We start from the raw sequence: 1,141,627 nt of genomic DNA, 5'->3' as shown, positions 1-1,141,627 counted from the left end.
CTTGGTGTAATTGTGTGTCTGTGTTACTGGGTATCAGAGTATGTCTTTGTTACTTGGTGTAATTGTGTGTCTGTGTTACTTGGTGTCAGTGTATATCAAAATACTTGGTGTAAGTGTATGTCTTTGTTACTTTGTGTAATTGTCTGTCTTTGTTACCTGGTGTAAGTGTATGTCTTTGTTACTTGGTGTCAGTGTATGTCTTTGTTACTTGGTGTCAGTGTATGTCTGTGTTACTTGGTGTTCGTATGTGTCTTTGTTATTTGGTGTAAGTATATGTCTTTGTTACTTGGTGTCAGTGTGTGGCTATGTTACTGGGTATCAGTGTATGTCTTTGTGACTTGGTATCAGTGTATGTCTTTGTTACTGGGTGTCAGTGTGTGTCTGTGTTACTGGGTATCAGTGTATGTCTTTGTGACTTGGTATCAGTGTATGTCTTTGTTACTGGGTGTCAGTGTGTGTCTGTGTTCCTGGGTATCAGTGTATGTCTTTGTGACTTGGTGTCAGTGTATGTCTTTGTTACTGGGTTTCAGTGTATGTCTTTGTGACTTGGTGTCAGTGTATGTCTGTGTTACTGTTTATTAGTGTTTCTCTGTGTTACTGGGTGTCAGTGTGTGTTTGTTTGTGTTACTGGGTGTCAGTGTATGTCTTTGTTACTTGTTGTAAGTGTGTGTCTGTGTTACTGGGTATCAGTGTCTGTCTTTGTTACTTGGTGTAAGTGTGTGTCTTTGTAACTTGGTGTAATTGTATGTCTTTGTTACTTGGTGTCAGCGTATGTCTGTGTTACTTGGTGGAAGTGTATGTATTTGTTACTTGGTGTAAGTGTGTGTCTGTGTTACTTGGTGTAATTGTGTGTCTGTGTTCCTGGGTATCAGTGTATGTCTTTGTTACTTGGTGTCAGTGCATGTCTGTGTTACTTGGTGTAAGTGTGTGTCTGTGTTACTGGGTATCAGTGTATGTCTTAGTTACTTGGTGTCAGTGCATGTCTGTGTTACTTGGTGTCAGTGTATATCTGTGTTACTTGGTGTAAGTGTGTGTCTTTGTTACTTGGTGTAATTGTATGTCTTTGTTACTTTGTGTCAGTGTATGTCTGTGTTACTTGGTGTCAGTGTATGTCTTTGTTACTTGGTTTAAGTGTGTGTCTGTATTACTTGGTCTAAGTGTGTGTCTGTGTTCCTGGGTATCAGTGTATGTCTTTGTGACTTGGTGTCAGTGTATGTCTGTGTTACTTGGTGTAAGTGTGTGTCTGTGTTACTGGGTATCAGTGTATGTCTGTGTTGCTTGGTGTAAGTATGTGTCTGTGTTACTGGGTGTCAGTGTCTGTTTGTGTTACTTGGTGTAAGTGTGTGTCTTTGTTACTTGGTGTCCGTGTGTGTCTGTGTTACTGTGTGTCAGTGGATGTCTTTGTTACTGGGTATCAGTGTATGTCTTTGTGACTTGGTATCAGTGTATGTCTTTGTTACTGGGTGTCAGTGTGTGTCTGTGTTCCTGGGTATCAGTGTATGTCTTTGTGACTTGGTGTCAGTGTATGTCTTTGTTACTGGGTTTCAGTGTATGTCTTTGTGACTTGGTGTCAGTGTATGTCTGTGTTACTGTTTATTAGTGTTTCTCTGTGTTACTGTGTGTCAGTGTGTGTTTGTTTGTGTTACTGGGTGTCAGTGTATGTCTTTGTTACTTGGTGTAAGTGTGTGTCTGTGTTACTTGGTGTAGGTGTGTGTCTGTGTTACTGGGTGTCATTGCATGTCTTTGTTACTTGGTGTCAGTGTATATCTGTGTTACGTGGTGTAAGTGTGTGTCTTTGTTACTTGGTGTAATTGTATGTCTTGGTTACTTGGTGGTCAGTGTATGTCTGTGTTACTTGGTGTCAGTGTATGTCTTTGTTACTTGGTGTAAGTGTGTGTCTGTGTTACTTGGTGTAAGTGTGTGTCTGTGTTCCTGGGTATCAGTGTATGTCTTTGTTACTTGTTGTCAATGTATGTCTGTGTTACTTGGTGTAAGTGTGTGTCTGTGTTACTGGGTATCAGTGTCTGTCTTTGTTACTTGGTGTCAGTGTATGTCTGTGTTGCTTGGTGTCAGTTTGTGTCTGTGTTACTGGGTGTCAGTGTGTGTCTGTGTTACTTGGTGTAAGTGTGTGTCTTTGTTACTTGGTGTCCGTGTGTGTCTGTGTTACTGGGTGTCAGTGTATGTCTTTGTTACTTGGTGCAAGTGTGTGTCTGTGTTACTGGCAATCAGAGTCTGTCTTTGTTATTTGGTGTAAGTGTGTGTCTGTGTTACTGGGTATCAGTGTATGTCTTTGTTACTTGGTGACAGTGTATGTCTGTGTTACTTGGTGTAATTGTGTGTCTGTGTTACTGGGTATCAGAGTATGTCTTTGTTACTTGGTGTAATTGTGTGTCTGTGTTACTTGGTGTCAGTGTATATCAAAATACTTGGTGTAAGTGTATGTCTTTGTTACTTTGTGTAATTGTCTGTCTTTGTTACTTGGTGTAAGTGTATGTCTTTGTTACTTGGTGTCAGTGTATGTCTTTGTTACTTGGTGTCAGTGTATGTCTGTGTTACTTGGTGTTCGTATGTGTCTTTGTTATTTGGTGTAAGTATATGTCTTTGTTACTTGGTGTAAGTGTGTGGCTATGTTACTGGGTATCAGTGTATGTCTTTGTGACTTGGTATCAGTGTATGTCTTTGTTACTTGGTGTCAGTGTGTGTCTGTGTTACTGGGTATCAGTGTATGTCTTTGTGACTTGGTATCAGTGTATGTCTTTGTTACTGGGTGTCAGTGTGTGTCTGTGTTCCTGGGTATCAGTGTATGTCTTTGTGACTTGGTGTCAGTGTATGTCTTTTTTACTGGGTTTCAGTGTATGTCTTTGTGACTTGGTGTCAGTGTATGTCTGTGTTACTGTTTATTAGTGTTTCTCTGTGTTACTGGGTGTCAGTGTGTGTTTGTTTGTGTTACTGGGTGTCAGTGTATGTCTTTGTTACTTGGTGTAAGTGTGTGTCTGTGTTACTGGGTAACAGTGTCTGTCTTTGTTACTTGGTGTAAGTGTGTGTCTTTGTAACTTGGTGTAATTGTATGTCTTTGTTAATTGGTGTCAGCGTATGTCTGTGTTACTTGGTGTAAGTGTATGTATTTGTTACTTGGTGTAAGTGTGTGTCTGTGTTACTTGGTGTCTGTGTGTGTTTGTGTTACTTGGTGTAAGTGTGTGTCTTTGTTACTTGGTGTCCGTGTGTGTCTGTGTTACTGTGTGTCAGTGGATGTCTTTGTTACTGGGTGTCAGTGTATGTCTTTGTTACTTGGTGTAAGTGTGTGTCTGTGTTACTGGGTGTCAGTGTAAGTCTTTGTTACTTGGTGTAAGTGTGTGTCTGTGTTACTGGGTGTCAGTGTCTGTATTTGTTACTTGGTGCAAGTGTGTGTCTGTGTTACTGGGTATCAGTGTATGTCTGTGTTACTTCGTGTAAGTGTATTTCTTTGTTACTTGGTGTCCGTGTATGTCTGTGTAAGTTGGTGTAAGTCTGTGTCTGTGTTACTGGGTATCAGTGGATGTCTTTGCTACTTGGTGTCAGTGTATGTCTGTGTTACTTGGTGTAAGTGTGTGTCTGTGTTTCTGGATGTCGGTGCATGTCTTTGTTACTTGGTGTCAGTGTATGTCTGTGTTACTTGGTGTCAGTGTGTGTCTTTGTGACTTGGCTTCAGTGTATGTCTGTGTTACTTGGTGTAAGTGTGTGTCTGTGTTACTGGGTGTCAGTGTATGTCTGTGTTACTTGGTGTAAGTGTATGTCTTTGTTACTTGGTGTAAGTGTGTGTCTGTGTTACACGGTGTAAGTGTGTGTCTGTGTTCCTGGGTATCAGTGTCTGTCTTTGTGACTTGGTATCAGTGTATGTCTTTGTTACTGGGTGTCAGTGTGTGTCTGTGTTACTGGGTATCAGTGTATGTCTTTGTGACTTGGTATCAGTGTATGTCTTTGTTACTGGGTGTCAGAGTGTGTCTGTGTTCCTGGGTATCAGTGTATGTCTTTGTGACTTGGTATCAGTGTATGTCTTTGTTACTTGGTGTAAGTGTGTGTCTGTGTTACTGGGTATCAGTGTCTGTCTTTGTTACTTGGTGTAAGTGTGTGTCTTTGTAACTTGGTGTAATTGTATGTCTTTGTTACTTGGTGTCAGTGTATGTCTGTGTTACTTGGTGTAAGTGTGTGTCTGTGTTACTGGGTATCAGTGTATGTCTGTGTTACTTGGTGTAAGTGTATGTCTTTGTTACTTGGTGTAAGTGTGTGTCTGTGTTAATTGCTGTAAGTGTGTGTCTGTGTTCCTGGGTATCAGTGTATGTCTTTGTTACTTGGTGTCTGTGTGTGTCTGTGTTACTGGGTGTCAGTGTATGTCTTTGATACTGGGTGTCAGTGTATGTCTTTGTGACTTGGTGTCAGTGTATGTCTGTGTTACTTGGTGTAAGTGTGTGTCTGTGTTACTGGGTATCAGTGTATGTCTGTGTTACTTGGTGTAAGTGTATGTCTTTGTTACTTGGTGTAAGTGTGTGTCTGTGTTACTTGCTGTAAGTGTGTGTCTGTGTTCCTGGGTATCAGTGTATGTCTTTGTTACTTGGTGTCTGTGTGTGTCTGTGTTACTGGGTGTCAGTGTATGTCTTTGATACTGGGTGTCAGTGCATGTCTTTGTTACTTGGTGTAAGTGTGTGTCTGTGATACTGGGTGTCAGGGTATGTCTGTGTTACGTGGTGTAAGTGTGTGTCTGTGTTACTGGGTATCAGTGTATGTCTTTGTGACTTGGTGTCAGTGTATGTCTTTGTTACTGGGTGTCAGTGTGTGTCTTTGTGACTTGGTGTCAGTGTATGTCTTTGTTACTTGGTTTAAGTGTGCGTCTGTGTTACTGGGTATCAGTGTATGTCTTTGTTACTTGGTGTCATTGTATGTCTGTGTTACTTGGTGTAAGTGTGTGTCTGTGTTACTGGGTATCAGTGTATGTCTTTGTGAATTGGTATCAGTGTATGTCTTTGTTACTGTGTGTCAGAGTGTGTCTGTGTTACTGGGTATCAGTGTATGTCTTTGTGACTTGGTATCAGTGTATGTCTGTGTTACTGGGTGTCAGTGTGTGTCTGTGTTACTGGGTATCAGTGTATGTCTTTGTGACTTGGTATCAGTGTATGTCTTTGTTACTGGGTGTCAGAGTGTGTCTGAGTTCCTGGGTATCAGTGTATGTCTTTGTGACTTGGTGTCAGTGTATGTCTTTGTTACTGGGTTTCAGTGTATGTCTTTGTGACTTGGTGTCAGTATATGTCTGTGTTACTGTTTATTAGTGTTTTTCTGTGATACTGGGTGTCAGTGTGTGTTTGTTTGTGTTACTGGCTGACAGTGTATGTCTTTGTTACTTGGTGTAAGTGTGTGTCTGTGTTACTGGGTATCAGTGTCTGTCTTTGTTACTTGGTGTAAGTGTGTGTCTTTGTAACTTGGTGTAATTGTATGTCTTTGTTACTTGGTGTCAGTGTATGTCTGTGTTACTTGGTGTAAGTGTATGTCTTTGTTACTTGGTGTAAGTGTGTGTCTGTGTTACTTGGTGTCAGTGTGTGTCTGTGTTCCTGGGTATCAGTGTATGTCTTTGTTACTTGGTGTCAGTGCATGTCTGTGTTAGTTGGTGTAAGTGTGTGTCTGTGTTACTGGGTATCAGTGTATGTCTTCGTTACTTGGTGTCAGTGCATGTCTGTGTTACTTGGTGTCCGTCTGTGTCTGTGTTACTGGGTGTCAGTGCATGTCTTTGTTGCTTGGTGTCAGTGTATATCTGTGTTCCTGGGTATCAGTGTATGTCTTTGTTACTTGGTGTCAGTGTATGTCTGTGTTACATGGTGTAAGTGTGTGTCTGTGTTACTGGATATAAGTGTATGTCTTTGTTACTTGGTGTCAGTGTCTGTCTGTGTTGCTTGGTGTAAGTGTTTGTCTGTGTTACTGGGTGTCAGTGTGTGTTTGTGTTACTTGGTATAAGTGTGTGTCTTTGTTACTTGGTGTCCGTGTGTGTCTGTGTTACTGGGTGTCAGTGTATGTCTTTGTTACTGGGTGTCCGTGTATGTCTTTGTTACTTGGTGTAAGTGTGTGTCTGTGTTACTGGGTTTCAGTGTATGTCTTTGTTACTTGGTGTAAGTGTGTGTCTGTGTTACTGGGTGTCAGTGTCTGTCTTTGTTACTTGGTGCAAGTGTGTGCCTGTGTTACTGGGTATCAGTGTATTCCTTTGTTACTTGGTGTCAGTGTATGTCTGTGTTACTTGGTGTAAGTGTGTGTCTGTGTTACTGGGTGTCAGTGTATGTCTGTGTTACTTGGTGTAAGTGTATGTCTTTGTTACTTGGTGTAAGTGTGTGTCTGTGTTGCTTGGTGTAAGTGTGTGTCTGTGTTCCTGGGTACCAGTGTCTGTCTTTGTGACTTGGTATCAGTGTATGTCTTTGTTACTGGGTGTCAGTGTGTGTCTGTGTTACTGGGTATCAGTGTATGTCTTTGTTACTTGGTGTCAGTGTATGTCTGTGTTGCTTGGTGTAAGTGTGTGTCTGTGTTACTGGATGTCAGTGTGTGTTTGTGTTACTTGGTGTAAGTGTGTGTCTTTGTTACTTGGTGTCCGTGTGTGTCTGTGTTACTGGGTGTCAGTGTATGTCTTTGTTACTGGGTGTCAGTGTATGTCTTTGTTACTTGGTGTAAGTGTGTGTCTGTGTTACTGGGTGTCAGTGTATGTCTGTGTTACTTTTTGTAAGTGTATGTCTTTGTTACTTGGTGTAAGTGTGTGTCTTTGTTACTTGGTGTAAGTGTGTGTCTGTGTTCCTGGGTATCAGTGTATGTCTGTGTTACTTGGTGTAAGTGTATTTCTTTGTTACTTGGTGTCCGTGCATGTCTGTGTTAGTTGGTGTAAGTCTGTGTCTGTGTTACTGGGTATCAGTGTATGTCTTTGTTACTTGGTGTCAGTGTATGTCTGTGTTACTTGGTGTAAGTGTGTGTCTGTGTTACTGGGTGTCAGTGCATGTCTTTGTTACTTGGTGTCAGTGTATATCTGTGTTACATGGTGTAAGTGTGTGTCTTTGTTACTTGGTGTAATTGTATGTCTTTGTTACTTGGTGTCAGTGTATGTCTGTGTTACTTGGTGTCAGTGTGTGTCTTTGTGACTTGTTGTCAGTGTATGTCTGTGTTACTTGGTGTAAGTGTGTGTCTGTGTTACTGGGCGTCAGTGTATGTCTGTGTTAGTTGGTGTAAGTGTATGTCTTTGTTACTTGGTGTAAGTGTGTGTCTGTGTTACTTGGTGTAAGTGTGTGTCTGTGTTCCTGGGTATCAGTGTCTGTCTTTGTGACTTGGTATCAGTGTATGTCTTTGTTACTGGGTGTCAGTGTGTGTCTGTGTTACTGGGTATCAGTGTATGGCTTTGTGACTTGGTATCAGTGTATGTCTTTGTTACTGGGTGTCAGTGTGTGTCTGTGTTCCTGGGTATCAGTGTATGTCTTTGTGACTTGGTGTAATTGTATGTCTTTGTTACTTGGTGTCAGTGTATGTCTGTGTTACTTGGTGTAAGTGTATGTCTTTGTTACTTGGTGTAAGTATGTGTTTGTGTTACTTGGTGTAAGTGTGTGTCTGTGTTCCTGGGTATCAGTGTATGACTTAGTTACTTGGTGTCAGTGTGTGTCTGTGTTACTGGGTATCAGTGTATGTCTTTGTGACTTGGTATCAGTGTATGTCTTTGTTACTTGGTGTCAGTGTGTGTCTGTGTTCCTGGGTATCAGTGTCTGTCTTTGTTACTTGGTGTAAGTGTGTGTCTTTGTAACTTAGTGTAATTGTATGTCTTAGTTACTTGGTGTCAGTGTATGTCTGTGTTACTTGGTGTAAGTGTATGTCTTTGTTACTTGGTGTCAGTGTGTGTCTGTGTTACTTGGTGTAAGTGTGCGTCTGTGTTCCTGGGTATCAGTGTATGTCTTTGTTACTTGGTGTCAGTGCATGTCTGTGTTAGTTGGTGTAAGTGTGTGTCTGTGTTACTGGGTATCAATGTATGTCTTAGATACTTGGTGTCAGTGCATGTCTATGTTACTTGGTGTCCGTCTGTGTCTGTGTTACTGGGTGTCAGTGCATGTCTTTGTTACTTGGTGTCAGTGTATATCTGTGTTACTTGGTGTAAGTGTGTGTCTTTGTTACTTGGTGTAATTGTATGTCTTTGTTACTTGGTGTCAGTGTATGTCTGTGTTACTTGGTGTCAGTGTATGTCTTTGTTACTTGGTTTAAGTGTGTGTCTGTGTTACTTGGTGTAAGTGTGTGCCTGTGTTCCTGGGTATCAGTGTATGTCTTTGAGACTTGGTGTCAGTGTATTTCTGTGTTACTTGGTGTAAGTGTGTGTCTGTGTTACTGGGTATCAGTGTATGTCTTTGTTACTTGGTGTCAGTGTATGTCTGTGTTGCTTGGTGAAAGTGTGTGTCTGTGTTACTGGGTGTCAGTGTGTGTTTGTGTTACTTGGTGTAAGTGTGTGTCTTTGTTACTTGGTGTCCGTGTGTGTCTGTGTTACTTGGTGTCAGTGTATGTCTTTGTTCCTGGGTGTCAGTGTATGTCTTTGTTACTTGGTGTAAGTGTGTGTCTGTGTTACTGGGTGTCAGTGTGTGTCTTTGTTACTTGGTGTAAGTGTGTGTCTGTGTTACTGGGTGTCAGTGTCTGTCTTTGTTACTTGGTGCAAGTGTGTGTCTGTGTTACTGGGTATCAGTGTATGTCTGTGTTACTTGGTGTAAGTGTATTTCTTTGTTACTTGGTGTCCGTGTATGTCTGTGTTAGTTGGTGTAAGACTGTGTCTGTGTTACTGGGTATCAGTGTATGCCTTTGTTACTTGGTGTCAGTGTATGTCTTTGTTACTTGGTGCAAGTGTGTGTCTGTGTTACTTGGTGTAAGTGTGTGTCTGTGTTCCTGGGTATCACTGTCTGTCTTTGTGACTTGGTATCAGTGTATGTCTTTGTTACTGGGTGTCAGTGTGTGTCTGTGTTACTGGGTATCAGTGTTTGTCTTTGTGACTTGGTATCAGTGTATGTCTTTGTTACTGGGTGTCAGTGTGTGTCTGTGTTCCTGGGTATCAGTGTATGTCTTTGTGACTTGGTGTCAGTGTATGTCTTTGTTACTGGGTGTCAGTGTATGTCTTGTTGACCTGCTGTCAGTGTATGTCTGTGCTACTGTTTATTAGTGTTTCTCTGTGTTACTGGGTGTCAGTGTGTGTTTGTTTGTGTTACTGGGTGTCAGTGTACGTCTTTGTTACTTGGTGTAAGTGTGTGTCTGTGTTACTGGTTATCAGTGTCTGTCTTTGTTACTTGGTGTAAGTGTGTGTCTTTGTAACTTGGTGTAATTGTATGTCTTTGTTACTTGGTGTCAGTGTATGTCTGTGGTACTTGGTGTAAGTGTATGTCTTTGTTACTTGGTGTCAGTGTGTGTCTGTGTTACTTGGTGTAAGTGTGTGTCTGTGTTACTGGGTATCAGTGTATGTCTTTGTTACTTGGTGTCAGTGTATGTCTGTGTTGCTTGGTGTAAGTGTGTGTCTGTGTTACTGGATGTCAGTGTGTGTTTGTGTTACTTGGTGTAAGTGTGTGTCTTTTGTTACTTGGTGTCCGTGTGTGTCTGTGTTACTGGGTGTCAGTGTATGTCTTTGTTTCTGGGTGTCAGTGTATGTCTTTGTTACTTGGTGTAAGTGTGTGTCTGTGTTACTGGGTGTCAGTGTATGTCTGTGTTACTTTTTGTAAGTGTATGTCTTTGTTACTTGGTGTTAGTGTGTGTCTTTGTTACTTGGTGTAAGTGTGTGTCTGTGTTCCTGGGTATCAGTGTATGTCTGTGTTACTTGGTGTAAGTGTATTTCTTTGTTACTTGGTGTCCGTGCATTTCTGTGTTAGTTGGTGTAAGTCTGTGTCTGTGTTACTGGCTGTCAGTGCATGTCTTTGTTACTTGGTGTCTGTGTATATCTGTGTTACATGGTGTAAGTGTGTGTCTTTGTTACTTGGTGTAATTGTATGTCTTTGTTACTTGGTGTCAGTGTATGTCTGTGTTACTTGGTGTCAGTGTGTGTCTTTGTGACTTGGTGTCAGTGTATGTCTGTGTTACTTGGTGTAAGTGTGTGTCTGTGTTACTGGGTGTCAGTGTATGTCTGTGTTAGTTGGTGTAAGTGTATGTCTTTGTTACTTGGTGTAAGTGTGTGTCTGTGTTACTTGGTGTAAGTGTGTGTCTGTGTTCCTGGGTATCAGTGTCTGTCTTTGTGACTTGGTATCAGTGTATGTCTTTGTTACTGGGTGTCAGTGTGTGTCTGTGTTACTGGGTATCAGTGTATGTCTTTGTGACTTGGTATCAGTGTATGTCTTTGTTACTGGGTGTCAGTGTGTGTCTGTGTTCCTGGGTATCAGTGTATGTCTTTGTGACTTGGTGTAATTGTATGTCTTTGTTACTTGGTGTCAGTGTATGTCTGTGTTACTTGGTGTAAGTGTATGTCTTTGTTACTTGGTGTAAGTATGTGTTTGTGTTACTTGGTGTAAGTGTGTGTCTGTGTTCCTGGGTATCAGTGTATGTCTTTGTGACTTGGTATCAGTGTATGTCTTTGTTACTTGGTGTCAGTGTGTGTCTGTGTTCCTGGGTATCAGTATCTGTCTTTGTTACTTGGTGTAAGTGTGTGTCTTTGTAACTTAGTGTAATTGTATGTCTTAGTTACTTGGTGTCAGTGTATGTCTGTGTTACTTGGTGTAAGTGTATGTCTTTGTTACTTGGTGTCAGTGTGTGTCTGTGTTACTTGGTGTAAGTGTGCGTCTGTGTTCCTGGGTATCAGTGTATGTCTTTGTTACTTGGTGTCAGTGCATGTCTGTGTTAGTTGGTGTTAGTGTCTGTCTGTGTTACTGGGTATCAGTGTATGTCTTAGATACTTGGTGTCAGTGCATGTCTATGTTACTTGGTGTCCGTCTGTGTCTGTGTTACTGGGTGTCAGTGCATGTCTTTGTTTCTTGGTGTCAGTGTATATCTGTGTTACTTGGTGTAAGTGTGTGTCTTTGTTACTTTGTGTAATTGTATGTCTTTGTTACTTGGTGTCAGTGTATGTCTGTGTTACTTGGTGTCAGTGTATGTCTTTGTTACTTGGTTTAAGTGTGTGTCTGTGTTACTTGGTGTAAGTGTGTGCCTGTGTTCCTGGGTATCAGTGTATGTCTTTGAGACTTGGTGTCAGTGTATGTCTGTGTTACTTGGTGTAAGTGTGTGTCTGTGTTACTGGGTATCAGTGTATGTCTTTGTTACTTGGTGTCAGTGTATGTCTGTGTTGCTTGGTGCAAGTGTGTGTCTGTGTTACTGGGTGTCAGTGTGTGTTTGTGTTACTTGGTGTAAGTGTCTGTCTTTGTTACTTGGTGTCCTTGTGTGTCTGTGTTACTTGGTGTCAGTGTATGTCTTTGTTCCTGGGTGTAAGTGTATGTCTTTGTTACTTGGTGTAAGTGTGTGTCTGTGTTACTGGGTGTCAGTGTGTGTCTTTGTTACTTGGTGTAAGTGTGTGTCTGTGTTACTGGGTGTCAGTGTCTGTCTTTGTTACTTGGTGCAAGTGTGTGTCTGTGTTACTGGGTATCAGTGTATGTCTGTGTTACTTGGTGTAAGTGTATTTCTTTGTGACTTGGTATCAGTGTATGTCTTTGTTACTGGGTGTCAGAGTGTGTCTGAGTTCCTGGGTATCAGTGTATGTCTTTGTGACTTGGTGTCAGTGTATGTCTTTGTTACTGGGTTTCAGTGTATGTCTTTGTGACTTGGTGTCAGTATATGTCTGTGTTACTGTTTATTAGTGTTTTTCTGTGATACTGGGTGTCAGTGTGTGTTTGTTTGTGTTACTGGCTGACAGTGTATGTCTTTGTTACTTGGTGTAAGTGTGTGTCTGTGTTACTGGGTATCAGTGTCTGTCTTTGTTACTTGGTGTAAGTGTGTGTCTTTGTAACTTGGTGTAATTGTATGTCTTTGTTACTTGGTGTCAGTGTATGTCTGTGTTACTTGGTGTAAGTGTATGTCTTTGTTACTTGGTGTAAGTGTGTGTCTGTGTTACTTGGTGTCAGTGTGTGTCTGTGTTCCTGGGTATCAGTGTATGTCTTTGTTACTTGGTGTCAGTGCATGTCTGTGTTAGTTGGTGTAAGTGTGTGTCTGTGTTACTGGGTATCAGTGTATGTCTTCGTTACTTGGTGTCAGTGCATGTCTGTGTTACTTGGTGTCCGTCTGTGTCTGTGTTACTGGGTGTCAGTGCATGTCTTTGTTGCTTGGTGTCAGTGTATATCTGTGTTCCTGGGTATCAGTGTATGTCTTTGTTACTTGGTGTCAGTGTATGTCTGTGTTACATGGTGTAAGTGTGTGTCTGTGTTACTGGATATAAGTGTATGTCTTTGTTACTTGGTGTCAGTGTCTGTCTGTGTTGCTTGGTGTAAGTGTTTGTCTGTGTTACTGGGTGTCAGTGTGTGTTTGTGTTACTTGGTATAAGTGTGTGTCTTTGTTACTTGGTGTCCGTGTGTGTCTGTGTTACTGGGTGTCAGTGTATGTCTTTGTTACTGGGTGTCCGTGTATGTCTTTGTTACTTGGTGTAAGTGTGTGTCTGTGTTACTGGGTTTCAGTGTATGTCTTTGTTACTTGGTGTAAGTGTGTGTCTGTGTTACTGGGTGTCAGTGTCTGTCTTTGTTACTTGGTGCAAGTGTGTGCCTGTGTTACTGGGTATCAGTGTATTCCTTTGTTACTTGGTGTCAGTGTATGTCTGTGTTACTTGGTGTAAGTGTGTGTCTGTGTTACTGGGTGTCAGTGTATGTCTGTGTTACTTGGTGTAAGTGTATGTCTTTGTTACTTGGTGTAAGTGTGTGTCTGTGTTGCTTGGTGTAAGTGTGTGTCTGTGTTCCTGGGTACCAGTGTCTGTCTTTGTGACTTGGTATCAGTGTATGTCTTTGTTACTGGGTGTCAGTGTGTGTCTGTGTTACTGGGTATCAGTGTATGTCTTTGTTACTTGGTGTCAGTGTATGTCTGTGTTGCTTGGTGTAAGTGTGTGTCTGTGTTACTGGATGTCAGTGTGTGTTTGTGTTACTTGGTGTAAGTGTGTGTCTTTGTTACTTGGTGTCCGTGTGTGTCTGTGTTACTGGGTGTCAGTGTATGTCTTTGTTACTGGGTGTCAGTGTATGTCTTTGTTACTTGGTGTAAGTGTGTGTCTGTGTTACTGGGTGTCAGTGTATGTCTGTGTTACTTTTTGTAAGTGTATGTCTTTGTTACTTGGTGTAAGTGTGTGTCTTTGTTACTTGGTGTAAGTGTGTGTCTGTGTTCCTGGGTATCAGTGTATGTCTGTGTTACTTGGTGTAAGTGTATTTCTTTGTTACTTGGTGTCCGTGCATGTCTGTGTTAGTTGGTGTAAGTCTGTGTCTGTGTTACTGGGTATCAGTGTATGTCTTTGTTACTTGGTGTCAGTGTATGTCTGTGTTACTTGGTGTAAGTGTGTGTCTGTGTTACTGGGTGTCAGTGCATGTCTTTGTTACTTGGTGTCAGTGTATATCTGTGTTACATGGTGTAAGTGTGTGTCTTTGTTACTTGGTGTAATTGTATGTCTTTGTTACTTGGTGTCAGTGTATGTCTGTGTTACTTGGTGTCAGTGTGTGTCTTTGTGACTTGTTGTCAGTGTATGTCTGTGTTACTTGGTGTAAGTGTGTGTCTGTGTTACTGGGCGTCAGTGTATGTCTGTGTTAGTTGGTGTAAGTGTATGTCTTTGTTACTTGGTGTAAGTGTGTGTCTGTGTTACTTGGTGTAAGTGTGTGTCTGTGTTCCTGGGTATCAGTGTCTGTCTTTGTGACTTGGTATCAGTGTATGTCTTTGTTACTGGGTGTCAGTGTGTGTCTGTGTTACTGGGTATCAGTGTATGGCTTTGTGACTTGGTATCAGTGTATGTCTTTGTTACTGGGTGTCAGTGTGTGTCTGTGTTCCTGGGTATCAGTGTATGTCTTTGTGACTTGGTGTAATTGTATGTCTTTGTTACTTGGTGTCAGTGTATGTCTGTGTTACTTGGTGTAAGTGTATGTCTTTGTTACTTGGTGTAAGTATGTGTTTGTGTTACTTGGTGTAAGTGTGTGTCTGTGTTCCTGGGTATCAGTGTATGACTTAGTTACTTGGTGTCAGTGTGTGTCTGTGTTACTGGGTATCAGTGTATGTCTTTGTGACTTGGTATCAGTGTATGTCTTTGTTACTTGGTGTCAGTGTGTGTCTGTGTTCCTGGGTATCAGTGTCTGTCTTTGTTACTTGGTGTAAGTGTGTGTCTTTGTAACTTAGTGTAATTGTATGTCTTAGTTACTTGGTGTCAGTGTATGTCTGTGTTACTTGGTGTAAGTGTATGTCTTTGTTACTTGGTGTCAGTGTGTGTCTGTGTTACTTGGTGTAAGTGTGCGTCTGTGTTCCTGGGTATCAGTGTATGTCTTTGTTACTTGGTGTCAGTGCATGTCTGTGTTAGTTGGTGTAAGTGTGTGTCTGTGTTACTGGGTATCAATGTATGTCTTAGATACTTGGTGTCAGTGCATGTCTATGTTACTTGGTGTCCGTCTGTGTCTGTGTTACTGGGTGTCAGTGCATGTCTTTGTTACTTGGTGTCAGTGTATATCTGTGTTACTTGGTGTAAGTGTGTGTCTTTGTTACTTGGTGTAATTGTATGTCTTTGTTACTTGGTGTCAGTGTATGTCTGTGTTACTTGGTGTCAGTGTATGTCTTTGTTACTTGGTTTAAGTGTGTGTCTGTGTTACTTGGTGTAAGTGTGTGCCTGTGTTCCTGGGTATCAGTGTATGTCTTTGAGACTTGGTGTCAGTGTATTTCTGTGTTACTTGGTGTAAGTGTGTGTCTGTGTTACTGGGTATCAGTGTATGTCTTTGTTACTTGGTGTCAGTGTATGTCTGTGTTGCTTGGTGAAAGTGTGTGTCTGTGTTACTGGGTGTCAGTGTGTGTTTGTGTTACTTGGTGTAAGTGTGTGTCTTTGTTACTTGGTGTCCGTGTGTGTCTGTGTTACTTGGTGTCAGTGTATGTCTTTGTTCCTGGGTGTCAGTGTATGTCTTTGTTACTTGGTGTAAGTGTGTGTCTGTGTTACTGGGTGTCAGTGTGTGTCTTTGTTACTTGGTGTAAGTGTGTGTCTGTGTTACTGGGTGTCAGTGTCTGTCTTTGTTACTTGGTGCAAGTGTGTGTCTGTGTTACTGGGTATCAGTGTATGTCTGTGTTACTTGGTGTAAGTGTATTTCTTTGTTACTTGGTGTCCGTGTATGTCTGTGTTAGTTGGTGTAAGACTGTGTCTGTGTTACTGGGTATCAGTGTATGCCTTTGTTACTTGGTGTCAGTGTATGTCTGTGTTACTTGGTGTAAGTGTGTGTCTGTGTTACTGGGTGTCAGTGCATGTCTTTGTTACTTGGTGTAAGTGTATGTCTTTGTTACTTGGTGCAAGTGTGTGTCTGTGTTACTTGGTGTAAGTGTGTGTCTGTGTTCCTGGGTATCACTGTCTGTCTTTGTGACTTGGTATCAGTGTATGTCTTTGTTACTGGGTGTCAGTGTGTGTCTGTGTTACTGGGTATCAGTGTTTGTCTTTGTGACTTGGTATCAGTGTATGTCTTTGTTACTGGGTGTCAGTGTGTGTCTGTGTTCCTGGGTATCAGTGTATGTCTTTGTGACTTGGTGTCAGTGTATGTCTTTGTTACTGGGTGTCAGTGTATGTCTTGTTGACCTGCTGTCAGTGTATGTCTGTGCTACTGTTTATTAGTGTTTCTCTGTGTTACTGGGTGTCAGTGTGTGTTTGTTTGTGTTACTGGGTGTCAGTGTACGTCTTTGTTACTTGGTGTAAGTGTGTGTCTGTGTTACTGGTTATCAGTGTCTGTCTTTGTTACTTGGTGTAAGTGTGTGTCTTTGTAACTTGGTGTAATTGTATGTCTTTGTTACTTGGTGTCAGTGTATGTCTGTGGTACTTGGTGTAAGTGTATGTCTTTGTTACTTGGTGTCAGTGTGTGTCTGTGTTACTTGGTGTAAGTGTATGTCTGTGTTACTTGCTGTAAGTGTATGTCTTTGTTACTTGGTGTAAGTGTGTGTCTGTGTTACTTGGTGTAAGTGTGTGTCTGTGTTCCTGGGTACCAGTGTCCGTCTTTGTGACTTGGTATCAGTGTATGTCTTTGTTACTGGGTGTCAGTGTGTGTCTGTGTTACTGGGTATCAGTGTATGTCTTTGTTACTTGGTGTCAGTGTATGTCTGTGTTGCTTGGTGTAAGTGTGTGTCTGTGTTACTGGATGTCAGTGTGTGTTTGTGTTACTTGGTGTAAGTGTGTGTCTTTTGTTACTTGGTGTCCGTGTGTGTCTGTGTTACTGGGTGTCAGTGTATGTCTTTGTTTCTGGGTGTCAGTGTATGTCTTTGTTACTTGGTGTAAGTGTGTGTCTGTGTTACTGGTTATCAGTGTCTGTCTTTGTTACTTGGTGTAAGTGTGTGTCTTTGTAACTTGGTGTAATTGTATGTCTTTGTTACTTGGTGTCAGTGTATGTCTGTGGTACTTGGTGTAAGTGTATGTCTTTGTTACTTGGTGTCAGTGTGTGTCTGTGTTACTTGGTGTAAGTGTATGTCTGTGTTACCTGCTGTAAGTGTATGTCTTTGTTACTTGGTGTAAGTGTGTGTCTGTGTTACTTGGTGTAAGTGTGTGTCTGTGTTCCTGGGTACCAGTGTCCGTCTTTGTGACTTGGTATCAGTGTATGTCTTTGTTACTGGGTGTCAGTGTGTGTCTGTGTTACTGGGTATCAGTGTATGTCTTTGTTACTTGGTGTCAGTGTATGTCTGTGTTGCTTGGTGTAAGTGTGTGTCTGTGTTACTGGATGTCAGTGTGTGTTTGTGTTACTTGGTGTAAGTGTGTGTCTTTTGTTACTTGGTGTCCGTGTGTGTCTGTGTTACTGGGTGTCAGTGTATGTCTTTGTTTCTGGGTGTCAGTGTATGTCTTTGTTACTTGGTGTAAGTGTGTGTCTGTGTTACTGGGTGTCAGTGTATGTCTGTGTTACTTTTTGTAAGTGTATGTCTTTGTTACTTGGTGTTAGTGTGTGTCTTTGTTACTTGGTGTAAGTGTGTGTCTGTGTTCCTGGGTATCAGTGTATGTCTGTGTTACTTGGTGTAAGTGTATTTCTTTGTTACTTGGTGTCCGTGCATTTCTGTGTTAGTTGGTGTAAGTCTGTGTCTGTGTTACTGGCTGTCAGTGCATGTCTTTGTTACTTGGTGTCTGTGTATATCTGTGTTACATGGTGTAAGTGTGTGTCTTTGTTACTTGGTGTAATTGTATGTCTGTGTTACTTGGTGTCAGTGTGTGTCTTTGTGACTTGGTGTCAGTGTATGTCTGTGTTACTTGGTGTAAGTGTGTGTCTGTGTTACTGGGTGTCAGTGTATGTCTGTGTTAGTTGGTGTAAGTGTATGTCTTTGTTACTTGGTGTAAGTGTGTGTCTGTGTTACTTGGTGTAAGTGTGTGTCTGTGTTCCTGGGTATCAGTGTCTGTCTTTGTGACTTGGTATCAGTGTATGTCTTTGTTACTGGGTGTCAGTGTGTGTCTGTGTTACTGGGTATCAGTGTATGTCTTTGTGACTTGGTATCAGTGTATGTCTTTGTTACTGGGTGTCAGTGTGTGTCTGTGTTCCTGGGTATCAGTGTATGTCTTTGTGACTTGGTGTAATTGTATGTCTTTGTTACTTGGTGTCAGTGTATGTCTGTGTTACTTGGTGTAAGTGTATGTCTTTGTTACTTGGTGTAAGTATGTGTTTGTGTTACTTGGTGTAAGTGTGTGTCTGTGTTCCTGGGTATCAGTGTATGTCTTTGTGACTTGGTATCAGTGTATGTCTTTGTTACTTGGTGTCAGTGTGTGTCTGTGTTCCTGGGTATCAGTATCTGTCTTTGTTACTTGGTGTAAGTGTGTGTCTTTGTAACTTAGTGTAATTGTATGTCTTAGTTACTTGGTGTCAGTGTATGTCTGTGTTACTTGGTGTAAGTGTATGTCTTTGTTACTTGGTGTCAGTGTGTGTCTGTGTTACTTGGTGTAAGTGTGCGTCTGTGTTCCTGGGTATCAGTGTATGTCTTTGTTACTTGGTGTCAGTGCATGTCTGTGTTAGTTGGTGTTAGTGTCTGTCTGTGTTACTGGGTATCAGTGTATGTCTTAGATACTTGGTGTCAGTGCATGTCTATGTTACTTGGTGTCCGTCTGTGTCTGTGTTACTGGGTGTCAGTGCATGTCTTTGTTTCTTGGTGTCAGTGTATATCTGTGTTACTTGGTGTAAGTGTGTGTCTTTGTTACTTTGTGTAATTGTATGTCTTTGTTACTTGGTGTCAGTGTATGTCTGTGTTACTTGGTGTCAGTGTATGTCTTTGTTACTTGGTTTAAGTGTGTGTCTGTGTTACTTGGTGTAAGTGTGTGCCTGTGTTCCTGGGTATCAGTGTATGTCTTTGAGACTTGGTGTCAGTGTATGTCTGTGTTACTTGGTGTAAGTGTGTGTCTGTGTTACTGGGTATCAGTGTATGCCTTTGTTACTTGGTGTCAGTGTATGTCTGTGTTGCTTGGTGCAAGTGTGTGTCTGTGTTACTGGGTGTCAGTGTGTGTTTGTGTTACTTGGTGTAAGTGTCTGTCTTTGTTACTTGGTGTCCTTGTGTGTCTGTGTTACTTGGTGTCAGTGTATGTCTTTGTTCCTGGGTGTAAGTGTATGTCTTTGTTACTTGGTGTAAGTGTGTGTCTGTGTTACTGGGTGTCAGTGTGTGTCTTTGTTACTTGGTGTAAGTGTGTGTCTGTGTTACTGGGTGTCAGTGTCTGTCTTTGTTACTTGGTGCAAGTGTGTGTCTGTGTTACTGGGTATCAGTGTATGTCTGTGTTACTTGGTGTAAGTGTATTTCTTTGTTACTTGGTGTCCGTGTATGTCTGTGTTAGTTGGTGTAAGATGTGTCTGTGTTACTGGGTATCACTGTATGCCTTTGTTACTTGGTGTCAGTGTATGTCTGTGTTACTTGGTGTAAGTGTATGTCTTTGTTACTTGGTGTAAGTGTGTGTCTGTGTTACTTGGTGTAAGTGTGTGTCTGTGTTCCTGGGTATCACTGTCTGTCTTTGTGACTTGGTATCAGTGTATGTCTTTGTTACTGGGTGTCAGTGTGTGTCTGTGTTACTATGTATCAGTGTTTGTCTTTGTGACTTGGTATCAGTGTATGTCTTTGTTACTGGGTGTCAGTGTGTGTCTGTGTTCCTGGGTATCAGTGTATGTCTTTGTGACTTGGTGTCAGTGTATGTCTTTGTTACTGGGTGTCAGTGTATGTCCTGTTGACCTGCAGTAAGTGTATGTCTGTGCTACTGTTTATTAGTGTTTCTCTGTGTTACTGGGAGTCAGTGTGTGTTTGTTTGTGTTACTGGGTGTCAGTGTACGTCTTTGTTACTTGGTGTAAGTGTGTGTCTGTGTTACTGGGTATCAGTGTCTGTCTTTGTTACTTGGTGTAAGTGTGTGTCTTTGTAACTTGGTGTAATTGTATGTCTTTGTTACTTGGTGTCAGTGTATGTCTGTGGTACTTGGTGTAAGTGTATGTCTTTGTTACTTGGTGTCAGTGTGTGTCTGTGTTAATTGGTGTAAGTGTGTGTCTTTGTTACTTGGTGTAATTGTATGTCTTTGGTACTTGGTGTAAGTGTGTGTCTGTGTTCCTGGGTATCAGTGTATGTCTTTGTTACTTGGTGTCAGTGTATGTCTGTGTTACATGGTGTAAGTGTGTGTCTGTGTTACTGGATATCAGTGTATGTCTTTGTTACTTGGTGTCAGTGTCTGTCTGTGTTGCTTGGTGTAAGTGTTTGTCTGTGTTACTGGGTGTCAGTGTGTGTTTGTGTTACTTGGTGTAAGTGTGTGTCTTTGTTACTTGGTGTCCGTGTGTGTCTGTGTTACTGGGTGTCATTGTAAGTCTTTGTTACTGGGTGTCCGTGTATGTCTTTGTTACTTGGTGTAAGTGTGTGTCTGTGTTACTGGGTTTCAGTGTATGTCTTTGTTACTTGGTGTAAGTGTGTGTCTGTGTTACTGGGTGTCAGTGTCTGTCTTTGTTACTTGGTGCAAGTGTTTGTCTGTGTTACTGGGTATCAGTTTATTTCTGTGTTACTTGGTGTAAGTGTATTTCTTTGTTCCTTGGTGTCCGTGTATGTCTGTGTTAGTTGGTGTAAGTCTGTGTCTGTGTTACTGGGTATCAGTGTATGCCTTTGTTACTTGGTGTCAGTGTATGTCTGTGTTACTTGGTGTAAGTGTGTGTCTGTGTTACTGGGTGTCAGTGTATGTCTGTGTTACTTGGTGTAAGTGTATGTCTTTGTTACTTGGTGTAAGTGTGTGTCTGTGTTACTTGGTGTAAGTGTGTGTCTGTGTTCCTGGGTATCAGTGTCTGTCTTTGTGACTTGGTATCAGTGTATGTCTTTGTTACTGGGTGTCAGTGTGTGTCTGTGTTACTGGGTATCAGTGTATGTCTTTGTTACTTGGTGTCAGTGTATGTCTGTGTTGCTTGGTGTAAGTGTGTGTCTGTGTTACTGGATGTCAGTGTGTGTTTGTGTTACTTGGTGTAAGTGTGTGTCTTTGTTACTTGGTGTCCGTGTGTGTCTGTGTTACTGGGTGTCAGTGTATGTCTTTGTTACTGGGTGTCAGTGTATGTCTTTGTTACTTGGTGTAAGTGTGTGTCTGTGTTACTGGGTGTCAGTGTATGTCTGTGTTACTTTTTGTAAGTGTATGTCTTTGTTACTTGGTGTAAGTGTGTGTCTTTGTTACTTGGTGTAAGTGTGTGTCTGTGTTCCTGGGTATCAGTGTATGTCTGTGTTACTTGGTGTAAGTGTATTTCTTTGTTACTTGGTGTCCGTGCATGTCTGTGTTAGTTGGTGTAAGTCTGTGTCTGTGTTACTGGGTATCAGTGTATGTCTTTGTTACTTGGTGTCAGTGTATGTCTGTGTTACTTGGTGTAAGTGTGTGTCTGTGTTACTGGGTGTCAGTGCATGTCTTTGTTACTTGGTGTCAGTGTATATCTGTGTTACATGGTGTAAGTGTGTGTCTTTGTTACTTGGTGTAATTGTATGTCTTTGTTACTTGGTGTCAGTGTATGTCTGTGTTACTTGGTGTCAGTGTGTATCTTTGTGACTTGGTGTCAGTGTCTGTCTGTGTTACTTGGTGTAAGTGTGTGTCTGTGTTACTGGGTGTCAGTGTATGTCTGTGTTAGTTGGTGTAAGTGTATGTCTTTGTTACTTGGTGTAAGTGTGTGTCTGTGTTACTTGGTGTAAGTGTGTGTCTGTGTTCCTGGGTATCAGTGTCTGTCTTTGTGACTTGGTATCAGTGTATGTCTTTGTTACTGGGTGTCAGTGTGTGTCTGTGTTACTGGGTATCAGTGTATGTCTTTGTGACTTGGTATCAGTGTATGTCTTTGTTACTGGGTGTCAGTGTGTGTCTGTGTTCCTGGGTATCAGTGTATGTCTTTGTGACTTGGTGTAATTGTATGACTTTGTTACTTGGTGTCAGTGTATGTCTGTGTTCCTTGGTGTAAGTGTATGTCTTTGTTACTTGGTGTAAGTATGTGTTTGTGTTACTTGGTGTAAGTGTGTGTCTGTGTTCCTGGGTATCAGTGTATGTCTTAGTTACTTGGTGTCAGTGTGTGTCTGTGTTACTGGGTATCAGTGTATGTCTTTGTGACTTGGTATCAGTGTATGTCTTTGTTACTTGGTGTCAGTGTATGTCTGTGTTACTTGGTGTAAGTGTGTGTCTGTGTTACTGGGTGTCAGTGCATGTCTTTGTTACTTGGTGTCAGTGTATATCTGTGTTACATGGTGTAAGTGTGTGTCTTTGTTACTTGGTGTAATTGTATGTCTTTGTTACTTGGTGTCAGTGTATGTCTGTGTTACTTGGTGTCAGTGTGTATCTTTGTGACTTGGTGTCAGTGTCTGTCTGTGTTACTTGGTGTAAGTGTGTGTCTGTGTTACTGGGTGTCAGTGTATGTCTGTGTTAGTTGGTGTAAGTGTATGTCTTTGTTACTTGGTGTAAGTGTGTGTCTGTGTTACTTGGTGTAAGTGTGTGTCTGTGTTCCTGGGTATCAGTGTCTGTCTTTGTGACTTGGTATCAGTGTATGTCTTTGTTACTGGGTGTCAGTGTGTGTCTGTGTTACTGGGTATCAGTGTATGTCTTTGTGACTTGGTATCAGTGTATGTCTTTGTTACTGGGTGTCAGTGTGTGTCTGTGTTCCTGGGTATCAGTGTATGTCTTTGTGACTTGGTGTAATTGTATGACTTTGTTACTTGGTGTCAGTGTATGTCTGTGTTCCTTGGTGTAAGTGTATGTCTTTGTTACTTGGTGTAAGTATGTGTTTGTGTTACTTGGTGTAAGTGTGTGTCTGTGTTCCTGGGTATCAGTGTATGTCTTAGTTACTTGGTGTCAGTGTGTGTCTGTGTTACTGGGTATCAGTGTATGTCTTTGTGACTTGGTATCAGTGTATGTCTTTGTTACTTGGTGTCAGTGTGTGTCTGTGTTCCTGGGTATCAGTGTATGTCTTTGTGACTTGGTGTAATTGTATGTCTGTGTTACTGGGTATCAGTGTCTGTCTTTGTTACTTGGTGTAAGTGTGTGTCTTTGTAACTTAGTGTAACTGTATGTCTTAGTTACTTGGTGTCAGTGTATGTCTGTGTTACTTGGTGTAAGTGTATGTCTTTGTTACTTGGTGTCAGTGTGTGTCTGTGTTACTTGGTGTAAGTGTGCGTCTGTGTTCCTGGGTATCAGTGTATGTCTTTGTTACTTGGTGTCAGTGCATGTCTGTGTTAGTTGGTGTAAGTGTGTGTCTGTGTTACTGGGTATCAGTGTATGTCTTAGTTACTTGGTGTCAGTGCATGTCTATGTTACTTGGTGTCCGTCTGTGTCTGTGTTACTGGGTGTCAGTGCATGTCTTTGTTACTTGGTGTCAGTGTATATCTGTGTTACTTGGTGTAAGTGTGTGTCTTTGTTACTTGGTGTAATTGTATGTCTTTGTTACTTGGTGTCAGTGTATGTCTGTGTTACTTGGTGTCAGTGTATGTCTTTGTTACTTGGTTTAAGTGTGTGTCTGTGTTACTTGGTGTAAGTGTGTGCCTGTGTTCCTGGGTATCAGTGTATGTCTTTGAGACTTGGTGTCAGTGTATGTCTGTGTTACTTGGTGTAAGTGTGTGTCTGTGTTACTGGGTATCAGTGTATGTCTTTGTTACTTGGTGTCAGTGTATGTCAGTGTTGCTTGGTGCAAGTGTGTGTCTGTGTTACTGGGTGTCAGTGTGTGTTTGTGTTACTTGGTGTAAGTGTGTGTCTTTGTTACTTGGTGTCCGTGTGTGTCTGCGTTACTGGGTGTCAGTGTATGTCTTTGTTCCTGGATGTCAGTGTATGTCTTTGTTACTTGGTGTAAGTGTGTGTCTGTGTTACTGGGTGTCAGTGTGTGTCTTTGTTACTTGGTGTAAGTGTGTGTCTGTGTTACCGAGTGTCAGTGTCTGTCTTTGTTACTTGGTGCAAGTGTGTGTCTGTGTTACTGGGTATCAGTGTATGTCTGTGTTACTTGGTGTAAGTGTATTTCTTTGTTACTTGGTGTCCGTGTATGTCTGTGTTAGTTGGTGTAAGTCTGTGTCTGTGTTACTGGGTATCAGTGTATGCCTTTGTTACTTGGTGTCAGTGTATGTCTGTGTTACTTGGTGTAAGTGTGTGTCTGTGTTACTGGGTGTCAGTGTATGTCTGTGTTACTTGGTGTAAGTGTATGTCTTTGTTACTTGGTGTAAGTGTGTGTCTGTGTTACTTGGTGTAAGTGTGTGTCTGTGTTCCTGGGTATCACTGTCTGTCTTTGTGACTTGGTATCAGTGTAAGTCTTTGTTCCTGGGTGTCAGTGTGTGTCTGTGTTACTGGGTATCAGTGTATGTCTTTGTGACTTGGTATCAGTGTATGTCTTTGTTACTGGGTGTCAGTGTGTGTCTGTGTTCCTGGGTATCAGTGTATGTCTTTGTAACTTGGTGTCAGTGTATGTCTTTGTTACTGGGTGTCAGTGTATGTCTTTGTGACCTGCTGTTAGTGTATGTCTGTGCTACTGTTTATTAGTGTTTCTCTGTGTTACTGGGTGTCAGTGTGTGTTTGTTTGTGTTACTGGGTGTCAGTGTACGTCTTTGTTACTTGGTGTAAGTGTGTGTCTGTGTTACTGGGTATCAGTGTCTGTCTTTGTTACTTGGTGTAAGTGTGTGTCTTTGTAACTTGGTGTAATTGTATGTCTTTGTTACTTGGTGTCAGTGTATGTCTGTGGTACTTGGTGTAAGTGTATGTCTTTGTTACTTGGTGTCAGTGTGTGTCTGTGTTACTTGGTGTAAGTGTGTGTCTGTGTTCCTGGGTATCAGTGTATGTCTTTGTTACTTGGTGTCACTGCACGTCTGTGTTACTTGGTGTAAGAGTGTGTCTGTGTTACTGGGTATCAGTGTATGTCTTAGTTACTTGGTGTCAGTGCATGTCTGTGTTACTTGGTGTAAGTGTGTGTCTTTGTTACTTGGTGTAATTGTATGTCTTTGTTACTTGGTGTCAGTGTATGTCTGTGTTACTTGGTGTCAGTGTATGTCTTTGTTACTTGGTTTAAGTGTGTGTCTGTTTTACTAGGTGTAAGTGTGTGTCTGTGTTACTGGATATCAGTGTATGTCTTTGTTACTTGGTGTCAGTGTCTGTCTGTGCTGCTTGGTGTAAGTGTGTGTCTGTGTTACTGGGTGTCAGTGTGTGTTTGTGTTACTTGGTGTAAGTGTGTGTCTTTTTTACTTGGTGTCCGTGTGTGTCTGTGTTACTGGGTGTCCGTGTATGTCTTTGTTACTGGGTGTCCGTGTATGTCTTTGTTACTTGGTGTAAGTGTGTGTCTGTGTTACTGGGTGTCAGTGTATGTCTTTGTTACTTGGTGTAAGTGTGTGTCTGTGTTACTGGGTGTCTGTGTCTGTCTTTGATACTTGGTGCAAGTGTGTGTCTGTGTTACTGGGTATCAGTGTATGTCTGTGTTACTTGGTGTAAGTGTATTTCTTTGTTCCTTGGTGTCCGTGTATGTCTGTGTTAGTTGGTGTAAGTCTGTGTCTGTGTTACTGGGTATCAGTGTATGCCTTTGTTACTTGGTGTCAGTGTATGTCTGTGTTACTTGGTGTAAGTGTGTGTCTGTGTTACTGGGTGTCAGTGTATGTCTGTGTTACTTGGTGTAAGTGTATGTCTTTGTTACTTGGTGTAAGTGTGTTTCTGTGTTACTTGGTGTAAGTGTGTGTCTGTGTTCCTGGGTATCAGTGTCTGTCTTTGTGACTTGGTATCAGTGTATGTCTTTGTTACTGGGTGTCAGTGTGTGTCTGTGTTACTGGGTATCAGTGTATGTCTTTGTGACTTAGTATCAGTGTATGTCTTTGTTACTGGGTGTCAGTGTGTGTCTGTGTTCCTGGGTATCAGTGTATGTCTTTGTGACTTGGTGTCAGTGTATGTCTTTGTTACTGGGTTTCATTGTATGTCTTTGTGACTTGGTGTCAGTGTATGTCTGTGCTACTGTTTATTAGTGTTTCTCTGTGTTACTGGGTGTCAGTGTGTGTTTGTTTGTGTTACTGGGTGTCAGTGTACGTCTTTGTTACTTGGTGGAAGTGTGTGTCTGTGTTACTGGGTATCAGTGTCTGTCTTTGTTACTTGGTGTAAGTGTGTGTCTTTGTAACTTGGTGTAATTGTATGTCTGTGTTACTTGGTGTAAGTGTATGTCTTTGTTACTTGGTGTCAGTGTGTGTCTGTGTTACTTGGTGTAAGTGTGTGTCTGTGTTACTGGGTATCAGTGTATGTCTTAGTTACTTGGTGTCAGTGCATGTCTGTGTTACTTGGTGTCCGTCTGCATCTGTGTTACTGGGTGTCAGTGCATGTCTCTGTTACTTGGTGTCAGTGTATATCAGTGTTACTTGGTGTAAGTGTGTGTCTTTGTTACTTGGTGTAATTGTATGTCTTTGTTACTTGGTGTCAGTGTATGTCTGTGTTACTTGGTGTCAGTGTATGTCTTTGTTACTTGGTTTAAGTGTGTGTCTTTGTTACTTGGTGTAAGTGTGTGTCTGTGTTCCTGGATATCAGTGTATGTCTTTGTTACTTGGTGTCAGTGTATGTCTGTGTTACTTGGTGTAAGTGTGTGTCTGTGTTACTGGATATCAGTGTACGTCTTTGTTACTTGGTGTCAGTGTATGTCTGTGTTGCTTGGTGTAAGTGTGTGTCTGTGTTACTGGGTGTCAGTGTGTGTTTGTGTTACTTGGTGTAAGTGTGTGTCTTTGTTACTTGGTGTCCGTGTGTGTCTGTGTTACTGGGTGTCAGTGTATGTCTTTGTTACTTGGTGTCAGTGTATGTCTGTGTTACTTGGTGTAAGTGTGTGTCTGTGTTACTGGATATCAGTGTATGTCTTTGTTACTTGGTGTCAGTGTATGTCTGTGTTGCTTGGTGTAAGTGTGTGTCTGTGTTACTGGGTGTCAGTGTGTGTTTGTGTTACTTGGTGTAAGTGTGTGTCTGTGTTACTGGGTATCAGTGTATGTCTTTGTTACTTGGTGTAAGTGTGCGTCTGTGTTACTGGGTGTCAGTGTCTGGCTTTGTTACTTGGTGCAAGTGTGTGTCTGTGTTACTGGGTATCAGTGTATGTCTGTGTTACTTGGTGTAAGTGTATTTCTTTGTTACTTGGTGTCCGTCTTTGTCTGTGTTAGCTGGTGTAAGTCTGTGTCTGTGTTACTGGGTATCAGTGTATGTCTTTGTTACTTGGTATCAGTGTATGTCTGTGTTACTTGGTGTAAGTGTGTGTCTGTGTTACTGGGTGTCAGTGCATGTCTTTGTTACTTGGTGTCAGTGTATATCTGTGTTACATGGTGTAAGTGTGTGTCTTTTTTACTTGGTGTAATTGTATGTCTTTGTTACTTGGTGTCAGTGTATGTCTGTGTTACTTGGTGTCAGTGTGTGTCTTTGTGACTTGGTGTCCGTGTGTGTCTGTGTTACTGGGTGTAAGTGTGTGTCTGTGTTAATGGGTGTCAGTGTATGTCTGTGTTACTTGGTGCAAGTGTATGTCTTTGTTACTTGGTGTAAGTGTGTGTCTGTGTTACTTGCTGTAAGTGTGTGTCTGTGTTCCTGGGTATCAGTGTATGTCTTTGTTACTTGGTATCTGTGTGTGTCTGTGTTACTGGGTGTCAGTGTATGTCTTTGATACTGGGTGTCAGTGTATGTCTTTGTTACTTGGTGTAAGTGTGTGTCTGTGATACTGGGTGTCAGTGTATGTCTGTGTTACTTGGTGTAAGTGTGTGTCTGTGTTACTGGGTATCAGTGTATGTCTTTGTGACTTGGTGTCAGTGTATGTCTTTGTTACTGGGTGTCATTGTGTCTCTTTGTGACTTGGTGTCAGTGTATGTCTTTGTTACTTGGTTTAAGTGTGCGTCTGTGTTACTGGGTATCAGTGTATGTCTTTGTTACTTGGTGTCATTGTATGTCTGTGTTACTTGGTGTAAGTGTGTGTCTGTGTTACTGGGTATCAGTGTATGTCTTTGTGACTTGGTATCAGTGTATGTCTTTGTTACTGTGTGTCAGAGTGTGTCTGTGTTACTGGGTATCAGTGTATGTCTTGGTGACTTGGTATCAGTGTATGTCTTTGTTACTGGGTGTCAGAGTGTGTCTGTGTTACTGGGTATCAGTGTATGTCTTTGTGACTTGGTATCAGTGTATGTCTGTGTTACTTGATGTAAGTGTGTGTCTGTGTACCTGGGTATCAGTGTCTGTCTTTGTGACTTGGTATCAGTGTATGTCTTTGTTACTGGGTGTCAGTGTGTGTCTGTGTTACTGGGTATCAGTGTATGTCTTTGTGACTTGGTATCAGTGTATGTCTTTGTTACTGGGTGTCAGAGTGTGTCTAATTTCCTGGGTATCAGTGTATGTCTTTGTGACTTGGTGTCAGTGTATGTCTTTGTTACTGGGTTTCAGTGTATGTCTTTGTGACTTGGTGTCAGTGTATGTCTGTGTTACTGTTTATTAGTGTTTCTCTGTGATACTGGGTGTCAGTGTGTGTGTGTCTGTGTTCCTGGGTATCAGTGTATGTCTGTGTTACTTGGTGTAAGTTTATTTCTTTGTTACTTGGTGTCCGTGCATGTCTGTGTTAGTTGGTGTAAGTCTGTGTCTGTTTTACTGGGTATCAGTGTATGTCTTTGTTACTTGGTGTCAGTGTATGTCTGTGTTACTTGGTGTAAGTGTGTGTCTGTGTTACTGGGTGTCAGTGCATGTCTTTGTTACTTGGTGTCAGTGTATATCTGTGTTACATGGTGTAAGTGTGTGTCTTTGTTACTTGGTGTAATTGTATGTCTTTCTTACTTGGTGTCAGTGTATGTCTGTGTTACTTGGTGTCAGTGTGTGTCTTTGTGACTTGGTGTCAGTGTATGTCTGTGTTACTTGGTGTAAGTATGTGTCTGTGTAACTGGGTGTCAGTGTATGTCTGTGTTAGTTGGTGTAAGTGTATGTCTTTGTTACTTGGTGTAAGTGTGTTTCTATGTTACTTGGTGTAAGTGTGTGTCTTTGTTACTTGGTGTAATTGAATGTCTTTGTTACTTGGTTTAAGTGTGTGAATGTGTTACTTGGGGTAAGTGCGTGCCTGTGTTCCTGGGTATCAGTGTATATCTCTGTGACTTGGTGTGAGTGTATGTCTGTGTTTCTTGGTGTAAGTGTGTGTCTGTGTTACTGGGTATCAGTGTATGTCTTTGTTACTTGGTGTCAGTGTATGTCTGTGTTGCTTGGTGCAAGTGTGTGTCTGTGTTACTGGGTGTCAGTGTGTGTTTGTGTTACTTGGTGTAAGTGTGTGTCTTTGTTACTTGGTGTCCGTGTCTGTCTGTGTTACTGGGTGTCAGTGTATGTCTTTGTTACTGGGTGTCAGTGTATGTCTTTGTTACTTGGTGTAAGTGTGTGTCTGTGTTACTGGGTGTCAGTGTATGTCTTTGTTACTTGGTGTAAGTGTGTGTCTGTGTTACTGGGTGTCATTGTCTGTCTTTGTTACTTGGTGCAAGTGTGTGTCTGTGTTACTGGGTATCAGTGTATGTCTGTGTTACTTGGTGTAAGTGTATTTCTTTGTTTCTTGGTGTCCGTGTATGTCTGTGTTAGTTGGTGTAAGTCTGTGTCTGTGTTACTGGGTATCAGTGTATGTCTTTGTTACTTGGTGTCAGTGTATGTCTGTGTTACTTGGTGTAAGTGTGTGTCTGTGTTCTTGGGTATCAGTGTCTTTCTTTGTTACTTGGTGTAAGTGTGTGTCTTTGTAACTTGGTGTAATTGTATGTCTTTGTTACTTGGTGTCAGTGTATGTCTGTGTTACTTGGTGTAAGTGTATGTCTTTGTTACTTGGTCTAAGTGTGTGTCTGTGTTACTGGGTATCAGTGTCTGTCTTTGTTACTTGGTGTAAGTGTGTGTCTTTGTAACTTGGTGTAATTGTATGTCTTTGTTACTTGGTGTAAGTGTGTTTCTGTGTTACTTGGTGTAAGTGTGTGTCTGTGTTCCTGGGTATCAGTGTCTGTCTTTGTGACTTGGTATCAGTGTATGTCTTTGTTACTGGGTGTCAGTGTGTGTCTGTGTTACTGGGTATCAGTGTATGTCTTTGTGACTTGGTATCAGTGTATGTCTTTGTTACTGGGTGTCAGTGTGTGTCTGTGTTCCTGGGTATCAGTGTATGTCTTTGTGACTTGGTGTAATTGTATGTCTGTGTTACTTGGTGTAAGTGTATGTCTTTGTTACTTGGTGTAAGTATGTGTTTGTGTTACTTGGTGTAAGTGTGTGTCTGTGTTCCTGGGTCTCAGTGTCTGTCTTTGTTACTTGGTGTCAGTGCATGTTTGTGTTAGTTGGTGTAAGTGTGTGTCTGTGTTACTGGGTATCAGTGTATGTCTTAGTTACTTGGTGTCAGTGCATGTCTGTGTTACTTGGTGTAAGTGTGTGTCTTGGTTACTTGGTGTAATTGAATGTCTTTGTTACTTGGTTTAAGTGTGTGACTGTGTTACTTGGGGTAAGTGTGTGCCTGTGTTCCTGGGTATCAGTGTATGTCTCTGTGACTTGGTGTGAGTGTATGTCTCTGTTACTTGGTGTAAGTGTGTGTCTGTGTTACTGGGTATCAGTGTATCTCTTTGTTACTTGGTGTCAGTGTATGTCTGTGTTGCTTGGTGCAAGTGTGTGTCTGTGTTACTGGGTGTCAGTGTGTGTTTGTGTTACTTGGTGTAAGTGTGTGTCTTTGTTACTTGGTGTCCGTGTGTGTCTGTGTTACTGGGTGTCAGTGTATGTCTTTGTTACTGGGTGTCAGTGTATGTCTTTGTTACTTGGTGTAAGTGTGTGTCTGTGTTACTGGGTGTCATTGTATGTCTTTGTTACTTGGTGTAAGTGTGTGTCTGTGTTACTGGGTGTCAGTGTCTGTCTTTGTTACTTGGTGCAAGTGTGTGTCTGTGTTACTGGGTATCAGTGTATGTCTGTGTTACTTGGTGTAAGTGTATTTCTTTGTTTCTTGGTGTCCGTGTATGTCTGTGTTAGTTGGAGTAAGTCTGTGTCTGTGTTACTGGGTATCAGTGTATGTCTTTGTTACTTGGTGTCAGTGTATGTCTGTGTTACTTGGTGTAAGTGTGTGTCTGTGTTCTTGGGTATCAGTGTCTGTCTTTGTTACTTGGTGTAAGTGTGTGTCTTTGTAACTTGGTGTAATTGTATGTCTTTGTTACTTGGTGTCAGTGTATGTCTGTGTTACTTGGTGTAAGTTTATGTCTTTGTTACTTGGTGTAAGTGTGTGTCTGTGTTACTGGGTATCAGTGTCTGTCTTTGTTACTTGGTGTAAGTGTGTGTCTTTGTAACTTGGTGTAATTGTATGTCTTTGTTACTTGGTGTCAGTGTATGTCTGTGTTACTTGGTGTAAGTGTATGTCTTTGTTACTTGGTGTAAGTGTGTGTCTGTGTTACTTGGTGTCCGTCTGTGTCTGTGTTACTGGGTGTCAGTGCATGTCTTTGTTACTTGGTGTCAGTGTTTTTCTGTGTTACTTGGTGTAAGTGTGTGCCTGTGTTACTTGGTGTAAGTGTGTGTCTGTGTTCCTGGGTATCAGTGTATGTCTTTGTGACTTGGTGTCAGTGTATGTCTGTGTTACTTGGTGTAAGTGTGTGTCTGTGTTACTGGGTATCAGTGTATGTCTTTGTTACTTGGTGTCAGTGTATGTCTGTGTTGCTTGGTGTAAGTGTGTGTCTTTGTTACTGGATGTCAGTGTGTGTTTGTGTTACTTGGTGTAAGTGTGTGTCTTTGTTACTTGGTGTCCGTGTGTGTCTGTGTTACTGGGTGTCAGTGTATGTCTTTGTTACTGGGTGTCAGTGTATGTCTTTGTTACTTGGTGTAAGTGTGTGTCTGTGTTACTGGGTGTCAGTGTATGTCTGTGTTACTTGGTGTAAGTGTATGTCTTTGTTACTTGGTGTAAGTGTGTGTCTTTGTTACTTGGTGTAAGTGTGTGTCTGTTTTCCTGGGTATCAGTGTATGTCTGTGTTACTTGGTGTAAGTGTATTTCTTTGTTACTTGGTGTCCGTGCATGTCTGTGTTACTTGGTGTAAGTGTATGTCTTTGTTGCTTGGTGTAAGTGTGTGTCTGTGTTACTGGGTATCAGTGTCTGTCTTTATTACTTGGTGTAAGTGTGTGTCTTTGTAACTTGGTGTAATTGTATGTCTTTGTTACTTGGTGTAAGTGTGTTTCTGTGTTACTTGGTGTAAGTGTGTGTCTGTGTTCCTGGGTATCAGTGTCTGTCTTTGTGACTTGGTATCAGTGTATGTCTTTGTTACTGGGTGTCAGTGTGTGTCTGTGTTCCTGGGTATCAGTGTATGTCTTTGTGACTTGGTGTAATTGTATGTCTTTGTTACTTGGTGTCAGTGTATGTCTGTGTTACTTGGTGTAAGTGTATGTCTTTGTTACTTGGTGTAAGTATGTGTTTGTGTTACTTGGTGTAAGTGTGTGTCTGTGTTCCTGGGTATCAGTGTCTGTCTTTGTTACTGGGTGTCAGTGCATGTTTGTGTTAGTTGGTGTAAGTGTGTGTCTGTGTTACTGGGTATCTGTGTATGTCTTAGTTACTTGGTGTCAGTGCATGTCTGTGTTACTTGGTGTCCGTCTGTGTCTGTGTTACTGGGTGTCAGTGCATGTCTTTGTTACTTGGTGTCAGTGTATATCTGTGTTACTTGGTGTAAGTGTGTGTCTTTGTTACTTGGTGTAATTGAATGTCTTTGTTACTTGGTTTAAGTGTGTGACTGTGTTACTTGGGGTAAGTGTGTGCCTGTGTTCCTGGGTATCAGTGTATGTCTCTGTGACTTGGTGTGAGTGTATGTCTGTGTTACTTGGTGTAAGTGTGTGTCTGTGTTACTGGGTATCAGTGTATGTCTTTGTTACTTGGTGTCAGTGTATGTCTGTGTTGCTTGGTGCAAGTGTGTGTCTGTGTTACTGGGTGTCAGTGTGTGTTTGTGTTACTTGGTGTAAGTGTGTGTCTTTGTTACGTGGTGTCCGTGTGTGTCTGTGTTACTGGGTGTCAGTGTATGTCTTTGTTACTGGGTGTCAGTGTATGTCTTTGTTACTTGGTGTAAGTGTGTGTCTGTGTTACTGGGTGTCAGTGTATGTCTTTGTTACTTGGTGTAAGTGTGTGTCTGTGTTACTGGGTGTCAGTGTCTGTCTTTGTTACTTGGTGCAAGTGTGTGTCTGTGTTACTGGGTATCAGTGTATGTCTGTGTTACTTGGTGTCAGTGTATTTCTTTGTTTCTAGGTGTCCGTGTAGGTCTGTGTTAGTTGGTGTAAGTCTGTGTCTGTGTTACTGGGTATCAGTGTATGTCTTTGTTACTTGGTGTCAGTGTATGTCTGTGTTACTTGGTGTAAGTGTGTGTCTGTGTTCTTGGGTATCAGTGTCTGTCTTTGTTACTTGGTGTAAGTGTGTGTCTTTGTAACTTGGTGTAATTGTATGTCTTTGTTACTTGGTGTCAGTGTATGTCTGTGTTACTTGGTGTAAGTGTATGTCTTTGTTACTTGGTGTAAGTGTGTGTCTGTGTTACTGGGTATCAGTGTCTGTCTTTGTTACTTGGTGTAAGTGTGTGTCTTTGTAACTTGATGTAATTGTATGTCTTTGTTACTTGGTGTCAGTGTATGTCTGTGTTACTTGGTGTAAGTGTATGTCTTTGTTACTTGGTGTAAGTGTGTGTCTGTGTTACTTGGTGTCCGTCTGTGTCTGTGTTACTGGGTGTCAGTGCATGTCTTTGTTACTTGGTGTCAGTGTATATCTGTGTTACTTGGTGTAAGTGTGTGTCTTTGTTACTTGGTGTAATTGTTTGTCTTTGTTACTTGGTGTAAGTGTATGTATGTGTTACTTGGTGTCAGTGTATGTCTTTGTTACTTGGTTTAAGTGTGTGCCTGTGTTACTTGGTGTAAGTGTGTGTCTGTGTTCCTGGGTATCAGTGTATGTCTTTGTGACTTGGTGTCAGTGTATGTCTGTGTTACTTGGTGTAAGTGTGTGTCTGTGTTACTGGGTATCAGTGTATGTCTTTGTTACTTGGTGTCAGTGTATGTCTGTGTTGCTTGGTGCAAGTGTGTGCCTGTGTTACTGGATGTCTGTGTGTGTTTGTGTTACTTGGTGTCCGTGTGTGTCTTTGTTACTTGGTGTCCGTGTGTGTCTGTGTTACTGGGTGTCAGTGTATGTCTTTGTTACTGGGTGTCAGTGTATGTCTTTGTTACTTGGTGTAAGTGTGTGTCTGTGTTACTGGGTGTCAGTGTATGTCTGTGTTACTTTTTGTAAGTGTATGTCTTTGTTACTTGGTGTAAGTGTGTGTCTTTGTTACTTGGTGTAAGTGTGTGTCTGTTTTCCTGGGTATCAGTGTATGTCTGTGTTACTTGGTGTCAGTGTATTTCTTTGTTAATTGGTGTCCGTGCATGTCTGTGTTAGTTGGTGTAAGTCTGTGTCTGTTTTACTGGGTATCAGTGTATGTCTTTGTTACTTGGTGTAAGTGTATGTCTGTGTTACTTGGTGTAAGTGTGTATCTTTGTTACTGGGTGTCAGTGCATGACTTTGTTACTTGGTGTCAGTGTATATCTGTATTACATGGTGTAAGTGTGTGTCTTTGTTACTTGGTGTAATTGTATGTCTTTGTTACTTGGTGTCAGTGTATGTCTGTGTTACTTGGTGTCAGTGTGTTTCTTTGTGACTTGGTGTCAGTGTATGTCTGTGTTACTTGGTGTAAGTGTGTGTCTTTGTTACTGGGTGTCAGTGTATGTCTGTGTTAGTTGGTGTAAGTGTATGTCTTTGTTACTTGGTGTAAGTGTGTTTCTGTGTTACTTGGTGTAAGTGTGTGTCTGTGTTACTGGGTGTCAGTGTGTGTTTGTGTTACTTGGTGTAAGTGTGTGTCTTTGTTACTTGGTATCAGTGTATGTCTGTGTTACTTGGTGTAAGTGTGTGTCTGTGTTACTGGGTGTCAGTGCATGTCTTTGTTACTTGGTGTCAGTGTATATCTGTGTTACATGGTTAAGTGTGTGTCATTGTTACTTGGTGTAATTGTATGTCTTTGTTACTTGGTGTCAGTGTATGTCTGTTTTACTTGGTGTCAGTGTGTGTCTTTGTGACTTGGTTTAAGTGTGTGTCTGTGTTACTTGGTGTAAGTGTGTGTCTGTGTTCCTGGGTATCAGTGTATGTCTGTGTAACTTCGTGTAAGTGTGTGTCTGTGTTACTGGGTGTCAGTGTATGTCTGTGTTACTTGGTGTCAGTGTATATCTGTGTTACTTGGTGTAAGTGTGTGTCTTTGTTACTTGGTGTAATTGTATGTCTTTGTTACTTGGTGTCAGTGTATGTCTGTGTTAGTTGGTGTAAGTCTGTGTCTGTGTTACTGGGTATCAGTGTATGTCTTTGTTACTTGGAGTCAGTGTATGTCTGTGTTACTTGGTGTAAGTGTGTGTCTATGTTCTTGGGTATCAGTGTCTGTATTTGTGACTAGGTATCAGTGTATGTCTTTGTTACTGGGTGTCAGTGTGTGTCTGTGTTCCTGGGTATCAGTGTATGTCTTTGTGACTTGGTGTAATTGTATGTCTTTGTTACTTGGTGTCAGTGTATGTCTGTGTTACTTGGTGTAAGTGTATGTCTTTGTTACTTGGTGTAAGTATGTGTCTGTGTTACTGGTGTCAGTGTGTGTCTGTGTTCCTGGGTATCAGTGTCTGTCTTTGTTACTTGGTGTCAGTGCATGTCTGTGTTAGTTGGTGTAAGTGTGTGTCTGTGTTACTGGGTATCAGTGTATGTCTTTGTTGCTTGGTGTCAGTGTATATCTGTGTTACTTGGTGTAAGTGTGTGTCTTTGTTACGTGGTGTAATTGTATGTCTTTGTTACTTGGTGTCAGTGTATGTCTGTGTTACTTGGTGTCAGTGTATGTCTTTGTTACTTGGTTTAAGTGTGTGACTGTGTTACTTGGGGTAAGTGTGTGCCTGTGTTCCTGGGTATCAGTGTATGTCTTTGTGACTTGGTGTCAGTGTATGTCTGTGTTACTTGGTGTAAGTGTGTGTCTGTGTTACTGGGTATCAGTGTATGTCTTTGTTACTTGGTGTCAGTGTATGTCTGTGTTGCTTGGTGCAAGTGTGTGTCTGTGTTACTGGGTGTCAGTGTGTGTTTGTGTTACTTGGTGCAAGTGTGTGTCTTTGTTACTTGTTGTCCGTGTGTGTCTGTGTTACTGGGTGTCAGTGTATGTCTTTGTTACTGGGTGTCAGTGTATGTCTTTGTTACTTGGTGTAAGTGTGTGTCTGTGTTACTGGGTGTCAGTGTATGTCTTTGTTACTTGGTGTAAGTGTGTGTCTGTGTTACTGGCTTTCAGTGTCTGTCTTTGTTACTTGGTGCACGTGTGTGTCTGTGTTACTGGGCATCAGTGTATGTCTGTGTTACTTGGTGTAAGTGTATTTCTTTGTTACTTGGTGTCAGTGCATGTCTGTGTTAGTTGGTGTCAGTCTGTGTCTGTGTTACTGGGTATCAGTGTATGTCTGTGTTACTTGGTGTAAGTGTGTGTCTGTGTTAATGGGTGTCAGTGTATGTCTGTGTTACTTGGTGTAAGTGTATGTCTTTGTTACTTGGTGTAAGTGTGTGTCTGTGTTACTTGGTGTAAGTGTATGTCTGTGTTACTGGGTGTCAGTGTATGTCTGTGTTACTTGGTGTAAGTGTATGTCTTTGTTACTTGGTGTAAGTGTGTGTCTGTGTTACTTGGTGTAAGTGTGTGTCTGTGTTCCTGGGTATCAGTGTCTGTCTTTGTGACTTGGTATCAGTGTATGTCTTTGTTACTGGGTGTCAGTGTGTGTCTGTGTTACTGGGTATCAGTGTATGTCTTTGCGACTTGGTATCAGTGTATGTCTTTGTTACTGGGTGTCAGTGTGTGTCTGTGTTCCTGGGTATCAGTGTATGTCTTTGTGACTTGGTGTCAGTGTATGTCTTTGTTACTGGGTTTCAGTGTATGTCTTTGTGACTTGGTGTCAGTGTATGTCTGTGCTACTGTTTATTAGTGTTTCTCTGTGTTACTGGGTGTCAGTGTGTGTTTGTTTGTGTTACTGGGTGTCAGTGTACGTCTTTGTTACTTGGTGAAAGTGTCTGTCTGTGTTACTGGGTATCAGTGTCTGTCTTTGTTACTTGGTGTAAGTGTGTGTCTTTGTAACTTGGTGCAATTGTATGTCTTTGTTACTTGGTGTCAGTGTGTGTCTGTGTTACTTGGTGTAAGTGTGTGTCTGTGTTCCTGGGTATCAGTGTATGTCTTTGTTACTTGGTGTCAGTGCATGTCTGTGTTAGTTGGTGTAAGTGTGTGGCTGTGTTACTGGGTATCAGTGCATGTCTTAGTTACTTGGTGTCAGTGCATGTCTGTGTTACTTGGTGTCCGTCTGTGTCTGTGTTACTGGGTGTCAGTGCATGTCTTTGTTACTTGGTGTCAGTGTATATCTGTGTTACTTGGTGTAAGTGTGTGTCTTTGTTACTTGGTGTAATTGTATGTCTTTGTTACTTGGTGTCAGTGTATGTCTGTGTTACTTGGTGTCAGTGTATGTCTTTGTTACTTGGTTTAAGTGTGTGTCTGTGTTACTTGGTGTAAGTGTGTGTCTGTGTTCCTGGGTATCAGTGTATGTCTTTGTTACTTGGTGCCAGTTTATCTCTGTGTTACTTGGTGTAAGTGTGTGTCTGTGTTACTGGGTATCAGTGTATGTCTTTGTTACTTGGTGTCAGTGTATGTCTGTGTTGCTTGGTGTAAGTGTGTGTCTGTGTTACTGGGTGTCAGTGTGTGTTTGTGTTACTTGGTGTAAGTGTGTGTCTTTGTTACTTGGTATCAGTGTATGTCTGTGTTACTTGGTGTAAGTGTGTGTCTGTGTTACTGGGTGTCAGTGCATGTCTTTGTTACTTGGTGTCAGTGTATATCTGTGTTACATGGTTAAGTGTGTGTCATTGTTACTTGGTGTAATTGTATGTCTTTGTTATTTGGTGTCAGTGTATGTCTGTTTTACTTGGTGTCAGTGTGTGTCTTTGTGACTTGGTTTAAGTGTGTGTCTGTGTTACTTCGTGTAAGTGTGTGTCTGTGTTCCTGGGTATCAGTGTATGTCTGTGTAACTTCGTGTAAGTGTGTGTCTGTGTTACTGGGTGTCAGTGTATGTCTGTGTTACTTGGTGTCAGTGTATATCTGTGTTACTTGGTGTAAGTGTGTGTCTTTGTTACTTGGTGTAATTGTATGTCTTTGTTACTTGGTGTCAGTGTATGTCTGTGTTAGTTGGTGTAAGTCTGTGTCTGTGTTACTGGGTATCAGTGTATGTCTTTGTTACTTGGAGTCAGTGTATGTCTGTGTTACTTGGTGTAAGTGTGTGTCTATGTTCTTGGGTATCAGTGTCTGTATTTGTGACTAGGTATCAGTGTATGTCTTTGTTACTGGGTGTCAGTGTGTGTCTGTGTTCCTGGGTATCAGTGTATGTCTTTGTGACTTGGTGTAATTGTATGTCTTTGTTACTTGGTGTCAGTGTATGTCTGTGTTACTTGGTGTAAGTGTATGTCTTTGTTACTTGGTGTAAGTATGTGTCTGTGTTACTTGGTGTCAGTGCGTGTCTGTGTTCCTGGGTATCAGTGTCTGTCTTTGTTACTTGGTGTCAGTGCATGTCTGTGTTAGTTGGTGTAAGTGTGTGTCTGTGTTACTGGGTATCAGTGTATGTCTTTGTTGCTTGGTGTCAGTGTATATCTGTGTTACTTGGTGTAAGTGTGTGTCTTTGTTACGTGGTGTAATTGTATGTCTTTGTTACTTGGTGTCAGTGTATGTCTGTGTTACTTGGTGTCAGTGTATGTCTTTGTTACTTGGTTTAAGTGTGTGACTGTGTTACTTGGGGTAAGTGTGTGCCTGTGTTCCTGGGTATCAGTGTATGTCTTTGTGACTTGGTGTCAGTGTATGTCTGTGTTACTTGGTGTAAGTGTGTGTCTGTGTTACTGGGTATCAGTGTATGTCTTTGTTACTTGGTGTCAGTGTATGTCTGTGTTGCTTGGTGCAAGTGTGTGTCTGTGTTACTGGGTGTCAGTGTGTGTTTGTGTTACTTGGTGCAAGTGTGTGTCTTTGTTACTTGTTGTCCGTGTGTGTCTGTGTTACTGGGTGTCAGTGTATGTCTTTGTTACTGGGTGTCAGTGTATGTCTTTGTTACTTGGTGTAAGTGTGTGTCTGTGTTACTGGGTGTCAGTGTATGTCTTTGTTACTTGGTGTAAGTGTGTGTCTGTGTTACTGGCTTTCAGTGTCTGTCTTTGTTACTTGGTGCACGTGTGTGTCTGTGTTACTGGGTATCAGTGTATGTCTGTGTTACTTGGTGTAAGTGTATTTCTTTGTTACTTGGTGTCAGTGCATGTCTGTGTTAGTTGGTGTCAGTCTGTGTCTGTGTTACTGGGTATCAGTGTATGTCTGTGTTACTTGGTGTAAGTGTGTGTCTGTGTTAATGGGTGTCAGTGTATGTCTGTGTTACTTGATGTAAGTGTATGTCTTTGTTACTTGGTGTAAGTGTATGTCTGTGTTACTTGGTGTAAGTGTGTGTCTGTGTTACTGGGTGTCAGTGTCTGTCTGTGTTACTTGGTGTAAGTGTATGTCTTTGTTACTTGGTGTAAGTGTGTGTCTGTGTTACTTGGTGTAAGTGTGTGTCTGTGTTCCTGGGTATCAGTGTCTGTCTTTGTGACTTGGTATCAGTGTATGTCTTTGTTACTGGGTGTCAGTGTGTGTCTGTGTTACTGGGTATCAGTGTATGTCTTTGCGACTTGGTATCAGTGTATGTCTTTGTTACTGGGTGTCAGTGTGTGTCTGTGTTCCTGGGTATCAGTGTATGTCTTTGTGACTTGGTGTCAGTGTATGTCTTTGTTACTGGGTTTCAGTGTATGTCTTTGTGACTTGGTGTCAGTGTATGTCTGTGCTACTGTTTATTAGTGTTTCTCTGTGTTACTGGGTGTCAGTGTGTGTTTGTTTGTGTTACTGGGTGTCAGTGTACGTCTTTGTTACTTGGTGTAAGTGTGTGTCTGTGTTACTGGGTATCAGTGTCTGTCTTTGTTACTTGGTGTAAGTGTGTGTCTTTGTAACGTGGTGCAATTGTATGTCTTTGTTACTTGGTGTCAGTGTGTGTCTGTGTTACTTGGTGTAAGTGTGTGTCTGTGTTCCTGGGTATCAGTGTATGTCTTTGTTACTTGGTGTCAGTGCATGTCTGTGTTAGTTGGTGTAAGTGTGTGTCTGTGTTACTGGGTATCAGTGCATGTCTTAGTTACTTGGTGTCAGTGCATGTCTGTGTTACTTGGTGTCCGTCTGTGTCTGTGTTACTGGGTGTCAGTGCATGTCTTTGTTACTTGGTGTCAGTGTATATCTGTGTTACTTGGTGTAAGTGTGTGTCTTTGTTACTTGGTGTAATTGTATGTCTTTGTTACTTGGTGTCAGTGTATGTCTGTGTTACTTGGTGTCAGTGTATGCCTTTGTTACTTGGTTTAAGTGTGTGTCTGTGTTACTTGGTGTAAGTGTGTGTCTGTGTTCCTGGGTATCAGTGTATGTCTTTGTTACTTGGTGTCAGTTTATCTCTGTGTTACTTGGTGTAAGTGTGTGTCTGTGTTACTGGGTATCAGTGTATGTCTTTGTTACTTGGTGTCAGTGTATGTCTGTGTTGCTTGGTGTAAGTGTGTGTCTGTGTTCCTGGGTATCAGTGTATGTCTTTGTTACTTGGTGTCAGTGCATGTCTGTGTTAGTTGGTGTAAGTGTGTGTCTGTGTTACTGGGTATCAATGCATGTCTTAGTTACTTGGTGTCAGTTCATGTCTGTGTTACTTGGTGTCCGTCTGTGTCTGTGTTACTGGGTGTCAGTGCATGTCTTTGTTACTTGGTGTCAGTGTATATCTGTGTTACTTGGTGTAAGTGTGTGTCTTTGTTACTTGGTGTAATTGTATGTCTTTGTTACTTGGTGTCAGTGTATGTCTGTGTTACTTGGTGTCAGTGTATGTCATTGTTACTTGGTTTAAGTGTGTGTCTGTGTTACTTGGTGTAAGTGTGTGTCTGTGTTCCTGGGTATCAGTGTATGTCTTTGTTACTTGGTGTCAGTGTATGTCTGTGTTACTTGGTGTAAGTGTGTGTCTGTGTTACTGGGTATCAGTGTATGTCTTTGTTACTTGGTGTCAGTGTATGTCTGTGTTGCTTGGTGTAAGTGTGTGTCTGTGTTACTGGGTGTCAGTGTGTGTTTGTGTTACTTGGTGTAAGTGTGTGTCTTTGTTACTTGGTGTCCGTGTGTGTCTGTGTTACTGGGTGTCAGTGCATGTCTTTGTAACTGGGTGTCCGTGTATGTCTTTGTTACTTGGTGTAAGTTTGTGTCTGTGTTCCTGGGGGTCAGTGTATGTATTTGTTACTTGGTGTAAGTGTGTGTCTGTGTTACTGGGTGTCAGTGTCTGTCTTTGTGACTTGGTGCAAGTGTGTGTCTGTGTTACTGTGTATCAGTGTATGTCTGTGTTACTTGGTGTAAGTGTATTTCTTTGTTACTTGGTGTCCGTGTATGTCTGTGTTAGCTGGTGTAAGTCTGTGTCTGTGTTACTGGGTATCAGTGTATGTCTTTGTTACTTGGTATCAGTGTATGTCTGTGTTACTTGGTGTAAGTGTGTGTCTGTGTTACTGGGTGTCAGTGCATGTCTTTGTTACTTGGTGTCAGTGTATATCTGTGTTACATGGTTAAGTGTGTGTCTTTGTTACTTGGTGTAATTGTATGTCTTTGTTACTTGGTGTCAGTGTATGTCTGTGTTACTTGGTGTCAGTGTGTGTCTTTGTGACTTGGTGTCAGTGTATGTCTGTGTAACGTGGTGTAAGTGTGTGTCTGAGTTACTGGGTGTCAGTGTATGTCTGTGTTACTTGGTGTCAGTGTATATCTTTGTTACTTGGTGTAAGTGTGTGTCTTTGTTACTTGGTGTAATTGTATGTCTTTGTTACTTGGTGTCAGTGTATGTCTGTGTTACTTGGTGTCAGTGTATGTCTTTGTTACTTGGTTTAAGTGTGTGTCTGTGTTACTTGGTGTAAGTGTGTGTCTGTGTTCCTGGGTATCAGTGTATGTCTTTGTTACTTGGTGTCAGTGTATGTCTGTGTTACTTGGTGTAAGTGTGTGTCTGTGTTACTGGGTATCAGTGTATGTCTTTGTTACTTGGTGTCAGTGTATGTCTGTGTTGCTTGGTGTAAGTGTGTGTCTGTGTTACTGGGTGTCAGTGTGTGTTTGTGTTACTTGGTGTAAGTGTGTGTCTTTGTTACTTGGTGTCCGTGTGTGTCTGTGTTACTGGGTGTCAGTGCATGGCTTTGTAACTGGGTGTCCGTGTATGTCTTTGTTACTTGGTGTAAGTTTGTGTCTGTGTTACTGGGGGTCAGTGTATGTCTTTGTTAGTGGTGTAAGTGTGTGTCTGTGTTACTGGGTGTCAGTGTCTGTCTTTGTTACTTGGTGCAAGTGTGTGTCTGTGTTACTGTGTATCAGTGTATGTCTGTGTTACTTGGTGTAAGTATATTTCTTTGTTACTTGGTGTCCGTGTATGTCTGTGTTAGCTGGTGTAAGTCTGTGTCTGTGTTACTGGGTATCAGTGTATGTCTTTGTTACTTGGTATCAGTGTATTTCTGTGTTACTTGGTGTAAGTGTGTGTCTGTGTTCCTGGGTGTCAGTGCATGTCTTTGTTACTTGGTGTCAGTGTATATCTGTGTTACATGGTTAAGTGTGTGTCTTTGTTACTTGGTGTAATTGTATGTCTTTGTTACTTGGTGTCAGTGTATGTCTGTGTTACTTGGTGTCAGTGTGTGTCTTTGTGACTTGGTGTCAGTGTATGTCTGTGTAACTTGGTGTAAGTGTGTGTCTGTGTTCCTGGGTATCAGTGTCTGTCTTTGTTACTTGGTGTCTGTGTTACTGGGTGTCAGTGTATGTCTTTGTTACTGGGTGTCAGTGCATGTCTTTGTTACTTGGTGTAAGTGTGTGTCTGTGATACTGGGTGTCAGTGTATGTCTGTGTTACTTGGTGTAAGTGTGTGTCTGTGTTACTGGGTATCAGTGTATGTCTTTGTGACTAGGTGTCAGTGTATGTCTTTGTTACTGGGTGTCAGTGTGTGTCTTTGTGACTTGGTGTCAGTGTATGTCTTTGTTACTTGGTTTAAGTGTGCGTCTGTGTTACTTGGTATCAGTGTATGTCTCTGTTACTTGGTGTCATTGTATGTCTGTGTTACTTGGTGTAAGTGTGTGTCTGTGTTACTGGGTATCAGTGTATGTCTGTGTTACTTGGTGTAAGTGTATTTCTTTGTTACTTGGTGTCCGTGCATGTCTGTGTTAGTTGGTGTAAGTCTGTGTCTGTGTTACTGGGTATCAGTGTATGTCTTTGTTACTTGGTGTCAGTGTATGTCTGTGTTACTTGGTGTAAGTGTGTGTCTGTGTTACTGGGTGTCAGTGCATGTCTTTGTTACTTGGTGTCAGTGTATATCTGTGTTACATGGTGTAAGTGTGTGTCTTTGTTACTTGGTGTAATTGTATGTCTTTGTTACTTGGTGTCAGTGTATGTCTGTGTTACTTGGTGTCAGTGTGTGTCTTTGTGACTTGGTGTCTGTGTATGTCTGTGTTACTTGGTGTACATGTGTGTCTGTGTTACTGGGTGTCAGTGTATGTCTGTGTTACTTGGTGTAAGTGTATGTCTTTGTTACTTGGTGTAAGTGTGTGCCTGTGTTACTTGGTGTAAGTGTGTGTCTGTGTTCCTGGGTATCAGTGTCTGTCTTTGTGACGTGGTATCAGTGTATGTCTTCGTTACTGGGTGTCAGTGTGTGTCTGTGTTACTGGGTATCAGTGTATGTCTTTGTGACTTGGTATCAGTGTATGTCTTTGTTACTGGGTGTCAGTGTGTGTCTGTGTTCCTGGGTATCAGTGTATGTCTTTGTGACTTGGTGTAATTGTATGTCTTTGTTACTTGGTGTCAGTGTATGTCTGTGTTACTTGGTGCAAGTGTATGTCTTTGTTACTTGATGTAAGTATGTGTTTGTGTTACTTGATGTAAGTGTGTGTCTGTGTTCCTGGGTATCAGTATCTGTCTTTGTTACTTGGTGTCAGTGCATGTCTTTGTTAGTTGGTGTAAGTGTGTGTCTGTGTTACTGGGTATCAGTGTCTGTCTTAGTTACTTGGTGTCAGTGCATGTCTGTGTTACTTGGTGTCCGTCTGTGTCTGTTACTGGGTGTCAGTGCATGTCTTTGTTACTTGGTGTCAGTGTATATCTGTGTTACTTGGTGTAAGTGTGTGTCTTTGTTACTTGGTGTAATTGAATGTCTTTGTTACTTGGTGTCAGTGTATGTCTGTGTTACTTGGTGTCAGTGTATGTCTTTGTTACTTGGTTTAAGTGTGTGACTGTGTTACTTGGGGTAAGTGTGTGCCTGTGTTCCTGGGTATCAGTGTCTGTCTTTGTTTCTTGGTGTCTGTGTTACTGGGTGTCAGTGTATGTCTTTGTTACTGGGTGTCAGTGTATGTCTTTGTTACTTGGTGTAAGTGTGTGTCTGTGATACTGGGTGTCAGTGTATGTCTGTGTTACTTGGTGTAAGTGTGTGTCTGTGTTACTGGGTATCAGTGTATGTCTTTGTGACTAGGTGTCAGTGTATGTCTTTGTTACTAGGTGTCAGTGTGTGTCTTTGTGACTTGGTGTCAGTGTATGTCTTTGTTATTTGGTTTAAGTGTGCGTCTGTGTTACTTGGTATCAGTGTATGTCTCTGTTACTTGGTGTCATTGTATGTCTGTGTTACTTGGTGTAAGTGTGTGTCTGTGTTACTGGGTATCAGTGTATGTCTGTGTTACTTGGTGTAAGTGTATTTCTTTGTTACTTGGTGTCCGTGCATGTCTGTGTTAGTTGGTGTAAGTCTGTGTCTGTGTTACTGGGTATCAGTGGATGTCTTTGTTACTTGGTGTCAGTGTATGTCTGTGTTACTTGGTGTAAGTGTGTGTCTGTGTTACTGGGTGTCAGTGCATGTCTTTGTTACTTGGTGTCAGTGTATATCTGTGTTACATGGTGTAAGTGTGTGTCTTTGTTACTTGGTGTAATTGTATGTCTTTGTTACTTGGTGTCATTGTATGTCTGTGTTACTTGGTGTCAGTGTGTGTCTTTGTGACTTGGTGTCAGTGTATGTCTGCGTTACTTGGTGTAAGTGTGTGTCTGTGTTACTGGGTGTCAGTGTATGTCTGTGTTACTTGGTGTAAGTAGATGTCTTTGTTACTTGGTGTAAGTGTGTGTCTGTGTTCCTGGGTATCAGTGTCTGTCTTTGTGACTTGGTATCATTGTATGTCTTTGTTACTGGGTGTCAGTGTGTGTCTGTGTTCCTGGGTTTCAGTGTATGTCTTTGTGACTTGGTATCAGTGTATGTCTTTGTTACTGGGTGTCAGTTTGTGTCTGTGTTCCTGGGTATCAGTGTATGTCTTTGTGACTTGGTGTAATTGTATGTCTTTGTTACTTGGTGTCAGTGTATGTCTGTGTTACTTGGTGCAAGTGTATGTCTTTGTTTCTTGGTGTAAGTATGTGTTTGTGTTACTTGGTGTAAGTGTGTGTCTGTGTTCATGGGTATCAGTATCTGGCTTTGTTACTTGGTGTCAGTGCATGTCTGTGTTAGTTGGTGGAAGTGTGTGTCTGTGTTACTGGGTATCAGTGTCTGTCTTAGTTACTTGGTGTCAGTGCATGTCTGTGTTACTTGGTGTCCGTCTGTGTCTGTTACTGGGTGTCAGTGCATGTCTTTGTTACTTGGTGTTAGTGTATATCTGTGTTACTTGGTGTAAGTGTGTGTCTTTGTTACTTAGTGTAATTGAATGTCTTTGTTACTGGGTGTCAGTGTGTGTCTGTGTTCCTGGGTATCAGTGTATGTCTTTGTGACTTGGTGTAATTGTATGTCTTTGTTACTTGGTGTCAGTGTATGTCTGTGTTACTTGGTGTAAGTGTATGTCTTTGTTACTTGGTGTAAGTATGTGTTTGTGTTACTTGGTGTAAGTGTGTGTCTGTGTTCATGGGTATCAGTATCTGGCTTTGTTACTTGGTGTCAGTGCATGTCTGTGTTAGTTGGTGTAAGTGTGTGTCTGTGTTACTGGGTATCAGTGTCTGTCTTAGTTACTTGGTGTCAGTGCATGTCTGTGTTACTTGGTGTCCGTCTGTGTCTGTTACTGGGTGTCAGTGCATGTCTTTGTTACTTTGTGTCAGTGTATATCTGTGTTACTTGGTGTAAGTGTGTGTCTTTGTTACTTGGTGTAATTGAATGTCTTTGTTACTTGGTGTCAGTGTATGTCTGTGTTACTTGGTGTCAGTGTATGTCTTTGTTACTTGGTTTAAGTGCGTGACTGTGTTACTTGGGGTAAGTTTGTGCCTGTGTTCCTGGGTATCAGTGTATGTCTTTGTGACTTGGTGTCAGTGTATGTCTGTGTTACTTGGTGTAAGTGTGTGTCTGTGTTACTGGGTATCAGTGTATGTCTTTGTTACTTGCTGTCAGTGTATGTCTGTGTTGCTTGGTGCAAGTGTGTGTATGTGTTACTGGGTGTCAGTGTGTGTTTGTGTTTCTTGGTGTAAGTGTGTGTCTTTGTTACTTGGTGTCCGTGTGTGTCTGTGTTACTGGGTGTCAGTGTATGTCTTTGTTACTGGGTGTCAGTGTATGTCTTTGTTACTTGGTGTAAGTGTGTGTCTGTGTTACTGGGTGTCAGTGTATGTCTTTGTTACTTGGTGTAAGTGTGTGTCTGTGTTACTGGGTGTCAGTGTCTGTCTTTGTTACTTGGTGCAAGTGTGTGTCTGTGTTACTGGGTATCAGTGTATGTCTGTATTACTTGGTGTAAGTGTATTTCTTTGTTACTTGGTGTCCGTGTATGTCTGTGTTAGTTGGTGTAAGTCTGTGTCTGTGTTACTGGGTATCAGTGTATGTCTTTGTTACTTGGTGTCAGTGTATGTCTGTGTTACTTGGTGTAAGTGTGTGTCTGTGTTCCTGGGTATCAGTGTCTGTCTTTGTGACTTGGTATCAGTGTATGTCTTTGTTACTTGGTGTCAGTGTGTGTCTGTGTTACTGGGTATCAGTGTATGTCTTTGTGACTTGGTATCAGTGTATGCCTTTGTTACTGGGTGTCAGTGTGAGTCTGTGTTCATGGGTATCAGTGTATGTCTTTGTGACTTGGTGTAATTGTATGTCTTTGTTACTTGGTGTCAGTGAATGTCTGTGTTACTTGGTGTAAGTGTATGTCTTTGTTACTTGGTGTAAGTATGTGTCTGTGTTACTTGGTGTAAGTGTGTGTCTGTGTTCCTGGGTATCAGTGTCTGTCTTTGTTACTTGGTGTCAGTGCATGTCTGTGTTAGTTGGTGTAAGTGTGTGTCTGCGTTACTGGGTATCAGTGTATGTCTTTGTTGCTTGGTGTCAGTGTATATCTGTATACTTGGTGTAAGTGTGTGTCTTTGTTACTTGTTTTAATTGTATGTCTTTGTTACTTGGTGTCAGTGTATGTCAGTGTTACTTGGTGTCAGTGTATGTCTTTGTTACTTGGTTTAAGTGTGTGACTGTGTTACTTGGGGTAAGTGTGTGCCTGTGTTCCTGGGTATCAGTGTATGTCTTTGTGACTTGGTGTCAGTGTATGTCTGTGTTACTTGGTGTAAGTGTGTGTCTGTGCTACTGGGTATCAGTGTATGTCTTTGTTACTTGGTGTCAGTGTATGTCTGTGTTGCTTGGTGCAAGTGTGTGTCTGTGTTACTGGGTGTCAGTGTGTGTTTGTGTTACTTGGTGTAAGTGTGTGTCTTTGTTACTTGGTGTCCGTGTGTGTCTGTGTTACTGGGTGTCAGTGTATGTCTTTGCTACTGGGTGTCAGTGTATGTCTTTGTTACTTGGTGTAAGTGTGTGTCTGTGTTACTGGGTGTCAGTGTATGTCTTTGTTACTTGGTGTCAGTGTGTGTCTGTGTTACTGGGTGTCAGTGTCTGTCTTTGTTACTTGGTGCAAGTGTGTGTCTGTGTTACTGGGTATCAGTGCATGTCTGTGTTATTTGGTGTAAGTGTATTTCTTTGTTACTTGGTGTCCGTGTATGTCTGTGTTAGTTGGTGTAAGTCTGTGTCTGTGTTACTGGGTATCAGTGTATGTCTTTGTTACTTGGTGTCAGTGTATGTCTGTGTTACTTGGTGTAAGTGTGTGTCTGTGTTACTGGGTGTCAGTGTATGTCTGTGTTACTTGGTGTAAGTGTATGTCTTTGTTACTTGGTGTAAGTGTGTGTCTGTGTTACTTGGTGTAAGTGTGCGTCTGTGTTCCTGGGTATCAGTGTCTGTCTTTGTGACTTGGTATCAGTGTATGTCTTTGTTACTGGGTGTCAGTGTCTGTCTGTGTTACTGGGTATCTGTGTATGTCTTTGTGACTTGGTATCAGTGTATGTCTGTGTTACTTGGTGTAAGTGTATGTCTTTGTTACTTGGTGTAAGTGTGTGTCTGTGTTACTTGGTGTACGTGTGTGTCTGTGTTCCTGGGTATCAGTGTCTGTCTTTGTGACTTGGTATCAGTGTATGTCTTTGTTACTTCGTGTCAGTGTTTGTGTGTGTTCCTGGGTATCAGTGTATGTCTTTGTGACTTGGTATCAGTGTATGTCTTTGTTACTGGGTTTCAGTGTATGTCTTTGTGACTTGGTGTCAGTCCATGTCTGTGCGACTGTTTATTAGTGTTTCTCTGTGTTACTGGGTGTCAGTGTGTGTTTGTTTGTGTTACTGGGTGTCAGTGTACGTCTTTGTTACTTGGTGTAAGTGTGTGTCTGTGTTACTGGGTATCAGTGTCTGTCTTTGTTACTTGGTGTAAGTGTGTGTCTTTGTAACTTGGTGTAATTGTATGTCTTTGTTACTTGGTGTCAGTGTATGTCTGTGTTACTTGGTGTAAGTGTATGTCTTTGTTTCTTGGTGTCAGTGTGTGTCTGTGTTACTTGGTGTAAGTGTGTGTCTGTGTTCCTGGGTATCAGTGTATGTCTTTGTTACTTGGTGTCAGTGCATGTCTGTGTTAGTTGGTGTAAGTGTGTGTCTGTGTTACTGGGTATCAGTGTATGTCTTAGTTACTTGGTGTCAGTGCATGTCTGTGTTACTTGGTGTCCGTCTGTGTCTGTGTTACTGGGTATCAGTGCATGTCTTTGTTACTTGGTGTCAGTGTATATCTGTGTTACTTGGTGTAAGTGTGTGTCTTTGTTACTTGGTGTAATTGTATGTCTTTGTTACTTGGTGTCAGTGTATGTCTGTGTTACTTGGTGTCAGTGTATGTCTTTGTTACTTGGTTTAAGTATGTGTCTGTGTTACTTGGTGTAAGTGTGTGTCTGTGTTCCTGGGTATCAGTGTATGTCTTTGTTACTTGGTGTCAGTGTATGTCTGTGTTACTTGGTGTAAGTGTGTGTCTGTGTTACTGGGTATCAGTGTATGTCTTTGTTACTTGGTGTCAGTGTATGTCTGTGTTGCTTGGTGTAAGTGTGTGTCTGTGTTACTGGGTGTCAGTGTGTGTTTGTGTTACCTGGTGTAAGTGTGTGTCTTTGTTACTTGGTGTCCGTGTGTGTCTGTGTTACTGGGTGTCAGTGCATGTCTTTGTTACTGGGTGTCCGTGTATGTCTTTGTTAATAGGTGTAAGTTTGTGTCTGTGTTACTGGGTGTCAGTGTATGTCTTTGTTACTTGGTGTAAGTGTGTGTCTGTGTTACTGGGTGTCAGTGTATGTCTTTGTGAATTGGTATCAGTGTATGTCTTTGTTACTCGGTGTCAGTGTGTGTCTGTGTTACTGGGTATCAGTGTATGTCTTTGTGACTTGGTATCAGAGTATGTCTTTGTTACTGGGTGTCAGTGTCTGTCTGTGTTCCTGGGTATCCGTGTATGTCTTTGCGACTTGGTGTCAGTGTATGTCTTTGTTACTGGGTGTCACTGTGTGTCTTTGTGACTTGGTGTCAGTGTATATCTGTGTTACGTGGTGTCAGTGTATGTCTGTGTTACGTGGTGTCAGTGTATGTGTTTGTTACTTGGTTTAAGTGTGTGTCTGTGTTACTTGGTGTAAGTGTGTGTCTGTCTTCCTGGGTATCATTGTATGTCTTCGTTACTTGGTGTCAGTGTATGTCTGTGTTACTTGGTGCCAGTGCATGTCTTTGTTACTTGGTTTAAGTGTGTGTCTATGTTACTTGGTGTAAGTGTGTGTCTGTGTTCCTGGGTATAAGTGTATGTCTTTGTTACTTTGTGTCAGTGTATGTCTGTGTTACTTGGTGTAAGTGTGTGTCTGTGTTACTGGGTATCAGTGCATGTCTTTGTTACTTGGTGTCAGTGTATGTCTGTGTTGCTTGGTGTAAGTGTGTGTCTGTGTGACTGGGTGTCAGTGTGTGTCTGTGTTACTGGGTGTCAGTGTCTGTCTTTGTTACTGGGTGTCCGTGTATGTCTTTGTTACTTGGTGTCAGTGTGTGTCTGTGTTACTGGGTGTCAGTGTATGTCTTTGTTACTTGGTGTAAGTGTGTGTCTGTGTTACTGGGTGTCAGTGTCTGTCTTTGTTACTTGGTGGAAGTGTGTGTCTGTGTTACTGGGTATCAGTGTATGTCTTTGTTACTTGGTGTCAGTGTATGTCTGTGTTACTTGGTGTAAGTGTGTGTCTGTGTTACTGGGTGTCAGTGCATGTCTTTGTTACTTGGTGTCAGTGTATATCTGTGTTACATGGTGTAAGTGTGTGTCTTTGTTACTTGGTGTAATTGTATGTCTTTGTTACTTGGTGTCAGTGTATGTCTGTGTTACTTGGTGTCAGTGTGTTTCTTTGTGACTTGGTGTCAGTGTATGTCTGTGTTACTTGGTGTAAGTGTGTGTCTGCGTTACTGGGTGTCAGTGTATGTCTGTGTTACTTGGTGTAAGTGTATGTCTTTGTTAGTTGGTGTAAGTGTGTGTCTGTGTTACTTGGTGCAAGTGTGTGTCTGTGTTCCTGGGTATCAGTGTATGTCTTTGTTACTTGGTGTCTGTGTGTGTCTGTGTTACTGGGTGTCAGCGTATGTCTTTGTTACTGGGTGTCAGTGTATGTCTTTGTTACTTTGTGTCAGTGTATGTCTGTGTTACTTGGTGTAAGTGTGTGTCTGTGTTACTGGGTATCAGTGCATGTCTTTGTTACTTGGTGTCAGTGTATGTCTGTGTTGCTTGGTGTAAGTGTGTGTCTGTGTGACTGGGTGTCAGTGTGTGTTTGTGTTACTTGTTGTAAGTGTGTGTCTTTGTTATTTGGTGTCCGTGTGTGTCTGTGTTACTGGGTGTCAGTGTCTGTCTTTGTTACTGGGTGTCCGTGTATGTCTTTGTTACTTGGTGTAAGTGTGTGTCTGTGTTACTGGGTGTCAGTGTATGTCTTTGTTACTTGGTGTAAGTGTGTGTCTGTGTTACTGGGTGTCAGTGTCTGTCTTTGTTACTTGGTGGAAGTGAGTGTCTGTGTTACTGGGTATCAGTGTATGTCTTTGTTACTTGGTGTCAGTGTATGTCTGTGTTACTTGGTGTAAGTGTGTGTCTGTGTTACTGGGTGTCAGTGCATGTCTTTGTTACTTGGTGTCAGTGTATATCTGTGTTACATGGTGTAAGTGTGTGTCTTTGTTACTTGGTGTAATTGTAAGTCTTTGTTACTTGGTGTCAGTGTATGTCTGTGTTACTTGGTGTCAGTGTGTGTCTTTGTGACTTGGTGTCAGTGTATGTCTGTGTTACTTGGTGTAAATGTGTGTCTGCGTTACTGGGTGTCAGTGTATGTCTGTGTTACTTGGTGTAAGTGTATGTCTTTGTTACTTGGTGTAAGTGTGTGTCTGTGTTACTTGGTGTAAGTGTGTGTCTGTGTTCCTGGGTATCAGTGTATGTCTTTGTTACTTGGTGTCTGTGTGTGTCTGTGTTACTGGGTGTCAGCGTATGTCTTTGTTACTGGGTGTCAGTGTATGTCTTTGTTACTTGGTGTAAGTGTGTGTCTGTGTTACTGGGTGTCAGTGTCTGTCTTTGTTACTTGGTGCAAGTGTGTGTCTGTGTTACTGGGTATCAGTGTATGTCTGTATTACTTGGTGTAAGTGTATTTCTTTGTTACTTGGTGTCCGTGTATGTCTGTGTTAGTTGGTGTAAGTCTGTGTCTGTGTTACTGGGTATCAGTGTATGTCTTTGTTACTTGGTGTCAGTGTATGTCTGTGTTACTTGGTGTAAGTGTGTGTCTGTGTTCCTGGGTATCAGTGTCTGTCTTTGTGACTTGGTATCAGTGTATGTCTTTGTTACTTGGTGTCAGTGTGTGTCTGTGTTACTGGGTATCAGTGTATGTCTTTGTGACTTGGTATCAGTGTATGCCTTTGTTACTGGGTGTCAGTGTGAGTCTGTGTTCATGGGTATCAGTGTATGTCTTTGTGACTTGGTGTAATTGTATGTCTTTGTTACTTGGTGTCAGTGTATGTCTGTGTTACTTGGTGTAAGTGTATGTCTTTGTTACTTGGTGTAAGTATGTGTCTGTGTTACTTGGTGTAAGTGTGTGTCTGTGTTCCTGGGTATCAGTGTCTGTCTTTGTTACTTGGTGTCAGTGCATGTCTGTGTTAGTTGGTGTAAGTGTGTGTCTGCGTTACTGGGTATCAGTGTATGTCTTTGTTGCTTGGTGTCAGTGTATATCTGTATACTTGGTGTAAGTGTGTGTCTTTGTTACTTGTTTTAATTGTATGTCTTTGTTACTTGGTGTCAGTGTATGTCAGTGTTACTTGGTGTCAGTGTATGTCTTTGTTACTTGGTTTAAGTGTGTGACTGTGTTACTTGGGGTAAGTGTGTGCCTGTGTTCCTGGGTATCAGTGTATGTCTTTGTGACTTGGTGTCAGTGTATGTCTGTGTTACTTGGTGTAAGTGTGTGTCTGTGCTACTGGGTATCAGTGTATGTCTTTGTTACTTGGTGTCAGTGTATGTCTGTGTTGCTTGGTGCAAGTGTGTGTCTGTGTTACTGGGTGTCAGTGTGTGTTTGTGTTACTTGGTGTAAGTGTGTGTCTTTGTTACTTGGTGTCCGTGTGTGTCTGTGTTACTGGGTGTCAGTGTATGTCTTTGCTACTGGGTGTCAGTATATGTCTTTGTTACTTGGTGTAAGTGTGTGTCTGTGTTACTGGGTGTCAGTGTATGTCTTTGTTACTTGGTGTCAGTGTGTGTCTGTGTTACTGGGTGTCAGTGTCTGTCTTTGTTACTTGGTGCAAGTGTGTGTCTGTGTTACTGGGTATCAGTGCATGTCTGTGTTATTTGGTGTAAGTGTATTTCTTTGTTACTTGGTGTCCGTGTATGTCTGTGTTAGTTGGTGTAAGTCTGTGTCTGTGTTACTGGGTATCAGTGTATGTCTTTGTTACTTGGTGTCAGTGTATGTCTGTGTTACTTGGTGTAAGTGTGTGTCTGTGTTACTGGGTGTCAGTGTATGTCTGTGTTACTTGGTGTAAGTGTATGTCTTTGTTACTTGGTGTAAGTGTGTGTCTGTGTTACTTGGTGTAAGTGTGCGTCTGTGTTCCTGGGTATCAGTGTCTGTCTTTGTGACTTGGTATCAGTGTATGTCTTTGTTACTGGGTGTCAGTGTCTGTCTGTGTTACTGGGTATCTGTGTATGTCTTTGTGACTTGGTATCAGTGTATGTCTGTGTTACTTGGTGTAAGTGTATGTCTTTGTTACTTGGTGTAAGTGTGTGTCTGTGTTACTTGGTGTACGTGTGTGTCTGTGTTCCTGGGTATCAGTGTCTGTCTTTGTGACTTGGTATCAGTGTATGTCTTTGTTACTTCGTGTCAGTGTTTGTCTGTGTTCCTGGGTATCAGTGTATGTCTTTGTGACTTGGTATCAGTGTATGTCTTTGTTACTGGGTTTCAGTGTATGTCTTTGTGACTTGGTGTCAGTCCATGTCTGTGCGACTGTTTATTAGTGTTTCTCTGTGTTACTGGGTGTCAGTGTGTGTTTGTTTGTGTTACTGGGTGTCAGTGTACGTCTTTGTTACTTGGTGTAAGTGTGTGTCTGTGTTACTGGGTATCAGTGTCTGTCTTTGTTACTTGGTGTAAGTGTGTGTCTTTGTAACTTGGTGTAATTGTATGTCTTTGTTACTTGGTGTCAGTGTATGTCTGTGTTACTTGGTGTAAGTGTATGTCTTTGTTTCTTGGTGTCAGTGTGTGTCTGTGTTACTTGGTGTAAGTGTGTGTCTGTGTTCCTGGGTATCAGTGTATGTCTTTGTTACTTGGTGTCAGTGCATGTCTGTGTTAGTTGGTGTAAGTGTGTGTCTGTGTTACTGGGTATCAGTGTATGTCTTAGTTACTTGGTGTCAGTGCATGTCTGTGTTACTTGGTGTCCGTCTGTGTCTGTGTTACTGGGTATCAGTGCATGTCTTTGTTACTTGGTGTCAGTGTATATCTGTGTTACTTGGTGTAAGTGTGTGTCTTTGTTACTTGGTGTAATTGTATGTCTTTGTTACTTGGTGTCAGTGTATGTCTGTGTTACTTGGTGTCAGTGTATGTCTTTGTTACTTGGTTTAAGTATGTGTCTGTGTTACTTGGTGTAAGTGTGTGTCTGTGTTCCTGGGTATCAGTGTATGTCTTTGTTACTTGGTGTCAGTGTATGTCTGTGTTACTTGGTGTAAGTGTGTGTCTGTGTTACTGGGTATCAGTGTATGTCTTTGTTACTTGGTGTCAGTGTATGTCTGTGTTGCTTGGTGTAAGTGTGTGTCTGTGTTACTGGGTGTCAGTGTGTGTTTGTGTTACCTGGTGTAAGTGTGTGTCTTTGTTACTTGGTGTCCGTGTGTGTCTGTGTTACTGGGTGTCAGTGCATGTCTTTGTTACTGGGTGTCCGTGTATGTCTTTGTTAATAGGTGTAAGTTTGTGTCTGTGTTACTGGGTGTCAGTGTATGTCTTTGTTACTTGGTGTAAGTGTGTGTCTGTGTTACTGGGTGTCAGTGTATGTCTTTGTGAATTGGTATCAGTGTATGTCTTTGTTACTCGGTGTCAGTGTGTGTCTGTGTTACTGGGTATCAGTGTATGTCTTTGTGACTTGGTATCAGAGTATGTCTTTGTTACTGGGTGTCAGTGTCTGTCTGTGTTCCTGGGTATCCGTGTATGTCTTTGCGACTTGGTGTCAGTGTATGTCTTTGTTAATGGGTGTCACTGTGTGTCTTTGTGACTTGGTGTCAGTGTATATCTGTGTTACGTGGTGTCAGTGTATGTCTGTGTTACGTGGTGTCAGTGTATGTGTTTGTTACTTGGTTTAAGTGTGTGTCTGTGTTACTTGGTGTAAGTGAGTGTCTGTCTTCCTGGGTATCATTGTATGTCTTCGTTACTTGGTGTCAGTGTATGTCTGTGTTACTTGGTGCCAGTGTATGTCTTTGTTACTTGGTTTAAGTGTGTGTCTATGTTACTTGGTGTAAGTGTGTGTCTGTGTTCCTGGGTATAAGTGTATGTCTTTGTTACTTTGTGTCAGTGTATGTCTGTGTTACTTGGTGTAAGTGTGTGTCTGTGTTACTGGGTATCAGTGCATGTCTTTGTTACTTGGTGTCAGTGTATGTCTGTGTTGCTTGGTGTAAGTGTGTGTCTGTGTGACTGGGTGTCAGTGTGTGTCTGTGTTACTGGGTGTCAGTGTCTGTCTTTGTTACTGGGTGTCCGTGTATGTCTTTGTTACTTGGTGTCAGTGTGTGTCTGTGTTACTGGGTGTCAGTGTATGTCTTTGTTACTTGGTGTAAGTGTGTGTCTGTGTTACTGGGTGTCAGTGTCTGTCTTTGTTACTTGGTGGAAGTGTGTGTCTGTGTTACTGGGTATCAGTGTATGTCTTTGTTACTTGGTGTCAGTGTATGTCTGTGTTACTTGGTGTAAGTGTGTGTCTGTGTTACTGGGTGTCAGTGCATGTCTTTGTTACTTGGTGTCAGTGTATATCTGTGTTACATGGTGTAAGTGTGTGTCTTTGTTACTTGGTGTAATTGTATGTCTTTGTTACTTGGTGTCAGTGTATGTCTGTGTTACTTGGTGTCAGTGTGTTTCTTTGTGACTTGGTGTCAGTGTATGTCTGTGTTACTTGGTGTAAGTGTGTGTCTGCGTTACTGGGTGTCAGTGTATGTCTGTGTTACTTGGTGTAAGTGTATGTCTTTGTTACTTGGTGTAAGTGTGTGTCTGTGTTACTTGGTGCAAGTGTGTGTCTGTGTTCCTGGGTATCAGTGTATGTCTTTGTTACTTGGTGTCTGTGTGTGTCTGTGTTACTGGGTGTCAGCGTATGTCTTTGTTACTGGGTGTCAGTGTATGTCTTTGTTACTTTGTGTCAGTGTATGTCTGTGTTACTTGGTGTAAGTGTGTGTCTGTGTTACTGGGTATCAGTGCATGTCTTTGTTACTTGGTGTCAGTGTATGTCTGTGTTGCTTGGTGTAAGTGTGTGTCTGTGTGACTGGGTGTCAGTGTGTGTTTGTGTTACTTGGTGTAAGTGTGTGTCTTTGTTATTTGGTGTCCGTGTGTGTCTGTGTTACTGGGTGTCAGTGTCTGTCTTTTTTACTGGGTGTCCGTGTATGTCTTTGTTACTTGGTGTAAGTGTGTGTCTGTGTTACTGGGTGTCAGTGTATGTCTTTGTTACTTGGTGTAAGTGTGTGTCTGTGTTACTGGGTGTCAGTGTCTGTCTTTGTTACTTGGTGGAAGTGAGTGTCTGTGTTACTGGGTATCAGTGTATGTCTTTGTTACTTGGTGTCAGTGTATGTCTGTGTTACTTGGTGTAAGTGTGTGTCTGTGTTACTGGGTGTCAGTGCATGTCTTTGTTACTTGGTGTCAGTGTATATCTGTGTTACATGGTGTAAGTGTGTGTCTTTGTTACTTGGTGTAATTGTAAGTCTTTGTTACTTGGTGTCAGTGTATGTCTGTGTTACTTGGTGTCAGTGTGTGTCTTTGTGACTTGGTGTCAGTGTATGTCTGTGTTACTTGGTGTAAATGTGTGTCTGCGTTACTGGGTGTCAGTGTATGTCTGTGTTACTTGGTGTAAGTGTATGTCTTTGTTACTTGGTGTAAGTGTGTGTCTGTGTTACTTGGTGTAAGTGTGTGTCTGTGTTCCTGGGTATCAGTGTATGTCTTTGTTACTTGGTGTCTGTGTGTGTCTGTGTTACTGGGTGTCAGCGTATGTCTTTGTTACTGGGTGTCAGTGTATGTCTTTGTTACTTGGTGTAAGTGTGTGTCTGTGTTACTGGGTGTCAGTGTATGTCTGTGTTACTTGGTGTAAGTGTGTGTCTGTGTTACTGGGTATCAGTGTATGTCTTTGTGACTTGGTGTCAGTGTATGCCTTTGTTACTGGGTGTCAGTGTGTCTCTTTGTGACTTGGTGTCAGTGTATGCCTTTGTTACTTGGTTTAAGTGTGTGTCTGTGTTGCTGGGTATCAGTGCATGTCTTTGTTACTTGGTGTCAGTGTATGTCTGTGTTACTTGGTGTAAGTGTGTGTCTGTGTTACTGGGTATCAGTGTATGTCTTTGTGACTTGGTATCAGTTTATGTCTTTGTTACTGTGTGTCAGTGTGTGTCTTTGTGACTTGGTGTCAACGTATGTCTTTGTTACTTGGTGTAAGTGTGTGTCTGTGTTACTGGGTATCAGTGTATGTCTTCGTTACTTGGTGTCAGTGTATGTCAAAATAATTGGTGTAAGTGTATGTCTTTGTTACTTGGTGTAATTGTCTGTCTTTGTTACTTGGTGTAAGTGTATGTCTTTGTAAATTTGTGTCAGTGTATGTCTTTGTTACTTGGTGTCAGTGTATGTCTGTGTTACTTGGTGTAAGTGTGTGTCTTTGTTACTTGGTGTAAGTGTGTGTCTGTGTTACTTGGTATCAGTGTTTGTCTTTGTGACTTGGTATCAGTGTATGTCTTTGTTACTGGGTGTTAGTGTGTGTCTATGTTACTGGGTATCAGTGTATGTCGTTGTGTATTGGTATCAGTGTATGTCTTTGTTACTGGGTGTCAGTGTCTGTCTGTGTTCCTGGGTATCAGTGTATGTCTTTGCGACTTGGTGTCAGTGTATGTCTTTGTTACTGGGTGTCACTGTGTGTCTTTGTCACTTGGTGTCAGTGTAAATCTGTGTTACGCGGTGTCAGTGTATGTCTGTGTTACGTGGTGCAAGTGTATGTCTTTGTTACTTGGTGTAACTGTGTGTCTGTGTTACTTGGTGTAAGTGTATGTCTGTTTTCCTGGGTATCATTGTATGTCTTCGTTACTTGGTGTCAGTGTATGTCTGTGTTACTTGGTTCAAGTGTGTGTCTGTGTTACTGGGTATCAGTGTATGTCTTTGTTACTTGTTGTCAGTGTATGTCTGTGTTACTTGGTGTAAGTGTGTGACAGTGTTACTGGGTGTCAGTGTCTGTCTGTGTTACTTGGTGTAAGTGTGTGTCTTTGTTACCTGGTGTCCGTGTGTGTCTGTGTTACTGGGTGTCAGTGCATGTCTTTGTTACTTGGTGTCAGTGTATATCTGTGTTACGTTGTGTAAGTGTATGTCTGTGTTACTTGGTGTAACAGTATGTCTTTGTTACTTGGTGTAAGTGTGTGTCAGTGTTACTTGGTGTAAGTGTGTGTCTGTGTTCCTGGGTATCAGTGTGTGTCTTTGTTACTTGGTGTCAGTGTATGTCTGTGTTACTTGGTGTAAGTGTGTGTCTGTGTTACTGGGTGTCAGTGTGTGTCTGTGTTACTTGGTGTAAGTGTGTGTCTTTGTTACTTGGTGTCCGTGTCTGTCTGTGTTGCTTGGAGTAAGTGTGTGTCTGTGTATCAGTGAATGTCTTTGTGACTTGGTGTCAGTGTATGTCTTTGTTACTGGGTGTCAGTGTGTGTCTTTGTGACTTGGTGTCAGTGTATGTCTGTGTTACTGTGGGTCAGTATGTTTCTGTGTTACTGGGGGTCAGTGTGTGTTTCTAACTGTGTGTCAGTGTGTGTCTGTGTTACTGGGTATCAGTGTATGTCTTTGTTACTTGGTGTAAGCGTATGTCTTTGTGACTTGGTGTCAGTGTATGTCTTTGCTACTGGGTGTCAGTGTGTGTCTGTGTTTTTGGGTATCAGTGTATGTCTTTGTTACTGTTTATCAGTGTTTCTCTGTGTTACTGGGTGTCAGTGTGTGTTTGTTTGCGTTACTGGGTGTCAGTGTGTATCTGTGACTCTCGGTGTCATTATTTAGTTTTGTTTAGAGATACAGCACTTTAACAGGTCCTTCGGCCCACCGAAACTGTGCCGACCATCAACAACCCATTTATACTAATCCGACACTAAATCCGTATTCCGATCTCATCCCCACCTGTCCCTATATATTTCCCTACCACCTACCTATACTCGGGGCAATTTATGATGGCCAATTAACCTATCAACCTGCAAGTCTTTGGCATGTGGGAGGAAACCGGAGCACCCGGAGGAAACCCACGCAGACACAGGGAGAACTTGCAAAGTCCGCACAGGCAGTATCCAGAATCGTTCCCGGGTCCCTGGAGCTGTGATGCTGCGGTGCTAAACACTGCGCCAATGTGCCGCCCCCCGCCCCCACAGTGTGTGCCTGTGTTACTGGGTATCAGTGTATGTCTTTGTTACTTGGTGTCAGTCGATGTCTGTGTTACTTGGTTTCAGTGTGTTTGTTTGTGTTACTGGGTGTCAGTGTGTGTCTGTGTTACTTGGTGTAAGTCTGTGTCTGTGTTACTGGGTATCAGTATATGTCTTTGTGACTTGGTGTCAGTGTAAGTCTTTGTTACTGGGTGTCAGTGTGTGTCTTTGTGACTTGGTGTCAGTGCATGTCTTTGTTAATTGGTGTCCGTGTGTGTCAGCGTTACTGGGTGTCAGTGTCTGTCTTTGTTACTGGGTGTCAGTGTATGTCTTTGTTACTTGGTGCAAGTGTGTGTCTGTCTGACTGGGTATCAGTATATGTCTTTGTGACTTGGTGTCAGTGTAAGTCTTTGTTACTGGGTGTCAGTGTGTGTCTTTGTGACTTGGTGTCAGTGCATGTCTTTGTTACTTGGTGTAAGTGTGCGTCTGTGTTACTGGGCATTAGTGTATGTCTTTGTTACTTGGTGTAAGTGTGTGTCTGTGTCACTGGGTATCAGTGTATGTCTTTGTGACTTGGTATCAGCGTATGTCTTTGTGACTTGGTGTCAGTGTATGTCTTTTTTCCTGGGTGTCAGTGTGTTTCTGTGTTACTTGGTGTCAGTGTTTGTCATTGTTATTGTGTATCAGTATTTCTCTGTGTTACTGGGTGTCAGTATGTGTTTCTTTGTGTTACTGTGTATCAGTGTATGGCTTCGTGACTTGGTATCAGTGTATGTCTTTGTTACTGGGTGTCAGTGTGTGTTTGTGTTACTTGGTGTAAGTGTGTGTCAGTGTTTCTCAATGTGACTGGGTGTCAGTGTGTGTTTGTTTGTGTTACTGTGTGTCAGTGACACTAGGTGTCAGTATTTAGTTCAGTTTAGAGATACAGCACTTAAACAGGCCCTTCGGCCCACCGAGTCTGTGCCGACCATCAATCAACCATTTATACTAATCCGACACTAATCCCGTATTCCTCACACATCCCCACCTATCCCTATATATTTCCCTGCCACCTAACTATACTCGGGGCAATTTATGATGGCCAATTTACCTATCGACCTGCAAGTCTTTCGCATGTGGGAGGAAACCGGAGCACCCGGAGGAAACCCACGCAGACACAGGGAGAACTTGCAAACTCCGCACAGGCAGGACCCAGTATGGAACCCGGGTCCCTGGTGCTGTGAGGCTGCGGTGCTAACCACTGCGCCAATGTGCCCCCCCCCCCACAGTGTGTGCATGTGTTACTGGGAATCAGTGTATGTCTTTGTTACTTGCTGTCAGTGTATTTCTGTGTTACTTGGTGTCAGTGTGTTTGTTTGTGTTACTGGGTGTCAGTGAGTGTCTGTGTTACTTGCTGTAAGTGTGTGTCTTTGTCACTTGGTGTCCGTGTGTGTCTGTGTTAATGGGTGTCAGTGTATGTCTTTGTTACTGGGTGTCAGTGTATGTCTTTGTTACTTGGTGGAAGTGTGTGTCTGTGTTACTGCGTATCAGTGAATGTCTTTGTTACTTGGTGTCAGTGCATGTCTTTGTTACTGGGTGTCAGTGTATGTCTTTGTTACTGGGTGTCAGTGTATGTCTTTGTTACTTGGTGGAAGTGTGTGTCTGTGTTACTGCGTATCAGTGAATGTCTTTGTTACTTGGTGTCAGTGCATGTCTTTGTTACTGGGTGTCAGTGTGTGTCTTTGTGACTTGGTGTCATTGTATGTCTTTGTGAATTGGCGTCAGTTTATGTATTTTTTCTGGTTGTCAGTGTATGTCAAAATACTTGGTGCAAGTGTATGTCTTTGTTACATGGTGTAATTGTCTGTCTTTGTTACTTGGTGTCAGAGTATGTCTTTGTTACTTGGTGTCAGTGTGTGTCTGTGTTACTGGGCATCAGTGTATGTCTTTGTGACTTGGTGTCAGTGTATGTCTTTGTGACTTGGTGTCAGTTTCTGTCTTTTTTCCGGTTGTCAGTGTGTGTCTGTGTTACTTGGTGTCAGTGTATGTCTTTGTTACTGTGTATCATTGTTTCTCTGTGTGACTTGGTGTCAGTGTGTGTTTGTTTGTCTTACTGGGTCTCAGTGACACTAGGTGTCAGTATTTAGTTTAGTTTAGAGATACAGCACTTAAACTGCCCCTTCGGCCCACCGAGTCTGTGCCGACCATCAACCACCCATTTATACTAATCCTACAGTAATCCCGTATTCCTATCACATCCCCACTTATCCATATATATTTCCCGACCACCTACCTATACTAGGGGTAATTTATGATGGCCAATTAACCTATCAACCTGCAAGTCTTTGGCATGTGGGAGGAAACCGGAGCACCCGGAGGTAACCCACGCAGACACAGGGAGAACTTGCAAACTCCGCACAGGCAGTAACCAGAATAGAACCCGGGTCCCTGGAGCTGTGAGGCTGCGGTGCTAACCACTGCGCCAATGTTCCTCCCCCCCCCACCCCCACCAGTGTGTGCCTGTGTTACTGGGTATCAGTGTGTGTCTTTGTTACTTGGTGTCCGTGTGTGTCTGTGTTACTGGGTGTCAGTGTATGTCTTTGTTACTGGGTGTCAGTGTATGTCTGTGTTACTTGGTGTAAGTGTGTGTCTGTGTTACTGCGTATCAGTGTATGTCTTTGTGACTAGGTGTCAGTGTATGTCTTTGTTACTGGGTGTCAGTGTGTGTCTTTGTGACTTGGTGTAAGTGTGTGTCTGTGTTATTGGGTATCAGTGAATGTCTTTGTTACTTGGTGTCAGTGTATGTCTGTGTTACTTGGTGTAAGTGTGTGTCTGTGTTACTGCGTATCAGTATATGTCTTTGTGACTTGGTGTCAGTGTATGTCTTTGTTACTTGGTGTCAGTGTATGTCAAAATACTTGGTGTAAGTGTATGTCTTTGTTACTTGGTGTAATTGTCTGTCTTTGTTACTTGGTGTAAGTGTGTGTCTTTGTTACTTGGTGTCATTGTATGTCTTTGTTACTTGGTGTCAGTGTGTGTCTGTGTTACTGGGTATCAGTGTATGTCTTTGTTGCTGGGTGTCAGTGTATGTCTGTGTTACTTGGTCTAAGTGTGTGTCTGTGTTACTGCGTATCAGTGAATGTCTTTGTTACTTGGTGTCAGTGTATGTCTGTGTTACTTGGTGTAAGTGTGTGTCTGTGTTACTGAGTATCAGTGTATGTCGTTGTCACTTGGTGTAAGTGTGTGTCTGTGTTACTGGGTATCAGTGTATGTCTTTGTTACTTGGTGTCAGTGTATGTCCGTGTTACTTGGTGTAAGTGTGTGTCTGTGTTACTGGGTATCAGTGTATGTTTTTGTGACTTGGTGTCAGTGTATGTCTTTGTTACTGTGTGTCAGTGTGTTTCTTTGTGACTTGGTGTCAGTGTATGTCTTTGTTACTTGGTGTATGTGTGTGTCTGTGTGACTGGGTATCAGAGTATGTCTTTGTTACTTGGTGTCAGTGTATGTCTTTGTTACTTGGTGTAAGTGCATGTCTTTGTTACTTGGTGTCAGTGTGTGTCATTGTTACTTGGTGTAAGTGTGTGTCTGGGTTACTGGGTGTCAGTGTGTGTCTGTGTTACTTGTTGTAAGTGTGTGTCTTTGTTACTTGGTGTCCGTGTATGTCTTTGTTACTGGGTGTCAGTGTATTCTTTGCTACTTGGTGTAAGTGTGTGTCTGTGTTAATGAGTATCAGTGTCTGTCTTTGTTACTTGGTGTAAGTGTGTGTCTGTGTTACTGGGTATCAGTGTATGTCTTTGATACTTGGTGTCAGTGTATGTCTGTGTTACTGGGTGTCAGTGTGAGTCTGTGTTCCTTGGTGTAAGTGTGTGTCTTTGTTACTTGGTGTCCGTGTGTGTCTGTGTTACTGGGTGTCAGTGTATGTCTTTGTTACTGGGTCTCAGTGTATGTCTTTGTTAATTGGTGTAAGTGTGTGTCTGTGTTACTGGTTATCAGTGTCTGTCTTTGTTACTTGGTGTAAGTGTGTGTCTGTGTTACTGGGTATCAGTGTATGTCTTTGTTACTTGGTGTCAGTGTATGCCTGTGTTACTTGGTGTAAGTGTGTGTCTGTGTTACTGGGTGTCAGTGTGAGTCTGTGTTCCTTGGTGTAAGTGTGTGTCTTTGTTACTTGGTGTCCGTGTGTGTCTGTGTTACTGGGTGTCAGTGTATGTCTTTGTTACTGGGTCTCAGTGTATGTCTTTGTTACTTGGTGTCAGTGTATGTCAAAATACTAGGTCTAAGTGTATGTCTTTGTTACTTGGTGTCAGTGTCTGTCTGTGTTACTTGGTGTAAGTGGATGTCTTTGTGACTTGGTATCAGTGTATGTCTTCGTGACTTGGTGTCAGTGTATGTCTTTGTTACTGGGTGTCAGTGTATGTCTTTGTAACTGTTTATCAGTGTCTCTCTGTGTTACTGGGTGTCATTGTGTGTTTGTTTGTGTTGCTGGGTGTCAGTGTGTGTCTGTGTTACTGGGTATCAGTGTATGTCTTTGTAACTTGGTGTCAGTGTATTTCTTTGTTACTGGGTGTCAGTGTGTGTCTTTGTGACTTGGTGTCAGTGTATGTCTTTGTTACTTGGTGTAAGGGTGTGTCTGTGTTACTGGGTATCAGTGTATGTCTTTGTTACTTGGTGTCAGTGTATGTCAAAATACTTCGTGTAAGTGTATGTCTTTGTTACTTGGTGTAATTGTCTGTCTTTGTTACTTTGTGTCAGTGTATCTCTGTGTTACTTGGTGTAAGTGTGTTTCTGTGTTACTGGGTATCAGTGTATGTCTTTGTGACTTGGTGTCAGTGTATGTCTTTGTTACTGTGTGTCAGTGTGTTTCTTTGTGACTTGGTGTCAGTGTATGTCTTTGTTACTTGGTGTATGTGTGTGTCTGTGTGACTGGGTATCAGAGTATGTCTTTGTTACTTGGTGTCAGTGTATGTCTTTGTTACTTGGTGTAAGTGCATGTCTTTGTTACTTGGTGTCAGTGTGTGTCATTGTTACTTGGTGTAAGTGTGTGTCTGGGTTACTGGGTGTCAGTGTGTGTCTGTGTTACTTGTTGTAAGTGTGTGTCTTTGTTACTTGGTGTCCTTGTATGTCTTTGTTACTGGGTGTCAGTGTATTCTTTGCTACTTGGTGTAAGTGTGTGTCTGTGTTAATGAGTATCAGTGTCTGTCTTTGTTACTTGGTGTAAGTGTGTGTCTGTGTTACTGGGTATCAGTGTATGTCTTTGATACTTGGTGTCAGTGTATGTCTGTCTTACTTGGTGTAAGTGTGTGTCTGTGTTAATGGGTATCAGTGTATGTCTTTGTTACTTGGTGTAATTGTCTGTCTTTGTTACTTGTTGTCAGTGCATGTCTGTGTTACTTGGTGTAAGTGTGTGCCTGTGTTACTGGGTATCAGTGTATGTCTTTGTTACTTGGTGTCAGTGTATGTCTTTGTTAATTGGTGTAAGTGTGTGTCTGTGTTACTGGGTATCAGTGTATGTCTTTGATACTTGGTGTCAGTGTATGTCTGTCTTACTTGGTGTAAGTGTGTGTCTGTGTTAATGGGTATCAGTGTAAGTCTTTGTGACTTGGTGACAGTGTATGTCTTTGTTACTGGGTGTCAGTGCGTGTCTTTGTGACTTGGTGTCAGTGTATGTCTTTGTTACTTGGTGTAAGTGTGTATCTGTGTTCCTGGGAATCAGTGTATGTCTTTGTTACTTGGTGTCAGTGTATGTCAAAATAATTGGTGTAAGTGTATGTCTTTGTTACTTGGTGTAATTGTCTGTCTTTGTTCCTTGGTGTCAGTGCATGTCTGTGTTACTTGGTGTAAGTGTGTGTCTTTGTTCCTTGGTGTAAGTGTATGTCTTTGTTACTTGGTGTCAGTGTATGTCTTTGCAACTTGGTGTCAGTGTATGTCTGTGTTACTTGGTGTAAGTGTGTGCCTGTGTTAATGGGTATCAGTGTATGTCTTTGTTACTTGGTGACAGTGTATGTCTGTGTTACTTGGTGTAAGTGTGTGTCTGTGTTACTGGGTGTCAGTGTGAGTCTGTGTTACTTGGTGAAAGTGTGTGTCTTTGTTACTTGGTGTCAGTGTATGTCTGTGTTACTTGGTGTAAGTGTGTGTCTGTGTTACTGGGTGTCAGTGTATGTCTTTGTTATTGGGTCTCAGTGTATGTCTTTGTTAATTGGTGTAAGTGTGTGTCTGTGTTACTGGTTATCAGTGTCTGTCTTTGTTACTTGGTATAAGTGTGTGTCTATGTTACTGGGTATCAGTGTATGTCATTGTTAATTGTTGTCAGTGTATGTCTGTGTTACTTGGTGTAAGTGTGTGTCTGTGTTACTGGGTGTCAGTGTGAGTCTGTGTTCCTTGGTGTAAGTGTGTGTCTTTGTTACTTGGTGTCCGTGTGTGTCTGTGTTACTGGGTGTCAGTGTATGTTTTTGTTACTGGGTCTCAGTGTATGTCAAAATACTTGGTGTAAGTGTATGTCTTTGTTACTTGGTGTAATTGTCTGTCTTTGTTTCTTGGTGTCAGTGTAGGTCTTTGTTACTTGGTGTAAGTGTATGCCTTCGTTACTTGGTGTCAGTGTGTGTCTGTGTTACTGGGTATCAGTGTATGTCCTTGTGACTTGGTATCAATGTATGTCTTTGTGACTTGGTGTCAGTGTATGTCTTTGTTACTGGGTGTCAGTGTGTGTCTGTGTTACTTGGTGTAAGTGTATGTCTTTGTTACTGTGTATCAGTGGTTCTCTGTGTTACTGGGTGTCAGTGTGTGTTTGTTTGTGTTACTGGGTGTTAGTGTGTGTCTGTGACACTAGGTGTCAGTATTTCGTTTAGTTTCGAGATACAGCACTGAAACAGGCCCTTCGGCCCACCGAGTCTGTGCCGAACATCAACCACCCATTTATACTAATCCTACAATAATCCCGTATTTCTATCACATCCCCACCTGTCCCTGTATATTTCCCTACCACCTACCTATACTAGGGGCAATTTATGATGGCCAATTAACCTATCAACCTGCAAATCTTTGGCATGTGGGAGGAAACCGGAGCACCCGGAGGAAACTCACGCAGACACAGGGAGAACTGGCAAACTCCGCACAGGCAGTACCCAGAATCGAACCCGGGTCCCTGGAGCTGCGACGCTGCGGTGCTAACCATTGCGCCAATGTGCCCCCCCTCCCAGTGTGTGCCTGTGTTACTGGGTATCAATGTATGTCTTTGTTACTTGGTGGCAGTGTATATCTGTGTTACTTGGTGTCAGTGTGTTTGTTTGTGTTACTGGGTGTCAGTCCATGTCTGTGTTACTTGGTGTAAGTGTGTGTCTTTGTTACTTGGTGTCAGTGTATGTCCTTGTTACTTGGCGTAAGTGTGTGTTTGTGTTACTTGGTGTAAGTGTGTGTTTGTGTTACTTGGTGTAAGTGTGTGTCTGTGTTACTTGGTGTCATTGTATGTCTTTGTGACTTGGTGTAAGTGTGTGTCTGTGTTAATGGTTATCAGTGTATGTCTTTGTGACTTGGTGTCAGTGTATGTCTTTGTTACTGGGTGTCAATGTGTGTCTTTGTGACTTGGTGTCAGTGTATGTCTTTGTTACTTTTTGTAAGTGTGTGTCTGTGTTACTGGGTATCAGTGTATGTCTTTGTTACTTGGTGTCAGTGTATGTCAAAATACTTGGTGTAAGTGTATGTCTTTGTTACTTGGTGTAATTGTCTGTCTTTGTTACTTGGTGTCAGTGCATGTCAGTGTTACTTGGTGTAAGTGTGTGTCTTTGTTCCTTGGTGTAAGTGTATGTCTTTGTTACTTGGTGTCAGTGTATGTCTTTGCAAATTGGTGTCAGTGTATGTCTGTGTTACTTGGTGTAAGTGTGTGCCTGTGTTACTGGGTATCAGTGTATGTCTTTGTTACTTGGTGTCAGTGTATGTCTGTGTTACTTGGTGTAAGTGTGTGTCTGTGTTACTGGGTGTAAGTGTGAGTCTGTGTTACTTGGTGTAAGTGTGTGTCTTTGTTACTTGGTGTCCGTGTGTGTCTGTGTTACTGGGTGTCAGTGTATGTCTTTGTTACTGGGTCTCAGTGTATGTCTTTGTTAATTGGTGTAAGTGTGTGTCTGTGTTACTGGTTATCAGTGTCTGTCTTTGTTACTTGGTGTAAGTGTGTGTCTGTGTTACTGGGTATCAGTGAATGTCTTTGTTACTTGGTGTCAGTGTATGTCTGTGTTACTTGGTGTAAGTGTGTGTCTGTGTTACTGGGTGTCAGTGTGAGTCTGTGTTCCTTGGTGTAAGTGTGTGTCTTTGTGACTTGGTGTCCGTGTGTGTCTGTGTTACTGGGTGTCAGTGTATGTCTTTGTTACTGGGTTTCAGTGTATGTCAAAATACTTGGTGTAAGTGTATGTCTTTGTTACTTGGTGTAATTGTCTGTCTTTGTTTCTTGGTGTCAGTGTATGTCTTTGTGACTTGGTGTCAGTGTATGTCTTTGTTACTGGGTGTCAATGTGTGTCTTTGTGACTTGGTGTCAGTGTATGTCTTTGTTACTTGGTGTAAGTGTGTGTCTGTGTTCCTGGGAATCAGTGTATGTCTTTGTTACTTGGTGTCAGTGTATGTCAAAATACTTGGTGTAAGTGTATGTCTTTGTTACTTGGTGTAGTTGTCTGTCTTTGTTACTTGGTGTCAGTGCATGTCTGTGTTACTTGGTGTGAGTGTGTGTCTTTGTTCCTTGGTGTAAGTGTATGTCTTTGTTACTTGGTGTCAGTCTATGTCTTTGCAATATGGTGTCAGTGTATGTCTGTGTTACTTGGTGTAAGTGTGTGCCTGTGTTACTGGGTATCAGTGTATGTCTTTGTTACTTGGTGTCAGGGTATGTCTGTGTTACTTGGTGTAAGTGTGTGTCTGTGTTACTGGGTGTCAGTGTGAGTCTGTGTTACTTGGTGTAAGTGTGTGTCTTTGTTACTTGGTGTCCGTGTGTGTCTGTGTTACTGGGTGTCAGTGTATGTCTTTGTTACTGGGTCTCAGTGTATGTCTTTGTTAATTGGTGTAAGTGTGTGTCTGTGTTACTGGTTATCAGTGTCTGTCTTTGTTACTTGGTGTAAGTGTGTGTCTGTGTTACTGGGTATCAGTGTATGTCTTTGTTACTTGGTGTCAGTGTATGCCTGTGTTACTTGGTGTAAGTGTGTGCATGTGTTACTGGGTGTCAGTGTGAGTCTGTGTTCCTTGCTGTAAGTGTGTGTCTTTGTTACTTGGTGTCCGTGTGTGTCTGTGTTACTGGCTGTCACTGTATGTCTTTGTTACTGGGTCTCAGTGTATGTCAAAATACTTGGTGTCAGTGTGTGTCTTTGTTACTTGGTGTCAGTGTATGACTGTGTTACTTGGTGTAAGTGTGTGCCTGTGTTACTGGGTATCAGTGTATGTCTTTGTTACTTGGTGTCAGTGTATGTCTGTGTTATTTGGTGTAAGTGTGTGTCTATGTTACTGGGTGTCAGTGTGTGTCTGTGTTACTTGGTGTAAGTGTGTGTCATATTTACTTGGTGTCCGTGTGTGTCTTTGTTACTTGGTGTCCGTGTGTGTCTGTGTTACTGGGTGTCAGTGTATGTCTTTGTTACTTGGTGTCAGTGTATGTCTTTGTTACTTGGTGTAAGTTTGTGTCTGTGTTACTGGGTATCAGTGTCTGTCGTTGTTACTTGGTGTAAGTGTGTGTCTGTGTTACTGGGTATCAGTGTATGTCGTTGTTACTTGGTGTCAGTGTATGTCCGTGTTACTTGGTGTAAGTGTGTGTCTGTGTTACTGGGTATCAGTGTATGTCTTTGTGACTTGGTGTCAGTGTATGTCTTTGTTACTGTGTGTCAGTGTGTTTCTTTGTGACTTGGTGTCAGTGTATGTCTTTGTTACTTGGTGTATGTGTGTGTCTGTGTGACTGGGTATCAGAGTATGTCTTTGTTACTTGGTGTCAGTGTATGTCTTTGTTACTTGGTGTAAGTGCATGTCTTTGTTACTTGGTGTCAGTGTGTGTCATTGTTACTTGGTGTAAGTGTGTGTCTGGGTTACTGGGTGTCAGTGTGTGTCTGTGTTACTTGTTGTAAGTGTGTGTCTTTGCTACTTGGTGTCCGTGTATGTCTTTGTTACTGGGTGTCAGTGTATTCTTTGCTACTTGGTGTAAGTGTGTGTCTGTGTTAATGAGTGTCAGTGTCTGTCTTTGTTACTTGGTGTAAGTGTGTGTCTGTGTTACTGGGTATCAGTGTATGTCTTTGATACTTGGTGTCAGTGTATGTCTGTCTTACTTGGTGTAAGTGTGTGTCTGTGTTAATGGGTATCAGTGTAAGTCTTTGTGACTTGGTGACAGTGTATGTCTTTGTTACAGGGTGTCAGTGCGTGTCTTTGTGACTTGGTGTCAGTGTTTGTCTTTGTTACTTGGTGTAAGTGTGTATCTGTGTTCCTGGGAATCAGTGTATGTCTTTGTTACTTGGTGTCAGTGTATGTCAAAATACTTGGTGTAAGTGTATGTCTTTGTTACTTGGTGTAATTGTCTGTCTTTGTTACTTGGTGTCAGTGCATGTCTGTGTTACTTGGTGTAAGTGTGTGTATTTGTTCCTTGGTGTAAGTGTATGTCTTTGTTACTTGGTGTCAGTGTATGTCTTTGCAACTTGGTGTCAGTGTATGTCTGTGTTACTTGGTGTAAGTGTGTGCCTGTGTTAATGGGTATCAGTGTATGTCTTTGTTACTTAGTGTCAGTGTATGTCTGTGTTACTTGGTGTAAGTGTGTGTCTGTGTTACTGGGTGTCAGTGTGAGTCTGTGTTACTTGGTGTATGTGTGTGTCTTTGTTACTTGGTGTCCGTGTGTGTCTGTGTTACTTGGTGTAAGTGTGTGTCTGTGTTACTGGGTCTCAGTGTATGTCTTTGTTAATTGGTGTAAGTGTGTGTCTGTGTTACTGGTTATCAGTGTCTGTCTTTGTTACTTGGTGTAAGTGTGTGTCTATGTTACTGGGTATCAGTGTATGTCATTGTTACTTGTTGTCAGTGTATGTCTGTGTTACTTGGTGTAAGTGTGTGTCTGTGTTACTGGGTGTCAGTGTGAGTCTGTGTTCCTTGGTGTAAGTGTGTGTCTTTGTTACTTGGTGTCCGTGTGTGTCTGTGTTACTGGGTGTCAGTGTATGTTTTTGTTACTGGGTCTCAGTGTATGTCAAAATACTTGGTGTAAGTATATGTCTTTGTTACTTGGTGTAATTGTCTGTCTTTGTTTCTTGGTGTCAGTGTAGGTCTTTGTTACTTGGTGTAAGTGTATGCCTTCGTTACTTGGTGTCAGTGTGTGTCTGTGTTACTGGGTATCAGTGCATGTCCTTGTGACTTGGTATCAATGTATGTCTTTGTGACTTGGTGTCAGTGTATGTCTTTGTTACTGGGTGTCAGTGTGTGTCTGTGTTACTTGGTGTCAGTGTATGTCTTTGTTACTGTGTATCAGTGGTTCTCTGTGTTACTGGGTGTCAGTGTGTGTTTGTTTGTGTTACTGGGTGTTAGTGTGTGTCTGTGACACTAGGTGTCAGTATTTCGTTTAGTTTCGAGATACAGCACTGAAACAGGCCCTTCGGCCCACCGAGTCTGTGCCGAACATCAACCACCCATTTATACTAATCCTACAATAATCCCGTATTTCTATCATATCCCCACCTGTCCCTGTATATTTCCCTACCACCTACCTATACTAGGGGCAATTTATGATGGCCAATTAACCTATAAACCTGCAACTCTTTGGCATGTGGGAGGAAACCGGAGCACCCGAAAGAAACTCACGCAGACACAGGGAGAACTGGCAAACTCCGCACAGGCAGTACCCAGAATCGAACCCGGGTCCCTGGAGCTGCGACGCTGCGGTGCTAACCATTGCGCCAATGTGCCCCCCCTCCCAGTGTGTGCCTGTGTTACTGGGTATCAATGTATGTCTTTGTTACTTGGTGGCAGTGTATATCTGTGTTACTTGGTGTCAGTGTGTTTGTTTGTGTTACTGGGTGTCAGTCCATGTCTGTGTTACTTGGTGTAAGTGTGTGTCTTTGTTACTTGGTGTCAGTGTATGTCCTTGTTACTTGGTGTAAGTGTGTGTTTGTGTTACTTGGTGTAAGTGTGTTTTTGTGTTACTTGGTGTAAGTGTGTGTCTGTGTTACTTGGTGTCATTGTATGTCTTTGTTACTTGGTGTAAGTGTGTGTCTGTGTTACTTGGTGTCAGTGTATGTCTGTGTTACTGGGTGTCAGTGTGTGTCTTTGTGACTTGGTGTAAGTGTGTGTCTGTGTTAATGGTTATCAGTGTATGTCTTTGTGACTTGGTGTCAGTGTATGTCTTTGTTACTGGGTGTCAATGTGTGTCTTTGTGACTTGGTGTCAGTGTATGTCTTTGTTACTTGGTGTAAGTGTGTGTCTGTGTTACTGGGTATCAGTGTATGTCTTTGTTACTTGGTGTCAGTGTATGTCAAAATACTTGGTGTAAGTGTATGTCTTTGTTACTTGGTGTAATTGTCTGTCTTTGTTACTTGGTGTCAGTGCATGTCAGTGTTACTTGTTGTAAGTGTGTGTCTTTGTTCCTTGGTGTAAGTGTATGTCTTTGTTACTTGGTGTCAGTGTATGTCTTTGCAAATTGGTGTCAGTGTATGTCTGTGTTACTTGGTGTAAGTGTGTGCCTGTGTTACTGGGTATCAGTGTATGTCTTTGTTACTTGGTGTCAGTGTATGTCTGTGTTACTTGGTGTAAGTGTGTGTCTGTGTTACTGGGTGTAAGTGTGAGTCTGTGTTACTTGGTGTAAGTGTGTGTCTTTGTTACTTGGTGTCCGTGTGTGTCTGTGTTACTGGGTGTCAGTGTATGTCTTTGTTACTGGGTCTCAGTGTATGTCTTTGTTAATTGGTGTAAGTGTGTGTCTGTGTTACTGGTTATCAGTGTCTGTCTTTGTTACTTGGTGTAAGTGTGTGTCTGTGTTACTGGGTATCAGTGAATGTCTTTGTTACTTGGTGTCAGTGTATGTCTGTGTTACTTGGTGTAAGTGTGTGTCTGTGTTACTGGGTGTCAGTGTGAGTCTGTGTTCCTTGGTGTAAGTGTGTGTCTTTGTGACTTGGTGTCCGTGTGTGTCTGTGTTACTGGGTGTCAGTGTATGTCTTTGTTACTGGGTTTCAGTGTATGTCAAAATACTTGGTGTAAGTGTATGTCTTTGTTACTTGGTGTAATTGTCTGTCTTTGTTTCTTGGTGTCAGTGTATGTCTTTGTGACTTGGTGTCAGTGTATGTCTTTGTTACTGGGTGTCAATGTGTGTCTTTGTGACTTGGTGTCAGTGTATGTCTTTGTTACTTGGTGTAAGTGTGTGTCTGTGTTCCTGGGAATCAGTGTATGTCTTTGTTAATTGGTGTCAGTGTATGTCAAAATACTTGGTGTAAGTGTATGTCTTTGTTACTTGGTGTAGTTGTCTGTCTTTGTTACTTGGTGTCAGTGCATGTCTGTGTTACTTGGTGTAAGTGTGTGTCTTTGTTCCTTGGTGTAAGTGTATGTCTTTGTTACTTGGTGTCAGTCTATGTCTTTGCAATATGGTGTCAGTGTATGTCTGTGTTACTTGGTGTAAGTGTGTGCCTGTGTTACTGGGTATCAGTGTATGTCTTTGTTACTTGGTGTCAGGGTATGTCTGTGTTACTTGGTGTAAGTGTGTGTCTGTGTTACTGGGTGTCAGTGTGAGTCTGTGTTACTTGGTGTAAGTGTGTGTCTTTGTTACTTGGTGTCCGTGTGTGTCTGTGTTACTGGGTGTCAGTGTATGTCTTTGTTACTGGGTCTCAGTGTATGTCTTTGTTAATTGGTGTAAGTGTGTGTCTGTCTTACTGGTTATCAGTGTCTGTCTTTGTTACTTGGTGTAAGTGTGTGTCTGTGTTACTGGGTATCAGTGTATGTCTTTGTTACTTGGTGTCAGTGTATGCCTGTGTTACTTGGTGTAAATGTGTGCATGTGTTACTGGGTGTCAGTGTGAGTCTGTGTTCCTTGCTGTAAGTGTGTGTCTTTGTTACTTGGTGTCCGTGTGTGTCTGTGTTACTGGGTGTCACTGTATGTCTTTGTTACTGGGTCTCAGTGTATGTCAAAATACTTGGTGTCAGTGTGTGTCTTTGTTACTTGGTGTCAGTGTATGACTGTGTTACTTGGTGTAAGTGTGTGCCTGTGTTACTGGGTATCAGTGTATGTCTTTGTTACTTGGTGTCAGTGTATGTCTGTGTTATTTGGTGTAAGTGTGTGTCTATGTTACTGGGTGTCAGTGTGTGTCTGTGTTACTTGGTGTAAGTGTGTGTCATATTTACTTGGTGTCCGTGTGTGTCTTTGTTACTTGGTGTCCGTGTGTGTCTGTGTTACTGGGTGTCAGTGTATGTCTTTGTTACTGGGTGTCAGTGTATGTCTTTGTTACTTGGTGTAAGTTTGTGTCTGTGTTACTGGGTATCAGTGTCTGTCGTTGTTACTTGGTGTAAGTGTGTGTCTGTGTTACTGGGTATCAGTGTATGTCTTTGTTACTTGGTGTCAGTGTATGTCCGTGTTACTTGGTGTAAGTGTGTGTCTGTGTTACTGGGTATCAGTGTATGTCTTTGTGACTTGGTGTCAGTGTATGTCTTTGTTACTGTGTGTCAGTGTGTTTCTTTGTGACTTGGTGTCAGTGTATGTCTTTGTTACTTGGTGTATGTGTGTGTCTGTGTGACTGGGTATCAGAGTATGTCTTTGTTACTTGGTGTCAGTGTATGTCTTTGTTACTTGGTGTAAGTGCATGTCTTTGTTACTTGGTGTCAGTGTGTGTCATTGTTACTTGGTGTAAGTGTGTGTCTGGGTTACTGGGTGTCAGTGTGTGTCTGTGTTACTTGTTGTAAGTGTGTGTCTTTGCTACTTGGTGTCCGTGTATGTCTTTGTTACTGGGTGTCAGTGTATTCTTTGCTACATGGTGTAAGTGTGTGTCTGTGTTAATGAGTGTCAGTGTCTGTCTTTGTTACTTGGTGTAAGTGTGTGTCTGTGTTACTGGGTATCAGTGTATGTCTTTGATACTTGGTGTCAGTGTATGTCTGTCTTACTTGGTGTAAGTGTGTGTCTGTGTTAATGGGTATCAGTGTAAGTCTTTGTGACTTGGTGACAGTGTATGTCTTTGTTACAGGGTGTCAGTGCGTGTCTTTGTGACTTGGTGTCAGTGTTTGTCTTTGTTACTTTTTGTAAGTGTGTATCTGTGTTCCTGGGAATCAGTGTATGTCTTTGTTACTTGGTGTCAGTGTATGTCAAAATACTTGGTGTAAGTGTATGTCTTTGTTACTTGGTGTAATTGTCTGTCTTTGTTACTTGGTGTCAGTGCATGTCTGTGTTACTTGGTGTAAGTGTGTGTCTTTGTTCCTTGGTGTAAGTGTATGTCTTTGTTACTTGGTGTCAGTGTATGTCTTTGCAACTTGGTGTCACTGTATGTCTGTGTTACTTGGTGTAAGTGTGTGCCTGTGTTAATGGGTATCAGTGTATGTCTTTGTTACTTAGTGTCAGTGTATGTCTGTGTTACTTGGTGTAAGTGTGTGTCTGTGTTACTGGGTGTCAGTGTGAGTCTGTGTTACTTGGTGTATGTATGTGTCTTTGTTACTTGGTGTCCGTGTGTGTCTGTGTTACTTGGTGTAAGTGTGTGTCTGTGTTACTGGGTGTCAGTGTATGTCTTTGTTACTGGGTCTCAGTGTATGTCTTTGTTAATTGGTGTAAGTGTGTGTCTGTGTTACTGGTTATCAGTGTCTGTCTTTGTTACTTGGTGTAAGTGTGTGTCTTTGTTACTTGGTGTCAGTGCATGTCTGTGTTACTTGGTGTAAGTGTGTGTATTTGTTCCTTGGTGTAAGTGTATGTCTTTGTTACTTGGTGTCAGTGTATGTCTTTGCAACTTGGTGTCAGTGTATGTCTGTGTTACTTGGTGTAAGTGTGTGCCTGTGTTAATGGGTATCAGTGTATGTCTTTGTTACTTAGTGTCAGTGTATGTCTGTGTTACTTGGTGTAAGTGTGTGTCTGTGTTACTGGGTGTCAGTGTGAGTCTGTGTTACTTGGTGTATGTGTGTGTCTTTGTTACTTGGTGTCCGTGTGTGTCTGTGTTACTTGGTGTAAGTGTGTGTCTGTGTTACTGGGTCTCAGTGTATGTCTTTGTTAATTGGTGTAAGTGTGTGTCTGTGTTACTGGTTATCAGTGTCTGTCTTTGTTACTTGGTGTAAGTGTGTGTCTGTGTTCCTGGGAATCAGTGTATGTCTTTGTTAATTGGTGTCAGTGTATGTCAAAATACTTGGTGTAAGTGTATGTCTTTGTTACTTGGTGTAGTTGTCTGTCTTTGTTACTTGGTGTCAGTGCATGTCTGTGTTACTTGGTGTAAGTGTGTGTCTTTGTTCCTTGGTGTAAGTGTATGTCTTTGTTACTTGGTGTCAGTCTATGTCTTTGCAATATGGTGTCAGTGTATGTCTGTGTTACTTGGTGTAAGTGTGTGCCTGTGTTACTGGGTATCAGTGTATGTCTTTGTTACTTGGTGTCAGGGTATGTCTGTGTTACTTGGTGTAAGTGTGTGTCTGTGTTACTGGGTGTCAGTGTGAGTCTGTGTTACTTGGTGTAAGTGTGTGTCTTTGTTACTTGGTGTCCGTGTGTGTCTGTGTTACTGGGTGTCAGTGTATGTCTTTGTTAATTGGTGTAAGTGTGTGTCTGTCTTACTGGTTATCAGTGTCTGTCTTTGTTACTTGGTGTAAGTGTGTGTCTGTGTTACTGGGTATCAGTGTATGTCTTTGTTACTTGGTGTCAGTGTATGCCTGTGTTACTTGGTGTAAATGTGTGCATGTGTTACTGGGTGTCAGTGTGAGTCTGTGTTCCTTGCTGTAAGTGTGTGTCTTTGTTACTTGGTGTCCGTGTGTGTCTGTGTTACTGGGTGTCACTGTATGTCTTTGTTACTGGGTCTCAGTGTATGTCAAAATACTTGGTGTCAGTGTGTGTCTTTGTTACTTGGTGTCAGTGTATGACTGTGTTACTTGGTGTAAGTGTGTGCCTGTGTTACTGGGTATCAGTGTATGTCTTTGTTACTTGGTGTCAGTGTATGTCTGTGTTATTTGGTGTAAGTGTGTGTCTATGTTACTGGGTGTCAGTGTGTGTCTGTGTTACTTGGTGTAAGTGTGTGTCATATTTACTTGGTGTCCGTGTGTGTCTTTGTTACTTGGTGTCCGTGTGTGTCTGTGTTACTGGGTGTCAGTGTATGTCTTTGTTACTGGGTGTCAGTGTATGTCTTTGTTACTTGGTGTAAGTTTGTGTCTGTGTTACTGGGTATCAGTGTCTGTCGTTGTTACTTGGTGTAAGTGTGTGTCTGTGTTACTGGGTATCAGTGTATGTCTTTGTTACTTGGTGTCAGTGTATGTCCGTGTTACTTGGTGTAAGTGTGTGTCTGTGTTACTGGGTATCAGTGTATGTCTTTGTGACTTGGTGTCAGTGTATGTCTTTGTTACTGTGTGTCAGTGTGTTTCTTTGTGACTTGGTGTCAGTGTATGTCTTTGTTACTTGGTGTATGTGTGTGTCTGTGTGACTGGGTATCAGAGTATGTCTTTGTTACTTGGTGTCAGTGTATGTCTTTGTTACTTGGTGTAAGTGCATGTCTTTGTTACTTGGTGTCAGTGTGTGTCATTGTTACTTGGTGTAAGTGTGTGTCTGGGTTACTGGGTGTCAGTGTGTGTCTGTGTTACTTGTTGTAAGTGTGTGTCTTTGCTACTTGGTGTCCGTGTATGTCTTTGTTACTGGGTGTCAGTGTATTCTTTGCTACATGGTGTAAGTGTGTGTCTGTGTTAATGAGTGTCAGTGTCTGTCTTTGTTACTTGGTGTAAGTGTGTGTCTGTGTTACTGGGTATCAGTGTATGTCTTTGATACTTGGTGTCAGTGTATGTCTGTCTTACTTGGTGTAAGTGTGTGTCTGTGTTAATGGGTATCAGTGTAAGTCTTTGTGACTTGGTGACAGTGTATGTCTTTGTTACAGGGTGTCAGTGCGTGTCTTTGTGACTTGGTGTCAGTGTTTGTCTTTGTTACTTTTTGTAAGTGTGTATCTGTGTTCCTGGGAATCAGTGTATGTCTTTGTTACTTGGTGTCAGTGTATGTCAAAATACTTGGTGTAAGTGTATGTCTTTGTTACTTGGTGTAATTGTCTGTCTTTGTTACTTGGTGTCAGTGCATGTCTGTGTTACTTGGTGTAAGTGTGTGTCTTTGTTCCTTGGTGTAAGTGTATGTCTTTGTTACTTGGTGTCAGTGTATGTCTTTGCAACTTGGTGTCACTGTATGTCTGTGTTACTTGGTGTAAGTGTGTGCCTGTGTTAATGGGTATCAGTGTATGTCTTTGTTACTTAGTGTCAGTGTATGTCTGTGTTACTTGGTGTAAGTGTGTGTCTGTGTTACTGGGTGTCAGTGTGAGTCTGTGTTACTTGGTGTATGTATGTGTCTTTGTTACTTGGTGTCCGTGTGTGTCTGTGTTACTTGGTGTAAGTGTGTGTCTGTGTTACTGGGTGTCAGTGTATGTCTTTGTTACTGGGTCTCAGTGTATGTCTTTGTTAATTGGTGTAAGTGTGTGTCTGTGTTACTGGTTATCAGTGTCTGTCTTTGTTACTTGGTGTAAGTGTGTGTCTATGTTACTGGGTATCAGTGTATGTCATTGTTACTTGTTGTCAGTGTATGTCTGTGTTACTTGGTGTAAGTGTGTGTCTGTGTTACTGGGTGTCAGTGTGAGTCTGTGTTCCTTGGTGTAAGTGTGTGTCTTTGTTACTTGGTGTCCGTGTGTGTCTGTGTTACTGGGTGTCAGTGTTTGTTTTTGTTACTGGGTCTCAGTGTATGTCAAAATACTTGGTGTAAGTGTATGTCTTTGTTACTTGGTGTAATTGTCTGTCTTTGTTTCTTGGTGTCAGTGTAGGTCTTTGTTACTTGGTGTAAGTGTATGCCTTCGTTACTTGGTGTCAGTGTGTGTCTGTGTTACTGGGTATCAGTGTATGTCCTTGTGACTTGGTATCAATGTATGTCTTTGTGACTTGGTGTCAGTGTATGTCTTTGTTACTGGGTGTCAGTGTGTGTCTGTGTTACTTGGTGTCAGTGTATGTCTTTGTTACTGTGTATCAGTGGTTCTCTGTGTTACTGGGTGTCAGTGTGTGTTTGTTTGTGTTACTGGGTGTTAGTGTGTGTCTGTGACACTAGGTGTCAGTATTTCGTTTAGTTTCGAGATACAGCACTGAAACAGGCCCTTCGGCCCACCGAGTCTGTGCCGAACATCAACCACCCATTTATACTAATCCTACAATAATCCCGTATTTCTATCATATCCCCACCTGTCCCTGTATATTTCCCTACCACCTACCTATACTAGGGGCAATTTATGATGGCCAATTAACCTATAAACCTGCAACTCTTTGGCATGTGGGAGGAAACCGGAGCACCCGAAAGAAACTCACGCAGACACAGGGAGAACTGGCAAACTCCGCACAGGCAGTACCCAGAATCGAACCCGGGTCCCTGGAGCTGCGACGCTGCGGTGCTAACCATTGCGCCAATGTGCCCCCCCTCCCAGTGTGTGCCTGTGTTACTGGGTATCAATGTATGTCTTTGTTACTTGGTGGCAGTGTATATCTGTGATACTTGGTGTCAGTGTGTTTGTTTGTGTTACTGGGTGTCAGTCCATGTCTGTGTTACTTGGTGTAAGTGTGTGTCTTTGTTACTTGGTGTCAGTGTATGTCCTTGTTACTTGGTGTAAGTGTGTGTTTGTGTTACTTGGTGTAAGTGTGTTTTTGTGTTACTTGGTGTAAGTGTGTGTCTGTGTTACTTGGTGTCATTGTATGTCTTTGTTACTTGGTGTAAGTGTGTGTCTGTGTTACTTGGTGTCAGTGTATGTCTGTGTTACTGGGTGTCAGTGTGTGTCTTTGTGACTTGGTGTAAGTGTGTGTCTGTGTTAATGGTTATCAGTGTATGTCTTTGTGACTTGGTGTCAGTGTATGTCTTTGTTACTGGGTGTCAATGTGTGTCTTTGTGACTTGGTGTCAGTGTATGTCTTTGTTACTTGGTGTAAGTGTGTGTCTGTGTTACTGGGTATCAGTGTATGTCTTTGTTACTTGGTGTCAGTGTATGTCAAAATACTTGGTGTAAGTGTATGTCTTTGTTACTTGGTGTAATTGTCTGTCTTTGTTACTTGGTGTCAGTGCATGTCAGTGTTACTTGGTGTAAGTGTGTGTCTTTGTTCCTTGGTGTAAGTGTATGTCTTTGTTACTTGGTGTCAGTGTATGTCTTTGCAAATTGGTGTCAGTGTATGTCTGTGTTACTTGGTGTAAGTGTGTGCCTGTGTTACTGGGTATCAGTGTATGTCTTTGTTACTTGGTGTCAGTGTATGTCTGTGTTACTTGGTGTAAGTGTGTGTCTGTGTTACTGGGTGTAAGTGTGAGTCTGTGTTACTTGGTGTAAGTGTGTGTCTTTGTTACTTGGTGTCCGTGTGTGTCTGTGTTACTGGGTGTCAGTGTATGTCTTTGTTACTGGGTCTCAGTGTATGTCTTTGTTAATTGGTGTAAGTGTGTGTCTGTGTTACTGGTTATCAGTGTCTGTCTTTGTTACTTGGTGTAAGTGTGTGTCTGTGTTACTGGGTATCAGTGAATGTCTTTGTTACTTGGTGTCAGTGTATGTCTGTGTTACTTGGTGTAAGTGTGTGTCTGTGTTACTGGGTGTCAGTGTGAGTCTGTGTTCCTTGGTGTAAGTGTGTGTCTTTGTGACTTGGTGTCCGTGTGTGTCTGTGTTACTGGGTGTCAGTGTATGTCTTTGTTACTGGGTTTCAGTGTATGTCAAAATACTTGGTGTAAGTGTATGTCTTTGTTACTTGGTGTAATTGTCTGTCTTTGTTTCTTGGTGTCAGTGTATGTCTTTGTGACTTGGTGTCAGTGTATGTCTTTGTTACTGGGTGTCAATGTGTGTCTTTGTGACTTGGTGTCAGTGTATGTCTTTGTTACTTGGTGTAAGTGTGTGTCTGTGTTCCTGGGAATCAGTGTATGTCTTTGTTACTTGGTGTCAGTGTATGTCAAAATACTTGGTGTAAGTGTATGTCTTTGTTACTTGGTGTAGTTGTCTGTATTTGTTACTTGGTGTCAGTGCATGTCTGTGTTACTTGGTGTAAGTGTGTGTCTTTGTTCCTTGGTGTAAGTGTATGTCTTTGTTACTTGGTGTCAGTCTATGTCTTTGCAATATGGTGTCAGTGTATGTCTGTGTTACTTGGTGTAAGTGTGTGCCTGTGTTACTGGGTATCAGTGTATGTCTTTGTTACTTGGTGTCAGGGTATGTCTGTGTTACTTGGTGTAAGTGTGTGTCTGTGTTACTGGGTGTCAGTGTGAGTCTGTGTTACTTGGTGTAAGTGTGTGTCTTTGTTACTTGGTGTCCGTGTGTGTCTGTGTTACTGGGTGTCAGTGTATGTCTTTGTTACTGGGTCTCAGTGTATGTCTTTGTTAATTGGTGTAAGTGTGTGTCTGTGTTACTGGTTATCAGTGTCTGTCTTTGTTACTTGGTGTAAGTGTGTGTCTGTGTTACTGGGTATCAGTGTATGTCTTTGTTACTTGGTGTCAGTGTATGCCTGTGTTACTTGGTGTAAGTGTGTGCATGTGTTACTGGGTGTCAGTGTGAGTCTGTGTTCCTTGCTGTAAGTGTGTGTCTTTGTTACTTGGTGTCCGTGTGTGTCTGTGTTACTGGGTGTCACTGTATGTCTTTGTTACTGGGTCTCAGTGTATGTCAAAATACTTGGTGTCAGTGTGTGTCTTTGTTACTTGGTGTCAGTGTATGACTGTGTTACTTGGTGTAAGTGTGTGCCTGTGTTACTGGGTATCAGTGTATGTCTTTATTACTTGGTGTCAGTGTATGTCTTTGTTACTTGGTGTAAGTGCATGTCTTTGTTACTTGGTGTCAGTGTGTGTCATTGTTACTTGGTGTAAGTGTGTGTCTGGGTTACTGGGTGTCAGTGTGTGTCTGTGTTACTTGTTGTTGAGTGTGTGTCTTTGTTACTTGGTGTCCGTGTATGTCTTTGTTACTGGGTGTCAGTGTATTCTTTGCTACTTGGTGTAAGTGTGTGTCTGTGTTAATGAGTGTCAGTGTCTGTCTTTGTTACTTGGTGTAAGTGTGTGTCTGTGTTACTGGGTATCAGTGTATGTCTTTGATACTTGGTGTCAGTGTATGTCTGTCTTACTTGGTGTAAGTGTGTGTCTGTGTTCATGGGTATCAGTGTAAGTCTTTGTGACTTGGTGACAGTGTATGTCTTTGTTACAGGGTGTCAGTGCGTGTCTTTGTGACTTGGTGTCAGTGTTTGTCTTTGTTACTTGGTGTAAGTGTGTATCTGTGTTCCTGGGAATCAGTGTATGTCTTTGTTACTTGGTGTCAGTGTATGTCAAAATACTTGGTGTAAGTGTATGTCTTTGTTACTTGGTGTAATTGTCTGTCTTTGTTACTTGGTGTCAGTGCATGTCTGTGTTACTTGGTGTAAGTGTGTGTCTTTGTTCCTTGGTGTAAGTGTATGTCTTTGTTACTTGGTGTCAGTGTATGTCTTTGCAACTTGGTGTCAGTGTATGTCTGTGTTACTTGGTGTAAGTGTGTGCCTGTGTTAATGGGTATCAGTGTATGTCTTTGTTACTTAGTGTCAGTGTATGTCTGTGTTACTTGGTGTAAGTGTGTGTCTGTGTTACTGGGTGTCAGTGTGAGTCTGTGTTACTTGGTGTATGTGTGTGTCTTTGTTACTTGGTGTCCGTGTGTGTCTGTGTTACTGGGTGTCAGTGTATGTCGTTGTTACTGGGTCTCAGTGTATGTCTTTGTTAATTGGTGTAAGTGTGTGTCTGTGTTACTGGTTATCAGTGTCTGTCTTTGTTACTTGGTGTAAGTGTGTGTCTATGTTACTGGGCATCAGTGTATGTCATTGTTACTTGGTGTCAGTGTATGTCTGTGTTACTTGGTGTAAGTGTGTGTCTGTGTTACTGGGTGTCAGTGTGAGTCTGTGTTCCTTGGTGTAAGTCTGTGTCTTTGTTACTTGGTGTCCGTGTGTGTCTGTGTTACTGGGTGTCAGTATTTAGTTTAGTGATACAGCACTGAAACAGGCCCTTCGGCCCACCGAGTCTGTGCCGAACATCAACCACCCATTTATACTAATCCTACAATAATCCCGTATTTCTATCACATCCCCACCTGTCCCTGTATATTTCCCTACCACCTACCTATACTAGGGGCAATTTATGATGGCCAATTAACCTATAAACCTGCAAATCATTGGCATGTGGGAGGAAACCGGAGCACCCGGAAGAAACTCACGCAGACACAGGGAGAACTGGCAAACTCCGCACAGGCAGTACCCAGAATCGAACCCGGGTCCCTGGAGCTGCGACGCTGCGGTGCTAACCATTGCGCCAATGTGCCCCCCCTCCCAGTGTGTGCCTGTGTTACTGGGAATCAATGTATGTCTTTGTTACTTGGTGGCTGTGTATATCTGTGTTTCTTGGTGTCAGTGTGTTTGTTTGTGTTACTGGGTGTCAGTCCATGTCTGTGTTACTTGGTGTAAGTGTGTGTCTTTGTTACTTGGTGTCAGTGTCTGTCCTTGTTACTTGGTGTAAGTGTGTGTTTGTGTTACTTGGTGTAAGTGTGTGTTTGTGTTACTTGGTGTAAGTGTGTGTCTGTGTTACTTGGTGTCATTGTATGTCTTTGTTACTTGGTGTAAGTGTGTGCCTGTGTTACTTGGTGTCAGTGTATGTCTGTGTTACTGGGTGTCAGTGTGTGTCTTTGTGACTTGGTGCAAGTGTGTGTCTGTGTTAATGGTTATCAGTGTATGTCTTTGTGACTTGGTGTCAGTGTATGTCTTTGTTACTGGGTGTCAATGTGTGTTTTTGTGACTTGGTGTCAGTGTATGTCTTTGTTACTTGGTGTAAGTGTGTGTCTGTGTTACTGGTTATCAGTGTCTGTCTTTGTTACTTGGTGTAAGTGTGTGTCTGTGTTACTGGGTATCAGTGAATGTCTTTGTTACTTGGTGTCAGTGTATGTCTGTGTTACTTGGTGTAAGTGTGTGTCTGTGTTACTGGGTGTCAGTGTGAGTCTGTGTTCCTTGGTGTAAGTGTGTGTCTTTGTGACTTGGTGTCCGTGTGTGTCTGTGTTACTGGGTGTCAGTGTATGTCTTTGTTACTGGGTTTCAGTGTATGTCAAAATACTTGGTGTAAGTGTATGTCTTTGTTACTTGGTGTAATTGTCTGTCTTTGTTTCTTGGTGTCAGTGTATGTCTTTGTGACTTGGTGTCAGTGTATGTCTTTGTTACTGGGTGTCAGTGTGTGTCTTTGTGACTTGGTGTCAGTGTATGTCTTTGTTACTTGGTGTAAGTGTGTGTCTGTGTTCCTGGGAATCAGTGTATGTCTTTGTTACTTGGTGTCAGTGTATGTCAAAATACTTGGTGTAAGTGTATGTCTTTGTTACTTGGTGTAATTGTCTGTCTTTGTTACTTGGTGTCAGTGCATGTCTGTGTTACTTGGTGTAAGTGTGTCTCTTTGTTCCTTGGTGTAAGTGTATGTCTTTGTTACTTGGTGTCAGTGTATGTCTTTGCAATTTGGTGTCAGTGTATGTCTCTGTTACTTGGTGCAAGTGTGTGCCTGTGTTACTGGGTATCAGTGTATGTCTTTGTTACTTGGTGTCAGGGTATGTCTGTGTTACTTGGTGTAAGTGTGTGTCTGTGTTACTGGGTGTCATTGTGAGTCTGTGTTACTTGGTGTATGTGTGTGTCTTTGTTACTTGGTGTCCGTGTGTGTCTGTGTTACTGGGTGTCAGTGTATGTCTTTGTTACTGGGTCTCAGTGTATGTCTTTGTTAATTGGTGTAAGTGTGTGTCTGTGTTACTGGTTATCAGTGTCTGTCTTTGTTACTTGGTGTAAGTGTGTGTCTGTGTTACTGGGTATCAGTGTATGTCTTTGTTACTTGGTGTCAGTGTATGCCTGTGTTACTTGGTGTAAGTGTGTGCATGTGTTACTGGGTGTCAGTGTGAGTCTGTGTTCCTTGCTGTAAGTGTGTGTCTTTGTTACTTGGTGTCCGTGTGTGTCTGTGTTACTGGGTGTCACTGTATGTCTTTGTTACTGGGTCTCAGTGTATGTCAAAATACTTGGTGTAAGTGTATGTCTTTGTTACTTGGTGTAATTGTCGGTCTTTGTTTCTTGGTGTCAGTGTAGGTCTTTGTTACTTGGTGTAAGTGTATGCCTTCGTTACTTGGTGTCAGTGTGTGTCTGTGTTACTGTGTATCAGTGTATGTCCTTGTGACTTGGTATCAATGTATGTCTTTGTGACTTCATGTCAGTGTATTTCTTTGTTACTGGGTGTCAGTGTGTGTCTGTGTTACTTGGTGTCAGTGTATGTCTTTGTTACTGTGTATCAGTGGTTCTCTGTGTTACTGGGTGTCAGTGTGTGTTTGTTTGTGTTACTGGGTGTTAGTGTGTGTCTGTGACACTAGGTGTCAGTATTTCGTTTAGTTTCGAGATACAGCACTTAAACAGGCCCTTCGGCCCACCGAGTCTGTGCCGAACATCAACCACCCATTTATACTAATCCGACAATAATCCCGTATTTCTATCACATCCCCACCTGTCCCTGTATATTTCCCTACCACCTACCTATACTAGGGGCAATTTATGATGGCCAATTAACCTATCAACCTGCAAGTCTCTGGCATGTGGGAGGAAACGGGAGCATCCGGGGGAAACTCACGCAGACACAGGGAGAACTTGCAAACTCCGCACAGGCAGTACCCAGAATCGAATACGGGTCCCTGGAGCTGTGAGGCTGCGGTGCTAACCACTGCGACAATGTGCCCCCCCCCCCCCCCCCACCCCCTAAGTGTGTGCCTGTGTTACTGGGTATCAGTGTATGTCTTTGTTACTTGGTGTCAGTGTATGTCTGTGTTTCTTGGTGTAAGTGTGTGTCTGTGTTACTGGGTATCAGTGTATGTCTTTGTTAATTGGTGTAAGTGTGTGTCTGTGTTACTGGGTATCAGTGTATGTCTTTGTTACTGGGTGTCAGTGCATTTCTTTGTTACTTGGTGTAAGTGTATGTCTTTGTTAATTGGTGTCAGTGTATGTCTTTGTTACTTGGTGTAAGTGTGTGTCTGTGTTACTGGGTGTCAGTGTGTGGCTGTGTTACTTGGTGTAATTTTGTGTCTTTGTTACTTGGTGTCCGTGTGTGTCTGTGTTACTGGGTGTCAGTTCATGTCTTTGTTACTTGGTGTCAGTGTATGACTTTGTTACTTGGTGTAAGTGTGTGTCTGTGTTACTGGGTATCAGTTTCTGTCTTTGTTACTTGGTGTAAGTGTGTGTCTGTGTTACTGGGTATCAGTGTATGTCTTTGTTACTTGGTGTCAGTGGATGTCTGTTTTACTTGGTGTAAGTGTGTGTCTGTGTTACTGGGTATCAGTGCATGTCTTTGTTACTTGGTGTAAGTGTGTGTCTGTGTTACTGGGTATCCGTGTATGTCTTTGTTACTTGGTGTCAGTGTATGTCTTTGTTACTTGGTGTAAGTGTATGTCTTTGTTACTTGGTGTCAGTGCATGTCTTGGTTACTTGGTGTATGTGTGTGTCTGTGTTACTGGGTGTCAGTGTGTGTCTGTGTTACTTGGTGTAAGTGTGTGTCTGTGTTACTTGGTGTCCGTGTATGTCTGTGTTACTGGGTGTCAGTTTCTGTCTTTGTTACTTGGTGTCAGTGCATGCCTTTGTTACTTAGTGTAAGTGTGTGTCTGTGTTACTTGTTATCAGTGTCTGTCTTTGTTACTTGGTGTAAGTGTGTGTCTGTGTTACTGGGTATCAGTGTTAGTCTTTGTTACTTGGTGTCAGTGTATGTCTGTGTAACGTGGTGTAAGTGTGTGTCTGTGTCACTGGGTATCAGTGTATGTCTGGGTTACTGGGGGTCAGTGTGTGTCTGTGTTATTTGGTGTAAGTGTGTGTCTGTGTTACTGGGTGTCAGTGTGTGTCTTTGTGACTTGGTGTCAGTGTATGTCTTTGTTACTTGGTGTCAGTGTATGTCGAAATACATGGTGTAAGTGTATGTCTTTGTTACTTGGTGTAATTGTCTGTCTTTGTTACTTGGTGTCAGTGCATTTCTGTGTTACTTGGTGTAAGTGTGTGTGTTTGTTCCTTGGTGTAAGTGTATGTCTTTGTTACTTGGTGTCAGTGTATGTCTTTGCAACTTGGTGTCAGTGTATGTCTGTGTTACTTGGTGTAAGTGTGTGCCTGTGTTACTGGGTATCAGTGTATGTCTTTGTTACTTGGTGTCAGCGTATGTCTGTGTTACTTGGTGTAAGTGTGTGTCTGTGTTACTGGGTGTCAGTGTGAGTCTGTGTTACTTGGTGTAAGTCTATGTCTTTGTTACTTGGTGTCCGTGTGTGTCTGTGTTACTGGGTGTCAGTGTATGTCTTTGTTACTGGGTCTCAGTGTATGTCTTTGTTAATTGGTGTAAGTGTGTGTCTGTGTTACTGGTTATCAGTGTATGTCTTTGTTACTTGGTGTCAGTGTATGCCTGTGTTACTTGGTGTAAGTGTGTGTCTGTGTTACTGGGTGTCAGTGTGAGTCTGTGTTCCTTGGTGTAAGTGTGTGTCTTTGTTACTTGGTGTCCGTGTGTGTCTGTGCTACTGGGTGTCAGTGTATGTCTTTGTTACTGGGTAACAGTGTATGTCTTTGTTAATTGGTGTAAGTGTGTGTCTGTGTTACTGGTTATCAGTGTCTGACTTTGTTACTTGGTGTACGTGTGTGTCTGTGTTACTGGGTATCAGTGTATGTCTTTGTTACTTGGTGTCAGTGTATGTCTGTGTTACTTGGTGTAAGTGTGTGTCTGTGTTACTGGGTGTCAGTGTGAGTCTGTGTTCCTTGGTGTAAGTGTGTGTCTTTGTGACTTGGTGTCCGTGTGTGTTTGTGTTACTGGGTGTCAGTGTATGTCTTTGTTACTTGGTCTCAGTGTATGTCAAAATACTTGGTGTAAGTGTATGTCTTTGTTACTTGGTGTAATTGTCTGTCTTTGTTTCTTGGTGTCAGTGTATGTCTATGTGACTTGGTGTCAGTGTATGTCTTTGTTACTTGGTGTCAGTGTGTGTCTGTGTTCCTGGGAATCAGTGTATGTCTTTGTTACTTGGTGTCAGTGTATGTCAAAATACTTGGTGTAAGTGTATGTCTTTGTTACTTGGTGTAATTGTCTGTCTTTGTTACTTGGTGTCAGTGCATGTCTGTGTTACTTGGTGTAAGTGTGTGTCTTTGTTCCTTGGGGTAAGTGTATGTCTTTGTTACTTGGTGTCAGTGTATGTCTTTGCAACTTGGTGTCAGTGTATGTCTGTGTTACTTGGTGTAAGTGTGTGCCTGTGTTACTGGGTATCAGTGTATGTCTTTGTTGCTTGGTGTCAGTGTATGTCTGTGTTACTTGGTGTAAGTGTGTGTCTGTGTTACTGGGTGTCAGTGTGAGTCTGTGTTACTTGGTGTAAGTGTGTGTCTTTGTTACTTGGTGTCCGTGTGTGTCTGTGTTACTGGGTGTCAGTGTATGTCTTTGTTACTGGGTCTCAGTGTATGTCTTTGTTAATTGGTGTAAGTGTGTGTCTGTGTTACTGGTTATCAGTGTCTGTCTTTGTTACTTGGTGTAAGTGTGTGTCTGTGTTCCTGGGTATCAGTGTATGTCTTTGTTACTTGGTGTCAGTGTATGTCTGTGTTACTTGGTGTAAGTGTGTGTCCTTGTTACTTGGTGTCCGTGTGTGTCTGTGTTACTGGGTGTCACTGTATGTCTTTGTTACTGGGTCTCAGTGTATGTCAAAATACTTGGTGTAAGTGTATGTCTTTGTTACTTGGTGTAATTGTCGGTCTTTGTTTCTTGGTGTCAGTGTAGGTCTTTGTTACTTGGTGTAAGTGTATGCCTTCGTTACTTGGTGTCAGTGTGTGTCTGTGTTACTGTGTATCAGTGTATGTCCTTGTGACTTGGTATCAATGTATGTCTTTGTGACTTCATGTCAGTGTATGTCTTTGTTACTGGGTGTCAGTGTGTGTCTGTATTACTTGGTGTCAGTGTATGTCTTTGTTACTGTGTATCAGTGGTTCTCTGTGTTACTGGGTGTCAGTGTGTGTTTGTTTGTGTTACTGGGTGTTAGTGTGTGTCTGTGACACTAGGTGTCAGTATTTCGTTTAGTTTAGAGATACAGCACTTAAACAGGCCCTTCGGCCCACCGAGTCTGTGCCGAACATCAACCACCCATTTATACTAATCCTACAATAATCCCGTATTTCTATCACATCCCCACCTGTCCCTGTATATTTCCCTACCACCTACCTATACTAGGGGCAATTTATGATGGCCAATTAACCTATCAACCTGCAAGTCTCTGGCATGTGGGAGGAAACGGGAGCATCCGGAGGAAACTCACGCAGACACAGGGAGAACTTGCAAAATCCGCACAGGCAGTACCCAGAATCGAACCCGGGTCCCTGGAGCTGTGAGGCTGCGGTGCTAACCACTGCACCAATGAGCCCCCCCCACCCCCTAAGTGTGTGCCTGTGTTACTGGGTATCAGTGTATGTCTTTGTTACTTGGTGTCAGTGTATGTCTGTGTTTCTTGGTGTAAGTGTGTGTCTGTGTTACTGGGTATCAGTGTATGTCTTTGTTAATTGGTGTAGGTGTGTGTCAAGATTCTTGGTGTAAGTGTATGTCTTTGTTACTTGGTGTAATTGTCTGTCTTTGTTACTTGGTGTCAGTGCATGTCTGTGTTACTTGGTGTAAGTGTGTGTCTTTGTTCCTTGGTGTAAGTGTATGTCTTTGTTACTTGTTGTCAGTGTATGTCTTTGCAATTTGGTGTCAGTGTATGTCTGTGTTACTTGGTGTAAGTGTGTGCCTGTGTTACTGGGTATCAGTGTATGTCTTTGTTACTTGGTGTCAGTGTATGTCTGTGTTACTTGGTGTAAGTGTGTGTCTGTGTTACTGGGTGTCAGTGTGAGTCTGTGTTACTTGGTGTAAGTGTGTGTCTTTGTTACTTGGTGTCCGTGTGTGTCTGTGTTACAGGGTGTCAGTGTATGTCTTTGTTACTGGGTCTCAGTGTATGTCTTTGTTAATTGGTGTAAGTGTGTGTCTGTGTTACTGGTTATCAGTGTCTGTCTTTGTGACTTGGTGTAAGTGTGTGTCTGTGTTACTGGGTATCAGTGTATGTCTTTGTTACTTGGTGTCAGTGTATGCCTGTGTTACTTGGTGTAAATGTTTGCCTGTGTTGCTGGGTGTCAGTGTGAGTCTGTGTTCCTTGGTGTAAGTGTGTGTCTTTGTTACTTGGTGTCCGTGTGTGTCTGTGTTACTGGGTGTCACTGTATGTCTTTGTTACTGGGTCTCAGTGTATGTCAAAATACTTGGTGTAAGTGTATGTCTTTGTTACTTGGTGTAATTGTCGGTCTTTGTTTCTTGGTGTCAGTGTAGGTCTTTGTTACTTGGTGTAAGTGTATGCCTTCGTTACTTGGTGTCAGTGTGTTTCAGTGTTACTGTGTATCAGTGTATGTCCTTGTGACTTGGTATCAATGTATGTCTTTGTGACTTCATGTCACTGTATGTCTTTGTTACTGGGTGTCAGTGTGTGTCTGTGTTACTTGGTGTCAGTGTATGTCTTTGTTACTGTGTATCAGTGGTTCTCTGTGTTACTGGGTGTCAGTGTGTGTTTGTTTGTGTTACTGGGTGTTAGTGTGTGTCTGTGACACTAGGTGTCAGTATTTCGTTTAGTTTAGAGATACAGCACTTAAACAGGCCCTTCGGCCCACCGAGTCTGTGCCGAACATCAACCACCCATTTATACTAATCCTACAATAATCCCGTATTTCTATCACATCCCCACCTGTCCCTGTATATTTCCCTACCACCTACCTATACTAGGGGCAATTTATGATGGCCAATTAACCTATCAACCTGCAAGTCTCTGGCATGTGGGAGGAAACGGGAGCATCCGGAGGAAACTCACGCAGACACAGGGAGAACTTGCAAACTCCGCACAGGCAGTACCCAGAATCGAACCCGGGTCCCTGGAGCTGTGAGGCTGCGGTGCTAACTACTGCGCCAATGTGCCCCCCCCCCCACCCCCTAAGTGTGTGCCTGTGTTACTGGCTATCAGTGTATGTCTTTGTTACTTGGTGTCAGTGTATGTCTGTGTTTCTTGGTGTAAGTGTGTGTCTGTGTTACTGGGTATCAGTGTATGTCTTTGTTAATTGGTGTAAGTGTGTGTCTGTGTTACTGGGTATCAGTGTATGTCTTTGTTACTTGGTGTCAGTGCATTTCTTTGTTACTTGGTGTAAGTGTATGTCTTTGTTAATTGGTGTCAGTGTATGTCTTTGTTACTTGGTGTAAGTGTGTGTCTGTGTTACTGGGTGTCAGTGTGTGGCTGTGTTACTTGGTGTAAGTTTGTGTCTTTGTTACTTGGTGTCCGTGTGTGTCTGTGTTACTGGGTGTCAGTTCATGTCTTTGTTACTTGGTGTCAGTGTATGACTTTGTTACTTGGTGTAAGTGTGTGTCTGTGTTACTGGGTATCAGTTTCTGTCTTTGTTACTTGGTGTAAGTGTGTGTCTGTGTTATTGGGTATCAGTGTATGTCTTTGTTACTTGGTGTCAGTGGATGTCTGTTTTACTTGGTGTAAGTGTGTGTCTGTGTTACTGGGTATCAGTGCATGTCTTTGTTACTTTGTGTAAGTGTGTGTCTGTGTTACTGGGTATCCGTGTATGTCTTTGTTACTTGGTGTCAGTGTATGTCTTTGTTACTTGGTGTAAGTGTATGTCTTTGTTACTTGGTGTCAGTGCATGTCTTGGTTACTTGGTGTATGTGTGTGTCTGTGTTACTGGGTGTCAGTGTGTGTCTGTGTTACTTGGTGTAAGTGTGTGTCTGTGTTACTTGGTGTCCGTGTATGTCTGTGTTACTGGGTGTCAGTTTCTGTCTTTGTTACTTGGTGTCAGTGCATGTCTTTGTTACTTAGTGTAAGTGTGTGTCTGTGTTACTTGTTATCAGTGTCTGTCTTTGTTACTTGGTGTAAGTGTGTGTCTGTGTTACTGGGTATCAGTGTTTGTCTTTGTTACTTGGTGTCAGTGTATGTATGTGTAACTTGGTGTAAGTGTGTGTCTGTGTCACTGGGTATCAGTGTATGTCTGTGTTACTGGGGGTCAGTGTGTGTCTGTGTTACTTGGTGTCAGTGTGTGTCTGTGTTACTGGGTGTCAGTGTGTGTCTTTGTGACTTGGTGTCAGAGTATGTCTTTGTTACTTGGTGTCAGTGTATGTCAAAATACATGGTGTGAGTGTATGTCTTTGTTACTTGGTGTAATTGTCTGTCTTTGTTACTTGGTGTCAGTGCATGTCTGTGTTACTTGGTGTAAGTGTTAGTCTTTGTTACTTGGTGTCAGTGTATGTCTTTGCAACTTGGTGTCAGTGTATGTCTGTGTTACTTGGTGTAAGTGTGTGTCTGTGTTACTGGTTATCAGTGTCTGTCTTTGTTACTTGGTGTAAGTGTGTGTCTGTGTTACTGGGTATCAGTGCATGTCTTTGTTACTTGGTGTCAGTGTATGCCTGTGTTACTTGGTGTAAGTGTGTGTCTGTGTTACTGGGTGTCAGTGTGAGTCTGTGTTCCTTGGTGTAAGTGTGTGTCTTTGTTACTTGGTGTCCGTGTGTGTCTGTGTTACTGGGTGTCAGTGTATGTCTTTGTTACTGGGTAACAGTGTATGTCTTTGTTAATTGGTGTAATTGTCTGTCTTTGTTACTTGGTGTCAGTGCATGTCTGTGTTACTTGGTGTAAGTGTGTGTCTTTGTTCCTTGGTGTAAGTGTATGTCTTTGTTAATTGGTGTAAGTGTGTGTCTGTGTTACTGGTTATCAGTGTCTGTCTTTGTTACTTGGTGTAAGTGTGTGTCTGTGTTACTGGGTATCAGTGTATGTCTTTGTTACTTGGTGTCAGTGTATGTCTGTGTTACTTGGTGTAAGTGTGTGTCTGTGTTACTGGGTGTCAGTGTGAGTCTGTGTTCCTTGGTGTAAGTGTGTGTCTTTGTTACTTGATGTCCGTGTGTGTCTGTGTTACTGGGTGTCACTGTATGTCTTTGTTACTGGGTCTCAGTGTATGTCAAAATACTTGGTGTAAGTGTATGTCTTTGTTACTTGGTGTAATTGTCGGTCTTTATTTCTTGGTGTCAGTGTAGGTCTTTGTTACTTGGTGTAAGTGTATGCCTTCGTTACTTGGTGTCAGTGTGTGTCTGTGTTACTGTGTATCAGTGTTTGTCCTTGTGACTTGGTATCAATGTATGTCTTTGTGACTTCATGTCAGTGTATGTCTTTGTTACTGGGTGTCAGTGTGTGTCTGTGTTACTTGGTGTCAGTGTATGTCTTTGTTACTGTGTATCAGTGGTTCTCTGTGTTACTGGGTGTCAGTGTGTGTTTGTTTGTGTTACTGGGTGTTAGTGTGTGTCTGTGACACTAGGTGTCAGTATTTCGTTTAGTTTCGAGATACAGCACTTAAACAGGCAATTCGGCCCACCGAGTCTGTGCCGAACATCAACCACCCATTTATACTAATCCTACAATAATCCCGTATTTCTATCACATCCCCACCTGTCCCTGTATATTTCCCTACCACCTACCTATACTAGGGGCAATTTATGATGGCCAATTAACCTATCAACCTGCAAGTCTCTGGCATGTGGGAGGAAACGGGAGCATCCGGAGGAAACTCACGCAGACACAGGGAGAACTTGCAAAATCCGCACAGGCAGTACCCAGAATCGAACCCGGGTCCCTGGAGCTGTGAGGCTGCGGTGCTAACCACTGCGCCAATGTGCCCCCCCCCCACCCCCTAAGTGTGTGCCTGTGTTACTGGGTATCAGTGTATGTCTTTGTTACTTGGTGTCAGTGTATGTCTGTGTTTCTTGGTGTAAGTGTGTGTCTGTGTTACTGGGTATCAGTGTATGTCTTTGTTACTTGGTGTAAGTGTGTGTCTGTGTTACTGGGTGTCAGTGTGTGTCTGTGTTACTTGGTGTAAGTTTGTGTCTTTGTTACTTGGTGTCCGTGTGTGTCTGTGTTACTGGGTGTCAGTTCATGTCTTTGTTACTTGGTGTCAGTGTATGACTTTGTTACTTGGTGTAAGTGTGTGTCTGTGTTACTGGGTATCAGTTTCTGTCTTTGTTACTTGGTGTAAGTGTGTGTCTGTGTTATTGGGTATCAGTGTATGTCTTTGTTACTTGGTGTCAGTGGATGTCTGTTTTACTTGGTGTAAGTGTGTGTCTGTGTTACTGGGTATCAGTGCATGTCTTTGTTACTTGGTGTAAGTGTGTGTCTGTGTTACTGGGTATCCGTGTATGTCTTTGTTACTTGGTGTCAGTGTATGTCTTTGTTACTTGGTGTAAGTGTATGTCTTTGTTACTTGGTGTCAGTGCATGTCTTGGTTACTTGGTGTATGTGTGTGTCTGTGTTACTGGGTGTCAGTGTGTGTCTGTGTTACTTGGTGTAAGTGTGTGTCTGTGTTACTTGGTATCCGTGTATGTCTGTGTTACTGGGTGTCAGTTTCTGTCTTTGTTACTTGATGTCAGTGCATGTCTTTGTTACTTAGTGTAAGTGTGTCTGTGTTACTTGTTATCAGTGTCTGTCTTTGTTACTTGGTGTAAGTGTGTGTCTGTGTTACTGGGTATCAGTGTTTGTCTTTGTTACTTGGTGTCAGTGTATGTCTGTGTTACTTGGTGTAAGTGTGTGTCTGTGTCACTGGGTATCAGTGTATGTCTGTGTTACTGGGGGTCAGTGTGTGTCTGTGTTATTTGGTGTAAGTGTGTGTCTGTGTTACTGGGTGTCAGTGTGTGTCTGTGTTACCTGGTGTAAGTGTGTGTCTTTGTTACTTGGTGTCCGTGTGTGTCTGTGTTACTGGGTGTCAGTGTCTGTCTTTGTTACTGGGTGTCAGAGTATGTCTTTGTTACTTGATGTAAGTGTGTGTCTGTGTTACTGGGTATCAGTGTCTGTCTTTGTTACTTGCTGTCAGTGTATGCCTGTGTTACTTGGTGTAAGTGTGTGTCTGTGTTACTGGGTGGAAGTGTGTGTCTGTGTAACTGTGTATCAGTGTATGTCTTTGTGACTTGGTGTCAGTGTATGTCTTTGTTACTGGGTGTCAGTGTTTGTCTTTGTGACTTGGTGTCAGTGTATGTCTTTATTACTTGTTGTAAGTGTGTGTCTGTGTTAGTGAGTATCAGTGTATGTCCTTGTTACTTGGTGTGAGTGTGTGTCTGTGTAACTGGGTATCAGTGCATGTCTTTGTTACTTGGTGTCAGTGCATGTTTTTGTTACTTGGTGTAAGTGTATGTCTTTGTTAATTGGTGTCAGTGTATGTCTTTGTTACTTGGTGTAAGTGTGTGTCTGTGTTACTGGGTGTCAGTGTGTGTCTGTGTTACTTGGTGTAAGTTTGTGTCTTTGTTACTTGGTGTCCGTGTGTGTCTGTGTTACTGGGTGTCAGTTTATGTCTTTGTTACTTGGTGTCAGTGTATTGCTTTGTTACTTGGTGTAAGTGTGTGTCTGTGTTACTGGGTATCAGTTTCTGTCTTTGTTACTTGGTGTAAGTGTGTGTCTGTGTTATTGGGTATCAGTGTATGTCTTTGTTACTTGGTGTCAGTGTATGTCTGTTTTACTTGGTGTAAGTGTGTGTCTGTGTTACTGGGTATCAGTGTATGTCTTTGTTACTTGGTGTCAGTGTATGTCTTTGTTACTTGGTGTAAGTGTATGTCTTTGTTACTTGGTGTCAGTGTATGTCTTGGTAACCTTGGTGTAAGTGTGTGTCTGTGTTACTGGGTGTCAGTGTGTGTCTGTGTTACTTGGTGTAAGTGTGTGTCTTTGTTACTTGGTGTCCGTGTGTGTCTGTGTTACTTGGTGTCAGTTTCTGTCTTTGTTACTTGGTGTCAGTGCATGTCTTTGTTACTTGGTGTAAGTGTGTGTCTGTGTTACTGGGTGTCAGTGTATGTCTTTGTTACATGGTGTAAGTGTGTGTCTGTGTTACTGGGTATCAGTGTATGTCTTTGTTACTTGGTGTCAGTGTATGTCTGTGTTACTTGGTGTAAGTGTGTGTCTGTGTTACTGGGTATCAGTGTATGTCTTTGTGACTTGGTGTCAGTGTAAGTCTTTGTTACTGGGTGTCAGTGTGTGTCTTTGTGACTTGGTGTCAGTGTATGTCTTTGTTACTTGGTGTCAGTGTATGTCTGTGTCACTTGGTGTCAGTGTGTTTGTTTGTGTTTCTGGGTGTCAGTGTTTGCCTTTGTTACTTGGTGTAAGTGCGTGTCTTTGTTACTTGGTGTCCTGTGTGTCTGTGTTACTGGGTGTCAGTGTATGTCTTTGTTACTGTGTGTCAGTGTTTCTCTATGTTACTGGGTGTCAGTGTGTGTTGGTTTGTGTTACTTGGTGTCAGTATTTAGTTTAGTGATGCTGCACTGAAACAGGCCCTTCGCCAACCGTGTCTGTGCCGACCATCAACCACCCATTTATACTAATCCTACACTAATCCCGTATTCCTATCACATCCCCACATGTCCCTATATATTTCCCTACCACCTACCTATACTAGGGGCAATTTATGATGGCCAATTAACCTTTCAACCTGCAAATCTTTGGCATGTGGGAGGAAACCGGAGCACCCGGAAGAAACTCAAGCAGACACAGGGAGAACTTGCAAACTCCGCACAGGCATTACCCAGAATCTAACCCGGGTCCCTGGAGCTGTGACGCTGCGGTGCTAACGATTGCGCCAATGTGCCCCCCCACCCACCCCCTAAGTGTGAGCCTGTGTTACTGGGTATCAGTGGATGTCTTTGTTACTTGGTGTCAGTGTATGTCTGTGTTTCTTGGTGTAAGTGTGTGTCCGTGTTACTGGGTATCAGTGTCTGTCTTTTTTACTTTGTGTAAGTGTGTGGCTGTGTTACTGGGTATCAGTGTATGTCTTTGTTATTTGGTGTCAGTGTATGTCTGTGTTAATTGGTGTAAATGTGTGTCTGTGTTACTGGGTATCAGTGTATGTCTTTGTGACCTGGTGTCAGTGTATGTCTTTGTTACTGGGTGCCAGTGTGTGTCTTTGTTACTTGGTGTAAGTGTGTGTCTGTGTTACTTGGTGTCAGTGTATGTCTTTGTTACTTGGTGTCAGTGTATGTCTGTGTCACTTGGTGTCAGTGTGTTTGTTTGTGTTACTGGGTGTCAGTGTGTGCCTGTGTTACTTGGTGTAAGTGTGTGTCTTTGTTACTTGGTGTCCTGTGTGTCTGTGTTACTGGGTGTCAGCGTATGTCTTTGTTACTTGGTGTCAGTGTATGTCTGTGTTTCTTGGTGTAAGTGTGTGTCTGTGTTACTGGGTATCAGTGTATGTCTTTGTGTTACTTGGTGTAAGTGTGTGTCTGTGTTACTGGATATCAGTGTCTGTCTTTTTTACTTTGTGTAAGTGTGTGTCTGTGTTACTGGGTATCAGTGTATGTCTTTGTTACTTGGTGTCAGTGTATGTCTGTGTTACTTGGTGTAAGTGTGTGTCTGTGTTACTGGGTATCAGTGTATGTCTTTGTGACTTGGTGTCAGTGTATGTCTTTGTTACTGGGTGTCAGTGTGTGTCTTTGTGACTTGGTGTCAGTGTATGTCTGTGTTACTTGGTGTAAGTGTATGTCTTTGTTACTTGGTATCAGTCTATGTCTGGGTTACTTGGTGTAAGTGTGTGTCTTTGTTACTTGGTGTCAGTTTATGTCTTTGTTACTTGGTGTAAGTGTGTGTTTGTGTTACCTGGGGTCAGTGTGTGTTTGTGTTACTTGGTGTAAGTGTGTGTCTGTGTTACTTGGTGTCAGTGTATTTCTTTGTTACTTGGTGTCAGTGTATGTCTGTGTCACTTGGTGTCAGTGTGTTTGTTTGTGTTACTGGGTGTCAATGTGTGCCTGTGTTACTGGGTGTAAGTGTGTGCCTTTGTTACTTGGTGTCCTGTGTGCCTGTGTTACTGGGTGTCAGTGTATGTCTTTGTAACTGGGTGTCAGTATATGTCTTTGTTACTAGGTGTAAGTGTATGTCTTTGTTACTTGGTGTAAGTGTGTGTCTGTGGTACTGGGTATCAATGTATGTCTTTGTTACTTGGTGTCAGTGTATGTCTTTGTTACCTGGTGTAAGTGTATGCCTTTGTTACTTGGTGTCATTGTATGTCTTTGTTACTTGGTGTAAGTGTGTGTCTGTGTTACTGGGTGTCAGTGTGTGTCTGTGTTACTTGGTGTAAGTGTGTGTCTGTGTTACTGGGTATCAGTATATGTCTTTGTTACTTGGTGTCAGTGTATGTCTTTGTTACCTGGTGTAAGTGTATGTCTTTGTTACTTGGTGTCATTGTATGTCTTTGTTACTTGGTGTAAGTGTGTGTCTGTGTTACTGGGTGTCAGTGTGTGTCTGTGTTACTTGGTGTAAGTGTTTGTCTTTGTGACTTGGTGTCCGTGTGTGTCTGTGTTACTGGGTGTCAGTTTATGTCTTTGTTACTTGGTGTCAGTGTATGCCTTTGTTACTTGGTGTCATTGTATGTCTTTGTTACTTGGTGTAAGTGTGTGTCTGTGTTACTGGGTGTCAGTGTGTGTCTGTGTTACTTGGTGTAAGTTTGTGTCTGTGTTACTGGGTATCAGTGTGTGTCTTTGTTACTTGGTGTAAGTGTGTGTCTGTGTTACTGGCTATCAGTGTCTGTCTTTGTTACTTGGTGTAAGTGTGTGCCTGTGTTACTGGGTATCAGTGTATGTCTTTGTTACTTGGTGTCAGTGTATGTCTGTGTTACTTGGTGTAAGTGTGTGTCTGTGTTACTGGGTATCAGTGAATGTCTTTGTTACTTGGTGTCAGTGTATGTCTTTGTTACCTGGTGTAAGTGTATGTCTTTGTTACTTGGTGTCATTGTATGTCTTTGTTACTTGGTGTAAGTGTGTGTCTGTGTTGCTGGGTGTCAGTGTGTGTCTGTGTTACTTGGTGTAAGTCTGTGTCTTTGTTACATGGTGTCCGTGTGTGTCTGAGTTACGGGGTGTCAGTTTATGTCTTTGATACTTGGTGTCAGTGCATGTCTTTGTTACTTGGTGTAAGTGTGTGTCTGTGTTACTGGGTGTCAGTGTGTGTCTGTGTTACTTGGTGTAAGTGTGTGTCTGTGTTACTGGGTATCAGTATATGTCTTTGTTACTTGGTGTCAGTGTATGTCTTTGTTACCTGGTGTAAGTGTATGTCTTTGTTACTTGGTGTCATTGTATGTCTTTGTTACTTGGTGTAAGTGTGTGTCTGTGTTACTGGGTGTCAGTGTGTGTCTGTGTTACTTGGTGTAAGTGTTTGTCTTTGTGACTTGGTGTCCGTGTGTGTCTGTGTTACTGGGTGTCAGTTTATGTCATTGTTACTTGGTGTCAGTGTATGCCTTTGTTACTTGGTGTTATTGTATGTCTTTGTTACTTGGTGTAAGTGTGTGTCTGTGTTACTGGGTGTCAGTGTGTGTCTGTGTTACTTGGTGTAAGTTTGTGTCTGTGTTACTGGGTATCAGTGTGTGTCTTTGTTACTTGGTGTAAGTGTGTGTCTGTGTTACTGGCTATCAGTGTCTGTCTTTGTTACTTGGTGTAAGTGTGTGCCTGTGTTATAGGGTATCAGTGTATGTCTTTGTTACTTGGTGTCAGTGTATGTCTGTGTTACTTGGTGTAAGTGTGTGTCTGTGTTACTGGGTATCAGTGAATGTCTTTGTTACTTGGTGTCAGTGTATGTCTTTGTTACCTGGTGTAAGTGTATGTCTTTGTTACTTGGTGTCATTGTATGTCTTTGTTACTTGGTGTAAGTGTGTGTCTGTGTTGCTGGGTGTCAGTGTGTGTCTGTGTTACTTGGTGTAAGTCTGTGTCTTTGTTACATGGTGTCCGTGTGTGTCTGAGTTACGGGGTGTCAGTTTATGTCTTTGATACTTGGTGTCAGTGCATGTCTTTGTTACTTGTTGTAAGTGTGTGTCTGTGATACTGGGTATCATTGTCTGTCTTTGTCACTTGGTGTAAGTGTGCGTCTGTGTTACTGGGTATCAGTGTATGTCTTTGTTACTTGGTGTCAGTGTATGTCTGTGCTACTTGGTATAAGTATGTGTCTGTGTTACTGGGTATCAGTGTATGTCTTTGTTACTTGGTGTAAGTGTGTGTCTGTGTTACTGGGTATCAGTGTATGTCTTTGTTACTTGGTGTAAGTGTATGTCTTTTTTACTTGGTGTCAGTGTATGTCTTTGTTACTTGGTGTAAGTGTGTGTCTGTGTTACTGGGTATCAGTGTATGTCTTTGTTACTTGGTGTCAGTGTATGTCTGTGTTACTTGGTGTAAGTGTGTGTCTGTGTTACTGGGTATCAGTGAATGTCTTTGTTACTTGGTGTCAGTGTATGTCTTTGTTACCTGGTGTAAGTGTATGTCTTTGTTACTTGGTGTCATTGTATGTCTTTGTTACTTGGTGTAAGTGTGTGTCTGTGTTGCTGGGTGTCAGTGTGTGTCTGTGTTACTTGGTGTAAGTCTGTGTCTTTGTTACATGGTGTCCGTGTGTGTCTGAGTTACGGGGTGTCAGTTTATGTCTTTGATGCTTGGTGTCAGTGCATGTCTTTGTTACTTGGTGTAAGTGTGTGTCTGTGTTACTGGGTGTCAGTGTGTGTCTGTGTTACTTGGTGTAAGTGTGTGTCTGTGTTACTGGGTATCAGTATATGTCTTTGTTACTTGGTGTCAGTGTATGTCTTTGTTACCTGGTGTAAGTGTATGTCTTTGTTACTTGGTGTCATTGTATGTCTTTGTTACTTGGTGTAAGTGTGTGTCTGTGTTACTGGGTGTCAGTGTGTGTCTGTGTTACTTGGTGTAAGTGTTTGTCTTTGTGACTTGGTGTCCGTGTGTGTCTGTGTTACTGGGTGTCAGTTTATGTCTTTGTTACTTGGTGTCAGTGTATGCCTTTGTTACTTGGTGTCATTGTATGTCTTTGTTACTTGGTGTAAGTGTGTGTCTGTGTTACTGGGTGTCAGTGTGTGTCTGTGTTACTTGGTGTAAGTTTGTGTCTGTGTTACTGGGTATCAGTGTGTGTCTTTGTTACTTGGTGTAAGTGTGTGTCTGTGTTACTGGCTATCAGTGTCTGTCTTTGTTACTTGGTGTAAGTGTGTGCATGTGTTACTGGGTATCAGTGTATGTCTTTGTTACTTGGTGTCAGTGTATGTCTGTGTTACTTGGTGTAAGTGTGTGTCTGTGTTACTGGGTATCAGTGAATGTCTTTGTTACTTGGTGTCAGTGTATGTCTTTGTTACCTGGTGTAAGTGTATGTCTTTGTTACTTGGTGTCATTGTATGTCTTTGTTACTTGGTGTAAGTGTGTGTCTGTGTTGCTGGGTGTCAGTGTGTGTCTGTGTTACTTGGTGTAAGTCTGTGTCTTTGTTACATGGTGTCCGTGTGTGTCTGAGTTACGGGGTGTCAGTTTATGTCTTTGATACTTGGTGTCAGTGCATGTCTTTGTTACTTGTTGTAAGTGTGTGTCTGTGATACTGGGTATCATTGTCTGTCTTTGTCACTTGGTGTAAGTGTGCGTCTGTGTTACTGGGTATCAGTGTATGTCTTTGTTACTTGGTGTCAGTGTATGTCTGTGCTACTTGGTATAAGTATGTGTCTGTGTTACTGGGTATCAGTGTATGTCTTTGTTACTTGGTGTAAGTGTGTGTCTGTGTTACTGGGTATCAGTGTATGTCTTTGTTACTTGGTGTAAGTGTATGTCTTTTTTACTTGGTGTCAGTGTATGTCTTTGTTACTTGGTGTAAGTGTGTGTCTGTGTTACTGGGTATCAGTGTATGTCTTTGTTACTTGGTGTCAGTGTATGTCTTTGTTACCTGGTGTAAGTGAATGTCTTTGTTACTTGGTGTCATTGCATGTCTTTGTTACTTGGTGTAAGTGTGTGTCTGTGTTACTGGGTGTCAGTGTGTGTCTGTGTTACTTGGTGTAAGTGTTTGTCTTTGTGACCTTGTGGCCGTGTGTGTCTGTGTTACTGGGTGTCAGTTTATGTCTTTGTTACTTGGTGTCTGTGTATGCCTTTGTTACTTGGTGTCATTGTATGTCTTTGTTACTTGGTGTAAGTGTGTGTCTGTGTTACTGGGTGTCAGTGTGTGTCTGTGTTACTTGGTGTAAGTTTGTGTCTGTGTTACTGGGTATCAGTCTGTGTCTTTGTTACTCGGTGTAAGTGTGTGTCTGTGTTACTGGCTATCAGTGTCTGTCTTTGTTACTTGGTGTAAGTGTGTGCCTGTGTTACTGGGTATCAGTGTATGTCTTTGTTACTTGGTGTCAGTGTATGTCTGTGTTACTTGGTGTAAGTGTGTGTCTGTGTTACTGGGTATCAGTGAATGTCTTTGTTACTTGGTGTCAGTGTATGTCTTTGTTACCTGGTGTAAGTGTATGTCTTTGTTACTTGGTGTCATTGTATGTCTTTGTTACTTGGTGTAAGTGTGTGTCTGTGTTGCTGGGTGTCAGTGTGTGTCTGTGTTACTTGGTGTAAGTCTGTGTCTTTGTTACATGGTGTCCGTGTGTGTCTGTGTTACGGGGTGTCAGTTTATGTCTTTGATACTTGGTGTCAGTGCATGTCTTTGTTACTTGTTGTAAGTGTGTGTCTGTGATACTGGGTATCATTGTCTGTCTTTGTCATTTGGTGTAAGTGTGCGTCTGTGTTACTGGGTATCAGTGTATGTCTTTGTTACTGGGTGTCAGTGTATGTCTGCGCTACTTGGTATAAGTGTGTGTCTGTGTTACTGGGTATCAGTGTATGTCTTTGTTACTTGGTGTAAGTGTGTGTCTGTGTTACTTGGTATCAGTGTATGTCTTTGTTACTTGGTGTAAGTGTATGACCTTTTTACTTGGTGTCAGTGTATGTCTTTGTTACTTGGTGTAAGTGTGTGTCTGTGTTACTGGGTATCAGTGTATGTCTTTGTTACTTGGTGTCAGTGTATGTCTTTGTTACCTGGTGTAAGTGTATGTCTTTGTTACTTGGTGTCATTGTAAGTCTTTGTTACTTGGTATAAGTGTGTGTCTGTGTTACTGGGTATCAGTGTATGTCTTTGTTACTTGGTGTAAGTGTGTGTCTGTGTTACTGGGTATCAGAGTATGTCTTTGTTACTTGGTTTCAGTGTATGTCTGTGCTACTTGGTATAAGTGTGTGTCTCTGTTACTGGGTATCACTGTATGTCTTTGTTACTTGGTATAAGTGTGTGTCTGTGTTACTGGGTATCAGTGTATGTCTTTGTTACTTGGTGTAAGTGTATGTCTTTTTTACTTGGTGTCAGTGTATGTCTTTGTTACCTGGTGTAAGTGTGTGTCTGTGTTACTGGGTATCAGTGTATGTCTTTGTGACTTGGTGTCAGTGTATGTCTTTGTTGCTGGGAGTCAGAGTGTGTCTTTGTGACTTGGTGTCAGTGAAAGTCTTTGTTGCTTGGTGTAAGTGTGTGTCTGTGTTACTGGGTATCAGTGTCTGTCTTTGTTACTTGGTGTCAGTGTATGTCAAAATACTTGGTGTAAGTGTATGCCTTTCTTACTTGGTGTCAGTGTATGACTGTGTTACTTGGTGTAAGTGTGTGTCTTTGTTACTTGGTGTAAGTGTATGTCTTTGTTACTTTGTGTCAGTGTATGTCTTTGTTACTGGGTGTCAGTGTTACTTGGTGTCAGTGTATGTCTTTGTTATTGTGTGTCAGTTGTTCTCTGTGTTACTGGGTGTCAGTGTGTGTTTGTTTGTGTTACTGGGTGTCAGTGTGTGTCTGTGATACTAGGTGTCAGTATTCAGTTTAGTTTAGAGATAAAGCACTTAAACAGGCCCTTCGGCCAACCGAGTCTGTGCCGACCATCAACCACCCATTTAAACTAATCCTACACTAATCACGTATTTCGATCACATCCCCACCTGTCCCTATATATTTCCCTGCCACCTACCTATACTAGGGGCAATTAACCTATCAACCTGCAAGTCTTTGGCATGTGGGAGGAAACCGGAGCACCCGGAGGAAACCCACGCAGACACAGGGAGAACTTGCAAACTCCGCAATGGCAGTACCCAGAATCGAACCCGGGTCCCTGGAGCTGTGAGGCTGCGGTGCTAACCACTGCGCCAATGTGGCCACCGCCCCCCATTCCCCCCCAGTGTGTGCCTCTGTTATTGGGTATCAGTGTATGTCTTTGTTCCTTGGTGTCAGTGTGTGTCTGTGTTACTGGGTATCAGTGTATGTCTTTGTTACTTGGTGTCAGTGTACATCTTTGTTACTTGGTGTAAGTGTATGTCTTTGTTACTTGGTGTCAGTGTATGTCTTTGTTACTTGATGTAAGTGTGTGTCTGTGTTACCGGATGTCAGTGTGTGTCTGTGTTACTTGGTGTAAGTGTTTGTCTTTGTGACTTGGTGTCCGTGTGTGTCTGTGTTACTGGGTGTCAGTGTATGTCTTTGTTACTTGGTGTCAAAGTATGTCTTTGTTACTTGGTGTAAGTGTGTCTCTGTGTTACTGGGTGTCAGTGCGTGTCTGTGTTACTTGGTGTTAGTCTGTGTCTGTGTTACTGGGTATCAGTGTGTGTCTTTGATACTTGGTGGAAGTGTGTGTCTGAGTTACTGTGTATCAGTGTCTGTTTTTGTTACTTGGTGCAAGTGTGTGTCTGTGTTACTGGGTATCAGAGTATGTCTTTGTTACTTGGTGTAAGTGTATGTCTTTTTTACTTGGTGTCAGTGTATGTCTTTGTTACTTGGTGTAAGTGTGTGTCTGTGTTACTGGGTATCAGTGTATGTCTTTGTTACTTGGTGTCAGTGTATGTCTGTGTTACTTGGTGTAAGTGTGTGTCTGTGTTACTGGGTATCAGTGAATGTCTTTGTTACTTGGTGTCAGTGTATGTCTTTGTTACCTGGTGTAAGTGTATGTCTTTGTTACTTGGTGTCATTGTATGTCTTTGTTACTTGGTGTAAGTGTGTGTCTGTGTTGCTGGGTGTCAGTGTGTGTTTGTGTTACTTGGTGTAAGTCTGTGTCTTTGTTACATGGTGTCCGTGTGTGTCTGAGTTACGGGGTGTCAGTTTATGTCTTTGATACTTGGTGTCAGTGCATGTCTTTGTTACTTGGTGTAAGTGTGTGTCTGTGTTACTGGGTGTCAGTGTGTGTCTGTGTTACTTGGTGTAAGTGTGTGTCTGTGTTACTGGGTATCAGTATATGTCTTTGTTACTTGGTGTCAGTGTATGTCTTTGTTACCTGGTGTAAGTGTATGTCTTTGTTACTTGGTGTCATTGTATGTCTTTGTTACTTGGTGTAAGTGTGTGTCTGTGTTACTGGGTGTCAGTGTGTGTCTGTGTTACTTGGTGTAAGTGTTTGTCTTTGTGACTTGGTGTCCGTGTGTGTCTGTGTTACTGGGTGTCAGTTTATGTCTTTGTTACTTGGTGTCAGTGTATGCCTTTGTTACTTGGTGTCATTGTATGTCTTTGTTACTTGGTGTAAGTGTGTGTCTGTGTTACTGGGTGTCAGTGTGTGTCTGTGTTACTTGGTGTAAGTTTGTGTCTGTGTTACTGGGTATCAGTGTGTGTCTTTGTTACTTGGTGTAAGTGTGTGTCTGTGTTACTGGCTATCAGTGTCTGTCTTTGTTTCTTGGTGTAAGTGTGTGCCTGTGTTACTGGGTATCAGTGTATGTCTTTGTTACTTGGTGTCAGTGTATGTCTGTGTTACTTGGTGTAAGTGTGTGTCTGTGTTACTGGGTATCAGTGAATGTCTTTGTTACTTGGTGTCAGTGTATGTCTTTGTTACCTGGTGTAAGTGTATGTCTTTGTTACTTGGTGTCATTGTATGTCTTTGTTACTTGGTGTAAGTGTGTGTCTGTGTTGCTGGGTGTCAGTGTGTGTCTGTGTTACTTGGTGTAAGTCTGTGTCTTTGTTACATGGTGTCCGTGTGTGTCTGAGTTACGGGGTGTCAGTTTATGTCTTTGATACTTGGTGTCAGTGCATGTCTTTGTTACTTGTTGTAAGTGTGTGTCTGTGATACTGGGTATCATTGTCTGTCTTTGTCACTTGGTGTAAGTGTGCGTCTGTGTTACTGGGTATCAGTGTATGTCTTTGTTACTTGGTGTCAGTGTATGTCTGTGCTACTTGGTATAAGTATGTGTCTGTGTTACTGGGTATCAGTGTATGTCTTTGTTACTTGGTGTAAGTGTGTGTCTGTGTTACTGGGTATCAGTGTATGTCTTTGTTACTTGGTGTAAGTGTATGTCTTTTTTACTTGGTGTCAGTGTATGTCTTTGTTACTTGGTGTAAGTGTGTGTCTGTGTTACTGGGTATCAGTGTATGTCTTTGTTACTTGGTGTCAGTGTATGTCTTTGTTACCTGGTGTAAGTGAATGTCTTTGTTACTTGGTGTCATTGCATGTCTTTGTTACTTGGTGTAAGTGTGTGTCTGTGTTACTGGGTGTCAGTGTGTGTCTGTGTTACTTGGTGTAAGTGTTTGTCTTTGTGACCTTGTGGCCGTGTGTGTCTGTGTTACTGGGTGTCAGTTTATGTCTTTGTTACTTGGTGTCTGTGTATGCCTTTGTTACTTGGTGTCATTGTATGTCTTTGTTACTTGGTGTAAGTGTGTGTCTGTGTTACTGGGTGTCAGTGTGTGTCTGTGTTACTTGGTGTAAGTTTGTGTCTGTGTTACTGGGTATCAGTCTGTGTCTTTGTTACTCGGTGTAAGTGTGTGTCTGTGTTACTGGCTATCAGTGTCTGTCTTTGTTACTTGGTGTAAGTGTGTGCCTGTGTTACTGGGTATCAGTGTATGTCTTTGTTACTTGGTGTCAGTGTATGTCTGTGTTACTTGGTGTAAGTGTGTGTCTGTGTTACTGGGTATCAGTGAATGTCTTAGTTACTTGGTGTCAGTGTATGTCTTTGTTACCTGGTGTAAGTGTATGTCTTTGTTACTTGGTGTCATTGTATGTCTTTGTTACTTGGTGTAAGTGTGTGTCTGTGTTGCTGGGTGTCAGTGTGTGTCTGTGTTACTTGGTGTAAGTCTGTGTCTTTGTTACATGGTGTCCGTGTGTGTCTGTGTTACGGGGTGTCAGTTTATGTCTTTGATACTTGGTGTCAGTGCATGTCTTTGTTACTTGTTGTAAGTGTGTGTCTGTGATACTGGGTATCATTGTCTGTCTTTGTCATTTGGTGTAAGTGTGCGTCTGTGTTACTGGGTATCAGTGTATGTCTTTGTTACTTGGTGTCAGTGTATGTCTGCGCTACTTGGTATAAGTGTGTGTCTGTGTTACTGGGTATCAGTGTATGTCTTTGTTACTTGGTGTAAGTGTGTGTCTGTGTTACTTGGTATCAGTGTATGTCTTTGTTACTTGGTGTAAGTGTATGACCTTTTTACTTGGTGTCAGTGTATGTCTTTGTTACTTGGTGTAAGTGTGTGTCTGTGTTACTGGGTATCAGTGTATGTCTTTGTTACTTGGTGTCAGTGTATGTCTTTGTTACCTGGTGTAAGTGTATGTCTTTGTTACTTGGTGTCATTGTATGTCTTTGTTACTTGGTATAAGTGTGTGTCTGTGTTACTGGGTATCAGTGTATGTCTTTGTTACTTGGTGTAAGTGTGTGTCTGTGTTACTGGGTATCAGAGTATGTCTTTGTTACTTGGTTTCAGTGTATGTCTGTGCTACTTGGTATAAGTGTGTGTCTCTGTTACTGGGTATCACTGTATGTCTTTGTTACTTGGTATAAGTGTGTGTCTGTGTTACTGGGTATCAGTGTATGTCTTTGTTACTTGGTGTAAGTGTATGTCTTTTTTACTTGGTGTCAGTGTATGTCTTTGTTACCTGGTGTAAGTGTGTGTCTGTGTTACTGGGTATCAGTGTATGTCTTTGTGACTTGGTGTCAGTGTATGTCTTTGTTGCTGGGAGTCAGAGTGTGTCTGTGTTACTGGGTATCAGTGTCTGTCTTTGTTACTTGGTGTCAGTGTATGTCAAAATACTTGGTGTAAGTGTATGCCTTTCTTACTTGGTGTCAGTGTATGACTGTGTTACTTGGTGTAAGTGTGTGTCTTTGTTACTTGGTGTAAGTGTATGTCTTTGTTACTTTGTGTCAGTGTATGTCTTTGTTACTGGGTGTCAGTGTTACTTGGTGTCAGTGTATGTCTTTGTTATTGTGTGTCAGTTGTTCTCTGTGTTACTGGGTGTCAGTGTGTGTTTGTTTGTGTTACTGGGTGTCAGTGTGTGTCTGTGATACTAGGTGTCAGTATTCAGTTTAGTTTAGAGATAAAGCACTTAAACAGGCCCTTCGGCCAACCGAGTCTGTGCCGACCATCAACCACCCATTTAAACTAATCCTACACTAATCACGTATTTCGATCACATCCCCACCTGTCCCTATATATTTCCCTGCCACCTACCTATACTAGGGGCAATTAACCTATCAACCTGCAAGTCTTTGGCATGTGGGAGGAAACCGGAGCACCCGGAGGAAACCCACGCAGACACAGGGAGAACTTGCAAACTCCGCAATGGCAGTACCCAGAATCGAACCCGGGTCCCTGGAGCTGTGAGGCTGCGGTGCTAACCACTGCGCCAATGTGGCCACCGCCCCCCATTCCCCCCCAGTGTGTGCCTCTGTTATTGGGTATCAGTGTATGTCTTTGTTCCTTGGTGTCAGTGTGTGTCTGTGTTACTGGGTATCAGTGTATGTCTTTGTTACTTGGTGTAAGTGTGTGTTTGTGTTACTTGTTGTAATTGTGTGTCTGTGTTACTTGCTATCAGTGTGTGTCTTTGTTACTTGGTGTAAGTGTGTGTCTGTGTTACTGGGAAACAGTGTATGTCTTTGTTACTTGGTGTCAGTGTATGTCTGTGTTACTTGGTGTAAGTGTGTGTCTGTGTTACTTGTTATCAGTGTATGTCCTTGTTACTTGGTGTCAGTGTATGTCTTTGTTACTTGGTGTAAGTGTGTGTCTGTGTTACTGGGTGTCAGTGTGCGTCTGTGTTACTTGGTGCATGTGTGTGTCTTTGTTACTTGGTGTCCGTGTTTTTCTGTGTTACTGGGTGTCAGTTTATGTCTTTGTTACTTGGTGTCAGTGTATGTCTTTGTTACTTGGTGTACGTGTGTGTCTGTGTTACTGGGTATCAGTGTCTGTCTTTGTTACTTGGTGTAAGTGTGTGTCTGTGTTACTGGGTATCAGTGTATGTCTTTGTTACTTGGTGTCATTGTATGTCTGTGTTACTTGGTGTAAGTGTGTGTTTGTGTTACTTGGTATCATTGTCTGTCTTTGTTACTTGGTGTAAGTGTGTGTCTGTGTTACTTGGTAACAGTGTATGTCTTTGTTACTTGGTGCAATTGTATGTCTTTGTTACTTGGTTTCAATGTATGTCTTTGTTACTTGATGTAAGTGTATGTCTGTGTTACTTGTTGTAATTGTGTGTCTGTGTTACTTGCTATCAGCGTGTGTCTTTGTTACTTGGTGTAAGTGTGTGTCTGTGTTACTGGGTAACATTGTATGCCTTTGTTACTTGGTGTCAGTGTATGTCTGTGTTACTTGGTGTAAGTGTGTGTCTTTGTTACTTGGTCTAATTGTATGTCTTTGTTACTTGGTGTCAGTGTATGTCTTCGTTACTTGGTGTATGTGTGTGTCTTTGTGACTTGGTGTCAATGTATGTCTTTTTTACTGGGTGTCAGTGTTTGTCTTTGTGACTTGGTGTCAGTGTATGTCTATGTTACTTGTTGTAAGTGTGTGTCTGTGTTACTGGGTATCAGTGTATGTCTTTGTTACTTGGTGTAAGTGTGTGTCTGTGTTACTTGGTATCATTGTATGTCTTTGTTACTTGGTGTAAGCGTGTGTCTGTGTTACTGGGTAACAGTGTATGTATTTGTTACTTGGTGTCAGTGTAAGTCTGTGTTACTTGGTGTAAGTGTGTGTCTTTGTTACTTGGTGTAATTGGATGTCTTTGTTACTTGGTGTCAGTGTATGCCTTTCTTACTTGGTGTAAGTGTGCGTTTGTGTTACGTGTTGTAATTGTGTGTCTCTGTTACTTGCTATCAGTGTATGTCTTTGTTACTTTGTGTCAGTGTATGTCTGTATTACTTGCTGTAAGTGTGTGTCTGTGTTACTTGGTGTATGTGTGTGTCTTTGTTACTTGGTGTCCGTGTGTGTCTGTGTTACTGGGTGTCAGTTTATGTCTTTGTTACTTGGTGTCAGTGTATGACTTTGTTACTTGGTGTAAGTGTGTGTCTGTGTTATTGGGTATCAGTGTTTGTCTTTGTTACTTGGTGTCAGTGTATGTCTTTGTTACTTGGTGTAAGTGTATGTCTTTGTTACTTGGTGTAAGCGTGTGTCTGTGTTACTGGGTAACAGTGTATGTATTTGTTACTTGGTGTCAGTGTAAGTCTGTGTTACTTGGTGTAAGTGTGTGTCTTTGTTACTTGGTGTAATTGGATGTCTTTGTTACTTGGTGTCAGTGTATGCCTTTCTTACTTGGTGTAAGTGTGCGTTTGTGTTACGTGTTGTAATTGTGTGTCTGTGTTACTTGCTATCAGTGTATGTCTTTGTTACTTTGTGTCAGTGTATGTCTGTATTACTTGCTGTAAGTGTGTGTCTGTGTTACTTGGTGTATGTGTGTGTCTTTGTTACTTGGTGTCCGTGTGTGTCTGTGTTACTGGGTGTCAGTTTATGTCTTTGTTCCTTGGTGTAAGTGCATGTCTGTGTTACTTGGTGTAAGTGTGTGTCTGTTTTAATGGGTATCAGTGTATGTCATTGTTACTTGGTGTATGTTTGTGTCTTTGTTACTTGGTGTAAGTGTATGTCTTTGTTACTTGGTGTCAGTGCATGTCTTTGTTACTTGGTGTAAGTGTGTGTCTGTGTTACTGGGTGTCAGTGTGTGTCTGTGTTACGTGGTGTAAGTGTGTGTCTTTGTTACTTGGTGTCCGTGTGTGTCTGTGATACTGGGTGTCAGTTTATGTCTTTGTTACTTGGTGTCAGTGTATGTCTTTGTTACTTAGTGTACTTGTGTGTCTGTGTTACTGGGTATCAGTGTCTGTCTTTGTTACTTGGTGTAAGTGTGCGTCTGTGTTACTGGGTATCAGTGTTTGTCTTCGTTACTTGTTGTCAGTGTATGTCTGTGCTGCTTGGCATAAGTGTGTGTCTGTGTTACTGGGTATCTGTGTATGACTTTGTTACTTGGTGTAAGTGTGTGTCTGTGTTACTGGGTATCAGTGTATGTCTTTGTTACTTGGTGTAAGTGTATGTCTTTTTTACTTGGTGTCAGTGTATGTCTTTGTTTCTTGGTGTAAGTGTGTGTCTGTGTTACTTGGTGAAAGTGTGTGTCTGCGTTACTGGGTAACAGTGTATGTCTTTGTTACTTGGTGTCAGTGTATGTCTGTGTTACTTGGTGTAAGTGTGTGTCTTTGTTACTTCGTGTAATTGTATGTCTTTGTTACTTGGTATCAGTGTTTGTCTTTGTGACTTGGTGTCAGTGTATTTCTTTGTTACTGGGTGTAAGTTTGTGTCTGTGTTACTTGGTGTAAGTGTGTGTCTGTGTTACTTGGTATCATTGTCTGTCTTTGTTACTTGGTGTATGTGAGTGTCTGTGTTACTGGGTAACAGTGTATGTCTTTGTTACTTGGTGTAATTGTATGTCTTTGTTACTTGGTGTCAGTGTATGTCTTTGTTACTTGGTGTAAGTGTGTGTTTGTGTTACTTGTTGCAATTGTGTGTCTGTGTTACTTGCTATCAGTGTGTGTCTTTGTTACTTGGTGTAAGTGTGTGTCTGTGTTACTGGGTAACAGTGTATGTCTTTGTTACTTGGTGTCAGTGTATGTCTGTGTGACTTGGTGTAAGTGTGTGTCTTTGTTACTTGGTCTAATTGTATGTCTTTGTTACTTGGTGTCAGTGTATGTCTTCGTTACTTGGTGTATGTGTGTGTCTGTGCTACTGGGTATCAGTGTATGTCTTTGTTACTTGGTGTAAGTGTGTGTCTGTGTTACTTGGTATCATTGTCTGTCTTTGTTACTTGGTGTATGTGAGTGTCTGTGTTACTGGGTAACAGTGTATGTCTTTGTTACTTGGTGTAATTGTATGTCTTTGTTACTTGGTGTCAGTGTATGTCTTCGTTACTTGGTGTATGTGTGTGTCTGTGCTACTGGGTATCAGTGTATGTCTTTGTTACTTGGTGTCAGTGTATGTCTTTGTGACTTGGTGTCAATGCATGTCTTTTTTACTGGGTGTCAGTGTTTGTCTTTGTGACTTGGTGTCAGTGTATGTCTATGTTACTTGTTGTAAGTGTGTGTCTGTGTTACTGGGTATCAGTGTATGTCTTTGTTACTTGGTGTAAGTGTGTGTCTGTGTTACTGGGTAACAGTGTATGTCTTTGTTACTTGGTGTCAGTGTATGTCTTTGTTACTTGGTGTAAGTGTGTGTTTGTGTTACGTGTTGTAATTGTGTGTCTGTGTGACTTGCTATCAGTGTATGTCTTTGTTACTTTGTGTCAGTGTATGTCTGTATTAGTTGCTGTCAGTGTGTGTCTGTGTTACTTGGTGTCCGTGTGTGTCTGTGTTACTGGGTGTCAGTTTATGTCTTTGTTACTTGGTGTCAGTGTATGACTTTGTTACTTGGTGTAAGTGTGTGTCTGTGTTACTGGGTATCAGTGTATGTCTTTGTTACTTGGTGTCAGTGTATGTCTGTGTTACTTGGTGTAAGTGTGTGTCTGTGTTATTGGGTATCAGTGTATGTCTTTGTTACTTGGTGTCAGTGTATGTCTTTGTTACTTGGTGTAAGTGTATGTCTTTGTTACTTGGTGTCAGTGTATGTCTTTGTTACTTGGTGTAAGTGTGTGTCTGTGTTACTGGGTGTCAGTGTGTGTCTGTGTTACTTGGTGTAAGTGTGTGTCTTTGTTACTTGGAGTCCGTGTGTGTCTGTGATACTGGATGTCAGTTTATGTCTTTGTTACTTGGTGTCGCTGTATGTCTTTATTACTTGGTGTACTTGTGTGTCTGTGATACTGGGTATCAGTGTCTGTCTTTGTTGCTTGGTGTAATTGTGCGTCTGTGTTACTGGGTATCAGTGTATGTCTTTGTTACTTGTTGTCAGTGTATGTTTGTGCTACTTGGTATAAGTGTGTGTCTGTGTCACTAGGTATCAGTGTATGTCTTTGTTACTTGGTGTAAGTGTGTGTCTGTGCTACTGGGTATCAGTGTATGTCTTTTTTACTTGGTGTCAGTGTATGTCTTTGTTCCTTGGTGCAAGTGTATGTCTTTGTTACTTGGTGTCAGTGTATGTCTGTGTTACTTGGTGTAAGTGTGTGTCTTTGTTACTTCGTGTAATTGTATTTCTTTGTTACTTGTTATCAGTGTTTGTCTTTGTGACTTGGTGTCAGTGTATGTTTTTGTTACTTGGTGAATGTGTGTGTCTGTGTTACTGGCTGTCAGTGTGCATCTGTGTTACTTGGTGTATGTGTGTGTCTTTGTTACTTGGTGTCCGTGTGTGTCTGTGTTACTGGGTGTCAGTTTATGTCTTTGTTACTTGGTGTCAGTGTATGTCTTTGTTACTTGGTGTACGTGTCTGTCTGTGTTACTGGGTGTCAGTGTCTGTCTTTGTTACTTGGTGTAAGTGTGTGTCTGTGTTACTGGGTATCAGTGTATGTCTTTGTTACTTGATGTCAGTGTATGTCTTTGTTACTGGGTGTAAGTTTGTGTCTGTTTTACTTGGTGTAAGTGTGTGTCTGTGTCACTTGGTATCAGTGTATGTCTTTGTTACTTGGTTTCAGTGTATGTCTGTGTTACTTGGTGTAAGTGTGTGTCTTTGTTACTTGGTGTAATTGTATGTCTTTGTTACTTGGTGTCAGTGTATGTCTTTGTTACTTGGTGTAAGTGTGTGTTTGTGTTACTTGTTGTAATTGTGTGTCTGTGTTACTTGGTATCAGTGTATGTCTTTGTTACTTGGTGTAAGTGTGTGTCTGTGTTACTGGGTAACAGTGTATGTCTTTGTTACTTGGTGTCAGTGTATGTCTGTGTTACTTGGTGTAAGTGTGTGTCTTTGTTACTTGGTGTAATTGTATGTCTTTGTGACTTGGTGTCAGTGTAAGTCTTTGTTACTGTGTGTCAGTTTATGTCTTTGTTACTTGGTGTCAGTGTATGTCTTTGTTATTTTGTGTCAGTGTATGTCTGTATTACTTGGTGTAAGTTTGTGTCTTTGTTACTTGGTGTAAGTGTCTGTCTGTTTTACTGGGTATCAGTGTATCTCTTTGTTACTTGGTGTCAGTGTATGTCTGTGTTACTTCGTGTAAGTGTATGTCTTTGTTACTTGGTGGAAGTGTGTGTCTGTGTTACTGGGTATCAGTGTCTGTCTTTGTTTCTTGGTGTAAGTGTGTGTCTGTGTTACTGGGTATCAGTGTATGTCTTTGTTACTTCTTCTTCTTTTTTCTTTTGGGCCTCCTTATCTCGAGAGACAATGGATACGCGCCTGGAGGTGGTCAGTTACTTGGTGGCTGTGTTACTGGGTATCAGTGTATGTCTTTGTTACTTGGTGTCAGTGTTTGTCTGTTTTACTTGGTGTAAGTGTGTATCTGTGTATCAGTGTATGTCTTTGTGACTTGGTGTCAGTGTATGTCTTTGTTACTGGGTGTCAGTGTGTGTCTTTGTGACTTGGTGTCAGTGTATGTCTGTGTTACTGTGGGTCAGTGTGTCTCTGTGTTACTGGGGGTCAGTGTGTGTTTCTAACTGGGTGTCAGTGTGTGTCTGTGTTGCTGGGTATCAGTGTATGTCTTTGTTACTTGGTGTAAGTGTATTTCTTTGTTACTTGGAGTCAGTGTCTGTGTTTGTGACTTGGTGTCAGTGTATGTCTTTGTTACTTGGTGTCAGCGTATGTCTTTGTTACTTGGTGTAAGTGTAAGTCAAAATACTTGGTGCAAGAGTATGTCTGTGTTACTTGGTGTAAGTGTATGTCTTTGTTACTTGGTGTAAATGTGTGTCTGTGTTCCTGGGTATCAGTGTATGTCTTTGTTACTTGGTGTCAGTGTATGTGTTTGTTACTTGGTGTAAGTGTATGTCTATGTTACTTGGTGCAAGTGTCTGTCTTTGTTACTTGTTGTAAGTGTGTGGCTGTGTTACTTCGTATCAGTGTATGTCTTTGTTACTTGGTTTCAGTGTATGTCTTTGTGACTTGGTGTCAGTGTATGTCTTTGTTACTGGGTGTCAGTGTGTGTCTGTGTTACTTGGTGTCAGTGTATGTCTTTGTCACCATGTATCAGTGGTTCTCTGTGTTACTGGGTGTCAGTGTGTGTTTGTTTTTGTTACTGGGTGTCAGTGTGTGTCTGTGACACTAGGTGTCAGTATTTCGTTTAGTTTAGATTGACAGCACTCAAACAGGCCCGTCGGCCCAACGATTCTGTGCCGTCCATCAACCACCCATTTATACTAATCCTACACTAATCCGGTATTCCTATCACATCCCCACCTGTCCCTATATATTTCCCTACCACCTACCTATACTAGTGGCAATTTACGATGGCCAATTAAACTATCAACCTGCAAGTCTTTGGCATGTGGGAGGAAACTGGAGCATCCGGAGGAAACTCACGCAGACACAGGGAGAACTTGCAAACTCCGCACAGGCAGTACCCAGAATCGAACCCGTGTCCCTGGAGCTGTGAGGCTGCGGTGCGAACCACTGCGCCAATGTGCCACCCCCCCTCCGGCCCCCCACAGTGTGTGCCTGTGTTGCTGGGTATCAGTGTATGTCTTTGCTATTTGCTGTCAGTGTATGTCAAAATACTTGGTGTAAGTGTATGTCTTTGTTACTTGGTGTAATTGTCTGTCTTTGTGACTTGGTGTAAGGTTATGTCTTTGTTACTTGGTGTCAGTGTATGTCTGTGTTACTTGGTGTAAGTGCATGTATATTTGTTCCTTGGTGTCAGTGTATGTCTTTGTTACTTGGTGTCAGTGTGTGTCTGTGTTACTGGGTATCAGTGTATGTCTTTGTGACTTGGTATCAGTGAATGTCTTTGTTACTTGGTGTAAGTGTAAGTCAAAATACCTGGTGTATGTGTATGTCTGTGTTACTTGGTGTAAGTGTATGTCTTTGTTACTTGGTGTAAGTTTGTGTCTGTGTTACTGGGTATCAGTGTCTGTCTTTGTTACTTGGTGTAAGTGTGTGTCTGTGTTACTGGGTATCAGTGTATGTCTTTGTTACTTGGTGTAAGTGTAAGTCAAAATACTTGGTGTAAGAGTATGCCTGTGTTACTTGGTGTAAGTGTATGTCTTTGTTACTTGGTGTAAGTGTGTGTCTGTGTTACTGGGTATCAGTGTCTGTCTTTGTTACTTGGTGGAAGTGTGTGTCTGTGTTACTGGGTATCAGTGTATGTCTTTGTTACTTGGTGTCAGTGTATGTCTGTGTTACTTGGTGTAAGTGTGTGTCTGTGTATCAGTGTATGTCTTTGTGACTTGGTGTCAGTGTATGTCTTTGTTACTGGGTGTCAGTGTGTGTCTTTGTGACTTGGTGTCAGTGTATGTCTGTGTTACTGTGGGTCAGTGTGTGTCTGTGTTACTGGGGGTCAGTGTGTGTCTGTGTTACTGGGTATCAGTGTATGTCTTTGTTACTTGGTGTAAGTGTATGTCTTTGTTACTTGGTGTCAGTGCATGTGTTTGTGACTTGGTGTCAGTGTATGTCTTTGTTACTGGGTGTCAGTGTATGTCTTTGTTACTTGGTGTAAGTGTAAGTCAAAATACTTGGTGTAAGAGTATGTCTGTGTTACTTGGTGTAAGAGTATGTCTTTGTTACTTGGTGTAAGTTTGTGTCTGTGTTACTGGGTATCAGTGTCTGTCTTTGATACTTGGTGTAAGTGTGTGTCTGTGTTACTGGGTATCAGTGTATGTCTTTGTGACTTGGTATCAGTGTATGTCATTGTTACTCGGGGTCAGTGTGTGTCTGTGTTACTGGGTATCAGTGTATGTCTTTGTGACTTGGTATCAGTGTATGTCTTTGTTACTGGGTGTCAGTGTGTGTCTGTGATACTGGGTATCAGTGTATGTCTTTGTGACTTGGTATCAGAGTATGTCTTTGTTAGTGGGTGTAAGTGTGTGTCTGTGTTCCTGGGTATCAGTGTATGTCTTTGTGACTTGGTGTCAGTGCAGGTCTTTGTTACTGGGTGTCAGTGTGTGTCTTTGCGACTTGGTGTCAGTGTACGTCTTTGTTACTTGGTGTAAGTGTGTGTCTGTGATACTGGGTATCAGTGTCTGTCTTTGTTACTTGGTGTCAGTGTATATCTGTTTTACTTGGTGTAAGTGTGTGTCTGTGTATCAGTCTATGTCTTTGTGACTCGGTGTCAGTGTATGTCTTTGTTACTGGGTGTCAGTGTGTGTATTTGTGACTTGGTGTCATATATGTCGGTGTTACTTGGGGTCAGTGTGTGTCTGTGTTACTGGGGGTCAGTGTGTGTTTCTAACTGGGTGTCAGTGTGTGTCTGTGTTACTGTGTATCAGTGTATGTCTTTGTTACTTGGTGTAAGTGTATGTCGTTGTTAGTTGGTGTCAGTGTATGTGTTTGTAACTTGGTGTCAGTGTATGTCTTTGTTACTGGGTGTTAGTGTACGTCTTTGTTACTTGGTGTAAGTGTAAGTCAAAATACCTGGTGTATGTGTATGTCTGTGTTACTTGGTGTAAGTGTATGTCTTTGTTACTTGGTGTAAGTTTGTGTCTGTGTTACTGGGTATCAGTGTCTGTCTTTGTTACTTGGTGTAAGTGTGTGTCTGTGTTACTGGGTATCAGTGTATGTCTTTGTTACTTGGTGTAAGTGTAAGTCAAATTACTTGGTGTAAGAGTATGTCTGTGTTACTTGGTGTAAGTGTATGTCTTTGTTACTTGGTGTAAGTGTGTGTCTGTGTTACTGGGTATCAGTGTCTGTCTTTGTTACTTGGTGGAAGTGTGTGTCTGTGTTACTGGGTATCAGTGTATGTCTTTGTTACTTGGTGTCAGTGTATGTCTGTGTTACTTGGTGTAAGTGTGTGTCTGTGTATCAGTGTATGTCTTTGTGACTTGGTGTCAGTGTATGTCTTTGTTACTGGGTGTCAGTGTGTGTCTTTGTGACTTGGTGTCAGTGTATGTCTGTGTTAGTGTGGGTCAGTGTGTGTCTGTGTTACTGGGGGTCAGTGTGTGTTTCTAACTGGGTGTCAGTGCGTGTCTGTGTTACTGGGTATCAGTGTATGTCTTTGTTACTTGGTGTAAGTGTATGTCTTTGTTACTTGGTGTCAGTGCATGTGTTTGTGACTTGGTGTCAGTGTATGTCTTTGTTACTGGGTGTCAGTGTATGTCTTTGTTACTTGGTGTAAGTGTAAGTCAAAATACTTGGTGTAAGAGTATGTCTGTGTTACTTGGTGTAAGAGTATGTCTTTGTTACTTGGTGTAAGTTTGTGTCTGTGTTACTGGGTATCAGTGTCTGTCTTTGATACTTGGTGTAAGTGTGTGTCTGTGTTACTGGGTATCAGTGTATGTCTTTGTGACTTGGTATCAGTGTATGTCTTTGTTACTCGGTGTCAGTGTGTGTCTGTGTTACTGGGTATCAGTGTATGTCTTTGTGATTTGGTATCAGTGTATGTCTTTGTTACTGGGTGTCTGTGTGTCTGTGATACTGGGTATCAGTGTATGTCTTTGTGACTTGGTATCAGTGTATGTCTTTGTTACTGGGTGTCAGTGTATGTCTGTGTTCCTGGGTATCTGTGTATGTCTTTGTGTCTTGGTGTCAGTGTATGTCTTTGTTACTGGGTGTCAGTGTGTGTCTTTGTGACTTGGTGTCTGTGCATGTCCTTCTTACTTGGTGTAAGTGTGTGTCTGTGATACTGGGTATCAGTGTATGTCTTTGTTACTTGGTGTCAGTGTATGTCTGTGTTACTTTGTGTAAGTGTGTGTCTGTGTCTCAGTGTATGTCTTTGTGACTTGGTGTCAGTGTATGTCTTTGTTACTGGGTATCAGTGTCTGTCTTTGTTACTTGGTGTAAGTGTGTGTCTGTGTTACTGGGTATCAGTGTCTGTCTTTGTTCCTTGGTGTAAGTGTGTGTCTGTGTTACTGGGTATCAGTGTATGTCTTTGTTACTTGGTGTAAGTGTAAGTCAAAATACTTGGTGTAAGAGTATGTCTGTGTTACTGAGTGTAAGTGTATGTCTTTGTTACTTGGTGTAAGTGTGTGTCTGTGTTACTGGGTATCAGTGTCTGTCTTTGTTACTTGGTGTAAGTGTGCTTCTGTGATACTGGGTATCTGTGTATGTCTTTGTTACTTGGTGTCAGTGTATGTCTTTGTTACTCGGTGTCAGTGTGTGTCTGTGTTACTGGGTATCAGTGTATGTCTTTGTGACTTGGTGTCAGTGTATGTCTTTGTTACTGGGTGTCAGTGTGTGTCTTTGTGACTTGGTGTCAGTGTATGTCTGTGTTACTGTGGGTCAGTGTGTGTCTGTGTTACTGGGGGTCAGTGTGTGTCTGTGTTACTGGGTATCAGTGTATGTCTTTGTTACTTGGTGTAAGTGTATGTCTTTGTTACTTGGTGTCAGTGCATGTGTTTGTGACTTGGTGTCAGTGTATGTCTTTGTTACTGGGTGTCAGTGTATGTCTTTGTTACTTGGTGTAAGTGTAAGTCAAAATACTTGGTGTAAGAGTATGTCTGTGTTACTTGGTGTAAGAGTATGTCTTTGTTACTTGGTGTAAGTTTGTGTCTGTGTTACTGGGTATCAGTGTCTGTCTTTGATACTTGGTGTAAGTGTGTGTCTGTGTTACTGGGTATCAGTGTATGTCTTTGTGACTTGGTATCAGTGTATGTCATTGTTACTCGGGGTCAGTGTGTGTCTGTGTTACTGGGTATCAGTGTATGTCTTTGTGACTTGGTATCAGTGTATGTCTTTGTTACTGGGTGTCAGTGTGTGTCTGTGATACTGGGTATCAGTGTATGTCTTTGTGACTTGGTATCAGAGTATGTCTTTGTTAGTGGGTGTAAGTGTGTGTCTGTGTTCCTGGGTATCAGTGTATGTCTTTGTGACTTGGTGTCAGTGCAGGTCTTTGTTACTGGGTGTCAGTGTGTGTCTTTGCGACTTGGTGTCAGTGTATGTCTTTGTTACTTGGTGTAAGTGTGTGTCTGTGATACTGGGTATCAGTGTATGTCTTTGTTACTTGGTGTCAGTGTATATCTGTTTTACTTGGTGTAAGTGTGTGTCTGTGTATCAGTCTATGTCTTTGTGACTCGGTGTCAGTGTATGTCTTTGTTACTGGGTGTCAGTGTGTGTATTTGTGACTTGGTGTCATATATGTCGGTGTTACTTGGGGTCAGTGTGTGTCTGTGTTACTGGGGGTCAGTGTGTGTTTCTAACTGGGTGTCAGTGTGTGTCTGTGTTACTGTGTATCAGTGTATGTCTTTGTTACTTGGTGTAAGTGTATGTCGTTGTTAGTTGGTGTCAGTGTATGTGTTTGTAACTTGGTGTCAGTGTATGTCTTTGTTACTGGGTGTTAGTGTACGTCTTTGTTACTTGGTGTAAGTGTAAGTCAAAATACCTGGTGTATGTGTATGTCTGTGTTACTTGGTGTAAGTGTATGTCTTTGTTACTTGGTGTAAGTTTGTGTCTGTGTTACTGGGTATCAGTGTCTGTCTTTGTTACTTGGTGTAAGTGTGTGTCTGTGTTACTGGGTATCAGTGTATGTCTTTGTTACTTGGTGTAAGTGTAAGTCAAATTACTTGGTGTAAGAGTATGTCTGTGTTACTTGGTGTAAGTGTATGTCTTTGTTACTTGGTGTAAGTGTGTGTCTGTGTTACTGGGTATCAGTGTCTGTCTTTGTTACTTGGTGGAAGTGTGTGTCTGTGTTACTGGGTATCAGTGTATGTCTTTGTTACTTGGTGTCAGTGTATGTCTGTGTTACTTGGTGTAAGTGTGTGTCTGTGTATCAGTGTATGTCTTTGTGACTTGGTGTCAGTGTATGTCTTTGTTACTGGGTGTCAGTGTGTGTCTTTGTGACTTGGTGTCAGTGTATGTCTGTGTTAGTGTGGGTCAGTGTGTGTCTGTGTTACTGGGGGTCAGTGTGTGTTTCTAACTGGGTGTCAGTGCGTGTCTGTGTTACTGGGTATCAGTGTATGTCTTTGTTACTTGGTGTAAGTGTATGTCTTTGTTACTTGGTGTCAGTGCATGTGTTTGTGACTTGGTGTCAGTGTATGTCTTTGTTACTGGGTGTCAGTGTATGTCTTTGTTACTTGGTGTAAGTGTAAGTCAAAATACTTGGTGTAAGAGTATGTCTGTGTTACTTGGTGTAAGAGTATGTCTTTGTTACTTGGTGTAAGTTTGTGTCTGTGTTACTGGGTATCAGTGTCTGTCTTTGATACTTGGTGTAAGTGTGTGTCTGTGTTACTGGGTATCAGTGTATGTCTTTGTGACTTGGTATCAGTGTATGTCTTTGTTACTCGGTGTCAGTGTGTGTCTGTGTTACTGGGTATCAGTGTATGTCTTTGTGATTTGGTATCAGTGTATGTCTTTGTTACTGGGTGTCTGTGTGTCTGTGATACTGGGTATCAGTGTATGTCTTTGTGACTTGGTATCAGTGTATGTCTTTGTTACTGGGTGTCAGTGTATGTCTGTGTTCCTGGGTATCTGTGTATGTCTTTGTGTCTTGGTGTCAGTGTATGTCTTTGTTACTGGGTGTCAGTGTGTGTCTTTGTGACTTGGTGTCTGTGCATGTCCTTCTTACTTGGTGTAAGTGTGTGTCTGTGATACTGGGTATCAGTGTATGTCTTTGTTACTTGGTGTCAGTGTATGTCTGTGTTACTTTGTGTAAGTGTGTGTCTGTGTCTCAGTGTATGTCTTTGTGACTTGGTGTCAGTGTATGTCTTTGTTACTGGGTATCAGTGTCTGTCTTTGTTACTTGGTGTAAGTGTGTGTCTGTGTTACTGGGTATCAGTGTCTGTCTTTGTTCCTTGGTGTAAGTGTGTGTCTGTGTTACTGGGTATCAGTGTATGTCTTTGTTACTTGGTGTAAGTGTAAGTCAAAATACTTGGTGTAAGAGTATGTCTGTGTTACTGAGTGTAAGTGTATGTCTTTGTTACTTGGTGTAAGTGTGTGTCTGTGTTACTGGGTATCAGTGTCTGTCTTTGTTACTTGGTGTAAGTGTGCTTCTGTGATACTGGGTATCTGTGTATGTCTTTGTTACTTGGTGTCAGTGTATGTCTTTGTTACTCGGTGTCAGTGTGTGTCTGTGTTACTGGGTATCAGTGTATGTCTTTGTGACTTGGTGTAATTGTATGTCTTTGTTACTGGGTGTCAGTGTGTGTCTGTGATACTGGGTATCAGTGTATGTCTTTGTGACTTGGTATCAGTGTCTGTCTTTGTTAGTGGGTGTCAGTGTGTGTCTGTGTTCCTGGGTATCAGTGTATGTCTTTGTGACTTGGTGTCAGTGCAGGTCTTTGTTACTGGGTGTCAGTGTGTGTCTTTGCGACTTGGTGTCAGTGTATGTCTTTGTTACTTGGTGTAAGTGTGTGTCTGTGATACTGGGTATCAGTGTATGTCTTTGTTACTTGGTGTCAGTGTATGTCTGTTTTACTTGGTGTAAGTGTGTGTCTGTGTATCAGTCTATGTCTTTGTGACTCGGTGTCAGTGTATGTCTTTGTTACTGGGTGTCAGTGTGTGTCTTTGTGACTTGATGTCATATATGTCGGTGTTACTTGGGGTCAGTGTGTGTCTGTGTTACTGGGGGTCAGTGTGTGTTTCTAACTGGGTGTCAGTGTGTGTCTGTGTTACTGTGTATCAGTGTATGTCTTTGTTACTTGGTGTAAGTGTATGTCGTTGTTAGTTGGTGTCAGTGTATGTGTTTGTGACTTGGTGTCAGTGTATGTCTTTGTTACTGGGTGTTAGTGTACGTCTTTGTTACTTGGTGTAAGTGTAAGTCAAAATACCTGGTGGATGTGTATGTCTGTGTTACTTGGTGTAAGTGTATGTCTTTGTTACTTGGTGTAAGTTTGTGTCTGTGTTACTGGGTATCAGTGTCTGTCTTTGTTACTTGGTGTAAGTGTGTGTCTGTGTTACTGGGTATCAGTGTATGTCTTTGTTACTTGGTGTAAGTGTAAGTCAAAATACTTGGTGTAAGAGTATGTCTGTGTTACTTGGTGTAAGTGTATGTCTTTGTTACTTGGTGTAAGTGTGTGTCTGTGTTACTGGGTATCAGTGTCTGTCTTTGTTACTTGGTGGAAGTGTGTGTCTGTGTTACTGGGTATCAGTGTATGTCTTTGTTACTTGGTGTCAGTGTATGTCTGTGTTACTTGGTGTAAGTGTGTGTCTGTGTATCAGTGTATGTCTTTGTGACTTGTTGTCAGTGTATGTCTTTGTTACTGGGTGTCAGTGTGTGTCTTTGTGACTTGGTGTCAGTGTATGTCTGTGTTACTGTGGGTCAGTGTGTGTCTGTGTTACTGGGGGTCAGTGTGTGTTACTAACTGGGTGTCAGTGCGTGTCTGTGTTACTGGGTATCAGTGTATGTCTTTGTTACTTGGTGTAAGTGTATGTCTTTGTTACTTGGTGTCAATGCATGTGTTTGTGACTTGGTGTCAGTGTATGTCTTTGTTACTGGGTGTCAGTGTATGTCTTTGTTACTTGGTGTAAGTGTAAGTCAAAATACTTGGTGTAAGAGTATGTCTGTGTTACTTGGTGTAAGAGTATGTCTTTGTTACTTGGTGTAAGTTTGTGTCTGTGTTACTGGGTATCAGTGTCTGTCTTTGATACTTGGTGTAAGTGTGTGTCTGTGTTACTGGGTATCAGTGTATGTCTTTGTGACTTGGTATCAGTGTATGTCTTTGTTACTGGGTTTCAGTGTGTGTCTGTGATACTGGGTATCAGTGTATGTCTTTGTGACTTGGTATCAGTGTATGTCTTTGTTACTGGGTGTCAGTGTATGTCTGTGTTCCTGGGTATCTGTGTATGTCTTTGTGTCTTGGTGTCAGTGTATGTCTTTGTTACTGGGTGTCAGTGTGTGTCTTTGTGACTTGGTGTCTGTGTATGTCCTTCTTACTTGGTGTAAGTGTGTGTCTGTGATACTGGGTATCAGTGTATGTCTTTGTTACTTGGTGTCAGTGTATGTCTGTATTACTTGGTGTAAGTGTGTGTCTGTGTCTCAGTGTATGTCTTTGTGACTTGGTGTCAGTGCATGTCTTTGTTACTGGGTGTCAGTGTGTGTCTTTGTGACTTGGTGTCAGTGTATGTCTGTGTTAATGGGGGTCAGTGTGTGTCTGTGATACTGGGGGTCAGTGTGTGTTTTTAACTGGGTGTCAGTGTGTGTCTGTGATACTGTGTATCATTCTGTGTCTTTGTTACTTGGTGTAAGTGTATGTCGTTGTTTGTTGTTGTCAGTGTATTTGTTTGTGACTTGCTGTCAGTGTATGTCTTTGTTATTGGGTGTTATTGTATGTCTTTGTTACTTGGTGTAAGTGTAAGTAAAAATACTTGGTGCATGTGTATGTCTGTGTTACTTGGTGTAAGTGCATGTCTTTGTTACTTGGTGTAAGTTTGTGTCTGTGTTACTGGGTATCAGTGTCTGTCTTTGTTCCTTGGTGTAAGTGTGTGTCTGTGTTACTGGGTATCAGTGTATGTCTTTGTTACTTGGTGTAAGTGTAAGTCAAAATACTTGGTGTAAGAGTATGTCTGTGTTACTTGGTGTAAGTGTATGTCTTTGTTACTTGGTGTAAGTGTGTGTCTGTGTTACTGGGTATCAGAGTCTGTCTTTGTTACTTGGTGTAAGTGTGTGTCTGTGTTACTGGGTATCAGTGTATGTCTTTGATACTTGGTGTCAGTGTATGTCTGTGTTACTTGGTGTAAGTGTGCGTCTGTGTTTCAGTGTATGTCTTTGTGACTTGGTGTCAGTGCATGTCTTGGTTACTGGGTGTCAGTGTGTGTCTTTGTGACTTGGTGTCAGTGTATGTCTGTGTTACTGTGGGTCAGTGTGTGTCTGTGTTACTGGGGGTCAGTGTGTGTTTCTAACTGGGTGTCAGTGCGTGTCTGTGTTCCTGGGTATCAGTGTATGTCTTTGTCACTTGGTGTAAGTGTATGTCTTTGTTACTTGGTGTCAGTGTATGTGTTTGTGACTTGGTGTCAGTGTATGTCTTTGTTACTGGGTGTCAGTGTATGTCTTTGTTACTTGGTGTAAGTGTCAGTCAAAATACTTGGTGTAAGAGTATGTCTGTGTTACTTGGTGTAAGTGTATGTCTTTGTTACTTGGTGTAAGTTTGTATCTGTGTTACTGGGTATCAGTGTCTGTCTTTGTTACTTGGTGTAAGTGTGTGTCTGTGTTACTGGTATCAGTGTATGTCTTTGTTACTTGGTGTCAGTGTATGTGTTTGTTACTTGGTGTAATTGTCTGTCTTTGTTACTTGGTGTAAGTGTATGTCTTTGTTACTTGGTGTCAGTGTATATCTTTGTTACTTGGTGTCAGTGTATGTCTTTGTGACTTGGTGTCAGTGTATGTCTTTGTTACTGGGTGTCAGTGTGTGTTTGTTTTTGTTTCTGGGTGTCAGTGTGTGTCTGTGACACTAGGTGTCAGTATTTAGTTTAGTTTAGAGATACAGCACTTTTACAGGCCCGTCGGCCCACCGAGTCTGTGCCGACCGTCAACCACCCATTAATACTAATCCTACACTAATCCCGTATTCCTATCACATCCCCACCTGTCCCTATATATTTCCCTACCACCTACCTATTCGAGGGGCAATTTATGATGTCCAATTAACCTCCCAACATGCAAGACTTTGGCATGTGGGTGGAAACCGGAGCACCCGGAGGAAACTCACGCAGACACAGGTAGAACATGCAAACTCCGCACAGGCAGTACCCAGAATCGAACCCGGGTCCCTGGAGCTGTGAGGCTGCGGTGCTAACCACTGCTAAAATGTGCCCCCCCCCCACCCCCAGTATGTGCCTGTGTTACTGGGTATCAGTGGATGTCTTTCTAACATGGTGTAATTTTGTTTCTGTGTCACTGGGTATCAGTGTATGTCTTTGTTACTTGGTTTCAGTGCACGTCAAAATACTTGGTGTAAGTGTATGTCTTTGTTACTTGGTGTAATTGTCTGTCTTTGTTACTTGGTGTAAGTGTATGTCTTTGTTACTTGGTGTCAGTGTATGTCTGTGTTCCTTGGTGTAAGTGTGTGTCTTTGTTACTTGGTGTAAGTGTATGTCTTTGTTACTTGGTGTCAGTGTGTGTCTTTGTTACTTGGTGTCAGTGTGTGTCTGTGTTACAGTGCATCAGTGTATGTCTTTGTGACTTGTTGTCAGTGTATGTCTTTGTTACCGGGTGTCAGTGTGTGTCTGTGTTACTGGGTATCAGTGTATGTCTTTGTGAATTGGTATCAGTGTATGTCTTTGTTACTGGGTGTCAGTGTGAGTCTGTGTTACTGGGTATCAGTGTCTGTCTTTGTGAATTGGTATCAGTGTATGTCTTTGTTACTGGGTGTCAGTGTGTGTCTGTGTTCCTGGGTATCAGTGTATGTCTTTGTGACTTGGTATCAGTGTATGTCTTTGTTACTGGGTGTCAGTGTGTGTCTTTGTGACTTGGTGTCAGTGTATGTCTTTGATACTTGGTGCACGTGTGTGTCTGTGATACTGGGTATCAGTGTATGTCTTTGTTACTTGGTGTCAGTGTATGTCTGTGTTACTTGGTGTAAGTGTGTGTCTGTGTATCCGTGTATGTCTTTGTGACTTGGTGTCAGTGTATGTCTTTGTTACTGGGTGTCAGTGTGTGTCTTTGTGACTTGGTGTCAGTGGATGTCTGTGTTACTGGGGGCCAGTGTGTGTCTGTGTTACTGGGAGTCAGTGTGTGTTTCTAACTGGGTGTCAGAGTGTGTCTGTGTGACTGGGTATCAGTGTATGTCTTCGTTACTTGGCGTAAGTGTATGTCTTTGAACGTGGTGTCACTGTATGTGTTTGTGACATGTTTTCAGTGTATGTCTTTGTTACTGGGTGTCAGTGTATGTCTTTGTTACTTGGTGTAAGTGTAAGCCAAAATACTTGGTGTCAGAATATGTCTGTGTTAATTGGTGTAAGTGTATGTCTTTGTAACTTGGTGTAAGTGTGTGTCTGTGTTACTGGGTATCAGTGTCTGTCTTTGTTACTTGGTGTAAGTGTGTGTCTGTGTTACTGGGTATCAGTGTATGTCTGTGTTACTTGGGGTCAGTGTATGTGTTTGTTACTTGGTGTAATTGTCTGTCTTTGTTACTTGGTGTAAGTGTATGTCTTTGTAACTTGGTGTAAGTGTGTGTCTGTGATACTGGGTATCAGTGTATGTCTTTGTGACTTGGTGTCTGTGTATGTCTTTGTTACTGGGTGTCAGTGTATGTCTTTGTTACTTGGTGTAAGTGTGTGTCTGTGTTACTGGGTGTCAGTGTATGTCTTTGTTACTTGGTGTCAATGTATATCTGTGTTGCTGGGTATCAGTGCATGTCTTTGTGACATGGTGTCAGTGTATGTCTGTGTTACTTGGTGTAAGTGTGTGTCTTTGTTACTTGGTGTAATTGTATGTCTTTGTTACTTGGTGTCAGTGTATGTCTGTGTTACGTGGTGTAAGTGTATGTCTTTGTTACTTTGTGTCAGTGTATGTCTTTGTTACTTGGTGTAAGTGTGTGTCTGTGTTACTTGGTGTAAGTGTGTGTCTGTGTTACTTGGCATCAGTGTATGTCTTTGTTACTTGGTGTAAGTGTGTGTCTGTGTTGCTGGGTAACAGTGAATGTCTTTGTTACATGGTGTCAGTGCATGTCTGTGTTACTAGGTGTAAGTGTGTGTCTTTGTTACTTGGTGTAATTGTATGTCTTTGTTACTTTGGTATCAGTGTTTGTCTTTGTGACTTGGTGTCAGTGCATGTCTTTGTTACTGGGTGTCAGTGTGTGTCTTTGTGACTTGGTGTCAGTGTATGTCTGTGTTACTGGGGGTCAGTGTGTGTCTGTGATACTGGGGGTCAGTGTGTGTTTCTAACTGGGTGTCAGTGTGTGTCTGTGATACTGTGTATCAGTCTATGTCTTTGTTACTTGGTGTAAGTGTATGTCGTTGTTTGTTGTTGTCAGTGTATGTGTTTGTGACTTGCTGTCAGTGTATGTCTTTGTTATTGGGTGTTATTGTATGTCTTTGATACTTGGTGTAAGTGTAAGTAAAAATACTTGGTGCATGTCTATGTCTGTGTTACTTGGTGTAAGTGCATGTCTTTGTTACTTGGTGTAAGTTTGTGAATGTGTTACTGGGTATCAGTGTCTGTCTTTGTTCCTTGGTGTAAGTGTTTGTCTGTGTTACTGGGTATCAGTGTATGTCTTTGTTACTTGGTGTAAGTGTAAGTCAAAATACTTGGTGTAAAAGTATATCTGTGTTACTTGGTGTAAGTGTATGTCTTTGTTACTTGGTGTAAGTGTGTGTCTGTGTTACTGGGTATCAGTGTCTGTCTTTGTTACTTGGTGTAAGTGTGTGTCTGTGTTACTGGGTATCAGTGTATGTCTTTGATACTTGGTGTCAGTGTATGTCTGTGTTACTTGGTGTAAGTGTGTGTCTATGTATCAGTGTATGTCTTTGCGACTTGGTGTCAGTGTATGTCTTGGTTACTGGGTGTCAGTGTGTGTCTTTGTGACTTGGTGTCAGTGTATGTCTGTGTTACTGTGGGTCAGTGTGTGTCTGTGTTACTGGGGGTCAGTGTGTGTTTCTAACTGGGTGTCAGTGCGTGTCTGTGTTACTGGGTATCAGTGTATGTCTTTGTCACTTGGTGTAAGTGTATGTCTTTGTTACTGGGTGTCAGTGTATGTCTTTGTTACTTGGTGTAAGTGAAAGTCAAAATACTTGGTGTAAGAGTATGTCTGTGTTACTTGGTGGAAGTGTATGTCTTTGTTACTTGGTGTAAGTTTGTATCTGTGTTACTGGGTATCAGTGTCTGTCTTTGTTACTTGGTGTAAGTGTGTGTCTGTGTTACTGGGTATCAGTGTATGTGTTTGTTACTTGGTGTCAGTGTATGTGTTTGTTACTTGGTGTAATTGTCTGTCTTTGTTACTTGGTGTAAGTGTATGTCTTTGTTACTTGGTGTCAGTGTATATCTTTGTTACTTGGTGTCAGTGTATGTCTTTGTGACTTGGTGTCAGTGTATGTCTTTGTTACTGGGTGTCAGTGTGTGTCTGTGTTACTTGGTGTCAGTGTATGTCTTTGTTACTGTGTGCCTGTGGTTCTCTGTGTTACTGGGTGTCAGTGTGTGTTTGTTTTTGTTACTGGGTGTCACTGAGTGTCTGTGACAGTAGGTGTCAGTATCTTATTTAGTTTAGAGATCCAGCACTTAAACATGCCCGTCGGCCCACCGAGACTGTGCCGACCGTCAACCACCCATTAATACAAATCCTACACTAATCCCGTATTCCGATCACATCCCCACCTGTCCCTATATATTTCCCTACCACCTACCTATTCGAGGGGCAATTTATGATGTCCAATTAGCCTACCAACCTGCAAGACTTTGGCATGTGGGTGGAAACCGGAGCACCCGGAGGAAACTCACGCAGACACAGGTAGAACTTGCAAACTCCGCACAGGCAGTACCCAGAATCGAACCCGGGTCCCTGGAGCTGTGAGGCTGCGGTGCTAACCACTGCTAAAATGTGCCAACCCCACCCCCAGTGTGTGCCTGTGTTACTGGGTATCAGTGGATGTCTTTCTAACATGGTGTAATTTTGTTTCTGTGTCACTGGGTATCAGTGTATGTCTTTGTTACTCGGTTTCAGTGCATGTCAAAATACTTGGTGTAAGTGTATGTCTTTGTTACTTGGTGTAATTGTCTGTCTTTGTTACTTGGTGTAAGTGTATGTCTTTGTTACTTGGTGTCAGTGTATGTCTGTGTTCCTTGGTGTAAGTGTGTGTCTTTGTTACTTGGTGCAAGTTTATGTCTTTGTTACTTGGTGTCAGTGTGTGTCTTTGTTACTTGGTGTCAGTGTGTGTCTGTGTTACAGTGCATCAGTGTATGTCTTTGTGACTTGGTGTCAGTGTATGTCTTGGTTACCGGGTGTCAGTGTGTGTCTGTGTTACTGGGTATCAGTGTATGTCTTTGTGAATTGGTATCAGTGTATGTCTTTGTTACTGGGTGTCAGTGTGTGTCTGTGTTACTGGGTATCAGTGTCTGTCTTTGTGAATTGGTATCAGTATATGTCTTTGTTACTGGGTGTCAGTGTGTGTCTGTGTTCCTGGGTATCAGTGTATGTCTTTGTGACTTGGTATCAGTGTATGTCTTTGTTACTGGGTGTCAGTGTGTGTCTTTGTGACTTGGTGTCAGTGTATGTCTTTGATACTTGGTGCACGTGTGTGTCTGTGATACTGGGTATCAGTGTATGTCTTTGTTACTTGGTGTCAGTGTATGTCTGTGTTACTTGGTGTAAGTGTGTGTCTGTGTATCAGTGTGTGTCTTTGTGACTTGGTGTCACTGTATGTCTTTGTTACTGGGGGCCAGTGTGTGTCTGTGTTACTGGGAGTCAGTGTGTGTTTCTAACTGGGTGTCAGTGTGTGTCTGTGTGACTTGGTATCAGTGTATGTCTTTGTTACTTGGTGTAAGTGTATGTCTTTGTTACGTGGTGTCACTGTATGTGTTTGTGACTTGGTGTCAGTGTATGTCTTTGTTACTGGGTGTCAGTGTATGTCTTTGTTACTTGGTGTAAGTGTAAGTCAAAATACTTGGTGTCAGAATATGTCTGTGTTAATTGGTGTAAGTGTATGTCTTTGTAACTTAGTGTAAGTGTGTGTCTGTGTTACTGGGTATCAGTGTCTGTCTTTGTGACTTGGTGTAAGTGTGTGTCTGTGTTACTGGGTATCAGTGTATGTCTGTGTTACTTGGGGTCAGGGTATGTGTTTGTTACTTGGTGTAATTGTCTTTCTTTGTTACTTGGTGTAAGTGTATGTCTTCGTCACTTGGTGTCAGAATATGTCTGTGTTAATTGGGGTAAGTGTATGTCTTTGTAACTTGGTGTAAGTGTGTGTCTGTGATACTGGGTATCAGTGTATGTCTTTGTGACTTGGTGTCTGTGTATGTCTTTGTTACTGGGTGTCAGTGTATGTCTTTGTTATTTGGTGTAAGTGTGTGTCTGTGTTACTGGGTGTCAGTGTATGTCTTTGTTACTTGGTGTCAATGTATGTCTGTGTTACTGCGTATCAGTGCATGTCTTTGTGACATGGTGTCAGTGTATGTCTGTGTTACTTGGTGTAAGTGTGTGTCTTTGTTACTTGGTGTAATTGTATGTCTTTGTTACTTGGTGTCAGTGTATGTCTGTGTTACGTGGTGTAAGTGTATGTCTTTGTTACTTGGTGTCAGTGTATGTCTTTGTTACTTGGTGTAAGTGTGTGTCTGTGTTACTTGGTGTAAGTGTGTGTCTGTGTTACTTGGCATCAGTGTATGTCTTTGTTACTTGGTGTAAGTGTGTGTCTGTGTTACTGGGTAACAGTGAATGTCTTTGTTACATTGTGTCAGTGCATGTTGTGTTACTTGGTGTAAGTGTGTGTCTTTGTTACTTGGTGTAATTGTATGTCTTTGTTACTTGGTATCAGTGTTTGTCTTTGTGACTTGGTGTCAGTGCATGTCTTTGTTACTGGGTGTCAGTGTGTGTCTTTGTGACTTGGTGTCAGTGTATGTCTGTGTTACTGGGGGTCAGTGTGTGTCTGTGATACTGGGGGTCAGTGTGTGTTTCTAACTGGGTGTCAGTGTGTGTCTGTGATACTGTGTATCAGTCTATGTCTTTGTTACTTGGTGTAAGTGTATGTCGTTGTTTGTTGTTGTCAGTGTATGTGTTTGTGACTTGCTGTCAGTGTATGTCTTTGTTATTGGGTGTTATTGTATGTCTTTGACACTTGGTGTCAGTGTAAGTAAAAATACTTGGTGCATGTGTATGTCTGTGTTACTTGGTGTAAGTGCATGTCTTTGTTACTTGGTGTAAGTTTGTGTCTGTGTTACTGGGTATCAGTGTCTGTCTTTGTTCCTTGGTGTAAGTGTGTGACTGTGTTACTGGGTATTAGTGTATGTCTTTGTTACTTGGTGTAAGTGTAAGTCAAAATACTTGGTGTAAGAGTATGTCTGTGTTACTTAGTGTAAGTGTATGTCTTTGTTACTTGGTGTAAGTGTGTGTCTGTGTTACTGGGTATCAGTGTCTGTCTTTGTTACTTGGTGTAAGTGTGTGTCTGTGTTACTGGGTATCAGTGTATGTATTTGATACTTGGTGTCAGTGTATGTCTGTGTAACTTGGTGTAAGTGTGTGTCTAGGTATCAGTGTATGTCTTTGTGACTTGGTGTCAGTGTATGTCTTGGTTACTGGGTGTCAGTGTGTGTCTTTGTGACTTGGTGTCAGTGTATGTCTGTGTTCCTGTGGGTCAGTGTGTGTCTGTGTTACTGGGGGTCAGTGTGTGTTTCTAACTGGGTGTCAGTGCGTGTCTGTGATACTGGGTATCAGTGTATGTCTTTGTCACTTGGTGTAAGTGTATGTCTTTGTTACTGGGTGTCAGTGTATGTCTTTGTTACTGGGTGTCAGTGTATGTCTTTGTTACCTGGTGTAAGTGTAAGTCAAAATACTTGGTGTAAGAGTATGTCTGTGTTACTTGGTGTAAGTGTATGTCTTTGTTACTTGGTGTAAGTTTGTATCTGTGTTACTGGGTATCAGTGTCTGTCTTTGTTACTTGGTGTAAGTGTGCGTCTGTGTTACTGAGTATCAGTGTATGTGTTTGTTACTTGGTGTCAGTGTATGTGTTTGTTACTTGGTGTAATTGTCTGTCTTTGTTACTTGGTGTAAGTGTATGTCTTTGTTACTTGGTGTCAGTGTATATCTTTGTTACTTGGTGTCAGTGTATGTCTTTGTGACTTGGTGTCAGTGTATGTCTTTGTTACTGGGTGTCAGTGTGTGTCTGTGTTACTTGGTGTCAGTGTATGTCTTTGTTACTGTGTGCCTGTGGTTCTCTGTGTTACTGGGTGTCAGTGTGTGTTTGTTTTTGTTACTGGGTGTCAGTGTGTGTCTGTGATACTAGGTGTCAGTATTTAGTTTAGTTTAAAGATCCAGCACTTAAACAGGCCCGTCGGCCCACCGAGTCTGTGCCGACCGTCAACCACCCATTAATACTAATCCTACACTAATCCCGTATTCCTATCTCATCCCCACCTGTCCCTATATATTTCCCTACCACCTACCTATTCGAGGGGCAATTTATGATGTCCAATTAGCCTACCAACCTGCAAGACTTTGGCATGTGGGTGGAAACCGGAGCACCCGGAGGAAACTCACGCTGACACAGGTAGAACTTGCAAATTCCGCACAGGCAGTACCCAGAATCGAACCCGGGTCCTGGAGCTGTGAGGCTGCGGTGCTAACCACTGCTAAAATGTGCCCCCCCACCCCCAGTGTGTGCCTGTGTTACTTGGTATCAGTGGATGTCTTTCTAACATGGTGTAATTTTGTTTCTGTGTCACTGGGTATCAGTGTATGTCTTTGTTACTCGGTTTCAGTGCATGTCAAAATACTTGGTGTAATTGTCTGTCTTTGTTACTTGGTGTAAGTGTATGTCTTTGTTACTTGGTGTCAGTGTATGTCTGTGTTCCTTGGTGTAAGTGTGTGTCTTTGTTACTTGGTGTAAGTGTATGTCTTTGTTACTTGGTGTCAGTGTGTGTCTTTGATACTTGGTGTCAGTGTGTGTCTGTGTTACAGTGCATCAGTGTATGTCTTTGTGACTTGGTGTCAGTGTATGTCTTTGTTACCGGGTGTCAGTGTGTGTCTGTGTTACTGGGTATCAGTGTATGTCTTTGTGAATTGGTATCAGTGTATGTCTTTGTTACTGGGTGTCAGTGTGTGTCTGTGTTACTGGGTATCAGTGTCTGTCTTTGTGAATTGGTATCAGTGTATGTCTTTGTTACTGGGTGTCAGTGTGTGTCTGTGTTCCTGGGTATCAGTGTATGTCTTTGTGACTTGGTATCAGTGTATGTCTTTGTTACTGGGTGTCAGTGTGTGTCTTTGTGACTTGGTGTCAGTGTATGTCTTTGATACTTGGTGCACCTGTGTGTCTGTGATACTGGGTATCAGTGTATGTCTTTGTTACTTGGTGTCAGTGTATGTCTGTGTTACTTGGTGTAAGTGTGTGTCTGTGTATCAGTGTATGTCTTTGTGACTTGGTGTCAGTGTATGTCTTTGTTACTGGGTGTCAGTGTGTGTCTTTGTAACTTGGTGTCAGTGGATGTCTGTGTTACTGGGGGCCAGTGTGTGTCTGTGTTACTGGGAGTCAGTGTGTGTTTCTAACTGGGTGTCAGTGTGTGTCTGTGTGACTGGGTATCAGTGTATGTCTTTGTTACTTGGTGTAAGTGTATGTCTTTGTTACGTGGTGTCACTGTATGTGTTTGTGACTTGGTGTCAGTGCATGTCTTTGTTACTGGGTGTCAGTGTATGTCTTTGTTACTTGGTGTAAGTGTAAGTCAAAATACTTGGTGTCAGAATATGTCTGTGTTAATTGGTGTAAGTGTATGTCTTTGTAACTTGGTGAAAGTGTGTGTCTGTGTTACTGGGTATCAGTGTCTGTCTTTGTTACTTGGTGTAAGTGTGTGTCTGTGTTACTGGGTATCAGTGTATGTCTGTGTTACTTGGGGTCAGTGTATGTGTTTGTTACTTGGTGTAATTGTCTGTCTTTGTTACTTGGTGTAAGTGTATGTCTTCGTCACTTGGTGTCAGAATATGTCTGTGTTAATTGGTGTAAGTGTATGTCTTTGTAACTTGGTGTAAGTGTGTGTCTGTGATACTGGGTATCAGTGTATGTCTTTGTGACTTGGTGTCTGTGTATGTCTTTGTTACTGGGTGTCAGTGTATGTCTTTGTTACTTGGTGTAAGTGTGTGTCTGTGTTACTGGGTGTCAGTGTATGTCTTTGTTACTTCGTGTCAATGTATGTCTGTGTTACTGGGTATCAGTGCATGTCTTTGTGACATGTTGTCAGTGTATGTCTGTGTTACTTGGTGTAAGTGTGTGTCTTTGTTACTTGGTGTAATTGTATGTCTTTGTTACTTGGTGTCAGTGTATGTCTGTGTTACGTGGTGTAAGTGTATGAGTTTGTTACTTGGTGTCAGTTTATGTCTTTGTTACTTGGTGTAAGTGTGTGTCTGTGTTACTTGGTGTAAGTGTGTGTCTGTGTTACTTGGCATCAGTGTATGTCTTTGTTACTTGGTGTAAGTGTGTGTCTGTGTTACTGGGTAACAGTGAATGTCTTTGTTACATGGTGTCAGTGCATGTCTGTGTTACTTGGTGTAAGTGTGTGTCTTTGTTACTTGGTGTAATTGTATGTCTTTGTTACTTGGTATCAGTGTTTGTCTTTGTGACTTGGTGTCAGTGCATGTCTTTGCTACTGGGTGTCAGTGTGTGTCTTTGTGACTTGGTGTCAGTGTATGTCTGTGTTACTGGGAGTCAGTGTGTGTCTGTGATACTGGGGGTCAGTGTGTGTTTCTAACTGGGTGTCAGTGTGTGTCTGTGATACTGTGTATCAGTCTATGTCTTTGTTACTTGGTGTAAGTGTATGTCGTTGTTTGTTGTTGTCAGTGTATGTGTTTGTGACTTGCTGTCAGTGTATGTCTTTGTTATTGGGTGTTATTGTATGTCTTTGATACTTGGTGTAAGTGTAAGTAAAAATACTTGGTGCATGTGTATGTCTGTGTTACTTGGTGTAAGTGCATGTCTTTATTACTTGGTGTAAGTTTGTGTCTGTGTTACTGGGTATCAGTGTCTGTCTTTGTTCCTTCGTGTAAGTGTGTGTCTGTGTTACTGGGTATCAGTGTATGTCTTTGTTACTTGGTGTAAGTGTAAGTAAAAATACTTGGTGCATGTGTATGTCTGTGTTACTTGGTGTAAGTGCATGTCTTTATTACTTGGTGTAAGTTTGTGTCTGTGTTACTGGGTATCAGTGTATGTCTTTGTTACTTGGTGTAAGTGTAAGTCAAAATACTTGGTGTAAGAGTATGTCTGTGTTACTTAGTGTAAGTGTATGTCTTTGTTACTTGGTGTAAGTGTGTGTCTGTGTTACTGGGTATCAGTGTCTGTCTTTGTTACTTGGTGTAAGTGTGTGTCTGTGTTACTGGGTATCAGTGTATGTCTTTGATACTTGGTGTCAGTGTATGTCTGTGTTACTTGGTGTATGTGTGTGTCTATGTATCAGTGTAGGTCTTTGTGACTTGGTGTCACTGTATGTCTTGGTTACTGGGTGTCAGTGTGTGTCTTTGTGACTTGGTGTCAGTGTATGTCTGTGTTACTGTGGGTCAGTGTGTGTCTGTGTTACTGGGGGTCAGTGTGTGTTTCTAACTGGGTGTCAGTGCGTGTCTGTGTTACTGGGTATCAGTGTATGTCTTTGTCACTTGGTGTAAGTGTATGTCTTTGTTACTGGGTGTCAGTGTATGTCTTTGTTACTTGGTGTAAGTGTAAGTCAAAATACTTGGTGTAAGAGTATGTCTGTGTTACTTGGTGTAAGTGTATGTCTTTGTTACTTGGTGTAAGTTTGTATCTGTGTTACTGGGTATCAGTGTCTGTCTTTGTTACTTGGTGTAAGTGTGTGTCTGTGTTACTGGGTATCAGTGTATGTGTTTGTTACTTGGTGTCAGTGTATGTGTTTGTTACTTGGTGTAATTGTCTGTCTTTGTTACTTGGTGTAAGTGTATGTCTTTGTTACTTGGTGTCAGTGTATATCTTTGATACTTGGTGTCAGTGTGTGTCTGTGTTACTTGGTGTCAGTGTATGTCTTTGTTACTGTGTGCCTGTGGTTCTCTGTTACTGGGTGTCAGTGTGTGTTTGTTTTTGTTACTGGGTGTCACTGTGTGTCTGTGACACGAGGTGTCAGTATTTAGTTTAGTTTAGAGATCCAGCACTTGAACAGGCCCGTCGGCCCACCGAGTCTGTGCCGACCGTCAACCACCCATTAATACTAATCCCACACTAATCCCGTATTCCTATCACATCCCCACCTGTCCCTATATATTTCCCTACCACCTACCTATTCGAGGGGCAATTTATGATGTCCAATTAGCCTACCAACCTGCAAGACTTTGGCATGTGGGTGGAAACCGGAGCACCCGGAGGAAACTCACGCAGACACAGGTAGAACTTGCAAACTCCGCACAGGCAGTACCCAGAATCGAACCCGGGTCCCTGGAGCTGTGAGGCTGCGGTGCTAACCACTGCTAAAATGTGCCCCCCCCCCCACCCCCAGTGTGTGCCTGTGTTACTGGGTATCAGTGTATGTCTTTGTTACATGGTGTAATTTTGTTTCTGTGTCACTGGGTATCAGTGTATGTCTTTGTTACTTGGTTTCAGTGCATGTCAAAATACTTGGTGTAAGTGTATGTCTTTGTTACTTGGTGTAATTGTCTGTCTTTGTTACTTGGTGTAAGTGTATGTATTTGTTACTTGGTGTCAGTGTATGTCTGTGTTCCTTGGTGTAAGTGTGTGTCTTTGTTACTTGGTGTAAGTGTATGTCTTTGTTACTTGGTGTCAGTATGTGTCTTTGTTACTTGGTGTCAGTGTGTGTCTGTGTTACAGTGCATCAGTGTATGTCTTTGTGACTTGGTGTCAGTGTATGTCTTTGTTACTGGGTGTCTTTGTGTGTCTGTGTTACTGGGTATCAGTGTATGTCTTTGTGACTTGGTATAAGTGTATGTCTTTGTTACTGGGTGTCAGTCTGTGTCTGTGTTACTGGGTATCAGTGTCTGTCTTTGTGAATTGTTATCAGTGTATGTCTTTGTTACTGGGTGTCAGTGTGTGTCTGTGTTCCTGGGTATCAGTGTATGTCTTTGTGACTTGGTATCAGTGTATGTCTTTGTTACTGGGTGTCAGTGTGTGTCTTTGTGACTTGGTGTCAGTGTATGTCTTTGATACTTGGTGCACGTGTGTGTCTGTGATAATGAGTATCAGTGTATGTCTTTGTTACTTGGTGTCAGTGTATGTCTGTGTTACTTGGTGTAAGTGTGTGTCTGTGTATCAGTGTATGTCTTTGTGACTTGGTGTCAGTGTATGTCTTTGTTACTGGGTGTCAGTGTGTGTCTTTGTGACTTGGTGTCAGTGGATGTCTGTGTTACTGGGGGCCAGTGTGCGTCTGTGTTACTGGGAGTCAGTGGGTGTTTCTAACTGGGGGTCAGTGTGTGTCTGTGTGACTGGGTATCAGTGTATGTCTTTGTTACTTGGTGTAAGTGTATGTCTTTGTTACTTGGTGTCACTGTATGTGTTTGTGACTTGGTGTCAGTGTATGTCTTTGTTACTGGGTGTCAGTGTATGTCTTTGTTACTTGGTGTAAGTGTAAGTCAAAATACTTGGTGTCAGAATATGTCTGTGTTAATTGGTGTAAGTGTATGTCTTTGTAACATGGTGTAAGTGTGTGTCTGTGTTACTGGGTATCAGTGTCTGTCTTTGTTACTTGGTGTAAGTGTGTGTCTGTGTTACTGGGTATCAGTGTATGTCTGTGTTACTTGGGGTCAGTGTATGTGTTTGTTACTTGGTGTAATTGTCTGTCTTTGTTACTTGGTGTAAGTGTATGTCTTCGTCACTTGGTGTCAGAATATGTCTGTGTCAATTGGTGTAAGTGTATGTCTTTGTAACTTGGTGTAAGTGTGTGTCTGTGTTACTGGGTATCAGTGTATGTCTTTGTGACTTGGTGTCTGTGTAAGTCTTTGTTACTGGGTGTCAGTGTATGTCTTTGTTACTTGGTGTAAGTGTGTGTCTGTGTTACTGGGTGTCTGTGTATGTCTTTGTTACTTTGTGTCATTGTATGTCTTTGTTACTGGGTATCAGTGCATGTCTTTGTCACATGGTGTCAGTGTATGTCTGTGTTACTTGGTGTAAGTGTGTGTCTTTGTTACATGGTGTAATTGTATGTCTTTGTTACCTGGTTTCAGTGTATGTCTGTGTCACGTGGTGTAAGTGTCTGTCTTTGTTACTTGGTGTCAGTGTATGTCTTTGTTACTTGGTGTAAGTGTGTGTCTGTGTTACTTGGTGTAAGTGTGTGTCTGTGTTACTTGGCATCAGTGTAGGTCTTTGTTACTTGGTGTAAGTGTGTGTCTGTGTTACTGGGTAACAGTGAATGTCTTTGTTACTTGTTGTCAATGCATGTCTGTGTTACTTGGTGTATGTGTGTCTTTGTTACTTGGTGTAATTGTATGTCTTTGTTACTTGGTATCAGTGTTTGTCTTTGTGACTTGGTGTCAGTGTATGTCTTTGTTACTGGGTGTCAGTGTATGTCTTTGTTACTTGGTGTCAGTGTATGTCTGTGTTACTTGGTGTAAGTGTGTGTCTGTTACTGGGTATCAGTGTATGTCTTTGTGACTTGGTGTCAGTGTATGTCTTTGTTACTGGGTGTCAGTGTATGTCTTTGTTACTTGGTGTAATTGTGTGTCTGTGTTACTGGGTGTAAGTGTAAGTCTGTGTTACTTGGTGTAAGTGTGTGTCTGTGTTACTGGGTAGAATTTTTATGACTTTGTGACTTTGTGTCAGTGTATGTCTTTGTTACTGGGTGTCAGTGTGTGTCTTTGTGACTTGGTGTCAGTGTCTGTCTTTGTTACTTGTTGTAAGTGTGTGTCTGTTTTACTGGGTATCAGTGTCTGTCTTTGTTACTTGGTGTCAGTGTATGTCAAAATACTTGGTGTAATTGTATGTCTTTGTTACTTGTTGTAATTGCCTGTCTTTGTTACTTGGTGTAAGTGTATCACTGTGTTACTGGGTATCAGTGTATGTCTTTGTGACTTGGTGTCAGTGTGTGGTTGTGTTACTGGGTATCAGTGTATGTCTTTGTGACTTGGTATCAGTGAATGTCTTTCTGACTTGGTGTCAGTGTATGTCTTTGTTACTGGGTGTCAGTGTGTGTCTGTGTTACTTGGTGTCAGTGTATGTCTTTGTTCCTGTTTATCAGTGTTTCTCTATGTTACTGGGTGTCAGTGTGTGTTTGTTTGTGTTACTGGGTGTCAGTGTGTGTCTGTGACACTAGGTGTCAGCACTTAGTTTAGTTTGGAGATACAGCACTTTGACAGGCCCTTCGGCCCACCGAGTCTGTGCCGACCATCAACCACCCATTTATAATAATCCTACACTAATCCCGTATTCCAATCACATCCCCAACTGTCCCTATATATTTCCCTACCACCTGCCTATACTAGGGGCAATTTATGATGGCCAATTAACCTGTCAACCTGCAAGTCTTTGGCATGTGGGAGGAAACCGGAGCACCCGGAGGAAACCCACGCAGACAAGGGGAGAACATGCAAACTCCGCACAGTCAGTACCCAGAATCGTTCCCGGGTCCCTGGAGCTGTGAGGCTGCGGTGCTAACCGCTGCGCCAATGTGCCCCCCGCCGCCCCCCCCCCCCCCCCCCAGTGTGTGCCTGTGTTACTGGGTATCAGTCTATGTCTTTGTTACTTGGTGTCAGTGTATGTCTGTGTTACTTGGTGTCAGTGTGTTTGTTTGTGTTACTGGGTGTCAGTGTGTGTCTGTGTTACTTGGTGTAAGTCTGTGTCTTTGTTACTTGGTGCCAGTGTATGTCTGTGTTACTTGGTGTAAGTGTGTGTCTGTGTTACTGGGTATCAGTGTATGTCTTTGTTACTTGGTGTCAGTGTATGTCAAAATACTTGGTGTAAGTGTATGTCTTTGTTACTTGGTGTAATTGTATGTCTTTGTGACTTGGTGTCAGTGTATGTCTTTGTTACTGGGTGTAAGTGTGTGTCTGTGTTGCTGGGTATCAGTGTATGTCTTTGTTACTTGGTGTCAGTGTATGTCAAAATACTTGGTGTAAGTGTATGTCTTTGTTACTTGGTGTAATTGTCTGTCTTTGTTACTTGGTGTCAGTGTATGTCTGTATTACTTGGTGTAAGTGTGTGTCTTTGTTACTTGGTGTAAGTGTGTGTCTGTGTTACTGGGTATCAGTGTATGTCTTTGTTACTTCGTGTCAGTGTATGTCAAAATACTTGTTGTAAGTGTATGTCTTTGTTCCTGTTTATCATTGTTTCTCTGTATTACTGGGTGTCAGTGTGTGTTTGTTTGTGTTACTGGGTGCAAGTGTGTGTCTTTGTTACTTGGTGTCCGTGTGTGTCTGTGTTACTGGGTGTCAGTGTATGTCTTTGTTACTTGATGTAAGTGTGTGTCTTTGTTACTTGGTGGAAGTGTGTGTCTGTGTTACTGGGTATCAGTGTATGTCTTTGTTACTTGGTGTAAGTGTGTGTCTGTGTTACTGGGTATCAGTGCATGCCTTTGTTACTTGGTGTCAGTGTATGTCTGTGTTACTTGGTTTAAATGTGTGTCTGTGTTACTGGGTATCAGTGTATGTCTTTGTGACATGGTGTCAGTGTATGTCTTTGTTACTGGGTGTCAGTGTGCGTCTTTGTGACTTGGTGTCAGTTTATGTCATTGTTACATGGTGTAAGTGTGTGTCTGTGTTACTGGGTGTAAGTGTGTGTCTGTGTTACTTGGTGCAAGTCTGTGTCTTTGTTACTTGGTGTCCGTGTGTGTCTGTGTTACTGGGTGTCAGTGTATGCCTTTTTACTTGGTGTAAGTGTGTGTCTGTGTTACTGGGTGTCAGTGTATGTCTGTGTTACTTGGTGTCAGTGTGTGTTTGTGTTACTGGGTATCAGTGTATGAATTTGTGACTTGGTGTCAGTGTATGTCTTTGTTACTGGGTGTCAGTGTGCGTCTTTGTGACTTGGTGTCAGTGTATGACTTTGTTACTTGGTGTAAATGTGTGTCTGTGTTACTGGGTATCAATGTATGTCTTTGTTACTTGGTGTCAGTGGATGTCAAAATACTTGTTGTATCTGTATGTATTTGTTACTTGGTGTAATTGTCCGTCTTTGTTACTTGGTGTAAGTGTATGTCTTTGTTACTTGGTGTCAGTGTATGTCTTTGTTACTTGTTGTCAGTGTGTGTCTGTGTTACTGGGTATCAGTGTATGTATTTGTGACTTGGTATCAGTGTACGTCTTTGTGACTTGGTGTCAGTGTATGTCTTTGTTACTGGGTGTCAGTGTATGTCTTTGTTACTGTTTATTAGTGTTTCTCTGTGTTACTGGGTGCCAGTGTGTGTTTGTTTGTGTCACTGGGTGTCAGTGTATGTCTTTGTTACTTGGTGTAATTGTATGTTTTTGTTACTTGGTGTCAGTGTATGTCTGTGTTACTTGGTGTAATTGTATGTTTTTGTTACTTGGTGTCAGTGTATGTCTGTGTTTCTTGGTGTCAGTGTATGTCTTTGTTACTTGGTGTAATTGTATGTTTTTGTTACTTGGTGTCAGTGTATGTCTTTGTTACTTGGTGTAAGTGTGTGTCTGTGTTACTTGGTGTAAGTGTGTGTCTGTGTTCCTGGGTATAAGTGTATGTCTTTGTTACTGGGTGTCAGTGCATGTCTGTGTTACTTGGTGTAATTGTATGTCTTTGTGACTTGGTGTCAGTGTATGTCTTTGTTACTGGGTGTCAGTGTGTGTCTTTGTTACTTGGTGTATTTGTCTGTCTTTGTTACTTGGTGTAAGTGTATGTCTTTGTTACTTGGTGTCAGTGTATGTCTTTGTTACTTGGTGTCAGTGTGTGTCTGTGTTACTGGGTATCAGTGTATGTCTTTGTGACTTGGTATCAGTGTATGTCTTTGTTACTTGGTGTCAGTGTATGTCTTTGTTACTGGGTGTCAGTGTGTGTCTGTGCTACTTGGTGTCAGTGTATGTCTTTGTTACTGTTTATCAGTGTTTCTCTGTATTACTGGGTGTCAGTGTGTGTTTGTTTGTGTTACTGGGTGTAAGTGTGTGTCTTTGTTACTTGGTGTCCGTGTGTGTCTGTGTTACTGGGTGTCAGTGTATGTCTTTGTTACTTGATGTAAGTGTATGTGTTTGTGACTTGGAGTAAGTGTGTGTCTGTGTTACTGGGTATCAGTTTCAGTCTTTGTTACTTGGTGTAAGTCTGTATCTGTGTTACTGGGTATCAGTGCATGTCTTTGTTACTTGGTGTCAGTGTATGTCTGTGTTACTTGGTGTAAATGTGTGTCTGTGTTACGGGGTATCAGTGTATGTCTTTGTGACATGGTGTCAGAGTATGTCTTTGTTACTGAGTGTCAGTGTGTGTCTTTGTGACTTGGTGTCAGTTTATGTCATTGTTACTTGGTGTAAGTGTGTGCCTGTGTTACTGGGTATCAGTGATTGTCTTTGTTACTTGGTGTCAGTGTATGTCTGTGTTACTTGGTGTAAGTGTGTGTCTGTGTTACTGGGTGTAAGTGTGTGCCTGTGTTACTTGGTGTAAGTCTGTGTATTTGTTACTTGGTGTCCGTGTGTGTCTGTGTTACTGGGTGTCAGTGTATGGCTTTGTTACTTGGTGTAAGTGTGTGTCAGTGTTACTGGGTGTCAGTGTATGTCTGTGTTACTTGGTGTAAGTGTGTGTTTGTGTTACTGGGTATCAGTGTATGTCTTTGTTACTTGGTGTCAGTGTATGTCAAAATACTTGTTGTATATGTATGTCTTTGTTACTTGGTGTAATTGTCCGTCTTTGTTACTTGGTGTAAGTGTATGTCTTTGTTACTTGGTGTCAGTGTATGTCTTTGTTACTTGGTGTCAGTGTGTATCTGTGTTACTGGGTATCAGTGTATGTCTTTGTGACTTGGTATCAGTGTATGTCTTTGTGACTTGGTGTCAGTGTGTGTCTTTGTGACTTGGTGTCAGTGTATGTCTTTGATACTTGGTGTCAGTGCATGTCTTTGTTACTGTTTATCAGTGTTTCTCTGCATTACTGGGTGTCACTGTGTGTTTGTTTGTGTTACTGGGTGTCAGTGTATTTCTGTGTTACTTGGTGTAAGTGTGTGTCTGTGTTACTGGGTATCAGTGCATGTCCTTGTTACTAGGTGTCAGTGTGTGTCTTTGTTACTTTGTGTCAGTGTATGTCTTTGTTACTGTTTATTAGTGTTTCTCTGTGTTACTGGGTGTCAGTGTGTGTTTGTTTGTGTTACTGGGTGTTAGTGCATGTCTTTGTTACTTGGTGTAAGTGTGTGTCTGTGTTACTGGGTATCAGTGTCTGTCTTTGTTACTTGGTGTAAGTGTGTCTCTTTGTTACTTGGTGAAATTGTATGACTTTGTTACTTGGTGTCAGTGTATGTCTGTGTTACTTGGTGTAAGTGTATGTCTTTGTTACTTGGTGTAAGTGTGTGTCTGTGTTACTTGGTGTAAGTGTGTGTCTGTGTTCCAGGGTATCAGTGTATGTCTGTGTTACTGGGTGTCAGTGTATCTCTGTGTTACTTGGTGTAAGTGTGTGTCTGTGTTACTGGGTATCAGTGTATGTCTTTGTTACTTGGTGTCAGTGTCTGTCTTTGTTACTTGGTGTAAGTGTGTGTCTGTGTTACTGGGTATCAGTGTCTGTCTTTGTTTCTTGGTGTAAGTGTGTGTCTCTGTTCCTGGGTACCAGTGTATGTCTTTGTTACTTGGTGTAAGTGTGTGTCTGTGTTACTGGGTGTCAGTGTGTGTCTGTGTTACTTGGTGTAAGTCTATGTCTTTGTTACTTGGTGTCCGTGTGTGTCTGTGTTACTGGGTGTCAGTGTATGTCTTTGTGACTGGGTGTCAGTGTATTTCTTTGTTACTTGGTGTAAGTGTGTGTCTGTGTTACTGGGTGTCAGTGTCTGTCTGTGTTACTTGGTGTAAGTGTCTGTCTGTGTTACTGGGTATCAGTGTATGTCTTCGTGACTTGGTGTCAGTGTATGTCTTTGTTACTGGGTGTCATTGAGTATCTTTGTGACTTGGTGTCAGTGTATGTCTTTGTTACTTGGTTTAAGTGTGTGTCTGTGTTACTGGGTATCAGTGTATGTCTTTGTTACCTTGTGTCAGTGTATGTCAAAATACTTGGTGTAAGTGTATGTGTTTGTTACTTGGTGTAATTGTCTGTCTTTGTTACTTGGTGGAAGTGTATGTCTTTGTTACTTGGTGTCAGTGTATGCCTTTGTTACTTGGTGTCAGTGTGTGTCTGTGTTACTGGTTATCAGTGTATGTCTGTGTTACTGGGTGTCAGTGTATTTCTGTGTTACCTGGTGTAAGTGTGTGTCTGTGTTACTGGGTATCAGTGTATGTCTTTGTTACTTGGTGTAAGTGTATGTCTTTGTTACTTGGTGTAAGTGCGTGTCTGTGTTACTTGGTGTAAGTGTGTGTCTGTGTTCCAGGGTATCAGTGTATGTCTGTGTTACTGGGTGTCAGTGTATTTCTGTGTTACTTGGTGTAAGTGTGTGTCTGTGTTACTGGGTATCAGTGTATGTCTTTGTTACTTGGTGTCAGTGTCTGTCTTTGTTACTTGGTGTAAGTGTGTGTCTGTGTAACTGGGTATCAGTGTCTGTCTTTGTTACTTGGTGTAATTGTGTGTCTCTGTTCCTGGGTACCAGTGTATGTCTTTGTTACTTGGTGTAAGTGTGTGTCTGTGTTACTGGGTATCAGTGTGTGTCTGTGTTACTTGGTGTAAGTCTATGTCTTTGTTACTTGGTGTCCGTGTGTGTCTGTGTTACTGGGTGTCAGTGTATGTCTTTGTGACTGGGTGTCAGTGTATTTCTTTGTTACTTGGTGTAAGTGTGTGTCTGTGTAACTGGGTGTCAGTGTCTGTCTGTGTTACTTGGTGTAAGTGTCTGTCTGTGTTACTGGGTATCAGTGTATGTCTTTGTGACTTGGTGTCAGTGTATGTCTTTGTTACTGGGTGTCAGTGTGTGTCTTTGTGACTTGGTGTCAGTGTATGTCTTTGTTACTTGGTTTAAGTGTGTGTCTGTGTTACTGGGTATCAGTGTATGTCTTTGTTACTTTGTGTCAGTGTATGTCAAAATACTTGGTGTAAGTGTATGTGTTTGTTACTTGGTGTAATTGTCTGTCTTTGTTACTTGGTGGAAGTGTATGTCTTTGTTACTTGGTGTCAGTGTATGCCTTTGTTACTTGGTGTCAGTGTGTGTCTGTGTTACTGGTTATCAGTGTCTGTCCTTGTGACTTGGTATCAGTGCATGTCTTTGTTACTTGGTGTCAGTGTATGTCTTTGTTACTGGGTGTCAGTGTGTGTCTGTGTTACTTGGTGTCAGTGCATGTCTTTGTTACTGTTTATCAGTGTTTCTCTGTATTACTGGGTGTCACTGTGTGTTTATTTGTGTTACTGGGTGTAAGTGTGTGTCTTTGTTACTTGGTGTCCGTGTGTGTCTGTGTTACTGGGTGTCAGTGTATGTCTTTGTTACTTGATGTAAGCGTATGTCTTTGTTATTTGGCGTAAGTGTGTGTCTGTGTTACTGGGTATCAGTGTCTGTCTTTGTTACTTGGTGTAAGTGTGTGTCTGTGTTACTGGGTGTCAGTGCATGTCTTTGTTACTTGGTGCCAGTGTATGTCTGTGTTACTTGGTGTAAATGTGTGTCTGTATTACTGGGTATCAGTGTATGTCTTTGTGACTTGGTGTCAGTTTATGTCATTGTTCCTTGGTGTAAGTGTGTGCCTGTGTTACTGGGTATCAGTGTATGTCTTTGTTACTTGGTGTCAGTGTCTGTCTTTGTTATTTGGCGTAAGTGTGTGTCTGTGTTACTGGGTATCAGTGTCTGTCTTTGTTACTTGGTGTAAGTGTGTGTCTGTGTTACTGGGTGTCAGTGCATGTCTTTGTTACTTGGTGTCAGTGTATGTCTGTGTTACTTGGTGTAAATGTGTGTCTGTGTTACTGGGTATCAGTGTATGTCTTTGTGACTTGGTGTCAGTTTATGTCATTGTTCCTTGGTGTAAGTGTGTGTCTGTGTTACTGGGTGTAAGTGTGTGTCTGTGTTACTTGGTGTAAGTCTGTGTCTTAGTTACTTGGTGTCCGTGTCTGTCTGTGTTACTGGGTGTCAGTGTATGTCTTTGTTACTTGGTGTAAGTGTGTGTCTGTGTTACTGGGTATCAGTGTATGTCTTTGTTACTTGGTGTCAGTGTGTGTCTGTGTTACTGGGTGTAAGTGTGTGTCTGTGTTACTTGGTGTAAGTCTGTGTCTTAGTTACTTGGTGTCCGTGTGTGTCTGTGTTACTGGGTGTCAGTGTATGTCTGTGTTACTTGGTGTAAGTGTGTGTTTTTGTTACTGGGCATCAGTGTATGTCTTTGTGACATGGTGTCAGTGTGTGTCTTTGTTACTATGTGTCAGTGTGTGTCTTTGTGACTTGGTGTCAGTGTATGTCTTTGTTACTTGGTGCAAGTGTGTGTTTGTGTTACTGGGTATCAGTGTATGTCTTTGTGACTTGGTGTCAGTGTATGTCTTTGTTACTTGGTGTCAGTGTGTGTCACAATACTTGGTGTATATGTATGTCTTTTTACTTGGTGTAATTGTCCGTCTTTGTTACTTGGTATAAGTGTATGTCTTTGTTACTTGGTGTCAGTGTGTGTCTGTGTTGCTGGGTATCAGTGTATGTCTTTGTGACTTGGTATCAGTGTATGTCTTTGTGACTTGGTGTCAGTGTATGTCTTTGTTACTGGGTGTCAGTGTGTGTCTTTGTTACTTGGTGTCAGTTTATGTCTTTGTTACTGTTTATTAGTGTTTCTCAGTGTTACTGGGTGTCAGTGGGTGTTTGTTTGTGTTACTGGGTGTCAGTGTATGTCTGTGTTTCTTGGTGTAAGTGCGTGTCTGTGTTACTGGTTATCAGTATCTTTCTTAGGTACTTGGTGTAAGTGTGTGTCTTTGTTACATGCTGTAATTGTATGACTTTGTTACTTGGTGTCAGTGTATGTCTGTGTTACTTGTTGTAAGTTTATGTCTTTGTTACTTGGTGCAAATGTGTGTCTGTGTTACTGGGTATCAGTGTATGTCTTTGTGACATGGTGTCAGTGAATGTCTTTGTTACTGGGTGTCAGTGTGTGTCTTTGTGACTTTGTGTCAGTTTATGTCATTGTTTCTTGGTGTAAGTGTGTGCCTGTGTTACTGGGTGTCAGTGTATGTCTATGTTACTTGGTGTCAGTGTGTGTCTGTGTTCCTTGGTGTAAATGTGTGTCTGTGTTACTGGGTGTAAGTGTGTGTCTGTGTTACTTGGTGTAAGTCTGTGTCTTTGTTACTTGGTGTCCGTGTGTGTCTGTGTTACTGGGTGTCAGTGTATGTCTTTGTTACTTGGTGTAAGTGTATGTCTTTGTTACTGGGTGTCAGTGTATGTCTTTGTTGCTTGGTGTAAATGTGTGTCTCTGTTAAGGGTATCAGTGTAAGACTTTGTTACTTGGTGTCAGTGGATGTCAAAATACTTGTTGTATATGTATGTCTTTGTTACTTGGTGTAATTGTCGGTCTTTGTTACTTGGTGTAAGTGTATGTCTTTGTTACTTGGTGTCAGTGTATGTCTTTGTTACTTGGTGTCAGTGTGTGTCTGTGTTACTGGGTATCAGTGTATGTATTTGTGACTTGGTATCAGTGTCCGTCTTTGTGACTTGGTGTCAGTGTATGTCTTTGTTACTGGGTGTCAGTGTGTGTCTTTGTTACTTGGTGTCAGTGTATGTCTTTGTTACTTGGTGTCAGTGTGTGTCTGTGTTACTGGGTATCAGTGTATGTCTTTGTGACTTGGTATCAGTGTATGTCTTTGTTACTTGGTGTCAGTGTATGTCTTTGTTACTAGGTGTCAGTGTGTGTCTGTGCTACGTGGTGTCAGTGTATGTCTTTGTTACTGTTTATCTGTGTTTCTCTGTATTACTGGGTGTCAGTGTGTGTTTGTATGTGTTACTGGGTGTAAGTGTGTGTCTTTGTTATTTGGTGTCCATGTGTGACTGTGTTCCTGGGTGTCAGTTTATGTCTTTGTAACTTGATGTAAGTGTATGTCTTTGTGACTTGGTGTAAGTGTGTTTCTGTGTTACTGGGTATCATTGTCTGTCTTTGTTACTTGGTGTAAGTCTGTATCTCTGTTACTGGGTATCAGTGCATGTCTTTGTTACTTGGTGTCAGTGTATGTCTGTGTTACTGGGTATCAGTGTATGTCTTTGTGACATGGTGTCAGAGTATGTCTTTGTTACTGGGTGTCAGTGTGTGTCTTTGTGACTTGGTGTCTGTTTATGTCATTGTTACTTGGTGTAAGTGTGTGCCTGTGTTACTGGGTATCAGTGATTGTCTTTGTTACTTGGTGTCAGTGCATGTCTGTGTTAATTGGTGTAAGTGTGTGTCTGTATTACTGGGTGTAAGTGTGTGCCTGTGTTACTTGGTGTAAGTCTGTGTCTTTGTTACTTGGTGTCCGTTTGTGTCTGTGTTACTGGGTGACAGTGTATGGCTTTGTTACTTGGTGTAAGTGTGTGTCTGTGTTACTGGGTGTCAGTGTATGTCTGTGTTACTTGGTGTAAGTGGTGTTTGTGTTACTGGGTATCAGTGTATGTCTTTGTTACTGGGTGTCAGTGTGTGTCTTTATGACTTGGTGTCAGTGTATGTCTTTGTTACCTGGTGTAAATGTGTGTCTGTGTTACTGGGTATCAGTGTATGTCTTTGTTACTTGGTGTCAGTGTATGTCAAAATACTTGTTGTATATGTATGTCTTTGTTACTTGGTGTAATTGTCCATCTTTGTTACTTGGTGTAAGTGTATGTCTTTGTTACTTGGTGTCAGTGTATGTTTTTGTTACTTGGTGTCATTGTGTGTCTGTGTTACTGGGTATCAGTGTTTGTCTTTGTGACTTGGTATCAGTGTATGTCTTTGTGACTTGGTGTCAGTGTATGTCCTTGTTACTGAGTGTCAGTGTGTGTCTTTGTTACTTGGTGTCAGTGTATGTCTTTGTTACTGTTTATTAGTGTTTCTCTGTGTTACTTGGTGTCAGTGTGTGTTTGTTTGTGTTACTGGGTGTTAGTGTATGTCCTCGTTACTTGGTGTAAGTGTGTGTCTGTGTTCCTGGGTATCAGTGTCTGTCTTTGTTACTTGGTGTAAGTGTGTCTCTTTGTTACTTGGTGTAATTGTACGTCTTTGCTACTTGGTGTCAGTGTATGTCTGTGTTACTTGGTGTAAGTGTATGTCTTTGTTACTTGGTGTAAGTGTGTGTCTGTATTACTTGGTGTAAGTGTGTGTCTGTGTTCCTGGGTATCAGAGTATGTCTGTGTTACTGGGTGTCAGTGTATTTCTGTGTTACTTGGTGTAAGTGTGTGTCTGTGTTACTGGGTATCAGTGTATTTCTTTGTTACTTGGTGTCAGTGTCTGTCTTTGTTACTTGGTGTAAGTGTGTGTCTGTGTTACTGGGTATCAGTGTCTGTCTTTGTTACTTGGTGTAAGTGTGTGTCTCTGTTCCTGGGTACCAGTGTATGTCTTTGTTACTTGGTGTCAGTGTATGTCTGTGTTACTTGGTGTAAGTGTGTGTCTGTGTTACTGGGTATCAGTGTATGTCTTTGTTACTTGGTGTCAGTGTATGTCTGTGTTACTTGGTGTAAGTGTGTGTCTGTGTTACTGGGTGTCAGTGTGTGTCTGTGTTACTTGGTGTAAGCCTATGTCTTTGTTACTTGGTGTCCGTGTGTGTCTGTGTTACTGGGTGTCAGTGTATGTCTTTGTTACTGGGTGTCAGTGTATTTCTTTGTTACTTGGTGTAAGTGTGTGTCTGTGTTACTGGGTGTCAGTGTCTGCCTGTGTTACTTGGTGTAGGATGTCTGTCTGTGTTACTGGGTATCAGTGTATGTTTTGTGACTTGGTGTCAGTGTATGTCTTTGTTACTTGGTGTAAGTGTGTGTCTGTGTTACTGGGTATCAGTGTATGTCTTTGTTACTTGGTGTCAGTGTATGCCTTTGTTACTTGGTGTCAGTGTGTGTCTGTGTTACTGGGTATCAGTGTATGTCTTTGTGACTTGGTATTAGTGCATGTCTTTGTTACTTGGTGTCAGTGCATGTCTTTGTTACTGGGTGTCAGTGTGTGTCTGTGTTACTTGGTGTCAGTGCATGTCTTTGTTACTGTTTATCAGTGTTTCTCTGTATTACTGGGTGTCACTGTGTGTTTGTTTGTGTTACTGTGTGTCAGTGTGTGTCTTTGTTACTTGGTGTCCGTGTGTGTCTGTGTTACTGGGTGTCAGTGTATGTCTTTGTTACTTGATATAAGTGTATGTCTTTGTTATTTGGCGTAAGTGTGTGTCTGTGTTACTCGGTATCAGTGTCTGTCTTTGTTACTTGGTGTAAGTGTGTGTCTGTGTTACGGGGTATCAGTGCATGTCTTTGTTACTTGGTGTCAGTGTATGTCTGTGTTACTTGGTGTAAATGTGTGTCTGTGTTTCTGGGTATCAGTGTATGTCTTTGTGACATGGTGTCAGTGTATGTCTTTGTTACTGGGTGTCAGTGTGTGTCTTTGTGACTTGGTGTCAGTTTATGTCATTGTTACTTGGTGTAAGTGTGTGCCTGTGTTACTGGGTATCAGTGTATGTCTTTGTTACTTGGTGTCAGTGTCTGTCTGTGTTACTTGGTGTAAGTGTGTGTCTGTGTTACTGGGTGTAAGTGTGTGACTGTGCTACTTGGTGTAAGTCTGTGTCTTAGTTACTTGGTGTCCGTGTGTGTCTGTGTTACTGGGTGTCAGTGTATGTCTTTGTTACTTGGTGTAAGTGTGTGTCTGTGTTACTGGGTATCAGTGTATGTATTTGTTACTTGGTGTAAATGTGTGTCTGTGTTACTGGGTGTAAGTGTGTGTCTGTGTTACTTGGTGTAAGTCTGTGTCTTAGTTACTTGGTGTCCGTGTGTGTCTGTGTTACTGGGTGTCAGTGTATGTCTGTGTTACTTGGTGTAAGTGTGTGTTTGTGTTACTGGGCATCAGTGTATGTCTTTGTGAAGTGGTGTCAGTGTGTGTCTTTGTTACTGGGTGTCAGTGTGTGTCTTTGTGACTTGGTGTCAGTGTATGTCTTTGTTACTTGGTGTAAGTGTGTGTTTGTGTTACTGGGTATCAGTGTATGTCTTTGTGACTTGGTGTCAGTGTATGTCTTTGTTGCTTGGTGTCAGTGTGTGTCACAATACTTGGTGTATATGTATGTCCTTTTACTTGGTGTAATTGTCCGTCTTTGTTACTTGGTATAATTGTATGTCTTTGTTACTTGGTGTCAGTGTATGTCTTTGTTACTTGGTGTCAGTGTGTGTCTGTGTTGCTGGGTATCAGTATATGTCTTTGTGACTTGGTATCAGTGTATGTCTTTGTGACTTGGTGTCAGTGTATGTCTTTGTTACTGGGTGTCAGTGTGTGTGTTTGTTACTTCGTGTCAGTTTATGTCTTTGTTACTGTTTATTAGTGTTTCTCTGTGTTACTGGGTGTCAGTGTGTGTTTGTTTGTGTTACTGGGTGTCAGTGTATGTCTGTGTTACTTGGTGTAAGTGTGTGTCTGTGTTACTGGGTATCAGTATCTTTCTTAGTTACTTGGTGTAAGTGTGTGTCTTTGTTACATGCTGTAATTGTATGACTTTGTTACTTGGTGTCAGTGTAGGTCTGTGTTACTTGATGTAAGTGTATGTCTTTGCTACTTGGTAAAAGTGTGTGTCTGTGTTACTTGGTGTAAGTGTGTGTCTGTGTTCCTGGGTATCAGTGTATGTCTTTGTTATTTGGTGTCAGTGTATGTCTGTGTTACTTGGGGTAAGTGTGTGTCTGTGTTACTGGGTATCAGTGTATGTCTTTGTTACTTGGTATCAGTGTATCTCTTTGTTACTTGGTGTAAGTGTGTGTCTGTGTTACTGGGTATCAGTGTCTGTCTTTGTTACTTGGTGTAAGTGTGTGTCTATGTTCCTGGGTATTAGTGTATATCTTTGTTACTTGGTGTCAGTGTCTGTCTGTGTTACTTGGTGTAAGTGTGTGTCTGTGTTACTGGGTATCAGTGTGTGTCTTTGTTACTTGGTGTCAGTGTATGTCTGTGTTACTTGGTGTAAGTGTGTGCCTGTGTTACTGGGTGTCAGTGTGTGTCTGTGTTACTTGGTGTAAGTCTATGTCTTTGTTACTTGGTGTCCGTGTGTGTCTGCGTTACTGGGTGTCAGTGTATGTCTTTGTTACTGGTGTCAGTGTATTTCTTTGTTACTTGGTGTAAGTGTGTGTCTGTGTTACTGGGTGTCAGTGTGTGTCTGAGTTACTTGGTGTAAGTGTGTGCCTGTGTTACTGGGTGTCAGTGTGTGTCTGTGTTACTTGGTGTAAGTCTATGTCTTTGTTACTTGGTGTCCGTGTGTGTCTGCGTTACTGGGTGTCAGTGTATGTCTGTGTTACTGGGTATCAGTGTATGTCTTTGTTACTTGGTGTAAGTGTGTGTCTGTGTTACTGGGTGTCAATGTATGTCTGTGTTACTTGGTGTCAGTGTATGTCTTTGTTACCGGGTGTCATTGTGTGTCTTTGTGACTTGGTGTCAGTGTATGTCAAAATACTTGGTGTAAGTGTATGTCTTTGTTACTTGGTGTCAGTGTATGTCTTTGTTACTTGGTGTCAGTGTGTGTCTGTGTTACTGGGTATCAGTGTATGTCTTTGTGACATGGTATCAGTGTATGTCTTTGTTACTTGGTGTCAGTGTATGTCTTTGTTACTGGGTGTCAGTGTGTGTCTGTGTTACTTGGTGTCAGTGCATGTCTTTGTTACTGTTTATCAGTGTTTCTATGTAGTACTGGGTGACAGTGTGTGTTTGTTTGTGTTACTGGGTGTAAGTGTGTGTCTTTGTTACTTGGTGTCCGTGTGTGTCTGTGTTACTGGGTGTCAGTGTATGTCTTTGTTACTTGGTGTAAGTGTGTGTCTTTGTTACTGGGTGTCAGTGTGTGTCTTTGTGACTTGGTGTCAGTTTATGTCATTGTTACTTGGTGTAAGTGTGTGCCTGTGTTACTGGGTATCAGTGTATGTCTTTGTTACTTGGTGTCAGTGTATGTCTGTGTTACTTGGGGTAAGTGTATGTCTGTGTTACTTGGGGTAAGTGTGTGTCTGTGTTACTGGGTGCAAGTGTGTGTCTGTGTTACTTGGTGTAAGTCTGTGTCTTTGTTACTTGGTGTCCGTGTGTGTCTGTGTTACTGGGTGTCAGTGTATGTCTGTGTTACTTGGTTTAAGTGTGTGTTTGTGTTACTGGTATCAGTGTATGTCTTTGTGACTTGGTGTCAGTGTATGTCTTTGTTACTGGGTGTCAGTGTGTGTCTTTGTGACTTGGTGTAAGTGTGTGTTTGTGTTACTGGGTATCAGTGTATGTCTTTGTGACTTGGTGTCAGTGTATGTCTTTGTTGCTTGGTGTCAGTGTGTGTCACAATACTTGGTGTATATGTATGTCCTTTTACTTGGTGTAATTGTCCGTCTTTGTTACTTGGTATAATTGTATGTCTTTGTTACTTGGTGTCAGTGTATGTCTTTGTTACTTGGTGTCAGTGTGTGTCTGTGTTGCTGGGTATCAGTATATGTCTTTGTGACTTGGTATCAGTGTATGTCTTTGTGACTTGGTGTCAGTGTATGTCTTTGTTAATGGGTGTCAGTGTGTGTGTTTGTTACTTCGTGTCAGTTTATGTCTTTGTTACTGTTTATTAGTGTTTCTCTGTGTTACTGGGTGTCAGTGTGTGTTTGTTTGTGTTACTGGTTGTCAGTGTATGTCTGTGTTACTTGGTGTAAGTGTGTGTCTGTATTACTGGGTATCAGTATCTTTCTTAGTTACTTGGTGTAAGTGTGTGTCTTTGTTACATGCTGTAATTGTATGACTTTGTTACTTGGTGTCAGTGTAGGTCTGTGTTACTTGATGTAAGTGTATGTCTTTGCTACTTGGTAAAAGTGTGTGTCTGTGTTACTTGGTGTAAGTGTGTGTCTGTGTTCCTGGGTATCAGTGTATGTCTTTGTTATTTGGTGTCAGTGTATGTCTGTGTTACTTGGGGTAAGTGTGTGTCTGTGTTACTGGGTATCAGTGTATGTCTTTGTTACTTGGTATCAGTGTATCTCTTTGTTACTTGGTGTAAGTGTGTGTCTGTGTTACTGGGTATCAGTGTCTGTCTTTGTTACTTGGTGTAAGTGTGTGTCTATGTTCCTGGGTATTAGTGTATATCTTTGTTACTTGATGTCAGTGTCTGTCTGTGTTACTTGGTGTAAGTGTGTGTCTGTGTTACTGGGTATCAGTGTGTGTCTTTGTTACTTGGTGTCAGTGTATGTCTGTGTTACTTGGTGTAAGTGTGTGCCTGTGTTACTGGGTGTCAGTGTGTGTCTGTGTTACTTGGTGTAAGTCTATGTCTTTGTTACTTGGTGTCCGTGTGTGTCTGCGTTACTGGGTGTCAGTGTATGTCTTTGTTACTGGTGTCAGTGTATTTCTTTGCTACTTGGTGTAAGTGTGTGTCTGTTTTACTGGGTGTCAGTGTGTGTCTGTGTTACGTGGTGTAAGTGTGTGTCTGTGTTACTGGGTATCAGTGTATGTCTTTGTTACTTGGTGTAAGTGTGTGTCTGTGTTACTGGGTGTCAATGTATGTCTGTGTTACTTGGTGTCAGTGTATGTCTTTGTTACCGGGTGTCATTGTGTGTCTTTGTGACTTGGTGTCAGTGTATGTCAAAATACTTGGTGTAAGTGTATGTCTTTGTTACTTGGTGTCAGTGTATGTCTTTGTTACTTGGTGTCAGTGTGTGTCTGTGTTACTGGGTATCAGTGTATGTCTTTGTGACATGGTATCAGTGTATGTCTTTGTTACTTGGTGTCAGTGTATGTCTTTGTTACTGGGTGTCAGTGTGTGCCTGTGTTACTTGGTGTCAGTGCATGTCTTTGTTACTGTTTATCAGTGTTTCTATGTAGTACTGGGTGACAGTGTGTGTTTGTTTGTGTTACTGGGTGTAAGTGTGTGTCTTTGTTTCTTGGTGTCCGTGTGTGTCTGTGTTACTGGGTGTCAGTGTATGTCTTTGTTACTTGGTGTAAGTGTGTGTCTGTGTTACTGGGTATCAGTGTCTGTCTTTCTTACTTGGTGTAAGTGTGTGTCTTTGTTACTGGGTGTCAGTGTGTGTCTTTGTGACTTGGTGTCAGTTTATGTCATTGTTACTTGGTGTAAGTGTGTGCCTGTGTTACTGGGTATCAGTGTATGTCTTTGTTACTTGGTGTCAGTGTATGTCTGTGTTACTTGGGGTAAGTGTATGTCTGTGTTACTTGGGGTAAGTGTGTGTCTGTGTTACTGGGTGCAAGTGTGTGTCTGTGTTACTTGGTGTAAGTCTGTGTCTTTGTTACTTGGTGTCCGTGTGTGTCTGTGTTACTGGGTGTCAGTGTATGTCTGTGTTACTTGGTTTAAGTGTGTGTTTGTGTTACTGGGTATCAGTGTATGTCTTTGTGACTTGGTGTCAGTGTATGTCTTTGTTACTGGGTGTCAGTGTGTGTCTTTGTGACTTGGTGTCAGTGTATGTCTTTGTTACTTGGTGTAAATGTGTGTCTGTGTTACTGGGTATCAGTGTATGTCTTTGTTACTTGGTGTCAGTGTATGTCAAAATACTTGGTGTATATGTATGTCTGTGTTACTTGGTGTAATTGTCCGTCTTTGGTACTTGGTGTAAGTGTATGTCTTTGTTACTTGGTGTCAGTGTATGTCTTTGTTACTTGCTGTCAGTGTGTGTCTGTGTTACTGGGTATCCGTGTATGTCTTTGTGACCTGGTATCAGTGTATGTCTTTGTGACTTGGTGTCAGAGTATGTCTTTGTTACTGGGTGTCAGTGTGTGTCATTGTTACTTTGTGTCAGTGTATGTCTTTGTTACTGTTTATTAGTGTTTCTCTGTGTTGCTGGGTGTCAGTGTGTGTTTGTTTGTGTTACTGGGTGTCCGTGTATGTCTTTGTTACTTGGTGTAAGTGTGTCTCTGTGTTACTGGGTATCAGTGTCTGTCTTTGATACTTGGTGTAAGTGTGTGTCTTTGTTACTTGGCGTAATTGCATGTCTTTGTTACTTGGTGTCAGTGTATGTCTGTGTTACTTGGTGTAAGTGTATGTCTTTGTTACTTGGTGTAAGTGTGTGTCTGTGTTACTTGGTGTAAGTGTATGTCTGCGTTCCTGGGTATCAGTGTATGTCTTTGTTACTTGGTGTCAGTGTATGTCTGTGTTACTTGGTGTAAGTGTGTGTCTGTGTTACTGGGTATCAGTGTATGTCTTTGTAACTTGGTGTAAGTGTGTGTCTTTGTTACTTGGTGTAATTGCATGTCTTTGTTACTTGGTTTCAGTGTATGTCTGTGTTACTTGCTGTAATTGCATGTCTTTGTTACTTGGTGTCAGTGTATGTCTGTGTTACTTGGTGTAAGTGTGTGCCTGAGTTACTTGGTGTCAGTGTGTGTCTTTGTTACTTGGTGTCAGTGTATATCTGTGTTACTTGGTGTCAGTGTATATCTGTGTTACTTGATGTAAGTGTGTGACTTTGTTACTTGGTGTAATTGTATGTCTTTGTTAATTGGTGTCAGTGTATGTCTGTGTTACTTGGTGTAAGTGTATGTCTTTGTTACTTGGTGTAAGTGTGTGTCTGTGTTACTTGGTGTAAGTGTGTGTCTATGTTCCTGGGTATCAGTGTCTGTCTTTGTTACTTGGTGTCTGTGTTACTGGGTATCAGTGTATGTCTTTGTTACTAAGTGTCAGTGTATGTCTGTGTTACTTGGTGTAAGTGTGTGTCTGTGTTACTGGGTGCCAGTGTGTGTCTATGTTACTTGGTGTAAGTGTGTGTCTGTGTTACTGGGTATCAGTGTATGTCTTTGTGACTTGGTGATACTGTATGTCTTTGTTACTTGGTGTCAGTGTGTGTCTTTGTGACTTGGTGTCAGTGTATGTCTTTGTTAATTGGTGTAAGTGTGTGTCTGTGTTACTGGGTATCAGTGTGTGTCTTTGTTACTTGGTGTCAGTGTATGTCAAAATACTTGGTGTAAGTGTATGTCTTTGTTACTTGGTGTAATTGTCTGTCTTTGTTACTTGGTGTAAGTGTATGCCTTTGTTACATGGTGTCAGTGTATATCTTTGTTACTTGGTGTCAGTGTGTGTCTCTGTTACTGGGTATCAGTGTATGTCTTTGTGACTTGGTATCAGTGGATGTCTTTGTTACTTGGTGTCAGTGTATCTCTTTGTTACTGGGTGTCAGTGTGTGACTGAGTTACTTGGTGTCAGTGTATGTCTTTGTTACTGTTATTAGTGTTTCTCTTTGTTACTGGGTGTCAGTTTGTGTTTGTTTGTGTTATTGGGTGTCAGTGTATGTCTTTGTTAATTGGTGTAAGTGTGTGTCTGTGTTACTGGGTATCAGTGTCCGTCTTTGTTACTTCGTGTAAGTGTGTGTCTTTGTTACTTGGTGTAATTGTATGTCTTTGTTACTTGATGTCAGTGTATGTCAGTGTTACTTGGTGTTAGTGTATGTCTTTGTTACTTGGTGTAAGTGTATGTCTGTGTAACCTGGTGTACGTTTGTGTCTGTGTTCCTGCGTATCAGTGTATGTCTTTGTTACTTGGTGTCAGTGTATGTCTGTGTTACTTGGTGTTAGTGTGCGTCTGTGTTACTGGGTGTCAGTGTGTGTCTGTGTTACATGGTATAAGTAAGTGTCTTTGTTACTTGGTGTCCGTGTTTGTCTGTGTTACTGGGTGCCAGTGCATGTCTTGGTTCCTTGGTGTCAGTGTATGTGTTACTTGGTGTAAGTGTATGTCTTTGTTACTTGGTGTAAGTGTGTGTCTGTGTTACTTGGTGCATGTGTGTGTCTGTGTTCCTGGGTATCAGTGTATGTCTTTGTTACTTGGTGTCAGTGTATGTCTGTGTTACTTGGTGTAAGTTTGTGTCTGTGTTACTGGGTATCAGTGTATGGCTTTGTTGCATGGTGTCAGTGTATGTCCGTGTTGCTTGGTGTAAGTGTTTGTCTGTGTTACTGGGTGTCAGTGTATGTCTTTGTTACTTGGTGTAATTGTCTGTCTTTGTTACTTGGTGTATGTGTATGTATTGTTACTTGGTGCCAGTGTATGTCTTTGTTACTTGGTGTAAGTGTGTGTCTGTGTTACTGGGTATCAGTGTCTGTCTTTGTTACTTGGTGTTAGTGTGTGTCTGTGTTACTGGGTATCAGTGTATGTCTTTGTTACTTGGTGACAGTGTATGTCTGTGTTACTTGGTGTAAGAGTGTGTCTGTGTTACTGGGTATCAGTGTATGTCTTTGTGACTTGGGATCAGTGTATGTCTTTGTTACTGTGCGTCCGTGTGTGGCTTTGTGACTTGGTTTCAGTGTATGTCTGTGTTACTTGGTGTAAGTGTGTGTCTGTGTTACTGGGTATCATTGTATGTCTTTGTTACTTGGTGTCAGTGTGTGTCTTTGTTACTTGGTGTCAGTGTGTGTCTGTGTTACTGGGTATCAGTGTATGTCTTTGTGACTTGGTATCAGTGTATGTCTTTGTTACCGGGTGTCAGTGTGTGTCTGTGTTACTGGGTATCAGCGTATGTCTTTGTTACTTGGTGTCAGTGTACGTCTGTGTTACTTGGTGTAAGTGTGTGTCTTTGTTACTTGGTGTAAGTGTATGTCTTTGTTACTTGGTGTCAGTGTATGTCTTTGTTACTTGGTGTAAGTGTGTGTCTGTGCTACTGGGTATCAGTGGATGTCTTTGTGACTTTCTATCAGTGTATGTCTTTGTTACAGGGTGTCAGTGTGTGTCTGTGTTACTGGGTATCAGTGTATGTCTTTGTGACTTGGTGTCAGTGTATGTCTTTGTAACTGGGTGTCCGTGTGTGTCTGTGTTACTGGGTGTCAGTGCATGTCTTTGTTACTTGGTGTCAGTGTATATCTGTGTTACTTGGTGTAAGTGTGTGTCTTTGTTACTTGGTGTAATTGTATGTCTTTGTTACTTGGTGTAAGTGTGTGTCTGTGTTCCTGGGTATCAGTGTACGTCTTTGTTACTTGGTGTCAGTGTATGTCTGTGTTACTTGGTGTAAGTGTGTGTCTGTGTTACTGGGTATCAGTGTATGTCTTTGTTGCTTGGTGTCACTGTATGTCTGTGTTACTTGGTGTAAGTGTGTGTCTGTGTTACTGGGTGTCAGTGTGTGTCTATGTTACTTGGTGTAAGTGTGTGTCTTTGTTACTTGGTGTCAGTGTATATCTGTGTTACTTGATGTAAGTGTGTGTCTTTGTTACTTGGTCTAATTGTATGTCTTTGTTAATTGGTGTCAGTGTATGTCTGTGTTACTTGGTGTAAGTGTGTGTCTGTGTTACTGGGTATCAGTGTATGTCTTTGTACCTTGGTGTCAGTGTATGTCTGTGTCACTTGGTGTAAGTGTGTGTCTGTGTTACTGGGTATCAGTGTATGTCTTTGTTACTTGGTGTCAGTGTATGTCTGTGTTACTTGGTGTAAGTGTGTGTTTGTGTTACTGGGTATCAGTGTATGTCTTTGTGACTTGGTGTAAGTGTATGTCTTTGTTACTTGGTGTCAGTGTATGTCTTTGTTACTTGCTGTCAGTGTGTGTCTGTGTTACTGGGTATCAGTGTATGTCTTTGTGACCTGGTATCAGTGTATGTCTTTGTGACTTGGTGTCAGAGTATGTCTTTGTTACTGGGTGTCAGTGTGTGTCTTTGTTACTTGGTGTCAGTGTATGTCTTTGTTACTGTTTATTCGTGTTTCGCTGTGTTACTGGGTGACAGTGTGTGTTTGTTTGTGTTACTGGGTGTCAGTGTATGTCTTTGTTACTTGGTGTAAGTGTGTGTCTGTGTTACTGGGTATCAGTGTCTGTCTTTGATACTTGGTGTAAGTGTGTGTCTTTGTTACTTGGTGTAATTGCATGTCTTTGTTACTTGGTGTCAGTGTATGTCTGTGTTACTTGGTGTAAGTGTGTGTCTGTGTTACTGGGATTCAGTGTATGTCTTTATTACTTGGTGTAAGTGTGTGTCTTTGTTACTTGGTGCAATTGCATGTCCTTGTTACTTGGTGTCATAGTATGTCTTTGTTACTTGATGTAAGTGTGTGTCTTTGTTACATGGTGTAATTGTAAGTCTTTGTTAATTGGTGTCAGTGTTTGTCTGTGTTACTTGGTGTAAGTGTATGTCTTTGTTACTTGGTGTAAGTGTGTGTCTGTGTTACTTCGTGTAAGTTTGTGTCTATGTTCCTGGGTATCAGTGTATGTCTTTTTTACTTGGTGTCTGTGTATGTCTGTGTCACTTGGTGTAAGTGTGTGTCTGTGTTACTGGGTATCAGTGTATGTCTTTGTTACTTAGTGTCAGTGTATGTCAGTGTTACTTGGTGTAAGTGTGTGTCTGTGTTACTGGGTGCCAGTGTGTGTCTGAGTTACTTCGTGTAAGTGTGTGTCTATTTTCCTGGGTATCAGTGTATTTCTTTGTTACTTGGTGTCTGTGTATGTCTGTGTCACTTGGTGTAAGTGTGTGTCTGTGTTACTGGGTATCAGTGTATGTCTTTGTTACTTAGTGTCAGTGTATGTCAGTGTTACTTGGTGTAAGTGTGTGTCTTTGTTACTTGGTGTCAGTGTGTGTCTTTGTGACTTGGTGTCAGTGTATTTCTTTGTTAATTGGTGTAAGTTTGTGTCTGTGTTACTGGGTATCAGTCTGTGTCTTTGTTACTTGGTGTCAGTGTATGTCAAAATACTTGGTGTAAGTGTATGTCTTTGTTACTTGGTGTAATTGTCTGTCTTTGTTACTTGGTGTAAGTGTATGTCTTTGTTACTTGGTGTCAGTGTATATCTTTGTTACTTGGTCTCAGTGTGTGTCTGTGTTACTGGGTATCAGTGGATGTCTTTGTGACTTGGTATCAGTGTATGTCTTTGTTACTTGGTGTCAGTGTATCTCTTTGTTACTGGGTGTCAGTGTGTGACTGTGTTACTTGGTGTCAGTGTATGTCTTTGTTACTGTTTATTAGTGTTTCTCTGTGTTACTGGGTGTCAGTTTGTGTTTGTTTGTTTTATTGGGTGTCAGTGTATGTCTGTTTTAATTGGTGTAAGTGTGTGTCTGTGTTACTGGGTATCAGTGTCCGTCTTTGTTATTTGGTGTAAGTGTGTGTCTTTGTTACTTGGTGTAATTGTATGTCTTTGTTACTTGATGTCAGTGTATGTCAGTGTTACTTGGTGTTAGTGTATGTCTTTGTTACTTGGTGGAAGTGTATGTCTGTGTTACTTGGTGTACGTTTGTGTCTGTGTTACTGGGTATCAGTGTTTGTCTTTGTGACTTGGTGTCAGTGCATGTCTGTGTTACTTGGTGTACGTGTGTGTCTGTGTTACTGGGTATCAGTGTATGTCTTTGTTACTTGGTGTCAGTGTATGTCTGTGTTACTTGGTGTAAGTGTGCGTCTGTGTTACTGGGTGTCAGTGTGTGTCTGTGTTACATGGTATAAGGGAGTGTCTTTGTTCCTTGGTGTCAGTGTATATCTGTGTTACTTGGTGCAAGTGTGAGTCTTTGTTACTTGGAGTAATTGTATCTCTTTGTTTCTTGGTGTCAGTGAATGTCTGTGTTACTTGGTGTAAGTGTATGTCTTTGTTATTTGGTCTAAGTGTGTGTCGGTGTTACTTGTTGTATGTGTGTGTCTGTGTTCTTGGGTATCAGTGTATGTCTTTGTTACTTGGTGTCAGTGTATGTCTGTGTTACTTGGTGTAAGTTTGTGTCTGTGTTACTGGGTATCAGTGTATGTCTTTGTTACTTGGTGTCAGTGTATGTCCGTGTTGCTTGGTGTAAGTGTTTGTCTGTGTTACTGGGTGTCAGTGTATGTCTTTGTTACTTGGTGTAATTGTCTGTCTTTGTTACTTGGTGTATGTGTATGTCTTTGTTACTTGGTGCCAGTGTATGTCTTTGTTACTTGGTGTCAGTGTATGTCTGTGTTGCTTGGTGTAAGTGTGTGTCTGTGTTACATGGTGTCAGTGTGTGTCTGTGTTACTGGGTGTCAGTGTATGTCTTTGTTACTGGGTGTCAGAGTATGTCTTTGTTACTTGGTGTAAGTGTGCGTCTGTGTTACTGGGCATCAGTGTCTGTCTTTGTTACTTGGTGTTAGTGTGTGTCTGTGTTACTGGGTATCAGTGTATGTCTTTGTTACTTGGTGACAGTGTATGTCTGTGTTACTTGGTGTAAGAGTGTGTCTGTGTTACTGGGTATCAGTGTATGTCTTTGTGACTTGGTATCAGTGTATGTCTTTGTTACTGTGCGTCCGTGTGTGGTTTTGTGACTTGGTGTCAGTGTATGTCTTTGTTACTTGGTGTAAGTGTGTGTCTGTGTTACTGGGTATCAGTGTATGTCTTTGTTACTTGGTGTCAGTGTGTGTCTTTGTTACTTGGTGTCAGTGTGTGTCTGTGTTACTGGGTATCAGAGTATGTCTTTGTGACTTGGTATCAGTGTATGTCTTTGTTACCGGGTGTCAGTGTGTGTCTGTGTTACTGGGTATCAGCGGATGTCTTTGTTACTTGGTGTCAGTGTATGTCTGTGTTACTTGGTGTAAGTGTGTGTCTTTGTTACTTGGTGTAAGTGTATGTCTTTGTTACTTGATGTCAGTGTATGTCTTTGTTACTTGCTGTCAGTGTGTGTCTGTGTTACTGGGTATCAGTGGATGTCTTTGTGACTTTCTATCAGTGTATGTCTTTGTTACCGTGTGTCAGTGTGTGTCTGTGTTACTGGGTATCAGTGTATGTCTTTGTGACTTGGTGTCAGTGTATGTCTTTGTGACTGGGTGTCCGTGTGTGTCTGTGTTACTGGGTGTCAGTGCATGTCTTTGTTACTTGGTGTCAGTGTATATCTGTGCTACTTGGTGTAAGTGTGGGTCTTTGTTACTTGGTGTAATTGTATGTCTTTGTTACTTGTTGTAAGTGTGTGTCTGTGTTCCTGGGTATCAGTGTATGTCTTTGTTACTAGGTGTCAGTGTATGTCTGTGTTACTTGGTGTAAGTGTGTGTCTGTGTTACTGGGTATCAGTGTATGTCTTTGTTACTTGGTGTCAGTGTATGTCTTTGTTACTGTTTATTCGTGTTTCGCTGTGTTACTGGGTGACAGTGTGTGTTCGTTTGTGTTACTGGGTGTCAGTGTATGTCTTTGTTACTTGGTGTAAGTGTGTGTCTGTGTTACTGGGTATCAGTGTCTGTCTTTGATACTTGGTGTAAGTGTGTGTCTTTGTTACTTGGTGTAATTGCATGTCTTTGTTACTTGGTGTCAGTGTATGTCTGTGTTACTTGGTGTAAGTGTGTGTCTGTGTTACTGGGATTCAGTGTATGTCTTTATTACTTGGTGTAAGTGTGTGTCTTTGTTACTTGGTGCAATTGCATGTCTTTGTTACTTGGTGTCATAGTATGTCTTTGTTACTTGATGTAAGTGTGTGTCTTTGTTACATGGTGTAATTGTATGTCTTTGTTAATTGGTGTCAGTGTTTGTCTGTGTTACTTGGTGTAAGTGTATGTCTTTGTTACTTGGTGTAAGTGTGTGTCTGTGTTACTTCGTGTAAGTGTGTGTCTATGTTCCTGGGTATCAGTGTATGTCTTTTTTACTTGGTGTCTGTGTATGTCTGTGTCACTTGGTGTAAGTGTGTGTCTGTGTTACTGGGTATCAGTGTATGTCTTTGTTACTTAGTGTCAGTGTATGTCAGTGTTACTTGGTGTAAGTGTGTGTCTGTGTTACTGGGTGCCAGTGTGTGTCTGAGTTACTTCGTGTAAGTGTGTGTCTATGTTCCTGGGTATCAGTGTATGTCTTTGTTACTTGGTGTCTGTGTATGTCTGTGTCACTTGGTGTAAGTGTGTGTCTGTGTTACTGGGTATCAGTGTATGTCTTTGTTACTTAGTGTCAGTGTATGTCAGTGTTACTTGGTGTAAGTGTGTGTCTTTGTTACTTGGTGTCAGTGTGTGTCTTTGTGACTTGGTGTCAGTGTATTTCTTTGTTAATTGGTGTAAGTTTGTGTCTGTGTTACTGGGTATCAGTCTGTGTCTTTGTTACTTGGTGTCAGTGTATGTCAAAATACTTGGTGTAAGTGTATGTCTTTGTTACTTGGTGTAATTGTCTGTCTTTGTTACTTGGTGTAAGTGTATGTCTTTGTTACTTGGTGTCAGTGTATATCTTTGTTACTTGGTCTCAGTGTGTGTCTGTGTTACTGGGTATCAGTGGATGTCTTTGTGACTTGGTATCAGTGTATGTCTTTGTTACTTGGTGTCAGTGTATCTCTTTGTTACTGGGTGTCAGTGTGTGACTGTGTTACTTGGTGTCAGTGTATGTCTTTGTTACTGTTTATTAGTGTTTCTCTGTGTTACTGGGTGTCAGTTTGTGTTTGTTTGTTTTATTGGGTGTCAGTGTATGTCTGTGTTAATTGGTGTAAGTGTGTGTCTGTGTTACTGGGTATCAGTGTCCGTCTTTGTTATTTGGTGTAAGTGTGTGTCTTTGTTACTTGGTGTAATTGTATGTCTTTGTTACTTGATGTCAGTGTATGTCAGTGTTACTTGGTGTTAGTGTATGTCTTTGTTACTTGGTGGAAGTGTATGTCTGTGTTACTTGGTGTACGTTTGTGTCTGTGTTCCTGGGTATCAGTGTTTGTCTTTGTGACTTGGTGTCAGTGCATGTCTGTGTTACTTGGTGTACGTGTGTGTCTGTGTTACTGGGTATCAGTGTATGTCTTTGTTACTTGGTGTCAGTGTATGTCTGTGTTACTTGGTGTAAGTGTGCGTCTGTGTTACTGGGTGTCAGTGTGTGTCTGTGTTACATGGTATAAGGGAGTGTCTTTGTTCCTTGGTGTCAGTGTATATCTGTGTTACTTGGTGCAAGTGTGAGTCTTTGTTACTTGGAGTAATTGTATCTCTTTGTTTCTTGGTGTCAGTGTATGTCTGTGTTACTTGGTGTAAGTGTATGTCTTTGTTATTTGGTGTAAGTGTGTGTCTGTGTTACTTGGTGTATGTGTGTGTCTGTGTTCTTGGGTATCAGTGTATGTCTTTGTTACTTGGTGTCAGTGTATGTCTGTGTTACTTGGTGTAAGTTTGTGTCTGTGTTACTGGGTATCAGTGTATGTCTTTGTTACTTGGTGTCAGTGTATGTCCGTGTTGCTTGGTGTAAGTGTTTGTCTGTGTTACTGGGTGTCAGTGTATGTCTTTGTTACTTGGTGTAATTGTCTGTCTTTGTTACTTGGTGTATGTGTATGTCTTTGTTACTTGGTGCCAGTGTATGTCTTTGTTACTTGGTGTCAGTGTATGTCTGTGTTGCTTGGTGTAAGTGTGTGTCTGTGTTACATGGTGTCAGTGTGTGTCTGTGTTACTGGGTGTCAGTGTATGTCTTTGTTACTGGGTGTCAGAGTATGTCTTTGTTACTTGGTGTAAGTGTGCGTCTGTGTTACTGGGCATCAGTGTCTGTCTTTGTTACTTGGTGTTAGTGTGTGTCTGTGTTACTGGGTATCAGTGTATGTCTTTGTTACTTGGTGACAGTGTATGTCTGTGTTACTTGGTGTAAGAGTGTGTCTGTGTTACTGGGTATCAGTGTATGTCTTTGTGACTTGGTATCAGTGTATGTCTTTGTTACTGTGCGTCCGTGTGTGGCTTTGTGACTTGGTGTCAGTGTATGTCTTTGTTACTTGGTGTAAGTGTGTGTCTGTGTTACTGGGTATCAGTGTATGTCTTTGTTACTTGGTGTCAGTGTGTGTCTTTGTTACTTGGTGTCAGTGTGTGTCTGTGTTACTGGGTATCAGAGTATGTCTTTGTGACTTGGTATCAGTGTATGTCTTTGTTACCGGGTGTCAGTGTGTGTCTGTGTTACTGGGTATCAGCGTATGTCTGTGTTACTTGGTGTAAGTGTGTGTCTTTGTTACTTGGTGTAAGTGTATGTCTTTGTTACTTGATGTCAGTGTATGTCTTTGTTACTTGCTGTCAGTGTGTGTCTGTGTTACTGGGTATCAGTGGATGTCTTTGTGACTTTCTATCAGTGTATGTCTTTGTTACCGGGTGTCAGTGTGTGTCTGTGTTACTTGGTATCAGTGTATGTCTTTGTGACTTGGTGTCAGTGTATGTCTTTGTGACTGGGTGTCCGTGTGTGTCTGTGTTACTGGGTGTCAGTGCATGTCTTTGTTACTTGGTGTCAGTGTATATCTGTGCTACTTGGTGTAAGTGTGTGTCTTTGTTACTTGGTGTAATTGTATGTCTTTGTTACTTGGTGTAAGTGTGTGTCTGTGTTCCTGGGTATCAGTGTATGTCTTTGTTACTAGGTGTCAGTGTATGTCTGTGTTACTTGGTGTAAGTGTGTGTCTGTGTTACTGGGTATCAGTGTATGTCTTTGTTACTTGGTGTCAGTGTATGTCTGTGTTACTTGGTGTAAGTGTGTGTCTGTGTTACTGGGTGTCAGTGTGTGTCTGTGTTACTTGGTGTAAGTGTGTGTCTTTGTTACTTGGTGTCAGTGTATATCTGTGTTACTTGATGTAAGTGTGTGTCTTTGTTACTTGGTGTAATTGTATGTCTTTGTTAACTGGTGTCAGTGTATGTCTGTGTTACTTGGTGTAAGTGTATGTCTTTGTTACTTGGTGTAAGTGTGTGTCTTTGTTACTTGGTGTATGTGTGTGTCTGTGTTCTTGGGTATCAGTGTATGTCTTTGTTACTTGGTGTCAGTGTATGTCTTTGTTACTTGGTGTAAGTTTGTGTCTGTGTTCCTGGGTATCAGTGTATGTCTTTGTTACTTGGTGTCAGTGTATGTCTGTGTTACTTGGTGTAAGTGTGTGTCTGTGTTACTGGGTATCAGTGTATGTCTTTGTTACTTGGTGTCAGTGTATGTCTGTGTTACTTGGTGTAAGTGTGTGTCTGTGTTACTGGGTGTCAGTGTGTGTCTGTGTTACTTGGTGTAAGTGTGTGTCTTTGTTACTTGGTGTCAGTGTATATCTGTGTTACTTGATGTAAGTGTGTGTCTTTGTTACTTGGTGTAATTGTATGTCTTTGTTAATTGGTGTCAGTGTATGTCTGTGTTACTTGGTGTAAGTGTATGTCTTTGTTACTTGGTGTAAGTGTGTGTCTGTGTTACTTGGTGTAAGTGTGTGTCTATGTTCCTGGGTATCAGTGTATGTCTTTGTTACTTGGTGTCAGTGTATGTCTGTGTCACTTGGTGTAAGTGTGTGTCTGTGTTACTGGGTGCCAGTGTGTGTCTGTGTTACTTGGTGTAAGTCTGTGTCTTTGTTACTTGGTGTCCGTGTGTGTCTGTGTTACTGGGTGTCAGTGTATGTCTTTGTTACTTGGTGTAAGTCTGTGTCTTTGTTACTTGGTGTCCGTGTGTGTCTGTGTTACTGGTTGTCAGTGTATTTCTTTGTTACTTGGTGTAAGTGTGTGTCTGTGTTACTTGGTGTTAGTGTATGTCTGTGTTACTTGTTGTAAGTGTGTGTCTGTGTTACTGGGTATCAGTGTATGTCTTTGTGACTTGGTGACAGTGTATGTCTTTGTTACTTGTTGTCAGTGTGTGTCTTTGTGACTTGGTGTCAGTGTATGTCTTTGTTAATTGGTGTAAGTGTGTGTCTGTGTTACTGGGTATCAGTGTATGTCTTTGTTACTTGGTGTCAGTGTGTGTCTGTGTTACTGGGTATCAGTGTATTTCTTTGTGACTTGGTATCAGTGTATGTCTTTGTTACTTGGTGTCAGTGTATCTCTTTGTTACTGGGTGTCAGTGTGTGACTGTGTTACTTGGTGTCAGTGTATGTCTTTGTTACTGTTTATTAGTGTTTCTCTGTGTTACTGGGTGTCTGTTTGTGTTTGTTTGTGTTACTGGGTGTCAGTGTATGTCTTTGTTAATTGGTGTAAGTGAGTGTCTGTGTTACTGTGTATCAGTGTCCGTCTTTGTTACTTGGTGTAAGTGTGTGTCTTTGTTACTTGGTGTAATTGTATGTCTTTGTTACTTGATGTCAGTGTATTTCAGTGTTACTTGGTGTTAGTGTCTGTCTTTGTTACTTGGTGTAAGTGTATGTCTGTGTTACTTGGTGTACGTTTGTGTCTGTGTTCCTGGGTATCAGTGTATGTCTTTGTGACTTTGTGTCAGTGCATGTCTGTGTTACTTGGTGTAAGTGTGTGTCTGTGTTACTGGGTATCAGTGAATGTCTTTGTTACTTGGTGTCAGTGTATGTCTGTGTTACTTGGTGTAAGTGTGCGTCTGTGTTACAGGGTGTCAGCGTGTGTCTGTGTTACATGGTATAAGTGAGTGTCTTTGTTACTTGGTGTCCGTGTTTGTCTGCGTTACTGGGTGTCAGTGCATGTCTTTGTTCCTTGGTGTCAGTGTATATCTGTGTTACTTGGTGCAAGAGTGTGTCTTTGTTACTTGGAGTAATTGTATCTCTTTGTTTCTTGGTGTAGTGTATGTCTGTTTTACTTGGTGTAAGTTTATGTCTTTGTTACTTGGTGTAAGTGTGTGTCTGTGTTACTTGTTGTAAGTGTGTGTCTGTGTTCCTGGGTATCAGTGCATGTCTTTGTTACTTGGTGTCAGTGTATGTCTGTGTTACTTGGTGTAAGTTTGTGTCTGTGTTACTGGGTATCAGTGGATGTCTTTGTTACTTGGTGTCAGTGTATGTCCGTGTTGCTTGGTGTAAGTGTTTGTCTGTGATACTGGGTGTCTGTGTATGTCTTTGTTACTTGGTGTCAGTGTATGTCTGTGTTGCTTGGTGTAAGTGTGTGTCTGTGTTACTGGGTGTCAGTGTGTGTCTGTGTTACTGGGTGTCAGTGTCTGTCTTTGTTACTGGGTGTCAGAGCATGTCTTTGTTACTTGGTGTAAGTGTGTGTCTGTGTTACTGGGTATCAGTGTCTGTCTTTGTTAATTGGTGTTAGTGTGTGTCTGCGTTACTTGGTGTAAGTTTGTGTCTGTGTTACTGGGTATCAGTGTATGTCTTTGTTACTTGGTGTCAGTGTATGTCCGTGTTGCTTAGTGTAAGTGTTTGTCTGTGTTACTGGGTGACAGTGTATGTCTTTGTTACTTGGTGTCAGTGTATGTCTGTGTTGCTTGGTGTAAGTGTGTGTCTGTGTTACTGGGTGTCAGTGTGTGTCTGTGTTACTGGGTGTCAGTGGATGTCTTTGTTACTGGGTGTCAGAGTATTTCTTTGTTACTTGGTGTAAGTGTGTGTCTGTGTTACTGGGTATCAGTGTCTGTCTTTGTTACTTGGTGCTAGTGTGTGTCTGTGTTACTGGGTATCAGTGTATGTGTTTGTTACTTGGTGACAGTGTATGTCTGTGTTTCTTGGTGTAAGAGTGTGTCTGTGTTACTGGGTATCAGTGTATGTCTTTGTGACTTGGTATCAGTGTATGTCTTTTTTACTGTGCGACCGTGTGTGGCTGTGTGACTTGGTGTCAGTGTATGTCTGTGTTACTTGGTGTAAGTGTGTGTCTGCGTTACTGGGTATCAGTGTATGTCTTTGTTACTTGGTGTCAGTGTGTGTCTTTGTTACTTGGTGTCAGTGTGTGTCTGTGTTACTGGGTATCAGTGTATGTCTTTGTGACTTGGTATCAGTGTATGCCTTTGTTACCGGGTGTCAGTGTGTGTCTGTGTTACTGGGTATCAGTGTATGTCTTTGTTACTTGGTGTCAGTGTATGTCTGTGTTACTTGGTGTCAGTGTGTGTCTTTGTTACTTGGTGTAAGTGTATGTCTTTGTTACTTGGTGTCAGTGTATGTCTTTGTTACTTGGTGTCAGTGTATGTCTTTGTTACTTGGTGTCAGTGTGTGTCTGTGTTACTGGGTATCAGTGTATGTCTTTGTGACTTTCTATCAGTGTATGTCTTTGTTACCGGGTGTCAGTGTGTGTCTGTGTTACTGGGTATCAGTGTATGTCTTTGTGACTTGGTATCAGTGTATGTCTTTGTTACTGTGTGTCCGAGTGTGTCTGTGTTACTGGGTGTCAGTGCATGTCTTTGTTACTTTGTGTCAGTGTATATCTGTGTTACTTGGTGAAAGTGTGTGTCTTTGTTACTTGGTGTAATTGTATGTCTTTGTTACTTGGTGTCAGTGTATGTCTGTGTTACTTGGTGTAAGCGTATGTCCTTGTTACTTGGTGTAAGTGTGTGTCTGTGTTCCTGGGTATCAGTGCACGTCTTTGTTACTTGGTGTAAATGTGTGTCTGCGTTACTGGGTATCAGCGTATGTCTTTGTTACTTGTTGTCAGTGCATGTCCGTGCTGCTTGTTGTAAGTGTGTGTCTGTGTTACTGGGTGTCAGTGTGTGTCTGTGTTACTTGGTGTAAGTGTGTGTCTTTGTTACTGGGTGTCAGTGTATGTCTTTGTTACTTGGTGTAAGTGTGTGTCTGTGTTACTGTGTTTCAGTGTATGTCTTTGTGACTTGGTATCAGTGTATGTCTTTGTTACTGGGTGTCAGTGTGTGTCTTTGTGACTTGGTGTCAGTGTATGTCTTTGTTACTTGGTGTAAGTGTCTGTCTGTGTTACTGGGTATCAGTGTATGTCTTTGTTACTTGGTGTCAGTGTATGGCAAAATACTTGGTGTAAGTGTATGTCTTTGTTACTTTGTGTCAGTGTATGTCTTTGTTACTTGGTGTCAGTGTATGTCTGTGTTGCTTGGTGTAAGTGTGTGTCTGTCTTACTGGGTGTCAGTGTGTGTCAGTGTTGCTGGGTGTCAGAGTATGTCTTTGTTATTTGGTCTAATTGTGTGGCTGTGTTACTGGGTATCAGTGTATGTCTGTGTAACTTGGTGTAAGTGTGCGTCTGTGTTACTGGTTGTCAGCGTGTGTCTGTGTTACATGGTATAAGTGAGTGTCTTTCTTACTTGGTGTCCGTGTTTGTCTGTGTTACTGGGTGTCAGTGCATGTCTTTGTTCCTTGGTGTCAGTGTATATCTGTGTTACTTGGTGCAAGTGTGTGTCTTTGTTACTTGGAGAAATTGTATCTCTTTGTTTCTTGGTGTCAGTGTCTGTCTTTGTTACCTGGTGTAAGTGTATGACTTTGTTACTTGGTGTCAGTGTATGTATGTGTTGCTTGGTGTAAGTGTGTGTCTGTGTTACTGGGTGTCAGTGTGTGTCTGTGTTACTGGGTGTCAGTGTATGTCTTTGTTACTGGGTGTCAGAGTATGTCTTTGTTACTTGGTGTAAGTGTGTGTCTGTGTTACTGGGTATCAGTGTCTGTCTTTGTTACTTGGTGTTAGTGTGTGTCTGTGTTACTGGGTATCAGTGTATGTCTTTGTTAATTGGTGACAGTGTGTGTCTTTGTTACTTGGTGTAAGAGTGTGTCTGTGTTACTGGGTATCAGTGTATGTCTTTGTGACTTGGTATCAGTGTATGTCTTTGTTACCGGGTGTCAGTTTGTGTCTGTGTTACTGGGTATCAGCGTATGTCTTTGTTACTTGGTGTCAGTGTATGTCTGTGTTACTTGGTGTAAGTGTGTGTCTTTGTTACTTCGTGTAAGTGTATGTCTTTGTTACTTGGTGTCAGTGTCTGTCTTTGTTACTTGGTGTCAGTGTGTCTCTGTGTTACTGGGTATCAGTGTATGTCTTTGTGACTTTCAATCAGTGTATGTCTTTGTTACCGGGTGTCAGTGTGTGTCTGTGTTACTGGGTATCAGTGTATGTCTTTGTGACTTGGTACCAGTGTATGTCTTTGTTACTGGGTGTCCGTGTGTGTCTGTGTTACTGGGTGTCAGTGCATGTCTTTGTTACTTGGTGTAATTGTATGTCTTTGTTACTTGGTGTCAGTGTATGTCTGTGTTACTTGGTGTAAGTGTGTGTCTTTGTTACTTGGTGTAAGTGTATGTCTTTGTTACTTGGTGTCAGTGTATGTCTTTGTTACCGGGTGTCAGTGTGTGTCTGTGTTACTGGGTATCAGTGTATGTCTTTGTCTCTTGGTATCAGTGTATGTCCTTGTTTCTTGGTGTAAGTGTGTGTCTGTGTTACTTGGTGTAAGTGTGTGTCTGTGTTCCTGGGTATCAGTGTACGTTTTTGTTACTTGTTGTCAGTGCATGTCTGTGTTACTTGGTGTAAATGTGTGTCTGTGTTACTGGGTATCAGTGTATGTCTTTGTTACTTGTTGTCAGTGCATGTCCGTGCTGCTTGGTGTAAGTGTGTGTCTGTGTTACTGGGTGTCAGTGTGTGTCTGTGTTACTTGGTGTAAGTTTGTGTCTTTGTTACTGGGTGTCAGTGTATGTCTTTGTTACTTGGTGTAAGTGTGTGTCCGTGTTACTGGGTTTCAGTGTATGTCTTTGTGACTTGGTATCAGTGTATGTCTTTGTTACTGGGTGTCAGTGTGTGTCTTTGTGACTTGGTGTCAGTGTATGTCTTTGTTACTTGGTGTAAGTGTCTGTCTGTGTTACTGGGTATCATTGTATGTCTTTGTTACTTTGTGTCAGTGTATGGCAAAATACTTGGTGTAAGTGTATGTCTTTGTTACTTGGTGTAATTGTCTGTCTTTGTTACCTGGTGTAATTGTATGTCTGTCTTACTGGGTGTCAGTGTGTGTCTTTGTTACTGGGTGTCAGTGTACGTCTGTGTTACTTGGTCTAATAGTGTGGCTTTGTTACTGGGTATCAGTGTATGTCTTTGTTACTTGGTGTCAGTGTATGTCAAAATACTTGGTGTAAGTGTTTGTCTTTGTTACTTGGTGTAATTGTCTGTCTTTGTTAATTGGTGTAATTGTATGTCTTTGTTACTTCGTGTCAGTGGATGTCTGTGTTACTTGTTGTAAGTGTATGTCTTTGTTACTTGGTGTAAGTGTGTGTCTTTGTTACTAGGTGTAAGTGTGTGTCTGTGTTCCTGGGTATCAGTGTATGTCTTTGTTACTTGGTGTCAGTGTTTGTCTGTGATACTTGCTGTAAGTGTGTGTCTGTGTTACTGGGTATCAGTGTATGTCTTTGTTACTTGGTATCAGTGTAAGTCTTTGTTACTTCGTGTCAGTGTATGTCTGTGTTACTTGGTGTAAGTGTATGTCCTTGTTACTTGGTGTAAGTGTGTGTCTGTGTTACTTGTTGTAAGTGTGTGTCTGTGTTCCTGGGTATCAGTGTACGTCTTTGTTACTTGGTGTCACTGTATGTCTGTGTTACTTGGTGTAAGTGTTTGTCTGTGTTACTGGGTATCAGTGTATGTCTTTGTTACTTGTTGTCAGTGCATGTCCGTGCTGCTTGGTGTAAATGTGTGTCTGTGTTACTGGGAATCAGTGTATGTCTTTGTTACTTGGTGTCAGTGTGTGTCTTTGTTACTGGGTGTCAGTGTGTGTCTGTGTTACTGGGTTTCAGTGTATGTCTTTGTGACTTGGTATCAGTGTATGTCTTTGCTACTGGGTGTCAGTGTGTGTCTTTGTGACTTGGTGTCAATGTATGTCTTTGTTACTTGATGTAAGTGTCTGTCTGTGTTACTGGGTATCAGTGTATGTCTTTGTTACTTGGTGTCAGTGTATGGCAAAATATTTGGTGTAAGTGTATGTCTTTGTTACTTGGTGTAATTGTCTGTCTTTGTTACTTGGTGTAAGTGTATGTCTTTGTTACTTGGTGTCAGAGTATGTCTTTGTTACTTGGTGTCAGTGTATGTCTGTGTTGCTTGGTGTAAGTGTGTGTCTGTCTTACTGGGTGTCAGTGTGTGTCTGTCTTACTGGGTGTCAGAGTATGTCTTTGCTACTGGGTGTCAGTGTATGTCTGTGTTACTTGGTCTAATTGTGTGGCTGTGTTACTGGGTATCAGTGTATGTCTTTGTTACTTGGTGTCAGTGTATGTCAAAATACTTGGTGTAAGTGTTTGTCTTTGTTACTTGGTGTAATTATCTGTCTTTGTTACTTGGTGCAATTGTATGTCTTTGTTACTTCGTGTCAGTGTATGTCTGTGTTACTTGGTGTAAGTGTATGTATTTGTTACTTGGTGTAAGTGTGTGTCTTTGTTACTAGGTGTAAGTGTGTGTATGTGTTACTGGGTATCAGTGTATGTCTTTGTTACCGGGTGTCAGTGTGTGTCTTTGTGACTTGGTGTCAGTGTATGTCTTTGTTATTTGGTGTAAGTGTGTGTATGTGTTACTGGGTATCAGTGTATGTCTTTGTTACTTGGTGTCAGTGCATGTCAAAATAATTGGTGTCAGTGGATGTCTTTGTTACTTGGTGTAAATGTCTGTCTTTGTTACTTGGTGTAAGTGTATGTCTTTGTTACTTGGTGTCAGTGTATGTCTTTGTTACTTGGTGTCAGTGCATGTCTGTGTTGCTTGGTGTCAGTGTGTGTCTGTGTTACTGGTTGTCAGTGTATGTCTTTGTTACTGGGTGTCAGTGTATGTCGGTGTTACTTGGTGTAAGTGTGTGTCTGTGTTACTGGGTGTCAATGTGTGTCTGTGTTACTTGGTGTAATTGTGTATCTTTGCTACTGGGCGTCAGTGTATGTCTTTGTTACTTGGTGTAAGTGTTTGTATGTGTTACTGGGTATCAGTGTCAGTCTTTGTTACTTGGTGTACGTATGTGTCTGTGTTACTGGGTATCAGTGTATGTCTTTGTTACTTGGTGTCAGTGTATGTCTTTGTTACTTGGTGTCAGTGTATGTCTGTGTTGCTTGGTGTAAGTGTGTGTCTGTGTTACTGGGTGTCAGGGTGTGTCTGTGTTACTGGGTGCAAGTGTATGTCTTTGTTACTGGGTGTCAGAGTATGTCTTTGTTACTTGGTGTAAGTGTGTGTCTGTGTTACTGGGTATCAGTGCCTGTCTTTGTTACTTGGTGTAAGTGTGTGTCTGTGTTTCTGGGTATCAGTGTATGTCTTTGTTACTTGGTGACAGTGTTTGTCTGTGTTACTTGGTGTAAGAGTGTGTCTGTGTAACTGGGTATCAGTGTATGTCTTTCTGACTTGTTATCAGTGTATGTCTTTGATACTGGGTGTCAGTGTGTGTCTTTGTGACTTGGTGTAATTGTCTGTCTTTGTTACTTGGTGTAAGTGCATGTCTTTGTCATTTGGTGTCAGTGTATGTCTTTGTTACTTGGTGTCAGTGTATGTCTGTGTCACTTGGTGTAAGTGTGTGTCTTTGTTACTTGGTGTAAGTGTATGTCTTTGTTACTTGGTGTCAGTGTGTGTCTGTGTTACTGGGTATCAGTGTATGTATTTGTGACTTGGTATCAGAGTATGTCTTTGTTACTGGGTGTCCGTGTGTGTCTGTGTTACTTGGTGACAGTGTTTGTCTGTGTTACTTGGTGTAAGAGTCTGTCTGTGTTACTGGGTATCAGTGTGTGTCTTTGTGACTTGGTGTCAGTGTGTGTCTTTGTCACTTGGTGTCAGTGTATGTCTTTGTTAATTGGTGTCCGTGTATGTCTGTGTTACATGGTGTACGTGTGTGTCTTTGTTACTTGGTGTAAGTGTATGTCTTTGTTACTTGGTGTCAGAGTATGTCTTTGTTACCGGGTGTCAGTGGGTGTCTGTGTTACTGGGTATCAGTGTATGTCTTTGTGACTTGGCATCAGTGTATGTCTTTGTTACTGGTTGTCAGTGTGTGTCTGTGTTACTGGGTATCAGTGTATGTCTTTGTGACTTGTTATCAGTGTATGTCTTTGTTACTGGGTGTCTGTGTGTGTCTGTGTTACTGGGTATCAGTGTATGTCTTTGTGACTTGGTGTCAGTGTATGTCTTTGTTACTGGGTGTCAGTGTGTGTCTTTGTGACTTGTTGTCAGTGCATGCCTGTGTTACTCTTTATTTTTGTTTCTCTGTGTTACTGGGTGTCAGTGTTTGTTTGTTTGTGTTTCTGGGTGTCAGTGTCTGTCTTTGTTACTTGGTGTAAGTGTGTGTCTGTGTTACTGGGTATCAGTGTCTGTCTTTGTTACTTGGTGTAAGTGTGTGTCTTTGTTGCTTGGTGTAAGTGTGTGTTTGTGTTCCTGGGTGTCAGTGTATGTCTTTGTAACTTGGTGTAAGTGTGTGTCTGTGTTATTAGGTATCAGTGTCTGTCTTTGTTACTTGGTGTCAGTGTATGTCTTTGTTACTTGGTGTCAGTGTATGTCTTTGCTACTTGGTGTAAGTGTGTGTCTGTGTTACTTGGTGTAAGTGTGTGTCTGTGTTCCTGGGTATAAGTGTATGTCTTTGTTACTTGGTGTCAGTGTTTGTCTGTGTTCGTTGGTGTCAGAGCGTGTCTGTGTTACTGGGTATCAGTGTATGTCTTTTTTACTTGGTGTCAGTGTATGTCTGCGTTACTTGGTGCAAGTGTGTGTCTGTGTTACTCGGTGTCAGTGTGTGTCTGTGTTACTTGGTGTAAGTGTGTGTCTTTGTTACTCGGTGTCCGTGTGTGTCTGTGTTACTGGGTGTCAGTGCATGTCTTTGTTACTTGGTGTCAGTGTATATCTGTGTTACTTGGTGTAAGTGTGTGTCTTTGTTACTTGGTGTAATTGTATGTCTTTGTTACTTGGTGTCAGTGTATGTCTGTGTTACTTGGTGTCAGTGTGTGTTTTTGTTTCTTGGTGTCAGAGTGTGTCTGTGTTACTTGGTGTAAGTGTGTGTCTGTGTTCCTGGGTATCAGTGTATGTCTTTGTTACTTGGTGTCAGTGTATGTCTGTGTTACTTGGTGTCAGTGTGTGTCTGTGTTACTGGGTATCAGTGTATGTCTTTGTTACTTGGTGTCAGTGTATGTCTGTGTTGCTTGGTGTAAGTGTGTGTCTGTGTTACTGGGTGTCAGTGTGTGTCTGTGTTACTTGGTGTAAGTGTGTGTCTTTGTTACTAGGTGTCCGTGTGTGTCTGTGTTACTGGGTGTCAGTGTATGTCTTTGTTACTGGGTGTCAGTGTATGTCTTTGTTACTTGGTGTAAGTGTGTGTCTGTGTTCCTGGGTATCAGTGTATGTCTTTGTTTCCTGGTGGCAGTGTTTGTCTGTGTTACTTGGTGTAAGTGTGTGTCTGTGTTACTGGGTATCAGTGTATGTCTTTGTGACTTGGTATCAGTGTATGACTTTGTTCCTGGGTGTCAGTGTGTGTCTTTGTGACTTGGTGTCAATGTATGTCTTTGTTACTTGGTGCAAGTGTGTGTCTGTGTTACTGGGTATCAGTGTCTGTCTTTGTTACTTGGAGTAAGTGCGTGTCTTTGTTACTTGGTGTAAGTGTGATTCTGTGTTACTTGGTGTAAGTGTGTGTCTGCGTTCCTGGGTATCAGTGTATGTCTGTGTTACTGGGTATCAGTGTATGTCTTTGTTACTTGGTGTCAGTGTATGTCTGTGTTACTTGGTGTAAGTGTGTGTCTGTGTTTCTGGGTGTCAGTGTGTGTCTGTGTTACTTGGTGTAAGTGTGTGTCCTTGTTACTCGGTGTCCGTGTGTGTCTGTGTTACTGTGTGTCAGTGAATGTCTTTGTTACTTGGTGTAAGTGTATATCTGTGTTACTTGGTGTAAGTGTGTGTCTTTGTTACTTGGTGTAATTGTATGTCTTTGTTGCTTGGTGTCAGTGTATGTCTGTGTTAATTGGTGTCAGTGTATGTTTTTGTTACTTGGTGTAAGAGTGTTTCTGTGTTACTTGGTGTAAGTGTGTGTCTGTGTTCCTGGGTATCAGTGTATGTCTTTGTTACTTGGTGTCAGTGTCTGTCTGTGTTACTTGGTGTAAGTGTGTGTCTGTGTTACTGGGTATCAGTGTATGTCTTTGTTACTTGGTGTCAGTGTATGTCTGTGTTGCTTGGTGTAAGTGTGTGTCTGAGTTAATGGGTGTCAGTGTGTGTCTGCGTTACTTGGTGTAAGTGTGTGTCTTTGTTACTTGGTGTCCGTGTGTGTCTTTGTTACTGGGTGTCAGTGTATGTCTTTGTTACTGGGTGTCAGTGTATGTCTTTGTTACTTGGTGAAAGTGTGTGTCTGTGTTACTGGGTATCAGTGTCAGTGTTTGTTACTTGGTGTAAGTGTGTGTCTGTGTTACTGGGTATCAGGGTATGTCTTTGTTGCCTGGTGTCAGTGTATATCTGTGTTACTTGGTGTAAGTGTGTGTCTGTGTTACTGGGTATCAGTGTATGTCTTTGTGACTTGGTATCATTGTATGTCTTTGTTCCTGGGTGTCAGTGTGTGTCTTTGTGACTTGGTGTCAGTGTATGTCTTTTTTACTTGGTGTAAGTGTGTGTCTGTGTTACTTTGTGTAATTGTCTGTCTTTGTTACTTGGTGTAAGTGTATGTCTTTGTTACTTGGTGTCTGTGTATGTCTTTTTACTTGGTGTCAGTGAGTGTCTGTGTTCCTGGGTGTCAGTGTATGTCTTTGTTGCTTGGTGTAAGTGTGTGTCTTTGTTACCTGGTGTCCGTGTGTGTCTGTGTTACTGGGTGTCAGTGCATGTCTTTGTTACTTGGTGTCAGTGTATATCTGTGTTACTTGGTGTAAGTGTGTGTCTGTGTTACTTGGTGTAAGTTTGTGTCTCTGTTACTGGGTGTCAGTGTGTGTCTGTGCTACTGGGTTTCAGTGTATGTCTTTGTGACTTGGTATCAGTGTAAGTCTTTGTTACTGGGTGTCAGTGTGTGTCTTTGTGACTTGTTGTAAGAGTCTGTCTGTGTTACTGGGTATCAGTGTATGTCTTTGTTACTTGGTGTCAGTGTATGGCAAAATGCTTGGTGTAAGTGTATGTCTTTGTTACTTGGTGTAATTGTCTGTCTTTGTTACTTGGTGTAAGTGTATGTCTTTGTTACTTGGTGTCAGTGTATGTCTGTGTTGCTTGGTGTAAGTGTGTGTCTGTCTTACTGGGTGTCAGAGTGTGTCTGTCTTACTGGGTGACAGAGTATCTCTTTGTTACTGGGTGTCAGTGTATGTCTGTGTTACTTGGTCTAATTGTGTGGCTGTGTTACTGGGTATCAGTGTCTGTCTTTGTTACTTGGTGTAATTGTGTGTTTGTGTTACTGGATGTCAGTGTATGTCTTTGTTGCTTGGTGTAAGTGTGTGCCTTTGTTACCTGGTGTCCGTGTGTGTCTGTGTTACTGGGTGTCAGTGCATGTCTTTGTTACTTGGTGTCAGTGTATATCTGTGTTACTTGGTGTAAGTGTGTGTCTTTGTTACTTGGTGTAATTGCATGTCTTTGTTACTTGGTGTCAGTGTATGTCTGTGATACTTGGTGTCAGTGTAAGTTTTTTTTTACTTGGTGTAAGTGTGTGTCTGTGTTACTTGGTGTAAGTGTGTGTCTGTGTTCCTGGGTATCAGTGTATGTCTTTGTTACTTGTTGTCAGTGTATGTCTGTGTTACTTGGTGTAAGTGTGTGTCTGTGTTACTGGGTATCAGTGTCTGTCTTTGTTACTTGGTGTAAGTGTGTGTCTGTGTTACTTGGTGTAAGTGTGTGTCTGTGTTCCAGGGTATCAGTGTATGTCTGTGTTACTGGGTGTCAGTGTATCTCTGTGTTACTTGGTGTAAGTGTGTGTCTGTGTTACTGGGTATCAGTGTATGTCTTTGTTACTTGGTGTCAGTGTCTGTCTTTGTTACTTGGTGTAAGTGTGTGTCTCTGTTCCTGGGTACCAGTGTATGTCTTTGTTACTTGGTGTAAGTGTGTGTCTGTGTTACTGGGTGTCAGTGTGTGTCTGTGTTACTTGGTGTAAGTCTATGTCTTTGTTACTTGGTGTCAGTGTATGTCTTTGTGACTGGGTGTCAGTGTATTTCTTTGTTACTTGGTGTAAGTGTGTGTCTGTGTTACTGGGTGTCAGTGTCTGTCTGTGTTACTTGGTGTAAGTGTCTGTCTGTGTTACTGGGTATCAGTGTATGTCTTTGTGACTTGGTGTCAGTGTATGTCTTTGTTACTGGGTGTCATTGAGTATCTTTGTGACTTGGTGTCAGTGTATGTCTTTGTTACTTGGTTTAAGTGTGTGTCTGTGTTACTGGGTATCAGTGTATGTCTTTGTTACTTTGTGTCAGTGTATGTCAAAATACTTGGTGTAAGTGTATGTGTTTGTTACTTGGTGTAATTGTCTGTCTTTGTTACTTGGTGGAAGTGTATGTCTTTGTTACTTGGTGTCAGTGTATGCCTTTGTTACTTGGTGTCAGTGTGTGTCTGTGTTACTGGTTATCAGTGTATGTCTGTGTTACTGGGTGTCAGTGTATTTCTGTGTTACCTGGTGTAAGTGTGTGTCTGTGTTACTGGGTATCAGTGTATGTCTTTGTTACTTGGTGTAAGTGTATGTCTTTGTTACTTGGTGTAAGTGTGTGTCTGTGTTACTTGGTGTAAGTGTGTGTCTGTGTTCCAGGGTATCAGTGTATGTCTGTGTTACTGGGTGTCAGTGTATTTCTGTGTTACTTGGTGTAAGTGTGTGTCTGTGTTACTGGGTATCAGTGTATGTCTTTGTTACTTGGTGTCAGTGTCTGTCTTTGTTACTTGGTGTAAGTGTGTGTCTGTGTAACTGGGTATCAGTGTCTGTCTTTGTTACTTGGTGTAAGTGTGTGTCTCTGTTCCTGGGTACCAGTGTATGTCTTTGTTACTTGGTGTAAGTGTGTGTCTGTGTTACTGGGTGTCAGTGTGTGTCTGTGTTACTTGGTGTAAGTCTATGTCTTTGTTACTTGCTGTCCGTGTGTGTCTGTGTTACTGGGTGTCAGTGTATGTCTTTGTGACTGGGTGTCAGTGTATTTCTTTGTTACTTGGTGTAAGTGTGTGTCTGTGTAACTGGGTGTCAGTGTCTGTCTGTGTTACTTGGTGTAAGTGTCTGTCTGTGTTACTGGGTATCAGTGTATGTCTTTGTGACTTGGTGTCAGTGTATGTCTTTGTTACTGGGTGTCAGTGTGTGTCTTTGTGACTTGGTGTCAGTGTATGTCTTTGTTACTTGGTTTAAGTGTGTGTCTGTGTTACTGGGTATCAGTGTATGTCTTTGTTACTTTGTGTCAGTGTATGTCAAAATACTTGGTGTAAGTGTATGTGTTTGTTACTTGGTGTAATTGTCTGTCTTTGTTACTTGGTGGAAGTGTATGTCTTTGTTACTTGGTGTCAGTGTATGCCTTTGTTACTTGGTGTCAGTGTGTGTCTGTGTTACTGGTTATCAGTGTATGTCCTTGTGACTTGGTATCAGTGCATGTCTTTGTTACTTGGTGTCAGTGTATGTCTTTGTTACTGGGTGTCAGTGTGTGTCTGTGTTACTTGGTGTCAGTGCATGTCTTTCTTACTGTTTATCAGTGTTTCTCTGTATTACTGGGTGTCACTGTGTGTTTATTTGTGTTACTGGGTGTAAGTGTGTGTCTTTGTTACTTGGTGTCCGTGTGTGTCTGTGTTACTGGGTGTCAGTGTATGTCTTTGTTACTTGATGTAAGCGTATGTCTTTGTTATTTGGCGTAAGTGTGTGTCTGTGTTACTGGGTATCAGTGTCTGTCTTTGTTAGTTGGTGTAAGTGTGTGTCTGTGTTACTGGGTGTCAGTGCATGTCTTTGTTACTTGGTGTCAGTGTATGTCTGTGTTACTTGGTGTAAATGTGTGTCTGTGTTACTGGGTATCAGTGTATGTCTTTGTGACTTGGTGTCAGTTTATGTCATTGTTCCTTGGTGTAAGTGTGTGCCTGTGTTACTGGGTATCAGTGTATGTCTTTGTTACTTGGTGTCAGTGTCTGTCTTTGTTATTTGGCGTAAGTGTGTGTCTGTGTTACTGGGTATCAGTGTCTGTCTTTGTTACTTGGTGTAAGTGTGTGTCTGTGTTACTGGGTGTCAGTGCATGTCTTTGTTACTTGGTGTCAGTGTATGTCTGTGTTACTTGGTGTAAATGTGTGTCTGTGTTACTGGGTATCAGTGTATGTCTTTGTGACTTGGTGTCAGTTTATGTCCTTGTTCCTTGGTGTAAGTGTGTGTCTGTGTTACTGGGTGTAAGTGTGTGTCTGTGTTACTTGGTGTAAGTCTGTGTCTTAGTTACTTGGTGTCCGTGTGTGTCTGTGTTACTGGGTGTCAGTGTATGTCTTTGTTACTTGGTGTAAGTGTGTGTCTGTGTTACTGGGTATCAGTGTATGTCTTTGTTACTTGGTGTCAGTGTGTGTCTGTGTTACTGGGTGTAAGTGTGTGTCTGTGTTACTTGGTGTAAGTCTGTGTCTTAGTTACTTGGTGTCCGTGTGTGCCTGTGTTACTGGGTGTCAGTGTATGTCTGTGTTACTTGGTGTAAGTGTGTGTTTGTGTTACTGGGCATCAGTGTATGTCTTTGTGACATGGTGTCAGTGTGTGTCTTTGTTACTATGTGTCAGTGTGTGTCTTTGTGACTTGGTGTCAGTGTATGTCTTTGTTACTTGGTGCAAGTGTGTGTTTGTGTTACTGGGTATCAGTGTATGTCTTTGTGACTTGGTGTCAGTGTATGTCTTTGTTACTTGGTGTCAGTGTGTGTCACAATACTTGGTGTATATGTATGTCTTTTTACTTGGTGTAATTGTCCGTCTTTGTTACTTGGTATAAGTGTATGTCTTTGTTACTTGGTATCAGTGTATGTCTTTGTTACTTGGTGTCAGTGTGTGTCTGTGTTGCTGGGTATCAGTGTATGTCTTTGTGACTTGGTATCAGTGTATGTCTTTGTGACTTGGTGTCAGTGTATGTCTTTGTTACTGGGTGTCAGTGTGTGTCTTTGTTACTTGGTGTCAGTTTATGTCTTTGTTACTGTTTATTAGTGTTTCTCAGTGTTACTGGGTGTCAGTGGGTGTTTGTTTGTGTTACTGGGTGTCAGTGTATGTCTGTGTTTCTTGGTGTAAGTGCGTGTCTGTGTTACTGGTTATCAGTATCTTTCTTAGGTACTTGGTGTAAGTGTGTGTCTTTGTTACATGCTGTAATTGTATGACTTTGTTACTTGGTGTCAGTGTATGTCTGTGTTACTTGTTGTAAGTTTATGTCTTTGTTACTTGGTGCAAATGTGTGTCTGTGTTACTGGGTATCAGTGTATGTCTTTGTGACATGGTGTCAGTGAATGTCTTTGTTACTGGGTGTCAGTGTGTGTCTTTGTGACTTTGTGTCAGTTTATGTCATTGTTTCTTGGTGTAAGTGTGTGCCTGTGTTACTGGGTGTCAGTGTATGTCTATGTTACTTGGTGTCAGTGTGTGTCTGTGTTCCTTGGTGTAAGTGTGTGTCTGTATTACTGGGTGTAAGTGTGTGTCTGTGTTACTTGGTGTAAGTCTGTGTCTTTGTTACTTGGTGTCCGTGTGTGTCTGTGTTACTGGGTGTCAGTGTATGTCTTTGTTACTTGGTGTAAGTGTATGTCTTTGTTACTGGGTGTCAGTGTATGTCTTTGTTACTTGGTGTAAATGTGTGTCTCTGTTACTGGGTATCAGTGTAAGACTTTGTTACTTGGTGTTAGTGGATGTCAAAATACTTGTTGTATATGTATGTCTTTGTTACTTGGTGTAATTGTCCGTCTTTGTTACTTGGTGTAAGTGTATGTCTTTGTTACTTGGTGTCACTGTATGTCTGTGTTACTGGGTATCAGTGTATGTATTTGTGACTTGGTATCAGTGAATGTCTTTGTTACTGGGTGTGAGTGTGTGTCTTTGTGACTTTGTGTCAGTTTATGTCATTGTTACTTGGTGTCAGTGTGTGTCTGTGTTACTGGGTATCAGTGTATGTATTTGTGACTTGGTATCAGTGTCCGTCTTTGTGACTTGGTGTCAGTGTATGTATTTGTTACTGGGTGTCAGTGTGTGTCTTTGTTACTTGGTGTCAGTGTATGTCTTTATTACTGTTTATTAGTGTTTCTCTGTGTTACTGGGTGTCAGTGTGTGTTTGTTTGTGTTACTGGGTGTCAGTGTATGTCTTTGTTACTTGGTGTAATTGTATGTCTTTGTTACTTGGTGTCAGTGTATGTCTGTGTTACTTGGTGTAAGTGTATGTCTTTGTTACTTGGTGTAAGTGTGTGTCTGTGTTACTTGGTGTAAGTCTGTGTCTGTGTTCCTGGGTATCAGTGTATGTCTTTGTTACTGGGTGTCAGTGCATGTCTGCGTTACTTGGTGTAAGTGTGTGTCTGTGTTACTGGGTATCAGTGTCTGTCTTTGTTACTTGGTGTAAGTGTGTGTCTCTGTTCCTGTGTATCAGTGTATGTCTTTGTTACTTGGTGTCAGTGTATGTCTGCGTTACTTGGTGTCAGTGTGTGTCTGTGTTGCTGGGTATCAGTATATGTCTTTGTGACTTTGTATCAGTGTATGTCTTTGTGACTTGGTGTCAGTGTATGTCTTTGTTACTGGGTGTCAGTGTGTGTGTTTGTTACTTCGTGTCAGTTTATGTCTTTGTTACTGTTTATTAGTGTTTCTCTGTGTTACTGGGTGTCAGTGTGTGTTTGTTTGTGTTACTGGGTGTCAGTGTATGTCTGTGTTACTTGGTGTAAGTGTGTGTCTGTGTTACTGGGTATCAGTATCTTTCTTAGTTACTTGGTGTAAGTGTGTGTCTTTGTTTCATGCTGTAATTGTATGACTTTGTTACTTGGTGTCAGTGTAGGTCTGTGTTACTTGATGTAAGTGTATGTCTTTGCTACTTGGTAAAAGTGTGTGTCTGTGTTACTTGGTGTAAGTGTGTGTCTGTGTTCCTGGGTATCAGTGTATGTCTTTGTTATTTGGTGTCAGTGTATGTCTGTGTTACTTGGGGTAAGTGTGTGTCTGTGTTACTGGGTATCAGTGTATGTCTTTGTTACTTGGTATCAGTGTATCTCTTTGTTACTTGGTGTAAGTGTGTGTCTGTGTTACTGGGTATCAGTGTCTGTCTTTGTTACTTGGTGTAAGTGTGTGTCTATGTTCCTGGGTATTCGTGTATATCTTTGTTACTTGGTGTCAGTGTCTGTCTGTGCTACTTGGTGTAAGTGTGTGTCTGTGTTACTGGGTATCAGTGTGTGTCTTTGTTACTTGGTGTCAGTGTATGTCTGTGTTACTTGGTGTAAGTGTGTGCCTGTGTTACTGGGTGTCAGTGTGTGTCTGTGTTACTTGGTGTAAGTCTATGTCTTTGTTACTTGGTGTCCGTGTGTGTCTGCGTTACTGGGTGTCAGTGTATGTCTTTGTTACTGGTGTCAGTGTATTTCTTTGTTACTTGGTGTAAGTGTGTGTCTGTGTTACTGGGTGTCAGTGTGTGTCTGTGTTACGTGGTGTAAGTGTGTGTCTGTGTTACTGGGTATCAGTGTATGTCTTTGTTACTTGGTGTAAGTGTGTGTCTGTGTTACTGGGTGTCAATGTATGTCTGTGTTACTTGGTGTCAGTGTATGTCTTTGTTACCGGGTGTCATTGTGTGTCTTTGTGACTTGGTGTCAGTGTATTTCAAAATACTTGGTGTAAGTGTATGTCTTTGTTACTTGGTGTAAGTGTATGTCTTTGTTACTTGGTGTCAGTGTATGTCTTTGTTACTTGGTGTCAGTGCGTGTCTGTGTTACTGGGTATCAGTGTATGTCTTTGTGACATGGTATCAGTGTATGTCTTTGTTACTTGGTGTCAGTGTATGTCTTTGTTACTGGGTGTCAGTGTGTGTCTGTGTTACTTGGTGTCAGTGCATGTCTTTGTTACTGTTTATCAGTGTTTCTATGTAGTACTGGGTGTCAGTGTGTGTTTGTTTGTGTTACTGGGTGTAAGTGTGTGTTTTTGTTACTTGGTGTCCGTGTGTGTCTGTGTTACTGGGTGTCAGTGTATGTCTTTGTTACTTGGTGTAAGTGTGTGTCTGTGTTACTGGTTATCAGTGTCTGTCTTTCTTACTTGGTGTAAGTGTGTGTCTTTGTTACTGGGTGCCAGTGTGTGTCTTTGTGACTTGGTGTCAGTTTATGTCATTGTTACTTGGTGTAAGTGTGTGCCTGTGTTACTGGGTATCAGTGTATGTCTTTGTTACTTGGTGTCAGTGTATGTCTGTGTTACTTGGGGTAAGTGTATGTCTGTGTTACTTGGGGTAAGTGTGTGTCTGTGTTACTGGGTGCAAGTGTGTGTCTGTGTTACTTGGTGTAAGTCTGTGTCTTTGTTACTTGGTGTCCGTGTGTGTCTGTGTTACTGGGTGTCAGTGTATGTCTGTGTTACTTGGTTTAAGTGTGTGTTTGTGTTACTGGGTATCAGTGTATGTCTTTGTGACTTGGTGTCAGTGTATGTCTTTGTTACTGGGTGTCAGTGTGTGTCTTTGTGACTTGGTGTCAGTGTATGTCTTTGTTACTTGGTGTAAATGTGTGTCTGTGTTACTGGGTATCAGTGTATGTCTTTGTTACTTGGTGTCAGTGTATGTCAAAATACTTGGTGTATATGTATATCTGTGTTACTTGGTGTAATTGTCCGTCTTATTACTTGGTGTAAGTGTATGTCTTTGTTACTTGGTGTCAGTGTATGTCTTTGTTACTTGCTGTCAGTGTGTGTCTGTGTTACTGGGTATCAGTGTATGTCTTTGTGACCTGGTATCAGTGTATGTCTTTGTGACTTGGTGTCAGAGTATGTCTTTGTTACTGGGTGTCAGTGTGTGTCATTGTTACTTTGTGTCAGTGTATGTCTTTGTTACTGTTTATTAGTGTTTCTCTGTGTTACTGGGTGTCAGTGTGTGTTTGTTTGTGTTACTGGGTGTCAGTGTATGTCTTTGTTACTTGGTGTAAGTGTGCCTCTGTGTTACTGGGTATCAGTGTCTGTCTTTGATACTTGGTGTAAGTGTGTGTCTTTGTTACTTCGTGTAATTGCATGTCTTTGTTACTTGGTGTCAGTGTATGTCTGTGTTACTTGGTGTAAGTGTATGTCTTTGTTACTTGGTGTAAGTGTGTGTCTGTGTTACTTGGTGTAAGTGTATGTCTGCGTTCCTGGGTATCAGTGTATGTCTTTGTTACTTGGTGTAAGTGTGTGTCTGTGTTACTGGGTATCAGTGTATGTCTTTGTAACATGGTGTAAGTGTGTGTCTTTGTTACTTGGTGTAATTGCATGTCTTTGTTACTTGGTTTCAGTGTATGTCTGTGTTAAGTGCTGTAATTGCATGTCTTTGTTACTTGGTGTCAGTGTATGTCTGTGTTACTTGGTGTAAGTGTGTGCCAGAGTTACTGGGTGTCAGTGTGTGTCTGTGTTACTTGGTGTCAGTGTGTGTCTTTGTTACTTGGTGTCAGTGTATATCTGTGTTACTTGATGTAAGTGTGTGACTTTGTTACTTGGTGTAATTGTATGTCTTTGTTAATTGGTGTCAGTGTATGTCTGTGTTACTTGGTGTAAGTGTATGTCTTTGTTACTTGGTGTAAGTGTGTGTCTGTGTTACTTGGTGTAAGTGTGTGTCTATGTTCCTGGGTATCAGTGTCTGTCTTTGTTACTTGGTGTCTGTGTATGTCTGTGTCACTTGGTGTAAGTGTGTGTCTGTGTTACTGGGTATCAGTGTATGTCTTTGTTACTAAGTGTCAGTGTATGTCTGTGTTACTTGGTGTAAGTGTGTGTCTGTGTTACTGGGTGCCAGTGTGTGTCTATGTTACTTGGTGTAAGTGTGTGTCTGTGTTACTGGGTATCAGTGTATGTCTTTGTGACTTGGTGATAGTGTATGTCTTTGTTACTTGGTGTCAGTGTATGTCTTTGTTAATTGGTGTAAGTGTGTGTCTGTGTTACTGGGTATCAGTGTGTGTCTTTGTTACTTGGTGTCAGTGTATGTCAAAATACTTGGTGTAAGTGTATGTCTTTGTTACTTGGTGTAATTGTCTGTCTTTGTTACTTGGTGTAAGTGTATGTCTTTGTTACTTGGTGTCAGTGTATATCTTTGTTACTTGGTGTCAGTGTGTGTCTGTGTTACTGGGTATCAGTGTATGTCTTTGTGACTTGGTATCAGTGTGTGTCTTTGTTACTTGGTGTCAGTGTATCTCTTTGTTACTGGGTGTCAGTGTGTGACTGAGTTACTTGGTGTCAGTGTATGTCTTTGTTACTGTTTATTAGTGTTTCTCTGTGTTACTGGGTGTCAGTTTGTGTTTGTTTGTGTTATTGGGTGTCAGTGTATGTCTTTGTTAATTGGTGTAAGTGTGTGTCTGTGTTACTGGGTATCAGTGTCCGTCTTTGTTATTTCGTGTAAGTGTGTGTCTTTGTTACTTGGTGTAATTGTATGTCTTTGTTACTTGATGTCAGTGTATGTCAGTATTACTTGGTGTTAGTGTATGTCTTTGTTACGTGGTGTAAGTGTATGTCTGTGTTACTTGGTGTACGTTTGTGTCTGTGTTCCTGGGTATCAGTGTATGTCTTTGTTACTTGGTGTCAGTGTATGTCTGTGTTACTTGGTGTTAGTGTGCGTCTGTGTTACTGGGTGTCAGTGTGTGTCTGTGTTACATGGTATAAGTGAGTGTCTGTGTTACTTGGTGTCCGTGTTTGTCTGTGTTACTGGGTGCCAGTGCATGTCTTGGTTCCTTGGTGTCAGTGTATGTGTTACTTGGTGTAAGTGTATGTCTTTGTTACTTGGTGTAAGTGTGTGTCTGTGTTACTTGGTGCATGTGTGTGTCTGTGTTCCTGGGTATCAGTGTATGTCTTTGTTACTTGGTGTCAGTGTATGTCTGTGTTACTTGGTGTAAGTTTGTGTCTGTGTTACTGGGTATCAGTGTATGGCTTTGTTGCATGGTGTCAGTGTATGTCCGTGTTGCTTGGTGTAAGTGTTTGTCTGTGTTACTGGGTGTCAGTGTATGTCTTTGTTACTTGGTGTAATTGTCTGTCTTTGTTACTTGGTGTATGTGTATGTATTGTTACTTGGTGCCAGTGTATGTCTTTGTTACTTGGTGTAAGTGTGTGTCTGTGTTACTGGGTATCAGTGTCTGTCTTTGTTACTTGGTGTTAGTGTGTGTCTGTGTTACTGGGTATCAGTGTATGTCTTTGTTACTTGGTGACAGTGTATGTCTGTGTTACTTGGTGTAAGAGTGTGTCTGTGTTACTGGGTATCAGTGTATGTCTCTGTGACTTGGGATCAGTGTATGTCTTTGTTACTGTGCGTCCGTGTGTGGCTTTGTCACTTGGTTTCAGTGTATGTCTGTGTTACTTGGTGTAAGTGTTTGTCTGTGTTACTGGGTATCATTGTATGTCTTTGTTACTTGGTGTCAGTGTGTGTCTTTGTTACTTGGTGTCAGTGTGTGTCTGTGTTACTGGGTATCAGTGTATGTCTTTGTGACTTGGTATCAGTGTATGTCTTTGTTACCGGGTGTCAGTGTGTGTCTGTGTTACTGGGTATCAGCGTATGTCTTTGTTACTTGGAGTCAGTGTACGTCTGTGTTACTTGGTGTAAGTGTGTGTCTTTGTTACTTGGTGTAAGTGTATGTCTTTGTTACTTGGTGTCAGTGTATGTCTTTGTTACTTGGTGTAAGTGTGTGTCTGTGCTACTGGGTATCAGTGGATGTCTTTGTGACTTTCTATCAGTGTATGTCTTTGTTACAGGGTGTCAGTGTGTGTCTGTGTTACTGGGTATCAGTGTATGTCTTTGTGACTTGGTGTCAGTGTATGTCTTTGTAACTGGGTGTCCGTGTGTGTCTGTGTTACCGGGTGTCAGTGCATGTCTTTGTTACTTGGTGTCAGTGTATATCTGTGTTACTTGGTGTAAGTGTGTGTCTTTGTTACTTGGTGTAATTGTATGTCTTTGTTACTTGGTGTAAGTGTGTGTCTGTGTTCCTGGGTATCAGTGTACGTCTTTGTTACTTGGTGTCAGTGTATGTCTGTGTTACTTGGTGTAAGTGTGTGTCTGTGTTACTGGGTATCAGTGTATGTCTTTGTTGCTTGGTGTCATTGTATGTCTGTGTTACTTGGTGTGAGTGTGTGTCTGTGTTACTGGGTGTCAGTGTGTGTCTATGTTACTTGGTGTAAGTGTGTGTCTTTGTTACTTGGTGTCAGTGTATATCTGTGTTACTTGATGTAAGTGTGTGTCTTTGTGACTTGGTCTAATTGTATGTCTTTGTTAATTGGTGTCAGTGTATGTATGTGTTACTTGGTGTAAGTGTATGTCTTTGTTACTTGGTGTAAGTGTGTGTCTGTGTTACTTGGTGTAAGTGTGTGTCTGTGTTACTGGGTATCAGTGTATGTCTTTGTTACTTGGTGTCAGTGTATGTCTGTGTTACTTGGTGTAAGTGTGTGTTTGTGTTACTGGGTATCAGTGTATGTCTTTGTGACTTGGTGTAAGTGTATGTCTTTGTTACTTGGTGTCAGTGTATGTCTTTGTTACTTGCTGTCAGTGTGTGTCTGTGTTACTGGGTATCAGTGTATGTCTTTGTGACCTGGTATCAGTGTATGTCTTTGTGACTTGGTGTCAGAGTATGTCTTTGTTACTGGGTGTCAGTGTGTGTCTTTGTTACTTGGTGTCAGTGTATGTCTTTGTTACTGTTTATTCGTGTTTCGCTGTGTTACTGGGTGTCAGTGTGTGTTTGTTTGTGTTACTGGGTGTCAGTGTATTTCTTTGTTACTTGGTGTAAGTGTGTGTCTGTGTTACTGGGTATCAGTGTCTGTCTTTGATACTTGGTGTAAGTGTGTGTCTTTGTTACTTGGTGTAATTGCATGTCTTTGTTACTTGGTGTCAGTGTATGTCTGTGTTACTTGGTGTAAGTGTGTGTCTGTGTTACTGGGTATCAGTGTATGTCTTTATTACTTGGAGTAAGTGTGTGTCTTTGTTACTTGGTGCAATTGCATGTCTTTGTTACTTGGTGTCATAGTATGTCTTTGTTACTTGCTGTAATTGCATGTCTTTGTTACTTGGTGTCAGTGTATGTCTGTGTTACTTGGTGTAAGTGTGTGTCTGTGTTACTGGGTGTCAGTGTGTGTCTGTGTTACTTGGTGTTAGTGTGTGTCTTTGTTACTTGGTGTCAGTGTATATCTGTGTTACTTGATGTAAGTGTGTGTCTTTGTTACATGGTGTAATTGTATGTCTTTGTTAATTGGTGTCAGTGTTTGTCTGTGTTACTTGGTGTAAGTGTATGTCTTTGTTACTTGGTGTAAGTGTGTGTCTGTGTTACATCGTTTAAGTGTGTGTCTATGTTCCTGGTTATCAGTGTATGTCTTTGTTACTTGGTGTCTGTGTATGTCTGTGTCACTTGGTGTAAGTGTGTGTCTGTGTTACTGGGTATCAGTCTATGTCTTTGTTACTTAGTGTCAGTGTATGTCAGTGTTACTTGGTGTAAGTGTGTGTCTGTGTTACTGGGTGCCAGTGTGTGTCTGAGTTACTTGGTGTAAGTGTGTGTCTGTGTTACTGGGTATCAATGTATGTCTTTGTGACTTGGTGATAGTGTATGTCTTTGTTACTTGGTGTCAGTGTGTGTCTTTGTGACTTGGTGTCAGTGTATTTCTTTGTTAATTGGTGTAAGTTTGTGTCTGTGTTACTGGGTATCAGTCTGTGTCTTTGTTACTTGGTGTCAGTGTATGTCAAAATACTTGGTGTAAGTGTATGTCTTTGTTACTTGGTGTAATTGTCTGTCTTTGTTACTTGGTGTAAGTGTATGTCTTTGTTACTTGGTGTCAGTGTATATCTTTGTTACTTGGTCTCAGTGTGTGTCTGTGTTACTGGGTATCAGTGGATGCTTTGTGACTTGGTATCAGTGTATGTCTTTGTTACTTGGTGTCAGTGTATCTCTTTGTTACTGGGTGTCAGTGTGTGACTGTGTTACTTGGTGTCAATGTATGTCTTTGTTACTGTTTATTAGTGTTTCTCTGTGTTACTGGGTGTCAGTTTGTGTTTGTTTGTTTCATTGGGTGTCAGTGTATGTCTGTGTTAATTGGTGTAAGTGTGTGTCTGTGTTACTGGGTATCAGTGTCCGTCTTTGTTATTTGGTGTAAGTGTGTGTCTTTGTTACTTGGTGTAATTGTATGTCTTTGTTACTTGATGTCATTGTATGTCAGTGTTACTTGGTGTTAGTGTATGTCTGTGTTACTTGGTGTACGTTTGTGTCTGTGTTCCTGGGTATCAGTGTTTGTCTTTGTGACTTGGTGTCAGTGCATGTCTGTGTTACTTGGTGTACGTGTGTGTCTGTGTTACTGGGTATCAGTGTATGTCTTTGTTACTTGGTGTCAGTGCATGTCTGTGTTACTTGGTGTAAGTGTGCGTCTGTTTTACTGGGTGTCAGTGTGTGTCTGTGTTACATGGTATAAGTGAGTGTCTTTGTTCCTTGGTGTCAGTGTATATCTGTGTTACTTGGTGTAAGTGTGAGTCTTTGTTACTTGGAGTAATTGTATCTCTTTATTCTTGGTGTCAGTGTATGTCTGTGTTACTTGGTGTAAGTGTATGTCTTTGTTATTTGGTGTAAGTGTGTGTCTGTGTTACTTGGTGTATGTGTGTGTCTGTGTTCTTGGGTATCAGTGTATGTCTTTGTTACTTGGTGTCAGTGTATGTCTGTGTTACTTGGTGTAAGTTTGTGTCTGTGTTACTGGGTATCAGTGTATGTCTTTGTTACTTGGTGTCAGTGTATGTCCGTGTTGCTTGGTGTAAGTGTTTGTCTGTGTTACTGGGTGTCAGTGTATGTCTTTGTTACTTGGTGTAATTGTCTGTCTTTGTTACTTGGTGTATGTGTATGTCTTTGTTACTTGGTGCCAGTGTATGTCTTTGTTACTTGGTGTCAGTGTATGTCTGTGTTGCTTGGTGTAAGTGTGTGTCTGTGTTACATGGTGTCAGTGTGTGTCTGTGTTACTGGGTGTCAGTGTATGTCTTTGTTACTGGGTGTCAGAGTATGTCTTTGTTACTTGGTGTAAGAGTGTGTCTGTGTTACTGGGTATCAGTGTATGTCTTTGTGACTTGGTATCAGTGTATGTCTTTGTTACTGTGCGTCCGTGTGTGGCTTTGTGACTTGGTGTCAGTGTATGTCTTTGTTACTTGGAGTAAGTGTGTGTCTGTGTTACTGGGTATCAGTGTATGTCTTTGTTACTTGGTGTCTGTGTATGTCTGTGTCACTTGGTGTAAGTGTGTGTCTGTGTTACTGGGTATCAGTCTATGTCTTTGTTACTTAGTGTCAGTGTATGTCAGTGTTACTTGGTGTAAGTGTGTGTCTGTGTTACTGGGTGCCAGTGTGTGTCTGAGTTACTTGGTGTAAGTGTGTGTCTGTGTTACTGGGTATCAATGTATGTCTTTGTGACTTGGTGATAGTGTATGTCTTTGTTACTTGGTGTCAGTGTGTGTCTTTGTGACTTGGTGTCAGTGTATTTCTTTGTTAATTGGTGTAAGTTTGTGTCTGTGTTACTGGGTATCAGTCTGTGTCTTTGTTACTTGGTGTCAGTGTATGTCAAAATACTTGGTGTAAGTGTATGTCTTTGTTACTTGGTGTAATTGTCTGTCTTTGTTACTTGGTGTAAGTGTATGTCTTTGTTACTTGGTGTCAGTGTATATCTTTGTTACTTGGTCTCAGTGTGTGTCTGTGTTACTGGGTATCAGTGGATGCTTTGTGACTTGGTATCAGTGTATGTCTTTGTTACTTGGTGTCAGTGTATCTCTTTGTTACTGGGTGTCAGTGTGTGACTGTGTTACTTGGTGTCAATGTATGTCTTTGTTACTGTTTATTAGTGTTTCTCTGTGTTACTGGGTGTCAGTTTGTGTTTGTTTGTTTCATTGGGTGTCAGTGTATGTCTGTGTTAATTGGTGTAAGTGTGTGTCTGTGTTACTGGGTATCAGTGTCCGTCTTTGTTATTTGGTGTAAGTGTGTGTCTTTGTTACTTGGTGTAATTGTATGTCTTTGTTACTTGATGTCATTGTATGTCAGTGTTACTTGGTGTTAGTGTATGTCTGTGTTACTTGGTGTACGTTTGTGTCTGTGTTCCTGGGTATCAGTGTTTGTCTTTGTGACTTGGTGTCAGTGCATGTCTGTGTTACTTGGTGTACGTGTGTGTCTGTGTTACTGGGTATCAGTGTATGTCTTTGTTACTTGGTGTCAGTGCATGTCTGTGTTACTTGGTGTAAGTGTGCGTCTGTTTTACTGGGTGTCAGTGTGTGTCTGTGTTACATGGTATAAGTGAGTGTCTTTGTTCCTTGGTGTCAGTGTATATCTGTGTTACTTGGTGTAAGTGTGAGTCTTTGTTACTTGGAGTAATTGTATCTCTTTGTTTCTTGGTGTCAGTGTATGTCTGTGTTACTTGGTGTAAGTGTATGTCTTTGTTATTTGGTGTAAGTGTGTGTCTGTGTTACTTGGTGTATGTGTGTGTCTGTGTTCTTGGGTATCAGTGTATGTCTTTGTTACTTGGTGTCAGTGTATGTCTGTGTTACTTGGTGTAAGTTTGTGTCTGTGTTACTGGGTATCAGTGTATGTCTTTGTTACTTGGTGTCAGTGTATGTCCGTGTTGCTTGGTGTAAGTGTTTGTCTGTGTTACTGGGTGTCAGTGTATGTCTTTGTTACTTGGTGTAATTGTCTGTCTTTGTTACTTGGTGTATGTGTATGTATTGTTACTTGGTGCCAGTGTATGTCTTTGTTACTTGGTGTAAGTGTGTGTCTGTGTTACTGGGTATCAGTGTCTGTCTTTGTTACTTGGTGTTAGTGTGTGTCTGTGTTACTGGGTATCAGTGTATGTCTTTGTTACTTGGTGACAGTGTATGTCTGTGTTACTTGGTGTAAGAGTGTGTCTGTGTTACTGGGTATCAGTGTATGTCTCTGTGACTTGGGATCAGTGTATGTCTTTGTTACTGTGCGTCCGTGTGTGGCTTTGTGACTTGGTTTCAGTGTATGTCTGTGTTACTTGGTGTAAGTGTTTGTCTGTGTTACTGGGTATCATTGTATGTCTTTGTTACTTGGTGTCAGTGTGTGTCTTTGTTACTTGGTGTCAGTGTGTGTCTGTGTTACTGGGTATCAGTGTATGTCTTTGTGACTTGGCATCAGTGTATGTCTTTGTTACCGGGTGTCAGTGTGTGTCTGTGTTACTGGGTATCAGCGTATGTCTTTGTTACTTGGAGTCAGTGTACGTCTGTGTTACTTGGTGTAAGTGTGTGTCTTTGTTACTTGGTGTAAGTGTATGTCTTTGTTACTTGGTGTCAGTGTATGTCTTTGTTACTTGGTGTAAGTGTGTGTCTGTGCTACTGGGTATCAGTGGATGTCTTTGTGACTTTCTATCAGTGTATGTCTTTGTTACAGGGTGTCAGTGTGTGTCTGTGTTACTGGGTATCAGTGTATGTCTTTGTGACTTGGTGTCAGTGTATGTCTTTGTAACTGGGTGTCCGTGTGTGTCTGTGTTACCGGGTGTCAGTGCATGTCTTTGTTACTTGGTGTCAGTGTATATCTGTGTTACTTGGTGTAAGTGTGTGTCTTTGTTACTTGGTGTAATTGTATGTCTTTGTTACTTGGTGTAAGTGTGTGTCTGTGTTCCTGGGTATCAGTGTACGTCTTTGTTACTTGGTGTCAGTGTATGTCTGTGTTACTTGGTGTAAGTGTGTGTCTGTGTTACTGGGTATCAGTGTATGTCTTTGTTGCTTGGTGTCATTGTATGTCTGTGTTACTTGGTGTGAGTGTGTGTCTGTGTTACTGGGTGTCAGTGTGTGTCTATGTTACTTGGTGTAAGTGTGTGTCTTTGTTACTTGGTGTCAGTGTATATCTGTGTTACTTGATGTAAGTGTGTGTCTTTGTGACTTGGTCTAATTGTATGTCTTTGTTAATTGGTGTCAGTGTATGTATGTGTTACTTGGTGTAAGTGTATGTCTTTGTTACTTGGTGTAAGTGTGTGTCTGTGTTACTTGGTGTAAGTGTGTGTCTGTGTTACTGGGTATCAGTGTATGTCTTTGTTCCTTGGTGTCAGTGTATGTCTGTGTCACTTGGTGTAAGTGTGTGTCTGTGTTACTGGGTATCAGTGTATGTCTTTGTTACTTGGTGTCAGTGTATGTCTGTGTCACTTGGTGTAAGTGTGTGTCTGTGTTACTGGGTATCAGTCTATGTCTTTGTTACTTAGTGTCAGTGTATGTCAGTGTTACTTGGTGTAAGTGTGTGTCTGTGTTACTGGGTGCCAGTGTGTGTCTGAGTTACTTGGTGTAAGTGTGTGTCTGTGTTACTGGGTATCAATGTATGTCTTTGTGACTTGGTGATAGTGTATGTCTTTGTTACTTGGTGTCAGTGTGTGTCTTTGTGACTTGGTGTCAGTGTATTTCTTTGTTAATTGGTGTAAGTTTGTGTCTGTGTTACTGGGTATCAGTCTGTGTCTTTGTTACTTGGTGTCAGTGTATGTCAAAATACTTGGTGTAAGTGTATGTCTTTGTTACTTGGTGTAATTGTCTGTCTTTGTTACTTGGTGTAAGTGTATGTCTTTGTTACTTGGTGTCAGTGTATATCTTTGTTACTTGGTCTCAGTGTGTGTCTGTGTTACTGGGTATCAGTGGATGCTTTGTGACTTGGTATCAGTGTATGTCTTTGTTACTTGGTGTCAGTGTATCTCTTTGTTACTGGGTGTCAGTGTGTGACTGTGTTACTTGGTGTCAATGTATGTCTTTGTTACTGTTTATTAGTGTTTCTCTGTGTTACTGGGTGTCAGTTTGTGTTTGTTTGTTTCATTGGGTGTCAGTGTATGTCTGTGTTAATTGGTGTAAGTGTGTGTCTGTGTTACTGGGTATCAGTGTCCGTCTTTGTTATTTGGTGTAAGTGTGTGTCTTTGTTACTTGGTGTAATTGTATGTCTTTGTTACTTGATGTCATTGTATGTCAGTGTTACTTGGTGTTAGTGTATGTCTGTGTTACTTGGTGTACGTTTGTGTCTGTGTTCCTGGGTATCAGTGTTTGTCTTTGTGACTTGGTGTCAGTGCATGTCTGTGTTACTTGGTGTACGTGTGTGTCTGTGTTACTGGGTATCAGTGTATGTCTTTGTTACTTGGTGTCAGTGCATGTCTGTGTTACTTGGTGTAAGTGTGCGTCTGTTTTACTGGGTGTCAGTGTGTGTCTGTGTTACATGGTATAAGTGAGTGTCTTTGTTCCTTGGTGTCAGTGTATATCTGTGTTACTTGGTGTAAGTGTGAGTCTTTGTTACTTGGAGTAATTGTATCTCTTTATTCTTGGTGTCAGTGTATGTCTGTGTTACTTGGTGTAAGTGTATGTCTTTGTTATTTGGTGTAAGTGTGTGTCTGTGTTACTTGGTGTATGTGTGTGTCTGTGTTCTTGGGTATCAGTGTATGTCTTTGTTACTTGGTGTCAGTGTATGTCTGTGTTACTTGGTGTAAGTTTGTGTCTGTGTTACTGGGTATCAGTGTATGTCTTTGTTACTTGGTGTCAGTGTATGTCCGTGTTGCTTGGTGTAAGTGTTTGTCTGTGTTACTGGGTGTCAGTGTATGTCTTTGTTACTTGGTGTAATTGTCTGTCTTTGTTACTTGGTGTATGTGTATGTCTTTGTTACTTGGTGCCAGTGTATGTCTTTGTTACTTGGTGTCAGTGTATGTCTGTGTTGCTTGGTGTAAGTGTGTGTCTGTGTTACATGGTGTCAGTGTGTGTCTGTGTTACTGGGTGTCAGTGTATGTCTTTGTTACTGGGTGTCAGAGTATGTCTTTGTTACTTGGTGTAAGAGTGTGTCTGTGTTACTGGGTATCAGTGTATGTCTTTGTGACTTGGTATCAGTGTATGTCTTTGTTACTGTGCGTCCGTGTGTGGCTTTGTGACTTGGTGTCAGTGTATGTCTTTGTTACTTGGAGTAAGTGTGTGTCTGTGTTACTGGGTATCAGTGTATGTCTTTGTTACTTGGTGTCTGTGTATGTCTGTGTCACTTGGTGTAAGTGTGTGTCTGTGTTACTGGGTATCAGTCTATGTCTTTGTTACTTAGTGTCAGTGTATGTCAGTGTTACTTGGTGTAAGTGTGTGTCTGTGTTACTGGGTGCCAGTGTGTGTCTGAGTTACTTGGTGTAAGTGTGTGTCTGTGTTACTGGGTATCAATGTATGTCTTTGTGACTTGGTGATAGTGTATGTCTTTGTTACTTGGTGTCAGTGTGTGTCTTTGTGACTTGGTGTCAGTGTATTTCTTTGTTAATTGGTGTAAGTTTGTGTCTGTGTTACTGGGTATCAGTCTGTGTCTTTGTTACTTGGTGTCAGTGTATGTCAAAATACTTGGTGTAAGTGTATGTCTTTGTTACTTGGTGTAATTGTCTGTCTTTGTTACTTGGTGTAAGTGTATGTCTTTGTTACTTGGTGTCAGTGTATATCTTTGTTACTTGGTCTCAGTGTGTGTCTGTGTTACTGGGTATCAGTGGATGCTTTGTGACTTGGTATCAGTGTATGTCTTTGTTACTTGGTGTCAGTGTATCTCTTTGTTACTGGGTGTCAGTGTGTGACTGTGTTACTTGGTGTCAATGTATGTCTTTGTTACTGTTTATTAGTGTTTCTCTGTGTTACTGGGTGTCAGTTTGTGTTTGTTTGTTTCATTGGGTGTCAGTGTATGTCTGTGTTAATTGGTGTAAGTGTGTGTCTGTGTTACTGGGTATCAGTGTCCGTCTTTGTTATTTGGTGTAAGTGTGTGTCTTTGTTACTTGGTGTAATTGTATGTCTTTGTTACTTGATGTCATTGTATGTCAGTGTTACTTGGTGTTAGTGTATGTCTGTGTTACTTGGTGTACGTTTGTGTCTGTGTTCCTGGGTATCAGTGTTTGTCTTTGTGACTTGGTGTCAGTGCATGTCTGTGTTACTTGGTGTACGTGTGTGTCTGTGTTACTGGGTATCAGTGTATGTCTTTGTTACTTGGTGTCAGTGCATGTCTGTGTTACTTGGTGTAAGTGTGCGTCTGTTTTACTGGGTGTCAGTGTGTGTCTGTGTTACATGGTATAAGTGAGTGTCTTTGTTCCTTGGTGTCAGTGTATATCTGTGTTACTTGGTGTAAGTGTGAGTCTTTGTTACTTGGAGTAATTGTATCTCTTTGTTTCTTGGTGTCAGTGTATGTCTGTGTTACTTGGTGTAAGTGTATGTCTTTGTTATTTGGTGTAAGTGTGTGTCTGTGTTACTTGGTGTATGTGTGTGTCTGTGTTCTTGGGTATCAGTGTATGTCTTTGTTACTTGGTGTCAGTGTATGTCTGTGTTACTTGGTGTAAGTTTGTGTCTGTGTTACTGGGTATCAGTGTATGTCTTTGTTACTTGGTGTCAGTGTATGTCCGTGTTGCTTGGTGTAAGTGTTTGTCTGTGTTACTGGGTGTCAGTGTATGTCTTTGTTACTTGGTGTAATTGTCTGTCTTTGTTACTTGGTGTATGTGTATGTATTGTTACTTGGTGCCAGTGTATGTCTTTGTTACTTGGTGTAAGTGTGTGTCTGTGTTACTGGGTATCAGTGTCTGTCTTTGTTACTTGGTGTTAGTGTGTGTCTGTGTTACTGGGTATCAGTGTATGTCTTTGTTACTTGGTGACAGTGTATGTCTGTGTTACTTGGTGTAAGAGTGTGTCTGTGTTACTGGGTATCAGTGTATGTCTCTGTGACTTGGGATCAGTGTATGTCTTTGTTACTGTGCGTCCGTGTGTGGCTTTGTGACTTGGTTTCAGTGTATGTCTGTGTTACTTGGTGTAAGTGTTTGTCTGTGTTACTGGGTATCATTGTATGTCTTTGTTACTTGGTGTCAGTGTGTGTCTTTGTTACTTGGTGTCAGTGTGTGTCTGTGTTACTGGGTATCAGTGTATGTCTTTGTGACTTGGCATCAGTGTATGTCTTTGTTACCGGGTGTCAGTGTGTGTCTGTGTTACTGGGTATCAGCGTATGTCTTTGTTACTTGGAGTCAGTGTACGTCTGTGTTACTTGGTGTAAGTGTGTGTCTTTGTTACTTGGTGTAAGTGTATGTCTTTGTTACTTGGTGTCAGTGTATGTCTTTGTTACTTGGTGTAAGTGTGTGTCTGTGCTACTGGGTATCAGTGGATGTCTTTGTGACTTTCTATCAGTGTATGTCTTTGTTACAGGGTGTCAGTGTGTGTCTGTGTTACTGGGTATCAGTGTATGTCTTTGTGACTTGGTGTCAGTGTATGTCTTTGTAACTGGGTGTCCGTGTGTGTCTGTGTTACCGGGTGTCAGTGCATGTCTTTGTTACTTGGTGTCAGTGTATATCTGTGTTACTTGGTGTAAGTGTGTGTCTTTGTTACTTGGTGTAATTGTATGTCTTTGTTACTTGGTGTAAGTGTGTGTCTGTGTTCCTGGGTATCAGTGTACGTCTTTGTTACTTGGTGTCAGTGTATGTCTGTGTTACTTGGTGTAAGTGTGTGTCTGTGTTACTGGGTATCAGTGTATGTCTTTGTTGCTTGGTGTCATTGTATGTCTGTGTTACTTGGTGTGAGTGTGTGTCTGTGTTACTGGGTGTCAGTGTGTGTCTATGTTACTTGGTGTAAGTGTGTGTCTTTGTTACTTGGTGTCAGTGTATATCTGTGTTACTTGATGTAAGTGTGTGTCTTTGTGACTTGGTCTAATTGTATGTCTTTGTTAATTGGTGTCAGTGTATGTATGTGTTACTTGGTGTAAGTGTATGTCTTTGTTACTTGGTGTAAGTGTGTGTCTGTGTTACTTGGTGTAAGTGTGTGTCTGTGTTACTGGGTATCAGTGTATGTCTTTGTTCCTTGGTGTCAGTGTATGTCTGTGTCACTTGGTGTAAGTGTGTGTCTGTGTTACTGGGTATCAGTGTATGTCTTTGTTACTTGGTGTCAGTGTATGTCTGTGTTACTTGGTGTAAGTGTGTGTTTGTGTTACTGGGTATCAGTGTATGTCTTTGTGACTTGGTGTAAGTGTATGTCTTTGTTACTTGGTGTCAGTGTATGTCTTTGTTACTTGCTGTCAGTGTGTGTCTGTGTTACTGGGTATCAGTGTATGTCTTTGTGACCTGGTATCAGTGTATGTCTTTGTGACTTGGTGTCAGAGTATGTCTTTGTTACTGGGTGTCAGTGTGTGTCTTTGTTACTTGGTGTCAGTGTATGTCTTTGTTACTGTTTATTCGTGTTTCGCTGTGTTACTGGGTGTCAGTGTGTGTTTGTTTGTGTTACTGGGTGTCAGTGTATTTCTTTGTTACTTGGTGTAAGTGTGTGTCTGTGTTACTGGGTATCAGTGTCTGTCTTTGATACTTGGTGTAAGTGTGTGTCTTTGTTACTTGGTGTAATTGCATGTCTTTGTTACTTGGTGTCAGTGTATGTCTGTGTTACTTGGTGTAAGTGTGTGTCTGTGTTACTGGGTATCAGTGTATGTCTTTATTACTTGGAGTAAGTGTGTGTCTTTGTTACTTGGTGCAATTGCATGTCTTTGTTACTTGGTGTCATAGTATGTCTTTGTTACTTGCTGTAATTGCATGTCTTTGTTACTTGGTGTCAGTGTATGTCTGTGTTACTTGGTGTAAGTGTGTGTCTGTGTTACTGGGTGTCAGTGTGTGTCTGTGTTACTTGGTGTTAGTGTGTGTCTTTGTTACTTGGTGTCAGTGTATATCTGTGTTACTTGATGTAAGTGTGTGTCTTTGTTACATGGTGTAATTGTATGTCTTTGTTAATTGGTGTCAGTGTTTGTCTGTGTTACTTGGTGTAAGTGTATGTCTTTGTTACTTGGTGTAAGTGTGTGTCTGTGTTACATCGTTTAAGTGTGTGTCTATGTTCCTGGTTATCAGTGTATGTCTTTGTTACTTGGTGTCTGTGTATGTCTGTGTCACTTGGTGTAAGTGTGTGTCTGTGTTACTGGGTATCAGTCTATGTCTTTGTTACTTAGTGTCAGTGTATGTCAGTGTTACTTGGTGTAAGTGTGTGTCTGTGTTACTGGGTGCCAGTGTGTGTCTGAGTTACTTGGTGTAAGTGTGTGTCTGTGTTACTGGGTATCAATGTATGTCTTTGTGACTTGGTGATAGTGTATGTCTTTGTTACTTGGTGTCAGTGTGTGTCTTTGTGACTTGGTGTCAGTGTATTTCTTTGTTAATTGGTGTAAGTTTGTGTCTGTGTTACTGGGTATCAGTCTGTGTCTTTGTTACTTGGTGTCAGTGTATGTCAAAATACTTGGTGTAAGTGTATGTCTTTGTTACTTGGTGTAATTGTCTGTCTTTGTTACTTGGTGTAAGTGTATGTCTTTGTTACTTGGTGTCAGTGTATATCTTTGTTACTTGGTCTCAGTGTGTGTCTGTGTTACTGGGTATCAGTGGATGCTTTGTGACTTGGTATCAGTGTATGTCTTTGTTACTTGGTGTCAGTGTATCTCTTTGTTACTGGGTGTCAGTGTGTGACTGTGTTACTTGGTGTCAATGTATGTCTTTGTTACTGTTTATTAGTGTTTCTCTGTGTTACTGGGTGTCAGTTTGTGTTTGTTTGTTTCATTGGGTGTCAGTGTATGTCTGTGTTAATTGGTGTAAGTGTGTGTCTGTGTTACTGGGTATCAGTGTCCGTCTTTGTTATTTGGTGTAAGTGTGTGTCTTTGTTACTTGGTGTAATTGTATGTCTTTGTTACTTGATGTCATTGTATGTCAGTGTTACTTGGTGTTAGTGTATGTCTGTGTTACTTGGTGTACGTTTGTGTCTGTGTTCCTGGGTATCAGTGTTTGTCTTTGTGACTTGGTGTCAGTGCATGTCTGTGTTACTTGGTGTACGTGTGTGTCTGTGTTACTGGGTATCAGTGTATGTCTTTGTTACTTGGTGTCAGTGCATGTCTGTGTTACTTGGTGTAAGTGTGCGTCTGTTTTACTGGGTGTCAGTGTGTGTCTGTGTTACATGGTATAAGTGAGTGTCTTTGTTCCTTGGTGTCAGTGTATATCTGTGTTACTTGGTGTAAGTGTGAGTCTTTGTTACTTGGAGTAATTGTATCTCTTTGTTTCTTGGTGTCAGTGTATGTCTGTGTTACTTGGTGTAAGTGTATGTCTTTGTTATTTGGTGTAAGTGTGTGTCTGTGTTACTTGGTGTATGTGTGTGTCTGTGTTCTTGGGTATCAGTGTATGTCTTTGTTACTTGGTGTCAGTGTATGTCTGTGTTACTTGGTGTAAGTTTGTGTCTGTGTTACTGGGTATCAGTGTATGTCTTTGTTACTTGGTGTCAGTGTATGTCCGTGTTGCTTGGTGTAAGTGTTTGTCTGTGTTACTGGGTGTCAGTGTATGTCTTTGTTACTTGGTGTAATTGTCTGTCTTTGTTACTTGGTGTATGTGTATGTCTTTGTTACTTGGTGCCAGTGTATGTCTTTGTTACTTGGTGTCAGTGTATGTCTGTGTTGCTTGGTGTAAGTGTGTGTCTGTGTTACATGGTGTCAGTGTGTGTCTGTGTTACTGGGTGTCAGTGTATGTCTTTGTTACTGGGTGTCAGAGTATGTCTTTGTTACTTGGTGTAAGAGTGTGTCTGTGTTACTGGGTATCAGTGTATGTCTTTGTGACTTGGTATCAGTGTATGTCTTTGTTACTGTGCGTCCGTGTGTGGCTTTGTGACTTGGTGTCAGTGTATGTCTTTGTTACTTGGAGTAAGTGTGTGTCTGTGTTACTGGGTATCAGTGTATGTCTTTGTTACTTGGTGTCTGTGTATGTCTGTGTCACTTGGTGTAAGTGTGTGTCTGTGTTACTGGGTATCAGTCTATGTCTTTGTTACTTAGTGTCAGTGTATGTCAGTGTTACTTGGTGTAAGTGTGTGTCTGTGTTACTGGGTGCCAGTGTGTGTCTGAGTTACTTGGTGTAAGTGTGTGTCTGTGTTACTGGGTATCAATGTATGTCTTTGTGACTTGGTGATAGTGTATGTCTTTGTTACTTGGTGTCAGTGTGTGTCTTTGTGACTTGGTGTCAGTGTATTTCTTTGTTAATTGGTGTAAGTTTGTGTCTGTGTTACTGGGTATCAGTCTGTGTCTTTGTTACTTGGTGTCAGTGTATGTCAAAATACTTGGTGTAAGTGTATGTCTTTGTTACTTGGTGTAATTGTCTGTCTTTGTTACTTGGTGTAAGTGTATGTCTTTGTTACTTGGTGTCAGTGTATATCTTTGTTACTTGGTCTCAGTGTGTGTCTGTGTTACTGGGTATCAGTGGATGCTTTGTGACTTGGTATCAGTGTATGTCTTTGTTACTTGGTGTCAGTGTATCTCTTTGTTACTGGGTGTCAGTGTGTGACTGTGTTACTTGGTGTCAATGTATGTCTTTGTTACTGTTTATTAGTGTTTCTCTGTGTTACTGGGTGTCAGTTTGTGTTTGTTTGTTTCATTGGGTGTCAGTGTATGTCTGTGTTAATTGGTGTAAGTGTGTGTCTGTGTTACTGGGTATCAGTGTCCGTCTTTGTTATTTGGTGTAAGTGTGTGTCTTTGTTACTTGGTGTAATTGTATGTCTTTGTTACTTGATGTCATTGTATGTCAGTGTTACTTGGTGTTAGTGTATGTCTGTGTTACTTGGTGTACGTTTGTGTCTGTGTTCCTGGGTATCAGTGTTTGTCTTTGTGACTTGGTGTCAGTGCATGTCTGTGTTACTTGGTGTACGTGTGTGTCTGTGTTACTGGGTATCAGTGTATGTCTTTGTTACTTGGTGTCAGTGCATGTCTGTGTTACTTGGTGTAAGTGTGCGTCTGTTTTACTGGGTGTCAGTGTGTGTCTGTGTTACATGGTATAAGTGAGTGTCTTTGTTCCTTGGTGTCAGTGTATATCTGTGTTACTTGGTGTAAGTGTGAGTCTTTGTTACTTGGAGTAATTGTATCTCTTTGTTTCTTGGTGTCAGTGTATGTCTGTGTTACTTGGTGTAAGTGTATGTCTTTGTTATTTGGTGTAAGTGTGTGTCTGTGTTACTTGGTGTATGTGTGTGTCTGTGTTCTTGGGTATCAGTGTATGTCTTTGTTACTTGGTGTCAGTGTATGTCTGTGTTACTTGGTGTAAGTTTGTGTCTGTGTTCCTGGGTATCAGTGTATGTCTTTGTTACTTGGTGTCAGTGTATGTCCGTGTTGCTTGGTGTAAGTGTTTGTCTGTGTTACTGGGTGTCAGTGTATGTCTTTGTTACTTGGTGTAATTGTCTGTCTTTGTTACTTGGTGTATGTGTATGTCTTTGTTACTTGGTGCCAGTGTATGTCTTTGTTACTTGGTGTCAGTGTATGTCTGTGTTGCTTGGTGTAAGTGTGTGTCTGTGTTACATGGTGTCAGTGTGTGTCTGTGTTACTGGGTGTCAGTGTATGTCTTTGTTACTGGGTGTCAGAGTATGTCTTTGTTATTTGGTGTAAGAGTGTGTCTGTGTTACTGGGTATCAGTGTATGTCTTTGTGACTTGGTATCAGTGTATGTCTTTGTTACTGTGCGTCCGTGTGTGGCTTTGTGACTTGGTGTCAGTGTATGTCTTTGTTACTTGGAGTAAGTGTGTGTCTGTGTTACTGCGTATCAGTGTATGTCTTTGTTACTTGGTGTCAGTGTGTGTCTTTGTTACTTGGTGTCAGTGTGTGTCTGTGTTACTGGGTATCAGAGTATGTCTTTGTGACTTGGTATCAGTGTATGTCTTTGTTACCGGGTGTCAGTGTGTGTCTGTGTTACTGGGTATCAGCGTATGTCTTTGTTACTTGGTGTCAATGTATGTCTGTGTTACTTGGTGTAAGTGTGTGTCTTTGTTACTTGGTGTAAGTGTATGTCTTTGTTACTTGATGTCAGTGTATGTCTTTGTTACTTGCTGTCAGTGTGTGTCTGTGTTACTGGGTATCAGTGGATGTCTTTGTGACTTTCTATCAGTGTATGTCTTTGTTACCGGGTGTCAGTGTGTGTCTGTGTTACTGGGTATCAGTGTATGTCTTTGTGACTTGGTGTCAGTGTATGTCTTTGTGACTGGGTGTCCGTGTGTGTCTGTGTTACTGGGTGTCAGTGCATGTCTTTGTTACTTGGTGTCAGTGTATATCTGTGTTACTTGGTGTAAGTGTGTGTCTTTGTTAATTGGTGTAATTGTATGTCTTTGTTACTTGGTGTAAGTGTGTGTTTGTGTTCCTGGGTATCAGTGTATGTCTTTGTTACTTGGTGTCAGTGTATGTCTGTGTTACTTGGTGTAAGTGTGTGTCTGTGTTACTGGGTATCAGTGTATGTCTTTGTTACTTGGTGTCAGTGTATGTCTGTGTTACTTGGTGTAAGTGTGTGTCTGTGTTACTGGGTGTCAGTGTGTGTCTGTGTTACTTGGTGTAAGTGTGTGTCTTTGTTACTTGGTGTCAGTGTATATCTGTGTTACTTGATGTAAGTGTGTGTCTTTGTTACTTGGTGTAATTGTATGTCTTTGTTAATTGGTGTCAGTGTATGTCTGTGTTACTTGGTGTAAGTGTATGTCTTTGTTACTTGGTGTAAGTGTGTGTCTGTGTTACTTGGTGTATGTGTGTGTCTGTGTTCTTGGGTATCAGTGTATGTCTTTGTTACTTGGTGTCAGTGTATGTCTGTGTTACTTGGTGTAAGTTTGTGTCTGTGTTCCTGGGTATCAGTGTATGTCTTTGTTACTTGGTGTCAGTGTATGTCTGTGTTACTTGGTGTAAGTGTGTGTCTGTGTTACTGGGTATCAGTGTATGTCTTTGTTACTTGGTGTCAGTGTATGTCTGTGTTACTTGGTGTCAGTGTGTGTCTGTGTTACTGGGTGTCAGTGTGTGTCTGTGTTACTTGGTGTAAGTGTGTGTCTTTGTTACTTGGTGTCAGTGTATATCTGTGTTACTTGATGTAAGTGTGTGTCTTTGTTACTTGGTGTAATTGTATGTCTTTGTTAATTGGTGTCAGTGTATGTCTGTGTTACTTGGTGTAAGTGTATGTCTTTGTTACTTGGTGTAAGTGTGTGTCTGTGTTACTTGGTGTAAGTGTGTGTCTATGTTCCTGGGTATCAGTGTATGTCTTTGTTACTTGGTGTCAGTGTATGTCTGTGTCACTTGGTGTAAGTGTGTGTCTGTGTTACTGGGTGCCAGTGTATGTCTTTGTTACTTGGTGTAAGTCTGTGTCTTTGTTACTTGGTGTCCGTGTGTGTCTGTGTTACTGGTTGTCAGTGTATTTCTTTGTTACTTGGTGTAAGTGTGTGTCTGTGTTACTGGGTGTTAGTGTATGTCTGTGTTACTTGGTGTAAGTGTGTGTCTGTGTTACTGGGTATCAGTGTATGTCTTTGTGACTTGGTGACAGTGTATGTCTTTGTTACTTGTTGTCAGTGTGTGTCTTTGTGACTTGGTGTCAGTGTATGTTTTTGTTAATTGGTGTAAGTGTGTGTCTGTGTTACTGGGTATCAGTGTATGTCTTTGTTACTTGGTGTCAGTGTGTGTCTGTGTTACTGGGTATCAGTGTATTTCTTTGTGACTTGGTATCAGTGTATGTCTTTGTTACTTGGTGTCAGTGTATCTCTTTGTTACTGGGTGTCAGTGTGTGACTGTGTTACTTGGTGTCAGTGTATGTCTTTGTTACTGTTTATTAGTGTTTCTCTGTGTTACTGGGTGTCTGTTTGTGTTTGTTTGTGTTACTGGGTGTCAGTGTATGTCTTTGTTAATTGGTGTAAGTGTGTGTCTGTGTTACTGTGTATCAGTGTCCGTCTTTGTTACTTGGTGTAAGTGTGTGTCTTTGTTACTTGGTGTAATTGTATGTCTTTGTTACTTGATGTCAGTGTATTTCAGTGTTACTTGGTGTTAGTGTCTGTCTTTGTTACTTGGTGTAAGTGTATGTCTGTGTTACTTGGTGTACGTTTGTGTCTGTGTTCCTGGGTATCAGTGTATGTCTTTGTGACTTGGTGTCAGTGCATGTCTGTGTTACTTGGTGTAAGTGTGTGTCTGTGTTACTGGGTATCAGTGAATGTCTTTGTTACTTGGTGTCAGTGTATGTCTGTGTTACTTGGTGTAAGTGTGCGTCTGTGTTACAGGATGTCAGCGTGTGTCTGTGTTACATGGTATAAGTGAGTGTCTTTGTTACTTGGTGTCCGTGTTTGTCTGCGTTACTGGGTGTCAGTGCATGTCTTTGTTCCTTGGTGTCAGTGTATATCTGTGTTACTTGGTGCAAGAGTGTGTCTTTGTTACTTGGAGTAATTGTATCTCTTTGTTTCTTGGTGTAGTGTATGTCTGTTTTACTTGGTGTAAGTTTATGTCTTTGTTACTTGTTGTAAGTGTGTGTCTGTGTTCCTGGGTATCAGTGTATGTCTTTGTTACTTGGTGTCAGTGTATGTCTGTGTTACTTGGTGTAAGTTTGTGTCTGTGTTACTGGGTATCAGTGGATGTCTTTGTTACTTGGTGTCAGTGTATGTCCGTGTTGCTTGGTGTCAGTGTTTGTCTGTGTTACTGGGTGTCTGTGTATGTCTTTGTTACTTGGTGTCAGTGTATGTCTGTGTTGCTTGGTGTAAGTGTGTGTCTGTGTTACTGGGTGTCAGTGTGTGTCTGTGTTACTGGGTGTCAGTGTCTGTCTTTGTTACTGGGTGTCAGAGCATGTCTTTGTTACTTGGTGTAAGTGTGTGTCTGTGTTACTGGGTATCAGTGTCTGTCTTTGTTAATTGGTGTTAGTGTGTGTCTGCGTTACTTGGTGTAAGTTTGTTTCTGTGTTACTGGGTATCAGTGGATGTCTTTGTTACTTGGTGTCAGTGTATGTCCGTGTTGCTTAGTGTAAGTGTTTGTCTGTGTTACTGGGTGTCAGTGTATGTCTTTGTTACTTGGTGTCAGTGTATGTCTGTGTTGCTTGGTGTAAGTGTGTGTCTGTGTTACTGGGTGTCAGTGTGTGTCTGTGTTACTGGGTGTCAGTGTATGTCTTTGTTACTGGGTGTCAGAGTATTTCTTTGTTACTTGGTGTAAGTGTGTGTCTGTGTTACTGGGTATCAGTGTCTGTCTTTGTTACTTGGTGCTGGTGTGTGTCTGTGTTACTGGGTATCAGTGTATGTGTTTGTTACTTGGTGACAGTGTATGTCTGTGTTTCTTGGTGTAAGAGTGTGGCTGTGTTACTGGGTATCAGTGTATGTCTTTGTGACTTGGTATCAGTGTATGACTTTTTTACTGTGCGACCGTGTGTGGCTGTGTGACTTGGTGTCAATGTATGTCTGTGTTACTTGGTGTAAGTGTGTGTCTGCGTTACTGGGTATCAGTGTATGTCTTTGTTACTTGGTGTCAGTGTGTGTCTGTGTTACTGGGTATCAGTGTATGTCTTTGTGACTTGGTATCAGTGTATGCCTTTGTTACCGGGTGTCAGTGTGTGTCTGTGTTACTGGGTATCAGTGTATGTCTTTGTTACTTGGTGTCAGTGTATGTCTGTGTTACTTGGTGTAAGTGTGTGTCTTTGTTACTTGGTGTAAGTGTATGTCTTTGTTACTTGGTGTCAGTGTGTGTCTTTGTTACTTGGTGTCAGTGTGTGTCTGTGTTACTGGGTATCAGTGTATGTCTTTGTGACTTTCTATCAGTGTATGTCTTTGTTACCGGGTGTCAGTGTGTGTCTGTGTTACTGGGTATCAGTGTATGTCTTTGTGACTTGGTATCAGTGTATGTCTTTGTTACTGGGTGTCCGTGTGTGTCTGTGTTACTGGGTGTCAGTGCATGCCTTTGTTACTTTGTGTCAGTGTATATCTGTGTTACTTGGTGAAAGTGTGTGTCTTTGTTACTTGGTGTAATTGTATGTCTTTGTTACTTGGTGTCAGTGTATGTCTGTGTTACTTGGTGTAAGCGTATGTCCTTGTTACTTGGTGTAAGTGTGTGTCTGTGTTACTTGGTGTAAGTGTGTGGCTGTGTTCCTGGGTATCAGTGCACGTCTTTGTTACTTGGTGTAAGTGTGTGTCTGCGTTACTGGGTATCAGCGTATGTCTTTGTTACTTGTTGTCAGTGCATGTCCGTGCTGCTTGTTGTAAGTGTGTGTCTGTGTTACTGGGTGTCAGTGTGTGTCTGTGTTACTTGGTGTAAGTTTGTGTCTTTGTTACTGGGTGTCAGTGTATGTCTTTGTTACTTGGTGTAAGTGTGTGTCTGTGTTACTGTGTTTCAGTGTATGTCTTTGTGACTTGGTATCAGTGTATGTCTTTGTTACTGGGTGTCAGTGTGTGTCTTTGTGACTTGGTGTCAGTGTATGTCTTTGTTACTTGGTGCAAGTGTCTGTCTGTCTAACTGGGTATCAGTGTATGTCTTTGTTACTTGGTGTCAGTGTATGGCAAAATACTTGGTGTAAGTGTATGTCTTTGTTACTTTGTGTCAGTGTATGTCTTTGTTACTTGGTGTCAGTGTATGTCTGTGTTGCTTGGTGTAAGTGTGTGTCTGTCTTACTGGGTGTCAGTGTGTGTCAGTGTTGCTGGGTGTCAGAGTATGTCTTTGTTACTTGGTCTAATTGTGTGGCTGTGTTACTGGGTATCAGTGTATGTCTGTGTAACTTGGTGTAAGTGTGCGTCTGTGTTACTGGTTGTCAGCGTGTGTCTGTGTTACATGGTATAAGTGAGTGTCTTTCTTACTTGGTGTCCGTGTTTGTCTGTGTTACTGGGTGTCAGTGCATGTCTTTGTTCCTTGGTATCAGTGTATATCTGTGTTACTTGGTGCAAGTGTGTGTCTTTGTTACTTGGAGTAATTGTATCTCTTTGTTTCTTGGTGTCAGTGTATGTCTTTGTTACCTGGTGTAAGTGTATGACTTTGTTACTTGGTGTCAGTGTATGTCTGTGTTGCTTGGTGTAAGTGTGTGTCTGTGTTACTGGGTGTCAGTGTGTGTCTGTGTTACAGGGTGTCAGTGTATGTCTTTGTTACTGGGTGTCAGAGTATGTCTTTGTTACTTGGTGTAAGTCTGTGTCTGTGTTACTGGGTATCAGTGTCTGTCTTTGTCACTTGGTGTTAGTGTGTGTCTGTGTTACTGGGTATCAGTGTATGTCTTTGTTAATTGGTGACAGTGTATGTCTGTGTTACTTGGTGTAAGAGTGTGTCTGTGTTACTGGGTATCAGTGTATGTCTTTGTGACTTGGTATCAGTGTATGTCTTTGTTACTGTGCGTCCGTGTGTGGCTTTGTGACTTGGTGTCAGTGTATGTCTGTGTTACTTGGTGTAAGTGTGTGTCTGTGTTCCTGGGAATCAGTGTATGTCTTTGTTACTTGGTGTCAGTGTGTGTCCTTGTTACTTGGTGTCAGTGTGTGTCTGTGTTACTGGGTATCAGTGTATGTCCTTGTGACTTGGTATCAGTGTATGTCTTTGTTACCGGGTGTCAGTTTGTGTCTGTGTTACTGGGTATCAGCGTATGTCTTTGTTACTTGGTGTCAGTGTATGTCTGTGTTACTTGGTGTAAGTGTGTGTCTTTGTTACTTCGTGTAAGTGTATGTCTTTGTTACTTGGTGTCAGTGTCTGTCTTTGTTACTTGGTGTCAGTGTGTCTCTGTGTTACTGGGTATCAGTGTATGTATTTGTGACTTTCAATCAGTGTATGTCTTTGTTACCGGGTGTCAGTGTGTGTCTGTGTTACTGTGTATCAGTGTATGTCTTTGTGACTTGGTACCAGTGTATGTCTTTGTTTCTGGGTGTCCGTGTGTGTCTGTGTTACTGGGTGTCAGTGCATGTCTTTGTTACTTGGTGTAATTGTATGTCTTTGTTACTTGGTGTCAGTGTATGTCTGTGTTACTTGGTGTAAGTGTGTGTCTTTGTTACTTGGTGTCAGTGTATGTCTTTGTTACCGGGTGTCAGTGTGTGTCTGTGTTACTGGGTATCAGTGTATGTCTTTGTCTCTTGGTATCAGTGTATGTACTTGTTTCTTGGTGTAAGTGTGTGTCTGTGTTACTTGGTGTAAGTGTGTGTCTGTGTTCCTGGGTATCAGTGTACGTCTTTGTTACTTGGTGTCAGTGCATGTCTGTGTTACTTGGTGTAAATGTGTGTCTGTGTTACTGGGTATCAGTGTATGTCTTTGTTACTTGTTGTCAGTGCATGTCCGTGCTGCTTGGTGTAAGTGTGTGTCTGTGTTACTGGGTGTCAGTGTGTGTCTGTGTTACTTGGTGTAAGTTTGTGTCTTTGTTACTGGGTGTCAGTGTATGTCTTTGTTACTTGGTGTAAGTGTGTGTCCGTGTTACTGGGTTTCAGTGTATGTCTTTGTGACTTGGTATCAGTGTATGTCTTTGTTACTGGGTGTCAGTGTGTGTCTTTGTGACTTGGTGTCAGTGTATGTCTTTGTTACTTGGTGTAAGTGTCTGTCTGTGTTACTGGGTATCATTGTATGTCTTTGTTACTTGGTGTCAGTGTATGGCAAAATACTTGGTGTAAGTGTATGTCTTTGTTACTTGGTGTAATTGTCTGTCTTTGTTACCTGGTGTAATTGTATGTCTTTGTTACTTGGTGTCAGTGTATGTCTTTGTTACTTGGTGTCAGTGTATGTCTGGGTTGCTTGGTGTAAGTGTGTGTCTGTCTTACTGGGTGTCAGTGTGTGTCTTTGTTACTGGGTGTCAGTGTACGTCTGTGTTACTTGGTCTAATAGTGTGGCTTTGTTACTGGGTATCAGTGTATGTCTTTGTTACTTGGTGTCAGTGTATGTCAAAATACTTGGTGTAAGTGTTTGTCTTTGTTACTTGGTGTAATTGTCTGTCTTTGTTAATTGGGGTAATTGTATGTCTTTGTTACTTCGTGTCAGTGGATGTCTGTGTTACTTGATGTAAGTGTATGTCTTTGTTACTTGGTGTAAGTGTGTGTCTTTGTTACTAGGTGTAAGTGTGTGTCTGTGTTCCTGGGTATCAGTGTATGTCTTTGTTACTTGGTGTCAGTGCATGTCTGTGATACTTGGTGTAAGTGTGTGTCTGTGTTACTGGGTATCAGTGTATGTCTTTGTTACTTGGTATCAGTGTATGTCTTTGTTACTTCGTGTCAGTGTATGTCTGTGTTACTTGGTGTAAGTGTATGTCCTTGTTACTTGGTGTAAGTGTGTGTCTGTGTTACTTGTTGTAAGTGTGTGTCTGTGTCCTGGGTATCAGTGTACGTCTTTGTTACTTGGTGTCACTGTATGTCTGTGTTACTTGGTGTAAGTGTGTGTCTGTGTTACTGGGTATCAGTGTATGTCTTTGTTACTTGTTGTCAGTGCATGTCCGTGCTGCTTGGTGTAAATGTGTGTCTGTGTTACTGGGAATCAGTGTATGTCTTTGTTACTTGGTGTCAGTGTGTGTCTTTGTTACTGGGTGTCAGTGTGTGTCTGTGTTACTGGGTTTCAGTGTATGTCTTTGTGACTTGGTATCAGTGTATGTCTTTGTTACTGTGTGTCAGTGTGTGTCTTTGTGACTTGGTGTCAGTGTATGTCTTTGTTACTTGATGTAAGTGTCTGTCAGTGTTACTGGGTATCAGTGTATGTCTTTGTTACTTGGTGTCAGTGTATGGCAAAATATTTGGTGTAAGTGTATGTCTTTGTTACTTGGTGTAATTGTCTGTCTTTGTTACTTGGTGTAAGTGTATGTCTTTGTTACTTGGTGTCAGAGTATGTCTTTGTTACTTGGTGTCAGTGTATGTCTGTGTTGCTTGGTGTAAGTGTGTGTCTGTCTTACTGGGTGTCAGTGTGTGTCTGTCTTACTGGGTGTCAGAGTATGTCTTTGTTACTGGGTGTCAGTGTATGTCTGTGTTACTTGGTCTAATTGTGTGGCTGTGTTACTGGGTATCAGTGTATGTCTTTGTTACTTGGTGTCAGTGTATGTCAAAATACTTGGTGTAAGTGTTTGTCTTTGTTACTTGGTGTAATTATCTGTCTTTGTTACTTGGTGTAATTGTATGTCTTTGTTACTTCGTGTCAGTGTATGTCTGTGTTACTTGGTGTAAGTGTATGTATATGTTACTTGGTGTAAGTGTGTGTCTTTGTTACTAGGTGTAAGTGTGTGTCTGTGTTCCTGGGTATCAGTGTATGTCTTTGTTACTTGGTGTCCGTGTATGTCTGTGTTACTTGGTGTAAGTGTGTGTCTGTGTTACTGGGTATCAGTGTATGTCTTTGTTACTTGGTGTCAGTGTATGTCCGTGTTGCTTGGTGTAAGTGTGTGTCTGTGTTACTGGATGTCAGTGTGTGCCTGTGTTACTTGGTGTAAGTGTCTGTCTTTGTTACTGGGTGTCAGTGTCTGTCTTTGTTACTTGGTGTAAGTGTGTGTCTGTGTTACTGGGTATCAGTGTCTGTCTTTGTTACTTGGTGTTAGTGTGTGTCTGTGTTACTGGGTATCAGTGTATGTCTTTGTTAATTGGTGACAGTGTATGTCTGTGTTACTTGGTGTAAGAGTGTGTCTGTGTTACTGGGTATCAGTGTATGTCTTTGTGACTTGGTATCAGTGTATGTCTTTGTTACTGTGAGTCCGTGTGTGGCCTTGTGACTTGGTGTCAGTGTATGTCTGTGTTACTTGGTGTAAGTGTGTGTCCGTGTTACTGGGAATCAGTGTATGTCTTTGTTACTTGGTGTCAGTGTGTGTCTTTGTTACTTGGTGTCAGTGTGTCTCTGTGTTACTGGGTATCAGTGTATGTCTTTGTGACTTGGTATCAGTGTATGTCTTTGTTACCGGGTGTCAGTTTGTGTCTGTGTTACTGCGTATCAGCGTATGTCTTTGTTACTTGGTGTCAGTGTATGTCTGTGTTACTTGGTGTAAGTGTGTGTCTTTGTTACTTGGTGTAAGTGTGTGTCTTTGTTACTTGGTGTCAGTGTCTGTCTTTGTTACTTGGTGTCAGTGTATGTTTTTTTTTACTTGGTGTAAGTGTGTGTCTGTGTTACTTGGTGTAAGTGTGTGTCTGTGTTCCTGGCTATCAGTGTATGTCTTTGTTACTTGTTGTCAGTGTATGTCTGTGTTACTTGGTGTAAGTGTGTGTCTGTGTTACTGGGTATCAGTGTCTGTCTTTGTTACTTGGTGTCAGTGTATGTCTTTGTTGCTTGGTGTCAGTGTGTGTCTGTGTTACTTGGTGTAAGTGTGTGTCTTTGTTACTTGGTGTCCGTGTGTGTCTGTGTTACTGGGTGTCAGTGTATGTCTTTGTTACTGGGTGTCAGTGTCTGTCTTTGTTACTTGGTGTAAGTGTGTGTCTGTGTTACTGGGTATCAGTGTCTGTCTTTGTTAAATAGTGGAAGTGTGTGTCTGTGTTACTTGGTGTAAGTGTGTGTCTGTGTTACTGGGTATCAGTGCATGTCTTTGTTACTTGGTGTCAGTGTGTGTCAAAAAAACATGGTGTAAGTGTATGACTTTGTTACTTGGTGTAAGTGTATGTCTTTGTCACTTGGTGTCAGTGTATGTCTTGGTTACTTTGTGTCCGTGTATGTCTGTGTTACTTGGTGTAAGTGTGTGTCTTTGTTACTTTGTGTAAGTGTATGTCTTTGTTACTTGGTGTCAGTGTACGTCTTTGTTACCGGGTGTCAGTGTGTGTCTGTGTTACTGGGTATCAGTGTATGTCTTTGTGACTTGGTATCAGTGTATGTCTTTGTTACTGGGTGTCAGTGTGTGCCTGTGTTACTGGGTATCAGTGTATGACTTTGTGACTTGTTATCAGTGTATGTCTTTGTTACTGGGTGTCTGTGTGTGTCTGTGTTACTGGGTATCAGTGTATGTCTTTGTGACTTGGTGTCAGTGCATGTCTTTGTTTCTGGGTGTCAGTGTGTGTCTTTGTGACTTGTTGTCAGTGTATGCCTGTGTTACTGTTTATTAGTGTTTCTCTGTGTTACTGGGTGTCAGTGTTTGTTTGTTTGTGTTACTTGGTGTCAGTGTATGTCTTTGTTACTTGGTGTAACTGTGTGTCTGTGTTACTGGGTATCAGTGTCTGTCTTTGTTACTTGGTGTAAGTGTGTGTCTTTGTTACTTGGTGTAAGTGTGTGTCTGTGTTACTGGGTATCAGTGTCTGTCTTTGCTACTTGGTGTAAGTGTGTGTTTGCGTTACAGGGTGTCAGTGTATGTCTTTGTTACTTGGTGTAAGTGTATGTCTTTGTTACTTGGTGTCAGTGTATGTCTTTGTTACCGGGTGTCAGTGTGTGTCTGTGTTACTTGGTATCAGTGTATGTCTTTGTGACTTGGTATCAGTGTATGTCTTTGTTACTGGGTGTCAGTGTGTGTCTGTGTTACTGGGTATCAGTGTATGTCTTTGTGACTTGTTATCAGTGTATGTCTTTGTTACTGGGTGTCTGTGTGTGTCTGTGTTACTGGGTATCAGTGTATGTCTTTGTGACTTGGTGTCAGTGTATGTCTTTGTTACTGGGTGTCAGTGTGTGTCTTTGTGACTTGTTGTCAGTGTATGCCTGTGTTACTGTTTATTAGTGTTTCTCTGTGTTACTGGGTGTCACTGTTTGTTTGTTTGTGTTACTTGGTGTCAGTGTATGTCTTTGTTACTTGGTGTAAGTGTGTGCCTGTGTTATGGGTATCAGTGTCTGTCTTTGTTACTTGGTGTAAGTGTGTGTCTTTGTTACTTGGTGTAAGTGTGTGTCTGTGTTACTGGGTATCAGTGTCTGTCTTTGCTACTTGGTGTAAGTGTGTGTTTGTGTTACAGGGTGTCAGTGTATCTCTTTGTTACTTGGTGTAAATGTGTGTCTGTGTTACTGGGTATCAGTGTCTGTCTTTGTTACTTGGTGTCAGTGTATGTCTTTGTTACTTGGTGTCAGTGTATGTCTGTGTTCGTTGGTGTAAGAGCCTTTCTGTGTTACTGGGTATCAGTGTATGTCTTTTTTTCTTGGTGTCAGTGTATGTCTGCGTTACTTGGTGTAAGTGTGTGTCTGTGTTACTGTGTGTCAGTGTGTGTCTGTGTTACTTGGTGTAAGTGTGTGTCTTTGTTACTCGGTGTCCGTGTGTGTCTGTGTTACTGGGTGTAAGTGTGTGTCTTTGTTACTTGGTGTAAGTGTATGTCTTTGTTACTTGGTGTCAGTGTACGTCTTTGTTACCGGGTGTCAGTGTGTGTCTGTGTTACTGGGTATCAGTGTATGTCTTTGTGACTTGGTATCAGTGTATGTCTTTGTTACTGGGTGTCAGTGTGTGTCTGTGTTACTGGGTATCAGTGTATCTCTTTGTGACTTGTTATCAGTGTATGTCTTTGTTACTGGGTGTCTGTGTGTGTCTGTGTTACTGGGTATCAGTGTATGTCTTTGTGACTTGGTGTCAGTGCATGTCTTTGTTTCTGGGTGTCAGTGTCGTTCTTTGTGACTTGTTGTCAGTGTATGCCTGTGTTACTGTTTATTAGTGTTTCTCTGTGTTACTGGGTGTCAGTGTTTGTTTGTTTGTGTTACTTGGTGTCAGTGTATGTCTTTGTTACTTGGTGTAACTGTGTGTCTGTGTTACTGGGTATCAGTGTCTGTCTTTGTTACTTGGTGTAAGTGTGTGTCTTTGTTACTTGGTGTAAGTGTGTGTCTGTGTTACTGGGTATCAGTGTCTGTCTTTGCTACTTGGTGTAAGTGTGTGTTTGTGTTACAGGGTGTCAGTGTATGTCTTTGTTACTTGGTGTAAGTGTATGTCTTTTTTACTTGGTGTCAGTGTATGTCTTTGTTACCGGGTGTCAGTGTGTTTCTGTGTTACTTGGTATCAGTGTATGTCTTTGTGACTTGGTATCAGTGTATGTCTTTGTTACTGGGTCTCAGTGTGTGTCTGTGTTACTGGGTATCAGTGTATGTCTTTGTGACTTGTTATCAGTGTATGTCTTTGTTACTGGGTGTCTGTGTGTGTCTGTGTTACTGGGTATCAGTGTATGTCTTTGTGACTTGGTGTCAGTGTATGTCTTTGTTACTGGGTGTCAGTGTGTGTTTGTTTGTGACTTGTTGTCAGTGTATGCCTGTGTTACTGTTTATTAGTGTTTCTCTGTGTTACTGGGTGTCAGTGTTTGTTTGTTTGTGTTACTGGGTGTCAGTGTATGTCTTTGTTACTTGGTGTATGTGTGTGTCTGTGTTACTGGGTATCAGCGTCTGTCTTTGTTACTTGGTGTAAGTGTGTGTCTTTGTTACTTGGTGTAAGTGTGTGTCTGTGTTACTGGGTATCAGTGTCTGTCTTTGTTACTTGGTGTAAGTGTGTGTTTGTGTTACTGGGTGTCAGTGTATGTCTTTGTTACTTGGTGTAAGTATGTGTCTGTGTTACTGGGTATCAGAGTCTGTCTTTGTTACTTGGTGTCCGTGTATGTCTTTGTTACTTGGTGTCAGTGTATGTCTTTGTTACTTGGTGTAAATGTGTGTCTGTGTTACTTGGTGTAAGTGTGTGTCTGTGTTCCTGGGTATAAGTGTATGTCTTTGTTACTTGGTGTCAGTGTATGTCTGTGTTCGTTGGTGGAAGAGCGTGTCTGTGTTACTGGGTATCAGTGCATGTCTTTTTTACTTGGTGTCAGTGTATGTCTGCGTTACTTGGTGTAAGTGTGTGTCTGTGTTACTGGGTGTCAGTGTGTGTCTGTGTTACTTGGTGCAAGTGTGTGTCTTTGTTACTCGGTGTCCGTGTGTGTCTGTGTTACTGGGTGTCAGTGCATGTCTTTGTTACTGGGTGTCAGTGTATATCTGTGTTACTTGGTGTAAGTGTGTGTCTTTGTTACTTGGTGTAATTGTATGTCTTTGTTACTTGGTGTCAGTGTAGGTCTGTGTTACTTGGTGTCAGTGTATGTTTTTGTTACTTGGTGTCAGTGTATGTCTGTGTTACTTGGTGTCAGTGTGTGTCTGTGTTACTGGGTATCAGTGTATGTCTTCGTTACTTGGTGTCAGTGTATGTCTGTGTTGCTTGGTGTAAGTGTGTGTCTGTGTTACTGGGTATCAGTGTATGTCTTTGTTTCCTGGTGGCAGTGTTTGTCTGTGTTACTTGGTGTAAGTGTGTGTCTGTGTTACTGGGTATCAGTGTATGTCTTTGTGATTTGGTATCAGTGTATGTCTTTGTTCCTGGGTGTCAGTGTGTGTCTTTGTGACTTGGTGTCAATGTATTTCTTTGTTATTTGGTGTAAGTGTGTGTCTGTGTTACTGGGTATCAGTGTCTGTCTTTGTTACTTGGTGTAAGTGCGTGTCTTTGTTACTTGGTGTAATTGTATGTCTTTGTTACTTGGTGTCAGTGTATGTCTGTGTTACTTGGTGTAAGTGTATGTCTTTGTTACTTGGTGTAAGTGTGATTCTGTGTTACTTGGTGTAAGTGTGTGTCTGTGTTCCTGGGTATCAATGTATGTCTTTGTTACTTTTTGTCAGTGTATGTCTGTGTTAGTTGGTGTAAGAGTTTGTCTGTGTTACTGGGTATCAGTGTATGTCTTTGATACTTGGTGTCAATGTATGTCTGTGTTACTTGGTGTAAGTGTGTGTCTGTGTGACTGGGTGTCAGTGTGTGTCTGTGTTACTTGGTGTATGTGTGTGTCCTTGTTACTCGGTGTCCGTGTGTGTCTGTGTTACTGGGTGTCATTGAATGTCTTTGTTACTTGGTGTAAGTGTCTATCTGTGTTACTTGGTGTAAGTGTGTGTCTTTGTTACTTGGTGTAATTGAATGACTTTGTTGCTTGGTGTCAGTGTATGTCTGTGTTAATTGGTGTCAGTGTATGTTTCTGTTACTTGGTGTAAGAGTGTGTCTGTGTTACTTGGTGTAAGTCTGTGTCTGTGTTCCTGGGTATCAGTGTATGTCTTTGTTACTTGGTGTCAGTGTATGTCTGTGTTACTTGGTGTAAGTGTGTGTCAGTGTTACTGGGTATCAGTGTATGTCTTTGTTACTTGGTGTCAGTGTATGTCTGTGTTGCTTGGTGTAAGTGTGTGTCTCTGTTAATGGGTGTCAGTGTGTGTCTGTGTTACTTGGTGTAAGTGTGTGTCTTTGTTACTTGGTGTCCGTGTGTGTCTGTGTTACTGGGTGTCAGTGTATGTCTTTGTTACTGGGTGTCAGTGTATGTCTTTGTTAATTGTTGTAAGTGTGTGTCTGTGTTACTGGGTATCAGTGTCAGTGTTTGTTACTTGGTGTAAGTGTGTGTCTGTGTTACTGGGTATCAGGGTATGTCTTTGTTGCCTGGTGTCAGTGTATGTCTGTGTTACTTGGTGTAAGTGTGTGTCTGTGTTACTGGGTATCAGTGTATGTCTTTGTGACTTGGTATCAGTGTATGTCTTTGTTCCTGGGTGTCAGTGTGTGTCTTTGTTAATTGGTGTACGTGTGTGTCTGTGTTACTTTGTGTAATTGTCTGTCTTTGTTACTTGGAGTAAGTGTATGTCTTTGTAACTTGGTGTCAGTGCATGACTTTGTTACTTGGTGTCAGTGCATGACTTTGTTACTTGGTGTAATTGTCTGTCTTTGTTACTTGGTGTAAGTGTGCGTCTTTGTTAATTGGTGTAAGTGTATGTCTTTGTTACTTAGTGTCTATGTATGTCTTTTTACTTGGTGTCAGTGAGTGTCTGTGTTCCTGGGTATCAGTGTATGTCTTTGTGACTTTCTATCAGTGTATGTGTTTGTTACTGGGTGTCAGTGTGTGTCTTTGTTACTGGGTATCAGTGTATGTCTTTGTGACTTGGTAACAGTGTATGTCTTTGTTACTGGGTGACAGTGTGTGTCTGTGTTACTGGGTGTCTGTGTGTGTCTTTGTGACCTGGTATCAGTGTCTGTCTTTGTGACTTGGTGTAAGTGTTTGTCTTTGTTACTTGGTGTAATTGTATGTCTTTGTTACTTGGTGTCAGTGTATGTCTGTGTTACTTGGTGTAAGTGTATGTCTTTGTTACTTGGTGTAAGAGTGTGTCTGTGTTACCTGGTGTAAGTGTGTGTCTAAAATCCTGGGTATCATTGTATGTCTTTGTTACTTGGTGTCAGTGTATGTCTGTGTTACTTGGTGTAAGTGTGTGTCTGTGTTACTGGGTATCAGTGTATGTCTTTGTTACATGGTGTCAGTCTATGTCTGTGTTACTTGCTGTAATTGTGTGTCTGTGCTACTGGGTGTCAGTGTGTGTCTGTGCTAATTGGTGTAAGTGTGTGTCTTTGTTACCTGGTGTCCGTGTGTGTCTGTGTTACTGGGTGTCAGTGCATGTCTTTGTTACTTGGTGTCAGTGTATATCTGTGTTAGTTGGTGTAAGTGTGTGTCTTTGTTACTTGGTGTAATTGCATGTCTTTGTTACTTGGTGTCAGTGTATGTCTGTGTTACTTGGTGACAGTGTATGCTTTTTTTTACTTGTTTTAAGTGTGTGTCTGTGTTACTTGGTGTAAGTGTGTGTCTGTGTTCCTGGGTATCAGTGTATGTCTTTGTTACTTGTTGTCAGTGTATGTCTGTGTTACTTGGAGTAAGTGTGTGTCTGTGTTACTGGGTATCAGTGTCTGTCTTTGTTACTTGGTGTCAGTGTATGTCTTTGTTGCTTGGTGTCAGTGTGTGTCTGTGTTACTTGGTGTAAGTGTGTGTCTTTGTTACTTGGTGTCCGTGTGTGTCTGTGTTACTGGGTGTCAGTGTATGTCTTTGTTACTGGGTGTCAGTGTATGTCTTTGTTACTTGGTGTAAGTGTGTGTCTGTGTTACTGGGTATCAGTGTCTGTCTTTGTTACTTAGTGTACGTGTGTGTCTGTGTTACTTGGTGTAAGTGTGTGTCTGTGTTACTGGGTATCAGTGTATGTCTTTGTGACTTGGTATCAGTGTATGTCTTTGTTCCTGGGTGTCAGTGTGTGTCTTTGTGACTTGGTGTCAGTGTCTGTCTTTGTTGCTTGGTGTAAGTGTGTGTCTGTGTTACTTTGTGTAATTGTCTGTCTTTGTTACTTGGTGTATGTGTATGTCTTTGTAACTTGGTGTCAGTGTATGTCTTTGTTACTTGGTGTCAGTGTATGTCTTTGTTACTTGGTGTAAGTGTGTGTCTTTGTTACTAGGTGTACGTGTATGTCTTTGTTACTTGGTGTCTGTGTATTTCTTTGTTACTTGGTGTCAGTGTGTGTCTGTGTTACTGGGTATCAGTGTATGTCTTTGTGACTTGGTATCAGTGTATGTCTGTGTGACTTGGTATCAGTGTATGTCTTTGTTACTGGGTGTCAGTGTGTGTCTGTGTTACTGGGTGTCAGTGTGTGTCTTTGTGACTTGGCATCAGTGTCTGTCTTTGTTACTTGGTGTAAGTGTGTGTCTTTGTTACTTGGTGTCAGTCTATGTCTGTGTTACTTGCTGTAATTGTGTGTCTGTGCTACTGGGTGTCAGTGTGTGTCTGTGTTAATTGGTGCAAGTGTGTGTCTTTGTTACCTGGTGTCCGTGTGTGTCTGTGTTACTGGGTGTCAGTGCATGTCTTTGTTACTTGGTGTCAGTGTATATCTGTGTTAGTTGGTGTAAGTGTGTGTCTTTGTTACTTGGTGTAATTGCATGTCTTTGTTACTTGGTGTCAGTGTATGTCTGTGTTACTTGGTGTCAGTGTATGCTTTTTTTACTTGTTGTAAGTGTGTGTCTGTGTTACTTGGTGTAAGTGTGTGTCTGTGTTCCTGGGTATCAGTGTATGTCTTTGTTACTTGTTGTCAGTGTATGTCTGTGTTACTTGGTGTAAGTGTGTGTCTGTGTTACTGGGTATCAGTGTCTGTCTTTGTTACTTCGTGTCAGTGTATGTCTTTGTTGCTTGGTGTCAGTATGTGTCTGTGTTACTTGGTGTAAGTGTGTGTCTTTGTTACTTGGTGTCCGTGTGTGTCTGTGTTACTGGGTGTCAGTGTATGTCTTTGTTACTGGGTGTCAGTGTATGTCTTTGTTACTTGGTGTAAGTGTGTGTCTGTGTTACTGGGTATCAGTGTCTGTCTTTGTTACTTAGTGTACGTGTGTGTCTGTGTTACTTGGTGTAAGTGTGTGTCTGTGTTACTGGGTATCAGTGTATGTCTTTGTGACTTGGTATCAGTGTATGTCTTTGTTCCTGGGTGTCAGTGTGTGTCCTTGTGACTTGGTGTCAGTGTCTGTCTTTGTTGCTTGGTGTAAGTGTGTGTCTGTGTTACTTTGTGTAATTGTCTGTCTTTGTTACTTGGTGTATGTGTATGTCTTTGTAACTTGGTGTCAGTGTATGTCTTTGTTACTTGGTGTCAGTGTATGTCTTTGTTACTTGGTGTAAGTGTGTGTCTTTGTTACTTGGTGTACGTGTATGTCTTTGTTACTTGGTGTCTGTGTATTTCTTTGTTACTTGGTGTCAGTGTGTGTCTGTGTTACTGGGTATCAGTGTATGTCTTTGTGACTTGGTATCAGTGTATGCCTTTGTTACTGGGTGTCAGTGTGTGTCTGTGTTACTGGATGTCAGTGTGTGTCTTTGTGACTTGGCATCAGTGTCTGTCTTTGTTACTTGGTGTAAGTGTGTGTCTTTGTTACTTGGTGTAATTGTATGTCTTTGATACTTGGTGTCAGAGTATGTCTGTGTTACTTGGTGTCAGTGTGTGTCTGTGTTACTGGGTATCAGTGTATGTCTTTGTTACTTGGTGTAAGTGTGTGTCTTTGTTACCTGGTGTAAGTGTGTGTCTGTGTTCCTGGGTATCATTGTATGTCTTTGTTACTAGGTGTCAGTGTATGTCTGTGTTACTTGGTGTCAGTGTGTGTCTGTGTTACTGGGTATCAGTGTATGTCTTTGTTACTTGGTGTAAGTGTGTGTCTTTGTTACTTGGTGTAATTGTATGCCTTTGTTTCTTGGTGTCAGTGTATGTCTGTGTTGCTTGGTGTAAGTGTGTGTCTGTGTTACCTGGTGTAAGTGTGTGTCTGTGTTCCTGGGTATCAGTGTATGTCTTTGTTACTTGGTGTCAGTGTATGTCTGTGTTACTTGGTGTCTGTGTGTGTCTGTGTTACAGGGTATCAGTGTCTGTCTTTGTGACTTGGTGTAAGTGTTTGTCTTTGTTACTTGGTGTAATTGTATGTCTTTGTTACTTGGTGTCAGTGTATGTCTGTGTTACTTGGTGTAAGTGTATGTCTTTGTTACTTGGTGTAAGTGTGTGTCTGTGTTACCTGGTGTAAGTGTGTGTCTAAAATCCTGGGTATCATTGTATGTCTTTGTTACTTGGTGTCAGTGTATGTCTGTGTTACTTGGTGTAAGTGTGTGTCTGTGTTACTGGGTATCAGTGTATGTCTTTGTTACTTGGTGTCAGTCTATGTCTGTGTTACTTGCTGTAATTGTATGTCTGTGCTACTGGGTGTCAGTGTGTGTCTGTGCTAATTGGTGTAAGTGTGTGTCTTTGTTACCTGGTGTCCGTGTGTGTATGTGTTACTGGGTGTCAGTGCATGTCTTTGTTACTTGGTGTCAGTGTATATCTGTGTTAGTTGGTGTAAGTGTGTGTCTTTGTTACTTGGTGTAATTGCATGTCTTTGTTACTTGGTGTCAGTGTATGTCTGTGTTACTTGGTGACAGTGTATGCTTTTTTTTACTTGTTTTAAGTGTGTGTCTGTGTTACTTGGTGTAAGTGTGTGTCTGTGTTCCTGGGTATCAGTGTATGTCTTTGTTACTTGTTGTCAGTGTATGTCTGTGTTACTTGGTGTAAGTGTGTGTCTGTGTTACTGGGTATCAGTGTCTGTCTTTGTTACTTAGTGTACGTGTGTGTCTTTGTTGCTTGGTGTCAGTGTGTGTCTGTGTTACTTGGTGTAAGTGTGTGTCTTTGTTACTTGGTGTCCGTGTGTGTCTGTGTTACTGGGTGTCAGTGTATGTCTTTGTTACTGGGTGTCAGTGTATGTCTTTGTTACTTGGTGTAAGTGTGTGTCTGTGTTACTGGGTATCAGTGTCTGTCTTTGTTACTTAGTGTACGTGTGTGTCTGTGTTACTTGGTGTAAGTGTGTGTCTGTGTTACTGGGTATCAGTGTATGTCTTTGTGACTTGGTATCAGTGTATGTCTTTGTTCCTGGGTGTAAGTGTGTGTCTTTGTGACTTGGTGTCAGTGTCTGTCTTTGTTGCTTGGTGTAAGTGTGTGTCTGTGTTACTTTGTGTAATTGTCTGTCTTTGTTACTTGGTGTATGTGTATGTCTTTGTAACTTGGTGTCAGTGTATGTCTTTGTTACTTGGTGTCAGTGTATGTCTTTGTTACTTGGTGTAAGTGTGTGTCTTTGTTACTAGGTGTACGTGTATGTCTTTGTTACTTGGTGTCTGTGTATTTCTTTGTTACTTGGTGTCAGTGTGTGTCTGTGTTACTGGGTATCAGTGTATGTCTTTGTGACTTGGTATCAGTGTATGTCTGTGTGACTTGGTATCAGTGTATGTCTTTGTTACTGGGTGTCAGTGTGTGTCTGTGTTACTGGGTGTCAGTGTGTGTCTTTGTGACTTGGCATCAGTGTCTGTCTTTGTTACTTGGTGTAAGTGTGTGTCTTTGTTACTTGGTGTCAGTCTATGTCTGTGTTACTTGCTGTAATTGTGTGTCTGTGCTACTGGGTGTCAGTGTGTGTCTGTGTTAATTGGTGTAAGTGTGTGTCTTTGTTACCTGGTGTCCGTGTGTGTCTGTGTTACTGGGTGTCAGTGCATGTCTTTGTTACTTGGTGTCAGTGTATATCTGTGTTAGTTGGTGTAAGTGTGTATCTTTGTTACTTGGTGTAATTGCATGTCTTTGTTACTTGGTGTCAGTGTATGTCTGTGTTACTTGGTGTCAGTGTATGCTTTTTTTACTTGTTGTAAGTGTGTGTCTATGTTACTTGGTGTAAGTGTTTGTCTGTGTTCCTGGGTATCAGTGTATGTCTTTGTTACTTGTTGTCAGTGTATGTCTGTGTTACTTGGTGTAAGTGTGTGTCTGTGTTACTGGGTATCAGTGTCTGTCTTTGTTACTTGGTGTCAGTGTATGTCTTTGTTGCTTGGTGTCAGTGTGTGTCTGTGTTACTTGGTGTAAGTGTGTGTCTTTGTTACTTGGTGTCCGTGTGTGTCTGTGTTACTGGGTGTCAGTGTATGTCTTTGTTACTGGGTGTCAGTGTATGTCTTTGTTACTTGGTGTAAGTGTGTGTCTGTGTTACTGGGTATCAGTGTCTGTCTTTGTTACTTAGTGTACGTGTGTGTCTGTGTTACTTGGTGTAAGTGTGTGTCTGTGTTACTGGGTATCAGTGTATGTCTTTGTGACTTGGTATCAGTGTATGTCTTTGTTCCTGGGTGTCATTGTGTGTCTTTGTGACTTGGTGTCAGTGTCTGTCTTTGTTGCTTGGTGTAAGTGTGTGTCTGTGTTACTTTGTGTAATTGTCTGTCTTTGTTACTTGGTGTATGTGTATGTCTTTGTAACTTGGTGTCAGTGTATGTCTTTGTTACTTGGTGTCAGTGTATGTCTTTGTTACTTGGTGTAAGTGTGTGTCTTTGTTACTTGGTGTACGTGTATGTCTTTGTTACTTGGTGTCTGTGTATTTCTTTGTTACTTGGTGTCAGTGTGTGTCTGTGTTACTGGGTATCAGTGTATGTCTTTGTGACTTGGTATCAGTGTATGTCTTTGTTACTGGGTGTCAGTGTGTGTCTGTGTTACTGGATGTCAGTGTGTGTCTTTGTGACTTGGCATCAGTGTCTGTCTTTGTTACTTGGTGTAAGTGTGTGTCTTTGTTACTTGGTGTAATTGTATGTCTTTGATACTTGGTGTCAGAGTATGTCTGTGTTACTTGGTGTCAGTGTGTGTCTGTGTTACTGGGTATCAGTGTATGTCTTTGTTACTTGGTGTAAGTGTGTGTCTTTGTTACCTGGTGTAAGTGTGTGTCTGTGTTCCTGGGTATCATTGTATGTCTTTGTTACTAGGTGTCAGTGTATGTCTGTGTTACTTGGTGTCAGTGTGTGTCTGTGTTACTGGGTATCAGTGTAGGTCTTTGTTACTTGGTGTAAGTGTGTGTCTTTGTTACTTGGTGTAATTGTATGCCTTTGTTTCTTGGTGTCAGTGTATGTCTGTGTTGCTTGGTGTAAGTGTGTGTCTGCGTTACCTGGTGTAAGTGTGTGTCTGTGTTCCTGGGTATCAGTGTATGTCTTTGTTACTTGGTGTCAGTGTATGTCTGTGTTACTTGGTGTAAGTGTGTGTCTGTGTTACAGGGTATCAGTGTCTGTCTTTGTTCCTGGGTGTCAGTGTATGTCTGTGTTACTTGGTGTAAGCGTTTGTCTTTGTAACTTGGTGTCAGTGCATGTCTTCGTTACTTGGTGTCAGTGTATGTCTTTGTTACTTGGTGTAAGTGTGTGTCTTTGTTACTTGGTGTCTGTGTATGTCTTTGTTACTTGGTGTCAGTGTGTGTCTTTGTTACCTGGTGTCCGTGTGTGTCTGTGTTACTGGGTGTCAGTGCATGTCTTTGTTACTTGGTGTCAGTGTATATCTGTGTTAGTTGGTGTAAGTGTGTGTCTTTGTTACTTGGTGTAATTGCATGTCTTTGTTACTTGGTGTCAGTGTATGTCTGTGTTACTTGGTGTCAGTGTATGCTTTTTTTTACTTGTTGTAAGTGTGTGTCTGTGTTACTTGGTGTAAGTGTGTGTCTCAGTTCCTGGGTATCAGTGTATGTCTTTGTTACTTGTTGTCAGTGTATGTCTGTGTTACTTGGTGTAAGTGTGTGTCTGTGTTACTGGGTATCAGTGTCTGTCTTTGTTACTTGGTGTCAGTGTATGTCTTTGTTGCTTGGTGTCAGTGTGTGTCTGTGTTACTTGGTGAAAGTGTGTTTCTTTGTTACTTGGTGTCCGTGTGTGTCTGTGTTACTGGGTGTCAGTGTATGTCTTTGTTACTGGGTGTCAGTGTATGTCTTTGTTACTTGGTGTAAGTGTGTGTCTGTGTTACTGGGTATCAGTGTCTGTCTTTGTTACATAGTGTACGTGTGTGTCTGTGTTACTTGGTGTAAGTGTGTGTCTGTGTTACTGGGTATCAGTGTATGTCTTTGTGACTTGGTATTTGTATGTCTTTGTTCCTGGGTGTCAGTGTGTGTCTTTGTGACTTGGTGTCAGTGTCTGTCTTTGTTGCTTGGTGTAAGTGTGTGTCTGTGTTACTTTGTGTAATTGTCTGTCTTTGTTACTTGGTGTATGTGTATGTCTTTGTAACTTGGTGTCAGTGTATGTCTTTGTTACTTGGTGTCAGTGTATGTCTTTCTTACTTGGTGTAAGTGTGTGTCTTTGTTACTTGGTGTACGTGTATGTCTTTGTCACTTGGTGTCTGTGTATTTCTTTGTTACTTGGTGTCAGTGTGTGTCTGTGTTACTGGGTATCAGTGTATGTCTTTGTGACTTGGTATCAGTGTATGTCTGTGTGACTTGGTATCAGTGTATGTCTTTGTTACTGGGTGTCAGTGTGTGTCTGTGTTACTGGGTGTCAGTGTGTGTCTTTGTGACTTGGCATCAGTGTCTGTCTTTGTTACTTGGTGTAAGTGTGTGTCTTTGTTACTTGGTGTAATTGTATGTCTTTGTTACTTGGTGTCAGAGTATGTCTGTGTTCCTTGGTGTAAGTGTATGTCTTTGTTACTTGGTGTAAGTGTGTGTCTTTGTTACCTGGTGTAAGTGTGTGTCTGTGTTCCTGGGTATCATTGTATGTCTTTGTTACTAGGTGTCAGTGTATGTCTGTGTTACTTGGTGTCAGTGTGTGTCTGTGTTACTGCGTATCATTGTATGTCTTTGTTACTTGGTGTAAGTGTGTGTCTTTGTTACTTGGAGTAATTGTATGCCTTTGCTTCTTGGTGTCAGTGTATGTCTGTGTTGCTTGGTGTAAGTGTGTGTCTGTGTTACCTGGTGTAAGTGTGTGTCTGTGTTCCTGGGTATCAGTGTATGTCTTTGTTACTTGGTGTCAGTGTATGTCTGTGTTACTTGGTGTAAGTGTGTGTCTGTGTTACAGGGTATCAGTGTCTGTCTTTGTTCCAGGGTGTCAGTGTATGTCTGTGTTACTTGGTGTAAGCGTTTGTCTTTGTAACTTGGTGTCAGTGCAAGTCTTCGTTACTTGGTGTCAGTGCATGTCTTTGTTACTTGGTGTAAGTGTGTGTCTTTGTTACTTGGTGTCTGTGTATGTCTTTGTTACTTGGTGTCAGTGTGTGTCTGTGTTACTGGGTATCAGTGTATGTCTTTGTGACTTGGTATCAGTGTATGTCTTTGTTACTGGGTGTCAGTCTGTGTCTGTGTTACTGGGTATCAGTGTATGTCTTTGTGACTTGGTATCAGTGTATGTCTTTGTGACTTGGTATCAGTGTATGTCTTTGTTACTGGGTGTCAATGTGTGTCTGTGTTACTGGGTGTCATTGTGTGTCTTTGTGACTTGTTAGCAGTGTATGTCTGTGTTACTTGGTGCAAGTGTATGTCTGTGTTACCTGGTGTAAGTGTGTGTCTGTGTTCCTGGGTATCATTGTATGTCTTTGTTACTTGGTGTCAGTGTATGTCTGTGTTCCTTGGTGTCAGTGTGTGTCTGTGTTACTGGGTATCAGTGTATGTCTTTGTTACTTGGTGTCAGTGTATGTCTGTGTTACTTGGTGTAAGTGTGTGTCTGTGTTACTGGGTATCAGTGTATGTCTTTGTTACTTGGTGTAAGTGTGTGTCTTTGTTACTTGGTGTAATTGTATGCCTTTGTTTCTTGGTGTCAGTGTATGTCTGTGTTGCTTGGTGTAAGTGTGTGTCTGTGTTACCTGGTGTAAGTGTGTGTCTGTGTTACTTGTTGTAAGTGTTTGTCTTTGTAACTTGGTGTCAGTGTATGTCTTCGTTACTTGGTGTCAGTGTATGTCTTTGTTACTTGGTGTCAGTGTGTGTCTGTGTTAGTGGGTATCAGTGTATGTCTTTGTGACTTGGTATCAGTGTATGTCTTTGTTACTGGGTGTCAGTCTGTGTCTGTGTTACTGGGTATCAGTGTATGTCTTTGTGACTTGGTATCAGTGTATGTCTTTGTGACTTGGTATCAGTGTATGTCTTTGTTACTGGGTGTCAATGTGTGTCTGTGTTACTGGGTGCCATTGTGTGTCTTTGTGACTTGTTATCAGTGTATGTCTGTGTTACTTGGTGCAAGTGTATGTCTTTGTTACTTGGTGTAAGTGTGTGTCTGTGTTACCTGGTGAAAGTGTGTGTCTGTGTTGCTGGGTATCATTGTATGTCTTTGTTACTTGGTGTCAGTGTATGTCTGTGTTCCTTGGTGTCAGTGTGTGTCTGTGTTACTGGGTATCAGTGTATGTCTTTGTTACTTGGTGTCAGTGTATGTCTGTGTTACTTGGTGTAAGTGTGTGTCTGTGTTACTGGGTATCAGTGTATGTCTTTGTTACTTGGTGTCAGTGTATGTCTGTGTTGCTTGGTGTAAGTGTGTGTCTGTGTTACTTGGTGTAAGTGTGTGTCTTTGTTACCTGGTGTCCGTGTGTGTCTGTGTTACTGGGTGTCAGTGTATATCTGTGTTACTTGGTGTAAGTGTGTGTCTTTGTTACTTGGTTTAATTGTATGTCTTTGTTACTTGGTGTCAGTGTATGTCTGTGTTACTTGGTGTAAGGGTGTGTCTGTGTTACCTGGTGTTAGTGTGTGTCTGTTTTCCTGGGTATCAGTGTATGTCTTTGTTACTTGGTGTCAGTGTATGTCTGTGTTACATGGTGTAAGTGTGTGTCTGTGTTACTGGGTATCAGTGTATGTCTTTGTTACTTGGTGTCACTGTATGTCTGTGTTACTTGGTGTAAGTGTGTGTCTGTGTTACTGGGTGTCAGAGTGTGTCTGTGTTACTTGGTGTCAGTGTGTGTCTGTGTTACTGGGTATCACTGTATGTCTTTGTTACTTGGTGTCAGTGTATGTCTGTGTTGCTTGGTGTAAATGTGTGTCTATGTTACTTGGTGTCAGTGTGTGTCTGTGTTACTTGGTGTAAGTGTGTGTCTTTGTTACTTGGTGTCCGTGTCTGTCTGTGTTACTGGGTGTCAGTGTATGTCTTTGTTACTGTGTGTCAGTGTAAGTCTTTGTTACTTGGTGTAAGTGTGTGTCTGTGTTACTGGGTATCAGTGACTGTCTTTGTTACTTGGTGTAAGTGTGTGTCTGTGTTACTGGGTATCAGTGTATGTCTTTGTTTCCTGGTGGCAGTGTTAGTCTGTGTTATTTGGTGTAAGTGTGTGTCTGTGTTACTGGGTATCAGTGTATGTCTTTGTGACTTGGTATCAGTGTATGTCTTTGTTCCTGGGTGTCAGTGTGTGTCTTTGTGACTTGGTGTCAATGTATTTCTTTGTTACTTAGTGTAAGTGTGTGTCAGTGTTACTGTGTATCAGTGTCTGTCTTTGTTACTTGGTGTAATTGCGTGTCTTTCTTACTTGGTGTAATTGTATGTCTTTGTTTCTTGGTGTCAGTGTATGTCTGTGTTACTTGGTGTAAGTGTATGTCTTTGTTAATTGGTGTAAGTGTGATTCTTTGTTACTTGGTGTAAATGAGTGTCTGTGTTCCTGGGTATCAATGTATGTCTTTGTTACTTTTTGTCAGTGTATGTCTGTGTTAGTTGGTGTAAGAGTTTGTCTGTGTTACTGGGTATCAGTGTATGTCTTTGTTACTTGGTGTCAGTGTATGTCTGTGTTACTTGGTGTAAGTGTGTGTCTGTGTTACTGGGTGTCAGTGTGTGTCTGTGTTACTTGGTGTAATTGTATGTCTTTGTTGCTTGGTGTCAGTGTATGTCTGTGTTAATTGGTGTCAGTGTATGTTTTTGTTACTTGGTGTAAGAGTGTGTCTGTGTTACTTGGTGTAAGTGTGTGTCTGTGTTACTGGGTATCAGTGTATGTCTTTGTTACTGAGTGTCAGTGTATGTCTGTGTTGCTTGGTGTAAGTGTGTGTCTGTGTTAATGGGTGTCAGTGTGTGTCTGTGTTACTTGGTGTAAGTGTGTGTCTTTGTTACTTGGTGTCCGTGTGTGTCTGTGTTACTGGGTGTCAGTGTATGCCTTTGTTACTGGGTGTCAGTGTAAGTCTTTGTTAATTGTTGTAAGTGTGTGTCTGTGTTACTGGGTATCAGTGTCAGTGTTTGTTACTTGGTGTAAGTGTGTGTCTGTGTTACTGGGTATCAGGGTATGTCTTTGTTGCCTGGTGTCAGTGTATGTCTGTGTTACTTGGTGTAAGTGTGTGTCTGTGTTACTGGGTATCAGTGTATGTCTTTGTGACTTGGAGTCATTGTATGTCTTTGTTCCTGGGTGTCAGTGTGTGTCTTTGTGACTTGGTGTCAGTGTATGTCTTTGATACTTGGTGTAAGTGTGTGTCTGTGTTACTTTGTGTAATTGTCTGTCTTTGTTACTTGGTGTAAGTGTATGTCTTTGTAACTTGGTGTCAGTGCATGTCTTTGTTACTTGGTGTCAGTGTATGTCTTTGTTACTTGGTGTCAGTGGGCGTTTTTGTTACTTTGTGTAAGTGCATGTCTTTGTAACTTGGTGTCTATGTATGACTTTTTACTGGGTGTCAGTGTGTGTCTTTGTTACTGGGTATCAGTGTATGTCTTTGTGACTTGGTAACAGTGTATGTCTTTGTTACTGGGTGTCAGTGTGTGTCTGTGTTACTGGGTGTCTGTGTGTGTCTTTGTGACCTGGTATCAGTGACTGTCTTTGTGACTTGGTGTAAGTGTTTGTCTTTGTTACTTGGTGTAATTGTATGTCTTTGTTACTTGGTGTCAGTGTATGTCTGTGTTACTTGGTGTAAGTGTATGTCTTTGTTACTTGGTGTAAGTGTGTGTCTGTGTTACCTGGTGTAAGTGTGTGTCTGTGTTCCTGGGTATCATTGTATGTCTTTGTTACTTGGTGTCAGTGGATGTCTGTGTTACTTGGTGTAAGTGTGTGTCTGTGTTACTGGGTATCAGTGTATGTCTTTGTTACTTGGTGTCAGTGTATGTCTGTGTTACTTGCTGTAAGTGTGTGTCTGTGTTACTGGGTGTCAGTGTGTGTCTGTGTTATTTGGTGTAAGTGTGTGTCTTTGTTACCTGGTGTCCGTGTGTGTCTGTGTTACTGGGTGTCAGTGCATGTCTTTGTTACTTGGTGTCAGTGTATATCTGTGTTACTTGGTGTAAGTGTGTGTCTTTGTTAATTGGTGTAATTGCATGTCTTTGTTACTTGGTGTCAGTGTATGTCCGTGCTACTTGGTGTCAGTGTATGTTTTTTTTTACTTGGTGTAAGTGTGTGTCTGTGTTACTTGGTGTAAGTGTGTGTCTGTGTTACTTGGTGTAAGTGTGTGTCTGTGTTCCTGGGTATCAGTGTATGTCTTTGTTAATTGTTGTCAGTGTATGTCTGTGTTACTTGGTGTAAGTGTGTGTCTGTGTTACTGGGTATCAGTGTCTGTCTTTGTTACTTGGTGTCAGTGTATGTCTTTGTTGCTTGGTGTAAGTGTGTGTCTGTGTTACTGGGTGTCAGTGTGTGTCAGTATTACTTGGTGTAAGTGTGTGTCTTTGTTACTTGGTGTCCGTGTGTGTCTGTGTTACTGGGTGTCAGTGTATGTCTTTGTGACTTGGTATCAGTGTATGTCTTTGTTCCTAGGTGTCAGTGTGTGTCTTTGTGACATGGTGTCAGTGTCTGTCCTTGTTACTTGGTGTAAGTGTGTGTCTGTGTTACTTTGTGTAATTGTCTGTCTTTGTTACTTGGTGTAAGTGTATGTCTTTGTAACTTGGTGTCAGTGTATGTCTTTGTTACTTGGTGTCAGTGTATGTCTTTGTTACTTGGTGTAAGTGTTTGTCTTTGTTACTTGGTGTAAGTGTATGTCTTTGTGACTTGGTATCGGTGTATGTCTTTGTTACTGGGTGTCAGTGTGTGTCTGTGTTACTGGGTATCAGTGTATGTCTTTGTGACTTGGTATCAGTGTATGTCTGTGTGACTTGTTATCAGTGTATTTCTTTGTTACTGGGTGTCAGTGTATGTCTGTGTTACTGGGTGTCAGTGTGTGTCTTTGTGACTTGGCATCAGTGTCTGTCTTTGTTACTTGGTGTAAGTGTGCGTCTTTGTTACTTGGTGTAATTGTATGTCTTTGTTACTTGGTGTCAGAGTATGTCTGTGTTGCTTGGTGTAAGTGTATGTCTTTGTTACTTGGTGTAAGTGTGTGTCTTTGTTACCTGGTGTAAGTGTGTGTCTGTGTTCCTGGGTATCATTGTATGTCTTTGTTACTTGGTGTCAGTGTATGTCTGTGTTACTTGGTGTCAGTGTGTGTCTGTGTTACTGGGTATCAGTGTATGTCTTTGTTACTTGGTGTAAGTGTGTGTCTTTGTTACTTGGTGTAATTGTATGTCTTTGTTACTTGGTGTCAGAGTATGTCTGTGTTGCTTGGTGTAAGTGTATGTCTTTGTTACTTGGTGTAAGTGTGTGTCTTTGTTACCTGGTGTAAGTGTGTGTCTGTGTTCCTGGGTATCAGTGTATGTCTTTGTTACTTGGTGTCAGTGTATGTCTGTGTTACTTGGTGTAAGTGTGTGTCTGTGTTACAGGGTATCAGTTTATGTCTTTGTTACTTGGTGTCAGTGTATGTCTGTGTTACTTGGTGTAAGTGTATGTCTTTGTAACTTGGTGTCAGTGTATGTCTTTGTTACTTGGTGTCAGTGTATGTCTTTGTTACTTGGTGTAAGTGTGTGTCTTTGTTACTTGGTGTCTGTGTATGTCTTTGTTACTTGGTGTCAGTGTGTGTCTGTGTTACTGGGTATCAGTGTTTGTCTTTGTGACTTGGTATCAGTGTATGTCTTTGTTACTGGGTGTCAGTCTGTGTCTGTGTTACTGGGTATCAGTGTATGTCTTTGTGACTTGGTATCAGTGTATGTCTTTGTGACTTGGTATCAGTGCATGTCTTTGTTACTTGGTGTAAGTGTGTGTCTTTGTTACTTGGTGTAATTGTATGTCTTTGTTACTTGGTGTCAGTGTCTGTCTGTGTTACTTGGTGTAAGTGTATGTCTTTGTTACTTGGTGTAAGTGTGTGTCTGTGTTACCTGGTGTAAGTGTGTGTCTGTGTTCCTGGCTATCATTGTATGTCTTTGTTACTTGGTGTCAGTGTATGTCTGTGTTCCTTGGTGTCAGTGTGTGTCTGTGTTACTGGGTATCAGTGTATGTCTTTGTTACTTGGTGTCAGTGTATGTCTGTGTTACTTGGTGTAAGTGTGTGTCTGTGTTACTGGGTGTCAGTGTGTGTCTGTATTACTTGGTGTAAGTGTGTGTCTTTGTTACCTGGTGTCTGTGTGTGTCTGTGTTACTGGGTGTCAGTGTATATCTGTGTTACTTGGTGTGTGTGTATCTGTGTTACTTGGTTTAATTGTATGTCTTTTTTACTTGGTGTCAGTGTATGTCTGTGTTACTTGCTGTAAGTGTGTGTGTGTGTTACCTGGTGTTAGTGTGTGTCTGTGTTCCTGGGTATCAGTGTATGTCTTTGTTACTTGGTGTCAGTGTATGTCTGTGTTACTTGGTGTAAGTGTGTGTCTGTGTGACTGGGTATCAGTGTATGTCTTTGTTACTTGGTGTCAGTGTATGTCTGTGTTACTTGGTGTAACTGTGTGTCTGTGTTACTGGGTGTCAGAGTGTGTCTGTGTTACTTGGTTGAAAATGTGTGTCTTTGTTACTTGGTGTCCGTGTGTGTCTGTGTTACTGGGTGTCAGTGTATGTCTTTGTTACTGGGTGTCAGTGTATGTCTTTGTTACTTGGTGCAAGTGTGTGTCTGTGTTCCTGGGTATCAGTGTCTGTCTTTGTTGCTTGGTGTAAGTGTGTGTCTGTGTTACTGGGCATCAGTGCATGTCTTTGTTACTTGGTGTCAGTGTATGTCTTTGTGACTTGGTGTAAGTGTGTGTCTGTGTTACTGGGTGTCAGTGTATGTCTTTGTTACATGGTGTAAGTGTGTGTCTGTGTTACTGGGTATCAGTGTATGTCTTTCTTACTTGGTGTCAGTGTATGTCAAAATACTTGATGTAAGTGTATGTCTTTGTTACTTGGTGTAAGTGTATGTCTATGTTTCTTGGTGTAAGTGTGTGTCTTTGTTACTTGGTGTAAGTGTATGTCTTTGTGACTTGGAATCAGTGTATGTCTTTGTTACTGGGTGTCCATGTGTGTCTGTGTTACTGGGTGTCAGTGTGTGTCTTTGTGACTTGGTATCAGTGTATGTCTTTGTTACTTGTTGTAAGTGTGTGTCTTTGTTACTTGGTGTAATTGTATGTCTTTGATACTTGGTGTCAGTGTATGTCTGTGTTACTTGGTGTAAGTGTCTGTCTTTGTTACTTGGTGTAAGTGTGTGTCTGTGTTACCTGGTGTAAGTGTGTGTCTGTGTTCCTGGGTATCATTGTATGTCTTTGTTACTTGGTGTCAGTGTATGTCTGTGTTACTTGGTGTCAGTGTGTGTCTGTGTTACTGGGTATCAGTGGTTGTCTGTGTTACTTGGTGTAAGTGTGTTTCTTTGTTACCTGGTGTCCGTGTGTGTCTGTGTTACTGGGTGTCAGTGTATATCTGTGTTACTTGGTGTAAGTGTGTGTCTTTGTTACTTGGTGTAATTGTATGTCTTTCTTACTTGGTGTCATTGTATGTCTGTGTTTCTTGGTGTAAGTGTGTGTCTGTGTCACCTGGTGTTAGTGTGTGTCTGTGTTCCTGGGTATCAGTGTATGTCTTTGTTACTTGGTGTCAGTGTATGTCTGTGTTACTTGGTGTAAGTGTGTGTCTGTGTTCCTGGGTATCAGTGTATGTCTTTGTTACTTGGTGTCAGTCTATGTCTGTGTTACTTGGTGTAAGTGTGTGTCTGTGTTACTGGGTGTCAGAGTGTGTCTGTGTTACTTGGTGTAAGTGTGTGTCTTTGTTACTTGGTGTCCGTGTGTGTCTGTGTTACTGGGTGTCAGTGTACGTCTTTGTTACTGGGTGTCAGTGTATGTCTTTGTTACTTGGTGCAAGTGTGTGTCTGTGTTCCTGGGTATCAGTGTCTGTCTTTGTTGCTTGGTGTAAGTGTGTGTCTGTGTTACTGGGTATCAGTGTATGTCTTTGTCACTTGGTGTCAGTGTATGTCTTTGTTACTGGGTGTCAGTGTGTGTCTTTGTTACTTGGTGTAATGGTATGTCTTTGTTACTTGGTGTAAGTGTGTGTCTTTGTTACCTGGTTTAAGTGCGTGTCTTTGTTACTTGGTGTAAGTGTGTGTTTGTGTTACTTGGTGTAAGTGTGTGTCTGTGTTCCTGGGTATCAGTGTATGTCCTTGTTACTTGGTGTCAGTTTATGTCTGTGTTACATGGTGTAAGTGTGTGTCTGTGTTACTGGGCATCAGTGTATGTCTTTGCTACTTGGTGTCAGTGTATATCTGTGTTACTTGGTGTAAGTGTGTGTCTTTGTTACTTGATGTAAGTGTGTGTTTGTGTTACTTGGTGTAAGTGTGTGTCTGTGTTCCTGGGTATCAGTGTATGTCTTTGTTACTTGGTGTCAGTTTATGTTTGTGTTACATGGTGAAAGTGTGTGTCTGTGTTACTGGGTATCAGTGTATGTCTTTGTTACTTGGTGTCAGTGTCTGTCTGTGTTACTTGGTGTAAGTGTGTGTCTGTGTTACTGGGTATCAGTGTATGTCTTTGTTACTTGGTGTCAGTCTATGTCTTTGTTACTTGGTGTAAGTGTGTGTCTGTGTTACTGGGTGTCAGAGTGTGTCTGTGTTACTTGGTGTAAGTGTGTGTCTTTGTTACTTGGTGTCCGTGTGTGTCTGTGTTACTGGGTGTCAGTGTATGTCTTTGTTACTGGGTGTCAGTGTATGTCTTTGTTACTTGGTGCAAGTGTGTGTCTGTGTTCCTGGGTATCAGTGTCTGTCTTTGTTGCTTGGTGTAAGTGTGTGTCTGTGTTACTGGGTATCAGTGTATGTCTTTGTCACTTGGTGTCAGTGTATGTCTTTGTTACTGGGTGTCAGTGTGTGTCTTTGTTACTTGGTGTAATGGTATGTCTTTGTTACTTGGTGTAAGTGTGTGTCTTTGTTACCTGGTTTAAGTGTGTGTCTTTGTTACTTGGTGTAAGTGTGTGTTTGTGTTACTTGGTGTAAGTGTGTGTCTGTGTTCCTGGGTATCAGTGTATGTCTTTGTTACTTGGTGTCAGTTTATGTTTGTGTTACATGGTGAAAGTGTGTGTCTGTGTTACTGGGTCACATTGTATGTCTTTGTTACTTGGTATCAGTGTCTGTCTGTGTTACTTGGTGTAAGAGTGTGTCTGTGTTACTGGGTTTCAGTGTGTGTCTGTTTTACTTGGTGTAAGTGTGTGTTTTTGTTACTTGGTGTCCGTGTGTGTAAGTGTTACTGGGTGTCAGTGTATGTCTTTGTTACTGGGTGTCAGTGTATGCCTTTGTTACTTGGTGCAAGTGTATGTCTGTGTTACTGGGTATCAGTGTATGTCTTTGTTACTTGGTGTCACTGTATGTCTATGTTACTTGGTGTAGGTGTGTGTCTGTGTTACTGGGTATCAGTGTATGTCTTTGTTACTTGGTGTTAGTGTATTTCTGTGTTACTTGGTGTAAGTGTGTGTCTGTTTTACTGGGTGTCAGTGTGTGTCTGTGATACTTGGTGTAAGTGTGTGTCTTTGTTACTTGGTGTCAGTGTATGTCTGTGTTACTTGGTGTAAGTGTGTGTCTGTGTGACTGGGTATCAGTGTATGTCTTTGTGACTTGGTGTTAGTGTATGTCTTTGTTACTGGGTGTCAGTGTGTGCCTTTGTGACTTGGTGTCAGTGTATGTCTTTGTTTCATGGTGTAAGTGTGTGTCTGTGTTACTGGGTATCAGTGTATGTCTTTGTTACTTGGTGTCAGTGTATGTCAAAATACTTGGTGTAAGTGTAAGTCTTTGTTACTTGGTGTAAGTGTCTGTCTATGTTACTTGGTGTCAGTGTATGTCTTTGTTACTTTGTGTCAGTGTATGTCTGTGTTACTTGGTGTAAGTGTGCGTCTTTGTTACTTGGTGTCAGTGTATGTCTTTGTTACTGGGTATCAGTGTTTGTCTTTGTGACTTGGTATCAGTGTATGTCTTTGTTACTGGGTGTCAGTCTGTGTCTGTGTTACTGGGTATCAGTGTATGTCTTTGTGACTTGGTATCAGTGTATGTCTTTGTGACTTGGTATCAGTGCATGTCTTTGTTACTTGGTGTAAGTGTGTGTCTTTGTTACTTGGTGTAATTGTATGTCTTTGTTACTTGGTGTCAGTGTCTGTCTGTGTTACTTGGTGTAAGTGTATGTCTTTGTTACTTGGTGTAAGTGTGTGTCTGTGTTACCTGGTGTAAGTGTGTGTCTGTGTTCCTGGGTATCATTGTATGTCTTTGTTACTTGGTGTCAGTGTATGTCTGTGTTCCTTGGTGTCAGTGTGTGTCTGTGTTACTGGGTATCAGTGTATGTCTTTGTTACTTGGTGTCAGTGTATGTCTGTGTTACTTGGTGTAAGTGTGTGTCTGTGTTACTGGGTGTCAGTGTGTGTCTGTATTACTTGGTGTAAGTGTGTGTCTTTGTTACCTGGTGTCTGTGTGTGTCTGTGTTACTGGGTGTCAGTGTATATCTGTGTTACTTGGTGTGTGTGTATCTGTGTTACTTGGTTTAATTGTATGTCTTTGTTACTTGGTGTCAGTGTATGTCTGTGTTACTTGCTGTAAGTGTGTGTCTGTGTTACCTGGTGTTAGTGTGTGTCTGTGTTCCTTGGTATCAGTGTATGTCTTTTTTACTTGGTGTCAGTGTATGTCTGTGTTACTTGGTGTAAGTGTGTGTCTGTGTTACTGGGTATCAGTGTATGTCTTTGTTACTTGGTGTCAGTGTATGTCTGTGTTACTTGGTGTAACTGTGTGTCTGTGTTACTGGGTGTCAGAGTGTGTCTGTGTTACTTGGTGTAAATGTGTGTCTTTGTTACTTGGTGTCCGTGTGTGTCTGTGTTACTGGGTGTCAGTGTATGTCTTTGTTACTGGGTGTCAGTGTATGTCTTTGTTACTTGGTGCAAGTGTGTGTCTGTGTTCCTGGGTATCAGTGTCTGTCTTTGTTGCTTGGTGTAAGTGTGTGTCTGTGTTACTGGGCATCAGTGCATGTCTTTGTTACTTGGTGTCAGTGTATGTCTTTGTTACTTGGTGTAAGTGTGTGTCTGTGTTACTGGGTATCAGTGTATGTCTTTGTGACTTGGTGTTAGTGTATGTCTTTGTTACTGGGTGTCAGTGTTTGTCTTTGTTACATGGTGTAAGTGTGTGTCTGTGTTACTGGGTATCAGTGTATGTCTTTCTTACTTGGTGTCAGTGTATGTCAAAATACTTGATGTAAGTGTATGTCTTTGTTACTTGGTGTAAGTGTATGTCTATGTTACTTGGTGTAAGTGTGTGTCTTTGTTACTTGGTGTAAGTGTATGTCTTTGTGACTTGGAATCAGTGTATGTCTTTGTTACTGGGTGTCAATGTGTGTCTGTGTTACTGGGTGTCAGTGTGTGTCTTTGTGACTTGGTATCAGTGTATGTCTTTGTTACTTGTTGTAAGTGTGTGTCTTTGTTACTTGGTGTAATTGTATGTCTTTGATACTTGGTGTCAGTGTATGTCTGTGTTACTTGGTGTAAGTGTCTGTCTTTGTTACTTGGTGTAAGTGTGTGTCTGTGTTACCTGGTGTAAGTGTGTGTCTGTGTTCCTGGGTATCATTGTATGTCTTTGTTACTTGGTGTCAGTGTATGTCTGTGTTACTTGGTGTCAGTGTGTGTCTGTGTTACTGGGTATCAGTGTGTGTCTGTGTTACTTGGTGTAAGTGTGTGTCTTTGTTACCTGGTGTCCGTGTGTGTCTGTGTTACTGGGTGTCAGTGTATATCTGTGTTACTTGGTGTAAGTGTGTGTCTTTGTTACTTGGTGTAATTGTATGTCTTTCTTACTTGGTGTCATTGTACGTCTGTGTTTCTTGGTGTAAGTGTGTGTCTGTGTCACCTGGTGTTAGTGTGTGTCTGTGTTCCTGGGTATCAGTGTATGTCTTTGTTACTTGGTGTCAGTGTATGTCTGTGTTACTTGGTGTAAGTGTGTGTCTGTGTTCCTGGGTATCAGTGTATGTCTTTGTTACTTGGTGTCAGTCTATGTCTGTGTTACTTGGTGTAAGTGTGTGTCTGTGTTACTGGGTGTCAGAGTGTGTCTGTGTTACTTGGTGTAAGTGTGTGTCTTTGTTACTTGGTGTCCGTGTGTGTCTGTGTTACTGGGTGTCAGTGTACGTCTTTGTTACTGGGTGTCAGTGTATGTCTTTGTTACTTGGTGCAAGTGTGTGTCTGTGTTCCTGGGTATCAGTGTCTGTCTTTGTTGCTTGGTGTAAGTGTGTGTCTGTGTTACTGGGTATCAGTGTATGTCTTTGTCACTTGGTGTCAGTGTATGTCTTTGTTACTGGGTGTCAGTGTGTGTCTTTGTTACTTGGTGTAATGGTATGTCTTTGTTACTTGGTGTAAGTGTGTGTCTTTGTTACCTGGTTTAAGTGTGTGTCTTTGTTACTTGGTGTAAGTGTGTGTTTGTGTTACTTGGTGTAAGTGTGTGTCTGTGTTCCTGGGTATCAGTGTATGTCCTTGTTACTTGGTGTCAGTTTATGTCTGTGTTACATGGTGTAAGTGTGTGTCTGTGTTACTGGGCATCAGTGTATGTCTTTGCTACTTGGTGTCAGTGTATATCTGTGTTACTTGGTGTAAGTGTGTGTCTTTGTTACTTGATGTAAGTGTGTGTTTGTGTTACTTGGTGTAAGTGTGTGTCTGTGTTCCTGGGTATCAGTGTATGTCTTTGTTACTTGGTGTCAGTTTATGTTTGTGTTACATGGTGAAAGTGTGCGTCTGTGTTACTGGGTATCAGTGTATGTCTTTGTTACTTGGTGTCAGTGTCTGTCTGTGTTACTTGGTGTAAGTGTGTGTCTGTGTTACTGGGTATCAGTGTATGTCTTTGTTACTTGGTGTCAGTCTATGTCTTTGTTACTTGGTGTAAGTGTGTGTCTGTGTTACTGGGTGTCAGAGTGTGTCTGTGTTACTTGGTGTAAGTGTGTGTCTTTGTTACTTGGTGTCCGTGTGTGTCTGTGTTACTGGGTGTCAGTGTATGTCTTTGTTACTGGGTGTCAGTGTATGTCTTTGTTACTTGGTGCAAGTGTGTGTCTGTGTTCCTGGGTATCAGTGTCTGTCTTTGTTGCTTGGTGTAAGTGTGTGTCTGTGTTACTGGGTATCAGTGTATGTCTTTGTCACTTGGTGTCAGTGTATGTCTTTGTTACTGGGTGTCAGTGTGTGTCTTTGTTACTTGGTGTAATGGTATGTCTTTGTTACTTGGTGTAAGTGTGTGTCTTTGTTACCTGGTTTAAGTGTGTGTCTTTGTTACTTGGTGTAAGTGTGTGTTTGTGTTACTTGGTGTAAGTGTGTGTCTGTGTTCCTGGGTATCAGTGTATGTCTTTGTTACTTGGTGTCAGTTTATGTTTGTGTTACATGGTGAAAGTGTGTGTCTGTGTTACTGGGTCACAGTGTATGTCTTTGTTACTTGGTATCAGTGTCTGTCTGTGTTACTTGGTGTAAGAGTGTGTCTGTGTTACTGGGTTTCAGTGTGTGACTGTGTTACTTGGTGTAAGTGTGTGTCTTTGTTACTTGGTGTCCGTGTGTGTAAGTGTTACTGGGTGTCAGTGTATGTCTTTGTTACTGGGTGTCAGTGTATGCCTTTGTTACTTGGTGCAAGTGTATGTCTGTGTTACTGGGTATCAGTGTCTGTCTTTGTTACTTGGTGTAAGTGTGTGTCTGTGTTACTGGGTATCAGTGTATGTCTTTGTTACTTGGTGTCACTGTATGTCTATGTTACTTGGTGTAGGTGTGTGTCTGTGTTACTGGGTATCAGTGTATGTCTTTGTTACTTGGTGTTAGTGTATTTCTGTGTTACTTGGTGTAAGTGTGTGTCTGTTTTACTGGGTGTCAGTGTGTGTCTGTGATACTTGGTGTAAGTGTGTGTCTTTGTTACTTGGTGTCAGTGTATGTCTGTGTTACTTGGTGTAAGTGTGTGTCTGTGTTACTGGGTATCAGTGTATGTCTTTGTGACTTGGTGTTAGTGTATGTCTTTGTTACTGGGTGTCAGTGTGTGCCTTTGTGACTTGGTGTCAGTGTATGTCTTTGTTTCATGGTGTAAGTGTGTGTCTGTGTTACTGGGTATCAGTGTATGTCTTTGTTGCTTGGTGTCAGTGTATGTCAAAATACTTGGTGTAAGTGTATGTCTTTGTTACTTGGTGTAAGTGTCTGTCTATGTTACTTGGTGTCAGTGTATGTCTTTGTTACTTTGTGTCAGTGTATGTCTGTGTTACTTGGTGTAAGTGTGCGTCTTTGTTACTTGGTGTAAGTGTATGTCTTTGTTAGTTGGTGTCAGTGCATGTCTTTGTTACTTGGTGTCAGTGTGTGTCTGTGTTACTGGGTATCAGTGTATGTCTTTGTGACTTGGTATCAGTGTATGTCTTTGTTACTGGGTGTCAGTGTGTGTCTGTGTTACTGGGTATCAGTATATGTCTTTGTGACTTGGTATCAGTGTATGTCTTTGTTACTGGGTGTCAGTGTGTGTCTGTGTTACTGGGTATCACTGGATGTCTTTGTGACTTGGTATCAGTGTATGTCTTTGTCACTGGGTGTCAGTGTGTGTCTGTGTTCCTGGGTATCAGTGTATGTCTTTGTGACTGGGTGTCAGTGTATGTCTGTGATACTTGGTGTCAGTGTGTGTCTGTGTATCAGTGTATGTCTTTGTGACTTGGTGTCAATGTATGTCTGTGTTACTGGGGGTCAGTGTGTGTCTGTGTTACTGGGGGTCAGTGTGTGTTTCTAACTGTGTGTCAGTGTGTGTCTGTGTTACTGGGTATCAGTGTATGTCTTTGTTACTTGGTGTAAGCGTATGTCTTTGTTACTTGGTGTCAGTGTATGTGTTTGTGACTTGGTGTCAGTGTCTGTCTTTGTTACTGGGTGTCAGTGTGTGTCTGTGTTACTGGGTATCAGTGTCTGTCTTTGTTACTGTTTATTAGTGTTTCTCTTTGTTGCTGGGTGTCAGTGTGTTTTTGTTTGTGTTACTGGGTGTCAGTGTGTATCTGTGACACTAGGTGTCAGTATTTAGTTTTGTTTCGAGATACAGCACTTTGACAGGACCTTCGGTCCACGGAGTCTGTGCCGACCATCATCCACCCATATATACTAATCCTACACTAATCCCGTATTCCTATCACATCCCCACCTGTCCCTATATATTTCCCTACCAACTACCAATACTAGTGGCAATTTATGATGGCCAATTAACCTATCAACCTGCAAGTCTTTGGCATGTAGAGGAAACCAGAGCACCCGGAGGAAACCCACGCAGACATCGGGAGAACTTGCAAACTCCGCACAGGCAGTACCCAGAATCGAACCTGGGTCACTCGAGCTGTGAGGCGGCGGTGCTAACCACTGCGCCAATGTGCCACCCCCCCCCCCCCCACCGCCCCCAGTGTGTGCCTGTGTTACTCGCTGTCAGTGTCTGTACTTGTTACTTGGTGTCAGTGTATGTCTTTGTTACTGGGTGTCAGTGTGTGTCTTTGTTACCTGGTGGAATGGTATGTCTTTCTTACTTGGTGTCAGTGTATGTCTTTGTTACTTGGTGTCAGTATATGTCTTTGTTACTGGGTGTCAGTGTGTGTCTTTGTTACTTGGTGTAATGGTATGTCTTTGTTACTTGGTGTAAGCGTATGTCTTTGTTACTTGGTGTCAGTGTATGTGTTTGTGACTTGGTGTCAGTGTCTGTCTTTGTTACTGGGTGTCAGTGTGTGTCTGTGTTACTGGGTATCAGTGTCTGTCTTTGTTACTGTTTATTAGTGTTTCTCTTTGTTGCTGGGTGTCAGTGTGTTTTTGTTTGTGTTACTGGGTGTCAGTGTGTATCTGTGACACTAGGTGTCAGTATTTAGTTTTGTTTCGAGATACAGCACTTTGACAGGACCTTCGGTCCACGGAGTCTGTGCCGACCATCATCCACCCATATATACTAATCCTACACTAATCCCGTATTCCTATCACATCCCCACCTGTCCCTATATATTTCCCTACCAACTACCAATACTAGTGGCAATTTATGATGGCCAATTAACCTATCAACCTGCAAGTCTTTGGCATGTAGAGGAAACCAGAGCACCCGGAGGAAACCCACGCAGACATCGGGAGAACTTGCAAACTCCGCACAGGCAGTACCCAGAATCGAACCTGGGTCACTCGAGCTGTGAGGCGGCGGTGCTAACCACTGCGCCAATGTGCCACCCCCCCCCCCCCCCCCCACCGCCCCCAGTGTGTGCCTGTGTTACTCGCTGTCAGTGTATGTACTTGTCACTTGGTGTCAGTGTATGTCTTTGTTACTGGGTGTCAGTGTGTGTCTTTGTTACCTGGTGGAATGGTATGTCTTTGTTACTTGGTGTCAGTGTATGTCTTTGTTACTTGGTGTCAGTATATGTCTTTGTTACTGGGTGTCAGTGTGTGTCTTTGTTACTTGGTGTAATGGTATGTCTTTGTTACTTGGTGTCAGTGTATATCTGTGTTACTTGGCGTAAGTGTGTGTCTTTGTTACTTGGAGTAATTGTATGTCTTTGTTACTTGGTGTCAGTGTATGTCTGTGTTACTTGGTGTAAGTGTATGTCTTTGTTACTTGGTGTAAGTGTGTGTTTGTGTTACTTGGTGTAAGAGTGTGTCTTTGTTACCTGGTGTCCGTGTGTGTCTGTGTTACTGGGTGTCAGTGCATGTCTTAGTTACTTGGTGTCAGTGTATATCTGTGTTACTTGGTGCAAGTGTGTGTCTTTGTAACTTGGTGTAATTGTATGTCTTTGTTACTTGGTGTCAGTGTATGTCTGTGTTACTTGGTGTATGTGGATGTCTTTGTTACTTGGTGTAAGTGTGTGTTTGTGTTACTTGGTGTAAGTGTGTGTCTGTGTTCCGGGGTATCAGTGTATGTCTTTGTTACTTGGTGTCAGTTTATTTCTGTGTTACATGGTGTAAGTGTGTGTCTGTGTTACTGGGTATCAGTGCATGTCTTTGTTACTTGGTGTCAGTGTCTGTCTGTGTTACTTGGTGTAAGTGTCTGTCTGTGTTACTGGGTGTCAGTGTGTGTCTGTGTTACTTGGTGTAAGTGTGTGTCTTTGTAACTTGGTGTCAGTGTGTGTCTGTGTTACTGGATGTCATTGTATGTCTTTGTTACTGGGTGTCAGTGTATGCCTTTGTTACTTGGTGTAAGTGTATGTCTGTGTTACTGGGTATCAGTGTCTGTCTTTGTTCCTTGGTGTCAGTGTATGTCTATGTTACTTGGTGTCAGTGTGTGTCTGTGTTAATGGGTATCAGTGTATGTCTGTGTTACTTGGTGTCAGTGTATGTCTTTGTTACTTGGTGTCAGTGTATGTCTTTGTTACTGGGTGTCAGTGTGTGTCTTTGTTACTTGGTGTAATGGTATGTCTTTGTTACTTGGTGTCAGTGTATAACTGTGTTACTTGGTGTAAGTGTGTGTCTTTGTTACTTGGTGTAATTGTATGTCTTTGTTACTTGGTGCGGTGTATGTCTGTGTTACTTGGTGTAAGTGTATGTCTTTGTTACTTGGTGTAAGTGTGTGTTTGTGTTACTTGGTGTAAGAGTGTGTCTTTGTTACCTGGTGTCCGTGTGTGTCTGTGTTACTGGGTGTCAGTGCATGTCTTAGTTACTTGGTGTCAGTGTATATCTCTGTTACTTGGTGTAAGTGTGTGTCTTTGTAACTTGGTGTAATTGTATGTCTTTGTTACTTGCTGTCAGTGTATGTCTGTGTTACTTGGTGTATGTGGATGTCTTTGTTACTTGGTGTAAGTGTGTGTTTGTGTTACTTGGTGTAAGTGTGTGTCTGTGTTCCTGGGTATCAGTGTATGTCTTTGTTACTTGGTGTCAGTTTATTTCTGTGTTACATGGTGTAAGTGTGTGTCTGTGTTACTGGGTATCAGTGCATGTCTTTGTTACTTGGTGTCAGTGTCTGTCTGTGTTACTTGGTGTAAGTGTGTGTCTGTGTTACTGGGTGTCAGTGTGTGTCTGTGTTACTTGGTGTAAGTGTGTGTCTTTGTAACTTGGTGTCAGTGTGTGTCTGTGTTACTGGATGTCATTGTATGTCTTTGTTACTGGGTGTCAGTGTATGCCTTTGTTACTTGGTGTAAGTGTATGTCTGTGTTACTGGGTATCAGTGTCTGTCTTTGTTCCTTGGTGTAAGTGTGTGTCTGTGTTAATGGGTATCAGTGTATGTCTTTGTTACTTGGTGTCAGTGTATGTCTATGTTACTTGGTGTAAGTGTGTGTCTGTGTTACTGGGTATCAGTGTATGTCTGTGTTACTTGGTGTTAGTGTGTGTCTGTTTTACTGGGTGTCAGTGTGTGTCTGTGATACTTGGTGTAAGTGTGCGTCTTTGTTACTTGGTGTCCGTGTGTGTCTGTGTTACTGGGTGTCAGTGCATGTCTTTGTTACTTGGTGTCAGTGTATATCTGTGTTACTTGGTGTAAGTGTGTGTCTTTGTTACTTGGTGTAATTCTATGTCTTTGTTACTTGGTGTCAGTGTATGTCTGTGTTACTTGGTGTAAGTTTATGTCTTTGTTACTTGGTGTAACTGTGTGTCTGTGTTACTGGGTATCAGTGTATGTCTTTGTTACTTGGTGTCAGTGTATGTCTGTGTTGCTTGGTGTAAGTGTGTGTCTGTGTCACTTGGTGTAAGTGTGTGTCTTTGTTACCTGGTGTCCGTGTGTGTCTGTGTTACTGGGTGTCAGTGTATATCTGTGTTACTTGGTGTAAGTGTGTGTCTTTGTTACTTGGTTTAATTGTATGTCTTTGTTACTTGGTGTCAGTGTATGTCTGTGTTACTTGGTGTAAGGGTGTGTCTGTGTTACCTGGTGTTAGTGTGTGTCTGTGTTCCTGGGTATCAGTGTATGTCTTTGTTACTTGGTGTCAGTGTATGTCTGTGTTACTTGGTGTAAGTGTGTGTCTGTGTTACTGGGTATCAGTGTATGTCTTTGTTACTTGGTGTCACTGTATGTCTGTGTTACTTGGTGTAAGTGTGTGTCTGTGTTACTGGGTGTCAGAGTGTGTCTGTGTTACTTGGTGTCAGTGTGTGTCTGTGTTACTGGGTATCAGTGTATGTCTTTGTTACTTGGTGTCAGTGTATGTCTGTGTTGCTTGGTGTAAGTGTGTGTCTATGTTACTTGGTGTCAGTGTGTGTCTGTGTTACTTGGTGTAAGTGTGTGTCTTTGTTACTGGGTATCAGTGTATGTCTTTGTTTCCTGGTGGCAGTGTTAGTCTGTGTTACTTGGTGTAAGTGTGTGTCTGTGTTACTGGGTATCAGTGTATGTCTTTGTGACTTGGTATCAGTGTATGTCTTTGTTCCTGGGTGTCAGTGTGTGTCTTTGTGACTTGGTGTCAATGTATTTCTTTGTTACTTGATGTAAGTGTGTGTCTGTGTTACTGGGTATCAGTGTCTGTCTTTGTTACTTTGTGTAAGTGCGTGTCTTTCTTACTTGGTGTAATTGTATGTCTTTGTTTCTTGGTGTCAGTGTATGTCTGTGTTACTTGGTGTAAGTGTATGTCTTTGTTACTTGGTGTAAGTGTGATTCTATGTTACTTGGTGTAAATGTGTGTCTGTGTTCCTGGGTATCAATGTATGTCTTTGTTACTTTTTGTCAGTGTATGTCTGTGTTAGTTGGTGTAAGAGTTTGTCTGTGTTACTGGGTATCAGTGTATGTCTTTGTTACTTGGTGTCAGTGTATGTCTGTGTTACTTGGTGTAAGTGTTTGTCTGTGTTACTGGGTGTCAGTGTGTGTCTGTGTTACTTGGTGTAAGTGTGTGTCCTTGTTACTCGGTGTCCGTGTGTGTCTGTGTTACTGGGTGTCAGTGAATGTCTTTGTTACTTGGTGTAAGTGTATATCTGTGTTACTTGGTGTAAGTGTGTGTCGTTGTTACTTGGTGTAATTGTATGTCTTTGTTGCTTGGTGTCAGTGTATGTCTGTGTTAATTGGTGTCAGTGTATGTTTTTGTTACTTGGTGTAAGAGTGTGTCTGTGTTACTTGGTGTAAGTGTGTGTCTGTGTTCCTGGGTATCAGTGTATGTCTTTGTTACTTGGTGTCAGTGTATGTCTGTGTTACTTGGTGTAAGTGTGTGTCTGTGTTACTGGGTATCAGTGTATGTCTTTGTTACTGAGTGTCAGTGTATGTCTGTGTTGCTTGGTGTAAGTGTGTGTCTGTGTTAATGGGTGTCAGTGTGTGTCTGTGTTACTTGGTGTAAGTGTGTGTCTTTGTTACTTGGTGTCCGTGTGTGTCTGTGTTACTGGGTGTCAGTGTATGCCTTTGTTACTGGGTGTCAGTGTAAGTCTTTGTTAATTGTTGTAAGTGTGTGTCTGTGTTACTGGGTATCAGTGTCAGTGTTTGTTACTTGGTGTAAGTGTGTGTCTGTGTTACTGGGTATCAGGGTATGTCTTTGTTGCCTGGTGTCAGTGTATGTCTGTGTTACTTGGTGTAAGTGTGTGTCTGTGTTACTGGGTATCAGTGTATGTCTTTGTGACTTGGAGTCAGTGTATGTCTTTGTTCCTGGGTGTCAGTGTGTGTCTTTGTGACTTGGTGTCAGTGTATGTCTTTGATACTTGGTGTAAGTGTGTGTCTGTGTTACTTTGTGTAATTGTCTGTCTTTGTTACTTGGTGTAAGTGTATGTCTTTGTAACTTGGTGTCAGTGCATGTCTTTGTTACTTGGTGTCAGTGTATGTCTTTGTTACTTGGTGTCAGTGGGCGTTTTTGTTACTTTGTGTAAGTGCATGTCTTTGTTACTTGGTGTCTATGTATGACTTTTTACTGGGTGTCAGTGTGTGTCTTTGTTACTGGGTATCAGTGTATGTCTTTGTGACTTGGTAACAGTGTATGTCTTTGTTACTGGGTGTCAGTGTGTGTCTGTGTTACTGGGTGTCTGTGTGTGTCTTTGTGACCTGGTATCAGTGACTGTCTTTGTGACTTGGTGTAAGTGTTTGTCTTTGTTACTTTGTGTAATTGTATGTCTTTGTTACTTGGTGTCAGTGTATGTCTGTGTTACTTGGTGTAAGTGTGTGTCTGCGTTACCTGGTGTAAGTGTGTGTCTGTGTTCCTGGGTATCATTGTATGTCTTTGTTACTTGGTGACAGTGGATGTCTGTGTTACTTGGTGTAAGTGTGTGTCTGTGTTACTGGGTATCAGTGTATGTCTTTGTTACTTGGTGTCAGTCTATGTCTGTGTTACTTGCTGTAAGTGTGTGTCTGTGTTACTGGGTGTCAGTGTGTGTCTGTGTTATTTGGTGTAAGTGTGTGTCTTTGTTACCTGGTGTCCGTGTGTGTCTGTGTTACTGGGTGTCAGTGCATGTCTTTGTTACTTGGTGTCAGTGTATATCTGTGTTACTTGGTGTAAGTGTGTGTCTTTGTTACTTGGTGTAATTGCATGTCTTTGTTACTTGGTGTCAGTGTATGTCTGTGCTACTTGGTGTCAGTGTATGTTTTTTTTTACTTGGTGTAAGTGTGTGTCTGTGTTACTTGGTGTAAGTGTGTGTCTGTGTTCCTGGGTATCAGTGTATGTCTTTGTTAATTGTTGTCAGTGTATGTCTGTGTTACTTGGTGTAAGTGTGTGTCTGTGTTGCTGGATATCAGTGTCTGTCTTTGTTACTTGGTGTCAGTGTATGTCTTTGTTGCTTGGTGTAAGTGTGTGTCTGTGTTACTGTGTGTCAGTGTGTGTCAGTATTACTTGGTGTAAGTGTGTGTCTTTGTGACTTGGTGTCAGTGTCTGTCTTTGTTACTTGGTGTAAGTGTGTGTCTGTGTTACTTTGTGTAATTGTCTGTCTTTGTTACTTGGTGTAAGTGTATGTCTTTGTAACTTGGTGTCAGTGTATGTCTTTGTTACTTGGTGTCAGTGTATGTCTTTGTTACTTGGTGTAAGTGTATGTCTTTGTTACTTGGTGTCTGTGTATTTCTTTGTTACTTGGTGTCAGTGTGTGTCTGTGTTACTGGGTATCAGTGTATGTCTTTGTGACTTGGTATCGGTGTATGTCTTTGTTACTGGGTGTCAGTGTGTGTCTGTGTTACTGGGTATCAGTGTATGTCTTTGTGACTTGGTATCAGTGTATGTCTGTGTGACTTGTTATCAGTGTATGTCTTTGTTACTGGGTGTCAGTGTATGTCTGTGTTACTGGGTGTCAGTGTGTGTCTTTGTGACTTGGCATCAGTGTCTGTCTTTGTTACTTGGTGTAAGTGTGTGTCTTTGTTACTTGGTGTAATTGTATGTCTTTGTTACTTGGTGTCAGAGTATGTCTGTGTTGCTTGGTGTAAGTGTATGTCTTTGTTACTTGGTGTAAGTGTGTGTCTTTGTTACCTGGTGTAAGTGTGTGCCTGTGTTCCTGGGTATCATTGTATGTCTTTGTTACTTGGTGTCAGTGTATGTCTGTGTAACTTGGTGTCAGTGTGTGTCTGTGTTATTTGGTGTAAGTGTGTGTGTTTGTTACCTGGTGTCCGTGTGTGTCTGTGTTACTGGGTGTCAGTGCATGTCTTTGTTACTTGGTGTCAGTGTATATCTGTGTTACTTGGTGTAAGTGTGTGTCTTTGTTACTTGGTGTAATTGCATGTCTTTGTTACTTGGTGTCAGTGTATGTCTGTGCTACTTGGTGTCAGTGTATGTTTTTTTTTACTTGGTGTAAGTGTGTGTCTGTGTTACTTGGTGTTAGTGTGTGTCTGTGTTCCTGGGTATCAGTGTATGTCTTTGTTAATTGTTGTCAGTGTATGTCTGTGTTACTTGGTGTAAGTGTGTGTCTGTGTTACTGGGTATCAGTGTCTGTCTTTGTTACTTGGTGTCAGTGTATGTCTTTGTTGCTTGGTGTAAGTGTGTGTCTGTGTTACTGGGTGTCAGTGTGTGTCAGTATTACTTGATGTAAGTGTGTGTCTTTGTTACTTGGTGTCCGTGTGTGTCTGTGTTACTGGGTGTCAGTGTATGTCTTTGTGACTTGGTATCAGTGTATGTCTTTGTTCCTGGGTGTCAGTGTGTGTCTTTGTGACTTGGTGTCAGTGTCTGTCTTTGTTACTTGGTGTAAGTGTGTGTCTGTGTTACTTTGTGTAATTGTCTGTCTTTGTTACTTGGTGTAAGTGTATGTCTTTGTAACTTGGTGTCAGTGTATGTCTTTGTTACTTGGTGTCAGTGTATGTCTTTGTTACTTGGTGTAAGTGTGTGTCTTTGTTACTTGGTGTAAGTGTATGTCTTTGTTACTTGTTGTCTGTGTATTTCTTTGTTACTTGGTGTCAGTGTGTGTCTGTGTTACTGGGTATCAGTGTATGTCTTTGTGGCTTGGTATCGGTGTATGTCTTTGTTACTGGGTGTCAGTGTGTGTCTGTGTTACTGGGTATCAGTGTATGTCTTTGTGACTTGGTATCAGTGTATGTCTGTGTGACTTGTTATCAGTGTATGTCTTTGTTACTGGGTGTCAGTGTATGTCTGTGTTACTGGGTGTCAGTGTGTGTCTTTGTGACTTGGCATCAGTGTCTGTCTTTGTTACTTGGTGTAAGTGTGTGTCTTTGTTACTTGGTGTAATTGTATGTCTTTGTTACTTGGTGTCAGAGTATGTCTGTGTTGCTTGGTGTAAGTGTATGTCTTTGTTACTTGGTGTAAGTGTGTGTCTTTGTTACCTGGTGTAAGTGTGTGTCTGTGTTCCTGGGTATCATTGTATGTATTTGTTACTTGGTGTCAGTGTATGTCTGTGTTACTGGGTGTCAGTGTGTGTCTGTGTTACTGGGTATCAGTGTATGTCTTTGTTACTTGGTGTAAGTGTGTGTCTTTGTTACTTGGTGTAATTGTATGTCTTTGTTACTTGGTGTCAGAGTATGTCTGTGTTGCTTGGTGTAAGTGTATGTCTTTGTTACTTGGTGTAAGTATGTGTCTTTGTTACCTGGTGTAAGTGTGTGTCTGTGTTCCTGGGTATCAGTGTATGTCTTTGTTACTTGGTGTCAGTGTATGTCTGTGTTACTTGGTGTAAGTGTGTGTCTGTGTTACTGGGTATCAGTTTATGTCTTTGTTACTTGGTGTCAGTGTATGTCTGTGTTACTTGGTGTAAGTGTATGTCTTTGTAACTTGGTGTCAGTGTATGTCTTTGTTACTTGGTGTCAGTGTATGTCTTTGTTACTTGGTGTAAGTGTGTGTCTTTGATACTTGGTGTCTGTGTATGTCTTTGTTACTTGGTGTCAGTGTGTGTCTGTGTTACTGGGTATCAGTGTATGTCTTTGTGACTTGGTATCAGTGTATGTCTTTGTTACTGGGTGTCAGTCTGTGTCTGTGTTACTGGGTATCAGTGTATGTCTTTGTGACTTGGTATCAGTGTATGTCTTTGTGACTTGGTATCAGTGTATGTCTTTGTTACTTGGTGTAAGTGTGTGTCTTTGTTACTTGGTGTAATTGCATGTCTTTGTTACTTGGTGTCAGTGTCTGTCTGTGTTACTTGGTGTAAGTGTATGTCTTTGTTACTTGGTGTAAGTGTGTGTCTGTGTTACCTGGTGTAAGTGTATGTCTGTGTTCCTTGGTGTCAGTGTGTGTCTGTGTTACTGGGTGTCAGTGTATGTCTTTGTTACTTGGTGTCAGTGTATGTCTGTGTTACTTGGTGTAAGTGTGTGTCTGTGTTACTGGGTGTCAGTGTGTGTCTGTGTTACTTGGTGTAAGTGTGTGTCTTTGTTACCTGGTGTCTGTGTGTGTCTGTGTTACTGGGTGTCAGTGTATATCTGTGTTACTTGGTGTGTGTGTATCTGTGTTACTTGGTTTAATTGTATGTCTTTGTTACTTGGTGTCAGTGTATGTCTGTGTTACTTGGTGTAAGTGTGTGTCTGTGTTACCTGGTGTTAGTGTGTGTCTGTGTTCCTGGGTATCAGTGTATGTCTTTGTTACTTGGTGTCAGTGTATGTCTGTGTTACTTGGTGTAAGTGTGTGTCTGTGTTACTGGGTATCAGTGTATGTCTTTGTTACTTGGTGTCAGTGAATGTCTGTGTTACTTGGTGTAAGTGTGTGTCTGTGTTACTGGGTGTCAGAGTGTGTCTGTGTTACTTGGTGTAAATGTGTGTCTTTGTTACTTGGTGTCCGTGTGTGTCTGTGTTACTGGGTGTCAGTGTATGTCTTTGTTACTGGGTGTCAGTGTATGTCTTTGTTACTTGGTGCAAGTGTGTGTCTGTGTTCCTGGGTATCAGTGTCTGTCTTTGTTGCTTGGTGTAAGTGTGTGTCTGTGTTACTGGGCATCAGTGCATGTCTTTGTTACTTGGTGTCAGTGTATGTCTTTGTTACTTGGTGTAAGTGTGTGTCTGTGTTACTGGGTATCAGTGTATGTCTTTGTGACTTGGTGTTAGTGTATGTCTTTGTTACTGGGTGTCAGTGTATGTCTTTGTTACATGGAGTAAGTGTGTGTCTGTGTTACTGGGTATCAGTGTATGTCTTTGTTACTTGGTGTCAGTGTATGTCAAAATACTTGATGTAAGTGTATGTCTTTGTTACTTGGTGTAAGTGTATGTCTATGTTACTTGGTGTAAGTGTGTGTCTTTGTTACTTGGTGTAAGTGTATGTCTTTGTGACTTGGTATCAGTGTATGTCTTTGTTACTGGGTGTCAATGTGTGTCTGTGTTACTGGGTGTCAGTGTGTTTCTTTGTGACTTGGTATCAGTGTATGTCTTTGTTACTTTTTGTAAGTGTGTGTCTTTGTTACTTGGTGTAATTCTATGTCTTTGATACTTGGTGTCAGTGTATGTCTGTGTTACTTGGTGTAAGTGTCTGTCTTTGTTACTTGGTGTAAGTGTGTGTCTGTGTTACCTGGTGTAAGTGTGTGTCTGTGTTCCTGGGTATCATTGTATGTCTTTGTTACTTGGTGTCAGTGTATGTCTGTATTACTTGGTGTCAGTGTGTGTCTGTGTTACTGGGTATCAGTGTATGTCTTTGTTACTTGGTGTCAGTGTATGTCTGTGTTACTTGGTGTAAGTGTGTGTCTGTGTTATTGGGTGTCAGTGTGTGTCTGTGTTACTTGGTGTAAGTGTGTTTCTTTGTTACCTGGTGTCCGTGTGTGTCTGTGTTACTGGGTGTCAGTGTATATCTGTGTTACTTGGTGTAAGTGTGTGTCTTTGTTACTTGGTGTAATTGTATGTCTTTCTTACTTGGTGTCAGTGTATGTCTGTGTTTCTTGGTGTAAGTGTGTGTCTGTGTTACCTGGTGTTAGTGTGTGTCTGTGTTCCTGGGTATCAGTGTATGTCTTTGTTACTTGGTGTCAGTGTATGTCTGTGTTACTTGGTGTAAGTGTGTGTCTGTGTTCCTGGGTATCAGTGTATGTCTTTGTTACTTGGTGTCAGTCTATGTCTGTGTTACTTGGTGTAAGTGTGTGTCTGTGTTACTGGGTGTCAGAGTGTGTCTGTGTTACTTGGTGTAAGTGTGTGTCTTTGTTACTTGGTGTCCGTGTGTGTCTGTGTTACTGGGTGTCAGTGTACGTCTTTGTTACTGGGTGTCAGTGTATGTCTTTGTTACTTGGTGCAAGTGTGTGTCTGTGTTCCTGGGTATCAGTGTCTGTCTTTGTTGCTTGGTGTAAGTGTGTGTCTGTGTTACTGGGTATCAGTGTTTGTCTTTGTCACTTGGTGTCAGTGTATGTCTTTGTTACTGGGTGTCAGTCTGTGTCTTTGTTACTTGGTGTAATGGTATGTCTTTGTTACTTGGTGTAAGTGTGTGTCTTTGTTACCTGGTTTAAGTGTGTGTCTTTGTTACTTGGTGTAAGTGTGTGTTTGTGTTACTTGGTGTAAGTGTGTGTCTGTGTTCCCGGGTATCAGTGTATGTCCTTGTTACTTGGTGTCAGTTTATGTCTGTGTTACATGGTGTAAGTGTGTGTCTGTGTTACTGGGCATCAGTGTATGTCTTTGCTACTTGGTGTCAGTGTATATCTGTGTTACTTGGTGTAAGTGTGTGTCTTTGTTACTTGGTGTAATTGTATGTCTTTGTTACTTGTTGTAAGTGTGTGTTTGTGTTACTTGGTGTAAGTGTGTGTCTGTGTTCCTGGGTATCAGTGTATGTCTTTGTTACTTGGTGTCAGTTTATGTTTGTGTTACATGGTGAAAGTGTGTGTCTGTGTTACTGGGTATCAGTGTATGTCTTTGTTACTTGGTGTCATTGTCTGTCTGTGTTACTTGGTGTAAGTGTGTGTCTGTGTTACTGGGTATCAGTGTATGTCTTTGTTACTTGGTGTCAGTCTATGTCTGTGTTACTTGGTGTAAGTGTGTGTCTGTGTTACTGGGTGTCAGAGTGTGTCTGTGTTACTTGGTGTAAGTGTGTGTCTTTGTTACTTGGTGTCCGTGTGTGTCTGTGTTACTGGGTGTCAGTGTATGTCTTTGTTACTGGGTGTCAGTGTATGTCTTTGTAACTTGGTGCAAGTGTGTGTCTGTGTTCCTGGGTATCAGTGTCTGTCTTTGTTGCTTGGTGTAAGTGTGTGTCTGTGTTACTGGGTATCAGTGTATGTCTTTGTCACTTGGTGTCAGTGTATGTCTTTGTTACTGGGTGTCAGTGTGTGTCTTTGTTACTTGGTGTAATGGTATGTCTTTGTTACTTGGTGTAAGTGTGTGTTTGTGTTACTTGGTGTAAGTGTGTGTCTGTGTTCCTGGGTATCAGTGTATGTCTTTGTTACTTGGTGTCAGTTTATGTTTGTGTTAAATGGTGAAAGTGTGTGTCTGTGTTACTGGGTATCAGTGTATGTCTTTGTTACTTGGTGTCAGTGTCTGTCTGTGTTACTTGGTGTAAGAGTGTGTCTGTGTTACTGGGTTTCAGTGTGTGTCTGTTTTACTTGGTGTAAGTGTGTGTCTTTGTTACTTGGTGTCCGTGTGTGTAAGTGTTACTGGGTGTCAGTGTATGTCTTTGTTACTGGGTGTCAGTGTATGCCTTTGTTACTTGGTGCAAGTGTATGTCTGTGTTACTGGGTATCAGTGTCTGTCTTTGTTACTTGGTGTAAGTGTGTGTCTGTGTTACTGGGTATCAGTGTATTTCTTTGTTACTTGGTGTCAGTGTATGTCTATGTTACTTGGTGTAGGTGTGTGTCTGTGTTACTGGGTATCAGTGTGTGTCTGTGATACTTGGTGTAAGTGTGTGTCTTTGTTACTTGGTGTCAGTGTATGTCTGTGTTACTTGGTGTAAGTGTGTGTCTGTGTTACTGGGTATCAGTGTATGTCTTTGTGACTTGGTGTTAGTGTATGTCTTTGTTACTGGGTGTCAGTGTGTGCCTTTGTGACTTGGTGTCAGTGTATGTCTTTGTTTCATGGTGTAAGTGTGTGTCTGTGTTACTGGGTATCAGTATATGTCTTTGTGACTTGGTATCAGTGTATGTCTTTGTTACTGGGTGTCAGTGTGTGTCTGTGTTACTGGGTATCAGTGGATGTCTTTGTGACTTGGTATCAGTGTATGTCTTTGTCACTGGGTGTCAGTGTGTGTCTGTGTTCCTGGGTATCAGTGTATGTCTTTGTGACTGGGTGTCAGTGTATGTCTGTGATACTTGGTGTCAGTGTGTGTCTGTGTATCAGTGTATGTCTTTGTGACTTGGTGTCAATGTATGTCTGTGTTACTGGGGGTCAGTGTGTGTCTGTGTTACTGGGGGTCAGTGTGTGTTTCTAACTGTGTGTCAGTGTGTGTCTGTGTTACTGGGTATCAGTGTATGTCTTTGTTACTTGGTGTAAGCGTATGTCTTTGTTACTTGGTGTCAGTGTATGTGTTTGTGACTTGGTGTCAGTGTGTGTCTGTGTTACTGGGTATCAGTGTCTGTCTTTGTTACTGTTTATTAGTGTTTCTCTTTGTTGCTGGGTGTCAGTGTGTTTTTGTTTGTGTTACTGGGTGTCAGTGTGTATCTGTGACACTAGGTGTCAGTATTTAGTTTTGTTTCGAGATACAGCACTTTGACAGGACCTTCGGTCCACGGAGTCTGTGCCGACCATCATCCACCCATTTATACTAATCCTACACTAATCCCGTATTCCTATCACATCCCCACCTGTCCCTATATATTTCCCTACCAACTACCTATACTAGTGGCAATTTATGATGGCCAATTAACCTATCAACCTGCAAGTCTTTGGCATGTAGAGGAAACCAGAGCACCCGGAGGAAACCCACGCAGACATCGGGAGAACTTGCAAACTCCGCACAGGCAGTACCCAGAATCGAACCCGGGTCACTCGAGCTGTGAGGTGGCGGTGCTAACCACTGCGCCAATGTGCCCCCCCCCCACCGCCCCCCAGTGTGTGCCTGTGTTACTCGCTGTCAGTGTATGTATTTGTTACTTGGTGTCAGTGTATGTCTTTGTTACTGGGTGTCAGTGTGTGTCTTTGTTACCTGGTGGAATGGTATGTCTTTGTTACTTGGTGTCAGTGTATGTCTTTGTTACTTGGTGTCAGTGTATGTCTTTGTTACTGGGTGTCAGTGTGTGTCTTTGTTACTTGGTGTAATGGTATGTCTTTGTTACTTGGTGTCAGTGTATATCTGTGTTACTTGGTGTAAGTGTGTGTCTTTGTTACTTGGTGTAATTGTATGTCTTTGTTACTTGGTGTCAGTGTATGTCTGTGTTACTTGGTGTAAGTGTATGTCTTTGTTACTTGGTGTAAGTGTGTGTTTGTGTTACTTGGTGTAAGAGTGTGTCTTTGTTACCTGGTGTCCGTGTATGTCTGTGTTACTGGGTGTCAGTGCATGTCTTAGTTACTTGGTGTCAGTGTATATCTGTGTTACTTGGTGCAAGTGTGTGTCTTTGTAACTTGGTGTAATTGTATGTCTTTGTTACTTGGTGTCAGTGTATGTCTGTGTTACTTGGTGTATGTGGATGTCTTTGTTACTGGGTGTCAGTGTGTGTCTGTGTTACTTGGTGTAAGTGTGTGTCTTTGTAACTTAGTGTCAGTGTGTGTCTGTGTTACCTGGTGTAAGTGTGTGTCTTTGTAACTTGGTGTAATTGTATGTCTTTGTTACTTGGTGTCAGTGTATGTCTGTGTTACTTGGTGTATGTGGATGTCTTTGTTACTGGGTGTCAGTGTGTGTCTGTGTTACTTGGTGTAAGTGTGTGTCTTTGTAACTTAGTGTCAGTGTGTGTCTGTGTTACTGGATGTCATTGTATGTCTTTGTTACTGGGTGTCAGTGTATGCCTTTGTTACTTGGTGTAAGTGTATGTCTGTGTTATTGGGTATCAGTGTCTGTCTTTGTTCCTTGGTGTAAGTGTGTGTCTGTGTTAATGGGTATCAGTGTATGCCTTTGTTACTTGGTGTCAGTGTATGTCTATGTTACTTGGTGTAAGTGTGTGTCTGTGTTACTGGGTATCAGTGTATGTCTGTGTTACTTGGTGTTAGTGTGTGTCTGTTTTACTGGGTGTCAGTGTGTGTCTGTGATACTTGGTGTAAGTGTGCGTCTTTGTTACTTGGTGTCCGTGTGTGTCTGTGTTACTGGGTGTCAGTGCATGTCTTTGTTACTTGGTGTCAGTGTATATCTGTGTTACTTGGTGTAAGTGTGTGTCTTTATTACTTGGTGTAATTCTATGTCTTTGTTACTTGGTGTCAGTGTATGTCTGTGTTACTTGGTGTAAGTGTATGTCTTTGTTACTTGGTGTAACTGTGTGTCTGTGTTACTTGGTGTAAGTGTGTGTCTGAGTTCCTGGGTATCAGTGTATGTCTTTGTTACTTGGTGTCAGTGTATGTCTGTGTTACTTGGTGTAAGTGTGTGTCTGTGTTACTGGGTTTCAATGTGTGTCTGTGTTACTTGGTGTAAGTGTGTGTCTTTGTTACTTGGTGTCCTTGTGTGTCTGTGTTACTGGATGTCAGTGTATGTCATTGTTACTGGGTTTCAGTGTATGTCTTTGTTACTTGGTGTAAGTGTGTGTCTGTGTTACTGGGTATCAGTGTATGTCTTTGTTACTTGGTGTCAGTGTATGTCTGTGTAACTTGGTGTAAGTGTGAGTCTGTGTTACTGGGTATCAGTGTATGGCTTTGTGACTTGGTGTCAGTGTATGTCTTTGTTACTGGGTATCAGTGAATTTCTTTGTGATTGGTGTCAGTGTATGTCAAAATACTTGGTGTAAGTGTATGTCTTTGTTATTTGGTGTAATTGTCTGTCTCTGTTACTTGGTGTAAGTGTATGTCTTTGTTACTTGGTGTCAGTGTATGTCTTTGTTACTTGGTGTCAGTGCATGTCTGTGTTACTTGATGTAAGTGTGTGTCTTTGCTACGTGGTGTCAGTGTGTGTCTGTGTTACTGGGTATCAGTGAATGTCTTTCTGATTTGTATCAGTGTATGTCTTTGTTACTGGGTGTCAGTGTTTGTCTGTGTTACTGGGTATCAGTGTATGTCTTTGTGACTTGGTATCACTGTATGTCTTTGTTACTGGGTGTCTGTGTGTGTCTATGTTACTGGGTATCAGTGTATGTCTTTGTGACTTGGTATCAGTGTATGTCTTTGTTACTGGGTGTCAGTGTGTGTCTTTGTGACTTTGTGTCATTTTATGTCTGTGTTACTTGGTGTAAGTGTGTGTCTGTGTTACTGGGTATCAGTGTATGTCTTTGTTACTTGGTGTCAGTGTATGTCTGTATTACTTGGTGTAAGTTTGAGTCTGTGTTACTGGCTGTCAGTGTGTGTCTGTGTTACTTGGTGTAAGTCTGTGTCTTTGTTACTTGGTGTCCGTGTGTGTCTGTGTTACTGGGTGTCAGTGTATGTCTTTGTTACTGGGTGTCAGTGTATGTCTTTGTTACCTGGTGTATGTGTGTGTCTGTGTTACTGGGTGTCAGAGTATGTCAGTGTTACTTGGTGTAAGTGTGTGTCTGTGTTACTGGGTATCAGTGTATGTCTTTGTGACTTGGAGTCAGTGTATGTCTTTGTTACTGGGTGTCAGTGTGTGTCTTTGTGACTTGGTGTCAGTGTATGTCTTTGTTAATTGGTGTCAGTTTATTTCTGTGTTACATGGTGTAAGTATGTGTCTGAGTTACTGGGTATCAAAGCATGTCTTTGTTACTTGGTGTCAGTTTATTTCTGTGTTACATGGTGTAAGTGTGTGTCTGTGTTACTGGGTATCAGTGCATGTCTTTGTTACTTGGTGTCAGTGTCTGTCTGTGTTACTTGGTGTAAGTGTCTGTCTGTATTACTGGGTGTCAGTGTGTGTCTGTGTTACTTGGTGTAAGTGTGTGTCTTTGTAACTTGGTGTCAGTGTGTGTCTGTGTTACTGGATGTCATTGTATGTCTTTGTTACTGGGTGTCAGTGTATGCCTTTGTTACTTGGTGTAAGTGTATGTCTGTGTTACTGGGTATCAGTGTCTGTCTTTGTTCCTTGGTGTAAGTGTGTGTCTGTGTTAATGGGTATCAGTGTATGTCTTTGTTACTTGGTGTCAGTGTATGTCTATGTTACTTGGTGTAAGTGTGTGTCTGTGTTACTGGGTATCAGTGTATGTCTGTGTTACTTGGTGTCAGTGTATGTCTTTGTTACTTGGTGTCAGTGTATGTCTTTGTTACTGGGTATCAGTGTGTGTCTTTGTTACTTGGTGTAATGGTATGTCTTTGTTACTTGGTGTCAGTGTATATCTGTGTTACTTGGTGTAAGTGTGTGTCTTTGTTACTTGGTGTAATTGTATGTCTTTGTTACTTGGTGTCAGTGTATGTCTGTGTTACTTGGTGTAAGTGTATGTCTTTGTTACTTGGTGTAAGTGTGTGTTTGTGTTTCTTGGTGTAAGAGTGTGTCTTTGTTACCTGGTGTCCGTGTGTGTCTGTGTTACTGGGTGTCAGTGCATGTCTTAGTTACTTGGTGTCAGTGTATATCTCTGTTACCTGGTGTAAGTGTGTGTCTTTGTAACTTGGTGTAATTGTATGTCTTTGTTACTTGGTGTCAGTGTATGTCTGTGTTACTTGGTGTATGTGGATGTCTTTGTTACTGGGTGTCAGTGTGTGTCTGTGTTACTTGGTGTAAGTGTGTGTCTTTGTAACTTAGTGTCAGTGTGTGTCTGTGTTACTGGATGTCATTGTATGTCTTTGTTACTGGGTGTCAGTGTATGCCTTTGTTACTTGGTGTAAGTGTATGTCTGTGTTATTGGGTATCAGTGTCTGTCTTTGTTCCTTGGTGTAAGTGTGTGTCTGTGTTAATGGGTATCAGTGTATGCCTTTGTTACTTGGTGTCAGTGTATGTCTATGTTACTTGGTGTAAGTGTGTGTCTGTGTTACTGGGTATCAGTGTATGTCTGTGTTACTTGGTGTTAGTGTGTGTCTGTTTTACTGGGTGTCAGTGTGTGTCTGTGATACTTGGTGTAAGTGTGCGTCTTTGTTACTTGGTGTCCGTGTGTGTCTGTGTTACTGGGTGTCAGTGCATGTCTTTGTTACTTGGTGTCAGTGTATATCTGTGTTACTTGGTGTAAGTGTGTGTCTTTATTACTTGGTGTAATTCTATGTCTTTGTTACTTGGTGTCAGTGTATGTCTGTGTTACTTGGTGTAAGTGTATGTCTTTGTTACTTGGTGTAACTGTGTGTCTGTGTTACTTGGTGTAAGTGTGTGTCTGAGTTCCTGGGTATCAGTGTATGTCTTTGTTACTTGGTGTCAGTGTATGTCTGTGTTACTTGGTGTAAGTGTGTGTCTGTGTTACTGGGTTTCAATGTGTGTCTGTGTTACTTGGTGTAAGTGTGTGTCTTTGTTACTTGGTGTCCTTGTGTGTCTGTGTTACTGGATGTCAGTGTATGTCTTTGTTACTGGGTGTCAGTGTATGTCTTTGTTAATTGGTGTAAGTGTGTGTCTGTGTTACTGGGTATCAGTGTCTGGCTTTGTTACTTGGTGTAAGTGTGTGTCTGTGTTACTGGGTATCAGTGTATGTCTTTGTTACTTGGTGTCAGTGTATGTCTGTGTAACTTGGTGTAAGTGTGAGTCTGTGTTACTGGGTATCAGTGTATGGCTTTGTGACTTGGTGTCAGTGTATGTCTTTGTTACTGGGTATCAGTGAATTTCTTTGTGATTGGTGTCAGTGTATGTCAAAATACTTGGTGTAAGTGTATGTCTTTGTTATTTGGTGTAATTGTCTGTCTTTGTTACTTGGTGTAAGTGTGTGTCTTTGCTACGTGGTGTCAGTGTGTGTCTGTGTTACTGGGTATCAGTGAATGTCTTTCTGATTTGTATCAGTGTATGTCTTTGTTACTGGGTGTCAGTGTTTGTCTGTGTTACTGGGTATCAGTGTATGTCTTTGTGACTTGGTATCACTGTATGTCTTTGTTACTGGGTGTCTGTGTGTGTCTATGTTACTGGGTATCAGTGTATGTCTTTGTGACTTGGTATCAGTGTATGTCTTTGTTACTGGGTGTCAGTGTGTGTCTTTGTGACTTTGTGTCATTTTATGTCTGTATAACTTGGTGTAAGTGTGTGTCTGTGTTACTGGGTATCAGTGTATGTCTTTGTTACTTGGTGTCAGTGTATGTCTGTATTACTTGGTGTAAGTTTGAGTCTGTGTTACTGGCTGTCAGTGTGTGTCTGTGTTACTTGGTGTAAGTCTGTGTCTTTGTTACTTGGTGTCCGTGTGTGTCTGTGTTACTGGGTGTCAGTGTATGTCTTTGTTACTGGGTGTCAGTGTATGTCTTTGTTACCTGGTGTATGTGTGTGTCTGTGTTACTGGGTGTCAGTGTATGTCAGTGTTACTTGGTGTAAGTGTGTGTCTGTGTTACTGGGTATCAGTGTATGTCTTTGTGACTTGGAGTCAGTGTATGTCTTTGTTACTGGGTGTCAGTGTGTGTCTTTGTGACTTGGTGTCAGTGTATGTCTTTGTTAATTGGTGTAAGTGTGTGTCTGTGTTACTGGGTATCAGTGTATGTCTTTGTGACTTGGAGTCAGTGTATGTCTTTGTTACTGGGTGTCAGTGTGTGTCTTTGTGACTTGGTGGCAGTGTATGTCTTTGTTACTGGGTGTCAGTGTGTGTCTGTGTTACTTGGTGTCAGTGCAGGTCTTTGTTACTGCTCATTAGTGTTTCTCTGTGTTACTGGGTGTCAGTGTTTGTTTGTGTTACTGGGTGTCAGTGTATGTCTTTGTTACTTGGTGTAATTGTCTGTCTTTGCTACTTGGTGTAAGTGTATGTCTTTGTCACTCGGTGTCAGTGTATGTCTTTGTTACTTGGTATCAGTGTATGTCTTTGTGACTTGGTGTCAGTGTATGTCTTTGTTACTGGGTGTCAGTGTGTGTCTGTGTTACTTGGTGTCAGTGCAGGTCTTTGTTACTGCTCATTAGTGTTTCTCTGTGTTACTGGGTGTCAGTGTTTGTTTGTGTTACTGGGTGTCAGTGTATGTCTTTGTTACTTGGTGTACGTGTGTGTCTTTGTTACTGTGTATCAGTGTCTGTCTTTGTTACTTGGTGTAAGTGTGTGTCTTTGTTACTTGGTGTAATTGTACGTCTTTGTTACTTGGTGTCAGTATACATCTGTGTTACTTGGTGTACGTGCATGTCTTTGTTACATTGTGTAAGTGTGTGTCTGTGTTACCTGGTGTAAGTGTGTGTCAGTGTTCCTGGGTATCATTGTATGTCTTTGTTACTTGGTGTCAGTGTATGTCTGTGTTACTTGGTGTAAGTGTGTGTCAACGTTACTGGGTATCAGTGTATGTCTTTGTTACTTGGTGTCAGTGTCTGTCTGTGTTACTTGGTGTAAGTGTGTGTCTGTTTTACTGGGTGTCAGTGTGTGTCTATGTTACTTGGTGTAAGTGTGTGTCTTTGTTACTTGGTGTCCGTGTGTGTCTGTGTTACTGGGTGTCAGTGCATGTCTTTGTTACTTGGTGTCAGTGTATATCTGTGTTACTTGGTGTAAGTGTGTGTCTTTGTTACTTGGTGTAATTGTATGTCTTTGTTACTTGGTGTCAGTGTATGTCTGTGTTACTTGGTGTAAGTGTATGTCTTTGTTACTTGGTGTAATTGTGTGTCTGTGTCACTTGGTGTAAGTGTGTGTCTGTGTTCCTGGGTATCAGTGTATGTCTTTGTTACTTGGTGTCAGTGTGTGTCTGTGTTACTTGGTGTAAGTGTGTGTCTTTGTTACTTGGTGTCCGTGTGTGTCTGTGTTACTGGGTGTCAGTGCATGTCTTTGTTACTTGGTGTCAGTGTGTGTCTGTGTTACTTGGTGTAAGTGTGTGTCTTTGTTACTTGGTGTCCGTGTGTGTCTGTGTTACTGGGTGTCAGTGCATGTCTTTGTTACTTGGTGTCAGTGTATATCTGTGTTACTTGGTGTAAGTGTGTGTCGCTGTTATTTGGTGTAATTGTATGTCTTTGTTACTTGGTGTCAGTGTATGTCTTTGTTACTTGGTGTAAGTGTATGTCTTTGTTACTTGGTGCAACTGTCTGTCTTCGTTACTTGGTGTAAGTCTATGTCTTTGTAACTTGGTGTCAGTGTATGTCTTTGTTACTTGGTGTCAGTGTATGTCTGTGTTACTTGGTGTAAGTGTGTGTCTTTGTTACTTGGTGTAAGTGTATGTCTTTGTTACATGGTGTCTGTGTATGTCTTTGTTACTTGGTTCAGTGTGTGTCTGTGTTACTGGGTATCAGTGGATGTCTTTGTGACTTGGTATCAGTGTATGTCTTTGTTACTGGGTGTCAGTGTGTGTCTGTGTTCCTGGGTATCTGTGTATGTCTTTGTGACTTGGTGTCAGTGTAGTTCTTTGCTACTGGGTGTCAGTGTGTGTCTTTGTGACTTGGTGTCATTGTATGTCTGTGTTACATGGTGTAAGTGTGTGTCTGTGTCACTGGGTATCAGTGTATATCTTTGTTACTTGGTGTAATGCATGTCTGTGTTACTTGGTGTAAGTGTGTGTCTGTGTTACTGGGTGTCAGTGTCTGTCTGTGTTACTTGGTGTAAGTCTATGTCTTTGTTACTTGGTGTAAGTGTGTGTCTGTGTTACTGGGTGTCTGTGTATGTCTGTGTTACTTGGCGTAAGTTTGTGTCTGTGTTACTGGGTATCAGTGTATGTCTTTGTGACTTGGTGTCAGTGTATGTCTTTGTTACTGGGTGTCAGTGTGTGTCTTTGTGACTTGGTGTCAGTGTATGTCTTTGTTACTTGGTGTAAGTGTATGTCTTTGTTACTTGGTGTCAGTGTATGTCTTTGTTACTTGGTGTCAGTGTGTGTCTGTGTTAGTGGGTATCAGTGCATGTCTTTCTGACTTGGTATCAGTGTATGTCTTTGTCACTTTGTGTCAGTGTATGTCTTTGTTACTGGGTATCAGTGTGTGTCTGTGTTAATTGGTGTCAGTGTATGTCTTTGTTACTGTTTATTAGTGTTTCTCTGTCTTACTGGGTGTCAGTGTGTGTTTGTATGTGTTACTGAGTGTCAGTGCATGTCTTTGTTACTTGGTGTAAGTTTGTGTATGTGTTACTGGGTATCAGTGTCTGTCTTTGTTACTTGGTGTAAGTGTGTGTCTGTGTTACTTGGTGTAATTGTATGTCTTTGTTCCTTAGTGTCAGTGTATGTCTGTGTTACTTGCTGTAAGTGTATGTCTTTGTTACTTGGTGTTAGTGTGTGTCTGTGTTACTTGGTGCAAGTGTGTGTCTGTGTTCCTGGGTATCGTTGTATGTCTTTGTTGCTTGGTGTCAGTGCATGTCTTTGTTACTTGGTGTAAGTTTGTGTATGTGTTACTGGGTATCAGTGTCTGTCTTTGTTACTTGGTGTAAGTGTGTGTCTTTGTTACTTGGTGTAAGTGTATGTCTTTGTTACTTTGTGTTAGTGTGTGTCTGTGTTACTTGGTGCAAGTGTGTGTCTGTGTTCCTGCGTATCATTGTATGTCTTTGTTACTTGGTGTCAGTGTATGTCTGTGTTACTTTGTGTAAGTGTGTGTCTGTGTTACTGGGTATCAGTGTATGTCTTTGTTACTTGGTGTCAGTGTATGTCTGTGTTACTTGGTGTAAGTGTGTGTCTTTGTTACTTGGAGTCCGTGTGTGTCTGTGTTACTGGGTATCAGTGAATGTCTTTGTGATTGGTATCAGTGTATGTCTTTGTTCCTGGGTGTCAGTGTGTGTCTGTGTTACTGGGTATCAGTGTATGTCTTTGTGACTTGGTATCAGTGTATGTCTTTGTTACTGGGTGTCAGTGTGTGTCTGTGTTACTGGGTATCAGTGTATGTCTTTGTGACTTGGTATCAGTGTATGTCTTTGTTACTGGGTGTCAGTGTGTTTCTTTGTGACTTGGTGTCAGTGTAGTTCTTTGCTACTGGGTGTCAGTGTGTGTCTTTGTGACTTGGTGTCAGTGTATGTCTGTGTTACATGGTGTAAGTGTGTGTCTGTGTTACTGGGTATCAGTGTATGTCTTTGTGACTTGGTATCAGTGTATGTCTTTGTTACTGGGTGTCAGTGTGTGTCTGTGTTACTGGGTATCAGTGTATGTCTTTGTGACTTGGTATCAGTGTATGTCTTTGTTACTGGTTGTCAGTGTGTTACTTTGTGACTTGGTGTCAGTGTAGTTCTTTGCTACTGGGTGTCAGTGTGTGTCTTTGTGACTTGGTGTCAGTGTATGTTTGTGTTACATGGTGTAAGTGTGTGTCTGTGTTACTGGATATCAGTGTATGTCTTTGTTACTTGGTGTAATGCATGTCTGTGTTACTTGGCGTAAGTGTGTGTCTGTGTTACTGGGTGTCAGTGTCTGTCTGTGTGACTTGGTGTAAGTCTGTGTCTTTGTTACTTGGTGTAAGTGTGTGTCTGTGTTACTGGGTATCAGTGTATGTCTTTGTGACTTGGTGTCAGTGTATGTCTTTGTTACTGGGTGTCAGTGTGTGTCTTTGTGACTTGGTGTAAGTGTATGTCTTTGTTACTTGGTGTCAGTGTATGTCTTTGTTCCTTGGTGTCAGTGTGGGTCTGTGTTAGTGGGTATCAGTGCATGTCTTTCTGCCTTGGTATCAGTGTATGTCTTTGTCACTTTGTGTCAGTGTATGTCTTTGTTACTGGGTGTCAGTGTGTGTCTGTGTTAATTGGTGTCAGTGTATGTCTTTGTTACTGTTTATTAGTGTTTCTCTGTCTTACTGGGTGTCAGTGTGTGTTTGTATGTGTTACTGAGTGTCAGTGCATGTCTTTGTTACTTGGTGTAAGTTTGTGTATGTGTTACTGGGTATCAGTGTCTGTCTTTGTTACTTGGTGTAAGTGTGTGTCTGTGTTACTTGGTGTAATTGTATGTCTTTGTTCCTTGGTGTCAGTGTATGTCTGTGTTACTTGGTGTAAGTGTATGTCTTTGTTACTTGGTGTTAGTGTGTGTCTGTGTTACTTGGTGCAAGTGTGTGTCTCTGTTCCTGGGTATCGTTGTATGTCTTTGTTACTTGGTGTCAGTGTATGTCTGTGTTACTTTGTGTAAGTGTGTGTCTGTGTTACGGGTATCAGTGTATGTCTTTGTTACTTGGTGTCAGTGTATGTCTGTGTTACTTGGTGTAAGTGTGTGTCTTTGTTACTGGGTGTCAGTGTGTGTCTGTGTTACTGGGTATCAGTGTATGTCTTTGTGACTTGGTATCAGTGTATGTCTTTGTTACTGGGTGTCAGTGTGTTTCTTTGTGACTTGGTGTCAGTGTAGTTCTTTGCTACTGGGTGTCAGTGTGTGTCTTTGTGACTTGGTGTCAGTGTATGTCTGTGTTACATGGTGTAAGTGTGTGTCTGTGTTACTGGGTATCAGTGTATGTCTTTGTTACTTGGTGTAATGCATGTCTGTGTTACCTGGTGCAAGTGTGTGTCTGTGTTACTGGGTGTCAGTGTATGTCTGTGTTACTTGGTGTAAGTCTGTGTCTTTGTTACTTGGTGTAAGTGTATGTCTTTGTTACTTTGTGTTAGTGTGTGTCTGTGTTACTTGGTGCAAGTGTGTGTCTGTGTTCCTGCGTATCATTGTATGTCTTTGTTACTTGGTGTCAGTGTATGTCTGTGTTACTCTGTGTAAGTGTGTGTCTGTGTTACTGGGTATCAGTGTATGTCTTTGTTACTTGGTGTCAGTGTATGTCTGTGTTACTTGGTGTAAGTGTGTGTCTTTGTTACTTGGAGTCCGTGTGTGTCTGTGTTACTGGGTATCAGTGAATGTCTTTGTGATTGGTATCAGTGTATGTCTTTGTTCCTGGGTGTCAGTGTGTGTCTGTGTTACTGGGTATCAGTGTATGTCTTTGTGACTTGGTATCAGTGTATGTCTTTGTTACTGGGTGTCAGTGTGTGTCTGTGTTACTGGGTATCAGTGTATGTCTTTGTGACTTGGTATCAGTGTATGTCTTTGTTACTGGGTGTCAGTGTGTTTCTTTGTGACTTGGTGTCAGTGTAGTTCTTTGCTACTGGGTGTCAGTGTGTGTCTTTGTGACTTGGTGTCAGTGTATGTCTGTGTTACATGGTGTAAGTGTGTGTCTGTGTTACTGGGTATCAGTGTATGTCTTTGTTACTTGGTGTAATGCATGTCTGTGTTACCTGGTGTAAGTGTGTGTCTGTGTTACTGGGTGTCAGTGTATGTCTGTGTTACTTGGTGTAAGTCTGTGTCTTTGTTACTTGGTGTAAGTGTGTGTCTGTGTTACTGGGTGTCTGTGTATGTCTGTGTTACTTGGTGTAAGTGTGTGTCTGTGTTACTGGGTATCAGTGTATGTCTTTGTGACTTGGTGTCAGTGTATGTCTTTGTTACTGGGTGTCAGTGTGTGTCTTTGTGACTTGGTGTCAGTGTATGTCTTTGTTACCTGGTGTAAGTGCATGTCTTTCTGACTTGGTATCAGTGTATGTCTTTGTCACTTTGTGTCAGTGTATGTCTTTGTTACTGGGTGTCAGTGTGTGTCTGTGTTAATTGGTGTCAGTGTATGTCTTTGATACTGTTTATTAGTGTTTCTCTGTCTTACTGGGTGTCAGTGTGTGTTTGTGTGTGTTACTGAGTGTCAGTGTCTGTCTTTGTTCATTGGTGTAAGTGTGTGTCTGTGTTACTTGGTGTAATTGTATGTCTTTGTTCCTTGGTGTCAGTGTATGGCTGTGTTACTTGGTGTAAGTGTATGTCTTTGTTACTTGGTGTTAGTGTGTGTCTGTGTTACTTGGTGCAAGTGTGTGTCTGTGTTCCTGGGTATCGTTGTATGTCTTTGTTACTTGGTGTCAGTGTATGTCTGTGTTACTTTGTGTAAGTGTGTGTCTGTGTTACGGGTATCAGTGTATGTCTTTGTTACTTGGTGTCAGTGTATGTCTGTGTTACTTGGTGTAAGTGTGTGTCTTTGTTACTTGGTGTCCGTGTGTGTCTGTGTTACTGGGTATCAGTGAATGTCTTTGTGATTGGTATCAGTGTATGTCTTTGTTACTGGGTGTCTGTGTGTCTGTGTTACTGGGTATCAGTGTATGTCTTTGTGACTTGGTATCAGTGTATGTCTTTGTTACTGGGTGTCAGTGTGTTTCTTTGTGACTTGGTGTCAGTGTAGTTCTTTACTACTGGGTGTCAGTGTGTGTCTTTGTGACTTGGTGTCAGTGTATGTCTGTGTTACATGGTGTAAGTGTGTGTCTGTGTTACTGGGTATCAGGGTATGTCTTTGTGACTTGGTATCAGTGTATGTCTTTGTTACTGGGTGTCAGTTGTGTGTCTGTGTTACTGGGTATCAGTGTATGTCTTTGTGACTTGGTATCAGTGTATGTCTTTGTTACTGGTTGTCAGTGTGTTTCTTTGTGACTTGGTGTCAGTGTAGTTCTTTGCTACTGGGTGTCAGTGTGTGTCTTTGTGACTTGGTGTCAGTGTATGTCTGTGTTACGTGGTGTAAGTGTGTGTCTGTGTTACTGGGTATCAGTGTATTTCTTTGTTACTTGGTGCAATGCATGTCTGTGTTACTTGGTGTAAGTGTGTGTCTGTGTTACTGGGTGTCAGTGTCTGTCTGTGTTACTTGGTGTAAGTCTGTGTCTTTGTTACTTGGTGTAAGTGTGTGTCTGTGTTACTGAGTATCAGTGTATGTCTTTGTGACTTGGTGTCAGTGTATGTCTTTGTTACTGGGTGGCAGTGTGTGTCTTTGTGACTTGGTTTCAGTGTATGTCTTTGTTACTTGGTGTAAGTGTATGTCTTTGTTACTTGGTGTCAGTGTATGTCTTTGTTACTTGGTGTAAGTGTATGTCTTTGTTACTTGGTGTCAGTGTATGTCTTTGTTACTTGGTGTCAGTGTGGGCCTGTGTTAGTGGGTATCAGTGCATGTCTTTCTGACTTGGTATCAGTGTCTGTCTTTGTCACTTTGTGTCAGCGTATGTCTTTGTTACTGGGTGTCAGTGTGTGTCTGTGTTAATTGGTGTCAGTGTATGTCTTTGTTACTGTTTATTAGTGTTTCTCTGTCTTACTGGGTGTCAGTGTGTGTTTGTATGTGTTACTGAGTGTCAGTGCATGTCTTTGTTACTTGGTGTAAGTGTGTGTATGTGTTACTGGGTATCAGTGTCTGTCTTTGTTACTTGGTGTAAGTGTGTGTCTGTGTTACTTGGTGTAATTGTATGTCTTTGTTCCTTGGTGTCAGTGTATGTCTGTGTTACTTGGTGTAAGTGTATGTCTTTGTTATTTGGTGTTAGTGTGTGTCTTTGTTACTTGGTGCAAGTGTGTGTCTGTGTTCCTGGGTATCGTTGTATGTCTTTGTTACTTGGTGTCAGTGTATGTCTGTGTTACTTTGTGTAAGTGTGTGTCTGTGTTACGGGAATCAGTGTATGTCTTTGTTACTTGGTGTCAGTGTATGTCTGTGTTACTTGCTGTAAGTGTGTGTCTTTGTTACTTGGTGTCCGTGTGTGTCTGTGTTACTGGGTATCAGTGAATGTCTTTGTGATTGGTATCAGTGTATGTCTTTGTTACTGGGTGTCAGTGTGTGTCTGTGTTACTGGGTATCAGTGTATGTCTTTGTGACTTGGTATCAGTGTATGTCTTTGTTACTGGGTGTCAGTGTGTGTATGTGTTGCTGGGTATCAGTGTATGTCTTTGGGACTTGGTATCAGTGTATGTCTTTGTTACTGGGTGTCAGTGTGTTTCTTTGTGACTTGGTGAGAGTTTAGTTCTTTGCTACTGGGTGTCAGTGTGTGTCTTTGTGACTTGGTGTCAGTGTATGTCTGTGTTTCATGGTGTAAGTGTGTGTCTGTGTTACTGGGTATCAGGGTATGTCTTTGTGACTTGGTATCAGTGTATGTCTTTGTTACTGGGTGTCAGTGTGTGTCTGTGTTACTGGGTATCAGTGTATGTCTTTGTGACTTGGTATCAGTGTATGTCTTTGTTACTGGGTGTCAGTGTGTTTCTTTGTGACTTGGTGTCAGTGTAGTTCTTTGCTACTGGGTGTCAGTGTGCGTCTTTGTGACTTGGTGTCAGTGTATGTCTATGTTACGTGGTGTAAGTGTGTGTCTGTGTTACTGGGTGTCAGTGTCTGTCTGTGTTACTTGGTGTAAGTCTGTGTCTTTGTTACTTGGTGTAAGTGTGTGTCTGTGTTACTGGGTATCAGTGTATGTCTCTGTGACTTGGTGTCAGTGTATGTCTTTGTTACTGGGTGTCAGTGTGTGTCTTTGTGACTTGGTTTCAGTGTATGTCTTTGTTACTTGGTGTAAGTGTATGTCTTTGTTACTTGGTGTCAGTGTATGTCTTTGTTACTTGGTCTCAGTGTGTGTCTGTGTTAGTGGGTATCAGTGCATGTCTTTCTGACTTGGTATCAGTGTATGTCTTTGTCACTTTGTGTCAGTGTATGTCTTTGTTACTGGGTGTCATTGTGTGTCTGTGTTACTTGGTGTCAGTGTATGTCTTTGTTACTGTTTATTAGAGTTTCTCTGTCTTACTGGGTGTCAGTGTGTGTTTGTATGTGTTACTGAGTGTCAGTGCATGTCTTTGTTACTTGGTGTAAGTTTGTGTATGTGTTACTGGGTATCAGTGTCTGTCTTTGTTACTTGGTTTAAGTGTGTGTCTTTGTTACTTGGTGTAATTGTATGTCTTTGTTCCTTGGTGTCAGTGCATGTCTGTATTACTTGGTGTAAGTGTATGTCTTTGTTACTTGGTGTCAGTGTGTGTGTCTGTGTTACTTGGTGCAAGTGTGTGACTGTGTTCCTGGGTGTCATTTTATGTCTTTGTTACTTGGTGTCAGTGTATGTCTGTGTTAATTTGTGTAAGTGTGTGTCTGTGTTACTGGGTATCAGTGTATGTCTTCGTTACTTGGTGTCAGTGTATGTCTGTGTTACTTGGTGTAAGTGTGTGTCTTTGTTACCTGGTGTCCGTGTGTGTCTGTGTTACTGTGTATCAGTGAATGTCTTTGTGATTGGTATCAGTGTATGTCTTTGTTACTGTGTGTCAGTGTGTGTCTGTGTTACTGGGTATCAGTGTATGTCTTTGTGACTTGGTATCAGTGTATGTCTTTGTTACTGGGTGTCAGTGTGTGTCTGTGTTACTGGGTATCAGTGTATGTCTTTGTGACTTGGTATCAGTGTATGTCTTTGTTACTGGGTGTCAGTGTGTTTCTTTGTGACTTGGTATCAGTGTATGTCTTTGTTACTTGGTGTCAGTGTATGTCAAAATACTTGGTGGAAGTGTATGTCTTTGTTACTTGGTGCAATTGTCTGTCTTTGTTACTTGGTGTAAGTGTATGTCTTTGCAACTTGGTGTCAGTGTATGTCTTTGTTACTTGCTGTCAGTGTATGTCTGTGTTACTTGGTGTAAGTGTGTGTCTTTGTTACTTGGTGTAAGTGTATGTCTTTGTTACTTGGTGTCTGTGTATGTCTTTGTTACTTGGTGTCAGTGTGTGTCTGTGTTACTGGGTATCAGTGTATGTCTTTGTGACTTGGTATCAGTGTATGTCTTTGTTACTGGGTGTCAGTGTGTGTCTGTGTTACTGGGTATCAGTGTATGTCTTTGTGACTTGGTATCAGTGTATGTCTTTGTTACTGGGTGTCAGTGTGTGTCTGTGTTCCTGGGTATCTGTGTATGTCTTTGTGACTTGGTGTCAGTGTAGTTCTTTGCTACTGGGTGTAAGTGTATGTCTTTGTAACTTGGTGTCAGTGTATGTCTTTGTTACTTGGTGTAATGCATGTCTGTGTTACTTGGTGTAAGTGTGTGTCTGTGTTACTGGGTGTCAGTGTCTGTCTCGTGTTACTTGGTGTAAGTCTGTGTCTTTGTTACTTGGTGTCAGTGTATGTCTGTGTTACTTGGTGTAAGTGTATGTCTTTGTTACTTGCTGCAAGTGTATGTCTGTCTAACTTGGTGTCAGTGTGTGTCTGTGTTACTGGGTATCAGTGTATGTCTTTGTGACTTGGTGTCAGTGTATGTCTTTGTTACTGGGTGTCAGTGTGTGTCTTTGTGACTTGGTGTCAGTGTATGTCTTTGTTACTTGGTGTAAGTGTATGTCTTTGTTACTTGTTGTCAGTGTATGTCTTTGTTACTTGGTGTCAGTGTGTGTCTGTGTTAGTGGGTATCAGTGCATGTCTTTCTGACTTGGTATCAGTGTATGTCTTTGTCACTTGGTGTCAGTGTATGTCTTTGTTACTGGGTGTCAGTGTGTGTCTGTGTTACTTAGTGTCAGTGTATGTCTTTGTTACTGTTTATTAGAGTTTCTCTGTCTTACTGGGTGTCAGTGTGTGTTTGTATGTGTTACTGAGTGTCAGTGCATGTCTTTGTTACTTGGTGTAAGTTTGTGTATGTGTTACTGGGTATCAGTGTCTGTCTTTGTTACTTGGTGTAACTGTTTGTCTTTGTTACTTGGTGTAATTGTATGTCTTTGTTCCTTGGTGTCAGTGTATGTCTGTGTTACTTGGTGTAAGTGTATGTCTTTGTTACTTGGTGTTAGTGTGTGTCTGTGTTACTTGGTGCAAGTGTGTGTCTGTGTTCCTGGGTATCATTGTATGTCTTTGTTACTTGGTGTTAGTGTATGTCTGTGTTACTTTGTGTAAGTGTGTGTCTGTGTTACTGGGTATCAGTGTATGTCTTTGTTACTTGGTGTCAGTGTATGTCAAAATAATTGGTGGAAGTGTATGTCTTTGTTACTTGGTGTAATTGTCTGTCTTTGTTACTTGGTGTCAGTGTATGTCTGTGTTACTGGGTATCAGTGTATGTCTTTGTGACTTGGTATCAGTGTATGTCTTTGTTACTGGGTGTCAGTGTGTTTCTTTGTGACTTGGTGTCAGTGTAGTTCTTTGCTACTGGGTGTCAGTGTGTGTCTTTGTGACTTGGTGTCAGTGTATGTCTGTGTTACATGGTGTAAGTGTGTGTCTGTGTTACTGGGTATCAGGGTATGTCTTTGTGACTTGGTATCAGTGTATGTCTTTGTTACTGGGTGTCAGTTGTGTGTCTGTGTTACTGGGTATCAGTGTATGTCTTTGTGACTTGGTATCAGTGTATGTCTTTGTTACTGGTTGTCAGTGTGTTTCTTTGTGACTTGGTGTCAGTGTAGGTCTTTGCTACTGGGTGTCAGTGTGTGTCTTTGTGACTTGGTGTCAGTGTATGTCTGTGTTACGTGGTGTAAGTGTGTGTCTGTGTTACTGGGTATCAGTGTATTTCTTTGTTACTTGGTGCAATGCATGTCTGTGTTACTTGGTGTAAGTGTGTGTCTGTGTTACTGGGTCTCAGTGTCTGTCTGTGTTACTTGGTGTAAGTCTGTGTCTTTGTTACTTGGTGTAAGTGTGTGTCTGTGTTACTGGGTATCAGTGTATGTCTTTGTGACTTGGTGTCAGTGTATGTCTTTGTTACTGGGTGTCAGTGTGTGTCTTTGTGACTTGGTTTCAGTGTATGTCTTTGTTACTTGGTGTAAGTGTATGTCTTTGTTACTTGGTGTCAGTGTATGTCTTTGTTACTTGGTGTAAGTGTATGTCTTTGTTACTTGGTGTCAGTGTATGTCTTTGTTACTTGGTGTCAGTGTGGGTCTGTGTTAGTGGGTATCAGTGCATGTCTTTCTGACTTGGTATCAGTGTATGTCTTTGTCACTTTGTGTCAGCGTATGTCTTTGTTACTGGGTGTCAGTGTGTGTCTGTGTTAATTGGTGTCAGTGTATGTCTTTGTTACTGTTTATTAGTGTTTCTCTGTCTTACTGGGTGTCAGTGTGTGTTTGTATGTGTTACTGAGTGTCAGTGCATGTCTTTGTTACTTGGTGTAAGTGTGTGTATGTGTTACTGGGTATCAGTGTCTGTCTTTGTTACTTGGTGTAAGTGTGTGTCTGTGTTACTTGGTGTAATTGTATGTCTTTGTTCCTTGGTGTCAGTGTATGTCTGTGTTACTTGGTGTAAGTGTATGTCTTTGTTACTTGGTGTTAGTGTGTGTCTTTGTTACTTGGTGCAAGTGTGTGTCTGTGTTCCTGGGTATCGTTGTATGTCTTTGTTACTTGGTGTCAGTGTATGTCTGTGTTACTTTGTGTAAGTGTGTGTCTGTGTTACGGGAATCAGTGTATGTCTTTGTTACTTGGTGTAGGTGTATGTCTGTGTTACTTGCTGTAAGTGTGTGTCTTTGTTACTTGGTGTCCGTGTGTGTCTGTGTTACTGGGTATCAGTGAATGTCTTTGTGATTGGTATCAGTGTATGTCTTTGTTACTGGGTGTCAGTGTGTGTCTGTGTTACTGGGTATCAGTGTATGTCTTTGTGACTTGGTATCAGTGTATGTCTTTGTTACTGGGTGTCAGTGTGTGTATGTGTTGCTGGGTATCAGTGTATGTCTTTGGGACTTGGTATCAGTGTATGTCTTTGTTACTGGGTGTCAGTGTGTTTCTTTGTGACTTGGTGAGAGTGTAGTTCTTTGCTACTGGGTGTCAGTGTGTGTCTTTGTGACTTGGTGTCAGTGTATGTCTGTGTTACATGGTGTAAGTGTGTGTCTGTGTTACTGGGTATCAGGGTATGTCTTTGTGACTTGGTATCAGTGTATGTCTTTGTTCCTGGGTGTCAGTGTGTGTCTGTGTTACTGGGTATCAGTGTATGTCTTTGTGACTTGGTATCAGTGTATGTCTTTGTTACTGGGTGTCAGTGTGTTTCTTTGTGACTTGGTGTCAGTGTAGTTCTTTGCTACTGGGTGTCAGTGTGCGTCTTTGTGACTTGGTGTCAGTGTATTTCTTTGTTACTTGGTGCAATGCATGTCTGTGTTACTTGGTGTAAGTGTGTGTCTGTGTTACTGGGTGTCAGTGTCTGTCTGTGTTACTTGGTGTAAGTCTGTGTCTTTGTTACTTGGTGTAAGTGTGTGTCTGTGTTACTGGGTATCAGTGTATGTCTCTGTGACTTGGTGTCAGTGTATGTCTTTGTTACTGGGTGTCAGTGTGTGTCTTTGTGACTTGGTTTCAGTGTATGTCTTTGTTACTTGGTGTAAGTGTATGTCTTTGTTACTTGGTGTCAGTGTATGTCTTTGTTACTTGGTCTCAGTGTGTGTCTGTGTTAGTGGGTATCAGTGCATGTCTTTCTGACTTGGTATCAGTGTATGTCTTTGTCACTTTGTGTCAGTGTATGTCTTTGTTACTGGGTGTCAGTGTGTGTCTGTGTTACTTGGTGTCAGTGTATGTCTTTGTTACTGTTTATTAGTGTTTCTCTGTCTTACTGGGTGTCAGTGTGTGTTTGTATGTGTTACTGAGTGTCAGTGCATGTCTTTGTTACTTGGTGTAAGTTTGTGTATGTGTTACTGGGTATCAGTGTCTGTCTTTGTTACTTGGTTTAAGTGTGAGTCTTTGTTACTTGGTGTAATTGTATGTCTTTGTTCCTTGGTGTCAGTGTATGTCTGTGTTACTTGGTGTAAGTGTATGTCTTTGTTACTTGGTGTCAGTGTGTGTGTCTGTGTTACTTGGTGCAAGTGTGTGTCTGTGTTCCTGGGTGTCATTTTATGTCTTTGTTACTTGGTGTCAGTGGATGTCTGTGTTACTTTGTGTAAGTGTTTGTCTGTGTTACTGGGTATCAGTGTATGTCTTTGTTACTTGGTGTCAGTGTATGTCTGTGTTACTTGGTGTAAGTGTGTGTCTTTGTTACCTGGTGTCCGTGTGTGTCTGTGTTACTGTGTATCAGTGCATGTCTTTGTGATTGGTATCAGTGTATGTCTTTGTTACTGTGTGTCAGTGTGTGTCTGTGTTACTGGGTATCAGTGTATGTCTTTGTGACTTGGTATCAGTGTATGTCTTTGTTACTGGGTGTCAGTGTGTGTCTGTGTTACTGGGTATCAGTGTATGTCTTTGTGACTTGGTATCAGTGTATGTGTTTGTTACTGGGTGTCAGTGTGTTCCTTTGTGACTTGGTGTCAGTGTATGTCTTTGTTACTTGGTGTTACTGTGTGTCTGTGTTACTGGGTATCAGTGTATGTCTTTGTTACTTGGTGTCAGTGTATGTCAAAATACTTGGTGGAAGTGTATGTCTTTGTTACTTGGTGCAATTGTCTGTCTTTGTTACTTGGTGTAAGTGTATGTCTTTGTAACTTGGTGTCAGTGTATGTCTTTGTTACTTGCTGTCAGTGTATGTCTGTGTTACTTGGTGTAAGTGTGTGTCTTTGTTACTTGGTGTAAGTGTATGTCTTTGTTACTTGGTGTCTGTGTATGTCTTTGTTACTTGGTGTCAGTGTGTGTCTGTGTTACTGGGTATCAGTGTATGTCTTTGTGACTTGGTATCAGTGTATGTCTTTGTTACTGGGTGTCAGTGTGTGTCTGTGTTACTGGGTATCAGTGTATGTCTTTGTGACTTGGTATCAGTGTATGTCTTTGTTACTGGGTGTCAGTGTGTGTCTGTGTTCCTGGGTATCTGTGTATGTCTTTGTGACTTGGTGTCAGTGTAGTTCTTTGCTACTGGGTGTAAGTGTATGTCTTTGTAACTTGGTGTCAGTGTATGTCTTTGTTACTTGGTGTAATGCATGTCTGTGTTACTTGGTGTAAGTGTGTGTCTGTGTTACTGGGTGTCAGTGTCTGTCTGTGTTACTTGGTGTAAGTCTGTGTCTTTGTTACTTGGTGTCAGTGTATGTCTGTGTTACTTGGTGTAAGTGTATGTCTTTGTTACTTGCTGCAAGTGTATGTCTGTCTAACCTGGTGTCAGTGTGTGTCTGTTATACTGGGTATCAGTGTATGTCTTTGTGACTTGGTGTCAGTGTATGTCTTTGTTACTGGGTGTCAGTGTGTGTCTTTGTGACTTGGTGTCAGTGTATGTCTTTGTTACTTGGTGTAAGTGTATGTCTTGGTTAATTGGTGTCAGTGTATGTCTTTGTTACTTGGTGTCAGTATGTGTCTGTGTTAGTGGGTATCAGTGCATGTCTTTCTGACTTGGTATCAGTGTATGTCTTTGTCACTTGGTGTCAGTGTATGTCTTTGTTACTGGGTGTCAGTGTGTGTCTGTGTTACTTAGTGTCAGTGTATGTCTTTGTTACTGTTTATTAGAGTTTCTCTGTCTTACTGGGTGTCAGTGCGTGTTTGTATGTGTTACTGAGTGTCAGTGCATGTCTTTGTTACTTGGTGTAAGTTTGTGTATGTGTTACTGGGTATCAGTGTCTGTCTTTGTTACTTGGTGTAAGTGTTTGTCTTTGTTACTTGGTGTAATTGTATGTCTTTGTTCCTTGGTGTCAGTGTATGTCTGTGTTACTTGGTGTAAGTGTATGTCTTTGTTACTTGGTGTTAGTGTGTGTCTGTGTTACTTGGTGCAAGTGTGTGTCTGTGTTCCTGGGTATCATTGTATGTCTTTGTTACTTGGTGTCAGTGTATGTCTGTGTTACTTTGTGTAAGTGTGTGTCTGTGTTACTGGGTATCAGTGTATGTCTTTGTTACTTGGTGCCAGTGTATGTCAAAATAATTGGTGGAAGTGTATGTCTTTGTTACTTGGTGTCAGTGTGTGTCTGTGTTACTTGGTGTAAGTGTGTGTCTGTGTATCAGTGCATGTCTTTGTGACTTGGTGTCAGTGTATATCTTTGTTACTGGGTGTCTTTGTGTCTTTGTGACTTGGTGTCCGTGTGTGTCTGTGTTACTGGGTGTAAGTGCATGTCTTTGTTACTTGTTGCCAGTGTATATCTGTGTTACTTGGTGTAAGTGTGTGTCTTTGTTACTTGGTGTAATTGTATGTCTTTGTTACTTGGTGTCAGTGTATGTCTGTGTTACTTGGTGTAAGTGTATGTCTTTGTTACTTGGTGCAAGTGTATGTCTGTCTAACTTGGTGTAAGTGTGTGTCTGTGTTCCTGGGTATCAGTATATGTCTTTGTTACTTGGTGTCAGTGTATGTCTGTGTTACTTGGAGCAGTGTGTGTCTGTGTTACTGGGTGTCAGTGTGTGTCTGTGTTACTTGGTGTAAGTGTGTGTCTTTGTTACTTGGTGTCCGTGTGTGTCTGTGTTACTGGGTGTCAGTGTATGTCTTTGTTACTCGGTGTCATTGTTTGTCTTTGTCACTTGGTGTAAGTGTGTGTCTGTGTTACTGGGTATCAGTGTCTTTCTTTGTTACTTGGTGTAAGAATGTGTCTTTGTTACTGGGTATCAGTGTATGTCTTTATTACTTGGTTTCAGTGTATGTCTTTGTTACTGTGTGTCAGTGTGTTTCTGTGATACTGGGTATCAGTGTATGTCTTTGTGACTTGGTGTCAGTGTATGTCTTTGTTACTGGGTGACAGTGTGTGTCTTTGTGACTTGGTGTCAGTGTATGTCTTTGTTACTTGGTGTAAGTGTGTGTCTGTGAAACTGGGTATCAGTGTATGTCTTTGTTCCTTGGTGTCAGTGTATGTCTGTGTTACTTGGTGTAAGTGTGTGTATGTGTATCAGTGTATGTCTTTGTGACTTGGTGTCAGTGTATGTCTTTGTTACTGGGTGTCAGTGTGTGTCTTTGTGACTTGGTGTCCGTGTGTGTCTGTGTTACTGGGTGTAATTGCATGTCTTTGTTACTTGGTGCCAGTGTATATCTGTGTTACTTGGTGTAAGCGTGTGTCTTTGTTACTTGGTGTAATTGTATGTCTTTGTTACTTGGTGTCAGTGTATGTCTGTGTTACTTGGTGTAAGAGTATGTCTTTGTTACTTGGTGCAAGTGTATGTCTGTCTAACATGGTGTAAGTGTGTGTCTGTGTTACTGGGTATCAGTATATGTCATTGTTACTTGATGTCAGTGTATGTCTGTCTTACTTGGTGTAAGTGTGTGTCTGTGTTACTGGGTGTCAGTGTGTGTCTGTGTTACTTGGTGTAAGTGTGTGTCTTTGTTACTTGGTGTCCGTGTGTGTCTGTATTACTGGGTGTCAGTGTATGTCTTTGTTACTCGGTGTCAGTGGATGTCTTTGTTACTTGGTGTAAGTGTGTGTCTGTGTTACTGGGTATCAGTGTCTTTCTTTGTTACGTGGTGTAAGAGTGTGTCTTTGTTACTGGGTATCAGTGTTTGTCTTTGTTACTTGGTGTCAGTGTATGTCTGTGTTGCTTGGTGTAAGTGTGTGTCTGTGTTACTGGGTATCAGTGTATGTCTTTGTGACTTGGTGTCAGTGTATGTCTTTGTTACTGGGCGTCAGTGTGTGTCTTTGTGACTTAGTGTAAGTGTATGTCTTTGTTACTTGGTATCAGTGTAAGTCTTTGTGACTTGGTATCAGTGTATGTCTTTGTTACTTGGTGTAAGTGTGTGTCTGTGTTACTGGGTATCAGTGTATGTCTTTGTTACTTGGTGTCAGTGAATGTCAAAATACTTGGTGAAAGTGTATATCTTTGTTACTTGGTGTAATTGTCTGTCTTTGTTACTTGGTGTAAGTGTATGTCTTTGTTACTTGGTGTCAGTATATGTCTTTGTTACTTGGTGTCAGTGTATGTCTGTGTTACTTGTTGTAAGTGTGTGTCTTTGTTACTTGGTGTAAGTGTATGTCTTTTTTACTTGGTGTCAGAGCATGTCTTTGTTACTTGGTGTCAGTGTGTGTCTGTGTTACTGGGTATCAGTGTATGTCTTTGTGACTTGCTATCAGTGTATGTCTTTGTTACTGGGTGTCAGTGTGTGTCTGTGTTACTGGGTATCAGTGTATGTCTTTGTGACTTGGTTTCAGTGTATGTCTTTGTTACTGGGTTTTAGTGTGTTTCTGTGTTACTGGGTATCAGTGAATGTCTTTGTGACTTGGTATCAGTGTATGTCTTTGTTACTGGGTGTCAGTGTGTGTCTGCGTTCCTGGGTATCAGTGCATGTCTTTGTGACTTGGTGTCAGTGTATGTCTTTGTTACTGGGTGTCAGTGTGTGTCTTTGTAACTTGGTTTCAGTGTATGTCTTTGTTACTTGGTGTAAGTGTGTGTCTGTGATACTGGGTATCAGTGTATGTCTTTGTTCCTTGGTGTCAGTGTATGTCTGCGTTACTTGGTGTAAGTGTGTGTCTGTGTATCAGTGTATGTCTTTGTGACTTGGTGTCAGTGTATGTCTTTGTTACTTGGGTTCAGTGTGTGTCTGTGTTACTGGGTATCAGTGTATGTCTTTGTGACTTGGTATCAGTGTATGTCTTTGTTACTGGGTGTCAGTGTGTGTCTGTGTTCCTGGGTATCTTTGTATGTCTTTGTGACTTGGTGTCAGTGCAGTTCTTTGCTACTGGGTGTAAGTGTATGTCTTTGTAACTTGGTGTCAGTGTATGTCTTTGTTACTTGGTGTAATGCATGTCTGTGTTACTTGGTGTAAGTGTGTGTCTGTGTTACTGGGTGTCAGTGTCTGTCTGTGTTACTTGGTGTAAGTCTGTGTCTTTGTTACTTGGTGTCAGTGTATGTCTGTGTTACTAGGTGTAAGTGTATGTCTTTGTTACTTGCTGCAAGTGTATGTCTGTCTAACTTGGTGTAAGTGTGTGTCTGTGTTACTGGATATCAGTGTATGTCTTTGTGACTTGATGTCAGTGTATGTCTTTGTTACTGGGTGTCAGTGTGTGTCTTTGTGACTTGGTGTCAGTGTATGTCTTTGTTACTTGGTGTAAGTGTATGTCTTTGTTACTTGGTGTCAGTGTATGTCTTTGTTACTTGGTGTCAGTGTGTGTCTGTGTTAGTGGGTATCAGTGCATGTCTTTCTGACTTGGTATCAGTGTATGTCTTTGTCACTTGGTGTCAGTGTATGTCTTTGTTACTGGGTGTCAGTGTGTGTCTGTGTAACTTGGTGTCAGTGTATGTCTTTGTTACTGTTTATTAGTGTTTCTCTGTCTTACTGGGTGTCAGTGTGTGTTTGTATGTGTTACTGAGTGTCAGTGCATGTCTTTGTTACTTGGTGTAAGTTTGTGTATGTGTTACTGGGTATCAGTGTCTGTCTTTGTTACTTGGTGTAAGTGTTTGTCTTTGTTACTTGGTGTAATTGTATGTCTTTGTTCCTTGGTGTCAGTGTATGTCTGTGTTACTTGGTGTAAGTGTATGTCTTTGTTACTTGGTGTTAGTGTGTTTCTGTGTTACTTGGTGCAAGTGTGTGTCTGTGTTCCTGGGTATCATTGTATGTCTTTGTTACTTGGTGTCAGTGTATGTCTGTGTTACTTTGTGTAAGTGTGTGTCTGTGTTACTGGGTATCAGTGTATGTCTTTGTTACTTGCTGTCAGTGTATGTCAAAATAATTGGTGGAAGTGTATGTCTTTGTTACTTGGTGTAATTGTCTGTCTTTGTTACTTGGTGTCAGTGTATGTCTTTGTAACTTGGTGTCAGTGTATGTCTTTGTTACTTGGTGTCAGTGTATGTCTGTGTTACTTGGTGTAAGTGTGTGTCTGTGTATCAGTGCATGTCTTTGTGACTTGGTGTCAGTGTATATCTTTGTTACTGGGTGTCTATGTGTCTTTGTGACTTGGTGTCCGTGTGTGTCTGTGTTACTGGTTGTAAGTGCATGTCTTTGTTACTCGGTGCCAGTGTATATCTGTGTTACTTGGTGTAAGTGTGTGTCTTTGTTACTTGGTGTAATTGTATGTCTTTGTTACTTGGTGTCAGTGTATGTCTGTGTTACTTGGTGTAAGTGTATGTCTTTGTTACTTGGTGCAAGTGTATGTCTGTCTAACTTGGTGTAAGTGTGTGTCTGTGTTACTGGGTATCAGTATATGTCTTTGTTACTTGGTGTCAGTGTATGTCTGTGTTACTTGGAGTCAGTGTATGTCTTTGTTACTCGGTGTCATTGTTTGTCTTTGTTACTTGGTGTAAGTGTGTGTCTGTGTTACTGGGTATCAGTGTCTTTCTTTGTTACTTGGTGTAAGAGTGTGTCTTTGTTACTGGGTATCAGTGTATGTCTTTGTTACTTGGTGTCAGTGTATGTCTTTGTTACTGTGTGTCAGTGTGTTTCTGTGATACTGGGTATCAGTGTATGTCTTTGTGACTTGGTGTCAGTGTATGTCTTTGTTACTGGGTGACAGTGTGTGTCTTTGTGACTTGGTGTCAGTGTATGTCTTTGTTACTTGGTGTAAGTGTGTGTCTGTGAAACTGGGTATCAGTGTATGTCTTTGTTCCTTGGTGTCAGTGTATGTCTGTGTTACTTGGTGTAAGTGTGTGTATGTGTATCAGTGTATGTCTTTGTGACTTGGTGTCAGTGTATGTCTTTGTTACTGGGTGTCAGTGTGTGTCTTTGTGACTTGGTGTCCGTGTGTGTCTGTGTTACTGGGTGTAATTGCATGTCTTTGTTACTTGGTGCCAGTGTATATCTGTGTTACGTGGTGTAAGCGTGTGTCTTTGTTACTTGGTGTAATTGTATGTCTTTGTTACTTGGTGTCAGTGTATGTCTGTGTTACTTGGTGTAAGTGTATGTCTTTGTTACTTGGTGCAAGTGTATGTCTGTCTAACATGGTGTAAGTGTGTTTCTGTGTTACTGGGTATCAGTATATGTCATTGTTACTTGATGTCAGTGTATGTCTGTGTTACTTGGTGTAAGTGTGTGTCTGTGTTACTGGGTGTCAGTGTGTGTCTGTGTTACTTGGTGTAAGTGTGTGTCTTTGTTACTTGGTGTCCGTGTGTGTCTGTATTACTGGGTGTCATTGTATGTCTTTGTTACTCGGTGTCAGTGTATGTCTTTGTTACTTGGTGTAAGTGTGTGTCTGTGTTACTGGGTATCAGTGTCTTTCTTTGTTACTTGGTGTAAGAGTGTGTCTTTGTTACTGGGTATCAGTGTTTGTCTTTGTTACTTGGTGTCAGTTTATGTCTGTGTTGCTTGGTGTAAGTGTGTGTCTGTGTTACTGGGTGTCAGTGTATGTCTTTGTGACTTGGTGTCAGTGTATGTCTTTGTTACTGGGTGTCAGTGTGTGTCTTTGTGACTTAGTGTAAGTGTATGTCTTTGTTACTTGGTATCAGTGTAAGTCTTTGTGACTTGGAATCAGTGTATGTCTTTGTTACTTGGTGTAAGTGTGTGTCTGTGTTACTGGGTATCAGTGTCTTTCTTTGTTACTTGGTGTAAGTGTGTGTCTGTGTTACTGGGTATCAGTGCATGTCTTTGTTACTTGGTGTCAGTGTATGTCTTTGTTACTTGGTGTAAGTGTGTGTCTGTGATACTGGGTATCAGTGTATGTCTTTGTTACTTGGTGTCAGTGTATGTCAAAATACTTGGTGAAAGAGTATTTCTTTGTTACTTGGTGTAATTGTCTGTCTTTGTTACTTGGTGTAAGTGTATGTCTTTGTTACTTGGTGTCAGTATATGTCTTTGTTACTTGGTGTCAGTGTATGTCTGTGTTACTTGTTGTAAGTGTGTGTCTTTGTTACTTGGTGTAAGTGTATGTCTTTTTTACTTGGTGTCAGAGCATGTCTTTGTTACTTGGTGTCAGTGTGTGTCTGTGTTACTGGGTATCAGTGTATGTCTTTGTGACTTGGTATCAGTGTATGTCTTTGTTACTGGGTGTCAGTGTGTGTCTGTGTTACTGGGTATCAGTGTATGTCTTTGTGACTTGGTATCAGTGTATGTCTTTGTTACTGGGTGTCAGTGTGTGTCTGCGTTCCTGGGTGTCAGTGCATGTCTTTGTGACTTGGTGTCAGTGTATGTCGTTGTTACATGGTGTCAGCATGTGTCTTTGTGACTTGGTTTCAGTGTATGTCTTTGTTACTTGGTGTAAGTGTGTGTCTGTGATACTGGGTATCAGTGTATGACTTTGTTCCTTGGTGTCAGTGTATGTCTGTGTTACTAGGTGTAAGTGTGTGTCTGTGTATCAGTGTATGTCTTTGTGACTTGGTGTCAGTGTATGTCCTTGTTACTGGGGGTCAGTGTGAGTCTTTGTGACTTGGTGTCAGTGTATGTCTGTGTTACTTGGGTTCAGTGTGTGTCTGTGTTACTGGGGATCAGTGTGCGTTTCTAACTGGGTGTCAGTGTGTGTCTGTGTTACTGGGTATCAGTGAATGTCTTTGTTACTTGGTGTCAGTGTATGTCTGTGTTACTTGGTGTAAGTGTGTGTCTGTGTTACTTGGTGTAAGTGTGTGTCTTTGTTACTGGGTATCAGTGTTTGTCTTTGTTACTTGGTGTCAGTGTATGTCTGTGTTGCTTGGTGTAAGTGTGTGTCTGTGTTACTGGGTATCAGTGTATGTCTTTGTGACTTGGTGTCAGTGTATGTCTTTGTTACTGGGCGTCAGTGTGTGTCTTTGTGACTTAGTGTAAGTGTATGTCTTTGTTACTTGGTATCAGTGTAAGTCTTTGTGACTTGGTATCAGTGTATGTCTTTGTTACTTGGTGTAAGTGTGTGTCTGTGTTACTGGGTATCAGTGTATGTCTTTGTTACTTGGTGTCAGTGAATGTCAAAATACTTGGTGAAAGTGTATATCTTTGTTACTTGGTGTAATTGTCTGTCTTTGTTACTTGGTGTAAGTGTATGTCTTTGTTACTTGGTGTCAGTATATGTCTTTGTTACTTGGTGTCAGTGTATGTCTGTGTTACTTGTTGTAAGTGTGTGTCTTTGTTACTTGGTGTAAGTGTATGTCTTTTTTACTTGGTGTCAGAGCATGTCTTTGTTACTTGGTGTCAGTGTGTGTCTGTGTTACTGGGTATCAGTGTATGTCTTTGTGACTTGCTATCAGTGTATGTCTTTGTTACTGGGTGTCAGTGTGTGTCTGTGTTACTGGGTATCAGTGTATGTCTTTGTGACTTGGTTTCAGTGTATGTCTTTGTTACTGGGTTTTAGTGTGTTTCTGTGTTACTGGGTATCAGTGAATATCTTTGTGACTTGGTATCAGTGTATGTCTTTGTTACTGGGTGTCAGTGTGTGTCTGCGTTCCTGGGTATCAGTGCATGTCTTTGTGACTTGGTGTCAGTGTATGTCTTTGTTACTGGGTGTCAGTGTGTGTCTTTGTAACTTGGTTTCAGTGTATGTCTTTGTTACTTGGTGTAAGTGTGTGTCTGTGATACTGGGTATCAGTGTATGTCTTTGTTCCTTGGTGTCAGTGTATGTCTGCGTTACTTGGTGTAAGTGTGTGTCTGTGTATCAGTGTATGTCTTTGTGACTTGGTGTCAGTGTATGTCTTTGTTACTTGGGTTCAGTGTGTGTCTGTGTTACTGGGTATCAGTGTATGTCTTTGTGACTTGGTATCAGTGTATGTCTTTGTTACTGGGTGTCAGTGTGTGTCTGTGTTCCTGGGTATCTTTGTATGTCTTTGTGACTTGGTGTCAGTGCAGTTCTTTGCTACTGGGTGTAAGTGTATGTCTTTGTAACTTGGTGTCAGTGTATGTCTTTGTTACTTGGTGTAATGCATGTCTGTGTTACTTGGTGTAAGTGTGTGTCTGTGTTACTGGGTGTCAGTGTCTGTCTGTGTTACTTGGTGTAAGTCTGTGTCTTTGTTACTTGGTGTCAGTGTATGTCTGTGTTACTAGGTGTAAGTGTATGTCTTTGTTACTTGCTGCAAGTGTATGTCTGTCTAACTTGGTGTAAGTGTGTGTCTGTGTTACTGGATATCAGTGTATGTCTTTGTGACTTGATGTCAGTGTATGTCTTTGTTACTGGGTGTCAGTGTGTGTCTTTGTGACTTGGTGTCAGTGTATGTCTTTGTTACTTGGTGTAAGTGTATGTCTTTGTTACTTGGTGTCAGTGTATGTCTTTGTTACTTGGTGTCAGTGTGTGTCTGTGTTAGTGGGTATCAGTGCATGTCTTTCTGACTTGGTATCAGTGTATGTCTTTGTCACTTGGTGTCAGTGTATGTCTTTGTTACTGGGTGTCAGTGTGTGTCTGTGTAACTTGGTGTCAGTGTATGTCTTTGTTACTGTTTATTAGTGTTTCTCTGTCTTACTGGGTGTCAGTGTGTGTTTGTATGTGTTACTGAGTGTCAGTGCATGTCTTTGTTACTTGGTGTAAGTTTGTGTATGTGTTACTGGGTATCAGTGTCTGTCTTTGTTACTTGGTGTAAGTGTTTGTCTTTGTTACTTGGTGTAATTGTATGTCTTTGTTCCTTGGTGTCAGTGTATGTCTGTGTTACTTGGTGTAAGTGTATGTCTTTGTTACTTGGTGTTAGTGTGTTTCTGTGTTACTTGGTGCAAGTGTGTGTCTGTGTTCCTGGGTATCATTGTATGTCTTTGTTACTTGGTGTCAGTGTATGTCTGTGTTACTTTGTGTAAGTGTGTGTCTGTGTTACTGGGTATCAGTGTATGTCTTTGTTACTTGCTGTCAGTGTATGTCAAAATAATTGGTGGAAGTGTATGTCTTTGTTACTTGGTGTAATTGTCTGTCTTTGTTACTTGGTGTCAGTGTATGTCTTTGTAACTTGGTGTCAGTGTATGTCTTTGTTACTTGGTGTCAGTGTATGTCTGTGTTACTTGGTGTAAGTGTGTGTCTGTGTATCAGTGCATGTCTTTGTGACTTGGTGTCAGTGTATATCTTTGTTACTGGGTGTCTATGTGTCTTTGTGACTTGGTGTCCGTGTGTGTCTGTGTTACTGGTTGTAAGTGCATGTCTTTGTTACTTGGTGCCAGTGTATATCTGTGTTACTTGGTGTAAGTGTGTGTCTTTGTTACTTGGTGTAATTGTATGTCTTTGTTACTTGGTGTCAGTGTATGTCTGTGTTACTTGGTGTAAGTGTATGTCTTTGTTACTTGGTGCAAGTGTATGTCTGTCTAACTTGGTGTAAGTGTGTGTCTGTGTTACTGGGTATCAGTATATGTCTTTGTTACTTGGTGTCAGTGTATGTCTGTGTTACTTGGAGTCAGTGTATGTCTTTGTTACTCGGTGTCATTGTTTGTCTTTGTTACTTGGTGTAAGTGTGTGTCTGTGTTACTGGGTATCAGTGTCTTTCTTTGTTACTTGGTGTAAGAGTGTGTCTTTGTTACTGGGTATCAGTGTATGTCTTTGTTACTTGGTGTCAGTGTATGTCTTTGTTACTGTGTGTCTGTGTGTTTCTGTGATACTGGGTATCAGTGTATGTCTTTGTGACTTGGTGTCAGTGTATGTCTTTGTTACTGGGTGACAGTGTGTGTCTTTGTGACTTGGTGTCAGTGTATGTCTTTGTTACTTGGTGTAAGTGTGTGTCTGTGAAACTGGGTATCAGTGTATGTCTTTGTTCCTTGGTGTCAGTGTATGTCTGTTACTTGGTGTAAGTGTGTGTATGTGTATCAGTGTATGTCTTTGTGACTTGGTGTCAGTGTATGTCTTTGTTACTGGGTGTCAGTGTGTGTCTTTGTGACTTGGTGTCCGTGTGTGTCTGTGTTACTGGGTGTAATTGCATGTCTTTGTTACTTGGTGCCAGTGTATATCTGTGTTACGTGGTGTAAGCGTGTGTCTTTGTTACTTGGTGTAATTGTATGTCTTTGTTACTTGGTGTCAGTGTATGTCTGTGTTACTTGGTGTAAGTGTATGTCTTTGTTACTTGGTGCAAGTGTATGTCTGTCTAACATGGTGTAAGTGTGTTTCTGTGTTACTGGGTATCAGTATATGTCATTGTTACTTGATGTCAGTGTATGTCTGTGTTACTTGGTGTAAGTGTGTGTCTGTGTTACTGGGTGTCAGTGTGTGTCTGTGTTACTTGGTGTAAGTGTGTGTCTTTGTTACTTGGTGTCCGTGTGTGTCTGTATTACTGGGTGTCATTGTATGTCTTTGTTACTCGGTGTCAGTGTATGTCTTTGTTACTTGGTGTAAGTGTGTGTCTGTGTTACTGGGTATCAGTGTCTTTCTTTGTTACTTGGTGTAAGAGTGTGTCTTTGTTACTGGGTATCAGTGTTTGTCTTTGTTACTTGGTTTCAGTTTATGTCTGTGTTGCTTGGTGTAAGTGTGTGTCTGTGTTACTGGGTGTCAGTGTATGTCTTTGTGACTTGGTGTCAGTGTATGTCTTTGTTACTGGGTGTCAGTGTGTGTCTTTGTGACTTAGTGTAAGTGTATGTCTTTGTTACTTGGTATCAGTGTAAGTCTTTGTGACTTGGAATCAGTGTATGTCTTTGTTACTTGGTGTAAGTGTGTGTCTGTGTTACTGGGTATCAGTGTCTTTCTTTGTTACTTGGTGTAAGTGTGTGTCTGTGTTACTGGGTATCAGTGCATGTCTTTGTTACTTGGTGTCAGTGTATGTCTTTGTTACTTGGTGTAAGTGTGTGTCTGTGATACTGGGTATCAGTGTATGTCTTTGTTACTTGGTGTCAGTGTATGTCAAAATACTTGGTGAAAGTGTATTTCTTTGTTACTTGGTGTAATTGTCTGTCTTTGTTACTTGGTGTAAGTGTATGTCTTTGTTACTTGGTGTCAGTATATGTCTTTGTTACTTGGTGTCAGTGTATGTCTGTGTTACTTGTTGTAAGTGTGTGTCTTTGTTACTTGGTGTAAGTGTATGTCTTTTTTACTTGGTGTCAGAGCATGTCTTTGTTACTTGGTGTCAGTGTGTGTCTGTGTTACTGGGTATCAGTGTATGTCTTTGTGACTTGGTATCAGTGTATGTCTTTGTTACTGGGTGTCAGTGTGTGTCTGCGTTCCTGGGTATCAGTGCATGTCTTTGTGACTTGGTGTCAGTGTATGTCTTTGTTACTGGGTGTCAGTGTGTGTCTTTGTAACTTGGTTTCAGTGTATGTCTTTGTTACTTGGTGTAAGTGTGTGTCTGTGATACTGGGTATCAGTGTATGTCTTTGTTCCTTGGTGTCAGTGTATGTCTGCGTTACTTGGTGTAAGTGTGTGTCTGTGTATCAGTGTATGTCTTTGTGACTTGGTGTCAGTGTATGTCTTTGTTACTTGGGTTCAGTGTGTGTCTGTGTTACTGGGTATCAGTGTATGTCTTTGTGACTTGGTATCAGTGTATGTCTTTGTTACTGGGTGTCAGTGTGTGTCTGTGTTCCTGGGTATCTTTGTATGTCTTTGTGACTTGGTGTCAGTGCAGTTCTTTGCTACTGGGTGTAAGTGTATGTCTTTGTAACTTGGTGTCAGTGTATGTCTTTGTTACTTGGTGTAATGCATGTCTGTGTTACTTGGTGTAAGTGTGTGTCTGTGTTACTGGGTGTCAGTGTCTGTCTGTGTTACTTGGTGTAAGTCTGTGTCTTTGTTACTTGGTGTCAGTGTATGTCTGTGTTACTAGGTGTAAGTGTATGTCTTTGTTACTTGCTGCAAGTGTATGTCTGTCTAACTTGGTGTAAGTGTGTGTCTGTGTTACTGGATATCAGTGTATGTCTTTGTGACTTGATGTCAGTGTATGTCTTTGTTACTGGGTGTCAGTGTGTGTCTTTGTGACTTGGTGTCAGTGTATGTCTTTGTTACTTGGTGTAAGTGTATGTCTTTGTTACTTGGTGTCAGTGTATGTCTTTGTTACTTGGTGTCAGTGTGTGTCTGTGTTAGTGGGTATCAGTGCATGTCTTTCTGACTTGGTATCAGTGTATGTCTTTGTCACTTGGTGTCAGTGTATGTCTTTGTTACTGGGTGTCAGTGTGTGTCTGTGTAACTTGGTGTCAGTGTATGTCTTTGTTACTGTTTATTAGTGTTTCTCTGTCTTACTGGGTGTCAGTGTGTGTTTGTATGTGTTACTGAGTGTCAGTGCATGTCTTTGTTACTTGGTGTAAGTTTGTGTATGTGTTACTGGGTATCAGTGTCTGTCTTTGTTACTTGGTGTAAGTGTTTGTCTTTGTTACTTGGTGTAATTGTATGTCTTTGTTCCTTGGTGTCAGTGTATGTCTGTGTTACTTGGTGTAAGTGTATGTCTTTGTTACTTGGTGTTAGTGTGTTTCTGTGTTACTTGGTGCAAGTGTGTGTCTGTGTTCCTGGGTATCATTGTATGTCTTTGTTACTTGGTGTCAGTGTATGTCTGTGTTACTTTGTGTAAGTGTGTGTCTGTGTTACTGGGTATCAGTGTATGTCTTTGTTACTTGCTGTCAGTGTATGTCAAAATAATTGGTGGAAGTGTATGTCTTTGTTACTTGGTGTAATTGTCTGTCTTTGTTACTTGGTGTCAGTGTATGTCTTTGTAACTTGGTGTCAGTGTATGTCTTTGTTACTTGGTGTCAGTGTATGTCTGTGTTACTTGGTGTAAGTGTGTGTCTGTGTATCAGTGCATGTCTTTGTGACTTGGTGTCAGTGTATATCTTTGTTACTGGGTGTCTATGTGTCTTTGTGACTTGGTGTCCGTGTGTGTCTGTGTTACTGGTTGTAAGTGCATGTCTTTGTTACTTGGTGCCAGTGTATATCTGTGTTACTTGGTGTAAGTGTGTGTCTTTGTTACTTGGTGTAATTGTATGTCTTTGTTACTTGGTGTCAGTGTATGTCTGTGTTACTTGGTGTAAGTGTATGTCTTTGTTACTTGGTGCAAGTGTATGTCTGTCTAACTTGGTGTAAGTGTGTGTCTGTGTTACTGGGTATCAGTATATGTCTTTGTTACTTGGTGTCAGTGTATGTCTGTGTTACTTGGAGTCAGTGTATGTCTTTGTTACTCGGTGTCATTGTTTGTCTTTGTTACTTGGTGTAAGTGTGTGTCTGTGTTACTGGGTATCAGTGTCTTTCTTTGTTACTTGGTGTAAGAGTGTGTCTTTGTTACTGGGTATCAGTGCATGTCTTTGTTACTTGGTGTCAGTGTATGTCTTTGTTACTGTGTGTCTGTGTGTTTCTGTGATACTGGGTATCAGTGTATGTCTTTGTGACTTGGTGTCAGTGTATGTCTTTGTTACTGGGTGACAGTGTGTGTCTTTGTGACTTGGTGTCAGTGTATGTCTTTGTTACTTGGTGTAAGTGTGTGTCTGTGAAACTGGGTATCAGTGTATGTCTTTGTTCCTTGGTGTCAGTGTATGTCTGTTACTTGGTGTAAGTGTGTGTATGTGTATCAGTGTATGTCTTTGTGACTTGGTGTCAGTGTATGTCTTTGTTACTGGGTGTCAGTGTGTGTCTTTGTGACTTGGTGTCCGTGTGTGTCTGTGTTACTGGGTGTAATTGCATGTCTTTGTTACTTGGTGCCAGTGTATATCTGTGTTACGTGGTGTAAGCGTGTGTCTTTGTTACTTGGTGTAATTGTATGTCTTTGTTACTTGGTGTCAGTGTATGTCTGTGTTACTTGGTGTAAGTGTATGTCTTTGTTACTTGGTGCAAGTGTATGTCTGTCTAACATGGTGTAAGTGTGTTTCTGTGTTACTGGGTATCAGTATATGTCATTGTTACTTGATGTCAGTGTATGTCTGTGTTACTTGGTGTAAGTGTGTGTCTGTGTTACTGGGTGTCAGTGTGTGTCTGTGTTACTTGGTGTAAGTGTGTGTCTTTGTTACTTGGTGTCCGTGTGTGTCTGTATTACTGGGTGTCATTGTATGTCTTTGTTACTCGGTGTCAGTGTATGTCTTTGTTACTTGGTGTAAGTGTGTGTCTGTGTTACTGGGTATCAGTGTCTTTCTTTGTTACTTGGTGTAAGAGTGTGTCTTTGTTACTGGGTATCAGTGTTTGTCTTTGTTACTTGGTTTCAGTTTATGTCTGTGTTGCTTGGTGTAAGTGTGTGTCTGTGTTACTGGGTGTCAGTGTATGTCTTTGTGACTTGGTGTCAGTGTATGTCTTTGTTACTGGGTGTCAGTGTGTGTCTTTGTGACTTAGTGTAAGTGTATGTCTTTGTTACTTGGTATCAGTGTAAGTCTTTGTGACTTGGAATCAGTGTATGTCTTTGTTACTTGGTGTAAGTGTGTGTCTGTGTTACTGGGTATCAGTGTCTTTCTTTGTTACTTGGTGTAAGTGTGTGTCTGTGTTACTGGGTATCAGTGCATGTCTTTGTTACTTGGTGTCAGTGTATGTCTTTGTTACTTGGTGTAAGTGTGTGTCTGTGATACTGGGTATCAGTGTATGTCTTTGTTACTTGGTGTCAGTGTATGTCAAAATACTTGGTGAAAGTGTATTTCTTTGTTACTTGGTGTAATTGTCTGTCTTTGTTACTTGGTGTAAGTGTATGTCTTTGTTACTTGGTGTCAGTATATGTCTTTGTTACTTGGTGTCAGTGTATGTCTGTGTTACTTGTTGTAAGTGTGTGTCTTTGTTACTTGGTGTAAGTGTATGTCTTTTTTACTTGGTGTCAGAGCATGTCTTTGTTACTTGGTGTCAGTGTGTGTCTGTGTTACTGGGTATCAGTGTATGTCTTTGTGACTTGGTATCAGTGTATGTCTTTGTTACTGGGTGTCAGTGTGTGTCTGTGTTACTGGGTATCAGTGTATGTCTTTGTGACTTGGTATCAGTGTATGTCTTTGTTACTGGGTGTCAGTGTGTGTCTGCGTTCCTGGGTGTCAGTGCATGTCTTTGTGACTTGGTGTCAGTGTATGTCGTTGTTACATGGTGTCAGCATGTGTCTTTGTGACTTGGTTTCAGTGTATGTCTTTGTTACTTGGTGTAAGTGAGTGTCTGTGATACTGGGTATCAGTGTATGACTTTGTTCCTTGGTGTCAGTGTATGTCTGTGTTACTAGGTGTAAGTGTGTGTCTGTGTATCAGTGTATGTCTTTGTGACTTGGTGTCAGTGTATGTCCTTGTTACTGGGGGTCAGTGTGAGTCTTTGTGACTTGGTGTCAGTGTATGTCTGTGTTACTTGGGTTCAGTGTGTGTCTGTGTTACTGGGGATCAGTGTGCGTTTCTAACTGGGTGTCAGTGTGTGTCTGTGTTACTGGGTATCAGTGAATGTCTTTGTTACTTGGTGTCAGTGTATGTCTGTGTTACTTGGTGTAAGTGTGTGTCTGTGTTACTTGGTGTAAGTGTGTGTCTGTGTTCCTGGGTATCATTGTATGTCTTTGTTACTTGGTGTCAGTGTATGTCTGTGTTACTTGGTGTAAGTGTGTGTCTGTGTTACTGGGTATCAGTGTATATCTTTGTTACTTGGTGTCAGTGTATGTCTGTGTTACTTTGTGTATGTGTGTGTCTGTGTTACTGTTTGTCACTTTGTGTCTGTGTTACTTGGTGTAAGTGTGTGTCTTTGTTACTTGGTGTCCGTGTGTGTCTGTGTTACTGGGTGTCAGTGCATGGCTTTGTTACTTGGTGCCAGTGTATATCTGTGTTACTTGGTGTAAGTGTGTGTCTTTGTTACTTGGTGTAATTGTATATCTTTGTTACTTGGTGTCAGTGTATGTCTGTGTTACTTCGTGTAAGTGTATGTCTTTGTTACTTGGTGTTAGTGTGTGTCTGTGTTACTTGGTGCAAGTGTGTGTCTGTGTTCCTGGGTATCATTGTATGTCTTTGTTACTTGGTGTCAGTGTATGTCTGTGTTACTGGGTATCAGTGTATGTGTTTGTTACTTGGTGTCCGTGTATGTCTGTGTTACTTGGTGTAAGTGTGTGGCTGTGTTACTGGGTGTCAGAGTGTGTCTGTGTTACTTGGTGTAAGTGTGTGTCTTTGTTACTTGGTGTCCATGTGTGTCTGTGTTACTGGGTGTCAGTGTATGTCTTTCTTACTGGGTGTCAGTGTATGTCTTTGTTACTTGGTGTAAGTGTGGGTCTGTGTTACTGGGTATCAGTGTCTGCCTTTGTTACTTGGTGTAAGTGTGTGTCTGTGTTCCAGGGTATCAGTGTATGTCTTTGTTACTTGGTGTCAGTGTTACTCTGTGTTACTTGGAGTAAGTGTCTGTCTGTGTTACTGTTTATCAGTGTATGTCTTTGTGACTTGGTGTCAGTGTATGTCTTTGTTACTGGGTGTCAGTGTGTGTCTTTGTGACTTGGTGTCAACGTATGTCTTTGTTACTTGGTGTAAGTGTGTGTCTGTGTTACTGGGTATCACTGTATGTCTTTGTTACTTTGTGTCAGTGTATGTCTAAATACTTGGTGTAAGTGTATGTCTTTGTTACTTGGTGTAATTGTCTTTCTTTGTTACTTGGTGTAAGTGTATGTCTTTGTTACTTGGTGTCAGTGTATGTCTTTGTTACTTGGTGTCAGTGTGTGTCTGTGTTACTGGGTATCAGTGTCTGTCTTTGTGACTTGGTATCAGTGTATGTCTTTGTGACTTGGTGTCAGTGTATGTCTTTGTTTCAGGGTGTCAGTGTGTGTCTGTGTTACTTGGTGTCAGTGTATGTCTTTGTTACTGATTATTAGTGTTTCTCTGTGTTACTGGGTGTCAGTGTGTGTTTGTTTGTGTTACTGGGTGTCAGTGTATGTCTTTGTTACTTGGTGTAAGTTTGTGTCTGTGTTACTGGGTATCAATGTCTGTCTTTGTTACTTGGTGTAAGTGTGTGTCTTTGTTACTTGGTGTAAGTGTGTGTCTTTGTTACTTGGTGTCAGTGTATGTCTGTGTTACTTGGTGTAAGTGTATGTCTTTGTTTCTTGGTGTAAGTGTGTGTCTGTGTTACTTTGTGTAAGTGTGTGTCTGTGTTCCTGGGTATCATTGTTTGTCTTTGTTACTTGGTGTCAGTGTATGTCTGTGTAACTTGGTGTAAGTGTAAGTCTTTGTGACTTTGTATCAGTGTATGTCTTTGTTACTTGGTGTAAGTGTGTGTCTGTGTTACTGGGTGTCAGTGTATGTCTTTGTTACTCGGTGTCAGTGTATGTCTTTGTTACTTGGTGTAAGTGTGTGTCTGTGTTACTGGGTATCAGTGTCTTTCATTGTTACTTGGTGTAAGACTGTGTCTTTGTTACTGGGTATCAGTGTTTGTCTTTGTTACTTGGTGTCAGTGTATGTCTGTGTTGCTTGGTGTAAGTGTGTGTCTGTGTTACTGGGTATCAGTGTATGTCTTTGTGACTTGGTGTCAGTGTATGTCTTTGTTACTGGGTGTCAGTGTGTGTCTTTGTGACTTAGTGTAAGTGTATGTCTTTGTTACTTGGTATCAGTGTAAGTCTTTGTGACTTGGTATCAGTGTATGTCTTTGTTACTTGGTGTAAGTGTATGTCTTTGTTACTTGGTGTTAGTGTGTTTCTGTGTTACTTGGTGCAAGTGTGTGTCTGTGTTCCTGGGTATCATTGTATGTCTTTGTTACTTGGTGTCAGTGTATGTCTGTGTTACTTTGTGTAAGTGTGTGTCTGTGTTACTGGGTATCAGTGTATGTCTTTGTTACTTGTTGTCAGTGTATGTCAAAATAATTGGTGGAAGTGTATGTCTTTGTTACTTGGTGTAATTGTCTGTCTTTGTTACTTGGTGTCAGTGTATGTCTTTGTAACTTGGTGTCAGTGTATGTCTTTGTTACTTGGTGTCAGTGTATGTCTGTGTTACTTGGTGTAAGTGTGTGTCTGTGTATCAGTGCATGTCTTTGTGACTTGGTGTCAGTGTATATCTTTGTTACTGGGTGTCTATGTGTCTTTGTGACTTGGTGTCCGTGTGTGTCTGTGTTACTGGTTGTAAGTGCATGTCTTTGTTACTTGGTGCCAGTGTATATCTGTGTTACTTGGTGTAAGTGTGTGTCTTTGTTACTTGGTGTAATTGTATGTCTTTGTTACTTGGTGTCAGTGTATGTCTGTGTTACTTGGTGTAAGTGTATGTCTTTGTTACTTGGTGCAAGTGTATGTCTGTCTAACTTGGTGTAAGTGTGTGTCTGTGTTACTGAGTATCAGTATATGTCTTTGTTACTTGGTGTCAGTGTATGTCTGTGTTACTTGGAGTCAGTGTATGTCTTTGTTACTCGGTGTCATTGTTTGTCTTTGTTACTTGGTGTAAGTGTGTGTCTGTGTTACTGGGTATCAGTGTCTTTCTTTGTTACTTGGTGTAAGAGTGTGTCTTTGTTACTGGGTATCAGTGTATGTCTTTGTTACTTGGTGTCAGTGTATGTCTTTGTTACTGTGTGTCAGTGTGTTTCTGTGATACTGGGTATCAGTGTATGTCTTTGTGACTTGGTGTCAGTGTATGTCTTTGTTACTGGGTGACAGTGTGTGTCTTTGTAACTTGGTGTCAGTGTATGTCTTTGTTACTTGATGTAAGTGTGTGTCTGTGAAACTGGGTATCAGTGTATGTCTTTGTTCCTTGGTGTCAGTGTATGTCTGTGTTACTTGGTGTAAGTGTGTGTATGTGTATCAGTGTATGTCTTTGTGACTTGGTGTCAGTGTATGTCTTTGTTACTGGGTGTCAGTGTGTGTCTTTGTGACTTGGTGTCCGTGTGTGTCTGTGTTACTGGGTGTAATTGCATGTCTTTGTTACTTGGTGCCAGTGTATATCTGTGTTACGTGGTGTAAGCGTGTGTCTTTGTTACTTGGTGTAATTGTATGTCTTTGTTACTTGGTGTCAGTGTATGTCTGTGTTACTTGGTGTAAGTGTATGTCTTTGTTACTTGGTGCAAGTGTATGTCTGTCTAACATGGTGTAAGTGTGTGTCTGTGTTACTGGGTATCAGTATATGTCATTGTTACTTGATGTCAGTGTATGTCTGTGTTACTTGGTGTAAGTGTGTGTCTGTGTTACTGGGTGTCAGTGTGTGTCTGTGTTACTTGGTGTAAGTGTGTGTCTTTGTTACTTGGTGTCCGTGTGTGTCTGTATTACTGGGTGTCATTGTATGTCTTTGTTACTCGGTGTCAGTGTATGTCTTTGTTACTTGGTGTAAGTGTGTGTCTGTGTTACTGGGTATCAGTGTCTTTCTTTGTTACTTGGTGTAAGAGTGTGTCTTTGTTACTGGGTATCAGTGTTTGTCTTTGTTACTTGGTGTCAGTTTATGTCTGTGTTGCTTGGTGTAAGTGTGTGTCTGTGTTACTGGGTGTCAGTGTATGTCTTTGTGACTTGGTGTCAGTGTATGTCTTTGTTACTGGGTGTCAGTGTGTGTCTTTGTGACTTAGTGTAAGTGTATGTCTTTGTTACTTGGTATCAGTGTAAGTCTTTGTGACTTGGAATCAGTGTATGTCTTTGTTACTTGGTGTAAGTGTGTGTCTGTGTTACTGGGTATCACTGTCTTTCTTTGTTACTTGGTGTAAGTGTGTGTCTGTGTTACTGGGTATCAGTGCATGTCTTTGTTACTTGGTGTCAGTGTATGTCAAAATACTTGGTGAAAGTGTATATCTTTGTTACTTGGTGTAATTGTCTGTCTTTGTTACTTGGTGTAAGTGTATGTCTTTGTTACTTGGTGTCAGTATATGTCTTTGTTACTTGGTGTCAGTGTATGTCTGTGTTACTTGTTGTAAGTGTGTGTCTTTGTTACTTGGTGTAAGTGTATGTCTTTTTTACTTGGTGTCAGAGCATGTCTTTGTTACTTGGTGTCAGTGTGTGTCTGTGTTACTGGGTATCAGTGTATGTCTTTGTGACTTGGTATCAGTGTATGTGTTTGTTACTGGGTGTCAGTGTGTGTCTGTGTTACTGGGTATCAGTGTATGTCTTTGTGACTTGGTATCAGTGTATGTCTTTGTTACTGGGTGTCAGTGTGTGTCTGCGTTCCTGGGTGTCAGTGCATGTCTTTGTGACTTGGTGTCAGTGTATGTCGTTGTTACATGGTGTCAGCATGTGTCTTTGTGACTTGGTTTCAGTGTATGTCTTTGTTACTTGGTGTAAGTGTGTGTCTGTGATACTGGGTATCAGTGTATGTCTTTGTTACTTGGTGTCAGTGTATGTCAAAATACTTGGTGAAAGTGTATATCTTTGTTACTTGGTGTAATTGTCTGTCTTTGTTACTTGGTGTAAGTGTATGTCTTTGTTACTTGGTGTCAGTATATGTCTTTGTTACTTGGTGTCAGTGTATGTCTGTGTTACTTGTTGTAAGTGTGTGTCTTTGTTACTTGGTGTAAGTGTATGTCTTTTTTACTTGGTGTCAGAGCATGTCTTTGTTACTTGGTGTCAGTGTGTGTCTGTGTTACTGGGTATCAGTGTATGTCTTTGTGACTTGGTATCAGTGTATGTCTTTGTTACTGGGTGTCAGTGTGTGTCTGTGTTACTGGGTATCAGTGTATGTCTTTGTGACTTGGTATCAGTGTATGTCTTTGTTACTGGGTGTCAGTGTGTGTCTGCGTTCCTGGGTGTCAGTGCATGTCTTTGTGACTTGGTGTCAGTGTATGTCGTTGTTACATGGTGTCAGCATGTGTCTTTGTGACTTGGTTTCAGTGTATGTCTTTGTTACTTGGTGTAAGTGTGTGTCTGTGATACTGGGTATCAGTGTATGACTTTGTTCCTTGGTGTCAGTGTATGTCTGTGTTACTAGGTGTAAGTGTGTGTCTGTGTATCAGTGTATGTCTTTGTGACTTGGTGTCAGTGTATGTCCTTGTTACTGGGGGTCAGTGTGTGTCTTTGTGACTTGGTGTCAGTGTATGTCTGTGTTACTTGGGTTCAGTGTGTGTCTGTGTTACTGGGGATCAGTGTGCGTTTCTAACTGGGTGTCAGTGTGTGTCTGTGTTACTTGGTATCAGTGCATGTCTTTGTTACTTGGTGTCAGTGTATGTCTGTGTTACTTGGTGTAAGTGTGTGTCTGTGTTACTTGGTGTAAGTGTGTGTCTGTGTTCCTGGGTATCATTGTATGTCTTTGTTACTTGGTGTCAGTGTATGTCTGTGTTACTTGGTGTAAGTGTGTGTCTGTGTTACTGGGTATCAGTGTATATCTTTGTTACTTGGTGTCAGTGTATGTCTGTGTTACTTTGTGTATGTGTGTGTCTGTGTTACTGTTTGTCACTTTGTGTCTGTGTTACTTGGTGTAAGTGTGTGTCTTTGTTACTTGGTGTCCGTGTGTGTCTTTGTTACTTGGTGTCCGTGTGTGTCTGTGTTACTGGGTGTCAGTGCATGGCTTTGTTACTTGGTGCCAGTGTATATCTGTGTTACTTGGTGTAAGTGTGTGTCTTTGTTACTTGGTGTAATTGTATATCTTTGTTACTTGGTGTCAGTGTATGTCTGTGTTACTTCGTGTAAGTGTATGTCTTTGTTACTTGGTGTTAGTGTGTGTCTGTGTTACTTGGTGCAAGTGTGTGTCTGTGTTCCTGGGTATCATTGTATGTCTTTGTTACTTGGTGTCAGTGTATGTCTGTGTTACTGGGTATCAGTGTATGTGTTTGTTACTTGGTGTCCGTGTATGTCTGTGTTACTTGGTGTAAGTGTGTGGCTGTGTTACTGGGTGTCAGAGTGTGTCTGTGTTACTTGGTGTAAGTGTGTGTCTTTGTTACTTGGTGTCCATGTGTGTCTGTGTTACTGGGTGTCAGTGTATGTCTTTCTTACTGGGTGTCAGTGTATGTCTTTGTTACTTGGTGTAAGTGTCGGTCTGTGTTACTGGGTATCAGTGTCTGCCTTTGTTACTTGGTGTAAGTGTGTGTCTGTGTTCCAGGGTATCAGTGTATGTCTTTGTTACTTGGTGTCAGTGTTACTCTGTGTTACTTGGAGTAAGTGTCTGTCTGTGTTACTGTTTATCAGTGTATGTCTTTGTGACTTGGTGTCAGTGTATGTCTTTGTTACTGGGTGTCAGTGTGTGTCTTTGTGACTTGGTGTCAACGTATGTCTTTGTTACTTGGTGTAAGTGTGTGTCTGTGTTACTGGGTATCACTGTATGTCTTTGTTACTTTGTGTCAGTGTATGTCTAAATACTTGGTGTAAGTGTATGTCTTTGTTACTTGGTGTAATTGTCTTTCTTTGTTACTTGGTGTAAGTGTATGTCTTTGTTACTTGGTGTCAGTGTATGTCTTTGTTACTTGGTGTCAGTGTGTGTCTGTGTTACTGGGTATCAGTGTCTGTCTTTGTGACTTGGTATCAGTGTATGTCTTTGTGACTTGGTGTCAGTGTATGTCTTTGTTTCAGGGTGTCAGTGTGTGTCTGTGTTACTTGGTGTCAGTGTATGTCTTTGTTACTGATTATTAGTGTTTCTCTGTGTTACTGGGTGTCAGTGTGTGTTTGTTTGTGTTACTGGGTGTCAGTGTATGTCTTTGTTACTTGGTGTAAGTTTGTGTCTGTGTTACTGGGTATCAATGTCTGTCTTTGTTACTTGGTGTAAGTGTGTGTCTTTGTTACTTGGTGTAAGTGTGTGTCTTTGTTACTTGGTGTCAGTGTATGTCTGTGTTACTTGGTGTAAGTGTATGTCTTTGTTTCTTGGTGTAAGTGTGTGTCTGTGTTACTTTGTGTAAGTGTGTGTCTGTGTTCCTGGGTATCATTGTTTGTCTTTGTTACTTGGTGTCAGTGTATGTCTGTGTAACTTGGTGAAAGTGTAAGTCTTTGTGACTTTGTATCAGTGTATGTCTTTGTTACTTGGTGTAAGTGTGTGTCTGTGTTACTGGGTGTCAGTGTATGTCTTTGTTACTCGGTGTCAGTGTATGTCTTTGTTACTTGGTGTAAGTGTGTGTCTGTGTTACTGGGTATCAGTGTCTTTCATTGTTACTTGGTGTAAGACTGTGTCTTTGTTACTGGGTATCAGTGTTTGTCTTTGTTACTTGGTGTCAGTGTATGTCTGTGTTGCCTGGTGTAAGTGTGTGTCTGTGTTACTGGGTATCAGTGTATGTCTTTGTGACTTGGTGTCAGTGTATGTCTTTGTTACTGGGTGTCAGTGTGTGTCTTTGTGACTTAGTGTAAGTGTATGTCTTTGTTACTTGGTATCAGTGTAAGTCTTTGTGACTTGGTATCAGTGTATGTCTTTGTTACTTGGTGTAAGTGTGTGTCTGTGTTACTGGGTATCAGTGTCTTTGTTTGTTACTTGGTGTAAGTGTGTGTCTGTGTTACTGGGTATCAGTGTATGTCTTTGTTACTTGGTGTCAGTGTATGTCAAAATACTTGGTGAAAGTGTATATCTTTGTTACTTGGTGTAATTGTCTGTCTTTGTTACTTGTTGTAAGTGTATGTCTTTGTTACTTGGTGTCAGTATATGTCTTTGTTACTTGGTGTCAGTGTATGTCTGTGTTACTTGTTGTAAGTGTGTGTCTTTGTTACTTGGTGTAAGTGTATGTCTTTTTTACTTGGTGTCAGAGCATGTCTTTGTTACTTGGTGTCAGTGTGTGTCTGTGTTACTGGGTATCAGTGTATGTCTTTGTGACTTGGTATCAGTGTATGTCTTTGTTACTGGGTGTCAGTGTGTGTCTGTGTTACTGGGTATCAGTGTATGTCTTTGTGACTTGGTTTCAGTGTATGTCTTTGTTACTGGGTTTTAGTGTGTTTCTGTGTTACTGGGTATCAGTGCATGTCTTTGTGACTTGGTATCAGTGTATGTATTTGTTACTGGGTGTCAGTGTGTGTCTGCGTTCCTGGGTATCAGTGCATGTCTTTGTGACTTGGTGTCAGTGTATGTCGTTGTTACATGGTGTCAGCATGTGTCTTTGTGACTTGGTTTCAGTGTATGTCTTTGTTACTTGGTGTAAGTGTGTGTCTGTGATACTGGGTATCAGTGTATGTCTTTGTTCCTTGGTGTCAGTGTATGTCTGTGTTACTTGGTGTAAGTGTGTGTCTGTGTATCAGTGTATGTCTTTGTGTCTTGGTGTCAGTGTATGTCCTTGTTACTGGGGGTCAGTGTGTGTCTTTGTGACTTGGTGTCAGTGTATGTCTGTGTTACTTGGGTTCAGTGTGTGTCTGTGTTACTGGGGATCAGTGTGCGTTTCTAACTGGGTGTCAGTGTGTGTCTGTGTTACTGGGTATCAGTGCATGTCTTTGTTACTTGGTGTCAGTGTATGTCTGTGTTACTTGGTGTAAGTGTGTGTCTGTGTTACTTGGTGTAAGTGTGTGTCTGTGTTCCTGGGTATCATTGTATGTCTTTGTTACTTGGTGTCAGTGTATGTCTGTGTTACTTGGTGTAAGTTTGTGTCTGTGTTACAGGGTATCAGTGTATATCTTTGTTACTTGGTGTCAGTGTATGTCTGTGTTACTTTGTGTATGTGTGTGTCTGTGTTACTGTTTGTCACTTTGTGTCTGTGTTACTTGGTGTAAGTGTGTGTCTTTGTTACTTGGTGTCCGTGTGTGTCTGTGTTACTGGGTGTCAGTGCATGGCTTTGTTACTTGGTGCCAGTGATTATCTGTGTTACTTGGTGTAAGTGTGTGTCTTTGTTACTTGGTGTAATTGTATATCTTTGTTACTTGGTGTCAGTGTATGACTGTGTTACTTCGTGTAAGTGTATGTCTTTGTTACTTGGTGCAAGTGTGTGTCTGTGTTACTTGGTGTAAGTTTGTGTCTGTGTTCCTGGGTATCAGTGTATGTCTGCGTTACTTGGTGTAAGTGTATGTCTGTGTTACTGGGTGTCAGTGTGTGTCTGTGTAACTTGGTGTAAGTGTGTGTCTTTGTTACTTGGTGTCCATGTGTGTCTGTGTTACTGGGTGTCAGTGTATGTCTTTCTTACTGGGTGTCAGTGTATGTCTTTGTTACTTGGTGTAAGTGTGGGTCTGTGTTACTGGGTATCAGTGTCTGCCTTTGTTACTTGGTGTAAGTGTGTGTCTGTGTTCCAGGGTATCAGTGTAGGTCTTTGTTACTGGGTATCAGTGTATGTTTTTGTTAATTGGTGTCAGTGTATGTCTTCGTTCTTGGGTGTCAGTGTATGTCTTTGTTACTTGGTGCAAGTGTGTGTCTGTGTTACTGGGTATCAGTGTATGTCTTTGTAACTTGGTGTCAGTGTATGTCAAAATACTTGGTGTAAGTGTATGTCTTTGTTAAGTGGTGTCAGTGTATGTCTTTGTTACTTGGTGTCAGTGTATGTCTGTGTTACTTGGTGTAAGTGTGTGTCTTTGTTGCTTGGTGTAAGTGTATGTCTTTGTTACTTGGTGTCAGAGCATGTCTTTGTTACTTGGTGTCAGTGTGTGTCTGTGTTACTGGGTATCAGTGTATGTCTTTGTGACTTGGTATCAGTGTATGTCTTTGTTACTGGGTGTCAGTGTGTGTCTGTGTTACTGGGTATCAGTGTATGTCTTTGTGACTTGGTATCAGTGTATGTCTTTGTTACTGGGTGTTAGTGTGTTTCTGTGTTACTGGGTATCAGTGTATGTCTTTGTGACTTGGTATCTGTGTATGTCTTTGTTACTGGGTGTCAGTGTGTGTCTGCGTTCCTGGGTATCAGTGCATGTCTTTGTGACTTGGTGTCAGTGTATGTCTTTGTTACTGGGTGTCAGCGTGTGTCTTTGTGACTTGGTGTCAGTGTATGTCTTTGTTACTTGGTGTAAGTGTGTGTCTGTGATACTGGGTATCAGTGCATGTCTTTGTTCCTTGGTGTCAGTGTATGTCTGTGTTACTTGGTGTAAGTGTGTGTCTGTGTATCAGTGTATGTGTTTGTGACTTGGTGTCAGTGTATGTCTTTGTTACTGGGAGTCAGTGTGTGTCTTTGTGACTTTGTGTCAGTGTATTTCTGTGTTACTGGGGGTCAGTGTGTGCCTGTGTTACTGGGGATCAGTGTGTGTTTCTAACTTGGTGTCAGTGTGTGTCTGTGTTACTGGGTATCAGTGCATGTCTTTGTTACTTGGTGTCAGTGTATGTCTGTGTTACTTGGTGTAAGTGTATGTCTTTGTTACTTGGTGTAAGTGTGTGTCTGTGTTACTTGGTGTAAGTGTGTGTCTGTGTTCCTGGGTATCATTGTATGTCTTTGTTACTTGGTGTCAGTGTATGTCTGTGTTACTTGGTGTAAGTGTGTGTCTGTGTTACTGGGTATCAGTGTATGTCTTTGTTACTTGGTGTCAGTGTATGTCTGTGTTACTTGGTTTAAGTGTGTGTCTGTGTTATTGGGTGTCAGTGTGTGTCTGTGTTACTTGGTGTAAGTGTGTGTCTTTGTTACTTGGTGTCCGTGTGTGTCTGCGTTACTGGGTGTCAGTGCATGTCTTTGTTACTTGGTGCCAGTGTATATCTGTGTTACTTGGTGTAAGTGTGTGTCTTTGTTACTTGGTGTAATTGTATGTCTTTGTTACTTGGTGTAAGTATATGTCTGTGTTACTTGATGTAAGTGTATGTATTTGTTACTTGGTGTAAGTGTGTGTCTGTGTTACTTGGTGTAAGTGTGTGTCTGTGTTCCTGGGTATCAGTGTATGTCTATGTTACTTGGTGTAAGTGTGTGTCTGTGTTACTGGGTATCAGTGTATGTATTTGTTACTTGGTGTCAGTGTATGTCTGTGTTACTTGGTGTAAGTGTGTGTCTGTGTTACTGGGTGTCAGTATCTTTCTTTGTTACTTGGTGTAAGTGTGTGTCTTTGTTACTTGGTGTCCATGTGTGTCTGTGTTACTATGTGTCAGTGTATGTCTTTGTTACTGGGTGTCAGTGTATGTCTTTGTTACTTGGTGTAAGTGTGTGTCTATGTTACTGGGTATCAGTATCTTTCTTTGTTACTTGGTGTACGTGTGTGTCTGTGTCACAGGGTATCAGCGTATGTCTTTGTTACTTGGTGTCAGTGTATGTCTGTGTTACTTGGAGTAAGTGTCTGTCTGTGTTACTGGTTATCAGAGTATGTCTTTGTGACTTGGTGTCAATGTATGTCTTTGTTACTTGGTGTAAGTGTGTGTCTGTGTTACTGGGTATCAGTGTATGTCTTTGTTACTTGGTGTCAGTGTATGTCTTTGTTACTTGGTGTAAGTGTGTGTCTGTGTTACTGGGTATCAGTGTCTGTCTTTGTTACTTGGTGTAAATGTGTGCCTGTGTTACAGGGTATCAGTGCATGTCTTTGTTACTTTGTGTCAGTGTGTGTCGGTGTTACTTGGTGTAAGTGTGTGTCTGTGTTAATGGGTATCATGTATGCCTTTGTTACTTGGTGTCAGTGTATGTCAAAATACTTGGTGTAAGTGGGTGTCTTTGTTACTTGGTGTAATTGTCTGTCTTTATTACTTGGTGTCAGTGTATGTCTTTGTTACTTGGTGTCAGTGTGTGTCTATGTTACTGGGTATCAGTATATATCTTTGTGACTTGGAATCAGTGTATGTCTTTGTGACTTGGTGTCAGTGTATGTCTTACTTACTGGGTGTCAGTGTGTGACTTGTTAGTTGGTGTCAGTGTATGTATTTGTTACTTGGTGTCAGTGTGTGTCTGTGTTACTGGGTATCAGTGTCTGTCTTTGTTACTTGCTGTAAGTGTGTGTCTTTGTTACTTGCTGTAATTGTATGTCTTTGTTACTTGGTGTCAGTGTATGTCTGCGTTAATTGGTGTTAGTGTATGTCTTTGTTACTTGGTGTAAGTGTGTGTCTGTGTTACTTGGTGTAAGTGTGTGTCTGTGTTCCTGGGTATCAGTGTATGTCTTTGTTACTTGGTGTCAGTATATGTCTGTGTTACTTGGTGTAAGTGCGTGTCTGTGTTACTGGGTATCAGTGTATGTCTTTGTTACTTGGTGTCAGTGTATGTCTGTGTTACTTGGTGTAAGTGTGTGTCTGTGTTACTGGGTGTCAGTGTGTGTCTGTGTTACTTGGTGTAAGTGTGTGTCTTTGTTACTTGGTTTCCGTGTTTGTCTGTGTGACTTGGTGTAAGTGTGTCTGTGTTACTTGGTGTAATTGTGTGTCTTTGTTACTTGGTGTAATTGTCTGTCTTTGTTACTTGGTGTCAGTGTATGTCTTTGTTACTTGGTGTCAGTGTATGTCTGTCTTACTTGGTGTAGTGTGTGTCTGTGTTACTGGGTGTCAGTGTGTGTCTGTGTTACTTGGAGTAATTGTGTGTCTTTGTTACTTGGTGTCCGTGTGTGTCTGTGTTACTGGGTGTCAGTGCATGTCTTTGTTACTTGTTGCCAGTGTATATCTGTGTTACTTGGTTTAAGTGTGTGTCTTTGTTACTTGGTGTAATTGTATGCCTTTGTTACTTGGTGTCAGTGTATGTCTGTGTTACTTGGTGTAAGTGTCTGTCTTTGTTACTTGGTGTAAGTGTGTGTCTGTGTTACTTGGTGTAAGTGTGTGTCTGTATTCCTGGGTATCAGTGTATGTCTTTGTTACTTGGTGTCAGTGTATGTCTGCGTTACTTGCTGTAAGTGTGTGTCTGTGTCACTGGGTATCAGTGTATGTCTTTGTTACTTGGTGTCAGTGTATGTCAAAATACTTGGTGCAAGTGTATGTCTTTGTTACTTGGTGTAATTGTCTGTCTTTGTTACTTCGCGTAAGTGTATGTCTTTGTTACTTGGTGTCAGTGTATGTCTTTGTTACTTGGTGTCAGTGTATGTCTGTGTTACTTGGTGTAAGTGTGTGTCTTTGTTACTTGGTGTAAGTGTATGTAATTGTTACTTGGTGTCAGTGTATGTCTGTGTTACTTGGTGTAAGTGTGTGTCTTTGTTACTTGGTGTCAGTGTATGTCTGTGTTACTTGGAGTAAGTGTGTGTCTGTGTTACTGGTTATCAATGTATGTCTTTGTGACTTGGTGTAATTGTATGTCTTTGTTACTTGGTGTCATTGTATGTCTGTGTTACTTGGTGTAAGTGTATGTCTTTGTTACTTGGTGTACGTGTGTGTCTCTGTTACTTGGTGTAAGTGTGTGTCTGTGTTCCTGGGTATCAGTGTATGTCTTTGTTACTTGGTGTCAGTTTATGTCTGTGTTACTTTGTGTAAGTGTGTGTCTGTGTTACTGGGTATCAGTGTATGTCTTTGTTGCTTGGTGTCAGTGTATGTCTGTGTTACTTGGTGTAAGTGTGTGTCTTTGTTACTTGGTGTCCATGTGTGTCTGTGTTACTGGTTGTCAGTGTATGTCTTTGTTACTGGGTGTCAGTGTATGTCTTTGTTACTTGGTGTAAGTGTGTGTCTGTGTTACTGGGTATCAGTGTCTTTCTTTGTTACTTGGTGTAAGAGAGTGTCTGTGTTACTGGGTATCACTGTATGTCTTTTTTACTTGGTGTCAGTGTATGTCTGTGTTACTTGGTGTAAGTGTGTGTCTGTATTACTGGGTTTCAGTGTCTGTCTTTGTTACTTGGTGTCAGTGTATGTCTTTGTTACTGGGTGTCAGTGTGTTTCTGTGCTGCTGGGTATCAGTGTATGTCTTTGTGACTTGGTATCAGTGTATGTCTTTGTTACTGGTTGTCAGTGTGTGTCTGTGTTCCTGGGTATCAGTGTATGTCTTTGTGACATGGTGTCAGTGTATGTCTTTGTTACTGGGTGTCAGTGTGTGTCTTTGTGACTTGGTGTCAGTGTCTGACTTTGTTACTTGGTGTAAGTGTGTGTCTGTGATACTGGGTATCAGTGTATGTCTTAGTTACTTGGTGTCAGTGTATGTCTGTGTTACTTGGTGTAAGTGTGTGTCTGTCTTACTGGGTATCAGTGTATGTCTTTGTGACTTGGTGTCAGTGTATGTCTGTGTTACTTTGTGTAAGTGTGTGTCTGTGTTACTGGGTATCAGTGTATGTCTTTGTTACTTGGTGTCTGTGTGTGTCTTTGTTACTTGGTGTAAGTGTGTGTCTGTGTTACTGGGTATCAGTGTCTGTCTTTGTTACTTGTTGTCAGTGTATGTCTGTGTTACTTGGTGTAAGTGTCTGTCTGTGTTACTGGGTGTCAGTGTGTGTCTGTGTCACTTGGTGTATGTGTGTGTCTTTGTTACTTGGTGTCAGTGTGTGTCTGTGTGACTTGGTGTAAGTGTGTGTCTGTGTTACTTGGTGTAATTGTGTGTCTGTGTTACTGGGTATCAGTGGATGTCTTTGTGACTTGGTATCAGTGTATGTCTTTGCTGCTGGGTGTCAGTGTGTGTCTTTGTTACTTGTTGTCAGTGTATGTCTGTGTTACTTGGTGTAAGTGTGTGTCTGTGTTACTGGGTGTCAGTGTGTGTCTGTGTTACTTGGTGGAAGTGTGTGTCTTTGTTACTTGGTGTCAGTGTGTGTCTGTGTGACTTGGTGTAAGTGTGTGTCTGTGTTACTTGGTGTAATTGTATGTCTTTGTTACTTGGTGTAAGTGTGTGTCTGTGTTCCTGCGTATCAGTGTATGTCTTTGCTACTTGGTGTCAGTGCATGTCTGTGTTACTTGGTGTAATTGTGTGCCTGTGTTACTGGGTATCAGTGTATGTCTTTGTTACTTGGTGTCAGTGTATGTCTGTGTTGCTTGGTGTAAGTTTGTGTCTATGTTACTGGGTATCAGTGTCTGTCTTTGTTACTGGGTGTCAGTGTGTGTCTGTTTTACTTGGTGTAAGTCTATGTCTTTGTTACTTGTTGTCCGAGTGTGTCTGTGTTACTGGGTGTCAGTGTATGTCTTTGTTACTTGGTGTCAGTGTATGTCTTTGTTACTTGGTGTAAGTGTGTGTCTGTGTTACTGGGTATTAGTGTCTGTCTTTGTTACTTGGTGTAAATGTGTGCCTGTGTTACAGGGTATCAGTGCATGTCTTTGTTACTTAGTGTCAGTGTGTGTCTGTGTTACTTGGTGTAAGTGTGTGTCTGTGTTAATGGGTATCATGTATGCCTTTGTTACTTGGTGTCAGTGTATGTCAAAATACTTGGTGTAATTGTCTGTCTTTATTACTTGGTGTCAGTGTATGTCTTTGTTACTTGGTGTCAGTGTGTGTCTGTGTTACTGGGTATCAGTATATATCTTTGTGACTTGGAATCAGTGTATGTCTTTGTGACTTGGTGTCAGTGTATGTCTTAGTTACTGGGTGTCAGTGTGTAACTTGTTATATGGTGTCAGTGTATGTCTTTGTTACTTGGTGTCAGTGTGTGTCTGTGTTACTGGGTATCAGTGTCCGTCTTTGTTACTTGCTGTAAGTGTGTGTCTTTGTTACTTGCTGTAATTGTATGTCTTTGTTACTTGGTGTCAGTGTATGTCTGCGTTGATTGGTGTTAGTGTATGTCTTTGTTACTTGGTGTAAGTGTGTGTCTGTGTTACTTGGTGTAAGTGTGTGTCTGTGTTCCTGGGTATCAGTGTATGTCTTTGTTACTTGGTGTCAGTATATGTCTGTGTTACTTGGTGTAAGTGTGTGTCTGTGTTACTGGGTACCAGTGTATGTCTTTGTTACTTGGTGTCAGTGTATGTCTGTGTTACGTGGTGTAAGTGTGTGTCTGTGTTACTGGGTGTCAGTGTGTGTCTGTGTTACTTGGTGTAAGTGTGTGTCTTTGTTACTTGGTTTCCGTGTTTGTCTGTGTGACTTGGTGTAACTGTGTGTCTGTGTTACTTGGTGTAATTGTGTGTCTTTGTTACTTGGTGTAATTGTATGTCTTTGTTACTTGGTCTCAGTGTATGTCTTTGTTACTTGGTGTAAGTGAATGTCTTTGTTACTTGGTGTCAGTGTTTGTCTGTGTTGCTTGGTGTAAGTGTGTGTCTGTGTTACTGGGTATCAGTGTCTGTCTTTGTTACTTGGTGTAAGTGTGTGTCTGTGTTACTGGGTATCAGTGTATGTCTTTGTTTCTTGGTGTCAGTGTATGTCAGTGTTACTTGGTGTAAGTGTGTGTCTTAGTTAGTTGGTGTCAGTGTGTGTCTGTGTGACTTGGTGTCAGTGTGTGTCTGTGTTACTTGGTGTAATTGTACGTCTTTGTTACTTGGTGTAAGTGTGTGTCTGTGTTATTTGGTGTAAGTGTGTGTCTGTGTTCCTGGGTATTAGAGTATGTATTTGTTACTTGGTGTCAGTGTATGTCTGTGTTACTTGGTGGAAGTGTGTTTCTGTGTTACTGGGTATCAGTGCATGTCTTTGTTAATTGGTGTCAGTGTATTTCTGTGTTGCTTGGTGTAAGTGTGTGTCTGTGTTAATGGGTATCAGTGTATGTCTTTGTTACTTGGTGTCAGTGTATGTCTGTGTTACTTGGTGTAGGTGTATGTCTTTGCTACTTGGTGTCAGTGTATGTCTGTGTTACTTGGTGTAAGTGTGTGTCTGTGTTACTGGGTATCAGTGTATGTCTTTGTTACTTGGTGTCAGTGTATGTCTTACTTACTGGGTGTCAGTGTGTGACTTGTTAGTTGGTGTCAGTGTATGTCTTTGTTACTTGGTGTCAGTGTGTGTCTGTGTTACTGGGTATCAGTGTCTGTCTTTGTTACTTGCTGTAAGTGTGTGTCTTTGTTACTTGCTGTAATTGTATGTCTTTGTTACTTGGTGTCAGTGTATGTCTGCGTTAATTGGTGTTAGTGTATGTCTTTGTTACTTGGTGTAAGTGTGTGTCTGTGTTACTTGGTGTAAGTGTGTGTCTGTGTTCCTGGGTATCAGTGTATGTCTTTGTTACTTGGTGTCAGTATATGTCTGTGTTACTTGGTGTAAGTGCGTGTCTGTGTTACTGGGTATCAGTGTATGTCTTTGTTACTTGGTGTCAGTGTATGTCTGTGTTACTTGGTGTAAGTGTGTGTCTGTGTTACTGGGTGTCAGTGTGTGTCTGTGTTACTTGGTGTAAGTGTGTGTCTTTGTTACTTGGTTTCCGTGTTTGTCTGTGTGACTTGGTGTAAGTGTGTGTCTGTGTTACTTGGTGTAATTGTGTGTCTTTGTTACTTGGTGTAATTGTCTGTCTTTGTTACTTGGTGTCAGTGTATGTCTTTGTTACTTGGTGTCAGTGTATGTCTGTCTTACTTGGTGTAGTGTGTGTCTGTGTTACTGGGTGTCAGTGTGTGTCTGTGTTACTTGGAGTAATTGTGTGTCTTTGTTACTTGGTGTCCGTGTGTGTCTGTGTTACTGGGTGTCAGTGCATGTCTTTGTTACTTGTTGCCAGTGTATATCTGTGTTACTTGGTTTAAGTGTGTGTCTTTGTTACTTGGTGTAATTGTATGCCTTTGTTACTTGGTGTCAGTGTATGTCTGTGTTACTTGGTGTAAGTGTCTGTCTTTGTTACTTGGTGTAAGTGTGTGTCTGTGTTACTTGGTGTAAGTGTGTGTCTGTATTCCTGGGTATCAGTGTATGTCTTTGTTACTTGGTGTCAGTGTATGTCTGCGTTACTTGCTGTAAGTGTGTGTCTGTGTCACTGGGTATCAGTGTATGTCTTTGTTACTTGGTGTCAGTGTATGTCAAAATACTTGGTGCAAGTGTATGTCTTTGTTACTTGGTGTAATTGTCTGTCTTTGTTACTTCGCGTAAGTGTATGTCTTTGTTACTTGGTGTCAGTGTATGTCTTTGTTACTTGGTGTCAGTGTATGTCTGTGTTACTTGGTGTAAGTGTGTGTCTTTGTTACTTGGTGTAAGTGTATGTAATTGTTACTTGGTGTCAGTGTATGTCTGTGTTACTTGGTGTAAGTGTGTGTCTTTGTTACTTGGTGTCAGTGTATGTCTGTGTTACTTGGAGTAAGTGTGTGTCTGTGTTACTGGTTATCAGTGTATGTCTTTGTGACTTGGTGTAATTGTATGTCTTTGTTACTTGGTGTCATTGTATGTCTGTGTTACTTGGTGTAAGTGTATGTCTTTGTTACTTGGTGTACGTGTGTGTCTCTGTTACTTGGTGTAAGTGTGTGTCTGTGTTCCTGGGTATCAGTGTATGTCTTTGTTACTTGGTGTCAGTTTATGTCTGTGTTACTTTGTGTAAGTGTGTGTCTGTGTTACTGGGTATCAGTGTATGTCTTTGTTGCTTGGTGTCAGTGTATGTCTGTGTTACTTGGTGTAAGTGTGTGTCTTTGTTACTTGGTGTCCATGTGTGTCTGTGTTACTGGTTGTCAGTGTATGTCTTTGTTACTGGGTGTCAGTGTATGTCTTTGTTACTTGGTGTAAGTGTGTGTCTGTGTTACTGGGTATCAGTGTCTTTCTTTGTTACTTGGTGTAAGAGAGTGTCTGTGTTACTGGGTATCACTGTATGTCTTTTTTACTTGGTGTCAGTGTATGTCTGTGTTACTTGGTGTAAGTGTGTGTCTGTATTACTGGGTTTCAGTGTCTGTCTTTGTTACTTGGTGTCAGTGTATGTCTTTGTTACTGGGTGTCAGTGTGTTTCTGTGCTGCTGGGTATCAGTGTATGTCTTTGTGACTTGGTATCAGTGTATGTCTTTGTTACTGGTTGTCAGTGTGTGTCTGTGTTCCTGGGTATCAGTGTATGTCTTTGTGACATGGTGTCAGTGTATGTCTTTGTTACTGGGTGTCAGTGTGTGTCTTTGTGACTTGGTGTCAGTGTCTGACTTTGTTACTTGGTGTAAGTGTGTGTCTGTGATACTGGGTATCAGTGTATGTCTTAGTTACTTGGTGTCAGTGTATGTCTGTGTTACTTGGTGTAAGTGTGTGTCTGTCTTACTGGGTATCAGTGTATGTCTTTGTGACTTGGTGTCAGTGTATGTCTGTGTTACTTTGTGTAAGTGTGTGTCTGTGTTACTGGGTATCAGTGTATGTCTTTGTTACTTGGTGTCTGTGTGTGTCTTTGTTACTTGGTGTAAGTGTGTGTCTGTGTTACTGGGTATCAGTGTCTGTCTTTGTTACTTGTTGTCAGTGTATGTCTGTGTTACTTGGTGTAAGTGTGTGTCTGTGTTACTGGGTGTCAGTGTGTGTCTGTGTCACTTGGTGTATGTGTGTGTCTTTGTTACTTGGTGTCAGTGTGTGTCTGTGTGACTTGGTGTAAGTGTGTGTCTGTGTTACTTGGTGTAATTGTGTGTCTGTGTTACTGGGTATCAGTGGATGTCTTTGTGACTTGGTATCAGTGTATGTCTTTGCTGCTGGGTGTCAGTGTGTGTCTTTGTTACTTGTTGTCAGTGTATGTCTGTGTTACTTGGTGTAAGTGTGTGTCTGTGTTACTGGGTGTCAGTGTGTGTCTGTGTTACTTGGTGGAAGTGTGTGTCTTTGTTACTTGGTGTCAGTGTGTGTCTGTGTGACTTGGTGTAAGTGTGTGTCTGTGTTACTTGGTGTAATTGTATGTCTTTGTTACTTGGTGTAAGTGTGTGTCTGTGTTCCTGGGTATCAGTGTATGTCTTTGCTACTTGGTGTCAGTGCATGTCTGTGTTACTTGGTGTAATTGTGTGCCTGTGTTACTGGGTATCAGTGTATGTCTTTGTTACTTGGTGTCAGTGTATGTCTGTGTTGCTTGGTGTAAGTTTGTGTCTATGTTACTGGGTATCAGTGTCTGTCTTTGTTACTGGGTGTCAGTGTGTGTCTGTTTTACTTGGTGTAAGTCTATGTCTTTGTTACTTGTTGTCCGAGTGTGTCTGTGTTACTGGGTGTCAGTGTATGTCTTTGTTACTTGGTGTCAGTGTATGTCTTTGTTACTTGGTGTAAGTGTGTGTCTGTGTTACTGGGTATTAGTGTCTGTCTTTGTTACTTGGTGTAAATGTGTGCCTGTGTTACAGGGTATCAGTGCATGTCTTTGTTACTTAGTGTCAGTGTGTGTCTGTGTTACTTGGTGTAAGTGTGTGTCTGTGTTAATGGGTATCATGTATGCCTTTGTTACTTGGTGTCAGTGTATGTCAAAATACTTGGTGTAATTGTCTGTCTTTATTACTTGGTGTCAGTGTATGTCTTTGTTACTTGGTGTCAGTGTGTGTCTGTGTTACTGGGTATCAGTGTATATCTTTGTGACTTGGAATCAGTGTATGTCTTTGTGACTTGGTGTCAGTGTATGTCTTAGTTACTGGGTGTCAGTGTGTAACTTGTTATATGGTGTCAGTGTATGTCTTTGTTACTTGGTGTCAGTGTGTGTCTGTGTTACTGGGTATCAGTGTCTGTCTTTGTTACTTGCTGTAAGTGTGTGTCTTTGTTACTTGCTGTAATTGTATGTCTTTGTTACTTGGTGTCAGTGTATGTCTGCGTTGATTGGTGTTAGTGTATGTCTTTGTTACTTGGTGTAAGTGTGTGTCTGTGTTACTTGGTGTAAGTGTGTGTCTGTGTTCCTGGGTATCAGTGTATGTCTTTGTTACTTGGTGTCAGTATATGTCTGTGTTACTTGGTGTAAGTGTGTGTCTGTGTTACTGGGTACCAGTGTATGTCTTTGTTACTTGGTGTCAGTGTATGTCTGTGTTACGTGGTGTAAGTGTGTGTCTGTGTTACTGGGTGTCAGTGTGTGTCTGTGTTACTTGGTGTAAGTGTGTGTCTGTGTTACTTGGTGTCAGTGTGTGTCTGTGTGACTTGGTGTAAGTGTGTGTCTGTGTTACTTGGTGTAATTGTATTTCTTTGTTACTTGGTGTAAGTGTGTGTCTGTGTTACTTGGTGTAAGTGTGTGTGTGTTCCTGGGTATCAGTATATGTCTTTGTTACTTGGTGTCAGTGCATGTTTGTGTTACTTGGTGTAAGTGTGTGTCTGTGTTACTGGGTATTAGTGTATATCTTTGTTACTTGGTGACAGTGTATGTCTGTGTTGCTTGGTGAAAGTGTGTGTCTGTGTTACTGGGTGTCAGTGTGTGTCTGTATTACTTGGTGTAAGTGTCTGTCTTTGTTACTTGGTGTCCGTGTGTGTCTGTGTTACTGGGTATCAGTGCATGTCTTTGTTACTTGGTGTAAGTGTGTGTCTGTGTTACTGGATATCACTGTCTGTCTTTGTTACTTGGTGTAAGTGTGTGCCTGTGTGACTGGGCATCAGTGTATGTCTTTGTTACTTGGTGTCAGTGTATGTCTGTGTTACTTGGTGTAAGTGTGTGTCTGTGTTACTGGGTATCAGTGGATGTCTTTGTGACTTGGTATCAGTGTATGTCTTTGCTACCTTTCAGTGCAGCAGCTTTTTCGGGAGCAGCGTGTGAGCGAGTGAGCAGCTGGGAAAATCCGTTTGAAAGTAAATTTAATTTCCTTTTGTTTTTCGGCGGAGGCCAGGGGGCTGCTGGGTAAGTAAAACACTATATATTTGGGCGGTTTAAAATAACTTTCCTTTCAGTGCAGCAGCTTTTTCGGGAGCAGCGTGTGAGCGAGTGAGCAGCTGGGAAAGTCCGTTTGAAAGTAAATTTAATTTCCTTTTGTTTTTCGGCGGAGGCCAGGGGGCTGCTGGGTAAGTAAAACACTATATATTTGGGCGGTTTAAAATAACTTTCCTTTCAGTGCAGCAGCTTTTTCGGGAGCAGCGTGTGAGCGAGTGAGCAGCTGGGAAAGTCCGTTTGAAAGTAAATTTAATTTCCTTTTGTTTTTCGGCAGAGGCCAGGGGGCTGCTGGGTAAGTAAAACTCTATATATTTGGGCGGTTTAAAATAACTTTCCTTTCAGTGCAGCAGCTTTTTCGGGAGCAGCGTGTGAGCGAGTGAGCAGCTGGGAAAGTCCGTTTGAAAGTAAATTTAATTTCCTTTTGTTTTTCGGCAGAGGCCAGGGGGCTGCTGGGTAAGTAAAACTCTATATATTTGGGCGGTTTAAAATAACTTTCCTTTCAGTGCAGCAGCTTTTTCGGGAGCAGCGTGTGAGCGAGTGAGCAGCTGGGAAAGTCCGTTTGAAAGTAAATTTAATTTCCTTTTGTTTTTCGGCGGAGGCCAGGGGGCTGCTGGATAAGTAAAACACTATATATTTGGGCGGTTTCTGAACCCGAGACACCACACTTGTAGTGTCTCCCACCCGCCCTCCTCCTCTAACCAAAAAAAAGGACTCGGGGGGGTGTTTATAAGGTAAGGCTTTTTCGATTTCTCTGGTTTTATTGTGATTGGTAAAAACTTTTCGTTCCTTTTTCATTTAACTAAGTTTAAACTTAAGATTAAAAATGGCAGGAGATCTCAGACCCGTATCATGCTCCTCTTGCTCAATGTGGGAGCTCAGGGACATGGCTGATGACCCTGACTCCTTCACGTGCAGGAAGTGTGTCCAGCTGCAGCTCTTGTTAGGCCGCATGACGGCTCTCGAGCTGCGGATGGAATCACTTTGGAGCATGCGCGATGCTGAGGAGGTCGTGGATAGCACGTTTAGTGAATTGGTCACACCGCAGATTAGGATTGCTGAGGGAGAAAGGGAATGGGTGACCAAAAGGCAGAGAAAGAGCAGGAAGGCAGCGCAGGAGTCCCCTGCGGTCATCTCCCTCCAAAACAAGTATACCGTTTTGGATACTGTTGAGGGAGATGGCTCACCAGGGGAAGGCAGCAGTAGCCAGGTCCATGGCACCGTGGCTGGCTCTGCTGTTCCGAAGGGCGGGAAAAAGAGTGGAAGGGCTATAGTCGTAGGGGATTCGATTGTAAGGGGAGTAGATAGGCGGTTGTGTGGTCGAAAACGAGGCTCCCGAATGGTATGTTGCCTCCCAGGTGCACGGGTCAGGGACGTCTCAGATCGGCTGCAGAACATTCTAAAGGGGGAGGGTGAACAGCCAGTTGTCATTGTGCACATAGGCACTAATGATATAGGTAAAAAACGGGATGAGGTCCTACATGCAGAGTTTAGAGAGTTAGGAGCCAAGTTAAAAAGTAGGACCTCAAAGGTAGTAATCTCAGGATTACTACCAGTGCCACGTGATAGTCAGAGTAAAAATGAAAGAATAGTCAGGATGAATGCGTGGCTTGAGAGATGGTGCAGGAAGGAGGGGTTCAGATTTTTGGGACATTGGGACCGGTTCTGGGGGAGGTGGGACTATTACAAATTGGACGGTCTACACCTGGGCCGGACTGGAACCAATGTCCTTGGAGGTGCTTTTGCTAACGCTGTTGGGGAGGGTTTAAACTAATGTGGCAGGGGGATGGGAACCAATTGAGGTCAGTTGACAGTAAGGAGGTAGTAACAAAAGCCTGTAAGGAACTAGATAATGAAGTCAGTGTGACTAAGGGGAAGAGCAGGCAGGGAGCAGATGATGAATATAAAGGGACTGGTGGTCTGAGGTGCATTTGTTTTAATGCAAGAAGTGTAGTAGGTAAGGCAGATGAACTTAGGGCTTGGATTAGTACCTGGGAGTATGATGTTATTGCTATTACTGAGACTTGGTTGAGGGAAGGGCATGATTGGCAACTAAATATCCCAGGATATCGATGCTTCAGGCGGGATAGAGAGGGAGGTAAAAGGGGTGGAGGAGTTGCATTACTGGTCAAAGAGGATATCACAGCTGTGCTGAAGGAGGGCACTATGGAGGACTCGAGCAGTGAGGCAATATGGACAGAACTCAGAAATAGGAAGGGTGCGGTAACAATGTTGGGGCTGTACTACAGGCCTCCCAACAGCGAGCGTGAGATAGAGGTACAAATATGTAAACAGATTATGGAAAGATGTAGGAGCAACAGGGTGGTGGTGATAGGAGATTTTAATTTTCCCAACATTGACTGGGATTCGCTTAGTGTTAGAGGTCCAGATGGAGCAGAATTTGGAAGGAGCATCCAGGAGGGTTTTCTAGAGCAGTATGTAAATAGTCCAACTCGGGAAGGGGCCATACTGGACCTGGTGTTGGGGAATGAGCCCGGCCAGGTGGTTGAAGTTTCAGTAGGGGACTACTTTGGGAATAGTGATCACAATTCCGTAAGCTTTAAAATACTCATGGACAAAGACGAGAGTGGTCCAAAAGGGAGAGTGCTAAATTGGGGGAAGGCCAACTACACCAAAATTCGGCAGGAGCTGGGAAATGTAGATTGGGAGCAGCTGTTTGAAGGTAAATCCACATGTGATATGTGGGAGGCTTTTAAAGAGAGGTTGATTAGCGTGCAGGAGAGACATGTTCCTGTGAAAATGAGGGATAGAAATGGCAAGATTAGGGAACCATGGATGACAGGTGAAATTGTGAGACTAGCTAAGAGGAAAAAGGAAGCATACATAAGGTCTAGGCGGCTGATGAAAGACGAAGCTTTGAAAGAATATCGGGAATGTAGGACCAATCTGAAACGAGGAATTAAGAGGGCTAAAAGGGGTCATGAAATATCTTTAGCAAACAGGGTTAAGGAAAATCCCAAAGCCTTTTATTCATATATAAGGAGAAAGAGGGTAACTAGAGAAAGGATTGGCCCACTAAAGGACAAAGGAGGAATGTTATGCTTGGACTCAGAGAAAATGGGTGAGATTCTAAACGAGTACTTTGCATCGGTATTCACCGAGGAGAGGGACATGACGGATGTTGAGGTTAGGAACAGATGTTTGATTACTCTAGGTCAAGTCGGCATAAGGAGGGAGGAAGTGTTGGGTATTCTAAAGGGCATTAAGGTGGACAAGTCCCCAGGTCCGGATGGGATCTATCCCAGGTTACTGAGGGAAGCGAGAGAGGAAATAGCTGGGGCCTTAACAGATATCTTTGCAGCATCCTTAAACACGGGTGAGGTCCCGGAAGACTGGAGAATTGCTAATGTTGTCCCCTTGTTTAAGAAGGGTAGCAGGGATAATCCAGGTAATTATAGACCGGTGAGCCTGACGTCAGTGGTAGGGAAGCTGCTGGAGAAGATACTGAGGGATAGGATCTATTCCCATTTGGAAGAAAATGGGCTCATCAGTGATAGGCAACATGGTTTTGTGCAGGGAAGGTCATGTCTTACCAACTTAATAGAATTCTTTGAGGAAGTGACAAAGTTGATTGATGAGGGAAGGGCTGTCGATGTCATATACATGGACTTCAGTAAGGCGTTTGATAAGGTTCCCCATGGCAGGCTGATGGAGAAAGTGAAGGCGCTTAGGGTCCAAGGTGTACTAGCTAGATGGATAAAGAACTGGCTGGGCAACAGGAGACAGAGAGTAGCAGTAGAAGGGAGTTTCTCAAAATGGAGACGTGTGACCAGTGGTGTTCCACAGGGATCCGTGCTGGGACCACTGTTGTTTGTGATGTACATTAATGATTTGGAGGAAAGTATAGGTGGACTGATTAGCAAATTTGCAGACGACACTAAGATTGGTGGAGTAGCAGATAGTGAAGGGGACTGTCAGAGAATACAGCAGAATATAGATAGATTGGAGAGTTGGGCAGAGAAATGGCAGATGGAGTTCAATCAGGGCAAATGCGAGGTGATGCATTTTGGAAGATCCAATTCAAGAGTGAACTATACAGTAAATGGAAAAGTCCTGGGGAAAATTGATGTCCAGAGAGATTTGGGTGTTCAGGTCCACTGTTCCCTGAAGGTGGCAACGCAGGTAAATAGAGTGGTCAAGAAGGCATACGGCATGCTTTCCTTCATCGGACGGGGCATTGAGTACAAGAGTTGGCAGGTCATGTTACAGTTGTATAGGACTTTGGTTCGGCCACATTTGGAATACTGCGTACAGTTCTGGTCGCCACATTATCAAAAGGATGTGGATGCTTTGGAGAGGGTGCAGAGGAGGTTCACCAGGATGTTGCCTGGTATGGAGGGCGCTAGCTATGAAGAGAGGTTGAGCAGATTAGGATTATTTTCATTAGAAAGACGGAGGTTGAGGGGGGACCTGATTGAGGTGTACAAAATCATGAGAGGTATAGACAGGGTGGATAGCAAGAGGCTTTTTCCCTGAGTGGGGGTTTCAATTACTAGAGGATACGAGTTCAAAGTGAAAGGGGAAAAGTTTAGGGGGGATATGCGTGGAAAGTTATTTACGCAGAGGGTGGTGGGCACCTGGAACGCATTGCCAGCGGAGGTGGTAGATGCGGGCACGATGGAGTCTTTCAAGATGTATCTAGACAGATACATGAATGGGCAGGAAGAAAAGAGATACAGAACCTTAGAAAATAGGCGACATGTTTAGAGAGAGGATCTGGATCGGCGCAGGCTTGGAGGGCCGAAGGGCCTGTTCCTGTGCTGCAATTATCTTTGTTCTTTGTTCTTTGTTTTTTGTTTCTACTGGGTGTCAGTGTGTGTCTATGTGACTTGGTGTCAGTGTATGTCTTTGTTACTTGGTGTCAGTGTATGTCTTTGTTACTTGGTGTAAGTGTGTGTCTGTGTTACTGGGTATCAGTGTATGTCTTTGTTACTTGGTGTCAGTGTATGTCAAAATACTTGGTGAAAGTGTGTGTCTTTGTTACTTGGTGTAATTGTCTGTCTTTGTTACTTGGTGTAAGTATATGTCTTTGTTACTTGGTGTCAGTGTATGTCTGTGTTACTTGGTGCAAGTATCAGTCTTTGTTACTTGTTGTAAGTGTGTGTCTTTGTTACTTGTTGTAAGTGTGTGTCTTTGTTGTTGTAAGTGTGTGTCTTTGTTACTTGTTGTAAGTGTATGTCTTTGTTACTTGGTGTCAGTGTATATCTTTGTTACTTGATGTCAGTGTGTGTCTGTGTTACTGGGTATCAGTGTATGTCTTTGTGACTTGGTATCAGTGTATGTCTTTGTGACTTGGTATCAGTGTATGTCTATGTTACTGGGTGTCAGTGTCTGTCTGTGTTACTGGGTATCAGTGTCTGTCTGTGTTACTGGGTATCAGTGTATGTCTTTGTTACTTGGTGTAAGTGTGTGTCTGTGTTACTGGATATCAGCGTATGTCTTTGTGACTTGGTATCAGTGTCTGTCTTTGTGACTGTGTATCAGTGTTTCTCTTTGTTACTGGGTGTCAGTGTGTGTTTGTTTGTATTACTGGGTGTCAGTCTGTGTCTTTGTGACTTGGTGTCAGTGTATGTCTTTGTTACTTGGTGTCAGTGTGTGTCTATGTTACTGGGTATCAGTGTATGTCTTTGTTACTTGGTGTCAGTGCATGTCAAAATACTTGGTGTAAGTGTATGTCTTTGTTTCTTGGTGTAATTGTCTGTCTTTGTTACTAGGTGTCAGTGTATGTCTGTGTTACTTGGTGTAAGTGTGTGTCTTTGTTACTTGGTGTCAGTGTATGTCTGCGTTACCTGGTGTCAGTGTGTTTGTTTGTGTTACTGGGTGTCAGTGTGTGTCTGTGTTACTGGGTATCAGTGTATGTCTTTGTGACTTGGTGTCAGTGTATGTCTTTGTTACTGGGTGTCAGTGTGTGTCTTTGTGACTTGGTGTCAGTGTGTGTCTTTGTGACTTGGTGTCAGTGTATGTCTTTGTTACTTGGTGTAACTGTGTGTCTGCGTTAATGGGTATCAGTGTATGTCTTTGTTAATTGGTGTAATTGTCTGTCTTTTTACTTGGTGTCAGTGTATGTCTTTGGTACTTGGTGTCAGTGTATGTCTTTGTTACTTGGTGTCAGTGTATGTCTTTGTTAATTGGTGTCAGTGTGGGTCTGTGTTACTGCGTATCAGTGAATGTCTTTGTGACTTGGTATCAGTGAATGTCTTTGTGACTTGGTATCAGTGTATGTCTTTGTGACTGTGTATCAGTGTTTCTCTGTGCTACTGGGTGTCAGTGTGTGTTTGTTTGTGTTACTGGGTATCAGTGTATGTCTTTGTGACTTGGTATCAGTGTATGTCTTTGTTACTGGGTGTCAGTGTGTGTCTGTGTTACTTGGTGTCAGTGTATCAGTGTTTCTCTGTGTGACTGGGTGTCAGTGTGTGTTTGTTTGTGTTACTGGGTGTCAGTGACACTAGTTGTCAGTATTTAGTTTAGTTTAGAGATACAGCACTTAAACAGGCCCTTCGGCCCTCCGAGTCTGTGCCGACCATCAACCACCCATTTATACTAAATCTACACTCATCCCGTATTCCTATCACATCCCCACCTGTCCCTATATATTTCCCGACCACCTACCTATACTAGGGCCAATTTATGATGGCCAATTAACATATCAACCTGCAAGTCTTTGGCATGTGGGAGGAAACCGGAGCACCCGGAGGAAACCCACGCAGACACAGGGAGAACTTGCAAACTCCGCACAGGCAGTACCCAGAATCGAACCCGGGTCCCTGGAGCTGTGAGGCTGCGGTGCTAACCAAAGCGCCAAAGTGCTCCCGCCCGCAGTGTGTGCCTTTGTTACTTGGTGTCAGTGTGTGTCTCTGTTACTGGGCATCAGTGTATGTCTTTTTGACTTGGTGTCAGTGTATGTCTTTTTGACTTGGTGTCAGTGTATGTCGTTGTTACATGGTGTCAGCATGTGTCTTTGTGACTTGGTTTCAGTGTATGTCTTTGTTACTTGGTGTAAGTGTGTGTCTGTGATACTGGGTATCAGTGTATGTCTTTGTTCCTTGGTGTCAGTGTATGTCTGTGTTACTTGGTGTAAGTGTGTGTCTGTGTATCAGTGTATGTCTTTGTGACTTGGTGTCAGTGTATGTCCTTGTTACTGGGGGTCAGTGTGTGTCTTTGTGACTTGGTGTCAGTGTATGTCTGTGTTACTTGGGTTCAGTGTGTGTCTGTGTTACTGGGGATCAGTGTGCGTTTCTAACTGGGTGTCAGTGTGTGTCTGTGTTACTGGGTATCAGTGCATGTCTTTGTTACTTGGTGTCAGTGTATGTCTGTGTTACTTGGTGTAAGTGTGTGTCTGTGTTACTTGGTGTAAGTGTGTGTCTGTGTTCCTGGGTATCATTGTATGTCTTTGTTACTTGGTGTCAGTGTATGTCTGTGTTACTTGGTGTAAGTTTGTGTCTGTGTTACTGGGTATCAGTGTATATCTTTGTTACTTGGTGTCAGTGTATGTCTGTGTTACTTTGTGTATGTGTGTGTCTGTGTTACTGTTTGTCACTTTGTGTCTGTGTTACTTGGTGTAAGTGTGTGTCTTTGTTACTTGGTGTCCGTGTGTGTCTGTGTTACTGGGTGTCAGTGCATGGCTTTGTTACTTGGTGCCAGTGATTATCTGTGTTACTTGGTGTAAGTGTGTGTCTTTGTTACTTGGTGTAATTGTATATCTTTGTTACTTGGTGTCAGTGTATGACTGTGTTACTTCGTGTAAGTGTATGTCTTTGTTACTTGGTGCAAGTGTGTGTCTGTGTTACTTGGTGTAAGTTTGTGTCTGTGTTCCTGGGTATCAGTGTATGTCTGTGTTACTTGGTGTAAGTGTATGTCTGTGTTACTGGGTGTCAGTGTGTGTCTGTGTAACTTGGTGTAAGTGTGTGTCTTTGTTACTTGGTGTCCATGTGTGTCTGTGTTACTGGGTGTCAGTGTATGTCTTTCTTACTGGGTGTCAGTGTATGTCTTTGTTACTTGGTGTAAGTGTGGGTCTGTGTTACTGGGTATCAGTGTCTGCCTTTGTTACTTGGTGTAAGTGTGTGTCTGTGTTCCAGGGTATCAGTGTATGTTTTTGTTAATTGGTGTCAGTGTATGTCTTCGTTCTTGGGTGTCAGTGTATGTCTTTGTTACTTGGTGCAAGTGTGTGTCTGTGTTACTGGGTATCAGTGTATGTCTTTGTAACTTGGTGTCAGTGTATGTCAAAATACTTGGTGTAAGTGTATGTCTTTGTTAAGTGGTGTCAGTGTATGTCTTTGTTACTTGGTGTCAGTGTATGTCTGTGTTACTTGGTGTAAGTGTGTGTCTTTGTTGCTTGGTGTAAGTGTATGTCTTTGTTACTTGGTGTCAGAGCATGTCTTTGTTACTTGGTGTCAGTGTGTGTCTGTGTTACTGGGTATCAGTGTATGTCTTTGTGACTTGGTATCAGTGTATGTCTTTGTTACTGGGTGTCAGTGTGTGTCTGTGTTACTGGGTATCAGTGTATGTCTTTGTGACTTGGTATCAGTGTATGTCTTTGTTACTGGGTGTTAGTGTGTTTCTGTGTTACTGGGTATCAGTGTATGTCTTTGTGACTTGGTATCTGTGTATGTCTTTGTTACTGGGTGTCAGTGTGTGTCTGCGTTCCTGGGTATCAGTGCATGTCTTTGTGACTTGGTGTCAGTGTATGTCTTTGTTACTGGGTGTCAGCGTGTGTCTTTGTGACTTGGTGTCAGTGTATGTCTTTGTTACTTGGTGTAAGTGTGTGTCTGTGATACTGGGTATCAGTGCATGTCTTTGTTCCTTGGTGTCAGTGTATGTCTGTGTTACTTGGTGTAAGTGTGTGTCTGTGTATAAGTGTATGTCTTTGTGACTTGGTGTCAGTGTATGTCTTTGTTACTGGGAGTCAGTGTGTGTCTTTGTGACTTTGTGTCAGTGTATTTCTGTGTTACTGGGGGTCAGTGTGTGCCTGTGTTACTGGGGATCAGTGTGTGTTTCTAACTTGGTGTCAGTGTGTGTCTGTGTTACTGGGTATCAGTGCATGTCTTTGTTACTTGGTGTCAGTGTATGTCTGTGTTACTTGGTGTAAGTGTATGTCTTTGTTACTTGGTGTAAGTGTGTGTCTGTGTTACTTGGTGTAAGTGTGTGTCTGTGTTCCTGGGTATCATTGTATGTCTTTGTTACTTGGTGTCAGTGTATGTCTGTGTTACTTGGTGTAAGTGTGTGTCTGTGTTACTGGGTATCAGTGTATGTCTTTGTTACTTGGTGTCAGTGTATGTCTGTGTTACTTGGTTTAAGTGTGTGTCTGTGTTATTGGGTGTCAGTGTGTGTCTGTGTTACTTGGTGTAAGTGTGTGTCTTTGTTACTTGGTGTCCGTGTGTGTCTGCGTTACTGGGTGTCAGTGCATGTCTTTGTTACTTGGTGCCAGTGTATATCTGTGTTACTTGGTGTAAGTGTGTGTCTTTGTTACTTGGTGTAATTGTATGTCTTTGTTACTTGGTGTAAGTATATGTCTGTGTTACTTGATGTAAGTGTATGTATTTGTTACTTGGTGTAAGTGTGTGTCTGCGTTACTTGGTGTAAGTGTGTGTCTGTGTTCCTGGGTATCAGTGTATGTCTATGTTACTTGGTGTAAGTGTGTGTCTGTGTTACTGGGTATCAGTGTATGTATTTGTTACTTGGTGTCAGTGTATGTCTGTGTTACTTGGTGTAAGTGTGTGTCTGTGTTACTGGGTGTCAGTATCTTTCTTTGTTACTTGGTGTAAGTGTGTGTCTTTGTTACTTGGTGTCCATGTGTGTCTGTGTTACTATGTGTCAGTGTATGTCTTTGTTACTGGGTGTCAGTGTATGTCTTTGTTACTTGGTGTAAGTGTGTGTCTATGTTACTGGGTATCAGTATCTTTCTTTGTTACTTGGTGTAAGTGTGTGTCTGTGTCACAGGGTATCAGCGTATGTCTTTGTTACTTGGTGTCAGTGTATGTCTGTGTTACTTGGAGTAAGTGTCTGTCTGTGTTACTGGTTATCAGAGTATGTCTTTGTGACTTGGTGTCAATGTATGTCTTTGTTACTTGGTGTAAGTGTGTGTCTGTGTTACTGGGTATCAGTGTATGTCTTTGTTACTTGGTGTCAGTGTATGTCTTTGTTACTTGGTGTAAGTGTGTGTCTGTGTTACTGGGTATCAGTGTCTGTCTTTGTTACTTGGTGTAAATGTGTGCCTGTGTTACAGGGTATCAGTGCATGTCTTTGTTACTTTGTGTCAGTGTGTGTCGGTGTTACTTGGTGTAAGTGTGTGTCTGCGTTAATGGGTATCATGTATGCCTTTGTTACTTGGTGTCAGTGTATGTCAAAATACTTGGTGTAAGTGGGTGTCTTTGTTACTTGGTGTAATTGTCTGTCTTTATTACTTGGTGTCAGTGTATGTCTTTGTTACTTGGTGTCAGTGTGTGTCTGTGTTACTGGGTATCAGTATATATCTTTGTGACTTGGAATCAGTGTATGTCTTTGTGACTTGGTGTCAGTGTATGTCTTACTTACTGGGTGTCAGTGTGTGACTTGTTAGTTGGTGTCAGTGTATGTCTTTGTTACTTGGTGTCAGTGTGTGTCTGTGTTACTGGGTATCAGTGTCTGTCTTTGTTACTTGCTGTAAGTGTGTGTCTTTGTTACTTGCTGTAATTGTATGTCTTTGTTACTTGGTGTCAGTGTATGTCTGCGTTAATTGGTGTTAGTGTATGTCTTTGTTACTTGGTGTAAGTGTGTGTCTGTGTTACTTGGTGTAAGTGTGTGTCTGTGTTCCTGGGTATCAGTGTATGTCTTTGTTACTTGGTGTCAGTATATGTCTGTGTTACTTGGTGTAAGTGCGTGTCTGTGTTACTGGGTATCAGTGTATGTCTTTGTTACTTGGTGTCAGTGTATGTCTGTGTTACTTGGTGTAAGTGTGTGTCTGTGTTACTGGGTGTCAGTGTGTGTCTGTGTTACTTGGTGTAAGTGTGTGTCTTTGTTACTTGGTTTCCGTGTTTGTCTGTGTGACTTGGTGTAAGTGTGTGTCTGTGTTACTTGGTGTAATTGTGTGTCTTTGTTACTTGGCGTAATTGTCTGTCTTTGTTACTTGGTGTCAGTGTATGTCTTTGTTACTTGGTGTCAGTGTATGTCTGTCTTACTTGGTGTAGTGTGTGTCTGTGTTACTGGGTGTCAGTGTGTGTCTGTGTTACTTGGAGTAATTGTGTGTCTTTGTTACTTGGTGTCCGTGTGTGTCTGTGTTACTGGGTGTCAGTGCATGTCTTTGTTACTTGTTGCCAGTGTATATCTGTGTTACTTGGTTTAAGTGTGTGTCTTTGTTACTTGGTGTAATTGTATGCCTTTGTTACTTGGTGTCAGTGTATGTCTGTGTTACTTGGTGTAAGTGTCTGTCTTTGTTACTTGGTGTAAGTGTGTGTCTGTGTTACTTGGTGTAAGTGTGTGTCTGTATTCCTGGGTATCAGTGTATGTCTTTGTTACTTGGTGTCAGTGTATGTCTGCGTTACTTGCTGTAAGTGTGTGTCTGTGTCACTGGGTATCAGTGTATGTCTTTGTTACTTGGTGTCAGTGTATGTCAAAATACTTGGTGCAAGTGTATGTCTTTGTTACTTGGTGTAATTGTCTGTCTTTGTTACTTCGCGTAAGTGTATGTCTTTGTTACTTGGTGTCAGTGTATGTCTTTGTTACTTGGTGTCAGTGTATGTCTGTGTTACTTGGTGTAAGTGTGTGTCTTTGTTACTTGGTGTAAGTGTATGTAATTGTTACTTGGTGTCAGTGTATGTCTGTGTTACTTGGTGTAAGTGTGTGTCTTTGTTACTTGGTGTCAGTGTATGTCTGTGTTACTTGGAGTAAGTGTGTGTCTGTGTTACTGGTTATCAGTGTATGTCTTTGTGACTTGGTGTAATTGTATGTCTTTGTTACTTGGTGTCATTGTATGTCTGTGTTACTTGGTGTAAGTGTATGTCTTTGTTACTTGGTGTACGTGTGTGTCTCTGTTACTTGGTGTAAGTGTGTGTCTGTGTTCCTGGGTATCAGGGTATGTCTTTGTTACTTGGTGTCAGTTTATGTCTGTGTTACTTTGTGTAAGTGTGTGTCTGTGTTACTGGGTATCAGTGTATGTCTTTGTTGCTTGGTGTCAGTGTATGTCTGTGTTACTTGGTGTAAGTGTGTGTCTTTGTTACTTGGTGTCCATGTGTGTCTGTGTTACTGGTTGTCAGTGTATGTCTTTGTTACTGGGTGTCAGTGTATGTCTTTGTTACTTGGTGTAAGTGTGTGTCTGTGTTACTGGGTATCATTGTCTTTCTTTGTTACTTGGTGTAAGAGAGTGTCTGTGTTACTGGGTATCACTGTATGTCTTTTTTACTTGGTGTCAGTGTATGTCTGTGTTACTTGGTGTAAGTGTGTGTCTGTATTACTGGGTATCAGTGTATGTCTTTGTTACTTGGTGTCAGTGTATGTCTTTGTTACTGGGTGTCAGTGTGTTTCTGTGCTGCTGGGTATCAGTGTATGTCTTTGTGACTTGGTATCAGTGTATGTCTTTGTTACTGGTTGTCAGTGTGTGTCTGTGTTCCTGGGTATCAGTGTATGTCTTTGTGACATGGTGTCAGTGTATGTCTTTGTTACTGGGTGTCAGTGTGTGTCTTTGTGACTTGGTGTCAGTGTCTGACTTTGTTACTTGGTGTAAGTGTGTGTCTGTGATACTGGGTATCAGTGTATGTCTTAGTTACTTGGTGTCAGTGTATGTCTGTGTTACTTGGTGTAAGTGTGTGTCTGTCTTACTGGGTATCAGTGTATGTCTTTGTGACTTGGTGTCAGTGTATGTCTGTGTTACTTTGTGTAAGTGTGTGTCTGTGTTACTGGGTATCAGTGTATGTCTTTGTTACTTGGTGTCTGTGTGTGTCTTTGTTACTTGGTGTAAGTGTGTGTCTGTGTTACTGGGTATCAGTGTCTGTCTTTGTTACTTGTTGTCAGTGTATGTCTGTGTTACTTGGTGTAAGTGTGTGTCTGTGTTACTGGGTGTCAGTGTGTGTCTGTGTCACTTGGTGTATGTGTGTGTCTTTGTTACTTGGTGTCAGTGTGTGTCTGTGTGACTTGGTGTAAGTGTGTGTCTGTGTTACTTGGTGTAATTGTGTGTCTGTGTTACTGGGTATCAGTGGATGTCTTTGTGACTTGGTATCAGTGTATGTCTTTGCTGCTGGGTGTCAGTGTGTGTCTTTGTTACTTGTTGTCAGTGTATGTCTGTGTTACTTGGTGTAAGTGTGTGTCTGTGTTACTGGGTGTCAGTGTGTGTCTGTGTTACTTGGTGGAAGTGTGTGTCTTTGTTACTTGGTGTCAGTGTGTGTCTGTGTGACTTGGTGTAAGTGTGTGTCTGTGTTACTTGGTGTAATTGTATGTCTTTGTTACTTGGTGTAAGTGTGTGTCTGTGTTCCTGGGTATCAGTGTATGTCTTTGCTACTTGGTGTCAGTGCATGTCTGTGTTACTTGGTGTAATTGTGTGCCTGTCTTACTGGGTATCAGTGTATGTCTTTGTTACTTGGTGTCAGTGTATGTCTGTGTTGCTTGGTGTAAGTTTGTGTCTGTGTTACTGGGTATCAGTGTCTGTCTTTGTTACTGGGTGTCAGTGTGTGTCTGTTTTACTTGGTGTAAGTCTATGTCTTTGTTACTTGTTGTCCGAGTGTGTCTGTGTTACTGGGTGTCAGTGTATGTCTTTGTTACTTGGTGTCAGTGTATGTCTTTGTTACTTGGTGTAAGGGTGTCTGTGTTACTGGGTATTAGTGTCTGTCTTTGTTACTTGGTGTAAATGTGTGCCTGTGTTACAGGGTATCAGTGCATGTCTTTGTTACTTAGTGTCAGTGTGTGTCTGTGTTACTTGGTGTAAGTGTGTGTCTGTGTTAATGGGTATCATGTATGCCTTTGTTACTTGGTGTCAGTGTATGTCAAAATACTTGGTGTAATTGTCTGTCTTTATTACTTGGTGTCAGTGTATGTCTTTGTTACTTGGTGTCAGTGTGTGTCTGTGTTACTGGGTATCAGTATATATCTTTGTGACTTGGAATCAGTGTATGTCTTTGTGACTTGGTGTCAGTGTATGTCTTAGTTACTGGGTGTCAGTGTGTAACTTGTTATATGGTGTCAGTGTATGTCTTTGTTACTTGGTGTCAGTGTGTGTCTGTGTTACTGGGTATCAGTGTCTGTCTTTGTTACTTGCTGTAAGTGTGTGTCTTTGTTACTTGCTGTAATTGTATGTCTTTGTTACTTGGTGTCAGTGTATGTCTGCGTTGATTGGTGTTAGTGTATGTCTTTGTTACTTGGTGTAAGTGTGTGTCTGTGTTACTTGGTGTAAGTGTGTGTCTGTGTTCCTGGGTATCAGTGTATGTCTTTGTTACTTGGTGTCAGTATATGTCTGTGTTACTTGGTGTAAGTGTGTGTCTGTGTTACTGGGTACCAGTGTATGTCTTTGTTACTTGGTGTCAGTGTATGTCTGTGTTACTTGGTGTAAGTGTGTGTCTGTGTTACTGGGTGTCAGTGTGTGTCTGTGTTACTTGGTGTAAGTGTGTGTCTTTGTTACTTGGTTTCCGTGTTTGTCTGTGTGACTTGGTGTAACTGTGTGTCTGTGTTACTTGGTGTAATTGTGTGTCTTTGTTACTTGGTGTAATTGTATGTCTTTGTTACTTGGTCTCAGTGTATGTCTTTGTTACTTGGTGTAAGTGAATGTCTTTGTTACTTGGTGTCAGTGTTTGTCTGTGTTGCTTGGTGTAAGTGTGTGTCTGTGTTACTGGGTATCAGTGTCTGTCTTTGTTACTTGGTGTAAGTGTGTGTCTGTGTTACTGGGTATCAGTGTATGTCTTTGTTTCTTGGTGTCAGTGTATGTCAGTGTTACTTGGTGTAAGTGTGTGTCTTAGTTACTTGTTGTCAGTGTGTGTCTGTGTGACTTGGTGTCAGTGTGTGTCTGTGTTACTTGGTGTAATTGTACGTCTTTGTTACTTGGTGTAAGTGTGTGTCTGTGTTACTTGGTGTAAGTGTGTGTCTGTGTTCCTGGGTATTAGAGTATGTATTTGTTACTTGGTGTCAGTGTATGTCTGTGTTACTTGGTGGAAGTGTGTTTCTGTGTTACTGGGTATCAGTGCATGTCTTTGTTAATTGGTGTCAGTGTATTTCTGTGTTGCTTGGTGTAAGTGTGTGTCTGTGTTAATGGGTATCAGTGTATGTCTTTGTTACTTGGTGTCAGTGTATGTCTGTGTTACTTGGTGTAAGTGTATGTCTTTGCTACTTGGTGTCAGTGTATGTCTGTGTTACTTGGTGTAAGTGTGTGTCTGTGTTACTGGGTATCAGTGTATGTCTTTGTTACTTGGTGTCAGTGTATGTCTGTGTTGCTTGGTGGAAGTGTGTGTCTGTGTTACTGGGTATCAGTGACGGTCTTTGATACTTGGTGTAAGTGTGTGTCTGTGTTACTTGGTGTCAGTGTGTGTCTGTGTGACTTGGTGTAAGTGTGTGTCTGTGTTACTTGGTGTAATTGTATTTCTTTTTTACTTGGTGTAAGTGTGTGTCTGTGTTACTTGGTGTAAGTGTGTGTGTGTTCCTGGGAATCAGTATATGTCTTTGTTACTTGGTGTCAGTGCATGTTTGTGTTACTTGGTGTAAGTGTGTGTCTGTGTTACTGGGTATTAGTGTATGTCTTTGTTACTTGGTGACAGTGTATGTCTGTGTTGCTTGGTGAAAGTGTGTGTCTGTGTTACTGGGTATCAGTGTCTGTCTTTGTTACTTGGTGTAAGTGTGTGTCTGTGTTACTGGGTATCAGTGTATGTCTGTGTTACTGGGTGTCAGTGTGTGTCTGTATTACTTGGTGTAAGTGTCTGTCTTTGTTACTTGGTGTCCGTGTGTGTCTGTGTTACTGGGTATCAGTGCATGTCTTTGTTACTTGGTGTAAGTGTGTGTCTGTGTTACTGGATATCACTGTCTGTCTTTGTTACTTGGTGTAAGTGTGTGCCTGTGTGACTGGGCATCAGTGTATGTCTTTGTTACTTGGTGTCAGTGTATGTCTGTGTTACTTGGTGTAAGTGTGTGTCTGTGTTACTGGGTATCAGTGGATGTCTTTGTGACTTGGTATCAGTGTATGTCTTTGCTACCTTTCAGTGCAGCAGCTTTTTCGGGAGCAGCGTGTGAGCGAGTGAGCAGCTGGGAAAATCCGTTTGAAAGTAAATTTAATTTCCTTTTGTTTTTCGGCGGAGGCCAGGGGGCTGCTGGGTAAGTAAAACACTATATATTTGGGCGGTTTAAAATAACTTTCCTTTCAGTGCAGCAGCTTTTTCGGGAGCAGCGTGTGAGCGAGTGAGCAGCTGGGAAAGTCCGTTTGAAAGTAAATTTAATTTCCTTTTGTTTTTCGGCGGAGGCCAGGGGGCTGCTGGGTAAGTAAAACACTATATATTTGGGCGGTTTAAAATAACTTTCCTTTCAGTGCAGCAGCTTTTTCGGGAGCAGCGTGTGAGCGAGTGAGCAGCTGGGAAAGTCCGTTTGAAAGTAAATTTAATTTCCTTTTGTTTTTCGGCAGAGGCCAGGGGCCTGCTGGGTAAGTAAAACTCTATATATTTGGGCGGTTTAAAATAACTTTCCTTTCAGTGCAGCAGCTTTTTCGGGAGCAGCGTGTGAGCGAGTGAGCAGCTGGGAAAGTCCGTTTGAAAGTAAATTTAATTTCCTTTTGTTTTTCGGCGGAGGCCAGGGGGCTGCTGGATAAGTAAAACACTATATATTTGGGCGGTTTCTGAACCCGAGACACCACACTTGTAGTGTCTCCCACCCGCCCTCCTCCTCTAACCAAAAAAAAGGACTCGGGGGGGGTGTTTATAAGGTAAGGCTTTTTCGATTTCTCTGGTTTTATTGTGATTGGTAAAAACTTTTCGTTCCTTTTTCATTTAACTAAGTTTAAACTTAAGATTAAAAATGGCAGGAGATCTCAGACCCGTATCATGCTCCTCTTGCTCAATGTGGGAGCTCAGGGACATGGCTGATGACCCTGACTCCTTCACGTGCAGGAAGTGTGTCCAGCTGCAGCTCTTGTTAGGCCGCATGACGGCTCTCGAGCTGCGGATGGACTCACTTTGGAGCATGCGCGATGCTGAGGAGGTCGTGGATAGCACGTTTAGTGAATTGGTCACACCGCAGATTAGGATTGCTGAGGGAGAAAGGGAATGGGTGACCAAAAGGCAGAGAAAGAGCAGGAAGGCAGCGCAGGAGTCCCCTGCGGTCATCTCCCTCCAAAACAAGTATACCGTTTTGGATACTGTTGAGGGAGATGGCTCACCAGGGGAAGGCAGCAGTAGCCAGGTCCATGGCACCGTGGCTGGCTCTGCTGTTCCGAAGGGCGGGAAAAAGAGTGGAAGGGCTATAGTCGTAGGGGATTCGATTGTAAGGGGAGTAGATAGGCGGTTCTGTGGTCGAAAACGAGGCTCCCGAATGGTATGTTGCCTCCCAGGTGCACGGGTCAGGGACGTCTCAGATCGGCTGCAGAACATTCTAAAGGGGGAGGGTGAACAGCCAGTTGTCATTGTGCACATAGGCACTAATGATATAGGTAAAAAACGGGATGAGGTCCTACATGCAGAGTTTAGAGAGTTAGGAGCCAAGTTAAAAAGTAGGACCTCAAAGGTAGTAATCTCAGGATTACTACCAGTGCCACGTGATAGTCAGAGTAAAAATGAAAGAATAGTCAGGATGAATGCGTGGCTTGAGAGATGGTGCAGGAAGGAGGGGTTCAGATTTTTGGGACATTGGGACCGGTTCTGGGGGAGGTGGGACTATTACAAATTGGACGGTCTACACCTGGGCCGGACTGGAACCAATGTCCTTGGAGGTGCTTTTGCTAACGCTGTTGGGGAGGGTTTAAACTAATGTGGCAGGGGGATGGGAACCAATTGAGGTCAGTTGACAGTAAGGAGGTAGTAACAAAAGCCTGTAAGGAACTAGATAATGAAGTCAGTGTGACTAAGGGGAAGAGCAGGCAGGGAGCAGATGATGAATATAAAGGGACTGGTGGTCTGAGGTGCATTTGTTTTAATGCAAGAAGTGTAGTAGGTAAGGCAGATGAACTTAGGGCTTGGATTAGTACCTGGGAGTATGATGTTATTGCTATTACTGAGACTTGGTTGAGGGAAGGGCATGATTGGCAACTAAATATCCCAGGATATCGATGCTTCAGGCGGGATAGAGAGGGAGGTAAAAGGGGTGGAGGAGTTGCATTACTGGTCAAAGAGGATATCACAGCTGTGCTGAAGGAGGGCACTATGGAGAACTCGAGCAGTGAGGCAATATGGACAGAACTCAGAAATAGGAAGGGTGCGGTAACAATGTTGGGGCTGTACTACAGGCCTCCCAACAGCGAGCGTGAGATAGAGGTACAAATATGTAAACAGATTATGGAAAGATGTAGGAGCAACAGGGTGGTGGTGATAGGAGATTTTAATTTTCCCAACATTGACTGGGATTCGCTTAGTGTTAGAGGTCCAGATGGAGCAGAATTTGGAAGGAGCATCCAGGAGGGTTTTCTAGAGCAGTATGTAAATAGTCCAACTCGGGAAGGGGCCATACTGGACCTGGTGTTGGGGAATGAGCCCGGCCAGGTGGTTGAAGTTTCAGTAGGGGACTACTTTGGGAATAGTGATCACAATTCCGTAAGCTTTAAAATACTCATGGACAAAGACGAGAGTGGTCCAAAAGGGAGAGTGCTAAATTGGGGGAAGGCCAACTACACCAAAATTCGGCAGGAGCTGGGAAATGTAGATTGGGAGCAGCTGTTTGAAGGTAAATCCACATGTGATATGTGGGAGGCTTTTAAAGAGAGGTTGATTAGCGTGCAGGAGAGACATGTTCCTGTGAAAATGAGGGATAGAAATGGCAAGATTAGGGAACCATGGATGACAGGTGAAATTGTGAGACTAGCTAAGAGGAAAAAGGAAGCATACATAAGGTCTAGGCGGCTGATGAAAGACGAAGCTTTGAAAGAATATCGGGAATGTAGGACCAATCTGAAACGAGGAATTAAGAGGGCTAAAAGGGGTCATGAAATATCTTTAGCAAACAGGGTTAAGGAAAATCCCAAAGCCTTTTATTCATATATAAGGAGAAAGAGGGTAACTAGAGAAAGGATTGGCCCACTAAAGGACAAAGGAGGAATGTTATGCTTGGACTCAGAGAAAATGGGTGAGATTCTAAACGAGTACTTTGCATCGGTATTCACCGAGGAGAGGGACATGACGGATGTTGAGGTTAGGAACAGATGTTTGATTACTCTAGGTCAAGTCGGCATAAGGAGGGAGGAAGTGTTGGGTATTCTAAAGGGCATTAAGGTGGACAAGTCCCCAGGTCCGGATGGGATCTATCCCAGGTTACTGAGGGAAGCGAGAGAGGAAATAGCTGGGGCCTTAACAGATATCTTTGCAGCATCCTTAAACACGGGTGAGGTCCCGGAAGACTGGAGAATTGCTAATGTTGTCCCCTTGTTTAAGAAGGGTAGCAGGGATAATCCAGGTAATTATAGACCGGTGAGCCTGACGTCAGTGGTAGGGAAGCTGCTGGAGAAGATACTGAGGGATAGGATCTATTCCCATTTGGAAGAAAATGGGCTCATCAGTGATAGGCAACATGGTTTTGTGCAGGGAAGGTCATGTCTTACCAACTTAATAGAATTCTTTGAGGAAGTGACAAAGTTGATTGATGAGGGAAGGGCTGTCGATGTCATATACATGGACTTCAGTAAGGCGTTTGATAAGGTTCCCCATGGCAGGCTGATGGAGAAGGTGAAGGCGCTTAGGGTCCAAGGTGTACTAGCTAGATGGATAAAGAACTGGCTGGGCAACAGGAGACAGAGAGTAGCAGTAGAAGGGAGTTTCTCAAAATGGAGACGTGTGACCAGTGGTGTTCCACAGGGATCCGTGCTGGGACCACTGTTGTTTGTGATGTACATTAATGATTTGGAGGAAAGTATAGGTGGACTGATTAGCAAATTTGCAGACGACACTAAGATTGGTGGAGTAGCAGATAGTGAAGGGGACTGTCAGAGAATACAGCAGAATATAGATAGATTGGAGAGTTGGGCAGAGAAATGGCAGATGGAGTTCAATCAGGGCAAATGCGAGGTGATGCATTTTGGAAGATCCAATTCAAGAGTGAACTATACAGTAAATGGAAAAGTCCTGGGGAAAATTGATGTCCAGAGAGATTTGGGTGTTCAGGTCCACTGTTCCCTGAAGGTGGCAACGCAGGTAAATAGAGTGGTCAAGAAGGCATACGGCATGCTTTCCTTCATCGGACGGGGCATTGAGTACAAGAGTTGGCAGGTCATGTTACAGTTGTATAGGACTTTGGTTCGGCCACATTTGGAATACTGCGTACAGTTCTGGTCGCCACATTATCAAAAGGATGTGGATGCTTTGGAGAGGGTGCAGAGGAGGTTCACCAGGATGTTGCCTGGTATGGAGGGCGCTAGCTATGAAGAGAGGTTGAGCAGATTAGGATTATTTTCATTAGAAAGACGGAGGTTGAGGGGGGACCTGATTGAGGTGTACAAAATCATGAGAGGTATAGACAGGGTGGATAGCAAGAGGCTTTTTCCCTGAGTGGGGGTTTCAATTACTAGAGGATACGAGTTCAAAGTGAAAGGGGAAAAGTTTAGGGGGGATATGCGTGGAAAGTTATTTACGCAGAGGGTGGTGGGCACCTGGAACGCATTGCCAGCGGAGGTGGTAGATGCGGGCACGATGGAGTCTTTCAAGATGTATCTAGACAGATACATGAATGGGCAGGAAGAAAAGAGATACAGAACCTTAGAAAATAGGCGACATGTTTAGAGAGAGGATCTGGATCGGCGCAGGCTTGGAGGGCCGAAGGGCCTGTTCCTGTGCTGCAATTATCTTTGTTCTTTGTTCTTTGTTTTTTGTTTCTACTGGGTGTCAGTGTGTGTCTATGTGACTTGGTGTCAGTGTATGTCTTTGTTACTTGGTGTCAGTGTATGTCTTTGTTACTTGGTGTAAGTGTGTGTCTGTGTTACTGGGTATCAGTGTATGTCTTTGTTACTTGGTGTCAGTGTATGTCAAAATACTTGGTGAAAGTGTGTGTCTTTGTTACTTGGTGTAATTGTCTGTCTTTGTTACTTGGTGTAAGTATATGTCTTTGTTACTTGGTGTCAGTGTATGTCTGTGTTACTTGGTGCAAGTATCAGTCTTTGTTACTTGTTGTAAGTGTGTGTCTTTGTTACTTGTTGTAAGTGTGTGTCTTTGTTACTTGTTGTAAGTGTGTGTCTTTGTTACTTGTTGTAAGTGTATGTCTTTGTTACTTGGTGTCAGTGTATATCTTTGTTACTTGATGTCAGTGTGTGTCTGTGTTACTGGGTATCAGTGTATGTCTTTGTGACTTGGTATCAGTGTATGTCTTTGTGACTTGGTATCAGTGTATGTCTATGTTACTGGGTGTCAGTGTCTGTCTGTGTTACTGGGTATCAGTGTATGTCTTTGTTACTTGGTGTAAGTGTGTGTCTGTGTTACTGGATATCAGCGTATGTCTTTGTGACTTGGTATCAGTGTCTGTCTTTGTGACTGTGTATCAGTGTTTCTCTTTGTTACTGGGTGTCAGTGTGTGTTTGTTTGTGTTACTGGGTGTCAGTCTGTGTCTTTGTGACTTGGTGTCAGTGTATGTCTTTGTTACTTGGTGTCAGTGTGTGTCTATGTTACTGGGTATCAGTGTATGTCTTTGTTACTTGGTGTCAGTGTATGTCAAAATACTTGGTGTAAGTGTATGTCTTTGTTTCTTGGTGTAATTGTCTGTCTTTGTTACTAGGTGTCAGTGTATGTCTGTGTTACTTGGTGTAAGTGTGTGTCTTTGTTACTTGGTGTCAGTGTATGTCTGCGTTACCTGGTGTCAGTGTGTTTGTTTGTGTTACTGGGTGTCAGTGTGTGTCTGTGTTACTGGGTATCAGTGTATGTCTTTGTGACTTGGTGTCAGTGTATGTCTTTGTGACTTGGTGTCAGTGTATGTCTTTGTTACTGGGTGTCAGTGTGTGTCTTTGTGACTTGGTGTCAGTGTGTGTCTTTGTGACTTGGTGTCAGTGTATGTCTTTGTTACTTGGTGTAACTGTGTGTCTGCGTTAATGGGTATCAGTGTATGTCTTTGTTAATTGGTGTAAATGTCTGTCTTTTTACTTGGTGTCAGTGTATGTCTTTGGTACTTGGTGTCAGTGTATGTCTTTGTTACTTGGTGTCAGTGTATGTCTTTGTTAATTGGTGTCAGTGTGGGTCTGTGTTACTGCGTATCAGTGAATGTCTTTGTGACTTGGTATCAGTGAATGTCTTTGTGACTTGGTATCAGTGTATGTCTTTGTGACTGTGTATCAGTGTTTCTCTGTGCTACTGGGTGTCAGTGTGTGTTTGTTTGTGTTACTGGGTATCAGTGTATGTCTTTGTGACTTGGTATCAGTGTATGTCTTTGTTACTGGGTGTCAGTGTGTGTCTGTGTTACTTGGTGTCAGTGTATCAGTGTTTCTCTGTGTGACTGGGTGTCAGTGTGTGTTTGTTTGTGTTACTGGGTGTCAGTGACACTAGTTGTCAGTATTTAGTTTAGTTTAGAGATACAGCACTTAAACAGGCCCTTCGGCCCTCCGAGTCTGTGCCGACCATCAACCACCCATTTATACTAAATCTACACTCATCCCGTATTCCTATCACATCCCCACCTGTGCCTATATATTTCCCGACCACCTACCTATACTAGGGCCAATTTATGATGGCCAATTAACATATCAACCTGCAAGTCTTTGGCATGTGGGAGGAAACCGGAGCACCCGGAGGAAACCCACGCAGACACAGGGAGAACTTGCAAACTCCGCACAGGCAGTACCCAGAATCGAACCCGGGTCCCTGGAGCTGTGAGGCTGCGGTGCTAACCAAAGCGCCAAAGTGCTCCCGCCCGCAGAGTGTGCCTTTGTTACTTGGTGTCAGTGTGTGTCTCTGTTACTGGGCATCAGTGTATGTCTTTTTGACTTGGTGTCAGTGTATGTCTTTTTGACTTGGTGTCAGTGTATGTCTTTTTTACTGGGTGTCAGTGTGTCTCTGTGTTACTGGGTGTCAGTGTGTGTTTGTTTGTGCCACTGGGTATCAGTGTATGTCTTTGTCACTGGGTGTCAGTGTATGTCTTTGTTATTAGTTGTCAGTGTATGTCTTTGTTACTTGGTGTAACTATTTGTCTGTGTTACTGGGTATCAGTGTATGTCATTGTTACTTGGTGTCAGTGTGTGCCTTTGTTACTTGGTGTCATTTTGTGTCTTTGTTACTGGGTGTCAGTGTATGTCTTTGTTACTTGGTGTCAGTGCATGTCTTTGTTCCTTGGTGGAAGTGTGTGTCTGTGTTACTGGGTATCGGTGTGTGTCTTTGTTACTTGGTGTCATCGTGTGTCTGTGTTACTGGGTATCAGTGTCTGTCATTGTGACTTGGTGTAAGTGTGTGTCTGTGTTGCTGGGTGTCAGTGTTTGTCTTTGTTAACTGGTGTCAGTGTATGTCTGTTACTTGGTGTAAGTGTGTGTCTTTGTTACTTGGTGTCAGTGTATGTCTGTGTTACTTGGTGTAAGTGTATGACTTTGTTACTTGGTGTCAGTGTATGTCTTTGTTACATGGTGCAAGTGTGTGTCAGTGTTACTGGGTATCAGTGTATGTATTTGTTAATTGGTGTCTGTGTATGTCTGTGATACTTGGTGTAAGTGTGTGCTGTGTGGCTGGGAATCAGTGTATGTCTTTGTTACTTGGTGTAAGTGTGAGTCTGTGTTACTGGGTATCAGTGTATGTCTTTGTTACTTGGTGTCTGTGTATGTCTTTGTATACATGGTGTCAGTGAATGTCTTTGTTACTTGGTGTCAGTGTGTTTCTTTGTTACTGGGTGTCAGTGTTTGTCTTTGTTACTGGGTGTCAGTGTGTGTCTTTGTGACATGGTGTTAGTGTGTGTCTGTGTTACTGGGTATCAGTGTATGTCTTTGTTACTGGGTACCAGTGTCTGTCTTTGCTACTTGGTGTAAGTGTGTGTTTGTGTTACTGGGTATCAGTGTATGTCTTTGTTACTTGGTGTCAATGTATGTATGTGTACTTGGTGTAAGTGTGTGTCCTTGTTACTTGGTGTCAGTGTATGTTTGTGTTACTTGGTGTAAGTGTATGTCTTTGTTACTTGGTGTCTTTGTGTGTCTGTGTTGCTGGATATCAGTGAATTTCTTTGTTACTTGGTGTCAGTGTATGTCTTTGTTACTTGGTGTAAGTGTATGTCTGTGTTACTGGGTGTCAGTGTATGCCTTTGTTACTTGGTGTCAGAGTATGTCTGTGTTCTTGGTGTAAGTGTGTGTCTTTGTTTCTTGGTTCAGTGTATGTCTGTGTTACTTGGTGTCTTTGTCTGTCTTTGTTACTTGGTGTCTTTGTCTGTCTTTGTTACTTGGTGTAAGTGTCTGTCTTTGTTACTTGGTGTCAGTGTATGTCTTTGTTACTTGGTGTAAGTGTGTGTCTGTGTTACTGAGTATCAGTGTATGTCTTTGTTACTTGGTGCAAGTGTGTGTCTGTGTTACTGGGTATCAGTGTATGTCTTTGTTACTTGGTGTCAGTGTAAGTCTTTGTTACTTGGTGTAAGTGTGTGTCTGTGTTACTTGGTGTAAGTGTGTGTCTGTGTTACTTGGTGTCAGTGTATGTCTTTGTTACTTGGTGTCAGTGTATGTCTTTGTTACTTGGTGTAAGTGTGTGTCTGTGTTACTGGGTATCAGTGTATGTCTTTGTTACTTGGTTTCAGAGTATGTCTGTGTTACTTGGTGTCAGTGTATGTTTTTGTTAATGGGTGTCAGTGTACGTTTTTGTTAATGGGTGTCAGTGTATGTCTTTGTTACTTGGGATCCGTGTGTGTCTATGTTACTGTGTGTCATTGTACGTCTTTGTTACTTGGTGTAAGTGTGTGTCTGTGTTACTGGGTATCAGTGTATGACTTTGTTACTTGTTGTCAGTGTATGTCTTTGTTACTTGGTGTAAGTGTGTGTCTGTGTTACTGGGAATCATTGAATTACTTTGTTCGTTGGTGTCAGTGTATGCCTTTGTTACTTGGTGTAAGTGTATGTCTGTGTTACTGGGTATCAGTGTATGTCTTTGTTACTTGGTGTCAGTGTAAGTCTTTGTTACTTGGTGTAAGTGTGTGTCTGTGTTACTTGGTGTCAGTGTATGTCTTTGTTACTTGGTGTCAGTGTATGTCTTTGTTACTTGGTGCAAGCGTGTGTCTGTGTTACTGGGTGTCCGTGTATGTATTTGTTAATGGGTGTCAGTGTATGTCTTTGTTACTTGGTGTCTTTGTGTGCCTGTGTTACTGGGTGTCAGTGTATGTCTTTGTTACTTGGTGTCAGTGTATGTCTTTGTTACTTGGTGTCAGTGTGTGTCTGTGTTACTGGGTATCAGTGTATGTCTTTGTTACTTGGTGTCAGTGTATGTCTTTGTTACTTGGTGTAAGTGTCTGTCTGTGTTACTGGGTATCAGTGTATGTCTTTGTTACTTGGTGTCAGAGTGTGCCTTTGTTACTTGGTGTCATTGTGTGTCTTTGTTACTGGGTATCAGTGTATGTCTTTGTTACTGGGTGTCAGTGTATGTCTTTGTGACTTGGTGTAAGTGTTTGTATGTGTTACTGGGTATCAGTGTCAGTCATTGTTACTTGGTGTAAGTGTGTGTCTGTGTTACTGGGTATCAGTGTATGTCTTTGTTACTTGGTTTCAGAGTATGTCTGTGTTACTTGGTGTCAGTGTATGTTTTTGTTAATGGGTGTCAGTGTATGCCTTTGTTACTTGGTGTCTGTGTGTGCCTGTGTTACTGGGTGTCAGTGTATGTCTTTGTTACTTGGTGTCAGTGTATGTCTTTGTTACTTGGTGTCAGTGTATGCCTTTGTTACTTGGTGTCAGTGTATGTCTTAGTTACTTGGTGTAAGTGTGTGTCTGTGTAACTGAGTATCAGTGTTTGTCTTTGTTACTTGGTGTAAGTGTGTGTCTGTGTTACTAGGTATCAGTGTATGTCTTTGTTACTTGGTGTCAGTGTATGTCTTTATTACTTGGTGTAAGTGTCTGTCTGTGTTACTCGGTATCAGTGTATGTCTGTGTTACTTGGTGTAAGTGTTTGTCTGTGTTACTGGGTATCAGTGTATGTCTTTGTCACTTGGTGTCAGTGCATGTCTTTGTTACTTGGTGTCAGTGTATGTCTTTGTTACTTGGTGTCAGTGTATGTCTTTGTTACTTGGTGTAAGTGTGTGTCTGTGTTACTGAGTATCAGTCTATCTCTTTGTTACTTGGTGTCAGTGTATGTCTTTGTTACTTGGTGCCAGTGTATGTCTTTGTTACTTGCTTTCAGCGTGTGTCTGTGTTACTGGGTGTCAGTGTATGTTTTTGTTAATGGGTGTCAGTGTATGTCTTTGTTACTTGTTGTCTGCGTGTGCCTGTGTTACTGGGTGTCAGTGTATGTCTTTGTTACTTGGTGTCAGTGTATGTCTTTGTTACTTGGTGTAAGTGTGTGTCTGTGTAACTGAGTATCAGTGTATGTCTTTGTTACTTGGTGTGAGTGTGTGTCTGTGTTGCTAGGTATCAGTGTATGTCTTTGTTACTTGGTGTCAGTGTATGTCTTTGTTACTTGGTGTAAGTGTCTGTCTGTGTTACTGGGTATCAGTGTATGTCTTTGTTACTTGGTGTCAGAGTGTGCCTTTGTTACTTGGTGTCATTGTGTGTCTTTGTTACTGGGTATCAGTGTATGTCTTTGATACTGGGTGTCAGTGTATGTCTTTGTGACTTGCTGTAAGTGTTTGTATGTGTTACTGGGTATCAGTGTCAGTCATTGTTACTTGGTGTAAGTGTGTGTCTGTGTTACTGGGTATCAGTGTATGTCTCTGTTACTTCGTGTCAGAGTATGTCTGTGTTACTTGGTGGAAGTGTGTGTCTGTGTAACTGAGTATCAGTGTATGTCTTTGTTACTTGGTGTAAGTGTATGTCTGTGTTACTGGGTGTCAGTGTATGTCTTTGTTACTTGGTGTCAGTGTATGTCTGTGTTCTTGGTGTAAGTGTGTGTCTTTGTCACTTGGTTCAGTGTATGTCTGTGTTACTTGGTGTAAGTGTATGTCTTTGTTACTTGGTGTCTTTGTCTGCCTTTGTTACTTGGTGTAAGTGTGTGTCTGTGTTACTGGGTATCAGTGTATGTCTTTGTTACTTGGTGTCAGTGTATGTCTTTGTTACTTGGTGTCAGTGTATGTCTCTGTTACTTGGAGTCAGTGTATGTCTCTGTTACTTGGTGTAAGTGTATGTCTTTGTTACTTGGTGTCAGTGTATGTCTTTGTTACTTGGTGTAAGTGTGTGTCTGTGTTACTGAGTATCAGTGCATGTCTTTGTTCCTTGGTGTAAGTGTGTGTCTGTGTTACTGGGTATCAGTGTATGTCTTTGTTACTTGCTGTCAGTGTATGTCTTTGTTACTTGGTGTCAGTGTATGTCTTTGTTACTTGGTGTCAGTGTATGTCTTTGTTACTTGGTGTAAGTGTGTGTCTGTGTTACTGAGTATCAGTGCATGTCTTTGTTACTTGGTGTAAGTGTGTGTCTGTGTTACTAGGTATCAGTGTATGTCTTTGTTACTTGGTGTCAGTGTATGTCTTTGTTACTTGGTGTCAGTGTATGTCTTTGTTACTTGGTGTAAGCGTGTGTCTGTGTTACTGGGTGTCAGTGTATGTTTTTGTTAATGGGTGTCAGTGTATGTCTTTGTTACTTGGTGTCTGCGTGTGCCTGTGTTACTGGGTGTCAGTGTATGTCTTTGTTACTTGGTGTCAGTGTATGTCTTTGTTACTTGGTGTAAGTGTGTGTCTGTGTTGCTAGGTATCAGTGTATGTCTTTGTTACTTGGTGTCAGTGTATGTCGTTGTTACTTGGTGTAAGTGTCTGTCTGTGTTACTGGGTATCAGTGTATGTCTTTGTTACTTGGTGTCAGAGTGTGCCTTTGTTACTTGGTGTCATTGTGTGTCTTTGTTACTGGGTATCAGTGTATGTCTTTGTTACTTGGTGTAAGTGTATGTCTGTGTTACTGGGTGTCAGTGTATGTCTTTGTTACTTGGTGTCAGTGTATGTCTGTTTTCTTGGTGTAAGTGTGTGTCTTTGTCACTTGGTTCAGTGTATGTCTGTGTTACTTGGTGTAAGTGTATGTCTTTGTTACTTGGTGTCTTTGTCTGCCTTTGTTACTTGGTGTAAGTGTGTGTCTGTGTTACTGGGTATCAGTGTATGTCTTTGTTACTTGGTGTCAGTGTATGTCTTTGTTACTTGGAGTCAGTGTATGTCTCTGTTACTTGGTGTAAGTGTATGTCTTTGTTACTTGGTGTCAGTGTATGTCTTTGTTACTTGGTGTAAGTGTGTGTCTGTGTTACTGAGTATCAGTGCATGTCTTTGTTCCTTGGTGTAAGTGTATGTCTTTGTTACTTGGTGTCAGTGTATGTCTTTGTTACTTGGTGTAAGTGTGTGTCTGTGTTACTGAGTATCAGTGCATGTCTTTGTTCCTTGGTGTAAGTGTGTGTCTGTGTTACTGGGTATCAGTGTATGTCTGTGTTACTGGGTATCAGTGTATGTCTTTGTGACTTGGTGTCAGTGTATGTCTTTGTTACTTGGTGTAAGTGTGTGTCTGTGTTACTAGGTATCAGTGTATGTCTTTGTTACTTGGTGTCAGTGTATGACTTTGTTACTGGGTGTCAGTGTACGTTTTTGTTAATGGGTGTCAGTGTATGTCTTTGTTACTTGGGATCCGTGTGTTTCTATGTTACTGTGTGTCATTGTATGCCTTTGTTACTTGGTATCCGTGTGTGTCTGTGTAACTGAGTATCAGTGTACGTCTTTGTTGCTTGGTGTAAGTGTGTGTCTGTGTTACTGGGTATCAGTGTATGTCTTTGTTAGTTAGTGTCAGTGTATGCCTTTGTTACTTGGTGTAAGTGTATGTCCTTGTTACTTGGTGTCAGTGTATGTCTTTGTTACTTGGTGTAAGTGTATGTCTGTGTTACTGGGTATCAGTGTATGTCTTTGTTACTTGGTGTCAGTGTATGTCTTTGTTACTTGGTGTAAGTGTATGTCTGTGTTACTGGGTATCAGTGTATGTCTGTGTTACTGGGTATCAGTGTATGTCTTTGTTACTTGGTGTAAGCGTGTGTCTGTGTTACTGGGTGTCCGTGTCTGTATTTGTTAATGGATGTCAGTGTATGTCTTTGTGACTTGGTGTCAGTGTATGTCTTTGTTACTTGGTGTAAGTGTGTGTCTGTGTTACTGGGTATCAGTGTATGTATTTGTTACTTGGTGTCAGTGTATGTCTTTGTTACTTGGTGTCAGTGTATGTCTTTGTTACTTGGTGTCAGAGTGTGCCTTTGTTACTTGGTGTCATTGTGTGTCTTTGTTACTGGGTATCAGTGTATGCCTTTGTGACTTGGTGCAAGTGTTTGTATGTGTTACTGGGTATCAGTGTCAGTCATTGTTACTTGGTGTAAGTGTGTGTCTGTGTTACTGGGTATCAGTGTATGTCTTTGTTACTTGGTTTCAGAGTATGTCTGTGTTACTTGGTGTAAGTGTGTCTCTGTGTAACTGAGTATCAGTGTGTGTGTTTGTTACTTGGTGTCAGTGTACGTCTGTGTTCTTGGTGTAAGTGTGTGTCTTTGTTACTTGCTTCAGTGTATGTCTCTGATTCTTGGTGTAAGTGGATGTCTTTGTTACTTGGTGTCTTTGTCTGTCTTTGTTACTTTGTGTACGTGTGTGTCTGTGTTACTTGGTGTCAGTGTATGTCTTTGTTACTTGGAGTCAGTGTATGTCTTTGTTACCTGGAGTCAGTGTATGTCTTTGTTACTTGGTGTAAGTGTATGTCTTTGTTTCTTGGTGTCAGTGTATGTCTTTATTACTTGGTGTAAGTGTGTGTCTGTGTTACTGAGTATCAATGTATGTCTTTGTTCCTTGGTGCAAGTGTGTGTCTGTGTTACTGGGTATCAGTGTATGTCTTAGTTACTTGCTGTCAGTGTATGTCTTTGTTACTTGGTGTAAGTGTGTGTCTGTGTTACTGGGTATCAGTGTACGTCTTTGTTACTTGGTGTCAGTGTATGTCTGTGTTACTTGGTGTAAGTGTGTGTCTTTGTTACTTGGTGTAAGTGTGTGTCTGTGTCACTTGGTATCAGTGTATGTCTTTGTTACTTGGTGTCAGTGTATGTCTGTGTTACTTGGTGTCAGTGTATGTCTTTGTTACTTGGTGTCAGTGTATGTCTTTGTCACTTGGTGTAAGTGTATGTCTTTGTTACTTGGTGTCAGTGTATGTCTTTGTTACTTGGTGTAAGTGTGTGTCTGTGTTACTGAGTATCAGTGCATGTCTTTGTTCCTTGGTGTAAGTGTGTGTCTGTGTTACTGGGTATCAGTTTATGTCTTTGTTACTTGCTGTCAGTGTATGTCTTTGTTACTTGGTGTAAGTGTGTGTCTGTGTTACGAGGTATCAGTGTATGTCTTTGTTACTTGGTGTCAGTGTATGTCTTTGTTACTGGGTGTCAGTGTACGTTTTTGTTAATGGGTGTCAGTGTATGTCTTTGTTACTTGGGATCCGTGTGTGTCTATGTTACTGTGTGTCATTGTTTGCCTTTGTTACTTGGTATCCGTGTGTGTCTGTGTAACTGAGTATCAGTGTACGTCTTTGTTACTTGGTGTAAGTGTGTGTCTGTGTTACTGGGTATCAGTGTATGACTTTGTTACTTGTTGTCAGTGTATGTCTTTGTTACTTGGTGTAAGTGTGTGTCTGTGTTACTGGGAATCATTGAATTACTTTGTTAGTTGGTGTCAGTGTATGCCTTTGTTACTTGGTGTCAGTGTATGTCCTTGTTACTTGGTGTCAGTGTATGTCTTTGTTACTTGGTGTAAGTGTATGTCTGTGTTACTGGGTATCAGTGTATGTCTTTGTTACTTGGTGTCAGTGTATGTCTTTGTTACTTGGTGTAAGTGTGTGTCTGTGTTACTTGGTGTCAGTGTATGTCTTTGTTACTTGGTGTCAGTGTATGTCTTTGTTACTTGGTGCAAGCGTGTGTCTGTGTTACTGGGTGTCCGTGTATGTATTTGTTAATGGGTGTCAGTGTATGTCTTTGTTACTTGGTGTCTTTGTGTGCCTGTGTTACTGGGTGTCAGTGTATGTCTTTGTTACTTGGTGTCAGTGTATGTCTTTGTTACTTGGTGTAAGTGTGTGTCTGTGTAACTGGGTATCAGTGTATGTCTTTGTTACTTGTTGTCAGTGTGTGTCTGTGTTACTGGGTGTCAGTGTATGTCTTTGTTACTTGGTGTCAGTGTATGTCTTTGTTACTTGGTGTAAGTGTCTGTCTGTGTTACTGGGTATCAGTGTATGTCTTTGTTACTTGGTGTCAGAGTGTGCCTTTGTTACTTGGTGTCATTGTGTGTCTTCGTTACTGGGTATCAGTGTATGTCTTTGTTACTGGGTGTCAGTGTATGTCTTTGTGACTTGGTGTAAGTGTTTGTATGTGTTACTGGGTATCAGTGTCAGTCATTGTTACTTGGTGTAAGTGTGTGTCTGTGTTACTGGGTATCAGTGTATGTCTTTGTTACTTGGTTTCAGAGTATGTCTGTGTTACTTGGTGTCAGTGTATGTTTTTGTTAATGGGTGTCAGTGTATGCCTTTGTTACTTGGTGTCTGTGTGTGCCTGTGTTACTGGGTGTCAGTGTATGTCTTTGTTACTTGGTGTCAGTGTATGTCTTTGTTACTTGGTGTCAGTGTATGCCTTTGTTACTTGGTGTCAGTGTATGTCTTAGTTACTTGGTGTAAGTGTGTGTCTGTGTAACTGAGTATCAGTGTTTGTCTTTGTTACTTGGTGTAAGTGTGTGTCTGTGTTACTAGGTATCAGTGTATGTCTTTGTTACTTGGTGTCAGTGTATGTCTTTATTACTTGGTGTAAGTGTCTGTCTGTGTTACTGGGTATCAGTGTATGTCTTTGTTACTTGGTGTCAGAGTATGTCTGTGTTCTTGGTTTAAGTGTGTGTCTTTGTTACTTGGTTCAGTGTATGTCTGCGTTACTTGGTGTAAGTGTATGTCTTTGTTACTTGGTGTCTTTGTCTGTCTTTGTTACTTGGTGTAAGTGTGTGTCTGTGTTACTGGGTATCAGTGTATGTCTTTGTCACTTGGTGTCAGTGCATGTCTTTGTTACTTGGTGTAAGTGTATGTCTTTGTTACTTGGTGTCAGTGTATGTCTTTGTTACTTGGTGTAAGTGTGCGTCTGTGTTACTGAGTATCAGTGTATCTCTTTGTTACTTGGTGTAAGTGTGTGTCAGTGTTACTGGGTATCAGTGTATGTCTTTGTTACTTGGTGTCAGTGTATGTCTTTGTTACTTGGTGTCAGTGTATGTCTTTGTTACTTGGTGTAAGCGTGTGTCTGTGTTACTGGGTGTCAGTGTATGTTTTTGTTAATGGGTGTCAGTGTATGTCTTTGTTACTTGGTGTCTGCGTGTGCCTGTGTTACTGGGTGTCAGTGTATGTCTTTGTTACTTGGTGTCAGTGTATGTCTTTGTTACTTGGTGTAAGTGTGTGTCTGTGTAACTGAGTATCAGTGTATGTCTTTGTTACTTGGTGTGAGTGTGTGTCTGTGTTGCTAGGTATCAGTGTATGTCTTTGTTACTTGGTGTCATTGTATGTCTTTGTTACTTGGTGTAAGTGTCTGTCTGTGTTACTGGGTATCAGTGTATGTCTTTGTTACTTGGTGTCAGAGTGTGCCTTTGTTACTTGGTGTCATTCTGTGTCTTTGTTACTGGGTATCAGTGTATGTCTTTGATACTGGTTGTCAGTGTATGTCTTTGTGACTTGGTGTAAGTGTTTGTATGTGTTACTGGGTATCAGTGTCAGTCATTGTTACTTGGTGTAAGTGTGTGTCTGTGTTACTGGGTATCAGTGTATGTCTCTGTAACTTGGTGTCAGAGTATGTCTGTGTTACCTGGTGGAAGTGTGTGTCTATGTAACTGAGTATCAGTGTATGTCTTTGTTACTTGGTGTCAGTGTATGTCTGTGTTCTTGGTGTAAGTGTGTGTCTTTGTCACTTGGTTCAGTGTATGTCTGTGTTACTTGGTGTAAGTGTATGTCTTTGTTACTTGGTGTCTTTGTCTGCCTTTGTTACTTGGTGTAAGTGTGTGTCTGTGTTACTGGGTGTCAGTGTATGTCTGTGTTACTGGGTATCATTGTATGTCTTTGTTACTTGCTGTCAGTGTATGTCTTTGTTACTTGCTGTCAGTGTATGTCTTTGTTACTTGGTGTCAGTGTATGTCTTTGTTACTTGGTGTAAGTGTGTGTCTGTGTTACTAGGTATCAGTGTATGTCTTTGTTACTTGGTGTCAGTGTATGTCTTTGTTACTGGGTGTCAGTGTACGTTTTTGTTAATGGGTGTCAGTGTATGTCTTTGTTACTTGGGATCCGTGTGTGTCTATGTTACTTGGTGTCATTGTCTGCCTTTGTTACTTGGTGTCCGTGTGTGTCTGTGTAACTGAGTATCAGTGTACGTCTTTGTTGCTTGGTGTAAGTGTGTGTCTGTGTTACTGGGTATCAGTGTATGTCTTTGTTACTTGCTGTCAGTGTATGTCTTTGTTACTTGGTGTAAGTGTGTATCTGTGTTACTGGGAATCAGTGAATTACTTTGTTAGTTGGTGTCAGTGTATGCCTTTGTTACTTGGTGTAAGTGTATGTCCTTGTTACTTGGTGTCAGTGTATGTCTTTGTTACTTGGTGTAAGTGTATGTCTGTGTTACTGGGTATCAGTGTATGTCTTTGTTACTTGGTGTCAGTGTATGTCTTTGTTACTTGGTGTAAGTGTGTGTCTGTGTTACTGGGTATCAGTGTATGTCTTTGTTACTTGGTTTCAGAGTATGTCTGTGTTACTTGGTGTCAGTGTATGTTTTTGTTAATGGGTGTCAGTGTATGCCTTTGTTACTTGGTGTCTGTGTGTGCCTGTGTTACTGGGTGTCAGTGTATGTCTTTGTTACTTGGTGTCAGTGTATGTCTTTGTTACTTAGTGTCAGTGTATGCCTTTGTTACTTGGTGTCAGTGTATGTCTTAGTTACTTGGTGTAAGTGTGTGTCTGTGTAACTGAGTATCAGTGTTTGTCTTTGTTACTTGGTGTAAGTGTGTGTCTGTGTTACTAGGTATCAGTGTATGTCTTTGTTACTTGGTGTCAGTGTATGTCTTTATTACTTGGTGTAAGTGTCTGTCTGTGTTACTGGGTATCAGAGTATGTCTTTGTTACTTGGTGTCAGAGTATGTCTGTGTTCTTGGTTTAAGTGTGTGTCTTTGTTACTTGGTTCAGTGTATGTCTGTGTTACTTGGTGTAAGTGTATGTCTGTGTTACTGGGTATCAGTGTATGTCTTTGTCACTTGGTGTCAGTGCATGTCTTTGTTACTTGGTGTCAGTGTATGTCTTTGTTACTTGGTGTCAGTGTATGTCTTTGTTACTTGGTGTAAGTGTGTGTCTGTGTTACTGAGTATCAGTGTATCTCTTTGTTATTTGGTGTCAGTGTATGTCTTTGTTACTTGGTGCCAGTGTATGTCTTTGTAACTTGGTGTAAGCGTGTGTCTGTGTTACTGGGTGTCAGTGTATGTTTTTGTTAATGGGTGTCAGTGTATGTCTTTGTTACTTGGTGTCTGCGTGTGCCTGTGTTACTGGGTGTCAGTGTATGTCTTTGTTACTTGGTGTCGGTGTATGTCTTTGTTACTTGGTGTAAGTGTGTGTCTGTGTAACTGAGTATCAGTGTATGTTTTTGTTACTTGATGTGAGTGTGTGTCTGCGTTGCTAGGTATCAGTGTATGTCTTTGTTACTTGGTGTCAGTGTATGTCTTTGTTACTTGGTGTAAGTGTCTGTCTGTGTTACTGGGTATCAGTGTATGTCTTTGTTACTTGGTGTCAGAGTGTGCCTTTGTTACTTGGTGTCATTGTGTGTCTTTGTTACTGGGTATCAGTGTATGTCTTTGATACTGGGTGTCAGTGTATGTCTTTGTGACTTGGTGTAAGTGTTTGTATGTGTTACTGGGTATCAGTGTCAGTCATTGTTACTTGGTGTAAGTGTGTGTCTGTGTTACTGGGTATCAGTGTATGTCTCTGTTACTTCGTGTCAGAGCATGTCTGTGTTACTTGGTGGAAGTGTGTGTCTGTGTAACTGAGTATCAGTGTATGTCTTTGTTACTTGGTGTAAGTGTATGTCTGTGTTACTGGGTGTCAGTGTATGTCTGTGTTACTGGGTGTCAGTGTATGTCTTTGTTACTTGGTGTCAGTGTATGTCTGTGTTCTTGGTGTAAGTGTGTGTCTTTGTCACTTGGTTCAGTGTTTGTCTGTGTTACTTGGTGTAAGTGTATGTCTTTGTTACTTGGTGTAAGTGTGTGTCTGTGTTACTGGGTATCAGTGTATGTCTTTGTTACTTGGTGTCAGTGTATGTCTTTGTTACTTGGAGTCAGTGTATGTCTCTGTTACTTGGTGGAAGTGTATGTCTTTGTTACTTGGTGTCAGTGTATGTCTTTGTTACTTGGTGTAAGTGTGTGTCTGTGTTACTGAGTATCAGTGCATGTCTTTGTTCCTTGCTATAAGTGTGTGTCTGTGTTACTTGCTGTCAGTGTATGTCTTTGTTACTTGCTGTCAGTGTATGTCTTTGTTACTTGCTGTCAGTGTATGTCTTTGTTACTTGGTGTCAGTGTATGTCTTTGTTACTTGGTGTCAGTGTATGTCTTTGTTACTTGGTGTAAGTGTGTGTCTGTGTTACTGAGTATCAGTGCATGTCTTTGTTCCTTGGTGTAAGTGTGTGTCTGTGTTACTGGGTATCAGTGTATGTCTTTGTTACTTGCTGTCAGTGTATGTCTTTGTTACTTGGTGTAAGTGTGTGTCTGTGTTACTAGGTATCAGTGTATGTCTTTGTTACTTGGTGTCAGTGTATGTCTTTGTTACTTGGTGTCAGTGTATGTCTTTGTTACTTGGTGTAAGCGTGTGTCTGTGTTACTGGGTGTCAGTGTATGTTTTTGTTAATGGGTGTCAGTGTATGTCTTTGTTACTTGGTGTCTGCGTGTGCCTGTGTTACTGGGTGTCAGTGTATGTCTTTGTTACTTGGTGTCAGTGTATGTCTTTGTTACTTGGTGTAAGTGTGTGTCTGTGTAACTGAGTATCAGTGTATGTTTTTGTTACTTGGTGCGAGTGTGTGTCTGTGTTGCTAGGTATCAGTGTATGTCTGTGTTGCTAGGTATCAGTGTATGTCTTTGTTACTTGGTGTCAGTGTATGTCTTTGTTACTTGGTGTAAGTGTCTGTCTGTGTTACTGGGTATCAGTGTATGTCTTTGTTACTTGGTGTAAGTGTCTGTCTGTGTTACTGGGTATCAGTGTATGTCTTTGATACTGGGTGTCAGTGTATGTCTTTGTGACTTGGTGTAAGTGTTTGTATGTGTTACTGGGTATCAGTGTCAGTCATTGTTACTTGGTGTAATTGTGTGTCTGTGTTACTGGGTATCAGTGTATGTCTCTGTTTCTTGGTGTCAGTGTATGTCTTTGTTACTTGGTGTAAGTGTATGTCTGTGTTACTGGGTGTCAGTGTATGTCTTTGTTACTTGGTGTCAGTGTATGTCTGTGTTCTTGGTGTAAGTGTGTGTCTTTGTCACCTGGTTCAGTGTATGTCTGTGTTACTTGGTGTAAGTGTATGTCTTTGTTACTTGGTGTCTTTGTCTGCCTTTGTTACTTGGTGTAAGTGTGTGTCTGTGTTACTGGGTATCAGTGTATGTCTTTGTTACTTGGTGTCAGTGTATGTCTTTGTTACTTGGAGTCAGTGTATGTCTCTGTTACTTGGTGTAAGTGTATGTCTTTGTTACTTGGTGTCAGTGTATGTCTTTGTTACTTGGCGTAAGTGTGTGTCTGTGTTACTGAGTATCAGTGCATGTCTTTGTTCCTTGGTGTAAGTGTATGTCTTTGTTACTTGGTGTCAGTGTATGTCTTTGTTACTTGGTGTAAGTGTGTGTCTGTGTTACTGAGTATCAGTGCATGTCTTTGTTCCTTGGTGTAAGTGTGTGTCTGTGTTACTGGGTATCAGTGTATGTCTTTGTTACTTGCTGTCATTGTATGTCTTTGTTACTTGCTGTCAGTGTATGTCTTTGTTACTTGGTGTAAGTGTGTGTCTGTGTTACTAGGTATCAGTGTATGTCTTTGTTACTTGGTGTCAGTGTATGTCTTTGTTACTGGGTGTCAGTGTACGTTTTTGTTAATGGGTGTCAGTGTATGTCTTTGTTACTTGGGATCCGTGTGTTTCTATGTTACTGTGTGTCATTGTATGCCTTTGTTACTTGGTATCCGTGTGTGTCTGTGTAACTGAGTATCAGTGTACGTCTTTGTTGCTTGGTGTAAGTGTGTGTCTGTGTTACTGGGTATCAGTGTATGTCTTTGTTAGTTGGTGTCAGTGTATGCCTTTGTTACTTGGTGTAAGTGTATGTCCTTGTTACTTGGTGTCAGTGTATGTCTTTGTTACTTGGTGTAAGTGTATGTCTGTGTTACTGGGTATCAGTGTATGTCTTTGTTACTTGGTGTCAGTGTATGTCTTTGTTACTTGGTGTAAGTGTATGTCTGTGTTACTGGGTATCAGTGTATGTCTGTGTTACTGGGTATCAGTGTATGTCTTTGTTACTTGGTGTCAGTGTAAGTCTTTGTTACTTGGTGTAAGCGTGTGTCTGTGTTACTGGGTGTCCGTGTATGTATTTGTTAATGGGTGTCAGTGTATGTCTTTGTGACCTGGTGTCAGTGTATGTCTTTGTTACTTGGTGTAAGTGTGTGTCTGTGTTACTGGGTATCAGTGTATGTCTTTGTTACTTGGTGTCAGTGTATGTCTTTGTTACCTGGTGTCGGAGTGTGCCTTTGTTACTTGGTGTCATTGTGTGTCTTTGTTACTGGGTATCAGTGTATGCCTTTGTGACTTGGTGCAAGTGTTTGTATGTGTTACTGGGTATCAGTGTCAGTCATTGTTACTTGGTGTAAGTGTGTGTCAGTGTTACTGGGTATCAGTGTATGTCTTTGTTACTTGGTTTCAGAGTATGTCTGTGTTACTTGGTGTAAGTGTGTCTCTGTGTAACTGAGTATCAGTGTGTGTGTTTGTTACTTGGTGTCAGTGTACGTCTGTGTTCTTGGTGTAAGTGTGTGTCTTTGTTACTTGCTTCAGTGTATGTCTCTGATTCTTGGTGTAAGTGGATGTCTTTGTTACTTGGTGTCTTTGTCTGTCTTTGTTACTTTGTGTACGTGTGTGTCTGTGTTACTTGGTGTCAGTGTATGTCTTTGTTACTTGGAGTCAGTGTATGTCTTTGTTACTTGGAGTCAGTGTATGTCTTTGTTACTTGGTGTAAGTGTATGTCTTTGTTTCTTGGTATCAGTGTATGTCTTTATTACTTGGTGTAAGTGTGTGTCTGTGTTACTGAGTATCAATGTATGTCTTTGTTCCTTGGTGCAAGTGTGTGTCTGTGTTACTGGCTATCAGTGTATGTCTTAGTTACTTGCTGTCAGTGTATGTCTGTGTTACTTGGTGTAAGTGTGTGTCTTTGTTACTTGGTGTAAGTGTGTGTCTGTGTCACTTGGTATCAGTGTATGTCTTTGTTACTTGGTGTCAGTGTATGTCTGTGTTACTGAGTATCAGTGCATGTCTTTGTTCCTTGGTGTAAGTGTGTGTCTGTGTTACTGGGTATCAGTTTATGTCTTTGTTACTTGCTGTCAGTGTATGTCTTTGTTACTTGGTGTCAGTGTATGTCTTTGTTACTTGGTGTAAGTGTGTGTCTGTGTTACGAGGTATCAGTGTATGTCTTTGTTACTTGGTGTCAGTGTATGTCTTTGTTACTGGGTGTCAGTGTACGTTTTTGTTAATGGGTGTCAGTGTATGTCTTTGTTACTTGGGATCCGTGTGTGTCTATGTTACTGTGTGTCATTGTTTGCCTTTGTTACTTGGTATCCGTGTGTGTCTGTGTAACTGACTATCAGTGTACGTCTTTGTTACTTGGTGTAAGTGTGTGTCTGTGTTACTGGGTATCAGTGTATGACTTTGTTACTTGTTGTCAGTGTATGCCTTTGTTACTTGGTGTAAGTGTATGTCCTTGTTACTTGGTGTCAGTGCATGTCTGTGTTACTGGGTATCAGTGTATGTCTTTGTTACTTGGTGTCAGTGTATGTCTTTGTTACTTGGTGTAAGTGTGTGTCTGTGTTACTTGGTGTCAGTGTATGTCTTTGTTACTTGGTGTCAGTGCATGTCTTTGTTACTTGGTGCAAGCGTGTGTCTGTGTTACTGGGTGTCCGTGTATGTATATGTTAATGGGTGTCAGTGTATGTCTTTGTTACTTGGTGTCTTTGTGTGCCTGTGTTACTGGGTGTCAGTGTATGTCTTTGTTACTTGGTGTCAGTGTATGTCTTTGTTACTTGGTGTAAGTGTGTGTCTGTGGAACTGGGTATCAGTGTATGTCTTTGTTACTGGGTGTCAGTGTATGTCTTTGTGACTTGGTGTAAGTGTTTGTATGTGTTACTGGGTATCAGTGTCAGTCATTGTTACTTGGTGTAAGTGTGTGTCTGTGTTACTGGGTATCAGTGTATGTCTTTGTTACTTGGTTTCAGAGTATGTCTGTGTTACTTGGTGTCAGTGTATGTTTTTGTTAATGGGTGTCAGTGTATGCCTTTGTTACTTGGTGTCTGTGTGTGCCTGTGTTACTGGGTGTCAGTGTATGTCTTTGTTACTTGGTGTCAGTGTATGTCTTTGTTACTTGGTGTCAGTGTATGCCTTTGTTACTTGGTGTCAGTGTATGTCTTAGTTACTTGGTGTAAGTGTGTGTCTGTGTCACTGAGTATCAGTGTTTGTCTTTGTTACTTGGTGTAAGTGTGTGTCTGTGTTACTAGGTATCAGTGTATGTCTGTGTTACTGGGTATCAGTGTATGTCTTTGTTACTTGGTGTCAGAGTATGTCTGTGTTCTTGGTTTAAGTGTGTGTCTTTGTTACTTGGTTCAGTGTATGTCTGCGTTACTTGGTGTAAGTGTATGTCTTTGTTACTTGGTGTCTTTGTCTGTCTTTGTTACTTCGTGTAAGTGTGTGTCTTTGTTACTGGGTATCAGTGTATGTCTTTGTCACTTGGTGTCAGTGCATGTCTTTGTTACTTGGTGTAAGTGTATGTCTTTGTTACTTGGTGTCAGTGTATGTCTTTGTTACTTGGTGTAAGTGTGTGTCTGTGTTACTGAGTATCAGTGTATCTCTTTGTTACTTGGTGTAAGTGTGTGTCAGTGTTACTGGGTATCAGTGTATGTCTTTGTTACTTGGTGTCAGTGTATGTCTTTGTTACTGGGTGTCAGTGTACGTTTTTGTTAATGGGTGTCAGTGTATGTCTTTGTTACTTGGGATCCGTGTGTGTCTATGTTACTGTGTGTCATTGTTTGCCTTTGTTACTTGGTATCCGTGTGTGTCTGTGTAACTGACTATCAGTGTACGTCTTTGTTACTTGGTGTAAGTGTGTGTCTGTGTTACTGGGTATCAGTGTATGACTTTGTTACTTGTTGTCAGTGTATGCCTTTGTTACTTGGTGTAAGTGTATGTCCTTGTTACTTGGTGTCAGTGCATGTCTGTGTTACTGGGTATCAGTGTATGTCTTTGTTACTTGGTGTCAGTGTATGTCTTTGTTACTTGGTGTAAGTGTGTGTCTGTGTTACTTGGTGTCAGTGTATGTCTTTGTTACTTGGTGTCAGTGCATGTCTTTGTTACTTGGTGCAAGCGTGTGTCTGTGTTACTGGGTGTCCGTGTATGTATATGTTAATGGGTGTCAGTGTATGTCTTTGTTACTTGGTGTCTTTGTGTGCCTGTGTTACTGGGTGTCAGTGTATGTCTTTGTTACTTGGTGTCAGTGTATGTCTTTGTTACTTGGTGTAAGTGTGTGTCTGTGGAACTGGGTATCAGTGTATGTCTTTGTTACTTGGTGTCAGTGTGTGTCTGTGTTACTGGGTATCAGTGTATGTCTTTGTTACTTGGTGTCAGTGTATGTCTTTGTTACTTGGTGTAAGTGTCTGTCTGTGTTACTGGGTATCAGTGTATGTCTTTGTTACTTGGTGTCAGAGTGTGCCTTTGTTACTTGGTGTCATTGTGTGTCTTTGTTACTGGGTATCAGTGTATGTCTTTGTTACTGGGTGTCAGTGTATGTCTTTGTGACTTGGTGTAAGTGTTTGTATGTGTTACTGGGTATCAGTGTCAGTCATTGTTACTTGGTGTAAGTGTGTGTCTGTGTTACTGGGTATCAGTGTATGTCTTTGTTACTTGGTTTCAGAGTATGTCTGTGTTACTTGGTGTCAGTGTATGTTTTTGTTAATGGGTGTCAGTGTATGCCTTTGTTACTTGGTGTCTGTGTGTGCCTGTGTTACTGGGTGTCAGTGTATGTCTTTGTTACTTGGTGTCAGTGTATGTCTTTGTTACTTGGTGTCAGTGTATGCCTTTGTTACTTGGTGTCAGTGTATGTCTTAGTTACTTGGTGTAAGTGTGTGTCTGTGTCACTGAGTAACAGTGTTTGTCTTTGTTACTTGGTGTAAGTGTGTGTCTGTGTTACTAGGTATCAGTGTATGTCTGTGTTACTGGGTATCAGTGTATGTCTTTGTTACTTGGTGTCAGAGTATGTCTGTGTTCTTGGTTTAAGTGTGTGTCTTTGTTACTTGGTTCAGTGTATGTCTGCGTTACTTGGTGTAAGTGTATGTCTTTGTTACTTGGTGTCTTTGTCTGTCTTTGTTACTTGGTGTAAGTGTGTGTCTTTGTTACTGGGTATCAGTGTATGTCTTTGTCACTTGGTGTCAGTGCATGTCTTTGTTACTTGGTGTAAGTGTATGTCTTTGTTACTTGGTGTCAGTGTATGTCTTTGTTACTTGGTGTAAGTGTGTGTCTGTGTTACTGAGTATCAGTGTATCTCTTTGTTACTTGGTGTAAGTGTGTGTCAGTGTTACTGGGTATCAGTGTATGTCTTTGTTACTTGGTGTCAGTGTATGTCTTTGTTACTTGGTGTCAGTGTATGTCTTTGTTACTTGGTGTAAGCGTGTGTCTGTGTTACTGGGTGTCAGTGTATGTTTTTGTTAATGGGTGTCAGTGTATGTCTTTGTTACTTGGTGTCTGCGTGTGCCTGTGTTACTGGGTGTCAGTGTATGTCTTTGTTACTTGGTGTCAGTGTATGTCTTTGTTACTTGGTGTAAGTGTATGTCTTTGTTACTTGGTGTAAGTGTGCGTCTGTGTAACTGAGTATCAGTGTCAGTCATTGTTACTTGGTGTAAGTGTGTGTCTGTGTTACTGGGTATCAGTGTATGTCTCTGTTACTTGGTGTCAGAGTATGTCTGTGTTACTTGGTGGAAGTGTGTGTCTGTGTAACTGAGTATCAGTGTATGTCTTTGTTACTTGGTGTCAGTGTATGTCTGTGTTCTTGGTGTAAGTGTGTGTCTTTGTCACTTGGTTCAGTGTATGTCTGTGTTACTTGGTGTAAGTGTATGTCTTTGTTACTTGGTGTCTTTGTCTGCCTTTGTTACTTGGTGTAAGTGTGTGTCTGTGTTACTGGGTGTCAGTGTATGTCTTTGTTACTTGGTGTCAGTGTATGTCTTTGTTACTTGGAGTCAGTGTATGTCTCTGTTACTTGGTGTAAGTGTATGTCTTTGTTACTTGGTGTCAGTGTATGTCTTTGTTACTTGGTGTAAGTGTGTGTCTGTGTTACTGAGTATCAGTGCATGTCTTTGTTCCTTGGTGTAAGTGTGTGTCTGTGTTACTGGGTATCAGTGTATGTCTTTGTTACTTGCTGTCAGTGTATGTCTTTGTTACTTGCTGTCAGTGTATGTCTTTGTTACTTGGTGTCAGTGTATGTCTTTGTTACTTGGTGTAAGTGTGTGTCTGTGTTACTAGGTATCAGTGTATGTCTTTGTTACTTGGTGTCAGTGTATGTCTTTGTTACTGGGTGTCAGTGTACGTTTTTGTTAATGGGTGTCAGTGTATGTCTTTGTTACTTGGGATCCGTGTGTGTCTATGTTACTTGGTGTCATTGTCTGCCTTTGTTACTTGGTGTCCGTGTGTGTCTGTGTAACTGAGTATCAGTGTACGTCTTTGTTGCTTGGTGTAAGTGTGTGTCTGTGTTACTGGGTATCAGTGTATGTCTTTGTTACTTGGTGTCAGTGTATGTCTTGGTTACTTGGTGTAAGTGTGTATCTGTGTTACTGGGAATCAGTGAATTACTTTGTTTGTTGGTGTCAGTGTATGCCTTTGTTACTTGGTGTAAGTGTATGTCCTTGTTACTTGGTGTCAGTGTATGTCTTTGTTACTTGGTGTAAGTGTATGTCTGTGTTACTGGGCATCAGTGTATGTCTTTGTTACTTGGTGTCAGTGTATGTCTTTGTTACTTGGTGTAAGTGTGTGTCTGTGTTACTGGGTATCATTGTATGTCTTTGTTACTTGGTGTCAGTGTATGTCTTTGTTACTTGGTGTAAGCGTGTGTCTGTGTTACTGGGTGTCCGTGTATGTATTTGTTAATGGGTGTCAGTGTATGTCTTTGTGACTTGGTGTCAGTGTATGTCTTTGTTACTTGGTGTAAGTGTGTGTCTGTGTAACTGAGTATCAGTGTAAGTCTTTGTTACTTGGTGTAAGTGTGTGTCTGTGTTACTGGGTATCAGTGTATGTCTTTGTTACTTGGTGTCATTGTATGTCTTTGTTACTTGGTGTCAGAGTGTGCCTTTGTTACTTGGTGTCATTGTGTGTCTTTGTTACTGGGTATCAGTGTATGTCTTTGTTACTGGGTGTCAGTGTATGCCTTTGTGACTTGGTGTAAGTGTTTGTATGTGTTACTGGGTATCAGTGTCAGTCATTGTTACTTGGTGTAAGTGTGTGTCTGTGTTACTGGGTATCAGTGTATGTCTTTGTTACTTGGTTTCAGAGTGTGTCTGTGTTACTTGGTGTAAGTGTGTGTCTGTGTAACTGAGTATCAGTGTGTGTGTTTGTTACTTGGTGTCAGTGTATGTCTGTGTTCTTGGTGTAAGTGTGTGTCTTTGTTACTTGCTTCAGTGTATGTCTGTGTTACTTGATGTAAGTGGATGTCTTTGTTACTTGGTGTCTTTGTCTGTCTTTGTTACTTTGTGTACGTGTGTGTCTGTGTTACTTGGTGTCAGTGTATGTCTTTGTTACTTGGAGTCAGTGTATGTCTTTGTTACTTGGAGTCAGTGTATGTCTTTGTTTCTTGGTGTCAGTGTATGTCTTTATTACTTGGTGTAAGTGTGTGTCTGTGTTACTGAGTATCAATGTATGTCTTTGTTCCTTGGTGCAAGTGTGTGTCTGTGTTACTGGGTATCATTGTATGTCTTAGTTACTTGCTGTCAGTGTATGTCTTTGTTACTGGGTGTCAGTGTACGTTTTTGTTAATGGGTGTCAGTGTATGTCTTTGTTACTTGGTATCCGTGTGTGTCTGTGTTACTGGGTGTCAGTGCATGTCTTTGTTACTTGGAGTCAGTGTATGTCTTTGTTACTTGGTGTAAGTGTATGTCTTTGTTACTTGGTGTAAGTGTATGTCTGTGTTACTGGGTGTCAGTGTATGTCTTTATTACTTGGTGTCAGTGTATGTCTGTGTACTTGGTGTAAGTGTGTGTCTTTGTTACTTGGTTCAGTGTATGTCTGTGTTACTTGGTGTCAGTGTATGTCTTTGTTACGTGGTGTCTTGGTCTGTCTTTGTTACTTGGTGGAAGTGTGTGTCTGTGTTACTGGGTATCAGTGCATGTCTTTATTACTTGGTGTCAGTGTATGTCTTTGTTACTTGGTGTAAGTGTATGTCTTTGTTACTTGGTGTCAGTGTATGTCTTTGTTACTTGGTGTAAGTGTGTGTCTGTGTTACTGAGTATCAGTGTATGTCTTTGTTCCTTGGTGTAAGTGTGTGTCTGTGTTACTGGGTGTCAGTGTATGTCTTTGTTACTTGCTGTCTGTGTATGTCTTTGTTACTTGGTGTCAGTGTGTGTCTTTGTTACTTGGTGTCAGTGTGTTTCTGTGTTACTGGGTATCAGTGAATGTCTTTGTTACTTGGTGTCAGTGTATGTCTTTGTTACTTGTTGTCAGTGTATGTCTTTGTTATTGGGTGTCAGTGCGTGTCTGTGATACTGGCTATCACTGTATGTCTTTGTTGCTTGGTGTCAGTGTATGTCTTTGTACTTTGTGTAATTGGATGTCTTTGTTACTTGGTGTTAGTTTGTGTCTGTGTTACTTGGTGTAAGACTGTGTCTGTGTTACTGTGTATCAGTGTATGTCTTTGTTACTTGCTGTCAGTGTATGTCTTTGTTACTTGGTGTAACTTTATGTCTTTGTTACTTGCTGTCAGTGTATGTCTTTGTTACTTGGTGTAAGTGTGTGTCTGTGTTACTGGGTATCAGTGTATGTCTTTGTTACTTGGTGTAAGTGTCTGTCTGTGTTACTGGGTATCAGTGTACGTCTTTGTTACTTGGTGTCAGTATATGTCTTTGTTACTTGGTGTAAGTGTATGTCTTTATGACTGGGTGTCAGTGTAAGTCTTTGTTACTTGGTGTAAGTGTGTGTCTATGTTACTGGGTATCAGTGTATCTCTCTGTTAATTGATGTCAGTGTATGTCTTTGTTACTTGGTGTCAGTGTATGTCTTTGTTACTTCGTGTAATTGTGTGTCTCTGTTACTGGGTATCAGTGCATGTCTTTGTTACTTGGTGTCAGTGTGTCTTTGTTACTGGGTGTCAGTGTATGTCTTTGTTACTGGGTGTCAGTGTGTGTCTTTGTGACTTGGTGTATGTGTGTGTCTGTATTACTGGGTATCAGTGTCTGTCTTTGTTACTTGGTGTAAGTGTGTGTCTGTGTTACTTGGTATCAGTGTAAGTCTTTGTTACTTGGTATCAGTGTATGTCTTTGTTACTTGGTGACAGTGTATGTCCGTGTTACTAGGTTTAAGTGTCTGTCTTTGTTAATTGGTGTAAGCGTATGTCTGTCTTACTTGGTGGAAGTGTATGTCTTTGTTACTTGGTGTCAGTGTTTGTCTTTGATTCTTGGTGTAAGTGTGTGTCTGTGTTACTGGGTATCAGTGTCTGTCTTTGTTACTTGGTGTAAGAGTGTGTCTGTGTTACCTGGTATCAGTGTATGTATTTGTTACTTGGTGTCAGTGGATGTCTGTGTAACTGAGTATCAGTGTATGTTTTTGTTACTTGGTGTGAGTGTGTGTCTGTGTTGCTAGGTATCAGTGTATGTCTTTGTTACTTGGTGTCAGTGTATGTCTTTGTTACTTGGTGTAAGTGTCTGTCTGTGTTACTGGGTATCAGTGTATGTCTTTGTTACTTGGTGTCAGAGTGTGCCTTTGTGACTTGGTGTCATTGTGTGTCTTTGTTACTGGGTATCAGTGTATGTCTTTGATACTGGGTGTCAGTGTATGTCTTTGTGACTTGGTGTAAGTGTTTGTATGTGTTACTGGGTATCAGTGTCAGTCATTGTTACTTGGTGTAAGTGTGTGTCTGTGTTACTGGGTATCAGTGTATGTCTCTGTTACTTCGTGTCAGAGTATGTCTGTGTTACTTGGTGGAAGTGTGTGTCTGTGTAACTGAGTATCAGTGTATGTCTTTGTTACTTGGTGTAAGTGTATGTCTGTGTTACTGGGTGTCAGTGTATGTCTTTGTTACTTGGTGTCAGTGTATGTCTGTGTTCTTGGTGTAAGTGTGTGTCTTTATCACTTGGTTCAGTGTATGTCTGTGTTACTTGGTGTAAGTGTATGTCTTTGTTACTTGGTGTCTTTGTCTGCCTTTGTTACTTGGTGTAAGTGTGTGTCTGTGTTACTGGGTATCAGTGTATGTCTTTGTTACTTGGTGTCAGTGTATGTCTATGTTACTTGGTGTAAGTGTATGTCTTTGTTACTTGGTGTCAGTGTATGTCTTTGTTCCTTGCTGTAAGTGTGTGTCTGTGTTACTGGGTATCAGTGTATGTCTTTGTTACTTGCTGTCAGTGTATGTCTTTGTTACTTGGTGTCAGTGTATGTCTTTGTTACTTGGTGTAAGTGTGTGTCTGTGTTACTGAGTATCAGTGCATGTCTTTGTTCCTTGGTGTAAGTGTGTGTCTGTGTTACTGGGTATCAGTGTATGTCTTTGTTACTTGCTGTCAGTGTATGTCTTTGTTACTTGCTGTCAGTGTATGTCTTTGTTACTTGGTGTAAGTGTGTGTCTGTGTTACTAGGTATCAGTGTATGTCTTTGTTACTTGGTGTCAGTGTATGTCTTTGTTACTTGGTGTCAGTGTATGTCTTTGTTACTTGGTGTAAGCGTGTGTCTGTGTTACTGGGTGTCAGTGTATGTTTTTGTTAATGGGTGTCAGTGTGTGTCTTTGTTACTTGGTGTCTGCGTGTGCCTGTGTTACTTGGTGTCAGTGTATGTCTTTGTTACTTGGTGTCAGTGTATGTCTTTGTTACTTGGTGTAAGTGTGTGTCTGTGTAACTGAGTATCAGTGTATGTTTTTGTTACTTGGTGTGAGTGTGTGTCTTTGTTACTTGGTGTAAGTGTGTGTCTGTGTAACTGAGTATCAGTGTATGTTTTTGTTACTTGGTGTGAGTGTGTGTCTGTGTTGCTAGGTATCAGTGTATGTCTTTGTTACTTGGTGTCAGTGTATGTCTTTGTTACTTGGTGTAAGTGTCTGTCTGTGTTACTGGGTATCAGTGTATGTCTTTGTTACTTGGTGTCAGAGTGTGCCTTTGTTACTTGGTGTCATTGTGTGTCTTTGTTACTGGGTATCAGTGTATGTCTTTGATACTGGGTGTCAGTGTATGTCTTTGTGACTTGGTGTAAGTGTTTGTATGTGTTACTGGGTATCAGTGTCAGTCATTGTTACTTGGTGTAATTGTGTGTCTGTGTTACTGGGTATCAGTGTATGTCTCTGTTACTTGGTGTCAGAGTATGTCTGTGTTACTTGGTGGAAGTGTGTGTCTGTGTAACTGAGTATCAGTGTATGTCTTTGTTACTTGGTGTAAGTGTATGTCTGTGTTACTGGGTGTCAGTGTATGTCTTTGTTACTTGGTGTCAGTGTATGTCTGTGTTCTTGGTGTAAGTGTGTGTCTTTGTCACTTGGTTCAGTGTATGTCTGTGTTACTTGGTGTAATTTTATGTCTTTGTTACTTGGTGTCTTTGTCTGCCTTTGTTACTTGGTGTAAGTGTGTGTCTGTGTTACTGGGTATCAGTGTATGTCTTTGTTACTTGGTGTCAGTGTATGTCCTTGTTACTTGGTGTCAGTGTATGTCTCTGTTACTTGGTCTAAGTGTATGTCTTTGTTAATTGGTGTCAGTGTATGTCTTTGTTACTTGGCGTAAGTGTGTGTCTGTGTTACTGAGTATCAGTGCATGTCTTTGTTCCTTGGTGTAAGTGTATGTCTTTGTTACTTGGTGTCAGTGTATGTCTTTGTTATTTGGTGTAAGTGTGTGTCTGTGTTACTGAGTATCAGTGCATGTCTTTGTTCCTTGGTGTAAGTGTGTGTCTGTGCTACTGGGTATCAGTGTATGTCTTTGTTACTTGCTGTCAGTGTATGTCTTTGTTACTTGCTGTCAGTGTATGTCTTTGTTACTTGGTGTAAGTGTGTGTCTGTGTTACTAGGTATCAGTGTATGTCTTTGTTACTTGGTGTCAGTGTATGCCTTTGTTACTGGGTGTCAGTGTACGTTTTTGTTAATGGGTGTCAGTGTATGTCTTTGTTACTTGGGATCCGTGTGTTTCTATGTTACTGTGTGTCATTGTATGCCTTTGTTACTTGGTATCCGTGTGTGTCTGTGTAACTGAGTATCAGTGTACGTCTTTGTTGCTTGGTGTAAGTGTGTGTCTGTGTTACTGGGTATCAGTGTATGTCTTTGTTAGTTGGTGTCAGTGTATGCCTTTGTTACTTGGTGTAAGTGTATGTCCTTGTTACTTGGTGTCAGTGTATGTCTTTGTTACTTGGTGTAAGTGTATGTCTGTGTTACTGGGTATCAGTGTATGTCTTTGTTACTTGGTGTCAGTGTATGTCTTTGTTACTTGGTGTAAGTGTATGTCTGTGTTACTGGGTATCAGTGTATGTCTGTGTTACTGGGTATCAGTGTATGTCTTTGTTACTTGGTGTCACTGTATGTCTTTGTTACTTGGTGTAAGCGTGTGTCTGTGTTACTGGGTGTCCGTGTATGTATTTGTTAATGGGTGTCAGTGTATGTCTTTGTGACTTGGTGTCAGTGTATGTCTTTGTTACTTGGTGTAAGTGTGTGTCTGTGTAACTGAGTATCAGTGTAAGTCTTTGTTACTTGGTGTAAGTGTGTGTCTGTGTTACTGGGTATCAGTGTATGTCTTTGTTACTTGGTGTCAGTGTATGTCTTTGTTACTTGGTGTCAGAGTGTGCCTTTGTTACTTGGTGTCATTGTGTGTCTTTGTTACTGGGTATCATTGTATGCCTTTGTGACTTGGTGCAAGTGTTTGTATGTGTTACTGGGTATCAGTGTCAGTCATTGTTACTTGGTGTAAGTGTGTCTCTGTGTAACTGAGTAACAGTGTGTGTGTTTGTTACTTGGTGTCAGTGTACGTCTGTGTTCTTGGTGTAAGTGTGTGTCTTTGTTACTTGCTTCAGTGTATGTCTCTGATTCTTGGTGTAAGTGGATGTCTTTGTTACTTGGTGTCTTTGTCTGTCTTTGTTACTTTGTGTACGTGTGTGTCTGTGTTACTTGGTGCCAGTGTATGTCTTTGTTACTTGGAGTCAGTGTATGTCTTTGTTACTTGGAGTCAGTGTATGTCTTTGTTACTTGGTGTAAGTGTATGTCTTTGTTTCTTGGTGTCAGTGTATGTCTTTATTACTTGGTGTAAGTGTGTGTCTGTGTTACTGAGTATCAATGTATGTCTTTGTTCCTTGGTGCAAGTGTGTGTCTGTGTTACTGGGTATCAGTGTATGTCTTAGTTACTTGCTGTCAGTGTATGTCTTTGTTACTTGGTGTAAGTGTGTGTCTGTGTTACTGGGTATCAGTGTATGTCTTTGTTACTTGGTGTCAGTGTATGTCTGTGTTACTTGGTGTAAGTGTGTGTCTTTGTTACTTGGTGTAAGTGTGTGTCTTTGTTACTTGGTGTAAGTGTGTGTCTGTGTCACTTGGTATCAGTGTATGTCTTTGTTACTTGGTGTCAGTGTATGTCTGTGTTACTGAGTATCAGTGCATGTCTTTGTTCCTTGGTGTAAGTGTGTGTCTGTGTTACTGGGTATCAGTTTATGTCTTTGTTACTTGCTGTCAGTGTATGTCTTTGTTACTTGGTGTCAGTGTATGTCTTTGTTACTTGGTGTAAGTGTGTGTCTGTGTTACGAGGTATCAGTGTATGTCTTTGTTACTTGGTGTCAGTGTATGTCTTTGTTACTGGGTGTCAGTGTACGTTTTTGTTAATGGGTGTCAGTGTATGTCTTTGTTACTTGTGATCCGTGTGTGTCTATGTTACTGTGTGTCATTGTTTGCCTTTGTTACTTGGTATCCGTGTGTGTCTGTGTAACTGAGTATCAGTGTACGTCTTTGTTACTTGGTGTAAGTGTGTGTCTGTGTTACTGGGTATCAGTGTATGACTTTGTTACTTGTTGTCAGTGTATGTCTTTGTTACTTGGTGTAAGTGTGTGTCTGTGTTACTGGGAATCATTGAATTACTTTGTTAGTTGGTGTCAGTGTATGCCTTTGTTACTTGGTGTAAGTGTATGTCCTTGTTACTTGGTGTCAGTGTATGTCTTTGTTACTTGGTGTAAGTGTATGTCTGTGTTACTGGGTATCAGTGTATGTCTTTGTTACTTGGTGTCAGTGTATGTCTTTGTTACTTGGTGTAAGTGTGTGTCTGTGTTACTTGGTGTCAGTGTATGTCTTTGCTACTTGGTGTCAGTGTATGTCTTTGTTACTTGGTGCAAGCGTGTGTCTGTGTTACTGGGTGTCCGTGTATGTATTTGTTAATGGGTGTCAGTGTATGTCTTTGTTACTTGGTGTCTTTGTGTGCCTGTGTTACTGGGTGTCAGTGTATGTCTTTGTTACTTGGTGTCAGTGTATGTCTTTGTTACTTGGTGTAAGTGTGTGTCTGTGTAACTGGGTATCAGTGTATGTCTTTGTTACTTGGTGTCAGTGTGTGTCTGTGTTACTGGGTATCAGTGTATGTCTTTGTTACTTGGTGTCAGTGTATGTCTTTGTTACTTGGTGTAAGTGTCTGTCTGTGTTACTGGGTATCAGTGTATGTCTTTGTTACTTGGTGTCAGAGTGTGCCTTTGTTACTTGGTGTCATTGTGTGTCTTTGTTACTGGGTATCAGTGTATGTCTTTGTTACTGGGTGTCAGTGTATGTCTTTGTGACTTGGTGTAAGTGTTTGTATGTGTTACTGGGTATCAGTGTCAGTCATTGTTACTTGGTGTAAGTGTGTGTCTGTGTTACTGGGTATCAGTGTATGTCTTTGTTACTTGGTTTCAGAGTATGTCTGTGTTACTTGGTGTCAGTGTATGTTTTTGTTAATGGGTGTCAGTGTATGCCTTTGTTACTTGGTGTCTGTGTGTGCCTGTGTTACTGGGTGTCAGTGTATGTTTTTGTTACTTGGTGTCAGTGTATGTCTTTGTTACTTGGTGTCAGTGTATGTCTTTGTTACTTGGTGTCAGTGTATGTCTTTGTTACTTGGTGTCAGTGTATGCCTTTGTTACTTGGTGTCAGTGTATGTCTTAGTTACTTGGTGTAAGTGTGTGTCTGTGTAACTGAGTATCAGTGTTAATCTTTGTTACTTGGTGTAAGTGTGTGTCTGTGTTACTAGGTATCAGTGTATGTCTTTGTTACTTGGTGTCAGTGTATGTCTTTATTACTTGGTGTAAGTGTCTGTCTGTGTTACTGGGTATCAGTGTATGTCTTTGTTACTTGGTGTCAGAGTATGTCTGTGTTCTTGGTTTAAGTGTGTGTCTTTGTTACTTGGTTCAGTGTATGTCTGCGTTACTTGGTGTAAGTGTATGTCTTTGTTACTTGGTGTCTTTGTCTGTCTTTGTTACTTGGTGTAAGTGTGTGTCTGTGTTACTGGGTATCAGTGTATGTCTTTGTCACTTGGTGTCAGTGCATGTCTTTGTTACTTGGTGTAAGTGTATGTCTTTGTTACTTGGTGTCAGTGTATGTCTTTGTTACTTGGTGTAAGTGTGTGTCTGTGTTACTGAGTATCAGTGTATCTCTTTGTTACTTGGTGTAAGTGTGTGTCAGTGTTACTGGGTATCAGTGTATGTCTTTGTTACTTGGTGTCAGTGTATGTCTTTGTTACTTGGTGTCAGTGTATGTCTTTGTTACTTGGTGTAAGCGTGTGTCTGTGTTACTGGGTGTCAGTGTATGTTTTTGTTAATGGGTGTCAGTGTATGTCTTTGTTACTTGGTGTCTGCGTGTGCCTGTGTTACTGGGTGTCAGTGTATGTCTTTGTTACTTGGTGTCAGTGTATGTCTTTGTTACTTGGTGTAAGTGTGTGTCTGTGTAACTGAGTATCAGTGTCCGTCATTGTTACTTGGTGTAAGTGTGTGTCTGTGTTACTGGGTATCAGTGTATGTCTCTGTTACTTGGTGTCAGAGTATGCCTGTGTTACTTGGTGGAAGTGTGTGTCTGTGTAACTGAGTATCAGTGTATGTCTTTGTTACTTGGTGTCAGTGTATGTCTGTGTTCTTGGAGTAAGTGTGTGTCTTTGTCACTTGGTTCAGTGTATGTCTGTGTTACTTGGTGTAAGTGTATGTCTTTGTTACTTGGTGTCTTTGTCTGCCTTTGTTACTTGGTGTAAGTGTGTGTCTGTGTTACTGGGTGTCAGTGTATGTCTTTGTTACTTGGTGTCAGTGTATGTCTTTGTTACTTGGAGTCAGTGTGTGTCTCTGTTACTTGGTGTAAGTGTATGTCTTTGTTACTTGGTGTCAGTGTATGTCTTTGTTACTTGGTGTAAGTGTGTGTCTGTGTTACTGAGTATCAGTGCATGTCTTTGTTCCTTGGTGTAAGTGTGTGTCTGTGTTACTGGGTATCAGTGTATGTCTTTGTTACTTGCTGTCAGTGTATGTCTTTGTTACTTGGTGTCAGTGTATGTCTTTGTTACTTGGTGTAAGTGTGTGTCTGTGTTACTAGGTATCAGTGTATGTCTTTGTTACTTGGTGTCAGTGTATGTCTTTGTTACTGGGTGTCAGTGTACGTTTTTGTTAATGGGTGTCAGTGTATGTCTTTGTTACTTGGGATCCGTGTGTGTCTATGTTACTTGGTGTCATTGTCTGCCTTTGTTACTTGGTGTCCGTGTGTGTCTGTGTAACTGAGTATCAGTGTACGTCTTTGTTGCTTGGTGTAAGTGTGTGTCTGTGTTACTGGGTATCAGTGTATGTCTTTGTTACTTGCTGTCAGTGTATGTCTTTGTTACTTGGTGTAAGTGTGTATCTGTGTTACTGGGAATCAGTGAATTACTTTGTTAGTTGGTGTCAGTGTATGCCTTTGTTACTTGGTGTAAGTGTATGTCCTTGTTACTTGGTGTCAGTGTATGTCTTTGTTACTTGGTGTAAGTGTATGTCTGTGTTACTGGGTATCAGTGTATGTCTTTGTTACTTGGTGTCAGTGTATGTCTTTGTTACTTGGTGTACGTGTGTGTCTGTGTTACTGGGTATCATTGTATGTCTTTGTTACTTGGTGTCAGTGTATGTCTTTGTTACTTGGTGTAAGCGTGTGTCTGTGTTACTGGGTGTCCGTGTATGTATTTGTTAATGGGTGTCAGTGGATGTCTTTGTGACTTGGTGTCAGTGTATGTCTTTGTTACTTGGTGTAAGTGTGTGTCTGTGTAACTGAGTATCAGTGTAAGTCTTTGTTACTTGGTGTAAGTGTGTGTCTGTGTTACTGGGTGTCAGTGTATGTCTTTGTTACTTGCTGTCTGTGTATGTCTTTGTTACTTGGTGTCAGAGTGTGCCTTTGTTACTTGGTGTCATCGTGTGTCTTTGTTACTGGGTATCAGTGTATGTCTTTGTTACTGGGTGTCAGTGTATGCCTTTGTGACTTGGTGTAAGTGTTTGTATGTGTTACTGGGTATCAGTGTCAGTCATTGTTACTTGGTGTAAGTGTGTGTCTGTGTTACTGGGTATCAGTGTATGTCTTTGTTACTTGGTTTCAGAGTATGTCTGTGTTACTTGGTGTAAGTGTGTGTCTGTGTAACTGAGTATCAGTGTGTGTGTTTGTTACTTGGTGTCAGTGTATGTCTGTGTTCTTGGTGTAAGTGTGTGTCTTTGTTACTTGCTTCAGTGTATGTCTGTGTTACTTGATGTAAGTGGATGTCTTTGTTACTTGGTGTCTTTGTCTGTCTTTGTTACTTTGTGTACGTGTGTGTCTGTGTTACTTGGTGTCAGTGTATGTCTTTGTTACTTGGAGTCAGTGTATGTCTTTGTTACTTGGAGTCAGTGTATGTCTTTGTTACTTGGTGTAAGTGTATGTCTTTGTTTCTTGGTGTCAGTGTATGTCTTTATTACTTGGTGTAAGTGTGTGTCTGTGTTACTGAGTATCAATGTATGTCTTTGTTCCTTGGTGCAAGTGTGTGTCTGTGTTACTGGGTATCATTATATGTCTTAGTTACTTGCTGTCAGTGTATGTCTTTGTTACTTGGTGTAAGTGTGTGTCTGTGTTACTGGGTATCAGTGTATGTCTTTGTTACTTGCTGTCAGTGTATGTCTTTGTTACTGGGTGTCAGTGTACGTTTTTGTTAATGGGTGTCAGTGTATGTCTTTGTTCCTTGGTATCCGTGTGTGTCTGTGTTACTGGGTGTCAGTGCATGTCTTTCTTACTGTGTGTCAGAGTATGTCTGTGTTACTTGGTGTAAGTGTGTGTCTGTGTAACTGAGTATCAGTGTATGTCTTTGTTAATTGATGTCAGTATATGTCTTTGTTACTTGGTGTAAGTGTATGTCTTTATGACTGGGTGTCAGTGTAAGTCTTTGTTACTTGGTGTAAGTGTGTGTCTGTGATACTGGGTATCAGTGTATCTCTCTGTTAATTGATGTCAGTGTATGTCTTTGTTACTTGGTGTCAGTGTATGTCTTTGTTACTTCGTGTAATTGTGTGTCTCTGTTACTGGTATCAGTGCATGTCTTTGTTACTTGGTGTCAGTGTGTCTTTGTTACTGGGTGTCAGTGTATGTCTTTGTTACTGGGTGTCAGTGTGTGTCTTTGTGACTTGGTGTATGTGTGTGTCTGTATTACTGGGTATCAGTGTCTGTCTTTGTTACTTGGTGTAAGTGTGTGTCTGTGTTACTTGGTATCAGTGTATGTCTTTGTTACTTGGTATCAGTGTATGTCTTTGTTACTTGGTGTCAGTGTATGTCCGTGTTACTAGGTTTAAGTGTCTGTCTTTGTTAATTGGTGTAAGTGTATGTCTGTCTTACTTGGTGGAAGTGTATGTCTTTGTTACTTGGTGTCAGTGTTTGTCTTTGATTCTTGGTGTAAGTGTGTGTCTGTGTTACTGGGTATCAGTGTCTGTCTTTGTTACTTGGTGTAAGAGTGTGTCTGTGTTACCTGGTATCAGTGTATGTCTTTGTTACTTGGTGTCAGTGGATGTCAAAATACTTGGTGTTAGTGTATGTCTCAGTTACTTGGTGTAATTGTCTGCCTTTGTTACTTGGTGTCAGTGTATGTCTGTGTTATTTGCTGTAAGTGTATGTCTTTGTTACTTGGTGTCAGTGTAAGCCTTTGTTACTTGCTGTAAATGTTTGTCTGTGTTACTTGGTGTCAGTGGATGTCTTTGTTACTTGATGTAAGTGTATGTCTTTGTAACTTGGTGTAAGTGTATGTCTTTGTAACTTGGTGTAAGTGTATGTCTTTGTTACTTGGTGTAAGTGTATGTCTTTGTTACTTGGTGTCAGTGTAAGTCTCTGTTACTTGGAGTAAGTGTGTGTCTGTGTTACTGGGTATCAGTGTATGTCTTTGTTACTTGGTGTCATTGTCTGCCTTTGAAACCCACGCAGACACAGGGAGAACTTGCAAACTCCGCACAGGCAGTACCCAGATTCGAACCCGGGTCCCTGGAGCTGTGAGGCAGCGGTGCTAGCCATTGCGCCAATGTGCCCCCCCCCCCCTCAGTGTGTGCCTTTGTTACTGGGCATCAGTGTATGTCTTTGTTACTTGTTGTCCGTGTGTGTCTGTGTTACTGGGTGTCAGTGTATGTCTTTGTTACTTGGTGTCAGTTTATGTCTGTGTTACTTGGTGTCAGTGTGTTTGTTTGTGTTCTTGGGTGTCAGTGTGTGTCTGTGTTACTTGATGTAAGTGTGTGTCTTCATTACTTGGTGTCGGTGTGTGTCTGTGTTACTGGGTGTCTGAGTATGTCTTTGTTACTGGGTGTCAGTGTATGTCTTTGTTACTTGGTGTAAGTGTGTGTCTGTGTTACTGGGTATCAGTGTGTGTCTGTGTTACTTGGTGTAAGTCTGTGTCTTTGTTACTTGGTGTCCCTGTGTGTCTGTGTTACCTGGTATCAGTGTATGTCTTTGTTACTTGGTGTCAGTGGATGTCAAAATACTTGGTGTTAGTGTATGTCTCTGTTACTTGGTGTAATTGTCTGCCTTTGTTACTTGGTGTCAGTGTATGTCTGTGTTACTTGGTGTAAGTGTGTGTCTTTGTTACTTGGTGTCAGTGTATGTCTTTGTTACTTGGTGTCAGTGTATGTCTTTGTTACTTGGTGTCAGTGTGTGTCTGTGTTACTGGGCATCAGTGTATGTCTATGCGACTTGGTATCAGTGTATTTTTTGTGACTTGGTGTCAGTGTAAGTCTTTTTTACTGGGTGTCAGTGTGTGTCTGTGTTACTTGGTGTCAGTGCATGTCTTTGTTACTTGGTTTCAGTGTATGTCTGTGTTACTTGGTGTAAGTGTATGTCTTTGTTACTTGTTGTTATTGTCTGTCTTTGTTACTTGGTGTCAGTGTATGTCTGTGTTACTTGGTGCAAGTGTGTGTCTTTGTTACTTGGTGTAAATGTAAGTCTTTGTTACTTGGTGTCAGTGTATGTCTTTGTTACTTGGTGTCAGTGTGTGTCTGTTATACTGGGCATCAGTGTATGACTTTGTGACTTGGTATCAGTGTATGTCTTTGTGACTTGGTGTCAGTGTATGTCTTTTTTACTGGGTATCAGTGTGTGTCTGTGTTACTTGGTGTCAGTGTATGTCTTTGTTAATGTGTATCAGTGTTTCTGTGTGTTACTGGGTGTCAGTGTGTGTTGGTTTGTGTTACTGGGTGTCAGTGTGTGTCTGTGACACTAGGTGTCAGTATGTAGTTCAGTTTAGAGATACAGCACTTAAACAGGCCCTTCGGCCCACCGAGTCTGTGCCGACCATCAACAACCCATTTATACTAATCCTACACTAATCCCGTATTCCTATCACATCCCCACCTATCCCTATATATGTCCCTACCACCTACCTATACTAGGGGCAATTTATGATGTCCAATTAACCTATCAACCTGCAAGTCTTTGGCATGTGGGAGGAAACCGGAGCACCGGGAGGAAACCCACGCAGACAAAGGGAGAACTTACAAACTCCACACAGGCAGTACCCAGGATCGAACCCGGGTCCCAGGAGCTGTGAGGCTGCGGTGCGAACCACTGCGCCGAAGTGCCCCCAACACCCCCCCACCCCACCCCCCAGTGTGTGCCTGTGTTACTGGGTATCAGTGTATGTATTTGTTGCTTGGTGTCAGTGTGTGTCTGTGTTACTTGCTGTAAGTGTGTGTCTGTGTTACTGGGTGTCAGTGTGTGTCTGTGTTACTGGGTGTCAGTGTGTGTCTGTGTTACTTGTTGTCAGTGTATGTCTTTGTTACTTGGTGTCAGTTTATGTCTGTGTTACTTGGTGTCAGTGTGTTTGTTTGTGCTACTGGGTGTCAGTGTGTGTCTGTTACTGGGTATCAGTGTCTGTCTTCTTTACTTGGTGTAAGTGTGTGTCTGTGTTACTGGGTATCAGTGCTGGTCTTTGTTACTTGGTGTCATTGTATGTCAAAATACTTGGTGTAAGTGCATGTCTTTGTTACTTGGTGTAATTGTCTGTCTTTGTTACTTGGTGTCAGTGTATGTCTGCGTTCCTTGGTGTAAGTGTATGTCATTGTTACTTGGTGTCAGTGTATGTCTTTGTTACTTGGTGTCAGTGTGTGTCTGTGTTACTGGGTGTCAATGTGTGTCTGTGTTACTTGGTGTCAGCGTATGTCTTTGTTACTCTGTATCAGTGTTTCTCTGTGTCACTGGGTGTCAGTGTGTGTCTGTGACACTAGTTGTCAGTATTTAGTTTAGTTTAGAGATACAGCACTTAAACAGGCCCTTCGGCCCACCGAGTCTGTGCCGACCATCAACAACCCATTTATACTAATCCTACACTAATCCCGTATTCCTATCACATCCCCACCTATCCCTATATATTTCCCTACCACCTACCTATACTAGGGGCAATTTATGATGGCCAATTAACCTATCAACCTGCAAGTCTTTGGCATGTGGGAGGAAACCGGAGCACCGGGAGGAAACCCACGCAGACAAAGGGAGAACTTGCAAACTCCGCACAGGCAGTACCCAGAATCGAACCCGGGTCCCTGGAGCTGTGAGGCTGCGGTGCTAACCACTGCGCCAAAAGCCCACCCCCCAGTGTGTGCCTGTGTTACTTGGTGTAAGTGTGTGTCTGTGTTACTGTGTGTCAGTGTGTGTCTGTGTTACTTGGTGTAAGTCTGTGTCTTTGTTACTTGGTGTCCGTGTGTGTCTGTGTTACCTGGTATCAGTGTATGTCTTTGTTACTTGGTGTCAGTGGAAGTCAAAATACTTGGTGTAAGTGTATGTATTTGTTACCTGGTGTAAGTGTATGTCTTTGTTACTTGGTGTCAGTGTATGTCTTTGTTACTTGGTGTCAGTGTGTGTCTGTGTTACTGGGCATCAGTGCATGTCTTTGCGACTTTGTATCAGTGCATGTCTTTGTGACTTGGTCTTTTTTACTGGGTGTAAGTGTGTGTCTGCGTTACTGGGTATCAGTGTATGTCTGAACTTACTTGGTGTCAGTGGATGTCAAAATACTTCGTGTAAGTGTATGTCTTTGTTACTTGGTGCAATTGGCTGTCTTTGTTACTTGGTGTAAGTGTGTGTCTTTCTTACTGGGCATCGGTGTATGTCTTTGTGACTTGGTATCAGTGTATTTTATTGTGACTTGGTGTCAGTGTAAGTCTTTTTTACTGGGTGTCAGTGCGTGTCTTTGTTACTTGGTGTCAGTGTATGTCAAAATACTTGGTGTAAGTGTATGTCTTTGTTACTTGGTGTCAGTGCGTGTCTGTGTTACTAGGTGTCAGTGTGTGTCTGTGTTACTTGGTGTCAGCGTATGTCTTTGTTACTGTGTATCAGTGTTTTTCTCTGTCACTGGGTGTCAGTGTGTGTTTGTTTGTGGTACTGGGTGTCAGTGTGTGTCTGTGACACTAGTTGTCAGTATTTAGTTTAGCTTCGAGATACAGCACTTAAACAGGCCCTTCGGCCCTCCGAGTCTGTGCCGACCATCAACCACCAATTCACACTAATCCGACACTAATCCCGTATTCCTATCACATCCCCACCTATCCCTATATATTTCCCTACCACCTACCTATACTTGGTGCAATTTATGATGGCCAATTAACCTATCAACCTGCAAGTCTTTGGCATGTGGGAGGAAACCGGAGCACCGGGAGGAAACCCACGCAGACACAGGGAGAACTTGCAAACTCCGCACAGGCAGAACCCAGAATCGAACCCGGGTCCCTGGAGCTGTGAGGCTGCGGTGCTAACCACTGCGCCAATGTGCCCACCCACCAGTGTGTGCCTGTGTTACTGGGTATCAGTGTATGTCTCTGTTACTTGGTGTAAGTGTATGTCTTTGTTACTTGGTGTAATTGTCTGACTTTGTAACTTGGTGTCAGTGTATGTCTGTGCTACTTGGTGTAAGTGTATGTCTTTGTGACTTGGTGTCAGTGTATGTCTTTGTTACTTGGTGTCAGTGTGTGTCTGTGTTACTGGGCATCAGTTTATGTCTTTGTGACTTGGTATCAGTGTATGTCTTTTTTACTGGGTGTAAGTTTGTGTCTGTGTTACTTGGTGTCAGTGCATGTCTTTGTTACTTGGTGTCAGTGTATGTCAAAATACTTGGTGTAAGTGTATGTCTTTGTTACTTGGTATAATTGTCTGTCTTTGTTACTTGGTGTCAGTGTATGTCTGTGTTACTTGGTGTAAGTGTGTGTCTTTGTTACTTGGTGTAAGTGTAAGTCATTGTTACTTGGTGTCAGTGTGTGTCTGTGTTACTTGGTGTCAGTGTGTGTCTGTGTTACTTGGTGTCAGTGTGTTTGTTTGTGTTACTTGGTGTAAGTGTGTGTCTGTGTTACTGGGTATCAGTGCTTGTCTTTGTTACTTGGTGTCATTGTATGTCATAATACTTGGTGTAAGTGCATGTCTTTGTTACTTGGTGTAATTATCTGTCTTTGTTACTTGGTGTCAGTGTATGTCTGCGTTACTTGGTGTCAGTGTGTGTCTGTGTTACTGGGTATCAGTCTATGTCTTTGTTACTTGGTGTCAGTGTATGTCAAAATACTTGGTGTAAGTGTATGTCTTTGTTACTTGGTGTCAGTGTATGTCTTTGTTACTTGGTGTAAGTGTGTGCCTGTGTTACTGGGTATCAGTGTCTGTCTTTGTTACTTGGTGTCAGTGGATGTCAAAATACTTGGTGTAAGTGTATGTCTTTGTTAATTGGTGTAATTGACTGTCTTTGTTACTTGGTGTCAGTGTATGTCTGTGTTACTTGGTGTAAGTGTGTGTCTTTGTTACTTGGTGTAAGTCTATGTCTTTGTTACTTGGTGTCAGTGTATGTCTTTGTTACTTGGTGTCAGTGTGTGACTGTGTTACTGGGCATCAGTGTATGTCTTTGTGACTTGGTATCAGTTTATGTCTTTGTTACTTGGTCTCAGTGTCTGTCTTTTTTACTGGTTGTAAGTGTGTGTCTGCGTTACTGGGTTTCAGTGTATGACTTTGTTACTTGGTGTCAGTGTATGTCAAAATACTTGGTGTAAGTGTCTGTCTTTGTTACTTGGTGTCAGTGTACGTCTGTGTTAATTGGTGTAAGTGTGTGTCTTTGTTACTGGGCATCAGTGTCTGTCTTTGTGACTTGGTGTCAGTGTCTGTCTTTTTTACTTGGTGTCAATGTGTGTCTGTGTTACTTGGTGTCAGTGCATGTCTTTGTTACTGTGTATCAGTGTTTCTCTGTGCTACTGGGTGTCAGTGTGTGTTTGTTTGTGTTACTAGGTGTCAGTATTTAGTTTAGTTTAGAGATACAGCACTTAAACAGGCCCTTCGGCCCACCGAGTCTGTGCCGACCATCAACCACCCATTTATACTAATCCTACACTAATCCCGTATTCCTATCACATCCCCACCTATCCCTATATATTTCCCTACCACCGACCTATACTAGGGGCAATTTATGATGGCCAATTAATCTATCAACCTGCAAGTCTTTGGCATGTGGGAGGAAACCGGAGCACCGGGAGGAAACGCACGCAGACACAGAGAGAACTTGCAAACTCCGCACAGGCAGTACCCAGAATCGAGCCCGAGTCCCTGGAGCTGTAAGGCTTACAACCACTGTGCCAATGTGCTGCCCGGTGTGAGTCTGTGTTACTGGGTATCAGTGTATGTCTTTGTTACTTGGTGTAAGTGTATGTCTGTGTTACTGGGTAACAGTGTATGTCTTTGTTACTTGGTGCAAGTCATTGTCTTTGTTTCTTGGTGTCAGTGTCTGTCTTTGTGTCGTGGTGACATTGTCTGTCTTTGTTACTGGGTGTCAGTGTCTGTCTTCGTTACTTGGTGTCAGTGGTTGTCTTTGTTACTGGGTGTCAGTGTCTGTCTTTGTGACTTGGTGTCAGTGTATGTCTTTGTTACTTGGTGTAAGTGTGTGTCTGTATCACCGGGTATCAGTGCATATCTTTGTTACTTGGTGTAAGTGTGTGTCTGTGTTACTGGGTATCAGTGTATGTCTTTGTTACTTGGTGTCAGTGTATGTCTGTGTTACTTGGTGTCAGTGTATTTGTTTGTGTTACTGGGTGTCAGTGTATGTCTGTGTTACTTGGTGTAAGTGTGTGTCTTTGTTACTTGGTGTAAGTGTATGTCTTTGTTACTTGGTGTCAGTGTTTGTCTTTGTGACGTGCAGTCATTGTCTGTCTTTGTTACTGGCTGTCAGTGTCCGTCTTCGTTACTTGGTGTCAGTGTTTGTCTTTGTTACTGGGTGTCAGTGTCTGACTTTGTGACTTGGTGTCAGTGTATGTCTTTGTTACTTGGTGTCAGTGTATGTCTTTGTTACTTGGTGTCAGTGTATGGCTTTGTTTCTTGGTGTCAGTGTGTGTCTGTGTTACGGGGTATCAGTGTATGTCTGTGTTACTTGGTGTAAGTGTGAGTCTTTGTTCCTTGCTGTAATTGTATGTCTTTGTTACTTGGTGTCAGTGTATGTCTGTGTTACTTGGTGTCAGCGTATGTCTTTGTTACTTGGTGTAAGTGTGTGTCTGTGTTACTTGGTGTCAGTGTATGTCTTTGTTACTTGGTGTAAGTGTGTGTCTGTGTTACCTGGTTTCAGTGTTTGTCTGTGTTAATTGGTATCAGTGTATGTCATTGTTACTTGGTGTGAGTGTGTGTCTGTGTTACTGGGTAACAGTGCATGTCTTTGTTACTTGGTGTCAGTGTATGTCTGTGTTACTAGGTGTAAGTGTGTGTCTTTGTTACTGGTTGTAATTGTATATCTTTGTTACTTGGTGTCAGTGTATGTCTTTGTTACTTGGTGTCAGTGTATGTCAAAATACTTGGTGTAAGTGTATGTCTATGTTAATTGGTGTAATTGTCTGTCTTTGTTACTTGGTGTCAGTGTATGTATGTGTTACTTCTTGTAAGTGTGTGTCTGTGTTACTGGGTATCAGTGCATGTCTTTGTTACTTGGTGTCAGTGTCTGTCAAAATACTTGGCGTAAGTGTATGTCTTTGTTAATTGGTGTAATTGTCTGTCTTTGTTACTTGGTGTCAGTGTATGTCTGTGTTACTTGGTGTAAGTGTGTGTCTGTGTTACTGGGTATCAGTGCATGTCTTTGTTACTTGGTGTCAGTGTATGTCTTTGTTACTTGGTGTAAGTGTATGTCTTTGTTACTTGGTGTCAGTGTATGTCTTCGTTACTTGGTGTAAGTGTGTGTCTGTGTTACTGGGTGTCAGTGTGTGTCTGTGTTACTTGGTGTCCGTGTGTGTCTGTGTTACTGGGTGTCAGTGTATGTCTTTGTTACCTGGTGTCAGTGTATGTCTTTGTTACATGGTGTAAGTGCGTGTCTGTGTTACTGGGTATCTATGTATGTCTTTGTGACTTGGTGTCAGTGTATGTCTTTGCTACATGGTGTAAGTGTATGTCTTTGTTACTTGGTGTCAGTGTATGTCTTTGTTACTTGGTGCAAGTGTGAGTCTGTGTTACTGGGTGTAAGTGTGTGTCTGTGTTATAGGGTATCTGTGTATGTCTTTGTTACTTGGTGTCAGTGTATGTCAAAATACTTTGTGTAAGTGTATGTCTTTGTTACTTGGTGTAAGTGTATGTCTTTGTTACTTGGTGTAACTGTATGTCTTTGTTACTTGGTGTCAGTGTATGTCTTTGTTACTTGGTGCAAGTGTGTGTCTGTGTTACTTGGTGTAAGTGTCTGTCTGTGTTACTGGGTATCAGTGTATGTCTTTGTTACTTGGTGTAAGTGTGTGTCTGTGTTACTGGGTATCTGTGTATGTCTTTGTTACTTGGTGTCAGTGTATGTCTTTGTTACTTGGTGTAAGTGTATGTCTTTGTTACTTGGTGTCAGTGTGTGACTGTGTTGCTTGGTGTATGTGTGTGTCTTTGTTACTTGGTGTCCGTGTGTGTCTGTGTTACTGGGTGTCAGTGTGTGTCTGTGTTACTTGGTGTCAGTGTGTGTCTTTGTTACTTGGTGTCAGTGTGTGTCTGTGTTACTGGGTGTCAGTTTATGTCTTTGTTACTTGGTGTCAGTGTATGTCTTTGTTACTTGGTGTAAGTGTGTGTCTGTGTTACTGGGTATCAGTGTATGTCTTTGTTACTTGGTGTCAGTGCATTTCTGTGTTACTTGGTGTAGGTGTGTGTCTGTGTTACTGGGTATCAGTGTATGTCTTTGTTACTTGGTGTAAGTGTATGTCTTTGTTACTTGGTGTAAGTTTGTGTCTTTGTTACTTGGTGTCCGTGTGTGTCTGTGTCACTGGGTGTCAGTGTGTGTCTGTGTAACTTGGTGTATGTGTGTGTCTTTGTCACTTGGTGTCCGTGTGTGTCTGTGTTAGTGGGTGTCAGTATTTGTCTCTGTTACTTGGTGTAAGTGTTTGTCTTTGTTACTTGGTGTCCGTGTGTGTCTGTGTTACTGGGTGTCAGTGCATGTCTTTGTTACTTGGTGTCAGTGTATGTCTTTGTTACTTGGTGTAAGTGTGTGTCTGTGTTACTGGGTATAAGTGTCTGTCTTTGTTACTTGGTGTAAGTGTGTGTCTGCGTTACAGGGTATCAGAGCATGTCTTTGTTACTTGGTGTCAGTGTATGTCTGTGTTACTTGGTGTAAGTGTGTGTCTGTGTTAATGGGTATCATGTATGTCTTTGTTACTTGGTGTACGTGTATGTCTTTGTTACTTGGTGTCAGTGTATGTCTTTGTTACTTGGTGTCAGTGTATGTCTTTGTGACTTGGTATCTGTGTATGTCTTTGTGACTTGGTGTCAGTGTATGTCTTTGTTACTGGGTGTCAGTGTGTGAATGTGTTAGTTGGTGTCAGTGTCTGTCTTTGTTACTGTTTATTAGTGTTTCTCTGTGTTACTGGGTGTCAGTGTATGTCTTTGTGACTTGGTGTCTGTGTTTGCCTTTGTTACTTGGTGTAAGTGTGTGTCTGCGTTACTGGGTATCAGTGTATGTCTTTGTTACTTGGTGTCAGTGTATGTCAAAATACTTGGTGTAAGTGTATGTCTTTGTTACTTGGTGTCATTGTCTGTCTTTTTACTTTGTGCCAGTGTATGTCTTTGTGACTTGGTGTCAGTGTATGTCTTTTTTTCTGGGTGTCAGTGTGAGTCTGTGTTACTTGGTGTCAGTGCATGTCATTGTTACTGTGTATCAGTGTTTCTCTGTGCTACTGGGTGTCAGTGTGTGTTTGTTTGTGTTACTGGGTATCAGTGTATGTCTTTGTGACTGGGTATCAGTGCATTTCTTTGTTACAGGGTTTCAGTGTGTGTCTGTGTTACTTGGTGTCAGTGTATCAGTGTTTCTCTGTGTGACTGGGTGTCAGTGTGTGTTTGTTTGTGTTACTGTGTGTCAGTGACACTAGGTGTCAGTATTTAGTTTAGTTTAGAGATACAGCACTGAAACAGGCCCTTCGGCCCACCGAGTCTGTGCCGACCATCAACCACCCATTTATACTAATCCTGCACTAATCCCGTATTCCTATCACATCCCCACCTATCCCTATATATTTCCCTACCACCTACAAATACTAGGGGCAATTTATGATGGCCAATTAACATATCAACCTGCAAGTCTTTGGCATGTGGGAGGAAACCGGAGCACCCGGAGGAAACCCACGCAGACACAGGGAGAACTTGCAAACTCCGGACAGGCAGTACCCAGAATCGAACCCGGGTCCCTGGAGCTGTGAGGCTGCGGTGCGAAGCAATGCGCCAATGTGCCCCCCCCGCAGTGCGTGCCTTTGTAACTTGGTGTCAGTGTGTGTCTGTGTTACTGGGCATCAGTGTATGTCTTTGTGACTTGGTGTCAGTGTATGTCTTTTTTACTGAGTGTCAGTGTGTCTCTGTGTTACTGGGTGTCAGTGTGTGTTTGTTTGTGTTACTGCGTATCAGTGTATGTCTTTGTGACTTGGTATCAGTGTAGGTCTTTGTTACTGGGTGTCAGTGTGTGTCTGTGTTACTTGGTGTATGGGTATGTCTTTGTTACTTGGTGTAATTGTCTGTCTTTGTTACTTGGTGTCTGTGTATGTCTGTGTTACTTGGTGTAAGTGTGTGTCTTTGTTACTTGGTGTAAGTGTATGTCTGTGTTACCTGGTGTTAGTGTGTGTCTGTCTTACTTGGTGTAAGTGTATGTCTTTGTAACTTGTTGTCAGTGTGTGTCTGTGTTACTGGGCATCAGTGTATGTCTTTGTGACTTGGTGTCAATGTATGACTTTTTTACTGGGTGTCAGTGTGTCTCTGTGTTACTGGGTGTCAGTGTGTGTTTGTTTGTGTTACTGGGTATCAGTGTATGTCTTTGTGACTTGGTATCAGTGTATGTCTTTGTTACTGGGTGTCAGTGTGTGTCTGTGTTACTGGGTGTAAGTGTATGTCTTTGTGACTTGGTGTCAATGTATGACTTTTATACTGGGTGTCAGTGTGTCTCTGTGTTACTGGGTGTCCGTGTGTGCTTTTTTGTGTTACTGGGTGTCAGTGTATGTCCTGGTTACTTGCTGTAAGTGCGTGTCTGTGTTACTGGGTATCAGTGTCTGTCTTTGTTACTTGGTGTAAGTTTGTGTCTTTGTTACTTGGTGTAATTGTATGTCTTTGTTACTTGGTGTCAGTGTATGTCTGTGTTACTTGGTGTTAGTGTATGTCTTTGTTACTGAGTGTCAGTGTGTGTCTTTGTGACTTGGTGTCAGTTTATGTCATTGTTACTTGGTGTAAGTGTGTGCCTGTGTTACTGGGTATCAGTGATTGTCTTTGTTACTTGGTGTCAGTGTATGTCTGTGTCACTTGGTGTCAGTGTGTGTCTGTGTTACTGGGTGTAAGTGTGTGCCTGTGTTACTTGGTGTAAGTCTGTGTCTTTGTTACTTGGTGTCCGTGTGTGTCTGTGTTACTGGGTGTCAGTGTATGGCTTTGTTACTTGGTGCAAGTGTGTGTCTGTGTTACTGGGTGTCAGTGTATGTCTGTGTTACTTGGTGTAAGTGTGTGTTTGTGTTACTGGGTATCAGTGTATGTCTTTGTTACTTGGTGTCAGTATATGTCTGTGTTACTTGGTGTAAGTGTGTGTCTGTGTTACTGGGTATCCGTGTCTGTCTTTGTTACTTGGTGTCAGTGTATGTCTTTGTTACTTGGTGTAAGTGTGTGTCTGTGTTACTGGGTGTCAGTGTGTGTCTGTGTTACTTGGTGTAAGTGTGTGTCTTTGTTACTTGGTGTCACTGTGTGTCTGTGTTACTGGGTGTCAGTGCATGTCTTTGTTACTTGGTGTCAGTGTGTGTCTTTGTTACTTGGTGCAATTGTATGTCTTTGTTACTTGGTGTCAGTGTATGTCTGTGTTACTAGGTGTAAGTGCATGTCTTTGTTACTTGGTGTCACTGTGTGTCTGTGTTAATGGGTGTCAGTGCATGTCTTTGTTACTTGGTGTCAGTGTGTGTCTTTGTTACTTGGTGTAATTGTATGTCTTTGTTACTTGGTGTCATTGTATGTCTGTGTTACTAGGTGTAAGTGTATGTCTTTGTTACTTGGTGCAAGTGTGTGTCTTTGTTACTTGGTGTAATTGTATGTCTTTGATACTTGGTGTCAGTGTATGTCTGTGTTACTTGGTGTTAGTGTATGTCTTTGTTACTTGGTGCAAGTGTGTGTCTGTGATACTTGGTGTAAGTGTGTGTCTGTGTTCCTGGGTAACAGTGTATGTCTTTGTTACTTGGTGTCAGTGTATGTCTGTGTTACTTGTTGTAAGTGTGTGTCTGTGTTACTGGGTATCAGTGTCTGTCTTTGTTACTTGGTGTCAGTGTATGTCTGTGTTACTGGGTGTCAGTGTGTGTCTGTGTTACTTGGTGTCAGTGTGTGTCTGTGTTACTTGGTGTAAGTGTGTGTCTTTGTTACTTGGTGTCACTGTGTGTCTGTGTTACATGGTGTAAGTTTGTGTCTTTGTTACTTGGTGTCCGTGTGTGTCTGTGTCACTGGGTGTCAGTGTGTGTCTGTGTAACTTGGTGTATGTGTGTGTCTTTGTCACTTGGTGTCCGTGTGTGTCTGTCTTACTGGGTGTCAGTATTTGTCTCTGTTACTTGGTGTAAGTGTTTGTCTTTGTTAATTGGTGTCCGTGTGTGTCTGTGTTACTGGGTGTCAGTGCATGTCTTTGTTACTTGGTGTCAGTGTATGTCTTTGTTACTTGGTGTAAGTGTGTGTCTGTGTTACTGGGTATAAGTGTCTGTCTTTGTTACTTGGTGTAAGTGTGTGTCTGCGTTACAGGGTATCAGAGCATGTCTTTGTTACTTGGTGTCAGTGTATGTCTGTGTTACTTGGTGTAAGTGTGTGTCTGTGTTAATGGTTATCATGTATGTCTTTGTTACTTGGTGTACGTGTATGTCTTTGTTACTTGGTGTCAGTGTATGTCTTTGTTACTTGGTGTCAGTGTATGTCTTTGTGACTTGGTATCTGTGTATGTCTTTGTGACTTGGTGTCAGTGTATGTCTTTGTTACTGGGTGTCAGTGTGTGAATGTGTTAGTTGGTGTCAGTGTCTGTCTTTGTTACTGTTTATTAGTGTTTCTCTGTGTTACTGGGTGTCAGTGTATGTCTTTGTGACTTGGTGTCTGTGTTTGCCTTTGTTACTTGGTGTAAGTGTGTGTCTGCGTTACTGGGTATCAGTGTATGTCTTTGTTACTTGGTGTCAGTGTATGTCAAAATACTTGGTGTAAGTGTATGTCTTTGTTACTTGGTGTCATTGTCTGTCTTTTTACTTTGTGCCAGTGTATGTCTTTGTGACTTGGTGTCAGTGTATGTCTTTTTTTCTGGGTGTCAGTGTGAGTCTGTGTTACTTGGTGTCAGTGCATGTCATTGTTACTGTGTATCAGTGTTTCTCTGTGCTACTGGGTGTCAGTGTGTGTTTGTTTGTGTTACTGGGTATCAGTGTATGTCTTTGTGACTGGGTATCAGTGCATTTCTTTGTTACAGGGTTTCAGTGTGTGTCTGTGTTACTTGGTGTCAGTGTATCAGTGTTTCTCTGTGTGACTGGGTGTCAGTGTGTGTTTGTTTGTGTTACTGTGTGTCAGTGACACTAGGTGTCAGTATTTAGTTTAGTTTAGAGATACAGCACTGAAACAGGCCCTTCGGCCCACCGAGTCTGTGCCGACCATCAACCACCCATTTATACTAATCCTGCACTAATCCCGTATTCCTATCACATCCCCACCTATCCCTATATATTTCCCTACCACCTACAAATACTAGGGGCAATTTATGATGGCCAATTAACATATCAACCTGCAAGTCTTTGGCATGTGGGAGGAAACCGGAGCACCCGGAGGAAACCCACGCAGACACAGGGAGAACTTGCAAACTCCGGACAGGCAGTACCCAGAATCGAACCCGGGTCCCTGGAGCTGTGAGGCTGCGGTGCGAAGCAATGCGCCAATGTGCCCCCCCCGCAGTGCGTGCCTTTGTAACTTGGTGTCAGTGTGTGTCTGTGTTACTGGGTGTCAGTGTATGGCTTTGTTACTTGGTGCAAGTGTGTGTCTGTGTTACTGGGTGTCAGTGTATGTCTGTGTTACTTGGTGTAAGTGTGTGTTTGTGTTACTGGGTATCAGTGTATGTCTTTGTTACTTGGTGTCAGTATATGTCTGTGTTACTTGGTGTAAGTGTGTGTCTGTGTTAGTGGGTATCCGTGTCTGTCTTTGTTACTTGGTGTCAGTGTATGTCTGTGTTACTTGGTGTAAGTGTGTGTCTGTGTTACTGGGTGTCAGTGTGTGTCTGTGTTACTTGGTGTAAGTGTGTGTCTTTGTTACTTGGTGTCACTGTGTGTCTGTGTTACTGGGTGTCAGTGCATGTCTTTGTTACTTGGTGTCAGTGTGTGTCTTTGTTACTTGGTGCAATTGTATGTCTTTGTTACTTGGTGTCAGTGTATGTCTGTGTTACTAGGTGTAAGTGCATGTCTTTGTTACTTGGTGTCACTGTGTGTCTGTGTTAATGGGTGTCAGTGCATGTCTTTGTTACTTGGTGTCAGTGTGTGTCTTTGTTACTTGGTGTAATTGTATGTCTTTGTTACTTGGTGTCAGTGTATGTCTGTGTTACTAGGTGTAAGTGCATGTCTTTGTTACTTGGTGTCACTGTGTGTCTGTGTTAATGGGTGTCAGTGCATGTCTTTGTTACTTGGTGTCAGTGTGTGTCTTTGTTACTTGGTGTAATTGTATGTCTTTGTTACTTGGTGTCAGTGTATGTCTGTGTTACTAGGTGTAAGTGTATGTCTTTGTTACTTGGTGCAAGTGTGTGTCTTTGTTACTTGGTGTAATTGTATGTCTTTGATACTTGGTGTCAGTGTATGTCTGTGTTACTTGGTGTTAGTGTATGTCTTTGTTACTTGGTGCAAGTGTGTGTCTGTGATACTTGGTGTAAGTGTGTGTCTGTGTTCCTGGGTAACAGTGTATGTCTTTGTTACTTGGTGTCAGTGTATGTCTGTGTTACTTGTTGTAAGTGTGTGTCTGTGTTACTGGGTATCAGTGTCTGTCTTTGTTACTTGGTGTCAGTGTATGTCTGTGTTACTGGGTGTCAGTGTGTGTCTGTGTTACTTGGTGTCAGTGTGTGTCTGTGTTACTTGGTGTAAGTGTGTGTCTTTGTTACTTGGTGTCACTGTGTGTCTGTGTTACTTGGTGTAAGTGTATGTCTTTGTTACTTTGTGTAAGTGTATGTCTTTGTTACTTGGTGTCAGTGTGTGTCTGTGTTACTGGGTATCAGTGTCTGTCTTTGTTACTTTGTGTAAGTGTGTTTATGTGTTACTGAGTATCAGTGTATCTCTTTGTTACTTGGTGACAGTGTATGTCCGTGTTACTTGGTGTAAGTGTGTGCCTGTGTTACTGGGTATCAGTGTATGTCTTTGTGAATTGGTATCAGTGTATGTCTTTGTTACTGGGTGTCAGAGTGTGTCTTTGTGACTTGGTGTCAGTGTATGTCTTTGTTACTTGGTGTAAATGTGTTTCTGTGTTACTGGGTATCATTGCATGTCTTTGCTACTTGGTGTCAGTGTATGTCAAAATACTTGGTGTAAGTGTATGTCTTTGTTACTTGGTGTAATTGTCTGTCTTTGTTACTTGGTGTAAGTGTATGTCTTTGTGACTTGGTGTCAGTGTATGTCTTTGTTACATGGTGTCAGTGTATGTCTGTGTTACTTGGTGTAAGTGTGTGTCTTTGTTACTTGGTGTAAGTGTATGTCTTTGTAACTTGGTGTCAGTGTATGTCTTTGTTACTTGGTGTCAGTGTGTGTCTGTGTTACTGGGTATCAGTGTATGTCTTTGTGACTTGATATCAGTGTCTGTCTTTGTTACTGGGTGTCAGTGTGTGTCTGTGTTACTGGGTATCAGTGTATGTCTTTGTGACTTGGTATCAGTGTATATCTTTGTTACTGGGTATCAGTGTGTGTCTGTGTTACTGGGTATCAGTGTATGTCTTTGTGACTTGGTGTCAGTGTATATCTTTGTTACTGGGGGTCAGTGTGTGTCTTTGTGACTTGGTGTCAGTGTATGTCTTTGTTACTGTTTATTAGTGTTTCTCTGTGTTACTGGGTGTCAGTGTGAGTTTGTTGGTGTGACTGGGTGTCAGTGTATGTCTTTGTTACTTGGTGTAAGTGTGTGTCTGTGTTGCTGGGTATCAGTGTCTGTCTTTGTTACTTGGTGTATGTGTGTGTCTTTGTTACTTGGTGTTAGTGTGTGTCTTTGTTACTTGGTGTTAGTGTGTGTCTGTGTTACTTGGTGTCAGTGTGTGTCTGTGTTACTTGGTGTAAGTGTGTGCCTTTGTTACTTGGTATTCGTCTGTCTCTGTATTACTGGGTGTCAGCGCATGTCTTTGTTACTTGGTGTCAGTGTATATCTGTGTTACTTGGTGTAATTGTATGTCTTTGTTACTTGGTGTCAGTGTATGTCTTTGTTACTTGGTGTAAGTGTGTGTCTGTGTTCCTGGGTATCAGTGTATCTCTTTGTTACTTGGTGTCAGTGTATGTCTTTGTGACTTGGTATCAGTGTATGTCTCTGTTACTGGGTGTCAGTGTGTGTCTGCGTTACTGGGTATCAGTGTATGTCTTTGTTACTTGGTGTCAGTGTATGTCAAAATACTTCGTGTAAGTGTATGGCTTTGTTACTTGGTGTAATTGTCTGTCTTTTTCCTTGGTGTCAGTGGATGTCTTTGTGACTTGTTATCAGTGTATGTCTTTGTGACTTGGTGCCAGTGTATGTCTTTTTTACTGGGTGTCAGTGTGTGTCTGTGTTACTTGGTGTCAGTGTATGTCATTGTTACTGTGTATCAGTGTTTCTCTGTGCTACTGGTTGTCAGTGTCTGTTTGTTTGTGTTGCTGGGTATCAGTGTATGTCTTTGTGACTTGGTATCAGTGTTTGTCTTTGTTCCTGGGTGTCAGTGTGTGTCTGTGTTACTTGGTGTCAGTGTATCAATGTTTCTCTGTGCGACTGGGTGTCAGTGTGTGTTTGTTTGTGTCACTGGGTGTCAGTGACACTAGGTGTCAGTATTTAGTTTAGTTCAGAGATACAGCACTGAAACAGGCCCTTCGGCCCACCGAGTCTGTGCCGACAATCAACCAACCATTTATACTAATCCTACACTAATCCCGTATTCCTATCACATCCCCACATATCCCTATATATTTCCGTACCACCTACCTATACTAGGGGCAATTTATGATGGCCAATTAACATATCAACCTGCAAGTCTTTGGCATGTGGGAGGAAAACGGAGCACACTGTGTATGGGGTTTTCACAATGTATCAGGATCCTGCCAGGTGTGTATGGGTTTTTCACAGTGGATCAGGATCCTGCCAGGTGTGCATGGGGTTTTCATTGTGTATCAGGATCCTGCCTGGTGTGTATGGGTTTTCACAGTGTATCAGGATCCTGCCAGGTGTATGGAGTTTTCACAATGTATCAGGATCCTGCCGAGTGTGTATGGGGTTTTCACAGTGTAACAGGATCCTGCCAGTTGTGTATGGGGGTTTCACAGTGTAACAGGATCTGCCAGGTGTGAATGGGGTTTTCACAGTGAATCAGTATCCTGCCAGGTGTGTCTGGGGTTTTCACAGTGTATCAGGATCCTGCCAGGTGTGTATGGGGTTTCACATTGTATCAGGATCCTGCCAGGTTGTATGGGGGTTTCACAGTGTATCTGGATCAGCCAGGTGTGTATGGGGTTTCACAGTGGATCAGGATCCTGCCAGATGTGTTTGGGGGTTTAACAGTGTATCAGGATCCTGCCAGATGTTTATGGGGTTTCGCAGTGGATTATGAACCTGCCAGGTGTGTCTGGGGGTTTAACAGTGTATCAGGATCTGCCAGGTGTGTATGGGGTTTCACAGTGGGTCATGATCCTGCCAGGTGTGTATGGGGGTTTAACAGTGTATCAGGATCTGCCAGGTGTATTTGGGGGTTTCACAGTGTATCAGGATCTGCCAGGTGTGTATGGGGTTTCACAGTGGATCAGGATCCTTCCAGGTGTGTATGGGGGTTTCACAGTGTATCAGGATCCTGCCAGGTGTGTATGGGGTTTCACAGTGGATCAGGATCCTGCCAGGTGTGTATGGGCTTTCACAGTGTATCAGGATCCTGCCAGGAGTGTATGGGGTTTCAGAGTGGATCTGAACATTGATCTTACTGACTGTTACTTTCATCAACAGCCTCTTCCCTCTGGCACCAGCAACTCAACATCCCATTCAGGGCCTGCTCAGGGCAACAGAGGATATTTTCTGTTCCACCGAATACACAATATCTCACCATGATCTCTCACCTATTCCTGTGCCTCACCTGTTTCTCATCCTGTCCAGCGTTGGGTGGCTTCCTGCTCTTTGCGGTCACACTTTTGCTCAGAAACATATTCTTCACTGAATGACTGTCTCTACCCAGTTTACAGTCCCCAATACCAGATATCTATTGCTCTGTTCTGGTGCTCAGGGGTTCCCTCCAGCTGTGTGATGCCCCTCTTCCTATTAAACCCCTGTACTGTGTGCTCTGCTTGTATGAGCTGAAGATTCTTCAAGGAGCGTAGGACCATTTGTCAGGGCAGAGTTTGTATTTGAAGAGATTTGTGAACTTACCTGTGCTCAATCTCATTCTTGAAGGTGTTAGATCTGCTCCTCCGCTTGGAACTTCGGCCATGGTGGTGACAGACGTTCCCAGATCCTGACGTTCTGTAATAAATACAATATTAATAAGAGGGTGGAACGGCAATATTAGAAGGAGACCGTTGCCTTGTTAAATATGGTATCAGTCCTTCGCCCTCCATCAGTACAGCAGCTGTTAGTTCTGAGGCCAAGCCTTTCCCAGGTGTTATGATCAACTCTCCACATCAGAGGCTGCTCAGTGAAATCTAGTGAACCTGCTGATCTCTGGAACCCATTTGCAGACAGGATCCCATTGGCCGAGACTCCGCACTGGGAGCATTCATTGATGAGATTTATTAACACAATGCAGCCTGAGGTAGAGAATATTCTGCAGGGAAATATGGACCTGGTCATGATAAAGGTTGAGACTGGGGAATAAGTAATGGGAAGAAGGAAATGGCAGAGACTTTGAACAAATACTTTGTAACTGTCTTCACAGTGGAACACACTAAAAGCATCCCCTAATAATAGAAAGCACATACCTTCCAGGAGAGCACGAGGAGGGAGCCAATAAATAGAGTCTGAGGATTGCGGCCGAGAGAACTTACCTTCCGGGAGAGCAGTGGAGAGGAGTCCAGGCACATCAGAGTTTGAAAACAAAGTGAGCAGTGACGTTGCAGGAAAGCTGCAAGGTGAGCAACTGCTGTGGGAATAACTCGAAAGGTGGACTGATACACCGCACCAAACAACATGAAAAAAGGAAAGAAGGTACCAGCCCTTCGCTTTGCAAGCTGGAACGTCAGAACTATGTGTCCTGGCCTGTCGGAAGACCTTACACAAATCAACGATTCTCGGAAGACCGCCATCATTAACAACGAGCTCAGTAGACTCAATGTGGACATTGCAGCACTTCAGGAGACTCGCCTCCCCGCGAGTGGCTCTCTAGCAGAGCAAGACTACACCTTCTTCTGGCAGGGCAGGGATCCTGAAGAACCAAGACAGCATGGAGTGGGCTTCGCCATCAGAAACTCCTTGCTCAGCATGATAGAGCCTCCCTCAAATGGCTCGGAACGCATACTGTCCATCCGACTGCTCACCACCTCTGGTCCAGTACACCTACTCAGCATCTATGCTCCAACACTCTGTTCCGCACCTGAAGCTAAAGACCAGTTCTATGAACAACTCCATCACATCATTAGCAGCATCCCCAACACCGAACACCTATTCCTGCTGGGGGACTTTAATGCCAGGGTTGGGGCCGACCATGACTCATGGCCCTCCTGCCTTGGGCGCTATGGCGTTGGAAGGATGAATGAGAACGGGCAGAGACTGCTTGAGTTGTGTACCTATCATAACCTCTGCATCACCAACTCGTTCTTTCACACTAAACCCTGTCACCAGGTTTCATGGAGGCACCCAAGATCACGTCGTTGGCACCAGCTAGACCTCATTGTCACAAGGCGAGCCGCCTTAAACAGTGTTCAAATCACACGCAGCTTCCACAGTGCGGACTGCGACACCGACCACTCCCTGGTGTGCAGCAAGGTTAGACTCAGACCAAAGAAGTTGCATCATTCCAAGCAGAAGGGCCACCCGCGCATCAACACGAGCAGAATTTCTCACCCACAGCTGTTACAAAAATTTCTAAATTCACGTGTAACAGCCCTTCAAAACACTCCCACAGGGGATGCTGAGACCAAGTGGGCCCACATCAGAGACGCCATCTATGAGTCAGCTTTGACCACCTACGGCAAAAGTGCGAAGAGAAATGCAGACTGGTTTCAATCTCATAATGAAGAGCTGGAACCTGTCATAGCCGCTAAGCGCATTGCACTTTTGAACTACAAGAAAGCCCCCAGCGATTTAACATCCCAGCACTTAAAGCAGCCAGAAGTACTGCACAAAGAACAGCTAGGCGTTGCGCAAACGACTACTGGCAACACCTATGCAGTCATATTCAGCTGGCCTCAGACACCGGAAACATCAGAGGAATGTATGATGGCATGAAGAGAGCTCTTGGGCCAACCATCAAGAAGATCACCCCCCTCAAATCTAAATCGGGGGACATAATCACTGACCAACGCAAACAGATGGACCGCTGGGTTGAGCACTACCTAGAACTGTACTCCAGGGAGAATGCTGTCACTGAGACTGCCCTCAATGCAGCCCAGCCTCTACCAGTCATGGATGAGCTGGACATACAGCCAACCAAATCGGAACTCAGTGATGCCATTGATTCCCTAGCCAGCGGAAAAGCCCCTGGGAAGGACAGCATTACCCCTGAAATAATCAAGAGTGCCAAGCCTGCTATACTCTCAGCACTACATGAACTGCTATGCCTGTGCTGGGACGAGGGAGCAGTACCCCAGGACATGCGCGATGCCAACATCATCACCCTCTATAAAAACAAAGGTGACCGCGGTGACTGCAACAACTACCGTGGAATCTCCCTGCTCAGCATAGTGGGGAAAGTCTTTGCTCGAGTCGCTCTGAACAGGCTCCAGAAGCTGGCCGAGCGCGTCTACCCTGAGGCACAGTGTGGCTTTCGTGCAGAGAGATCGACTATTGACATGCTGTTCTCCCTTCGTCAGATACAGGAGAAATGCCGTGAACAACAGATGCCCCTCTACATTGCTTTCATTGATCTCACCAAAGCCTTTGACCTCGTCAGCAGACGTGGTCTCTTCAGACTACTAGAAAAGATCGGATGTCCACCAAAGCTACTAAGTATCATCACCTCATTCCATGACAATATGAAAGGCACAATTCAACATGGTGGCTCCTCATCAGAGCCCTTTCCTATCCTGAGTGGTGTGAAACAGGGCTGTGTTCTCGCACCAACACTTTTTGGGATTTTCTTCTCCCTGCTGCTTTCACATGCGTTCAAATCCTCTGAAGAAGGAATTTTCCTCCACACAAGATCAGGGGGCAGGTTGTTCAACCTTGCCCGTCTAAGAGCGAAGTCCAAAGTACGGAAAGTCCTCATCAGAGAACTCCTCTTTGCTGACGATGCTGCTTTAACATCTCACACTGAAGAATGCCTGCAGAGTCTCATCGACAGGTTTGCGTCTGCCTGCAATGAATTTGGCCTAACCATCAGCCTCAAGAAAACGAACATCATGGGGCAGGATGTCAGAAATGCTCCATCCATCAATATTGGCGACCACGCTCTGGAAGTGGTTCAAGATTTCACCTACCTAGGCTCAACTATCACCAGTAACCTGTCTCTAGATGCAGAAATCAACAAGCGCATGGGTAAGGCTTCCACTGCTATGTTCAGACTGGCCAAGAGAGTATGGGAAAATGGCGCACTGACACGGAACACAAAAGTCCGAGTGTATCAGGCCTGTGTCCTCAGTACCTTGCTCTACGGCAGCGAGGCCTGGACAACGTATGCCAGCCAAGAGCGACGTCTCAATTCATTCCATCTTCGCTGCCTTCGGAGAATACTTGGCATCAGGTGGCAGGACTATATCTCCAACACAGAAGTCCTTGAAGCGGCCAACATCCCCAGCTTATACACACTACTGAGTCAGCGGCGCTTGAGATGGCTTGGCCATGTGAGCCGCATGGAAGATGGCAGGATCCCCAAAGACACATTGTACAGCGAGCTCGCCACTGGTATCAGACCCACCGGCCGTCCATGTCTCCGTTATAAAGACGTCTGCAAACGCGACATGAAATCGTGTGACATTGATCACAAGTCGTGGGAGTCAGTTGCCAGCATTCGCCAGAGCTGGCGGGCAGCCATAAAGACAGGGCTAAATTGTGGCGAGTCGAAGAGACTTAGTAGTTGGCAGGAAAAAAGACAGAGGCGCGATGGGAGAGCCAACTGTGCAACAGCCCCAACAAACACATTTCTCTGCAGCACCTGTGGAAGAGCCTGTCACTCCAGAATTGGCCTTTATAGCCACTCCAGGCGCTGCTTCACAAACCACTGACCACCTCCAGGCGCGTATCCATTGTCTCTCGAGATAAGGAGGCCCAAAAGAAGTTGGGTTAGGACACTACTGTTCAGGTGTGTGTGTGTGTAAATAACTTAATAATAAGGAACATGTGAGTAGCTGCTTCTTTTTTTGAGTTAGGTTTATTTTAACTGGTGAATTGCATTGATTTTTAGTAGGATTTATCAGTTCTCGTAAGGTTTATTAATAATTCTAAGCTGTTATAGTATTAGTAAGGTTTTTTTTTTAAGAAATAGTAAAGGGTCAACTTATAAATAAAAGGTATGGCAGGGTTGCTACAACCTCAAGAGTGCACCTCCTGTGCTATGTGGGAGCTCCAGGACGTTTCCCATATCCTGGAGAAACATTTGTGCAGGAAGTGTCGTCAATTGAAGCAGCTTGAGCTCCGGGTTTTGGAATTTGAGCAGCAGCTAGCGACACCGCAGTGTATTCATGAGGATGAGATCTACGTGGATCGCACTTTTATAGATGTGGTCACCCCACAGCTAAGAGTTTGCAGGGAGCGAGGGAATGGGTGACCACCAGACAGTCAAAAAGAATCAGGCAGGTAGTGCAGGAAACCCCTGAGTTCATCTCGCTCTCCAACAGGTATTCAGTTCTGAAAACTGAGGAAAGTGATGCTTCACCTGGGGAGTGCAGCCAGAATCAAGTCCATGGCACCATGGGTGGCTCAGCTGCACAGGGGGGTACAGGGAAGACTAGAAGAGCCATAGTGATAGGTGATGCAATAGTCAGGGGAACAGACCAGCGTCTCTGTGGCCGCAAACATGAATCCAGGATGGTGTGTTGCTTCCCTGGTGCTAGGGTCACTGAGAATTCTGAAGGGGGAGGGTGAACAGCCAGCAGTCATGGCCCACATCGGAACCAACGACACAGGTAGAAAGAGGGATGTGGTCCTGCAGTCAGAACTTAGGGAGCTTGGTAAGAAATTAGCAAGCAGGTCCTCAAAAGTAGTAAACCCCAGATTACTCCCAGTGCCACGTGCTCGTGAGTATAGAAATAGAAGGATAAGACAGATGAATGCGTAACTGGAAAGATGGTGCATAAGGGAGGGCTTCAGATTCCTGGGACAATAGGACCGGCTGTGGGGGGAGATGAGACCTGTACAGGCTGGACGGGTTGCACCTGAACAGAGCCGGGACTGAGTTCCTGACGGGACGTTTTGCCAGTGCTGTTGGGGAGGGCTTAAACTAGTTTGGCAGGGGGATGGGGACCTGAGGGTGGACTCAGTTGGGACAAAATCAGAAATGAAAATGGAAGGTGGAAAATTAATGGATGGGTCTGGAAGACAGAGGAAATGAGGGTTAGAAAATAAATAAATTTGGCAGTGCTCAGGGTATCTACTTCAATGCAAGAAGTATAGCAAATAAAGCAGATGAGCTGAGGGCAGAAATAGACAAGTGGCAGTATGATATCATAGCTATTACAGAAACATGGCTTAAGGAGGGACAGGAATGGCAGCTGATCGTTACAGGCTTTTCAGATGCGATAGGGAGGGGGATAAGAAAGGAGGAGGAGTGGCATTTTAGGTCAAATAAACTATTGTGAGGAGGGATAATATGTTGGAAGGTTCATCAAATGAGACCATATGGATTGAGCAAAAGAACAAAAAAGGGGCAATGACACTGCTAGGAGTGTACTATAGACCCCCAGTCAGAGGGAGATAGAAGAGCAGATATGTAGGCAAATCTCTGAGAAGTTCAAGATCAATAGGGCAGTAATAGTAGGAGATTTTAACTCCCCCAATATTAACCGGGATAGTTTTAATGTGAAAGGAATTGAGGGAGCAGAATTCTTTCAGGAGAACTTTTTTACCCAGTATGTAGTAAGTCCAACAAGAGAGGGCGCAGTTTGAGACTTAGTTTTAGGAAATGAAGATGGGCAGATGGAAGGATTGGCAGTGGGAGAGAGAGCATTTTGGTGATAGTGATCATAATTCAGTCAGTTTTAACATAATTGTGGAAAAGGACATAGATAGAACAGGAGTTAGAGTTCTCAATTGGGCAAATCCAATTTGACTAAACTGAGGAGTGATTTAGTGAAAGTGGACCGAATCAGATACTTGAAGGTAAATCAGTGTCAGAACAGTGGGAGGCATTCAAAGGGGAGATTCAAGGGGTTCAGGGTAAACATGTTCCTACAAAGAAAAAGGGTGAGGCGGCCAAATCTAGAGCCCTATGGATGGCAAGGAGCCTACAGGGTAAGATAAGGCAGAAAAGGAAAGCTTATGTCCAACACCGAGAACTCAATACTACAGAAAGCCGGCAGGAGGATAGAAAGTGGAGGGGTGAAATCAAAAAGGAAATTAGAAAAGCAAACAGAGAGCATGAAAGAATATTGGCAAGCAAAATCAAGATGAACCCAAAGATGTTTTATCAATACATTAAGAGTAACTAAGGAGAGAGTAGGGCCCATAAAAGACCAAAAAGGTAACCTATGTGTAGGAGTGGACGATATTGGTATGGTTCATAATGAATACTTTGCGTCTGTCTTCACAAAACAGGGGGGCGTTGCAGATATTATAGTTAAGGAGGAAGAGTGTGAAGCATTGGATGAGATAAACATAGGGAGAGGGGAGGTATTAATAGGAGTAGCATCCTTGAAAGTTGATAAACCACCAGAGCCAGATGAAATGTATCCGAGACTGTTAAAAGCAGCAAGAGAGGAAATAGCAGAGGGTCTGACCATCATGTTCCAGTCCTCACTGGATACAGGTGTGGTGTCGGAGAATTGCTAACGTTGTACCTCTGTTTAAAAAGGGATCGAAGGATAGACCGAATAATTACAGGCCAGTCAGTCTAACCTCAGTAGTGGGCAAATTATTGGAATCTATTCTGAGAGACAGGGTAAACTGTCACTTAGAAAGGCACAGATGAATCATGGATAGTCAGCATGGATTTGTTAAGGGAACATTTTGTTTGACCAACTTGATCAAATGTTTTGAAGAAGTAACAAGGAAGATAGATGGGGGTTATGCAGTTGATGTGGTATACACGGATTTTAGCAAGGCTTTTGACAAGGTCCCACATGGCAGACTGGTTAAAAAAATAAAATCCCATGGGATCTAGGGAAATGCAGCAAGGTGGATACAAAATTGGCTCAATGGCAGGAAACAAAAAGTAATTGTTGATGGGTTTGTTTGTAACTGGACGGCTGTTTCCAGTGACGTTCCACAGGGCTCAGTACTGGGTCCACTGCTTTTTGTGGTATATATTATCGATTTGGACGTAAATGTAGGGGGCATGATTAAGAAGTTTGCAGATGACGCAAAGATTGGCTGTGTGGTAGATAGCGAGGAGGATAGCTGCAGGCTACAGGAAGATACTGATGGTGTGGTCAGATGTGCAGAAAAGTGGGAAATGGAATTCAACCTGGAGAAGTGTGAGGTGATGCATTTGGGGAGGTCAAACAAGGCAACGGAATACACGATTAATGGGAAAATACTGAAGTGTAGAGGAGGTGAGGGACCTTGGAGTGAATGTCCACAGATCCCTGAAGGTAGCAGGACAGGTCGATAAGGTGGTTAAGAAGGCATATAGAATCCTTTCCTTTATTAACTGAGGTCTCAAATACAAGAGCAGGGAGGTTCTGTTGGAACTGTATAACTCATTGGTTGGGCCACAACTTGAGTACTGTGTGTAGTTCTGGTCACCTCATTACAGAAATGATGGAATTGCACCAGAGAGGGTGCAGAGGATATTTACCAGGATGTTGTCTGGACTGGAAAATGCAGCTATGAGGAAAGATTGGATAGGCTGGGGTTGTTCTTCTTGGAACAGAGAAGGCTGAGGAGAGATCAGATTGAAATGTACAAAATTGTGAGGGACCTGGATAGAGTGGAGGTGAAGGGTCTATTCACCTTAGCAGAGAGGTCAGTGATGGGGGTGGGGGGGGCATAGATTTAAAGTAATCGGTAGAAGGATTAGAGGTGAGATGAGGAAAAACCTTTTCACCCAGAGGATGGTGATGGTCTGAAAGTCACTGCCTGAAAAGGGGAGTTGACTGAACTGGGTCAGAATACAGGAACTGTTCCGGGATAGAAACCCCAGGGAATGGACTGAACTGGGTCAGAATACAGGGGATTGTCCGGGATAGAAACCCCAGGGAATGGACCAAACCGGGTCAGAATACAGGGGATGGTCCGGGATAGAAACCCCAGGGAATGGACCAAAACGGGTCAGAATACAGGGGCTGCTCCAGGATAGTAACCCCAGGGAATGGACCGAACTGGGTCAGAATACAGGGGCTGCTCCAGGATAGTAACCCCAGGGAATGGACCGAACTGGGTCAGAATACAGGGGCTGGTCCAGGATAGTAACCCCAGGGAATGGACCGAACTGGGTCAGAATACAGGGGCTGGTCCTGGATAGTAACCCCAGGGAATGGACTGAACTGGGTCAGAATACAGGGGCTGGTCCAGGATAGTAACCCCAGGGAATGGACTGAACTGGATCAGAAAACAGGGGCTGGTCCAGGATAGTAACCCCAGGGAATGGACTGAACTGGATCAGAACACAGGGGCTGGTCCAGGATAGTAACACCAGGGAATGGACTGAAATGGGTCAGAATACAGGGGCTGGTCAGGATAGTAACCCCAGGGAATGGACTGACCTGGATCAGAACACAGGGGCTGGTCCAGGATAGTAACCCCAGGGAATGGACTGAACTGGTTCAGAATACTGGGGCTGGTCCAGGATAGTAACCCCAGGGAATGGACTGAACTGGATCAGAATACAGGGGCGGGACCAGGATAGTAACCCCAGGGAATGGACTGAACTGGGTCAGAATGCAGGGGCGGGTCCAGGATAGTAACCCCAGGGAATGGACTGTACTGGGTCAGAATACAGGGGCTGGCCCAGGATAGTAACCCCAGGGAATGGACCGAACTGGGTCAGAATACAGGGGCTGGTCCAGGATAGTAACCCCAGGGAATGGACCGAAATGGGTCAGAATACAGGGGCTGCTCCAGGATAGTAACCCCAGGGAATGGACCGAACTGGGTCAGAATACAGGGGCTGGTCCTGGATAGTAACCCCAGGGAATGGACCGAAATGGGTCAGAATACAGGGGCTGGTCCTGGAGAGCAACCCCAGCGAATGGACCGAACTGGGTCAGAATACAGGGGCTGCTCCAGGATAGTAACCCCAGGGAATGGACCGAACTGGGTCAGAATACAGGGGCTGGTCCTGGATAGTAACACCAGGGAATGGACCGAACTGGGTCAGAATACAGGGGCTGCTCCGGGAGAGTAACCCCAGGGAATGGACCGAACTGGATCAGAATACAGGGGCTGGTCCGGGATAGTAATCCCAGGGAATGGACCGAACTGGGTCAGAGTACAGGGACTGGTCCAGGATAGTAACCCCAGGGAATGGACCGAACTGGGTCAGAATACAGGGGCTGGTCCAGGATAATAACCCCAGGGAATGGACTGAACTGGGTCAGAATACTGGGGCTGGTCCAGGATAGTAACCCCAGGGAATGGACTGAACTGGTTCAGAATACGGGGACTGGTCCAGGATAGTAACCCCAGGGAATGGACTGAACTGAACTGCGTCAGAATGCAGAGGCTGGTCCAGGATAGTAACCCCAGGGAATGGACTGAACTGAACTGGGTCAGAATACAGGGGATGGTCCAGGATAGTAACCCCAGGGAATGGACTGAACTGGGTCAGAATACAGGGGCGGGTCCAGAACAGTAACCCCAGGGAATGGACTGTACTGGGTCAGAATACAGGGGCTGGTCCAGGATAGTAACCCCAGGGATTGGACCGAACTGGGTCAGAATACAGGGGCTGGTCCAGGATAGTAACCCCAGGGAATGGACCGAACTGGGTCAGAATACAGGGGTTGGTCCAGGATAGTAACCCCAGGGAATGGACCGAACTGGGTCAGAATACATGGGCTGGTCCTGGATAGTAACCCCAGGGAATGGACCGAACTGGGTCAGAATACAGGGGCTGCTCCAGGATAGTAACCCCAGGGAATGGACCGAACTGGGTCAGAATACATGGGCTGGTCCTGGATAGTAACCCCAGGGAATGGACCGAACTGGGTCAGAATACAGGGGCTGCTCCGGGAGAGTAACCCCAGGGAATGGACCGAACTGGATCAGAATACAGGGGCTGGTCCGGGATAGTAATCCCAGGGAATGGACCGAACTGGGTCAGAATATAGGGACTGGTCCAGGATAGTAACCCCAGGGAATGGACCGAACTGGGTCAGAATACAGGGGCTGGTCCAGGATAATAACCCCAGGGAATGGACTGAACTTGGTCAGAATACTTGGGCTGATCCAGGATAGTAACCCCAGGGAATGGACTGAACTGGTTCAGAATACGGGGACTGGTCCAGGATAGTAACCCCAGGGAATGGACTGAACTGAACTGCGTCAGAATACAGAGGCTGGTCCAGGATAGTAACCCCAGGGAATGGACTGAACTGAACTGGGTCAGAATACAGGGGATGGTCCAGGATAGTAACCCCAGGGAATGGACTGAACTGGGTCAGAATACAGGGGCGGGTCCAGGATAGTAACCCCAGGGAATGGACTGTACTGGGTCAGAATACAGGGGCTGGTCCAGGATAGTAAACCCAGGGAATGGACCGAACTGGGTCAGAATACAGGGGCTGGTCCAGGATAGTAACCCCAGGGAATGGACCGAACTGGGTCAGAATACAGGGGCTGCTCCAGGATAGTAACCCCAGGGAATGGACCGAACTGGGTCAGAATACAGGGGCTGGTCCTGGATAGTAACCCCAGGGAATGGACCGAACTGGGTCAGAATACAGGGGCTGCTCCGGGATAGTAACCCCAGGGAATGGACCGAACTGGATCAGAATACAGGGGCTGGTCCGGGATAGTAATCCCAGGGAATGGACTGAACTGGGTCAGAATACAGGGACTGGTCCGGGATAGTAACCCCAGGGAATGGACCGAACTGGGTCAGAATACCGGGGCTGGTCCAGGATAGTAACCCCAGGGAATGGACTGAACTGGGTCAGAATACTGGGGCTGGTCCAGGATAGTAACCCCAGGGAATGGACTGAACTGGTTCAGAATACGGGGACTGGTCCAGGATAGTAACCCCAGGGAATGGACTGTACTGAACTGCGTCAGAATACAGAGGCTGGTCCAGGATACTAACCCCAGGGAATGGACTGAACTGAACTGGGTCAGAATACAGGGGATGGTCCAGGATAGTAACCCCAGGGAATGAACTGAACTGAACTGTGTCAGAATACAGGGGATGGTCCAGGATAGTAACCCCAGGGAATGGACTGAACTGGGTCAGAATACAGGGGCTGGTCCAGGATAGTAACCACATGGAATGGACTGAACTTGATCAGAATACAGGGGCTGGTCCAGGATAGTAAGCCCAGGGAATGGACTGAACTGAACTGGGTCAGAATACACGGGCTGGTCCAAGATAGTAACCCCAGGGAATGGACTGAACTGGGTCAGAAGACAGGGGCTGGTCCAGGATAGTAACCCAAGGAAATGGACAGAACTGGGTCAAAATACAGGGGCTGGTCCAGAATAGCAATCCTTTGCAATGGACCGAACCGGGTCAGAATACTGGGGCTGTTCCAGAATAGCAACCCCAGGCAATGGACCGAACCGGGTCAGATTACAGGGTCCGGTCCAGTATAGAAACCCCAGGGAATGGACTGAACTGGGTCAGAATACAGGAACTGCTCCGGGATAGAAACCACAGGGAATGGACCAAACTGGGTTAGAATACAGGGGATGGTCCGGGATAGAAACCCCAGGGAATGGACCAAACGGGGTCAGAATACAGGAACTGCTCCGGGATAGAAACCCCAGGGAATGGACTGAACCAGATCAGAATACATGGGATGGTCCGGGATAGAAACCCCAGGGAATGGACTGAACTGGATCAGAATACAGGGGATGGTCCGGGATAGAAACCCCAGGGAATAGACTGAACCGGGTCAGAATACAGGGGCTGGTACGGGATAGAAACCCCAGGGAATGGAGTGAACCGGATCAGAATACAGGGGATGGTCCGGGATAGAAACCTCAGGGAATGGACTGAACCGGATCAGAATACAGGGGCTGGTACGGGATAGAAACCCCAGGGAATGGATTGAACCGGATCAGAATACGGGGGATGGTCCGGGATAGAAACCCCAGGGAATGGACTGAACCGGGTAAGAATACAGGGGCTGGTCCGGGATAGAAACCCCAGGGTATGGTCCGAACCAGGTCAGAATACAGGGGCTGCACCAGGATAGAAACCCCAGGGAACGGACCGAACCGGGTAAGAATACAGTGGATGGTCCGGGATAGAAACTCCAGCCAATGGACTGAACTGGGTCAGAATACAGGGGCTGCACCAGGATAGAAACCCCAGGGAATGGACCGAACCGGGTCAGAATACAGGGGCTGGTCCGGGATAGAAACCCCAGTGAATGGACTGAACCGGGTCATAATACAGGGGCTGGTCCGGGATAGAAACCCCAGGGAATGGTCCGAACCGGGTCAGAATACAGGGGCTGCACCAGGATAGAAACCCCAGGGAACGGACCGAACCGGGTCATAATACAGGGGCTGGTCCGGGATAGAAACCCCAGGGAATGGACCGAACCGGGTCAGAATACAGGGGCTGGTCCGGGATAGAAACCCCAGTGAATGGACTGAACCGGGTCATAATACAGGGGCGGGTCCAGGATAGTAACCCCAGGGAATGGACTGAACTGGGTCAGAATACAGGGGCTGCACCAGGATAGAAACCCCAGGGAACGGACCAAACCGGGTAAGAATACAGTCTGGGGTACTAATGGAAGCTGACACATGCCCTGGACCAGAGGGCCTGTCCCCTGCTGGATTCAAGGAGCTTGCTGCAGTGATCTTGGACACACAGGTTTTGATCTTCCAGACTTCCAACAACAACTTGTATTTTCCAGCGCCTTTAATTTCATAAAACATCCCAAGGTGTTTCACCGGAGCATTATAAAACAAAGGATAACACCAAGCCACAAAAGGAGGGTTAAATGACAAAAAGCTTGGTCAAGGAGGTAGGTTTTTTTAAAAGTGTCTTAAAAGAGCAAAACAGAGAGTTGAAGAGATGCAGGGAGGGGCTTCCAGAGCTTGGGTCTGAGGCAACTGAAAACATAGCCAGCAATGGTGGAGCGATTAAAATCAGGGATGCATAAGAGGCCAGAATTTGGGCAGCACAGATATGTTGGAGGTTTCTGGAGCACTTGCCTTCCGGGAGAGGAGTCCAAGCACGCCAGAGTTGGAAAACAAAGTGAGCAGTGATGTAACAGGAATGATGCAGGGTGATTGCTGAGTAAATGCTGTGGGAATAACTCCTAAATAGCCGGGTTAGTGCAGTAAAAAGTTTAATAATAAGGAACAAGTGAGTAACGTTTTTTGAGTGAGATTTATGTTAACTAGTGAACTATATTAATTTTTAGTCGGATTTATCAGCAACTTCAAAAGTAAAGGTAAGGACTTTAGATTGTAGTGGGTAGTGTTTGGAGTAGAACAAGGCCCCTAGCGTGATTAGTATTTTTTTAATTCAGGGATTAACTAATCAATCTGAGGGTAAGTCATGACAGGAGAGCTCAGCCCCGTGATCTGCTCCTCCTCCGCTATGTGGGAAATCAGGGACGCTTCCAGTGTCCCTGATGTCCGTGTGTGCAGGATGTGTATCCATCTGCAGCTACTGGCTACCAGCATTACGGAGCTGGAGCTCTGGGTGGTTTTACTGTGGAGCATCCGCGATGCTTAAAACGTCATGGATAGCACGTTTAGCGAGGTGGTCACTGCAGGAAAATGCTGCAAAAGCAGAAAGGAAGTGGGTGACCAGCAGGCGGAGTAGAGGAAGGCAGTTAGTGGAGGAGTCCCCTGTGGCCAACCTTTTCTCTCTAACAGATATACCGCTTTGAATACTGTTGGGGGAGATGGCTCAGGGGATAGCAGCAACGGACAAGTTCATGGCACCATGTGTGGCTCTGTCGCACAAGAGGGAAGGAAGAAGAGTGGCAGGGATTTAGTGATTGGGGAATCAATCGTAAGGGGAACAGTCAGGCGTTTCTGTGATCACAAAAGAGACTCCAGGATGGTATGTTGTCTCCCTGGTGCTAGGGTCAAGGATGTCTCGACTGCAGGGAATGCTGAGGGGGGAGCGCAAGCAGCCAGTTGTCTTGGTACATATTGGTATCAACGACATAGGTTTTTTTAAAAAGGGAATGAGGTCCTACGAGCTGAATATAGGGAGTTCGGACATAAATTTAAGAAGTCGGACCTCAAAGGTAGTAATCTCAGGTTTACAGAGTGGAATGTGGGAAACCAGCCAGGAGTGTGTTGGAATAATCAAGTCGAGAGGGAACGAAGGCAAGAATGAGGGTTTCAGCAGCAGATGTGCTGAGACGGGGGCAAAGTTGGGTGATGCTCTCGAAATGGAAATAGGTGGTCTTAGTGGTGGCGTGATGGGACACCAACGGTGTGAATAGACTGGCATAATCTTGGACTGTGACCAGGGGGAGGGTCAGTAGCTAATGAACAGAGTTTGCAACAACGGTTTCAGTGTTCCTGATATTTGATTGGAGGACATTTCTCTCATTCTGGATGTCTGAGAATGAGTTTGATAATTTCGCAACAGTGGCGGACTGGAGGGAACTGGCGAGGTAGAGCTCGGTGTCATCAGCATACGTTATGAAAACTAAAGCTATGCTTTTCGATGTCGCCGAGGGGCAGCATGCAGATTAGCATTAGGAGGGGGGCCAAGGATAGATCGGATAGACACCAGAGGTAACAGTGCAGGAGCAGGAAGAGAGCCATTATAAGTGATTCTCTGGTTGCAATGAGATAAATAAGAGTGAGAGCAGTCCCACCCAGCTGGACGACAGTGGAGAGGTGTTAGAGGAGGATGGGTGCAGTCAGATCGAGATGGAGGAGGAGGGAACGTACGTGTACCACAGTCACAGTGGATGTCATTGTGACTTGATAGGAAGTGTTTCAGTACTATGGCGGTTGTGGAAACCTGATTGTAGGGAATAGGATCGAGGGGACAGGAGGTGGGTCTTGTAGACAAGATGAGTTCAGACAGGGCATGAGGGGAGATGGGTGTGAGTTCAGGGCGAGGGAAGGAGGCAGCGTTATAGGAAGTTTGGCCATTGGGCTAATGAGAAGAAGGAAATGGCAGGGGCAGCTGATAGGCAGGTCTTGATCTTAGTGACAAAGAAGTCTGTGAGTTGCTCACATTTATTGTCAGAGGTGAGGTTAGAGGGGTTTAAGAAGACAGTTTGTAATAGAGAAAGGAAGCCAGGGGTTATCCTTGCAATCCAGGATGAACAGTTTTTGTCGATGAGAGCAGGACCTGATGGTGTTTTAGGTTGTCCAGCTGGATGGCTAAACCAGTTGTTTGCCATGTCCATTCACGTCTGCATCCCTTAGACATAAGGCAGTGGAGATTAGGGCTGTACCAGGGGGCAGGGCCAGGGTGAGAGATTGATCTGTTTACTGGGGACAAAGGTGGAGGTGAGTTGTGCAAATCAGTAGCTACCGAAAATGTCTGAGGGCCAAAGGGTAGATCGTTGAGAATTTGAAAGTGTTGTTGTAAGTAAATAGGGGGATTGTATTTATCCAGGGATGGATACGGAAGGAGGTGGAGTTGGAGTGTGGGAAAGGGATGTGGGTGCAGAGTGAGACAAGGAAGTGATCATGAGATGGCCTTTTCTGTAACTTGTGCAGTGGGAGTAGCAAGGTCACGTGAGTCGGCAAGGTCGAGGGGGTGGCCGTGAAAATGGCCGGGTTTGGCTATTTCCGTGAAGAGCGAGATTGAGAGAGGATAAGAGGGCCATGAACTCAGGAGAGAGTGAGAAAATGATGAGCTGAGATGGAGATTGAAATCACTGAGGATGAGAATTCTTTCAGCGCAGAGGCTGAGGGAGAAAAGCAGTGAAGGTATCTCCATGATAAAACTCTTTATTGGAATTGAAGGCAGTACAGAACAATGGTTTTGATCGAGAGGTGATGGGGTGGAACAAGGTGAGATGCTCAAAGGAGGAGAAAGGGCCAGAGAAGTGGGGTGGTGGTGGTGGTTGGGGGGGGGGGGCGGGGAGTGTCCTTCCAAGGTGTGATCTGGCGATGAGAGCGACACAGCCACAGCGATGGTCTTAGCGGGGCAGGTGATGGACGATGTAACCAGGCGGGGAGGCTTCATTAAGTGGCGTGGTGTCATCACCCCTCAGCCAGCTTTCCTTTAAGGCCATGATGTCGACGCACAGTAAGGTCACGGATGACACGTGAACGGACATTCTGGAGGAAAATGTGTAGATGGAGTGGTGAGAACGGTCAGTCCACAGGGTCAGCAGTGAGTTGAACATGGTGAAGATTGGTATGATCAGTCCCTAGTGGTCACACTGGATGGGAAGGGAGAGGAGAGTGGGATGGACACTTGGGTTGCTGCTTCTAATGAGGAAGCACCCGATGCCTCAGTGAGGTCATCAGAGGATGCCAAGAGAAGCACTGTGCTGAGCTGCCGGCTTATCGGAATGGGACTCGAGCCTGGGACGACAGGAACGTTGAGTCCTGAAGGGTTGGGGTCGGGAGTGCAGTGTGTGTGAGAGTGGGGAAGTGAAAAGAGGGATGGCAATACAAGAGCTTTTGGAGGGGTAAAGAGAAAAGAAGTTTAAGGGAAAGAGCCAAAGTGGAAATAGATTGATCGGCTTGAATTTGGATGGCAGCTAAAATGGACACCGGGAGAGCTCAAGTTAAATCAGTCTAGTTGCATGAAAACATGATAGTAAAGGGGAATTAGATGGGGATATTAGGAAGGAGTTCAGAGTTAGTCTGAGAACCTGTGGTGGAATAATGATGACTTGGAATGGTTGGAATCAGCATGGAGCATCAATGAGCTGTTCTGTGAGTTTGGAGACAGATAAAGCAAGTTTGAAGATAGAGTATCAGGATGCATAGATACAGGTATTTCCTAGGAATGGAGATCCTCTGGAGGTGTACAGAGTCAGTTGCAGGATGAAAAGGTGATGGCAAAGTTGGAGGACTCCATTAAAACCCAGGTGAGTGATATTCCAGCCAACAATCCGACTGAAGCTGATAAACCAGTATAGCCAGCGACCAGCCACAGAGTCAGCAGGAGACAAGACGGACAAGAAGGAAGGACTGTGAAAGGATGGAGGGGGAGAGAGAGGTTAAATGACAGATGTTATGGAACAGAATGCAAATTGAGTGCGACATAGTTGGACAAAAAGACAGCGCGAGTTCAGAGAGAGTGTTAATGGCAGAATAATGAACAGCTCTGTACAAAAGCAAAAACATGAAAAATAAGTTTGGCGAGCACATGGTTAAATATATTTATAGTTTGCATTATTTTGTTTATATATGTATATCTCAAAAAATAATGGGGCTCATGGTCTCAAATTATTGAACTCAATATTGAGTCCGGAAGGCTGTAGAGTGCCCAATCGGTAAATTAAATGCTGTTCCTCGAGCTTGCGTTGATGTCCACTGGAAAACTGCAGCAGGCTGGGGACTGAGGTCTCAATCACAGCAGTGGTGGGCGGAGGGCAGTAGACTGCGCAAAGTTACTTTAAATGTTGCAAAAGTGCGGCAAATCTGAGACAGAAGTTGGGTAAAAGTTAAAATGGTTTCCTCAGATTAGAAGGTAGCAATTGTAGCTGTGCGGAGGGGGGAAAGAGAGAATCATATGATGAGGCAAAGTAAACATGGATATTTGGAACGTACGTTATGCTTGACTAAGTTTTTTTTTGAGGGTGTCACTGGTAGGGTGGATAAGGGAGATCAGTGGATGTAGTCTAATTGGATTTTCAGAAGGCATTTGACACGATACCACACAGGAGATTGTTGTACAATATTAGGGCTTCTGGGATTAGGGAGAATATATTAGCACGGATTGAATATTGCATAACAGGCTGAAGACCAAGTAAGAGTAAGTGAAACACTTCAGGGTTGGCTGTAACTCTGGGAGCACTGCAAGGATCAGTCTTTGGGCCTCAGCTACTTACAATCTATATCAATGACTTGGACAAGAGGACCAAGTTCTGCCGATAGAAAGCCAGGTGGGAATGTAAACTGAAGAGGACGCAAAGATGCTACAAAGGAATGTAGACCCCTTAAGTGTTTGGGCAAGCAATTGTTCACTATGGGCAGAAGAATTGAAAAGCAGTCTTTTTTTTAGAGGTGAAAGACTGGTAAACATTGTAGTCTAAGGGATTGGGGGATCGAGATATACTCGCCTTAGGGGGTGGATTGAAGGTTCACTGGGTTGATTCCTGTGATGGGTGCACTGTCCTATGGGGAGTGATTGAGTAGAATAGGCCTATGCTCTTTGGTGTTTAGAAGAATGAAAGGTGATCTCGTAGAAATTTATAACATTCTCCGAGGGCTTGACAGGGTAGAAGTTGAGACTGTTTCCCCCAGCTGGAGAGTTCAGAACGAGTAGTCATAGTAGCAAGGTAAGGGGTAGTCCATCAGGACTGAGATGAGCAGAAACCTCTTCGATCCGAGTGTTGTAAATCTTTGGAACTCTCTAGCCCAGATTGCTGTGGACACTCAGTAGATGAGTTTATTCAAGACTGAGACTGTGCCACGTAATAGACTTTATCAGCAGATTTGAAGCCCATGGAATGAAAAGGACGTTGGCAGCATGGATACCAAGTTGGCTGAATGACAAACAATGAGTAATGGTGAACGATTATTTTTCAGACTGGATGAAGGTATACAGTGGTGTTCCCCAGGGGTCGGCATGAGCAGAAAGACCTGGGAGTGTATGTGAACAAATTGTTGAAGGTGACTGGGCAGGTTGAGAAAGTCATTGAATAAATATGTGGGGTTCTAGGCTTTATAAAGAGAGTCACAGAGTACAAAGCAAAGAAGTTATGATGAACCTTCTCTAAAACATTGGTTCATAAGAACTAGGAGCAGGAGTAGGCTGTCCGGCCACTCGAGCCTGCTCCGCCATTCAATAAGATCATGGCTGATCTTTTCGTGGACTCAGATCCACTTAGCCGCGCTCCCACCACATCCCTTACTTCCTTTATTGTTCAAAAATATATCTACCTTAGCTTTAAAGACGTTTACTGAAGTAGCGTCAACTACTTCACTGGGCAAGGAATTCCATAGATTAACAACCCTCTGGGTGAAGAAGTTCCTTCTTAATTCAGTCCTAAATCTGCTCCCTCTAATCTGGAGGCTATGCCCTCTTGTCCTAGCTTCACCTTCCAGTGGAAACATCCTCTCTACTTGTGTCTTATCTATTCCCTTCATGATTTTATATGTTTCTATAAGATCCCCCCTCATTCTTCTGAATTCCAATGAATATAATCCCAATCTACTCAGTCTCTCCTCATAAGCCAACCCCCTCAACTCCGGAATCAACCTAGTGAACCTCCTCTGCACCCCCTCCAGTGCCAGTACATCCTTTCTCAAGTAAGGAGACCAAAACTGCACACAGTACTCCAGGTGCGGCCTCACCAGTACCTTATACAGCTGCAACATAACCTCTCTGCTTTGAAACTCAATCCCTTTAGCAATGAAGGACAAAATTCCATTTGCCTTCCTAATTACTTGCTGCACTGCAGACCAACCTTCTGCGATTCATGCACAAGGACACCGAGGTCCCTCTGCATAGCAGCATGCTGCAACTTTTTACCATTCCAGTAATAATCCTTTTTCCTCTTACTCCTACCGAAATGAATGACTTCACATTTATTAACTTTGCATTCCATCTGCCAGACATTTGCCCACTCACTCAATGTATCTATGTTCCTCTGCAAAGTTTCACAGTTATCTGCATACTCATCTTAGTGTCATCTGAAAACTTTGACACCCTACACGTGGCCCCCAACTCCAAATCATCTATATAAATTGTAAATAATTGCGGTCCCAACACTGATCCCTGAGGCATACCACTAGTGACTGATTGCCAACCAGAATAGCACTCATTTATCCCCACTCTCTGCTTCCTGTTAGTCAACCAATCCTCTATCCATGCTAATAACTTTACACCTGACGCCATGCATCCTTATCTTATGCAGCAGCCTCTTGTGCAGCACCTTGTCGAAGGCCTTTTGGAAATCTAGTGTACACCACATCCACTGGGTCCCCATTGTCCACTTTGCTCGTAATGTCATCATAGAATTCCAAAAGATTTGTCAAGCATGACCTGCCCTTCATGAACCCGTGCTGCGTCTGCCAAACGGGACAATTTCTATCGAGATGCCCTGCTATTTCTTCCTTGATAATAGACTCAAGCATCTTCCCCACTACAGAAGTTAAGCTAACCGGTCTATAATTCCCCATCTTTTGTCTACCTCCCTTTTTAAACAGTGGTGTCACATCTGCTGTTTTCCAATCAGCTGGGACTACCCCAGAGTCCAGCAAATTTTGGAAAATTTCCGCCAGAGCACCTGCTATTTCTCCCACCATCTCTTTTAGTACCCTGGGATGCATTCCATCAGGGCCAGGAGACTTATCAATCCTTAGCTCCATTAGCTTGCCCAACACTACTTCTTCCATAATAATGATTGTTCCCAGGTCCTCACCTACGTTCGTCTCTTTGTCAATTACTGGCATGTTATTAATGTCCTCCACTGTGAAGACTGATACAAAATACCTGTTCAATGCCTCGGCCATTTCATCATATCCCATAACTAAATTCCTCTTCTCATCCTCTAAAGGACCAACGTTTACTTTAGCCACTCTTTTTCGTTTTATATATTTATAGAAACTTTTGCTATCTGTCTTTATATTCTGTGCTAGATTTTTCTCATGTTCCATCTTACGTTTCTTTATAGCTCTTTTTGTAGCTTTCTGTTGACCTTTAAAGTTTTCCCAATCTTCTAGTTTCATGCTGCTTTTGGCCACTTTGTATGCCTTCTTTTTCAATTTGATAGCCTCCCTTATTTCCTTAGACACCCATGGCAGATTACCCCTTTTCTTCCAGTCCTTCCTTTTCACTGGAATATACTTTTGCTGAGCACTTTGAAAAATTGCTTTGAAAATCCTCCACTGCTCGTCAACTGTCCCACCATAAAATCTTTGTTTCCAGTCTACTTTAGCCAAGTCCTCCCTCATTCTATTGTAGTCCCCCTTGTTCAAGTGCAGGACCCTGGTATTGGATTTTACCTTCACACTCTCCATCTGTATTCTAAATTCAACCATACTGTGATCACTCCTTCCAAGAGGATCCCTAACTATGAGGTCATTAATTATTCATGTCTCATTACACAGGACTAGATCTAGGATAGCTTGCTCCCATTGCATACTGTTCAAGAAATCTATCAGGGATACACTCAAAGAATTCCTTCTCAAGGCTACCCTGACTGAGCTGGTTCGACCAATCTCCATGTAGATTAAAATCCCTCATGATAATTGCCATACCATTTTTACAGGCATTGGTTATTTCTTTGTTTGTTGCCCGCCCCGATGTGATATTATTTGGTGGCCTATAGACTACGCCTATCAATAACTTTTTCTTTAGAGTTTCTATTTTCCACCCGAATGGATTCAACCTCATTCTCCATAGAACCTATATCATCTCTCAGCACCGCCCTGATGTCGTCCTTGAGTATCAGAACTACACCACCTCCCTTACCTTCCTGTCTGTCCTTCCGAATAGTCTGGTATCCCTGGATATTTAACTCCCAGTCGTGACCAACCTGTAACCATGTCTCCGTAATGGCTACCAAATCATATTCATTCGCGATGATTTGTGCCGTTAACTCATCAACCTTGTTATGAATGCTACGAACATTCAGGAAAAGTGCCTTTATGCTAGCTTTCTTACCCTCATGATTCCCAACATCTCTAATAATAACTCCTGAGTTATCCTTCCTTTCTGCTTCTATCATAGTCTGCCTTGAACTTAAACCCTCCTGCACACGTTAGCCTGCTGCTTACCTTTTTATTTATCATCATACACCCTGTCGTTTTCCCTTTCCCTTTCCCTTCTCCCCGAGTCGCTAGTTTAAAGTCCTAGAGACCACCCTATTTATCCGTTTCGCTAGAACACTGGTTCCAGATCTGTTCAGGTGGAGACCGTCCCATCGGTACAGATCCCCCCGGTTCCAAAACTGATGCCAATGCCCCATGAAATGGAACCCCTCTTTCTCACACCACTCCCTTCAGCCCCAATTCAGGGCATCACACTCCCGCAAGGATGTGAAGGATTTACAGAAGGTGTTGCAAAAGATTTAAATGAATGATTCCAGGGATGGCAGACTTCAGCTGCGTGGATAGATTGGAGGAGCTGAAATTGTTCTCTTTGGTGAAGAGAAAGTTTGAGAGGAGATTTGATCGAGGTGTTCAAAATCATGAGGTGTCTGGACAATGTAGATAGAGAGAAACTGTTCCCATTGGTGGAAGATCCGAGAACTAGAGGACACATGGCCACATGAAAAACTTTTACACAGCGAGTGGTTATAATCTGGAATGCACTGTCTAAAAATGTGGAGATAGATTCAATCATAGCTTTCAAAAGAGAATTGGATAAGTACCTGAAATGGGGTTTGGGGAGGGGGGGGGGGGGGAGTGAAGGAGGAATTGCAGGGGTACAGGGAACATGCAGGGGAGTGGGAGGAGCTAAATTGCTCTTGCAGAGAACTGGCACATAATGGACTGGCTGAATGGCCTCATTCTGTGCTGTCACCATTCAGTGATTCTGTGCAACAATAGATTTCCTGCTGCCAACTGCAGAGAACCATGGTGTGCCATAAACTGCTTGTTCAACAGGACAGTGTGTTAAGATAAACAGGAAATATATCACTGGGATGACTGGGTGGTGTCGCTGTGAATTCAGCTCCATCTAATAAACAGCTGGCAGTTCCTGCACTGGACTTTGCTGTAAACTAACTGGTGATTTAGAGAACACAATGGGGTTTGCTGGGAACTGAGGTGCTGCTGTGGGGAGACAATGAGCACAGGACGGGCTTTGTCCTGGGGCAGAGGGAGGAAACAGCAATGTACAAATGAACAACAGGACTGTGGTGACGTGGGACACCAGTTCACAATATTTGTCAATATTTCCCTCATTTTTCACATGTCACCCTTTGTCCTTTCTTTCCTTCCCAATCTTTCCTCAATACCTTGTATCTAGGAATAGTTAGTGCCCAGTCTTGCCCTATTTTGAACCAGGTCTCCGTTATCATCTCAACGCCATATTCCCAAGTGACTGTCGACACCTGCAGCTCACTAATCATATTTACCACACTCTGTGCATTCACATCCATGCACTGTAAACCTAATTTAGATCTTACTGCATTCTCTCACACTCTGAACCCACCTAATGCCTTATTATTTCTTATGCTAGTGCTAGCTATCGCTCTCAATTCTTTGTGCACCTTGCTTTTCCTCTCTAATGTTACCTCCTGATTCCCACCACTCCCCTTCTTGTTAGTTTAAACCCTCCCGATAGCACTAGCAAACTGTCTGGCAAGGACATTCGTCCCAGCTCTGTTCTGGTGCCATTAATGTGGCCTGTACAGCTCCCATCTCCCCAAGAACCTGTCCCAATGTCCCAGGAATCTAAAGCCCTCCCTCCTCTCTCTCCAGCCACACATTCATCTGCTCTATCCTCCCATTCACCAGCGCTTGGCACTGTGAGTATTCTGGAAATTTATGCATCTGGAGTCCAGCTTGTTAATTTATTTCTGAGCTCTCTCAAATCTGCCTGCAGATTTTCCTTTTTTCTTCCTGTGTTATTAGTATTTGGTCACCCCAACCCTTCTCTTTTTTTCAAAATAAGAGAACTGACATATTAATCCTTTCCTGATCGCTACAACTTCTCATTTCTGGTATTATCTTTTGTAAATCTTTCTTGCACTCTCCCTGGTGCCTCTATATCACTTTCGTAATATGGTGACCAGAACTGTGCACAGTACTCCAAGTGTGGGCAAACCAAGGTTTGATACAAGCTTCACATGACTTCTCGACTTTTCAATGATGTCTCTCTAGAAATAAACACTGGTGCATGATTTGTCTTTTTTTATCTGGCCTTATTAACTTGCATCTCTACCTTTTTGTGTATTTGTACCCCATTTAGATTCTTATTTTACAAGTAATAAGTGACTTAATATTTCTTAGTGAATGTAATAACTCACTTTTATACGTGTTGAAATTGATTTGGCAATTGTATGCCCGTTCCGCAGGTTTTGGTGCCTCTTTTGCAATTTATTATAATCACAACATTACACGAGTGTTAATATTAGTGGAACAGTGGGAAATATCCTCCGCTCCTGCAGTGTTCACTAGTCAGGTGCTGGTACAGTGAGAAATATAATAAATATATTCAAATAGATGCACTAACCAGGGCACATCTGCATGAAGATGGAGAACAGAGAAATCATACCTCTCTAGATATTGTGTTCATTGATAAAGTAGCAGAATTTTATATTAAAACTCAGCAAATCGAAATTATTTAGCGAAAGATCTGCTCATATTTTTAACGAATTTTCATGCTGAATAAAACCTGAGTGAAGAATCATTTAATTCACCAATGATTGCCCTGCTTCATGTTGCCATACTGCATATTCTCTCTTTCAGGAGTAAGTCTGGATTTGCCCTGCACTGCTTGAATAACTCTTGCCAATGGGCACTGTCCGTGTAGAGACTCAGCCAATGGGAATGCGTCCAGAACTAGGTTGTCGAGATCAGCAGGACTTGTTGCATTGCCCTGGGAAGCTGTCTGTGTTAAACCTGATGTGGAGGGTTGATCGCAGCACTTGGGAATTGCTTGATCTCCGAGCCAACAACTGTTATACTGTTGAGGGAGATGGGACTGACCACGTGCCTTACAAAGCAATGCTCTCCTTATCATATTAATATTTCCATCTAATCCTCCTATTTATTACAGAGCATCAGAATCTGAGAATGCCTGTCACCACCACAACTGAAGGTTCAAACAGGGCAGAAGATGCAACATCTTGAATAAGAAAGTGAATGGACGCAGGGACGTTAACAAAATACTTCAACATTTAATTTCTGCTCTGATCAATGTCCAGCTCTCGGTCAAGGACCTGGAGCTTACACAGAAAGAAGGTGCAGGGACAGGGGCTTAGTGGAAAGAGGGAAGTGAGTGACCATCCAGAAAGGCATCACAGTCCGAAATGGAGAGTGTCCCTGAGTATTGCAACTGTCCAATATAATCATCTAGAGCACAGAAGGCGGCCATTCTGCCCGTCCAACCCATACTAGCTCCCTCCTGCAAGAGCTATCTATCTAGTCCCACTACCCTGCCCTTTCCACCGCAGTCCAAATAGATGGCTAGTATTGGTGACAGTAAGGGGGATTGAGTGTGTCTGAGGAGGGTCACCTTGAGCAACAGTGTGACGCTATTAATCCAGAGGCCCAGACTCATCCCGAGACGCAGATGCCAACCCCACCACAGAAGCTGGGGAATTCAAATACAATTAATGAAATAAATCTGGAATTAACAGTTTCTCACAGTAATGGTGAATCTACCAAATTGTCCTTTTAAAAACCCATTTGCCTCAACTATCTCATCTGAGAGACTTCTACTTTGGGTCCCACGACCCCGCCCCCCGCAAGACGAGTTTAAACCCTCCCGAGTAGGACTAGCAAACCTCCCCACAAGGAAATTGGTCCCCTTCCAGTTTAGATGCAACCCGTCCCTCTTGTACAGGTCACCTCTGCACCAGAAGAGATCCCAATGATCAAAGCAGCTGAAGCCCTCCCGCCTACACCAGCTCTTCAGCCCCGCATTCATTTGCCTTATCCTGCTATTCCTACCCTCACTGGCACGTGGCACAGGGAGTAAATCCTGAGATTCCAACCCTAGAGGTCCTGCTTTTTAACCTTCTGCCTAACTCCCTATTTTCACTTTGAGGAACCTCATCTCTCTTCCTGACGGCAAATTCGGGCACATCAAGTTCCCAGAAACTGCAATGTGATAATGTGATCATGAGTTTACAGGTTACTGGTCGAGGGACAACTATTGATCAGGACACGGGGAAGAAACCTTCTACTGTTTGATGAAATAGTAAATCTGTTGCACAAGACCGCCAACTCCCCAACCCCCCTCCCCCCACATTCTCCCAGTTCTATGGTGCTGCCCTCTTACCACCCACAACTACCAGGGGGGTGTTCTGGCACTTTTTAACCACAGGCCCAAGTCATCTCATTGCCCCTTATCAGGATTGGTGTAGCGTTGCCAATTCTGCGGCAGTTTGACTAGGATGTGACTGCTTAACATCCCTGTCCCTTATTTCCGTCCCCCCTTGATCAGAGCACCAGCCTCCTCCAGCAATACTATCAGCAGAGTCCCGGCAGCTCGCTGGCATCTCCACCAAGCTTTTGTTTTTTTTTTGTTTGCTGCTCGATTCACAATCAAAGCCTTAAAACAAAATGTCTCTGACAGGTTTTCCAGCCTGGTCGTCCTGCGAGGGAGAGGGGGGCCGCTGCTGGGCTTGTCGCCCCTCACCGTCAGAGACACCCGCTAAGTATCCCTGGGGCCAGCCGCTGGCTCCGCCGGGGTGCTCGGCCCAGTCTCTCCGCGGGGGGTGGCGAAGGCAGCTCCCTCCCGCTTCTCGCCGTCAGGGTCAGCGTGCGATGCGGGAGCGATCGGGAGAGGTGCAGGTCGGGGCAACATCCGTGTCCAGTCGTGCAGCTCCGCTCTTTCCCTTCACAGACAAAGTAAAACAGAGAACAGTGAAGGAACAACACAAATGGGGATAGTATCTTTGCTCAGAGGAAGGGCTGCCAGGGGTGGACGGGAGGCTTCAGAGAAACAGGTTAGCTGCGAGGGAGCGGCTTTGTAAAGTAGACAAGCAGAAAGATTAGTACTTGGTGCTTTGTGAGTGAAATGGAGCCAGTTGAAAAGGAAGGATGTAAATCAAAGGGACTGAAGCAAAGGAAGCATCACAAGAACAGAGAAAACATCAACACTTTAAACTTCCCGCTGCATTTGCTGACAACGCAACCACTAGGAGGCACAGTACTAGCACATGCGCAAATGCAGCTTCTTCCACTGAAACGTCACTGTCTGAGACGTTCCAGGCAGCTGCCAGGATGAAAGATGGCGCTGCTCAATTTATCACAGGAAATGTAGCTGCTCAATTTATTTATTTGGAGATGCAGCACTGAAACAGGCCCTTCGGCCCACCGAGTCTGTGCTGACTATTAAACCACCCATTTATACTAATCCGACATTAATCCCATATTCCATACCACATCCCCACCATTCTCCTACCACCTACCTACACTAGGGGCAATTTAGAATTAGAATTTTTTAGAATATTACAGCGCAGTACAGGCCCTTCGGCCCTCGATGTTGCGCCGATCATCTGACCTACACTATTCCATTTACATCCATATATCTATCCAATGACCACTTAAATGCCCTTAAAGTTGGCGAGTCTACTACTGTTGCAGGCAGGGCGTTCCACGCCCCTACTACTCTCTGCGTAAAGAAACTACCTCTGACATCTGTGCTAAATCTTTCACCCCTCAACTTAAAGCTATGTCCACTCGTGTTTGCCATCCTCATCCGAGGAAAAAGACTCTCACTATCCACCCTATCTAACCCTCTGATTATCTTGTATGTCTCTATTAAGTCACCTCTCCTCCTCCTTCTCTCGAACGAAAACAACCCCAAGTCCCTCAGCCTTTCCTCGTAAGACCTTCCCTCCATACCAGGCAACATCCTAGTAAATCTCCTCTGCACCCTTTCCAAAGCTTCCACATCCTTCCTATAATGCGGTCACCAGAACTGCACGCAATACTCAAGGTACGGTCTCACCAGAGTTTTGTACAGCTGCATCATGACCTCGTGGCTCCGAAACTCGATCCCCCTACTAATAAAAGCTAACACACCATATGCCTTCTTAACAGCCCTACTAACCTGGGTAGCAACTTTCAGGGATTTATGTACCTGGACACCAAGATCTCTCTGCTCATCTACACTACCAAGAATCTTCCCATTAGCCCAGTACTCTGCATTGCTGTTACTCCTTCCAAAGTGAATCACCTCACACTTCCCCGCATTAAACTCCATTTGCCATCTCTCAGCCCAGCTTTGCAGCCTATCTATGTCCCTCTGTTGCCTACAACACCCTTCGACACTATCCACTATTCCACCGACCTTCGTGTCATCCGCAAATTTACTAACCCACCCTTCTACACCCTCATCCAGGTCATTTATAAAAATGACAAACAGCAGTGGCCCCAAAACAGATCCTTGCGGTACACCACTAGTAACTAAACTCCAGGATGAACATTTGCCATCAACCACCACCCTCTGTCTTCTTTCAGCTAGCAATTTCTGATCCAAAGCTCTAAATCACCTTCAACCCCATACTTCCGTATTTTCTGCAATAGCCTACCGTGGGGAACCTTATCAAACGCCTTACTGAAATCCATATACACCACATCCACGGCTTTACCCTCATCCACCTGTTTGGTCACCTTGTCAAAAAACTCAATAAGGTTTGTGAGGCACGACCTACCCTTCACAAAACCGTGCTGACTATCGCTAATGAAATTATTCTTTTCAAGATGATTATAAATCCTATCTCTTACAACCTTTTCCAACATTTTACCCACAACCGAAGTAAGGCTCACAGGTCTATAATTACCATGGCTGTCTCTACTCCCCTTCTTGAACAAGGGGACAACATTTGCTATCATCCAGTCTTCTGGCACTATTCCTGTCGACAATGACGACAGAAAGATCAAGGACAAAGGCTCTGCAATCTCCTCCCTGGCTTCCCAGAGAATCCTAGGATAAATCCCATCTGGCCCAGGGGACTTATCTATTGTCACACTTACCAAAATTGATAACACCTCCTCCTTGTGAAACTCAATCCCATCTAGCCTAGTAGTCTGTATCTCAGTATTCTCCTCGACAACATTTTCTTTCTCTCTTGTAAATACTGACGAAAAATATTCATTTAACGCTTCCCCTATCTCCTCTGATTCCACACACAACTTCCCACTACTATCCTTGATTGGCCCTGTTCTAACTCTAGTCATTCTTTTATTCCTGATATACCTATAGAAAGCCTTAGGTTTTTCCTTGATCCGATCCGCCAATGACTTCTCGTGTCCTCTCCTCACTCTTCTAAGCTCTCCCTTTCGATCATTCCTAGCTAGCTTGTAACTCTCAAGCGCCCTAACTGAGCCTTCACGTCTCATCCTAATATAAGCCTTCTTCTTCCTCTTGACAAGCGCTTCAACTTCTTTAGTAAACCACGGCTCCCTCGCTCGACAACATCCTCCCTGCCTCACAGGTACATACTTATCAAGGACTCGCAGTAGCAGCTCCTTGAATAAGCTCCACATTTCGATTATGCGCATCCCCTGCAGTTTCCTTCCCCATCCTACGCATCCTAAATCTTGCCTAATCGCATCATAATTTCCTTTCCCCCAGCTATAATTCTTTCCCTGCGGTATATACCTGTCCCTGCCCATCGCTAAGGTAAACCTAACCGAATTGTGATCACTGTCACCAAAGTGCTCACCTACGTCTAAATATAAAACCTGGCCGGGTTCATTACCCAGTACCAAATGCAATGTGGCATCGCCCCTGGTTGGCTTGTATACATACTGTGTCAGAAAACCCTCCTGCACACACTGGACAAAAACTGACCCATCTAAAGTACTCGAACTATAGTATTTCCAGTCAATATTTGGAAAGTTAAAGTCCCCCATAACAACTATCCTGTTACTCTCGCTCCTGTCGAGAATCATCTTCGCTATCCTTTCCTCTACATCTCTGGAACTATTCGGAGGTCTAGAAAACTCCCAACAGGGTGACCTCTCCTCTCCTGTTTCTAACCTCGGCCCATACAACCTCAGCAGATGAGTCCTCAAACGTCCTTTCTGCCACCGTAATACTCTCCTTGATTAACAATGCCACACCCTCACCCCACCCCCCCCCCCCCCTCTTTTACCATCTTCTCTGTTCTTACTGAAACATCTAAATCCCGGAACCTGCAACATCCATTCCTGTCCCTGCTCTACCCATGTCTCCGAAATGGCCACAACATCGAGATCCCAGGTGCCAACCCATGCTGCAACCTCACCCACCTTATTCTGGATGCTCCTGGCGTTGAAGCAGACACACTTTCAACCAAGTTCTTGCTTGCCAGTGCCCTCTTGCGTCCCTGTAACCTTATCCCCTACCTCACTACTCTCAACATCCTGTACACTGGAACTACAATTTAGGTTCCTAACCCCCTGCTGAATTAGTTTAAACCCCCGAAGAGCACTAGCAAATCTCCCCCTCAGGATATTGGTACCCCTCTGGTTCAGGTAAAGACCACCCCGTTTGTAGAGGTCCCACCTACCCCAGAAAGAGCCCCAATTATCCAGGAAACCAAAACCCTCCCTCCTACACCATCCCTGCAGCCACGTGTTCACCTCCTCTCTCTCCCTATTCCTCGCTTCGCTAGCACGTGGCACGGGCAACAACCCAGAGATAACAACTCTATGCTAACGGTATGCCGAAGCCTAAGTGCAACCATAATGTTGAACCTCAAATCAATGCTTAACCAAACTGTCAACCTGACCATAAATCTAACTGCAAGACTAACCCCAAACTAACCCGAATGCTAAATCTAGCCCTTACTCAAATTGTATTCCTAATCTAAACCTAACGCTATAACTAACCCAACACATACTGTAAAATGAACCAGTCGCAAACCAGAACCTTAACACAAATTGCTAAACTGAACCTAACCCTAAATCGAGCTCTCTGCTAACCGCAACACTAAATGTAACACTAACTATGAAACAAAGCACAACCTTAATCCGAACAGTCACCAAACCTGAGGCATAACCTTCTGCTGAAACAATCTCAGTGCTAACCTCTACCTGTTAGTTGATGGAGTAAAGTGCAGGCCCCATTGAGATTTGCGTAGGGTTGTGGTTCGTCCGCTCACAGCAACATCCACAGACTTTGCTTCTTCTTTGCCATCGCCATCTTGCAGCACTTGTTCACTTCCTCCCACCGCCGCCGCCCCGTCCCCCCAAAAATCAGCACAAAAGTATTTCTATTGAACCCAAGTTTCAGCAATAAACCACCATCATATTTAACACTAATGCACCTCTGCCACAGCAAATGCATCTTTTCAATTGCTTCAGCTGTTTCAGCCTGCTGCGACACTGAATAGAATGACACAGCCTGAAGAATGGGATTCGGCTGCACTAGCTGGTTTCCACTTTAAACAGTTACCACAGTCAGGAAGTGTACCAGACAGCGATGGGGAGAGGCGACAATGGCAGGTGCAAGGTGGCACTGGCAGATGCAGCTTCAATTCTGCATGCAAGTGGTTCAGCATGATGAGTTATTTGACTGTTGAGCTGAGACAACAACATCATCTGGCAACACTCTGAGTGACGAAGCAGTATTCTCTCGGAATAATACTGCTTGTTCCGAATGGGGATGGGCCGAAAAAGATGGCCCAGACAATCCTTGTCTCAACTCTCCTTGTTGGCGAACCGTCGCCAACGGGCATCTCGTATATCAGTGCAAAAGAATGAAGTAACACATATAAATGCAAAAAAAAAAGCAAATGAGAAATAAAAATCTTGAAGCTTGCGGGCTGGATTATTCACACAATGTCAGATTAAGATGATTACAGACTCCATGAAATATCTTCCACACGAATAGCCAGTGAGCATGCCCATCTGGACATTGACATCACATCATTCTGTGAAGTTTACTTTGCAGAGCAGGGATCAATAACAGAACATGGCGCAGGCTTTTCTGGGCAGAGAAAATTAAAGTTGAGTGATCCCTCTTAAGGAATTTGTGACTAAAACATATATTGCTAGCATGTGTAAGAACCTCCCCATGGGCTTTTCTAAACGCCTCATATCCTCACGATTATCAGTCCAGGACGATCAATTCGCTACCATTATCAGCATATATTCACCTACCCTACAAGCCGATATGGTGATGAAAGAAAGCTTCTACCGTGAGCTGCATAATCTTCTACTGACGTTTGACTCGAATGATAAGTTCACCAGATTTCGAGATTTCAATGCATGAGTTGGGCCTGACCAAGAGCATTGACAAACTGTCTGGGGAAGATATGGTATTGGCAAATGTAATGAAAATATGGTCGAATTATGCTGGAATTATGTATGGAGTACGGACTCAGATTTACTAATTCTGATTCCATCAGAAAGCCGGATTTCAAATCAGCTGAAGGCATCCAGGCGCAAAGCACGAGCACTTATTGGGTTATATTCTGGTGCAGCAACGAAAAATATGGGACGTGCTACACAGTCGTGTGATGCCAAGTCCTGACTGCGATAGCAGCCACATACTGTTTCGACTCAATCTTGCCTTCACAATCAGACCATTGCCCAAAAGAAAAAAAGAGCCACAAACAAGGAAAACGCAAGTCCATGAATTCTAATTACAGGAGGAAAACCGTTCCCAGAGCAAGCTTGAACAGAGCCTCTGCAGTGAAGCGACTCTGGATAGTGATATTAATCCAGCAAAGCAGTGGGGACAGTTGAACTCCGTCCTTTAAGGTTGAAAAGAAACTGCAGAGCTGGTTGGCTTCTCAACCAGAAGAAGCCAAGATTATTTTCGAGAAAAATTATATTGAAATCCAAGAGCTTCTTCAGAAGAAGCACATCTGTCTCAATTGATAACTTGCATGTACTGATGAGCAGGCTACAAAAGCTGCATATAGGGAAGCCTGCATCCCTCTGCAAACCAACCTCCATGCCAACCAAAGAAATTCACGAACAGTGGTCATTGAGAAGGCACAGATGTATGCAGCTACGGGAGATATGAAATTCCACTCAGAAGCCTTGAGATCTGTATATGGACCTTCCACCATGTGCAGGCACCATTAAAGTCTTCGGATGGAACAACAATGCCCAAAGACACTGATGTTATCTTGGCAACAAGTAGTCAGATTACTATGAGAGCCTATTTGATGACGCTCAGATGGTGTAGGAGACGTCCATCGCAATGATCTCGAAGAGGGAAGTGAAATGCGAGCTGGATGGACCACCACACATGAAAAGATCAAGATCGCTGCAGCACAATTAAAATCACTAAAGCCCCTGGAATAGATGGGATTCCAGCCAAGGTTTATAAACAGGGAAGATATGTGAACCTTGATAGGCTTACAGATGGGCTTTCAGCATGCTGGAAGAAAAGTACATTGCTTCAGAACCTTCCAGGTGCAGTGACTGTCTACCTCAACAACAAAAACAGAAACAAGGGAGAGAGTTCTGACTATTCAAAGTACGGAAGTTTACTACACAAAAACAAGAAATGCTGGATTCACTCAGCAGGTCTGGCAGCATCTGTGGAAAGAGAAGCAGAGTTAACGTTTCGGGTCAGTGACCCTTCTTCGGAACTGACAAATATTAGCAAAGTCACAGATTATAAAAAAGTGAGGTGGGGGTTGGGCAAGAGATAACAAAGGAGAAGGTGCAGATTGGACCAGGCCACATAGCTGACCAAAAGGTCACGGAGCAAAGGCAAACAATATGTTAATGGTGTGTTGAAAGACAAAGCATCAGTACAGATTAGGTGTGAATATACTGAATATTGAACATCAGCAAGTGCAAACCTGAAGAAAAACAACCTGAAAAAAACAGTGGGTAAGCAAACTGAACAAACTAAGATGAAATTAAATAAATGCAAAAAAAGATTGTAAAAAATGTAAAAAGGAATGCAAAAAAAAAAGGAAGAAAAAATAACTAAAAATGACTAAAAATGAAAGTAAAGTGGGGGGCTGTCATGCTCTGAAATTATTGAACTCAATGTTCAGTCCGGCAGGCTGTAGTGTGCCTAATCGGTAGATGAGATGCTGTTCCTCGAGCTTGCGTTGATGTTCACTGGAACACTGCAGCATGCCCAGGACAGAGATGTGAGCATGAGAGCAGGGGGGAGTGTTGAAATGGCAAGCAACCGGAAGCTCAGGGTCCTGCTTGCGGACTGAGCGGAGATGTTCCGCAAAGCGGTCACCCAGTCTGCGCTTGGTCTCCCCAATGTAGAGGAGACCACACTGTGAGCAGCGAATACAGTATACTACATTGTAAGAAGTACAAGCAAATCGCTGCTTCACCTGAAAGGAGTGTTTGGAGCCTGGGATAGTGAGGAGAGAGGAGTTAAATGGACAGGTATTACACCTCCTGCGATTGCAAGGGAAGGTGCCCTGGGACGCGGACGAGGTGGTGGGGGTAATGGAGGAGTGGACCAAGGTGTCGCGGAGGGAATGATCCCTTCGGAATGCTGACAGGGGAAGGGAGGGGAAGATGCGACTGGTAGTGGCATCACGCTGGAGGTGGCGAAAATGGCGGAGGATGATCCTTTGGATATGGAGGCTGGTGGGATGAAAAGTGAGGACAAGGGGAACCCTGTCACGGTTCTGGGAGGGAGGGGAAGGGGTGAGGGTAGAGGTGCGGGGAATGGGTCGGACATGGTTGAGGGCCCTGTCAACCACAGTGAGGGGAAATCCTCGGTTGAGGAAAAAGGAGGTCATATCAGAAGCACCGTCATGGAAGGTAGCATCATCAGAACAGATGCGTCGGAGACGGAGAAACTGGGAGAATGGAATGGAGTCCTTACAAGAGGTAGGGTGTGAAGAAGTGTAGTCGAGGTAGCTGTGGGAGTCAGTGGGCTTATAATGGATATTGGTAGACAACCTATCCCCAGAGATGGAGACAGAGAAGTCGAGGAAGGGAAGGGAAGTGTCAGAGATGGACCATGTAAAGTTGAGAGAAGGGTGGAAATTGGAAGCAACGTTGATAAAGTTTTCTAGTTCGGGGCGGGAGCAGGAAACGGTACCGATACAGTCATCAATGTACCGGAAAAAGAGTTGGGGGAGGGGGCCTGAGTAGGACTGGAACAAAGAATGCTCGACATATCCCACAAAAAGACAGGCATAACTAGGACCCATGCGGGTACCCATAGCGACACCTTTTACTTGAAGGAAAACATGGAGTTGAAGGAGAAGTTGTTCAATGTGAGAACAAGTTCAGCCAGGCGGAGGAGGGTGTTGGTGGATGGGGACTGGTTGGGCCTCTGTTCCAGGAAGAAGCGGAGAGCCCTCAAACCATCCTGGTGTGGGATGGAGGTGTAGAGCGATTGGACGTCCATAGTGAAGAGGAGGCGGTTAGGACCAGGAAACTGGAAATTGTCAAAATGACGTAGGGCGTCAGAAGAGTCACGGATGTAGGTGGGAAGAGACTGGACCAGCGGAGAAAAGATAGAGTCTAGATAGGAAGAAATAAGTTCAGTTGGGCAGGAGCAGGCTGACACAATGGGTCTGCCGGGACAGTCCCGTTTGTGGATTTTGGGAAGGAGGTAGAAGCGGGCTGGACAGGGGAAGGGAGGGGAAGATGCGACTGGTAGTGGCATCACGCTGGAGGTGGCGAAAATGGCGGAGGATGATCCTTTGGATATGGAGGCTGGTGGGATGAAAAGTGAGGACAAGGGGAACCCTGTCACGGTTCTGGGAGGGAGGGGAAGGGGTGAGGGTAGACGTGCGGGGAATGGGTCGGACAGGGTTGAGGGCCCTGTCAACCACAGTGAGGGGAAATCCTCGGTTGAGGAAAAAGGAGGTCATATCAGAAGCACCGTCATGGAAGGTAGTATCATCAGAGCAGATGCGTCGGAGACGGAGAAACTGGGAGAATGGAATGGAGTGCCTGTCTTTTTGTGGGATATGTCGAGCATTCTTTGTTCCAGTCCTACTCAGGCCCCCTCCCCCAACTCTTTTTCCGGTACATTGATGACTGTATCGGTGCCGTTTCCTGCTCGCGCCCCGAACTAGAAAACTTTATCAACTTTGCTTCCAATTTCCACCCTTCTCTCACCTTTACATGGTCCATCTCTGACACTTCCCTTCCCTTCCTCGACTTCTCTGTCTCCATCTCTGGGGATAGGCTGTCTACCAACATACATTATAAGCCCACTGACTCCCACAGCTACCTCGACTACACTTCTTCACACCCTACCTCCTGTAAGGACACCATTCCATTCTCCCAGTTTCTCCGTCTCCGACGCATCTGCTCTGATGATGCTACCTTCCATGACGGTGCTTCTGATATGACCTCCTTTTTCCTCAACCGAGGATTTCCCCTCACTGTGGTTGACAGGGCCCTCAACCGTGTCCGACCCATTCCCCGCACGTCTACCCTCACCCCTTCCCCTCCCTCCCAGAACCGTGACAGGGTCCCCCTTGTCCTCACTTTTCATCCCACCAGCCTCCATATCCAAAGGATCATCCTCCGCCATTTTCGCCACCTCCAGCGTGATGCCACTACCAGTCGCATCTTCCCCTCCCTTCCCCTGTCAGCATTCTGAAGGGATCGTTCCCTCCGCGACACCCTGGTCCACTCCTCCATTACCCCCACCACCTCGTCCCCGTCCCAGGGCACCTTCCCTTGCAATCGCAGGAGGTGTAATACCTGCCCATTTACCTCCTCTCTCCTCACTATCCCAGGCCCCAAACACTCCTTTCAGGTGAAGCAGCGATTTACTTGTACTTCTTTCAATGTAGTATACTGTATTCGCTGCTCACAGTGTGGTCTCCTCTACATTGGGGAGACCAAGCACAGACTGGGTGACCGCTTTGCGGAACATCTCCGCTCAGTCCGCAAGCAGCACCCTGAGCTTCCGGTTGCTTGCCATTTCAACACTCCCCCCTGCTCTCATTCTCACATCTCTGTCCTGGGATTGCTGCAGTGTTCCAGTGAACATCAACGCAAGCTCGAGGAACAGCATCTCATCTACCGATTAGGCACACTACAGCCTGCCGGACTGAACATTGAGTTCAATAATTTCAGAGCATGACAGCCCCCCACTTTACTTTCATTTTTAGTCATTTTTAGTTATTTTTTCTTCCTTTTTTTTTGCATTCCTTTTTACATTTTTTACAATCTTTTTTTGCATTTATTTCATTTCATCTTAGTTTGTTCAGTTTGCTTACCCACTGTTTTTTTCAGGTTGTTTTTCTTCAGGTTTGCACTTGCTGATGTTCAATATTCAGTATATTCACACCTAATCTGTACTGATGCTTTGTCTTTCAACACACCATTAACATATTGTTTGCCTTTGCTCCGTGACCTTTTGGTCAGCTATGTGGCCTGGTCCAATCTGCACCTTCTCCTTTGTTATCTCTTGCCCAACCCCCACCTCACTTGTTTATGATCTGTGACATTTCTAATATTTGTCAGTTCCGAAGAAGGGTCACTGACCCGAAACATTAACTCTGCTTCTCTTTCCACAGATGCTGCCAGACCTGCTGAGTGAATCCAGCATTTCTTGTTTTTTTTCAGATTTCCAGCATCCGCAGTATTTTGCTTTTATTACGGAAGTTTACTGTCTATTGCAGGCAAAATCTTGACCATTTTGATTCGAACTAAACGTTTTCCGACAATAGATGCAGAGAGGATCCGTGAGAGTCTGTGAAGATTCAGACCCAATAAGGAACTTCAGGTATGATTTTTGTGCTGAGACAGGTCCAGGAGAAAAGTGAAGAATACAACATAGGCATGTACTCTTCTTTAGTAGAACTCTCCGAGATGTTTGATACAGTCAACGGGGACAGACTAAGGTACAGTCAAAGAATAATAGAATGGTTACAGCATAGAAGGAGGCATTTGGCAAGCCGTGTCAGTGACCGTTTTCTTAAAGAGCAACTCACCTAGTCCCACTCCCCTGTTTTTTTTCTGTAGCCCTTCATTGTTTTTATTAATCTTCAGATAATTAGTCAGTACACTTCTGAAGGCCCCAATTGAACTTGTCTCTACCGCACTGCCAGTCACTGAATTCCAGATCCTAAGCACTTGTTCCATAAAACAAAGTTTTCCGCATGTCACTGCTTCATCTTTTGCACTTCACATTAAGTCGCCTTTTTACGTTCTCGATCCTCTAGTCCTGGATCCTTGAGCCAATCTTTGAATTTCTCCGTATCCCGTGTATATTCTGTCCAGACCCCTCATGATATCAAATCTCCTCGTTATTGTCTTGTCAGCCTATACCATCAGCCTGTTTATATCCTGTTGAAGATTATCATTATCCTCCTCATGGTTCACAATACTAGCAAGTCCTTTTTCATGCTCAACTTTTTTTGAAAAATTGTGCCCTGCACAACAAAGTCTAGGTCATTAATGCAGGTCATGAAAAGCAGGCATCCCAACACTGACCACTGGGGATCCTCACTAAATACCTTATGCAGTCTTAAAATAACTGTTCACACATAACATAACTGAGGAGGTTTGCGTAGAACTCCGAAAGGAGATAGATACATTGGTGGAATGAGAAGACAGGTGGCAGATGAAGTGAAATGCACAGAAATGGGATGTGATTCATGCTGGTAGGTAGAACATGGGGAGACAATATTAAATAAAATGTACAATTCTAAAGAGTGTGCAGGGGCAGAACGACCTAGGTGTATACGTGCATAAGTCATTGCAGGTGGCAGGGCAGGTTGAGAGAGCAGTTAATAAAGCATACAGTATCCTGGGCATGAATACGGGCATAGGGCACAAGAGGAAGGAAGTTCTGCTGAACGTGGATAAGACACTCGTTCAGCCTCAGCTCGAATATTGCGTCCAGTTCTGGAAGCCGCACATTAGGAAAGACATGAGAGCATTGGAGCGAGTAAAGAAAAGATTCATGAGAATGATTCCAGTGATGAGGAATTTCAGTTATGAGGATAACTTGAAGAAAAACATACTTGACCTTTCCTCACCAATCTGCCTGCTGCAGATGTATCTGTCCATGACACTATTGGTAGGACTGACCATCGCACAGTCGTTGTGGAGACAAAAGCATGCCTTTACATTGAGGATAAACCCCATCGTGTTGTGTGGCACAAACACCGTCCGAAATGGGAAAGATTTGAAACAGATCTAGCAGTGCAAAACTGGGCATCCATGATGCGCTTTGGGCCATCAGTAGCAGCAGAATTGTACTCTACCACAATCTGTAACCTCATGGCTGGCTTATTCCCAATCGACAATTACCATCAAGCCAGCAGACCAACCCTGGTTCAATGAAGAGTGCAGGAGGGCGTGCCAGGAGCAGTACCAGGCATATCTCAAAATGGGGTGTCAATCTGGTGAAGCTGCAACAAAGGACGACTTGTGTGCGAAACTGTGTAAGCAGCATGCGATAGACAGAGCTAAGCGATCCCATGACCAATGGATCAGATGCAGTCCTGCCACATCCAGCTGTGAATGATGGTGGACAAATAAACAAAAAGCCCGAGGTGGTGGCTCCACAAATATCAGCATTCGTAATGATGGGCGAACCCAGCACATCAGTGCAAAGATAAGGCTGAAGCATTTGCAACCATCTCCAGCGAGAAGTGCCGAGTTGATAATCCATGTCGGCCTTCTAATGAAGTCCCCAGCATCACAGATGCCAGACTTGAGCCAATTTTATTCATTCTGCATGATATGGAGAAACGACAGAAGGCTATGTATACTGCAAAGGCTATAGGCCCTGACAATATACCGGCAATAGAACTGAAGACCTGTCCTCCATAACTTGCCACACCCCTAGCCAAGCTGTTCCAGTACTGCTGCAAATTGTCCTCTACCTATAAAAGTAGAAAATTGCCCAGGTACATCCTGTACACAAAAATCAGGACAAGTTCAAACAGCCAATTACTGCCCCATAAGTCTGTTCTCAATCATCAGTAAAGTGATGGAAGGTGTCATCAGCAAAGCTATCAAGCGGCATTTGCTTAGCAATAACCTGCTCAGTGACGCTCAGTTTGGGTTCCGCCAGGGCCACTCAGCTCCTAACCTCATTACACACTTGGTCCTAACATGGACAAAAGTGTTGAACTCAAGAGGTGAGGTAAATGTGACTACCCTTGACATCAAGGCAGCATTTGACCGAGTATGGCAGCAAGGAGCCCTAGCAAAAGTGAAGTCAATGTGAATCGGGGGAAAACTCTCCGCTGGTTGGAGTAACAACGAGCGCAAAGAAAAATGGTTGTGGTTGTTGGAGGTCAATCATCTCAGCTCCAGGAGTTCCTCAGGGTTGTGGCCTCGGCCCAACCACGTTCAGCTGCTTCATCAATGACCTTCCTTCAATCCTAAGGTCAGAAGTGGGGATGTTCGCTGATGATTGCACAATGTTCAGCACCATTCCTAACTCCTCAGATACTGAAGCGACCCGTGGAGAAACGCAGGAAGACCTGGGCAATATACAGCCTTGTGCTTATCGGTGGCTAGTAACATAAACGCCACACAATTGCCAGGCAATGACCATCTCTAACAAGAGAGAATCTAACCATCTCCCCTTGACATTCAATGGCATTACGATCGCTTAATCCCCCACTGTCAACATCCTGGGGTTTGCCATTGACAATAAAGTAAAATAGAGTAGCCATATAAATACAATAGCTGCAAGAGCAGGTAGAGGCTAGGAATCAGGTGGCGAGTAACTCACCTGCAGACTCCCCAAATCCGTTCCACCATCTACAAGGCACACGTCAAGAGTTTGATGAAGTAATCTCCACTTGCTTTGATGGGTGCAGCTCCAACAACACTCAAGAAGCTCACCACCATCCAGGAGAAAGCAGCCTGCTTGATTGGTATTCCAGCCACAGACATTCAATTCCTCCACCATTGACACACAGTGAGAGCAGTGTGTACCATCTACAAGATGCACCGCAACAATGCACCAAGGCTCCTTTGACAGTACCTGACAGACAGGCAATCTCGACCAACTAGAAGGCCGAGGTCAGCACATGCATGGGAACTTCCTCTCCAAGTCACAAACCATTCTGACGTAGAACTATATAGCCGTTCCGTCAATGCTGCGCGGTCAAAATTCTGGAAATCTCTTCCTAACAGCACTTTGGATGTACCTACCCCACATGGACTACAGCGATTCAAGAAGGCAGCTCACCACCACCTTCTCCAGGGCAATTAGGAATGGAAAATAAATGCTGGAAAAAGCCAATGACGCCCACAAGCCATGTATGCATAATATAAAAAAATAGATATTTGAAGTGAGGAAAGTGAGTCTGCATTAGATGGCAGTGGACTGAGAAGGACTACGAGGAATTCAAAGACGGGAGTACAATACATGTGTGAACACACAAAGTGTGGTGTTTAAGGTCGGTGAGCGAATGTTTAAATATGGGAATGCGAAGTAGTGGAAATAATGGAAACGAGGTCCGGGCCCTTAATATATAAGGATACAAAGATATAAAGGGGTGGCAGTACTAATTAAGGAAGACTTTTCATTGCTGGAAAGGGACGTGCTTCGACATGGCAAGTACAGAATCCATTATTCCAAGATGAAGAGCAGAATATGCATGATTGCTGTCCTCGGGGTATTCTCTAGGCCTCCAAATAGTACAAAAGAGGTCGAGGAGCAAATCTCAGGGAAATCACAGAGATGTGCAACAACTAAAGTTAGGTGATATTTGGGAACTTTAATGACCAAACAGTTGATTGATATGATTTTGGATTAAAGATTAAGGACTGGGAGGAATTTGTAAAATGTGTCAGGAGAAATTTCTTGATCGGCATGCTCTCAGCCAACGAGAAAAGAGGAATTGCGAACTCTGGTGTTGGGAAATGAGCTAACCCAAGTGGACCCGGCGTCTATGCAGAAATACTTGGGTAAGAGTGATCATCGTATCATAGGTTTTCGACTAGTAATGCGGAAAAGCAAAGAACAAAATAATGGAAAGTGTCTTGATTGGAAGGGGACTAATTTCAAAAAATGAGAAGGGATCCAGTTGGGAAGAATGGAACCAAAGATTCGCAGGAATATCTGCATCAGCACGATAGGTTATATTTAAGGTAGAGGTGCTTCAGTTCCATATTAGGAATATCCCACCAAGGGTGAAAGGTAGCGGAATGAAGAACATGTCACCTTGGTTGATGAAGGAGATATAGATGATGATGAAACAATCAAAAAACAAGGCACGTAATGCATGTCAGGTGAACTCAAGTGAGAGCCAGGCCAGTGGCAGTAAGTTGAGAGGAGAGGTGGGGAGGAAAATAAGACCAGTAAAGAGAGAATATGAGAATGCAATGACAGCCTATTAAGTGAGTTGTGCAAGGAGGAATGCCTATTAGGGACACATAGGGTAATATATACTTAGAGGTGCAGGGTAATGCTAATACACTTAATGACTACGTTTTATCAGTATTCACCAGAGGAATGGATGCTGACAAAATATCAGTGGAAGTGGAGTGAGTCGACATCGTGGAAGCGGATACAAAAAATGGTCTGGAAAGGTGCTAAAAAGGATGGCTTATAGTACATAAGGCACTTCGACTGGATGGCTTGCATCCCCAGTTATTAAAAATGATGGGGGCGGAAATAGCAGACGAGGTTGCTGTAATCTTCCAGTCTTTGCTGGATGCGAGTGTGATGCTGGAAGATTGTAAACTGCTAAATGTAAGACCTTCATTCAAGAAAGTGTGTGATGACAGTCCTAGAAAGTAAAAGTCAGTTAGTACAAACATCCGTGGTCGGTAAGGTTTTAGAAATAATAATCCGGGAAAATATCAACTGACATTCAGAGAAGTTTCAGTTAGTTAAGAATAGCCAGCATAGATTTCGTCAAGGCTGAACAAAACTCTGACAGTGCAGCGCACCCGCAATACTGACCCTCCGACAGTGCAGCATTCCCTCAGTACTGACCATCTGACACTGCAGTGCTCCCTCAGTATCGAACCCCCTGACAGTGCAGCAGTCCCACAGTACTGACCCTATAACACAGCAGTGCTCACTCAGTACTGACCCTCTGACAGTGCAGTGCTCCCTCAGTACTGACTTCCTGACAGTGCAGCACTCCCTCAGTACTGACCCTCTGGCAGTGCAGTGCTCCCTCAGTACTGACTTCCTGACAGTGCAGCGCTCCCTCAGTACTGACCCTATGACAGAGCAGCACTCCCTCAGTACTTACCCTCTGACAGTGCGTCACTCCCTCAGTGCTGAGCCTCCGGCAGTGTAGTGCTCCTTCTGTACTGACCCAATGACTCCGCAGTGCTCCCTCAGTAATAATCCTCCGACAGCGCGGCACTCCCTCAGTGCTGAGCCTCCGACAGTTCAGTGCTCCTTCTGTACTGACCTTATGACACCGCTGTAAACCCTCAGTACTGAACCTCCGACAGTACGGCATTCCGTCAGGAGTGACCCTACGAAAGTGCAGCAATCCCTCAGTACTGACCCTCCGACAGTGCGGCACTTCCTCAATGCAGAGCATCTGATGGTGCAATGCTCCTTCTGTACTTACCCGATAACACCGCTGTGCTCACTCAGTACTGACCCTCCGACAGTACGGCACTCCGACAGTAGTCAGCATAAGACAGTGCAGCACGCCCTCTGTACTGTCCATCTGACTGTGCAGTGCTCCGTCAGTACTGACCCTGTGACACTGCAAAGCTCCCTCAGAACTGACAGTGCAGCTCTCCCGCAGTACTGACCCTCTGCCACTGCAGTGCTCCCTCAGTACTGACCCTCTCACATTGCAGCACTCCCTCAGTACTGACCCTCTGACGGTGCAGTGCTCCTTGAGTATTGAACCACCGACAGAGCAGTGCACTCTCAGTACTGAACCTCCAACAGTGCAGTGCTCCCTCAGTAATGTCCTTCCGAAATTGCGGCACTCCCTCAGTACTGACCCTCCGAGGGTGCAGTGCTCCCTCAGTACTGAACGTCCGACAGTGCGGCACTCCCTCAGTACTGAGCCTCCGACAGTGCAGTGCTCATTCAGTACTGACCCTGTGCCATCGCAGTACTCCCTCAGTACTGAACCTCCAACAGTACGACATTCCATCAGTACTGACCCTCCGACAGTGCAGCACTCCCTCAGTACTGACCATCTGGCAGTGCAGTGCACCCTCAGTACTGAACCTCCGACAGTGCAGTGCTCCCTCAGTAATGTCCTTCTGACATTGCGGCACTCCCTCAGTACTGACCCTCCGAGGGTGCAGTGCTCCCTCAGTACTGACCGTCCGACAGTGCGGCACTCACTCAGTGCTGAGTCCCCGACAGTGCAGTACTCATTCTGTACTGATCCTGTGACATCGCAGTGCTCCCTCAGTACTGACCCTATGACAGTGCAGTGCTCCCTCATTACTGACACTCTGGCAGTGCAGTGCTACCTCAGTACTGACCTTACGACAGTGCAGTGCTCCCCCAGTACTGGCCATCTGACATTGTGGCACTCCCACAGTACTGACCCTCCGACAGTGCAGCACTACCTCTGTACTGACCCTCTGACACTGCAGTGCTCCCTCAGCACTGACCTTACGACAGTGCAGTGCTCCCCCAGTACTGGCCACCTGACATTGTGGCACTCCCACAGCACTGACCCACCGACAGTGCGGCACTACCTCAGTGCTGAGCCTCTGACAGTGCAGTGCTCCTTCTGTACTTACCATATCACACCGCTGTGCTCCATCAGTACTGACCCTCCGACAGTCCGGCACTCCGTCAGTGACCATCTCACAGTGCAGCACTCCTTCAATAATGACCCTATGACATTGCAGTGCCCACTCAGTACTGACATTCCGACAGAACAGTTTTCCCTCAGTACTGACCCTTAGACAGTGCAGTGGTCCCTCAGTCCTGATGATCCGAAAGTGCGGCACTCCCTCAGTACTCACCCTCCGACATTGCAGTGCTCCTTCTGTACTGACCTTCTGACAGTGCAGCACTTCTTCAGTACTGACCCAATGACACTGCAGTGCTCCCTCAGTACTGACCCTCTGACAGTGCAGTGCTCAGTCAGTACTGTCCCTCCGACAGTGAAGCACTCGCTCAGTACTGACCCTCTGACAGTGGAGCACCATCTCAGTACTGACCCTATGACACTGCAGTGCTCCTTCAGCACTGACCCTATGACACGACTGTGCTCCCTCAGTACTGACCCTCGGACAGTACGGCATTCTGTCAGTAGTGACCTTACGACTGTGCAGCACTCCCTCTGTACTGACCCTCTGACACTGCAGTACTCCCTCAGTATTGACACTCTGACAATGCAGAAGTCCCTCAGTACTGACCCGATGACACTGTAGTGCTCCCTTAGTACTGACCCTCTGACAGTGCAGCACTCCCTCAGTACGTTAACATTTACACTGCAGCACTCTCTCAGTACTGACCCTCTGACAGTGCAGTGGTTCCTCAGTGGTAACCCTGTGACAGTGCAGCACTCCCTCAGTACTGACCGTCTGACAGTGCAGTGCTTCCTCAGTATTGACCCTTTGACAGTGCAGCACTCCCTCAGTACGGACACATTTACACTGCAGCACTCCCTCATTACTGACCCTCCGAAAGTGCCGCACGCCCTCAGTGCTGAGCCTTCGACAGTGCAGTGCTCCTTCTGTACTGAACCTATGACACCGCTGTGCTCGCTCAGTACTTACCGTCCGACAGTATGGCATTGCGTCAGTACTGATCTTATGACAGTGCAGCACTCCCTCAGCACTGACCCTAAGACAGTGCAGCATGCCCTCTGTACTGTCCCTCTGAGAGTGCAGTGCTCCATCAGTACTGACCCTATGACACTGCAATGTTCATTCAGTACTGACCCTCTGACAGTGCAGCACTCCCTCAGTACTGACCAGATGACACTGCCGTGCTCCCTCAGTACCTACCATCTGACAGTGCAGCACTCCCTCAGTACTGACTCTATGACATTGCAGTGCCCCCTCAGTACTGACCCTCCGACAGAGCAGTTTTCCCTCATTCCTGACCCTACGACGTTGAGGCACTCCCTCAGTATTGATCCCATGACAGTGCATTGCTCCTTCTGTGCTGACCCTATGGCACCGCTGCGCTCCCACTGTCCTGACCCTCCGACAGTATGGCACTCCGTCAGTACTGAACCTGCGACAGTGCAGCTCTCCCACTGTACTGACCCTCTGACAGTATAGTGCTGCCAGTACCGACCATAAAACACTACAGTGCTCCCTCAATACTGACCCTCTGACAGTGCAGCAATCCCCAGTACATACCCTCCGACAGTGCAGTGCTCCCTCAGTCCTGACCCGACGACACTGCTGTGCCCCTTCAGTACTGACCCTACGAAAGTGCAGTCTTCCCTCAGGACTGGCCCTAACACAGTGCAGTGCTCCTTCAGCTCTGACATTGTGACACCACTGTGTTCCCTCAGAATTGACACTCTGACAGGATGGCACTCCGTCAGTGGTAACCCTACGACAGTGCAGCACTCTCTCTGTACTGACCATCTGACACTGCAGTGCTCCTTCAGTAATGACCCTCTGACAGTGCAGCGCTCCCTCTGTCCTGATCCTACGACACTGCTGTGCCCCTCAGTACTGACACTCTGACAGTGCAGTGCTCCATCAGTACTGACCCATCGACAGTGCAGCACTCCCTCAGTAGTGACTCTCTGACAGTGCAGCACTCCCTCAGTACTGACCCTCTGACAGTGCAGCACTCCCTCAGTACTGACCCAATGAAACTGCAGTGCTCCCTCAGTACTGACCCACCGACAGTGCAGTGCTTCCTCGGTACTGAACCTCCGACAGGGCATTTCTCCCTCAGTACTGACCTTCCGACATTGCGGCACTCCCACAGTTCTGACCCTCTGATAGTGTAGTGCTCCCTCAGTACTGACCCTCCGACACTGCAGTGCACCCTGAGCACTGACCTCCAACACTGCAGTGCTCCCTCAGTATTGACCCTCTGACAGTACGCCGCTCCCCCAGTTCTGACCCTCCGACAGTGCAGTGCTCCATCAGTATTGACCCATCGCTGGATGGATGCAGCTCCAACAACACTCAAGGAGATAACATTTTGAGGAGTGAATACAGTATACTCCATTGAAAAAAGTACATGTAAATCACTGCTTCACCTGAAGGGAGAGTTTGAGGCCTGGGTTACTGAGGAGAGAGGAAGTAAATGGGCAGGTATTACACCTCCTGCGATTGCAGGGGAAGGTGCCGTGGGAAGAGGACGAGGCGGTGTGGGTAATGGAGCAGTGGACCATGGTTTCGTGAACGGAATGATCCCTTCGGAATGCTGACCAGGGAAGGGAGGGGAGGATGCTTTCGGCAGTGGCATCACGCTGGACGTGTCGGAAATGGTGGAGGATGATCCTTTGGATGTGGAAGCTCGTGAGGTGGAAAGTGAGGACAAGAGGGAACCCTGTCACTGTTCTGGGAGAGGGGGGAAGGGGTGAGGGTAGAGGTGCGGGAAATGGGCTGGACACAGTTGCGGGCTCCGTCAACCACATTTGCCAGTTCTGTTGAAATGTCACCGACCTGAAACATTAATTCTGCTTCTCTCTCCACAGATACTGCCAGACCTGCTGAGTATTCCCAGCATTTCCTGTTTTTATTTCAGATTTCCAACATCTGCAGTATTTTGCTTTTACTTAAATGGGAGATCCGTGCAATAGGAGAGCTGTCAATCAAAGCCGAACCCCGTGCAGCCTGCTGTCAGTCACAGAGTACTGGCGGCCGGATGGAAACCACGGAACTCAACATTTATTACGACTGAAACTGGTGTCTGTGCGCAGACATTTTGCTGACTCCTGGACCAGGAGGATAAGGAACCCCGCTTCAGTCATTTTGGTAAACGCTGGTTGCAGTTAACAGCGCACAGGCAATTAAATCCCCGCTGCCGTGTCCTCTGTCCCTTTTTCTATTCTCTGTTGTCAATTAAGAGCGTAGGGGATGGAAGGTTGGGCAGTTGCATGCTCCTCTTGCAGGATGTGGGAGGTAAGGGTCACCACCTGTGTCCCTGCTGACCTCACCTGCGAGAAGAGCACCCAACTCCAGCTCCTAATAGACAGTGTTCGGGAACTGGATGAACTTCGGATCATTCAGAAGGCTGAGGGGGTGATAGAGAGCAGTTATAGGGAAGTAGTGAAACCTAAGTTATAGGATAAAGGTAGCTGTGTGACCGTCAGGGTAGGGAAAGGGAATAGGCGCACAGTGCAGGGATCCCCTGTGGCCGTTCCCCTCAATAATACGTATGCCGTTTTGGATACTGTTGGGGGCGACGATCTACCAGGAGAAAGCCACTGCGGCCAGGTCTGTGGCACTGAGCCTGGCTCTGTGGCTCAGAAGGGAAGGGGGGAGAATAGGAGAACGATAATGAAAGGAGATTCAATGGTTAGAGGAAAAGATAGGAGATTCTGTGGTCGCGAACGAGACTCCCGGATGGTATGTTGCTTCCCGGGTGCCAGGGTCAGGGATGTCTCGGATCGAGTCTACGGGATTCTTAAGGGGGAGGGGGAGCAGCCAGCAGTCGTGGTACACATCGGTTCCAATGACATAGCTAGAAAAATGGTTGAGGACCTGAAAAGCGAATATAGGAGTTAGGTTGGAAGCTAAAAGGCAGGACGAGCAGAGTAGTAATCTTAGGATTGATACAGGTGCCACGTGCTTGTGAGGCTGGAAACAGAGAGCGAATGCAGCTGAACACGTGGCTACAGAGCTGGTGCAGGAGGGAGGGCTTCAGATATGTGGATCATTGGATTAACTTTTGGGAAAGGTGGGACATGTACAAGAAGGACGGGTTGCATCTGAACTGGAGGGGCACCAATATCCTCTGCGGGAGGTTTGCTAGAGATCTTCGGGAGGGTTTAAACTAGTTTGGCAGGGGGATGGGAACCGGAGCTACGGATCAGTGGATGGGGTAGCTGTTGGACAGGCAGATACAGAGAGCAGAGAGTCTGGAGGAAGGTTAGACAGTTAACAGGGCAAAGTTTCAGCCAGTATGATGGGTTGAAGTGTGTCTATTTTAACGCAAGAAGTGTCAGGAATAAGGGTGATGAACTTGGAGCATGGATCAGTACTTGGGGCTACGATGCAGTGGCCATTACGGAGACTTGGATGTCGCAGGGGCAGGAATGGATGTTGGATGTTCCGGGGTTTAGATGGTTCAAAAGGAATAGGGAGGGAGGTAAAAGAGGTGGAGGAGTGGCATTGTTAATCAGGGACAGTATCATAGCTGCAGAAAGGGAGGTCGTCGAGGAGAGTTCTTCGACTGAGTCAGTATGGGTGGAAGTCAGAAACAGGAAAGGAGCAGTCAATTTTTGGGAGTTTTCTATAGACCCCCCCAATAAGAACAGAGACACGGAGGAACAGATTGGGAGGCAGATTTTGGAAGGGTGCAGAAGTAACAGGGTTAACATAGAACATAAACATAGAACAGTACAGCACAGTACAAGCCCTTCGGCCCACGATGTTGTGCCGAACCTTTAACCAACTCTAAGATCAAACGACCTACATACCTTTCATTCTACGATCATCCATGTACCTATCCAAGAGTCGCTTAAATGTCCCTAATGTATCTGCTTCTACTACCACCCCTGGCAGTGCATTCCACGCACCCACCACTTTCTGTGTAAAGAACATACCGCTGACATCTCCCCAAAACCTTCCTCTAATCACATTAAAACTATGCCACCTGGAGATATCCCTTTCCGCCCTGGGAAAAAGTCTCTGGCTATCCACTCTATCGATGCCTCTCATCATCTTGTACGCCTCTATCAAGTCACCTCTCATCCTTCTTCTCTCCAATGAGATAAGACCTAGCACCATCAACATTTCTTCGCAAGACATGCCCTCCAGTCCAGGCAGCACCCTGGTAAAACTCCTCTGCACCCTCTCTTAAGCTTCCACATCCTTCCGATAATGAGGCGACCAGAACTGAACACAATATTACAAGTGTGGTCTAACCAGGGCTTTATAGAGCTGCAGCATCACCCCGCGGCTCTTAAACTCAATCCCCCTGTTAACGAAAGTCAACACACCATACGCCTTCTTAACAACAGTATCAACTTGGGTGGCAACTTTGAGCAATTTATGGCCATGGACCCCAAGATCCCTCTGTTCCTCCACACTACCAAGAATCCTGTCTTTAAGCCTGTATTCTGCATTCAAATTCGCCCTTCCAAAAGGAATCACTTCACACTTTTCCAGGTTGAACTCCATCTGCCACTTCTCAGCCCAGCTCTGCATCCTGTCAATGTCCCGTTGCAACCTACAACAGCCTTCCACACTATCCACAACTCCAGCAACATTCGTGTCATCGGTAAACTTGCTAACCCAGCCTTCCACTTCCTTATCCATGTCATTTATAAAGATCACAAAGAGCCGAGGTCCCAGAACAGATTCCTGCGGAACACCACTGGTCACCGAGCTCCAGGCTGAATACTTTCCATCTACTACCACCCTCTGTCTTCTATAGGCCAGCCAGTTCTGCATCCAGACAGCCAAATTTCACTGTATCCCATGCCTCCTTACTTTCTGAATGAGCCTACCATGGGGAACCTTATCAAAGGCCTTGCTAAAATCCGTCTCCGCCACATCCACCACTCTTCCTTTATCAATGTGTTTTGTCACATCTTCAAAGATTTCAATAAGGCTTGTGAGGCATGACCTGCCCCTCACAAAGCCATGCTGACTGTCTCTCATCAAACTATGCCTTTCCAAATAATCATACATCTTGTCTCTCAGAATCCTCTCCAATAATTTGCCCACTACCGACGTAAGACTGACTGGTCTATAATTCCCAGGGTTATCCCTATTCCCTTTCTTGAACAAGGGAATGACATTTGCCACCCTCCAATCATCCAGTACTACTCCAGTGGACAGTGAGGACGCAACGATCATCGCCAAAGGCGCGGCAATCTCTTCCCTCGCTTCCCGTAAAAACCTTGGGTATATCCCATCTGGCCCAGGGGATGTATCTATCCTCATGTCTTTCAAAATTGGCAGCACATCCTCCCTCTTAACATCAACCTGTTCGAGCAAATCAGCCTGTTTCACGCTGTCCTCACCAACGACCAGGTCCCTCTCGCCAGTGAATATTGAACCAAAGTATTCATTTAGGACGTCCCCTACCTCCACAGACTCCAGGCACAAGTTCCCTCCACTATCCCTGATCGGCTCTACCCTCCCTTTGGTCTTCCTGTTGTTCCTCACATATGTGTAGAACGCCTTGGGACTTTCCTTAATCTTACCCACCAAGACTTTTTCATGTCCCCTTCTAGCTCTCCTAAGTCCATTCTTCTGTATGTTCCTGGCTACCTTGTAACCCTTTAGAGCCCTGTCTGATCCTTGCTTCCTCAACCTTAAGTAAGTTTCCTTCTTCCTCTTGACTCGCTGGTCCACATCTCTTGTCATCCAAGGTTCCTTCACCCTACCATCCCTTCCTTGCCTCATCGGGACAAACCTATCCACAAGTCGCAGCAAGAGCTCCCTGAACAACCTCCACATTTCTGTCGTGCATTTCCCTGAGAAAATCTGTCACAATTTAACCTGCCCAGTTCCTGCCTAATCACATTGAAATTTCCCCTCCTCCAATTAAATATTTTCCCATCCCGTCTGCTCCTTTCCTTCTCCACGGCTATCGTCAAGGTCAGGGAGTTCGGATCACTATCACCGAAATGCTCTCCCACCGAGAGATCTGCCACCTGGCCTGGTTCGTTGCCAAGCACCAAATCCAACATAGCCTCCCCGCTCGTCGGCCTATCTGCATATTGTGTCAGGAAACCTTCCTGGACACACCTGACAAAAACTGCTCCATCCAAACTATTTGCACTAAGGAGGTTCCAATCAATATTCGGGAAGTTGAAGTCACCCATGACAACAACCCTGTAACATCTACACCTTTCCAAAATCTGCCTCCAATTTGTTCCTCCGTGTCTCTGTTGCTATTGGGGGGTCTATAGAAAACGCCCAATAATGTGACTGCTCCTTTCCCGTTTCTGACTTCCACCCATACTGACTCAGTGGACAAACCCTCCTCGTTGTTGTCTTGGGTGACTTCAACTTACCTAATATTGATTGGAACCTCCTTAGTGCATATAATGTGCATGGAGCAGATTTTGTTAATGTGCCTGGGAAGGTTTCCTGACTCAATATGTAGATAGGCCGACCAGAGGGGCGACTATTTTGGATTTGGTGCTTGGTAACGAACCAGGCCAGGTGGCAGATCTCTCGGTGGGAGAGCATTTCGCTGATAGTGATCACAACTCCCTGACCTGTACTATCGTCATGGAGAGGGATATGAGCAGATGGGATGTGAAAATATTTAATTGGGGGAGGGGGAACAACAATGCTATTCGGCAGGAACTGAGGTGCTTAAATTGGGAACAGATGTTCTCAGGGAAATGAACGACAGAAATGTGGAGGTTGTTTAGGGAGCAGTTGCTGCGACTGCTGGATAGGTTTGTCCCGATAGGCAAGGAAGGGGTGGTACGGTAAAGGAAACATGGATGACAAGAACAGCTAGTCAAGAGGAAGAAGAAAGGGTGGCACAGTGGCGCAGTGGTTTGCACTGCAGTCTCACAACTCCAGCGACATGGGTTCAATTCCGGGTACTGCCTCTGTGGAGTTTGCAAGTTCTCCCAGTGTCTGCGTGGGTTTTCTCCGGGTGCTCCGTTTCCTGCCAAAAGACTTGCAGGTTGTTAGGTAAATTGGCCATTATAAATTGCCCCTAGCATAGGTAGGTGGTAGGGAAATATACGGACAGGTGTGGATGTGGCAGGAATGTAGGATTAGTATAAATGGGTACAAATAGCTGATGGTTGGCACAGACTCGGTCTGACAAAGGGTCTGTTTCAGTGCTGTATCTTTAAAACTAAAACTAAAGCTTATTTAAGTTTGAGGAAGCAATAATCATACAGGGCTTTAGAGGGTTACAAGGCAGCCAGGAAGGAACTGAAGAATGGACTTAGGAGAGCTAGAAGGGGACATGAAAAAGTCTTGGTGGGTAGGATTAAGGAAAATCCCAAGGCGTTCTACACTTATGTGAGGAACAAGAGGATGGCCAGAGTGAGGGTCGGGCCGTTCAGGGATAGTGGAGGAACTTCTGCCTGGAGTCGCAGGAGGTCCATCCCCCACTCTTATCCCCCTCTCCCCAGTCAGCGTCCACCCCCTCCCTCCCCCTGTGTCCCTCCCCTCTCCCCCAATTTACATCCCCGTCCCCCCTCAGAGTCCATCACCCTTCTCCCGTCCCTCTGCGTCCATCCCCCTCTCCTATCCCCCTCTCTGGAGTCTGCGTCCACCCCGTCCTTCCCCTTATCTCCCTCCTCTATCCCCCAATGTCCAACCCCCTCCCCCTTCCGATGTGTCTATCACCTCTCTCCTGTCCCTCTGTGTCCATCCCCGCTCTCCCTCCTTGTCACCATCCCCCCCACTTTCCCCTTGTGTCCATCCCCTACTCTCCCCTCTTTGTCCATCCACCTCTCCCCCTCTGTGTCCATCCCTCTCTTCCCCTTCTTTGTCCATCCCTCTCTCCCCGTCTGTGTCCATCCATCTCTCCCCTTCTGTGTCCATCCATCTCTCCCCCTCTATGTCCATCTCCCTCTCCCCCGCTGTGCCCAAAACCTCTTTCCCACCTCTGTGTCCTCAGTACTGACCCTCCAACAGTATTGCACTCCCGAAGTACAGAGCCTCCGACAGTATTGCACTCCCTCAGTTCAGACCCTCCGACAGTATGGCACTCCTTCAGTACTGACCCTCCGACAGTGCAGCATTCCTTCAGTGCTGACCCTCCAAAAGTGCAGCACTCCATCATTACTGACCCTTCACCAGTTTGGCACTCCCTCAGTACTGAACCTTCAAAAGTGCAGCACTCCCTCAATACTGACTATCCAACACTATGGCATTCCCTCAATACTGACCCTCCATCAGTTTGATTTTCCCACAGTACTGATGCTCCGAGAGTATGGCACTCCCTCAGTAATGACCCTCCGAAAGTGCAGCTCTCCCCCAGTATCTACTCTCTGACTGTGCAACGCTCTCTCAGTACTGACCCTGTAACAGTGCAGCACTCCATCAGTACTGAACCTCCACCAGTACGGCACTCCCTCAGTACTGACACGCTGGCAGTTAGCATCCCTCAATACTAACAATCTGAGAGTATAGCGCTCCCTCAGTACTGACTCAACAACAATGCAGCGCTCCCTCACTACTGACCCTACATCAGTATGGCACTCCCTCAGTCCTGACCCTCCAACAGTATGGCACTCCCTCATGACTGACCCTCCAACAGTATGGCAGCCCGCAGTACAGATCATCTCACAGTCGTGCACTCCCTCAGTTCTGACCCTCCGACAGTATGGCACTCCCTCAGTACTGACCCCCAGAAAGTGCAGCATTTCCTCTGGACTGACCCTCTGACAGTGCAGCACTCCATCATTACTGAGCCTTCACCAGTATGGCACTCCCTCAGTACTGATACCTCCAAAACTGCAGCACTCCCTCAATACTGACTATCCAACACTATGGCATTCCCTCAATACTGACCCTCCATCAGTTTGATACTCCCTCAGTACTGATGCTCCGACAGTATGGCACTCCCTCAGTACTGACCCTCCAACAGTGCAGATCTACCTCAGTATCGACTCTCTGACTGTGCAACGCTCCCTCAGTACTGATCCTCTAACAGTGCAGCACTCCATCAGTACTGAACCTCCACCAGGACTGCACTCCCTCAGTACTGATCCGCCAACGGCAGGCACTTCCTCGGTGCAGAGCAGCCGGCAGTATGGCACTCCCTCAGTACTGACCGTCCAACAGTGCAGCATTCCCTGAGTACTGACCATCTGACAGTGCAGCATTTCCAAAGTATTGACACTCTGAGAGTGCAGCATTCCCTCAGTACTGATTCAACAACAATGCAACACTCCCTCAGTACTGACCCGCTGGCAGTCAGCATCCCTCAATACTAACACTCTGAGAATGCAGCGCTCCCTCAGTACTGACCCTCCAACAGTGCATCATTCCCTCAATGCTGACTCTCCACCAGAACGGCACTCGCTCAGTACTGACCCGACAACAGCATGACACTCCCGCAGTACTGATCCTCCGACAGTGCAGCACTCACTCAATACTGACCCCTCGACAGGATGGCACTCCCTCAGTGCTGACCATCTGACAGGGCAGAGCTCCCTTAGTACTGGCCCTCCAAAAGAATGGCCCACCATCAGAACTGACCCTCTGACAGTACGGCACTCCCACAGTACTGATCCTCCGACAGTTTGGCACTCCCTCACTGCTGACGCTCCAACAGTGCAGCAGTTCCTCAGTACTGACACACCAAAAGTACAGCACTCCCTCAATACTGATTCTCCGACAGTGCGGCGCTCCCTCAGTACCGACTCTCTAACAGTGCAGCACTCCCTCAGTACTGAATCTCTAACAGTGCAGCACTCCCTTAGTACTGATCCTTCGACAGTGTAACACTCCCTCAGTGCTGACCCTCTACCAGTATGGCTCTCCCTCAGTACTGACCCTCCAATAGTATGAGACTCCCTCAATACTGACCATCCAACTGTATAACACTCCCTCAGTACTTACACTCTGACAGTATGGCACTCCCTCAGTGTTGACCATCTGACAGGGCAGAAATCCCTCAGTACTGGCCCTCCAAAAGAAGGGCACACCATCAGAACAGACCCTCTGACAGTACGGCAGGCCCACAGTACTGGCCCTCCGACAGTCTGGCACTCCTTCAGTGCTGACTCTCCAACAGTGCAGCACTTCCTCAGTACTGACACTCTGAGAGTGCAGGGCCCCCTCAGTACCGACTCAACAATAATGCAGCGCTCCCTCAGTCCTGACACTGAGCGTGCAGCATTCCCTCAGTGCAGACTCAACAAAAATGCAGCGCTCCCACAGTGCTGACCATCTGGCAGTGCAGCCCTCCCTCAGTTCTAAGCATCTGACAGTGCAGCACTCCCTCAGTACTGACACTCTGAGAGAGCAGCATTTCCTCAGTACTGATCCTCCGACAGTGCAGCACTCCCTCATCACAGACTTTCTGAGAGTGCAGCATTCCCTCAGTAATGATCTTCTGACAGTGCCGCACACCCTCTATTCTGACCCTCTGGCAGTGAAAGACTCCCTCAGCACTGACTCTCTAACAGTGCAGCACACCCTCAGGACTGATCCTCTGACATTGTAGCATTCCCTCAGTGCTGACCCTCCATCAGTGTGGCTGTCCCTCATTCCGGCCCCCAAATAGTATGATACTCCCTCAATACTGACCCACCATAAGTAGAGAACTCCCTCAGTACTGACCCTCCAATAGTCTGGCACACCCTCAGTACTGAAGCTCCATCAGTATGGCAGTCCCTCAGTACTGACCCACCCACAGTATGGCACTCCCTCATTATTGATCTTCTGACAGGATGGCTCTCCCTCAGTACTGACCCTCTAAATGTCTGGCACTTCCTCAGTACTGACCGTCCATCAGTGTGGCACTCCCTCAGTACTGATCTTCTGACAGGATGGTTCTCCCTCAGTACTGACCCTCTAAAAGTCTGGCTCACCCTCAGTACTGACCCTCCAACAGTATGGCTGACCCTCAGTACTAACCCTCTAATTGTATGATACTCCCTCAGTACTGACATTCTGACAGTGCAGCAGTCCCACAGGACTGAGAATGCAGCGCCCCCTCAGTACTGACTGAACAACAATTCAGCACTCCATCAGTTCTGACCATCTGATGCTGCAGAACTCCCTCAGGACTGATGCTCCAAAAGTGCACCACTACCTCAGTACTGACCCTCCGACAGTGCAGCGCTCCCTCAGTACCGACTTTCTGACAGTGCAACACTCCCTCAGTGCTGACCCTATAACATTGCAGAACTCCATCAGTACTGACCCTCCAACAGTATTGCACTCCCGCAGTACAGAGCCTCCGACAGTATTGCACTCCCTCAGTTCTGACCATCCGACAGTATGGCACTCCTTCAGTACTGACCTTCCGACAGTGCAGCATTCCTTCAGTGCTGACCCTCCAAAAGTGCAGCACTCCATCATTACTGACCCTTCACCAGAATGGCACTCCCTCAGTATTGACCCTTCAAAAGTGCAGCACTCCCTAAATACTGACTATCCAACACTATGGCATTCCCTCAATACTGACCCTCCATCAGTTTGATATTCCCACAGTACTGATGCTCCGAGAGTATGGCTCTCCCTCAGTACTGACCCTCCGAAAGTGCAGCTCTCCCTCAGTATCGACTCTCTGACTGGACAACGCTCTCTCAGTACTGACCCTGTAACAGTGCAGCACTCCATCAGTACTGAACCTCCACCAGTACGGCACTCCCTCAGTACTGACACGCTGGCAGTCAGCATCCCTCAATACTAACAATCTGAGAGTATAGCGCTCCCTCAGTACTGACTCAACAACAATGCAGCGCTCCCTCACTACTGACCCTACATCAGTATGGCACTCCCTCAGTACTGACCCTCCGACAGTATGGCACTCCCTCAGTACTGATCATCTGGCAGTATGGCTCTGCCTCAGTACTGACCCTCCGACAGTATGGCACTCCCTCAGTGCTGACCAACTGACAGGGCACAACTCCCTCAGTACTGGTCCTCCAAAAGAATGACACACCATCAGAACTAACCCTCTGACTGTACGGCACCACCAGTACTGACCCTCCGACAGTCCGGCACCCCCTCAGTGCTGACGCTCCAACAGTGCAGCACTTCCTCAGTACTGATGCGCCAAAACTGCAGCGCTCCCTCAATACTGATCCGCCAACAGTGCGGTGCTCCCTCAGTACCGGCCCTCCAAACGAATGGCACACCATCGGAACTGTCCCTCCAACAGTATGGCACTCCGTCCTAACTGATCCTCCAGCAGTATGGCACTCCCTCAGTACTGAGCCACCAACAGTATGGAAATCCCTCAGTTATGACCCTCCGACTGTATGGCACTCCTTCACTACTGACCCACTGGCAGTGCCGCACTCCCTCAGTACTGATCTTCCGACAGTGTAGCACTCCCTCAGTGCTGACTCTCTACCAGTATGGCTCTCCCTCAGTACTGACCCTCCAATAGTATGAGACTCTTTCAATACTGACCATCCAACTGTATAACACTCCCTCAGTACTTACACTCTGACAGTATGGCACTCCCTCAGTGTTGACCATCTCACAGGGCAGAAATCCCTCAGTACTGGCCCTCCAAAAGAAGGGCACACCATCAGAACTGACCCTCTGACAGTATGGCAGGCCCACAGTACTGGCCCTCCGACAGTCTGGCACTCCTTCAGTGCTGACTCTCCAACAGTGAAGCACTTCCTCAGTACTGACACTCTGAGAGTGCAGGGCCCCCTCAGTACCGACTCAACAATAATGCAGCGCTACCTCAGTCCTGACACTCTGAGCGTGCAGCATTCCCTCAGTGCAGACTCAACAACAATGCAGCGCTCCCACTGTGCTGACCATCTGGCAGTGCAGCTCTCCCTCAGTTCTAAGCATCTGACAGTGCAGCACTCCCTCAGTACTGACACTCTGAGAGAGCAGCATTTCCTCAGTACTGATCCTCCGACAGTGCAGCACTCCCTCATCACAGACTTTCTGAGAGTGCAGCATTCCCTCAGTACTGATCTTCTGACAGTGCCGCACACCCTCTATTCTAACCCTCTGGCAGTGAAAGTCTCCCTCAGCACTGACTCTCTAACAGTGCAGCACTCCCTCAGGACTGATCCTCCGACATTGTAGCATTCCCTCAGTGCTGACCCTCCATCAGTGTGGCTGCCCCTCAGTCCGGCCCCCCAATAGTATGATACTCCCTCAATACTGACCCACCATAAGCAGAGAGCTCCCTCAGTACTGACCCTCCAAAAGTCTGGCACACCCTCAGTACTGAAGCTCCATCAGTATGGCAGTCCCTCAGTACTGACCCACCCACAGTATGGCACTCCCTCATTATTGATCTTCTGACAGGATGGCTCTCCCTCAGTACTGACCCTCTAAATGTCTGGCACTTCCTCAGTACTGACCGTCCATCAGTATGTCACTCCCTCAGTACTGATCTTCTGACAGGATGGCTCTCCCTCATTACTGACCCTGTAACAGTCTGGCACTCCCTCAGTACTGACCCTCCGACAGTATGGCTGACCCTCAGTACTAACCCTCCAATTGTATGATACTCCCTCAGTACTGACATTCTGACAGTGCAGCAGTCCCTCAGTACTGGGAATGCAGCGCCCCCTCAGTACTGACTCAACAACAATACAGCACTCCATCAGTTCTGACCATCTGACGCTGCAGAACTCCCTCAGGACTGATGCTCCAAAAGTGCACCACTACCTCAGTACTGACCCTCCGACAGTGCAGCACTCCCTCAGTACCGACTTTCTGACAGTGCAACAGTCCCTCAGTGCTGACCCTATAACATTGCAGAACTCCATCAGTACTGACCCTCCAACAGTATTGCACTCCCGCAGTACAGAGCCTCCGACAGTATTGCACTCCCTCAGTTCTGACCCTCCGACAGTATGGCACTCCTTCAGTGCTGAACCTCCGACAGTGCAGCATTCCCTCAGTACTGACTCTACAACAATGCAACACTCCCTCAGTACTGACCCGCTGGCAGTCAGCATCCCTCAATACGAACAATCTGATAATGCAGCGCTCCCTCAGTAGTGACCCTGACCCTCTAACAGTGAGGCGCTCCCTTAGTACTAACCATCCAAGAGTGCAGCACTCCCTCAATGCTGACTCTCCACCAGAACGGCACTCGCTCAGTACTGTACCGACAACAGTACGACTTTCCCGCAGTACTGATCCTCCGACAGTGCAGCACTCACTCAATACTGACCCTCCGACAGGATGGGACTCCCTCAGTGCTGACCGTCTGACAGGGCAGTGCTCCCTCAGTACTGGCCCTCCAAAAGAATGGCTCACCATCAGAACTGACCCTCTGACAGTACAGCACTCCCACAGTACTGATCGTCCGACAGTCTGGCACTCCTTCAGTACCGATTTTCTGACAGTGCAACACTCCCTCAGTACTGACCCTCTAACAGTGCAGTATTCCCTCAGTGCTTATCCTCCGACAGTGCAGCATTCCCTCAGTACTGACCCTCCACCAGTATGGCACTCCATCAGTACTGACCGTCCAACAGTGCAGCATTCCCTGAGTACTGAACCTCCGAAAGTATGACACTCGCTTAGAACTGACACTCCGGCAGTGTGACAGTCCTTCCGTACAGACCATCAGACAGGGCAGCACTCCCTCAGTACTGACACTCTGAGAGTGCAGCATTCCCTCAGAACTGACTCAACAACAATGCAACACTCCCTCAGTACTGACCCGCTAGCAGTCAGCATCCCTCAACACTCTGAGAATGCAGCGTTCCCTCAGTAGTGACCCTGACCCTCTAACAGTGAGGCACTCCCTTAGTACTAACCATCCAAGAGTGCATCATTCCCTCAATGCTGACTCTCCACCAGAACGGCACTCGCTCAGTACTGACCCGACAACAGTACGACACTCCCGCAGTACTGTTCCTCCGACCGTGCAGCACTCACTCAATACTGTCCCTCCGACAGGATGGCACTCCCTCAGTGCTGACCATCTGACAGGGCAGAGCTCCCACAGTACTGGCCCTCCAAAAGAATGGCCCACCATCAGAACTGACCCTCTGACTGTATGGCACTCCCACAGTACTGATCCTCCGACAGTTTGGCACTCCCTCAGTGCTGACGCTCCAACAGTGCAGCACTTCCTCAGTACTGACACGCCAAAAGTGCAGCACTCCCTCAATACTGATCCTCCGACAGTGCAGCACTCCCTCAGTACTGTCAATCTGGCAGTGCAGCCCTCCCTTTGTACTGACCTTCTGACAGTGCAGCACTGCCTCTGTACTGACACTCTGAAAGAGCAGCATTCCCTCAGTACTGATCCTCCGACAGTGCAGCACTCCCTCAATCTCGAACCTCTGGCAGTGCAACACTCCCTCAGCACTGATCCTCCGACAGTACAGCACTCCCTCAGTACTGAACCTCCACTAGTATGTCTCTCCTTCAGTCCTGACCCTCCAATATTATGATAAACCCTCAGTACTGACCCTCCAACAGTATGGCACTCCCTCATTACTGACCATCCAGCAGTATGACACTCCATCAGTACTGATGCTCCGACAGTATGGCACTCCCTCAGTACTGATGCTCCGACAATGTGGCACTCCCTCAGTACTGAACCTCTGACACTGCAGCACTCCCTCAGTACTGACACTCTGAGAGTGCAGCGCTCCCTCAGTACTCACTTAACAAAAATGCAACACTCCCTCAGTACTGACCCGCTGGCAGTCAGCATCCCTCAATACTAACGCTCTGAGAATGCAGCGCTCCCTCAGTACATACTCAACAACAATGCGGTGCTTGCACAGTACTGACACTCTGAGAGTGCAGCAGTCCCTTAGTACAGACTGAACAAAAATGCAGCGCTCCTTTGCAACAGACCATCTGACAGTGCAGCACTCACTCAGTTCAGACTCAACATCAATGCAGAAATCCCTCAGTACTGACATTTTGAGGTTGCAGCACTCCCTCAGATCTGACCCTCTGACAGTGCAGCACTCCATCATTACTGACCCTCTACCAATATGGCACTCCATCAGTGCTGACCCTCCACCAGTAAGGCACTCCCTCATTACTGTCCCTCCAACAGTGCAACAGTCCCTCAGCACTCACTCTATAACAGTGCAGCACTCCCTCGGTACTGACCCTCCACCAGTCTGGCACTCCCTCAGCACTGACCATCCATCAGTATGGCACTCCCTCAGTACTTTTTCCTCCGACAGTGCATCACTCCTTCAATACTGACACTCTGAGAGATCAGCGCTCCCTCAGTACTGACACAACAACAATACAATATTCCCTCAGTACAGATCCGCTGGCAGTCAGCATCCCTCAATACTAACACTCTGAGAATACAGCACTCTCTCAGTACTGACTCAACAGCAATGCAACGCTCCCTCAGCACTGACAATCTGTGAGAGCAGCATTTCCTCAGTACTGAGCATCTGACAGTGCAGCATTCCCTCAGTACTGATCCTCCAACAGTGCATCACTCACTCATCACCAACTTTCTGAGAGTGCAACATTGCCTCAGTACTGATCCTTCGACAGTGCAGCACTCCATCAATACTGACCCTCTGGCAGTGCAGCGCTCCCTAAGTACCGACTTTCTGACAGTGCAACACTCCCTCAGCAATCACTCTCTAACAGTGCAGTGCTCCCTCATTACTGATTCTCTGACAGTGCATCACTCCCTCAGTACTGACCCTCCACCAGTATGGCACTCCCTCAGCACTGACCCTCCAATAGTATGATACTCCCTCAATACTGACACTCCAACAGTATTACACTCCCTCAGTACTGAAGCTCCAACGGTCTGGCACTCCCTCATTACTGACCCACCATCAGTCTGGCACTCCCTCAATACTGATACTCCTACAGTATAGCACTCCCTCAGTACTGACCCTCCACCAGTATGGCACTTCCTCAGCACTGACCCACCAATAGTATGATACTCCCTCAATACTGACACTCCAACAGTATTACACTCCCTCAGTACTGATGCTCCAACGGTCTGGCACTCCCTCATTACTGACCCACCATCAGTCTGGCACTCCCTCAATACTGACACTCCTGCAGTATAGCACTCCCTCATTACTGATCTTCTGACAGTATGGCACTCCCTCAGTACTGACCCTTCGAAAGAATAGCACCCCCTCTGTACTGATCCTCTCACAGTGCAGCACTCCCTCAGTACTGACCCTCAGCAGTATGGCACTCCATCATTACTGACCATCCAGCAGTATGGCACTCCCTCAGCAATGATCCTCCGACAGTATGGCACTCCCTCATCTACAGCTTTCTGACAGTGCAGCACTCACTTAGTATTGACCCTCTAACAGTGCAGGACTCACTCAGTACTGACCCTCTAACAGTGCAGCACTCCCTCAGAACTGACCATCTGACAGTGCAGCACTCCCTCAGTACTGAATCAAAAACAATGCAGCACTCCTTCAGTACTTACACTCGGAGGGTGCAGCGTTCCCTCAGTGCTGACTCAACAACAATGCAGCATTCCCTCAGTACTGACGATCTGGCACTGCAGCACTCACTCTATACTGACCCTCTAACAGTGCAGCACTCCCTCAGTACTGATCATCTGACTGTGCAGCACTACTTCAGTACTGGCACTCCACCGGTATGGAAAACCATCCGTACTGACACTGCAACAGCATCGCATTCCCTCAGTACTGACCTTCCAACAGTCTGTCACTCCCTCAGTACTGACCCTCCGACAGCATCGCACTCCCTCAATACTAACCATCTATTAGGGCAGCAACCTCTCAGTACTGAAACAGTGAGAGTGCAGCACTCCCTCAGAACTGACTCAACAACAACGCAGCGCTCCCTCAGCACTGAGACACCAGCAGTAGGCAAGTCTTCATCACCAAATTGATGACAGTGCAGAACTCCCTCAGTACTGGTCCTCCAACAGTGCAGCACTCCCGTAGTACTGACTCAACAACAATGCAGCGACCCTTCAGATCTGACCATCCGACAGTGCAGCACTCACTCAGTACTGACCCTCTGAGATTGCAGCGCTCCCACAGTACAGGCTCAACAACAATGCAGCACCCTCTCAGTACAGACAGTCTGTGAATGCAGCCTTCCCTCAGTACTGACTCAACAACAATGAGCCATTCCCTCAGTACTTACCATCTTACTGTGCAGCACTCCCTCATCACTGACCCTCTGACAGTGCAGCACTCCCTCATCACTGACCCTCTGACAGTGCAGCGCTCCCACAGAACTGATACACTGAGAGTGCAGCATTCCCTCAGTACTGACCAGCTGAAGTGCAGCATTTCCTCAGTACTGACCATCTGACACCGCAGCATTCACACAGTACTGGCACTCTGAGAGTGCAGCATTCCCTCATCACCAACTTTCTGACAGTGCAGCTCTCCCTCACTACTGATCCTCAGAAAGTGCAGCACTCCCTCAGTACGGATCCTCTGACAGTGCAGCACACTCTCAGTACTGACCCTCCACAAATATAGCACTCCCTCAGTACTGACCCTCCAACAGTATGGAACACCCTCAGTACTGACCCTTCAACAATGCAGCTCTCCCTCAGTACTGACCACCCAAGTATCGCACTGCCTCAGAACTGACCCTCCGACAATACAGCACCACCTCAGTACCGACCATCCGGCAGTATGGCACTCCCTCAGTACTGACCCTCCGACAGAATGTCTGTCCCTCAGTACTGACCCTCCGACAGTGCGACACACCCTCATACTGACACTCGAACAGGGTCGCACTCCCTCACTACTGACTCTCCAAATATGCAGCACTCCCACAATACGTATCATCCGACAGTGCAGCACTGCCTCAGTACCGAATTTCTGACATTGCAGCACTGCCACAGCACTGACCCTCTAGCAGAGCAGCACTCCCTCAGTACGGATCCTCCGACAGTGCCGCACACCCTCAGTGCTGACCCTCCAACAGCACAGCACTCCCTCAGTACTGACCCTCCAACTATCGCACTCCCTCAGAACTGACCCTCCGACAATACGGCACCACCACAGTCCTGACCATCCGACGGTATGGCACTCCCACAATACTGACCGTCCGACAAAATGTCAGTCCCTCAGACCTGACCCTCCGACAGTGCGGCACACCCTCAGTACTGTTCCTCCCACTGTCCAGCAGTCCCTCAGTGCTGACCCTCCACCTGTATGGCCAACCAATAGTACTGACCTTCCAACAGTAAGGCACTCCCTCAGTACTGACCCTCCAACAGTATGGCACTCCCTCGGTGCTGACTATCTGATGGTGCAGCATCCGTCAATACTGAGTGCAGTGCTCCCTCAGTACTGACTCATCAACAATGCAGCGCTCCCTCAGTACTGATCCTCTAACGGAAGGCAATCCCGCATCACCAAGTTTCTGACAGTGCAGCACTCCCTCAATACAGACTCTCTGGCAGTGCAGCTTTCACTTAGTAACGATTTTCTGACAGTGCAACACTCCGTCAGCACTGACTCTGTAATAGTGCAGCAGTCCCTCAGTACTGATCATCCGACAGTGCAGCACTCCCTCAGTACTGACCCTCCAACAGTACGGCACGCCCTCATTTCTGACCCTCCAGCAGTATGGCTTTCCATCAGTACTGATCCTCCAACAGTATCGCTCTCCCAGAGTATTGACCATCCAACACTCCCTAAGTACTGACCCTCCAATAGTGCAGCACTCCCTCAGTACTGACTCTCCAACAGTATGGTACTCCCTCAGTACTGTCAATCTGACAGTGCAGCAATCATCAACAGTTACACTCCAAGAGTGCAGCGCCTGCTCATTACTGACTCAAAAACCATGCAGCACTCTCTCACTACTGACACTCTGAGAGTGCAGCATTCCCTCAGTACTGACTCAACAACAATGCAGCTCTCCTTCAGAACTTACCATCCAACAGTGCAGCAATGCCTCAGTACTGACACTGAGAGTGCAGAGCTCCCTCAGAACTGACTCTGCAACAATGCAGCTTTCCCAAAGTACTGACAGTCTGAGAATGCAGCTTTCCCACAGAACTGACACTCTGAGAGTTCAGCATTTCTCCCGTACTGACTCAAGAACAATGCAGCACACACTTTGTACTGACCCTCTGACAGTGCAGCACTCCCTCAGTACTGAATCAACAACAATGCAACAGTCCCTCAGCTTTCAGTGCAGCAGCTTTTTCGGGAGCAGAGTGTGAGCGAGTGAGCAGCTGGGAAGGTCAGTTTGAAAGTAAATTTAATTTCCTTTTGTTTTTCGGCGGAGGCCAGGGGGCTGCTGGGTAAGTAAAACACTATATATTTGGCCGGTTTAAAATAACGTTCCTTTCAGTGCAGCAGCTTTTTCGGGAACAGAGTGTGAGCGAGTGAGCAGCTGGGAAGGTCAGTTTGAAAGTAAATTTAATTTCCTTTTGTTTTTCGGCGGAGGCCAGGGGGCTGCTGGGTAAGTAAAACACTATATATTTGGGCGGTTTAAAATAACTTTCCTTTCAGTGCAGCAGCTTTTTCGGGAGCAGAGTGTGAGCGAGTGAGCAGCTGGGAAGGTCAGTTTGAAAGTAAATTTAATTTCCTTTTGTTTTTCGGCGGAGGCCAGGGGGCTGCTGGGTAAGTAAAACACTATATATTTGGGCGGTTTCTGAACCCGAGACACCACACTTGTAGTGTCTCCCACCCGCCCTCCTCCTCTAACCAAAAAAAAAGGACTCGGTGGGGTGTTTATAAGGTAAGGCTTTTTCAATTTCTCTGGTTTTATTGTGATTGGTAAAAACTTTTCGTTCCTTTTTCATTTAACTAAGTTTAAACTTAAGATTAAAAATGGCAGGAGATCTCAGACCTGTATCATGCTCCTCTTGCTCAATGTGGGAGCTCAGGTACATGGCTGATGACCCTGACTCCTTCACGTGCAGGAAGTGTGTCCAGCTGCAGCTCTTGTTAGACCGCATGACGGCTCTCGAGCTGCGGATGGACTCACTTTGGAGCATGCGCGATGCTGAGGAGGTCGTGGATAGCACGTTTAGTGAATTGGTCACACCGCAGATTAGGATTGCTGAGGGAGAAAGGGAATGGGTGACCAAAAGGCAGAGAAAGAGCAGGAAGGCAGCGCAGGAGTCCCCTGCGGTCATCTCCCTCCAAAACAAGTATACCGTTTTGGATACTGTTGAGGGAGATGGCTCACCAGGGGAAGGCAGCAGTAGCCAGGTCCATGGCACCATGGCTGGCTCTGCTGATCCGAAGGGCGGGAAAAAGAGTGGAAGGGCTATAGTCGTAGGGGATTCGATTGTAAGGGGAGTAGATAGGCGGTTCTGTGGTCGAAAACGAGGCTCCCGAATGGTATGTTGCCTCCCAGGTGCACGGGTCAGGGACGTCTCAGATCGGCTGCAGAATATTCTAAAGGGGGAGGGTGAACAGCCAGTTGTCATTGTGCACATAGGCACTAATGATATAGGTAAAAAACGGGATGAGGTCCTACAAGCAGAGTTTAGGGAGTTAGGAGCCAAGTTAAAAAGTAGGACCTCAGAGGTAGTAATCTCAGGATTACTACCAGTGCCACGTGATAGTCAGAGTAAAAATGAAAGAATAGTCAGGATGAATGCGTGGCTTGAGAGATGGTGCAGGAAGGAGGGGTTCAGATTTTTGGGACATTGGGACCGGTTCTGGGGGAGGTGGGACTGTTACAAATTGGACGGTCTACACCTGGGCCGGACTGGAACCAATGTCCTTGGAGGTGCTTTTGCTAACGCTGTTGGGGAGGGTTTAAACTAATGTGGCAGGGGGATGAGAACCAATTGAGGTCAGTTGACAGTAAGGAGGTAGTAACAAAAGCCTGTAAGGAACTAGATAATGAAGTCAGTGTGACTAAGGGGAAGAGCAGGCAGGGAGCAGATGATGAATAAAAAGGGACTGGTGGTCTGAGCTGCATTTGTTTTAATGCAAGAAGTGTAGTAGGTAAGGCAGATGAACTTAGGGCTTGGATTAGTACCTGGGAGTATGATGTTATTGCTATTACTGAGACTTGGTTGAGGGAAGGGCATGATTGGCAACTAAATATCCCAGGATATCGATGCTTCAGGCGGGATAGAGAGGGAGGTAAAAGGGGTGGAGGAGTTGCATTACTGGTCAAAGAGGATATCACAGCTGTGCTGCAGGAGGGCACTATGGAGGACTCGAGCAGTGAGGCAATATGGACAGAACTCAGAAATAGGAAGGGTGCGGTAACAATGTTGGGGCTGTACTACAGGCCTCCCAACAGCGAGCGTGAGATAGAGGTACAAATATGTAAACAGATTATGGAAAGATGTAGGAGCAACAGGGTGGTGGTGATAGGAGATTTTAATTTTCCCAACATTGACTGGGATTCGCTTAGTGTTAGAGGTCCAGATGGAGCAGAATTTGTATGGAGCATCCAGGAGGGTTTTCTAGAGCAGTATGTAAATAGTCCAACTCGGGAAGGGGCCATACTGGACCTGGTGTTGGGGAATGAGCCCGGCCAGGTTGTTGAAGTTTCAGTAGGGGACTACTTTGGGAATAGTGATCACAATTCCGTAAGCTTTAAAATACTCATGGACAAAGACGAGAGTGGTCCTAAAGGAAGAGTGCTAAATTGGGGGAAGGCCAACTATACCAAAATTCGGCAGGAGCTGGGAAATGTAGATTGGGAGCAGCTGTTTGAAGGTAAATCCACATGTGATATGTGGGAGGCTTTTAAAGAGAGGTTGATTAGCGTGCAGGAGAGACATGTTCCTGTGAAAATGAGGGATAGAAATGGCAAGATTAGGGAACCATGGATGACAGGTGAAATTGTGAGACTAGCTAAGAGGAAAATGGAAGCATACATAAGGTCTAGGCGGTTGATGAAAGACGAAGCTTTGAAAGAATATCGGGAATGTCGGACCAATTTGAAATGACAAATCAAGAGGGCTAAAAGGCGTCAAGAAATATCTTTAGCAAACAGGGTTAAGGAAAATCCCAAAGCCTTTTATTCATATATAAGGAGAAAGAGGGTAACTAGAGAAAGGATTGGCCCACTAAAGGACAAAGGAGGAATGTTATGCTTGGACTCAGAGAAAATGGGTGAGATTCTAAACGAGAACTTTGCATCGGTATTCACCGAGGAGAGGGACATGACGGATGTTGAGGTTAGGAACAGATGTTTGATTACTCTAGGTCAAGTCGGCATAAGGAGGGAGGAAGTGTTGGGTATTCTAAAGGGCATTAAGGTGGACAAGTCCCCAGGTCCGGATGGGATCTATCCCAGGTTACTGAGGGAAGCGAGAGAGGAAATATCTGGGGCCTTAACAGATATCTTTGCAGCATCCTTAAACACGGGTGAGGTCCCGGAGGACTGGAGAATTGCTAATGTTGTCCCCTTGTTTAAGAAGGGTAGCAGGGATAATCCAGGTAATTATAGACCGGTGAGCCTGACGTCAGTGGCAGGGAAGCTGCTGGAGAAGATACTGAGGGATAGGATCTATTCCCATTTGGAAGAAAATGGGCTCATCGGTGATAGGCAACATGGTTTTGTGCAGGGAAGGTCATGTCTTACCAACTTAATAGAATTCTTTGAGGAAGTGACAAAGTTGATTGATGAGGGAAGGGCTGTCGATGTCATATACATGGACTTCAGTAAGGCGTTTGATAAGGTTCCCCATGGCAGGCTGATGGAGAAAGTGAAGGCGCTTGGGGTCCAAGGTGTACTAGCTAGATGGATAAAGAACTGGCTGGGCAACAGGAGACAGAGAGCAGCAGTAGAAGGGAGTTTCTCAAAATGGAGACGTGTGACCAGTGGTGTTCCACAGGGATCCGTGCTGGGACCACTGTTGTTTGTGATATACATTAATGATTTGGAGGAAAGTATAGGTGGACAGATTAGCAAATTTGCAGACGACACCAAGATTGGTGGAGTAGCAGACAGTGAAGGGGACTGTCAGAGAAGACAGCAGAATATAGATAGATTGGAGAGTTGGGCAGAGAAATGGCAGATGGAGTTCAATCAGGGCAAATGCGAGGTGATGCATTTTGGAAGATCCAATTCAAGAGTGAACTATACAGTAAATGGAAAAGTCCTGGGGAAAATTGATGTCCAGAGAGATTTGGGTGTTCAGGTCCACTGTTCCCTGAAGGTGGCAACGCAGGTAAATAGAGTGGTCAAGAAGGCATACGGCATGCTTTCCTTCATCGGACGGGGCATTGAGTATAAGAGTTGGCAGGTCATGTTACAGTTGTATAGGACTTTGGTTCGGCCACATTTGGAATACTGCGTACAGTTCTGGTCGCCACATTATCAAAAGGATGTGGATGCTTTGGAGAGGGTGCAGAGGAGGTTCACCAGGATGTTGCCTGGTATGGAGGGCGCTAGCTATGAAGAGAGGTTGAGCAGATTAGGATTATTTTCATTAGAAAGACGGAGGTTGAGGGGGGACCTGATTGAGGTGTACAAAATCATGAGAGGTATAGACAGGGGGGATAGCAAGAGGCTTTTTCCCAGAGTGGGGGATTCAATTACCAGAGGTCACGAGTTCAAACTGAAAGGGGAAAAGTTTAGGGAGGATATGCGTGGAAAGTTCTTTACGCAGAGGGTGGTGGGCACCTGGAACGCATTGCCAGCGGAGGTGGTAGATGCGGGCACGATGGAGTCTTTTAAGATGTATCTAGACAGATACATGAATGGGCCGAAAGAAAAGAGATACAGAACCTTAGAAAATAGGCGACATGTTTAGAGAGAGGATCTGGATCGGCGCAGGCTTGGAGGGCCGAAGGGCCTGTTCCTGTGCTGTAATTATCTTTGTTCTTTGTTCTTTGTACTGACACTCTAAGGGTGCAGCACTCCCTCAGTACTGACCTTCTGACAGTGCAGCACTCCCACAGTAGTGACACTCTGAGAGTGCAGCGCTCCCTCATTACTGACTCAACAACAGTGCATCACTCCCTCAGTACTGACCGTCGCAGAGTGCTGCATTCCCTCAGTACTGATCTTCAGACAGTGCAGCACTCCATCAGCACCAACATCCTGTCACTGCAGCATCCTTCAGTACTGATCCTCCGACAGGGCAGCGCTCGCTCAGTACTGACTCTCCAACAATAGGGCACTCCCTCGGTAGTGAATCTGCATCAGTCTGGCACTCCACCAGTACTGACCATCCGACAGTATGTCACTCCCTCAGTACTGACCCTCCGACAGTATCGCACTCCCTCAATACTGACCATCTATTAGGGTTTCGGTGACTGCAGCTTTGATATTAACGGAGGTGCGGGAGCGGGCTGACTGCTGCGAAGTCAATTTCAGTGTCAGTTTAAAAGTGAATTATCTTTTGTTTTCGGAGGACCAGCGGACTGCTGGGTAAGTAAAAACTATACATTTGGGTTGATTAAAATCTCTTTCTTTTAGTTTCGGTGGCTGCAGCTTTGATAGTAACGGAGGTGCGGGTGCGGGCTTACTGCTACGAAGTCAATTTCAGTGTAAGTTTAAAAGTGAATTCCCTTTTGTTTTCGGAGGACCAGGGGACTGCTGGGTAAGTAAGAACTATATATTTGGGTTGTGGCTGTACCCGAGACACTACATGTGTAGTGTCTCCCACCCACCCTCCTCCTCTAACCAAAATGAATGACTCTGGTGTGTTGATAAGGTAAGCTTTTTATTAAAGAAGTTCTGTCCGTTGGATGGCTAACCTAACAAGTTTTGACTTTTTGTTTTTGGTTTTTCAGTAGATTTGTTGGGAATTTGGAATAGTGGGAATAGAAGTTAAGGCAGTTGTATGTACCTCCTGCAGAATGTAGGAGGTAAGGGTCGCCAAGAGTGTCCCTGCTGACTGCATCTGCGGGAAGTGCACCCAACTCCAGCTCCTCGAGAACCGCGTTAGGGAACTGGAGCTGGAGCTGGATGAACTTCAGATCATTCGGGAGGTGGAGGAGGTTATTGAGAGGAGTTATGGGGAGGTAGTATCACCTCAGGTAAAAGAAGTAGGTAGATGGGTTACCGTCAGGGGAAGGAGAGGGAACCAGCAGGCAGTGCAGGGATCCCCTGTGGCCGTTTCCCTCAACAACAGGTATACCGTTTTGGATACTGTTGCGGGGGACGACTTACCAGGGGTAAGCAATGGGGTACAGGTATCTGGCACAGAGTCTGTCCCTGTTGCTCAGAAGGGAAGGGGGAAGAGGAGCAGAACATTAGTCATTGGGGACTCTATAGTTAGGGGAAAAGATAGGAGGTTCTGTGGGAACGAGAGAGACTCACGGTTGGTATGTTGCCTCCCAGGTGCCAGGGTTCGTGATGTCTCGGATCGTGTTTTTGGGATCCTTAATGGGGAGGGGGAGCAGCCCCAAGTCGTGGTCCACATAGGCACCAACGACATAGGTTGGAAGAGAGATAGGGATTTAAGACATAAATTCACGGAGCTAGGGTGGAAGCTAAGAGTGAGAACAAACAGAGTTGTTCTGTCTGGGTTGTTGCCCGTGCCACGTGATAGCGAAGCGATAGCGAGGGAGAGAGAGGAGTTGAACATGTGGCTGCAGGGAAGGTGCAGGAGGGAGGGTTTTGGTTTCCTGGATAATTGGGGCTCTTTCTGGGGTAGGTGGGACCTCTACAAACAGGATGGTCTTCACCTGAACCAGAGGTGTACCAATATACTGGGCGGGAGATTTGTTAGTGCTCTTCGGGGGGGGGGGGGGGGGGGGGGTTTAAACTAATTCAGCAGGGGAATGGGAACCTAAATTGTAGTGCCAGTGTGCAGAATGTTGAGAGTAGTGAGGTCAGGGATATGGTTACAAGGACGCAAGAGGGCACTGGCAAGCAAGAACCTGGTTTAAAGTGTGTCTAATTAAACGCCAGGAGCATCCGGAATAAGGTGGGTGAGCTTGCAGCTTGGGTTGGTACCTGGGATCTCGATGTAGTGGCCATTTCGTAGACATGGGCAGAGCAGGGGCAGGAATGGATGTTGCAGGTTCCGGGATTTAGATGTTTCAGTAAGAACAGAGAAGATGGTAAAAGAGGGGGAGGTGTGGCATTGTTAATCAAGGAGAGTATTACAGCGACAGAAAGGACGTTTGAGGACTCGTCTACTGAGGGAGTATGGGCCGAGTTTAGAAACAGGAGAGGTGAGGTTACCCTGTTGGGAGTCCTTTATAGACCTCCAAATAGTTCCAGAGATGTAGAGGAAAGGATAGCGAAGATGATTCTCGACAGGGGCGAGAGTAACAGGGTAGTTGTTATGGGGGACTTTAACTTTCCAAATATCGACTGGAAATACTATAGTTCGAGTACTTTCGATGGGTCAGTTTTTGTCCAGTGTGTGCAGGAGGGTTTTCTGACACAGTATGTAGACAGGCCAACCAGGGGAGATGCCACATTGGATTTGGTACCGGGAAATGAACCCGGCCAGGTGTGACATTTAGATGGAGGTGAGCACTTTGGTGATAGTGATCACAATTCGGTTAGGTTTACCTTAGCGATGGACAGGGACAGGTATATACCGCAGGGCAAGAATTATAGCTGGGGGAAAGGAAATTATGATGCGATTATGCAAGATTTAGGATGGGTAGGATGGGGAAGGAAATTGCAGGGGATGGGAACAATCGAAATGTGGAGCTTATTCAAGGAGCAGCTACTGCGTGTCCTTGATAATTATGTACCTGTGAGGCAGGGAGGAAGTTGTCGAGCCAGGGAGCCGTGGTTTACTAAGGAAGTTGAAGCGCTTGTCAAGAGGAAGAAGAAGGCTTATGTTAGGATGAGACGTGAAGGCTCAGTTAGGGCGCTTGAGAGCTACAAGCTTGCAAGGAAGTATCTAAAGGGAGAGCTAAGAAGAGCAAGAAGAAGACACGAGAAGTCATTGGCGGATAGGATCAGGGAAAACCCGAAGGCTTTCTCTAGGTATATCAGGAATAACAGAATGACTAGAGTTAGATTAGGGCCAATCAAGGATAGTAGTGGGAAGTTGTCTGTGGAATCAGAGGAGATAGGGGAAGTGTTAAATGAATATTTTGCGTCAGTATTTACAGTAGAGAAAGAAAATGTTGTTGAGGAGAATACTGAAATTCAGGCTACTAGGCTAGATGGGATTGAGGTTCACAAGGAGGAGGTGTTATCAATTTTGGAAAGTGTGAAAATAGATAAGTCCCCTGGGCCAGATGGGATTTACCCCAGGATTCTCTGGGAAGCCAGGGAGGAGATTGCAGAGCCTTTGTCCTTGATCTTTATGTCGTCATTGTCGACAGGAATAGTGTCGGAAGACTGGAGGATAGCAAATATTGTCCCATTGTTCAAGAAGGGGAGTAGAGACAGCCCTGGTAATTATAAACCTGTGAGCCTTACTTCGGTTGTGGGTAAAATGTTGGAAAAGGTTATAAGAGACAGGATTTATAATCATCTTGAAAATAATAAGTTCATTAGCGATGGTCAGCACGGTTTTGTGAAGGGTAGGTCGTGCCTCACAAACCTTAGTGAGTTTTACGAGAAGGTGACCAAACAGGTGGATGAGGGTAAAGCAGTGGATGTGGTGTATATGGATTTCAGTAAGGCGTTTGATCAGGTTCCCCACGGTAGGCTATTGCAGAACATACGGAACTATGGGGTTGAAGGTGATTTAGAGCTTTGGATCAGAAATTGGCTAGCTGAAAGAAGACAGAGGGTGGTGGTTGATGGCAAGTGTTCACCTGGAGATTAGTTACTAGTGGTGTACCGCAAGGATCTGTTTTGGTGCCACTGCTGTTTGTCATTTTTATAAATGACCTGGAAGAGGGTGTAGAAGGGTGGGTTAGCAGATTTGCGGATGACACTAAGGTCGGTGGAGTTGTGGATAGTGCCAAAGGATGTTGTAGGGTACAGAGGGACATAGATAGGCTGCAGAGCTGGGTTGAGAGATGGCAAATGGAGTTTAATGCGGAAAAATGTGAGGTGATTCACTTTGGAAGGAGTAACAGGAATGCAGAGTACTGGGCTAATGGGAAGATTCTTGGTAGTGTCGATGAACAGAGAGATCTTGGTGTCCAGGTGCATAAATCCCTGAAAGTTGCTACCCAGGTTAATAGGGCTGTGAAGAAGGCATATGGTGTATTCGCTTTTATTTGTAGGGGGACCGAGTTTCGGAGCCACGAGGTCATGCTGCAGCTGTACAAAACTCTGGTGAGACCGCACCTGGAGTATTGCGTGCAGTTCTGGTCACCGCATTATCGGAAGGATGTGGAAGCTTTGGAAAGGCTGCATAGGTGATTTAGTAGGATGTTGCCTGGTATGGAGGGAAGGTCTTACGAGGAAAGGCTGAGGGACTTGAGGTTGTTTTCGTTGAGAGATGGAGAAGGAGAGGTGACTTAATAGAGACATATAAGATAATCAGTGGGATAGATAGGGTGGATAGTGAGCGTCTTTTTCCTCGGATGGTGATGGCAAACACGAGGGGACATAGCTTTACGTTGAGGGGTGATAGATATAGGACAGATGTTAGAGGTAGTTTCTTTACTCAGAGAGTAGTAGGGGCGAGGAACGCCCTGCCTGCAACAGTAGTAGACTCGCCAACTTTAAGAGCATTTAAGTGGTCATTGGATAGACATATGGATGAAAATGGAATAGTATAGGTCAGATGGTTTCACAGGTCGGCGCAACATCGAGGGCCGAAGGGCCTGTACTGCGCTGTAATTTTCTACCTGCTACCCCCAATACTGCCAGATCTCTGTACTCCCCAAGGCTGCCAGATGCCTGCTCCCTCCAATACTGCCTGATCTCTGTACTCCCCAATACTGCCAGCTACCTGCTCCCTCCATTACTGCCAGCTCCCTGCTCCCTCCAATAGTTCCTGGTCTCTGTACTCCCCAATACTGCCTGCTCCCTGCCCCCTCCAATAATGACCACTGCATGCTCCCTGCTCCCTCCAATACTGCCAGCTCCCTGCTCCCGCCAATGCTGCCTGCTCCCTGCTCCCTCCAGTACTACCAGATATCTGTACTCTCCAATACAGCCAGCTCCCTGCTCCCTCCAAAAGTTCCTGGTCTCTGTACTCCCCAATACTGCCTGCTCCCTGCTCCCTCCTATAATGCCAAATGCGTGCTCCCTGCTCCCTCTAATACTGCGAGCTCCCTGCTCCCTCCAATACTGCCATCTCCCTGCTCCCTCCAAAACTGCCAGGCCGCTGCTCCCTAAAATAATGCCAGCTCCGTGCTCCATCCAATACTGCCAACTCCCTGCTCCCTCTAATAATGCCTGATCATTTTACTCCCCAATACTGCCAGCTCCCTGCTCCCTCCAATAATGACAACTGCGTGCTCCCTGCTCCCACAAAAACTGCCAGCTCCGTGCTCCCTCCAATACTGCCAACTCCCTGCTCCCTCTAACACTGCCTGTTCATTTTTCTCCCCAATACTGCCGGCTCCCTGCTCCTTCCAATAATGCCAACTGCGTGCTTTCTCCAATCCTGCCATCTCCCTGCTCCCTCCAAACATGCCATTTCCGTGCTCCCTCCAATACTGCCATCTCCCTGCTCCCTCCAATACTGCCAGCTCCCTGCTCCCACCGATACTGACAGGTCTCTGTACTCCCCAATACTGCCAGCTCCCGGCTCCCTCCAATACTGCCAGCTCCCTGCTCCCACCAATACTTCCATATCCCTGCTCCCTCCAATACTGCCAGCTCCGAGCTCCCTCCAAGAATGCCAACTGCGTGCTCCCTGCTCCCTCCAATACTGCGAGCACCCTGCTCCCTCCAATACTGCCATCTCCCTGCTCCCTCCAAAACTGCCATTTCCGTGCTCCCTCCAATACTGCCAGCTCCCTGCTCCCACCAGTACTTCCATATCCCTGCTCCCTCCAATACTGCCAGCTCCGAGCTCCCTCCAATAATGCCATCTCCATGCCCCCTCCAATATTGCCAGCTCCCTGCTCCCATCGATACTGACAGATCTCTGTACTCCCCAATGCAGGTAGCTCCCTGCACCCTCCAATACTGCCATATCTCAGCACTTCCCAAGGCTGCCAGATGCCTGCTTCCTCCAATACTGCCAGAACCCTACTCTCTCCAACACGGCCAGAGCTCTGTACTCCCCAATACTGCCAGCGACCTGCACCCCGCAATACTGCCAGATCTCTGAACTCCCCAAGGCTGCCAGCTCCCTGCTTCCTCCAATACTGCCAGAGCCCTGCTACCTCCAACACTGCCAGAGCTCTGTACACTCCAATATTGCCAGATCTCTGCACTCCCCAAGGCTTCCAGATCCCAGCTCCCTTCTATACTGTCAGGTCGCTACACCCTCTTATACAGCCTGCTCCCTGCTCCCTCCAGTACAGCCAGATCTCTGTACTCCCCAATACTGTCAGCTGCCTGCCCCCTCTAATAATGCCAACTGCGTGCTCCCTGCTCCCTCCAATACTGTTAGCTCCCTGCACCATCCAATACTGCCAGATCTCTGTACTCTCCGATACTCGCCAGCTCCCTGCGCCCTCCAATACTGCCAGCTCCCTGCGCGCCCTCCAATACTGCCAAATCTCTGCACTACCCAATATTGCAAGCTCCCTGCTGACTCCAATACTGCCAGGTCTCAATACTCCCCAATACTGCCAGCTCCCTGCTCCCTCCAATACTGCCAGCTCCCTCCTCCCTCCAATACTGCCATATCAATGCTGCCTCCAATAATGCCAGCTCCCTGCTGCCTCCAATAATACCAGCTCCCTGCTCCCTCCAATACCGCCAGCTCCCTCCTCCCTCCAATACTGCCATATCCCTGCTCCCTCCAATAATGCCAGCTCCCTGCTCCCTCCAATACTGCCAGATATCTGTGCTCCCCAATACTGCCAGCACCTTGCTCACTCCAAGACTGCCGGATCTCTGTACTCACCAATACTGCCAGCTCCCTGCTCCCTCCAATACTGACAGCTCCCTGCTCCCTCCAAAACTCCCAGATCTCTGAACTCCCCAAGGCTGCCAGCTCTCTGCTTCCTCCAATACTGCCAGAACCCTGCTACCTCCAACACTGCCAGAGCTCTGTACACTCCAATATTGCCAGATCTCTGCACTCCCCAAGGCTGCCAGATCCCTGCTCCCTCCTATACTGTCAGGTCGCTACATCCTCTTCACTGCCTTCTCCCTGCTCCCTCCAGTACAGCCAGATCTCTGTACTCCCCAATACTGTCAGCTGTCTGCCCCCTCTAATAATGCCAACTGCGTGCTCCCTGCTCCCTCCAATACTGTTAGCTCCCTGCTCCATCCAATCCTGCCAGATCTCTGTACTCTCCGATACTCGCCAGCTCCCTGCGCCCTCCAATACTGCCAGCTCCCTGCGCGCCCTCCAATACTGCCAAATCTCTGCACTACCCAATATTGCAAGCTCCCTGCTCACTCCAATACTGCCAGGTCTCTATACTCCCCAATACTGCCAGCTCCCTGCTCCCTCCAATACTGCCAGCTCCCTCCTCCCTCCAATACTGCCATATCCCTGCTGCCTCCAATAATGCCAGCTCCCTGCTGCCTCCAATAATGCCAGCTCCCTGCTCCCTCCAATACCGCCAGCTCCCTCCTCCCTCCAATACTGTCATATCCCTGCTCCCTCCAATAATGCCAGCTCCCTGCTCCCTCCAATACTGCCAGATATCTGTGCTCCCCAATACTGCCAGCACCTTGCCCACTCCAATACTGCCGGATCTCTGTACTCACCAATACTGCCAGCTCCCTGCTCCCTCCAATACTGACAGCTCCCTGCTCCCTCCAAAACTGCCAGATCTCTGGACTCACAAATACTGCCAGCTCCCTGCTCCCTCCAATACTGACAGCTCCCTGCTCCCTCCAAAATGGCCAGATCTCTGAACTCCCCAAGGCTGCCAGCTCCCTGCTTCCTCCAATACTGCCAGAACCCTGCTACCTCCAACACTGCCAGAGCTCTGTACACTCCAATATTGCCAGATCTCTGCACTCCCCAAGGCTGCCAGATCCCTGCTCCCTCCTATACTGTCAGGTCGCTACACCCTCTTATCCTGCCTGCTCCCTGCTCCCTCCAGGACAGCCAGATCTCTGTACTCCCCAATACTGTCAGCTGCCTGCCCCCTCTAATAATGCCAACTGCGTGCTCCCTGCTCCCTCCAATACTGTTAGCTCCCTGCACCATCCAATACTGCCAGATCTCTGTACTCTCCGATACTCGCCAGCTCCCTGCGCCCTCCAATACTGCCAGCTCCCTGCGCGCCCTCCAATACTGCCAAATCTCTGCACTACCCAATATTGCAAGCTCCCTGCTCACTCCAATACTGCCAGGTCTCTATACTCCCCAATACTGCCAGCTCCCTGCTCCCTCCAATACTGCCAGCTCCCTCCTCCCTCCAATACTGCCATATCCCTGCTGCTTCCAATAATGCCAGCTCCCTGCTGCCTCCAATAATGCCGACTCCCTGCTCCCTCCAATACCGCCAGCTCCCTCCTCCCTCCAATACTGCCATATCCCTGCTCCCTCCAATAATGCCAGCTCCCTGCTCCCTCCAATACTGCAAGATATCTGTGCCCCCCAATACTGCCAGCACATTGCTCACTCCAATACTGCCGGATCTCTGTACGCACCAATACTGCCAGCTCCCTGCTCACTCCAATACTGACAGCTCCCTGCTCCCTCCAAAACTGCCTGCTCCCTGCTCACTCCAATACTGCCGGATCTCTCCTCCCTCCAATACTGCCATATACCTGCTCCCTCCAATAAGGCCATCTCCCTGCTCACTCCAATACTGCCAGAACTCGGTACTCCCCAATACTGCCAGATCTCTGTACTCCCCAATACAGGGAGCTCCCTGCACCCTACAATACTGCCAGAACTCTGTACTCCCCAATCCAGGGAGCTCCCTGCTCCCTGCAAAACTGCCAGATCTCTGTACTCCCCAATTCTGCCAAGTCCCTGCTCCCGCCAATACTACCAGATACCTGTACTCTCCAATACTGCCAGCTCCCTGCTCCCTCCAATACTTCCTGGTCTCTGTACTGCCCAATACTGCCAGCTCCCTGCTCCCTCCAACAATGCCCACTGCGTGCTCCCTCCAATACTGCCAGATCTCTGTACTCCCCAATTCTGCCAGCTCCTTGCTCCCTCCAATACTACCAGATATCTGTACTCAAAAACTGCCAGCTCCCTGCTCCCTCCAATACTTCCTGGTCTCTGTACTGCCCAATACTGCCAGCTCCCTGCTCCCTCCAACAATGCCCACTGCGTGCTCCCTCCAATACTGCCGGATCTCTGTACTCACCAATACTGCCAGCTCCCTGCTCCCTCCAATACTGACAGCTCCCTGCTTCCTCCAAAACTGCCAGATCTCTGAACTCCCCAAGGCTGCCAGCTCCCTGCTTCCTCCAATACTGCCAGAACCCTGCTACCTCCAACACTGCCAGAGCTCTGTACACTCCAATATTGCCAGATCTCTGCACTCTCCAAGGCTGCCAGATCCCTGCTCCCTCCAATACCGACAGCTCCCTGCTCCCTCCAAAACTGTCAGATATCTGAACTCCCCAAGGCTGCCAGCTCCCTGCTTCCTCAAATACTGCCAGAACCCTGCTACCTCCAACACTGCCAGAGCTCTGTACACTCCAATATTGCCAGATCTCTGCCCTCCCCAAGGCTGCCAGATCCCTGCTCCCTCCTATACTGTCAGGTCGCTGCACCCTCTTATCCTGCCTGCTCCCTGCTCCCTCCAGTACAGCCAGATCTCTGTACTCCCCAATACTGTCAGCTGCCTGCCCCCTCTAATAATGCCAACTGCGTGCTCCCTGCTCCCTCCAATACTGTTAGCTCCCTGCTCCATCCAATACTGCCAGACCTCTGTACTCTCCGATACTCGCCAGCTCCCTGCGCCCTCCAATACTGCCAGCTCCCTGCGCGCCCTCCAATACTGCCAAATCTCTACACTACCCAATATTGCAAGCCTCCTGCTCACTCCAATACTGCCAGGTCTCTATACTCCCCAATACTGCCAGCTCCCTGCTCCCTGCTCCCTCCAATACTGCCAGCTCCCTCCTCCCTCCAATACTGCCATATCCCTGCTGCCTCCAGTAATGCCAGCTCGCTGCTGCCTCCAATAATGCCAGCTCCCTGCTCCCTCCAATACCGCCAGCTCCCTCCTCCCTCCAATACTGCCATATCCCTGCTCCCTCCAATAATGCCAGCTCCCTGCTCCCTCCAATACTGCCAGATATCTGTGCCCCCCAATACTGCCAGCACCTTGCTCACTCCAATACTGCCGGATCTCTGTACTCACCAATACTGCCAGCTCCCTGCTCCCTCCAATACTGACAGCTCCCTGCTCCCTCCAAAACTGCCTGCTCCCTGCTCACTCCAATACTGCCGGATCTCTCCTCCCTCCAATACTGCCATATCCCTGCTCCCTCCAATAATGCCATCTCCCTGCTCACTCCAATACTGCCAGATCTCTGTGCTCCCCAATACTGCCAGCTCCCAGCTCCCTCCAATACTGCCAGAACACGGTACTCCCCAATACTGCCAGATCTCTGTACTCCCCAATACAGGGAGCTCCCTGCACCCTACAATACTGCCAGAACTCTGTACTCCCCAATACAGGGAGCTCCCTGCTCCCTGCAAAACTGCCAGATCTCTGTACTCCCCAATTCTGCCAAGTCCCTGCTCCCGCCAATACTACCAGATACCTGTACTCTCCAATACTGCCAGCTCCCTGCTCCCTCCAATACTTCCTGGTCTCTGTACTGCCCAATACTGCCAGCTCCCTGCTCCCTCCAACAATGCCCACTGCGTGCTCCCTCCAATACTGCCAGATCTCTGTACTCCCCAATTCTGCCAGCTCCTTGCTCCCTCCAATACTACCAGATATCTGTACTCTCCAAAACTGCCAGCTCCCTGCTCCCTCCAATACTTCCTGGTCTCTGTGCTCCCCAATACTGCCAGCTCCCTGCTCCATCCAACAATGCCCACTGTGTGCTCCCTCCAATACTGCCAGATCTCTGAACTCCCCAATTCTGCCAGTTCTCTGCTCCCTACAATATTGCCAGATCTCTGTCCTTCCCAAGGCTGCCAGCTCCCTGCTCCATCCAATAATGCCCACTGTGTGCTCCCTCCAATACTGCCAGAACTCTGTCCTCACCAATACTGCCAGCTACCTGCTCCCCACAATACTGCCAGATCTCTGTACTCCCCAAGGCTGCCAGCTCCCTGCTCCCTCCAATACTGCCAGATCTCTGTACTCCCCAATATTGCCAGCTCCCTGCTCACTTCAATACTGCCAGATCTCTGTACTCCCCAATATTGCCAGCTCCCTGCTCACTCCAATACTGCCAGATCTCTGTACTCCCCAAACTGCCAGCTCCCTGCTCCCCCCAACACTGCCAGCCACCTGCTCCCTGCAATATTGCCGGATTTCTGTACTCACCAAAACTGCCAGTTCCCTGCTCACTGCAATACTGGAGCTCTCTGCTCCATCCAATACTGCCAGCTCACTGTTCCCTCCAATACTGCCAGATTACTGCTCCCTCCAATAATGCCAGATCCCTGCTCCCCCCAATACTGCCAGTTCCCTGCTCCCCGCATTACTGCCAGATCTCTGTACTCCCCAAAAGTGACAGCCCCCTGCTCCCACCAATACTGCCAGATCTCTGTACACCCCAATACTGCCAGCTCCCTGCACCCTCCAATACAGCAAGATCTCTGTACTCCCCAATAATGCCAGCTCCATGCTCCCCCCAACACTGCCAGCCACCTGCTCCCTGCAATATTGCCGGATCTCTGTACTCACCAAAACTGCCAGTTCCCTGCTCACTGCAATACTGGAGCTCTCTGCTCCATCCAATACTGCCAGCTCACTGCTCCCACCAATACTGCCAGATCCCTGCTCCCTCCAATGCTGCCAGATCCCTGCTCCCTCCAATACTGCCAGATCCCTTCTCCCTCCAATACAGCCAGATCTCTGGAATCTCCAATACTGCCAGCTCACTCCTCCCTCCAATACTGGAGCTCTCTGCTCCCTCCAATACTGCCAGCTCACTACTCCCTCCAATACTGCCAGATCCCTGCTCCCTCCAATACTGCCATCTCCCTTCTCCCTCCAATACAGCCAGATCTCTGTACTCTCCAATACTGCCAGCTCCCTCCTCCCTCCAATACTGGAGCTCTCTGCTCCCTCCAATACTACCAGTTCCCTGCTCCCTACCATACTGACATATCTCAGTTCTCCCAATACTGCCAGATCCCTGCTCCCTCCAATACTGCCAGATCCTTGTTCCCTCCAATACTGCCAGATCTCTGTACTCCCTAATACTACCAGCTCACGGCTCCCTCCAATACTGCCAGATCCCTGCTGCCTCCAATACTGCCAGATCCCTGCTCCCCGCGAGACTGCCAGATTTCTGTTCTCCCTGCAATACAGCCAGCTCACTGCTCCCTCCAATACTGCCAGATTTCTGTACTCCCGAATACTGCCAGCTCCCTGCTCCCTCCAATACTGCCAGATCCCTGCTGCCTCCAATACTGCCAGATCACTGCTCCCCGCGAGACTGCCAGATTTCTGTACTCCCTGCAATACAGCCAGCTCACTGCTCCCTCCAATACTGCCAGATTTCTGTACTCCCGAATACTGCCAGCTCCCTGCTCCCTCCAATACTGCCAGATCTCTGCTCTCCCAATACAGCCAGCTCCCTGCTCCCTCCAATACTGCCAGATCTCTGTACTCCCCAATACTGCAGCTCCCTCCTCACTCCAATACTGCCAGCTCCATGCTCCCTCGTAAACTGCCAGCTCCCTGCTCCCTCCAATACTGCCAGCTCACTTCTCCCTCCAATACTGCCTGATCTTCTTACTCCCCAATATTGCCTGCTCCCTGCTTGCTCCAATATTTCCAGATCTCTGTACTCCCCAATGCTGCCAGCTCCGTGCTCCCTCAAATACTGCGAGATCTCTGCACTCCCCAATAATGCCAGCTCCCTGGACACTCCAATAATGCCACATCTCTGTATTCTCCAGCACTGCCAGCTGCCTGCTCCCTCCAATATTGTCAGGTCGCTGTACTCCGCAATACTGCCAGCTCTCTGATCCCACCAATAATGCCAGGTCTCTGTACTCCCCAACGCTGCCAGCTCCCTGCTCCCTCCAATACTGCCAGCTCCCTGCTTCGTCCAATATTGCCAGGTCTCTGTACTCCGCAATGCTACCAGCTCCCTGCTCCATCAAATACTGCCAGCTCCCTGCTCCCTCCAATAATGCCAGGTCTCTGTACTCCCCAATACTGCCAGCACCCTGCTCCCTCCAATACTGCCAGCTCCCTGCTCCCTCCACTACTGTCAGCTCGCTGCTCGCTCCAATACTGCCAGGTCTCTGTACTGCCCAATACTGCCAGCTCCCTGCTCCATCAAATACTGCCAGCTCCCTGCTCCCTCCAATACTGTCAGCGCACTCCTCCCTCCAATACTGTCAGCTCACTCCTCCCTCCAATACTGCCAGTTCCCTGCTCCTTCCAATACTGCCAGCTCCCTGCTCCCTCCAATACTGCCAGCTCCCTGCTCCCTCCAATACTGTCAGCTCACTCCTCCCTCCAATACGGCCAGCTCCCTCCTCCCTCCAATACTGTCAGCTCACTTCTCCCTCAAATACTGCCAGATCACTGCTCCCTCCAATATTGCCAATCTCTGTACTCCGCTAAAATGCCAGCTCCCTGCTGGCTCAAATATTGCCACATCTCTGCACTCCCCAATACTACCAGCTCCCTGCTCGCTCCAATACTGCCAGCTCACGTCTCCCTCCAATACTGGAGGTCACTGCTCCCTCCAATACTGCCAGCTCACTTCTCCATCCAATACTGCCAATCTCTGTACTCCCCAATACTGCCAGCTCCCTGCTTGCTCCAATACTGGAGCTCACTGCTCCCTCCAATACTGCCAGCTCACTTCTCCCTCCAATACTGGAGGTCACGTCTACCTCCAATACTGGCAGCTCACTTCTCCCTCTAATACTGCCAATCTCTGTACTCCCCAAAACTGCCAGCTCCCTGCCCCATCCAATACTGCCAGATCTCTTTTCTCCCAATACTGCCAGCTCCCTGCTCCCTCCAATAGTACCAGTTTTCTGCACCCTCCAGTACTGCCAGTTCCCTGCACACTCCAATACTACCAGTTCCCTGCACCTTCCAATAATGCCAGCTCCCTCCCATACTGCCAGCTTCCTGCTCCCCCCAATGCTGCCAGCTCCCTGCTCCCCCCAATACTGCCATCTCCATGTTCCATCCAATACTACTCGTTCCCTGCACCCTCCTATACTGCCGGTTCCCTGCTCCCTACAATACTGCCAGATCTCTTTACTCCCAATACTGCCAGCTCCCTGCTCCCTCCAATACTGCCAGATCTCTGTACTCCCCAATACTGCCAGCTCCCTGCTCCCTCCAATACTGCCAGATCTCTGTACTCCGGAATACTGCCAGCTCCCTGCCCCCTCCAATACTGCCATCTCCCTGCTCCCTCCAATAGTGTCAGCTCCCTGCCCCCTCCAATACTGCCAGCTCCCAGGTCCCTCCAAAACTGCCAGCTGCCCGCTCCCTCCAATACTGCCAACCTCCTGCGCCCTCCAGTACTACCAGCTCCCAGCACCCTCCAATGCTGCCATCTCCCTCCTCCTTCCAATAGTGACAACTCCCCGCTCCCTCCAATAATGCAAGATCTCTGTACTCCTCAATACTGCCAGTTCCCTGCTCCCTACCATACTGACATATCTCAGTTCTCCCAATACTGCCAGCTCCCTGCTCCCTCCAACACTACGACTCCATTCTCCCTCCAATACATCCAGATTTCTGGACTCCGCAACACTGCCAGCTCGCTGCTCCCTCCAGTAATGCCAGCTCCCTGCTCCCTCCAACACTACGACCCAATGCTCCATCCAATACTGCCAGCTCCCTGCTCCCTCCAATACAGCCAGATTTCTGGACTCCGCAATACTGCCAGCTCCCTGCTCCCTCCAATAATGCCAGCTCCCTGCTGCCCACAACACTACCTGCTCCCTGCTCCATCCAATACTGCCAAATCCCAGCTCCATCCAATACTGCCAGCTCCCTGCTCCCTCCAACACTGCCAGCTCCCTGCTCCCTTCAACACTACCTGCTCTCTGCTCCCTCCAATACTGACAGCTCCCTACTGCCTCCAATAATGCCAGATCCCTGCTCCATCAAATACTGCCAGATCTCTCTACTCCCCAATACTGCCAGCTCCCTGCTCCCTCCAATACTGCCAGATCTCTGTACTCCCCAATACTGCCAACTCACTGCAGCCTCCAATACTGCCAGCTTCCTGTTCGCTCAAATACTGCCAACTCCCACCCCATTCCAATACTGCCAGCTCATGCTACCTCGAATACTGCCAGATCTCTGTACACCCCGATACTGCCAGCTTCCTGCGCCCGGCAATGCTGGCAGCTCCATGTTCCATCCAATACTGCACACTCCCTGCACCGTTCAATACTGCCTTCACCCTGCATCTTCCAATACTACTCGTTCCCTGCACCCTGCAATACTGCCAGTTCCCTGCTCCCTACAATACTGCCAGATCTCTTTACTACCAATACTGCCAGCTCCCTGCTCCCTCCCACACTGTCAGATCTCTGTACTCCCCAATACTGCCAGCTCCCTGCTCCCTCCAATACTGCCAGATCTCTGTACTCCCCAATACTGCCAGCTCCATGCTCCCTCCAATACTGCCAGATCTAATGCTGCCCCACAATCTAAGGCAGCCCCTCAAACTAAGTTAGCCCCTCAAACTAATGCAGCCACTCAATCAAAGGCAGACTCTCAAACTACTGCAGCCACTCAATCAAAGGCAGCCCCTCATTTAAGCCCACCCCTCAAATTAATGCAGCCGCTCAAACTAAGGCAGCCCCTCAAACTCAAGCAGCCTCTCAAACTAAGGCAGCCTCTCACATTAAGGCAGCCTCTCAAAGTAAGGCAGACCCTCAAATTAAGGGAGCGCCTCAACCAAAGGCAGCCCCTCAAACTAATGCAGCCGCTCAACTTGAGGCAGCCCCTCAAACCCAGGCAGCCTCTCAACCTAAGGCAGACTCTCAAACTAAGGCAGCCTGTCAAACTGAGGCAGCCTCTAAAAGTAAGGCAGACCCTCAAACTAAGGCAGCTGCTCAAACTAAGGCAGACTCTCAAATTAAGGCAGACCCTCAAACTAAGGCAGCCCCTCAAACTAAGGCAGCCGCTCAAACGAAGACAGCCCCCAAACTAAGGCAGCCTCTCAAACTAAGGCAGCCCCTCAAACTAAGGCAGCCTCTCAAGCTAAGGCACCCCCTCAAACTAATGCAGCCCCTCAATCTAAGGCAGCCCCTCAATCTAAGGCAGCCCCTCAAACTAAGACAGCCCCTCAAACTAAGACAGCCCCTCAAACTAAGACAGCCCCTCTAACTAATGCAGCCCCTCAATCAAAGGCCACTCCTCAAACTAAGGCAGTCCCTCAAACTAAGGCAGCCGTTCAAACTAAGGCAGGCCCTTAAAGTAAGGCAGCCCCTCAAACTAAGAAAGGGCCTCAACCAAAGGCAGCCCCTCAAACTAATGCAGCCGCTCAAACTCAGGCAGCCTCTCAAACTAAGGCAGCCTGTCAAACTAAGGAAGCCTCTCAAATTAAAGCAGACCCTCAAACTAAGACAGCCTCTCAAACTAAGGCAGTCTCTCAAACTCAAGCAGCCTCTCAAACTAAGGCAGCCTCTCACATTAAAGCTGCCTCTCAAAGTAAGGCAGACCCTCAAATTAAGGGAGCGCCTCAACCAAAGGCAGCCCCTCAAACTAATGCAGCCGCTCAACTTGAGGCAGCCCCTCATACCCAGGCAGCCTCTCAACCTAAGGCAGACTCTCAAACTAAGGCAGCCTGTCAAACTGAGGCAGCCTCTAAAAGTAAGGCAGACCCTCAAACTAAGGCAGCCGCTCAAACTAAGGCAGCCGCTCAAACTAAGGCAGACTCTCAAACTAAGGCAGACCCTCAAACTAAGGCAGACCCTCAAACTAAGGCAGCCCCTCAAACTAAGGCAGCCGCTCAAACGAAGACAGCCCCCAAACTAAGGCAGCCTCTCAAACTAAGGCAGCCCCTCAAACTAAGGCAGCCTCTCAAGCTAAGGCACCCCCTCAAACTAATGCAGCCCCTCAATCTAAGGCAGCCCCTCAATCTAAGGCAGCCCCTCAAACTAAGACAGCCCCTCTAACTAATGCAGCCCCTCAATCAAAGGCCACTCCTCAAACTAAGGCAGCCCCTCAAACTAAGGCAGCCGTTCAAACTAAGGCAGGCCCTTAAAGTAAGGCAGCCCCTCAAACTAAGGAAGGGCCTCAACCAAAGGCAGCCCCTCAAACTAATGCAGCCGCTCAAACTCAGGCAGCCTCTCAAACTAAGGCAGCCTGTCAAACTAAGGACGCCTCTCAAAGTAAAGCAGACCCTCAAACTAAGGCAGCCTCTCAAACTAAGGCAGTCTCTCAAACTAAGGCAGCCCCTCAAACTAAGGCAGCCCCTCAAACTAAGGCAGCCCCTCAAACTAAGTTAGCCCCTCAAACTAATGCAGCCACTCAATCAAAAGCAGACTCTCAAACCACTGCAGCCACTCAATCAAAGGCAGCCCCTCAAACTAAGCCCACCCCTCAAATTAATGCAGCCGCTCAAACTAAGGCAGCCCCTCAAACTCAAGCTGCCTCTCAAACTAAGGCAGCCTCTCACATTAAGGCAGCCTCTCAAAGTAAGGCAGACCCTCAAATTAAGGGAGTGCCTCAACCAAAGTAAGCCCCTCAAACTAATGCAGCCGCTCAACTTGAGGCAGCCCCCCAAACCCAGGCAGCATCTCAAACTAAGGCAGACTCTCAAACTAAGGCAGTCTGTCAAACTGAGGCAGCCTCTAAAAGTAAGGCAGACCCTCAAACTAAGGCAGCCGCTCAAACTAAGGCAGCCGCTCAAACTAAGGCAGCCTCTCAAATTAAGGCAGACCCTCAAACTAAGGCAGCCCCTCAAACTAAGGCAGCCACTCAAACGAAGACTGCCCCCAAACTAAGGCAGCCTCTCAAACTAAGGCAGCCCCTCAAACGAAGAAAGCCCCCAAACTAAGGCACCCCCTCAAACTAATGCAGCCCCTCAATCTAAGGCAGCCCCTCAAACGAAGACAGCCCCTCAAACGAAGACAGCCCCTCAAACTAATGCAGCCCCTCAATCCTAGGCCAATCCAGAAACTAAGGCAGCCCCTCAAACTAAGGCAGCCTCTCAAACTAATGCTGCCCCTTAAAGTAAGGCAGCCCCTCAAACTAAGGAAGGGCCTCAACCAAAGGCAGCCCCTCAAACTAATGCAGCCGCTCAAACTCAGGCAGCCTCTCAAACTAAGGCAGCCTGTCAAACTAAGGCAGCCTCTCAAAGTATGGCAGACCCTCAAACTAAGGCAGCCTCTCAAACTAAGGCAGTCTCTCAAACTAAGGCAGCCCCTCAAACTAAGGCAGCCCCTCAAACTAAGGCAGCCGCTCAAACTAATGCAGCCCCTCAAACTAAGGCAGCCGCTCAAACTAATGCAGCCCCTCAATCTAAGGCAGCCCCTCAACTAAGGCAGCCGCTCAAACTAAAGCAGCCCATCAAACTAATGCAAACCCTCAATCTAAGGCAGCCCCTCAAACTAAGGCAGCCCCACAAACAAATGCAGCCCCTCAATCTAAGGCAGCCCCTCAAACTAAGTCAGCCCCTCAAACTAATGCAGCCACTCAATCAAAGGCAGACTCTCAAACTAATGCAGCCACTCAATCAAAGGCTGAACCTCAAACTAAGCCTATCCCTCAAACTAATGCAGCCGCTCAAACTCAGGCAGCCCCTCAAACTCAGGCAACCTCTCAAACTAAGACAGCCTCTCAAACTAAGGCAGCCTGTCAAACTAAGGCAGCCTCTCAAAGTAAGGCAGACCCTCAAATTAAGGGAGCGCCTCAACCAAAGGCAGCCCCTCAAACTAATGCAGCCGCTCAAATTTAGGCAGCCCCTCAAACTCAAGCAGGCTCTCAAACTAAGGCAGCCTGTCAAACTGAGGCAGCCTCTAAAAGTAAGGCAGACCCTCAAACTAAGGCAGCCGCTCAAACTAAGGCAGCCGCTCAAACTAAGGCAGATTCTCAAACTAAGGCAGCCGCTCAAACTAAAGCAGCCGCTCAAACTAAGGCAGCCGCTCAAACTAAGGCAGTCTCTCAAATTAAGGCAGACCCTCAAACTAAGGTAGCACCTCAAATTAAGGAAGCCGCTCAAACTAAGGCAGACTCTCAAACTAAGGGAGACGCTCAAACTAAGGCAGCCGCTCAAACTAAGGCAGCCGCTCAAACTAAGGCAGCCTCTCAAATTGAGGCAGCCCCTCAAACTAAGGTAGCCCCTCAAAATAAGACTGCCGCTCAAACTAATGCAGCCCCTCAAACTAAGGCAGCTGCTCAAATTAAGGCAGCCCCTCAAACTATGGCAGACTCTCAAACTAAGGCAGCCCCTCAAACATAGGCAGCCTCTCAAACTAAGGCAGCCCCTCAAACTAATGCAGAACTCAATCTAATGCAGCCCCTCAAACTAAGGCATCCCCTCAAACTAATGCAGCCCCTCAAACTAATGCAGCCCCTCAAACTGATGCAGCCCCTCAGTATAAGGCAGCCCCTCAAACTAAGGCAGCCCCTCAAACTAAGGCAGACGCTCAAACTAATGTAGCCACTCAACCAAAGGCAGCACCTCAAACTAATGCAGCCGCTCAAACTAAGGCAGCCTCTCAAACTGAGGCAGCCCCTCAAACTAAGGCAGACTCTCAAACTGACGCTGCCCCTTAAAGTAAGGCAGCCCAACAAACTAAGTGAGCGCCTCAACCAAAGGCAGCCCCTCAAACTAATGCAGCCGCTCAAACTAAACTGCCCCTCAAACTGAGAGAGCCGATCAAACTAATGCAGCCCAGCCTAAGGCAGCCCCTCAAACTAAAGCAGCCTCTCAAACAAAGGCAGCCCCTCAAACTAAGGCAGCCCCTCAAACTAAGGCAGACTCTCAAAGTAATGCAGAACTCAATCCAAGGCAGACCCTCAAACTAGGGCAGCCCCTCAAACTAATGCAGCCCCTCAAACTAATGCAGCACCTCAAACTAATGCAGCCCCTCAATCTAATGCAGCCGCTCAAACTCAGGCAGCCTCTCAAACTAAGGCAGCCTGTCAAACTAAGGCAGCCTCTCAAAGTATGGCAGACCCTCAAACTAAGGCAGACTCTCAAACTAAGGCAGCCTGTCAAACTGAGGCAGCCTCTAAAAGTAAGGCAGACCCTCAAACTAAGGCAGTCGCTCAAACTAAGGCAGCCGCTCAAACTAAGGCAGACTCTCAAATTAAGGCAGACCCTCAAACTAAGGCAGCCCCTCAAACTAAGGCAGCCGCTCAAACGAAGACAGCCCCCAAACTAAGGCAGCCTCTCAAACTAAGGCAGCCCCTCAAACTAAGGCAGCCTCTCAAGCTAAGGCACCCCCTCAAACTAATGCAGCCCCTCAATCTAAGGCAGCCCCTCAATCTAAGGCAGCCCCTCTAACTAAGACAGCCCCTCTAACTAATGCAGCCCCTCAATCAAAGGCCACTCCTCAAACTAAGGCAGCCCCTCAAACTAAGGCAGCCGTTCAAACTAAGGCAGGCCCTTAAAGTAAGGCAGCCCCTCAAACTAAGGAAGGGCCTCAACCAAAGGCAGCCCCTCAAACTAATGCAGCCGCTCAAACTCAGGCAGCCTCTCAAACTAAGGCAGCCTGTCAAACTAAGGAAGCCTCTCAAAGTAAAGCAGACCCTCAAACTAAGGCAGCCTCTCAAACTAAGGCAGTCTCTCAATCTAAGGCAGCCCCTCAAACTAAGGCAGCCCCTCAAACTAAGGCAGCCCCTCAAACTAAGTTAGCCCCTCAAACTAATGCAGCCACTCAATCAAAAGCAGACTCTCAAACCACTGCAGCCACTGAATCAAAGGCAGCCCCTCAAACTAAGCCCACCCCTCAAATTAATGCAGCCGCTCAAACTAAGGCAGCCCCTCAAACTCAAGCTGCCTCTCAAACTAAGGCAGCCTCTCACATTAAGGCAGCCTCTCAAAGTAAGGCAGACCCTCAAATTAAGGGAGTGCCTCAACCAAAGTAAGCCCCTCAAACTAATGCAGCCGCTCAACTTGAGGCAGCCCCTCAAACCCAGGCAGCATCTCAAACTAAGGCAGACTCTCAAACTAAGGCAGTCTGTCAAACTGAGGCAGCCTCTAAAAGTAAGGCAGACCCTCAAACTAAGGCAGCCGCTCAAATTAAGGCAGCCGCTCAAACTAAGGCAGCCTCTCAAATTAAGGCAGACCCTCAAACTAAGGCAGCCCCTCAAACTAAGGCAGCCACTCAAACGAAGACAGCCCCCAAACTAAGGCAGCCTCTCAAACTAAGGCAGCCCCTCAAACGAAGACAGCCCCCAAACTAAGGCACCCCCTCAAACTAATGCAGCCCCTCAATCTAAGGCAGCCCCTCAAACGAAGACAGCCCCTCAAACGAAGACAGCCCCTCAAACTAATGCAGCCCCTCAATCCTAGGCCAATCCAGAAACTAAGGCAGCCCCTCAAACAAAGGCAGCCTCTCAAACTAATGCTGCCCCTTAAAGTAAGGCAGCCCCTCAAAGTAAGGAAGGGCCTCAACCAAAGGCAGCCCCTCAAACTAATGCAGCCGCTCAAACTCAGGCAGCCTCTCAAACTAAGGCAGCCTGTCAAACTAAGGCAGCCTCTCAAAGTATGGCAGACCCTCAAACTAAGGCAGCCTCTCAAACTGAGGCAGTCTCTCAAACTAAGGCAGCCCCTCAAACTAAGGCAGCCCCTCAAACTAAGGCAGCCCCTCAAACTAAGGCAGCCCCTCAAACTAAGGCAGCCCCTCAAACTAATGCAGCCCCTCAAACTAAGGCAGCCGCTCAAACTAATGCAGCCCCTCAATCTAAGGCAGCCCCTCAACTAAGGCAGCCGCTCAAACTAAAGCAGCCCATCAAACTAATGCAACCCCTCAATCTAAGGCAGCCCCTCAAACTAAGGCAGCCCCACAAACAAATGCAGCCCCTCAATCTAAGGCAGCCCCTCAAACTAAGTCAGCCCCTCAAACTAATGCAGCCACTCAATCAAAGGCAGACTCTCAAACTAATGCAGCCACTCAATCAAAGGCTGAACCTCAAACTAAGCCTATCCCTCAAACTAATGCAGCCGCTCAAACTCAGGCAGCCCCTCAAACTCAGGCAGCCTCTCAAACTAAGACAGCCTCTCAAACTAAGGCAGCCTGTCAAACTAAGGCAGCCTCTCAAAGTAAGGCAGACCCTCAAATTAAGGGAGCGCCTCAACCAAAGGCAGCCCCTCAAACTAATGCAGCCGCTCAAATTTAGGCAGCCCCTCAAACTCAAGCAGGCTCTCAAACTAAGGCAGCCTCTCAAACTAAGGCAGCCTGTCAAACTGAGGCAGCCTCTAAAAGTAAGGCAGACCCTCAAACTAAGGCAGCCGCTCAAACTAAGGCAGCCGCTCAAACTAAGGCAGATTCTCAAACTAAGGCAGCCGCTCAAACTAAAGCAGCCGCTCAAACTAAGGCAGCCGCTCAAACTAAGGCAGTCTCTCAAATTAAGGCAGACCCTCAAACTAAGGTACAACCTCAAACTAAGGAAGCCGCTCAAACTAAGGCAGACTCTCAAACTAAGGGAGACGCTCAAACTAAGGCAGCCGCTCAAACTAAGGCAGCCGCTCAAACTAAGGCAGCCGCTCAAACTAAGGCAGCCTCTCAAATTGAGGCAGCCCCTCAAACTAAGGTAGCCCCTCAAAATAAGACTGCCGCTCAAACTAATGCAGCCCCTCAAACTAAGGCAGCCGCTCAAATTAAGGCAGCCCCTCAAACTATGGCAGACTCTCAAACTAAGGCAGCCCCTCAAACATAGGCAGCCTCTCAAACTAAGGCAGCCCCTCAAACTAATGCAGAACTCAATCTAATGCAGCCCCTCAAACTAAGGCATCCCCTCAAACTAATGCAGCCCCTCAAACTAATGCAGCCCCTCAAACTGATGCAGCCCCTCAATATAAGGCAGCCCCTCAAACTAAGGCAGCCCCTCAAACTAAGGCAGACGCTCAAACTAATGTAGCCACTCAACCAAAGGCAGCACCTCAAACTAATGCAGCCGCTCAAACTAAGGCAGCCTCTCAAACTGAGGCAGCCCCTCAAACTAAGGCAGACTCTCAAACTGACGCTGCCCCTTAAAGTAAGGCAGCCCAACAAACTAAGTGAGCGCCTCAACCAAAGGCAGCCCCTCAAACTAATGCAGCCGCTCAAACTAAACTGCCCCTCAAACTGAGAGAGCCGATCAAACTAATGCAGCCCAGCCTAAGGCAGCCCCTCAAACTAAAGCAGCCTCTCAAACAAAGGCAGCCCCTCAAACTAAGGCAGCCCCTCAAACTAAGGCAGACTCTCAAACTAATGCAGAACTCACTCCAAGGCAGACCCTCAATCTAGGGCAGCCCCTCAAACTAATGCAGCCCCTCAAACTAATGCAGCACCTCAAACTAATGCAGCCCCTCAATCTAATGCAGCCGCTCAAACTCAGGCAGCCTCTCAAACTAAGGCAGCCTCTCAAACTAAGGCAGCCTCTCAAAGTATGGCAGACCCTCAAACTAAGGCAGCCTCTCAAACTAAGGCAGTCTCTCAAACTAAGGCAGCCCCTCAAACTAAGGCAGCCCCTCAAACTAAGGCAGCCCCTCAAACTAAGGCAGCCACTCAAACTAATGCAGCCCCTCAAACTAAGGCAGCCGCTCAAACTAATGCAGCCCCTCAATCTAAGGCAGCCCCTCAACTAAGGCAGCCGCTCAAACTAAAGCAGCCCATCAAACTAATGCAACCCCTCAATCTCAGGCAGCCCCTCAAACTAAGGCAGCCCCACAAACAAATGCAGCCCCTCAATCTAAGGCCGCCCCTCAAACTAAGTCAGCCCCTCAAACTAATGCAGCCACTCAATCAAAGGCAGACTCTCAAACTAATGCAGCCACTCAATCAAAGGCTGAACCTCAAACTAAGCCTATCCCTCAAACTAATGCAGCCGCTCAAACTCAGGCAGCCCCTCAAACTCAGGCAGCCTCTCAAACTAAGGCAGCCTCTCAAAGTAAGGCAGACCCTCAAATTAAGGGAGCGCCTCAACCAAAGGCAGCCCCTCAAACTAATGCAGCCGCTCAAATTTAGGCAGCCCCTCAAACTCAAGCAGGCTCTCAAACTAAGGCAGCCTCTCAAACTAAGGCAGCCTGTCAAGCTGAGGCAGCCTCTAAAAGTAAGGCAGACCCTCAAACTAAGGCAGCCGCTCAAACTAAGGCAGCCGCTCAAACTAAGGCAGATTCTCAAACTAAGGCAGCCGCTCAAACTAAAGCAGCCGCTCAAACTAAGGCAGCCGCTCAAACTAAGGCAGTCTCTCAAATTAAGGCAGACCCTCAAACTAAGGTAGCACCTCAAACTAAGGAAGCCGCTCAAACTAAGGCAGACTCTCAAACTAAGGGAGACGCTCAAACTAAGGCAGCCGCTCAAACTGAGGCAGCCGCTCAAACTAAGGCAGCCGCTCAAACTAAGGCAGCCTCTCAAATTGAGGCAGCCCCTCAAACTAAGGTAGCCCCTCAAAATAAGACTGCCGCTCAAACTAATGCAGCCCCTCAAACTAAGGCAGCCGCTCAAATTAAGGCAGCCCCTCTAACTATGGCAGACTCTCAAACTAAGGCAGCCCCTCAAACATAGGCAGCCTCTCAAACTAAGGCAGCCCCTCAAACTAATGCAGAACTCAATCTAATGCAGCCCCTCAAACTAAGGCATCCCCTCAAACTAATGCAGCCCCTCAAACTAATGCAGCCCCTCAAACTGATGCAGCCCCTCAATATAAGGCAGCCCCTCAAACTAAGGCATCCCTCAAACTAAGGCAGACGCTCAAACTAATGTAGCCACTCAACCAAAGGCAGCACCTCAAACTAATGCAGCCGCTCAAACTAAGGCAGCCTCTCAAACTGAGGCAGCCCCTCAAACTAAGGCAGACTCTCAAACTGACGCTGCCCCTTAAAGTAAGGCAGCCCAACAAACTAAGTGAGCGCCTCAACCAAAGGCAGCCCCTCAAACTAATGCAGCCGCTCAAACTAAACTGCCCCTCAAACTGAGAGAGCCGATCAAACTAATGCAGCCCAGCCTAAGGCAGCCCCTCAAACTAAAGCAGCCTCTCAAACAAAGGCAGCCCCTCAAACTAAGGCAGCCCCTCAAACTAAGGCAGACTCTCAAACTAATGCAGAACTCACTCCAAGGCAGACCCTCAAACTAGGGCAGCCCCTCAAACTAATGCAGCCCCTCAATCTAATGCAGCACCTCAAACTAATGCAGCCCCTCAATCTAATGCAGCCGCTCAAACTCAGGCAGCCTCTCAAACTAAGGCAGCCTGTCAAACTAAGGCAGCCTCTCAAAGTATGGCAGACCCTCAAACTAAGGCAGCCTCTCAAACTAAGGCAGTCTCTCAAACTAAGGCAGCCCCTCAAACTAAGGCAGCCCCTCAAACTAAGGCAGCCACTCAAACTAATGCAGCCCCTCAAACTAAGGCAGCCGCTCAAACTAATGCAGCCCCTCAATCTAAGGCAGCCCCTCAACTAAGGCAGCCGCTCAAACTAAAGCAGCCCATCAAACTAATGCAACCCCTCAATCTAAGGCAGCCCCTCAAACTAAGGCAGCCCCACAAACAAATGCAGCCCCTCAATCTAAGGCCGCCCCTCAAACTAAGTCAGCCCCTCAAACTAATGCAGCCACTCAATCAAAGGCAGACTCTCAAACTAATGCAGCCACTCAATCAAAGGCTGAACCTCAAACTAAGCCTATCCCTCAACCTAATGCAGCCGCTCAAACTCAGGCAGCCCCTCAAACTCAGGCAGCCTCTCAAACTAAGACAGCCTCTCAAACTAAGGCAGCCTGTCAAACTAAGGCAGCCTCTCAAAGTAAGGCAGACCCTCAAATTAAGGGAGCGCCTCAACCAAAGGCAGCCCCTCAAACTAATGCAGCCGCTCAAATTTAGGCAGCCCCTCAAACTCAAGCAGGCTCTCAAACTAAGGCAGCCTCTCAAACTAAGGCAGCCTGTCAAACTGAGGCAGCCTCTAAAAGTAAGGCAGACCCTCAAACTAAGGCAGCCGCTCAAACTAAGGCAGCCGCTCAAACTAAGGCAGATTCTCAAACTAAGGCAGCCGCTCAAACTAAAGCAGCCGCTCAAACTAAGGCAGCCGCTCAAACTAAGGCAGTCTCTCAAATTAAGGCAGACCCTCAAACTAAGGTAGCACCTCAAACTAAGGAAGCCGCTCAAACTAAGGCAGACTCTCAAACTAAGGGAGACGCTCAAACTAAGGCAGCCGCTCAAACTAAGGCAGCCGCTCAAACTAAGGCAGCCTCTCAATTTGAGGCAGCCCCTCAAACTAAGGTAGCCCCTCAAAATAAGACTGCCGCTCAAACTAATGCAGCCCCTCAAACTAAGGCAGCCGCTCATATTAAGGCAGCCCCTCAAACTATGGCAGACTCTCAAACTATGGCAGACTCTCAAACTAAGGCAGCCCCTCAAACATAGGCAGCCTCTCAAACTAAGGCAGCCCCTCAAACTAATGCAGAACTCAATCTAATGCAGCCCCTCAAACTAAGGCATCCCCTCAAACTAATGCAGCCCCTCAAACTAATGCAGCCCCTCAAACTGATGCAGCTCCTCAATATAAGGCAGCCCCTCAAACTAAGGCAGCCCCTCAAACTAAGGCAGACGCTCAAACTAATGTAGCCACTCAACCAAAGGCAGCACCTCAAACTAATGCAGCCGCTCAAACTAAGGCAGCCTCTCAAACTGAGGCAGCCCCTCAAACTAAGGCAGACTCTCAAACTGACGCTGCCCCTTAAAGTAAGGCAGCCCAACAAACTAAGTGAGCGCCTCAACCAAAGGCAGCCCCTCAAACTAATGCAGCCGCTCAAACTAAACTGCCCCTCAAACTGAGAGAGCCGATCAAACTAATGCAGCCCAGCCTAAGGCAGCCCCTCAAACTAAAGCAGCCTCTCAATCAAAGGCAGCCCCTCAAACTAAGGCAGCCCCTCAAACTAAGGCAGCCCCTCAAACTAAGGCAGACTCTCAAACTAATGCAGAACTCAATCCAAGGCAGACCCTCAAACTAGGGCAGCCCCTCAAACTAATGCAGCCCCTCAAACTAATGCAGCACCTCAAACTAATGCAGCCCCTCAATCTAATGCAGCCCCTCAAACTAATGCAGCCACTCAATCAAAGGCAGACTCTCAAACTAATGCAGCCACTCAATCAAAGGCAGCGCCTCAAACTAAGCCAACCCCTCAAACTATGGCAGCCCCTCAAACTAAGGCAGACTCTCAAACTCATGCAGCCCCTTAAAGTAAGGCAGCCCCTAAAACTAAGCCTACCCCTCAAACTAATGCAGCCGCTGAAACGAAGGCAGTCCTCAAACTCAGGCAGCCTGTCAAACTAAGGCAGCCCCTCAAACTAAGGCAGCCTGTCAAACTAAGGCAGCCTCTCATAGTAAGGCAGACACTCAAACTAAGGGAGCGCCTCAACCAAAGGCAGCCCCTCAAACTAATGCAGCCGCTCAAATTAAAGCAGCCCCTCAAACTCAGGCAGCCTCTCAACCAAAGGCAGCCCATCATACTAATGCAGCCGCTCAAACTAAGGCAGCCCCTCAAACTAAGGCAGCCACTCAAACTAATGCAGACACTCAAACTAAGGCAGCCGCTCAAACTAAGGCAGCCCCTCAAACTAATGCAGACCCTCAATCTAAGGCACCCCCTCAAACGAATGCAGCCCCTCAATCTATGGCAGCCCCTCATTCCAAGGCAGCCCCTCAAACTAATGCAGCCCCTCAAACGAAGGCAGCCCCTTAAACTAAGCCAGCCCCTCAAACTAATGCAGCCACTCAATCAAAGGCAGCCCCTCTAACTAAGCCAACACCTCAAACTAAGGCATCCCCGCAAACGAAGGCAGACTCTCAAATTAATGCAGCCACTCAATCAAAGGCAGCCCCTCAAACTAAGCCAACCACTCAAACTAAGGTAGCACCTCAAACTAAGGCAGCCACTCAAAGTACTGCAGCCCCTCAAACAAATGCAGCCCCTGTATCTAAGGCAGCCCCTTAAACTAAGGCAGCCTCTCAAACTAATGCAGCCCCACAAACCAAGATGGCCCCTCAATCTAAGGCAGCCGCTCAAACGATGGCAGCCGCTCAAACTAAGGCATCCGCTCAAACCAAGGCAGCCCCTCAAACTTAGGCAGCCGCTCAAACTCAGGCAGGCCCTCAAACTGAGACAGCCGCTCAAACTAATGCAGCCCCTCAGTTTAAGGCAGCCCCTCAAACTCAGGCAGCCTCTCAAATTAAGGAAGCCGCTCAAACTAATGCAGCCCCTCAAACTAAGGCAGCCGCTCAAACTAATGCAGCCCCTCAATCTAAGGCAACCCCTCAACTAAGGCAGCCGCTCAAACTAAAGCAGCCCATCAAACTAATGCAGCCCCTCAATCTAAGGCAGTCCCTCAAACTAAGGCAGCCCCTCAAACAAATGCAGCCCCTCAAACTCAGGCAGCCTCTCAACCAAAGGCAGCCCATCAAACTAATGCAGCCGCTCAAACTAAGGCAGCCCCTCAAACTAAGGCAGCCACTCAAACTAATGCAGACACTCAAACTAAGGCAGCCGCTCAAACTAAGGCAGCCCCTCAAACTAAGGCAGACTCTCAAACTAAGGCACCCCAGCAAACTAATGCAGACCCTCAATCTAAGGCACCCCCTCAAACGAATGCAGCCCCTCAATCTATGGCAGCCCCTCATTCCAAGGCAGCCACTCAAACTAATGCAGCCCCTCAAACGAAGGCAGCCCCTAAAACTAAGCCAGCCCCTCAAACTAATGCAGCCACTCAATCAAAGGCAGCCCCTCTAACTAAGCCAACACCTCAAACTAAGGCATCCCCGCAAACGATGGCAGACTCTCAAACTAATGCAGCCACTCAATCAAAGGCAGCCCCTCAAACTAAGCCAACCACTCAAACTAAGGTAGCACCTCAAACTGAGGCAGCCCCTCAAAGTACTGCAGCCCCTCAAACAAATGCAGCCCCTCAATCTAAGGCAGCCCCTCAAACTAAGGCAGCCCCTTAAACTAAGCCAGCCCCTCAAACTAATGCAGCCACTCAATCAAAGGCAGCCCCTCTAACTAAGCCAACACCTCAAACTAAGGCATCCCCGCAAACGAAGGCAGACTCTCACATTAATGCAGCCACTCAATCAAAGGCAGCCCCTCAAACTAAGCCAACCACTCAAACTAAGGTAGCACCTCAAACTAAGGCAGCCCCTCAAAGTACTGCAGCCCCTCAAACAAATGCAGCCCCTAAATCTAAGGCAGCCCCTCAAACTAAGGCAGCCCCTCAAACTAATGCAGCCACTCAAACTAAGGCATCCGCTCAAACCAAGGCAGCCCCTCAAACTTAGGCAGCCGCTCAAACTCAGGCAGGCCCTCAAACTGAGACAGCCGCTCAAACTAATGCAGCCCCTCAGTTTAAGGCAGCCCCTCAAACTCAGGCAGCCTCTCAAATTAAGGAAGCCGCTCAAACTAATGCAGCCCCTCAAACTAAGGCAGCCGCTCAAACTAAGGCAGCCCCTCAATCTAAGGCAACCCCTCAACTAAGGCAGCCGCTCAAACTAAAGCAGCCCATCAAACTAATGCAGCCCCTCAATCTAAGGCAGTCCCTCAAACTAAGGCAGCCCCTCAAACAAATGCAGCCCCTCAAACTCAGGCAGCCTCTCAACCAAAGGCAGCCCATCAAACTAATGCAGCCGCTCAAACTAAGGCAGCCCCTCAAACTAAGGCAGCCACTCAAACTAATGCAGACACTCAAACTAAGGCAGCCGCTCAAACTAAGGCAGCCGCTCAAACTAAGGCAGCCCCTCAAACTAAGGCAGACTCTCAAACTAAGGCACCCCCTCAAACGAATGCAGCCCCTCAATCTATGGCAGCCCCTCATTCCAAGGCAGCCACTCAAACTAATGCAGCCCCTCAAACGAAGGCAGCCCCTAAAACTAAGCCAGCCCCTCAAACTAATGCAGCCACTCAATCAAAGGCAGCCCCTCTAACTAAGCCAACACCTCAAACTAAGGCATCCCCGCAAACGATGGCAGACTCTCAAACTAATGCAGCCACTCAATCAAAGGCAGCCCCTCAAACTAAGCCAACCACTCAAACTAAGGTAGCACCTCAAACTGAGGCAGCCCCTCAAAGTACTGCAGCCCCTCAAACAAATGCAGCCCCTCAATCTAAGGCAGCCCCTCAAATTAAGGCAGCCCCTCAAACTATGGCAGACTCTCAAACTATGGCAGACTCTCAAACTAAGGCAGCCCCTCAAATATAGGCAGCCTCTCAAACTAAGGCAGCCCCTCAAACTAATGCAGAACTCAATCTAATGCAGCCCCTCAAACTAAGGCATCCCCTCAAACTAATGCAGCCCCTCAAACTAATGCAGCCCCTCAAACTGATGCATCTCCTCAATATAAGGCAGCCCCTCAAACTAAGGCAGCCCCTCAAACTAAAGCAGACGCTCAAACTAATGTAGCCACTCAACCAAAGGCAGCACCTCAAACTAATGCAGCCGCTCAAACTAAGGCAGCCTCTCAAACTGAGGCAGCCCCTCAAACTAAGGCAGACTCTCAAACTGACGCTGCCCCTTAAAGTAAGGCAGCCCAACAAACTAAGTGAGCGCCTCAACCAAAGACAGCCCCTCAAACTAATGCAGCCGCTCAAACTAAACTGCCCCTCAAACTGAGAGAGCCGATCAAACTAATGCAGCCCAGCCTAAGGCAGCCCCTCAAACTAAAGCAGCCTCTCAATCAAAGGCAGCCCCTCAAACTAAGGCAGCCCCTCAAACTAAGGCAGCCCCTCAAACTAAGGCAGACTCTCAAACTAATGCAGAACTCAATCCAAGGCAGACCCTCAAACTAGGGCAGCCCCTCAAACTAATGCAGCCCCTCAATCTAATGCAGCCCCTCAAACTAATGCAGCCACTCAATCAAAGGCAGACTCTCAAACTAATGCAGCCACTCAATCAAAGGCAGCGCCTCAAACTAAGCCAACCCCTCAAACTATGGCAGCCCCTCAAACTAAGGCAGACTCTCAAACTCATGCAGCCCCTTAAAGTAAGGCAGCCCCTAAAACTAAGCCTACCCCTCAAACTAATGCAGCCGCTGAAACGAAGGCAGTCCTCAAACTCAGGCAGCCTCTCAAACTAAGGCAGCCCCTCAAACTAAGGCAGCCTGTCAAACTAAGGCAGCCTCTCATAGTAAGGCAGACACTCAAACTAAGGGAGCGCCTCAACCAAAGGCAGCCCCTCAAACTAATGCAGCCGCTCAAATTAAAGCAGCCCCTCAAACTCAGGCAGCCTCTCAACCAAAGGCAGCCCATCATACTAATGCAGCCGCTCAAACTAAGGCAGCCCCTCAAACTAAGGCAGCCACTCAAACTAATGCAGGCACTCAAACTAAGGCAGGCACTCAAACTAAGGCAGCCCCTCAAACTAATGCAGACCCTCAATCTAAGGCACCCCCTCAAACGAATGCAGCCCCTCAATCTATGGCAGCCCCTCATTCCAAGGCAGCCCCTCATACTAATGCAGCCCCTCAAACGAAGGCAGCCCCTTAAACTAAGCCAGCCCCTCAAACTAATGCAGCCACTCAATCAAAGGCAGCCCCTCTAACTAAGCCAACACCTCAAACTAAGGCATCCCCGCAAACGAAGGCAGACTCTCAAATTAATGCAGCCACTCAATCAAAGGCAGCCCCTCAAACTAAGCCAACCACTCAAACTAAGGTAGCACCTCAAACTGAGGCAGCCCCTCAAAGTACTGCAGCCCCTCAAACAAATGCAGCCCCTCAATCTAAGGCAGCCCCTCAAACTAAGGCAGCCCCTCAAACTAATGCAGCCACTCAAACCAAGGCAGCCGCTCAATCTAAGGCAGCCGCTCAAACTATGGCAGCCGCTCAAACTAAGGCATCCGCTCAAACGAACGCAGCCCCTCAAACTCAGGCAGCCTCTCAAATTAAGGCAGCCGCTCAAAGTAAGACAGCCCCTCAAACTAAGACAGCCGCTCAAACTAATGCAGCCCCTCAAACTTAGGCAGCCCCTCAAACTATGGCAGCACCTCAAACTAATGCAGCCCCTCAAACTAATGCAGTCCCTCAAACTAATGCAGCCCCTCAATCTAAGGCAGCCCCTCAAAATAATGCAGCCACTCAATCAAAGGCAGACTCTCAAACTAATGCAGCCACTCAATCAAATGCAGCCCCTCAAACTAAGCGAACCCCTCAAACTAAGGCAGCCCATCAAACTAGTCAGAATCTCAAACTAATGCTGCCCTTTAAAGTAAAGCAGCCCCACAAACTAAGGGAGCGCCTCAACCAAAGGCAACCCCTCAAATTAATGCAGGCGCTCAAACTAAGGCAGTCCCTCAAACTCAGGCAGCCTCTCAAAGTAAGGCAGACCCTCAAACTAAGGCAGCCGCTCAAACTAAGGCAGACTCTCAAACTAAGGCAGCCGCTCAAATTAAGGCAGCCCCTCAAACTAAGGCAGACTCTCAAACTAAGCCAACCTCTCAAACGATGTCAGCCGCTCAATCTAAGGCTGCCCCTCAAACTAAGGTAGCCCCTCAAACTGAGGCATCCGCTCAAACTAATGCAGCCCCTCAATCTAAGGCAGTCCCTCAACTAAGGCAGCCGCTCAAACTAAAGAAGCCCATCAAACTAATGCAGCCCCTCAAATTACGTCAGACCCTCAAACTGATGCAACCACTCAATCAAAGGCAGACTCTCAAACTAATGCAGCCACTCAGTCAAAGGCAGCCCGTCAAACTAAGCCTACCCCTCAAACTAATGCAGCCGCTCAAACTAAGGCAGCCCCTCAAACTCAGGCATACTCTCAAACTAAGGCAGCCCCTAAAACTAAGGCAGACTGTCAAACCACGGCAGCCTCTCAAAGTAAAGCAGACCCTCAAACTAAGGGAGCGCCTCAACCAAAGGCAGCCCCTCAAACTAATGCAGCCGCTCAAATTAAAGTAGCCCCTCAAACTCAGGCAGCCTCTCAACCAAAGGCAGCCCATCAAACTAATGCAGCCGCTCAAACTAAGGCAGCCACTCAAACTAATGCAGACACTCAAACTAAGGCAGCCGCTCAAACTAAGGCAGCCGCTCAAACTAAGGCAGACTATCAAACTAAGGCACCCCCTCAAACTAATGCAGACCCTCAATCTAAGGCACCCCCTCAAACGAATGCAGCCCCGCAATCTATGGCAGCCCCTCATTCCAAGGCAGCCCCTCAAAATAATGCAGCCCCTCAAACTAATGCAGCCCCTCAAACGAAGGCAGCCCCTTAAACTAAACCAGCCCCTCAAACTAATGCAGCCACTCAATCAAAGGCAGCCCCTCTAACTAAGAAAACACATCAAACTAAGGCATCCCCGCAAACGAAGGCAGACTCTCAAACTGATGCAGCCACTCAATCAATGGCAGCCCCTCAAACTAAGCCAACCACTCAAACTAAGGTAGCACCTCAAACTAAGGCAGCCCCTCAAAGTACTGCAGCCCCTCAAACAAATGCAGCCCCTCAATCTAAGGCAGCCCCTTGAACTAAGGCAGCCCCTCAAACTAATGCAGCCCCTCAAACCAAGGCAGCCGCTCGATCTAAGGCAGCCGCTCAAACTATGGCTGCCGCTCAAACTAAGGCATCCGCTCAAACGAAGGCAGCCCCTCAAACTTAGGCAGCCGCTCAAACTCAGGCAGGCCCTCAAAATGAGACAGCCGCTCAAACTAATGTAGCCCCTCAGTCTAAGGCAGCCCCTCAAACTCAGGCAGCCTCTCAAAGTAAGGCAGCCGCTCAAACTAAGGCAGCCCCTCAAACTAAGACAGCCGCTCAAACTAATGCAGCCTCTCAAACTAAGGCAGCCGCTCAACTCAGGCAGCCGCTCAAACTAAAGCAGCCCATCAAACTAATGCAGCCCCTCAATCTAAGGCAGCCCCTCAAACTATGGCAGCACCTCAAACTAATGCAGCCCCTCAAACTAATGCAGTTCCTCAAACTAATGCAGCCCCTCAATCTAAGGCAGCCCCTCAAAATAATGCAGCCACTCAATCAAAGGCAGCCTCTCAAACTAATGCAGCCACTCAATCAAATGCAGCCCCTCAAACTAAGCGAACCCCTCAAACTAAGGCAGCCCATCAAACTAAGGCAGACTCTCAAAATAATGCTGCCCTTTAAAGTAAAGCAGCCCCACAAACTAAGGGAGCGCCTCAACCAAAGGAAACCCCTCAAATTAATGCAGCCGCTCAAACTAAGGCAGTCCCTCAAACTCAGGCAGCCTCTCAAAGTAAGGCAGACCCTCAAACTAAGGCAGCCGCTCAAACTAAGGCAGACTCTCAAACTAAGGCAGCCGCTCAAATTAAGGCAGCCCCTCAAACTAAGGCAGATTCAAACTAAGCCAACCTCTCAAACGATGACAGCCGCTCAATCTAAGGCTGCCCCTCAAACTAAGGTAGCCCCTCAAACTGAGGCATCCGCTCAAACTAATGCAGCCCCTCAATCTAAGGCAGTCCCTCAACAAAGGCAGCCGCTCAAACTAAAGAAGCCCATCAAACTAATGCAGCCCCTCAAACTAAGTCAGCCCCTCAAACTGATGCAACCACTCAATCAGAGGCAGACGCTCAAACCAATGCAGCCACTCAATCAATGGCAGCCCCTCAAACTAAGCCTACCCCTCAAACTAATGCAGCCGCTCAAACTAAGGCAGCCCCTCAAACTCAGGCATACTCTCAAACTAAGGCAGCCCCTAAAACTAAGGCAGACTGTCAAACCACGGCAGCCTCTCAAAGTAAAGCAGAACCTCAAACTAAGGGAGCGCCTCAACCAAAGGCAGCCACTCAAACTAACGCAGCTGCTCCAAATAAGGCTGCCCCTCAAACACAGGCAGCCTCTCAATCTAAGGCAGCCGCTCAAACTAAAGCAGCCTGTCAAACTAAGGCAGCCTCTCAAAGTAAGGCAGACCCTCAAACGATGGCAGCCGCTCAAACTAAGGCAGACTCTCAAACAAAGGCAGAACCTCAAACTAATGCAGCCCCTCAATCTAAGGAAGCCTCTCAAACTAAGGCAGCCCCTCAAACTAATGCAGCCCCTCAATCTAAGGCAGCCCCTCAAACAAATGCAGCCCCTCAAACAAAGTCAGCCCCTCAAACTAAGTCCGCCCCTCAAACTAATGCAGCCACTCAATCAAAGGCAGACTCTTAAACTAATGCAGCCACTCAATCAAAGGCAGCCCCTCAAACTAAGCCTACCCCTCAAACTAATGCAGCCGCTCAAACTAAGGGACGCCTCAACCAAAGTCAGCCACTCAAACTAATGCAGCCGCTCAAATTAAGGCAGCCCCTCAAACTAAGGCAGCCTGTCAAGCTAAGGCAGCCTGTCAAACTAAGGCAGCCTGTCAAACTAAGGCAGCCTCAAAAAGTAAGGCAGACCCTCAAACTAAGGCAGCCGCTCAAAATAAGGCAGACTGTCAAACTAAGGCATCCCCTCAAACTAAGGCAGACTCTCAAACTAAGGCAGCCGCTCAAACTATGGCAGCCGCTCAAACTAAGACAGCCTCTCAAATTAAGGCAGCTGCTCAAACTAAGGCAGCCCCTCAAACTAAGGCAGCCTCTCAAACTAAGGCACGCCCTCAAACTAAGGCAGCCCTTCAATCTAAGGCACCCCCTCAAACTAATTGTGCCCCTGAATCTAAGGCAGCCCCTCAACCTAATGCAGCCCCTCAAACTAAGGCAGCCCCTCAAACTAAGGCAGCCCCTCAAACTAAGCCAACCCATCAAACTAAGGCATCCCATCAAACTAAGGCAGACTCTCAAACTAATGCAGCCACTAAATCTAAGGCAGCCCCTCAAACAAAGCCAACCCCTCAAACTAAGTCATCCCCTCAAACTAAGGCAGACTCTCAAACTAATGCAGCCCCTCAATCGAAGGCAGCCCCTTAAACTGAGACAGCCCCTCAAACTAAGGCAGCCCCTCAAACCAAGGCAGCCCCTCAAACCAAGGCAGCCGCTCAAACTAAGGCCGCCCCTCAAACTAAGGCAGCCGCTCAAACTAAGGCAGCCCCTCAAACTCAGGCAGCCGCTCAAACTAAGGCAGTCCCTCAAACAGAGACAGCAGCTCAAACTAATGCAGCCCCTCAGTCTAAAGCAGCCCCTAAAACTCAGGCTGCCTCTCAATCTAAGGCAGCCGATCAAACTAAGGCAGCCCCTCAAACTAAGACAGTCGCTCAAACTAATGCAGCCCCTCAAACTAAGGCAGCCGCTCAAATTAAGGCAGCCCCTCAAACTATGGCAGACTGTCAAACGAAGGCAGCCCCTCAAACCTAGGCAGCCTTTCAAACTAAGGCTGCCCCTTAAACTAATGCAGCCCCTCAAACTAATGCAGAACTCTATCTAAGGCAGCCCCTCAAAATAAGACAGCCCATCAAACTAATGCAGCCCCTCAAACTAATGCAGCCCCTCAACCTAATGCAGCCCCTCAATCTAAGGCAGCCCCTCAAACTAATGCACCCACTCAAACTAATGCACCCACTCAAACTAATGCAGCCCCTCAAACTAATGCAGCCCCTCAATCTAAGGCAGCCTCTCAAACTAATGCAGCCACTCAATCAAAGGCAGACTCTCAAACTAATGCAGCCACTCAATCAAAAGCAGCCCCTCAAACTAAGCCAACCCCTCAAACTAAGGCAGCCCCTCAAACTAAGGCAGACTCTCAAACTGACGCTGCCCCTTAAAGTAAGGCAGCCCTACAAACTAAGGGAGCGCCTCAACCAAAGGCATCCCCTCAAACTAATGCAGCCGCTCAAACTAAGGCAGCCCCTCAAACTCAGGCAGCCTCTCAAACTAAGGCAGCCGCTGAAACTAAGGCAGCCTGTCAAACTAAGGCAGCCGCTCAAACTAAGGCAGCCGCTCAAACTAAGGCAACCCTCAAACTAAGGCAGCCACTCAAACTAAGGCAGATTCTCAAACTAAGGCAGCCTCTCAAACTAAGTCAGCCGCTCAATCTGAGGCAGCCCCTCAAACTAAGGCAGCCCCTCAAACTAAGGCAGCCGCTCAAAGTAATGCAGCCCCTCAATCTAAGGCAGCCCCTCAAACTAAGGCAGCCCCTCAAACTAAGGCAGCCCCTCAAACTAAGGCAGCCCCTCAAACTAATGCAGCCCCTCAATCTAAGGCAGCCCATCAAACAAATGCAGGCCCTCAAACAAATGCAGCCCCTCAAACTACGTCAGCCCCTCAAACTAAGTCAGCCCCTCAAACTAAGTCAGCCCGTCAATCAAAGGCAGACTCTCAAACTAATGCAGCCGCTCAAACAAAGGCAGCCCCTCAAACTCAGGCAGCCTCTCAAACTAACGCAGCCGCTGAAACTAATGCAGCCTGTCAAAGTAAGGCAGACCCTCAAACTAAGGGAGCGTCTCAACCAAAGGCAGCCCCTCAAACTAATGCAGCCGCTCAAATTAAGGCAGCCCCTCAAGCTCAGGCAGCCTCAAAAAGTAAGGCAGACCCTCAAACTAAGGCAGCCGCTCAAACTAAGGCAGACTCTCAAACTAAGGCAGACTCTCAAACTAAGGGAGCGCCTCAACCAAAGGCAGCCCCTCAAACTAATGCAGCCGCTCAAGTTAAGGCAGCCCCTCAAACTAAGGAAGCCTCTAAAAGTAAGGCAGACCCTCAAACTAAGGCAGCCGCTCAAACTAAGGAAGACTCTCAAACTAATCCAGACGCTCAAACTAAGGCAGCCTCTCAAATTAAGGCAGCCGCTCAAACTAAGGCAGCCCCTCAATCTAAGGCAGCCCCTCAAACTAATGCAGCCACTCAATCAAAGGCAGACTCTCAAACTAATGCAGCCACTCAATCAAAAGCAGCCCCTCAAACTAAGCCAACCCCTCAAACTAAGGCAGCCCCTCAAACTAAGGTAGACTCTCAAACTGACGCTGCCCCTTAAAGTAAGGCAGCCCTACAAACTAAGGGAGCGCCTCAACCAAAGGCAGCCCCTCAAACTAATGCAGCCGCTCAAACTAAGGCAGCCCCTCAAACACAGGCAGCCTCCCAAACAAAGGCAGCCCCTCAAACTAAGTCAAAGTAAGGCAGACACTCAAAGTAAGGGAGCGCCTCAACCAAAGGCAGCCCCTCAAACTAATGCAGCCGCTCAAATTAAGGCAGCCCCTCAAGCTAAGGCAGCCTCAAAAAGTAAGGCAGACCCTCAAACTAAGGCAGCCGCTCAAACTAAGGCAGACTCTCAAACTAAGGCAGACTCTCAAACTATGGGAGCGCCTCAACCAAAGGCAGCCCCTTAAACTAATGCAGCCGCTCAAATTAAGGCAGCCCCTCAAACTAAGTAAGCCTCTAAAAGTAAGGCAGACCCTCAAACTAAGGCAGCCGCTCAAACTAAGGAAGACTCTCAAATTAAGGCAGCCCCTCAAACTAAGGCAGCCGCTCAAACTAATGCACACGCTCAAACTGAGGCAGCCGCTCAAACTGAGCCAGACGCTCAAACTAAGGCAGCCACTCAAATTAAGGCAGCCGCTCAATCTAAGGCAGCCCCTCAAAGTAAGGCAGCCTCTCAAACTAAGGCACTCCCTCAAACTAATGCAGCCCCTCGATCTAAGGCAGCCCCTCATTCTAATGCAACCCCTCAAACTAAAGCAGCCCCTCAAACTAAGGCAGCCCCTCAAACTGAGGCAGCCCCTCTAACTAAGCCAACCCCTCAAACGAAGGCATCCCCTCAAACTAAGGCAGACTCTCAAACTAATGCAGCCACTCAATCTAAGGCAGCCCCTCAAACTAAGCTAACCCCTCAAACTAAGGCAGCCCCTCAAACTGAGGCAACCCCTCAAAATAATGCAGCCCCTCAAACTAATGCAGACCCACAATCTAATGAAGCCCCTCAAACTAATGCAGCCACTCAATCAAAGGCAGACTTTCAAACTAATGCATCGCCTCAACCAAAGGCAGCCCCTCAAACTAATGCAGCCTCTCAAATTAAGGCAGCCCCTCAAACTAAGGCAGCCTCTAAAAGTAAGGCAGACCCTCAAACGAAGGCAGCCGCTCAAACTGAGGCAGACTCTCAAACTAAGGCAGCCCCTCAAACTAAGGCAGCCGCTCAAACTAATGCAGACTCTCAAACTAAGGCAGCCGCTCAAACTAAGGCAGCCCCTCAAACTAAGTCAGCCCCTCAAACTAATGCAGCCACTCAATCAAATGCAGACTCTCAAACTAATGCAGCCGCTCAAACTAAGGCAGCCCCTCAAACTCAGGCAGCCTCTCAAACTAACGCAGCCGCTCAAACTAAGGCAGCCTGTCAAAGTAAGGAAGACCCTCAAACTAAGGCAGCCGCTCAAACTAAGGCAGACTCTCAAACTAAGGCAGACTCTCAAACTAAGGCAGACTCTCAAACTAAGGGAGCGCCTCAACAAAAGGCAGCCCCTCAAACTAATGCAGCCGCTCAAATTGAGGCAGCCCCTCAAACTAAGGAAGCCTCTAAAAGTAAGGCAGACCCTCAATCTAAGGCAGCCGCTCAAACTAAGGAAGCCTCTCAAACTAAGGCAGCCCCTCAAACTAAGGCAGCCCCTCAAACCAAGGCAGCCGCTCAAACTAAGGCAGCCCCTCAAACTAAGGCAGCCGCTCAAACTAAGGCAGCCCCTCAAACTCAGGCAGCCGCTCAAACTAAGGCAGCCCCTCAAACTGAGACAGCCGCTCAAACTAATGCAGCCCCTCAGTCTAAAGCAGCCCCTCAAACTCAGCCTGCCTCTCAATCTAAGGCAGCCGCTCAAACTAAGGCAGCCCCTCAAACTAAGACAGTCGCTCAAACTAATGCAGCCCCTCAAACTAAGGCAGCCGCTCAAACTAAGGCAAACCCTCAAACTAAGGCAGCCACTCAAACTAAGGCAGCCCCTCAAAATAAGGCAGCCGCTCAAACAAATACAGCCCCTCAATCTAAGGCAGCCCCTCAAACTAAGGCAGCCCCTCAAACTAAGGCAGCCCCTCAAACTAATGCAGCCCCTCAATATAAGGCAGCCCATCAAACAAATGCAGCCCCTCAAACTACGTCAGCCCCTCAAACTAAGTCAGCCCCTCAAACTAAGTCAGCCCCTCAAACTAATGCAGCCACTCAATCAAAGGCAGACTCTCAAACTAATGCAGCCGCTAAAACTAAGGCAGCCCCTCAAACTCAGGCAGCCTCTCAAACTAACGCAGCCGCTGAACCTAAGGCTGCCTCAAAAAGTAAGGCAGACCCTCAAACTAAGGCAGCCGCTCAAACTAAGGCAGCCCCTCAATCTAAGGCAGACTCTCAAACTGACGCTGCCCCTTAAAGTAAGGCAGCCCTACAAACTAAGGGAGCGCCTCAACCAAAGGCAGCCCCTCAAACTAATGCAGCCGCTCAGACTAAGGCAGCCCCTCAAACACAGGCAGCCTCCCAAACTAAGGCAGCCGCTGAAACTAAGGCAGCCTGTCAAACTAAGGCAGCCGCTCAAACTAAGGCAGACTCTCAAACTAAGGCAAACCCTCAAACTAAGGCAGCCACTCAAACTAAGGCAGACTCTCAAACTAAGGCAGCCTCTCAAACTAAGTCAGCCGCTCAATCTGAGGCAGCACCTCAAACTAAGGCAGCCCCTCAAACTAAGGCAGCCGCTCAAACAAATGCAGCCCCTCAATCTAAGGCAGCCCCTCAAACTAAGGCAGCCCCTCAAACTAATGCAGCCCCTCAATCTAAGGAAGCCCATCAAACAAATGCAGCCCCTCAAACTACGTCAGCCCCTCAAACTAAGTCAGCCCCTCAAACTCAGGCAGCCCCTCAAACTCATGCAGCCCCTCAAACTAACGCAGCCGCTGAAACTACGGCAGGCTGTCAAAGTAAGCCAGACCCTCAAACTAAGGGAGCGCCTCAACCAAAGGCAGCCCCTCAAACTAATGCAGCCGCTCAAATTAAGGCAGCCCCTCAAGCTAAGGCAGCCTCAAAATGTAAGGCAGACCCTCAAACTAAGGCAGCCGCTCAAACTAAGGCAGACTCTCAAACTAAGGGAGCGCCTCAACCAAAGGCAGCACCTCAAACTCATGCAGCCGCTCAAATTAAGGCAGCCCCTCAAACTAAGGAAGCCTCTAAAAGTAAGGCAGACCCTCAAACTAAGGCAGCCGCTCAAACTAAGGAAGACTCTCAAACTAAGGCAGCCCATCAAACTAAGGCAGCCGCTCAAACTAAGGCAGCCCCTCAAACTAAGGCAGACTCTCAAACTGACGTTGCCCCTTAAAGTAAGGCAGCCCTACAAACTAAGGGAGCGCCTCAACCAAAGGCAGCCCCTCAAACTAATGCAGCCGCTCAAACTAAGGCAGCCCCTCAAACACAGGCAGCCTCCCAAACTAAGGCAGCCGCTGAAACTAAGGCAGCCTGTCAAACTAAGGCAGCCGCTCAAACTAAGGCAGACTCTCAAACTAAGGCAAACCCTCAAACTAAGGCAGCCACTCAAACTAAGGCAGACTCTCAAACTAAGGCAGCCTCTCAAACTAAGTCAGCCGCTCAATCTGAGGCAGCCCCTCAAACTAAGGCAGCCCCTCAAACTAAGGCAGCCGCTCAAACAAATGCAGCCCCTCAATCTAAGGCAGCCCCTCAAACTAAGGCAGCCCCTCAAACTAAGGCAGCCCCTCAAACTAATGCAGCCCCTCAATCTAAGGCAGCCCATCAAACAAATGCAGCCCCTCAAACTACGTCAGCCCCTCAAACTAAGTCAGCCCCTCAAACTCAGGCAGCCACTCAATCAAAGGCAGACTCTCAAACTAATGCAGCCGCTAAAACTAAGGCAGCCCCTCAAACTCAGGCAGCCTCTCAAACTAACGCAGCCGCTGAAACTAATGCAGCCTGTCAAAGTAAGCCAGACCCTCAAACTAAGGGAGCGCCTCAACCAAAGGCAGCCCCTCAAACTAATGCAGCCGCTCAAATTAAGGCAGCCCCTCAAGCTAAGGCAGCATCAAAAAGTAAGGCAGACCCTCAAACTAAGGCAGCCGCTCAAACTAAGGCAGACTCTCAAACTAAGGGAGCGCCTCAACCAAAGGCAGCCCCTCAAACTAATGCAGCCGCTCAAATTAAGGCAGCCCCTCAAACTAAGGAAGCCTCTAAAAGTAAGGCAGACCCTCAAACTAAGGCAGCCGCTCAAATTAAGGAAGACTCTCAAACTAAGGCAGCCGCTCAAACTAAGGCAGCCGCTCAAACTAATGCACACTCTCAAACTGAGGCAGCCGCTCATCTAAGCCAGACGCTCAAACTAAGGCAGCCTCTCAAATTAAGGCAGCCGCTCAAACTAAGGCAGCCCCTCAAAGTAAGGCAGCCTCTCAAACTAAGGCACTCCCTCAAACTAATGCAGCCCCTCAATCTGAGGCAGCCCCTCATTCTAATGCAGTTCCTCAAACTAATGCAGCCCCTCAAACTAAGGCAGCCACTCTAACTAAGCCAACCCCTCAAACTAAGGCATCTCCTCAAACTAAGGCAGACTCTCAAACTAATGAAGCCACTCAATCTACGGCAGCCCCTCAAACTAAGCTAACCCCTCAAACTAAGGCAGCCCCTCAAACTGAGGCAGCCCCTCAAAATAATGCAGCCCCTCAAACTAATGCAGGCCCTCAATCTAATGCAGCCCCTCAAACTAATGCAGCCACTCAATCAAAGCAGACTCTCAAACTAATGCAGCGCCGCAACCAAAGGCAGCCCCTCAAACTAATGCAGCCGCTCAAATTAAGGCAGCCCCTCAAACTAAGGCAGCCTCTAACAGTAAGGCAGAAACTCAAACTTAGGCAGCCGCTCAAACTAAGGCAGACTCTCAAACTAAGGCAGCACCTCAAACTAAGCTAACCTCTCAAACTAAGGCAGCCCCTCAAACCGAGGCAGCCCCTCAAAATAATGCAGCCCCTCAAACTAATGCAGACCCTCAATCGAATGCAGCCCCTCAAACTAATGCAGCCTCTCAATCAAAGGCAGACTCTCAAACTAATGCAGCGCCTCAACCAAAGGCAGCCCCTCAAACTAATGCAGCCGCTCAAACTAAGGCAGCCCCTCAAACACAGGCAGCCTCCCAAACTAAGGCAGCCGCTGAAACTAAGGCAGCCTGTCAAACTAATGCAGCCGCTCAAACTAAGGCAGACTCTCAAACTAAGGCAAACCCTCAAACTAAGGCAGCCACTCAAACTAAGGCAGCCACTCAAACTAAGGCAGCCTCTCAAACTAAGTCAGCCGCTCAATCTGAGGCAGCCCCTCAAACTAAGGCAGCCCCTCAAACTAAGGCAGCCGCTCAAACAAATGCAGCCCCTCAATCTAAGGCAGCCCCTCAAACTAAGGCAGCCCCTCAAACTAAGGCAGCCCCTCAAACTAATGCAGCCCCTCAATCTAAGGCAGCCCATCAAACAAATGCAGCCCCTCAAACTACGTCAGCCCCTCAAACTAAGTCAGCCCCTCAAACTAATGCAGCCACTCAATCAAAGGCAGACTCTCAAACTAATGCAGCCGCTAAAACTAAGGCAGCCCCTCAAACTGAGGCAGCCTCTCAAACTAACGCAGCCGCTGAAACTAAGGCAGCCTGTCAAAGTAAGCCAGACCCTCAAACTAAGGGAGCGCCTCAACCAAAGGCAGCCCCTCAAACTAATGCAGCCGCTCAAATTAAGGAAGCCCCTCAAGCTAAGGCAGCCTCAAAAAGTAAGGCAGACCCTCAAACTAAGGCAGCCGCTCAAACTAAGGCAGACTCTCAAACTAAGGGAGCGCTTCAACCTAAGGCAGCCCCTCAAACTAATGCAGCCACTCAAATTAAGGCAGCCCCTCAAACTAAGGAAGCCTCTAAAAGTAAGGCAGACCCTCAAACTAAGGCAGCCGCTCAAACTAAGGAAGACTCTCAAACTAAGGCAGCCCCTCAAACTAAGGCAGCCGCTCAAACTAATGCACACTCTCAAACTGAGGCAGCCGCTCATCTAAGCCAGACGCTCAAACTAAGGCAGCCTCTCAAATTAAGGCAGCCGCTCAAACTAAGGCAGCCTCTCAAAGTAAGATAGCCTCTCAAACTAAGGAACTCCCTCAAACTAATGCAGCCCCTCAATCTGAGTCAGCCCCTCATTCTAACGCAACCCCTCAAACTAATGCAGCCCCTCAAACTAAGGCAGCCCCTCTAACTAAGCCAAACCCTCAAACTAAGGCATCCCCTCAAACTAAGGCAGACTCTCAAACTAATGCAGCCACTCAATCTACGGCAGCCCCTCAAACTAAGGCAGCCCCTCAAACTAATGCAGCCCCTCAATCTAAGGCAGCCCATCAAACAAATGCAGCCCATCAAACTACGTCAGCCCCTCAAACTAAGTCAGCCCCTCAAACTCAGGCAGCCACTCAATCAAAGGCAGACTCTCAAACTAATGCTGCCGCTAAAACTAAGGCAGCCCCTCAAACTCAGGCAGCCTCTCAAACTAACGCAGCCGCTGAAACTAAGGCAGCCTGTCAAAGTAAGCCAGACCCTCAAACTAAGGGAGCGCCTCAACCAAAGGCAGCCCCTCAAACTAATGCAGCCGCTCAAATTAAGGCAGCCCCTCAAGCTAAGGCAGCCTCAAAAAGTAAGGCAGACCCTCAAACTAAGGCAGCCGCTCAAACTAAGGCAGACTCTCAAACTAAGGGAGCGCCTCAACCAAAGGCAGCCCCTCAAACTAATGCAGCCGCTCAAATTAAGGCAGCACCTCAAACTAAGGCAGCCGCTCAAACTAAGGAAGACTCTCAAACTAAGGCAGCCCCTCAAACTAAGGCAGCCGCTCAAACTAATGCACACTCTCAAACTGAGGCAGCCGCTCATTCTAATGCAGTTCCTCAAACTAATGCAGCCCCTCAAACTAAGGCAGCCCCTCTAACTAAGCCAACCCCTCAAACTAAGGCATCCCCTCAAACTAAGGCAGACTCTCAAACTAATGAAGCCACTCAATCTACGGCAGCCCCTCAAACTAAGCTAACCCCTCAAACTAAGGCAGCCCCTCAAACTGAGGCAGCCCCTCAAAATAATGCAGCCCCTCAAACTAATGCAGGCCCTCAATCTAATGCAGCCCCTCAAACTAATGCAGCCACTCAATCAAAGCAGACTCTCAAACTAATGCAGCGCCGCTACCAAAGGCAGCCCCTCAAACTAATGCAGCCGCTCAAATTAAGGCAGCCCCTCAAAATAAGGCAGCCTCTAAAAGTAAGGCAGAACCTCAAACTTAGGCAGCCGCTCAAACTAAGGCAGACTCTCAAACTAAGGCAGCCCCTCAAACTAAGCTAACCTCTCAAACCGAGGCAGCCCCTCAAAATAATGCAGCCCCTCAAACTAATGCAGCCTCCCAAACTAAGGCAGCCGCTGAAACTAAGGCAGCCTGTCAAACTAATGCAGCCGCTCAAACTAAGGCAGACTCTCAAACTAAGGCAAACCCTCAAACTAAGGCAGCCACTCAAACTAAGGCAGACTCTCAAACTAAGGCAGCCTCTCAAACTAAGTCAGCCGCTCAATCTGAGGCAGCCCCTCAAACTAAGGCAGCCCCTCAAACTAAGGCAGCCGCTCAAACAAATGCAGCCCCTCAATCTAAGGCAGCCCCTCAATCTAAGGCAGCCCCTCAAACTAAGGCAGCCCCTCAAACTAAGGCAGCCCCTCAAACTAATGCAGCCCCTCAATCTCAGGCAGCCCATCAAACAAATGCAGCCCCTCAAACTACGTCAGCCCCTCAAACTAAGTCAGCCCCTCAAACTAATGCAGCCACTCAATCAAAGGCAGACTCTCAAACTAATGCAGCCGCTAAAACTAAGGCAGCCCCTCAAACTCAGGCAGCCTCTCAAACCAACGCAGCCGCTGAAACTAACGCAGCCTGTCAAAGTAAGCCAGACCCTCAAACTAAGGGAGCGCCTCAACCAAAGGCAGCCCCTCAAACTAATGCAGCCGCTCAAATTAAGGAAGCCCCTCAAGCTAAGGCAGCCTCAAAAAGTAAGGCAGACCCTCAAACTAAGGCAGCCGCTGAAACTAAGGCAGACTCTCAAACTAAGGGAGCGCTTCAACCTAAGGCAGCCCCTCAAACTAATGCAGCCGCTCAAATTAAGGCAGCCCCTCAAACTAAGGAAGCCTCTAAAAGTAAGGCAGACCCTCAAACTAAGGCAGCCGCTCAAACTATGGAAGACTCTCAAACTAAGGCAGCCCCTCAAACTAAGGCAGCCGCTCAAACTAATGCACACTCTCAAACTGAGGCAGCCGCTCATCTAAGCCAGACGCTCAAACTAAGGCAGCCTCTCAAATTAAGGCAGCCGCTCAAACTAAGGCAGCCTCTCAAAGTAAGGCAGCCTCTCAAACTAAGGAACTCCCTCAAACTAATGCAGCCCCTCAATCTGAGTCAGCCCCTCATTCTAATGCAACCCCTCAAACTAATGCAGCCCCTCAAACTAAGGCAGCCCCTCTAACTAAGCCAACCCCTCAAACTAAGGCATCCCCTCAAACTAAGGCAGACTCTCAAACTAATGCAGCCCCTCAAACTCAGCTAACCTCTCAAACTAAGGCAGCCTCTAAAAGTAAGGCAGACCCTCAAACTAAGGCAGCCGCTCAAACTAAGGCAGACTCTCAAACTAAGGCAGCCCCTCCATCTAAGCTAACCTCTCAAACTCAGGCAGCCCCTCAAACCGACGCTGCCCCTCAAAATAATGCAGCCCATCAAACTAATGCAGACCCTCCATCGAATGCAGCACCTCAAACTAATGCAGCCTCTCAATCAAAGGCAGACTCTCAAACTAATGCAGCGCCTCAACCAAAGGCAGCCCCTCAAACTAATGCAGCCGCTCAAATTAAGGCAGCCCCTCAAACTAAGGCAGCCTCTAAAAGTAAGGCAGACCCTCAAACTAAGGCAGCCGCTCAAACTAAGGCAGACTCTCAAACTAAGGCAGCCCCTCAAACTAAGGCAGCCGCTCAAACTAATGCAGACTCTCAAACTAAGGCAGCCGCTCAAACGAAGGCAGGCCCTCAACCTAATGCAGCCCCTCAACCTAATGCAGCCCCTCAATCTAAGGCAGCCCCTCAAACTAATGCACCCACTCAAACTAATGCAGCCCCTCAAACTAATGCAGCCCCTCAATCTAAGGCAGCCCCTCAAACTAATGCAGCCACTCAATCAAAGGCAGACTCTCAAACTAATGCAGCCACTCAATCAAAAGCAGCCCCTCAAACTAAGCCAACCCCTCAAACTAAGGCAGCCCCTCAAACTAAGGCAGACTCTCAAACTGACGCTGCCCCTTAAAGTAAGGCAGCCCTACAAACTAAGGGAGCGCCTCAACCAAAGGCAGCCCCTCAAACTAATGCAGCCGCTCAAACTAAGGCAGCCCCTCAAACTCAGGCAGCCTCTCAAACTCAGGCAGCCTGTCAAACTAAGGCAGCCTGTCAAACGAAGGCAGCCGCTCAAACTAAGGCAGACTCTCAAACTAAGGCAGCCTCTCAAACTAAGTCAGCCGCTCAATCTGAGGCAGCCCCTCAAACTAAGGCAGCCCCTCAAACTAAGGCAGCCGCTCAAACTAATGCAGCCCCTCAATCTAAGTCCCCCCTCAAACTAAGGCAGCCCCTCAAACTAATGCAGCCGCTCAAACTAAGGCAGCCCCTCAAACTCAGGCAGCCTCTCAAACGAACGCAGCCGCTGAAACTAAGGCAGCCTGTCAAAGTAAGGCAGACCCTCAAACTAAGGGAGCGCCTCAACCAAAGGCAGCCCCTCAAACTAATGCAGCCGCTTAAATTAAGGCAGCCCCTCAAGCTAAGGCAGCCTCAAAAAGTAAGGCAGTCCCTCAAACTAAGGCAGCCGCTCAAACTAAGGCAGACTCTCAAACTGAGGCAGACTCTGATACTAAGGGAGCGCCTCAACCAAAGGCAGCCCCTCAAACTAATGCAGCCGCTCAAATTAAGGCAGCCCCTCAAACTAAGGAAGCCTCTAAACGTAAGGCAGACCCTCAAACTAAGGCAGCCGCTCAAACTAAGGAAGACTCTCAAACTAAGGCAGCCCCTCAAACTAAGGCAGCCGCTCAAACTAATGCACACTCTCAAACTGAGGCAGCCGCTCAAACTAAGCCAGGCGCTCAAACTAAGGCAGCCTCTCAAATTAAGGCAGCCGCTCAAACTAAGGCAGCCCCTCAAAGTAAGGCAGCCTCTCAAACTAAGGCACTCCCTCAAACTAATGCAGCCCCTCAATCTAAGGCAGCCCCTCAAACTAATGCAGCCCCTCAATCTAAGGCAGCCCCTCAAACTAATGCAGCCACTCAATCAAAGGCAGACTCTCAAACTAATGCAGCCACTCAATCAAAAGCAGCCCCTCAAACTAAGCCAACCCCTCAAACTAAGGCAGCCCCTCAAACTAAGGCAGACTCTCAAACTGACGCTGCCCCTTAAAGTAAGGCAGCCCTACAAACTAAGGGAGCGCCTCAACCAAAGGCAGCCCCTCAAACTAATGCAGCCGCTCAAACTAAGGCAGCCCCTCAAACTCAGGCAGCCTCTCAAACTCAGGCAGCCTGTCAAACTAAGGCAGCCTGTCAAACGAAGGCAGCCGCTCAAACTAAGGCAGACTCTCAAACTAAGGCAGCCTCTCAAACTAAGTCAGCCGCTCAATCTGAGGCAGCCCCTCAAACTAAGGCAGCCCCTCAAACTAAGGCAGCCGCTCAAACTAATGCAGCCCCTCAATCTAAGTCCCCCCTCAAACTAAGGCAGCCCCTCAAACTAATGCAGCCGCTCAAACTAAGGCAGCCCCTCAAACTCAGGCAGCCTCTCAAACGAACGCAGCCGCTGAAACTAAGGCAGCCTGTCAAAGTAAGGCAGACCCTCAAACTAAGGGAGCGCCTCAACCAAAGGCAGCCCCTCAAACTAATGCAGCCGCTTAAATTAAGGCAGCCCCTCAAGCTAAGGCAGCCTCAAAAAGTAAGGCAGTCCCTCAAACTAAGGCAGCCGCTCAAACTAAGGCAGACTCTCAAACTGAGGCAGACTCTGATACTAAGGGAGCGCCTCAACCAAAGGTAGCCCCTCAAACTAATGCAGCCGCTCAAATTAAGGCAGCCCCTCAAACTAAGGAAGCCTCTAAACGTAAGGCAGACCCTCAAACTAAGGCAGCCGCTCAAACTAAGGAAGACTCTCAAACTAAGGCAGCCCCTCAAACTAAGGCAGCCGCTCAAACTAATGCACACTCTCAAACTGAGGCAGCCGCTCAAACTAAGCCAGGCGCTCAAACTAAGGCAGCCTCTCAAATTAAGGCAGCCGCTCAAACTAAGGCAGCCCCTCAAAGTAAGGCAGCCTCTCAAACTAAGGCACTCCCTCAAACTAATGCAGCCCCTCAATCTAAGGCAGCCCCTCATTCTAATGCAACCCCTCAAACTAAGGCAGCCCCTCAAACTAAGGCAGCCCCTCTAACTAAGCCAACCCCTCAAACTAAGGCATCCCCTCAAACTAAGGCAGACTCTCAAGCTAATGCAGCCTCTCAATCTAAGGCAGCCCCTCAAACTAAGCTAACCCCTCAAACTAAGGCAGTCCCTCAAACTGAGGCAGCCCCTCAAAATAATGCAGACCCTCAAACTAATGCAGACCCTCAATCTAATGCAGCCCCTCAAACTAATGCAGCCACTCAATCAAAGGCAGACTCTCAAACTAATGCAGCGCCTCAAACTAAGGCAGCCCCTCTAACTAAGCCAACCCCTCAAACTAAGGCAGCCCCTCAAACAAATGCAGCCGCTCAAATTAAGGCAGCCCCTCAAACTAAGGCAGCCTCTAAAAGTAAGGCAGACCCTCAAACTAAGGCAGCCGCTCAAACTAAGGCAGACTCTCAAACTAAGGCAGACCCTCAAACTAAGGCAGCCGCTCAAACTAATGCAGACTCCCAAACTAAGGTAGCCGCTCAAACTAAGGCAGCCGCACAAACTCAGGCAGCCTCTCAAATTAAGGCAGCCGCTCAAACTAAGGCAGCCGCTGAAACTAATACAGCCCCTCAATCTGAGGCAGCCCCTCAAACTAAGGCAGGCCCTCAAACTAAGGCAGCCCCTCAAACTAATGCAGCCCCTCAATCTAAGGCAGCCCATCATACTAATGCAGCCCCTCAAACTACGTCAGCCCCTCAAACTCAGTCAGCCCCTCAAACTAATGCAGCCACTCAATCAAAGGCAGACTCTCAAACTAATGCAGCCGCTCAAACTAAGGCAGCCCCTCAAACTCAGGCAGCCTCTCAATCTAACGCAGCCGCTCAAACGAAGGCAGCCTGACAAAGTAAGGCAGACCCTCAAACTAAGGGAGCGCCTCAACCAAAGGAAGCCCCTCAAACTAATGCAGCCGCTCAAATTAAGGCAGCCCCTCAAACTAAGGCAGCCTCAAAAAGTAAGGCAGACCCTCAAACTAAGGCAGCCGCTCAAACTAAGGCAGACTCTCAAACTAAGGCAGACTCTCAAACTAAGGGAGCGCCTCAACCAAAGGCAGCCCCTCAAACTAATGCAGCCGCTCAAATTAAGGCAGCCCCTCAAACTAAGGAAGCCTCTAAAAGTAAGGCAGACCCTCAAACTAAGGCAGCCGCTCAAACTAAGGAAGACTCTCAAACTAAGGCAGTCCCTCAAACTAAGGCAGCCGCTCAAACTAATGCACACTCTCAAACTGAGGCAGCCACTCATACTCAGCCAGCCGCTCAAACTAAGGCAGCCTCTCAAATTAAGGCAGCCGCTCAAACTAAGGCAGCCCCTCAAAGTAAGGCAGCCTCTCAAACTGAGGCACTCCCTCAAACTAATGCTGCCCCTCAATCTAAGGCAGCCCCTCATTCTAATGCAACCCCTCAAACTAATGCAACCCCTCAAACTAAGGCAGCCCCTCAAACTATGGCAGCCCCTCAAACGAAGGCATCCCCTCAAACGAAGGCATCCCCTCAAACTAAGGCAGACTCTCAAACTAATGCAGCCACTCAATCTAAGGCAGCCCCTCAAACTAAGCTAACCCCTCAAACGAAGGCAGCCCCTCAAACTGAGGCAGCCCCTCAAAATAATGCAGCCCCTCAAACTAATGCAGACCCTCAATCTAATGCAGCCCCTCAATTTAATGCAGCCACTCAATCAAAGGCAGACTCTCAAACTAATGCAGCGCCTCAACCAAAGGCAGCCCCTCAAACTAATGCAGCCGCTCAAACAAAGGCAGACTCTCAAACTAAGGCAGCCCCTCAAACTAAGGCAGCCGCTCAAACTAATGCAGACTCTCAAACTAAGGCAGCCGCTCAAACTAAGTCAGCCGCTCAAACTCAGGCAGCCTCTCAAATTAAGGCAGCCACTCAAACTAAGACAGCCCCTCAAAGTAAGGCAGCCCCACAAACTAAGGCACTCCCTCAAACTAATGCAGCCCCTCAATCTAAGGCAGCCCCTCATTCTAATGCAACCCCTCAAACTAAGGCAGCCCCTCAAACTAAGGCAGCACTTCTAACTAAGCCAACCCCTCGAACTAAGGAATCCCCTCAAACTAAGGCAGACTCTCAAACTAATGCAGCCCCTCAATCTAAGGCAGCCCCTCATAATAATGCAGCCCCTCAAACAAATGCAGTCCCTCAATCTAATGCAGCCCCTCAAACTAATGCAGCCACTCAATCAAAGGCAAGCTCTCAAACTAATGCAGCCACTCAATCAAAGCCAGACCCTCAAACTCAGCCAACCACTCAAACTAAGGCAGACTCTCAAACTAATACAGCCAATAAAGTAAGGCAGCCCCTCAAACTATGGGAGCGCCTCAACCAAAGGCAGCCCCTCAAACTAAGGCAGCCCCTCTAACGAAGCCAACCCATCAAACTAAGGCATCCCCACAAACTAAGGCAGACTCTCAAACTATTGCAGCCCCTCATTCTAAGGCAGCCCCATAATCTAAGACAGCCCCTCAAACTAATGCAGCCCGTCAAACCAAGGCAGCCGCTCAAACTAAGGCAGCCCCTCAAACTAAGGCAGCCGCTCAAACTAAGGCAGCCCCTCAAACTCAGGAAGCCGCTCAAACTAAGGCAGCCCCTCAAACTGAGACAGCCGCTCAAACTAATGCAGCCCCTCAGTCTAAAGCAGCCGCTCAAACTAAGGCAGCCCTTCAAACTAAGACAGTCGCTCAAACTAATGCAGCCCCTCAAACTAAGGCTGCCGCTCAAATTAAGGCAGCCCCTCAAACTATGGCAGACTCTCAAACGAAGGCAGCCACTCAAACTTAGGCAGCCTCTCAAACGAAGGCTGCCCCTTAAACTAATGCAGCCCCTCAAACTAATGCAGAACTCTATACAAGGCAACCCCTCAAACTAATGCAGCCCCTCAAACTAATGCAGCCCCTCAAACTAATGCAGCCCCTCAATCTAATGCAGCCACTCAAACTAATGCAGCCCCTCAATCTAAGGCAGCCCCTCAAAATAATGCAGCCACTCAATGAAAGGCAGACTCTCAAACCAATGCAGCCACTCAATCAAAGGCAGCCCCTCAAACTAAGGCAGACTCTCAAACTGACGCTGCCCCTTAAAGTAAGGCATCCCTACAAACTAAGGGAGCGCCTCAACCAAAGGCAGCCCCTCAAACTAATGCAGCCGCTCAAACTAAGGCAGCCCCTCAATCTCAGGCAGCCTCTCAAACTAATGCAGCCGCTCAAACTAAGGCAGCCCCTCAATCTCAGGCAGCCTCTCAAACTAAGGCAGCCGCTGAAACTAAGGCAGCCTGTCAAACGAAGGCAGCCGCTCAAACTAAGGCAGACTCTCAAACTAAGGCAACCCCTCAAACCAAGGCAGCCGCTCAAACTGAGGCAGATTCTCAAACTAAGGCAGCCCCTCAAACTAATGCAGCCGCTCAAACTAAGGCAGCCCCTCAATCTCAGGCAGCCTCTCAAACTAAGGCAGCCGCTGAAACTAAGGCAGCCTGTCAAACGAAGGCAGCCGCTCAAACTAAGGCAGACTCTCAAACTAAGGCAACCCCTCAAACCAAGGCAGCCGCTCAAACTGAGGCAGATTCTCAAACTAAGGCAGCCTCTCAAACTAAGGCACTCCCTCAAACTAAGGCAGCCCCTCAAACTAAGCCAACCCCTCAAACTAAGGCTTCCCCTCAAACTAAGGCAGTCTCTCAAACTAATGCAGCCACTCAATCAAAGGCAGACTCTCAAACTAAGCGAACCCCTCAAACTAAGGCAACCCATCAAACTAAGGCAGACTCTCAAAATAATGCTGCCCTTTAAAGTAAAGCAGCCCCACAAACTAAGGGAGCGCCTCAACCAAAGGCAACCCCTCCAATTAATGCAGCCGCTCAAACTAAGGCAGTCCCTCAAACTCAGGCAGCCTCTCAAAGTAAGGCAGACCCTCAAACTAAGGCAGCCGCTCAAACTAAGGCAGACTCTCAAACTAAGGCAGCCGCTCAAATTAAGGCAGCCCCTCAAACTAAGGCAGACTCTCAAACTAAGCCAACCTCTCAAACTAAGTCAGCCGCTCAATCTAAGGCTGCCCCTCAAACTAAAGTAGCCCCTCAAACTGAGGCATCCGCTCAAACTAATGCAGCCCCTCAATCTAAGGCAGTCCCTCAACTAAGGCAGCCGCTCAAACTGATGCAACCACTCAATCAAAGGCATCCTCTCAAACTAATGCAGCCACTCAATCAAAGGCAGCCCCTCAAACTAAGCCTACCCCTCAAACTAATGCATCCGCTCAAACTAAGGCAGCCCCTCAAACTCAGGCATACTCTCAAACTAAGGCAGCCCCTAAAACTAAGGCAGACTGTCAAACCACGGCAGCCTCTCAAAGTCAAGCAGACCCTCAAACCAAGGGAGCGCCTCAACCAAAGGCAGCCACTCAAACTAATGCAGCTGCTCCAACTAAGGCAGCCCCTCAAACACAGGCTGCCTCTCAATCTAAGGCAGCCGCTCAAACTAAAGCAGCCTGTCAACCTAAGGCAGCCTCTCAAAGTAAGGCAGACCCTCAAACGAAGGCAGCCGCTCAAACTAAGGCAGACTCTCAAACAAAGGCAGAACCTCAAACTAAGGCAGCCGCTCAAACTAAGGCAGACTCTCAAACTAAGGCAGCATCTAAAACTAAAGCAGCCCCTCAATCTAAGGAAGCCTCTCAAACTAAGGCAGCCCCTCAAACTAATGCAGCCCCTCAATCTAAGGCAGCCCCTCAAACAAATGCAGCCCCTCAAACTAAGTCAGCCCCTCAAACTAAGTCCGCCCCTCAAACTAATGCAGCCACTCAATCAAAGGCAGACTCTTAAACTAATGCAGCCACTCAATCAAAGGCAGCCCCTCAAACTAAGCCTACCCCTCAAACTAATGCAGCCGCTCAAACTAAGGGAGCGCCCCAAACAAATTCAGCCCCTCAACATAATGCAGCCGCTCAAATTATGGCAGCCCCTCAAACTAAGGCAGCCTGTCAAGCTCAGGCAGCCTGTCAAACGAAGGCAGCCTGTCAAACTAAGGCAGCCTCAAAAAGTAAGGCAGACCCTCAAACTTAGGCAGCCGCTCAAAATAAGGCAGACTGTCAAACTAAGGCATCCCCTCAAACTAAGGCAGCCGCTCAAACTAAGGCAGACTCTCAAACTAAGGCAGCCGCTCAAACTAAGGCAGCCGCTCAAACTAAGACAGCCTCTCAAATTAAGGCAGCCGCTCAAACTAAGACAGCCCCTCAAACTAAGGCAGCCTCTGAAACTAAGGCACGCCCTCAAACTAATGCAGCCCTTCAATCTAAGGCACCCCCTCAAACTAATTGTGCCCCTCAATCTAAGGCAGCCCCTCAAACTAATGCAGCCCCTCAAACTAAGGCAGCCACTCAAACTAAGGCAGCCCCTCAAACTAAGCCAACCCATCAAACTGAGGCATCCCATCAAACTAAGGCAGACTCTCAAACTAATGCAGCCACTCAATTTAAGGCAGCCCCTCAAACAAAGCCAACCCCTCAAACTAAGGCATCCCCTCAAACTAAGGCAGACTCTCAAACTAATGCAGCCCCTCAAACCAAGGCAGCCGCTCAAACTAAGGCAGCCCCTCAAACTAAGGCAGCCGCTCAAACTAAGGCAGCCCCTCAAACTCAGGCAGCCGCTCAAACTAAGGCAGCCCCTCAAACAGAGACAGCCGCTCAAACTAATGCAGCCCCTCAGTCTAAAGCAGCCCCTCAAACTCAGGCTGCCTCTCAATCTAAGGCAGCCGCTCAAACTCAGGCAGCCCCTCAAACTAAGACAGTCGCTCAAACTAATGCAGCCCCTCAAACTAAGGCAGCCGCTCAAATTAAGGCAGCCCCTCAAACTATGGCAGACTGTCAAACGAAGGCAGCCCCTCAAACTTAGGCAGCCTCTCAAACTAAGGCTGCCCCTTAAACTAATGCAGCCCCTCAAACTAATGCAGAACTCTATCTAAGGCAGCCCCTCAAAATAAGGCAGCCCCTCAAACTATTGCAGCCCCTCAAACTAATGCAGCCCCTCAACCTAATGCAGCCCCTCAATCTAAGGCAGACCCTCAAACTAATGCAACCACTCAAACTAATGCAGCCCCTCAAACTAATGCAGCCCCTCAATCTAAGGCAGCCCCTCAAACTAATGCAGCCACTCAATCAAAGGCAGACTCTCAAACTAATGCAGCCACTCAATCAAAAGCAGCACCTCAAACTAAGGCAACCCCTCAAACTAAGGCAGCCCCTCAAACTAAGGCAGCCCCTCAAACTGACGCTGCCCCTTAAAGTAAGGCAGCCCTACAAACTAAGGGAGCGCCTCAACCAAAGGCAGCCCCTCAAGCTAAGGCAGCCTCAAAAAGTAAGGCAGACCCTCAAACTAAGGCAGCCCCTCAAACTAAGCCAACCCATCAAACTGAGGCATCCCATCAAACTAAGGCAGACTCTCAAACTAATGCAGACTCTCAAACTAAGGGAGCGCCTCAACCAAAGGCAGCCCCTCAAACTAATGCAGCCGCTCAAATTAAGGCAGCCCCTCAAACTAAGGAAGCCTCTAAAAGTAAGGCAGACCCTCAAACTAAGGCAGCCTCTCAAACTAAGGCAGCCGCTGAAACTAAGGCAGCCGCTCAAATTAAGGCAGCCCCTCAAACTAAGGAAGCCTCGAAACGTAAGGCAGACCCTCAAACTAAGGCAGCCGCTCAAACTAAGGAAGACTCTCAAACTAAGGCAGCCCCTCAATCTAAGGCAGCCGCTCAAACTAATGCACACTCTCAAACTGAGGCAGCCGCTCAAACTAAGCCAGACGCTCAAACTAAGGCAGCCTCTCAAATTAAGGCAGCCGCTCAAACTAAGGCAGCCCCTCAAAGTAAGGCAGCCTCTCAAACTAAGGCACTCCCTCAAACTAATGCAGCCCCTCAATCTAAGGCAGCCCCTCATTCTAATGCAACCCCTCAAACTAATGCAGCCCCTCAAACTAAGGCAGCCCCTCTAACTAAGCCAACCCCTCAAACTAAGGCATCCCCTCAAACTAAGGCAGACTCTCAAACTAATGCAGCCACTCAATCCAAGGCAGCCCCTCAAACTAAGCTAACCCCTCAAACTAAGGCAGCCCCTCAAAATGAGGCAGCCCCTCAAAATAATGCAGACCCTCAAACTAATGCAGACCCTCAATCTAATGCAGCCCCTCAAACTAATGCAGCCACTCAATAAAAGGCAGACTCTCAAACTAATGCAGCGCCTCAACCAAAGGCAGCCCCTCAAACTAATGCAGCCGCTCAAATTAAGGCAGCCCCTCAAACTAAGGCAGCCTCTAAAAGTAAGGCAGACCCTCAAACTAAGGCAGCCGCTTAAACTAAGGCAGACTCTCAAACTAAGGCAGCCCCTCAAACTAAGGCAGCCGCTCAAACTAATGCAGACTCTCAAACTAAGGCAGCCGCTCAAACTAAGGCAGCCGCTCAAACTAAGCAGCCGCTCAAACTCAGGCAGCCTCTCAAATTAAGGCAGCCGCTCAAACTAAGGCAGCCACTCAAACTAATACAGCCCCTCAATTTGAGGCAGCCCCTCAAACTAAGGCAGGCCCTCAAACTAAGGCAGCCCCTCAAACTAATGCAGCCCCTCAATCTAAGGCAGCCCATCATACAAATGCAGCCCCTCAAACTACGTCAGCCCCTCAAACTAAGTCAGCCCCTCAAACTAATGCAGCCACTCAATCAAAGGCAGACTCTCAAACTAATGCAGCCGCTCAAACTAAGTCAGCCCCTCAAACTCAGGCAGCCTCTCAAACTAACGCAGCCGCTCAAACTAAGGCAGCCTGTCAAAGTAAGGCAGACCCTCAAACTAAGGGAGCGCCTCAACCAAAGGAAGCCCCTCAAACTAATGCAGCCGCTCAAATTAAGGCAGCCCCTCAAACTAAGGCAGCCTCAAAAAGTAAGGCAGACCCTCAAACTAAGGCAGCCGCTGAAACTAAGGCAGACTCTCAAACTAAGGCAGACTCTCAAACTAAGGGAGCGCCTCAACCAAAGGCAGCCCCTCAAACTAATGCAGCCGCTCAAATTAAGGCAGCCCCTCAAACTAAGGAAGCCTCTAAAAGTAAGGCAGACCCTCAAACTAAGGCAGCCGCTCAAACTAAGGAAGACTCTCAAACTAAGGCAGCCCCTCAAACTAAGGCAGCCGCTCAAACTAATGCACACTCTCAAACTGAGGCAGCCACTCAAACTCAGCCAGCCGCTCAAACTAAGGCAGCCTCTCAAATTAAGGCAGCCGCTCAAACTAAGGCAGCCCCTCAAAGTAAGGCAGCCTCTCAAACTAAGGCACTCCCTCAAACTAATGCAGCACCTCAATCTAAGGCAGCCCCTCATTCTAATGCAACCCCTCAAACTAATGCAACCACTCAAACTAAGGCAGCACCTCAAACTAAGGCAGCCCCTCAAACGAAGGCATCCACTCAAACTAAGGCAGACACTCAAAATAATGCAGCCACTCAATCTAAGGCAGCCCCTCAAACTAAGCTAACCCCTCAAACTAAGGCAGCCCCTCAAACTGAGGCAGCCCCTCAAAATAATGCAGCCCCTCAAACTAATGCAGACCCTCAATCTCATGCAGCCCCTCAAACTAATGCAGCCACTCAATCAAAGGCAGACTCTCAAACTAATGCAGCGCCTCCACCAAAGGCAGCCCCTCAAACTAATGCAGCCGCTCAAACAAAGGCAGACTCTCAAACTAAGGCAGCCCCTCAAACTAAGGCAGCCGCTCAAACTAATGCAGACTCTCAAACTAAGGCAGCCGCTCAAACTAAGGCAGCCGCTCAAACTCAGGCAGCCTCTCAAATTAAGAAAGCCGCTCAAACTAAGACAGCCCCTCAAAGTAAGACAGCCCCACAAACTAAGGCACTCCCTCAAACTAATGCAGCCCCTCAATCTAAGGCAGCCCCTCATTCTAATGCAACCCCTCAAACTAATGCAGCCCCTCAAACTAATGCAGCACTTCTAACTAAGCCAACCCCTCGAACTAAGGAATCCCCTCAAACTAAGGCAGACTCTCAAACTAATGCAGCCCCTCAATCTAAGGCAGCCCCTCATAATAATGCAGCCCTTCAAACAAATGCAGTCCCTCAATCTAATGCAGCCCCTCAAACTAATGCACCCACTCAATCAAAGGCAAGCTCTCAAACTAATGCAGCCACTCAATCAAAGGCAGACTTTCAAACTAATGCATCGCCTCAACCAAAGGCAGCCCCTCAAACTAATGCAGCCTCTCAAATTAAGGCAGCCCCTCAAACTAAGGCAGCCTCTAAAAGTAAGGCAGACCCTCAAACGAAGGCAGCCGCTCAAACTAAGGCAGACTCTCAAACTGAGGCAGCCCCTCAAACTAAGGCAGCCGCTCAAACTAATGCAGACTCTCAAACTAAGGCAGCCGCTCAAACTAAGGCAGCCCCTCAAACTAAGTCAGCCCCTCAAACTAATGCAGCCGCTCAAACTAAGGCAGCCCCTCAAACTAAGGCAGCCCCTCAAACTCAGGCAGCCTCTCAAACTAACGCAGCCGCTCAAACTAAGGCAGCCTGTCAAAGTAAGGAAGACCCTCAAACTAAGGGAGCGCCTCAACCAAAGGCAGCCCCTCAAACTAATGCAGCCGCTCAAATTAAGGCAGTCCCTCAAACTAAGGCAGCCTCAAAAAGTAAGGCAGACCCTCAAACTAAGGCAGCCGCTCAAACTAAGGCAGACTCTCAAACTAAGGCAGACTCTCAAACTAAGGGAGCGCCTCAACAAAAGGCAGCCCCTCAAACTAATGCAGCCGCTCAAATTGAGGCAGCCCCTCAAACTAAGGAAGCCTCTAAAAGTAAGGCAGACCCTCAAACTAAGGCAGCCGCTCAAACTAAGGAAGACTCTCAAACTAAGGCAGCCACTCAAACTAAGGCAGCCCCTCAAACTAAGGCAGCCCCTCAAACCAAGGCAGCCGCTCAAACTAAGGCAGCCCCTCAAACTAAGGCAGCCGCTCAAACTAAGGCATCCCCTCAAACTCAGGCAGCCGCTCAAACTAAGGCAGCCCCTCAAACTGAGACAGCCGCTCAAACTAATGCAGCCCCTCAGTCTAAAGCAGCCCCTCAAAATCAGGCTGCCTCTCAATCTAAGGCAGCCGCTCAAACTAAGGGAGCCCCTCAAACTAAGACAGTCGCTCAAACTAATGCAGCCCCTCAAACTAAGGCAGCCGCTCAAACTAAGGCAAACCCTCAAACTAAGGCACCCACTCAAACTAAGGCAGACTCTCAAACTAAGGCAGCCTCTCAAACTAAGTCAGCCGCTCAATCTGAGGCAGCCCCTCAAACTAAGGCAGCCCCTCAAACCAAGGCAGCCGCTCAAACAAATGCAGCCCCTCAATCTAAGGCAGCCCCTCAAACTAAGGCAGCCCCTCAAACTAAGGCAGCCCCTCAAACTAATGCAGCCCCTCAATCTAAGGCAGCCCATCAAACAAATGCAGCCCCTCAAACTACGTCAGCCCCTCAAACTAAGTCAGCCCCTCAAACTAATGCAGCCACTCAATCAAAGGCAGACTCTCAAACTAATGCAGCCGCTAAAACTAAGGCAGCCCCTCAAACTCAGGCAGCCTCTCAAACTAACGCAGCCGCTGAAACTAAGGGAGCCTGTCAAAGTAAGCCAGACCCTCAAACTAAGGGAGCGCCTCAACCAAAGGCAGCCCCTCAAACTAATGCAGCCGCTCTAATTAAGGCAGCCCCTCAAGCTAAGGCAGCCTCAAAAAGTAAGGCAGACCCTCAAACTAAGGCAGCCGCTCAAACTAAGGCAGCCCCTCAAACTAAGGCAGACTCTCAAACTGACGCTGCCCCTTAAAGTAAGGCAGCCCTACAAACTAAGGGAGCGCCTCAACCAAAGGCAGCCCCTCAAACTAATGCAGCCGCTCAAACTCAGGCAGCCCCTCAAACACAGGCAGCCTCCCAAACTAAGGCAGCCGCTGAAACTAAGGCAGCCTGTCAAACTAAGGCAGCCGCTCAAACTAAGGCAGACTCTCAAACTAAGGCAAACCCTCAAACTAAGGCAGCCTCTCAAACTAAGGCAGACTCTCAAACTAAGGCAGCCTCTCAAACTAAGTCAGCCGCTCAATCTGAGGCAGCCCCTCAAACTAAGGCAGCCGCTCAAACAAATGCAGCCCCTCAATCTAAGGCAGCCCCTCAAACTAAGGCAGCGCCTCAAACTAAGGCAGCCCCTCAAACTAATGCAGCCCCTCAATCTAAGGAAGCCCATCAAACAAATGCAGCCCCTCAAACTACGTCAGCCCCTCAAACTAAGTCAGCCCCTCAAACTCAGGCAGCCACTCAATCAAAGGCAGACTCTCAAACTAATGCAGCCGCTAAAACTAAGGCAGCCCCTCAAACTCAGGCAGCCTCTCAAACTAACGCAGACGCTGAAACTACGGCAGCCTGTCAAAGTAAGCCAGACCCTCAAACTAAGGGAGCGCCTCAACCAAAGGCAGCCCCTCAAACTAATGCAGCCGCTCAGATTAAGGCAGCCCTTCAAGCTAAGGCAGCCTCAAAAAGTAAGGCAGACCCTCAAACTAAGGCAGCCGCTCAAACTAAGGCAGACTCTCAAACTAAGGGAGCGCCTCAACCAAAGGCAGCCCCTCAAACTAATGCAGCCGCTCAAATTAAGGCAGCCCCTCAAACTAAGGAAGCCTCTAAAAGTAAGGCAGACCCTCAAACTAAGGCAGCCGCTCAAACTAAGGAAGACTCTCAAACTAAGGCAGCCCTACAAACTAAGGCAGCCGCTCAACCAAAGGCAGCCCCTCAAACTAAGGCAGCCGCTCAAATAAGGCAGCCCCTCAAACACAGGCAGCCTCCCAAACTAAGGCAGCCGTTGAAACTAAGGCAGCCTGTCAAAGTAAGGCAGCCGCTCAAACTGAGGCAGACTCTCAAACTAAGGCAAACCCTCAAACTAAGGCAGCCACTCAAACTAAGGCAGACTCTCAAACTAAAGCAGCCTCTCAAACTAAGTCAGCCGCTCAATCTGAGGCAGCCCCTCAAACTAAGGCAGCCCCTCAAACTAAGGCAGCCGCTCAAACAAATGCAGCCCCTCAATCTAAGGCAGCCCCTCAAACTAAGGCAGCCCCTCAAACTAAGGCAGCCCCTCAAAGTAATGCAGCCCCTCAATCTAAGGCAGCCCATCAAACAAATGCAGCCCCTCAAACTACGTCAGCCCCTCAAACTAACTCAGCCCCTCAAACTCAGGCAGCCACTCAATCAAAGGCAGACTCTCAAACTAATGCAGCCGCTAAAACTAAGGCAGCCCCTCAAACTCAGGCAGCCTCTCAAACTAACGCAGCCGCTGAAACTAAGGCAGCCTGTCAAAGTAAGCTAGACCCTCAAACTAAGGGAGCGCCTCAACCAAAGGCAGCCCCTCAAACTAATGCAGCCGCTCAAATTAAGGCAGCCCCTCAAGCTAAGGCAGCCTCAAAAAGTAAGGCAGACCCTCAAACTAAGGCAGCCGCTCAAACTAAGGCAGACTCTCAAACTAAGGGAGCGCCTCAACCAAAGGCAGCCCCTCAAACTAATGCAGCCGCTCAAATTAAGGCAGCCCCTCAAACTAAGGAAGCCTCTAAAAGTAAGGCAGACCCTCAAACTAAGGCAGCCGCTCAAACTAAGGAAGACTCTCAAACTAAGGCAGCCCCTCAAACTAAGGCAGCCGCTCAAACTAATGCACACTCTCAAACTGAGGCAGCCGCTCATCTAAGCCAGACGCTCAAACTAAGGCAGCCTCTCAAATTAAGGAAGCCGCTCAAACTAAGGCAGCCCCTCAAAGTAAGGCAGCCTCTCAAACTAAGGCACTCCCTCAAACTAATGAAGCCCCTCAATCTGAGGCAGCCCCTCATTCTAATGCAGTTCCTCAAACTAATGCAGCCCCTCAAACTAAGGCAGCCCCTCTAACTAAGCCAACCCCTCAAACTAAGGCATCCCCTCAAACTAAGGCAGACTCTCAAACTAATGAAGCCACTCAATCTACGGCAGCCCCTCAAACTAAGCTAACCCCTCAAACTAAGGCAGCCCCTCAAACTGAGGCAGCCCCTCAAAATAATGCAGCCCCTCAAACTAATGCAGGCCCTCAATCTAATGCAGCCCCTCAAACTAATGCAGCCACTCAATCAAAGCAGACTCTCAAACGAATGCAGCGCCGCAACCAAAGGCAGCCCCTCAAACTAATGCAGCCGCTCTAATTAAGGAAGCCCCTCAAACTAAGGCAGCCTCTAAAAGTAAGGCAGAACCTCAAACTAATGCAGCCCCTCAAACTAAGGCAGCCCCTCAAACTAAGGCAGCCACTCAAACTAAGCCAACCCATCAAACTGAGGCATCCCATCAAACTAAGGCAGACTCTCAAACTAATGCAGCCACTCAATCTAAGGCAGCCCCTCAAACAAAGCCAACCCCTCAAACTAAGGCATCCCCTCAAACTAAGCTAACCCCTCAAACTAAGGCAGCCCCTCAAACTGTGGCAGCCCCTCAAAATAATGCAGACCCTCAAACTAATGCAGACCCTCAATCTAATGCAGCCCCTCAAACTAATGCAGCCACTCAATCAAAGGCAGACTCTCAAACTAATGCAGCGCCTCAACCAAAGGCAGCCCCTCAAACTAATGCAGCCGATCAAATTAAGGCAGCCCCTCAAACTAAGGCAGCCTCTAAAAGTAAGGCAGCCCCTCAAACTAAGGCAGCCGCTCAAATTAAGGCAGCCCCTCAAACTATGGCAGACTGTCAAACGAAGGCAGCCCCTCAAACTTAGGCAGCCTCTCATACTAAGGCTGCCCCTTAAACTAATGCAGCCCCTCAAACTAATGCAGAACTCTATCTAAGGCAGCCCCTCAAAATAAGGCAGCCCCTCAAACTAATGCAGCCCCTCAAACTAATGCAGCCCCTCAACCTAATGCAGCCCCTCAATCTAAGGCAGACCCTCAAACTAATGCACCCACTCAAACTAATGCAGCCCCTCAAACTACTGCAGCCCCTCAATCTAAGGCAGCCCCTCAAACTAATGCAGCCACTCAATCAAAGGCAGACTCTCAAACTAATGCAGCCACTCAATCAAAAGCAGCACCTCAAACTAAGCCAACCCCTCAAACTAAGGCAGCCCCTCAAACTAAGGCAGACTCTCAAACTGACGCTGCCCCTTAAAGTAAGGCAGCCCTACAAACTAAGGGAGCGGCTCAACCAAAGGCAGCCCCTCAAACTAATGCAGCCGCTCAAACTAAGGCAGCCCCTCAAACTCAGGCAGCCTCTCAAACTAAGGCAGCCGCTGAAACAAAGGCAGCCTGTCAAACTAAGGCAGCCGCTCAAACTAAGGCAGACTCTCAAACTGAGGCAAATCCTCAAACTAAGGCAGCCACTCAAACTAAGGCAGACTCTCAAACTAAGGCAGCCTCTCAAACTAAGTCAGCCGCTCAATCTGAGGCAGCCCCTCAAACTAAGGCAGCCCCTCAAACTAAGGCAGCCGCTCAAACTAATGCAGCCCCTCAATCTAAGGCAGCCCCTCAAACTGAGGCAGCCCCTCAAACTAAGGCAGCCCCTCAAACTAATGCAGCCCCTCAATCTAAGGCAGCCCATCAAACAAATGCAGCCCCTCAAACTACGTCAGCCCCTCAAACTAAGTCAGCTCCTCAAACTAATGCAGCTACTCAATCAAAGGCAGACTCTCAAACTAATGCAGCCGCTCAAACTAAGGCATCCCCTCAAACTCAGGCAGCCTCTCAAACGAACGCAGCCGCTGAAACTAAGGCAGCCTGTCAAAGTAAGGCAGACCCTCAAACTAAGGGAGCGCCTCAACCAAAGACAGCACCTCAAACTAATGCAGCCGCTCAAATTAAGGCAGCCCCTCAAGCTAAGGCAGCCTCAAAAAGTAAGGCAGACCCTCAAACTAAGGCAGCCCCTCAAACTAAGGCAGCCCCTCAAACTAAGCCAACCCATCAAACTGAGGCATCCCATCAAACTAAGGCAGACTCTCAAACTAATGCAGACTCTCAAACTAAGGGAGCTCCTCAACCAAAGGCAGCCCCTCAAACTAATGCAGCCGCTCAAATTAAGGCAGCCCCTCAAACTAAGGAAGCCTCTAAAAGTAAGGCAGACCCTCAAACTAAGGCAGCCTCTCAAACTAAGGCAGCCGCTGAAACTAAGGCAGCCGCTCAAATTAAGGCAGCCCGTCAAACTAAGGAAGCCTCTAAACGTAAGGCAGACCCTCAAACTAAGGCTGCCGCTCAAACTAAGGAAGACTCTCAAACTAAGGCAGCCCCTCAATCTAAGGCAGCCGCTCAAACTAATGCACACTCTCAAACTGAGGCAGCCGCTCAAACTAAGCCAGACGCTCAAACTAAGGCAGCCTCTCAAATTAAGGCAGCCGCTCAAACTAAGGCAACCCCTCAAAGTAAGGCAGCCTCTCAAACTAAGGCACTCCCTCAAACTAATGCAGCCCCTCAATCTAAGGCAGCCCCTCATTCTAATGCAACCCCTCAAACTAATGCAGCCCCTCAAACTAAGGCAGCCCCTCTAACTAAGCCAACCTCTCAAACTAAGGCATCCCCTCAAACTAAGGCAGACTCTCAAACTAATGCAGCCACTCAATCTAAGGCAGCCCCTCAAACTAAGCTAACCCCTCAAACTAAGGCAGCCCCTCAAACTGTGGCAGCCCCTCAAAATAATGCAGACCCTCAAACTAATGCAGACCCTCAATCTAATGCAGCCCCTCAAACTAATGCAGCCACTCATCAAAGGCAGACTCTCAAACTAATGCAGCGCCTCAACCAAAGGCAGCCCCTCAAACTAATGCAGCCGATCAAATTAAGGCAGCCCCTCAAACTAAGGCAGCCTCTAAAAGTAAGGCAGACCCTCAAACTAAGGCAGCCGCTTAAACTAAGGCAGACTCTCAAACTAAGGCAGCCCCTCAAACTAAGGCAACCGCTCAAACTAATGCAGACTCTCAAATTAAGGCAGCCGCTCAAACTAAGGCAGCCGCTCAAACTAATACAGCCCCTCAATCTGAGGCAGCCCCTCAAACTAAGGCAGGCCCTCAAACTAAGGCAGCCCCTCAAACTAAGGCAGCCCCTCAAACTAAGGCAGCCCATCATACAAATGCAGCCCCTCAAACTACGTCAGCCCCTCAAACTAAGTCAGCCCCTCAAACTAATGCAGCCACTCAATCAAAGGCAGACTCTCAAACTAATGCAGCCGCTCAAACTAAGGCAGCCCCTCAAACTCAGGCAGCCTCTCAAACTAACGCAGCCGCTCAAACTAAGGCAGCCTGTCAAAGTAAGGCAGACCCTCAAACTAAGGGAGCGCCTCAACCAAAGGAAGCCCCTCAAACTAATGCAGCCGCTCAAATTAAGGCAGCCCCTCAAACTAAGGCAGCCTCAAAAAGTAAGGCAGACCCTCAAACTAAGGCAGCCGCTGAAACTAAGGCAGACTCTCAAACTAAGGCAGACTCTCAAACTAAGGCAGACTCTCAAACTAAGGGAGCGCCTCAACCAAAGGCAGCCCCTCAAACTAATGCAGCCGCTCAAATTAAGGCAGCCCCTCAAACTAAGGAAGCCTCTAAAAGTAAGGCAGACCCTCAAACTAAGGCAGCCGCTCAAACTAAGGAAGACTCTCAAACTAAGGCAGCCCCTCAAACTAAGGCAGCCGCTCAAACTAATGCACATTCTCAAACTGAGGCAGCCACTCAAACTCAGCCAGCCGCTCAAACTAAGGCAGCCTCTCAAATTAAGGCAGCCGCTCAAACTAAGGCAGCCCCTCAAAGTAAGGCAGCCTCTCAAACTAAGGCACTCCCTCAAACTAATGCAGCCCCTCAATCTAAGGCAGCCCCTCATTCTAATGCAACCCCTCAAACTAATGCAACCCCTCAAACTAAGGCAGCACCTCAAACTAAGGCAGCCCCTCAAACGAAGGCATCCCCTCAAACTAAGGCAGACACTCAAACTAATGCAGCCACTCAATCTAAGGCAGCCCCTCAAACTAAGCTAACCCCTCAAACTAAGGCAGCCCCTCAAACTGAGGCAGCCCCTCAAAATAATGCAGCCCCTCAAACTAATGCAGACCCTCAATCTAATGCAGCCCCTCAAAGTAATGCAGCCACTCAATCAAAGTCAGACTCTCAAACTAATGCTGCGCCTCCACCAAAGGCAGCCCCTCAAACTAATGCAGCCGCTCAAACAAAGGCAGACTCTCAAATTAAGGCAGCCGCTCAAACTAAGGCAGCCGCTCAAACTAATACAGCCCCTCAATCTGAGGCAGCCCCTCAAATTAAGGCAGGCCCTCAAACTAAGGCAGCCCCTCAAACTAATGCAGCCCCTCAATCTAAGGCAGCCCATCATACAAATGCAGCCCCTCAAACTACGTCAGCCCCTCAATCTAAGTCAGCCCCTCAAACTAATGCAGCCACTCAATCAAAGGCAGACTCTCAAACTAATGCAGCCGCTCAAACTCAGGCAGCCTCTCAAACGAACGCAGCCGCTGAAACTAAGGCAGCCTGTCAAAGTAAGGCAGACCCTCAAACTAAGGGAGCGCCTCAACCAAAGGCAGCACCTCAAACTAATGCAGCCGCTCAAATTAAGGCAGCCCCTCAAGCTAAGGCAGCCTCAAAAAGTAAGGCAGACCCTCAAACTAAGGTAGCCCCTCAAACTAAGCCAACCCATCAAACTGAGGCATCCCATCAAACTAAGGCAGACTCTCAAACTAATGCAGACTCTCAAACTAAGGGAGCTCCTCAACCAAAGGCAGCCCCTCAAACTAATGCAGCCGCTCAAATTAAGGCAGCCCCTCAAACTAAGGAAGCCTCTAAAAGTAAGGCAGACCCTCAAACTAAGGCAGCCTCTCAAACTAAGGCAGCCGCTGAAACTAAGGCAGCCGCTCAAATTAAGGCAGCCCGTCAAACTAAGGAAGCCTCTAAACGTAAGGCAGACCCTCAAACTAAGGCAGCCGCTCAAACTAAGGAAGGCTCTCAAACTAAGGCAGCCCCTCAATCTAAGGCAGCCGCTCAAACTAATGCACACTCTCAAACTGAGGCAGCCGCTCAAACTAAGCCAGACGCTCAAACTAAGGCAGCCTCTCAAATTAAGGCAGCCGCTCAAACTAAGGCAACCCCTCAAAGTAAGGCAGCCTCTCAAACTAAGGCACTCCCTCAAACTAATGCAGCCCCTCAATCTAAGGCAGCCCCTCATTCTAATGCAACCCCTCAAACTAATGCAGCCCCTCAAACTAAGGCAGCCCCTCTAACTAAGCCAACCCCTCAAACTAAGGCATCCACTCAAACTAAGGCAGACTCTCAAACTAATGCAGCCACTCAATGTAAGGCAGCCCCTCAAACTAAGCTAACCCCTCAAACTAAGGCAGCCCCTCAAACTGAGGCAGCCCCTCAAAATAATGCAGACCCTCAAACTAATGCAGACCCTCAATCTAATGCAGCCCCTCAAACTAATGCAGCCACTCAATCAAAGGCAGACTCTCAAACTAATGCAGCGCCTCAACCAAAGGCAGCCCCTCAAACTAATGCAGCCGATCAAATTAAGGCAGCCCCTCAAACTAAGGCAGCCTCTAAAAGTAAGGCAGACCCTCAAACTAAGGCAGCCGCTTAAACTAAGGCAGACTCTCAAACTAAGGCAGCCCCTCAAACTAAGGCAACCGCTCAAACTAATGCAGACTCTCAAATTAAGGCAGCCGCTCAAACTAAGGCAGCCGCTCAAACTAATACAGCCCCTCAATCTGAGGCAGCCCCTCAAACTAAGGCAGGCCCTCAAACTAAGGCAGCCCCTCAAACTAAGGCAGCCCCTCAAACTAAGGCAGCCCATCATACAAATGCAGCCCCTCAAACTACGTCAGCCCCTCAAACTAAGTCAGCCCCTCAAACTAATGCAGCCACTCAATCAAAGGCAGACTCTCAAACTAATGCAGCCGCTCAAACTAAGGCAGCCCCTCAAACTCAGGCAGCCTCTCAAACTAACGCAGCCGCTCAAACTAAGGCAGCCTGTCAAAGTAAGGCAGACCCTCAAACTAAGGGAGCGCCTCAACCAAAGGAAGCCCCTCAAACTAATGCAGCCGCTCAAATTAAGGCAGCCCCTCAAACTAAGGCAGCCTCAAAAAGTAAGGCAGACCCTCAAACTAAGGCAGCCGCTGAAACTAAGGCAGACTCTCAAACTAAGGCAGACTCTCAAACTAAGGGAGCGCCTCAACCAAAGGCAGCCCCTCAAACTAATGCAGCCGCTCAAATTAAGGCAGCCCCTCAAACTAAGGAAGCCTCTAAAAGTAAGGCAGACCCTCAAACTAAGGCAGCCGCTCAAACTAAGGAAGACTCTCAAACTAAGGCAGCCCCTCAAACTAAGGCAGCCGCTCAAACTAATGCACATTCTCAAACTGAGGCAGCCACTCAAACTCAGCCAGCCGCTCAAACTAAGGCAGCCTCTCAAATTAAGGCAGCCGCTCAAACTAAGGCAGCCTCAAAAAGTAAGGCAGACCCTCAAACTAAGGTAGCCCCTCAAACTAAGCCAACCCATCAAACTGAGGCATCCCATCAAACTAAGGCAGACTCTCAAACTAATGCAGACTCTCAAACTAAGGGAGCTCCTCAACCAAAGGCAGCCCCTCAAACTAATGCAGCCGCTCAAATTAAGGCAGCCCATCAAACTAAGGAAGCCTCTAAAAGTAAGGCAGACCCTCAAACTAAGGCAGCCTCTCAAACTAAGGCAGCCGCTGAAACTAAGGCAGCCGCTCAAATTAAGGCAGCCCGTCAAACTAAGGAAGCCTCTAAACGTAAGGCAGACCCTCAAACTAAGGCAGCCGCTCAAACTAAGGAAGGCTCTCAAACTAAGGCAGCCCCTCAATCTAAGGCAGCCGCTCAAACTAATGCACACTCTCAAACTGAGGCAGCCGCTCAAACTAAGCCAGACGCTCAAACTAAGGCAGCCTCTCAAATTAAGGCAGCCGCTCAAACTAAGGCAACCCCTCAAAGTAAGGCAGCCTCTCAAACTAAGGCACTCCCTCAAACTAATGCAGCCCCTCAATCTAAGGCAGCCCCTCATTCTAATGCAACCCCTCAAACTAATGCAGCCCCTCAAACTAAGGCAGCCTCTAAAAGTAAGGCAGACCCTCAAACTAAGGCAGCCGCTTAAACTAAGGCAGACTCTCAAACTAAGGCAGCCCCTCAAACTAAGGCAACCGCTCAAACTAATGCAGACTCTCAAATTAAGGCAGCCGCTCAAACTAAAGCAGCCGCTCAAACTAATACAGCCCCTCAATCTGAGGCAGCCCCTCAAACTAAGGCAGGCCCTCAAACTAAGGCAGCCCCTCAAACTAAGGCAGCCCCTCAAACTAAGGCAGCCCATCATACAAATGCAGCCCCTCAAACTACGTCAGCCCCTCAAACTAAGTCAGCCCCTCAAACTAATGCAGCCACTCAATCAAAGGCAGACTCTCAAACTAATGCAGCCGCTCAAACTAAGGCAGCCCCTCAAACTCAGGCAGCCTCTCAAACTAACGCAGCCGCTCAAACTAAGGCAGCCTGTCAAAGTAAGGCAGACCCTCAAACTAAGGGAGCGCCTCAACCAAAGGAAGCCCCTCAAACTAATGCAGCCGCTCAAATTAAGGCAGCCCCTCAAACTAAGGCAGCCTCAAAAAGTAAGGCAGACCCTCAAACTAAGGCAGCCGCTGAAACTAAGGCAGACTCTCAAACTAAGGCAGACTCTCAAACTAAGGGAGCGCCTCAACCAAAGGCAGCCCCTCAAACTAATGCAGCCGCTCAAATTAAGGCAGCCCCTCAAACTAAGGAAGCCTCTAAAAGTAAGGCAGACCCTCAAACTAAGGCAGCCGCTCAAACTAAGGAAGACTCTCAAACTAAGGCAGCCCCTCAAACTAAGGCAGCCGCTCAAACTAATGCACATTCTCAAACTGAGGCAGCCACTCAAACTCAGCCAGCCGCTCAAACTAAGGCAGCCTCTCAAATTAAGGCAGCCGCTCAAACTAAGGCAGCCCCTCAAAGTAAGGCAGCCTCTCAAACTAAGGCACTCCCTCAAACTAATGCAGCCCCTCAATCTAAGGCAGCCCCTCATTCTAATGCAACACCTCAAACTAATGCAACCCCTCAAACTAAGGCAGCACCTCAAACTAAGGCAGCCCCTCAAACGAAGGCATCCCCTCAAACTAAGGCAGACACTCAAACTAATGCAGCCACTCAATCTAAGGCAGCCCCTCAAACTAAGCTAACCCCTCAAACAAAGGCAGCCCCTCAAACTGAGGCAGCCCCTCAAAATAATGCAGCCCCTCAAACTAATGCAGACCCTCAATCTAATGCAGCCCCTCAAACTAATGCAGCCACTCAATCAAAGGCAGACTCTCAAACTAATGCAGCGCCTCCACCAAAGGCAGCCCCTCAAACTAATGCAGCCGCTCAAACAAAGGCAGACTCTCAAATTAAGGCAGCCGCTCAAACTAAGGCAGCCGCTCAAACTAATACAGCCCCTCAATCTGAGGCAGCCCCTCAAATTAAGGCAGGCCCTCAAACTAAGGCAGCCCCTCAAACTAATGCAGCCCCTCAATCTAAGGCAGCCCATCATACAAATGCAGCCCCTCAAACTACGTCAGCCCCTCAATCTAAGTCAGCCCCTCAAACTAATGCAGCCACTCAATCAAAGGCAGACTCTCAAACTAATGCAGCCGCTCAAACTCAGGCAGCCTCTCAAACGAACGCAGCCGCTGAAACTAAGGCAGCCTGTCAAAGTAAGGCAGACCCTCAAACTAAGGGAGCGCCTCAACCAAAGGCAGCACCTCAAACTAATGCAGCCGCTCAAATTAAGGCAGCCCCTCAAGCTAAGGCAGCCTCAAAATGTAAGGCAGACCCTCAAACTAAGGTAGCCCCTCAAACTAAGCCAACCCATCAAACTGAGGCATCCCATCAAACTAAGGCAGACTCTCAAACTAAGGCAGACTCTCAAACTAAGGGAGCTCCTCAACCAAAGGCAGCCCCTCAAACTAATGCAGCCGCTCAAATTAAGGCAGCCCCTCAAACTAAGGAAGCCTCTAAAAGTAAGGCAGACCCTCAAACTAAGGCAGCCTCTCAAACTAAGGCAGCCGCTGAAACTAAGGCAGCCGCTCAAATTAAGGCAGCCCGTCAAACTAAGGAAGCCTCTAAACGTAAGGCAGACCCTCAAACTAAGGCAGCCGCTCAAACTAAGGAAGGCTCTCAAACTAAGGCAGCCCCTCAATCTAAGGCAGCCGCTCAAACTAATGCACACTCTCAAACTGAGGCAGCCGCTCAAACTAAGCCAGACGCTCAAACTAAGGCAGCCTCTCAAATTAAGGCAGCCGCTCAAACTAAGGCAACCCCTCAAAGTAAGGCAGCCTCTCAAACTAAGGCATCCCTCAAACTAATGCAGCCCCTCAATCTAAGGCAGCCCCTCATTCTAATGCAACCCCTCAAACTAATGCAGCCCCTCAAACTAAGGCAGCCCCTCTAACTAAGCCAACCCCTCAAACTAAGGCATCCACTCAAACTAAGGCAGACTCTCAAACTAATGCAGCCACTCAATGTAAGGCAGCCCCTCAAACTAAGCTAACCCCTCAAACTAAGGCAGCCCCTCAAACTGAGGCAGCCCCTCAAAATAATGCAGACCCTCAAACTAATGCAGACCCTCAATCTAATGCAGCCCCTCAAACTAATGCAGCCACTCAATCAAAGGCAGACTCTCAAACTAATGCAGCGCCTCAACCAAAGGCAGCCCCTCAAACTAATGCAGCCGATCAAATTAAGGCAGCCCCTCAAACTAAGGCAGCCTCTAAAAGTAAGGCAGACCCTCAAACTAAGGCAGCCGCTTAAACTAAGGCAGACTCTCAAACTAAGGCAGCCCCTCAAACTAAGGCAACCGCTCAAACTAATGCAGACTCTCAAATTAAGGCAGCCGCTCAAACTAAGGCAGCCGCTCAAACTAATACAGCCCCTCAATCTGAGGCAGCCCCTCAAACTAAGGCAGGCCCTCAAACTAAGGCAGTCCCTCAAACTAAGGCAGCCCCTCAAACTAAGGCAGCCCATCATACAAATGCAGCCCCTCAAACTACGTCAGCCCCTCAAACTAAGTCAGCCCCTCAAACTAATGCAGCCACTCAATCAAAGGCAGACTCTCAAACTAATGCAGCCGCTCAAACTAAGGCAGCCCCTCAAACTCAGGCAGCCTCTCAAACTAACGCAGCCGCTCAAACTAAGGCAGCCTGTCAAAGTAAGGCAGACCCTGAAACTAAGGGAGCGCCTCAACCAAAGGAAGCCCCTCAAACTAATGCAGCCGCTCAAATTAAGGCAGCCCCTCAAACTAAGGCAGCCTCAAAAAGTAAGGCAGACCCTCAAACTAAGGCAGCCGCTGAAACTAAGGCAGACTCTCAAACTAAGGCAGACTCTCAAACTAAGGGAGCGCCTCAACCAAAGGCAGCCCCTCAAACTAATGCAGCCGCTCAAATTAAGGCAGCCCCTCAAACTAAGGTAGCCTCTAAAAGTAAGGCAGACCCTCAAACTAAGGCAGCCGCTCAAACTAAGGAAGACTCTCAAACTAAGGCAGCCCCTCAAACTAAGGCAGCCGCTCAAACTAATGCACATTCTCAAACTGAGGCAGCCACTCAAACTCAGCCAGCCGCTCAAACTAAGGCAGCCTCTCAAATTAAGGCAGCCGCTCAAACTAAGGCAGCCTCAAAAAGTAAGGCAGACCCTCAAACTAAGGTAGCCCCTCAAACTAAGCCAACCCATCAAACTGAGGCATCCCATCAAACTAAGGCAGACTCTCAAACTAATGCAGACTCTCAAACTAAGGGAGCTCCTCAACCAAAGGCAGCCCCTCAAACTAATGCAGCCGCTCAAATTAAGGCAGCCCCTCAAACTAAGGAAGCCTCTAAAAGTAAGGCAGACCCTCAAACTAAGGCAGCCTCTCAAACTAAGGCAGCCGCTGAAACTAAGGCAGCCGCTCAAATTAAGGCAGCCCGACAAACTAAGGAAGCCTCTAAACGTAAGGCAGACCCTCAAACTAAGGCAGCCGCTCAAACTAAGGAAGGCTCTCAAACTAAGGCAGCCCCTCAATCTAAGGCAGCCGCTCAAACTAATGCACACTCTCAAACTGAGGCAGCCGCTCAAACTAAGCCAGACGCTCAAACTAAGGCAACCCCTCAAAGTAAGGCAGCCTCTCAAACTAAGGCACTCCCTCAAACTAATGCAGCCCCTCAATCTAAGGCAGCCCCTCATTCTAATGCAACCCCTCAAACTAATGCAGCCCCTCAAACTAAGGCAGCCCCTCTAACTAAGCCAACCCCTCAAACTAAGGCGTCCACTCAAACTAAGGCAGACTCTCAAACTAATGCAGCCACTCAATGTAAGGCAGCCCCTCAAACTAAGCTAACCCCTCAAACTAAGGCAGCCCCTCAAACTGAGGCAGCCCCTCAAAATAATGCAGACCCTCAAACTAATGCAGACCCTCAAACTAATGCAGACCCTCAATCTAATGCAGCCCCTCAAACTAATGCAGCCACTCAATCAAAGGCAGACTCTCAAACTAATGCAGCGCCTCAACCAAAGGCAGCCCCTCAAACTAATGCAGCCGATCAAATTAAGGCAGCCCCTCAAACTAAGGCAGCCTCTAAAAGTAAGGCAGACCCTCAAACTAAGGCATCCCCTCAAACTAAGGCAGACTCTCAAACTAATGCAGCCACTCAATCTAAGGCAGCCCCTCAAACTAAGCTAACCCCTCAAACTAAGGCAGCCCCTCAAACTGAGGCAGCCCCTCAAAATAATGCAGACCCTCAAACTAATGCAGACCCTCAATCTAATGCAGCACCTCAAACTAATGCAGCCACTCAATCAAAGGCAGACTCTCAAACTAATGCAGCGCCTCAACCAAAGGCAGCCCCTCAAACTAATGCAGGCGCTCAAATTAAGGCATTCCCTCAAACTAAGGCAGCCTCTAAAAGTAAGGCAGACCCTCAAACTAAGGCAGCCGCTCAAACTAAGGCAGACTCTCAAACTAAGGCAGCCCCTCAAACTAAGGCAGCCGCTCAAACTAATGCAGACTCTCAAACTAAGACAGCCGCTCAAACTAAGGCAGCCGCTCAAACTCAGGCAGCCTCTCAAATTAAGGCAGCCGCTCAAACTAAGGCAGCCGCTCAAACTAATGCAGCCCCTCAATCTGAGGCAGCCCCTCAAACTAAGGCAGCCCCTCAAACTAAGGCAGCCCCTCAAACTAAGGCAGCCCCTCAATCTAAGGCAGCCCATCAAACAAATGCAGCCCCTCAAACTACGTCAGCCCCTCAAACTAAGTCAGCCCCTCAAACTAATGCAGCCACTCAATCAAATGCAGACTCTCAAACTGATGCAGCCGCTCAAACTAAGGCTGCCCCTCAAACTCAGGCAGCCTCTCAAACTAACGCAGCCGCTAAAACTAAGGCAGCCTGTGAAAGTAAGGCAGACCCTCAACCTAATGCAGCCCCTCAACCTAATGCAGCCACTCAATCTAAGGCAGCCCCTCAAACTAATGCACCCACTCAAACTAATGCAGCCCCTCAAACTAATGCAGCCACTCAATCTAAGGCAGCCCCTCAAACTAATGCAGCCACTCAATCAAAGGCAGACTCTCAAACTAATGCAGCCACTCAATCAAAAGCAGCCCCTCAAACTAAGCCAACCCCACAAACTAAGGCAGCCCCTCAAACTAAGTCAGACTCTCAAACTGACGCTGCCCCTTAAAGTAAGGCAGCCCTACAAACTAAGGGAGCGCCTCAACCAAAGGCAGCCCCTCAAACTAATGCAGCCGCTCAAACTAAGGCAGCCCCTCAAACTCAGGCAGCCTCTCAAACTAAGGCAGCCTGTCAAACTAAGGCAGCCTGTCAAACTAAGGCAGCCGCTCAAACTAAGGCAGCCGCTCAAACTAAGGCAGACTCTCAAACTAAGGCAACCCCTCAAACTAAGGCAGCCACTCAAACTAAGGCAGACTCTCAAACTAAGGCAGCCTCTCAAACTAAGTCAGCCGCTCAATCTGAGGCAGCCCCTCAAACTAAGGCAGCCCCTCAAACTAAGGCAGCCGCTCAAACTAAGGCAGCCGCTCAAACTAATGCAGCCCCTCAATCTAAGGCAGCCCCTCAAACTAAGTCAGACTCTCAAACTGACGCTGCCCCTTAAAGTAAGGCAGCCCTACAAACTAAGGGAGCGCCTCAACCAAAGGCAGCCCCTCAAACTAATGCAGCCGCTCAAACTAAGGCAGCCCCTCAAACTCAGGCAGCCTCTCAAACTAAGGCAGCCTGTCAAACTAAGGCAGCCTGTCAAGCTAAGGCAGCCGCTCAAACTAAGGCAGCCGCTCAAACTAAGGCAACCCCTCAAACTAAGGCAGCCACTCAAACTAGGGCAGCCTCTCAAACTAATGCAGCCCCTCAATCTAAGGCAGCCCATCAAACTAATGCAGCCGCTCAAACTAAGGCAGCCCCTCAAACTCAGGCAGCCTCTCAAACTAACGCTGCCGCTGAAACTAAGGCAGCCTGTCAAAGTAAGGCAGACCCTCAAACTAAGGGAGCGCCTCAACCAAAGGCAGCCCCTCAAACTAATGCAGCCGCTCAAATTAAGGCAGCCCCTCAAGCTAAGGCAGCCTCAAACTAAGGCAGCCGCTCAAACTAAGGCAGACTCTCAAACTGAGGCAGACTCTCAAACTAAGGGAGCGCCTCAACCAAAGGCAGCCCCTCAAACTAATGCAGCCGCTCAAATTAAGGCAGCCCCTCAAACTAAGGAAGACTCTATAAGTAAGGCAGACCCTCAAACTAAGGCAGCCGCTCAAACTAAGGAAGACTCTCAAACTAAGGCAGCCCCTCAAACTAAGGCAGCCGCTCAAACTAATGCACACTCTCAAACTGAGGCAGCCGCTCAAACTAAGCCAGACGCTCAAACTAAGGCAGCCTCTCAAATTAAGGCAGCCGCTCAGATCAAGGCAGCCCCTCAAAGTAAGGCAGCCCCTCAAACTAATGCACCCACTCAAACTAATGCAGTCCCTCAAACTAATGCAGCCACTCAATCTAAGGCAGCCCCTCAAACTAATGCAGCCACTCAATCAAAGGCAGACTCTCAAACTAATGCAGCCACTCAATCAAAAGCAGCCCCTCAAACTAAGCCAACCCCACAAACTAATGCAGCCCCTCAAACTAAGTCAGACTCTCAAACTGACGCTGCCCCTTAAAGTAAGGCAGCCCTACAAACTAAGGGAGCGCCTCAACCAAAGGCAGCCCCTCAAACTAATGCAGCCGCTCAAACTAAGGCAGCCCCTCAAACTCAGGCAGCCTCTCAAACTAAGGCAGCCTGTCAAACTAAGGCAGCCGCTCAAACTAAGGCAGCCGCTCAAACTAAGGCAGACTCTCAAACTAAGGCAACCCCTCAAACTAAGGCAGCCACTCAAACTAAGGCAGACTCTCAAACTAAGGCAGCCTCTCAAACTAAGTCAGCCGCTCAATCTGAGGCAGCCCCTCAAACTAAGGCAGCCCCTCAAACTAAGGCAGCCGCTCAAACTAAGGCAGCCGCTCAAACTAATGCAGCCCCTCACTCTAAGGCAGCCCCTCAAACTAAGTCAGACTCTCAAACTGACGCTGCCCCTTAAAGTAAGGCAGCCCTACAAACTAAGGGAGCGCCTCAACCAAAGGCAGCCCCTCAAACTAATGCAGCCGCTCAAACTAAGGCAGCCCCTCAAACTCAGGCAGCCTCTCAAACTAAGGCAGCCTGTCAAACTAAGGCAGCCTGTCAAACTAAGGCAGCCGCTCAAACTAAGGCAGCCGCTCAAACTAAGGCAACCCCTCAAACTAAGGCAGCCACTCAAACTAAGGCAGACTCTCAAACTAAGGCAGCCTCTCAAACTAAGTCAGCCGCTCAATCTGAGGCAGCCCCTCAAACTAAGGCAGCCCCTCAAACTAAGGCAGCCGCTCAAACTAAGGCAGCCGCTCAAACTAATGCAGCCCCTCAATCTAAGGCAGCCCCTCAAACTAAGGCAGCCCCTCAAACTAAGGCAGCCTCTCAAACTAATGCAGCCCCTCAATCTAAGGCAGCCCATCAAACTAATGCAGCCGCTCAAACTAAGGCAGCCCCTCAAACTCAGGCAGCCTCTCAAACTAACGCTGCCGCTGAAACTAAGGCAGCCTGTCAAAGTAAGGCAGACCCTCAAACTAAGGGAGCGCCTCAACCAAAGGCAGCCCCTCAAACTAATGCAGCCGCTCAAATTAAGGCAGCCCCTCAAGCTAAGGCAGCCTCAAACTAAGGCAGCCGCTCAAACTAAGGCAGACTCTCAAACTGAGGCAGACTCTCAAACTAAGGGAGCGCCTCAACCAAAGGCAGCCCCTCAAACTAATGCAGCCGCTCAAATTAAGGCAGCCCCTCAAACTAAGGAAGACTCTATAAGTAAGGCAGACCCTCAAACTAAGGCAGCCGCTCAAACTAAGGAAGACTCTCAAACTAAGGCAGCCCCTCAAACTAAGGCAGCCGCTCAAACTAATGCACACTCTCAAACTGAGGCAGCCGCTCAAACTAAGCCAGACGCTCAAACTAAGGCAGCCTCTCAAATTAAGGCAGCCGCTCAAATCAAGGCAGCCCCTCAAAGTAAGGCAGCCTCTCAAACTAAGGCACTCCCTCAAACTAATGCAGCCCCTCAATCTAAGGCAGCCCCTCATTCTAATGCAACCCCTCAAACTAATGCAGCCCCTCAAACTAAGGCAGCCCCTCTTTAAGCCAACCCCTCAAACTAAGGCATCCCCTCAAACTAAGGCAGACTCTCAAACTAATGCAGCCACTCAATCTAAGGCAGCCCCTCAAACTAAGCTAACCCCTCAAACTAAGGCAGCCCCTCAAAATAATGCAGACCCTCAAACTAATGCAGACCCTCAAACTAAGGCAGCCGCTCAAACTAAGGCAGACTCTCAAACTAAGGCAGCCCCTCAAACTAAGGCAGCCCCTCAATCTAATGCAGACTCTCAAACTGAGGCAGCCGCTCAAACTAATGCAGCCGCTCAAACTCAGGCAGCCTCTCAAATTAAGGCAGCCGCTCAAACTAAGGCAGCCGCTCAAACTAATGCAGCCCCTCAATCTGAGGCAGCCCCTCAAACTGAGGCAGCCCCTCAAACTGAGGCAGCCCCTCAAACTCAGGCAGCCCCTCAAACTCAGGCAGCCCCTCTATCTAAGGCAGCCCATCAAACAAATGCAGCCCCTCAAACTACGTCAGCCCCTCAAACTGAGTCAGCCCCTCAAACTAAGTCAGCCCCTCAAACTAATGCAGCCCCTCAATCAAAGGCAGACTCTCAAACTAATGAAGCCGCTCAAACTGAGGCAGCCTGTCAAAGTAAGGCAGACCCTCAAGCTAATGCAGCGCCTCAACCAAAGGCAGCCCCTCAAACTAATGCAGCCGCTCAAATTAAGGCAGTCCCTCAAACTAAGGCAGCCTCAAAAAGTAAGGCAGACCCTCAAACTAAGGCAGCCGCTCAAACTAAGGCAGACTCTCAAACTAAGGCAGACTCTCAAACTAAGGGAGCGCCTCAACCAAAGGCAGCCCCTCAAACTAATGCAGCCGCTCAAGTTAAGGCAGCCCCTCAAACTGAGGAAGCCTCTAAAAGTAAGGCAGACCCTCAAACTAAGGCAGCCGCTCAAGCTAAGGAAGACTCTCAAACTAAGGCAGCCCCTCAAACTAAGGCAGCCGCTCAAACTAATACACACTCTCAAACTGAGGCAGCCGCACAAACTCAGCCAGCCGCTCAAATTAAGGCAGCCTCTCAAATTAAGGCAGCCGCTCAAACTAAGGCAGCCCCTCAAAGTAAGGCAGCCTCTCAAACTAAGGCACTCCCTCAAACTAATGCAGCCCCTCAATCTAAGGCAGCCCCTCATTCTAATGCAACCCCTCAAACTAATGCAGCCCCTCAAACTAAGGCAGCCCCTCTAACTTAGCCAACCCCTCAAACTAAGGCATCCCCTCAAACTAAAGCAGACTCTCAAACTAATGCAGCCACTCAATCTAAGGCAGCCCCTCAAACTAAGCTAACCCCTCAAACTAAGGCAGCCCCTCAAACTGAGGCAGCCCCTCAAAATAATGCAGCCCCTCAAACTAATGCAGACACTCAAACTAATGCAGACCCTCAATCGAATGCAGCCCCTCAAACTAATGCAGCCTCTCAATCAAAGGCAGACTCTCAAACTAATGCAGCGCCTCAACCAAAGTCAGCCCCTCAAACTAATGCAGCCGCTCAAATTAAGGCAGCCCCTCAAACTAAGACAGCCTCTAAAAGTAAGGCAGACCCTCAAACTAAGGCAGCCGCTCAAACTAAGGCAGACTCTCAAACTAAGGCAGCCCCTCAAACTAAGGCAGCCCCTCAAACTAAGGCAGACTCTCAAACTAAGGCAGCCGCTCAAACTAAGGCAGCCCCTCAACCGAATGCAGCCCCTCAACCTAATGCAGCCACTCAATCTAAGGCAGCCCCTCAAACTAATGCACCCACTCAAACTAATGCAGCCCCTCAAACTAATGCAGCCCCTCAATCTAAGGCAGCCCCTCAAACTAATGCAGCCACTCAATCAAAGGCAGACTCTCAAATTAATGCAGCCACTCAATCAAAAGCAGCCCCTCAAACTAAGCCAACCCCACAAACTAAGGCAGCCCCTCAAACTAAGGCAGACTCTCAAACTGACGCTGCCCCTTAAAGTAAGGCAGCCCTACAAACTAAGGGAGCGCCTCAACCAAAGGCAGCCCCTCAAACTAATGCAGCCGCTCAAACTAAGGCAGCCCCTCAAACTCAGGCAGCCTCTCAAACTAAGGCAGCCTGTCAAACTAAGGCAGCCTGTCAAACTAAGGCAGCCGCTCAAACTAAGGCAGCCGCTCAAACTAAGGCAGACTCTCAAACTAAGGCAACCCCTCAAACTAAGGCAGCCACTCAAACTAAGGCAGCCACTCAAACTAAGGCAGACTCTCAAACTAAGGCAGCCTCTCAAACTAAGTCAGCCGCTCAATCTGAGGCAGCCCCTCAAACTAAGGCAGCCCCTCAAACTAAGGCAGCCGCTCAAACTAATGCAGCCCCTCAATCTAAGGCAGCCCCTCAAACTAAGGCAGCCCCTCAAACTAAGGCAGCCCCTCAAACTAATGCAGCCCCTCAATCTAAGGCAGCCCATCAAAATAATGCAGCCGCTCAAACGCAGCCGCTCAAACGAAGGCAGCCCCTCAAACTCAGGCAGCATCTCAAACTAACGCAGCCGCTGAAACTAAGGCAGCCTGTCAAAGTAAGGCAGACCCTCAAACTAAGGGAGCGCCTCAACCAAAGGCAGCCCCTCAAACTAATGCAGCCGCTCAAATTAAGGCAGCCCCTCAAGCTAAGGCAGCCTCAAACTAAGGCAGCCGCTCAAACTAAGGCAGACTCTCAAACTGAGGCAGACTCTTAAACTAAGGGAGCGCCTCAACCAAAGGCAGCCCCTCAAACTAATGCAGCCGCTCAAATTAAGGCAGCCCCTCAAACTAAGGAAGACTCTATAAGTAAGGCAGACCCTCAAACTAAGGCAGCCGCTCAAACTAAGGAAGACTCTCAAACTAAGGCAGCCCCTCAAACTAAGTCAGCCGCTCAAACTAATGCACGCTCTCAAACTGAGGCAGCCGCTCAAACTAAGCCAGACGCTCAAACTAAGGCAGCCTCTCAAATTAACGCAGACGCTCAAATCAAGGCAGCCCCTCAAAGTAAGGCAGCTCTCAAACTAAGGCACTCCCTCAAACTAATGCAGCCCCTCAATCTAAGGCAGCCCCTCATTCTAATGCAACCCCTCAAACTAATGCAGCCCCTCAAACTAAGGCAGCCCCTCTAACTAAGCCAACCCCTCAAAATAAGGCATCCCCTCAAACTAAGGCAGACTCTCAAACTAATGCAGCCACTCAATCTAAGGCAGCCCCTCAAACTAAGCTAACCCCTCAAACTAAGGCAGCCCCTCAAACTGAGGCAGCCCCTCAAAATAATGCAGACCCTCAAACTAATGCAGACCCTCAATCTAATGCAGCACCTCAAACTAATGCAGCCACACAATCAAAGGCAGACTCTCAAACTAATGCAGCGCCTCAACCAAAGGCAGCCCCTCAAACTAATGCAGCCGCTCAAATTAAGGCAGCCCCTCAAACTAAAGCAGCCTCTAAAAGTAAGGCAGACGCTCAAACTAAGGCAGCCGCTCAAACTAAGGCAGACTCTCAAACTAAGGCAGCCCCTCAAACTAAGGCAGCCGCTCAAACTAATGCAGACTCTCAAACTAAGGCAGCCGCTCAAACTAAGGCAGCCGCTCAAACTCAGGCAGCCTCTCAAATTAAGGCAGCCGCTCAAACTAAGGCAGCCGCTCAAACTAATGCAGCCCCTCAATCTGAGGCAGCCCCTCAAACTAAGGCAGCCCCTCAAACTAATGCAGCCCCTCAATCTAAGGCAGCCCATCAAACAAATGCAGCCCCTCAAACTACGTCAGCCCCTCAAACTAAGTCAGCCCCTCAAACTAATGCAGCCACTCAATCAAATGCAGACTCTCAAACTAATGCAGCTCCTCAAACGAAGGCAGCCCCTCAAACTCAGGCAGCCTCTCAAACTAACGCAGCCGCTCAAACTAAGGCAGCCTGTCAAAGTAAGGCAGACCCTAAGCCTAATGCAGCCCCTCAACCTAATGCAGCCACTCAATCTAAGGCAGCCCCTCAAACTAATGCACCCACTCAAACTAATGTAGCCCCTCAAACTAATGCAGCCACTCAATCTAAGGCAGCCCCTCAAACTAATGCAGCCACTCAATCAAAGGCAGACTTTCAAACTAATGCAGCCACTCAATCAAAAGCAGCCCCTCAAACTAAGCCAACCCCACAAACTAAGGCAGCCCCTCAAACTAAGGCAGACTCTCAAACTGACGCTGCCCCTTAATGTAAGGCAGCCCTACAAACTAAGGGAGCGCCTCAACCAAAGGCAGCCCCTCAAACTAATGCAGCCGCTCAAACTAAGGCAGCCCCTCAAAGTCAGGCAGCCTCTCAAACTAAGGCAGCCTGTCAAAATAAGGCAGCCTGTCAAACTAAGGCAGCCGCTCAAACTAAGGCAGCCGCTCAAACTAAGGCAGACTCTCAAACTAAGGCAGACTCTCAAACTAAGGCAACCCCTCAAACTAAGGCAGCCACTCAAACTAAGGCAGACTCTCAAACTAAGGCAGCCTCTCAAACTAAGTCAGCCGCTCAATCTGAGGCAGCCCCTCAAACTAAGGCAGCCCCTCAAACTAAGGCAGCCGCTCAAACTAATGCAGCCCCTCAATCTAAGGCAGCCCCTCAAACTAATGCAGCCCCTCAATCTAAGGCAGCCCATCAAACTAATGCAGCCGCTCAAACTAAGGCAGCCCCTCAAACTAAGGCAGCCCCTCAAACTCAGGCAGCCTCTCAAACTAACGCAGCCGCTGAAACTAAGGCAGCCTGTCAAAGTAAGGCAGACCCTCAATCTAAGGGAGCGCCTCAACCAAAGGCAGCCCCTCAAACTAATGCAGCCGCTCAAATTAAGGCAGCCCCTCAAGCTAAGGCAGCCTCAAACTAAGGCAGCCGCTCAAACTAAGGCAGACTCTCAAACTGAGGCAGACTCTCAAACTAAGGGAGCGCCTCAACCAAAGGCAGCCCCTCAAACTAATGCAGCCGCTCAAATTAAGGCAGCCCCTCAAACTAAGGAAGACTCTATAAGTAAGGCAGACCCTCAAACTAAGGCAGCCGCTCAAACTAAGGAAGACTCTCAAACTAAGGCAGCCCCTCAAACTAAGGCAGCCGCTCAAACTAATGCACACTCTCAAACTGAGGCAGCCACTCAAACTAAGCCAGACGCTCAAACTAAGGCAGCCTCTCAAATTAAGGCAGCCGCTCAAATCAAGGCAGCCCCTCAAAGTAAAGCAGCCTCTCAATCTAAGGCAGCCCCTCATTCTAATGCAAGCCCTCAAACTAATGCAGCCCCTCAAACTAAGGCAGCCCCTCTAACTAAGCCAACCCCTCAAACTAAGGCATCCCCTCAAACTAAGGCAGACTCTCAAACTAATGCAGCCACTCAATCGAAGGCAGCCCCTCAAACTAAGCTAACCCCTCAAACTAAGGCAGCCCCTCAAACTGAGGCAGCCCCTCAAAATAATGCAGACCCTCAAACTAATGCAGACCCTCAATCTAATGCAGCACCTCAAACTAATGCAGCCGCTCAAACTAAGGCAGCCCCTCAAACTCAGGCAGCCTCTCAAACTAACGCAGCCGCTCAAACTAAGGCAGCCTGTCAAAGTAAGGCAGACCCTCAAACTAAGGGAGCGCCTCAACCAAAGGCAGCCCCTCAAACTAATGCAGCCGCTCAAATTAAGGCAGTCCCTCAAACTAAGGCAGCCTCAAAAAGTAAGGCAGACCCTCAAACTAAGGCAGCCGCTCAAACTAAGGCAGACTCTCAAACTAAGGCAGACTCTCAAACTAAGGGAGCGCCTCAACCAAAGGCAGCCCCTCAAACTAATGCAGCCGCTCAAATTAAGGCAGCCCTCAAACTAAGGAAGCCTCTAAAAGTAAGGCAGACCCTCAAACTAAGGCAGCCGCTCAAACTAAGGAAGACTCTCAAACTAAGGCAGACCCTCAAACTAAGGCAGCCGCTCAAACTAATGCACACTCTCAAACTGAGGCAGCCGCTGAAACTAAGCCAGCCGCTCAAACTAAGGCAGCCTCTCAAATTAAGGCAGCCGCTCAAACTAAGGCAGCCCTTCAAAGTAAGGCAGCCTCTCAAACTAAGGCACTCCCTCAAACTAATGCAGCCCCTCAATCTAAGGCAGCCCCTCAATCTAAGGCAGCCCCTCATTCTAATGCAACCCCTCAAACTAATGCAGCCCCTCAAACTAAGGCAGCCCCTCTAACTTAGCCAACCCCTCGAACTAAGGCATCCCCACAAACTAAGGCAGACTCTCAAACTAATGCAGCCTCTCAATCTAAGGCAGCCCCTCAAACTAAGCTAACCCCTCAAACTAAGGCAGCCCCTCAAACTGAGGCAGCCCCTCAAAATAATGCAGCCCCTCAAACTAATGCAGACCCTCAATCTAATGCAGCCCCTCAAACTAATGCAGCCACACAATCAAAGGCAGACTCTCAAACTAATGCAGCGCCTCAACCAAAGGCAGCCCCTCAAACTAATGCAGCCGCTCAAATTAAGGCAGCCCTTCAAACTAAGGCAGCCTCTAAAAGTAAGGCAGACCCTCAAACTAAGGCAGCCGCTCAAACAAAGGCAGACTCTCAAACTAAGGCAGCCCCTCAAACTAAGGCAGCCGCTCAAACTAATGCAGACTCTCAAACTAAGGCAGCCGCTCAAACTAAGGCAGCCGCTCAAACTCAGGCAGCCGCTCAAACTCAGGCAGCCTCTCAAATTAAGGCAGCCGCTCAAACTAAGACAGCCCCTCAAAGTAAGGCAGCCCCACAAACTAAGGCACTCCCTCAATCTAATGCAGCCCCTCAATCTAAGGCAGCCCCTCATTCTAATGCAACCCCTCAAACTAATGCAGCCCCTCAAACTAAGGCAGCACTTCTAACTAAGCCAACCCCTCGAACTAAGGAATCCCCTCAATCTAAGGCAGCCCCTCATAATAATGCAGCCCCTCAAACAAATGCAGTCCCTCAATCTAATGAAGCCCCTCAAACTAATGCAGCCACTCAATCAAAGGCAAGCTCTCAAACTAATGCAGCCACTCAATCAAAGCCAGACCCTCAAACTCAGCCAACCACTCAAACTAAGGCAGCCCCTCAAACTAAGGCAGCCCCTCAAACTAAGGGAGCGGCTCAACCAAAGGCAGCCCCTCAAACTAAGGCAGCCCCTCTAATGAAGCCAACCCATCAAACTAAGGCATCCCCTCAAACTAAGGCAGACTCTCAAAATAATGCAGCCCCTCAATCTAAGGCAGCCTCTTAATCTAAGACAGCCCCTCAAACAAATGCAGCCCGTCAAACTAAGGCAGCCGCTCAAACTAAGGCAGCCCCTCAAACTAACGCAGCCGCTCAAACTAAGGCAGCCCCTCAAACTCAGGCAGCCGCTCAAACTAAGGCAGCCGCTCAAACTAAGGCAGCCCCTCAAACTGAGACAGCCGCTCAAACTAATGCAGCCCCTCAGTCTAAAGCAGCCCCTCAAACTCAGGCAGCCTCTCAATCTGAGGCAGCCGCTCAAACTAAGGCAGCCCCTCAAACTAAGACAGTCGCTCAAACTAATGCAGCCCCTCAAACTAAGGCTGCCGCTCAAATTATGGCAGCCCCTCAAACTATGGCACACTCTCAAACGAAGGCAGCCACTCAAACTTAGGCAGCCCCTCAAACTAAGGCTGCCCCTTAAACTAATGCAGCCCCTCAAACTAATGCAGAACTCTATCTAAGGCAGCCCCTCAAACTAATGCAGCCCCTGAAACTAATGCAGCCCCTCAAACTAATGCAGCCCCTCAAACTAATGCAGCCCCTCAATCTAATGCAGCCCCTCAAACTAATGCAGCCCCTCAATCTAAGGCAGCTCCTCAAACTAATGCAGCCACTCAATGAAAGGCAGACTCTCAAACCAATGCAGCCACTCAATCAAAGGCAGCCACTCAAACTAAGGCAGCCCCTCAAACTAAGGCAGACTCTCAAACTGACGCTGCCCCTTAAAGTAAGGCAGTCCTACAAACTAAGGGAGCGCCTCAACCAAAGGCAGCCCCTCAAACTAATGCAGCCGCTCAAACTAAGGCAGCCCCTCAAACTCAGGCAGCCTCTCAAACTAAGGCAGCCACTGAAACTAAGGCAGCCTGTCAAACGAAGGCAGCCGCTCAAACTAAGGCAGACTCTCAAACTAAGGCAACCCCTCAAACTAAGGCAACCCCTCAAACTAAGGCAGCCGCTCAAACTAAGGCAGACTCTCAAACTAAGGCAGCCTCTCAAACTAAGTCAGCCGCTCAATCTAAGGCAGCCCCTCAAACTAAGGCAGCCGCTCAAACTAAGGAAGACTCTCAAACTAAGGCAGCCCCTCAAACTAAGGCAGCCGCTCAAACTAATGCACACTCTCAAACTGAGGCAGCCGCTGAAAATAAGCCAGCCGCTCAAACTAAGCAGCCTCTCAAATTAAGGCAGCCGCTCAAACTAAGGCAGCCCTTCAAAGTAAGGCAGCCTCTCAAACTAAGGCACTCCCTCAAACTAATGCAGCCCCTCAATCTAAGGCAGCCCCTCAATCTAAGGCAGCCACTCTTTCTAATGCAACCCCTCAAACTAATGCAGCCCCTCAAACTAAGGCAGCCCCTCTAACTTAGCCAACCCCTCGAACTAAGGCATCCCCTCAAACTAAGGCATCCCCTCAAACTAAGGCAGACTCTCAAACTAAGGGAGCGGCTCAACCAAAGGCAGTCCCTCAAACTAAGGCAGCCCCTCTAATGAAGCCAACCCGTCAAACTAAGGCATCCCTTCAAACTAAGGCAGACTCTCAAACTAATGCAGCCCCTCAATCTAAGGCAGCCTCTTAATCTAAGACAGCCCCTCAAACAAATGCAGCCCGTCAAACCAAGGCAGCCGCTCAAACTAAGGCGGCCCCTCAAACTAAGGCAGCCGCTCAAACTAAGGCAGCCCCTCAAACTCAGGCAGCCGCTCAAACTAAGGCAGCCCCTCAAACTGAGACAGCCGCTCAAACTAATGCAGCCCCTCAGTCTAAAGCAGCCCCTCAAACTCAGGCAGCCTCTCAATCTAAGGCAGCCGCTCAAACTAAGGCAGCCCCTCAAACTAAGACAGTCGCTCAAACTAATGCAGCCCCTCAAACTAAGGCTGCCGCTCAAATTATGGCAGCCCCTCAAACTATGGCACACTCTCAAACGAAGGCAGTCACTCAAACTTAGGCAGCCCCTCAAACTAAGGCTGCCCCTTAAACTAATGCAGCCCCTCAAACTAATGCAGAACTCTATCTAAGGCAGCCCCTCAAACTAATGCAGCCCCTGAAACTAATGCAGCCCCTCAAACTAATGCAGCCCCTCAAACTAATGCAGCCCCTCAATCTAATGCAGCCCCTCAAACTAATGCAGCCCCTCAATCTAAGGCAGCCCCTCAAAATAATGCAGCCACTCAATGAAAGGCAGACTCTCAAACCAATGCAGCCACTCAATCAAAGGCAGCCCCTCAAACTAAGGCAGCCCCTCAAACTAAGGCAGACTCTCAAACTGACGCTGCCCCTTAAGGTAAGGCAGCCCTACATACTAAGGGAGCGCCTCAACCAAAGGCAGCCCCTCAAACTAATGCAGCCGCTCAAACTAAGGCAGCCCCTCAAACTCAGGCAGCCTCTCAAACTAAGGCAGCCACTGAAACTAAGGCAGCCTGTCAAACGAAGGCAGCCGCTCAAACTAAGGCAGACTCTCAAACTAAGGCAACCCCTCAAACTAAGGCAGCCGCTCAAACTAAGGCAGACTCTCAAACTAAGGCAGCCTCTCAAACTAAGTCAGCCGCTCAATCTAAGGCAGCCCCTCAAACTAAGGCAGCCGCTCAAACTAAGGAAGACTCTCAAACTAAGGCAGCCCCTCAAACTAAGGCAGCCGCTCAAACTAATGCACACTCTCAAACTGAGGCAGCCGCTGAAAATAAGCCTGCCGCTCAAACTAAGCAGCCTCTCAAATTAAGGCAGACTCTCAAACTAATGCAGCCTCTCAATCTCAGGCAGCCCCTCAAACTAAGCTAACCCCTCAAACTAAGGCAGCCCCTCAAACTGAGGCAGCCCCTCAAAATAATGCAGCCCCTCAAACTAATGCAGACCCTCAATCTAATGCAGCCCCTCAAACTAATGCAGCCACACAATCAAAGGCAGACTCTCAAACTAATGCAGCGCCTCAACCAAAGGCAGCCCCTCAAACTAATGCAGCCGCTCAAATTAAGGCAGCCCCTCAAACTAAGGCAGCCTCTAAAAGTAAGGCAGACCCTCAAACTAAGGCAGCCGCTCAAACAAAGGCAGACTCTCAAACTAAGGCAGCCCCTCAAACTAAGGCAGCCGCTCAAACTAATGCAGACTCTCAAACTAAGGCAGCCGCTCAAACTAAGGCAGCCGCTCAAACTCAGGCAGCCGCTCAAACTCAGGCAGCCTCTCAAATTAAGGCAGCCGCTCAAACTAAGACAGCCCCTCAAAGTAAGGCAGCCCCACAAACTAAGGCACTCCCTCAATCTAATGCAGCCCCTCAATCTAAGGCAGCCCCTCATTCTAATGCAACCCCTCAAACTAATGCAGCCCCTCAAACTAAGGCAGCACTTCTAACTAAGCCAACCCCTCGAACTAAGGAATCCCCTCAATCTAAGGCAGCCCCTCATAATAATGCAGCCCCTCAAACAAATGCAGTCCCTCAATCTAATGAAGCCCCTCAAACTAATGCAGCCACTCAATCAAAGGCAAGCTCTCAAACTAATGCAGCCACTCAATCAAAGCCAGACCCTCAAACTCAGCCAACCACTCAAACTAAGGCAGCCCCTCAAACTAAGGCAGCCCCTCAAACTAAGGGAGCGGCTCAACCAAAGGCAGCCCCTCAAACTAAGGCAGCCCCTCTAATGAAGCCAACCCATCAAACTAAGGCATCCCCTCAAACTAAGGCAGACTCTCAAAATAATGCAGCCCCTCAATCTAAGGCAGCCTCTTAATCTAAGACAGCCGCTCAAACAAATGCAGCCCGTCAAACCAAGGCAGCCGCTCAAACTATGGCAGCCCCTCAAACTAACGCAGCCGCTCAAACTAAGGCAGCCCCTCAAACTCAGGCAGCCGCTCAAACTAAGGCAGCCGCTCAAACTAAGGCAGCCCCTCAAACTGAGACAGCCGCTCAAACTAATGCAGCCCCTCAGTCTAAAGCAGCCCCTCAAACTCAGGCAGCCTCTCAATCTGAGGCAGCCGCTCAAACTAAGGCAGCCCCTCAAACTAAGACAGTCGCTCAAACTAATGCAGCCCCTCAAACTAAGGCTGCCGCTCAAATTATGGCAGCCCCTCAAACTATGGCACACTCTCAAACGAAGGCAGCCACTCAAACTTAGGCAGCCCCTCAAACTAAGGCTGCCCCTTAAACTAATGCAGCCCCTCAAACTAATGCAGAACTCTATCTAAGGCAGCCCCTCAAACTAATGCAGCCCCTGAAACTAATGCAGCCCCTCAAACTAATGCAGCCCCTCAAACTAATGCAGCCCCTCAAACTAATGCAGCCCCTCAATCTAATGCAGCCCCTCAAACTAATGCAGCCCCTCAATCTAAGGCAGCTCCTCAAACTAATGCAGCCACTCAATGAAAGGCAGACTCTCAAACCAATGCAGCCACTCAATCAAAGGCAGCCACTCAAACTAAGGCAGCCCCTCAAACTAAGGCAGACTCTCAAACTGACGCTGCCCCTTAAAGTAAGGCAGTCCGACAAACTAAGGGAGCGCCTCAACCAAAGGCAGCCCCTCAAACTAATGCAGCCGCTCAAACTAAGGCAGCCCCTCAAACTCAGGCAGCCTCTCAAACTAAGGCAGCCACTGAAACTAAGGCAGCCTGTCAAACGAAGGCAGCCGCTCAAACTAAGGCAGACTCTCAAACTAAGGCAACCCCTCAAACTAAGGCAACCCCTCAAACTAAGGCAGCCGCTCAAACTAAGGCAGACTCTCAAACTAAGGCAGCCTCTCAAACTAAGTCAGCCGCTCAATCTAAGGCAGCCCCTCAAACTAAGGCAGCCGCTCAAACTAAGGAAGACTCTCAAACTAAGGCAGCCCCTCAAACTAAGGCAGCCGCTCAAACTAATGCACACTCTCAAACTGAGGCAGCCGCTGAAAATAAGCCAGCCGCTCAAACTAAGCAGCCTCTCAAATTAAGGCAGCCGCTCAAACTAAGGCAGCCCTTCAAAGTAAGGCAGCCTCTCAAACTAAGGCACTCCCTCAAACTAATGCAGCCCCTCAATCTAAGGCAGCCCCTCAATCTAAGGCAGCCACTCTTTCTAATGCAACCCCTCAAACTAATGCAGCCCCTCAAACTAAGGCAGCCCCTCTAACTTAGCCAACCCCTCGAACTAAGGCATCCCCTCAAACTAAGGCATCCCCTCAAACTAAGGCAGACTCTCAAACTAAGGGAGCGGCACAACCAAAGGCAGTCCCTCAAACTAAGGCAGCCCCTCTAATGAAGCCAACCCATCAAACTAAGGCATCCCCTCAAACTAAGGCAGACTCTTAATCTAAGACAGCCCCTCAAACAAATGCAGCCCGTCAAACCAAGGCAGCCGCTCAAACTAAGGCGGCCCCTCAAACTAAGGCAGCCGCTCAAACTAAGGCAGCCCCTCAAACTCAGGCAGCCGCTCAAACTAAGGCAGCCCCTCAAACTGAGACAGCCGCTCAAACTAATGCAGCCCCTCAGTCTAAAGCAGCCCCTCAAACTCAGGCAGCCTCTCAATCTAAGGCAGCCGCTCAAACTAAGGCAGCCCCTCAAACTAAGACAGTCGCTCAAACTAATGCAGCCCCTCAAACTAAGGCTGCCGCTCAAATTATGGCAGCCCCTCAAACTATGGCACACTCTCAAACGAAGGCAGTCACTCAAACTTAGGCAGCCCCTCAAACTAAGGCTGCCCCTTAAACTAATGCAGCCCCTCAAACTAATGCAGAACTCTATCTAAGGCAGCCCCTCAAACTAATGCAGCCCCTGAAACTAATGCAGCCCCTCAAACTAATGCAGCCCCTCAAACTAATGCAGCCCCTCAATCTAATGCAGCCCCTCAAACTAATGCAGCCCCTCAATCTAAGGCAGCCCCTCAAACTAATGCAGCCACTCAATGAAAGGCAGACTCTCAAACCAATGCAGCCACTCAATCAAAGGCAGCCCCTCAAACTAAGGCAGCCCCTCAAACTAAGGCAGACTCTCAAACTGACGCTGCCCATTAAAGTAAGGCAGCCCTACATACTAAGGGAGCGCCTCAACCAAAGGCAGCCCCTCAAAATAATGCAGCCGCTCAAACTAAGGCAGCCCCTCAAACTCAGGCAGCCTCTCAAACTAAGGCAGCCGCTGAAACTAAGGCAGCCTTCAAACGAAGGCAGCCGCTCAAACTAAGGCAGACTCTCAAACTAAGGCAACCCCTCAAACTAAGGCAGCCGCTCAAACAAAGGCAGACTCTCAAACTAAGGCAGCCTCTCAAACTAAGTCAGCCGCTCAATCTAAGGCAGCCCCTCAAACTAAGGCAGCCCCTCAAACTAAGGCAGCCCCTCAAACTAATGCAGCCCCTCAATCTAAGGCAGCCCCTCAACTAAGGCAGCCGCTCAAAATAAAGCAGCCCATCAAACTAATGCAGCCCCTCAAACTAAGGCAGCCCCTCAAACTCAGGCAGCCCCTCAACCTAAGGCAGCCCCTCAAACTAATGCAGCGCCTCAATCTAAGGCAGCCCCTCAACTAAGGCAGCCGCTCAAAATAAAGCATCCCATCAAACTAATGCAGCCCCTCAAATTACGTCAGCCCCTCAAACTAAGTCAGCCCCTCAAACTAATGCAGCCACTCAATCAAAGCCAGACTCTCAAACTAATGCAACCGCTCAAACTAAGGCAGCCCCTCAAACCCAGGCAGCCTCTCAAACTAACGCAGCCGCTCAAACTAAGGCAGCTTGTCAAAGTAAGGCAGACCCTCAAACTAAGGGAGCGCCTCAACCAAAGGCAGCCCCTCAAACTAATGCAGCCGCTCAAATTAAGGCAGCCCCTCAAACTAAGGCAGCCTCTAAAAGTAAGGCAGACCCTCAAACTAAGGCAGCCGCTCAAACTAAGGCAGACTCTCGAACTAAGGCAGACCCTCAAACTAATGGAGAGCCTCAACTAAAAGCAGCCCCTCAAACTAATGCAGCCGCTCAAATTAAGGCAGCCCCTCAAACTAAGGCAGCCTCTAAAAGTAAGGCAGCCCCTCAAACTAAGGCACTCCCTCAAACTAATGCAGACTCTCAAACTAAGGCAGCCGCTCAAACTAAGGCAGCCGCTCAAACGAAGGCAGCCTCTGAAATTAAGGCAGCCGCTCAAACTAAGGCAGCCCCTCAGACTAATGCAGCCCCTCAATCTAAAGCAGCCCCTCATTCTAATGCAACCCCTCAAACTAATGCAGCCCCTCAAACTAAGGCAGCCCCTCTAACTAAGCCAACCCCTCAAACTAAGGCAGCCCCTCAAACTAAGGCAGCCCCTCAAACTAATGCGGCCCCTCAAACTAAGGCAGCCCCTCAAAATAATGCGGCCCCTCAAACTAAGGCAGCCCCTCAAACTAAGCCAACACCTCAAGCTAAGGCAGCCCCTCAAACGAAGGCAGCCCCTCAAACTAAGGCAGCCCCTCAAACTAAGGCAGCCCCTCAAAATAATGCGGCCCCTCAAACTAATGCAGACCCTCAATCTAATGCAGCCCCTCAAACTAATGCAGCCACTCACTCAAAGGCAGACTCTCAAACTAATGCAGCCACTCAATCTAAGGCAGCCCCTCAAACTAAGCCAACCCCTCAAACTAAGGCAGCCCCTCAAACTAAGGCAGCCCCTCAAAATAATGCGGCTCCTCAAACTAATGCAGACCCTCAATCTAATGCAGCACCTCAAACTAATGCAGACACTCACTCAAAGGCAGACTCTCAAACTAATGCAGCCCCTCAAACTAAGGCAGCCCCTCAAACTAAGGCAGCCCCTCTAACTAAGCCAACCCCTCAAACTAAGGAATCCCCTCAAACTAAGGCAGACTCTCAAACTAATGCAGCCACTCAATCTAAGGCAGACCCTCAAACTAAGCTAACCCCTCAAACTAAGGAAGCCCCTCAAAGTAATGCAGCCCCTCAAACAAATGCAGCCCCTCAATCTAATGCAGCCCCTCAAACTAATGCAGCCACTCAATCAAAGGCAAGCTCTCAAACTAATGCAGCCACTCAATCAAAGGCAGCCCCTCAAACTCAGCCAACCACTCAAACTAAGACAGCCCCTCAAACTAAGGCAGACTCTCAAACTAATGCAGCCCCTTAAAGTAAGGCAGCCCCTCAAACTAAGGGAGCGCCTCAACCAAAGGCAGACCCTCAAACTAAGGCAGCCCCTCTAACTAAGCCAACCCATCAAACTAAGGCATCGCCTCATACTAAGGCAGCCTCTCAAACTAATGCAGCCACTCAATCTAAGGCAGCCCCTCGAACAAAGCCAACCCCTCATACTAAGGCATCCCCTCAAACTAAGGCAGACTCTCAAACTGACGCTGCCCCTTAAAGTAAGGCAGCCCTACAAACTAAGGGAGCGCCTCAACCAAAGGCAGCCCCTCAAACTAATGCAGCCGCTCAAACTAAGGCAGCCCCTCAAACTCAGGCAGCCGTTCAAACTAAGGCAGACTCTCAAACTAAGGCAACCCCTCAAACTAAGGCAGCCGCTCAAACTAAGGCAGACTCTCAAACTAAGGCAGCCTCTCAAACTAAGTCAGCCGCTCAATCTAAGGCAGCCCCTCAAACTAAGGCAGCCCCTCAAACTAAGGCAGCCGCTCAAACTAATGCAGCCCCTCAATCTAAGGCAGCCACTCAACTAAGGCAGCCGCTCAACTAAGGCAGCCGCTCAAAATAAAGCAGCCCATCAAACTAATGCAGCCCCTCAAACTAAGGCAGCCCCTCAAACTAAGGCAGCCCCTCAATCTAAGGCAGCCCCTCAACTAAGGCAGCCGCTCAAAATAAAGCATCCCATCAAACTAATGCAGCCCCTCAAATTACGTCAGCCCCTCAAACTAAGTCAGCCCCTCAAACTAATGCAGCCACTCAATCAAAGCCAGACTCTCAAACTAATGCAACCGCTCAAACTAAGGCAGCCCCTCAAATCCAGGCAGCCTCTCAAACTAACGCAGCCGCTCAAACTAAGGCAGCTTGTCAAACTAATGCAGCCCCTCAAACTAAGGCAGCCCCTCAAACTAAGGCAGCCCCTCAACCTAAGGCAGCCCCTCAAACTAAGGCAGCCCCTCAAACTAATGCAGCGCCTCAATCTAAGGCAGCCCCTCAACTAAGGCAGCCGCTCAAAATAAAGCATCCCATCAAACTAATGCAGCCCCTCAAATTACGTCAGCCCCTCAAACTAAGTCAGCCCCTCAAACTAATGCAGCCACTCAATCAAAGCCAGACTCTCAAACTAATGCAACCGCTCAAACTAAGGCAGCCCCTCAAACCCAGGCAGCCTCTCAAACTAACGCAGCCGCTCAAACTAAGGCAGCTTGTCAAAGTAAGGCAGACCCTCAAACTAAGGGAGCGCCTCAACCAAAGGCAGCCCCTCAAACTAATGCAGCCGCTCAAATTAAGGCAGCCCCTCAAACTAAGGCAGCCTCTAAAAGTAAGGCAGACCCTCAAACTAAGGCAGCCGCTCAAACTAAGGCAGACTCTCGAACTAAGGCAGACCCTCAAACTAATGGAGAGCCTCAACTAAAAGCAGCCCCTCAAACTAATGCAGCCGCTCAAATTAAGGCAGCCCCTCAAACTAAGGCAGCCTCTAAAAGTAAGGCAGCCCCTCAAACTGAGGCAGCCGCTCAAACTAATGCAGACTCTCAAACTAAGGCAGCCGCTCAAACTAAGGCAGCCGCTCAAACTAAGGCAGCCTCTGAAATTAAGCTAGCCGCTCAAACTAAGGCAGCCCCTCAATGTAAGGCAGCCTCTCAAACTAAGGCACTCCCTCAGACTAATGCAGCCTCTCAATCTAAAGCAGCCCCTCATTCTAATGCAACCACTCAAACTAATGCAGCCCCTCAAACTAATGCAGCCCCTCAAACTAAGGCAGCCCCTCTAACTAAGCCAACCCCTCAAACTAAGGCATCCCCTCAAACTAAGGCAGCCCCTCAAACTAATGCGGCCCCTCAAACTAAGGCAGCCCCTCAAAATAATGCGGCCCCTCAAACTAAGGCAGCCCCTCGAACTAAGCCAACACCTCAAACTAAGGCAGCCCCTCAAACGAAGGCAGCCCCTCAAACTAAGGCAGCCCCTCAAACTAAGGCAGCCCCTCAAAATAATGCGGCCCCTCAAACTAATGCAGACCCTCAATCTAATGCAGCCCCTCAAACTAATGCAGCCACTCACTCAAAGGCAGACTCTCACACTAATGCAGCCACTCAATCTAAGGCAGCCCCTCAAACTAAGCCAACCCCTCAAACTAAGGCAGCCCCTCAAACTAAGGCAGCCCCTCAAAATAATGCGGCCCCTCAAAATAATGCGGCCCCTCAAACTAATGCAGACCCTCAATCTAATGCAGCACCTCAAACTAATGCAGCCACTCACTCAAAGGCAGACTCTCAAACTAATGCAGCCCCTCAAACTAAGGCAGCCCCTCTAACTAAGCCAACCCCTCAAACTAAGGAATCCCCTCAAACTAAGGCAGACTCTCAAACTAATGCAGCCACTCAATCTAAGGCAGACCCTCAAACTAAGCCAAACCCTCAAACTAAGGAAGCCCCTCAAAGTAATGCAGCCCCTCAAACAAATGCAGCCCCTCAATCTAATGCAGCCCCTCAAACTAATGCAGCCACTCAATCAAAGGCAAGCTCTCAAACTAATGCAGCCACTCAATCAAAGGCAGCCCCTCAAACTCAGCCAACCACTCAAACTAAGACAGCCCCTCAAACTAAGGCAGACTCTCAAACTAATGCAGCCCCTTAAAGTAAGGCAGCCCCTCAAACTAAGGGAGCGCCTCAACCAAAGGCAGACCCTCAAACTAAGGCAGCCCCTCTAACTAAGCCAACCCATCAAACTAAGGCATCGCCTCATACTAAGGCAGCCTCTCAAACTAATGCAGCCACTCAATCTAAGGCAGCCCCTCGAACAAAGCCAACCCCTCAAACTAAGGCATCCCCTCAAACTAAGGCAGACTCTCAAACTGACGCTGCCTCTTAAAGTAAGGCAGCCCTACAAACTAAGGGAGCGCCTCAACCAAAGGCAGCCCCTCAAACTAATGCAGCCGCTCAAACTAAGGCAGCCCCTCAAACTCAGGCAGCCTCTCAAACTAAGGCAGCCGCTGAAACTAAGGCAGCCTGTCAAACGAAGGCAGCCGTTCAAACTAAGGCAGACTCTCAAACTAAGGCAACCCCTCAAACTAAGGCAGCCGCTCAAACTAAGGCAGACTCTCAAACTAAGTCAGCCTCTCAAACTAAGTCAGCCGCTCAATCTAAGGCAGCCCCTCAAACTAAGGCAGCCCCTCAAACTAAGGCAGCCCATCAAACTAATGCAGCCCCTCAAACTAAGGCAGCCCCTCAAACTAAGGCAGCCCCTCAACCTAAGGCAGCCCCTCAAACTAATGCAGCGCCTCAATCTAAGGCAGCCCCTCAACTAAGGCAGCCGCTCAAAATAAAGCATCCCATCAAACTAATGCAGCCCCTCAAATTACGTCAGCCCCTCAAACTAAGTCAGCCCCTCAAACTAATGCAGCCACTCAATCAAAGCCAGACTCTCAAACTAATGCAACCGCTCAAACTAAGGCAGCCCCTCAAACCCAGGCAGCCTCTCAAACTAACGCAGCCGCTCAAACTAAGGCAGCTTGTCAAAGTAAGGCAGACCCTCAAACTAAGGGAGCGCCTCAACCAAAGGCAGCCCCTCAAACTAATGCAGCCGCTCAAATTAAGGCAGCCCCTCAAACTAAGGCAGCCTCTAAAAGTAAGGCAGACCCTCAAACTAAGGCAGCCGCTCAAACTAAGGCAGACTCTCGAACTAAGGCAGACCCTCAAACTAATGGAGAGCCTCAACTAAAAGCAGCCCCTCAAACTAATGCAGCCTCTCAAATTAAGGCAGCCCCTCAAACTAAGGCAGCCTCTAAAAGTAAGGCAGCCCCTCAAACTAAGGCAGCCGCTCAAACTAAGGCAGCCGCTCAAACTAATGCAGACTCTCAAACTAAGGCAGCCGCTCAAACTAAGGCAGCCGCTCAAACGAAGGCAGCCTCTGAAATTAAGGCAGCCGCTCAAACTAAGGCAGCCCCTCAAAGTAAGGCAGCCTCTCAAACTAAGGCACTCCCTCAGACTAATGCAGCCCCTCAATCTAAAGCAGCCCCTCATCCTAATGCAACCCCTCAAACTAATGCAGCCCCTCAAACTAAGGCAGCCCCTCTAACTAAGCCAACCCCTCAAACTAAGGCATCCCCTCAAACTGAGGCAGACTCTCAAACTAATGCAGCCACTCAATCTAAGGCAGCCCCTCAAACTAAGCCAACCCCTCAAACTAAGGCAGCCCCTCAAACTAAGGCAGCCCCTCAAACTAAGGCAGCCCCTCAAAATAATGCGGCCCCTCAAACTAATGCAGACCCTCAATCTAATGCAGCCCCTCAAACTAATGCAGCCACTCACTCAAAGGCAGACTCTCAAACTAATGCAGCCACTCAATCTAAGGCAGCCCCTCAAACTAAGCCAACCCCTCAAACTAAGGCAGCCCCTCAAACTAAGGCAGCCCCTCAAAATAATGCGGCCCCTCAAACTAATGCAGACCCTCACTCAAAGGCAGACTCTCAAACTAATGCAGCCCCTCAATCTAAGGCAGCTCCTCATTCTAATGCAACCCCTCAAACTAATGCAGCCCCTCAAACTAAGGCAGCCCCTCTAACTAAGCCAACCCCTCAAACTAAGGAATCCCCTCAAACTAAGGCAGACTCTCAAACTAATGCAGCCGCTCAATCTAAGGCAGACCCTCAAACTAAGCCAACCCCTCAAACTAAGGAAGCCCCTCAAAGTAATGCAGCCCCTCAAACAAATGCAGCCCCTCAATCTAATGCAGCCCCTCAAACTAATGCAGCCACTCAATCAAAGGCAAGCTCTCAAACTAATGCAGCCACTCAATCAAAGGCAGCCCCTCAAACTCAGCCAACCACTCAAACTAAGACAGCCCCTCAATCTAAGGCAGACTCTCAAACTAATGCAGCCCCTTAAAGTAAGGCAGCCCCTCAAACTAAGGGAGCGCCTCAACCAAAGGCAGACCCTCAAACTAAGGCAGCCCCTCTAACTAAGCCAACCCATCAAACTAAGGCATCCCCTCATACTAAGGCAGCCTCTCAAACTAATGCAGCCACTCAATCTAAGGCAGCCCCTCGAACAAAGCCAACCCCTCAAACTAAGGCATCCCCCCAAACTAAGGCAGACTCTCAAACTAATGCAGCCCCTCATTCTAAGGCAGCCCCTTAATCTAAGACAGCCCCTCAAACTAATGCAGCCCCTCAAACTAAGGCAGCCACTCAAACTCAGGCAGCCCCTCAAACTGAGACAGCCGCTCAAACTAATGCAGCATCTCAGTCTAAAGCAGCCCCTCAGTCTAAAGCAGCCCCTCAAACTCATGCAGCCTCTCAATCTAAGGCAGCCGCTCAAACTAAGGCAGCCCCTCAAACTAAGACAGTCGCTCAAACTAATGCAGCCCCTCAAACTAAGGCAGCCGCTCAAATTAATGCAGCCCCTCAAACTATGGCAGACTCTCAAACGAAGGCAGCCCCTCAAACTTAGGCAGCCTATCAAACTAAGGCTGCCGCTTAAACTAACGCAGCCCCTCAAACTAATGCAGAACTCTATCTAAGGCAGCCCCTCAAACTAATGCAGCCCCTCAAACTAATGCAGCCCCACAAACTAATGCAGCCCCACAATCTAAGGCAGCCCCTCAAACTAATGTAGCCACTCAAACTAATGCAGCCCCTCAAACTAATGCAGCCCCTCAATCAAAAGCAGCCCCTCAAACTAATGCACCCCCTCAAACTAATGCAGCCCCTCAAACTAATGCAGCCCCTGAATCTAAGGCAGCCCCTCAAACTAATGCAGCCACTCAATCAAAGACAGACTCTCAAACTAATGCAGTCACTCAATCAAAGGCAGCCCCTCAAACTAAGGCAGCCAAACAAACTAAGGCAGACTCTCAAACTCACGCTGCCCCTTAAAGTAAGGCAGCCCTACAAACTAAGGGAGCGCCTCAACCAAAGGCAGCCCCTCAAACTAATGCAGCCGCTCAAACTAAGGCAGCCCCTCAAACTCAGGCAGCCTCTCAAACTAAGGCAGCCGCTGAAACTAAGGCAGCCTGTCAAACGAAGGCAGCCGCTCAAACTAAGGCAGACTCTCAAACTAAGGCAACCCCTCAAACTAAGGCAGCCGCTCAAACTAAGGCAGACTCTCAAACTAAGGCAGCCTCTCAAACTAAGTCAGCCGCTCAATCTAAGGCAGCCCCTCAAACTAAGGCAGCCCCTCAAACTAAGGCAGCCGCTCAAACTAATGCAGCCCCTCAATCTAAGGCAGCCCCTCAACTAAGGCAGCCGCTCAAAATAAAGCAGCCCATCAAACTAATGCAGCCCCTCAAACTAAGGCAGCCCCTCAAACTAAGGAAGCGCCTGAAACTAATGCAGCCGCTCAAACTAATGCAGCCCCTCAATCTAAGGCAGCCCCTCAACTAAGGGAGCCGCTCAAAATAAAGCATCCCATCAAACTAATGCAGCCCCTCAAACTACGTCAGCCCCTCAAACTAAGTCAGCCCCTCAAACTAATGCAGCCACTCAATCAAAGCCAGACTCTCAAACTAATGCAGCCGCTCAAACTAAGGCAGCCCCTCAAACCCAGGCAGCCTCTCAAACTAACGCAGCCGCTCAAACTAAGGCAGCTTGTCAAAGTAAGGCAGACCCTCAAACTAAGGGAGCGCCTCAACCAAAGGCAGCCCCTCAAACTAATGCAGCCGCTCAAATTAAGGCAGCCCCTCAAACTAAGGCAGCCTCTAAAAGTAAGGCAGACCCTCAAACTAAGGCAGCCGCTCAAACTAAGGCAGACTCTCGAACTAAGGCAGACCCTCAAACTAAGGGAGCGCCTCAACTAAAAGCAGCCCCTCAAACTAATGCAGCCGCTCAAATTAAGGCAGCCGCTCAAACTAAGGCAGACTCTCAAACTAAGGCAGCCTCTCAAACTAAGTCAGCCTCTCAATCTAAGGCAGCCCATCAAACTAAGGCAGCCCCTCAAACTAAGGCAGCCGCTCAAACTAATGCAGCCCCTCAATCTAAGGCAGCCCCTCAACTAAGGCAGCCGCTCAAAATAAAGCAGCCCATCAAACTAATGCAGCCCCTCAAACTACGTCAGCCCCTCAAACTAAGTCAGCCCCTCAAACTAATGCAGCCACTCAATCAAAGCCAGACTCTCAAACTAATGCAGCCGCTCAAACTAAGGCAGCCCCTCAAACCCAGGCAGCCTCTCAAACTAACGCAGCAGCTCAAACTAAGGCAGCTTGTCAAAGTAAGGCAGACCCTCAAACTAAGGGAGCGCCTCAACCAAAGGCAGCCCCTCAAACTAATGCAGCCGCTCAAATTAAGGCAGCCCCTCAAACTAAGGCAGCCTCTAAAAGTAAGGCAGACCCTCAAACTAAGGCAGCCGCTCAAACTCAGGCAGCCTCTCAATCTAAGGCAGCCGCTCAAACTAAGGCAGCCCCTCAAACTAAGGCAGTCGCTCAATCTAATGCAGCCCCTCAAACTAAGGCAGCCGCTCAAATTAATGCAGCCCCTCAAACTATGGCAGACTCTCAAACGAAGGCAGCCCCTCAAACTTAGGCAGCCTATCAAACTAAGGCTGCCGCTTAAACTAACGCAGCCCCTCAAACTAATGCAGAACTCTATCTAAGGCAGCCCCTCAAACTAATGCAGCCCCTCAAACTAATGCAGCCCCACAAACTAATGCAGCCCCACAATCTAAGGCAGCCCCTCAAACTAATGTAGCCACTCAAACTAATGCAGCCCCTCAAACTAATGCAGCCCCTCAATCAAAAGCAGCCCCTCAAACTAATGCACCCCCTCAAACTAATGCAGCCCCTCAAACTAATGCAGCCCCTGAATCTAAGGCAGCCCCTCAAACTAATGCAGCCACTCAATCAAAGACAGACTCTCAAACTAATGCAGTCACTCAATCAAAGGCAGCCCCTCAAACTAAGGCAGCCAAACAAACTAAGGCAGACTCTCAAACTCACGCTGCCCCTTAAAGTAAGGCAGCCCTACAAACTAAGGGAGCGCCTCAACCAAAGGCAGCCCCTCAAACTAATGCAGCCGCTCAAACTAAGGCAGCCCCTCAAACTCAGGCAGCCTCTCAAACTAAGGCAGCCGCTGAAACTAAGGCAGCCTGTCAAACGAAGGCAGCCGCTCAAACTAAGGCAGACTCTCAAACTAAGGCAACCCCTCAAACTAAGGCAGCCGCTCAAACTAAGGCAGACTCTCAAACTAAGGCAGCCTCTCAAACTAAGTCAGCCGCTCAATCTAAGGCAGCCCCTCAAACTAAGGCAGCCCCTCAAACTAAGGCAGCCGCTCAAACTAATGCAGCCCCTCAATCTAAGGCAGCCCCTCAACTAAGGCAGCCGCTCAAAATAAAGCAGCCCATCAAACTAATGCAGCCCCTCAAACTAAGGCAGCCCCTCAAACTAAGGAAGCGCCTGAAACTAATGCAGCCGCTCAAACTAATGCAGCCCCTCAATCTAAGGCAGCCCCTCAACTAAGGGAGCCGCTCAAAATAAAGCATCCCATCAAACTAATGCAGCCCCTCAAACTACGTCAGCCCCTCAAACTAAGTCAGCCCCTCAAACTAATGCAGCCACTCAATCAAAGCCAGACTCTCAAACTAATGCAGCCGCTCAAACTAAGGCAGCCCCTCAAACCCAGGCAGCCTCTCAAACTAACGCAGCCGCTCAAACTAAGGCAGCTTGTCAAAGTAAGGCAGACCCTCAAACTAAGGGAGCGCCTCAACCAAAGGCAGCCCCTCAAACTAATGCAGCCGCTCAAATTAAGGCAGCCCCTCAAACTAAGGCAGCCTCTAAAAGTAAGGCAGACCCTCAAACTAAGGCAGCCGCTCAAACTAAGGCAGACTCTCGAACTAAGGCAGACCCTCAAACTAAGGGAGCGCCTCCACTAAAAGCAGCCCCTCAAACTAATGCAGCCGCTCAAATTAAGGCAGCCGCTCAAACTAAGGCAGACTCTCAAACTAAGGCAGCCTCTCAAACTAAGTCAGCCTCTCAATCTAAGGCAGCCCCTCAAACTAAGGCAGCCCCTCAAACTAAGGCAGCCGCTCAAACTAATGCAGCCCCTCAATCTAAGGCAGCCCCTCAACTAAGGCAGCCGCTCAAAATAAAGCAGCCCATCAAACTAATGCAGCCCCTCAAACTACGTCAGCCCCTCAAACTAAGTCAGCCCCTCAAACTAATGCAGCCACTCAATCAAAGCCAGACTCTCAAACTAATGCAGCCGCTCAAACTAAGGCAGCCCCTCAAACCCAGGCAGCCTCTCAAACTAACGCAGCAGCTCAAACTAAGGCAGCTTGTCAAAGTAAGGCAGACCCTCAAACTAAGGGAGCGCCTCAACCAAAGGCAGCCCCTCAAACTAATGCAGCCGCTCAAATTAAGGCAGCCCCTCAAACTAAGGCAGCCTCTAAAAGTAAGGCAGACCCTCAAACTAAGGCAGCCGCTCAAACTAAGGCAGACTCTCGAACTAAGGCAGACCCTCAAACTAAGGCAGCCCCTCAACTAAGGCAGCCGCTCAAAATAAAGCAGCCCATCAAACTAATGCAGCCCCTCAAACTAAGGCAGCCCCTCAAACTAAGGCAGCCCCTCAAACTAATGCAGCCCCTCAATCTAAGGCAGCCCCTCAACTAAGGGAGCCGCTCAAAATAAAGCATCCCATCAAACTAATGCAGCCCCTCAAACTAAGGCAGACTCTCAAACTAAGTCAGCCCCTCAAACTAATGCAGCCCCTCAAACTAAGCCAACCCCTCAAACTAAGGCAGCCCCTCAAACTAAGGCAGCCCCTCAATATAATGCGGCCCCTCAAACTAATGCAGACCCTCAATCTAATGAAGCCCCTCAAACTAATGCAGCCACTCACTCAAAGGCAGACTCTCAAACTAATGCAGCCACTCAATCTAAGGCAGCCCCTCAAACTAAGTCAGCCCCTCAAACTAAGGCAGCCCCTCAAACTAAGGCAGCCCCTCAAAATAATGCGGCCCCTCAAACTAATGCAGACCCTCAATCTAATGCAGCACCTCAAACTGATGCAGCCACTCACTCAAAGGCAGATTCTCAAACTAAGGCAACCCCTCAAACTAAGGCAGCCGCTCAAACTAAGGCAGACTCTCAAACTAAGGCAGCCTCTCAAACTAAGTCAGCCGCTCAATCTAAGGCAGCCCCTCAAACTAAGGCAGCCCCTCAAACTAAGACAGTCGCTCAAACTAATGCAGCCCCTCAAACTAAGGCAGCCGCTCAAATTAATGCAGCCCCTCAAACTATGGCAGACTCTCAAACGAAGGCAGCCCCTCAAACTTAGGCAGCCTATCAAACTAAGGCTGCCGCTTAAACTAACGCAGCCCCTCAAACTAATGCAGAACTCTATCTAAGGCAGCCCCTCAAACTAATGCAGCCCCTCAAACTAATGCAGCCCCACAAACTAATGCAGCCCCACAATCTAAGGCAGCCCCTCAAACTAATGTAGCCACTCAAACTAATGCAGCCCCTCAAACTAATGCAGCCCCTCAATCAAAAGCAGCCCCTCAAACTAATGCACCCCCTCAAACTAATGCAGCCCCTCAAACTAATGCAGCCCCTGAATCTAAGGCAGCCCCTCAAACTAATGCAGCCACTCAATCAAAGACAGACTCTCAAACTAATGCAGTCACTCAATCAAAGGCAGCCCCTCAAACTAAGGCAGCCAAACAAACTAAGGCAGACTCTCAAACTCACGCTGCCCCTTAAAGTAAGGCAGCCCTACAAACTAAGGGAGCGCCTCAACCAAAGGCAGCCCCTCAAACTAATGCAGCCGCTCAAACTAAGGCAGCCCCTCAAACTCAGGCAGCCTCTCAAACTAAGGCAGCCGCTGAAACTAAGGCAGCCTGTCAAACGAAGGCAGCCGCTCAAACTAAGGCAGACTCTCAAACTAAGGCAACCCCTCAAACTAAGGCAGCCGCTCAAACTAAGGCAGACTCTCAAACTAAGGCAGCCTCTCAAACTAAGTCAGCCGCTCAATCTAAGGCAGCCCCTCAAACTAAGGCAGCCCCTCAAACTAAGGCAGCCGCTCAAACTAATGCAGCCCCTCAATCTAAGGCAGCCCCTCAACTAAGGCAGCCGCTCAAAATAAAGCAGCCCATCAAACTAATGCAGCCCCTCAAACTAAGGCAGCCCCTCAAACTAAGGAAGCGCCTGAAACTAATGCAGCCGCTCAAACTAATGCAGCCCCTCAATCTAAGGCAGCCCCTCAACTAAGGGAGCCGCTCAAAATAAAGCATCCCATCAAACTAATGCAGCCCCTCAAACTACGTCAGCCCCTCAAACTAAGTCAGCCCCTCAAACTAATGCAGCCACTCAATCAAAGCCAGACTCTCAAACTAATGCAGCCGCTCAAACTAAGGCAGCCCCTCAAACCCAGGCAGCCTCTCAAACTAACGCAGCCGCTCAAACTAAGGCAGCTTGTCAAAGTAAGGCAGACCCTCAAACTAAGGGAGCGCCTCAACCAAAGGCAGCCCCTCAAACTAATGCAGCCGCTCAAATTAAGGCAGCCCCTCAAACTAAGGCAGCCTCTAAAAGTAAGGCAGACCCTCAAACTAAGGCAGCCGCTCAAACTAAGGCAGACTCTCGAACTAAGGCAGACCCTCAAACTAAGGGAGCGCCTCAACTAAAAGCAGCCCCTCAAACTAATGCAGCCGCTCAAATTAAGGCAGCCGCTCAAACTAAGGCAGACTCTCAAACTAAGGCAGCCTCTCAAACTAAGTCAGCCTCTCAATCTAAGGCAGCCCCTCAAACTAAGGCAGCCCCTCAAACTAAGGCAGCCGCTCAAACTAATGCAGCCCCTCAATCTAAGGCAGCCCCTCAACTAAGGCAGCCGCTCAAAATAAAGCAGCCCATCAAACTAATGCAGCCCCTCAAACTACGTCAGCCCCTCAAACTAAGTCAGCCCCTCAAACTAATGCAGCCACTCAATCAAAGCCAGACTCTCAAACTAATGCAGCCGCTCAAACTAAGGCAGCCCCTCAAACCCAGGCAGCCTCTCAAACTAACGCAGCAGCTCAAACTAAGGCAGCTTGTCAAAGTAAGGCAGACCCTCAAACTAAGGGAGCGGCTCAACCAAAGGCAGCCCCTCAAACTAATGCAGCCGCTCAAATTAAGGCAGCCCCTCAAACTAAGGCAGCCTCTAAAAGTAAGGCAGACCCTCAAACTAAGGCAGCCGCTCAAACTAAGGCAGACTCTCGAACTAAGGCAGACCCTCAAACTAAGGCAGCCCCTCAACTAAGGCAGCCGCTCAAAATAAAGCAGCCCATCAAACTAATGCAGCCCCTCAAACTAAGGCAGCCCCTCAAACTAAGGCAGACTCTCAAACTAAGTCAGCCCCTCAAACTAATGCAGCCCCTCAAACTAAGCCAACCCCTCAAACTAAGGCAGCCCCTCAAACTAAGGCAGCCCCTCAAAATAATGCGGCCCCTCAAACTAATGCAGACCCTCAATCTAATGCAGCACCTCAAACTGATGCAGCCACTCACTCAAAGGCAGACTCTCAAACTAAGGCAACCCCTCAAACTAAGGCAGCCGCTCAAACTAAGGCAGACTCTCAAACTAAGGCAGCCTCTCAAACTAAGTCAGCCGCTCAATCTAAGGCAGCCCCTCAAACTAAGGCAGCCCCTCAAACTAAGGCAGCCGCTCAAACTAATGCAGCCCCTCAATCTAAGGCAGCCCCTCAACTAAGGCAGCCGCTGAAAATAAAGCAGCCCATCAAACTAATGCAGCCCCTCAAACTAAGGCAGCCCCTCAAACTAAGGAAGCGCCTGAAACTAATGCAGCCGCTCAAACTAATGCAGCCCCTCAATCTAAGGCAGCCCCTCAACTAAGGGAGCCGCTCAAAATAAAGCATCCCATCAAACTAATGCAGCCCCTCAAACTACGTCAGCCCCTCAAACTAAGTCAGCCCATCAAACTAATGCAGCCACTCAATCAAAGCCAGACTCTCAAACTAATGCAGCCGCTCAAACTAAGGCAGCCCCTCAAACCCAGGCAGCCTCTCAAACTAACGCAGCCGCTCAAACTAAGGCAGCTTGTCAAAGTAAGGCAGACCCTCAAACTAAGGGAGCGCCTCAACCAAAGGCAGCCCCTCAAACTAATGCAGCCGCTCAAATTAAGGCAGCCCCTCAAACTAAGGCAGCCTCTAAAAGTAAGGCAGACCCTCAAACTAAGGCAGCCGCTCAAACTAAGGCAGACTCTCGAACTAAGGCAGACCCTCAAACTAAGGGAGCGCCTCAACTAAAAGCAGCCCCTCAAACTAATGCAGCCGCTCAAATTAAGGCAGCCGCTCAAACTAAGGCAGACTCTCAAACTAAGGCAGCCTCTCAAACTAAGTCAGCCGCTCAATCTAAGGCAGCCCCTCAAACTAAGGCAGTCCCTCAAACTAAGGCAGCCGCTCAAACTAATGCAGCCCCTCAATCTAAGGCAGCCCCTCAACTAAGGCAGCCGCTCAAAATAAAGCAGCCCATCAAACTAATGCAGCCCCTCAAACTACGTCAGCCCCTCAAACTAAGTCAGCCCCTCAAACTAATGCAGCCACTCAATCAAAGCCAGACTCTCAAACTAATGCAGCCGCTCAAACTAAGGCAGCCCCTCAAACCCAGGCAGCCTCTCAAACTAACGCAGCCGCTCAAACTAAGGCAGCTTGTCAAAGTAAGGCAGACCCTCAAACTAAGGGAGCGCCTCAACCAAAGGCAGCCCCTCAAACTAATGCAGCCGCTCAAATTAAGGCAGCCCCTCAAACTAAGGCAGCCTCTAAAAGTAAGGCAGACCCTCAAACTAAGGCAGCAGCTCAAACTAAGGCAGACTCTCGAACTAAGGCAGACCCTCAAACTAAGGCAGCCCCTCAACTAAGGCAGCCGCTCAAAATAAAGCTGCCCATCAAACTAATGCAGCCCCTCAAACTAAGGCAGCCCCTCAAACTAAGGAAGCGCCTGAAACTAATGCAGCCGCTCAAACTAATGCAGCCCCTCAATCTAAGGCAGCCCCTCAACTAAGGGAGACGCTCAAAATAAAGCATCCCATCAAACTAATGCAGCCCCTCAAACTAAGGCAGACTCTCAAACTAAGTCAGCCCCTCAAACTAATGCAGCCCCTCAAACTAAGCCAACCCCTCAAACTAAGGCAGCCCCTCAAACTAAGGCAGCCCCTCAATATAATGCAGCCCCTCAAACTAATGCAGACCCTCAATCTAATGAAGCCCCTCAAACTAATGCAGCCACTCACTCAAAGGCAGACTCTCAAACTAATGCAGCCACTCAATCTAAGGCAGCCCCTCAAACTAAGCCAACCCCTCAAACTAAGGCAGCCCCTCAAACTAAGGCAGCCCCTCAAAATAATGCGGCCCCTCAAACTAATGCAGACCCTCAATCTAATGCAGCACCTCAAACTGATGCAGCCACTCACTCAAAGGCAGACTCTCAAACTAAGGCAACCCCTCAAACTAAGGCAGCCGCTCAAACTAAGGCAGACTCTCAAACTAAGGCAGCCTCTCAAACTAAGTCAGCCGCTCAATCTAAGGCAGCCCCTCAAACTAAGGCAGCCCCTCAAACTAAGGCAGCCGCTCAAACTAAGGCTGCCGCTCAAACTAATGCAGCCCCTCAATCTAAGGCAGCCCCTCAACTAAGGCAGCCGCTCAAAATAAAGCAGCCCATCAAACTAATGCAGCCCCTCAAACTAAGGCAGCCCCTCAAACTAAGGAAGCGCCTGAAACTAATGCAGCCGCTCAAACTAATGCAGCCCCTCAATCTAAGGCAGCCCCTCAACTAAGGGAGCCGCTCAAAATAAAGCATCCCATCAAACTAATGCAGCCCCTCAAACTACGTCAGCCCCTCAAACTAAGTCAGCCCCTCAAACTAATGCAGCCACTCAATCAAAGCCAGACTCGCAAACTAATGCAGCCGCTCAAACTAAGGCAGCCCCTCAAACCCAGGCAGCCTCTCAAACTAACGCAGCCGCTCAAACTAAGGCAGCTTGTCAAAGTAAGGCAGACCCTCAAACTAAGGGAGCGCCTCAACCAAAGGCAGCCCCTCAAACTAATGCAGCCGCTCAAATTAAGGCAGCCCCTCAAACTAAGGCAGCCTCTAAAAGTAAGGCAGACCCTCAAACTAAGGCAGCCGCTCAAACTAAGGCAGACTCTCGAACTAAGGCAGACCCTCAAACAAAGGGAGCGCCTCAACTAAAAGCAGCCCCTCAAACTAATGCAGCCGCTCAAATTAAGGCAGCCGCTCAAACTAAGGCAGACTCTCAAACTAAGGCAGCCTCTCAAACTAAGTCAGCCGCTCAATCTAAGGCAGCCCCTCAAACTAAGGCAGCCCCTCAAACTAAGGCAGCCGCTCAAACTAATGCAGCCCCTCAATCTAAGGCAGCCCCTCAACTAAGGCAGCCGCTCAAAATAAAGCAGCCCATCAAACTAATGCAGCCCCTCAAACTACGTCAGCCCCTCAAACTAAGTCAGCCCCTCAAACTAAGTCAGCCCCTCAAACTAATGCAGCCACTCAATCAAAGCCAGACTCTCAAACTAATGCAGCCGCTCAAACTAAGGCAGCCCCTCAAACCCAGGCAGCCTCTCAAACTAACGCAGCCGCTCAAACTAAGGCAGCTTGTCAAAGTAAGGCAGACCCTCAAACTAAGGGAGCGCCTCAACCAAAGGCAGCCCCTCAAACTAATGCAGCCGCTCAAATTAAGGCAGCCCCTCAAACTAAGGCAGCCTCTAAAAGTAAGGCAGACCCTCAAACTAAGGCAGCCGCTCAAACTAAGGCAGACTCTCGAACTAAGGCAGACCCTCAAATTAAGGCAGCCCCTCAACTAAGGCAGCCGCTCAAAATAAAGCAGCCCATCAAACTAATGCAGCCCCTCAAACTAAGGCAGCCCCTCAAACTAAGGAAGCGCCTGAAACTAATGCAGCCGCTCAAACTAATGCAGCCCCTCAATCTAAGGCAGCCCCTCAACTAATGGAGCCGCTCAAAATAAAGCATCCCATCAAACTAATGCAGCCCCTCAAACTACGTCAGCCCCTCAAACTAAGTCAGCCCCTCAAACTAATGCAGCCACTCAATCAAAGCCAGACTCTCAAACTAATGCAGCCGCTCAAACTAAGGCAGCCCCTCAAACCCAGGCAGCCTCTCAAACTAACGCAGCCGCTCAAACTAAGGCAGCTTGTCAAAGTAAGGCAGACCCTCAAACTAAGGGAGCGCCTCAACCAAAGGCAGCCCCTCAAACTAATGCAGCCGCTCAAATTAAGGCAGACTCTCGAACTAAGGCAGACCCTCAAACTAAGGGAGCGCCTCAACTAAAAGCAGCCCCTCAAACTAATGCAGCCGCTCAAAATAAGGCAGCCGCTCAAACTAAGGCAGCCTCTAAAAGTAAGGCAGACCCTCAAACTAAGGCAGCCGCTCAAACTAAGGCAGACTCTCGAACTAAGGCAGACCCTCAAACTAAGGGAGCGCCTCAACTAAAAGCAGCCCCTCAAACTAATGCAGCCGCTCAAATTAAGGCAGCCGCTCAAACTAAGGCAGACTCTCAAACTAAGGCAGCCTCTCAAACTAAGTCAGCCGCTCAATCTAAGGCAGCCCCTCAAACTAAGGCAGCCCCTCAAACTAAGGGAGCCGCTCAAAATAAAGCATCCCATCAAACTAATGCAGCCCCTCAAACTACGTCAGCCCCTCAAACTAAGTCAGCCCCTCAAACTAATGCAGCCACTCAATCTAAGGCAGCCCCTCAACTAAGGGAGCCGCTCAAAATAAAGCATCCCATCAAACTAATGCAGCCCCTCAAACTACGTCAGCCCCTCAAACTAAGTCAGCCCCTCAAACTAATGCAGCCACTCAATCAAAGCCAGACTCTCAAACTAATGCAGCCGCTCAAACTAAGGCAGCCCCTCAAACCCAGGCAGCCCCTCAAACTAAGGCAGACTCTCAAACTAAGGCAGACCCTCAAACTAAGGGAGCGCCTCAACTAAAAGCAGCCCCTCAAACTAATGCAGCCGCTCAAATTAAGGCAGCCCCTCAAACTAAGGCATCCTCTAAAAGTAAGGCAGCACCTCGAACTAATGCAGCCGCTCAAACTAATGCAGACTCTCAAACTAAGGCAGCCGCTCAAACTAAGGCAGCCGCTCAAACGAAGGCAGCCTCTGAAATTAAGGCAGCCGCTCAAACTAAGGCAGCCCCTCAAAGTAAGGCAGCCTCTCAAACTAAGGCACTCCCTCAAACTAATGCAGCCCCTCAATCTATAGCAGCCCCTCATTCTAATGCAACCCCTCAAACTAATGCAGCCCCTCAAACTAAGGCAGCCCCTCAAACTAAGGCAGCCCCTCAAACTAAGGCATCCCCTCAAACTAAGGCAGACTCTCAAACTAATGCAGCCACTCAATCTAAGGCAGCCCCTCAAACTAAGCCAACCCCTCAAACTAAGGCAGCCCCTCAAACTAAGGCAGCCCCTCAATATAATGCGGCCCCTCAAACTAATGCAGACCCTCAATCTAATGAAGCCCCTCAAACTAGTGCAGCCACTCACTCAAAGGCAGACTCTCAAACTAATGCAGCCACTCAATCTAAGGCAGCCCCTCAAACTAAGCCAACCCCTCAAACTAAGGCAGCCCCTCAAACTAAGGCAGCCCCTCAAAATAATGCGGCCCCTCAAACTAATGCAGACCCTCAATCTAATGCAGCACCTCAAACTGATGCAGCCACTCACTCAAAGGCAGACTCTCAAACTAATGCAGCCCCTCAATCTAAGGCAGCTCCTCAATCTAATGCAACCCCTCAAACTAATGCAGCCCCCCAAACTAAGGCAGCCCCTCTAACTAAGCCAACCCCTCAAACTAAGGAATCCCCTCAAACTAAGGCAGACTCTCAAACTAATGCAGCCACTCAATCTAAGCCAACCCCTCAAACTAAGGAAGCCCCTCAAAGTAATGCAGCCCCTCAAACAAATGCAGCCCCTCAATCTAATGCAGCCCCTCAAACTAATGCAGCCACTCAATCAAAGGCAAGCTCTCAAACTAATGCAGCCACTCAATCAAAGGAAGCCCCTCAATCTCAGCCAACCACTCAAACTAAGGCAGCCCCTCATACTAAGGCAGACTCTCAAACTAATGCAGCCCCTTAAAGTTAGGCAGCCCCTCAAACTAAGGGAGCGCCTCAACCAAAGGCAGCCCCTCAAACTAAGGCAGCCCCTCTAACTAAGCCAACCCATCAAAATAAGGCATCCCCTCATACTAAGGCAGACTCTCAAACTAATGCAGCCCCTCAATCTAAGGCAGCCCCTTAATCTAAGACAGCCCCTCAAACTAATGCAGCCCCTCAAACCAAGGCAGCCGCTCAAACTAAGGCAGCCCCTCAAACTAAGGCAGCCGCTCAAACTGAGGCAGCCCCTCAAACTCAGGCAGCCGCTCAAACTAAGGCAGCCCCTCAAACTGAGACAGCCGCTCAAACTAATGCAGCCCCTCAGTCTAAAGCAGCCCCTCAAACTCAGGCAGCCTCTCAATCTAAGGCAGCCGCTCAAACTAAGGCAGCCCCTCAAACTAAGGCAGTCGCTCAATCTAATGCAGCCCCTCAAACTAAGGCAGCCGCTCAAATTAATGCAGCCCCTCAAACTATGGCAGACTCTCAAACGAAGGCAGCCCCTCAAACTTAGGCAGCCTATCAAACTAAGGCTGCCCCTTAAACTAATGCAGCCCCTCAAACTAATGCAGAACTCTATCTAAGGCAGCCCCTCAAACTAATGCAGCCCCTCAAACTAATGCAGCCCATCAAACTAATGCAGCCCCACAATCTAAGGCAGCCCCACTATCTAAGGCAGCCCCTCAAACTAATGTAGTCACTCAAACTAATGCAGCCCCTCAAACTAATGCAGCCCCTCAATCAAAGGCAGCCCCTCAAACTAATGCACCCCCTCAAATTAATGCAGCCCCTCAAACTAATGTAGTCACTCAAACTAATGCAGCCCCTCAAACTAATGCAGCCGCTGAATCTAAGGCAGCCCCTCAAACTAATGCTGCCACTCAATCAAAGGCAGACTCTCAAACTAATGCAGTCACTCAATCAAAGGCAGCCCCTCAAACTAAGGCAGCCCCTCAAACTAAGGCAGACTCTCAAACTGACGCTGCCCCTTAAAGTAAGGCAGCCCTACAAACTAAGGGAGCGCCTCAAACAAAGGCAGCCCCTCAAACTAAGTCAGCCGCTCAATCCAAGACAGCCCCTCAAACTATGGCAGCCCCTCAAACTAAGGCAGCCCCTCAAACTAATGCAGCCCCTCAATCTGAGGCAGCCCCTCAACTAAGGCAGCCGCTCAAAATAAAGCATCCCATCAAACGAATGCACCCCTCAATCTAAGGCAGCCCATCAAACAAATGCAGCCCCTCAAACTACGTCAGCCACTCAAAATAAGGCAGCCCCTCAAACCCAGGCAGCCTCTCAAACCAACACAGCCGCTCAAAATAAGGCAGCCTGTCAAAGTAAGGCAGACCCTCAAACTAAGGGAGCGCCTCAACCAAAGGCAGCCCCTCAAACTAATGCAGCCGCTCAAATTAAGTCAGCCCCTCAAACTAAGGCAGCCTCTAAAAGTAAGGCAGACCCTCAAACTAAGGCAACCGCTCAAACTAAGGCAGACTCTCAAACTAAGGCAGACCCTCAAACTAAGGGAGCGCCTCAACTAAAAGCAGCCCCTCAAACTAATGCAGCCGCTCAAATTAAGGCAGCCCCTCAAACTAATGCAGCCTCTAAAAGTAAGGCAGACCCTCAAACTAAGGCAGCCGCTCAAACTAAGGCAGACTCTCAAACTAAGGCAGCCCCTCAAACTAAGGCAGCCGCTCAAACTAATGCAGACTCTCAAACTAAGGCAGCCACTCAAACTAAGTCCGCCGCTCAAACTAAGGCAGCCTCTCAAATTAAGGCAGCCGCTCAAACTAAGGCAGCCCCTCAAAGTAAGGCAGCCTCTCAAAATAAGGCACTCCCTCAAAGTAATGCAGCCCCTCAATCTAAGGCAGCCCCTCATTCTAATGCAACCCCTCAAACTAATGCAGCCCCTCAAACTGAGGCAGCCCCTCAAACTAAGGCAGCCCCTCAAACTATGGCAGCCCCTCTAACTAAGCCAACCCCTCAAACGAAGGCATCCCCTCAAACTAAGGCAGACTCTCAAACTAATGCAGCCACTCAATCTCAGGCAGCCCCTCAAATTAAGCCAACCCCTCAAACTAAGGCAGCCCCTCAAAATAATGCAGCCCCTCAAACTAATGCAGACCCTCAATCTAATGCAGCCCCTCAATCTAATGCAGCCACTCTATCAAAGGCAGACTATCAAACTAATGCAGCCACTCAATCACAGACAGCCCCTCAAACTCAGCCAACCCCTCAAACTAAGGCAGCCCCTCAAACTAAGGCAGACTCTCAAACTAATGCAGCCCCTCAATCGAAGGCAGCCCCTCATTCTAATGCAACCCCTCAAACTAATGCAACCCCTCATACTAAGGCAGCCCCTCTAACTAAGCCAACCATTCAAACTAAGGAATCCCCTCAAACTAATGCAGACCCTCAAACTAATGCAGCCACTCAATCAAAGGCAGCCCCAAAACTAAGGCAGCCCCTCAAACTAAGGCAGACTCTCAAACTAATGCAGCCCCTCAATCGAAGGCAGCCCCTCAAACTAAGGGAGCGCCTCAACCAAAGGCAGCCCCTCAAACTAAGGCAGCCCCTCCAACTAAGCCAGACAAACAAACGAAGTCATCCCCGCATATTAAGGCAGATTCTCAAACTAATGCAGCCACTCAATCTCAGGCAGCCCCTCAAACAAAGCCAACCCCTCAAACTAAGGCATCCCCTCAAACTAATGCAGCCACTCAATCAAAGGCAGTCTCTCAAACTAATGCAGCCACTCAATCAAAAGCAGCCCCTCAAACTAAGCCAACCCCTCAAACTAAGGCAGCCCCTCAAACTAAGGCAGACTCTCAAACTGACGCTGCCCCTTAAAGTAAGGCAGCCCTACAAACTAAGGGAGCGCCTCAACCAAAGGCAGCCCCTCAAACTAATGCAGCCGCTCAAACTAAGGCAGCCCCTCAAACTCAGGCAGCCTCTCAAACTAAGGCAGCTTGTCAAACTAAGGCAGCCTGTCAAACTAAGGCAGCCGCTCAAACTAAGGCAGACTCTCAAACTAAGGCAACACCTCAAACTAAGGCAGCCACTCAAACTAAGGCAGACTCTCAAACTCAGGCAGCCTCTCAAACTAAGTCAGCCGCTCAATCTGAGGCAGCCCCTCAAACTAAGGCAGCCACTCAAACTAAGGCAGCCGCTCAAACTATTGCAGCCCCTCAATCTAAGGCAGCCCCTCAAACTAAGGCAGCCCCTCAAACTAAGGCAGCCCCTCAAACTAAGGCAGCCCCTCAAACTACGTCAGCCCCTCAAACTAAGGCAGCCCCTCAAACTTAGGCAGCCCCTCAAACTAATGCAGCCACTCAATCAAAGGCAGACTCTCAAACTAATGCAGCCGCTCAAACTAAGGCAGCCCCTCAAACTCAGGCAGCCTCTCAAACTAACGCAGCCGCTGAAACTAAGGCAGCCTGTCAAAGTAAGGCAGACCCTCAAACTAAGGGAGCGCCTCAACCAAAGGCAGCCCCTCAAACTAATGCAGCCGCTCAAATTAAGGCAGCCCCTCAAGCTAAGGCAGCCTCAAAAAGTAAGGCAGACCCTCAAACTAAGGCAGCCGCTCAAACTAAGGCAGTCTCTCAAACTGAGGCAGACTCTCAAACTAATGGAGCGCCTCAACCAAAGGCAGCCCCTCAAACTAATGCAGCCGCTCAAATTAAGGCAGCCCCTCAAACTAAGGAAGCCTCTATAAGTAACGCAGACCCTCAAACTAAGGCAGCCGCTCAAACTAAGGAAGACTCTCAAACTAAGGCAGCCCCTCAAACTAAGGCAGCCGCTCAAACTAATGCACACTCACAAACTGAGGCAGCCGCTCAAACTAAGCCAGACGCTCAAACTAAGGCAGCCTCTCAAATTAAGGCAGCCGCTCAAACTAATGCAGCCCCTCAAAGTAAGGCAGCCTCTCAAACTAAGGCACTCCCTCAAACTAATGCAGCCCCTCAATCTAAGTCAGCCCCTCATTCTAATGCAACCACTCAAACTAATGCAGCCCCTCAAACTAAGGCAGCCCCTCAAACTAAGGCAGCCCCTCTAACTAAGCCAACCCCTCTAACTAAGCCAACCCCTCAAACTAAGGCAGACTCTCAAACTAATGCAGCCACTCAATCTAAGGCAGCCCCTCAAACTAAGCTAACACCTCAAACTAAGGCAGCCCCTCAAACTGAGGCAGCCGCTCAAAATAATGCAGACCCTCAAACTAATGCAGACACTCAATCTAATGCAGCACCTCAAACTAATGCAGCCACTCAATCAAAGGCAGACTCTCAAACTAATGCAGCGCCTCAACCAAAGGCAGCCCCTCAAACTAATGCAGCCGCTCAAATTAAGGCAGCCCCTCAAACTAAGGAAGCCTCTATAAGTAAGGCAGACCCTCAAACTAAGGCAGCCGCTCAAACTAAGGAAGACTCTCAAACTAAGGCAGCCCCTCAAACTAAGGCAGCCGCTCAAACTAATGCACACTCTCAAACTGAGGCAGCCGCTCAAACTAAGCCAGACGCTCAAACTAAGGCAGCCTCTCAAATTAAGGCAGCCGCTCAAACTAAGGCAGCCCCTCAAAGTAAGGCAGCCTCTCAAACTAAGGCACTCCCTCAAACTAATGCAGCCCCTCAATCTATAGCAGCCCCTCATTCTAATGCAACCCCTCAAACTAATGCAGCCCCTCAAACTAAGGCAGCCCCTCTAACTAAGCCAACCCCTCAAACTAAGGCATCCCCTCAAACTAAGGCAGACTCTCAAATTAATGCAGCCACTCAATCTAAGGCAGCCCCTCAAACTAAGCCAACCCCTCAAACTAAGGCAGCCCCTCAAACTAAGGCAGCCCCTCAAAATAATGCGGCCCCTCAAACTAATGCAGACCCTCAATCTAATGCAGCACCTCAAACTGATGCAGCCACTCACTCAAAGGCAGACTCCCAAACTAATGCAGCCCCTCAATCTAAGGCAGCTCCTCATTCTAATGCAACCCCTCAAACTAATGCAGCCCACCAAACTAAGGCAGCCCCTCTAACTAAGCCAACCCCTCAAACTAAGGAATCCCCTCAAACTAAGGCAGACTCTCAAACTAATGCAGCCACTCAATCTAAGCCAACCCCTCAAACTAAGGAAGCCCCTCAAAATAATGCAGCCCCTCAAACAAATGCAGCCCCTCAATCTAATGCAGCCCCTCAAACTAATGCAGCCACTCAATCAAAGGCAAGCTCTCAAACTAATGCAGCCACTCAATCAAAGGCAGCCCCTCAATCTCAGCCAACCACTCAAACTAAGGCAGCCCCTCATACTAAGGCAGACTCTCAAACTAATGCAGCCCCTTAAAGTTAGGCAGCCCCTCAAACTAAGGGAGCGCCTCAACCAAAGGCAGCCCCTCAAACTAAGGCAGCCCCTCTAACTAAGCCAACCCATCAAAATAAGGCATCCCCTCATACTAAGGCAGACTCTCAAACTAATGCAGAATCAATCTAAGGCAGCCCCTCAAACAAAGCCAACCCCTCAATATAAGGCATCCCCTCAAACTAAGGCAGACTCTCAAACTAATGCAGCCCCTCAATCTAAGGCAGCCCCTTAATCTAAGACAGCCCCTCAAACTAATGCAGCCCCTCAAACCAAGGCAGCCGCTCAAACTGAGGCAGCCCCTCAAACTAAGGCAGCCGCTCAAACTGAGGCAGCCCCTCAAACTCAGGCAGCCACTCAAACTAAGGCAGCCCCTCAAACTGAGACAGCCGCTCAAACTAATGCAGCCCCTCAGTCTAAAGCAGCCCCTCAAACTCAGGCAGCCTCTCAATCTAAGGCAGCCGCTCAAACTAAGGCAGCCCCTCAAACTAAGACAGTCGCTCAAACTAATGCAGCCCCTCAAACTAAGGCAGCCGCTCAAATTAATGCAGCCCCTCAAACTATGGCAGACTCTCAAACGAAGGCAGCCCCTCAAACTTAGGCAGCCTATCAAACTAAGGCTGCCCCTTAAACTAATGCAGCCCCTCAAACTAATGCAGAACTCTATCTAAGGCAGCCCCTCAAACTAATGCAGCCCCTCAAACTAATGCAGCCCCTCAAACTAATGCAGCCCCACAATCTAAGGCAGCCCCTCAAACTAATGTAGCCACTCAAAGTAATGCAGCCCCTCAAACTAATGCAGCCCCTCAATCAAAGGCAGCCCCTCAAACTAATGCACCCCCTCAAATTAATGCAGCCCTTCAAACTAATGCAGCCGCTGAATCTAAGGCAGCCCCTCAAACTAATGCTGCCACTCAATCAAAGGCAGACTCTCAAACTAATGCAGTCACTCAATCAAAGGCAGCCCCTCAAAATAAGGCAGCCCCTCAAACTAAGGCAGACTCTCAAACTGACGCTGCCCCTTAAAGTAAGGCAGCCCTACAAACTAAGGGAGCGCCTCAACCAAAGGCAGCCCCTCAAACTAATGCAGCCGCTCAAACTAAGGCAGCCTGTCAAACTAAGGCAGCCGCTCAAACTAAGGCAGACTCTCAAACTAAGGCAACCCCTCAAACTAAGGCAGCCGCTTAAACTAAGGCAGACTCTCAAACTAAGGCAGACTCTCAAACTAAGTCAGCCGCTCAATCCAAGACAGCCTCTCAAACTATGGCAGCCCCTCAAACTAAGGCAGCCCCTCAAACTAATGCAGCCCCTCAATCTGAGGCAGCCCCTCAACTAAGGCAGCCGCTCAAAATAAAGCATCCCATCAAACGAATGCACCCCTCAATCTAAGGCAGCCCATCAAACAAATGCAGCCCCTCAAACTACGTCAGCCACTCAAAATAAGGCAGCCCCTCAAACCCAGGGAGCCTCTCAAACCAACACAGCCGCTCAAAGTAAGGCAGCCTGTCAAAGTAAGGCAGACCCTCAAACTAAGGGAGCGCCTCAACCAAAGGCAGCCCCTCAAACTAATGCAGCCGCTCAAATTAAGTCAGCCCCTCAAACTAAGGCAGCCTCTAAAAGTAAGGCAGATCCTCAAACTAAGGCAACCGCTCAAACTAAGGCAGACTCTCAAACTAAGGCAGACCCTCAAACTAAGGGAGCGCCTCAACTAAAAGCAGCCCCTCAAACTAATGCAGCCGCTCAAATTAAGGCAGCCCCTCAAACTAATGCAGCCTCTAAAAGTAAGGCAGACCCTCAAACTAAGGCAGCCGCTCAAACTAAGGCAGACTCTCAAACTAAGGCAGCCCCTCAAACTAAGGCAGCCGCTCAAACTAATGCAGACTCTCAAACTAAGGCAGCCGCTCAAACTAAGTCAGCCGCTCAAACTAAGGCAGCCTCTCAAATTAAGGCAGCCTCTCAAAATAAGGCACTCCCTCAAAGTAATGCAGCCCCTCAATCTAAGGCAGCCCCTCATTCTAATGCAACCCCTCAAACTAATGCAGCCCCTCAAACTGAGGCAGCCCCTCAAACTAAGTCAGCCCCTCTAACTAAGCCAACCCCTCAAACGAAGGCATCCCCTCAAACTAAGGCAGACTCTCAAACTAATGCAGCCACTCAATCTAAGGCAGCCCCTCAAATTAAGCCAACCCCTCAAACTAAGGCAGCCCCTCAAAATAATGCAGCCCCTCAAACTAATGCAGACCCTCAATCTAATGCAGCCCCTCAATCTAATGCAGCCACTCTATCAAAGGCAGACTCTCAAACTAATGCAGCCACTCAATCACAGACAGCCCCTCAAACTCAGCCAACCCCTCAAGCTAAGGCAGCCCCTCAAACTAAGGCAGACTCTCAAACTAATGCAGCCCCTCAATCGAAGGCAGCCCCTCATTCTAATGCAACCCCTCAAACTAATGCAACCCCTCATACTAAGGAAGCCCCTCTAACTAAGCCAACCATTCAAACTAAGGAATCCCCTCAAACTAATGCAGAGCCTCAAACTAATGCAGCCACTCAATCAAAGGCAGCCCCAAAACTAAGGCAGCCCCTCAAACTAAGGCAGACACTCAAAATAATGCAGCCCCTCAATCGAAGGCAGCCCCTCAAACTAAGGGAGCGCCTCAACCAAAGGCAGCCCCTCAAACTAAGGCAGCCCCTCTAACTAAGCCAGACAAACAAACGAAGTCATCCCCTCATATTAAGGCAGTTTCTCAAACTAATGCAGCCACTCAATCTCAGGCAGCCCCTCAAACAAAGCCAACCCCTCAAACTAAGGCATCCCCTCAAACTAATGCAGCCACTCAATCAAAGGCAGTCTCTCAAACTAATGCAGCCACTCAATCAAAAGCAGCCCCTCAAACTAAGCCAACCCCTCAAACTAAGGCAGCCCCTCAAACTAAGGCAGACTCTCAAACTGACGCTGCCCCTTAAAGTAAGGCAGCCCTACAAACTAAGGGAGCGCCTCAACCAAAGGCAGCCCCTCAAACTAATGCAGCCGCTCAAACTAAAGCAGCCCCTCAAACTCAGGCAGCCTCTCAAACTAAGGCAGCTTGTCAAACTAAGGCAGCCTGTCAAACTAAGGCAGCCGCTCAAACTAAGGCAGACTCTCAAACTAAGGCAACACCTCAAACTAAGGCAGCCAGTCAAACTAAGGCAGACTCTCAAACTCAGGCAGCCTCTCAAACTAAGTCAGCCGCTCAATCTGAGGCAGCCCCTCAAACTAAGGCAGCCACTCAAACTAAGGCAGCCGCTCAAACTATTGCAGCCCCTCAATCTAAGGCAGCCCCTCAAACTAAGGCAGCCCCTCAAACTAAGGCAGCCCCTCAAACTACGTCAGCCCCTCAAACTAAGGCAGCCCCTCAAACTTAGGCAGCCCCTCAAACTAATGCAGCCACTCAATCAAAGGCAGACTCTCAAACTAATGCAGCCGCTCAAACTAAGGCAGCCCCTCAAACTCAGGCAGCCTCTCAAACTAACGCAGCCGCTGAAACTAAGGCAGTCTGTCAAAGTAAGGCAGACCCTCAAACTAAGGGAGCGCCTCAACCAAAGGCAGCCCCTCAAACTAATGCAGCCGCTCAAATTAAGGCAGCCCCTCAAGCTAAGGCAGCCTCAAAATGTAAGGCAGACCCTCAAACTAAGGCAGCCGCTCAAACTAAGGCTGTCTCTCAAACTGAGGCAGACTCTCAAACTAATGGAGCGCCTCAACCAAAGGCAGCCCCTCAAACTAATGCAGCCGCTCAAATTAAGGCAGCCCTTCAAACTAAGGAAGCCTCTATAAGTAAGGCAGACCCTCAAACTAAGGCAGCCGCTCAAACTAAGGAAGACTCTCAAAGTAAGGCAGCCCCTCAAACTAAGGCAGCCGCTCAAACTAATGAACACTCACAAACTGAGGCAGCCGCTCAAACTAAGCCAGACGCTCAAACTAAGGCAGCCTCTCAAATTAAGGCAGCCGCTCAAACTAATGCAGCCCCTCAAAGTAAGGCAGCCTCTCAAACTAAGGCACTCCCTCAAACTAATGCATCCCCTCAATCTAAGTCAGCCCCTCATTCTAATGCAACCACTCAAACTAATGCAGCCCCTCAAACTAAGGCAGCCCCTCAAACTAAGGCAGTCCCTCTAACTAAGCCAACCCCTCTAACTAAGCCAACCCCTCAAACTAAGGCAGACTCTCAAACTAATGCAGCCACTCAATCTAAGGCAGCCCCTCAAACTAAGCTAACCCCTCAAACTAAGGCAGCCCGTCAAACTGAGGCAGCCCCTCAAAATAATGCAGACACTCAAACTAATGCAGACACTCAATCTAATGCAGCACCTCAAACTAATGCAGCCACTCAATCAAAGGCAGACTCTCAAACTAATGCAGCGCCTCAACCAAAGGCAGCCCCTCAAACTAATGCAGCCGCTCAAATTAAGGCAGCCCCTCAAACTAAGGAAGCCTCTGTAAGTAAGGCAGACCCTCAAACTAAGGCAGCCGCTCAAACTAAGGAAGACTCTCAAAGTAAGGCAGCCCCTCAAACTAAGGCAGCCGCTCAAACTAATGCACACTCTCAAACTGAGGCAGCCGCTCAAACTAAGCCAGACGCTCAAACTAAGGCAGCCTCTCAAATTAAGGTAGCCGCTCAAACTAAGGCAGCCCCTCAAAGTAAGGCAGCCTCTCAAACTAAGGCACTCCCTCAAACTAATGCATCCCCTCAATCTAAGTCAGCCCCTCATTCTAATGCAACCACTCAAACTAATGCAGCCCCTCAAACTAAGGCAGCCCCTCAAACTAAGGCAGTCCCTCTAACTAAGCCAACCCCTCTAACTAAGCCAACCCCTCAAACTAAGGCAGACTCTCAAACTAATGCAGCCACTCAATCTAAGGCAGCCCCTCAAACTAAGCTAACCCCTCAAACTAAGGCAGCCCCTCAAACTGAGGCAACCCCTCAAAATAATGCAGACACTCAAACTAATGCAGACACTCAATCTAATGCAGCACCTCAAACTAATGCAGCCACTCAATCAAAGGCAGACTCTCAAACTAATGCAGCGCCTCAACCAAAGGCAGCCCCTCAAACTAATGCAGCCGCTCAAATTAAGGCAGCCCCTCAAACTAAGGAAGCCTCTGTAAGTAAGGCATACCCTCAAACTAAGGCAGCCGCTCAAACTAAGGAAGACTCTCAAACTAAGGCAGCCCCTCAAACTAAGGCAGCCGCTCAAACTAATGCACACTCTCAAACTGAGGCAGCCGCTCAAACTAAGCCAGACGCTCAAACTAAGGCAGCCTCTCAAATTAAGGTAGCCGCTCAAACTAAGGCAGCCCCTCAAAGTAAGGCATCCTCTCAAACTAAGCACTCCCTCAAACTAATGCAGCCCCTCAATCTAAGGCAGCCCCTCAATCTAAGGCAGCCCCTCATTCTAATGCAACCCCTCAAACTAATGCAGCCCCTCAAACTAAGGCAGCCCCTCTAACTAAGCCAACCCCTCAAACTAAGGCATCCCCTCAAACTAAGGCAGACTCTCAAACTAATGCAGCCACTCAATCTAAGGCAGCCCCTCAAACTAAGCTAACCCCTCAAACTAAGTCAGCCCCTCAAACTGAGGCAGCCCCTTAAAATAATGCAGACCCTCAAACTAATGCAGACCCTCAATCTAATGCAGCACCTCAAACTAATGCAGCCACTCAATCAAAGGCAGACTCTCAAACTAATGCAGCGCCTCAACCAAAGGCAGCCCCTCAAACTAACGCAGCCGCTCAAATTAAGGCAGCCCCTCAAACTAAGGCAGCCTCTAAAAGTAAGGCAGACCCTCAAACTAAGGCAGCCGGTCAAACTAAGGCAGACTCTCAAACTAAGGCAGCCCCTCAAACTAAGGCAGCCGCTCAAACTAATGCAGACTCTCAAACTAAGGCAGCCGCTCAAACTAAGGCAGCCGCTCAAACTCAGGCAGCCTCTCAAATTAAGGCAGCCGCTCAAACTAAGGCAGCCGCTAAAACTAATGCAGCCCCTCAATCTGAGGCAGCCCCTCAAACTAAGGCAGCCCCTCAAACTAAGGCAGCCCCTCAAACTAATGCAGCCCCTCAATCTAAGGCAGCCCATCAAACAAATGCAGCCCCTCAAACTACGTCAGCCCCTCAAACTAAGTCAGCCCCTCAAACTAATGCAGCCACTCAAAGGCAGACTCTCAAACTAATGCAGCCGCTCAAACTAAGGCAGCCCCTCAAACTCAGGCAGCCTCTCAAACTAACGCAGCCCCTCAAACTACGTCAGCCCCTCAAACTAAGTCAGCCCCTCAAACTAATGCAGCCACTCAAAGGCAGCCCCTCAAACTCAGGCAGCCTCTCAAACTAATGCAGCCGCTCAAACTAAGGCAGCCTGTCAAAGTAAGGCAGACCCTCAAACTGAGGGAGCGCCTCAACCAAAGGCAGCCCCTCAAACTCATGCAGCCGCTCAAATTAAGGCAGTCCCTCAAACTAAGGCAGCCTCAAAAAGTAAGGCAGACCCTCAAACTAAGGCAGCCGCTCATACTAAGGCAGACTCTCAAACTAAGGCAGACTCTCAAACTAAGGGAGCGCCTCAGCCAAAGGCAGCCCCTCAAACTAATGCAGCCGCTCAAATTAAGGCAGCCCCTCAAACTAAGGAAGCCTCTAAAAGTAAGGCAGACCCTCAAACTAAGGCAGCCGCTCAAACTAAGGAAGAGTCTCAAACTAAGGCAGCCCCTCAAACTAAGGCAGCCGCTCAAACTAATGCACACTCTCAAACTGAGGCAGCCGCTCAAACTAAGCCAGCCGCTCAAACTAAGGCAGCCTCTCAAATTAAGGCAGCCGCTCAAACTAAGGCAGCCCCTCAAAGTAAGGCAGCCCCTCTAACTAAGCCAGACAAACAAACGAAGTCATCCCCTCATATTAAGGCAGTTTCTCAAACTAATGCAGCCACTCAATCTCAGGCAGCCCCTCAAACAAAGCCAACCCCTCAAACTAAGGCATCCCCTCAAACTAATGCAGCCACTCAATCAAAGGCAGTCTCTCAAACTAATGCAGCCACTCAATCAAAAGCAGCCCCTCAAACTAAGCCAACCCCTCAAACTAAGGCAGCCCCTCAAACTAAGGCAGACTCTCAAACTGACGCTGCCCCTTAAAGTAAGGCAGCCCTACAAACTAAGGGAGCGCCTCAACCAAAGGCAGCCCCTCAAACTAATGCAGCCCCTCTAACTAAGCCAGACAAACAAACGAAGTCATCCCCTCATATTAAGGCAGTTTCTCAAACTAATGCAGCCACTCAATCTCAGGCAGCCCCTCAAACAAAGCCAACCCCTCAAACTAAGGCATCCCCTCAAACTAATGCAGCCACTCAATCAAAGGCAGTCTCTCAAACTAATGCAGCCACTCAATCAAAAGCAGCCCCTCAAACTAAGCCAACCCCTCAAACTAAGGCAGCCCCTCAAACTAAGGCAGACTCTCAAACTGACGCTGCCCCTTAAAGTAAGGCAGCCCTACAAACTAAGGGAGCGCCTCAACCAAAGGCAGCCCCTCAAACTAATGCAGCCGCTCAAACTAAAGCAGCCCCTCAAACTCAGGCAGCCTCTCAAACTAAGGCAGCTTGTCAAACTAAGGCAGCCTGTCAAACTAAGGCAGCCGCTCAAACTAAGGCAGACTCTCAAACTAAGGCAACACCTCAAACTAAGGCAGCCACTCAAACTAAGGCAGACTCTCAAACTCAGGCAGCCTCTCAAACTAAGTCAGCCGCTCAATCTGAGGCAGCCCCTCAAACTAAGGCAGCCACTCAAACTAAGGCAGCCGCTCAAACTATTGCAGCCCCTCAATCTAAGGCAGCCCCTCAAACTAAGGCAGCCCCTCAAACTAAGGCAGCCCCTCAAACTACGTCAGCCCCTCAAACTAAGGCAGCCCCTCAAACTTAGGCAGCCCCTCAAACTAATGCAGCCACTCAATCAAAGGCAGACTCTCAAACTAATGCAGCCGCTCAAACTAAGGCAGCCCCTCAAACTCAGGCAGCCTCTCAAACTAACGCAGCCGCTGAAACTAAGGCAGTCTGTCAAAGTAAGGCAGACCCTCAAACTAAGGGAGCGCCTCAACCAAAGGCAGCCCCTCAAACTAATGCAGCCGCTCAAATTAAGGCAGCCCCTCAAGCTAAGGCAGCCTCAAAATGTAAGGCAGACCCTCAAACTAAGTCAGCCGCTCAAACTAAGGCTGTCTCTCAAACTGAGGCAGACTCTCAAACTAATGGAGCGCCTCAACCAAAGGCAGCCCCTCAAACTAATGCAGCCGCTCAAATTAAGGCAGCCCTTCAAACTAAGGAAGCCTCTATAAGTAAGGCAGACCCTCAAACTAAGGCAGCCGCTCAAACTAAGGAAGACTCTCAAAGTAAGGCAGCCCCTCAAACTAAGGCAGCCGCTCAAACTAATGAACACTCACAAACTGAGGCAGCCGCTCAAACTAAGCCAGATGCTCAAACTAAGGCAGCCTCTCAAATTAAGGCAGCCGCTCAAACTAATGCAGCCCCTCAAAGTAAGGCAGCCTCTCAAACTAAGGCACTCCCTCAAACTAATGCATCCCCTCAATCTAAGTCAGCCCCTCATTCTAATGCAACCACTCAAACTAATGCAGCCCCTCAAACTAAGGCAGCCCCTCAAACTAAGGCAGTCCCTCTAACTAAGCCAACCCCTCTAACTAAGCCAACCCCTCAAACTAAGGCAGACTCTCAAACTAATGCAGCCACTCAATCTAAGGCAGCCCCTCAAACTAAGCTAACCCCTCAAACTAAGGCAGCCCGTCAAACTGAGGCAGCCCCTCAAAATAATGCAGACACTCAAACTAATGCAGACACTCAATCTAATGCAGCACCTCAAACTAATGCAGCCACTCAATCAAAGGCAGACTCTCAAACTAATGCAGCGCCTCAACCAAAGGCAGCCCCTCAAACTAATGCAGCCGCTCAAATTAAGGCAGCCCCTCAAACTAAGGAAGCCTCTGTAAGTAAGGCAGACCCTCAAACTAAGGCAGCCGCTCAAACTAAGGAAGACTCTCAAACTAAGGCAGCCCCTCAAACTAAGGCAGCCGCTCAAACTAATGCACACTCTCAAACTGAGGCAGCCGCTCAAACTAAGCCAGACGCTCAAACTAAGGCAGCCTCTCAAATTAAGGTAGCCGCTCAAACTAAGGCAGCCCCTCAAAGTAAGGCAGCCTCTCAAACTAAGGCACTCCCTCAAACTAATGCATCCCCTCAATCTAAGTCAGCCCCTCATTCTAATGCAACCACTCAAACTAATGCAGCCCCTCAAACTAAGGCAGCCCCTCAAACTAAGGCAGTCCCTCTAACTAAGCCAACCCCTCTAACTAAGCCAACCCCTCAAACTAAGGCAGACTCTCAAACTAATGCAGCCACTCAATCTAAGGCAGCCCCTCAAACTAAGCTAACCCCTCAAACTAAGGCAGCCCCTCAAACTGAGGCAACCCCTCAAAATAATGCAGACACTCAAACTAATGCAGACACTCAATCTAATGCAGCACCTCAAACTAATGCAGCCACTCAATCAAAGGCAGACTCTCAAACTAATGCAGCGCCTCAACCAAAGGCAGCCCCTCAAACTAATGCAGCCGCTCAAATTAAGGCAGCCCCTCAAACTAAGGAAGCCTCTGTAAGTAAGGCAGACCCTCAAACTAAGGCAGCCGCTCAAACTAAGGAAGACTCTCAAACTAAGGCAGCCCCTCAAACTAAGGCAGCCGCTCAAACTAATGCACACTCTCAAACTGAGGCAGCCGCTCAAACTAAGCCAGACGCTCAAACTAAGGCAGCCTCTCAAATTAAGGTAGCCGCTCAAACTAAGGCAGCCCCTCAAAGTAAGGCATCCTCTCAAACTAAGCACTCCCTCAAACTAATGCAGCCCCTCAATCTAAGGCAGCCCCTCAATCTAAGGCAGCCCCTCATTCTAATGCAACCCCTCAAACTAATGCAGCCCCTCAAACTAAGGCAGCCCCTCTAACTAAGCCAACCCCTCAAACTAAGGCATCCCCTCAAACTAAGGCAGACTCTCAAACTAATGCAGCCACTCAATCTAAGGCAGCCCCTCAAACTAAGCTAACCCCTCAAACTAAGTCAGCCCCTCAAACTGAGGCAGCCCCTTAAAATAATGCAGACCCTCAAACTAATGCAGACCCTCAATCTAATGCAGCACCTCAAACTAATGCAGCCACTCAATCAAAGGCAGACTCTCAAACTAATGCAGCGCCTCAACCAAAGGCAGCCCCTCAAACTAACGCAGCCGCTCAAATTAAGGCAGCCCCTCAAACTAAGGCAGCCTCTAAAAGTAAGGCAGACCCTCAAACTAAGGCAGCCGGTCAAACTAAGGCAGACTCTCAAACTAAGGCAGCCCCTCAAACTAAGGCAGCCGCTCAAACTAATGCAGACTCTCAAACTAAGGCAGCCGCTCAAACTAAGGCAGCCGCTCAAACTCAGGCAGCCTCTCAAATTAAGGCAGCCGCTCAAACTAAGGCAGCCGCTAAAACTAATGCAGCCCCTCAATCTGAGGCAGCCCCTCAAACTAAGGCAGCCCCTCAAACTAAGGCAGCCCCTCAAACTAATGCAGCCCCTCAATCTAAGGCAGCCCATCAAACAAATGCAGCCCCTCAAACTACGTCAGCCCCTCAAACTAAGTCAGCCCCTCAAACTAATGCAGCCACTCAAAGGCAGACTCTCAAACTAATGCAGCCGCTCAAACTAAGGCAGCCCCTCAAACTCAGGCAGCCTCTCAAACTAACGCAGCCCCTCAAACTACGTCAGCCCCTCAAACTAAGTCAGCCCCTCAAACTAATGCAGCCACTCAAAGGCAGCCCCTCAAACTCAGGCAGCCTCTCAAACTAATGCAGCCGCTCAAACTAAGGCAGCCTGTCAAAGTAAGGCAGACCCTCAAACTGAGGGAGCGCCTCAACCAAAGGCAGCCCCTCAAACTCATGCAGCCGCTCAAATTAAGGCAGTCCCTCAAACTAAGGCAGCCTCAAAAAGTAAGGCAGACCCTCAAACTAAGGCAGCCGCTCATACTAAGGCAGACTCTCAAACTAAGGCAGACTCTCAAACTAAGGGAGCGCCTCAGCCAAAGACAGCCCCTCAAACTAATGCAGCCGCTCAAATTAAGGCAGCCCCTCAAACTAAGGAAGCCTCTAAAAGTAAGGCAGACCCTCAAACTAAGGCAGCCGCTCAAACTAAGGAAGAGTCTCAAACTAAGGCAGCCCCTCAAACTAAGGCAGCCGCTCAAACTAATGCACACTCTCAAACTGAGGCAGCCGCTCAAACTAAGCCAGCCGCTCAAACTAAGGCAGCCTCTCAAATTAAGGCAGCCGCTCAAACTAAGGCAGCCCCTCAAAGTAAGGCAGCCTCTCAAACTAAGGCACTCCCTCAAACTAATGCAGCCCCTCAATCTAAGGCAGCCCCTCATTCTAATGCAACCCCTCAAACTAATGCAGCCCCTCAAACTAAGGCAGACTCTCAAACTAATGCAACCCCTCAAACTAAGGCAGCCCCTCAAACTGAGGCATCCCCTCAAAATAATGCAGCCCCTCAAACTAATGCAGATCCTCAATCTAATGCAGCCCCTCAAACTAATGCAGCCACTCAATCGAAGGCAGACTCTCAAACTAATGCAGCGCCTCAACCAAAGGCAGCCCCTCAAACTAATGCAGCCGCTCAAATTAAGGCAGCCCCTCAAACTAAGGCAGCCTCTAAAAGTAAGGCAGACCCTCAAACTAAGGCAGCCGCTCAAACAAAGGCAGACTCTCAAACTAAGGCAGCCCCTCAAACTAAGGCAGCCGCTCAAACTAATGCAGACTCTCAAACTAAGGCAGCCACTCAAACTAAGGCAGCCGCTCAAACTCAGGCAGCCTCTCAAATTAAGGCAGCCGCTCAAACTAAGACAGCCCCTCAAAGTAAGGCAGCCCCACAAACTAAGGCACTCCCTCAAACTAATGCAGCCCCTCAATCTAAGGCAGCCCCTCATTCTAATGCAACCCCTCAAACTAATGCAGCCCCTCAAACTAAGGCAGCACTTCTAACTAAGCCAACCCCTCGAACTAAGGAATCCCCTCAAACTAAGGCAGACTCTCAAACTAATGCAGCCCCTCAATCTAAGGCAGCCCCTCATAATAATGCAGCCCCTCAAACAAATGCAGTCCCTCAATCTAATGAAGCCACTCAAACTAATGCAGCCACTCAATCAAAGGCAAGCTCTCAAACTAATGCAGCCACTCAATCAAAGCCAGACCCTCAAACTCAGCCAACCACTCAAACTAAGGCAGCCCCTCAAACTAAGGCAGACTCTCAAACTAATACAGCCCCTTAAAGTAAGGCAGCCCCTCAAACTAAGGGAGCGCCTCAACCAAAGGCAGCCCCTCAAACTAAGGCAGCCCCTCTAACGAAGCCAACCCATAAAACTAAGGCATCCCCTCAAACTAAGGCAGACTCTCAAACTAATGCAGCCCCTCAATCTAAGGCAGCCCCTCAATCTAAGACAGCCCCTCAAACTAATGCAGCCCGTCAAACCAAGGCAGCCGCTTAAAATAAGGCAGCCCCTTAAACTACGGCAGCCGCTCAAACTAAGGCAGCCCCTCAAACTAAGGCAGCCCCTCAAACTAAGGCAGATTCTCAAACTGACGCTGCCCCTTAAAGTAAGGCAGCCCTACAAACTAAGGGAGCGCCTCAACCAAAGGCAGCCCCTCAAACTAATGCAGCCGCTCAAACTAAGGCAGCCCCTCAAACTCAGGCAGCCTCTCAAACTAAGGCAGCCGCTGAAACTAAGGCAGCCTGTCAAACTAAGGCAGCCGCTCAAACTAAGGCAGACTCTCAAACTAAGGCAACCCCTCAAACTAAGGCAGCCGCTTAAACTAAGGCAGACTCTCAAACTAAGGCAGCCTCTCAAACTAAGTCACGCGCTCAATCCAAGGCAGCCCCTCAAACTATGGCAGCCCCTCAAACTAAGGCAGCCGCTCAAACTAATGCAGCCCCTCAATCTGAGGCAGCCCCTCAACTAAGGCAGCCGCTCAAAATAAAGCATCCCATCAAACTAATGCACCCCTCAATCTAAGGCAGCCCATCAAACAAATGCAGCCCCTCAAACTACGTCAGCCCCTCAAACTAAGTCAGCCCCTCAAACTAATGCAGCCACTCAATCAAAGGCAGACTCTCAAACTAATGCAGCCGCTCAAAGTAAGGCAGCCCCTCAAACCCAGGCAGCCTCTCAAACTAACACAGCCGCTCAAAATAAGGCAGCCTGTCAAAGTAAGGCAGACCCTCAAACTAAGGGAGCGCCTCAACCAAAGGCAGCCCCTCAAACTAATGCAGCCACTCAAATTAAGTCAGCCCCTCAAACTAAGGCAGCCTCTAAAAGTAAGGCAGACCCTCAAACTAAGGCAACCGCTCAAACTAAGGCAGACTCTCAAACTAAGGCAGACCCTCAAACTAAGGGAGCGCCTCAAATAAAAGCAGCCCCTCAAACTAATGCAGCCGCTCAAATTAAGGCAGCCCCTCAAACTAATGCAGCCACTAAAAGTAAGGCAGACCCTCAAACTAAGGCAGCCGCTCAAACTAAGGCAGACTCTCAAAATAAGGCAGCCCCTCAAACTAAGGCAGCCGCTCAAACTAATGCAGACTCTCAAACTAAGGCAGCCGCTCAAACTAAGTCAGCCGCTCAAACTAAGGCAGCCTCTCAAATTAAGGCAGCCGCTCAAACTAAGGCAGCCCCTCAAAGTAAGGCAGCCTCTCAAAATAAGGCACTCCCTCAAAGTAATGCAGCCCCTCAATCTAAGGCAGCCCCTCATTCTAATGCAACCACTCAAACTAATGCAGCCCCTCAAACTGAGGCAGCCACTCAAACTAAGGCAGCCCCTCAAACTAAGGCAGCCCCTCAAACTAAGGCAGCCCCTCTAACTAACCCAACCCCTCTAACTAACCCAACCCCTCAAACTAAGGCAGACTCTCAAACTAATGCAGCCACTCAATCTAAGGCAGCCCCTCAAATTAAGCCAACCCCTCAAACTAAGGCAGCCCCTCAAAATAATGCAGCCCCTCAAACTAATGCAGACCCTCAATCTAATGCAGCCCCTCAAACTAATGCAGCCCCTCAAAATAATGCAGCCCCTCATACTAAGGCAGCCCCTCGAACTAAACCAACCACTCAAACTAAGGAATCCCCTCAAACTAATGCAGACCCTCAAACTAATGCAGCCACTCAATCAAAGGCAGCCCCAAAACTAAGGCAGCCCCTCAAACTAAGGCAGACTCTCAAACTAATGCAGCCCCTCAATCGAAGGCAGCCCCTCAAACTAAGGGAGCGCCTCAACCAAAGGCAGCCCCTCAAACTAAGGCAGCCCCTCTAACTAAGCCAGCCCCTCAAACTAAGGCAGACTCTCAAACTAATGCAGCCCCTCAATCGAAGGCAGCCCCTCATTCTAAGGCAACCCCTCAAACTAATGCAGCCCCTCATACTAAGGCAGCCCCTCGAACTAAACCAACCACTCAAACTAAGGAATCCCCTCAAACTAATGCAGACCCTCAAACTAATGCAGCCACTCAATCAAAGGCAGCCCCAAAACTAAGGCAGCCCCTCAAACTAAGGCAGACTCTCAAACTAATGCAGCCCCTCAATCGAAGGCAGCCCCTCAAACTAAGGGAGCGCCTCAACCAAAGGCAGCCCCTCAAACTAAGGCAGCCCTTCTAACTAAGCCAGCCCATCAAACTAAGGCATCCCCTCATATTAAGGCAGATTCTCAAACTAATGCAGCCACTCAATCTCAGGCAGCCCTTCAAACAAAGCCAACACCTCAAACTAAGGCATTCCCTCAAACTAATGCAGCCACTCAATCAAAGGCAGACTCTCAAACTAATGCAGCCACTCAATCAAAAGCAGCCCCTCAAACTAAGCCAACCCCTCAAACTAAGGCAGCCCCTCAAACTGACGCTGCCCTTTAAAGTAAGGCAGCCCTACAAACTAAGGGAGCGCCTCAACCAAAGGCAGCCCCTCAAACTCAGGCAGCCTCTCAAACTAAGGCAGCTTGTCAAACTAAGGCAGCCTGTCAAACTAAGGCAGCCGCTCAAACTAAGGCAGACTCTCAAACTAAGGCAGACTCTCAAACTAAGGCAGACTCTCAAACTAAGGCAACCCCTCAAACTAAGGCAGCCACTCAAACTAAGGCAGACACTCAAACTAAGGCAGACACTCAAACTAAGGCAGCCTCTCAAACTAAGTCAGCCGCTCAATCTGAGGCAGCCCCTCAATCTGAGGCAGCCCCTCAAACTAAGGCTGCCACTCAAACTAAGGCAGCCGCTCAAAATATTGCAGCCCCTCAATCTCAGGCAGCCCCTCAAACAAAGCCAACCCCTCAAACTAAGGAATCCCCTCAAACTAATGCAGCCACTCAATCAAAGGCAGACTCTCAAACTAATGCAGCCACTCAATCAAAAGCAGCCCCTCAAACTAAGCCAACCCCTCAAACTAAGGCAGCCCCTCAAACTGACGCTGCCCCTTAAAGTAAGGCAGCCCTACAAACTAAGGGAGCGCTTCAACCAAAGGCAGCCCCTCAAACTAAGGCAGCCCCTCAAACTCAGGCAGCCTCTCAAACTAAGGCAGCTTGTCAAACTAAGGCAGCCTGTCAAACTAAGGCAGCCGCTCAAACTAAGGCATACTCTCAAACTAAGGCAGACTCTCAAACTAAGGCAACCCCTCAAACTAAGGCAGCCACTCAAACTAAGGCAGACTCTCAAACTAAGGCAGCCTCTCAAACTAAGTCAGCCGCTCAATCTGAGGCAGCCCCTCAATCTGAGGCAGCCCCTCAAACTAAGGCAGCCACTCAAACTAAGGCAGCCGCTCAAAATATTGCAGCCCCTCAATCTAAGGCATCCCCTCAAACTAAGGCAGCCCCTCAAACTACGTCAGCCCCTCATACTAAGGCAGCCCCTCAAACTAATGCAGCCACTCAATCAAAGGCAGACTCTCAAACTAATGCAGCGCTCAAACTAAGGCAGCCCCTCAAACTCAGGCAGCCTCTCAAACTAACGCAGCCGCTGAAACTAAGGCAGCCTGTCAAAGTAAGGCAGACCCTCAAGCTAAGGGAGAGCCTCAACCAAAGGCAGCCCCTCAAACTAATGCAGCCGCTCAAATTAAGGCAGCCCCTCAAGCTAAGGCAGCCTCAAAAAGTAAGTCAGACCCTCAAACTAAGGCAGCCGCTCAAACTAAGGCAGCCGCTCAAACTGAGGCAGACTCTCAAACTAAGGGAGCGCCTCAACCAAAGGCAGCCCCTCAAACTAATGCAGCCGCTCAAATTAAGGCAGCCCCTCAAACTAAGGAAGCCTCTATAAGTAAGGCACACCCTCAAACTAAGGCAGCCGCTCAAACTAAGGAAGACTCTCAAACTAAGGCAGCCCCTCAAACTAAGGCAGCCGCTCAAACTAATGCACACTCTCAAACTGAGGCAGCCGCTCAAACTAAGCCAGACGCTCAAACTAAGGCAGCCTCTCAAATTAAGGCAGCCGCTCAAACTAAGGCAGCCCCTCAAAGTAAGGCAGCCTCTCAAACTAAGGCACTCCCTCAAACTAATGCAGCCCCTCAATCTAAGGCAGCCCCTCATTCTAATGCAACCCCTCAAACTAATGCAGCCCCTCAAACTAAGGCAGCCCCTCTAACTAAGCCAACCCCTCAAACTAAGGCATCCCCTCAAACTAAGGCAGACTCTCAAACTAATGCAGCCACTCAATCTAAGGCAGCCCCTCAAACTAAGCTAACCCCTCAAACTAAGGCAGCCCCTCAAACTGAGGCAGCCCCTCAAAATAATGCAGACCCTCAAACTAATGCAGACCCTCAATCTAATGCAGCACCTCAAACTAATGCAGCCACTCAATCAAAGGCAGACTCTCAAACTAATGCAGCGCCTCAACCAAAGGCAGCCCCTCAAACTAACGCAGCCGCTCAAATTAAGGCAGCCCCTCAAACTAAGGCAGCCTCTAAAAGTAAGGCAGACCCTCAAACTAAGGCAGCCGGTCAAACTAAGGCAGACTCTCAATCTAAGGCAGCCCCTCAAACTAAGGCAGCCGCTCAAACTAATGCAGACTCTCAAACTAAGGCAGCCGCTCAAACTAAGGCAGCCGCTCAAACTCAGGCAGCCTCTCAAATTAAGGCAGCCGCTCAAACTAAGGCAGCCGCTAAAACTAATGCAGCCCCTCAATCTGAGGCAGCCCCTCAAACTAAGGCAGCCCCTCAAACTAAGGCAGCCCCTCAAACTAATGCAGCACCTCAATCTAAGGCAGCCCATCAATCAAATGCAGCCCCTCAAACTACGTCAGCCCCTCAAACTAAGGCAGCCCCTCAAACTACGTCAGCCCCTCAAACTAAGGCAGCCCCTCAAACTAATGCAGCCACTCAATCAAAGCCAGACTCTCAAACTAATGCAGCCGCTCAAACTAAGGCAGCCCCTCAAACTCAGGCAGCCTCTCAAACTAACGCAGCCGCTCAAACTAAGGCAGCCTCTAAAAGTAAGGCAGACCCTCAAACTAAGGCAACCGCTCAAACTAAGGCAGACTCTCAAACTAAGGCAGACCCTCAAACTAAGGGAGCGCCTCAAATAAAAGCAGCCCCTCAAACTAATGCAGCCGCTCAAATTAAGGCAGCCCCTCAAACTAATGCAGCCACTAAAAGTAAGGCAGACCCTCAAACTAAGGCAGCCGCTCAAACTAAGGCAGACTCTCAAAATAAGGCAGCCCCTCAAACTAAGGCAGCCGCTCAAACTAATGCAGACTCTCAAACTAAGGCAGCCGCTCAAACTAAGTCAGCCGCTCAAACTAAGGCAGCCTCTCAAATTAAGGCAGCCGCTCAAACTAAGGCAGCCCCTCAAAGTAAGGCAGCCTCTCAAAATAAGGCACTCCCTCAAAGTAATGCAGCCCCTCAATCTAAGGCAGCCCCTCATTCTAATGCAACCACTCAAACTAATGCAGCCCCTCAAACTGAGGCAGCCACTCAAACTAAGGCAGCCCCTCAAACTAAGGCAGCCCCTCAAACTAAGGCAGCCCCTCTAACTAACCCAACCCCTCTAACTAACCCAACCCCTCAAACTAAGGCAGACTCTCAAACTAATGCAGCCACTCAATCTAAGGCAGCCCCTCAAATTAAGCCAACCCCTCAAACTAAGGCAGCCCCTCAAAATAATGCAGCCCCTCAAACTAATGCAGACCCTCAATCTAATGCAGCCCCTCAAACTAATGCAGCCCCTCAAAATAATGCAGCCCCTCATACTAAGGCAGCCCCTCGAACTAAACCAACCACTCAAACTAAGGAATCCCCTCAAACTAATGCAGACCCTCAAACTAATGCAGCCACTCAATCAAAGGCAGCCCCAAAACTAAGGCAGCCCCTCAAACTAAGGCAGACTCTCAAACTAATGCAGCCCCTCAATCGAAGGCAGCCCCTCAAACTAAGGGAGCGCCTCAACCAAAGGCAGCCCCTCAAACTAAGGCAGCCCCTCTAACTAAGCCAGCCCCTCAAACTAAGGCAGACTCTCAAACTAATGCAGCCCCTCAATCGAAGGCAGCCCCTCATTCTAAGGCAACCCCTCAAACTAATGCAGCCCCTCATACTAAGGCAGCCCCTCGAACTAAACCAACCACTCAAACTAAGGAATCCCCTCAAACTAATGCAGACCCTCAAACTAATGCAGCCACTCAATCAAAGGCAGCCCCAAAACTAAGGCAGCCCCTCAAACTAAGGCAGACTCTCAAACTAATGCAGCCCCTCAATCGAAGGCAGCCCCTCAAACTAAGGGAGCGCCTCAACCAAAGGCAGCCCCTCAAACTAAGGCAGCCCTTCTAACTAAGCCAGCCCATCAAACTAAGGCATCCCCTCATATTAAGGCAGATTCTCAAACTAATGCAGCCACTCAATCTCAGGCAGCCCTTCAAACAAAGCCAACACCTCAAACTAAGGCATTCCCTCAAACTAATGCAGCCACTCAATCAAAGGCAGACTCTCAAACTAATGCAGCCACTCAATCAAAAGCAGCCCCTCAAACTAAGCCAACCCCTCAAACTAAGGCAGCCCCTCAAACTGACGCTGCCCTTTAAAGTAAGGCAGCCCTACAAACTAAGGGAGCGCCTCAACCAAAGGCAGCCCCTCAAACTCAGGCAGCCTCTCAAACTAAGGCAGCTTGTCAAACTAAGGCAGCCTGTCAAACTAAGGCAGCCGCTCAAACTAAGGCAGACTCTCAAACTAAGGCAGACTCTCAAACTAAGGCAGACTCTCAAACTAAGGCAACCCCTCAAACTAAGGCAGCCACTCAAACTAAGGCAGACACTCAAACTAAGGCAGACACTCAAACTAAGGCAGCCTCTCAAACTAAGTCAGCCGCTCAATCTGAGGCAGCCCCTCAATCTGAGGCAGCCCCTCAAACTAAGGCTGCCACTCAAACTAAGGCAGCCGCTCAAAATATTGCAGCCCCTCAATCTCAGGCAGCCCCTCAAACAAAGCCAACCCCTCAAACTAAGGAATCCCCTCAAACTAATGCAGCCACTCAATCAAAGGCAGACTCTCAAACTAATGCAGCCACTCAATCAAAAGCAGCCCCTCAAACTAAGCCAACCCCTCAAACTAAGGCAGCCCCTCAAACTGACGCTGCCCCTTAAAGTAAGGCAGCCCTACAAACTAAGGGAGCGCTTCAACCAAAGGCAGCCCCTCAAACTAAGGCAGCCCCTCAAACTCAGGCAGCCTCTCAAACTAAGGCAGCTTGTCAAACTAAGGCAGCCTGTCAAACTAAGGCAGCCGCTCAAACTAAGGCATACTCTCAAACTAAGGCAGACTCTCAAACTAAGGCAACCCCTCAAACTAAGGCAGCCACTCAAACTAAGGCAGACTCTCAAACTAAGGCAGCCTCTCAAACTAAGTCAGCCGCTCAATCTGAGGCAGCCCCTCAATCTGAGGCAGCCCCTCAAACTAAGGCAGCCACTCAAACTAAGGCAGCCGCTCAAAATATTGCAGCCCCTCAATCTAAGGCATCCCCTCAAACTAAGGCAGCCCCTCAAACTACGTCAGCCCCTCATACTAAGGCAGCCCCTCAAACTAATGCAGCCACTCAATCAAAGGCAGACTCTCAAACTAATGCAGCGCTCAAACTAAGGCAGCCCCTCAAACTCAGGCAGCCTCTCAAACTAACGCAGCCGCTGAAACTAAGGCAGCCTGTCAAAGTAAGGCAGACCCTCAAGCTAAGGGAGAGCCTCAACCAAAGGCAGCCCCTCAAACTAATGCAGCCGCTCAAATTAAGGCAGCCCCTCAAGCTAAGGCAGCCTCAAAAAGTAAGTCAGACCCTCAAACTAAGGCAGCCGCTCAAACTAAGGCAGCCGCTCAAACTGAGGCAGACTCTCAAACTAAGGGAGCGCCTCAACCAAAGGCAGCCCCTCAAACTAATGCAGCCGCTCAAATTAAGGCAGCCCCTCAAACTAAGGAAGCCTCTATAAGTAAGGCACACCCTCAAACTAAGGCAGCCGCTCAAACTAAGGAAGACTCTCAAACTAAGGCAGCCCCTCAAACTAAGGCAGCCGCTCAAACTAATGCACACTCTCAAACTGAGGCAGCCGCTCAAACTAAGCCAGACGCTCAAACTAAGGCAGCCTCTCAAATTAAGGCAGCCGCTCAAACTAAGGCAGCCCCTCAAAGTAAGGCAGCCTCTCAAACTAAGGCACTCCCTCAAACTAATGCAGCCCCTCAATCTAAGGCAGCCCCTCATTCTAATGCAACCCCTCAAACTAATGCAGCCCCTCAAACTAAGGCAGCCCCTCTAACTAAGCCAACCCCTCAAACTAAGGCATCCCCTCAAACTAAGGCAGACTCTCAAACTAATGCAGCCACTCAATCTAAGGCAGCCCCTCAAACTAAGCTAACCCCTCAAACTAAGGCAGCCCCTCAAACTGAGGCAGCCCCTCAAAATAATGCAGACCCTCAAACTAATGCAGACCCTCAATCTAATGCAGCACCTCAAACTAATGCAGCCACTCAATCAAAGGCAGACTCTCAAACTAATGCAGCGCCTCAACCAAAGGCAGCCCCTCAAACTAACGCAGCCGCTCAAATTAAGGCAGCCCCTCAAACTAAGGCAGCCTCTAAAAGTAAGGCAGACCCTCAAACTAAGGCAGCCGGTCAAACTAAGGCAGACTCTCAATCTAAGGCAGCCCCTCAAACTAAGGCAGCCGCTCAAACTAATGCAGACTCTCAAACTAAGGCAGCCGCTCAAACTAAGGCAGCCGCTCAAACTCAGGCAGCCTCTCAAATTAAGGCAGCCGCTCAAACTAAGGCAGCCGCTAAAACTAATGCAGCCCCTCAATCTGAGGCAGCCCCTCAAACTAAGGCAGCCCCTCAAACTAAGGCAGCCCCTCAAACTAATGCAGCACCTCAATCTAAGGCAGCCCATCAATCAAATGCAGCCCCTCAAACTACGTCAGCCCCTCAAACTAAGGCAGCCCCTCAAACTACGTCAGCCCCTCAAACTAAGGCAGCCCCTCAAACTAATGCAGCCACTCAATCAAAGCCAGACTCTCAAACTAATGCAGCCGCACAAACTAAGGCAGCCCCTCAAACTCAGGCAGCCTCTCAAACTAACGCAGCCGCTCAAACTAAGGCAGCCTGTCAAAGTAAGGCAGACCCTCAAACTAAGGGAGCGCCTCAACCAAAGGCAGCCCCTCAAACTAATGCAGCCGCTCAAATTAAGGCAGTCACTCAAACTAAGGCAGCCTCAAAAAGTAAGGCAGACCCTCAAACTAAGGCAGCCGCTCATACTAAGGCAGTCTCTCAAACTAAGGCAGCCCCTCAAACTAAGGGAGCGCCTCAACCAAAGGCAGCCCCTCAAACTAATGCAGCCGCTCAAATTAAGGCAGCCCCTCAAACTAAGGAAGCCTCTAAAAGTAAGGCAGACCCTCAAACTAAGGCAGCCGCTCAAACTAAGGAAGAGTCTCAAACTAAGGCAGCCCCTCAAACTAAGGCAGCCGCTCAAACTAAGGCAGCCCCTCAAAGTAAGGCAGCCTCTCAAACTAATGCACTCCCTCAAACTAATGCAGCCCCTCAATCTAAGCCAGACTCTCAAACTAATGCAGCCGCTCAAACTAAGGCAGCCCCTCAAACTAAGGCAGGCCCTGTAACTTAGCCAACCCCTCAAACTAAGGCATCCCCACAAACTAAGGCAGACTCTCAAACTAATGCAGCCACTCAATCTAAGGCAGCCCCTCAAACTAAGCTAAACCCTCAAACTAAGGCAGCCCCTCAAACTGAGGCATCCCCTCAAAATAATGCAGCCCCTCAAACTAATGCAGATCCTCAATCTAATGCAGCCCCTCAAACTAATGCAGCCACTCAATCAAAGGCAGACTCTCAAACTAATGCAGCGCCTCAACTAAAGGCAGCCCCTCAAACTGATGCAGCCGCTCAAATTAAGGCAGCCCCTCAAACTAAGGCAGCCTCTAAAAGTAAGGCAGACCCTCAAACTAAGGCAGCCGCTCAAACAAAGGCAGACTCTCAAACTAAGGCAGCCCCTCAAACTAAGGGAGCGCCTCAACCAAAGGCATCCCCTCAAACTAATGCAGCCGCTCAAATTAAGGCAGCCCCTCAAACTAAGGAAGCCTCTAAAAGTAAGGCAGACCCTCAAACTAAGGCAGCCGCTCAAACTAAGGAAGAGTCTCAAACTAAGGCAGCCCCTCAAACTAAGGCAGCCGCTCAAACTAATGCACACTCTCAAACTGAGGCAGCCGCTCAAACTAAGCCAGCCGCTCAAACTAAGGCAGCCTCTCAAATTCAGGCAGCCTCTCAAACTAAGGCAGCCCCTCAAAGTAAGGCAGCCTCTCAAACTAAGGCACTCCCTCAAACTAATGCAGCCCCTCAATCTAAGGCAGCCCCTCATTCTAATGCAACCCCTCAAACTAATGCAGCCCCTCAAACTAAGGCAGCCCCTCAAACTAAGGCAGGCCCTCTAACTTAGCCAACCCCTCAAACTAAGGCATCCCCTCAAACTAAGGCAGACTCTCAAACTAATGCAGCCACTCAATCTAAGGCAGCCCCTCAAACTAAGCTAAACCCTCAAACTAAGGCAGCCCCTCAAACTGAGGCATCCCCTCAAAATAATGCAGCCCCTCAAACTAATGCAGATCCTCAATCTAATGCAGCCCCTCAAACTAATGCAGCCACTCAATCAAAGGCAGACTCTCAAACTAATGCAGCGACTCAACTAAAGGCAGCCCCTCAAACTGATGCAGCCGCTCAAATTAAGGCAGCCCCTCAAACTAAGGCAGCCTCTAAAAGTAAGGCAGACCCTCAAACTAAGGCAGCCGCTCAAACAAAGGCAGACTCTCAAACTAAGGCAGCCCCTCAAACTGAGGCAGCCGCTCAAACTAATGCAGACTCTCAAACTAAGGCAGCTGCTCAAACTAAGGCAGCCGCTCAAACTCAGGCAGCCTCTCAAATTAAGGCAGCCGCTCAAACTAAGACAGCCCCTCAAAGTAAGGCAGCCCCACAAACTAAGGCACTCCCTCAAACTAATGCAGCCCCTCAATCTAAGGCAGCCCCTCATTCTAATGCAACCCCTCAAACTAATGCAGCCCCTCAAACTAAGGCAGCACTTCTAACTAAGCCAACCCCTCGAACTAAGGAATCCCCTCAAACTAAGGCAGACTCTCAAACTAATGCAGCCCCTCAATCTAAGGCAGCCCCTCATAATAATGCAGCCCCTCAAACAAATGCAGTCCCTCAATCTAATGAAGCCCCTCAAACTAATGCAGCAACTCAATCAAAGGCAAGCTCTCAAACTAATGCAGCCACTCAATCAAAGCCAGACCCTCAAACTCAGCCAACCACTCAAACTAAGGCAGCCCCTCAAACTAAGGCAGACTCTCAAACTAATACAGCCCCTTAAAGTAAGGCAGCCCCTCAAACTAAGGGAGCGCCTCAACCAAAGGCAGCCCCTCAAACTAAGGCAGCCCCTCTAACGAAGCCAACCCATAAAACTAAGGCATCCCCTCAAACTAAGGCAGACTCTCAAACTAATGCAGCCCCTCAATCTAAGGCAGCCCCTTAATCTAAGACAGCCCCTCAAACTAATGCAGCCCGTCAAATCAAGGCAGCCGCTCAAAATAAGGCAGCCCCTTAAACTAAGGCAGCCGCTCAAACTAAGGCAGCCCCTCAAACTCAGGCAGCCGCTCAAACTAAGGCAGCCCCTCAAACTGAGACAGCCGCTCAAACTAATGCAGCCCCTCAGTCTAAAGCAGTCCTTCAAAATCAGGCAGCCTCTCAATCAAAGGCAGCCGCTCAAACTAAGGCAGCCCCTCAAACTAAGACAGTCGCTCAAACTAATGCAGCCCCTCAAACTAAGGCTGCCGCTCAAATTAAGGCAGCCCCTCAAACTATGGCAGACTCTCAAACGAAGGCAGCCACTCAAACTTAGGCAGACTCTCAAACTAAGGCTGACCCTTAAACTAATGCAGCCCCTCAAACTAATGCAGAACTCTATCTAAGGCAGCCCCTCAAACTAATGCAGCCCCTCAAACTAATGCAGCCCCTCAATCAAATGCAGCCCCTCAAACTAATGCAGCCCCTCAATCTCAGGCAGCCCCTCAATCTAATGCAGCCACTCAATGAAAGGCAGACTCTCAAACCAATGCAGCCACTCAATCAAAGGCAGCCCCTCAAACTACGTCAGCCCCTCAAACTAAGGCAGACTCTCAAACTAATACAGCCCCTTAAAGTAAGGCAGCCTCTCAAACTAAGGGAGCGCCTCAACCAAAGGCAGCCCCTCAAACTAAGGCAGCCCCTCAATCTAAGGCAGCCCCTTAATCTAAGACAGCCCCTCAAACTAATGCAGCCCGTCAAATCAAGGCAGCCGCTCAAAATAAGGCAGCCCCTTAAACTAAGGCAGCCGCTCAAACTATGGCAGCCCCTCAAACTCAGGCAGCCGCTCAAACTAAGGCAGCCCCTCAAACTGAGACAGCCGCTCAAACTAAGGCAGCCCCTCAAACTAAGACAGTCGCTCAAACTAATGCAGCCCGTCAAATCAATGCAGCCGCTCAAAATAAGGCAGCCCCTTAAACTAAGGCAGCCGCTCAAACTAAGGCAGCCCCTCAGTCTAAAGCAGTCCCTCAAAATCAGGCAGCCTCTCAATCTAAGGCAGCCGCTCAAACTAAGGCAGCCCCTCAAACTAAGACAGTCGCTCAAACTAATGTAGCCCCTCAAACTAAGGCTGCCGCTCAAATTAAGGCAGCCCCTCAAACTATGGCAGACTCTCAAACGAAGGCAGCCGCTCAAACTAAGGCAGCCCCTCAGTCTAAAGCAGTCCCTCAAAATCAGGCAGCCTCTCAATCTAAGGCAGCCCCTCAAACTAAGGCAGCCCCTCAAACTAATGCAGCCCCTCAAACTAAGGCTGCCGCTCAAATTAAGGCAGCCCCTCAAACTATGGCAGACTCTCAAACGAAGGCAGCCACTCAAACTTAGGCAGCCTCTCAAACTAAGGCTGCCCCTTAAACTAATGCAGCCCCTCAAACTAATGCAGAACTCTATCTAAGGCAGCCCTTCAAACTAATGCAGCCCCTCAAACTAATGCAGCCCCTCAAACTAGTGCAGCCCCTCAAACTAATGCAGCCCCTCAAACTAATGCAGCCCCTCAATCTAATGCAGCCCCTCAAACTAATGCAGCCCCTCAATCTAAGGCAGCCCCTCAAACTAATGCAGCCACTCAATGAAAGGCAGACTCTCAAACCAATGCAGCCAATCAATCAAAGGCAGCCCCTCAAACTAAGGCAGCCCCTCAAACTAAGACAGACTCTCAAACTGACGCTGCCCCTTAAAGTAAGGCAGCCCTACAAACTAAGGGAGCGCCTCAACCAAAGGCAGCCCCTCAAACTAATGCAGCCGCTCAAACTGAGGCAGCCCCTCAAACTCAGGCAGCCTCTCAAACTAAGGCAGCCTCTCAAACTAAGGCAGCCTCTCAAACTAAGGCAGCCTCTCAAACTAAGGCAGCCGCTCAAACTAAGGCAGACTCTCAAACTAAGGCAACCCCTCAAACTAAGGCAGCCGCTCAAACTAAGGCAGACTCTCAAACTAAGGCAGCCTCTCAAACTAAGTCAGCCGCTCAATCTAAGGCAGCACCTCAAACTAAGGCAGCCACTCAAAGTAAGGCAGCCGCTCAAACTAATGCAGCCCCTCAATCTAAGGCAGCCCCTCAACTAAGGCAGCCGCTCAAAATAAAGCAGCCCATCAAACTAATGCAGCCCCTCAAACTAAGGCAGCCCCTCAAACTAAGGCAGCCCCTAAAACTAAGGCAGCCGCTCAAACTAATGCAGCCCCTCAATCTAAGGCAGCCCCTCAACTAAGGCAGCCGCTCAAAATAAAGCATCCCATCAAACTAATGCAGCCCCTCAAATTACGTCAGCCCCTCAAACTCAGTCAGCCCCTCAAACTAATGCAGCCACTCAATCAAAGCCAGACTCTCAAACTAATGCAGCCGCTCAGACTAAGGCAGCCCCTCAAACCCAGGCAGCCTCTCAAACGAACACAGCCGCTCAAACTAAGGCAGCCCCTCAAACTGAGGCAGACTCTCAAACTAAGGCAGCCCCTCAAACTAAGGCAGCCGCTCAAACTAATGCAGACTCTCAAACTAAGGCAGCCGCTCAAACTAAGGCAGCCCCTCAAACTAAGTCAGCCCCTCAAACTAATGCAGCCACTCAATCAAATGCAGACTCTCAAACTAATGCAGCCGCTCAAACTAAGGCAGCCCCTCAAACTCAGGCAGCCTCTCAAACTAACGCAGCCGCTCAAACTAAGGCAGCCTGTCAAAGTAAGGCAGACCCTCAAACTAAGGGAGCGCCTCAACTAAAAGCAGCCCCTCAAACTAATGCAGCCGCTCAAATTAAGGCAGCCCCTCAAACTAAGACAGCCTCTGAAAGTAAGGCAGCCCCTCAAACTAAGGCAGCCGCTCAAACTAAGGCAGCCGCTCAAACGAAGGCAGCCTCTGAAATTAAGGCAGCCGCTCAAACTAAGGCAGCCCCTCAAAGTAAGGCAGCCCCTCAAAGTAAGGCAGCCTCTCAAACTAAGGCACTCCCTCAAACTAATGCAGCCCCTCAATCTAAAGCAGCCCCTCATTCTAATGCAACCCCTCAAACTAATGCAGCCCCTCAAACTAAGGCAGCCCCTCTAACTAAGCCAACCCCTCAAACAAAGGCATCCCCTCAAACTAAGGCAGACTCTCAAACTAATGCAGCCACTCAATCTAAGGCAGCCCCTCAAACTAAGCCAACCCCTCAAACTAAGGCAGCCCCTCAAACTAAGGCAGCCCCTCAAAATAATGCGACCCCTCAAACTAATGCAGACTCTCAATCTAATGCAGCCCCTCAAACTAATGCAGCCACTCACTCAAAGGCAGACTCTCAAACTAATGCACCCACTCAATCTAAGGCAGCTCCTCAAACTAAGCCAACCCCTCAAACTAAGGCAGCCCCTCAAACTAAGGCAGTCCCTCAAAATAATGCGGCCCCTCAAACTAATGCAGACCCTCAATCTAATGCAGCTGCTCAAACTAATGCAGCCACTCACTCAAAGGCAGACTCTCAAACTAATGCAGCACCTCAATCTAAGGCAGCTCCTCATTCTAATGCAACCCATCAAACTAATGCAGCCCCTCAAACTAAGGCAACCCCTCTAACTAAGCCAACCCCTCAAACTAAGGAATCCCCTCAAACTAAGGCAGACTCTCAAACTAATGCAGCCACTCAATCTAAGGCAGCCCCTCAAACTAAGCCAACCCCTCAAACTAAGGAAGCCCCTCAAAGTAATGCAGCCCCTCAAACAAATGCAGCCCCTCAATCTAATGCAGCCCCTCAAACTAATGCAGCCACTCAATCAAAGGCAAGCTCTCAAACTAATGCAGCCACTCAATCAAAGGCAGCCCCTCAAACTCAGCCAACCACTCAAACTAAGGCAGCCCCTCAAACTAAGGCAGACTGTCAAACTAATGCAGCCCCTTAAAGTAAGGCAGCCCCTCAAACTAAGGGAGCGCCTCAACCAAAGGCAGCCCCTCAAACTAAGGCAGCCCCTCTAACTAAGCCAACCCATCAAACTGAGGCGTCCCCTCATACTAAGGCAGACTCTCAAACTAATGCAGCCACTCAATCTACGGCAGCCCCTCAAACAAAGCCAACCCCTCAAACTAAGGCATCCCCTCAAACTAATGCAGCCCCTCAAACCAAGGCAGCCGCTCAAACTAAGGCAGCCCCTCAAACTAAGGCAGCCGCTCAAACTAAGGCAGCCCCTCAAACTAAGGCAGCCCCTCAAACTCAGGCAGCCGCTCAAACTAAGGCAGCCCCTCAAACTGAGACAGCCGCTCAAACTAATGCAGCCCCTCAGTCCAAAGCAGCCCCTCAAACTCAGGCAGCCGCTCAATCTGAGGCAGCCGCTCAAACTAAGGCAGCCCCTCAAACTAAGACAGTCGCTCAAACTAATGCAGCCCCTCAAACTAAGGCAGCCGCTCAAATTAATGCAGCCCATCAAACTATGGCAGACTCTCAAACGAAGGCAGCCCCTCTAACTTAGGCAGCCTATCAAACTAAGAATGCCCCTTAAACTAATGCAGCCCCTCAAACTAATGCAGAACTCTATCTAAGGCAGCCCCTCAAACTAATGCAGCCCCTCAAACTAATGCAGCCCCACAATCTAAGGCAGCCCCTCAAACTAATGTAGCCACTCAGACTAATGCAGCCCCTCAAACTAATGCAGCCCCTCAATCAAAGGCAGCCCCTCAAACTAATGCACCCCCTCAAACTAATGCAGCCACTCAAACTAATGCAGCCCCTGAATCTAAGGCAGCCCCTCAAACCTAGGCAGCCTATCAAACTAAGAATGCCCCTTAAACTAATGCAGCCCCTCAAACTAATGCAGAACTCTATCTAAGGCAGCCCCTCAAACCAATGCAGCCCCTCAAACTAATGCAGCCCCACAATCTAAGGCAGCCCCTCAAACTAATGTAGCCACTCAAACTAATGCAGCCCCTCAAACTAATGCAGCCCCTTAATCAAAGGCAGCCCCTCAAACTAATGCACCCCCTCAAACTAATGCAGCCCCTCAAACTAATGCAGCCCCTGAATCTAAGGCAGCCCCTCAAACTAATGCAGCCACTCAATCAAAGGCAGACTCTCAAACTAATGCAGTCACTCAATCAAAGGCAGCCCGTCAAACTAAGGCAGCCCCTCAAACTAAGGCAGACTCTCAAACTGACGCTGCCCCTTAAAGTAAGGCAGCCCTACAAACTAAGGGAGCGCCTCAACCAAAGGCAGCCCCTCAAACTAATGCAGCCGCTCAAACTAAGGCAGCCCCTCAAACTCAGGCAGCCCCTCAAACTCAGGCTGCCTCTCAAACTAAGGCAGCCGCTGAAACTAAGGCAGCCTGTCAAACGAAGGCAGCCGCTCAAACTAAGGCAGACTCTCAAACTAAGGCAACCCCTCAAACTAAGGCAGCCGCTCAAACTAAGGCAGACTCTCAAACTAAGGCAGCCTTTCAAACTAAGTCAGCCGCTCAATCGAAGGCAGCCCCTCAAAATAAGGCAGCCCCTCAAACTAAGGCAGCCGCTCAAACTAATGAAGCCCCTCAATCTAAGGCAGCCCCTCAACTAAGGCAGCCGCTCAAAATAAAGCAGCCCATCAAACTAATGCAGCCCCTCAAACTAAGGCAGCCCCTCAAACTAAGGCAGCCCCTCAAACTAAGGCAGCCCCTCAAACTAATGCAGCCCCTCAATCTAAGGCAGCCCCTCAACTAAGGCAGCCGCTCAAAATAAAGCATCCCATCAAACTAATGCAGCCCCTCAAACTACGTCAGCCCCTCAAACTAAGTCAGCCCCTCAAATTAATGCAGCCACTCAATCAAAGCCAGGCTCTCAAACTAATGCAGCCGCTCAAACTAAGGCAGCCCCTCAAACCCAGGCAGCCTCTCAAACTAACACAGCCGCTCAAACTAAGGCAGCTTGTCAAAGTAAGGCAGACCCTCAAACTAAAGGAGCGCCTCAACCAAAGGCAGCCCCTCAAACTAATGCAGCCGCTCAAATTAAGGCAGCCCCTCAAACTAAGGCAGCCTCTAAAAGTAAGGCAGACCCTCAAACTAAGGCAGCCGCTCAAACTAAGGCAGTCACTCGAACTAAGGCAGACCCTCAAACTAAGGGAGCGCCTCAACTAAAAGCAGCCCCTCAAACTAATGCAGCCGCTCAAATTAAGGCAGCCCCACAAACTAAGGCAGCCTCTAAAAGTAAGGCAGCCCCTCAAACTAAGGCAGCCGCACAAACTAATGCAGACTCTCAAACTAAGGCAGCCGCTCAAACGAAGGCAGCCCCTCAAAGTAAGGCAGCCTCTCGAACTAAGGCACTCCCTCAAACTAATGCAGCCCCTCAATCTAAAGCAGCCCCTCATTCTAATGCAACCCCTCAAACTAAGGCAGCCCCTCTAACTAAGCCAACCCCTCAAACTAAGGCATCCCCTCAAACTAAGGCATCCCCTCAAACTAAGGCAGACTCTCAAACTAAGGCAGACTCTCAAACTAATGCAGCCACTCAATCTAAGGCAGCCCCTCAAACTAAGCCAACCCCTCAAACTAAGGCAGCCCCTCAAACTAAGGCATCCCCTCAAACTAAGGCAGACTCTCAAACTAATGCAGCCACTCAATCTAAGGCAGCCCCTCAAACTAAGCCAACCCCTCAAACTAAGGCAGCCCCTCAAACTAAGGCAGCCCCTCAAAATAATGCGGCCCCTCAAACTAATGCAGACCCTCAATCTAATGCAGCCCCTCAAACTAATGCAGCCACTCACTCAAAGGCAGACTCTCAAACTAATGCAGACACTCAATCTAAGGCAGCCCCTCAAACTAAGCCAACCCCTCAAACTAAGGCAGCCCCTCAAACTAAGGCAGCCCCTCAAAATAATGCGGCACCTCAAACTAATGCAGACCCTCAATCTAATGCAGCACCTCAAACTAATGCAGCTACTCACTCAAAGGCAGACTCTCAAACTAATGCAGCCCCTCAAACTAATGCAGCCCCTCAAACTATGGCAGCCCCTCTAACTAAGCCAACCCCTCAAACTAAGGAATCCCCTCAAACTAAGGCAGACTCTCAAACTAATGCAGCCACTCAATCTAAGGCAGCCCCTCAAACTAAGCCAACCCCTCAAACTAAGGAAGCCCCTCAAAGTAATGCAGCCCCTCAAACAAATGCAGCCCCTCAATCTAATGCAGCCCCTCAAACTAATGCAGCCACTCAATCAAAGGCAAGCTCTCAAACTAATGCAGCCACTCAATCAAAGGCAGCCCCTCAAACTCAGCCAACCACTCAAACTAAGGCAGCCCCTCAAACTAAGGCAGACTCTCAAACTAATGCAGCCCCTTAAAGTAAGGCAGCCCCTCAAACTAAGGGAGCGCCTCAAAGAACAAAGAACAAAGATAATTACAGCACAGGAACAGGCCCTTCGGCCCTCCAAGCCTGCGCCGATCCAGATCCTCTCTCTAAACATGTCGCCTATTTTCTAAGCTTCTGTATCTCTTTTCTTCCTGCCCATTCATGTATCTGTCCAGATACATCTTAAAAGACTCCATCGTGCCCGCATCTACCACCTCCGCTGGCAATGCGTTCCAGGTGCCCACCACCCTCTGCGTAAAGAACTTTCCACGCATATCCCCCCTAAACTTTTCCCCTTTCACTTTGAACTCGTGTCCTCTAGTAATTGAAACCCCCACTCTGGGAAAAAGCTTCTTGCTATCCACCCTGTCTATACCTCTCATGATTTTGTACACCTCAATCAGGTCCCCCCTCAACCTCCGTCTTTCTAATGAAAATAATCCTAATCTACTCAACCTCTCTTCATAGCTAGCGCCCTCCATACCAGGCAACATCCTGGTGAACCTCCTCTGCACCCTCTCCAAAGCATCCACATCCTTTTGATAATGTGGCGACCAGAACTGTACGCAGTATTCCAAATGTGGCCGAACCAAAGTCCTATACAACTGTAACATGACCTGCCAACTCTTGTACTCAATGCCCCGTCCGATGAAGGAAAGCATGCCGTATGCCTTCTTGACCACTCTATTTACCTGCGTTGCCACCTTCAGGGAACAGTGGACCTGAACACCCAAATCTCTCTGGACATCAATTTTCCCCAGGACTTTTCCATTCACTGTATAGTTCACTGCCTCAACCAAAGGCAGCCCCTCAAACTAAGGCATCCCCTCAAACCACGGCAGACTCTCAAACTAATGCAGCCACTCAATCTAAGGCAGCCCCTCAAACAAAGCCAACCCCTCAAACTGAGGCATCCCCTCAAACCACGGCAGACTCTCAAACTAATGCAGCCCCTCAGTCTAAGACAGCCCCTCAAACCAAGGCAGCCGCTCAAACCAAGGCAGCCGCTCAAACTAAGGCAGCCGCTCAAACTCAGGCAGCCGCTCAAACTAAGGCAGCCCCTCAAACTGAGACAGCCGCTCAAACTAATGCAGCCCCTCAGTCTAAAGCAGCCCCTCAAACTCAGGAAGCCGCTCAATCTAAGGCATCCGCTCAAACTAAGGCAGCCCCTCAAACTAATACAGTCGCTCAAACTAATGCAGCCCCTCAAACTAAGGCAGCCGCTCAAATTAATGCAGCCCCTCAAACTATGGCAGACTGTCAAACGAAGGCAGCCCCTCAAACTTAGGCAGCCAATCAAACTAAGGCTGCCCCTTAAACTAATGCAGCCCCTCAAACCAATGCAGAACTCTATCTAAGGCAGCCCCTCAAACTAATGCAGCCCCTCAAACTAATGCAGCCCCACAATCTAAGGCAGCCTCTCAAACTAACGCAGCCGCTCAAAATAAGGCAGCCTGTCAAAGTAAGGCAGACCCTCAAACTAAGGGAGCGCCTCAACCAAAGGCAGCCCCTCAAACTAATGCAGCCGCTCAAATTAAGGCAGCCCCTCAAACTAAGGCAGCCTCTAAAAGTAAGGCACACCCTCAAACTAAGGCAACCGCTCAAACTAAGGCAGACTCTCAAACTAATGCAGCCCCTCAAACTAATGCAGCCCCACAATCTAAGGCAGCCCCTCAAACTAATGCAGCCCCTGAATCTAAGGCAGCCCCTCAAACTAATGCAGCCACTCAATCAAAGGCAGACTCTCAAACTAATGCAGTCACTCAATCAAAGGCAGCCCCTCAAACTAAGGCAGCCCCTCAAACGAAGGCTGGTTCTCAAACTGACGCTGCCCCTTAAATTAAGGCAGCCCTACAAACTAAGGCAGCGCCTCAACCAAAGGCAGCCCCTCAAACTAATGCAGCAGCTCAAACTAAGGCAGCCCCTCAAACTCAGGCAGCCTCTCAAACTAAGGCAGCCGCTGAAACTAAGGCAGCCTCTCAAACTAAGGCAGCCGCTGAAACTAAGGCAGCCGCTCAAACTAAGGCAGACTCTCAAACTAAGGCAGACTCTCAAACTAAGGCAACCCCTCAAACTAAGGCAGCCGCTTAAACTAAGGCAGACACTCAAACTAAGTCAGCCGCTCAATCCAAGGCAGCCCCTCAAACTAAGGCAGTCCCTCAAACTAAGGCAGCCGCTCAAACTAATGCAGCCCCTCAATCTGAGGCAGCCCCTCAACTAAGGCAGCCGCTCAAAATAAAGCATCCCATCAAACTAATGCACCCCTCAATCTAAGGCAGCCCATCAAACAAATGCAGCCCCTCAAACTACGTCAGCCCCTCAAACTAAGTCAGCCCCTCAAACTAATGCAGCCACTCAATCAAAGGCAGACTCTCTAACTAATGCAGCCGCTCAAAGTAAGGCAGCCCCTCAAACCCAGGCAGCCTCTCAAACTAACGCAGCCGCTCAAAATAAGGCAGCCTGTCAAAGTAAGGCAGACCCTCAAACTAAGGGAGCGCCTCAACCAAAGGCAGCCCCTCAAACTAATGCAGCCGCTCAAATTAAGGCAGCCGCTCAAACTAAGGCAGCCTCTAAAAGTAAGGCACACCCTCAAACTAAGGCAACCGCTCAAACTAAGGCAGACTCTCAAACTAAGGCAGTCCCTCAAACTAAGGGAGCGCCTCAACTAAAAGCAGCCCCTCAAACTAATGCAGCCGCTCAAATTAAGGCAGCCCCTCAAACTAATGCAGCCTCTAAAAGTAAGGCAGACCTTCAAACTAAGGCAGCCGTTCAAACTAAGGCAGACTCTCAAATTAAGGCAGCCCCTCAAACTAAGGCAGCCGCTCAAACTAATGCAGACTCTCAAACTAAGGCAGCCGCTCAAACTAAGCCAGCCGCTCAAACTAAGGCAGCCTCTCAAACTAAGGCAGCCTCTCAAACTAAGGCAGCCGCTCAGACTAAGTCAGCCGCTCAAACTAAGGCAGCCTCTCAAATTAAGGCAGCCGCTCAAACTAAGGAAGCCCCTCAAAGTAAGGCAGCCTCTCAAAATAAGGCACTCCCTCAAAGTAATGCAGCCCCTCAATCTAAGGCAGCCCCTCATTCTAATGCAACCCCTCAAACTAATGCAGCCCCTCAAACTGAGGCAGCCCCTCAAATTAAGTCAGCCCCTCTAACTAAGCCAACCCCTCAAACGAAGGCATCCCCTCAAACTAAGGCAAACTCTCAAACTAATGTAGCCACTCAATATAAGGGAGCCCCTCAAATTAAGCCAAACCCTCAAACTAAGGCAGCCCCTCAAACTAAGGCAGACTCTCAAACTAATGCAGCCCCTCAATCGAAGGCAGCCCCTCAAACTAAGTGAGCGCCTCAACCAAAGGCAGCCCCTCAAACTAAGGCAGCCCCTCTAACTAAGCCAACCCATCAAACTAAGGCATCCCCTCATATTAAGGCAGATTCTCAAACTAATGCAGCCACTCAATCTCAGGCAGCCGCTCAAACAAAGCCAACACCTCAAACTAAGGCATCCCCTCAAACTAAGGCAGACTCTCAAACTAATGCAGCTACTCAATCTAAGGCAGCACCACAAACTAAGCCAACCCCTCAAACTAAGGAAGCCCCTCAAAATAATGCACCCCTCAAACTAATGCAGACCCTCAATCTAATGCAGCCCCTCAAACTAATGCAGCCACTCAATCAAAGGCAGACTCTCAAACTAATGCAGCCCCTCAATCAAAGGCAGCCCCTCAAACTCAGCCAACCCCTCAAAGTAAGGCAGCCCCTCAAACTAAGGCAGACTCTCAAACTAATGCAGCCCCTCAATCGAAGGCAGCCCCTCATTCTAATGCAACCACTCAAACTAATGCAGCCCCTCAAACTAAGGCAGCCCCTCCAACTAAGCCAACCCCTCAAACTAAGGAATCCCCTCAAATTAAGGCAGACTCTCAAACTAATGCAGCCACTCAATGTAAGGCAGCCCCTCAAACTAAGCCAACCCCTCAAACTAAGACAGCCCCTCAAACTAAGGCAGCCCCTCAAACTAAGGCAGCCCCTCAAAATAATGCAGCTGCTCAAACAAATGCAGACCCTCAATCTAATGCAGCCCCTCAAACTAAGGCAGCCCCTCAAACTAATGCAGCCCCTCAAACTAATGCAGCACCTCAAACTAATGCAGCCCTCAATCTAAGGAAGCCCATCAAACAAATGCAGCCCCTCAAACTACGTCAGCCCCTCAAACTAAGTCAGCCCCTCAAACTAATGCAGCCACTCAATCAAAGGCAGACTCTCTAACTAACGCAGCCGCACAAACGAAGGCAGCCCCTCAAACCCAGGCAGCCTTTCAAACTAACGCAGCCGCTCAAACTAAGGCAGCCTCTAAAAGTAAGGCAGACCCTCAAACTAAGGCAGCCGCTCAAACTAAGGCAGACTCTCAAACTAAGGCAGACCCTCAAACTAAGGGAGCGCCTCAACTAAAAGCAGCCCCTCAAACTAATGCAGCCGCTCAAATTAAGGCAGCCCCTCAAACTAATGCAGCCTCTAAAAGTAAGGCAGACCCTCAAATTAAGGCAGACCCTCAAACTAAGGCAGACTCTCAAACTAAGGCAGCCCCTCAAACTGAGGCAGCCGCTCAAACTAATGCAGACGCTCAAACTAAGGCAGCCGTCAAACTAAGGAAGCCGATCAAACTAAGGCAGCCTCTCTAATTAAGGGAGCCGCTCAAACTAAGGCAGCCCCTCAAAGTAAGGCAGCCTCTCAAATTAAGGCACTCCCTCAAAGTAATGCAGCCCCTCAATCTAAGGCAGCCCCTCATTCTAATGCAACCTATCAAACTAATGCAGCCCCTCAAACGAAGGCAGCCCCTCTAATTAAGCCAACCCCTCAAACGAAGGCATCCCCTCAAACTAAAGCAGACTCTCAAACTAATGCAGCCACTCAATCTAAGGCAGCACCACAAACTACGCCAACCCCTCAAACTAAGGCAGCCCCTCAAAATAATGCACCCCTCAAACTAATGCAGACCCTCAATCTAATGCAGCCCCTCAAACTAATGCAGCCACTCAATCAAAGGCAGACTCTCAAACTAATGCAGCCCCTCAATCAAAGGCAGCCCCTCAAACTCAGCCAACCCCTCAAAGTAAGGCAGCCCCTCAAACTAAGGCAGACTCTCAAACTAATGCAGCCCCTCAATCGAAGGCAGCCCCTCATTCTAATGCAACCACTCAAACTAATGCAGCCGCTCAAACTAAGGCAGCCCCTCCAACTAAGCCAACCCCTCAAACTAAGGAATCCCCTCAAATTAAGGCAGACTCTCAAACTAATGCAGCCACTCAATGTAAGGCAGCCCCTCAAACTAAGCCAACCCCTCAAACTAAAACAGCCCCTCAAACTAAGGCAGCCCCTCAAACTAAGGCAGCCCCTCAAAATAATGCAGCCGCTCAAACAAATGCAGACCCTCAATCTAATGCAGCCCCTCAAACTAAGGCAGCCCCTCAAACTAATGCAGCCCCTCAAACTATTGCAGCCCTCAATCTAAGGCAGCCCATCAAACAAATGCAGCCCCTCAAACTCCGTCAGCACCTCAAACTAAGTCAGCCCCTCAAACTAATGCAGCCACTCAATCAAAGGCAGACTCTCTAACTAATGCAGCCGCACAAACGAAGGCAGCCCCTCAAACCCAGGCAGCCTTTCAAACTAACGCATCCGCTCAAACTAAGGCAGCCTCTAAAAGTAAGGCAGACCCTCAAACTAAGGCAGCCGCTCAAACTAAGGCAGACTCTCAAACTAAGGCAGACCCTCAAACTAAGGGAGCGCCTCAACTAAAAGCAGCCCCTCAAACGAATGCAGCCGCTCAAATTAAGGCAGCCCCTCAAACTAATGCAGCCTCGAAAAGTAAGGCAGACCCTCAAATTAAGGCAGCCGCTCAAACTAAGGCAGACTCTCAAACTAAGGCAGCCCCTCAAACTAAGGCAGCCCCTCAAACTAAGGCAGCCGCTCAAACTAATGCAGACGCTCAAACTAAGGCAGCCGTCAAACTAAGGCAGCCGATCAAACTAAGGCAGCCGATCAAACTAAGGCATCCTCTCAAATTAAGGGAGCCGCTCAAACTAAGGCAGCCCCTCAAAGTAAGGCAGCCTCTCAAACTAAGGCACTCCCTCAAAGTAATGCAGCCCCTCAATCTAAGGCAGCCCCTCATTCTAATGCAACCCCTCAAACTAATGCAGCCCCTCAAACTAAGGCAGCCCCTCTAACTAAGCCAACCCCTCAAACGAAGGCATCCCCTCAAACTAAAGCAGACTCTCAAACTAATGCAGCCACTCAATCTAAGGCAGCCCCACAAACTAAGCCAACCCCACAAACTAAGCCAACCCCTCAAACTGAGGCAGCCCCTCAAAATAATGCAGCCCCTCAAACTGATGCAGACCCTCAATCTAATGCAGCCCCTCAAACTAATGCAGCCACTCAATCAAAGGCAGACTCTGAAACTAATGCAGCCCCTCAATCAAAGGCAGCCCCTCAAACTCAGCCATCCCCACAAAGTAAGGCAGCCCCTCAAACTAAGGCAGACTCTCAAACTAATGCAGCCCCTCAATCGAAGGCAGCCCTCATTCTAATGCAACCCCTCAAACTAATGCAGCCCCTCAAACTAAGGCAGCCCCTCTAACTAAGCCAACCCCTCAAACTAAGGAATCCCCTCAAACTAAGGAATCCCCTCAAACTAAGGCAGACTCTCAAACTAATGCAGCCACTCAATCTAAGGCAGCCCCTCAAACTAAGCCAACCCCTCAAACTAAGGCAGCCCCTCAAAATAATGCAGCCGCTCAAACAAATGCAGACCATCAATCAAAGGCAATCTCTCAAACTAATGCAGACACTCAATCAAAGGCAGCCCCTCAAACTCAGCCAACCACTCAAACTAAGGCAGCCCCTCAAACTAAGGCAGACTCTCAAACTAATGCAGCCCCTTAAAGTAAGGCAGCCCCTCAAACTAAGGGAGCGCCTCAACCAAAGGCAGCCCCTCAAACTAAGGCAGCCCCTCTAACTAAGCCAACCCATCAAACTAAGGCATCCCCTCATATTAAGGCAGACTCTCAAACTAATGCAGCCACTCAAAGTAAGGCAGCCTCTCAAACTAAGGCACTCCCTCAAAGTAATGCAGCCCCTCAATCTAAGGCAGCCCCTCAAACTAATGCAGCCACTCAATCAAAGGCAGACTCTGAAACTAATGCAGCCCCTCAATCAAAGGCAGCCCCTCAAACTCAGCCAACCCCTCAAAGTAAGGCAGCCCCTCAAACTAAGGCAGACTCTCAAACTAATGCAGCCCCTCAATCGAAGGCAGCCCTCATTCTAATGCAACCCCTCAAACTAATGCAGCCCCTCAAACTAAGGCAGCCCCTCTAACTAAGCCAACCCCTCAAACTAAGGAATCCCCTCAAACTAAGGCAGACTCTCAAACTAATGCAGCCACTCAATCTAAGGCAGCCCCTCAAACTAAGCCAACCCCTCAAACTAAGGCAGCCCCTCAAAATAATGCAGCCGCTCAAACAAATGCAGACCATCAATCAAAGGCAATCTCTCAAACTAATGCAGACACTCAATCAAAGGCAGCCCCTCAACTCAGCCAACCACTCAAACTAAGGCAGCCCCTCAAACTAAGGCAGACTCTCAAACTAATGCAGCCCCTTAAAGTAAGGCAGCCCCTCAAACTAAGGGAGCGCCTCAACCAAAGGCAGCCCCTCAAACTAAGGCAGCCCCTCTAACTAAGCCAACCCATCAAACTAAGGCATCCACTCATATTAAGGCAGACTCTCAAACTAATGCAGCCACTCAAAGTAAGGCAGCCTCTCAAACTAAGGCACTCCCTCAAAGTAATGCAGCCCCTCAATCTAAGGCAGCCCCTCAAACTAATGCAGCCACTCAATCAAAGGCAGACTCTGAAACTAATGCAGCCCCTCAATCAAAGGCAGCCCCTCAAACTCAGCCAACCCCTCAAAGTAAGGCAGACCCTCAAACTAAGGCAGACTCTCAAACTAATGCAGCCCCTCAATCGAAGGCAGCCCTCATTCTAATGCAACCCCTCAAACTAATGCAGCCCCTCAAACTAAGGCAGCCCCTCTAACTAAGCCAACCCCTCAAACTAAGGAATCCCCTCAAACTAAGGCAGACTCTCAAACTAATGCAGCCACTCAATCTAAGGCAGCCCATCAAACTAAGCCAACCCCTCAAACTAAGGCAGCCCCTCAAAATAATGCAGCCGCTCAAACAAATGCAGAACATCAATCAAAGGCAATCTCTCAAACTAATGCAGACACTTAATCAAAGGCAGCCCCTCAAACTCAGCCAACCACTCAAACTAAGGCAGCCCCTCAAACTAAGGCAGACTCTCAAACTAATGCAGCCCCTTAAAGTAAGGCAGCCCCTCAAACTAAGGGAGCGCCTCAACCAAAGGCAGCCCCTCAAACTAAGGCAGCCCCTCTAACTAAGCCAACCCATCAAACTAAGGCATCCCCTCATATTAAGGCAGACTCTCAAACTAAGGCAGCCACTCAAAGTAAGGCAGCCTCTCAAACTAAGGCACTCCCTCAAAGTAATGCAGCCCCTCAATCTAAGGCATCCCCTCATTCTAATGCAACCCCTCAAACTAATGCAGCCCCTCAAACTGAGGCAGCCCCACTAACTAAGCCAACCCCTCAAACGAAGGCATCCCCACAAACTAAAGCAGACTCTCAAACTAAGGCAGCCCCTCAAAATAATGCAGCCCCTCAAACTAATGCAGACCCTCAATCTAATGCAGCCCCTCAAACTAATGCAGCCACTCAATCTAAGGCATCCCCACAAACTAAGCCAACCCCTCAAACTAAGGCAGCCCCTCAAAATAATGCAGCCCCTCAAACTAATGCAGACCCTCAATCTAATGAAGCCCCTCAAACTAATGCAGCCACTCAATCAAAGGCAGACTCTCAAACTAATGCAGCCCCTCAATCAAAGGCAGCCCCTCAAACTCAGCCAACCCCTCAAACTAAGGCAGCCCATCAAACTAAGGCAGACTCTCAAACTAATGCAGCCCCTCAATCGAAGGCAGCCCCTCATTCTAATGCAACCCCTCAAACTAATGCAGCCCCTCAAACTAAGGCAGCCCCTCAAACTAAGCCAACCTCTCAAACTAAGGAATCCCCTCAAACTAAGGCAGACTCTCAAACTAATGCAGCCACTCAATCTAAGGCAGCCCCTCAAACGAAGCCAACCCCTCAAACTAAGACAGCCCCTCAAACTAAGGCAGCCCCTCAAAATAATGCAGCCCCTCAAACAAATGCAGACCCTCAATGTAATGCAGCCCCTCAAACTAATGCAGCCACTCAATTAAAGGCAAGCTCTCAAACTAATGCAGCCACTCAATCAAAGGCAGCCCCTCAAACTCAGCCAACCACTCAAACTAAGGCAGACCCTCAAACTAAGGCAGACTCTCAAACTAAGGCAGACTCTCAAACTAATGCAGCCCCTTAAAGTAATGCAGCCTCTCAAACTAAGGGACGGCCTCAACCAAAGGCAGCCCCTCAAACTAAGGCAGCCCCTCTAACTAAGCCAACCCATCAAACTAAGGCATCCCCTCATATTAAGACAGACTCTCAAACTAATGCAGCCACTCAATCTCAGGCAGCCCCTCAAACAAAGCCAACCCCTCAAACTAAGGCATCCCCTCAAACTAATGCAGACCCTCAAACCAAGGCAGCCGCTCAAATTAAGGCAGCCCCTCAAACTAAGGGAGCCGCTCAAAATAAGGCAGCCCCTCAAACTCAGGCAGCCGCTCAAACTAAGGCGTCCCCTCAAACTCAGGCAGCCGCTCAAACTAAGGCAGCCCCTCAAACTGAGACAGCCGCTCAAAATAATGCAGCCCCTCAGTCTAAAGCAGCCCCTCAAACTCAGGCAGCCTGTCAATCTTAGGCAGCCGCTCAAACTAAGGCAGCCCCTCAATCTAAGACAGTCGCTCAAACTAATGCAGCCCCTCAAACTAAGGCAGCCGCTCAAATTAAGGCAGCCCCTCAAACTATGGCAGACTCTCAAACGAAGGCAGCCCCTCAAACTTAGGCAGCCTCTCAAACTAAGGCTGCCCCTTACACTAATGCAGCCCCTCAAACTAATGCAGAACTCTACCTAAGGCAGCCCCTCAAATTAAGGCAGCCCCTCAAACTAATGCAGCCCCTCAAACTAATGCAGCCCCTCAATCTAAGGCAGCCCCTCAAACTAATGTACCCACTCAAACCAATGCAGCCCCTCAAACTAATGCAGCCCCTCAATCTAAGGCATCCCCTCAAACTAATGTACCCACTCAAACCAATGCAGCCCATCAAACTAATGCAGCCACTCAATCAAAGCCAGACTCTCAAACTAATGCAGCCGCTCAAACTAAGGCAGACCCTCAAACCCAGGCAGCCTCTCAAACTAACGCAGCCGCTGAAACTAAGGAAGCTTGTCAAAGTAAGGCAGACCCTCAAACTAAGGGAACGCCTCAACCAAAGGCAGCCCCTCAAACTAATGCAGCCGCTCAAATTAAGGCAGCCCCTCAAACTAAGGCAGCCTCTAAAAGTAAGGCAGACCCTCAAACTAAGGCAGCCGCTCAAACTAAGGCAGACTCTCGAACTAAGGCAGACCCTCAAACTAAGGGAGCGCCTCAACTAAAAGCAGCCCCTCAAACGAATGCAGCCGCTCAAATTAAGGCAGCCCCTCAAACTAAGGCAGCCTCTAAAAGTAAGGCAGCCCCTCAAACTAAGGCAGCCGCTCAAACTAATGCAGACTCTCAAACTAAGGCAGCCGCTCAAACTAAGGCAGCCGCTCAAATGAAGGCAGCCTCTGAAATTAAGGCAGCCGCTCAAACTAAGGCATGCCCTCAAAGTAAGGCAGCCTCTCAAACTAAGGCACTCCCTCAAACTAATGCAGCCCTTCAATCTAAAGCAGCCCCTCATTCTAATGCAACCCCTCAAACTAATGCAGCCCCTCAAACTAAGGCAGCCCCTCAATCTAAGCCAACCCCTCAAACTAAGGCATCCCCTCAAACTAAGGCAGACTCTCAATAATGCAGCCACTCAATCTAAGGCAGCCCCTCAAACTAAGCCAACCCCTCAAACTAAGGCAGCCCCTCAAACTAAGGCAGCCCCTCAAAATAATGCGGCCCCTCAATCGAATGCAGACCCTCAATCTAATGCAGACCCTCAATCTAATGCAGCCCCTCAAACTAATGCAGCCACTCACTCAAAGGCAGACTCTCAACCTAATGCAGCCACTCAATCTAAGGCAGCCCCTCAAACTAAGCCAACCCCTCAAACTAAGGCAGCCCCTCAAACAAAGGCAGCCCCTCAAAATAATGCGGCCCCTCAATCGAATGCAGACCCTCAATCTAATGCAGCACCTCAAACTAATGCAGCCACTCACTCAAAGGCAGACTCTCAAACTAATGCAGCCCCTCAATCTAAGGCAGCTCCTCATTCTAATGCAACCCCTCAAACTAATGCAGCCCCTCAAACTAAGGCAGCCCCTCTAACTAAGCCAACCCCTCAAACTAAGCCAACCCCTCAAACTAAGGAATCCCCTCAAACTAAGGAATCCCCTCAAACTAATGCAGCCACTCAATCTAAGGCAGCCCCTCAAACTAAGCCAACCCCTCAAACTAAGGAAGCCGCTCAAAGTAATACAGCCCCTCAAACAAATGCAGCCCCTCAATCTAATGCAGCCCCTCAAACTAATGCAGCCACTCAATCAAAGGCAAGCTCTCAATCTAATGCAGCGACTCAATCAAAGGCAGCCCCTCAAACTCAGCCAACCACTCAAACTAAGGCAGCCCCTCAAACTAAGGCAGACTCTCAAACTAATGCAGCCCCTTAAAGTAAGGCAGCCCCTCAAACTAAGGGAGCGCCTCAACCAAAGGCAGACCCTCAAACTAAGGCAGCCCCTCTAACTAAGCCAACCCATCAAACTAAGGCATCCCCTCATACTAAGGCAGACTCTCAAACTAATGCTGCCACTCAATCTAAGGCAGCCCCTCAAACAAAGCCAACCCCTCAAACTAAGGCATCCCCTCAAACGAAGGCAGACTCTCAAACTAATGCATCCCCTCAATCTAAGGCAGCCCCTTAATCTAAGACAGCCCCTCAAACTAATGCAGCCCCTCAAACCAAGGCAGCCGCTCAAACTAAGGCAGTCCCTCAAACTAAGGCAGCCGCTCAAACTAAGGCAGCCCCTCAAACTCAGGCAGCCGCTCAAACTAAGGCAGCCCCTCAAACTGAGACAGCCGCTCAAACTAATGCAGCCCCTCAGTCTAAAGCAGCCCCTCAAACTCAGGCAGCCTCTCAATCTAAGGCAGCCGCTCAAACTAAGGCAGCCCCTCAAACTAAGACAGTCGCTCAAACTAATGCAGCCCCTCAAACTAAGGCAGCCGCTCAAATTAATGCAGCCCCTCAAACTATGGCAGACTCTCAAACGAAGGCAGCCCCTCAAACTTAGGCAGCCCCTCAAACTAATGCAGAACTCTATCTGAGGCAGCCCCTCAAACTAATGCAGCCCCTCAAACTAATGCAGCCCCTCAAACTAATGCAGCACTACAATCTAAGGCAGCCCCTCAAACTAATGTAGCCACTCAAACTAATGCAGCCACTCAAACTAATGCAGCCCCTCAATCAAAGGCAGCCCTTCAAACTAATGCACCCCCTCAAACTCATGCAGCCCCTCAAACTAATGCAGCCCCTGAATCTAAGGCAGCCCCTCAAACTAATGCAGCCACTCAATCAAAGGCAGACTCTCAAACTAATGCAGTCACTCAATCAAATGCAGCCCCTCAAACTAAGGCAGCCCCTCAAACTAAGGCAGACTCTCAAACTGACGCTGCCCCTTAAAGTAAGGCAGCCCTACAAACTAAGGGAGCGCCTCAACAAAAGGCAGCCCCTCAAACTAATGCAGCCGCTCAAACTAAGGCAGCCCCTCAAACTCAGGCAGCCTCTCAAACTAAGGCAGCCGCTGAAACTAAGGCAGCCTGTCAAACTAAGGCAGCCGCTCAAACTAAGGCAGACTCTCAAACTAAGGCAACCCCTCAAACTAAGGCAGCCGCTTAAACTAAGGCAGACTCTCAAACTAAGGCAGCCTCTCAAACTAAGGCAGCCTCTCAAACTAAGTCAGCCGCTCAATCCAAGGCAGCCCCTCAAACTAAGGCAGCCCCTCAAACTAAGGCAGCCCCTCAAACTAATGCAGCCCCTCAATCTGAGGTAGCCCGTCAACTAAGGCAGCCGCTCAAAATAAAGCATCCCATCAAACTAATGCACCCCTCAATCTAAGGCAGCCCATCAAACAAATGCAGCCCCTCAAACTACGTCAGCCCCTCAAACTCCGTCAGCCCCTCAAACTAATGCAGCCACTCAATCAAAGGCAGACTCTCAAACTAATGCAGCCGCTCAAACTAATGCAGCCCCTCAAACTAATGCAGCACTACAATCTAAGGCAGCCCCTCAAACTAATGTAGCCACTCAAACTAATGCAGCCACTCAAACTAATGCAGCCCCTCAATCAAAGGCAGCCCTTCAAACTAATGCACCCCCTCAAACTCATGCAGCCCCTCAAACTAATGCAGCCCCTGAATCTAAGGCAGCCCCTCAAACTAATGCAGCCACTCAATCAAAGGCAGACTCTCAAACTAATGCAGTCACTCAATCAAATGCAGCCCCTCAAACTAAGGCAGCCCCTCAAACTAAGGCAGACTCTCAAACTGACGCTGCCCCTTAAAGTAAGGCAGCCCTACAAACTAAGGGAGCGCCTCAACAAAAGGCAGCCCCTCAAACTAATGCAGCCGCTCAAACTAAGGCAGCCCCTCAAACTCAGGCAGCCTCTCAAACTAAGGCAGCCGCTGAAACTAAGGCAGCCTGTCAAACTAAGGCAGCCGCTCAAACTAAGGCAGACTCTCAAACTAAGGCAACCCCTCAAACTAAGGCAGCCGCTTAAACTAAGGCAGACTCTCAAACTAAGGCAGCCTCTCAAACTAAGGCAGCCTCTCAAACTAAGTCAGCCGCTCAATCCAAGGCAGCCCCTCAAACTAAGGCAGCCCCTCAAACTAAGGCAGCCCCTCAAACTAATGCAGCCCCTCAATCTGAGGTAGCCCGTCAACTAAGGCAGCCGCTCAAAATAAAGCATCCCATCAAACTAATGCACCCCTCAATCTAAGGCAGCCCATCAAACAAATGCAGCCCCTCAAACTACGTCAGCCCCTCAAACTACGTCAGCCCCTCAAACTAATGCAGCCACTCAATCAAAGGCAGACTCTCAAACTAATGCAGCCGCTCAAAGTAAGGCAGCCCCTCAAACCCAGGCAGCCTCTCAAACTAACGCAGCCGCTCAAAATAAGGCAGCCTGTCAAAGTAAGGCAGACCCTCAAACTAAGAGAGCGCCTCAACCAAAGGCAGCCCCTCAAACTAATGCAGCCGCTCAAATTAAGGCAGCCCCTCAAACTAAGGCAGCCTCTAAAAGTAAGGCAGACCCTCAAACTAAGGCAACCGCTCAAACTAAGGCAGACTCTCAAACTAAGGCAGACCCTCAAACTAAGGGAGCGCCTCAACTAAAAGCAGCCCCTCAAACTAATGCAGCCGCTCAAATTAAGGCAGCCCCTCAAACTAATGCAGCCTCTAAAAGTAAGGCAGACCCTCCAACTAAGGCAGCCGCTCAAACTCAGGCAGACTCTCAAACTAAGGCAGCCCCTCAAACTAAGGCAGCCGCTCAAACTAATGCAGACTCTCAAACTAAGGCAGCCGCTCAGACTAAGTCAGCCGCTCAAACTAAGGCAGCCTCTCAAATTAAGGCAGCCGCTCAAACTAAGGCAGCCCCTCAAAGTAAGGCAGCCTCTCAAAATAAGGCACTCCCTCAAAGTAATGCAGCCCCTCAATCTAAGGCAGCCCCTCATTCTAATGCAACCCCTCAAACTAATGCAGCCCCTCAAACTGAGGCAGCCCCTCAAACTAAGGCAGCCCCTCTAACTAAGCCAACACCTCAAACGAAGGCATCCCCTCAAACTAAGGCAGACTCTCAAACTAATGTAGCCACTCAATCTAAGGCAGCCCCTCAAATTAAGCCAAACCCTCAAACTAAGGCAGCCCCTCAAAATAATGCAGCCCCTCAAACTAATGCAGACCCTCAATCTAATGCAGCCCCTCAAACTAATGCAGCGACTCAATCAAAGGCAGACTCTCAAACTAATGCAGCCACTCAATCAAAGGCATCCCATCAAACTCAGGCAGCCCCTCAAACTAAGGCAGCCCCTCAAACTAAGGCAGACTCTCAAACTAATGCAGCCCCTCAATCGAAGGCAGCCCCTCATTCTAATGCAACCCCTCATACTAAGTCAGCCCCTCTAACTAAGCCAACCCCTCAAACTAAGGAATGCCCTCAAACGAAGGCAGACCCTCAAACTAATGCAGCCACTCAATCAAAGACAGCCCCTCAAACTCAGCCAACCCCTCAAACTAAGGCAGCCCCTCAAACTAAGGCAGATCTCAAACTAATGGAGCACCTCAATCGAAGGCAGCCCCTCAAACTAAGGGAGCGCCTCAACCAAAGGCAGCCCCTCAAACTAAGGCAGCCCCTCTAACTAAGCCAGCCCATCAAACTAAGGCATCCCCTCATATTAAGGCAGATTCTCAAACTAATGCAGCCACTCAATCTCAGGCAGCCCCTCAAACAAAGCCAACCCCTCAAACTAAGGCATCCCCTCAAACTAAGGCAGACTCTCAAACTAAGGCAGACTCTCAAACTAAGTCTGCCCCTTAATCTAAGACAGCCCCTCAAACTAATGCAGCCCCTCAAACCAAGGCAGCCCATCAAACTAAGGCAGCCGATCAAACTAAGGCAGCCCCTCAAACTCAGGCAGCCGCTCAAACTAAGGCAGCCTCTCAAACTGAGACAGCCGCTCCAACTAATGCAGCCCCTCAGTCTAAAGCAGCCACTCAAACTCAGGCAGCCTCTCAATCTAAGGCAGCCGCTCATACTAAGACAGCCCCTCAAACTAAGACAGTCGCTCAAACTAATGCAGCCCCTCAAACTAACGCAGCCGCTCAAATTGTGGCAGCCCCTCAAACTATGGCAGACTCTCAAACTAAGGCAGCCGCTCAAACTAAGGCAGCCGCTCAAATGAAGGCAGCCTCTGAAATTAAGGCAGCCGCTCAAACTAAGGCATGCCCTCAAAGTAAGGCAGCCTCTCAAACTAAGGCACTCCCTCAAACTAATGCAGCCCCTCAATCTAAAGCAGCCCCTCATTCTAATGCAACCCCTCAAACTAATGCAGCCCCTCAAACTAAGGCAGCCCCTCAATCTAAGCCAACCCCTCAAACTAAGGCATCCCCTCAAACTAAGGCAGACTCTCAATAATGCAGCCACTCAATCTAAGGCAGCCCCTCAAACTCAGCCAACCCCTCAAACTAAGGCAGCCCCTCAAACTAAGGCAGCCCCTCAAAATAATGCGGCCCCTCAAACTAATGCAGACCCTCAATCTAATGCAGCCCCTCAAACTAATGCAACCACTCACTCAAAGGCAGACTCTCAAACTAATGCAGCCACTCAATCTAAGGCAGCCCCTCAAACTAAGCCAACTCCTCAAACTAAGGCAGCCCCTCAAACAAAGGCAGCCCCTCAAAATAATGCGGCCCCTCAAACGAATGCAGACCCTCAATCTAATGCAGCACCTCAAACTAATGCAGCCACTCACTCAAAGGCAGACTCTCAAACTAATGCAGCCCCTCAATCTAAGGCAGCTCCTCATTCTAATGCAACCCCTCAAACTAATGCAGCCCCTCAAACTAAGGCAGCCCCTCTAACTAAGCCAACCCCTCAAACTAAGCCAACCCCTCAAACTAAGGAATCCCCTCAAACTAAGGAATCCCCTCAAACTAATGCAGCCACTCAATCTAAGGCAGCCCCTCAAACTAAGCCAACCCCTCAAACTAAGGAAGCCGCTCAAATTAATACAGCCCCTCAAACAAATGCAGCCCCTCAATCTAATGCAGCCCCTCAAACTAATGCAGCCACTCAATCAAAGGCAAGCTCTCAAACTAATGCAGCGACTCAATCAAAGGCAGCCCCTCAAACTCAGCCAACCACTCAAACTAAGGCAGCCCCTCAAACTAAGGCAGACTCTCAAACTAATGCAGCCCCTTAAAGTAAGGCAGCCCCTCAAACTAAGGGAGCGCCTCAACCAAAGGCAGACCCTCAAACTAAGGCAGCCCCTCTAACTAAGCCAACCCATCAAACTAAGGCATCCCCTCATACTAAGGCAGACTCTCAAACTAATGCAGCCACTCAATCTAAGGCAGCCCCTCAAACAAAGCCAACCCCTCAAACTAAGGCATCCCCTCCAACGAAGGCAGACTCTCAAACTAATGCAGCCCCTCAATCTAAGGCAGCCCCTTAATCTAAGACAGCCCCTCAAACTAATGCAGCCCCTCAAACCAAGGCAGCCGCTCAAACTAAGGCAGTCCCTCAAACTAAGGCAGCCGCTCAAACTAAGGCAGCCCCTCAAACTCAGGCAGCCGCTCAAACTAAGGCAGCCCCTCAGTCTAAAGCAGCCCCTCAAACTCAGGCAGCCTCTCAATCTAAGGCAGCCGCTCAAACTAAGGCAGCCCCTCAAACTAAGACAGTCGCTCAAACTAATGCAGCCCCTCAAACTAAGGCAGCCGCTCAAATTAATGCAGCCCCTCAAACTATGGCAGACTCTCAAACGAAGGCAGCCCCTCAAACTTAGGCAGCCTATCAAACTAAGGCTGCCCCTTAAACTAATGCAGCCCCTCAAACTAATGCAGAACTCTATCTGAGGCAGCCCCTCAAACTAATGCAGCCCCTCAAACTAATGCAGCCCCTCAAACTAATGCAGCACTACAATCTAAGGCAGCCCCTCAAACTAATGTAGCCACTCAAACTAATGCAGCCCCTCAAACTAATGCAGCCCCTCAATCAAAGGCAGCCATTCAAACTAATGCACCCCCTCAAACTCATGCAGCCCCTCAAACTAATGCAGCCCCTGAATCTAAGGCAGCCCCTCAAACTAATGCAGCCACTCAATCAAAGGCAGACTCTCAAACTAATGCAGTCACTCAATCAAATGCAGCCCCTCAAACTAAGGCAGCCCCTCAAACTAAGGCAGACTCTCAAACTGACGCTGCCCCTTAAAGTAAGGCAGCCCTACAAACTAAGGGAGCGCCTCAACCAAAGGCAGCCCCTCAAACTAATGCAGCCGCTCAAACTAAGGCAGCCCCTCAAACTCAGGCAGCCTCTCAAACTAAGGCAGCCGCTGAAACTAAGGCAGCCTGTCAAACTAAGGCAGCCGCTCAAACTAAGGCAGACTCTCAAACTAAGGCAACCCCTCAAACTAATGCAGCCGCTTAAACTAAGGCAGACTCTCAAACTAAGGCAGCCTCTCAAACTAAGGCAGCCTCTCAAACTAAGTCAGCCGCTCAATCCAAGGCAGCCCCTCAAACTAAGGCAGCCCCTCAAACTAAGGCAGCCCCTCAAACTAATGCAGCCCCTCAATCTGAGGCAGCCCGTCAACTAAGGCAGCCGCTCAAAATAAAGCATCCCATCAAACTAATGCACCCCTCAATCTAAGGCAGCCCATCAAACAAATGCAGCCCCTCAAACTACGTCAGCCCCTCAAACTACGTCAGCCCCTCAAACTAATGCAGCCACTCAATCAAAGGCAGACTCTCAAACTAATGCAGCCGCTCAAAGTAAGGCAGCCCCTCAAACCCAGGCAGCCTCTCAAACTAACGCAGCCGCTCAAAATAAGGCAGCCTGTCAAAGTAAGGCAGACCCTCAAACTAAGGGAGCGCCTCAACCAAAGGCAGCCCCTCAAACTAATGCAGCCGCTCAAATTAAGGCAGCCCCTCAAACTAAGGCAGCCTCTAAAAGTAAGGCAGACCCTCAAACTAAGGCAACCGCTCAAACTAAGGCAGACTCTCAAACTAAGGCAGACCCTCAAACTAAGGGAGCGCCTCAACTAAAAGCAGCCCCTCAAACTAATGCAGCCGCTCAAATTAAGGCAGCCCCTCAAACTAATGCAGCCTCTAAAAGTAAGGCAGACCCTCAAACTAAGGCAGCCGCTCAAACTCAGGCAGACTCTCAAACTAAGGCAGCCCCTCAAACTAAGGCAGCCGCTCAAACTAATGCAGACTCTCAAACTAAGGCAGCCGCTCAGACTAAGTCAGCCGCTCAAACTAAGGCAGCCTCTCAAATTAAGGCAGCCGCTCAAACTAAGGCAGCCCCTCAAAGTAAGGCAGCCTCTCAAAATAAGGCACTCCCTCAAAGTAATGCAGCCCCTCAATCTAAGGCAGCCCCTCATTCTAATGCAACCCCTCAAACTAATGCAGCCCCTCAAACTGAGGCAGCCCCTCAAACTAAGGCAGCCCCTCAAACTAAGGCAGCCCCTCTAACTAAGCCAACCCCTCAAACGAAGGCATCCCCTCAAACTAAGGCAGACTCTCAAACTAATGTAGCCACTCAATCTAAGGCAGCCCCTCAAATTAAGCCAAACCCTCAAACTAAGGCAGCCCCTCAAAATAATGCAGCCCCTCAAAATAATGCAGCCCCTCAAACTAAGGCAGCCCCTCAAACTAAGGCAGACTCTCAAACTGACGCTGCCCCTTAAAGTAAGGCAGCCCTACAAACTAAGGGAGCGCCTCAACCAAAGGCAGCCCCTCAAACTAATGCAGCCGCTCAAACTAAGGCCTCCCCTCAAACTCAGGCAGCCTCTCAAACTAAGGCAGCCGCTGAAACTAAGGCAGCCTGTCAAACTGGCAGCCGCTCAAACTAAGGCAGACTCTCAAACTAAGGCAGCCGCTCAAACTAAGGCAGACTCTCAAACTAAGGCAACCCCTCAAACTAAGGCAGCCGCTTAAACTAAGGCAGACTCTCAAACTAAGGCAGCCTCTCAAACTAAGGCAGCCTCTCAAACTAAGTCAGCCGCTCAATCCAAGGCAGCCCCTCAAACTAAGGCAGCCCCTCAAACTAAGGCAGCCCCTCAAACTAATGCAGCCCCTCAATCTGAGGCAGCCCGTCAACTAAGGCAGCCGCTCAAAATAAAGCATCCCATCAAACTAATGCACCCCTCAATCTAAGGCAGCCCATCAAACAAATGCAGCCCCTCAAACTACGTCAGCCCCTCAAACTACGTCAGCCCCTCAAACTAATGCAGCCACTCAATCAAAGGCAGACTCTCAAACTAATGCAGCCGCTCAAAGTAAGGCAGCCCCTCAAACCCAGGCAGCCTCTCAAACTAACGCAGCCGCTCAAAATAAGGCAGCCTGTCAAAGTAAGGCAGACCCTCAAACTAAGGGAGCGCCTCAACCAAAGGCAGCCCCTCAAACTAATGCAGCCGCTCAAATTAAGGCAGCCCCTCAAACTAAGGCAGCCTCTAAAAGTAAGGCAGACCCTCAAACTAAGGCAACCGCTCAAACTAAGGCAGACTCTCAAACTAAGGCAGACCCTCAAACTAAGGGAGCGCCTCAACTAAAAGCAGCCCCTCAAACTAATGCAGCCGCTCAAATTAAGGCAGCCCCTCAAACTAATGCAGCCTCTAAAAGTAAGGCAGACCCTCAAACTAAGGCAGCCGCTCAAACTCAGGCAGACTCTCAAACTAAGGCAGCCCCTCAAACTAAGGCAGCCGCTCAAACTAATGCAGACTCTCAAACTAAGGCAGCCGCTCAGACTAAGTCAGCCGCTCAAACTAAGGCAGCCTCTCAAATTAAGGCAGCCGCTCAAACTAAGGCAGCCCCTCAAAGTAAGGCAGCCCCTCAAAATAAGGCACTCCCTCAAAGTAATGCAGCCCCTCAATCTAAGGCAGCCCCTCATTCTAATGCAACCCCTCAAACTAATGCAGCCCCTCAAACTGAGGCAGCCCCTCAAACTAAGGCAGCCCCTCAAACTAAGGCAGCCCCTCTAACTAAGCCAACCCCTCAAACGAAGGCATCCCCTCAAACTAAGGCAGACTCTCAAACTAATGTAGCCACTCAATCTAAGGCAGCCCCTCAAACTAAGCCAACGCCTCAAACTAAGGCAGCCCTTCAAAATACTGCAGCCCCTCAAACTAATGCAGACCCTCAATCTAATGCAGCCCCTCAAACTAATGCAGCCCCTCAAACTAAGGCAGCCCCTCAAACTAATGCAGCCCTCAATCTAAGGCAGCCCATCAAACAAATGCAGCCCCTCAGACTACGTCAGCCCCTCAAACTAAGTCAGCCCCTCAAACTAATGCAGCCACTCAATCAAAGGCAGACTCTCTAACGAATGCAGCCGCACAAACGAAGGCAGCCCCTCAAACCCAGGCAGCCTCTCAAACTAACGCAGCCGCTCAAACAAAGGCATCTTCTAAAAGTAAGGCAGACCCTCAAACTAAGGCAGCCGCTCAATCTAAGGCAGACTCTCAAACTAAGGCAGACCCTCAAACTAAGGGAGCGCCTCAACTAAAAGCAGCCCCTCAAACTAATGCAGCCGCTCAAATTAAGGCAGCCCCTCAAACTAATGCAGCCTCTAAAAGTAAGGCAGACCCTCAAATTAAGGCAGCCGCTCAAACTAAGGCAGCCTCTAAAAGTAAGGCAGACTCTCAAACTAAGGCAGCCCCTCAAACTAAGGCAGCCGCTCAAACTAATGCAGACTCTCAAACTAAGGCAGCCGTCAAACTAAGGCAGCCGTCAAACTAAGGCAGCCGCTCAAACTAAGGCAGCCGCTCAAACTAAGGCAGCCGCTCAAACTAAGGCAGCCCCTCAAAGTAATGCAGCCCCTCAATCTAAGGCAGCCCCTCGAACGAAGCGAACTCCTCAAACGAAGGCATCCCCTCAAACTAAAGCAGACTCTCAAACTAAAGCAGCCACTCAATCTAAGGCAGCCCCACAAACTAAGCCAACCCCTCAAACTAAGGCAGCCCCTCAAAATAATGCAGCCCCTCAAACTAATGCAGACCCTCAATCTAATGCAGCCCCTCAAACTAATGCAGCCACTCAATCAAAGGCAGACTCTCAAACTAATGCAGCCCCTCAATCAAAGGCAGCCCCTCAAACTCAGCCAACCCCTCAAAGTAAGGCAGCCCCTCAAACGAAGGCAGACTCTCAAACTAATGCAGCCCCTCAATCGAAGGCAGCCCCTCATTCTAATGCAACCCCTCAAACTAATGCAGCCCCTCAAACTAAGGCAGCCCCTCAAACTAAGCCAACCCCTCAAACTAAGGAATCCCCTCAAACTAAGGCAGACTCTCAAACTATTGCAGCCACTCAATCTAAGGCAGCCCCTCAAACTAAGCCAAGCCCTCAAACTAAGACAGCCCCTCAATCTAAGGCAGCCCCTCAAAATAATGCAGCCGATCAAACAAATGCAGACCCTCAATCAAAGGCAAGCACTCAAACTAATGCTGACACTCAATCAAAGGCAGCCCCTCAAACTCAGCCATCCACTCAAACTAAGGCAGCCCCTCAACCTAAGGCAGACTCTCAAACTAATGCAAACCCTTAAAGTAAGGCAGCCCCTCAAACTAAGGGAGCGCCTCAACCAAAGGCAGCCCCTCAAACTAAGGCAGCCCCTCTAACTAAGCCAACCCATCAAACTAAGGCATCCCCTCATATTAAGGCAGACTCTCAAACTAATGCAGCCACTCAAAGTAAGGCAGCCTCTCAAACTAAGGCACTCCCTCAAAGTAATGCAGCCCCTCAATCTAAGGCAGCCCCTCATTCTAATGCAACCCCTCAAACTAATGCAGCCCCTCAAACTAATGCAGCCCCTCAAACTAAGGCAGCCCCACTAACTAAGCCAACCCCTCAAACGAAGGCATCCCCTCAAACTAAAGCAGACTCTCAAACTAATGCAGCCACTCAATCTAAGGCAGCCCCACAAACTAAGCCAACCCCTGAAACTAAGGCAGCCCCTCAAAATAATGCAGCCCCTCAAACTAATGCAGACCCTCAATCTAATGCAGCCCCTCAAACTAATGCAGCCACTCAATCAAAGGCAGAGTCTCAAACTAATGCAGCCCCTCAATCAAAGGCAGCCCCTCAAACTCAGCCAACCCCTCAAACTAAGGCAGCCTCTCAAACTAAGGCAGACTCTCAAACTAATGCAGCCCCTCAATCGAAGGCAGCCCCTCAAACTCAGCCAACCACTCAAACTAAGGCAACCCCTCAAACTATGGCAGACTCTCAAACAAATGCAGCCCCTTAAAGTAAGGCAGCCTCTCAAACTAAGGGAGCGCCTCAACCAAAGGCAGCCCCTCAAACTAAGGCAGCCCCTCTAACTAAGCCAACCCATCAAACTAAGGCATCCCCTCATATTAACGCAGAGTGTCAAACTAATGCAGCCACTCAATCTCAGGCAGCCCCTCAAACAAAGCCAACCCCTCAAACTAAGGCATCCCCTCAAACTAAGGTAGACTCTCAAACTAATGCAGCCCCTCAATCTAAGACAGCCCCTCAAACTAATGCAGACCCTCAAACCAAGGCAGCCGCTCAAATTAAGGCAGCCCCTCAAACTAAGGCAGCCGCTCAAACTAAGGCAGCCCCTCAAACTCAGGCAGCCGCTCAAACTAAGGCATCCCCTCAAACTGAGACAGCCGCTCAAACTAATGCAGCCCCTCAGTCTAAAGCAGCCCCTCAAACTCAGGCAGCCTCTCAATCTAAGGCAGCCGCTCAAACTAAGGCAGCCCCTCAATCTAAGACAGTCGCTCAAACTAATGCAGCCCCTCAAACTAAGGCAGCCGCTCAAATTAAGGCAGCCCCTCAAACTATGGCAGACTCTCAAACGAAGGCAGCCCCTCAAACGTAGGCAGCCTCTCAAACTAAGGCTGCCCCTTAAACTAATGCAGCCCCTCAAACTAATGCAGAACTCTACCTGAGGCAGCCCCTCATACTAAGGCAGCCCCTCAAACTAATGCAGCCCCTCAAACTAATGCAGCCCCTCAAACTAATGCAGCCCCTCAATCTAAGGCAGCCCCTCAAACTAATGTACCCACTCAAACCAATGCAGCCCCTCAAACAAATGCAGCACCTCAACATAAGGCAGCCCCTCAAACTAATGCAGCCACTCAATCAAAGGCAGACTCTCAAACTAATGCAGCCACTCAATCAAAGGCAGCTCATCAAACTAAGGCAGCCCCTCAAACTAAGGCAGACTCTCAAACTGACGCTGCCCCTTAAAGTAAGGCAGCCCTACAAACTAAGGGAGCGCCTCAACAAAAGGCAGCCCCTAAAACTAATGCAGCCGCTCAAACAAAGGCAGCCCCTCAAACTCAGGCAGCCTCTCAAACTAAGGCAGCCGCTGAAACTAAGGCAGCCTGTCAAACCAAGGCAGCCGCTCAAACTAAGGAAGACTCTCAAACTAAGGCAACCCCTCAAACTAAGGCAACCCCTCAAACTAAGGCAACCCCTCAAACTAAGGCAACCCCTCAAACTAAGGCAGCCGCTCAAACTAAGGCAGCCGCTCAAACTAAGGCAGGCTCTCAAACTAAGGCAGCCTCTCAAACTAAGTCAGCCGCTCAATCTAAGGCAGCCCCTTAAACTAAGGCAGACCCTCAAACTAAGGCAGACCCTCAAACTAAGGCAGCCCCTCAATCTGAGGCAGCCCCTCAACTAAGGCAGCCGCTCAAAATAAAGCATCCCATCAAACTAATGCAGCCCCTCAAACTAAGGCAGCCCCTCAAACTAAGGCAGCCCCTCAAACTAAGGCAGCCCTCAATCTAAGGCAGCCCTCAATCTAAGGCAGCCCATCAAACAAATGCAGCCCCTGAAACTACGTCAGCCCCTCAAACTAAGTCAGCCCCTCAAACTAATGCAGCCACTCAATCAAAGGCAGACTCTCAAACTAATGCAGCCGCTCAAACTAAGTCAGCCCCTCAAACCCAGGCAGCCTCTCAAACTAACGCAGCCGGTCAAAATAATGCAGCCTCTCAAAGTAAGGCAGACCCTCAAACTAAGGGAGCGCCTCAACCAAAGGCAGCCCCTCAAAACAATGCAGCCGCTCAAATTAAGGCAGCCCCTCAAACTAAGGCAATCTCTAAAAGTAAGGCAGACCCTCAAACTAAGGCAGCCGCTCAAACTAAGGCAGACTCTCAAACTAAGGCAGACTCTCAAACTAAGGCAGACCCTCAAACTAAGGGAGCGCCTCAACTAAAAGCAGCCACTCAAACTAATGCAGCCGCTCAAATTAAGGCAGCCCCTCAAACTAATACAGCCTCTAAAAGTAAGGCAGACACTCAAACTAAGGCAGCCGCTAAAACTAAGGCAGACTCTCAAACTAAGGCAGCCCCTCAATCGAAGGCAGCCGCTCAATCGAAGGCAGACTCTCAAACTAAGGCAGCCGCTCAAACTAAGGCAGCTGCTCAAACTAAGGCAGACTCTCAAACTAAGGCAGCCGCTCAAACTAATGCAGACTCTCAAACTAAGGCAGCCGCTCAAGCTAAGGCAGCCCCTCAAACTAAGGCAGCCGCTCAAACTGATGCAGACTCTCAAACTAAGGCAGCCGCTCAAACTAAGGCAGCCCCTCAAAGTAAGGCAGCCTCTCAAACTAAGGGACTCCCTCAAAGTAATGCAGCCCCTCAATAAAAGGCAGCCCCTCATTCTAATGCAACCCCTCAAACTAATGCAGCCCCTCACACTAAGGCAGCCCCTCTAACTAAGCCAACCCCTCAAACGAAGGCATCCCCTCAAACTAAGGCAGACTCTCAAACGAATGCAGCCACTCAATCTAAGGCAGCCCCTCAAACTAAGCCAACCCCTCAAACTAAGGCAGCCCTTCAAAATACTGCAGCCCCTCAAACTAATGCAGACCCTCAATCTAATGCAGCCCCTCAAACTAATGCAGCCACTCAATCAAAGGCAGACTCTCAAACTAATGCAGCCACTCAATCAAAGGCAGCCCCTCAAACTCAGCCAACCCCTCAAACTAAGGCAGCCCCTCAAACTAAGGCAGACTCTCAAACTAATGCAGCCCCTCTATCTAAGGCAGCCCCTCATTCTAATGCAACCCCTCAAGCTAATGCAACCCCTCAAACTAAGGCAGCCCCTCAAACTAAGCCAACCCCTCAAACTAAGGAATCCCCTCAAACTAAGGCAGACTCTCAAACTAATGCAGCCACTCAATCTAAGGCAGCCCCTCAAACTAAGCCAACCCCTCAAACTAAGACAGCCCCTCAAACTAAGGCAGCCCCTCAATATAATGCAGCCCCTCAAACAAATGCAGATCCTCAATCTAATGCAGCCCCTCAAACTAATGCAGCCACTCAATCAAAGGCAAGCTCTCAAACTAATGCAGCCACTCAATCAAAGGCAGACTCTCAAACTAATGCAGCCCCTCAAACTAAGGCAGCCCCTCTAACTAAGCCAACCCATCAAACTAAGGCACCCCTCATATTAAGGCAGACTGTCAATCTAATGCACCCACTCAATCTCAGGCAGCCCCTCAAACAAAGCCAAGCCCTCAAACGAAGGCATCCCCTCAAACTAAGGCAGACTCTCAAACTAAGGCAGCCCCTCAATCTAAGGCAGCCCCATAATCTAAGGCAGCCCCTCAAACTAATGCAGCCCCTCAAACCAACGCAGCCGCTCAAACCAAGGCAGCTGCTGAAACTAAGGCAGCCCCTCAAACTCAGGCAGCCGCTCAAACTAAGGCAGCCCCTCAAACTGAGACAGCCGCTCAAACTAATGCAGCCCCTCAGTCTAAAGCAGCCCCTCAAACTCAGGCAGCCTCTCAATCTAAGGCAGCCGCTCAAACTAAGGCAGCCGCTCAAACTAAGGCAGCCCCTCAAACTAAGACAGTCGCTCAAACTAATGCAGCCACTCAAACTAAGGCAGCCGCTCAAATTAAGGCAGCCCCTCAAACTATGGCAGACTCTCAAACGAAGGCAGCCCCTCAAACTTAGGCAGCCTCTCAAACTAAGGCTGCCCCTTAAACTAATGCAGCCCCTCAAACTAATGCAGAACTCTACCTGAGGCAGCCCCTCATACTAAGGCAGCCCCTCAAACTAATGCAACCCCTCAAACTAATGCAGCCCCTCAATCTAAGGCAGCCCCTCAAACTAATGTACCCACTCAAACCAATGCAGCCTCTCAAACTAATGCAGTCCCTCAATCTAAGGCAGCCCCTCAAACTAATGCAGCCACTCAATCAAAGGCAGACTCTCAAACTAATGCAGCCACTCAATCAAAGGCAGCCCCTCAAACTAAGGCAGCCCCTCAAATTAAGGCAGACTCTCAAACTGACGCTGCCCCTTAAAGTAAGGCAGCCCTACAAACTAAGGGAGCGCCTCAACAAAAGGCAGCCCCTCAAACTAATGCAGCCGCTCAAACTAAGGCAGCCCCTCAAACTCAGGCAGCCTCTCAAACTAAGGCAGCCGCTGAAACTAAGGCAGCCTGTCAAACTAAGGCAGCCACTCAAAGTAAGGCAGCCACTCAAAGTAAGGCAGCCGCTCAAACTAAGGCAGACTCTCAAACTAAGGCAGCCCCTCAAACTAAGGCAGCCGCTCAATCTAAGGCAGACTCTCAAACTCTGGGCATTCGCTCAAACTAATGCAGCCCATCTAACTAAGGGAGCGCCTCAACCCAAGGCAGCAACATCTCTAACTAAGGCAGCCTCTCAAACTACGGCAGCCGCTCAAACTAAGGAAGCCCCTCAAACTAAGGCAGCCGCTCAAACTAAGGCAGCCGCTCAACCTAATGCAGCCCCTCAATATGAGTCAGCCTCTCAAACTAAGGCAGCCGCTCAAACTAAGGAAGCCCCTCAAACTAAGGCATCCGCTCAAACTAAGGCAGCCGCTCAAACTAATGCAGCCCCTCAATATGAGGCAGCCGCTAAAACTAATGCAGCCCCTCAAACTAAGGCAGCCGCTCAAACTAAGGCAGCCCCTAAAACTAAGGCAGCCTCTCAAACTAATGCAGCCCCTTAAAGTAAGGCAGCCCCTCAAACTAAGGGAGCGCCTCAACCAAAGGCAGCCCCTAAAACTAATGCAGCCGCTCTAACTAAGGCAGCCCCTCAAACTCAGGCAGCCTCTCAAACTGAGGCAGCCGCTCAAACTAAGGCAGCCTGTCAAACTAAGGCAGCCTCTCAAAGTAAGGCAGCCTCTCAAAGTTAGGCAGCCTCTCAAAGTAAGGCAGCCTTTCAAACTCAGGCAGCCTCTCAAACTAAGTCAGCCGCTCAAACTAAGGCAGCCGCTCAAGCTAAGGCAGCCGCTCAAGCTAAGGCAGCTCTCAAACTAACACGGCCGCTCAAACTAAGACAGCCTCTCAAACTAAGGCAGCCCCTCAAACTAAGGCAGCCGCTCAAACTAAGGCAGCATCTCAAACTAAGGCAGCCTCTCAAACTATGTCAGCCGCTCAAACTAAGGCAGCCTCTCAAACTAAGGCAGCCCCTCAATCTGAGGCAGCCCCTCAAACTGAGGCAGCCCCTCAAACGAAGGCAGCAGCTCAAACTGAGGCATCCTCTCAAACTAAGGCAGCATCTCAAACGAAGGCAGCCTCTCAAACTAAGGCAGCCGCTCATACTAAGTAAGCCCCTCAAACTAAGGCAGCCGCTCAAACTAAGGCATCCCCTCAAACTAAGGCAGCCCCTCAAATTAAGGCACACCCTCAAACTAATGCAGCCCCTCAGTCTAAGGCAGACGCTCAAACTAAGGCATCCCCTCAAACTAAGGCAGCCTCTCAAACTAAGGCACCCCCTCAAACTAATGCAGCCCCTCAAACTAAGGCAGCCCCTCAAACTAATGCAGCCACTCAATCAACGGCAGCCCCTCTAACTTAGCCAAACTCTCAAATTAAGGCAGCACCTCAAACTAAGGCAGCACCTCAAACTAAGGCAGCCCCTCAAACATATTGAGCCCCTCAATCTAAGGCAGCCCCTTAAACTAAGGCAACCCCTCAAACTAATGCAGCCCCTCAAACTAATGCAGCCCCTCAAACCAAGGCAGCCGCTCAAACTAATGCAGCCCCTCAAACTAAGTCATCCGCTCAAACTAAGGCAGCCCCTCAAACTAAGGCTGGCGCTCAAACTAAGGCAGCCCCTCAAACTGTGACAGACGCTCAAACTAATGCAGCCCCTCAGTCTAAGGCAGCCCCTCAAACTCAGGCAGCCTCTCAAACTAAGGCAGCCCCTCAAACTAAGGCAGCCCCTCAAACTATGGCAGCCGCTCAAACTGAGGCAGCCGCTCAAACTAAGGCAGCCCTTTCAAACTAAGGCAGCCGCTCAAACTAAGGCAGCCCCTCAAACTGAGACAGCAGCTCAAACTAATGCAGCCCCTCAGTCTAAGGCAGCCCCTCAAACTCAGGCAGCCTCTCAAACTAAGGCAGCCGCACAAACTAAGGCAGCCCCTCAAACTAAGACAGCCGCTCAAACTAAGACAGCCGCTCAAGCTAATGCAGCCCCTCAAACTAATGCAGCCCCTCAAACTAAGGCAGCCGCTCAAATTAAGGCAGCCCCTCAGACTATGGCAGCCCCTCAAACTAATGCAGCGCCTCAAACTAATGCAGAACTCTATCTAAGGCAGCCCCTCAAACTAAGGCATCCCCTCAAAGTAATGCACCCCCTCAAACTAATGCAGCCTCTCAAACTAATGCAGCCCCTCAATCTAAGGCAGCCCCTCAAAATAATGCAGCCGCTCAATCAAAGGCAGACTCTCAAACTAATGCAGCCACTCAATGAAAGGCAGCCCCTCAAACTAAGCCAACCCCTCAAACTAAGGCAGCCCCTCAAACTAAGGCAGACTCTCAAACTAATGCAGCCCCTGAAAGTAAAGCAGACCCACAAACTAACGGAGTGCCTCAACCAAAGGCAGCCCCTCAAACTAATGCAGCCGCTCAAACTAAGGCAGCCCCTCAAACTAAGGCAGCCCCTCAAACTAAGGCAGCCGCTCAAACTAAGGAAGCCCCTCAAACTAAGGCAGCCCCTCAAACTAAGGCAGCCCCTCAAACTCAGGCAGCCGCTCAAACAAAGGCAGCCGTTCAAACTGATGCAGCCCCTCAATCTGAGGCAGCCGCTCAAACTGAGGCAGCCGCTCAAACTAATGCAGCCCCTCAAACTAAGGCAGCCGCTCAAACTAAGGCAGCCCCTCAAACTAAGGCAGCCTCTCAAACTAATGCAGCCCCTTAAAGTAAGGCAGCCCCTCAAACTAAGGGAGCGCCTCAACCAAATGCAGCCCCTAAAACTAATGCAGCCGCTCAAACTAAGGCAGCCCCTCAAACTCAGGCAGCCTCAAAAACTAAGGCAGCCGCTCAAACTAAGGCAGCCTGTCAAACTAAGGCAGCCTGTCAAACTAAGGCAGCCTCTCAAAGTAAGGCAGCCCCTCAAACTAAGGCAGGCTGTCAAACTCAGGCAGCCTCTCAAACTAAGGCAGCTGCTCAAACTAAGGCAGCCTGTCAAACTAAGGCGGCCTCTCAAACTAAGGCAGCCGCTCGAACTAAGGCAGACTCTCAAACTAAGGCAGCCCCTCAAACTAAGGCAGCCGCTCAAAGTAAGGCAGACTCTCAAGCTAAGGCAGCCTCTCAAACTATGTCAGCCACTCAAACTAAGGCAGACTCTCAAACTAAGGCAGCCCCTAAATCTAAGGCAGCCCCTCAAACTGAGGCAGCAACTCAAACTAAGGCAGCCTCTCAAACTAATGCAGCCTCTCAAACTAAGGCAGCCCCTCAAACTAAGGCAGCCGCTCAAACTAAGTCAGACTTTCAAACTAAGGCAGCCCCTCAAACTGAGGCAGCCTCTCAAACTAAAGCAGCCACGAAATCAAAGGCAGCCCCTCAAACTAAGCCAACTCCTCAAACTAAGGCAGCCCCTCAAACTAAGGCAGCCCCTCAATCTAATGCACCCCTCAATCTTAGGCAGCCCCTCAAACTAAGGCAGCCCCTCAAACTAATGCAGCCCCTCAATCTAAGGCAGCCCCTCAAACTAAGGCAGCCTCTCAAAGTAAGGCAGACGCTCAAACTAAGGCAGCCGCTCAAACTAAGTCAGACTCTCAAACTAAGGCAGCCCCTCAAACTAAGGCAGCCTCTCAAAATAATGCAGCCACGAAATCAAAGGCAGCCCCTCAAACTAAGCCAACTCCTCAAACTAAGGCAGCCCCTCAAACTATGGCAGCCCCTCAAACTAATGCAGCGCCTCAAACTAATGCAGAACTCTATCTAAGGCAGCCCCTCAAACTAAGGCATCCCCTCAAAGTAATGCAGCCCCTCAATCTAATGCAGCCCCTCAAACTAATGCAGCCCCTCAATCTAAGGCAGCCCCTCAAACTAATGCGCCCCCTCAAACTAATGCAGCCTCTCAAACTAATGCAGCCACTCAATCTAAGGCAGCCCCTCAAAATAATGCAGCCGCTCAATCAAAGGCAGACTCTCAAACTAATGCAGCCACTCAATGAAAGGCAGCCCCTCAAACTAAGCCAACCCCTCAAACTAAGGCAGCCCCTCAAACTAAGACAGACTCTCAAACTAATGCAGCCCCTGAAAGTAAAGCAGACCCACAAACTAACGGAGAGCCTCAACCAAAGGCAGCCCCTCAAACTAATGCCGCCGCTCAAACTAAGGCAGCCCCTCAAACTCAGGCAGCCTCTCAAAGTAAGGCAGCCGCTCAAACTAAGGAAGCCCCTCAAACTAAGGCAGCCCCTCAAACTAAGGCAGCCCCTCAAACTCAGGCAGCCGCTCAAACAAAGGCAGCCGTTCAAACTGATGCAGCCCCTCAATCTGAGGCGGCCGCTCAAACTGAGGCAGCCGCTCAAACTAATGCAGCCCCTCAAACTAAGGCAGCCGCTCAAACTAAGGCAGCCCCTCAAACTAAGGCAGCCTCTCAAACTAATGCAGCCCCTTAAAGTAAGGCAGCCCCTCAAACTAAGGGAGCGCCTCAACCAAATGCAGCCCCTAAAACTAATGCAGTCGCTCAAACTAAGGCAGCCCCTCAAACTCAGGCAGCCTCAAAAACTAAGGCAGCCGCTCAAACTAAGGCAGCCTGTCAAACTAAGGCAGCCTGTCAAACTAAGGCAGCCTCTCAAAGTAAGGCAGCCCCTCAAACTAAGGCAGGCTGTCAAACTCAGGCAGCCTCTCAAAATAAGGCAGCTGCTCAAACTAAGGCAGCCTGTCAAACTAAGGCGGCCTCTCAAACTAAGGCAGCCGCTCGAACTAAGGCAGACTCTCAAACTAAGGCAGCCCCTCAAACTAAGGCAGCCGCTCAATGTAAGGCAGACTCTCAAACTAAGGCAGCCTCTCAAACTATGTCAGCCACTCAAACTAAGGCAGACTCTCAAACTAAGGCAGCCCCTAAATCTAAGGCAGCCCCTCAAACTGAGGCAGCAACTCAAACTAAGGCAGCCTCTCAAACTAAGGCAGCCTCTCAAACTAAGGCAGCCCCTCAAACTAAGGCAGCCGCTCAAACTAAGGAAGCCCCTCAAACTAAGGCAGCCGCTCAAACTAACGCAGCCGCTCAAACTAATGCAGCCCCTCAAACTAATGCAGCCCCTCAATCAATGGCAGCCCATCTTTCTAAGGCAGCCCCTCAAACTAATGCATCCCCTCAAACGAAGGCAGCCGCTTAAACTAAGCCAGCCCCTCAAACTAATGTAGCCACTCAATCAAATGCAGCCACTCTAACTAAGCCAATACCTCAAACTAAGGCATCCCCTCAAACGAAGGCAGACACTCAAACCAATGCAGTTACTCAATCAAAGGCAGCCCCTCAAACTAAGCCATCCACTCAAACGAAGGCAGCCCCTCAAACTAATGCAGCCCCTCAAACCAAGGCAGCCCCTCAAACTAAGGCATCCCGTCACACTAAGGCAGCCGCTCAAATTAAGGCAGCACATCAAACGAAGACAGCCCCTTAAACTAAGCCAGCCCCTCAAACTAATGCAGCCACTCAATCAAAGGCAGCCCCTCTAACTAGCCAACACCTCAAACTGAGGCATCCCCTCAAACTAAGGCAGACTCTCAAACCAATGCAGCCACTCAATCAAAAGCAGCCACTCAAACTAAGCCAACCAGTCAAACTAAGGCAGCACCTCAAACTAAGGCAGCCCCTCAAATTAATGCAGCCCCTCAAACATTTGCAGCACCTCAATCTAAGGCAGCCCGTTAAACTAAGGCAGCCCCTCAAACTAATGCAGCCCCTCAAACAAAGGCAGCCGCTCAAACTAAGGCAGCCCCTCAAACTATGGCAGCCGCTCAAACTAAGTCTTCCGCTCAAACTAAGGCAACCACTCAAACTAAGATTGCCGCTCAAACTAAGGCAGCCTCTAAAACTGAGACAGCCGCTCAAACTAATGCAGCCCATGAATCTAAGGCAGCCGCTCAAACTCAGGCAGCCTCTCAAACTAAGGCAGCCGCTCAAACTGAGGCAGCCCCTCAAACTAAGACAGCCGCTCAAACTAAAGCAGCCCCTCAAACTAAGGCAGCCGCTCAAATTAAGGCAGCCCCTCAAACTATGGCAGACTCTCAAACTAAAGCAGCCCCTCAAACTAATGCAGCCCCTCAAACTAATGCAGAACTCTATCCAAGGCAGCCCCTCAAACTAAGGCATCCCCTCAAAGTAATGCAGCCCCTCAAACTAATGCAGCCCCTCAAACTATTGCAACCCCTCAAACTAATGCAGCCCTCAAACTAATGCAGCCCCTCAATCTAAGGCAGCCCCTCAAAATAATGCTGCCACTCAATCAAAGGCAGACTCTCAAACTAATGCAGCAACTAAATCAAAGGCAGCCCCTCAAACTAAGCCAACCACTCAAACTAAGGCAGCCCCACAAACTAAGGGAGCGCCTCAACCAAAGGCAGCCCCTCAAACTAAGCCTACCACTCAAACTAAGGCAGCCCCACAAACTACGGCAGGCCCTCAAACTAAGGCAGCCGCTCAAACTAAGGCGGACTCTCAAACTAAGCCAACCTCTCAAACTAAGTCAGCCGCTCAATCTAAGGCAGCCCCTCAAACTAAGGCAGCCCCTCAAACTAAGGCAGCCGCTCAAACTAATGCAGTCCCTCAATCTAAGTCAGCCGCTCAACGAAGGCATCCGCTCAAACTAAAGCAGCTCATCAAACTAATGCAGCCCCTCAATCTAAGGCAGCCCCTCAATCTAAGGCAGCCCCTCAAACTAATGCAGCCACTCAATCAAAGGCAGACTCTCAAACTAATGCAGCCACTCAATCAAAGGCAGCCCCTCAAACTAAGCCTCCCCCTCAAACTAATGCAGCCGCTCAAACTAAGGCAGCCCCTCAAACTCAGGCAGCCGCTCAAACTAAGGCAGCCCCTCAAACTCAGGCAGCCTCTCAAAGTAAGGCAGACCCTCAAACTAAGGCAGCCCCTCAAACTCTGGCTGCCTCTCAAACTAAGGCATCCCCTCAAACTAAGGCAGCCTGTCAAACTAAGGCAGCCTCTCAAAGTAAGGCAGACCCTCAATCTAAGGGAGCCCCTGAAACAAAGGCAGCACCTCAAACTAATGCAGCCGTTCAAATTAAGTCAGCCCCTCAAACTAATGCAGCCGCTCAAACTAAGGCAGCCCCTCAAACTCAGGCAGCCTCTGAAGCTAAGGCAGCCCCTCAACTAAGGCAGCCGCTCAAACTAAAGCAGCCCATCAAACTAATGCAGCCCCTCAAACGAAGCCTACCCCTCAAACTAATGCAGCCGCACAAACTAATGCAGCCCCTCAAACTCAGGCAGCCTCTCAAACTAAGGCAGCCGCTCAAACTAAGTAAGCCTGTCAAACTAAGGCAGCTTCTCAAAGTAAGGCAGACACTCAAACTAGTGGAGCGCCTCAACCAAAGGCAGCCCCTCAAACTAATGCAGCCGCTCAAACTAAGGCTTCCTGTCAAACTAAGGCAGCCTCCAAAAGTAAGGCAGAACCTCAAACTAAGGCAGCCGCTCAAACTAAGGCAGACTCTCAAACTAAGGCAGCCCCTCAAAGTAAGGCAGCCGCTCAAACCAAGGCAGACTCTCAAACTAAGGCAGCCGCACAAACTAAGGCAGCCGCTCAAACTAAGGCAGCCTCTCAAATTAAGGCAGCCGCTCAAACTAAGGCAGCCCCTCAAACTAAGGCAGCCTCTCAAACTAAGGAACCCCCTCAAACTAATGCAGCCCCTCAATCTAAGGCAGCCCCTCAAACTAAGCCAACCCCTCAAACAAAGGCAGCCCCTCAAACTAAGGCAGCCCCTCAAAATAATGCAGCCCATCAACTAATGCAGACTCTCAATCTAATGCAGCCCCTCAAACTATTGCAGCCACTCAATCAAAGGCAGTCTCTCAAACTAATGCAGCCACTCAATCAAAGGCAGCCCCTCAAACAAAGCCAACTCCTCAAACTAAGGCAGCCCCTCAATCTTAGGCAGCCTCTCAAACTAAGGCAGCCCCTCAAACTAAGGCAGCCTCTCAAAGTAAGGCAGACGCTCAAACTAAGGCAGCCGCTCTAACTAAGGCAGACTCTCAAACTAAGGCAGACTCTCAAACTAAGGCAGCCCCTCAAACTAAGGCAGCCTCTCAAACTCAGTCAGCCGCTCAATCTAAGGCAGCCCCTCAAACTAATGCAGCCCCTCAATCTAAGGCAGCCACTCAACTAAGGCAGCCGCTCAAACTAAAGCAGCCCATCAAACTAATGCAGCCCCTCAATCTAAGGCAGCCCCTCAAACTAAGGCAGACCCTCAAACTAAGGCAGCGCCTCAATCTCAGGCAGCACCTCAAATTAAGGCAGCCCCTCAAACTATGGCATACTCTCAAACTAAAGCAGCCCCTAAAACTTAGGCAGCCTCTCAAACTATGGCAGCCCCTCAAACTAATGCAGCCCCTCAAACTAATGCAGAACTCTATCTAAGGCAGCCCCTCAAACTAAGGCATCCCCTCAAAGTAATGCAGCCCCTCAAACTAATGCAGCCCCTCAAACTAATGCAGCCCCTCAATCTAAGGCAGCCCCTCAAACTAATGCACCCCCTCAAACTAATGCAGCCCCTCAAACTAATGCAGCCCCTCAATCTAAGGCAGCCCCTCAAAATAATGCAGCCCCTCAAAATAATGCAGCCACTCAATCAAAGGCAGACTCTCAAACTAATGCAGCCACTCAATCAAAGGCAGCCCCTCAAACTAAGCCAACCCCTCAAACTAAGGCAGACTCTCAAACTAAGGCAGCCCCTCAATCTAAGGCAGCCCCTCAAACTAAGCCAACTCCTCAAACAAAGGCAGCCCCTCAAACTAAGCAGGCCCCTCAAAATAATGCAGCCCATCAACTAATGCAGACCCTCAATCTAATGCAGCCCCTGAAACTATTGCAGCCACTCAATCAAAGGCAGTCTCTCAAACTAATGCAGCCACTCAATCAAAGGCAGCCCCTCAAACTAAGCCAACTCCTCAAACTAAGGCAGCCCCTCAAACTAATGCAGCCCCTCAATCTAAGGCAGCCCCTCAATCTAAGGCAGCCCCTCAAAATAATGCAGCCCCTCAAAATAATGCAGCCACTCAATCAAAGGCAGACTCTCAAACTAATGCAGCCACTCAATCAAAGGCAGCCCCTCAAACTAAGCCAACCCCTCAAACTATGGCAGCCGCTCAAACTAAGTCTTCCGCTCAAACTAAGGCAACCCCTCAAACTAAGATTGCCGCTCAAACTAAGGCAGCCTCTAAAACTGAGACAGCCGCTCAAACTAATGCAGCCCATGAATCTAAGGCAGCCGCTCAAACTCAGGCAGCCTCTCAAACTAAGGCAGCCGCTCAAACTGAGGCAGCCCCTCAAACTAAGACAGCCGCTCAAACTAAAGCAGCCCCTCAAACTAAGGCAGCCGCTCAAATTAAGGCAGCCCCTCAAACTATGGCAGACTCTCAAACTAAAGCAGCCCCTCAAACTAATGCAGCCCCTCAAACTAATGCAGAACTCTATCCAAGGCAGCCCCTCAAACTAAGGCATCCCCTCAAAGTAATGCAGCCCCTCAAACTAATGCAGCCCCTCAAACTAATGCAGCCCCTCAATCTAAGGCAGCACCTCAAACTATTGCAACCCCTCAAACTAATGCAGCCCCTCAAACTAATGCAGCCCCTCAATCTAAGGCAGCCCCTCAAAATAATGCAGCCACTCATTCAAAGGCAGACTCTCAAACTAATGCAGCAACTAAATCAAAGGCAGCCCCTCAAACTAAGCCAACCACTCAAACTAAGGCAGCCCCACAAACTAAGGGAGCGCCTCAACCAAAGGCAGTCCCTCAAACTAAGCCTACCACTCAACCTAAGGCAGCCCCACAAACTACGGCAGGCCCTCAAACTAAGGCAGCCGCTCAAACTAAGGCGGACTCTCAAACTAAGCCAACCTCTCAAACTAAGTCAGCCGCTCAATCTAAGGCAGCCCCTCAAACTAAGGCAGCCCCTCAAACTAAGGCAGCCGCTCAAACTAATGCAGTCCCTCAATCTAAGTCAGCCGCTCAACGAAGGCATCCGCTCAAACTAAAGCAGCTCATCAAACTAATGCAGCCCCTCAATCTAAGGCAGCCCCTCAATCTAAGGCAGCCCCTCAAACTAATGCAGCCACTCAATCAAAGGCAGACTCTCAAACTAATGCAGCCACTCAATCAAAGGCAGCCCCTCAAACTAAGCCTCCCCCTCAAACTAATGCAGCCGCTCAAACTAAGGCAGCCCCTCAAACTCAGGCAGCCGCTCAAACTAAGGCAGCCCCTCAAACTCAGGCAGCCTCTCAAAGTAAGGCAGACCCTCAAACTAAGGCAGCCCCTCAAACTCAGGCTGCCTCTCAAACTAAGGCATCCCCTCAAACTAAGGCAGCCTGTCAATCTAAGGCAGCCTCTCAAAGTAAGGCAGACACTCAAACTAGTGGAGCGCCTCAACCAAAGGCAGCCCCTCAAACTAATGCAGCCGTTCAAATTAAGTCAGCCCCTCAAACTAATGCAGCCGCTCAAACTAAGGCAGCCCCTCAAACTCAGGCAGCCTCTGAAGCTAAGGCAGCCCCTCAACTAAGGCAGCCGCTCAAACTAAAGCAGCCCATCAAACTAATGCAGCCCCTCAAACGAAGCCTACCCCTCAAACTAATGCAGCCGCACAAACTAATGCAGCCCCTCAAACTCAGGCAGCCTCTCAAACTAAGGCAGCCGCTCAAACTAAGTAAGCCTGTCAAACTAAGGCAGCTTCTCAAAGTAAGGCAGACACTCAAACTAGTGGAGCGCCTCAACCAAAGGCAGCCCCTCAAACTAATGCAGCCGCTCAAACTAAGGCTTCCTGTCAAACTAAGGCAGCCTCCAAAAGTAAGGCAGAACCTCAAACTAAGGCAGCCGCTCAAACTAAGGCAGACTCTCAAACTAAGGCAGCCCCTCAAAGTAAGGCAGCCGCTCAAACCAAGGCAGACTCTCAAACTAAGGCAGCCGCACAAACTAAGGCAGCCGCTCAAACTAAGGCAGCCTCTCAAATTAAGGCAGCCGCTCAAACTAAGGCAGCCCCTCAAACTAAGGCAGCCTCTCAAACTAAGGAACCCCCTCAAACTAATGCAGCCCCTCAATCTAAGGCAGCCCCTCAAACTAAGCCAACCCCTCAAACAAAGGCAGCCCCTCAAACTAAGGCAGCCCCTCAAAATAATGCAGCCACTCATTCAAAGGCAGACTCTCAAACTAATGCAGCAACTAAATCAAAGGCAGCCCCTCAAACTAAGCCAACCACTCAAACTAAGGCAGCCCCACAAACTAAGGGAGCGCCTCAACCAAAGGCAGTCCCTCAAACTAAGCCTACCACTCAACCTAAGGCAGCCCCACAAACTACGGCAGGCCCTCAAACTAAGGCAGCCGCTCAAACTAAGGCGGACTCTCAAACTAAGCCAACCTCTCAAACTAAGTCAGCCGCTCAATCTAAGGCAGCCCCTCAAACTAAGGCAGCCCCTCAAACTAAGGCAGCCGCTCAAACTAATGCAGTCCCTCAATCTAAGTCAGCCGCTCAACGAAGGCATCCGCTCAAACTAAAGCAGCTCATCAAACTAATGCAGCCCCTCAATCTAAGGCAGCCCCTCAATCTAAGGCAGCCCCTCAAACTAATGCAGCCACTCAATCAAAGGCAGACTCTCAAACTAATGCAGCCACTCAATCAAAGGCAGCCCCTCAAACTAAGCCTCCCCCTCAAACTAATGCAGCCGCTCAAACTAAGGCAGCCCCTCAAACTCAGGCAGCCGCTCAAACTAAGGCAGCCCCTCAAACTCAGGCAGCCTCTCAAAGTAAGGCAGACCCTCAAACTAAGGCAGCCCCTCAAACTCAGGCTGCCTCTCAAACTAAGGCATCCCCTCAAACTAAGGCAGCCTGTCAAACTAAGGCAGCCTCTCAAAGTAAGGCAGACCCTCAATCTAAGGGAGCCCCTGAAACAAAGGCAGCACCTCAAACTAATGCAGCCGTTCAAATTAAGTCAGCCCCTCAAACTAATGCAGCCGCTCAAACTAAGGCAGCCCCTCAAACTCAGGCAGCCTCTGAAGCTAAGGCAGCCCCTCAACTAAGGCAGCCGCTCAAACTAAAGCAGCCCATCAAACTAATGCAGCCCCTCAAACGAAGCCTACCCCTCAAACTAATGCAGCCGCACAAACTAATGCAGCCCCTCAAACTCAGGCAGCCTCTCAAACTAAGGCAGCCGCTCAAACTAAGTAAGCCTGTCAAACTAAGGCAGCTTCTCAAAGTAAGGCAGACACTCAAACTAGTGGAGCGCCTCAACCAAAGGCAGCCCCTCAAACTAATGCAGCCGCTCAAACTAAGGCTTCCTGTCAAACTAAGGCAGCCTCCAAAAGTAAGGCAGAACCTCAAACTAAGGCAGCCGCTCAAACTAAGGCAGACTCTCAAACTAAGGCAGCCCCTCAAAGTAAGGCAGCCGCTCAAAGTAAGGCAGCCGCTCAAACCAAGGCAGACTCTCAAACTAAGGCAGCCGCACAAACTAAGGCAGCCGCTCAAACTAAGGCAGCCTCTCAAATTAAGGCAGCCGCTCAAACTAAGGCAGCCCCTCAAACTAAGGCAGCCTCTCAAACTAAGGAACCCCCTCAAACTAATGCAGCCCCTCAATCTAAGGCAGCCCCTCAAACTAAGCCAACCCCTCAAACAAAGGCAGCCCCTCAAACTAAGGCAGCCCCTCAAAATAATGCAGCCCATCAACTAATGCAGACTCTCAATCTAATGCAGCCCCTCAAACTATTGCAGCCACTCAATCAAAGGCAGTCTCTCAAACTAATGCAGCCACTCAATCAAAGGCAGCCCCTCAAACAAAGCCAACTCCTCAAACTAAGGCAGCCCCTCAATCTTAGGCAGCCTCTCAAACTAAGGCAGCCCCTCAAACTAAGGCAGCCTCTCAAAGTAAGGCAGACGCTCAAACTAAGGCAGCCGCTCAAACTAAGGCAGACTCTCAAACTAAGGCAGACTCTCAAACTAAGGCAGCCCCTCAAACTAAGGCAGCCTCTCAAACTCAGTCAGCCGCTCAATCTAAGGCAGCCCCTCAAACTAATGCAGCCCCTCAATCTAAGGCAGCCACTCAACTAAGGCAGCCGCTCAAACTAAAGCAGCCCATCAAACTAATGCAGCCCCTCAATCTAAGGCAGCCCCTCAAACTAAGGCAGCGCCTCAATCTCAGGCAGCACCTCAAATTAAGGCAGCCCCTCAAACTATGGCATACTCTCAAACTAAAGCAGCCCCTAAAACTTAGGCAGCCTCTCAAACTATGGCAGCCCCTCAAACTAATGCAGCCCCTCAAACTAATGCAGAACTCTATCTAAGGCAGCCCCTCAAACTAAGGCATCCCCTCAAAGTAATGCAGCCCCTCAAACTAATGCAGCCCCTCAAACTAATGCAGCCCCTCAATCTAAGGCAGCCCCTCAAACTAATGCACCCCCTCAAACTAATGCAGCCCCTCAAACTAATGCAGCCCCTCAATCTAAGGCAGCCCCTCAAAATAATGCAGCCCCTCAAAATAATGCAGCCACTCAATCAAAGGCAGACTCTCAAACTAATGCAGCCACTCAATCAAAGGCAGCCCCTCAAACTAAGCCAACCCCTCAAACTAAGGCAGACTCTCAAACTAAGGCAGCCCCTCAATCTAAGGCAGGCCCTCAAACTAAGCCAACTCCTCAAACAAAGGCAGCCCCTCAAACTAAGCAGGCCCCTCAAAATAATGCAGCCCATCAACTAATGCAGACCCTCAATCTAATGCAGCCCCTGAAACTATTGCAGCCACTCAATCAAAGGCAGTCTCTCAAACTAATGCAGCCACTCAATCAAAGGCAGCCCCTCAAACTAAGCCAACTCCTCAAACTAAGGCAGCCCCTCAAACTAATGCAGCCCCTCAATCTAAGGCAGCCCCTCAAAATAATGCAGCCCCTCAAAATAATGCAGCCACTCAATCAAAGGCAGACTCTCAAACTAATGCAGCCACTCAATCAAAGGCAGTCCCTCAAACTAAGCCAACCCCTCAAACTAAGGCAGACTCTCAAACTAAGGCAGCCCCTCAATCTAAGGCAGCCCCTCAAACTAAGCCAACTCCTCAAACAAAGGCAGCCCCTCAAACTAAGCAGGCCCCTCAAAATAATGCAGCCCATCAACTAATGCAGACCCTCAATCTAATGCAGCCCCTGAAACTATTGCAGCCACTCAATCAAAGGCAGTCTCTCAAACTAATGCAGCCACTCAATCAAAGGCAGCCCCTCAAACTAAGCCAACTCCTCAAACTAAGGCAGCCCCTCAAACTAAGGCAACCCCTCAAACTAAGGCAGCCTCTCAAACTAATGCAGCCCCTCAATCTTAGGCAGCCCCTCAAACTAAGGCAGCCCCTCAAACTAAGGGAGCCCCTCAACCAAAGGCAGCCGTTCAAACTAATGCAGCCACTCAAACTAAGGCATCCCTTCAAACACAGGCAGCCTCTCAAACTAAGGCAGCCCCTCAAACTAAGGCAGCCTGTCAAACTAAGGCAGCCTCTCAAAGAAAGGCAGACGCTCAAACTAAGGCAGCCGCTCAAACTGAGGCAGACTCTCAAACTAAGGCATCCCCTAAAACTAAGGCAGCCTCTCAAACTCAGTCAGCCGCTCAATCTAAGGCAGCCCCTCAAACCAAGGCAGCCCCTCAAACTAAGGCAGCCGCTCAAACTGATGCAGCCCCTCAATCTAAGGCAGCCCCTCAACTCAGGCAGCCGCTCAAACTAAAGCAGCCCATCAAACTAATGCAGCCCCTCAATCTAAGGCAGCACCTCAAACTAAAGCAGTCCCTCAAACTAAGGCAGCGCCTCAATCTCAGGCAGCACCTCAAATTAAGGCAGCCCCTCAAACTATGGAAGACTCTCAAACTAGAGCAGCCCCTCAAACTTAGGCAGCCTCTCAAACTATGGCAGCCCCTCAAACTAATGCAGCCCCTCAAACTAATGCAGAACTCTATCGAAGGCAGCCCCTCAAACTCATGTCTTACCAACTTAATAGAATTCTTTGAGGAAGTGACAAAGTTGATTGATGACGGAAGGGCTGTCGATGTCATATACATGGACTTCAGTAAGGCGATTTATAAGGTTCCCCATGGCAGACTGATGGAGAAAGTGAAGGCGCTTGGGGTCCAAGGTGTACTAGCTAGATGGATAAAGAACTGGCTGGGCAACAGGAGACAGAGAGTAGCAGTAGAAGGGAGTTTCTCAAAATGGAGACGTGTGACCAGTGGTGTTCCACAGGGATCCGTGCTGGGACCATTGTTGTTTGTGATATGCATTAATGATTTGGAGGAAAGTATAGGTGGACTGATTAGCAAATTTGCAGACGACACTAAGATTGGTGGAGTAGCAGATAGTGAAGGGGACTGTCAGAGAATACAGCAGAATATAGATAGATTGGAGAGTTGGGCAGAGAAATGGCAGATGGAGTTCAATCAGGGCAAATGCGAGGTGATGCATTTTGGAAGATCCAATTCAAGAGTGAACTATACAGTAAATGGAAAAGTCCTGGGGAAAATTGATGTCCAGAGAGATTTGGGTGTTCAGGTCCACTGTTCCCTGAAGGTGGCAACGCAGGTAAATAGAGTGATCAAGAAGGCATACGGCATGCTTTCCTTCATCGGTCGGGGCATTGAGTACAAGAGTTGGCAGGTCATGTTACAGTTGTATAGGACTTTGGTTCGGCCACATTTGGAATTCTGCGTACAGTTCTGGTCGCCACATTATCAAAAGGATGTGGATGCTTTGGAAAGGGTGCAGAGGAGGTTCACCAGGATGTTGCCTGGTATGGAGGGCGCTAGCTATGAAGAGAGGTTGAGTAGATTAGGATTATTTTCATTAGAAAGACGGAGGTTGAGGGGGGACCTGATTGAGGTGTACAAAATCATGAGAGGTATAGACAGGGTGGATAGCAAGAAGCTTTTTCCCAGGGTGGGGGTTTCAATTCCTAGAGGACACGAGTTCAAAGTGAAAGGGGAAAAGTTTAGGGGGGATATGCGTGGAAAGTTCTTTACGCAGAGGGTGGTGGGCACCTGGAACGCATTGCCAGCGGAGGTGGTAGATGCGGGCACGATGGAGTCTTTTAAGATGTATCTAGACAGATACATGAATGGGCAGTAAGAAAAGAGATACAGAAGCTTAGAAAATAGGCGACATGTTTTGAGAGAGGATCTGGATCGGCGCAGGCTTGGAGGGCCGAAGGGCCTGTTCCTGTGCTGTAATTATCTTTGTTCTTGTTCTTTGTTAAGGCATCCCCACAAAGTAATGCAGCCCCTCAAACTAATGCAGCCCCTCAAACTAATGCAGCCCCTCAATCTAAGGCAGCCCCTCAAACTAAGCCAACCCCTCAAACAAAGGCAGCCCCTCAAACTAAGGCAGCCGCTCAAAATAATGCAGCCCATCAACTAATGCAGACCCTCAATCTAATGCAGCCCCTCAAACTATTGCAGCCACTCAATCAAAGGCATTCTCTCAAACTAATGCAGCCCCTCAATCAAAGGCAGCCCCTCAAACTAAGCCAACTCCTCAAACAAAGGCAGACCCTCAAACTAAGGCAGCCTCTCAATCTAATGCAGCCGCTCAATCTTAGGCAGCCACTCAAACTAAGGCAGCCCCTCAAACTAATGCAGCCCCTCAATCTAAGGCAGCCCCTCAAACTAAGGCAGCCTCTCAAAGTAAGGCAGACGCTCAAACTAAGGCAGCCGCTCAAAATAAGTCAGACTCTCAAACTAAGGCAGCCCCTCAAACTAATGCAGCCACTCAATCAAAGGCAGCCCCTCAAACTAAGCCAACTCCTCAAACTAAGGCAGCCCCTCAAACTAAGGAAGCCTCTCAAACTAATGCAGCCCCTCAATCTTAGGCAACCCCTCAAACTAAGGCAGCCCCTCAATCTAATGCAGCCCCTCAATCTAAGGCAGCCCCTCAAACAAATGCAGCCCCTCAAACTAAGTCAGCCCCTCAAACTAAGTCAGCCCCTCAAACTAATGCAGTACTCAATCAAAGGCAGACTCTCAAACAAATGCAGCCCCTCAAACTAAGTCAGCCCCTCAAACTAAGTCAGCCCCTCAAACTAATGCAGTACTCAATCAAAGGCAGCCCCTCAAACTAAGCCATCCCCTCAAACTAAGGCTGCCCTTCAAACTGAGGCAGACTCTCAAACTAATGCAGCCCCTAAAAGTAAGGCAGCCCCTCAAACTAAGGGAGACCCTCAACCAAAGGCAGCCGTTCAAACTAATGCAGCCACTCAAACTAAGGCAGCCCTTCAAACACAGGCAGCCTCTCAAACTAAGGCAGCCGCTCAAACTAAGGCAGCCTGCCAAACTAAGGCAGCCTCTCAAAGTAAGGCAGATGCTCAAACTAAGGCAGCCGCTCAAACTGAGGCAGACTCTCAAACTAAGGCAGCCCCTCAAACTATGGCAGCCTCTCAAACTCAGTCAGCCGCTCAATCTAAGGCAGCCCCTCAAACTAAGGCAGCCCCTCAAACTAAGGCAGCCGCTCAAACTGATGCAGCCCCTCAATCTAAGGCAGCACCTCAACTCAGGCAGCCGCTCAAACAAAAGCAGCCCATCAAACTAATGCAGCCCCTCAATCTAAGGCAGCCCCTCAAACTAAGGCAGCCCCTCAAACTAAGGCAGCCCCTCAAACTAAGGCAGCGCCTCAATCTCAGGCAGCACCTCAAATTAAGGCAGCCCCTCAAACTATGGCAGAATCTCAAACTAGAGCAGCCCCTCAAACTTAGGCTGCCTCTCAAACTATGGCAGCCCCTCAAACTAATGCAGCCCCTCAAACTAATGCAGAACTCTATCGAAGGCAGCCCCTCAAACTAAGGCATCCCCACAAAGTAATGCAGCCCCTCAAACTAATGCAGCCCCTCAAACTAATGCAGCTCCTCAATCTCAGGCAGCCCCTCAAACTAAGCCAACCCCTCAAAATAATGCAGCCCATCAACTAATGCAGACCCTCCATCTAATGCAGCCGCTCAAACTATTGCAGCCACTCAATCAATGGCAGTCTCTCAAACTAATGCAGCCACACAATCAAAGGCAGCCCCTCAAACTAAGCCAACTACTCAAACTTAGGCAGCCCCTCAAACTAAGGCAGCCTGTCAAACTAATGCAGCCCCTCAATCTTAGGCAGCCCCTCAAACTAAGGCAGCCCCTCAAACTAATGCAGCCCCTCAATCTAAGGCAGCCCCTCAAACTAAGGCAGCCTCTCAAAGTAAGGCAGACGCTCAAACTGAGGCAGCCGCTCAAACTAAGGCAGACTCTAAAACTAAGGCAGCCCCTCAACTAAGGCAGCCTCTCAAACTAATGCAGCCACTCAATCAAAGGCAGCCCCTCAAACTAAGCCAACTCCTCAAACTAAGGCAGCCCCTCAAACTAAGGCAGCCTCTCAAAGTAATGCAGCCCCTGAATCTTAGGCAGCCCCTCAAACTAAGGCAGCCCCTCAAACTAATGCAGCCCCTCAATCTAAGGCAAACCCTCAAACAAATGCAGCCCCTCAAACTAAGTCAGCCCCTCAAACTAATGCAGTACTCAATCAAAGGCAGACTCTCAAACTAATGCAGCCACTCAATCAAAGGCAGCCCCTCAAACTAAGCCAACCCCTCAAACTAAGGCTGCCCTTCAAACTAAGGCAGACTCTCAAACTAATGCAGCCCCTTAAAGTAAGGCAGCCCCTCAAACTAAGGGAGACCCTCAACCAAAGGCAGCCGTTCAAAGTAATGCAGCCACTCAAACTAAGGCAGCCCTTCAAACACAGGCAGCCTCTCAAACTAAGGCAGCCGCTCAAACTAAGGCAGCCTGTCAAACTAAGGTAGCCTCTCAAAGTAAGGCAGACGCTCAAACTAAGGCAGCCGCTCAAACTGAGGCAGACTCTCAAACTAGAGCAGCCCCTCAAACTTAGGCAGCCTCTCAATCTGTGGCAGCCCCTCAAACTAATGCAGCCCCTCAAACTAATGCAGAACTCTATCGAAGGCAGCCCCTCAAACTAAGGCATCCTCACAAAGTAATGCAGCCCCTCAAACTAATGCAGCCCCTCAAACTAATGCAGCCCCTCAAACTAATGCAGCCCCTCAATCTAAGGCAGCCCCTTAAACTAATGCACCCCCTCAAACTAATGCAGCCCCTCAAACTAATGCAGCCCCTCAATCTAAGGCAGCCCCTCAAAATAATGCAGTCCCTCAAAATAATGCAGCCACTCAATCAAAGGCAGACTCTCAAACTAATGCAGCCACTCAATCATCGGCAGCCCCTCAAACTAAGCCAACCCCTCAAACTAAGGCAGACTCTCAAACTAAGGCAGCCCCTCAAAGTAAGGCAGCCGCTCAAACTAAGGCAGACTCTCAAACTAAGGCACCCGCTCAAACTAAGGCAGCCGCTCAAACTATGGCAGACTCTCAAACTAAGGCAGCCCCTCAAAGTAAGGCAGCCGCTCAAACTAATGCAGCCCCTCAATCTAAGGCAACCCCTCAAACAAATGCAGCCCCTCAAACTAAGTCAGCCCCTCAAACTAATGCAGTACTCAATCAAAGGCAGACTCTCAAACTAATGCAGCCACTCAATCAAAGGCAGCCCCTCAAACTAAGCCAACCCCTCAAACTAAGGCTGCCCTTCAAACTAAGGCAGACTCTCAAACTAATGCAGCCCCTTAAAGTAAGGCAGCCCCTCAAACTAAGGGAGACCCTCAACCAAAGGCAGCCGTTCAAAGTAATGCAGCCACTCAAACTAAGGCAGCCCTTCAAACACAGGCAGCCTCTCAAACTAAGGCAGCCGCTCAAACTAAGGCAGCCTGTCAAACTAAGGTAGCCTCTCAAAGTAAGGCAGACGCTCAAACTAAGGCAGCCGCTCAAACTGAGGCAGACTCTCAAACTAGAGCAGCCCCTCAAACTTAGGCAGCCTCTCAATCTGTGGCAGCCCCTCAAACTAATGCAGCCCCTCAAACTAATGCAGAACTCTATCGAAGGCAGCCCCTCAAACTAAGGCATTCCCACAAAGTAATGCAGCCCCTCAAACTAATGCAGCCCCTCAAACTAATGCAGCCCCTCAAACTAATGCAGCCCCTCAATCTAAGGCAGCCCCTTAAACTAATGCACCCCCTCAAACTAATGCAGGCCCTCAAACTAATGCAGCCCCTCAATCTAAGGCAGCCCCTCAAAATAATGCAGTCCCTCAAAATAATGCAGCCACTCAATCAAAGGCAGACTCTCAAACTAATGCAGCCACTCAATCATCGGCAGCCCCTCAAACTAAGCCAACCCCTCAAACTAAGGCAGACTCTCAAACTAAGGCAGCCCCTCAAAGTAAGGCAGCCGCTCAAACTAAGGCAGACTCTCAAACTAAGGCACCCGCTCAAACTAAGGCAGCCGCTCAAACTATGGCAGACTCTCAAACTAAGGCAGCCCCTCAAAGTAAGGCAGCCGCTCAAACTAAGGCAGACTCTCAAACTAAGGCAGCCGCACAAACTAAGGCAGCCGCACAAACTAAGGCAGCCCCTCAAACTAAGGCAGCCGCACAAACTAAGGCAGCCGCTCAAACTAAGGCAGACTCTCAATCTAAGTCAGCCTCTCAAATTAAGGCAGCCGCTCAAACTAAGGCAGCCGCTCAAACTCAGGCAGCCTCTCAAACTAAGGCACCCCCTCAAACTAATGCAGCCCCTCAATCTAAGGCAGCCCCTCAAACTAAGCCAACCCCTCAAACAAAGGCAGCCCCTCAAACTAAGGAAGCCCCTCAATCTAATGCAGCCCCTCAAACTATTGCAGCCATTCAATCAAAGGCGGTCTCTCAAACTAATGCAGCCACTCAATCAAAGGCAGCCCCTCAAACTAAGCCAACCCCTCAAACAAAGGCAGCCCCTCAAACTAAGGAAGCCCCTCAATCTAATGCAGCCCCTCAAACTATTGCAGCCATTCAATCAAAGGCGGTCTCTCAAACTAATGCAGCCCCTCAATCTAAGGCAGCCCCTCAAACTAAGGCAGCCTCTCAAAGTAAGGCAGACGCTCATACTAAGGCAGCCGCTCAAACGAAGTCAGACTCTCAAACTAAGGCAGCCCCTCAAACTAAGGCAGCCTCTCAAACTCAGTCAGCCGCTCAATCTAAGGCAGCACCTCAAACTAAGGCAGCCCCTCAAACTAAGGCAGCCGCTCAAACTGATGCAGCCCATCAATCTAAGGCAGCCACTCAACTAAGGAAGCCGCTCAAACTAAAGCAGCCCATCAAACTAATGCAGCCCATCAATCTCAGGCAGCCCCTCAAACTAAGGCAGCCCCTCAAACTAAGGCAGCCCCTCAAACTAAGGCAGCGCCTCAATCTCAGGCAGCCCCTCAAACTTAGGCAGCCTCTCAAACTATGGCAGCCCCTCAAACTAATGCAGCCCCTCAAACTAATGCAGAACTCTATCTAAGGCAGCCCCTCAAACTAAGGCATCCCCTCAATGTAATGCAGCCCCTCAAACTAATGCAGCCCCTCAAACTAATGCAGCCCCTCAATCTAAGGCAGCCCCTCAAAGTAATGCACCCCCTCAAACTAATGCAGCCCCTCAAACTAATGCAGCCCCTCAATCTAAGGCAGCCCCTCAAAATAATGCAGCCCCTCAAAATAATGCAGCCACTCAATCAAAGGCAGACTCTCAAACTAATGCAGCCACTCAATCAAAGGCAGCCCCTCAAACTAAGCCAACCCCTCAAACTAAGGCAGACTCTCAAACTAAGGCAGCCCCTCAATCTAAGGCAGCCCCTCAAACTAAGCCAACCCCTCAAACAAAGGCAGCCCCTCAAACTAAGGCAGCCCCTCAAAATAATGCAGCCCATCAATTAATGCAGACCCTCAATCTAATGCAGCCCCTCGAACTATTGCAGCCACTCAATCAAAGGCAGTCTCTCAAACTAATGCAGCCACTCAATCAAAGGCAGCCCCTCAAACTAAGCCAACTCCTCAAACTAAGGCAGCCCCTCAAACTAAGGCAGCCTCTCAAACTAATGCAGCCCCTCAATCTTAGGCAGCCCCTCAAACTAAGGCAGCCCCTCAAACTAATGCAGCCCCTCAATCTAAGGCAGCCCCTCAAACAAATGCAGCCCCTCAAACTAAGTCAGCCCCTCAAACTAAGTCAGCCCCTCAAACTAATGCAGTACTCAATCAAAGGCAGACTCTCAAACTAATGCAGCCACTCGATCAAAGGCAGCCCCTCAAACTAAGCCAACCCCTCAAACTAAGGCTGCCCTTCAAACTAAGGCAGACTCTCAAACTAATGCAGCCCCTTAAAGTAAGGCAGCCCTTCAAACAAAGGCAGCCTCTCAAACTAAGGCAGCCGCTCAAACTAAGGCAGCCTGTCAAACTAAGGCAGCCTCTCAAAGTAAGGCAGACGCTCAAACTAAGGCAGCCGCTCAAACTGAGGCAGACTCTCAAACTAAGGCAGCCCCTCAAACTAAGGCAGCCTCTCAAACTCAGTCAGCCGCTCAATCTAAGGCAGCCCCTCAAACTAAGGCAGCCCCTCAAACTAAGGCAGCATCTCAAACTGATGCAGCCCCTCAATCTAACGCAGCCCCTCAACTCAGGCAGCCGCTCAAACTAAAGCAGCCCATCAAACTAATGCAGCCCCTCAATCTAATGTACCCCCTCAAACTAAGCCAGCCCCTCAAACTAAGGCAGCGCCTCAACCTCAGGCAGCACCTCAAATTAAGGCAGCCCCTCAAACTATGGCAGACTCTCAAACTAGAGCAGCCCCTCAAACTTAGGAAGCCGCTCAATCTAAGGCAGCCCCTCAAACTAATGCAGCCCCTCAAACTAAGGCAGCCGCTCAAACTAATGCAATCCCTCAATCTAAGGCAGCCCCTCAAACTTAGGCAGCCACTCAAACTAAGGCAGCCCTTCAAACTAAAGCAGCCCCCCAATCTAAGGCTGCCCCTCAAACAAATGCAGCCCCTCAAACTAAGTCAGCCCCTCAAACTAAGTCTGCCCCTCAAACTAATGCAGCCCCTCAGTCTAAGGCAGCCCCTCAAACTAAGTCTGCCCCTCAAACTAATGCAGCCACTCAATCTAAGGCAGCCCCACAAACTAAGGCAGCCCTTCAAACTAATGCAGCCGGTCAATCTAAGGCTGCCCCTCAAACAAATGCAGCCCCTCAAACTAAGTCAGCCCCTCAAACTAAGTCTGCCCCTCAAGCTAATGCAGCCACTCAATCAAAGGCAGACTCTCAAAATAATGCAGCCACTCAATCAAAGGCAGCCCCTCAAACTAAGCCTACCCCTCAAACAAATGCAGCCGCTCAAACTAAGGCAGCCCCTCAAACTCAGGCAGCCTCTCAAACTAAGGCAGCCCCTCAAACTAAGGGAGCCTGTCAAACTAAGGCAGCCTCTCAAAGTAAGGCAGACCCTCAAACTAACGGAGCCCCTCAACCAAAGGCAGCCCCTCAAACTAATGCAGCCGCTCAAACTAAGTCAGCCCCTCAAACTCAGGCAGCCTCTCAAACTAAGGCAGCCGCTCAACCTAAGGCAGACCCTCAAACGAAGGCAGCCGCTCAAACTAAGGCAGACTCTCAAACTAAGGCAGCCCCTCAAACTAAGGCAGCCGCTCAAACTAAGGCAGACTCTCAAACTAAGGCAGCCTCTCAAACTAATGCAGCCCCTCAATCTAAGGCAGCCCCACAAACTAAGGCAGCCCCTCAAACTAATGCAGCCCCTCAATCTAAGGCAGCCCCTCAAACAAATGCACCCCCTCATTCTAAGTCAGCCCCTCAAACTAATGCAGCCCCACAAACTAAGGCAGCCCCTTAAACTAAGCCAGCCGCTCAAACTAATGCAGCCACTCAATCAAAGGCAGCCCCTCTAACTAGGCCAACACCTCAAACTAAGGCATCCCCTCAAACTAAGGCAGACTCTCAAACTAATGCAGCCACTCAATCAAAGGCAGCCCCTAAAACTAAGCCAACCGCTCAAACTAAGGCAGCCTCTCAAAGTAAAGCAGCCCCTCAAACAAATGCAGCCCCTCAAACTAATGCAGCCCCTCAAACCAAGGCAGCCGCTCAAACTAAGGCAGCCCCTCAATGGACAAAGACGAGAGTGGTCCTAAAGGAAGAGTGCTAAATTGGGGGAAGGCCAACTATACCAAAATTCGCCAGGAGCTTGGAAATGTAGATTGAGAGCAGCTGTTTGAAGGTAAATCCACATGTGATATGTGGGAGGCTTTTAAAGAGAGGTTGATTAGCGTGCAGGAGAGACATGTTCCTGTGAAAATGAAGGATAGAAATGGCAAGATTAGGGAACCATGGATGACAGGTGAAATTGTGAGACAAGTTAAGAATAAAAGGAAGAATACATAAGGTCTAGGCGGCTGATGAAAGACGAAGCTTTGAAAGAATATCGGGAAAGTAGGACCAATCTGAAACGACAAATCAAGAGGGCTAAAAGGGGTCATGAAATATCTTTAGCAAACAGGGTTAAAGAAAATCCCAAAGCCTTTTATTCATATATAAGGAGAAAGAGGGTAACTTGAGAAAGGATTGGCCCACTAAAGGACAAAGGAGGAATGTTATGCTTGGACTCAGAGAAAATGGGTGAGATTCTAAACGAGTACTTTGCATCGGTATTCACCGAGGAGAGGGACATGACGGATGTTGAGGTTAGGAACAGATGTTTGATTACACTCGGTCAAGTCGGCATAAGGAGGGAGGAAGTGTTGGGTATTCTAAAGGGCATTAAGGTGGACAAGTCCCCAGGTCCGGATGGGATCTATCCCAGGTTGCTGAGGGAGGCGAGAGAGGAAATAGCTGGGGCCTTAACAGATATCTTTGCAGCATCCTTAAACACGGGTGAGGTCCCGGAGGACTGGAGAATTGCTAATGTTGTCCCCTTGTTTAAGAAGGGTAGCAGGGATAATCCAGGTAATTATAGACCGGTGAGCCTGACGTCAGTGGTAGGGAAGCTGCTGGAGAAGATACTGAGGGATAGGATCTATTCCCATTTGGAAGAAAATGGGCTTATCAGTGATAGGCAACATGGTTTTGTGCAGGGAAGGTCATGTCTTACCAACTTAATAGAATTCTTTGAAGAAGTGACAAAGTTGATTGATGAGGGAAGGGCTGTCGATGTCATATACATGGACTTCAGTAAGGCGTTTGATAATGTTCCCCATGGCAGACTGATGGAGAAAGTGAAGGCGCATGGGGTCCAAGGTGTACTAGCTAGATGGATAAAGAACTGGCTGGGCAACAGGAGACAGAGAGTAGCAGTAGAAGGGAGTTTCTCAAAATGGAGACGGGTGACCAGTGGTGTTCCACAGGGATCCGTGCTGGGACCACTGTTGTTTGTGATATACATTAATGATTTGGAGGAAAGTATAGGTGGACTGATTAGCAAGTTTTCAGACGACACAAAGATTGGTGGAGTAGCAGATAGTGAAGGGGACTGTCAGAGAATACAGCAGAATATAGATAGATTGGAGAGTTGGGCAGAGAAATGGCAGATGGAGTTCAATCAGGGCAAATGCGAGGTGATGCATTTTGGAAGATCCAATTCAAGAGTGAACTATACAGTAAATGGAAAAGTCCTGGGGAAAATTGATGTACAGAGAGATTTGGGTGTGCAGGTCCACTGTTCCCTGAAGGTGGCAACGCAGGTAAATAGAGTGGTCAAGAAGGCATACGGCATGCTTTCCTTCATCGGACGGGGTATTGAGTACAAGAGTTGGCAGGTCATGTTACAGTTGTATAGGACTTTGGTTCGGCCACATTTGGAATACTGCGTGCAGTTCTGGTCGCCACATTACCAAAAGGATGTGGATGCTTTGGAGAGGGTGCAGAGGAGGTTCACCAGGATGTTGCCTGCTATGGAGGGCGCTAGCTATGAAGAGAGGTCGAGTAGATTCGGATTTATTTCATTAGAAAGACGGAGGTTGAGGGGGGACCTGACTGAGGTGTACAAAATCATGAGAGGTATAGACAGGGTGGACAGCAAGAGGCTTTTTTCCCAGAGTGGGGGATTCAATTACTAGAGGACACGAGTTCAAAGTGAAAGGAGAAATGTTTAGGGGGGATATGCGTGGAAAGTTCTTTACGCCTGGAACGCGTTGCCAGCGGAGGTGGTAGATGCGGGCACGATGGCGTCTTTTAAGATGTATCTAGACAGATACATGAATGGGCAGGAAGAAAAGAGATAAAGAGCCATAGAAAATAAGCGACATGTTTAGAGAGAGGATCCGAATCGACGCAGGCTTGGAGGGCCGAAGGGCCTGTTCCTGTGCTGTAATTATCTTTGTTCTTTGTTCTTTGTTCAGCCCCTCAAACTAAGGCAGCACCTCAAACTAAGGAAGCCGCTCAAACTAATGCAGCCCCTCAATCTAAGGCAGCCCCTCAACTAAGGCAGCCGCTCAAACTAAAGCAGCCCATCAAATTAATGCAGCCCCTCAATCTAAGGCAGCCACTCAAAATAATGCAGCCACTCAATCAGAGGCAGACTCTCAAACTAATGCAGCCAATCAATCAAAGGCAGCCCCTCAAACTAAGCCAGCCCCTCAAACTAAAGCAGCCCCTCAAACTAAGGCAGACTCTAAAACTAATGCAGCCCCTTCAAGTAAGGCAGCCCCACAAACTAAGGGATTTCCTCAACCAAAGTCAGCCCCTCAAACTAATGCAGCCGCTCAAACTAAGGCAGCCCCTCAAACTCAGGCAGCCTCTCAATCTAAGGCAGCCGCTCAAACTAAGGCAGCCTGTCAAACTAAGGCAGCCTCTCAAAATAAGGCAGACCCTCAAACTAAGGCAGCCGCTCAAACTAAGGCAGACTCTCAGACTAAGGCAACCTCTCAAACTAAGTCAGCCGCTCAATCTAAGGCAGCCCCTCAATCTAAGGCAGCCCCTCAAATAAAGGCAGCCGCTCAAACTAATGCAGCCCCTCAATCTAAGGCAGCCCCTCAAATAAGGCAGCCGCTCAAACTAAAGCAGCCCATCAAACTAATGCAGCACCTCAATCTAAGGCAGCCCCTCAAACTAAGGCAGCCCCTCAAACTAATGCAGACCCTCAATCTAAGGCAGCCCCTCAAACAAATGCAGCCCCTCAAACTAAGTCAGCCCCTCAAACTAAGTCAGCCCCTCAAGCTAATGCAGCCACTCAATCACAGGCAGTCTCTCAAACTAATGCAGCCACTCAATCAAAGGCAGCCCCTCAAACTAAGCCAACCCCTCAAACTAAAGCAGCCCCTCAAACTAAGGCAGACTCTCAAACTAATGCTGCCCCTTAAAGTAAGGCAGCCCCTCAAACTCAGGGAGCCCCTCAACCAAAGTCAGCCCCTCAAACAAATGCAGCCACTCAAACTAAGGCAGCCCCTCAAACTCAGGCAGCCTCTCAAACTACGGCAGCCGCTCAAACTAAGGCAGCCTGTCAAACTAAGGCAGCCTCTCAAAGTAAGGCAGACCCTCAAACTAAGGCAGCCGCTCAAACTAAGGCAGACTCTCAAACTCAGGCAGCCCCTCAAACTAAGGAAGCCGCTCAAACTAAGGCAGACTCTCAAACTAAGGCAGCGTCTCAAACTCAGTCAGCCGCTCAATCTGAGGCAGACCCTCAAACTAAGGCAGCCCATCAAACTAAGGCAGCCGCTCAAACTAATGCAGCCCCTCAATCTAAGGCAGCCCCTCAACTAAGGCAGCCGCTCAAACTAAGGCAGCCCCTCAAACTACGGCAGCCCCTCAATCTCAGGCAGCCCCTCAAACCAATGCAGTCCCTCAAACTAAGTCAGCCCCTCAAACTAATTTAGCCACTCAATCAAAGGCAGACTCTCAAACTAATGCAGCCTCTCAATCAAAGGCAGCCCCTCAAACTAAGCCTACCCCTCAAACTAAGGCTGCCCCTCAAACTAAGGCAGACTCTCAAACTAAGGCAGCCTCTCAAACTAAGTCAGCCGCTCAAACTAAGGCAGCCTCTCAAACTGAGGCAGCCCCTCAAACTAAGGCAGCCCCTGAAACTAAGGCAGAACCTCAATCTAAGGCAGCCTCTCAAGCTAAGGCAGCATCTCAAACGAAGGCAGCCTGTCAAACTAAGGCAGCCCCTCAAACTAAGGCAGCCGCTCAAACTAAGGAAGCCCCTCAAACTAAGGCAGCCGCTCAAACTAAGGCAGCCGCTCAGACTAATGCAGCCCCTCAAACTAAGGAAGCCGCTCAAACTAATGCAGCCCCTCAATCTAAGGCAGCCCCTCAACTAAGGCAGCCACTCAAACTAAAGCAGCCCATCAAATTAATGCAGCCCCTCAATCTAAGGCAGCCACTCAAAATAATGCAGCCACTCAATCAGAGGCAGACTCTCAAACTAATGCAGCCACTCAATCAAAGGCAGCCCCTCAAACTAAGCCATCCCCTCAAACTAAGGCAGCCCCTCAAACTAATGCAGCCCCTCAAACTAATGCAGCCCCTTCAAGTAAGGCAGCCCCCAAAAACTAAGGGAGCGCCTCAACCAAAGGCAGCCCCTCAAACTAATGCAGCCGCTCAAACTAAGGCAGCCCCTCAAACTCAGGCAGCCTCTCAATCTAAGGCAGCCGCTCAAACTGAGGCAGACTCTCAGACGAAGGCAACCTTTCAAACTAAGTCAGCTGCTCAATCTCAGGCAGCCCCTCAAACTAAGGAAGCCCCTCAAACTGAGGCAGCTGTTCAAACTAATGCAGCCCCTCAATCTAAGGCAGTCGCTCAAACTAAAGCAGCCCATCAAACTGATGCAGAACCTAAATCTAAGGAAGCCCCTCAATCTAAGGCAGCCCCTCAAACTAATGCAGACCCTCAATCTAAGGCAGCCCCTCAAACAAATGCTGCCCCTCAAACGAAGTCAGCCCCTCAAACTAAGTCAGCCCCTGAAACTAATGCCGCCACTCAATCAAAGGCAGTCTCTCAAACTAATGCAGCAATTCAATCAAAGGCAGCCCCTCAAACTAAGCCAACCCCTCAAACTAAGGCAGCCCCTCCAACTAAGGCAGACTCTTAAACTAATGCTGCCCCTCAAAGTAAGGCAGCCCCTCAAACTAAGGGAGCCCCTCAACCAAAGGCAGCCCCTCAAACAAATGCAGCCACTCAAACTAAGGCAGCCCCTCAAACTCAAGCAGCCTCACAAACTAAGGCAGCCGCTCAAACTAAGGCAGCCTGTCAAACGAAGGCAGCCTCTCAAAGTAAGGCAGACCCTCAAACTGAGGCAGCCGCTCAAAGTAAGGCAGACTCTCAAACTAAGGCAGCCCCTCAAACTATGGAAGCCGCTCAAACTAAGGCAGACTCTCAAACTAAGGCAGCCTCTCAAACTCAGTCAGCCGCTCAATCTAAGGCAGCCCCTCAAACTAAGGCAGCACCTCAAACTAAGGAAGCCGCTCAAACTAATGCAGCCCCTCAATCTAAGGCAGCCCCTCAACTAAGGCAGCCGCTCAAACTAAAGCAGCCCATCAAATTAATGCAGCCCCTCAATCTAAGGCAGCCACTCAAAATAATGCAGCCACTCAATCAGAGGCAGACACTCAAACTAATGCAGCCACTCAATCAAAGGCAGCCCCTCAAACTAAGCCATCCCCTCAAACTAAGGCAGCCCCTCAAACTAAGGCAGACTCTAAAACTAATGCAGCCCCTTCAAGTCAGGCAGCCCCACAAACTAAGGGATTTCCTCAACCAAAGTCAGCCCCTCAAACTAATGCAGCCGCTCAAACTAAGGCAGCCCCTCAAACTCAGGCAGCCTCTCAATCTAAGGCAGCCGCTCAAACTAAGGCAGCCTGTCAAACTAAGGCAGCCTCTCAAAATAAGGCAGACCCTCAAACTAAGGCAGCCGCTCAAACTAAGGCAGACTCTCAGACTAAGGCAACCTCTCAAACTAAGTCAGCCGCTCAATCTAAGGCAGCCCCTCAATCTAAGGCAGCCCCTCAAATAAAGGCAGCCGCTCAAACTAATGCATCCCCTCAATCTAAGGCAGCCCCTCAACTAAGGCAGCCGCTCAAACTAAAGCAGCCCATCAAACTAATGCAGCACCTCAATCTAAGGCAGCCCCTCAAACTAAGGCAGCCCCTCAAACTCATGCAGACCCTCAATCTAAGGCAGCCCCTCAAACAAATGCAGCCCCTCAAACTAAGTCAGCCCCTCAAACTAAGTCAGCCCCTCAAACTAATGCAGCCACTCAATCACAGGCAGTCTCTCAAACTAATGCAGCCACTCAATCAAAGGCAGCCCCTCAAACTAAGCCAACCCCTCAAACTAAAGCAGCCCCTCAAACTAAGGCAGACTCTCAAACTAATGCTGCCCCTTAAAGTAAGGCAGCCCCTCAAACTCAGGGAGCCCCTCAACCAAAGGCAGCCCCTCAAACAAATGCAGCCACTCAAACTAAGGCAGCCCCTCAAACTCAGGCAGCCTCTCAAACTACGGCAGCCGCTCAAACTAAGGCAGCCTGTCAAACTAAGGCAGCCTCTCAAAGTAAGGCAGACCCTCAAACTAAGGCAGCCGCTCAAACTAAGGCAGACTCTCAAACTCAGGCAGCCCCTCAAACTAAGGAAGCCGCTCAAACTAAGGCAGACTCTCTAACTAAGGCAGCCTCTCAAACTCAGTCAGCCGCTCAATCTGAGGCAGACCCTCAAATTAAGGCAGCCCATCAAACTAAGGCAGCCGCTCAAACTAATGCAGCCCCTCAATCTAAGGCAGCCCCTCAACTAAGGCAGCCGCTCAAACTAAGGCAGCCCCTCAAACTAAGGCAGCCCCTCAATCTCAGGCAGCCCCTCAAACCAATGCAGCCCCTCAAACTAAGTCAGCCCCTCAAACTAATTTAGCCACTCAATCAAAGGCAGACTCTCAAACTAATGCAGCCTCTCAATCAAAGGCAGCCCCTCAAACTAAGCCTACCCCTCAAACTAAGGCTGCCCCTCAAACTAAGGCAGACTCTCAAACTAAGGCAGCCTCTCAAACTAAGTCAGCCGCTCAAACTAAGGCAGCCTCTCAAACTGAGGCAGCCCCTCAAAGTAAGGCAGCCCCTCAAACTAAGGCAGAACCTCAATCTAAGGCAGCCTCTCAAGCTAAGGCAGCATCTCAAACGAAGGCAGCCTGTCAAACTAAGGCAGCCCCTCAAACTAAGGCAGCCGCTCAAACTAAGGAAGCCCCTCAAACTAAGGCAGCCGCTCAAACTAAGGCAGCCACTCAAACTAATGCAGCCCCACAATCTAAGGCAGCCACTCAAACTAAGGCAGCCTCTCAGACTAATGCAGCCCCTCAAACTAAGGCAGCCGCTCAAACTAAGGCAGCCCCTCAAACTAAGGCAGCCTCTCAAACTAAGGCACCCCCTCATTCTATGTCAGCCCCTCAAACTAAGGCAGCCCCTCAAACTAAGGCAGCACCTTAAACTAAGCCAGCCCCTCAAACTAATGCAGCCCCTCAATCTAAGGCAGACCCTCAAAATAATGCAGCCACTCAATCAGAGGCAGACTCTCAAACTAATGCAGCCACTCAATCAAAGGCAGCCCCTCAAACTAAGCCATCCCCTCAAACTAAGGCAGCCCCTCAAACTAAGACAGACTCTCAAACTAATGCAGCCCCTTAAAGTAAGGCAGCCCCACAAACTAAGGGAGCGCCTCAACCAAAGGCAGCCCCTCAAACTCATGCAGCCGCTCAAACTAAGGCAGACTCTCAAACTAAGGCAACCTCTCAAACTAAGTCAGCCGATCAATCTAAGGCAGCCCCTCAAACTAAGGCAGCCCCTCAAACTAAGGCAGCCGCTCAAACTAATGCAGCCCCTCAATCTCAGGCAGCCCCTCAACTAAGGCAGTCGCTCAAACTAAAGCAGCCCATCAAACTAATGCAGCACCTCAATCTAAGGCAGCCCCTCAAACTAAGGCAGCCCCTCAAACTAATGCAGCCCCTCAATCTAAGGCAGACCCTCAAACAAATGCAGCCCCTCAAACTAAGTCAGCCCCTCAAACCATGTCAGCCCTTCAAACAAATGCAGCCACTCAATCAAAGGCAGTCTCTCAAACTAATGCAGCCACTCAATCAAAGGCAGCCCCTCAAACTAAGCCAACGCCTCAAACTAAGGCAGCCCCTCAAACTAAGGCAGCCTCTCAAACTAAGGCACCCCCTCATACTAATGCAGCACCTCAGTCTAAGGCACCCCCTCATTCTAAGTCAGCCCCTCAAACTAAGTCACCCCCTCAAACTCAGTCAGCCCCTCTAACTAATGCAGCCACTCAATCAAAGGCAGACTCTCAAACTAATGCAGCCACTCAATCAAAGGCAGCCCCTCAAACTAAGCCTTCCCCTCAAACTAAGGCATCCCCTCAAACTAAGACAGACTCTCAAACTAATGCAGCCCCTTAAAGTAAGGCAGCCCCACAAACTAAGGGAGCGCCTCAACCAAAGGCAGCCCCTCAAACTCATGCAACCGCTCAAACTAAGGAAGCCCCTCAAACTCAGGCAGTCTCACAATCTAAGGCAGCCGCTCAAACTAAGGTAGCCTGTCAAACTAAGGCAGCCTCTCAAAGTAAGTCAGACCCTGAAACTAAGGCAGCCGCTCAAACTAAGGCAGACTCTCAAACTAAGGCAACCTCTCAAATTAAGTCAGCCGCTCAATCTAAGGCAGCCCCTCAAACTAAGGCAGCCCCTCAAACTAAGGCAGCCACTCAAACTAATGCAGCCCCTCAATCTAAGGCAGCCACTCAAACTAAGGCAGCCGCTCAGACTAATGCAGCCCCTCAAACTAAGGCAGCCGCTCAAACTAAGGCAGCCCCTCAAACTAAGGCAGCCTCTCAAACTAAGGCACCCCCTCATTCTAAGTCAGCCCCTCAAACTAATGCAGCCCCTCAAACTAAGGCAGCAACTTAAACTAAGCCAGCCCCTCAAACTAATGCAGCCCCTCAATCTAAGGCAGACCCTCAAAATAATGCAGCCACTCAATCAGAGGCAGACTCTCAAACTAATGCAGCCACTCAATCAAAGGCAGCCCCTCAAACTAAGCCATCCCCTCAAACTAAGGCAGCCCCTCAAACTAAGACAGACTCTCAAACTAATGCAGCCCCTTAAAGTAAGGCAGCCCCACAAACTAAGGGAGCGCCTCAACCAAAGGCAGCCCTTCAAACTCATGCAGCCGCTCAAACTAAGGAAGCCCCTCAAACTCAGGCAGCCTCACAATCTAAGGCAGCCGCTCAAACTAAGGCAGCCTCTCAAAGTAAGGCAGACCCTCAAACTAAGGCAGCCGCTCAAACTAAGGCAGACTCTCAAACTAAGGCAACCTCTCAAATTAAGTCATCCGCTCAATCTAAGGCAGCCCCTCAAACTAAGGCAGCCCCTCAAACTAAGGCAGCCGCTCAAACTAATGCAGCCCCTCAATCTAAGGCAGCCCCTCAACTAAGGCAGTCGCTCAAACTAAAGCAGCCCATCAAACTAATGCAGCACCTCAATCTAAGGCAGCCCCTCAAACTAAGGCAGCCCCTCAAACTAATGCAGCCCCTCAATCTAAAGCAGACCCTCAAACAAATGCAGCCCCTCAAACTAAGTCAGCCCCTCAAACCATGTCAGCCCTTCAAACTAATGCAGCCACTCAATCAAAGGCAGTCTCTCAAACTAATGCAGCCACTCAATCAAAGGCAGCCCCTCAAACTAAGCCAACCCCTCAAAGTAAGGCAGCCCCTCAAACTAAGGCAGCCTCTCAAACTAAGGCACCCCCTCATACTAATGCAGCACCTCAGTCTAAGGCACCCCCTCATTCTAAGTCAGCCCCTCAAACTAAGTCACCCCCTCAAACTAAGTCAGCCCCTCTAACTAATGCAGGCACTCAATCAAAGGCAGACTCTCAAACTAATGCAGCCACTCAATCAAAGGCAGCCCCTCAAACTAAGCCTTCCTCTCAAACTAAGGCAGCCCCTCAAACTAAGACAGACTCTCAAACTAATGCAGCCCCTTAAAGTAAGGCAGCCCCACAAACTAAGGGAGCGCCTCAACCAAAGGCAGCCCCTCAAACTCATGCAGCCGCTCAAACTAAGGAAGCCCCTCAAACTCAGGCAGCCTCACAATCTAAGGCAGCCGCTCAAACTAAGGTAGCCTGTCAAACTAAGGCAGCCTCTCAAAGTAAGGCAGACCCTGAAACGAAGGCAGCCGCTCAAACTAAGGCAGACTCTCAAACTAAGGCAACCTCTCAAATTAAGTCAGCCGCTCAATCTAAGGCAACCCCTCAAACTAAGGCAGCCCCTCAAACTAAGGCAGCCCCTCAAACTAATGCAGCCCCTCAATCTAATTTAGCCCCTCAACTAGGGCAGCCGCTCAAACTAAAGCAGCCCATCAAACTAATGCTGCACCTCAATCTAAGGCAGCCCCTCAAACTAAGGCAGCCCCTCAAACTAATGCAGCCCCTCAATCTGAGGCAGCCCCTCAAACAAATGCAGCCCCTCAAACTAAGTCAGCCCCTCAAACCATGTCAGCCCTTCAAACTAATGCAGCCACTCAATCAAAGGCAGTCTCTCAAACTAATGCAGCCACTCAATCAAAGGCAGCCCCTCAAACTAAGCCAACCCCTCAAACTAAGGCAGCCCCTCAAACTAAGGCAGCCTCTCAAATTAAGGCACCCCCTCATACTAATGCAGCCCCTCAGTCTAAGGCACCCCCTCATTCTAAGTCTGCCCCTCAAACTAAGTCACCCACTCAAACTAAGTCAGCCCCTCTAACTAATGCAGCCACTCAATCAAAGGCAGACTCTCAAACTAATGCAGCCACTCAATCAAAGGCAGCCCCTCAAACTAAGCCATCCCCTCAAACTAAGGCAGCCCCTCAAACTAAGACAGACTCTCAAACTAATGCAGCCCCTTAAAGTAAGGCAGCCCCACAAACTAAGGGAGAGCCTCAACCAAAGGCAGCCCCTCAAACTCATGCAGCCGCTCAAACTAAGGAAGCCCCTCAAACACAGGCAGCCTCACAATCTAAGGCAGCCGCTCAAACTAAGGCAGCCTGTCAAACTAAGGCAGCCTCTCAAAGTAAGGCAGACCCTCAAACTAAGGCAGTCGCTCAAACTAAGGCAGACTCTCAAACTAAGGCAACCTCTCAAATTAAGTCAGCCGCTCAATCTAAGGCAGCCCCTCAAACTAAGGCAGCCCCTCAAACTAAGGCAGCCGCTCAAACTAATGCAGCCCCTCAATCTAAGGTAGCCCCTCAACTAGGGCAGCCGCTCAAACTAAAGCATCCCATCAAACAAATGCAGCCCCTCAAACTAAGCCAACCCCTCAAACTAAGGCAGCCCCTCAAACTAAGGCAGCCTCTCAAACTAAGGCACCCCCTCATACTAATGCAGCCCCTCAGTCTAAGGCACCCCCTCATTCTAAGTCAGCCCCTCAAACTAAGTCACCCCCTCAAACTAAGTCAGCCCCTCTAACTAATGCAGCCACTCAATCAAAGGCAGACTCTCAAACTAATGCAGCCACTCAATCAAAGGCAGCCCCTCAAACTAAGCCATCCCCTCAAACTAAGGCAGCCCCTCAAACTAAGACAGACTCTCAAACTAATGCAGCCCCTTAAAGTAAGGCAGCCCCACAAACTAAGGGAGCGCCTCAACCAAAGGCAGCCCCTCAAACTCATGCAGCCGCTCAAACTAAGGAAGCCCCTCAAACTCAGGCAGCCTCACAATCTAAGGCAGCCGCTCAAACTAAGGCAGCCTGTCAAACTAAGGCAGCCTCTCAAAGTAAGGCAGACCCTCAAACTAAGGCAGCCGCTCAAGCTAAGGCAGACTCTCAAACTAAGGTCACCTCTCAAATTAAGTCAGCCGCTCAATCTAAGGCAGCCCCTCAAACTAAGGCAGCCCCTCAAACTAAGGCAGCCGCTCAAACTAATGCAGCCCCTCAATCTAAGGTAGCCCCTCAACTAGGGCAGCCGCTGGAAACTAAAGCAGCCCATCAAACTAATGCTGCACCTCAATCTAAGGCAGCCCCTCAAACTAAGGCAGCCCCTCAAACTAATGCAGCCCCTCAATCTAAGGCAGCCCCTCAAACAAATGCAGCCCCTCAAACTGAGTCAGCCCCTCAAACTAAGTCAGCCCCTCAAACTAAGTCAGCCCCTCTAACTAATGCAGCCACTCAATCAAAGGCAGTCTCCCAAACTAATGCAGCCACTCAATCAAAGGCAGCCCCTCAAACTAAGCCAACCGCTCAAACTGAGGCAGCCCCTCAAACGAAGGCAGCCTCTCAAACCTTGGCACCCCCTCAAACTAATGCAGCCCCTCAGTCTAAGGCACCCCCTCATTCTAAGTCAGCCCCTCAAACTAAGTCAGCCCCTCAAACTAAGTCAGCCCCTCAAACTAATGCAGCCACTCAATCAAAGGCAGTCTCCCAAACTAATGCAGCCCCTCAAACTAAGGCAGCCCTTTAAAATAAGCCAGCCCCTCAAACTAATGCAGCCCCTCAATCTAAGGCAGCCCCTCAAAATAATGCACCCCCTCAAACTAATGCAGCCACTCAAACTAATGCAGCCCCTCAATCTGAGGCAGCCACTCAAAATAATGCAGCCACTCAATCAGAGGCAGACTCTCAATCTAATGCAGCCACTCAATCAAAGGCAGCCCCTCAAACTAAGCCATCCCCTCAAACTAAGGCAGCCCCTCAAACTAATGCAGACTCTAAAACTAATGCAGCCCCTTAAAGTAAGGCAGCCCCACAAACTAAGGGAGCGCCTCAACCAAAGGCAGCCCCTCAAACTAATGCAGCCGCTCAAACTAAGGCAGCCCCTCAAACTCAGGCAGCCTCTCAATCTAAGGCAGCCGCTCAAACTAAGGCAGCCTGTCAAACTAAGGCAGCTTCTCAAAGTAAGGCAGAACCTCAAACTAAGGCAGCCGCTCAGACTAAGGTAGCCCCTCAAACTAAGGCAGCCCCTCAAACTGAGGCAGCCGCTCAAACTAAGGAAGCCCCTCAAACTAAGGCAGCCGCTCAAACTAAGGCAGCCGCTCAAACTAATGCAGCGACTCAATCTAAGGCAGCCCCTCAAACTAAGGCAGCCGCTCAAACTAATGCAGCCCCTCAAACTAAGGCAGCCGCTCAAACTGAGGCACCCCCTCAAACTAATGCAGCCCCTCAATCTAAGGCACCCCCTCATTCTAAGTCAGCCCCTCAAACTAATGCAGCCACTCAATCAGAGGCAGGCACTCAAACTAAGGCAGCCCCTCAAACTAAGGCAGCCTCTCAAACTAAGGCACCCCCTCAAACTAATGCAGCCCCTCAATCTAAGGCACCCCTCATTCTAATTCAGCCCCTCAAACTAATGCAGCCCCTCTAACTAAGGCAGCCCCTTAAACTAAGCCAGCCCCTCAAACTAATGCAGCCCCTCAATCGAAGGCAGCCCCTCAAAATAATGCAGCCACTCAATCAGAGGCAGACTCTCAAACTAATGCAGCCACTCAATCAAAGGCAGCCCCTCAAACTAAGCCATCCCCTCAAACTAAGGCAGCCCCTCAAACTAAGACAGACTCTCAAACTAATGCAGCCCCTTAAAGTAAGGCAGCCCCACAAACTAAGGGAGCGCCTCAACCAAAGGCAGCCCCTCAAACTCATGCAGCCGCTCAAACTAAGGAAGCCCCTCAAACTCAGGCAGCCTGACAATCTAAGGCAGCCGCTCAAACTCAGGCAGCCTGTCAAACTAAGGCAGCCTCTCAAAGTAAGGCAGACCCTCAAACTAAGGCAGCCGCTCAAACTAAGGCAGACTGTCAAACTAAGGCAACCTCTCAAACTAAGTCAGCCGCTCAATCTAAGGCAGCCCCTCAAACTAAGGCAGCCCATCAAACTAAGGCAGCCGCTCAAACTAATGCAGCCCCTCAATCTAAGGCAGCCCCTCAACTAAGGCAGCCGCTCAAACTAAAGCAGCCCATCAAACTAATGCAGCACCTCAATCTAAGGCAGCCCCTCAAACTAAGGCAGCCCCTCAAACTAATGCAGCCCCTCAATCTAAGGCAGCCCCTCAATCAAAGGCAGTCTCTCAAACTAATGCAGCCACTCAATCAAAGGCAGCCCCTCAAACGAAGCCAACCCCTCAAACGAAGGCAGCCCCTCAAACTAAGGCAGACTCTCAAACTAATGCTGCCCCTTAAAGTAAGGCAGCCCCTCAAACTAAGGGAGCCCCTCAACCAAAGGCAGCCCCTCAAACAAATGCAGCCACTCAAACTAAGGCAGACCCTCAATCTAAAGCAGCCCATCAAATTAAGGCACCCCCTCATTCTAAGTCAGCCCCTCAAACTAAGTCAGCCCCTCAAACTAAGTCAGCCCCTCAAACTAATGCAGCCACTCAATCAAAGGCAGTCTCCCAAACTAATGCAGCCCCTCAAACTAAGGCAGCCCTTTAAACTAAGCCAGCCCCTCAAACTAATGCAGCCCCTCAATCTAAGGCAGCCCCTCAAAATAATGCACCCCCTCAAACTAATGCAGCCACTCAAACTAATGCAGCCCCTCAATCTGAGGCAGCCACTCAAAATAATGCAGCCACTCAATCAGAGGCAGACTCTCAATCTAATGCAGCCACTCAATCAAAGGCAGCCCCTCAAACTAAGCCATCCCCTCAAACTAAGGCAGCCCCTCAAACTAATGCAGACTCTAAAACTAATGCAGCCCCTTAAAGTAAGGCAGCTCCACAAACTAAGGGAGCGCCTCAACCAAAGGCAGCCCCTCAAACTAATGCAACCGCTCAAACTAAGGCAACCCCTCAAACTCAGGCAGCCTCTCAATCTAAGGCAGCCGCTCAAACTAAGGCAGCCTGTCAAACTAAGGCAGCTTCTCAAAGTAAGGCAGAACCTCAAACTAAGGCAGCCGCTCAGACTAAGGTAGCCCCTCAAACTAAGGCAGCCCCTCAAACTGAGGCAGCCGCTCAAACTAAGGAAGCCCCTCAAACTAAGGCAGCCGCTCAAACTAAGGCAGCCGCTCAAACTAATGCAGCGACTCAATCTAAGGCAGCCCCTCAAACTAAGGCAGCCGCTCAAACTAATGCAGCCCCTCAAACTAAGGCAGCCGCTCAAACTGAGGCACCCCCTCAAACTAATGCAGCCCCTCAATCTAAGGCACCCCCTCATTCTAAGTCAGCCCCTCAAACTAATGCATCCCCTCAAACTAAGGCAGCCCCTTAAACTAAGCCAGCCCCTCAAACTAATGCAGCCCCTCAATCTAAGGCAGCCCCTCAAAATAATGCAGCCACTCAATCAGAGGCAGGCACTCAAACTAAGGCAGCCCCTCAAACTAAGGCAGCCTCTCAAACTAAGGCACCCCCTCAAACTAATGCAGCCCCTCAATCTAAGGCACCCCTCATTCTAATTCAGCCCCTCAAACTAATGCAGCCCCTCTAACTAAGGCAGCCCCTTAAACTAAGCCAGCCCCTCAAACTAATGCAGCCCCTCAATCGAAGGCAGCCCCTCAAAATAATGCAGCCACTCAATCAGAGGCAGACTCTCAAACTAATGCAGCCACTCAATCAAAGGCAGCCCCTCAAACTAAGCCATCCCCTCAAACTAAGGCAGCCCCTCAAACTAAGACAGACTCTCAAACTAATGCAGCCCCTTAAAGTAAGGCAGCCCCACAAACTAAGGGAGCGCCTCAACCAAAGGCAGCCCCTCAAACTCATGCAGCCGCTCAAACTAAGGAAGCCCCTCAAACTCAGGCAGCCTGACAATCTAAGGCAGCCGCTCAAACTCAGGCAGCCTGTCAAACTAAGGCAGCCTCTCAAAGTAAGGCAGACCCTCAAACTAAGGCAGCCGCTCAAACTAAGGCAGACTGTCAAACTAAGGCAACCTCTCAAACTAAGTCAGCCGCTCAATCTAAGGCAGCCCCTCAAATTAAGGCAGCCCATCAAACTAAGGCAGCCGCTCAAACTAATGCAGCCCCTCAATCTAAGGCAGCCCCTCAACTAAGGCAGCCGCTCAAACTAAAGCAGCCCATCAAACTAATGCAGCACCTCAATCTAAGGCAGCCCCTCAAACTAAGGCAGCCCCTCAAACTAATGCAGCCCCTCAATCTAAGGCAGCCCCTCAATCAAAGGCAGTCTCTCAAACTAATGCAGCCACTCAATCAAAGGCAGCCCCTCAAACGAAGCCAACCCCTCAAACGAAGGCAGCCCCTCAAACTAAGGCAGACTCTCAAACTAATGCTGCCCCTTAAAGTAAGGCAGCCCCTCAAACTAAGGGAGCCCCTCAACCAAAGGCAGCCCCTCAAACAAATGCAGCCACTCAAACTAAGGCAGACCCTCAATCTAAAGCAGCCCATCAAATTAATGCAGCCCCTCAATCTAAGGCAGCCCCTCAAACTAAGGCAGCCCGTCAAACTAAGGCAGCCCCTCAATCTCAGGCAGCCCCTCAATCTCAGGCAGCCCCTCAAACTAAGTCAGCCACTCAAAATAATTCAGCCACTCAATCAAAGGCAGACTCTCAAACGAATGCAGCCTCTCAATCAAAGGCAGCCCCTCAAACTAAGCCTACCCCTCAAACGAAGGCAGCCCCTCAAACTAAGGCAGACTCTCAAACTAAGGCAGCCTCTCAAACTATATCAGCCGCTCAAACTAAGGCAGCCTCTCAAACTAAGGCAGCCCCTCAAACTAAGGCAACCGCTCAAACTAAGGCAGCCCCTCAAACTCAGGCAGCCTCTCAATCTCAGGCAGCCGCTCAAACTAAGGCAGCCTGTCAAACTAAGGCAGCCTTTCAAACTAAGGCAGCCTCTCAAAGTAAGGCAGAACCTCAAACTAAGGCAGCCGCTCAAACTAAGGCAGACTCTCAGACTAAGGCAACCTCTCAAACTAAGTCAGCTGCTCAATCTCAGGCAGCCCCTCAAACTAAGGCAGCCCCTCAAACTGAGGCAGCCGCTCAAACTAATGCAGCCCCTCAATCTCAGGCAGCCGCTCAAACTACAGCAGCCGAACAAACTAATGCAGAACCTAAATCTAAGGAAGCCCCTCAAACTAAGGCAGCCCCTCAAACTAATGCAGACCCTCAATCTAAGGCAGCCCCTCAAACAAATGCAGCCCCTCAAACGAAGTCAGCCCCTCAAACTAAGTCAGCCCCTCAAACTAATGCAGCCACTCAATAAAAGGCAGTCTCTCAAACTAATGCAGCCACTCAATCAAAGGCAGCCCCTCAAACTAAGCCAACCACTCAAACTAAGGCAGCCCCTCCAACTAACGCAGACTCTTAAACTAATGCTGCCCCTCAAAGTAAGGCTGCCCCTCAAACTAAGGGAGCCCCTCAACCAAAGGCAGCCCCTCAACCAAAGGCAGCCCCTCAACCAAAGGCAGCCCCTCAAACAAATGCAGCCACTCAAACTAAGGCAGCCCCTCAAACTCAGTCAGCCTCTCAAACTAAGGCAGCCGCTCAAACTAAGGCAGCCTGTCAAACTAAGGCAGCCTCTCAAAGTAAGGCAGACCCTCAAACTAAGGCAGCCGCTCAAACTAAGGCAGACTCTCAAACTCAGGCAGCCCCTCAAACTAAGGAAGCCCCTCAAACTAAGGCAGACTCTCAAACTAAGGCAGCCTCTCAAACTCAGTCAGCCGCTCAAACAAAAGCAGCCCATCAAATTAATGCAGCCCCTCAATCTAAGGCAGCCACTCAAAATAATGCAGCCACTCAATTAGAGGCAGACTCTCAAACTAATGCAGCCACTCAATCAAAGGCAGCCCCTCAAACTCAGCCATCCCCTCAAACTATGGCAGCCCCTCAAACTAAGGCAGACTCTAAAACTAATGCAGCCCATTAAAGTAAGGCAGCCCCACAAACTAAGGGAGCGCCTCAACCAAAGTCAGCCCCTCAAACTAATGCAGCCGCTCAAACTAAGGCAGCCGCTCAAACTCAGGCAGCCTCTCAATCTCAGGCAGCCGCTCAAACTAAGGCAGCCTGTCAAACTAATGCAGCCTCTCAAAATAAGGCAGCCCCTCAAACTAATGCAGCCACTCAATCAAAGGCAGTCTCTCAAACTAATGCAGCCACTCAATCAAAGGCAGCCCCTCAAACTAAGCCAACCACTCAAACTAAGGCAGCCCCTCCAACTAACGCAGACTCTTAAACTAATGCTGCCCCTCAAAGTAAGGCAGCCCCTCAACCAAAGGCAGCCCCTCAAACAAATGCAGCCACTCAAACTAAGGCAGCCCCTCAAACTCAGTCAGCCTCTCAAACTAAGGCAGCCGCTCAAACTGAGGCAGCCTGTCAAACTAAGGCAGCCTCTCAAAGTAAGGCAGACCCTCAAACTAATGCAGCCCCTCAATCTAAGGCAGCCACTCAAAATAATGAAGCCACTCAATCAGATGCAGACTCTCAAACGAATGCAGCCACTCAATCAAAGGCAGCCCCTCAAACTAAGCCATCCCCTCAAACTATGGCAGCCCCTCAAACTAAGGCAGACCCTAAAACTAAGGCAGCCCCTCAAATAAAGGCAGCCGCTCAAACTAATGCAGCCCCTCAATCTAAGGCAGCCCCTCAAGTAAGGCAGCCGCTCAAACTAAAGCAGCCCATCAAACTAATGCAGCACCTCAATCTAAGGCAGTCTCTCAAACTAATGCAGCCACTCAATCAAAGGCAGCCCCTCAAACTAAGCAAACCCCTCAAACGAAGGCAGCCCCTCAAACTAAGGCAGACTCTCAAACTAATGCTGCCCCTTAAAGAAAGGCAGCCCCTCAAACTAAGGGAGCCCCTCAACCAAAGGCAGCCCCTCAATCTAAAGCAGCCCATCAAATTAATGCAGCCCCTCAATCTAAGGCAGCCCCTCAAACTAAGGCAGCCCGTCAAACTAAGGCAGCCTCTCAAACTAAGGCAGCCCCTCAAACTAAGGCAGCCGCTCAAACTAAGGAAGCCCCTCAAACTACGGCAGCCGCTCAAACTAAGGCAGCCGCTCAAACTAATGCAGCCCCTCAGTCTAAGGCAGCCCCTCAAACTAAGGCAGCCGCTCAAACTAATGCAGCCCCTCAAACTAAGGCAGCCGCTCAAACTAAGGCAGCCCCTCAAACTAAGGAAGCCGCTCAAACTAAGGCAGACTCTCAAACTAAGGCAGCCTCTCAAACTCAGTCAGCCGCTCAAACTAAAGCAGCCCATCAAATTAATGCAGCCCCTCAATCTAAGGCAGCCACTCAAAATAATGCAGCCACTCAATCAGAGGCAGACTCTCAAACTAATGCAGCCACTCAGTCAAAGGCACCCCCTCAAACTAAGCCATCCCCTCAAACTATGGCAGCCCCTCAAACTAAGGCAGACTCTAAAACTAATGCAGCCCATTAAAGTAAGGCCGCCCCACAAACTAAGGGAGCCTCTCAAACTCAGGCAGCCTCTCAATCTAAGGCAGCCGCTCAAACTAAGGCAGCCGCTCAAACTAAGGCAGCCCCTCAAACTCAGGCAGCCTCTCAATCTAAGGCAGCCGCTCAAACTAAGGCAGCCTGTCAAACTAATGCAGCCTCTCAAAATAAGCCAGCCCCTCAAACTAATGCAGCCACTCAATCAAAGGCAGTCTCTCAAACTAATGCAGCCACTCAATCAAAGGCAGCCCCTCAAACTAAGCCAACCACTCAAACTAAGGCAGCCCCTCCAACTAAGGCAGACTCTTAAACTAATGCTGCCCCTCAAAGTAAGGCAGCCCCTCATCCAAAGGCAGCCCCTCAAACAAATTCAGCCACTCAAACTAAGGCAGCCCCTCAAACTCAGTCAGCCCCTCAACCTAAGGCAGCCGCTCAAACTGAGGCAGCCTGTCAAACTAAGGCAGCCTCTCAAAGTAAGGCAGACCCTCAAAGTAAGGCAGCCGCTCAAACTAAGGCAGACTTTCAAACTAAGGCAGCCCCTCAAACTAAGGAAGCCGCTCAAACTAAGGCAGACTCTCAAACTAAGGCAGCCTCTCAAACTCAGTCAGCCGCTCAAACTAAAGCAGCCCATCAAATTAATGCAGCCCCTCAATCTAAGGCAGCCACTCAAAATAATGCAGCCACTCAATCAGAGGCAGACTCTCAAACTAATGCAGCCACTCAATCAAAGGCAGCCCCTCAAACTAAGCCATCCCCTCAAACTATGGCAGCCCCTCAAACTAAGGCAGACTCTAAAACTAATGCAGCCCCTTAAAGTAAGACAGCCCCACAAACTAAGGGAGCGCCTCAACCAAAGTCAGCCCATCAAACTAATGCAGCCGCTCAAACTAAGGCAGCCCCTCAAACTCAGGCAGCCTCTCAATCTAAGGCAGCCGCTCAAACTGAGGCAGACTGTCAAACTAAGGCAGCCTCTCAAAATAAGGCAGACCCTCAAACTAATGCAGCCCCTCAATCTAAGGCAGCCACTCAAAATAATGCAGCCACTCAATCAGAGGCAGACTCTCAAACTAATGCAGCCACTCAATCAAAGGCAGCCCCTCAAACTAAGCCATCCCCTCAAACTATGGCAGCCCCTTAAACTAAGGCAGACCCTAAAACTAAGGCAGCCCCTCAAATAAAGGCAGCCGCTCAAACTAATGCAGCCCCTCAATCTAAGGCAGCCCCTCAAGTAAGGCAGCCGCTCAAACTAAAGCAGCCCATCAAACTAATGCAGCACCTCAATCTAAGGCAGCCCCTCAAACTAAGTGAGCCCCTCAAACTAAGTCAGGCCCTCAAACTAAGGCAGCCGCTCAAACTAAGGAAGCTTCTCAAACTACGGCAGACACTCAAACTAAGGCAGCCGCTCAAACTAATGCAGCCCCTCAGTCTAAGGCAGCCCCTCAAACTAAGGCAGCCGCTCAAACTAATGCAGCCCCTCAAACTAAGGCAGCCGCTCAAACTAAGGCAGCCCCTCAAACTAAGGAAGCCGCTCAAACTAAGGCAGACTCTCAAACTAAGGCAGCCTCTCAAACTCAGTCAGCCGCTCAAACTAAAGCAGCCCATCAAATTAATGCAGCCCCTCAATCTAAGGCAGCCACTCAAAATAATGCAGCCACTCAATCAGAGGCAGACTCTCAAACTAATGCAGCCACTCAGTCAAAGGCAGCCCCTCAAACTAAGCCATCCCCTCAAACTATGGCAGCCCCTCAAACTAAGGCAGACTCTAAAACTAATGCAGCCCATTAAAGTAAGGCAGCCCCACAAACTAAGGGAGCCTCTCAAACTCAGGCAGCCTCTCAATCTAAGGCAGCCGCTCAAACTAAGGCAGCCGCTCAAACTAAGGCAGCCCCTCAAACTCAGGCAGCCTCTCAATCTAAGGCAGCCGCTCAAACTAAGGCAGCCTGTCAAACTAATGCAGCCTCTCAAAATAAGCCAGCCCCTCAAACTAATGCAGCCACTCAATCAAAGGCAGTCTCTCAAACTAATGCAGCCACTCAATCAAAGGCAGCCCCTCAAACTAAGCCAACCACTCAAACTAAGGCAGCCCCTCCAACTAAGGAAGACTCTTAAACTAATGCTGCCCCTCAAAGTAAGGCAGCCCCTCATCCAAAGGCAGCCCCTCAAACAAATGCAGCCTCTCAAACTAAGGCAGCCCCTCAAACTCAGTCAGCCCCTCAACCTAAGGCAGCCGCTCAAACTGAGGCAGCCTGTCAAACTAAGGCAGCCTCTCAAAGTAAGGCAGACCCTCAAAGTAAGGCAGCCGCTCAAACTAAGGCAGACTTTCAAACTAAGGCAGCCCCTCAAACTAAGGAAGCCGCTCAAACTAAGGCAGACTCTCAAACTAAGGCAGACTCTCAAACTCAGTCAGCCGCTCAAACTAAAGCAGCCCATCAAATTAATGCAGCCCCTCAATCTAAGGCAGCCACTCAAAATAATGCAGCCACTCAATCAGAGGCAGACTCTCAAACTAATGCAGCCACTCAATCAAAGGCAGCCCCTCAAACTAAGCCATCCCCTCAAACTATGGCAGCCCCTCAAACTAAGGCAGACTCTAAAACTAATGCAGCCCCTTAAAGTAAGACAGCCCCACAAACTAAGGGAGCGCCTCAACCAAAGTCAGCCCATCAAACTAATGCAGCCGCTCAAACTAAGGCAGCCCCTCAAACTCAGGCAGCCTCTCAATCTAAGGCAGCCGCTCAAACTGAGGCAGACTGTCAAACTAAGGCAGCCTCTCAAAATAAGGCAGACCCTCAAACTAATGCAGCCCCTCAATCTAAGGCAGCCACTCAAAATAATGCAGCCACTCAATCAGAGGCAGACTCTCAAACTAATGCAGCCACTCAATCAAAGGCAGCCCCTCAAACTAAGCCATCCCCTCAAACTATGGCAGCCCCTTAAACTAAGGCAGACCCTAAAACTAAGGCAGCCCCTCAAATAAAGGCAGCCGCTCAAACTAATGCAGCCCCTCAATCTAAGGCAGCCCCTCAAGTAAGGCAGCCGCTCAAACTAAAGCAGCCCATCAAACTAATGCAGCACCTCAATCTAAGGCAGCCCCTCAAACTAAGTGAGCCCCTCAAACTAAGTCAGGCCCTCAAACTAATGCAGCCACTCAATCAAAGGCAGTCTCTCAAACTAATGCAGCCACTCAATCAAAGGCAGCCCCTCAAACTAAGCAAACCCCTCAAACGAAGGCAGCCCCTCAAACTAAGGCAGACTCTCAAACTAATGCTGCCCCTTAAAGTAAGGCAGCCCCTCAAACTAAGGGAGCCCCTCAACCAAAGGCAGCCCCTCAAACAAATGCAGCCACTCAAACTAAGGCAGCCCCTCAATCTAAAGCAGCCCATCAAATTAATGCAGCCCCTCAATCTAAGGCAGCCCCTCAAACTAAGGCAGCCCGTCAAACTAAGGCAGCCCCTCAATCTCAGGCAGCCCTTCAATCTCAGGCAGCCCCTCAAACTAAGTCAGCCACTCAAACTAATTCAGCCACTCAATCAAAGGCAGACTCTCAAACGAATGCAGCCTCTCAATCAAAGGCAGCCCCTCAAACTAAGCCGACCCCTCAAACTAAGGCTGCCCCTCAAAATAAGGCAGACTCTCAAACTAAGGCAGCCTCTCAAACTATATCAGCCGCTCAAACTAAGGCAGCCTCTCAAACTAAGGCAGCCCCTCAAACTAAGGCAGCCCCTCAAACTAAGGCAGCACCTCAATCTAAGGCAGCCTCTCAAACTAAGGAAGCATCTCAAACGAAGGCAGCCTCTCAAACTAAGGCAGCCCCTCAAACTAAGGCAGCCGCTCAAACTAAGGAAGCCCCTCAAACTAAGGCAGCCGCTCAAACTAAGGCAGCCGCTCAAACTAATGCAGCCCCTCAGTCCAAGGCAGCCCCTCAAACTAAGGCAGCCGCTCAAACTAATGCAGCCCCTCAAACTAAGGCAGCCGCTCAAACTGAGGCAGCCCCTCAAACTAAGGCAGCCTCTCAAACTAAGGCACCCCCTCAAACTAATGCAGCCCCTCAATCTAAGGCACCCCCTCATTCTAAGTCAGCCCCTCAAACTAATGCAGCCCCTCAAACTAAGGCAGCCCCTGAAACTAAGCCAGCCCCTCAAACTAATGCAGCCACTCAATCTAAGGCAGCCCCTCAAAATAATGCAGCCACTCACACAGAGGCAGACACTCAAACTAATGCAGCCACTCAATCAAAGGCAGCCCCTCAAACTAAGCTATCCCCTCAAACTAAGGCAGCCCCTCAAACTAAGACAGACTCTCAAACTAATGCAGCCCCTTAAAGTAAGGCAGCCCCACAAACTAAGGGAGCGCCTCAACCAAAGGCAGCCCCTCAAACTCATGCAGCCGCTCAAACTAAGGAAGCCCCTCAAACTCAGGCAGCCTCACAATCTAAGGCAGCCGCTCAAACAAAGGCAGCCTGTCAAACTAGGCAGCCTCTCAAAGTAAGGCAGACCCTCAAACTAAGGCAGCCGCTCAAACTAAGGCAGACTCTCAAACTAAGGCAACCTCTCAAACTAAGTCAGCCGCTCAAACTAAGTCAGCCCCTCAAACTAAGGCAGCCGCTCAAACTAATGCAGCCCCTCACTCTAAGGCAGCCCCTCAACTAAGGCAGCCGCTCAAACTAAAGCAGCCCATCAAACTAATGCAGCACCTCAATCTAAGGCAGCCCCTCAAACAAAGGCAGCCCCTCAAACTAAGTCAGCCACTCAAACTAAGTCAGCCCTTCAAACTAATGCAGCCACTCAATCAAAGGCAGTCTCTCAAACTAATGCAGCCACTCAATCAAAGGCAGCCCCTCAAACTAAGCCAACCCCTCAAACTGAGGCAGCCCCTCAAACTAAGGCAGCCTCTCAAACGAAGGCACCCCCTCAAACTAATGCAGCCCCTCAGTCTAAGGCACCCCTCATTCTAATCAGCCCCTCAAACTAAGTCTGCCCCTCAAACTAAGTCAGCCCCTCAAACTAATGCAGCCACTCAATCAAAGGCAGTCTCCCAAACTAATGCAGCCACTCAATCAAAGGCAGCCCCTCAAACTAAGCCAACTTCGGAAACTAAGGCAGCCCCTCAAACTAAGGCAACCTCTCAAACTAAGTCAGCCGCTCAATCTAAGGCAGCCCCTCAAACTAAGGCAGCCCCTCAAACTAAGGCAGCCCCTCAAACTAAGGCAGCCGCTCAAACTAATGCAGCCCCTCAATCTAAGGCAGCCCCTCAACTAAGGCAGCCGCTCAAACTAAAGCAGCCCAACAAACTAATGCAGCACCTCAATCTCAGGCAGCCCTCAAACAAAGGCAGCCCCTCAAACTAATGCAGCCCCTCAATCTAAGGCAGCCGCTCAAGCAAATGCAGCACCTCCAAGTAAGTCAGCCCCTCAAACTAAGTCAGCCCTTCAAACTAATGCAACCACTCAATCAAAGGCAGTCTCTCAAACTAATGCAGCCACTCAATCAAAGGCAGCCCCTCAAACTAAGCCAACCCCTCAAACTAAGGCATCACCTCAAACTAAGGCAGCCTCTCAAACTAAGGCACCCCCTCAAACTAATGCAGCCCCTCAGTCAAAGGCACCCCTCATTCTAAGTCAGCCCCTCAAACTAAGTCAGCCCCTCAAACTAAGTCAGCCCCTCTAACTAATGCAGCCACTCAATCAAAGGCAGTCTCCCAAACTAATGCAGCCACTCAATCAAAGGCAGCCCCTCAAACTAAGCCAACCGCTCAAACTAAGGCAGCCCCTCAAACTAATGCAGCCCCTCAGTCTAAGGCACCCCCTCATTCTAAGTCAGCTCCTCAAACTAATGCAGCCCCTCAAACTATGGCAGCCCCTCAAACTAAGCCAGCCCCTCAAACTAATGCAGCCCCTCAATCTAAGGCAGCCCCTCAATATAATGCAGCCACTCAATCAGAGGCAGACTCTCAAACTAATGCGGCCACTCAATCAAAGGCAGCCCCTCAAACTAAGCCATCCCCTTAAACTAAGGCAGCCGCTCAAACTAAGGCAGCCCCTCAAACTAAGGCAGCCTCTCAAAGTAAGGCAGACCCTCAAACTAATGCAGCCGCTCAAACTAAGGCAGACTCTCAAACGAAGTCAACCTCTCAAACTAAGTCAGCCGCTCAATCTAAGGCAGCCACTCAAACTAAGGCAGCCCCTCAAACTAAGGCAGCCGCTCAAACTAATGCAGCCCCTCAATCTAAGGCAGCCCCTCAACTAAGGCAGTCGCTCAAACTAAAGCAGCCCATCAAACTAATGCAGCACCTCAATCAAAGGCAGCCCGTCAAACTAAGGCAGCCCCTCAAACTAATGCAGCCACTCAATCTAAGGCAGACCCTCAAACAAATGCAGCCCCTCAAACTAAGTCAGCCCCTCAAACTAAGTCAGCCCCTCAAACTAATGCAGCCACTCAATCAAAGGCAGTCTCTCAAACTAATGCAGCCACTCAATCAAAGGCAGCCCCTCAAACTAAGCCAACCCCTCAAACTAAGGCAGCCCCTCAAACTAAGGCAGCCTCTCAAACTAATGCTGCCCCTTAAAGTAAGGCAGACCCTCAAACTAAGGGAGCCTCTCAACCAAAGGCACCCCCTCAAACTAATGCAGCCCCTCAAACTAAGGCAGCCCCTTAAACTAAGCCAGCCCCTCAAACTAATGTAGCTACTCAATCAAAGGCAGCCCCTCTAACTAAGCCAACACATCAAACTAAGGCATCCCCTCAAACTAAGGCAGACCCGCAAACTAATGCAGCCACTCAATCAAAGGCAAACCCTCAAACTAAGCCAACTGCTCAAACTAAGGCAGCCTCTCAAAGTGAAGCAGGCCCTCAAACAAATGCAGCCCCTCAATCTAAGGCAGCCCCTTTATCTAAGGCTGCCCCTCAAACTAATGCAGCCCCTCGAACCAAGGCAGCCGCTCAAACTAAGGCAGCCCCTCAAACTATGCGAGCCGCACAAAATAAGTCATCCGCTCAAACTAAGGCAGCCCCTCAGACTAAGGCAGCCGCTCAAACTAAGGCAGCCCCTCAAACTAAGGCAGCTGGTCAAACTAAGGCAGCCCCTCAAACTGAGACAGCCGCTCAAACTAATGCAGGCCCTCAGTCCAAGGCAGCCCCTCAAACTAAGGCAGCCCCTCAAACTAAGACAGCCGCTCAAACTAATGCAGCCCCTCAGTCCAAGGCAGCCCCTCAATCTCAGGCAGCCTCTCAAACTGAGACAGCCGCTCAAACTAATGCAGCCCCTCAATGTACAAAGACGAGAGTGGTCCTCCAGGAAGAGTGCAAAATTGGGGGAAGGCCAACTATACCAAAATTCGGCAGAAGATGGGGAATGTTGATTGGGAGCAGCTGTTTGAAGGTAAATCCACATGTGATATGTGGGAGGCTTTTAAAGAGAGGTTGATTAGCGTGCAGGAGAGACATGTTCCTGTGAAAATGAAGGATAGAAATGGCAAGATTATGGAACCATGGATGACAGGTGAAATTGTGAGACAAGCTAAGAGGAAAAAGGAAGCATACATAAGGTCTAGGCGGCTGATGAAAGACGAAGCTTTGAAAGAATATCGGGAATGGAGGACCAATCTGAAACGAGGAATTAAGAGAGCTAAAAGGGGTCATGAAATATCTTTAGCAAACAGGGTTAAAGAAAATCCCAAAGCCTTTTATTCATATATAAGGAGAAAGAGGGTAACTTGAGAAAGGATTGGCCCACTAAAGGACAAAGGAGGAATATTATGCTTGGACTCAGAGAAAATGGGTGAGATTCTAAACGAGTACTTTGCATCGGTATTCACCGAGGAGAGGGGCATGACGGATGTTGAGGTTCGGAACAGATGTTTGATTACACTAGGTCATGTCGGCATAAGGAGGGAGGAAGTGTTGGGTATTCTAAAAGGCATTAAGGTGGACAAGTCCCCAGGTCCGGATTGGATCTATCCCAGGTTACTGAGGGAAGCGAGAGAGGAAATAGCTGGGGCCTTAACAGATATCTTTGCAGCATCCTTAAACACGGGTGAGGTCCCGGAGGACTGGAGAATTGCTAATGTTGTCCCCTTGTTTAAGAAGGGTAGCAGGGATAATCCAGGTAATTATAGACTGGTGAACCTGACGTCAGTGGTAGGGAAGCTGCTGGAGAAGATACTGAGGGATAGGATCTATTCCCATTTGGAAGAAAATGGGCTTATCAGTGATAGGCAACATGGTTTTGTGCAGGGAAGGTCATGTCTTACCAACTTAATAGAATTATTTGAGGAAGTGACAAAGTTGATTGATGAGGGAAGGGCTGTCGATGTCATATACATGGACTTCAGTAAGGCGTTTGATAAGGTTCCCCATGGCAGGCTGATGGAGAAAGTGAAGGCGCATGGGGTCCAAGGTGTACTAGCTGGATGGATAAAGAACTGGCGATGCCACAGAAGACAGAGAGCAGCAGTAGAAGGGAGTTTCTCAAAATGGAGACGTGTGACCAGTGGTGTTCCACAGGGATCCGTGCTGGGACCACTGTTGTTTGTGATATACATTAATGATTTGGAGGAAGGTATAGGTGGACTGATTAGCAAGTTTGCAGACGACACTAAGATTGGTGGAGTAGCAGATAGTGAAGGGGACTGTCAGAGAATACAGCAGAATATGGATAGATTGGACAGTTGGGCAGAGAAATGGCAGATGGAGTTCAATCAGGGCAAATGCGAGGAGATGCATTTTGCAAGATCCAATTCAAGAGTGAACTATACAGTAAATGGAAAAGTCCTGGGGAAAATTGATGAACAGAGAGATTTGGGTGTGCAGGTCCACTGTTCCCTGAAGGTGGCAACGCAGGTAAATAGAGTGGTCAAGAAGGCATACGGCATGCTTTCCTTCATCGGACGGGTTCTTGAGTACAAGAGTTGGCAGGTCATGTTGCAGTTGTATAGGACTTTGGTTCAGCCACATTTGGAATACTGCGTGCAGTTCTGGTCGCCACATTACCAAAAGGATGTGGATGCTTTGGAGAGGGTGCAGAGGAGGTTCACCAGGATGTTGCCTGCTATGGAGGGCGCTAGCTATGAAGAGAGGTTGAGTAGATTAGGATTATTTTCATTAGAAAGACGGAGGTTGAGAGGGGACCTGACTGAGGTGTACAAAATCATGAGAGGTATAGACAGGGTGGATAGCAAGAGGCTTTTTCCCAGAGTGGGGGATTCAATTACTAGAGGACACGAGTTCAAAGTGAAAGGAGAAAAGTTTAGGGGGGATATGCGTGGAATGTTCTTCACGCAGAGGGTGGTGGGTGACTGGAATGCGTTGCCAGCGGAGGTGGTAGATGCGGGCACGATGGCGTCTTTTAAGATGTATCTAGACAGATACATGAATGGGCAGGAAGAAAAGAGATACAGAACCTCAGAAAATAGGCGACATGTTTAGAGAGAGGATCTGGTTCGGCGCAGGCTTGGAGGGACGAAGGGCCTGTTCCTGTGCTGTAATTATCTTTGTTCTTTGTTCTTTGTTCTTTGTTCAGCCCCTCAAACTGAGGCAGCCGCTCAAATTAAGGCAGCCACTCAAACTTTGGCAGACTCTCAAACTAAGGCAGCCCCTCAAACTAATGCAGCCCCTCAAACTAATGCAGAACTCTATCTAAGGCAGCCTCTCAAACTAATGCAGCTCCTCAAACTAATGCAGACCCTCATTCTAAGTCAGCCCCTCAAACGATTGCATCCCCTCAAACTAAGGCAGCCCCTTAAACTAAGCCAGCCCCTCAAACTAATGCAGCCACTCAATCAAAGGCAGCCCCTCAAACTAAGCCAACCGCTCAAACTAATGCAGCCTCTCAAAGTAAAGCAGCCCCTCAAACAAATGCAGCCCCTCAATCTAAGGCAGCCCCTTAAACTAAGGCAGCCCCTCAAACTAATGCTGCCCCTCAAACCAAGGCAGCCGCTCAAACTAAGGCAGTCCCTTAAACTATGCGAGCCGCTCAAACTAAGGCATCCGCTCAAACTAAGGCAGCCCCTCAAACTAAGGCAGCCGCTCAAACTAAGGCAGCCCCTCAAACTGAGACAGCCGCTCAAACTAATGCAGCCCCTCAGTCCAAGGCAGCCCCTCAAACTCAGGCAGCCCCTCAAACTCAGGCAGCCTCTCAAACTAAGACAGCCGCTCAAACTAATGCAGCCCCTCAATGGACAAAGACGAGAGTGGTCCTCGAGGAAGAGTGCGAAATTGGGGGAAGGCCAACTAGACCAAAATTCGGCAGGAGCTGGGGAATGTAGATTGAGAGCAGCTGTTTGAAGGTAAATCCACATGTGATATGTGGGAGGCTTTTAAAGAGAGGTTGATTAGCGTGCAGGAGAGACATGTTCCTGTGAAAATGAAGGATAGAAATGGCAAGATTAGGGAACCATGGATGACAGGTGAAATTGTGAGACTCGCTAAGAGGAAAAAGGAAGCATACATACGGTCTAGGCGGCTGATGAAAGACGAAGCTTTGAAATATCGGGAATGTAGGACCAATCTGAAACGAGGAATTAAGAGGGCTAAAAGGGGTCATGAAATATCTTTAGCAAACAGGGTTAAAGAAAACCCCAAAGCCTTTTATTCATATATAAGGAGAAAGAGGGTAACTAGAGAAAGGATTGGCCCACTAAAGGACAAAGGAGGAATGTTATGCTTGGACTCAGAGAAAATGGGTGAGATTCTAAATGAGTACTTTGCATCGGTATTCATCGAGGAGAGGGACATGACGGATGTTGAGGTTAGGAACAGATGTTTGATTACACTAGGTCAAGTCGGCATAAGGAGGGAGGAAGTGTTGGGTATTCTAAAGGGCATTAAGGTGGACAAGTCCCCAGGTCCGGATGGGATCTATCCCAGGTTACTGAGGGAAGCGAGAGAGGAAATAGCTGGGGCATTAACAGATATCTTTGCAGCATCCTTAAACACGGGTGAGGTCCCGGAGGACTGGAGAATTGCTAATGTTGTCCCCTTGTTTAAGAAGGGTAGCAGGGATAATCCAGGTAATCATAGACCGGTGAGCCTGACGTCAGTGGTAGGGAAACTGCGGGAGAAGGTACTGAGGGGTAGGATCTATTCCCATTTGGAAGAAAATGGGCTTATCAGTGATAGGCAACTTGTTTTTGTGCAGGGAAGGTCATGTCTTACCAACTTAATAGAATTCTTTGAGGAAGTGACAAAGTTGATTGATGAGGGAAGGGCTGTCGATGTCATATACATGGACTTCAGTAAGGCGTTTGATAAGTTTCCCCATGGCAGGCTGATGGAGAAAGTGAAGGCGCATGGGGTCCAAGGTGTACTAGCTGGATGGATAAAGAACTGGCTGGGCAGCAGGAGACAGAGAGTAGCAGTAGAAGGGAGTTTCTCAAAATGGAGACGTGTGACCAGTGGTGTTCCACAGGGATCCGTGCTGGGACCACTGTTGTTTGTGATATACATTAATGATTTGGAGGAAAGTATAGGTGGACTGATTAGCAAGTTTGCAGACGACACTCGGATTGGTGGAGTAGCAGATAGTGAAGGGGACTGTCAGAGAATACAGCAGAATATAGATAGATTGGAGAGTTGGGCAGAGAAATGGCAGATGGAGTTCAATCAGGGCAAATGCGAGGTGTTGCATTTTGGAAGATCCAATTCAAGAGTGAACTATACAGTAAATGGAAAAGTCCTGGGGAAAATTGATGCACAGAGAGATTTGGGTGTTCAGGTCCACTGTTCCCTGAAGGTGGCAACGCAGGTAAATAGAGTGGTCAAGAAGGCATACGGCATGCTTTCCTTCATCGGACGGTGTATTGAGTACAAGAGTTGGCAGGTCATGTTACAGTTGTATAGGACTTTGGTTCGGCCACATTTGGAATACTGCGTGCAGTTCTGGTCGCCACATTACCAAAAGGATGTGGATGCTTTGGAGAGGGTGCAGAGGAGGTTCACCAGGATGTTGCCTGGTATGGAGGGCGCTAGCTATGAAGAGAGGTTGAGTAGATTAGGATTATTTTCATTAGAAAGATGGAGGTTGAGAGGGGACATGATTGAGGTGTACAAAATCATGAGAGGTATAGACAGGGTGGATAGCGAGAGGCTTTTTCCCAGAGTGGGGGATTCAATTACTAGAGGACACGAGTTCAAATTGAAAGGGGAAATGTTTAGGGGGGATATGCGTGGAAAGTTCTTTACGCAGAGGGTGGTGGGTGCCTGGAACGCGTTGCCAGCGGAGGTGGTAGATGCGGGCACGATGGCGTCTTTTAAGATGTATCTAGACAGATACATGAATGGGTAGGAAGAAAAGAAATACAGAACCTTAGAAAATAGGCGACATATTTAGAGAGAGGATCTGGATCGGCGCAGGCTTGGAGGCCGAAGGGCCTGTTCCTGTGCTGTAATTATCTTTGTCTTTGTTCTTTGTATGGGGTTTTCACAGTGTATCAGGATCCTGCCAGGTGTGTATGTGGGTTTCACAGTTTATCAGGATCCTGCCTGGTGTGTGTGGGGTTTCACAGTGGATCAGAATCCTGCCAGGTGAGCATGTGGGTTTCACAGTTTATCAGGATCCTGCCAGATGTGAATGGGTTTTCACAGTGGATCAGGATCCTGCCAGGTGTGTACGGGGTTTTCACAGTGTATCGGGATCCTGCCAGATGTGCATGGAGTTTTCACAGTGGATCAGGATCCTGCCAGTTGTGTATGGGGTTTTCACAGTGGTTCAGGATCCTGCCAGGTGTGTCAGTGATTTCACAGTGTATCAGGATCCTGCCAGGAGTGTATGGTGTGTTCACAGTTTATCAAGGTCCTGTCAGGTGTGTATGGAGTTTTCACAGTTGATCAGGATCCTGCCAGATGTGAATGGAGTTTTCACTGTGCATCAGGATCCTGCCAGATCTGAATGGGGTTTTCGCTGTGCATCAGGATCCTGCCAGATGTGTATGGGGTTTTCACAGTTTATCAGGATCCTGCCTGGTGTGTCTGGGGTTTTCACAGTTTGACAGGATCCTGCCTGGTGTGTATGGGGTTTCACAGTGGATCAGGTTCCTGCCTCGTGTGTATGTGGGTTTCACAGTTTATCAGGATCTTGCCTGGTGTGTATGGTGTTTTCACAGTGTATCAGGATCCTGCAAGGTGTGTATGGGGGTTTCACAGTTTATCAGGATCCTGCCAGCTGTGTATGTGGGTTTCACAGTTTATCAGGATCCTGCCAGGTGTGTATGGGGGTTTCACAGTTCATCAGAATCCTGCCAGGTGTGTATGGTGGTTTCACAGTTCATCAGGATCCTGCCTGGTGTGTCTGGGGGTTTCACAGTGGATCAGGATCCTGCCTCGTGTGTATTTGGGTTTCACAGTGTATCAGGATCCTGAAAGGTGTGTATGGGGGTTTCACAGTTTAACAGGATCCTGCCACAAGTGTATGGGTTTACACAGTGGTTCAGGATCCTGCCAGGTGCGTTTGGGGTTTTCACTGTGCATCAGGATCCTGCCAGATGTGAATGGGGTTTTCACAGTGCATCAGGTTCCTACTAGATGTGTATGTGGATTTCACAGTTTATCAGGATGCTGCCAGGTGTGTATGGGGGTTTCACAGTGTATCAGGATCCTGCCAGACGTGTATGGGGTTTTCACAGTGCATCAGGATCATTCCAGATGTGCCTGGGGGTTTTCACAGTTTATCAGGCACCTGCCAGGTGTGTATGTGGGTTTCACAGTTTATCAGGATCCTGCCTGGTGTGTCTGGGGTTTTCAGTTTGTCAGGATCCTGCCTGGTGTGTATGGGGTTTCACAGTGGATCAGGATCCTGCCACGTGTGTATGGGGATTTCACAGTGTATCAGAATCCTGACAGGTGTGTCTGGGGGTTTCACAGTTTATCAGGATCCTTCCAGCAGTGTATGTGTGTTTCACAGTTTATCAGGATCCTGCCAGGGGTGTTTGGGGGTTTCACATTTCATCAGGATCCTGCCTGATGTGTTTGGGGGTTTCACAGTTTATCAGAATCCTGCCTGGTGAGTCTGGGTGTTTCACAGTTCTTCAGGATCCTGCCAGGTGTGTATGTGGGTTTCACAGTTTATCAGGAACCTGCCAGATGTGAATGTGGCTTTCACAGTGATTCAGTATCCTGCCAGATGTGTATGGGGTTTTCACAGTGCATCAGGATCCTTCCAGATGTGTATGGGGGTTTCACAGTGCATCAGGATCCTGCATCGTGTGTTTGGGGTTTCACAGTTTATCAGGATCCTGCCAGGTGGGTATGGGGTTTTCACAGTGTATCAGGATCCTGCCAGGTGTGCATGGGGTTTTCAAAGTGTATCAGGATCCTGCCAGGTGTGTATGTGGGTTTCACAGTTTATCAGGATCCTGCCTGGTGTGTATGGGGTTTTCACAGTGCATCAGGATCCTGCCACGTGTGTATGGGGTTTTCACAGTGCATCAGGATCCTTCCAGATGTGTATTGGGGTTTCACAGTGTATCAGGATCCTGCATCGTGTGTATGGGGTTTCAAAGTTTATCAGGATCCTGCCAGGTGTGTATGGGGTTTTCACAGTCTATCTGTATCCTGCCTGGTGTGTATCGGGATTTCACAGTTTATCAGGATCCTGCCAGGTGTGTATGTGGGTTTCACAGTGGCTCAGGATCCTGGCAGGTGTGTATGTGGGTTTCACAGTTTATCAGGAACCTGCCAGATGTGAATGGGGTTTTCACAGTGTATCCGAATCCTGCCAGGTGTTTATGGTTTTTCATAGTGTATCAGGATCCTGCCAGGTGTGTTTGGTTTGTTCTCAGTGTATCAGGATCTTGCCAGGTGTGTATGGGGTTTTCACAGTTTATCAGTATCCTGCCTGGTGTGTATCGGGATTTCACAGTGCATCAGGATCCTGCCAGGTGTGTATGTGGGTTTCTCAGTTGATCAGGATCCTGCCTGGTGTGTATGGGGTTTCACAGTGGCTCAGGATCCTGGCAGGTATGTATGTGGGTTTCACAGTTTATCAGTATCCTGCCAGGTGTGTATGGGGGTTTCACAGTTTATCAGGATCCTGCCACATGTGTATGGGTTTTCACAGTGGTTCAGGATCCTGCCAGGTGCGTTTGGGGTTTTCACTGTGCATCAGGATCCTGCCAGATGTGAATGGGGATTTCACAGTGAATCAGGATCCTGCCAGATGTGTATGTGGGTTTCACAGATTATCAGGATCCTGCCAGGTGTGCATGGAGGTTTCATAGAGTATCACGATCCTGCCAGATGTGTATGGGGTTTTCACAGTGCATCAGGATCCTTCCAGATGTGTCTGGAGATTTCACAGTATATCAGGATGCTGCCACGTGTGTATGGGGTTTCACAGTTTATCAGGATCCTGCCTGGTGTGTCTGGGGTTTTCACAGTTTGACAGGATCCTGCCTGGTGTGTATGGGGTTTCACAGTGGATCAGGGTCCTGCCACGTGTGTATGGGGTTTTCACAGTGTATCAGGATCCTGCCAGGTGTGTATGGGGGTTTCTCAGTTTATCAGGATCCTGCCAGCAGTGTATGTGTGTTTCACAGGTTATCAGGATCCTGCCAGGGGTGTATGGGGGTGTCACATTTCATCAGGATCCTGCCTGATGTGTTAGGGGGTTTCACAGTTTATCAGAATCCTGCCTGGTGTGTCTGGGGGTTTCACAGTTCTTCAGGATCCTGCCAGGTGTGTATGTGGGTTTCACAGTTTATCAGGAACCTGCCAGATGTGAATGCGGTTTTCACAGTGATTCAGTATCCTGCCAGATGTGTATGGGGTTTTCACAGTGGATCAGGGTCCTGCCACGTGTGTATGGGGTTTCCACAGTGTATCAGGATCCTGCCAGGTGTGTATGGGGGTTTCTCAGTTTATCAGGATCCTGCCAGCAGTGTATGTGTGTTTCACAGTTTATCAGGATCCTGCCAGGGGTGTATGGGGGTTTCACATTTCATCAGGATCCTGCCTGATGTGTTTGGGGGTTTCACAGTTTATCAGAATCCTGCCTGGTGTGTCTGGGGTTTTCACAGTTCTTCAGGATCCTGCCAGGTGTGTATGTGGGTATCACAGTTTATCAGGAACCTGCCAGATGTGAATGCGGTTTTCACAGTGATTCAGTATCCTGCCAGATGTGTATGGGGTTTTCACAGTGCATCAGGATCCTTCCAGATGTGTATGGGGGTTTCACTGTGTATCAGGATCCTGCATCGTGTGCATGGGGTTTTCAAAGTGTATCAGGATCCTGCCAGGTGTGTATGTGGGTTTCACAGTTTATCAGGATCCTGCCTGGTGTGTATGGGGTTTTCACAGTGCATCAGGATCCTGCCACGTGTGTATGGGGTTTTCACAGTGCATCAGGATCCTTCCAGATGTGTATGGGGGTTTCACAGTGTATCAGGATCCTGCATCGTGTGTATGGGGTTTCAAAGTTTATCAGGATCTTGCCAGGTGTGTATGGGGTTTTCACAGTGTATCAGGATCCTGCCAGGTGTGTATAGGGTTTTCACAGTGTATCAGGATCCTGCCAGGTGTGTATTTGGGTTTCACAGTTTATCAGTATCCTGCCTGGTGTGTATCGGGATTTCACAGTGCATCAGGATCCTGCCAGGTGTGTATGTGGGTATCGCAGTTGATCAGGATCCTGCCTGGTGTGTATGGGGTTTCACAGTGGATCAGGATCCTGCCAGGTGTGTATGTGGGTTTCACAGTTTATCAGTATCCTGCCACGTGTGTATGGGGGTTTCACAGTTTATCAGGATCCTGCCACATGTGTATGGGTTTTCACAGTGGTTCAGGATCCTGCCAGGTGCGGTTGGGGTTTTCACTGTGCATCAGGATCCAGCCAGATGTGAATGGGGATTTCACAGTGCATCTGGACCCTGCCAGATGTGTATGTGGGTTTCACAGTTTATCAGGATCCTGCCAGGTGTGTATGGGGGTTTCACAGTTCATCAGGATCCTGCCTGGTGTGCATGGGGGTTTCACAGTTTATTAGGATCCTGCCTGGTGTATCTTGGGGTTTCACAGTGTATCAGGATCCTGCCAGGTGTGTATATGGGTTTCACAGTATATCAGGAACCTGCCAGATGTGAATGTGGTTTTCACAGTGTATCAGGATCCTGCCAGATGTTTATGGGGATTTCACAGTGCATCAGGATCCTTCCAGATGTGTATGGGGGTTTCACAATGTATCAGGATCCCACATCGTGTGTATGGGGTTTCACAGTTTATCAGGATTCTGCCAGGTGTGTCTGGGATTTTCACAGTGTATCAGGATCCTGCTAGGTGTGTTGTGGGGTTTTCACAGTGTATCAGGATCCTGCCAGGTGTGTATGTGGGTTTCACAGTTTATCAGGATCCTACCTGGTGTGTATGGGAATTTCACAGTGCATCAGGATCCTGCCAGGTGTGTATGTGGGTTTCACAGTTGATCAGGATCCTGCCTGACGTGTATGGGGTTTCACAGTGGATCAGGATCCTGCCAGGTGTGTATGTGGGTTTCACAGTTTATCAGGATCCTGCCAGGTGTGTATGGGGGTTTCACAGTTTATCAGGCTCCTGCTTGGTGTGTATGGGTTTTCACAGTGGTTCAGGATCCTGCCAGGTGCGTTTGGGGTTTTCACTGTGCATCAGGATCCTGCCAGATGTGTATGGGGTTTTCACATTGCATCAGGATCCTTCCAGGTGTGTCTGGGTGTTTCACAGTGTATCAGGATCCTGCTACGTGTGTATGGAGTTTCACAGTTTATCAGGATCAGGCCAGGTGTGCATGTGGGTTTCGCAGTGAATCAGGCTCCTGGAGGTGTGTATGTGGGTTTCATAGTTTATCAGGATACTGCCTGGTGTGTCTGGGGTTTTCACAGTGTATCAGGATCCTGCCAGGTGTTTATGTGGGTTTCGCAGTGAATCAGGCTCCTGGAGGTGTGTATGTGGGTTTCACAGTTTTTCAGGATCCTGCTTGGTGTGTATGGGGGTTTCATAGTGGATCAGGATCTTGCAACGTGTGTATGGGGTTTTCACATTCTATCAGGATCCTGCTAGGTGTGTATGGGGGTTTCACAGTTAATCAGGAGCCTGCCAGGTGTGTATGTGGGTTTCACAGTTTATCAAGATCCTGCCTGGTGTGTATGGGGTTTTCACAGTTCATCAGGATCCTGCCAGGTGTGTATGGGGGTTTCACAGTTTATCAGGATCCTGCCTGGTGTGTCTGGGGTTTTCACAGTTCATCAGGATCCTGCCAGGTGTGTATGTGGGTTTCACAGTTTATCAGGAACCTGCCAGATGTGAATGGGGTTTTCTCAGTGCATCAGGATCCTGCCAGATGTGTATGGTGTTTTCACAGTGCATCAGGATCCTGCCAGATGTGTATGTGATTTTCACAGTGTATCAGGATCCTGCATCGATTGCATGGGGCTTCACAGTTCATCAGGATCCAGACAGGTGTGTATGGGGTTTTCACAGTGTATCAGGATCCTGCCAGGTGTGTGTGGGGTTTTCACAGTTTATCAGGATCCTGCCAGGTGTGTATGTGATTTTTACTGTATATCAGGATCCTGCCTGGTGTGTATGGGGTTTTCACAGTGCATCAGGATCCTGCCAGGTGTGTATGTGGGTTTCACAGTTTATCAGGATCCTGCCTGGTGTGTATGGGGTTTCACAGTGGATCAGGTTCCTGCCTCGTGTGTATGTGGGTTTCACAGTTTATCAGGATCTTGCCTGGTGTGTATGGTGTTTTCACAGTGTATCAGGATCCTGCAAGGTGTGTATGGGGGTTTCACAGTTTATCAGGATCCTGCCAGCTGTGTATGTGGGTTTCACAGTTTATCAGGATCCTGCCAGGTGTGTATGGGGGTTTCACAGTTCATCAGGATCCTGCCAGGTGTGTATGGTGGTTTCACAGTTCATCAGGATCCTGCCTGGTGTGCCTGGGGGTTTCACAGTGGATCAGGATCCTGCCTCGTGTGTATGTGGGTTTCACAGTTTATCAGGATCCTGAAAGGTGTGTATGGGGGTTTCACAGTTTATCAGGATCCTGCCACATGTGTATGGTGTTTCACAGTGGTTCAGGATACTGCCAGGTGTGTTTGGGGTTTTCACTGTGCATCAGGATCCTGCCAGGTGTGTATGGGGTTTTCACAGTGTATCCGAATCCTGCCAGGTGTTTATGGTTTTTCATAGTGTATCAGGATACTGCCAGGTGTGTTTGGGTTGATCTCAGTGTATCAGGATCCTGCCAGGTGTGTATGGGGTTTTCACAGTGTATCAGGATCCTGCCAGGTGTGTATGGGGTTTTCACAGTGGATCAGGAACTTACCAGGTGTGTATGGGGATTTCACAGTGTATCAGGATCCTGCCAGGTGTGTCTGTTTGTTTCACATTTTATCAGGATCCTGCCACGAGTGTATGGGGTTTCACAGTGCTTCAGGGTACTGCCAGGTGTTTTTGGGGTTTCAATGTGCATCAGGATACTGCCAGGTGTGTATGGGGTTTTCACAGTGTATCAGGATCCTGCCAGGTGTGTATGGGGTTTTCACAGTGTATCTGGATCCTGCCAGGTGTGTTTGAGGTTTTCACTGTGCATCAGGATCCTGCCAGTTGTGTATGGGTTTTTCACAGTGTATCAGGATCCTGCCAGGTGTGTATGGGGATTCCACAGCGTATCAGGATCCTGCCAGGTGTGTATGGGGGTTTTACAGTTTATCAGGATCCTGCCAGGTGTGCATTGGGTTTCGCAGTGTATCAGGATCCTGCCAGGTGTGTATGGGGTTTTCACAGTGGATCAGGATGCTGCCAGGTGTGTATGGGTTTTTCACAGTGTATCAGGATCCTGCCAGGTGTGTGGGGGGTTTTTTCAGTGGATCAGGAACCTGCCAGGTGTTTATGGGGATTTCACAGTGTATCAGGATCCTGCCAGGTGTGTATGTGGGTTTCACAGTGTATCAGGATCCTGCCAGGTGTGTATGGGGTTTTCACAGTGTAACAGGATCCTGCCAGGTGTGTATGGGGGTTTCACAGTGTATCAGGATCCTGCCAGGTGTGTATGTGGGTTGCACGGTTTATCAGGATCCTGCCAGGTGTGTATGGGGGTTTCACAGTGTATCAGGATCCTGCCAGGTGTGTATGGGTTTTTCACAGTGTATCAGGATCCTGCCAGGTGTGTATGGGGGTTTCACAGTTTATCAGGATCCTGCCAGGTGTGTATGTGGGTTTCACAGTTTATCGGGATCTCGCCAGGTGTGTCTGGGGGTTTCACAGTTTATCAGGATCCTGCCAGGTGTGTATGGGGTTTTCACTGTGCATCAGGATCCTGCCAGATGTGTATGGTGTTTTCACAGTGCATGAGGATCCTTCCAGATGTGTATGGATGTTTCACAGTTTATCAGGATCCTGCCACGTGTGTATGGGTTTTCACAGTTTATCAGGATCCTGCCAGGTGTGTATGTGGGTTTCACAGTTTATCAGGATCCTGCCTGGTGTGTATGGGTTTCAGAGTGGATCAGGATCCTGCCTGGTGTGTATGGTGTTTTCACAGTGTATCAGGATCCTGCAAGGTGTGTATGGGGGTTTCACAGTTTATCAGGATCTTGCCTGGTGTGTATGGTGTTTTCACAGTGTATCAGGATCCTGCAAGGTGTGTATGGGGGTTTCACAGTTTAACAGGATCCTGCCAGCTGTGTATGTGGGTTTCACAGTTTATCAGGATCCTGCCATTTGTGTATGGGGGTTTCACAGTTCATCAGGATCCTGCCAGGTGTGTATGGTGGTTTCATGGTTCATCAGGATCCTGCCTGGTGTGTCTGGGGATTTCACAGTGGATCAGGATCCTGCCTCGCGTGTATGTGGGTTTCACAGTTTATCAGGATCCTGCCAGGTGAGTATGGGGGTTTCACAGTTTATCAGGGTCCTGCCACATGTGAATGGTGTTTCACAGTAGTTCAGGATACTGCCAGGTGTGTTTGGGGTTTTCACTGTGTATCAGGATCCTGCCAGGTGTGTATGGGGTTTTCACAGTGTATCCGAATCCTGCCAGGTGTTTATGGTTTTTCATAGTGTATCAGGATCCTGCCAGGTGTGTTTGGGTTGTTCTCAGTGTATCAGGATCCTGCCAGGTGTGTATGGGGTTTTCACAGTGTATCAGGATCCTGCCAGGTGTGTATGGGGTTTTCACAGTGGATCAGGAACTTAACGTGTGTGTGGGAATTTCACAGTGTATCAGGATCCTGCCAGGTGTGTATGTTTGTTTCACATTTTATCAGATCCTGCCATGAGTGTATGGGGTTTCACAGTGCTTCAGGATACTGCCAGGTGTGTTTGGGGTTTCAATGTGCATCAGGATACTGCCAGGTGTGTATGGGGTTTTTACAGTGTATCAGGATCCTGCCAGGTGTGTATGGGGTTTTCACAGTGTATCTGGATCCTGCCAGGTGTGTTTGGGGTGTTCACTGTGCATTAGGATCCTGCCAGTTGTGTATGGGTTTTTCACAGTGTATCAGGATCCTGCCAGGTGTGTATGGGGTTTTCACAGTTGATCAGGAACCTGCCAGGTGTGTATGGGGATTCCACAGCGTATCAGGATCCTGCCAGGTGTGTATGGGGTTTCACAGTGTATCAGGATCCTGCCAGGTGTGTCTGGGGATTTCACAGTGGATCAGGATCCTGCCAGGTGTGTATGGGTTTTTCACAGTGTATCAGGATCCAGCCAGGTGTGTGTGGGGTTTTTTCAGTGGATCAGGAACCTGCCAGGTGTTTATGGGGATTTCACAGTGTGTCAGGATCCTGCCAGGTGTGTATGTGGGTTTCACAGTGTATCAGGATCCTGCCAGGTGTGTATGGGGTTTTCACAGTGTATCAGGATCCTGCCAGGTGTGTATGGGGGTTTCACAGTTTATCAGGATCCTGCCAGGTGTGTATGTGGGTTGCACGGTTTATCAGGATCCTGCCAGGTGTGTATGGGGGTTTTACAGTGTATCAGGATCCTGCCAGGTGTGTATGGGTTTTTCACAGTGTATCAGGATCCTGCCAGGTGTGTATGGGGGTTTCACAGTTTATCAGGATCCTGCCAGGTGTGTATGTGGGTTTCACAGTTTATCGGGATCTCGCCAGGTGTGTCTGGGGGTTTCACAGTTTATCAGGATCCTGCCAGGTGTGTATGGGGTTTTCACTGTGCATCAGGATCCTGCCAGATGTGTATGGTGTTTTCACAGTGCCTCAGGATCCTTCCAGATGTGTATGGGTGTTTCACAGTTTATCAGGATCCTGCCAGGTGTGTGTGGTGTTTTTTCAGTGGATCAGGAACCTGCCAGGTGTTTATGGGGATTTCACAGTGTATCAGGATCCTGCCAGGTGTGTATGTGGGTTTCACAGTGTATCAGGATCCTGCCAGGTGTGTATGGGGTTTTCACAGTGTATCAGGATCCTGCCAGGTGTGTATGGGGGTTTCACTGTTTATCAGGATCCTGCCAGGTGTGTATGTATGTTGCACGGTTTATCAGGATCCTGCCAGGTGTGTATGGGGGTTTTACAGTGTATCAGGATCCTGCCAGGTGTGTATGGGTTTTTCACAGTGTATCAGGATCCTGCCAGGTGTGTATGGGGGTTTCACAGTTTATCAGGATCCTGCCAGGTGTGTATGTGGGTTTCACAGTTTATCGGGATCTCGCCAGGTGTGTCTGGGGGTTTCACAGTTTATCAGGATCCTGCCAGGTGTGTATGGGGTTTTCACTGTGCATCAGGATCCTGCCAAATGTGTATGGTGTTTTCACAGTGCATCAGGATCCTTCCAGATGTGTATGGGTGTTTCACAGTTTATCAGGATCCTGCCACGTGTGTATCGGTGTTTCACAGTTTATCAGGATCCTGCCACATGTGTATGGGGTTTCACAGTTGTTCAGGATACTGCCAGGTGTGTTTGGGGTTTTCACTGTGCATCAGTTTCCTGCCAGGTGTGTATGGGTTTTTCACAGTGTATCAGGATCCTGCCAGGTGTGTATGGTTTTTCACAGTGTATCAGGATCCTGCCAGGTGTGTATGGGGATTTCACAGCGTATCAGGATCCTGCCAGGTGTGTATGGGGGTTTCACAGTTTATCAGGATCCTGCCAGGTGTGTATTGGATTTCACAGTGTATCAGAATCCTGCCAGGTGTGTATGGGGTTTTCACAGTGGATCAGGATCCTGCCAGGTGTGTATGTGGGTTTGATCTGTGGATCAGGAACCTGCCAGGTGTTTACGGGGATTTCACAGTGTATCAGGATCCTCTCAGGTTAGTATGTTGGTTTCACAGTGTATCAGGATCCTGCCAGGTGTGTATGGGGTTTTCACAGTGTATCAGGATCCTGCCAGGTGTGTATGGGTGTTTCACAGTTTATCAGGATCCTGCCAGGTGTGTATGTGTGTTGCACAGTTTATCAGGATCCTGCCAGGTGTGTATGGGGGTTTCACAGTGTATCAGGATCCTGCCAGGTGTGTATGGGTTTTTCACAGTGTATCAGGATCCTGCCAGGTGTGTATGGAGGTTTCACAGTTTATCAGGATCCTGTCAGGTGTTTATGTGGGTTTCACAGTTCATCGGGATCCTGCTCGGTGTGTATGGGGTTTTCACAGTGTATCCGAATCCTGCCAGGTGTTTATGGTTTTTCATAGTGTATCAGGATCCTGCCAGGTGTGTTTGGGTTGTTCTCAGTGTATCAGGATCCTGCCAGGTGTGTATGTTTGTTTCACATTTTATCAGGATCCTGCCACGAGTGTATGGGGTTTCACAGTGCTTCAGGATACTGCCAGGTGTGTTTGGGGATTTCACAGCGTTTCAGGATCCTGCCAGGTGTGTATGGGGGTTTCACAGTTTATCAGGATCCTACCAGGTGTGTATTGGTTTTCACAGTGTGTCAGAATCCTGCCAGGTGTGTATGGGGTTTTCACAGTGGATCAGGATCCTGCCAGGTGTGTATGTGTGTTTGATCTGTGGATCAGGAACCTGCCAGGTGTTTAAGGGGATTTCACAGTGTATCAGGATCCTCTCAGGTTAGTATGTGGGTTTCACAGTGTATCAGGATCCTGCAAGGTGTGTATGGGGTTTTCACAGTGTATCAGGATCCTGCCAGGTGTGTATGTGGGTTTCACAGTGTATCAGGATCCTGCCAGGTGTGTACGGGGTTTTCACTGTGTATCAGGATCCTGCCAGGTGTGTATGGGGGTTTCACAGTTTATCAGGATCCTGCCAGGTGTGTATGTGGGTTGCACGGTTTATCAGGATCCTGCCAGGTGTGTATGGGGGTTTTACAGTGTATCAGGATCCTGCCAGGTGTGTATGGGTTTTTCACAGTGTATCAGGATCCTGCCAGGTGTGTATGGGGGTTTCACAGTTTATCAGGATCCTGCCAGGTGTGTATGTGGGTTTCACAGTTTATCGGGATCTCGCCAGGTGTGTCTGGGGTTTTCACAGTTTATCAGGATCCTGCCAGGTGTGTATGGGGTTTTCACTGTGCATCAGGATCCTGCCAGATGTGTATGGTGTTTTCACAGTGCATCAGGATCCTTCCAGATGTGTATGGGTGTTTCACAGTTTATCAGGATCCTGCCAGGTGTGTGTGAGGTTTTTTCAGTGGATCAGGAACCTGCCAGGTGTTTATGGGGATTTCACAGTGTATCAGGATCCTGCCAGGTGTGTATGTGGGTTTCACAGTGTATCAGGATCCTGCCAGGTGTGCATGGGGTTTTCACAGTGTATCAGGATCCTGCCAGGTGTGTATGGGGTTTTCACAGTTTATCAGGATCCTGCCAGGTGTGTATGTGGGTTGCACGGTTTATCAGGATCCTGCCAGGTGTGTATGGGGGTTTTACAGTGTATCAGGGTCCTGCCAGGTGTGTATGGGTTTTTCACAGTGTATCAGGATCCTGCCAGGTGTGTATGGGGGTTTCACAGTTTATCAGGATCCTGCCAGGTGTGTATGTGGGTTTCACAGTTTATCGGGATCTCGCCAGGTGTGTCTGGGGGTTTCACAGTTTATCAGGATCCTGCCAGGTGTGTATGGGGTTTTCACTGTGCATCAGGATCCTGCCAAATGTGTATGGTGTTTTCACAGTGCATCAGGATCCTTCCAGATGTGTATGGGTGTTTCACAGTTTATCAGGATCCTGCCACGTGTGTATGGGTGTTTCACAGTTTATCAGGATCCTGCCACATGTGTATGGGGTTTCACAGTTGTTCAGGATACTGCCAGGTGTGTTTGGGGTTTTCACTGTGCATCAGTTTCCTGCCAGGTGTGTATGGGTTTTTCACAGTGTATCAGGATCCTGCCAGGTGTGTATGGTTTTTCACAGTGTATCAGGATCCTGCCAGGTGTGTATGGGGATTTCACAGCGTATCAGGATCCTGCCAGGTGTGTATGGGGGTTTCACAGTTTATCAGTTTCCTGCCAGGTGTGTATTGGATTTCACAGTGTATCAGAATCCTGCCAGGTGTGTATGGGGTTTTCACAGTGGATCAGGATCCTGCCAGGTGTGTATGTGGGTTTGATCTGTGGATCAGGAACCTGCGAGGTGTTTACGGGGATTTCACAGTTTATCAGGATCCTGCCAGGTGTGTATGTGTGTTGCACAGTTTATCAGGATCCTGCCAGGTGTGTATGGGGGTTTCACAGTGTATCAGGATCCTGCCAGGTGTGTATGGGTTTTTCACAGTGTATCAGGATCCTGCCAGGTGTGTATGGAGGTTTCACAGTTTATCAGGATCCTGTCAGGTGTTTATGTGGGTTTCACAGTTCATCAGGATCCTGCTCGGTGTGTATGGGGTTTTCACAGTGTATCCGAATCCTGCCAGGTGTTTATGGTTTTTCTCAGTGTATCAGGATCCTGCCAGGTGTGTTTGGGTTGTTCTCAGTGTATCAGGATCCTGCCAGGTGTGTATGTTTGTTTCACATTTTATCAGGATCCTGCCACGAGTGTATGGGGTTTCACAGTGCTTCAGGATACTGCCAGGTGTGTTTGGGGATTTCACAGCGTATCAGGATCCTGCCAGGTGTGTATGGGGGTTTCACAGTTTATCAGGATCCTACCAGGTGTGTATTGGTTTTCACAGTGTATCAGAATCCTGCCAGGTGTTTATGGGGTTTTCACAGTGGATCAGGATCCTGCCAGGTGTGTATGTGGGTTTGATCTGTGGATCAGGAACCTGCCAGGTGTTTACGGGGATTTCACAGTGTATCAGGATCCTCTCAGGTTAGTATGTGGGTTTCACAGTGTATCAGGATCCTGCCAGGTGTGTATGGGGTTTTCACAGTGTATCAGGATCCTGCCAGGTGTGTATGGGGGTTTCACAGTTTATCAGGATCCTGCCAGGTGTGTATGTGTGTTGCACAGTTTATTAGGATCCTGCCAGGTGTGTATGGGGGTTTCACAGTGTATCAGGATCCTGCCAGGTGTGTATGGGTTTTTCACAGTGTATCAGGATCCTGCCAGGTGTGTATGGAGGTTTCACAGTTTATCAGGATCCTGTCAGGTGTTTATGTGGGTTTCACAGTTCATCAGGATCCTGCTCGGTGTGTATGGGGTTTTCACAGTGTATCCGAATCCTGCCAGGTGTTTATGGTTTTTCATAGTGTATCAGGATCCTGCCAGGTGTGTTTGGGTTGTTCTCAGTGTATCAGGATCCTGCCAGGTGTGTATGGGGTTTTCACAGTGGATCAGGATCCTGCCAGGTGTGTATGGGGTTTTCACAGTGGATCAGGAACTTAAAGTGTGTGTGGGGATTTCACAGTGTATCAGGATCCTGCCAGGTGTGTATGTTTGTTTCACATTTTATCAGGATCCTGCCACGAGTGTATGGGGTTTCACAGTGCTTCAGGATACTGCCAGGTGTGTTTGGGGTTTCAATGTGCATCAGGATACTGCCAGATGTGTATGGGGTTTTTACAGTGTATCAGGATCCTGCCAGGTGTGTATGGGGTTTTCACAGTGTATCTGGATCCTGCCAGGTGTGTTTGGGGTGTTCACTGTGCATCAGGATCCTGCCAGTTGTGTATGGGTTTTTCACAGTGTATCAGGATCCTGCCAGGTGTGTATGGGGTTTTCACAGTTGATCAGGAACCTGCCAGGTGTGTATGGGGATTCCACAGCGTATCAGGATCCTGCCAGGTGTGTATGGTGGTTTCACAGTTTATCAGGATCCTGCCAGGTGTGCATTGGGTTTCACAGTGTATCAGGATCCTGCCAGGTGTGTATGGGGTTTTCACAGTGCATCAGGATCCTGCCAGGTGTGTATGGGTTTTTCACAGTGTATCAGGATCCTGCCAGGTGTGTGTGGGGTTTTTTCAGTGGATCAGGAACCTGCCAGGTGTTTATGGGGATTTCACAGTGTATCAGGATCCTGCCAGGTGTGTATGTGGGTTTCACAGTGTATCAGGATCCTGCCAGGTGTGTATGTGGGTTGCACGGTTTTTTCAGGATCCTGCCAGGTGTGTCTGGGGGTTTCACAGTGTATCAGGATCCTGCCAGCTGTGTATGGGTTTTTCACAGTGTATCAGGATCCTGCCAGGTGTGTATGGGGGTTTCACAGTTTATCAGGATCCTGCCAGGTGTGTATGTGGGTTTCACAGTTTATCGGGATCTCGCCAGGTGTGTCTGGGGGTTTCACAGTTTATCAGGATCCTGCCAGGTGTGTATGGGGTTTTCACTGTGCATCAGGATCCTGCCAGATGTGTATGGTGTTTTCACAGTGCACCAGGATCCTTCCAGATGTGTATGGGTGTTTCACAGTTTATCAGGATCCTGCCAGGTGTGTATGGGGTTTCACAGTTTATCAGGATCCTGCCACGTGTGTATGGGTGTTTCACAGTTTATCAGGATCCTGCCACATGTGTGTGGGGTTTCACAGTGTATCAGGATATTGCCAGGTGTGTTTGGGGTTTTCACTGTGCATCAGTATCCTGCCAGGTGTGTCTGGGGTTTTCACAGTGTATCAGGATCCTGCCAGGTGTGTGTGGTTTTTCACAGTGTATCAGGATCCTGCCAGGTGTGTATGGGGATTTCACAGCGTATCAGGATCCTGCCAGGTGTGTATGTGGGTTTCACAGTTTATCAGGATCCTGCCAGGTGTGTATTGGTTTTCACAGTGTATCAGAATCCTGCCAGGTGTGTATGGGGTTTTCACAGTGGATCAGGATCCTGCCAAATGTGTATGTGGGTTTGATCTGTGGATCAGGAACCTTCCAGGTGTTTACGGGGATTTCACAGTGTATCAGTATCCTCTCAGGTTAGTATGTGGGTTTCACAGTGTATCAGGATCCTGCCAGGTGTGTATGGGGGTTTCACAGTTTATCAGGATCCTGCCAGGTGTGTATGTGTGTTGCACAGTTTATCAGGATCCTGCCAGGTGTGTATGGGGGTTTCACAGTGTATCAGGATCCTGCCAGGTGTGTATGGGTTTTTCACAGTGTATCAGGATCCTGCCAGGTGTGTATGGAGGTTTCACAGTTTATCAGGATCCTGTCAGGTGTTTATGTGGGTTTCACAGTTCATCAGGATCCTGCCAGGAGTGTATGGGGTTTTCACAGTGCATCGGTATCCTGCCAGGTGTGCATGTGTGTTTCACAGTGCATCAGGATCCTGCCAGGTGTGCATGTGTGTTTCACAGTTTATCAGTATCCTGCCAGGTGTGTATCGGGTTTTCACAGTTTATCAGTATCCTGCCTGGTCTGTATGGGGTTTTCACAGTCTATCAGGATCCTGCCAGGTGTGTAAGGGGTTTTCACTGTGTATCAGGATCCTGCCAGGTGTGTATGGGGTTTTCACAGTTAATCATGATCCTGCCAGGTGTGTGTGGGGGTTTCACAGTTTATCAGGATCCTGCCAGGTGTGTATGTGGGTTTCACAGTTTATCAGGATCCCGCCAGGTGTGTATGGGGGTTTCACAGTTTATCAGGATCCTGCCAGGTGTGCATGGGGTTTTCACAGTTTATCGGTATCCTTCCTGGTGTGTCTGGGGGTTTCACAGTTTATCAGGATCCTGCAAGGTGAGTTTGTGGGTTTCACAGTTTATCAGGATCCTGCCAGATGTGAGTGGGGTTTTCACAGTGCATCAAGATCCTGCCAGATGTGTATGGGGTTTTCACAGTGCATCAGGATCCTTCCAGATGTGTATGGGTGTTTCACAGTTCATCAGGATCCTGCCAGGTGTGTATGGGGTTTTCAAAGTGTATCAGTATCCTGCCAGGTGTGCATGTGTGTTTCACAGTGCATCAGGATCCTGCCAGGTGTGCATGGGGGTTTCACAATTTATCAGGATCCTGCCAGGTGTGTATGGGTATTTCACAGTCTATCAGGATCCTGCCAGGTATGTATGGGGTTTTCACAATCTATCAGGATCCTGCCAGGTGTGTAGCGGGTTTTCACTGTGTATCAGGATCCTGCCAGGTGTGTATGGGGTTTTCACAGTTTATCAGGATCCTGCCAGGTGTGTATGGGGGTTTCACAGTTTATCAGGATCCTGCCAGGTGTGTATGGGGGTTTCACAGTTTATCAGGATCCTGCCAGGTGTGTATGTGGGTTGCACAGTTTATCAGTATCCTGCCAGGTGTGTATGGGGTTTTCACAGTGTATCTGGATCCTGCCAGGTGTGTATGGGTTTTTCACAGTGTATCAGGATCCTGTCAGGTGTGTATGGGGCTTTCACAGTTTATCAGGGACCTGTCAGGTGTTTGTGTGTGTTTCACAGTTCATCAGGATCCTGCCAGGTGTGTATCGGGTTTTCACAGTGTATCAGTATCCTGCCAGGTGTGCATGTGTGTTTCACAGTTTATCAGTATCCTGCCAGGTGTGTATGGGTGTTTCACAGTTTATCAGTATCCTGCCTGGTGTGTATGGGGTTTTCACAGTCTATCAGGATCCTGCCAGGTGTGTAAGGGGTTTTCACTGTTTATCAGTATCCTGCCAGGTGTGTATGGGGTTTTCACAGTTTATCATGATCCTGCCAGGTGTGTATGGGGGTTTCACAGTTTATCAGGATCCTGCCAGGTGTGTATGTGGGTTTCACAGTTTATCAGGATCCCGCCAGGTGTGTATGGGGGTTTCACAGTTTATCAGGATCCTGCCAGGTGTGCATGGGGTTTTCACAGTTTATCGGTATCCTTCCTGGTGTGTCTGGGGGTTTCACAATTTATCAGGATCCTGCCAGGTGAGTTTGTGGGTTTCACAGTTTATCAGGATCCTGCCAGATGTGAGTGGGGTTTTCACAGTGCATCAGGAACCTGCCAGATGTGTATGGGGTGTTCACAGTGCATCAGGATCCTTCCAGATGTGTATGGGTGTTTCACAGTTCATCAGGATCCTGCCAGGTGTGTATGGGGTTTTCACAGTGTATCAGTGTCCTGTCAGGTGTGCATGTGTGTTTCACAGTTTATCAGTAACCTGCCAGGTGTGTATGGGGGTTTCACAGTTTATCAGGATCCTGCCAGGTGTGTATGGGTATTTCACAGTCTATCAGGATCCTGCCAGGTGTGTATGGGGTTTTCACTGTGTATCAGGATCCTGCCATGTGTGTATGGGGTTTTCACAGTTTATCAGGATCCTGCCAGGTGTGTCTGGGGGTTTCACAGTTTATCAGGATCCTGCCAGGTGTGTATGGGGGTTTCACAGTTTATCAGGATCCTGCCAGGTGTGTATGTGAGTTGCACAGTTTATCAGTATCCTGCCAGGTGTGTATGGGGGTTTCACAGTGTATCAGGATCCTGCCAGGTGCGTATGGGGGTTTCACAGTTTATCAGGAACCTGCCAGATGTGTATGGGGGTTTCACAGTGTATCAGGATTCTGCCAGGTGTGTATGGGTTTTTCACAGTGTATCAGGATACTGCTAGGTGTGTATGGGGGTTTCACAGTTTATCAGTATGCTGCCAGGTGTGTATGTGGGTTTCAGGTTTTATCAGGATCCCGCCAGGTGTGTATGGAGGTTTCACAGTTTATCAGGATCCTGCCAGGTGTGTATGGGGTTTTCACTGTGCATCAGTATCCTGCCAGATGTGTATGGTGTTTTCACAGTGCATCAGTATCCTTCCAGATGTGAATGTGTGTTTCACAGTTTATCAGGATCTTGCCACGTGTGTATGGGGTTTCACAGTTTATCAGGATCCTGCCAGGTGTGTATGGAGGTATCACAGTTTATCAGGATCCTGCCACATGTGTATGGGGTTTCACAGTTGTTCAGGATACTGCCAGATGTGTTTGGGGTTTTCACTGTGCATCAGTATCCTGCCAGGTGTGTATGGGGTTTTCAAAGTGTATCAGGATCCTGCCAGATGTGTATGGTTTTTCACAGTGTATCTGGATACTGCCAGGTGTGTATGGGGTTTTCACAGTTAATCAGGAACTTGCCAGGTGTGTATGGGGATTTCACAGTGTATCAGGATCGTGCCAGGTGTGTATGTGTGTTTCACAGTGGTTCAGGATCCTGCCAGTTGTGTTTGGGGTTTCAATGTGCATCATGATACTGCCAGGTGTGTATGGGGTTTTCACAGTGTATCAGGATCCTTCCAGGTTTGTATGGGGTTTTCACAGTGTATCAGGAACCTGCCAGGTGTGTTTGGGGATTTCACAGCGTATCAGGATCCTGCCAGGTGTGTATGGGGGTTTCACAGTTTATCAGGATCCTGCCAGGTGTGTATTGGGTTTCACAGTGTATCAGGATCCTGCCAGGTGTGTATGGGGTTTTCACAGTGGATCAGGATCCTTCCAGGTGTGTATGGGGTTTTCAAAGTGTATCAGGATCCTGTCAGGTGTGTATGGGGTTGTATCTGTGGATCAGGAACCTTCCAGGTGTTTATGGATATTTCACACTGTGTTAGGATCCTGACAGGTGTGTATGTGGGTTTCACAGTGTATCAGGATCCTGCCAGGTGTGTATGGGGTTTTCACAGTGTATCCGGATACTGCGAGGTGTGTCTGGGGTTTTCACAGTGTATCAGGATCCTGCCAGGTGTGTATGGGGGTTTCACAGTTTATCAGGATGCTGCCAGGTGTGTACGTGTGTTGCACAGTTGATCAGGATCCTGCCAGGTGTGTATGGGATTTCACAGTGGTTCAGGATCCTGCCAGGTGTGTTTGGGGTTTCAATGAGCATCAGGATACTGCCAGGTGTGTATGGGGCTTTCACAGTGTATCAGAATCATGCCAGGTGTGTATGGGGTTTTCACAGTGTATCAGGATCCTGCCAGGTGTGTTTGGGATTTTCACTGTGCATCAGGATCCTGCCAGTTGTGTATGGGGTTTTCACAGAGTATCAGAATCCTGCCAGGTGTGTTTGGGGTTTTCACAGTTGATCAGGAACCTGCCAGGTGTGTATGGGGATTTCACAGCGTATCAGGATCCTGCCAGGTGTGTATGGGGGTTTCACAGTATATCAGGATCCTGCCAGGTGTGTATTGGGTTTCACAGGGTATCAGGATCCTGCCAGGTGTGTATGGGGTTTTCACAGTGGATCAGGATCCTGCCAGGTGTGTCTGGGGTTTTCACAGTGTATCAGGATCCTGCCAGGTGTGTGTGGGGTTTTATCTGTGGGTCAGGAACCTGCCAGGTGTTTATGGGGATTTCACAGTGTATCAGGATCCTGCCAGGTGTGTATGGGGGTTTCACAGTGTATCAGGATCCTGCCAGGTGTGTATGGGGTTTTCACAGTGTATCAGTATCCTGCCAGGTGTTTATGGGGTTTTCACAGAGTATCAGGATCCTGCCAGGTGTGTATGTGTGTTGCACAGTTTTTCAGGCTCCTGCCAGGTGTGTGGGGGGGTTTCACAGTGTATCAGGATCCTGCCAGGTGTGTATGGGGTTTTCACAGAGTATCAGGTTCCTGCCAGTTGTGTATGTGTGTTGCACAGTTTTTCAGGCTCCTGCCAGGTGTGTGTGGGGGTTTCGCAGTGTATCAGGATCCTGCCAGGTGTGTATGGGGGCTTCACAGTTTATCAGGATCCTGTCAGGTGTTTCTGTGGGTTTCACAGTTCATCAGGATCCTGCCAGGTGTGTATGGGGTTTTCACAGTGTATCAGTATCCTGCCAGGTGTGCATGTGTGTTTCACAGTTTATCAGTATCCTGCCAGGTGTGTATGGGGGTTTCACAGTTTATCAGGATCCTTCCAGGTGTGTGTGGGTGTTTCACACTCTATCAGGATCCTGCCAGGTGTGCATGGGGTTTTCACAGTCTATCAGGATCCTGCCAGGTGTGTATGGGGTTTTCACTGTGTATCAGGATCCTGCCAGGTGTGTATGGGGGTTTCACAGTTTATCAGGATCCTGCCAGGTGTGTATGGGCGTTTCACAGTTTATCAGGATCCTGCCAGGTGTGTATGGGGGTTTCACAGTTTATCAGGATCCTGCCAGGTGTGTATGTGGGTTGCACAGTTTATCAGTATGCTGCCAGGTGTGTATTGGAGTTTCACAGTGTATCAGGATCCTGCCAGGTGTGTATGGGCTTTTCACAGTATATCAGGATCCTGCCAGGTGTGTATGGGGGTTTCACAGTTTATCAGGGTCATGTCAGGTGTTTATGTGGGTTTCACAGTTCATCAGGATCCTGCCAGGTGTGTATCGGGTTTTCACAGTGTCTCAGTATCCTGCCAGGTGTGCATGTGTGTTTCACAGTTTATCAGTATCCTGCCATGTGTGTATGGGGGTTTCACAGTTTATCAGGATCTTGCCAGGTGTGTATGGGGTTTTCACCGTGTATCAGGATCCTGCCAGGTGTGTATGTGGGTTTCACAGTTTATCAGGATCCCGGCAGGTGTGCATGGGGGTTTCACAGTTTATCAGTATCCTGCCAGGTGTGTATGGGGGTTTCACAGTTTATCAGGATCCTTCCAGGTGTGTGTGGGTGTTTCACAGTCTATCAGGATCCTGCCAGGTGTGTATGGGGTTTTCACTGTGTATCAGGATCCTGCCAGGTGTGTATGGGCTTTTCACAGTTTATCAGGATCCTGCCAGGTGTGTATGGGCGTTTCACAGTTTATCAGGATCCTGCCAGGTGTGTATGGGGGTTTCACAGTTTATCAGGATCCTGCCAGGTGTGTATGTGGGTTGCAAAGTTTATCAGGAACCTGCCAGATGTGTATGGGGGTTTCACAGTGTATCAGGATTCTGCCAGGTGTGTATGGGTTTTTCACAGTGTATCAGGATACTGCTAGGTGTGTATGGGGGTTTCACAGTTTATCAGTATGCTGCCAGGTGTGTATGTGGGTTTCAGGTTTTATCAGGATCCCGCCAGGTGTGTATGGAGGTATCACAGTTTATCAGGATCCTGCCAGGTGTGTATGGGGTTTTCACTGTGCATCAGTATCCTGCCAGATGTGTATGGTGTTTTCACAGTGCATCAGTATCCTTCCAGATGTAAATGGGTGTTTCACAGTTTATCAGGATCCTGCCACGTGTGTATGGGGTTTCACAGTTTATCAGGATCCTGCCAGGTGTGTATGGGGGTCTCACAGTTTATCAGGATCCTGCCACATGTGTATGGGGTTTCACAGTTGTTCAGGATACTGCCAGATGTGTTTGGGGTTTTCACAGTGCATCAGTATCCTGCCAGGTGTGTATGGGGTTTTCAAAGTGTATCAGGATCCTGCCAGGTGTGTATGGTTTTTCACAGTGTATCTGGATACTGCCAGGTGTGTATGGGGTTTTCAAAGTTAATCAGGAACTTGCCAGGTGTGTATGGGGATTTCACAGTGTATCAGGATCGTGCCAGGTGTGTATGTGTGTTTCACAGTGGTTCAGGATCCTGCCAGGTGTGTTTGGGGTTTCAATGTGCATCATGATACTGCCAGGTGTGTATGGGGTTTTCACAGTGTATCAGGATCCTGCCAGGTTTGTATGGGGTTTTCACAGCGTATCAGGATCCTGCCAGGTGTGTTTGGGGTTTTCACTGTGCATCAGGATCCTGCCAGTTGTGCATGGGGTTTTCTCAGTGTATCAGTATCCTGCCAGGTGTGTTTGGAGTTTTCAAAGTTGATCAGGAACCTGCCAGGTGTGTTTGGGTATTTCACAGCGTATCAGGATCCTGCCAGGTGTGTATGGGTGTTTCACAGTTTATCAGGATCCTGCCAGGTGTGTATTGGGTTTCACAGTGTATCAGGATCCTGCCAGGTGTGTATGGGGTTTTCACAGTGGATCAGGATCCTTCCAGGTGTGTATGGGGTTTTCACAGTGTATCAGGATCCTGCCAGGTGTGTATGGGGTTGTATCTGTGGATCAGGAACCTTCCAGGTGTTTATGGATATTTCACACTGTGTTAGGATCCTGCCAGGTGTGTATGGGGTTTTCACAGTGTATCCGGATACTGCGAGGTGTGTCTGGGGTTTTCACAGTGTATCAGGATCCTGCCAGGTGTGTATGGGGGTTTCACAGTTTATCAGGATGCTGCCAGGTGTGTACGTGTGTTGCACAGTTGATCAGGATCCTGCCAGGTGTGTATGGGATTTCACAGTGGTTCAGGATCCTGCCAGGTGTGTTTGGGGTTTCAATGAGCATCAGGATACTGCCAGGTGTGTATGGGGTTTTCACAGTGTATCAGAATCCTGCCAGGTGTGTATGGGGTTTTCACAGTGTATCAGGATCCTGCCAGGTGTGTTTGGGATTTTCACTGTGCATCAGGATCCTGCCAGTTGTGTATGGGGTTTTCACAGAGTATCAGAATCCTGCCAGGTGTGTTTGGGGTTTTCACAGTTGATCAGGAACCTGCCAGGTGTGTATGGGGATTTCACAGCGTATCAGGATCCTGCCAGGTGTGTATGGGGGTTTCACAGTTTATCAGGATCCTGCCAGGTGTGTATTGGGTTTCACAGTGTATCAGGATCCTGCCAGGTGTGTATGGGGTTTTCACAGTGGATCAGGATCCTGCCAGGTGTGTCTGGGGTTTTCACAGTGTATCAGGATCCTGCCAGGTGTGTGTGGGGTTTTATCTGTGGGTCAGGTACCTGCCAGGTGTTTATGGGGATTTCACAGTGTATCAGGATCCTGCCAGGTGTGTATGGGGGTTTCACAGTGTATCAGGATCCTGCCAGGTGTGTATAGGGTTTTCACAGTGTATCAGTATCCTGCCAGGTGTTTATGGGGTTTTCACAGAGTATCAGGATCCTGCCAGGTGTGTATGTGTGTTGCACAGTTTTTCAGGCTCCTGCCAGGTGTGTGGGGGGGTTTCACAGTGTATCAGGATCCTGCCAGGTGTGTATGGGGTTTTCACAGAGTATCAGGTTCCTGCCAGTTGTGTATGGGGGTTTCACAGTTTATCAGGATCCTGTCAGGTGTTTCTGTGGGTTTCACAGTTCTTCAGGATCCTGCCAGGTGTGTATGGGGTTTTCACAGTGTATCAGTATCCTGCCAGGTGTGCATGTGTGTTTCACAGTTTATCAGTATCCTGCCAGGTGTGTATGGGGGTTTCACAGTTCATCAGGATCCTTCCAGGTGTGTGTGGGTGTTTCACAGTCTATTAGGATCCTGCCAGGTGTGCATGGGGTTTTCACAGTCTATCAGGATCCTGCCAGGTGTGTATGGGGTTTTCACTGTGTATCAGGATCCTGCCAGGTGTGTATGGGCTTTTCACAGTTTATCAGGATCCTGCCAGGTGTGTATGGGCGTTTCACAGTTTATCAGGATCCTGCCAGGTGTGTATGGGGGTTTCACAGTTTATCAGGATCCTGCCAGGTGTGTATGTGGGTTGCACAGTTTATCAGTATGCTGCCAGGTGTGTATTGGAGTTTCACAGTGTATCAGGATCCTGCCAGGTGTGTATGGGCTTTTCACAGTATATCAGGATCCTGCCAGGTGTGTATGGGGGTTTCACAGTTTATCAGGGTCATGTCAGGTGTTTATGTGGGTTTCACAGTTCATCAGGATCCTGCCAGGTGTGTATCGGGTTTTCACAGTGTCTCAGTATCCTGCCAGGTGTGCATGTGTGTTTCACAGTTTATCAGTATCCTGCCATGTGTGTATGGGGGTTTCACAGTTTATCAGGATCTTGCCAGGTGTGTATGGGGTTTTCACCGTGTATCAGGATCCTGCCAGGTGTGTATGTGGGTTTCACAGTTTATTAGGATCCCGGCAGGTGTGCATGGGGGTTTCACAGTTTATCAGTATCCTGCCAGGTGTGTATGGGGGTTTCACAGTTTATCAGGATCCTTCCAGGTGTGTGTGGGTGTTTCACAGTCTATCAGGATCCTGCCAGGTGTGCATGGGGTTTTCACAGTCTATCAGGATCCTGCCAGGTGTGTATGGGGTTTTCACTGTGTATCAGGATCCTGCCAGGTGTGTATGGGCTTTTCACAGTTTATCAGGATCCTGCCAGGTGTGTATGGGCGTTTCACAGTTTATCAGGATCCTGCCAGGTGTGTATGGGGGTTTCACAGTTTATCAGGATCCTGCCAGGTGTGTATGTGGGTTGCACAGTTTATCAGTATGCTGCCAGGTGTGTATTGGAGTTTCACAGTGTATCAGGATCCTGCCAGGTGTGTATGGGTTTTTCACAGTGTATCAGGATCCTGCCAGGTGTGTATGGGGGTTTCACAGTTTATCAGGGTCATGTCAGGTGTTTATGTGGGTTTCACAGTTCATCAGGATCCTGCCAGGTGTGTATCGGGTTTTCACAGTGTCTCAGTATCCTGCCAGGTGTGCATGTGTGTTTCACAGTTTATCAGTATCCTGCCATGTGTGTATGGGGGTTTCACAGTGTGTCAGGATCTTGCCAGGTGTGTATGGGGTTTTCACCGTGTATCAGGATCCTGCCAGGTGTGTATGTGGGTTTCACAGTTTATCAGGATCCCGGCAGGTGTGCATGGGGGTTTCACATTTTATCAGGATCCTGCCAGGTGTGTATGGGGTTTTCACAATTTATCGGTATCCTTCCTGGTATGTCTGGGGGTTTCACAGTTTATCAGGATCCTGCCAGGTGAGTATGTGGGTTTCACAGTTTATCAGGATCCTGCCAGATGTGAGTGGGGTTTTCACAGTGCATCAGGATCCTGCCTGATATGCATGGGGTTTTCACAGTGCATCAGGATCCTTCCAGATGTGTATGGGTGTTTCACAGTGTATCAGGATCCTGCCAGGTGCGTATGGGGGTTTCACAGTTTATCAGGATCCTGTCAGGTGTTTCTGTGGGTTTCACAGTTCATCAGGATCCTGCCAGGTGTGTATGGGGTTTTCACAGTGTATCAGTATCCTGCCAGGTGTGCATGTGTGTTTCACAGTTTATCGGTATCCTGCCAGGTGTGTATGGGGGTTTCACAGTTTATCAGGATCCTTCCAGGTGTGTGTGGGTGTTTTACAGTCTATCAGGATCCTGCCAGGTGTGCATGGGGTTTTCACAGTCTATCAGGATCCTGCCAGGTGTGTATGGGGTTTTCACTGTGTATCAGGATCCTGCCAGGTGTGTATGGGCTTTTCACAGTTTATCAGGATCCTGCCAGGTGTGGATGGGCGTTTCACAGTTTATCCGGATCCTGCCAGGTGTGTATGGGGGTTTCACAGTTTATCAGGATCCTGCCAGGTGTGTATGTGGGTTGCACAGTTTATCAGTATGCTGACAGGTGTGTATTGGAGTTTCACAGTGTATCAGGATCCTGCCAGGTGTGTATGGGCTTTTCACAGTGTATCAGGATCCTGCCAGGTGTGTATGGGGGTTTCACAGTTTATCAGGGTCATGTCAGGTGTTTATGTGGGTTTCACAGTTCATCAGGATCCTGCCAGGTGTGTATCGGGTTTTCACAGTGTCTCAGTATCCTGCCAGGTGTGCATGTGTGTTTCACAGTTTATCAGTATCCTGCCATGTGTGTATGGGGGTTTCACAGTTTATCAGGATCTTGCCAGGTGTGTATGGAGTTTTCACCGTGTATCAGGATCCTGCCAGGTGTGTATGTGGGTTTCACAGTTTATCAGGATCCCGGCAGGTGTGCATGGGGGTTTCACAGTTTATCAGTATCCTGCCAGGTGTGTATGGGGGTTTCACAGTTTATCAGGATCCTTCCAGGTGTGTGTGGGTGTTTCACAGTCTATCAGGATCCTGCCAGGTGTGCATGGGGTTTTCACAGTCTATCAGGATCCTGCCAGGTGTGTATGGGGTTTTCACTGTGTATCAGGATCCTGCCAGGTGTGTATGGGCTTTTCACAATTTATCAGGATCCTGCCAGGTGTGTATGGGCGTTTCACAGTTTATCAGGATCCTGCCAGGTGTGTATGGGGGTTTCACAGTTTATCAGTATGCTGCCAGGTGTGTATTGGAGTTTCACAGTGTATCAGGATCCTGCCAGGTGTGTATGGGTTTTTCACAGTGTATCAGGATCCTGCCAGGTGTGTATGGGGGTTTCACAGTTTATCAGGGTCATGTCAGGTGTTTATGTGGGTTTCACAGTTCATCAGGATCCTGCCAGGTGTGTATCGGGTTTTCACAGTGTCTCAGTATCCTGCCAGGTGTGCATGTGTGTTTCACAGTTTATCAGTATCCTGCCATGTGTGTATGGGGGTTTCACAGTGTGTCAGGATCTTGCCAGGTGTGTATGGGGTTTTCACCGTGTATCAGGATCCTGCAAGGTGTGTATGTGGGTTTCACAGTTTATCAGGATCCCGGCAGGTGTGCATGGGGGTTTCACATTTTATCAGGATCCTGCCAGGTGTGTATGGGGTTTTCACAGTTTATCGGTATCCTTCCTGGTATGTCTGGGGGTTTCACAGTTTATCAGGATCCTGCCAGGTGAGTATGTGGGTTTCACAGTTTATCAGGATCCTGCCAGATGTGAGTGGGGTTTTCACAGTGCATCAGGATCCTGCCTGATATGCATGGGGTTTTCACAGTGCATCAGGATCCTTCCAGATGTGTATGGTTGTTTCACAGTGTATCAGGATCCTGCCACGTGTGTATGGGGTTTCACAGTATATCAGGGTCCTGTCAGGTGTTTATGTGGGTTTCACAGTTCATCAGGATCCTGCCAGGTGTGTATCGGGTTTTCACAGTGTCTCAGTATCCTGCCAGGTGTGCATGTGTGTTTCACAGTTTATCAGTATCCTGCCATGTGTGTATGGGGGTTTCACAGTTTATCAGGATCCTGCCAGATGTGAGTGGGGTTTTCACAGTGCATCAGGATCCTGCCTGATGTGTATGGGGTTTTCACAGTGCATCAGGATCCTTCCAGATGTGTATGGGTGTTTCACAGTGTATCAGGATCCTGCCACGTGTGTATGGGGTTTCACAGTATATCAGGATCCTGCAGGTGTGTATGTGGGTTTCAGAGTTTATCAGGCTCCTGCCTTGTGTTTATGTGGGTTTCACAGTTTATCAGGATCCTGCCTGGTGTGCATGGGGTTTCACAGTGGATCAGGATCCTGCCACGTGTGTATGGGGTTTTCACAGAGTATCAGGATCCTGCCAGGTGTGTATGGGGGTTTCACAGTTATCAGGATCCTGCCAGGTGTCTATGTGGGTGTCACAGTTTATCAGGATCCTGCCAGGTGTGTATGGGTGTTTCACAGTTTATCAGGATCCTGCCAGGTGTGTATGGGGGTTTCACATTTTATCAGTATCCTGCCTGGTGTGTCCGGGTGTTTCACAGTTTATCAGGTTTCTGCCAGATTTGTATGGGGTTTTCACAATGCATCAGGATCCTTCCAGATGTGATTGAGGGTTTCACAGTGTATCAGTATCCTGCATCGAGTGTTTGGGGACCCACAGTTTATCTGGTTCCTGCCAGGTGTGTATGGGGGTTTCACAGTTTATCAGGATCCTGCCTGGTGTGTCTGGGGGTTTCACAGTTCATCAGGATCCTGCCAGGTGTGTATGTGGGTTTCACAGTTTATCAGTATCCTGCCAGGTGTGTATGGGGATTTCACAGTGTATCAGCATCCTGCCTGGTGTGTATGGGGGTTTCACAGTTTATCAGTATACTGCCAGGTGTTTATATGGGTTACACAGTGTATCACGATCCTGCCAGGTGTGTATGGGGGTTTCACAGTTTATCAGGATCCTGCCAGGTGTGTCTGGGGTTTTCACAGATTATAACGATCCTGCCAGGTGTGTATGGGGGTTTCACAGTGCATCAGGATCCTGTCAGATGTGTATGGGAGGGACACAGCGTATCAGGATCCTGTCTGATGTTTTTCGGGTTTTCACAGTGGATCAGGATCCTGCCAGGTGTGTATTGAGTTTCACAGTGTATCAAGATCCTCCCAGGTGTGTTTGGGGTTTTCACAGTGTATCATGATCCTTCCTGGTGTGTATGGGGGTTTCACAGTGGATCAGGATCCTTCCAGGTGTGTATGGGTTTTCACAGTGTATCAGGATCCTGCCAGATGTGTTTGGGTATTTCACAGTGTATCAGGATCCTTCCAGGTGTGTATGAGTGTTTCACAGTGGATCAGGATCCTGCCAGGTGTGTATGGGGTTTCACAGTGTATCAGGATCCTCCCAGGTGTGTTTGGGGATTTCACAGTGTGTGAGGATCCTGCCAAATGTGAACGGGGTTTCACAGTGTATCAGGATCCTGCGAAATGTGAACGGGGTTTCACAGAGGTTCAGGATCCTGCCAGGTGTGTATGGGGGTTTTCACAGTGTATCAGGATCCTTCCAGGTGTGTCTGGGGGTTTTCACAGTGTATCCGGATCCTTTCAGGTGTGTATGGGGTTTCACAAGGTATCAGGATCCTCCCAGGTGAGTTTGGGCTTTTCATAGTGAATCAGGAACCTGCCAAATGTGTACGGGGTTTCACAGTGGATCAGGATCCTGTCAGGTGTGTATGGGTTTCACAGTGAATCCGGATCCTGCGAAATGTGAACGGGGTTTCACAGTGTATCAGGATCCTGTCAAATGTGAACGGGGTTTCACAGTATAACAGGAACCTGCCAGGTGTGTATGGGGGTTTTCACAGTGTATCAGGATCCTTCCAGCTGTGTATGGGGTTTTCACAGTGGATCAGGATCCTGCCAGGTGTGTATGGGGGTTTTCACAGTGTATCAGGATCCCTCCAGCTGTGTCTGGGGGTTTTCTCAGTGTTTCTGGATCCTTCCAGGTGTGTGTGGGGATTTCACAGTGGATCAGGATCCTGGCAGGTGTGTATGGGGTTGCACAGTGTATCAGTATCCTGCCAGATGTGAATGGGGTTTCGCAGCGTATCAGGATCCTGCCAGATGTGAATGGGGTTTCACAGTGGATCAGTATCCTGCCAGGTGTGCATGTGTGTTTCACAGTTTATCAGTATCCTGCCATGTGTGTATGGGGGTTTCACAGTTTATCAGGATCTTGCCAGGTGTGTATGGGGTTTTCACCGTGTATCAGGATCCTGCCAGGTGTGTATGTGGGTTTCACAGTTTATCAGGATCCCGGCAGGTGTGCATGGGGGTTTCACATTTTATCAGGATCCTGCCAGGTGTGTATGGGGTTTTCACAGTTTATCGTTATCATTCCTGGTATGTCTGGGGGTTTCACAGTTTATCAGGAACCTGCCAGGTGAGTATGTGGGTTTCACAGTTTATCAGGATCCTGCCAGATGTGAGTGGGGTTTTCACAGTGCATCAGGATCCTGCCTGATATGCATGGGGTTTTCACAGTGCATCAGGATCCTTCCAGATGTGTATGGGTGTTTCACAGTGTATCAGGATCCTGCCACGTGTGTATGGGGTTTCACAGTATATCAGGGTCATGTCAGGTGTTTATGTGGGTTTCACAGTTCATCAGGATCCTGCCAGGTGTGTATCGGGTTTTCACAGTGTCTCAGTATCCTGCGAGGTGTGCATGTGTGTTTCACAGTTTATCAGTATCCTGCCATGTGTGTATGGGGGTTTCACAGTTTATCAGGATCCTGCCAGATGTGAGTGGGGTTTTCACAGTGCATCAGGATCCTGCCTGATGTGTATGGGGTTTTCACAGTGCATCAGGATCCTTCCAGATGTGTATGGGTGTTTCACAGTGTATCAGGATCCTGCCACGTGTGTCTGGGGTTTCACAGTATATCAGGATCCTGCAGGTGTGCATGTGGGTTTCAGAGTTTATCAGGCTCCTGCCTGGTGTTTATGTGGGTTTCACAGTTTATCAGGATCCTGCCTGGTGTGCATGGGGTTTCACAGTGGATCAGGATCCTGCCACGTGTGTATGGGGTTTTCACAGTTTATCAGGATCCTGCCAGGTGTGTATGGGGGTTTCACATTTTATCAGTATCCTGCCTGGTGTGTCCGGGTGTTTCACAGTTTATCAGGTTTCTGCCAGATTTGTATGGGGTTTTCACAATGCATCAGGATCCTTCCAGATGTGATTGAGGGTTTCACAGTGTATCAGGATCCTGCATCGAGTGTTAGGGGACCCACAGTTTATCTGGTTCCTGCCAGGTGTGTATGGGGGTTTCACAGTTTATCAGGATCCTGCCTGGTGTGTCTGGGGGTTTCACAGTTCATCAGGATCCTGCCAGGTGTGTATGTGGGTTTCACAGTTTATCAGTATCCTGCCAGGTGTGTATGGGGATTTCACAGTGTATAAGCATCCTGCCTGGTGTGTATGGGGGTTTCACAGTTTATCAGTATACTGCCAGGTGTTTATATGGGTTACACAGTGTATCACGACCCTGCCAGGTGTGTATGGGGGTTTCACAGTTTATCAGGATCCTGCCTGGTGTGTCTGGGGTTTTCAAAGATTATAACGATCCTGCCAGGTGTGTATGGGGGTTTCACAGTGCATCAGGATCCTTCCAGATGTGCATGGGAGGGACACAGCGTATCAGGATCCTGTCAGATGTTTTTCGGGTTTTCACAGTGTATCAGGATATTTCAAGGTGTGTATGGGGGTTTCACAGTGGATCAGGATCCTGCCAGGTGTGTATTGAGTTTCACAGTGTATCAAGATCCTCCCAGGTGTGTTTGGGGTTTTCACAGTGTATCATGATCCTTCCTGGTGTGTATGGGGGTTTCACAGTGGATCAGGATCCTTCCAGGTGTGTATGGGTTTTCACAGTGTATCAGGGTCCTGCCAGATGTGTTTGGGTATTTCACAGTGTATCAGGATCCTTCCAGGTGTGTATGAGTGTTTCACAGTGGATCAGGATCCTGCCAGGTGTGTATGGAGTTTCACAGTGTATCAGGATCCTCCCAGGTGTGTTTGGGGTTTTCACAGTGTGTGAGGATCCTGCCAAATGTGAACGGGGTTTCACAGTAGATCAGGATCCTGCCAGGTGTGCTTGGGGTTTCACAGTGTATCAGTATCCTGCCAAATGTGAACGGGGTTTCACAGTGTATCAGGATCCTGCGAAATGTGAACGGGGTTTCACAGAGGATCAGGATCCTGCCAGGAGTGTATGGGGTTTCACAGTGGATCAGGATTCTGCCAGGTGTGTATGGGGGTTTTCACAGTGTATCAGGATCCTTCCAGGTGTGTATGGGGGTTTTCACAGTGTATCCGGATCCTTTCAGGTGTGTATGGGGTTTCACAAGGTATCAGGATCCTCCCAGGTGAGCTTGGGCTTTTCATAGTGCATCAGGAACCTGCCAAATGTGAACGGGGTTTCACAGTGGATCAGGATCCTGCCAGGTGTGTATGGGGTTTCACAGTATAACAGGAACCTGCCAGGTGTGTATGGGGGTTTTCACAGTGTATCAGGATCCTGTCAAATGTGAACGGGGTTTCACAGTATAACAGGAACCTGCCAGGTGTGTATGGGGGTTTTCACAGTGTATCAGGATCCTTCCAGCTGTGTATGGGGTTTTCACAGTGGATCAGGATCCTGCCAGGTGTGTATGGGGGTTTTCACAGTGTATCAGGATTATTCCAGCTGTGTATGGGGGTTTTCTCAGTGTTTCCGGATCCTTCCAGGTGTGTGTGGGGATTTCACAGTGGATCAGGATCCTGGCAGGTGTGTATGGGGTTGCACAGTGTATCAGTATCCTGCCAGATGTGAATGGGGTTTCGCAGCGTATCAGGATCCTGCCAGATGTGAATGGGGTTTCACAGTGGATCAGGATCCTGCCAGGTGTGTCCGGGGATTTCACAGTGTATCAGGACCCTGCCAGATGTGAATGGAGATTTCACAGTGCATCAGGATCCGGCCAGATGTGAATGGGGATTTCACAGTGCATCAGGATCCTGCCAGATGTGTATGGGGATTTCACAGTGCATCAGAATTCCTCCAGATGTGTATGGGCGTTTCACAGTGTATCAGGATCCTGCATCGTGTGTTTGGGGTTTCAAAGATTATCAGGATCCTGCCAGGTGTGTATGGGGTTTTCACAGTGTATCAGGATCCTGCCAGGTGTTTATGGGGTTTTCACAGTGTATCAGGATCCTGCCAGGTGTGTATGTGGGTATCACAGTTTATCAGGATCCTGCCCGGTGTGCCTGGGGTTTTCACATTTTATCAAGTTCCTGCCAGGTGTGTATGGGGGTTTCACAGTTTATCAGGATCCTGCCAGGTGTGTATGTGACTTTCACAGTTTATCAGGATCCTGCCAGTTGTGAATGGGGTTTTCACAGTGCATCAGTATCCTGCCAGATGTGTATGGGGTTTTCACAGTCCATCAGGACCCTTCCAGATGTGTATGGGTGTTTCACAGTGTACCAGGATCCTGCATCGTGTGTATGGGCTTTCACAGTTTATCAGGATCCTGCCAGGTGTGTATGGGGGTTTCACAGTGGATCAGGATCCTGCCAGGTGTGTATGGGTGTTTTCACAGTGGATCAGGATCCTGCCAGGTGTGTATGGGGGTTTTCACAGTGTATCAGGATCCTTCCAGCTGTGTATGGGGGTTTTCTCAGTGTTTCCGGATCCTTCCAGGTGTGTGTGGGGATTTCACAGTGGATCAGGATCCTGGCAGGTGTGTATGGGGTTGCACAGTGTATCAGTATCCTGCCAGATGTGAATGGGGTTTCGCTGCGTATCAGGATCCTGCCAGATGTGAATGGGGTTTCACCGAGGATCAGGATCCTGCCAGGTGAGTCCGGGGTTTTCACAGTGTATCAGGATCCTGCCAGATGTGAATGGAGATTTCACAGTGGATCAGGATCCTGCCAAATGTGAATGGGGATTTCACAGTGCATCAGGATCCTGCCAGATGTGTATGGGGATTTCACAGTGCATCAGAATTCCTCCAGATGTGTATGGGCGTTTCACAGTGTATCAGGATCCTGCATCGTGTGTTTGGGGTTTCACAGTTTATCAGGATCCTGCCAGGTGTGTATGGGGTTTTCACAGTGTACCAGGATCCTGCCAGGTGTTTATGGGGTTTTCACAGTGGATCAGGATCCTGCCAGGTGTGTATGTGGGTTTCACAGTGGATCAGGATCCTGCCACGTGTGTATGGGGTTTTCACAGAGTATCAGGATCCTGCCAGGTGTGTATGGGGGTTTCACAGTTATCAGGATCCTGCCAGGTGTCTATGTGGGTGTCACAGTTTATCAGGATCCTGCCAGGTGTGTATGGGTGTTTCACAGTTTATCAGGATCCTGCCAGGTGTGTATGGGGGTTTCACATTTTATCAGTATCCTGCCTGGTGTGTCCGGGTGTTTCACAGTTTATCAGGTTTCTGCCAGATTTGTATGGGGTTTTCACAATGCATCAGGATCCTTCCAGATGTGATTGAGGGTTTCACAGTGTATCAGTATCCTGCATCGAGTGTTTGGGGACCCACAGTTTATCTGGTTCCTGCCAGGTGTGTATGGGGGTTTCACAGTTTATCAGGATCCTGCCTGGTGTGTCTGGGGGTTTCACAGTTCATCAGGATCCTGCCAGGTGTGTATGTGGGTTTCACAGTTTATCAGTATCCTGCCAGGTGTGTATGGGGATTTCACAGTGTATCAGCATCCTGCCTGGTGTGTATGGGGGTTTCACAGTTTATCAGTATACTGCCAGGTGTTTATATGGGTTACACAGTGTATCACGATCCTGCCAGGTGTGTATGGGGGTTTCACAGTTTATCAGGATCCTGCCAGGTGTGTCTGGGGTTTTCACAGATTATAACGATCCTGCCAGGTGTGTATGGGGGTTTCACAGTGCATCAGGATCCTGTCAGATGTGTATGGGAGGGACACAGCGTATCAGGATCCTGTCTGATGTTTTTCGGGTTTTCACAGTGGATCAGGATCCTGCCAGGTGTGTATTGAGTTTCACAGTGTATCAAGATCCTCCCAGGTGTGTTTGGGGTTTTCACAGTGTATCATGATCCTTCCTGGTGTGTATGGGGGTTTCACAGTGGATCAGGATCCTTCCAGGTGTGTATGGGTTTTCACAGTGTATCAGGATCCTGCCAGATGTGTTTGGGTATTTCACAGTGTATCAGGATCCTTCCAGGTGTGTATGAGTGTTTCACAGTGGATCAGGATCCTGCCAGGTGTGTATGGGGTTTCACAGTGTATCAGGATCCTCCCAGGTGTGTTTGGGGATTTCACAGTGTGTGAGGATCCTGCCAAATGTGAACGGGGTTTCACAGTGTATCAGGATCCTGCGAAATGTGAACGGGGTTTCACAGAGGTTCAGGATCCTGCCAGGTGTGTATGGGGGTTTTCACAGTGTATCAGGATCCTTCCAGGTGTGTCTGGGGGTTTTCACAGTGTATCCGGATCCTTTCAGGTGTGTATGGGGTTTCACAAGGTATCAGGATCCTCCCAGGTGAGTTTGGGCTTTTCATAGTGAATCAGGAACCTGCCAAATGTGTACGGGGTTTCACAGTGGATCAGGATCCTGTCAGGTGTGTATGGGTTTCACAGTGAATCCGGATCCTGCGAAATGTGAACGGGGTTTCACAGTGTATCAGGATCCTGTCAAATGTGAACGGGGTTTCACAGTATAACAGGAACCTGCCAGGTGTGTATGGGGGTTTTCACAGTGTATCAGGATCCTTCCAGCTGTGTATGGGGTTTTCACAGTGGATCAGGATCCTGCCAGGTGTGTATGGGGGTTTTCACAGTGTATCAGGATCCCTCCAGCTGTGTCTGGGGGTTTTCTCAGTGTTTCTGGATCCTTCCAGGTGTGTGTGGGGATTTCACAGTGGATCAGGATCCTGGCAGGTGTGTATGGGGTTGCACAGTGTATCAGTATCCTGCCAGATGTGAATGGGGTTTCGCAGCGTATCAGGATCCTGCCAGATGTGAATGGGGTTTCACAGTGGATCAGTATCCTGCCAGGTGTGCATGTGTGTTTCACAGTTTATCAGTATCCTGCCATGTGTGTATGGGGGTTTCACAGTTTATCAGGATCTTGCCAGGTGTGTATGGGGTTTTCACCGTGTATCAGGATCCTGCCAGGTGTGTATGTGGGTTTCACAGTTTATCAGGATCCCGGCAGGTGTGCATGGGGGTTTCACATTTTATCAGGATCCTGCCAGGTGTGTATGGGGTTTTCACAGTTTATCGTTATCATTCCTGGTATGTCTGGGGGTTTCACAGTTTATCAGGAACCTGCCAGGTGAGTATGTGGGTTTCACAGTTTATCAGGATCCTGCCAGATGTGAGTGGGGTTTTCACAGTGCATCAGGATCCTGCCTGATATGCATGGGGTTTTCACAGTGCATCAGGATCCTTCCAGATGTGTATGGGTGTTTCACAGTGTATCAGGATCCTGCCACGTGTGTATGGGGTTTCACAGTATATCAGGGTCATGTCAGGTGTTTATGTGGGTTTCACAGTTCATCAGGATCCTGCCAGGTGTGTATCGGGTTTTCACAGTGTCTCAGTATCCTGCGAGGTGTGCATGTGTGTTTCACAGTTTATCAGTATCCTGCCATGTGTGTATGGGGGTTTCACAGTTTATCAGGATCCTGCCAGATGTGAGTGGGGTTTTCACAGTGCATCAGGATCCTGCCTGATGTGTATGGCGTTTTCACAGTGCATCAGGATCCTTCCAGATGTGTATGGGTGTTTCACAGTGTATCAGGATCCTGCCACGTGTGTCTGGGGTTTCACAGTATATCAGGATCCTGCAGGTGTGCATGTGGGTTTCAGAGTTTATCAGGCTCCTGCCTGGTGTTTATGTGGGTTTCACAGTTTATCAGGATCCTGCCTGGTGTGCATGGGGTTTCACAGTGGATCAGGATCCTGCCACGTGTGTATGGGGTTTTCACAGTTTATCAGGATCCTGCCAGGTGTGTATGGGGGTTTCACATTTTATCAGTATCCTGCCTGGTGTGTCCGGGTGTTTCACAGTTTATCAGGTTTCTGCCAGATTTGTATGGGGTTTTCACAATGCATCAGGATCCTTCCAGATGTGATTGAGGGTTTCACAGTGTATCAGGATCCTGCATCGAGTGTTAGGGGACCCACAGTTTATCTGGTTCCTGCCAGGTGTGTATGGGGGTTTCACAGTTTATCAGGATCCTGCCTGGTGTGTCTGGGGGTTTCACAGTTCATCAGGATCCTGCCAGGTGTGTATGTGGGTTTCACAGTTTATCAGTATCCTGCCAGGTGTGTATGGGGATTTCACAGTGTATAAGCATCCTGCCTGGTGTGTATGGGGGTTTCACAGTTTATCAGTATACTGCCAGGTGTTTATATGGGTTACACAGTGTATCACGACCCTGCCAGGTGTGTATGGGGGTTTCACAGTTTATCAGGATCCTGCCTGGTGTGTCTGGGGTTTTCAAAGATTATAACGATCCTGCCAGGTGTGTATGGGGGTTTCACAGTGCATCAGGATCCTTCCAGATGTGCATGGGAGGGACACAGCGTATCAGGATCCTGTCAGATGTTTTTCGGGTTTTCACAGTGTATCAGGATATTTCAAGGTGTGTATGGGGGTTTCACAGTGGATCAGGATCCTGCCAGGTGTGTATTGAGTTTCACAGTGTATCAAGATCCTCCCAGGTGTGTTTGGGGTTTTCACAGTGTATCATGATCCTTCCTGGTGTGTATGGGGGTTTCACAGTGGATCAGGATCCTTCCAGGTGTGTATGGGTTTTCACAGTGTATCAGGGTCCTGCCAGATGTGTTTGGGTATTTCACAGTGTATCAGGATCCTTCCAGGTGTGTATGAGTGTTTCACAGTGGATCAGGATCCTGCCAGGTGTGTATGGAGTTTCACAGTGTATCAGGATCCTCCCAGGTGTGTTTGGGGTTTTCACAGTGTGTGAGGATCCTGCCAAATGTGAACGGGGTTTCACAGTAGATCAGGATCCTGCCAGGTGTGCTTGGGGTTTCACAGTGTATCAGTATCCTGCCAAATGTGAACGGGGTTTCACAGTGTATCAGGATCCTGCGAAATGTGAACGGGGTTTCACAGAGGATCAGGATCCTGCCAGGAGTGTATGGGGTTTCACAGTGGATCAGGATTCTGCCAGGTGTGTATGGGGGTTTTCACAGTGTATCAGGATCCTTCCAGGTGTGTATGGGGGTTTTCACAGTGTATCCGGATCCTTTCAGGTGTGTATGGGGTTTCACAAGGTATCAGGATCCTCCCAGGTGAGCTTGGGCTTTTCATAGTGCATCAGGAACCTGCCAAATGTGAACGGGGTTTCACAGTGGATCAGGATCCTGCCAGGTGTGTATGGGGTTTCACAGTATAACAGGAACCTGCCAGGTGTGTATGGGGGTTTTCACAGTGTATCAGGATCCTGTCAAATGTGAACGGGGTTTCACAGTATAACAGGAACCTGCCAGGTGTGTATGGGGGTTTTCACAGTGTATCAGGATCCTTCCAGCTGTGTATGGGGTTTTCACAGTGGATCAGGATCCTGCCAGGTGTGTATGGGGGTTTTCACAGTGTATCAGGATTATTCCAGCTGTGTATGGGGGTTTTCTCAGTGTTTCCGGATCCTTCCAGGTGTGTGTGGGGATTTCACAGTGGATCAGGATCCTGGCAGGTGTGTATGGGGTTGCACAGTGTATCAGTATCCTGCCAGATGTGAATGGGGTTTCGCAGCGTATCAGGATCCTGCCAGATGTGAATGGGGTTTCACAGTGGATCAGGATCCTGCCAGGTGTGTCCGGGGATTTCACAGTGTATCAGGACCCTGCCAGATGTGAATGGAGATTTCACAGTGCATCAGGATCCGGCCAGATGTGAATGGGGATTTCACAGTGCATCAGGATCCTGCCAGATGTGTATGGGGATTTCACAGTGCATCAGAATTCCTCCAGATGTGTATGGGCGTTTCACAGTGTATCAGGATCCTGCATCGTGTGTTTGGGGTTTCAAAGATTATCAGGATCCTGCCAGGTGTGTATGGGGTTTTCACAGTGTATCAGGATCCTGCCAGGTGTTTATGGGGTTTTCACAGTGTATCAGGATCCTGCCAGGTGTGTATGTGGGTATCACAGTTTATCAGGATCCTGCCCGGTGTGCCTGGGGTTTTCACATTTTATCAAGTTCCTGCCAGGTGTGTATGGGGGTTTCACAGTTTATCAGGATCCTGCCAGGTGTGTATGTGACTTTCACAGTTTATCAGGATCCTGCCAGTTGTGAATGGGGTTTTCACAGTGCATCAGTATCCTGCCAGATGTGTATGGGGTTTTCACAGTCCATCAGGACCCTTCCAGATGTGTATGGGTGTTTCACAGTGTACCAGGATCCTGCATCGTGTGTATGGGCTTTCACAGTTTATCAGGATCCTGCCAGGTGTGTATGGGGGTTTCACAGTGGATCAGGATCCTGCCAGGTGTGTATGGGTGTTTTCACAGTGGATCAGGATCCTGCCAGGTGTGTATGGGGGTTTTCACAGTGTATCAGGATCCTTCCAGCTGTGTATGGGGGTTTTCTCAGTGTTTCCGGATCCTTCCAGGTGTGTGTGGGGATTTCACAGTGGATCAGGATCCTGGCAGGTGTGTATGGGGTTGCACAGTGTATCAGTATCCTGCCAGATGTGAATGGGGTTTCGCTGCGTATCAGGATCCTGCCAGATGTGAATGGGGTTTCACCGAGGATCAGGATCCTGCCAGGTGAGTCCGGGGTTTTCACAGTGTATCAGGATCCTGCCAGATGTGAATGGAGATTTCACAGTGGATCAGGATCCTGCCAAATGTGAATGGGGATTTCACAGTGCATCAGGATCCTGCCAGATGTGTATGGGGATTTCACAGTGCATCAGAATTCCTCCAGATGTGTATGGGCGTTTCACAGTGTATCAGGATCCTGCATCGTGTGTTTGGGGTTTCACAGTTTATCAGGATCCTGCCAGGTGTGTATGGGGTTTTCACAGTGTACCAGGATCCTGCCAGGTGTTTATGGGGTTTTCACAGTGGATCAGGATCCTGCCAGGTGTGTATGTGGGTTTCACAGTTTATCAGGATCCTGCCAGGTGTGCCTGGGGTTTTCACATTTTATCAAGTTCCTGACAGGTGTGTATGGGGGTTTCACAGTTTATCAGGATCCTGCCAGGTGTGTATGTGAGTTTCACAGTTTATCAGGATACTGCCAGATGTGTATGGGGTTTTCACAGTCCATCGGGACCCTTCCAGATGTGTATGGGTGTTTCACAGTGTACCAGGATCCTGCATCGTGTGTATGGGCTTTCACAGTTTATCAGGATCCTGCCAGGTGTGTATGGGGTTTTCACAGTGTATCAGTATCCTGCCAGGTGTGCATGTGTGTTTCACAGTTTATCAGTATCCTGCCAGGTGTGCATGGGGGTTTCACAGTTTATCAGAATCCTGCCAGGTGTGTATGGGTGTTTCACAGTCTATCAGGATCCTGCCAGGTGTGTATGGGGATTTCACAGTCTATCAGGATCCTGCCAGGTGTTTGGGGTTTTTACTGTGTATCAGGATCCTGCCAGGTATGTATGGGCTTTTCACAGTTTATCAGGATCCTGCCAGGTGTGTATGGGGGTTTCACAGTTTATCAGGATCCTGCCAGGTGTGTATGGGGGTTTCACAGTTTATCAGGATCCTGCCAGGTGTGTATGTGGGTTGCACAGTTTATCAGTATGATGACAGGTGTTTATGGGGGTTTCGCAGTGTATCAGGATCCTGCCAGGTGTGTATGGGGGTTTCACAGTTTATCAGGATCCTGCCAGGTGTGTATGGGGTTTTCACAGTTTATCAGGATCCTGCCATGTGTGTATGGGGTTTTCACAGTTTATCAGGATCCTTCCAGGTATGTATTGGGGTTTCACAGTTTATCAGGATCCTGCCAGTTGTGTATGTGGGTTTCACAGTTTATCAGGATCCCGGCAGGTGTGTATGGGGGTTTCACAGTTTATCAGGATCCTGCCAGGTGTGTATGGGGTTTTCACAGTTTATCGGTATCCTTCCTGCTGTGTCTGGGGGTTTCACAGTTTATTAGGATCCTGCCAGGTGAGTATGTGGGTTTCACAGTTTATCAGGATCCTGCCAGATGTGAGTGGGGTTTTCACAGTGCATCAGGATCCTGCCAGATGTGTATGGGGTTTTCAGAGTGCATCAGGATCCTTCCAGATGTGTATGGGTGTTTCACAGTGTATCAGGAGCCTGCCACGTGTGTATGGGGTTTCACAGTATATCAGGATCCTGCAGGTGTGTATGTGGGTTTCAGAGTTTATCAGGCTCCTGCCTGGTGTTTATGTGGGTTTCACAGTTTATCAGGATCCTGCCTGGTGTGTATGGGGTTTCACAGTGGATCAGGATCCTGCCACGTGTGTATGGGGTTTTCACAGAGTATCAGGATCCTGCCAGGTGTGTATGGGGGTTTCACAGTTATCAGGATCCTGCCAGGTGTGTATGTGGGTGTCACAGTTTATCAGGATCCTGCCAGATGTGTATGGGGTTTTCACAGTTTATCAGGATCCTGCCAGGTGTGTATGTGGGTTGCACAGTTTATCAGCATGCTGCCAGGTGTGTCTGGGGGTTTCACAGTTTATCAGGATCCTGCCAGGTGAGTATGTGGGTTTCACAGTTCATCAGGATCGTGCCAAATGTGAGTGGGGTTTTCACAGTGCATCAGGATCCTGCTAGATGCGTATGGGTTTTTCGCAGTGCATCAGGATCCTTCCAGATGTGTGTGGGTGTTTCACAGTGTATCAGGATCCTGCCACGTGTGTATGGGGTTTCACAGTATATCAGGATCCTGCAGGTGTGTATGTGGGTTTCAGAGTTTGTCAGGCTCCTGCCTGGTGTTTATGTGGGTTTCACAGTTGATCAGGATCCTGCCTGGTGTGTATGGGGTTTCACAGTGGATCAGGATCCTGCCACGCGTGTATGGGGTTTTCACAGAGTATCAGGATCCTGCCAGGTGTGTATGGGGTTTTCACAGTTATCCGGATCCTGCCCGGTGTCTATGTGGGTGTCACAGTTTATCAGGATCCTGCCAGGTGTGTATGGGTGTTTCACAGTTTTTCAGGATCCTGCCAGGTGTGTATGGGGGTTTCACATTTTATCAGTATCCTGCCTGGTGTGTCCGGGGGTTTCACAGTTTATCAGGTTTCTGCCAGATGTGAATGGGGTTTTCACAGTGCATCAGCATCATGCCAGATGTGTATGGAGTTTTCACAATTCATCAGGATCCTTCCAGATGTGTCTGAGGTTTTCACAGTGTATCAGGATCCTGCATCGAGTGTTTGGGGACCCACAGTTTATCAGGATCCTGCCAGGTGTGTATGGGGGTTTCGCAGTTTATCAGGATCCTGCCTGGTGTGTCTGGGGGTTTCACAGTTCATCAGGATCCTGCCAGGTGTGTATGTGGGTTTCACAGTTTATCAGTATACTGCCAGGTGTGTATGGGGATTTCACAGTGTATCAGGATCCTGCCTGGTGTGTATGGGGGTTTCACAGTTTATCAGGATCCTGCCTGGTGTGTCTGGGGTTTTCACAGATTATCAGGGTCCTGCCAGGTGTGTATGGGTGTTTCACAGTGCATCAGGATCCTTCCAGATGTGTATGGGAGTTACACAGTGCATCAGGATCCTGCCAGATGTTTTTCGAGTTTTCACAGTTTATCAGGATCCTTCAAGGTGTGTATGGGGGTTTCACAGCGGATCAGGATCCTGCCAGGTGTGTATTGGGTTTCACAGTGCATCAGGATCCTCCCAGGTGTGTTTCGGATTTTCACAGTGTATCCTGATCCTTCCTGGTGTGCATGGGGGTTTCACAGTGGATCAGGATCCTTCCAGGTGTGTATGGGTTTTCACAGTGGATCAGGATCCTGCCAGATGTGTTTGGGTATTTCACAGTGTATCAGGATCCTTCAAGGTGTGTATGAGTGTTTCACAGTGGATCAGGATCCTGCCAGATGTGTATGGGGTTTCACAGTGTATCAGGATCCTCCCAGGTGTGTTTGGGGTTTTCACAGTGTATCAGAATCCTGCGAAATGTGAACGGGGTTTCACAGTAGATCAGGATCCTGCCAGGTGTGCTTGGGGTTTCACAGTGTATCAGGATCCTGCCAAATGTAAACGGGGTTTCACAGAGGATCAGGATCCTGCCAGGTGTGTATGGGGTTTCACAGTGCATCAGGATCCTCCCAGGTGTGTTTGGGCATTTCATAGTGTATCAGGATCCTGCCAAATGTGAACGGGGTTTCACAGTGGATCAGGATCCTGCCAGGTGTGTATGGGGTTTCACAGTGTATCCGGATCCTGCCAAATGTGAACGGTGTTTCACAGTGTATCAGGATCCTGTCAAATGTGAACGGGGTTTCACAGTATAACAGGATGCTGCCAGGTGTGTATGGGGTTTTCACAGTGGATCAGGATCCTGCCAGGTGTGTATGGGGGTTTTCACAGTGTATCAGGATCCTTCCAGGTGTGTATGGGGATTTTCTCAGTGTATCCGGATCCTTCCAGGTGTGTGTGGGGATTTCACAGTGGATCAGGATCCTGGCAATTGTGTATGGGGTTGCACAGTGTATCAGGATCCTGCCAGATGTGAATGGGGTTTCACTGCGTATCAGGATCCTGCCAGATGTGAATGGGGATCTCACAGTGCATCAGGATCCTGCCAGATGTGTATGGGTATTTGACAGTGCATCAGAATCCTTCCAGATGTGTATGGGCGTTTCACAGTGTATCAGGATCCTGCATCGTGTGTTTGGGTTTTCACAGTGTATCAGGATCCTGCCAGGTGTGTATGGGGGTTTCACAGTTATCAGGATCCTGCCAGGTGTGTATGTGGGTGTCACAGTTTATCAGGATCCTGCCAGATGTGTATGGGGTTTTCACAGTTTATCAGGATCCTGCCAGGTGTGTATGTGGGTTGCACAGTTTATCAGCATGCTGCCAGGTGTGTCTGGGGGTTTCACAGTTTATCAGGATCCTGCCAGGTGAGTATGTGGGTTTCACAGTTCATCAGGATCGTGCCAAATGTGAGTGGGGTTTTCACAGTGCATCAGGATCCTGCTAGATGCGTATGGGTTTTTCGCAGTGCATCAGGATCCTTCCAGATGTGTGTGGGTGTTTCACAGTGTATCAGGATCCTGCCACGTGTGTATGGGGTTTCACAGTATATCAGGATCCTGCAGGTGTGTATGTGGGTTTCAGAGTTTGTCAGGCTCCTGCCTGGTGTTTATGTGGGTTTCACAGTTGATCAGGATCCTGCCTGGTGTGTATGGGGTTTCATAGTGGATCAGGATCCTGCCACGCGTGTATGGGGTTTTCACAGAGTATCAGGATCCTGCCAGGTGTGTATGGGGTTTTCACAGTTATCAGGATCCTGCCCGGTGTCGATGTGGGTGTCACAGTTTATCAGGATCCTGCCAGGTGTGTATGGGAGTTTCACAGTTTTTCAGGATCCTGCCAGGTGTGTATGGGGGTTTCACATTTTATCAGTATCCTGCCTGGTGTGTCCGGGGGTTTCACAGTTTATCAGGTTTCTGCCAGATGTGAATGGGGTTTTCACAGTGCATCAGCATCATGCCAGATGTGTATGGAGTTTTCACAATGCATCAGGATCCTTCCAGATGTGTCTGAGGTTTTCACAGTGTATCAGGATCCTGCATCGAGTGTTTGGGGACCCACAGTTTATCAGGATCCTGCCAGGTGTGTATGGGGGTTTCGCAGTTTATCAGGATCCTGCCTGGTGTGTCTGGGGGTTTCACAGTTCATCAGGATCCTGCCAGGTGTGTATGTGGGTTTCACAGTTTATCAGTATACTGCCAGGTGTGTATGGGGATTTCACAGTGTATCAGGATCCTGCCTGGTGTGTATGGGGGTTTCACAGTTTATCAGGATCCTGCCTGGTGTGTCTGGGGTTTTCACAGATTATCAGGATCCTGCCAGGTGTGTATGGGTGTTTCACAGTGCATCAGGATCCTTCCAGATGTGTATGGGAGTTACACAGTGCATCAGGATCCTGCCAGATGTTTTTCGAGTTTTCACAGTTTATCAGGATCCTTCAAGGTGTGTATGGGGGTTTCACAGCGGATCAGGATCCTGCCAGGTGTGTATTGGGTTTCACAGTGCATCAGGATCCTCCCAGGTGTGTTTCGGATTTTCACAGTGTATCCTGATCCTTCCTGGTGTGCATGGGGGTTTCACAGTGGATCAGGATCCTTCCAGGTGTGTATGGGTTTTCACAGTGGATCAGGATCCTGCCAGATGTGTTTGGGTATTTCACAGTGTATCAGGATCCTTCCAGGTGTGTATGAGTGTTTCACAGTGGATCAGGATCCTGCCAGATGTGTATGGGGTTTCACAGTGTATCAGGATCCTCCCAGGTGTGTTTGGGGTTTTCACAGTGTATCAGGATCCTGCGAAATGTGAACGGGGTTTCACAGTAGATCAGGATCCTGCCAGGTGTGCTTGGGGTTTCACAGTGTATCAGGATCCTGACAAATGTAAACGGGGTTTCACAGAGGATCAGGATCCTGCCAGGTGTGTATGGGGTTTCACAGTGTATCAGGATCCTGCCAAATGTGAGGGGATTTCACAGTATAACAGGATCCTGCCAGGTGTGTATGGGGTTTTCACAGTGTATCAGGATCCTTCCAGGTGTGTATGGGGGTTTTCACAGTGTATCCGGATCCTTTCAGGTCTGTATGGGGTTTCACAGTGCATCAGGATCCTCCCAGGTGTGTTTGGGCATTTCATAGTGTATCAGGATCCTGCCAAATGTGAACGGGGTTTCACAGTGGATCAGGATCCTGCCAGGTGTGTATGGGGTTTCACAGTGTATCCGGATCCTGCCAAATGTGAACGGGGTTTCACAGTGTATCAGGATCCTGTCAAATGTGAACGGGGTTTCACAGTATAACAGGATGCTGCCAGGTGTGTATGGGGTTTTCACAGTGGATCAGGATCCTGCCAGGTGTGTATGGGGGTTTTCACAGTGTATCAGGATCCTTCCAGGTGTGTATGGGGATTTTCTCATTGTATCCGGATCCTTCCAGGTGTGTGTGGGGATTTCACAGTGGATCAGGATCCTGGCAATTGTGTATGGGGTTGCACAGTGTATCAGGATCCTGCCAGATGTGAATGGGGTTTCACTGCGTATCAGGATCCTGCCAGATGTGAATGGGGATCTCACAGTGCATCAGGATCCTGCCAGATGTGTATGGGTATTTGACAGTGCATCAGAATCCTTCCAGATGTGTATGGGCGTTTCACAGTGTATCAGGATCCTGCATCGTGTGTTTGGGTTTTCACAGTGTATCAGGATCCTGCCAGGTGTGTATGTGGGTTTCACAGTTTATCAGGATCCTGCCAGGTGTGTCTGGGGTTTTCACAGTTTATCAGGATCCTGCCAGGTGTGTATGGGGGTTTCACAGTTTATCAGGATCCTGCCAGGAGTGTATGTGAGTTTCACAGTTTATTAGGATCCTGCCAGTTGTGAATGGGGTTTTCACAGTGCATCAGTATCCTGCCAGATGTGTTTGGGGTTTTCACAGTCCATCAGGACCCTTCCAGATGTGTATGGGTGTTTCACAGTGTACCAGGATCCTGCATCGTGTGTCTGGGCTTTCACAGTTTATCAGGATCCTGCCAGGTGTGTTTGGGGTTTTCACAGTGTATCAGGATCCTGCCAGGTGTGTATGGGGTTTTCACAGTGTATCAGGATCCTGCCAGATGTGTATGTGGGTTTCACAGTTTATCAGGATCCTGCCTGGTGTGTATGGGGTTTTCACAGTTTATCAGGATCATGCCTGGTGTGTATGGGGTTTTCACAGTGTATCAGGATCCTGCCAAATGTGAACGGGGTTTCACAGTGGATCAGGATCCTGCTAGGTTTGCTTGGGGTTTCACAGTGTGTCAGGATCCTGCCAAATGTGAACGGAGTTTCACAGTGTATCAGGATCCTGCCAAATGTGAACGGGGTTTCACAGTGGATCAGGATCCTGCCAGGTGTTTATGGGGTTTCACAGTGTATCCGGATCTTGCCAAGTGTGTATGGGGTTTTCACAGTGGATCAGGATCCTGCCAGGTGTGTATGGGGGTTTTCGCAGTGTATCAGGATCCTCCCAGGTGTGTTTGGGTTTTCACAGTGTATCAGGATCCTGCCAAATGTGAACGGGGTTTCACAGTGGATCAGGATCCTGCCAGGTGTGTATGGGGTTTTCACAGAGGATCAGGATCCTGCCAGGTGTGTATGGGCGTTTTCACAGTGTATCAGGATCCTTCCAGATGTGTATGGGCGTTTCACAGTGTATCAGGATCCTGCATCGTGTGTTTGGGGTTTCACAGTTTATCAGGATCCTGCCAGGTATGTATGGGGTTTTCACAGTGTATCAGGATCCTGCCAGGTGTTTATGGGGTTTGCACAGTGTATCAGGATCCTGCCAGGTGTGTATGTGGGTTTCACAGTTTATCAGGATCCTGCCAGGTGTGTCTGGGGTTTTCACAGTTTATCAGGAACCTGCCAGGTGTGCATGGGGGTTTCACAGTTTATCAGGACACTGCCAGGTGTGTATGTGGGTTTCACAGTTTTTCAGGATCCTGCCAGATGTGAATGGGGTTTTCACGGTGCATCAGTATCCTGCCAGATGTGTATGGGGTTTTCACAGTCCATCAGGACCCTTCCAGATGTGTATGGGTGTTTCACAGTGTACCAGGATCCTGCATCGTGTGTATGGCCTTCCACAGTTTATCCGGATCCTGCCAGGTGTGTATGGGGTTTTCACAGTGTATCAGGATCCTGCCAGGTGTGTATGGGGTTTTGACAGTGTATCAGGATCCTGCCAGATGTGTATGTGGGTTTCACAGTTTATCAGGATCCTGCCTGGTGTGTATGTGGTTTTCACAGTTTATCAGGATCATGCCTGGTGTGTATGGGGTTTCACAGTGGATCAGGATCCTGCCAGGTGTGCATGTGGGTTTCACAGTTTATCAGGATCCTGCCAGATGTGAATGGGGTTTCACAGAGGATCAGGATCCTGCCAGGTGTGTACGGGGTTTTCACAGAGTATCAGGATCTTGCCAGATGTGTATGGAATTTTCACAGTGGATCAGGATCCTGCCAGGTGTGTATGGGGTTTTCACAGATTATCAGGATCCTGCCAGGTGTGTATGTGGGTTTCACAGTTTATCAGGATCCTGCCAGATGTGAATGGAGCTTTCACAGTGCATCAGGATCCTGCCAGATGTGCATGGGGTTTTCACAGGGCATCAGGATCCTTCCAGATGTGTAAGGGGGTTACACAGTGTATCAGGATCCTGCCAGGTGTGCATGAGCGTTTCAAATTGTATCAGGATCCTGCCAGGTGTGTATGGGGTTTTCACAGTGTATCAGGATCTGCCAGGTGTTTCCGGTTTTAACAGTCTATCAGGTCCTTCCAAGTGTGTTTGGTGGTTTCACAGTGGATCAGGATTCTGCCAGGTGTGTATGGGGTTTCACAGTGTATCAGGATCCTGCCAGATGTGTTTGGGGATTTCACAGTGTATCAGGATCCTTCCAGGTGTGTATGAAGGTTTCACAATGTATCTGGATCCTGCCAGGTGTGTATGGGGTTTCACAGTGTATCAGGATCCTCCCAGGTGTGTTTGGGGTTTTCACAGTGTATCAGGATCCTGCCAAATGTGAAGGGGGTTTCACAGTATAACAGGATCCTGCCAGGTGTGTATGGGGTTTCACAGTGGTTCAGGACCCTGCCAGGTGTGTATGGGGGTTTCACAGTGTATCAGGATCCTACCAGGTGTGTTTGGGTTTTCACAGTGGATCAGGATCCTGCCAGGTGTGTATGGGGTTTCACAGTGTACCAGGATCCTGCCAGGTGTGTACAGGGTTTTCACAGTGTATCAGGATCCGGCCAAATGTGTATGGAGATTTCACAGTGGATCAGGATCCTGCTCGATGTGAATGAGATTTTCACAGTGCATCAGGATCCTGCCAGATGTGCATGGGGTTTTCACAGTGCATCAGGATCCTTCTAGATGTGTCTGGGTGTTTCACAGTGTATCAGGATCCTGCCAGGTGTGTATGGGGTTTCACAGTGTATCAGGATCCTGCCAGATGTGTTTCGGGTTTTCACAGTCTATCATGTCCTTGCAGGTGTGTATGGTGGTTTCACAGTGGATCAGGATCCTGCCAGGTGTTTATGGGGTTTCACAGTGTATCAGGATCCTGCCAGATGTGTTTGGGGTTTTCCCGGTGTATCAGGATCCTTCCAGGTGTGTATGAAGGTTTCACAGTGTATCAGGATCCTGCCAGGTGTGTATGGGGTTTCACAGTCTATCAGGATCCTCCCAGGTGTGTTTGGGGTTTTCACAGTGTATCAGGATCCTGCCAAATATGACCGGGTTTTCACAGTGGATCAGGATCCTGCCAGGTGTGTAGGGGGTTTCACAGTGTATCAGGATCCTGCCAAATGTGAACGGGGTTTCACAGTGGATCAGGATCCTGCCAGGTGTACATGGGGTTTTCACAGTGTTTCAGGATCCTGCCAAATGTGAAGGGGGTTTCACAGTATAACATAATCCTGCCAGGTGTGTATGGGGTTTTCACAGTGGCTCAGGATCCTGCCAAGTGTGTATGGGGGTTTCACAGTGTATCAGGATCCTATCAGGTGTGTATGGGGTTTTCACAGTGGATCAGGATCCTGCCAGGTGTGCATGGGGTTTCACAGTGTATCAGGATCCTGCCAAATGTGAAGGGGGTTTCACAGTATAACAGGATCCTGCCAGGTGTGTATGGGGGTTTTCACAGTGTATCAGGATCCTTCCAGGTGTGCTTGGGGGTTTTCACAGTGGATCCGGATTCTTCCAGGTGTGTATGGGGTTTTCACAGCGGATCAGGATCCTGCCAGGTGTATATGGGGTTTCACAGTGTATCAGGATCCTGCCAGGTGTATATGGGGTTTCACTGCGTATCAGGATCCTGCCAGATGTGAATGGGGTTTCACAGTGGATCAGGATCTTGCCAGGTGTGTACCGGGTTTTCAAAGAGTATCAGGATCCTGCCAGATGTGTATGGAGATTTCACAGTGGATCAGGATCCTGCCAGATGTGAATGAGTTTTTCTCAGTGCTTCAGGATCCTGCCAGATGTGCATGGGGTTTTCACAGTGCATCAGGATCCTTCCAGATGTGTATGGGTGTTTCACAGTGTATCAGGATCCTGCATCGTGTGTATGGGATTTCACAGTTTATCAGGATCCTGCCAGTTGTGTGTGGGGGTTTCACAGTTTATCAGGATCCTGCAAGGTGTGTATGGGGGTTTCACAGTTTATCAGGATCCTGCCAGGTGTGTATGTGGGTTTCACAGTTTATCAGGATCCTGCCAGATGTGTATGGGGTTTTCACAGTCCATCAGGCTCCTTACAGATGTGTATTGGTGCTTCACATTGTTTCAGGATCCAGCATCGTGTGTATGGGGTTTCACAGTTTATCAGGATCCTGCCAGGTGTGCATGGGGTTCTCACAGTGTATCAAGATCCTGCCAGGTGTGTAAGGGGTTTTCACAGTGTATCAGGATCCTGCCAGGTGTGTATGTGGGTTTAACAGTTTATCATGATCCTGCCTGGTGTGTATGGGGTTTTCATAGTGTATCAGGGTCCTGCCAGGTGTGTATGTGTTTTTCACAGTTTATCAGGATCCTGCCAGGTGTGTATGGGGTTTCACAGTAGATGAGAATCCTTCCAGATGTGTATGGGCGTTTCACAGTGTATCAGGATCCTGCATCGTGTGTTTGGGTTTTCACAGTGTATCAGGATCCTGCCAAGGGTGTATGTGGGTTTCACAGATTATCAGGATCCTGCCAGGTGTGTCTGGGATTTTCACAGTTTATCAGGATCCTGCCAGGTGTGTGTGGGGGCTTCACAGTTTATCAGGATCCTGCCAGGAGAGTATGTGAGTTTTACAGTTTATCAGGATCCTGCCAGTTGTGAATGGGGTTTTCACAGTGCATCAGTATCCTGCCAGATGTGTTTGGGGTTTTCACAGTCCATCAGGACCCTTCCAGATGTGTATGGGTGTTTCACAGTGTACCAGGATCCTGCATCGTGTGTATGGGCTTTCACAGTTTATCAGGATCCTGCCAGGTGTGTATGGGGTTCTCACAGTGTATCAGGATCCTTCCAGGTGTGTATGGGGTTTTCACGGTGGATCAGGATCCTGCCAGATGTGTATGTGGGTTTCACAGTTTATCAGGATCCTGCCTGGTGTGTATGGGGTTTTCACAGTTTATCAGGATCATGCCTGGTGTGTATGGGGTTTCACAGTAGATCAGGATCCTGACAGGTGTGCATGTGGGTTTCACAGTTTATCAGGATCCTGCCAGATGTGAATGGGGTTTCACAGTGTATCAGGATCCTGCCAGGTGTGTATGGGGTTTCGCAGTTTATCAGGATCCTCCCAGGTGTGTTTGGTGTTTTCACAGTGTATCAGGATCCTGCCAGATGTGTTTCGGGTTTTCACAGTCTATCAGGTCCTTCCAGGTGTGTATGGTCGTTTCACAGTGGATCAGGATCCTGCCAGGTGTGTCTGGGGTTTCACAGTGTATCAGGATCCTGCCAGATGTGTTTGGGGTTTTCACAGTGTATCAGGATCCTTCCAGGTGTGTATGAAGGTTTCACAGTGTATCAGGATCCTGCCAGGTGTGTATGGGGTTTCGCAGTTTATCAGGATCCTCCCAGGTGTGTTTGGTGTTTTCACAGTGGATCAGGATCCTGCCAAATGTGAACGGGATTTCACAGTGGATCAGGATCCTGCCAGGTGTGTAGGGGGTTTCACAGTGTATCAGGATCCTGCCAAATGTGAAGGAGGTTTCACAGTGGATCAGGATCCTGCCAGGTGTGCATGGGGTTTTCACAGTGGATCAGGATCCTCCCAGGTCTGTTTGGGGTTTTCACAGTGTATCAGGATCCTGCCAAATGTGAACGGGGTTTCACAGTAGATCAGGATCCTGCCAGGTTTGCTTGGGGTTTCACAGTGTATCAGGATCCTGCCAAATGTGAACGGGGTTTCACAGTATATCAGGATCCTGACAAATGTGAACGGGGTTTCACAGTGGATCAGGATCCTGCCAGGTGTTTATGGGGTTTCACAGTGGATCAGGATTCTGCCAGGTGTGTATGGGGGTTTTCACAGTGTATCAGGATCCTTCCAGGTGTGTATGGGGATTTCACAGTGTATCAGGATCCTGCATCGTGTGTTTGGGGTTTCACAGTTTATCAGGATCCTGCCAGGTGTTTATGGGGTTTGCACAGTGTATCAGGATCCTGCCAGGTGTGTATGTGGGTTTCACAGTTTATCAGGATCCTGCCAGGTGTGTCTGGGGTTTTCACAGTTTATCAGGAACCTGCCAGGTTTGTATGTGGGTTTCACAGTTTTTCAGGATCCTGCCAGTTGTGAATGGGGTTTTCACGGTGCATCAGTATCCTGCCAGATGTGTATGGAGTTTTCACAGTCCATCAGGACCCTTCCAGATGTGTATGGGTGTTTCACAGTGTACCAGGATCCTGCATCGTGAGTCTGGGCTTCCACAGTTTATCAGCATCCTGCCAGGTGTGTATGGGGTTTTCACAGTGTATCAGGATCCTGCCAGGTGTGTATGGGGTTTTGACAGTGTATCAGGATCCTGCCAGATGTGTATGTGGGTTTCACAATTTATCAGGATCCTGCCTGGTGTGTATGTGGTTTCACTGCGTATCAGGATCCTGCCAGATGTGAATGGGGTTTCACAGTGGATCAGGATCTTGCCAGGTGTGTACCGGGTTTTCAAAGAGTATCAGGATCCTTCCAGGTGTGCTTGGGGGTTTTCACAGTGCATCCGGATTCTTCCAGGTGTGTATGGGGTTTTCACAGCGGATCAGGATCCTGCCAGGTGTATATGGGGTTTCACAGTGTATCAGGATCCTGCCAGATGTGAATGGGGTTTCACTGCGTATCAGGATCCTGCCAGATGTGAATGGGGTTTCACAGTGGATCAGGATCTTGCCAGGTGTGTACCGGGTTTTCAAAGAGTATCAGGATCCTGCCAGATGTGTATGGAGATTTCACAGTGGATCAGGATCCTGCCAGATGTGAATGAGTTTTTCTCAGTGCATCAGGATCCTGCCAGATATGCATGGGGTTTTCACAGTGCATCAGGATCCTTCCAGATGTGTATGGGTGTTTCACAGTGTATCAGGATCCTGCATCGTGTGTATGGGATTTCACAGTTAATCAGGTTCCTGCCAGATGTGTATGGGGTTTTCACTGTGTATCAGGATCCTGCCAGGTGTGTATGGGGCTTTTACAGTGTATCAGGATCCTGCCATGTGTGTATTTGGGTTTCACAGTTTATCAGGATCCTGCCAGTTGTGTGTGGGGGTTTCACAGTTTATCAGGATCCTGCAAGGTGTGTATGGGGGTTTCACAGTTTATCAGGATCCTGCCAGGTGTGTATGTGGGTTTCACAGTTTATCAGGATCCTGCCAGATGTGTATGGGGTTTTCACAGTCCATCAGGCTCCTTACAGATGTGTATTGGTGCTTCACATTGTTTCAGGATCCAGCATCGTGTGTATGGGGTTTCACAGTTTATCAGGATCCTGCCAGGTGTGCATGGGGTTCTCACAGTGTATCAAGATCCTGCCAGGTGTGTAAGGGGTTTTCACAGTGTATCAGGATCCTGCCAGGTGTGTATGTGGGTTTAACAGTTTATCATGATCCTGCCTGGTGTGTATGGGGTTTTCATAGTGTATCAGGGTCCTGCCAGGTGTGTATGTGTTTTTCACAGTTTATCAGGATCCTGCCAGGTGTGTATGGGGTTTCACAGTAGATGAGAATCCTTCCAGATGTGTATGGGCGTTTCACAGTGTATCAGGATCCTGCATCGTGTGTTTGGGTTTTCACAGTGTATCAGGATCCTGCCAAGGGTGTATGTGGGTTTCACAGATTATCAGGATCCTGCCAGGTGTGTCTGGGATTTTCACAGTTTATCAGGATCCTGCCAGGTGTGTGTGGGGGCTTCACAGTTTATCAGGATCCTGCCAGGAGAGTATGTGAGTTTTACAGTTTATCAGGATCCTGCCAGTTGTGAATGGGGTTTTCACAGTGCATCAGTATCCTGCCAGATGTGTTTGGGGTTTTCACAGTCCATCAGGACCCTTCCAGATGTGTATGGGTGTTTCACAGTGTACCAGGATCCTGCATCGTGTGTATGGGCTTTCACAGTTTATCAGGATCCTGCCAGGTGTGTATGGGGTTCTCACAGTGTATCAGGATCCTTCCAGGTGTGTATGGGGTTTTCACGGTGGATCAGGATCCTGCCAGATGTGTATGTGGGTTTCACAGTTTATCAGGATCCTGCCTGGTGTGTATGGGGTTTTCACAGTTTATCAGGATCATGCCTGGTGTGTATGGGGTTTCACAGTAGATCAGGATCCTGACAGGTGTGCATGTGGGTTTCACAGTTTATCAGGATCCTGCCAGATGTGAATGGGGTTTCACAGTGGATCAGGATCCTGCCAGGTGTGTATGGGGTTTCGCAGTTTATCAGGATCCTCCCAGGTGTGTTTGGTGTTTTCACAGTGTATCAGGATCCTGCCAGATGTGTTTCGGGTTTTCACAGTCTATCAGGTCCTTCCAGGTGTGTATGGTCGTTTCACAGTGGATCAGGATCCTGCCAGGTGTGTCTGGGGTTTCACAGTGTATCAGGATCCTGCCAGATGTGTTTGGGGTTTTCACAGTGTATCAGGATCCTTCCAGGTGTGTATGAAGGTTTCACAGTGTATCAGGATCCTGCCAGGTGTGTATGGGGTTTCGCAGTTTATCAGGATCCTCCCAGGTGTGTTTGGTGTTTTCACAGTGGATCAGGATCCTGCCAAATGTGAACGGGATTTCACAGTGGATCAGGATCCTGCCAGGTGTGTAGGGGGTTTCACAGTGTATCAGGATCCTGCCAAATGTGAAGGAGGTTTCACAGTGGATCAGGATCCTGCCAGGTGTGCATGGGGTTTTCACAGTGGATCAGGATCCTCCCAGGTCTGTTTGGGGTTTTCACAGTGTATCAGGATCCTGCCAAATGTGAACGGGGTTTCACAGTAGATCAGGATCCTGCCAGGTTTGCTTGGGGTTTCACAGTGTATCAGCATCCTGCCAAATGTGAACGGGGTTTCACAGTGTATCAGGATCCTGACAAATGTGAACGGGGTTTCACAGTGGATCAGGATCCTGCCAGGTGTTTATGGGGTTTCACAGTGGATCAGGATTCTGCCAGGTGTGTATGGGGGTTTTCACAGTGTATCAGGATCCTTCCAGGTGTGTATGGGGATTTCACAGTGTATCAGGATCCTGCATCGTGTGTTTGGGGTTTCACAGTTTATCAGGATCCTGCCAGGTGTTTATGGGGTTTGCACAGTGTATCAGGATCCTGCCAGGTGTGTATGTGGGTTTCACAGTTTATCAGGATCCTGCCAGGTGTGTCTGGGGTTTTCACAGTTTATCAGGAACCTGCCAGGTTTGTATGTGGGTTTCACAGTTTTTCAGGATCCTGCCAGTTGTGAATGGGGTTTTCACGGTGCATCAGTATCCTGCCAGATGTGTATGGAGTTTTCACAGTCCATCAGGACCCTTCCAGATGTGTATGGGTGTTTCACAGTGTACCAGGATCCTGCATCGTGAGTCTGGGCTTCCACAGTTTATCAGCATCCTGCCAGGTGTGTATGGGGTTTTCACAGTGTATCAGGATCCTGCCAGGTGTGTATGGGGTTTTGACAGTGTATCAGGATCCTGCCAGATGTGTATGTGGGTTTCACAATTTATCAGGATCCTGCCTGGTGTGTATGTGGTTTTCACAGTTTATCAGGATCATGCCTGGTGTGTATGGGGTTTCACGGTGGATCTGGATCCTGCCAGGTGTGCATGTGGGTTTCACAGTTTATCAGGATCCTGCCAGATGTGAATGGGGTTTCACAGAGGATCAGGATTCTGCCAGGTGTGTACGGGATTTTCACAGAGTATCAGGATCTTGTCAGATGTGTATGGAGTTTTCACAGTGGATCAGGGTCCTGCCAGGTGTGTATGGGGTTTTCACAGTGGATCAGGATCCTGCCTGGTGTGCCAGGGATTTCACAGATTATCAGGATCCTGCCAGATGTGAATGGAGTTTTCACAGCGCATCACGATCCTTCCAGATGTGTAAGGGGGTTACACAGTGTATCAGGATCCTGCCAGGTGTGCATGAGCGTTTCAAATTGTATCAGGATCCTGCCAGGTGTGTATGGGTTTTTCACAGTGGATCAGGACCTGCTAGGTGTGTGGGGGGTTTCACAGTATATCAGGATCCTGCCAGATGTGTTTCGGGTTTTCACAGTCTATCAGGTCCTCCCAAGTGTGTATGGTGGTTTCACAGTGGATCAGGATCCTGCCAGGTGTGTATGGGGTTTCACAGTGTATCAGGATACTGCCAGATGTGTTTGGGGTTTTCACAGTGTATCAGGATCCTTCCAGGTGTGTATGAAGGATTCACAGTATATCTGGATCCTGCCAAGTGTGTATGGGGTTTCACAGTGTATCAGGATCCTCCCAGGTGTGTTTGGGGTTTTCACAGTGTATCATGATCCTGCCAAATTTGAAGGGGGTTTCACAGTATAACAGGATCCTGCCAGGTGTGTATGGGGTTTTCACAGTGGATCAGGATCCTGCCAGGTGTGTATGGGGGTTTCACAGTGTATCAGGATCCTACCAGGTGTGTTTGGGTTTTCACAGTGGATCAGGATCCTGCCAGGTGTGTATGGGGTTTCACAGTGTATCAGGATCCTGCCAAATGTGAAGGGGGTTCCACAGTAGAACAGGATCCTGCCAGGTGTGAATGGGGGTTTTCACAGTGTATCAGGATCCTTCCAGGTGTGCTTGGGGGCTTTCACAGTGTATCCGGATTCTTCCAGGTGTGTATGGGGTTTTCACAGTGGATCAGGATCCTGCCAGGTGTATGTGGGGTTTCACAGTGTATCTGGATCCTGCCAGATGTGAATGGGGTTTCACTGCGTATCAGGATCCTTCCACATGTGAATGGCGTTTCACAGTGGATCAGGATCCTGCCAGGTGTGTACAGGGTTTTCACAGTGTATCAGGATCCGGCCAAATGTGTATGGAGATTTCACAGTGCATCAGGATCCTTCCAGATGTGTCTGGGTGTTTCACAGTGTATCAGGATCCTGCCAGGTGTGTATGGGGATTCACAGTGTATCAGGATCCTGCCAGATGTGTTTCGGGTTTTCACAGTCTATCAGGTCCTTGCAGGTGTGTATGGTGGTTTCACAGTGGATCAGGATCCTGCCAGGTGTGTATGGGGTTTCACAGTGCATCAGGATCGTGCCAGATGTGTTTGGGGTTTTCACAGTGTATCAGGATCCTTCCAGGTGTGTATGAAGGTTTCACAGTGTATCAGGATCCTGCCAGGTGTGTATGGGGTTTCACGGTCTATCAGGATCCTCCCAGGTCTGTTTGGGGTTTTCACAGTGGATCAGGATCCTGCCAAATGTGAACGGGTTTTCACAGTGGATCAGGATCCTGCCAGGTGTGTAGGGGGTTTCACAGTGTATCAGGATCCTGCCAAATGTGAACGGGGTTTCACAGTGCATCAGGATCCTGCCAGGTGTGCATGGGGTTTTCACAGTGTTTCAGGATCCTGCCAAATGTGAAGGGGGTTTCACAGGATAACATCATCCTGCCAGGTGTGTATGGGGGTTTTCACAGTGCATCCGGATTCTTCCAGGTGTGTATGGGGTTTTCACAGTGGATCAGGATCCTGCCAGTGTATATGGGGTTTCACAGTGTATCAGGATCCTGCCAGATGTGAATGGGGTTTCACTGCGTATCAGGATCCTGCCAGATGTGAATGGGGTTTCACAGTGGATCAGGAACCTGCCAGGTGTGTACCGGGTTTTCAAAGAGTATCAGGATCCTGCCAGATGTGTATGGAGATTTCACAGTGGATCAGTATCCTGCCAGATGTGAATGAGTTTTTCACAGTGCATCAGGATCCTGCCAGATGTGCATGGGGTTTTCACAGTGCATCAGGATCCTTCCAGATGTGTATGGGTGTTTCACAGTGTATCAGGATCCTGCATCGTGTGTATGGGGTTTCACAATTAATCAGGTTCCTGCCAGGTGTGTATGGGGTTTTCACTGTGTATCAGGATCCTGCCAGGTGTGCATGGGGCTTTTACAGTGCATCAGGATCCTGCCATGTGTGTATTTGGGTTTCACAGTTTATCAGGATCCTGCCAGTTGTGTGTGGGGGTTTCACAGTTTATCAGGATCCTGCAAGGTGTGTATGGGGGTTTCACAGTTTATCAGGATCCTGCCAGGTGTGTATGTGAGTTTCACAGTTTATCAGGATCCTGCCAGATGTGTATGGGGTTTTCACAGTCCATCAGGCTCCTTACAGATGTGTATGGGTGCTTCACAGTGTTTCAGGATCCAGCATCGCGTGTATGGGGTTTCACAGTTAATCAGGATCCTGCCAGGTGTGCATGGGGTTTTCACAGTGTATCAAGATCCTGCCAGGTGTGTAAGGGGTTTTCACAGTATATCAGGATCCTGCCAGGTGTGTATGTGGTTTTCACTGTTTATCATGATCCTGCCTGGTGTGTATGGGGTTTTCACAGTGTATCAGGGTCCTGCCAGGTGTGTATGTGTTTTTCACAGTTTATCAGGATCCTGCCAGGTGTGTATGGGGTTTCACAGTGGATCAGGATCCTGCCAGGTGTGGATGTGGGTTTCACAGTTTATCAGGATCCTGCCAGGTGTGAATGGGGTTTCACAGTGGATCAGGATCCTGCCAGGTGTGTACGGGGTTTTCACAGTGTATCAGGATCTTGCCAGATGTGTATGGAGTTTTCACAGCGGATCAGGATCCTGCCAGGTGTGTATGGGGTTTTCACAGTGGTTCAGGATCCTGCCTGGTGTGACAGGGATTTCACAGATTATCAGGATCCTGCCAGGTGTGTATGTGGGTTTCACAGTTTATCAGGATCCTGCCAGATGTGCATGGCGTTTTCACAGTGCATCAGGATCCTTCCAGATGTGCATGGGGGTTACACAGTGTATCAGGATCCTACCAGGTGTGTATGAGCGTTTCACATTGTATCAGGATCCTGCCAGGTGTGTATGGGTTTTTCACAGTGTATCAGGTCCTTCCAGGTGTGTATCGGGGTTTCACAGTGGATCAGGATCCTGCCAGGTGTGTATGGGGTTTCACAGTGGATCGGCATTCTGCCAGATGTGTATGGGCTTTCACAGAGGATAGGCATTCTGCCAGATGTGTTTGGGGTTTTCACAGTGTATCAGGATCCTTCCAGGTGTGTATGAAGGTTTCACAGTATATCAGGATCATGTCAGGTGTGTTTGGGGTTTCACAGTGTATCAGGATCCTCCCAGCTGTGTTTGGGGTTTTCACAGTGCATCAGGATCCTGCCAAATGTGAATGGGGTTTCACAGTGGATCAGGATCCTGCCAGGTGTTTATGGCGTTTCACGGTGTAACAGGATCCTGCCAGGTGTGTATGGGGTTTTCACAGTGGATCAGGATCCTGCCAGGTGTGTATTGGGATTGTCACAGTGTATCAGGATCCCTCCAGGTGTGCTTGGGTGTTTTCACAATGTATCAGGAACTTGCCAGGTGTGTATGGGGTTTCACAGTGTATCTGGACCCTGCCAGATGTGAATGGGGTTTCACTACGTATCAGGATCCTGCCAGATGTGAATGGGGTTTCACAGTTTATCAGGATCCTGCCAGGTGTGTCCGGGTTTTTCAGAGTTTATCAGGATCCTGCTCGGTGTGTATGGGTGTTTCACAGTTTGTCAGGATCCAGCCAGATGTGTATGTGGGTTTCGCAGTTTATCAGTATCCTGCCAGATGTGAATGGGGTTTTCACAGTGCATCAGTATCCTGCCAGATGTGTACAGGGTTTTCACAGTCCATCAGGATCCTTCCAGATGTGTATGGGTGTTTCACAGTGTATCAGGATCCTGCATGGTGTGCCTGGGGTTTCACAGTTTATCAGGATCCTGCCAGGTGTGCATGGGGTTTTCATAGTGTATCAAGATCCTGCCAGGTGTGTATGGGGTTTTCACAGTGTATCAGGATCCTGCCAGGTGTGTATGTGGGTTTCACAGTTTATCAGGATCCTGCCTGGTGTGTATGGGGTTTCACAGTGGATCAGGATCCTGCCAGGTGTGCATGTGGGTTTCACAGTTTATCAGGATATTGCCAGATGTGTATGGAGTTTTCACAGTGGATCAGGATCCTGCCAGGTGTGTATGGGGTTTTCACAGTGGATCAGGATCCTGCCTGGTGTGTCAGGGATTTCACAGATTATCAGGATCCTGCCAGGTGTGTATGTGGGTTTCGCAGTTTATCAGGATCTTGCCAGATGTGAATGGGGTTTTTACAGTGCATCAGGATCCTGCCAGATGTGCATGGGGTTTTGACAGTGCATCAGGATCCTTCCAGATGTGTATGGGGGTTACACAGTGTATCAGGATCCTGCCTGGTGTGTTTGAGCGGTTCACAGTGTTTCAGGATCCTGACAGGTGTGTATGGGTTTTTCACAGTGTATCAGGATCTGCCAGGTGTGTACGGGGTTTCACAGTGTATCAGGATCCTGCCAGATGTGTTTCGAGTTTTCACAGTGTATCAGGATCCCACCAGGTGTGTATGGGTGTTTCACAGTGGATCAGGATCCTGCCAGGTGTGTATGGGGTTTCACTGTGTATCAGGATCCTGCCAGATGTGTTTGGGGTTTTCACAGTGTATCAGGATTCGTCCAGGTGTGTATGAGGGTTTCACAGTGGTTCAGGATCCTGCCAAATGTGAACGGGGTTTCACAGTGTATCAGGATCCTGCCAAATGTGAACGGGGTTTCACAGTGGATCAGGATCCTGCCAGGTGTGTATGGGGTTTCACAGTGTATCTGGATCCTGCCCAATGTGAAGGGGGTTTCACAGTATAGCAGGATCCTGCCTGGTGTGTATATGGTTTTCAGTGTGGATCAGGATCCTGCGACGTCTGTATGGGGGTTTTCACAGTGTATCAGGATCCTTCCAGGTGTGCTTGGTGGTTTTCACAGTGTATCCGGATTCTTCCAGGTATGTATGGGGTTTTCACAATGGATCAGGATCCTGAAAGGTGTGTATGGGGTTTCACAGTGTATCAGGATCCTGCCAGATGTGAATGGGGTTTCACTGCGTATCAGGATCCTGCAAGAAGTGGATGGAGATTTCACAGTGGATCAGGACACTGCCAGATGTGAATTTTGTTTTCACAGTGCATCAGAATCCTGCCAGATGTGATTGGGGTTTTCACAGTGCATCAGGATCCTTCCAGATGTGTATGGGTGTTCAACAGTGTATCAGGATCCTGCATCGTGTGTATGGGGTTTCATATTTTATCAGCTTCCTGCCAGGTGCGTATGGGGTTTTCACAGTGTATCAGGATCCTGCCAGGTGTGTATGGGGTTTTCACAGTGTACCAGGATCCTGCCAGGTGTGTATGCGGGTTTTCACAGTTTATCAGGATCCTGCCAGGTGTGTCTGGGATTTTCACATTTTATCAGGATCCTGCCAGATATGTATGTGGGTTTCACAGTTTATCAGGATCCTGCCAGGTGTGTATGTGGGTTTCACAGTTTATCAGTATCCTGCCAGATGTGTATGGGGTTTTCACAGTGCATCAGTATCCTGCCAGATGTGTATGGGGTTTCATAGTCCATCAGGTTCCATCCAGATGTGTATGGGTGTTTCACAGTGTATCAGGATCCTGCCAGGTGTGTATGGGGTTTTCACAGTGTATCAGGATCCTGCCAGGTGTGCATGTGGGTTTCAAAGATTATCAGCATCCTGCCTGGTGTGCATGGGGATTTCACAGTGCATCAGGATCCTGCCAGGTTTGTATGTGGGTTTCACAGTTTATCAGGATGCTGCCAGGTGTGTATGGGGTTTCACAGTGGATAAGGATCCTGCCAGGTGTGTATGTGGGTTTCACAGTTTATCAGTATCCTGCCAGATGTGAATGGGGTTTCACAGTGGATCAGGATCCTGCCAGGTGTGTACGGGCTTTTCACAGTGGATCAGGATCCTGCCAGATGTGTATGGAGATTTCACAGTGGATCATTATCCTGCCAGGTGTGTATGGTTTTTCACAGTGGATCAGGATCCTGGCAGGAGTGTCAGGGATTTCACATTGTATCTGGATCCTGCCAGCTGTGTATGGGGTGTTCCCAGTTTATCAAGGTCCTGCCAGGCGTGTATGGAGTTTTCACAGTGGATCACGATCCTGCCAGGTGTGTATGGGGGTTTCACAGTGTATCTTGACCCTGCCTGGTGTGTATGGGGTTTCACAGTGTATCAGGATCCTGCCTGGTATGTATGGGTTTTCACAGTGAATCAGGATCCAGCCAGATGTGAATGGGGTTTCACTGTGTATCAGGATCCTGCCAGATGTGAATGGGGTTTCACTGTGCATCAGGAACCTGCCAGGTGTGTACGGGGATTTCACAGTGCATCAGGCTCCTGCCAGGTGTGTCTGGGGGTTTCACAGTATGTCAGGATCCTGCCAGGTGTGTATGGGTTTTCACTGTATATCAGGATCCTGCCAGGTATGTTTGGGGGTTTCACAGTGTATCAGGTTCCCGCCAGGTGTGTATGGGGCTTTCACAGTTTATCAGCATCCTGCCAGGTTCGGATGGGGTATATACAGTGGATCAGGATCCTGCCAGGTGTGCATGGTGTTTTCACAGTGTATCAGGATCCTGCCAGGTGTGTATGGGGTTTTCACTGTGTATCAGGATCCTGCCAAGTGTGTATGGGGTTTTCACAGTGGATCAGGATCCTGCCAGGTGTGTATGGGGTTTTCACAGTGGATCAGGATCCTGCCAGGTGTGTGTGGGGTTTTCACAGTGTATCAGGATCCTGCCAGGTATTTCTGGGGTTTTCACAGTGTATCAGGATCCTGCCAGATGTGCATGGTGTTTCAATGCGTATCAGGATCCTGCCAGGTGTGAATGGTGTTTCACAGTGGATCAGGATCCTGCCAGGTGTGTACGGGGTTTTCACAGTGGATCAGGATCCTGCCAGATGTGTATGGAGATTTCACAGTGGATCAGTATCCTGCCAGGTGTGTATGGTTTTTCACAGTGGATCAGGATCCTGGCAGGAGTGTCAGGGATTTCACAGTGTATCTGGATCCTGCCAGCTGTGTATGGGGTGTTCCCAGTTTATCAAGGTCCTGCCAGGCGTGTATGGAGTTTTCACAGTGGATCACGATCCTGCCAGGTGTGTATGGGGGTTTCACAGTGTATCTTGACCCTGCCTGGTGTGTATGGGTTTTCACAGTGTATCAGGATCCTGCCTGGTATGTATGGGTTTTCACAGTGAATCAGGATCCAGCCAGATGTGAATGGGGTTTCACTGTGTATCAGGATCCTGCCAGATGTGAATGGGGTTTCACTGTGCATCAGGAACCTGCCAGGTGTGTCTGGGGGTTTCACAGTATGTCAGGATCCTGCCAGGTGTGTATGGGTTTTCACTGTATATCAGGATCCTGCCAGGTATGTTTGGGGGTTTCACAGTGTATCAGGTTCCCGACAGGTGTGTATGGGGGTTTCACAGTTTATCAGCATCCTGCCAGGTTCGGATGGGGTATATACAGTGGATCAGGATCCTGCCAGGTGTGCATGGAGTTTTCACAGTGTATCAGGATCCTGCCAGGTGTGTATGGGGTTTTCACTGTGTATCAGGATCCTGCCAAGTGTGTATGGGGTTTTCACAGTGGATCAGGATCCTGCCAGGTGTGTATGGGGTTTTCACAGTGGATCAGGATCCTGCCAGGTGTGTGTGGGGTTTTCACAGTGTATCAGGGTCCTGCCAGGTATTTATGGGGTTTTCACAGTGTATCAGGATCCTGCCAGATGTGCATAGGGTTTCACTGCGTATCAGGATCCTGCCAGGTGTGAATGGTGTTTCACAGTGGATCAGGATCCTGCCAGGTGTGTGCGGGGTTTTCACAGTGTATCAGGATCCTGCCAGATGTGTGTGGAGATTTCACAGTGGATCCGGATACTGCCAGATGTGAATGAGGTTTTCCTAGTGCATCAGATTCCTGCCAGATGTGTATGGGGTTTTCACAGTGCATCAGGATCCTTCCAGATGTGTATGGGTGTTTCACAGTGTATCAGGATCCTGCATCGTGTGTATGGGGTTTCACAGTTTATCAGGTTCCTGCCAGATGTGAATGGGGTTTCACAGTGTATCAGGATCCTGCCAGATGTGAATGGGGTTTCACTGTGCATCAGGAACCTGCCAGGTGTGTAGGGGATTTCACAGTGCATCAGGCTCCTGCCAGGTGTGTATGGGGGTTTCACAGTATATCAGGATCCTGCCAGGTGTGTATGGGTTTTCACAGTATATCAGGATCCTGCCAGGTGTGTATGGGGGTTTCACAGTTTATCAGGATCCCGCCAGGTGTGTATGGGAGTTTCACAGTTTATCAGCATCCTGCCAGGTGCTTATGGGGTATATACACTGGATCAGGATCCTGCCAGATGTGTATGGTGTTTTCACAGTGTATCAGGATCCTGCCAGGTGTGTATGGGGTTTTCACAGTGTAACAGGATCCTGCCAAGTGTGTGTGGGGTTTTCACAGTGGATCAGGATCCTGCCAGATGTGTGTGGAGATTTCACAGTGGATCCGGATACTGCCAGATGTGAATGAGTTTTTCACAGTGCATCAGGATCCTGCCATATGTGTGTGGGGTTTTCACAGTGCATCAGGATCCTTCCAGATGTGTATTGGTGTTTCACAGTGTATCAGTATCCTGCATCGTGTGTATGGGGTTTTCACAGTGCATCAGGATCCTTCCAGATGTGTATGGGTGTTTCACAGTGTATCAGGATCCTGCTTCGTGTGTATGGGGTTTCACAGTTTATCAGGTTCCTGCCAGATGTGAATGGGGTTTCACAGTGTATCAGGATCCTGCCAGATGTGCATGGGGTTTCACTGCGTATCAGGATCCTGCCAGATGTGAATGGTGTTTCACAGTGGATCAGGATCCTGCCAGATGTGAATGGGGTTTCACTGTGCATCAGGAACCTGCCAGGTGTGTAGGGGATTTCACAGTGCATCAGGCTCCTGCCAGGTGTGTATGGGGGTTTCACAGTATATCAGGATCCTGCCAGGTGTGTATGGGTTTTCACAGTATATCAGGATCCTGCCAGGTGTGTATGGGGGTTTCACAGTTTATCAGGATCCCGCCAGGTGTGTATGGGAGTTTCACAGTTTATCAGCATCCTGCCAGGTGCTTATGGGGTATATACACTGGATCAGGATCCTGCCAGATGTGTATGGTGTTTTCACAGTGTATCAGGATCCTGCCAGGTGTGTATGGGGTTTTCACAGTGTAACAGGATCCTGCCAAGTGTGTGTGGGGTTTTCACAGTGGATCAGGATCCTGCCAGATGTGTATGGAGATTTCACAGTGGATCCGGATACTGCCAGATGTGAATGAGTTTTTCACAGTGCATCAGGATCCTGCCATATGTGTGTGGGGATTTCACAGTGCATCAGGATCCTTCCAGATGTGTATGGGTGTTTCACGGTGTATCAGTATCCTGCATCGTGTGTATGGGGTTTCACAGTTTATCAGGTTCCTGCCAGATGTGAATGGGGTTTCACTGTGTATCAGGATCCTGCCAGATGTGAATGGGGTTACACCGTGCATCAGGAACCTGCCAGGTGTGTACGGGGATTTCACAGTGCATCAGGCTCCTGCCAGGTGTGTATGGGGGTTTCACAGTATATCAGGATCCGGCCAGGTGTGTATGGGTTTTCACAGTATATCTGGATCCTGCCAGGTGTGTATGGGGGTTTCACAGTTTATCAGGATCCCGCCAGGTGTGTATGGGAGTTTCACAGTTTATCAGCATCCTGCCCGGTGCGTATGGGGTATGTGCAGTGGATCAGGATCCTGCCAGATGCGTATGGTGTTTTCAAAGTGTATCAGGATCCTGCCAGGTGTGTATGGGGTTTTTACGGTGCAACAGGATCCTGCCAAGTATGTATGGGGTTTTCACAGTGGATCAGGATCCTGCCAGATGTGTATGGGATTTCATAGTGGATCAAGATCCTGCCAGGTGTGTTTGAGGTTTTCACAGTGTATCAGGATCCTGCCAGGTGTGTATGGGGTTTTCACAGTGTATCAGGATCCTGCCAGGTGTGCATGTGGGTTTCAAAGATTATCAGCATCCTGCCTGGTGTGTATGGGGATTTCACAGTGCATCAGGATCCTGCCAGGTTTGGATGTGGGTTTCACAGTGGATCAGGATCCTGCCAGGTGTGTACGGGCTTTTCACAGTGGATCAGGATCCTGCCAGGTGTGTACGGGGTTTTCACAGTGTATCAGGATCCGGCCAGGTGTGTATGGGGTTTTCACAGTGTATCAGGATCCTGCCAGGTGTGCATGTGGGTTTCAAAGACTATGAGCATCCTGCCTGATGTGTATGGGGATTTCACAGTGCATCAGGATCCTGCCAGGTTTGGATGTGGGTTTCACAGTGGATCAGGATCCTGCCAGGTGTGTACGGGCTTTTCACAGTGGATCAGGATCCTGCCAAATGTGTATGGAGATTTCACAGTGGATCAGTATCCTGCCAGGTGTGTATGGGGTTGTCACAGTGGATCAGGATCCTGCCAGGAGTGTCAGGGATTTCACAGTGTATCTGGATCCTGCCAGGTGTGTATGGGGTGTTCCCAGTTTATCAAGGTCCTGCCAGGCGTGTATGGAGTTTTCACAGTGGATCACGATCCTGCCAGGTGTGTATGGGGGTTTCACAGTGTATCAGGATCCTGCCTGGTGTGTATGGGGTTTCACAGTGAATCAGGATCCAGCCAGATGTGAATGGGGTATCACTGTGTATCAGGATCCTGCCAGATGTGAATGGGGTTTCACTGTGCATCAGGAACCTGCCAGGTGTGTACGGGGATTTCACAATGCATCAGGCTCCTGCCAGGTGTGTATGGGTGTTTCACAGTATATCAGTATCCTGCCAGGTGTGTATGGGTTTTCACTGTATATCAGGACCCTGCCAGGTATGTTTGGGGGTTTCACAGTGTATCAGGTTCCCGCTAGGTGTGTATGGGAGTTTCACAGTGTATCAGGATCCTGCCAGGTATGTATGGGGTTTTCACAGTGTATCAGGATCCTGCCAGATGTGCATGGGGTTTCACTGCGTATCAGGATCCTGCCAGATGTGAATGGTGTTTCACAGTGGATCAGGATCCTGCCAGGTGTGTACGGGGTTTTCACAGTGCATCAGGATCCTGCCAGATGTGTATGGAGATTTCACAGTGGATCCGGATACTGCCAGATGTGAATGAGGTTTTAACAGTGCATCAGGATCCTGCCAGATGTGTATGGGGTTTTCACAGTGCATCAGGATCCTTCCAGATGTGTATGGGTGTTTCACAGTGTATCAGGATCCTGCATCGTGTGTATGGGGTTTCACAGTTTATCAGGTTCCTGCCAGATGTGAATGAGGATTTCACAGTGCATCAGGCTCCTGCCAGGTGTGTATGGGGGTTTCACAGTATATCAGGATACTGCCAGGTGTGTATGGGTTTTCACAGTATATCAGGATCCTGCCAGGTGTGTATGGGGGTTTCACAGTTTATCAGGATCCCGCCAGGTGTGTATGGGAGTTCCACAGATTATCAGCATCCTGCCAGGTGCGTATAGGGTATATTCAGTGGATCAGGATCCTGCCAGATGTGTATTGTGTTTTCACAGTGTATCAGGATACTGCCAGGTGTGTTTGGGGTTTTCACAGTGCAACAGGATCCTGCCAAGTGTGTATGGGGTTTTCACAGTGGATCAGGATCCTGCTAGATGTGTATGGAGATTTCACAGTGGATCCGGGTACTGCCAGATGGAATAAGGTTTTCACAGTGCATCAGGATCCTGCCAGATGTGTATGGGGTTTTCACAGTGCATCAGGATCCTTCCAGATGTGTCTGGGTGTTTCACAGTGCATCAGGATGCAGCATCGTGTGTATGGGGTTTCACAGTTTATCAGGATCCTGCCAGATGTGAATGGGGTTTCACTGTGTATCAGGATCCTGCCAGATGTGAATGGGGTTTCACTGTGCATCAGGAACCTGCCAGGTGTGTACGGGGATTTCACAGTGCATCAGGTTCCTGCCAGGTGTGTATGGGCTTTCACAGTATATCAGGATCCTGCCAGGTGTGTATGGGGGTTTCACAGTTTATCAGGATCCCGCCAGGTGTGTATGGGAGTTTCACAGTTTATCAGCATCCGGCCAGGTGCCTATGGGGTATGTACAGTGGATCAGGATCCTGCCAGATGTGTATGGTGTTTTCACAGTGGATCAGGATCCTGCCAGGTGTGTATGGGGTTTTCACAGTGTAACAGGATCCTGCCAAGTGTGTATGGGTTTTTCACAGTGGATCAGGATCCTGCCGGGTGTTTGGGATTTCATAGTGGATCAAGATCCTGCCAGGTGAGTTTGGGGTTTTCACAGTGTATCAGGATCCTGCCAGGTGTGTATGGGGTTTTCACAGTGTATCAGGATCCTGCCAGATGTGAATGGGTTTTCACTGCGTATCAGGATCCTGCCAGATGTGAATGGTGTTTCACAGTGGGTCAGGATCCGGCCAGGTGTGTACGGGGTTTTCACAGTGTATCAGGATCATGGCAGATGTGAATTAGGTTTTCACAGTGCATCAGGATCCTGCCAGATGTGTATGGGGTTTTCACAGTGCATCAGGATCCTTCCAGATGTGTATGTGTGTTTCACAGTGTATCAGGATCCTGCATCGCGTGTATGGGGTTTCACAGTGCATCAGGATCCTTCCAGATGTGTATGTGTGTTTCACAGTGTATCAGGATCCTGCATCGTGTGTATGGGGTTTCACAGTTTATCAGGATCCTGCCAGGTGTGGATGGGGTTTTCACAGTGGATCAGGATCCTGCCAGGTGTGTATGTGGGTTTCACAGATTATCAGCATCCTGCCTTTTGTGTATGGGGATTTCACAGTGTATCAGGATCCTGCCAGGTGTGTATGTGGGTTTTACAGTTTATCAGGATCCTGCCTTGTGTGTATGGGGTTTCACAGTGGATCAGTATCCTGCCAGGTGTGTATTTGGGCTTCACAGTTTATCAGCATCCTGCCAGATGTGAATGGGGTTTCACAGTGGATCAGGATCCTGCCAGGTGTGTACGGGGTTTTCACAGTGGATCAGGATCCTGCCAGATGTGTATGGAGTTTTCACAGTGGATCAGGATCCTGCCAGGTGTGTATGGGGTTTTCACAGTGGATCAGGATCCTGCCAGATGTGTCAGGGATTTCACAATGTATCAGGATCCTGCCAGGTGTGTATGGGGTGTTTCCAGTTTATCAAGGTGCTGCCAGGTGTGTATGGAGTTTTCACAGTGGATCAGGATCCTGCCAGGTGTGTATGGGGGTTTCACTGTGTATCAGGATCCTGCCAGGTGTGTATGGGATTTCAATGTGCATCAGGATTCTTTCAGGTGTGTATGGGGTTTCACAGTGTATCAGGATCCTGCCAGATGTGAGTGGGGATTCACTGTGGATCAGGATCCTGACTGATGTGAATGGATTTTCACTGTGCATCAGGAACCTGCCAGGTGTGCACGGGATTTCACAGTGCATCAGGCTCCTGCCAGGTGTGTATGGGGGTTTCACAGTATATCAGGATCCTGCCAGGTGTGTATTGGGGTTTCACAGTTTATCAGGATCCTGCCAGGTGTGCATGTGGGTTTCACAGTTTATCAGGATACTGCCAGATGTGAATGGGGTTTTCACAGTGCATCAGGCTCCTGCCAGATGTTTATGGGGTTTTCACAGTCCATCAGGTTCCTTCCAGATGTGTATCGGTGTTTCATAGTGTATCAGGATCCTGCATCGTGTGTATGGGGTTTCACAGTTTATCAGGATCCTGCCAGGTGTGTATGGGGTTTTCACAGTGTATCAGGATCTGCCAGGTGTGTATGGGGTTTTCGCAGAGTATCAGGATCCTGCCAGGTGTGTATGTGGGTTTCACAGATTATCAGCATCCTCCCTGGTGCATATGGGTATTTCACAGTGTATCAGGATCCTGCCAGGTGTGTATGTGGGTTTCACAGTTTATCAGGATCCTGCCATATGTGAATGGGCTTTTCACAGTGCATCAGGATCCTGCCAGGTGTGTATGTGGGTTTCACAGATTATCAGGATCCTGCCAGATCTAAATGGGGTTTCACGGTGGTTCAGGATCCTGCCAGGTGTGTACGGGGTTTTCACAGTGGATCAGGATCCTGCAAGATGTGTATGGAGTTTTCACAGTGGATCAGGATCCTGCCAGGTTTGTATGGGATTTTCACAGTATATCAGGATCCTGCCAGGAGTGTCAGGGATTTCACAGTGTATCAGGATCCTGCCAGGTGTGTATGGGGTTTCACAGTGTATCAGGATCCTGCCAGGTGTGTATCGGTGTTTCATAGTGTATCAGGATCCTGCATCGTGTGTATGGGGTTTCACAGTTTATCAGGATCCTGCCAGGTGTGTATGGGGTTTTCACAGTGTATCAGGATCTGCCAGGTGTGTATGGGGTTTTCGCAGAGTATCAGGATCCTGCCAGGTGTGTATGTGGGTTTCACAGATTATCAGCATCCTCCCTGGTGCATATGGGTATTTCACAGTGTATCAGGATCCTGCCAGGTGTGTATGTGGGTTTCACAGTTTATCAGGATCCTGCCATATGTGAATGGGCTTTTCACAGTGCATCAGGATCCTGCCAGGTGTGTATGTGGGTTTCACAGATTATCAGGATCCTGCCAGATCTAAATGGGGTTTCACGGTGGTTCAGGATCCTGCCAGGTGTGTACGGGGTTTTCACAGTGGATCAGGATCCTGCAAGATGTGTATGGAGTTTTCACAGTGGATCAGGATCCTGCCAGGTTTGTATGGGATTTTCACAGTATATCAGGATCCTGCCAGGAGTGTCAGGGATTTCACAGTGTATCAGGATCCTGCCAGGTGTGTATGGGGTTTCACAGTGTATCAGGATCCTGCCAGGTGTGTATGGGGTTTCATAGTGTATCAGGATCCTGCATCGTGTGTATGGGGTTTCACAGTTTATCAGGATCTGCCAGGTGTGTATGGGGTTTTCACAGTGTATCAGGATCTGCCAGGTGTGTATGGGGTTTTCGCAGAGTATCAGCATCCTGCCAGGTGTGTATGTGGGTTTCACAGATTATCAGCGTCCTGCCTGGTGCTTATGGGGATTTCACAGTGTATCAGGATCCTGCCAGGTGTGTATGTGGGTTTCACAGTTTATCAGGATCCTGCCATATGTGAATGGGGTTTTCACAGTGCATCAGGATCCTGCCAGGTGTGTATGTGGGTTTCACAGATTATCAGGATCCTGCCAGATGTGAATGGGGTTTCACGGTGGTTCAGGATCCTGCCAGGTGTGTACGGGGTTTTCACAGTGGATCAGGATCCTGCCAGATGAGTATGGAGTTTTCACAGTGGATCAGGATCCTGCCAGGTGTGTATGGGATTTTCACAGTATATCAGGATCCTGCCAGGAGTGTCAGGGATTTCACAGTGTATCAGGATCCTGCCAGGTGTGTATGGGGTTTCACAGTGTATCCGGATCCTGCCAGGTGTGTATGGGGTTTCACAGTGTACCAGGATCCTGCCAGGTGTGTTTGGGGTTTCACAGTGTATCAGGATCCTGCCAGGTGTGTATGGGGTTTCACAGTGTATCAGGATCCAGCCAGATGTGAATTGGGTTTCACTGTGTATCAGGATCCTGCCAGGTGTGTACGGGGTTTTCACAGTGGATCAGGATCCTGCCAGATGTGTATGGAGTTTTCACAGTGGATCAGGATCCTGCCAGGTGTGTATGGGATTTTCACAGTATATCAGGATCCTGCCAGGAGTGTCAGGGATTTCACAGTGTATCAGGATCCTGCCAGGTGTGTATGGGGTTTCACAGTGTATCAGGATCCTGCCAGGTTTGTATGGGGTTTCACAGTGTACCCGGATCCTGCCAGGTGTGTATGGGGTTTCACAGTGTATCAGGATCCTGCCAGGTGTGTATGGGGTTTCACAGTGTATCAGGATCCTGCCAGATGTGAATGGGGTTTCACTGTGTATCAGGATCCTGCCAGATGTGAATGGGGTTACACTGTGCATCAGGAACCTGCTAGGTGTTTACGGGGATTTCACAGTGCATCAGGCTCCTGCCAGGTGAGTATGGGGTTTCACAGTATATCAGGATCCTGCCAGGTGTGTATGGGTTTTCAAAGTATATCAGGATCCTGCCAGGTGTGTATGGGGGTTTCACAGTTTATAAGGATCCCGCCAGGTGTGTGTGGTTGTTTCACAGTTTATCAGCATCCTGCCAGGTGCGTATGGGGTATATACAGTGGATCAGGATCCTGCCAGGTATGTATGGTGTTTTCACAGTGGATCAGGATCCTGCCAGGTGTGTATGGGGTTTTCACAGTGTATCAGGATCCTGCCAAGTTTGTATGGGGTTTTCACAGTGGATCAGGATCCTGCCAGGTGTGTATGGGTTTTTCGCAGTGGATCAGGATCCTGCCAGGTGTGTGTGGGGTTTTCGCAGTGTATCAGGATCCTGCCAGGTGTGAATGAGGATTCACTGCGTATCAGGATCCTGCCAGATGTGAATGGAGTTTCACAACGGATCAGGATCCTGCCAGGTGTGTACCGGTTTTTCACAGTGTATCAGGATCCTGCCAGATGTGAATGAGGTTTTCACCGTGCATCAGGATCTTGCCAGATATGTATTGGGTTTTCACAGTGCATCAGTATCCTTCCAGATGTGTATGGGTGTTTCACAGTGTATCAGGATCCTGCATCGTGTGGATGGGGTTTCACAGTTTATCAGGTTCCTGCCAGGTGTGTCTGAGCTTTTCACAGTGTATCAGGATCCTGCCAGGTGTGTATGTGGGTTTCACAGATTATCAGGATCCTTCCAGGTGTGTCTGGGATATTCACAGTATATCAGGATCCTGCCAGTTGTGTATGTGGGTTTCACAGTTTATCAGGATCCTGCCCGGTGTGTATGTGCGTTTCACAGTTTATCAGGATCCTGCCAGATGTGAATGGGGTTTCACTGTGTATCAGGATCCTGCCAGATGTGAATGGGGTTTCACTGTGCATCAGGAACCTGCCAGGTGTCTACCGGGATTTCACAGTGCATCAGGCTCCTGCCAGGTGTGTATGGGGGTTTCACAGTATATCAGGATCCTGCCAGATGTGAATGGGTTTTCACTGTGTATCAGGATGCTGCCAGATGTAAATGGGGTTTCACTGTGCATCAGGAACCTGCCAGGTGTGTACCGGGATTTCACAGTGCATCAGGATCCCGCCAGGTGTGTATGGGGGTTTCACAGTTTATCAGCATTCTGCCAGGTGCGGATGGGGTATATACAGTGGATCAGGATCCTGCCAGGTGTGTGTGGGGTTTTCACAGTGGATCAGGATCCTGCCAGGTGTGTGTGGGGTTTTCACAGTGTATCAGGATCCTGCCGGTTGTGTATGGGGTTTTCACAGTGTATCAGGATCCTGGCAGATGTGAATGGGGTTTCACTGCGTATCAGGATCCAGCCAGATGTGAATGGTGTTCCACAGTGGATCAGGATCCTGCCAGATGTGTATGCTTGTTTCACAGTGTATCAGGATCCTGCATCGTGTGTATGGGGTTTCACAGTTTATCTGTTTCCTGCCAGGTGTGTATGGGGTTTTCACAGTGTATCAGGATCCTGCCAGGAGTGTATGGGGTTTTCACAGGGTATCAGGATCCTGCCAGGTGTGCATGTGGATTTCACAGTTTATCAGGACACTGCCAGGTGTGTCTGGGGTTTTCACAGATTATCAGGATCCTGTCAGGTGTGTATGGGGGTTTCACAGTTTATCAGGATCCTGCCTTGTGTGCATGTGGGTTTCACAGTTTATCAGGATCCTGCCAGATGTGAATGGGGTGTTCACAGTGCATCAGGATCCTGTCAGATGTGTATGGGGTTTTCACAGTCCATCAGTTTGCTTCCAGATGTGTATGGGGTGTTCACAGTGTATCAGGATCCTGCCAGGTGTGTATGTGGGTTTCACAGATTATCAGGATCCTTCCAGGTGTGTCTGGGATATTCACAGTATATCAGAATCCTGCCAGTTGTGTATGTGGGTTTCACAGTTTATCAGGATCCTGCCCGGTGTGTATGTGCGTTTCACAGTTTATCAGGATCCTGCCAGATGTGAATGGGGTTTCACTGTGTATCAGGATCCTGCCAGATGTGAATGGGGTTTCACTGTGCATCAGGAACCTGCCAGGTGTGTACCGGGATTTCGTAGTGCATCAGGCTCCTGCCAGGTGTGTATGGGGGTTTCACAGTATATCAGGATCCTGCCAGATGTGAATGGGTTTTCACTGTGTATCAGGATGCTGCCAGATGTGAATGGGGTTTCACTGTGCATCAGGAACCTGCCAGGTGTGTACCGGGATTTCACAGTGCATCAGGATCCCGCCAGGTGTGTATGGGGGTTTCACAGTTTATCAGCATTCTGCCAGGTGCGGATGGGGTATATACAGTGGATCAGGATCCTGCCAGGTGTGTGTGGGGTTTTCACAGTGGATCAGGATCCTGCCAGGTGTGTGTGGGGTTTTCACAGTGTATCAGGATCCTGCCGGTTGTGTATGGGGTTTTCACAGTGTATCAGGATCCTGGCAGATGTGAATGGGGTTTCACTGCGTATCAGGATCCAGCCAGATGTGAATGGTGTTCCACAGTGGATCAGGATCCTGCCAGATGTGTATGCTTGTTTCACAGTGTATCAGGATCCTGCATCGTGTGTATGGGGTTTCACAGTTTATCTGTTTCCTGCCAGATGTGTATGGGGTTTTCACAGTGTATCAGGATCCTGCCAGGAGTGTATGGGGTTTTCACAGGGTATCAGGATCCTGCCAGGTGTGCATGTGGATTTCACAGTTTATCAGGACACTGCCAGGTGTGTCTGGGGTTTTCACAGATTATCAGGATTCTGTCAGGTGTGTATGGGGGTTTCACAGTTTATCAGGATCCTGCCTGGTGTGCATGTGGGTTTCACAGTTTATCAGGATCCTGCCAGATGTGAATGGGGTGTTCACAGTGCATCAGGATCCTCTCAGATGTGTATTGGGTTTTCACAGTCCATCAGTTTGCTTCCAGATGTGTATGGGTTGTTCACAGTGTATCAGGATCCTGCCAGATGTGAATGGGGTGTTCACAGTGGATCAGGATCCTGCCAGGTGTGTATGGGGTTGCACAGTTTATCAGGATCCTGCCAGGGGTGTATGGAGTTTTCACAGTGTATCAGGATCCTGCCAGGTGTGTGTGGGGTTTTCACAGTGTATCAGGATCCTGCCAGGTGTGTATGTGGGTTTCACAGTTTATCAACAACCTGCCTGGTGTGTATGGGTAATTCACAGTGTATCAGGATCCTGCCAGGTGTGTATGTGGGATTCACAGTTGATCAGGATCCTGGTTGGTGTGTATGGGTTTTCACAGTGGATGAGGATCCTGCCAGGTGTGTATGTGGGTTTCACAGTTTATCAGGATCCTGCCAGATGTGAATGGGGTTTCACAGTGGATCAGGATCCTGCCAGGTGTGTCCGGGTTTTCACAGTGGATCAGGATCCTGCCAGATGTGTATGGAGATTTCACAGTGGATCAGGATACTGCCAGGTGTGTATGGGTGTTTCACAGTGTATCATGATCCTGCATCGTCTGTATGGGGTTTCACAGTTTATCTGGTTCCTGCCAGGTGTGTATGGGGTTTTCACAGTGTATCAGGATCCTGCCAGGTGTGTATGGGGGTTTCACAGTTTATCAGGATCCTGCCTGGTGTGTATGTGGGTTTCACAGTTTATCAGGATCCTGCCAGATGTGAATGGGGTTTTCACAGTGCATCAGAATCCTGTCAGATGACTATGGGGTTTTCACAGTCCATCAGTTTGCTTCCAGATGTGTATGGGGTATATTTACAGTGGATCAGGATCCTGCCAGGTGTGTATGGGGTTTCACAGTTTATCAGGATCCTGCCAGGGGTTTATGGGGTTTTCACAGTGTGTCAGGATCCTGCCAGGTGTGTATGGGGTTTTCACAGTGCATCAGGAACCTGCCAGGTGTGTATCTGGGTTTCACAGTTTATCAGCATCCTGCCTGGTGTGTCTGGGGATTTCACAGTGTATCAGGATCCTGCCAGGTGTGTATGTGGGTTTCACAGTTTATCAGGATCCTGCTTGGTGTGTATGGGTTTTCACAGTGGATCAGGATCCTGCCAGGTGTGTATGTGGGTTTCACAGTTTATCAGGATTTGCCAGATGTGAATGGGGTTTCACAGTGGATCAGAATCCTGCCAGGTGTGTACGGGTTTTCACAGTGGATCAGGATCCTGCCAGATGTGCATGGAGATTTCACAGTGGATCAGGATACTGCCAGGTGTGTATGGGGTTTTCACAGTGGATCAGGATCCTGCCAGGTGTGTCAGGGATTTCACAGTGGATCAGAATCCTGCCAGGTGTGTGTGGGGTGTTCACAGTTTATCAAGGTCCTGCCAGGCGTGTATGGGGTTTTCACAGTGGATCAGGATCCTGCCAGGTGTGCATGGGGGTTTCACTGTGTATCAGGATCCTGCCTGGTGTGTATGGGGTTTCTCAGTGTATCAGGATCCTGCCAGGTGTGTATGGGGTTTCACAGTGTCTCATGACCCTGCCAGATGTGAATGGGGTTTCACTGTGTATCAGGATCCTGCCAGATGTGAATGGGGTTTCACTGTGCATCAGGAACCTTCCAGGTGTGCACGGGGATTTCACAGTATATCAGGCTCCTGCCAGGTGTGTATGGGGGTTTCACAGTATATCAGGATCCTGCCAGGTGTGTATGGGGTTTCACAGTATATCAGGATCCTGCCAGGTGTGTATGGGTGTTTCACAGTATATCAGGATCCTGCCAGGTGTGTATGGGGTTTCACAGTATATCAGGATCCTGCCAGGTGTGTATGGGGGTTTCACTGTTTATGAGGATCCTGCCAGGTGTGTATGGGGGATTTACAGTTTTTCAGCATTCTGCCAGGTGCGTATGGGGTATATACACAGTGTATCAGGATCCTGCCAGGTGTGTATGGTGTTTTCACAGTGTATCAGTATCCTGCCAGGTGTGTATGCGGTTTACACAGTGTATCAGGATCCTGCCAAGTGTGTATGGGGTTTTCACAGTGGATCACGATCCTGCCAGGTGTGTATGGGGTTTTCTCAGTGGATCAGGATCCTGCCAGGTGTATGTGGGGTTTTCACAGTGTATCAGGATCCTGCCAGGTGTGTTTGGGGTTTTCACAGTCCATCAGTATCCTGCCAGGTGTATTTGGGGTTTTCACAGTCCATCAGGATCCTGCCAGGTGTGTCTGGGGTTTTCACAGTCCATCAGGATCCTGCCAGGTGTCTTTGGGGTTTTCACAGTGCATCAGGATCCTGCCAGATGTGAATGGGATTTCACTGCGTATCAGGAACCTGCCAGATGTGAATGGTGTTTCACTGTGGATCAGGATCCTGCCAGGTGTGTACGGGGTGTTCACAGTGTATCAGGATCCTGCCAGATGTGTATGGAGATTTCACAGTGGATCAGGATCCTGCCAGATGTGAATGAGGTTTTCACAGTGCATCAGGATCCTGCCAGATGTGTATGGGGTTTTCACAGTGCATCAGGATCCTTCCAGATGTGCATGTGTGTTTCACAGTGTATCAGGATCCTGCATCGTGTGTATGGGGTTTCACAGTTTATCAGGATCCTGCCAGGTGTGTATGGGGTTTTCACAGTGTATCAGGATCCTGCCAGGTGTGTATGGGGTTTTCACAGTGTATCAGGATCCTGCCAGGTGCATATGTGGGTTTCACAGTTTATCAGGACACTGCCAGGTGTGTCTGGGGTTTTCACAGATTATCAGGATCCTGCCAGGTGTGTATGGAGTTATCACAGTGCATCAGGATCCTGTCAGATGTGTATGGGGTTTTCACAGTCCATCAGTTTGCTTCCAGATGTGTATGGGGTATATATACATTGGATCAGGATCCTGCCAGGTGTGTATGGGGTTTCACAGTTTATCAGGATCCTGCCAGGGGTGTATGGGGTTTTCACAGTGTATCAGGATCCTGCCAGATGTGAATGGGATTTCACTGCGTATCAGGATCCTGCCAGATGTGAATGGTGTTTCACAGTCGATCAGGATCCTGCCAGGTGTGTACGGGGTTTTCACAGTGTATCAGGATCCTGCCAGATGTGTATGGAGATTTCACAGTGGATCAGGATCCTGCCAGATGTGAATGAGGTTTTCACAGTGCATCAGGATCCTGCCAGATGTGTATGGGGTTTTCACAGTGCATCAGGATCCTTCCAGATGTGCATGAGTGTTTCACAGTGTATCAGGATCCTGCATAGTGTGTATGTGGTTTCACAGTTTATCAGGATCCTGCCAGGTGTGTATGGGGTTTTCACAGTGTATCAGGATCCTGCCAGGTGTGTGTGGGGTTTTCACAGTGTATCAGGATCCTGCCAGTTGTTTATGTGGGTTTCACAGTTTATCAGGACACTGCCAGGAGTGTCTGGGGTTTTCACAGTGCATCAGAATCCTTCCAGGTGTGTACGGGTTTTCACAGTGGATCAGGATCCTGCCAGATGTGTATGGAGATTTCACAGTGGATCAGGATACTGCCAGGTTTGTATGGGGTTTTCACAGTGGATCAGGATCCTGCCAGGTTTGTATGGGGTTTTCACAGTGGATCAGGATCCTGCCAGGTGTGTCAGGGATTTCACAGTGGATCAGGATCCTGCCAGGTGTGTGTGGGGTGTTCACAGTTTATCAAGGTCCTGCCAGGCGTGTATGGGGTTTTCACAGTGGATCAGGATCCTGCCAGGTGTGCATGGGGGTTTTCACTGTGTATCAGGATCCTGCCAGGTGTGTATGGGGTTTCTCAGTGTATCAGGATCCTTCCAGGTGTGTATGGGGTTTCACAGTGTCTCAGGATCCTGCCAGATGTGAATGGGGTTTCACTGTGCATCAGGAACCTGCCAGGTGTGCACGGGGATTTCACAGTGCATCAGGCTCCTGCCAGGTGTGTATGGGAGTTTCACAGTATATCAGGATCCTGCCAGGTGTGTCTGGGGTTTCACAGTATATCAGGATCCTTCCAGGTGTGTATGGGGGTTTCACAGTTTATGAGGATCCTGCCAGGTGTGTCTGGGGGATTTACAGTTTATCAGCATCCTGCCAGGTGCGTATGGGGTATATGTACAGTGGATCAGGATCCTGCCAGGTGTGTATGGTGTTTTCACAGTGTATCAGGATCCTGCCAGGTGTGTATGCGGTTTACACAGTGTATCAGGATCCTGCCAGGTGTGTACGGGTTTTCACAGTGGATCAGGATCCTGCCAGATGTGTATGGAGATTTCACAGTGGATCAGGATACTGCCAGGTGTGTATGGGGTTTTCACAGTGGATCAGGATCCTGCCAGGTGTGTCAGGGATTTCACAGTGGATCAGGATCCTGCCAGGTGTGTGTGGGGTGTTCACAGTTTTTCAAGGTCCTGCCAGGCGTGTATGGGGTTTTCACAGTGGATCAGGATCCTGCCAGGTGTGCATGGGGGTTTCACTGTGTATCAGGATCCTGCCAGGTGTGTATGGGGTTTCTCAGTGTATCAGGATCCTTCCAGGTGTGTATGGGGTTTCACAGTGTCTCAGGATCCTGCCAGATGTGAATGGGGTTTCACTGTGCATCAGGAACCTGCCAGGTGTGCACGGGGATTTCACAGTGCATCAGGCTCCTGCCAGGTGTGTATGGGAGTTTCACAGTATATCAGGATCCTGCCAGGTGTGTCTGGGGTTTCACAGTATATCAGGATCCTGCCAGGTGTGTATGGGGGTTTCACAGTTTATAAGGATCCTGCCAGGTGTGTCTGGGGGATTTACAGTTTATCAGCATCCTGCCAGGTGCGTATGGGGTATATGTACAGTGGATCAGGATCCTGCCAGGTGTGTATGGTGTTTTCACAGTGTATCAGGATCCTGCCAGGTGTGTATGCGGTTTACACAGTGTATCAGGATCCTGCCAAGTGTGTATGGGGTTTTCACAGTGGATCACGATCCTGCCAGGTGTGTATGGGGTTTTCTCAGTGGATCAGTATCCTGCCAGGTGTGTGTGGGGTTTTCACAATGTATCAGGATGCTGCCAGGTGTGTTTGGGGTTTTCACAGTCCATCAGGATCCTGCCAGGTGTGTCTGGGGTTTTCACAGTTTATCAGGATCCTGACAGGTGTGTATGGGGGTTTAACGGTTTATCAGGATCCTGCCAGGTGTGTATGTGAGTTTCACAGATTATCAGGATCCTGCCAGATGTGACTGGGGTTTCACTGTATATCAGGATCCTGCCAGATGTGAACGGGGTTTCACTGTGCATCAGGAATCTGCCAGGTGTGTCCGGGGATTTCACAGTGCATCAGGCTCCTGCCAGGTGTGTATGGGGGTTTCGCAGTCTATCAGGATCCTGCCAGGTGTGTATGGGTTTTCACAGTATATCAGGATCCTGCCAGGTGTGTATGGGGGTTTCACAGTTTATCAGGATCCCGCCAGGTGTGTAAAGGGGGTTTCACAGTTTATCAGCATCCTGCCAGGTGCGTATGGGGTATATACAGTGGATCAAGATCCTGCCAGATGTGTATGGTGTTTTCACAGCGTATCAGGATCCTGCCAGGTGTGTATGGGGTTTTCACAGTGCAACAGGATCCTGCCAAGTGTGTATGGTGTTTTCACAGTGGATCAGGATCCTGCCAGGTGTGTATGGGGTTTCACAGTGGATCAAGATCCTGCCAGGTGTGTGTGGGGTTTTCACAATGTATCAGGATCCTGCCTGGTGTGGCTTTGGGGTTTTCACAGTGTATCAGGATCCTGCCAGATGTGAATGGGATTTCACTGCGTATCAGGAACCTGCCAGATGTGAATGGTGTTTCACTGTGGATCAGGATCCTGCCAGGTGTGTACGGGGTGTTCACAGTGTATCAGGATCCTGCTTCGTGTGTATGGGGTTTCACAGTTTATCAGGATCCTGCCAGGTGTGTATGGGGTTTTCACAGTGTATCAGGATCCTGCCAGGTGTGTATGGGGTTTTCACAGTGTATCAGGATCCTGCCAGGTGCACATGTGGGTTTCACAGTTTATCAGGACACTGCCAGGTGTGTCTGGGGTTTTCACAGATTACCAGGATCCTGCCAGGTGTGTATGGAGTTATCACAGTGCATCAGGATCCTGTCAGATGTGTATGGGGTTTTCACAGTCCATCAGTTTGTTTCCAGATGTGTATGGGGTATATATACAGTGGATCAGGATCCTGCCAGGTGTGTATGGGGTTTCACAGTTTAGCAGGATCCTGCCAGGGGTGTATGGGGTTTTCACAGTGTATCAGGATCCTGCCAGATGTGAGTGGGGTTTCACTGCGTATCAGGATCCTGCCAGATGTGAATGGTGTTTCACAGTCGATCAGGATCCTGCCAGGTGTGTACGGGGATTTCACAGTGTATCAGGATCCTGCCAGGTGTGTATGCGGTTTACACAGTGTATCAGGATCCTGCCAGGTGTGTACGGGTTTTCACAGTGGATCAGGATCCTGCCAGATGTGTATGGAGATTTCACAGTGGATCAGGATACTGCCAGGTGTGTATGGGGTTTTCACAGTGGATCAGGATCCTGCCAGGTGTGTCAGGGATTTCACAGTGGATCAGGATCCTGCCAGGTGTGTGTGGGGTGTTCACAGTTTTTCAAGGTCCTGCCAGGCGTGTATGGGGTTTTCACAGTGGATCAGGATCCTGCCAGGTGTGCATGGGGGTTTCACTGTGTATCAGGATCCTGCCAGGTGTGTATGGGGTTTCTCAGTGTATCAGGATCCTTCCAGGTGTGTATGGGGTTTCACAGTGTCTCAGGATCCTGCCAGATGTGAATGGGGTTTCACTGTGCATCAGGAACCTGCCAGGTGTGCACGGGGATTTCACAGTGCATCAGGCTCCTGCCAGGTGTGTATGGGAGTTTCACAGTATATCAGGATCCTGCCAGGTGTGTCTGGGGTTTCACAGTATATCAGGATCCTGCCAGGTGTGTATGGGGGTTTCACAGTTTATAAGGATCCTGCCAGGTGTGTCTGGGGGATTTACAGTTTATCAGCATCCTGCCAGGTGCGTATGGGGTATATGTACAGTGGATCAGGATCCTGCCAGGTGTGTATGGTGTTTTCACAGTGTATCAGGATCCTGCCAGGTGTGTATGCGGTTTACACAGTGTATCAGGATCCTGCCAAGTGTGTATGGGGTTTTCACAGTGGATCACGATCCTGCCAGGTGTGTATGGGGTTTTCTCAGTGGATCAGTATCCTGCCAGGTGTGTGTGGGGTTTTCACAATGTATCAGGATGCTGCCAGGTGTGTTTGGGGTTTTCACAGTCCATCAGGATCCTGCCAGGTGTGTCTGGGGTTTTCACAGTTTATCAGGATCCTGACAGGTGTGTATGGGGGTTTAACGGTTTATCAGGATCCTGCCAGGTGTGTATGTGAGTTTCACAGATTATCAGGATCCTGCCAGATGTGACTGGGGTTTCACTGTATATCAGGATCCTGCCAGATGTGAACGGGGTTTCACTGTGCATCAGGAATCTGCCAGGTGTGTCCGGGGATTTCACAGTGCATCAGGCTCCTGCCAGGTGTGTATGGGGGTTTCGCAGTCTATCAGGATCCTGCCAGGTGTGTATGGGTTTTCACAGTATATCAGGATCCTGCCAGGTGTGTATGGGGGTTTCACAGTTTATCAGGATCCCGCCAGGTGTGTAAAGGGGGTTTCACAGTTTATCAGCATCCTGCCAGGTGCGTATGGGGTATATACAGTGGATCAAGATCCTGCCAGATGTGTATGGTGTTTTCACAGTGTATCAGGATCCTGCCAGGTGTGTATGGGGTTTTCACAGTGCAACAGGATCCTGCCAAGTGTGTATGGTGTTTTCACAGTGGATCAGGATCCTGCCAGGTGTGTATGGGGTTTCACAGTGGATCAAGATCCTGCCAGGTGTGTGTGGGGTTTTCACAATGTATCAGGATCCTGCCTGGTGTGGCTTTGGGGTTTTCACAGTGTATCAGGATCCTGCCAGATGTGAATGGGATTTCACTGCGTATCAGGAACCTGCCAGATGTGAATGGTGTTTCACTGTGGATCAGGATCCTGCCAGGTGTGTACGGGGTGTTCACAGTGTATCAGGATCCTGCTTCGTGTGTATGGGGTTTCACAGTTTATCAGGATCCTGCCAGGTGTGTATGGGGTTTTCACAGTGTATCAGGATCCTGCCAGGTGTGTATGGGGTTTTCACAGTGTATCAGGATCCTGCCAGGTGCACATGTGGGTTTCACAGTTTATCAGGACACTGCCAGGTGTGTCTGGGGTTTTCACAGATTACCAGGATCCTGCCAGGTGTGTATGGAGTTATCACAGTGCATCAGGATCCTGTCAGATGTGTATGGGGTTTTCACAGTCCATCAGTTTGTTTCCAGATGTGTATGGGGTATATATACAGTGGATCAGGATCCTGCCAGGTGTGTATGGGGTTTCACAGTTTAGCAGGATCCTGCCAGGGGTGTATGGGGTTTTCACAGTGTATCAGGATCCTGCCAGATGTGAGTGGGGTTTCACTGCGTATCAGGATCCTGCCAGATGTGAATGGTGTTTCACAGTCGATCAGGATCCTGCCAGGTGTGTACGGGGATTTCACAGTGTATCAGGATCCTGCCAGATGTGTATGGAGATTTCACAGTGGATCAGGATCCTGCCAGATGTGAATGAGGTTTTCACAGTGCATCAGGATCCTGCCAGATGTGTATGGGGTTTTCACAGTGCGTCAGGATCCTTCCAGATGTGCATGTGTGTTTCACAGTGTATCAGGATCCTGCATCGTGTGTATGGGGTTTCACAGTTTATCAGGATCCTGCCAGGTGTGTATGGGGTTTTCACAGTGTATCAGGATCCTGCCAGGTGTGTATGGGGTTTTCACAGTGTATCAGGATGCTGCCAGGTGTATATGTGGTTTTCACAGTTTATCAGGACACTGCCAGGTGTGTCTGGGGTTTTCACAGATTATCAGGATCCTGCCAGGTATGTATGGGGGTTTCACAGTTTATCAGGATCCTGCCTGGTGTGTATGTGGGTTTCACAGTTTATCAGGATCCTGCCAGATGTGAATGGGGTTTTCACAGTGCATCAGGATCCTGTCAGATGTGTATGGGGTTTTCACAGTCCATCAGTTTGCTTCCAGATGTGTATGGGGTATATATACAGTGGATCAGAATCCAGCCAGGTGTGTATGGGGTTTCACAGTTTATCAGGATACTGCCAGGGGTGTATGGGGTTTTCACAGTGTATCAGGATCCTGCCAGGTGTGTATGGGGTTTTCACAGTGTATCAGGATCCTGCCAGGTGTGTATGTGGGTTTCACAGTTTATCAGCATCCTGCCTGGTGTGTTTGGGGATTTCACAGTGTATCAGGATCCTGCCAGGTGTGTATGTGGGTTTCACAGTTTATCTGGATCCTGCTTGGTGTGTCTGGGTTTTCACAGTTTATCAGGATCCTGCCTGGTGTGTATGTGGGTTTCACAGTTTATCAGGATCCTGGCAGATGTGAATGGGGTTTTCACAGTGCATCAGGATCCTGTCAGATGTGTATGGGGTTTTCACAGTCCATCAGTTTGCTTCCAGATGTGTATGGGGTATATATACAGTGGATCAGAATCCAGCCAGGTGTGTATGGGGTTTCACAGTTTATCAGGATCCTGCCAGGGGTGTTTGGGGTTTCCACAGCGTATCAGGATCCTGCCAGGTGTGTATGGGGTTTTCACAGTGTATCAGGATCCTGCCAGGTGTGCATGTGGGTTTCACAGTTTATCAGCATCCTGCCTGGTGTGTATGGGGATTTCACAGTGGATCAGGATCCTGCCAGGTGTGTACGGGTTTTCACAGTGGATCAGGATCCTGCCAGATGTGTATGGAGCTTTTGCAGTGGATCAGGATACTGCCAGGTGTGTATGGGGTTTTCACAGTGGATCAGGATCCTGCCAGGTGTGTCAGGGATTTCACAGTGTATCAGGATCCTGCCAGGTGTGTATGGGGTGTTCACAGTTTATCAAGGTCATGCCAGGCGTGTATGGGGTTTTCACAGTGGATCAGGATCCTGCCAGGTGTGCATGGGGGTTTCACATTTTATCAGGATTCTGCCAGATGTGAATGGGGTTTCACAGTGGATCAGGATCCTGCCAGGTGTGGACGGGTTTTCGCAGTGTATCAGGATCCTGCATCGTCTGTATGGGGTTTCACAGTTTATCTGGTTCCGGCCAGGTGTGTACGGGGTTTTCTCAATGTATCAGGATCCTGCCAGGTGTGTATGGGGTTTTCACAGTGTATCAGGATCCTGCCAGGTGTGTATGTGGGTTTCACAGTTTATCAGGACACTGCCAGGTGTGTCTGGGGTTTTCACAGATTATCAGGTTCCTGCCAGGTGTGTATGGGGGTTTCACAGTTTATCAGGATCCTGCCTGGTGTGTATGTGGGTTTCACAGTTTATCAGGATCCTGCCAGATGTGAATGGCGTTTTCACAGTGCATCAGGATCCTGTCCGATGTGCATGGGGTTTTCACAGTCCATCAGTTTGCTTCCAGATGTGTACGGGGTATATATACAGTGGATCAGAATCCAGCCAGGTGTGTATGGGGTTTCACAGTTTATCAGGATCCTGCGAGGGCTGTATGGGGTTTTCACAGTGTATCAGGATCCTGCCAGGTGTGTATGGGGTTTTCACAGTGTATCAGGATCCTGCCAGGTGTGCATGTGGGTTTCACAGTTTATCAGCATCCTGCCTGGTGTGTATGGGGATTTCACAGTGTATCAGGATCCTGCCAGGTGTGTATGTGGGTTTCACAGTTTATCAGGATCCTGCCAGATGTGAATGGGGTTTCACGGTGGTTCAGGATCCTGCCAGGTGTGTGTGCGGTGTTCACAGTTTATCAAGGTCCTGCCAGGCGTGTATGGAGTTTTCACAGTGGATCAGGATCCTGCCAGGTGTGTATGGGGGTTTCACAGTGTACCAGGATCCTGCCAGGTGTGTATGGGGTTTCACAGTGTATCAGAATCCTGCCAGGCGTGTATGGGGTTTCACAGTGCATCAGGATCCAGCCAGATGTGAATGGGGTTTCTCTGTGTATCAGGATCCTGCCAGATGTGAATGGGGTTACACAGTGCATCAGGAACCTGCCAGGTGTTTACGGGGATTTCACAGTGTATCGGGCTCCTGCCAGGTGAGTATGGGGGTTTCACAGTATATCAGGATTCTGCCAGGTGTGTATGGGTTTTCACAGTGTATCAGGTTCCTGCCATGAGTGTATGAGCGTTTCACAGTTTATAAGGATCCCGCCAGGTGTGTATGGGGGTTTCACAGTTTATCAGCATCCTGCCAGGTGCGTATGGGGTATATACAGGGGATCAGGATCCTGCCAGGTGTGTATGGTGTTTTCACAGTGTATCAGGATCCTGCCAGGTGTGTATGGGGTTTTCACAGTGTATCAGGATCCTGCCAAGTTTGTATGGGGTTTTCACAGTGGATCAGGATCCTGCCAGGTGTCTATGGGGTTTTCGCAGAGGATCAGGATCCTGCCAGGTGTGTGGGCTTTTCACAGTGTATCAGGATCCTGCCAGGTGTGTATGGGGTTTTCACAGTGTATCAGGATCCTGCCAGATGCGAATGGGGTTTCACTGCGTATCAGGATCCTGCCAGATGTGAATGGTGTTTCACAGCGGATCAGGATCCTGCCAGATGTGAATGAAGTTTTCACAGTGCATCAGGATCCTGCCAGATGTGCATGGAGTTTTCACAGTGCATCAGGATCCTTCCAGATGTGTATGGGTGTTTCACAGTGTATAAGGATCCTGCATCGTGTGGATGGGGTTTCACAGTTTATCAGGTTCCTGCCAGGTGTGTATGGGGTTTTCACAGTGCATCAGGATCCTGCCAGGTGTGTATGGGGTTTTCACAGTGTATCAGGATCCTGCCAGGTGTGTCTGTGGGTTTCACAGATTATCAGGATCCTGCCAGGTGTGTCTGGGATTTTCACAGTATATCAGGATCCTGCCGGTTGTGTATGTGGGTTTCACAGTTTATCAGGATCCTGCCAGATGTGAATGGGGTTTCACTGTGTATCAGGATCCTGCCAGATGTGAATGGTGTTTCACTGTGCATCAGGAACCTGCCAGGTTTGTACGGGGATTTCACAGTGCATCAGGCTCCTGCCAGGTGTGTATGGGGGATTCACAGTATATCAGGATCCTGCCAGGTGTGCATGGGTTTTCACAGTTTATCAGCATCCTGCCAGGTGCGTATGGGGTATATACAGTGGATCTGGATCCTGCCAGGTGTGTATTGGGTTTTCACAGTGTATCAGGATCCTGCCAGGTGTGTATGGGGTTTTCACAGTGGATCAGGATCCTGCCAGGTGTTTATGGGGTTTTCACAGTGTATCAGGATCCTGCCAGGTGTGTGTGGGGTTTTCACAGTGTATCAGGATCCTGCCAGTTGCGTATGGGGTTTTCACTGGGCATAGGGATCCTGCCAGGTGTGTATGGGGTTTTCACAGCGTATCAGGATCCTGCCAGGTGTGTATGTTGGTTTCGAATATTATCAGGATCATGCCAGGTGTGTATGGGGGTTTCACAGTGTATTAGGTTCCTGCCAGGTGTGTATGTGGGTTTCACAGTTTATCAGGATGCTGCCAGGTGTGTCTGGGGTTTTCGCAGTTTATCAGTATCCTGCCAGGTCTGTATGGTTGTTTCACAGTTTATCAGGATCCTGCCAGGTGTGTATGTTGGTTTCACAGTTTAACAGTTTCCTGCCAGGTGTGTATGGGGGTTTCACAGTTTATCAGGATCCTGCCAGGAGTGTATGTGGGATTCACAGTTTATCAGGATCCTGCCAGATGTGAATGGGGTTTTCACAGTGCATCAGGATCCTGCCAGATGTGCATGGGATTTTCACAGTGCATCAGGATCCTTCCAGGTGTGTCTGGGGGTTTCACAGTGTATCATGATCCTGCCACGTGTGTAAGGGTTTTCACAGATTATCAGGATCCTGCCAGGTGTATATGTGGGTTTCACAGTTTATCAGGATCCTGCCTGGTGTGTCTGGGGTTTTCACAGTGTGTCAGGATCCTTCCAGGTGCGTATGTGGGTTTCACAGTGTATCAGGCTCCTGCCAGGTGGGTCTGTGGGTTTCACAGTTTATCAGGATCCTGCCTGGTGTGTATGGGGTTTCACAGTGGATCAGGATCCTGCCACGTATGTATGGGGTTTTCACAGTGTATCAGGATCCTGCCAGGTGTTTATGGGGGTTTCACAGTTTATCAGGATTCTGCCAGGTGTGTATGTGGGTTTCACAGTTTATCGGGATCTTGCCAGGTGTGTATGGGGGTTTCACAGTTCATCAGGATCCTGCCAGGTGTGTATGGGGGTCTCAGTTTATCAGGATCCTGCCGTGTGTGTGGGGGCTTCACAGTTCATCAGGATCCTGCCAGGTGTGTATGTGGGTTTCACAGTGTATCAGGAAACTGCCAGATGTGAATGGGGATTTCACAGTGCATCAGGATCCTGCCAGATGTGTATGCGGTTTTCACAGTGCATCAGGATCCTTCCAGATGTGTGTGGGGTATTCACAGTGTATCAGGATCCTGCATCGTGTGTATGGGGTTTTCACAGTGCATCAGGATCCTGCCAGGTGTGTATGGGGTTTTCACAGTGTATTTGGATCCTGCCAGGTGTGTGTGGCGTTTTCACACTGTATCAGGATACTGCCAAGAGTGTATGGGGTTCTCACAGTGTATCAAGATCCACCCCAGTGTGTATGGGGTTTTCACAGTGGATCAGGATCCTGCCAGGTGTGTATGCGGTTTTCACAGTGGATCAGGATCCTGCCAGGTGTGTAAGGGGTTTTCACAGTGGATCAGGATCCTGCCAGGTTTGTGCGGGGTTTTCACAGTGTATTAGGATCCTGCCAGGTGTGTATGAGGTTTTCACAGTCCATCAGGTTCCTGCCAGGTGTGTATGGGATTTTCACAGTGTATCAGGATCCTGCCGTGTGTGGTTGGTGTTTTCACTGTGCATCAGGATCCTGCCAGATGTGTATGGGGCTTTCACAGTGTATCGGGATCATGCCAGGTGTGTATGTGGTTTTCACAGTTTATCAGGATCATGCCAGGTGTGTATGGGGGTTTCACTGTGTATCAGGATCCTGCCAGGTGTGTATGTGGGTTTCACAGTTTATCAGGATGCTGCCAGGTGTGTCTGGGATTTTCGCAGTTTATCAGGATCCTGCCAGGTCTGTATGGGGGTTTCACAGTTTATCAGGATCCTGCCAGGTGTGTATGGGGGTTTCACAGCATATCTGGATCCTGCCAGTTGTGTATGGGGTTTCACAGTGCATCAGGATCCTGCCAGGTGTGTATGGGGCTTTCACAGTATATCAGGATCCTGCCAGGTGTGTATGTGGGTTTCACAGTTTATCAGGATCATGCCAGGTGTTTATGGGGGTTTCACAGTGCATCAGGATCCTGCCAGGTGTGTATGGGGCTTTCACAGTGTATCAGGATCCTGCCAGCTGTGTATGTGGGTTTCACAGTGTCTCAGGCTCCTGCCAGGTGTGTATGTGGGTTTCACAGTTTATCAGGATCCTGCCTGGTGTGTATGGGGTTTCACAGTGGATCAGGATCCTGCCACGTGTGTATGTGGGTTTTCACAGTGTATCAGGATCCTGCCAGGTGTTTATGGGGGTTTCACAGTTTATCAGGTTCCTGCCAGGTGTATGTGGGTTTCACAGATTATCAGGTTCCTGCCAGGTGTGTATGGGGGTTTCACAGTTCATCAGGATCCTGCCAGGTGTGTATGGGGGTCTCGCAGTTTATCAGGATCCTGCCAGGTGTGTCTGGGGGCTTCACAGTTCATCAGTATCCTGCCAGGTGTGTATGTGGGTTTCACAGTGTATCAGGAAACTGACAGAAGTGAATGGGGGTTTCACAGTGCATCAGGATCCTGCCAGATGTGTATGGCGTTTTCACAGTGTATTTGGATCCTGCCAGGTGTGTGTGGGGTTTTCACAGTGTATTTGGATCCTGCCAGGTGTGTGTGGGGTTTTCACAGTGTATCAGGCTCCTGCCAGGTGTGTATGTGGGTTTCACAGTTTATCAGGATCCTGCCTGGTGTGTTTGGGGTTTCACAGTGGATCAGGATCCTGCCACGTGTGTATGGGGTTTTCACAGTGTATGAGGATCCTGCCAGGTGTTTATGGGGGTTTCACAGTTTATCAGGATCCTGCCAGGTGTGTATGTGGGTTTCACAGTTTATCAGGATCCTGCCAGGTGTGTATGGGGGCTTCGCAATTCATCGGGATCCTGCCAGGTGTGTCTGGGGGCTTCACAGTTCATCAGAATCCTGCCAGGTGTGTATGTGGGTTTCACAGTGGATCAGGAAACTGCCAGATGTGAATGGGGTTTTCACAGTGCATCAGGATCCTGCCAGATGTGTATGGGGTTTTCACAGTGCATCAGGATCCTTCCAGATGTGTGTGGGGGTTTCACAGTGTATCAGGATCCTGCATCGTGTGTATGGGGTTTTCACAGTGCATCAGGATCCTGACAGGTGTGTGTGGGGTTTTCACAGTGTATTTGGATCCTGCCAGGAGTGTGTGGGGTTTTCACAGTGTATCAGTATACTGCCAGGTGTGCAGGGGTTTTCACAGTGTATCAGGATCCTCCCGAGTGTGTATGGGGTTTTCACAATGGATCAGGCTCCTGCCAGGTGTGTATGTGGGTTTCACAGTTTATCAGGATCCTGCCTGGTGTGTATGGGGTTTCACAGAGTATCAGGATCCTCCCGAGTGTGTATGGGGTTTTCGCAATGGATCAGAATCCTGCCAGGTGTGTATGCGGTTTTCACAGTGGATCAGGATCCTGCCAGGTGTGTGTGGGGTTTTCACAGTGTATCAGGATCCTGCCAGGTGTGTATGTTGTTTTCACAGAGTATCAGGATCCTGCCAGGTGTGTTTGGTGCTTTCTCTGTGCATCAGGATCCTGCCAGGTGTGTGGTGTTTTCAGAGTGTATCAGGCTCATGCCAGGAGTGTATGGGGTTTTCACTGTGCATCAGGATCCTGCCAGGTGTGTATGGGGTTTTCACAGTGTATCAGGATCCTGCCAGGTGTGTATGTGGGTTTCACAGTTTATCAGGATCATGCCAGGTGTGTATGGGGGTTTCGCAGTGTATCAGGATCCTGCCAGGTGTGTATGTGGCTTTCACAGTTTATCAGGTTCCTGCCAGGTGTGTCTGGGGTTTTCACAGTTTTTCAGTATCCAGCCAGGTGTGGATGTTGGTTTCACAGTTCATCAGTTTCCTGCCGGGTGTGTATGGGGGTTTCACAGTTTGTCAGGATCCTGCCAGGTGTGTATGGGGTTTTCACAGTTTATCGGGATCCTGCCTTTTGTGTCTGGGGTTTCACAGTTTATCAGGACCCTGCCAGGTGTGTATGTGGGTTTCACAGTTTATCAGGATCCTGCCGGATGTGAATGGGGTTTTCACAGTGCATCAGGATCCTGCCAGTTGTGTATGGGTTTTTTCACAGTGCATCAGGATCCTTCCAGATGTGTCTGGGGGTTTCACATTGTATCAGGATCCTGCCACGTGTGTATGGGGTTTCACAGTTTATCAGGATCCTGCCAGGTGTATATGTGGGTTTCACAGTTTATGAGGATCCTGCCTGCTGTGTCTGGGGTTTTCACAGTGTATCAGGATTCTGCCAGGTGTGTTTGGGGGTTTCACAGTGCACCAGGCTCCTGCCAGTTGTGTATGTGGGTTTCACAGTTTATCAGTATCCTGCCTGGAGTGTATGGGGTTTCACAGTGGATCAGGATCCTGCCACGTGCGTATGTGGGTTTCACAGTTTATCAGGATCCTGCCAGGTGTGTATGGGGGTTTCACAGTTCATCAGGATCCTGCCAGGTGTGTTTGGGGGTCTCACAGTTTATCAGGATCCAGCCAGGTGTGTATGTGGGTTTCACAGTGTATCAGGAAACTGCCAGATGTGAATGGGGTTTTCACAGTGCATCAGGATCCTGCCAGATCTGTTTGGGGTTTTCACAGTGCATCAGGATCCTTCCAGATGTGTGTGGGGGTTTCACACTGTATCAGGATCCTGCATCGTTTGTATTGGGTTTTCACAGTGCATCAGGATCCTGCCAGGTGTGTATGGGGATTTCACAGTGTATTTTGATCCTGCCATGTGTGTGTGGGGTTTTCACAGTGTACCAGGATACTGCCAGGTCTGTATGGGGGTTTCACAGTTTATCAGGCTCCTGCCAGGTGTGTATGGGGGTTTCACAGCATATCTGGATCCTGCCAGGTGTGTATGGGGTTTCACAGTGCATCAGGATCCTGCCAGGTGTGTATGGGGCTTTCACAGTGTATCACGATCCTGCCAGGTGTGTATGTGGGTTTCACAGTTTATCAGTATCATGCCAGGTGTTTATCGGGGTTTCACAGTGCATCAGGATCCTGCCAGGTGTGTATGGGGCTTTCACAGTGTATCAGGATCCTGCCAGGTGTGTATGTGGGTTTCACAGTGTCTCAGGCTCCTGCCAGGTGTGTATGTGGGTTTCACAGTTTATCAGGATCCTGCCTGGTGTGTATGGGGTTTCACAGTGGATCAGGATCCTGCCACGTGTGTATGTGGGTTTTCACAGTGTATCAGGATCCTGCCAGGTGTTTATGGGGGTTTCACAGTTTATCAGGTTCCTGCCAGGTGTATGTGGGTTTCACAGATTATCAGGTTCCTGCCAGGTGTGTATGGGGGTTTCACAGTTCATCAGGATCCTGCCAGGTGTGTATGGGGGTCTCGCAGTTTATCAGGATCCTGCCAGGTGTGTCTGGGGGCTTCACAGTTCATCAGTATCCTGCCAGGTGTGTATGTGGGTTTCACAGTGTATCAGGAAACTGCCAGAAGTGAATGGGGGTTTCACAGTGCATCAGGATCCTGCCAGATGTGTATGGCGTTTTCACAGTGTATTTGGATCCTGCCAGGTGTGTGTGGGGTTTTCACAGTGTATTTGGATCCTGCCAGGTGTGTGTGGGGTTTTCACAGTGTATCAGGCTCCTGCCAGGTGTGTATGTGGGTTTCACAGTTTATCAGGATCCTGCCTGGTGTGTTTGGGGTTTCACAGTGGATCAGGATCCTGCCACGTGTGTATGGGGTTTTCACAGTGTATGAGGATCCTGCCAGGTGTTTATGGGGGTTTCACAGTTTATCAGGATCCTGCCAGGTGTGTATGTGGGTTTCACAGTTTATCAGGATCCTGCCAGGTGTGTATGGGGGCTTCGCAATTCATCGGGATCCTGCCAGGTGTGTCTGGGGGCTTCACAGTTCATCAGGATCCTGCCAGGTGTGTATGTGGGTTTCACAGTGGATCAGGAAACTGCCAGATGTGAATGGGGTTTTCACAGTGCATCAGGATCCTGCCAGATGTGTATGGGGTTTTCACAGTGCATCAGGATCCTTCCAGATGTGTGTGGGGGTTTCACAGTGTATCAGGATCCTGCATCGTGTGTATGGGGTTTTCACAGTGCATCAGGATCCTGACAGGTGTGTGTGGGGTTTTCACAGTGTATTTGGATCCTGCCAGGAGTGTGTGGGGTTTTCACAGTGTATCAGTATACTGCCAGGTGTGCAGGGGTTTTCACAGTGTATCAGGATCCTCCCGAGTGTGTATGGGGTTTTCACAATGGATCAGGCTCCTGCCAGGTGTGTATGTGGGTTTCACAGTTTATCAGGATCCTGCCTGGTGTGTATGGGGTTTCACAGAGTATCAGGATCCTCCCGAGTGTGTATGCGGTTTTCGCAATGGATCAGAATCCTGCCAGGTGTGTATGCGGTTTTCACAGTGGATCAGGATCCTGCCAGGTGTGTGTGGGGTTTTCACAGTGTATCAGGATCCTGCCAGGTGTGTATGTTGTTTTCACAGTGTATCAGGATCCTGCCAGGTGTGTTTGGTGCTTTCTCTGTGCATCAGGATCCTGCCAGGTGTGTGGCGTTTTCAGAGTGTATCAGGATCCTGCCAGGAGTGTATGGGGTTTTCACTGTGCATCAGGATCCTGCCAGGTGTGTATGGGGTTTTCACAGTGTATCAGGATCCTGCCAGGTGTGTATGGGGGTTTCACAGTTCATCAGGATCCTGCCAGGTGTGTTTGGGGGTCTCACAGTTTATCAGGATCCAGCCAGGTGTGTATGTGGGTTTCACAGTGTATCAGGAAACTGCCAGATGTGAATGGGGTTTTCACAGTGCATCAGGATCCTGCCAGATCTGTTTGGGGTTTTCACAGTGCATCAGGATCCTTCCAGATGTGTGTGGGGGTTTCACACTGTATCAGGATCCTGCATCGTTTGTATTGGGTTTTCACAGTGCATCAGGATCCTGCCAGGTGTGTATGGGGATTTCACAGTGTATTTTGATCCTGCCATGTGTGTGTGGGGTTTTCACAGTGTACCAGGATACTGCCAGGTCTGTATGGGGGTTTCACAGTTTATCAGGCTCCTGCCAGGTGTGTATGGGGGTTTCACAGCATATCTGGATCCTGCCAGGTGTGTATGGGGTTTCACAGTGCATCAGGATCCTGCCAGGTGTGTATGGGGCTTTCACAGTGTATCACGATCCTGCCAGGTGTGTATGTGGGTTTCACAGTTTATCAGGATCATGCCAGGTGTTTATCGGGGTTTCACAGTGCATCAGGATCCTGCCAGGTGTGTATGGGGCTTTCACAGTGTATCAGGATCCTGCCAGGTGTGTATGTGGGTTTCACAGTGTCTCAGGCTCCTGCCAGGTGTGTATGTGGGTTTCACAGTTTATCAGGATCCTGCCTGGTGTGTATGGGGTTTCACAGTGGATCAGGATCCTGCCACGTGTGTATGTGGGTTTTCACAGTGTATCAGGATCCTGCCAGGTGTTTATGGGGGTTTCACAGTTTATCAGGTTCCTGCCAGGTGTATGTGGGTTTCACAGATTATCAGGTTCCTGCCAGGTGTGTATGGGGGTTTCACAGTTCATCAGGATCCTGCCAGGTGTGTATGGGGGTCTCGCAGTTTATCAGGATCCTGCCAGGTGTGTCTGGGGGCTTCACAGTTCATCAGTATCCTGCCAGGTGTGTATGTGGGTTTCACAGTGTATCAGGAAACTGCCAGAAGTGAATGGGGGTTTCACAGTGCATCAGGATCCTGCCAGATGTGTATGGCGTTTTCACAGTGTATTTGGATCCTGCCAGGTGTGTGTGGGGTTTTCACAGTGTATTTGGATCCTGCCAGGTGTGTGTGGGGTTTTCACAGTGTATCAGGCTCCTGCCAGGTGTGTATGTGGGTTTCACAGTTTATCAGGATCCTGCCTGGTGTGTTTGGGGTTTCACAGTGGATCAGGATCCTGCCACGTGTGTATGGGGTTTTCACAGTGTATGAGGATCCTGCCAGGTGTTTATGGGGGTTTCACAGTTTATCAGGATCCTGCCAGGTGTGTATGTGGGTTTCACAGTTTATCAGGATCCTGCCAGGTGTGTATGGGGGCTTCGCAATTCATCGGGATCCTGCCAGGTGTGTCTGGGGGCTTCACAGTTCATCAGGATCCTGCCAGGTGTGTATGTGGGTTTCACAGTGGATCAGGAAACTGCCAGATGTGAATGGGGTTTTCACAGTGCATCAGGATCCTGCCAGATGTGTATGGGGTTTTCACTGTGCATCAGGATCCTTCCAGATGTGTGTGGGGGTTTCACAGTGTATCAGGATCCTGCATCGTGTGTATGGGGTTTTCACAGTGCATCAGGATCCTGACAGGTGTGTGTGGGGTTTTCACAGTGTATTTGGATCCTGCCAGGAGTGTGTGGGGTTTTCACAGTGTATCAGTATACTGCCAGGTGTGCAGGGGTTTTCACAGTGTATCAGGATCCTCCCGAGTGTGTATGGGGTTTTCACAATGGATCAGGCTCCTGCCAGGTGTGTATGTGGGTTTCACAGTTTATCAGGATCCTGCCTGGTGTGTATGGGGTTTCACAGAGTATCAGGATCCTCCCGAGTGTGTATGCGGTTTTCGCAATGGATCAGAATCCTGCCAGGTGTGTATGCGGTTTTCACAGTGGATCAGGATCCTGCCAGGTGTGTGTGGGGTTTTCACAGTGTATCAGGATCCTGCCAGGTGTGTATGTTGTTTTCACAGTGTATCAGGATCCTGCCAGGTGTGTTTGGTGCTTTCTCTGTGCATCAGGATCCTGCCAGGTGTGTGGCGTTTTCAGAGTGTATCAGGATCCTGCCAGGAGTGTATGGGGTTTTCACTGTGCATCAGGATCCTGCCAGGTGTGTATGGGGTTTTCACAGTGTATCAGGATCCTGCCAGGTGTGTATGTGGGTTTCACAGTTTATCAGGATCATGCCAGGTGTGTATGGGGGTTTCGCAGTGTATCAGGATCCTGCCAGGTGTGTATGTGGCTTTCACAGTTTATAAGGTTCCTGCCAGGTGTGTCTGGGGTTTTCACAGTTTTTCAGGATCCAGCCAGGTGTGGATGTTGGTTTCACAGTTCATCAGTTTCCTGCCGGGTGTGTATGGGGGTTTCACAGTTTGTCAGGATCCTGCCAGGTGTGTATGGGGTTTTCACAGTTTATCGGGATCCTGCCTTTTGTGTCTGGGGTTTCACAGTTTATCAGGACCCTGCCAGGTGTGTATGTGGGTTTCACAGTTTATCAGGATCCTGCCGGATGTGAATGGGGTTTTCACAGTGCATCAGGATCCTGCCAGTTGTGTATGGGTTTTTTCACAGTGCATCAGGATCCTTCCAGATGTGTCTGGGGGTTTCACATTGTATCAGGATCCTGCCACGTGTGTATGGGGTTTCACAGTTTATCAGGATCCTGCCAGGTGTATATGTGGGTTTCACAGTTTATGAGGATCCTGCCTGCTGTGTCTGGGGTTTTCACAGTGTATCAGGATTCTGCCAGGTGTGTTTGGGGGTTTCACAGTGCACCAGGCTCCTGCCAGTTGTGTATGTGGGTTTCACAGTTTATCAGTATCCTGCCTGGGGTGTATGGGGTTTCACAGTGGATCAGGATCCTGCCACGTGCGTATGTGGGTTTCACAGTTTATCAGGATCCTGCCAGGTGTGTATGGGGGTTTCACAGTTCATCAGGATCCTGCCAGGCGTGTTTGGGGGTCTCACAGTTTATCAGGATCCTGCCAGGTGTGTCTGGGGGCTTCACAGTTCATCAGGATCCAGCCAGGTGTGTATGTGGGTTTCACAGTGTATCAGGAAACTGCCAGATGTGAATGGGGTTTTCACAGTGCATCAGGAACCTGCCAGATCTGTATGGGGTTTTCACAGTGCATCAGGATCCTTCCAGATGTGTGTGGGGGTTTCACAGTGTATCAGGATCCTGCATCGTTTGTATTGGGTTTTCACAGTGCATCAGGATCCTGCCAGGTGTGTATGGGGTTTTCACAGTGGATCAGGATCCTGCCATGTGTGTGTGGGGTTTTCACAGTGTACCAGGATACTGCCAGGTGTGTATGGGGTTTTCACAGTGGATCAGGATCCTCCCAAGTGTGTATGGGGTTTTCACAGTGGATCAGGATCCTGCCAGGTGTGTGTGGGGTTTTCACAGTGTATCAGTATCCTGCCAGGTGTGCAAGGGGTTTTCACATTGCATCAGGATCCTGCCAGGTGTATATGGGGTTTTCACAGTGTATCAGGATCCTGCCAGGTGTGTTTGGTGCTTTCTCTGTGCATCAGGATACTGCCAGGTGTGTGTGGGGTTTTCACAGTGTATCAGGATCCTGCCAGGTCTGTATGGGGTTTTCACTGTGCATCAGGATCCTGCCAGGTGTGTATGGGGTTTTCGCAGTGTATCAGGATCCTGCCAGATGTGTATGTGGGTTTCACAGTTTATCAGGATCATGCCAGGTGTGTATGGGGGTTTCGCAGTGTGTCAGGATCCTGCCAGGTGTGTATGTAGGTTTCACACTTTATCAGGATCCTGCCAGGTGTGTCTGGGGTTTTCACAGTTTATGAGGATCCTGCCAGGTGTGTATGGGGGTTTCACAGTTTTTCAGGATCCAGCCAGGTGTGGATGTTGGTTTCACAGTTCATCAGTTTCCTGCCAGGTGTGTATGGGGGTTTCACAGTTTGTCCGGATCCTGCCAGGTGTGTATGTGTGTTTCACAGTTTATCAGGATCCTGCCAGATGTGAATGGGGTTTTCACAGTGCATCAGGATCCTACCAGTTGTGTATGGGTTTTTCACATTGCATCAGGATCCTTCCAGATGTGTCTGGGGGTTTCACAGTGTATCAGGATCCTGCCACGTGTGTATGGGGTTTCACAGATTATCAGGATCCTGCCAGGTGTATATGTGGGTTTTACAGTTTATCAGGATCCTGCCTACTGTGTCTGGGGTTTTCACAGTGTATCAGGATTCTGCCAGGTGTGTATGGGGGTTTCACAGTGTACCAGGCTCCTGTCAGGTGTGTATGTGGGTTTCACAGTTTATCAGTATCCTGCCAGGAGTGTATGGGGTTTCACAGTGGATCAGGATCCTGCCGCGTGTGTATGTGGGTTTCACAGTTTATCAGGATCCTGCCAGGTGTGTATGGGGGTTTCACTGTTTATCAGGATCCTGCCAGGTGTATATGTGGGTTTTACAGTTTATCAGGATCCTGCCAGCTGTGTCTGGGGTTTTCACAGTGTATCACGATTCTGCCAGGTGTGTATGGGGGTTTCACAGTGTACCAGGCGCCTGCCAGGTGTGTATGTGGGTTTCACAGTTTATCAGTATCCTGCCTGGAGTGTATGGGGTTTCACAGTGGATCAGGATCCTGCCACGTGTGTATGTGGGTTTCACAGTTTATCAGGATCCTGCCAGGTGTGTATGGGGGTTTCACAGTTCATCCGGATCCTGCCAGGTGTGTTTGGGGGTTTCACAGTTTATCAGGATCCTGCCAGATGTGTCTGGGTTTTCACAGTGCATCAGGATCCTGCCAGATGTGTATGGGGTTTTCACAGTGCATCAGGATCCTTCCAGATGTGTGTGTGGGTTTCACAGTGTTTCAGGATCCTGCATCGTGTGTATGGGGTTTTCACAGTGCATCAGTATCCTGCCAGGCGTGTATGGGGTTTTCACAGTGTATTTGGATCCTGCCAGGTGTTTGTGGGGTTTTCACAGTGTATCAGGATCCTGCCAGGTGTGTATGGGGTTTTCACAGTGTATCAGGATCCTCCCAAGTGTGTATGGGGTTTTCACAGTGGATCAGGATCCTGCCAGGTGTGTATGGGGTTTTCACAGTGGATCAGGAACCTGCCAGGTGTGTGTGGGGTTTTCAAAGTGTATCAGGATCCTGCCAGGTGTGCAAGGGGTATTCACATTGCATCAGGATCCTGCCAGGTGTGTATGGGGTTTTCACAGTGTATCAGTATCCTGCCAGGTGTGTTTGGTGCTTTCTCAGTGCATCAGGATACTGCCAGGTGTGTGCGGGGTTTTCACAGTGTATCAGGATCCTGCCAGGTGTGTATGGGGTTATCACTGTGCATCAGGATCCTGCCAGGTGTGTATGGGGATTTCGCAGTGTATCAGGATCCTGCCAGGTGTGTATGTGGGTTTCACAGTTTATCAGGATCATGCCAGGTGTGTATGGGGGTTTCGCAGAGTTTCAGGATCCTGCCAGGTGTGTATGTGGGATTCACATTTTATCAGGATCCTGCCAGGCGTGTCTGGCGTTTTCACAGTTTATGAGGATCCTGCCAATTGTGTATGGGGGTTTCACAGTTTTTCAGGATCCAGCCAGGTGTGGATGTTGGTTTCACAGTTCATCAGTTTCCTGCCTGGTGTGTATGGGGGTTTCACAGTTTATCGGGATCCTGCCTTTTGTGTCTGGGGTTTCACAGTTTATCAGGATCCTGCCAGGTGTGTATGTGGGTTTCACAGTTTATCAGGATCCTGCCAGATGTGAATGGGGTTTTCACAGTGCATCAGGATCCTGCCAGTTGAGTATGGGTTTTTCACAGTGCATCAGGATCCTTCCAGATGTGCCTGGGGGTTTCACAGTGTATCAGGATCCTGCCACGTGTGTATGGGGTTTCACAATTTATCAGGAGCCTGCCAGGTGTATATGTGGGTTTCACAGTTTATCAGGATCCTGCCTGGTGTGTCTGGGGTTTTCACAGTGTATCAGGATCCTGCCAGGTGTGTATGGGGGTTTCACAGTGTACCAGGATCCTGCCAGGTGTGTATGGGGGTTTCACAGTTTATCGGGATCCTGCCTGGTGTGTCTGGGGGTTTCACAGTTTATCAGGATCCTGCCAGATGTGAATGGGGTTTCACAGTGGATCAGGATCCTGCCAGGTGTGAACGCGGTTTTCACAGTGGATCAGGATCCTGCCAGATGTGTATGGAGATTTCACAGTGGATCAGGATACTGCCAGGAGTGTTTGGGGTTTTCACAGTGGATCAGGATCCTGCCAGGTGTGTCAGGGATTTAACAGTGTATCAGCATCCTGCCAGGTGTGTATGGGGTTTTCACAGTTTATCAAGGTCCTGCCAGGCGTGTATGGGGTTTTCACAGTGGATCAGGATCCTGCCAGGTGTGCATGGGGGTTTCACTGTGTATCAGGATCCTGCCAGGTGTGTATGGGGTTTCTCAGGGTATCAGGATCCTGCCAGGTGTGTGTGGGGTTTCACTGTGTTTCAGGATCCTGCCAGATGTGAATGGGGTTTCAATGTGCATCAGGAACCTGCCAGGTGTGCACGGGGATTTCACAGTGCATCAGGCTCCTGCCAGGTGTGTATGGGGGTTTCACAGTATATCAGGATTCTGCCAGGTGTGTATGGGGTTTCTCAGGGTATCAGGATCCTGCCAGATGTGAATGGGGTTTCACTGTGTTTCAGGATCCTGCCAGATGTGAATGGGGTTTCACTGTGCATCAGGAACCTGCCAGGTGTACACGGGGATTTCACAGTGCATCAGGCTCCTGCCAGGTGTGTATGGGGGTTTCACAGTATATCAGGATTCTGCCAGGTGTGTATGGGGTTTCACAGTATATCAGGATCCTGCCAGGTGTATATGGGGGTTTCACAGTTTATCAGGATCCTGCCAGGTGTGTATGGGGGCTTGACAGTTTATCAGCATCCTGCCAGGTGCGTATGGGGTATATATACAGTGTATCAGGATGCTGCCAGGTGTGTCTGGGATTTTCGCAGTTTATCAGGATCCTGCCAGGTGTGTATGAGTGTTTAACAGTGTATCAGGATCCTGCATCGTGTGCATGGGGTTTCACATTATATCAGGATCCTGCCAGGTGTGCATGTGGTTTTCACAGTGTATCAGGATCCTGCCAAGTTTGCATGGGGTTTTCACATTGGATCAGGATCCTGCCAGGTGTGTAGGGGGGTTTCACAGTGGATCAGGATCCTGCCGGGTTTGTGTGGGGTTTTCACAGAGTATCAGGATCCTGCCAGGTGTGTATGGGGTTTTCACAGTGCATCAGTTTCCTGCCAGGTGTGTCTGGGGGTTTCACAGTTTGTCAGGATCCTCCCAGGTGTGTATGGGGGTTTCACAGTTTATCGGGATCCTGCCTGGTGTGTCTGGGGGTTTCACAGTTTATCAGGATCCTGCCAGGTGTGTATGTGGGATTCACAGTTTATCAGGATCCTGCCAGATGTGAATGGGGTTTTCACAGTGCATCAGGATCCTGCCAGATGTGTATGGGTTTTTCACAGTGCAACAGGATCCTTCCAGATGTGTCAGGGGGTTTCACAGTGTATCATGAACCTGCCACGTGTGTATGGGGTTTTGACAGTGTATCAGGATCCTGCCAGGTGTTTATGGGGGTTTCACAGTTTATCAGGATCCTGCCAGGTGTGTATGTGAGTTTCACAGTTTATCAGGATCCTGCCAGGTGTGTATGGGGGTTTCTCAGTTTATCAGTGTCCTGCCAGGTGTGTATGGGGGTCTCACAGTTTATCAGGATCCTGCCTGGTGTGTCTGGGGTTTTCACAGTGTATCAGGATCCTTCCAGGTGTGTATGTGGGTTTCACAGTGTATCAGGCTCCTGCCAGCTGTGGATGTGGGTTTACAGTTTATCAGGATCCTGCCTGGTGTGTATGGGGTTTCCCAGTGGATCAGGGTCCTGCCACGTGTGTATGGGGTTTTCACAGTGTATCAGGATCCTGCCAAGTGTTTATGGGGGTTTCACAGTTTATCAGGATCCTGCCAGGTGTCTATGTGGGTTTCACAGTTTATCAGGATCCTGCCAGGTCTGTCTGGGGGCTTCAAAGTTCATCAGGATCCTGCCAGGTGTGTATGTGGGTTTCACAGTGTATCAGGAAACTGCCAGATGTGAATGGGGTTTTCACAGTGCATCAGGATCCTGCCAGATGTGTATGGGGTTTTCACAGTGCATCAGGATCCTTCCAGATGTGTGTGGGTGTTTCACAGTGTATCAGGATCCTGCATCGTATGTACGGGGTTTTCACAGTGCATCAGGATCCTGCCAGGTGTGTATGGGGTTTTCACAGTGTATTTGGATCCAGCAGGTGTGTGTGGGGTTTTCACAGTGTATCAGGATACTGCCAGGTGTGTATGGGGTTTTCACAGTGTATCAGGATCCTCCCAAGTGTCTATGGGGTTTTCACAGTGGATCAGGATCCTGCCAGGTGTGTATGCGGTTTTCGCAGTGGATCAGGATCCTGCCAGGTGTGTATGGGGTTTTCACAGTGGATCAGGATCCTGCCAGGTGTGTGCGGGGTTTTCACAGTGTATCAGGATCCTGCCAGGTGTGTATGGGGTTTTCACAGTCCATCAGGATCCTGCCAGGTGTGTGTGGGGTTTTCACAGTGTATCAGGATCCTGCCAGGTGTGCATGGGGTTTTCACTGTGCATCAGGATCCTGCCTGGTGTGTATGTGGGTTTCACAGTTTATCTGGATCATGCCAGGTGTGTATGGGGGTTTCACTGTGGATCAGGATCCTGCCAGGTGTGTATGTGGGTTTCACAGTTTATCAGGATGCTGCCAGGTGTGTCTGGGATTTTCGCAGTTTATCAGCATCCTGCCAGGTCTGCATGGGGGTTTCACAGTTTATCAGGCTCCTGCCAGGTGAGCATCGGGGTTTCACAGTATATCAGGATCCTGCCAGGTGTGTATGGGGTTTCACAGTACATCAGGATCCTGCCAGATGTATATTAGGGTTTCACAGTTTATCAGGATCCTGCCAGGTGTGTATGGGGAATTGACAGTTTATCAGCATCCTGCCAGGTGCATATGGGGTATATATACAGTGGATCAGGATCCTGCCAGGTGTGCATGGTGTTTTCACAATGTATCAGGATCCTGCCAGGTGTGTATGGGGTTTTCACAGTGTATAAGGATCCTGCCAAGTGTGAATGGGGTTCTCACAGTGTATCAGGATCCTGCCAGGTGTGTTTGGTGTTTTCACTGTGCTTCAGGATCCTGCCAGGTTTGTGTGGGAATTTCACAGTGTATCAGGATTCTGCCAGGTGTGTATGGGGGTTTCACAGTTCATCAGGGTCCTGCCAGGTGTGTATGGGGGTCTCACAGTTTATAAGGATCCTGCCTGGTGTGTCTGGGGTTTTCACAGTGTGTCAGGATCCTTCCAGGTGTGTATGTGGGTTTCACAGTGTATCAGGCTCCTGCCAGCTGTGCATGTGGGTTTCACAGTTTATCAGGATCCTGCCTGGTGTGTATGGGGTTTCACAGTGGATCAGGATCCTGCCACGTGTGTATGTGGGTTTTCACTGTGTATCAGGATCCTGCCAAGTGTTTATGGGGGTTTCACAGTGTATCAGGATCCTGCCAGGTGTCTTTGTGGGTTTCACAGTTTATCAGGATCCTGCCAGGTCTGTCTGGGGGCTTCAAAGTTCATCAGGATCCTGCCAGGTGCGTATGTGGGTTTCACAGTGTGTCAGGAAACTGCCAGATGTGAATGGGGTTTTCACAGTGCATCAGGATCCTGCCAGATGTGTATGGGGTTTTCACAGTGCATCAGGATCCTTCCAGATGTGTGTGGGGGTTTCACTGTGTATCAGGATCCTGCATCGTATGTATGGGGTTTTCACAGTGCATCAGGATCCTGCCAGGTGTGTATGGGGTTTTCACAGTGTATTTGGATCCAGCAGGTGTGTGTGGGGTTTTCACAGTGTATCAGGATACTGCCAGGTGTGTATGGGGTTTTCACAGTGTATCAGGATCCTCCCAAGTGTGTATGGGGTTTTCACAGTGGATCAGGATCCTGCCAGGTGTGTATGCGGTTTTCGCAGTGGATCAGGATCCTGCCAGGTGTGTATGGGGTTTTCACAGTGGATCAGGATCCTGCCAGGTGTGTGCGGGGTTTTCACAGTGTATCTGGATCCTGCCAGGTGTGTATGGGGTTTTCACAGTCCATCAGGATCCTGCCAGGTGTGTATGGGGTTTTCACAGTGTATCAGGATCCTGCCAGGTGTGTTTGGTGTTTTCACTGTGCATCAGGATCCTGCCAGGTGTGTGTGGGGTTTTCACAGTGTATCAGGATCCTGCCAGGTGTGTATGGGGTTTTCACAGTGCATCAGGATCCTGCCAGGTGTGTATGGGGTTTTCACAGTGTATCAGGATCCTGCTAGGTTTGTATGTGGGTTTCACAGTTTATCTGGATCATGCCAGGTGTGTATGTGGGTTTCACAGTTTATCAGGATGCTGCCAGGTGTGTCTGGGATTTTCGCAGTTTATCAGCATCCTGCCAGGTCTGCATGGGGGTTTCACAGTTTATCAGGCTCCTGCCAGGTGAGCATCGGGGTTTCACAGTATATCAGGATCCTGCCAGGTGTGTATGGGGTTTCACAGTGCATCAGGATCCTGTTAGATGTATATGGGGGTTTCACAGTTTATCAGGATCCTGCCAGGTGTGTATGGGGGTTTGACAGTTTATCAGCATCCTGCCAGGTGCGTATGGGGTATATATACAGTGGATCAGGATCCTGCCAGGTGTGTATGGTGTTTTCAAAGTGTATCAGGATCCTGCCAGGTGTGTATGTGGTTTTCACAGTGTATCAGGATCCTGCCAAGTGTGTATGGGGTTTTCACAGTGGATCAGGATCCTGCCAGGTGTGTATGGGTTTTTCACAGTGGATCGGGATCCTGCCAGGTGTGTGTGGGGGTTTCACAGTGTATCAGGATCCTGCCAGGTGTGTATGGTGATTTCACAGTGCATCTGTTTCCTGCCAGTGTGTATGGGGTTTTCACAGTGTATCAGGATCCTGCCAGGTGTGTGTGGGGTTTTCACAGTGTATCAGGGTCCTGCCAGGTGTGTATGGGGTTTTCACAGTGGATCAGGATCCTGCCAGGTGTGTGCGGGGTTTTCACAGTGTATCAGGATCCTGCCAGGTGTGTATGGGGTTTTCACAGTCCATCAGGATCCTGCCAGGTGTGTATGGGGTTTTCACAGTGTATCAGGATCCTGCCAGGTGTGTTTGGTGTTTTCGCTGTGCATCAGGATCCTGCCAGGTGTGTGTGGGGTTTTCACAGTGTATCAGGATCCTGCCAGGTGTGCATGGGGTTTTCACTGTGCATCAGGATCCTGCCAGGTGTGTATGTGGGTTTCATAGTTTATCTGGATCATGCCAGGTGTGTATGGGGGTTTCACTGTGTATCAGGATCCTGCCAGGTGTGTATGTGGGTTTCACAGTTTATCAGGATGCTGCCAGGTGTGTCTGGGATTTTCGCAGTTTATCAGCATCCTGCCAGGTCCGCATGGGGGTTTCACAGTTTATCAGGCTCCTGCCAGGTGAGCATCGGGGTTTCACAGTATATCAGGATCCTGCCAGGTGTGTATGGGGTTTCACAGTACGTCAGGATCCTGCCAGATGTATATTTGGGTTTCACAGTTTATCAGGATCCTGCCAGGTGTGTATGGGGAATTGACAGTTTATCAGCATCCTGCCAGGTGCGTATGGGGTATATATACAGTGGATCAGGATCCTGCCAGGTGTGCATGGTGTTTTCACAATGTATCAGGATCCTGCCAGGTGTGTATGGGGTTTTCACAGTGTATAAGGATCCTGCCAAGTGTGAATGGGGTTTTCACAGTGTATCAGGATCCTGCCAGGTGTGTTTGGTTTTTTCACTGTGCTTCAGGATCCTGCCAGGTGTGTGTGGGAATTTCACAGTGTATCAGGATCCTGCCAGGTGTGTATGGGGTTTTCACTTTGCATCAGGATCCTGCCAGGTGTGTATGGGGGTTTCACAGTTCATCAGGGTCCTGCCAGGTGTGTATGGAGGTCTCACAGTTTATCAGGATCCTGCCTGGTGTGTCTGGGGTTTTCACAGTGTGTCAGGATCCTTCCAGGTGTGTATGTGGGTTTCACAGTGGATCAGGATCCTGCCACGTGTGTATGTGGGTTTTCACAGTGTATCAGGATCCTGCCAAGTGTTTATGGGGGTTTCACAGTTTATCAGGATCCTGCCAGGTGTCTTTGTGGGTTTCACAGTTTATCAGGATCCTGCCAGGTCTGTCTGGGGGCTTCAAAGTTCATCAGGATCCTTCCAGGTGCGTATGTGGGTTTCACAGTGTATCAGGAAACTGCCAGATGTGAATGGGGTTTTCACAGTGCATCAGGATCCTGCCAGATGTGTATGGGGTTTTCACAGTGCATCAGGAACCTTCCAGATGTGTGTGGGGGTTTCACAGTGTATCAGGATCCTGCATCGTATCTATGGGGTTTTCACAGTGCATCAGGATCCTGCCAGGTGTGTATGGGGTTTTCACAGTGTATTTGGATCCAGCAGGTGTGTGTGGGGTTTTCACAGTGTATCAGGATACTGCCAGGTGTGTATGGGGTTTTCACAGTGTATCAGGATCCTCCCAAGTGTGTATGGGGTTTTCACAGTGGATCAGGATCCTGCCAGGTGTGTATGTGGTTTTCGCAGTGGATCAGGAGCCTGCCAGGTGTGTATGGGGTTTTCACAGTGGATCAGGATCCTGCCAGGTGTGTGCGGGGTTTTCACAGTGTATCAGGATCCTGCCAGGTGTGTATGGGGTTTTCACAGTCCATCAGGATCCTGCCAGGAGTGTATGGGGTTTTCACAGTGTATCAGGATCCTGCCAAATGTGTTTGGTGTTTTCACAGTGTATCAGGATCCTGCCAGGTGTGTATGGGGTTTTCACTGTGCATCAGGATCCTGCCAGGTGTGTATTGGGTTTTCACAGTGGATCAGGATCCTGCCAGGTGTGTATGCGGTTTTCGCAGTGGATCAGGAGCCTGCCAGGTGTGTATGGGGTTTTCACAGTGGATCAGGATCCTGCCAGGTGTGTGCGGGGTTTTCACAGTGTATCAGGATCCTGCCAGGTGTGTATGGGGTTTTCACAGTCCATCCGGATCCTGCCAGGTGTGTATGGGGTTTTCACAGTGTATCAGGATCCTGCCAGGTGTGTTTGGTGTTTTCACTGTGCATCAGGATCCTGCCAGGTGTGTGTGGGGTTTTCACAGTGTGTCAGGATCCTGCCAGGTGTGTATGGGGTTTTCACTGTGCATCAGGATCCTGCCAGGTGTGTATGGGGTTTTCACAGTGTATCAGGATCCTGCCAGGTTTGTATGTGGGTTTCACAGTTTATCTGGATCCTGCCAGGTGTGTATGGGGGTTTCACTGTGTATCAGGATCCTGCCAGGTGTGTATGTGCGTTTCACAGTTTATCAGGATGCTGCCAGGTGTGTCTGGGATTTTCGCAGATTATCAGCATCCTGCCAGGTCTGCATGGGGGTTTCACAGTTTATCAGGCTCCTGCCAGGTGAGCATCGGGGTTTCACAGTATATCAGGATCCTGCCAGGTGTGTATGGGGTTTCACAGTACATCAGGATCCTGCCAGATGTATATGGGGGTTTCACAGTTTATCAGGATCCTGCCAGGTGTGTATGGGGGTTTGACAGTTTATCAGCATCCTGCCAGGTGCGTATGGGGTATATATACAGTGGATCAGGATACTGCCAGGTGTGTATGGTGTTTTCAAAGTGTATCAGGATCCTGCAAGGTGTGTATGTGGTTTTCACAGTGTATCAGGATCCTGCCAAGTGTGTATGGGGTTTTCACAGTGGATCAGGATCCTGCCAGGTGTGTATGGGGTTTTCACAGTGGATCGGGATCCTGCCAGGTGTGTGTGGGGTTTTCACAGTGTATCAGGATCATGCTAGGTGTGTATGTTGATTTCACAGTGCATCTGTTTCCTGCCAGTGTGTATGGGGTTTTCACAGTGTATCAGGATCCTGCCAGGTGTGTGTGGGGTTTTCACAGTGTATCAGGGTCCTGCCAGGTGTGTGTGGGGTTTTCAGAGTGTATCAGGATCCTGCCAGGTGTGTATGTGGGTTTTGCATTTTATCAGGATCATGCCAGGTGTGTATGGGGGTTTCACAGTGTATAAGGATCCTGCCAAGTGTGAATGGGGTTCTCACAGTGTATCAGGATCCTGCCAGTTGTGTATGGGGTTTTCACTGTGCATCAGGGTCCTGCCAGGTGTGTGTGGGGTTTTCAGAGTGTATCAGGATCCTGCCAGGTGTGTATGTGGGTTTTGCATTTTATCAGGATCATGCCAGGTGTGTATGGGGGTTTCACAGTGTATAAGGATCCTGCCAAGTGTGAATATGGTTCTCACAGTGTATCAGGATCCTGCCAGGTGTGTTTGGTGTTTTCACTGTGCTTCAGGATCCTGCCAGGTGTGTGTGGGAATTTCACAGTGTATCAGGATCCTGCCAGGTGTGTATGGGGTTTTCACTTTGCATCAGGATCCTGCCAGGTGTGTATGGGGTTTTCACAGTGTATCAGGATCCTGCCAGGTGTGTATGTGGGTTTCACAGTTTATCAGTATCATGCCAGGTGTGTATGGGGGTTTCACAGTGTATCAGGATCCTGCCAGGTGTGTATGTGGGTTTCACAGTTTATCAGGATGCTGCCAGGTGTGTCTGGGATTTTCGCAGTTTATCAGGATCCTGCCAGGTCTGTATGGGGGTTTCACAGTTTATCAGGCTCCTGCCAGGTGTGTACGGGGGTTTCACAGTATATCAGGATCCTGCCAGGTGTGTATGGGATTTTCGCAGTTTTTCAGGTTCCTGCCAGGTCTGTATGGGGGTTTCACAGTTTTTCAGGCTCCTGCCAGGTGTGTATGGGTGTTTAACAGTGTATCAGGAACCTGCATCGTGTGCATGGGGTTTCACAGTATATCAGGATCCTGCCAGGTGTGCATGTGGTTTTCACAGTGTATCAGGATCCTGCCAAGTTTGCATGGGGTTTTCACATTGGATCAGGATCCTGCCAGGTGTCTATGGGGGTTTCACAGTGGATCAGGATCCTGCCGGGTGTGTGTGGGGTTTTCACACAGTATCAGGATCCTGCCAGGTGTGTATGGGGTTTTCACAGTGCATCAGTTTCCTGCCAGGTGTGTATGGGGGTTTCACAGTTTGTCAGGATCCTCCCAGGTGTGTATGGGGGTTTCACAGTTAATCGGGATCCTGCCAGGTGTGTATGGGGGTTTGACAGTTTATCAGCATCCTGCCAGGTGCGTATGGGGTATATATACAGTGTATCAGGATGCTGCCAGGAGTGTCTGGGATTTTCGCAGTTTATCAGGATCCTGCCAGGTCTGTATGGGGGTTTCACAGTTTGTCAGGATCCTCCCAGGTGTGTATGGGGGTTTCACAGTTTATCAGGATCCTGCCTGGTGTGTCTGGGGGTTTCACAATTTATCAGGATCCTGCCAGGTGTGTATGTGGGATTCACAGTTTATCAGGATCCTGCCAGATGTGAATGGGGTTTTCACAGTGCATCAGGATCCTGCCAGATGTGTATGGGTTTTTCACAGTGCATCAGGATCCTTCCAGATGTGTCAAGGGGTTTCACAGTGTATCATGAACCTGCCACGTGTGTATGGGGTTTTCACAGTGTATCAGGATCCTGCCAGGTGTTTATGGGGGTTTCACAGTTTATCAGGATCCTGCCAGGTGTGTATGTGGGTTTCACAGTTTATCAGGATCCTGCCAGGTGTGTATGGGGGTTTCACAGTTCATCAGGTTCCTGCCAGGTGTGTATGGGGGTCTCACAGTTTATCAGGATCCTGCCTGGTGTGTCTGGGGTTTTCGCAGTGTGTCAGGATCCTTCCAGGTGTGCATGTGGGTTTCACAGTGTATCAGGCTCCTGCCAGCTGAGCATGTTTGTTTCACAGTTTATCAGGATCCTGCCTGGTGTGTATCGGGTTTCACAGTGGATCAGGATCCTGCCAGGTGTTTATGGGGTTTTCACAGTGTATCAGGATCCTGCCAGGTGTCTATGTGGGTTTCACAGCTTATCAGGATCCTGCCAGGTCTGTCTGGGGGCTTCAAAGTTCATCAGGATCCTGCCAGGTGTGTATGTGGGTTTCACAGTGTATCAGGAAACTGCCAGATGTGAATGGGGTTTTCACAGTGCATCAGGATCCTTCCAGATGTGTATGGTGTTTTCACAGTGTGTCAGGATCCTTCCAGGTGTGTATGTGGGTTTCACAGTGTATCAGGCTCCTGCCAGCTGTGCATGTGGGTTTCACAGTTTATCAGGATCCTGCCTGGTGTGTATGGGGTTTCACAGTGGATCAGGATCCTGCCAGGTGTTTATGGGGGTTTCACAGTTTATCAGGATCCTGCCAGGTGTCTATGTGGGTTTCACAGTTTATCAGGATCCTGCCTGGTGTGTCTGGGGTTTTCACAGTGTGTCAGGATCCTTCCAGGTGTGTATGTGGGTTTCACAGTGGATCAGGATCCTGCCACGTGTGTATGTGGGTTTTCACAGTGTATCAGGATCCTGCCAAGTGTTTATGGGGGTTTCACAGTTTATCAGGATCCTGCCAGGTGTCTTTGTGGGTTTCACAGTTTATCAGGATCCTGCCAGGTCTGTCTGGGGGCTTCAAAGTTCATCAGGATCCTTCCAGGTGCGTATGTGGGTTTCACAGTGTATCAGGAAACTGCCAGATGTGAATGGGGTTTTCACAGTGCATCAGGAGCCTGCCAGATGTGTATGGGGTTTTCACAGTGCATCAGGAACCTTCCAGATGTGTGTGGGGGTTTCACAGTGTATCAGGATCCTGCATCGTATCTATGGGGTTTTCACAGTGCATCAGGATCCTGCCAGGTGTGTATGGGGTTTTCACAGTGTATTTGGATCCAGCAGGTGTGTGTGGGGTTTTCACAGTGTATCAGGATACTGCCAGGTGTGTATGGGGTTTTCACAGTGTATCAGGATCCTCCCAAGTGTGTATGGGGTTTTCACAGTGGATCAGGATCCTGCCAGGTGTGTATGTGGTTTTCGCAGTGGATCAGGAGCCTGCCAGGTGTGTATGGGGTTTTCACAGTGGATCAGGATCCTGCCAGGTGTGTGCGGGGTTTTCACAGTGTATCAGGATCCTGCCAGGTGTGTATGGGGTTTTCACAGTCCATCAGGATCCTGCCAGGAGTGTATGGGGTTTTCACAGTGTATCAGGATCCTGCCAAATGTGTTTGGTGTTTTCACAGTGTATCAGGATCCTGCCAGGTGTGTATGGGGTTTTCACTGTGCATCAGGATCCTGCCAGGTGTGTATTGGGTTTTCACAGTGGATCAGGATCCTGCCAGGTGTGTATGCGGTTTTCGCAGTGGATCAGGAGCCTGCCAGGTGTGTATGGGGTTTTCACAGTGGATCAGGATCCTGCCAGGTGTGTGCGGGGTTTTCACAGTGTATCAGGATCCTGCCAGGTGTGTATGGGGTTTTCACAGTCCATCCGGATCCTGCCAGGTGTGTATGGGGTTTTCACAGTGTATCAGGATCCTGCCAGGTGTGTTTGGTGTTTTCACTGTGCATCAGGATCCTGCCAGGTGTGTGTGGGGTTTTCACAGTGTGTCAGGATCCTGCCAGGTGTGTATGGGGTTTTCACTGTGCATCAGGATCCTGCCAGGTGTGTATGGGGTTTTCACAGTGTATCAGGATCCTGCCAGGTTTGTATGTGGGTTTCACAGTTTATCTGGATCATGCCAGGTGTGTATGGGGGTTTCACTGTGTATCAGGATCCTGCCAGGTGTGTATGTGCGTTTCACAGTTTATCAGGATGCTGCCAGGTGTGTCTGGGATTTTCGCAGATTATCAGCATCCTGCCAGGTCTGCATGGGGGTTTCACAGTTTATCAGGCTCCTGCCAGGTGAGCATCGGGTTTTCACAGTATATCAGGATCCTGCCAGGTGTGTATGGGGTTTCACAGTACATCAGGATCCTGCCAGATGTATATGGGGGTTTCACAGTTTATCAGGATCCTGCCAGGTGTGTATGGGGGTTTGACAGTTTATCAGCATCCTGCCAGGTGCGTATGGGGTATATATACAGTGGATCAGGATACTGCCAGGTGTGTATGGTGTTTTCAAAGTGTATCAGGATCCTGCAAGGTGTGTATGTGGTTTTCACAGTGTATCAGGATCCTGCCAAGTGTGTATGGGGTTTTCACAGTGGATCAGGATCCTGCCAGGTGTGTATGGGGTTTTCACAGTGGATCGGGATCCTGCCAGGTGTGTGTGGGGTTTTCACAGTGTATCAGGATCATGCTAGGTGTGTATGTTGATTTCACAGTGCATCTGTTTCCTGCCAGTGTGTATGGGGTTTTCACAGTGTATCAGGATCCTGCCAGGTGTGTGTGGGGTTTTCACAGTGTATCAGGGTCCTGCCAGGTGTGTGTGGGGTTTTCAGAGTGTATCAGGATCCTGCCAGGTGTGTATGTGGGTTTTGCATTTTATCAGGATCATGCCAGGTGTGTATGGGGGTTTCACAGTGTATAAGGATCCTGCCAAGTGTGAATGGGGTTCTCACAGTGTATCAGGATCCTGCCAGTTGTGTATGGGGTTTTCACTGTGCATCAGGGTCCTGCCAGGTGTGTGTGGGGTTTTCAGAGTGTATCAGGATCCTGCCAGGTGTGTATGTGGGTTTTGCATTTTATCAGGATCATGCCAGGTGTGTATGGGGGTTTCACAGTGTATAAGGATCCTGCCAAGTGTGAATGGGGTTCTCACAGTGTATCAGGATCCTGCCAGGTGTGTTTGGTGTTTTCACTGTGCTTCAGGATCCTGCCAGGTGTGTGTGGGAATTTCACAGTGTATCAGGATCCTGCCAGGTGTGTATGGGGTTTTCACTTTGCATCAGGATCCTGCCAGGTGTGTATGGGGTTTTCACAGTGTATCAGGATCCTGCCAGGTGTGTATGTGGGTTTCACAGTTTATCAGGATCATGCCAGGTGTGTATGGGGGTTTCACAGTGTATCAGGATCCTGCCAGGTGTGTATGTGGGTTTCACAGTTTATCAGGATGCTGCCAGGTGTGTCTGGGATTTTCGCAGTTTATCAGGATCCTGCCAGGTCTGTATGGGGGTTTCACAGTTTATCAGGCTCCTGCCAGGTGTGTACGGGGGTTTCACAGTATATCAGGATCCTGCCAGGTGTGTATGGGATTTTCGCAGTTTTTCAGGTTCCTGCCAGGTCTGTATGGGGGTTTCACAGTTTTTCAGGCTCCTGCCAGGTGTGTATGGGTGTTTAACAGTGTATCAGGAACCTGCATCGTGTGCATGGGGTTTCACAGTATATCAGGATCCTGCCAGGTGTGCATGTGGTTTTCACAGTGTATCAGGATCCTGCCAAGTTTGCATGGGGTTTTCACATTGGATCAGGATCCTGCCAGGTGTGTATGGGGGTTTCACAGTGGATCAGGATCCTGCCGGGTGTGTGTGGGGTTTTCACAGAGTATCAGGATCCTGCCAGGTGTGTATGGGGTTTTCACAGTGCATCAGTTTCCTGCCAGGTGTGTATGGGGGTTTCACAGTTTGTCAGGATCCTCCCAGGTGTGTATGGGGGTTTCACAGTTAATCGGGATCCTGCCAGGTGTGTATGGGGGTTTGACAGTTTATCAGCATCCTGCCAGGTGCGTATGGGGTATATATACAGTGTATCAGGATGCTGCCAGGAGTGTCTGGGATTTTCGCAGTTTATCAGGATCCTGCCAGGTCTGTATGGGGGTTTCACAGTTTGTCAGGATCCTCCCAGGTGTGTATGGGGGTTTCACAGTTTATCAGGATCCTGCCTGGTGTGTCTGGGGGTTTCACAATTTATCAGGATCCTGCCAGGTGTGTATGTGGGATTCACAGTTTATCAGGATCCTGCCAGATGTGAATGGGGTTTTCACAGTGCATCAGGATCCTGCCAGATGTGTATGGGTTTTTCACAGTGCATCAGGATCCTTCCAGATGTGTCAAGGGGTTTCACAGTGTATCATGAACCTGCCACGTGTGTATGGGGTTTTCACAGTGTATCAGGATCCTGCCAGGTGTTTATGGGGGTTTCACAGTTTATCAGGATCCTGCCAGGTGTGTATGTGGGTTTCACAGTTTATCAGGATCCTGCCAGGTGTGTATGGGGGTTTCACAGTTCATCAGGTTCCTGCCAGGTGTGTATGGGGGTCTCACAGTTTATCAGGATCCTGCCTGGTGTGTCTGGGGTTTTCGCAGTGTGTCAGGATCCTTCCAGGTGTGCATGTGGGTTTCACAGTGTATCAGGCTCCTGCCAGCTGAGCATGTTTGTTTCACAGTTTATCAGGATCCTGCCTGGTGTGTATCGGGTTTCACAGTGGATCAGGATCCTGTCAGGTGTTTATGGGGTTTTCACAGTGTATCAGGATCCTGCCAGGTGTCTATGTGGGTTTCACAGCTTATCAGGATCCTGCCAGGTCTGTCTGGGGGCTTCAAAGTTCATCAGGATCCTGCCAGGTGTGTATGTGGGTTTCACAGTGTATCAGGAAACTGCCAGATGTGAATGGGGTTTTCACAGTGCATCAGGATCCTTCCAGATTTGTATGGTGTTTTCACAGTGTGTCAGGATCCTTCCAGGTGTGTATGTGGGTTTCACAGTGTATCAGGCTCCTGCCAGCTGTGCATGTGGGTTTCACAGTTTATCAGGATCCTGCCTGGTGTGTATGGGGTTTCACAGTGGATCAGGATCCTGCCAGGTGTTTATGGGGGTTTCACAGTTTATCAGGATCCTGCCAGGTGTCTATGTGGGTTTCACAGTTTATCAGGATCCTGCCAGGTCTGTCTGTGGGCTTCAAAGTTCATCAGGATCCTGCCAGGTGTGTATGTGGGTTTCACAGTGTATCAGGAAACTGCCAGATGTGAATGGGGTTTTCACAGTGCATCAGGATCCTTCCAGATGTGTATGGGGTTTTCACAGTGCATCAGGATCCTTCCAGATGTTTGTGGGGGTTTCACAGTGTATCAGGATCCTGCATCGTATGTATGGGGTTTTCACAGTGCATCAGGATCCTGCCAGGTGTGTATGGGTTTTTCACAGTGTATTTGGATCCAGCAGGTGTGTGTGGGGTTTTCACAGTGTATCAGGATACTGCCAGGTGTGTATGGGGTTTTCACAGTGTATCAGGATCCTCCCAAAAGTGTATGGGGTTTTCACAGTGGATCAGGATCCTGCCAGGTGTGTATGCGGTTTTCGCAGTGGATCAGGATCCTGCCAGGTGTGTATGGGGTTTTCACAGTGGATCAGGATCCTGCCAGGTGTGTGCGGGGTTTTCACAGTGTATCAGGATCCTGCCAGGTGTGTATGTGGGTTTTCACAGTCCATCAGGATCCTGCCAGGTGTGTATGGGGTTTTCACAGTGGATCAGAATCCTGCCAGGTGTGTTTGGTGTTTTCACTGTGCATCAGGATCCTGCCAGGTGTGTGTGGGGTTTTCACAGTGTATCAGGATCCTGCCAGGTGTGTATGGGGTTTTCACAGTGTATCAGGATCCTGCCAGGTGTGTATGTGGGTTTCACAGTTTATCTGGATCATGCCAGGTGTGTATGGGGGTTTCACTGTGTATCAGGATCCTGCCAGGTGTGTATGTGGGTTTCGCAGTTTATCAGGATGCTGCCAGGTGTGTCTGGGATTTTCGCAGTTTATCAGCATCCTGTCAGGTCTGCATGGGGGTTTCACAGTTTATCAGGCTCCTGCCAGGTGTGCATGGGGGTTTCACAGTATATCAGGATCCTGCCAGGTGTGTATGGGGTTTCACAGTACATCAGGATCCTGCCAGATGTATATGGCGGTTTCACAGTTTATCAGGATCCTGCCAGGTGTGTATGGGGGTTTGACAGTTTATCAGCATCCTGCCAGGTGCGTATGGGGTATATTTACAGTGGATCAGGATCCTGCCAGGTGTGTATGGTGTTTTCAAAGTGTATCAGGATCCTGCCAGGTGTGTATGTGGTTTTCACTGTGTATCAGGATCCTGCCAAGTGTGTATGGGGTTTTCACAGTGGATCAGGATCCTGCCAGGTGTGTATGGGGTTTTCACAGTGGATCGGGATCCTGCCAGGTGTGTGTGGGGTTTTCACAGTGTATCAGGATCCTGCCAGGTGTGTATGGTGATTTCACAGTGCATCTGTTTCCTGCCAGTGTGTATGGGGTTTTCACAGTGTATCAGGATCCTGCCAGGTGTGTGTGGGGTTTTCACAGTGTATCAGGATCCTGCCAGTTGTGTATGGGGTTTTCACTGTGCATCAGGGTCCTGCCAGGTGTGTGTGGGGTTTTCAGAGTGTATCAGGATCCTGCCAGGTGTGTATGTGGGTTTTGCATTTGATCAGGATCATGCCAGGTGTGTATGGGGGTTTCACAGTGTATTAGGATCCTGCCAGATGTGTTTGTGGGTTTCACAGTTTATCAGGATGCTGCCAGCTGTGGCTGGGGTTTTCGCAGTTTATCAGGATCCTCCCAAGTGTGTATGGGGTTTTCACAGTGGATCAGGATCCTGCCAGGTGTGTATGCGGTTTTCACAGTGGATCAGGATCCTGCCAGGTGTGTATGGGGTTTTCACAGTGGATCAGGATCCTGCCAGGTGTGTGCGGGGTTCTCACAGTGTATCAGGATCCTGCCAGGTGGGTCTGGGGTTTTCACAGTCCATCAGGATCCTGCCAGGTGTGTATGGGCTTTTCACAGTGTATCAGGATCCTGCCAGGTGTGTTTGGTATTTTTACTGTGCATCAGGATCCTGCCAGGTGTGTGTGGGGTTTTCACAGTGTATCAGGATCATGCCAGGTGTGTTTGGGGTTTTCACTGTGCATCAGGATCCTGCCAGGTGCGTATGGGGTTTTCACAGTGTATCAGGATCCTGCCAGGTGTGTATGTGGGTTTCACTGTTTATCTGGATCATGCCAGGTGTGTATGGGGGTTTCACTGTGTATCAGGATCCTGCCAGGTGTGTATGTGGATTTCACAGTTTATCAGGATGCTGCCAGGTGTGTCTGGGATTTTCGCAGTTTATCAGCATCCTGCCAGGTCTGCATGGGGGTTTCACAGTTTATCAGGCTCCTGCCAGGTGTGCATGGGGGTTTCACAGTATATCAGGATCCTGCCAGGTGTGTATGGGGTTTCACAGTACATCAGGATCCTGCCAGATGTGTATGGGGGTTTCACAGTTTATCAGGATCCTGCCAGGTGTGTATGGGGGTTTGACAGTTTATCAGCATCCTGCCAGGTGCGTATGGGGTATATATACAGTGGATCAGGTTCCTGCCAGGTGTGTATGGTGTTTTCAAATTGTATCAGGATCCTGCCAGGTGAAAATGTGGTTTTCACAGTGTATCAGTATCCTGCCAAGTGTGTATGGGGTTTTCACAGTGGATCAGGATCCTGCCAGGTGTGTTTGGGGTTTTCACAGTGGATCGGGATCCTGCCAGGTGTGTGTGGGGTTTTCACAGTGTATCAGGATCCTGCCAGGTGTGTATGGTGATTTCACAGTGCATCTGTTTCCTGCCAGGTGTGTATGGGGTTTTCACAGTGTATCAGGAACCTGCCAGGTGTGTGTGGGGTTTTCACAGTGTATCAGGATCCTGCCAGGTGTGTATGGGGTTTTCACTGTGCATCAGGATCCTGCCAGGTGTGTATGGGGTTTTCAGAGTGTATCAGGATCCTGCCAGGTGTGTATGTGGGTTTTGCATTTTATCAGGATCATGCCAGGTGTGTATGGGTGTTTCGCAGTTTATTAGGATCCTGCCAGGTGTGTATGTGGGTTTCACAGTTTATCAGGATGCTGCCAGCTGTGGCTGGGGTTTTCGCAGTTTATCAGGTTCCTGCCAGGTCTGTATGGATGTTTCACAGTTTATCAGGATCCTGCCAGGTGTGTATGTTGGTTTCACCGTTTATCAGTTTCCTGCCAGGTGTGTATGTGGGTTTCACAGTTTATCGGGATCCTGCCTGGTGTCTCTGGGGGTTTCACAGTTTATCAGGATCCTGCCAGGTGTGTATGTGGGATTCACAGTTTATCAGGATCCTGCCAGATCTGAATGGGGTTTTCACAGTGCATCAGGATCCTGCCAGATGTGTATGGGTTTTTCACAGTGCATCAGGATCCTTCCAGATGTGTCTGGGGGTTTCACAGTGTATCATGATCCTGCCACTTGTGTATGGGGTTTTCACAGTGTGTCAGGATCCTGCCAGGTGTATATGTGGGTTTCACAGTTTATCAGGATCCTGCCTGGTGTGTCTGGGGTTTTCATAGTGTGTCTGGATCCTTCCAGGTGTGTATGGGCTTTTCACAGTGTATCAGGCTCCTGCCAGGTGTGTATGTGGGTTTCACAGTTTATCAGGATCCTGCCAGATGTGTATGGGGTTTTCACTGTGCATCAGGATCCTGCCAGGTGTGTATGGGGTTTTCACAGTGTATCAGGATCCTGCCAGGTGTGTATGTGGGTTGCACTGTTTATCTGGATCATGCCAGGTGTGTATGGGGGTTTCACTGTGTATCAGGATCCTGCCAGGTGTGTATGTGGGTTTCACAGTTTATCAGGATGCTGCCAGGTGTGTCTGGTATTTTCGCAGTTTATCAGCATCCTGCCAGGTCTGCATGGGGGTTTCACAGTTTATCAGGCTCCTGCCAGGTGTGCATGGGGGTTTCACAGTATATCAGGATCCTGCCAGGTGTGTATGGGGTTTCACAGTACATCAGGATCCTGCCAGATGTGTATGGGGGTTTCACAGTTTATCAGGATCCTGACAGGTGTGTATGGGGGTTTGACAGTTTATCAGCATCCTGCCAGGTGCGTATGGGGTATATATACAGTGGATCAGGTTCCTGCCAGGTGTGTATGGTGTTTTCAAAGTGTATCAGGATCCTGCCAGGTGAAGATGTGGTTTTCACAGTGTATCAGTATCCTGCCAAGTGTGTATGGGGTTTTCACAGTGGATCAGGATCCTGCCAGGTGTGTTTGGGGTTTTCACAGTGGATCGGGATCCTGCCAGGTGTGTGTGGGGTTTTCACAGTGTATCAGGATCCTGCCAGGTGTGTATGGTGATTTCACAGTGTATCTGTTTCCTGCCAGGTGTGTATGGGGTTTTCACAGTGTATCAGGAACCTGCCAGGTGTGTGTGGGGTTTTCACAGTGTATCAGGATCCTGCCAGGTGTGTATGGTGATTTCACAGTGCATCTGTTTCCTGCCAGTTTGTATGGGGTTTTCACAGTGTATCAGGATCCTGCCAGGTGTGTATGTGGGGTTTTCAAAGTGTATCAGGATCCTGCCAGTTGTGTATGGGGTTTTCACTGTGCATCAGGGTCCTGCCAGGTGTGTGTGGGGTTTTCAGAGTGTATCAGGATCCTGCCAGGTGTGTATGTGGGTGTTGCATTTTATCAGGATCATGCCAGGTGTGTATGGGGGTTTCACAGTGTATTAGGATCCTGCCAGATGTGTTTGTGGGTTTCACAGTTTATCAGGATGCTGCCAGCTGTGGCTGGGGTTTTCGCAGTTTATCAGGATCCTCCCAAGTGTGTATGGGGTTTTCACAGTGGATCAGGATCCTGCCAGTTGTGTATGGTGTTTTCACAGTGGATCAGGATCCTGCCAGGTGTGTGCGGGGTTCTCACAGTGTATCAGGATCCTGCCAGGTGGGTCTGGGGTTTTCACAGTCCATCAGGATCCTGCCAGGTGTGTATGGGCTTTTCACAGTGTATCAGGATCCTGCCAGGTGTGTTTGGTATTTTCACTGTGCATCAGGATCCTGCCAGGTGTGTGTGGGGTTTTCACAGTGTATCAGGATCATGCCAGGTGTGTATGGGGTTTTCACTGTGCATCAGGATCCTGCCAGGTGCGTATGGGGTTTTCACAGTGTATCAGGATCCTGCCAGGTGTGTATGTGGGTTTCACTGTTTATCTGGATCATGCCAGGTGTGTATGGGGGTTTCACTGTGTATCAGGATCCTGCCAGGTGTGTATGTGGATTTCACAGTTTATCAGGATGCTGCCAGGTGTGTCTGGGATTTTCGCAGTTTATCAGCATCCTGCCAGGTCTGCATGGGGGTTTCACAGTTTATCAGGCTCCTGCCAGGTGTGCATGGGGGTTTCACAGTATATCAGGATCCTGCCAGGTGTGTATGGGATTTCACAGTACATCAGGATCCTGCCAGATGTGTATGGGGGTTTCACAGTTTATCAGGATCCTGCCAGGTGTGTATGGGGGTTTGACAGTTTATCAGCATCCTGCAGGTGCGTATGGGGTATATATACAGTGGATCAGGTCCCTGCCAGGTGTGTATGGTGTTTTCAAAGTGTATCAGGATCCTGCCAGGTGAAAATGTGGTTTTCACAGTGTATCAGTATCCTGCCAAGTGTGTATGGGGTTTTCACAGTGGATCAGGATCCTGCCAGGTGTGTTTGGGGTTTTCACAGTGGATCGGGATCCTGCCAGGTGTGTGTGGGGTTTTCACAGTGTATCAGGATCCTGCCAGGTGTGTATGGTGATTTCACAGTGCATCTGTTTCCTGCCAGGTGTGTATGGGGTTTTCACAGTGTATCAGGAACCTGCCAGGTGTGTGTGGGGTTTTCACAGTGTATCAGGATCCTGCCAGGTGTGTATGGGGTTTTCACTGTGCATCAGGATCCTGCCAGGTGTGTATGGGGTTTTCAGAGTGTATCAGGATCCTGCCAGGTGTGTATGTGGGTTTTGCATTTTATCAGGCTCCTGCCAGGTGTGCATGGGGGTTTCACAGTATATCAGGATCCTGCCAGGTGTGTATGGGGTTTCACAGTACATCAGGATCCTGCCAGATGTGTATGGGGGTTTCACAGTTTATCAGGATCCTGCCAGGTGTGTATGGGGGTTTGACAGTTTATCAGCATCCTGCCAGGTGCGTATGGGGTATATATACAGTGGATCAGGTTCCTGCCAGGTGTGTATGGTGTTTTCAAAGTGTATCAGGATCCTGCCAGGTGAAAATGTGGTTTTCACAGTGTATCAGTATCCTGCCAAGTGTGTATGGGGTTTTCACAGTGGATCAGGATCCTGCCAGGTGTGTTTGGGGTTTTCACAGTGGATCGGGATCCTGCCAGGTGTGTGTGGGGTTTTCACAGTGTATCAGGATCCTGCCAGGTGTGTATGGTGATTTCACAGTGCATCTGTGTCCTGCCAGGTGTGTATGGGGTTTTCACAGTGTATCAGGAACCTGCCAGGTGTGTGTGGGGTTTTCACAGTGTATCAGGATCCTGCCAGGTGTGTATGGGGTTTTCACTGTGCATCAGGATCCTGCCAGGTGTGTATGGGGTTTTCAGAGTGTATCAGGATCCTGCCAGGTGTGTATGTGGGTTTTGCATTTTATCAGGATCATGCCAGGTGTGTATGGGGGTTTCACAGTGTATTAGGATCCTGCCAGGTGTGTATGTGGGTTTCACAGTTTATCAGGATGCTGCCAGCTGTGGCTGGGGTTTTCGCAGTTTATCAGGTTCCTGCCAGGTCTGTATGGATGTTTCACAGTTTATCAGGATCCTGCCAGGTGTGTATGTTGGTTTCACCGTTTATCAGTTTCCTGCCAGGTGTGTATGTGGGTTTCACAGTTTATCGGGATCCTGCCTGGTGTCTCTGGGGGTTTCACAGTTTATCAGGATCCTGCCAGGTGTGTATGTGGGATTCACAGTTTATCAGGATCCTGCCAGATCTGAATGGGGTTTTCACAGTGCATCAGGATCCTGCCAGATGTGTATGGGTTTTTCACAGTGCATCAGGATCCTTCCAGATGTGTCTGGGGGTTTCACAGTGTATCATGATCCTGCCACTTGTGTATGGGGTTTTCACAGTGTATCAGGATCCTGCCAGGTGTATATGTGGGTTTCACAGTTTATCAGGATCCTGCCTGGTGTGTCTGGGGTTTTCATAGTGTGTCTGGATCCTTCCAGGTGTGTATGGGCTTTTCACAGTGTATCAGGCTCCTGCCAGGTGTGTATGTGGGTTTCACAGTTTATCAGGATCCTGCCAGATGTGTATGGGGTTTTCACTGTGCATCAGGATCCTGCCAGGTGTGTATGGGGTTTTCACAGTGCATCAGGATCCTGCCAGGTGTGTATGTGGGTTTCACTGTTTATCTGGATCATGCCAGGTGTGTATGGGGGTTTCACTGTGTATCAGGATCCTGCCAGGTGTGTATGTGGGTTTCACAGTTTATCAGGATGCTGCCAGGTGTGTCTGGGATTTTCGCAGTTTATCAGCATCCTGCCAGGTCTGCATGGGGGTTTCACAGTTTATCAGGCTCCTGCCAGGTGTGCATGGGGGTTTCACATTATATCAGGATCCTGCCAGGTGTGTATGGGGTTTCACAGTACATCAGGATCCTGCCAGATGTGTATGGGGGTTTCACAGTTTATCAGGATCCTGACAGGTGTGTATGGGGGTTTGACAGTTTATCAGCATCCTGCCAGGTGCGTATGGGGTATATATACAGTGGATCAGGTTCCTGCCAGGTGTGTATGGTGTTTTCAAAGTGTATCAGGATCCTGCCAGGTGAAGATGTGGTTTTCACAGTGTATCAGTATCCTGCCAAGTGTGTATGGGGTTTTCACAGTGGATCAGGATCCTGCCAGGTGTGTTTGGGGTTTTCACAGTGGATCGGGATCCTGCCAGGTGTGTGTGGGGTTTTCACAGTGGATCAGGATCCTGCCAGGTGTGTATGGTGATTTCACAGTGTATCTGTTTCCTGCCAGGTGTGTATGGGGTTTTCACAGTGTATCAGGAACCTGCCAGGTGTGTGTGGGGTTTTCACAGTGTATCAGGATCCTGCCAGGTGTGTATGGGGTTTTCACTGTGCATCAGGATCCTGCCAGGTGTGTATGGGGTTTTCAGAGTGTATCAGGATCCTGCCAGGTGTGTATGTGGGTTTTGCATTTTATCAGGATCATGCCAGGTGTGTATGGGGGTTTCACAGTGTATTAGGATCCTGCCAGGTGTGTATGTGGGTTTCACAGTTTATCAGGATGCTGCCAGCTGTGGCTGGGGTTTTCGCAGTTTATCAGGTTCCTGCCAGGTCTGTATGGATGTTTCACAGTTTATCAGGATCCTGCCAGGTGTGTATGTTGGTTTCAATGTTTATCAGTTTCCTACCAGGTGTGTATGTGGGTTTCACAGTTTATCGGGATCCTGCCTGGTGTCTCTGGGGGTTTCACAGTTTATCAGGATCCTGCCAGGTGTGTATGTGGGATTCACAGTTTATCAGGATCCTGCCAGATGTGAATGGGGTTTTCACAGTGCATCAGGATCCTGCCAGATGTGTATGGGTTTTTCACAGTGCATCAGGATCCTTCCAGATGTGTCTGGGGGTTTCACAGTGTATCATGATCCTGCCACTTGTGTATGGGGTTTTCACAGTGTATCAGGATCCTGCCAGGTGTATATCTGGGTTTCACAGTTTATCAGGATCCTGCCTGGTGTGTCTGGGGTCTTCACAGTGTGTCTGGATCCTTCCAGGTGTGTATGTGGGTTTCACAGTGTATCAGGCTCCTGCCAGGTGTGTATGTGGGTTTCACAGTTTATCAGGATCCTGCCTGGTGTGTATGGGGTTTGACAGTGGATCAGGATCCTGCCAGGTGTTTATGGGGGTTTCACTGGTTATCAGGATCCTACAAGGTGTGTATGTGGGTTTCACAGTTTATCAGGATCCTGCCAGGTGTGTATGGGGGTTTCACATTTCATCAGGATCCTGCCAGGTGTGTATGGGGGTCTCACAGTTTATCAGGATCCTGCCAGCTGTGTCTGGGGGCTTCACAGTTCATCGGGATCCTGCCAGGTGTGTATGTGGGTTTCACAGTGGATCAGGAAACTGCCAGATGTGAATGGGGTTTTCACAGTGCATCAGGATCCTGCCAGATGTGTATGGGGTTTTCACAGTGCATCAGGATCCTTCCAGATGTGTGTGGGGTTTTCACAGTGGATCGGGATCCTGCCAGGTGTGTGTGGGGTTTTCATAGTGTATCAGGATCCTGCCAGGTGTGAATGGTGATTTCACAGTGCATCTGTTTCCTGCCAGTGTGTATGGGGTTTTCACAATGTATCAGGATCCTGCCAGGTGTGTGTGGGGTTTTCACAGTGTATCAGGATCCTGCCAGTTGTGTATGGGGTTTTCACTGTGCATCAGGGTCCTGCCAGGTGTGTGTGGGGTTTTCAGAGTGTATCAGGATCCTGCCAGGTGTGTATGTGGGTTTTGCATTTTATCAGGATCATGCCAGGTGTGTATGGGGGTTTCACAGTGTATTAGGATCCTGCCAGGTGTGTATGTGGGTTTTACAGTTTATCAGGATGCTGCCAGTTGTAGCTGGGGTTTTCGCAGTTTATCAGGATCCTCCCAAGTGTGTATGGGGTTTTCACAGTGGATCAGGATCCTGCCAGGTGTGTATGCGTTTTTCACAGTGGATCAGGATCCTGAAGGGTGTGTATGGGGTTTTCACAGTGGATCAGGATCCTGCCAGGTGTGTGCGGGGTTTTCACAGTGTATCAGGATCCTGCCAGGTGTGTATGGGGTTTTCACAGTCCATCAGGATCCTGCCAGGTGTGTATGGGGTTTTCACAGTGTATCAGGATCCTGCCAGGTGTGTTTGGTATTTGCACTGTGCATCAGGATCCTGCCAGGTGTGTGTGGGGTTTTCACAGTGTATCAGGATCCTCCCAAGTGTGTATAGGGTTTTCACAGTGCATCAGGATCATGCCAGGTGTGTATGGGGGTTTCACAGTGTATTAGGATCCTGCCAGATGTGTTTGTGGGTTTCACAGTTTATCAGGATGCTGCCAGCTGTGGCTGGGGTTTTCGCAGTTTATCAGGATCCTCCCAAGTGTGTATGGGGTTTTCACAGTGGATCAGGATCCTGCCAGGTGTGTATGGGGTTTTCACAGTGGATCAGGATCCTGCCAGGTGTGTGCGGCGTTCTCACAGTGTATCAGGATCCTGCCAGGTGGGTCTGGGGTTTTCACAGTCCATCAGGATCCTGCCAGGTGTGTATGGGCTTTTCACAGTGTATCAGGATCCTGCCAGGTGTGTTTGGTATTTTCACTGTGCATCAGGATCCTGCCAGGTGTGTGTGGGGTTTTCACAGTGTATCAGAATCATGCCAGGTATGTATGGGGTTTTCACTGTGCATCAGGATCCTGCCAGGTGCGTATGGGGTTTTCACAGTGTATCAGGATCCTGCCAGGTGTGTCTGTGGGTTTCACTGTTTATCTGGATCATGCCAGGTGTGTATGGGGGTTTCACTGTGTATCAGGATCCTGCCAGGTGTGTATGTGGATTTCACAGTTTATCAGGATGCTGCCAGGTGTGTCTGGGATTTTCGCAGTTTATCAGCATCCTGCCAGGTCTGCATGGGGGTTTCACAGTTTATCAGGCTCCTGCCAGGTGTGCATGGGGGTTTCACAGTATATCAGGATCCTGCCAGGTGTGTATGGGGTTTCACAGTACATCAGGATCCTGCCAGATGTGTATGGGGGTTTCACAGTTTATCAGGATCCTGCCAGGTGTGTATGGGGGTTTGACAGTTTATCAGCATCCTGCCAGGTGCGTATGGGGTATATATACAGTGGATCAGGTTCCTGCCAGGTGTGTATGGTGTTTTCAAAGTGTATCAGGATCCTGCCAGGTGAAAATGTGGTTTTCACAGTGTATCAGTATCCTGCCAAGTGTGTATGGGGTTTTCACAGTGGATCAGGATCCTGCCAGGTGTGTTTGGGGTTTTCACAGTGGATCGGGATCCTGCCAGGTGTGTGTGGGGTTTTCACAGTGTATCAGGATCCTGCCAGGTGTGTATGGTGATTTCACAGTGCATCTGTTTCCTGCCAGGTGTGTATGGGGTTTTCACAGTGTATCAGGAACCTGCCAGGTGTGTGTGGGGTTTTCACAGTGTATCAGGATCCTGCCAGGTGTGTATGGGGTTTTCACTGTGCATCAGGATCCTGCCAGGTGTGTATGGGGTTTTCAGAGTGTATCAGGATCCTGCCAGGTGTGTATGTGGGTTTTGCATTTTATCAGGCTCCTGCCAGGTGTGCATGGGGGTTTCACAGTATATCAGGATCCTGCCAGGTGTGTATGGGGTTTCACAGTACATCAGGATCCTGCCAGATGTGTATGGGGGTTTCACAGTTTGTCAGCATCCTGCCAGGTGCGTATGGGGTATATATACAGTGGATCAGGTTCCTGCCAGGTGTGTATGGTGTTTTCAAAGTGTATCAGGATCCTGCCAGGTGAAAATGTGGTTTTCACAGTGTATCAGTATCCTGCCAAGTGTGTATGGGGTTTTCACAGTGGATCAGGATCCTGCCAGGTGTGTTTGGGGTTTTCACAGTGGATCGGGATCCTGCCAGGTGTGTGTGGGGTTTTCACAGTGTATCAGGATCCTGCCAGGTGTGTATGGTGATTTCACAGTGCATCTGTTTCCTGCCAGGTGTGTATGGGGTTTTCACAGTGTATCAGGAACCTGCCAGGTGTGTGTGGGGTTTTCACAGTGTATCAGGATCCTGCCAGGTGTGTATGGGGTTTTCACTGTGCTTCAGGATCCTGCCAGGTGTGTATGGGGTTTTCAGAGTGTATCAGGATCCTGCCAGGTGTGTATGTGGGTTTTGCATTTTATCAGGATCATGCCAGGTGTGTATGGGGGTTTCACAGTGTATTAGGATCCTGCCAGGTGTGTATGTGGGTTTCACAGTTTATCAGGATGCTGCCAGCTGTGGCTGGGGTTTTCGCAGTTTATCAGGTTCCTGCCAGGTCTGTATGGATGTTTCACAGTTTATCAGGATCCTGCCAGGTGTGTATGTTGGTTTCACCGTTTATCAGTTTCCTGCCAGGTGTGTATGTGGGTTTCACAGTTTATCGGGATCCTGCCTGGTGTCTCTGGGGGTTTCACAGTTTATCAGGATCCTGCCAGGTGTGTATGTGGGATTCACAGTTTATCAGGATCCTGCCAGATCTGAATGGGGTTTTCACAGTGCATCAGGATCCTGCCAGATGTGTATGGGTTTTTCACAGTGCATCAGGATCCTTCCAGATGTGTCTGGGGGTTTCACAGTGTATCATGATCCTGCCACTTGTGTATGGGGTTTTCACAGTGTATCAGGATCCTGCCAGGTGTATATGTTGGTTTCACAGTTTATCAGGATCCTGCCTGGTGTGTCTGGGGTTTTCATAGTGTGTCTGGATCCTTCCAGGTGTGTATGGGCTTTTCACAGTGTATCAGGCTCCTGCCAGGTGTGTATGTGGGTTTCACAGTTTATCAGGATCCTGCCAGATGTGTATGGGGTTTTCACTGTGCATCAGGATCCTGCCAGGTGTGTATGGGGTTTTCACAGTGCATCAGGATCCTGCCAGGTGTGTATGTGGGTTTCACTGTTTATCTGGATCATGCCAGGTGTGTATGGGGGTTTTACTGTGTATCAGGATCCTGCCAGGTGTGTATGTGGGTTTCACAGTTTATCAGGATGCTGCCAGGTGTGTCTGGGATTTTCGCAGTTTATCAGCATCCTGCCAGGTCTGCATGGGGGTTTCACAGTTTATCAGGCTCCTGCCAGGTGTGCATGGGGGTTTCACAGTATATCAGGATCCTGCCAGGTGTGTATGGGGTTTCACAGTACATCAGGATCCTGCCAGATGTGTATGGGGGTTTCACAGTTTATCAGGATCCTGACAGGTGTGTATGGGGGTTTGACAGTTTATCAGCATCCTGCCAGGTGCGTATGGGGTATATATACAGTGGATCAGGTTCCTGCCAGGTGTGTATGGTGTTTTCAAAGTGTATCAGGATCCTGCCAGGTGAAGATGTGGTTTTCACAGTGTATCAGTATCCTGCCAAGTGTGTATGGGGTTTTCACAGTGGATCAGGATCCTGCCAGGTGTGTTTGGGGTTTTCACAGTGGATCGGGTTCCTGCCAGGTGTGTGTGGGGTTTTCACAGTGTATCTGTTTCCTGCCAGGTGTGTATGGGGTTTTCACAGTGTATCAGGAACCTGCCAGGTGTGTGTGGGGTTTTCACAGTGTATCAGGATCCTGCCAGGTGTGTATGGGGTTTTCACTGTGCATCAGGATCCTGCCAGGTGTGTATGGGGTTTTCAGAGTGTATCAGGATCCTGCCAGGTGTGTATGTGGGTTTTGCATTTTATCAGGATCATGCCAGGTGTGTATGGGGGTTTCACAGTGTATTAGGATCCTGCCAGGTGTGTTTGTGGGTTTCACAGTTTATCAGGATGCTGCCAGCTGTGGCTGGGGTTTTCGCAGTTTATCAGGTTCCTGCCAGGTCTGTATGGATGTTTCACAGTTTATCAGGATCCTGCCAGGTGTGTATGTTGGTTTCAATGTTTATCAGTTTCCTACCAGGTGTGTATGTGGGTTTCACAGTTTATCGGGATCCTGCCTGGTGTCTCTGGGGGTTTCACAGTTTATCAGGATCCTGCCAGGTGTGTATGTGGGATTCACAGTTTATCAGGATCCTGCCAGATGTGAATGGGGTTTTCACAGTGCATCAGGATCCTGCCAGATGTGTATGGGTTTTTCACAGTGCATCAGGATCCTTCCAGATGTGTCTGGGGGTTTCACAGTGTATCATGATCCTGCCACTTGTGTATGGGGTTTTCACAGTGTATCAGGATCCTGCCAGGTGTATATGTGGGTTTCACAGTTTATCAGGATCCTGCCTGGTGTGTCTGGGGTCTTCACAGTGTGTCTGGATCCTTCCAGGTGTGTATGTGGGTTTCACAGTGTATCAGGCTCCTGCCAGGTGTGTATGTGGGTTTCACAGTTTATCAGGATCCTGCCTGGTGTGTATGGGGTTTGACAGTGGATCAGGATCCTGCCAGGTGTTTATGGGGGTTTCACTGGTTATCAGGATCCTACAAGGTGTGTATGTGGGTTTCACAGTTTATCAGGATCCTGCCAGGTGTGTATGGGGGTTTCACATTTCATCAGGATCCTGCCAGGTGTGTATGGGGGTCTCACAGTTTATCAGGATCCTGCCAGGTGTGTCTGGGGGCTTCACAGTTCATCGGGATCCTGCCAGGTGTGTATGTGGGTTTCACAGTGGATCAGGAAACTGCCAGATGTGAATGGGGTTTTCACAGTGCATCAGGATCCTGCCAGATGTGTATGGGGTTTTCACAGTGCATCAGGATCCTTCCAGATGTGTGTGGGGTTTTCACAGTGGATCGGGATCCTGCCAGGTGTGTGTGGGGTTTTCATAGTGTATCAGGATCCTGCCAGGTGTGAATGGTGATTTCACAGTGCATCTGTTTCCTGCCAGTGTGTATGGGGTTTTCACAATGTATCAGGATCCTGCCAGGTGTGTGTGGGGTTTTCACAGTGTATCAGGATCCTGCCAGTTGTGTATGGGGTTTTCACTGTGCATCAGGGTCCTGCCAGGTGTGTGTGGGGTTTTCAGAGTGTATCAGGATCCTGCCAGGTGTGTATGTGGGTTTTGCATTTTATCAGGATCATGCCAGGTGTGTATGGGGGTTTCACAGTGTATTAGGATCCTGCCAGGTGTGTATGTGGGTTTTACAGTTTATCAGGATGCTGCCAGTTGTGGCTGGGGTTTTCGCAGTTTATCAGGATCCTCCCAAGTGTGTATGGGGTTTTCACAGTGGATCAGGATCCTGCCAGGTGTGTATGCGTTTTTCACAGTGGATCAGGATCCTGAAGGGTGTGTATGGGGTTTTCACAGTGGATCAGGATCCTGCCAGGTGTGTGCGGGGTTTTCACAGTGTATCAGGATCCTGCCAGGTGTGTATGGGGTTTTCACAGTCCATCAGGATCCTGCCAGGTGTGTATGGGGTTTTCACAGTGTATCAGGATCCTGCCAGGTGTGTTTGGTATTTGCACTGTGCATCAGGATCCTGCCAGGTGTGTGTGGGGTTTTCACAGTGTATCAGGATCCTCCCAAGTGTGTATAGGGTTTTCACAGTGCATCAGGATCCTGCCAGGTGTGTATGCGTTTTTCACAGTGGATCAGGCTCCTGCCAGGTGTGTATGGGGTTTTCACAGTGGATCAGGATCCTGCCAGGTGTGTGCGGGGTTTTGACAGTGTATCAGGATCCTGCCAGGTGTGTGTGGGGTTTTCACAGTTCATCAGGATCCTTCCAGGCGTGTATGGGGGTCTCACAGTTTATCAGGATCCTGCCAGGTGTGTCTGGGGGCTTCACAGTTCATCGGGATCCTGCCAGCTGTGTATGTGGGTTTCACAGTGGATCAGGAAAATGCCAGATGTGAATGGGGTTTTCACAGTGCATTTGGATCCTGCCAGATGTGTATGGGGTTTAAACAGTGCATCAGGATCCTTCCAGATGTGTGTGGGGGTTTCACAGTGTATCAGGATCCTGCATCGTGTGTCTGGGGTTTTCACAGTGCATCAGGATCCTGCCAGGTGTGTATGGGTTTTTCACAGTGTATTTGGATCCTGCCAGGTGCGTGTGGGGTTTTCACAGTGTATCAGGCTGCTGCCAGGTGTGTATGCGGTTTTCACAGTGGATCAGTATCCTGCCAGGTGTGTGTGGGGTTTTCACAGTGTATCAGGATCCTGCCAGGTGTGCAAGGGGTTTTCACATTGCATCAGGATCCTACCAGGTGTATATGGGTTTTTCACAGTGTATCAGGATCCTGCCAGGTGTGTTTGGTGCTTTCTCTGTGCATCAGGATCCTGCCAGGTGTGTGTGGGATTTTCACAGTGTATCAGGATCCTGCCAGATGTGTATGGGGTTTTCACTGTGCATCAGGATCCTGCAGGTGTGTATGGGGTTTTCACAGTGTATCAGGATCCTGCCAGGTGTGTATGTGGGTTTCACAGTTGATCAGGATCATGCCAGGTGTGTATGGGGGTTTCGCAGTGTATCAGGATCCTGCCAGGTGTGTATGTGGGTTTCACAGTTTATCAGGATCCTGCCAGGTGTGTCTGGGGTTTTCAGAGTTTATGAGGATCCTGCCAGGTGTGTATGAGGGTTTCACAGTTTATCAGGATCCTGCCAGGTGTGGATGTTGGTTTCACAGTTCATCAGTTTCCTGCCAGGTGTGCATGGGGGTTTCACAGTTTGTCAGGATCCTGCCAGGTGTGTATGGGGTTTTCACAGTTTATCGGGATCCTGCCTTTTGTGTCTGGGGTTTCACAGTTTATCAGGATCCTGCCAGGTGTGTATGTGGGTTTCACAGTTTATCAGGATCCTGCCAGATGTGAATGGGGTTTTCACAGTGCATCAGGATCCTTCCAGATGTGTCTGGGGGTATCACAGTGTATCAGGATCCTGCCATGTGTGTGTGGGGTTTCACAGTTTATCAGGATCCTGCCAGGTGTATATGAGGGTTTCACAGTTTATCAGGATCCTGCCTGGTTTGTCTGGGGTTTTCACAGTGTATCAGGATTCTGCCAGGTGTGTATGGGGGTTTCACAGTGTACCAGGCTCCTGCCAGGTGTGTAGGTGGGTTTCCCAGTTTATCAGCATCCTGCCTGGTGTGTATGGGGTTTCACAGTGGATCAGGATCCTGCCATGCGTGTATGTGGGTTTCACAGTTTATCAGGATCCTGCCAGGTGTGTATGGGGGTTTCACAGTTTATCAGGATCCTGACTGGTGTGTCTGGGGTTTTCACAGTGCATCAGGATCCTGCCAGGTGTGTATGGGGTTTTCACTGTGCATCAGGTTCCCGCCAGGTGTGTATGGGGTTTTCACAGTGGATCAGGATCCTGCCAGGTGTGTGCGGGGTTTTCACAGTGTATCAGGATCCTGCCAGGTGTGTGTGGGGTTTTCACAGTTCATCAGGATCCTGCCAGGCGTGTATGGGGGTCTCACAGTTTATCAGGATCCTGCCAGGTGTGTCTGGGGGCTTCACTGTTCATCGGGATCCTGCCAGGTGTGTATGTGGGTTTCACAGTGGATCAGGAAACTGCCAGATGTGAATGGGGTTTTCACAGTGCATCAGGATCCTGCCAGCTGTGAATGGGGTTTTCACAGTGCATCAGGATCCTTCCAGATGTGTGTGGGGGTTTCACAGTGTATCAGGATCCTGCATCGTGTGTCTGGGGTTTTCACAGTGCATCAGGATCCTGCCAGGTGTGTATGGGTTTTTCACAGTGTATTTGGATCCTGCCAGGTGCGTGTGGGGTTTTCACAGTGTATCAGGCTACTGCCAGGTGTGTATGGTGTTTTCACAGTGCATCAGGATCCTCCCAAGTGTGTAGAAAGTTTTCACAGTGGATCAGGATCCTGCCAGGTGTGTATGCGGTTTTCACAGTGGATCAGGATCCTGCCAGGTGTGTGTGGGGCTTTCACAGTGTATCAGGATCCTGCCAGGTGTGCAAGGGGTTTTCACATTGCATCAGGATCCTACCAGGTGTATATGGGGTTTTCACAGTGCATCAGGATCCTGCCAGGTGTGTTTGGTGCTTTCTCTGTGCATCAGGATCCTGCCAGGTGTGTGTGGGATTTTCACAGTGTATCAGGATCCTGCCAGATGTGTATGGGGTTTTCACTGTGCATCAGGATCCTGCCAGGTGTGTATGTGGGTTTCACAGTTGATCAGGATCATGCCAGGTGTGTATGGGGGTTTCGCAGTGTATCAGGATCCTGCCAGGTATGTATGTGGGTTTCACAGTTTATCAGGATCCTGCCAGGTGTGTCTGGGGTTTTCAGAGTTTATGAGGATCCTGCCAGGTGTGTATGAGGGTTTCACAGTTTATCAGGATCCTGCCAGGTGTGGATGTTGGTTTCACAGTTCATCAGTTTCCTGCCAGGTGTGCATGGGGGTTTCACAGTTTGTCAGGATCCTGCCAGGTGTGTATGGGGTTTTCACAGTTTATCGGGATCCTGCCTTTTGTGTCTGGGGTTTCACAGTTTATCAGGATCCTGCCAGGTGTGTATGTGGGTTTCACAGTTTATCAGGATCCTGCCAGATGTGAATGGGGTTTTCACAGTGCATCAGGATCCTGCCAGTTGTGTATGGGTTTTTCACAGTGCATCAGGATCCTTCCAGATGTGTCTGGGGGTATCACAGTGTATCAGGATCCTGCCATGTGTGTGTAGGGTTTCACAGTTTATCAGGATCCTGCCAGGTGTATATGAGGGTTTCACAGTTTATCAGGATCCTGCCTGGTTTGTCTGGGGTTTTCACAGTGTATCAGGATTCTGCCAGGTGTGTATGGGGGTTTCACAGTGTACCAGGCTCCTGCCAGGTGTGTAGGTGGGTTTCCCAGTTTATCAGCATCCTGCCTGGTGTGTATGGGGTTTCACAGTGGATCAGGATCCTGCCATGCGTGTCTGTGGGTTTCACAGTTTATCAGGATCCTGCCAGGTTTGTATGGGGGTTTCACAGTTCATCAGGATCCTGCCAGGTGTGTATGGGGGTTTCACAGTTTATCAGGATCCTGCCTGGTGTGTCTGGGGGTTTCACAGTTCATCAGGATCCTGCCAGGTGTGTATGTGGGTTTCACAGTTTATCAGGATCCTGCAAGATGTGAATGGGGTTTCACAGTGGATCAGATTCCTGCCAGGTGTGAACGGGGTTTTCACAGTGGATCAGGATCCTGCCAGATGTGTATGGAGATTTCACAGTGGATCAGGATCCAGCCAGGAGTGTATGGGGTTTTCGCAGTGTATCAGGATCCTGCCAGGTGTGTCAGGGATTTAACTGTGTATCAGGATCTTGCCAGGTGTGTATGGGGTGTTCACAGTTTATCAAGGTCCTGCCAGGCGTGTATGGGGTTTTCACAGTTGATCAGGTTCCTGCCAGGTGTGCATGGGGGTTTCACTGTGTATCAGGATCCTGCCAGGTGTGTATGGGGTTTCTCAGTGTATCAGGATCCTGCCAGGTGTGTATGGGGTTTCACAGTGGATCAGGATCCTGCCAGGTGTGTATGGGGTTTTCACAGTGGATCAGAATCCTGCCAGGTGTGTATGGGGTTTTCATAGTGCATCAGTTTCCTGCCAGGTGTGTATGGGGTTTTCACAGTGTATCAGGATCCTGCCGTGTGTTTGGGGTTTTCACAGTGTATCAGGATCCTGCCAGGTGTGTATGGGGTTTTCACTGTGCATCAGGATCCCGCCAGGTGTGTATGGGTTTTTCACAGTGTATCAGGATTCTGCCAGGTGTTTATGTGGGTTTCGCATTTTATCAGGATCATGCCAGGTGTGTATGGGTGTTTCGCAGTGTATTAGGATCCTGCCAGGTGTGCATGTGGGTTTCACAGTTTATCAGGATGCTGCCAGGTGTGTCTGGGTTTTCGTAGTTTATCAGGATCCTGCCAGGTCTGTATGGGTGTTTCACAGTTTATCAGGATCCTGCCAGGTGTGTATGTTGGTTTCACAGTTTATCAGTTTCCTGCCAGGTGTGTCTGGGGGTTTCACAATTTTTCAGGATCCTCCCAGGTGTGTATGGGTTTTTCACAGTGCATCAGGATCCTTCCAGATGTGTCTGGGGGTTTCACAGTGTATCATGATCCTGCCACGTGTGCATGGGGTTTCACAGTTTATCAGGATCCTGCCAGGTGTATATGTGGGTTTCACAGTTTATCAGGTTCCTGACTGGTGTGTCTGGGGTTTTCACAGTGCATCAGGATCCTGCCAGATGTGTATGGGTTTTTCACAGTGCATCAGGATCCTTCCAGATGTGTCTGGGGGTTTCACAGTGTAACATGATCCTGCCACGTGTGCATGGGGTTTCACAGTTTATCAGGAATCTGCTAGGTGTATATGTGGGTTTCACAGTTTATCAGGATCCTGCCTGGTGTGTCTGGGGTTTTCACAGTGTGCCAGGATCCTTCCAGGTGTGTATGTGGATTTCACAGTGTATCCGGCTCCTGCCAGGTGTGTATGTGGGTTTCACAGTTTATCAGTATCCTGCCTGGTGTGTATGGTGTTTCACAGAGGATCAGGATCCTGCCACGTGTGTATGGGGTTTTCACAGTGTATTAGGATCCTGCCAGGTGTTTATGGGGGTTTCACTGTTTTTCAGGATCCTGCCAGGAGTGCATGTGTGTTTCACAGTTTATCAGGATCCTGCCAGGTGTGTATGGGGGTTTCACAGTTCATCAGGATCCTGCCAGGTGTGTATGGGGGTCTCACAGTTTATCAGGAAACTGCCAGGTGTGTCTTGGGGCTTCACAGTTCATCAGGATCCTGCCAGGTGTGTATGTGTGTTTCACAGTGTATCAGGAAACTGCCAGATGTGAATGGGGTTTTCACAGTGCATCAGGATCCTGCCAGATGTGTATGTGGTTTTCACAGTGCATCAGGAACCTTCCAGATGTGTGTGGGGGTTTCACAGTGTATCAGGATCCTGCATCGTGTGCATGGGGTTTTCACAGTGTATCAGGATACTGCCAGGTGTGTATGGGGTTTTCACAGTGTATCAATCCTCCCAAGTTTGTATGGGTTTTTCACAGTGGATCAGGATCCTACCAGGTGTGTATGGGGTTTTCACAGTGGATCAGGATCCTGCCAGGTGTGTGTGGGGTTTTCACCGTGTATCAGGTTCCTGCCAGGTGTGCATGGGGTTTTCACATTGCATCAGGATCCTGCCAGGTGTGTATGGGGTTTTCACAGTGTATCAGGATCCTGCCAGGTGTGTTTGGTGCTTTCTCTGTGCATCAGGATCCTGCCAGGTGTGTATGGGGGTTTCACAGTGTATCAGGATCCTGCCAGGTGTGGATGTGGGTTTCACAGTTTATCAGGATCCTGCCAGGTGTGTATGGGGTTTTCACAGTTTATGAGGATCCTGCCAGGTGTGTATGGGGGTTTCGCAGTTTATCAGGATCCTGCCAGGTCTGTATGGGTGTTTCACAGTTTATCAGGATCCTGCCAGGTGTGTATGTTGGTTTCACAGTTTATCAGTTTCCTGACAGGTGTGTATGGGGGTTTCACAATTTGTCAGGGTCCTCCCAGGTGTGTATGGGTTTTTCACAGTGCATCAGGATCCTTCCAGATGTGTCTGGGGGTTTCACAGTGTATCATGATCCTGCCACGTGTGCATGGGGTTTCACAGTTTATCAGGATCCTTCTAGGTGTATATGTGGGTTTCACAGTTTATCAGGATCCTGACTGGTGTGTCCGGAGTTTTCACAGTGCATCAGGATCCTGCCAGATGTGTATGGGTTTTTCACAGTGCATCAGGATCCTTCCAGATGTGTCTGGGGGTTTCACAGTGTATCATGATCCTGCCACGTGTGCATGGGGTTTCACAGTTTATCAGGATCCTGCTAGGTGTATATGTGGGTTTCACAGTTTATCAGGATCCTGCCTGGTGTGTCTGGGGTTTTCACAGTGTGCCAGGATCCTTCCAGGTGTGTATGTGGATTTCACAGTGTATCAGGCTCCTGCCAGGTGTGTATGTGGGTTTCACAGTTTATCAGGATCCTGCCTGGTGTGTATGGTGTTTCACAGTGGATTAGGATCCTGCCACGTGTGTATGGGGTTTTCACAGTGTATCAGAATCCTGCCAGGTGTGTATGGGTTTTTCACAGTGCATCAGGATCCTTCCAGATGTGTCTGGGGGTTTCACAGTGTATCATGATCCTGCCACGTGTGCATGGGGTTTCACAGTTTATCAGGATCCTGCCAGGTGTATATGTGGGTTTCACAGTTTATCAGGTTCCTGACTGGTGTGTCTGGGGTTTTCACAGTGCATCAGGATCCTGCCAGATGTGTATGGGTTTTTCACAGTGCATCAGGATCCTTCCAGATGTGTCTGGGGGTTTCACAGTGTAACATGATCCTGCCACGTGTGCATGGGGTTTCACAGTTTATCAGGAATCTGCTAGGTGTATATGTGGGTTTCACAGTTTATCAGGATCCTGCCTGGTGTGTCTGGGGTTTTCACAGTGTGCCAGGATCCTTCCAGGTGTGTATGTGGATTTCACAGTGTATCCGGCTCCTGCCAGGTGTGTATGTGGGTTTCACAGTTTATCAGTATCCTGCCTGGTGTGTATGGTGTTTCACAGAGGATCAGGATCCTGCCACGTGTGTATGGGGTTTTCACAGTGTATTAGGATCCTGCCAGGTGTTTATGGGGGTTTCACTGTTTTTCAGGATCCTGCCAGGAGTGCATGTGTGTTTCACAGTTTATCAGGATCCTGCCAGGTGTGTATGGGGGTTTCACAGTTCATCAGGATCCTGCCAGGTGTGTATGGGGGTCTCACAGTTTATCAGGAAACTGCCAGGTGTGTCTTGGGGCTTCACAGTTCATCAGGATCCTGCCAGGTGTGTATGTGTGTTTCACAGTGTATCAGGAAACTGCCAGATGTGAATGGGGTTTTCACAGTGCATCAGGATCCTGCCAGATGTGTATGTGGTTTTCACAGTGCATCAGGAACCTTCCAGATGTGTGTGGGGGTTTCACAGTGTATCAGGATCCTGCATCGTGTGCATGGGGTTTTCACAGTGTATCAGGATACTGCCAGGTGTGTATGGGGTTTTCACAGTGTATCAATCCTCCCAAGTTTGTATGGGTTTTTCACAGTGGATCAGGATCCTACCAGGTGTGTATGGGGTTTTCACAGTGGATCAGGATCCTGCCAGGTGTGTGTGGGGTTTTCACCGTGTATCAGGTTCCTGCCAGGTGTGCATGGGGTTTTCACATTGCATCAGGATCCTGCCAGGTGTGTATGGGGTTTTCACAGTGTATCAGGATCCTGCCAGGTGTGTTTGGTGCTTTCTCTGTGCATCAGGATCCTGCCAGGTGTGTATGGGGGTTTCACAGTGTATCAGGATCCTGCCAGGTGTGGATGTGGGTTTCACAGTTTATCAGGATCCTGCCAGGTGTGTATGGGGTTTTCACAGTTTATGAGGATCCTGCCAGGTGTGTATGGGGGTTTCGCAGTTTATCAGGATCCTGCCAGGTCTGTATGGGTGTTTCACAGTTTATCAGGATCCTGCCAGGTGTGTATGTTGGTTTCACAGTTTATCAGTTTCCTGACAGGTGTGTATGGGGGTTTCACAATTTGTCAGGGTCCTCCCAGGTGTGTATGGGTTTTTCACAGTGCATCAGGATCCTTCCAGATGTGTCTGGGGGTTTCACAGTGTATCATGATCCTGCCACGTGTGCATGGGGTTTCACAGTTTATCAGGATCCTTCTAGGTGTATATGTGGGTTTCACAGTTTATCAGGATCCTGACTGGTGTGTCCGGAGTTTTCACAGTGCATCAGGATCCTGCCAGATGTGTATGGGTTTTTCACAGTGCATCAGGATCCTTCCAGATGTGTCTGGGGGTTTCACAGTGTATCATGATCCTGCCACGTGTGCATGGGGTTTCACAGTTTATCAGGATCCTGCTAGGTGTATATGTGGGTTTCACAGTTTATCAGGATCCTGCCTGGTGTGTCTGGGGTTTTCACAGTGTGCCAGGATCCTTCCAGGTGTGTATGTGGATTTCACAGTGTATCAGGCTCCTGCCAGGTGTGTATGTGGGTTTCACAGTTTATCAGGATCCTGCCTGGTGTGTATGGTGTTTCACAGTGGATTAGGATCCTGCCACGTGTGTATGGGGTTTTCACAGTGTATCAGAATCCTGCCAGGTGTTTATGGGGGTTTCACTGTTTATCAGGATCCTGCCAGGTGTGTATGTGGGTTTCACAGTTTATCAGGATCCTGCCAGGTGTGTATGGGGGTTTCACAGTTCATCAGGATCCTGCCAGGTGTGTATGGGGGTCTCACAGTTTATCAGGAAACTGCCAGGTGTGTCTGGGGGCTTCACAGTTCATCAGGACCCTGCCAGGTGTGTATGTGTGTTTCACACTGCATCAGGATCCTGCCAGATGTGTATGTGGTTTTCACAGTGCATCAGGAACCTTCCAGATGTGTGTGGGGGTTTCACAGTGTATCAGGATCCTGCATCGTGTGCATGGGGTTTTCACAGTGTATCAGGATACTGCCAGGTGTGTATGGGGTTTTCACAGTGTATCAGGATGCTCCCAAGTGTGTATGGGTTTTTCACAGTGGATCAGGATCCTGCCAGGTGTGTGTGGGGTTTTCGCAGTGTATCAGGATCCTGCCAGGTGTGCATGGGGTTTTCACATTGCATCAGGATCCTGCCAGGTGTGTATGGGGTTTTCACAGTGTATCAGGATCCTGCCAGGTGTGTTTGGTGCTTTCTCTGTGCATCAGGAGCCTGCCAGGTGTGTGTGGGGTTTTCACAGTGTATCAGGATCCTGCCAGGTGTGTATGGGGTTTTCACTGTGCATCAGGATGCTGCCAGGTGTGTTTTGGGTATTCACAGTGTATCAGGATCCTGCCAGGTGTGTATGTGGGTTTCACAGTTTTTCAGGATCATGCCAAGTGTGTATGGGGGTTTCACAGTGTATCAGGATCCTGCCAGGTGTGGATGTGGGTTTCACAGTTTATCATTATCCTGCCAGTTGTGTCTGGGGTTTTCGCAGTTTATGAGGATCCTGCCAGGTGTGTATGGGGGTTTCACAGTTTGTCAGGATCCTGCCAGGTGTGAATGTTGGTTTCACAGTTCATCAGTTTCCTGCCAGGTGTGTATGGGGGTTTCACAGTTTGTCAGGATCCTGCCAGGTGTGTATGGGGTTTTCACAGTTTATCGGGATCCTGCCTTTTGTGTCTGGGGTTTCACAGTTTATCAGGATCCTGCCAGGTGTGTATGTGGGTTTCACAGTTTATCAGGATCCTGCCAGATGTGAATGGGGTTTTCACAGTGCATCAGGTTCCTGCCAGATGTGTATGGGTTTTTCACAGTGCATCAGGATCCTTCCAGATGTGTCTGGGGGTTTCACAGTGTATCAGGATCCTGCCACGTGTGCATGGGTTTTCACAGTACATCAGGATCCTGCCAGGTGTGTATGGGGGTTTCACAGTTTATCAGGATCCTGCCAGGTGTGTATGGGGGATTGACTGTTTATCAGCATCCTGCCAGGTGTGGATGTTGGTTTCACAGTTCATCAGTTTCCTGCCAGGTGTGTATGGGGGTTTCACAGTTTGTCAGGATCCTGCCAGGTGTGTATGGGGTTTTCACAGTTTATCGGGATCCTGCCTTTTGTGTCTGGGGTTTCACAGTTTATCAGGACCCTGCCAGGTGTGTATGTGGGTTTCACAGTTTATCAGGATCCTGCCAGATGTGAATGGGATTTTCACAGAGCATCAGGTTCCTGCCAGATGTGTATGGGTTTTTCACAGTGCATCAGGATCCTTCCAGATGTGTCTGGGGGTTTCACAGTGTATTAGGATCCTGCCACTTGTGTATGGGGTTCCACAGTTTATCAGGATCCTGCCATGTGTATATGTAGGTTTCACAGTTTATCAGGATCCTGCCTGGTGTGTCTGGTGTTTTCACAGTGTGTCAGGATTCTGCCAGGTGTGTATGGGGGTTTCACAGTGTACCAGGCTCCTGCCAGGTGTGTATGGGGGTTTCACAGTATATCAGGATATTGCCAGGTGTGTATGGTTGTTTCACAGTTTATCAGGATCCTGCCAAATGTGTATGGGGGATTGACAGTTTATCAGCATCCTGCCAGGTGCGTATGGGGTATATATACAGTGGATCAGGATCCTGCCAGGTGTGCATGGTGTTTTCAAAGTGTATCAGGATCCTGCCAGGTGTGAATGTGGTTTTCACAGTGTATCAGGATCCTGCCAAGTGTGTATGGGGTTTTCACAGTGGATCAGGATACTGACAGGTGTGTATGGGGTTTTCACAGTGGATCAGGATCCTGCCAGGTGTGTGTGGGGTTTTCACAGTGTATCAGGATCCTGCCAGATGTGTATGGGGTTTTCACAGTGTATCAGGAACCTGCCAGGTGTGTATGTGGGTTTCGCATTTTACCAGGACCATGCCAGGTGTGTATGGGGGTTTTACACTGTATTAGGATCCTGCCAGGTGTGTATGTGGGTTTCACAGTTTATCAGGATGCTGCCAGGTGTGTCTGGGGTTTTCACAGTTTATCAGGATCCTGCCAGGTCTGTATGGGTGTTTCACAGTTTATCAGGATCCTGCCAGGTGTGTATGTTGATTTCACAGTTGATCAGTTTCCTGCCCGGTGTGTATGGGGGTTTCACAATTTGTCAGGATCCTCCCAGGTGTGTATGGGTTTTTCACAGTGCATCAGGATCCTTCCAGATGTGTCTGGGGGTTTCACAGTGTATCATGATCCTGCCACGTGTGCATGGGGTTTCACAGTTTATCAGGATCCTGCTACGTGTATATGTGGGTTTCATAGTTTATCAGGATCCTGACTGGTGTGTCTGGGGTTTTCACAGTGCATCATGATCCTGCCAGATGTGTATGGGTTTTTCACAGTGTATCAGGATCCTGCCTGGTGTGTCTGGGGTTTTCACAGTGTGTCAGGCTCCTGCCAGGTGTGTATGTGGGTTTCAAAGTTTATCAGGTTCCTGCCTGGTGTGTTTGGGGTTTCACAGTGGATCAGGAACCTGCCACGTGTGTATGGGGTTTTCACAGTGTATCAGGAACCTGCCAGGTGTTTATGGGGGTTTCACTGTTTATCAGGATCCTGCCAGGTGTGTATGTGGGATTCACAGTTTATCAGGATCCTGCCATGTGTGTATGGGGGTTTCACAGTTCATCAGGATCCTGCCAGGTGTGTATGGGGGTCTCACAGTTTATCAGGAAGCTGCCAGGTGTGTCTGGGGGCTTCACAGTTCATCAGGATCCTGCCAGGTGTGTCTGTGTGTTTCACAGTGTATCAGGAAACTGCCAGGTGTGTATGGGGTTTTCACAGTGCATCAGGATCCTGCCAGATGTGTATGTGGTTTTCACAGTGCATCAGGAACCTTCCAGATGTGTGTGGGGGTTTCACAGTGTATCAGGATCCTGCATCGTGTGCATGGGGTTTTCACAGTGCATCAGGATACTGCCAGGTGTGTATGGGGATTTCACAGTGTATCAGGTTCCTCCCAAGTGTGTATGGGTTTTTCACAGTGGATCAGGATTCTGCCAGGTGTGTATGGGGTTTTCACAGTGGATCAGGATCCTGCCAGGTGTGTGTGGGGTTTTCACAGTGTATCAGGATCCTGCCAGGTGTGCATGGGGTTTTCACATTGAATCAGGATCCTGCCAGGTGTGTATGGGGGTTTCACAGTTTGTCAGGATCCTGCCAGGTGTGGATGTTGGTTTCACAGTTCATCAGTTTCCTGCCAGGTGTGTATGGGGGTTTCACAGTTTGTCAGGATCCTGCCAGGTGTGTATGGGGTTTTCACAGTTTATCGGGATCCTGCCTTTTGTGTCTGGGGTTTCACAGTGGATCAGGATCCTGCCAGGTGTGTGTGGGGTTTTCACAGTGTATCAGGATCCTGCCAGATGTGTATGGGGTTTTCACAGTGCATCAGTTTCCTGCCAGGTGTGTATGGGGTTTTCACAGTGTATCAGGATCCTGCCGTGTGTTTGGGGTTTTCACAGTGTATCAGGATCCTGCCAGATGTGTATGGGGTTTTCACTGTTCATCAGGATCCTGCCAGGTGTGTATGGGGTTTTCACAGTGTATCAGGAACCTGCCAGGTGTGTATGTGGGTTTCGCATTTTACCAGGACCATGCCAGGTGTGTATGGGGGTTTCACAGTGTATTAGGATCCTGCCAGGTCTGTATGGGTGTTTCACAGTTTATCAGGATCCTGCCAGGTGTGTATGTTGATTTCACAGTTGATCAGTTTCCTGCCCGGTGTGTATGGGGGTTTCACAATTTGTCAGGATCCTCCCAGGTGTGTATGGGTTTTTCACAGTGCATCAGGATCCTTCCAGATGTGTCTGGGGGTTTCACAGTGTATCATGATCCTGCCACGTGTGCATGGGGTTTCACAGTTTATCAGGATCCTGCTAGGTGTATATGTGGGTTTCATAGTTTATCAGGATCCTGACTGGTGTGTCTGGGGTTTTCACAGTGCATCATGATCCTGCCAGATGTGTATGGGTTTTTCACAGTGTATCAGGATCCTGCCTGGTGTGTCTGGGGTTTTCACAGTGTGTCAGGCTCCTGCCAGGTGTGTATGTGGGTTTCAAAGTTTATCAGGATCCTGCCTGGTGTGTTTGGGGTTTCACAGTGGATCAGGAACCTGCCACGTGTGTATGGGGTTTTCACAGTGTATCAGGATCCTGCCAGGTGTTTATGGGGGTTTCACTGTTTATCAGGATCCTGCCAGGTGTGTATGTGGGATTCACAGTTTATCAGGATCCTGCCATGTGTGTATGGGGGGTTCACAGTTCATCAGGATCCTGCCAGGTGTGTATGGGCGTCTCACAGTTTATCAGGATCCTGCCAGGTGTGTCTGTGTGTTTCACAGTGTATCAGGAAACTGCCAGATGTGTATGGGGATTTCACAGTGCATCAGGATCCTGCCAGATGTGTATGTGGTTTTCACAGTGCATCAGGAACCTTCCAGATGTGTGTGGGGGTTTCAGAGTGTATCAGGATCCTGCATCGTGTGCATGGGGTTTTCACAGTGCATCAGGATACTGCCAGGTGTGTATGGGGTTTTCACAGTGTATCAGGATCCTCCCAAGTGTGTATGGGTTTTTCACAGTGGATCAGGATCCTGCCAGGTGTGTATGGGGTTTTCACAGTGTATCAGGATCCTGCCAGATGTGAATGGGGTTTCACTGTGCATCAGGAACCTGCCAGGTGTGTACGGGGATTTCACAGTGCATCAGGCTCCTGCCAGCTGTGTATGGGGGCTTCACAGTATATCAGGATCCTGCCAGGTGTGTATGGGTTTTCACAGCATGTCAGGATCCTGCCAGGTGTGTGTGGCGGTTTCACAGTTTATCAGGATCCTGCCAGGTGTGTATGGGGGTTTCACAGTTCATCAGGATCCTGCCAGGTGTGTATGGGGGTTTCACAGTGTATCAGGATCCTGCCAGGTGTGCCTGGGGTTTTCACAGTGCATCAGGATCCTGCCAGATGTGTATGGGTTTTCACAGTGCATCAGGATCCTTCCAGATGTGTATGGGGGTTTCACAGTGTATCAGGATCCTGCATCGTGTGTATGGGGTTTTCACAGTGCATCAGGATCCTGCCAGGTGAGTATGCGGTTTTCACAGTGTATCAGGATCCTGCCAGGTGTGTATGGGGTTTTCACAGTGTTTCAGGATCCTGCCAGGTGTGTATGTGGGTTTCACAGTTTATCAGGATCCTGCCTGGTGTGTGTGGGGTTTTCCCACTGCATCAGGATCCTGCCTGGTGTGCATGGGGTTTCACAGTGGATCAGGATCCTGCCAGGTGTGTATGTGGGTTTCACAGTTTATCAGGATCCTGCCAGGTGTGTTTGGGGGTTCCACAGTTTATCAGGATCCTGCCACATTTGTATGGGGTTTCACAGTGGTTCAGGATCCTGCCAGGTGTGTTTGCGGTATTGACTGTGCATCAGGATCCTGCCAGGAGTGTACGGGGTTTTCACAGTGCATCAGGATCCTTCCAGATGTGTCTGGGGGTTTCACAGTGTATCATGATCCTTCCACGTGTGCATGGGGTTTCACAGTTTATCAGGATCCCGCTAGGTGTATATGTGGGTTTCACAGTTTATCAGGATCCTGACTGGTGTGTCTGGGGTTTTCACAGTGCATCAGGATCCTTCCAGATGTGTCTGGGGGTTTCACAGTGTATCATGATCCTGCCACGTGTGCATGGGGTTTCACAGTTTATCAGGATCCTGCTCGGTTTATATGTGGGTTTCACAGTTTATCAGGATCCTGCCTGGTGTGTCTGGGGTTTTCACAGTGTGTCAGGATCCTTCCAGGTGTGTATGTGGGATTCACAGTGTATCAGGCTCCTGCCAGGTGTGTATGTGGGTTTCGCAGTTTTTGAGGATCCTGCCTGGTGTGTATGGGGTTTGACAGTGGATCAGGATCCTGCCACGTGTGTTTGGGGTTTTCACAGTGTATCAGGATCCTGCCAGGTGTTTATGGGGGTTTCAGAGTTTATCAGGATCCTGCCAGGTGTGTATGTGGGTTTCACAGTTTATCAGGATCCTGCCAGGTGTGTATGGGGGTTTCACAGTTCATCAGGATCCTGCCTGGTGTGTATGGGGGTCTCACAGTTTATCAGGAAACTGCCAGGTGTGTCTGGGGGCTTCACAGTTCATCAGGATCCTGCCAGGTGTGTATGTGTGTTTCACAGTGTATCAGGATCCTGCCAGGAGTGTACGGGGTTTTCACAGTGCATCAGGATCCTTCCAGATGTGTCTGGGGGTTTCACAGTGTATCATGATCCTTCCACGTGTGCATGGGGTTTCACAGTTTATCAGGATCCCGCTAGGTGTATATGTGGGTTTCACAGTTTATCAGGATCCTGACTGGTGTGTCTGGGGTTTTCACAGTGCATCAGGCTCCTGCCAGATGTGTATGGGTTTTTCACAGTGCATCAGGATCCTTCCAGATGTGTCTGGGGGTTTCACAGTGTATCATGATCCTGCCACGTGTGCATGGGGTTTCACAGTTTATCAGGATCCTGCTCGGTTTATATGTGGGTTTCACAGTTTATCAGGATCCTGCCTGGTGTGTCTGGGGTTTTCACAGTGTGTCAGGATCCTTCCAGGTGTGTATGTGGGTTTCACAGTGTATCAGGCTCCTGCCAGGTGTGTATGTGGGTTTCGCAGTTTTTGAGGATCCTGCCTGGTGTGTATGGGGTTTGACAGTGGATCAGGATCCTGCCACGTGTGTTTGGGGTTTTCACAGTGTATCAGGATCCTGCCAGGTGTTTATGGGGGTTTCAGAGTTTATCAGGATCCTGCCAGGTGTGTATGTGGGTTTCACAGTTTATCAGGATCCTGCCAGGTGTCTATGGGGGTTTCACAGTTCATCAGGATCCTGCCTGGTGTGTATGGGGGTCTCACAGTTTATCAGGAAACTGCCAGGTGTGTCTTGGGGCTTCACAGTTCATCAGGATCCTGCCAGGTGTGTATGTGTGTTTCACAGTGTATCAGGAAACTGCCAGATGTGAATGGGGTTTTCACAGTGCATCAGGATCCTGCCAGATGTGTATGTGGTTTTCACAGTGCATCAGGAACCTTCCAGATGTGTGTGGGGTTTTCACAGTGTATCAGGATCCTGCATCGTGTGCATGGGGTTTTCACAGTGTATCAGGATACTGCCAGGTGTGTATGGGGTTTTCACAGTGTATCAGGATCCTCCCAAGTTTGTATGGGTTTTTCACAGTGGATCAGGATCCTACCAGGTGTGTATGGGGTTTTCACAGTGGATCAGGATCCTGCCAGGTGTGTGTGGGGTTTTCACCGTGTATCAGGTTCCTGCCAGGTGTGCATGGGGTTTTCACATTGCATCAGGATCCTGCCAGGTGTGTATGGGGTTTTCACAGTGTATCAGGATCCTGCCAGGTGTGTTTGGTGCTTTCTCTGTGCATCAGGATCCTGCCAGGTGTGTGTGGGGTTTTCACAGTGTATCAGGATCCTGCCAGGTGTGTATGGGGTTTTACTGTGCATCAGGATGCTGCCAGGTGTGTTTTGGGTATTCACAGTTTATCAGGATCCTGCCAGGTGTGCATGTGGGTTTCACAGTTTTTCAGGATCATGCCAAGTGTGTATGGGGGTTTCACAGTGTATCAGGATCCTGCCAGGTGTGGATGTGGGTTTCACAGTTTATCAGGATCCTGCCAGGTGTGTCTGGGGTTTTCACAGTTTATGAGGATCCTGCCAGGTGTGTATGGGGGTTTCGCAGTTTATCAGGATCCTGCCAGGTCTGTATGGGTGTTTCACAGTTTATCAGGATCCTGCCAGGTGTGTATGTTGGTTTCACAGTTTATCAGTTTCCTGACAGGTGTGTATGGGGGTTTCACAATTTGTCAGGGTCCTCCCAGGTGTGCATGGGTTTTTCACAGTGCATCAGGATCCTTCCAGATGTGTCTGGGGGTTTCACAGTGTATCATGATCCTGCCACGTGTGCATGGGGTTTCACAGTTTATCAGAATCCTTCTAGGTGTATATGTGGGTTTCACAGTTTATCAGGATCCTGACTGGTGTGTCTGGGGTTTTCACAGTGCATCAGGATCCTGCCAGATGTGTATGGGTTTTTCACAGTGCATCAGGATCCTTCCAGATGTGTCTGGGGGTTTCACAGTGTATCATGATCCTGCCACGTGTGCATGGGGTTTCACAGTTTATCAGGATCCTGCTAGGTGTATATGTGGGTTTCACAGTTTATCAGGATCCTGCCTGGTGTGTCTGGGGTTTTCACAGTGTGCCAGGATCCTTCCAGGTGTGTATGTGGATTTCACAGTGTATCAGGCTCCTGCCAGGTGTGTATGTGGGTTTCACAGTTTATCAGGATCCTGCCTGGTGTGTATGGTGTTTCACAGTGGATTAGGATCCTGCCACGTGTGTATGGGGTTTTCACAGTGTATCAGAATCCTGCCAGGTGTTTATGGGGGTTTCACTGTTTATCAGGATCCTGCCAGGTGTGTATGTGGGTTTCACAGTTTATCAGGATCCTGCCAGGTGTGTATGGGAGTTTCACAGTTCATCAGGATCCTGCCTGGTGTGTATGGGGGTCTCACAGTTCATCAGGAAACTGCCAGGTGTGTCTGGGGGCTTCACAGTTCATCAGGATCCTGCCAGGTGTGTATGTGTGTTTCACACTGCATCAGGATCCTGCCTGATGTGTATGTGGTTTTCACAGTGCATCAGGAACCTTCCAGATGTGTGTGGGGGTTTCACAGTGTATCAGGATCCTGCATCGTGTGCATGGCGTTTTCACAGTGTATCAGGATACTGCCAGGTGTGTATGGGGTTTTCACAGTGTATCAGGATGCTCCCAAGTGTGTATGGGTTTTTCACAGTGGATCAGGATCCTGCCAGGTGTGTGTGGGGTTTTCGCAGTGTATCAGGATCCTGCCAGGTGTGCATGGGGTTTTCACATTGCATCAGGATCCTGCCAGGTGTGTATGGGGTTTTCACAGTGTATCAGGATCCTGCCAGGTGTGTTTGGTGCTTTCTCTGTGCATCAGGATCCTGCCAGGTGTGTGTGGGGTTTTCACAGTGTATCAGGATCCTGCCAGGTGTGTATGGGGTTTTCACTGTGCATCAGGATGCTGCCAGGTGTGTTTTGGGTATTCACAGTGTATCAGGATCCTGCCAGGTGTGTATGTGGGTTTCACAGTTTTTCAGGATCATGCCAAGTGTGTATGGGGGTTTCACAGTGTATCAGGATCCTGCCAGGTGTGGATGTGGGTTTCACAGTTTATCAGGATCCTGCCAGGTGTGTATGGGGTTTTCGCAGTTTATGAGGATCCTGCCAGGTGTGTATGGGGGTTTCACAGTTTGTCAGGATCCTGCCAGGTGTGGATGTTGGTTTCACAGTTCATCAGGATCCTGCCAGATGTGAATGGGGTTTTCACAGTGCATCAGGTTCCTGCCAGATGTGTATGGGTTTTTCACAGTGCATCAGGATCCTTCCAGATGTGTCTGGGGGTTTCACAGTGTATCAGGATCCTGCCACGTGTGCATGGGTTTTCACAGTACATCAGGATCCTGCCAGGTGTGTATGGGGGTTTCACAGTTTATCAGGATCCTGCCAGGTGTGTGTGGGGGATTGACTGTTTATCAGCATCCTGCCAGGTGTGGATGTTGGTTTCACAGTTCATCAGTTTCCTGCCAGGTGTGTATGGGGGTTTCACAGTTTGTCAGGATCCTGCCAGGTGTGTATGGGGTTTTCACAGTTTATCGGGATCCTGCCTTTTGTGTCTGGGGTTTCACAGTTTATCAGGACCCTGCCAGGTGTGTCTGTGGGTTTCACAGTTTATCAGGATCCTGCCAGATGTGAATGATATTTTCACAGTGCATCAGGTTCCTGCCAGATGTGTATGGGTTTTTCACAGTGCATCAGGATCCTTCCAGATGTGTCTGGGGGTTTCACAGTGTATAAGGATCCTGCCACGTGTGTATGGGGTTTCACAGTTTATCAGGATCCTGCCATGTGTATATGTAGGTTTCACAGTTTATCAGGATCCTGCCTGGTGTGTCTGGGGTTTTCACAGTGTGTCAGGATTCTGCCAGGTGTGTATGGGGGTTTCACAGTGTACCAGGCTCCTGCCAGGTGTGTATGGGGGTTTCACAGTATATCAGGATATTGCCAGGTGTGTATGGTTGTTTCACAGTTTATCAGGATCCTGCCAGGTGTGTATGGGGGATTGACAGTTTATCAGCATCCTGCCAGGTGCGTATGGGGTATATATACAGTGGATCAGGATCCTGCCAGGAGTGCATGGTGTTTTCAAAGTGTATCAGGATCCTGCCAGGTGTGAATGTGGTTTTCACAGTGTATCAGGATCCTGCCAAGTGTGTATGGGGTTTTCACAGTGGATCAGGATCCTGCCAGGTGTGTGTGGGGTTTTCACAGTGTATCAGGATCCTGCCAGATGTGTATGGGGTTTTCACAGTGTATCAGGATCCTGCCGTGTGTTTGGGGTTTTCACAGTGTATCAGGATCCTGCCAGATGTGTATGGGGTTTTCACTGTGCATCAGCATCCTGCCAGGTGTGTATGGGGTTTTCACAGTGTATCAGGAACCTGCCAGGTGTGTATGTGGGTTTCGCATTTTATCAGGACCATGCCAGGTGTGTATGGGGGTTTCACAGTGTATTAGGATCCTGCCAGGTGTGTATGTGGGTTTCACAGTTTATCAGGATGCTGCCAGGTGTGTCTGGGGTTTTCACAGTTTATCAGGATCCTGCCAGGTCTGTATGGGTGTTTCACAGTTTATCAGGATCCTGCCAGGTGTGTATGTTGATTTCACAGTTGATCAGTTTCCTGCCCGGTGTGTATGGGGGTTTCACAATTTGTCAGGATCCTCCCAGGTGTGTATGGGTTTTTCACAGTGCATCAGGATCCTTCCAGATGTGTCTGGGGGTTTCACAGTGTATCATGATCCTGCCACGTGTGCATGGGGTTTCACAGTTTATCAGGATCCTGCTACGTGTATATGTGGGTTTCATAGTTTATCAGGATCCTGACTGGTGTGTCTGGGGTTTTCACAGTGCATCATGATCCTGCCAGATGTGTATGGGTTTTTCACAGTGTATCAGGATCCTGCCTGGTGTGTCTGGGGTTTTCACAGTGTGTCAGGCTCCTGCCAGGTGTGTATGTGGGTTTCAAAGTTTATCAGGATCCTGCCTGGTGTGTTTGGGGTTTCACAGTGGATCAGGAACCTGCCACGTGTGTATGGGGTTTTCACAGTGTATCAGGAACCTGCCAGTTGTTTATGGGGGTTTCACTGTTTATCAGGATCCTGCCAGGTGTGTATGTGGGATTCACAGTTTATCAGGATCCTGCCATGTGTGTATGGGGGTTTCACAGTTCATCAGGATCCTGCCAGGTGTGTATGGGGGTCTCACAGTTTATCAGGAAGCTGCCAGGTGTGTCTGGGGGCTTCACAGTTCATCAGGATCCTGCCAGGTGTGTCTGTGTGTTTCACAGTGTATCAGGAAACAGCCAGATGTGTATGGGGTTTTCACAGTGCATCAGGATCCTGCCAGATGTGTATGTGGTTTTCACAGTGCATCAGGAACCTTCCAGATGTGTGTGGGGGTTTCACAGTGTATCAGGATCCTGCATCGTGTGCATGGGGTTTTCACAGTGCATCAGGATACTGCCAGGTGTGTATGGGGTTTTCACAGTGTATCAGGATCCTCCCAAGTGTGTATGGGTTTTTCACAGTGGATCAGGATCCTGCCAGGTGTGTATGGGGTATTCACAGTGGATCAGGATCCTGCCAGGTGTGTGTGGGGTTTTCACAGTGTATCAGGATCCTGCCAGGTGTGCATGGGGTTTTCACATTGCATCAGGATCCTGCCAGGTGTGTATGGGGGTTTCACAGTTTGTCAGGATCCTGCCAGGTGTGGATGTTGGTTTCACAGTTCATCAGTTTCCTGCCAGGTGTGTATGGGGGTTTCACAGTTTGTCAGGATCCTGCCACGTGTGCATGGGGTGTCACAGTACATCAGGATCCTGCCAGGTGTGTATGGGGGTTTCACAGTTTATCAGGATCCTGCCAGGTGTGTATGGGGGATTGACAGTTTATCAGCATCCTGCCAGGTGTGGATGTTGGTTTCACAGTTCATCAGTTTCCTGCCAGGTGTGTATGGGGCTTTCACAGTTTGTCAGGATCCTGCCAGGTGTGTATGGGGTTTTCACAGTTTATCGGGATCCTGCCTTTTGTGTCTGGGGTTTCACAGTTTATCAGGACCCTGCCAGGTGTGTATGTGGGTTTCCCAGTTTATCAGGATCCTGCCAGATGTGAATGGGATTTTCACAGTGCATCAGGTTCCTGCCAGATGTGTATGGGTTTTTCACAGTGCATCAGGATCCTTCCAGATGTGTCTGGGGGTTTCACAGTGTATTAGGATCCTGCCACGTGTGTATGGGGTTTCACAGTTTATCAGGATCCTGCCATGTGTATATGTGGGTTTCACAGTTTATCAGGATCCTGCCTGGTGTGTCTGGGGTTTTCACAGTGTGTCAGGATTCTGCCAGGTGTGTATGGGGGTTTCACAGTGTACCAGGCTCCAGCCAGGTGTGTATGGGGGTTTCACAGTATATCAGGATATTGCCAGGTGTGTATGGTTGTTTCACAGTTTATCAGGATCCTGCCAGGTGTGTATGGGGGATTGACAGTTTATCAGCATCCTGCCAGGTGCGTATGGGGTATATATACAGTGGATCAGGATCCTGCCAGGTGTGCATGGTGTTTTCAAAGTGTATCAGGATCCTGCCAGGTGTGTATGTGGTTTTCACAGTGTATCAGGATCCTGCCGAGTGTGTATGGGGTTTTCACAGTGGATCAGGATACTGACAGGTGTGTATGGGGTTTTCACAGTGGATCAGGATCCTGCCAGGTGTGTGTGGGGTTTTCACAGTGTATCAGGATCCTGCCAGATGTGTATGGGGTTTTCACAGTGCATCAGTTTCCTGCCAGGTGTGTATGGGGTTTTCACAGTGTATCAGGATCCTGCCGTGTGTTTGGGGTTTTCACAGTGTATCAGGATCCTGCCAGATGTGTATGGGGTTTTCACTGTGCATCAGGATCCTGCCAGGTGTGTATGGGGTTTTCACAGTGTATCAGGAACCTGCCAGGTGTGTATGTGGGTTTCGCATTTTACCAGGACCATGCCAGGTGTGTATGGGGGTTTCACACTGTATCAGGATCCTGCCAGGTCTGTATGGGTGTTTCACAGTTTATCAGGATCCTGCCAGGTGTGTATGTTGATTTCACAGTTGATCAGTTTCCTGCCCGGTGTGTATGGGAGTTTCACAATTTGTCAGGATCCTCCCAGGTGTGTATGGGTTTTTCACAGTGCATCAGGATCCTTCCAGATATGTCTGGGGGTTTCACAGTGTATCATGATCCTGCCACGTGTGCATGGGGTTTCACAGTTTATCAGGATCCTGCTAGGTGTATATGTGGGTTTCATAGTTTATCAGGATCCTGACTGGTGTGTCTGGGGTTTTCACAGTGCATCATGATCCTGCCAGATGTGTATGGGTTTTTCACAGTGTATCAGGATCCTGCCTGGTGTGTCTGGGGTTTTCACAGTGTGTCAGGCTCCTGCCAGGTGTGTATGTGGGTTTCAAAGTTTATCAGGATCCTGCCTGGTGTGTTTGGTGTTTCACAGTGGATCAGGAACCTGCCACGTGTGTATGGGGTTTTCACAGTGTATCAGGAACCTGCCAGGTGTTTATGGGGGTTTCACTGTTTATCAGGATCCTGCCAGGTGTGTATGTGGGATTCACAGTTTATCAGGATCCTGCCATGTGTGTATGGGGGTTTCACAGTTCATCAGGATCCTGCCAGGTGTGTATGGGGGTCTCACAGTTTATCAGGAAGCTGCCAGGTGTGTCTGGGGGCTTCACAGTTCATCAGGATCCTGCCAGGTGTGTCTGTGTGTTTCACAGTGTATCCGGAAACTGCCAGATGTGTATGGGGTTTTCACAGTGCATCAGGATCCTGCCAGATGTGTATGTGGTTTTCACAGTGCATCAGGAACCTTCCAGATGTGTGTGGGGGTTTCACAGTGTATCTGGATCCTGCATCGTGTGCATGGGGTTTTCACAGTGCATCAGGATACTGCCAGGTGTGTATGGGGTTTTCACAGTGTATCAGGATCCTCCCAAGTGTGTATGGGTTTTTCACAGTGGATCAGGATCCTGCCAGGTGTGTATGGGGTTTTCACAGTGGATCAGGATCCTGCCAGGTGTGTGTGGGGTTTTCACAGTGTATCAGGATCCTGCCAGGTGTGCATGGGGTTTTCACATTGCATCAGGATCCTGCCAGGTGTGTATGGGGGTTTCACAGTTTGTCAGGATCCTGCCAGGTGTGGATGTTGGTTTCACAGTTCATCAGTTTCCTGCCAGGTGTGTATGGGGGTTTCACAGTTTGTCAGGATCCTGCCAGGTGTGTATGGGGTTTTCACAGTTTATCGGGATCCTGCCTTTTGTGTCTGGGGTTTCACAGTTTATCAGGATCCTGCCAGGTGTGTATGTGGGTTTCACAGTATATCAGGATCCTGCCAGATGTGAATGGGGTTTTCACAGTGCATCAGGTTCCTGCCAGATGTGTATGGGTTTTTCACAGTGCATCAGGATCCTTCCAGATGTGTCTGGGGGTTTCACAGTGTATCAGGATCCTGCCACGTGTGCATGGGGTTTCACAGTACATCAGGATCCTGCCAGGTGTGTATGGGGGTTTCACAGTTTATCAGGATCCTGCCAGGTGTGTATGGGGGATTGACAGTTTATCAGCATCCTGCCAGGTGTGGATGTTGGTTTCACAGTTCATCAGTTTCCTGCCAGGTGTGTATGGGGCTTTCACAGTTTGTCAGGATCCTGCCAGGTGTGTATGGGGTTTTCACAGTTCATCGGGATCCTGCCTTTTGTGTCTGGGGTTTCACAGTTTATCAGGACCCTGCCAGGTGTGTATGTGGGTTTCACAGTTTGTCAGGATCCTGCCAGATGTGAATGGGATTTTCACAGTGCATCAGGTTCCTGCCAGATGTGTATGGGTTTTTCACAGTGCATCAGGATCCTTCCAGATGTGTCTGGGGGTTTCACAGTGTATTAGGATCCTGCCACGTGTGTATGGGGTTTCACAGTTTATCAGGATCCTGCCATGTGTATATGTGGGTTTCACAGTTTATCAGGATCCTGCCTGGTGTGTCTGGGTTTTTCACAGTGTGTCAGGATTCTGCCAGGTGTGTATGGGGGTTTCACAGTGTACCAGGCTCCTGCCAGGTGTGTATGGGGGTTTCACAGTATATCAGGATATTGCCAGGTGTGTATGGTTGTTTCACAGTTTATCAGGATCCTGCCAGGTGTGTATGGGGGATTGACAGTTTATCAGCATCCTGCCAGGTGCGTATGGGGTATATATACAGTGGATCAGGATCCTGCCAGGTGTGCATGGTGTTTTCAAAGTGTATCAGGATCCTGCCAGGTGTGTATGTGGTTTTCACAGTGTATCAGGATCCTGCCAAGTGTGTATGGGGTTTTCACAGTGGATCAGGATACTGACAGGTGTGTATGGGGTTTTCACAGTGGATCAGGATCCTGCCAGGTGTGTGTGGGGTATTCACAGTGTATCAGGATCCTGCCAGATGTGTATGGGGTTTTCACAGTGCATCAGTTTCCTGCCAGGTGTGTATGGGGTTTTCACAGTGTATCAGGATCCTGCCGTGTGTTTGGGGTTTTCACAGTGTATCAGGATCCTGCCAGATGTGTATGGGGTTTTCACTGTGCATCAGGATCCTGCCAGGTGTGTATGGGGTTTTCACAGTGTATCAGGAACCTGCCAGGTGTGTATGTGGGTTTCGCATTTTACCAGGACCATGCCAGGTGTGTATGGGGGTTTGACAGTGTATTAGGATCCTGCCAGGTGTGTATGTGGGTTTCACAGTTTATCAGGATGCTGCCAGGTGTGTCTGGGGTTTTCACAGTTTATCAGGATCCTGCCAGGTGTGTATGGGTGTTTCACAGTTTATCAGGATCCTGCCAGGTGTGTATGTTGATTTCACAGTTGATCAGTTTCCTGCCCGGTGTGTATGGGGGTTTCACAATTTGTCAGGATCCTCCCAGGTGTGTATGGGTTTTTCACAGTGCATCAGGATCCTTCCAGATGTGTCTGGGGGTTTCACAGTGTATCATGATCCTGCCACGTGTGCATGGGGTTTCACAGTTTATCAGGATCCTGCTAGGTGTATATGTGGGTTTCATAGTTTATCAGGATCCTGACTGGTGTGTCTGGGGTTTTCACAGTGCATCATGATCCTGCCAGATGTGTATGGGTTTTTCACAGTGTATCAGGATCCTGCCTGGTGTGTCTGGGGTTTTCACAGTGTGTCAGGCTCCTGCCAGGTGTGTATGTGGGTTTCAAAGTTTATCAGGATCCTGCCTGGTGTGTTTGGGGTTTCACAGTGGATCAGGAACCTGCCACGTGTGTATGGGGTTTTCACAGTGTATCAGGATCCTGCCAGGTGTTTATGGGGGTTTCACTGTTTATCAGGATCCTGCCAGGTGTGTATGTGGGATTCACAGTTTATCAGGATCCTGCCATGAGTGTATGGGGAGGTTCACAGTTCATCAGGATCCTGCCAGGTGTGTATGGGCGTCTCACAGTTTATCAGGATCCTGCCAGGTGTGTCTGTGTGTTTCACAGTGTATCAGGCTCCTGCCAGATGTGTATGGGGTTTTCACAGTGCATCAGGATCCTGCCAGATGTGTATGTGGTTTTCACAGTGCATCAGGAACCTTCCAGATGTGTGTGGGGGTTTCACAGTGTATCAGGATCCTGCATCGTGTGCATGGGGTTTTCACAGTGCATCAGGATACTGCCAGCTGTGTATGGGGGCTTCACAGTATATCAGGATCCTGCCAGGTGTGTATGGGTTTTCACAGCATGTCAGGATCCTGCCAGGTGTGTGTGGGGGTTTCACAGTTTATCAGGATCCTGCCAGGTGTGTATGGGGGTTTCACAGTTCATCAGGATCCTGCCAGGTGTGTATGGGGGTTTCACAGTGTATCAGGATCCTGCCAGGTGTGCCTGGGGTTTTCACAGTGCATCAGGATCCTCCCAGATGTGTATGGGTTTTCACAGTGCATCAGGATCCTTCCAGATGTGTATGGGGGTTTCACAGTGTATCAGGATCCTGCATCGTGTGTATGGGGTTTTCACAGTGCATCAGGATCCTGCCAGGTGAGTATGCGGTTTTCACAGTGTATCAGGATCCTGCCAGGTGTGTATGGGGTTTTCACAGTGTTTCAGGATCCTGCCAGGTGTGTATGTGGGTTTCACAGTTTATCAGGATCCTGCCTGGTGTGTGTGGGGTTTTCCCACTGCATAAGGATCCTGCCTGGTGTGCATGGGGTTTCACAGTGGATCAGGATCCTGCCAGGTGTGTATGTGGGTTTCACAGTTTATCAGGATCCTGCCAGGTGTGTTTGGGGGTTCCACAGTTTATCAGGATCCTGCCACATTTGTATGGGGTTTCACAGTGGTTCAGGATCCTGCCAGGTGTGTTTGCGGTATTGACTGTGCATCAGGATCCTGCCAGGAGTGTACGGGGTTTTCACAGTGCATCAGGATCCTTCCAGATGTGTCTGGGGGTTTCACAGTGTATCATGATCCTTCCACGTGTGCATGGGGTTTCACAGTTTATCAGGATCCCGCTAGGTGTATATGTGGGTTTCACAGTTTATCAGGATCCTGACTGGTGTGTCTGGGGTTTTCACAGTGCATCAGGCTCCTGCCAGATGTGTATGGGTTTTTCACAGTGCATCAGGATCCTTCCAGATGTGTCTGGGGGTTTCACAGTGTATCATGATCCTGCCACGTGTGCATGGGGTTTCACAGTTTATCAGGATCCTGCTCGGTTTATATGTGGGTTTCACAGTTTATCAGGATCCTGCCTGGTGTGTCTGGGGTTTTCACAGTGTGTCAGGATCCTTCCAGGTGTGTATGTGGGTTTCACAGTGTATCAGGCTCCTGCCAGGTGTGTATGTGGGTTTCGCAGTTTTTGAGGATCCTGCCTGGTGTGTATGGGGTTTGACAGTGGATCAGGATCCTGCCACGTGTGTTTGGGGTTTTCACAGTGTATCAGGATCCTGCCAGGTGTTTATGGGGGTTTCAGAGTTTATCAGGATCCTGCCAGGTGTGTATGTGGGTTTCACAGTTTATCAGGATCCTGCCAGGTGTGCATGGGGGTTTCACAGTTCATCAGGATCCTGCCTGGTGTGTATGGGGGACTCACAGTTTATCAGGAAACTGCCAGGTGTGTCTGGGGGCTTCACAGTTCATCAGGATCCTGCCAGGTGTGTATGTGTGTTTCACAGTGTATCAGGATCCTGCCAGGAGTGTACGGGGATTTCACAGTGCATCAGGATCCTTCCAGATATGTCTGGGGGTTTCACAGTGTATCATGATCCTTCCACGTGTGCATGTGGTTTCACAGTTTATCAGGATCCCGCGAGGTGTATATGTGGGTTTCACAGTTTATCAGGAACCTGACTGGTGTGTCTGGGGTTTTCACAGTGCATCAGGCTCCTGCCAGATGTGTATGGGTTTTTCACAGTGCATCAGGATCCTTCCAGATGTGTCTGGGGGTTTCACAGTGTATCATGATCCTGCCACGTGTGCATGGGGTTTCACAGTTTATCAGGATCCTGCTCGGTTTATATGTGGGTTTCACAGTTTATCAGGATCCTGCCACGTGTGTCTGGGGTTTTCACAGTGTGTCAGGATCCTTCCAGGTGTGTATGTGGGTTTCACAGTGTATCAGGCTCCTGCCAGGTGTGTATGTGGGTTTCGCAGTTTTTGAGGATCCTGCCTGGTGTGTATGGGGTTTGACAGTGGATCAGGATCCTGCCACGTGTGTTTGGGGTTTTCACAGTGTATCAGGATCCTGCCAGGTGTTTATGGGGGTTTCAGAGTTTATCAGGATCCTGCCAGGTGTGTATGTGGGTTTCACAGTTTATCAGGATCCTGCCAGGTGTGTATGGGGGTTTCACAGTTCATCAGGATCCTGCCTGGTGTGTATGGGGGTCTCACAGTTTATCAGGAAACTGCCAGGTGTGTCTGGGGGCTTCACAGTTCATCAGGATCCTGCCAGGTGTGTATGTGTGTTTCACAGTGTATCAGGAAACTGCCAGATGTGAATGCGGTTTTCACAGTGCATCAGGATCCTGCCAGATGTGTATGTAGTTTTCACAGTGCATCATGAACCTTCCAGATGTGTGTGGGGGTTTCACAGTGTATCAGGATCCTGCATCGTGTGCATGGGGTTTTCACAGTGTATCAGGATACTGCCAGGTGTGCATGGGGTTTTCTCATTGCATCAGGATCCTGCCAGGTGTGCATGGGGTTTTCACAGTGTATCAGGATCCTGCCAGATGTGTTTGGTGCTTTCTCTGTGCATCAGGATCCTGCCAGGTGTGTGTGGGGTTTTGACAGTGTATCAGGATCCTGCCAGGTGTTTATGGGGGTTTCAGAGTTTATCAGGATCCTGCCAGGTGTGTATGTGGGTTTCACAGTTTATCAGGATCCTGCCAGGTGTGTATGGGGGTTTCACAGTTCATCAGGATCCTGCCTGGTGTGTATGGGGGTCTCACAGTTTATCAGGAAACTGCCAGGTGTGTCTGGGGGCTTCACAGTTCATCAGGATCCTGCCAGGTGTGTATGTGTGTTTCACAGTGTATCAGGAAACTGCCAGATGTGAATGCGGTTTTCACAGTGCATCAGGATCCTGCCAGATGTGTATGTAGTTTTCACAGTGCATCATGAACCTTCCAGATGTGTGTGGGGGTTTCACAGTGTATCAGGATCCTGCATCGTGTGCATGGGGTTTTCACAGTGTATCAGGATACTGCCAGGTGTGCATGGGGTTTTCACATTGCATCAGGATCCTGCCAGGTGTGCATGGGGTTTTCACAGTGTATCAGGATCCTGCCAGATGTGTTTGGTGCTTTCTCTGTGCATCAGGATCCTGCCAGGTGTGTGTGGGGTTTTGACAGTGTATCAGGATCCTGCCAGGTGTTCATGGGGTTTTCACTGTGCATCAGGATGCTGCCAGGTGTGTTTGGGGTTTTCACAGTGTATCAGGATCCTGCCAGGTGTTTATGTGGGTTTCACAGTTTATCAGGATCTTGCCAGGTGTGTATGGGGGTTTCACAGTGTATCAGGATCCTGCCAGGTGTGTATGTGTGTTTCACAGTTTATCAGGATCCTGCCAGGTGTGACTGGGGTTTTCACAGTTTATGAGGATCCTGCCAGGAGTGTATGGGGGTTTCACAGTTTGTCAGGATCCTGCCAGGTGTGGATGTTGGTTTCACAGTTCATCAGTTTCCTGCCAGGTGTGTATGGTGGTTTCACAGTTTGTCAGGATCCTGCCAGGTGTGTATGGGGTTTTCACAGTTTATCGGGATCCTGCCTTTTGTGTCTGGGGTTTCACAGTTTCTCAGGATCCTGCCAGGTGTGTATGTGGGTTTCACAGTTTATCAGGATCCTGCCAGATGTGAATGGGGTTTTCACAGTGCATCAGGTTCCTGCCAGATGTGTATGGGTTTTTCACAGTACATCAGGATCCTTGCAGATGTGTCTGGGGGTTTCACAGTGTATCCGGATCCTGCCACGTGTGTATGGGGTTTCACAGTTTATCAGGATCCTGCCATGTGTATATGTGGGTTTCACAGTTTATCGGGATCCTGCCTGGTGTGTCTGGGGTTTTCACAGTGTGTCAGGATTCTGCCATGTGTGTATGGGGGTTTCACAGTGTACCAGGCTCCTGCCAGGTGTGTATGTGGGTTTCACAGTTTATCAGTATCCTGCCTGGTGTGTATGGGGTTTCACAGTGGATCAGTATCCTGCCACGTGTGTATGTGGGTTTCACAGTTTATCAGGATCCTGCCAGGTGTGTATGGGGGTTTCACAGTTCATCAGGATCCTGCCAGGTGTGTATGGGGGTTTCACAGTGTATCAGGATCCTGCCAGGTGTGTATGTGGGTTTCACAGTTTATCAGGATCCTGCCAGGTGTGTCTGGGGTTTTCACAGTTGATCAGGAACCTGCCAGGTGTGTATGGGGCTTTCACATTTTGTCAGGTTCCTGCCAGGTGTGTATGGGGGTTTCACAGTTTATCAGGATCCTGCCTGGTTTGTCTGGGGGTTTCACAGTTCATCAGGATGCTGCCAGGTGTGTATGTGGGTTTCACAGTTTCTCAGGATCCTGCCTGGTGTGCCTGGGGTTTTCACAGTGCATCAGGATCCTGGCAGATGTGTATGGGTTTTCACAGTGCATCAGGATCCTTCCAGATGTGTATGAGGGTTTCACAGTGTATCAGGATCCTGCATCGTGTGTATGGGGTTTTCACAGTGCATCAGGATCCTGCCAGGTGAGTATACGGTTTTCACAGTGTATCAGGATCCTGCCAGGTGTGTATGGGGTTTTCACAGTGTATCAGGATCCTGCCTGGTGTGTATGTGGGTTTCACAGTTTATCAGGATCCTGCCTGGTGTGTATGGGGTTTTCACACTGCATCAGGATCCTGCCTGGTGTGTATTGGGTTTCACAGTGGATCAGGATCCTGCCAGGTGTCTATGTGGGTTTCACAGTTTATCAGGATCCTGCCAGGTGTGTTTGGGGGTTCCACAGTTTATCAGGATCCTGCTACAGATGTAAGGGGTTTCACAGTGGTTCAGGATTCTGCCAGGTGTGTTTGCGGTATTCACTGTGCATCAGGATGCTGCCAGGTGTGTACGGGGTTTTCACAGTTTATCAGGATCCTGCCTGGTGTGCCTGGGGTTTTCACAGTGCATCAGGATCCTGCCAGATGTGTATGGGTTTTCACAGGGCATCAGGATCCTTCCAGATGTGTATGTGGGTTTCACAGTGTATCAGGATCCTGCATCGTGTGTATGGGGTTTTCACAGTGCATCAGGATCCTGCCAGGTGAGTATGCGGTTTTCACAGTGTATCAGGATCCTGCCAGGTGTGTATGGGGTTTTCACAGTGTATCAGGATCCTGCCAGGTGTGTATGTGGGTTTCACAGTTTATCAGGATCCTGCCTGGTGTGTACGGGGTTTTCACACTGCATCCGGATCCTGCCAGGTGTGTATGTGGGTTTCACAGTTGATCAGGATCCTGCCAGGTGTGTCTGGGGTTTTCACAGTTTATGAGGATCCTGCCAGGTGTGTATGGGGATTTCACAGTTTGTCAGGATCCTGCCAGGTGTGGATGTTGGTTTCACAGTTCATCAGTTTCCTGCCAGGTGTGCATGGGGGTTTCACAGTTTGTCAGGATCCTGCCAGGTGTGTATGGGGGTTTCACAGTTTATCAGGATCCTGCCTGGTGTGTCTGGGGGTTTCACAGTTCATCAGGATGCTGCCAGGTGTGTATGTGGGTTTCACAGTTTATCAGGATCCTGCCTGGTGTGCCTGGGGTTTTCACAGTGCATCAGGAACCTGCCAGATGTTATTGGGTATTCACAGTGCATCAGGAGCCTTCCAGATGTGTATGAGGGATTCACAGTGTATCAGGATCCTGCATCGTGTGTCTGGGGTTTTCACAGTGCATCAGGAACCTGCCAGGTGAGTATGCGGTTTTCACAGTGTATCAGGATCCTGCCAGGTGTGTATGGGGTTTTCGCAGTGTATCAGGATCCTGCCTGGTGTGTTTGGGGTTTTCACACTGCATCAGGATCCTGCCTGGTCTGTATGGGGTTTCACAGTGTTTCAGGATCCTGCCAGGTGTCTATGTGGGTTTCACAGTTTATCAGGATCCTGCCAGGTGTGTTTGGGGGTTCCACAGTTCATCAGGATCCTGCCACATATGTATGGTGTTTCACAGTAGTTCAGTATCCTGCCAGGTGTGTTTGCGGTATTCACTGTGCATCAGGATCCTGCCAGGTGTGTACGGGGTTTTCACAGTTTATCAGGATCCTGCCTGGTGTGCCTGGGGTTTTCACAGTGCATCAGGATCCTGCCAGATGTGTATGGGTTTTCACAGTGCATCAGGATCCTTCCAGATGTGTATGGGGGTTTCACAGTTTATCAGGATCCTGCATCGTGTGTATGGGGTTTTCACAGTGCATCAGGATCCTGCCAGGTGAGTATGCGGTTTTCACAGTCTATCAGGATCCTGCCAGGTGTGTATGGGGTTTTCACAGTGTATCAGGATCCTGCCAGGTGTGCATGTGGGTTTCACAGTTTATCAGGATCCTGCCTGGTTTGTATGGGGTTTTCACACTGCATCAGGATCCTGCCTTGTGTGTATGGGGTTTCAAAGTGGATCAGGATCCTGCCAGGTGTGTTTGGGGGTTCCACAGTTTATCAGGATCCTGCCACATGTGTATGGGGTTTCACAGTGGTTCAGGATCCTGCCAGGTGTGTTTGGGGTATTCACTGTGCATCAGGATCCTGCCCGGTGTGTACGTGGTTTTCACAGTGTATCAGCATCCTGCCAGGTGTGTGTGGGGTTTTCACAGTGTATCAGGATCCTGTCACGTGTGTACGGGGTTGTTAACAGTGTATCAGTATCTTGCAAGGTGTGTATGGGGTTTTCACAGTGTATCAGGATCCTGCCAGATGTGTATGGGGTTTTCACAGTGGATCAGGAACCTGCCAGGTGTCTACGGGGATTTCACAGTGTATGAGGATCCTGCTAGGTGTGTATGTGGGTTTCACAGTTTATCAGGATCCTGCCACGTGTGTATGGGGTTTCACAGTGGTTCAGGACCCTTCCAGGTGTGTCTGGGGTTTCACTGTGCATCAGCATCATGCTAGGTGTGCATGGGGTTTTGACAGTATATCAGGAAATTGCCAGGTGTGTCTGTGGGTTTCACAGTTTATCCGGATCCTGCCAGATGTGAATGGGGTTTCACAGTGGATCAGGATCCTGCCAGGTATGTACGGGGTTTTCTCAGTGGATCAGGATCCTGCCAGATGTGTATGGAGTTTTCACAGTCGATCTGGATCCTGCCAGGTGTGTAAGGGGTTTTCACAGTGGATCAGGATCCTGCCAGGCATGTCAGGGATTTCACAGGGTATCAGGATCCTGCCAGGTGTGTATGGGGTGTTCACAGTTTATCAAGGTCCTGCCAGGAGTGTATGGAGTTTTCACACTGGATCATGATCCTGCCAGGTGTGTATGGGGGTGTCACTGTGTATCAGGATCCTGCCAGGTGTGTATGGGGTTTCACAGTGTATCAGGATCCTGCCAGGTGTGCATGGGGTTTCACAGTTTATCAGGATCCTGCCAGATGTGAATGGGGTTTCAATGTGTATCAGGATCCTGCCAGATGTGAATGGGGTTTCACTGTGCATCAGGAACCTGCCAGGTGTGTACGGGGATTTCACAGTGTATCAGGCTCCGGCCAGCTGTGTATGGGGGCTTCACAGTATATCAGGATCCTGCCAGATGTGTATGGGTTTTCACAGCATGTCAGGATCCTGCCAGGTGTGTGTGGGGGTTTCACAGTTTATCAGGATCCTGCCAGGTGTGTATGGGGGTTTTACAGTTTATCGGCATCCTGCCAGGTGCGTATGGGGTATATACAGTGGATCAGGATCCTGCCAAGTGTGCATGGTGTTTTCACAGTGTATCAGGATCCTGCCAGGTGTGTATGGCGTTTTCACTGTTGATCAGGATCCTGCCAGGTGTGTATGTGGGTTTCACAGTGTATCAGGCTCCTGCCAGGTGTGTATGTGGGTTTCACAGTTTATCAGGATCCTGCCTGGTGTATATGGGATTTCACAGTGGATCAGGAACCTGCCACGTGTGTATGGCGTTTTCGCAGAGTATCAGGATCCTGCCAGGTGTGTATGGGGGTTTCCCAGTTTATCAGGATCCTGCCAGGTGTGTATGTGGGTTTCACAGTTTATCAGGTTCCTGCCAGGTGTGTATGGGGGTTTCACAGTTCATCAGGATCCTGCCAGGTGTGTATGGGGGTTTTACAGTTTATCAGGATCCTGCCTGGTGTGTCTGGGGGTTTCACACTTCATCAGGATCCTGCCAGGTGTGTATGTGGGTTTCAAAGTTTATCAGGAAACTGCCAGATGTGAATGGGGTTTTCACAGTGCAGCAGGTTCCTGCCAGATGTGTATGGGGTTTTCACAGTGCATCAGCATCCTTCCAGATGTGTATGGGGGTTTCACAGTGTATCAGGATCCTGCATCGTGTGGATGTGGGTTTCACAGTTTATCAGGATCCTGCCTGGTGTGTTTGGGGTTTCACAGTGGATCAGGACCCTGCCACGTGTGTATGGGGTTTTCACAGTGTATCAGGATCCTGCCAGGTGTGTAAGGGTTTTTCACAGTGCATCAGGATCCTTCCAGATGTGTCTGGGGATATAACAGTGTATCAGGATCCTGACACGTGTGTATGGGGTTTCACAGTTTATCAGGATCCCGCCATGTGTATATGTGGGTTTCACAGTTTATCAGGATCCTGCCTGGTGTGTCTGGGATTTCACATTTTATCAGTATCCTGCCTGGTGTGTATGGGGTTTCACAGTGGATCAGGATCCTGCCAGGTGTGTATGGGGATTTCACAATTCATCAGGATCCTGCCAGGTGTGTATGGGGCTTTCACAGTGTATCAGGATCCTGCCAGGTGCGTATGTGGGTTTCACAGTTTATCAGGATCCTGCCAGGTGTATCTGCGGTTTTCACAGTTTATGAGGATCCTGCCAGGTGTGTATGGGGGTATCACAGTTTGTCAGGATCCTGCCAGGTGTGGATTTTGGTTTCACAGTTCATCAGTTTCCTGCCAGGTGTGTATGGGGCATTCACAGTTTGTCAGGATCCTGCCAGGAGTGCATGCGGGTTTCAAAGTTCATCAGGAAACTGCCAGATGTGAATGGGGTTTTCACAGTGCAGCAGGATCCTGCCAGATGTGTATGGTGTTTTCACAGTGCATCAGGATCCTTCCAGATGTGTATGGGGGTTTCACAGTGTATCAGGATCCTGCATCGTGTGTATGTTGGTTTCACAGTTTATCAGGATCCTGCCGTGTGTTTGGGGTTTCACAGTGGATCAGGATCCTGCCACGTGTGCATGGGGTTTCACAGTTTATCAGGATCCTGCCAGGTGTGTATGTGGGTTTCACAGTTTATCAGGATCCTGCCAGATGTGAATGGGGTTTTCACAGTGTATCAGGATCCTGCCAGGTGTGTATGGGATTTTCACAGTGCATCAGGATCCTTCCAGATGTGTCTGGGGGTATCACAGTGTATCAGGATCCTGCCACGTGTGTATGGGGTTTCACAGTTTATCAGGATCCCGCCATGTGTATATGTGGGTTTCACAGTTTATCAGGATCCTGCCTGGTGTGTCTGGGGTTTTCACAGTGTATCAGGATTCTGCCAGGTGTGTATGGGGGTTTCACAGTGTACCAGGCTCCTGCCAGGTGTGTATGTGGATTTCACAGTTTATCAGTATCCTGCCTGGTGTGTATGGGGTTTCACAGTGGATCAGGATCCTGCCACGTGTGTATGTGGGTTTCACAGTTTATCAGGATCCTGCCAGGTGTGTATGGGGGTTTCACAATTCATCAGGATCCTGCCAGGTGTGTATGGGGGTTTCACAGTGTATCAGGATCCTGCCAGGTGCGTATGTGGGTTTCACAGTTTATCAGGATCCTGCCAGGTGTATCTGGGGTTTTCACTGTTCATGAGGATCCTGCCAGGTGTGTATGGGGGTTTCACAGTTTGTCAGGATCCTGCCAGGAGTGGATTTTGGTTTCACAGTTCATCGGTTTCCTGCCAGGTGTGTCTGGGGCTTTCACAGTTTGTCAGGATCCTGCCAGTTGTGTATGGGGGTTTCACAGTTGATCAGGATCCTGCCTGGTGTGTCTGGGGGTTTCACAGTTCATCAGGATGCTGCCAGGTGTGTATGTGGGTTTCACAGTTTATCAGGATCCTGCCTGGTAAGCCTGCGGTTTTCACAGTGCATCAGGATCCTGCCAGATGTGTATGGGTTTTCACAGTGCATCAGGATCCTTCCAGATGAGTATGGGGGTTTCACAGTGTATCAGGATCCTGCATCGTGTGTATGGGGATTTCACAGAGCATCAAGATCCTGCCAGGTGTGTATGGGGTTTTCACAGTGTATCAGGATCCTGCCAGGTGTGTATGTGGGTTTCACAGTTTGTCAGGATCCTGCCTGGTGTGTATGGGGTTTTCACACTACATCAGGATCCTGCCAGGTGTGCATGGGGTTTCACAATGGATCAGGATCCTGCCAGGTGTCTATGAGGGTTTCACAGTTTATCAGGATCCTGCCAGGTGTGTTTTGGGTTCCACAGATTATCAGGATCCTGCCACATGTGTATGGGGTTTCACAGTGGTTCAGGATCCTGCCAGGCGTGTTTGCGGTATTCACTGTGCATCAGGATCCTGCCAGGTGTGTACGGGGTTTTCACAGTTGATCAGGATCCTGCCTGGTGTGCCTGGGGTTTTCACAGTGCATCAGGATCCTGCCAGATGTGATTGGGTTTTCACAGTGCATCAGGATCCGTCCAGGTGTGTATCGGGGTTTCACAGTGTATCAGGATCCTGCATCGTGTGTATGGGGTTTTCACAGTGCATCAGGATCCTGCCAGGTGTGTATGGGGCTTTCACAGTTTGTCAGGATCCTGCCAGGTGTGTATGGGGGTTTCACAGTTTATCAGGATCCTGCCTGGTGTGTCTGGGGGTTTCACAGTTCATCAGGATGCTGCCAGGTGTGTATGTGGGTTTCACAGTTTATCAGGATCCTGTCTGGTGTGCCTGCGGTTTTCACAGTGCATCAGGATCCTGCCAGATGTGTATGGGTTTTCACAGTGCATCAGGATCCTTCCAGATGTGTATGGGGGTTTCACAGTGTATCAGGATCCTGCATCGTGTGTGTGGGGTTTTCACAGAGCATCAGGATCCTGCCAGGTGTGTATGGGGTTTTCACAGTGTATCAGGATCCTGCCAGGTGAGTATGTGGGTTTCACAGTTTATCAGGATCCTGCCTGGTGTGCATGGGGTTTCACAATGGATCAGGATCCTGCCAGGTGTCTATGTGGGTTTCAGAGTTTATCAGGATCCTGCCAGGTGTGTTTGGGGGTTCCACAGTTTATCAGGATCCTGCCACATGTGTATGGGGTTTCACAGTGGTTCAGGATCCAGCCAGGTGTGTTTGCGGAATTCACTGTGCATCAGGATCCTGCCAGGTGTGTACGGGGTTTTCACAGTTGATCAGGATCCAGCCTGGTGTGCCTGGGGTTTTCACAGTGCATCAGGATCCTGCCAGATGTGTATGGGTTTTCACTGTGCATCAGGATCCTTCCAGATGTGTATGGGGGTTTCACAGTGTATCAGGATCCTGCATCGTGTGTATGGGGTTTTCACAGTGCAGCAGGATCCTGCCAGGTGAGTATACGGTTTTCACAGTGTATCAGGATCCTGCTAGGTGTGTATGGGGTTTTCACAGTGTGTCATGATCCTGCCAGGTGTGTGTCTGGGTTTCACAGTTTATCAGGATCCTGCCTGGTGTGTATGGGGTTTTCACACTGCATCAGGATCCTGCCTGGTGTGTATGGGTTTTCACAGTGGATCAGGATCCTGCCAGGTGTCTATGTGGGTTTCACAGTTTATCAGGATCCTGCCAGGTGTGTTTGGGGGTTCCACAGTTTATCAGGATCCTGCCACATGTGTATGGGGTTTCACAGTGGTTCAGGATCCTGCCAGGTGTGTTTGGGGTATTCACTGTGTATCAGCATCCTGCCAGGTGTGTGTGGGGTTTTCACAGTGTATCAGGATCCTGCCAGATGTGTATGGGGTTCTCACAGTGGATCAGGAACCTGCCAGGTGTCTACGGGGATTTCACAGTGTATCAGGATCCTGCCAGGAGTGTATGTGGGTTTCACAGTTTATCAGGATCCTGCCACGTGTGTATGGGGTTTCACAGAGGTTGAGGATCCTGCCAGGTGTGTCTGGGGTTTCACTGTGCATCAGGAACATGCTAGGTGAGTATGGGGTTTTGACAGTGTATCAGGATCCTGCCAGGTGTGTATGTGGGTTCCACAGTTTATCCGGATCCTGCCAGATGTGAATGGGGTTTCACAGTGGATCAGGATCCTGCCAGGTATGTACGGGGTTTTCTCAGTGGATCAGGATCCTGCCAGATGTGTTTGGAGTTTTCACAGTCGATCTGGATCCTGCCAGGTGTGTAAGGGGTTTTCACAGTGGATCAGTATCCTGCCAGGTATGTCAGGGATTTCACAGTGTATCAGGATCCTGCCAGGTGTGTATGGGGTGTTCACAGTTTATCAAGGTCCTGCCAGGCGTGTATGGAGTTTTCACAGTGTTTCAGGATCCTGCCAGGTGTGTATGGGGGTGTCAATGTGTATCAGGATCCTGCCATGTGTGTAAGGGGTTTCACAGTGTATCAGGATCCTGCAAGGTGTCTATGTGGGTTTCACAGTTTATCAGGATCCTGCCAGGTGTGTATGTGGGTTTCACAGTTCATCAGGATCCTGCCAGGTGTGTATGTGGGTTTCACAGTTTATCAGGATCCTGCCAGGTATGTATGGGGTTTTCACAGTGTATCAGCATCCTGCCAGGTGTGTATGGGGTTTTCACAGTGTATCAGGACCCTGCCAGGTGTGTACGGGGTTGTTCACAGTGTATCAGGATCCTGCCAGATGTGTATGGGCTTTTCACAGTGGATCAGGAACCTGCCAGGTGTGTACGGGGATTTCACAGTGTATCAGGATCCTGCCAGGTGTGTATGTGTGTTTCACAGTGTATCAGGATCCTGCCACTTGTGTATGGGGTTTCACAGTGGTTCAGGATCCTGCCAGGTGTGTCTGGGGTTTCACTGTGCATCAGGATCATGCTAGGTGTGTAAGGGGGTTTCACAGTGTATCAGGATCCTGCCAGATGTGAATGGGGTTTTCACAGTGGATCAGGAACCTGCCAGGTGTCTACGGGGATTTCACAGTGTATCAGGATCCTGCCAGGTGTGTATGTGTGATTAACAGTATATCCGGATCCTGCCACATGTGTATGGGGTTTCACAGTGGTTCAGGATCCTGCCAGGTGTGTCTGGGGTTTCACTGTGCATCAGGATCATGATAGGTGTGTAAGGGGGTTTCACAGTGGATCAGGATCCTGCCAGGTGTGTATGTGGGTTTCACAGTGTATCAGGCTCCTGCCAGGTGTGTATGTGGGTTTCACAGTGGATCAGGATCCTGCCACGTGTGTATGGCGTTTTCACAGTGTATCAGGATCCTGCCACGTGTGTATGGGGGTTTCACAGTTTATCAGGATCCTGCCAGGTGTGTATGTGGGTTTCACAGTTTATCAGGATCCAGCCAGGTGTGTATGGGGGTTTCACAGTTCATCAGGATCCTGCCAGGTGTGTATGGGGGTTTCACAGTTTATCAGGATCCTGCCTGGTGAGTCTGGGGGTTTCACAGTTCATCAGGATCCTGCCAGGTGCGTATGTGGGTTTCAAAGTTTATCAGGAAACTGCCCGATTTGAATGGGGTTTTCACAGTGCATCAGGATCCTGCCAGGCGTGTATGGAGTTTTCAAAGTGGATCAGGATCCTGCCAGGTGTGTATGGAGGTGTCACTGTGTATCAGGATCCTGCCAGGTGTGCATGGGGTTTCACAGTGTATCAGGATCCTGCCTGGTGTGCCTGGGGTTTTCACAGTGCATCAGGATCCTGCCAGATGTGTATGGGTTTTCACAGTGCATCATCATCCGTCCAGGTGTGTATCGGGGTTTCACAGTGTATCAGGATCCTGCATCGTGTGTATGGGGTTTTCACAGTGCATCAGGATCCTGCCAGGTGTGTATGGGGCTTTCACAGTTTGTCAGGATCCTGCCAGGTGTGTATGGGGGTTTCACAGTTTATCAGGATCCTGCCTGGTGTGTCTGGGGGTTTCACAGTTCATCAGGATGCTGCCAGGTGTGTATGTGGGTTTCACAGTTTATCAGGATCCTGTCTGGTGTGCCTGCGGTTTTCACAGTGCATCAGGATCCTCCCAGATGTGTATGGGTTTTCACAGTGCATCAGGATCCTTCCAGATGTGTATGGGGGTTTCACAGTGTATCAGGATCCTGCATCGTGTGTGTGGGGTTTTCACAGAGCATCAGGATCCTGCCAGGTGTGTATGGGGTTTTCACAGTGTATCAGGATCCTGCCAGGTGAGTATGTGGGTTTCACAGTTTATCAGGATCCTGCCTGGTGTGTATGGGGTTTTCACACTACATCAGGATCCTGCCAGGTGTGCATGGGGTTTCACAATGGATCAGGATCCTGCCAGGTGTCTATGTGGGTTTCAGAGTTTATCAGGATCCTGCCAGGTGTGTTTGGGGGTTCCACAGTTTATCAGGATCCTGCCACATGTGTATGGGGTTTCACAGTGGTTCAGGATCCAGCCAGGTGTGTTTGCGGTATTCACTGTGCATCAGGATCCTGCCAGGTGTGTACGGGGTTTTCACAGTTGATCAGGATCCAGCCTGGTGTGCCTGGGGTTTTCACAGTGCATCAGGATCCTGCCAGATGTGTATGGGTTTTCACTGTGCATCAGGATCCTTCCAGATGTGTATGGGGGTTTCACAGTGTATCAGGATCCTGCATCGTGTGTATGGGGTTTTCACAGTGCAGCAGGATCCTGCCAGGTGAGTATACGGTTTTCACAGTGTATCAGGATCCTGCCAGGTGTGTATGGGGTTTTCACAGTGTGTCATGATCCTGCCAGGTGTGTGTCTGGGTTTCACAGTTTATCAGGATCCTGCCTGGTGTGTATGGGGTTTTCACACTGCATCAGGATCCTGCCTGGTGTGTATGGGTTTTCACAGTGGATCAGGATCCTGCCAGGTGTCTATGTGGGTTTCACAGTTTATCAGGATCCTGCCAGGTGTGTTTGGGGGTTCCACAGTTTATCAGGATCCTGCCACATGTGTATGGGGTTTCACAGTGGTTCAGGATCCTGCCAGGTGTGTTTGGGGTATTCACTGTGTATCAGCATCCTGCCAGGTGTGTGTGGGGTTTTCACAGTGTATCAGGATCCTGCCAGGTGTGTATGGGGTTTTCACAGTGTATCAGGATCCTGCCAGATGTGTATGGGGTTCTCACAGTGGATCAGGAACCTGCCAGGTGTCTACGGGGATTTCACAGTGTATCAGGATCCTGCCAGGAGTGTATGTGGGTTTCACAGTTTATCAGGATCCTGCCACGTGTGTATGGGGTTTCACAGAGGTTGAGGATCCTGCCAGGTGTGTCTGGGGTTTCACTGTGCATCAGGAACATGCTAGGTGAGTATGGGGTTTTGACAGTGTATCAGGATCCTGCCAGGTGTGTATGTGGGTTCCACAGTTTATCCGGATCCTGCCAGATGTGAATGGGGTTTCACAGTGGATCAGGATCCTGCCAGGTATGTACGGGGTTTTCTCAGTGGATCAGGATCCTGCCAGATGTGTTTGGAGTTTTCACAGTCGATCTGGATCCTGCCAGGTGTGTAAGGGGTTTTCACAGTGGATCAGTATCCTGCCAGGTATGTCAGGGATTTCACAGTGTATCAGGATCCTGCCAGGTGTGTATGGGGTGTTCACAGTTTATCAAGGTCCTGCCAGGCGTGTATGGAGTTTTCACAGTGTTTCAGGATCCTGCCAGGTGTGTATGGGGGTGTCAATGTGTATCAGGATCCTGCCATGTGTGTAAGGGGTTTCACAGTGTATCAGGATCCTGCAAGGTGTCTATGTGGGTTTCACAGTTTATCAGGATCCTGCCAGGTGTGTATGTGGGTTTCACAGTTCATCAGGATCCTGCCAGGTGTGTATGTGGGTTTCACAGTTTATCAGGATCCTGCCAGGTATGTATGGGGTTTTCACAGTGTATCAGCATCCTGCCAGGTGTGTATGGGGTTTTCACAGTGTATCAGGACCCTGCCAGGTGTGTACGGGGTTGTTCACAGTGTATCAGGATCCTGCCAGATGTGTATGGGCTTTTCACAGTGGATCAGGAACCTGCCAGGTGTCTACGGGGATTTCACAGTGTATCAGGATCCTGCCAGGTGTGTATGTGTGTTTCACAGTGTATCAGGATCCTGCCACTTGTGTATGGGGTTTCACAGTGGTTCAGCATCCTGCCAGGTGTGTCTGGGGTTTCACTGTGCATCAGGATCATGCTAGGTGTGTAAGGGGGTTTCACAGTGTATCAGGATCCTGCCAGATGTGTATGGGGTTTTCACAGTGGATCAGGAACCTGCCAGGTGTCTACGGGGATTTCACAGTGTATCAGGATCCTGCCAGGTGTGTATGTGTGATTCACAGTATATCCGGATCCTGCCACATGTGTATGGGGTTTCACAGTGGTTCAGGATCCTGCCAGGTGTGTCTGGGGTTTCACTGTGCATCAGGATCATGATAGGTGTGTAAGGGGGTTTCACAGTGGATCAGGATCCTGCCAGGTGTGTATGTGGGTTTCACAGTGTATCAGGCTCCTGCCAGGTGTGTATGTGGGTTTCACAGTGGATCAGGATCCTGCCACGTGTGTATGGCGTTTTCACAGTGTATCAGGATCCTGCCACGTGTGTATGGGGGTTTCACAGTTTATCAGGATCCTGCCAGGTGTGTATGTGGGTTTCACAGTTTATCAGGATCCAGCCAGGTGTGTATGGGGGTTTCACAGTTCATCAGGATCCTGCCAGGTGTGTATGGGGGTTTCACAGTTTATCAGGATCCTGCCTGGTGAGTCTGGGGGTTTCACAGTTCATCAGGATCCTGCCAGGTGTGTATGTGGGTTTCAAAGTTTATCAGGAAACTGCCCGATTTGAATGGGGTTTTCACAGTGCATCAGGATCCTGCCAGGCGTGTATGGAGTTTTCACAGTGGATCAGGATCCTGCCAGGTGTGTATGGAGGTGTCACTGTGTATCAGGATCCTGCCAGGTGTGTATGGGGTTTCACAGTGTATCAGGATCCTGCCAGATGTGAATGGGGTTTCACTGTGTATCAGGATCCTGCCAGATGTGAATGGGGTTTCACTGTGCATCAGGAAACTGCCAGGCGTGTACGGGGATTTCACAGTGCCTCAGGCTCCTGCCAGGTGTGTATGGGGGCTTCACAGTATATCAGGATCCTGCCAGGTGTGTATGGGTTTTCACAGCATGTCAGGATCCTGCCAGGTGTGTGTGGGGGTTTCACAGTTTATCAGGATCCTGCCAGGTGTGTATGGGGGTTTTACAGTTTATCGGCATCCTGCCAGGTGCGTATGGGGTATAGACAGTGGATCAGGATCCTGCCAAGAGTGCATGGTGTTTTCACAGTGGATCAGGATCCTGCCAGGTGTGTATGGGGTTTTCACAGTGGATCAGGATCCTGCCAGGTGTGTATGTGGGTTTCACAGTGTATCAGGCTCCTGCCAGGTGTGTATGTGTGTTTCACAGTTTATCAGGATCCTGCCTGGTGTGTATGGGGTTTCACAGTGGATCAGGATCCTGCCACGTGTGTATGGCGTTTTCACAGTGTATCAGTATCCTGCCAGGTGTGCATGGGGGTTTCACAGTTTATCAGGATCCTGCCAGGTGTGTATGTGGTTTTCACAGTTTATAAGGATCCTGCCAGGTGTGTATGGGGGTTTCACAGTTCATCAGGATCCTGCCAGGTGTGTATGGGGGTTTCACAGTTTATCAGGATCCTGCCTGGTGTGTCTGGGGGTTTCACAGTTCATCAGGATCCTGCCAGGTGTGTATGTGGGTTTCAACGTTTATCAGGAAACTGCCAGATGTGAATGGGGTTTTCACAGTGCATCAGGATCCTGCCAGATGTGTATGGGGTTTTCAAAGTGCATCATGATCCTTCCAGATGTGGATGGGGGTTTCACAGTGTATCAGGATCCTGCATCGTGTGTATGTGGGTTTCACAGTTTATCAGGATCCTGCCTGGTGTGCATGGGGTTTCACAGTGGATCAGGATCCTGCCACGTGTGTATGGGGTTTTCACAGTGTATCAGGATCCTGCCAGATGTGAATGGGGTTTCACTGTGTATCAGGATCCTGCCAGATGTGAATGGGGTTTCACTGTGCATCAGGAAACTGCCAGGTGTGTACGGGGATTTCACAGTGCCTCAGGCTCCTGCCAGGTGTGTATGGGGGCTTCACAGTATATCAGGATCCTGCCAGGTGTGTATGGGTTTTCACAGCATGTCAGGATCCTGCCAGGTGTGTGTGGGGGTTTCACAGTTTATCAGGATCCTGCCAGGTGTGTATGGGGGTTTTACAGTTTATCGGCATCCTGCCAGGTGCGTATGGGGTATAGACAGTGGATCAGGATCCTGCCAAGAGTGCATGGTGTTTTCACAGTGGATCAGGATCCTGCCAGGTGTGTATGGGGTTTTCACAGTGGATCAGGATCCTGCCAGGTGTGTATGTGGGTTTCACAGTGTATCAGGCTCCTGCCAGGTGTGTATGTGTGTTTCACAGTTTATCAGGATCCTGCCTGGTGTGTATGGGGTTTCAGAGTGGATCAGGATCCTGCCACGTGTGTATGGCGTTTTCACAGTGTATCAGTATCCTGCCAGGTGTGCATGGGGGTTTCACAGTTTATCTGGATCCTGCCAGGTGTGTATGTGGTTTTCACAGTTTATCAGGATCCTGCCAGGTGTGTATGGGGGTTTCACAGTTCATCAGGATCCTGCCAGGTGTGTATGGGGGCTTCACAGTTTATCAGGATCCTGCCTGGTGTGTCTGGGGGTTTCACAGTTCATCAGGATCCTGCCAGGTGTGTATGTGGGTTTCAACGTTTATCAGGAAACTGCCAGATGTGAATGGGGTTTTCACAGTGCATCAGGATCCTGCCAGATGTGTATGGGGTTTTCAAAGTGCATCATGATCCTTCCAGATGTGGATGGGGGTTTCACAGTGTATCAGGATCCTGCATCGTGTGTATGTGGGTTTCACAGTTTATCAGGATCCTGCCTGGTGTGCATGGGGTTTCACAGTGGATCAGGATCCTGCCACGTGTGTATGGGGTTTTCACAGTGTATCAGAATCCTGCATCGTGTGTATGGGGTTTCACAGTTTATCAGGATGCTGCCAGGTGTGTATGTGGGTTTCACAGTTGATCAGGATCCTGCCAGGTGTGTATGGGGGTTTCACATTTCATCAGGATCCTGCCAGGTGTGTCTGGGGGTTTGACAGTTTATCAGGATCCTGCCTGGTGTGTATGGGGTTTTCACAGTGCATCAGGATCCTGCCAGATGTGTATGGGTTTTCACAGTGCATCAGGATCCTTCCAGATGTGTATGGGGGATTTCACAGTTTATCAGGATGATGCCTGGTGTGTCTGGGGGTTTCACAGTTCATCGGGATCCTGCCTGGTGTGTATGTGGGTTTCACAGTTTATCAGGATCCTGTCTGGTGTGTCTGGGGGTTTCACAGTTCATCAGGATCCTGCCAGGTGTGTATGTGGGTTTCAATGTTTATCAGGAAACTGCCAGATGTGAATGGGGTTTTCATAGTGCATCCGGATCCTGCCAGATGTGTATGGGGTTTTCACAGAGCATCAGGATCCTTCCAGATGTGTATGGGGGTTTCACAGTGTATCAGGATCCTGCATCGAGTGAATGGGGTGTCACAGTTTATCAGGATCCTGCCAGGTGTGTATGTGGGTTTCACAGTTCATCAGGATCCTGCCAGGTTTGTATGTGGGCTTCACAGTTTATAAGGATCCTGCCAGGTATGTATGGGGTTTTCACGGTGTATCAGCATCCTGCCAGGTGTGTATGGGGTTTTCACAGTGTATCAGCATCCTGCCAGGTGTGTATGGGGTTTTCACAGTGTATCAGGACCCTGCCAGGTGTGTACGGGGTTGTTCACAGTGTATCAGGATCCTGCCAGATGTGTATGGGGTTTTCACAGTGGATCAGGAACCTGCCAGGTGTCTACGGGGATTTCACAGTGTATCAGGATCCTGCCAGGTGTGTATGTGTGTTTCACAGTGTATCAGGATCCTGCCACGTGTGTATGGGGTTTCACAGTGGTTCAGGATCCTGCCAGGTGTGTCTGGGGTTTCACTGTGCATCAGGATCATGCTAGGTGTGTAAGGGGTTTTCACAGTGTATCAGGATCCTGCCAGATGTGTATGGGGTTTTCACAGTGGATCAGGAACCTGCCAGGTGTCGACGGGGATTTCACTGTGTATCAGGATCCTGCCAGGTGTGTATGTGTGTTTCACAGTATATCAGGATCCTGCCACTTGTGTATGGGGTTTCACATTGGTTCAGGATCCTGCCAGGTGTGTCTGGGGTTTCACTGTGCATCAGGATCATGCTAGGTGTGTAAGGGGGTTTCACAGTGGATCAGGATCCTGCCAGGTGTGTATGTGGGTTTCACAGTGTATCAGGCTCCTGCCAGGTGTGTATGTGGGTTTCACAGTTTATCAGGATCCTGCCTGGTGTGTATGGAGTTTCACAGTGGCTAAGGATCCTGCCACGTGTGTATGGCGTTTTCACAGTGTATCAGGATCCTGCCAGGTGTGTATGGGGGTATAACAGTTTATCAGGATCCTGCCAGGTGTGTATGTGGGTTTCACAGTTTATCAGGATCCTGCCAGGTGTGTATGGGGGTTTCACACTTCATCAGGATCCTGCCAGGTGTGTATGGGGGTTTCACAGTTTATCAGGATCCTGCCTGGTGAGTCTGGGGGTTTCACAGTTCATCAGGATCCTGCCAGGTGTGTATGTGGGTTTCAAAGTTTATCAGGAAACTGCCAGATTTGAATGGGGTTTTCACAGTGCATCAGGATGCTGCCAGGCGTGTATGGAGTTTTCACAGTGGATCAGGATCCTGCCAGGTGTGTATGGGGGTGTCACTGTGTATCAGGATCCTGCCAGGTGTGTATGGGGTTTCACAGTGTGTCAGGATCCTGCCAGGTGTGTATGCGGTTTCACAGTGTATCAGGATCCTGCCAGATGTGAATGGGGTTTCACTGTGTATCAGGATCCTGCCAGATGTGAATGGGGTTTCACTGTGCATCAGGAACCTGCCAGGTGAGCACGGGGATTTCACAGTGCATCAGGCTCCTGCCAGGTGTGTATGGGGGCTTCACAGTACATCAGGATCCTGCCTGGTGTGTATGGGTTTTCACAGCATGTCAGGATCCTGCCAGGTGTGTGTGGGGGTTTCACAGTTTATCAGGATCCTGCCAGGTGTGTATGGGGGTTTTACAGTTTATCGGCATCCTGCCAGGTGCGTATGGGGTATAGACAGTGGATCAGGATCCTGACAAGAGTGCATTGTGTTTTCACAGTGTATCAGGATCCTGCCAGGTGTGTATGGGGTTTTCACAGTGGATCAGGATCCTGCCAGGTGTGTCTGTGGATTTCACAGTGTATCAGGCTCCTGCCAGGTGTGTATGTGTGTTTCACAGTTTATCAGGATCCTGCCTGGTGTGTATGGGGTTTCACAGTGGATCAGGATCCTGCCACGTGTGTATGGCGTTTTCACAGTGTATCTGTATCCTGCCAGGTGTGTATGGGGGTTTCACAGTTTATCAGGATCCTGCCAGGTGTGTATGTGGTTTTCACAGTTTATCAGGATCCTGCCAGGTGTGTATGGGGGTTTCACAGTTCATCAGGATCCTGCCAGGTGTGTATGGGTGTTTCACAGTTTATCAGGATCCTGCCTGGTGTGTCTGGGGGTTTCACAGTTCATCAGGATCCTGCCTGGTGTGTATGTGGGTTTCAAAGTTTATCAGGAAACTGCCAGATTTGAATGGGGTTTTCACAGTGCATCAGGATGCTGCCAGGCGTGTATGGAGTTTTCACAGTGGATCAGGATCCTGCCAGGTGTGTATGGGGGTGTCACTGTGTATCAGGATCCTGCCAGGTGTATATGGGGTTTCACAGTGTGTCAGGATCCTGCCAGGTGTGTATGCGGTTTCACAGTGTATCAGGATCCTGCCAGATGTGAATGGGGTTTCACTGTGTATCAGGATCCTGCCAGATGTGAATGGGGTTTCACTGTGCATCAGGAACCTGCCAGGTGAGCACGGGGATTTCACAGTGCATCAGGCTCCTGCCAGGTGTGTATGGGGGCTTCACAGTACATCAGGATCCTGCCTGGTGTGTATGGGTTTTCACAGCATGTCAGGATCCTGCCAGGTGTGTGTGGGGGTTTCACAGTTTATCAGGATCCTGCCAGGTGTGTATGGGGGTTTTACAGTTTATCGGCATCCTGCCAGGTGCGTATGGGGTATAGACAGTGGATCAGGATCCTGACAAGAGTGCATTGTGTTTTCACAGTGTATCAGGATCCTGCCAGGTGTGTATGGGGTTTTCACAGTGGATCAGGATCCTGCCAGGTGTGTATGTGGGTTTCACAGTGAATCAGGCTCCTGCCAGGTGTGTATGTGTGTTTCACAGTTTATCAGGATCCTGCCTGGTGTGTATGGGGTTTCACAGTGGATCAGGATCCTGCCACGTGTGTATGGCGTTTTCACAGTGTATCAGTATCCTGCCAGGTGTGTATGGGGGCTTCACAGTTTATCAGGATCCTGCCAGGTGTGTATGTGGTTTTCACAGTTTATCAGGATCCTGCCAGGTGTGTATGGGGGTTTCACAGTTCATCAGGATCCTGCCAGGTGTGTATGGGTGTTTCACAATTTATCAGGATCCTGCCTGGTGTCTCTGGGGGTTTCACAGTTCATCAGGATCTTGCCTGGTGTGTATGTGGGTTTCACAGTTTATCAGGATCCTGCCTGGTGTTTCTGGGGTTTTCACAGTTCATCAGGATCCTGCCAGGTGTGTATGTGGGTTTCAAAGTTTATCAGGAAACTGCCAGATGTGAATGGGGTTTTCACAGTGCATCCGGATCCTGCCAGATGTGTATGGGGTTTTCACAGTGCATCAGGATCCTTCCAGATGTGTATGGGGGTTTCACAGTGTATCAGGATCCTGCATCGTGTGAAAGGGGTGTCACAGTTTATCAGGATCCTGCCAGGTGTGTATGTGGGTTTCACAGTTCATCAGGATCCTGCCAGGTGTGTCTGTGGGTATCACAGTTTATCAGGATCCTGCCAGGTGTGTATGGGGTTTTCACAGTGTATCAGCATCCTGCCAGGTGTGTATGGGGTTTTCACAGTGTATCAGGACCCTGCCAGGTGTGTACGGGGTTGTTCACAGTGTATCAGGATCCTGCCACTTGTGTATGGGGTTTCACACTGGTTCAGGATCCTGCCAGGTGTGTCTGGGGTTTCACTGTGCATCAGGATCATGCTAGGTGTGTAAGGGGGTTTCACAGTGGATCAGGATCCTGCCAGGTGTGTATGTGGGTTTCACAGTGTATCAGGCTCCTGCCAGGTGTGTATGTGGGTTTCACAGTTTATCAGGATCCTGCCTGTTGTGTATGGGGTTTCACAGTGTATCAGGATCCTGCCAGGTGTGTATGGGGGTTTCACAGTTTATCAGGATCCTGCCAGGTGTGTATGTGGGGTTCACAGTTTATCAGGATCCTGCCAGGTGTGTATGGGGGTTTCACACTTCATCAGGATCCTGCCAGGTGTGTATGGGGGTTTCACAGTTTATCAGGATCCTGCCTGGTGAGTCTGGGGGTTTCACAGTTCATCAGGATCCTGCCAGGTGTGTCTGTGGGTTTCAAAGTTTATCAGGAAACTGCCAGATTTGAATGGGGTTTTCACAGTGCATCAGGATCCTGCCAGGCGTGTATGGAGTTTTCACAGTGGATCAGGATCCTGCCAGGTGTGTATGGGGGTGTCACTGTGTATCAGGATCCTGCCAGGTGTGTATGGGGTTTCACAGTGTGTCAGGATCCTGCCAGGTGTGCATGCGGTTTCACAGTGTATCAGGATCCTGCCAGATGTAAATGGGGTTTCACTGTGTATCAGGATCCTGCCAGATGTGAATGGGGTTTCACTGTGCATCAGGAACCTGCCAGGTGTGTACGGGGATTTCACAGTGCATCAGGCTACTGCCAGGTGTGTATGGGGGCTTTACAGTATATCAGGATCCTGCCTGGTGTGTATGGGTTTTCACAGCATGTCAGGATCCTGCCAGGTGTGTGTGGGGGTTTCACAGTTTATCAGGATCCTGCCAGGTGTGTATGGGGGTTTTACAGTTTATCGGCATCCTGCCAGGTGCGTATGGGGGTTTCACACTTCATCAGGATCCTGCCAGGTGTGTATGGTGGTTTCACTGTTTATCAGGATCCTGCCTGGTGAGTCTGGGGGTTTCACAGTTCATCAGGATCCTGCCAGGTGTGTATGGGGTTTTCACAGTGCCTCAGGATCCTTCCAGATGTGTATGGGGGTTTCACAGTGGATCAGGAACCTGCCAGGTGTCTACGGGGATTTCACAGTGTATCAGGATCCTGCCAGGTGTGTATGTGTGTTTCACAGTGTATCAGGATCCTGCCAGATGTGTATGGGGTTTTCACAGTGGATCAGGAACCTGCCAGGTGTCTACGGGGATTTCACAGTGTATCAGGATCCTGCCAGGTGTGTATGTGTGTTTCACAGTGTATCAGGATCCTGCCACTTGTGTATGGGGTTTCACAGCGGTTCAGGGTCCTGCCAGGTGTGTCTGGGATTTCACTGTGCATCAGGATCATGCTAGGTGTGTAAGGGGGTTTCACAGTGTATCAGGATCCTGCCAGATGTGTATGGGGTTTTCAAAGTGGATCAGGAACCTGCCAGGTGTCTACGGGGATTTCACAGTGTATCAGGATCCTGCCAGGTGTGTATGTGTGTTTCACAGTATATCAGGATCCTGCCACTTGTGTATGGGGTTTCACAGTGGTTCAGGACCTGCCAGGTGTGTCTGGGGTTTCACTGTGCATCAGGATCATGCTAGGTGTGTAAGGTGGTTTCACAGTCGATCAGGATCCTGCCAGGTGTGTATGTGGGTTTCACAGTGTATCAGGCTCCTGCCAGGTGTGCATGTGGGTTTCACAGTGGATAAGGATCCTGCCACGTGTGTATGGCGTTTTCACAGTGTATCAGGATCCTGCCAGGTGTGTATGGGGGTTTCACAGTTTATCAGGATCCTGCCTGGTGTGTATGGGGTTTTCACAGTGCATCAGGAACCTGCCAGATGTGTATGGGTTTTCACAGTGCATCAGGATCCTTCCAGATGTGTATGGGGGGTTTCACAGTTTATCAGGATCCTGCGTGGTGTGTCTGGGGGTTTCACAGTTCATCACGATCCTGCCTGGTGTGTATGTGGGTTTCACAGTTTATCAGGATCCTGCCTGGTGTGTCTGGGGGTTGCACAGTTCATCAGGATCATGCCAGGTGTGTATGTGGGTTTCAAAGTTTATCAGGAAACTGCCAGATGTGAATGGGGTTTTCACAGTGCATCCGGATCCTGCCAGATGTGAACAGGGTTTTCACAGTACATCATGATCCTTCCAGATGTGTATGGGGGTTTCACAGTGTATCAGGATCCTGCATCGTGTGTATGTGGGTTTCACAGTTTATCAGGATCCTGCCTGGTGTGTATGGGGTTTCACAGTGGATCAGGATCCTGCCACGTGTGTTTGGGGTTTCACAGTGGATCAGGATCCTGCCACGTGTGTATGGGGGTTTCACAGTTTATCAGGATCCTGCCAGGTGTGTATGTGGGTTTCAAAGTTTATCAGGATCCTGCCAGGTGTGTTTGGGGGTTTCACATTTCATCAGGATCCTGCCAGGTGTGTCTGGGGGTTTCACAGTTTATCAGGATCCTGCCTGGTGTGTCTGGGGGTTTCACAGTTCATCAGGATCCTGCCAGGTGTGTATGGGGTTTTCACAGTGCATCAGGATACTTCCAGATGTGTATGGGTTTTCACAGTGCATCAGGATCCTTCCAGATGTGTATGGGGGGTGTCACAGTTTATCAGGATCCTGCCTGGTGTGTCTGGGGGTTTCACAGTTCATCAGGATCCTGCCAGGTGTGTATGTGGGTTTCAAAGTTTATCAGGAAACTGCCAGATGTGAATGGGGTTTTCACAGTGCATCCGGATCCTGCCAGATGTGTATGGGGTTTTCACAGTGCATCAGGATCCTGCATCGTGTGAATGGGGTGTCACAGTTTATCAGGATCCTGCCAGGTGTGTATGTGGGTTTCACAGTTCATCAGGATCCTGCCCGGTGTGTATGTGGGTTTCACAGTTTATCAGGATGTGTATGGGGTTTTCACAGTGCATCAGGATCCTTCCAGATGTGTATGGGGGTTTCACAGTGTATCAGGATCCTGCATCGTGTGAATGGGGTGTCACAGTTTATCAGGATCCTGCCAGGTGTGTATGTGGGTTTCACAGTTCATCAGGATCCTGCCCGGTGTGTATGTGGGTTTCACAGTTTATCAGGATCCTGCCAGGTGTGTATGGGGTTTTCACAGTGTATCAGCATCCTGCCAGGTGTGTATAGGGTTTTCACAGTGTATCAGGACCCTGCCAGGTGTGTACGGGGTTGTTCACAGTGTATCAGGATCCTGCCAGATGTGTATGGAGTTTTCTCAGTGGATCATGAACCTGCCAGGTGTCTACGGGGATTTCACAGTGGATCAGGATCCTGCCAGGTGTGTATGTGTGTTTCACAGTGTATCAGGATCCTGCCACTTGTGTATGGGGTTTCACAGTGGTTCAGGATCCTGCCAGGTGTGTCTGGGGTTTCACTGTGCATCAGGATCATGCTAGGTGTGTAAGGGGGTTTCACAGTGTATCAGGATCCTGCCAGATGTGTATGGGGTTTTCACAGTGGATCAGGAACCTGCCAGGTGTCTACGGGGATTTCACAGTGTATCAGGATCCTGCCAGGTGTGTATGTGTGTTTCACAGTATATCAGGATCCTGCCACTTGGGTATGGGGTTTCACAGTGGTTCAGGATCCTGCCAGGTGTGTCTGGGGTTTCACTGTGCATCAGGATCATGCTAGGTGTGTAAGGGGGTTTCACAGTGGATCAGGATCCTGCCAGGTGTGTATGTGGGTTTCACAGTGTATCAGGCTCCTGCCAGGTGTGTATGTGGGTTTCACAGTTTATCAGGATCCTGCCAGGTGTGTATGGCGTTTTCACAGTGTATCAGGATCCTGCCAGATGTGTATGGGGGTTTCACAGTTTATTAGGATCCTGCCAGGTGTGTATGTGGGTTTCACAGTTTATCAGGATCCTGCCAGATGTGTATAGGTTTTCACAGTGCATCAGGATCCTTCCAGATGTGTATGGGGGTTTCACAGTGTATCAGGATCCTGCATCGTTTGTATGGGTTTTTCACAGTGTATCAGGATCCTCCCAGGTGAGTATGCGGTTTTCACAGTGTATCAGGATCCTGCCAGGTGTGTATGGGGTTTTCACTGTGTATCAGGATCCTGCCAGGTGTGTGTGTGGGTTTCACAGTTTATCAGGATCCTGCCTGGTGTGTGTCGGGTTTTCACACTGCATCAGGATCCTGCCTGGTGTGTATGGGTTTTCACAGTGGATCAGGATCCTGCCAGGTGTCGATGTGGGTTTCACACTTTATCAGGATCCTGCCAGGTGTGTTTGGGGGATCCACAGTTTATCAGGATCCTGCCACATGTGTATGGGGTTTCACAGTGGTTCAGGATCCTGCCAGGTGTGTTTGGGGTATTCACTGTGCATCAGGAACCTGCCAGGTGTGTACGGGGTTTTCACAGTGTATCAGCATCCTGCCAGGTGTGTGTGGTGTTTTCACAATGTATCAGGATCCTGCCACGTGTGTACGGGGTTGTTCACAGTGTATCAGTATCTTGCCAGGTGTGTATGGGGTTTTCACAGTGTATCAGGATCCTGCCAGATGTGTATGGGGTTTTCACAGTGGATCAGGAACCTGCCAGGTGTCTACGTGGATTTCACAGTGTATCAGGATCCTGCCAGGTGTGTATGTGGGTTTCACAGTTTATCAGGATCCTGCCACGTGTGTTTGGGGTTTCACAGAGGTTCAGGATCCTGCCAGGTGTGTCTGGGGTTTCACTGTGCATCAGGAACATGCTAGGTGTGTATGGGGTTTTGACAGTGTATCAGGATCCTGCCAGGTGTGTATGTGGGTTTCACAGTTTATCCGGATCCTGCCAGATGTGAATGGGGTTTCACAGTGGATCAGGCTCCTGCCAGGTATGTACGGGGTTTTCTCAGTGGATCAGGATCCTGCCAGATGTGTATGGAGTTTTCACAGTGGATCTGGATCCTGCCAGGTGTGTAAGGGGTTTTCACAGTGGATCAGTATCCTGCCAGGTATGTCAGGGATTTCACAGTGTATCAGGATCCTGCCAGGTGTGTATGGGGTGTTCACAGTTTATCAAGGTCCTGCCAGGCGTGTATGGAGTTTTCACAGTGGATCAGGATCCTGCCAGGTGTGTATGGGGGTGTCACTGTGTATCAGGATCCTGCCAGGTGTGTATGGGGTTTCACAGTGTATCAGGATCCTGCCAGGTGTGTATGCGGTTTCACAGTGTATCAGGATCCTGCCAGATGTGAATGGGGTTTCACTGTGTATCAGGATCCTGCCAGATGTGAATGGGGTTTCACTGTGCATCAGGAACCTGCCCGGTGTGTACGGGGATTTCACAGTGCATCAGGCTCCTGCCAGGTATGTATGGGGGCTTCACAGTTTATCAGGATCCTGCCAGGTGTGTATGGGTTTTCACAGCATGTCAGGATCCTGTCAGGTGTGTGTGGGGGTTTCACAGTTTATCAGGATCCTGCCAGGTGTGTATGGGGGTTTTACAGTTTATCGGCATCCTGCCAGGTGCGTATGGGGTAAAGACAGTGGATCAGGATCCTGCCAAGAGTGCATGGTGTTTTCACAGTGTATCAGGATCCTTCCAGGTGTGTATGGGGTTTTCACAGTGGATCAGGATCCTGCCAGGTGTGTATGTGGGTTTCACAGTGGATCAGGCTCCTGCCAGGTGTGTATGTGTGTTTCACAGTTTATCAGGATCCTGCCTGGTGTGTATGGGGTTTCACAGTGGATCAGGATTCTGCCACGTGTGTATGGCGTTTTCACAGTGTATCAGTATCCTGCCAGGTGTGTATGGGGGTTTCACAGTTTATCAGGATCCTGCCAGGTGTGTATGTGGTTTTCAAAGTTTATCAGGATCCTGCCAGGTGTGTATGGGGGTTTCACAGTTCATCAGGATCCAGCCAGGTGTGTATGGGGGTTTCACAGTTTATCAGGATCCTGCCTGGTGTGTCTGGGGGTTTCACAGTTCATCAGGATCCTGCCAGGTGTGTATGTGGGTTTCAAAGTTTATCAGGAAACTGCCAGATGTGAATGGGGTTTTCACAGTGCATCAGGATCCTGCCAGATGTGTATAGGGTCTTCACAGTGCATCATGATCCTTCCAGATGTGTATGGGGGTTTCACAGTGTATCAGGATCCTGCATCGTGTGTATGTGGGTTTCACAGTTTATCAGGATCCTGCCTGGTGTGTATGGGGTTTCACAGTGGATCAGGATCCTGCCACGTGTGTATGGGGTTTTCACAGTGTATCAGGATCCTGCATCGTGTGTATGGGGTTTCACAGATTATCAGGATCCTGCCAGGTGTGTCTGGGGGTTTCACAGTTTATCAGGATCCTGCCAGGTGTGTCTGGGGGTTTCACAGGTCATCAGGATCCTGCCAGGTGTGTATGTGGGTTTCACAGTATATCAGGATCCTGCCTGGTGTGCATGGGGTTTTCACAGTGCATCATGATCCTGCCAGATGTGTATCGGTTTTCACAGTGCATCAGGATCCTTCCAGATGTGTATGGGGGGTTTCACAGTTTATCAGGATCCTGCCTGGTGCGTCTGGGGGTTTCACAGTTCATCAGGATCCTACCTGGTGTGTATGTGGGTTTCACAGTTTATCAGGATCCTGCCTGGTGTGTCTGGGGGTTTCACAGTTCATCAGGATCCTGCCAGGTGTGTATGTGGGTTTCAAAGTTTATCAGGAAACTGCCAGATGTGAATGGGGTTTTCACCGTGCATCCGGATCCTGCCAGATGTGTATGGGGTTTTCACAGTGCATCAGGATCCTTCCAGATGTGTATGGGGGTTTCACAGTGTATCAGGATCCTGCATCGAGTGAATGGGGTGTCACAGTTTATCAGGATCCTGCCAGGTGTGTATGTGGGTTTCACAGTTCATCAGGATCCTGCCAGGTGTGTATGTGGGTTTCACAGTTTATCAGGATTCTGCCAGGTGTGTATGGGGTTTTCACAGTGTATCAGCATCCTGCCAGGTGTGTATGGGGTTTTCACAGTGTATCAGGACCCTGCCAGGTGTGTACGGGGTTGTTCACAGTGTATCAGGATCCTGCCAGATGTGTATGGGGTTTTCACAGTGGATCAGGAACCTGCCAGGTGTCTACTGGGATTTCACAGTGTATCAGGATCCTGCCAGGTGTGTATGTGTGTTTCACAGTGTATCAGGATCCTGCCACTTGTGTATGGGGTTTCACAGCGGTTCAGGATTCTGCCAGGTGTGTCTGGGATTTCACTGTGCATCAGGATCATGCTAGGTGTGTAAGGGGGTTTCACAGTGTATCAGGATCCTGCCAGATGTGTATGGGGTTTTCACAGTGCATCAGGATCCTTCCAGATGTGTATGGGGGTTTCACAGTGTATCAGGATCCTGCATCGAGTGAATGGGGTGTCACAGTTTATCAGGATCCTGCCAGGTGTGTATGTGGGTTTCACAGTTCATCAGGATCCTGCCAGGTGTGTATGTGGGTTTCAAAGTTTATCAGGATTCTGCCAGGTGTGTATGGGGTTTTCACAGTGTATCAGCATCCTGCCAGGTGTGTATGGGGTTTTCACAGTGTATCAGGACCCTGCCAGGTGTGTACGGGGTTGTTCACAGTGTATCAGGATCCTGCCAGATGTGTATGGGGTTTTCACAGTGGATCAGGAACCTGCCAGGTGTCTACGGGGATTTCACAGTGTATCAGGATCCTGCCAGGTGTGTATGTGTGTTTCACAGTGTATCAGGATCCTGCCACTTGTGTATGGGGTTTCACAGCGGTTCAGGATCCTGCCAGGTGTGTCTGGGATTTCACTGTGCATCAGGATCATGCTAGGTGTGTAAGGGGGTTTCACAGTGTATCAGGATCCTGCCAGATGTGTATGGGGTTTTCAAAGTGGATCAGGAACCTGCCAGGTGTCTACGGGGATTTCACAGTGTATCAGGATCCTGCCAGGTGTGTATGTGTGTTTCACAGTATATCAGGATCCTGCCACTTGTGTATGGGGTTTCACAGTGGTTCAGGATCCTGCCAGGTGTGCCTGGGGTTTCACTGTGCATCAGGATCATGCTAGGTTTGTAAGGGGGTTTCACAGTGGATCAGGATCCTGCCAGGTGTGTATGTGGGTTTCACAGTGTATCAGGCTCCTGCCAGGTGTGTATGTGGGTTTCACAGTTTATCAGGATCCTGCCTGGTGTGTATGGGGTTTCACAGTGAATCAGGATCCTGCCACGTGTGTATGGCGTTTTCACAGTGTATCAGGATCCTGCCAGGTGTGTATGGGGTGTTCACAGTTTATCAAGGTCCTGCCAGGCGTGTATGGAGTTTTCACAGTGGATCAGGATCCTGCCAGGTGTGTATGGGGGTGTCACTGTGTATCAGGATCCTGCCAGGTGTGTATGGGGTTTCACAGTGTATCAGGATCCTGCCAGGTGTGTTTGCGGTTTCACAGTGTATCAGGATCCTGCCAGATGTGAATGGGGTTTCACTGTGTATCAGGATCCTGCCAGATGTGAATGGGGTTTCACTGTGCATCAGGAACCTGCCCGGTGTGTACGGGGATTTCACAGTGTATCAGGCTCCTGCCAGGTGTGTATGGGGGCTTCACAGTATATCAGGATCCTGCCAGGTGTGTATGGGTTTTCACAGCATGTCAGGATCCTGCCAGGTGTGCGTGGGGGTTTCACAGTTTATCAGGATCCTGCCAGGTGTGTATGGGGGTTTTACAGTTTATCGGCATCCTGCCAGGTGCGTATGGGGTATAGACAGTGGATCAGGATCCTGCCAAGAGTGCATGGTGTTTTCACAGTGTATCAGGATCCTGCCAGGTGAGTATGGGGTTTGCACAGTGGATCAGGATCCTGCCAGGTGTGTATGTGGATTTCACAGTGTATCAGGCTCCTGCCAGGTGTGTATGTGTGTTTCACAGTTTATCAGGATCCTGCCTGGTGTGTATGGGGTTTCGCAGTGGATCAGGATCCTGCCACGTGTGTATGGCGTTTTCACAGTGTATCAGTATCCTGCCAGGTGTGTATGGGGGTTTCACAGTTTATCAGGATCCTGCCAGGTGTGTATGTGGTTTTCACAGTTTATCAGGATCCTGCCAGGTTTGTATGGGGGTTTCACAGTTCATCAGGATCCTGCCAGGTGTGTATGGGGGTTTCACAGTTTATCAGGATCCTGCCTGGTGTGTCCGGGGGTTTCACAGTTCATCAGGACCCTTCCAGGTGTGTATGTGGGTTTCAAAGTTTATCAGGAAACTGCCAGATGTGAATGGGGTTTTCACAGTGCATCAGGATCCTGCCAGATGTGTATGGGGTTTTCACAGTGCATCATGATCCTTCCAGATGTGTATGGAGGTTTCACAGTGTATCAGGATCCTGCATCGTGTGTATGTGGGTTTCACAGTTTATCAGGATCCTGCCTGGTGTGTATGGGGTTTCACAGTGGATCAGGATCCTGCCACATGTGTATGGGGTTTTCACAGTGTATCAGGATCCTGCATCGTGTGTATGGGGTTTTACAGTTTATCAGGATCCTGCCAGGTATGTCTGGGGGTTTCACAGTTTATCAGGATCCTGCCTGGGGTGTCTGGGGGTTTCACAGGTCATCAGGATCCTGCCAGGTGTGTATGTGGGTTTCACAGTATATCAGGATCCTGCCTGGTGTGCATGGGGTTTTCACAGTGCATCAGGATCCTGCCAGATGTGTATCGGTTTTCACAGTGCATCAGGATCCTTCCAGATGTGTATGGGGGGTTTCACAGTTTATCAGGATCCTGCCTGGTGCGTCTGGGGGTTTCACAGTTCATCAGGATCCTACCTGGTGTGTATGTGGGTTTCACAGTTTATCAGGATCCTGCCTGGTGTGTCTGGGGGTTTCACAGTTCATCAGGATCCTGCCAGGTGTGTATGTGGGTTTCAAAGTTTATCAGGAAACTGCCAGATGTGAATGGGGTTTTCACCGTGCATCCGGATCCTGCCAGATGTGTATGGGGTTTTCACAGTGCATCAGGATCCTTCCAGATGTGTATGGGGGTTTCACAGTGTATCAGGATCCTGCATCGAGTGAATGGGGTGTCACAGTTTATCAGGATCCTGCCAGGTGTGTATGTGGGTTTCACTGTTCATCAGGATCCTGCCAGGTGTGTATGTGGGTTTCACAGTTTATCAGGATTCTGCCAGGTGTGTATGGGGTTTTCACAGTGTATCAGCATCCTGCCAGGTGTGTATGGGGTTTTCACAGTGTATCAGGACCCTGCCAGGTCTGTACGGGGTTGTTCACAGTGTATCAGGATCCTGCCAGATGTGTATGGGGTTTTCACAGTGGATCAGGAACCTGCCAGGTGTCTACGGGGATTTCACAGTGTATCAGGATCCTGCCAGGTGTGTATGTGTGTTTCACAGTGTATCAGGATCCTGCCACTTGTGTATGGGGTTTCACAGCGGTTCAGGATCCTGCCAGGTGTGTCTGGGGTTTCACTGTGCATCAGGATCATGCTAGGTGTGTAAGGGGGTTTCACAGTGTATCAGGATCCTGCCAGATGTGTATGGGGTTTTCACAGTGGATCAGGAACCTGCCAGGTGTCTACGGGGATTTCACAGTGTATCAGGATCCTGCCAGGTGTGTATGTGTGTTTCACAGTATATCAGGATCCTGCCACTTGTGTATGGGGTTTCACAGTTGTTCAGGATCCTGCCAGGTGTGTCTGGGGTTTCACTGTGCATCAGGATCATGCTAGGTGTGTAAGGGGGTTTCACAGTGGATCAGGATCCTGCCAGGTGTGTATGTGGGTTTCACAGTGTATCAGGCTCCTGCCAGGTGTGTATGTGGGTTTCACAGTTTATCAGGATCCTGCCTGGTGTGTATGGGGTTTCACAGTGGATCAGGATCCTGCCACGTGTGTATGGCGTTTTCACAGTGTATCAGGATCCTGCCAGGTGTGTAAGGGGTTTTCACAGTGGATCAGTATCCTGCCAGGTATGTCAGGGATTTCACAGTGTATCAGGATCCTGCCAGGTGTGTATGGGGTGTTCACAGATTATCAAGGTCCTGCCAGGCGTGTATGGAGTTTTCACAGTGGATCAGGATCCTGCCAGGTGTGTATGGGGGTGTCACTGTGTATCAGGATCCTGCCAGGTGTGTATGGGGTTTCACAGTGTATCAGGATCCTGCCAGGTGTGTATGCGGTTTCACAGTGTATCAGGATCCTGCCAGATGTGAATGGGGTTTCACTGTGTATCAGGATCCTGCCAGATGTGAATGGGGTTTCACTGTGCATCAGGAACCTGCCCGGTGTGTACGGGGATTTCACAGTGCATCAGGCTCCTGCCAGGTGTGTATGGGGGCTTCACAGTATATCAGGATCCTGCCAGGTGTGTATGGGTTTTCACAGCATGTCGGGATCCTGCCAGGTGTGTGTGGGGGTTTCACAGTTTATCAGGATCCTGCCAGGTGTGTATGGGGGTTTTACAGTTTATCGGCATCCTGCCAGGTGCGTATGGGGTATAGACAGTGGATCAGGATCCTGCCAAGAGTGCATGGTGTTTTCACAGTGTATCAGGATCCTGCCAGGTGTGTATGGGGTTTTCACAGTGGATCAGGATCCTGCCAGGTGTGTATGTGGGTTTCACAGTGTATCAGGCTCCTGCCAGGTGTGTATGTGTGTTTCACAGTTTATCAGGATCCTGCCTGGTGTGTATGGGGTTTCACAGTGGATCAGGATCCAGCCACGTGTGTATGGCGTTTTCACAGTGTATCAGTATCCTGCCAGGTGTGTATGGGGGTTTCACAGTTTATCAGGATCCTGCCAGGAGTGTATGTGGTTTTCACAGTTTATCAGGATCCTGCCAGGTGTGTATGGGGGTTTCACAGTTCATCAGGATCCTGCCAGGTGTGTATGGGGGTTTCACAGTTTATCAGGATCCTGCCTGGTGTGTCTGGGGGTTTCACAGTTCATCAGGATCCTTCCAGGTGTGTATGTGGGTTTCAAAGTTTATCAGGAAACTGCCAGATGTGAATGGGGTTTTCACAGTGCATCAGGATCCTGCCAGATGTGTATGGGGTTTTCACAGTGCATCATGATCCTTCCAGATGTGTATTGGGGTTTCACAGTGTATCAGGATCCTGCATCGTGTGTATGTGGGTTTCACAGTTTATCAGGATCCTGCCTGGTGTGTATGGGGTTTCACAGTGGATCAGGAGCCTGCCACGTGTGTATGGGGTTTTCACAGTGTATCAGGATCCTGCCAGGTGTGTATGGGGGTTTCACAGTTTATCAGGATCCTGCCAGGTGTGTATGGGATTTCGCAGTGGATCAGGATCCTGCCACGTGTGTATGGGGTTTTCACAGTGTATCTGGATCCTGCATCGTGTGTATGGGGTTTTACAGTTTATCAGGATCCTGCCAGGTGTGTCTGGGGGTTTCACAGTTTATCAGGATCCTGCCTGGTGTGCATGGGGTTTTCACAGTGCATCATGATCCTTCCAGATGTGTATGGGGGTTTCACAGTGTATCAGGATCCTGCATCGTGTGTATGTGGGTTTCACAGTTTATCAGGATCCTGCCTGGTGTGTATGGGGTTTCACAGTGGATCAGGATCCTGCCACGTGTGTATGGGGTTTTCACAGTGTATCAGGATCCTGCATCGTGTGTATGGGGTTTTACAGTTTATCAGGATCCTGCCAGGTGTGTCTGGGGTTTTCACAGTTTATCAGGATCCTGCCAGGTGTGTATGTGGGTTTCACAGTTCATCAGTATCCTGCCAGGTGTGTATGTGGGTTTCACAGTATATCAGGATCCTGCCTGGTGTGCATGGGGTTTTCACAGTGCATCAGGATCCTGCCAGATGTGTATCGGTTTTCACAGTGCATCAGGATCCTTCCAGATGTGTATGGGGGGTTCACAGTTTATCAGGATCCTGCCTGGTGCGTCTGGGGGTTTCACAGTTCATCAGGATCCTACCTGGTGTGTATGTGGGTTTCACAGTTTATCAGGATCCTGCCTGGTGTGTCTGGGGGTTTCACAGTTCATCAGGATCCTGCCAGGTGTGTATGTGGGTTTCAAAGTTTATCAGGAAACTGCCAGATGTGAATGGGGTTTTCACCGTGCATCCGGATCCTGCCAGATGTGTATGGGGTTTTCACAGTGCATCAGGATCCTTCCAGATGTGTATGGGGGTTTCACAGTGTATCAGGATCCTGCATCGAGTGAATGGGGTGTCACAGTTTATCAGGATCCTGCCAGGTGTGTATGTGGGTTTCACAGTTCATCAGGATCCTGCCAGGTGTGTATGTGGGTTTCACAGTTTATCAGGATTCTGCCAGGTGTGTATGGGGTTTTCACAGTGTATCAGCATCCTGCCAGGTGTGTATGGGGTTTTCACAGTGTATCAGGACCCTGCCAGGTGTGTACGGGGTTGTTCACAGTGTATCAGGATCCTGCCAGATGTGTATGGCGTTTTCACAGTGGATCAGGAACCTGCCAGGTGTCTACGGGGATTTCACAGTGTGTCAGGATCCTGCCAGGTGTGTATGTGTGCTTCACAGTGTATCAGGATCCTGCCACTTGTGTATGGGGTTTCACAGCGTTTCAGGATCCTGCCAGGTGTGTCTGGGGTTTCACTGTGCATCAGGATCATGCTAGGTGTGTAAGGGGGTTTCACAGTGTATCAGGATCCTGCCAGATGTGTATGGGGTTTTCACAGTGGATCAGGAACCTGCCAGGTGTCTACGGGGATTTCACAGTGTATCAGGATCCTGCCAGGTGTGTATGTGTGTTTCACAGTATATCAGGATCCTGCCACTTGTGTATGGGGTTTCACAGTGGTTCAGGATCCTGCCAGGTGTGTCTGGGGTTTCACTGTGCATCAGGATCATGCTAGGTGTGTAAGGGGGTTTCACAGTGGATCAGGATCCTGCCAGGTGTGTATGTGGGTTTCACAGTGTATCAGGCTCCTGCCAGGTGTGTATGTGGGTTTCACAGTTTATCAGGATCCTGCCTGGTGTGTATGGGGTTTCACAGTGGATCAGGATCCTGCCACGTGTGTATGGCGTTTTCACAGTGTATCAGGATCCTGCCAGGTGTGTAAGGGGTTTTCACAGTGGATCAGTATCCTGCCAGGTATGTCAGGGATTTCACAGTGTATCAGGATCCTGCCAGGTGTGTATGGGGTGTTCACAGTTTATCAAGGTCCTGCCAGGCGTGTATGGAGTTTTCACAGTGGATCAGGATCCTGCCAGGTGTGTATGGGGGTGTCACTGTGTATCAGGATCCTGCCAGGTGTGTATGGGGTTTCACAGTGTATCAGGATCCTGCCAGGTGTGTTTGCGGTTTCACAGTGTATCAGGATCCTGCCAGATGTGAATGGGGTTTCACTGTGTATCAGGATCCTGCCAGATGTGAATGGGGTTTCACTGTGCATCAGGAACCTGCCCGGTGTGTACGGGGATTTCACAGTGCATCAGGCTCCTGCCAGGTGTGTGTGGGGGTTTCACAGTTTATCAGGATCCTGCCAGGTGTGTATGGGGGTTTTACAGTTTATCGGCATCCTGCCAGGTGCGTATGGGGTATACACAGTGGATCAGGATCCTGCCAAGTGTGCATGGTGTTTTCACAGTGTATCAGGATCCTGCCAGGTGTGTATGGGGTTTGCACAGTGGATCAGGATCCTGCCAGGTGTGTATGTGGGTTTCACAGTGTATCAGGCTCCTGCCAGGTGTGTATGTGTGTTTCACAGTTTATCAGGATCCTGCCTGGTGTGTATGGGGTTTCGCAGTGGATCAGTATCCTGCCAGGTGTGTATGGGGGTTTCACAGTTTATCAGGATCCTGCCAGGTGTGTATGTGGTTTTCACAGTTTATCAGGATCCTGCCAGGTTTGTATGGGGGTTTCACAGTTCATCAGGATCCTGCCACGTGTGTTTGGGGTTTCACAGTGGATCAGGATCCTGCCACGTGTGTATGGGGGTTTCACAGTTTATCAGGATCCTGCCAGGTGTGTATGTGGGTTTCACAGGTCATCAGGATCCTGCCAGGTGTGTATGTGGGTTTCACAGTATATCAGGATCCTGCCTGGTGTGCATGGGGTTTTCACAGTGCATCAGGATCCTGCCAGATGTGTATCGGTTTTCACAGTGCATCAGGATCCTTCCAGATGTGTATGGGGGGTTTCACAGTTTATCAGGATCCTGCCTGGTGCGTCTGGGGGTTTCACAGTTCATCAGGATCCTACCTGGTGTGTATGTGGGTTTCACAGTTTATCAGGATCCTGCCTGGTGTGTCTGGGGGTTTCACAGTTCATCAGGATCCTGCCAGGTGTGTATGTGGGTTTCAAAGTTTATCAGGAAACTGCCAGATGTGAATGGGGTTTTCACCGTGCATCCGGATCCTGCCAGATGTGTATGGGGTTTTCACAGTGCATCAGGATCCTTCCAGATGTGTATGGGGGTTTCACAGTGTATCAGGATCCTGCATCGAGTGAATGGGGTGTCACAGTTTATCAGGATCCTGCCAGGTGTGTATGTGGGTTTCACAGTTCATCAGGATCCTGCCAGGTGTGTATGTGGGTTTCACAGTTTGTCAGGATTCTGCCAGGTGTGTATGGGGTTTTCACAGTGTATCAGCATCCTGCCAGGTGTGTATGGGGTTTTCACAGTGTATCAGGACCCTGCCAGGTGTGTACGGGGTTGTTCACAGTGTATCAGGATCCTGCCAGATGTGTATGGGGTTTTCACAGTGGATCAGGAACCTGCCAGGTTTCTACGGGGATTTCACAGTGTATCAGGATCCTGCCAGGTGTGTATGTGTGTTTCACAGTGTATCAGGATCCTGCCACTTGTGTATGGGGTTTCACAGCGTTTCAGGATCCTGCCAGGTGTGTCTGGGGTTTCACTGTGCATCAGGATCATGCTAGGTGTGTAAGGGGGTTTCACAGTGTATCAGGATCCTGCCAGATGTGTATGGGGTTTTCACAGTGGATCAGGAACCTGCCAGGTGTCTACGGGGATTTCACAGTGTATCAGGATCCTGCCAGGTGTGTATGTGTGTTTCACAGTATATCAGGATCCTGCCACTTGTGTATGGGGTTTCACAGTGGTTCAGGATCCTGCCAGGTGTGTCTGGGGTTTCACTGTGCATCAGGATCATGCTAGGTGTGTAAGGGGGTTTCACAGTGGATCAGGATCCTGCCAGGTGTGTAAGTGGGTTTCACAGTGTATCAGGCTCCTGCCAGGTGTGTATGTGGGTTTCACAGTTTATCAGGATCCTGCCTGGTGTGTATGGGGTTTCACAGTGGATCAGGATCCTGCCACGTGTGTATGGCGTTTTCACAGTGTATCAGGATCCTGCCAGGTGTGTAAGGGGTTTTCACAGTGGATCAGTATCCTGCCAGGTATGTCAGGGATTTCACAGTGTATCAGGATCCTGCCAGGTGTGTATGGGGTGTTCACAGTTTATCAAGGTCCTGCCAGGCGTGTATGGAGTTTTCACAGTGGATCAGGATCCTGCCAGGTGTGTATGGGGGTGTCACTGTGTATCAGGATCCTGCCTGGTGTGTATGGGGTTTCACAGTGTATCAGGATCCTGCCAGGTGTGTATGCGGTTTCACAGTGTATCAGGATCCTGCCAGATGTGAATGGGGTTTCACTGTGTATCAGGATCCTGCCAGATGTGAATGGGGTTTCACTGTGCATCAGGAACCTGCCCGGTGTGTACGGGGATTTCACAGTGCATCAGGCTCCTGCCAGGTGTGTATGGGGGCTTCACAGCATATCAGGATCCTGCCAGGTGTGTATGGGTTTTCACAGCATGTCATGATCCTGCCAGGTGTGTGTGGGGGTTTCACAGTTTATCAGGATCCTGCCAGGTGTGTATGTGGGTTTCAAAGTTTATCAGGAAACTGCCAGATGTGAATGGGGTTTTCACAGTGCATCAGGATCCTGCCAGATGTGTATGGGGTTTTCACAGTGCATCATGATCCTTCCAGATGTGTATGGGGGTTTCACCGTGTATCAGGATCCTGCATCGTGTGTATGTGGGTTTCACAGTTTATCAGGATCCTGCCTGGTGTGTATGGGGTTTTACAGTGGATCAGGATCCTGCCACGTGTGTATGGGGTTTTCACAGTGTATCAGGATCCTGCCAGGTGTGTATGGGGGTTTCACAGTTTATCAGGATCCTGCCAGGTGTGTATGTGGGTTTCACAGTTTATCAGGATCCTGCCAGGTGTGTATGGGGTTTCACAGTGGATCAGGATCCTGCCACGTGTGTATGGGGTTTTCACAGTGTATCAGGATCCTGCATCGTGTGTATGGGGTTTCACAGTTTATCAGGATCCTGCCTGGTGTGTCTGGGGGTTTCACAGGTCATCAGGATACTGCCAGGTGTGTATGTGGGTTTCACAGTATATCAGGAACCTGCCTGGTGTGCATGGGGTTTTCACAGTGCATCATGATCCTTCCAGATGTGTATGGGGGTTTCACAGTGTATCAGGATCCTGCATCGTGTGTATGTGGGTTTCACAGTTTATCAGGATCCTGCCAGGTGTGTATGGGGGTTTCACAGTTTATCAGGATCCTGCCTGGTGTGTCTGGGGGTTTCACAGTTCATCAGCATCCTTCCAGGTGTGTATGTGGGTTTCAAAGTTTATCAGGAAACTGCCAGATGTGAATGGGGTTTTCACAGTGCATCAGGATCCTGCATGATGTGTATGGGGTTTTCACAGTGCATCATGATCCTTCCAGATGTGTATGGGGGTTTCACAGTGTATCAGGATCCTGCATCGTGTGTATGTGGGTTTCACAGTTTATCAGGATCCTGCCTGGTGTGTATGGGGTTTCACAGTGGATCAGGATCCTGCCACGTGTGTATGGGGTTTTCACAGTGTATCAGGATCCTGCCAGGTGTGTATGGGGGTTTCACAGTGTATCAGGATCCTGCCAGGTGTGTATGTGGGTTTCACAGTTTATGAGGATCCTGCCAGGTGTGTATGGGGTTTCACAGTGGATCAGGATCCTGCCACGTGTGTATGGGGTTTTCACAGTGTATCAGGATCCTGCATCGTGTGTATGGGGTTTTACAGTTTATCAGGATCCTGCCAGGTGTGTCTGGGGGTTTCACAGTTTATCAGGATCCTGCCTGGTGTGTCTGGGGGTTTCACAGGTCATCAGGATCCTGCCAGGTGTGTATGTGGGTTTCACAGTATATCAGGATCCTGCCTGGTGTGCATGGGGTTTTCACAGTGCATCATGATCCTTCCAGATGTGTATGGGGGTTTCACAGTGTATCAGGATCCTGCATCGTGTGTATGTGGGTTTCACAGTTTATCAGGAACCTGCCTGGTGTGTATGGGGTTTCACAGTGGATCAGGATCCTGCCACGTGTGTATGGGGTTTTCACAGTGTATCAGGATCCTGCATCGTGTGTATGGGGTTTTACAGTTTATCAGGATCCTGCCAGGTGTGTCTGGGGGTTTCACAGTTTATCAGGATCCTGCCTGGTGTGTCTGGGGGTTTCACAGGTCATCAGGATCCTGCCAGGTGTGTATGTGGGTTTCACAGTATATCAGGATCCTGCCTGGTGTGCATGGGGTTTTCACAGTGGATCAGGATCCTGCCAGGTGTGTATGTGGGTTTCGCAGTGTATCAGCTCCTGCCAGGTGTGTATGTGTGTTTCACAGTTTATCAGGATCCTGCCTGGTGTGTGTGGGGTTTCACAGTGGATCAGGATCCTGCCACGTGTGTATGGCGTTTTCACAGTGTATCAGTATCCTGCCAGGTGTGTATGGGGGTTTCACAGTTTATCAGGATCCTGCCAGGTGTGTATGTGGTTTTCACAGTTTATCAGGATCCTGCCAGGTGTGTATGGGGGTTTCACAGTTCATCAGGATCCTGCCAGGTGTGTATGGGGGTTTCACAGTTTATCAGGATCCTGCCTGGTGTGTCTGGGGGTTTCACAGTTCATCAGGATCCTTCCAGGTGTGTATGTGGGTTTCAAAGTTTATCAGGAAACTGCCAGATGTGAATGGGGTTTTCACAGTGCATCAGGATCCTGCCAGATGTGTATGGGGTTTTGACAGTGCACCATGATCCTTCCAGATGTGTATGGGGGTTTCACAGTGTATCAGGATCCTGCATCGTGTGTATGTGGGTTTCACAGTTTATCAGGATCCTGCCTGGTGTGTATGGGGTTTCACAGTGGATCAGGATCCTGCATCGTGTGTATGGGGTTTCACAGTTTATCAGGATTCTGCCAGGGGTGTCTGGCAGTTTCACAGTTTATCAGGATCCTGCCTGGTGTGTCTGGGGGTTGCACAGGTCATCAGGATCCTGCCAGGTGTGTATGTGGGTTTCACAGTATATCAGGATCCTGCCTGGTGTGCATGGGGTTTTCACAGTGCATCAGGATCCTGCCAGATGTGTATCGGTTTTCACAGTGCATCAGGATCCTTCCAGATGTGTATGGGGGGTTTCACAGTTTATCAGGATCCTGCCTGGTGCGTCTGGGGGTTTCACAGTTCATCAGGATCCTACCTGGTGTGTATGTGGGTTTCACAGTTTATCAGGATCCTGCCTGGTGTGTCTGGGGGTTTCACAGTTCATCAGGATCCTGCCAGGTGTGTATGTGGGTTTCAAAGTTTATCAGGAAACTGCCAGATGTGAATGGGGTTTTCACCGTGCATCCGGATCCTGCCAGATGTGTATGGGGTTTTCACAGTGCATCAGGATCCTTCCAGATGTGTATGGGGGTTTCACAGTGTATCAGGATCCTGCATCGAGTGAATGGGGTGTCACAGTTTATCAGGATCCTGCCAGGTGTGTATGTGGGTTTCACAGTTCATCAGGATCCTGCCAGGTGTGTATGTGGGTTTCACAGTTTATCAGGATTCTGCCAGGTGTGTATGGGGTTTTCACAGTGTATCAGCATCCTGCCAGGTGTGTATGGGGTTTTCACAGTGTATCAGGACCCTGCCAGGTGTGTACGGGGTTGTTCACAGTGTATCAGGATCCTGCCAGATGTGTATGGGGTTTTCACAGTGGATCAGGAACCTGCCAGGTGTCTACGGGGATTTCACAGTGTATCAGGATCCTGCCAGGTGTGTATGTGTGTTTCACAGTGTATCAGGATCCTGCCACTTGTGTATGGGGTTTCACAGCGGTTCAGGATCCTGCCAGGTGTGTCTGGGGTTTCACAGTGTATCAGGATCATGCTAGGTGTGTAAGGGGGTTTCACAGTGTATCAGGATCCTGCCAGATGTGTATGGGGTTTTCACAGTGGATCAGGAACCTGCCAGGTGTCTACGGGGATTTCACAGTGTATCAGGATCCTGCCAGGTGTGTATGTGTGTTTCACAGTATATCAGGATCCTGCCACTTGTGTATGGGGTTTCACAGTGGTTCAGGATCCTGCCAGGTGTGTCTGGGGTTTCACTGTGCATCAGGATCATGCTAGGTGTGTAAGGGGGTTTCACAGTGGATCAGGATCCTGCCAGGTGTGTATGTGGGTTTCACAGTGTATCAGGCTCCTGCCAGGTGTGTATGTGGGTTTCACAGTTTATCAGGATCCTGCCTGGTGTGTATGGGGTTTCACAGTGGATCAGGATCCTGCCACGTGTGTATGGCGTTTTCACAGTGTCTCAGGATCCTGCCAGGTGTGTAAGGGGTTTTCACAGTGGATCAGTATCCTGCCAGGTATGTCAGGGATTTCACAGTGTATCAGGATCCTGCCAGGTGTGTATGGGGTGTTCACAGTTTATCAAGGTCCTGCCAGGCGTGTATGGAGTTTTCACAGTGGATCAGGATCCTGCCTGGTGTGTATGGGGTTTCACAGTGGATCAGGATCCTGCCACGTGTGTATGGCGTTTTCACAGTGTCTCAGGATCCTGCCAGGTGTGTAAGGGGTTTTCACAGTGGATCAGTATCCTGCCAGGTATGTCAGGGATTTCACAGTGTATCAGGATCCTGCCAGGTGTGTATGGGGTGTTCACAGTTTATCAAGGTCCTGCCAGGCGTGTATGGAGTTTTCACAGTGGATCAGTATCCTGCCAGGTGTGTATGGGGGTGTCACTGTGTATCAGGATCCTGCCAGGTGTGTATGCGGTTTCACAGTGTATCAGGATCCTGCCAGATGTGAATGGGGTTTCACTGTGTATCAGGATCCTGCCAGATGTGAATGGGGTTTCACTGTGCATCAGGAACCTGCCCGGTGTGTACGGGGATTTCACAGTGCATCAGGCTCCTGCCAGGTGTGTATGGGGGCTTCACAGTATATCAGGATCCTGCCAGGTGTGTATGGGTTTTCACAGCATGTCAGGATCCTGCCAGGTGTGTGTGGGGGTTTCACAGTTTATCAGGATCCTGCCAGGTGTGTATGGGGTTTTCACAGTGGATCAGGATCCTGCCAGGTGTGTATGTGGGTTTCACAGTGTATCAGGCTCCTGCCAGGTGTGTATGTGTGTTTCACAGTTTATCAGGATCCTGCCTGGTGTGTATGGGGTTTCACAGTGGATCAGGATCCTGCCACGTGTGTATGGCGTTTTCACATTGTATCAGTATCCTGCCAGGTGTGTATGGGGGTTTCACAGTTTATCAGGATCCTGCCAGGTGTGTATGTGGTTTTCACAGTTTATCAGGACCCTGCCAGGTGTGTATGGGGGTTTCACAGTTCATCAGGATCCTGCCAGGTGTGTATGGGGGTTTCGCAGTTTATCAGGATCCTGCCTGGTGTGTCTGGGGGTTTCACAGTTCATCAGGATCCTGCCAGGTGTGTATGTGGGTTTCAAAGTTTATCAGGAAACTGCCAGATGTGAATGGGGTTTTCACAGTGCATCAGGATCCTGCCAGATGTGTATGGGGTTTTCACAGTGCATCATGATCCTTCCAGATGTGTATGGGGGTTTCACAGTGTATCAGGATCCTGCATCGTGTGTATGTGGGTTTCACAGTGGATCAGGATCCTGCCACGTGTGTATGGGGTTTTCACAGTGTATCAGGATCCTGCCAGGTGTGTATGGGGGTTTCACAGTGTATCAGGATCCTGCCAGGTGTGTATGTGGGTTTCACAGTTTATGAGGATCCTGCCAGGTGTGTATGGGGTTTCACAGTGGATCAGGATCCTGCCACGTGTGTATGGGGTTTTCACAGTGTATCAGGATCCTGCATCGTGTGTATGGGGTTTTACAGTTTATCAGGATCCTGCCAGGTGTGTCTGGGGGTTTCACAGTTTATCAGGATCCTGCCTGGTGTGTCTGGGGGTTTCACAGGTCATCAGGATCCTGCCAGGTGTGTATGTGGGTTTCACAGTATATCAGGATCCTGCCTGGTGTGCATGGGGTTTTCACAGTGCATCATGATCCTTCCAGATGTGTATGGGGGTTTCACAGTGTATCAGGATCCTGCATCGTGTGTATGTGGGTTTCACAGTTTATCAGGATCCTGCCTGGTGTGTATGGGGTTTCACAGTGGATCAGGATCCTGCCACGTGTGTATGGGGTTTTCACAGTGTATCAGGATCCTGCATCGTGTGTATGGGGTTTTACAGTTTATCAGGATCCTGCCAGGTGTGTCTGGGGGTTTCACAGTTTATCAGGATCCTGCCTGGTGTGTCTGGGGGTTTCACAGGTCATCAGGATCCTGCCAGGTGTGTATGTGGGTTTCACAGTATATCAGGATCCTGCCTGGTGTGCATGGGGTTTTCACAGTGGATCAGGATCCTGCCAGGTGTGTATGTGGGTTTCGCAGTGTATCAGCTCCTGCCAGGTGTGTATGTGTGTTTCACAGTTTATCAGGATCCTGCCTGGTGTGTGTGGGGTTTCACAGTGGATCAGGATCCTGCCACGTGTGTATGGCGTTTTCACAGTGTATCAGTATCCTGCCAGGTGTGTATGGGGGTTTCACAGTTTATCAGGATCCTGCCAGGTGTGTATGTGGTTTTCACAGTTTATCAGGATCCTGCCAGGTGTGAATGGGGGTTTCACAGTTCATCAGGATCCTGCCAGGTGTGTATGGGGGTTTCACAGTTTATCAGGATCCTGCCTGGTGTGTCTGGGGGTTTCACAGTTCATCAGGATCCTTCCAGGTGTGTATGTGGGTTTCAAAGTTTATCAGGAAACTGCCAGATGTGAATGGGGTTTTCACAGTGCATCAGGATCCTGCCAGATGTGTATGGGGTTTTGACAGTGCACCATGATCCTTCCAGATGTGTATGGGGGTTTCACAGTGTATCAGGATCCTGCATCGTGTGTATGTGGGTTTCACAGTTTATCAGGATCCTGCCTGGTGTGTATGGGGTTTCACAGTGGATCAGGATCCTGCATCGTGTGTATGGGGTTTCACAGTTTATCAGGATCCTGCCAGGGGTGTCTGGCAGTTTCACAGTTTATCAGGATCCTGCCTGGTGTGTCTGGGGGTTTCACAGGTCATCAGGATCCTGCCAGGTGTGTATGTGGGTTTCACAGTATATCAGGATCCTGCCTGGTGTGCATGGGGTTTTCACAGTGCATCAGGATCCTGCCAGATGTGTATCGGTTTTCACAGTGCATCAGGATCCTTCCAGATGTGTATGGGGGGTTTCACAGTTCATCAGGATCCTACCTGGTGTGTATGTGGGTTTCACAGTTTATCAGGATCCTGCCTGGTGTGTCTGGGGGTTTCACAGTTCATCAGGATCCTGCCAGGTGTGTATGTGGGTTTCAAAGTTTATCAGGAAACTGCCAGATGTGAATGGGGTTTTCACCGTGCATCCGGATCCTGCCAGATGTGTATGGGGTTTTCACAGTGCATCAGGATCCTTCCAGATGTGTATGGGGGTTTCACAGTGTATCAGGATCCTGCATCGAGTGAATGGGGTGTCACAGTTTATCAGGATCCTGCCAGGTGTGTATGTGGGTTTCACAGTTCATCAGGATCCTGCCAGGTGTGTATGTGGGTTTCACAGTTTATCAGGATTCTGCCAGGTGTGTATGGGGTTTTCACAGTGTATCAGCATCCTGCCAGGTGTGTATGGGGTTTTCACAGTGTATCAGGACCCTGCCAGGTGTGTACGGGGTTGTTCACAGTGTATCAGGATCCTGCCAGATGTGTATGGGGTTTTCACAGTGGATCAGGAACCTGCCAGGTGTCTACGGGGATTTCACAGTGTATCAGGATCCTGCCAGGTGTGTATGTGTGTTTCACAGTGTATCAGGATCCTGCCACTTGTGTATGGGGTTTCACAGCGGTTCAGGATCCTGCCAGGTGTGTCTGGGGTTTCACAGTGTATCAGGATCATGCTAGGTGTGTAAGGGGGTTTCACAGTGTATCAGGATCCTGCCAGATGTGTATGGGGTTTTCACAGTGGATCAGGAACCTGCCAGGTGTCTACGGGGATTTCACAGTGTATCAGGATCCTGCCAGGTGTGTATGTGTGTTTCACAGTATATCAGGATCCTGCCACTTGTGTATGGGGTTTCACAGTGGTTCAGGATCCTGCCAGGTGTGTCTGGGGTTTCACTGTGCATCAGGATCATGCTAGGTGTGTAAGGGGGTTTCACAGTGGATCAGGATCCTGCCAGGTGTGTATGTGGGTTTCACAGTGTATCAGGCTCCTGCCAGGTGTGTATGTGGGTTTCACAGTTTATCAGGATCCTGCCTGGTGTGTATGGGGTTTCACAGTGGATCAGGATCCTGCCACATGTGTATGGCGTTTTCACAGTGTATCAGGATCCTGCCAGGTGTGTAAGGGGTTTTCACAGTGGATCAGTATCCTGCCAGGTATGTCAGGGATTTCACAGTGTATCAGGATCCTGCCAGGTGTGTATGGGGTGTTCACAGTTTATCAAGGTCCTGCCAGGCGTGTATGGAGTTTTCACAGTGGATCAGTATCCTGCCAGGTGTGTATGGGGGTGTCACTGTGTATCAGGATCCTGCCAGGTGTGTATGGGGTTTCACAGTGTATCAGGATCCTGCCAGGTGTGTATGCGGTTTCACAGTGTATCAGGATCCTGCCAGATGTGAATGGGGTTTCACTGTGTATCAGGATCCTGCCAGATGTAAATGGGGTTTCACTGTGCATCAGGAACCTGCCCGGTGTGTACGGGGATTTCACAGTGCATCAGGCTCCTGCCAGGTGTGTATGGGGGCTTCACAGTATATCAGGATCCTGCCAGGTGTGTATGGGTTTTCACAGCATGTCAGGATCCTGCCAGGTGTGTGTGGGGGTTTCACAGTTTATCAGGATCCTGCCAGGTGTGTATGGGGTTTTCACAGTGGATCAGGATCCTGCCAGGTGTGTATGTGGGTTTCACAGTGTATCAGGCTCCTGCCAGGTGTGTATGTGTGTTTCACAGTTTATCAGGATCCTGCCTGGTGTGTATGGGGTTTCACAGTGGATCAGGATCCTGCCACGTGTGTATGGCGTTTTCACATTGTATCAGTATCCTGCCAGGTGTGTATGGGGGTTTCACAGTTTATCAGGATCCTGCCAGGTGTGTATGTGGTTTTCACAGTTTATCAGGACCCTGCCAGGTGTGTATGGGGGTTTCACAGTTCATCAGGATCCTGCCAGGTGTGTATGGGGGTTTCGCAGTTTATCAGGATCCTGCCTGGTGTGTCTGGGGGTTTCACAGTTCATCAGGATCCTGCCAGGTGTGTATGTGGGTTTCAAAGTTTATCAGGAAACTGCCAGATGTGAATGGGGTTTTCACAGTGCATCAGGATCCTACCAGATGTGTATGGGGTTTTCACAGTGCATCATGATCCTTCCAGATGTGTATGGGGGTTTCACAGTGTATCAGGATCCTGCATCGTGTGTATGTGGGTTTCACAGTTTATCAGGATCCTGCCTGGTGTGTATGGGGTTTCACAGTGGATCAGGATCCTGCCACGTGTGTATGGGGTTTTCACAGTGTATCAGGATCCTGCATCGTGTGTATGGGGTTTCACAGTTCATCAGGATCCTGCCAGGTGTGTCTGGGGGTTTCACAGTTTATCAGGATCCTGCCTGGTGTTTCTGGGGGTTTCACAGTTCATCAGGATCCTGCCAGGTGTGTATGTGCGTTTCACAGTATATCAGGATCCTGCCTGGTGTGCATGGGGTTTTCACAGTGCATCAGGATCCTGCCAGATGTGTATCGGTTTTCACAGTGCATCAGGATCCTTCCAGATGTGTATGGGGGGTTTCACAGTTTATCAGGATCCTGCCTGGTGCGTCTGGGGGTTTCACAGTTCATCAGGATCCTACATGGTTTGTATGTGGGTTTCACAGTTTATCAGGATCCTGCCTGGTGTGTCTGGGGGTTTCACAGTTCATCAGGATCCTGCCAGGTGTGTATGTGGTTTTCACAGTTTATCAGGATCCTGCCAGGTGTGTATGGGGGTTTTACAGTTCATCAGGATCCTGCCAGGTGTGTATGGGAGTTTCACAGTTTAGCAGGATCCTGCCTGGTGTGTCTGGGGGTTTCACAGTTCATCAGGATCCTTCCAGGTGTGTATGTGGGTTTCAAAGTTTATCAGGAAACTGCCAGATGTGAATGGGGTTTTCACAGTGCATCAGGATCCTGCCAGATGTGTATGGGGTTTTGACAGTGCACCATGATCCTTCCAGATGTGTATGGGGGTTTCACAGTGTATCAGGATCCTGCATCGTGTGTATGTGGGTTTCACAGTTTATCAGGATCCAGCCTGGTGTGTATGGGGTTTCACAGTGCATCAGGATCCTGCATCGTGTGTATGGGGTTTCACAGTTTATCAGGATCCTGCCAGGTGTGTCTGGGGGTTTCACAGTTTATCAGGATCCTGCCTGGTGTGTCTGGGGGTTTCACAGGTCATCAGGATCCTGCCAGGTGTGTATGTGGGTTTCACAGTATATCAGGATCCTGCCTGGTGTGCATGGGGTTTTCACAGTGCATCAGGATCCTGCCAGATGTGTATCGGTTTTCACAGTGCATCAGGATCCTTCCAGATGTGTATGGGGGGTTTCACAGTTTATCAGGATCCTGCCTGGTGCGTCTGGGGGTTTCACAGTTCATCAGGATCCTACCTGGTGTGTATGTGGGTTTCACAGTTTATCAGGATCCTGCCTGGTGTGTCTGGGGGTTTCACAGTTCATCAGGATCCTGCCAGGTGTGTATGTGGGTTTCAAAGTTTATCAGGAAACTGCCAGATGTGAATGGGGTTTTCACCGTGCATCCGGATCCTGCCAGATGTGTATGGGGTTTTCACAGTGCATCAGGATCCTTCCAGATGTGTATGGGGGTTTCACAGTGTATCAGGATCCTGCATCGAGTGAATGGGGTGTCACAGTTTATCAGGATCCTGCCAGGTGTGTATGTGGGTTTCACAGTTCATCAGGATCCTGCCAGGTGTGTATGTGGGTTTCACAGTTTATCAGGATTCTGCCAGGTGTGTATGGGGTTTTCACAGTGTATCAGCATCCTGCCAGGTGTGTATGGGGTTTTCACAGTGTATCAGGACCCTGCCTGGTGTGTACGGGGTTGTTCACAGTGTATCAGGATCCTGCCAGATGTGTATGGGGTTTTCACAGTGGATCAGGAACCTGCCAGGTTTCTACGGGGATTTCACAGTGTATCAGGATCCTGCCAGGTGTGTATGTGTGTTTCACAGTGTATCAGGATCCTGCCACTTGTGTATGGGGTTTCACAGCGGTTCAGGATCCTGCCAGGTGTGTCTGGGGTTTCACTGTGCATCAGGATCATGCTAGGTGTGTAAGGGGGTTTCACAGTGTATCAGGATCCTGCCAGATGTGTATGGGGTTTTCACAGTGGATCAGGAACCTGCCAGGTGTCTACGGGGATTTCACAGTGTATCAGGATCCTGCCAGGTGTGTATGTGTGTTTCACAGTATATCAGGATCCTGCCACTTGTGTATGGGGTTTCACAGTGGTTCAGGATCCTGCCAGGTGTGTCTGGGGTTTCACTGTGCATCAGGATCATGCTAGGTGTGTAAGGGGGTTTCACAGTGGATCAGGATCCTGCCAGGTGTGTATGTGGGTTTCACAGTGCATCAGGCTCCTGCCAGGTGTGTATGTGGGTTTCACAGTTTATCAGGATCCTGCCTGGTGTGTATGGGGTTTCACAGTGGATCAGGATCCTGCCACGTGTGTATGGCGTTTTCACAGTGTATCAGGATCCTGCCAGGTGTGTAAGGGGTTTTCACAGTGGATCAGTATCCTGCCAGGTATGTCAGGGATTTCACAGTGTATCAGGATCCTGCCAGGTGTGTATGGGGTGTTCACAGTTTATCAAGGTCCTGCCAGGCGTGTATGGAGTTTTCACAGTGGATCAGTATCCTGCCAGGTGTGTATGGGGGTGTCACTGTGTATCAGGATCCTGCCAGGTGTGTATGGGGTTTCACAGTGTATCAGGATCCTGCCAGGTGTGTATGCGGTTTCACAGTGTATCAGGATCCTGCCAGATGTGAATGGGGTTTCACTGTGTATCAGGATCCTGCCAGATGTGAATGGGGTTTCACTGTGCATCAGGAACCTGCCCGGTGTGTACGGGGATTTCACAGTGCATCAGGCTCCTGCCAGGTGTGTATGGGGGCTTCACAGTATATCAGGATCCTGCCAGGTGTGTATGGGTTTTCACAGCATGTCAGGATCCTGCCAGGTGTGTGTGGGGGTTTCACAGTTTATCAGGATCCTGCCAGGTGTGTATGGGGGTTTTACAGTTTATCGGCATCCTGCCAGGTGCGTATGGGGTATAGACAGTGGATCAGGATCCTGCCAAGAGTGCATGGTGTTTTCACAGTGTATCAGGATCCTGCCAGGTGTGTATGGGGTTTTCACTGTGGATCAGGATCCTGCCAGGTGTGTATGTGGGTTTCACAGTGTATCAGGCTCCTGCCAGGTGTGTATGTGTGTTTCACAGTTTATCAGGATCCTGCCTGGTGTGTATGGGGTTTCACAGTGGATCAGGATCCTGCCACGTGTGTATGGCGTTTTCACAGTGTATCAGTATCCTGCCAGGTGTGTATGGGGGTTTCACAGTTTATCAGGATCCTGCCAGGTGTGTATGTGGTTTTCACAGTTTATCAGGACCCTGCCAGGTGTGTATGGGGGTTTCACAGTTCATCAGGATCCTGCCAGGTGTGTATGGGGGTTTCACAGTTTATCAGGATCCTGCCTGGTGTGTCTGGGGGATTCACAGTTCATCAGGATCCTGCCAGGTGTGTATGTGGGTTTCAAAGTTTATCAGGAAACTGCAAGATGTGAATGGGGTTTTCACAGTGCATCAGGATCCTGCCAGATGTGTATGGGGTTTTCACAGTGCATCATGATCCTTCCAGATGTGTATGGGGGTTTCACAGTGTATCAGGATCCTGCATCGTGTGTATGTGGGTTTCACAGTTTATCAGGATCCTGCCTGGTGTGTATGGGGTTTCACAGTGGATCAGGATCCTGCCACGTGTGTATGGGGTTTTCACAGTGTAACAGGATCCAGCATCGTGTGTATGGGGTTTCACAGTTCATCAGGATCCTGCCAGGTGTGTCTGGGGGTTTCACAGTTTATCAGGATCCTGCCTGGTGTGTCTGGGGGTTTCACAGTTCATCAGGATCCTGCCAGGTGTGTATGTGGGTTTCACAGTATATCAGGATCCTGCCTGGTGTGCATGGGGTTTTCACAGTGCATCAGGATCCTGCCAGATGTGTATCGGTTTTCACAGTGCATCAGGATCCTTCCAGATGTGTATGGGGGGTTTCACAGTTTATCAGGATCCTGCCTGGTGCGTCTGGGGGTTTCACAGTTCATCAGGATCCTACCTGGTTTGTATGTGGGTTTCACAGTTTATCAGGATCCTGCCTGGTGTGTCTGGGGGTTTCACAGTTCATCAGGATCCTGCCAGGTGTGTATGTGGGTTTCAAAGTTTATCAGGAAACTGCCAGATGTGAATGGGGTTTTCACCGTGCATCCGGATCCTGCCAGATGTGTATGGGGTTTTCACAGTGCATCAGGATCCTTCCAGATGTGTATGGGGGTTTCACAGTGTATCAGGATCCTGCATCGAGTGAATGGGGTGTCACAGTTTATCAGCATCCTGCCAGGTGTGTATGTGGGTTTCACAGTTCATCAGGATCCTGCCTGGTGTGTCTGGGGGATTCACAGTTCATCAGGATCCTGCCAGGTGTGTATGTGGGTTTCAAAGTTTATCAGGAAACTGCCAGATGTGAATGGGGTTTTCACAGTGCATCAGGATCCTGCCAGATGTGTATGGGGTTTTCACAGTGCATCATGATCCTTCCAGATGTGTATGGGGGTTTCACAGTGTATCAGGATCCTGCATCGTGTGTATGTGGGTTTCACAGTTTATCAGGATCCTGCCTGGTGTGTATGGGGTTTCACAGTGGATCAGGATCCTGCCACGTGTGTATGGGGTTTTCACAGTGTAACAGGATCCTGCATCGTGTGTATGGGGTTTCACAGTTCATCAGGATCCTGCCAGGTGTGTCTGGGGGTTTCACAGTTTATCAGGATCCTGCCTGGTGTGTCTGGGGGTTTCACAGTTCATCAGGATCCTGCCAGGTGTGTATGTGGGTTTCACAGTATATCAGGATCCTGCCTGGTGTGCATGGGGTTTTCACAGTGCATCAGGATCCTGCCAGATGTGTATCGGTTTTCACAGTGCATCAGGATCCTTCCAGATGTGTATGGGGGGTTTCACAGTTTATCAGGATCCTGCCTGGTGCGTCTGGGGGTTTCACAGTTCATCAGGATCCTACCTGGTTTGTATGTGGGTTTCACAGTTTATCAGGATCCTGCCTGGTGTGTCTGGGGGTTTCACAGTTCATCAGGATCCTGCCAGGTGTGTATGTGGGTTTCAAAGTTTATCAGGAAACTGCCAGATGTGAATGGGGTTTTCACCGTGCATCCGGATCCTGCCAGATGTGTATGGGGTTTTCACAGTGCATCAGGATCCTTCCAGATGTGTATGGGGGTTTCACAGTGTATCAGGATCCTGCATCGAGTGAATGGGGTGTCACAGTTTATCAGCATCCTGCCAGGTGTGTATGTGGGTTTCACAGTTCATCAGGATCCTGCCAGGTGTGTATGTGGGTTTCACAGTTTATCAGGATTCTGCCAGGTGTGTATGGGGTTTTCACAGTGTATCAGCATCCTGCCAGGTGTGTATGGGGTTTTCACAGTGTATCAGGACCCTGCCAGGTGTGTACGGGGTTGTTCACAGTGTATCAGGATCCTGCCAGATGTGTATGGGGTTTTCACAGTGGATCAGGAACCTGCCAGGTGTCTACGGGGATTTCACAGTGTATCAGGATCCTGCCAGGTGTGTATGTGTGTTTCACAGTGTATCAGGATCCTGCCACTTGTGTATGGGGTTTCACAGCGGTTCAGGATCCTGCCAGGTGTGTATGGGGTTTCACTGTGCATCAGGATCATGCTAGGTGTGTAAGGGGGTTTCACAGTGTATCAGGATCCTGCCAGATGTGCATGGGGTTTCCACAGTGGATCAGGAACCTGCCAGGTGTCTACGGGGATTTCACAGTGTATCAGGATCCTGCCAGGTGTGTATGTGTGTTTCACAGTATATCAGGATCCTGCCACTTGTGTATGGGGTTTCACAGTGGTTCAGGAATCTGCCAGGTGTGTCTGGGGTTTCACTGTGCATCAGGATCATGCTAGGTGTGTAAGGGGGTTTCACAGTGGATCAGGATCCTGCCAGGTGTGTATGTGGGTTTCACAGTGTATCAGGCTCCTGCCAGGTGTGTATGTGGGTTTCACAGTTTATCAGGATCCTGCCTGGTGTGTATGGAGTTTCACAGTGGATCAGGATCCTGCCACGTGTGTATGGCGTTTTCACAGTGTATCAGGATCCTGTCAGGTGTGTAAGGGGTTTTCACAGTGGATCAGTATCCTGCCAGGTATGTCAGGGATTTCACAGTGTATCAGGATCCTGCCAGGTGTGTATGGGGTGTTCACAGTTTATCAAGGTCCTGCCAGGCGTGTATGGAGTTTTCACAGTGGATCAGGATCCTGCCAGGTGTGTATGGGGGTGTCACTGTGTATCAGGATCCTGCCAGGTGTGTATGGGGTTTCACAGTGTATCAGGATCCTGCCAGGTGTGTATGCGGTTTCACAGTGTATCAGGATCCTGCCAGATGTGAATGGGGTTTCACTGTGTATCAGGATCCTGCCAGATGTGAATGGGGTTTCACTGTGCATCAGGAACCTGCCCGGTGTGTACGGGGATTTCACAGTGCATCAGGCTCCTGCCAGGTGTGTATGGGTTTTCACAGCATGTCAGGATCCTGCCAGGTGTGTGTGGGGGTTTCACAGTTTATCAGGATCCTGCCAGGTGTGTATGGGGGTTTTACAGTTTATCGGCATCCTGCCAGGTGCATATGGGGTATAGACAGTGGATCAGGATCCTGCCAAGAGTGCATGGTGTTTTCACAGTGTATCAGGATCCTGCCAGGTGTGTATGGGGTTTTCACAGTGGATCAGAATCCTGCCAGGTGTGTATGTGGGTTTCACAGTGTATCAGGCTCCTGCCAGGTGTGTATGTGTGTTTCACACTTTATCAGGATCCTGCCTGGTGTGTATGGGGTTTCACAGTGGATCAGGATCCTGCCACGTGTGTATGGCGTTTTCACAGTGTATCAGTATCCTGCCAGGTGTGTATGGGGGTTTCACAGTTTATCAGGATCCTGCCAGGTGTGTATGTGGTTTTCACAGTTTATCAGGATCCTGCCAGGTGTGTATGGGGGTTTCACAGTTCATCAGGATCCTGCCAGGTGTGTATGGGGGTTTCACAGTTTATCAGGATCCTGCCTGGTGTGTCTGGGGGTTTCACAGTTCATCAGGATCCTTCCAGGTGTGTATGTGGGTTTCAAAGTTTATCAGGAAACTGCCAGATGTGAATGGGGTTTTCACAGTGCATCAGGATCCTGCCAGATGTGTATGGGGTTTTCACAGTGCACCATGATCCTTCCAGATGTGTATGGGGGTTTCACAGTGTATCAGGATCCTGCATCGTGTGTATGTGGGTTTCACAGTTTATCAGGATCCTGCCTGGTGTGTATGGGGTTTCACAGTGGATCAGGATCCTGCATCGTGTGTATGGGGTTTCACAGTTTATCAGGATCCTGCCAGGTGTGTCTGGGGGTTTCACAGTTTATCAGGATCCTGCCTGGTGTGTCTGGGGGTTTCACAGGTCATCAGGATCCTGCCAGGTGTGTATGTGGGTTTCACAGAATATCAGGATCCTGCCTGGTGTGCATGGGGTTTTAACAGTGCATCAGGATCCTGCCAGATGTGTATCGGTTTTCACAGTGCATCAGGATCCTTCCAGATGTGTATGGGGGGTTTCACAGTTTTTCAGGATCCTGCCTGGTGCGTCTGGGGGTTTCACAGTTCATCAGGATCCTACCTGGTTTGTATGTGGGTTTCACAGTTTATCAGGATCCTGCCTGGTGTGTCTGGGGGTTTCACAGTTCATCAGGATCCTGCCAGGTGTGTATGTGGGTTTCAAAGTTTATCAGGAAACTGCCAGATGTGAATGGGGTTTTCACCGTGCATCCGGATCCTGCCAGATGTGTATGGGGTTTTCACAGTGCATCAGGATCCTTCCAGATGTGTATGGGGGTTTCACAGTGTATCAGGATCCTGCATCGAGTGAATGGGGTGTCACAGTTTATCAGGATCCTGCCAGGTGTGTATGTGGGTTTCACAGTTCATCAGGATCCTGCCAGGTGTGTATGTGGGTTTCACAGTTTATCAGGTTTCTGCCAGGTGTGTATGGGGTTTTCACAGTGTATCAGCATCCTGCCAGGTGTGTATGGGGTTTTCACAGTGTATCAGGACCCTGCCAGGTGTGTATGGGGTTGTTCACAGTGTATCAGGATCCTGCCAGATGTGTATGGTGTTTTCACTGTGGATCAGGAACCTGCCAGGTGTCTACGGGGATTTCACAGTGTATCAGGATCCTGCCAGGTGTGTATGTGTGTTTCACAGTGTATCAGGATCCTGCCACTTGTGTATGGGGTTTCACAGCGGTTCAGGATCCTGCCAGGTGTGTCTGGGGTTTCACTGTGCATCAGGATCATGCTAGGTGTGTAAGGGGGTTTCACAGTGTATCAGGATCCTGCCAGATGTGTATGGGGTTTTCACAGTGGATCAGGAACCTGCCAGGTGTCTACGGGGATTTCACAGTGTATCAGGATCCTGCCAGGTGTGTATGTGTGTTTCACAGTATATCAGGATCCTGCCACTTGTGTATGGGGTTTCACAGTGGTTAAGGATCCTGCCAGGTGTGTCTGGGGTTTCACTGTGCATCAGGATCATGCTAGGTGTGTAAGGGGGTTTCACAGTGGATCAGGATCCTGCCAGGTGTGTATGTGGGTTTCACAGTGTATCAGGCTCCTGCCAGGTGTGTATGTGGGTTTCACAGTTTATCAGGATCCTGCCTGGTGTGTATGGGGTTTCACAGTGGATCAGGATCCTGCCACGTGTGTATGGCGTTTTCACAGTGTATCAGGATCCTGCCAGGTGTGTAAGGGGTTTTCACAGTGGATCAGTATCCTGCCAGGTATGTCAGGGATTTCACAGTGTATCAGGATCCTGCCAGGTGTGTATGGGGTGTTCACAGTTTATCAAGGTCCTGCCAGGCGTGTATGGAGTTTTCACAGTGGATCAGTATCCTGCCAGGTGTGTATGGGGGTGTCACTGTGTATCAGGATCCTGCCAGGTGTGTATGGGGTTTCACAGTGTATCAGGATCCTGCCAGGTGTGTATGCGGTTTCACAGTGTATCAGGATCCTGCCAGATGTGAATGGGGTTTCACTGTGTATCAGGATCCTGCCAGATGTGAATGGGGTTTCACTGTGCATCAGGAACCTGCCCGGTGTGTACGGGGATTTCACAGTGCATCAGGCTCCTGCCAGGTGTGTATGGGGGCTTCACAGTATATCAGGATCCTGCCAGGTGTGTATGGGTTTTCACAGCATGTCAGGATCCTGCCAGGTGTGTGTGGGGGTTTCACAGTTTATCAGGATCCTGCCAGGTGTGTATGGGGGTTTTACAGTTTATCGGCATCCTGCCAGGTGCGTATGGGGTATAGACAGTGGATCAGGATCCTGCCAAGAGTGCATGGTGTTTTCACAGTGTATCAGGATCCTGCCAGGTGTGTATGGGGTTTTCACAGTGGATCAGGATCCTGCCAGGTGTGTATGTGGGTTTCACAGTGTATCAGGCTCCTGCCAGGTGTGTATGTGTGTTTCACAGTTTATCAGGATCCTGCCAGGTGTGTATGGGGGTTTCACAGTTCATCAGGATCCTGCCAGGTGTGTATGGGGGTTTCACAGTTTATCAGGATCCTGCCTGGTGTGTCTGGGGGTTTCACAGTTCATCAGGATCCTGCCTGGTGTGTATGTGGGTTTCAAAGTTTATCAGGAATCTGCCAGATGTGAATGGGGTTTTCGCAGTGCATCAGGATCCTGCCAGATGTGTATGGGGTTTTCACAGTGCATCATGATCCTTCCAGATGTGTATGGGGGTTTCACAGTTTATCAGGATCCTGCCTGGTGTGTATGGGGTTTCACAGTGGATCAGGATCCTGCCACGTGTGTATGGGGTTTTCACAGTGTATCAGGATCCTGCATCGTGTGTATGGGGTTTCACAGTTTATCAGGATCCTGCCAGGTGTGTCTGGGGGTTTCACAGTTTATCAGGATCCTGCCTGGTGTGTCTGGGGGTTTCACAGTTCATCAGGATCCTGCCAGGTGTGTATGTGGGTTTCACAGTATATCAGGATCCTGCCTGGTGTGCATGGGGTTTTCACAGTGCATCAGGATCCTGCCAGATGTGTATCGGTTTTCACAGTGCATCAGGATCCTTCCAGATGTGTATGGGGGGTTTCACAGTTTATCAGGATCCTGCCTGGTGCGTCTGGGGGTTTCACAGTTCATCAGGATCCTACCTGGTGTGTATGTGGGTTTCACAGTTTATCAGGATCCTGCCTGGTGTCTCTGGGGGTTTCACAGTTCATCAGGATCCTGCCAGGTGTGTATGTGGGTTTCAAAGTTTATCAGGAAACTGCCAGATGTGAATGGGGTTTTCACCGTGCATCCGGATCCTGCCAGATATGTATGGGGTTGTCACAGTGCATCAGGATCCTTCCAGATGTGTATGGGGGTTTCACAGTGTATCAGGATCCTGCATCGAGTGAATGGGGTGTCACAGTTTATCAGGATCCTGCCAGGTGTGTATGTGGGTTTCACAGTTCATCAGGATCCTGCCAGGTGTGTATGTGGGTTTCACAGTTTATCAGGATTCTGACAGGTGTGTATGGGGTTTTCACAGTGTATCAGCATCCTGCCAGGTGTGTATGGGGTTTTCACAGTGTATCAGGACCCTGCCAGGTGTGTACGGGGTTGTTCACAGTGTATCCGGATCCTGCCAGATGTGTATGGGGTTTTCACAGTGGATCAGGAACCTTCCAGGTGTCTACGGGGATTTCACAGTGTATCAGGATCCTGCCAGGTGTGTATGTGTGTTTCACAGTGTATCAGGATTCTGCCACTTGTGTATGGGGTTTCACAGCGGTTCAGGATCCTGCCAGGTGTGTCTGGGGTTTCACTGTGCATCAGGATCATGCTAGGTGTGTAAGGGGGTTTCACAGTGTATCAGGATCCTGCCAGATGTGTATGGGGTTTTCACAGTGGATCAGGAACGTGCCAGGTGTCTACGGGGATTTCACAGTGTATCAGGATCCTGCCAGGTGTGTATGTGTGTTTCACAGTATATCAGGATCCTGCCACTTGTGTATGGGGTTTCACAGTGGTTCAGGATCCTGCCAGGTGTGTCTGGGGTTTCACTGTGCATCAGGATCATGCTAGGTGTGTAAGGGGGTTTCACAGTGGATCAGGATCCTGCCAGGTGTGTATGTGGGTTTCACAGTGTATCAGGCTCCTGCCAGGTGTGCATGTGGGTTTCACAGTTTATCAGGATCCTGCCTGGTGTGTATGGGGTTTCACAGTGGATCAGGATCCTGCCACGTGTGTATGGCGTTTTCACAGTGTATCAGGATCCTGCCAGGTGTGTATGGGGGTTTCACAGTTTATCAGGATCCTGCCAGGTGTTTATGTGGGTTTCACAGTTTATCAGGATCCTGCCAGGTGTGTATGGGGGTTTCACAGTTCATCAGGATCCTGCCAGGTGTGTATGGGGGTTTCACAGTTTATCAGGATCCTGCCTGGTGAGTCTGGGGGTTTCACAGTTCATCAGGATCCTGCCAGGTGTGTATGTGGGTTTCAAAGTTTATCAGGAAAATGCCAGATTTGAATGGGGTTTTCACAGTGCATCAGGATCCTGCCAGGCGTGTATGGAGTTTTCACAGTGGATCAGGATCCTGCCAGGTGTGTATGGGGGTGTCACTGTTTATCAGGATCCTGCCAGGTGTGTATGGGGTTTCACAGTGTATCAGGATCCTGCCAGGTGTGTATGCGGTTTCACAGTGTATCAGGATCCTGCCAGATGTGAATGGGGTTTCACTGTGTATCAGGATCCTGCCAGATGTGAATGGGGTTTCACTGTGCATCAGGAACCTGCCAGGTGTGTACGGGGATTTCACAGTGCATCAGGCTCCTGCCAGGTGTGTATGGGGGCTTCACAGTATATTAGGATCCTGCCAGGTGTGTATGGGTTTTCACAGCATGTCAGGATGCTGCCAGGAGTGTGTGGGGGTATCACAGTTTATCAGGATCCTGCCAGTTGTGTATGGGGGTTTTTCAGTTTATCGGCATCCTGCCAGGTGCGTATGGGGTATAGACAGTGGATCAGGATCCTGCCAAGAGTGCATGGTGTTTTCACAGTGTATCAGGATCCTGCCAGGTGTGTATGGGGTTTTCACAGTGGATCAGGATCCTGCCAGGTGTGTATGTGGGTTTCACAGTGTATCAGGCTCCTGCCAGGTGTGTCTGTGTGTTTCACAGTTTATCAGGATCCTGCCTGGTGTGTATGGGGTTTCACAGCGAATCAGGATCCTGCCACGTGTGTATGGCGTTTTCACAGTGTATCAGTATCCTGCCAGGTGTGTATGGGGGTTTCACAGTTTATCAGGATCCTGCCAGGTGTGTATGTGGTTTTCACAGTTTATCAGGATCCTGCCAGGTGTGTATGGGGGTTTTACAGTTCATCAGGATCCTGCCAGGTGTGTATGGGAGTTTCACAGTTTAGCAGGATCCTGCCTGGTGTGTCTGGGGGTTTCACAGTTTATCAGGATCCTGCCAGGTGTGTATGTGGGTTTCAAAGTTTATCAGGAAACTGCTAGATGTGAATGGGGTTTTCACAGTGCATCAGGATCCTGCCAGATGTGTATGGGGTTTTCACAGTGCATCATGATCCTTCCAGATGTGTATGGGGGTTTCACAGTGTATCAGGATCCTGCATCGTGTGTATGTGGGTTTCACAGTTTATCAGGATCCTGCCTGGTGTGTTTGGGGTTTCACAGTGGATCAGGATCCTGCCACGTGTGTATGGCGTTTTCACAGTGTATCAGGATCCTGCATCGTGTGTATGGGGTTTCACAGTTTATCAGGATCCTGCCATGTGTGTATGTGGGTTTCACAGTATATCATGATCCTGCCTGGTGTGTATGGGGTTTTCACAGTGCATCAGGATCCTGCCAGATGTGTATGGGTATTCACAGTGCATCAGGATCCTTCCAGATGTGTATGGGGTTTTCACAGTGTATCAGCATCCTGCCAGGTGTGTATGGGGTTTTCACAGTGTATCAGGACCCTGCCAGGTGTGTACGGGGTTGTTCACAGTGTATCACGATCCTGCCAGATGTGTATGGGGATTTCACAGTGTATCAGGATCCTGCCAGGTGTGTATGTGTGTTTCACAGTGTATCAGGATCCTGCCACTTGTGTATGGGCTTTCACAGTTGTTCAGGATCCTGCCAGGTGTGTCTGGGGTTTCACTGTGCATCAGGATCATGCTAGGTGTGTAAGGGGGTTTCACAGTGTATCAGAATCCTGCCAGATGTGTATGGGGTTTTCACAGTGGAGCAGGAACCTGCCAGGTGTCTACGGGGATTTCACAGTGTATCAGGATCCTGCCAGGTGTGTATGTGTGCTTCTCAGTATATCAGGAACCTGCCACTTGTGTATGCGTTCTCACAGTGGTTCAGGATCCTGCCAGGTGTGTCTGGGGTTTCACTGTGCATCAGGATCATGCTAGGTGTGTAAGGGGGTTTCACAGTATATCAGGATCCTGCCACTTGTGTATGGGGTTTCACAGTGGTTCAGGATCCTGCCAGGTGTGTCTGGGGTTTCACTGTGCATCAGGATCATGCTAGGTGTGTAAGGGGGTTTCACTGTGGATCAGGATCCTGCCAGGTGTGTATGTGGGTTTCACAGTGTATCAGGCGCCTGCCAGGTGTGTATGTGGGTTTCACAGTGGATCAGGATCCTGCCACGTGTGTATGGCGTTTTCAGTGTATCAGGATCCTGCCAGGTGTGTCTGGGGGTTTCACAGTTTATCAGGATCCTGCCAGGTGTGTATGTGGGTTTCACAGTTTATCAGGATCCTGCCAGGTGTGTATGGGAGTTTCACAGTTCATCAGGATCCTGCCAGGTGTGTATGGGGGTTTCACACTTTATCAGGATCCTGCCAGGTGTGTATGTGGGTTTCAAATTTTATCAGGAAACTGCCAGATTTGAATGGGGTTTTCACAGTGCATCAGGATCCTGCCAGATGTGTCTGGGGTTTTCACAGTGCATCATGATCCTTCCAGATGTGTATGGGGGTTTCACAGTGTATCAGGATCCTGCATTGAGTATGTGGGTTTCACAGTTTATCAGGATCCTGCCTGGTGAGTATGGGGTTTCACAGTGGATCAGGATCCTGCCACGTGTGTATGGGGTTTTCACAGTGTATCAGGATCCTGCCTGGTGTGTATAGGGTTTCGCATTTTATCAGGATCCTGCCAGGTGTGTATGTGGGTTTCACAGTTGATCAGGCTCCTGCCAGGTGTGTATGGGTTTTCACAGTGCATCAGGATCCTTCCAGATGTGTATGGGGGGTTTCACAGTTTATCAGGATCCTGCCAGGTGTGTATGTGGGTTTCACAGTTCATCAGGATCCTGCCAGGTGTGCATGTGGGTTAGACAGTTTATCAGGATCCTGCCTGGTGTGTCATGGGGTTTCACAGTTCATCAGGATACTGACAGGTGTGTATGTGGGTTTCAAATTTTATCAGGAAACTGCCAGATGTGAATGGGGTTTTCACAGTGCATCAGGATCCTTCCAGATGTGTATGGGGATTTCACAGAATATCAGGATCCAGCATCGTGTGTATGGGGTTTCACAGTTTATCAGGTCCCTGCCAGGTGTGTATGTGGGTTTCACAGTTTATCAGGATCCTGCCAGGTGTGTATGGGGTTTTCACAGTGTATCAGCATCCTGCCAGGTGTGTATGGGGTTTTCACAGTGGATCAGGACCCTGCCAGGTGTGTACGGGGTTGTTCACAGTGTATCACTATCTTGCCAGGTGTGTAAGGGTTTTCACAGTGTATCAGGATCCTGCCAGATGTGTATGTGGTTTTCACAGTGGATCAGGAACCTGCCAGGTGTCTACGGGGATTTCACAGTGTATCAGGATCCTGCCAGGTGTGTACGGGGTTGTTCACAGTGAATCATGATCCTGCCAGATGTGTATGGGGGTTTCACAGTTCATCAGGATCCTGCCAGGTGTGTATGGGGGTTTCACATTTTATCAGGATCCTGCCAGGTGTGTATGTGGGTTTCAAAGTTTATCAGGAAACTGCCAGATTTGAATGGGGTTTTCACAGTGCATCAAGATCCTGCCAGATGTGTATGGGGTTTTCACAGTGCATCATGATCCTTCCAGATGTGTATGGGGGTTTCACAGTGTATCAGGATCCTGCATTGTGTATGTGGGTTTCACAGTTTATCAGGATCCTGCCTGGTGTGTATGGGGTTTCACAGTGGATCAGGATCCTGCCACGTGTGTATGGGGTTTTCACAGTGTATCAGGATCCTGCATCGTGTGTATGGGGTTTCACAGTTTATCAGGATCCTGCCAGGTGTGTATGTGGGTTTCACAGTTGATCAGGATCCTGCCAGGTGTGTATGGGTTTTCACAGTGCATCAGGATCCTTCCAGATGTGTATGGGGGGTTTCACAGTTTATCAGGATCCTGCCTGGTGTGTCTGGGGGTTTCACAGTTCATCAGGATCCTGCCAGGTGTGTATGTGGGTTTCACAGTTTATCAGGATCCTGCCTGGTGTGTCTGGGGGTTTCACAGTTCATCAGGATACTGACAGGTGTGTATGTGGGTTTCAAAGTTTATCAGGAAACTGCCAGATGTGAATCGGGTTTTCACAGTGCATCAGGATCCTTCCAGATGTGTATGGGGGTTTCACAGAATATCAGGGTCCAGCATCGTGTGTATGGGGTTTCACAGTTTATCAGGACCCTGCCAGGTGTGTATGTGGGTTTCACAGTTTATCAGGATCCTGCCACGTGTGTATGTGGGTTTCACAGTTTATCAGGATCCTGCCTGGTGTGTATGGGGTTTCACAGTGGATCAGGATCCTGCCACGTGTGTATGGCGTTTTCACAGTGTATCAGGATCCTGCCAGGTGTGTATGGGGGATTCACAGTTTATCAGGATCCTGCCAGGTGTGTATGCGTGTTTCACAGTTTATCAGGATCCTGCCAGGTGTGTATGGGGTTTTCACAGTGTATCAGCATCCTGCCAGGTGTGTATGGGGTTTTCACAGTGGATCAGGACACTGCCAGGTGTGTACGGGGTTGTTCACATTGTATCACTATCTTGCCAGGTGTGTATGGGGTTTACACAGTGTATCAGGATCCTGCCAGATGTGTATGTGCTTTTCACAGTGGATCAGGAACCTGCCAGGTGTCTACGGGGATTTCACAGTGTATCAGGATCCTGCCAGGTCTGTATGTGTGTTTCACAGTATATCAGGATCCTGCCACTTGTGTATGGGGTTTCACAGTGGTTCAGGATCCTGCCAGGTGTGTCTGGGGTTTCACTGTGCATCAGGATCATGCTAGGTGTGTAAGGGGATTTGACAGTGTATCAGGATCCTGCCAGGTGTTTATGTGGGTTTCACAGTTTATCAGGATCCTGCCAGATGTGAATGGGTTTTCACAGTGGATCAGGATATTGCCAGGTATGTACGGGGTTTTCGCAGTGGATCAGGATCCTGCCAGATGTGTATGGCGTTTTCACAGTGGATCTGGATCCTGCCAGGTGTGTAAGGGGTTTTCACAGTGGATCACAATCCTGCCAGGTATGTCAGGGATTTCACAGTGTATCAGGATCCTGCCAGGTGTGTATGGGGTGTTCACAGTTTATCAAGGTCCTGCCAGGCGTGTATGGAGTTTTCACAGTGGATCAGGGTCCCGCCAGGTGTTTTTGGGGGTGTCACTGTTTATCAGGATCCTGCCAGGTGTGTATGGGGTTTGACAGTGTATCTGGATCCTGCCAGGTGTGTATGGGGTTTCACAGTGTATCAGGATCCTGCCAGATGTGAACGGGGTTTCACTGTGTATCAGGATCCTGCCAGATGTGAATGTGGTTTCACTGTGTATCAGGAACCTGCCAGGTGTGTACGGGGATTTCACAGTGCATCAGTCTCCTGCCAGATGTGTATGGGGGTTTCACAGTATATCAGGATCCTGCCAGGTGTGTATGGGTTTTCACAGCATATCAGGATCCTGCCAGGTGTGTATGGGGGTTTCACAGTTTATCAGGATCCTGCCAGGTGTGTATGGGGGTTTCACAGTTACTCGGCATCCTGCCAGGTGCGTTTGGTGTATACACAGTGGATCAGGATCCTGCCAAGTGTGTATGGTGTTTTCACAGTGTATCAGGATCCTGCCAGGTGTGTATGTGGGTTTCACAGTGTATCAGGCTCCTGCCAGGTGTGTATGGGGTTTTCACAGTGGATTAGGATCCTGCCAGGTGTGTATGTGGGTTTCACAGTGTATCAGGCTCCTGCCAGGTGTGTGTGGGGTTTTAACAGTGGATCAGGATCCTGTCAGGTGTGTAAGTGGGTTTCCCAGTGTATCAGCTTCCTGCCACGTGTGTATGTGGGTTTCACAGTTTATCAGGATCTTGCCTGGTGTGTATGGGGTTTCACAGTGGATCAGGATCCTGCCACGTGTGTATGGCGTTTTCACAGTGTATCAGGATCCTGCCAGGTGTGTATGGGGGTTTCACAGTTTATCAGGATCCTGCCAGGTGTGTATGCGTGTTTCACAGTTTATCAGGATCCTGCCAGGTGTGTATGTGGGTTTCAAATTTTATCAGGAAACTGCCAGATGTGAATGGGGTTTTCACAGTGCATCAGGATCCTGCCAGATGTGCATGGGCGTTTCACAGTGTATCAGGATCCTGCCTGGTGTGTATGGGGTTTCACAGTTTATCAGGATCCTGCCAGGTGTGTATGGGGTTTTCACAGTGTATCAGGATCCTGCATCGTGTGTATGGGGTTTTCACAGTGTATCAGGATCCTGCATCGTGTGTATGGGGTTTCACAGTTTATTAGGATCCTGCCAGGTGTGTACGTGGGTTTCACAGTTTATCAGGATCCTGCCAGGTGTGTATGGGGGTTTCACAGTTCATCAGGATCCTGCCAGGTGTGTATGGGGGTTTCACAGATCATCAGGATCCTGCCTGGTGTGTCTGGGGGTTTCACAGTTCATCAGGATCCTGCCAGGTGTGTATGGGGTTTTCACAGTGTATCAGGATCCTGTCAGGTGTGTACGGGGTTGTTCACAGTGTATCAGGATCTTGCCAGGTGTGTATGGGGTTTTCACAGTGCATCAGGATCCTGCCAGATGTGTATGTGGTTTTCACAGTGGATCAGGAACCTGCCAGGTGTCTACGGGGATTTCACAGTGTATCAGCATCCTGCCAGGTGTGTATGTGGGTTTCACAGTTTATCAGTATCCTACCACTTGTGTATGGGGTTTCACAGTGGTTCAGGTTCCTGCCAGGTGTGTCTGGGGTTTCACTGTGCATCAGGATCATGCTAGGTGTGTATGGGGATTTGACAGTGTATCATGATCCTGCCAGGTGTTTATGTGGGTTTCACAGTTTATCAGGATCCTGCCAGATGTGAATGGGGTTTCACAGTGGATCAGGATCCTGCCAGGTATGTAAGGGGTTTTCGCAGTGGATCAGGATCCTGCCAGATGTATATGGAGTTTTCACATTGGATCTGGATCCTGCCAGGTGTGTAAGGGGTTTCGCAGTGTATCAGGATCCTGCCAGGTGTGTATGGGTTTTCACAGCATATCAGGATCCTGCCAGGTGTGTATGGGGGTTTCACAGTTTATCAGGATCCTGCCAGGTGTGCATGGGGGTTTCGCAGTTTATCGGCATCCTGCCAGGTGCGTATGGTGTATATACAGTGGATAAGGATCCTGCCAAGTGTGTATGGTGTTTTCACAGTGTATCAGGATACTGCCAGGTGTGTATGGGGTTTTCACAGTGTATCAGGATACTGTCAGGTGTGTATGTGGGTTTCACAGTTTATCAGGATCCTGCCAGGTGTATATGGGGGTTTCACAGTTCATCAGGATCCTGCCAGGTGTGTTTGGGGGTTTCACAGTTTATCAGGATCCTGCCTTGTGTGTCTGGGGGTTTCACAGTTCAATAGGATTCTGCCAGGTGTGTATGTGGGTTTCTCAGTATATCAGGATCCTGCCTGGTGTGTCTGGGGTTTTCACAGTGCATCAGGATCCTGCCAGATGTGTATGGGTTTTCACAGTGCATCAGGATCCTTCCAGATGTGTATGGGGGGTTTCACAGTTTATCAGGATCCTGCATGGTGTGTCTGGGGGTTTCACAGTTCATCAGGATCCTGCCAGGTGTGTATGTGGGTTTCACCGTTTATCGGGATCCTGCCTGGTGTGTATGGGGGTTTCACAGTATATCAGGATCCTGCCAGGTGTGTATGGGTTTTCACAGCATATCAGGATCCTGCCAGGTGTGTATGGGGGTTTCACAGTTTATCAGGATCCTGCCAGGTGTGTATGGGGGTTTCGCAGTTTATCGGCATCCTGCCAGGTGCGTATGGTGTATATACAGTGGATAAGGATCCTGCCAAGTGTGTATGGTGTTTTCACAGTGTATCAGGATACTGCCAGGTGTGTATGGGGTTTTCACAGTTTATCAGGATCCTGCCAAGTGTGTAAGGGGTTTTCGCAGTGGATCAGGATCCTGCCAGGTGTGTATGGGGTTTTCACAGTGGATCAGGATACTGTCAGGTGTGTATGTGGGTTTCCCAGTGTATCAGGCTCCTGCCAGGTGTGTATGTGGGTTTAAAAGTTTATCAGGATCCTGCCTGGTGTGTATGGGGTTTCACAGTGGATCAGGATCCTGCCACGTGTGTATGGCGTTTTCACAGTGTATCAGGATCCTGCCAGGTGTGTATGTGGGTTTCAAAGTTTATCAGGAAACTGCCAGATGTGTATGGGGTTTTCACAGTGCATCAGGATCCTTCCAGATGTGTATGGGGGTTTCACAGTGTTTCAGGATCCTGCATCCTGTGTATGTGGGTTTCACAGTTTATCAGGATCCTGCCTGGTGTGTATGGGGTTTCACAGTGGATCAGGATCCTGCCACGTGTGTATGGGGTTTTCACAGTGTATCAGGATCCTGCATCGTGTGTATGTGGGTTTCACAGTTTATCAGGATCCTGCCAGGTGTATATGGGGGTTTCACAGTTCATCAGGATCCTGCCAGGTGTGTCTGGGGGTTTCACAGTTTATCAGGATCCTGCCTGGTGTGTATGGGGTTTCACAGTGGATCAGGATCCTGCCACGTGTGTATGGGGTTTTCACAGTGCATCAGGATCCTGCATCCTGTGTATGTGGGTTTCACAGTTTATCAGGATCCTGCCAGGTGTATATTGGGGTTTCAGAGTTCATCAGGATCCTGCCAGGTGTGTCTGGGGGTTTCACAGTTTATCAGGATCCTGCCAGGTGTGTCTGGGGGTTTCACAGTTTATCAGGATCCTGCCAGGTGTGTATGTGGGTTTCACAGATAATCAGGATCCTGCCAGGTGTATATGGGGGTTTCACAGTTCATCAGGATCCTGCCAGGTGTGTATGGGGGTTTCACAGTTTATCAGGATCCTGCCTGGTGTGTCTGGGGGTTTCACAGTTCATCAGGATCCTGCCAGGTATGTATGTGGGTTTCACAGTATATCAGGATCCTGCCTGGTGTGTCTGGGGTTTTCACAGTGCATCAGGATCCTGCCAGATGTGTATGGGTTTTCACAGTGCATCAGGAACCTTCCAGATGTGTATGGGGGGTTTCACAGTTTATCAGGATCCTGCCTGGTGTGTCTGGGGGTTTCACAGTTCATCAGGATCCTGCCAGGTGTGTATGTGGGTTTCACAGTTTATCGGGATCCTGCCTGGTGTGTCTGGGGGTTTCACAGTTCATCAGGATCCTGCCAGGTGTGTATGTGGGTTTCAAAGTTTATCAGGAAACTGCCAGATGTGAATGGGGTTTTCACAGTGTATCAGGATCCTGCCAGATGTGTATGGGGTTTTCACAGTGCAGCAGGATCCTTACAGATGTGTATGGGGGTTTCACAGTGTATCAGGATCCTGCATCGTGTGTATGTGGGTTTCACAGTTTATCAGGATCCTGCCTGGTGTGTATGGGGTTTCACAGTTTATCAGGATCCTGCCACGTGTGTATGTGGGTTTCAAGTTCATCAGTATCCTGCCAGGTGTGTATGTGGGTTTCACAGTTTATCAGGATCCTGCCTGGTGTATCTGGGGATTTCACAGTGCATCAGGATCCTGTAAGATGTGTATGGGTTTTCACAGTGCATCAGGATCCTTCCAGATGTTTATGGGGTTTTCACAGTGCATTAGGATCCTGCCAGGTGTGTATGCGGTTTTCACAGTGTATCAGGATCCTGCCAGGTGTGTATGGGGTTTTCACAGTGTATCAGGATCCTGCCAGGTGTGTATGTGGGTTTCACAGTTTATCAGGATCCTGCCTGGTGTGTATGGGGTTTTCACACTGCATCAGGATCCTGCCTGGTGTGTCTGGGGATTTCACCGTGCATTAGGCTCCTTCCAGGTGTGTATGGGGGTTTCACAGTATATCAGGATCCTGCCAGGTATGTTTGGGGATTTCACAGTGCATCCGGCTCCTGCCAGGTGTGTATGGGGGTTTCACAGTATATCAGGATCCTGCCAGGTGTGTATGGGTTTTCACAGCATATCAGGATCCTGCCAGGTGTGTATGGGGGTTTCAGAGTTTATCAGGATCCTGCCAGGTGTGTATGGGGGTTTCGCAGTTTATCGGCATCCTGCCAGGTGCGTATGGTGTATATACAGTGGATAAGGATCCTGCCAAATGTGTATGGTGTTTTCACAGTGTATCAGAATACTGCCAGGTGTGTATGGGGTTTTCACAGTGTATCAGGATCCTGCCAAGTGTGTAAGGGGTTTTCGCAGTGGATCAGGATCCTGCCAGGTGTGTATGGGGTTTTCACAGTGGATCAGGATCCTGCCAGGTGTGTATGTGGTTTTCACAGTGGATCAGGATACTGTCAGGTGTGTATGTGGGTTTCCCAGTGTATCAGGCTCCTGCCAGGTGTGTATGTGGGTTTAACAGTTTATCAGGATCCTGCCTGGTGTGTCTGGGGTTTCACAGTGGATCAGGATCCTGCCACGTGTGTATGGCGTTTTCACAGTTTATCAGGATCCTGCCAGGTGTGTATGGGGGTTTCGCAGTTTATCGGCATCCTGCCAGGTGCGTATGGTGTATATACAGTGGATAAGGATCCTGCCAAGTGTGTGTGGTGGTTTAACAGTGTATCAGGATACTGCCAGGTGTGTATGGGGTTTTCACAGTGTATCAGGATCCTGCCAAGTGTGTAAGGGGTTTTCGCAGTGGATCAGGATCCTGCCAGGTGTGTATGGGGTTTTCACAGTGGATCACGATACTGTCAGGTGTGTATGTGGGTTTCCCAGTGTATCAGGCTCCTGCCAGGTGTGTCTGGGGGTTTAACAGTTTATCAGGATCCTGCCTGGTGTGTATGGGGTTTCACAGTGGAACAGGATCCTGCCACGTGTGTATGGCGTTTTCACAGTGTATCAGGATCCTGCCAGGTGTGTATGTGGGTTTCAAAGTTTATCAGGAAACTGCCAGATGTGTATGGGGTTTTCACAGTGCATCAGGATCCTTCCAGATGTGTATGGGGGTTTCACAGTGTATCAGGATCCTGCATCCTGTGTATGTGGGTTTCACAGTTTATCAGGATCCTGCCTGGTGTGTATGGGGTTTCACAGTGGATCAGGATCCTGCCACGTGTGTATGGGGTTTTCACAGTGTATCAGGATCCTACATCGTGTGTATGGGGTTTCACAGTTTATCGGGATCCTGCCAGGTGTGTATGTGGGTTTCACAGTTTATCAGGATCCTGCCAGGTGTATATGGGGGTTTCACAGTTCATCAGGATCCTGCCAGGTGTGTATGGGGGTTTCACAGTTTATCAGGATCCTGCCTGTTGTGTCTGGGGGGTTTCACAGTTCATCAGGATCCTGCCAGGTATGTATGTGGGTTTCACAGTATATCAGGATCCTGCCTGGTGTGTCTGGGGTTTTCACAGTGCATCAGGATCCTGCCAGATGTGTTTTTGTTTTCACAGTGCATCAGGATCCTTCCAGATGTGTATGGGGGGTTTCACAGTTTATCAGGATCCTGCCTGGTGTGTCTGGGGGTTTCACAGTTCATCAGGATCCTGCCAGGTGTGTACGTGGGTTTCACCGTTTATCGGGATCCTGCCTGGTGTGTCTGGGGGTTTCACAGTTCATCAGGATCCTGCCAGGTGTGTATGTGGGTTTCAAAGTTTATCAGGAAACTGCCAGATGTGAATGGGGTTTTCACAGTGCATCAGGATCCTGCCAGATGTGTATGGGGTTTTCACAGTGCAGCAGGACCCTTACAGATGTGTATGGGGGTTTCACAGTGTATCAGGATCCTGCATCGTGTGTATGTGGGTTTCACAGTTTATCAGGATCCTGCCTGGTGTGTATGGGGTTTCACAGTTTATCAGGATCCTGCCACGTGTGTATGTGGGTTTCATAGTTCATCAGTATCCTGCCAGGTGTGTATGTGGGTTTCACAGTTTATCAGGATCCTGCCTGGTGTATCTGGGGATTTCACAGTGCATCAGGATCCTGTAAGATGTGTATGGGTTTTCACAGTGCATCAGGATCCTTCCAGATGTTTATGGGGTTTTCACAGTGCATTAGGATCCTGCCAGGTGTGTATGCGGTTTTCACAGTGTATCAGGATCCTGCCAGGTGTGTATGGGGTTTTCACAGTGTATCAGGATCCTGCCAGTTGTGTATGTGGGTTTCACAGATTATCAGGATCCTGCCTGGTGTGTATGGGGTTTTCACACTGCATCAGGATCCTGCCTGGTGTGTCTGGGGATTTCACAGTGCATTCGGCTCCTGCCAGGTGTGTATGGGGGTTTCACAGTATATCAGGATCCTGCCAGGTATGTTTGGGGGTTTCACAGTATATCAGGATCCTGCCAGGTGTGTATGGGTTTTCACAGCATATCAGGATCCTGCCAGGTGTGTATGGGGGTTTCAGAGTTTATCAGGATCCTGCCAGGTGTGTATGGGGGTTTCGCAGTTTATCGGCATCCTGCCAGGTGCGTATGGTATATATACAGTGGATAAGTATCCTGCCAAGTGTGTATGGTGTTTTCACAGTGTATCAGAATACTGCCAGGTGTGTATGGGGTTTTCACAGTGTATCAGGATCCTGCCAAGTGTGTAAGGGGTTTTTGCAGTGGATCAGGATCCTGCCAGGTGTGTATTTGGTTTTCACAGTGGATCAGGATACTGTCAGCTGTGTATGTGGGTTTCCCAGTGTATCAGGCTCCTGCCAGGTGTGTATGTGGGTTTAACAGTTTATCAGGATCCAGCCAGGTGTGCATGTGGGTTTCAAAGTTTATCAGGAAGCTGCCAGATGTGTATGGGGTTTTCACAGTGCATCAGGATCCTTCCAGATGTATATGGGGGTTTCACAGTGTATCAGGATCCTGCATCCTGTGTATGTGGGTTTCACAGTTTATCAGGATCCTGCCTGGTGTGTATGGGGTTTCACAGTGGTTCAGGATCCTGCCCCGTGTGTATGGGGGTTTCACAGTGTATCAGGATCCTGCATCGTGTGTATGGGGTTTCACAGTTTATCAGGATCCTGCCAGGTGTGTATGTGGGTTTCACAGTTTATCAGGATCCTGCCAGGTGTGTATGGGGGTTTCACAGTTCATCAGGATCCTGCCAGGTGTGTATGGGGGTTTCACAGTTTATCAGGATCCTGCCTGGTGTGTCTGGGGGTTTCACCGTTCATCAGGATCCTGCCAGGTGTGCATGTGGGTTTCACAGTGGATCAGGATCCTGCCTGGTGTGTCTGGGGTTTTCACAGTGCATCAGGATCCTGCCAGATGTGTATGGGTTTTCACAGTGCATCAGGATCCTTCCAGATGTGTATGGGGGGTTTCACAGTTTATCAGGATCCTGCCTGGTGTGTCTGGGGGTTTCGCAGTTCATCAGGATCCTGCCAGGTGTGTATGTGGGTTTCACCGTTTATCGGGATCCTGCCTGGTGTGTCTGGGGGTTTCACAGTTCATCAGGATCCTGCCAGGTGTGTATGTGGGTTTCAAAGTTTATCAGGAAACTGCCAGATGTGAATGGGGTTTTCACAGTGCATCAGGATCCTGCCAGATGTGTATGGGGTTTTCACAGTGCAGCAGGATCCTTACAGATGTGTTTGGGGGTATCACAGTGTATCAGGATCCTGCATCGTGTGTATGTGGGTTTCACAGTTTATCAGGATCCTGCCTGGTCTGTATGGGGTTTCACAGTTTATCAGGATCCTGCCATGTGTGTTTGTGGGTTTCACAGTTCATCGGGATCCTGCCAGGTGTGTATGTGGGTTTCACAGTTTATCAGGATCCTGCCTGCTGTGTCTGGGGGTTTCACAGTTTATCAGGAAACTGCCAGATGTGTATGGGGTTTTCACAGTGCATCAGGATCCTTCCAGATGTGTATGGGGGTTTCACAGTGTATCAGGATCCTGCATCCTGTGTATGTGGGTTTCACAGTTTATCAGGATCCTGCCTGGTGTGTATGGGGTTTCACAGTGGATCAGGATCCTGCCACGTGTGTATGGGGTTTTCACAGTGTATCAGGATCCTACATCGTGTGTATGGGGTTTCACAGTTTATCGGGATCCTGCCAGGTGTGTATGTGGGTTTCACAGTTTATCAGGATCCTGCCAGGTGTATATGGGGGTTTCACAGTTCATCAGGATCCTGCCATTTGTGTATGGGGGTTTCACAGTTTATCAGGATCCTGCCTGTTGTGTCTGGGGGTTTCACAGTTCATCAGGATCCTGCCAGGTATGTATGTGGGTTTCACAGTATATCAGGATCCTGCCTGGTGTGTCTGGGGTTTTCACAGTGCATCAGGATCCTGCCAGATGTGTTTTTGTTTTCACAGTGCATCAGGATCCTTCCAGATGTGTATGGGGGGTTTCACAGTTTATCAGGATCCTGCCTGGTGTGTCTGGGGGTTTCACAGTTCATCAGGATCCTGCCAGGTGTGTACGTGGGTTTCACCGTTTATCGGGATCCTGCCTGGTGTGTCTGGGGGTTTCACAGTTCATCAGGATCCTGCCAGGTGTGTATGTGGGTTTCAAAGTTTATCAGGAAACTGCCAGATGTGAATGGGGTTTTCACAGTGCATCAGGATCCTGCCAGATGTGTATGGGGTTTTCACAGTGCAGCAGGACCCTTACAGATGTGTATGGGGGTTTCACAGTGTATCAGGATCCTGCATCGTGTGTATGTGGGTTTCACAGTTTATCAGGATCCTGCCTGGTGTGTATGGGGTTTCACAGTTTATCAGGATCCTGCCACGTGTGTATGTGGGTTTCACAGTTCATCAGTATCCTGCCAGGTGTGTATGTGGGTTTCACAGTTTATCAGGATCCTGCCTGGTGTATCTGGGGATTTCACAGTGCATCAGGATCCTGTAAGATGTGTATGGGTTTTCACAGTGCATCAGGATCCTTCCAGATGTTTATGGGGTTTTCACAGTGCATTAGGATCCTGCCAGGTGTGTATGCGGTTTTCACAGTGTATCAGGATCCTGCCAGGTGTGTATGGGGTTTTCACAGTGTATCAGGATCCTGCCAGTTGTGTATGTGGGTTTCACAGATTATCAGGATCCTGCCTGGTGTGTATGGGGTTTTCACACTGCATCAGGATCCTGCCTGGTGTGTCTGGGGATTTCACAGTGCATTCGGCTCCTGCCAGGTGTGTATGGGGGTTTCACAGTATATCAGGATCCTGCCAGGTATGTTTGGGGGTTTCACAGTATATCAGGATCCTGCCAGGTGTGTATGGGTTTTCACAGCATATCAGGATCCTGCCAGGTGTGTATGGGGGTTTCAGCGTTTATCAGGATCCTGCCAGGTGTGTATGGTGGTTTCGCAGTTTATCGGCATCCTGCCAGGTGCGTATGGTGTATATACAGTGGATAAGTATCCTGCCAAGTGTGTATGGTGTTTTCACAGTGTATCAGAATACTGCCAGGTGTGTATGGGGTTTTCACAGTGTATCAGGATCCTGCCAAGTGTGTAAGGGGTTTTTGCAGTGGATCAGGATCCTGCCAGGTGTGTATTTGGTTTTCACAGTGGATCAGGATACTGTCAGCTGTGTATGTGGGTTTCCCAGTGTATCAGGCTCCTGCCAGGTGTGTATGTGGGTTTAACAGTTTATCAGGATCCAGCCAGGTGTGCATGTGGGTTTCAAAGTTTATCAGGAAGCTGCCAGATGTGTATGGGGTTTTCACAGTGCATCAGGATCCTTCCAGATGTATATGGGGGTTTCACAGTGTATCAGGATCCTGCATCCTGTGTATGTGGGTTTCACAGTTTATCAGGATCCTGCCTGGTGTGTATGGGGTTTCACAGTGGTTCAGGATCCTGCCACGTGTGTATGGGGGTTTCACAGTGTATCAGGATCCTGCATCGTGTGTATGGGGTTTCACAGTTTATCAGGATCCTGCCAGGTGTGTATGTGGGTTTCACAGTTTATCAGGATCCTGCCAGGTGTGTATGGGGGTTTCACAGTTCATCAGGATCCTGCCAGGTGTGTATGGGGGTTTCACAGTTTATCAGGATCCTGCCTGGTGTGTCTGGGGGTTTCACCGTTCATCAGGATCCTGCCAGGTGTGCATGTGGGTTTCACAGTGGATCAGGATCCTGCCTGGTGTGTCTGGGGTTTTCACAGTGCATCAGGATCCTGCCAGATGTGTATGGGTTTTCACAGTGCATCAGGATCCTTCCAGATGTGTATGGGGGGTTTCACAGTTTATCAGGATCCTGCCTGGTGTGTCTGGGGGTTTCGCAGTTCATCAGGATCCTGCCAGGTGTGTATGTGGGTTTCACCGTTTATCGGGATCCTGCCTGGTGTGTCTGGGGGTTTCACAGTTCATCAGGATCCTGCCAGGTGTGTATGTGGGTTTCAAAGTTTATCAGGAAACTGCCAGATGTGAATGGGGTTTTCACAGTGCATCAGGATCCTGCCAGATGTGTATGGGGTTTTCACAGTGCAGCAGGATCCTTACAGATGTGTTTGGGGGTATCACAGTGTATCAGGATCCTGCATCGTGTGTATGTGGGTTTCACAGTTTATCAGGATCCTGCCTGGTCTGTATGGGGTTTCACAGTTTTTCAGGATCCTGCCATGTGTGTTTGTGGGTTTCACAGTTCATCGGGATCCTGCCAGGTGTGTATGTGGGTTTCACAGTTTATCAGGATCCTGCCTGCTGTGTCTGGGGGTTTCACAGTTTATCAGGATCCTGCCAGGTGTGTATGGGGGTTTCGCAGTTTATCGGCATCCTGCCAGGTGTATATGGTGTATATACAGTGGATAAGGATCCTGCCAAGTGTGTATGGTGTTTTCACAGTGTATCAGAATACTGCCAGGTGTGTACGGGGTTTTCACAGTGTATCAGGAGCCTGCCAAGTGTGTAAGGGGTTTTCGCAGTGGATCAGGATCCTGCCAGGTGTGTATGTGGTTTTCACAGTGGATCAGGATACTGTCCGTTGTGTATGTGGGTTTCCCTGTGTATCAGGCTCCTGCCAGGTGTGTATGTGGGTTTAACAGTTTATCAGGATCCTGCCTGGTGTGTATGGGGTTTCACAGTGGATCAGGCTCCTGCCACGTGTGTATGGCGTTTTCACAGTGTATCAGGATCCTGCCAGGTGTGTATGTGGGTTTAAAAGTTTATCAGGAAACTGCCAGATGTGTATGGGGTTTTCACAGTGCATCAGGATCCTTCCAGATGTGTATGGGGGTTTCACAGTGTATCAGGATCCTGCCAGGTGTGTATGTGGGTTTCACAGTTTATCAGGATCCTGCCTGGTGTGTATGGGGTTTCACAGTGGATCAGGATCCTTCCAGATGTGTATGGGGGTTTCACAGTGTATCAGGATCCTGCCAGGTGTGTATGTGGGCTTCACAGTTTATCAGGATCCTGCCTGGTGTGTATGGGGTTTCACAGTGGATCAGGATCCTGCCACGTGTGTATGGGGTTTTCACAGTGTATCAGGATCCTGCATCGTGTGTATGGGGTTTCACAGTTTATCAGGATCCTGCCAGGTGTGTATGTGGGTTTCACAGTTTATCAGGATCCTGCCAGGTGTGTATGGGGGTTTCACAGTTCATCAGGATCCTGCCAGGTGTGTATGGGGGTTTCACAGTTTATCAGGATCCTGCCTGGTGTGTCTGGGGGTTTCACCGTTCATCAGGATCCTGCCAGGTATGTATGTGGGTTTCACAGTATATCAGGATCCTGCCTGGTGTGTCTGGGGTTTTCACAGTGCATCAGGATCCTGCCAGATGTGTATGGGGATTTCACAGTGCATCAGGATCCTGTAAGATGTGTATGGGGGGTTTCACAGTTTATCAGGATCCTGCCTGGTGTGTCTGGGGGTTTCACAGTTCATCAGGATCCTGCCAGGTGTGTATGTGGGTTTCACCGTTTATCGGGATCCTGCCTGGTGTGTCTGGGGGTTTCACAGTTCATCAGGATCCTGCCAGGTGTGTATGTGGGTTTCAAAGTTTATCAGGAAACTGCCAGATGTGAATGGGGTTTTCACAGTGCATCAGGATCCTGCCAGATGTGTATGGGGGTTTCACAGAATATCAGGATCCTGCCAGGTGTGTATGGGTTTTCACAGCATATCAGGATCCTGCCAGGTGTGTATGGGGGTTTCAGAGTTTATCAGGATCCTGCCAGGTGTGTATGGGGGTTTCGCAGTTTATCGGCATCCTGCCAGGTGCGTATGGTGTATATACAGTGGATAAGGATCCTGCCAAGTGTGTATGGTGTTTTCACAGTGTATCAGAATACTGCCAGGTGTGTATGGGGTTTTCACAGTGTATCAGGATCCTGCCAAGTGTGTAAGGGGTTTTTGCAGTGGATCAGGATCCTGCCAGGTGTGTATGTGGTTTTCACAGTGGATCAGGATACTGTCAGCTGTGTATGTGGGTTTCCCAGTGTATCAGGCTCCTGCCAGGTGTGTATGTGGGTTTAACAGTTTATCAGGATCCTGCCTGGTGTGTATGGGGTTTCACAGTGGATCAGGAACCTGCCACGTGTGTATGGCGTTTTCACAGTGTATCAGGATCCTGCCAGGTGTGTATGTGTGTTTCAAAGTTTATCAGGAAGCTGCCAGATGTGTATGGGGTTTTCACAGTGCATCAGGATCCTTCCAGATGTATATGGGGGTTTCACAGTGTATCAGGATCCTGCATCCTGTGTATGTGGGTTTCACAGTTTATCAGGATCCTGTCTGGTGTGTCTGGGGTTTTCACAGTGCATCAGGATCCTTCCAGATGTGTATGGGGGGTTTCACAGTTTATCAGGATCCTGCCTGGTGTGTCTGGGGGTTTCGCAGTTCATCAGGATCCTGCCAGGTGTGTATGTGGGTTTCACCGTTTATCGGGATCCTGCCTGGTGTGTCTGGGGGTTTCACAGTTCATCAGGATCCTGCCAGGTGTGTATGTGGGTTTCAAAGTTTATCAGGAAACTGCCAGATGTGAATGGGGTTTTCACAGTGCATCAGGATCCTGCCAGATGTGTATGGGGTTTTCACAGTGAAGCAGGATCCTTACAGATGTGTTTGGGGGTTTCACAGTGTATCAGGATCCTGCATCGTGTGTATGTGGGTTTCACAGTTTATCAGGATCCTGCCTGGTCTGTATGGGGTTTCACAGTTTATCAGGATCCTGCCACGTGTGTTTGTGGGTTTCACAGTTCATCAGGATCCTGCCAGGTGTGTATGTGGGTTTCACAGTTTATCAGGATCCTGCCTGCTGTGTCTGGGGGTTTCACAGTTTATCAGGATCCTGCCAGGTGTGTATGGGGGTTTCGCAGTTTATCGGCATCCTGCCAGGTGAATATGGTGTATATACAGTGGATAAGGATCCTGCCAAGTGTGTATGGTGTTTTCACAGTGTATCAGAATACTGCCTGGTGTGTACGGGGTTTTCACAGTGTATCAGGAGCCTGCCAAGTGTGTAAGGGGTTTTCGCAGTGGATCAGGATCCTGCCAGGTGTGTATGTGGTTTTCACAGTGGATCAGGATACTGTCCGTTGTGTATGTGGGTTTCCCTGTGTATCAGGCTCCTGCCAGGTGTGTATGTGGGTTTAACAGTTTATCAGGATCCTGCCTGGTGTGTATGGGGTTTCACAGTGGATCAGGATCCTGACACGTGTGTATGGCGTTTTCACAGTGTATCAGGATCCTGCCAGGTGTGTATGTGGGTTTCAAAGTTTATCAGGAAACTGCCAGATGTGTATGGGGTTTTCACAGTGCATCAGGATCCTTCCAGATGTGTATGGGGGTTTCACAGTGTATCAGGATCCTGCCAGGTGTGTATGTGGGTTTCACAGTTTATCAGGATCCTGCCTGGTGTGTATGGGGTTTCACAGTGGATCAGGATCCTTCCAGATGTGTATGGGGGTTTCACAGTGTATCAGGATCCTGCCAGGTGTGTATGTGGGTTTCACAGTTTATCAGGATCCTGCCTGGTGTGTATGGGGTTTCACATTGGATCAGGATCCTGCCACGTGTGTATGGGGTTTTCACAGTGTATCAGGATCCTGCATCGTGTGTATGGGGTTTCACAGTTTATCAGGATCCTGCCAGGTGTGTATGTGGGTTTCACAGTTTATCAGGATCCTGCCAGGTGTGTATGGGGGTTTCACAGTTCATCAGGATCCTGCCAGGTGTGTATGGGGGTTTCACAGTTTATCAGGATCCTGCCTGGTGTGTCTGGGGGTTTCACAGTTCATCAGGATCCTGCCAGGTGTGTATGTGGGTTTCACAGTATATCAGGATCCTGCCTGGTGTGTCTGGGGTTTTCACAGTGCATCAGGATCCTGCCAGATGTGTATGGGTTTTCACAGTGCATCAGGATCCTTCCAGATGTGTATGGGGGGTTTCACAGTTTATCAGGATCCTGCCTGGTGTGTCTGGGGGTTTCACAGTTCATCAGGATCCTGCCAGGTGTGTATGTGGGTTTCACCGTTTATCGGGATCCTGCCTGGTGTGTCTGGGGGTTTCACAGTTCATCAGGATCCTGCCAGGTGTGTATGTGGGTTTCAAAGTTTATCAGGAAACTGCCAGATGTGAATGGGGTTTTCACAGTGCATCAGGATCCTGCCAGATGTGTATGGGGTTTTCACAGTGCAGCAGGATCCTTCCACCAATGTTTGTGGGTTTCACAGTTCATCAGGATCCTGCCAGGTGTGTATGTGGTTTCACAGTTTATCAGGATCCTGCCACGTGTGTTTGTGGGTTTCACAGTTCATCAGGATACTGCCAGGTGTGTATGTGGGTTTCACAGTTTATCAGGATCCTGCCTGCTGTGTCAGGGGATTTCACAGTGCATCAGAATCCTGTAAGATGTGTATGGGTTTTCACAGTGCATTAGGATCCTGTCAGGTGTGTATGCGGTTTTCACAGTGTATCAGGATCCTGCCAGGTGTGTATGGGGTTTTCACAGTGTATCAGGATCCTGCCAGGTGTGTATGTGGGTTTCCCAGTTTATCAGGATCCTGCCTGGTGTGTATGGGGTTTTCACACTGCATCAGGATCCTGCCTGGTGTGTATGGGGTTTCACAGTGGATCAGGATCCTGCCAGGTGTCTATGTGGGTTTCACAGTTTATCAGGATCCTGCCAGGATTGTTTGGGGGTTTCACAGTTTATCAGGATCCTGCCAGATGTGTATGAGATTTCACTGTGGATCAGGATCCTGCCACGTGTGCATGGCGTTTTCACAGTGTATCAAGATCCTGCCAGGTGTGTATGGGGGTTTCACAGTTTATCAGAATCCTGCCAGGTGTGTCTGTGGGTTTCACAGTTTATCAGGATCCTGCTAGGTGTGTATGTGGGTTTCACAGTTCATCAGGATCCTGCCAGCTGTGTATTGGGGTTTGACAGTTTTTCAGGATCCTGCCTGGTGTGTCTGGGGGTTTCACAGTTCATCAGGATCCTGCCAGGTGTGTATGTGGGTTTCAAAGTTTATCAGGAAACTGCCAGATGTGAATGGGGTTTTCACAGTGCATCAGGATCCTGCCAGATGTGTATGGGGTTTTCACAGTGCAGCAGGATCCTTCCACCAATGTTTGTGGGTTTCACAGTTCATCAGGATCCTGCCAGGTGTGTATGTGGTTTCACAGTTTATCAGGATCCTGCCACGTGTGTTTGTGGGTTTCACAGTTCATCAGGATACTGCCAGGTGTGTATGTGGGTTTCACAGTTTATCAGGATCCTGCCTGCTGTGTCAGGGGATTTCACAGTGCATCAGAATCCTGTAAGATGTGTATGGGTTTTCACAGTGCATTAGGATCCTGTCAGGTGTGTATGCGGTTTTCACAGTGTATCAGGATCCTGCCAGGTGTGTATGGGGTTTTCACAGTGTATCAGGATCCTGCCAGGTGTGTATGTGGGTTTCCCAGTTTATCAGGATCCTGCCTGGTGTGTATGGGGTTTTCACACTGCATCAGGATCCTGCCTGGTGTGTATGGGGTTTTCACAGTGCATCAGGATCCTTCCAGATGTGTATGGGGGTTTCACAGAGTATCATGTTCCTGCATCGTGTGTATGTTGGTTTCACAGTTTATCAGGATCCTGCCTGGTGTGTATGGGGTTTCACAGTGGATCAGGATCCTGCCACTTGTGTATGGCGTTTTCACAGTGTATCAGGATCCTGCATCGTGTGTATGGGGTTTCACAGTTTATCAGGATCCTGCCAGGTGTGTATGTGTGTTTCACAGTTTATCAGGATCCTGCCAGGTGTGTATGGGGGTTTCACAGTTTATCAGGATCCTGCCTGGTGTGTCTGGGGTTTTCACAGTTCATCAGGATCCTGCCAGGTGTGTATGTGGGTTTCACAGTTTATCAGGATCCTGCCTGGTGTGTCTGGGGTTTTCACAGTGCATCAGGATCCTGCCTTGTGTGTATGGGGTTTCGCAGTGGATCAGGATCCTGCCAGGTGTCTATGTGGGTGTCACCGTTAATCAGGATCCTGCCAGGTGTGTTTGGGGGTTCCACAGATTATCAGGATCCTGCCACATGTGTGTGGGGTTTCACAGTGTTTCAGGATCCTGCCAGGTGTGTTTGGGGTATTCACTGTGCATCAGGATCCTGCCAGGTGTGTACGGGGTTTTCACAGTGTATCAGCATCCTGCCAGGTGTGTATGGGGTTTTCACAGTATATCAGGATCCTGCCAGGTGTGCACGCGGTTGTTCACAGTGTATCAGGATTCTGCCAGGTGTGTTTGGGGTTTTCGCAGTGTATCAGGATCTGCCAGATGTGTATGGGGTTTTCACAGTGGATCAGGAACCTGCCAGGTGTCTACGGGGATTTCACAGTGCATCAGGATCCTGCCAGGTGTGTATGTGGGTTTCACAGTTTGTCAGGATCCTGCCACGTGTGTACGGGGTTTCACAGTGTTTCAGGAACCTGCCAGGTGTGTCTGGGGTTTCACTGTGCATCAGGATCATGCTAGGTGTGTATGGGGTTTTGACAGTGTATCAGGATCCTGCCAGGTGTGTATGTGGGTTTCACAGTTTATCAGGATCCTGCCAGATGTGAATGGGGTTTCACAGTGGATCAGGATCCTGCCAGGTGTGTACGGGGTTTTCACAGTTTATCAGTATCCTGCCAGATGTGTATGGAGTTTTCACAGTGGATCTGGATCCTGCCAGGTGTGTAAGGGGTTTTCACAGTGGATCAGGATCCTGACAGGTATGTCAGGGATTTCACAGTGTAACAGGATCCTGCCAGGTGTGTATGGGGTGTTCACAGTTTATCAAGGTCCTGCCAGGCCAGTAAGGAGTTTTCGCAGTGGATCAGGATCCTGCCAGGTGTGTATGGGGGTGTCACTGTGTATCAGGATCCTGCCAGGTGTGTATGGGGTTTCACAGTGTATCAGGATCCTGCCAGGTGTGTATGGGGTTTCACAGTGTATCAGGATCCTGCCAGATGTGAATGGGGATTCACTGTGTAACAGGATCCTACCAGATGTGAATGGGGTTTCACTGTGCATCAGGAACCTGCCAGCTGCGTACGGGGATTTCACAGTGCATCAGGCTCCTGCCAGGTGTGTGTGGGGGTTTCACAGTATCTGAAGATCCTGCCAGGTGTGTATGGGTTTTCACAGCATATCAGGATCCTGCCAGGCGTGTATGGGCGTTTCGCAGTTTATCAGGATCCTGCCAGGTGTGTATGGGGGTTTCACAGTTTATCGGCATACTGCCAGGTGCGTATGGGGTATATACAGTGGATCAGGATCCTGCCAGGTTTGTATGGGGTTTTCACAGTGTTTCAGTATCCTGCCAAGTGTGTAAGGGGTTTTCGCAGTGGATCAGGATCCTGCCAGGTGTGTATGGGGTTTTCACAGTGGATCAGGATCCTGCCAGGTGTGCATGTGGGTTTCACAGTGTTTCAGGCTCCTGCCAGGTGTGAATGGGGGTTTCACAGTTTATCAGGATCCTGCCACGACTGTTTGGGGGTTTCACAGTTTATCAGGATCCTGCCAGATGTGTATGGGATTTCACTGTGGATCAGGATCCTGGCAGGTGTGTATGGGGGTTTCACAGTTTATCAGGATCCTGCCAGGCGTGTATGTGGGTTTCACAGTTTATCACGATCCTGCCAGGTGTGTATGGGGGTTTCACAGTTCATCAGGATCCTGCCAGGTGTGTATGGGCGTTTCACAGTTTATCAGGATCCTGTGTGGTGTGTCTGGCGGTTTTCACAGTGTATCAGGATCCTGCCAGGTGTGTATGGGGTTTTCACAGTGTATCAGGATGCTGCCAGGTGTGTATGGGGCTTTCACAGTGTATCAGGATCCTGCCAGGTGTGTATGGGTTTTTCACAGTGTATCAGGATCCTGCCAAGTGTGTGGGGTTTTCACAGTTTTATCAGGATCCTGACAGGTGTGTTAGGGGTTTTCACAGTGGATCAGGATACTGCCAGGTGTGTGTGGGGTTTTCACAGTGTATCAGGATCCTGCCAGGTGTGTCTGGGGTTTTCACAGTGCATAAGGATCCTGCCAGGTGTGTATGGGGTTTTCAAAGTATATCAGGATCCTGCCAGGTGTGGTTGGTGTTTTCACTGTGCATCAGGATCCTGCCAGGTGTGTATGGGGCTTTCACTGTGCATCAGAATCCTGCCGGGTGTGTATGGGTTTTTCACAGTGTCTCATGATCCTGCCAGGTGTGTATGTGGGTTTCACAGTTTATCAGCATCATGCCAGGTATGTATTGGTGTTTCACAGTGTATCAGGATCCTGCCAGGTGTGTATTTGGGCTTCACATTTTATCAGGATCCAGCCAGGTGTGTCTGGGGTTTTCACAATTTATCAGGATCCTGCCAGGTGTGTATGGGGGTTTCACTGTTTATCAGGATCCTGCCAGGTGTGTATGTTGATTTCACAGTTTATCAGTTTCCTGCCAGGTGTGTATGGGGGTTTCACAGTTTGTCAGAATCCTGCCAGGTGTGTATGGGGGTTTCACAGTATATCGGGATACTGCCTGGTGTGTCTGGGGGTTTCATTGTTAATCAGGATCCTGCCAGTTGTGTATGTGGGTTTCAAAGTTTATCAGGAAACTGCCAGATGTGTATTGCGTTTTCACAGTGCATCAGGATCCTTCCAGATGTGTATGGGGGTTTCACAGTTCATCAGGATCCTGCCAGGTGTGTATAGGGGTTTCACAGTTTTTCAGTATCCTGCCTGGTGTGTCTGGGGGTTTCACAGTTCATCAGGATCCTGCCAGGTGTGTATGTGGGTTTCACAGTTTATCAGGAAGCTGCCAGATGTGTATGGGGTTTTCACAGTGCATCAGGATCCTTCCAGATGTGTATGGGGGTTTCACAGTGTATCAGGATCCTGCATCGTGTGTATGTGGGTTTCACAGTTTATCAGGATCCTGCCTGGTGTGTACGGGGTTTCACAGTGGATCAGGATCCTGCTACGTGTTTATGGCGTTTTCACAGTGTATCAGGATCCTGCAGTGTGTGTGGGGTTTCACAGTTTGTCAGGATCCTGCCAGGTGTGTATGTGTGTTTCACAGTTTATCAGCATCCTGCCAGGTGTGCATGGGGGTTTCACAGTTCATCAGGATCCTGCCAGATGTGTATGGGGGTTTCACAGTTTATCAGGATCCTGCCTGGTGTGTCTGGGTGTTTCACAGTTCATCAGGACCCTGCCAGGTGTGTATGTGGGTTTCACAGTTTATCAGGATCCTGCCTGGTGTGTCTGGGGTTTTCACAGTGCATTAGGATCCTGCCTGGTGTGTATGGGGCTTTCACTGTGCATCAGAATCCTGCCAGGTGTGTATGGGTTTTTCACAGTGTCTCATGATGCTGCCAGGTGTGTATGTGGGTTTCACATTTTATCAGGATCCTGCCAGGTATGTATGGATGTTTCACAGTGTATCAGGATCCTGCCTGGTGTGTATGTGGGTTTCACAGTTTATCAGGATCCAGCCAGGTGTGTCTGGGGTTTTCACAATTTATCAGAATCCTGCCAGGTGTGTATGGGGGTTTCACTGTTTATCAGGATCCTGCCAGGTGTGTATGTTGATTTCACAGTTTATCAGTTTCCTGCCAGGTGTGTATGGGGGTTTCACAGTTTGTCAGAATCCTGCCAGGTGTGTATGGGGGTTTCACAGTTTATCGGGATACTGCCTGGTGTGTCTGATGGTTTCACTGTTTATCAGGATCCTGCCAGGTGTGTATGTGGGTTTCACAGTTTATCCGGATCCTGCCAGATGTGAATGGGGTTTTCACAGTGCATCAGGATGCTGCCAGATGTTTATGGGTTTTTCACAGTGCATCAGGATCCTTCATGATGTGTCTGGGGGTTTCACAGTGTATCAGGATCCTGCCACGTTAGTATGGGGTTTCACAGTTTATATGGATCATGCCAGGTGTATATGTCGGTTTCACAGTTTATCAGGATCTTGCCTGGTGTGATTGGGGTTTCACAGTGGATCAGGATCCTGCCACGTGTGTATGGGGGTTTCACAGTGTATCAGGATCCTGCCAGGTGTGTATGGGTGTTTCACAGTGGATCAGGATTCTGCCAGGTGTCCATGTGGGTTTATCAGGATCCTGCCAGGTGTGTACGCGGTTGTTCACAGTGTATCAGGATCCTGCCAGGTGTGTATGGGGTTTTCGCAGTGTATCAGGATCCTGCCAGATGTGTGTGGGGTTTCACAGTGTTTCAGGATCCTGCCAGGTGTGTTTGGGGTATTCACTGTGCATCAGGATCCTGCCAGGTGTGTACGGGGTTTTCACAGTGTATCAGCATCCTGCCAGGTGTGGATGGGGTTTTCACAGTGTATCAGGATCCTGCCAGGTGTGTACGCGGTTGTTCACAGTGTATCAGGATCCTGCCAGGTGTGTATTGGGTTTTCGCAGTGTATCAGTATCCTGCCAGATGTGTATGGGGTTTTCACAGAGGATCAGGAACCTGCCAGTTCTCTACGGGGATTTCACAGTGCATCAGGATCCTCCCAGGTGTGTATGTGGGTTTCACAGTTTATCAGGATCCTGCCACGTGTGTACGGGGTTTCACAGTGGTTCAGGAACCTGCCAGGTGTGTCTGGGGTTTCACTGTGCATCAGGATCATGCTAGGTGTGTATGGGGTTTTGACAGTGTATCAGGATCCTGCCAGGTGTGTATGTGGGTTTCACAGTTTATCAGGATCCTGCCAGATGTGCATGGAGTTTTCACAGTGGATCTGGATCCTGCCATGTGTGTCAGGGGTTTTCACAGTCGATCAGGATCCTGCCAGGTATGTCAGGGATGTCACAGTGTATCAGGATCCTGCCAGGTGCGTATGGGGTGTTCACAGTTTATCAAGGTCCTGCCAGGCGTGCAAGGAGTTTTCACAGTGGATCAGGATCCTGCCAGGTGTGTATGGGGGTGTCACTGTGTATCAGTATCATGCCAGGTGTGTATGAGGTTTCACAGTGTATCAGGATCCTGCCAGGTGTGTATGGGGTTTCACAGTGTATCAGGATCCTGCCAGATGTGAATGGGGTTTCACTGTGTATCAGGATCCTGCCAGATGTGAATGGGGTTTCACTGTGCATCAGGAACCTGCCAGGTGTATACGGGGATTTCACAGTGCATCAGGCTCCTGCCAGGTGTGTATGGCGGTTTCACTGTATCTGAGGATCCTGCCAGGTGTGTATGGGTTTTCACAGCATATCAGGATCCTGCCAGGTGTGTATGTGGGTTTTCGCAGTTGATCAGGATCCTGCCAGGTGTGTATGGGGTTTTCACAGTGGATCAGTATCCTGCCAGGTGTGTATGTGGGTTTCACAGTGTATCAGGCTCCTGCCAGGTGTGTATGTGGGTTTCACAGTTTATCAGGATCCTGCCTGGTGTGTATGGGGTTTCACAGTGGATCAGGATCCTGCCACGTGTGTATGGCGTTTTCACAGTGTGTCAGGATCCTGCCAGGTGTGTATGGGGGTTTCACAGTTTATCAGGATCCTGCCAGGCGTGTATGTGGGTTTCACAGTTCATCAGGATCCTGCCAGGTGTGTATGGGGGTTTCACAGTTTATCAGGATCCTGCGTGGTGTGTCTGGGGGTTTCACAGTTCATCAGCATCCTGCCAGGTGTGTATGTGGGTTTGAAAGTTTATCAGGAAGCTGCCAGATGTGAATGGGGTTTTCACAGTGCATCAGGATCCTGCCAGATGTGTATGGGGTTTTCACAGTGCATCAGGATCCTTCAAGATGTGTATGGGGGTTTCACAGTGTATCAGGATCCTGCCAGGTGTGTATGGGGGTTTCACAGTTCATCAGGATCCTGCCAGGTGTGTATGGGGGTTTCAGAGTTTGTCAGGATCCTGCGTGGTGTGCCTGGGGGTTTCACAGTTCATCAGGATCCTGCCAGGTGTGTATGTGGGTTTCAAAGTTTATCAGGAAACTGCCAGATGTGAATGGGGTTTTCACAGTGCATCAGGATCCTGCCAGGTGTGTATGGGGTTTTCACAGTGTATCAGGATCCTTCCAGGTGTGTATGGGGCTTTCACAGTGTATCAGGATCCTGCCACGTGTGTATGGGTTTTTCACAGTGTATCAGGATCCTGCAAGTGTGTGGGGTTTTCACAGTTTTATCAGGATCCTGCCAGGTGTGTAAGGGGTTTTCACAGTGGATCAGGATACTGCCAGGTGTGTGTGGGGTTTTCACAGTGTATCAGGATCCTGCCAGGTCTGTATGGGGTTTTCACAGTGCATAAGGATCCTGCCAGGTGTGTATGGGGTTTTCACAGTGTTTCAGGACCCTGCCAGGTGTGTATGGGGCTTTCACTGTGCATCAGAATCCTGCCAGGTGTGTATGGGTTTTTCACAGTGTCTCATGATGCTGCCAGGTGTATATGTGGGTTTCACATTTTATCAGGATCCTGCCAGGTATGTATGGATGTTTCACAGTGTATCAGGATCCTGCCTGGTGTGTATGTGGGTTTCACAGTTTATCAGGATCCAGCCAGGTGTGTCTGGGGTTTTCACAATTTATCAGAATCCTGCCAGGTGTGTATGGGGGTTTCACTGTTTATCAGGATCCTGCCAGGTGTGTATGTTGATTTCACAGTTTATCAGTTTCCTGCCAGGTGTGTATGGGGGTTTCACAGTTTGTCAGAATCCTGCCAGGTGTGTATGGGGGTTTCACAGTTTATCGGGATACTGCCTGGTGTGTCTGATGGTTTCACTGTTTATCAGGATCCTGCCAGGTGTGTATGTGGGTTTCACAGTTTATCAGGATCCTGCCAGATGTGAATGGGGTTTTCACAGTGCATCAGGATGCTGCCAGATGTTTATGGGTTTTTCACAGTGCATCAGGATCCTTCATGATGTGTCTGGGGGTTTCACAGTGTATCAGGATCCTGCCACGTTAGTATGGGGTTTCACAGTTTATATGGATCATGCCAGGTGTATATGTCGGTTTCACAGTTTATCAGGATCTTGCCTGGTGTGTCTGGGGTTTTCACAATGTGTCAGGATCCTGCCAGGTGTGCATGTGGGTTTCACAGTGTATCAGGTTCCTGCCAGGTGTGTATGTGGGTTTCACAGTTTATCAGGATCCTGCCTGGTGTGATTGGGGTTTCACAGTGGATCAGGATCCTGCCACGTGTGTATGGGGGTTTCACAGTGTATCAGGATCCTGCCAGGTGTGTATGGGTGTTTCACAGTGGATCAGGATTCTGCCAGGTGTCCATGTGGGTTTCACAGTTTATCAGGATCCTGCCAGGTGTGTACGCGGTTGTTCACAGTGTATCAGGATCCTGCCAGGTGTGTATGGGGTTTTCGCAGTGTATCAGGATCCTGCCAGATGTGTGTGGGGTTTCACAGTGTTTCAGGATCCTGCCAGGTGTGTTTGGGGTATTCACTGTGCATCAGGATCCTGCCAGGTGTGTACGGGGTTTTCACAGTGTATCAGCATCCTGCCAGGTGTGGATGGGGTTTTCACAGTGTATCAGGATCCTGCCAGGTGTGTACGCGGTTGTTCACAGTGTATCAGGATCCTGCCAGGTGTGTATGGGGTTTTCGCAGTGTATCAGGATCCTGCCAGATGTGTATGGGGTTTTCACAGTGGATCAGGAACCTGCCAGTTGTCTACGGGGATTTCACAGTGCATCAGGATCCTCCCAGGTGTGTATGTGGGTTTCACAGTTTATCAGGATCCTGCCACGTGTGTACGGGGTTTCACAGTGGTTCAGGAACCTGCCAGGTGTGTCTGGGGTTTCACTGTGCATCAGGATCATGCTAGGTGTGTATCGGGTTTTGACAGTGTATCAGGATCCTGCCAGGTGTGTATGTGGGTTTCACAGTTTATCAGGATCCTGCCAGATGTGCATGGAGTTTTCACAGTGGATCTGGATCCTGCCATGTGTGTCAGGGGTTTTCACAGTCGATCAGGATCCTGCCAGGTATGTCAGGGATGTCACAGTGTATCAGGATCCTGCCAGGTGCGTATGGGGTGTTCACAGTTTTTCAAGGTCCTGCCAGGCGTGCAAGGAGTTTTCACAGTGGATCAGGATCCTGCCAGGTGTGTATGGGGGTGTCACTGTGTATCAGGATCCTGCCAGGTGTGTATGAGGTTTCACAGTGTATCAGGATCCTGCCAGGTGTGTATGGGGTTTCACAGTGTATCAGGATCCTGCCAGATGTGAATGGGGTTTCACTGTGTATCAGGATTCTGCCAGATGTGAATGGGGTTTCACTGTGCATCAGGAACCTGCCAGGTGTATACGGGGATTTCACAGTGCATCAGGCTCCTGCCAGGTGTGTATGGCGGTTTCACTGTATCTGAGGATCCTGCCAGGTGTGTATGGGTTTTCACAGCATATCAGGATCCTGCCAGGTGTGTATGTGGGTTTTCGCAGTTGATCAGGATCCTGCCAGGTGTGTATGGGGTTTTCACAGTGGATCAGTATCCTGCCAGGTGTGTATGTGGGTTTCACAGTGTATCAGGCTCCTGCCAGGTGTGTATGTGGGTTTCACAGTTTATCAGGATCCTGCCTGGTGTGTATGGGGTTTCACAGTGGATCAGGATCCTGCCACGTGTGTATGGCGTTTTAACAGTGTGTCAGGATCCTGCCAGGTGTGTATGGGGGTTTCACAGTTTATCAGGATCCTGCCAGGCGTGTATGTGGGTTTCACAGTTCATCAGGATCCTGCCAAGTGTGTATGGGGGTTTCACAGTGTATCAGGATCCTGCGTGGTGTGTCTGGGTGTTTCACAGTTCATCAGCATCCTGCCAGGTGTGTATGTGGGTTTGAAAGTTTATCAGGAAGCTGCCAGATGTGAATGGGGTTTTCACAGTGCATCAGGATCCTGCCAGATGTGTATGGGGTTTTCACAGTGCATCAGGATCCTTCAAGATGTGTATGGGGGTTTCACAGTGTATCAGGATCCTGCCAGGTGTGTATGGGGGTTTCACAGTTCATCAGGATCCTGCCAGGTGTGTATGGGGGTTTCAGAGTTTGTCAGGATCCTGCGTGGTGTGCCTGGGGGTTTCACAGTTCATCAGGATCCTGCCAGGTGTGTATGTGGGTTTCAAAGTTTATCAGGAAACTGCCAGATGTGAATGGGGTTTTCACAGTGCATCAGGATCCTGCCAGGTGTGTATGGGGTTTTCACAGTGTATCAGGATCCTTCCAGGTGTGTATGGGGCTTTCACAGTGTATCAGGATCCTGCCACGTGTGTATGGGTTTTTCACAGTGTATCAGGATCCTGCAAGTGTGTGGGGTTTTCACAGTTTTATCAGGATCCTGCCAGGTGTGTAAGGGGTTTTCACAGTGGATCAGGATACTGCCAGGTGTGTGTGGGGTTTTCACAGTGTATCAGGATCCTGCCAGGTCTGTATGGGGTATTCACAGTGCATAAGGATCCTGCCAGGTGTGTATGGGGTTTTCACAGTGTTTCAGGACCCTGCCAGGTGTGTATGGGGCTTTCACTGTGCATCAGAATCCTGCCAGGTGTGTATGGGTTTTTCACAGTGTCTCATGATGCTGCCAGGTGTGTATGTGGGTTTCACATTTTATCAGGATCCTGCCAGGTATGTATGGATGTTTCACAGTGTATCAGGATCCTGCCTGGTGTGTATGTGGGTTTCACAGTTTATCAGGATCCAGCCAGGTGTGTCTGGGGTTTTCACAATTTATCAGAATCCTGCCAGGTGTGTATGGGGGTTTCACTGTTTATCAGGATCCTGCCAGGTGTGTATGTTGATTTCACAGTTTATCAGTTTCCTGCCAGGTGTGTATGGGGGTTTCACAGTTTGTCAGAATCCTGCCAGGTGTGTATGGGGGTTTCACAGTTTATCGGGATACTGCCTGGTGTGTCTGATGGTTTCACTGTTTATCAGGATCCTGCCAGGTGTGTATGTGGGTTTCACAGTTTATCAGGATCCTGCCAGATGTGAATGGGGTTTTCACAGTGCATCAGGATGCTGCCAGATGTTTATGGGTTTTTCACAGTGCATCAGGATCCTTCATGATGTGTCTGGGGGTTTCACAGTGTATCAGGATCCTGCCACGTTAGTATGGGGTTTCACAGTTTATATGGATCATGCCAGGTGTATATGTCGGTTTCACAGTTTATCAGGATCTTGCCTGGTGTGTCTGGGGTTTTCACAATGTGTCAGGATCCTGCCAGGTGTGCATGTGGGTTTCACAGTGTATCAGGTTCCTGCCAGGTGTGTATGTGGGTTTCACAGTTTATCAGGATCCTGCCTGGTGTGATTGGGGTTTCACAGTGGATCAGGATCCTGCCACGTGTGTATGGGGGTTTCACAGTGTATCAGGATCCTGCCAGGTGTGTATGGGTGTTTCACAGTTTATCAGGATTCTGCCAGGTGTGTATGTGCGTTTCACAGTTTCTCAGGATCCTGCCAGGTGTGTAAGGGGGTTTCACAGTTCATAAGGATCCTGCCAGGTGTGTATGGGGGTTTCACAGTTTATCAGCATCCTGCCTGGTGTGTCTGGGGGTTTCACAGTTCATCAGGATCCTGCCAGGTGTGTATGTGGGTTACACAGTTTATCAGGAAACTGCCAGATGTGAATGGGGTTTTCACAGTGCATCAGGATCCTGCCAGATGTGTATGGGGTTTTCACAGTGCATCAGGATCCTTCCAGATGTGCATGGGGGTTTCACAGTGTCTCAGGATCCTGCATCGTGTGTATGGGGTTTGCACAGTGCATCAGGATCCTGCCAGGTGTGTATGGCGTTTTCACAGTGTATCAGGATCCTGCCAGATGTGTATGGGGTTTTCACAGAGTATCAGGATCCTGCCAGGTGTGTATGTGGGTTTCACAGTTTATCAGGATCCTGCCTGGTGTGTATGGGGTTTTCACAGTGCATCAGGATCCTGCCAGGTGTGTATGTGGGTTTCACAGTTTATCAGGATCCTGCCTGGTGTGTATGGGGTTTCACAGTGGATCAGGATACTGCCAGGTGTCTATGTTGGTTTCACAGTTTATCAGGATCCTGCCAGGTGTGTTTGGTGCTTTCACAGTTTATCAGGATCCTGCCACATGTGTCTGGGGTTGCACAGTGGTTCAGGACACTGCCAGGTGTGTTTGGGGTATTCACTGTGCATCAGGATCCTGCCAGGTGTGTACGGGGTTTTCACAGTTTATCAGCATCCAGCCAGGTGTGTATGGGGTTTTCACAGTGTATCAGGATTCTGCCAGGAGTGTACGGGGTTGTTCACAGTGTACCAGGATCCTGCCAGGTGTGTATGGGGTTTTCAAAGTGTATCAGGATCCTGCCAGATGTGTATGGGGTTTTCACAGTGGATCAGGAACTTGCCAGGTGTGTACGGGGATTTCACAGTGCATCAGGATCCTGCCAGGTGTTTATGTGGGTTTCACAGTTTATCAGGATCCTGCCAGATGTGAATGGGGTTTCACAGTGGTTCAGGATCCTGCCAGGTGTGTTTGGCGTTTCACTGTGCATCAGGATCCTGCCAGCTGTGTATGGGGTGTTCACAGTTTATCAAGGTCCTGCCAGGTGTGTGTGGGGTTTTCACAGTGTATCAGGATCCTGCCAGGTGCGTATGTGGTTTTCACAGTGCATCAGGATACTGCCAGTTGTGTATGGGGTTTTCACAGTGTATCAGGATCCTGCCAGGTGTGTTTGGGGTTTTCACTGTGCATCAGGATCCTGCCAGGTTTGTGTGGGGTTTTCACTGTGTCTCAGGATCCTGGCAGGTGTGTATGGGATTTTCACTGTGCATCAGGATCCTGCCAGGTGTGTATGGGATTTTCATAGTGTATCAGGGTCCTGCCAGATGTGAATGGGGTTTCACTGTGCATCAGGAACCTGCCAGGTATGTACGGGGATTTCACAGCGCATCAGGCTCCTGCCAGGTGTGTATGGGGGTTTCACAGTTTTTCAGGATTCTGCCAGGTGTGTATGGGGGTTTCGCAGTTTATCAGGATCCTGCCAGGTGTGTATGGGGGTTTCACAGTTTATCGGCATCCTGCCAGGTGTGTATGGGGTATATACAGTGGATCAGTATCCTGCAAGGTGTGTTTGGGGTGTTCACAGTGTATCAGGATCCTGCCAAGTGTGTATGGGGTTTTCGCAGTGGATCAGGATCCTGCCAGGTGTGTATGGGGTTTTCACAGTGGATCAGGATCCTGCCAGGTGTGTATGTGGGTTTCACAGTGTATCAGGCTCCTGCCAGTTGTGCATGTGGGTTTCACAGTTTATCAGGATCCTGCCTGGTGTGTCTGGGGTTTCACAGTGGATCAGGTTCCTGCAACGTGTGTGTGGCGTTTTCACAGTGTATCAGGATCCTGCAAGGTGTATTTGGGGGTTTCACAGTTTATCAGGATCCTGCGAGGCGTGTCTGGGGCTTTCACAGTTCATCAGGATCCTGCCAGGTGTGTATGGGTGTTTCACAGTTTATCAGGATCCTGCGTGGTGTGTCTGGGGGTTTCAGAGTTCATCAGGATCCTGCCAGGTGTGTATGTGGGTTTCAAAGTTTATCAGGAAACTGCCAGATGTGAATGGGGTTTTCACAGTGCATCAGGATCCTGCCAGATGTGTATGGCGTTTTCACAGTGCATCAGTATCCTTCAAGATGTGTATGGGGGTTTCACAGTGTATCCGGATCCTGCATCGTGTGTGTGGGGATTTCACAGTGCATTAGGATCCTGCCAGGTGTGTATGGGGTTTTCACAGTGTATCAAAATCCTGCCAGGTGTGTATGGGGCTTTCACAGTGTATCAGGATCCTGACAGGTGTGTATGGGGTTTTCACAGTGGATCAGGATACCGCCAGGTGTGTGTGGGGTATTCACAGTGTATCAGGATCCTGCCAGGTGTGTATGGGGTTTTCACAGTGCATAAGGATCCTGCCAGGTGTGTATGGGGTTTTCACAGTATATCAGGATCCTGCCAGGTGTGTATGGGGATTTCACAGTGCATTAGGATCCTGCCAGGTGTGTATGGGGTTTTCACAGTGCATAAGGATCCTGCCAGGTGTGTATGGGGTTTTCACAGTATATCAGGATCCTGCCAGGTGTGTATGGGGATTTCACAGTGTATCAGGATCCCGCCAGGTGTGTCTGGGGCTTTCACAGTGTATCAGGATCCTGCCAGGTGTGTATGGGGTTTTCACAGTGCATCGGGACCCTGCCAGGTGTGTATGGGGCTTTCACTGTGCATCAGAATCCTGCCAAGTGTGTATGGGGTTTTCACAGTGCATCAGGATTCCTGCCAGGTGTGTATGTGGGTTTCACAGTTTATCAGGATCCTGCCACGTCTGTAAGGGGGTTTCACAGTTCATAGGGATCCTGCCAGGTGTGTATGGGGGTTTCACAGTTTATCAGCATCCTGCCTGGTGTGTCTGGGTGTTTCACAGTTCATCAGGATCCTGCCAGGTGTGTATGTGGGTTACACAGTTTATCAGGAAACTGCCAGATGTGTATGGGGTTTTCACAGTGCATCAGGATCCTTCCAGATGTGTATGGGGGTTTCACAGTGTCTCAGGATCCTGCATCGTGTGTATGGGGTTTTCACAGCGCATCAGGATCCTGCCAGATGTGTATGGGGTTTTCACAGTGTATCAGGATCCTGCCAGATGTGTATGGGGTTTTCACAGTGTATCAGGATCCTGCCAGGTGTGTATGTGGGTTTCACAGTTTATCAGGATCCTGCCTGGTGTGTATGGGGTTTTCACGGTGCATCAGGATCCTGCCAGGTGTGTATGTGGGTTTCACAGTTTATCAGGATCCTGCCTGGTGTGTATGAGGTTTCACAGTGGATCAGGATACTGCCAGGTGTCTATGTGGGTTTCACAGTTTATCAGGATCCTGCCAGGTGTGTTTGGGAGTTTCACAGTTTATCAGGATCCTGCCACATGTGTCTGGGGTTGCACAGTGGTTCAGGACACTGCCAGGTGTGTTTGGGGTATTCACTGTGCATCAGGATCCTGCCAGGTATGTACGGGGTTTTCAGTTTATCAGCATCCAGCCAGGTGTGTACGGGGTTGTTCACAGTGGATCAGCAACCTGCAAGGTGTGTATCGGGATTTCACAGTGCATCATCATCCTGCCAGGTGTTTATGTGGGTTTCACAGTTTATCAGGATCCTGCCACGTGTGTATGGGGTTTCACCGTGGTTCAGGATCCTGCCAGGTGTGTTTGGGGTTCCACTGTGCATCAGGATCCTGCGAGGTGTGTATGCGGTTTTGACAGTGTATCAGGATCCTGCCAGGTGTGTAAGGGATTTCACAGTGTATCAGGATCCTGCCAGCTGTGTATGGGGTGTTCACAGTTTTTCAAGGTCCTGCCAGGTGTGTGTGGGGTTTTCACAGTGTATCAGTATCCTGCCAGGTGTGTAAGGGATTTCACAGTGTATCAGGATCCTGCCAGCTGTGTATGGGGTGTTCACAGTTTATCAAGGTCCTGCCAGGTGTGTGTGGGGTTTTCACAGTGTATCATTATCCTGCCAGGTGCATATGTGGTTTTCACGGTGCATCAGGATACTGCCAGGTGTGTATGGGTTTTTCACAGTGTATCAGGATCCTGCCAGGTGTGTTTGGGGTTTTCACTGTGCATCAGGATCCTGCCAGGTGTGCCTGGGGTTTTCACCCTGCATCAGGATCCTGGCAGGTGTGTATGGGGTTTTCACTGTGCATCAGGATCCTGCCAGGTGTGTATGGGGTTTTCATAGTGTATCAGGATCCTGCCAGATGTGAATGGGGTTTCACTGTGCATCAGTAACCTGCCAGGTGTGTACGGGGATTTCACAGGGCAACAGGCTCCTGCCAGGTGTGTTTGGGGGTTTCACAGTATATCAGGATCCTGCCAGGTGTGTATGGGTTTTCACAGCATATCAGGATCCTGCCAGGTGTGTATGGGGGTTTCGCAGTTTATCAGGATCCTGCCAGGTGTGTATGGGGTTTTCACAGTTTATCGGCTTCCTTCCAGGTGCCAATGGGGAATATACAGTGGATCAGGATACTGCTCGGTGTGTATGGTGTTTTCACAGTGCATCAGAATCCTGCCAGGTTTGTCTGGGGTTTTCACAGTGTATCAGGATCCTGACAAGTGTGTATGGGGTTTTCACAGTGGATCAGGATCCTGCCACGTGTGTATGGCGTTTTCACAGTGTATCAGGATCCTGCCAGGTGTGTATGGGGGTTTCACAGTTTATCAGGTTCCTGCCAGGCGTGTATGTGTGTTTCACAGTTTATCAGGTTCCTGCCAGGTGTGTATGGGGGTTTCACAGTTCATCAGGATCCTGCCAGGTGTGTATGGGGTTTTCACAGTTTATCAGGATCCTGCGTGGTGTGTCTGGGGGTTTCACAGTTCATCAGGATCCTGCCAGGTGTGCATGTGGGTTTCAAAGTTTATCAGGAAACTGCCAGATGTGAATGGGGTATTCACAGTGCATCAGGATCCTGCCAGATGTGTATGGGGTTTTCACAGTGCATCAGGATCCTTCAAGATGTGCATGGGGTTTTCACAGTGGATCAGGATACTGCCAGGTGTGTGTGGGGTATTCACAGTGTATCAGGATCCTGCCAGGTGTGTATGGGGTTTTCACAGTGCATCAGGATTCCTGCCAGGTGTGTATGTGGGTTTCACAGTTTATCAGGATCCTGCCACGTCTGTAAGGGGGTTTCACAGTTCATAAGGATCCTGCCAGGTGTGTATGGGGGTTTCACAGTTTATCAGCATCCTGCCTGGTGTGTCTGGGTGTTTCACAGTTCATCAGGATCCTGCCAGGTGTGTATGTGGGTTACACAGTTTATCAGGAAACTGCCAGATGTGTATGGGGTTTTCACAGTGCATCAGGATCCTTCCAGATGTGTATGGGGGTTTCACAGTGTCTCAGGATCCTGCATCGTGTGTATGGGGTTTTCACAGCGCATCAGGATCCTGCCAGTTGTGTATGGGGTTTTCACCGTGTATCAGGATCCTGCCAGGTGTGTATGGGGTTTTCACAGTGTATCAGGATCCTGCCAGGTGTGTATGTGGGTTTCACAGTTTATCAGGATCCTGCCTGGTGTGTATGGGGTTTTCACGGTGCATCAGGATCCTGCCAGGTGTGTATGTGGGTTTCACAGTTTATCAGGATCCTGCCTGGTGTGTATGAGGTTTCACAGTGGATCAGGATACTGCCAGGTGTCTATGCGGGTTTCACAGTTTATCAGGATCCTGCCAGATGTGTTTGGGGGTTTCACAGTTTATCAGGATCCTGCCACATGTGTCTGGGGTTGCACAGTGGTTCAGGACACTGCCAGGTGTGTTTGGGGTATTCACTGTGCATCAGGATCCTGCCAGGTGTGTACGGGGTTTTCAGTTTATCAGCATCCAACCAGGTGTGTACGGGGTTGTTCACAGTGGATCAGCAACCTGCAAGGTGTGTATCGGGATTTCACAGTGCATCAGCATCCTGCCAGGTGTTTATGTGGGTTTCACAGTTTATCAGGATCCTGCCACGTGTGTATGGGGTTTCACCGTGGTTCAGGATCCTGCCAGGTGTGTTTGGGGTTTCACTGTGCATCAGGATCCTGCGAGGTGTGTATGCGGTTTTGACAGTGTATCAGGATCCTGCCAGGTGTGTAAGGGATTTCACAGTGTATCAGGATCCTGCCAGCTGTGTATGGGGTGTTCACAGTTTTTCAAGGTCCTGCCAGGTGTGTGTGGGGTTTTCACAGTGTATCAGTATCCTGCCAGGTGTGTAAGGGATTTCACAGTGTATCAGGATCCTGCCAGCTGTGTATGGGGTGTTCACAGTTTATCAAGGTCCTGCCAGGTGTGTGTGGGGTTTTCACAGTGTATCAGTATCCTGCCAGGTGCATATGTGGTTTTCACGGTGCATCAGGATACTGCCAGGTGTGTATGGGGTTTTCACAGTGTATCAGGATCCTGCCAGGTGTGTTTGGGGTTTTCACTGTGCATCAGGATCCTGCCAGGTGTGCCTGGGGTTTTCACCCTGCATCAGGATCCTGGCAGGTGTGTATGGGGTTTTCACTGTGCATCAGGATCCTGCCAGGTGTGTATGGGGTTTTCATAGTGTATCAGGATCCTGCCAGATGTGAATGGGGTTTCACTGTGCATCAGTAACCTGCCAGGTGTGTACGGGGATTTCACAGGGCAACAGGCTCCTGCCAGGTGTGTTTGGGGGTTTCACAGTATATCAGGATCCTGCCAGGTGTGTATGGGTTTTCACAGCATATCAGGATCCTGCCAGGTGTGTATGGGGGTTTCGCAGTTTATCAGGATCCTGCCAGGTGTGTATGGGGTTTTCACAGTTTATCGGCTTCCTTCCAGGTGCCAATGGGGAATATACAGTGGATCAGGATACTGCTAGGTGTGTATGGTGTTTTCACAGTGCATCAGGATCCTGCCAGGTTTGTCTGGGGTTTTCACAGTGTATCAGGATCCTGACAAGTGTGTATGGGGTTTTCACAGTGGATCAGGATCCTGCCACGTGTGTATGGCGTTTTCACAGTGTATCAGGATCCTGCCAGGTGTGTATGGGGGTTTCACAGTTTATCAGGTTCCTGCCAGGCGTGTATGTGTGTTTCACAGTTTATCAGGTTCCTGCCAGGTGTGTATGGGGGTTTCACAGTTCATCAGGATCCTGCCAGGTGTGTATGGGGTTTTCACAGTTTATCAGGATCCTGCGTGGTGTGTCTGGGGGTTTCACAGTTCATCAGGATCCTGCCAGGTGTGCATGTGGGTTTCAAAGTTTATCAGGAAACTGCCAGATGTGAATGGGGTATTCACAGTGCATCAGGATCCTGCCAGATGTGTATGGGGTTTTCACAGTGCATCAGGATCCTTCAAGATGTGCATGGGGTTTTCACAGTGGATCAGGATACTGCCAGGTGTGTGTGGGGTATTCACAGTGTATCAGGATCCTGCCAGGTGTGTATGGGGTTTTCACAGTGCATCAGGATTCCTGCCAGGTGTGTATGTGGGTTTCACAGTTTATCAGGATCCTGCCACGTCTGTAAGGGGGTTTCACAGTTCATAAGGATCCTGCCAGGTGTGTATGGGGGTTTCACAGTTTATCAGCATCCTGCCTGGTGTGTCTGGGTGTTTCACAGTTCATCAGGATCCTGCCAGGTGTGTATGTGGGTTACACAGTTTATCAGGAAACTGCCAGATGTGTATGGGGTTTTCACAGTGCATCAGGATCCTTCCAGATGTGTATGGGGGTTTCACAGTGTATCAGGATACTGCCAGGTGTGTGTGGGGTATTCACAGTGTATCAGGATCCTGCCAGGTGTGTATGGGGTTTTCACAGTGCATAAGGATCCTGCCAGGTTTGTATCGGGTTTTCACAGTATATCAGGATCCTGCCAGGTGTGTATGGGGATTTCACAGTGCATTAGGATCCTGCCAGGTGTGTATGGGGTTTTCACAGTGCATAAGGATCCTGCCAGGTGTGTATGGGGTTTTCACAGTATATCAGGATCCTGCCAGGTGTGTATGGGGATTTCACAGTGTATCAGGATCCCGCCAGGTGTGTCTGGGGCTTTCACAGTGTATCAGGATCCTGCCAGGTGTGTATGGGGTTTTCACAGTGCAATCGGACCCTGCCAGGTGTGTATGGGGCTTTCACTGTGCATCAGAATCCTGCCAAGTGTGTATGGGGTTTTCACAGTGTCTCATGATCCTGCCAGGTGTGTATGTGGGATTCACAGTTTATCAGTTTCCTGCCAGGTGTGTATGGGGGTTTCACAGTTTGTCAGAATCCTGCCAGGTGTGTTTGGGGGTTTCACAGTTTATCGGGATACTGCCTGGTGTGTCTGGGGGTTTCACTGTTTTTCAGGATCCTGCCAGGTGTGTATGTGGGTTTCACAGTTTATCAGGATCCTGCCAGATGTGAATGGGGTTTTCGCAGTGCATCAGGATGCTGCCAGATGTTTATGGGTTTTTCACAGTGCATCAGGATTCCTGCCAGGTGTGTATGTGGGTTTCACAGTTTATCAGGATCCTGCCACGTCTGTAAGGGGGTTTCACAGTTCATAAGGATCCTGCCAGGTGTGTATGGGGGTTTCACAGTTTATCAGCATCCTGCCTGGTGTGTCTGGGTGTTTCACAGTTCATCAGGATCCTGCCAGGTGTGTATGTGGGTTACACAGTTTATCAGGAAACTGCCAGATGTGTATGGGGTTTTTACAGTGCATCAGGATCCTTCCAGATGTGTATGGGGGTTTCACAGTGTCTCAGGATCCTGCATCGTGTGTATGGGGTTTTCACAGCGCATCAGGATCCTGCCAGGTGTGTATGGGGTTTTCACAGTGTATCAGGATCCTGCCTGGTGTGTATGGGGTTTTCACGGTGCATCAGGATCCTGCCAGGTGTGTATGTGGGTTTCACAGTTTATCAGGATCCTGCCTGGTGGGTATGAGGTTTCACAGTGGATCAGGATACTGCCAGGTGTCTATGTGGGTTTCAAGGTTTATCAGGATCCTGCCAGGTGTGTTTGGGGGTTTCACAGTTTATCAGGATCCTGCCACATGTGTCTGGGGTTGCACAGTGGTTCAGGACACTGCCAGGTGTGTTTGGGGTATTCACTGTGCATCAGGATCCTGCCAGGTGTGTACGGGGTTTTCAGTTTATCAGCATCCAACCAGGTGTGTACGGGGTTGTTCACAGTGGATCAGCAACCTGCAAGGTGTGTATCGGGATTTCACAGTGCATCAGCATCCTGCCAGGTGTTTATGTGGGTTTCACAGTTTATCAGGATCCTGCCACGTGTGTATGGGGTTTCACCGTGGTTCAGGATCCTGCCAGGTGTGTTTGGGGTTTCACTGTGCATCAGGATCCTGCGAGGTGTGTATGCGGTTTTGACAGTGTATCAGGATCCTGCCAGGTGTGTAAGGGATTTCACAGTGTATCAGGATCCTGCCAGCTGTGTATGGGGTGTTCACAGTTTATCAAGGTCCTGCCAGGTGTGTGTGGGGTTTTCACAGTGTATCAGTATCCTGCCAGGTGCATATGTGGTTTTCACGGTGCATCAGGATACTGCCAGGTGTGTATGGGGTTTTCACAGTGTATCAGGATCATGCCAGGTGTGTTTGGGGTTTTCACTGTGCATCAGGATCCTGCCAGGTGTGTCTGGGGTTTTCACCCTGTATCAGGATCCTGCCAGGTGTGTATGGGGTTTTCACTGTGCATCAGGATCCTGCCAGGTGTGTATGGGGTTTTCATAGTGTATCAGGATACTGCCAGATGTGAATGGGGTTTCACTGTGTATCAGGCTCCTGCCAGGTGTGCATGTGGGTTTCACAATTTATCAGGATCCTGACTGGTGTGTATGGAGTTTCACAGTGGATCAGGATCCTGCCACGTGTGTATGGCGTTTTCACAGTGTATCAGGATCCTGCCAGGTGTGTATGGGGGTTTCACAGTTTATCAGGATCCTGCCAGGCGTGTATGTGTGTTTCACAGTTTATCAGGTTCCTGCCAGTTGTGTATGGGGGTTTCACAGTTCATCAGGATCCTGCCAGGTGTGTATGGGGGTTTCACAGTTTATCAGGATCCTGCGTGGTGTGTCTGGGGGTTTCACAGTTCATCAGGATCCTGCCAGGTGTGTATGTGGGTTTCAAAGTTTATCAGGAGACTGCCAGATGTGAATGGGGTATTCACAGTGCATCAGGATCCTGCCAGATATGTATGGGGTTTTCACAGTGCATCAGGATCCTTCAAGATGTGCATGGGGGTTTCACAGTGTATCAGGATCCTGCATCGTGTGTTTGGGGATTTCACAGTGCATCAGGATCCTGCCAGGTGTGCATGGGGTTTTCACAGTGTATCAGGATCCTGCCAGGTGTGTATGGGGCTTTCACAGTGTATCAGGATCCTGCCAGGTGTGTATGGGGTTTTCACAGTGGATCAGGATACTGCCAGGTGTGTGTGGGGTTTTCACAGTGTATCAGGATCCTGCCAGGTGTGCATGGGCTTTTCACAGTGCATAAGGATCCTGCCAGGTGTGTATGGGGTTTTCACAGTGTATCAGGATCCTGCCAAGCGTGTATGGGGCTTTCACAGTGTCTCAGGATCCTGCCAGGTGTGTATGGGGTTTTCACAGTGTATCAGGATCCTGCCAAGTGTGTGGGGTTTTGACAGTTTTATCAGGATCCTGCCAGGTGTGTATGGGGATTTCACAGTGGATCAGGATACTGCCAGGTGTGTGTGGGGATTTCACAGTGCATCAGGATCCTGCCAGGTGTGTATGGCGTTTTCACAGTGCATAAGTATCCTGCCAGGTGTGTATGGGGTTTTCACAGTATATCAGGATTCTGCCAGGTGTTTTTGGTGTTTTCAATGTGCATCAGGACCCTGCCAGGTGTGTGTGGGGTTTTCACACTGTATCAGGACCCTGCCAGGTGTGTATGGGGCTTTCACTGCGCATCAGAATCCTGCCAGGTGTGTATGGGGTTTTCAAAGTGTCTCATGATCCTGCCAGGTGTGTATGTGGGTTTCACAGTTTATCAATATCATGCCAGGTGTATATGGGTGTTTCACAGTGTATCACGATCCTTCCCGGTGTGTATGTGGGTTTCACAGTTAATCAGGATCCAGCCTGGTGTGTCTGGGGTTTTCACAATTTATCAGGATCCTGCCAGGGGTGTATGGGGGTTTCACTGTTTATCAGGATCCTGCCAGGTATGTATGTTGTTTTCACAGTTTATCAGTTTCCTGCCAGGTGTGTATGGGGGTTTCACAGTTTGTCAGAATCCTGCCAGGTGTGAATGGGGGTTGCACAGTTTATCGGGATACTGCCTGGTGTGTCTGCGTGTTTCACTGTTTATCAGGATCCTGCCAGGTGTGTATGTGGGTTTCACAGTTTATCAGGATCCTGCCAGATGTGAATGGGGTTTTCACAGTGCATCAGGATGCTGCCAGATGTTTATGGGTTTTTCACAGTGCATCAGGATCCTTCCGGATGTGTCTTGGGGTTTCACAGTGTATCAGGATCCTGCCACGTGAGTATGGGGTTTCACAGTTTATCAGGATCATGCCAGGTGTATATGTCGGTTTCACAGTTTATCAGGATCCTGCCTGGTGTGTCTGGGGTTTTCACAATGTGTCAGGATCCTGCCAGGTGTGTATGTGGGTTTCACAGTATGTCAAGTTCCTGCCAGGTGTGTATGTGGGTTTCACAGTATATCAGGATCCTGCCTGTGGTGTCTGGGGTTTCACAGTGGATCAGGATCCTGCCACGTGTGTATGGGGTATTCACAGTGTATCAGGATCCTGCCAGGTGTGTATGTGGGTTTCACAGTTTATCAGCATCCTGCCTGGTGTGTCTGGGGGTTTCACAGTTCCTCTGGATCATGCCAGGTGTGTTTGTGGGTTACACAGATTATCAGGATCCTTCCAGATGTGTATGGGGGTTTCACAGTGTCTCAGGATCCTGCATCGTGTGTATGGGGTTTTCACAGTGCATCAGGATCCTGCCAGGTGTGTATGGGGTTTTCACAGTGTATCAGGATCCTGCCAGGTGTGTATGGGGTTTTCACAGTGTATCAGGATACTGCCAGGTGTGTATGTGGGTTTCACAGTTTATCAGGATCCTGCCTGGTGTGTATGGGGTTTTCACAGTGCATCAGGATCCTGCCAGATGTTTATGGGTTTTTCACAGTGCATCAGGATCCTTCCGGATGTGTCTTGGGGTTTCACAGTGTATCAGGATCCTGCCACGTGAGTATGGGGTTTCCCAGTTTATCAGGATCATGCCAGGTGTATATGTCGGTTTCACAGTTTATCAGGATCCTGCCTGGTGTGTCTGGGGTTTTCACAATGTGTCAGGATCCTGCCAGGTGTGTATGTGGGTTTCACAGTATATCAAGTTCCTGCCAGGTGTGTATGTGGGTTTCACAGTATATCAGGATCCTGCCTGGTGTGTCTGGGGTTTCACAGTGGATCAGGATCCTGCCACGTGTGTATGGGGTTTTCACAGTGTATCAGGATCCTGCCAGGTGTGTATGTGGGTTTCACAGTTTATCAGCATCCTTCCTGGTGTGTCTGGGGGTTTCACAGTTCGTCTGGATCATGCCAGGTGTGTTTGTGGGTTACACAGATTATCAGGATCCTTCCAGATGTGTATGGGGGTTTCACAGTGTCTCAGGATCCTGCATCGTGTGTATGGGGTTTTCACAGTGCATCAGGATCCTGCCAGGTGTGTATGGGGTTTTCACAGTGTATCAGGATCCTGCCAGGTGTGTATGGGGTTTTCACAGTGTATCAGGATCCTGCCAGGTGTGTATGTGGGTTTCACAGTTTATCAGGATCCTGCCTGGTGTGTATGGGGTTTTCACAGTGCATCAGGATCCTGCCAGATGTGTATGTGGGTTTCACAGTTTATCAGGATCCTGCCTGGTGTGTATGGGGTTTCACATTGGATCAGGATCCTGCCAGGTGTCTATGTGGGTTTCACAGTTTATCAGGATCCTGCCAGGTGTGTTTGGGGGTTTCACAGTTTATCAGAATCCTGCCACATGTGTATGGGGTTTTCACAATGTATCAGGATCCTGCCAGGTGTGTATGGGGCTTTCACAGTTTATCAGGATCATGCCAGGTGTGTCTGGGGTTTTCACAGTGTATCAGGATCCTGCCAGGTGTGTATGGGGTTTTCACAGTGTATCAGGATCCTGCCTGGTGTGTCTGGGGTTTCACAGTGGATGAGGATCCTGCCACGTGTGGATGGGGTTTTCACAGTGTATCAGGATCCTGCCAGGTGTGTATGGGGGTTTCACCGTTTATCAGGATCCTGCCAGTTGTGTATGTGGGTTTCACAGTATATCAGGATCCTGCCAGGTGTGTAAGTGGGTTTCACAGTTCATAAGGATCCTGCCAGCTGTGTATGGGGGCTTCACAGTTTATCAGCATCCTGCCTGGTGTGTCTGGGGGTTTCACAGTTCATCAGGATCCTGCCAGGTGCGTTTGTGGGTTACACAGTTTATCAGGATCCTTCCAGATGTGTATGGGGGTTTCACAGTGTCTCAGGATCCTGCATCGTGTGTATGGAGTATTCACAGTGCATCAGGGTCCTGCCAGGTATGTATGGGGTTTTCACAGTGTATCAGGATCCTGCCAGGTGTGTATGGGATTTTCACAGTGTATCAGGATCCTGCCAGGTGTGTATGTGGGTTTCACAGTTTATCAGGATCCTGCCTGGTGTGTATGGGGTTTTCACAGTGCATCAGGATCCTGCCAGGTGTGTATGTGGTTTTCACAGTTTATCAGGATCCTGTCTGGTGTGTATGGGGTTTCACAGTGGATCAGGATCCTGCCAGGTGTCGATGTGGGTTTCACAGTTTATCAGGATCCTGCCAGGTGTGTTTGGGGGTTTCACAGTTTATCTGGATCCTGCCACATGTGTCTGGGTTTGCACAGAGGTTCAGGATCCTGCCAGGTGTGTACGGGGTTTTCACAGTTTATCAGCATCCAGCCAGGTGTGTATGGGTTTTTCACAGTGTGTCAGGATCCTGCCAGGTGTGTCCGGGGTTGTTCACAGTGTATCAGGATCCTGCCAGGTGCGTATGGGGTTTTCACAGTGTATCAGGATCCTGCCAGATGTGCATGTGGTTTTCACAGTGGATCAGGAACCTGCCAGGTGTGTATGGGGATTTCACAGTATATCAGGATCCTGCCAGGTGTTTATGTGGGTTTCACTGTTTCTCAGGATCCTGCCACGTGTGTATGGGGTTTCACAGTGGTTCAGGATCCTGCCAGGTGTGTTTGGGGTTTCAATGTGCATCAGGATCCTGCTAGCTGTGTATCCGGTTTTGACAGTGTATCAGGATCCTGCCAGGTGTGTATGTGGGTTTCACAGTTTAACAGGATCCTGCCAGATGTGAATGGGGTTTCATAGTGGATCACGATCCTGCCAGGTGTGTACGGGGTTTTCACAGTGGATCAGGATCCTGCCAGATGTGTATGGAGTTTTCACAGTGGATCAGGATCCTGCCAGGTGTGCATGGGGTTTTCACAGTGTATCAGGCTCCTGCCAGGTGTGTATGGGGTTTTCACAGTGTATCAGGATCCTGCCAGGTGTGTGTGGGGTTTTCACAGTGGATCAGGATCCTGCCAGGTGTGTATGGGGTTTTCTCAGTGGATCAGTGTCCTGCCAGGTGTGAGTGGGCTTTTCACAGTGTATCAGGATCCTGCCAGGTGTGTATGGGGTTTTCACAGTGCATCAGGATACTGCCAGGTGTGTATGGGGTTTTCACAGTGTATCAGAATCCTGCCAGGTGTGCTTGGTGTTTTCACTGTGCATCAGTATCCTGCCAGGTGTGTGTGGGGTTTTCACAGTGTATCAGGATCCTGCCAGGTGTGTCTGGGGTTTTCACTGTGCATCGGAATCCTGCCGGGTGTGTATGGGGCTTTCACATTCTCACAGGATCCTGCCAGGTGTGTATGGGGTATTCACTGTGCATCAGGATCCTGCCTGGTGTGTATGGGGTTTTCACAGTGTATCAGGATCCTGCCAGGTGTGTACGGGGTTGTTCACAGTGTATCAGGATCCTGCCATGTGTGTATGGGGTTTTCACAGTGTATCAGGATCCTGCCTGATGTGTATGGGTTTTTCACAGTGGATCAGGAACCTGCCAAGTGTGTATCGGGATTTCACAGTGTATCAGGATCCTGCCAGGTGTGTATGTGGGTTTCACAGTTTATCAGGATCCTGCCAGGTGTGTATGGGGTTTCACAGTGGTTCAGGATACTGCCAGGTGTGTTTGGGGTTTCACTGTGCATCAGGATCCTTCCAGGTGTGTACGGGGTTTTAACAATGTATCAGGATCCTGCCAGGTGTGTATGTGGGTTTCACAGTTTATCAGGATCCTGCCAGATGTGAATGGGGTTTCACAGTGGATTAGGATCCTGCCAGGTGTGTACGGGGTTTTCACAGTGGATCAGGATCCTGCCAGATGTGTATGGAGATTTCACAGCGGATCAGGATCCTGCCAGGTGTGTATGGGGGTTTCACAGTGGATCAGGATCATGCCAGGTGTCAGGGATTTCACAGTGTATCAGGATCCTGCCAGGTGTGCATGGGGTGTTCACAGTTTATCAAGTTCCTGCCAGGCGTGTTTGGATTTTTCACAGTGGATCAGGATCACGCCAGGTGTGTATGTGGGTTTCACTGTGTATCAGGTTTCTGACAGGTGTGTATGGGGTTTCACAGTTTATCAGGATCCTGCCAGATGTGTATGTGGTTTTCACAGTGGATCAGGAACCTTCCAGGTGTGTATGGGGATTTCACAGTGTATCAGGATCCTGCCAGGTGTTTATGTGGGTTTCACCGTTTATCAGGATCCTGCCACGCGTGTATGGGGTTTCACAGTGGTTCAGGGTCCTGCCAGGTGTGTTTGGGGTTTCACTGTGCATCAGGATCCTGCTAGGTGTGTATCCGGTTTTGACAGTGTATCAGGATCCTGCCAGGTGTGTATGTGGGTTTCACAGTTTAACAAGATCCTGCCAGATGTGAATGGGGTTTCATAGTGGATCACGATCCTGCCAGGTGTGTACGGGGTTTTCACAGTGGATCAGGATCCTGCCAGATGTGTATGGAGTTTTCACAGTGGATCAGGATCCTGCCAGGTGTGTATGGGGTTTTCACAGTGTATCAGGCTCCTGCCAGGTGTGTATGGGGTTTTCACAGTGTATCAGGATCCTGCCAGGTGTGTGTGGGGTTTTCACAGTGGATCAGGATCCTGCCAGGTGTGTATGGGGTTTTCTCAGTGGATCAGGATCCTGCCAGGTGTGAGTGGGGTTTTCACAGTGTATCAGGATCCTGCCAGGTGTGTATGGGGTTTCACAGTGCATCAGGATACTGCCAGGTGTGTATGGGGTTTTCACAGTGTATCAGGATCCTGCCAGGTGTGCTTGGTGTTTTCACTGTGCATCAGTATCCTGCCAGGTGTTTGTGGGGTTTTCACAGTGTATCAGGATCCTGCCAGGTGTGTATGGGGTTTTCACTGTGCATCGGAATCCTGCCGGGTGTGTATGGGGTTTTCACATTCTCACAGGATCCTGCCAGGTGTGTATGTGGGTTTCACAGTTTATCAGGATCATGTCAGGTGTGAATGGGTGTTTCACAGTGCATCAGGATCCTGCCAGGTGTGTATGTGGGTTTCACAGTTTATCAGGATCCTGCCAGGTGTATCTGGGGTTTTCACAATTAATCAGGATCCTGCCAGGTGTGTATGGGGGTTTCACAGTTTATCAGGATCCTGCCAGGTGTGCATGGGGGTTTCACAGTATGTCAGGATCCTGCCAGGTGTGTCTGGGGGTTTAACAGTTTATCGGGATACTGCCTGGTGTGTCTGGGGGTTTCACAGTTTAACAGGATCCTGCCAGATGTGAATGGGGTTTCATAGTGGATCGCGATCCTGCCAGGTGTGTACGGGGTTTTCACAGTGGATCAGGATCCTGCCAGATGTGTATGGAGTTTTCACAGTGGATCAGGATCCTGCCAGGTGTGTATGGGGTTTTCACAGTGTATCAGGCTCCTGCCAGGTGTGTATGGGGTTTTCACAGTGTATCAGGATCCTGCCAGGTGTGTGTGGGGTTTTCACAGTGGATCAGGATCCTGCCAGGTGTGTATGGGGTTTTCTCAGTGGATCAGGATCCTGCCAGGTGTGAGTGGGGTTTTCACAGTGTATCAGGATCCTGCCAGGTGTGTATGGGGTTTTCACAGTGCATCAGGATACTGCCAGGTGTGTATGGGGTTTTCACAGTGTATCAGGATCCTGCCAGCTGTGCTTGGTGTTTTCACTGTGCATCAGTATCCTGCCAGGTGTGTGTGGGGTTTTCACAGTGTATCAGGATCCTGCCAGGTGTGTATGGGGTTTTCACTGTTCATCGGAATCCTGCCGGGTGCGTATGGGGTTTTCACATTCTCACAGGATCCTGCCAGGTGTGTATGTGGGTTTCACAGTTTATCAGGATCATGTCAGGTGTGAATGGGTGTTTCACAGTGCATCAGGATCCTGCCAGGTGTGTATGTGGGTTTCACAGTTTATCAGGATCCTGCCAGGTGTATCTGGGGTTTTCACAATTAATCAGGATCCTGCCAGGTGTGTATGGGGGTTTCACAGTTTATCAGGATCCTGCCAGGTGTGTATGTTGGTTTCACAGTTTATCAGTTTCCTGCCAGGTGTGTATGGGGGTTTCACAGTATGTCAGGCTCCTGCCAGGTGTGTCTGGGGGTTTCACAGTTTATCGGGATACTGCCCGGTGTGTCTGGGGGTTTCACAGTTTATCAGGATCCTGCCAGATGTGAATGGGGTTTTCACAGTGCATCAGGATCCTGCCAGATGTGTATGGGTTTTTCACAGTGCATCAGGATCCTTCCAGATGTGTCTGGGGGTTTCACAGTGTATCAGGATCCTGCCACGTGTATATGGGGTTTCACAGTTTATCAGGATTCTGCCAGCTGTATGTGTGGGTTTCACAGTTCATCAGGATCCTGCCTGATGTGTCTTGGGTTTTCACAGTGTGACAGGAACCTACCAGGTGTGTATGTGAGTTTCACAGTGTATCAGGCTCCTGCCAGGTGTGTATGTGGGTTTCACAGTTTATCAGGATCCTGCCTGGTGTGCATGGGGTTTCACAGTGGATCAGGATCCTGCCACGTGTGTATGGGGTTTTCACAGTGTATCAGGATCCTGCCAGGTGTGTATGGGGGTTTCACAGTTTATCAGGATCCTGCCAGGTGTGTATGTGGGTTTCACAGTTTATCGGGATCCTGCCAGGTGTGTTAGTGGGTCCACAGTTCATCAGGATCCTGCCAGGTGTGTATGGGGGTTTCACAGTGTATCAGTATCCTGTCAGGTGTGTATGGGGTTTCACAGTTTATCAGGATTCTTCCAGATGTATATGGGGGTTTCACAGTGTATCATGATCCTGCATCGTGTGTAAGGGGTTTTCACAGTGCATCAGGATCCTGCCAGGTGTGTATGGGGTTTTCACAGTGTATCAGTATCCTGTCAGGTGTGTATGGGGTTTTCATAGTGTATCAGGATCCTGCCAGGTGTGTATGTGGGTTTCACAGTTTGTCAGGATCCTGCCTGGTGTGTATGGGGTTTTCACAGTGTATCAGGATCCTGCCAGGTGTGTATGGGGGTTTCACAGTGGATCAGGATCATGCCAGGTGTCAGGGATTTCACAGTGTATCAGGATCCTGCCAGGTGTGCATGGGGTGTTCACAGTTTATCAAGTTCCTGCCAGGCGTGTTTGGATTTTTCACAGTGGATCAGGATCACGCCAGGTGTGTACGTGGGTTTCACTGTGTATCAGGTTTCTGACAGCTGTGTATGGGGTTTCACAGTTTATCAGGATCCTGCCAGATGTGTATGTAGTTTACACAGTGGATCAGGAACCTTCCAGGTGTGTATGGGGATTTCACAGTGTATCAGGATCCTGCCAGGTGTTTATGTGGGTTTCACCGTTTATCAGGATCCTGCCACGCGTGTATGGGGTTTCACAGTGGTTCAGGGTCCTGCCAGGTGTGTTTGGGGTTTCACTGTGCATCAGGATCCTGCTAGGTGTGTATCCGGTTTTGACAGTGTATCAGGATCCTGCCAGGTGTGTATGTGGGTTTCACAGTTTAACAGGATCCTGCCAGATGTGAATGGGGTTTCATAGTGGATCACGATCCTGCCAGGTGTGTACGGGGTTTTCACAGTGGATCAGGATCCTGCCAGATGTGTATGGAGTTTTCACAGTGGATCAGGATCCTGCCAGGTGTGTATGGGGTTTTCACAGTGTATCAGGCTCCTGCCAGGTGTGTATGGGGTTTTCACAGTGTATCAGGATCCTGCCAGGTGTGTGTGGGGTTTTCACAGTGGATCAGGATCCTGCCAGGTGTGTATGGGGTTTTCTCAGTGGATCAGGATCCTGCCAGGTGTGAGTGGGGTTTTCACAGTGTATCAGGATCCTGCCAGGTGTGTATGGGGTTTCACAGTGCATCAGGATACTGCCAGGTGTGTATGGGGTTTTCACAGTGTATCAGGATCCTGCCAGGTGTGCTTGGTGTTTTCACTGTGCATCAGTATCCTGCCAGGTGTTTGTGGGGTTTTCACAGTGTATCAGGATCCTGCCAGGTGTGTATGGGGTTTTCACTGTGCATCGGAATCCTGCCGGGTGTGTATGGGGTTTTCACATTCTCACAGGATCCTGCCAGGTGTGTATGTGGGTTTCACAGTTTATCAGGATCATGTCAGGTGTGAATGGGTGTTTCACAGTGCATCAGGATCCTGCCAGGTGTGTATGTGGGTTTCACAGTTTATCAGGATCCTGCCAGGTGTATCTGGGGTTTTCACAATTAATCAGGATCCTGCCAGGTGTGTATGGGGGTTTCACAGTTTATCAGGATCCTGCCAGGTGTGTATGTTGGTTTCACAGTTTATCAGTTTCCTGCCAGGTGTGCATGGGGGTTTCACAGTATGTCAGGATCCTGCCAGGTGTGTCTGGGGGTTTCACAGTTTATCGGGATACTGCCTGGTGTGTCTGGGGGTTTCACAGTTTAACAGGATCCTGCCAGATGTGAATGGGGTTTCATAGTGGATCGCGATCCTGCCAGGTGTGTACGGGGTTTTCACAGTGGATCAGGATCCTGCCAGATGTGTATGGAGTTTTCACAGTGGATCAGGATCCTGCCAGGTGTGTATGGGGTTTTCACAGTGTATCAGGCTCCTGCCAGGTGTGTATGGGGTTTTCACAGTGTGTCAGGATCCTGCCAGGTGTGTGTGGGGTTTTCACAGTGGATCAGGATCCTGCCAGGTGTGTATGGGGTTTTCTCAGTGGATCAGGATCCTGCCAGGTGTGAGTGGGGTTTTCACAGTGTATCAGGATCCTGCCAGGTGTGTATGGGGTTTTCACAGTGCATCAGGATACTGCCAGGTGTGTATGGGGTTTTCACAGTGTATCAGGATCCTGCCAGGTGTGCTTGGTGTTTTCACTGTGCATCAGTATCCTGCCAGGTGTGTGTGGGGTTTTCACAGTGTATCAGGATCCTGCCAGGTGTGTATGGGGTTTTCACTGTTCATCGGAATCCTGCCGGGTGTGTATGGGGTTTTCACATTCTCACAGGATCCTGCCAGGTGTGTATGTGGGTTTCACAGTTTATCAGGATCATGTCAGGTGTGAATGGGTGTTTCACAGTGCCTCAGGATCCTGCCAGGTGTGTATGTGGGTTTCACAGTTTATCAGGATCCTGCCAGGTGTATCTGGGTTTTTCACAATTAATCAGGATCCTGCCAGGTGTGTATGGGGGTTTCACAGTTTATCAGGATCCTGCCAGGTGTGTATGTTGGTTTCACAGTTTATCAGTTTCCTGCCAGGTGTGTATGGGGGTTTCACAGTATGTCAGGCTCCTGCCAGGTGTGTCTGGGGGTTTCACAGTTTATCGGGATACTGCCTGGTGTGTCTGGGGGTTTCACAGTTTATCAGGATCCTGCCAGGTGTGTATGTGGGTTTCACAGTTTATCAGGATCCTGCCAGATGTGAATGGGGTTTTCACAGTGCATCAGGATCCTGCCAGATGTGTATGGGTTTTTCACAGTGCATCAGGATCCTTCCAGATGTGTCTGGGGGTTTCACAGTGTATCAGGATCCTGCCACGTGTATATGGGGTTTCACAGTTTATCAGGATTCTGCCAGCTGTATGTGTGGGTTTCACAGTTCATCAGGATCCTGCCTGATGTGTCTGGGGTTTTCACAGTGTGACAGGAACCTACCAGGTGTGTATGTGAGTTTCACAGTGTATCAGGCTCCTGCCAGGTGTGTATGTGGGTTTCACAGTTTATCAGGATCCTGCCTGCTGTGCATGGGGTTTCACAGTGGATCAGGATCCTGCCACGTGTGTATGGGGTTTTCACAGTGTATCAGGATCCTGCCAGGTGTGTATGGGGGTTTCACAGTTTATCAGGATCCTGCCAGGTGTGTATGTGGGTTTCACAGTTTATCGGGATCCTGCCAGGTGTGTTAGTGGGTCCACAGTTCATCAGGATCCTGCCAGGTGTGTATGGGGGTTTCACAGTGTATCAGTATCCTGTCAGGTGTGTATGGGGTTTCACAGTTTATCAGGAAACTGCCAGATGTGAATGGGGTTTTCACAGTACATCAGGATCCTGCCAGATGTGTATGGGGATTTCACAGTGCATCAGGATTCTTCCAGATGTATATGGGGGTTTCACAGTGTATCAGGATCCTGCATCGTGTGTAAGGGGTTTTCACAGTGCATCAGGATCCTGCCAGGTGTGTATGGGGTTTTCTCAGTGTATCAGTATCCTGTCAGGTGTGTATGGGGTTTTCATAGTGTATCAGGATCCTGCCTGGTGTGTATGTGGGTTTCACAGTTTGTCAGGATCCTGCCTGGTGTGTATGGGGTTTTCACAGTGCATCAGGTTCCTGCCAGGTGTGTATGTGGTTTTCACAGTTTATCAGGATCCTGCCTGGTGTGTATGGGATTTCACAGTGGATCAGGATCCTGCCAGGGGTCTGTGTGGGTTTCACAGTTCATCAGGATCCTGCCAGGTGTGTTTGGGGGTTTCACAGCTTATCAGGATCCTTCCACATGTGTCTGGGGTTTCACTGTGGTTCAGGACACTGCCAGGTGTGTATGGGGTATTCACTGTGCATCAGGATCCTGCCTGGTGTGTATGGGGTTTTCACAGTGTATCAGGATCCTGCCAGGTGTGTACGGGGTTGTTCACAGTGTATCAGGATCCTGCCATGTGTGTATGGGGTTTTCACAGTGTATCAGGATCCTGCCTGATGTGTATGGGTTTTTCACAGTGGATCAGGAACCTGCCAAGTGTGTATCGGGATTTCACAGTGTATCAGGATCCTGCCAGGTGTGTATGTGGGTTTCACAGTTTATCAGGATCCTGCCAGGTGTGTATGGGGTTTCACAGTGGTTCAGGATACTGCCAGGTGTGTTTGGGGTTTCACTGTGCATCAGGATCCTTCCAGGTGTGGACGGGGTTTTCACAGTGTATCAGGATCCTGCCAGGTGTGTACGGGGATTTCACAGTGCATCAGGCTCCTGCCAGGTGTGTATGGGGGTTTCACAGTTTATCAGGATCCTGTCAGGTGTGTAAGGGGGTTTCACAGTTCATCAGGATCCTGCCAGGTGTGTATGGGGGGTTTCACAATTCATCGGGATCCTGCCAGGTGTGTCTGGGGGATTCACAGTTCATCAGGATCCTGCCAGGTGTGTATGTGGGTTTCACATTTTATCAGGAAACTGCCAAATGTGAATGGGGTTTTCACAGTGCATCAGGATCCTGCCAGATGTGTATGGGGTTTTCACAGTGCATCAGGATTCTTCGAGATGTGTATGGGGGTTTCACAGTGTATCAGGATCCTGCATCGTGTGTATGGGGTTTTCACAGTGCATCAGGATCCTGCCAGGTGTGTATGGGGTTTGCACAGTGTATCAGGATCCTGCCAGGTGTGTATGGGGTTTTCACAGTGTATCAGGATCCTGCCAGGTGTCTATGTGGGTTTCACAGTTTATCAGGATCCTGCCTGGTGTGTGTGGGGTTTCACAGTGGATCAGGGTCCTGCAAGGTGTCTATGTGGGTTTCACAGTTTATCAGGATCCTGCCAGGTGTGTTTGGGGGTTTCACAATTTATCAGGATCCTTCCACATGTGTCTGGGTTTTCACAGTGGTTCAGGACCCTGCCAGGTGTGTTTGGGGTATTCACTGCGCATCAGGGTCCTGCCAGGTGTGTATGGGGTTTTCACAGTGTATCAGGATCCTGCCAGGTGTGTACGGGGTTGTTCACAGTGTATCAGGATCCTGCCATGTGTGTATGGGGTTTTCACAGTGTATCAGGATCCTTCCAGATGTGTATGGGGTTTTCACAGTGGATCAGGAACCTGCCAGGTGTGTATGGGTATTTCACAGTGTATCAGGATCCTGCCAGGCGTGTATGTGGGTTTCACAGTTGATCAGGATCCTGCCACGTGTGTATGGGGTTTCACAGTGGTTCAGGATACTGCCAGGTGTGTTTGGGGTTTCACTGTGCATCAGGATCCTGCCAGGTGTGTACGGGGTTTTCACAGTGCATCAGGATCCTGCCAGGTGTGAATGTTGGTTTCACAGTTTGTCAGGATCCTGACACATGTGAATGGGGTTTCACAGTGGATCAGGATCCTACCAGGTGTGTACGGGGTTTTCACAGTGGATCTGGATCCTGCCAGATGAGTATGGAGTTTTCACAGTGGATCAGGATCCTGCCAGGTGTGTATGGGGTTTTCACAGTGGATCAGGCTCCTGCCAGGTCTGTCAGGGATTTCACAGTGTATCAGGATCCTGACAGGTGTGTATGGGGTGTTCACAGTTTATCAAGGTCCTGCCAGGCGTGTTTGGAGTTTTCACAGTGGATCAGGATCCTGCCAGGTGTGTATGGGGTTTCACAGTGTATCAGGATCCTGCCAGGTGTGTATGGGGTTTCACAGTGTATCAGGATCCTGCCAGCTGTGAATGGGGTTTCACTGTGTATCAGCATACTGCCAGATGTGAATGGGATTGCACTGTGCATCAGGAACCTGCCAGGTGTGTCCGGCGATTTCACAGTGCATCAGGCTCCTGCCAGGTGTGTATGGGGGTTTCACAGTTTATCAGGATCCTGCCTGGTGTGTAAGGGGGTTTCACAGTTCATCAGGATCCTGCCAGGTGTGTATGGGGGTTTCACAGTTCATCAGGATCCTGCCTGGTGTGTCTGGGGGATTCATAGTTCATCAGGATCCTGCCAGGTGTGTATGTGGGTTTCACATTTTATCAGGAAACTGCCAGATGTGAATGGGGTTTCACTGTGTATCAGGATCCTGCCAGATGTGAATGGGGTTTCACTGTGCATCAGGAACCTGCCAGGTGTGTACGGGGATTTCACACTTCATCAGGATCCTGCCAGGTGTGTATGGGGTTTCACTGTGCATCAGGAACCTGCCAGGTGTGTACGGGGATTTCACACTTCATCAGGATCCTGCCAGGTGTGTATGGGGTTTCACAGTGTATCAGGATCCTGCCAGATGTGAATGGGGTTTCACTGTGTATCAGGATCCTGCCAGATGTGAATGGGGTTTCACTGTGCATCAGGAACCTGCCAGGTGTGTACGGGGATTTCACAGTGCATCAGGCTCCTGCCAGGTGTGTATGGAGGTTTCACAGTATATCAGGACCCTGCCAGGTGTGAATGGGATTTCACAGTATATCAGGATCCTGCCAGGTGTGTGTGGGGGTTTCACAGTTTATCAGTATCCTGCCAGGTGTGCATGGGGGTTTCACAGTTTATCAGCATCCTGCCAGGTGCGTATGGGATATATAAAGTGGATCAGGATCCTGCCAGGTGTCTATGGTATTTTCACAGTGTATCAGGATCCTGCCAGGTGTGTATGGTGTTTTCACAGTGTATCAGGAAGCTGCCAAGTGTGTATGGGGTTTTCACAGTGGATCAGGTTCCTGCCAGGTGTGTATGGGGTTTTCACAGTGTATCAGGATCCTGCCAGGGGTGTATGGGGTTTTCACAGTGCATCAGGATTCTGCTGGGTGTGTATGGGGTTTTCACTGTGTATCAGGATCCTGCCAGGTGTGTGCTTGGGGTTTTCACTGTGCATCAGGATCCTGCCAGGTGTTTGTGGGGTTTTCACTGTGTATCAGGATCCTGCCAGGTGTGTATGTGGTTTTCACTGTGCATCAGGATGCTACCAGGTGTGTATGGGGTTTTCACAGTGTATCAGGATCCTGCCAGGTTTGTATGTGGGTTTCACAGATTATCAGGATCATGCCAGGTGTGTATGGGGGTTTCACAGTGTATCAGGATCCTGCCAGGTGTGTATGTGGTTTCAAATTTTATCAGGATCCTGCCAGGTGTGTCTGGGGTTTTCACAATTTATCAGGATCCTGCCAGGTGTGTATGGGGTTTTCACAGTTAATCAGGATCATGCCAGGTGTGTATGGGGGTTTTACAGTTTATCAGGATCCTGCCAGGTGTGTATGTTGGTTTCACAGTTTATCAGGATCCTGCCACATGTGTATGGGGTTTCACAGTGGTTCAGGATCCTGCCAGGTGTATTTGGGGTATTCACTGTGCATCAGGATCCTGCCAGGTGTGTACGGGGTTTTCACAGTGTATCAGCATCCTGCCAGGTGTGTATGGGGTTTTCACAGTGTATCAGGATTCTGCCAGGTGTGTATGGGGTTGTTCACAGTGTATCTGGATCCTGCCAGGTGTGTATGGGGTCTCACAGTGTATCAGGATCCTGCCAGATGTGTATGGGGTTTTGACAGTGGATCAGGTACCTGCCAGGTGTGGATGGGGATATCACAGTGTATCAGGATCCTGCCAGGTGTGTATGTGGGTTTCACAGTTTATCAGGATCCTGCCACGTGTGTATGGGGTTTCAAAGTGGTTGAGGATCCTGCCAGGTGTGTTTGGGTTTTCACTGTGCATCAGGATCCTGCCAGGTGTGTGTGGGGTTTTCACTGTGTATCAGGATCCTGGCAGGTGTGTATGGGGTTTTCACTGTGCATCAGGATCCTGCCAGGTGTGTATGGGGGTTTCACAGTGTATCAGGATCATGCCAGGTGTGTCTGGGGTTTTCACAGTTTATCAGGATCCTGCCAGGTGCGCATGAGGTTTTCACTGATAATCAGGATCCTGCCAGGTGTGTATGTTGGTTTCACAGTTTATCAGTTTCCTGCCAGGTGTGTGTGGGGTTTTCACAGTTTGTCAGGATCCTGCCAGGTGTGTCTGGGGGTTTCACAGTTTATCGGGATCCTGACTGGTGTGTCTGGGGGTTTCACTGTGCATCAGGATCCTGCCAGGTGTTTGTGGGGTTTTCACTGTGTATCAGGATCCTGCCAGGTGTGTATGTGGTTTTCACTGTGCATCAGGATGCTGCCAGGTGTGTATGGGGTTTTCACAGTGTATCAGGATCCTGCCAGGTGTGTATGTTGGTTTCACAGATTATCAGGATCATGCCAGGTGTGTATGGGGTTTGCACAATTTATCAGGATCCTGCCAGGTGTGTATGGGGTTTTCACAGTTAATCAGGATCATGCCAGGTGTGTATGGGGGTTTTACAGTTTATCAGGATCCTGCCAGGTGTGTATGTTGGTTTCACAGTTTATCAGGATCCTGCCACATGTGTATGGGGTTTCACAGTGGTTCAGGATCCTGCCAGGTGTATTTGGGGTATTCACTGTGCATCAGGATCCTGCCAGGTGTGTACGGGGTTTTCACAGTGTATCAGCATCCTGCCAGGTGTGTATGGGGTTTTCACAGTGTATCAGGATTCTGCCAGGTGTGTACGGGGTTGTTCACAGTGTATCTGGATCCTGCCAGGTGTGTATGGGGTCTCACAGTGTATCAGGATCCTGCCAGATGTGTATGGGGTTTTGACAGTGGATCAGGTACCTGCCAGGTGTGGATGGGGATATCACAGTGTATCAGGATCCTGCCAGGTGTGTATGTGGGTTTCACAGTTTATCAGGATCCTGCCACGTGTGTATGGGGTTTCAAAGTGGTTCAGGATCCTGCCAGGTGTGTTTGGGTTTTCACTGTGCATCAGCATCCTGCTCGGTGTGTATGGGGTTTTCACAGTGTATCAGGATCCTGCCAGGTGTGTTTGGGGTTTTCACTGTGCATCAGGATCCTGCCAGGTGTGTGTGGGGTTTTCACTGTGTATCAGGATCCTGGCAGGTGTGTATGGGGTTTTCACTGTGCATCAGGATCCTGCCAGGTGTGTATGGGGGTTTCACAGTGTATCAGGATCATGCCAGGTGTGTCTGGGGTTTTCACAGTTTATCAGGATCCTGCCAGGTGTGCATGAGGTTTTCACTGATAATCAGGATCCTGCCAGGTGTGTATGTTGGTTTCACAGTTTATCAGTTTCCTGCCAGGTGTGTGTGGGGTTTTCACAGTTTGTCAGGATCCTGCCAGGTGTGTCAGGGGGTTTCACAGTTTATCGGGATCCTGACTGGTGTGTCTGGGGGTTTCACTGTGCATCAGGATCCTGCTCGGTGTGTGTGGGGTTTTCACAGTGTATCAGGATCCTGCCAGGTGTGTATGGGGTTTTCACTGTGCATCAGGATCCTGCCAGGTCAGTATGGGGTATTCACTGTGCATCAGCATCCTGCCAGCTGTGTATGGGGTTTTCACAGTGTATCAGGATTCTGCCATGTGTGGACGGGGTTGTTCACAGTGTATCAGGATCCTGCCAGTTGTGTATGGGGCTTCACAGTATATCAGGATCCTGCCAGATCTGTATGGGGTTTTCACAGTGGATCAGGAACCTGCCAGGTTTGTATGGGGATATCACAGTGTATCAGGATCCTGCCAGATGTGTATGTGGGTTTCACAGTTTATCAGGATCCTGCCACGTGTGTATGGGGTTTCAAAGTGGTTCAGGATCCTGCCAGGTGTGTTTGGGTTTTCACTGTGCATCAGCATCCTGCTAGGTGTGTATGGGGTTTTCACAGTGTATCAGGATCCTGCCAGGTGTGTATGTGGGTTTCACAGTTTATCAGGATCCTGCCAGATGTGAATGGGGTTTCACTGTGGATCAGGATCCTGCCAGGTGTGTCCGGGGTTTTCACAGTGGATCAGGATCCTGCCAGATGTGTATGGAGTTTTCACAGTGGATCAGGATCCTGCCAGGTGTGTATGGGGTTTTCACAGTGGATCAGGATCCTTCCAGGTGTGTCAGGGATTTCACAGTGTATCAGGATCCTGCCAGGTGTGTATGGGGTGCTCACAGTTTATCAATGTCCTGCCAGGCGTGTATGGAGTTTTCACAGTGGATCAGGATCCTGCCAGGTGTGTATGGGGGTTTCACTGTGTATCATGATCCTGCCAGGTGTGCATGGGGTTTCACAGTGGATCAGGTTCCTGCCAGGGTTGTATGGGGTTTCACAGTGTATCAGGATCCTGCCAGATGTGAATGGGGTTTCACTGTGCATCAGGAATCTGCCAGGTGTGTACGGGGATTTCACAGTGCATCAGGCTCCTGCCAGGTGTGTATGGGGGTTTCACAGTATATCAGGATCCTGCCAGGTGTGTCTGGATTTTCACAGTATATCAGGATCCTGCCAGGTGTGTATGTGGGTTTCAGTTCATCAGCATCCTGCCAGGTGCGTATGGGGTATATACAGTGGTTCAGGATCCTGCCAGGTGTTTATGGTGTTTTCACAGTGTATCAGGACACTGCCAGGTGTGTATGGGGTATTCACAGTGTATCAGGATCCTGCGAAGTGCGTCTGGGGTTTTCACAGTGGATCAGGATCCTGCCAGTTGTGTATGGGGTTTTCACAGTGGATCAGGATCCTGCCAGGTGTGTGTGGGGTTTTCACAGTGTATCAGGATCCTGCCAGGTGCGTATGTGGTTTTCACAGTGCATCAGGATACTGCCAGGTGTGTCTGTAGTTTTCACAGTGCATCAGGATCATGCCAGGTGTGTTTGGGGTTTTCACTGTGCATCAGGATCCTGCCAGGTGTGTGTGGGTTTTTCACTGTGTATCAGGATCCTGGCAGGTGTGTATGGGGTTTTCACTGTGCATCAGGATCCTGCCAGGTGTGTATGGGGTTTTCATAGTGTATCAGGATCATGCCAGGTGTGTATGTGGGTTTCACAGTTTATCAAGGTCATGCCAGGTGTGTATGGGGGTTTCACAGTGTATCAGGATCCTGCCAGGTGTGTATGTGGGTTTCACAGTTTATCAGGATCCTGCCAGGTGTGTCTGGGGTTTTCACAGTTTATCAGGATCCTGCCAGGTGTGTATGGGGTTTTCACAGATAATCAGGATCCTGCCAGGTGTGTATGTTGGTTTCACAGTTTATCAGCTTCCTGCCAGGTGTGTTTGGGGGTTTCACAGTTTATCAGGATCTAGCCAGGTGTGTATGGGGGTTTCACAGTGTATCAGGATCCTGCCATGTGTGTATGTGGTTTTCACAGTTTATCAGGATCCTGGCAGGTGTGTCTGGGGTTTTCACAGTTTATCAGGATCCTGCCAGGTGTGTATGTTGGTTTCACAGTTTATCAGGATCCTGCCAGGTGTGTATGTTGGTTTCACAGTTTATCATTTTCCTGCCAGGTGTGTATGGGGGTTTCACAGTTTTCAGGATCCTGCCAGGTGTGTATGGGGTTTTCACAGTTTATCGGGATACTGCCTGCTGTGTCTGGGGGTTTCACAGTTTATAAGGATCCTGCCAGGTGTGTATGTGGGTTTCACAGTTTCTCAGGATCCTGCCAGTTGTGAATAGGGTTTTCACAGTGCGTCAGGATCCTTCCAGATGTGCCTGGAGGTTTCACAGTGTATCAGGATCCTGCCACGTGTGTATGGGGTTTCACAGTTTATCAGGTTCCTTCCAGGGTATATGTGGGTTTCACAGTTTATCAGGATCCTGCCTGGTGTGTCTGGGGAATTCGCAGTTTGTCAGGATCCTGCCAGGTGTGTATGTGGGTTTCACAGTGTATCAGGCTCCTGCCAGGTGTGCATGTGGGTTTCACAGTTTATCAGGATCCTGCCTGGTGTGTATTTGGTTTCACAGTGGATCAGGATCCTGCCACGTGTGTATGGGGTTTCACAGTGTATCAGGATCCTGCATCGTGTGTATGGGGTTTCACAGTGCATCAGGATCCTGCCAGGTGTGTATGTATTTTTCACAGTTTATCAGGATCCTGCCTGGTGTGTATGGGGTTTTCACAGTGCATCAGGATCCTGTCAGGTGTGTATGTGGGTCTCACAGTTTATCAGGATCCTGCCTGGTGTGGACGGGGTTTCGCAGTGGATCAGGATCCTGCCAGGTGTCTATGTGGGTTTCACAGTTTATCAGGATCCTGCCAGGTGTGTTTGGGGGTTTCACAGTTTATCAGGATCCTGCCACATGCGTATTGGGTTTCACAGTGGTTCAGGATCCTGCCAGGTGTGTTTGGGGTATTCAACGTGCATCAGGATCCTGCCAGTTGTGTACATGGTTTTCACAGTGTATCAGCATCCTGTCAGGTGTGCATGGGGTTTTCACAGTGTATCAGGATCCTGCCAGGTGTGTACGGGGTTTTTCAAAGTTTATCAGGATCCTGCTAGGTGTGTATGGGGTTTTCACAGTGTATCAGGATACTGCCAGATGTGTATGGGGTTTTCACAGTGGAACAGGGACCTGCCAGGTGTGTATGGGGAATTCACAGTGTCTCAGCATCCTGCCAGGTGTGCATGTGGGTTTCACAGTTTATCAAGTTCCTGCCACGTGTGTATGCGTTTTCACAGTGGTTCAGGATCCTGCCAGGTGTGTTTGGGGTTTCACTGTGCATCAGGATCCTGCTCTGTGTGTGTGGGGTATTCACAGTGTATCAGGATCCTGCCAGGTGTGTATGTGGGTTTCACAGTTTATCAGGATCCTGCCAGATGTGAATGGGGTTTCACAGTGGATCAGGATCCTACCAGGTGTGTACGGGGTTTTCACAGTGGATCAGGATCCTGCCAGATGTGTACGGAGTTTTCACAGGGGATCGGGATCCTGCCAGGTGTGTGTGGGGTTTTCACAGAGGATCAGGATCCTGCCAGGTGTGTCAGGGATTTCACAGTGTATCAGGATCCTGCCAGGTGTGTTTGGGGTATTCACAGTTTATCAAGGTCCTGCCAGGCGTTTATGGAGTTTTCAAAGTGTTTCAGGATCCTGCCAGGTGTGTATGGGGGTTTCACTGTGTATCAGGTTTCTGACAGGTGTGTATGGGGTTTCACAGTTTATCACGATCCTGCCAGGTGTGTATGGGGTTTCACAGTGTATCAGGATCCTGCCAGATGTGAATGGGGTTTCACTGTGTATCAGGATCCTGCCAGATGTGAATGGGGTTTAACTGTGCATCAGGATCCTGCCAGTTGTGTACGGGGTTTTCACAGTGTATCAGCATCCTGCCAGGTGTGTATGGGGTTTTCACAGTGTATCAGGATCCTGCCAGGTGTGTACGGGGTTGTTCACTGTGTATCAGGATCCTGCCAGGTGTGTATGGGGTTTTCACAGTGTATCAGGATACTGCCAGATGTGTATGGGGTTTTCACAGTGGATCAGGAACATGCCAGGTGTGTATGGGGAATTCGCAGTGTATCAGGATCCTGCAGGTGTGCATGTGTGTTTCACAGTTTATCGAGTTCCTGCCACTTGTGTATGGGTTTTCACAGTGGTTCAGGATCCTGCCAGGTGTGTTTGGGGTTTCACTGTGCATCAGGAGCCTGCTCTGTGTGTGTGGGGTTTTCACAGTGTATCAGTATCCTGCCAGGTGTGTATGTGGGTTTCACAGTTTATCAGGATCCTGCCAGATGTGAATGGGGTTTCACAGTGGATCAGGATCCTGTTAGGTGTGTACGGGGTTTTCACAGTGGATCAGGATCCTGTCAGATGTGTACGGAGTTTTCACAGGGGATCGGGATCCTGCCAGGTGTGTATGGGGTTTTCACAGAGGATCAGGATCCTGCCAGGTGTGTCCGGGATTTCACAGTGTATCAGGATCCTGCCAGGTGTGCATGGGGTCTTCACAGTTTATCAAGGTCCTGCCAGGCGTGTATGGAGTTTGCACAGTGCATCAGGCTCCTGCCAGGTGTGTATGGGGGTTTCACAGTATATCAGGATCCTGCCAGGTGTGTATGGGTTTTCACAGTATATCTGGATCCTGCCAGGTGTGTATGGGGGTTTCACAGTTTATCAGCATCCTGCCAGGTGCGTATGGGGTATATACAGTGGATCAGGAACCTGCCAGGTGTTTATGGTGTTTTCACAGTGCATCAGGACACTGCCAGGTGTGTATGGGGTTTTCACAGTGTATCAGGATCCTGCCAAGTGCGTCTGGGGTTTTCACAGTGGATCAGGATCCTGCCAGATGTGTATGGGGTTTTCACAGTGGATCAGGATCCTGCCAGGTGTGTGTGGTGTTTTCACAGTGTATCAGGATCCTGCCAGGTGCGTATTTGGTTTTCACAGTGCATCAGGATACTGCCAGGTGTGTATGTAGTTTTCACAGTGCATCAGGATCCTGCCAGGTGTGTTTGATGTTTTCACTGTGCATCAGGATCCTGCCAGGTGTGTGTGGGTTTTTCACTGTGCATCAGGATCCTGGCAGGTGTGTATGGGGTTTTCACTGTGCATCAGGATCCTGCCAGGTGTGTATGGGGTTTTCATAGTGTATCAGGATAATGCCAGGTGTGTATGTGGGATTCACAGTTTATCAGGATCATGCCAGGTGTGTTTGGGGGTTTCACAGTGTATCAGGATCCTGCCAGGTGTTTATGTGGGTTTCACAGTTTATCAGGATCCTGCCAGGTGTGTCTGGGGTTTTCACAGTTTTTCAGGATCCTGCCAGGTGTGTATGGGCTTTTCACAAATAATCAGGATCCTGCCAGGTGTGTATGTTGGTTTCACAGTTTATCAGTTTCCTGCCAGGTGTGTTTGGGCGTTTCACAGTTTATCAGGATCCTGCCAGGTGTGTATGGGGGTTTCACAGTGTATCAGCATCCTGCCAGGTGTGTATGTGGTTTTCACAGTTTATCAGGATCCTGCCAGGTGTGTCTGGGGTTTTCACAGTTTATCAGGATCCTGCCAGGTGTGTATGGGGGTTTCACAGTTTATCAGCATCCTGCCAGGTGTGTATGTTGGTTTCACACTTTATCATTTTCCTGCCAGGTGTGTATGGGGGTTTCACAGTTTTCAGGATCCTGCCAGGTGATAATGGGGGTTTCACAGTTTATCGGGATACTGCCTGCTGTGTCTGTGGGTTTCACAGTTTATCAGGATCCTGCCAGGTGTGTATGTGGGTTTCACAGTTTATCAGGATCCTGCCAGATGTGAATAGGGTTTTCACAGTGCGTCAGGATCCTTCCCGATGTGTATGGGGTTTTCACAGTGCATCAGGATCCTTCCAGATGTGCCTGGAGGTTTCACAGTGTATCATGATCCTGCCACGTGTGTATGGGGTTTCACAGTTTATCAGGTTCCTTCCAGGTGTATATGTGGGTTTCACAGTTTATCAGGATCCTGCCTGGTGTGTCTGGGGTTTTCGCAGTTTGTCAGGATCCTGCCAGGTGTGTATGTGGGTTTCACAGTGTATCAGGCTCCTGCCAGGTGTGCATGTGGGTTTCACAGTTTATCAGGATCCTGCCTGGTGTGTATGGGGTTTCACAGTGGATCAGGATCCTGCCACGTGTGTATGGGGTTTCACAGTGTATCAGGATCCTGCATCGTGTGTGTGGGGTTTTCACAGTGCATCAGGATCCTGCCAGGTGTGTATCATGTTTTCACAGTGTATCAGGATCCTGCCAGGTGTGTATGTTTTTTTCACAGTTTATCAGGATCCTGCCTGGTGTGTATGGGGTTTTCACAGTGCATCAGGATCCTGCCAGGTGTGTGTGGGTCTCACAGTTTATCAGGATCCTGCCTGGTGTGTACGGGGTTTCGCAGTGGATCAGGATCCTGCCAGGTGTCTATGTGGGTTTCACAGTTTATCAGGATCCTGCCAGGTGTGTTTGGGGGTTTCACAGTTTATCAGGATCCTGCCACATGTGTATTGGGATTCACAGTGGTTCTGGATCCTGCCAGGTGTGTTTGGGGTATTCAACGTGCATCAGGATCCTGCCAGTTGTGTACGGGGTTTTCACAGTGTATCAGCATCCTGCCAGGTGTGTACGGGGTTGTTCAAAGTTTATCAGGATCCTGCCAGGTGTGTATGGGGTTTTCACAGTGTATCAGGATACTGCCAGATGTGTATGGCGTTTTCACAGTGGATCAGGGACCTGCCAGGTGTGTATCGGGAATTCACAGTGTATCAGCATCCTGCCAGGTGTGCATGTGGGTTTCACACTTTATCAAGTTCCTGCCACGTGTGTATAGTTTTCACAGTGGTTCAGGATCCTGCCAGGTGTGTTTGGGGTTTCACTGTGCATCAGGATCCTGCTCTGTGTGTGTGGGGTTTTCACAGTGTATCAGGATCCTGCCAGGTGTGTATGTGGGTTTCACAGTTTATCAGGATCCTGCCAGATGTGAATGGGGTTTCACAGTGGATCAGGATCCTGCCAGGTGTGTACGGGGTTTTCACAGTGGATCAGGATCCTGCCAGGTGTGTCAGGGATTTCACAGTATGTCAGGATCCTGCCACGTGTGTATGGGGTGTTCACAGTTTATCAAGGTCCTGCCAGGCGTGTATGGAGTTTTCAAAGTGCATCAGGATCCTGCCACGTGTGTATGGGGGTTTCACTGTGTATCAGGTTTCTGACAGGTGTGTATGGGGTTTCACAGTTTATCAGGATCCTGCCAGGTGTGTATGGGGTTTCACAGTGTATCAGGATCCTGCCAGATGTGAATGGGGTTTCACTGTGTATCAGGATCCTGCCAGATGTGAATGGGGTTTAACTGTGCATCAGGACCCTGCCAGTTGTGTACGGGGTTTTCACAGTGTATCAGCATCCTGCCAGGTGTGTATGGGGTTTTCACAGTGCATCAGGATCCTGCCAGGAGTGTACGGGGTTGTTCACTGTGTATCAGGATCCTGCCAGGTGTGTATGGGGTTTTCACAGTGTATCAGGATACTGCCAGATGTGTATGGGGTTTTCACAGTGGATCAGGAACCTGCCAGGTGTGTATGGGGAATTCCCAGTGTATCAGGATCCTGCAGGTGTGCATGTGTGTTTCACAGATTATCGAGTTCCTGCCACTTGTGTATGGGTTTTCACAGTGGTTCAGGATCCTGCCAGGTGTGTTTGGGGTTTCACTGTGCATCAGGAGCCTGCTCTGTGTGTGTGGGGTTTTCACAGTGTATCAGTATCCTGCCAGGTGTGTATGTGGGTTTCACAGTTTATCAGGATCCTGCCAGATGGGAATGGGGTTTCACAGTGGATCAGGATCCTGCCAGGTGTGTACGGGGTTTTCACAGTGGATCAGGATCCTGCCAGATGTGTGCGGAGTTTTCACAGGGGATCGGGTTCCTGCCAGGTGTGTATGTGGGTTTCACAGTTTATCAGGATCCTGCCAGATGTGAATGGGGTTTCACAGTGGATCAGGATCCTGCCAGGTGTGTACGGGGTTTTCACAGTGGATCAGGATCCTGCCTGGTGTGTCAGGGATTTCACAGAGTATCAGGATCCTGCCAGGTGTGTATGGGGTGTTCACAGTTTATCAAGGTCCTGCCAGGCGTGTATGGAATCTTCAAAGTGTATCAGGATCCTGCCGGGTGTGTATGGGGTTTCACTGTGTATCAGGATCCTGCCAGATGTGAATGGGGTTTAACTGTGTATCAGGATCCTGCCAGATGTGAATGGGGTTTAACTGTGCATCAGGACACTGCCAGGCGTGTATGGGGTTTTCACTGTGTATCAGCATCCTGCCAGGTGTGTACGGGGTTTTCACAGTGGATCAGGATCCTGCCAGATGTGTACGGAGTTTTCACAGGGGATCGGGATCCTGCCAGGTGTGTATGGGGTTTTCACAGAGGATCAGGATCCTGCCAGGTGTGTCGTTGATTTCACAGTGTATCAGGATCCTGCCAGATGTGAATGGGGTTTAACTGTGCATCAGGACCCTGCCAGTTGTGTACGGGGTTTTCACAGTGTATCAGCATCCTGCCAGGTGTGTATGGGGTTTTCACAGTGCATCAGGATCCTGCCAGGAGTGTACGGGGTTGTTCACTGTGTATCAGGATCCTGCCAGGTGTGTATGGGGTTTTCACAGTGTATCAGGATACTGCCAGATGTGTATGGGGTTTTCACAGTGGATCAGGAACCTGCCAGGTGTGTATGGGGAATTCCCAGTGTATCAGGATCCTGCAGGTGTGCATGTGTGTTTCACAGATTATCGAGTTCCTGCCACTTGTGTATGGGTTTTCACAGTGGTTCAGGATCCTGCCAGGTGTGTTTGGGGTTTCACTGTGCATCAGGAGCCTGCTCTGTGTGTGTGGGGTTTTCACAGTGTATCAGTATCCTGCCAGGTGTGTATGTGGGTTTCACAGTTTATCAGGATCCTGCCAGATGGGAATGGGGTTTCACAGTGGATCAGGATCCTGCCAGGTGTGTACGGGGTTTTCACAGTGGATCAGGATCCTGCCAGATGTGTGCGGAGTTTTCACAGGGGATCGGGATCCTGCCAGGTGTGTATGTGGGTTTCACAGTTTATCAGGATCCTGCCAGATGTGAATGGGGTTTCACAGTGGATCAGGATCCTGCCAGGTGTGTGTGGGGTTTTCACAGTGGATCAGGATCCTGCCTGGTGTGTCAGGGATTTCACAGTGTATCAGGATCCTGCCAGGTGTGTATGGGGTGTTCACAGTTTATCAAGGTCCTGCCAGGCGTGTATGGAGTCTTCAAAGTGTATCAGGATCCTGCCGGGTGTGTATGGGGTTTCACTGTGTATCAGGATCCTGCCAGATGTGAATGGGGTTTAACTGTGTATCAGGATCCTGCCAGATGTGAATGGGGTTTAACTGTGCATCAGGACCCTGCCAGTTGTGTACGGGGTTTTCACTGTGTATCAGCATCCTGCCAGGTGTGTACGGGGTTTTCACAGTGGATCAGGATCCTGCCAGATGTGTACGGAGTTTTCACAGGGGATCGGGATCCTGCCAGGTGTGTATGGGGTTTTCACAGAGGATCAGGATCCTGCCAGGTGTGTCGTTGATTTCACAGTGTATCAGGATCCTGCCAGGTGTGTATGGGGTCTTCACAGTTTATCAAGGTCCTGCCAGGCGTGTATGGAGTTTGCACAGTGTATCAGGATCCTGCCAGGTGTGTATGCGGGTTTCACTGTGTATCAGGTTTCTGATAGGTGTGTATGGGGTTTCACAGTGTATCAGGATCCTGCCAGGTGTGTATGGGGTTTCACAGTGTATCAGGATCCTGCCAGATGTGAATGGGGTTTCACTGTGTATCTGGATCCTGCCAGATGTGAATGCGGTTTCACTGTGCATCAGGAACACGCCAGGTGTGTGCGGGGATTTCACAGTGCATCAGGCTCCTGCCAGGTGTGTATGGGGGTTTCACAGTATATCAGGATCCTGCCAGGTGTGTATGGGTTTTCACAGTATATCAGGATCCTGCCAGGTGTGTCTGGGGGTTTCACAGTTTATCAGGATCCTGCCAGGTTTGTTTGAGGGTTTCACAGTTTATCAGCATCCTGCCAGGTGCGTATGGGGAATATCCAGTGGATCAGATTCCTGCCAGGTGTGTATGTTGTTTTCACAGTGTATCAGTATCCTGCCAGGTGTGTGTGAGGTTTTCACTGTGTATCAGGATCCTGCCAAGTTGGTATGGGGTTTTCACAGTGGGTCAGGATCCTGCCAGGTGTGTATGGGGTTCTCACAGTGGATCAGGATCCTGCCAGGTGTGTGTGGGGCTTTCACAGTGTATCAGGATTCTGCCAGGTGTGTATGGGTTTTTCACAGTGCTTCAGGATACTGCCAGGTGTGTATGGGTTTTTCACAGTGTATCAGGATCCTGCCAGGTGTATTTGGGGTTTTCACTGTGCAACAGGATCCTGCCAGGTGTGTGTGGGGTTTTCACAGTGTATCAGGATCCTGCCAGGTGTGTATGGGCTTCTCACTGTCCATCAGGATCCTGCCAGGTGTGTATTGGGTTTTCACATTGCATCTGGATCCTGCCATGTATATATTTGGGTTTCACAGTGGATCAGGATCATGCCAGGTGTGTATGGGGGTTTCACAGTGTATCAGGATCCTGCCAGGTGTGTATGTGGGTTTCACAGTTTATCAGGATCCTGCCCGGTGTGTCTGGGGTTTTCACAGTTTATCAGGATCCTGCCAGGTGTGTATGGGGTTTTCACAGTGTATCAGGATCCTGCCAGGTGTGCATGTGGGTTTCACAGTTTATCAGGATCATGCCAGGTGTGTATGGGGGTTTCACAGTGTATCAGGATCCTACCAGGTGTGTATGTGGGTTTCACAGTTTATCAGGATCCTGCCAGGTGTATATGGGGTTTTCACAGTTTATCAGGATCCTGCCAGGTGTGTATGTTGGTTTCACAGTTTCCCAGTTTCCTGCCAGGTGTGTATGGGGGTTTCACAGTTTGTCAGGATCCTGCCAGGTGTGTATGGGGTTTTCACATTTTATCGGGATCCTGCCTGTTGTGTCTGGGGTTTTCACAGTTTATCAGGATCCTGCCAGGTGTGTATGTGGGTTTCACAGTTTATCAGGATCCTGCCGGATGTGAATGGCGTTTTCACAGTGCATCAGGACACTGCCAGATGTGTATGGTATTTTCACAGTGCATCAGGATCCTTCCAGATGTGTCTGGGGGTTTCAAAGTGTATCAGGATCCTGGCACGTGTGCATGGGATTTCACAGTTTATCAGGATACTGACAGGTGTGTATGTGGGTTTCACAGTTTATCAGGATCCTGCCTGGTGTGTATGGGGTTTCACAGTGGATCAGATTCCTGCCACGTGTATAAGGGGTTTTCACAGTGTATCAGGATCCTGCCAGGTGTGTGTGGGGGTTTCACAGTTTATCAGGATCCTGCCAGGTTTGTATGTGGGTTTCACAGTTTATCAGGATCCTGCCAGGTGTGTATGGGGGTTTCACAGTTCATCAGGATCCGGCCAGGTGTGTATGGGGGTTTCACAGTTCATCAGGATCCTGCCTGGTGTGTCTGGGTGTTTCACAGTTCATCAGGATCCTGCCAGGTGTGTATGTGGGTTTCACAATTTATCAGGAAACTGCCAGATGTGAATGGGGTTTTCACAGGGCATCAGGATCCTGCCAGATATGTATGGGGTTTTCACAGTGCACCAGGATCATTCCAGATGTGTATGGGGGTTTCAAAGTGTATCAGGATCCTGCATCGTGTGTATGGGGTATTCACAGTGCATCAGGAACCTGCCAGGTGTGTATGGAGTTTTCACAGTGTATCAGGATCCTGTCAGGTGTGTATGGGGTTTTCACAGTGAATCACGATACTACCAGGTGTGTCTGTGGGTTTCAAAGTTTATCAGGATCCTGCCTGGTGTGTATGGGGATTTCACAGTGCATCAGGATCCTGCCAGGTGTGTATGTGGGTTTCGCAGTTGATCAGGATCCTGCCTGGTGTGTATGGGGTTTCAAAGTGGATCAGGATCCTCCCAGGTGTCTATGTGGGTTTCACAGTTTATCAGGATCCTGCCAGGTGTGTTTCGTGGTTTCACAGTTTATCAGGATCCTGCCACATGTGTATGGGGTTTCACAGTGGTTCAGGATCCTGCCAGGTGTGTTTGGGGTATTCACTGTGCATCAGGATCCTGCCAGGTATGTACGGGGATTTCACAGTGTATCAGGATCCTGCCAGGTGTGTATGAGGTTTTCACAGTGTATCAGGATCCTGCCAGGTGTGTTTGGGTTGTTCACAGTGTATCAGGATCCTGCCAGATGTGTATGGGGTTTTCACAATGTATCAGGATCCTGCCAGATGTGTATGGGGTTTTCACAGTGGATCAGGAACCTGCCAGGTGTGTATGGGGATTTCACAGTGTATCAGGATCCTGCCAGATGTGTATGTGGGTTTCACAGTTTATTAGGATCCTGCCACGTGTGTATGTGGGTTTCACAATGGTTCAGGATCCTGCCAGGTGTGTTTGGGTTTCACTGTGCATCAGGATCCTGCTAGGTGTGTATGGGGTTTTCACAGTGTATCAGGATCCTGCCAGGTGTGTTTGGGGTTTTCACTGTGCATCAGGATCCTGCCAGTTGTGTATGTGGTTTTCACAGTTTATCAGGCTCCTTCCAGGTGTGTATGGGGTTTTCACAGTGGGTCAGGAACCTGCCAGGTGTGTATGTGGATTTCACAGCACATCAGGATCCTGCCAGGTGTGTATGGGGGTTTCACAGTTTATCAGGATCCTGCCAGGTGTGTATGGGGGTTCACTGTGTATCAGGATCCTGCCAGGTGTGTATGGGGTTTTCAAAGTGGATCAGCATCCTGCCAGGTGTGTATGGGGTTTTCACTGTGCATCAGGATCCTGCCAGTTGTGTATGTGGTTTTCACAGTTTATCAGGCTCCTTCCAGGTGTGTATGGGGTTTTCACAGTGGGTCAGGAACCTGCCAGGTGTGTATGTGGATTTCACAGCGCATCAGGATCCTGCCAGGTGTGTATGGGGGTTTCACAGTTTATCAGGATCCTGCCAGATGTGTATGGGGGTTCACTGTGTATCAGGATCCTGCCGGGTGTGTTTGGGGTTTTCAAAGTGGATCAGCATCCTGCCAGGTGTGTATGGGGTTTTCACAGTGTATCAGGAACCTGCCACGTGTGCATGGGGTTTCACAGTTTATCAGGATCTTGCCAGGTGTGCATGGAGTTTTCACAGTGTATCAGGATCCTGCTTTGTGTGTATGTGGGTTTCACAGTGTATCAGGCTCCTGCCCGGTGTGTAAGTCGTTTTCACAGTTTATCAGGATCCTGCCTGGTGTGTATGGGGTTTCACAGTGGATCAGGATCCTGCCAAGTGTGTGTGGGGTTTTCACAGTGTATCAGGATCCTGCCAGGTGTGTATGGGGGTTTCACAGTTTATCAGGATCCTGCCAAGTGTGTATGTGTGTTTCACAGTTTATCAGGATCCTGCCAGGTGTGTTTGGGGTTTTCACAGTTTATCAGGTTCCTGCCTGGTGTGGCTGGGGGATTCACAGTTTATCAGGATCCTGCCAGATGTGAATGGGGTTTTCACAGTGCATCAGGATCCTGCCAGATGTGTATGGGATTTTCACAGTGCATCAGGATCCTTCCAGATGTGTATGGGGGTTTCACAGTGTATCTAGATCCTGCCAGGTGTGTATGGAGTTTTCACAGTGTATCAGGATATTGCCAGGTGTTCATGTGGGTTTCACAGTTTATCAGGATCCTGCCAGGTGTGTATGGTGTTTTCACAGTGTATCAGGATCCTGCCACGTGTGTATGGGGTTTTCACAGTGTATCAGGATCCTGCCAGGTGCGTTTGGGGGTTTCACAGTTAATCAATATCCTGTCAGGTGTGTATGTGGCTTTCAAAGTTTATCAGGATCCTGCCTGGTGTGTCTGGAGGTTTCACAGTTTATCAGGATCCTGCCAGATGTGAATGGGGTTTTTACATTGCATCAGGATCCTGCCAGATGTGTATGGGATTTTCACAGTGCATCAGGATCCTTCCAGATGTGTATGGTGGTTTCACAGTGTACCTAGATCCTGCATCGTGTGTATGGGGTTTCACATTTTATCAGGATCCTGCCAGGTGTGTATGGGGTTTTCACAGTGTATCTGGATCCTGCCTGGAGTGTATGGGGTTTTCTCAGTGTATCAGGATCCTGCCAGTTGTGTATGTGGGTTTCACAGTTTATCAGGATCCTGCCTGGTGTGTATGGGGATTTCACTGTGCATCAGGATCCTGCCAGGTGTGTATGTGGGTTTCACAGTTTATCAGGATCCTGCCTGGTGTGTATGGGGTTTCACAGTGGATCAGTATCCTGCCAGGTGTGTATGGGGGTTTCACAGTGTATCAGGATCCTGCCTGGTGTGTCTGGGGGTTTCACAGTTTATCAGGATCCTGCCAGATGTGAATGGGGTTTTCACAGTGCATCAGGAACCTGCAGATGTGTATTGGATTTTCACAGTGCATCAGGGTACTTCCAGATGTGTATGGGGGTTTCACAGTGTATCAGGATCCTGCGAGGTGTTTATGTGGCTTTCACATTGTATCAGGATCCTGCCAGGTGTGTAAATGGGATTCACAGTTTATCAGGATCCTGCCAGGTGTGTATTGGGTTTTCACATTGTATCAGGATCCTGCCATGTGTATATTTGGGTTTCACAGTGGATCAGGATCATGCCAGGTGTGTATGGGGTTTTCAAAGTGTATCAGGATCCTGCCAGGTGTGTACGGGGTTGTTCACTGTGTATCAGGATCCTGCCAGGTGTGTATGGGGTTTTCACAGTTTATCAGGATACTGCCAGATGTGTATGGGGTTTTCACAGTGGATCAGGAACCTGCCAGGTGTGTATGGGGAATTCCCAGTTTATCAGGATCCTGCAGGTGTGCATGTGTGTTTCACAGTTTATCGAGTTCCTGCCACGTGTGTATGGGTTTTCACAGTGGTTCAGGATCCTGCCAGGTGTGTTTGGGGTTTCACTGTGCATCAGGATCCTGCTCTGTGTGTGTGGGGTTTTCACAGTGTATCAGTATCCTGCCAGGTGTGTATGTGGGTTTCACAGTTTATCAGGATCCTGCCAGATGTGAATGGGGTTTCACAGTGGATCAGGATCCTGCCAGGTGTGTACGGGGTTTTCACAGTGGATCAGGATCCTGCCAGATGTGTACGGAGTTTTCACAGGGGATCGGGATCCTGCCAGGTGTGTATGGGGTTTTCACAGAGGATCAGGATCCTGCCAGGTGTGTCGTTGATTTCACAGTGTATCAGGATCCTGCCAGGTGTGTATGGGGTCTTCACAGTTTATCAAGGTCCTGCCAGGCGTGTTTGGAGTTTGCACAGTGTATCAGGATCCTGCCAGGTGTGTATGCGGGTTTCACTGTGTATCAGGTTTCTGATAGGTGTGTATGGGGTTTCACAGTGTATCAGGATCCTGCCAGGTGTGTATGGGGTTTCACAGTGTATCAGGATCCTGCCAGATGTGAATGGGGTTTCACTGTGTATCAGGATCCTACCAGATGTGAATGCGGTTTCACTGTGCATCAGGAACACGCCAGGTGTGTACGGTGATTTCACAGCGCATCAGGCTCCTGTCAGGTGTGTATGGGGGTTTCACAGTATATCAGGATCCTGCCAGGTGTGTATGGGTTTTCACAGTATATCAGGATCCTGCCAGGTGTGTATGGGGGTTTCACAGTTTATCAGGATCCTGCCAGGTTTGTTTGAGGTTTTCACAGTTTGTCAGCATCCTGCCAGGTGCGTATGGGGAATATACAGTGGATCAGTATCCTGCCAGGTGTGTATGTTGTTTTCACAGTGTATCAGGATCCTGCCAGGTGTGTGTGAGGTTTTCACAGTGTATCAGGATCCTGCCAAGTTGGTATGGGGTTTTCACAGTGGGTCAGGATCCTGCCAGGTGTGTATGAGGTTCTCACAGTGGATCAGGATCCTGCCAGGTGTGTGTGAAGCTTTCACAGTGTATCAGGATTCTGCCAGGTGTGTATGGGTTTTTCACAGTGTATCAGGATCCTGCCAGGTGTATTTGGGGTTTTAACTGTGCAACAGGATCCTGCCAGGTGTGTGTGGGGTTTTCAGAGTGTTTCAGGATCCTGCCAGGTGTATATTTGGGTTTCACAGTGGATCAGGATCATGCCAGGTGTGTATGGGGGTTTCACAGTGTATCAGGATCCTGCCAGGTGTGTATGTGGGTTTCACAGTTTATCAGGATCCTGCCAGGTCTGTCTGGGGTTTTCACAGTTTATCAGGATCCTGCCAGGTGTGTGTGGGGTTTTCACAGTGTATCAGGATCCTGCCAGGTGTGCATGTGGGTTTCACAGTTTATCAGGATCATGCCAGGTGTGTATGGGGGTTTCACAGTGTATCAGGATCCTGCCAGGTGTGTATGTGGGTTTCACAGTTTATCACGATCCTGCCAGGTGTGTCTGGGGTTTTCACAGTTTATCAGGATCCTGCCAGGTGTATATGGGGTTTTCACAGTTTATCAGGATCCTGCCAGGTGTGTATGTTGGTTTCACAGTTTCCCAGTTTCTTGCCAGGTGTGTATGGGGGTTTCACAGTTTGTCAGGATCCTGCCAGGTGTGTATGGGGTTTTCACATTTTATCGGGATCCTGCCTGGTGTGTCTGGGGGTTTCACAGTTTATCAGGATCCTGCCAGGTGTGTATGTGGGTTTCACAGTTTATCAGGATCCTGCCGGATGTGAATGGCGGTTTCACAGTGCATCAGGACACTGCCAGATGTGTATGGGTTTTTCACAGTGCATCAGGATCCTTCCAGATGTGTCTGGGGGTTTCACTGTGTATCAGGATCCTGGCACGTGTGCATGGGATTTCACAGTTTATCAGGATACTGACAGGTGTGTATGTGGGTTTCACAGTGTATCAGGCTCCTGCCAGGTGTGTATGTGGGTTTCACAGTTTATCAGGATCCTGCCTGGTGTGTATGGGGTTTCACAGTGGATCAGATTCCTGCCACGTGTATAAGGGGTTTTCACAGTGTATCAGGATCCTGCCAGGTGTGTATGGGGGTTTCACAGTTTATCAGGATCCTGCCAGGTTTATATGTGGGTTTCACAGTTTATCAGGATCCTGCCAGGTGTGTATGGGGGTTTCACAGTTCATCAGGATCCAGCCAGGTGTGTATGGGGGTTTCACAGTTTATCAGGATCCTGCCTGGTGTGTCTGGGTGTTTCACAGTTCATCAGGATCCTGCCAGGTGTGTATGTGGGTTTCACAATTTATCAGGAAACTGCCAGATGTGAATGGGGTTTTCACAGGGCATCAGGATCCTGCCAGATATGTATGGGGTTTTCACAGTGCATCAGGATCCTTCCAGATGTGTATGGGGGTTTCAAAGTGTATCAGGATCCTGCATCGTGTGTATGGGGTTTTCACAGTGTATCAGGATCCTGCCAGGTGTGTATGGGGTTTTCACAGTGAATCACGATACTGCCAGGTGTGTCTGTGGGTTTCAAAGTTTATCAGGATCCTGCCTGGTGTGTATGGGGATTTCACAGTGCATCAGGATCCTGCCAGGTGTGTATGTGGGTTTCGCAGTTGATCAGGATCCTGGCTGGTGTGTATGGGGTTTCAAAGTGGATCAGGATCCTCCCAGGTGTCTATGTGGGTTTCACAGTTTATCAGGATCCTGCCAGGTGTGTTTCGTGGTTTCACAGTTTATCAGGATCCTGCCACATGTGTATAGGGTTTCACAGTGGTTCAGGATCCTGCCAGCTGTGTTTGGGGTATTCACTGTGCATCAGGATCCTGCCAGGTGTGTACGGGGATTTCACAGTGTATCAGGATCCTGCCAGGTGTGCATGAGGTTTTCACAGTGTATCAGGATCCTGCCAGGTGTGTTTGGGTTGTTCACAGTGTATCAGGATCCTGCCAGATGTTTTTGGGGTTTTCACAATGTATCAGGATCCTGCCAGATGTGTATGGGGTTTTCACAGTGGATCAGGAACCTGCTAGGTGTGTATGGCGATTTCACAGTTTATCAGGATCCTGCCACGTGTGTATGTGGGTTTCACAGTGGTTCAGGATCCTGCCAGGTGTGTTTGGGTTCACTGAGCATCAGGATCCTGCTAGGTGTGTATGGGGTTTTCACAGTGTATCAGGATCCTGCCAGGTGTGTTTGGGGTTTTCACTGTGCATCAGGATCCTGCCAGTTGTGTATGTGGTTTTCACAGTTTATCAGGCACCTTCCAGGTGTGTATGGGGTTTTCACAGTGGGTCAGGAACCTGCCAGGTGTGTATGTGGATTTCACAGCGCATCAGGTTCCTGCCAGGTGTGTATGGGGCTTTCACAGTTTATCAGGATCCTGCCAGGTGTGTATGGGGGTTCACTGTGTATCAGGATCCTGCCAGGTGTGTATGGGGTTTTCAAAGTGGATCAGCATCCTGCCAGGTGTGTATGGGGTTTTCACAGTGTATCAGGAACCTGCCACGTGTGCATGGGGTTTCACAGTTTATCAGGATCCTGACAGGTGTGTATGTGGGTTTGACAGTGTATCAGGATCCTGCCAGGTGTGTATGTGGGTTTCACAGTGTATCAGGCTCCTGCCCGGTGTGTATGTCGTTTTCACAGTTTATCAGGATCCTGCCTGGTGTGTATGGGGTTTCACAGTGGATCAGGATCCTGCCAAGTGTGTGTGGGGTTTTCACAGTGTATCAGGATCCTGCCAGGTGTGTATGGGGGTTTCACAGTTTATCAGGATCCTGCCAAGTGTGTATGTGTGTTTCACAGTTTATCAGGATCCTGCCAGGTGTGTATGGGGGTTTCACAGTTTATCAGGTTCCTGCCTGGTGTGGCTGGGGGATTCACAGTTTATCAGGATCCTGCCAGATGTGAATGGGGTTTTCACAGTGCATCAGGATCCTGCCAGATGTGTATGGGATTTTCACAGTGCATCAGGATCCTTCCAGATGTGTATGGGGGTTTCACAGTGTATCTAGATCCTGCCAGGTGTGTATGGAGTTTTCACAGTGTATCAGGATATTGCCAGGTGTGCATGTGGGTTTCACAGTGTTTCAGGCTCCTGCCAGGTGTGTATGTGGGTTTCACAGTTTATCAGGATCCTGCCACGTGTGTATGGAGTTTCACAGTTTATCAGGATCCTGCCAGGTGTGTATGGGGTTTTCACAGTGTATCAGGATCCTGCCACGTGTGTATGGTGTTTTCACAGTGTATCAGGATCCTGCCTGGTGTGTATGGGGTTTCACAGTGGATCAGGATCCTGCCAGGTGTGTATGGGGGTTTCACAGTGTATCAGGATCATGCAAGGTGTGTACGGGGATTTCACAGTGTATCAGGATCCTGCCAGGTGTGCATGAGGTTTTCACAGTGTATCAGGATCCTGCCAGGTGTGTTTGGGTTGTTCACAGTGTATCAGGATCCTGCCAGATGTGTATGGGGTTTTCACAATGTATCAGGATCCTGCCAGATGTGTATGGGGTTTTCACAGTGGATCAGGAACCTGCTAGGTGTGTATGGCGATTTCACAGTGTATCAGGATCCTGCCAGATGTGTATGTGGGTTTCACAGTTTATCAGGATCCTGCCACGTGTGTATGTGGGTTTCACAGTGGTTCAGGATCCTGCCAGGTGTGTTTGGGTTTCACTGTGCATCAGGATCCTGCTAGGTGTGTATGGGGCTTTCACAGTGTATCAGGATCCTGCCAGGTGTGTTTGGGGTTTTCACTGTGCATCAGGATCCTGCCAGTTGTGTATGTGGTTTTCACAGTTTATCAGGCTCCTTCCAGGTGTGTATGGGGTTTTCACAGTGGGTCAGGAACCTGCCAGGTGTGTATGTGGATTTCACAGCGCATCAGGTTCCTGCCAGGTGTGTATGGGGGTTTCACAGTTTATCAGGATCCTGCCAGGTGTGTATGGGGGTTCACTGTGTATCAGGATCCTGCCAGGTGTGTATGGGGTTTTCAAGGTGGATCAGCATCCTGCCAGGTGTGTATGGGGTTTTCACAGTGTATCAGGAACCTGCCACGTGTGCATGGGGTTTCACAGTTTATCAGGATCCTGACAGGTGTGTATGTGGGTTTCACAGTTTATCAGGATCTTGCCAGGTGTGCATGGAGTTTTCACAGTGTATCAGGATCCTGCCAGGTGTGTATGTGGGTTTCACAGTGTATCAGGCTCCTGCCCGGTGTGTATGTCGTTTTCACAGTTTATCAGGATCCTGCCTGGTGTGTATGGGGTTTCACAGTGGATCAGGATCCTGCCAAGTGTGTGTGGGGTTTTACAGTGTATCAGGATCCTGCCAGGTGTGTATGGGGGTTTCACAGTTTATCAGGATCCTGCCAAGTGTGTATGTGTGTTTCACAGTTTATCAGGATCCTGCCAGGTGTGTATGGGGGTTTCACAGTTTATCAGGTTCCTGCCTGGTGTGGCTGGGGGATTCACAGTTTATCAGGATCCTGCCAGATGTGAATTGGGTTTTCACAGTGCATCAGGAACCTGCCAGATGTGTATGGGATTTTCACAGTGCATCAGGATCCTTCCAGATGTGTATGGGGGTTTCACAGTGTATCTAGATACTGCCAGGTGTGTATGGAGTTTTCACAGTGTATCAGGATATTGCCAGGTGTGCATGTGGGTTTCACAGTGTTTCAGGCTCCTGCCAGGTGTGTATGTGGGTTTCACAGTTTATCAGGATCCTGCCACGTGTGTATGGAGTTTCACAGTTTATCAGGATCCTGCCAGGTGTGTATGGGGTTTTCACAGTGTATCAGGATCCTGCCACGTGTCTATGTTGTTTTCACAGTGTATCAGGATCCTGCCTGGTGTGTATGGGGTTTCACATTGGATCAGTATCCTGCCAGGTGTGTATGGGGGTTTTGCAGTGTATCAGGATCCTGCCTGGTGTGTCTGGGGGTTTCACAGTTTATCAGGATCCTGCCAGATGTGAATGGGGTTTTCACAGTGCATCAGGAACCTGCAGATGTGTATTGGATTTTCACAGTGCATCAGGGTACTTCCAGATGTGTATGGGGGTTTCACAGTGCATCAGTATCCTGCGAGGTGTTTATTTGGCTTTCACATTGTATCAGGATCCTGCCAGGTGTGTAAGTGGGATTCACAGTTTATCAGGATCCTGCCAGGTGTGTATGGGGTTTTCACAGATTATCAGGATCCTGCCAGGTGTTTATGTGGGTTTCACAGTGTATAAGGATCCTGCCAGGTGTGTATGTGGGTTTCACTGTTTATCAGGATCCTGCCAGGTGTGTCTGGGGGTTTCACATTGTATCAGGATCCTGCCAGGTGTGTATGGGGTTTTCACAGTGTATCAGTATCCTGCCAGGTGTGTATGGGGCTTTCACAGTTTATCAGGTTCCTGACAGGTGTTTACGTGGGTTTCACAGTTCATCAGGATCCTGCCAGGTGTGTATGGGGGTTTCATAGTTTATCAGGATCCTGCCTGGTGTGTATGGGGGTTTCACAGTTTATCACGTTCCTGCCTGGTGTGGCTGGGGGTTTCACAGTTTATCAGGATCCTGCCAGGTGTATATGGGTGTTTCAAAGTTTATCAGGATCCTGTCAGGTGTGCATGTGGGTTTCACAGTTTATCAGGATCCTGCCAGTTGTGCTTGGGGGTTTCGCAGTTTGTCAGGATCCTGCAACGTGTGTATGGGGGTTTCACAGTTTATCAGGATCCTGCCAGGTGTGTATGTGGGTTTCACAGTTTATCAGGATCCTGGATGGTGTGTATGGGTTTTTTACAGTGTATCAGGATCCTGCCTGGTGTGGATGGGCTTTTCACATTGGATCAGGATCCTGCCAGGCGTGTTTGGGGTTTTCACTGTGCATCAGGATCCTTCCAGGTGTGTGTGGGTTTTTCACAGTGTTTCAGGATCCTGCCAGGTGTGTATAGGGATTTCACAGTGTATCAGGTTCCTGCCAGGTATGTTTGGGGATTTCCCAGTGTATCAGGATCCTGCCAGGTGTGTATGAGTTTTCACAGTGGATCAGGAACCTGCCAGGTGTGTATGGGGGTTTCACAGTTTATCAGGATCCTGCCACGTGTGTATGGGGTTTCACAGATTTTCAGGATCCTGCCAGGTGTTTTTAAGGTTTTTCACGGTGCATCAGGATCCAGCCAGGTGTGTATGGGGTTTTCACAGTGTATCAGGATTCTGCCAGTTGTGTATGGCGTTTCACAGTTTATCAGGATCCTGCCAGGTGTGTATGGGGTTTTCACAGTGTATCAGGATCCTGCCAGGTGTGTATGTGGGTTTCACAGTTTATCGGGATCCTGCCAGGTGTGTATGGAGTTTTCACAGTGTATCAGAATATTGCCAGGTGTGTATGTAGGTTTCACAGTGTTACAGGCTCCTGCCTGGTGTGTATGGGCTTTCACAGTGGATCAGGATCCTGCCACGTGTGTATGGGGTTTTCACTGTGTATCAGGATCCTGCCAGGTGTGTTTGGGGGTTTCACAGTTAATCAATATCCTGTCAGGTGTGTATGTGGCTTTCAAAGATTATCAGGATCCTGCCTGGTGTGTCTGGAGGTTTCACAGTTTATCAGGATCCTGCCAGATGTGAATGGGGTTTTTACATTGCATCAGGATCCTGCCAGATATGTGTGGGATTTTCACAGTGCATCAGGATCCTTCCAGATGTGTATGGGGGTTTCACAGTGTATCTAGATCCTGCATCGTGTGTCTGGGGTTTCACATTTTATCAGGATCCTGCCAGGTGTGTATGGGGTTTTCACAGTGTATCAGGATCCTGCCTGGAGTGTATGGGGTTTTCACAGTGTATCAGGATCCTGCCTGGTGTGTATGGGGTTTCACAGTGGATCAGTATCCTGCCAGGTGTGTATGGGGGTTTCACAGTGTATCAGGATCCTGCCTGGTGTGTCTGGGGGTTTCACAGTTTATCAGGATCCTGCCAGATGTGAATGGGGTTTTCACAGTGCATCAGGAACCTGCAGATGTGTATTGGATTTTCACAGTGCATCAGGGTACTTCCAGATGTGTATGGGGGTTTCACAGTGTATCAGGATCCTGCGAGGTGTTTATGTGGGTTTCACATTGTATCAGGATCCTGCCAGGTGTGTATGTGGGATTCACAGTTTATCAGGATCCTGCCAGGTGTGTATGGGGTTTTCACAGTTTATCAGGATCCTGCCAGGTGTTTATGTGGGTTTCACAGTGTATCAGGATTCTGCCAGGTGTGTCTGTGGGTTTCACTGTTTATCAGGATCCTGCCAGGTGTGTATGGGGGTTTCGCAGTGTATCAGGATCCTGCCAGGTGTGTATGGGGTTTTCACAGTGTATCAGTATCCTGCCAGGTGTGTATGGGGCTTTCACAGTTTATCAGGATCCTGACAGGTGTTTACATGGGTTTCACAGTTCATCAGGATCCTGCCAGGTGTGTATGGGGGTTTCATAGTTTATCAGGATCCTGCCTGGTGTGTATGGGGGTTTCACAGTTTATCAGGTTCCTGCCTGGTGTGGCTGGGGGTTTCACAGTTTATCAGGATCCTGCCAGTTGTGCTTGGGGGATTCGCAGTTTATCAGGATCATGCAATGTGTGTATGGGGGTTTCACAGTTTATCAGCATCCTGCCTGGTGTGTCTGGTGGTTTCACAGTGCATCAGGATCCTGCCAGATGTATATGGGGTTTTCACAGTGCATCAGGATCTTTCCAGATGTGTATGGGGGTTTCACAGTGTATCAGGATTCTGCATCGTGTGTATGTGGGTTTCACAGTTTATCAGGATCCTGCCAGTTGTGCTTGTGGGTTTCGCAGTTTATCAGGATCCTGCAACGTGTGTATGGGGGTTTCACAGTTTATCAGCATCCTGCCTGGTGTGTCGGGGGGTTTCACAGTGCATCAGGATCCTGCCAGATGTATATGGGGTTTTCACAGTGCATCAGGATCTTTCCAGATGTGTATGGGGGTTTCACAGTGTATCAGGATTCTGCATCGTGTGTATGTGGGTTTCACAGTTTATCAGGATTCTGCCAGTTGTGCTTGGGGGTTTCGCAGTTTATCAGGATCCTGCAACGTGTGTATGGGGGTTTCACAGTTTATCAGCATCCTGCCTGGTGTGTCTGGGGGTTTCACAGTGCATCAGGATCCTGCCAGATGTGTATGGGGTTTTCACAGTGCATCAGGATCCTTCCAGATGTGTATGGGGGTTTCACAGTGTATCAGGATTCTGCATCGTGTGTTTGGGGTTTCACAGTTTATCAGGATCCTGCCAGGTGTGTATGGGGTATTCACAGTGCATCAGCATCCTGCCAGGTGTGTATGGGGTTTTCACAGTTTATCAGGATCCTGCCAGGTGTGTATGTGGGTTTCACAGTTTATCAGGATCCTGGATGGTGTGTATGGGTTTTTCACAGTGTATCAGGATCCTGCCTGGTGTGGATGGGCTTTTCACATTGGATCAGGATCCTGCCAGGCGTGTTTGGGGTTTTCACTGTGCATCAGGATCCTTCCAGGTGTGTGCGGGTTTTTCACAGTGTTTCCGGATCCTGCCAGGTGTGTATGGGAATTTCGCAGTGTATCAGGATCCTGCCAGGTATGTTTGAGAATTTCCCAGTGTATCAGGATACTGCCAGGTGTGTATGGGGTTTTCAGAGTGTATCAGGATCCTGCCAGGTGTGTATGAGTTTTCACAGTGTATCAGGATCCTGCCAGGTCTGTATGGGGTTTTCACCATGTATCCGGATCCTGCCAGGTGTGTATGATGGTTTCACAGTTTATCAGAATCCTGCCAGGTGTGTATGGGGATTTCACAGTGCATCAGGTTCCTGCCAGTTGTCTATGTGGGTTTCACAGTGTATCAGGATCCTCCAGGTGTGTATGGGGGTTTCATAGTTTATCGGGATGCTGCCAGGTGTGTATGGGGGTTTCACAGTTTATCAGGATCCTGCCTGGTGTGTCTGGGGGTTTCACAGTTTATCAGAATGCTGCCAGGTGTGTATGTGGGTTTCACAGTTTATCAGGATCCTGCCAGATGTGTATGGGGATTTCGCAGTGCAACAGGATCCTTCCAGATGTGTATGGATGTTTCATAGTGCAACACTATCCTGCCAGGTGTTTATGGGTTTTTCACAGTGTATCATGATCTGCCAGGTGTGTATGGGGTTTCACAGTGTTTCAGGATCCTGCCAGATGTGTTTGGGGTTTTCACTGTGTATCAGGATCATTCCAGGTGTGTATGGGGGTTTCACAGTGGATCAGGATCCTGCCAGGTGTGTATGGGTTTTCACAGTGTATGAGGATCCTGCCAGATGTGTTTGGGAGTTTCACAGTGTATCAGGATCCTTCCAGGTGTGTCTGGGTGTTTCACAGTGGATCAAGATCCTGCCAGGTGTGTTTACGGTTTCATAGTGTATCAAGATCATCCCAGGTGTGTTTGGGCTATTCACAGTGTATCAGGATCCAGCCAAATGTGATCGGGGTTTCACGGTGGATCAAGATCCTGCGAGGTGTGTATCGTGTTTCACAGTATATCAGGATCCTGCCAAATGTGAACGGGGTTTCACAGCGTATCAGGATATTTCCAGGCGTGCATGGGGGTTTCACAGTGTATCAGGATCCTTCCAGGTGTGTATGGGGTTTCACAGTGTATCAGGATCCTGCCAAATGTGAACAAGGGTTTCACAGTGTATCAGGATCCTGTCAGATGTGAACGGGTTTTCAAAGTGGATCAGGATCCTGCCATATGTGTATGGGGTTTCACAGTGTATCAGGATCCTGCCAAATGTGAAGGGGGTTTCACAGTGTATCAGGATCCTTCCAGGTGTGTATGGGGTTTTCACTGTGGATCAGGATCCTGCCAGGTGTGTATGGGGGTTTTCAGAGTGTATCAGGATCCTTCCAGGTGTGTACGGGGGTTTTCACAGTGTATCCGGATCCTTCCAGTTGTGTATGGGGGTTTTCACAGTGTATCAGGATATTTCCAGGCGTGCATGGGGGTTTCACAGTTTATCAGGATCCTTCCAGGTGTGTATGGAGTTTCACAGTGTATCAGGATCCTGCCAAATGTGAACAAGGGTTTCACAGTGTATCAGGATCCTGTCAGATGTGAACGGGTTTTCACAGTGTATCAGGATCCTGCCAGGTGTGTATCGGGTTTTCACAGTGGATCAGGATCCTGCCAGGTGTGCATGGGGTTTCACTGCGTATCAGGATCCTGCCAGATGTGAATGGGGTTTCACAGTGCATCAGGATTCTGCCAGGTGTGTACGGGGTTTTCACAGTGTATCAGGATCCTGCCGGATGTGTAAAAGAGTTTTCACAGTGGATCAGGATCCTGCCAGGTGTGTATGGGGTTTTCACAGTGGATCAGGATCTTGCCAGGTGTGTAAGGGATTTCACAGTGTATCGGGATCCTGCCAGGTGTGTATGGGGTCTTCACAGCTAATCAAGGTACTGCCAGGTGTGTTTGGGCTTTTCTCAGTGGATCAGGATCCTGCCAGGTGTGTAAGGGATTTCACAGTGTATCAGGATCCTGCCAGGTGTGTTTGGGGTTTGCACTGTGCATCAGGATCCTGCCAGGTGCGTATGGGGTTTTCACAGTGTATCAGGATCGTGCCAGGTGTGTATGGGGATTTCACACTGTATCAGGATCATGCCAGTTGTGCTTGGGGGTTTCACAGTTTATCAGTATCCTGCCAGGTGAGTATGGGGTATCACAGTGTATCAGGAACCTGCCAGGGGTGTATGGGGATTTCACAGTGTATCAGGATTCTGCCAGGTGTGGATGCGGGTTTCACAGTTTATCAGGACCCTGCCTGGTGTGTATGTGGGTTTCACAGTGTATCAGGCTCCTGCCAGGTGTGGATGGGGTTTCACAGTGTATCAGGATCCTGCCAAATGTGAACAAGGGTTTCACAGTGTATCAGGATCCTGTCAGATGTGAACGGGTTTTCACAGTGGATCAGGATCCTGCCAGGTGTGCATGGGGTTTTCACAGAGGATCAGGATCCTGTCAGGTGTGTAAGGGATTTCACAGTGTATCAGGATCCTGCCAGGTGTGTTTGGGGTGTTCACAGTTTATCTAGGTCCTGCCAGGTGTTTCTGTGCTTTTCACAGTGGATCAGGATCCTGCCAGGTGTGTATGGGATTTCACAGTGCATCAGGATCCTGCCAGGTGTGTTTGGGGTTTTAACTGTGCATCAGGAGCCTGCCAGGTGCGTATGGGGTTTTTACAGTGTATCAGGATCCTGCCAGGTGTGTATGGGGTTTTCACAGTGGATCAGGAACCTGCCAGGTGTGTATGGGGATTTCACACTGTATCAGGATCCTGCCAGGTGTGTTTGGGGATTTCACAGTGTATCAGGATCCTGCCAGGTGTGTATGTGGGTTTCACTGTTTATCAGGATCCTGCCTGGTGTGTATGGGGTTTTCACGGTGTATCAGGATCCTGCCAGGTGTGTTTGTGGGTTTCACAGTGTATCAGGCTCCTGCCAGGTGTGTATGTGGGTTTCACAGTTTTTCAGGATCCTGCCTGGTGTGTATGGGGTTTCACAGTGGATCAGGATCCTGCCACGTGTGTATGGGGTTTTTAAAGAGTATCAGGTTCTTTCCAGGTGTGTATGGGGATTTCACAATGTATCAGGATCCTGCCAGGTGTGTATGGAGGTTTCACAGTTTATCAGGATCCTGCCAGGTGTATATGGGGTTTCACAGTGTATCAGGATCCTGCCAGGTGTGTATAGGGTTTTAGCAGTGGATCAGTATCCTGCCAGGTGTGTATGGGGTTTTCACAGTGGATCAGGATCCTGCCAGGTGTGTATGGGTTTTCACTGCGTATCAGGAACCTGCCAGATGTGAATGGGGTTTCACAGTGCATCAGGATTCTGCCAGGTGTGTACGGGGTTTTCACAGTGTATCAGGATCCTGACGGATGTGTATGCGGGTTTCACAGTGGATCAGGAACCTGCCAGGTGTGTATGAGGATTTCACACTGTATCAGGATCATGCCAGTTGTGCTTGGGGGTTTCACAGTTTATCAGTATCCTGCCAGGTGTGTATGCGGGTTTCACAGTTTATCAGGATCCTGCCTGGTGTGTATGGGGTTTTCACGGTGTATCAGGATCCTGCCAGGTGTGTATGTGGGTTTCACAGTGTATCAGGCTCCTGCCAGGTGTGTATGTGGGTTACACAGTTTTTCAGGATCCGGCCTGGTGTGTATGGGGTTTCACAGTGGATCAGGATCCTGCCACTTGTGTATGGGGTATTACAGTGTATCAGGATCCTGCCAAATGTGGACGGGGTTTCACAGTTTATCAGCATCCTGTCAAATGTGAACGGGGTTTCACATTGGATCAGGATCCTACCAGGTGTATACAGGGTTTCACATTGTGTCAGGATCCTGCCAAATGTGAAGGGGGTTTCACAGTGTAACAGGATCCTGCCAGGTGTGTATAGGGGTTTCACAGTGGATCAGGATCCTGCCAGGTGTTTATGGGGGTTTTCACAGTGTATCAGGATCCTTCCAGGTGTGTACGGGGGTTTTCACAGTGTATCCGGATACTTCCAGGTGTGTATGGGGATTTTACAGTGCATCAGGATCCTGCAAGGTGTGTATGGGGTTTCACAGTATGTCAGAATCCTGCCAGATGTGAATGGGGTTTCACTGCGTATCAGGATCCTGCCAGATGTGAATGGGGTTTCACAGTTGATCAGGATCCTGCCATGTGTGTGTGGGGTTTTCACAGTGTATCAGGATGCTGCCAGATGTGTATGGAGTTTTCACAGTGTATCAGGATCCTGCCACGTGTGTATGGGGTATTCACAGTGGATCAGGATCCTGCCAGGTGTGTAAGGGATTTCACAGTGTATCAGGATCCTGCCAGCTGTGTATGGGGTGTTCACAGTTTATCAAGGTGCTGCCAGGTGTGTGTGGAGTTTTCAAAGTGGATCAGGATCTTGCCAGGTGTGTATGGGGGTTTCACAGTGTATCAGGATCCTGCCAGGTGTGTTTGGGGTTTCACAGTGTGTCAGGATCCTGCCAGGTGTGTATGGGGTTTCACAGTGTATCAGGATCCTGCCAGGTGTGTATGGGGTTTCACAGTGTATCAGGATCCTGCCAGATGTTAATGGGGGTTCACTGTGTATCAGGATCCTGCCAGATGTGAATGGAGTTTCACTGTGCATCAGGAACCTGCCAGGTGTGTACGGGGTTTTCACAGAGTTCAGGCTCCTGCCAGATGTGTATGGGGGTTTCACAGTGTATCAGGATCCTGCCAGGTGTGCATGGGTTTTCGCATTATATCAGGATACTGCCAGGTGTGTATGGGGTTTTCACAGTTTATCAGGATCCTTCCAGGAGTGTATGGGGATTTCACAGTTTTTCAGCATCCTGCCAGGTGTGTTTGGGTTTTTCACAGTGGATCAGGATCCTGCCAGGTGTGTATGGGGTTTTCACAGTGGATCAGGCTCCTGCCAGGTGTGCATGGGGTTTTCACAGTGTATCAGGCTCCTGCCAGGTGTGTATGTGGGTTACACAGTTTTTCAGGATCCTGCCTGGTGTGTATGGGGTTTTCACAGTGTATCAGGATCCTGCCAGGTGTGCATGTGGTTTTCACAGTTTATCAGGATCCTGCCTGGTGTGTATGGGGTTTTCACAGTGTATCAGGATCCTGCCAGGTGTGTATGTGGGTTTCACAGTGGATCAGGATCCTGCCAGGAGTGTATGTGGGTTTCACAGTATATCAGGATCCTGCCTGGTGTCTATGGGGTTTCACAGTGGATCAGGACCCTGGTACGTGTGTATGGGGTTTTCACAGTGCATCAGGATCCTGCCGGATGTGTATGGGTTTTCACAGTGTATCAGGATCCTGCCACGTGTGTATGGGATTTTCCAGTATATCAGCATCCTGCCACTTGTGTATGGGGTTTTCACAGTGCATCAGGATACTGCCAGATGTGTATGGGGATTTCACATTGCATCAGGATACTTCCAGATGTGTATGGGTGTTGCACAGTGTATCAGGATCCTGCCAGGGGTGTATGGGGTTTCAGAGTGTATCAGGATCCTGCCAGGAGCGCATGGGGTTTTCACAGTGCATCAGGATCCGGCCAGGTGTGTATGGGGTTTCACAGTGTATCAGGATCCTGCCAGGTGTGTATGGGGTTTTCACAGTGTATCAGGATCCTTCCTGGTGTGTCTGGGTTTTCACAGTTTATCAGGATCCTGCCACATGTGTATGGGGTTTCACAGTGTATCAGGATCCTGCCAGATGTTAATGGGGTTTCACTGTGTATCAGGATCCTGCCAGGTGTGGACGGGGTTTTCACAGTGTATCAGGCTCCTGCCAGATGTGCATGGGGGTTTCACAGTGTATCAGGATCCTGCCAGTTGTGTATGGGTTTTCGCAGTATATCTGGATCCTGCCAGGTGTGCATGGGGTTCTCACAGTTTATCAGGATCCTGCCAGGGGTGTATGGGGGTTTCACAGTTTTTCAGCATCCTGCCAGGTGTGTATGGGGTTTTCAAAGTGGATCAGGATCCTGCCAGGTGTGTATGGGGTTTTAACAGTGTATCAGGATCCTGCCAGGTCTGAATGGGGTTTTCACAATGTATCAGGATCCTGCCAAGTGTGTTTGGCGTTTTCACAGTGGATCAGGATCCTGCCAGGTGTGTATGGGGTTTTCACAGTGGATCAGGATCCTGACAGGTGTGTATGGGGTTTTCGCAGAGTATCTGGATCCTGCCACGGGTGTATGTGGTTTCACAGTTTATCAGGAGCCTGCCTGGTGTGTGGGGTTTTCACAGTGTATCAGGGCCCTGCCAGGTGTGTATGTGGTTTTCACAGTTTATCAGGATCCTGCCTGGTGTGTATGGGGTTTTCACAGTGTATCAGGATCCTGCCAGGTGTGTATGTGGGTTTCACAGTGTATCATGATCCTGCCAGGTGTGTATGTGGGTTTCACAGTTTATCAGGATCCTGCCTGGTGTATATGGGGTTTCACAGTGGATCAGGACACTGCCACGTGTGTATGGGGTTTTCACAGTGAATCATGATCCTGCCTGGTGTGTTTGGGGGTTTCACAGTTTGTCAGGATCCTGCCACGTTTGTATGGGGTTTTCACAATGCATCAGGATCCTGCCGGATGTGTGTGGGTTTTCACAGTGTTTCAGGATCCTGCCATGTGTGTATGGGATTTTCGCAGTGCATCTGGATCCTGCCAGATGTGTATGGGGTTTCACAGTGTATCAGCATCCTGCCACGTGAGTATGGGATTTTCACAGTGCATCAGGATCCTGCCAGATGTGTTTGGGGATTTCACATTGCATCAGGATCCTTCCAGATGCGTATGGGTGTTGCACAGTGTATCAGGATCCTGCCAGAGGTTCATGGGGTTTCAGAGTGTATCAGGATCCTGCCAGGAGCGCATGGGGTTTTCACAGTGCATCAGGATCCGGCCAGGTGTGTATGGGGTTTCACAGTGTATCAGGATCCTGCCAGGTGTGTATGGGGTTTTCACTGTGTATCAGGATCCTTCCTGGTGTGTCTGGGTTTTCACAGTGTATCAGGATCCTGCCACATGTGTATGGGGTTTCACAGTGGATCAGGATCCTGCCAGGTGTGTATCGGGTTCTCACAGTGTATCAGGATCCTGCCAGTTGTGTATGGGATTTTCACTGTGTATCCGGATCCTGCCAGGTGTGTATGTGGTTTTCACAGTGTATCAGGATCCTGTCAGGTGCTTATGGGGGTTTTACAGTGTATCAGGATCCTGCCAAGTGTGTATAGGGTTTTCACAGTGGATCAGGATCCTGCCAGGTGAGTCTGGGGTTTTCACAGTGGATCAGGATCCTGCCAGGTGTGTATGGGGTTTTCACAGTGTATCAGGATCCTGCCACGTGTGTATGTGGTTTCACAGTTTATCAGGAGCCTGCCAGGTGTGTATGGGATTTTCACAGTGTATCAGGATCCTGCCAGGTGTGTATGTGGTTTTCACAGTTTATCAGGATCCTGCCTGGTGTGTATGGGGTTTTCACAGTGTATCAGGGTCCTGCCAGGTGTGTATCTGGGTTTCACAGTTGATCAGGATCCTGCCTGGTGTGCATGGGGTTTCATAGTGGATCAGGACCCTGCCACGTGTGTATGGGATTTTCACAGTGCATCTGGATCCTGCCATATGTGTATGGGGTTTCACAGTGTATCAGCATCCTGCCACGTGAGTATGGGATTTTCACAGTGCATCAGGATCCTGCCAGATGTGTTTGGGGATTTCACATTGCATCAGGATCCTTCCAGATGTGTATGGGTGTTGCACAGTGTATCAGGATCCTGCCAGGGGTGCATGGGGTTTCAGACTGTATCAGGATCCTGCCAGGAACGCATGGGGTTTTCACAGTGCATCAGGATCCGGCCAGGTGTGTATGGGGTTTCACAGTGTATCAGGATCCTGCCAGGTGTGTATGGGGTTTTCACTGTGTATCAGGATCCTTCCTGGTGTGTCTGGGTTTTCACAGTGTATCAGGATCCTGCCAAATGTGGACGGGGTTTCACAGTTTATCAGCATCCTGTCAAATGTGAACGGGGTTTCACATTGGATCAGGATCCTACCAGGTGTATATAGGGTTTCACAGTGTGTCAGGATCCTGCCAAATGTGAAGGGGGTTTCACAGTGTAACAGGATCCTGCCAGGTGTGTATAGGGGTTTCACAGTGGATCAGGATCCTGCCAGGTGTTTATGGGGGTTTTCACAGTGTATCAGGATCCTTCCAGGTGTGTACGGGGGTTTTCACAGTGTATCCGGATACTTCCAGGTGTGTATGGGGATTTTACAGTGCATCAGGATCCTGCCAGGTGTGTATGGGGTTTTAAAGTGTGTCAGAATCCTGCCAGATGTGAATGGGGTTTCACTGCGTATCAGGAACCTGCCAGATGTGAATGGGGTTTCACAGTTGATCAGGATCCTGCCATGTGTGTGTGGGGTTCCACAGTGTATCAGGATGCTGCCAGATGTGTATGGAGTTTTCACAGTGTATCAGGATCCTGCCACGTGTGTATGGGGTATTCACAGTGGATCAGGATCCTGCCAGGTGTGTAAGGGATTTCAGAGAGTATCAGCATCCTGCCAGCTGTGTATGGGGTGTTCACAGTTTATCAAGGTGCTGCCAGGTGTGTGTGGAGTTTTCAAAGTGGATCAGGATTTTGCCAGGTGTGTATGGGGGTTTCACAGTGTATCAGGATCCTGCCAGGTGTGTTTGGGGTTTCACAGTGTGTCAGGATCCTGCCAGGTGTGTATGGGGTTTCACAGTGTATCAGGATCCTGCCAGGTGTGTATGGGGTTTCGCAGTGTATCAGGATCCTGCCAGATGTTAATGGGGGTTCACTGTGTATCAGGATCCTGCCAGATGTGAATAGAGTTTCACTGTGCATCAGGAACCTGCCAGGTGTGTACGGGGTTTTCACAGAGTTCAGGCTCCTGCCAGATGTGTATGGGGGTTTCACAGTGTATCAGGATCCTGCCAGGTGTGCATGGGTTTTCGCATTATATCAGGATACTGCCAGGTGTGTATGGGGTTTTCACAGTTTATCAGGATCCTGCCAGGAGTGTATGGGGGTTTCACAGTTTTTCAGCATCCTGCCAGGTGTGTTTGGGGTTTTCACAGTGGATCAGGATCCTGCCAGGTGTGTATGGGGTTTTCACAGTGGATCAGGCTCCTGCCAGGTGTGCATGGGGTTTTCACAGTGTATCAGGATCCTGCCAGGTGTGCATGTGGTTTTCACAGTTTATCAGGATCCTGCCTGGTGTGTTTGGGGTTTTCACAGTGTATCAGGATCCTGCCAGGTGTGTATGTGGGTTTCACAGTGGATCAGGATCCTGCCAGGTGTGTATGTGGGTTTCACAGTTTATCAGGATCCTGCCTGGTGTCTATGGGGTTTCACAGTGGATCAGGACCCTGGTACGTGTGTATGGGGTTTTCACAGTGCATCAGGATCCTGCCGGATGTGTATGGGTTTTCACAGTGTATCAGGATCCTGCACGTGTGTATGGGATTTTCCAGGAGATCAGCATCCTGCCACTTGTGTATGGGGTTTTCACAGTGCATCAGGATACTGCCAGATGTGTATGGGCTTTTCACATTGCATCAGGATACTTCCAGATGTGTATGGGTGTTGCACAGTGTATCAGGATCCTGCCAGGGGTGTATGGGGTTTCAGAGTGTATCAGGATCCTGCCAGGAGCGCATGGGGTTTTCACAGTGCATCAGGATCCGGCCAGGTGTGTATGGGGTTTCACAGTGTATCAGGATCCTGCCAGGTGTGTATGGGGTTTTCACAGTGTATCAGGATCCTTCCTGGTGTGTCTGGGTTTTCACAGTTTATCAGGATCCTGCCACATGTGTATGGGGTTTCACAGTGTATCAGGATCCTGCCAGATGTTAATGGGGTTTCACTGTGTATTAGGATCCTGCCAGGTGTGGACGGGGTTTTCACAGTGTATCAGGCTCCTGCCAGATGTGCATGGGGGTTTCACAGTGTATCAGGATCCTGCCAGTTGTGTATGGGTTTTCGCAGTATATCTGGATCCTGCCAGGTGTGCATGGGGTTCTCACAGTTTATCAGGATCCTGCCAGGGGTGTATGGGGGTTTCACAGTTTTTCAGCATCCTGCCAGGTGTGTATGGGGTTTTCAAAGTGGATCAGGATCCTGCCAGGTGTGTTTGGGGTTTTAACAGTGTATCAGGATCCCGCCAGGTCTGTATGGGGTTTTCACAGTGTATCAGGATCCTGCCAAGTGTGTTTGGGGTTTTCACAGTGGATCAGGATCCTGCCAGGTGTGTATGGGGTTTTCACAGTGGATCAGGATCCTGACAGGTGTGTATGGGGTTTTCACAGTGTATCAGGATCCTGCCACGGGTGTATGTGGTTTCACAGTTTATCAGGAGCCTGCCTGGTGTGTGGGGTTTTCACAGTGTATCAGGGCCCTGCCAGGTGTGTATGTGGTTTTCACAGTTTATCAGGATCCTGCCTGGTGTGTATGGGGTTTTCACAGTGTATCAGGATCCTGCCAGGTGTGTATGTGGGTTTCACAGTGTATCATGATCCTGCCAGGTGTGTATGTGGTTTCACAGTTTATCAGGATCCTGCCTGGTGTATATGGGGTTTCACAGTGGATCAGGACACTGCCACGTGTGTATGGGGTTTTCACAGTGAATCATGATCCTGCCTGGTGTGTATGGGGGTTTCACAGTTTGTCAGGATCCTGCCACGTTTGTATGGGGTTTTCACAGTGCATCAGGATCCTGCCGGATGTGTGTGGGTTTTCACAGTGTTTCAGGATACTGTCACGTGTGTATGGGATTTTCGCAGTGCATCTGGATCCTGCCAGATGTGTATGGGGTTTCACAGTGTATCAGCATCCTGCCACGTGAGTATGGGATTTTCACAGTGCATCAGGATCCTGCCAGATGTGTTTGGGGATTTCACATTGCATCAGGATCCTTCCAGATGTGTATGGGTGTTGCACAGTGTATCAGGATCCTGCCAGAGGTGCATGGGGTTTCAGAGTGTATCAGGATCCTGCTAGGAGCGCATGGGGTTCTCACAGTGCATCAGGATCCGGCCAGGTGTGTATGGGGTTTCACAGTGTATCAGGATCCTGCCAGGTGTGTATGGGGTTTTCACTGTGTATCAGGATCCTTCCTGGTGTGTCTGGGTTTTCACAGTGTATCAGGATCCTGCCACATGTGTATGGGGTTTCACATTGGATCAGGATCCTGCCAGGTGTGTATCGGGTTTTCACAGTGTATCAGGATCATGCCAGTTGTGTATGGGATTTTCACTGTGTATCCGGATCCTGCCAGGTGTATATGTGGTTTTCACAGTGTATCAGGATCCTGTCAGGTGCTTTTGGGGGTTTTACAGTGTATCAGGATCCTGCCAAGTGTGTATAGGGTTTTCACAGTGGATCAGGATCCTGCCAGGTGAGTCTGGGGTTTTCACAGTGGATCAGGATCCTGCCAGGTGTGTATGGGGTTTTCCCAGTGTATCAGGATCCTGCCACGTGTGTATGTGGTTTCACAGTTTATCAGGAGCCTGCCAGGTGTGTATGGGATTTTCACAGTGTATCAGGATCCTGCCAGGTGTGTATGTGGTTTTCACAGTTTATCAGGATCCTGTCTGGTGTGTATGGGGTTTTCACAGTGTATCAGGGTCCTGCCAGGTGTGTATGTGGGTTTCACAGTTTATCAGGATCCTGCCTGGTGTGCATGGGGTTTCATAGTGGATCAGGACCCTGCCACGTGTGTATGGGATTTTCACAGTGCATCTGGATCCTGCCATATGTGTATGGGGTTTCACAGTGTATCAGCATCCTGCCACGTGAGTATGGGATTTTCACAGTGCATCAGGATCCTGCCAGATGTGTTTGGGGATTTCACATTGCATCAGGATCCTTCCAGATGTGTATGGGTGTTGCACAGTGTATCAGGATCCTGCCAGGGGTGCATGGGGTTTCAGACTGTATCAGGATCCTGCCAGGAGCGCATGGGGTTTTCACAGTGCATCAGGATCCGGCCAGGTGTGTATGGGGTTTCACAGTGTATCAGGATCCTGCCAGGTGTGTATGGGGTTTTCACTGTGTATCAGGATCCTTCCTGGTGTGTCTGGGTTTTCACAGTGTATCAGGATCCTGCCACATGTGTATGGGGTTTCACAGTGGATCAGGATCCTGCCAGGTGTGTATCGGGTTTTCACAGTGTATCAGGATCCTGCCAGGTGTGTATGGGTTTTCACAGAGCATCAGGATCCTGCCAGGTGTGTATGGGGGTTTCACAGTGGATCAGGATCCTGCCAGTTGTGTATGGGATTTTCACTGTGTATCAGGATCCTGCCTGGTGTGTCTGGGGTTTTCACAGTGTATCAGGATCCTGCCAGGTGTGTATGTGGTTTTCACAGTTTATCAGGATCCTGCCTGGTGTGTATGGGGTTTTCACAGTGTATCAGGGTCCTGTCAGGTGTGTATGTGGGTTTCACATTTGATCAGATCCTGCCTGGTGTGCATGGGGTTTCATAGTGGATCAGGACCCTGCCACGTGTGTATGGGGTTTCCCAGTTTATCAGGATCCTGCCACGTTTGTGTGGGGTTTTCACAGTGCATCAGGATCCTGCCGGATGTCAAGGGGGTTTCACAGTGTAACAGGATCCTGCCAGGTGTGTATGGGGGTTTCACAGTGGATCAGGATCCTGCCAGGTGTTTCTGGGGGTTTTCGCAGTGTATCAGGATCCTGCCAATTGTGGTCGGGGTTTCACAGTGTATCAGGATCCTGCCACGTGTGTATGGGGGTTTCACAGTTTTTCAGCATCCTGCCAGGTGTGTTTGGGGTTTTCACAGTGGATCAGGGTCCTGCCAGGTGTGTTTGGGGTTTTAACAGTGTATCAGGATCCTGCCAGGTGTGTATGGGGTTTTCACAGTGTATCAGGATCCTGCCAAGTGAGTTTGGGGTTTTCACAGTGTATCAGGATCCTGCCAGGTGTGTATGGGGTTTTCACAGTGTATCAGGATCCTGCCACGTGTGTATGTGGTGTCACAGTTTATCAGGAGACTGCCAGGTGTGTTTGGGGATTTCACATTGCATCAGGATCCTTCCAGATGTGTATGGGTGTTGCACAGTGTATCAGGATCCTGCCAGGGGTGCATGGGGTTTCAGACTGTATCAGGATCCTGCCAGGAGCGCATGGGGTTTTCACAGTGCATCAGGATCCGGCCAGGTGTGTATGGGGTTTCACAGTGTATCAGGATCCTGCCAGGTGTGCATGGGGATTTCACTGTGTATCAGGATCCTTCCTGGTGTGTCTGGGTTTTCACAGTGTATCAGGATCCTGCCACATGTGTATGGGGTTTCACAGTGGATCAGGATCCTGACAGGTGTGTATCGGGTTTTCACAGTGTATCAGGATCCTGCCAGGTGTGTATGGGTTTTCACAGTGCATCAGGATCCTGCCAGGTGTGTATGGGGGTTTCACAGTGGATCAGGATCCTGCCAGTTATGTATGGGATTTTCACTGTGTATCAGGATCCTGCCTGGTGTGTATGGGGTTTTCACAGTGTATCAGGATCCTGCCAGGTGTTTATGTGGTTTTCACAGTTTATCAGGATCCTGCCTGGTGTGTATGGGGTTTTCACAGTGTATCAGGGTCCTGCCAGGTGTGTATGTGGGTTTCACAGTTGATCAGGATCCTGCCTGGTGTGCATGGGGTTTCATAGTGGATCAGGACCCTGCCACGTGTGTATTGATTTTCACAGTTTATCAGGATCCTGCCACGTTTGTGTGGGGTTTTCACAGTGCATCAGGATCCTGCCGGATGTGAAGGGGGTTTCACAGTTAACCAGGATCCTGCCTTGTGTGTATGGTGTTTCACAGTGGATCAGGACCCTGCCACGTGTGTATGGGGGTTTCACAGTTTATCAGGATCCTGCCACGTTTGTATGGGGTTTTCACAGTGCATTAGGATCCTGCCGGATGTGTATGGGTTTTCACTGTGTTTCAGGATCCTGCCACGTGTGTCTGGGGTTTTCACAGTGCATCAGGATTCTGCCAGATGTGTATGGGGTTTCTCAGTGTATCAGCATCCTGCCACGTGTGTATGGGGTTTTCACAGTGCATCAGGATCCTGCCAGATGTGTATGGGTATTTCACATTGCATCAGGATCCTTCCAGATGTGTATGCGTGTTGCACAGTGTATCAGGATCCTGCCAGGTGTGTATGGGATTTCAGCGTGTATCAGGGTCCTGCCAGGTGTGCATGGGGTTTTCACAGTGCATCAGGATCCGGCCAGGTGTGTATGGGGTTTCACAGTGTATCAGGATCCTGCTAGGTGTGTATGGGGTTTTCACAGTGTATCAGGATCCTGCCAAGTGTGCATGGGGTTTTCACAGTGGATCAGGATCCTGCCACATGTGTATGGGGTTTCACAGTGGATCAGGTCCTGCCAGGTGTGTCTGGGGTTTCACAGTGCATCAGGATCCTGCCACATGTGTATGGGGTTTCACAGTGGATCAGGTCCTGCCAGGTGTGTATGGGGTTTTCACAGTGTATCAGGATCCTGCCAGGTGTGTCTGGGTTTTCACAGTGTATCAGGATCCTGCCAGGTGTGTATGGGTGTTTCACAGTGGATCAGAATCATGCCAGTTGTGCATGGGGTTTTCACAGTGTATCAGGATCCTGCCAGGTGTGTATGGGGTTTTCACAGTGTATCAGGATCCTGCCAGGTGCTTATGGGGGTTTCACAGTGTATCAGGATCCTGCCAAATGTGTATGGGGTTTTCACAGTGGATCAGGATCCTGCCAGGTGTGTATGGGGTTTTCACAGTGGATCAGGATCCTGCCAGGTGTGTATGGGGTTTTCACAGTGCATCAGGATACTGCCGCGTGTGTATGTGGTTTCACAGTTTATCAGGAGCCTGCCAGGTGTGTATGGGGTTTTCACAGTGTATCAGGATCCTGCGAGGTGTGTATGTGGTTTTCACAGTTTATCTGGATCCTGCCTGGTGTGTGCGGGGTTTTCACAGTGTATCAGGATCCTGCCAGGTGTGTATGTGGGTTTCACCGTGCATCAGGATCCTGCCAAGTGTGTATGTGGTTTCACAGTTTATCAGCAGCCTGCCAGGTGTGTATGGGGTTTTCACAGTGTATCAGTATCCTGCCAGGTGCGTATGTGGTTTTCACAGTTTATCAGGATCCTGCCTGGTGTGTATGGGGTTTTCACAGTGTATCAGGATCCTGCCTGGTGTGTATGGGGTTTCACAGTGGATCAGGACCCTGCCACGTGTGTATGGGGTTTTCACAGTGCATCATGATCCTGCCTGGAATGTATGGTGGTTTCACATTTTATCAGGATGCTGCCACGTTTGTTTGGGGTTTTCACAGTGCATCAGGATCCTGCCGGATGTGTATGGGTTTTCACAGTGTATCAAGATCCTGCCACGTGTGTATGGGGGTTTCACAGTGTATCAGCATCCTGACACGTGTGTATGGGGTTTTCACAGTGCATCAGGATCCTGCCAGATGTGTATGGGGTTTTCACAGTGCATCAGGATTCTGCCAGATGTGTATGGGGTTTCTCAGTGTATCAGCATCCTGCCACGTGTGTATGGGATTTCAGCGTGTATCAGGGTCGTGCCAGGTGTGCATGGGGTTTTCACAGTGCATCAGGATCCGGCCAGGTGTGTATGGGGTTTCACAGTGTATCAGGATCCTGCTAGGTGTGTATGGGGTTTTCACAGTGTATCAGGATCCTGCCAAGTGTGCATGGGGTTTTCACAGTGGATCAGGATCCTGCCACATGTGTATGGGGTTTCACAGTGGATCAGGTCCTGCCAGGTGTGTCTGGGGTTTCATAGTGCATCAGGATCCTGCCACATGTGTATGGGGTTTCACAGTGGATCAGGTCCTGCCAGGTGTGTATGGGGTTTTCACAGTGTATCAGGATCCTGCCAGGTGTGTATGGGTTTTCACAGTGTATCAGGATCCTGCCAGGTGTGTATGGGTGTTTCACAGTGGATCAGAATCATGCCAGTTGTGCATGGGGTTTTCACAGTGTATCAGGATCCTGCCAGGTGTGTATGGGGTTTTCACAGTGTATCAGGATCCTGCCAGGTGCTTATGGGGGTTTCACAGTGTATCAGGATCCTGCCAAATGTGTATGGGGTTTTCACAGTGGATCAGGATCCTGCCAGGTGTGTATGGGGTTTTCACAGTGGATCAGGATCCTGCCAGGTGTGTATGGGGTTTTCACAGTGTATCAGGATACTGCCACGTGTGTATGTGGTTTCACAGTTTATCAGGAGCCTGCCAGGTGTGTATGGGGTTTTCACAGTGTATCAGGATCCTGCGAGGTGTGTATGTGGTTTTCACAGTTTATCTGGATCCTGCCTGGTGTGTGCGGGATTTTCACAGTATATCAGGATCCTGCCAGGTGTGTATGTGGGTTTCACCGTGCATCAGGATCCTGCCAAGTGTGTATGTGGTTTCACAGTTTATCAGCAGCCTGCCAGGTGTGTATGGGGTTTTCACAGTGTATCAGGATCCTGCCAGGTGCGTATGTGGTTTTCACAGTTTCTCAGGATCCTGCCTGGTGTGTATGGGGATTTCACAGTGTATCAGGATCCTGCCTGGTGTGTATGGGGTTTCACAGTGGATCAGGACCCTGCCACGTGTGTATGGGGTTTTCACAGTGCATCATGATCCTGCCTGGAATGTATGGTGGTTTCACATTTTATCAGGATCCTGCCACGTTTGTTTGGGGTTTTCACAGTGCATCAGGATCCTGCCGGATGTGTATGGGTTTTCACAGTGTATCAAGATCCTGCCACGTGTGTATGGGGGTTTCACAGTGTATCAGCATCCTGACACGTGTGTATGGGGTTTTCACAGTGCATCAGGATCCTACCAGATGTGTATGGGGATTTCACATTGCATCAGGATCCTTCCAGATGTGTATGGGTGTTGCACAGTGTATCAGGATCCTGCCAGGTGTCTATGGGGTTTCACAGTGCATCAGGATCCTTCCAGGTGTGTCTGGGTTATAACAGTGTATCAGGATCCTGCCATATGTGTATCGGGTTTCACAGTGGATCAGGATCCTTCCAGGTGTGTATGGGGTTTTCACAGTGTATCAGGATCCTGCCAGGTGTTTATGGGTTTTCACAGTGTATCCGGATCCTGCCAGGTGTTTATGGGGGTTTCACAGGGGATCAGGATCCTGCCAGTTGTGTATCGGGTTTCACAGTGGATCAGGATCCTGCCAGGTGTGTATGCGGTTTTCACAGTGTATCAGGATCCTGCCACGTGTGAATGTGGTTTCACAGTGGATTAGGAGCCTGCCAAGTGTGTATGGGGTTTTCACAGTGTATCAGGATCCTGCCAGGTGTGCATGTGGTTTTCACAGTTTATCAGGATCCTGCATGGTGTGTATGGGGTTTTCACAATGTATCAGGATCCTGCCAGGTGCGTATGTGGGTTTCACAGTATATCAGGATCCTGCCAGGTGTGTATGTGGGTTTCACAGTTTATCAGGATCCTGCCGTTTTTCTATCGGGTTTCACAGTGGATCAGGACCCTGCCACGTGTGCATGGGGTTTTCACAGTGTATCATGATCCTGCCTGTTGTGTTAGGGGGTTTCACAGTTTATCAGGATCCTGCCACGTTTGTATGGGGTTTTCACAGTGCATCAGGATCCTGCCACGTGTGTCTGGGGTTTTCACAGTGCATCAGGATCCTGCCAGATGTGTATGTGGATTTCACTTTGCATCAGGATCCTTCCAGATGTGCATGTGTGTTGCACAGTGCATCAGGATCCTGCCAGGTGTGTATGGGGTTTCAGAGTGTATCAGGATCCTGCCAGGTGTGCATGGGGTTTTCACAGTGCATCTGGATCCGGCCAGGTGTGTATGGGGTTTCACAGTGTATCAGGATCCTGCCAGGTGTGTATGGGGTTTTCACAGTGTAACAGGATCCTTCCAGGTGTATCTGGGTTTTCACAGTGTGTCAGGATCCTGCCACATGTGTGTGGGGTTTCACAGTGGATCAGGATCCTGCCAGGTGTGTATGGGGTTTTCACAGTGCATCAGGATCCTGCCAGGTGTTTATGGGTTTTCACAGTGCATCAGGATACTGCCACGTGTGTATGTGGTTTCACAGTTTATCAGGAGCCTGCCAGATGTGTATGGGGTTTTCACAGTGTATCAGGATCCTGCGAGGTGTGTATGTGGTTTTCACAGTTTATCTGGATCCTGCCTGGTGTGTGCGGGGTTTTCACAGTGTATCAGGATCCTGCCAGGTGTGTATGTGGGTTTCACCGTGCATCAGGATCCTGCCAAGTGTGTTTGTGGTTTCACAGTTTATCAGCAGCCTGCCAGGTGTGTATGGGGTTTTCACAGTGTATCAGTATCCTGCCAGGTGCGTATGTGGTTTTCACAGTTTATCAGGATCCTGCCTGGTGTGTATGGGGTTTTCACAGTGTATCAGGATCCTGCCTGGTGTGTATGGGGTTTCACAGTGGATCAGGACCCTGCCACGTGTGTATGGGGTTTTCACAGTGCATCATGATCCTGCCTGGAATGTATGGTGGTTTCACATTTTATCAGGATGCTGCCACGTTTGTTTGGGGTTTTCACAGTGCATCAGGATCCTGCCGGATGTGTATGGGTTTTCACAGTGTATCAAGATCCTGCCACGTGTGTATGGGGGTTTCACAGTGTATCAGCATCCTGACACGTGTGTATGGGGTTTTCACAGTGCATCAGGATCCTGCCAGATGTGTATGGGGTTTTCACAGTGCATCAGGATTCTGCCAGATGTGTATGGGGTTTCTCAGTGTATCAGCATCCTGCCACGTGTGTATGGGATTTCAGCGTGTATCAGGGTCCTGCCAGGTGTGCATGGGGTTTTCACAGTGCATCAGGATCCGGCCAGGTGTGTATGGGGTTTCACAGTGTATCAGGATCCTGCTAGGTGTGTATGGGGTTTTCACAGTGTATCAGGATCCTGCCAAGTGTGCATGGGGTTTTCACATTGGATCAGGATCCTGCCACATGTGTATGGGGTTTCACAGTGGATCAGGTCCTGCCAGGTGTGTCTGGGGTTTCATAGTGCATCAGGATCCTGCCACATGTGTATGGGGTTTCACAGTGGATCAGGTCCTGCCAGGTGTGTATGGGGTTTTCACAGTGTATCAGGATCCTGCCAGGTGTGTATGGGTTTTCACAGTGTATCAGGATCCTGCCAGGTGTGTATGGGTGTTTCACAGTGGATCAGAATCATACCAGGTTTGCATGGGGTTTTCACAGTGTATCAGGATCCTGCCAGGTGTGTATGGGGTTTTCACAGTGTATCAGGATCCTGCCAGGTGCTTATGGGGGTTTCACAGTGTATCAGGATCCTGCCAAATGTGTATGGGGTTTTCACAGTGGATCAGGATCCTGCCAGGTGTGTATGGGGTTTTCACAGTGGATCAGGATCCTGCCAGGTGTGTATGGGGTTTTCACAGTGTATCAGGATACTGCCACGTGTGTATGTGGTTTCACAGTTTATCAGGAGCCTGCCAGGTGTGTATGGGGTTTTCACAGTGTATCAGGATCCTGCGAGGTGTGTATGTGGTTTTCACAGTTTATCTGGATCCTGCCTGGTGTGTGCGGGATTTTCACAGTGTATCAGGATCCTGCCAGGTGTGTATGTGGGTTTCACCGTGCATCAGGATCCTGCCAAGTGTGTATGTGGTTTCACAGTTTATCAGCAGCCTGCCAGGTGTGTATGGGGTTTTCACAGTGTATCAGGATCCTGCCAGGTGCGTATGTGGTTTTCACAGTTTCTCAGGATCCTGCCTGGTGTGTATGGGGATTTCACAGTGTATCAGGATCCTGCCTGGTGTGTATGGGGTTTCACAGTGGATCAGGACCCTGCCACGTGTGTATGGGGTTTTCACAGTGCATCATGATCCTGCCTGGAATGTATGGTGGTTTCACATTTTATCAGGATCCTGCCACGTTTGTTTGGGGTTTTCACAGTGCATCAGGATCCTGCCGGATGTGTATGGGTTTTCACAGTGTATCAAGATCCTGCCACGTGTGTATGGGGGTTTCACAGTGTATCAGCATCCAGACACGTGTGTATGGGGTTTTCACAGTGCATCAGGATCCTACCAGATGTGTATGGGGATTTCACATTGCATCAGGATCCTTCCAGATGTGTATGGGTGTTGCACAGTGTATCAGGATCCTGCCAGGTGTCTATGGGGTTTCACAGTGCATCAGGATCCTTCCAGGTGTGTCTGGGTTATAACAGTGTATCAGGATCCTGCCATATGTGTATCGGGTTTCACAGTGGATCAGGATCCTTCCAGGTGTGTATGGGGTTTTCACAGTGTATCAGGATCCTGCCAGGTGTTTATGGGTTTTCACAGTGTATCCGGATCCTGCCAGGTGTTTATGGGGGTTTCACAGGGGATCAGGATCCTGCCAGTTGTGTATCGGGTTTCTCAGTGGATCAGGATCCTGCCACATGTGTATGCGGTTTTCACAGTGTATCAGGATCCTGCCACGTGTGAATGTGGTTTCACAGTGGATTAGGAGCCTGCCAAGTGTGTATGGGGTTTTCACAGTGTATCAGGATCCTGCCAGGTGTGCATGTGGTTTTCACAGTTTATCAGGATCCTGCATGGTGTGTATGGGGTTTTCACAATGTATCAGGATCCTGCCAGGTGCGTATGTGGGTTTCACAGTATATCAGGATCCTGCCAGGTGTGTATGTGGGTTTCACAGTTTATCAGGATCCTGCCGTTTTTCTATCGGGTTTCACAGTGGATCAGGACCCTGCCACGTGTGCATGGGGTTTTCACAGTGTATCATGATCCTGCCTGTTGTGTTAGGGGGTTTCACAGTTTATCAGGATCCTGCCACGTTTGTATGGGGTTTTCACAGTGCATCAGGATCCTGCCACGTGTGTCTGGGGTTTTCACAGTGCATCAGGATCCTGCCAGATGTGTATGTGGATTTCACTTTGCATCAGGATCCTTCCAGATGTGCATGTGTGTTGCACAGTGCATCAGGATCCTGCCAGGTGTGTATGGGGTTTCAGAGTGTATCAGGATCCTGCCAGGTGTGCATGGGGTTTTCACAGTGCATCTGGATCCGGCCAGGTGTGTATGGGATTTCACAGTGTATCAGGATCCTGCAGGTGTGTATGGGGTTTTCACAGTGTAACAGGATCCTTCCTGGTGTATCTGGGTTTTCACAGTGTGTCAGGATCCTGCCACATGTGTGTGGGGTTTCACAGTGGATCAGGATCCTGCCAGGTGTGTATGGGGTTTTCACAGTGCATCAGGATCCTGCCAGGTGTTTATGGGTTTCCACAGTGTATCAGGATCCTGCCTGGTGTGTATGGGGGTTTCACAGTGGATCAGGATCCTGCCAGTTGTGTATGTGGTTTTCACAGTGTATCAGGATCCTGCCAGGTGTGTATGGGGTTTTCACAGTGCATCAGGATCCTGCCAGGTGCTTATGGGGGTTTCACAGTGTATCAGGATCCTGCCAAGTGTGTATGGGGTTTTCACAGTGTATCAGGCTCCTGCCACGTGTGTATGTGGTTTCACAGTGGATTAGGAGCCTGCCAAGTGTGTATGGGGTTTTCACAGTGTATCAGGATCCTGCCTGGTGTGCATGGGGTTTTCACAATGTGTCAGGATCCTGCCAGGTGAGTATGTGGATTTCACAGTGTATCAGGATCCTGCCAGGTGTGCATGGGGTTTTCACAGTGCATCTGGATCCGGCCAGGTGTGTATGGGGTTTCACAGTGTATCAGGATCCTGCCAGGTGTGTATGGGGTTTTCACAGTGTAACAGGATCCTTCCAGGTGTATCTGGGTTTTCACAGTGTGTCAGGATCCTGCCACATGTGTGTGGGGTTTCACAGTGGATCAGGATCCTGCCAGGTGTGTATGGGGTTTTCACAGTGCATCAGGATCCTGCCAGGTGTTTATGGGTTTTCACAGTGTATCAGGATCCTGCCTGGTGTGTATGGGGGTTTCACAGTGGATCAGGATACTGCCAGTTGTGTATGTGGTTTTCACAGTGTATCAGGATCCTGCCAGGTGTGTATGGGGTTTTCACAGTGCATCAGGATCCTGCCAGGTGCTTATGGGGGTTTCACAGTGTATCAGGATCCTGCCAAGTGTGTATGGGGTTTTCACAGTGTATCAGGCTCCTGCCACGTGTGTATGTGGTTTCACAGTGGATTAGGAGCCTGCCAAGTGTGTATGGGGTTTTCACAGTGTATCAGGATCCTGCCTGGTCTGCATGGGGTTTTCACAATGTGTCAGGATCCTGCCAGGTGTGGATGTGGGTTTCACAGTTTATCAGCATCCTGCCGTGTTTCTATCGGGTTTCACAGTGGATCAGGACCCTGCCACGTGTGCATGGAGTTTTCACAGTGTATCATGATCCTGCCTGGTGTGTATGGGGTTTTCACAGTGCATCAGGATCCTGCCACGTGTGTATGGGGTTTTCACAGTGCATCAGGATCCTGCCACGTGTGTATGTGGTTTTCACAGTGCATCAGGATCCTGCCGGATGTGTATGGGTTTTCACAGTGTATCAGGATCCTGCCAGGTGTGTATGTGGTTTTCACTGTTTATCAGGATCCTGCCTGGTGTGTATGGGGTTTTCACAGTGTATCAGGATCCTGCCAGGTGTGTGTGTGGGTTTCACAGTGCATCAGGATCCTGACAGGTGTGTATGTGGGTTTCACAGTTTATCAGGATCCTGCCTGGTGCGTATGGGGTTTCACAGTGAATCAGGACCCTGCCACGTGTGTCTGGGGTTTTCACAGTGTATCATGATCCTGCCTGGTGTGTATGGGGTTTTCACAGTTTATCAGGATCCTGCCGGATGTGTATGGGTTTTCACAGTGTATCAGGATCCTGCCAGATGTGTATGGGGTTTCACAGTGTATCAGGATCCTGACACGTGTGTATGGGGTTTTCACAGAGCATCAGGATCCTGCCAGATGTGTATGGGGATTTCAGATTGCATCAGGATCCTTCAAGATGTGTATGGGAGTTGCACAGTGTATCAGGATCCTGCCAGGTTGTGTCTGGGGTTTCAGAGTGTATCAGGATCCTGCCAGGTGTGCATGGGGTTTTCACAGTGCATCAGGATCCTGCCAGATGTGTATGGGGATTTCACATTGCATCAGGATCCTTCAAGATGTGTATGGGAGTTGCACAGTGTATCAGGATCCTGCCAGGTGTGTATGGGGTTTTCACAGTGTATCAGGATCCTTCCAAGTGTGTATGGGTTTTCACAGTGTATCAGGATCCTGCCAGGTGTGTATGTGGTTTTCACAGTTTATCAGGATCCTGCCTGGTGTGTATGGGGTTTTCACAGTGTATCAGGATCCTGCCAGGTGTGCATGTGGGTTTCACAGTTTATCAGGATCCTGCCTTGTGTGTATGGGGTTTCACAGTGGATCAGGACCCTGCCACGTGTGTATGGGGGTTTCACAGTTTATCAGGATCCTGCCACGTTTGTATGGGGTTTTCACATTGCATCAGGATCCTGCCGGATGTGTATGGGTTTTCACAGTGTATCAGGATCCTGCCAGGTGTGTATGTGGGTTTCACAGTGCATCAGGATCCTGCCAGGTGTGTATGTGGGTTTCACAGTTTATCAGGATCCTGCCTGCTGTGTATGGGGTTTCACAGTGGATCAGGACCTGCCTGGTGTGTATGGGGGTTTCACATTTTATCAGGATCCTGCCAGGTTTGGTTGGGGTTTTCACAGTGCATCATGATCCTGCCGGATGTGTATGGGTTTTCACAGTGTATCAGGATCCTGCCACGTGTGTATGGGGTTTTCACAGTGCATCAGGATCCTGCCAGATGTGTATGGGGTTTCACAGTGTATCAGCATCCTGACACGTGTGTATGGGGTTTTCACAGTGCATCAGGATCCTGCCAGATGTGTATGGGGATTTCACATTGCATCAGGATCCTTCCAGATGTTTATGGGTGTTGCACAGTGTATCAGGATCCTGCCAGGTGTCTATGGGGTTTCACAGTGCATCAGGATCCTGCCAGGTGTGCATGGGGTTTTCACAGTGGATCAGGATCCGGCCAGGTGTGTATGGGGTTTCACAGTGTATCAGGATCCTGCCAGGTGTGTATGGGGTTTTCACAGTGTATCATGATCCTTCCAGGTGTGTCTGGGTTTTAACAGTGTATCAGGATCCTGCCATATGTGTATCGGGTTTCTCAGTGGATCAGGATCCTGCCAGGTGTGTATGGGGTTTTCACAGTGTATCAGGATCCTGCCAGGTGTTTATGGGTTTTCACAGTGTATCAGGATCCTGCCAGGTGTGTATGGGGATTTCAGAGTGTATCAGGATCCTGCCAGGTGTGCATGGGGTTTTCACAGTGCATCAGGATCCGGCCAGGTGTGTATCGGGTTTCACAGTATTTCAGGATCCTGCCAGGTGTGTATGGGGTTTTCACAGTGTATCAGGATCCTTCCAGGTGTGTCTGGGGTTTCACAGTGTATCAGGATCCTGCCAAGTGTGTATGGGGTTTCACAGTGGATCAGGTCCTGCCAGGTGTGTTTGGGGTTTTCACAGTGTATCAGGATCCTGCCAGGTGCTTATGGGGGTTTCACAGTGGATCAGGATCCTGCCAAGTGTGTATGTGGTTTCACAGTTTATCAGGAGCCTGCCAGGTGTGTATGGGGTTTTCACAGTGTATCAGGATCCTGCCAGGTGTGTATGTGGTTTTCACAGTTTATCAGGATCCTGCCTGGTGTGTATGGGGTTTTCACATTGTATCAGGATCCTGCCAGGTGTGTATGTGGGTTTCACAGTGCATCAGGATCCTGCCAGGTGTGTATGTGGGTTTCACAGTTTATCAGGATCCTGCCTGCTGTGTATGGGGTTTCACAGTGGATAAGGACCTGCCTGGTGTGTATGGGGGTTTCACATTTTATCAGGATCCTTCCACGTTTGTTTGGGGTTTTCACAGTGCATCATGATCCTGCCGGAGGTGCATGGGTTTTCACAGTGTATCAGGATCCTGCCACGTGTGTATGGGGTTTTCACAGTGCATCAGGATCCTGCCAGATGTGTTTGGGGTTTCACAGTGTATCAGCATCCTGACACGTGTGTATGGGGTTTTCACAGTGCATCAGTATCCTGCCTGATGTGTATGGGGATTTCACATTGCATCAGGATCCTTCCAGATGTTTATGGGTGTTGCACAGTGTATCAGGATCCTGCCAGTTGTCTATGGGGTTTCACAGTGCATCAGGATCCTGCCAGGTGTGCATGGGGTTTTCACAGTGGATCAGGATCCGGCCAGGTGTGTATGGGGTTTCACAGTGTATCAGGATCCTGCCAGGTGTGTATGGGGTTTTCACAGTGTATCAGGATCCTTCCAGGTGTGTCTGGGTTTTAACAGTGTATCAGGATCCTGCCATATGTGTATCGGGTTTCTCAGTGGCTCAGGATCCTGCCAGGTGTGTATGGGGTTTTCACAGTGTATCAGGATCCTGCCAGGTGTTTATGGGTTTTCACAGTGTATCAGGATCCTGCCAGGTGTGTATGGGGGTTTCACAGTGGATTAGGATCCTGCCAGTTGTGTATGGGGTTTTCACAGTGTATCAGGATCCTGCCTGGTGTGTATGGGGTTTTCACAGTGTATCAGGGTCCTGCCAGGTGTGTATGTGGGTTTCACAGTTGATCAGGATCCTGCCTGGTGTGCATGTGGGTTTCACAGTTTATCAGCATCCTGCCGTGTTTCTATCGGGTTTCACAGTGGATCAGGACCCTGCCACGTGTGCATGGAGTTTTCACAGTGTATCATGATCCTGCCTGGTGTGTATGGGGTTTTCACAGTGCATCAGGATCCTGCCACGTGTGTATGGGGTTTTCACAGTGCATCAGGATCCTGCCACGTGTGTATGTGGTTTTCACTGTGCATCAGGATCCTGCCGGATGTGTATGGGTTTTCACAGTGTATCAGGATCCTGCCAGGTGTGTTTGTGGTTTTCACTGTTTATCAGGATCCTGCCTGGTGTGTATGGGGTTTTCACAGTGTATCAGGATCCTGCCAGGTGTGTGTGTGGGTTTCACAGTGCATCAGGATCCTGACAGGTGTGTATGTGGGTTTCACAGTTTATCAGGATCCTGCCTGGTGCGTATGGGGTTTCACAGTGGATCAGGACCCTGCCACGTGTGTCTGGGGTTTTCACAGTGTATCATGATCCTGCCTGGTGTGTATGGGGTTTTCACAGTTTATCAGGATCCTGCCGGATGTGTATGGGTTTTCACAGTGTATCAGGATCCTGCCAGATGTGTATGGGGTTTCACAGTGTATCAGGATCCTGACACGTGTGTATGGGGTTTTCACAGAGCATCAGGATACCGCCAGATGTGTATGGGGATTTCACATTGCATCAGGATCCTTCAAGATGTGTATGGGAATTGCACAGTGTATCAGGATCCTGCCAGGTGTGTCTGGGGTTTCACAGTGTATCAGGATCCTGCCAGGTGTGCATGGGGTTTTCACAGTGCATCAGGATCCTGCCAGATGTGTATGGGGATTTCACATTGCATCAGGATCCTTCAAGATGTGTATGGGAGTTGCACAGTGTATCAGGATCCTGCCAGGTGTGTATGGGGTTTTCACAGTGTATCAGGATCCTTCCAAGTGTGTATGGGTTTTCACAGTGTATCAGGATCCTGCCAGGTGTGTATGTGGTTTTCACAGTTTATCAGGATCCTGCCTGGTGTGTATGGGGTTTTCACAGTGTATCAGGATCCTGCCAGGTGTGCATGTGGGTTTCACAGTTTATCAGGATCCTGCCTTGTGTGTATGGGGTTTCACAGTGGATCAGGACCCTGCCACGTGTGTATGGGGGTTTCACAGTTTATCAGGATCCTGCCACGTTTGTATGGGGTTTTCACATTGCATCAGGATCCTGCCGGATGTGTATGGGTTTTCACAGTGTATCAGGATCCTGCCAGGTGTGTATGTGGGTTTCACAGTGCATCAGGATCCTGCCAGGTGTGTATGTGGGTTTCACAGTTTATCAGGATCCTGCCTGCTGTGTATGGGGTTTCACAGTGGATCAGGACCTGCCTGGTGTGTATGGGGGTTTCACATTTTATCAGGATCCTGCCAGGTTTGGTTGGGGTTTTCACAGTGCATCATGATCCTGCCGGATGTGTATGGGTTTTCACAGTGTATCAGGATCCTGCCACGTGTGTATGGGGTTTTCACAGTGCATCAGGATCCTGCCAGACGTGTATGGGGTTTCACAGTGTATCAGCATCCTGACACGTGTGTATGGGGCTTTCACAGTGCATCAGGATCCTGCCAGATGTGTATGGGGATTTCACATTGCATCAGGATCCTTCCAGATGTTTATGGGTGTTGCACAGTGTATCAGGATCCTGCCAGGTGTCTATGGGGTTTCACAGTGCATCAGGATCCTGCCAGGTGTGCATGGGGTTTTCACAGTGGATCAGGATCCGGCCAGGTGTGTATGGGGTTTCACAGTGTATCAGGATCCTGCCAGGTGTGTATGGGGTTTTCACAGTGTATCATGATCCTTCCAGGTGTGTCTGGGTTTTAACAGTGTATCAGGATCCTGCCATATGTGTATCGGGTTTCTCAGTGGATCAGGATCCTGCCAGGTGTGTATGGGGTTTTCACAGTGTATCAGGATCCTGCCAGGTGTTTATGGGTTTTCACAGTGTATCAGGATCCTGCCAGGTGTGTATGGGGATTTCAGAGTGTATCAGGATCCTGCCAGGTGTGCATGGGGTTTTCACAGTGCATCAGGATCCGGCCAGGTGTGTATCGGGTTTCACAGTATTTCAGGATCCTGCCAGGTGTGTATGGGGTTTTCACAGTGTATCAGGATCCTTCCAGGTGTGTCTGGGGTTTCACAGTGCATCAGGATCCTGCCAAGTGTGTATGGGGTTTCACAGTGGATCAGGTCCTGCCAGGTGTGTTTGGGGTTTTCACAGTGTATCAGGATCCTGCCAGGTGCTTATGGGGGTTTCACAGTGGATCAGGATCCTGCCAAGTGTGTATGTGGTTTCACAGTTTATCAGGAGCCTGCCAGGTGTGTATGGGGTTTTCACAGTGTATCAGGATCCTGCCAGGTGTGTATGTGGTTTTCACAGTTTATCAGGATCCTGCCTGGTGTGTATGTGCTTTTCACAGTTTATCAGGATCCTGCCAGGTGTGTATGTGGGTTTCACAGTGCATCAGGATCCTGCCAGGTGTGTATGTGGGTTTCACAGTTTATCAGGATCCTGCCTGCTGTGTATGGGGTTTCACAGTGGATAAGGACCTGCCTGGTGTGTATGGGGGTTTCACATTTTATCAGGATCCTTCCACGTTTGTTTGGGGTTTTCACAGTGCATCATGATCCTGCCGGAGGTGCATGGGTTTTCACAGTGTATCAGGATCCTGCCACGTGTGTATGGGGTTTTCACAGTGCATCAGGATCCTGCCAGATGTGTATGGGGTTTCACAGTGTATCAGCATCCTGACACGTGTGTATGGGGTTTTCACAGTGCATCAGTATCCTGCCTGATGTGTATGGGGATTTCACATTGTATCAGGATCCTTCCAGATGTTTATGGGTGTTGCACAGTGTATCTGGATTCTGCCAGGTGTCTATGGGGTTTCACAGTGCATCAGGATCCTGCCAGGTGTGCATGGGGTTTTCACAGAGGATCAGGATCCGGCCAGGTGTGTATAGGGTTTCACAGTGTATCAGGATCCTGCCAGGTGTGTATGGGGTTTTCACAGTGTATCAGGATCCTTCCAGGTGTGTCTGGGTTTTAACAGTGTATCAGGATCCTGCCATATGTGTATCGGGTTTCTCAGTGGCTCAGGATCCTGCCAGGTGTGTATGGGGTTTTCACAGTGTATCAGGATCCTGCCAGGTGTTTATGGGTTTTCACAGTGTATCAGGATCCTGCCAGGTGTGTATGGGGGTTTCACAGTGGATTAGGATCCTGCCAGTTGTGTATGGGGTTTTCACAGTGTATCAGGATCCTGCCTGGTGTGTATGGGGTTTTCACAGTGTATCAGGGTCCTGCCAGGTGTGTATGTGGGTTTCACAGTTGATCAGGATCCTGCCTGGTGTGCATGGGGTTTCATAGTGGATCAGGACCCTGCCACGTGTGTATGGATTTTCACAGTTTATCAGGATCCTGCCACGTTTGTGTGGGGTTTTCACAGTGCATCAGGATCCTGCCGGATGTGAAGGGGGTTTCACAGTGTAACAGGATCCTGCCAGGTGTTTATGGGGTTTTCACAGTGTATCAGGATCCTGCCTGGTGCTTATGGGGTTTTCACAGTGTATCTGGATCCTGCCAGGTGTGCATGTGGCTTTCACAGATTATCAGGATCCTGCCTGGTGTGTATGGGATTTTCACAATGTATCAGGATCCTTCCAGGTGCGTATGTGGGTTTCACAGTGTATCAGGGTCCTGCCAGGTGTGTATGTGGGTTTCACAGTTTATCAGGATCCTGCCGTGTTTCTGTCGGGTTTCACAGTGGATCAGGACCCTGCCACGTGTGCATGGGGTTTTCACAGTGTATCATGATCCTGCCTGGTGTGTTTGGGGGTTTCACAATTTATCAGGATCCTGCCACGTTTGCATGGGATTTTCACAGTGCATCAGGATCCTGCCGGATGTGTATGGGTTTTCACAGTGTATCAGGATCCTGCCACGTGTGTATGGGGTTTTCACAGTGCATCAGGATCCTGCCAGATGTGTATGGGGTTTCACAGTGAATCAGGATCCTGCCAGATGTGTATGCGGATTTCACATTGCATCAGGATCCTTCCACATGTGTATGGGTGTTGCACAGTGTATCAGGATCCTGCCAGGTGTGTACGGGGTTGCAGAGTGTATCAGGATCCTGCCAGGTGTGCATGGTGTTTTCACATTGCATCAGGATCCGGCCAGGTGTGTATGGGGTTTCACAGTGCATCAGGATCCTGCCAGGTGTGTATGGGGTTTTCACAGTGTATCAGGATCCTGCCACATGTGTATTGGGTTTCACAGTGGATCAGGATCCTGCCAGGTGTGTATGGGGTTTTCACAGTGCATCAGGATCCTTCCAGATGTGTATGCGTGTTGCACAGTGTATCAGGATCCTGCCAGGTGTGTATGGGATTTCAGCGTGTATCAGGGTCCTGCCAGGTGTGCATGGGGTTTTCACAGTGCATCAGGATCCGGCCAGGTGTGTATGGGGTTTCCCAGTGTATCAGGATCCTGCCAGGTGTGTATGGGGTTTTCATAGTGTATCAGGATCCTGCCAAGTGTGTATGGTGTTTTCACAGTGGATCAGGATCCTGCCACATGTGTATGGGGTTTCACAGTCGATCAGGTCCTGCCAGGTGTGTCTGGGTTTTCACAGTGTCTCAGGATCCTGCCAGATGTGTATGCGGATTTCACATTGCATCAGGATCCTTCCACATGTGTATGGGTGTTGCACAGTGTATCAGGATCCTGCCAGGTGTGTACGGGGTTGCAGAGTGCATCAGGATCCTTCCAGATGTGTATGCGTGTTGCACAGTGTATCAGGATCCTGCCAGGTGTGTATGGGATTTCAGCGTGTATCAGGGTCCTGCCAGGTGTGCATGGGGTTTTCACAGTGCATCAGGATCCGGCCAGGTGTGTATGGGGTTTCCCAGTGTATCAGGATCCTGCCAGGTGTGTATGGGGTTTTCATAGTGTATCAGGATCCTGCCAAGTGTGTATGGTGTTTTCACAGTGGATCAGGATCCTGCCACATGTGTATGGGGTTTCACAGTCGATCAGGTCCTGCCAGGTGTGTCTGGGTTTTCACAGTGTCTCAGGATCCTGCCACATGTGTATGGGGTTTCACAGTGGATCAGGTCCTGCCACGTGTGTATGGGGTTTTCACAGTGCATCATGATCCTGCCTGGAATGTATGGTGGTTTCACATTTTATCAGGATGCTGCCACGTTTGTTTGGGGTTTTCACAGTGCATCAGGATCCTGCCGGATGTGTATGGGTTTTCACAGTGTATCAAGATCCTGCCACGTGTGTATGGGGTTTTCACAGTGTATCAGGATCCTGCCTGGTGTGTATGGGGTTTCACAGTGGATCAGGACCCTGCCACGTGTGTATGGGGTTTTCACAGTGCATCATGATCCTGCCTGGAATGTATGGTGGTTTCACATTTTATCAGGATGCTGCCACGTTTGTTTGGGGTTTTCACAGTGCATCAGGATCCTGCCGGATGTGTATGGGTTTTCACAGTGTATCAAGATCCTGCCACGTGTGTATGGGGGTTTCACAGTGTATCAGCATCCTGACACGTGTGTATGGGGTTTTCACAGTGCATCAGGATCCTGCCAGATGTGTATGGGGTTTTCACAGTGCATCAGGATTCTGCCAGATGTGTATGGGGTTTCTCAGTGTATCAGCATCCTGCCACGTGTGTATGGGATTTCAGCGTGTATCAGGGTCCTGCCAGGTGTGCATGGGGTTTTCACAGTGCATCAGGATCCGGCCAGGTGTGTATGGGGTTTCACAGTGTATCAGGATCCTGCTAGGTGTGTATGGGGTTTTCACAGTGTATCAGGATCCTGCCAAGTGTGCATGGGGTTTTCACAGTGGATCAGGATCCTGCCACATGTGTATGGGGTTTCACAGTGGATCAGGTCCTGCCAGGTGTGTCTGGGGTTTCATAGTGCATCAGGATCCTGCCACATGTGTATGGGGTTTCACAGTGGATCAGGTCCTGCCAGGTGTGTATGGGGTTTTCACAGTGTATCAGGATCCTGCCAGGTGTGTATGGGTTTTCACAGTGTATCAGGATCCTGCCAGGTGTGTATGGGTGTTTCACAGTGGATCAGAATCATGCCAGGTTTGCATGGGGTTTTCACAGTGTATCAGGATCCTGCCAGGTGTGTATGGGGTTTTCACAGTGTATCAGGATCCTGCCAGGTGCTTATGGGGGTTTCACAGTGTATCAGGATCCTGCCAAATGTGTATGGGGTTTTCACAGTGGATCAGGATCCTGCCAGGTGTATATGGGGTTTTCACAGTGGATCAGGATCCTGCCAGGTGTGTATGGGGTTTTCACAGTGTATCAGGATACTGCCACGTGTGTATGTGGTTTCACAGTTTATCAGGAGCCTGCCAGGTGTGTATGGGGTTTTCACAGTGTATCAGGATCCTGCGAGGTGTGTATGTGGTTTTCACAGTTTATCTGGATCCTGCCTGGTGTGTGCGGGATTTTCACAGTGTATCAGGATCCTGCCAGGTGTGTATGTGGGTTTCACCGTGCATCAGGATCCTGCCAAGTGTGTATGTGGTTTCACAGTTTATCAGCAGCCTGCCAGGTGTGTATGGGGTTTTCACAGTGTATCAGGATCCTGCCAGGTGCGTATGTGGTTTTCACAGTTTCTCAGGATCCTGCCTGGTGTGTATGGGGATTTCACAGTGTATCAGGATCCTGCCTGGTGTGTATGGGGTTTCACAGTGGATCAGGACCCTGCCACGTGTGTATGGGGTTTTCACAGTGCATCATGATCCTGCCTGGAATGTATGGTGGTTTCACATTTTATCAGGATCCTGCCACGTTTGTTTGGGGTTTTCACAGTGCATCAGGATCCTGCCGGATGTGTATGGGTTTTCACAGTGTATCAAGATCCTGCCACGTGTGTATGGGGGTTTCACAGTGTATCAGCATCCTGACACGTGTGTATGGGGTTTTCACAGTGCATCAGGATCCTACCAGATGTGTATGGGGATTTCACATTGCATCAGGATCCTTCCAGATGTGTATGGGTGTTGCACAGTGTATCAGGATCCTGCCAGGTGTCTATGGGGTTTCACAGTGCATCAGGATCCTTCCAGGTGTGTCTGGGTTATAACAGTGTATCAGGATCCTGCCATATGTGTATCGGGTTTCACAGTGGATCAGGATCCTTCCAGGTGTGTATGGGGTTTTCACAGTGTATCAGGATCCTGCCAGGTGTTTATGGGTTTTCACAGTGTATCCGGATCCTGCCAGGTGTTTATGGGGGTTTCACAGGGGATCAGGATCATGCCAGTTGTGTATCGGGTTTCACAGTGGATCAGGATCCTGCCAGGTGTGTATGCGGTTTTCACAGTGTATCAGGATCCTGCCACGTGTGAATGTGGTTTCACAGTGGATTAGGAGCCTGCCAAGTGTGTATGGGGTTTTCACAGTGTATCAGGATCCTGCCAGGTGTGCATGTGGTTTTCACAGTTTATCAGGATCCTGCATGGTGTGTATGGGGTTTTCACAATGTATCAGGATCCTGCCAGGTGCGTATGTGGGTTTCACAGTATATCAGGATCCTGCCAGGTGTGTATGTGGGTTTCACAGTTTATCAGGATCCTGCCGTTTTTCTATCGGGTTTCACAGTGGATCAGGACCCTGCCACGTGTGCATGGGGTTTTCACAGTGTATCATGATCCTGCCTGTTGTGTTAGGGGGTTTCACAGTTTATCAGGATCCTGCCACGTTTGTATGGGGTTTTCACAGTGCATCAGGATCCTGCCACGTGTGTCTGGGGTTTTCACAGTGCATCAGGATCCTGCCAGATGTGTATGTGGATTTCACTTTGCATCAGGATCCTTCCAGATGTGCATGTGTGTTGCACAGTGCATCAGGATCCTGCCAGGTGTGTATGGGGTTTCAGAGTGTATCAGGATCCTGCCAGGTGTGCATGGGGTTTTCACAGTGCATCTGGATCCGGCCAGGTGTGTATGGGGTTTCACAGTGTATCAGGATCCTGCCAGGTGTGTATGGGGTTTTCACAGTGTAACAGGATCCTTCCAGGTGTATCTGGGTTTTCACAGTGTGTCAGGATCCTGCCACATGTGTGTGGGGTTTCACAGTGGATCAGGATCCTGCCAGGTGTGTATGGGGTTTTCACAGTGCATCAGGATCCTGCCAGGTGTTTATGGGTTTTCACAGTGTATCAGGATCCTGCCTGGTGTGTATGGGGGTTTCACAGTGGATCAGGATCCTGCCAGTTGTGTATGTGGTTTTCACAGTGTATCAGGATCCTGCCAGGTGTGTATGGGGTTTTCACAGTGCATCAGGATCCTGCCAGGTGCTTATGGGGGTTTCACAGTGTATCAGGATCCTGCCAAGTGTGTATGGGGTTTTCACAGTGTATCAGGCTCCTGCCACGTGTGTATGTGGTTTCACAGTGGATTAGGAGCCTGCCAAGTGTGTATGGGGTTTTCACAGTGTATCAGGATCCTGCCTGGTGTGCATGGGGTTTTCACAATGTGTCAGGATCCTGCCAGGTGAGTATGTGGATTTCACAGTGTATCAGGATCCTGCCAGGTGTGCATGGGGTTTTCACAGTGCATCTGGATCCGGCCAGGTGTGTATGGGGTTTCACAGTGTATCAGGATCCTGCCAGGTGTGTATGGGGTTTTCACAGTGTAACAGGATCCTTCCAGGTGTATCTGGGTTTTCACAGTGTGTCAGGATCCTGCCACATGTGTGTGGGGTTTCACAGTGGATCAGGATCCTGCCAGGTGTGTATGGGGTTTTCACAGTGCATCAGGATCCTGCCAGGTGTTTATGGGTTTTCACAGTGTATCAGGATCCTGCCTGGTGTGTATGGGGGTTTCACAGTGGATCAGGATACTGCCAGTTGTGTATGTGGTTTTCACAGTGTATCAGGATCCTGCCAGGTGTGTATGGGGTTTTCACAGTGCATCAGGATCCTGCCAGGTGCTTATGGGGGTTTCACAGTGTATCAGGATCCTGCCAAGTGTGTATGGGGTTTTCACAGTGTATCAGGCTCCTGCCACGTGTGTATGTGGTTTCACAGTGGATTAGGAGCCTGCCAAGTGTGTATGGGGTTTTCACAGTGTATCAGGATCCTGCCTGGTCTGCATGGGGTTTTCACAATGTGTCAGGATCCTGCCAGGTGTGAATGTGGGTTTCACAGTTTATCAGCATCCTGCCGTGTTTCTATCGGGTTTCACAGTGGATCAGGACCCTGCCACGTGTGCATGGAGTTTTCACAGTGTATCATGATCCTGCCTGGTGTGTATGGGGTTTTCACAGTGCATCAGGATCCTGCCACGTGTGTATGGGGTTTTCACAGTGCATCAGGATCCTGCCACGTGTGTATGTGGTTTTCACAGTGCATCAGGATCCTGCCGGATGTGTATGGGTTTTCACAGTGTATCAGGATCCTGCCAGGTGTGTATGTGGTTTTCACTGTTTATCAGGATCCTGCCTGGTGTGTATGGGGTTTTCACAGTGTATCAGGATCCTGCCAGGTGTGTGTGTGGGTTTCACAGTGCATCAGGATCCTGACAGGTGTGTATGTGGGTTTCACAGTTTATCAGGATCCTGCCTGGTGCGTATGGGGTTTCACAGTGAATCAGGACCCTGCCACGTGTGTCTGGGGTTTTCACAGTGTATCATGATCCTGCCTGGTGTGTATGGGGTTTTCACAGTTTATCAGGATCCTGCCGGATGTGTATGGGTTTTCACAGTGTATCAGGATCCTGCCAGATGTGTATGGGGTTTCACAGTGTATCAGGATCCTGACACGTGTGTATGGGGTTTTCACAGAGCATCAGGATCCTGCCAGATGTGTATGGGGATTTCACATTGCATCAGGATCCTTCAAGATGTGTATGGGAGTTGCACAGTGTATCAGGATCCTGCCAGGTGTGTCTGGGGTTTCAGAGTGTATCAGGATCCTGCCAGGTGTGCATGGGGTTTTCACAGTGCATCAGGATCCTGCCAGATGTGTATGGGGATTTCACATTGCATCAGGATCCTTCAAGATGTGTATGGGAGTTGCACAGTGTATCAGGATCCTGCCAGGTGTGTATGGGGTTTTCACAGTGTATCAGGATCTTTCCAAGTGTGTATGGGTTTTCACAGTGTATCAGGATCCTGCCAGGTGTGTATGTGGTTTTCACAGTTTATCAGGATCCTGCCTGGTGTGTATGGGGTTTTCACAGTGTATCAGGATCCTGCCAGGTGTGCATGTGGGTTTCACAGTTTATCAGGATCCTGCCTTGTGTGTATGGGGTTTCACAGTGGATCAGGACCCTGCCACGTGTGTATGGGGGTTTCACAGTTTATCAGGATCCTGCCACGTTTGTATGGGGTTTTCACATTGCATCAGGATCCTGCCGGATGTGTATGGGTTTTCACAGTGTATCAGGATCCTGCCAGGTGTGTATGTGGGTTTCACAGTGCATCAGGATCCTGCCAGGTGTGTATGTGGGTTTCACAGTTTATCAGGATCCTGCCTGCTGTGTATGGGGTTTCACAGTGGATCAGGACCTGCCTGGTGTGTATGGGGGTTTCACATTTTATCAGGATCCTGCCAGGTTTGGTTGGGGTTTTCACAGTGCATCATGATCCTGCCGGATGTGTATGGGTTTTCACAGTGTATCAGGATCCTGCCACGTGTGTATGGGGTTTTCACAGTGCATCAGGATCCTGCCAGATGTGTATGGGGTTTCACAGTGTATCAGCATCCTGACACGTGTGTATGGGGTTTTCACAGTGCATCAGGATCCTGCCAGATGTGTATGGGGATTTCACATTGCATCAGGATCCTTCCAGATGTTTATGGGTGTTGCACAGTGTATCAGGATCCTGCCAGGTGTCTATGGGGTTTCACAGTGCATCAGGATCCTGCCAGGTGTGCATGGGGTTTTCACAGTGGATCAGGATCCGGCCAGGTGTGTATGGGGTTTCACAGTGTATCAGGATCCTGCCAGGTGTGTATGGGGTTTTCACAGTGTATCATGATCCTTCCAGGTGTGTCTGGGTTTTAACAGTGTATCAGGATCCTGCCATATGTGTATCGGGTTTCTCAGTGGATCAGGATCCTGCCAGGTGTGTATGGGGTTTTCACAGTGTATCAGGATCCTGCCAGGTGTTTATGGGTTTTCACAGTGTATCAGGATCCTGCCAGGTGTGTATGGGGATTTCAGAGTGTATCAGGATCCTGCCAGGTGTGCATGGGGTTTTCACAGTGCATCAGGATCCGGCCAGGTGTGTATCGGGTTTCACAGTATTTCAGGATCCTGCCAGGTGTGTATGGGGTTTTCACAGTGTATCAGGATCCTTCCAGGTGTGTCTGGGGTTTCACAGTGTATCAGGATCCTGCCAAGTGTGTATGGGGTTTCACAGTGGATCAGGTCCTGCCAGGTGTGTTTGGGGTTTTCACAGTGTATCAGGATCCTGCCAGGTGCTTATGGGGGTTTCACAGTGGATCAGGATCCTGCCAAGTGTGTATGTGGTTTCACAGTTTATCAGGAGCCTGCCAGGTGTGTATGGGGTTTTCACAGTGTATCAGGATCCTGCCAGGTGTGTATGTGGTTTTCACAGTTTATCAGGATCCTGCCTGGTGTGTATGTGGTTTTCACATTGTATCAGGATCCTGCCAGGTGTGTATGTGGGTTTCACAGTGCATCAGGATCCTGCCAGGTGTGTATGTGGGTTTCACAGTTTATCAGGATCCTGCCTGCTGTGTATGGGGTTTCACAGTGGATAAGGACCTGCCTGGTGTGTATGGGGGTTTCACATTTTATCAGGATCCTTCCACGTTTGTTTGGGGTTTTCACAGTGCATCATGATCCTGCCGGAGGTGCATGGGTTTTCACAGTGTATCAGGATCCTGCCACGTGTGTATGGGGTTTTCACAGTGCATCAGGATCCTGCCAGATGTGTTTGGGGTTTCACAGTGTATCAGCATCCTGACACGTGTGTATGGGGTTTTCACAGTGCATCAGTATCCTGCCTGATGTGTATGGGGATTTCACATTGCATCAGGATCCTTCCAGATGTTTATGGGTGTTGCACAGTGTATCAGGATCCTGCCAGGTGTCTATGGGGTTTCACAGTGCATCAGGATCCTGCCAGGTGTGCATGGGGTTTTCACAGTGGATCAGGATCCGGCCAGGTGTGTATGGGGTTTCACAGTGTATCAGGATCCTGCCAGGTGTGTATGGGGTTTTCACAGTGTATCAGGATCCTTCCAGGTGTGTCTGGGTTTTAACAGTGTATCAGGATCCTGCCATATGTGTATCGGGTTTCTCAGTGGCTCAGGATCCTGCCAGGTGTGTATGGGGTTTTCACAGTGTATCAGGATCCTGCCAGGTGTTTATGGGTTTTCACAGTGTATCAGGATCCTGCCAGGTGTGTATGGGGGTTTCACAGTGGATTAGGATCCTGCCAGTTGTGTATGGGGTTTTCACAGTGTATCAGGATCCTGCCTGGTGTGTATGGGGTTTTCACAGTGTATCAGGGTCCTGCCAGGTGTGTATGTGGGTTTCACAGTTGATCAGGATCCTGCCTGGTGTGCATGTGGGTTTCACAGTTTATCAGCATCCTGCCGTGTTTCTACCGGGTTTCACAGTGGATCAGGACCCTGCCACGTGTGCATGGAGTTTTCACAGTGTATCATGATCCTGCCTGGTGTGTATGGGGTTTTCACAGTGCATCAGGATCCTGCCACGTGTGTATGGGGTTTTCACAGTGCATCAGGATCCTGCCACGTGTGTATGTGGTTTTCACTGTGCATCAGGATCCTGCCGGATGTGTATGGGTTTTCACAGTGTATCAGGATCCTGCCAGGTGTGTTTGTGGTTTTCACTGTTTATCAGGATCCTGCCTGGTGTGTATGGGGTTTTCACAGTGTATCAGGATCCTGCCAGGTGTGTGTGTGGGTTTCACAGTGCATCAGGATCCTGACAGGTGTGTATGTGGGTTTCACAGTTTATCAGGATCCTGCCTGGTGCGTATGGGGTTTCACAGTGGATCAGGACCCTGCCACGTGTGTCTGGGGTTTTCACAGTGTATCATGATCCTGCCTGGTGTGTATGGGGTTTTCACAGTTTATCAGGATCCTGCCGGATGTGTATGGGTTTTCACAGTGTATCAGGATCCTGCCAGATGTGTATGGGGTTTCACAGTGTATCAGGATCCTGACACGTGTGTATGGGGTTTTCACAGAGCATCAGGATCCTGCCAGATGTGTATGGGGATTTCACATTGCATCAGGATCCTTCAAGATGTGTATGGGAGTTGCACAGTGTATCAGGATCCTGCCAGGTGTGTCTGGGGTTTCAGAGTGTATCAGGATCCTGCCAGGTGTGCATGGGGTTTTCACAGTGCATCAGGATCCTGCCAGATGTGTATGGGGATTTCACATTGCATCAGGATCCTTCAAGATGTGTATGGGAGTTGCACAGTGTATCAGGATCCTGCCAGGTGTGTATGGGGTTTTCACAGTGTATCAGGATCCTTCCAAGTGTGTATGGGTTTTCACAGTGTATCAGGATCCTGCCAGGTGTGTATGTGGTTTTCACAGTTTATCAGGATCCTGCCTGGTGTGTATGGGGTTTTCACAGTGTATCAGGATCCTGCCAGGTGTGCATGTGGGTTTCACAGTTTATCAGGATCCTGCCTTGTGTGTATGGGGTTTCACAGTGGATCAGGACCCTGCCACGTGTGTATGGGGGTTTCACAGTTTATCAGGATCCTGCCACGTTTGTATGGGGTTTTCACATTGCATCAGGATCCTGCCGGATGTGTATGGGTTTTCACAGTGTATCAGGATCCTGCCAGGTGTGTATGTGGGTTTCACAGTGCATCAGGATCCTGCCAGGTGTGTATGTGGGTTTCACAGTTTAACAGGATCCTGCCTGCTGTGTATGGGGTTTCACAGTGGATCAGGACCTGCCTGGTGTGTATGGGGGTTTCACATTTTATCAGGATCCTGCCAGGTTTGGTTGGGGTTTTCACAGTGCATCATGATCCTGCCGGATGTGTATGGGTTTTTACAGTGTATCAGGATCCTGCCACGTGTGTATGGGGTTTTCACAGTGCATCACGATCCTGCCAGATGTGTATGGGGTTTCACAGTGTATCAGCATCCTGACACGTGTGTATGGGGTTTTCACAGTGCATCAGGATCCTGCCAGATGTGTATGGGGATTTCACATTGCATCAGGATCCTTCCAGATGTTTATGGGTGTTGCACAGTGTATCAGGATCCTGCCAGGTGTCTATGGGGTTTCACAGTGCATCAGGATCCTGCCAGGTGTGCATGGGGTTTTCACAGTGGATCAGGATCCGGCCAGGTGTGTATGGGGTTTTCACAGTGTATCATGATCCTTCCAGGTGTGTCTGGGTTTTAACAGTGTATCAGGATCCTGCCATATGTGTATCGGGTTTCTCAGTGGATCAGGATCCTGCCAGGTGTGTATGGGGTTTTCACAGTGTATCAGGATCCTGCCAGGTGTTTATGGGTTTTCACAGTGTATCAGGATCCTGCCAGGTGTGTATGGGGATTTCAGAGTGTATCAGGATCCTGCCAGGTGTGCATGGGGTTTTCACAGTGCATCAGGATCCGGCCAGGTGTGTATCGGGTTTCACAGTATTTCAGGATCCTGCCAGGTGTGTATGGGGTTTTCACAGTGTATCAGGATCCTTCCAGGTGTGTCTGGGGTTTCACAGTGTATCAGGATCCTGCCAAGTGTGTATGGGGTTTCACAGTGGATCAGGTCCTGCCAGGTGTGTTTGGGGTTTTCACAGTGTATCAGGATCCTGCCAGGTGCTTATGGGGGTTTCACAGTGGATCAGGATCCTGCCAAGTGTGTATGTGGTTTCACAGTTTATCAGGAGCCTGCCAGGTGTGTATGGGGTTTTCACAGTGTATCAGGATCCTGCCAGGTGTGTATGTGGTTTTCACAGTTTATCAGGATCCTGCCTGGTGTGTATGGGGTTTTCACATTGTATCAGGATCCTGCCAGGTGTGTATGTGGGTTTCACAGTGCATCAGGATCCTGCCAGGTGTGTATGTGGGTTTCACAGTTTATCAGGATCCTGCCTGCTGTGTATGGGGTTTCACAGTGGATAAGGACCTGCCTGGTGTGTATGGGGGTTTCACATTTTATCAGGATCCTTCCACGTTTGTTTGGGGTTTTCACAGTGCATCATGATCCTGCCGGAGGTGCATGGGTTTTCACAGTGTATCAGGATCCTGCCACGTGTGTATGGGGTTTTCACAGTGCATCAGGATCCTGCCAGATGTGTATGGGGTTTCACAGTGTATCAGCATCCTGACACGTGTGTATGGGGTTTTCACAGTGCATCAGTATCCTGCCTGATGTGTATGGGGATTTCACATTGTATCAGGATCCTTCCAGATGTTTATGGGTGTTGCACAGTGTATCAGGATCCTGCCAGGTGTCTATGGGGTTTCACAGTGCATCAGGATCCTGCCAGGTGTGCATGGGGTTTTCACAGAGGATCAGGATCCGGCCAGGTGTGTATAGGGTTTCACAGTGTATCAGGATCCTGCCAGGTGTGTATGGGGTTTTCACAGTGTATCAGGATCCTTCCAGGTGTGTCTGGGTTTTAACAGTGTATCAGGATCCTGCCATATGTGTATCGGGTTTCTCAGTGGCTCAGGATCCTGCCAGGTGTGTATGGGGTTTTCACAGTGTATCAGGATCCTGCCAGGTGTTTATGGGTTTTCTCAGTGTATCAGGATCCTGCCAGGTGTGTATGGGGGTTTCACAGTGGATTAGGATCCTGCCAGTTGTGTATGGGGTTTTCACAGTGTATCAGGATCCTGCCTGGTGTGTATGGGGTTTTCACAGTGTATCAGGGTCCTGCCAGGTGTGTATGTGGGTTTCACAGTTGATCAGGATCCTGCCTGGTGTGCATGGGGTTTCATAGTGGATCAGGACCCTGCCACGTGTGTATGGATTTTCACAGTTTATCAGGATCCTGCCACGTTTGTGTGGGGTTTTCACAGTGCATCAGGATCCTGCCGGATGTGAAGGGGGTTTCACAGTGTAACAGGATCCTGCCAGGTGTTTATGGGGTTTTCACAGTGTATCAGGATCCTGCCTGGTGCTTATGGGGTTTTCACAGTGTATCTGGATCCTGCCAGGTGTGCATGTGGCTTTCACAGATTATCAGGATCCTGCCTGGTGTGTATGGGATTTTCACAATGTATCAGGATCCTTCCAGGTGCGTATGTGGGTTTCACAGTGTATCAGGGTCCTGCCAGGTGTGTATGTGGGTTTCACAGTTTATCAGGATCCTGCCGTGTTTCTGTCGGGTTTCACAGTGGATCAGGACCCTGCCACGTGTGCATGGGGTTTTCACAGTGTATCATGATCCTGCCTGGTGTGTTTGGGGGTTTCACAAATTATCAGGATCCTGCCACGTTTGCATGGGATTTTCACAGTGCATCAGGATCCTGCCGGATGTGTATGGGTTTTCACAGTGTATCAGGATCCTGCCACGTGTGTATGGGGTTTTCACAGTGCATCAGGATCCTGCCAGATGTGTATGGGGTTTCACAGTGAATCAGGATCCTGCCAGATGTATATGCGGATTTCACATTGCATCAGGATCCTTCCACATGTGTATGGGTGTTGCACAGTGTATCAGGATCCTGCCAGGTGTGTACGGGGTTGCAGAGTGTATCAGGATCCTGCCAGGTGTGCATGGTGTTTTCACATTGCATCAGGATCCGGCCAGGTGTGTATGGGGTTTCACAGTGCATCAGGATCCTGCCAGGTGTGTATGGGGTTTTCACAGTGTATCAGGATCCTGCCACATGTGTATGGGGTTTCACAGTGGATCAGGATCCTGCCAGGTGTGTATGGGGTTTTCACAGTGCATCAGGATCCTTCCAGATGTGTATGCGTGTTGCACAGTGTATCAGGATCCTGCCAGGTGTGTATGGGATTTCAGCGTGTATCAGGGTCCTGCCAGGTGTGCATGGGGTTTTCACAGTGCATCAGGATCCGGCCAGGTGTGTATGGGGTTTCCCAGTGTATCAGGATCCTGCCAGGTGTGTATGGGGTTTTCATAGTGTATCAGGATCCTGCCAAGTGTGTATGGTGTTTTCACAGTGGATCAGGATCCTGCCACATGTGTATGGGGTTTCACAGTCGATCAGGTCCTGCCAGGTGTGTCTGGGTTTTCACAGTGTATCAGGATCCTGCCAGGTGTGTATGGGTTTTCACAGTGTATCAGGATACTGCCAGGTGTGTATGGGTGTTTCACAGTGGATCAGAATCATGCCAGTTGTGCATGGGGTTTTCACAGTGTATCAGGATCCTGCCAGGTGTGTATGGGGTTTTCACAGTGTATCAGGATCCTGCCTGCTGTGTATGGGGGTTTCACAGTTTATCAGGATCCTGCCACGTTTGTTTGGGGTTTTCACAGTGCATCAGGATCCTGCCGGATGTGTATGGGTTTTCCCATTGTATCAGGATTCTGCCACGTGTGTCTGTGGTTTTCACAGTGCATCAGGATCCTGCCAGGTGTGTATGGGGTTTTCACATTGGATCAGGATCCTGCCAGGTGTGTATGGGGTTTTCACAGTGTATCAGGATCCTGCCAGGTGTGTATGGGTTTTCACAGTGTATCAGGATCCTGCCAGGTGTGTATGGGTGTTTCACAGTGGATCAGAATCATGCCAGTTGTGCATGGGGTTTTCACAGTGTATCAGGATCCTGCCAGGTGTGTATGGGGTTTTCACAGTGTATCAGGATACTGCCAGGTGCTTATGGGGGTTTCGCAGTGTATCAGGATCCTGCCAAGTGTGTATGGGGTTTTCACAGTGGATCAGGATCCTGCCAGGTGTGTATGGGGATTTCACAGTGGATCAGGATCCTGCCAGGTGTGTATGGGGTTTTCACAGTGTAACAGGATCCTGCCACGTGTGTATGTGGTTTCACAGTTTATCAGGATCCTGCCAGGTGTGTATGGGGTTTTCACAGTGTATCAGGATCCTGCCAGGTGTTTATGTGGTTTTCACAGTTTATCTGGATCCTGCCTGGTGTGTCCGGGGTTTTCACAGTGTATCAGGATCCCGCCAGGTGTGCATGTGGGTTTCACAGTGCATCAGGATCCTGCCAGGTGTGTATGTGGGTTTCACAGTTTATCAGTATCCTGCTTGGTGTGTATGGGGATTCATAGTGGATCAGGACCCTGCCATGTGTGTTTGGGGCTTTCACAGTGTATCATGATCCTGCCTGCTGTGTATGGGTGTTTCACAGTTTATCAGGATCCTGCCACGTTTGTTTGGGGTTTTCACAGTGCATCAGGATCCTGCCGGATGTGTATGGGTTTTCCCATTGTATCAGGATCCTGCCACGTGTGTCTGGGGTTTTCACAGTGCATCAGGATCCTGCCAGATGTGTATGGGGTTTCACAGTGTATCAGCATCCTGACACGTGTGTATGGGATTTTCACAGTGCATCAGGATCCTGCCAGATGTGTATGGGAATTTCACATTGCATCAGGATCCTTCCAGATGTGTATGGGTGTTGCACAGTGTATCAGGATCCTTCCAGGTGTGTCTGGGTTTTAACAGGGTATCAGGATCCTGCCACATGTGTATGGTGTTTCACAGTGTATCAGGATCCTGCCAGGTGTGTATGGGATTTCAGAGTGTATCAGGATCCTGCGAGGTGTGCATGGGGTTTTCACAGTGCATCAGGATCCGGCCAGGTGTGTATCGGGTTTCACAGTATTTCAGGATCCTGCCAGGTGTGTATGGGGTTTTCACAGTGTATCAGGATCCTTCCAGGTGTGTCTGGGGTTTCACAGTGTATCAGGATCCTGCCAAGTGTGTATGGGGTTTCACAGTGGATCAGGTCCTGCCAGGTGTGTATGGGGTTTTCACAGTGTATCAGGATCCTGCCAGGTGCTTATGAGGGTTTTCACAGTGTATCAGGATCCTGCCAGGTGTGTATGTGGTTTTCACAGTTTATCAGGATCCTGCCTGGTGTGTATGGGGTTTTCACATTGTATCAGGATCCTGCCAGGTGTGTATGTGGGTTTCACAGTGCATCAGGATCCTGCAAGGTGTGTATGTGGGTTTCACAGTTTATCAGGATCCTGCCTGCAGTGTATGGGGTTTCACAGTGGATCAGGACCCTGCCTGGTGTGTATGGGGGTTTCACATTTTATCAGGATCCTGCCACGTTTGTTTGGGGTTTTCACAGTGCATCAGGATCCTGCCGGATGTGTATGGGTTTTCACAGTGTATCAGGATCCTGCCACGTGTGTATGGGGTTTTCACAGTGCATCAGGATCCTGCCAGATGTGTATGGGGTTTCACAGTGTATCAGCATCCTTACAGGTGTGTATGGGGTTTTCACAGTGCATCAGGATCCTGCCAGGTGTGTATGGGGATTTCACATTGCATCAGGATCCTTCCAGATGTTTATGGGTGTTGCACAGTGTATCAGGATCCTGCCAGGTGTCTATGGGGTTTCACAGTGCATCAGGATCCTGCCAGGTGTGCATGGGGTTTTCACAGTGGATCAGGACCCGGCCAGGTGTGTATGGGGTTTCACAGTGTATCAGGATCCTGCCAGGTGTGTATGGGGTTTTCACAGTGTATCAGGATCCTTCCAGGTGTGTCTGGGTTTTAACAGTGTATCAGGATCCTGCCATATGTGTATCGGGTTTCTCAGTGGATCAGGATCCTTCCAGGTGTGTATGGAGTCTTCACAGTGTATCAGGATCCTGCCAGGTGTTTATGGGTTTTCACAGTGTATCAGGATCCTGCCAGGTGTGTATGGGGGTTTCACAGTGGATCAGGATCCTGCCAGTTGTGTGTGGGGTTTTCACAGTGTATCAGGATCCTGCCAGGTGTGTATGGGGTTTTCACAGTGTATCAGGATCCTGCCAGTTGCTTGTGGGATTTTCACAGTGTATCAGGATCCTGCCAAGTGTGTATGGGGTTTTCACATTGGATCAGGATCCTGCCACGTGTGTATGGGGTTTTCACAGTGGATCAGGATCCTGCCAGGTGTGTATGGGGTTTTCACAGTTTATCAGGATCCTGCCACGTGTGTATGTGGTTTCACAGTGGATTATGAGCGTGCCAAGTGTGTATGGGGTTTTCACAGTGTATCAGGATCCTGCCAGGTGTGCATGTGGTTTTCACAGTTTATCAGGATCCTGCCTGGTGTGTATGGGGTTTTCACAATGTATCAGGATCCTGCCAGGTGCGTATGTGGGTTTCACAGTGAATCAGGATCCTGCCAGGTGTGTATGTGGGTTTCACAGTTTATCAGGATCCTGCCGTGTTTCTATCGGGTTTCACAGTGGATCAGGACCCTGCCACGTGTGCATGGGGTTTTCACAGTGTATCATGATCCTGCCTGGTGTGTTTGGGGGTTTCACAGTTTATCAGGATCCTGCCACGTTTGTATGGGTTTTTCACAGTGCATCAGGATCCTGCCGGATGTGTATGGGTTTTCACAGTGTATCAGGATCCTGCCACGTGTGTATGGGGTTTTCACAGTGCATCAGGAACCTGCCAGATGTGTATGGGGTTTCACAGTGAATCAGGATCCTGCCAGGTGTGTATGGGGTTTCAGAGTGTATCAGGATCCTGCCAGGTGTGCATGGTGTTTTCACATTGCATCAGGATCCGGCCAGGTGTGTATGGGGTTTCACAGAGCATCAGGATCCTGCCAGGTGTGTATGGGATTTTCACAGTGTATCAGGATCCTGCCACATGTGTATGGGATTTCACAGTGGATCAGGATCCTGCCAGGTGTGTATGGGGTTTTCACAGTGTATCAGGATCCTGCCACGTGTGCATGGGTTTTCACAGTGTATCAGGATCCTGCCAGGTGTGGATGGAGGTTTCACAGTGGATCAGGATCCTGCCAGGTTTTGATATGGTTTCACAGTGTATCAGGATCCTGCCAGATGTGAATTGGTTTTCACTGTGCATCAGGTTCCTGCCAGATGTGAATGGGGTTTCACTGTGCATCAGCATCCTGCCAGATGTGAATGGGGTTTCACTGTGCATCAGGATCCTGCCACATGTGTACGTGGTTTTCACAGTGTATCAGGCTCCTGCCAGGTGTGTATGGGGGTTTCACAGTGTATCAGGAGCCTGCCAGGTGTATATGGGTTTTCACAGTCGATCACGATCCTGCCAGGTGTGTATGGGGTTTTCAGAGTTTATCAGTATTCTGCCAGGTGTGTATGGGGGTTTCACAGTTTATCAGCATCCTGCCAGGTGTGTATGGGGTATTCAAAGTGTATCAGGATCCTGCCAAGTGTGTATGGGGTTTTCACAGTGCATTAGTATCCTGCCGGGTGTGCATTGGGTATTCACAGTTGATCAGGATCCTGCCTGGTGTGTATGGGGTTCTCACAGTGTATCAGGATCCTGACACGTGTGTATGGGGTTTCACAGTTTATCAGGTTCCTGCCAGGTGTGTATGGGGTTTTCACGGTGTATCAGGATCCTGCCAGGTGTGTATGGGGTTTTCACAGTTTATCAGGATCCTGCCTGGTGTGTGTGGGGTTTCACAGTGGATCAGGACCTTGCCACGTGTGCATGGGGTTTTCACAGAGTATCATGATCCTGCCTGGTGTGTATGGGGGTTTCCCAGTTTATCAGGATCCTGCCACGTTTGTATGGGGTTTTCACAGTGCATCAGGATCCTGCCGGATGTGTATGGGTTTTCACAGTGGATCAGGATCCTGCCACGTTTGTATGGGGTTTCACAGTGTATAAGGATCCTGCCAGGTGTGTTTGGGGTTTTCACAGTGTATCAGGGTCCTTCCAGGTGCGTCTGGGTTTCACAGTGCATCAGGATCCTGCCACATGTGTATGGTGTTTTCACAGTGTATCAGGATCCTGCCAGGAGTGTATGGGGTTTTCAGAGTGTATCAGGGTCCTGCCAGGTGTGTATGGGTATTTCACAGTTTATCAGGGTCCTGCCAGGTGTGTATGGAGTTTTCACAGTGGTTCAGAATCCTGCCAGGTGTGTATGGGGGTTTCACAGTGTATCAGGATCCTGCGAGGTGTGTATGGGGTTTCACAGTGTATCAGGATCCTGCCAGGTGTATATGGGGTTTCACAGTGTATCAGGATCCTGCCAGGTGTTTATGGGGTTTCACAGTGTATCAGGATCCTGCCAGATGTGAATTGGTTTTCACTGTGCATCAGGATCCTGCCAGATGTGAATGGGGTTTCACTGTGCATCAGGATCCTGCCAGATGTGAATGGGGTTTCACTGTGCATCAGGATCCTGCCACATGTGTACGTGGTTTTCACAGTGTATCAGGCTCCTGCCAGGTGTATATGGGGATCTCACAGTGTTTCAGGAGCCTGCCAGGTGTGTATGGGTTTTCACAGTAGATCACGATCCTGCCAGGTGTCTCTGGGGTTTTCAGAGTTTATCAGGATCTTTCCAGGTGTGTATGGGGGTTTCACAGTTTATCAGCATCCTGCCAGGTGTGTATGGGGTATTCAAAGTGTATCAGGATCCTGCCAAGTGAGTATGGGGTTTTCACAGTGGATCAGTATCCTGCCAGGTGTGCATGGGGTATTCACAGTGGATCAGGATCCTGCCACGTGTGTATGGGGTTTTCACAGTGCATCAGGATCCTGCCAGGTGTGTATGTTGGTTTCACAGTTTATCAGGTTCCTGCCAGGTGTGTATGGGGTTTTCACAGTGTATCAGGATCCTGCCAGGTGTGTATGGGGTTTGCACAGTGTGTCAGGATCCTGCCAGGTGTGCATGGGGTTTTCACAATGTATCGGGATCCTGCCAGGCGTGTATAGGGTTTTCACAGTGTATCAGGGTCCTGCCAGGTGTGTATGGGGTTTTCCCAGTGTATCAGGATCCTGCCAGGTGTGTATGGGGTTTTCACAGTCTATCAGTGTCCTGCCAGGTGTGTATGGGGTTTTCACAAGTGTATCATGATCCTACCAGGTGTGTATGGGGTTTTCACAGTATATCAGGGTCCTGCCAGGTGCGTATCGTGTTTTCACAGTGTATCGGGATCCTGCCAGGTGTGTGTGGGCTTTCACAGTGTATCAGGGTCCTGCCAGGTGTGCATGGCGTTTTCACAGTGTATCAGGATCCTGCCAGGTGTGTATGGGGTTTTCACAGTGTATCAGTGTCCTGCCAGGTGTGTATGTGGTTTTCACAGTTTATCAGGATCCTGCCTGGTGTGGATGGGGTTTTCACAGTGCATCAGGATCCTGCCAGGTGTGTATGTGGGTTTCACAGTGTATCAGGATCCTGCCAGGTGTGTATGTGGGTTTCACAGTTTATCAGGATCCTGCCTGGTGGGTATGGGGTTTCACAGTGGATCAGGATCCTGCCACGTGTGCATGGGGTTGTCACAGTGTATCATGATCCTGCCAGATGTGTATGGGGTTTCACAGTGTGTCAGCATCCTGCCACGTGTGTATGGGGTTTTCACAGTGCATCAGGATCCTGCCAGATGTGTATGGGGATTTCACATTGCATCAGGATCCTTCCAGATGTTTATGGGTGTTGCACAGTGCATCAGGATCCGGCCAGGTTTGTATGGGGTTTCACAGCGTATCAGGATCCTGCCAGGTGTGTTTGGGGTTTTCACAGTGTATCAGTGTCCTTCCAGGTGTGTCTGGGTTTTCACAGTGTATCAGGATCCTGCCACATGTGTATGGGGTTTCACAGTGGATCAGGATCCTTCCTGGTGTGTATGGGGTTTTCACAGTGTATCAGGATCCTGCCAGGTGTGTTTGGGGGTTTCACAGTGGATCAGGATCCTGCCAGTTGTGTATATGGTTTTCACAGTGTATCAGGATCCTGCCAGGTGTGTATGGGGATTACACAGTGTATCAGGATCCTGCCAGGTCCTTATGGGGGTTTCACAGTGCATCAGGATCCTGCCAGTTGTGTATGGGGTTTTCACAGTGTATCAGGATCCTGCCAGGTGTGTATGGGGATTTCACAGTGTATCAGGATCCTTCCAGGTGTATATGGGGTTTTCACTGTGTGTCAGTGTCCTGCCAGGTGTGTATGGGGTTTCACAGCGGATCAGGATCCTGCCAGAGGTGCATGGGGGTTTTACAGTATATCAGGATCCTGCCGGATGTGTATGGGGTTTTCACAGTGCATCAGGATCCTGCCAGGTGTGTATGGGGTTTTCTCAGTGTATCAGGGTCCTGCAAGGTGTGTCTGGGGTTTTCACAGTGTATCAGGATCCTGCCAGGTGTGTATGGGGTTTTCACAGTATATCAGTGTACTGCCAGGTGTGTATGGGTTTGTTAAAGTGTATCAGCATCCTGCCAGGTGTGTATGGGGGTTTCACAGTTTATCAGCATCCTGCGAGGTGTGTATGGGGTATTCACAGTGGATCAGGATCCTGCCAAGTGTGTATGGGGTTTTCACAGTGGATCAGTATCCTGCCAGGTGTGCATGGGGTATTCACAGTGGATCAGGATCCTGCCACGTATGCATGGGGTTTTCACAATGTATAAGGATCCTGCCACGTGTGTATGGGGTTTCACAGTTTATCAGGAATCTGCGAGGTGTGTATGGTGTTTTCACAGTGCATCAGGATCCTGCCAGGTGTGTATGTGGGTTTCACAGTTTATCAGGTACCTGCCAGGTGTCTATGGGGTTTTCACAGTGTTTCAGGATGCTGCCAGGTGTGTATGGGGTTTTCACAGTGTATCAGGATCCTGCCAGGTGTGTATGGGGTTTTCACAGTGTATCAGTATCCTGCCAGGTGTGTATGGGGTTTTCACAGTGCATCAGGGTCCTGCCAGGTGTGTATGGGGTTTCACAGTGGATCAGGATCCTGCCAGGTGCGTATGGGGTTTTCACAGTGCATCAGTATCCTGCCAGGTGTGTATGGGGTTTTCACAAGTGTATCAGTGTCCTGCCAGTTGTGTATGGTGTTTTCACAGTGTATCAGTGTCCTGCCAGGTGTGTATCGTGTTTTCATGGTGTATCGGGATCCTGCTAGGTGTGTATAGGCTTTCACAGTGTATCAGTGTCCTGCCAGGTGTGTATGGGGTTTGCACAGTGTATCGGGATCCTGCCAGATGTGTATCTGGGTTTCACAGTGTATCAGGATCCTGCCAGGTGTGTATGTGGGTTTCACAGTTTATCAGGATCCTGCCTGGTGTGTATGGGGTTTCACAGTGGATCAGGACCCTGCCACGTGTGCATGGGGTTTTCACAGTGTATCATGATTCTGCCAGATGTGTATGGGTTTTCACAGTGTATCAGCATCCTGCCACGTGTGTATGGGGTTTTCACAGTGCATCAGGATCCTGCCACATGTGTATGGGGTTTCACAGTGGATCAGGATCCTGCCAGGTGTGTATGGGGTTTTCACAGTGTATCAGGATCCTGCCAGGTGTGTTTGGGGTTTTCACAGTGTATCAGAGTCCTTCCAGGTGTGTCTGGGTTTCCACAGTGTATCAGGATCCTGCCACATGTGTATGGGGTTTCACAGTGGATCAGGATCCTGCCAGGTGTGTATGGGGTTTTCACAGTGTATCAGGATCCTGCCAGGTGTGTATGGGTTTTCACAGCGCATCAGGATCCTGCCAGGTGTGTATGGGGGTTTCACAGTGGACAGGATCCTGCCAGTTGTGTATGGGATTTTCACAGTGTATCAGGATCCTGCCAGGTGTGTATGGGGATTTCACAGTGTATCAGGATCCTGCCAGGTGCTTATGGGGGTTTCACAGTGTATCAGGAAAGTGCCAGGTGTGTATGGGGGTTTCACAGTGTATCAGGATACTGCCAGGTGTGTATGGGGTTTTCACAGTGTATCAGGGTCCTGCCAGGTGTGTATGGGTTTTTCACAGTGCATCAGCATCCTGCCAGGTGAGTATGGGGTTTTCACGGTGTGTCAGTGTCCTGCCAGGTGTGTATGGGGTATCACAGTGGATCAGGATCCTGCCAGAAGTGCATGGGGTTTTCACAGTGTATCAGGATCCTGCCAGGTGTGAATGGCGTTTCACAGTGCATCAGGGTCCTGCCAGGTGTGTATGGGTTTCTCACAGTGTATCAGTGTCCTGCCAGGTGTGTATGGGGTTTTCACAGTGTATCAGGGTGATGCCAGGTGTGTATGGTGTTCTCACAGTGCATCAGAATCCTGCCAGGTGTGTCTGGGGTTTTCACAGTATATCAGTGTACTGCCAGGTGTGTATGGGTTTTTCAAAGTGTAACAGGATCCTGCCAGGTGTGAATGGGGTTTTCACAGTGCATCAGGGTCCTGCCAGGTGTGTGTGGGATTTTCACAGTGTATCAGGATCCTGCCAGGTGTGTATGGGGTTTTCACAGTATATCAGTGACCTGCCAGGTGTGTATCTGGTTTTCACAGAGTACCAGAATCCTGCCAGTTGTGTATGGATTTTTCCCAGTGTATCAGGGTCCTGCCAGGTGTGCATGGGGATTTCACAGTGTATCAGGATCCTTCCAAGTGTGTATGGGGTTTTCACAGTGTATCAGTGTACTGCCAGGTGTGTACGGGATTTTCAATGTGGAACAGGATCCTGCCAGGTATGAAAGGGGTTTTCACAGTGTATCAGGGTCCTGCCATGTGTGTATGGGGTTTTCACATTGTATCAGTGTCCTGCCAGGTGTGTATGGGGTTTTCACAGTGGATCAGGATCCTGCCAGGTGTGTATGGGGCTTTCACAGTGCATCAGGATAGTGCCAGGTGTGTATGAGGTTTCACAGTGTATCAGGATCCTGCCAGGATTGTATGGGGTTTTCACAGTGTATCAGGGTCCTGCCAGGTGTGTATGGTGTTTTCACAGTGTATCAGGATCCTGCCAGGAGTGTTTGGGGTGTTCACAGTGTATCAGGGTCCTGCAAGGTGTGTATGTGGATTTCACAGTTTATCAGGGTCCTGCCAGTTGTGTATGGAGTTTTCACAATGGTTCAGGATCCTGCCAGGTGTGTATGGTGGTTTCACAGTGTATCAGGATCCTGCCAGGTGTGTATGTGGTTTCACAGTGTATCAGGAACCTGCCAGGTGTATATGGGGTTTCACAGTGTATAAGGATCCTGCCAGGTGTTTGTGGGGTTTCACAGTGTATCAGGATCCTGCAAGATGTGAATGGGTTTTCACTGTGCATCAGGATCCTGCCAGATGTGAATGGGGTTTCACTGTGCATCAGGATCCTGCCAGATGTGAATGGGGTTTCACTGTGCATCAGGATCCTGCCACATGTGTACGGGGTTTCACTGTGTATCAGGCTACTGTCAGGTGTGTGTGCGGGTTTCACAGTGTATCAGGAGCCTGCCAGGTGTGTATGGGTTTTCACACTAGATCACGATCCTGCCAGGTGTGTATGGGGTTTTCAGAGGTTATCAGGATTCTGCCAGGTGTGTATGGGGGTTTTACAGTTTATCAGCATCCTGCCAGGTGTGTATGGGGTTTTCACAGTGGATCAGGATCCTACCAGGGTTGTATGGGGTTTTCACAGTGTATCATGAACCTGCCAGGTGTGTATGGGGTATTCAAAGTGGATCACTATCCTGCCAGGTGTGTATGGGATTTTCCGAGTGTTTCAGGATCCTGCCAGTTGTGTATGGGGTTTTCTCAGTGTATCAGAATCCTGCCAGGTGTGTATCGTGTTTTCACATTGTATCGGGATCCTGCCAGATGTGTATGGGCTTTCACAGTGTATCAGGGTCCTGCCAGGTGTGTATGGGGATTTCACAGTGTATCAGGATCCTGCCAGAAGTGTATGGGGTTTTCACAATGTACCAGGATCCTGCCAGGTGTGTTTGGGGTTTACGCAGTGTATCAGGATCCTGCCAGGTGTGTATGTGGGTTTAACAGTGTATCAGGATCCTACCAGGTGTGTATGTCGTTTCACAGTTTATCAGGATCCTGCCTGGTGTGTATGGGGATTCACAGTGGATCAGGACCCTGCCACGTGTGCATGCGGTTTTCACAGTGTATCATGATCCTGCCTGGTGTGTATGCGGGTTTCACAGTTTATCAGGATCCTGCCAGGTGTGTATGGGGTTTTCCCAGTGTATCAGTTTCCTGCCAGGTGTGTATGGGTTTTTCACAGTGTATCAGGATCCTGCCGCATGTGTATGGGTTTTCACAGTGTATCAGGATCCTGCCACGTGTGCATTGTGTTTTCACAGTGCATCAGCATCCTGCCACGTGTGTATGGGGTTTTCACAGTGCATCAGGATCCTGCCAAATGTGTATGGGGATTTCACATTGCATCAGGATCCTTCCAGATGTGTATGGGTGTTGCACAGTGCATCAGGATCCGACCAGGTGTGTATGTGGTTTCACAGTGTATCAGGATCCTGCCAGGTGTGTTTGGTGTTTTCACAGTGTATCAGGGTCCTTCCAGGTGTGTCTGGGTTTTCACAGTGTATCAGGATCCTGCCACATGTTTATGGGGTTTCACAGTGGATCAGGATCCTGCCAGATGTGCATGGGGTCTTCACAGTGTATCAGGATCCTGCCAGTTGTGTATGGGTTTTCACAGTGTCTCAGTACCCTGCCAGGTGTGTTTGGGGATTTCACAGTGTATCAGGATCCTGCCAGATGCTTATGGAGGTTTCACAGTGTATCAGGATCCTGCCAGGTGTGTATGGGGGTTTCACAGTGTATCAGGATACTGCCAGGTGTGTATGGGGTTTTCACAGTGTATCAGGGTCCTGCCAGGTGTGTATGGGGTTTTCACAGTGTATCAGCATCCTGCCAGGTGTGTATGGGGTTTTCACAGTGTATCAGGATCCTGCCAGGTGTGTATGGGGTTTTCCCAGTGTATCAGTTTCCTGCCAGGTGTGTATGGGTTTTTCACAGTGTATCAGGATCCTGCCGGGTGTGTATGGGGTTTTCACAGTGCATCAGAATCCTGCCAGGTGTGTATGGGGTTTTTACAGTGTATCAGGGTCCTGCCAGGTGTGTATGGGGTTTTCACAGTGTATCAGGATCCTGCCAGGTGTGTATGGGGTTTTCACAGTGTATCAGTGTACTGCCAGGTTTGTATGGGTTTTTAAAAGTGTAACAGTATCCTGCCAGGTGTGAATGGGGTTTTCACATTGTGTCAGGATCCTGCCAGGTGTGTTTGGTGTTTTCACAGTGTATCAGGGTCCTTCCAGGTGTGTCTGGGTTTTCACAGTGTATCAGGATCCTGCCACATGTTTATGGGTTTTCACAGTGGATCAGGATCCTGCCAGGTGTGCATGGGGTCTTCACAGTGTATCAGGATCCTGCCAGTTGTGTATAGGTTTTCACAGTGTCTCAGTACCCTGCCAGGTGTGTTTGGGGATTTCACAGTGTATCAGGATCCTGCCAGATGCTTATGGAGGTTTCACAGTGTATCAGGATCCTGCCAGTTCTGTATGGGGTTTTCACAGTGTATAAGTGTCCTGCCAGGTGTGTATGGGGTTTTCACAGTGTATCAGGATCCTGCCAGGTGTGTATGATTTTTTCCCAGTGTATCAGGGTCCTGCCAGGTGTGCATGGGGTTTTCACAGTGTATCAGGATCCTGCCAGTTGTGTATGGCGTTTTCACAGTGTATCAGTGTACTGCTAGGTGTGCATGGGATTTTTAATGTGTAACAGCATCCTGCCAGGTGTGAATGGGGTTTTCACAGTGTATCAGTGTCCTGCTAGGTGTGTATGGAGTTTTCACAGTGGTTCTGGATCCTGCCAGGTGTGTATGGGGTTTCACAGTGCATCAGGATCCTGCCAGGTGTGTATGGGGTTTCACAGTGTATCAGGATCCTGCCAGGTGTATATGGGGTTTCACAGTGTATCAGGATCCTGCCAGGTGTTTATGGGGTTTCACAGTGTATCAGGATCCTGCCAGATGTGAATGGGTTTTCACTGTGCATCAGGATCATGCCAGATGTGAATGGGGTTTCACTGTGCATCAGGATCCTGCCAGATGTGAATGGGGTTTCACTGTGCATCAGGCTCCTTCCAGGTGTGTATGCGGGTCTCACAGTGTATCAGGAGCCTGCCAGGTGTGTTTGGGCTTTCACAGTAGATCACGAACCTGCCAGGTATGTATGGTTTTTCCCAGTGTATCAGTGTTCTGCCAGGTGTGTATGGGTTTTTCACAGTGTATCAGGATCCTGCCGGGTGTGTATGGGGTTTTCACAGTGCATCAGGATCCTGCCAGGTGTGTATGGGGTATTCACAGTGGATCCGACTCCTGCCAGCTGTGTATGGGGTATTCACAGTGTATCAGGATCCTGCCAGGTGTGTATGGGGGTTTCACAGTATATCAGTGTACTGCCAGGTGTGTATGGGTTTTTCAAAGTGTCACAGGATCCTGCCAGGTGTGAATGGGGTTTTCACAGTGTATCAGGATCCTGACAGGTGTGTATGGGGTTTTCACAGTGTATCAGTATCATGCCAGGTGTGTGTGGGGTTTTCACAGTGTATCAGTGTCCTGCCAGGTGTGTATCAGGTTTTCACAGTGTATCAGTGTACTGCCAGGTGTGTATGGGATTATAGATGTGTAACAGGATCCTGCCATGTGTGAATGGGGTTTTCACAGTATATCAGGGTCCTGCCAGGAGTGTATGGGGTTTTCACATTGTATCAGGGTCCTGCCTGGTGTGTATGGGGTTTTCAAAGTGTAACAGGATCCTGCCAGGTGTGAATGGGGTTTTCAAAGTGTATCAGGGTCCTGACAGGTGTGTATGGGGTTTTCACAGTGTATCAGGATCCTGCCAGGTGTGTATGGGGTTTTCACAGTGTATCAGTGTCCTGCCAGGTGTGTATCTGGTTTTCACAGTGTATCATAATCCTGCCAGGTGTGTATGGCTTTTTCCAAGTGTATCAGGATCCTGCCAGGTGTGTATGGGGTTTTCACAGTGTATCAGTGTACTGCCAGGTGTGTATGGGATTTTAAATGTGTAACAGGATCCTGCCAGGTGTGAATGGGGTTTTCACAGTGTATCAGGGTCCTGCCAGGTGTGTATGGGGTTTTCACAGTGTATCAGGATAGTGCCAGGTGTGTATGGGGTTTCACAGTGTATCAGGATCCTGCCAGGAGTGTATGGGGTTTTCACAGTGTATCAGGGTCCTGCCAGGTGCGTCTGGTGTTTTCACAGTGTATCAGGATCCTGCCAGGAGTGTATGGGGTTTTCACAGTGTATCAGGGTCCTGCCAGGTGTGTATGGGGATTTCACAGTTTATCATTGTCCTGCCAGGTGTGTATGGAGTTTTCACAGTGGTTCAGGATCCTGCCAGGTGTGTATGGGTGTTTCACAGTGTATCAGGATCCTGCCAGGAGTGTATGGGGTTTTCACAGTGTATCAGGGTCCTGCCAGGTGTGTATGGGGATTTCACAGTTTATCAGGGTCCTGCCTGGTGTGTATGGAGTTTTCACAGTGGTTCAGGATCCTGCCAGGTGTGTATGGGTTTTTCGCAGTGTATCAGGGTGATGCCAGGTGTGTATGGTGTTCTCACAGTGCATCAGAATCCTGCCAGGTGTGTCTGGGTTTTTCACAGTATATCAGTGTACTGCCAGGTGTGTATGGGTTTTTCAAAGTGTAACAGGATCCTGCCAGGTGTGAATGGGGTTTTCACAGTGCATCAGGGTCCTGCCAGGTGTGTGTGGGATTTTCATAGTGTATCAGGATCCTGCCAGGTGTGTATGGGGTTTTCACAGTATATCAGTGACCTGCCAGGTGTGTATCTGGTTTTCACAGTGTACCAGAATCCTGCCAGTTGTGTATGGATTTTTCCCAGTGTATCAGGGTCCTGCCAGGTGTGCATGGGGTTTTCACAGTGTATCAGGATCCTTCCAAGTGTGTATGGGGTTTTCACAGTGTATCAGTGTACTGGCAGGTGTGCACGGGATTTTCAATGTGTAACAGGATCCTGCCAGGTGTGAAAGGGGTTTTCACAGTGTATCAGGGACCTGCCATGTGTGTATGGGGTTTTCACATTGTATCAAGGTCCTGCCAGGAGTGTATGGGGTTTTCACAGTGGATCAGGATCCTGCCAGGTGTGTATGGGGCTTTCACAGTGCATCAGGATAGTGCCAGGTGTGTATGCGGTTTCACAGTGTATCAGGATCCTGCCAGGATTGTATGGGGTTTTCACAGTGTATCAGGGTCCTGCCAGGTGTGTATGGTGTTTTCACAGTGTATCAGGATCCTGCCAGGAGTGTTTGGGGTGTTCACAGTGTATCAGGGTCCTGGAAGGTGTGTATGTGGATTTCACAGTTTATCAGGGTCCTGCCAGTTGTGTATGGAGTTTTCACAATGGTTCAGGATCCTGCCAGGTGTGTATGGGGGTTTCACAGTGTATCAGGATCCTGCCAGGTGTGTATGGGGTTTCACAGTGTATCAGGAACCTGCCAGGTGTATATGGGGTTTCACAGTGTATCAGGATCCTGCCAGGTGTTTGTGGGGTTTCACAGTGTATCAGGATCCTGCCAGATGTGAATGGGGTTTCACTGTGCATCAGGATCCTGCCAGATGTGAATGGGGTTTCACTGTGCATCAGGATCCTGCCAGATGTGTACGGGGTTTCACTGTGTATCTGGCTACTGTCAGGTGTGTGTGCGGGTTTCACAGTGTATCAGGAGCCTGCCAGGTGTGTATGGGTTTTCACAGTTGATCACGATCCTGCCAAGTGTGTATGGGGTTTTCAGAGTTTATCAGGATTCTGCCAGGTGTGTATGGGGGTTTTACAGTTTATCAGCATCCTGCCAGGTGTGTATGGGGTTTTCACAGTGGATCAGGATCCTACCAGGTTTGTATGGGGTTTTCACAGTGTATCAGGAACCTGCCAGGTGTGTATGGGGTATTCAAAGTGTATCAGGATCCTGCCAAGTGTGTATGGGTTTTTCACAGTGGATCAGTATCCTGCCAGGTGTGTATGGGATTTTCCGAGTGTATCAGGATCCTGCCAGGTGTGTAAGGGGTTTTCACAGTGTATCAGGATCCTGCCAGTTGTGTATGGGGTTTTCTCAGTGTATCAGGATCCTGCCAGGTGTGTATCGTGTTTTCACATTGTATCGGGATCCTGCCAGATGTGTATGGGCTTTCACAGTGTATCAGGGTCCTGCCAGGTGTGTATGGGGTTTTCACAGTGGATCAGGATCCTGCCAGAAGTTTTTGGGGTTTTCACAATGTACCAGGATCCTGCCAGGTGTGTTTGGGGTTTTCACAGTGTATCAGGATCCTGCCAGGTGTGTATGTGGGTTTCACAGTGTATCAGGATCCTACCAGGTGTGTATGTGGGTTTCACAGTTTATCAGGATCCTGCCTGGTGTGTATGGGGATTCACAGTGAATCAGGACCCTGCCACGTGTGCATGGGGTTTTCACAGTGTATCATGATCCTGCTTGGTGTGTATGCGGGTTTCACAGTTTATCAGGATCCTGCCACGTTTGTATGGGGTTTTCACAGTGCATCAGGATCCTGCCGCATGTGTATGGGTTTTCACAGTGTATCAGGATCCTGCCACGTGTGCATGGGATTTTCACAGTGCATCAGGATCCTGCCAGATGTGTATGGGGATTTCACATTGCATCAGGACCCTTCCAGATGTGTATGGGTGTTGCACAGTGCATCAGGATCCGGCCAGGTGTGTATGGGGTTTTACAGTGTATCAGGATCCTGCCAGGTGTGTTTGGGGTTTTCACAGTGTATCAGGGTCCTTCCAGGTGTGTCTGGGTTTTCACAGTGTATCAGGATCCTGCCACATTTTTATGGGGTTTCACAGTGGATCAGGATCCTGCCAGGTGTGTATGGGGTCTTCACAGTGTATCAGGATCCTGCCAGGTGTTTATGGGTTTTCACAGTGTCTCAGTACCCTGCCAGGTGTGTTTGGGGATTTCACAGTGTATCAGGATCCTGCCAGATGCTTATGGGGGTTTCACAGTGTATCAGGATCCTGCCAGGTGTGTATGGGGTTTTCACAGTTTATCAGGGTCCTGCCAGGTGTGTAGGGGTTTTCACAGTGTATCAGCATCCTGCCAGGTGTGTATGGGGTTTTCACAGTGTATCAGGATCCTGCCAGGTGTGTATGGGGTTTTCACAGTGTATCAGGATCCTGCCAGTTGTGTATGGGGTTTTCTCAGTGTATCAGGATCCTGCCAGGTGTGTATCGTGTTTTCACATTGTATCGGGATCCTGCCAGATGTGTATGGGCTTTCACAGTGTATCAGGGTCCTGCCAGGTGTGTATGGGGTTTTCACAGTGTATCAGGATCCTGCCAGAAGTGTAAGGGGTTTTCACAATGTACCAGGATCCTGCCAGGTGTGTTTGGGGTTTTCACAGTGTATCAGGATCCTGCCAGGTGTGTATGTGGGTTTCACAGTGTATCAGGATCCTACCAGGTGTGTATGTGGGTTTCACAGTTTATCAGGATCCTGCCTGGTGTGTATGGGGATTCACAGTGGATCAGGACCCTGCCACGTGGGCATGGGGTTTTCACAGTGTATCATGATCCTGCTTGGTGTGTATGCGGGTTTCACAGTTTATCAGGATCCTGCCACGTTTGTATGGGGTTTTCACAGTGCATCAGGATCCTGCCGCATGTGTATGGGTTTTCACAGTGTATCAGGATCCTGCCACGTGTGCATGGGATTTTCACAGTGCATCAGCATCCTGCCACGTGTGTATGTGGTTTTCACAGTGCATCAGGATCCTGCCAGATGTGTATGGGGATTTCACATTGCATCAGGATCCTTCCAGATGTGTATGGGTGTTGCACAGTGCATCAGGATCCGGCCAGGTGTGTATGGGGTTTTACAGTGTATCAGGATCCTGCCAGGTGTGTTTGGGGTTTTCACAGTGTATCAGGGTCCTTCCAGGTGTGTCTGGGTTTTCACAGTGTATCAGGATCCTGCCACATTTTTATGGGGTTTCACAGTGGATCAGGATCCTGCCAGGTGTGTATGGGGTCTTCACAGTGTATCAGGATCCTGCCAGGTGTTTATGGGTTTTCACAGTGTCTCAGTACCCTGCCAGGTGTGTTCGGGGATTTCACAGTGTATCAGGATCCTGCCAGATGCTTATGGGGGTTTCACAGTGTATCAGGATCCTGCCAGGTGTGTATGGGGGTTTCACAGTGTATCAGGATACTGCCAGGTGTGTATGGGGTTTTCACAGTGTATCAGGGTCCTGCCAGGTGTGTAGGGGTTTTCAAAGTGTATCAGCATCCTGCCAGGTGTGTATGGGGTTTTCACAGTGTATCAGGATCCTGCCAGGTGTGTATGGGGTTTTCCCAGTGTATCAGTTTCCTGCCAGGTGAGTATGGGTTTTTCACAGTGTATCAGGATCCTGCCGGGTGTGTATGGGGTTTTCACAGTGCATCAGGATCCTGCCAGGTGTGTATGGGGTTTTTACAGTGTATCAGGATCCTGCCAGGTGTATATGGGGTTTCACAGTGTATCAGGATCCTGCCAGGTGTTTATGGGGTTTCACAGTGTATCAGGATCCTGCCAGATGTGAATGGGTTTTCACTGTGCATCAGGATCATGCCAGATGTGAATGGGGTTTCACTGTGCATCAGGATCCTGCCAGATGTGAATGGGGTTTCACTGTGCATCAGGATCCTGCCACATGTGTACGGTGTTTCACTGTGTATCAGGCTCCTTCCAGGTGTGTATGCGGGTCTCACAGTGTATCAGGAGCCTGCCAGGTGTGTTTGGGCTTTCACAGTAGATCACGAACCTGCCAGGTATGTATGGGTTTTTCCCAGTGTATCAGTGTTCTGCCAGGTGTGTATGGGTTTTTCACAGTGTATCAGTGTTCTGCCAGGTGTGTATGGGTTTTTCACAGTGTATCAGGATCCTGCCGGGTGTGTATGGGGTTTTCACAGTGCATCAGGATCCTGCCAGCTGTGTATGGGGTATTCACAGTGTATCAGGATCCTGCCAGGTGTGTATGGGGGTTTCACAGTATATCAGTGTACTGCCAGGTGTGTATGGGTTTTTCAAAGTGTCACAGGATCCTGCCAGGTGTGAATGGGGCTTTCACAGTGTATCAGGATCCTGACAGGTGTGTATGGGGTTTTCACAATGTATCAGTATCATGCCAGGTGTGTGTGGGGTTTTCACAGTGTATCAGTGTCCTGCCAGGTGTGTATCAGGTTTTCACAGTGTATCAGTGTACTGCCAGGTGTGTATGGGATTATAGATGTGTAACAGGATCCTGCCATGTGTGAATGGGGTTTTCACAGTATATCAGGGTCCTGCCAGGAGTGTATGGGGTTTTCACATTGTATCAGGGTCCTGCCTGGTGTGTATGGGGTTTTCAAAGTGTAACAGGGTCCTGACAGGTGTGTATGGGGTTTTCACAGTGTATCAGGATCCTGCCAGGTGTGTATGGGGTTTTCACAGTGTATCAGTGTCCTGCCAGGTGTGTATCTGGTTTTCACAGTGTATCATAATCCTGCCAGGTGTGTATGGCTTTTTCCAAGTGTATCAGGATCCTGCCAGGTGTGTATGGGGTTTTCACAGTGTATCAGTGTACTGCCAGGTGTGTATGGGATTTTAAATGTGTAACAGGATCCTGCCAGGTGTGAATGGGGTTTTCACAGTGTATCAGGGTCCTGCCAGGTGTGTATGGGGTTTTCACAGTGTATCAGGATAGTGCCAGGTGTGTATGGGGTTTCACAGTGTATCAGGATCCTGCCAGGAGTGTATGGGGTTTTCACAGTGTATCAGGGTCCTGCCAGGTGCGTCTGGTGTTTTCACAGTGTATCAGGATCCTGCCAGGAGTGTATGGGGTTTTCACAGTGTATCAGGGTCCTGCCAGGTGCGTATGGGGATTTCACAGTTTATCATTGTCCTGCCAGGTGTGTATGGACTTTTCACAGTGGTTCAGGATCCTGCCAGGTGTGTATGGGTGTTTCACAGTGTATCAGGATCCTGCCAGGAGTGTATGGGGTTTTCACAGTGTATCAGGGTCCTGCCAGGTGTGTATGGGGATTTCACAGTTTATCAGGGTCCTGCCTGGTGTGTATGGAGTTTTCACAGTGGTTCAGGATCCTGCCAGGTGTGTATGGGTTTTTCACAGTGTATCAGGGTGATGCCAGGTGTGTATGGTGTTCTCACAGTGCATCAGAATCCTGCCAGGTGTGAATGGGGTTTTCACAGTGCATCAGGGTCCTGCCAGGTGTGTGTGGGATTTTCATAGTGTATCAGGATCCTGCCAGGTGTGTATGGGGTTTTCACAGTATATCAGTGACCTGCCAGGTGTGTATTGGTTTTCACAGTGTACCAGAATCCTGCCAGTTGTGTATGGATTTTTCCCAGAGTATCAGGGTCCTGCCAGGTGTGCATGGGGTTTTCACAGTGTATCAGGATCCTTCCAAGTGTGCATGGGGTTTTCACAGTGTATCAGTGTACTGGCAGGTGTGCACGGGATTTTCAATGTGTAACAGGATCCTGCCAGGTGTGAAAGGGGTTTTCACAGTGTATCAGGGACCTGCCATGTGTGTATGTGGTTCTCACATTGTATCAGGGTCCTGCCAGGTGTGTATGGGGTTTTCACAGTGGATCAGGATCCTGCCAGGTGTGTATGGGGCTTTCACAGTGCATCAGGATAGTGCCAGGTGTGTATGAGGTTTCACAGTGTATCAGGATCCTGCCAGGATTGTATGGGGTTTTCACAGTGTATCAGGGTCCTGCCAGGTGTGTATGGTGTTTTCACAGTGTATCAGGATCCTGCCAGGAGTGTTTGGGGTGTTCACAGTGTATCAGGGTCCTGCAAGGTGTGTATGTGGATTTCACAGTTTATCAGGGTCCTGCCAGTTGTGTATGGAGTTTTCACAATGGTTCAGGATCCTGCCAGGTGTGTATGGGGGTTTCACAGTGTATCAGGATCCTGCCAGGTGTGTATGGGGTTTCACAGTGTATCAGGAACCTGCCAGGTGTATATGGGGTTTCACAGTGTATCAGGATCCTGCCAGGTGTTTGTGGGGTTTCACAGTGTATCAGGATCCTGCCAGATGTGAATGGGGTTTCACTGTGCATCAGGATCCTGCCAGATGTGAATGGGGTTTCACTGTGCATCAGGATCCTGCCACATGTGTACGGGGTTTCACTGTGTATCAGGCTACTGTCAGGTGTGTGTGCGGGTTTCACAGTGTATCAGGAGCCTGCCAGGTGTGTATGGGTTTTCATAGTTGATCACGATCCTGCCAAGTGTGTATGGTGTTTTCAGAGGTTATCAGGATTCTGCCAGGTGTGTATGGGGGTTTTACAGTTTATCAGCATCCTGCCAGATGTGTATGGGGTTTTCACAGTGGATCAGGATCCTACCAGGTTTGTATGGGGTTTTCACAGTGTATCAGTAACCTGCCAGGTGTGTATGGGGTATTCAAAGTGTATCAGGATCCTGCCAAGTGTGTATGGGTTTTTCACAGTGGATCAGTATCCTGCCAGGTGTGTATGGGATTTTCCGAGTGTATCAGGATCCTGCCAGGTGTGTAAGGGGTTTTCACAGTGTATCAGGATCCTGCCAGTTGTGTATGGGGTTTTCTCAGTGTATCAGGATCCTGCCAGGTGTGTATCGTGTTTTCACATTGTATCGGGATCCTGCCAGATGTGTATGGGCTTTCACAGTGTATCAGGGTCCTGCCAGGTGTGTATGGGGTTTTCACAGTGTATCAGGATCCTGCCAGATGTTTATGGGGTTTTTACAATGTAACAGGATCCTGCCAGGTGTGTTTGGGGTTTTCACAGTGTATCAGGATCCGGCCAGGTGTGTATGTGGGTTTCACAGTGTATCAGGATCCTACCAGGTGTGTAAGTGGGTTTCACAGTTTATCAGGATCCTGCCTGGTGTGTATGGGGATTCACAGTGAATCAGGACCCTGCCACGTGTGCATGGGGTTTTCACAGTGTATCATGATCCTGCTTGGTGTGTATGCGGGTTTCACAGTTTATCAGGATCCTGCCACGTTTGTATGGGGTTTTCAAAGTGCATCAGGATCCTGCCGCATGTGTATGGGTTTTCACAGTGTATCAGGATCCTGCCACGTGTGCATGGGATTTTCACAGTGCATCAGCATCCTGCCACGTGTGTATGGGGTTTTCACAGTGCATCAGGATCCTGCCAGATGTGTATGGGGATTTCACATTGCATCAGGATCCTTCCAGATGTGTATGGGTGTTGCACAGTGCATCAGGATCCGGCCAGGTGTGTATGGGGTTTTACAGTGTATCAGGATCCTGCCAGGTGTGTAAGGGGTTTTCACAGTGTATCAGGATCCTGCCAGTTGTGTATGGGGTTTTCTCAGTGTATCAGGATCCTGCCAGGTGTGTATCGTGTTTTCACATTGTATCGGGATCCTGCCAGATGTGTATGGGCTTTCACAGTGTATCAGGGTCCTGCCAGGTGTGTATGGGGTTTTCACAGTGTATCAGGATCCTGCCAGATGTTTATGGGGTTTTTACAATGTAACAGGATCCTGCCAGGTGTGTTTGGGGTTTTCACAGTGTATCAGGATCCTGCCAGGTGTGTATGTGGGTTTCACAGTGTATCAGGATCCTACCAGGTGTGTAAGTGGGTTTCACAGTTTATCAGGATCCTGCCTGGTGTGTATGGGGATTCACAGTGAATCAGGACCCTGCCACGTGTGCATGGGGTTTTCACAGTGTATCATGATCCTGCTTGGTGTGTATGCGGGTTTCACAGTTTATCAGGATCCTGCCACGTTTGTATGGGGTTTTCAAAGTGCATCAGGATCCTGCCGCATGTGTATGGGTTTTCACAGTGTATCAGGATCCTGCCACGTGTGCATGGGATTTTCACAGTGCATCAGCATCCTGCCACGTGTGTATGGGGTTTTCACAGTGCATCAGGATCCTGCCAGATGTGTATGGGGTTTTTACAATGTAACAGGATCCTGCCAGGTGTGTTTGGGGTTTTCACAGTGTATCAGGATCCGGCCAGGTGTGTATGTGGGTTTCACAGTGTATCAGGATCCTACCAGGTGTGTAAGTGGGTTTCACAGTTTATCAGGATCCTGCCTGGTGTGTATGGGGATTCACAGTGAATCAGGACCCTGCCACGTGTGCATGGGGTTTTCACAGTGTATCATGATCCTGCTTGGTGTGTATGCGGGTTTCACAGTTTATCAGGATCCTGCCACGTTTGTATGGGGTTTTCAAAGTGCATCAGGATCCTGCCGCATGTGTATGGGTTTTCACAGTGTATCAGGATCCTGCCACGTGTGCATGGGATTTTCACAGTGCATCAGCATCCTGCCACGTGTGTATGGGGTTTTCACAGTGCATCAGGATCCTGCCAGATGTGTATGGGGATTTCACATTGCATCAGGATCCTTCCAGATGTGTATGGGTGTTGCACAGTGCATCAGGATCCGGCCAGGTGTGTATGGGGTTTTACAGTGTATCAGGATCCTGCCAGGTGTGTAAGGGGTTTTCACAGTGTATCAGGATCCTGCCAGTTGTGTATGGGGTTTTCTCAGTGTATCAGGATCCTGCCAGGTGTGTATCGTGTTTTCACATTGTATCGGGATCCTGCCAGATGTGTATGGGCTTTCACAGTGTATCAGGGTCCTGCCAGGTGTGTATGGGGTTTTCACAGTGTATCAGGATCCTGCCAGATGTTTATGGGGTTTTTACAATGTAACAGGATCCTGCCAGGTGTGTTTGGGGTTTTCACAGTGTATCAGGATCCTGCCAGGTGTGTATGTGGGTTTCACAGTGTATCAGGATCCTACCAGGTGTGTAAGTGGGTTTCACAGTTTATCAGGATCCTGCCTGGTGTGTATGGGGATTCACAGTGAATCAGGACCCTGCCACGTGTGCATGGGGTTTTCACAGTGTATCATGATCCTGCTTGGTGTGTATGCGGGTTTCACAGTTTATCAGGATCCTGCCACGTTTGTATGGGGTTTTCAAAGTGCATCAGGATCCTGCCGCATGTGTATGGGTTTTCACAGTGTATCAGGATCCTGCCACGTGTGCATGGGATTTTCACAGTGCATCAGCATCCTGCCACGTGTGTATGGGGTTTTCACAGTGCATCAGGATCCTGCCAGATGTGTATGGGGATTTCACATTGCATCAGGATCCTTCCAGATGTGTATGGGTGTTGCACAGTGCATCAGGATCCGGCCAGGTGTGTATGGGGTTTTACAGTGTATCAGGATCCTGCCAGGTGTGTTTGGGGTTTTCACAGTGTATCAGGGTCCTTCCAGGTGTGTCTGGGTTTTCACAGTGTATCAGGATCCTGCCACATTTTTATGGGGTTTCACAGTGGATCAGGATCCTGCCAGGTGTGTATGGGGTCTTCACAGTGTATCAGGATCCTGCCAGGTGTTTATGGGTTTTCACAGTGTCTCAGTACCCTGCCAGGTGTGTTTGGGGATTTCACAGTGTATCAGGATCCTGCCAGATGCTTATGGGGGTTTCACAGTGTATCAGGATCCTGCCAGGTGTGTATGGGGGTTTCACAGTGTATCAGGATACTGCCAGGTGTGTATGGGGTTTTCACAGTGTATCAGGGTCCTGCCAGGTGTGTAGGGGTTTTCACAGTGTATCAGCATCCTGCCAGGTGTGTATGGGGTTTTCACAGTGTATCAGGATCCTGCCAGGTGTGTATGGGGTTTTCACAGTGTATCAGGATCCTGCCAGTTGTGTATGGGGTTTTCTCAGTGTATCAGGATCCTGCCAGGTGTGTATCGTGTTTTCACATTGTATCGGGATCCTGCCAGATGTCTATGGGCTTTCACAGTGTATCAGGGTCCTGCCAGGTGTGTATGGGGTTTTCACAGTGTATCAGGATCCTGCCAGAAGTGTATGGGGTTTTCACAATGTACCAGGATCCTGCCAGGTGTGTTTGGGGTTTTCACAGTGTATCAGGATCCTGCCAGGTGTGTATGTGGGTTTCACAGTGTATCAGGATCCTACCAGGTGTGTATGTGGGTTTCACAGTTTATCAGGATCCTGCCTGGTGTGTATGGGGATTCACAGTGGATCAGGACCCTGCCACGTGGGCATGGGGTTTTCACAGTGGATCATGATCCTGCTTGGTGTGTATGCGGGTTTCACAGTTTATCAGGATCCTGCCACGTTTGTACGGGGTTTTCACAGTGCATCAGGATCCTGCCGCATGTGTATGGGTTTTCACAGTGTATCAGGATCCTGCCACGTGTGCATGGGATTTTCACAGTGCATCAGCATCCTGCCACGTGTGTATGGGGTTTTCACAGTGCATCAGGATCCTGCCAGAAGTGTATGGGGATTTCACATTGCATCAGGATCCTTCCAGATGTGTATGGGTGTTGCACAGTGCATCAGGATCCGGCCAGGTGTGTATGGGGTTTTACAGTGTATCAGGATCCTGCCAGGTGTGTTTGGGGTTTTCACAGTGTATCAGGGTCCTTCCAGGTGTGCATGGGGTTTTCACAGTGTATCAGGATCCTTCCAAGTGTGTATGGGGTTTTCACAGTGTATCAGTGTACTGGCAGGTGTGCACGGGATTTTCAATGTGTAACAGGATCCTGCCAGGTGTGAAAGGGGTTTTCACAGTGTATCAGGGACCTGCCATGTGTGTATGTGGTTTTCACATTGTATCAGGGTCCTGCCAGGTGTGTATGGGGTTTTCACAGTGGATCAGGATCCTGCCAGGTGTGTATGGGGCTTTCACAGTGCATCAGGATAGTGCCAGGTGTGTATGAGGTTTCACAGTGTATCAGGATCCTGCCAGGATTGTATGGGGTTTTCACAGTGTATCAGGGTCCTGCCAGGAGTGTTTGGGGTGTTCACAGTGTATCAGGGTCCTGCAAGGTGTGTATGTGGATTTCACAGTTTATCAGGGTCCTGCCAGTTGTGTATGGAGTTTTCACAATGGTTCAGGATCCTGCCAGGTGTGTATGGGGGTTTCACAGTGTATCAGGATCCTGCCAGGTGTGTATGGGGTTTCACAGTGTATCAGGAACCTGCCAGGTGTATATGGGGTTTCACAGTGTATCAGGATCCTGCCAGGTGTTTGTGGGGTTTCACAGTGTATCAGGATCCTGCCAGATGTGAATGGGGTTTCACTGTGCATCAGGATCCTGCCAGATGTGAATGGGGTTTCACTGTGCATCAGGATCCTGCCACATGTGTACGGGGTTTCACTGTGTATCAGGCTACTGTCAGGTGTGTGTGCGGGTTTCACAGTGTATCAGGAGCCTGCCAGGTGTGTATGGGTTTTCACAGTTGATCACGATCCTGCCAAGTGTGTATGGGGTTTTCAGAGGTTATCAGGATTCTGCCAGGTGTGTATGGGGGTTTTACAGTTTATCAGCATCCTGCCAGATGTGTATGGGGTTTTCACAGTGGATCAGGATCCTACCAGGTTTGTATGGGGTTTTCACAGTGTATCAGGAACCTGCCAGGTGTGTATGGGGTATTCAAAGTGTATCAGGATCCTGCCAAGTGTGTATGGGTTTTTCACAGTGGATCAGTATCCTGCCAGGTGTGTATGGGATTTTCCGAGTGTATCAGGATCCTGCCAGGTGTGTAAGGGGTTTTCACAGTGTATCAGGATCCTGCCAGTTGTGTATGGGGTTTTCTCAGTGTATCAGGATCCTGCCAGGTGTGTATCGTGTTTTCACATTGTATCGGGATCCTGCCAGATGTGTATGGGCTTTCACAGTGTATCAGGGTCCTGCCAGGTGTGTATGGGGTTTTCACAGTGTATCAGGATCCTGCCAGATGTTTATGGGGTTTTCACAATGTAACAGGATCCTGCCAGGTGTGTTTGGGGTTTTCACAGTGTATCAGGATCCTGCCAGGTGTGTATGTGGGTTTCACAGTGTATCAGGATCCTACCAGGTGTGTAAGTGGGTTTCACAGTTTATCAGGATCCTGCCTGGTGTGTATGGGGATTCACAGTGAATCAGGACCCTGCCACGTGTGCATGGGGTTTTCACAGTGTATCATGATCCTGCTTGGTGTGTATGCGGGTTTCACAGTTTATCAGGATCCTGCCACGTTTGTATGGGGTTTTCAAAGTGCATCAGGATCCTGCCGCATGTGTATGGGTTTTCACAGTGTATCAGGATCCTGCCACGTGTGCATGGGATTTTCACAGTGCATCAGCATCCTGCCACGTGTGTATGGGGTTTTCACAGTGCATCAGGATCCTGCCAGATGTGTATGGGGATTTCACATTGCATCAGGATCCTTCCAGATGTGTATGGGTGTTGCACAGTGCATCAGGATCCGGCCAGGTGTGTATGGGGTTTTACAGTGTATCAGGATCCTGCCAGGTGTGTTTGGGGTTTTCACAGTGTATCAGGGTCCTTCCAGGTGTGTCTGGGTTTTCACAGTGTATCAGGATCCTGCCACATTTTTATGGGGTTTCACAGTGGATCAGGATCCTGCCAGGTGTGTATGGGGTCTTCACAGTGTATCAGGATCCTGCCAGGTGTTTATGGGTTTTCACAGTGTCTCAGTACCCTGCCAGGTGTGTTTGGGGATTTCACAGTGTATCAGGATCCTGCCAGATGCTTATGGGGGTTTCACAGTGTATCAGGATCCTGCCAGGTGTGTATGGGGGTTTCACAGTGTATCAGGATACTGCCAGGTGTGTATGGGGTTTTCACAGTGTATCAGGGTCCTGCCAGGTGTGTAGGGGTTTTCACAGTGTATCAGCATCCTGCCAGGTGTGTATGGGGTTTTCACAGTGTATCAGGATCCTGCCAGGTGTGTATGGGGTTTTCACAGTGTATCAGGATCCTGCCAGTTGTGTATGGGGTTTTCTCAGTGTATCAGGATCCTGCCAGGTGTGTATCGTGTTTTCACATTGTATCGGGATCCTGCCAGATGTCTATGGGCTTTCACAGTGTATCAGGGTCCTGCCAGGTGTGTATGGGGTTTTCACAGTGTATCAGGATCCTGCCAGAAGTGTATGGGGTTTTCACAATGTACCAGGATCCTGCCAGGTGTGTTTGGGGTTTTCACAGTGTATCAGGATCCTGCCAGGTGTGTATGTGGGTTTCACAGTGTATCAGGATCCTACCAGGTGTGTATGTGGGTTTCACAGTTTATCAGGATCCTGCCTGGTGTGTATGGGGATTCACAGTGGATCAGGACCCTGCCACGTGGGCATGGGGTTTTCACAGTGGATCAGGATCCTGCTTGGTGTGTATGCGGGTTTCACAGTTTATCAGGATCCTGCCACGTTTGTATGGGGTTTTCACAGTGCATCAGGATCCTGCCGCATGTGTATGGGTTTTCACAGTGTATCAGGATCCTGCCACGTGTGCATGGGATTTTCACAGTGCATCAGTATCCTGCCACGTGTGTATGGGGTTTTCACAGTGCATCAGGATCCTGCCAGATGTGTATGGGGATTTCACATTGCATCAGGATCCTTCCAGATGTGTATGGGTGTTGCACAGTGCATCAGGATCCGGCCAGGTGTGTATGGGGTTTTACAGTGTATCAGGATCCTGCCAGGTGTGTTTGGGGTTTTCAAAGTGTATCAGGGTCCTTCCAGGTGTTTCTGGGTTTTCACAGTGTATCAGGATCCTGCCACATTTTTTTGGGGTTTCACAGTGGATCAGGATCCTGCCAGGTGTGTATGGGGTCTTCACAGTGTATCAGGATCCTGCCAGGTGTTTATGGGTTTTCACAGTGTCTCAGTACCCTGCCAGGTGTGTTTGGGGATTTCACAGTGTATCAGGATCCTGCCAGATGCTTATGGGGGTTTCACAGTGTATCAGGATCCTGCCAGGTGTGTATGGGGGTTTCACAGTGTATCAGGATACTGCCAGGTGTGTATGGGGTTTTCACAGTGTATCAGGGTCCTGCCAGGTGTGTAGGGGTTTTCACAGTTTATCAGCATCCTGCCAGGTGTGTATGGGGTTTTCACAGTGTATCAGGATCCTGCCAGGTGTGTATGGGGTTTTCCCAGTGCATCAGTTTCCTGCCAGGTGTGTATGGGTTTTTCACAGTGTATCAGGATCCTGCCGGGTGTGTATGGGGTTTTCACAGTGCATCAGGATCCTGCCAGGTGTGTATGGGGTTTTTAAAGTGTATCAGTGTCCTGCCAGGTGTGTATGGGGTTTTCACAGTGTATCAGGATCCTGCCAGGTGTATATGGGGTTTTCACAGTGTATCAGTGTACTGCCAGGTGTGTATGGGGTTTTAAAAGTGTAACAGTATCCTGCCAGGTGTGAATGGGGTTTTCACATTGTGTCAGGGTCCTGCCAGGTGTGTCTGGGCTTTTCACAGTGTATCAGGATCCTGCCAGTTCTGTATGGGGTTTTCACAGTGTATAAGTGTCCTGCCAGGTGTGTATGGGGTTTTCACAGTGTATCAGGATCCTGCCAGGTGTGTATTTTTTTTCCCAATGTATCAGGGTCCTGCCAGGTGTGCATGGGGTTTTCAGTGAATCAGGATCCTGCCAGTTGTGTATGGCGTTTTCACAGTGTATCAGTGTACTGCCAGGTGTGTATGGGATGTTTAATGTGTAACAGGATCCTGCCAGGTGTGAATGGGGTTTTCACAGTGTATCAGGGTCCTGCCAGGTGTGTATGGAGTTTTCACAGTGGATCAGGATCCTGCCAGGTGTGTATGGGGTTTCACAGTGCATCAGGATCCTGCCAGGTGTGTACGGGGTTTCACATTGTATCAGGATCCTGCCATGTGTATATGGGGTTACACAGTGTATCAGGATCCTGCCAGGTGTTTATGGGGTTTCACAGTGTATCAGGATCCCGCCAGATGTGAATGGGTTTTCACTGTGCATCAGGATCATGCCAGATGTGAATGGGGTTTCACTGTGCATCAGGATCCTGCCAGATGTGAATGGGGTTTCACTGTGCATCAGGATCCTGCCACATGTGTACGGGGTTTCACTGTGTATCAGGCTCCTTCCAGGTGTGTATGCGGGTCTCACAGTGTATCAGGAGCCTGCCAGGTGTGTATGGGCTTTCACAGTAGATCACGATCCTGCCAGGTATGTATGGGTTTTTCCCAGTGTATCAGTGTTCTGCCGGGTGTGTATGGGGTTTTCACAGTGCATCAGGATCCTGCCAGGTGTGTATGGGGTATTCACAGTGTATCAGACTCCTGCCAGCTGTGTATGGGGTATTCACAGTGTATCAGGATCCTGCCAGGTGTGTATGGGGGTTTCACAGTATATCAGTGTACTGCCAGGTGTGTATTGGTTTTTCAAAGTGTAACAGGATCCTGCAAGGTGTGAATGGGGTTTTCTCAGTGTATCAGGATCCTGACAAGTGTGTATGGGGTTTTCACAGTGTATCAGTATCCTGCAAGGTGTGTGTGGGGTTTTCACAGTGTATCAGTGTCCTGCCAGGTGTGTATCTGGTTTTCACAGTGCATCAGAATCCTGCCAGGTGTGTATGGCTTTTCCCAGTGTATCAGGATCCTGCCAGGTGTGCATGGGGTTTTCACAGTGTATCAGGATCCTTCCAGGTGTGCATCGGGTTTTCACAGTGTATCAGTGTACTGCCAGGTGTGTATGGGATTTTAGATGTGTCACAGAATCCTGCCATGTGTGAATGGGGTTTTCACAGTATATCAGGGTCCTGCCAGGAGTGTATGGGGTTTTCACATTGTATCAGGGTCCTGCCTGGTGTTTATGGGGTTTTCAAAGTGTAACAGGATCCTGCCAGGTGTGAATGGGGTTTTCACAGTGTATCAGGGTCCTGACAGGTGTGTATGGGGTTTTCACAGTGTATCAGGATCCTGCCAGGTGTGTATGGGGTTTTCACAGTGTATCAGTGTCCTGCCAGGTGTGTATCTGGTTTTCACAGTGTATCAGAATCCAGCCAGGTGTGTATGGCTTTTTCCAAGTGTATCAGGATCCTGCCAGGTGTGTATGGGGTTTTCACAGTGTATCAGTGTACTGCCAGGTGTGTATGGGATTTTAAATGTGTAACAGCATCCTGCCAGAAGTGTATGGGGTTTTCACAATGTACCAGGATCCTGCCAGGTGTGTTTGGGGTTTTCACAGTGTATCAGGATCCTGCCAGGTGTGTATGTGGGTTTCACAGTGTATCAGGATCCTACCAGGTGTGTATGTGGGTTTCACAGTTTATCAGGATCCTGCCATGTGTGTACGGGGTTTTCACAGTGTATCAGGATAGTGCCAGGTGTGCATGGGGTTTCACAGTGTATCAGGATCCTGCCAGGAGTGTATGGGGTTTTCACAGTGTATCAGGGACCTGCCAGGTGCGTCTGGTGTTTTCACAGTGTATCAGGATCCTGCCAGGAGTGTATGGGGTTTTCATAGTGTGTCAGGGTCCTGCCAGGTGTGTATGGGGATTTCACAGTTTATCAGGGTCCTGCCAGGTGTGTATGGAGTTTTCACAGTGGTTCAGGATTCATCCAGGTGTGTATGGGTGTTTCACAGTGTATCAGGATCCTGCCAGGTTTGTATGGGGTTTCACAGTGTATCAGGATCCTGCCAGGTGTGTATGGGGTTTCACAGTGTATCAGGATCCTGCCAGGTGTTTATGGGCTTTCACTGTGCATCAGGATCCTGCCAGATGTGAATGGGGTTTCACTGTCCATCAGGATCCTGCCACATGTGTACGGGGTTTCACTGTGCATCAGGCTCCTGCCAAGTGTGTATGCGGGTTTCACAGTTTATCAGCATCCTGCCAGGTGTATATGGGGTTTTCACAGTGGATCAGGATCCTGCCAGGTTTGTACGAGGTTTTCACAGTGTATCAGGAATTTGCCAGGTGTGTGTGGGGTATTCAAAGTGTATCAGGATCCTGCCAAGTGTGTATGGGGTTTTCACAGTGGATCAGTATCCTGCCATGTGTGTATGGGGTTTTCCCAGTGTATCAGGATCCTGCCAGGTGTGCATGGGGTTTTCACAGTGTATCAGGATCCTTCCAGGTGTGCATCGGGTTTTCACAGTGTATCAGTGTACTGCCAGGTGTGTATGGGATTTTAGATGTGTAACAGGATCCTGCCATGTGTGAATGGGGTTTTCACAGTATATCAGGGTCCTGCCAGGAGTGTATGGGGTTTTCCCATTGTATCAGGGTCCTGCCTGGAGTGTATGGGGTTTTCAAAGTGTAACAGGATCCTGCCAGGTGTGAATGGGGTTTTCACAGTGTATCAGGGTCCTGACAGGTGTGTATGGGGTTTTCACAGTGTATCAGGATCCTGCCAGGTGTGTATGGGGTTTTCACAGTGTATCAGTGTCCTGCCAGGTGTGTATCTGGTTTTCACAGTGTATCAGAATCCAGCCAGGTGTGTATGGCTTTTTCCAAGTGTATCAGGATCCTGCCAAGTGTGTATGGGGTTTTCACAGTGGATCAGGATCCTGCCATGTGTGTATGGGGTTTTCACAGTGTATCAGGATAGTGCCAGGTGTGTATGGGGTTTCACAGTGTATCAGGATCCTGCCAGGAGTGTATGGGGTTTTCACAGTGTATCAGGGTCCTGCCAGGTGCGTCTGGTGTTTTCACAGTGTATCGGGATCCTGCCAGGAGTGTATGGGGTTTTCACAGTGTGTCAGGGTCCTGCCAGGTGTGTATGGGGATTTCACAGTTTATCAGGGTCCTGCCAGGTGTGTATGGAGTTTTCACAGTGGTTCAGGATTCATCCAGGTGTGTATGGGTTTTCACAGTGTATCAGGATCCTGCCAGGTTTGTATGGGGTTTCACAGTGTATCAGGATCCTGCCAGGTGTGTATGGGGTTTCACAGTGTATCAGGATCCTGCCAGGTGTTTATGGGCTTTCACTGTGCATCAGGATCCTGCCAGATGTGAATGGGGTTTCACTGTGCATCAGGATCCTGCCAGATGTGAATGGGGTTTCACTGTCCATCAGGATCCTGCCACATGTGTCCGGGGTTTCACTGTGCATCAGGCTCCTGCCAAGTGTGTATGCGGGTTTCACAGTTTATCAGCATCCTGCCAGGTGTGTATGGGGTTTTCACAGTGGATCAGGATCCTGCCAGATTTGTACGAGGTTTTCACAGTGCATCAGGAACCTGCCAGGTGTGTATGGGGTATTCAAAGTGTATCAGGATCCTGCCAAGTGTGTATGGGGTTTTCACAGTGGATCAGTATCCTGCCAGGTGTGTATGGGGTTTTCCCAGTGTATCAGGATCCTGCCAGGTGTGTATGGGGTTTTCACAGTGTATCAGGAAACTGCCAGGTGTGTATGGGGTTTTCGCAAGTGTATCAGGATCCAGACAGGTGTGTATGGGGTTTTCTCAGTGTATCGGGATCCTGCCAGGTGTGTATCGTGTTTTCACAGTGTCTCGGGATCCTGCCAGGTGTGCATGGGCTTTCACAGTGTATCAGGGTCCTGCCAGGTGTGTATGGGGTTTTCACAGTGTATCAGGATCCTGCCAGGTGTCTTTGGGGTATTAACAGTGTATCAGGATCCTGCCAGGTGTGTATGCGGGTTTCACAGTGTATCAGGATCCTGCCAGGTGTGTATGTGGGTTTCACAGTTTATCAGGATCCTGCCTGGTGTGTTTGGGGTTTCACAGTGGATCAGGACCCTGCCACGTGTGTATGGGGTTTTCAGAGTGTATCAGGATCCTGCCAGGTGTGTATGGGGATTGCACAGTCGATCAGGATCCTGCCAGGTGCTTATGGGGGTTTTACAGTGTATCAGGATCCTGCCAGGTGTGTATGGGGGTTTCACAGTGTATCAGGATACTGCCAGGTGTTTATGGGGTTTTCACAGTGCATTAGATTCCTGCCAGGTGTGTATGGGATTTTCACAGTGTATCAGCATCCTGCCAGGTGTGTATGGGGTTTTCACAGTGTATCAGTGTCCTGCCAGGTGTGTATCGGGTTTCACAGTGTACCAGGATCCTGCCAGAAGTGCATGGGCTTTTCACTGTGTTTCACGATTCTGCCAGGTGTGAAAGGCGCTTCACAGTGCATCAGGGTCCTGCCAGGTGTGTATGGGTTTCTCACAGTGTATCAGGATCCTGCCAGCTGTGTATGGGGTTTTCACAGTGTATCAGAATCCTGCCGGGTGCGTATGGGGTTTTCACAGTGCATCAGGATCCTGCCAGATGTGTATGGGGTTTTTACAGTGTATCAGGAACCTGCCAGGTGTGTATGGGGTATTCAAAGTGTATCATGATCCTGCCAAGTGTATATGGGGTTTCACAGTGTATCAGGATCCTGCCAGGTGTTTATGGGGTTTCACAGTGTATCAGGATCCTGCCAGATGTGAATGGGTTTTCACCGTGCATCAGGATCATGCCAGATGTGAATGGGGTTTCACTGTGCATCAGGATCCTGCCAGATGTGAATGGGGTTTCACTGTGCATCAGGATCCTGCCACATGTGTACGGGGTTTCACTGTGTATCAGGCTCCTTCCAGGTGTGTATGCGGGTCTCACACTGTATCAGGAGCCTGCCAGGTGTGTATGGGCTTTCACAGTAGATCACGATCCTGCCAGGTATGTATGGGTTTTTCCCAGTGTATCAGTGTTCTGCCAGGTGTGTATGGGTTTTTCACAGTGTATCAGGATCCTGCCGGGTGTGTATGGGGTTTTCACAGTGCATCAGGATCCTGCCAGATGTGTATGGGCTTTTTACAGTGTATCAGGAACCTGCCAGGTGTGTATGGGGTATTCAAAGTGTATCATGATCCTGCCAAGTGTATATGGGGTTTCACAGTGTATCAGGATCCTGCCAGGTGTTTATGGGGTTTCACAGTGTATCAGGATCCTGCCAGATGTGAATGGGTTTTCACTGTGCATCAGGATCATGCCAGATGTGAATGGGGTTTCACTGTGCATCAGGATCCTGCCAGATGTGAATGGGGTTTCACTGTGCATCAGGATCCTGCCACATGTGTACGGGGTTTCACTGTGTATCAGGCTCCTTCCAGGTGTGTATGCGGGTCTCACACTGTATCAGGAGCCTGCCAGGTGTGTATGGGCTTTCACAGTAGATCACGATCCTGCCAGGTGTGTATGGGTTTTTCACAGTGTATCAGGATCCTGCCGGGTGTGTATGGGGTTTTCACAGTGCATCAGGATCCTGCCAGGTGTGTATGGGGTATTCACAGTGTATCAGACTCCTGCCAGCTGTGTATGGGGTATTCACAGTGTATCAGGATCCTGCCAGGTGTGTATGGGGGTTTCACAGTATATCAGTGTACTGCCAGGTGTGTATGGGTTTATCAAAGTGTAACAGGATCCTGCCAGGTGTGAATGGGGTTTTCACAGTTTATCAGGATCCTGACAGGTGTGTATGGGGTTTTCACAGTGTATCAGTATCCTGCCAGGTGTGTGTGGGGTTTTCACAGTGTATCAGTGTCCTGCCAGGTGTGCATCTGGTTTTCACAGTGCATCAGAATCCTGCCAGGTGTGTATGGCTTTTCCCAGTGTATCAGGATCCTGCCAGGTGTGCATGGGGTTTTCACAGTGTATCAGGATCCTTCCAGGTGTGCATCGGGTTTTCACAGTGTATCAGTGTACTGCCAGGTGTGTATGGGATTTTAGATGTGTAACAGGATCCTGCCATGTGTGAATGGGGTTTTCACAGTATATCAGGGTCCTGCCAGGAGTGTATGGGGTTTTCACATTGTATCAGGGTCCTGCCTGGTGTGTATGGGGTTTTCAAAGTGTAACAGGATCCTGCCAGGTGTGAATGGGGTTTTCACAGTGTATCAGGGTCCTGACAGGTGTGTATGGGGTTTTCACAGTGTATCAGGATCCTGCCAGGTGTGTATGGGGTTTTCACAGTGTATCAGTGTCCTGCCAGGTGTGTATCTAGTTTTCACAGTGTATCAGAATCCTGCCAGGTGTGTATGGCTTTTTCCAAGTGTATCAGGATCCTGCCAGGTGTGTATGGGGTTTTCACAGTGTATCGGTGTACTGCCAGGTGTGTATGGGATTTTAAATGTGTAACAGCATCCTGCCAGGTGTGAATGGGGTTTTCACAGTGTATCAGGGTCCTGCCAGGTGTGTATGGGGTTTTCACAGTGGATCTGGATCCTGCCATGTGTGTATGGGGTTTTCACAGTGTATCAGGATAGTGCCAGGTGTGTATGGGGTTTCACAGTGTATCAGGATGCTGCCAGGAGTGTATGGGGTTTTCACAGTGTATCAGGGTCCTGCCAGGTGCGTCTGGTGTTTTCACAGTGTATCAGGATCCTGCCAGGAGTGTATGGGGTTTTCACAGTGTGTCAGGGTCCTGCCAGGTGTGTATGGGGATTTCACAGTTTATCAGGGTCCTGCCAGGTGTGTATGGAGTTTTCACAGTGGTTCAGGATCCTGCCAGGTGTGTATGGGTGTTTCACTGTGTATCAGGATCCTGCCAGGTTTGTAATGGGTTTCACAGTGTATCAGGATCCTGCCAGGAGTATATGGGGTTTCACAGTGTATCAGGATCCTGCCAGGTGTTTATGGGCTTTCACTGTGCATCAGGATCCTGCCAGATGTGAATGGGGTTTCACTGTGCACCAGGATCCTGCCAGATGTGAATGGGGTTTCACTGTCCATCAGGATCCTGCCACATGTGTACGGGTTTTCACTGTGCATCAGGCTCCTGCCAAGTGTGTATGCGGGTTTCACAGTTTATCAGCATCCTGCCAGGTGTGTATGGGGCTTTCACAGTGGATCAGGATCCTGCCGGGTTTGTACGAGGTTTTCACAGTGTATCAGGAACCTGCCAGGTGTGTATGGGGTATTCATAGTGTATCAGGATCCTGCCAAGTGTGTATGGGGTTTTCACAGTGGATCAGTATCCTGCCAGGTGTGTATGGGGTTTCACAGTGTATCAGGATCCTGCCAGGTGTTTATGGGCTTTCACTGTGCATCAGGATCCTGCCAGATGTGAATGGGGTTTCACTGTGCATCAGGATCCTGCCAGATGTGAATGGGGTTTCACTGTGCATCAGGATCCTGCCACATGTGTACGGGGTTTCACTGTGTATCAGGCTCCTTCCAGGTGTGTATGCGGGTCTCACACTGTATCAGGAGCCTGCCAGGTGTGTATGGGATCTCACAGTAGATCACGATCCTGCCAGGTATGTATGGGTTTTTCCCAGTGTATCAGTGTTCTGCCAGGTGTGTATGGGTTTTTCACAGTTTATCAGGATCCTGCCGGGTGTGTATGGGGTTTTCACAGTGCATCAGGATCCTGCCAGGTGTGTATGGGGTATTCACAGTGTATCAGACTCCTGCCAGCTGTGTATGGGGTATTCACAGTGTATCAGGATCCTGCCAGGTGTGTATGGGGGTTTCACAGTATATCAGTGTACTGCCAGGTGTGTATGGGTTTTTCAAAGTGTAATAGGATCCTGCCAGGTGTGAATGGGGTTTTCACAGTATATCAGGATCCTGACAGGTGTGTATGGGGTTTTCACAGTGTATCAGTATCCTGCCAGGTGTGTGTGGGGTTTTCACAGTGTATCAGTGTCCTGCCAGGTGTGTATCTGGTTTTCACAGTGCATCAGAATCCTGCCAGGTGTGTATGGCTTTTCCCAGTGTATCAGGATCCTGCCAGGTGTGCATGGGGTTTTCACAGTGTATCAGGATCCTTCCAGGTGTGCATCGGGTTTTCACAGTGTATCAGTGTACTGCCAGGTGTGTATGGGATTTTAGATGTGTAACAGGATCCTGCCATGTGTGAATGAGGTTTTCACAGTATATCAGGGTCCTGCCAGGAGTGTATGGGGTTTTCACATTGTATCAGGGTCCTGCCTGGTGTGTATGGGGTTTTCAAAGTGTAACAGGATCCTGCCAGGTGTGAATGGGGTTTTCACAGTGTATCAGGGTCCTGACAGGTGTGTATGGGGTTTTCACAGTGTATCAGGATCCTGCCAGGTGTGTATGGGGTTTTCACAGTGTATCAGTGTCCTGCCAGGTGTGTATCTAGTTTTCACAGTGTATCAGAATCCTGCCAGGTGTGTATGGCTTTTTCCAAGTGTATCAGGATCCTGCCAGGTGTGTATGGGGTTTTCACAGTGTATCGGTGTACTGCCAGGTGTGTATGGGATTTTAAATGTGTAACAGCATCCTGCCAGGTGTGAATGGGGTTTTCACAGTGTATCAGGGTCCTGCCAGGTGTGTATGGGGTTTTCACAGTGGATCTGGATCCTGCCATGTGTGTATGGGGTTTTCACAGTGTATCAGGATAGTGCCAGGTGTGTATGGGGTTTCACAGTGTATCAGGATCCTGCCAGGAGTGTATGGGATTTTCACAGTGTATCAGGGTCCTGCCAGGTGCGTCTGGTGTTTTCACAGTGTATCAGGATCCTGCCAGGAGTGTATGGGGTTTTCACAGTGTGTCAGGGTCCTGCCAGGTGTGTATGGGGATTTCACAGTTTATCAGGGTCCTGCCAGGTGTGTATGGAGTTTTCACAGTGGTTCAGGATCCTGCCAGGTGTGTATGGGTGTTTCACTGTGTATCAGGATCCTGCCAGGTTTGTAATGGGTTTCACAGTGTATCAGGATCCTGCCAGGAGTATATGGGGTTTCACAGTGTATCAGGATCCTGCCAGGTGTTTATGGGCTTTCACTGTGCATCAGGATCCTGCCAGATGTGAATGGGGTTTCACTGTGCATCAGGATCCTGCCAGATGTGAATGGGGTTTCACTGTCCATCAGGATCCTGCCACATGTGTACGGGTTTTCACTGTGCATCAGGCTCCTGCCAAGTGTGTATGCGGGTTTCACAGTTTATCAGCATCCTGCCAGGTGTGTATGGGGCTTTCACAGTGGATCAGGATCCTGCCGTGTTTGTACGAGGTTTTCACAGTGTATCAGGAACCTGCCAGGTGTGTATGGGGTATTCATAGTGTATCAGGATCCTGCCAAGTGTGTATGGGGTTTTCACAGTGGATCAGTATCCTGCCAGGTGTGTATGGGGTTTTCACAGTGTATCAGGATCCTGCCAGGTGTGTATGGGGTTTTCGCAAGTGTATCAGGATCCTGCCAGGTGTGTATGGGGTTTTCTCAGTGTATCGGGATCCTGCCAGGTGTGTATCGTGTTTTCACAGTGTCTCGGGATCCTGCCAGGTGTGCATGGGCTTTCACAGTGTATCAGTGTCCTGCCAGGTGTGTATGGGGTTTTCACAGTGTATCAGGATCCTGCCAGGTGTCTTTGGGGTTTTAACAGTGTATCAGGATCCTGCCAGGTGTGTATGCGGGTTTCACAGTGTATCAGGATCCTGCCAGGTGTGTATGTGGGTTTCACAGTTTATCAGGATCCTGCCTGGTGTGTATGGGGTTTCACAGTGGATCAGGACCCTGCCACGTGTGTATGGGGTTTTCACAGTGTATCAGGATCCTGCCAGGTGTGTATGGGGATTGCACAGTCGATCAGGATCCTGCCAGGTGCATATGGGGGTTTTACAGTGTATCAGCATCTTGCCAGGTGTGTATGGGGTTTTCACAGTGTATCAGTGTCCTGCCAGGTGTGTATCGGGTTTCACAGTGTACCAGGATCCTGCCAGAAGTGCGTGGGCTTTTCACTGTGTTTCAGGATTCTGCCAGGTGTGAATGGCGCTTCACAGTGCATCAGGGTCCTGCCAGGTGTGTATGGGTTTCTCACAGTGTATCAGGATCCTGCCGGGTGCGTTTGGGGTTTTCACAGTGCATCAGGATCCTGCCAGATGAGTATGGGGTTTTTACATTGTATCAGGAACCTACCAGGTGTGTATGGGGTATTCAAAGTGTATCAGGATCCTTCCAAGTGTGTATGGGGTTTTCACAGTGGATCAGTATCCTGCCAGGTGTGTATGGGGTTTTCCCAGTGTATCAGGATCCTGCCAGGTATGTATGGGGTTTTCACAGTGTCTCAGGATCCTGCCAGGTGTGTATGGGGTTTTCGCAAGTGTATCAGGATCCTGACAGGTGTGTATGGTTTTTTCTCAGTGTATCGGGATCCTGCCAGGTGTGTATCGTGTTTTCACAGTGTCTCGGGATCCTGCCAGGTGTGTATGGGCTTTCACGGTGTATCAGGGTCCTGCCATGTGTGTATGGGGTTTCACAGTGTACCAGGATCCTGCCAGAAGTGCATGGGCTTTTCACTGTGTATCAGGATTCTGCCAGGTGTGAATGGCGCTTCACAGTGAATCAGGGTCCTGCCAGGTGTGTATGGGTTTCTCACAGTGTATCAGGATCCTGCCAGGTGTGTATGGGGTTTTCCCAGTGTATCAGTGTCCTGCCAGGTGTGTATGGGTTTTTCACAGTGTATCAGGATCCTGCCGGGTGTGTATGGGGTTTTCACAGTGCATCAGGATCCTGCCAGATGTGTATGGGGTTTTTACAGTGTATCAGAGTCCTGCCAGGTGTGTATGGGTTTTTCAAAGTGTAACAGGAGCCTACCTAGTGTGAATGGGGTTTTCACAGTGTATCAGGGTCCTGCCGTGTGTGTGGGGTTTTCACAGTGTATCAGGATCCTGCCAGTTGTGTATGGGATTTTCACAGTGTATCAGTGTCCTGCCAGTTGTGTATGGGGTTTTCACAGTGTATCAGGATCCTGCCAGGTGTGTATGGTTTTTTCCCAGTGTGTCTGGGCCCTGCCAGGTGTGCATGGGGTTTTCAAGTGTATCAGGATCCTGCCAGGTGTGTATGTCGGTTTCACAGTGTATCAGTGTACTGCCAGGAGTGTATGGGATTTTCAATGTGGAACAGGATCCTGCCAGGTGTGAATGGGGTTTTCACAGTGTATCAGGGTCCTGCCAGGTGTGTATGGGGTTTTCACATTATATCAGGGTCCTGCCGGATGTGTGTGGGGTTTTCACAGTGGATCAGGATCCTGCAGGTGTGTATGGGGTTTTCACAGTGTATCAGGATAGTGCCAGGTGTGTATGAGTTTTAACAATGTATCAGGATCCTGCCAGGAGTGTATGGGGTTTTCACAGTGTATCAGGGTCCTGCCAGGTGTGTATGATGTTTTCACAGTGTTTCAGGATCCTGCCAGGAGTGTATGGGGTTTTCACAGTGTATCAGGGTCCTGCCAGGTGTGTATGGGGATTTCACAGTTTATTAGTGTCCTGCCAGATGTGTATGGAGTTTTCACAGTGGTTCAGGATCCTGCCAGGTGTGCATGGGGGTTTCACAGTGTATCAGGATCCTGACAGGTGTGTATGGGTTTTTCTCAGTGTATCGGGATCCTGCCAGGTGTGTATCGTGTTTTCACAGTGTCTCGGGATCCTGCCAGGTGTGTATGGGCTTTCACGGTGTATCAGGGTCCTGCCATGTGTGTATGGGGTTTCACAGTGTACCAGGATCCTGCCAGAAGTGCATGGGCTTTTCACTGTGTATCAGGATTCTGCCAGGTGTGAATGGCGCTTCACAGTGAATCAGGGTCCTGCCAGGTGTGTATGGGTTTCTCACAGTGTATCAGGATCCTGCCAGGTGTGTATGGGGTTTTCCCAGTGTATCAGTGTCCTGCCAGGTGTGTATGGGTTTTTCACAGTGTATCAGGATCCTGCCGGGTGTGTATGGGGTTTTCACAGTGCATCAGGATCCTGCCAGATGTGTATGGGGTTTTTACAGTGTATCAGAGTCCTGCCAGGTGTGTATGGGTTTTTCAAAGTGTAACAGGAGCCTACCTAGTGTGAATGGGGTTTTCACAGTGTATCAGGGTCCTGCCGTGTGTGTGGGGTTTTCACAGTGTATCAGGATCCTGCCAGTTGTGTATGGGATTTTCACAGTGTATCAGTGTCCTGCCAGTTGTGTATGGGGTTTTCACAGTGTATCAGGATCCTGCCAGGTGTGTATGGTTTTTTCCCAGTGTGTCTGGGCCCTGCCAGGTGTGCATGGGGTTTTCAAGTGTATCAGGATCCTGCCAGGTGTGTATGTCGGTTTCACAGTTTATCAGTGTACTGCCAGGAGTGTATGGGATTTTCAATGTGTAACAGGATCCTGCCAGGTGTGAATGGGGTTTTCACAGTGTATCAGGGTCCTGCCAGGTGTGTATGGGGTTTTCACATTATATCAGGGTCCTGCCGGATGTGTGTGGGGTTTTCACAGTGGATCAGGATCCTGCAGGTGTGTATGGTGTTTTCACAGTGTATCAGGATAGTGCCAGGTGTGTATGAGTTTTAACAATGTATCAGGATCCTGCCAGGAGTGTATGGGGTTTTCACAGTGTATCAGGGTCCTGCCAGGTGTGTATGATGTTTTCACAGTGTTTCAGGATCCTGCCAGGAGTGTATGGGGTTTTCACAGTGTATCAGGGTCCTGCCAGGTGTGTATGGGGATTTCACAGTTTATTAGTGTCCTGCCAGATGTGTATGGAGTTTTCACAGTGGTTCAGGATCCTGCCAGGTGTGCATGGGGGTTTCACAGTGTATCAGGATCCTGCCAGGTGTTTATGGCGTTTCAGAGTGTATCAGGATCCTGCCAGATGTGAATGGGTTTTCACTGTGCATCAGGATCATGCCAGATGTGAATGGGGTTTCACTGTGCATCAGGGTCCTGCCAGATGTGAATGGGGTTTCACTGTGCATCAGGATCCTGCCACATGTGTACGGGGTTTCACTGTGTATCAGGCTCCTTACAGGTGTGTATGCGGGTCTCACAGTGTATCAGGAGCCTGCCAGGTGTGTATGGGCTTTCACAGTAGATCACGATCCTGCCAGGTATGTATGGGTTTTTCCCAGTGTATCAGTGTCCTGCCAGGTGTGTATGGGTTTTTCACAGTGTATCAGGATCCTGCCGGGTGTGTATTGGGTTTTCACAGTGCATCAGGATCCTGCCAGGTGTGTATGGGGTTTTCACAGTGTATCAGACTCCTGCAGGTGTGTATGGGTATTCACAGTTTATCAGGATCCTGCCAGGTGTGTATGGGGGTTTCACAGTATATCAGTGTACTGCCACGTGTGTATGGTTTTTTCAAAGTGTAACAGGATCCTGCCAGGTGTGAATGGGGTTTTCACAGTGTATCAGGGTCCTGACAAGTGTGTATGGTGTATTCACAGTGTATCAGTATCCTGCCAGGTGTGTGTGGGGTTTTCACAGTGTATCAGTGTCCTGCCATGTGTGTATCTGGTTTTCACACTGCATCAGAATCCTGCCAGGTGTGTATGGCTTCTCCCAGTGTATCAGGATCCTGCCAGGTGTGCATGGGGTTTTCACAGTGTATCAGGATCCTTCCAGGTGTGTATCGGGATTTCACAGTGTATCAGTGTACTGCCAGGTGTGCATGGGATTTTAAATGTGTAACAGGATCCTGCCAGGTGTGAATGGGGTTTTCACAGTATATCAGGGTCCTGCCAGGAGTGTATGGGGTTTTCACATTGTATCAGGGTCCTGCCTGGTGTGCATGGGGTTTTCAAAGTGTAACAGGATCCTGCCAGGTGTGAATGGGGTTTTCACAGTGTATCAGGGTCCTGACAGGTGTGTATGGGGTTTTCACAGTGTATCAGGATCCTGCCAAGCGTGTATGGGGTTTTCACAGTGTATCAGTGTCCTGCCAGGTGTGTATCTGGTTTTCACAGTGTATCAGAATCCTGCCAGGTGTGTATGGCTTTTTCCAAGTGTATCAGGATCCTGCCAGGTGTATATGGGGTTTCACAGTGTATCAGGATCCTGCCAGGTGTTTATGGGCTTTCACAATCTATCAGGATCCTGCCAGATGTGTATGGGGTTTCACTGTGCATCAGGATCCTGCCACATGTGTACGGGGTTTCACTGTGCATCAGGCTCCTGCCAAGTGTGTATGCGGGTTTCACAGTTTATCAGCATCCTGCCAGGTGTGTATGGGGTTTTCACAGTGGATCAGGATCCTGCCAGGTTTGTCTGGGGTTTTCACAGTGGATCAGTATCCTGCCAGGTGTGTATGGGGTTTTCCCAGTGTATCAGGATCCTGCCAGGTGTGTATGGGGTTTTCACAGTGTACCAGGATCCTGCCAGAAGTGTATGGGGTTTTCCCAGTGTATCAGTGTCCTGCCAGGTGTGCATGGGTTTTTCACAGTGTATCAGGATCCTGCCGGGTGTGCATGTGGTTTGCACTGTGTATCAGTGTACTGCCAGGTATGTATGGGTTTTTCAAAGTGTAACAGGATCCTGCCAGGTGTGAATGGGGTTTTCACAGTGTATCAGGGTCCTGCCAGGTGTGTATGGGGTTTTCACAGTGTATCAGGATCCTGACAGTTGTTTATGGGATTTTCACAGTGTATCAGTGTCCTGCCAGTTGTGTATGGGGTTTTCACAGTATATCAGGATCCTGCCAGGTGTGTATGGTTTTTTCCCAGTGTATCAGGGTCCTGCCAGGTGTGCATGGGTTTTTCACAGTGTATCAGGATCCTGCCAGGTGTGTATGTCGGTTTCACAGTGTATCAGTGTACTGCCAGGGGTGTATGGGATTTTCAATGTGTAACAGTATCCTGCCAGGTGTGAATGGTGTTTTCACAGTGTATCAGGGTCCTGCCAGGTGTGTCTGGGGTTCTCACATTATATCAGGATCCTGCAGGTGTGTATGGGGTTTTCACAGTGTATCAGGATAGTGCCAGGTGTGTATGTGTTTTAACAATGTATCAGGATCCTGCCAGGAGTGTATGGGGTTTTCACAGTGTATCAGGGTCCTGCCTGGTGTGTATGATGTTTTCACAGTGTTTCAGGATCCTGCCAGGTGTGCATGGGGGTTTCACAGTGTATCAGGATCCTGCCAGGTGTGTATGGGATTTCACAGTGTTTCAGGATCCTGCCAGGTGTATATGCGGTTTCACAGTGTATCAGGATCCTGCCAGGTGTTTATGGGGTTTCACAGTGTATCAGGATCCTGCCAGATGTTAATGGGTTTTCACTGTGCATCAGGATCCTGCAAGATGTGAATGGGGTTTCACTGTGCATCAGGATCCTGCCAGATGTGAATGGGGTTTCACTGCGCATCAGGATCCTGCCACATGTGTACGGGGTTTTCGCAGTGCATCAGGAGCCTGCCAGGCGTGTATGGGTTTTCACAGTAGATCACGATCCTGCCAGGTGTGTATGGGGTTTTCAGAGTTTATCAGGATTCTGCCAGGTGTGTATGGGGGTTTCACAGTTTATCAGCATCCTGCCAGGTGTGTATGGGGGTTTTCACAGTGGATCAGAATCCTGCCAGGCGTGTATAGGGTTTTCACAGTGTATCAGGCATCTGCCAGGTGTGTATGGGGTATTCAAAGTGGATCGGGATCCTGTCAAGTGAGTTTGGGGTTTTCACAGTGGATCAGTATCCTGCCAGGTGTGTTTGGGTTTTCACAGTGGATCAGGCTCCTGCCACGTTTGTAAGGGGTTTTCACAGTGTATCAGGATCCTGCCAGGTGTGTAAGGGGTTTCACAGTTTATCAGGATTCTGCCAGGTGTGCATGGGGTTTTCACAGTGCATCTGAATCCTGCCAGGTGTTTATGTGGATTTCTCAGTTTATCAGGTTCCTGCCAGTTGTGTGTGGGTTTTTGACAGTTTATCAGGATGCTGCCAGGTGTGTATGGGGTTTTCACTGTGTATCAGGGTCCTGCCAGGTGTGTATGGAGTTTTCACCGTGTATCAGGGTCCTGCCAGGTGTGTATGGGGCTTTCCCAGTGTATCAGGATCCTGCAGGTGTGTTTGGTGTTTTCACAGTGTATCAGTGTCCTGCCAGGTGTGTATGGGGTTTTCACAGTGTATCAGGGTCCTGCCAGGTGTGTATGGGGATTTCACAGTTTATTAGGGTCCTGCCAGATGTGTATGGAGTTTTCACAGTGGTTCAGGATCCTGCCAGGTGTGCATGGGGGTTTCACAGTGTATCAGGATCCTGCCAGGTGTGTATGGGGTTTCACAGTGTTTCAGGATCCTGCCAGGTGTATATGGGGTTTCACAGTGTATCAGGATCCTGCCAGTTGTTTCTGGGGTTTCACAGTGTATCAGGATCCTGCCAGATGTTAATGGGTTTTCACTGTGCATCAGGATCCTACAAGATGTGAATGGGGTTTCACTGTGCATCAGGATCCTGCCTGATATGAATGGGGTTTCACTGTGCATCAGGATCCTGCCACATGTGTACGGGGTTTTCGCAGTGTATCAGGAGCCTGCCAGGTGTGTATGGGGTTTTCAGAGTTTATCAGGATTCTGCCAGGTGTGTATGGGGGTTTCACAGTGGATCAGGCTCCTGCCACGTTTGTAAGGGGTTTTCACAGTGTATCAGGATCCTGCCAGGTGTGTAAGGGGTTTCACAGTTTATCAGGATTCTGCCAGGAGTGCATGGGGTTTTCACAGTGCATCTGAATCCTGCCAGGTGTTTAAGTGGATTTCTCAGTTTATCAGGTTCCTGCCACTTGTGTGTGGGTTTTTGTCAGTTTATCAGGATGCTGCCAGGTGTGTATGGGGTTTTCACTGTGTATCAGGGTCCTGCCAGGTGTGTATGGGGTTTTCACCGTGTATCAGGGTCCTGCCAGGTGTGTATGGGGCTTTCCCAGTGTATCAGGATCCTGCAGGTGTGTATGGGGTTTTCACAGTGTAACAGTGTCCTGCCACATGTGTATAGGGTTTTCACAGTGTATCAGGGTCCTGCCAGGTGTGTATGGGGATTTCACAGTTTATTAGGGTCCTGCCAGATGTGTATGGAGTTTTCACAGTGGTTCAGGATCCTGCCAGGTGTGCATGGGGGTTTCACAGTGTATCAGGATCCTGCCAGGTGTGTATGGTGTTTCACAGTGTTTCAGGATCCTGCCAGGTGTATATGGGGTTTCACAGTGCATCAGGATCCTGCAAGATGTGAATGGGGTTTCACTGTGCATCAGGATCCTGCCAGATGTGAATGGGGTTTCACTGTGCATCAGGATCCTGCCACATGTGTACGGGGTTTTCGCAGTGTATCAGGAGCCTGCCAGGTGTGTATGGGTTTTCACAGTAGATCACGATCCTGCCAGGTGTGTATGGGGTTTTCAGAGTTTATCAGGATTCTGCCAGGTGTGTATGGGGGTTTCACAGTTTATCAGCATCCTGCCAGGTGTGTATGGGGGTTTTCACAGTGGATCAGCATCCTGCCAGGCGTGTATGGGGTTTTCACAGTGTATCAGGCATCTGCCAGGTGTGTATGGGGTATTCAATGTGTATCAGGATCCTGCCAATTGAGTTTGGGGTTTTCACAGTGGATCAGTATCCTGCCAGGTGTGTATGGGGTTTTCACAGTGGATCAGACTCCTACCACGTGTGTAAGGGGTTTTCACAGTGTATCAGGATCCTGCCAGGTGTGTAAGGGGTTTCACAGTTTATCAGGATTCTGCCAGGTGTGCATGGGGTTTTCACAGTGCATCAGAATCCTGCCAGGTGTTTATGTGGATTTCTCAGTTTATCAGGTTCCTGCCAGTTGTGTGTGGGTTTTTGACAGTTTCTCAGGATGCTGCCAGGTGTGCATGGGGTTTTCACTGTGTATCAGGGTCCTGCCAGGTGTGTATGGGGTTTTCACAGTGTATCAGGGTCCTGCCAGGTGTGTGTGGAGTTTTCACCGTGTATCAGGGTCCTGCCAGGTGTGTATGGGGCTTTCCCAGTGTATCAGGATCCTGCAGGTGTGTATGGGGTTTGCACAGTGTATCAGTGTCCTGCCAGGTGTGTATGGGGTTTTCACAAGTGTAACAAGATCCTGCCAGGTGTGTATGGGGTTTTCACAGTGTATCAGGGTCCTGCCAGGTGTGTATCGTGTTTTCACAGTGTATCGGGATCCTGCCAGGTGTGTTTGGGGCTTTCCCAGTGTATCAGGATCCTGCAGGTGTGTATGGGGTTTTCACAGTGTAACAGTGTCCTGCCACATGTGTATAGGGTTTTCACAGTGTATCAGGGTCCTGCCAGGTGTGTATGGGGATTTCACAGTTTATTAGGGTCCTGCCAGATGTGTATGGAGTTTTCACAGTGGTTCAGGATCCTGCCAGGTGTGCATGGGGGTTTCACAGTGTATCAGGATCCTGCCAGGTGTGTATGGTGTTTCACAGTGTTTCAGGATCCTGCCAGGTGTATATGGGGTTTCACAGTGTATCAGGATCCTGCCAGGTGTTTATGGGGTTTCACAGTGTATCAGGATCCTGCCAGATTTTAATGGGTTTTCACTGTGCATCAGGATCCTGCAAGATGTGAATGGGGTTTCACTGTGCATCAGGATCCTGCCACATGTGTACGGGGTTTTCGCAGTGTATCAGGAGCCTGCCAGGTGTGTATGGGTTTTCACAGTAGATCACGATCCTGCCGTGTGTGTCTGGGGTTTTCAGAGTTTATCAGGATTCTGCCAGGTGTGTATGGGGGTTTCACAGTTTATCAGCATCCTGCCAGGTGTGTATGGGGGTTTTCACAGTGGATCAGCATCCTGCCAGGCGTGTATGGGGTTTTCACAGTGTATCAGGCATCTGCCAGGTGTGTATGGGGTATTCAATGTGTATCAGGATCCTGCCAATTGAGTTTGGGGTTTTCACAGTGGATCAGTATCCTGCCAGGTGTGTATGGGGTTTTCACAGTGGATCAGACTCCTACCACGTGTGTAAGGGGTTTTCACAGTGTATCAGGATCCTGCCAGGTGTGTAAGGGGTTTCACAGTTTATCAGGATTCTGCCAGGTGTGCATGGGGTTTTCATAGTGAATCAGAAACCTGCCAGGTGTTTATGTGGATTTCTCAGTTTATCAGGTTCCTGCCAGCTGTGTGTGGGTTTTTGACAGTTTCTCAGGATGCTGCCAGGTGTGCATGGGGTTTTCACTGTGTATCAGGGTCCTGCCAGGTGTGTATGGGGTTTTCACAGTGTATCACGGTCCTGCCAGGTGTGTGTGGAGTTTTCACCGTGTATCAGGGTCCTGCCAGGTGTGTATGGGGCTTTCCCAGTGTATCAGGATCCTGCAGGTGTGTATGGGGTTTGCACAGTGTATCAGTGTCCTGCCAGGTGTGTATGGGGTTTTCACAAGTGTAACAAGATCCTGCCAGGTGTGTATGGGGTTTTCACAGTGTATCAGGGTCCTGCCAGGTGTGTATCGTGTTTTCACAGTGTATCGGGATCCTGCCAGGTGTGTTTGGGCTTTCACAGTGTATCAGGATCCTGCCAGGTGTGTATGGGGTTTCACAGAGTATCAGGATCCTGCCAGGTGTGTATGGGGATTTCACTGTGCATCAGGATCCTGCCAGGTGTTTATGGGCTTTCTCAGTGTATCAGGATCCTGCCAGATGAGAATGGGTGTTCACTGTGCATCAGGATCCTGCCAGATGTGAATGGGGTTTCACTGTGCATCAGGATCCTGCCAGATGTGAATGGGGTTTTCACAGTGCATCAGGATCCTGCCACATGTGTACGGGGTTTCACTGTGCATCAGGCTCCTGTCATGTGTGTATGCGGGTTTCACAGTTTATCAGCATCCTGCCAGGTGTGTATGGGGTTTTTACAGTGGATCAGGATCCTGCCAGGTTTGTACGAGGTTTTCACAGTGTATCAGGAACCTGCCAGGTGTGTATGGGGTATTCAAAGTGTATCAGGATCCTGCCAGGTGTGTATGGGTTTTTCACAGTGTATCAGGATCCTGCCAGGTGTGTATGGGGTTTTCGCAAGTGTATCAGGATCCTGCCAGGTGTGTATGGGGTTTTCTCAGTGTATCGGGATCCTGCCAGGAGTGTATCGTGTTTTCACAGTGTCTCGGGATCCTGCCGGGTGTGGATGGGCTTTCACAGTGTATCAGGGTCCTGCCAGATGTGTATGGGGTTTTCACAGTGTATCAGGATCCTGCCAGAAGTGTATGGGGTTTTCACAATGTATCAGGATCCTGCCAGGTGTCTTTGGGGTTTTAACAGTGTATCAGGATCCTGCCAGGTGTGTATGTGGGTTTCACAGTGTATCAGGATCCTGCCAGGTGTGTATGTGGGTTTCACAGTTTATCAGGTTCCTGCCTGGTGTGTATGGGGTTTCACAGTGGATCAGGACCCTGCCACGTGTGTATGGGGTTTTCACAGTGTATCAGGATCCTGCCAGGTGTGTATGGGGATTGCACAGTCTATCAGGATCCTGCCAGGTGCTTATGGGGGTTTCACAGTGTATCAGGATCCTGCCAGGTGTGTATGGGGGTTTCACAGTGTATCAGGATACTGCCAGGTTTGTATGGGGTTTTCACAGTGCATTAGGGTCCTGCCAGGTGTGTATGGGATTTTCACAGTGTATCAGCATCCTGCCAGGTGAGTATGGGGTTTTCACAGTGTATCAGTGTCCTGCCAGGTGTGTATGGGGTTTCACAGTGCACCAGGATCCTGCCAGAAGGGCATGGGCTTTTCACTGTGTATCAGGATTCTGCCAGGTGTGAATGGCGCTTCACAGTGCATCAGGGTCCTGCCAGGTGTGTATGGGTTTCTCACAGTGTATCAGGATCCTGCCAGGTGTGTATGGGGTTTTCCCAGTGTATCAGTGTCCTGCCAGGTGTGTATGGGTTTTTCACAGTGTATCAGGATCCTGCCGGGTGCGTATGGGGTTTTCACAGTGCATCAGGATCCTGCCAGATGTGTATGGGTTTTTTACAGTGTATCAGGAACCTGCCAGGTGTGTATGGGGTATTTAAAGTGAATCAGTATCCTGCCAGGTGTGTATGGGGTTTTCCCAGTGTATCAGTATCCTGCCAGGTGTGTATGGGGTTTTCACAGTGTATCAGGATCCTGCCAGGTGTGTATGGGGTTTTCGCAAGTGTATCAGGATCCTGCCAGGTGTGTATGGGGTTTTCTCAGTGTATCGGGATCCTGCCAGGTGTGTATCGTGTTTTCACAGTGTCTCGGGATCCTGCCAGGTGTGTATCGGCTTTCACAGTGTATCAGGGTCCTGCCAGGTTTGTATGGGGTTTCACAGTGTACCAGGATCCTGCCAGGTGTGAATGGCGCTTCACAGTGCATCAGGGTCCTGCCAGGTGTGTATGGGTTTCTCACAGTGTATCAGGATCCTGCCAGGTGTGTATGGGGTTTTCCCAGTGTATCAGTGTCCTGCCAGGTGTGTATGGGTTTTTCACAGTGTATCAGGAACCTGCCGGGTGTGTATGTGGTTTTCACAGTGCATCAGGATCCTGCCAGATGTGTATGGGGTTTTTACAGTGTATCAGAGTCCTGCCAGGTGTGTATGGGTTTTTCACAGTGTATCAGAATCCTGCCAGGTGTGTATGGGGTCTTCACAGTGTATCAGTGTTTTGCCAGGTATGTATGGGTTTTTCAAAGTGTAACAGGATCCTGCCAGGTGTAAATGGGGTTTTCACAGTGTATCAGGGTCCTGCCAGGTGTGTATGGGGTTTTCACAGTGTATCAAGATCCTGCCAGCTGTGTATGGGATTTTCACAGTGTATCTGGGTCCTGCCAGGTGTGCATGGGGTTTTCACAGTGTATCAGGATCCTGCCAGGTGTGTATGTCGGTTTCACAGTGTATCAGTGTACTGCCAGGGGTGTATGGGGTTTTCACAGTGTATCAGGGTCCTGCCAGCTGTGTATGGGGTTTTCATATTATATCAGGGTCCTGCCGGAAGTGTGTGGGGTTTTCACAGTGGATCAGGATCCTGCAGGTGTGTATGAGGTTTTCACAGTGTATCAGGATAGTGCCAGGTGTGTATGAGTTTTAACAATGTATCAGGATCCTGCCAGGAGTGCATGGGGTTTTTACAGTGTATCAGGGTCCTGCCAGGTGTGTATGATGTTTTCACAGTGTTTCAGGATCCTGCCAGGAGTGTATGGGGTTTTCACAGTGTATCAGGGTCCTGCCAGGTGTGTATGGGGATTTCACAGTTTATTAGGGTCCTGCCAGATGTGTATGGAGTTTTCACAGTGGTTCAGGATCCTGCCAGGTGTGCACGGGGGTTTCACAGTGTATCAGGATCCTGCCAGGTGTGTATGGGGTTTCACAGTGTTTCAGGATCCTGCCAGGTGTATATGGGGTTTCACAGTGTATCAGGATCCTGCCAGGTGTTTATGGGGTTTCACAGTGTATCAGGATCCTGCCAGATGTTAATGGGTTTTCACTGTGCATCAGGATCCTGCAAGATGTGAATGGGGTTTCACTGTGCATCAGGATCCTGCCAGATGTGAATGGGGTTTCACTGTGCATCAGGATCCAGCCACATGTGTACGGGGTTTTCGCAGTGTATCAGGAGCCTGCCATCTGTGTATGGGTTTTCACAGTAGATCACGATCCTGCCAGGTGTGTATGGGGTTTTCAGAGTTTATCAGGATTCTGCCAGGTGTGTATGGGGGTTTCACAGTTTATCAGCATCCTGCCAGGTGTGTATGGGGGTTTTCACAGTGGATCAGAATCCTGCCAGGCGTGTATGGGGTTTTCACAGTGTATCAGGCATCTGCCAGGTGTGTATGGGGTATTCAAAGTGTATCAGGATCCTGCCAAGTGAGTTTGGGGTTTTCACAGTGGATCAGTATCCTGCCAGGTGTGTATGGGGTTTTCACAGCGGATCAGGCTCCTGCCACGTGTGTAAGGGGTTTTCACAAAGTATCAGGATCCTGCCAGGTGTGTAAGGGGTTTCACAGTTTATCAGGATTCTGCCAGGTGTGCATGGGGTTTTCACAGTGCATCAGGATCCTGCCAGGTGTTTATGTGGATTTCTCAGTTTATCAGGTTCCTGCCAGTTGTGTGTGGGTTTTTGACAGTTTATCAGGATGCTGCCAGGTGTGTATGGGGTTTTCACAGTGTATCAGGGTCCTGCCAGGTGTGTATGGGGTTTTCACAGTGTATCAGCGTCCTGCCAGGTGTGTATGCAGTTTTCACCGTGTATCTGGGTCCTGCCCGGTGTGTGTGGGGCTTTCCCAGTATATCAGGATCCTGCAGGTGTGTATGGGGTTTTCACAGTGTATCAGTGTCCTGCCAGGTGTGTATGGGGTTTTCACAAGTGTATCAGGATCCTGCCAGGTGTGTATGGGGTTTTCACAGTGTATCAGGGTCCTGCCAGGTGTGTATCGTGTTTTCACAGTGTATCAGGATCCTGCCAGGTGTGTTTGGGCTTTCACAGTGTATCAGGATCCTGCCAGGTGTATATGGGGTTTCACAGAGTATCAGGATCCTGCCAGGTGTGTATGGGGGTTTCACAGTGTATCAGGATCCTGCCAGATGTGAATGGGTTTTCACTGTGCATCAGGATCCTGCCAGATGTGAATGGGGTTTCACTGTGCATCAGGATCCTGCCAGATGTGCATGGGGATTACACAGTGTATCAGGATCCTGCCAGGTGTGTATGGGGTTTCACAGTGCATCAGGATCCTGCCAGGTGTGTATGGGGTTTTCACAGTGTATCAGGATCCTGCCAGGTGTGCATGGGGATTACACAGTGTATCAGGATCCTGCAAGGTGTGTATGGGGTTTCACAGTGCATCAGGATCCTGCCAGGTGTGTATGGGGTTTCACTGTCTATCAGGATCCTGCCTGGTTTACATGGGGTTTTCACAGTGCATCATGGTCCTGCCAGGTGTGTATGGGGTTTTCACAGTGTATCAGGGTCTTGCCAGGTGTGTATGGGGTTTTCACAGTGTATCAGGATCCTGCCAGGTGTGCATGGGGTTTTCACACTGTATCAGGATCCTGCCAGTTGTGTATGGGATTTTCACAGTGTATCAGTGTCCTGCCAGGTGTGCATGGGGTTTTCACAGCGTATCAGTCCTGCCAGGAGTGTATGGGGTTTCACAGTGTATCAGTGTACTGCCAGGTGTGTATGGGATTTTCAATGTGTAACAGGATCCTGGCAGGTGTGAATGGGGTTTTCACAGTGCATCAGGGTCCTGCCAGGTGTGTATGGGGTTTTCACATTATATCAGGGTCCTGCCGGATGTGTGTGGGGTTTTCACAGTGGATCAGGATCCTGCAGGTGTGTATGGGGTTTTCACAGTGTATCAGGGTCCTGCCAGGTGTGTATGATGTTTTCACAGTGTATCAGGATCCTGCCAGGAGTGTATGGGGTTTTCACAGTGTATCAGGGTTCTGCCAGGTGTGCATGGGGATTTCACAGTTTATTAGGGTCCTGCCAGGTGTGTATGGAGTTTTCACAGTGGTTCAGGATCCTGCCAGGTGTGCATGGGGGTTTCACAGTGTATCAGGATCCTGCCAGGTGTGTATGGGGTTTCACAGTGTATCAGGATCCTGCCAGGTGTATATGGGGTTTCACAGTGTATCAGGATCCTGCCAGGTGTTTATGGGGTTTCACAGTGTATCAGGATCCGGCCAGATGTTAATGGGTTTTCACTGTGCATCAGGATCCTGCAAGATGTGAATGGGGTTTCACTGTGCATCAGGATCCTGCCAGATGTGAATGGGGTTTCACTGTGCATCAGGATCCTGCCACATGTGTACGGGGTTTTCACAGTGTATCAGGAGCCTGCCAGGTGTGTATGGGTTTTCACAGTAGATCACGATCCTGCCAGGTGTGTATGGGGTTTTCAGAGTTTATCAGGATTCTGCCAGGTGTGGATGGGGGTTTCACAGTTTATCAGAATCCTGCCAGGTGTGTATGGGGGTTTTCACAGTGGATCAGGATCCTGCCAGGTGTGTATGGGGTATTCAAAGTGTATCAGGATCCTGCCAGGTGTGTATGGGGTTTTCACAGTGGATCAGTGTCCTGCCAGGTGTGTATGGGTTTTTCACAGTGTATCAGAATCCTGCCAGGTGTGTATGGGGTCTTCACAGTGTATCAGTGTTTTGCCAGGTATGTATGGGTTTTTCAAAGTGTAACAGGATCCTGCCAGGTGTGAATGGGGTTTTCACAGTGTATCAGGGTCCTGCCAGGTGTGTATGGGGTTTTCACAGTGTATCAGGATCCTGCCAGTTGTGTATGGGATTTTCACAGTGTATCTGGGTCCTGCCAGGTGTGCATGGGGTTTTCACAGTGTATCAGGATCCTGCCAGGTGTGTATGTCGGTTTCACAGTGTATCAGTGTACTGCCTGGGGTGTATGGGGTTTTCACAGTGTATCAGTGTCCTGCCAGCTGTGTATGGGGTTTTCATATTATATCAGGGTCCTGCCGGAAGTGTGTGGGGTTTTCACAGTGGATCAGGATCCTGCAGGTGTGTATGGGGTTTTCGCAGTGTATCAGGATAGTGCCAGGTGTGTATGAGTTTTAACAATGTATCAGGATACTGCCAGGAGTGCATGGGGTTTTTACAGTGTATCAGGGTCCTGCCAGGTGTGTATGGGGATTTCACAGTTTATTAGGGTCCTGCCAGATGTGTATGGAGTTTTCACAATGGTTCAGGATCCTGCCAGGTGTGCACGGGGGTTTCACAGTGTATCAGGATCCTGCCAGGTGTGTATGGGGTTTCACAGTGTTTCAGGATCCTGCCAGGTGTATATGGGGTTTCACAGTGTATCAGGATCCTGCCAGGTGTTTATGGGGTTTCACAGTGTATCAGGATCCTGCCAGATGTTAATGGGTTTTCACTGTGCATCAGGATCCTGCAAGATGTGAATGGGGTTTCACTGTGCATCAGGATCCTGCCAGATGTGAATGGGGTTTCACTGTGCATCAGGATCCAGCCACATGTGTACGGGGTTTTCGCAGTGTATCAGGAGCCTGCCAGGTGTGTATGGGTTTTCACAGTAGATCACGATCCTGCCAGGTGTGTATGGGGTTTTCAGAGTTTATCAGGATTCTGCCAGGTGTGTATGGGGTTTCACAGTTTATCAGCATCCTGCCAGGTGTGTATGGGGGTTTTCACAGTGGATCAGAATCCTGCCAGGCGTGTATGGGGTTTTCACAGTGCATCAGGCATCTGCCAGGTGTGTATGGGGTATTCAAAGTGTATCAGGATCCTGCCAAGTGAGTTTGGGGTTTTCACAGTGGATCAGTATCCTGCCAGGTGTGTATGGGGTTTTCACAGCGGATCAGGCTCCTGCCACGTGTGTAAGCGGTTTTCACAATGTATCAGGATCCTGCCAGGTGTGTAAGGGGTTTCACAGTTTATCAGGATTCTGCCAGGTGTGCATAGGGTTTTCACAGTGCATCAGGATCCTGCCAGGTGTTTATGTGGATTTCTCAGTTTATCAGGTTCATGCCAGTTGTGTGTGGGTTTTTGACAGTTTATCAGGATGCTGCCAGGTGTGTATGGGGTTTTCACTGTGTATCAGGGTCCTGCCAGGTGTGTATGGGGTTTTCACAGTGTATCAGCGTCCTGCCAGGTGTGTATGCAGTTTTCACCGTGTATCAGGGTCCTGCCAGGTGTGTATGGGGCTTTCCCAGTATATCAGGATCCTGCAGGTGTGTATGGGGTTTTCACAGTGTATCAGTGTCCTGCCAGGTGTTTATGGGGTTTTCACAAGTGTATCAGGATCCTGCCAGGTGTGTATGGGGTTTTCACAGTGTATCAGGGTCCTGCCAGGTGTGTATCGTGTTTTCACAGTGTATCGGGATCCTGCCAGGTGTGTTTGGGCTTTCACAGTGTATCAGTATCCTGCCAGGTGTATATGGGGTTTCACAGAGTATCAGGATCCTGCCAGGTGTGTATGGGGGTTTCACAGTGTATCAGGATCCTGCCAGATGTGAATGGGTTTTCACTGTGCATCAGGATCCTGCCAGATGTGAATGGGGTTTCACTGTATATCAGGATCCTGCCAGATGTGCATGGGGATTACACAGTGTATCAGGATCCTGCCAGGTGTGTATGGGGTTTCACAGTGCATCAGGATCCTGCCAGGTGTGTATGGGGTTTTCACAGTGTATCAGGATCCTGCCAGGTGTGCATGGGGATTACACAGTCTATCAGGATCCTGCCTGGTTTACATGGGGTTTTCACAGTGCATCATGGTCCTGCCAGGTGTGTATGGGGTTTTCACAGTGTATCAGGGTCTTGCCAGGTGTGTATGGGGTTTTCACAGTGTATCAGGATCCTGCCAGGTGTGCATGGGGTTTTCACACTGTATCAGGATCCTGCCAGTTGTGTATGGGATTTTCACAGTGTATCAGTGTCCTGCCAGGTGTGTATGGGGTTTTCACAGTGTATCAGTCCTGCCAGGAGTGTATGGGGTTTCACAGTGTATCAGTGTAGAGCCAGGTGTGTATGGGATTTTCAATGTGTAACAGGATCCTGCCAGGTGTGAATGGGGTTTTCACAGTGTATCAGGGTCCTGCCAGGTGTGTATGGGGTTTTCACACTATATCAGGGTCCTGCCGGATGTGTGTGGGGTTTTCACAGTGGATCAGGATCCTGCAGGTGTGTATGGGGTTTTCACAGTGTATCAGGATAGTGCCAGGTGTGTATGAGTTTTAACAATGTATCAGGATCCTGCCAGGATTGTATGGGGTTTTCACAGTGTATCAGGGTCCTGCCAGGTGTGTATGATGTTTTCACAGTGTATCAGGATCCTGCCAGGAGTGTATGGGGTTTTCACAGTGTATCAGGGTTCTGCCAGGTGTGCATGGGGATTTCACAGTTTATTAGGGTCCTGCCAGGTGTGTATGGAGTTTTCACAGTGGTTCAGGATCCTGCCAGGTGTGTATGGGGGTTTCACAGTGTATCAGGATCCTGCCAGGTGTGTATAGGGTTTCACAGTGTATCAGGATCCTGCCAGGTATATATGGGGTTTCACAGTGTATCAGGATCCTGCCAGGTGTGTATGGGGTTTTCCCAGTGTATCAGTATCCTGCCAGGTGTGTATGGGGTTTTCACAGTGTATCGGGATCCTGCCAGGTGTGTATCGTGTTTTCACAGTGTCTCGGGATCCTGCCAGGTGTGTATAGGCTTTCACAGTGTATCAGGGTCCTGCCAGGTGTGTATGGGGTTTCACAGTGTACCAGGATCCTGCCAGGTGTGAATGGCGCTTCACAGTGCATCAGGGTCCTGCCAGGTGTGTATGGGTTTCTCACAGTGTATCAGGATCCTGCCAGGTGTGTATGGGGTTTTCCCAGTGTATCAGTGTCCTGCCAGGTGTGTATGGGTTTTTCACAGTGTATCAGGAACCTGCCGGGTGTGTATGTGGTTTTCACAGTGCATCAGGATCCTGCCAGATGTGTATGGGGTTTTTACAGTGTATCAGAGTCCTGCCAGGTGTGTATGGGTTTTTCACAGTGTATCAGAATCCTGCCAGGTGTGTATGGGGTCTTCACAGTGTATCAGTGTTTTGCCAGGTATGTATGGGTTTTTCAAAGTGTAACAGGATCCTGCCAGGTGTAAATGGGGTTTTCACAGTGTATCAGGGTCCTGCCAGGTGTGTATGGGGTTTTCACAGTGTATCAAGATCCTGCCAGTTGTGTATGGGATTTTCACAGTGTATCTGGGTCCTGCCAGGTGTGCATGTGGTTTTCACAGTGTATCAGGATCCTGCCAGGTGTGTATGTCGGTTTCACAGTGTATCAGTGTACTGACAGGGGTGTATGGGGTTTTCACAGTGTATCAGTGTCCTGCCAGCTGTGTATGGGGTTTTCATATTATATCAGGGTCCTGCCGGAAGTGTGTGGGGTTTTCACAGTGGATCAGGATCCTGCAGGTGTGTATGGGGTTTTCACAGTGTATCAGGATAGTGCCAGGTGTGTATGAGTTTTAACAATGTATCAGGATCCTGCCAGGAGTGCATGGGGTTTTTACAGTGTATCAGGGTCCTGCCAGGTGTGTATGATGTTTTCACAGTGTTTCAGGATCCTGCCAGGAGTGTATGCGGTTTTCACAGTGTATCAGGGTCCTGCCAGGTGTGTATGGGGATTTCACAGTTTATTAGGGTCCTGCCAGATGTGTATGGAGTTTTCACAGTGGTTCAGGATCCTGCCAGGTGTGCACGGGGGTTTCACAGTGTATCAGGATCCTGCCAGGTGTGTATGGGGTTTCACAGTGTTTCAGGATCCTGCCAGGTGTATATGGGGTTTCACAGTGTATCAGGATCCTGCCAGGTGTTTATGGGGTTTCACAGTGTATCAGGATCCTGCCAGATGTTAATGGGTTTTCACTGTGCATCAGGATCCTGCAAGATGTGAATGGGGTTTCACTGTGCATCAGGATCCTGCCAGATGTGAATGGGGTTTCACTGTGCATCAGGATCCAGCCACATGTGTACGGGGTTTTCGCAGTGTATCAGGAGCCTGCCAGGTGTGTATGGGTTTTCACAGTAGATCACGATCCTGCCAGGTGTGTATGGGGTTTTCAGAGTTTATCAGGATTCTGCCAGGTGTGTATGGGGGTTTCACAGTTTATCAGCATCCTGCCAGGTGTGTATGGGGGTTTTCACAGTGGATCAGAATCCTGCCAGGCGTGTATGGGGTTTTCACAGTGTATCAGGCATCTGCCAGGTGTGTATGGGGTATTCAAAGTGTATCAGGATCCTGCCAAGTGAGTTTGGGGTTTTCACAGTGGATCAGTATCCTGCCAGGTGTGTATGGGGTTTTCACAGCGGATCAGGCTCCTGCCACGTGTGTAAGTGGTTTTCACAAAGTATCAGGATCCTGCCAGGTGTGTAAGGGGTTTCACAGTTTATCAGGATTCTGCCAGGTGTGCATGGGGTTTTCACAGTGCTACAGGATCCTGCCAGGTGTTTATGTGGATTTCTCAGTTTATCAGGTTCCTGCCAGTTGTGTGTGGGTTTTTGACAGTTTATCAGGATGCTGCCAGGTGTGTATGGGGTTTTCACTGTGTATCAGGGTCCTGCCAGGTGTCTATGGGGTTTTCACAGTGTATCAGCGTCCTGCCAGGTGTGTATGCAGTTTTCACCGTGTATCAGGGTCCTGACAGGTGTGTATGGGGCTTTCCCAGTATATCAGGATCCTGCAGGTGTGTATGGGGTTTTCACAGTGTATCAGTGTCCTGCCAGGTGTGTATGGGGTTTTCACAAGTGTATCAGGATCCTGCCAGGTGTGTATGGGGTTTTCACAGTGTATCAGGGTCCTGCCAGGTGTGTATCGTGTTTTCACAGTGTATCAGGATCCTGCCAGGTGTGTTTGGGCTTTCACAGTGTATCAGGATCCTGCCAGGTGTATATGGGGTTTCACAGAGTATCAGGATCCTGCCAGGTGTGTATGGGGGTTTCACAGTGTATCAGGATCCTGCCAGATGTGAATGGGTTTTCACTGTGCATCAGGATCCTGCCAGATGTGAATGGGGTTTCACTGTGCATCAGGATCCTGCCAGATGTGCATGGGGATTACACAGTGTATCAGGATCCTGCCAGGTGTGTATGGGGTTTCACAGTGCATCAGGATCCTGCCAGGTGTGTATGGGGTTTTCACAGTGTATCAGGATCCTGCCAGGTGTGCATGGGGATTACACAGTGTATCAGGATCCTGCAAGGTGTGTATGGGGTTTCACAGTGCATCAGGATCCTGCCAGGTGTGTATGGGGTTTCACTGTCTATCAGGATCCTGCCTGGTTTACATGGGGTTTTCACAGTGTATCAGGGTCTTGCCAGGTGTGCATGGGGTTTTCACACTGTATCAGGATCCTGCCAGTTGTGTATGGGATTTTCACAGTGTATCAGTGTCCTGCCAGGTGTGCATGGGGTTTTCACAGTGTATCAGTCCTGCCAGGAGTGTATGGGGTTTCACAGTGTATCAGTGTACTGCCAGGTGTGTATGGGATTTTCAATGTGTAACAGGATCCTGCCAGGTGTGAATGGGGTTTTCACAGTGCATCAGGGTCCTGCCAGGTGTGTATGGGGTTTTCACATTATATCAGGGTCCTGCCGGATGTGTGTGGGGTTTTCACAGTGGATCAGGATCCTGCAGGTGTGTATGGGGTTTTCACAGTGTATCAGGATAGTGCCAGGTGTGTATGAGTTTTAACAATGTATCAGGATCCTGCCAGGATTGTATGGGGTTTTCACAGTGTATCAGGGTCCTGCCAGGTGTGTATGATGTTTTCACAGTGTATCAGGATCCTGCCAGGAGTGTATGGGGTTTTCACAGTGTATCAGGGTTCTGCCAGGTGTGCATGGGGATTTCACAGTTTATTAGGGTCCTGCCAGGTGTGTATGGAGTTTTCACAGTGGTTCAGGATCCTGCCAGGTGTGCATGGGGGTTTCACAGTGTATCAGGATCCTGCCAGGTGTGTATGGGGTTTCACAGTGTATCAGGATCCTGCCAGGTGTATATGGGGTTTCACAGTGTATCAGGATCCTGCCAGGTGTTTATGGGGTTTCACAGTGTATCAGGATCCTGCCAGATGTTAAAGGGTTTTCACTGTGCATCAGGATCCTGCAAGATGTGAATGGGGTTTCACTGTGCATCAGGATCCTGCCAGATGTGAATGGGGTTTCACTGTGCATCAGGATCCTGCCACATGTGTACGGGGTTTTCGCAGTGTATCAGGAGCCTGCCAGGTGTGTATGGGGTTTTCACAGTTTATCAGGATTCTGCCAGGTGTGTATGGGGGTTTCACAGTTTATCAGCATCCTGCCAGGTGTGTATGGGGGTTTTCACAGTGGATCAGGATCCTGCCAGGCGTGTATGGGGTATTCAAAGTGTATCAGGATCCTGCCAGTTGTGTATGGGGTTTTCACAGTGGATCAGTGTCCTGCCAGGTGTGTATGGGTTTTTCACAGTGTATCAGAATCCTGCCAGGTGTGTATGGGGTCTTCACAGTGTATCAGTGTTTTGCCAGGTATGTATGGGTTTTTCAAAGTGTAACAGGATCCTGCCAGGTGTGAATGGGGTTTTCACAGTGTATCAGGGTCCTGCCAGGTGTGTATGGGGTTTTCACAGTGTCTCAGGATCCTGCCAGTTGTGTATGGGATTTTCACAGTGTATCTGGGTCCTGCCAGGTGTGCATGTGGTTTTCACAGTGTATCAGGATCCTGCCAGGTGTGTATGTCGGTTTCACAGTGTATCAGTGTACTGCCAGGGGTGTATGGGGTTTTCACAGTGTATCAGTGTCCTGCCAGCTGTGTATGGGGTTTTCATATTATATCAGGGTCCTGCCGGAAGTGTGTGGGGTTTTCACAGTGGATCAGGATCCTGCAGGTGTGTATGGGGTTTTCACAGTGTATCAGGATAGTGCCAGGTGTGTATGAGTTTTAACAATGTATCAGGATACTGCCAGGAGTGCATGGGGTTTTTACAGTGTATCAGGGTCCTGCCAGGTGTGTATGGGGATTTCACAGTTTATTAGGGTCCTGCCAGATGTGTATGGAGTTTTCACAATGTTTCAGGATCCTGCCAGGTGTGCACGGGGGTTTCACAGTGTATCAGGATCCTGCCAGGTGTGTATGGGGTTTCACAGTGTTTCAGGATCCTGCCAGGTGTATATGGGGTTTCACAGTGTATCAGGATCCTGCCAGGTGTTTATGGGGTTTCACAGTGTATCAGGATCCTGCCAGATGTTAATGGGTTTTCACTGTGCATCAGGATCCTGCAAGATGTGAATGGGGTTTCACTGTGCATCAGGATCCTGCCAGATGTGAATGGGGTTTCACTGTGCATCAGGATCCAGCCACATGTGTACGGGGTTTTCGCAGTGTATCAGGAGCCTGCCAGGTGTGTATGGGTTTTCACAGTAGATCACGATCCTGCCAGGTGTGTACGGGGTTTTCAGAGTTTATCAGGATTCTGCCAGGTGTGTATGGGGTTTCACAGTTTATCAGCATTCTGCCAGGTGTGTATGGGGGTTTTCACAGTGGATCAGAATCCTGCCAGGCGTGTATGGGGTTTTCACAGTGTATCAGGCATCTGCCAGGTGTGTATGGGGTATTCAAAGTGTATCAGGATCCTGCCAAGTGAGTTTGGGGTTTTCACAGTGGATCAGTATCCTGCCAGGTGTGTATGGGGTTTTCACAGCGGATCAGGCTCCTGCCACGTGTGTAAGCGGTTTTCACAATGTATCAGGATCCTGCCAGGTGTGTAAGGGGTTTCACAGTTTATCAGGATTCTGCCAGGTGTGCATAGGGTTTTCACAGTGCATCAGGATCCTGCCAGGTGTTTATGTAGATTTCTCAGTTTATCAGGTTCATGCCAGTTGTGTGTGGGTTTTTGACAGTTTATCAGGATGCTGCCAGGTGTGTATGGGGTTTTCACTGTGATTCAGGGTCCTGCCAGGTGTGTATGGGGTTTTCACAGTGTATCAGCGTCCTGCCAGGTGTGTCTGCAGTTTTCACCGTGTATCAGGTTCCTGCCAGGTGTGTATGGGGCTTTCCCAGTATATCAGGATCCTGCAGGTGTGTATGGGGCTTTCACAGTGTATCAGTGTCCTGTCAGGTGTGTATGGGGTTTTCACAAGTGTATCAGGATCCTGCCAGGTGTGTATGGGGTTTTCACAGTGTATCAGGGTCCTGCCAGGTGTGTATCGTGTTTTCACAGTGTATCGGGATCCTGCCAGGTGTGTTTGGGCTTTCACAGTGTATCAGGATCCTGCCAGGTGTATATGGGGTTTCACAGAGTATCAGGATCCTGCCAGGTGTGTATGGGGGTTTCACAGTGTATCAGGATCCTGCCAGATGTGAATGGGTTTTCACTGTGCATCAGGATCCTGCCAGATGTGAATGGGGTTTCACTGTGCATCAGGATCCTGCCAGATGTGCATGGGGATTACACAGTGTATCAGGATCCTGCCAGGTGTGTATGGGGTTTCACAGTGCATCAGGATCCTGCCAGGTGTGTATGGGGTTTTCACAGTGTATCAGGATCCTGCCAGGTGTGCATGGGGATTACACAGTCTATCAGGATCCTGCCTGGTTTACATGGGGTTTTCACAGTGCATCATGGTCCTGCCAGGTGTGTATGGGGTTTTCACAGTGTATCAGGGTCTTGCCAGGTGTGTATGGGGTTTTCACAGTGTATCAGGATCCTGCCAGGTGTGCATGGGGTTTTCACACTGTATCAGGATCCTGCCAGTTGTGTATGGGATTTTCACAGTGTATCAGTGTCCTGCCAGGTGTGTATGGGGTTTTCACAGTGTATCAGTCCTGCCAGGAGTGTATGGGGTTTCACAGTGTATCAGTGTAGAGCCAGGTGTGTATGGGATTTTCAATGTGTAACAGGATCCTGCCAGGTGTGCATAGGGTTTTCACAGTGTATCAGGGTCCTGCCAGGTGTGTATGGGGTTTTCACACTATATCAGGGTCCTGCCGGATGTGTGTGGGGTTTTCACAGTGGATCAGGATCCTGCAGGTGTGTATGGGGTTTTCACAGTGTATCAGGATAGTGCCAGGTGTGTATGAGTTTTAACAATGTATCAGGATCCTGCCAGGATTGTATGGGGTTTTCACAGTGTATCAGGGTCCTGCCAGGTGTGTATGATGTTTTCACAGTGTATCAGGATCCTGCCAGGAGTGTATGGGGTTTTCACAGTGTATCAGGGTTCTGCCAGGTGTGCATGGGGATTTCACAGTTTATTAGGGTCCTGCCAGGTGTGTATGGAGTTTTCACAGTGGTTCAGGATCCTGCCAGGTGTGTATGGGGGTTTCACAGTGTATCAGGATCCTGCCAGGTGTGTATGGGGTTTCACAGTGTATCAGGATCCTGCCAGGTGTATATGGGGTTTCACAGTGTATCAGGATCCTGCCAGGTGTGTATGGGGTTTTCCCAGTGTATCAGTATCCTGCCAGGTGTGTATGGGGTTTTCACAGTGTATCGGGATCCTGCCAGGTGTGTATCGTGTTTTCACAGTGTCTCGGGATCCTGCCAGGTGTGTATAGGCTTTCACAGTGTATCAGGGTCCTGCCAGGTGTGTATGGGGTTTCACAGTGTACCAGGATCCTGCCAGGTGTGAATGGCGCTTCACAGTGCATCAGGGTCCTGCCAGGTGTGTATGGGTTTCTCACAGTGTATCAGGATCCTGCCAGGTGTGTATGGGGTTTTCCCAGTGTATCAGTGTCCTGCCAGGTGTGTATGGGTTTTTCACAGTGTATCAGGAACCTGCCGGGTGTGTATGTGGTTTTCACAGTGCATCAGGATCCTGCCAGATGTGTATGGGGTTTTTACAGTGTATCAGAGTCCTGCCAGGTGTGTATGGGTTTTTCACAGTGTATCAGAATCCTGCCAGGTGTGTATGGGGTCTTCACAGTGTATCAGTGTTTTGCCAGGTATGTATGGGTTTTTCAAAGTGTAACAGGATCCTGCCAGGTGTAAATGGGGTTTTCACAGTGTATCAGGTTCCTGCCAGGTGTGTATGGGGTTTTCACAGTGTATCAAGATCCTGCCAGTTGTGTATGGGATTTTCACAGTGTATCTGGGTCCTGCCAGGTGTGCATGGGGTTTTCACAGTGTATCAGGATCCTGCCAGGTGTGTATGTCGGTTTCACAGTGTATCAGTGTACTGCCAGGGGTGTATGGGGTTTTCACAGTGTATCAGGGTCCTGCCAGCTGTGTATGGGGTTTTCATATTATATCAGGGTCCTGCCGGAAGTGTGTGGGGTTTTCACAGTGGATCAGGATCCTGCAGGTGTGTATGGGGTTTTCACAGTGTATCAGGATAGTGCCAGGTGTGTATGAGTTTTAACAATGTATCAGGATCCTGCCAGGAGTGCATGGGGTTTTTACAGTGTATCAGGGTCCTGCCAGGTGTGTATGATGTTTTCACAGTGTTTCAGGATCCTGCCAGGAGTGTATGCGGTTTTCACAGTGTATCAGGGTCCTGCCAGGTGTGTATGGGGATTTCACAGTTTATTAGGGTCCTGCCGGATGTGTGTGGGGTTTTCACAGTGGATCAGGATCCTGCAGGTGTGTATGGGGTTTTCACAGTGTATCAGGATAGTGCCAGGTGTGTATAAGTTTTAACAATGTATCAGGATCCTGCCAGGATTGTATGGGGTTTTCACAGTGTATCAGGGTCCTGCCAGGTGTGTATGATGTTTTCACAGTGTATCAGGATCCTGCCAGGAGTGTATGGGGTTTTCACAGTGTATCAGGGTCCTGCCAGGTGTGTATGGAGTTTTCACAGTGGTTCAGGATCCTGCCAGGTGTGTATGGGGGTTTCACAGTGTATCAGGATCCTGCCAGGTGTGTATGGGGTTTCACAGTGTATCAGGATCCTGCCAGGTGTATATGGGGTTTCACAGTGTATCAGGATCCTGCCAGGTGTTTATGGTGTTTCACAGTGTATCAGGATCCATCCAGATGTTAATGGGTTTTCACTGTGCATCAGGATCCTGTAAGATGTGAATGGGGTTTCACTGTGCATCAGGATCCTGCCAGATGTGAATGGGGTTTCACTGTGCATCAGGATCCTGCCACATGTGTACGGGGTTTTCACTGTGTATCAGGAGCCTGCCAGGTGTGTATGGGTTTTCACAGTAGATCACGATCCTGCCAGGTGTGTATGGGGTTTTCAGAGTTTATCAGGATTCTGCCAGGTGTGGATGGGGGTTTCACAGTTTATCAGCATCCTGCCAGGTGTGTATGGGGGTTTTCACAGTGGATCAGGATCCTGCCAGGTGTGTATGGGGTATTCAAAGTGTATCAGGATCCTGCCAGGTGTGTATGGGGTTTTCACAGTGGATCAGGCTCCTGCCACGTGTGTAAGGGGTTTTCACAGTGTATCAGGATCCTGCCAGGTGTGTAAGGGGTTTGCAGTTTATCAGGATTCTGCCAGGTGTGCATGGGTTTTCACAGTGCATCAGGATCCTGCCAGGTGTTTATGTGGATTTCTCAGTTTATCAGGTTCCTGCCAGTTGTGTGTGGTTTTTTCACTGTTTATCAGGATCCTGCCAGGTGTGTATGGGGTTTTCACTGTGTATCAGTGTCCTGACAGGTGTGTATGGGGTTTTCACAGTGTATCAGGGTCCTGCCAGGTGTGTATGGAGTTTTCACCGTGTATCAGTGTCCTGCCAGGTGTGTGTGGGGCTTTCCCAGTGTATCAGGATCATGCAGGTGTGTATGGGGTTTTCACAGTGTATCAGTGTCCAGCCAGGTGTGTGTGGGGCTTTCCCAGTGTATCAGGATCATGCAGGTGTGTATGGGGTTTTCACAGTGTATCAGTGTCCTGCCAGGTGTGTTTGGGTTTTCACAGTGTATCAGGATCCTGCCAGGTGTATATGGGGATTCGCAGAGTATCAGGATCCTGCCAGGTGTATATGGGGATTCGCAGAATATCAGGATCCTGCCATGTGTGTATGGGGTTTTCACAGTGTATCAGTATCCTGCCAGGTGTGTACGGGGTTTTCACAGTGTATCAGGGTCCTGCCAGGTGTGTATGGGGTTTTCACAGTGTATCAGGATCCTGCCAGGTGTGTATGGTGTTTTCACCGTGTTTCATGGTCCTGCCAGGTGTGTATGGGCTTTCACAGTGTATCAGGGTCCTGCCAGGTGTGTCTGGGGATTTCACAGTGTATCAGGATCCTGCCAGAATTGTATGGGGTTTTCACAGTGTATCAGGATCCTGCCAGGTGTGTATGGGGTTTTCACAGTGTATCAGGGTCCTGCCAGGTGTGCATGGGTTTTTCACATTGCATCAGGATCCTGCCAGATGTGTCTGGGGTTTCACAGTGTACCTAGATCCTGCCAGGTGTGTATGGAGTTCACAATGTGTCAGGATTCCGCCAGATGTGCTTTGGGGTTTCACAGTGTATCAGGACCCTGCCAGTTGTATATGGGGTTTTCACAGTGTATCAGGATCCTGCCAGGAGTGTATGGGGTTTTCACAGTGGATCAGGATCCTGCCAGGTGTTTTTGGGGGTTTCACAGTGTATAAGTATCCTGCCAGGTGTGTATGGGGTTTCACAGTGGATCAAGATCCTGCCAGGTGTCTATGGGGTTTCACAGTGTATCAGTGTCCTGCCAGATGTGTATGGGGTTTTCACAGTGTATCAGAAACCAGCCAGGTGTGTATGGGGTTTTCACAGTGTTTCAGGGTCCAGCCAGGTGTGTATGGGGTTTCACAGTGTATCAGTATCCTGCCAGGTGTGCATGGGGTTTTCACAGCATATCAGGATCCTGCCAGGTGTGTATGGGGTTTACACAGTGTATCAGGATCCTGCCAGGTGTGTATGGGGTTTCGCTGTGGATCAGGATCCTGCCAGGTGTGTATAGGGTTTTCACAGTGTATCAGTGTCCTGCCAGGTGTGTGTGGTGTTTTCACAGTGTATCAGGATCCTGCCAGGAGTGCCAGGGGTTTTCACAGTGTATCAGGGTCCTGCCAGGTGTGTATGGGGTTTTCACAGTTTATCAGTGTCCTGCCAGGTGTGTATGGAATTTTCACAGTGGTTCAGGATCCTGCCAGGTGTGTATGGGGGTTTCACAGTTTATGAGGATCCTGCCAGGTGTGTATGGGGTTTCACAGTGTATCAGGATCCTGCCAGGTGTGTATCGGGTTTTCACAGTGTATCAGTGCCCTGCCAGTTATGTATGGGGTTTTCACAGTGTAACGGGATACTGCCAGGTGTGTTTGGGGTTTTCAAAGTGTATCAGTATCCTGCCAAGTGTGTATGGGGTTTTGACAGTGTATCAGGTTCCTGCCAGGTGTGTATGGGGCTTTCCCAGTGTATCAGGATCCTGACAGGTTAGTGTGGGGTTTTCACAGTGTATCAGGGACCTGCCAGTTGTGTATGGGGTTTTCACAAGTGTATCAGGATCCTGCCAGGTGTGTATGGTGTTTTCACAGTTAATCAGGGTCCTGCCAGGTTTGTATGGTTTTCACAGTGGATCAGGATTCACCCAATTGTGTACGCGAATTGACAGTGTATCAGGGTCCGGCCAAAGGTGTATGGGGTTTTCACAGTGTATCAGGATCCTGCCAGATGTGTCTGGGGTTTCACAGTGCATCAAGATCCTGCCAGGTGTGAATGGGGTTTCACAGTGTATCAGGATACTGCCAGATGTGTATGGGGGTATCACAGTGGATCAGGATCCTGCCAGTTCTGTATGGGGTTTTCACAGTGTATCAGGATCCTGCCAGGTGTGTATGGGTTTTCACAGTGGATCAGGATTCTGCCAGGTGTGCATGGGGTTTTCACAGTTTATCAGTGTCCTGCCAGGTGTGCATGGGGTTTTCACAGTTCATCAGGAACCTGCCAGGTGTGTGTGGGGTTTTCACAATGTTTCAGGATCCTGCCAGGTGTGTCTGGGGTTTCACAGTGTCTCAGGATCCTGCCAGGAGTGTATGGGGTTTTCACAGTGTATCAGGATCCTGCCAGGAGTGTCTAGGGTTTTCACAGTGTATCAGTGTCCTGCCAGGTGTGTATGTGGTTTTCACAGTTTATCAGTGCCCTGCCAGGTGTGTCAGGAGTTTTCACAGTGGTTCAGGATCCTGCCAGCTGTGGCTGGGGTTTTCACAGTGTATCAGGATCCTGTCAGATGTGTTTGGGGTTTCACAGCATATCAGGATGCTGCCGGGTGTGTATGGGTTTTTCACAGAGCATCAGGACCCTGCCAGATGTGTATGGGGCTTCACAGTGTATCAGGTTCCTGCCACGTGTGTATGGGGTTTTCACAGTGCATCAGGATCCTGCCAGATGTGTATGGGGATTTGACATTGCATCTGCATCCTTCCAGGTGTGCATGTGGTTTCACAGTGTATCAGGATCGTTCCAGGTGTGTATGGGGTTTTCATAGTGTAACAGGATCCTGCCAGGTGTGTATGCGGTTTTCACAGTGTATCAGGGTCCTGCCAGGTGTGCATGGGGATTTCACAGTGCATCAGGCTCCTGCCAGGTGTGTTTCGGGCTTTGAAGTGTATCAGTGTCCTGCCAGGTGTGTATGGGGTTTCACAGTGGATCATGATCCTGCCAGGTGTGCATGTGGTTTTCACAGTGTATCAGGATCCTGCCAGGTGTGTACGGCGTTTCACAGTGATTCAGGCTCCTGCCTGGAGTGCATGGGGTTTTCAAAGTGTATCAGGATCCTGCCAGGTGTGTATGGGGTTTCAAAGTGTATCAGGACACAGACAGGTGTGTACGGGGTTTTCACAGTGTATCATGGTCCTGCCAGGTGTGTATGGGGTTTCACAGTGTATCAGGATCCTGCCAGGTGTGTATGGGGTTTTCACAGTGTATCAGGTTCCTGCCAGGTGTGTATGGGGTTTTCACAGTATATCAGGATCCTACCAGGTGTGTATGAGGGTTTCACAGAGCATCAGGATCCTGCCAGGTGTGTATGGGGTTTTCACAGTGTATCAGGCTCCTGCCATGTGTGTATGCGTTTTTCACAGTGTAACAAAATCCTGCCAGGTTTGAATGGGGTTTTCACAGGAAATCAGGGTACTGCCAGGTGTGTATGGGGTTTTCACAGTGTATCAGGATCCTGCCAGGTGTGTATGGGGTTTTCACAGTGTATCAGGGTCCTGCCAGGTGTCTATGCGGTTTTCACAGTGTATCAGGATCCTGCCAGGAGTGAATGGGGTTGTCAGAGTGTATCAGGATCCTGCCAGGTGTGTATGAGGTTCTCACAGTGTATCAGGGTCCCGCCAGGTGTGTATGGGATTTTCACAGTGTATCAGTGCCCTGCCAGGTGTTTATGGTGTTTTCACAGTGTATCGGGATCCTGCCAGGTGTGTATGGGGTTTCACAGTGTATCAGGGTCCTGCCAGGTGTGTATGGGGTTTTCACATTGTATCAGGACCCTGCCAGGTATGTATGGGGTTTTCACAGTGTCTCAGGGTCCTGCCAGGTGTGTGTGGGGTTTTCACAAGTGTATCAGTATCCTGCCAGGTGTGTATGGGGTTTTCACTGTGTATCAGGGTCCTGCCAGGTGTGTATGGTGTTTTCACTGTGTATCGGGATCCTACCTGGTGTGTATGCGGTTTCATAGTGTATGAGGGTCTTTACAGGTGTGTATGGGGTTTTCACAGTGCATCAGGATCATGCCTGGTGTGTACGGGGTTTCACAATGTATCAGGGTCCTGCCAGGTGTGCATGGGGATTTCACAGTGCATCAGGTTCCTGCCAGGTGTGTTTCGGGCTTTGCAGTGTATCAGTGTCCTGCCAGGTGTGTATGGGGTGTCACAGTGGATCATGATCCTGCCAGGTGTGCATGTGGTTTTCACAGTGTATCAGGATCCTGCCAGGTGTGTACGGCGTTTCACAGTGGATCAGGCTCCTGCCTGGAGTGCATGGGGTTTTCACAGTGTATTCGGATCCTGCCAGGTGTGCATGGGGTTTCAAAGTGTATCAGGACACAGACAGGTGTGTACGGGGTTTTCACAGTGTATCATGGTCCTGCCAGGTGTGTATGGGGTTTCACAGTGTATCAGGATCCTGCCAGGTGTGTATGGGGTTTTCACAGTGTATCAGGGTCCTGCCAGGTGTGTATGGGGTTTTCACAGTGTATCAGGATCCGACCAGGTGTGTATGAGGGTTTCACAGTGCATCAGGATCCTGCCAGGGATGTATGGGGTTTTCACAGTGTATCAGGCTCCTGCCATGTGTGTATGCGTTTTTCACAGTGTAACAAAATCCTGCCAGGTTTGAATGGGGTTTTCACAGTATATCAGGTACTGCCGGGTGTGTATGGGGTTTTCACTGTGTATCAGGATCCTGCCAAGTGTGTATGGGGTTTTCACAGTGTATCAGGGTCCTGCCAGGTTTCTAAGCGGTTTTCACAGTGTATCAGGATCCTGCCAGGTGTGAATGGGGTTGTCAGAGTATATCAGGATCCTCCCAGGTGTGTATGAGGTTCTCACAGTGTATCAGGGTCCCGCCAGGTGTGTATGGGGTATTCACAGTGTATCAGTGCCCTGCCAGGTGTTTATGGTGTTGTCACAGTGTATCGGGATCCTGCCAGGTGTGTATGGGGTTTCACAGTGTATCAGGGTCCTGCCAGGTGTGTATGGGGTTTTCACAGTGTATCAGGACCCTGCCAGGTATGTATGGGGTTTTCACAGTGTCTCAGGGTCCTGCCAGGTGTGTGTGGGGTTTTCACAAGTGTATCAGTATCCTGCCAGGTGTGTATGGGGTTTTCACAATGTATCAGGGTCCTGCCAGGTGTGTATGGTGTTTTCACTGTGTATCGGGATCCTGCCTGGTGTGTATGGGGTTTCACAGTGTATCAGGGTCCTTACAGGTGTGTATGGGGTTTTCACAGTGTATCAGGATCATGCCTGGTGTGTACGGGGTTTCACAATGTATCAGGCTCCTGCCAGGTGTGTATGGGGTTTTCACAGTGTTTCAGGATCCTGCCAGGAGTGTATGGGGATTCACAGAGTATCAGGGTCCTGCCAGGTGTGTATGGGGTTTTCACAGTGTATCAGGATCCTGCCAGGTGTGTAAGGGGATTCACAGTGTATCAGGATCCTGCCAGGTGCATAAGGGGATTCAAAGTGTATCAGAGTCCTGCCAGGTGTGTATGGGGTTTTCAAGTGTATCAGTATCCTGCCAGGTGTGCATGGGGTTTCACAGTGTATCAAGATACTGCCAAGTGTGTATGGGGGTTTCACAGTGGATCAGGATCCTGCCAGGTGCATATGGGGATTTTACAGTGTATCAGGGCCCTGCAAGGTGTGTATGGGGTTTTTACAGTGCATCAGAATCCTGCCAGATGTGTCTGGGGTTTCACAGTGTATCAGGATCCTGCCAGGTGTGTATGGGGTTTCACAGTGTATCAGGATCCAGCCAGATGTGTCTGGGGGTTTCACAGGGAATCAGGATCCTGCCAGTTGAGTATGGGGTTTTCACAGTGTATCAGAATGCTGCCAGGTGTGTATGTGGTTTCACAGTGGATCAGGATACTGCCAGGTGCGTATGGGGTTTCACACTGGATCAGGATCCTGCCAGGAGTGTATGGGGTTTTCACAGTGTATCAGGGTCCTGCCAGGTGTGTATGGGGTTTTCACAGTGAATCAGGTTCCTGCCAGGAGGGTATGGGGTTTTGACAGTGTATCAGGGTCCTGCCAGGTTTGTATGGGGTTTTCACAGTGTATCGGTTTCCTGCCAGGAGGGTATGGCGTTTTCACAGTGTATCAGGATCCTGCCAGTTCTGAATTGGGTTTTCAGAGTGTATCAGAATCCTGCCAGGTGTTTATGGAGTTTTCACAGTGGATCAGGATCCTGCCAGGTGTGTATGGGGGTTTCACAGTGTATCAGGATCCTGCCACGTGTGTATGGGGTTTCACAGTGCATCAGGATTCTGCCAGGTGTGTATGTGTTTTCACAGTGTATCAGGATCCTGCCAGGTGTGTATGGGGTATCACAGTGTATCAGGATCCTGCCAGATGTGAATGGGGTTTGACTGTGCATCAGGATCCTGCCAGATGTGATTGGGGTTTCACTGTGCATCAGCAATCTGCCAGGTTTGTACGGGGTTTTCACAGTGTATCAGTATCCTGCCAGGTGTGTATGGGTTTTCACAGTATATCAGGATCCTGCCAGGTGTGTATGGTATTTTCAGAGTTTATCAGGATACTGCCAGGTGTGTATGGGGGTTTCACAGTTTATCAGCATCCTGCCAGGTGTGTATGGGTTTTTCACAGTTTATCAGCATCCTGCCAGGTGTGCATGCGGTTTTCAAAGTGGATCAGGATCCTGCCAGGTGTGTATGGGGTTTTCACAGTGGATCAGGATCCGGCCAGGTGTGTATGGAGTTTTCACAGTGGATCAGGGTCCTGCCAGGTGTGTATGGGGTTTCCACAGTGTATCAGGATGCTGCCACGTGTGTATGGGGTTTCACAGTTTATTAGGATCGTGCCACGTGTGTATGGGGTTTTCATAGTGTATCATGATCCTGCCAGGTGTGTATGTTGGTTTCACAGTGTATCAGAATCCTGCCAGGTGTGTATGTGGGTTTCACTGTTTATCAGGATCCTGCATGGTCTGAATGGGGTTTCACAGTGGATCAGGATCCTGCCACGTGTGTGTGGGGTCTTCACAGTGTATCAGGATCCTTCCTGATGTGCATGGGGGTTTCACAGTTCATCAGGATCCTGCCACGTGTGTATGGGGTTTTCACAGTGTACCAGGATCCTGCCAGGTGTGTGTGGGCGTTTCACAATTTATCAGAATCCTGCCAGATGTGTATGGGGTTTCACAGTGTGTCAGGATCCTGCCAGGTGTGTATAGGCTTTTCACAGCATATCCGATTCCTGCCAGGTGTGTTTGGTGTTTTCACAGTGTATCAGTGTCCTGCCAGGTGTGTATGGGGTTTTCACAGTGTAACATTATCCTGCCATTTGTGAATGGGCTTTTCACAGTGCATCAGGGTCCTGCCAGGTGTGTATGGGGTTTTCACAGTGTATCAGGATCCTGCCAGGTGTGTATGGGGTTTTCACAGTGTCTCAGGGCCCTGCCAATTGTGTATCGGGTTTTCTCAGTGTATCAGGCTCCTGCCAGGTGTGTATGGCGTTTTCAAAGTGTATCAGTATCCTTCCAGGTGTGTATGGGGTTTTCACAGTGTATCAGGTTCCTGCCAGGTATGTATGGGGTGTTCCCGGTGTATCAGGATCCTGACAGGTGTGCATGGGGTTTCACAGTGTATCAGTTTCCTGACAGGTGTGTATGGGGTTTTCACAAGTGTATCAGGATCCTGCCAGGTGTGTATGGTGTCTTCACAGTGTATCAATGTACTGCCAGGTTTGTATGGGGTTTTCACAGTGTATCAGGATTCTGCCAGGAGTGTACGCGGTATTCACAGTGTATCAGGATCCTGCCAGATGTGTCTGGGGTTTCACAGTGAATCAAGATCCTGCCACGTGTGTATGTGGTTTTTCAGTGTATCAGGATACTGCCAGATGTGTATGGGGGTTTCACAGTGTATCAGGATCCTGCCAGTTGTGTATGGGGTTTTCACAGTGTATCAGGATCCTGCCAGGTGTATATGTGTTTTCACAGTGGATCAGAATTCTGCCAGGTGTGCTTGGGGTTTTTACAGTTTATCAGGGTCCTGCCAGGTGTGTATGGGGTTTTCACAGTGGATCTGGATCTTGCCAGGTGTGTATGGGGTTTTCACAGTGTATCAGGATCCTGCCAGGTGTGTATGGGGTTTCACAGTGTATCAGGATCCTGCCAGGAGTGTATGGGGTTTTCACAGTGTATCAGGATCCTGTCAGGAGTGTATGGGGTATTCAGAGTGTATCAGGGTCATGCCACATGTGTCTTGGGTTTTCACAGTTTATTAGTGTCCTGCCAGATGTGTAAGGAGTTTTCACAGTGGTTCAGGATCCTGCCAGGTGTGTATGGGGGTTTCACAGTTTAACAGGATCCTGTCAGATGTGTTTGGGGTTTCACAGTGTATCAGGATCCTGCCACGTGTGTATGGGGTTTTCACAGAGCATCAGGATCCTGCCAGATGTGTATGGGGTTTCACAGTGTATCAGGATCCTGCCACGTGTGTATGGAGTTTTCACAGTGTATCAGGGCCCTGCAAGGTGTGTATGGGGTTTTCACAGTGTATCAGTATCCTGCCAGGTGTGTATGGGGTTTCACAGTGTATCAAGATCCTGCCAGGTGTGTAAGGGGGTTTCACAGTGGATCAGGATCCTGCCAGGTGCATCTGGGGATTTCACAGTGTATCAGGACCCTGCAAGCTGTGCATGGGGTTTTCACAGTGCATCAGGATCCTGCCAGATGTGTCTGGGGTTTCACAGTGGATCAGGATCCTGCGAGGTGTGTATGGGCTTTCACAGTGTATCAGGATCCTGCCAGATGTGTATGGGGGTTTCACAGTGGATCAGTATCCTGCCAGGTGTGTATGGGGTTTTCACAGTGTATCAGGATCCTGCCAGTTGTGTATGAGGGTTTCACAGTGCTCCAGGATCCTGCCAGGTGTGTATGGGGTTTTCACAGTGTATCAGGGTCCTGCCAGGTGTGCATGCGTTTTTCACAGTGTAACAAATCCTGCCAGGTTTGAATGGGGTTTTCACAGAATATCAGTGTACTGCCAGGTGTGTATGGGGTTTTCACAGTGTATCAGAATCCTGCCAGGTGTGTATGGGGTTCTCACATTGTATCAGGTTCCCGCCAGGTGTGTATGGGGTTTTCACAGTGTATCAGTGCCCTGCCACGTGTTTATGGTGTTTTCACAGTGTATCGGGATCCTGCCAGGTGTGTATGTGGTTTCACAGTGTATCAGGGTCCTTCCAGGTGTGTATGGGGTTTTCACAGTGTCTCAGGGTCCTGCCAGGTGTGTATGGGGTTTTCACAAGTGTATCAGTAACCTTCCAGGTGTGTGTGGGTTTTCACAGTGTATCAGGGTCCTGCCAGGTGTGTATGGTGTTTTCACAGTGTACCGGAATCCTGCCTGGTGTGTATGCGGTTTCACAGTGTATCAGGGTCCTTACAGGTGTGTATGGGGTTTTCACAGTGTACCAGGTCATGCCTGGTGTGTACGGGGTTTCACAATGTATCAGGGTCCTGCCAGGTGTGTATGGGGTTTTCACAGTGTATCAGGATGCTGCCAGGTGTGTATTGGGATTCACAGTGTATCAGGATCCTGCCAGGTGTGTAAGGGGATTCACAGTCTATCAGGATCCTGCCAGGTGCGTAAGGGGATTCAAAGTGTATCAGAGTCCTGCCAGGTGTGTATGGGGATTTCACAGCATATCAGTATCCTGCCAGGTGTTTATGGGGTTTCACAGTGTATCAAGATCCTGCCAGGTGTGTATGGGGGTTTCACAGTGGATCAGGATCCTGCCAGGTGCATCTGGGGATTGCACAGTGTATCAGGGCCCTGCAAGTTGTGTATGGGGTTTTCACAGTGCATCAGGATCGTACCAGATGTGTCTGGGGTTTCACAGTGTATCAGGATCCTGCCTGGTGTGTATGGGGTTTCACAGTGTATCAGGATCCTGCCAGATGTGTATGGGGGTTTCACAGTGGATCAGGATCCTGCCAGTTGAGTATGGGGTTTTCACAGTGTATCAGGATGCTGCCAGGTGTGTATGTGGTTTCACAGTGGATCAGGATACTGCCAGGTGTGTATGGGGTTTCACACTGGATCAGGATCCTGCCAGGAGTGTATGGGGTTTTCACAGTGTATCAGGGTCCTGCCAGGTGTGTATGGGGGTTTCACAGTGTATCAGGTTCCTACCAGGAGTGTATGGGGTTTTCACAGTGTATCAGTGTCCTGCCAGGAGGGTATGGGATTTTCACAGTGTATCAGGATCCTGCCAGTTGTGAATTGGGTTTTCAGAGTGTATCAGAATCCTGCCAGGTGTGTATGGAGTTTTCACAGTGGATCAGAATCCTGCCAGGTGTGTATGGGGTTTTCACAGTGTATCAGGTTCCTGCCAGGAGGGGATGGGATTTTCACAGTGTATCAGGATCCTGCCAGTTGTGAATTGGGTTTTCAGAGTGTATCAGAATCCTGCCAGGTGTGAATGGAGTTTTCACAGTGGATCAGAATCCTGCCAGGTGTGTATGGGGGTTTCACAGTGTATCAGGATCCTGCCACGTGTGTATGGGGTTTCACGGTGCATCAGGATTCTGCCAGGTCTGTATGGGGATTCACAGTGTATCAGGATCCTGCCAGGTGTGTATGGGGTTTCACAGTGTATCAGGATCCTGCCAGATGTGAATGGGGTTTCACTGTGCATCAGTATCCTGCCAGGTGCGTATGGGTTTTCACAGCATATCAGGATCCTGCCAGGTGTGTATGGTGTTTTCAGAGTTTATCAGGATACTGCCAGGTGTGTATGGGGGTTTCACAGTTTATCAGCATCCTGCCAGGTGTGTATGGGGGATTCACAGTTTATCAGCATCCTGCCAGGTGTGTATGCGGTTTTCAAAGTGGATCAGGATCCTGCCAGGTGTGTATGGGGTTTTCACAGTGGATCAGGATCCGGCCAGGTGTGTATGGAGTTTTCACAGTGGATCAGGTTCCTGCCAGGTGTGTATGGGGTTTCCACAGTGTATCAGGATGCTGCCACGTGTGTATGGGGTTTCGCAGTTTATTAGGTCCTGCCACGTGTGTATGGGGTTTTCACAGTGTCTCAGGATCCTGCCAGGTATGTATGTGGGTTTCAAAGTTTATCAGGACCCTGCCTGGTCTGTATGGGGTTTCACAGTGGATCAGGATCCTGCCACGTGTGACTGGGGTCTTCACAGTGTATCAGGATCCGTCCTGGTGTGCATGGGGGTTTCACAGTTCATCAGGATCCTGCCACGTGTGTATGGGGTTTTCACAGTGTATCAGGATCCTGCCAGGTGTGTTTGGGGTTTTCACAATTTATCAGGATCGTGCCAGGTGTGTATGGGGTTTCACAGTGTCTCAGGATCCTGCCATGTGTGTAACGGCTTTTCACAGCATATCAGGATCCTGCCAGGTGTGTATGGTGTTTTCACAGTGTATCAGGGTCCTGCCAGGTTTGTATGGGTTTTTCACAGTGTATCAGGATCCTGCCAGGTGTGTATGGGGTTTTCACAGTGTATCAGGGCCCTGCCAGTTGTGTATGGGGTTTTCACAGTGTATCAGGATCCTGCCAGGTGTGTATGGGGTTTTCACAGTGTATCAGGATCCTGCCAGGTGTGTATGGCGTTTTCAAAGTGTATCAGTATCCTTCCAGGTGTGTATGGGGTTTTCACAGTGTATCCGGTTCCTGCCAGGTGTGTATGGGGTGTTCCCGGTATATCAGGATCCTGCCAGGTGTGTGTGGGGTTTTCACAGTGTATCAGTTTCCTGCCAGGTGTGTATGGGGTTTTCACAAGTGTATCAGGATCCTGCCAGGTGTGTATGGTGTTTTCACAGTGTATCAAGGTCCTGCCATGTTTGTATGGGGTTTTCACAGTGTATCAGGATTCTGCCAATTGTGTACGGGAATTCACAGTGTATCAGGGTCCTGCCAGGAGTGTACGGGGTATTCACAGTGTATCAGGATCCTGCCAGATGTGTCTGGGGTTTCACAGTGAATCAAGATCCTGCCACGTGTGTATGTGGTTTTTCAGTGTATCAGGATACTGCCAGATGTGTATGGGGGTTTCACAGTGTATCAGGATCCTGCCAGTTGTGCATGGGGTTTTCACAGTGTATCAGGATCCTGCCAGGTGTATATGTGTTTTCACAGTGGATCAGGATTCTGCCAGGTTTGCTTGGGGTTTTTACAGTTTATCAGGGTCCTGCCAGGTGTGTATGGGGTTTTCACAGTGGATCTGGATCCTGCCAGGTGTGTATGGGGTTTTCACAGTGTATCAGGATCCTGCCAGGTGTGTATGGGGTTTCACAGTGTATCAGGATCCTGCCAGGAGTGTATGGGGTTTTCACAGTGTATCAGGATCCTGCCAGGAGTGTATGGGGTTTTCACAGTGTATCAGGGTCCTGCCACGTGTGTATGGGGTTTTCACAGTGTATCAGGATCCTGCCAGGTGTGTATGGGAGTTTCACAGTGTATCAGGATCCTGCCACGTGTGTGTGGGGTTTCACGGTGCATCAGGATTCTGCCAGGTCTGTCTGGGGATTCACAGTGTATCAGGATCCTGCCAGGTGTGTATGGGGTTTTCACAGTGTATCAGGATCCTACCAGTTGTGTATGAGGGTTTCACAGTGCTTCAGGATCCTGCCAGGTGTGTATGGGGTTTTCACAGTGTATCAGGGTGTTGCCAGGTGTGTATGCGTTTTTCACAGTGTAACAAATCCTGCCAGGTTTGAATGGGGTTTTCACAGTGTATCAGGGTACTGCCAGGTGTGTATGGGGTTTTCACAATGTATCAGGATCCTGCCAGGTGTGTATGGGGTTTTCACAGTGTATCAGGGTCCTGCCAGGTGTCTATGCGGTTTTCACAGTGCATCAGGATCCTGCCAGGTGTGAATGGGGTTTTCAGAGTGTATCAGGATCCTCCCAGGTGTGTATGAGGTTCTCAAAGTGTATCAGGGTCCCGCCAGGTGTGTATGGGGTTTTCACAGTGTATCAGTGCCCTGCCACGTGTTTATGGTGTTTTCACAGTGTATCGGGATCCTGCCAGGTGTGTATGTGGTTTCACAGTGTATCAGGGTCCTTCCAGGTGTGTATGGGGTTTTCACAGTGTATCAGGACCCTGCCAGGTGTGTATGGGGTTTTCACAGTGTCTCAGGGTCCTGCCAGGTGTGTATGGGGTTTTCACAAGTGTATCAGTAACCTTCCAGGTGTGTATGGGGTTTTCACAGTGTATCAGGGTCCTGCCAGGTGTGTATGGTGTTTTCACAGTGTACCGGAATCCTGCCTGGTGTGTATGCGGTTTCACAGTGTATCAGGGTCCTTACAGGTGTGTATGGGGTTTTCACAGTGTACCAGGATCATGCCTGGTGTGTACGGGGTTTCACAATGTATCAGGGTCCTGCCAGGTGTGTATGGGGTTTTCACAGTGTATCAGGATCCTGCCAGGTGTGTATTGGGATTCACAGTGTATCAGGATCCTGCCAGGTGTGTAAGGGGATTCACAGTCTATCAGGATCCTGCCAGGTGCGTAAGGGGATTCAAAGTGTATCAGAGTCCTGCCAGGTGTGTATGGGGATTTCACAGTATATCAGTATCCTGCCAGGTGTTTATGGGGTTTCACAGTGTATCAAGATCCTGCCAGGTGTGTATGGGGGTTTTACAGTGGATCAGGATCCTGCCAGGTGCAGCTGGGGATTGCACAGTGTATCAGGGCCCTGCAAGTTGTGTATGGGGTTTTCACAGTGCATCAGGATCCTGCCAGATGTGTCTGGGGTTTCACAGTGTATCAGGATCCTGCCTGTTGTGTATGGGGTTTCACAGTGTATCAGGATCCTGCCAGATGTGTATGGGGGTTTCACAGTGGATCAGGATCCTGCCAGTTGAGTATGGGGTTTTCACAGTGTATCAGGATGCTGCCAGGTGTGTATGTGGTTTCACAGTGGATCAGGATACTGCCAGGTGTGTATGGGGTTTCACACTGGATCAGGATCCTGCCAGGAGTGTATGGGGTTTTCACAGTGTATCAGGTTCCTACCAGGAGTGTATGGGGTTTTCACAGTGTATCAGTGTCCTGCCAGGTGTGTATGGGGTTTTCACAGTGTATCAGGTTCCTGCCAGGAGGGTATGGGATTTTCACAGTGTATCAGGATCCTGCCAGTTGTGAATAGGGTTTTCAGAGTGTATCAGTATCCTGCCAGGTGTTTATGGGGTTTCACAGTGTATCAAGATCCTGCCAGGTGTGTATGGGGGTTTCACAGTGGATCAGGATCCTGCCAGGTGCATCTGGGGATTGCACAGTGTATCAGAGCCCTGCAAGTTGTGTATGGGGTTTTCACAGTGCATCAGGATCCTGCCAGATGTGTCTGGGGTTTCACAGTGTATCAGGATCCTGCCTGGTGTGTCTGGGGTTTCACAGTGCATCAGGATCCTGCCAGATGTGTATGGGGGTTTCACAGTGGATCAGGATCCTGCCAGTTGAGTATGGGGTTTTCACAGTGTATCAGGATGCTGCCAGGTGTGTATGTGGTTTCACAGTGGATCAGGATACTGCCAGGTGTGTATGGGGTTTCACACTGGATCAGGATCCTGCCAGGAGTGTATGGGGTTTTCACAGTGTATCAGGTTCCTACCAGGAGTGTATGGGGTTTTCACAGTGTATCAGTGTCCTGCCAGGTGTGTATGGGGTTTTCACAGTGTATCAGGTTCCTGCCAGGAGGGTATGGGATTTTCACAGTGTATCAGGATCCTGCCAGTTGTGAATAGGGTTTTCAGAGTGTATCAGTATCCTGCCAGGTGTTTATGGGGTTTCACAGTGTATCAAGATCCTGCCAGGTGTGTATGGGGGTTTCACAGTGGATCAGGATCCTGCCAGGTGCATCTGGGGATTGCACAGTGTATCAGAGCCCTGCAAGTTGTGTATGGGGTTTTCACAGTGCATCAGGATCCTGCCAGACGTGTCTGGGGTTTCACAGTGTATCAGGATCCTGCCTGGTGTGTCTGGGGTTTCACAGTGCATCAGGATCCTGCCAGATGTGTATGGGGGTTTCACAGTGGATCAGGATCCTGCCAGTTGAGTATGGGGTTTTCACAGTGTATCAGGATGCTGCCAGGTGTGTATGTGGTTTCACAGTGGATCAGGATACTGCCAGGTGTGTATGGGGTTTCACACTGGATCAGGATCCTGCCAGGAGTGTATGGGGTTTTCACAGTGTATCAGGGTCCTGCCAGGTGTGTATGGGGTTTTCACAGTGTATCAGTGTCCTGCCAGGTGTGTATGGGGTTTTCACAGTGTATCAGGTTCCTGCCAGGAGGGTATGGGATTTTCACAGTTTATCAGGATCCTGCCAGTTGTGAATTGGTTTTCAGAGTGTATCAGAATCCTGCCAGGTGTGTATGGAGTTTTCACAGTGGATCAGAATCCTGCCAGGTGTGTACGGGGGTTTCACAGTGCATCAGGATCCTGCCACGTGTGTATGGGGTTTCACGGTGCATCAGGATTCTGCCAGGCCTGTATGGGGATTCACAGTGTATCAGGATCCTGCCAGGTGTGTATGGGGTTTCACAGTGTATCAGGATCCTGCCAGATGTGAATGGGGTTTCACTGTGCATCAGTATCCTGCCAGGTGTGTATGGGTTTTCACAGCATATCAGGATCCTGCCAGGTGTGTATGGTGTTTTCAGAGTTTATCAGGATACTGCCAAGTGTGTATGTGGGTTCCACAGTTTATCAGCATCCTGCCAGGTGTGTATGGGGGATTCACAGTTTATCAGCATCCTGCCAGGTGTGTATGCGGTTTTCAAAGTGGATCCGGATCCTGCCCGGTGTGTATGGGGTTTTCACAGTGGATCAGGATCCGGCCAGGTGTGTATGGAGTTTTCACAGTGGATCAGGTTCCTGCCAGGTGTGTATGGGGTTTCCACAGTGTATCAGGATGCTGCAACGTGTGTATGGGGTTTCGCAGTTTATTAGGATCCTGCAACGTGTGTATGGGGTTTTCACAGTGTCTCAGGATCATGCCAGGTGTGTATGTTGGTTTCACAGTGTATCAGGATCCTGCCAGGTATGTATGAGGGTTTCAAAGTTTATCAGGACCCTGCCTGGTCTGTATGGGGTTTCACAGTGGATCAGGATCCTGCCACGTGTGAGTGGGGTCTTCACAGCGTATCAGGATCCTTCCTGGTGTGCATGGGGGTTTCACAGTTCATCAGGATCCTGCCACGTGTGTATGGGGTTTTCACAGTGTATCAGGATCCTGCCAGGTGTGTTTGGGGTTTTCACAATTTATCAGGATCGTGCCAGGTGTGTATGGGGTTTTCACAGCGTATCAGGATCCTGCCAGGTGTGTATGGTGTTTTCACAGTGTATCAGGGTCCTGCCAGGTGTGTATGGGGTTTTCACAGTGTATCAGTGCCCTGCCAGTTGTGTATGGGGTTTTCACAGTGTATCAGGATCCTGCGAGGTGTGTATGGGGTTTTTACAGTGTATCAGGATCCTGCCAGGTGTGTATGGCGTTTTCAAAGTGTATCAGTATCCTTCCAGGTGTGTATGGGGTTTCCACAGTGTATCCGGTTCCTGCCAGGTGTGTATGGGGTGTTCCCGGTTTATCAGGATCCTGCCAGGTGTGTGTGGGGTTTTCACAGTGTATCAGTTTCCTGCCAGGTGTGTATGGGGTTTTCACAAGTGTATCAGGATCCTGCCAGGTGTGTATGGTGTTTTCACAGTGTATCAAGGTCCTGCCATGTTTGTATGGGGTTTTCAAAGTGTATCAGGATTCTGCCAATTGTGTACGGGGATTCACAGTGTATCAGTGTCCTGACAGGTGTGTACGGGGTATTCACAGTGTATCAGGATCCTGCCAGATGTGTCTGGGGTTTCACAGTGAATCAAGATCCTGCCACGTGTGTATGTGGTTTTTCAGTGTATCAGGATACTGCCAGATGTGTATGGGGGTTTCACAGTGTATCAGGATCCTGCCGGTTGTGTACGGGTTTTTCACAGTGTATCAGGATCCTGCCAGGTGTATATGTGTTTTCACAGTGGATCAGGTTTCTGCCAGGTGTGCTTGGGGTTTTTACAGTTTATCAGGGTCCTGCCAGGTGTGTATGGGGTTTTCACAGTGGATCTGGATCCTGCCAGGTGTGTATGGGGTTTTCACAGTGTATCAGGACCCTGCCAGGTGTGTATGGGGTTTCACAGTGTATCAGGATCCTGCCAGGAGTGTATGGGGTTTTCACAGTGTATCAGGATCCTGCCAGGAGTGTATGGGGTTTTCACAGTGTATCAGGGTCCTGCCACGTGTGTATGGGGTTTTCACAGTTTATTAGTGTCCTGCCAGGTGTGTAAGGATTTTTCACAGTGGTTCAGGATCCTGCCAGGTGTGTATGGGGGTTTCACAGTTTATCAGGATCCTGTCAGATGTGTTTGGGGTTTCACAGTGTATCAGGATCCTGCCACGTGTGTATGGGGTTTTCACAGAGCATCAGGATCCTGCCAGATGTGTATGGGGTTTCACAGTGTATCAGGATCCTGCCACGTGTGTATGGAGTTTTCACAGTGCATCAGGATACTGCAAAATGTGCATGGGGATTTCACATTGCATCTGGATCCTTCCAGATGTGTATGGGGGTTGCACAGAGTATCAAGATCCTGCCAGGTGTGTATGGGGGTTTCACAGTGGATCAGGATCCTGCCAGGTGCATCTGGGGATTTCACAGTGTATCAGGGCAATGCAAGGTGTGTATGGGGTTTTCACAGTGTATCAGTATCCTGCCAGGTGTGCATGGGGTTTCACAGTGTATCAAGATCCTGCCAGGTGTGTATGGGGGTTTCACAGTGGATCAGGATCCTGCCCGGTGCATCTGGAGATTTCACAGTGTATCAGGGCCCTGCAATGTGTGTATGGAGTTTTCACAGTGCATCAGGATCCTGCCAGATGTGTCTGGGGTTTCACAGTGTTTCAGGATCCTGCCAGGTGTGTCTGGGGTTTCACAGTGTATCAGGATCCTGCCAGATGTGTATGGGGGTTTCACAGTGTATCAGGATCCTGCCAGTTGAGTATGGGGTTTTCACAGTGTATCAGGATGCTGCCAGGTGTGTATGTGGTTTCACAGTGGATCAGTATACTGCCAGGTGTGTATGGGGTTTCACACTGGATCAGGTTCCTGCCAGGAGTGTCTGGGGTTTTCACAGTGTATCAGGGTCCTGCCAGGTGTGTATGGGGTTTTCACAGTGTATCAGGTTCCTGCCAGGAGGGTATGGGGTTTTCACAGTGTATCAGGGTCCTGCCAGGTGTGTATGGGGTTTTCTCAGTGCATCAGGTTCCTGCCAGGAGGGTATGGGGTTTTCACAGTGTATCAGGATCCTGCCAGTTGTGAATTGGGTTTTCAGAGTGTATCAGAATCCTACCAGGTGTGTATGGAGTTTTCACAGTGGATCAGGATCCTGACACGTGTGTATGGGTGTTTCACAGTGTATCAGGATCCTGCCACGTGTGTATGGGGTTTCACAGTGTATCAGGATCCTGCCAGGTGTGTATGGAGTTTCACAGTGTATCAGGATCCTGCCAGATGTGAATGGAGTTTCACTGTGCATCAGGATCCTGCCAGTTGTGAATTGGGTTTTCAGAGTATATCAGAATCCTACCAGGTGTGTATGGAGTTTTCACAGTGGATCAGGATCCTGCCACGTGTGTATGGGTGTTTCACAGTGTATCAGGATCCTGCCACGTGTGTATGGGGTTTCACAGTGCATCAGGATTCTGCCAGGTGTGTATGGGGTTTCACAGTGTATCAGGATCCTGCCAGGTGTGTATGGGGTTTCACAGTGTATCAGGATCCTGCCAGATGTGAATGGAGTTTCACTGTGCATCAGGATCCTGCCAGATGTGATAGGGGTTTCACTGTGCATCAGGAATCTGCCAGGTTTGTAAGGGGTTTTCACCGTGTATCAGGCTCCTGCCGGGTGTGTATGGGGCTTTCACAGTGTATCAGTATCCTGCCAGGTGTGTATGGGGTTTTCAGAGTTTATCAGGATACTGCCAGGTGTGTATGGGGGTTTCACAGTTTATCAGCATCCTGCCATGTGTGCATGGGGGTTTCATAGTTCATCAGCATCCTGCCAGGTGTGTATGGGGTTTTCACAGTGGCTCAGGTTCCTGCCAGGTGTGTATGAGGTTTTCACAGTGTATCAGGATGCTGCCACGTGTGTATGGGGTTTCACAGTTTATTAGGATCCTGCCACGTGTGTATGGGGTTTTCACAGTGTGTCAGGATCCTGCCAGGTGTGTATGTTGGTTTCACAGTGTATCAGGATCCTGCCAGTTATGGATGTGGGTTTCACAGTTTATCAGCATCCTGCTTGGTCTGGATGGGGTTTCACAGTGGTTCAGGATCCTGCCACGTGTGTGTGGGGTTTTCACAGTGTATCAGGATCCTTCCTGGTGTGTATGGGGGTTTCACAGTTCATCAGGATGCTGCCACGTGTGTATGGGGTTTTCACAGTATATCAGGATCCTGCCAGGTGTGTATGGGGGTTTCACAATTTATCAGGATCCTGCCAGTTGTGTATGGGGTTTTCACAGTGTAACAGGATCCTGCCAGTTGTTTATGGGGTTTTCAAAGTGTATCAGTATCCTGCCAGGTGTGTATGGTGCTTTCACAGTGTATCAGGTTCCTGCCAGGTTTGTATGGGGTGTTCCCAGTGTATCAGGTACCTGACAGGTGTGTATGGGGTTTACACAGTGTATCAGGGTCCTGCCAGGTGTGTATGGGGTTATCACATGTGTATCAGGATCCTGCCAGGTTTGTTTGGGGTTTTCACAGTGTATCAGGATTCTGCCAGTTGTGTACGGGGATTCACAGTGTATCAGGGTCCTGCCATGAGTATATGGGGTTTTCACAGTGTGTCAGGATCCTGCCAGATGTGTCTGGGGTATCACAGTGAATCAAGATCCTGCCAGGTGTGCATGGGGTTTTCACAGTTTATCAGGGTCCTGCCAGGTGTGTATGGGGTTTTCACAGTGGATCAGGATCCTGCCAGGTGTGTATGGGGTTTTCACAGTGTGTCAGGATCCTGCCAGGTGTGTATGGCGTTTCACAGTGGATCAGTATCCTGCCAGGAGTGTATGGGGTTTTCACCGTGTATCAGGATCCTGCCAGGAGTGCATGGGGTTTTCACACTGTATCACGGTCCTGCCAGTTGTGTATGGGGTTTTCACAGTGTATCAGGCTCCTGCCAGGTGTGTATCGGGTTTTCGCAAGTGTATCAGAATCCTGCCAGGTGAGTATGGTGGTTTCACAGTGTATCAAGTTCCTGCCAGTTTTGTATAGGGTTTTCACAGTGTATCAGTATTCTGCCAATTGTGTACGGGGATTCACAGTGTATCAGGGTCCTGCCAGGAGTGTCTGGGGTTTCACAGTGAATCAAGATCCTGCCAGGTGTGTATGGGGTTTCACAGTGTATCAGGATACTGCCAGATGTGTATTGGGGTTTCATAGTGGATCAGGATCCTGCCAGTTGTGTATGGGGTTTTCACAGTGTATCAGGATCCTGCCAGGTGTGTATGGGTTTTCACAGTGGATCAGGATCCTGCCAGGTGTGTATGGGGTTTTCACAGTGGTTCAGGATCCTGCCAGGTGTGTATGGGGGTTTCACAGTTTATCAGGATCCTGTCAGATGTGTTTGGGGTTTCACAGTGTATCATGATCCTGCCATGTGTGTATGGGGTTTTCACAGAGCATCAGGATCCTGCCAGATGTGTATAGGGTTTCACAGTGTATCAGGATCCTGCCACGTGTGTATGGGGTTTTCACAATGCATCAGGATCCTGCCAGATGTGTATGGGGATTTCATTTGCATCTGGATCCTTCCAGTTGTGGATGGGGGTTGCACAGTGTATCAGAATCCTGCCAGAAGTATATGGGGTTTCAGAGTGTATTAGGATCCTGCCAGGTGTGCATTGGGTTTTCACAGTGTATCATGATGCTTCCAGGTGTGTTTGAATTTTCACAGTGTATCAGGATCCTGCCAGACGTGTATGGGGTTTCACAGTGGATCAGGATCCTGCCAGGTGTGTATGGGGTTTTCATAGTGTAATATGATCCTGACAGGTGTGTATGGGGTTTTCACAGTGTATCAGGGTCCTGCCAGGTGTGTATGGGGATTTCACATTGCATCAGGGTCCTGCCAGGTGTGTATGGGGTTTTCACAATGTATCAGGACCCTGCCAGCTGTGTATGGGGTTTTCACAGTGTCTCAGTGTCCTGCCAGGTGTGTATGGGGTTTTCACAAGTGTATCAGGATCCTGCCAGGTGTGTATGGGGTTTTCACAGAGTATCACGGTCCTGCCAGGTTGGTATGGGGTTTTCACAGTGTATCAGGATCCTGCCAGGTGTGTAAGGGGATTCACAGTGTATCAGGATCCTGCCAGGTGTGTCAGGGGATTCGCAGTGTATCAGAGTCCTGCCAGTTGTGTATGGGGTTTTCACAGTGTATCGGGATCCTGCCAGGTGCATATGTGGATTTCACAGTGTATCAGGGCCCTGCAAGGTGTGTTTGGGGTTTTCACAGTGCATCAGGATCCTCCCAGATGTGTCTGGGGTTTCACAGTGTATCAGGATCCTGCCAGGTGTGTATGGGGTTTCACAGTGTATCAGGATCCTGCCATGTGTGTATGGGGTTTCACACTGGAGCAGGATCCTGCCAGGAGTGTATGGGATTTTCACAGTGTATCAGGGTCGTTCCAGGTCTGTATTGGGGTTTCACAGTGGATCAGGATCCTGCCAGTTGTGTATGGGGTTTTCACAGTGTCTCAGGATACTGCCAGGTGTGCATGTGGTTTCACAGTGGATCAGGATACTGCCAGGTGTGTATGGGGTTTCACACTGGATCAGGATCCTGCCAGGAGTGTATGGGGTTCTCCCAGTGTATCAGGGTCCTGCCAGGTGTGTATGGGGTTTTCACAGTGCATCAGGGTCCTGCCAGGTGTGTATGGGATTTACACAGTTTATCAGCGTCCTCCAAGGTGTGTATGGATTTTTCACAGTGGATCAGGGTCCTGCCAGGTGTGTATGGGGGTTTCACAGTGTTTCAGGATCCTGCCACGTGTGTATGGGGTTTCACAGTGTATCAGGATTCTGCCAGGTGTGTATGGGGTTTCACAGTGTATCAGGATCCTGCCAGGTTTGTATGGGGTTTCACAGTGCATCAGGATCCTGCCAAATGTGAATGGGGTTTCACTGTGCATCAGGATCCTGCCAGATGTGATTGGGGTTTCACTGTGCATCAGGAATCTGCCAGGTTTGTAAGGGGTTTTCACCGTGAATCAGGCTCCTGTCGGGTTTGTATGGGGGTTTCACAGTATATCAGGATCCTGCCAGGTGTGTATGGGGTTTTCAGAGTTTATCAGGATTCTGCCAGGTATGTATGGGGGTTTCACAGTTTATCAGCATCCTGCCAGGTGTGTATGGGGTTTTCACAGTTTATCAGCATCCTGCCAGGTGTGCATAGGGTTTTCACAGTGGATCAGGATCCTGCCATGTGTGTATGGGATTTTCACAGTGGATCAGGATCCGGCCAGGTGTGTATGGGGTTTTCACAGTGGCTCAGGTTCCTGCCAGGTGTGTATGAGGTTTTCACAGTGTTTCAGGATGCTGCCACGTGTGTATGGGGTTTCACAGTTTATTAGGATCCTGCCACGTGTGTATGGGGTTTTCACAGTGTATCAGTATCCTGCCAGGTGTGTATGGTGCTTTCACAGTGTATCAGGTTCCTGCCAGGTTTGTATGGGGTGTTCCCAGTGTATCAGGTACCTGACAGTTGTGTATGGGGTTATCACATGTGTATCAGGGTCCTGCCAGGTTTGTTTGGGGTTTTCACAGTGTATCAGGATTCTGCCAATTGTGTACGGGGATTCACAGTGTATCAGGGTCCTGCCAGGAGAATATGGGGTTTTCACAGTGTGTCAGGATCCTGCCAGATGTGTTTGGGGGTATCACAGTGAATCAAGATCCTGCCAGGTGTGCATGGGGTTTTCACAGTTTATCAGGGTCCTGCCAGGTGTGTATGGGGTTTTCACAGTGGATCAGGATCCTGCCAGGTGTGTATGGGGTTTTCACAGTGTATCAGGATCCTGCCAGGTGTGTATGGCGTTTCACAGTGGATCAGTATCCTGCCAGGAGTGTATGGGGTTTTCACCGTATATCAGGATCCTGCCAGGAGTGCATGGGGTTTTCACAGTGTATCACGGTCCTGCCAGTTGTGTATGGGGTTTTCACAGTGTATCAGGCTCCTGCCAGGTGTGTATCGGGTTTTCACAAGTGTATCAGAATCCTGCCAGGTGTGTATGGTGGTTTCACAGTGTATCAAGTTCCTGCCAGGTTTGTATGGGGTTTTCACAGTGTATCAGTATTCTGCCAATTGTGTACGGGGATTCACAGTGTATCAGGGTCCTGCCAGGAGTGTCTGGGGTTTCACAGTGAATCAAGATCCTGCCAGGTGTGTATGGGGTTTCACAGTGTATCAGGATACTGCCAGATGTGTATGGGGGTTTCATAGTGGATCAGGATCCTGCCAGTTGTGTATGGGGTTTTCACAGTGTATCAGGATCCTGCCAGGTGTGTATGGGTTTTCACAGTGGATCAGGATTCTGCCAGGTGTGCATGGGGTTTTCACAGTTTATTAGGGTCCTGCCAGGTGTGTATGGGGTTTTCACAGTGGTTCAGGATCCTGCCAGGTGTGTATGGGGGTTTCACAGTTTATCAGGATCCTGTCAGATGTGTTTGGGGTTTCACAGTGTATCATGATCCTGCCATGTGTGTATGGGGTTTTCACAGAGCATCAGGATCCTGCCAGATGTGTATAGGGTTTCACAGTGTATCAGGATCCTGCCACGTGTGTATGGGGTTTTGACAATGCATCAGGATCCTGCCAGATGTGTATGGGGATTTCATTTGCATCTGGATCCTTCCAGTTGTGGATGGGGGTTGCACAGTGTATCAGAATCCTGCCAGAAGTGTATGGGGTTTCAGAGTGTATTAGGATCCTGCCAGGTGTGCATTGGGTTTTCACAGTGTATCATGATGCTTCCAGGTGTGTTTGAATTTTCACAGTGTATCAGGATCCTGCCAGACGTGTATGGGGTTTCACAGTGGATCAGGATCCTGCCAGGTGTGTATGGGGTTTTCATAGTGTAATATGATCCAGACAGGTGTGTATGGGGTTTTCACAGTGTATCAGGGTCCTGCCAGGTGTGTATGGGGATTTCACATTGCATCAGGGTCCTGCCAGGTGTGTATGGGGTTTTCACAATGTATCAGGACCCTGCCAGCTGTGTATGGGGTTTTCACAGTGTCTCAGTGTCCTGCCAGGTGTGTATGGGGTTTTCACAAGTGTATCAGGATCCTGCCAGGTGTGTATGGGGTTTTCACAGAGGATCAGGGTCCTGCCAGGTGTGTATGGGGTTTTCACAGTGGGTCAGGATCCTGCCAGGTGTGTATGGGAATTCACAGTGTATCACGGTCCTGCCAGGTTGGTATGGGGTTTTCACAGTGTATCAGGATCCTGCCAGGTGTGTAAGGGGATTCACAGTGTATCAAGATCCTGCCAGGTGTGTCAGGGGATTCACAGTGTATCAGAGTCCTGCCAGTTGTGTATGGGGTTTTCACAGTGTATCGGGATCCTGCCAGGTGCATATGTGGATTTCACAGTGTATCAGGGCCCTGCAAGGTGTGTTTGGGGTTTTCACAGTGCATCAGGATCCTCCCAGAAGAGTCTGGGTTTCACAGTGTATCAGGATCCTGCCAGGTTTGTATGGGGTTTTCACAGTGTATCAGGATTCTGCCAATTGTGTACGGTGATTCACAGTGTATCAGGGTCCTGCCCGGAGGAAATGGGGTTTTCACAATGTATCATGATCCTGCCAGATGTGTCTGGGGTTTCACAGTGAATCAAGATCCTGCCAGGTGTGTATGGGGTTTCACAGTGTATCAGGATACTGCCAGATGTGTATGGGGGTTTCACAGTGGATCAGGATCCTGCCAGTTGTGTATGGGGTTTTCACAGTGTATCAGGATGCTGCCAGGAGTGCATGGGGTTTTCACAGTGTATCAGGATTCTGCCAGGTGTGCATGGGGTTTTCACAGTTTATCAGGGTCCTGCCATGTGTGTATGGGTTTTCACAGTGGATCAGTATCCTGCCAGGTGTGTCTGGGGTTTTCACAGTGTATCAGGATCCTGCCAGGTCTGTATGGCGTTTCACAGTGGATCAGGATCCTGCCAGGTGTGTATGCGGTTTTCACAGTGTATCAGGATTCTGCCAGGAGTGCATGGGGTTTTCACAGTGTATCAGGGTCCTGCCAGGTGTGTACGGGGTTTTCACAGTTTATCAGTGTGCTGCCAGGTGTGTAAGGAGAGTTCACAGTGGTTCAGGATCCTGCCAGGTGTGTATGGGGGTTTCACAGTTTATCAGGATCCTGCCAGATGTGTATGGGGTTTCACAGTGTATCAGGATCCTGCCACGTGTGTATGGGGTTTTCACAGTGCGTCAGAATCCTGCCAGAAGTGTATGGGGTTTCAGCGTGTATTAGGGACCTGGCAGGTGTGCATTGGGTTTTCACAGTGTATCAGGATCCTTCCAGGTGTGTTTGAATTTTCACAGTGTATCAGGATCCTGCCAGATGTGTATGGGGTTTCACAGTGGATCAGGATCCTGCCAGGAGTGTATGGGGTTTTCATAGTGTATCTGGATCCTGACAGGTGTGTATGGGGTTTTCACAGTGTATCGGGATCCTGCCAGGTGTGTATGGGGGTTTCATAGTGTAACAGGATCCTGCCAGATGTGTATGGGGTTTTCACAGAGTATCAGGGTCCTGCCAGGTGTGTTGACAGTGCATCAGGTTCCTGCCAGGTGTGTATGGGGTTTCACAGTGGATCATGATTCAGCCAGGAGTGCATGTGGTTTTCACAGTGTATCAGGATGCTGCCAGGAGTGTATGGCGTTTCACAGTGGATCGGGATCCTGCCTGGAGTGCATGGGGTTTTCACAGTGTATCAGGATACTGCCAGGTGTGTATGGGGTTTCACAGTGTATCAGGACCAGACAGGTGTGTACGGGGTTTTCACAGTGTATCAGGATCCTGCCAGGTGTGTATGGTGTTTCACAGTGTATCAGGATCCTGCCAGGTGTGTATGGGGTTTTCACAGTGTATCAGGGTCCTGCCAGGTGTGTATGGGGTTTTCACAGTGTATCAGGTTCCTACCAGGTGTGTATGAGGGTTTCACAGAGCATCAGGATCCTGCCAGGTGTGTATGGGGTTTTCACAGTGTATCAGGGTCCTGCCAGGTGTGTATGGGTTTTTCACAGTGTAACAGGATCCAGCCAGGTGTGTATGGGGTTTTCACAGTGTATCAGGGTCCTGCCAGGTGTGTATGGGTTTTTTCACAGTGTATCAGGATCCTGCCAGTTGTGTATGGGGATTTCACAGTGTATCAGGGTCCTGCCAGGTGTGTATGGGGTTTGCACAGTGTATCAGAATCCTGCCAGGTGTGAATGGGGTTTTCAGAGAGTATCAGGATCCTCCCAGCTGTGTATGAGTTTTACACAGTGTATCAGAGTCCCGCCAGGTGTTTATGGGGTTTTCCCAGTGTATCAGGATCCTGCCAGTTGTGTATGGGGTTTTCACAGTGTATCAGGGTCCTGCCAGGTGTGTATGGGGTTTTCACAAGTGTATCAGGATCCTGCCAGGTGTGTATGGGCTTTTCACAGTGTATCAGGGTACTGCCAGGTGTGTATGGGGTTTTCACAGTGTATCGGGATCCTCCTAGCTGTGTATGAGTTTTACACAGTGTATCTGAGTCCCGCCAGGTGTGTATGGGGTTTTCCCAGTGTATCAGGATCCTGCCAGGTGTGTATGGGGTTTTCACAGAGTTTCAGGGTCCGGCCAGGTGTGTATGGGGTTTTCACAAATGTATCAGGATCCTGCCAGGTGTGTATGCGGTTTTCACAGTGTATCGGGATCCTGCCTGGAGCGTATGCGGTTTCACAGTGTATCAGGGTCCTTACAGGTGTGTATGGGGTTTTCACAGTGTATCAGGATCATGCCGGGTGTGTACGGGGATTCACAGTGTATCAGGGTCCTGCCAGGTGTCTATGGGGTTTTCATAGTGTTTCAGGATCCTGCCAGGTGTGTATGGGCATTCACAGTGTATCAGGGTCCTGCCAGGTGTGTTTGGGGTTTTCACAGTGTATCAGGATCCTGCCAGGTGTGTAAGGGGAATCACTGTGTATCAGAGTCCTGCCAGGTGTGTATGGGGTTTTCACAGTGTATCAGGATCCTGCCAGGTGTGTATGGGGTTTCACAGTGTATCAAGATCCTGCCAGGTGTGTATGGGGGTTTCACAGTGGATCAGGATCCTGCCAGGTGCATATGGGGATTTCACAGTGTATCAGGGCCCTGCAAGGTGTGTATGGGGCTTTCACAGTGCATCAGGATCCTGCCAGATGTGTATGGAGTTTCACAGTGTATCAGGATCCTGCCAGATGTGTATGGGGTTTTCACAGTGGATCAGGATCCTGCCAGTTGTGTATGGGGTTTTCACAGTGTATCAGGATCTGCCAGGTGAATATGTGGTTTCACAGTGGATCAGGATACTGCCAGGTATGTATGGGGTTTCACACTGGATCAGGATGCTGCCAGGAGTGTATGGGGTTTTCACTGTGTATCAGGGTGCTGCCAGGTGTGTACGGGGTTTTCACAGTGTATCAGGATCCTGCCAGGTGTGTAAGGGGATTCACAGTGTATCAGAGTCCTGCCAGGTGTGTATGGGCTTTTCACAGTGTATCAGGATCCTGCCAGGTGTGTATGGGGTTTCACAATGTATCAAGATCCTGCCAGGTGTGTATGGGGGTTTCACAGTGGATCAGGATACTGCCAGGTATGTATGGGGTTTCACACTGGATCAGGATGCTGCCAGGAGTGTATGGGGTTTTCACTGTGTATCAGGGTGCTGCCAGGTGTGTGCGGGGTTTTCACAGTGTATCAGGATCCTGCCAGGTGTGTAAGGGGATTCACAGTGTATCAGGGTCCTGCCAGGTGTGTATGGGCTTTTCACAGTGTATCAGGATCCAGCCAGGTGTGTATGGGGTTTCACAGTGTATCAAGATCCTGCCAGGTGTGTATGGGGGTTTCACAGTGCATCAGGATCCTGCCAGATGTGTCTGGGGTTTCACAGTGTATCAGGATCCTGCCAGATGTGTATGGGGTTTCACAGTGTATCAGGGTCCTGCCAGATGTGTTTGGGGGTTTCACAGTGGATCAGGATACTGCCAGTTGTGTATGAGGGTTTCACGGTTTATCAGGATCTGCCAGGTGAATATGTGGTTTCACAGTGGATCAGGATACTGCCAGGTGTGTATGGGGTTTCACACTGGATCAAGATCCTGCCAGGAGTGTATGGGGTTTTCACAGTGTATCAGGGTCCTGCCAGGTGTGTATGGGGTTTTCACAGTGTATCAGGTTCCTGCCAGGAGGGTATGGGGTTTTCACAGTGTATCAGGATCCTGCCCGGTTTGTATGGGATTTTCACAGTTTATCAGCGTCCTGCCAGGTGTGTATGGAGTTTTTACAGTGGATCAGGATCCTGCCAGGTGTGTATGGGGGTTTCACAGTGTATCAGTATCCTGCCAGATGTGAATGGGGTTTCACTGTGCATCAGGATCCTGCCAGATGTGTCTAGGGTTTCACAGTGTATCAGGATCCTGCCAGATGTGTTTGGGGGGTTCACAGTGGATCAGGATCCTGCCAGTTGTGTATGGGGGTTTCACGGTGTATCAGGATCTACCAGGTGAATATGTGGTTTCACAGTGGATCAGGATACTGCCAGGTGTGTATGGCGTTTCACACTGGATCAGGATCCTGCCAGGAGTGTATGGGGTTTTCACAGTGTATCAGGGTCCTGCCAGGTGTGTATGGGGTTTTCACAGTGTATCAGGTTCCTGCCAGGAGGGTATGGGGTTTTCACAGTGTATCAGTGTCCTGCCGGGTGTGTATGTGGGTTTCACAGTGTATCAGTATCCTGCCAGGTTTGGATGGGGTTTTCCCAGTGGATCAGGATCCTGCCAGGTGTGCATGGCGGTTTCACAGTTTATCAGCATCCTGCCAGGTTTGTATGGGGTTTTCACAGTGGATCAGGTTACTGCCAGGTGTGTATGGGGTTTTCACAGTTGATCAGGATCCTACCAGGTGTGTATGGGGTTTTCAGAGCGGATCAGGTTCCTGCCAGGTGTGTATGGTGTTTTCACAGTGTATCAGGATGCTACAACGTGTGTATGGGGTTTCACAGTTTATTAGGATTCTGCCACGTGTGTATGGGGTTTTCACAGTGTATCAGGATCCTGCCAGGTGTGTATGGGCTTTTCACAGTGTATCAGGATCCTGCCAGGTGTGTATGGGGTTTCACAGTGTATCAAGATCCTGCCAGGTGTGTATGGGGGTTTCACAGTGGATCAGGATACTGCCAGGTGCATATGTGTATTTCACAGTGTATCAGGGCCCTGCAAGGTGTGTATGGGGTTTTCACAGTGCATCAGGATCCTGCCAGATGTGTCTGGGGTTTCACAGTGTATCAGGATCCTGCCAGATGTGTATGGGGTTTCACAGTGTATCAGGGTCCTGCCAGATGTGTTTGGGGGTTTCACAGTGGATCAGGATCCTGCCAGTTGTGCATGAGGGTTTCACGGTTTATCAGGATCTGCCAGGTGAATATGTGGTTTCACAGTGGATCAGGATACTGCCAGGTGTGTCTGGGGTTTCACACTGGATCAGGATCCTGCGAGGAGTGTATGGGGTTTTCACAGTGTATCAGGGTCCTGCCAGGTGTGTATGGGGTTTTCACAGTGTATCAGGTTCCTGCCAGGAGGTTATGGGGTTTTCACAGTGTATCAGGATCCTGCCCGGTTTGTATGGGATTTTTACAGTTTATCAGCGTCCTGCCAGGTGTGTTTGGAGTTTTCACAGTGGATCAGGATCCTGCCAGGTGTGTATGGGGGTTTCACAGTGTATCAGTATCCTGCCAGATGTGAATGGGGTTTCACTGTGCATCAGGATCCTGCCAGATGTGTCTAGGGTTTCACAGTGTATCAGGATCCTGCCAGATGTGTTTGGGGGGGTTCACAGTGGATCAGGATCCTGCCAGTTGTGTATGGGGGTTTCACGGTGTATCAGGATCTACCAGGTGAATATGTGGTTTCACAGTGGATCAGGATACTGCCAGGTGTGTATGGCGTTTCACACTGGATCAGGATCCTGCCAGGAGTGTATGGGGTTTTCACAGTGTATCAGGGTCCTGCCAGGTGTGTATGGGGTTTTCACAGTGTATCAGGTTCCTGCCAGGAGGGTATGGGGTTTTCACAGTGTATCAGTGTCCTGCCGGGTGTGTATGGGGGTTTCACAGTGTATCAGTATCCTGCCAGGTTTGGATGGGGTTTTCCCAGTGGATCAGGATCCTGCCAGGTGTGTATGGCGGTTTCACAGTTTATCAGCATCCTGCCAGGTGTGTATGGGGTTTTCACAGTGGATCAGGCCCCTGCCAGGTGTGTATGGGGTTTTCACAGTTGATCAGGATCCTGCCAGGTGTGTATGGGGTTTTCAGAGCGGATCAGGTTCCTGCCAGGTGTGTATGGTGTTTTCACAGTGTATCAGGATGCTACAACGTGTGTATGGGGTTTCACAGTTTATTAGGATTCTGACACGTGTGTATGGGGTTTTCACAGTGTATCAGGATCCTGCCAGGTGTGTAAGGGGATTCACAGTGTATCAGAGTCCTGCCAGGTGTGTATGGGCTTTTCACAGTGTATCAGGATCCTGCCAGGTGTGTATGGGCTTTCACAGTGTATCAAGATCCTGCCAGGTGTGTATGGGGGTTTCACAGTGCATCAGGATCCTGCCAGATGTGTCTGGGGTTTCACAGTGTATCAGGATCCTGCCAGATGTGTATGGAGTTTCACAGTGTATCAGGGTCCTGCCAGATGTGTTTGGGGGTTTCACAGTGGATCAGGATACTGCCAGTTGTGTATGAGGGTTTCACGGTTTATCAGGATCTGCCAGGTGAATATGTGGTTTCACAGTGGATCAGGATACTGCCAGGTGTGTATGGGGTTTCACACTGGATCAGGATCCTGCCAGGAGTGTATGGGGTTTTCACAGTGTATCAGGGTCCTGCCAGGTGTGTATGGGGTTTTCACAGTGTATCAGGTTCCTGCCAGGAGGGTATGGGGTTTTCACAGTGTATCAGGATCCTGCCCGGTTTGTATGGGATTTTCACAGTTTATCAGCGTCCTGCCAGGTGTGTATGGAGTTTTCACAGTGGATCAGGATCCTGCCAGGTGTGTATGGGGGTTTCACAGTGTATCAGTATCCTGCCAGATGTGAATGGGGTTTCACTGTGCATCAGGATCCTGCCAGATGTGTCTAGGGTTTCACAGTGTATCAGGATCCTGCCAGATGTGTTTGGGGGGTTCACAGTGGATCAGGATCCTGCCAGTTGTGTATGGGGGTTTCACGGTGTATCAGGATCTACCAGGTGAATATGTGGTTTCATAGTGGATCAGGATACTGCCAGGTGTGTATGGCGTTTCACACTGGATCAGGATCCTGCCAGGAGTGTATGGGGTTTTCACAGTGTATCAGGGTCCTGCCAGGTGTGTATGGGGTTTTCACAGTGTATCAGGTTCCTGCCAGGAGGGTATGGGGTTTTCACAGTGTATCAGTGTCCTGCCGGGTGTGTATGGGGGTTTCACAGTGTATCAGTATCCTGCCAGGTTTGGATGGGGTTTTCCCAGTGGATCAGGATCCTGCCAGGTGTGTATGGCGGTTTCACAGTTTATCAGCATTCTGCCAGGTGTGTATGGGGTTTTCACAGTGGATCAGGATTCTGCCAGGTGTGTATGGGGTTTTCACAGTTGATCAGGATCCTACCAGGTGTGTATGGGGTTTTCAGAGCGGATCAGGTTCCTGCCAGGTGTGTATGGTGTTTTCACAGTGTATCAGGATGCTACAACGTATGTATGGGCTTTCACAGTTTATTAGGATTCTGCCACGTGTGTATGGGGTTTTCACAGTGTATCAGGATCCTGCCAGGTGTGTAAGGGGATTCACAGTGTATCAGAGTCCTGCCAGGTGTGTATGGGCTTTTCACAGTGTATCAGGATCCTGCCAGGTGTGTATGGGGTTTCACAGTGTATCAAGATCCTGCCAGGTGTGTATGGGGGTTTCACAGTGGATCAGGATCCTGCCAGGTGCATATGTGTATTTCACAGTGTATCAGGGCCCTGCAAGGTGTGTATGGGGTTTTCACAGTGCATCAGGATCCTGCCAGATGTGTCTGGGGTTTCACAGTGTATCAGGATCCTGCCAGATGTGTATGGGGTTTCACAGTGTATCAGGGTCCTGCCAGATGTGTTTGGGGGTTTCACAGTGGATCAGGATCCTGCCAGTTGTGCATGAGGGTTTCACGGTTTATCAGGATCTGCCAGGTGAATATGTGGTTTCACAGTGGATCAGGATACTGCCAGGTGTGTATGGGGTTTCACACTGGATCAGGATCCTGCCAGGAGTGTATGGGGTTTTCACAGTGTATCAGGGTCCTGCCAGGTGTGTATGGGGTTTTCACAGTGTATCAGGTTCCTGCCAGGAGGGTATGGGGTTTTCACAGTGTATCAGGATCCTGCCCGGTTTGTATGGGATTTTCACAGTTTATCAGCGTCCTGCCAGGTGTGTTTGGAGTTTTCACAGTGGATCAGGATCCTGCCAGGTGTGTATGGGGGTTTCACAGTATATCAGTATCCTGCCAGATGTGAATGGGGTTTCACTGTGCATCAGGATCCTGCCAGGTGTGTATGGTGTTTTCACAGTGTATCAGGATCCTGCCAGGAGTGTTTGGGGTGTTCACAGTGTATGAGGGTCCTGCAAGGTGTGTATGTGGATTTCACAGTTTATCAGGGTCCTGCCAGTTGTGTATGGAGTTTTCACAATGGTTCAGGATCCTGCCAGGTGTGTATGGGGGTTTCACAGTGTATCAGGATCCTGCCAGATGTGTTTGGGGGGTTCACAGTGGATCAGGATCCTGCCAGTTGTGTATGGGGGTTTCACGGTGTATCAGGATCTACCAGGTGAATATGTGGTTTCACAGTGGATCAGGATACTGCCAGGTGTGTATGGCGTTTCACACTGGATCAGGATCCTGCCAGGAGTGTATGGGGTTTTCACAGTGTATCAGGGTCCTGCCAGGTGTGTATGGGGTTTTCACAGTGTATCAGGTTCCTGCCAGGAGGGTATGGGGTTTTCAGTGTGGATCAGTGTCCTGCCGGGTGTGTATGGGGGTTTCACAGTGTATCAGTATCCTGCCAGGTTTGGATGGGGTTTTCCCAGTGGATCAGGATCCTGCCAGGTGTGTATGGCGGTTTCACAGTTTATCAGCATCCTGCCAGGTGTGTATGGGGTTTTCACAGTGGATCAGGACCCTGCCAGGTGTGTATGGGGTTTTCACAGTTGATCAGGATCCTGCCAGGTGTGTATGGGGTTTTCAGAGCGGATCAGGTTCCTGCCAGGTGTGTATGGTGTTTTCACAGAGTATCAGGATGCTACAACGTGTGTATGGGGTTTCACAGTTTATTAGGATTCTGCCACGTGTGTATGGGGTTTTCACAGTGTATCAGGATCCTGCCAGGTGTGTAAGGGGATTCACAGTGTATCAGAGTCCTGCCAGGTGTGTATGGGCTTTTCACAGTGTATCAGGATCCTGCCAGGTGTGTATGGGGTTTCACAGTGTATCAGGGTCCTGCCAGGTGTGTATGGGGTTTTCACAGTGTATCAGGTTCCTGCCAGGAGGGTATGGGGTTTTCACAGTGTATCAGGATCCTGCCCGGTTTGTATGGGATTTTCACAGTTTATCAGCGTCCTGCCAGGTGTGTATGGAGTTTTCACAGTGGATCAGGATCCTGCCAGGTGTGTATGGGGGTTTCACAGTGTATCAGTATCCTGCCAGATGTGAATGGGGTTTCACTGTGCATCAGGATCCTGCCAGATGTGTCTAGGGTTTCACAGTGTATCAGGATCCTGCCAGATGTGTTTGGGGGGTTCACAGTGGATCAGGATCCTGCCAGTTGTGTATCGGGGTTTCACGGTGTATCAGGATCTACCAGGTGAATATGTGGTTTCACAGTGGATCAGGATACTGCCAGGTGTGTATGGCGTTTCACACTGGATCAGGATCCTGCCAGGAGTGTATGGGGTTTTCACAGTGTATCAGGGTCCTGCCAGGTGTGTATGGGGTTTTCACAGTGTATCAGGTTCCTGCCAGGAGGGTATGGGGTTTTCACAGTGTATCAGTGTCCTGCCGGGTGTGTATGGGGGTTTCACAGTGAGTCAGTATCCTGCCAGGTTTGGATGGGGTTTTCCCAGTGGATCAGGATCCTGCCAGGTGTGTATGGCGGTTTCACAGTTTATCAGCATCCTGCCAGGTGTGTATGGGGTTTTCACAGTGGATCAGGATCCTGCCAGGTGTGTATGGGGTTTTCACAGTTGATCAGGATCCTGCCAGGTGTGTATGGGGTTTTCAGAGCGGATCAGGTTCCTGCCAGGTGTGTATGGTGTTTTCACAGTGTATCAGGATGCTACAACGTGTGGATGGGGTTTCACAGTTTATTAGGATTCTGCCACGTGTGTATGGGGTTTTCACAGTGTATCAGGATCCTGCCAGGTGTGTAAGGGATTCACAGTGTATCAGAGTCCTGCCAGGTGTGTATGGGCTTTTCACAGTGTATCAGGATCCTGCCAGGTGTGTATGGGGTTTCACAGTGTATCAAGTTCCTGCCAGGTGTGTATGGGGGTTTCACAGTGGATCAGGATCCTGCCAGGTGCATATGTGTATTTCACAGTGTATCAGGGCCCTGCAAGGTGTGTATGGTGTTTTCACAGTGCATCAGGATCCTGCCAGATGTGTCTGGGGTTTCACAGTGTATCAGGATCCTGCCAGATGTGTATGGGGTTTCACAGTGTATCAGGGTCCTGCCAGATGTGTTTGGGGGTTTCACAGTGGATCAGGATCCTGCCAGTTGTGCATGAGGGTTTCACGGTTTATCAGGATCTGCCAGGTGAATATGTGGTTTCACAGTGGATCAGGATACTGCCAGGTGTGTATGGGGTTTCACACTGGATCAGGATCCTGCCAGGAGTGTATGGGGTTTTCACAGTGTATCAGGGTCCTGCCAGGTGTGTATGGGGTTTTCACAGTGTATCAGGTTCCTGCCAGGAGGGTATGGGGTTTTCACAGTGTATCAGGATCCTGCCCGGTTTGTGTGGGATTTTCACAGTTTATCAGCGTCCTGCCAGGTGTGTATGGAGTTTTCACAGTGGATCAGGATCCTGCCAGGTGTGTATGGGGGTTTCACAGTGTATCAGTATCCTGCCAGATGTGAATGGGGTTTCACTGTGCATCAGGATCCTGCCAGATGTGTCTAGGGTTTCACAGTGTATCAGGATCCTGCCAGATGTGTTTGGGGGGTTCACAGTGGATCAGGATCCTGCCAGTTGTGTATGGGGGTTTCACGGTGTATCAGGATCTACCAGGTGAATATGTGGTTTCACAGTGGATCAGGATACTGCCAGGTGTGTATGGCGTTTCACACTGGATCAGGATCCTGCCAGGAGTGTATGGGGTTTTCACAGTGTATCAGGGTCCTGCCAGGTGTGTATGGGGTTTTCACAGTGTATCAGTTTCCTGTCAGGAGGGTATGGGGTTTTTACAGTGTATCAGTGTCCTGCCGGGTGTGTATGGGGGTTTCACAGTGTATCAGTATCCTGCCAGGTTTGGATGGGGTTTTCCCAGTGGATCAGGATGCTGCCAGGTGTGCATGGCGGATTCACAGTTTATCAGCATCCTGACAGGTGTGTATGGGATTTTCACAGTGGATCAGGATCCTGCCAGGTGTGTATGGGGTTTTCACAGTTGATCAGGATCCTGCCAGGTGTGTATGGGGTTTTCAGAGCGGATCAGGTTCCTGCCAGGTGTGTATGGTGTTTTCACAGTGTATCAGGATGCTACAACGTGTGTATGGGGTTTCACAGTTTATTAGGATCCTGCCACGTGTGTATGGGGTTTTCACAGTGTATCAGGATCCTGCCAGGTGTGTATGTTGGTTTCACAGTGTATCAGGATCCTGCCAGGTGTGTATGTGGGTTTCACAGTTTATCAGGATCCTGTCTGGTCTGGATGGGGTTTCACAGTGGATCAGGAATCTGCCACGTGTGTGTGGGGTTTTCACAGTGTATCAGGATACTTCCTGGTGTGCATGGGGGTTTCACAGTTCATCAGGATCCTGCCACGTGTGTATGGGGTTTTCACAGTGTATCAGGATTCGGCCTGGTGTATCTGGGGGTTTCACCGTTTATCAGGAACCTGCCAGGTGTGTATGGGGGATTCACAGTTTATCAGCATCCTGCCAGGTGTGTATGGGGTTTTCACAGCGGATCAGTGTCCTTCAAGGTGTGTATGGGGTTTTCACAGTGTATCAGGATCCTGCCAGGTGTGTATGGGGTTTTCACAGTGTATCAGGATCCTGCCAAGTGTGTATGGGGTTTCACAGTTTATCAGGATCCTGCCTGGTGTGCATGGGGTTTTCACAGTGTATCAGGTTCCTGCCAAGTGTGTATGTGGGTTTCACAGTATATCAGGATCCTGCCTGGTGTGCATGGGGTTTTCACAGTGTATCGGTATCCTGCCAGGTGTGTATGTGGGTTTCACAGTTCATCAGGATCCTGCCACGTCTGTTTGGGGTTTTCACAGTGTATCAGGATCCTTCCAGGTGTGTTTGGATTTTCACAGAGTATCAGGATCCTGCCAGGTGTGTATGGGGTTTTCACAGCGGATCAGGATCCTGCCAGTTGTGTATGGGGTTTTCACAGTGTATCAGGATGCTCCCACTTCTGTATGGGGTTTCACAGTTTATTAGTATCCTGCCACGTGTGTATGGGGTTTTCACAGTGTATCAGGATCCTGCCAGGTGTGTATGTTGGTTTCACAGTGTTTCAGGATCCTGCCAGGTGTGTATGTGGGTTTCACAGTTTTTCAGGATCCTGCCTGGTCTGTATGGGGTTTCATAGTGGATCAGGATACTGCCACGTGTGTGTGGGATTTTCACAGTATATCAGGATCCTGCCAAGTGTGTATGGCGTTTGCACAGTGGATCAGGATGCTGCCAGGTGTGTATGGGGTTTTCACAGTGGATCAGAATCCTGCCAGGTGTGTATGGGGTTTTCACAGTGTATCAGGATCCTGCCACGTGTGTATGGGGTTTCACAGTTTATCAGGATCCTGCCTGGTGTGTATGGGGTTTTCACAGTGTATCAGGATCCTGCCAAGTGTGTATGTGGGTTTCACAGTTTATCAGGATCCTGCCTGGTGTGCATGTGGTTTTCACACTGTATCAGTATCCTGCCAGGTGTGTATGTGGGTTTCACAGTTTATCAGGATTCTGCCTGGTCTGTATGGGGTTTCACAGTGGATCAGGATCCTGCCACGTGTGTTGGGTTTTCACAGTGGATCAGGATCCTGCTTGGTGTGTATGGGGGTTTCACAGTTCATCAGGGTCCTGCCAGGTGTGTTTGGGTTTTTCACTGTGTAACAGGATCCTGCCAGGTGTGAATGGGGTTTTCACAGTGGATCAGGATCCTGCCAGTTGTGTATGGGGTTTTCACAGTGTATCAGGGTCGTGCCAGGTGTGTATGGGGTTTTTACAGTGTATCAGGATCCTGCCAGGTGTGAATTGGGTTTTCTGAGTGTATCAGGATCCTCCCAGGTGTGTATGAGGTTTGCACAGTGTATCAGCGTCCCGCCAGGTGTGTATGGGGTTTTCCCAGTGTATCAGTATCCTGCCAGGTGTGTATGGGGTCTTCACAGTGTATCAGGGTCCTTCCAGGTTTGTATGGGCTTTTCACAAGTGTATCAGGATCCTGCCAGGTGTGTATGGGGATTTCACAGTGTATCAGTGTCCTGCCAGTTGTGTATGGTGTTTTCACATTGTATCGGATTCTGCCTGGTGTGTATGCGGTTTCACCGTGTATCAGGGACCTTACAGGTGTGTATGGGGTTTTCACAGTGTATCAGTGTCCTGCCAGGTGTGTATGGGTTTTTCACAGTCTCTCAGGATCCTGCCAGGTGTGTATGGGCATTCACAGTGTATCAGGGTCCTGCCAGGTGTGTATGGGGTTTTCACAGTGTATCAGGATCCTGCCAGGTGTGTAAGGGGATTCACAGTGTATCAGAGACCTCCCAGGTGTGTATGGGCTTTTCAAAGTGTATCAGGATCCTGCCAGGTGTGTATGGGGTTTCACAGTGTATCAAGATCCTGCCAGGTGTGTATGGAGGTTTCACAGTGTATCAGGATCCTGCCAGGTGCATATGGGGATTTCGCAGTGTATCAGGGCCCTGCAAGGTGTGTATGGGGTTTTCACAGTGCATCAGGATCCTGCCAGATGTGTCTGGGGTTTCACAGTGTATCAGGATCCTGCCAGATGTGTATGGGGTTTCACAGTGTATCAGGATCCTGCCAGATGTGTTTGGGTGTTTCACAGTGGATCAGGATCCTGCCAGTTGTGTCTGGGGGTTTCACGGTGTATCAGGATCTGCCAGGTGAATATGTGGTTTCACAGTGGATCAGGATACTGCCAGGTGTGTATGGGGTTTCACACTGGATCAGGATCCTGCCAGGAGTGTATGGGATTTTCACAGTGTATCAGGGTCCTGCCAGTTGTGTATGGGGTTTTCACAGTGTATCAGGATGCTCCCACTTCTGTATGGGGTTTCACAGTTTATTAGCATCCTGCCACGTGTGTATGGGGTTTTCACAGTGTATCAGGATCCTGCCAGGTGTGCATGTTGGTTTCACAGTGTATCAGGATCCTGCCAGGTGTGTATGTGGGTTTCACAGTTTTTCAGTATCCTGCCCGGTCTGTATGGGGTTTCATAGTGGATCAGGATACTGCCACGTGTGTGTGGGATTTTCACAGTGTATCAGGATCCTGCCAAGTGTGTATGGGGTTTGCACTGTGGATGAGGATCCTGCCAGGTGTGTATGGGGTTTTCACAGTGGATCAGAATCCTGCCAGGTGTGTATGGGGTTTTCACAGTGTATCAGGATCCTGCCACGTGTGTATGGGGTTTCACAGTTTATCAGGATCCTGCCTGGTGTGTATGGGGTTTTCACAGTGTATCAGGATCCTGCCAAGTGTGTATGTGGGTTTCACAGTTTATCAGGATCCTGCCTGGTGTGCATGGGGTTTTCACACTGTATCAGTATCCTGCCAGGTGTGTATGTGGGTTTCACAGTTCATCAGGATTCTGCCTGGTCTGAATGGGGTTTCACAGTGGATCAGGATCCTGCCACGTGTGTTGGGTTTTCACAGTGGATCAGGATCCTGCTTGGTGTGTATGGGGGTTTCACAGTTC

The sequence above is a fragment of the Heterodontus francisci genome, unplaced genomic scaffold (assembly GCF_036365525.1).
Source record: "Heterodontus francisci isolate sHetFra1 unplaced genomic scaffold, sHetFra1.hap1 HAP1_SCAFFOLD_74, whole genome shotgun sequence".
NCBI lineage: Eukaryota > Metazoa > Chordata > Chondrichthyes > Heterodontiformes > Heterodontidae > Heterodontus > Heterodontus francisci.
Note: the sequence above shows the minus strand (reverse complement) of the source record.